Source organism: Corvus moneduloides, chromosome 8 (genome assembly GCF_009650955.1).
Source record: "Corvus moneduloides isolate bCorMon1 chromosome 8, bCorMon1.pri, whole genome shotgun sequence".
In the NCBI taxonomy this organism is placed as follows: domain Eukaryota; kingdom Metazoa; phylum Chordata; class Aves; order Passeriformes; family Corvidae; genus Corvus; species Corvus moneduloides.
In genome coordinates, this window is record NC_045483.1 from 31464132 (window position 1) to 32430923 (window position 966792).

At 40.7% G+C, this 966792-nt stretch overlaps 5 protein-coding genes, 2 long non-coding RNA genes and 1 other non-coding gene across 22 annotated transcripts; 4 read left to right on the plus strand and 4 right to left on the minus strand.

Moving 5' to 3' along the window:
* The first annotated feature begins 151014 nt into the window (after positions 1–151014).
* Positions 151015–464921, plus strand: LOC116447167. Of its 3 annotated transcripts, XR_004241505.1 has the most exons (9): positions 151015–151080; positions 308016–308153; positions 308577–308660; positions 344234–344323; positions 451224–451334; positions 460019–460163; positions 460259–460295; positions 462782–462872; positions 463776–464921. It is a non-coding gene; the product is annotated as an uncharacterized LOC116447167 (long non-coding RNA). The 3 variants fall into 3 exon arrangements; XR_004241503.1 differs by lacking the exon at positions 460259–460295; XR_004241504.1 differs by lacking the exons at positions 344234–344323; positions 460259–460295.
* CTNNA3 (catenin alpha 3) lies at positions 448893–887250 on the minus strand. Of its 5 annotated transcripts, none has more exons than XM_032115986.1 (18): positions 886970–887250; positions 876328–876434; positions 870893–871085; positions 863815–863981; positions 853868–853987; positions 797831–798094; positions 793608–793811; positions 641164–641244; positions 635965–636117; positions 609531–609623; positions 589265–589421; positions 560318–560518; positions 540601–540752; positions 517813–517905; positions 510217–510398; positions 472009–472114; positions 462777–462911; positions 448893–450970 (listed from the first exon to the last, which is right to left on the minus strand). In XM_032115986.1, exons 1-18 carry the CDS (start codon positions 886980–886982, stop codon positions 450683–450685), a joined length of 2709 nt encoding a protein of 902 aa, XP_031971877.1. In that variant the 5' UTR covers positions 886983–887250; the 3' UTR covers positions 448893–450682. The 5 variants fall into 5 exon arrangements, 4 of the variants coding, with proteins under 4 accessions (XP_031971877.1, XP_031971878.1, XP_031971876.1 ...); XM_032115987.1 differs by lacking the exon at positions 886970–887250 and adding an exon at positions 884807–884908; XM_032115985.1 differs by lacking the exon at positions 886970–887250 and adding an exon at positions 880153–880272.
* Positions 693394–773164, plus strand: LRRTM3 (leucine rich repeat transmembrane neuronal 3). 3 transcript variants are annotated; one of them, XM_032115991.1, is made up of 4 exons: positions 693394–693861; positions 694183–695714; positions 723237–723287; positions 769284–769364. In XM_032115991.1, exons 1-3 carry the CDS (start codon positions 693858–693860, stop codon positions 723240–723242), a joined length of 1542 nt encoding a protein of 513 aa, XP_031971882.1. In that variant the 5' UTR covers positions 693394–693857; the 3' UTR covers positions 723243–723287; positions 769284–769364. The 3 variants fall into 3 exon arrangements, with proteins under 3 accessions (XP_031971882.1, XP_031971881.1, XP_031971880.1); XM_032115990.1 differs by lacking the exon at positions 723237–723287 and having other exon boundaries at positions 769284–773164; XM_032115989.1 differs by lacking the exons at positions 693394–693861; positions 723237–723287 and having other exon boundaries at positions 693868–695714; positions 769284–773164.
* Positions 887251–893492: 6242 nt separating the features above from the next.
* TRNAS-UGA lies at positions 893493–893574 on the plus strand. The gene has a single exon. It is a non-coding gene; the product is annotated as a tRNA-Ser (tRNA).
* Positions 893575–897981: 4407 nt separating this feature from the next.
* On the minus strand, positions 897982–912653 carry DNAJC12 (DnaJ heat shock protein family (Hsp40) member C12). Of its 5 annotated transcripts, none has more exons than XM_032116481.1 (6): positions 912414–912653; positions 908219–908337; positions 905112–905190; positions 903291–903430; positions 901868–902069; positions 897982–900094 (listed from the first exon to the last, which is right to left on the minus strand). In XM_032116481.1, the coding sequence occupies exons 1-6, from the start codon at positions 912445–912447 to the stop codon at positions 900000–900002; spliced, it is 669 nt and encodes a 222-aa protein (XP_031972372.1). In that variant the 5' UTR covers positions 912448–912653; the 3' UTR covers positions 897982–899999. The 5 variants fall into 5 exon arrangements, with proteins under 5 accessions (XP_031972372.1, XP_031972370.1, XP_031972375.1 ...); XM_032116479.1 differs by having other exon boundaries at positions 912381–912653; XM_032116484.1 differs by lacking the exon at positions 912414–912653 and adding an exon at positions 912116–912358.
* Positions 912654–912785: 132 nt separating this feature from the next.
* Positions 912786–928807, plus strand: SIRT1 (sirtuin 1). Its single transcript, XM_032116478.1, has 9 exons — positions 912786–913253; positions 915670–915786; positions 916678–916919; positions 918188–918340; positions 919410–919557; positions 921931–922010; positions 924388–924574; positions 925308–925868; positions 926775–928807. The coding sequence occupies exons 1-9, from the start codon at positions 912818–912820 to the stop codon at positions 927092–927094; spliced, it is 2244 nt and encodes a 747-aa protein (XP_031972369.1). The 5' UTR covers positions 912786–912817; the 3' UTR covers positions 927095–928807.
* LOC116447355 lies at positions 918060–921936 on the minus strand. The gene is made up of 2 exons (XR_004241562.1): positions 919582–921936; positions 918060–918364 (listed from the first exon to the last, which is right to left on the minus strand). It is a non-coding gene; the product is annotated as an uncharacterized LOC116447355 (long non-coding RNA).
* Positions 928808–935313: 6506 nt separating the features above from the next.
* On the minus strand, positions 935314–964977 carry HERC4 (HECT and RLD domain containing E3 ubiquitin protein ligase 4). 3 transcript variants are annotated; one of them, XM_032116476.1, is made up of 26 exons: positions 964868–964977; positions 963975–964072; positions 962424–962712; positions 959498–959657; positions 958366–958442; positions 956075–956296; positions 954481–954572; positions 953129–953259; positions 952287–952447; positions 951869–951945; positions 949718–949842; positions 949130–949189; positions 948525–948636; positions 948004–948193; positions 946803–946975; positions 945721–945837; positions 944703–944726; positions 944078–944176; positions 942805–942972; positions 942556–942699; positions 941502–941668; positions 940666–940732; positions 940378–940460; positions 938191–938374; positions 937532–937634; positions 935314–936687 (listed from the first exon to the last, which is right to left on the minus strand). In XM_032116476.1, exons 3-26 carry the CDS (start codon positions 962647–962649, stop codon positions 936479–936481), a joined length of 3171 nt encoding a protein of 1056 aa, XP_031972367.1. In that variant the 5' UTR covers positions 962650–962712; positions 963975–964072; positions 964868–964977; the 3' UTR covers positions 935314–936478. The 3 variants fall into 3 exon arrangements, with proteins under 3 accessions (XP_031972367.1, XP_031972366.1, XP_031972368.1); XM_032116475.1 differs by having other exon boundaries at positions 963925–964072; positions 964868–964973; XM_032116477.1 differs by lacking the exon at positions 944703–944726 and having other exon boundaries at positions 963925–964072; positions 964868–964973.
* Between the last annotated feature and the right edge of the window lie 1815 nt (positions 964978–966792).

Here is a 966792-nt window from a genome sequence, read left to right on the forward strand (position 1 = left end):
TTGTTTAATAATTTTAGTTGCAAAACTGGAAGAGGAAACCAGGAGGGCTTTTACCTTCAGCTGGGTAATTTGCTGATAGGAAAAGTCCTATATGAAATGATCAGTCAGCTTATGTATGAGCCTGTTGCTTAGCAACTACACAAGTAAACTTTCCCTTCTCACTACATTTTCCAGATCTCATTAGATTCAACAAATAAAATTAACTTTATCTTCAAAATACAGAAGGAAACCTTGCAGTATAAAAAATCTAGTCTTCCTGTCATATTATATATTTCTACTTACATCTTGGGAGCAACAGGTGTAGCAGAAATGAATGTGTAATCTTCCTGCAAACTGCTAGGATAATGGCAGTTCACATCAGTAAATATTAGCTACCTGTGTTTTCTAAACTAACATCTTTAGGTGTAAAAACACTTACTCCTAGTCCTGGTTTCAGCCCAGCCAGCAGATCAGGGCCACACAGCTGCTCATTCATTCCCTCCCAGAGGGATGGGAACAGAATTGGAGGCATAACAGTGAGAAAACTCAGAGGTTGAGATAAAGACAGTTTAATAGGTGAAGCAACAGCTGCACATGCAAGGAAAGCAGAACGAGGACTTCATCCCCTACTTCCCATGGACAGGCAGGTGCTCCAATGTCCCCACTTCCTTCTCCTTCCCCCAGCTCTGTGTGCTGAGCATGGCCCCACATGGTCTGGGAGATCCCTTGGGTCACTTGGGGTCAGCTGTGTCCTCTCCCAACCCCTTGGAGAACACTTAATGACTAAGCTAGAGAGATTTCTCTAGGCAGTGATAAGAATATTCCTAAATAACATTTTTAAAACAGAGATTTATACAGTGAAGCTTGCACTGCAACCTTTTTTTTTTCCCCCTGAACTTACAGAACAAATCTTAGGATGGTCTGGAAATACCTATTTCACACAGAAACAGAATGCAATAAATGTTCAGAAAGTATCCAAAAGATATATAGAAATTGTTAGTGTTCTGCTCTGAAAGTGTTTGAAGCATTTTAACAAAATGCAGTGCACTCCTGTGTGAGGTTTATAAAACTGACACAGAAACAGTGATGCCTGACACACTGTAAGAGGTGATGTCCAAAACCAAACAGGTTTTGCAAGCCAGCATCATCAGATATGGTTAAGGTCAATTGTATGTTTCTGTGCAGACAGCTATTAAATTGGTCGAATGTCACTGGTTGAAATTATATCATGGACAGATACGGCCCGTGTTTGGAAAGTGTAGGTTGAACCAGATCTTCTCAAAGCAAAGATCCAGTAGTGCTTAACATCTGGTACAACTGGAGAAGCCTAAGGTAGGCTTTTGATCTGTAGCAGAGAGAGGCTGGTGACCTTGAGAGAGCCTCACTGGTGGCCTTGATGATTTCCTCCCCCTTAATAGGGCTATTCCTTTTCCCTTCTTTGGGAAGGTAGAGCCACTGTGGCTGTTGGTGCATCTCTTCCATGGGGAAGATGCTATGGAGCTACAGCACTTGAGCTAAATTTACCGTTCCTGCATTTTACACTTCAGTGGCTTTAATTTAATCTTAAAATTAAGCAACTCTTTAGAGAACAATTACATTTTCTGGAATAGTCATTTGCTAAAACATTTACCAACATTTGCACAGGGTACAGTTTACCAACACTTCCTTCAGGAAATGTTTTTAGGCTATTCTTCAAGTAATTTTCAGCTTGTGCACTTAAAGGGAATTATTTCCTTTATCACCTAATGATCCTGAGATGCTGAATGCAACATTACAAAGGGAAGTGGCTTGCATTGCTGAGACTTAGCAGCTCCTTAGTCTAGAGTCAGGCTGCAATAGCTTGATAGCTTTTCTACCTTTTCTTTCAGCTTTGTTGTTACGGTTATCCCAGATAGATGGAGTCCTGGTGTGACTGGGGGCAGCTGTGGAGTTTCTCTGTTGCATGGTGACTGGGCAATGTGCTGCATCTGCTGGGATGGTGGGAGTCCTGCATTTGCACATAAGGAACTTGGCTGAGCTGAGCCTGAGCCTGAGGATGTATTTGAAGCCATGCACAGAGAAATCTGTGCTCTCTGCTTGCCTCTCCTCTGGCGTCCAAGAGACCGAGCCATCAGGCATGGGCTTGATCAGCAGGGAAAATGGGTCATTTGGAGAGCTGCCACCCACTGCCAGCCAGTAGTGGCTTGATGGAGTGGTTCCACCTTGAGAGACCGGGCTTTGAGCCACTTTTAATGCCTTATCCCTGAGTGGACGTGCTTAGTGAGTCTTAAGTGAATCCAGCAGTGATGTGTGATGGAAAAGTTTTAATTCTTCCTTTGCTCAAACCTATCAGCGCACACAGCAGAGATTCCATTTTATTGCCATGGAAGGTTTTTGTAGCTGTTGCTGCATAGATATTTGCATCTTTTTTTACAACGATATAGGAAAATACAGTAGGTGCTTCTCAGTGAGGCAAACCTGGTGGGGTGTTAGTACTTCTAATGAGACTTGGGTCTCTGAGTGCAGAGCAGTGGGAAGACTCAAAGGAGACAAATCACCTCCTAATAACATCTATGATGCAGGAAGACAGAGTCCTGAAAACATCATCCAGGCTTTGCAGTTTGTGCATCTTCCTCTTGTCAGCAATCAAATTAAACTATCAGTATTTGGTGTGTTCATGTTTCTACAGATGATACATTTAACAGCTTTTATTTATGCAAGTCTTCAGGAAGAACTTCATTGTATTTGAGTTCTTTCTTTCTCCTGTTTGTCTGAGACCAATCAGGCAGACAGAACTGTGCTTTTGTCCATTCCCCTCCTAATTTATCTTCTCTGTTTTTCATCTTCACCAGTTTCAATTTATTTCTTTCTTGGCTAGAGAGGACTGTGATGAACTTGTAGTGAAAGATCTGAAACCAAAGACAGCATTTAATCAAAACATTTGTACATTGAACTTAATTTCCCTGATTTTATTTATTTCTTTAGATACCTGATAGAGGAGTTTAAGTGATGGAACTAGTTAATAGTGAAAGCAAATGATCACAGGGAGAGTTCTGCTGGTTCTTGTAGCTCTTGTCTTGGGTTGATAGTATTTCATTAATTTCATTTGAGATCCTATGTGACAGCATAATTATGATATAATAAGACTTACCTAGGTGGCATAAAATTATCTGCCAGTAAAGCCTCAAAGACAAGGTCACACAGAGTACAAGTTCAAAATTACGTTTCTAGAACTAAGTGTTCTAGCTACAGAAAGAAAGAAAACAAGTAACATTTTTGACACCACCTCTAGCAGCTGCAAAGCAGTTCACCAAAATGGTTTCTCTAAAGCACTTTAAAAAGCTATTAATGTTAATTTAGAGTTCATTTTTGTTTACATAGGACTATATTAAAAATCAGCTTTGTGGACATGAAGCTGGGAGTTAAGAAAGCAGTAAACACTTCATCAATCATCTACTATGTTTGGTAGGGCAGTTTTAAACCTGCTGTTCGTGAGAAACAAAACAATGCTCTGATCCTTTTTATGGGATCAACACATACAGCTACTTAGCACAGGTGCCTGTAGATAGTAATGGATCTATAATGTATACACATAATGTATTTATGTGGGCTTTGCTCTTTCCAGATTGTACCCCAAAATATTTTCTTTACTTTTTACGTTCTATATGTAATTAGGATAGTCCTAGTATCGCTTCTCTGTAGGGCCATCCCATCAATCCCTATATTAATAGAACTCCTGATATAAAGACCAGGTTTTTATTTATCCCCATTATACAAAAAGAAAAAAGTCCCCCATAGAACTTCATGACCATCAATGCATTTGGTAAAACAGCCAGTAAAACCATTAGAGTATCTGAGATGTAGTTAAGTTCTATTCCTAACAGCCTAGCAAGATGTGTCGTGTGGCTGAAGCAGCCCCTGGGGCCAGATCTGTGTACCCTTGAAGAGGTTACTCCAGCCCAGGCTGCCCTGGCTGCTCTGGGACAGCCCCGTGCACCTGGGCCCCGCAGAGGCGCCGAGCAGCCTCTGGCGGGCTGGGGGAGTCCCCGGGGGGATGACTTGGGAAGTCATTTAGGGGCTCACACAGAAAAGCTGCCCTGTGCCATCTTCTCTGTCCTTGCCCATTAAATGAGAGCCTGCTTTACTGCCTGTGGCGAGGGCTTGATCAACTGTGTCTTTTCATGAGGTGTCTGGAGATCCCTGGATGTTTTCTGCAGCATCGCAAAACATTTGCTGTTGATGCTTCTAGGAAATTAAATAAATTTTTAAAATAATTTAATTATAACAAGAGTTTCTGAAATTAGAAGAAGTATTTGTGCTTTTTTTTTGATACAGAGAAGTGTGTTGTTGCATCTCCTGCCTTCCTGCAGGAGATAATGTATCTTATTTTGATCAAGATTAATTTTGAGATCTTCCTAGATTACCTTGTATATATGATCTTTATATCTGTGTGTGTGTATGCATATGTGTTTATTTTGTGGTTTATAGCATCAACTGTACTAATTCTGGAAGGAGGTGATTTCGAAGGGGTTTTTTGTAACTAGGTTTTTTGTTACAGGTTTTAAAGCAATCCTAGTCACTGTTCTATAGCAGCAATGTAGTCTTCTTTCCTTTGCTTTATTTTTTTTGCCTTTTCTTTCAAAATCTACCTCACTTTAAATTCTTCCTTTGGGTGCAGTGTTTTCTTTAGTCTCTGCACTTCGACACTTCCCTTGCATGTGAACCTGCACTCACTGTTTCTGCTCCTGCCTTATTTGAAATGAAAGGTAAAGACATGTAGCAGAGGTAACTCCAAGTTCTATGCTGATGGGGAAAGACCAGCTTTGACAATTAAAAGCTTTAGATGACTCTTTATCACCAAGTCCTTCACCACAATCAAGAGTGATTATTCCTCTGGTGTGATGCTGCCATTGTGTGTTGCTGCCTGGGAGAAAGCCATCAGGGCACTAAGTGGAACATGATAGTTTGAAGGAAGTAATGGTTTCTCCCTTTGAGCTTTCTGATTTTTATTCTGTTCTAATTTTTTGGCCTTCAGCTTGACTCTGCACTTCACCGAGAAATTTAAATGTAATTATGTGTAATTCATGAATTAAATCATTGTGTAATGTTCCATTTTTTTAGTTAATAATGTCTTTGAAATAGAAAAAGCCTGTCTTGCTGTAAATAGCGAAGAATTCCAGGCAAGGAAGCAACCTCTTTTCTATTCTGCACCAGAGCAGTGAATAATACCTGTTTCCTGATCCTGAACTGGCAGAGATGGAAAAGGTTAGATAGTGGGGATCGTTCAGTGCAACCATGGTAATGTCTTCCTGAAAAAAGCAAAAACCTTCCAGAAAATGGGGCCTGGTTTAGCTGTGATTTAGTTCTACAAGTGGCTAGTCTGGCTTAAGGTTTGGGGCATAACCAGTCTTTTCAATATGAACTTTTACCTTCGAAATACGCTGATTGCCTAGAGTTGATGTAGAAAAGTAGAACAATTTGATCACAACCCCTACCCCTTCCATGCCCCCACAAACCCCCCAAAACAAACACACACCACCTTTTCCCAGCTCTCCAGGCAGTGTAAGACCTATCTATCGAAAGAGAGAAGGGGTCTTTTCTTATTAATGTCACAGGAGCAGGGAGCTGATTTCTTCTACTTTAAGTTTGTTTCTATGCTTTATGGCCAATTCTATGTTCAATTACTATTTGTTTTAATTTCTATTAATAAAGACTTCTAAATAACAAGAAAAGTCTAGTAATAAAGAGGAGTGGTTTACTTGTGCTTGTGATCTTTGTATTCTAATTGGAATTATGTTCTTAACTTTAATTGTGAATCCTAGTTTAAGGATATTATATCCCTTTTCCTTATTTGCATACAAATTGCATTCTAACAAATAGCAAGGTTTTCACACTCTACATTTTTAAAAGAGAGTTTATTTAAAAAATTTAATGCCAGTGTTCTTTTCCCCCTACAAGATTTGTACCCTACGCTAAGGATATGGGGTCTGCTCTCTGATGGACTCCAATACATTTTAACAGGTGCTCTTTCAACAGGAGGATGGCAGGAAATAAACTCAGAGCTTCATTTATGTGTAAATGTCAGGGCTGTGATACTTTTATGCCTTCTCAGTCTAAACTTAGCCCAGTGTGATTTAGGGCCTTTGTGATTTAGGGCTGATGCTGGTCCTGTGCTGACCAGGAGGGTTCAGCACAGCACTGAGAACCCAGCAATCAGTATCCCCCAAGGAAATTCTGGGGGCCTGGTGTGCTTTCTGGTTTGGACTTGTACATTGCCAGCTCAGTGCTTATAATGCTGGAAGAAAAGCTTGTCCTTAATGGGTCAAAACAAGATTGATTTTGCTCAGTGTCTCATTGGCAACAGTGTTTGTAAGTAGATATTCAAGGAAGAGTGAAAGCACAGCAAGCAAGTCCCTATTTCCCACCTTCAGCTACATTCATCTCTGTGCCTTTCCTGAGCTGGATGTGATTTTGACCTCTTTGCTAACTCATAACAGGAGTATTTTCTGTAAATGTGATCGCTGTAAGCTTTAGCATCTACCAACTATTTTCTCAGCATGCAATACATTTTGATTTGTGTTGTGCCCAGCCAAGGCCTCCTTGGTTCTAACCTGTATCACTACCTGTTTCTACTAATTTTTTTGGTAGATACTAGGATCATAATACCCTTGATTCTATCCCAACTCCTATTTTTATACACAATACAAACAACTCCCATCTTCTGGTACATACCAGAGTAATTACAACATGTGGCTACCTACACAGCAGATCAGATTTTTTACTCGATTATTCAGGTGAAGTGGGTTTAGTGCTAGTGGGTTTGTTGTTCATTTTGTCTAATTAATGTATATCTAATGCTGCAGTTGTTTGAATTCTAGATGTAGCTTTCCAATTTCTTCCACAGGGAACAATACTGAAAAGAAATGGGTCAGCTTCCCCGTGGCAGCCCTGTCCTTTGCGTGCTCTTTGTGCCCTGGATGTTGGGTGTCTAAAGAGCCTTGGTGCTTCCAATGAAGAAAGATTTCATTTTAGTTTTGGTTCCTTTTTGCTTGGTTGAGTTTTTGCCTGTCTTGGTGTAGTTTTGCATTTGATGTACCATTTAATGTTAACCTCATTTCAATGCAATTTCAGCTTTTTAAGCCGTCATCTTGCTTCTAATAACCCCACACTGTGCTGATCAGCTACTCTGGTTTCCTGCTTGTTCTCCAGCTCCTTGCCACGGGCAGCCTTCACTGGCCCAGCAACTCCAAGGTGCCCTTCAGCAGTCTTCACCACTGTCTCTCAGTATTCAAATCTTTAAAATGTCATTTTTAGCAAGTTTCTTAGTTTTTATCTAATCTGCCTTCCTGAAGTTGAGTGTCACCAAAGGATTGGTTTTTCTTTTAATTTTTTTTTCTTTTCTTGTTACTCCTGCAGGAGATGCCTCTAACTACTTGGTGGTCACTTCTGCAGTGATCATTTCTAGTTGTGTGATTCTGATTGACCTGTCCCTCCTTAGGACCAATTAGGGCCTTGCCTCCTGCTCGTGAGCTCCCAGAGAGCTGCTTCCCACCATTATTGGAGCACCTGTGCAAATGAACTTTGCCTAGTTTGTGAACAGTAACTGAAGCCTCCCTGGTGCCATATTACACTTTCTGATCTCTCCTGGCATCCTGTGGTTAGTGTAGCCGCCGTGTTCAGCTGAAGGATAATACAGACCCAATCCTTCATTGCTCTGTTCTAGGCAAGACACTGCAAGGCACACAGATTCTTGGTACTTGCTGAGATGGTTCCACCCTAACCTCTCCTTAGAGTACAATATTGCAGTACAGGTCACTCATGTTCCTGTCTTTTCTGCTTTTGGGTGTTTGGAAGGTTTTTTTCCCTTTTATAATTTATTTTTTATTACTGATCTAAAAGGCCGTGCTTCCTGTCTTCCTTCCCCCGAATTCCTCGTACGCTTTGTTTGTCAGTGCCTTCACTTAGCACTACACGTTGCAGTTCCTCAGGTGCATATTTAAGATAAGAAAAACTTTATTAAATTGGACATTTTGTTAAGCATCTCAAAGTAAGTTCATTTGTTATGAATTGCTTCCACTGTGCATTGAAAAAATTTGTGCTGCTTCTGCATAGACTCAGAAGTTGAGTCTGTGCCCTCTGTAACTCCAAAGCACTTCACAGTTTTTGCTCTTTTAATTTGACACTTGGGCCCCTTTTTTATCCCCTGACTTTGCACTCGGGCTTTCAAAAGTGTGCAAAGATTCTTTTTTTGGACTCCTCTAAATTTTCAGAATACCGTATTTGATTTTAATTGATCTATGGAAATTTAAAACCTTTGACCAGACCCAAGGCATTTCAAGTTTGGCTCTAAAATCCATAGACATATCAAAAATATTGGCAGTTTCCCATTAGTGACTAGCTCTCAGCAGCCAATGCTGTGCTTCTGGCAGGAAAGGTCACACAAATAGGGATACAGCTGCTCTCTCCAGAGTTTTTTCCCCTACTCTGCCCTCTTTCCCTCAAGAAATATGTTTATATCTAACATCCAAAGGTGAAGAAGAGGTAGATTAATGGTAGTGGTAATTTACCACACACTTTCATATATTTTATCTGCTCACTTTTAATTCTAGTAGAGGATATAATATATATGGAGAAACCCTCTTATGCTAATCTTGTTTCTTCAGTGCTCTATATCTTGGTACAAATCTATTTTAAAGTACAAAATGTAATGGTATTTGCCATTAGTAAAATTCCAAAGACCATGTACATAGGTGCCTGTTGAAAGGTTTGTCAAGTTGATTCCTTTCAACACCATCAGTGCTACTGTTTTAATGGGGTATCTTCCAAATATATTCCCATTTTAAAGCTTAACTGTTGCCTTTCAGTTCTTTATACCTGAATGGGAAGTCATTTTGTATCAGTGGATTTAGGTTATTGTCTGTAGTAATGGAACTGTCTTTTTTTCAATTTAGCAAAATACCATTAAGAATTAATTTATGACCTAGCTACGTTACTGAATCATAGAGGTATGGGGGAGTGTTACAGTCTGGGTATTCTTTCCAACAAAGTTCTAAAGATAATTTTTAATGCACAGACACTTTCCTCCTCCGTTGCACTGTAACTTGTATATAGAAATGTGATTTAGGGAATGTGCTTTTCCTGGAGGTGCTGAGGTAGCAAAATGTACAATTACTGATAACAATGTGACACTGTGTGTACTGGATGCAATTTTCCATTTCAGAAGCAGGAAACAGAAAAAAGGATGATTACTTTAAAGTAAAGTAAAATCCTACCATTTCTTAGTACAAATGTCAAATCCTGGGAGGTAATTCTGCTTGACTATAGATTAGAAATAGGTAAAAGAGACCAAAACAAATATATAAAAGGTCCATATGGTACAGTGATGGACTATGGTGGAAAGGTTTCATTTGTGAAGGACGAAGTGTTGGTTAGTGGTGATGTTACTTTTCTTTAAGTTCCTTATTTTATTTTTTACTTCATCAACATTTAAGTGGGAAATGAGAGCTCCTTCAGGAGTTCCAGCAGGTATCTTGGAGCTGAGGCAACAGCGAGGTACAGGCAACGCCTTCCTCTGCACTGCACTGTCAGGCTGCTTTTGGAGAAAGGAGAACTCTGAGCCCTTTTGTCTTCAAAAGCCTTTTTGTCTCTTCTGTCTGTTTTGTCTGTCTGTGAAATTACCCCACTCTTCTACAGAGAAGGAAATATTCCCCAGAGTGCTTTGTCCATACTAAAAGATAAATCCATACTTTGTAAATCTCTGTTCTCTTCTTTATCTGTCCTGAGACTTACAATGTCATGCATGCAAGGTGTATGTGAAGTGCTGCATAGTGGCAATAGTAGTGCTTTACCCAGATGTGTGAGCTCTGTGAGTGTCAGGCAATGTCTTACACTATATTTAACTCAAGAGTAATTTATAACGGCAAGATTTCTGGCTAGTACCTACTGGCTCCTGATGCCCAAGAAACTGGGCTGATTTATGTTCAGTACCTGGCCCCATGCTGCTGTTTCAAATCCTTTTTGCTGTGGATTGTGATCTGGATGTTAATTTATCAAAGCTGGGATTCACAGGTCGCAGTGTTACAGCCAAGCTAAGAGAGTCTCATAAAGAAGGGTCCATTCATCTTGTGACTGCATGTAAATATTCTGTGTTCCTATAGCTTTAGCTAGGTGACTGTATAATCTCATTAATCATTTTGCGAGGACTTCTGTGTTGTTGTTGTCTCTTCTCAAGGATAGACAGACATTTACCACTTCTGTGATCAATAAATGAGTTATTGGGAACTAGTGCCTATAAACTGAGGTAGCAGCATTGCTTTGCAGTCTGCTGCTTTTGTTGGCTGGCTTCTGCAAAATCTGCAGGTGGAAAGAAAAGACCAGGGTATAAGAGCTGGCTAAAATGCAACCTGCTGCATTTGAGAAATCTAATTTCAAAAATAAATTGAGTTTGGACTTAATGTCTTATTGGCTCTAAGCAGTGATTTTCCATCCTTTCTTTTAACCTCTCCAGGTATTGATTTTTTGCAGTAGTGTATTTAACATTTGCTGTGCAGGGGCACCCAGCCCTTCCAGCTGTGGATTCCTGCCCCAGCATTCCTGCCCTGTGAGGTGTGCAGGAGCAAGGCTGTGGGGTGGGAAGGGCCAGTGCCCCATGCAGCGCCTTTCCCCAGGGTCCTGCTGTGCTGCTCCTGCCTCCTCTTACACTGGGGGCTTGCTGAGAGCTGGGGGGGCACAGGCTGGGTGCTCCCACATTATCCATATGGAAAGGAGCTGAGCAAAATATTTCTCCACTGACCAGTGGCAAGTTTTACTGGAGCTGGTAACTTAGGGCACTTTTAAATCACAGGGTAGCTGCTCCTGCTTCCCTGCATGCAAAGAGTCTATCCATGCAGGTTTTTTTCCCTGTTAAGTAGTTTGTTTCCTATTCTTCATTTTATTTTTTCTTCCTAGAGGAAGCCCATTCAGCACCTTTACCTATGCTTCAAATTAACCAAGTGGAAGTTCCTATATGGCAATTTCATTTTCCTCGTGGGAGATCTTTTGCATACAGTGCTGTATAGTTGAGCTTAGCCAGATGGATAGGTGTCTTTCACATCTCTTGTCTCTCCTTGCAAATTTTAAATAAAAACACAAAATGTCAAAATAACCTTACAGGTCTCAGAAAATGCTGATGAAATTTTTCTCATAAAAACAACAGAGGAAATCATAGTTCCAAAATAAATGCCACCCAGAGTTCCTTAATATCTTCAAATATGAAAAGAACACTTATACTGACAAAGGAAATTTGTTACAATCAAGTTTGAGTAAACTGATACATAATGAATGCAGACAAAAACCTTGGAAAATGTCTGAGAAATAACTGACAACATGTAGTAGCTCTTGTTCTCTAAGGTAAGTTTCAAACATTTCTGACATAGATGGTTTTTTCTACTGAAAATTCAGTGTTCTGGGACAATGATTTTTGGTAATGGTAGTCGATGTTCAGAGTGGCCCTCCAAAATGAACAATATGTGCTTTATTTGTTGAGCTGAAGAGATAGGCTTTGTGCTGCTGCTTTACTTATTTATTTATTTTTAAGTATTAAGGAAAGCCTGTAGTATATGTTGAGTTTAACAGTGATAAAGTTTTCTAGTTGTCTACATTCTTTATGCTGAGGGATTTTGTTGGTTTGGGGGATTTCTTTTTGTGAGTTGATGGGGGTTTTGGTGAGGGTTGGTGTTTTTTTTCCCTTCTTCCTCTCATAGCAGTTTATATAAATCAGTTCAGAAGGGTAAGCTGCTGGAGAAGATGCCCCACTTGGCTATCCCAGCAGGAGGTTAATTGTGTCCACACAAAACTTGAAGAATAAATGCATTGTGTTTGTAGGGCACCCATTTATGGCCACTAAATTATTCCTACTTGGAAATCAGATCACTGGGCTATAGCCAAAGCTGAATGAAAAGGAAAGTATTTCTCTTTTCAGTCATTTCTGGCCACAGAGATGACTCCAGCTTGTACAGCTTGCTCAGGTCAAGTGGTGCCCTCCAGCTTTTCCCCTCAATGGCTGTGATGATCAACCCCGTGGTGATGGGACTCATTTTGATTTATCTTTCCTGGGTCCTTTTATCCTGAAAAGTGTTTCTGGGACATGGGTTCTTATAGCTCCATGCCTGCAGTTGAGGGGGAGGAGGGCAATTTGGTGAGTCAGCCACTTTCTGCCCAGTGTTTTTATGGGTAGGTTTCAGATTTATCAAATACCCTTTTTTTCCATGTACTTGTGATTTGACATTTAAAGGCCATATTGTCTGAATTAGGGAAATCGCTGGGTACTGGAATGAGAAATGAGCTGAAAGAAAAATTGATCAGTAATTAGGAAGGTTAATCCAATCATGGCAGAGTCTGAGATTTATCCTGATGTACTGCTATTCAGTTAGTATAGATATAAATAAAGCAAGTTGGGAAAAAATCTCAGAAGTATGTCCTAGCTACTATGACACAGGTTGGGATCATTGGGCTTCTCAACAGGAATAGATAGTTAGCAGAATACGAGTTCTATTCATTATATAAATTCTCTGATTTTATTTCATACTCATTTTTCAGCTACTGAGTATCTGCTGTCTGAGTTGTATCTGCATCTTCCTGACCATAACCCCATAAAAAAACATTTTAAAGAGCTAAAAATAGGAGGGAGAGAATATCAAAGACATCCACCTTCCCTTTGCCTTGTTGAGGAACTATTTCCATTGCACAGATTAGATTTCAAGCAGAAATGCAGGCATAACTTTTTTTTGATAATTATTTTCTACAGTTTGGCATGCTAAACATAAATGTGGAGATGCATTATGACAAGAATATTTCTCGTAAGTATGTCAGAAGTGTATGGTTCTGTATTTGAAATTAAAGTAGCCTTTGGCAAACTGTCTGCATGGCTGTGATAAGGAAACACATGGAAATCTCAGCCTGGTTTACAGACAGTATGGTCAGCTGTATAAGAAGTCTCTACCATCCACAGGCAGTGCCTTGCAGTATTTTCTCACTCTCTTCTTGTTCATCATTTGCTGTACAGTTAAAATCAAAATGAAACATTTAATTGGAACAATAAAATAGAAGAGGAAGCTGCCCCAAACAGCGGATTTTATCAGGCTCAGTGAGCATCCTTAGCAGGATACCTGTGGCACAAAAGCAGGCCAGGAGTGCGGCCTCTGCCAGTTCTTGGTCACCCCAACCCTGCTGTCCCCTTGGACTCGTGCCTGGCATTGGCTTGGGGACAGTGCTCGGGGGGCTGGGGGGCTGTGGGGCTGCTGCCAGAGGTGTCACTTGACACTCTAAAAATTAGGCTCAGACACCAATGGTTTTCCTCATTCTCTGCCAGCCTCTTTGTTTTCTGACCAGGGAATACGTTTCTTTAGGTCCTCTCTTTATTCTTAGTCCAGAAATAGATTTTATACTCCGGGACAGGAACTGTTAGGCGATTTCTGTCCCATCTTTTCCTTGCTTTGTGTCACATTTCATCTGCAGCTAAATTTGAGTAAACTTTAGGTTGCTGAGCAGTAAATGTAAGTTGGAAAATGCTGATAAACCTAGGTTAGAAAATGATTGTAAACTTCAATACTTATTTGAGCAGAATGATATCTTGGCATTGCCAAACCTTGTACATGGACAGAAGAAAGAAAGGGGATGAAGAGGAGAAGGCGTAACAAAAAACCAAAGGGTTTTGCACTTGAACAGAAATCTTGGCCTGAAAATTTTTAAGTGCAGAAGGGTTTCACTGCCTAGCACGTTTCATGAAGTAAGTATAATTTCTCTTTCCAGATTTTTAGAAGATATTTCTGTTTTTCCTTTCTGTTACATTGCTTTGGACAGCTAGATATTAGCCATGATGTGGTATATCTCATTTGGTAATAATGATCCTTTTACAACTCCTAAAGGATGTAATAGAATGAAGTATGCTAATTGGAAGCCAGAATAACACGTCCATAACAATTTCATTTTTCTTGTGTGTAAACAAGACTCTAATACAGAGTCAAAACTGGCATAACACGGAATTTTTGTAGTCTAGGTTCCATGGAAAAGTAGTGAAAAATGGGGCTGTGATCTAAGTGCTCATTCCCAGAGGTGCAGCCTTGGTGGAGGACAGCCCTGTGTCTGTCACAGGCACGGAAACATCAGTACCTTGACAGAGCTCTTTGGGGGTGAGACATTTGGCAGAGCCACCAGAAAAGGAAGGGGGGATGCCCAGGGTGGCTGCCTACTTACCACCCCTCATTGTGGATTTTATTTCTAGAGGGGTGGGTGACTGGGCACAGAAGTCTTTGATCCCAGAGAGCCTCAGGAGTGCTGAGTGGGGGATTGTTGTGGTTTAACCCCCAGCCAGCAGATCAGGGCCACACGGCTGCTTGCTCACTCCTCCCCTCTGGGATGAGGGAGAGAACTGGAAGAGTATCAGTGAGAAGATTCAGGGGTTGAGATAAAGACAGTTTAATAGGTGAAGCAACAGCTGCACATGCAAGGAAAGCAGAACGAGGACTTCATCCCCTACTTCCCATGGACAGGCAGGTGCTCCAGTGTCCCCACTTCCTTCTTCTTCCCCCAGCTCTGTGTGCTGAGCATGGCCCCACATGGTCAGGGACATCCCTTGGGTCACTTGGGGTCAGCTGTGTCCCCTCCCAACTTCTTGTGCCCCTCCAGCCCCTCGCTGGTGGGATGGGATGGGGTGAAGGGCAGAAAAGGCCTTGGCTCTGTGTAAGCTCTGCTCAGCAATAACCAAAACATCCCTGTGTTACCAACACTGTTTCCAGCATAAATCCAAAACACGGCCCAAGCTACCTACTGTGGAGAAAACTGACCTTACCCCAGCCCAAACCAGCACCAGTGTGTGTGTATATAATGCTTTTTCTGTGATGGTCTCAGCTGGGAAGAGATCTAAAAGGAGTATCAATAAAATCTGTATGGACACAGTGATCAGCAGGCTAGAAGGTGGGGAATAAAGGAGCTGGAAGATAATACCTGTACTTGGAAAGAAACCACTGAAGAAAAGGTAGATATTCTCAAGGCTGGCAGATCAGCACCTGCAGGGAATAGCATGTTTGCCAGCTGGTGTGGAGCGATAGAGGGCTCAGCAGGGACCAGCTTGATAAAAGCGGCAGCATAACCTGGCAGTCACATCTGTAACCAATGCCAGGGATGTGAGTAACTGGGATCCCGGTCCCTTTGAAGAGAACTCTAGTACAAAAGTCTCTCTAGCACAGGCTGGATTATCCCTCTCAGCCACTTCTCCATCCTCCTGAACTGGCTGAAGTCTCGAGTAGAATAAGTATGTGTAGAAGGATGCACAGATTTCACATGGAGACAAAGCAAAGGACAGACCTTCAGGTGAAGTGGACTGCATGGAAAACACATGGAGCATGGACAGGGAGGCTGCCACATCTCCACGGGCTTCAGGAGGCAGGAGGATGTGCTACAAAATGACACTGCTGGCAATACCATCGTGAGGAGCGTGCCAGCCCTCTGAGCAAGAAGAAAAACAAGAACACAATCCTCAGTGGGGTTAAGTTAGTGACTATATACACTTAAGGTGAGCCTGGAATGCCTTCTCTTATCTTTGTGAGAAGCCCATAAACTTTAATGGGATAGTATTGTTGCTCTCAATTGAATTTGTTATTTGTGTTCTGCATAATCTGCAATGATGTCACCTTGATGGAAAAAACAGACTAAAGCTGGTGTAAGGAGAGGCAAGACTGCAATTTTCTATCACTAGGAATCCTCAAAGGAGGTAGAAAGAAAGAAAGAAAACAGAAGTGAGAATTTTTCAGAGTTTACACCAAAATGAAGCAATTCAAATTAATGATTCCAATCATTTACCCCACAGATACCAAAAAAGACAGGAAGTATAAGAATAAGGAACTGTCCTAGCAGTGTAACTTGATCATTTGTGGAAACTTTAGGTCTTGGGGTGCTGGTGTCATCAGTTTCTCTTCAGAGATGTGAAACCTGAAGTAGAAGCCATGGAGGGAAGAATTCAAGCCTTGTTTTCCAGTGACTTTGCGTAGACTGATTTGACCCCTGAAAGCTAATATTTGCAGTAGGAAAAAGTGTAGTCATTTTGTCTGGTGGATGTGTGCTGGCAGCACTGACTGGTAGGAACTGAACCAGTTTAGCTATAGAATCAGAGTTTACAGGCCAGGCAGACACTAAGCTGCAGGGAGCAATCAAAGGGAAAAGGTTTCCAAGGTTAAAAATAAATAAATACATAAATCAGTCCTTGAGTGTAATTGCAAGCTAAATACCACTCAGTACTTACTTATAAAAGTCATGATCAGTGCTTCAAAATGCCACCTTAAGACTGAGTCAAGAGCAGGAAGATGAAGAAAGGTCTCAAAAATTCCCTCAATAACCAGTTCAAAAGACTTCTGTTTGCAGGGCATGTATTCATCCTGCACAGTAGATAAGCTGATTTGATTTGCATCAAAGTGTGGTGTTAATACAGCATAAGACAAATGTGAATTCTAAGTGAAGCAGAAAAAAGGGAGAGAAGCTCATGGCACTTAAAATGCTAGAGGGATCTTTCAGGTGACGTGTTCTTTTTAAAACTTCAGTAAAAGAAAAAACTTGGATTGGTCTTGACTCCTTCTTCACATCACCTTTACCCACTGCTGGTGTTTGTGGTGTAGGGACTGATTCAGCTCAGGTGGGCCCTGTGCAGGTGTGCAGGAACAGCAGTGCTTTGATTTCAGTCTCTGTCCATAACATAGGAGTGGCAGGGAATGCCTTCAGGTACACTGGCAGCATCTCCGAAACTCAGTGCTTAGGGCAGAGTGATGTGACGCCTAATTTCCTCTTACTAGGCAGTGAAAGCAGATAAAGGCAGAAGAAATTACTGCTTTTGAAGCAAACATCATACATAAACTAGTGAAACCTGGAGAATTTAGTTGGGATGAATATATAAATACATGTGCATAGAGCTGTGGTTCATTGCTTTGTATCTGGACCACTGCCAGAAAGTATCTTAACTCCTTTGGGGCAGGGGAAGTGAAAAGCATTTTAGAAATTACGAAACTCAGTGTTTCCAAGGGAAATACTTCCCCGGGACCTGCTTGGTGAAATGGATGCTGTGTTTTGGAACACAAGTTTGTGGAACTTAGTGGGTTTCAAAACAAATCCTTCAGCCTTAGGAAAAGCAGCATTTCAGACCCACCTGGCTTTGGGCATCTTGCTGCAAGTTCTCTGTGAGAGCAAGGGGTGCTGTGCTGCGTCCTCTGAGAAGTCTTCACCTCTCTGCTGAGACTTGCTTTCACTTGCCACCAACTGGCTTTCATCATGGAGAGGTAATTGCAGGTAATTTATAAGGAATTCTGTATAGATGAATGATAATGAACCTGGTTACTCTATCCAAATGACAATAATGGACATTTTTGTTGCAGCATATTGTAGAAAACAATGGACAAAGCTGGAACTGCAGTGAACTGTCACTGACAGAACTGGTTTATAATGGTAGCTGGGTATAACTGGAAGCTGGAACTTTCTTTAACTGCTCCCTTTCAAAGAACATTATATTTTTTCTTTATCAGAAGTGTGCTAGTGTGCCGTAAAGTTGAATGCAAGAATTACTGGAACAGTTATGGCAAATGTAGTTTACATGATAATAACCCTGATGGTTAAAAGACACAAAAGGCATCATTGGCTTAGAAAATTGGCATTATAAGATTATTAATCCTTCACTTGCAGACAGTGCAGTCCAACAGAAAACACACTTGAGAAACCTGGCCTTCTTTTCAGCCCTGCCCATTACCTGCTGGTTATCTGTCTCATTTCTGCTTCCTTATCTGAAATAAACCCCCAGGCTCAGCTTGCTGCAGAGTGGCAGGATGCTTATATTGCAGAGTATTTTGGGCACTATTAGCAACCAGATGGCCTCATCTTCATGGGATGGGAATTCGGTGACTCTGGGGAAGGAAAAGAAGCAGCCCCTGATGTGTTCCAGTTCGGCAGGGTAGTGGCATTGCCAGCTCGTGGTGCTGACACTGCCCTGAGCTGGCCAGCCAGCAATCTTCCTAGGAGCCATGTGTCTCCTCATCTCATCTCATCTCCATCTTCCAAAAGTGGCAGGCAAGGTAAGGAATGCACAAGCTGTGAGATATTTGGAGCCCAACTGCAGCAGTTACAGGACTGTTGATGAAGAAATTGGTAATCTCAGCTGTTTCAGCCAAATTTGAGGTGCTGCAGTTAAGGGTCAGATCAGATCAGATTTCAGAGGTTGTGTTAGTAGCTCATGCATGTCTGACTGAGCTAGAATCTCCTGCATCTTTTCTCATTTGACATTTCTTTCAATTTCTAATAAATTTACTCTTTCATTTCATCTCAGCTTGTGTGCAAGGCTGTCCTTGAAATAACTGTTATCCAATGATTGTGGCTTCTGCAGCATTTGCCTGCAGCACAGATTGCCTGATGGCTGTCACCCGTTGTTAGTAGCACACCATGAGCGAAGAGATGCATTTTGTAGGTCCGTTTTACAAAAGCTAGGGAAATGACAGGAACTCCCAAGAAAGCTAACTGAGAAAAGGAGAATGAAAATAAAAAGTAAAACTCCTAGTGCACCCTTTATCTATTAACTGTCTTGATAGGATTGTATCACAAATTACAGCAGTTCTGTTCTCTCCATTACATTTATGGCTGTGTCAGCATTTAGGCAGTAAACCCATATTTTCTGGGCTTCCTAGAAAAATTCACTCAGAGGTGGGATTTACTGCGTATGTTCTAAATTGTGGTGTACTAGAACTCCTATTAAAACTGAAAAAAAAAAGTTCTATTAATCTCTTCTAAAGTTATTAGAGAAGAATGAAGATTTTATGGGTTGTGTGTTGTCATGCTTGCTGTCAGCCAAAAGCAGCTGAGTTATCCGCTGCAGACTCACCTTTGCTCACTAGTTCAGCACCACTGCTTACCCACGTGCTTGTTGTGAGCGGTGCATCAGAGCATCTGTGTGCTAGCCTGCCTCACTGCAGTCTCCATGAAAGGAAATGATGAAAAGCACAGTGCATTTTTGGGGAGAAAATCTGATTGATATCACTCCCTTCTATAAGTGGAATGGGGTTTGTTTTTTCCTGTCTGTTTGCAAGAATGTCATTTATTACCTATGCTACGTGTAGGCAGGCAGTAAAAGCCTGATGCAGAGCTCCTGGGCGAGCTCAGCATCTGTGTTGGCTGTCATGACCTCGGTGCTGGGCCCAGGACTTGGCCACTTACTGGAGGTGAGGCATTTTAGGGAAGAGGGTTTAAGTGTGCAGGTATTTGTTGTCATCCTGGCCCCAGAATAAGCTGACAGAAAGTACAGGAAACTGAAGTTCTTAAGAATTTGTTAAACCAGCCTTCATGTCAATAGTTTGTACAAATTTGAGTCTCTTGTGCTCGAAGTGTTTGGAAAATGGAGGAAAAAAATTTTTTTTAACAATTCAGCATACATTTACAGATAAGTGCTTTGGCAGATTCTGGATTGCAACAAGTAAGAATAGCAAAATTAAAAGCAGCAGATTAATATGTTGGATCAAGTGTGTACTGATGGCTGTGGATGGAGGTGATAACCATGCTTTACTTCGTAATTCAGACAATTGGTAGCAAAAACCAGAGCTGTGCAACACCTGGCATTTCTATTTAGTAGAAAAATGAGATATATCAGCATTTTTCCTTCCTAAATCATATCAATTAGTTAAAATATTTAAAAAACCCAATTTGGGAGAAGTGAAAGTGTTGGCTTCTTTGTCTGTGCTTCTGGCTAAATTCGAGCTCCTTCAGCCAAGCTGCCGGCTGTGGTAGCAGCAGAGTGGGTGAACTCAGTCACTGCTTGTTGACTGATCCCATCTCCCATGACACAGAGTGATGGCTAGGAAAGGGAAGAAATACCGTGGGAAGTCTTTGGTGAACTCTAGGAGCTGATCCTGTGTGTGTGATAGGAGGATGTGGATGTTCCCATGTGCAGCTTGTAAGAAGCAGCAGTCCACAGTTGAATTCAAAGCAGAATTTCTTCCTGGCATCCCACTCAGCTGACACAATTTGATTTGATTCAAACTACTTGAAACAAGATAATTTTATCTTGGTTTCCCATAAAAATACATATTATTGACACCAATATTTTCCTAAAGCTATATTTTTCATGTAGAAGTGGATTTGGTAGTTGGAAAAACATGAAATAATAATGTCTTGGTAGAGGCTTGCTATTCTCCTGCCTTCTCCTCCTTTGTGTTAGTTCTCCAAATGTTTTATTTTTACCTCCAAATGTTTAAAGATAATTTAATTAGCAGCAAAGGCTTCTCCTATCTAGGAAAATCCCATGCAGTTTTATTAAGGGGGAAAATGGAAAAGGATAAAGATCAAGACTATAATTTTTAATTCAGTATCGCACTCTCCAGTGTCTCATTATCCTCCTTGTAAATGATTCATAGCCAATAATTGTCTGTGAAGAACAAATGACTCCCCTATTCCCAAATCTCCCACACTTACCCTTCAGATACCTTTGTTTTGGATTAAGACTTTCCCCTACTAAGTCTGCACCAATGTCTCTTTCCCCTTGGCTGTTACGAGGCAGAAGAGATGAAGCAGCTGAGAGTGTTATCTCTGCTCCTTTCCTCAGGCTGGGGGAAACCCTCAGGCAGGGTTTGCACTCAACAAAGTCCTCGAGAAGCCACCAAGATCAAGCCAGGAGCAGATGCCAAAGCACTGTGACCATCAGGGCTGGTCTTCTGTTTTAACACTTGTGAAAATCAAACTGCAAGGTGAGCTCTTAAATTCAGCCAGGAAGGAGAGGCTGTGCTTGGCACTTCTCTCCCCTGCAGGGACACTGAGGAAAACAGTCCACTGTGCACTTGACATCTTAAAAAAAGCTTTTTTTGGAGCATGAAGGATCTTTCTTCTGTTTTTTCTGGTCCTCTCCTGGCCCATGGATGGCTAAAATAAATCCCGCTCCTTAATCCTTCAGACATTGTGAGGTAAATTTGCTGTGTCCTGGCTCAGCAAGAGTTGATGAGGATTTGTAGTGCAAGAACAGATGGGAACCCTTCCCTAAATCCAGCTACAAGACTTCTAATGAAGAGCCTTGCAGTCTGTGCCAGGGCTGTTTGTGTCCTGCTTGTTACAAATCACTGTGGGCACGAGCTGCTGCTGCCTGTTGCTCACCTGACACAGCTTTTCTGGCAGGTGGATGCTTAAATGAGGGTGATGTGAGTATGTCTCCAGTTGCTTCAGCAAGACACTGTAGGGAATCTGGTGGCTTGAGGAGCTGTCTGCTCTTAAAATTCCTTTGGAAAGTGTCAGTGTGGGAGCAGAGAGCTGTAGCCACGCTGCAGTGCCACTACCTTAAGTATCAGAACTTTCTGGTCCTCTCACATGCTCCCACCTTCTGAGATGGGTTTGCTGTGTGATGAATTGCACATCATAAATACTTCTCCCAGTTTCCCATTTCACTGGAAACTTGATTTTGCGCTCTCTTTTCCACATGGATGCCAGTTCCTCCTCACCCTAATAGTCATTTCATCCAACTTTTAGTCTCTCCTCCTGAGAAATTGCTTCCTTGCTTGTTAAGGGATCCTGATTGTTACTCTACAGTTTTATCCTCTATATATATACCTACATACATATACACATTATGTATAATATTTTCTGTGTATTTCTTAGTATTATTTCTTCTCTGCATTGGGCTTGATGGTCTAACACAGTGACCAGGGGCACTGCTGAGCCCAGAGTGGTCTCATATGACCCTGGGAGAGAAAGAGGTGCTGCGTGAACTCCCACTCTTCTGCCTTTGGAGTGCTGTGGCTGTGGTGATGCTTTGGATGCCCTGCTCTTCCCACCTGTGAGTGCTGAAATGCACTGTTCAGGCTGGCCTTCGGAGCTCTTATTTACAGACTCCTTTGTTCTGTGCAAATTTGAGGTTGCAGCTGAAGAGCAGCATAGGAAAAGCTATAAATATATTTTCTAGGGTTGACAGGAACCAAGATGTCCATAAAAAGCTTTAAGAACTCCTGCAGGTCTCCTGGAGTAGGCAGGCAAATTACTGCCTCAGACAAATGTCTAGACTGCTCAATAACTCTTTGTTGAACAGGTAAGTCTGAATGGATGGTGCTATCTTAGATACAGAGCAGAGTCTTCCCTTCTTAACACATTGCTATTCTGTTAAACTGTTGGAGTCTCCTTCTTCCTGCTGCTCAAGACCATGTGTTGTTCTTTTCTTACTGGAAGTTGCAATGAACTTAGGTCAAGTATGTTTCCTGATAGGCAGGAAACATACTCAAGTTACCTTAAATCAGAATTTTTTTACTAGAGGGCAAAAAAGGGAGATGTATAAAGGCTCTGTGTGCAGAGGTAGACCGGGAATGGGTTTAACTTGATCTCTGTTGCAACTTGCAAATTAACACTCTGGCATGGGTACCAACCCTTTAGGATCATGTTCCTGCATATTGATTACAGAGATTCTCAGGAAAGGTGTGTGTGAATCAATAAAATTTCCACTGGAAGTTTTCATCTGCAAGTAGGAGTCGCATTTAAAATCAAATCTGAGTCTCCAAATGGACACATGGTTGCTTGGTGCATGAGCTGGATTCTGTTGTATGCACTATAACCCAGTCACCCATACAAGGTTAACTCCCTCTCTCAGGACAGTGAATGAAAAAATTTCAATTACAACTCCATTTCTTTCCAAAAGGAATCATAAATGTATTTTAAGTTGGCCTGTGATGTTCATGCTTAGCATACTGAATTGCTCCTCAGTGGATTAGTTTATTTTACTTGGAGATCCTCAAAGAATTGTATCAATGGCCATGGGGAAATACATTGCAGTGGAAGTTTCACTTGGAAGCTTTATGTGATAGAATAAGGTTGTAGAAGAGAAATTCGTGTACTTAGGTGCATCTCCCATAAATGAGTGTTATCCGTGAGTGCACACCTGACTCCATGGAACCAGGAAACCGCTGTGGTAACAAAGCTGCTTTGGTGTCTCAACAGGCTGTTGGACATCAGAACAAGTATCTTTGGGCTGATCCATGCATTGTCTTGGCTGTTTGTAATGCCCCAATTGTAGTGAGTCTGTGCCTGGATCCCCAGTTCCCCCAGACAGCGTTGCCTGGTGACTGATAGCTCGTCAGTACTGCTCATTTAGCTCTGTTAACATGCCAGTCAGAATGTGCAGTGAAGATGAGGTCCAGGGGCAGAATGACCTCAATTAGTGGATGAAAGGTGTATCAGTGCTAAGGCCTTCCTGGTTTTGCAACTGAAATGATCTTAAAAGCAAAAATTTGCATCCTGTAATTACTGACCAAACCCATAATTCTGTAATTAGTGATGCAGCTTGTTCTTCAAGATGATTTGTGCCAACTCCCTGTCTTTGAGCACTCATCCAGGTCACCTCCTGCCCTCCTGCACCAGCTTTGGTATTCCAGGAGCTCCTGGAGCATCTCCCTGCAGCTGCAGGACCCTCATTTCAAAAGAAGCTCAGGAAAAGTGGTGTGGCAGTAGCCTGGGGCTTTGCACTCACTGAATCACCTTTTGTTTCTGCCCAGTGCATGGTTTCTAATTTCAAATTTATTGGATGCATTGCAAAATTAATTCATTTTTAAACAGAAATGCTAACTTTACTAGACAACAATAAAAAGCTGGACTAATGGACTAATTAGAGATTATCAAGAATGTTGGATATCAGTTTTTCATGTCAATATTTCTGTTTTCATTGTAATAAGATTGTGATTATGGAGTTATCACATTTGTCAGATGTGACTTTTAATTGTGCCTCATAAAATAGTATTTGGGTTATTAAAAGAGATGGCCTGAAAATATGAGTTGTAATCTGTAGATGTTTAGAGCTAGATAATGTATTAAAGCAACATCCTAACAATGGATGCTTTAAATATGTAATTGTAAGTGGACCCATCAAAAAAACATGGGCATGAAAAGAATCACTTTTGATGATATGAAGTCAAGCACCTAAAAATCTGAAAAATGCTACAGCTAAACCATTTCTGTAAACTACATTTTCCCTTTTTTCAGGCAGATGGAAAGGAACAGGTAAATAGGAAGAAACTAGGACAGTGCTGAAGGCTGTAGTAGTTTTACAGCTGCCAAACAATGTGTTGTTTATTTGGGGTATAGAGCACTGACCTGTTAATGGAGGAAAGAAGAATGTTTATCAAATCATTTAATTTTGAAATAGGGTGTTTGCCTTGTGTCCACAACACCTTGTTTACTGCAAAATTTGAAAGGTGGGTGCTGAGTGAGAAGGTGCAGGACAAGGCAGACGTGCCCTCAGGCAGCTGGATTCTGCACAAGGAAATGGGCTCCTTGTGCCCTCTCCACTGAGCTCCTCAACAATGGTGAGTTCAGGGACTTAACCCAAAATTTCTCATAAGCTTTTTGCTAAACCACTTTTACTTTCTGGACACTCGTAGCCATGGCACAAACCAGGGCTATGTTTGCTTTAAAAATACTGAGTTTCTAATGCTAGATTCTCTAGGGAGAGATGGGGGAATGATTGTAGGGGCCTCAGATTATTTCTGTTCTTGAGACTGCTGTCTTGAAGGTACAGTAAATTTGGGGAGCAGTTGGAAAAGAAAGCTCGAGTGCCATTGGCGTGGAATATATTTGTCCAGTCTAGGAACAGCTGCAGTACTTCAGATAATGCTGCCTTTTCCCTCATTTTCTTATCAGCTTCTTATTTTCCATATGCTGAAAGGTGTGTTGTCTCATCCTTGCGGAATAGATCATGCAGTGGTCTTTTCTGCTTCATTGCAAAGTCAGCTAAGTCTAATTAAACAGCCTTTATGTTAAAGAGCCATAAATTAACTCAGGTGACTTTGTACTGAAGCTGGTGAAGAGCAGTTCCATTAAAGAGTGCTTTTTGCCGAAATTATTTTGGATGATTGTCTTCAATCCTACTGTGAAAAGCACACAGAAGAAACTAAGACTTGTAGAGCAGGATTTAAAATGTACTGAACTTGTAAGCAAAACAAACCAGGAAATTGACTCGGTGCTCATTAGTTGAACCCAGTTTAATCTCTGTAAAGGATGAAGTAGACTCCGATGAGAATCAGGATGGCCCAGTTGTGTCGATCAAGATCAAGACTGTACCGTAAATCACCTGTGTTAGGGGCTGAACTGGTGTTGTGTTTGTAATCCCGATCCTGGTCTTTTGTGAATGGTTTAGGTTGCACCTTTATGATATTTTAAAACAGCTGATAACCTGCATTACAAAGTTGCTGTTCTTTATGAAAGGGACATTAAAATTTCAGGCATTCAGTCTTCAAGAAGTGTCATCTGTCCCTTACCTCCTTGGCTAACACAGTTTGCAAATGCATCTGGTACCAAGAAGAGGTGTGATTCTAGGCTTGGGTGTATCCAAGGTTGGATAATTGTTAAAGCTCCGTTTCATGTGGGACTCTGAGGTGAAAGCCTCTTCTCTTCCAATGAGGCATTTGACAGGTGCATTTGGAAAATCTCTCTTGTTGCTTAAACTGGACAAACCAGTGGGGTTCACAAACATCCATAAAAGCAGTGAGGCAGCAGTCAACTCGCCTGTTAGCAAATTTGCCAGGAGGATCAAAGCTTAAACCAGTACAGGCATTCCCTGCTTCCACAGAGCACTGGTGTCTAGACTGGGTTTGAACTGTGTAGGAAGTTTGCAAAGCTGCTGGAAACCGTGTACATAACAGGAGACTTTAATTCTGGTATTCTCTGTTTCAAGCTGCTTTTTCTTACATTGCACCACAGGAAAGAGACCTCTATGCAAGAATATTTCAATTACACAGGGAAACAGATCAAACCATGTTCCTGTTGCAATGAAAAATCAACCCACACATTTCACATTTTTGTTGGACAGCACTGTTTGTGATGAGTACAATATTAGACACTTCTGTGTACAGTTCCTAAACAGGGGTTTGGCAGGGCACGTGTGGGTGTTTCAAGCTGATGCTTCAGTGGCAAGTTTCTCATCATGTTCTGCTGCACAAAGCTAATTTCTTTTCCTTGTCCTCCTCTTTTTTTTCAGTTCCTGCCTCTTGCCCCCACACCATCAATTTTTGTTTATTTTAAGATTTAAATCTGAGCTGCCCTGTGGGTGTTAATATTCTGCTCATGTGTTTACCAAGTACAGCCCTCCCAAACTCACCTAAATTTAGTCGAGGTTCAAGTACAAATAGATATAATGCACAGATTTAAATCATCTTGCAGTAAGTGCATAAAGGCATGGCACAATGCTGGTAATTTATGGGAAATGCTCAAGAGCTGTCTTGGAGCATGGCAGCCCTAACAGCTCTCCTTGGGGGCTGGTGGCTTGGTTCATTTTTACTTGCTGTCACACAGGGAATTAGGTATTCACTCAGAAAATGCTTTTATTCCCTTGTTAAACAGTAGTAATGTGCTCAAGTATGAAAATCACTTTTGAGCCTGAAACAAGAAAACACTTCTATCCTTTCAGATGCTTTTGCATTTGAAAAATAGTTATTCTGATACAGCGATAGAAAGCTGTGTTTTGGAGGGGTTTTTGTTGGCTTTTCAAATAGTATGAAATGAAAAAAAAATAGGATGTAGTGTTTCTTGTCTGTTGCAATTTTCAGTCATTTACCTCTTTCATTACCAGGATGTTGCATGTGAAGCATGTGGCCATTTTATATTTTGAATTTGGAAAGGTTTTATTGTAAAGATGAGTTTCCTGCTGTGGTCACTGCTATATGCGCAAAGACATGTGAATTTATAGTTAACTCCCATTCCTGTGGCTACAATAAATCGAAGTGGAAGGGAGAACTCTCACTGTGCCAGTCAAGCAATAGAAAGAAAGATGGGAAAATTAAGTTTAAGCAAGTTGGAGAGCCCAAGGCAAAAGATGTTCCCTCTGCTTTTGGAAGGGAGAAGGAGCTTTTGTTGGTCCTCTGGTTAACCACAATGATCTTGTGCAGTAGTGCTGTGCTAATCCTGATTAGATGGCCTTCACACATATCCCCTGTCACTGTGCATTTTTAAAGACTGTCTGATCAAAGCAACTCTTCTGAATGTTACATTTGTTAGAAATCTGTTTACATCCTCTTGGTTCAGGTAAGTTCAGTGTGCTGGAAAATCTAAAAACCTACTTTATATTTTTCAGACACTGGGCTTTTGAAATGTATTTTATTTCCACCTCAGCTGTGAATGGTGTTTAGTTTATCTTAAGGACTGTGTAACCTGACAGGGTTTGTGCTGAAGTAACCCCCCTAGAGTCAAAGCTCCCCATAGTTAGCTGGAGGTGGGTCCTGTATGGGCAGAGCTGTGGAGCCTGACTCTGTGGGTTGTGGATGTCCTGGTGTGTGTTTGACTGTGGCGTTGAAGTACAACAGCCCAGGAGCCTGTGCCCCATCCAAATGTAGCATCCCCCAGTAGAGATGCAATGCCTACTCACTCTCTCCCTTGAGATCTATTTCTTTAGTGGCACAACAGGTAAGCCAGCCAACATCAAAGCCTCGTTCCAGTTAAGCTCTGATGTATATTTCTCATTAACCACCTCTTAGGAATATTACACCTGCTACAAAGGCTCCTTTTATGTATGAAATAATTGGGTCAGGGTTTTTAATGGTTTTTTTTTCTGTTCAAGATAGATAAATGAAATGGAAGCTAGTTAATTGAACTCGAAGCTTTTCTTAGCTGTTCTGTTCAAAGAAATAACCCCAGCCAACATCAGCATAGCCCAGCAGCCAAGTGTACAGGGTGACCTGTGGGGAGGTGAGGTACCAGTGTGGGTAAAAATCCTGCTGTTCTTAGAGTGCAGACTTGACTCTGCTTTCCTCTGCTTCAAAAACAGACCCAGCCTTCAGGCTACCCTTCTCTTTGTCTGCAGAGGATATGTGTATAAACAAATATGTGGGTGTTTATACATAATGGAACAGTTCCAGTGGGAAAGGTGGATGAATCAGAACATCTGAATTTTACAAATAAATGTCCTGACAGATACTGGAGGCAGTTATCCTGCCTGTTAAAACTAGCCTCTGTGACACATACCTTCTCCTTTGAAGTTGGAAGATGGTGTGTTCTTCCCCTGGCCCCTCTGATTAGGACTCAGAAAGACCTGCCTTCCACACTTCATGGTTCCTGTATCCAGGAAAAGGGCAGTTTGCTCATTTGTAGCCAGAAGAGAATTTTTCCAAACTTTTCTTGTGATGCAAAATTTTCAATATATTAAAAAAAAAAAATCAAACCAAAAGACTGACTAGTTGTGTTGTGCTAAGTGTCATGGGGCAGTGCAGTATCCATGAAGGACCAGGCATAGCCCGTGTTCCTTAGGCTCTGATGTTCTGTGTGTGACATCAAATACTACTTTCCAGAAGAAGAGTAGTTTGGGGTGTATGTCCCACTCTAACTTCAGTTCATGCCTGGGTGGTACTAGGAAGGCTTCAGGGCAGTGTATTTAATGAGGATTGGTGAAATGTTCAGCACCACCTCAGCTCCTAAGCTGGGGTGATGGGGAGTGGTTTGTTTTTTCAATTGTTCACTTGTTTTCTACCTGACTGTGAAGTGACCAAGGCAGATGCTTGTGCTGACCTCAAAGACCAGTGTGGGAAGGGACAACATGACAGGCCTGGGTAAAGGACGGGGGTGCCGAGTGTTTTTTTGGTCAGAATTGTGACAACAGATCTCTAGAGAGACTGTGGAAAGCTTTGCTTCTGGCACCCAGCAGTGACCTACCTCAGCAGGCAGTGATTTCTGGGTTGAGGGGTTAATTCAGCCTGGGCTTAGCTCTGGAGCTGGCAGAGGATGGACTTCCAAAATTCATGTTTACCTCTCCTTTTCTCTTGGCTGGTTGCAAAGAAAAGCTCCTCAAGCTTGGGTTCTCCTCCTAAACCACTCCTAGGCAGCACCTTTATTAGCTACCTTTATTAGCCTCATTTAAATAACAAAAAGATTATTCCTGGCAGTGAACACAGCTTATAGTAAACAGCTTTTGCTTTAATGCTTTGTTGAACAAGAAACAACGTAATTATTTGCTTATAGAGAAACATGCATATGTGCTGTATTGAATCACTCCTTGTGCTGGTGATGGGTGCAGGTTCATGCCCTTAGTTCATTCTCTGAATACTGATAAAATAGGCAAGTATGCAACAGAAACAAAATTCCTATGTGGTTTTTGGAAATTTGTTGCATAAAGGGATAACTGAAAAAGAAAATTGGCAAAACACTTTTAAGAATTACTGCTTTATCCTTTTTATGAAAGGATGGATTAAAGCTTTCAAATTAAAAATCATTAAAGATTAATAAAGAAGAGAGGCAACAGGAATTATTTTTATTTCCTTCGTTACCATAGATAATAATAGCCTTAGGGCAGAATGAGAAAAACATAGAATATATGAATAGAAATGTATCCATTAGAACCATACTATTTTTGCTTCCCTTGACATGAATACATAGCCAACAAAAATACAGTTACAGTTCAACTGCTCACTCTGTAAATAATTCAACTATTAGCTGTCATAATGTGCAAACCATAAAATGGCTCTTGGAGGGGTTCTCCTTCCTCGACATCCAGAAGAGTTCTAGTTCTAGTCCTCGAGCATCATTTTCATTTGAGTCTTGAGCACCTACCCCAGACTCATCCCTGTAACAGCAGCAGGAATGGATTTGCCTCCCTGACCTGATGCCAGCATAGCCTGGCACTCTTGCATCTGCATAAACCCAGGGGAGGGTGAGTGGGGTGGTTCTGCAGCAGAGAAGCCCCTGTTCCAGGGCAGGGTCCGAGCACGCTTTGCGATGCTTTGCTATTGCTACATTTTACTGCACAGAGACAAGCACAGGTAAGACCTGTGGGTGGAAGGAGAGGCAGAGCCAAATGAGTGGTACCTTTGTCTTTAATGAAATACACTGTGCAAGGGAAAAGTGATGCATAGTTACAATGCTGCACCCTCTCTTCATTGACTGCTCTCTTTTGGTAGGCTAAAGCCCTTTATGTATATTCACAGTGAAAACTCATTTTTTTTCCTCGATGTAGGTCTTGCACTCTGTTTGCTCTGAAGGTGCTTACTTGCAGCCGGCTAATTGCATGATTCAGTCATTAGTGTTTGTGACACTGAGTAGCTGTAATGCTCTCAGGGCCCTGCTCATGACTGTTTGTACATGTATTTCCTAGCCTGTGTCATAATATATCTGGGTTTACGACTGCTAATGAACACAGAAGGCCAATTTGCAAAGCAGAGCAGATGGACACATAATCAGTGTCACAAATAATGTCACAAATGAAATGACCTTGCAGTTACCTGTTATTCATTTCTGCCAAGACTGTTTCTGAAACCTTAATACAGACTCTAAAGGCTGCTGCTTCCCTCCTTGCAGCAAATGCTGCAGCCCTACCACCCCAGTCACAGGGCTGCATGCTGGATCCCTACCTGTACCTCCTGCTGCATTATGCCACCCTACTGTTTTTTATTATCAGTATGCCATACTGATGATACAGGCGATCACGTTTTTCCTTGGAAATTTAAAACCTTTCCTGAACACCTTGCTATCATGTAGTCTCTTTGTGTGTGTCATGTGTTCCTGCATTTGCTTTTGAATTTAGCACCTATACTCCTCCTCAAACATCCTTATTCACAAAAATCATCTTTGCCTTTTCCCTTTCCCCTTTAGACCTGTGACTGAATCTTCATTGAGTCAGTAGGACTTGGAGACGTGCTTAATTTTTATGTTGTGCTGTATTAATTTGAAAAGGTAGGGGCTCAGAAACTACCATGACCTTGCTCATTCCTTCTGAGCTACCAATTTTTAATTTTTTTTTTCTCCCTCTAAGTATCTTATTATTAAAATACTTAATTTTGGATAGCTTTTCAAAAAAGCATACTCAGATGTGCCTATTGATGTGCAGGGAGAAGGCAGGTCTCAGTTCCTGTGGTGCTTTCCAATGGACTTGTGAGAATGCACTGAAGGGCCTCAGTCATTCTGGCCTGAGGAGAGTTTGTTGCTCTTTGTAAAAGAGAATAGGTTTTCAGCTGATAATCTCACACCTGTGGACTTCTACCATTTCTGTTACTGTCTCTGTCCGGCTCTGCGCTCGCACGCGTGTGCACACAAACGCACGGCTAGCTTCAGTATAAAGGCGGTGGCAAAAGAGGCAGGAAGGGTCTTTGCGTGGGTTCCAACAGGGGCATTTATTGCTTCCACACGGTCAAAAGTTCCAGAGGCAAAGACCAAAACAATGGCAAACTCAGGGTTTTTACCCGGGGGCGGGGAAAAGGCGGGACTAGGGAACAGGGACCAATGGGGAACTCCGGGGAGTGACGAGGGGTAGAGGCTGACAGCCAACCGGGGAATCCAAACTGGGATAGATTCACATAACAGAACAAGCATCCCGGGAGAAGCCTTTTGGTTGGTCACCCTAACATAAAGAGATTCTTGTGGTACTAGGCACTTGTCTTACTGAGAACTCTCTGGCCCTTGGAACGTAGGTTCACTGGCCACCACACACTTCTGTGTGGCAAATTTTTTCCTATTTTCCCTGTTGAAAAGAATCAATCATCAGAAGACCTAATTGCTCATTAGTGCAGAGGGGAGTGGGGTAATCATGTGGCATCAATTACTTAATGAGCTGCTGGTCTATTAATGTTGTCCTTAGAAGGTGCAAAGAAAAGGCATCAGGCACTTAAACGTCTTTCTAGTCTCTATTTTGTCTTTGCAGTTTTTCAGAAAGTTATAAATTAGGTTGTTAACTAACTGATTTATGGGATATGCTTATTATGCCAGTAATTTGCTGCATCAGTCGTAAATTACTTCTTTTATTTTGCCATCTGCATAATTATATTTTACCCTTTTGCCTGTGTGCATAATTTGTTACCCTGACAACCTTAATAATTTCAAAATTTTTGTGGCTTTGTCAATTTTTCTCATATGAATGGGATACTGAAAAAATAAATATATACCTCAGCGAAACAAAATTTCAAGTGACGGCACTGTCTAAGGCTAAAATTAATTTACATTCCTGATTGAAATAAATAGAAAAAATGCTTTGTAACTGCACAAAACTACATGTAAAGTAACCTTTTTATAAACTGGAGTTAATATGTAAAAATTGGCACTAGTTGATTATATAATTTTTAAAAATATATTTATCCAGTTGAATTAGTTTCAGTCATGGAAAAGTGGGCAGCTGTAGTCATTGCAGCAGTAGGTAGTTGAGTAATAATATTCCCATTGATCATCTCCTCTTAAAACAATGTCTTTATAAAAATATCCATAGGAATCTCTGGTACAGGGTGGCTTTTCAAAACAAATTTCAGGATATTAAGTCACATTTGCTGTAAGAAGCTATTTTCTGCACAGCTACTGTATAGTGGAGGTGGAAGGATAGAAATTTGTCTGTTTGGTATATCCACAGATACCCCTCACTCTCTCTTTACATACCTCTGTACATAGTGAGATGATAAAACGAAACAAAAGCAAAACCAAAAGTGTGTATGTATTCCAGAGCAGATGATAGAGCATTACTGGTATTAAGCTTAAATTACATGTAAGGGGCTTTATTTGTAATTCTGCCTTATGAATGGTGTTCCACATCAGGCATTGCCACATAGAACCTCCATTGATATGATGTAATGAAATAGGCAGTGATAATGTCCTAGGGCAAAAATGAGAAGATGCTATCTAAAACCTGATGTGTTACGTAGAATTATTTTTTTAGCATGAAGTTACACCACCAGAGAAAGAAGATAGCCTGTATAAGAGGACTCACCAATCTGTGATGAGAATGTGTAAAGCATATTTAACTCCAAGGTTGTGGTTTATTCATTGGGTAATAACTCATTTTCCAAATATCTGGATGTTTTCACAGTAAAGGTTAAATTTGTTGAATTTTTAAAATTGGGAAGTGTAACTAAACACTGCAATTTCGATATATTGATGCTTGTGCATTCAGAAGATTAGTGGTTTTGTTCTGTTAAGTGCTTTAATTGATTTTGAGGGCCAACTTTACAGTTAGACTTTTAGATTTCACTTAGATGTTGCTTTGGTTCAGCTTGTGAACAGCTCTCTTTTGTTAAGCAGTGGTTTATGGTTAAGACCTCACCTCTCTTTTGGTGCTTGTTTGGGTTTGGTTTTGTTGGTGTAATAACTGCAGTAACAGGTCACCTTACAGCAGCTTGTCTCTGTTAGCCACCAACATGGATCTCAAATAGAATCCCTGGATGGAAGCCAGCTGGTCTGTCCATGACCCTGGCCAGTTACCTGTAATTATCTTCCCAGCAAGTTTTCTTTTATTCCCCTAAACCTTCCTTGGCCTTAGACTATTTAACACATCAAAATACTAAAACTGTTGTTGTTTCACACTCTGTTTTCTCTGAATGTGACTGATTTGACGTCTTTAAATGTTGCAGAATTCCAACCTAACATAATTTCAGCAATCTCTAACAGTGTTTTTTGCAATCAATGCATTAGTGATTTGGAAGGTTGGCAAGAAGTCTTGTATTTGGAGATACACAGGTTGAGGGTGTTAATTTAGCTGGAAGGAAGGGCAGGATGAATTTTCCCAGTGTTCCATAAACTATATATATATATGTATATATATATATATATCAGATTTTTTTTTCTTTCAGAGCAGAACTCCATGAGCCTGGATTTTATAATCTGTTAATTGGATGTCAGAAAAAAAAAAATGAGCTCTTCATATTGATTTAATAATGAAATAGAAACCTATAATTTAAAGAGACTGTGTATAGTACTAGTTATTTAAGTCTTGCTCAGTAAAGCTTCCGAGGTGGGATAGGATATGAAGAAGTAAAGTTTATTAAAGAAAATAACTTTTGGCAGACAGAACCCTAGAAATCTTGTCTACTGGTGATTTTGGAAGGCAGTTGCATCAATATTGCCAGGGTGGGAGAATTCACTTGCTAGAGCTGAAGTTGAAACAATTGTGAAATATCAAGGAAAATACCAGCGAGCACAATTAACATGTAATGGCCTCATGCATTTCTGTGACTCGCTGAAAGGTTACTGTGAGCTGCCTTTTTTTCCATTTATCTGCTTGGGGTTTATAACAATAATTTCCCTGATCTGTGATCTGAGCGTTGGTCTGCAGTGTTTAAGTATAATCCTGATAATGTGTGACAAGATCCTTTGAAATACACAGTTTAACGTTTCCATTTAATGCCACAGATTGTAGATTTTACTATCAGCAAATTACTTTAAAAGAATACGTGTTGCTTTACACACGAGATAATAACTAATGATGATAGATAATAGATTAAAGAACCAGACCTTCATTAAAAAAGTACTTACACGGGGGTGTTTCAGAAGCTGGTAAAGTGCTGATGCCGATGGGCACCTCTAGGACAAACGCGCTTGTTTGCTTGTACATAACATGGAAAGGCCTCCTGGAGTCGGAAACTGATGCAGAAACAGAGACCACAATACTGGGGAAAAACCAGTAACTGCAAACAGCTTGGTGAATTTGAGGCTCTTGTGGCTTTCTGAAGAGTAGCTAGCTGTTCCCTATCAGCAACATGCAGTTAAAAGTTTATTTGTGGGGGAAAACAACAACAACAACAACAACTTTCAAGTCTTTAAACCCTGATGTAAAAGAATTTGAAAAAATCCTTAGATTAAAAAAAGAAAGCCCATGTATTATATAAAGTGGTTACAAGAGCTTGATGTAGCTATACAAATAAAAAAGACTTTTCTCATAAAACTGGGGTGATAGTGAAGAAACCTTTATATATAAAAATTTCTTGTTTCCTCAGAGGTTGAGGCAGATCGTGCTTTTTCACAAATTTCAGAGTTCTAAATACCAAATTTGAATAAAAATCCCCAGATTTAAGGTAACACTTGAACTGCAGTGAACTAGTAGTGAAGATGCTTAATTTTACTTTTTATATTTAGTCATTTTTTTGGATAAATAAGTAGAGTTGAGCCAAGTGATAATGCACTGTGTTTTCAGTGACTCTTCTGCCCCAGTGAAGGTGGAAGCAGCTCTGAGAACTTCTCAGATTTATGTGCGGTAGCAGAGTCAATGTCCAGGATGTCCAGGTGGAATATATAGTTTCTCCTGAGCATTTATTAAAATGTGTGAGTGTTTTCCTGCAGATAGTTGTCTTTTCCCTTCCATGTGGTGTCTCCTTCCATTTTTCCCTCTGCAGTTACACTGTGAAGTTTAATCAATAGCAGAAGCCAGAGAGGAATCTGACTGATTTGCAAACAGGAGTGCAGGCAATGTGTTCTTCAGATCTAAGTTATTTTTTATGTCCTTTCTCATATTTTTTTTCAATCTTAGCCGTAAAACAAGTACATCTCAAAAAAGATTAATCTTATCCATTACCTCGATGGTACAAGTTCTAATCTTGCATTCTGAGCATGAATAACAAAGGCTGTAGCACAGAGAAAATTAGAGGGGAACTAGTTTTTCTTTATTCTTGATTATAGAGTTCAGTGCTTGCATTGCTCCCTTTGCAGAAAGAGCCCTGTAATCACCCTCTGCACTTCCTTTTTATGCTCTCCCACTACTCAATTAAGAACTCATTAAACTGCACACCTGCAGTGCCTTTACCCTGAACTGTAGTTTTTAACCCCCTACTTCTACATAATTATAATGCAGCCTGTGGATTGCCTGACTTGAACTGAGTAAAAATGACAGTAAAACTTATTTGTGACAATAAAGCTTCTGTATTGTTTAAAGCCAGCCCATAAACAAGAACTGAAAGGATTTTTGTGGGTACTGAGGACTAGAAATGTTATATACCATGACTTTGTGAGTAGACAGGACAAAGCAGAGTGCTAACTGATGCATGGCTCTGGTACATAGTGAGTAACTGTAGTGGGGTGATGCTCCCCTGGACTGGGGATGATGGAGTGGAGGCTTGGGGATGGGATGGCATGTTTTTGTTGGATGTAACTTGTGAGATGACACTGTGTCCTGACGTTTTTTGTGTCCCTTCATGGCATATGAGCTTTGTTAAGTCTTGGAGGAAATGGTTTCATTCAGGTTCATTTTGGAGGATCTGTTGCAAGTAGCAGGAGTTCAAGGCTTTTCCATGGTGTTTGACAGAGGTTCCCTTAAGTAGCACTGCCTGTGTGCCATTAGTGCTCGGCCATGTTCAAGGAGTGGTGTAAATATATAGGATCCACTGGGAAAGCATCAGTACTTCATGTTCCCGTCGTTTTCCTCCAGCCATAAGATTCCATAATTTACTAATGATCACTGAGGATTTGCTAGTACGGCAGGAGAGGCAGCAAGAAAAGTGAACTTACAGATTTGAACAATGCAACCCTAAGTGCTGAGTGATGTTTGCATATGGGCTCTGGGTTCTGAGGTATTTTTTTCTAACATGCATTCTTACCTTTATTCCTTTCCAAGTCTAGCATTTAACACAAGCAAAGAAGGTTTTATAATGCTCCTTTTTTGAAACTCTTTATTTACTATCACCATAAGATCCTAATGGTAAAGGAGCTTCAAGAATATGTGCTTTGCTTGAATAATGGTTTAGCATCCTAGGAATGATTTTTACCATGTGCATCTCTACAGTGTATTTCATGTGCTTTTTCAGCCTATACTGGATAAACTCTGTGTGGCACTGCCAGAGTCCTTTGAGTGCTTCCTCTGTCAAAGTGTTAAATGAGAGTAAAATGAGGGATGGCAGGAGGGCAGAAAGAAAGAGGAGGTGATTGCAAGTTCTTATTATTTAGCAAGACACAGCAACGACAGCTGAGAAGCAGGGGACAGCCACAGGAGGAGTCCCAGGAGGGAAGATGCAGGTGCTTCAGAAACTCAGGGAAAGGGAAAGAGAAAGGAAGATGGTAGCAGCAGCACAGTCCTGGGCACTTGCCCATATTATTGCACACACTAGTAACTACCCACCCTTGAAGTAGATCTCTTGGTGACGTTCTTAAACAATCGTTTAACCTTAAACAAGACCTGAACCATATTCAGCAACATGCTGGTTCCCAGCTAAAGGACCAGGCTGGTTTCTAGGGTATACAAAGGATATTCAAAATGTTTAAAATAAGTGCTATTGTAATCAGCCTGGAGGAGAGTAAGGATTCTGGAAGGCAGACAGGCAGGCAGGATGGTGCAGGAAGATGTCTCCCCCATAGGTTGGCTCTCTGTGGAGAAAAGGCCCAAAGTGTAATTGTTGCAAGTTCCCAGTAGATGGCTTCCGAAATACAGAGGGGATGGCAGTGCTGAGGGCAGGCACCACGTTGATGTCATGAGCAGCGGCTCTATCAGATCAAAGATAATGCTGCAATGTACCTCAAAAAGAGAACCTTAGCCCAGGCCCCAAGGGTGATACACATCACCCCAGGGAACAGCGACTGCAAGCGAGGTGTGACAGAACACAACCCTGACAACGAGCACAGCAACACGGAGAGCAAATAAATCAGTGCTATCACCAGTGACTATTAAACCAATGCAGTGGATGCTTATACCAACTCGGGTTTAACATGCTCTGCTCACATGTGTCATTACACTGAACCTCCGAGCCCTACACCGGCTGCTGAAAAGGACCATTGTGATTTCACCTGGGCGGGCAGCTAAGTACCATGCAGCTACTCACTCACATCCCTGCTGCTGCAGGACTGGGAGGAGAGTCAGGGAAGGGGAAAAAACTTGTGGGTTGAGAAAAGAGCAGTTTAGTAATTGAAACAAAGTAAAATATAATACTAATGATAATTATAATAATAAGAACATATAATGCTGCTACTAATAGTAATAAAAATTAATAAAACTCAGGGGAAAAAACTGCCAAAACCAAAAAAGTGATGCACAATACAGTTGCTCACTGCTTGCTGACCATTGCCCAGCCCATCCCTGAACAGCAATCAGGCCCTTCCAGATAGGTCCCCCTCAGTTTATACACTGAGCATATGCTAAGGAAATTAATTCTATCCTAGCCAAAACCTGGACAATCTGTGAGCCCTGCGAAACATCCACCAAATGTCCAGTAACATCCAACTGTAACAATTCTTACACTAGTAAGGTCTCTGTTCAAAAAAGCACAGGCACATCTCTCCTGGTCGGTTCTGGCAGGGAGCTGTGCTGCATCTGACAGGACCAGCATGGGGCAGAAGCTGTGGGAAGTGTGCTGGAGCTGTGCCTTGCCCAGGGTTAGCAGCTGTCTCTGGGCAGGCTGCGTGGCCAGGCACCAGCAGCAGGCTGGTCAGGGCACATGTGCTGCCATCGCTGGGGCTGCTCATAGGTAAATAGTGCCAGCTGGTTAAGGGCACTGGTGCCTGGGTCTGTGCCTTAGGTGGTTCCCCTGCAGGGGATATCTGTGCTGCAGATACATGCAGTGTAGAATAATAATCACCTCTCCCACTACAAAACCCTATCTGGGCTTTGTAACCTTCACTAGGTGTAGCGGATAACAAGTAGATCCCCTCTGCCAACTGTTATTTTTACAAATCTATCAAACTTGCCAAGTGCTCTGAAACCTGATTATTGCATGAATTTTGTTGGGGAGGAAGGGAAAGACTTAATGTGTAACTTAAAATTATATGTAAGAAGGTGGCATGAAAAAACATCAGCCTAATGTTGTGGCTGAATGAGCTTTTATCAAGGACATGAGCAAACACGTAATTGTCAGTTTGATTGCAGTTCACAGCCAGGAAAAACTGTGTGCTTGCTGGGCTTCATCAAGAACACCTGTTAGCGGGAGGGATTCCTCTCCAAGGAAGCCAAGAACTCCTTCCCAAAAGGGAGATTTTTTTTTCAGATGCTGGTAAGTGTTTCTCAAGGCTGTTGCTGGAGCTTGCAAATCCAGAGCACCACAGGGATCCTAACAAGTGGGAGCAGAGATGCCAAGCGTAGCAGAACTGAGGCGCAGCACTGAGCAGCGAGGGAATGCAGGCACACAGCAGGAGGCCATCCAGCCCTACACACGGGGTGGGAGAAGGGAGACTGGGCTAAACCACAGCCGGAACACAGATCTGCTTCTCTGCATTGCATATCCCAGGTGTAGTGACTTGGGGCCTTGATCACAGAGTGTAAAAGTAGATGTAGCTGGTGTGTGTTCCCTAGAAATGATTGCACATATATTATTACACACATTGCAGAGTAGGCATTAAAGCATTATTAGTGGCTTAATAATAATAATAATTAGTAGTAGTAGTAGTAGTAATAGTAGTAGTGGAAGGGTCACAGGGCATGAGGCTGTAAAGGAATTATGCCGGTTCTATAAAGGAAGAGCTGTAAATCTTGTGGAATTTTCCAGCTATGTAAAATTTACTAACAATTGGTACAACTGCTTGAATATTACTTTTCTGTTGTTAACAATTTATGTGAAATGGTTTTCTCTTGTCCCTTTGGTGATTCATTCCACTGGCTCAGTCAAGTAGTTGTAGAAATAAAGGTCTCTTGGGGTGGCACAGTTGTTTGCAGCATGGAGCAGAATGTATGTGACTTACACAAATAACAAGAGTTCATGGCCTTTAAAAGACGAGTGACTTGCACAGAAATTTGAAAGAACTCAAGGAGTGGCCTGAAACAGTTTTCTCAGCCTCCTCAAAATTCCAAAGCTTTTAAGGTTGTTGTCCTTTGGGAATACACATTTAGCAATTCTTTGTGGAGAAGTTACTTGTGTGATGCCTTTTCCTGGTCTTAAAATCAAGAGGCGTACGCGGTTAGAAGGGGAAAAGGGATTTTACCTTGGTATTTATTTTTAAGGATCCTTAGGTGCACACGTCCAGGTCATGTGCATCGAGATGCACCCCACTGAGTCTTTCCCTGTGTCTCTGTGTCTCTCTTTTCCCCACCCCAACACTGGGTATAACATTATAGGTTTTACTTATTAGCATATCTATCAAAGATTCCCCAATGAGAGGTTCAAGTGAGCCCCCCCTCCCCAAGGAACCTTCCCCTGGATGGTTCTATCTTAGTTTACAGAATGTGTTCTGGAGAGGACCTTGGGATCTGGGGCACACTGATCTCTAGCTATAAAGCTTCTAAAATGTTTAGTCTCTTAGCTTGACAAACAAGTCCAAGAATGTAGGCAAAAAGCACTAAGAATACAGAAGTTGTAAAAGGTATAACAGGGGTATAAAAGAAAAGGCAAAAATCTTCATGGCATCAGTGTTAATTCAGTGTTGGAACCCAAAGTGCAGGGAGTGTTTCCCTGCCTGTTCTGAAGGATCCATCCCCCAACGAAAACACTGTTTTTAACCTTCCTCCATGGAGAAAGCTGCCAAGGCTTTGGGATGAATTAGAATCTACAAGGGTGTGAGTTAGGTGGTAGTATAATATATACTTTGTTACAGAGTGAAAAATTTAGAGTTTTTAGGTTTATTAGAATGGTAAGTAGATGAAGGCAAGATGGAGGTTCTCTGTGGTTTTTCAGGTCTCTTCCTTCTTCACCTAGTCCATTTCCTGCAGTGTTGGTAGTACAGCATGATTGGTTAGAAAATGCCACAGTACAGGCTACATGAATGGATAGTTCATTAGGCATTGGTAGAAAAGTAAAAGTAATATACGTACTTAGCAACTATTGGGTAATTTACCTTTAAAAGGCCTTGAGTTTTCCTGCATTTTGTCTTTTGGTATTTGCTCTGCTTCATGCTATGTTGCCAGCATGTGAATTCCTGATAAGATACAGCAAACAATCCAAAGACCGAGAAAATCCGAAAGTCTTGTTCGTCTCTTATTCCTGGCAAGGACTTTCTCCCCCATCTGGGGAGGACATGTGGGGGTCGAAAACCTGCACAGTTCGGACTCTGAGATGTAGAGTAAGAGGGGAGGAAAACGAAGAACTTAAGGTGGCATGACCAAACCATGTGATAACACAATAACTTACTAGAAAGAAGTTTATGGAGACTTACTCTTGTAGTGTTTTTTTTCTTTGCAAATCTGTCCCACTAAGAAATTATATAAATTTATAGAAGATCTTGTTGAGAATATGTTCTTACTTCTTTTTCTTTGACAATCAATAGTAAAGACACCATCCTCTCTGGGAAAGCTAATTATTGAGTAGACTTTTATAGCAATATTAAAGATGTTCTTATTTGTAAAAACAGTTGTGATACTATAAACCTGGGTTCACTCGGAACACCGAGTGGCATCAGAAACTCTAAGCCAGGTGAGTGAGGTTCTGGCATCAGACAGGAATTCTTATTGTGCAACAAAAGTACCATTTGAGATAGACATTCTTAATGGTGACGGAGTTATGGTTTAATCATATCTGTGTCTTTATGCCAGTACTTTGGTCAAATGGAGCAATATTTGCTCTGTGGTACAAAGGCTGTGTTCATTGGTTTGCCTTGCCTGGAAGCTTTGGCAAATGTGATTTTTCTTTGCTCAGCTTTCTTCCTAGTGGATGGTGCTATTTGTCCACATATTAAAATTCAAGTTAGCTTTGCATCGCTCAGTGTGACATTTTGATATTTTCTTCTGAGTTGACTAGCAATGAGATAATTCAGGAAAAGCAAAATCCAGGCTGTTGCTTGGTAAACAGGATGTACTTGGAAATGCAAAATGAGGAGTGCCCATGATTTCTTTATTGTGCCCCTCTGTTGGACAGTCCTGCACCTTGTTCTGCACAACTACTGCCCTGTTCACTGCTTGTACTGCAGCAGGTACAGCCTTTCCTCAGGATTTGTATTCACTTGGAAAGGAGCTCTTGCCCTATCCACATTACACCTGTGTTCAGAAATGAAACAGGTGTTGTCTTCCATAAATAATTGCCGACTTTCATTGGCTGTTTGTTTGATGACAGTGAAATTCAACAGTTGCAGATGTTTACACTGGTCTCAGCTGAACCTGTTCAGATTTGGTTCACAGCAAAAATCTATAATTATTGCAAAAAAAGGGAACTTCTGTGAAGACTGAATGCATATTGAATTTATGCAGAAATCCAATTATATAATTCCTACATTGTAAAAAAGAAATAACAATGTTACAGTTCTAAATTCCGTTTTGGAAGTACTTTGTCTTTGAAAAGCCTGCCAAGGGCTGCCTCCCACAGAGACTGAGTAATATCCAGCTTTAAAAAAGGATTAGCACATGTGGTGTTTCATGGAATGGGGCCTAATCCTGGCTATGACTTTTAGGTTCCACCAAAGTGCAAATGCTAAATAAGATGGGAAGTAAATTGGAAATCACCTGAGGTAGCATCAAAATTGTTGTAGTAAGAGGAATATTATGCAAAGATAAAGCTGGCAGATACTGAAATAAGCTTTTCATTGTAACTCAACATAACTTTTTTATTTGGCTCCTAAAAGGTGCAGCATAACAAGTGAGTTGTTGAGGTCCCAGAAGCAGCTCCTGTCTGTGAACAATGTGTGTTAGTTATGGTGGTGTTTTCAGGACTGGCTTGTGGCTTTTCCAACCCTCAGCAGTATAAAACCTCTTGAGAGTCTCTGCCGAGCTGTGTGCTCGGGTTCAGTTCCTGTACGCAGTGGCTCCGCGGGAGATGTGTTACCTTCAGAGAGACCCCAGAACTTGTGAGCTCCCCTCAGTCAGGATGAGCTGCAGATGAGCTCTGGCTGCAGGACAGGCGCCCCTGCCATGGGGACCCCTGAGCTCTGCGCACCGTCACCCATGCAGCTGTGTGCTCCTGCCCTGCCTGTGCTGCTGCCTTGTGCTGCCGTGGGAGGTAGTTGTTTGTGCTGACCAGGCTGGCTCTAAGGTCACTAAGCCCACGTGCTCACTGCTCAGCACCACACTGTGCTTTTTAGGTTTTCCAGTTTGGTGGGGCAAACACCCATCTTCTTCTATACTTCCTATTTTGGAAGGCAGGATTTATGGTTATAATTGTTTGTGCTGACACAGGATTTACAGGACCAGTGTGTACAGTCTTTGACCATCGAAGTCATTGATTTTGTTTCTCCCTTTTAACTGCACGTGTATTGAATGCAGAGTGCATCACACGCATTCCACCATTAGTTTTTGAATTTCAAAATCTCGCAGAAATACTACCTGAAAAATGAGATCAAAGCTAAAAATTAACTGATTTACATCTGTGTGGCCTTCAGTAAGGCTGCATGTGTATAGTCAAGGATTATAAGTCAGTTTTAGCCCCCCATAGCACTTTAGTCTTATATCTATATTAAAAACATATTTGTGGTAGTGTAAGAGATTTTTATTGCATTTCAACCCAAAAAATTATCATAACACTGCAAAACTGATGGACACTTTTCAGTTTAAGCCCTAGTTTATGAAAAGCTTTGGCATCTTATATAAGTGAAAGTTCAAATGCTACTTTGATTTGAATGTCTATTTTTGGATTTGTATAAACACAAGCTAACAGAGAACCTGTTTCCTTAAATCAAATTATGTTTTTTCTCTTTCCTATCAGAGAACATTCTTCTTTCAAGGAAGCCTTTAGGAAAATTGCATCCAGATTCTTGATTGCTGGTATTCCATTCTTTGAACAAGCTGGGGAGCAGCCCCTCTGAAGCTGGCAGTTGAGGTGGGAGTTGCAGAGCTGCTTGTGCATCAGTATGGCCAGGCTCAGGGTGTGAGTTTAGCACGCTGTGCTAACCACTGAGGAGGGTGCTGAGCAAATGTGAGGCAGATGGGCAGCACCACAGGAGCAGAAGGTGCTCTTCAGCTGCTCCAGTCCTTGCATGAGGAACAGTCCAGCGGTCATGGGATTGCTGGCCGTGGGTCCCAGCCTGGTTTGTCTCGTCAGCAGTTCTGGGCAGGCAGACAGGTGCCTCTGACATGCCTTGTGCATGCTTAGGGAAAATCAGTCTCTCTCCTGTGTCCAGGCTGCTGCAAGCTGGGAGCAGGACAGGAGGGCCACACCTCTCCATCCAGCAGGAAGGGAGCAGCTCCTTTGTATACGAGCGCAAATGCCCCGGCAGAGCTTGTGGGGCCAGGATGGCTGATTTTTTAAAAAAATGAGGTATACAGTGACACAGACAATAAAGTGCAACTACATCCCTCACTTCACACTGAAAATTAAGAGGGTAGCTAATAAACACATTGAAAGTTTTATTTGATTGCTATCACAGGTATGTCTTATGGTATATTTCCATATGTGTGTGCTACCTGACTATGACCTAAATTGACTCTTCCACCTTCTACATAATTAATGAAGTTGAAATGACTTAAGTACAAAGTCAAGTCATATTGCTGAAATGGAATGTGTTGTTATTAACATGTTATCTAATTTGCATAATGAAATCAGATGGCTTTAGAAGGTTTAAGCTTTTTTATTTTAGATCTAATTGTCATTGTGTCTTTCATTATTAACTAAAAAAAAGTTACAAGAATAATGTGTATGAACTTTTGGAATGATTGATTTAAAACTGAAAGCCAGAGCAAATTTAAGTGCCCTGTACTGATGTGATCTGGCACCAATGAAGGACAGTAATAGTTTTAAGACTAATTTATTTAACCTTAAGCTTATTTCTTCATCTGATGTTAAAGTAGGACTGAAAGCTTAAGCTAGAAAACAGACATGCCTTATGTAAGTCTCACAAAAGTTCCCTGCCTACAAACAACTGAGTCACCTTGTAAGCAATGTAGAAAGCAGATAAGTTTTACTTAATCTTGCCTTAACAGTGCAGCTGGGGGTAAGAATTGGACTTATTCTGAAAATTCGGATGTTCAAAAAGTGACTGTTTAAGTGGAAATCAATGAGTGCTGAGCTGTTTGTGTAAATGTGGTAATTGGAGAAGCAGGAGGTTGACAATGTGTAGCTATTTGTAGGTCAGTCTCCAGATGAGCTGCATGTGTATTTTTGCACATGTAGCTCCTGTATCCTGCTTTATAGTGTCACCTTCTGAGTTTAATGTCTTTCAGAAATGTCTTCTGGTCCTAAATGGGCTGCAGCAGATCTGTGCTTCTCCCTCAGTATTTGCTAACAGGTAACAGGTGAAATTCTCCTGTCTCTTTCTGGAGCATTTCCTAAGAGGCACTGAAAGAACACAGTTAAAAAACCTGCTGGCCCTAATGGAGGTGACAAAAAACCTTTTATTACTCAGCCTTCTGTAGGATCAGCTCCTCAGGCTGCACTGGCTTAAATGAACTAAGAAGTTTATGACCAAGCTTCATACAATACTGTGAAAACTGCTTTGAGTAAATCTATAAGACAGGGACTTCCCAGGAAGTAGTTTGGAGCAAATAGCATTGATTAGAGGGGAACAGAGCACCAAAACCTGGGCAGAAAAATTCCTTGAAGAAGTCCAGTGAATTGGCTGTAGTTGTAATTTTGCAATGTGTGCATCTTGGATTGCTGTGGGCCTGCCATAGCATGGTAACTAAATCCAGTCAAAGTGTAGAATAAAAGAGGATGTGCAAAGAGCTGAGGTGCAGACTGCCTGCAGACAGGACACGGCTTTGTGGGGCCGAAGTGGAGTGTCAGAGCCTCTCTACTCACTCACTAATCAAAAGGCTGAAGGGTGCTGTAAGTAGATAATGATTAGCACCTGAGTTCTGTTTTTCTCAGAATAAATTGACATCTTGTAAGGAAATTATTGTGTTAGTGTTTAGCCCCTGATTTGCTTTTAGCAGCCTACATGTCTACTGCCGTCTCACAACAAAGTTACACAATTAGTGCCAAAGTTTGCAAGTTACAGTTGAAGGAAATGGCTTACTTATCTCTAGTATAGTCCATGGGCTGAAGAAAGCAGCAATGCTATTCAATCAGGAGAATTCTTTAAAATTAGCTTATATGGAAAAGATGTTTCCGAGAAATTCAACCTAAAATGTTTAAATGTACCTTATTTTTGATGGACAAGTGTTAAATTTCATAAGAATTATTCAGAGCTCAGTTGAGGTATTGTAATTCAATTTTCAAGAGCAGATAAGGTTTGAAGTTAGAATGAAAGGTGTTTAAACAGGTATTACTATTATGAAGATAAAGAAAATATCTACAGTATCTGACAGGAGTAAGTTTTCTACTGTCCGTAATTTTTATATAGTTTTGAAAAGTTGCACAAGTATTTTGACTTGCTAATCAAAAATCCCAGCTCCACAAACTCTCCATGACTTTGAAGATCAGACAGTGATCCAAAATACCAATTGTAGCATTAAAGAGGAAAACTTAAGGTTGTGGGCAATTCCTGATCCCTAGAAGATACTAAATCTAGAGTGAAAGTTCCTTGGCAAAGTAGTTATCCCAGCAACTCTGCACTGGTTCTGTCCAGGTGCTCGGTAGCCAGGACTGTGTGACTGCTGGTGTGAAGCTGATTTGGCCCATGGCAGCACTTTGATCTGGGCTGTTCTGGCTCAGGGTGTCTCTGGTGGCTGTGTCAGCGCTTGTAGGGACAGGGTGTGACTTGGGGTGTCCTGCACAGGGCCGGGAGCTGGGCTCGAGGATCCTGGTGGGTCCCTCCCACCTCAGCAGGTCCTGTGATACCAGCCAGTGTGTGGGGTTTGCTGCCAGATTTCATTTCCCTTGCTTTGCAGGGTGGTTCTGCAGTACTCACGTGCTCCAGTGCTTAAAATTACATAGAACCATGTATTGCTCTTTTCCTTCAAGCAAACCTTGGGCTGCCCCTAGAGATGTTTTAGGATGCAGCCTGTGCAAGGGGAGGGAAGCTTTCTGTGTGCTTTGAGCAATAGGCAGACGAGGTTCAAGAAGGAAAGGCTTGTAGCAACCTTCTGAGAATTTGCAGCTCATGCAGAGAAGCTGAGAAGCTGCTCAGGTGAGCAGAGAGTGGACCCAGCCAAACCTCAGAGGTGCTGAAGAGAAAAAATTGCTAAGGGCCACAGGAGAAAAATGTGTGTTTTGCTGCAAGCCGGAACGCCAGAGCTGACTAAACCTCTGCCTGGAAGCATGAGCCTCCTGCAAACACTAAAACATCTGTTCCTGTCAGGTCCCCATCACAGCTGGCATGAGGTGTAGCTCTCGCTTCCCTGGTCTAGTTACAGCACGGAGAGTCAATGTGTGCTCTGAATGGGTGCACACAGATTTTTTATCTGGTTTGGACTGAAACCTCAATTTGGAGCTGAGAAATCTTTGTTAGTGAAAGTTTTTTTTTAATTAAAATCGGTAACTTTCCTGAAAGGTCAGGCCTCAGTAGGAAAGTGCTTAAATACATTGGTACATTTGCAAAGAAAAATCTTTGAAGAGATCTGCTCATTCAGTACAAAGAGCTGTACTTTCGTTTTCCACATAGTATAGGAATATGTTTTTTTTAAAACAGCTATTTGTATATTCCAAGCTGGTGAAATTAATAGTCCTTAAGGTTTGTTCTGGTTTTACAGGTAACTATTTTGAAAGCTTACAATCCACTGAATATGGAAGGAACAGCTGCTATAGCAAATCTACCCCTTGATGCAAGTGGCATAAAACATGAGGAGGTCTGGAAACTGAGAAATTACTTGATTTTGAGGTAGGAAAACCCCAAACAGGTCTCATTAACAACCTGTTCAGAAAAAAGCAGGCCATAAAGAGAATGCTTTTGAGAAGGCTCAGGCATGTGTTTTTCAATAAATTTGAAAGTGACGTTGAATGTAACATTTGCTTTAGGTGGAGAAGAGGAAGAAAAGCTATGATTGGCAAAATTCTGGGCTGGAATTGGAGCTTAATGCTCTCAGTTGTGCTTTCCTACTCAGCTGAGGTTTGGAAGCCACTTGTCACAGTGTGTGAAATGCACAGTGCCAGGGACAGTCCCTTTCTCCACTCCACATCTGTTACCAGAATTGAAGTCGATTGAGTGTAAACAATGTACGGAAACAGTTGGGATGCAAACTGCCTGTCTTTATTTTTTATTTATGTGAACCAGAACGTTAAATCTAATAGCACTTGCAATGAAGTCTACCTGAAGTTTTGTTTGTTATCTGTTGGCCTCAGAAAATGATGCACCTCTGAACTTCAACTGTGTTTTGCTTAGAGGAGAAACAACCCCTTGTCCATCTGGATTAATTTATAAGCTACAGCAGCTCCTAAACAGACTTTCTTTGACTTCAGTGGCAGTCTCAGGTGGGGGAAAGGTCTATTTTCATGTCTTCTGGAAACACCTGCACAGAACCTGACATGGTTTTCCCCTTGTTTTAAATGAGCTACTCCATTATTTTGATGCACTTCTGGCAGTGACAGCACAGACACATGTAAGCATAGATGCATCTATCAATAGAGTAATTTCTAGTGCATGAAATAAAATATACTGGGAGCAAGAACAAGGAAGGGGAAGAAATGGATGGCAATAATAGCGTAAAGGGACACAGCTCGTGGCTTTAGTCTCTGTTTTCCTTTGCAATAGTATCTTCTACAACCTGGATGAGGGTGAGCAGTCTTTACATGGATTACCATCAACATTTTCAACTATGATGGCTCAGTGTTTTCCCCCTAGGTGCAAACTGGGTTGCGGTAATGACTGGAAACTTGCTCTATTTAGTGTTTATTCAAAAATTTTTAATTAAATGGATGCTGTCCTTCAGTCCTGTTGACTGGTGTTCCCAAATGAAGTATTTAAAAAGAGTCCAGAGAAGATTCCTGCCCCACTTGGGACTGTAAAAAGCTTGTGATGGTTGTGGAACTAGTGAAATGACAGGCTGATGATACTACTGCTGATTTAAATGAAATTTTACTGAATCATCTAATTACTGCAAGAATGATGGAGGTGACCGTTGTAGTGGAATCCTTGTTTTGTTTTAAGACATAAATAAAAAATATCTCTGCATTTGTTAAAACATAAAGAACAAAATAAAACTCTAAAGTCATGGTTTCCTTATAGAATTAGAAGAAAACAGGGAAAAAAAACTTAATGAGAGTCGTGGAAAGGTTGCTGTGGAAACAAGGAAAGAAACAATGAAAAACATCTTTGAGGGGATAGGTCAGGAAGGTTAGGTTAAAAATCAGCCACATTTAGTTATAGCCAAAAAATTCTTAGGGCAGAATTTTAATTTTCTGTAGAAAAGTTCAAGAACAAAAAAAGTTTATTTGCTGTATTGAATGTCTTTAAAACTGTAGGTGAGTTAATACCAAGGAAGCAAAATTGATAAACAGAATAATTCTATAATTGAGAAAAAATAATGAAATGAATTTCAAGTTTCAGTGATGTGCTGGATAAGAAAATGCTCTGTTTTCTTACGGCTCACAGCGTGTGCTCTGTGAAGAGATATCGATTTGCATGGTCAAGTACAGCAGCGAATGTGTGAGGAGTACCCCATGACAAAATGCCTCCCGTGCCAGTAAATCTGCTCTCTGCAGTTCATTGCAGAAAACAGCACTGTGGCTTCCACAGATGAGATTCTGTGCAGCCAAGTTATGTGTTAGCAAAACCGAAATCCATAGCAGGATTTTCATCAGGATATATCATGTGCTCATTTTTTTTTATACCCTGGTTGATGTGCCATAACAGGAACACCAATAAGAATGGTAAGAGAAGAAAGCCAGGCTATTCATAATGCTGCTGCTCAGGCGGTGCCATCTGAGAGCTGCAAGCATGAGCGCTGCCGTGCCAGGATTGATGGCTCCTACGCACCCTGTTACTGTTTTGTGCCTTTTTTTGCAAAGCACAGTGACCATAAATTGGCTCAAAGCTTCCAAAGCTTATTGCTGCGTCTGCTGTCAAGTTTTAATTTTGGATCTTGGTCATGCTGTATTCTCCAGTGTTTTCAAAGACTTGTTGGAGGAGTTAGGGATGTAATAGAAATGTTCTGGGTGAAGAGGGGTCCCAGTAAAGGGCAGCATGGTGGCATAAAGGAAGGAGGTCACTTTTTTTTTTCTGAAACACTGAATATCCTGGCTTGGAAGGAACCCACAAGGGCACTTGGGTGTGAAGTAATTGGGCGTGACATTATTGAGTGCTCATGTGTGCTATAATTGCCCGTGTTAACTTCATAAAGTCAGTGATTGCCCAGCCCCCTGATTTGTCAAGGTCTCTCGGCAGGACCTCTCTGCCTTCGAGAGAGTCAGCGGCTCCTCCCAGTTTGGTGTTGTTGGTAAACTTACTCTGAAGATCTCCTAGTCCTACATTGTTGAGAAAGATGCCAAAGAGCACAGGGCCGAGGGTGGAGCCCTGCAGAACCCCACTAGTGACAGGTCACCAGCCTGGCGTGATGCTCTCACTGTAACCCTTGGGGCTTTGTTGCTCCCCCATCACATGACAGGTTGAAGTCTTGGTGGCACTTTCGCTCCTGCAGCCAGGGAGTTTAAACTCAATTGCTTTGTGGTCACTGTGGCCAAGACGGCCACTAATGGCCACGTCAGTCATGAGAGCCTCTCTGTTAACAAGGAACATGGAGGGCACCTTGCCTGGTCAGCTCCCTCTGTACCTGCACCTTGTCCTTCTCATCCAGGCGCTTGAGGGATCTTCTGGACCTGTTTGTACCAGCTGCGCAGTATTCCCAGTTAACACACCCAGTCAGGGAGCTTTCCTCAAATTCTGTGGGCTACGGACAAGCAAAACTGGGAAGACTTTCACTTTATTTCACAATATTTCACTTTCTGTTTTACAATTAGGAAGAATTATGTTTAGAAGGAAGTGTTAAATGGCATTCAGTGTTCTGAGGTGGACTTTTTCCAGGCAGTTGTTGAATGTCTGCAGATAAAATCCTCTCCCAGCCATTCTTTGCACAAGGCTCTGTTGCAGCACAGACGTTTTGGTAATGAGATGAGACTTATTATGAGACTGAAATTAATTTCTTTGTTAAATTTATCTGTATAGAGCAGTTATAAAATTGCTTACAGCAATCAAGATCCTGGTAGCTTGCCAGCTTTTTTTTAACAGATAAGCAGTTTGGAAATAATTATTTTCCAATAGTGTCACTGAAGTTGAGAACATTTTTGTTCCTCCTACTCTTTCAGCTTTCTTTTTAATTAAGGATGGGGGGGGGGGAACATTTCTAGAAATGTGTAATGAACAGGCTGTGAATACCAAGTGTGAATATTGTACTTCTTTCTCCTCTCAAGCATTCCCTTGAGATGTTACAACACTTAAGCAGAACAACTTCTGTACTGCTGTGTTCTATTTTTAGTGATATTTGAGGTATGTTAGAACCTGTATCTACAGTTCTATTAAGTAAATGTGCCCATGTGTTATATGCACCTTTTTATTTAGCTGGGAAAGAACATCCATGCTCTAAAACGATACAAAACCTGAAATTATGCAAAAATAGTTCACAGACATATTAAAATGCATTTCACACCTCTAATCAAGGTTGTACCTAAATGCAAATGAGAGCAGGGATTGTAAAGAGCACATTACCTCTTCATGGGGTTATCATGTGGTTTTGAAACCAACATCTTACCCCAGTTGCTGTGCAAGGCACACAGTCACTTTGAGAGGCTGAAGGGGCTGCTGGCCTGGCTCTGCTATGGGAAAAGAAAGAAAAGAAAAAAAAGAAGACTGAGTAGGATATTGAAATATGCAGGATATTATGTCTTGAGTTCAGTTACACACCTACTGGGGTTTTTTTCTATTTTTTCCCCCTCTGTGTTAACAAAAGAGAATTATTGGTAAGTTAAGAAATTACATGGGCAGCCAGTCAGTTTCTAAACTTAGTAACTTCTCAAAATATATTCCCAAAGTCATGAATAAAATGTTTTTATGAAAGCAACAGAGTTACAGGTAATATATAGTAATGATTGATGAAACTGGGTGAGAAACAAAGCAAACAAAATGACTTTACTGTCTTTGTTCTCATTTAGTTAAGAATGCATTGGGTTGTTTGCAATGCAGTAGCTTTCAGAAGCAGTGTCAAAGTGTGGCAGTTAACAAGATACTGATAGAAAGAAAAATAATTTAGAAGCATTATTGATGCAAATGTATGGAGGCACCTGTTCTTTGGATTTTGTATTTCATTGATAGAGACAGCAAGGACAGGCTTCTTTACCCAATAGCCCTAGGATTGTTTTGGGCTTGCTTCAAAAGAAATTTTCCAGAAGAAAGATTTGTGTGTGAATCTTTTGCCAATTGAAAATCAGCCTTACTTTTCAAATTACAGATCTGTGTAGACACAGGTGAGCCAAAAATGTGAAATGGACCAGAGAAGAAGTCAGAGCAGGCTCCAGCCAATATAAAGAGGTTTTTGACCACCTTGAATAGGTTGGTAAATTTCTTGTTATTTTCCTTTTAGGATTAAATCCTGGAGCACCCACGAGTCTCTAAGACACATGAACGAGCATCTTCTGTTCTCGGTGTTCCCTGAGCTAAGGAATCAGACCTACACAATGTCCTTCTAAAAGCATCCTTAATTCAAGTTAAAAACTCCAGAGCACTGGATTAGAAACTTCAAAGTGGTGCCTGTTTTTTTTCTGCATTGCAGTCTGCCTTTGGGATTTAACTGTCATTTCCCCTTTGCATATCTGCCATTCCAAAAGCAGCATGTAACCCTTCTTTCCAGAAGGATCAGCTGTGTGAAAGTGATCCTGCCAGCTCTGAACAGCTCTGGGGGCAGGGCGCACACACCTTTCCCACCGGCACACTTCAGTCCCTCTGGTGCATGTCCCAGCCTGTATTTATTCTAGTGGAACAGCTGTAAAGAATTAACTACACTGACTCTTAAAGCATTTCGTTTATAGAGATGCATTTTGTTTGCAGGACATAAAATTGTGGCCTCCTTGATATGGCAGGAGATAAGAGAGGAGGGAGGAGATATGGGAAGTGAACTGTTCAAAGAGCAGGCACTGCCTTTGCCTTCTGCTGTCTCAGTGACACCAAGAGTGCAGTGCTGGCACCTGGCAGGATGCCCTTCTCCTGGGAGGGAAATGGGAAAGGGAAGCATCACTGGGAAGGTGCAGAGCCTGAAGGGCAGGCAGAGGGTCAAAATGGAGCTGTGGGGGGAAGCAGGCAGATATTAGGGGCATTTGTGAGAGATGGGTGCTGGTGCAGAGGGTGCTGTGTGCTCAGGAGGCTTGGGGCTTCATGGAAAACATGGCATGGAAAAGGGCAGCGCAGGAAAACACATTGGACACAGGAAGACCTGAGCAGGGAGCTGCAGTGATGATCCTTGCCACAGTATGTGTGTAAGTTGGGCTGCAGAATTTGGCTCTGGAAAAGCAGATTTCCAGGCATGTGAGAGGGTTAGGGTAAAAAGCACAGCAAGAAAGGCTACAGCTGAGAACTCCTTTTGGCTCCAGTTTGTGAACAAGTGACATACAATGCTGTGAAGTCCAGGATGAGAGACACTGCACAGGGGTCACCCTGGTGGCTTGTAAATGCTTCTGGTCCCTGTGTGTTTTCCTGGCTGCCTTGGCTTGGGAAGTCAGCAGAAGTGCTAAGACTACAAGCTATCCTGTTTCCGGCAGGCTACATCTCCTTGCTGATGGCTTCCTTAGCCAGAGCAATAAACACAAGCAGGAATGCAGTTGTAGGCAGTCAGGCTTTGGCCTGACCATGACACTTTCTCAGCTGTAAGAATAATTTCAGAAGAGCAGACTAAAGGAAATATTTTTTGCTTAATAGGTTACAGCATCTCATCAGTCACATACCACACAACACACAATTTTATAAACTGTTGCACTTTGCCTGGATATAAATGGATTGTAACTGATAACCCATAAAAAATTAATAGTTAGTTGTAAGTTTTTTTAAGGGAGTAAAAAATACTGCAGTAATGAAAAAGCTGACATTTTAAGGACTGCTAAAGCAACAGATTCATCAGAAGAATGTGTTAGCAGAACAGCTGTGTATACTTTTGGCAATATATGACAAAAGAAGATGACAATGTTTACAGGATAAGGATAACCAAAAATTGGGGGTAACCGAAAGTCTGAGAAATTGAAACTGGGGCTGTGTGAGTTTGTAAGAGATTGAGATTGAAAAAAGGTGTTATCTAACAAAGTGCTTGAAAGCCAGTACTTTGGCAGAGTTGCATCCCTGGATGCTCTTGATCTGGTCATTAGCTGATGTGGTAAAGACTGTGCAAAATCATCTCACCTTCTTCTGGAAAGAAGGTTGCATGGTCATAGCAAAGATCTGGGCCTGTGCTGTTTTACTGTTTTGCTCTTTAAGTATTTCATTGGCCATTTTCCATTCAAGTTAGATGGGATTTTTATAAACCTCAAAGTCATTTCATTTTCATGAATCCCATTTCCCTCTGCCCTTCAGGAGGGGTGCAACTGTTTCCTCATGACAGAAGGAATCACAGGGGAAGTCAAACAATGCATGGCCTAATCAATATTGGTAAGTGAATGCCATTGAGTAATTGATCTGTATCTTCCAGGGAATTTTTCAGTGCAGCCTGTTGCCATAATGAGTGGTCTGCACAGCAGAAGCGCTCTAGACAGAAGATAAAGGGCTCTGTGAAAATGGGCCTTTTCCAGATGTAAATACACAAAATACTGGAATGAAGGACTAGTTGGCTTTTATTAGATGCAGCTTTCTTTGTAAATCAGCACCAATACTTCCTTACATTAAGAAATGCAGTAAACACTGGCATTATTATTGACATTGTTTAACTGTACAATGGGTAGTTATCTCTGTCCCCCTTTCTTACTTTTAAGGACCTGTTTGCTGAATTGGACAATAAAATTCCATTAATAATTAAACACTTAATTTTTTTTGGAGAGAAAAAGTAAGATAAACACTCTATTTTCTTAGGTAATTCATGGTTATGAATTGAATGACTTGCCTAAAATCAATGTTTATAAATAATGCACAGGATTCTTTTCCAGCCACCCCATAAATACTAAGCTGATTTAAAGAAACAAAGAACATAGTAATGGAGATATATCTTTAGGCAGTAGTAAGATTTTGTATGTATGTTCCAATTTATATGAAGTTGATTTCACACTTTCAATGGTGAATGAAGCCTTGAATCAATCAAGTGAACACACACATGGGCAGGTATTCACACAGCTTCTCTCTTGCCCAGGTGCTGCCCAAGGCACCGTTGTAAGGGACTGTGGGATGCTCCTGTGCTGTACAAACAATCCCACGTTTGTGCAGGATTGGGAGCCACACTGTGCAATTGTGAGTTCAGGCACTCCTCCTGCACTGTGTATATCCCAGCCAGCACCTGTGTAGTGCTGAACCTGCTCTGTGTGTGTGCCCTGCCTCAGGGTGGCACCTGGCCCGCTGCAGCACAGAAGGCACTGCCCTGGTACTGCGGGCAGGCAGTGGCTGTGTTGGAAGCAGCTTACGAAAGAAGGAGAAAGAATGAAACTATTTATGTCATAGAGGTAACAAATTTTGCCCTTTGGTGGCCCAAGTAACTTTTGTTTATTACATATGCATAAGAACTTGTGTGAATCTGGTCAGGAGGTTCTTTGGTCTTCTCTTTTCTGTGTCCTTGTTTCCACATCTTAAAAAGAAAAAAAAGGATTAGTATTATATAAGGAACAAACTGAATAGAAAATTGGATATGTAGGTTCTTTTCAGCCATATATGCATGAATCTTGCCAATGTGTCTGATTCTGTTACTTGAGTTAATGTAAAACTAAATGCAAGGAAAATGATTCCTGACTGGCACTGATGAGCAGTGTAATGTGTGGAACAGCCTGTGCTGTCAAAGAAGGGGAGAGTCCCATGTGGCAGCCTTCGAAGCCAAGTATAGTTCATCTTCTGGAACATGCAGAGCTTTCCTCAGAGCCAGCCAAACAAACTCTGTTTTCTGAGGTACTTTATCTTAACAGTTGAAGGATAATACTGCCAGGAAACCTGGGGAAATCTGGCCAGGGGCTGCTGCTCAGGGGCTGGTGGTGAGCGATTGCTTTTTCCCCAGTTCTCTCCCATCCTGTCGTGCTGGGGAGTGAGCAAGCAGCTGCATGATGTTGAGCTGCCTGCTGGGGTAAACCACTACAAAGGTGAAGGGCTTGTCTTCTTTTTCTTTGAAGATGGAATTAAAAGCTAGAGAGAAAGTGAATCTCTTGGGATGGGAACCGTGGTGCTCAGCACTGGGGGCCTGTTTCCAGCCATGGAAGTTGGCTAGGAGAGAGTGTCATCTCTGAAACAGTGAAGATGACCAAAGTGTGGGGCAGTGCATCACAGATGAAGAGGGAGTTTCTGTGTTTTGGCTGCAGTGACCCTGAAGCTCTGAGAAGGAGGCAAAGTGTTAAGAAGAGATCTGAAACCAGCAATAGTACCAAAAAGCTGCTAAACAATGCAGTATTCAAGGAAGGCAATAAATTGTATAAGGTAATGAACAGATTTACAGACTTGGAAAATGGTGAAGAAGAAAAATGCATTTAGGTTAAAAGCAAGCAATGAGTTTCTGGACAGGTATGAACATACATCCTGAATAAGGGAGAATGAGGTTGGGAACACTGCGTGAGTGCCTGCTGTAAAACTAATCTCTCTGACTTGGAAACCTTCTGGAAGTGACATTAGGCTTAATTACGTGAATGCTCTGGCTGTTTTATTAAAAAGTTTCAGCACAGTTTGTGAAACACTCACTCCAGAAATCACTTCAGACATGAAGTGTTCCAAACTCTCCTTGGTCTGTGAATTTTGAATGTGCCAGGCAGTGCCGAGCCTGTCCCTTGGCCAAGCACGTGGGCCTTGGCCTGCAGGGTGCATTAACTGAAGAGAGTACTAATAAAAAAATCAGTGGAGAAAATTCAGCAAAGCCCAGTGATCTCGATAGTGTTTTCACAATATGCTTGTAAAATGAAATAGGGTGGATTCACACCCCTAGCAGTGCTAATGATGGATTCCGTTCCTGCACTGCTGTGATTTTTGCCTTACAGTTTTATGTGAAAAGACATCTTGAGAGAGTGGCCATGTGAAGAGGGACAGCCTTGTGCCTTTATTAGTTGTTCATAAGATATTCAGTCTTCTAAGGAGCAGTAGCATATGGTATAAAACAATTAAAGAGGAGTTTCAGAAAGGCTTGGGAGTCACCACAGGTAAATAAAGTGGGCAGAGTGGAGACACAGAGAAGTTGCAGATAGGAGTCAGTGAGAAACTTTAAGAAATCAGTATAAGGACCAGAGGAGAGAGATGGAGATCTCTGTTGGAGACTGGGATTGGTGAGTATTCACTTTGGTGAGCCAGAGTTGTAGCAGTGCTTGCTAGCACAAGAGTCAAGTCAGTGAGTGACGCTGTTGGGTATGAGATCACCTGGACACAGTATCCTAGGAATGTGGTATGGCCTCTCTGGGTGTGGCAAAGAAGTTTTGTTAGAATTAACAGTTCATTATATTATGTTTCCAAATGCTATACAGATATTTTCTCCTTAGAAGTTTGTGTGTCAGTCAATACCTGCTTATTTATTTCTTGGCCTGGAGTATTCTTGAGTTGTGCTCTCTATCTTTTGCTCTTGTCTTTTCCAACACTGGAATTGCAGTTAGAACCTAGGACATGCCTGCCTTTCCATAGGTAAAAAGAGATCCCATTTCTGTTCCAAGGTATCATATTACTGATTTGGATCATTTTTGCTCTAATCTCTTTCTCGTCATTAACTGAAAGCTCTCAAGAACAAATGTTTTTCTTAAGTACTAATTATTGTATGATTCTTAATCACTGTTGCTAATTCCATGCTTTTCAAGCATGGAATTTCTTATCACCTCCTTGCAGAGGTCAGTAGGAGGGTTATAGCATGATTGCTTTCTAAAGTGCAGCATTTCTGTGGTTTCCATTCTCAAAGCATAAATTGAAGCTAAAACAGAAGTTATGTCTTTATTTTCTGTCATTGCACATCCTTTCACTTCAGTGTTCCCCTTTGCATGTGGAAGCCATGGACTGTTAGCACGTCTTGTGTTAGTGACGCAGCCTTTTTATTTTATTCATTTGCTTCTCTTATGTCATTTTAATAACTTATATTTCTTTCAAGGGATAAAATACCCAAACCCTACATTGTCACCAAACATAGCAGAGATGGAATATCACAAAGGAATACCAGGTGAAATTTTCAGAGAAGTGCAAGCATCCCCATCCTTTAGATCACAGAAAGATCAATTTTGTTACTTTATAAAGGCTAATATCGTCAGCTGCCAGATATTCCAGTGAGATGTCATGCTCTGAGCCAGCCACCTCCTCTGTAGAGGAGAAATAGGGAGGAAGATCATTTTCTCTTCATCTTTCCTATAGGTAAACCAGAAAAAGTCAGCTGTCATGAAATTTGTCTCATGTAGAAATAGGAGGTAGGATCTATATATACACACTACATCACGATGTGGCTTACTGCAGAACAGTATTTTTGTGTCCGGGGCAGTGCAATTCTGCAGGACTTGTTGAGTCTAATTAAATCACTGAGGGGATAAATCTCTCTCTCTGTTGAGGGTGCTAATGAAGAAAGCCATTTTTCTCCCATTTTTCCAGGGAAAATGAGGCTTAAGCCTTTTATCTCTTTGTGCTTTTCATAAACATGATTTTTGTTTCCCTCTGGCCTCAGACAAACAAGGTTTTATGTGCCCACATGGGGGAACCATCATGGTGGGAGATGAGACCCCCCAGTCTCTCCTTAAGCACACCCTACACTGTATTTTCCAAATGCTGCTCTGCAGTGGCTGGTGTCACCGCAGGGGGAAGGATGGGTACAGTTGTCACCTGGCAGCAGTCAAGGTACCTCAGACTTTGCTGTTGTGGATGGCACAAGAGGTTTTGTGGCCATTTCAACCCAGCAGCTGCTGGCTTTGTTCTGCCTGCAGTCAGCTCTGCAGCATCCACCCTTATGGGAGGGATTGCGGAACTGACTGAACAGCCATGATTTCCCCTCTCTCCTAAGGCAGACCATGACAGAGGTTTACTGAAACTGAAGAATTCCAGGCAGATTGCCTCCAATGCCTTCACTGCTCAATTGTTCAAAATTCAGCTTATTTCACTGGCAGTGCCAGAATCACTGTCCTCCCCCATGCCATCAGCAAAACCAGTCTGTCTAAATGTGAATGAATGAAGGTGGGTAAAAAGGAAAGGCTTTTAAATCTTTGTTTTACAGGAACATAGACACAAAAGCCCACAAGCATATTCTTCACCGTAACAAGTTACCTTTAAAATAAAATTATTTTATTTGTTAATTTTTTTCTTTTTTAATCTGGGAATCTGTTTTACAGTGTAAGGTTTTGTTTGGTTTTGAGTGGTGTGCAGTCCTGAGAAGGATTTGCAGTGCAGCGGCTGAAAACAACCAGTCTAAGGGTGTGTCACAGAACTTACTTAGATATTGAGACAGATGATATGGGCATTGTTAGAGGCAACTCAGAAAATTACAACCTGGTAAAGGTAAACCCCTCCTTAGCTGAGGATTAGTTACAGTTGGACGTTTCTCACAGCAAAGCTGGGGAGGGGAGAATGTTACATGTGCTGGTGTGTCTGGGATCGGTGTCCTGTTGAGAGCTTCCATGAGAGCATGGCTGAGGTTTAAGGAGACACCTTGCTGCACTCAGCTGAGGGGAGCACACTTGGGAGCCCCATCCCTCCGTGGAATAACACAGGAGCTGTGCCTCGTGGGGCCAGGGAGGTGCCTGAAGCTGATAGATCCAGCTAGCTGGAGATCACTACAGTCCTATTAATCTTACTAGCTAAGAATATTTCTTTATGTTGTTGACAAAGATCTGTCGATTTCTTTTTTTAAAAAAGTGACAAGATTTGAAAAAATGGTAATTTATACAGATACTTATGAAAAAGAAAATACTTTGTGATATCAAGTGCTTCATTATTTGCAGGATTCTCATTTGAAATTTCAGATTAAGCTCTTCATCTTTCTATTTTTATTTGTATATGATGCAAGTTGACATTTCAACTTAGGCTGAATTAAGTGACCCATCCTCCTCCCCTGCAGATGTACTATCCTTTCTGATGTGAAAGCTTGACAAATTGTAAAATACAGAATTTTCTGAAGCAAAGAAGAAACCAATTCAGACTGAATTTTGGTGGTGTTTCAGAGTAGGTCTTGCTTGTTTTCCTGTGTAGACATAAACTAGGAAATAACACAAAGGGATATAACAACCTGCCTGGGAATTACAGATAGTTTCAGTGGTTTCATATAGCTCAGAAGCTGGCAACTGCATCTTTGGGTGACTGTACTCTATTTCCTGTATGCTGATTCAAGTTTGGATCAGTAATTAAGAGGTGATACCACTCCTCCATGCAGAGCCAGAATGTCGCTGTTTAAACCAAGAGTGTGCTATCACAGAAAGTTTTAAAAACCCTGCAAAACTGAAGTCACTGACTTCAGTGCATCTCTGAGACCTTCCAAAGAGCAGGTGTTCAAAGCAGGCTGGCACTTGGTCTGTTCCTGTCAACTACTCCCACACCATTAGACAGGCTAATGCTACGTTGGTTGAAGGCAAGGGAAGGTAAAATTAGAAATAACTTGAAATGACCCTTCAGCTGACTCAGACAGTTTCCTCTGAGTGCTGAGCCTGCATTTTGCCATCCTGTTTTCCTTTATCTAGAGTGCACAGAGTTGAACATAGTGAACATAGTTGAAATGTCTTATATCATAACCAAACCTCACTTGTTTCATGGAATGGCCAAGCTTTTTGTGTGACCAAGAGAAATTAGGAAAAAATTTGGCAGAGAGGTGTGAAAAATATACCCTATTAAAGTCTTAGTTTCTTTGAGGCAAAACTGTTCAGTGTGAACTGTAGAGTCCGTACCTACATCTTCAAAGCCTGTAATAGGAAACAAAACTAAGTTCACATTTGATAGTGAAACCTTCTAAGAGGTGTTGTCTTCTGAAGTCTGATCCCAAGAACTAAATTAAGATCTCACTTGAAATAGCAGAACTGTGCAGCAGGAAGGAATGTTAATGCCAATTTGAAAATAATTAAAAAGAATCCTGGAAGGAATGGCAGATACACTTTTAGGGGGAAATCTATTAGCACACAGTGCTAGCTAACGTGTAAGATCTATGAGTAGCTTAATAAAACCACTGGCAGGGGAAAGGGAAGTGCTGGATGTCCATTTTTATGAAGTTCCTGTGTTGTGCCCACTTGAAAGTGATTGAGGGCAACAATGAAAATTGAGCAACAGTTCTGCCAGTTACAGTTTGAGACATGGCAGGAGCAATGCAGTGTTCAGTAACATTGCTGAAACCGTTCACTCTCTGCTACACTGTGGAATTTAAATCCTCTCATCCTCCTGTTCCTTTAGTACTGCCTGATTTCTCCTTGTTCATAATAAAATATGGATTCAAAAGGTTACAAACGCCAACTAGCTGGTTACCAGTGTGTTTTGTGATACTGATTTTACTGTAAAAAGCACTAAGACATTAGTGTGACCTGAGCAACATGGTCAACCCCGTATCTGACCCAAGGTGTGACCAGGGTCCTCCTGAGTTATCCTGAAATGCTGAGGATACTTGTCGTTAGGATACTTTCATGCTAGGCTATGACAGCTGTGTGGAAATACTCAGGAGATGCTGAGCAAGGAAAGCACACTGCTCACAGCCTCCTGGCCAGGCATGCTGTAGCACCATTTTCTTTTCTGGGTTTTATTTTTTGCCTATTGTTGTCAGACCTAACGAATGTACTCATTTGAAACAAAGGTAACATAACAGATAATGCATTAAGATACATTTCCTTTTATAGCATCTCCTATTACATGACATTAAAATCCCACAGGAAATAACCGTATCTGAAAATTTTAGTAAAACTTGTTCCTTAGTTTCAGTTAATATGGCACTGCTGTGTCATTCTTCTGAACTGGAAAAACAACACAGGTTATTGGTATTCAAGTGACTGCACCAAGTGTGCCATCCTTACTTTAAATTCATATCTGATAAATTCCTGAGAAGTGATTTTAGAATTGGACTTGCCTTGTGTATTAATTGGGATTTGCTCTCAACTGTTCTCATAACACTTGTGATGAAACAAATCGTTCCTCTGGGCCAGATGGTGCCTTTTGTCAGGTTAACTAAAATACCGTGCCTGCTCTATGGGAACAGTTATGCAAATAATTAATTTGTCACTTCTTTGACCAAGCTAAGAAAACCAACCAAAAAAAACCAACCTACAAAAGCTCTGCCCAAAACTTTGAAAATGGTTTGTGGAGCTGTTGGATTAGATTCAAATCCTTTTGCTCCTGTGGATTTGTACCTTACTGTCGAGAGTTCCCTGGCTCCAGTGGTGTCATCTGGGAAGCAGAATGACATTCCAAAGCTCAGGAAGAATGAGAGTAAAAATGTAATCACAGGTGAAACACTGGCATTGGCCAGCAGTGGCTTTAGTTTTGTTTGTTTGTTTGGAGAGCAATATAATATCAGGAATGTAATTCCTTTTTCCTTGCTAGTGGAGAGCTCAGCAGTTCACAGCTGAGAGCCTTCAACTGGAAATGTTTTTAAAAACAGACGCAAGGAGCTGAACTCATTCTCTGATAGTGACAAGCACCGTGCTGGCCCAGAGCAGCAGGGACTTCCACGTGGTGGGACTCTTACCAAAGTCAGCCTGATCCTGCAGATGCATCACTGTGTCTCTGGAAGATGATGCTTCAAATAGGCAAATGATGCATTACAATTTACTTTCCCTCTCATCCTTCTGGAACCATTAAGTACTGTAATTTATTATCTATCAGCATTGCAAGGGAGAAGCTGGAGGCTAATACAGAAAAGTATGATGGAGCTTTGAAATTCTCTTTTCTCATTAAAGATTAAAAAAAAACCCTAGCCCTTGTTCCACCAGAGCAATTACCTTGTGCCTCTTCAAGTTGTTGTTTTAACCTTTGAAATGTTGAGGAATGTTCTATGAATCAAATGTTTTTCAGGGCAACTGGATGTATCTTTTGTAGCTGATCAAGAAATAGGTTAATTTTTATAATCCTAGGTTTCTGTCATAAAAGTGGTGGCATTAAAGCATGGACCAGACTTGTCTGGAGATGACTGTTGTAGCACATTTGCCTCACAGCTGTGTTCACACCACCTCCTGCACTTTCTCTCAGTTGCTGTGTGAACACTGTATCATAGTGCTAAAGGTGACCAGAGGAAAGGTGTTTCATCTCACTGCTGCAATAGAAAACTTTTGAAGGAGTTTGAGGTGCATTGAACTTTCAAGGGACTCACTCTCTTCATTAAACTGCAGGTTGATTGTGTATCCCAGTGTTTTCTTAGAGGTATTTTCTGTTTCCTACACATTATTTCTAGTAATTCTTCTGAGAGAGCTACCTCCCCCCTAATTTCCACTCCTGAAGGTTAAGAATAAGATCTTAAATGCTGTGTGGACCCAGAGTACACAGGCCAAAAGCAGTGCTTTTGGCTAACACCTGCATAACAAAGTTGTGAGTTGTATTAACTCTCCCAATTTCCACGTAGCCCCAAGATTAAGAAGAAGGTAGCATAAACCAGTTAAGTGACGAATTTGAGGAAGGTTGAAATACTGCTTATGGAAACTAGGGCCCTCATTCAGAGTGTTGGTGTGCACTCAGGAATGACATTTGTTACTTGAAGGTCTGATATACAACCATCTGTTAGCAGAAAAACCTGCTCAGCTGCGAGTAGCTTGATAACTCCCTGCACCAGAGAATAGCACAAGGTGGTATTTCCTGAGCTCCACTCCCCTTCTTGCATCTAATGAATAATGTAGGCAGTGTTTTTCATTGCTACATACTGTCCAATGAATGGCAGAATGATGTGTGACCTGAATAAGTGTACTAGTGTCTGTGAGATTTTCTTTTTGCTATAGTGTGCATTTAAGAATACACTAGGCAATTCAGAAAGGTTAAAGCAGTGAACTGGGATTGTCCCAAGGCACAGGATGGAAAATATTTGTAGTTTATTCAGCCTCTTCTTTAATGTAAAAGCTAAACAGGTTTCTGATGAATAATGACATCTTCATGCATTTTAAATTGCAGCTGACTTTGGTAAGTGTCAGCGAGGCCCTATAAAACAATGGGAAAGCAGTAAAATAGCGTGGGCAGGTACGTGTGCTGAGCTGCACGCACAGGATTAAAGAAAGCTGCAGTGGGAATAGGTTTAACGTGGCATATCAGAACGTCTTTCAATTAATGCCAAGAGAAGGATGGAGAATGGGCACTTTTCAGAACAGGAAATGGGATAAAACTATCTCATCTAATTGTGGAGGTGCAGTAAGGACAGCTGTCTTACCTGTTGGAACACTTAACTAAGAATTTTGTTCAGGATGGGATATTTCTGACAGTGATTCACTCCCTGCTAAGCCTAAAGCTGCTTTTACTTTGGACTCTGTGAGCTTTGCTGTTGGTATTTCTTTGGCTTTGATGCTTTTGCCTCAAGAAATGTTTGCCTTTGTGGTTTATAGGTGGTGCAAGATGCTCCTGATAAACAGACCAAAGGTCTGTTGCTGTGGGTCCTTATCTGCTGGTGGTTGATGCATCATCTCCCACAGCCCTCTTTCCCCATGCTCATACTTTGTACAGGAAGGCAGAAAGTGAAAGATAACTATACTAAACATTTTCTATATATTGCTTTGCTTGATTGTTTTTTCCAGTGCATCATATTTAGTTTGTTAAAACCTATGATTTGCTCAATACTTCTCAAAATAGTAGATAGAACTTCTTTCCTCTAAAGGGATTTTTTGCCTCCTGCAATTCTTAGTGTTGTTTTTACTTGTCTTAATGCCCATTTTTGGATGGATTTTATGCATTTGAGATGCACAGTGAAAGCACAGCTGCTAATTCGTTCTGGCAAATTGACTGGAAATTGCCAGGTACTGAGCACTCCCAGATGTTTCAATGGAAAGTTTCGGCTGGACTGTCTCAGGGGTGTGCTTATTTTGTTTAAACTGGTTCAGTAATTTCTCATCATTTGAGAAGCTCTTGGCCTGTTTCCTTTTCAAATGTAGATTCAATCCCATGCCTGTCTCTTGTTAGTGTTTTTTATTAACAAATACGAAGTACATTCACCAATTCTAAGGTACAGTAAGATTATTTGCAATGGATGGTATTTTTAAGAAGCAGGAAAATAAAGATTTGCAGTGTTTTCTGTATTTTATTTCTCTTAAAAGCATATGTATGAAGATATGTATGCGAAGGTATTCAAATTTGGGTGCATTTTGGTATTTATGGAAGAAGGCATGCAACTTTTGAGTAGGATCTGGAACAGTGTGTATGAGTGCCGTAGACTGCATGGGGGAAATGATGCCTTAGGTTTTAACTTTTATCTGCCAAGGGGTTTCAGAACAGCAGCACTGAGAACAGAGTAATCTGGGGTTAAGTAATGGGCAGACTGGACAGTGTATTAGTCCAGTTCCACATCCATGGAAAGTGTCTTTCCATGGGAGATGTTCAATTCAGACCCTGTCTGGAAAGCAGATAAAGATGGACTTGAGCATGGCATAAGTGATCAGACAACAAGGGCATCTGTCTCGATGAGCAGAACTTGAAGAACAGCCCCCTGGCAGGGTATTACTGCCTTGAGTGGTTGGTGTGTCTGTAGAAGATGCTGCCCCACGGTTACAAACCTATGGTCCAAGTCAGCCAGGGTTTGAGTGAATTCTTGGTGCCATTGAAATCAACAGCAAAACTTGCGCTGACTTTCACTCGGAGCAAGATTTCTTCTCTCATTTTTCCTAAGTACAGAGAAACAGTAACTACAAAGGCCAAGGTTTTCAAAGTTACCAGAAGGATTTAAAGTGCCCTGAGAACATAAATTGTGGCTGTTTATTTCCCTTGGGCAGCTCTTGCAGTCTGAATTCTATGTTAATGTGAAACCGATGAAATATTAAGGACTCTCAGAGTGAGGACATGCCACAGTCGCTCTACATGGATTGCTGAACTGGCCATTGAGCAGGACCAGCCCTCATCTGTCAGTGCACAGAGGTACAAATCCAGGGCAAGAGATTTGTAGCTTGTCTGCAAGTAGTGTTTCCCTTGCAAAAAGAGTATTTGAGTTGAAGAATTAGCAGGCATACAAAACTTGTAAAGGACGAGTACACACAGGTACCCCTGGGGTTGCTGACATGGAGCTGCCAAAGAGCACAGCTGAGTGAGAGCACAAATAAACTGGGTATAATGATAAAGTTCTTTATTCAGACATGAAGGCTTTTTGAGCTTTCCAGCAGAAAACCAGGTAACATCCTCAGTTAATGAAGTGTCAGATTGGAACCATGGCACAACCTAATTAAGCACTGGTCACGTGGACATGCTGGTGATAACTGCTGAAAACAGCTTCCCTCCTCCTACCTTTGTTCTAATCCAAGTATTTGTTTATAAGGCAACGCTTGGTCTTTGAAACAACACAACTTTTGTTTAGGAATTTGGTGGGTACGTAGGATAGGACAGAGTTCACCTATGACCTCTAAGAAGTGTATCCATCTGCTTATCAAGTACCTAAATGCCACCTATGTTCTTTAGAGCAGGTCTTAATTTCACCAGTTCACAAAAAATGCTCATATCTTAACAGAAAGCAGCAAGGAACCCGAAGAGAGGAATGTGGCATCTGTGTTGGCTCCCTCATTCCAGGGTTCATAAAAATGTTCTTGTCTTACTACAAGAGAAAGAGAAAAGCCAACACTTGAAAGTTTTGTAAAGCATCTGAATCAGTCTTTGTTCTGTGCTACTCTCGGGGCCATAGACATTGTTGGTAAGTTTTTTTCACACAGAGACTTGTTTGTTGAGAGGAGTGGAAGATTCCCTAGAGTCCCTCCGCGAGTGAGCCAAACAAATGTTTGTGCTTGGCTGTTTGAAGCAGGTGCTATTCAAACTCTAAAATAGCTCCAACTTCTCTATTTTGAACAGGAGTAAACATCACAATCAATATGGTCACTATCACTCTTTGTCCTAGACTTGAGCAACACCTTCCAGGCTGAGTCTGACTGGGACGTTGTTCTCCCGTCGTGGCCCAGTTGCCTCATCTCTCAAGGGTATGGCATTCTGTTAGTAATTCATTCGCTGAATCACAGAGTGACTTGGTGTTTCTTCCTCTGCCCTCTCCAGTCCCAGTTTCAAACTCTGAACAAAGCTAATAGTTTCTGCTGCCAAACTTGCTAGAGAATAAAATGAAGAGAGTCCTGGAACTGGGAAAATGTATGAAAAAGCCATTTCCATTCTATTCTCTCACTTGTGCCAGAGGCTCTGTGTGGCCTTCGAGTGTCAGACCTAAGGTGTGCATTCAGAAAGACAGCCTGTAACAATATGCATTTGCATACTGTTCTGTACCACGGAACACTAATGGTAAATGGACAGTTTCACTTCCCTCAGCCTGTTCATGGAGACCATGAAGGTAAGCAATATGTGTGTGAAAATCCCATCCATGTCTTTGTAAAAGGGGAGATATTTGCTATTTTTTACTTTAGTTCATAGAGAAGAATTGAAAAATAATCCTATCTGAAGTACCTAAATGATAGAAAATTGGTTTTATTTTTTTTGTGCTTGAATTATATTTTTTATTTATTATATTATTTTTATATATTTATTGTTCTAACAATACAGCTTTCTTAATTAATATATATTATCAAGAAACTGGAACTGTCTTAGAGGTTACTAAGACAGGCTAATTGAAGTAAAAATTCCTGCAGACACTAAGCAACCCTAAATGAAAACATGTGTGTCGAAAGTCCCATTATATAGGTCAAGTGAAAGTAGGCATGAGTTAGGCATTCAAATATTGATGGTTCTGTATTTCCAAAATAAAAAATGTAACAGTCTGAACAAATAAATGTCCTAAAAGATTTTGATTGGAAACTGCACATGAATTAAATGGAACTAGTTAGAATTACAAAAAGTGATAAAACTTTGAAATGTTGCTGCTTCCAGGCCTTGTACTTGCTGACTTTAAATGTTGCCAGCCTGGAAGAGTGTGGTAGATGAGCTTTAATCTCTGGAATGGCCCACAGCTTGGATCCTTTCAATCTGTAATACAGAGAGAATAACTAATTTCTGTGTGTCTTGAAGTTAGGTTTTAAAAAATACAATTAACATGGATGCCAACTACTGAGCAAGGATGTTTTATCCCTCCAAAGAAGGGAGGATTAAGGGTAAGTACACAGAAGCATTGCCAATGCCTCCTTTCATTTTTTGGGCTTGTTATTGTTTTTCTCTTTGTTTTCAGATATGGGTAACCTAAGACCTGTAATTAAAAGAGCAAAGAGGAAGAGAGAATAAATTAACAAGAACAGAGGTTAAATTAACATAACCAGTGTCACTGAATGGAGCCACCTGAAAATTCCCAACTGCTAGAAAGCTTGCTGCTGCCAGAGGGAGATAGTAATTTTGACAGCCAGTTTCTGGCTGATGTTCTCAGTTGTGGGTATGTGCATATTTTATTGAGTTTATTGAGATAATATTTTATTGCGAGGTGGCATCACTTGACTCGGTGAAAGCTATGTGCTGTGTGCAGGTGGGAGAATTCAACAGAGAAATGCTTGTATTCAATTAGCAAAGGATCAAAGGTTTTAAATATCAGGGCCTGTCCCCACTTTGGCAATTCTTAACACTAGTGCTACTGATAATCAACTTCTTTTAGTAGCAAAATGATGATGTGATCAAGAGAAGGAGATTTCTTTTATGCAGACTGTCCTAATAGTGAGGAGGGCCAATGTCTAGAACTTTTACTGGAAGACTAACATCACATTTGAGGTGTGATACTGGGTTTGGACATTGTTAATATGTAATTTATATGTTTTTATGTTAACTTGCCAAATTAGAAAATCTGTCATGTGGAGAACTGTATAATGCAGAATAAGAGGGCACTTTCTCGGGAGAGGCACAGGAGCAACGATTTGGTTTGACAGTTTGATTTTTGTTTTCTAAAATACATCTAACATACTGGATGGCTTTTTATTTTTCTGCCAGATTAATTATGCAGCTTCTCATTTCACCCTGCCATCACTAGTGTTATTTTATCCAGGGATGAGCCTCCAGCTGGGCTGGCTGTGCCCAGATGAGCCGTGCCGGGGTGTCGGGCCGTGCCTGCGTGTTCTTCCTGCTCCACACCATGGTTCCAGCACTTCTGTTTCCTGGGGTGTGTGGCATGTCCATTCAACTTACATAGCAGACATAGAGGTGGTAGAGCAGCCTTCTGCTTGGGGAAGACTTGGGGAAAGACCATTTACTTTTACAACCCAGAGTGTCACCAGAGCCGCAGCTGTGCTTTGTCTGGTATCCAGCACGTGCTCTCAGGAAGTACCAAGGCAGCATCCCAAAGCTGAGGGAACAATGCTCCATGCCAATTCCTTGTGCCGTGTTGGAGGCTTTGTTCTTCTTTGATCTAGAAGCAGATTGTAGGTAAAATACTCTGCTCACAGTATCCCAGAATGGGACTGGGTTGGAAGGGACCCTAAAGCTTACCTCATTCCAACCCCCTGCCATAAGCAGAGACACCTTCCATGAGACCCAGTTGCTCAGAGCCCCATCCATTTCCGTCCTTTCATGGAGACCTACCTGTGATTCTCTGTGTGTGATGATAATCACAGCTGGTGTCATTTTTCTAATGTCCTTACACAGTTCTAGGGAATTTTATTATTATTTTGTTCTTGTGAGGGTTTTTTCCTGCATAACTTCCTATGCAATACTGTTTAACTTGTTGCTAGATTGTCAAAGAGACATTCTCAAGGGAAGATGGCACATTTTTTCTGAGCTATATCCTAGAAGAAAAAAAAAGTCTTTATTAATTTTTAAATTGATTTAGAGATCAATTGGGAAGAAATTTTTATCTAAATTTCTTTTGTAAGCATTACAAACTTCTACTGAGTGCATGTTCCCATGATTTTCTTCAACAGCATTTACTGTGGTACAAGAATTGAGAGAGATAATTTAGTTAGATCTTCGTGTAGCAAGGTTTTGTTGACAGTTAAATTGTCTCAGCAATACCTCTAACACATCAAAGCAGTCCAAGGTTCAGTCTCTTTCTGTCTGTTAGTTGGGTCTTGGTGATGTTTGTAATGGAGGTAAGTGTTCAAGAAAATAGCTCAGTGATGCTCCCAGGGAAACCCTTTTCCTGCATAGTGAATTACAATTATCTGGACTGAAATACTACTTTTATAGTTTATTGTGTTTTTTAAATTACAAGTGACTCTTTAAAATATTTTCAATGTTTAGAAGAAATCATGCTGTGAAAATTACTTATAACTTTGCAGAGCAGCTTCACTAGAAAACAGACAGGTTGTTTTGTTTGAGCACCCAGCAAGGCTTTGGGTGACTTAATTGTCATCAGATTTATTCAGCTGGGTTTTACCCAGAGGAGAAGCTGCTGCTGCCAGGGGTGTCAGGCACAGCACAGTGAAGAGTTCACTGCCCACACTGGAGCACTTGTAGCAAATGTTCCCTCCTGTTGCCAGGACTGCAGGTAGCAACAACACAGCAAATGATTCCCACCATCTTGCTGCGACATCATTTTTGGGAGGACTTCTTAAGTAATGAGTAATAGACTTCAAAATGTACTGACTGGGTGGGCATCCAGGCCGTGTCTTCTGCTCTGTGTTTGCCAGATATTCTTAGAAGATAAAATGTTCTCAAAACCTCTACTAGTAAGATCTTTCTAGCAAGGCTGAATTTTTGTATTAATTACAGTAGTAAGTGATGTCAAAAAATGCAAACTTAAATTATTTGTAAACTTGTAAAACAACTTTAGCATTGTTTTCAAAATAACATTTAAACTAATGCTGTTTCTAGACATTCACTTTGCATATCTATAAGAAATAATATTAAAAAGCAATATAGGGAGAATTTCTGTGTAAGAGAAACATGGTTTGCTTCTTGGATATAGAATTAATGGAGAACTAAATCAGGGATTCTTTTTACAAATATATCTGAGTTTTGGAGCAGGTTTCAGAAACACTGTGTTTCTTCATACACTGTTCACTTTATCAATGTCATAATGACACTATATTCACTGTTCTAGAGTATGCCAAGGTGTGCTAACAAGATTTATTAAATTTATTCATAAGTTTATTAAATTTATTCATCAGGATCAGAAAATAGTGCAAACCAGAATATTTTGCTGAGCTGGATCTTTTGGTGAGATTTCAGTATCTCTGATTTTTTAAATTTATTTTTAAGGGTTTTTTTGTTTGTTTGTTTGTTTGTTTTGAAAGCAGAAACAAGGAGTTCCTTAATATCCTGCCTAGTGAGTTTGGACAGCAGCTACAGGAACAGCAGGCATATGAGCAGGGCCAGTCCACCAGAGTCTATAGGCAGATACAGAGCAGAAAACATTATTTTCATCATTTCTGCTGTCTCTCTTCTCAGCTTTTTACTCCCTCTACTTAATGGGAGATAGATCTGAAACACACAAGGGAAATAAAAAGGACAGTGATAGAAATAACAGACAATTCTTGATAATAATTGGGCTCTGAAGGTACAGCTTGTGTTTGATTTATTGTGGTGTCTTGTAGTAAATATGGAAAGAAAATACTGCTCTTGAAGGTTTTTAAATCTTTCTTAATTTAAAATCTGAATGAAAGCTAATGAAAAACCAAAAATTCTGCTATCTGCAATGTTATCCCCATATTTTAACATCCTAGATGATGGAATCGGGAACCTCTTTACATCATTCTTTACTTGTGGTACCGCTTTGGCCTTTATAAATCTTTTCATATCTTTTAATTTCATTTTGTAAAGAAACTGTTACCTGTTTTTTTCTGTGGTAAGTGTTCCTCCTTATTTCTTTTTATCTTTCTTTCTTTTTTTATTTTTTTAAGACAGTAAAATGTTCCTACTTGTGCTATTAAATCTCTTAGTAACAACTAGGGTTTAGTACATGGGAGGACTTCAGGCAGAGCCCAACTGACACGCCCATGGCAGCTCCTGGGCGTGCTGGGAGCGACCACACCTCATCCACCTGCAAGTGGGAAGTGTTGGTGTCCACAGGATCCTGCCTATAGATATGGAGGCAGGAAAAGGGGAAAGAGGAAAGATGACCAATAGGTTAATAGTCAACAAGTAATTTACCGACTGGTTTTATTTGCCTGTTATCCACTTTTGCCACCTTTATTATTAAGTGTTGCCTTTTAACACAGTTTTTTTCCTACCTTCAGTTGAGCATCTTGTTAAGTTTGCCTTTATTTCTCATTATTGGCCAGTTAAGAAAACATCTGTCTTCTGGAGCATGAGGCAGTACACAATCAAAGCAACATTCAGTACATTTGAAGTTTTTTATCTTTTAAGATTTCCACTAGAAATTCATCCAGAAATGAAGTTCTGCTACCTCTAAACTCTTTTCATCTGTCCTTGCTTCTGAAATCAATGTTTACATGCATTGGCTCTCTACTGAACCACTCCACCAGTTTCCTTATTTGTTTTGGGATAGATTGTACTGCTTACTTCATTATTTGTTCACTTGTGACTCTTCTAAACTATATAAGGGATTAATTTTATAAGATGCTCCAAATGGTGCTATGGCACAATGATGCATGCCTGAATCAGTAATTTAACCTATACCTGTGGGGTTTTCTGGGCTTCTTTCCAAACTTGCATGTTCTTGTGGAGGTAACCTGACCAGAGCCACTCTGTGGATGCGTGTTTATGTGATATGGAATTGGTGTGCTTAGAATTTTGTGGTTAGACACAGCACAAGAGTGTTATCATTATTGAAAAACCAATGATCTTTGCAACCAGTATTTTCAGAGTTGATTACTATTATCTGTAACTATTCAGAGTAATTAAAAAATGTGAATGAGCATAGTTTGGGCACTCAGACTGCATTAACAATACCCTGCAGTGACTCCATGCACTGGCCATATGGCTCTAATTAAGGCAGCTAGTATTTGTGTTTGCACACTAGAGAAAAAGAAATAGATCTGTCTTGGATGATAATTTAATCCTCCTCTCCACTGTGCCACTTCATGCTGTAATTAAGGATATATACACATCCTAATTGTGCATTTCCACTTTTACTATCTATGGGTTTCTTTTCAGTCCAAGCTCAAATCCGGCATCTAACATTTGAGTTGGGTATAATTGTAAGGGTAGGTGAGGCACTTTATGGCACACTGGCAGCACAATTCCAAACCAGACCCCAGTTATCAGCCAGCTTCTGCCAGGAAACTCCCAGGATCTGGCTTTGTTAGTGTCAGATAAGAAATTTTAGTGAAAAGTAAACAAGGGTTGACACATAATATTATCAAATAATGGTTGGGTTTTTTCCTTCTGGCTTTTTTTGATAGGATTCATCAGTGTACTCTGACTGTATTCTGTATCAAAAGCAATTGTCTTTTTTCTGTCTTCTCATGTTTCCCTATTCTTTCATCCTCTGTGTTTGCCTCACACTAATACCACTGCATGTCTTCCCCACAGCTCATTCCTTTCATCCACAGCTCTGCCGTTTTCACTGCCAGCCTCATTTTCCCAGCCCTACTTTTTATTTCCCATCTGCTCTACTGAGATGTAAAGGAACAAGCAACTTCTGGAAAGAAATCCTTTGGACTAATGTATATGTTTTTTCCTTGTACTGTAAGATTGCAGTGCAGTCTGTGTGCAGGGGTCAGTAGAGATTGCTGCACACAACTCTGACATGAAGGTGCTTCTTTAGCAAATGTAGTAATTGTTAGTGCATACTTGAAAATAATATTTCAAGGAAACAGTATCCCCTGAAACTTTGGGGGGAACCTCCAAAAGAAAAAACAAGTAGTAATTTGCAGTAAATATTCAAAATGAATTTTTTCTAGGACTGAAATATGAAGCCATATGCTAAAACCATAGTAGACTCCTGTTTAAGTTAGTCACTAAACTGTATTTGCCACAACATGGACTTTTTCTCAAGTGCTTTTGGCTAGAGTAAGTTCTGAGTTTAGCTTTGTACAGAGAGGAAAGGTCAGGATCCAAGTCCCAGGACAGGGAAGTACCCCTGCATGCTCCCAGCCAGGTCACACCGTGGCTCAGGTACAGTTGGAGTATTGCTCCAGCTGCACATATAGAAATTAGGCAGAGCCAGTGAAATTTGCAGGGTGTTTTCAGTGTTCTTCTGCATTTTAACATGGGCTGAGTCCAGACTTGAACTCCAGCCCTGAGTCTGCCTCATGCTTGAGGCTGTGCTAGATCAAACCTTTTTTTTCATAAACCATCTCTTCTTGGCAATGGTTTTTGCAGAAGCAAGCTGTGTTGCACAGAAACCCACACCAGCTGTGTTCTCACTTGAGCCATAGCCTCATATTCAATTACAAGTTTGCCTTCCTTGTCACATCTTTCCTCACTCTTGTTCAAATTGTGGCTTTCTTTGTTCTGCACCTGGCAGAGGAACTTCTGAGTCAAAGTGCCAGTGTAATATTCTTAGAACTAAAGCTGTATTAGAGAAATTTAGTCTAATTAGTCTGATTTGTTTTCTCTTTAAGCAGATAAATGTATGACTGTTCTTCTGTCTTTTTTCATTGCAAAATGTCCCCAAATGTTGAAATACCATTATGAAAGCAGCTTTCAAAGCATTGCTACTGCTGCTACTGGTAGTGAATTCTTACCACTAAGAAAATCAATACTGGCATATGATTTTCTAGAATGCAGGTGTCTGGCTGATCCACTGCTTAAATAAAGACATAGGTCTAAACTAAAGTCCATAATGACAAGAAATGTCAGCTGATGTATTTCAGGACCACAAAAGAAAATTAGATTCCTTTGAAACATGGGGGCAACATGCCACTTATGTAACTACTTATGAGGATTAAGGGGTTTTCCTTCCTTTTCTCCTAATCCCCAAAATGTTTCTGTGAGTAAACAAATGCCTTTCTCATGTTTGAACATTATATAATGCTTTACCTCCTGTTGCACTCACAAAAAAACCCCCAAACCCTAACTGATTAGTGGGGATCTCTAAGTAAGGGAATCAGTAATGGAGGTGGAGGTGAAGGTCTTTGGTCTGGGGTCAAAATTCAGGTCCATGTGTTTATGTTACAAGGGACAACAGATATTTGGAGGAAGGACCCAGTGCTCATTGTTTCATCCTCCCTTGCTCTCCTGGTACCATCTCTGCAGAAGAAGGACTTGGCTCCTTCTCCTGGATCCCTGCCTCTCCTTTTAAAGGCTGAAATGGGTGAGCAAGCTGGGAGTTTGTCCAAAGCCCTTCAGTTGTAGTCCACTTCAGGACCTTATGTAAATGAGCCTCTGGAGCAGGAAAGGTGTCAGGGGACAGAGCTCCATCTGACTGTAAAATGGCTGGAGCTGGCAGGGGAGGCTGGAGAAGGAAGGGGACTGCAGGAAGAGGGAACAGTCTGGACTGAAATGGAACCTGCCCTCAAGCCTAGCATTGAGATGAGCAGCAGGGAGGCCACTACTGGCACCTTGTTAGGCAGGGACTGTTTCCAGGCTTCTGGGGTTGGGAATATTTTGTAGCAGTGGGACTCAGGTGAAGGCTCAGGCACCTTTTCTGTCTGCTCACTCTTTCTGATGCAAAAGTATTGCTATGGAGATAGGCAGGGGAGTACCACACAGCAGCAGGGGTAGGAACTCCTCTTTCTACAGCCCAAAAAGAATAAAAAGGGCTTTGTGAAGGGGAAAGAGTCTATTCAGTGTCTTCTTCTTCATGACAGGAGTAATCCACAATGAAAATGGAAATTATCAAAGGTTTTAAAGGTAGCTATGTATTGAGGGTGGTGATGCATCCTGCTCAAAACTGTAAATAATGCTGGTAACAGGGTTTTTGTTACAACATTTAGTAACGCTTTCCTCTTAACATGCTGGGTGAAAAGAGGAGAGCACTGCAATGCAGTCTTGAAACTGATTTTTTTTTCCCCTTCAGATTATTCCACATGAAAAGAATTCTTTTTTTTGTAAAATTATGATGATAAGAATATTAATTGGAGGTTGATTAAGCTATGGCACTTGATAGCTCCTAATTGCATATACTGCCTCAGTCAGAAACTGAAAACCTAAAAGAACTTTTACACAGCAAAAAATTATTATCATTCAACCAACTGTAACCAGCAAAACCTCACCAACAAAGGAAAATAGATTACTTCTCACTTTAAAGGATTCCAAATGTTTCAAGCAAGGTAGAAAAGATAAATACGCTATAGCAGAAATCCAGTTACTTCCTAAGGAAGCGGTGCAACTGGGCACTTTCTGCAAGTAAATGCTAATGGTGCTGGCTATATGTACCATTAAGTGGCCTGCAGACTATGAAAAATATTGAGTTCCTAATTCAAGTTATTATAATTTTGTTGACTGTGAGCTAAATTTGATCTCCATAAGGGTCCTGGTGATAGACCTCCTTGCTATCCAGTGTCTCTTGAACAGCTGTTAAGATACATATTTCAATATACTTGCAGAGTGCAGATACAAAGTTTGCAATCACGACTGTTTCACCTGGGGAATTGGAACAAGTTAGAAAAACAACCGCCAGAAACCGTCAGGAGAATAGTTCTGAATAACAAATTAATTTTTGAATATATTAAAAAATAGAACAGGATGTGGAATTTGTCATAGAAGATGAATTACCGCTGGCTACTCTAGCCTTTGGGAGTTGCCTTTGGCACTATCAACCATGGTATTCCAGTGCCACACTTCCAGCGGGAGGAACTGATGTTGGCTGGAAAGAAAACCCTGGAAGCTCCTGCTGGGCCCTGATTAAGGTTCATTCCCCCAAGCAGCAGCCCCATGGCCCGTACCTACCCCAGCCCCTGACTGAGGTTCATTGCCCCGAGCAGCAGCCCCATGGCCCGTACCTACCCCAGCCCCTGACTGAGGTTCATTGCCCCGAGCAGCAGCCCCATGGCCCGTACCTACCCCAGCCCCTGACTGAGGTTCATTGCCCCGAGCAGCAGCCTCATGGCCTGTACTTGCCCCAGCCCCTGACTGAGGTTCATTGCCCCGAGCAGCAGCCCCATGGCCCATACCTACCGCAGCCCCTGACTGAGGTTCATTGCCCCGAGCAGCAGCCCCATGGCCTGTACTTGCCCCAGCCCCTGACTGAGGTTCATTGCCCCGAGCAGCAGCCTCATGGCCCGTACCTACCGCAGCCCCTGACTGAGGTTCATTGCCCCGAGCAGCAGCCCCATGGCCCGTACCTACCGCAGCCCCTGACTGAGGTTCATTGCCCCGAGCAGCAGCCCCATGGCCCATACCTACCGCAGCCCCTGACTGAGGTTCATTGCCCCGAGCAGCAGCCCCATGGCCCGTACCTACCGCAGCCCCTGACTGAGGTTCATTGCCCCGAGCAGCAGCCCCATGGCCCATACCTACCGCAGCCCCTGACTGAGGTTCATTGCCCCGAGCAGCAGCCCCATGGCCTGTACTTGCCCCAGCCCCTGACTGAGGTTCATTGCCCCGAGCAGCAGCCCCATGGCCTGTACTTGCCCCAGCCCCTGACTGAGGTTCATTGCCCCGAGCAGCAGCCCCATGGCCCGTACCTACCGCAGCCCCTGACTGAGGTTCATTGCCCCGAGCAGCAGCCCCATGGCCTGTACTTGCCCCAGCCCCTGACTGAGGTTCATTGCCCCGAGCAGCAGCCCCTGGGCCCGCCTCGCCTGCCAGCTCAATTTCAGTGTCGGCAGTAACCTCTTACTTGCCCGCAGTGCGGCCCGGCCTGGCAGCCGGCTGAGCGCCGTGTGCTTCCCGGGATAGAAGGTAAGGGAAGGCTAACAAGGAGAGTTTGGGTTTTCATCAGGGAATAACTTAGGTCTGTTTAAGCGAGCTGTATAAATCCGGAGGTCGCTGGGCTTTGTGGGGGTCGCAGGGTTTATTTGCTCTGCTCCGTGGCCCAGCACAGCTCTGTAGGGCTCTTCTGGCGCTTTGCACCCACTGGGTGGGGTTGTTAGGGTTTTTTTCACTTTTCCTGGCCACATGCGCCATCCCTCTCATGCCTCAGTAGCCTTGTAGCTGTCTGCTGAGGTAAGTCGCAGCCCTTGGCAGGTGTGGGAGCCGAGCTCTGCTCGTGGCTGTGCGGCTCCGGCTGGTCCCTGCAGGGTCCCTGGCAGGGTGTGCTGGGGGAGGGAGGGCTTGGGGATGTCCTGTGAGACCCCACATCTGCGGCTTCCTTCAGTGCCACAGTCTCCTGACTCCAGTTGCTTCTCTGCAAAGCCTTTTTTGTGACTTTTGCCTGCTGCTTTGTCCATCGGCTTCCCGTCCCCCCACCTTGAGACTGGTTAAAGAATATTGAACTACTCTTTGTTGTGTGACTGAGATTTAGCTTGTGTTTGAGCTGGCTCTTTCTATGGCAACTTGTCAATGAAATTATGCCATGAGCATTCTTGGGTTTCTGAAACGCCTTTGTCCTAAAAAGTCCTTTATTTAAGATGCGAAATGTCAGCCTTGTTTATTTAAAAACTATTTTACTGTAAATAATAAGAAGTAAATTTGGTTGTTCTTATGCAGAGAATAAATATTAAAGGAATAGTAGCAGCAGGATGGGGAAGAGCCAAGGTCTGAATATAGAGATTACTTTAATTAAAATCAGTGAGAGCCTCTGATTCCTCTGACATTTAAAATTACATTGAGCAGCAATGTACTTTAATTTTCAAGGCACTTAAGTAGTCCGTTCTTGAGTATTGACTGATTATCTTTTGCCCCATATGCAGAATTGGAATAACTATTTACCTTATTGCTGGAAAAGTGAGTACTGCAGCACAGCTTCTGCTTTTTAAAAATGTTTTCAGTCAGTGATCAAGCCAACATCATTTACTGTAAATTAATGGAATAAAGCTCTAATGGCTGCAGTAGGTTAATAGAAATGCAGTTAAACCTTGCACCGAAATCAACTGTCTTGTGTGAACTCTTAAAGCGTCTCAGGAAGATGTTCAAGAGTCCCAATTTAACTCATAATTTTGCAATTTTATGTACACACATATCCATAAGGGAGCAAACCACCTCCGTACAAACACAAGAGTAGAGCAGGAGCTTTTGAGGAAATGCATGATTTCAGCATGGCTAATTTGTCATCTTTACAACTGAAATTTGGCACTCTGAAACACATATCTTTATGTAGAAAGTAATGGCAGTTCTTTCACTTCCAAGACATACCTGTCAGAATTAGTAATTGTCCTGGGAAGTTCTCTGTTTCTGGAGTAGAAAAAGGTTGTAAAAGCAAGCTTGTTTTCAGGCTGCTCCTCACAGGGATCAGGTGCTGAAGCATTACAACAGTTCTCATTATTTGTGGGTCAGCTGTGTGGCTTTTTGGTCTAAATTGGACTCACCTGTGGTTTCAAAGTTAATCACCATATCTTAAATAAAATTGGTTACAGCAGGTGATGTTGCTCAATAAATATAGTCAGCTTGTGTTTTTTCATGAAATAACCAGATGAATTCAATCTATGATCTAACCTCTCAAATATTTTAAATTATTATTGTGCTACATCATAGGAAATTTCCTGTTTATTTGAGCTAATTAGGTACTTGAATTTAATTGCAAGTGTGACTTTTGGCATGTTCAGAATATTTTTGTATAATCTAGAAATGAAAATGCCAGAAAAGCACTTAGTATTTTGAACATATTCATCTTAATGGCTGATTCCCAATCTATAAAAATGTAAAAGGAAATTGGTTTAAGCCTTGAAAAAGCCATGCAGTATCTAGCTGTGGAAATAATTTCAGAAGCTTTCAACATTGATCATTTTAGTATACACAACAGCTTGAGCTGATGCAAAGTATGTTTAGTGTCATGAGACTACTGTGCTTGCAAAATTGAGAAATTTTTCGTCCTTCTTGGAAGAAAAATAGATCCAATGCATAAATTTTCTCTGAAGCTGTGGGGTTTTTTACAAGATTCAATGGCAAAAAATATTCCTGAAGGTGCTCATAGAAGAATAGCTGAGATAATCTGCACTGTAGCAGTTCTGTGAGAACTGAAACACCTTAATTTTCATGTCATTTTCTTTTTGATGGAAACAGCGGCTGTATGTTGTGGTTTTGAAAGGACTATCTGTAGTGTTACTCCATCAGGCATCTCATGTATTCTGACCTTTGCTTTATGGGGTGAATGTTGGAGTGCAGTGCTCACAGGGAAAAACATCCTGGGAAGATCCTTTAAACTATTCCTAGCTTTCAGATTAATTCCTTCATTGAACTAGGGTAAAACCAAATGGCAGTGATTGCTTGGGGGTCGTGGTTCATGCAGCTGCACCTCTTGTTGCTCCAAAGCAGTCGGGCCGAGGGACTTTGGTGTAAAGGGGAGGGGCCCTGGGAATACCTGCTGCAGGTGAGCAGCTCCAGTGAGAGGAGATGGTCTTTTCCAGTAGCTGTAGTTGATGATGACTAGAGCCTGTATTCTAAAGCAGAGCTAATTACTGTGCTGTCATGCGAGTTAGGGGAAGATAAACGTGGTAGGAAAATGAATCCATGGGCACTCTAGTCTTGGAAGGAAGTTTGGAGGTTTTTGACATAGGTATGCACCAGGAGAGAGGAGGGATGAGTGAGAAGCCTCGTGCAAGGCAAAGGTGACAATCTGGGCAGTTGTTGCCACATGCCTGATGCGGGTCAGGAGTGCAGGTGACTTTGCAAGGTGCAGCAGGGCTGGGCCCTCTGTGCCCAGGAGGGATATGGATATGGGCAGGCTAGTGACCACTGTCAGTTGGGCATAGGAGCAGGCCTGTCACCACCTTTTGGGAGCCTTAGTTTGTAATTTGGTTTCCAGAACTGCAGTGGCTTGTGCCACACTTTGACACTTCTCACAAGTTTGGTTTCGAACGTGATAATGGTGCTTGTTCAGGTGATACCCTGCTGCACTGCTGTCAGTCACTGTCTTAGTACCTTGTAGTGATGATCTATCCATCCAGACTGTGTTGCCTCTGTGATTCCACTGTACTTTCTGTTTCTAGGATAAAATCTCCCTCTTGGAAGAAAGAACCAATAATTCCCCTGCCTTTGTGATCCTGCCATGGTTTCCCCTCAGCTGTCCCTTTGCAGCTCTTCGCTGCCAGCAGCAGAAACCGTAGGTGGTCAAGGCTATGTTGGTTGTTTCTCCTGCCCTTCCCTGCCCTGAAGTGCTGCCCATCTGCCCTTCCAAATGGTGGGTGAGAACATCCTTCATGCTCTTTCTGCTGGTGTTTTTGTTATTCTCAGTGTTCAGGGCATCTGGTTTCCTCTTGAACAGTCTCCCCCAACAGTGGTGTGTTACAGCTCTGTACTGATACTTCCAGGGGCAGCATCCTAGCACTGGCAGCTCTGCTGCTTCCCAAGCTTTTGAGCTGCCCAGACAGATTCTGTGTGGAGTCCTCTCAGGCTTTGCCCCTGGTGCTTGACCTTGTGACCTGCCTGCTCCTTTATTCTGAAGTTATTATTAAAATGTGGTGTGGTCACAATTTTCAACTTAAGTTTTCCAGGTAAATGGAGGTTTTTTATTACTTCTGTGCATTCAGAAATTGTGAGTCTCTTGTGCTTTCAGTTCTCTCGTTACATTTGTTGCTCTTGATAAGGTCATGCTTTTATCATGCCTTTTTTTTCCCCTCTCCTTTACTTTAACATAGAATTTATGATATTGTGTCTAAATAAAAAAAAGATTTAATCCAAATTGATTTGATTCCAAGTCAAGGGGTTTTATGTTTCAGAAAAGCTTGTCCATTTTTATTTTTTAAATCTCTATTTAAAGTTTTGCCTAAGGCAGAGAGAGGTATTGGGGCTGTTGGAAACCTTGAAAAGTTGAGATTTTTGTGTGGTTCCAGTTCTACCAGGTTAAAATTGTTTTTCATCAGCCTAATACTTTCTTGTTCAGAGGTGCTTTGATAAACACTAGGGCCTTTAAAAGGAGCCTTTAATCGGAGGAGCCGATTAACCTGCTTAAGGAGCCTTTAACCTTTTTTCTTTAGTTGTGCCTCTTCCGTAAGAACATATGCTTGTATTCTAGATGCTTTTAAATTCAGCAGTTTTCCTTTTATCTGAATGGCTTCAACTTTATTTGTGTATTTTCCTGTTTTCCTTTCATGAATCGCAGTATCCAATTTACTAAAGCATTATCTCGGTCTCTTATCTCTCTGTAAACTGCTAGGTGATACCTTGTATGCAGGACGTTTTATTAAATTGAATTTGTTTGCTTTGTGTTACACCACATATCCTTTGGTCTCTGTAAATCTAATCCTAGGCAGGCCTGTCCCTCCTTCCCATCCCCGGTCCCCTCTCTTTTAATCCAGATGTGTCTCTGCTGAGAGGGTTTGCTCTTGCCCAGCTCTTGTGAGTGATATCAGACATCCATGGCTTCGTGGTATTTCCCCAGTGAACACACTTGTGCTCTTTTGTAGCTTCCATCAGAGTGGAAAATTCTTGAGCTTAGGTTACAGATAGTGGTGGAGGCAGCAGCAGCTCAGAGCAACGTTGTATAGGTGAGAAGAAATGAGATCTTCCTGAGAAGAATGGAGGGGTCAGGAAAGATCAGCAATTGTAAGCCCATGGCAGGCAGAATCAGAAGGCAGGAGGTTTATTTACCAGTAAAGCATTTTCTTCAAAAAGTTAACGTTGCTTTTTTCCCTATTATTCTAGCAGAACAGAAGAAAATAGGCCAAATCTTCCTTCACTTTTCCATTTTTAAAGCCTTTTCATTCTCAGCAGCATTGGATTAAAATTTCTTGAGTATTTTTAGGAACTACTTGAGCTTGAAAAGAAAAGAAACCCAGTTTGATGCTTGTGCTTAGTTTGGGAACAGAGCAGTTGTGCTATGGAGTTTATGGAAGTGTAAATAGATTTATACAAGTAAAAACTGTTCAAAGGGAGACTGCCTTTCATAATGACAACGGCTTTTGAAGCCAACAAGTGTCTTCCTCTTAATTTCAGAGTAACAGTATTTCTTGGTCTCTTGGTCATTACAATATGTCCTGCTAAGCAGTTACAACATTTCTTATGATTTTTATTTCACAACTTACAATTTTTTCTTGTATTTTTAGAAAGAATACAGCTCTAGGTTATAAAATAAGTATCACACCTAGATAAAGTAGCAGAAAGTCAAACTCCACCGATCAGTATGTGCTCATATAGCAGAGTTGTTAAAATGTCCACCCTACTGTCCTCTTAAATCAGGTGGACAATAACACAATGAAAAACATTTTCATATGTGTAACACTTCTGCTGTATAAATATCAACTTCCTGACCAAACAGTTTGCATTCTTATCTTTCGTGTCCCTATTTGAAAACAGCATCTATATTTCACTTGTTAAATTTCAAAAACACTTTTGAAATGGAAATCAATTCCTAACTTAATTTAAATCTAAAATTGCTTGCATATCAGAACAGCCTGGTCCCCTTCAGGCATTTTATTGTGAAGTACCAATTAGGGGCATAATTTAACTTGTGAAATATACAAATCACGTGGAATTCACATGTGCTATATAAAGAAAAACATGTGCAAGTACCAGATTTATGCGTTTCAGAAGCTAAATTGCCTGACATGGTAGTCCGGGCCCCCCATGCACTTGCCTGATTTTCATTGGCTTGTCAAGAATATGGAAAGGAATTTATAAAGTAAACATCATTTGTATTAGAAAGGGCAAGTGAATCTTCTGTGCATTTGTTAGTCTTATGCTGCAAAGATGTTCACATAATTGTACTTAAATAAATAGGTGCAGATTTTGAAGTAAAACGTGGCCTATTGGGTTCCAGGTCAAACTTAAGCTGTTAAAACCTGATGTCCCAAACACAAGGCACAGGAAATTTTAGGTTGCAGTAATTTTATTGAGATTTCATTCTTCCTTCTCTGAACCCATCTTTTTTGTTTACTAAGCTTGTGTGTCACAGCAAAGTAAAAAGAGGCTAAAGGATTGTCTCTTGCCTTAGGCAGCACCTCGGCCATCATCTTGGGGATTTAGGCTGGGAGGTGAGTGCTCAAAACTTCAGTTTGGGTTGAAAGGCTGACATTTCCAATTGCATCTTTATTATAGACTTGTATTTCTGTAGAGGCTTTTGTAATATATTTAAACACCATGTAGTATTTCAATGGGTTCTAAAACCTGAATAGCAAAACTTTTTTGGGTAACAGCTAATCTGTCATGGTGTGCTGCTCAGACAAGTGAGTTATTATTCCATCTATATAATGCCATGCAAGCTGTTACGTATTACTTTGGCTCTACCCTCTAATTTATATTACCTTTAAAAACACAGATTTAATTATAACAATTTTACTCTCAAGAGCAAATATGTACTTGCCCAGAGAACAAGAGATAATAGAATAAGAATCAGCTAATCAAAACTTAAATTATATTCCAGTTATATTGAAACGATGCAGCTCAAATAATGATCACAAAGAGGGCTAGTCCTTTTCTTATTGGGATGGAGGAGAAAAAAATACAAGCAGTGACAGTGAAACAGCTTTTGTATGTATTGTAAGATTTTGGCTAGATTAACATTTTAAATATTCTCTGGAGAAGGAAACCTCTCAGAGTCACCTGCCTGAAGCAGCCCGAGCGTTATCGTGCAGAGCGGCAGACGGGGGTTCTGGCAGCTCCAGCCCCAGTGCAGGGAAGAGCTGCAGGTGGCTCTGCCAGGCCTGGCCTGGGAGTGACCAAGCATGGCAACATCACAGAGGTGACACTTGTGCACCAGCGAGGTCCTGAGGCCAAGCAGGAGGGAAGCAAGAGCACAGTGAAGGCTTTGCCTGAGGGGGAGAGGGGTGTTCACCACAGTTACGTGACAGGCATTGCATGACTGCTCAAAGGAAAAAGAAAAACCCAACTTGGTTAATCAAATCAATTAATATGTTAAATTAGAAGGGGAAGGTTCCTGCTCCCTTTCTTAAGTGAAGGTTATTAAGGATTAAGTTGAAAGTTGCTGCTTTTCTTCTAGTGAAATAGGATGTAACTTTGGTGCAGTCTTTTCCCAGGGGTGTAAAGGATGGATTTTCGGTGTCAAGATGCATTTTATTTAGCAGTGTCTGCAGCACTCAAATAGTGTTGTCCCCTGTGCAGGGTAGGAGTGCTCCTTGTCCTGCCTCTGTGCCGAGCCTGGCAGCTGGACTTTCTTGGCATCTCTTCTGTGGAATTGGCTGAGTCAGTTGAAGCTGCTTGTGGGGTGGCTGTGGTTTGCCTTGCTACCCCAGGGTGGTGTGGGGCAGCTGCCACTGAGCCATCCCACCTCGCTGTGACCTTTTCCTAGGGAAAGACATACCCAGATCCTCACACCTTGGGGTGTAACCCAAACTAAACTGCTCTGCTGCAAATGAAAAACATTTTTGTATGTCAAGGCTTTAAGGATAAGGGAGGTCTTGGTACTGCGGAAAGAAAAAAAAAAATCCTAATTTTTGCATGAAAAGGGAGCACCCTAACACAAAGAAGGAATCTGTCTTGTGTGTGGATTACAAGGCTTCTGGGCATCAGTGCAATTGCATCAGCACTCACTTCAGGTTTGATTACATTCTATTTTAAGGTATAGACTATTTTAACACCTGTCCCAAGATGTAAGAGTGGCTCTGTCTGGCAGTGGCTGGTAGCAGGTGCCTGAGGAAGCAGAGAAAATTAGTAGGAATGATGCTTCAGAAAACTCTCAGTCTCCTGAAATTGAGCAGAGGTACCTTCAGAGAGAGGTGATGACACCTTTGCACTTAGGGCCAAATGAATTTAAAAAAAATCTATTCATGCAACTGAATAGAATGCTTACTGACTCCATTTAAATGTTCTCATTGCAGCCATCAGGGCAACAAGTTCCCCAGTCCAGTCACTTCTGTGAAGTCTTTGATTTGACTCTGTATCAGATAACTTCATTTGATGTCCCCTGTTTCTTATAGCTAATGTGAGATGGTTAATGGTCATTCCTCATTTATCTTCCTGTCTCACTGCTGAGTTGGCAGAACCTGGTTACAGTGCTGCATAGTCCCGAGTTTTTCAAGGGAGAGCCTTAACCTGTGTAATTGTTGCTTCCACAGAAGGAGCTCTGTTCATCCACTCTACCTTTCTGCTTTCCTAAATCCACAGTATGCTTAATCTCAGAGGGGCTGGACCTGTACACATGACTCAGGAGTAGGCTGAGCTGAGTGCTGACATGCTCATTTTCTTGGTTTTCCCTTCAAACTCACAAGCTTTATTTGTTTTGTTCTTTTGACCAAAAGTGAGAGTTGAACTGATGTATGTAGCCTTTTGAGTATGCACAGTAGTGCTCATTGGATTATGTACCCAGCTAGGGTGACTTTTTTTGGCCTTAAATTGGAGTGTGACATGTGGGATAAGCTATTGCAGATGTGTGCTACTTCCATAACAGAAACAAGGCTAATGAAATTGTATTTGGTTTTGTGATAAACACAAAAATTGCTGAAGATCACCATAGCTCTTAAAAATCACAGGATGAGGGGTCACAGCTCGAACTCCTTTCCTTCAGGATAAGGACTCGGTGGTGATCTGGAAAGCTGGTACCTCCAAAAAGGGTTGAAAGAAGTCCTTCTGAAACTGTTCCAATTACTCTCCAGAGTGTGGCTGGGGTTGCACAGCTGTCAGTTGATTGCTGGGGCTGTGTGGGAGTGGGTGATTAGGGTAGATGTTGGTCTGTGCAGGAAAGCTAATGAGTTGCTTGGAAATAAACATGCTAAGGTGTGGAGAAGGATAAAGTTTTCCTGCAGACAAGGAAATTCCCTCCTTTTTATTGGAGGGAACCTTCCTTTTCAACTCGGATTTCAGCTGTCTGTCACATGGGTGACTGGAGACAACACAATGCAAAAAGCTCTCAGTGCCAAGGATGAGTCAGGAAGAGTTTTACCTAAAGTGGAAGCTGCTTTTTCTATTTAATTATCAGCTTATGAACCTGCTAAGCCAGTCTTCATACAGGTATTTCTCTTCAGGTTATTGCAAGGTGTGATACTCAAAATAGTCTAGTTCAAATCTGCCAGAAGTAGTCACTGAAACCAGGGAGCAATTATGTGACAAGATTGGGGTTTTTTTCCCTTTCTTTTCATTACCATTTTCATGTCATCATTATTCTTTGGATATAATTGATAGGTACAAACGCAGTTTGATTTGTATTGCTGCATTGTTCTAAAAAAAAAGATTTGTGTTTTATACCACCTAACCTGGAGTGCAATGAAACCTATTTCATTAACTGAAAACAAAAAACCCTAAAAAACTTTCTGCCTTCTAATAGTAATTTCCTGCTGTCAATTTTCCCACTTTGCCAAGATACCTGTGAGAATGATTCACGCAGTTAATTCAGTCCTGCCCATCTGCTGGCTTCTGTTTTGGCTAATGCATTAAAAATTTACTTTTGTATGATTCCTTCTAGGCTGCTATTTATTAATGGATTAGGAATGGTCTTTTGAAGTGAACAGCATGTATGCAGCAAACTATTTTGTTCAATTTAAATAAAAAAGAATGGAAGAAGTGCTCTTAGCCTTGCTCTTTGAAGATGTTTGGATTCAAACGTTTGGTTTGAGGTATTGCTGGATTTTTTTTTTTTTTTTTTTTTTTTTAAATAGCGTGCCCTGGAAGCAAAACAAATTTTGAAGGTTTTCTTTTACCTACTTATATGAAAGCTCTATTCTTCAAAGGGAAAACTAGCTGAGGGACCGGCAGTGCTTGTGCACAGCTCACAGTTGTGCTACATGAGCACAATCTCTGCAGCTGTGCTGTAGCAGCCACAGTGCCACGGAGCCCACTTGGCTCCTGTGCCCAGGGAGCGGGGGTGGCTGTGGCTCCATCCACACTGTGTCTGTGGGATGCACGTGTAGCTGCCTCTCTAGTCCATGCTGCAAAAGGGGCTGGGCCAGTTTTGAGAGGAGTGATCCTGGAAGCAAACGCGGTGGTTTTCTGGTGCTGGAAACCCTCTGAAGACACTTGCTCGTAGCGGAGATGCGTCCTAGGCTGTCTTCTGCCCCTGCGGTGGCAAGGGAAGGTGGTGCTAGAGCTTGCCTGGAAGTGTTGTTATGGGCCTCGGAGGTCTCTGTCCCTACAGCCTCTGAAAGGTGGCAGCATCTGTAGGTTTTGGGTAGGTGGATTTGTAGGTAATTGTTACCTTCACTATAGCATGGCTATTTTCACTGCTCATGGTAAGGGCACAAGTAATGTGTCAGGGCACAAGTAGTGTCCAGGCTTAGTAGCCTGGCGGATTTCTTGTTTAAATTGAGGAGACCCAAATAAATAGTTAAAGTGGAAGTAGACCAAGGATTGCCATCTGGCCTTCTGTGAGGATCACTATTCTCAAATGGCATTGAATATTCCTCTGAGTTCCTACTAGGTGATTGTGGTGACTGGAAACATGCCCAAAGAAACTGGAACAGAAGCAGCAACAGTGTGAGGAAAAGTTTAGCAGAGCTTGATTTATCCTCAAGTTTTCCATTAGCAAGCTGTATTGCATACTGGGCAGAGGCACTCACAATGCAAGGAAAAGCACCAAAAGGCCCACTCAGTAGAACAATAAAAATAAATTTCAGATGAGTGGAAGCTTCCTTTTAATAATGAAATACTACTTGTGGGATTTTTGTGCACTGGCTTGAAGAAAGCTATATAGAAAACCTATGGGAAGGACTGAGGGGAGGCTGTCCTTCCCCCTAGGTCTGTGTTTTCCTCAGTGCCTAGATCAGTCCTGTTGGGAAGAGTAGAAGAACACAGGTTCTGTAGAGTGGTTTACTTTCTGGCTGTATCTCCTGGCTACACAGCATAGTGATTGCTTGAAAGCAAAGCTCTTATTACAGCTATGCATTATTCACAAAGAGAAACAAGTGTTAATTATTTCTCATTCAGTGATAGCCTGCTGTTGTAATTTATTTTTTTCCCCACATGGATTTCTGGAAGTTTTTTATTTCTTTTTGTATTTCTGGTGATGAAGTTGCAGCTCCTCAGTGCATTGCTTTTTAAAAAAGGTGGGTCCAAATGCTATAGCTAATACAGTTTTTTGGCAAAGAGCTGTTAATTTTTTTTAGCTGTATAGCATTGGGTGAATACACTATGTTTAGCCTGCCATGTAAAGAAAGAATTGATTGATTAGATTTAATCACTAAAGAAAAAGTCGGTGCTGCAAGTGTAACCCTCCCTGCCCCAACCCTAAGTAGGGTCACTCAGAGTGAAAATACAGGACAATTTGATGGATACTCATTTCACTGCAGTACACCAATATAATTAAACCAAGAACGAAGATTTAAGATGGAAATTTTCATCACTCCTTAGAAATAAAAGGTGAAGGGGGTAGAGCCAGCACCTAACAGTTGTGCAGAGGAAAGAATAGAAATTAACTGATTCTGAATGGACAGGCTATTTAAGTTTTTATCTGGATTCCTATTTTGCCTCACTGTACCAGAAAATATTTTCATCTGTGTAGAAAGCTTCATTAAAAGTGTTTACTTTTTCTTTACCAGAACTGCTTTCTGTATCATCATCTCCCAAGTGGAAGATTGATTCCGTGTTCATCAAAAGATGGTTGTAGATGGAATGGCATTACTGAGCACAGTTGATTTTATGGGTGCAGTGTTGGTGACCGAATGAGGGATGAGCTGTGGGTTGCTGGAGTAGCTGTGGCTTGAGGACGCCCCCTGTGCTTGCATCTCCTTGCTTTCTGTGAGCAAGAGAACTCTGTGTCCATCTTTATGCAGATCTGTGGTCCTGGTTACAACTGCAGCTTTGAGCTCCAAGTAAAGCTACTGCAAATGTTTGCCATTAGCTGTCAGAACAGATAGAAGAGCGTTTACACCAGCACTTGAAAGCTGCAGTGAAAGAGCTCTGTTTCCAATTCAGACACAAAGCACATGGGCTTCTTATATTTGCTCAGTATTCCCAATTCACCATTAGGCTGTGGCTGTTCTGTGCAATCTGTTTAGATCTGCCCCCATCTGTTCTAATCTGATGTTTTTTACCTGAAAAATGAAGCTGGCAGAGTGTGATTGTTGCAAAGGCAATCCATTACTGCAGCTGTAAAAGTGTTCTGCCTGGCGGAGTCAGTGTGTGCTCTTACCAGGCTGCTGCACTTCCTCCACCCCTTCCCCCTGCACAGGTAAACTGCACTGCGGGCTGCTGGCACGGGCTGGAGCCAGCAGTGATGGAGGCAGCTCTGGCTGCTACAGGAAGACAAATGGGAGATTCCCTGCTGTAGTTAGGTTTTGTGAGGGGACTTTGTCAGTGAGAACAGCTACTGGTGGTGCGTGAGTGGCTGGAAACTGCATTTGGGGAATAGTTGTAAGTGGCCAGCTGTGAAAGAGGATGGGCGTTCCTCAGCAGGCTGGCCTGGACCTGGTGCCGCTCAGTATGGCTTTTACTTGTGGATGAATTGAAGGAAGGAATGCAGAGTATACTTAACAAATTGGCACAATACCAAACTTGGAAGGAATAGAATTCCAAATGAACATCCCCCGCCAAAGCATCCAATTGTACTGGTACAGCAGATTCAGCAGTTGGACAGGGACAAGTGTAGGAACAGCAACCACACAGACACAGGATACAGAATACCCCATCAGAAGGGAATGCTGGGAGCTGCTATGCTATGTTCACCTGAATCCCAATGCCAGCAAAGTCAAGCTTTTGTGAAAAATATTAACATTGCTAAGATGTATGAGAGAGATTTATATTTCTGTAGGAAAGGGGAAGTCATCTGCCCACTCTGCTTGTCATGCTGCCAGGTGCAGCCTGGAGCATTGCAGCTAATTCAGGCTCTGGTCTAACAGCAGTTTGTAAGCAGGCAAACGTAGCCTGGAGGAAAGAGAAAAGTGGTGAGAGGTACAGGAAATATGATCTTGGAAGAACTATGTATGCATAGGTTTGCAGATATAAGACTAAACAGGAAGGTTTGGAGCAGACATCAGCTCTCAGATGCAAGAGCGATCTGTGGAGCTCCGAGTAATGATCTGCTCCCCTCCTCATGTCTAGGGACAAGGAATAATGTGCTGGAGTTCCTGCATGAAGGACTTAGCCAGACAGCAGGGAAAGTGTGCTTGTGATAAGCTTTTTTTTAAAAATAACAGCTTTTGGCTCTTGGATTGTGCTGTGGACACTGGGCCAGAAGTCATAGAATCATCATACAAAGTTTGAAGGAACTTCAGAGTTTGAAGGAACGTCGGAGATCATCTGCCCCAACTTTTGTGGGAAAGGGAGCCTAGGTGAGATTATCTAGCCCTTTGTCCAGTCATGTCTTAAAAACTGCCAGTGATGGTGTCTCTGCCACCTCTTTGGGGAGGTTGTTCCAGTGAATGATTTTTCAGGCTGTGAAAAAACTTGTTTCTTATATTATCATGAAAATCATGAAGTAGGTCTGTAGTGTTACAGACCTATGACTTGTCTAACCCTCCCTCTGAAATAGCAAAAACCTGAACATCATGTATAAAAGATGGTGTTTTCTAGTTTCAGGGAAAAGAAAATCAGAATTTTATAAAATATATCTTGCGTAGTAAGGTCTTGGAATTATTTGCCTTTTGCTGCTGTCTTACAGAGCAAACTTACCTAGGAGCTGATATATAACAAAACCCTTACATGGCATTGGGAGGGAAAGTATCCACAGGTTACTGCTTTGGGCTTCAGATCTTACTTTGGTAGACCCAGAATGTTTCCGTTTGCTTGAGCAGTAGTTTAGATTTTCCCCAGGTATTTTTGAGAATATCAATACCTACTAACAGATGATATAAATAAATACTGCTTATTTCTACCTTTCAAGTCTGCATATTAATAAATACCACTTTGTAACTCTGGCATAGCAATTACAGTATGTATGATACATGTGAATCTCCATTTATCATTATCCAACTTCAGGCTTTTAAAAAGTTAATATTTTAAAAAAGCTGCTTACATAAACCACTCTTTTAATGAAGCTGGCCCAATGAGAAGTGAGTGGTGGAAAGCAATTAAATGATGCTGCTGGGCAGAGATGACAAAGATGGATCCAGCTGTTCTGATATGAATACAGATTTATTGTGTTACTTAGCTATAAACTTGTTGCAGTTTAGATATTGCTCTTGTAAACTTCATGGGGCAGGTGCCTTAACTTTCAAGGAATGATTAAGTGCTACATCATGCAAGCCGCTGTGTGAATCATCATCTTTGGATTAATGTGCACCTAAATTAGTAATTTACTAAGTTATGAACATGGGCAATGTCTTGCCATGATTATGAATAATTAATGCAAAGCCGTATTGGCAATGTCCACCCAATAATTCATCCTTACGGCTTTGTGACAGAATGTTTCAGGCTGTCTCTGGGAGCGAATCTGAAGAGTAGACTCAGGATGACAAAACCCACAGACGTGAGGAGGTCCTGTGGATTGATGGCCTTGCAAACGAACTGCTGGTTAATTGGGCAGGGGGTGCATCTCTGGAAGCTGCAGGCCTTTTGCTATAGCACGAGTTGTGTGTCCTGCTGGGGGCTTTGAAGCTGCAGCTTGTGCAGTTATCACTTCAAGGAACATGGAAAAGTGAATGTGTCTGTGCTTTGAATGTTAAGGTGCCTGGATTTTGATTAACCAGAGTCGAATATAATTGGCTGTGCATATGCCTGTTCTCAGTTTTGCCTTGCCTGCTAACATTATCCATGTCTAATATTCAGATTCACAGCTTCCATTACCCACTTGGAAAGAATTAGAGTGTATTGTTAGCTGAGCAAAACCCCAGGTACTTGCTGTACCCTTACAGCTCTTTTGGCAGGGTGAGCCACGGGAGGCCAGAGAGAGGAAGGGCATGTTGGAGATGGAAATGTGGGATCTGTGTAAGAGGGAATTGGGATATCTGTTTCCAAGCAGCATGTCCAGGCTGGGAGCAGGGTGAAAGCAGCCTGAAGTGCCCTGGTGTGTAGCTGTGCACAGGGACTGGTGAGCCCGTGTGTGCTGTGCCTGAAGGGAGAGTGGGGCTGTGCAGAGCCACTCCTGGGCGCATGATGCTCCCTGTGCACTGCTGTCACCGACAGTGTCACCGTGTGCCTCTGTTTTTTATTTCTGGGTTTTTGTTACACCCACATCCTACAAGCCAGGCCTGCACTTTAATAAGAAGTATTGAATGTCAGAGTGGAGCAAGGTGTCAGACCCTGATCAAGCAGAGGCCAGGACCTGCCGGCCTCCATGCGCTTCCCTTGCTTCCAGGCACTACACATCCCGCCTTGGCTGCACGCGCTCAGTGCTGTGGTGCTGCCTGTTTAACTCTTGTCTTTGCTCTTTCGTTTCTTTCCCACGTGTCATAAAGTGCTCCTTCTCCCTGAGCACAGGTAGGTCACAGGGGCTGTCTTGGCACGCTGGTGAAAGGGGCAGGGGAGGGAATTCAGCAGCGGGTTCTGCACCTCAAGCAGGGCTATGATTGCTCTTGCCACCAGTGGGTTTGAGAAGGCTCATCTGACCCCATCAAAGCACAGAAATGAAGTAGCTCCCACTTCAGGGATCCACTCAAAGAAGGGAGAGGAAATATTAATGACTGCTTTTATATTCCCTGACCTCAAGAATGGTATGGGTGGGATTATCCCAGAGGGTTCACAAACAACCCCAAATACAATGTCGAATCAGTTGAAAGACATATAAAACAATTTCAAAAGCAAGATGCTTATCTGGTTCTTAGGAAAAATTCTTAAATTGAGTAGTGTACCAGGAACTTATTTTGTTTACTGATAGTAATAACTGAAAGAAAATATAAACTTTTGAATTGTGATTGGTTTTCTTCTCATGTGTGAAGCTCATAAAAATAGTAGTTATTGCTTTGTTTGGGTGATTCCCAACCTTCTTGTGAGCGATGCTTGGAAAAATATTTTTAAAAGTTCATAACTCCTTATGTGTTTATGGATATGATTTGAATCATGGTCTTAGTTTTTTCTAAATCTTAGCCTTTTTTCTTTGACAAGACCTTGCCTGCTTATTTTATTTTCTTAATTCTTTTCCACCTCCAATACTTGTGTTTTGCTCCATCAAAATATTGGCCTCCTTTTGCAACAACTGCGCTGAAAGGGCTTTTTAAGCCTCCCTATCTGTTGTTCAGAACTGCTTCTCTTCCCTCTTTTATGGATTGAATTAGATAAAGGGTGAATTCCTTTTTGATTAGAAAGAAAGATTCAAGACTTGGAAGGTGCCAGATGGTGGCAGTGGTCTTTCACATCTGACAAGTCTGGATCATGCACTGAAGCGTAAGAAGTTTATGCAAGTTGTACTCCATGCCATCCTCATTTTTTTTCTCTTTCAAGCTGCATAGTTGGAATGAGGAAGGTGACATGTTTTTATGCTTATCTTGAGAGACTGCCTAAAGAAGGTGAGATGTGTATCCAAGAGAGTAGAAAGGATAAGCCTTGGCTATATCTGAGCGTTGCTAATGCTATTATTTTCTGCATTTGTATCGCGCCGCTGCATTTCACTGCATTTCCATTGAAATGTAGAGCAGTTTGGATGCCAGCTGAGCTGTGCCAGCTCATACAGCATGAGGCTGTTGTTCTGGTTCTTAAAATCAGACGTGTACATTATCAGTCTTTGCTGAATCTTCCTGCATGTGTAGTTTTTAATACCTAGTTTATTTCTGAATGCAGCAAGTACTAGCTCGATAGTGACGTTATAGCTATTTGCTCTATATTCCTGAAATCTTCACTTTGGTATATTCAGAGGAGCTTAACAGTATTCTGTTTCTCTGCTTTAAGGAGGAATGGCTGGAGAAATCTGTGTTTGAAGGAGACAATCAAGTGCTGAATTCCATATGAAATGTTTTGTTAGAGAAATATTAAAGATAGGAAAATACACTTATTGCCTCTGGAGCTGAATCCTTGCAGTCTGTGCTGTGATTCTTTCCTGTTTGGGCACCAACTGTGAGAGGGAAGAGAGAGCACCTTCCGATGTGGAAGTGATGGGTAAGGGTTGATTATGAACAACAGGTACAGAAATGGCAAAGCCCTTTAATAATGTTGCACTGTGTGAAAGTGAGTTGATCTGTGAATATCAGTGTTACAGTCCTGGGGCTCACACAGCACCTGTAATGAGAGCTGTAACCAGTGTTACACAGAAACAGGACAGCAGAAAATTGGCTGACCATCCATGCTCCCACGTAATCTGCAGAGCAAACCTTCCTGGCTGGGAAATATCCCAGCACTACCAAAGAGGCAAGACATGGGACCTGCAGCCATGGGCTTCATCCACAAAGGTGGGCTCTGATCCCCTGAGGTGTGTTTTTAATGATGCTGTCACCACAGCTGCTCTTCAGGTAGATAAAACCCTGGTGGCTCCAGCAAAAGCAAGGTGAGTGGGGCCATGTTTGAGTTCAGGAGGAGTTAACTGCCTTCCAAAGCCACCTGTGAGCATTACTTTGGGCTGTTGGGGGTTTTTGCTCATATTATGGCTTGAATACAGCAATTGTGAATGTTTGAGAGTGTCTACACTGGAATACATTCCTCAGTTACTGAAAGAAAAAGACAAGGCTGAAAAGCAGTTGACTTCACATAGCATGTGGTCTTTCTTCACACCTTTTTTGCAATTTAGGATTCCTACTCATGCAAGGTTTGGCCCACATCTTCTCTATCACAGTGCTGGTGGAAATATCCAGGATTTGTTACTGAGTTCCTGGGCTGAGATTTTTCCCTTTTTTATTTGTGTTAAGCTACTTTTTCTAGTCCGAAAAAGCAAGAAAAGCTCCCATTTGTCTCATTAAACACAGTTTTTACTTATATATTGGTAAGAGAAACCAGCACAAACTACATTGAGGAAATGACCATTGAGTTACATCATTTGTCTGTTGGAGAGTTTGCTGTTGAGTGGTTTTTTGGTTTGTTTTTTTTTTTAACTTAAATATGTTTCAAAGTTTCAGAATGAAGAAAGTATTAGACCATGGATCAAAGTAGAGCCTAAAAGTTACAATGTGAAATTGCAGGATGTCTGTGTAAACAGTGTGTACTTCTCAACTGACAGGATTTAATAGCACCTATTACACCTTTTCTGCTTTCTTAGCTGCACCTGGCATTCTGTAGAGTCAGGCCTTTATTGGATAGTAAAAAAATAGTTTTTCCACTTTTCCTGTATTCTCACAACTCGCCCTCCTTTTGTCCCTAATCATAACCTCAGCTGTGAGTAGTAAGGAGAAAGGATAGTCATTCTTGATGGTGTTTGCAAGCTGGGGTCCTGACACGTGATACTGGTTTGCAATATAAATAGGGTTAATGCTGAATTGAACTATTTGGCCTGAAGATTTAAGGGCTTATAGGTTTTTAGTTGTTTGTTTTCTTGCAGAAAATGCAGCCATCCTAAGCTGTTCCTGTGCTAGCAGCTGCCCTTCTGATTTCAGCTGAAGTACTTTTATAATAAGAAAGTTGTAAAGGTGTAAGATTTATGGTTCCTGGTTTCCATCTTAGTTGAGGTCATTAAACTCTTTTGTCAATACACAGGCATTACATCTTACTGCTCTTGGGTTGAGTATGATATGTAGGGATCAAGTACATTATATCAAATCTAACTATGAGTGTAAATGAAACCAAAGAACTTAAGAAATAATCTCGTCATCAGCAGTGATAAGACAAGGAAGTAGTAGCCCACACTGACACAATTTGTTCTTGGTAAACACACTTCATTTCTTTCTAAGGAGGAAAACAGGACTTTGTTACAGGAGAAACAGTGGCAGTAATTTCAGTAAAGCTTTTGATATCCCATAAAAGATTCCCCAGAAGCAGCAATGGAAATACTCATGAATTAACTACAACTAGATACAGTTTTACCTGAAGAGCAGTAAATGCCCCATCTGGCAAGTCAGTAGGGTGGTAGAACAGATGAGTTGTGAGTGTGGCTGAGAAACTGTCCAGAAATGAAGCCCGAAGGTGGTGGAGTGTTTGGATGGGGAGAGAATGCCCAAAATGGATTCTGAAAACGGAATGGTCTCATGTTCTCTGACTTACCTGTACTGGCTCGAACAAAAAGGTAAAAAGTGGTATTTTGGCAAGAAGGATGCAAGGTAGGGGTTGGGAACTTCCTGGCAGTAAGACAGCCCAAGGACAGGGTGCCTGGGAGGGTGTGGGCTCAAGGCTAGAAAAAAACCTGTCAGTAAGGACATCCCTTCTAACCGAATTTTGGTGGTAGGAATTAGGCTATATACTGCCTTCTAGGGAAATCATGAGTACAGCAGAAAGCAAAGGTTTAGGAGTCTTTCTTACTTGTTTATAGGCAAGTTCTGTAGTTATTGATACTATAAGGAGCAAGTTGACTATGAAAGGGGAATTGAAACAGCCCACAACTTAGTCTCTGTCTTGAAAAGAAACTGTTTATGAACCTGCTCAGCTTTAAACAAATCCCTGAAACAAATTAATGTTTTGAAATGGTCTCTGCTTAAAAACAGGAGATCACAAAATAATTATGTTGAAGTATTCTGTCATTGCTTGTGTGGGTTTTATCCCCTGTTTTACAAGAACAAAGCAATTAACAGATAAAAGGATTCCTCAAACTATTTTTCTACTTTTTATTCCTGCAAGAAGAATGTTAGTTATATACCTTGAATGGTCTTTGTTGCTCTCTTAGGCTTAATATTGCCAGTATGTTGTTCCGTATTCAAGATTTAGTCCAATGAAAGGTGTTGGGGCCCTCCCCGCTGCCGTGTAGCCCTGGGAGAGGGGCCCTGGGGGGAGGCACAGGGTTTCCATGCCCCTGGTCAGCCTCGTTCCCCATTGGTTGTTTTGTGTTCCCCTGCGCGGGCAAGGACCCTCGGGTCCCGGGATTGAGCAGTTCCTGGGCAGATCCCGGCCATGCAGCTGGAGAAATAAACATCTCTGAAACATCTACCAAGAATCTGTCCATAGATATTTGTTTTCCACGGGCCTCGTTGTCTGATACACGTGTTACAGTATCCCCACTGTAACAAATGGTGGATAATGCGGGCAGAACGATCCCCGATCCCTAAGGACAGTGACTGATTTGTGAGTAAACTCCAGATTTCTCTTCTTGTTTTTGTTTTGCTATTCCATCTCTAAACTATGGAGGAACCGTGGAAAGACTCTTGGCTCTCAGAGCTGCATATGGACATTTATCTTAAACTTGAAAAGGTTCTTGAACAACGATTTGTAAATTTTAGCTTAATTCAAGCTCAAAAGGAACTGAAACATTTCCTTTCATGGTTGTTTAAGAACTTTTTCTATGTTTCTTGGGATTTGATTCTTACCAAAGACTTTTGGAAGACCGTTTGGACACAGTTAATTTCTGAGTCAAAATATATGCCGATGGAAGACTATTTTCGTGAATATTATTTAATTACCCAGACTGTTGAGCAATGTCAGCTGTGTCCTGGTGAAGGGAAGCGTGCCTCAGGGACTGTGCCACCCAGACCACATGGATCGAGCGCTCTGTGAGCAGCAGCGAGGCAATTCCCGTGCACGGGCGGAGCGAGGCGAGCCGCGGTGTCGGCAGCGGAGCGAGGCGCGGTGGGAGCGGCGCAATCCGGCGGTGCCCACCTGGCCCCGCGCAGCGCGTGGTGGAGCGAGCCCTGTGAGAGGAGCGGCGCGCGGGCGGCGGCTGGCGGCGGAGCCACGCCCAGCTGAAACGCGCGCTGGAGCGGGGCGCGGGGGGGGCCACTGCTCGGAGGCCCGGCCGAGATATGGGTGGGCACCAGGCAGCGGCAGCGCAGCTGAGAGCAGAGGAGACGGCGCGCAGGGAGCTGAGCGGCCCAGCCCGGCCCGGCCCGTGCGGCCCCGAATGCGACCCCGGGAGGAGCGTGCAGGCACGAGCAGCCCCGACGGCCCCAGCAGCACGAGCAGCTCCAACGCGGGAGCGAGCGAAAGTGAAAGAGAAAGCAAAAACGCAGCGAGACAGAAAACAGCAGCCACTCAGGAAAAGGAAAAAATCACTGTAGCTAAGGTTTTAGGAATAGTAAAATGGTATAATGTTAAACAAAATTATGGTTTTATAACAAGATGTGACAACCAGCAAGACATATTCGTTCATAGAACTGCTATTAAAAAGGATAACCCTGAAAAATATATCCCAAGCTTAGGAAATGGAGAAGTAGTAGAGTTCAAAATTGTGCAAGGTAGAAAAGGGTTACAAGCAGCAGAGGTCACTGGGCCTGATGGTGTTTCTGTGAAAGGCAGTATATATGCTAAAAATGGTAGTCATGTTAGACAATATCCGCATTATAAACAGTCCCTACAGTCTCCCTTTCCTAATCCCACCTTTCCCTTTTATCCTATATCCTGTTACCCCCAGTGTATTCCCAATCCGTTTTACAACCCATGGTTTCCCTCACAAACCGTGCCTTTACCAATTGTTTCCCCAAAAATCCCTTTCCAATGCCGAGTGGGGGATGAAGAGGGGGAGGGAAGAAATTAACTATTGTTGTTTAGAGTTCCAACAGCTACAAATGGAAGAAACCCTCTCCTGCCTCAGTTTCCCTGCAAAACATGCCCAGAGAGTCCTGTGTCCCTTCTGTCAGCCTTAAGATGTTCCAGACAATCTGTTTGGACATTTAAAGACTCAGGAGGGTGGCTTGTTTTGTTTTGAAACTGTTCTTGTTATGTTTATCCACTTGTTTTCAGTGTTAAGTTTTAAATCTCTTTCTGTTAAAAATAAACGGGTGAAATGTTGGGGTCCCTTCCCCCTGCCGTGGGGTCCTGGGAGAGGGGCCCTGAGGGCACAGACACGGGGTTTCCCTGGCCCTGGTCAGCCTCGTTCCCCATTGGTTGTTTTGTGTTCCCTGCGCGGGCAAGGACCCTCGGGTCCCGGGATTGAGCAGTTCCTGGGCAGAGCCCGGCCATGCAGCTGGAGAAATAAACATCTCTGAAACATCTACCAAGAATCTGTCCATAGATACTTGTTTTCCACGGGCCTCGTTGTCTGATATGCGTGTTGCAGTTTCCGCACTGTAACAGAAAGGTACATAACATTTGAGTTTATCCCATATCCTAGTTTAGACATGCTTTTGTATATAGAGTGATGTATCTGAGTTTGATCAGTTTTGCATCAGGTTGTAAGTAAGTAGATAAGAAAGGCAACATTTTTTGCATAATTACTGGTTTTTGGCTGCCTGGTTTATGTAATGAGTTTCTTGACTGAGAGGGCAGTAGTAAAAGCAGCAGTTTTAGTGCCTCCCATCTGAACAACCTCAGCTCCTGCCCTCTCCCAGGTGAGTGCTTGTTTATCCCACACAGGTGTGTTTCTCTCCTGTAAGTATAGTTTAAGAATGGCAAGTCAGTGTATCGTTGTGACCCTGCCTGACAAGAGGGCTGGTGGCCTAAGGAGGGAGGTGAGAGTATTCCTACCTCTTCTAATGCTGACAAATATAATTTCCAATATTACCACTGTGGGCACTGTGATCTGAAACTTGTTGGGAGATGATGTTAGGGAAATGGGCTGTGCTTTGACCTCATCCAGAACTCTCTGGGCACAGTCAGTTGTAGTCTAAGCTCTTTAGCAGAGGCGCTGTGACATTTCTGTTTTCTCCAGTGCTTGTGTTTTAACTGCTTTTTTTCCACTCAAATGTTAAACTTTAGCTCAGCTATTTCATAATTTGCTTCCTAAAAGTGCTGCAGGTTGGGGCCCAGTTGGTCACTGTTGATAGCTGGAGATGATCAAGAATATATACGAAGGATGTCTGGACTTCAGGCAGCTCTCTTGAAAGCTGTTTATTGCATAGGCGAAGTTACAGCAGCTCAGGGAGTGGGTATCCAGAGCCAGCCCTACAGCTGCCAGCTCCAGCTGTAGGCATACCTGAAGCTGCCTACAGCTTCAAGTTACAAAGCATTATTTACTTTTCTTTGCAGAGTATCTTAACACATAACAACCAGTAAGCACCATACACAATACCTTTACATTTGCCTATAGCCTATCATAACTACTACCATCACCATATTATAGTCATTATTATCCAATCACAAGAGTAAGTAAGTTACAATTTAAGCTTACAGTGGAAAATTCTCAGACCTTTCTTTTACCTGCCACATCGACGTGTCTTGTTTGCCTGCGATATCTGTCTTTTTGGTAAAAGCATGTTTTCTATTTACTTATGCTCTTCTTGAGACTTATTTACTTGGTGAAAAACATGTCTTTGTTTGTAGTCACATACCTTTGTCCTAATCATAAAAATCTCCTTCCAACTCATCTCCAACCTTTGCCTTCTCAGTTACTCAGCGATCAGTGTTTCAGCAAAACATCTTTTACTCTATATCAAAACTTGCTTTCATTTCTATCTCATCCTCAGTTTCTACGTTCAGAGATCTTTCTGCCAAGCCTACATACCTGTGAAACTTTCTTACCAAACTTTCCTCCTCTCCAACAAAGAAGGTGAGGAGTTACCCCAGCAGCCTTGCAGGGCCCCACGGGCAGAGGCTCCAGTCTCTGGGGAGCATTTCTCCTGGATGTGTTCAGAGAGTTTCAGCCTCATAAGGGTTGCAAGAAGTGTCGGCTGGGGGTGATTCAATCAGCCTATGCTTATTTGGAGTATAAAGTTATTGCTCTGTCACGTACAAGATAAGTGGATACAGAATGATGATGTGTGTTGGTTTCCAGGTGGAAAACTTGAGTTTGTGTTAAGTAGAACCCATCTGTCTGGTTTATCTCCCCCATCTAAAACACTTGACAAATGGGTTGTGCCATCTGCCAGACATGACCACATTAAGTCTATTTGTTTTATGAACACTCAATGCAATTTTAAGATTCCAAGAAAATGTCTCCAAAAAATATCATATGAAAATCGATAGTTCTTTTCTGTGTCATCTTGTTTATGAGCTAGAAGCAGAAAGAGGGTTCACTGGAGCAGGGCTAAGATTAATAGCTCTGTGAATTTTAATTGGACCTTCTTTAACTATTGAGTTCTGTCTTCTTTTAACTCTGTAAGAGTAAAATAAAAGACCCTTCATCAACAGGTGCCTTTTACATCCTCCAGTCTCATTGGATCCACTTGTGGACTATCTTAAACAGAAGTGGAAAGAAGGGAATTGAAGAGTTACTTGATTCTTACTACTGTCATGTAACTTCACTTAAAATAAACTTCTGTCATTTTTGTTTCATATTTAAGCTTGGTTAGTATATTCCTCTTTCCACTGTTACTTTGTTTGTACATTGTCCTTGTTTTCAGTCTGAGATTTTCCTCAATTTTTTCCTCCTGCTTGACACATGCATACTTGGTGTCACCTTTCTCTACAATATAATTCTCATGTATGCAGTGAGTTAATAAGATCACCTTGTTTATGGACTCTCCATGGAATGTAGAAATAAGAAAAAAATATGTCCATATTTCCTCATAAAGAAACAGTTGGCTCTTTGCTAACTTGAATTTATCCGTTTCGTACTGTGATTGCAAATGACAATGGCCAAAATGAGTTTGTGTTTCATTTTTCAACCACCCGTATCAAAAAGCTCTTCTGAAATGCTGAGTGACATTCCTATGTCCTTTTGGTTCCATCATCTCTAAATGTGCAGAGCTGGATAAGTATCTTGTTCCTCCAGAAGCCTTACTGGGATCATTGCTACTGTGGCTTCTGCTTCACAATCTCTGTGTTTCAAGTCCAGTAGAATTGAATGTGTATATTGCCCTCCTTCTCCCAAAGCCTCTCAAGGAAGCAATTCTCCCTGCTCCCTCATGTGAGTGTGAATGGCAGGGATACCCTTCGCAGCACATAAAACCTCTCCAGGATCACTTTGATCAGCCAAAGGTCCCAACATCTGTGGTGATGTGCTTGGATTTTGATCAGCTATGAACTGGTGGTAAGAGGTGTGTTTATTCTTTCTGTTGCCTGCATACCTGGAACCACAGCTAATCTAAAGTCACCGTTCCCCAAAAGTTTACTCTGAGAGGAATAATGTAGAGTTATCTGCTCTGCCTGTATGCTGCAGATTTCCACTAAGGAGTCAGTTCTACCCACTGGCATCATTTTCATTAACACAGCCCATGCCAGGTTGCATTTTTACAGTGTCTGCTAAATAACAGGCACATCTCTGCTCCTTTAAGGACTGGCTCTGAAGTGGTGATGGGATTATAAGAGTGGTGGGGTTTTTTTGTGTGTGGTGTTGTTTTGTGAGTGGTTGTGAGGTGGAACTGTTCATGCTGTTTGAGGTGATTTTTCAGAAGAAATGCTGAGTACTGGTTTTCTTCTTTAGTTTTTAAAAATCCACAGAAGTGTTACTTTAGTGACTTGAGTGGTATTTTTCCCAATGCATGAGATACTCCTGTGAAAAGGAGAGATTCTGTTTCATATCTAATGAGGACAGATTGCAGCTATAGGCAGTGTTTTATGATTACATGAAATGTCTTTCTTATTTGCATTGAATACGCAACTGGTGACATTTTATGCTGTTATTGTAAAAGAGACAATGCAGAAATTACAGCCTGGGAAGGGGGGCCTGTCGTGGCTCCTGTTTTGTGTCCTGCTCCAGAAGATGCTGTAGAATTGATAGAGGCTTGATGGTAAAACAAATGGATTTGGGGACTTCAAAAATGTAGTGCAGCTCATTGTGGCAGCTTTGCAAGTCATGATCCAAAACATCTGTGGTGCCACTGCTGAGTCCTTTTACAGCTCAAGTAGCACTTTGATTCTACAGCCATGTCCTGAGCTGTGCCAGCCATCACAGGCCCCGTGCTTTGATGGAAACTGGGACAAATCAGTATCTTTACACTGGCTAAGCTGCTTTGCCAAATGAGCTGGAGCCTGGACACAGCTCTGGTTCAGGATGCTTGAATTCAGCTACTTGGGCCTGTTTACAGGAGTGTGCAGCCAAATTACAGATAGTCCAGTTCAGTGTTTCTGAATTTGTAATTAAACTGTATTGAACTGTATTGGCACAAACTGAGCTATCCTTAGACTGTGGCAACTGTGACTTATTTTTACTGTGTGTGGGTTGGGGTTTTTTTCCCTTTTTTTTTTTTCTTCTCCCCCCCCCCCCCCCCCCCTTTTTATTTTTTTTCCCCTTTTTTTTTTTTTTTGTTCTCTTTTTTTCCTTCTTTCTGAGGTACTCACTAGTGAAGTCCTGGCTCAGGTACGTTGCTCAGCTGATACGTCTACAGCACTCCTGGACCCGGAGCTGGCTTGGGCTAGTGCTGTGTACATGGCCAGAGGGGATCAGGTCTGCACCCACCTGGCCTGTGCCCAACTGTGTATGGCCAGGCCCTGAGTGGTGTCTGTAAGGTGCAGTTGTGGTTTCAGGGCTTATGTACAGAGTATTAATGGAAAAATGAGTATTATACAGACCCAGTGGTTTCCCTAAAATATTTGTGGGAAGCATAGTAGCATGCAATAGGAAAGCTGCCCTGGGGAAAGGACATACTTTGTACTTTGTTAGTTTGCTAGAACTTTTGATCAGCAGTTGCTGAGGTCTGGAATGTATGTTTGAATGCATGAAAAAGGCATACTTTTCATTCCTACTTATAATTTTACCAAGAAACTTAAAGTATATATTCTAAAAACTTTGTCCACTGGGAGTTCTTCAAAATAAGCATGAAGTGATTTATTTTTAGATCTTTGCAACTCATATCTAATCTTCCATCCACTATGAGTTCAACACTACTTTTGGTGTGACTGCTTTTCAATTCAGGGCATCTCATTGACTCTACAATTCAGATTATTTTTCACAGGGTGTATTTATCAAGTTTCAGGCCAGAGGCTTTCAGACTTACAAGCCTCTTAAAGGGGGGAAAGTGCTGACATAGCCTTAAACTGTGGTATGGCAAATGTTACACTATAATTACCTTTATCTATCACCAAACCCCCTTTCAGAGGCCTGGCTGTGTGCCGGGGGCCTCTTGATGGAATGCTCCATTACACTGAGATTTTTCATAGGGAAAAAACTAAAGCAAACCATGATAAAGTACTTTTATAAGAGTAGATGTAGGGGCAGTGACAGGGTGTTGAGGAGAAGAGAGATGGTGCTGAGTTGTGGGAGGAAATACTCTGCAGCATTAGTGGTAGATCTGTATTAGAAAGAGGACAAAATAATTTTTTTCCTCCCCCTGTGTGTCAGCCACATTACTACTTGTCTTCCAGATGCTTTGACAAACCAACATTTAGCATAAGCTGTGGAATTTAAGCAAATAGCATGTGTATTTTTACTGTGCACTGGAGTATTGGACAAAGACGTACAAGCTGGCAGACACCAGGCTGGCTGCAGAGTGGAGAGCAATATAACACTGTCACAGTGCCACTGCTCTTGGGCTACTGCACCTGGCAGGAGAGAGCTCGGGAGGTTTGGCACAAGGCTGTGATGGTTTCATGACTGATCTGGAGTTCGTGTCCCGTGTTGTGTCCTCGGATCTGTGCGCTTGATCACCCTGTCAGCTGGCCCATGCTCTCTGAATTGTGGGCTTGGTGTGTCAGCTTCATCTCTTTGAAACAAAGGTAGAGCAAAGGAAGCACTAAATTGAAAAAGGTTGGGAAAGGTAAAATTCAGACCAAGAACAAAGAGATAGATGCTTTTGTAATGCAGAACTTTCAGGTACACGAAGAGAGGCCCAGCACTACAGCAGGTTTGTATTGGATCACAGATGGAGTCATATCATGAGCTGGAATGTAACAACACCCCGGATGGGTGTCTGGGGTTTATATTAATTGTGAAAAACTACTAGTCATCTAAAGCACAAATAAAAGGAACACTTACAGACAGCACTAAAAACCTATTTAGGATCTGTGTATGTGTATTTTATAGATACGCAGACAGCCTTTTTGATTAAGTAAAATATTTGTACTTACTACTTGTCTGCACTGTGTTATGGTTGCTGTCTGCTGTTTAATTGGGAAGGCCATGGTGCATCCATTACTGGAATGTAACCATGATGAATGCTCTCTGAGGTGTATAGGAACATCTCCTGTGCAGGGCCTGTGTAAATAGGTGGAGAAGGGAAAGAAGAATTTGTGTATTATTACACAAATTCAGAATATTAACATTCTGGGTGCAGGTGACTACTGAGGTAAATTAAATTCCTATAGACAGCTAAAGGGAACTGGTTTTCTGCTCTTAAGTCACTAGAGTGAGTGTAGAATATCAGATTGATTAATTTCTTTTTGAGCATCTTTACATTTCTGTTCAGTATTTTGTTTTGCTGGCTAACAAAATTCAGTCTCTTTTAATACAGTTCTGTTTTCTGTAGAGTGTATCATAGCAGATAGGCTCTTAGAAAAGAGTGCACTAAGCATGTTAGAATTGCATTTCTTGCTCTGCATGCTCTCAGTCATTTATGTCACCACAGAGAATGTGAAATATTCCAGACATGATGTTTGATTTATTTTTCAGTAGCGACAGATGAAGACCAGTGCATCGAGAGTTGTGAAAATGGTTTTTAGTCCATTATGCCTTTACAAAGCAGTGAATGTACTAAATATTGTTAAAGATATACAAGATAAGCTTATTTTAGGCAGGAGTGGAACAAATTCAGTACTTTGTTGCAAACTAATGGGAGTCAGTTGAGGGGGAGTAGTTTGTGTACTGGAGTGGGGCCCTCTTTCAGTGCAGAGCAGCTCTATCCAAGAGGTGCTGTGCAGTCCCACGGCTTAGACAGTGAGCTGTGCCCAGCAGAGCATGGAGGGGCATCTGGGGGAAGGGAGGGGGGTGCTGGGCAGGGGACAGTTTGCACTTGAATTTTTTGGCAGAACGGAAAGGAATTGAAGGGACTTGAAACACGATATAAAGCACCCATTCTGGCTTAGGGTCCTCTTTGTGTGAGCTACAACAGGTCACCTTGAAGAGAGGTGGTGGGGAGTGTTGGGAATGGAGAAGGAAGTGGGTTTGCTCTGAGGTGCTCTCTGCTTTCTGCCCCCAGAGAAAATGGGCAGTTTGTCCACAGTAGGACTCTGTTAAAAAAAAAGAACAAACAAAAACCCACCACACCTTCAGTTTTAGCATACTGCGTGCTGGACCTGCTGCAGCTGGAATGTGGAATGGGGATGACATCATGAACTGCCCTCATCCATATTGAACATGGGCCCTCTGGCCTTTCTCCTGGAAGAAGGGGAAACCTAAGGGGTAGCAGCTTGTGATTTGTACATCCCATAGCATGGTTTGCTTGAAAGATAAGAGCCTTATCAAATTTCTGCAGCAATCTGTTAGTGGTTATGTGCTAAACCCCATAAAGTATAATTCTGCTGGTTTAACCTTCAAGCATCTGTAGTAATTCTGCAAGAACTTAACTATTGCACCTCAAACAAATTAGGTTCAGCATTCTGCAGACCAAGGCTTGAAGGCATGTTGTGATGAATTCCGGTTCTGTGAATATTAATAGACGAGAATGATGAATTTTCTATTTTAATTATGACCTTGTGTGTGGTGGGTATAACATTTATTTCTCAAAATGTTACTGATTGTTACCTTGAAGGAGACCAGATATTCTCAGGGAAGATAGGAATAAGAAAAGTCTTCAAAAAAACATTTGTGCTCTGGGAGGGGGAATCCCAGGCACTTACTTTAATTTTTTTTCTTTACTCCTGTTTTCTGTTTGGTTTTGGGTTCTTTGTATTTAATGTAAGGAGGCTGTGTCAGGAATGGAACTGACAAAGGACCATCTTATTCACCACTAAACATTTCTTTACTATTTTGGTTGTATCACAAACTGACTCCTACACAGAAACTGCAGTTCACAAGAAAGTTGTATAGTGTGGGGTCTTAAATTGATCTGTAGTCCAGCTTGGTTTGTGCATTAATGAAGTAACTAGAGCTCTTCCACAACAGAATCTAGGATTTTGCTCTTAAGGAGCTGGGAGCCACTATGTGAATGAGCATGAACTTATGAGTAGGGTGTCCAGCTGCTATCCCACAGGATGGGTTTTCTGGGAAAGGGTGCAGAAAGATGGCTTTTCCATGCTGGCAGTAATGGGTGAGTGCCTGGCCCTGTGCTGTGGAACACAGCCCTGGCTGCAGGCCACCCCTTCAGCCTGTGCCTGGCTCAGCAGGGCAGGGTTGCTCAGAGGATCACATCTACATGCTGGTTTAAAAATTGTTTTTAAATACAGCATCCCGTAAACATTGATTTGCCCATAGTTCTTGCCTTCTGCTCCTCAGGGTGAATTTGGAAAAGTATTTTCCTTGACATGAGAAAATAATGTCAATATGAGCACATTCAATATTTTATTATAGTTCTGTGGTCTTTGGAAGAAACAATATCCCAGCGGGGATGTGCCTTGGCTTGTTTGTATGAACCTAAAATGAGAGTTTCAGTAGACCATACTCTGCTGTTGGCTTTTCTTCTGCTAATAAAATGAGAAGTTGTCTTCTACTTTAGGAATATTAAATGAAAAATGTATCTAAGAAGCTGTATCTAAAAAGGCTGATTTCTTATCTGTAGATCCTGTTGAAGGTTTAAAAGATTTTCTTTCTTCTCAAAGCACTTGGCTCTGTTTTAGTATTGCTTTATTGTTTGTTTAAAATGCTGTGTATTACTAAATATGGGCAAACATACACATCATGTGCAAAGGTAAGAAACATTTGGTATGTTTAAAGTGCTGGAAATTTTTGACTGATATTTATTTAATGTGAAATAGCAAGGCAACTGAGATCTGTTGGGCACATCTGTCACTTTTAAAACCAGAAGTCCTAGGAGTTGTATCTGACACCTGGGTATGCTCTGGAAAATGTTGATGTGCTTGAACACATTGCCAATGTTTGTCTTAGAAAAGCAAGCTTGAGTGTAGGGAGATTGAGGTGTTCTTCTCCTGTGTCAGAAGTCTCTCTGTGCTGCAGGCTGTGGCTGAGAGTGACACAAGACCAAGAGCTGAACTTTAGTCCTGGCACTGAAGAATCAGCAGTGAAAAAAGCCAAGTAAGCTTCTCACACTTCTTACCTGATAAAATAATGCAACTGTTCAAATATGATTCCATCCACTCCTCCCAGGTTGCAGACTGGTATATTTTTATCTTCACTTTCTAAAAAGGGTGGGATAATATGGTGCAGTAGGTATCTCATTCTCCCTTTTTAGGTGGGGGAAAATGCAAGGAATAACTGACTGTGCACTGTTTGGCCTTACACAGTTTCTTCCGCAGAGCTCTGGCAGTTGGTGTGGAGATTAGGTCTTGCTAGGAATTAACCAAGTATCTATTTGTTGAGCGAATATAGTTTGTTTTCCTTTGCACTCAAACTCCAAATCCATTTATAATAAGAATGAGTATATATTTAATTCTGTTTACATGCATTAGCTGCTTTACTTTCAATAGGCATTAAAAAAAGATAACATCACAGTTGTTATTCTATAAAGACTTTAGTCTCTCAACAGGGAAAACATCAAACAAAAGGCATTTTAACGTGAGCTAAATTTTGGGAACCTTCTACAAACATTTATATTTAAAATATTTATTTGTGGCAAGATGGAGACTTCTGGAGTGACCGGAAATAATAGTTTTTACTTTGACCTCAAGTAAGTTATTGTGGTTCTATATTTCCATTGCCTGCCTTCATGTGAGGGTTTTTACTGGCTTATTTGTAACTGGCATCTTAGTTTTTGTTTTTGTTTGTGTGCTTTTTGGGGAGCAGGGGATGGTGGTTTTTTTGGTTTTTAAATTTAATACCAGTCCTGTGGCATATGCCAATTTATTCCTCATTCATGATGCCAATGAAAGGAGAATGGAGAAGGAGAGCATTTGTCAGCTGTGCTTTGAAAGGCCATAATATCCTGATAGCATCTCTGGGTAGCAGTGCAATTTCCACAGCTGGACTCACTGATGGGACAGCTGACGGAGGAGCGTTGCTGTGTTCATGGAACTGTGTGTGCAGGGAATGAAGCAGCCAGAAAGCAAATGGCCCAGCTCTAACAGCTTTATTGCCAGCAAATATGAACTACCTCTCGTGCATCCCGGCCAGAGCGTGGCACACACGGCAAAGCGCCTCTGTCACGTGTGGTGTAAACGCTCAGCAGTGGCTGCTCCTCGAGCCACAGCAGCGTCACCGACACAGGGTCTGTCCTCCGGGCAGCTGTGTGATGTGCTGGCACAGCAGGAGCCAAGGAAGCAGAGCTGCCAGGGAAAGGCCTTTGTGTTCTCTGTGGGGAGCTGCTGCCGACACTCTCGGTGCAGTTGGGCTGGCTGTGTTTTGCAGCAGCCCTATCCACAGCCAAAGGCTTCATTGCAGATGTATGCTCAGTTAATACTGCTCCACAGATAAGAATTCTTCAGTGCCCAACTTGGCTACTTCATATTGTTGAAATGACCAATGTGTTCAGTGATCAGGCTGACTGCTTTTTATACTAGGAATAATGCTGGCAGCTTGGCTTTAGAGGTTGTGGCTTATGCTGGGCGTGTGCAGTGTGGCAATCCAGACAATTTAATGCAGCAGCAGTTTGACCCATGCCCTTCTCTATCTTCCTATTGTCGTGCTTTATGCTGGTTATTGTTAGATAGGCTGTCAAAGCAGAATTTGTACTTAATTCTAATTACAAGTACTATTAACAAAGAAACCCCAAATCCATGGAGAGATTAAAGCAGGCTTTCACAAGTGCTGTTATTTCTGGATGTTGGTGTGTGTTGTGGTGGCTGACTTGGGCTGGTGTAGGTGACACAGCTGGCACCAGCTGAAGCAGTACCTACTCCATGTGTTTGAGAATTCAATGTGGGGTGATTGCAGTACTCTGCTGGCAGCAAGATCTCACACAGATCAATAGAGCTGCTTGACTTTTCCATCTCTATTTGTGATCAGTAGGATGTTACCTGTGCTGTTTTGACTTTGGCAAATGATCAGCCACTAATTCCACTATTTTCTAGCCTTGAAAACCATTTGTTGTGTTAATCAAACAGGACTGATTTGGAGCAGAATTATACTAATATGGGTTCCTTTCAGAAGCATGAGATGGCTTAAACTGAAATACTTCTATAGTTAATAAAACAAAAGCCTTTGTTTAATCCAAGTGTTGCACATCCCTGGTTTAGATAAGACAAAAGCAAAGCTGTTTCTGTGGAGGGTGGGATTTTTTGGTTGATTTGGGGGGGGGGTGTTTTAGTTTAAGATAGATGGTCAAAAAGGTAGTGGCTTCCTAGGAAAGAGAAATTGGCAATACAGCTAAAAGAACTGAATTGACAAGTGTTTTTTCAGTAAAGCTAGAGGGGGAAAAAAGGCAGGAGAACAGCATCTGTGAAATGCTCTGGTCACTGAGGGTTAAACAAGTAAACTCCAGCAGGCTGGGTTTTGAATGCCATGTCTGAAATTCAGCTGTTTGGGCTAGAAAGGGACCTGTGGGCTCACAGGCAGAGCTGGTGGGGAAGCTTGTGTGGGGTTGGCGGCCTCTGTTTCTGCAAGGGGAAGGGCAGGAGTTGAGTCCCTGCAGCTCTGGTACCCTCATTTTAATGGCAATTTCACCACCGGGGCTCGTGAAAGAGAGGGTTGCCTGCTCTGGTGGGGATGTTACTGTCTTGAGGCTTGGCATAAAATTGTGGGGGTTTATACTTTGAGGTTGTTTGGGGCTTTTTTATTACTCTGGTTTTCTATGTGGGTTGTTTTTTTGTTTGTTTTGTGTCTTCCCTGTTACTTTGGATTCTGCTGGCGAGTGCTTGCTCCAGAGCAAGGCCCATATCGCTGTTAAACTTAAAAAGGTCTCCTGCAATGGTTTTGCCTAAATAAGCTGAGAATGGAGTCGGGGTTTCTGCTCTCTGATCCAGCTGAGAGACCCTGTGGTGCAGCCAGGACTGGCAGGTGCTGGAGGCCCAGGAGGGGAGTGAGCAATAGCAAGGTCTGCCACTAACCTGGGGAAAATGGCAGCTGAGGGATCCTGGCATCTTTGGTAACACCTCCTGCTTCCTAGGGGTTATTTCTAAAGCTGCAGCAGTGAAATAAAAGGTAAAATATGCACTGAAACTTGCTCTGTCTGCAAATGAAACCTGAAATGGAGAAACTGCAGTTTGGAGGTCTACATAAACTAATGAGCAAGATTTTGAAAGGCTTTTGTGTTTAAGTAAGGTAGCTAATTGTGAGGTTTGGTTTGGTGATGGCTGTTAGGTTTGGTGGTTTGTTTGTTTGTCTTTGTTGTTGTTTTTCTAAGTGTCTATCTAAAGTTTGGTGTTTTGCACTAGAGCTACCAGGAAGGCCTAGGCATGAAACTCCACATTCTTCCCAGATTCTTGAAGCCCTTGGGCTGCCTGCAGCTCAGACCTTGTCTGTCAGGAGAGATGTACAGATTCAGCATCAATGGATGCTTCAGCCTGGATAAAAGAGTGAACTTGGAATGTATTGTTGAGTGCAGCAAGGTTATGAGAACATTTTAAATAATGGCTAAAAGTGCCCTTGCAAAATCAGTCGTAGATTTTAGAGTATTTGATCTCAATCATCTTAGCAGTGCAGCAAATGCTATAAGAGTTTTGTATTATAGGTGTAAGGAAAATGGAGACAATCAGTTGCCTGGAGTGGTACTTACATCCAGCAGGCAGTAAATATTTTGTAGAATTGGATTTAGACAAATGGAAGCATGGGCTGTGTCAGTATGTTAATGCTTTTTATAAATGTAAATTAAAAGTCGCTCTTCTGCTCAAAAAAAGGTAAAGGAGGATGGACACTATCTGTTCTGCTAAATGCTGTTCAAAGTGTTCATGTGTCTCTGTTGATGGAAGCCTTCATCTGATTTACTGCTTTAAGCAAAACACCTGTAGAATAATCCCTATATTTTTTTAAGCTTTGTTACCTATTTACCATACCTATAGTGATTTGTTATATTAATTTGTTGAACAGCATAAATAAAATGAGCAGGAAGAGGCTACCATCCAAAAAAACCTGTAAAAAGTGCCTGTCTGTAAAGCTCAAGCTAACTCTGGGCTGCATCAGCTGGGAGCTCTAGGAATGGCTGTTAGACAGTAACCTGCAGGAACAAACAAAGGCAAGGAGAGGGGAGTAGCAGAAAGGGATGGGAACAAACAGAGGAACAACTTAGCAAAACACTCCGTATCCTCCTGAGGATTGCCCTGGTGTGTTCCCCTAAGGCCAGGCTGATAGAATGGGCTCTGTCTCATAGCTGGTGTAGCAACTGTGTGGCTTTTCCTGCCCATCATTTGCACATGTATGTGTTACTAACATCCACGTACAATTCCACATTCTGGAATGGGCTTGAAATCCTGTCAGCAAACAAGTGAGCACAGAAGCAGTGAAATTCCATGCCTTAATGTAGTCTTTTATTTGGATAGCTCTGAGGGGAGATGAAGGAAAGCAGCAGAGAACAAGCAGATGGATTACCAGAATTCAGAAAGGCAGAAAGTAAAAGCAGGATCAGAGGTTTACAAGAAGGGAAAGACCTTCAAAGATCCCAACACAGAAATGTTAATGATGCTTTCTGGAAGGCCTGGGGGATGCAGCTGACAAATTCACACAGACTAGAATAGGGAAGAAGCATTGTGTTTAATAGGGCTGACTTTCCACACCATTTGGGAAGGAAGGACCTTCCTTTTTTAATCAGGTCTCAACCCTAAACAAAGGCATGGAGAATGATTTCTCTGAAGTTGCATGGTCTAAGCTGCTCTTCCTCTCCTGCAGTCCCCCAGAGTGAACAGCTGTCAAGTGCTTGGCCAGCTGCCTCTGTCACCGGGTGCTGCTATGGCACTGATGGGAGAGCTCATTGCTGCTCCTACTCAGTGAGTCTAGGGTTTGCTATCTCAAGGATATTTTTGGCATTCTTCTGTCTTCTAACTCCTTTAAAATACTTGGCTGGCTCTAGATCTAGTCTATGCTCTCAATATTGTCTGACATCACTTTTTTTCCCCTTGTGTATGTTAATGGAAACTTAACTTAATTGGGAGCCCAACAATTCCAAATATGTGTTGTACCCAGAGAATTCTTCCTGCAGAGTGTAGTTTTCCTACACCTTTTTTTTTTTTTTAGGTGCAACTGTTCGATTAAAGATTATGCAACCCATTAGAGTACCAAAGGCTGTATGCTTTGTGGTATATTTAGTAAAGTTATTCATTAAATTGTTGCAAATTGCGAAGTTTCCTGGGTTTTTCTGCTTTCATGTATGGATTGGTGTTTGGAGAAGTCTTCTAAAGCCTAGAGGGCAGTTAGGACCTAGTTAAAACCCCTGATTTTTCTTTTTAGTAGGCTGGACCAAGGGAAGTTTTCCTTGCTGTATTTAATTTTATTTTTTTAATAACTGCAGTGAAGTGATAAGTAAGTGTTGAAATTTGATCTATTTTGTATTTATCTATACCTAATGTTGTTCAAGGGATTTATTTAAAAGTAAGAATAAACATTCTACTGAACTGCAGAGAGACTTACAGAAGTAGTTTTGTTTATATACAATCTCCAGCTGGAACTGCAAACATAAGCAATAGTTTAATATCTTGCAGGCCATCTGGGAATGGGATTTGTTTAAGGGGAAAGCACAGCACCATAGATCACACATTATGTATTTCTCTACGTATTGAACATCTTTGCCAAATATTCTTCTTGTCTCTTCTCTGTGCCTCCTGCAGAGAGAAACAGCTGCAGTTCTAAAGTGACCATTTGCTCACCATTTTAGAGGCACATCTCTTATTTCTGTTTTTCTCTTATTTTCCTCCTGAGAAGCTGGAAGCCTAATGGAGGCTTTTAGAAAAGCTGACAGACAGCCTCTTGCAGTCCTTCCTGTTGGTGGTTTTGTCATATCTCCCTCCCACACCCTCAAAGCTGAGAAATACAACAGTTCAATTGTGAAGTATCAGCATTACTGGTATAGGCATTGCATTTATTTCTATATAGGCATAAGAATACACATTGCAATTCATTATTGTGTTCCCAATCACTGCTTCTCAAATGCTCAATATGGCTGCATTTTACTCAGTTGTCTTGATGTAGTGCATTACAGTGAGCTGACATTTGCAGAACTGATGTAAAATCCTTCTTCCTGGATGTTAAAGCAACTGATGAAATATACTGTGAACTGGCTTAACTGCTTTTTCACTATATATCTGCTGAGGGGGAAAAAGGTAATTTCTGTGATCTAGATCAATTTAGGAATGAAAAAGGAAATCTGAGCTTTTGACTTAAAATAGTAAAATGACTTGGATTGAAAAAAGAAGGGCACTTGATTGAAAAAAGGATAATACTGATGGACAACACATAATTGCTCCTCACTTTCCGGTGTAGTTCGTGCTTCCTGACAGATTGAAAAAGTGAAATTAAACCTACCTGTCTGCATTGTGTTGCTTGATTTTTTTAGCAGGTATTGGATGGGATCGTGCCCAGAAGGTGACTCTTAAGGGAAACTCCTTGGCAAATGTCCTTAAAGTGTCCTGCAGAGCAAAGCTGTCACAGGGTTTGTCAGTGCAGTAACTGAGTCACACAAAGCCAATGTCATGCTCCAATGCTCAGCAGGCTATGGCAGAGAGGGGGGTGTGTGTAACCTATTCTGAAATGGGGGTACAGAACCTGCACTTCTGTGTTCAGCTGGGACATGAGAAAAGCTGTGCATGCAAGAAAAGCCCATTTTGCTAAGAAACCTTCAGGGGCAGGGAGAGAGAGAGGGAGGTAAAATCTGAGTGCAACAGTAAATCTCGTAATGACACTAGAAATTCGTGTTCAAATCCATTCTACTTTCTCCAAATTAAATAAAATCATGCTAATGCCTCTCATATCCTGTTTTAAAATGCAACAGCTGGTTCATGTTGATCAGGTGCTGTATCGGTGAATTTCGGTTTTTTAGTGTTCATGGAGAAATGGTGCTTTGTATCTGAAGTACTTCACAGCACAGAGCATTGTGCAATATTTGTGAAATTCTGTCTTAAGTGAAATATATATTTTCTTAGCTTTTTATTCTACTTTTTGGAGGGAGGCCATTTGATTCTAATTAGCTTCCAGCTAATTAGACAGCTTTCAGCTAGGACTGCTCTAGTTTATTTAAATAAATTCTAAAATCACATTTTGGTGAACTTTTCCCCTCCACATACATATTTAGTAAATACTAATAGATGACAGGACTTGATATATATCTTCTAACCCATGATGCTGTTTTGATTCAGTTCAGATTTCTTAAGCTTTGTTTCTAGAAATAGGACTCCACCACTTAACTGAATCCACTTGTGATTTATAGCAATTCTTTGGTTTATGTTGCCACATACAAAAATGAAAAGGTAGGATTGCTTTATATCAGGGAGAGATTTTTTTTCTCCTAGTGGCCTATTTGTGTGATTTCTGACTAGAGGGAGGTAAGAGACAGGACAAGTGTTGTAACAAGGCAGGCGGGGATGTGCCCCCATGGAGGGTGTTGTGTAACAGTCCTGAGGAGCAAATTGCAACCGCCACCTTCCCTTGTATCAAGAGGAGACATGCTTTGAAATGATTCTACTGGTGTATTAATATGGAAAAAAGACAACTTTCTCCTTCTATATTTCTTTTATTTTTTTTTTGTGATAGAAGAGGTAAGGCAATACAGTGAATCTGAAAGGGAGACTACTTAATTCAACGGGAAACTTGTCTTCTCTTTATTACTAAGAATACACCTGTGGAACCAGCTATGGCATGAAAATGAACCCAGGGTCAGAGCTAGTTAAGGAGACATCACTGATACTGCTAACTGTATAGAAATATCAAGAGAATGTGACTGCATATGACAAACATCTGTATTTGTTTGTCACTACATTATTTACAAGGCAATTTTCCCCACAATGTGTTCCTGTAGAAGTGTATTATGTACCTCTGAAAGTGGGATGCACTGAGCCTGCTCTGAGGGAATTAATGGTTTTCCCGCCTCACTGAATTTTTTTTGTTGTTTGTGAAAATCTTTTTCATTAGTACAGATGATATACTCATAAGAGCAGATTCATAATCTCTGTATCTCTTCACAATACAGAAGATGAGTATATTTTGGGATTCTAGTTTGTTAAATAGTTAATATAGCCAGCTATGAAGAACAAGGAGCTATGTGCAAGCTGTTCTTTGCAGAGCAGGCTCAAAATCTGCTGTTCGATCTCAAAGATACACAAATTGGTAACTCCCAAAATATCCTTCACTAACAGGGTTTAGAAAGGGTTATAGCCAAAAGAAGAAGGGGAAAAGTAAAATAACAGGTAATTTTAGTGAAGTAAAAGTAGAATGTAGGACTGTTACGGCTTTACATAACAGTAGGATCCACTTCATTTTCCAAAAATAATATGGTCATTATAATTTTTGTTTGACATCATTTAAAATAATATCATTATGTATCACTGAGTAAAATTAATGCTTGATTAAAAAGCACTCCAAGCTGAAATCCTGAGCAGTTTGTTGTAACTGGAATGATCAAATCTCTGGATCACTACTGCCTTTTTTCATATTGTGTGGGGAGAATGCTTCTATTTTAAAATGATGGAACTGAGCAAAAGGAAATTTATGATCTGAACTTGCTGCAAATCATTTGTATTGATCTGTTTTGTTTCCATTCTGCTGAAGCTAATGGAAATCATTTGTCACCTGACTTGTCCCCGTAGATTTGGAAAACCACCATACCATTTATCAGGCCAGTTGAAGGTCTGAGCCAGTGTGCTTATGTCTGCAATCACAAAAATATATTTAACTTCCGGCAGGGGAAAAGCACCAGCTGAGAGTGTTGTTCTTACTCTAATACTGGCTGGAGTACCCTGTCTGTATATTCATGTGAGTAATTATGATCCTGACACAGGAATTGTGTTGGGGCCTGTCTCGTTTGTGGGTCAATAACAGGTCATTGGGTCCTGTAAATCAACAACTTGCTACTGCTTTAAACAAATTGGTAACCATTAAAAACATCTTGGTCCTAGTCTGTATTAAGAGCAGTGTGAGCTCCTCATCTTCTTTCTTCAGGAGAGGAAGGGGTAACAAGTCTCTTACCTGTGTCCCTGCACATCCATTTCCAGTGTGTGTCCTCTCCCCTCTGGCACAGTGTGAGTGTGGGAGAGCTGTGCACTCACCACAGTGTCTCATCTGCCCCAGTCTGTGCTTGAATTTGTTATTCACATGGATGTGATTGGGATGGGAGAAACAGGCCTTAACTCCACTGCAAAACTAAATTAAGTCTGCTCTTCGCATCTTGAGATTTTTCTTTTTCAGAATTTTCAGGTTGGTGATCTTTTAGCTGTAGCAACCCCTTGCAATTCCCCCAAACATTTAAAACTGACTCTGTGATTTTCATGTGAAGAAAATCTGGACTTGGATGACCAAAGGCTTATCCTGGTCAGTACAAATCCCTATACAACAGGACTGACTTGGAGTTGAACAACATCCCACATGCACATGTGACTTTATTTGGGTGGGTAAGATTGAGGGGCTAGGCCCTAAAAGCTGGTTTGTTTGGGGTTTTTGTATCTGTTAGTGCTTCATGGTCTGTGTGACTTGGAAACTGGAAATCAGGCTTTGCTATTCACCACCACAATGCTCTTGAATTCTCCTTCTGCTGTGTTCCCCATTGCAGAATCATGTGCAGGGATGTGGCAGCAAGAAGGAACATTGTCTGGCTTTCATGATGTTGATGAAAACAGTCTGAACATACTGTGATGAAAGAGTATTGAAACCTACAAAATAATTCACATTTTATAGTGAATTCACATTTCACAAGTTAAACCATAGTTCAGTTAATTTTAAAGCCAGGCCTAAACAATTTTGTTTTTAAATCCATCTTTTGCAATTCATTATAGGCAAAAGCCTTAGTTAGTTGTCTGGCTGTCTGATCTGTGAGGTCAGGAATTGACAGCTTTACACACTGTATGAAATACGACTATAATTTAAAGAGCATCTTAAAACTGTTCTGTAGGTGCCCAGTTGTTTGCCTTGGAAAATGAGAAAAAGGTTTCAAATGCCTGATGTTCAGTTTGAACCTCCCATACGTTTCACATATTTTAAAATGTCCTAAACTTCTGTTATTTTAAAATAATAAAACAGTTACAAGTATAATGTTGTTTACTAAAATCATATAAACTGAGTCATCGTCAGTTTAATGAAGGTTTGTAAAAGTGTTTTTTATAAACAACCTGAGTTTTAGGGTTCATTTGCTGTGCAAGCAGTCAGCATTGCTTAGGGTCAATGACAAAGGCAATGAATGGGAGTGAGAGCTTTAATTCAGGTCCAAGTACAGGACCTGGCTTAGCTCTCAGCTCTTCTTCGGGTTTTCATCTTGTATTGTGTTCATTTTTAAAACTTGTCACAAATCCAGCAGTTACAGCAGCAACACTGAATTAGCAAAAGGTATCCTGCCAAAAAAGAAGGATCTTACAAAACTCAGGAGAAAGTAGAAAATAACTTTAAAAGTAGGAGTTTGTTTTCTCAGGTTTTTTTTTTTTTTTCATTTATTATTTCTCATAAATAAATGTGCTTCAGCAATTGGGGGCTCCTTTTAGTATGTTCAATTTACAGTTTCATTGATTCAGAGAATTTCTTCTGCAATCTAATCCTTTCTGGCCCCTGTCCATGCATAGTTTCCACGATTTTCTTCAAATAGTTTAAGGTCCAATGTAAGCTTTCAGTATTATTTAATATGCAACTCACGGGTTGTGTGAATTGTTTCTAAGGTTTACTGAGAACCCACTTGGTTCTTCCTGACCAGCTCTGATCCTAAAGAGCAGCAAAACCAAGGCATTCTTTTACATGTGCAAGATGCTCTGTTCTATCTCTGAATGCTGATCACATCCAGCTACTTAAGACTTTTTTTTGTTCTACTGCTGTAGTTGTAGTCAGTCACTCTGCTGTGATTTATCAACCAGGCTGTCACAGACGGCTTTGCACTGCTTAATTAAGGATAACTTCTGTCTATGGGATTTGATGTGCCTTCTTACTAGTATTTCAAAACCAAACAGTGCAATCTTTTTATTCTCGTGTGGGAGAAGTTCTCCAAAATGCAGTGTTCTGCATTTCTTACCCCATCAGTCCCAAATCTTACATCCCTTTTAAAATAAGTGAGAATGTGTGACTCGAAGCACAGGTCTAATGTAGAGACATTTTAAAGTTAAACAAGCTCTGCTCCTGAATGATGTCATTTGTTTCAGTCTGAACCTGCACCCAGACCCTAATCTGCAATCGAGAAGCTTCCTCCAGAATCCCTTTCAGGAGAACAATTTTTCAAATCAGGTGACTAAATTTAGGCTTAGAAGTTTATACTTGGATATTTGAGAAGCTTGAAAATGACAGATTGCTCTGAAGTTGGTATTGAGCTACAGTTTATAGAAAACTTGAAATATTCTAGTGAGATGGAAAAGACAAGGTTTAATTAGCATTGTAATGCGTGTAATTTTCACAGCTCGCTTTGTCTCTCCACCCCCCTTTCTGAAGCCAAATCAGGCAGTCTAGCTCTAGCTATATTTGCTTCAGTCTTTTGCATTCTCTGCTTCACTGACTTCAAACAATGTCAGTTTGCAAGCAGTGAAGGGAAAACTCAGATATGGGAAGACTTACTATGGAATGCTGAAACACAGAGACTAACTCTTTGAGGGATTACGTGGAGCTCTGAGCAGGGGAATGAAGGCCCATAGATCTCTGAACTCTCTGTAACATCAGCAATGACTGTGCACAGTCATGAGAGCCAGAACCCAAGGAAGCGTCCCTGCATGTCACCGAGTACCTCAGGCAAACACAGGAAGCTTTTGTTTGGCTTTCTCGAAGGTGGAGGGTGGCGTGGCACAGCGTGAGCGTCTGCTGTCCCTCGGCAGCCCGTGTGTCCCATGGGACAGTGCCACTCGGCAGTAACAGGAGCCTTTGCTCTGCACCATTGGGCTGATGGACCTGCACAGGGGAGCCTGTGTTCACATGGACACATTTCCTTGGCTCCTTGTCATCTTCTTGTTCCGTGTGCTGGGTATGACAGCGGAAAACCCCTCCTTAGTTAAATTTCTATATCCCCTCTTTGCCTCAGCTTGTCAAGGGTAGGCATCATACATGACTGTGCTTTGAGATATGTAGTTTGTCCACAGAGTACACTGGCCTTTGCTTCTGGATTTTCTGAGGAGGGTGGAATGTTTGTCATTCCGATCCGCTCAGCCACGCTCTGCCTGCTCAGCTTGCATGGGCAGGTACCTGTGCAAGCAGGAACAGCTGTGCTTCAGACAAATGGAACTATGCAAATCCTCAACCTGATTAACACTGCCTAAAGATCTGCCCAGCAGGAAAGACAAAAACCAGTTGGAAATGCAAATACTTGCTTCCAAGAGGAAACTGCTGTCAAAAAACAAGGTGCACATGTACTTCAGTGGTGATAAGTTAAAACACGATTTCTTTTACAACCTCCCCAGCCCTCCTTTTCTTTTTTAATGGGAATTCATAGAATGAGTACTGGAACTTTGTGTGAGACAAAGACACAACTATCTCCTGTTTTTCATTTTAACAGTGGTTGTGTTGTGCTTTTCCCTGACCTGATGTAGTATGTAGTGCATGATCCCAGTGTGTGATTGGTTTGTCTATTGCCCTATAACACCAATTTTGAGAGGATCAGCCATGTTCCTTATATTTAAATAGACAACCTCTGTTTATGTGGTACTTGGTTCCTCATAGTCATGAAATACCTGGAATCTCTACAGCCATGGAATGTAACCCATGCTCTCATCATCTTGTTGGTGGATGTGTCATGAAGTAATGTTCCTGCTTGTCTTTAGGAAGGCCAGGCAATTAACGTATCTCTTCTGTATCAAGCTTTTTAACAAAGAATTTATCCAAAATTTCACTTGGTAGAAGAAGAAACTCTTTGCTTGTAAAAGAAAACAGTTTGATTGAAAGGAGGGATGAATTATTTGAAAACTTGTGGATCTTCCTGTATTCTACTGGGTATGTTTATCTGTGAGTAGCTTAAGGGTTTGAAAATATCAAGATGACTAAAGGGAAAACGAATGGCACATAGTTGAGGAAGGAAGAAATTCTTGCCTTGTGAATCAGGAAAGAGCTCCAGAGGGAGCAGAGGTATCCCATGGATACTGTAGCTGATAGACACGAGATGCTTTTACTTTTGTGTTTGTAAAAACTACTGTTTATAGACAAATGTTCAGCAATATTGTATGAAAAGTAAAGTTGAGCTCAGTGGGTATGGGAGTGCTTGCTACCTTCCCCTGCTACATTACATTTTCCCAGAACAATCTAGAAAACACTGATTAAAATACATTAATAGTTAATATTACAATGCTCACTCTCTGTCAAATTTATCTTTCTCTTAGATGTCTGAGCCAGCTTTGCGAAGAGTACAACTGGTTCCTGCCCTCCAGGTTACTGTTTGTAATTACCTTCCACTCTACTGGTATTTCATTAAACAGGAGACCTACAAGAATTGTGATAAAAGCCTTATGGCTATACTGTGCAGTTTTGAAATGCTTTCTTGCATTTGTATCTTGAAAATAGCAAGAGTTACTGGGGATGGGAGCAGAGTCTCTCTGCTTACTGATGCTTGCAAGGAGGGATATTTTTTTTTTTACTTAGTTAAAACAAAAAGAAACAAAAACCTCCAAACCAACAACACAAAGGTCCATGTATTATTCCCAGTTCTCAGTAACAATTTATATTGCATTAAAAACATTGCGATTCACCATTAACTCAAAATGATAAATATAGCAACATTTTAACTAATCAAACATACTTAAAGGTATACATACAGCAGATTTTCTTTCATTTCCTATCTTGATATCCAGTTACTTTACCATGAGGTAACATACTCTTTATCTAGTTCAGTAAATGTGACATTGTACATCTCTTTGCAGGAATATTTAACTCCAAGTACAGATTTATAACTATTTTTAATTGCAACCAGACCCAAATCAATATGCTTCTTTCACTACATTTTAATTAAATATAATAATCTGTAGTTTTAAGGAAATACAGGGTTTCAGTAAGACAGAAGTTATATTTCTATTTTTTTCAGTCATAAATAGGAGTACTGCAGTGCTGTGGGTTTTTCTTGCTGGTGTTTTAGCTGGTAGACTAAACATGCCTTGACAGAGTGACACTGCATGAATATCTCACGTTTATTACCAGTTTATGTGGTCTGTATATTTTTTTGTACAATGCAGTCTTTTGCTTCTTTGCTTGTGTTGTGTCCTGTAAAATAGGAATTAAGGGCACATCAGGATGTTTTCTGTACCTTGCTAGCTATGGGCTACAGTTGGTAGTATTTTATCTAAGGCACCATGGCTTTCCTTTTACTTCCTTGCTAGAGTGCCACTGTTGATCTTGTAATTCCTGTTGTCCTTCCTGCCACCTTCTCTAGGTTTCGGCTCTGTGTCTCTGAGGTATCTTTTAGGATGCTGGCAGGTGCATCTGCCTGATAAGAAGGAAAATAAAAATTAGTTTTGGGGTTGGCTTTCCTCCCACCACTCTTCTCACCTTCCCCCTAGAGCATTTCCTGGCCTCTTCTGTGGTGTGCTGGGGGTCCTCACACTGCCCAGTCTGGAGCCAGACTCTAGCAGAGTGCAGAACAACAAACTAGAAAAACATTGCAGGGTAGTCTTGAAGACTGCATATCATCTGGGAGAGCAAGGGGACTTAAAAAGGTGTGGAAACAAATCTGTCTCTTCCTGTTACATCTTTACAGGGTGGGTCCTTTCTATTTTAATCCCTGGTTGCTGTATCTCAGGAGGCAGTGGAAACACATGCAGCACCCAAGAAAAAAGCAGCCGTCTCCTCCTCTCTGTGTGCTCCTTGCCACAGGTCCCTGCTACTTCCCTTGTCTGAGTACTCATCTTAATGCAGTAAATCAATTTATTGAAAAATTAATCCTTTGAAGAAGAAAAGGAAAAAAACCCACCTTTGGTACACTTAGTTCCTGGATGATGTAGTCATGTGAAAGCAAAAAAAGTCTGTAGGTATGTTAAGAAATTTGAGTTTCATCATCTGATTCATGACTTCCCTAGAAATTCTGTGGGCAATGCAGGTACCTAAGAGAAGCTTCCTTTCTGCCCTTCCCAAACTTTGCCACCGCTATGTCAGTTATGTGATTCCTAACCAGCAGAAAGAAGGGGGATAATTTTGCTTGGGCAGACAATGAGTTGTTATTGTGGGTTTTTTGGGGTTTTTTTTTGGTTTGGTTTGGTTTTTTTCCCCCATGTATTGTTTTTTGAGTTTGTTTTTTTTTTCAACCCTGAATCACAAATCTTATCGTTACTCAGTAAATATTTGTATTCATAAGCGTGGTTGGGCTAAGTAAATATTCTTTAATGTAGAAGAGTTTGCTGTACATAATTTAGAGATCTGTCCAACTCTACAAGTAAAAATCTAATACTCCTAGATTTTAAGGTTACTAGGGGGCTAGAGAGTAGGATTGACACTTCTTACTGATGAGTGAAGTGTGTGGTGTCCACAGAAATCAGAGTGGCCAGGGAATATTTACAGTGATTGGGCAGTAATTGACCTGCAAGCCAGTGTTCCATTTTAGTGTTTTGTGTCCTTTCTATGGAGCAAATTGTCTTGCTAAGACTGAGTCTGAAAAGCAATGGCTGCTGCAGTCCAGGATGGGACCTGAAAGCAAGTGCAGATTATGATTCAAGACATGGGGCTATTCATTGTGCTTTCATATTTTGAACTCAATGGGGGGATGTCAAGCATATATGAATATAAACGTGGAAAAGTTCTGTAACATCTGCTACTAATTTCTGCCAGATGAAAGTGGTAATTATGATGAATTTTTTTGTTGATGATGCTGATACACTGGGCTAAATAAATTCACTTGCAGACTGTGAATATCTAATTGAAAATACATGATTGTATCACCAAATTGTTGACTTAGTTCTCATTTAAATTTTAAATTTGTTTTCATTTGCTGGAGAGTTTATGGCTTACTATTTTAGCAAAAAAATATTGCAATGAAACCAGGCGTTTTTAATGTATTAAATGAAGAGAATGGTTAGAGACTATGTATTTGTGCAGTCAGATTTTAGGATTGGGTTATATTGTTCAATTATTTTTAAGTGGTACAATAACCTTGTTAAAATAACCTTGTGTCTTCCAAACAAACCAGACTTCACTGAGGCTTTGACCATATCTGCTGTCACCAGTGCAAAGCCTTGCTATTATGGGTGGTGCTCCTCCATCTTGCTTTTTCCTGCACTGTTGTGGAGTGCCTATGACATCTAAGGAGAGTGACCAAGTGGCAGGAAGGCTGTTAAGTCATTGAATGCTCAGTGGTGTTTTCTGTCAGGTAGAGGACTTCTCTGGAGAGACCACAGCATGGACACAAAATATGGTTATTTTCTAGATTCTCGAGAGTGCAACACAATTCCTGTTTCATAAGGATGCCTGGGATAAGAGACTAAAACATTCAAAATATGTATGGCAAAAGTGCAGCTCATCTTTGGGGCACAAGACAGATGCTTGTTCTGTCCTTGTTTTCTTAGGTATGGGTGATTTTTCATAAAGTGCTTCTGAGTTCTCCTGTTGGTGCTCTTGTGGTCCCAGTGGGACTCGAGTTTTGGAAGTTGATAGTGAGATGGACAAGACTTAGCTGGACCTTGGTATGATGCCGTATTCATACAGGGTTTGTCTTGCTCCTTTTCTGCGTTCTCTGTATGTATAGGTGCGAACACTTGAACAGCACAAGGACTTTGAACTCGTGGGTACCTGAGACAAAGTGCAGAACTCTTAGCAGGAGGGAACAGACTCGGGTACAGTTTCACCCTGAATTCTGAGATGACTCTCGGAATTGGTCTCTGTTGCCATCTTGGTAAAACACAGGCTACAGACAGCTGCCTTTTCTGCGTTTTAGGCTAGTTCTGTTCCTGTCCAATATCCAGGTTATCTGATGGCTTCCAGCAGTAACTGTGGTTGTAATACAAAGGTACCCGAGTTGAACTGTTGGAAGTCTCTCTGTAGCAATACAAAGCACAGGGAAGCTGACTTGCTGACAGCATCATTGGCACTTCTGGCAGAACATAAGGAGGTGTCAGTGATGCTGGGAATGTGGACTCGGCTGCTTGGAAGAGCCCTCTTTGGGCTCCATGGGTATGGAGGAGGAGCTGGGGAAGTGAGCGAGATTTCCCTCTTATGCAGCAGGATAAAGGGACACTCCTGGTGTTTGGAGGAGCAAATGGCGGGGACTCGGTATTGTGACTTAGGGGAAACTAGGTAAGGTGAGGGATCAACTGTAACGTGTAGAGGCTGAGTCAGTCAGAAGCACCTGGAGTGAAGAGAGCTTGCTCTTGCTGGAGAGAGCATGCCATTACAAGGCTGGCTGTAAATATCATTGGCTAAAGGGATAGTGATATAAGGGTGTGCACTTGTTTTTAATTTTAGAAAAGGAACAAAACCAGTGAAAATCCAGTAATAGGGGACCAAAGGCAATTTAGGTGTCACAGGATGTTCACTTTTGTTTTAATAGCATATGAAAGAGGAAATTTAAGGAAATGTCTTGCAACAGACAGAGTAGTCTCATAGCCTTTGTGTGACTATTCATCAAGCCTGGAATATGATTCCAGAGCTGTAAATGTAAACTGGCTCCTGATTTGATACCATACATGGGGATCGTGCTATAGATTACCTGGGATATTATCTTGTGATATTTGTACTGCAGTAGTGTATCTGAACATGTGAATATTTTGTAGCAGATGTATGAATTTTCACAGGAACCGAGTAAGTCTTGAATATTTTATGTAACAGAATATATGAAATAACACAGCAATATTGCCTCTTTCTACAAGTAATTGTAATGTTAATAAGAGATACTTCCACATATTCCGTGTTAATAAAAATGTACATTTTCAGAAGAAAATAAGTTGTGCCAGAAGAACAATTGTGTGACATGAAGAAATAGAATTTTTATGAAGCAGGTTTGTGCACAGCAAAGCTGGTGGGGCAGTTTGTTTCACTTGGAGAATTATTATGTGCTGAGAGAAGGCAGACAGGCCAGGACCTTGGTATAGTATTTTGTGTAATGGCTCCCTCATTATATTTTCCAAATGGATGTTAAACTGGACTCAGCATAAAACCTCCCATATGGAGCCTTCTGTATGCAGAACTGACCTGGTATAAACCAAAGACTGGCCTTTTTTTTTTTTTTTTTCCCCCTCCCCTTTTAATTCCCAAAATAATCGGTAGTTTGAGAGGGGTTTTTTTTGAATTTATTTTGATAGAGCTTTGAATAAAATGTCAATGCATTTTCACTTGTTTGAAATGTCATGCATTTTACTTTCCAATTTTCCCCTGCTATCTAGGGGCAGTTCCTTGAATGATCTCATATCTTTATTAAAATGTATGAAATAGTTGTTTACACTGAGGACTAAAAGTGTTTCATATTTCATCTAGTCTAGTTTGCAAATGTAAACAGGAACATTGCATCTTGGTTTTTTTTTTGTTTGCTATTTCATTGTTGTTGTATCATCTCTTGAGATTCAAGTACAATATCTTTATGAAGATACCTGTGAGTTCCTAGCTAGTTATAACTACTTTCAAAAGCAGCTCAGCCAGGTTTGATTTGGATGGGAACAGCATAAAAGCAAAATGACTTAACAAAGATTCACTGAAGTGCTTAGTTCTAAGTGGCATCTAAACCTTTTGTTGTAGTCTTTTCACATATTTGTTAATGTAGCCAAGAGATTTCAAAGTAGGATTTCATTTAAAATTAACTGTTGCTGTTCAGATACCATAATTGCCCAGACTTTTTGAAAGTTAAATTCTTACTGCTTAGCAGCATTCTCAGCTACTCTGTACCTAGCATGGAGATCGTGCTTCCTTATATTCTAGTTCTTCAGGGAAAATATCTGAGGTTTCTTCTGATGAGATCCAAGCGGCACACAAACCTTGTAGCTTCCAGGAGTGGGAACTCTAGCTGGAAATCCGAAGTTTAAGAGTCAAAAGAACGCTAAACCACAGAAGATCACAATTCTGTGGTTCAGGTGTTTTGAAATGATTTATTGTATAATGAATTGCTGTGCCAAGGTGCCATGGAGTATGAGTGGTTCATAATGGTCAGGGTTGTAAGCAAAACCACTAGACAATACACAACCATGGAAGGAAGAAATAAGTTCATTACTGCAAGTCAGCAGAGCTGAGGTGACTTTGCTGGGGAAAGTTAGCTTAGTACACCATGTGAAGGATGTTTGGAATTTTTTAAAACCTCTTTCCTAAAAGCCAAATGCTATGTCAGTGCATTTGTAAAGTTGCTCTTCTGAACTATTCAGCTATTATAGGCTGGACTAGAATCTAAATGTAGCATTTCAAATGACCTTAGCTTTGCTCTGCTGGACTGCAGCAGCTTGCAACAGTCTGAGGCCTCCCTGGTATGGTGTTTTGGGGTGACTTTATGATGTTGTATCCCCTATCGCTGCTCTATGCCCAGAAATTAATTTTGTGCCTTTCTGTGCCTTTAAACTGAGCCTGAGAGGGGGGAGACAAAAAAACCTGAGAGAACTTTTCAAAGTAGTTGTTCAAGGACACAGATTCATGCTCGTCTGCTTCTGCAGCAGCAAGAGTAGAGGAAGCACCCTGCTTGCTTTCCAGCCAGCTTTCAGCTCCTTTTCTCCAGAGGGAGACCGAGAGTTGAACTTTGTTTTCCAGGGACTTTGGTTTTTCCCTTCTTCTCTTCTGGACTGTTTGAACATCAGAACACATCGGGAGAACTTTCCACCGAGGCCCTGAGGGTGGGCCCACACCAACCCAGCTCTGAGAAAGGAGGCGAGAGAGACCACACCTACAGAAGGACTCTGAAATCTTCCCAGGTTTCTCTCCACAGCGAGAGGTTTTATTATTTAGCATTATTATCCTTTTCCTGTGTGTTTGTTAAATAAATAGTTTTTTATCTCTTTCACTTTCCTCCGAGGAAAATTTCTTTTTTCCCGCACCTCGTGGGGGGAGGGGTGCTTGTATCCTGCCTTCTGTTAGAGGATATTTTCCTCCAAATTTCTTTAAACCTGCATATATGGAGAGGCTGATGTCGCCATAATAACTCAGTTCTTTGAATCTCATTACGTATCATTAGACATGTTTACCCCTCGGTCTTGTGTGAAGTCTTTTAGTCTTCCCCCCTTATGAGAACATGCCTTGCAGTGTCACCTAACTTGCTGTATGTGGGAGGTTCTGTGTGTAGTTCTTGGTGGGTGTGAAAGCCCAGCTCTTCCTGAGCTGTCCCTTGCCTTGCACAGAATTGGGTCTTGCTGCTGCTTGTGATACCCTGAGTGCACTGGACGTTGAGCCCCTGCATTAGGTATCACTTCAAAGCACTGTTGAGTTGTGGAGTTTGATACCGTGGCCCTTGTTTTGCACATGGCAGTCTGGGCATCATGGTACTAAGGGATAATCTTAGTATTAAAGTACACATCTCATCTCCAAGATGGCAACAGAAAAGGAGATTGTTTTACGGCTCTCTTCAGTTTGATCACAGCACTTAAATCCTTGGATTACAATATCCCTAAACAAATCTCTTGAACTTTTTACAGTTCTGTGTCTGGTATTTCTGACATGGTAGCCTTTATGGAGGTGAAAACTGAAAAATACCAGATGGAATTTAAGGTATCTGAAGATATTACTACACAACTTTCCTGTGGAAGTATGAGAAATTAAGGAGGCATTATCACCTAGCTATAACTCTAAGACAAAAGCACATAAACTTTCTGAAGCTCAGTGTGCATTCAAGTTTGCATTCTACACTCTGCTTTTATCAGCTTTATTTTGCACAGTGGGAAACTGCTGATGGTTTGTTTCTCACTCATATGATCTCTGCCAGCCCACAAAGCAGTGTCTGAGGTGTGACATGGAAACCAAAATGCTTTCAGCTGCTGTGGAGCCATCCCTGGTACTGTGCAAGGCCTCTGAAGGGTCCCTGTAAATCTGCTCCCTTCAGCCTTCCTCACGGAGATGTAGCGAGGGAATGGTATTGCTGGCACGCAGATGACAAATGGGTCTGGTCAGGCTGTGTCCTGCAAACAGCCCAGACAAGCCACTGCAATTTAGACTTCATTGCTCTTGCACCTCATATTTCTTAGAGAGTATTTTGGGTTATTTGATGCCTCTTCTAGCTCTCGCCTGCAGGCCCTTTGCTGTCACTAACCCTAAGTTTGTGAAAATAGCGTAGCGCTGAAAATAGTTAAAGCCTTATGAGAGAAAAAAGCTTCCATGTGCTTCAGTATGGAAACTTTCATAAAGGAAAGTCCTCTGTGTAATGTAAAGGATTTCAGAATTGGGTATAAACCAGAAGTTGTTTTACTAGGAGAAGCATTGAAGAAATCTGCAGGATGAGTTTCTGACAGGAGAACATGCAGGTTTTGTATTATTTTGACAGTGAGAACTGAAGCCTATGCAACAGGGAGCCATTTTTCATCAGTAAGAGTAAGCTTAATTTAAAATTGTATTAATAAATGTCAAAGTTTAAATCTTAAAGACTGCCTGTCAAAATGCATAGCGAAGTTAATTATAAGGAAATAACTGTACTACAAATTAAGAGTTTCTGTTATTAAATTCCTCAATCATTTTGGATTGCTTACACGTAAGTAAGAACCAACTAGTTTACTATAAAAATAGTTTACAAAGAAAAGTACGTCAAAGACTGACTTTGAGGACTTTTCAAGTGGATATAAGGTAAAATGCCATAGAAGAACACATAGTGACAGTGCATATATATCATGCTATAAGGTTATCATCAGTTTTGTCTAAAGTTCTTTCTTTCTCTCCCATTTTTCCTTCAATCATGTGCAAGAATGTTTTTTTTCATTGTCATGACAGTACAAGAGTGAGCCTCATTGCATTAATACCATCGTCCGAGCTATAAATACACAACAAATCATAGCAGGAGTCAGTGTAAAACTGAGCTTTAAGCAAGGTCTGTGGGTTTATTGGTAGTTTCTGGAGCAAATTTATTGATGTAGGTCTTCTGCAGTAAATGTTATAAAATATTGAGGGGGGAAGCATGTTGTCCTGATCACTGAGATAAACATCTGTCTTTGGTAAAACTCAGAGGATCTTTGGACCTTCAGTCACTGGTGTAGTATTAAATTGCTTCTGGTAGTAAAAGATAATGATCTCTCTCAGTGGGTTGACCAGAAGTTTTGAAAATTATAATCCAGGGTTTCCATCTGAAAACTGATAAGCAGTTTAGAGTTTGTGTGGTTGAAGACAACAGGGGCATGGATTTTAAATGATTGTTCCTTTTTTGAAACAGAAACCTTGACCCTGGAATTGCTATTTGTAATTTTTTTTCTTCTCTCAGCCTTAAAAGGCTTTTATTCTTATTTCAGAAAAATAATACTTTGTCTTTAATTGTAAAGTTCTTTGTAGGTTATGTTCTTTACTGAATTAGAAAATAACTTTACAACAATATTCTGAGGCAAACTAATAGCCTAGGTCTGCACATGTAGAATGGTGTATACTGCACCAATAAGACATTGCAGCCACATTTTTAGTCCTTGTGATACTGTTGTATTGATTATATACAACTACAAAGCAGTGAGAAAGGGATCAAGGTAGTGTGAAGTACTTTGTTTACAGGGCCTTCATGGAATGCTCCCATCACTCAGGAGCCCCTGCTCTCCCGTGCATGTGATTTCTATTGGGTTGTGTAAGCCAGCTTCATGCCATGCCAGCCTATTTAGGGAAACTCTATCAGTGCTGCTGTGCTGGAGGGGGAAGAAAAACAACCCTATGTGACAGTTGGTCTGTTCGTTCTTTTCTTTTTTGCTTGGAGTTGAGTGGTGTGTGACTAGACAAGGTGGCATAACTCAGGCCAGAGGTCCGGGCAGTTTGCTGTGTTCTGTGTGGGACTTGACCTACAAAGGGAAATCAGCAGTCATGAAATGGAGAACTGTGGAAAACCTTTGCAAAGGAGAGCTTTCATCCTGACTCCTATTGAGCTGATGCTGTCTTGCAACCTAGAATGTTAGAAATTCAAATCACCTACTGGGGGTAAAGATTCAAAGTTATCTCCTGTTGTAACTTGAGATGTTTCCCTCTTCCCTATGAAAGATCTGTTTTGTGGAACCTTACAGAAGCGTAATAGCTTGAGTAACCCAACTGAATTTTGGGATGGACATATGAGCACTTTGAGATGATGTGCTATTGTCTAAATTGAAAGGATAATAAAGGGAAGCAAGGATGGTAAAATCTCATATTTGTGATAGGAGTGATGTCTGATGTTTCCCAATTTGTCCTAGTGAACTCTAAAAGAAAAAGAATTTGTAGTAAAATATTTGAGATAAAAAATAGTAGTGTTAAACTCTGAGTTTGAGAAGGCACTTAAATTAAAATTATAGAGCATAAAAACTGTTCATTGACATCTGCCAATGAAGTAATTGTACTACTGAGTTCTCAGCCAGACATAGGATATGCAAAACTTTGGGAGACAACAGCCTGACGCGTTGGGCATGCACTGATTTCAGGAGCCTTTAGCATTCCAAAGAAATTGGCCTTGCCATTTCAGCTATTCCACAAAACCTTCATTTAATTGGCAGACTCTTGGAAGAGAACAGTGTTGCCAAGAAGAGGATGATGCTGTGCCCCAGAGTCATTGAGTAGAACTACCTGGTGGTTTCTGGAGGCACTACTGACACAATGCTTCAGTTTCCCTGCTGGCTCCTGGGCTTCAAACAGGACCTGATTAGTGCTGCCAAATCCCTTCTGCTGCTGCTCAGCAGATCTGTCAAAGGCAGCAGAAACATAAAGCCATTTTGTTAGTATATGCTGGATGCTTGCTTTCCCCAGAGATTCTGCACTGGGGTGAAGCTTTCACATGCTTCTAATTTTGGGGAAATTTTTTTAGAACTAAGAAGAACAGCATGAGCGTAGAAAACCTTTGGGATTTGTGCTGCAGAAGTTGGTGTATTACTCTTCCTCTCTCCTGGTGGTAAGCAGGGCAGTGGATTCCCTGTGGCCCCTGTTTGAAAACAAAGATTTACAGATAAGGAAAACAACTTCATTTAGTTAAATGTTTTCAGGTAACACAGGTGCATGCTATTTTTACAGTGTAATGGGATAATCGAGTCTCCTTAGTGCAACTGGAAAGATACTACTTGAATGTTAAGAGTATTGGAGTTTTGAATGAAGTAGTGCTGGATAGGAGGCATTCTTGAGCATGCAGTTGGGTAGCGGATATTACAGAAATTTATGAAGGACTAAACATTTGTTCCCAGAAAATGGGTCAGAGCAAAACTACAGCAGTGAATATACACAAGTGTTAATTCTCCCAGGAGGATTTTTGCCTCCTTCCTAATCTTCGGTTTGTAAAGAGGTCTTTGAAACTTTCTTTACACTAGTGAAAAATTGCCTTGACCCCAGAACAGTTACTCATTTGTGTAGATTTATTCAAGTGGTTGAGTCATTGCGGCCAGGGGATCTTAACTAGTTCTGGTTGCATTGAAATTTATAATGAACTTCAAAAGAATTATAGTGACTATTGATTTTTAGCCATTACATTTACAGAAAACGGTAACTGTGGGAATCACTATGCTTGCAAATTGGCAGGCAGAAATGTTTGCTCAAACAAATAAAAGGCAAATAAAAAGGATGGTGATGACCTGTAGTTTCCTAAGGTAAAACATAAAGGAGCCCCAGGAGATGTAATTACTAGGCAAGCTCTCGGTTTTGTCTTGTGATCTTCCTGATTTTCACTACTGTTTCATTAAATGTGATCAGTAGGGGAAGAGGTACAATAGGGCTCTCTGTTAATAGGGGAATTTAAGGCAGGACTTAGATCACATTAAAATCAGGTCCCCTTGTAATAGTAGTATAAATGTAAGAAGCCATGCCTTATATACTCAGATTGTTACACTCCTTCTTATAATGTTCAGCTTTCATGTGCTTCTAAAGATGGAAGATAACAAAGTGATATTTAACCGCAAGTCTCAGATACTATTTGCCAGATGGGAGTGAATTGCTGCTCTTTGGTTTACTCCCCTCCATTTTCATAGACCAAACAATTATTTTTGCTTGGCATCTGAAAAATCCTGTGTTTGATTCTGTATGGCAGCAACACTGGGAGAAGTTCTGTTCACGATGATATTTATAATTGCCAGTAATAGAGTACAGACATACTGCCAAATGTGTATTGATGTTGCTGGCATGGGATTTAACCATTTCGAATAATTAGGGCAAAGAAGTTCACTCAAAAACTTTCTTGTATATTTTAGGCTGTTATTACTGGTAATATATGCCTTAGAGGGAAGAATCTTAAGGGTGAGAAATCTGTTTTCAAAGATGCTGCAGTTTTGTGACATGATTAAAATTTCTAAAGAGATCGAGCACTTCATAAAAAACAAACAAACAAAACCCTCAAAAACAACTGACAGAAAAAAAACCCCTAACCCCACCTAAAGAGACAGAGATAATATACTCCTGGAATATATCAAATTTGTTACAACCAGCTTCTTCATGTTGATTAGAGCAAAGGTATCATGAACAGAGTAAAAAGCTGTATTTTGGCTTTGTCTAGTAGTTGCTACTCCAGTATAGGAAAGCTGACCAGGGAATTTAGACAAGTGTGAAGGCTTAGTCTTTTGAATGTTCTTGTGCCTTGGCCCTGCTGTGTGTAAGGGATGAGGTAAAAATCTCAAGTAGAATGCTTGATTCAGTTTAACTCTAGTGTTGACTGTCCAGATTGCATTGTTATGCCCGAAGTCTTGTTGAGAAAAAGGAAACACACCTTATATATAAAATAATTTATTGCTAGTGTAATAGAAACCTTTACAGTCTAATCGAAGAATCATTATTGGTCCACATCCATTTACTGCAGGAAAAACAGAGGAAATCAATGCTGCATACAGAACTATATCCCAGTAATAAATAACACAGGTAAAACTGTTACATACACACAGCACTAACTAGTTTCAATCCCTTTTCCTGGTCTTATGCTCACCATTCCTTGTTCCTCTGAATACTAAAATAGCGAGCTTCAGTCAGGTATTTGAGGGTAGGGATGATGTACCCCTTTGCCCTGGAGTATATTAGGTTGATGGTTTCTTTTTCTTCTTTCTCTTTTTGCTTTGTTGTCCCTGTTAATTTATGTGGCAGGAAAACTACATATGGGGTACAAAGTAAGAGTTTTTAAAGCAGATCTCTTCATCTCTCAACTTTTCTGCCTGCTGGATTTGTTATCTCTTGTTCAAACAAACATGCTGTATTTTCTCCCAGGGAAATCAGAGACTGTGTCATGTTGGGATCTTTTTCAATGACATTTTTGCTTGGAATAGATTCCCTTTCTGGGTTAGGGGCAAACTTCAGTGATAAGTAGATCAGAAGTCTCCAGCAGCAAAGAGATGTCTGCTGTAACTTTCCTTGATACCTATTAAAGAAAACTTAGGAAGAAAGCTTATGATGGGATTGTATTTTAATTTTTCTAGTGACAATTCCTTTTGTTGTGGAACATGTCCTTTTGTTTGAAAGAGTATCAGCAGAGTTGTGAGCTTTGGGTGCCACCTCTTTGTGGTGTCTGGAGTCTCTGTGGATCGTGAAGCACTGGCTGGGCTCAGGCGTCTGGCTGTCTGTTAGAATGGGAATTTCCTGCAATTCTAAGGGGAAAAATGTCTGTCAGGGAAGGCAAGAGAGGACATGTTTTAATTATTAAAATAGCATCAGCAGAGGAAAAACCTGACAAAGAGAATTGCTATGAAGCAGTTAACCCCTCCCTTTGGTGTATTGTACCATGTCTTGTTTAGGAGCTGTATTTCCTTAGGCATGCTGAGCTTTCAGGGCTGAAGCAAAATGGAGCTGCCCTTCCTGTGAAGAAAGGGGCTGTAAAGTCAGGGTTTTTCTGGCCTCCATGTGTGTATGTGGTGCTGAACCAAGGGCACTTTAAACTCGCGGCATACGCTTCCCGTGGCAGGGCATTCCTATGCCCTGAAGGCGGGAGCTCGAAGCTTCTGGAAGGTTCTGGGGGTGGCACCTGCCCGGCGTGAGGGGCTCCGTGGAGGGGCAGCTCAGGGTGGGCTGTTCGTCAGTAGGGAGGCGTGGGAGTGCTCGGGATACCCAGCTCTCTGTCCTCAGGGAGGGATACATTTCTGGTATTTGGTTGGTTGCGGACTTGGGGACTTTCAGCCATAATGTCGGTTTGCCTCAGGTGCTGAAGTGACCACTCCTGGAATGGGGGGCAGGCCGCCGTCCGGCCAGCTCTGTGAGAAGGCATCGCGGCATGGCCGGAACGGGGGTGAGAGGAAGGGCGGTGCTATCGTGTGCCGAGCCAGCGAGGAGAGCAGCGCTTTTGGCAGGACTGCCCAGCAGCAGGAAAGGTTGCGGTAGGGAAAAGGTGGGTCTGGGCCGTGAGGAGGAGGTGGGAGACGTGCTGCAAGGGTCGGTGTGGGGGAATGGGCATCTGAGGGGGAATCCCCTTCGTGAGCTCCCCGTGGGCTCAAACTGGACTCCCCTGTCAGCAAAAGTGGTTAAAATTTAAATTCTTCGTTTTCTTTGCCAAACGAGATGGATGCCCCATGGGAAACGTGGGATGGGGTGGTTTATGAGTGGCCACACATCATGCGACAGAAGGGATTTCTTAAGTTGAACACAGTTTAGCTGTTCTCAGCGTCCGTATAATAAGCAGTTTTTCCCTAAGAATGCACATTAACGTGGTGGAATCTGCCTCTGAATCCAGTAATGTAAAGCATCGATATGCATTACAGACTGTGCATAGAATTAACAAAAAAAAGGCAAAAAAAAGCAGATGAACTCAGATAAGCAAGAGCTAAAATCGCTTAGGACTCCATGGCTATATAGCACACTGCTGGAACGTTTTACCACCACTGCTGTAGCAGGATCACTGCTGGCTAATAATCCTGGCATAAGGTATTTTTTTTAGCTGCGTTTTTATTAACTTAAATTTAACTTGAAGTTAATCAGATTAATTTTTTTCTTTTAACTGCAAATTGTCTTCTTTCAGATTGAATATATTTTTTCATATCTAAAATATGTAATAGCATAATAAACCAGCCCTAATCTGTGTATAAATTAGTTGATGAAGAAAAACTGTATATAGAATATCTAATTAAGTATAACAGCATTCATATTTTTAACTCTATGCTTTAACTGCAGAAGTAGCTGCCAGCTCTTCCTTTATAAAATCAGATGATGTAGCAATATTGGGGGGGGGGGGAATTGCTGTACCAGAAATCATCAAGTCTTCTCTTTGCACTTAATTAAATTCCAGCAAATGTAAACCAACAACGATGACTGTAATACAGATAGGGAACTACATATGCTTTACTGCCTTTTAGTTATATAGCAATATCAATCACATTGGCAAAGGTCACCGAGTGTCTGTTCATTTGTAGTATACCAGGCTCATTCTAACAGGAATGGAACTTCCCACCAAATAAGGCCAAAATATAGCCCAGATTTTAGAGGGAATGCAGTTCCGAAGTCACTCATTCTTGAAATGACCTGATAATCTATAAAGTTAATTTGCTTTTATTTATCTCTTATGTGTTCTCTTGCCTTTACAGGTGCCCAGTGTTTTGAATGTACAGGTGCCCAGTGTTTTGAAAACTTCGTTTCTTAATATCAGAAGTGATGGCTGTGTGTCATAAACCATTGCCTCAGTTGGAACAGGTTGAAGTGGTTGCACCATTTATTAGAAGTGTACAAGAAATACAGCAGTGTGCCAGTGAGGTTTAGAGCTGTAGGAAGATTCTAAGAGATTGCAGATTTCTCTCAACTGACCAGGCTCAGGAGAGTGGGTTTATCACCAGAAAAACGGTGCCTTTGTTTAGAGTAATTGTATATGTATCTATTAAATAAATAGTTCCCTCAATACCATTAAATATAGTTTTGGTTTGGTGATCTTTATGATCTAGAAATCCTAGAACTGATAAATGGAGCAGGATTAACTCCAGCCGACAGATGCAGCGATTCACTTAGGCAGTGTCTGATTGTTAGGGCTGTAAATACCAGCAGCAAAAAGCATTTAACAGATTGAGGTGAACTAATTGTGTATTATGGTATTGAAGGGATTGTATGCCGTAAAGGTCAGATGGTGAAGAGTTGTTCCAATTTTTTGACAACTTCCACAGCTTCTGTGCATTTGACTTTCTGAAACGTAATTGAAAATGGGTGTGTGCACAGATCCAGGTGGTAGAGCTGCCGAGTGGACTGCAGTGCTGCTGGCCTCGTGTGCTCCCCTCACTGCTGGCTAGCAAAGAGCAGTTGTTCAAAGGTGGTCTCCTGCTAAGTAATTCTGACTCTTGTTCGTCTCTGCACTCTAACACATACAGCTTAATGTGGCTTTAGACCTGCTTCAGCAGTTAATTACTTAGTGCATGTGTATTTTGAATGTTTTTCTTCATGTAAGGTATCGGTGCATTGGAGCCATCCCTCAAAAATGTGTAACAGCTACTAGACTAACTTGAAGTTCAAAATTTGAAACTAGATAGGCAATTGTGGGTTATTAAAATAGATACGGAGACAGTGACTGAGTCTCAACAACGATGGTTTGAAACTTCAGCAATTAGAATCTAATACTGTCTCCTTGCATTGCTAAGGTTGTCTTTTGTCATGGAACTGACATGCTGGTAGCGTAAGTTTATAGCAGACAAGAAAGGCAGAAGTCTGCTCAATGGAGTGAAAGCAAAAACATCTTGTCAACTTACTTTAAAACAATTACTGGAGTTTTTCCTCTATTTTTCTCAAACTTTTTGATTCCAGTAAGTGAGGATTTTACACTGAACAGTTGTGTGCAATTACACCATGGCACTATCCAATTAACCACCCAAGGTAGCACAGCTCAAAGAGAGAGCTAAATGATGTGTCTCAGCAGTGGTCCATGTTTGTTAACCAGGGGGCTGGAGCAATATTCCTTTGGAGTGCTGAATCCATTTCATGGTGCCTGCATGCTGTTTTAAGAAGTACAAATTTCCTTGGTGTCCACGTGTTCATTCTAATGATGTCTATATTTGTGCCTAATTACTTCAGACTAGAAAGTTTTTCCATGGTGTCTTTGTTCCTTCTTTCTGCCTGGTATGTGTACATGGAAGATGTGGACAATGCGATTTCAGTGCCTTTCTCTTGCCCATCTGAAATGGAGAACTCTGCTTCTGAAGTTCTTTTCCAGCAGAACAGCAAATGTTTTGCCTACCTTGACCCTCCTCACTCCTTTCCCTACCTGCACAAAGTCAGGTTTTTGTTTTTTGCTCTTGCAAGATGAGTAAGCCAATGATAGATTATCATGTTGTATACAATCTCACCAGGCTCAAGTCTTCAGAATCTTCCGAGTGTTCTGCCGCCCTTACGGAGGAACTCCAAGCTCATTCTCTTACTTTCTTGCATCTGTAACATGAAGTAATAATAAGGCACCTTCCCTTACACTCCGTTGCCCCGATAAAAAACAACCAGCCAGCCAAATGAATGACCTCCCCACCCAAATAACTCAATAACCTAAACTTAATTCCAGTCAGAATTGAATATGATTCTGTATAATGTGAATACTCTGTCTTTATTGACATGAAGTTCAACTTAGGGTAGTAAATAAATAAATTTCCTTGTGCTATGTCACTGAGAATTGAGAGGTTCCATGGAAAAGAATCGTGTAAATTAAGGCAGAGGGCTTGGAGATCTTTTGTATGTGTGTCCTCCAGCTCCTGCTTTTGACCTGGGGGTGAAGTGGAATAGCCTGCCTCTTGCAGCATTTGTTGCCAAGATACTCTACTTCTGTACAGATGTAGATGATATTTTTTTCTGGAAGGAGCTTTTCCTTGTGCTCTTGGAGCTGTTTAGTTCATCTCATTTCTGTTGCCTTCTGCATCACTTGTTTTGGTTTTTCTTCTTTTTTTTTTTAACTGAGCTATCTATGCAGAACACAGATAATGTGATTAACTTGGATGAGAATGAAAGAAATCAGTAGAAAGCTTCCCGTTTACTTCAGTCAGCTTTAGGTTGTAACCACCAACATTTCTAGTATTAGTTTAGAAAAGCAGGCATTCCCTCTTGCCTAATTTTATTGGTCCCTTAGGAGGTTTGAGTGTTACAAGAGTTGTGTGAAAGTCAAATCTGGATGTTCTGTTCGCATAACTACACTTTAATGAGTTTCAGAAAGCAGTCGTTGATCTTACAGCTGGGTATGCAGTAGAAATATTTTTGTTATCAAATAAGGCATCTCATTATGACAAATACAGTAAGTAATTTTTTTGCTTTCTTTTGACCCATGACGGATGTAGTCTAAAACCCAATAATTGAGGTGATGCATATCACTGAAAGCACACAATAGGAAAACAAGGCACTGAATAAAATGACATAGTTAATTTATTAAAACTCAGATATCCACCAAGTGCATTTCTTGTGAGTGTCATAATTAGTTTGTCTCTAATTAGTTTGGAAAGACTGTAGGAGCTATAATGCCGAGTCAAGCAGTCAGACTTCACAGAAGTTATAACTGGTAAAATATTCTGGTTTTCTTAGGATGCTGATCATGTTTCCTTGCAGAAGCAAAATAAGCTAGATTTTAAGGTTACTTCACTGTGCAAGTAAAACACTTACTTACAGATATAGTTAAGTTTGAGATGACCAACTGTTGTAACTGCTTTTGAAAGTGGGTCAGTTTAATGTCAGCTTTACAAAATGATGGTTCTCTTAACAGTATTCTTGGATAGCTGGCCAGTCTCTTCTTAAAAGAAGGCAAAGCACGAATCAGTATGCTATTAATTCTTTTTAATGAGCTCGTTAACCAAGCACTTTGTGTAGCAAAATACCTCTTCCCAAACTCCATCTGTCCATACTGGCTGTGATCTTCTGTGTGTGCAAACAATATCATACTATTGTTCTTATTAACAGTGTAGACTAAAGTGCTGCCTTTCACTTCAAAAACTAAATCCTTGTCTAGGGAAAGGAAATACGTAAGGAGTTGTAGCCATGTGTTCAGGGTGATAAACCTCTTGCAAAACTGTTCCAGGGACTGAACAGCCCCTCTTTATTGCTAAGTCGTCTTGAAGTATGGTGTCTTGTGTTCAGTTACATACTGACCAGCACTAAATTCTGATTTTGCCCAGCAATTAAGCTTCGTGTTGCTATGAGTTTTTAACTCCAGTGTTGGTGTAATTTCTAAAACTGTTGCATTTTCCTTTTAGAACCACTTCCTGCTGTATTTAATTTTACCCTCTTCATCACATTCAGATCAGCAGCATCTACGTTAATAAAATGATTTCAAGAGGTGCTTCGTATTGGATCCTGTGGAAGGTCTTAACAATCAGTCTGCAGAGATGGGCCACAATTCAGCATCAGGGTGCAGTCAAGCAAATGCTGAATTTTGAAGTGTGCCATGTACTACAGTATATAAAAATAGATAATTTTTGGTTGTCAGTCAGATTAGACTAAGACTAGACGGCCCAATTTTCTTTTCCTATTGCTGAGTTTTCTTCCGGCGTGGCATTGTAAAATTGTTAGAGAAAAGAACAGGTTCATTTCAGCAGAACTGTAGCACCTTCTGGTTGTACCAGGAACATGGCACAGTCCATGGTGCTGAATGGACAAACTAGGAGATCTCTCCTTCCTCTAAGCATTCTTGAGGCACCTTATTTTATGTACTTCTTATCTCAGAATATATAGATGTTTTAGTTTCATGTAGCAATAGAAAGTCCCCTTTTGCTTGGAATGCTTTTACCGTTAGACATTTGCTTGAGTAGTTCTACTCGGGCTTCTGTTGCTCAGCTCATTGTTAACCAAAACACGCTCCTAACAATCTGAGTGGGCTGCCTTGGAGAGACCACTTAGAACAAAGAGAATTGATTTTTCACTTTTAACCAAAAAGGTTACTGTAACCTTTTTGAGGCAGTGGACTCAGTATGTCAACAGACTTCTCTTAGGCTTAGCTTTTTTTTTTTAATTTCCAAAACTGAAGAGCGTTTCTTACGCAGTAGTATGTAAGAAGCAGATGCTAGGATGGTGGAAATTACAAAAGTTACTAAGTAATCTTTCATTTTAGGATTTTTTGAAGCTCTTACCTCTTCTTTAATTGCTGGGAGATTTTTTAAAATTATATTACTAAGTATAAACTGTTTTTATAAGCAATATTTCTTATTTAATAGAATAGTTAAAGTGCTGCTCAATCTGAAAGTATTTTCTTAAGCTTTCAGATGAGATTTATGATGGATTTGTTGTATCTAAGCCAGGTGCCCATAGCTTCTGTTGACCTTGTGTCAATTCCAGACTTCTAATTGATTTAAAATTGTGTATTAGAACATACGTAGTCTTTGATAGCAGATTTAAAAAAAAAAGAACACTTTAAAATACACAGAAAGCATAACAACTTTAAATGGGTTCTACAGCCAGTGAAGACATCTTTGTAGGAACACATCAATATCTACTTATAGTATTCTGCTGAGATTTTTCATGTATTGAAATTATACTTTAAAATAATTAGATATTTAGCTGGAAAGCACTAGGGGCTGGGGAGAAGAACACTTCTATAAGCCTGAGGTTTTTATAGCATTTGCAGTCCATTAGTTAGAAGATGCATTACTCATTTTTTCTTCAGTAGTAGAAGATTTATATCAGCTAATTGCTCATGCTTATGATTTTAAAGCATATAGAGCATTCACCTGAGAGATTCCTTTAGATCTATATGAAAAATATACACTGTACAGCTATACAGAAACTCGTGTGTGCACTGTGAGGCACAACTACCATGCACATTGGTCAGTTGGAGTGGGGAGTTCAAAAGTCTCTTCATTGTGTAGTGCTGGACTATCAACCCCCCCGTCTATACAATTTGCATTTTGGAGAGTGAGCTGCAAGGTGAAAGGAGCTGAGTGGTGACTTGCTTTTATCTGCTGGAACAGTTACTGGGAGCTGCAAAGTGCAGATCCTGTGTCTGTGTCGTGGTTGTCAGCATCATAAATCTGGTAGTTAATAAGATAATAGGAGTTAAATATGGTCTTAAAACATGCAGGATTTATTTTCAAAATATAAAGGAAGAAAAATGGCAGCCTCCTGCAGTGACAGTAGTTACTAAATTGAAGAGAACAAAAGAAGGACTTTAACAAATGCAGATGATGTTTAGGGACAGATATAGTCACTCTTCCCTTTTAGTGTAAGGTAGCACAGCTATGTAATGCTTTTAAAGCTTTAAAATACATTATAATATGAAATCTGATTAAAAAGTATTCTGAGGAGCAATTAGAGCTGGAGTAATTCCTGTTTGTGCTTTTGGAAGTTCAAAGGCAAGCTATAAAAATTATGAAGAGTTGAAAGTAACTATGTCAAAATGTGAAGACATTTCCACTGGTTTGCTTTATTTTCTTTCTAGAGAGCTGTGACATTTGTGGTCCTTGTGAGTCTCCAGCAGCTGAGTGCTGCAGGTTTCAGGGGCCTGACCCACACGGCTCTGTCCCTGCCTCTCAAGCCTTTCATATAGGTTTGACATTTTAGATTTTCCAAGAAGGAAATCGCCAACACCAAATTATTGTATGGGAAAAAAGAATTTAAGGGTCTTGGTTTTTTTTTTTTATAAGCATAGACCATAATTTAGAAAGAGTTGAGTTACTACTGAGTGATCTGAGAGACACATTTGTCTGGGCAAAGGCAGTGCTGTGCAGTGGAAATACAGCCCTGCATGTTTGTGTAGTGACCCCTGCAGCTTCTCCATCCTGCACTGAGTGGAAGCTCCTTTGAATTTGGGGTAGTGCTCTGTATAGCTCATTGTGGGGCACCTTCCCACTTGGGCTTATGCAGAGTAGCTACACGTGCAAAGAAAAGTAGGAAAGCAAAGCCTGCTTGGAAATTCAGTCCTTCTGCAGGGTGGTGATAACTTTCCTCATGCCTTCACCTCTGAAATCGTCTTGAAAACATTATTTGGCCGGTGTGCCTTTGATAGAATTCATCACAACAAGTGTTCTTGTCTGTTGTGAACAAACCTAATAGTTTGTAAATTACAGTCTGGGAGAGAAGATTACTTTTGAAACATCTTTTCAAAGGAAAATTGTTCCATTAAAAGATCTTTTTCTTATAAAGTAAACCTGCCTGAAAAAAAAAAAAAAAATTATCCCCATATTTGAAATAAAGTCAAAATATTTCAAGATGGGAATCAGCTCAGTGCATGACTTCACTGAAAGTAGTTTTCATTTCCTCTTGTCCTTTTGCTGCAGGAGTGGGGGTTTCTTACTTGATACTGGTGATGTGCTAGAGAGGGTCTTCCATGTGTATTACTGTGGGGACTGCGGGAAACTCAGTAAAGCAGATCTTGCACAAAGACAAACCTATTGGCAGGGATGCAGGATGAGGTACCTTTTTGACAGCACTCTTTAGCAAAGTATTTTAGGTTCTTGAAATTTATTTATTTTTAAAATTTTTCTAATTTGAATTTTTTTTTCCTATATAATTTCCAGTCCAGTTGAAACCTAACATTTAAAATCCAGGTCTGATAACTTGCTGTTGCTTACCAGCACTTCAATGCTTTTAAACTTGTTTTGAAGTGTAGAAAGTTGCCTCAGAAATCTGCTGTTTCGTGAAATGTTTCCACAGTCATATTAATCAAGAAACCAGCATACAGAATCCTGGATAACAAAACACCCACCTGCTTTTAGTAAGTTCCTGAGGATTTCAAAGAGTGTAAAGCCTTGAGAGGGCCTTGAGGACTTTCTCTCCTGGAGCTGATTGTAGTTGTTTAAAGTGCATTGATGGTTTGTGATTATGAGCTTCCCAGAGAAACTCAGATTTCAGTTTTCAATATTTTTCCCATTTCTGTCTGGTACAAGGGCTGGGTAAGTTGTTTAAATGATTCCCTTCTTTCATATGTTACCTTTTAAATGCACAGGCCTGACTCTGCACTGTGTCAGGATACATCCCAATTTGCCTTTTCATTTTGCACTGCTGGGCTTCTAATACCTGTCTTGCATTGCTGGTGATCCAGGGGAGACTTTTCCACTTCAAATTAAATGGTTTCAAATGTCAGGAATAGAGCCACTACGTAGACTGGGCAGCACTAATATTTAGTGTCTTAAACCTCCGGGATTTTGTGACCTCTCTGAGGGGCTGCTGGTGACTTGTGTAGTACTGGTTTTCACTGGTAGCCCTACAATGACTCCCCAGTCCGACTGCCAGAGCACTTCAGGGCTGACCAAAAGCTAAAGCATGTTGTAAAGGGCACTGTCCACATGACTGTGACACTGCCAGGCTTGGTGTTCTAAAGGCTGGCCGGATGCTGCTTCTGGCAGATATCTGGGAGCTGCAGTTGGACATCTGCAGGCTTTATTGAAGTCTTAGGGTTGCCTTTGTATCCTGAGCTGCCCTGATGGGCACCTTCCCCTGTAGTGTCATTAGGCTGCTGATAATGATGGCAATCTTCTGGTGAACTTGACAGAACCTGTTTTAAGATGCCATGGGAAAGAACACAAAATCTGTGGAGATGACAAGGTCTGCAGTCATCACTGCAGTTTGCTGCATTGTTCTTTAGATATTTTAGAGGATTGCTTTATATGAAGCATGTATTCCAACACTAATTTTCTTATACATCTTTATGTTGTATATGGAATGGATTGATGGATGACTCAGTGACACATGGAGAGTTTGATGGGACTCTGGTCAAGAGCAGTTATTGCCAGCTGAGCCTGAATTTAGCAGAGGAATGAGGAATTGTACTTGACAGAGTGATTAATTACATGTGATAAGAATCAGTAATCCTTTGTCTGATTTCTCTATACATCCTCTTTGGAATGATGGATCTACAGTATCCACAGTATTTTTCAGCGGTCATTAGATTGTGTAGAAATGGAAAGGGGTACATGTATATGAATGTCCTGTGAAAAGCTTCCTGAAGCAATTGATTGTGTAATTAACAATTACTTAATCATTCTGGTGAATGTTAATTGCATCATTTGCCATAATATAAAGGACTGTGTTCCCAAAAGTCATTCTTTAAGCTCAGAATAACAAGAATATAACAGCACTAACCATCTATGTTCTTGCTTTTTTTTTGAAAGTAGCATGATTAATTAAAAATACAGTTGAATTTTTCACCTGACAGATAACTGATTAAAACAGAGGAAGGTATTGGTAATGATAACTTGTTTCAGATCTTGGCATCTATAATTGACAATTTCTGTTAACATCAAATGCACTTGTTTTGTTACTTAGGTGGGGTTCTGGGGGAGAAAAAATTCCAGTGATCATGGTAGAATTTAAGATGGATCTTTCAATATTTCAGGATTCTAGGAAAAAGAAGTAAATGAATAATTTTAAGTATTTTGCTTTGTGTTTAGAAAACCCACAAACCACAAAAGGACATTTGCACCATCAGGTCATGCCTTGCTGTGTGAGTGATGAATACTCTGAAAGAAATTTTCTCTGGGTATTTTTTAACTAGATCTTTAATTTTGGTCCTGCTGCTGTAACTTTGTTTGTGTGTCTTATTTTAGCCCTGTATTCCCTAAACTCCAAATGGAGCATTCTGGAGAGAGATGTAACGTCTCAGAAGTGGGATTCAAATTTATTTGTGCACTCATGGGCAGAGCACAATATGTCAGGGAGCATATAAAAAAGGAAGTTCTTTCGTTAAAAGTCTTCTTCCAAACTGGCAAAAAAATGCCTGATGGGTTTCTTTGGCTCTGCCTGAACTCTTCCACCTCTCTGCAGGGACCATCATCAGTTTGCTAGAGATAAGTTGTTCTGAAAAGAGAGAGTAGTCCTCTGAAGAGTGGAATTCCTGTAAAGAACTTTTAAGCATTGGTAGGCTGGCAGTATTGTCTTTCTCCTACACCGTTGTAACAAGAAAATATTCTTGGCTTTAAATAGAAAGTTGAATCAAGTCTCCAGTCACGCTTCCTTACGGTGGAAGATGGAGGAGATGGTCTAAATTGGTGGAACGGCTTGTGCCAAGTAAAAGATGCAGTCTCACTCCTTCCGCACTTCTGCCTGCGTGTGGCCCCGGTTGTGTTGCTCTGACCCCTCAGGGAACTGCGGCAGCTCTGTAAGCTGCTGGAAGTGACACAGGTGGAAAGTGTGAGCTGTTTGCTGCTGTGTCACTGGGTTGAAGCAGTTGGTAAGGCTGCTGCATGGGGGCATGGAAGAGACAGCACTGCAGAGCCAGGCACTGAGCAAGCTGGAGAGAGATGAGCAGTGCAGGCAGACACTCGGTGTGCAGTGATCTCTCACGATCAGCTCAGCTGTCCTCCGAAGTGTCTTTAAAGCCTGAGTACCAGGATTGCTGTCTCTGGTGTTAGAACTTGTTAGGAACAAAAGACAGCTTTTTGTTAAGAGAGAGGGCATTGCTAAGCAACTGGTAGCACAGTAGCAGTTTGAAATATTTATGTGACATAAGCTTTATTTTTTATGTGAGAGTTTTGTATTTTTTAGCCAGCCTCTCCTACCCCCAAATCCGTGTTGTTTGCTCTGAATTCTGTAGCTGAAGCTGCCTGGCAGGCAGGTCTGCTTGGAAGGTTTTCTGCAAAACCTTTCTGTGATGTAAGATACTTCCTGTTCTTTCTAAGTCCATAGGTCTAATATATATATATATATATATATATATATATATATATATGTGGGTCTCATAAGCAGATAAATGTTGTTTTGGGAGATGCAAATGTCCATACTAATAAAGCTGGTTTTAAGGTAGAGATTGTAACTCTTGCTTCGTAAGGGTCTTTCTGCTATTGTTTCTATAATTTTTGTGATCTAAATGAGTGGTACATGGGCTAAGTGAGACCTCTGATTCCCACCCGCTGACAGACCTCATCTGCTGATACAAACAATCACACAGCTGGCCATATGGTCTTAGAGTGTAATGTTCATAATTTGTGGTGCTCCTTAGAAGCATTTAGATGGGAACATAATGTGAAGGATGTTAGAGAGCGGCAGTATGGATTCTGAAATTTATCCTTTAAAATTCATGTACATCTTTACTGCTTAATGTTCTTTCTGCCTATCAGAGAGTGGATATGTGGCTACTGAATGAAGGGCCAGATTTGTTCTCAATTCCTTGACTTCAGTGAAGTTGCTCCTGATCTACACTGGTGTATCTTCAGTGCAAATCAGGTGGTTATTCTACTCCTGGAGTCAGATGTAGTCTACTTCTGACATGGCATTTAGATTCCTACGCAGGCAAGAATTCTTTCTAAATATAGAAAGAAGAGTTCATTTTAGAAGAGTTACTTGATATTTGTTTCTCAGTGTAGACAATGGTGATTCATATGTGTTACATAACTTTTTTTTTCTTTCCTTTTCATTTAGTAATGCAGTAATTTAAATGACAGCAATGCCAAAACACCTAAAATACTTACTATTTTTTACTTTTTTTGACGAAGACTTTTGTCTAGAGTTTTTCATGTTTTGTGTATTTTAGAGGTTTTTTTAGTATTATTTGTTCTTGGTATTAGCTTCCCTTTTTACTACCTAAAGGATATACTTTAACTCTCACACCGCAGAAATTCTACTTTCATGGACATCTGGTCCTTTATAGTACTATGTTTATGTAGGTCCCTAATTCCTAATCATGATGGCTTAATTCTAGAGGACAGAATAATATTAAACTTGATTTTTTTTTCCCCCTTAATGTTTTTAATCCTCTATGGTTTTTGAAGTGTGGACATCTCTGAGATACAGGAAAAAATGTGTAGGTAGATGGATGGTTTAATGACCTCACAGACTTGCAGAAGTCAGTATGCAAACTATATGAACTCTCTGGTGCTGGCAGGCTCCTGAGCCTCCATCAGCTGAACTTTAATTGCCACTCAAGAAAAACAAGGGAAAGATGGGTCTTATTTAGGGTTTGTATGAAGGTAGTAACCTTGAATAGAGGTATCAACAGTATTAGATTTTAGGGCTCTCATTTTCAAAAGGTTACTCACAGACTTCTCATGTTATTTCAGAGCAACAGCTTGTAAAAGGTAAGAATTCTGCAGCAAACCCATCTAAACAGGCATGCATTGAAGGGTCTACTAAAACAAGACAATACAAAACTGGTTTATTTGCGCTCCTTTGGTCTGTTCTTAACTCTCAGAGAGATTCAGCAAAATCTCCAGAAAGAAATGAATGAGAAAAATAATTGTGCAAAGAGGCAGAAGTTGAACACTCTGAAAAAAAATAGCAAGTGAATTAATTGGGCCATTACTTTATCAAAAAGAAAAATACCAGGCAAAGGGAAGCAGAAACTAATTTGGTTTTGGTGCAAGTGTAGCCAGTGTCCAAAGGAAAACTGCTGAGTAAGAAATAAGTTCTGTATGTGGAGAGAAATATGATGCAGTGGGGGTAAATGTAGCATGGCTGAATAAAGAAGCGAAGTTAAGGTGTTGAAACACCAAGGTGAAGTATGGAGAATGTAAGAATTCAGAGAATAGGTGGCAAAATACCATCTGACCTGAGTCTCATACAGCTGCTGAGCTGCAGAGTGACTGCAGGTGCTTTGTGGCTTCTGTGATGTCTTCAGCAGCACGGGAGGGCAACGTGTTAAACTGAACTGAAACTTTAATTATGTTGTAGGAATGGCAGTAGGTCAGTAACATTTGCAATATGAGCATTTGTGACAAATCAATTGTATAATGAAAGCAATTATAACATCATTAGAAGTCTGATAACCCAATAACTTTGTGATAATTACTTCTCAGTTGCAGGAAATAATTTACCACAGGAGATGCTGAAATACTAGATATGAGCACTAATAGCTGTAGTCACATCTGAGCCATATGTGCCATTTAATAGCAAGTTTGAATCCCATCATTCATTTGAACATCGTAGATTTTTGACAAGCAAGGCCTGGATTTGGAAAGGTAGTTTTATGTATGGGTCTTTGGGTCCCTAAATATCTTGATAAATATTAGTTTATTGTGTCCTTGAATAGCAAGATGATGGGGGGTGTTCTGATTTTTGAGTTTGCTTTTTTTGTCAGATCATCATCTGCGCTGGGGCAGGGGAGGGTTGTGAATGAGTGCTTGAGGGCAGAGGAGAGTCCACTTTTCTGAGAGCAATTAGCAAGGGCACCAGGTTATAGCCAACATGCAACTGTACTGCATTTCAGTTCTGAAAAGTGACTTACATCTGTAATTAACCTCTGAGATGTGCCCCTCACTTTCATTTATTTAACCTGTGTAATAAACTGATGGCTGAACCGAATAAACTGATTCCTGGAAACTGTGCTTGTGAAGTAAATACTGGGCTGTGCTCTAAAACTGATAGAATGATAGAGTGGTTCAGGTTGGAAGGGCCTTGTAAGATCATCCAGTTCCAAGCCCGTGCCATGGGCAGGGACACCTCCCACTATCCCAGCTTGCTCCAAGCCCTGTCCAACCTGCCCTTGGACGCTTCCAGGGATGGGGCAGCCACAGCTTCTCTGGGCAGCCTGTGGCAGTGAATATGATATGATTTATTATTTATGAAACTGTCCTGTTTGCATAAAGGACAATCATTACCTTTCAGAACAGTTTGTATTCCAAACTTTTGATCATCATAAGAAAAACTAATTTTTAGTTCTACAAATTTATTCCTTTATTTCCTAGCAAGAGTTTTCTGTTGTATCTATCATGGTGTGATGGGAATTTATGAGGACAGGGTGCTGGAAAAAAAAAAAGTGAAGGACAATTTGCCAGCATTATTTCTGAATCTGATGAGGGAAATCAGTGTGAGTGCAAATGGCTTCTTATTCACTGCAATTACTCTGCTGGCACTTGGTCTCAAGGTTGCTCATAGGTTGTGTTTTTGCTTGGTACTTAGTTAGTTTTGCAAATGGTTGTTTTGGAGATACTTAAAATGCTGACCATGACCCCCTTCAAACTAGAGATTTTAAATAAAAGTTTGATAGTGAGAGAGAAAGTAATACTGGAATTACAGTATCAGCTTGAGAATTAAATAACAGAATTTTGACTTATGGGAAGTTTTAGTTATCTTCAGCCGAGTTTTTGTAGTATCTTTTTGTAAATAAATTTCCCAGTCCTTGGGAGCATGTTGGAGAGAAAGAATTGCTGGTTGCCACTGATTCTGGCACATTGTTCGGAGTGTAATGACACAGGGATGTTTAATTTCATTCCTTGCCTTAGTGAGGAACTTGTATCCATCAAAAAAAGTATCATATCTCCAAGGCAACATGTTAATCCTTTTGTGTAAATAGCATGCTTCCCCCTTATTTGTTTACCCTAAGCAAGAGCATGCTGTTCTGTAGGTGTGCATGTGCATTTGGGTGAGTGCACACATGCACATCCAGAGTAGCCATTTCAAATTAAACGTGTTGAAGAGCTGAAGTTCCTCTGTAAGAAGAACAAGCAAGACCGAAACACTTCGGAGCTCCTGCTGGTATCCCGTGACACAGGAATTCAGAATGATTCCTTCTTCCAGCATTAAGTTTGCCAAAATGTTTGCTTGCATTAGAAGTGTTAAAATGCAAGCTGCTCTGGCTGGTATTTGTCCTTGTACATTCATGACACACCCTACTTGTTGCTAACTTTTTCCTCTGTCTCATCTCCAGATTTTACTGTTATTTTTTCCCATCAGGTAGCTAATTGTAAATTATTGAAATTTTTAAAAACTAAATTATTAAAATCCTGTAGAGCCTGCAGGAACCCATTAAAAGCCCTGGTCCCCTGATGAGGATTTTCTGCTTCAACTTTCAACTGAGATTTGTCACTTAATCAGGTTTTAATTTGATTAGCACGCAATATGTGTTGACTTTGTTTCATTTCAGGTTCTCACTCAACATTTCAGGAAGTACCAGGTCTTAATTTATCCACATAAAATTCTAACTACATCAAGCAATTTTCTTTTTAATATGAACTTCATCAAGTTAGTTGAGATGCTTTTCCTGTAAATACATCCTGGTTGGCATTAATTATATTACCATACTTTAATTCTTTGTTTATGAAGATTGTAGTTTATTCATGTAAACTATTTCATAGAGTGGAAAAATAATAAAGTTAAGATTTCTGGAAATCCATTTTCAGTCTGTTTTCAAATTGATTCAGATTTGTGGTATGGGTATTTTGTTCCTTTTTTTTTTTTTCCTGGCATCTTCTGTCACTGAATCAAATGTCCTACTTCTAAAGGTATTAGCACTGTCACACTTGGAATAGAGTACTTAGTATTATGTGGGATTGGGAGTGGCAAAGGGCATGAATGGGACTTTTTTTTGTGAATAGTAAAAAATTTTGTGGGTTTACAGGTGGTGGGAAATTCTTCACAGAAGTTCCAGGTCTCTCTTGGAGCTTCAGGCATTTATGAAGGAGGTAAGAAGTTTGTCTTGCCCTCTCTTTTGGTATTCTAGATGTGAAATGTTTGTGTAGACAAAAATGTATGTGTAGTTTCCTTATGGTAGTACCAAACTGAGAGATGTTTACTGTTTTTCTCATGTTCTGTGACAGCAGGTCACAGCAGATAGATAAACTACATTCCCTGATATTTATCCCCACCTGTAGCACTGAATAAATTAAACTAAAAATTTGCACATAGCTTCTGGTTATCCAAACTCTGTGTTGTCTGTCCCCATCTCCCTCTGAAGCCCCCTTCTCACCCCAGAAAATGCCTGTGTGTTTTTGCTTACTTACTCTAAAACTAGTAAGAAATGGTTTTATATATGGCTCTGATATGACGTAACTTTTTACAGTAATCACTGTTTTAAAACTATACTGATTTTTTAAGTGTAAAGCACTACTTGGATCAAAAATTAGATAGAGAACCATGCTTAAAAGTAGCCAACTGTGTAAAGCAGTAGCCGGATTTTGAAGGCACTTCAGCCAGTAGAAGTCTTGAATCTTCTTGGCTGGCATAAATGAAGTCAGTGAAAACAGAGCGTGGATGCTCCTTAAAATGCCTTCAAGAAAAACTGTGTTTTGGAGGCTTCTGGGTCAGCTTCACATTTGAACCATTTCACGTTTGTTTCCTCTTGACATTTTTAAGGAACGTAAAGGTACCACTGTGCTTCTGTGTCAGTTGAAAGGGAAGGTGAGTCCCATTTGTTTTAGATATGTGAATACCGCTTTGCCAGAAAGTGATGCGAACACAGAGCTTTCAGTAGCAAATTTAATGTCAGCTCATACTCATATAATCCTTCCTGTGTGTAATGGTTGTTTCTCTTCACTGCTGTGTGTTTCCAAGTAGTTAATTTCCCAGAAGTGTTAATTGTAACTTTGGCCACTCAGGCTGATGTCCAACACTGGAACGGAACATTGAGATCTCTCCTCCTTCCCCTCCAGCTGGAGGAGATCTACTTTGCTTAGGTTGCTTTTGTTAAACTGTACTTAAGGATCAGCTTGCAGTTAAGGGTTGCTGCACATCCTCCCGTGCATCCTGTGGTAGCACAGTGCTGGAAATGGTGAGGAACAAGTTGCAGTACACTGTGTACCACATGGTTTCTCCCTGTGAGAAGATTTTTGCACAACTTTTATCTTCCCAGAGGTTAAAAGTCACATTTGGCACCAATTCTTTATTATCTAATTTCTGATATATTTTGTGTTACAATGTTAACGTGCACTTGCGATTCTATAAGCTGAAGCTGGCATTAGCAGTGCAATTATGTATAGTATTAGCTCAAATACTTACTACAGTAATATGGTTCTATATTTTGATTTTATTGCTAGTCCATCTTTCAGCCTCTTTTGAATGACTACAGACTAATTTCCTATATGCTCGCACTGCTATTGGATTTCAAAAGACAACACAGCAGGGAAAACTACTGCAAAAATAAAGCATTTATGTTTTGAATTAAATGAAAATGGTGGAAAATGTGAGGCTTTTAGATTAAGGATACATAATTAAGACTGCATGGATTTTTTCTGTTCTTTTAAGTTCTACGTCCAGTATGTGTGAACAGTGACTAAGTTAACCACTTGGCCTCTCCCCTCGTAGGAGCATCCTCTCTTCAGTGCTTCCAATCCTGAGGTCTCAGGCATTTATTTGCTTGGAACTGAAACAGCCACTACCACTTCCTGAAATTCTTTTTGGAAAAAATGACAGGAGTTTTTTTAGAAATGGTTTTAAAACATCAATTGTATTCTGTTTCTACATCCTATCTGAAAATTGGCTTCATTTAAACATGAGTAAGAAGTGAGAGTTTTCTGCCTTCGAAACCCCTTTTCCATTCCTTTTCTGTTCAAGAGAAACAGTATGTGGACTTGAATTAAGGGCAGGACAAGCTTTGAAATGAGAGGCCAAACATGCAGCTTGCATAGAACCACAGAATGGTGTGGATTCTAAAGCATCTCCAGAAGTTTCTGTGTCTAATTCTGCACTCACATGCAAGCCAATTTACGATGCATCTCAGTGAAGTCACTGTTCAGCTTGAAGATTGATATTTCTCTGGGTTTGTGGGTTCGTTGTTTGTGTGTTTCTTTTCACTTTTTGGCATGGGATCTGTTGTAAATAAAATTGTTTGGGAACAAGAATTATGCTTTAGTCAGGGAAACCTGCCCATTTTTTGGAACCAAAGAATTTATCATCCAGCTTTTGTCACAATACTCAACCACAGCCTAAGAGAGCTGTGCCATCCCATCTGCCATCCTGACCAAGGGACAGCCAGCTCTTTGTTTGGAGTTTTGTCTCCTCTTTCATTACCCATAGAGTCCAAAGAGTACTGAGCAATCTTTAACTTGGTGCATTGCAATCAGACATCGGTGTCCAGATTTCTTACCAGGAGATCTCATGCATTTTTCTCACTCTCATTTAGTTCACATGGAGCAATTTCATCCAGTTACTATAGCAACCAACCTATGCTACATTGAATTTTTATTATATAAAGTATACTATTAAATACTTGGTATGGTGTATTTCAGGAGCTAAAGTTAGGTGATGTAATTTACATAAGTGGTAGAGAATAGGTTTAGATGATCTTTACTCACACTGTCCTCTGTTAGAAACAATACTTCATTACATTTAGGTAAAGGACTCCCTATGTCCTGCAGTTTTTACTGTAAGCTAATGGCTGGCTAAGAGGGGCCACTCTCCCCATAAATTTCAAGGTATACAAATCTGCTGTGGGAGATGTGCACCATCAGTTTGGACAATGGAAAGAAATCTACTGTTACTATTACTTATCCTCACTATCAGCTGTACCCTTCTAATTTCCCTGGTAATCACTACATGGTCTCCTTTTTCTTCTGGGTGATTTAGAATTATACAGTAGTTTGTTTTGTACCCCTCAAAGAAAATGTAACCAGGAAAGTACAGAATCTAGGTGTGGAGTTCAAGGAGAATGACAGATGATGATGTGACCAGCATTCTGTTCAAAGGCTTAAGGCATGTTGGTTGCTGTGCTGTAATTAATAGAAGGCAGACAAAGGACACTCTTTGCCACACTGCTTTAGGTAATTGAAAAATGGACAATCTCAGTTTTAAAAATGTCAGTTTATTACCACAGAGTCAATAGGAGCTGTATCTAGCACTTCCAGAAACAATGTCTGTCAACTCTATTCAATGCAGTAACTTACTCTGGCTAATGTCAAGACAACAATTTTGTTTATCTAGAACAAGTTACTAGTTAGAATTTCTTTCTGGCTTCAAGTCACTTGGATGGGTGATCTGGTCTTGTATGTAAAAGTGATGAATTTTTATTAGGAGCAGTATTCACAGTTTGCCTTTATGCTACTAAATTTTGTTGCCATATTTGCAGTAAACTCTACAAAATCAAAATACTTACAGGGCAGAGGAAATGCTACAGCTAATCTAAATGCAGAATTTCTTCATGTTTCAAGCTATGAATTGCAGAAATTAAGTCCTTGCCATGGGCAGACAGAGAGAGACAGAATTAATTACACCAGTATCAGTAAAGAAGAAACAATTCTAATTGTATGTGGCTGAAGAAACCAGCAGCAAAATTCTTGGCTGGAAAGTTTTGATCTTGCCATTCTTTTCAGTGTTCTTCATATGGCAGCGTAAGACTTCTTGCCTGGTTAACTTTATCATTTGTGAACAGAAATCTTGACCTAAGAGCTGGAGCATGAATTATTCATAACTGAAGAGCAAAGCAGCAAAAAAGAAAGTTCAGCCAAAGGGGAGTGAAAATGTGACCTATTAGGAAGGGAAGTCTAGATAGGGGTTGTGTTGGTGTCCTGCTCTGTGACCTTGGGTAAATTTATCTCCAGCTTCCTCCATTATTTCTCCTCCCATCTGCTAGTTAGTCTTGGCTATTTAACCCTTGATCTCTCTGAGGCAAAGATTTGAGTCTTGCCACAGGGGCCCTGATCTTAGTTGAGGCTTTGGCATATGGCTGCAATGCAGGGAAGAACTAGCACAGTTTGGAAGCTGAGAGAAATAAATTAGAATAGTTTCAGCAGTAGTTTACCTTCATCCTGTGGTTAGTACATATGCACACCTAACACTGACACGGGAAAATGAAGGCCAGTTGAACTTGGGACTTTAATGGACTTCCTAAAATTGCAATAATGTATTTCTTTTAAAGAGTCATTCTGGCAACCTGACAGAGCACCATTTAGCTCTAACCATCAGTCTGGTGTTTGTTCTGAGCAATAGACTTGTTGATTGCTTCAGAAGACTGAAGTTGCAGTTGGACTAGAATAAATTAAGGAATTGAAGTGCAGAGGGTGGAAGAACAGGGTGATGAGAGGTCGCTGTTTCCAAGCTTCTTGCAGTCTTTGGAGATGTGCACCCTTCTCTTTCTGCCATTTAGGGTTTTTTCATACCTTATTTTTGCATGTCATCTCTGTTGTCCTATTAAAACTTTGAGCTCCGTGTGCACCTTTCCTATTGAATCCTTTGCACAGCACAACTCTCCCATACTAACTTCTGTCAGTATTTTCCACATTCCAGTGTTTCAGAAGAATGCAGCTGTTGAACACATGTTAGGAATAAACAGTTTTGTATTTACAAATTTAGAGTTTCATTCAGAAAAACAACTAAAAATCTGCTGCATGTTACTTTGTTACAGAATAGGGATTGGTTCCATCAAGAGCCCTTCAGAAGCAATTAACTAAAGCTTATTAAAATCTGTGTCATATATGAAACCCTGACCACAAAACCCACCAAAACTTATCAGATACAACACCTCTGAATATCTGTCTCCTGTGTGGAAAGCTGCCTTTTAACTGATGCTTTAACTTTGGCTCTTTGTATATAAACTTTAAACAGGTTAGGGTGTAGATCTCTTCTCCCCTCCTTTTAGGAGGTTGACAAAGCACACCAACCAAGTTGTCCCCCAAACTCTTTTACTCCTACTGCGTTTCTGTTGTAGTGTTTGTTTGTGCAAATGTTTATACACAAGAACTCTTGAGAATTGCTTATCCTGAACTTCACTCAAGGGAAAAGACAGAATAATTAATCATCACTGTGGGGCAGAGAATGCTGTGCATGAAAACACACTTTTCCTAGTACTGGATTGGGTAGCAAAACCAGCAAACTGGAAATGTGGTTCACATGTTTTTCTGAGGAATCTCTGTAATTTTGTGAGAAAGCTAAAATCCTCATTTTTAGTCAAAGTAGTTAGCTTAGGTCTTAATGGAGTAGCTGTGGATGTTTCTGTGGAGTGGGAACACATTCGGGGAGAAGGCTTTATCTACAAATCTACAAATCTTCTATTTAAATACATAACATTTAAGTCAGATACAGGGATAAATATAAGTGTCTACAGTACACTAGTCCAATTCTTTCCATATTCCCCACAGAAACAAATTTCTTTTACAGCAGTTTCCTGCCCTTTCTATAGAAGTATTAGGCTGATGTTTCTCCTGAGTGAAGAAAATTTATTGGTGTAATTTTTTCATATACGCATAATACCAAAATACCAATTCCTATTGCAGAATGAAGTCTTTGTACATTCTTTTTGTGCATTGCTTCCTGCCAGCTGTTCCAGAAGATAAAGTTATCTTAACTGTCTGTCCATACAGTTAATGTTATTTTCAGTGTTTGGAAAATGCAGCCAGGGAAGTGAAACAGATAGAAAAAGGGCACTTTGTCATTATAATATGCAACTGACTTCAAATTTCATTTGTTTAAGGGTGTTTATTTGAATTAATCTTGGTACTTTAAAAAGATGGATATAGTGTGTGAGGAAAGAACTAGAACATGTTAAAAATCTAAAACATTGTCAAAACACTTATCTGAGCTTTAGTTATGGTCTTTTTGTCACGGAATGTAGGCTGAAAGTGCATTGAGATAGCTTGGGTCAGATCTTTTGGAATTTGTGGAACTCATGTTATACCAAGAACTTAGACTATAAGGATGTGACAGTATGTTTCTGCGTTCAGCCACCTGTTACTATTGAGTGCTGTTTCTGAACTGTTCTTCTCATCCCTCTCTGATAGTATTTGCAGATCTGTTGTTAAATCTTATTAGTGGAAAGGGAACTTGGTTGTTTTCCTTTCAAAACTGTTTTCTACTTTGGAGTGCAGCAAATGGGGCAGTTTGATTCCCTCGTGGATGTGGAAATCACTAGAATTGGTATTGTCTGCAAACAGTTGTTTAGGAGGGAGCTATGTTTTCATGTCATGTGGAAGGAGGGCAGAGTGGCATTACAGAAACTATTTAGAATGAAAAAACTGTGCATAGGACACAAGAATTCTGCAAGGTGTCATCGCTGTTCCTTCAGACTTGCCAACTTGCCCTGTAGTTGCTTGTTTTAATTTTGTGCCCTCTATCTCAGGATCTAAACTGAGCTAATGCTGAATAAAACCACAGAACTCCTCATGATGCTTACTCCATTTTGACTTGAGAAATTAAATTTTCAGTAGCAATAGTCTTAAATTATTTTTGGAAGCTTTTTTATACAATCCAGTTACACTTGCATCATTTAGGTTGTCATTTATTGTCACTGGTTGTTGCCCAGGAAGAAAGTTGTGGAAAACTGTCAAAAACTGAAAACTAGTTGTTTCCAGTTATTCTCACAAAATAATCTGTCTGTTGGGCTTGGCTGGAATGTGAAGATTAGGACTTTGCATCCAAGTGGAAGTAGGAATTTTAAACTGAATTGTCCACTTACGCATGAGGAGAATGTAGGCAGAGTGGAGATAGGGCTCTATTCTGCTTAGCGTGTGTTAATGTATTCTTCTCAGTGTAATCTTTTACCTTGCCTAAATAAACTTTTAAATGCATATTTCTCTCAAGGTGCTCGTAGAAGTTTATGTTAGTCTGCAGTGTGCAGCAATTCCCAGAAAAATAATACCAGGAGAAGTCACTGTGAATTGTGTTGTCATAAAAGCTAGAATCACTTATTTCCCTTTACAATTTAAAACATTGCACAAGACTCTCCAGGGTAGAAATAACATCTCCAGCTGGCCTGATTTGTGTTACTAAAAGTAACAGCACCAAAAAAAGTATTGCCTTTTATAATTTAAAATTGAATGTGTACCTTATTACCAGAGTAGGAGAAATGCATTTCACTGTAGTTCTCATGGCAATGTCCATCAGGAGGAAAAGGAAAAAAAAAGAAAACTCTCCCCAGTCATGGAATATCCTGGATCCATAAGCATTTGGTAATGAAAATTAGAATTCAGTGAAATTCACTTGAAATGGTTCAATTAAAAGCAGTCATTATGGAGGCTGAGTGTGTGATGCAGCTTTTCAAAATTAGTCTTTTAAAATTCTGCCTGTTTTGACATTCTCATCTGACTTGGTGACTTCTTTATCTCTGTGTCTCTTTCTAAAAGACATGAACATACAGATCAGCCAAAACTTACATAAATTAAAACAAGGTTCTGCTGCCCACGGTGTGTGGATGGGTGGGTTTGTGCTTGGGCAGAGGCAGCCATGCTTCACACTGGTGTGTGAAGGGTATCTGAAGCAGAGCAGGCAGGGCAGGGCTGGGGCCATTCTGTTGCACAGCTGTTCATAAACATGAAGTGCAGGGAGAAGCAAAGGCTGTAGGGGATACACCCTGCAGTGCTGCAGGTTCCAGGCAGTAGGGTAGCACCTCTAACCAGTTAGATAAAATCCCAAATGCTGTTACAGGTAAAAGGGTCCATCAGCATTTACAGTGTCAAAGTCTCCTTGATGTGAATGAGTTAGCTCAGCTGGGTAAAAGCTGATGTAAAGGGGTCAGAGAGGAGTGGATGGAGATAATGGGAGAGCAGGATCCACCTGCATTGCTTTGTGACCCTTCTGGAGTTGTCCACAGGTAGCCCTGATGGAACCAGTTGTTACGGCTTTAACTGCTATCTCAGATAACTACTGTGCTCTTGCATCCTTGTGCTCAGGGGTGCTGCTCCCCCTGCAGTGACTGGAGGTGGGAGTTGCATTCCAGCCTGAATTCCCTCAGGGTTCTGTGAACTCTCAGCCCTTTCAGCAGTAGCTCAGGCACACGCACATGTTTTCTTCAACCAGCACTGCTGTGGGGCTCCAGTTTGGGCAGAGAGGTGGAGCAGCAGCAGTTGAAATTTCCACAAAGGTTTAGTTGTGGTGGTGGTGGTGTGCAAGAGTGACAAACCTTCAATTAACTTACCTTCCTATTTGGTCTGAATTAATCCAGAGTGCAGCTCCATTAGCTTCAGTTGACCCTGTGACATCATTAAAATGATAGAAAGGTATTGATATTTCCCTCATGCAGCCAAGAGTTTGTAAAAGGGGTCCTACTAATTCTTACATAAAGAAGTTAAAAATCTACATATACCTTACTTTCTGTTTTGTAAATATCTTCTCTTAAATAAGACAGGGACTGTTTACCCTGCAGCACTGGGTTTCTGTTGGTATCAAACTCCCTCATTTGCAAAAAGATGTTAAATGCAGTTTATGTAGATAAGGAGAAAAGAAGAATTGGAGGGACAGCATAGGCTCTCAAACAGAGCTTAAAAGCCAGTAATGTTTTAATGGCAAACTAAAAATTGGGTGCATTGACCTGTTCGGAGTAGACAAAAATGTAAATGATGTTTTGCCTGAATTAGAATTAGTTTTCCATTTACCCATAGCTGCAAAGGTTGTACAAGAGTGAACTGTTTCTGTAGAATTCTGGAAGGGTTTTGGAACTACCGTTCCATCCAAAAGGAAAATCTGATGTGCTCCCTACTGAGAACACATTCACCTTTGTTTGTCCTGTGCTGAAAAGTGAGATAACCTGCTGTGTTCTTGAATCTGGACTTTCCTTATATTTGTCTGCATTATTTTTCTCTTCAAGAAATACTCCTGTAGCGTGGTTGTATTTAAGTTCTAAGTGGTCTTAAGTTGTATTTGTGGTAAGATTTTTTTGTTTGTTTGTTTTAAATTGCCCTTTCTGTAAAAAAAAAGGTTTACTCAATTGATAATTGAACTTTGATCAGTGCTGCTCTTCTCATGTACCTTGAAAGCTGCTCCTTCTTTTCTAGAAGTGCTGGTTGGGCTAGTGAAAGGTGCTGTTGCAGGCTAAGGCACTTTTTCTGTCTGTGTTTACTCTACTGTAGCTGTTGTAAAATATGCTGCAGCATTTTGGTGCTGTTGCTACTAGAATCAGTTTAGAAAACCATCCACATAATTTGCCATTGCTTTTTCAATGAATATCTTTTTCAAAAATGATCTGACATACAATAGAGCTAAACCCTATATCAAGATTCTAAGTGGTGAATCTCTATCAGTTTCACTGAGCTTACTGAAAAAATACTGAGCCACGTGAAAAGTATTTTGAGCCATGTTCATTGCACTGAACATCCTTTTGGTTTGGTGATTAGTTTCCTGACATCATCCTTCAGGTTTGTCTTTGTGAGTATCTGCCTGACACTATGACTGCTTACAGACCTGGAGCAGAGTAGACTCTTTCAAAGAGACGTAAGAAACAACTTTTGAAGTGGGTATTTCCAGAATAACAGCACAGTTGGGTATATTTTTTCTTGATCTTGCAGACCTTGGTGCTAGCTTAGCTGTGTAGGGTTGAATGCAGCAAAAGCAGGAGAAACAGTAAATGGGATTTTACCTGAGGTGAGCAGTCTTTTTCAGGAGGTTCTGAGGGCATGCTCAGTCACTTTAGGTGGTGATACTACTGAAACCAGAGGTTAGTGGGTCTCCACTAACTGCTATATAGAGGATGTTTCTTTTGACCTGTCACAGCCTCAGACAGTTCTTGTCCAGAATCTGTTAGTTAGCCATAAAACTCTGCTTGACTAACCCAGTTCTGAGATGGGTATGACTTTTTTCTATTTCCTCCCCATCCAGTGATCTGGATGAGTGGAATACCTCACCCTAATCACAGAATTGAAGCAGTATCAGGAACAAGGCAATGTTCCTATTCTGGGTTTAACTCTAGGCTAACCACCATAGGTGAATCCTGTATATCCCTCTGTGCCAAAAGCAAGTAGGCAAACCCCTGATTAGGACTTTGGATGTACCACCTGTGTTTGCTTGAAACACAGATTCTTTCTTGCCCCCTTCCATCTTGAGGCAGGGGAACCAGCTATCTTTGCAGTAGCAGAGGGATGCTTCTAAGGTAAGACTTCCTACTTACTCATTTTCTTCTTGGCATCTGAAAGAGGGTGTTACGTTGTTTACTGCTTGTCACAGCCCCATTCCTGGCTTTGCTGAAAATGTACTCAGGGTGCTTCTTCAGGGTGGCTTGTCCCGTAGTTTGAGATCTGTCCGTGTCCTTTCAGGGAATGTGGAGAGCCTTTTATTCTGAGTAAGCAATAGTTTCTTGCACAACATGCTCTAAAAATGGCAAGAGCAGCGTACCAGTCTGGAGAAAAGACTAGGGTATTGAGGGGGGAAAATAGAAGTCTGTTTGGAGCGTTGTCATTCATTAATTCCACTTGCAATTGAGAGAGAGGAAACATTGAGTAAAGACCTGTCTTCCTTTCTTCCCTCTCTTAACTGCTTCTGTCCAAATAATGAAAAAGCAACTATTCTCTTGCTCTCTTTTTCACTTTTACTGTTGTTTACAGAAAAAAAAAATTACTCCGTTCAGTATGAAGCCTTCACTATATTTCCATCAGATTTATCTGAGATTCTCCCTTCTCCTGCTTACCTGGCAACGTAGAAAATCCTTTGATGGAAAATCAAGACTGCTGCTCTTCCTGCCAGTCTGTAAATGCTGTGTGACAATTGGGCATAGATGTGTAGATTTTGAATATACTTCTCTGAATACATTGCTAGACCACACTCTGTTTCTTGGTTTCTTCCTGCTTATTGTAGGTGGCATATTTGTCCCCAGAAGCTATGTTCCAACCGTTCTGTGATTTGTTTTTCTGTGAATGTTTGTTTTATTTATGGCAACAGAATCAAAGTCTCAATGACTATTGCTGTATAAAATGTTTTGTTGTGCATGTAAAGAATGGAGAAGAAACTCCTCACAAAAAAAAAAAAAGGAAATTGTTTTGTTGCATCATAAGGTCATGGGATAACTCATTTTGGAAAGGATTTCCAGAGGGCTCTAGTCCAACCTCCTGCTGAAAGTGGGATGGAGACTGCAAAACCTCTCTGGGTAATTTGCTGCAGTACCTGGCTGTTCCAGGGGTGTGTGGGAAGTCTTAACCTCTCTTTTCTATCTCCAGTATACTGTGTGATAAAATAAATTACCTCTCTCTTAAACTTGTTACTTGTTTTTGAAAGTAATCCTGGGGATATGTCCTGGAAATATAATGCTGTGTTTGTTCTGACTTCGGGGGGCTGGCAATGCTGACAGTACAGGGTGGAGGTGCTTGGACTTTACAGTTGGTTCTCACTGCGACAAAGCAGGCGGCTGTTGAAACCCATCTGGTGTAGTGGTTAGGAGTTGTTGTCCTGCTTTGCTTCTGGAAAGTTCACATATATTTATGAGTGTGTCTGAGAAATGATATCAGTGAACTGTCCCAGTTTGGAGACAGGGAAGTATTTCACTATTGATCATTTTGTTCTGTAGCTAACAAGATGAGGATGCAGGGAAAAAGAGCTCTTCTAAATTGGTTTTTCTGTTGGTAAATGGTTGGAAGGAACTCTAATACAGACTGGAGATGTGTAAAGACTAAAGACAAAAACAACCTTTGAGAGGAGTGCAGTGTGCACGATGAAACTGGCAGAGTGCAGAGAATAGCTCAGACTGGCAGGCTGGCCAGGTTTGATTGATACGGGGTTTAGGCATAAATACATCCTTTGAAAGAGGAACTGACTCCAGTGGAGTTTTTGTGACCACTCTGAGCAGTTTATTTTCTGAGACTGTGGTAGAGACAATACTAACATAAAACCTAGTTTTGTTTGCAGATACTTAGCCTATTGCCATGGAACAAATTTAACTCACAGATGAACTTCCATTTATGGATTCTGATGAGTATGCTGGTAAGAAAGAAGAATGAGTAAGCTGGAGGTAGTTCTGTGAAGCTGAGTTAGTTATCTCTGTCTTGTCTGTCCTTCTCAGTATTTCTGTGAGACCCATCAAGGGTTGAATCAATGGGCTTGCATAAACGAGGCCTAAAGCATGAAAAATTCCAGACCAGGTTCCTTCTATTACCACTGAGCTGAATTCCTGTTGAAATTCCTGCCTTTCTGACTAGAAGTGAATCATTAGTGATAAAATTATCTGAGATACAACCTAATCAGTATGTAAAATGAGCAAGAGTATGCTTCTCTCTCTGCTAGGTAGATCTAAGATGACATGTTGATCCTAGAAATAATTTGCTTTGAAAGTGTGCACAAAGCAATGATTGTCGTGGTTGGATATGTAGCTTATTAAAAAGAATAGGGATTTCTTTCCCCAAAAATGAAAGACACCCTAAGAAACTGGCAAGGTTAGGACAGTGGAGGTGCTGAATGCAAACTCACAGTAGAGTGTGGATAGTGGGACTCTGAATTACTGGGAGTACTTAATCTGAGGAAGACAATTGTCTGGGTGTTGATTTAGTACTGGTATGTGGTGCTGTAGAGTCATTTGGGGGGGGTCTTTGTGCGTTTCTACGGTAGGATCTCTGTTCAGCTGAAAGGGGAGGTATGGAAGTAGTTTTACTGGAGTAGAATGACAAGTGTATAATCCTAGCATTGTTTTAGCTGAACACTATAGGATCATCTCCCTGTTGCTCTTTGTTTTTATTTTGTTTTTCCTCTGTAGGTGTCTGATACCCAAAGTGTCATAAAATGCTCCCATTTAGCTTGAGAGTCAAAATTCTCCTTAGTTATCAACAGCAGCTGTGCTGTTCTGTTGTTAATTTTGCGTGCAAGGGAACAGAGCACAGGAAGTGCTTTTCATTATAGTTCTTGAAGACGTTGCAGTCTTATCGAGACTTAAATTAGAATTATCTTCTCAAAAAGCCACTCTGGGTGGGAAATCAGTGCAGCATGTGAATTGCTCCATGACGAATTTATAACGACCATTTTTAGTTTATACCCATAACTGCATTAGATAGTGAGAACAATCTAGATGGGCATTTAGAAGCCTGTCATGTGTTACTGTTGCTTAATAACACAAATTTGAAAGACTAAATGTAATGGGCAAAAAGAAGAATCTGTTTCTAATGCCTCATGCTACCAAAATGTGTCAGTATTTTGTGCTTTAGCTGGCCATACCAGAACAAGGGACTTGCAAACATGATCATCAAATGTACTGTGAACCAAAATGTAATTTCTGTAGGGTTATGCTTCTGGTAATGTTCATATAATTACAAAAATGAGTCTGATGGCCTTGGGAGAGAGTTGAAGACAGAGGCTGCCGTGACACGAATGAAGGGACTGCCTGTGCATAGCATGATGGGGCACGTTGGACTCGAGCAGACACATTCACAGCTCAGTGTTGCAGTGAGGAAGACAGCACATTTCCCAGCTCCAAGCTGTGCTTCAGCTTCTCGTCCGCTGTGGGACCTGATGTGCAAGACTAACATCTGCACCCATATATTGTGTTAGGGAATTGGAGGAAAGCTGCCTTTGGGAACCTGTGTTAGTGCTGAGGCACAGTGGGAGATGTGGCCTAATGATCCTCATCCCCTGTGCCTCCCACTTTCAATGTGCATCTGATTTTGCCTGGTCACACCAGTGGCACTGGCACGATAGTTGGAAGCCTTTGTTTTACGAGTGAGATCCATCTTCCCCCATGCTTTAAAGCCATCAGCATTCTGAGCCCACTGTGGATCTAGAAGAGCTCTGGGACAGCCATCCCTGGGTGACACAAGCAGTATGGCTTCCCAGAGAAGTCTCTGGAGTTGGACATGAAGATGCAGCAAAGGAATAGTACTGCACAGAATTGAATGCAGATATGTGGATATTCTGAATATCATGTGACTCTGTCACACCACACTGTTAATCAGACCAAACTAAATTGGAATGTTCAAGTCTTTACAGAGCACTTTTGTGTTCTGAAGGAGCTATAGTCTCACTTTTGACTGCAGAGTAGTGTCAATTACACTTATCTGGAACATTATTTATTTGAATATTTACCAGGTCATAAGAGATTTGCAACAGGAAATTGTAATGCAGTAAAATTCAAGAGTTTCTTTTCCTTTTAGCTGGGAAGGCAACAGAGCGAAGTCTAAAATTCCATCTTCTTTAGCTGCCCTCTGTACCTTGTACCTGAAGTTAGTTTGATCTCCTCAGAATAGATCTTACAGGAAGTGTTAGAGAGGCATGTTGATAATGTAGTTTATGATTTCCTGGGGTTCAGGTTGCAGTGTCATAATGCTTTAATTGCTTGGTTCTCTCCTCAAGTGACTGTAACATGCAATACACGAGTCGGTTTGGTGTTGTGCATGTTGAGCTGTAACAATCATCCCGTTGCTAAATAGTGGAAATCAAGGCTCTCATCATTCACGGGTCATGGAAAGATGCAAGGGAACGAAACATGCTGGTTATGTATTTGTTAGACATGGGCCTTATCCTTTCCTGACACCATGACATTGTTGGATATCTGCTGTTATAAATTCTGATGTCAGCGGGGGTGAATCGAGCATAGCATATGTTCATGTATAATCATCTAAAGAGAACAAAAGTAATTATTTTCCTGCTAAATCCCTGGAATGCATTACATTAGTGTATTTTCTTTCTCATCAGGAGAGCCTGTAAATTGTGGCATGCATCATCAAAACATTCTTCTGTGATGATTCATAATGGCACATGGTGTATTAGAGGTAATACTTTTTAAAATGGCCATGAGCCGCCAGAAAAATCTATACTGCTTTTTTCTGTAGAAAGAAGAGCAAACCTGCATACGTTCTCTAGTATATGGAACTTACACTAAAGTTCACAATGATAATGTGTATTTTCATATTGCAAAACCTATTCATGTGTTAAGTACACATTGTACCAGAGGTGAGTAGTGTAAAGCTGCCTTTGCTGCAGAATTGTTAAAACCATTTCATCATATTCATTTAGGCAGATACTGCATGGAAACTAAACCAACCATTATAGCTAGGGTTATCCGCTTTCTACATGACAGAGAAGGAAATAAACATGCTTTGATTAACACCGTTACTAATTTGTGCAGTCTTGCCATCACAGAACACTTGAAAGAGGAACCAAATAGGTTTCCTTCTCACCTCTTTTATCCTGTGTTTCACTGTGGTGACATTGTTTGCTGAAAATCCCTGTCCTGTGACCAGTTCATTATCTTGCAAGGGGAAAGCTGGGTGAATTCTGCTGACTTGCAGAGAGATGTTTCAGTGTCTACCTGGGTAAGCAGGCTACTGAGGAAGCTTAGAGCAGAATTGCATCTTCTGCAGCAGCTTAAGTCATATTCTGGAAAAATAGTGTAAGAATGTGGATAGCTTTGTTCAAAACTGTGGGGCAAAGGTAGATCTTTCCCCAGAAACAAAACAAGTTCTTTTGCAGACACCAGATTTGTCAGTTACTGGGAAGCCTGTCTGAACATTAGGACTATGTAGATTTGAGGACTGAATCTTTGGGGATCATAAAGGAATGGCATGATTGAAAGAAGGTGAAGGAAGTTTACTCTGAAGGAATCTGAGCTTTTAGCAGAGAAAATCCACACAGCTACAACAATGGAATTGGAAAGATAAGAATTCTTTGTAGAATCACTTGTAAATTGCTAAGCTGCATAAGAAAAAAAAAAGGAAAGGAAACTGAAGATCCTTTTATTTATTTACAGTGGGTTTTTTATTTACAGCTGCTTCCAGATGAGAACTAGTTATTTAGTCATGTAAATGCTTCCTTCTGTTCTTCCTTCCAATTATGCCAATTTAATTTCTTGTAGCTTCTTTGAAATGGTATGTCAACTGTGAGTCATCTTTAACTAGATGGCTACTAGAGAATTCGCATAGATTGGTGCCGTGGGACTTCTTACACAATCCATGCTGACCCTTTTCCAATATATATCATGCCTATCTATGAGCCCAAAAATTACTTGTAGAATAGTTTCTGGCAGTTCTCCAGCTACAGTGTCAGATCTATTGGTGTGTACTTGCTTCTCTGTCCTGAAATTGTTTTTCAAAATGGGAACGTTACGTGTGACCCAGACTTCTTGTATTTGGGCAATTTCAAGCCAGAGGTTTCCCAGCACAGCTGACAGTGCAGTTCTTTCCCCTGCGGATTTGCCCAGAATGTCACAGGTGAGTACCACCTGTGCCAGTGGATTGTTACTGTTTAGAGTTCAGAGTAAAAGTTCTCATCTCTTACTCCAGTGTCTTCCAGCAGCCCTTTGATTAGAAGGTGGTGGAAAAATGCTATCATATGCTTTATACTGTAAAGGAATCCTGTAAGGAAATACCTCTAAGCTGTCTTACTGTAAAAATGAGTTCAAAATTAACCAAACCCTGTTTTCTTAATGCAATAACATTGTGTTCCCTGAGCACTACTTTTATACGTTGAACAGTAACTGCTTCTGCAGATTCCTAGACAGGTATTCTCTTCCTTTAGAAGAAGGATGTATCACTAGGTTTGATGAGTCTTATAAGCTGATCTTAAACCGCTTTCTGTGTTCTTTATCTTCGACCACATTCTGACATCTAGTCTGCCAGTATTTATGATCCTTTGTATTTCCTTTATACAAACCTTCCGTTTTCCTAGAGATGACTTCTCAGTATTTTAGCCACTATATAGCCATGTCTGGTTTTTGTGTGATGTTTATAATGCTGGTTTGGTTTCAAGGCAAGCACTTACCTTGAGCCTCCAAAGTAGTGCCTGTTGTTATTTATAAAATGGTTTGGATTGGAAGGAACTTTAAAGATCATCCAGTTCCACTCCTGCTGCTGTGGGGAGGGACACCTCCCACCAGACCAGATTGCTCCAAGAACTGTCCAGCCTGGCCATGGACGCTTCCAGGGGTGGGGCAGCCTCTCTGGGCAACTTGTGCCAGTGCCTCGCCACCCCCACAGGGAAGAATTTCTTCCTAATAGCTAATCTAGAACTTCCGTCCTTCAGTTCAATGCCATTCCTCCTTGTCCCATCACTACCAGCCCTTGTGAAATGTCTCTCTACAGCTCTCTTTCCGTGAAGAGTACTTCCTGGTTTTGTGTGCGTGTATGAGAATTTAATGAAAGTGTGTTAGAACAAAAACAAGAAGCTTTGATGTTGTGATAATAAGTGTCTAATGCAACATGATATTTAGAGTATACTAACGGAACAGAGAAGATAAGAGGATTAAATCCAGGCTGGTATTTACTTCAGTAAAGAACATCTACATCATTCAAGCCCCACACAATTAATTAATGTACCACTGCATTCCATGATAGTTAAAAGAAATGAAGAGTGAAACTTCTTGATCCACATCCATTCCTGATCTCCCTAGCAGGCCTGCTAAAGATTACAGGACTAATTCTCAACTAAGATAAAATTAATGTTGTGTGGAACTATTGGCCTTCTGCTGTAAATGCATTGACTGTAATAGGGCTAGGATACAGTGGCTGCTGTCATGGCAGGATAACTCCTTTTTTTAATGATTGGTTAGTCCTCTAATAAGTACTGAAAAAACCCAGAAATTATGTTTCTGGGATTTTAATGAAGGATGGCTGGGATAAAACCCAGACGTAGCCTCTCAGCAGATCAGCTTGCAGAAGAGTATTGTCGTATACAATAAGGAATTGAAGGATTAAAATGAAAAGTTACAGTATCTTTTGAGAGAACATGAAATTTTCTAATGACTTGGCAGGAGGGTCATCTACTACATGTGCTTTATTTGAATGTAATTTTGAAAAACGCTGGTATTTTTAAGTGAAAATGGGATTTTCCTCACAGTCTGAAATAGGATGAGTTAAAAGTCCAATGGCTGAAAATACATTCAGATGCTCTGTTCATGCAATTTGAATGAATACATTGCTGCATGTGAATTCAGTTCATTGTGAATTTCTCTAATGTTCAGGGCTTTGCCCTCCTCCCTCTGGTCGCTGCTTGGGTTTTTGATGTTGTAACACTCCATGACTGTTCAGAACTACATTTGCATCACTGAAAAATAATCCACATGTGAAATGGTCTATTTTGTCCACTGGTTGAACCCTCTAACCATTTCAGAAGACCGTTTATCAGTGACATTTAGTATGTGAATTACTTGATAAATAAATACGTGATAATAAAGAAGCAGTTTTTCCTTGGTTTCCCATGTTCATTAAACTTGCAATGAACTTTGAAGTTACGTCTTGCTGTGCTGTCTTTGATTCATTCAGGGTAATGTTTATGTGCCTGTCAGCTCTTAAATTCATAGTTCAGATTATGGAAAACAAATCCAGTCTTGTCCGTTGTGCACAGACCTCATTGCTCTGTAAGCACCAACCTCAGGAAGCTGTTTGCAAAAATGTATTGAGAGGAAAGCCCTCACTCCAGACTGCTTGAAGCTGATGGATGTCTGGAGACTTGTCCTAGAATAATGCATGTTCGTTCTGTTTCTTTTTCTGTACATTAGGATCCTGATCATTTTGCTTCTCCTGCATGGAAGTTCGGAAAAAGAACATTTAAGTGCACATGCAGTACAAAGCTGACTAAGAAAACTATAGAATAGTGTTTACTCTTTCACTGTAAATTATCTTTTTTATGAAATGTGGCTAATGACAGCACTGTTCTGCATCTTCTTAGAAGCTGTTCAGTATCATGATTCGCAAGTAATCTTACTTGTCATCTTTTATTTTTTACTGATAGAAATAGATCTAGTTTGGAACACGTCCTCAGGTTCCCTGGTGCTCTCAAGCAATGTGAAGTGAATGCAGTAGTTTGGGAATTTGCTTTTCAAGTACAAGTACTTCTCCCTCACCTGAATTAGATGTTCCTGCTATCATAAAAGATATTTTTGAACTAGCAATGCTGTTTACCAAATCTGTTATGTCAGTTGGCAGATGCATTTTAAATTTCTATTTAAGCTATTACTGAGTGTTACAGAGTAGTGTGGAAAATGAGTGTAAAACAAATTTGCAACATTATATTTTACATTTATTAGTTTTTATTTTTATGCTCCTTAGCATTAGGTGGCACTGTTTTCCAAGCTTACCTTTCACAAGCAAGTTTGAGAATTTGAAAGCTGAAATTGAAATGCCATCAAGTAGTGGAGGCTTTAGTGTTTTTACTGTAATATAATTTAACTAAGATGTAGCATTGTGGATTGGAAAGGTATTGACCACTATCAGTTGGAAACATATAGACTTTTTACAATAATGCTGTTACAGTTCTGGATTAATACAGCATCCCCCTGATACACTAGACTTTGTACCACTCTAATACAGCCCAGTAATGGGACTTTTGGATTTACCTTATTGTACTTATGGCAGGTGTGACTGACACTAAGCCAGTGAACAGTTCATCTGCATTTTTACCTGGCTCACATGGGCGTTTTTTTTGTTTGTTTGTGTGTGAGATGTTTTATTTCGTTTTTCTGGATTTTGGTGGGGTTTTATGGTTTGTTTTTGTTTTTTGGAGGGGTATTGATTTTTTTCCTCGCAGTCTGTAGGGTTCCTACAGCAGCTTTGCTTCTTTCAAGTGAAGCTCACCTGTGCTGTCTTTAAAATAATTTGCCTGTCAACCACTGCATGAGTTGAAGTGAAGTTAGATCAGCATTCATTTATTAGTCAGCACAGCAACAAGAGGAAGAAAAATGTCTTGTAGCCCTGTTGAGAGATACGTGTCCCTGCTTGCCCTTTGAGGGGGTCCTTGTTCCTTTGTCTCTCCTTTCCTGCCGAGGCAAAGCTGGGATGTTCACCTGAGAGCTGCAGCAGGTGTGTGCTACTGCTAGGCTGCAGTGGGGCTGTGGGAGGGGAATGGGAGAAGGGCTGTTAGGGTACATTCAGGCTGTGCCTGAAGCCTGCCTCATGCTTCAAGGAGTGGACCTGGCAAAAGATTTCTGAATTTCCCAACACTGGAACCTGCTTTGGAGGCTTTCTATATCCAAATTCCACGTGTTGTGTAGAAAGGCACAACCAAACCTAAGTGAGAACACGAGTGTGAGTTGGAGCAGTGCAGTGCTGTGTCCAGCAGATGGGAGCCACTGGCATCAGGAATCTGCATTCTGCTGCTCTGAATCAGGACTTGGGGCCTCCAGGGATCATCTTCGGGGGCTCACTGCTCTTTAGTAAGATTTGGATGCATCCTTATGTATGGACCATCCTATCAATATCTTAGCAAACAGAACTTTGTGGTGAATGTTTAACATTATAATGTCAGTGTGTGGCTTAAATATTTAATAAGAATAATTTGATGGCTAATGCAAATTCGAGCGTTTTAAGAACATTCAATACCATCCAAAAAAAAGTGATTTTTTTTCATTTTATTATCTGAAAGGTTAAAAAACAGAACAGGAAGAATCATTTTTTCAATCAAAATTCCAGCTTTACCATTTCGATTATTATTTTATATAAGTTTTCCTCCTCTTTTGAGATATCCTTTTACTTTCTGATTTAAGTAATGAGAAAGAGAATACTTAATTTCTATAGTGGCATATGTTGCAAACACCTAGAAATGATTGCAGAATTACTGTGTTGAGACCTGGGTGGTTCAAGAGAAGTGATGTTGCTGCAGGAAGTGACTTCTTTGCTTTTCAAATGTCACTATGTTTAAATTAATCAGTGGAACTCGACAGGAGTGTGACTGGTTTCTTTTACTGTGGAAGCATTGTGTGAGGGTGTCATGTTTAGGAGCTGGCTGGGGGGTCAGGGGATTTCCTCCTTCGAGGTAATAGCCTTTATCACTCTGCTTTCCCACTGTGACTGTCACCTTATGTGCCTTTATAGTCAAGTGACAGCTTTGGTACAGCTCTAGTAAGTATCTTAAGTTCTGGAACAATTTGGGGATAATGGCAGAGTTAATTAAGCACCCTTCCCAAGATGTGGTCTTTATTTACGGTAACCAGCAGTATGGAGCTGATGAGTGTTTAGTCAATAAGAGCTCCCACGTGCTGGCAGTTCCTCACTCCCTGCACAGCCCTGCCATGTGCACAGGTGTAGGTTGTGAACCACAGACAAACAAGAGCTCATTCTCCACCTGGTCCCAGTCGAAAAAGGATTGTGTCTGTAAGGGAACAAATACACTGGGTGCAGGGCTGGTAACAGACATGTCCATTCATCCTGGGGGAGACTCTCACCCTGCCCTGCTCACACATGGCTTTCTCCTTTCTTGGAGCATTGACAAGGTTTCATTGTAATGCTTACAAAGCACAAAACAAAGGTATCCCTGGATACACAAGTGTATCAGTTTGTCCCTTTTTTTTTGACTCAGTATGCATCTGCATCAGGGCTAGCCATTAATTCAGGTTGTCTTTTGTGTTTAATTGACTTTCTTTGGTTCAGGATGTCTGTCCCCTTGCAGGAGTAAGAACTCAACAGTATTGTCGCTTGCTTCTGTAATTTATATTAATTAGCTTCTCCTTTCCCCTCAGACTACAGTTTGCACAGAGAATTAACTTTGAGCACAAGTACAGATGATTGTAATCCTTGCTATGCTCAATATTAAAAAAATTGATCATTGTCTAGGGTATCAGATGCCTCTGAGTGTATTTTTCACGTGAATGCATTTAAGACGGATTGCTCTAAAACTATAGCTATCCAGATAATGCACCCTAATAATGCAGTGTTAAGCTTCTCTTTTTTATAACATGCATGTTCTTTCACTGGAGTGCATTTCAGGTGTATCATATAAACTGATATATATAAACTGATTTATATGTTTATACAATATGCTGTCCTTTTTGCAACCTCCTCTGTGTGTGCGCATATGTTCTTTACTCTCTGCCCTGCTGGGCAGAAAATCTCAAAATACACTGAAGTATTGGGAACTGTTCTATAATTGAAGAAAATTCTGTACTGCCCTAGTTTACTTCATGAGTTGGTGTTAATAGTTGGCAGTTAGGTACAAAGTAAGGTGGGAGGAAATAAGGTTCAGTGTAAGTTGCTGTCTAGTAAGTACTTGAGTATCTTTAATAGACAATGCCAGTACAAGAAAATTCCCAAAGATATACAGCAAACCTAAATGCTTTGGAGAGTTTCTCCTAATTGCAGTAGACTACAGGCATTTTTTGACATGCCTGTAATATCCTGAGGAAATGAAACAGCAGTCAATCCTTAACCTCAAAGAAAACAGTCTGTAGTTATGTGAGAAGGCTTTGCTTCAACTACAAAATTAAAGTTATGTTGGTTTTGGAAAGGTTTTTCCTGTTGCAGAGTGCACAGGGCTATGGGGAAATACTTAACTCAATCTGCTCAGTAAAACTCAATAGCTGGCCCTGAATTTTGGATAGTTGCATGGTTGTGCTAGCAGAGACAAGACCGGAGGCCTAAGGTAATTACTTCCTAGGCATCAGGAAGGAAGCAAACTGGGATTTATCTCTCCACCTGAACAGGTGATGCTTTCTCCCACCCATTTTAGCTGGTGGGTACAAGAACAGTTGCTGTAGAAGTTGTGCAGGAGGGTACTGGGAGGAGCTGTGCAAAACTTGCATGGTTGCTCCTCTTCAAACCTGTTTAAGATGAGGGATAACTGTAGTGTCTGTCTGTCTGTCTTTATATTTAAAGAAAGTCTGTGGAATTGACTTGAACTGTGGTAGCCGAATGTTGGTCGGTGAGGATGGCCATAGGAAGAAACAGACAGACACTATCCTAAATCAGGGGTTCACTGGTTATCTTGGTACACAGATTCTTCATTCATTTGGTTGTGATTAGCATGGAACCTTTAAAATGACATTCTCTTTGCTTTCCCATGCTGTTTTCTAAAATTGAACTGACTGCCAATTATCTTTTAACCTGTTACATGACATATGACTGCAAAAGTTCTGTAATTTGGGGCAACTGAATGAGGGTCAAAAAAGCATTTGATACACTCCTCCCCAGAGCCTTTGCATATCAAATTAAGTAGAGAATATCAGTTTACAGACAGCTTGGAATGCAGTTCATTGAGCAGCAGAAAAACCTGCTAATAAAGAGGAAAACCAAAAGCATGTTAAGGTGCTTCTATTTTTCTCTTACACAGCTGGGTAGCTTTTATTCATCATGTCAGCATAAGAGGACTAAAGGTGCTGGTCGAAGTTCTGAAACTATATCTTTGGAATAAATACAAATTTATATGAAATTTCTCTTAAGGCTAAATGACTAATCAGAACACTTGGATATCTGTCGCAATGACCGCCACTGACCACTGCCCAGGCTAGCTCCTGCGGTGTGCGACAGGAGTGGGGAGCAGCTGGAGGCTCTCGGCTTTAAAGCTGCTCCTCAGGAGTTCAGCTCTGCCCAGGGGAGCTGAAGCTCCAGGCACAGTGGCTGTCAGCAGTCCAGACGAGGGAGAGGATAAAAAGTAGCAAGGAGGCTTGCCACACGGGATAATCCAAATTTATAGGAGGCAACTCCCAGGAGACAAGCCTGGAGCAGCTCCAGGGAACCTCTTAATAAAGGGAGGTGTTACAGTAGGGATGGCTTAACTGGGGACCAATAGAAATCCTCAGGGGAGGGATAGGGACAAGGATAGACATTTCCTTGGGCCAATAGCCTCAAGGGGTGGAGGGAAAGGGATCACCTGCCCCAATGGGGCATCGAGGTTTAGGGATTTCCAAAGGGGGAGGTATCCAGAGGGGTAGGGTCTCGGGGGATTGACAGGGACCATATTAGGGTAAACTGAGAGGTTTCAGATGATGGACACTGGACCTTCGGGAACAACGGGAGGGGTTTGGGTGATTGATAGGGAAAGAGCTAGAACAAGGGGAGATCAACCATGTAGGGAGCACCGGGGGAGCGGCTTGGGTCTGGGGGAAACCAACTGGGAATAGGAGTGGGGAAGGTAGGGATGAACTATTGGGGTACAGAAAACTTATATAAAAATACAATAGAGGTATCGCATCAGCACAGATATAGATCTGTGCTTTCCTAAAATCTAGATGTATTTGATGTTTGGTGGGTTGATTCTGTCTCAGGATGTGGAGAGTCAGCTGTGGAGTTTTTGTTGAAACAGTGTTTTGTTCTCATTCATGTTGGGATTTGAGGAACAATGCTGTCATTAATTTTAGTAAGTGATGCAGCCAGAGCTTTATGCTGTTCGTAACACATTATTTGCATGATGTTAACTGTAAGATCACAACATCTCAGTGGAAAAAAACCACATTCTTAATGGTCTTAGGATTTGTCAGCAACATCCAGCTGTATCAAAATTTTCTTTTACATGAAACAACCCATTTCCCCCCTCACCCCTTGTTTGTATTTTTTCTCTCAGGGCTGTTGCTTGGTTTCTTACAAGTAAGAACTGTTGTTGGGATAGAGTAAAAATCTTTGTGTGGGCATAATTGGATATATTGGTGCATTCAGGAAACAGTTTTCATGTGTGCTGGTCATGATTTGATCTTCCCCTTTCTTATGCATTACCCTGAGAACCAGCTTTAAGGAACTGATGTGCTTTGAGTGACCAAAATCCAGCATTTGTATTAACAGCCAGTATGGTAATCAAAATGGGGTTACAAATTAACAAAAAATGAAATTAAATAAACCTGTGGGGCTAGAAACAAATTCAAGAGATTGCATTCTGTTTGACTGCTAGCAGTCAAAAAAATCTAAGCATTCTATGCAGCGAGTGACTCTTTGAAAGTATACGAATATCGTCTTAAAACAGACCTGTTATCTTGTTTTTGCCTGCTTCTCATCTGTGATGCTGTATTCTCAGACATGGAGTTGAAGGACAAATGAGAGTCTGGTGGTTTTGTGGGGCGTTTTTTGGGGGTTTTTTTGTGTGTGAAGATTACTGTTGCCTCAACATCAAAAAGTTCATCCCATTTCTTTTATTTTAAATTAGTTTTTTCCAAAGTCCAGCACAGAGAGCTCTTGGTAGAAAAGCAGACGAGTGCAGTAGTTCCAAAAAGAAACATTTGTAGCCTGGGTTGTGCTGCTACACCAATGTGTATTGTGAGGATGACTGCCAGAATATCTGCAAATGGTGTGAAATCTCTGGCCATATTAGCTATGAATCATCTTAGGGAAAATGTAGTAGCACTAGGCATCCTCAGATCTTGTCCTCTGGATTGTGCATGCCTATGGCAGTGCTGGCTGCATCATCTAATTGTTTCAAAAAAATGAACTGGAATTGCAGGAATCTGGTGTATTTTAATTGTCAAAATGCTTTAAAAATAGATGATTGAAATGCTAAATAGTATAGTTCAGGATAAATATTTATATTTATTATATAATTGATTATATTATAGTTTCGGTGCTGATCTACCTTAAGAGGAGCAAATTCAAAGCTTAACAGCTTGACTCATATTTGTTGTTCCCTGTTCCTCCTGTATGTGAGCTCAGTCTCTTGAATATCAAGTGGTTACATTCCCAACTGCTTTTCTGTGCAGAGCATTCCAGCACTGCATTGGTGTTTGTGTCCAGTAGCTTAACCTGCTTCTTCCACACACTCCAGACAGCCAGATGGCTCTATAATGTACGTCAATATTCAGGCATAAAACTCACTTCAGTGGCGCTCTGCAGCTCTGCACTGGAACCTCCCAGAGCCAGATTTTCACAACAGTCATTGCTACTTCAGAGCAAGACACTTTGATAGAACATGTTTCATGAAGGTTACAGCTTTCTTCATGGATATACATTAAATTGTAAGGCTGTTTTCCTCTTCTTTTTTTGTATGAGAAAACAGTTCAGTAGCCTTCTTAACAAAAATCCTGCTCCAAAAGTCCCCTGTTCCCTAGAAGTTTAGCTGTGATGGTTCTCATGGTCTGGTTTAACCACGTCTTGTCTTGGAGTGATAAACACAGACGTGTTTGGAGGGATGGGTGGTGTGAGCTCAGGGTAAAGGTACCAAGTAGATGGTCTTACTGCAGGAAAAAGGGTGCTCAGAATGACTGAGTCATTCAAGTCAGTGGCTGCTTGGAGGGTTACATGGTGAGTGTGTACAATGTTACTCATAATTTTTCCAGATTTTTCCAGGAGGTAGGATTTTTCCAGGTACTCGACTTCAGGGGCATAGTGGGAACATTGAGTCTTGAAATACTGTTTGTGAGGTACAGAATTAAGACTTTTCCTAATCAAAATATTCCTTCCCCTCTCCCTTCTCTTTAAAAAGTTGAAATTCCTGTGAATCCGCGTGCCTAAGAAAATGACAAGGTGCATCCAAAAAAGCGAGAAAGATGATTTAGCCAAATTATCCAGTGTATTTTTTATGAAGTCTGTGGAAAGGTGTTTTGCTATTGTGTAGTTCTTAACTGTAAAGCTTAACAAAAAACCATCTCTAACTTGGGCTGTGGCCTTGCTGATGTGGTACCAAAGGCAAACAAACAGATGAAAAGGGTGCAAGTACTGGGATTGCCCCTTGCCTGTGATATTACTCATATAATCATGTGCCTCCCCATCATCCTGCTTTCTCTCTCCCACCCCCAAGCATAAATGTGAAAATGTTTCCATGAATCAAAGTCATGCTTACGGAGTGAATGTCTGAGAAGCACCAGTGCTTCAGTGATACAGTGCTCCTGAGAGCTGGTGAATCAATAATCACAAAATATTTCTTTAAAGGATAATACAACGTTTTAGGGATCTTCAAATATACTGTGCCTTTTTTTATCAATAAGGACAGAATAATGGTTATAAATTACATAACAAAATACCTCATATTGTTAAAAACATCATCATAGATGTTTTGAATGTGATCTTACATTGTCTTTTTTTTTTTTTTTTTTTTTTTGGAACTTGGCATGGAAAAATATTTAGGGACCTTCTTGTGACCAAACTAATGACTTCTGATATGTTACCTGATGGAATAAAGAATCAAAATTCAAGGCATTGTAACTTGACCTTAGAAATTTAAGCTGTTTCCAGAGTTTGGATTCTAATCACAAATTGCATCGGTTTATACTAGTGCATTAGGATTTAGGAGGGAAGAAATTAAGTTTTACAGGGTGAACTTCTTAGAGTGGGGTTGGGGAAAATTAACCAAAGGAGGGAATAAAGAAAGTACTCAGAGAGTCTGTCCTGTGGTTATATTGTAAAACAACTAAGGTGGAAGTGAGAAAAGGCACAGAATTTGAAATGGACCTGAAAGATCCATCTCTAAGAACCTCATACCCCAGACAGGTATTTCGAGAAATAATGAGCACTTGGCTGTTGTCACTGGCAGTACCCCATGGCTCTCGTTCCAAGTTAGTAAATCAGGGAATGTTGTGCTCCAAGAGCTATCTTTGGATTTACCAGCCTAATTTTAGTTGTAAATTATTTTTTAACAGTCTATGTTAAACTAAGAGTTTTGCTGTCTGAATTTAGAATTTTGAGGACATCTATTGACTGTGTACAAGCTGCCAACTGCAAAATGAATAGGCAGTTAAAAGGTTTATTTTTGTTTCTAGTGTGGCCCATAACATAGAGCAATAGCAGTGCTGTGGAGGAAACAGAGCCATAGCATGAGATACTGACACATTCTTGTGAGCCTGTTGCTGCTGAGCTCTGTTCTCCCCTTAGCCTTGCTCTGCCTTTGCTGTCAATTCAAGGCTTTGGTGATTGCTTTCTTAGGTTGTCTCATATGAGGACTCTCAAAAATTGGTCTCTGTGGAATTCAGTTTATAATCTTTGACAGCTTCTCTCTCTTCTGAGTCTGAGATACAGACCGTATTCCCCCATCCAGTTTCCGTTTTGTCGGGCTTTTTAACTTAGTGTAAGGTAGTGTAGTGTTTTAACTTAGTTAAAAGGTGATTTCTCTGAAAAACAATGAATCCACTGACTGAATACATACCAGGTTTAACTCATACTTACAAAGTACCCGTTTTTCCTAATACTGTACAGTTAAAAGTCCATTCCCCATAAGAGAGAACGTGATTCTTTTTTCAGTTTGAGAAATAAGTAGTTAAATTATCCAGATAGTTTTTACATCAGTTGTCACATGCTTTAGCAGAACCATTCAGTTTTTCCTTTCTCTGCTCCTTCTTTTTTGTAATGGAAATATATTGTTTGCTGTATACAGATGATTTTTATGTGTTGTTTATTAAATGTGCAATAGAAATTCTGAGAGAAATATAGTGCTAGGGTACATTAAGTTGGAGTACTCTAAATTCTCTTAAAGTAGTTTTGGTGAAATAAAATGATGTTTTTATTAAAAGGATTGCTCTGTGGTGTTTAAATGATGGTTATATACTACTGAAGACTTATTCATGTTTATGTACCTGTGCACCTTTTGTGTTTGTCACAATTTTACTATACTGTGGAATAACTAAAAAGCATAGGACTTTCCAGTAGGTTATGCTGCACTGTAGTATATCTGAAATTGAGTACATGAGTAGGATAGATAATTTTGAAGTTTCTTAAGAAGTTACTTTATTCTTTTTTGGTGGGTTTTAAGAAAGGAATTATGATTCTGGGCATCTGATGTAAGCAAAGGGCTGTGATATGTGAAAAAGGACTGCCTCCCCTGGAAGGACCTCTGGATGTGCTCAGATTTCCTGAACTCCTTGGTTTAAAAGAATTTGTGATACTAATTTCCAATCTTAATCTTTCAAACTTTGCTTAATGAACTTTTCATAGGAGGGTGTTCTTACTGCTTACTTAATACTTACTGCTGTTAAATGAGTTCTGGAAATTTAAAATGGGCTGTTAGGCCTGAGAACTACCAGGAGCCATAGGCTGGAGTGCAGCAGATGGATGCAGGTATTGTCATCTTCTATTGCCAGAGCACTGCGCAGCAGAGTCATAAAAAAAAAATCCCTTTGCATGTGCCTCTGCAGGGTAATCACCCTGTCAGAGCTGTACTCTTCAAATGCAGGCTGAAGGCTGTGTCTGTTTTCATATCTATGCATTTGGGGGAATAGGCTGTAGAAGTAGTAGAGCAGAGTAAACATCATGAGTCCGTTCCGCTGCTCGGCTTTGCGTGCTAAGATAATAAGCAGTGGATTGGGAGGATCAGTTCTCATTCTGAAAGCAGGCAAGTGTGAAAATCAAGACTAAATCTCCAGTCTTTCCATTTACAGCATTGTTGCTACTGATACACAACTAGTTACCAGCACTTCGTTATTTAGCTTACTATTATTTTAGTAAGTATTAAATAAAGGCAACATTTGGTGCATTTAATGAAACTCAAGGGATTTCATTCCCCTTTCATAGGCCCTGCCTTGCAGGCAGTAAACCTGCTGCTGCCACACTTCAGGTGGCTGGGTGGGATGGGAAGCACATTCTTACTGCCTTGGATAATGGAAGTTTCTGGACACCTCTGATGATGACTTCTATCTTATCATGAGGCAATCAAAGAATGTAGCCGTTGGTAATACTTTTAATGGCTTATGAATATGGAAATCTGTATGAGTTTCTTGTTAGATAAATGAGGACAAAATTATTTATCACTTGTGTTCCTAAAACTACCCTTGAGATACCTTTTGTATCAGATGCAGATATACAATACTAGCAATATCAGTAATGAGGCATTTAGGAAAAAAGTAATTTCCCTGTTACTGTGCTACTGCATTATTTTTAATGCTGCACAGAAATTTTTGGAGATGACAGCCCAATACAATTTTAGGGATAAAGATGAATGACTTCCTTCAAGCAGGCCTGATTTTTCATTAAAGCTTAGGTAGGTATAGTGATGCTGGCTGAGTGGCAACATAGAATTTTGACAAAGCCGTTGCAAGAAGCCAAGAGAGAAGATTTTACAGTGCACAAAAAAATATAGTAAAAACCCCCACAATAACAAAATACAGTAAAAATAAAGTAACAAAAATATAAATGAAAGGTATTGCAACTAAGGCAAACAGATGTAGGTTTGAGGGAGAAGTTGTATTAAACTTTTTTCATTGTTCACGGAGACTGAGAAAAAAATTTGAAAATTGAAAGCCTCTGATAATTTTTTTAGGGGGTTTCCTCAATACTTGAAGGTAGGTAAGGCCTAAATTTGTGGGGAGGACATACTAATTTTGTATGTTGTTTTGGAATTAAAATTGGTTCTGCAGAGTGTAAGTTTGAGAAATGCCACAGTCTAAATATGGCATTGTCCAGGTCTTTCGGTATGCATGTGGAAGGATGTCAGGCTGTACTGCAGTGTATTTCCTGGCTTTCCTGTATCTGGTGGACCATTTAGGACATTTGATCCCCTGTGTGGCATGTAGGATTTGAGTAACAAATGGATTTAAAGGTGGTAATTTGGGGAAAGGCGCCTGCGTTGTGCCTGGTGTGGCAGCGTGTGGAGCAAGAATACAAACTGCCTCGGACTCCTGCCATGTCTCTGAGTGTTGCCATGATCTGTATAAATGTTACCTTTTCTGTACAGAGCTTTGACTTGTGGGCACAGAGCTTTGCCCTCCTCCCTCTGGTCGCTGCTTGGGTTTTTGATGTCGTAACATTCCATGACTGTTCAGAACTACATTTACATCACTGAAAAATAATCCACATGTGAAATGGTCTATTTTGTCCACTGACTGAACCCTCTAACCATTTCAGAAGACCGTTTATCAGTGACATTTAATAGACTGTCTGTGCTGGATAAAGCAGAGGTAAATGCTCAGTGTTAGACCCTCAGTGAAGCCTTATTTCATGGTCCTTTTAAGCTTTTCCTAAGCATGGAAATAAAATGTGATTGCTGTCTTTATTCTGGTACATCCCATTCATTCAAACAAAATATTGTAAAATAGTTCATAAGCTGCCTTTTGATATGTAACTTGTCATGTCCGTGAAGTGGCTAATTATTACCCCTAATGATACGATGGTTAAATGTTTCAGTATTAATATTCTGCCATAAAAAGATTCCTCGCCTCCACTCAGGGCTCTCAGATGACTTCTACAAACTAAAACAAAAAATCATTCACATGGGATATCAACAGAAGCAGCTGTCACTGACTTCTCATTTGCATCTTTTAATAGCTAAGCTGATTTCTTTATCAGACATCATCTTTCATGTGTATGAAATCCTAGTATCTTCAGTTCCTTAGTAGTTCTAGAGTCAAATTAACAAGATTCTTAGCAGCTATGAATTTGTGGAAGGCTGAGGCAGTTAATTAAGGTGTCTTGATTCCTGGTTGTCTGAGAACGTCGTCAGCAGCCCAGCTTGAGTTGGACAGTCTGGAGGAGCCAGTGTAGATTTATTTCCTAGCTTTGTAGCATACAGTGGATAAAAATCCACATAAGAGAAGCAATTTTCCCAGCTGTCATCAGTCAGCAGAAAAGCTAAAAGCTGAATGAAAATACAGACTAAGTTTTTCCTTTGGATCTTTGGATGAGGGTTTGTTGTTTTTTTATCACTGAGTCACACTGAAGAGACAAAGGACAAATAGCAAACATATTGTGGAGCTACTTGTTTATGAACCTTGCACCTCCCTAAGCACTCAGTAAACTGATTGTGTAATGAATAAATGTATGTTTCCAAAGAAATGAAATGAAACTACCTGGGTTAATGTGGGTTTTTTGTTTTTGTTTTTTTTTTCCTGGGAGTGTTTCTCCAAGAGAACCAGCAAGGAATATTTGACTGTAAAAGGATTCCTCAGAGCTACTAGGATATGTATATATGTATACATAATATACTTTTTTTTTATACACACAATTTCTTTCCCCTGTAGTTTCTCAAATTTGAACATAGAATTTTGTGAATGTGGCAGGAAGTTTATGGCAAATACTAAAAAAAACCAGTATATGAGAAATGATCCATCACTACAGAAATACTTAAAGCAACTTGTCTGGAGCTGGAGGTTTTTAACATGTTATTTTGAAATTTTGCATCCTTTGGCATAGAGTCAGTAAACAGGACTATTGTGGGAGTACAGCCTGAAAGGATATTTGAATAATCTCTTAACAACAAGACTGCGTGAGGATCCCAGTGTACTTAGTTATTCAGCTTGAATAGGTTGATTGGAAATCCATGTGTCAATCAGCTCTCAGACTAAAACCTATTTGTGTAAATCCTTATCAAGAAATAAGAAACTATGTTATTATGAAAGGCTGTTGAATTTTGGAGGATTTTAAGAGATTTAGTGCTCTTCCCGTAAGCTTCTCTTCTGTGAAGCCAAGCTACTAGTTCTGGAGTACAGCTGCAGATCTGATACTCTCTGCCAAGGTAGTTAGTGATGAGCCTTTTTAATATGAACAAAAATTTAAAAATGCTGATGAATTTTCTGTGAGCAGCATTTAGGTTTTGATCTGAGTGTATTTCACACGACGCAGCAGAGGACTAGTGGTAAGGATTTTTCTCTGGTAGTGTCGGCTGGTTTTTGCTCATTCAGAGGTGTTGTGGTTTCCCCTGCTCAGGCAGAACACAGCACTGTGAGGGGAACAGCCGTAGAGTCGCGTATGATGGTAGTGGCCAAAGGCAGCAATAAAAGTACTTGCGGTCTAATTTTGTTAAAAGTACACAGTAGTTGTGTGTATTTCCAGTGCTCAAACAACCCGGCTTGAAGCAAGAGGGTGAGAATAAAGTGTGCCCTAATCTTGTACTTCTTCTAGGCTACAGGCTGGTTTTGGGCAGAGGCTGACTGTATAAACTGGTCAGTATAAACCTGGAAAGCCAAACTTGTGTCTCTCTTGACATCGCTCCTCAAATCACCACGTGCTGCGTTTCTGCAGAATTTGTGAGACACTCAGTTCTGTGGTTATCAAGACTAGGGTAGGTGTGTCCTGTGGCCTATAAAGTCCCAAACCTGGCACTTGGAACTGCTTCACTTCCCCAGGTTGTGAGTGCTCCTTTGATACAAGCAGATCAGCTCAAGAACTATATAGGCAGCAGTTTGGTGTGTTTTTCTGGGTGTTGGTGCTGCTTTTCAGTTCTTGTAAGAAATACCAAATCTTAATAATACAGACCTGCACTCAAGTTCATAATTGTGAAAAATACATACTTTTTGGCATTCCCTGTTAGACTGTTAATTCCTAGACTCAGATTTTGTGGCATCTGACAACTGCTTGCTTGCGGTTATGGTAGGCCCTATGGTTGGTTGGAATTTAAAGTATGTTTATCTTTGACTTGATTCCGTAATTCGTTGATTACTGCAGTGAAATTTCCTCAGTACATTGCATTTGTTCTTCAGATCTCAGTGTTGATAGGCAGCCACCTACAGTCTCACACTGTTGGAAGTAAATTTCTGGTTCTTTGATCAGAGGGATTTGAAATTCATTGATAATAGTCTTTGAAGAATAGAGAACTAGCAGGAATTCTGAATTTTGAAGTCTGTCTTAATAGAGACTTTTGTGTAATCAGAGTGACATTAAGAGAGAAAAAAGTTCTGGGGGCTAGGAATAATGGCACATCCTTTATGAAGATTTAATGACTTCTAATAATCCCCAGGGAAAAGTATTTTCTTTTCTGCCATCTTTTACTTTTTAGTGGGGTCTTTATTCTCAGCACTTTATACTCCTCTTTTTTGTAGCAGTCTGTTGAGGCTGGAAGGTTTTGCTCTGCACAATTGTGGAATAAATGTTCCATCCATTCATCCATCTTCCTGTAAGATATGGAAATCTTCTGCAGCTTCATCCCTTCCAACACCTCCCATTCATAAAAGTTAAGGACAGGTGGATGCCTCACTGGATATTCTGGTTTCATACCCCAGATTAACCAGAGGAAGTTGGTACTGCCCATATTTCTCCTTGGAGACATGTGGAATTGTCTGCAGTGCTTACTGTGTTCAACTGCATTGATTTCCAGAATCCAGATTTCATGTCTAGAAAGACTGCATTTCTCTCCATGAGTCACATACAGATGGCATGGAACAACAGAACTGGTAAGGCAAAGCTTACAGGAATGCAGTGAGAGCTTTCAGTCAGGCTGCAGCAGCAGAAAGGAGGTTAAGAAGAAATTTTATGTTTTACAGTTTTTGTTGTTCTTGATGGATTTTGTCTCCAGAGCTGACATATCCAAAGTTACTGAGCCTTAGAGTGGAGCAGCAAACAGAAGAGCTGTTGGATTTCACACTGAAGTTGTTTCAAAAGGAAGTCACTTACTTTTAAGGCAGTTATTTGAAGGTTTCTTATGTGGCACAGTGGAAGAGACCTCTGTTGGTAGAAGACTGAAGGAATTTGTATTCAGGGGATCTGCCTGTGTGACTGTCCTGTGCTGAACTGCAGTGTGGGTGGGCAAAGAAAAGCGTGTAGCTAAATATGTAACCTTGTGGTTTGAATCCATGCCTTAGTGCCATCAGAGAGCTGCTGTAAACTGCTGCTGGGTTGGTTAAAAAATTAACTGGTTACTCTACAGTTTAAATAGCCAAGATAGAACAGTTCATTATTATTCAGCAGATGAAATAATCAGTCCCAATTTCCTCTCACACATGAATTCTGTGTCATTTTCAAATGCAAAGATGCTTTGTTGCTGTATGTGATTGATTATTCAGACTCTCGGGCAAAGAGATGTTTCAGTGTCTGTTGAGTTTGAAACACAGAGAGGTAGTATTTAATTAAAGAAGTGTTGAACTTGGTATCTTCTGGAGAATGTTTTCATGTGGAAACAAGTAGGGTTCCTGACCACAACCAAATCAGAAGATTTAAGGCAAAAGTTGTCAAACTGCTGAAGAGCACTGTGTATCAGGTTTTAGTTGGTAGTACTACAGCTGCTGGCTGTGAACAGACACTGGGAAAAGGTCACTTGCTTGGGCAGTCCACACTTACTTGTGTTGCTGGTACACATCAGTTTCGAATCCTTCAGGCTTTAAGTGACACATTTGGCCTGCTGGCTTTCCTTCCAGTCTAAGGCTCCAAAAATTAATGTTAGACATTTGCAGTGGAAACCACGTACAGTTTAATTAATGCAAATTTAAAAAATAATTCCTGTTTCAAAGTGATTTTTGTTTTACTTTGCTGAAGTTTCTGCTGCATCTTCATTTGTGTTTTTTTCAATTATTGAAATGAAATTTAATTTTCAGATAACAGTTTGTTGGAAACTTTAATGGTTGAGCAGGTATGTGAAAAGAACTCAGCCCAATAGAGAGGTTAGTGCTTTCTGTTTTCAGTTAGAAAACCCCACATGATTAACCCAGTGTTGTGGTTGGAAAGGTTCCTAACTGCTTACATTTCAACCTTCTATCTTGTCTAATGAGTTATTTCTCTGTTGCAGACAATTATTTCTTAGACCTCAAAGGTTCCAGGTAGTCTAGTTACGCTATTAAAAAACCCCCCAGGCAACTAACCCAAACTCCAGCAAAACTCCCCAAACTGATACATTGCTGATATTTAACAGAGCTGGTCCCCTGCTCAGTGTATTAGCTCAGCACGGTAACAATACTGTATTTTTACTGCACAATGCACAGGAAGGACATCGACCTGTTGGAGCGAGTCCAGGGAAGGCCACCAAGATGATGGGAGGGATGGAGCAAGTCTCCTGTGAGGAGAGGCTGAGAGAAATGGGTTTGTTCAGGCTGGAGAAAGGATGGCTTGGGGGTGACCTAACTGTGATCTTCCAGTACCTGAAGGAAGCCCATCAAAGAGATGGAGAGGGACTTTTTACAGGTACATGTGGTGACAGGACAAGGGGGAATGGATTCAGACTCTTAGGATAGTAGGTTTAGATTAGGAAAAAAATTTTTCCCTGTGAGGGTGGTAAGGCACTCTGGCACAGGTTGCCCAGAGAAGCTGTGGCTGCCCCATCCTTGGAAATGTTCAGGGCCAGGCTGGATCTCTAAGCAGCCTGTACTAGTGTAAGGTGTCCCTGCCCATGGCAGTGGGGTTGAAAATAGATGACCATCTTGAAGCCCCTTCCAAGGCCATTCTGTGAATGACTCTTAAGTGTTTGTGCAGTATAGTGAAATGTTAAAAATTAGTTCATGGACTGTTGCTTTTAGACAATTGAGGCTCTTCATGTGTCACACAGCCCCCAGATCCCTCATCCACTCCCTAATGTGCTTTACAGCAGTGCCTTAGGCTTCACCCTGCACTGGTTGCACACAGGTATCATTGATTGGCACCCATCTGATCAAACAAAGGCTGTGATTGGGCTGATGGAATTTGCAAAATCCAAATCTTAATGATTTGGTGCCATGCCTATTGCTATTGGAATCAGCAGTGGGAAATGCAGGAGTAAACTAATATTGATAGTTATCTCAAGATTAAGCCTGTTTAAAAGTTTTTACTCACAGCTGGCTCATGGCAGCCTAGTAGTATTTTTAGATGGCAACACCTATCTAAGAATGCCCCTTTAATAAAAATCTTTTAATAAGAGTTTTTTTAAAAGGTACTTGACAGATCTCTAAGCAGTATTTGTCTTCCATGCTGTAGTAATGTGGTTGACTTTCTGTGAAGTAGGAAGATTGATAAACCAAGTACTAAAGTAGAGGGAGATAGTTGAGAATGAGCGTTTCAGTTTAGTGAAGAGGAAGCTGGAAATGGTCTACTGCTTCTGTCCATCTTCCCCTTTTGGTAGGTCATTATCCTTTTTCAGCCTGTTGGAATTCAGTTAAAAATCCTCGGTGGGAAATTTATCCTACCTATCTATCATCAGACATTCAGAATATGGAAATGAGGAGGTGAGCTAATCATCTACTTCTGGGCAATAAATAGAAATAGGCGTTTCCTGAGGGCTGCGCAACTGACTAAAATGAGACGAATCACAGCCCTAAGAGACATTTTCCTCCTGACAAATTACTTTGAATAGCTAAGGAAGTTATTAGGGGTTGTCATCTTGCTTCTGAAATGCTTTAAGCGTGTCTCTGGAAGCCTTTTATCCTTTCAGTATATAGGGGACCTCTGCAGGTTTTTGCATCACGTTTAGCCTGACTTAGGGCTGTAGCAGAAATGCAGAGTCCTGACCTTGTGCTTGGTCTTCCCAGCAGTGTGTAGGGACTCAACAGTGTCAGAGTCAGATCATTTCAGTGGTCAAAAAGCCCAGAAGTTTCTGGCAGATCATCTGAGTAGTTCAGGTTGCCCTGCAGCCCCCTGAGGTTTGTATTGGATGGCAGCAGGGAGTAGGACAGCCCTAGCTACACGTGGTTTGGCTGTTTAGAATTGCGCTGTTCAGCAGACAGCTGCAGCTGGATGGAGCTGATCATGGTGTCCTTAGACTCTTGACTTCGGTCCTCAACATCTCACCCAAAGTATGTGTGCAACAGATGGTTCAGGCTCACTGAATTGAATATGTGAGAGCTGTATTTTGGATGCTGTAATTAAGAGATGGAATGGATAGGCCCCCAGAAGGGAAGGCTCCTTTTCAGCTTATCTTGACTCTTGTGTTCTGGGCTTTGAAGCATCTGTGTGTGTCTGGGCAGGGGCAATATTGAAAGGAAACTTGCAATTTAGCTGGCAGATGCCTGAAAAAAGCACAGGAGCCTGCATGCAATTAACTGGACCAAAATTTAAATCTTGGCATTTGGAAGGGGTCCTTTCTGGGAATTGAAATTGCTGTGACAGGAGGGTGCACCGGGAGAGAGGACAGTGGAGAGGTTTACCTCATCTCAGGCTCTGCAGGTTTACATTTTGAAAGAAAGATGGGAAGAGCCATTCTGGATTCAGACATTGCATTGAATGTGGTCTTGTGTTCAGCTCTGTCTGTCCTGTGAGCCTTGGGGCTTTGTTTACTAATGGGAGCTTTCAGAGGCTTTTGGAGTGCCTTTTTCCCACACAGGGCTACTTAAAAGTGAAGTTTGTGTTGGTTTGTGATCCTGTTCCTGGCTCTAGAAAAGGAGGCTTGGACTGTGTTAATTCTTGGCCCTTAGTGTCCAAAATAACCATGGGCTTTTATCTTTTTGAGAGCAGTAATTAGAGTAGATGTTTCCCCCATGCATTTTTAAAAGGTAGCTGTGTTTTTTCTTAAGTGCATGGAGAAAATGAGCTGAAATCTTACTGTTTGTGATGTACAATTCTCTGCTTTCCAGTACTGCAGAATTTACAACTCATTTTATGCTTTGTCCTTCTATAGGGCGTTGTTTAAGCTGAAAACGTGCAAAATGTGTCATCCATATTAGGTAACAAGCTTTGCAACGGCTTTGTAATGTTACATTTAAGGATCATTTCATTAAGCTGAGGTCAGTCTATTGCCATTTAAAACACCTGTCTTAAAGATGAACTTTCCCTGGCAAACTTGAGATGCACTGTTACAGGTTTTGAAGATACCAGCCCTCCTGCAAGCTCCGAACAGCTGGGAGTCTTGGCACTGAATTTGGGTTTCTATCTATCCATTTTTCCAGTTCTTTTGAGGACAAATGAATCCCTCATTACTGAAAAGAGCAGCTTGACACCTGGCTCCATTTATATTACAAATCTGGCTACCTGAGTCTTGTACATGTGATTTCTTGAGGGTGCTGAGCAGCAGCATCATTCAAAGTCACCCAGAGCTGATGTTTCGATTTGTCATATAATGGAACTGTCAGCTGGAAGCCTTGTAAGTTTGGGAAGAGGGTTAACTGGAATAGTTAAAACTAGATGTAGACAGCAATGAACACTTCCATCATCCTAGAAAGCCCAACAGGTTTTTGCTCTGAGCAGAAAATGAGTTAAGTATACATCTGCAAGTTTTCAGAATTGGTTAACAACAAAAGATTCCCATAAAAGCTTCCATTGACTTCTTAAAATTTTGTTATCAAGTATTTGTATTAAATACCAAGTTTTACACCATTTATTTCAGGTGCTTGTAAAGGTTGCTGTACTGACCCAAGTGAAAATCAAAGTCAGTTGCATATGTTGCCTCTTGACTATCACTTTACTTTCTTGGACTAATCTTGTTTTTGGTAATGAGAATAATTTGGTTTCTCCTTAGGAAGTTTGAAATCTGATCAGTAAAACAGTTTTATTAATAGTTGTTTGATGCACCTATCTGTTTGGAGAACTGTAGAAAAAAATCAGTGTTGGTATTTTTGACCTAAAGTAAAAGGATTTCTGTTGGAGTGAGTTTTTTATTTATCAGTGCTTAAAACCAGAATATATCTGAGCTTTTGAAACGAAAATGTGGACTAAGTGTTAGAAAGTATGGAGGAGAGTGTCTGGGGAATATGCTGTTCTGAAGCTTGTTTCTGTAGAATTTAAAAACAACGTAGTTTGAGAAGGACTTACGGATGGCATCTGATCTAGCTCACCACTCAGATTTTCTGCATTTATGAAATGTATACTATTGTACAGCTTATACAGACTTAGGAATTTCAAGAGTCAATTTATTGTTATTATATCCAAACCATCCTTCCTGTCCTTCATGCATGCAGCTCCTATCTCCTTTCTCAGTGACAGTGGTGACAGAACTGCCTTGGCTGCTATTCCGGCTCCCAGCACATCTCCTGGGTTTCGGACTTGCTCTCTACTGTTCTTTTTTTGGAAAACAAACTATGGGTTTGTTTTTTTGCTTTCTTAATTCATATTTATAGCCAGATGGGGAGGGGGTGTGAGTGCAATTTTAAAGTGATTTCAAGTATGAAATAGGAAATAATTGAGAAGTTGAAATATTTTTTCACTCTTTCTAGTGAAAAGATCCATTTCATTTGAAAGCTGATTTTAATTTTTCAAATTTTTAACAAAAATTATATTGACAGAAAATACACAGACTTGGAAGAAAAAAAGCCAGTACATTTTGTCAAAAATCTATTTGTTTCAACACAAATGAAACAGTAGTGTCCCATGTCCAGGACAAAAGTTTCTTTTCATGTTTTATGACCAAGCTGAACATAACTTATTATGTAATAATACAGCAAGAAATAGTTCAGTAAGTAAAAATATCTGTGATAGAGTGAAGCTTGCACTTGCTGGAGGGAAAGTGAAAGATTAAAACACTGGTAGAGGTGGATGAGTAAAGCAAATAAAATACTGGTCTGAACCAACATCATTACTCTTTTCTTTCCACAAGGGAAAAAATTGCGGGAAGCATCATAGACCCTTCTGGCCAAGGGCACAACATTAACAATTTAAATAAAGGTGAAAAAATAAAGACTCACACTAGTCTCCCTGGAACACTTGTAATTTATCACTTGAGGTTGTGTTTATTACTTAACCTAAAATAAACATAATAAGGTGCTCTTGAAGTAAATGAAATCAATTAGTTAAAGTGCATCTGCATTTAGATAGTGATTTATTAAATTCTGTCAATTTTCAGTATCTGCTGTACGAAATATGGTATATATTTTTGGACAGTAGTAAAATAGATCTGTTTGGACTCTGCAGGTTTTTAATAAAGATCTCAATTGAAACACGTGTAATTATCAGTGCAAAGTACTGTCTATGACTTTGGGTTTAGAGGCGCCGTAATATCCTGGCCTGTTGGGCTGACAGCATTGGTGTCAATAAACACTTAAGAGCTAATACAGGTCACATTTCTTCACTGCCCGTAAAGAAAAATCCTGGTGCTCTGTTTCAGTGTAAAATTAGGGAATGCCATAAATTAGGGAAATGCCGTAGACTATCTGCAGAGCTTATTGGAAACCTGCTTAGAGTTTACCCCTTGTTTGTGCTGACATGCAATTCAGCACTTTTTTTTAGGTGTGGGGACATCAGGTGGATTTGGACACAAAAAGGGAATTCTAATCTGTATACAGAGTGTGCGGGAGAGAACTGAGAAAATAGGAGAGGGGTCAGGTTAATGTTTTAATGCATTGTGCTTATCTCTTTGATACGATAACATGCAAATTGGATTCCATAGCTGTTTGCATTTCCTTCCAAAGAGCAGATGTGGATCTGACTCATGCCCTCACATTTTATCCTCATGTATGAGGGACAAGTCCAGGGAGACAGAGTGGCTAGCTCGGAATTATTTGCCAATTCTTGTACCATGCTATGTCAGAGTTACAAGTAGAATCTCTCTGCTAATTAAGTAGTTACTCCAGCCCTTGTTCTTTGTCTCTACCGTAGCTTTTGTAGGGATCAGAAGAGCCTTCTTTTCTTGCTGCTGTGAAAATTGCCTATTTTTATTGGTGGCATATGTGCCTCACAGTTGTGAAGGAAGTGTGCTGTGGCAGCCAGCAGCGAGTTTTGAAGAACTGCTCCTTGTCTTCTGGGGCTTCCCGCAGAGCCAGTCAGCCTTCACTGCCTCAGCGGCTGCACTGCAAAGCCTCAGCCCCTCTGTGCTCCAGCAGGTGGAAACTTCGGGGCCAGCTGGTGTTTAATAGCAGGGTCAGTCTTGGAACTACCTATTGACCTTCTTCCTAGGAAAGCCTGAGAAACACTGCCAGTGATTTTATAACAGTGCTTTTATAATGCAGGTTAGAGGTTAAATATAGGGAGAGATGTTGCTCATGAGAACAAAGGGACGATCTGATAAACAGGTCAGGAAGAAATAAGAGTTTTGGAGATTTATATTTTTGCTCAAAGAAGAAACTGGCTTCTATGTAAGCCTTTTAAAATAGAACAAGAAACCTCACTGGACATATAAATTCTATTTACTCGGATAATTGTTTGTTATAATTTTTCTTCTATAAACTTACAAATGCAAGTCATTAATTTTGAGATCTTAAGATAAAGAAAAAAATGTTTCTACATTTGATTACACAAATGCTGTCCCCCTTTCAGCCCACACAAACACTGTATGCAGTGTTGGATTTTATGAAAAAAGTCCACCCGAGCATATGGAGACCGTGTAACAACAGGCAAAATTTTGACCTCAAGAAGAATGCTAATTAATAATGTGCTAACTTCACAGATAAAACTAAAAATCATTCTTTGTGTTACACCTGCTGGTCTGAAGCGTTAAAAATTATTACTGGCTGGAAGCTTGAGGGTTTTCTTTTTTTAAACTCATATGTGTTCGTTTGCCATGTCTGCATAGGCAAATTAGAGTTCACTTCAGTTTTCCTTTCTAGCCTTTTGGAATGGAAATTTCCCTTCAGTGTCTGTGCTAATTCAGTATTGATCATAGGAATATGAGGATCAGAAATCTTATGAGAAAAATTTGAGGTGTGTACAATTGTTTAGTTACTGGTAATGCTGAAATAAGTGAAGGTAAAGAATTTAGAAGAAACTAGGAGAGAAAACCTTGTGTGTGTATGGTTCTTCAGAGAATATGTGCTATTTCTGTAGTTAAACGTTATGATATGAACAACTCTGTATTGTGGTAACTTGCAAACAAGGTATTGTTCTTCAAGCAATTAAATATTGGTATCTGAACTGTGATTTAGTGTTTTATTTTCTATGTATCATTGTGTTACAGTTACTAAAGGGTGTTAAACTTGGCAGAGTGAGAAAATACGCTTGTGAATATTCAGTGTAAATTAACTTTTTTTGCAGTGTTCCTCCAATGTACGAACGCTGCACAGAAAACACAAACGGAAGTTTCCAAGCACGGCCTTATTTTGGTTTGTCTAACCCTGGATGGGAACCATTACTGCGTGTGCTGAGACACCAGCAGTGGGACCCAGCCCATTATGATGGTGCTTTGTTATTTTAAGTGTGCTAAGAACCATGTTATTGTAAGTTCCTATTTATTCATGAGGTCAGTCTTTAAAGGATATGCTTGTGGAAATGATCTTATCTCTGTTGAAAGTTTTAGTATCTTCACAACATTTACACGCTCAAACAATTATCTTTGTTATTCCTTTAGATTTAGTGTGTTGTTGAATGCTGATTTGAGCAAACTTCTTCAAAACAAGCTATTTATGTGTCTTAATAACCACTTGCTGTTTCTTTCATATGTGGCAAGAATATTTTCAGTGTAGTATAATGACATTTCACAGTCTAAAAGAATTGCTTTGAAAGGCAGCTTTCCTAAGATTCTTAATCAAATGAAAAGATTGAGCACAAGCAAAGAAATCTATTAAGCTCCTTACTTTGATCCATCCTAAATCATTTAAATATATGTAGATTTGCATGTGAAAGCTGCTGTATTATCATTGCAGTAGAATGGTTGATATAAATAATGCCAGTCACTGTCTCACTTGTATTTTATTTTTAGCTGGAGAAACACCAATTCCTATTTAATTGCCTTAGAATTTTACAGATGGAGATGAACCCATTAATGAATCATGTGTTGCTGTGAAGTTATAGGATTGCTGAACTGCCATGTAGTCTAAATTTGCCATCTTAGGAAACAAAAAGTTTACTGTTTTCAGAATAGTGGCTGTGTCTGTAAAGAGTCTTCTTGTTTGTGCTGAAAACCTTTATCTGTTGGAGACTCTGATGCTGCTTCCCTACTCTTGTATTTCCATGTGGGGTTATGCACTGTAGCACAGGTTTTGCCCCTGTGATCATGGGAAGGCTGGTCCTGTTGTCAGATGTCTAAAGCAGGTGGTGGGACAGCCTTGCACAGAGAGGTAAGAGCTGAGGATTTGCCACACTGAGCGAAGGGGGTATCCAGTTGTTCTCAAGGAAATGTGGTGAAACCTCAGGTTGGACAGAAGGGTGGGAAGCTACCAGTGGATGGAGGTTCCTGAGTTCCTCCCAGAGGTGCTGCAGCTGAATAAGGCTTTAGAGATGGGTCTGAAGAGAGGAAGAAGGGAGGGACAAAGGGCTGCAGTGAGAAATGATTTTCAGAGAACAATTTAAAGGGGAAAATTGGGAAGCTTGAGAGTATTACAGTACCTTTTGCCAAATACAGGAAATTGCGAGAATCCCGTAAAACTTTCAGATCTTGCTTTAAATCGACATTTACAATGTGCAGACCAGAAAATTAAACTCTCCTGCTTAATAGTTGTGTAACTGCCCAGTCCGATATTCAGAAGTACTGTTACTTATTTTTGTTCTGTTAGAACTTGCCAAAAATCATTGATGAAGAACTGGTTTTAGTAGCTCATTGTATGTAATTCATTTCATTTTCTTGATTTGCCCATGTGAGCAAAGATCTATCTCACCAACCCATGGTTAGATGGAACTCTGGATTTAGTGGCTTTCCTGTTTTTTCAGGAAGATGTGAGGGAGAGGACAAGGATTTGCAGCTGATGGCACAATAGAGCTAGGCCTTTAGTCAGCATGCTTCCTTCAGACACTAATGCCTTGTGAGTACTCTATGCTGATGCCATTAAGGACCTCACAGAGGAGGAAATCAATCAGCCTCTGAGTCTGGAGGAGCTCTTAGATGGAAATCTTACCATTGATGACCAGGTTGCTCCTTCAAAAGCTGGCAGCTCCACAGGAGAGCAATCCATGAAAGGAAGGCCTAACAGTGAGGGGCAGCTGTACAAGTGCTCTACTGAGGACTCTACATCTGACCTAACTTGTTAAAGAGAGAATGTAAAGTCAAGAGGAGGAAGGGAACTCTTTAAAATCATTGTCCCAGAGCAGCTCTCCAGATAATCTTTCTCCACCTTCCTGGAAGATTTTTTTATGTCAGCTTTGTGCTGAACTAAATGAGGGGGTCCCTGGGTAAAGTTACTAATCTTTTCTTTTTTTTCTAATGTGTATGAAGAAGTCCTAGAATAGAGAATCAAAACTAGCTCTAAAAAGCTTCTGCACTCAAACTGAAACCTAGCATGTAGTAAGTGACAAAAAAAAGGGCATTAAATAAGATGTAAAATGGAAAGATTCCCCATTTTAATTATATTAAATGATTGTAGGGGAAACTGAGGATAAAAAGGATCATCTTTGGTCCAGGAAGTAGTTAGGGAGCATTTTAATGCCTCATTAGCCTGTGCTTTTGACTGCTGGCAGCTTGAATTGATGAACAACAGAGAAGTTTGGTTTGCTGACTTTTGCAGCTCACCAAAACTGAAACCATTATTTGATTATTCTGACATGTCCTGCTTATGGGCATTGCCAAGTTAAAGGTTCCCTGTCCCAGTCTGAGACCTCTTCAGGTTGTGTTCTAGCAGAGTCTGCAGTGCAAGGTGTGCCTTTGGAGAGAGCTCCAATTTGTTGAGGTTTGGCTGTGATGGATTTTTAATAATCCTGGACCCTGTGAACGTGGTAGTCAGTGGGGTGCCTACAAAGAGACCACCCAGCTCCACAGAGGCTTCTACCAAGGCTTTGTTGGCACTGCTGTCCGCTCCCCCCCAGGGAATAAAATAGCTTGGCAGCTCTGCAGCTGCTGGTCTGGGGTGCTAATATTTATACCTTATTGTCTTTATAAACATTTTTTTCATACTTGTTACAGTGTCTTGAAATTCGTCTACTTCACGTAAAATCCATAGTTTCAATGCTGGGGAAGTAATAAATAAAAAACTTGACCAAAAAACCCCCAAACAAAACCAGTCCTTAAACAACTGCAGATCAGTTGTTAAAACGGTTCCCTGTGGAACGTTATTGTGAATTCTGTTCTTCATTCTTTGTTTTAGGCTGTCTTGTATTCATCAAGAAAAAAGAAATTGAATTGATCACACCCAGGGTGTCTTTTATTTTTGTGGGCGTTTGTTTCTTTTTTAACCTTGGAAGTATTTTTTTCTTTGGCTGTGTGTGTCTTTCTGGATTGAATATTCTGATTCTGCAGATTGGATCTGCAGAGAGCCTCAGTAGTGTGCTTTCTGTCTGAATTTCCATCATAAAAATTCATTTTGGTTTCCAGTTGCTGGTACTTCCTACAGTAGGAATAAATACCAGTGCCCACTGCTAAATTGTGTGTATTGGATTTTCCTTTTTGATGGAGTTAGTGTTGCTTTTCTGAGAGCAGTCATTCTAGATGGAACTAAACAGCATGGAATTTGAAACATATCTTAATATTCGTTCTTTAATTAAGCATATAATTTTTACAAATTATATTTTGTATTTCCAACCTATGCATGTCCATCAGTCCTTTGGTGATGGTTGAATTATTTTAGTAATTACTTCCCTTTCTATTGAGTAGCTGAGCATTTAGTAGAATAATCATTCAAGTAATTACTTCTTTGTTGACTTAGAGCAGTCTTGATCGCCAAAATCATTATATGTTAGCAAATCAAAATGTGAGAGCTTTTCTGGTGCAGAACTAGTTCACCAGACTACATGCATTATATGATGAGATGGATTGAATCTGTCATCAACAGGTGGGTCATTTCTGTATCCTCAAATATATTTTGAAAATATATTTCAAATTGTATGTTGTGTTATTTATTTGTATTGAGTCTAGAGGTGAGAAATTAAGCATCTGTTTGTTCTTTTTGAAGTAGACACATCAGTGAGAACTGCATTGAACTGTTCTCCACATTTGGTAGCATCTCATCTTGCCTACATTTCTTGAAAAAGAAGCATTTGTGAAATTTAAAATGGATAAAAGCACGGCAATATTTTCGTATTTTATATAGATTTCTCTGTGTATATAATAGATACCTTGATACATGTATAGGAAGTGTTACATGCTAAAGAAGGCCTAGTTCGTGAGTGCAGCAGGCTGCAGGCCAATATTGAGGCAGTGCACATAGCGCCTGGAATTTGTAGAGCTGTACCAGTCCTACTTGTGCATTGTGCACCAAAAAGATGGACTCTGCCATCTGCTTTCCCTGGCCCCCTGTGACAGAAGCTGTGCCACTGCTTTTTTTGTGTCTCAGAATGTTTTTGACTCAGGTCAGTTATAAAGAGAAGGCAAACTCCTCGAGCTGGGCAGGCTCATCATTTTCCATAGTTAGAAACTCTTGTACCATGAGTATTGGGTTGTTCTATAGAGCAAGAGCACTCGAGTGCTGACAGTGCTGAGCCTGTGAGGCTCACGCAGTACCTCATGCAGACGTAGCCCAATGTGTGTCTGTGGGAGAATTGCTCAGAAATTGGTAGATGAGAATTCCTGGCACTCAGACCTGCACACCTGATTCAGTAGAGCTCTTCAGTACCAACTTAAGTGATTCAGAGCATGGGGACTTGAGCTTAGAAGGGCAGGGAGGCTTTCACAGCTGCACAGTGGTACCTTTCTTTCCATGGGCTTACACTGTGCTTAGAGGAAGATCCAAAGCATTATTTCTGGCTTTCAAGTATACTTAAAAAAAACCAGAAAAAAATAGCTACTGACATTTGTCAACCCTGTCCCCCACGTGCATGATGTGATTGAGGCTGTGGACCCCTTGTTGATACAACAGGCTTAGCTTTGCAAAGCCTTCACTGGCCATGTAGTTTATATGCTGTCTTCTGGTTTCCTCATAGCTTCTTTGGAGAAAACTTGCGTTTATTCTGTGATTTTAAGAATCATCCAATTTGCCTCCTTAGGCATTTTAGGCATCACGCATTTGAAAGCTTGTTCATGGGTGAGCTTTGAAAATGCTGTAGCTTATGTAACACAGGCATCGCTTTTATCACAAAGAATATCACAGGAGCATGGTTATGGTATAAGAATTTCACAGCATTTAATTCTTGGAAAAAGATTTTGTCTTGTGACTGTGCTTTTGTGACTTACTGTGACATTGTGACTTGACAGTCTTTACTTTGACTATCTGCCTTAGCATTTTATCAGCTATAATGTCTTCCCTGTTTACATTTTATCTTGAAACCTTTAAGGAATGTAAAATCCCAAATAGCATTCCATTAATGAGCAGAGGTACTCTGGGATTGTCACATGTATTCCAAGGGACTAAAATCTCTGCGATGCCAATTTACATGGCAAACTTAAGTGTATTACCTGAGTAACTGACAGCCTGCTGCAAGGGATGCAGAAATCCTCCCAGCTCATGGCTGCAGTTCTTTGCAGGTGTCAGGGATTTGTGTCAAGCATTTGCATTTACAGTAAGGCTGACTAATACGATACAGTATCTGAGTTATCTGTGTGTTGCTGATTAGTTTGGTCTTTCTATAAAGACATTTGAAAAAGATTTTAGTGCTACAGACAGCATCCAAAAAAACATATTTGGAAAAATTGGGTTGCTAAGTGTAGGCTTTTGACTGGTATAAACTGTACTTGGCTTTTTCAGTTCTTTCAGATTTCCTGAAACAACTCTTTGTGTCTGATTTCTTGCAGTATTTTCCCTGAGTACTGCACTACTTGTACTTCACTTTTACAGTTAATTGAGATGGCTGGAGGTCAGCCAGTCTGACCAGGCCCTTTTAGAATCCTGAGGTACTTAGCACTGGAGATTCTCTGCAGAGATTATAGCATTGAATTGGAATTGCCCTCCATATATCCAAAGTATATTAAACGTTTGTGCTTGAGCGACTGGTAGGTCAGGAAGTGTTTTATCTATGTTGAATTAAGATTGTTCTAATTGCCCCCATGGGTTACTGGGGAAAGGATCGTGAAGCCTGGGGGAATTGAGAGCCAAGCAAAGGAAGTAGAAATCCAGCAGGAGTGTTGCTTTCAAGAGTTCTGGCCCTGCAGCCAGCCTTGCCTTTGAACTAGGGAGGGGAATGTCTCACAGATTTGGGCTGCCGGAAGAAAAGAGTAACACAATATAAGAGCTGTAGTTGGCTGTATAATTTCACAGTACTGTGGAATATTTGAATAAAAGGATGACAATTACACCTTAGCATTCAATTCATAATTATCGCTGGTCCTTAACTTGTAGCCCTTCTAAAAGGTGAAGCTACTAAATACAGCTATTACTTTTGAATTGACTTCATTTTTGGAAAACACTAGAAAAAATATTAAAAGACTATAGAAAACCATCTAAAAGGAATCAAAGCATAAACCCCCCCATTTCTGGGTACAATGTGTTTTCAATTCTTCTGAGTTTCAAAATACTCGAGAATTCTGATTCATATTTGTTCTAGTAGATGTTTTCTCTAGCTTGTTTATACCAGTCTCTCAGCTTATTAATGAAACTTCCAGATCAGTGTTTAAAAATAGTAGCAACTCATAAATGGCTTTAAAGATAGGTGTCAGTACATCATCTAAATAGGGTTATTCATAGAAGTCTTTAATCAGAACACTTAATGATTTTCATAGATTTGTGAACGACAGTGATATACAACTGCAACAACATAGATTTTTAAAAATTATTAAATAGTTTTCTATATAAATTTAACTTTCCAAGGCCTGTATGTGTTACTATGATAAAAAGGCCTCACCTAAAATACCAATTTTCTGCATAAATAAGTACAATAGTTTTGTCTGAAACCTTGTGTTTTCCCGACAGAGAACTATGAAATGCCTAGTAATGTGAGCTGGGTCGCCTTCTCACCAGTGGCAATAAAAGGTATTCCAGAAAACCTAGTAGCTTTGATGATAATGGGAGCATAGACAATAAAAATCCCAGTAAAATTTTCTTTTGTTTAAATATGACTTTCAGGGGGCAGGGAAATTGGCTAGAAAAGGGGAGTTTATGAACATGCAGCAGTGTCTTTTCAAGAAACTGTTTTCATCTGGGGAAAGATGTCAGTGTTTTCTAGCCCATCAGGCTATTTTTGCTGGCTTTAAGGTGGTGCTTCTCATATGCTTCCAACTGGGCATTTTTGGAATAAAGCCAGTACCAGGCCTCTGGAAACCAAACAAAATAATGAAATGGGAATGCTTGGGACGGCTGCATTCTTAGGTCACTTCTTGGGCTCTCTGGGGTCTCAGGTCACTGCATCTGTTCATCACAGAGCTGATGCTTGGGGCCTGAACAACCCCTTTGCTCTGGGTAAAGCTGGTCCTTGGTCTGTTGGGGCAGACCATTCCCAGGTGTCTGAGCCCCTTTCTGTTCTCCCTATGCAGGTGGTAGGGTTGGCAGCTGTTTGTGATTACATCTCAGCTGTTTGAGGAGATCACCCACTTTCAAACCATTAACCCAGGAAAATAAGGATGAGTATGTGTTGGAATCTCCAAGTAATAAAAAGGTATGTTTTTAGAATATGATCAGTGCTTGTCATATCTATATTTCAAATCTGTATTTCCTGGCTCAAAGTTATTTAAATCTAAAATATTTGTTATCTTTTGGTTTACTTGCATAATATAAGGTCAGTATTCTATAAATTCCTTGTTGTTTAATAGACTCTGCCAAATCCATGAGACTCATGACTGCTAGGATGGCCCTGAGTGATGATAACTTTTTGGGTCTGTGTATGTTCAAGGTCAACATAATGTTTGAAGTCGTCCATTAAACTTGAGATTTTATTGTGTGGTGTGTTGAAGATGTGCAGACTTTAATTTATTCTTTTCATGGCCGTGTAGAAGCATGACAGTGAGCAGGAGTATTACCTGGATTGTATCTTCAGCAGCTCACAGAAGTTTCAGGATTGATAGCTTGTGGTTTTCAAGGCACCTGTCTTGGCTAGGGAATTTCTGAAGCTTCTCTATCCTTGTCACCTTTGTTAAAACGAGTCTTGTGTTGGTGTGTTCGAATTACGCAGATCTACATTTTTTCCCCTCTCCCCTTCATGTGTCAGGATTTGCTTTTGTAATTTCTAGTTGGAACCCAATAGATTTTTCTTGAATAGTACTAGGAAATTAACAGCATTCTTTAGCATTATTAATCTACTGGAAGGTTTTATAGTGATCTTTTTTACTAGAGATCATTCATGTGGGCAATTCAGTCTTCAAATTCAGTGAAGCATAAGGCAGCAGGCCTCCTAATGTAAATAATGAGCTTTACATTCCACTTTTGTCAAGGTATTTGAAAAAGGAGTCATTTATGCTTTGGTGGGTAGGCAGTGAAAGTCTTCTCTGCTGAAACATTTTTGTAGGTTAAACAACTGTCAAAATCGAGTTTTTCTTGGGGGTTTTATTTTGGTTTTTTGTACTTCTAATATTTATTACCTAATAAATTGCCTCTATAATATGTCGATTTACATTTTTTAGTGCCAGTCCTAAATACAGCCTTTTGTCAAAAGTACAGGGAGCTTTCCTGCCTAAAATCATAGTTAGCTGTGAAGGAAGACAACAGCCCTTAGAATAATAACACTGTGGGACATGCTGAAGCTCAGTCAGAGTGGGATGAATGGAACCAGTCCTGAGTGTAAAACACTCACCTGCCATGCTGGACATTGTCCGTGATGGTATGGTCACAGAGAACAGGGGAAAGGGGGTGGGCAGAGAAACAAACACAAAATCACAAAACAGAACAGGGTGTAAGTGTATGTATCATTTTATTTGCCAGTGAGCATTTCTGCAGCTTTAGCACAGTACTGCGTTGTGTGTGCAGAAGGCTTGTGACACCTTCACAGTGCTTAGGAGTGACAAGAAAGTTACCCTGTGAACAGAGCAGATCGTAGAGTTGTGAAATTGTTTAACTGTTTCCAGGCTGAACTGCAGAAAAGCAGGGAACTTCCCTGGTCAGGATTCAGCTGAGACAGCACCGAAGTCTCAGTGTGCTCTCTTTGGTGAGGTACTCTGCACTTCTGGGCAGTGCACTCAACATACAGTTCTCCACAAGCAGTTTGGACTGTGCAGATCCCCTGCTGCAGGTGAGGGATTCAGTGCTGCATTAGGTGGGGTGGGTCCCAGTGAGCAGCAGAGCAGCACTGACCATGCCCTCTGCTTGACTCACAGGGGAAAGCATTTAACTCACTTGTGCATGGATTGCAGCCTGCTCCAAGAAGTCTGACAGAATTAAACACACTTTCACCAGAGCTAGGCGGTGTCATTAGCATACTCCAGGAACTGGAAACATAAAGAACGGAACTATCTTAGTTTAACATATTTGCCATATTAGCTGTACACCAGATGAATTTGTTAGGTGTAGTTTGGCATTGGTTTCATGTCATAAAATGCATTTGTGCAGAGCTGTGCCTGCCCCAGGACTAGGTCACCACCTCCTCTGGGTTTTCAACGTGTTCTGTGGTGTAAGTGTGGGACGATATGCAGACTTTGATGAACTGCAACAACCCAAAATAGTACAGGGTTTCAAATATTTTAGCATGAGTCATGCAAGGGCTTAACTGCCCAGAGTGCCCAGCTCGGGCATGCAGGTGTACTGTGCTCTGCAAAATTCCCTGTCACTTTTGTAGCTTCTGGGTTGTGCTGTACCGGCTGTGCCTGTCCATAGCACCATAAGGGAGCCCTGACAGCACATGGGACTGGACAGCTGAGAGCAAGCAGTGCCTCTGCCCTCTGAAGAGTCAGGAGTGCTCAGGGCAGAAGGCAGCAAGTGAAACAGCACTTGAGCGTCCCCTCTGGAGCAGGCAGTGGTCTGAGGCCACGCTGTGTCTCACCCTGCAGCCTTTGGGTGTGCAGTGCTGCTCACCTTTGCCGGCCTCGGGGAACCTCTCTGGGACTGGGTGCTGGCTGTGTTGTCCCACCGTACTCAGCCATCACAGCTGGTTATCCTGCTGGCTGTCTCCAAGGACCTTGTGACATTTATCCCAAGGTATTGCCTGTTGTCATATGCATAGTCAATTGTGTCATTTGCTTTCACCTGTTGGAGTTAATCTCCATATGTAGATAGGTCTCCCCATTTTAGTGACATTCTAACGGTGTCAGGATTAAGTCAGAGTCAGCTGTAAATTTAAGTGACTCCTGTGATGACTTTTGAAAAGATGGCTGTTTCATTAAAGGCTGCCACTTCACCCAAACTTATTTTTGTGGGAAAGAAGTGGGATGTAAAAATTTGTCTGTTAGGAGTGTAAATCTCATTGAGGGATGGTCCCAAATGACATGCCAATTTAGAAAAATCTGTCAGAATAGTCATACAATGGCATGCCATATATGTATGAATTCTTCTGAAAAATAGTTGCTGTGTCATTCTAACCCTGTCACTTGTCACCAGGTAGGTTCACAGATCCTTGTTCTGGCTTGGAAAACTCGCAGTAATTGCAGCTGTCTACTGCTTCATACATTTTTTAGCAAAATGTGGAGATCTAAATCTGGAGATTTCATAATTTTGATATCACATGAAGAAATCGGCTACTACTTAAAAAGCAGTGAACAGCAACAAAAAAGCAACCAACAAACAACAGAATAAGTTGTTACCTTAATTGAAATAATAAGGAAAAAAAAAATCTTCAGATGTATTTCAACTGTTTCTTCAGTTTATTTGCTCCTTACATTGTTCTTTCCTGGCCTTCCTGGCAGGCTTCCAGCTGATCTGTAAGAGAGAAAAAATCCCAACTTCTTCAAATTCAGATTAAATGACAAAATATTTTTAACCTTTTGATTTTCTTTGCATAGTGGTGCAGAGTCATTTGAATATTTGATGTTATATCCTGTAATTAGGCTTTTGATTTTAGGCAGTTCTAATATTTGATAAGAAGCTTTAAAATCTTGGTATGAATTTTTCCCTGTCTGCAACCCATGTTCGAGGCTGCAGATTGTGCTTCTGGTAGAACTTCATGCGAGGGATCAATCTCCTGACCTTCAGCAGCACTGTGTGGAGGGGCAACTATGTTTATTATTATTTAATGTATTTTATTTATATATTGGATAAGTGTGTGCAAAGAATTAAGGAACAGTTGAGCAGTCAGTGCTGAACAGCACTAAAGTTTAAGTGTGGTATCAGACTTTGAATGCTGGTGAATTGACCATGAAGGCACACTGAAAATTTCATGCCAGACACTGTTTTTTTTATGATTTAGGATGCCCCTGAGAATAAGTAGTTAGAGACTTCTTGTTCATTTGGACATTTCACTGAAAGCTAATGGAGATGTTTGATAAAGATAAAATACTCTCTTAGCACCTCTTTGTACAACGACCTTCTATGTTTGGAAGGGAAGAACTTCAATTCACTGATGTATTTTCAGTTAGCTGGAAACTTCTCTGCTTTTGACAGAACAGCCAGCAGGAGAGGGAGGTTTGGCTGGTGCTTCTACTGTGAGGCTGCAGTGCAGCAGTGCCAGGCTTGATGTGTCAGCCAGAACAAATGTTATTTTGTAAATCACTTTCCTGTTGCTGTTTAGGTCTGTCTCCTTTACCAGCCGTTCTTTGAGTGGACAAAGCTGAATGTGCTGTCCATTGCCTTGTTTTTCACAGAGTCGTGGGGGCCAGAAGATGCCTCGGGAAATGTATGTCCCACCACCCTGCTCAACCAGGTCACGTAGGTTCTGATTATCCCTAAGGACAGGCCCCCACAACTGTCTCTGGGCAACCCGTTCTAGTTATCTTGTATGTTATAAATGGAAATTTCAATGGAAATTGCCTCTCATCCTAGTCCCTGAGAAGGATCTATGTCCATCTTCTTTCTCCCTCCTCAGGTGTTGGTAAGGTCCCTCTGAAGCTTTTTCTCCTCAGGACTGAACAATCCCAGCTCTCTTCGCCTCTTTTTTATGTGATCACTGTTCCAGATTCTTGATAATATATATAATAATATATATAAATAATAAACTTTGGTGGACTCTTTCTGCTCTGCCCATGTTTCTGCATTGCTGCTTTCCAGCCATTCAGACCCCCTTGGCCTGTGCTGGCTTGGGTTTATTCCTCCTCAGGTACAGGCAACTTGGTTGAACTTCACCGTGTTCCCGTGGGCCCATTTCTCCATCCCCTCAAGGTCCATCTGGCCCATGGGCCTTTCCCCCCTGTAGCGCCTCCAGGCTCATAGAAGTGCTTTCCTATCATCCACTGTACTGGTCCCAGTACTCTGGAGTACTCTGCTAGTGCTGCCAGTGTCCAGCTGGATTTTCTGCCAGTGGTCACAGTCCTCTGAGCCTGACACTTCAGCGAATCCAGGACATGCGCTTACCTCCTCTGAAGTTGGTGACTTTGTCTGTGAGGCTGTTCCGGGACACTGCTGAAAGGCTCGTCCATGTCTCACAATATCTGGTGGTTCCCCACTGTCCACCAGCCAGCCTTCTTGTCACAGAAGGTCATCACTCTGTTCGAATGTAATTTCCCCTCTGTAAGTCTGTGCTAACTACTGCAAACACCTTCTTGTCCTTTCTGTTTGGAAGTGGTTTTCAGGATTATTTGCTGCACTACCTTCCCTGTGAGTGAGGCGAGGCAGGTCAGCCTGTAGCTCCAGGCTCTTCCTTCTTACCCTGGAAGAAAGGAGTGACGTTTATCTTTCTTCCAATCCTCTCCCAGTGATCATCACTTTTCTCAAAGGTGATGCAGACTGGCCTTGCAATGATCTCAGCCAGTTCTCTCAGCATTATATAAGGAATAAGGAAAATGGAGGGAATAGTGGTAAATGAACTGGGTTTTCTGACATCAAGATAGCAAACGCATGTTCTATGATTGTAATTAGTTCTTTCAGCACAATAAATAGCATTTTATGCATTAAGGTGTTCATAGTGATACCGCATGTATGACTGTCCAGGTAAGAATTCTTCCTGTCTTCAAACTATGTAGGAGAAAGTTTATATTTCATTTCATTATACAAAGAGAAAGGCTGAATATATGCAAACTCACTGAGACAGATTATTCTCAGGGTTAATTGAGATATATCAGTTTGCACTTGCTTTCTCACAATTTTCTGATCAATCACCAGTAGTAAATGGTCAAATAACATGTACTTTTATTCAAGGCAGTTTCTCTGCGGTTAGTCATCCCAAGAAAGATGGATTTAAGGGGCTTGGCTCAAGGCTGGCATAATTAATAAAACTGTGGAACAGGTTATTTATAGGCTCACAGAAACCTAAATGGGAGGGACACTGACGATGGCTCTCCAGAGTCCTGGTGCCTCAGTTGGCCTTGGTATGTGAGCACTTTCTGGTGTGGCTTTCTCCGTCTGCACACACCCAGATTTTTGTTTGGAAGGGCTCTGGAATTTAGGGCAGGAAGGGTTAGTTTGCGATCTGAACTGTAGATTGCTTTTATCTGTGGCGTCATGGTTCAGCCGGCAGGAAAGAGCTTTCCCTGAGACTCATTCTTGAACTGCTCACTCTGCACGTGGGAGCTCCTTTTCGGTATTTACTTGGTGCTATTTGCAGGTTTTCTAATTTCAGGAATATGAGCTTGAACTTGATGAACCAAGCATTTTTCTCAGTAAAAGTGTGTATTTCTACTTGAAATCAATGAGCCTTTCATGGCCACAGCAGCTTCTAACTCAGCTGCTAATGCCCATTGTTGCATATTTGGATAGAAACACTGGAGATCGTTAGAGAACAGTAATTAAGCACCTTCTGAAAGAAGTGCACAAGAGAAGATATTTAAGAGTATTTAATCGAATGCAAACATGTACCAAAAAACAGTATTGTAGGATCTTTACATATTTCTCCGGCCCAAACTAGGCATTTTAGATGCGGAAATGTGTATGAATTATGGATTGTTGTTGTTCAACCAGTTCTACCAGTGAAGCAGAATGATGGAAAAACACATGGTAGCCTGGGCAGACTCTGCTAGCAAATGAATGCTGAATTGAGCAATTAGGCAGGAAATCAACATTGAGGATTCAGTGTAAGGCAACACACATGGCACATGATCCACAGCAGGTCTAGAAACAACTGGAGAAACTGGCAGAGCTTTTTCAGCACCTGGTAGTGTTGTCTACAGCCAGCATCCTGCACTGGGGACTTTAGAATGGCATGAATGAACATCTATCTTGTCTCTTTTGAAGCATTTTGAGAGCATCAGTTTGATCAGAAGTAATTTTTTAAAACAGAAAAATACATAAGGACTCAGCTGGCTCTGCTGGCTCTGTGGGCTGTAGCTCAGATAGTTCCTGGGCAGGGTGCAGGGCAGAGTCTGGTAAATGTATGTGGGGCCTTTTCTGTCTTAGTGTGAAGAACAGGGTCTTGGCCTCAAGTTGCAGTGCTCTTGGAGATTTCTAGTGCTATGTGTAGCCTGAGAGAGGTGATTGAAAGCTGGCAATTTAGTGAAAAAATGTGACTTCTTGCATAGTATCATCAGCACCACAGAAAAATAAAACTTTTGGAAATCATAGGACTTTTTTATAGCCTTTCGTATCTCTTTTTGTGTGCGTCTCCTTTCTGGCGCTTCATTGCTAAGAATAGTGCACCCCAATAGTTCAGCAGAACTCAGTCACAGGCTCCTTTAGCTGTGGTGAGATCAGGATGGGCTATGAGAGTCATGTGTTTTCACACTCCTGGTAGAGATACATGATAAAATGAAAATGAAGAACTGTTTTCATGAAAAATGAATGGCTAGGCTTTGCATAGTATCTCCTACCAGAATTTTTGAGTGTGGGATGCTAAATCATGGTGACCTGGCACAAATTCTCACTTAGTAATCGGTCACAGATGTGCTGTCTGGTGAACTGCCATATGCTAATAAAGGCTGTTCTTGCCCCGTTCTGCTGCAATAGAAAGTGATAACTAATGCACATGGCTGGAATGTGGGGAGGACCTGTGCCACAGTGAACCATTTTACATTTCAGGAGAAGGAGAGATTCTTTTCACCTACATGTTAACCAGAAAGTCCTAGAGAGGATTACAAGCCACTGAGAGTATGTAACAGGTAAGAAACCCAAGTGCAGTTCAGAACAGCATTCAGTGACTGCTGGCAGCTAATGCTGTCTCAGCCTCCCTATTGCTGAATGGAACCTTTTCATGGCATCGAAGTCAATAACTGTATGAAGGCAGGGGCTGCATCTCAACATGTGTTGAAAGCATGTGCTTTGATGATAGGGCACTTCAAGGGTAGGTTAACTGGCATTAACTCACTTTGCTCACATATGTTAGGCAACTTTTCATGAAAACAATGAAGTCCTAATTATTCAGATCAGCAAGAGTAATTAGGAAATATTACCTGCCTTAATAGAATGTGGGAAAGATCTTACCTACAGCAAGATTGATTCAGGTTGTCTAAATGGGAAGAGTTACCCATGAATTTTCAGATTGGCCAGCATCCCTAATTTTTAAGGGAACTGGTCTCAGCAACCCAAAATGTCACTAAATTTCTTAAAGAATACTCTACACTTCAACGTTCAGCAATGACTGCAGAAGGGACCAAACCCTTCACAATAATACTCTGATATGGTTCCATCATGCAACCCCTAAGAAAGGTTCCATGTTTTGGTGTTTCCTAAATGTGATGGAGAAGATATTTCTGTGGCCCTCCCATGTGCTTTTGGTAGTGCTTCCCCTTTAGGTTCTTTGCTCACCACCAGGCATGTGCTGCCTTGTGGAGTCTGTGCTGTGGCAAAGCAATAAAGCTTTTGCAGGTCTCTGCTCTGAGTCACTTCTGCACAGATGGCATAGCTCAGTGTAGTTTTGGAGATGCTTTGATATAGGATTGACTTTGAATTTAATTTTTTTCCCTTGATGACAAATTACATTTCCTCAGGATACAGTGTGTAAGACAATAGTAATGTCACTCTCCTGAATCAAGGCAGAGCAACCGAAAGCAGATGGAACTGCATTATTGATGGGAACTGAGGATATTCAGAATAAGGAAGTGGAGGCTGCATCTACCCGTTTATTGCTAAGTCAGGAGCTGCAGACACTTTCTTACAGGAAAAGATTTTTAGATAAAAATCTCTTTGATAGGTTTGGGCTCACTAGAAGGATCAAGACCCAAGCCAACAGTTTGTTTGCCCACAAGTGGTAGCTTCAAGCTGAAAGTTGAAAATCTTATATTTTGGTTCAATTATGTAATTTTTGACACCTTTGAGACTTACTTCCACAGGTAGTAGAGAAAAGTAGAGTGAAATTTTCTTAGCTTTTTTTTTTTTTCTGTCTGTGCCAGACTTTTTTATTCTATTCTAGGCCCAATTATTCTGCTAATATTAAAGAGTATTCACTGGACAACTCTTGACCTTCTCAGTGACATTGGCTTTGCTTTGCTCTTTAACCAAAGGAACGTGAAGAACATTCAGGGAAAAACGAACTTTAAATGTCTGCTCATCTCAGGTAAGGAATAATAAGGGTTCACCTGCTCCCAGCAGATGGTAGGCTTTTTTAGGTGTCAGTAGGAATTTATTTCAGTGAAAGAGGAGAAATGCCTACAAGGTATTTGTGCAGAATCCTGAAGTTGGTACCTAGATAAAAATTGACTTGAATGACATTTTTTTCACTGAGTAATGGTTACCTGCAATCACAGAAAAGAGTGGTTTCAAAGGTACAGCTGGCTAAGCCTTGTTTAGATTTTCCAGTAAAACTGTCCTATCCTTCAGCCTTGTCTTATTTTTGAACACAGAATGTATATATAGTTATGAAAAGCATGATTTAGACTGGAATGAAAAGGAAAACATTGCCCAGTTCATCTAAACACAATTGTTTCAAGTGCTGATGGAAGCCCATGAAGGTTAATAAGGGTCTTTCCTTTGAGATTAGTGGAATTAGGTCAGTTTTTTATTACAGTATATCTGGCCTGCAGGCAGCAGTACCAGCTGTAGACTCAAACAGTTTGTTTGCACACTCCTCATTTATAGTTAGAGGATGAAAATGTAATTGGAAATAGAATGGATCAAAAATCTTTATATATTCAGTAATTACAGTTGCTTCTATCCAGCCAACCTGGAAGTTGTACTTCCTGGGTAGCTTTGAGGTAGATAAAGAAATTAATTAAAAGTAAGCTAGAGATCAAAATCTTACAAACCACTCAATGTGCAAACACCGATAAGATGTATTTTGCTCCTGCTCTTCAAACAATAGGTGTAATTCTTTCAGGAATTTTGTATTTTCCACCCAGAACATGCAGTAAATTTTTTCTTCCCCGACAAAGCAGCTCAATGCCAAGAAAGCCAGTGCAGCTAATTCCTTCCCTTTGAGTGAATGGCCAAGCCAAAGGCAGTTCAGTGACATGTGGCTGAATGAGGGTGGCAGTAGTTTCAGAATTTTTTTGTATTGGTGGGTGTGCCCAAGGACAGCATGCCAAGGGAGTGCTGCTCCGTCGCGCTCCTGGCCCTGCTGCCTCAGCCCTGCTGAGTCTCAGTACCCAGTCCACCACAGACTACATAACATACTGCTCCTTCAGAAAACCCACACTAGCAGAAGTTTTAAAAGTGTTGCTCATGTTGAAGAAAATAACATAGGAGGGGAGTCAAGGTCAGTTTTATGTCCCAAGTTGCCTTGGCAGGTCACAGAAAATGAGTTTGTCTTTCTGCTTAAAACTGGTTCAAAGAATTATTTCACCTTTCTAGAGGAAACCAAGGAAAATGCAAGACTCCAACTCCAAATTACATCTTAGCTTCTAGCAACAGTGTGAGGCCATATGTAACTATTGAGACTGTTCCTGAACAGATGATAGTAAAGGACAATTCAGTCAGAGTGTGACCAAAGAGCTTTGCATACTTGGCAAAGAGCGGGGCATAGGAAGAAAGGTTGGCGCAGAAACTTAAGGTGTACTGAGAAAGAATTAGTGAAGTTAACTTTAAATGTCAGTGTTCATTTTGATTGGCTTGTAATTTGCCTAGGTATAAATCCCATACTGTTGTGAAGATCATAATCTTTCTCCTGCATTTGTGTAAGGGAAAATTTGAGGGCTCTTTGTAGCCTGTTTGAAATACTCATGTGTTAGCAACTGAGGTGGTACAGATGAATACAGAAGGTACTGTGGAGGGGGGGAACTAGAGGAAAATATACTGGGTGCCTCGAGGAAGGTCTTGTTTTGGATCCCCTGTGTGATTTTGACAGACAGTTTAGAGCAGTCAGACTGCCATGGATGACAGTAACCAATACACTTGTGACCTGTAAAACACAGGAAGAATCAAGAAACAGATGGTAGAAAGGTTAGTGGGAAAGACTTAAAAGTTCAGCTTTCCATAACTTGAATAATCTCCTGTATACCTGAAGCAAAAGAGCACAAGCAATGCTGCTTCTGTCTCAAAGTTCTGTTTTTTCTTTCCCCAGTCTCTTCAGTTTTGTGTTTGCATCTAAGGAGCTTTGCTATAGCTTCAGTTTGGATTGTTTTTGCCAGAACCTGAAGGGGCTATGCACAAAGATGGTGGTGTTTCTTGGAAGATGTACTTAAAACTTGGGAGAAAAGGAGTGACAACAGCTGAGTGATTAGTGCTGTTTCTGCAGAGGCAGCTGCAGCTTAAGATGGTAAAAGCCAGCAAAAGAGATGTACAGATCAGTGGTACTTCTGCCACTGTTTTCTCTTGTAGTAGTTTTCTGCAGTCTGCATCAATTCCCAGAACTGCTCCACGAGCACTGAGAGTCAGCCAAGGGCTTAGTCTCAGCAGTGAGCAACAAGAGGACACATTCATTTGATGTTGTAACTAGGGAACAGAAACACAAGATTTATCTGCAGCTCTGCGAGGGTGCGCTGGCTTCCTGTGCCTCCTGTTGAGCTCTGCTGCTCTTCCCAGGAAGGAAATGCTTGTCTGTTCTTGCTGGGTTTTGACAGTCTTATTTTGGAAATTAAGGATTCCAAGAAACAAAGAGGGCAGTGCATACAGCTTGTCACAGAAATGTGAGCAGCTGGTGCTGTTTCCTGGTAGCTCGTTGGGTCCGTATTAGCAGTGGGAACATAAACACCTCTGGTTGTCTCCTCTGCTGTGCAACAGAGGGAGCCCAGGGAAGAGGAGGAAGTGGGCTGTTGTTCCCTTCCATGCCAGTAGAAGCACCTGTGAAATAGCTGTTCTGATAAAGTTGCTGTTTCTCTTATTTTCCTTTTCCTTCAGATAATGAAGGTAACTAGAAACAGATCCAGGTGTGAAAATATGTAGTCAAATTCCTGATCTTCTAAAGAGCTTTACTCTTTGGCCTTTACTCTTCCAAGGGTGAGGAGTAACTGCGTAGAAACCTTCCTCTTCCAAGTACTGTCACATAGGCACAACTGGGATGCAGCAGTTTCCTTTCAGAGTGCCTCTCTGATAAAACCTTCATCATCTTAGTGCCTGGTTGCCTTCTCAAGATTTCAGATTTTTCTGAGGATATGGATTATAAAAATACTATCTTTAAACCAGAACATCCCCAGAATATCAACTGCTTATCAAAGCCATGGGATCCTTTGTCCAGGATATGCCTGCCATCAAACCTGTACAAGACCATTCTCTGTCTTCTCTGAAAGCAACGTTTTCTTAACTGACAGTACTTCTGAGCAGGTGCTGGCATGTAATCACCACTGAATTGCTTGAGCTAAGAATCAGAACAGAGCGTTTCTCAAAAAGCAAGACTGAAAGACCTCACTGAAGCTATTTTAGAATGTGTGGTTAAAGCAGTTCTTGCCAATTCCCGTTTAGCCAAAAGAACGGTGAAACAAAGCAACAGATTTTAGGGATGAATGAGCATTGGAAAAAAGGCTGTGCCTTGATATGATTCAATGTGGGATGAAAAGGACTGGATCAAACAACCCACAGGCTGTTTGCCTATCAGTAAAGACCAAGAGTTCTAGTGAATTGTTTTTCACTTAGCATTTTACTTTTTATTAAATACAGCATATTCACTGTGGTGGAGAAACAAGTAATTTGATTATAAGTTACTTTATATTTTAACAGCTCCTTTTCTTTCATTTTGCAGAAGCATTGTCATGTTAGGTAAAAGTATAGAGATGTGTATTTATGTAAGACCTTTGCTAAATTTCATTTGCTGTTGCAGGCTTATTTCTCATGAACTGCACTTCTAAGAAACTTGAAAGAGAATATGATTCATTTGTTCTGAGTGAGACGGGAAAATCGTTTTCTTGCCATAGTTTTGCAGGTGAAAGAGTTAAGACTTCGCCTGCAGTAGATTTATGAACGTTGCTGCAGGCAAAAATTAGCTTAGCAATTTTTGCTAACAACTCCATCCTTTTTCTTCTGAACTCCACTTTCATCTAACAGAACTGCAAATTGTGTCCCAGTAGATTAGGTGAACTGAAGGTTGTAGAGAAGTGTAATGTGCTGAGTCACATGGCTTCACTCTCATGAAGGTAGAAGAACAGATCATCAACAAGCTGAAAATTGTGGGGGTCAAAAAATCCTTCAGAAAAAGTAAATAACTTTTTCCCTGTACCATTTCTATAGTTGGGTATACGGTGGTGTTTCTTTCATTTTTCTTTCTCCTTTTTAAATTTTTTTGAAAATTAAGAAGCAAAAGTACCATACTTAGTCAGCCTTGTGCCTTGCTGCGTTCAAATAGCTGCTCATGAAAATTACAAGCACAGCCACCTAGCATCAGTTTTATCCATGGTACATAATACTTGTGGAAAACCCCTGTATCATTTCTTTGCCTCTGAAAGTGTTCTAAGGTCAGGTGCAAGAGCATTATAATTTCTGTTGTGATGCACAAAGCTCTTTGTTCTTTAACTCTGCATTGAGGCTTAATGGAAGAAAAAAATCAGCAAGGCTTGGAAATAGAACCATAAAATCATTTAGGTTGGAAAAGACCTTTAAGATTGAGTGCAACCATAAATCTAACACTGCCAGGTGCACCACTAACCCATGTCCCTAAGAGCCACATCTACACATCTTACAAAGACCTCCAGGGATGGTGGTGCAGCACTTCCCTGGGCAGCTCTTTCCACCTAGGACTTTCTTTTTCTAACATCAAAATAAACTTCCCTAGTGCAACTTGAGGCTGTTTCCTCTTGGCCTATTGCTTCTTACTAGGGAGAAGAAACCAACCTCCCACCTTACTGCAGCCTCCTTTTGGGAGGCATCCAGGAAACTGCACCATGACTGGCATTGTGTTTGTGCTTCTGCAGCCCACAGACTGCCTTGAGAAGATTGGGGACTGCAGCACAACCTGGCCCAGTGCTGGCAAGCAGGAAGTACCCATGTCTTAACTCCTTACAAGTAGGCTTACAGAATTTGAGTACTTCTGCTCGAGAGGCATAGTTTGCTTTTCGGTGCAGATGTGGGATGACTAAAGACTTCGGTGTCAGATTAATGTCTGCACCATTGCCATTTGCTCTGTCAGTGGCCAGGAACAGGACCATCAGTATTTCTCTGTTTGAAACAGACTGTCTCTAGTTTTGTATTCAGAGCAATTTTTAAAGTTTATTCTTTCTAAGTCTGCTCTTTCCCATATGACATTAAACAAAATGGATCTCTGCTTTCCTTTCTTGTTTCTAGGATTGACCTGTCATATCTTACCCAGTATAGATGTGATCCCTACTGCTTAACTGCTCATCGTGACATCTTCCATCATCCCACTTACTAGTGTTTTGAAATACCTTTGTATTTCTTCCAGTAAAGGTAATGCCAGTGTGACCAGGTGGAGTTCCAGAAAGCTTCTCTCTGTTGTTCTCCTTGTTGTTTGTGACAATGTTCCTCTCTCCCATAACACTGAGGCAAAGCTTGAGGGAAGTTACTTGCTGGTGTAATGAGTTCAATGGCTTCCACTGTGATCCATAATTTACTTCCTCATCTTTCTCTTTTCAGTAATAGGGCAAAGATGAGTACTTATATTTTCTACTTCTATAGCAGTCTCAGAGTCTAGGTCACCTCTTTGTGTGGATGCTGAATGCCTTGGACAGCTGGCAGCAGTGATAAACTTGTGAGGTTTTTTCAGGTGTTCTGTGCTTTTTCACTTTGACAACAAGAGACTCTTAATTTTGTCTCCAGTACAGACATTTGTGTGTTTCTGTTGTCAATGGCCCACTGCTGATGTGCTGGTTCTACTCTATTTTTACAGCAGGAACAACAGAGATACAGATCTAGGACTCTCAATATGCTGCAAAAAACCCCAAGCAAATAATAGCAGGAATAGCAGCTCTTAGTGCAACATCCTTGCTGATGGGGTAATGTCTCTCTGCAGGATAGGGCTGCTTGTTGTTCTGGGTGTGCAGAGCTCTGCCTCCTGCCAGACGTGGCAATGGGGCAGAGCCTGTGGCAGGGCACACTGGGCATCACCAGCTTGGATGCCACCAAGCCCAGTGGCACTGGGGCTGTGCAGGGTTTCTGGATGAGTCACAGGTTGGCACTGCTGTTTCATCACCCTGGGGTTAAAGGGACTGTATGATTTGAGGTAGGTTTGTATCCCAGGCTGGAGCACTATTGATCACAACCCCATCAATTTCACTCTGGGAGGAAAACCAAAAGCTAGGTTGATTTCCATTGGCCCTGAATGAAACCTTAACCTGAGCATGAAAAGTCTGGGTGGCTGATGGAATCCCTCTCTATGTTCCCTTACTGAAGGGAGGGAGTTTGTTTGAATGTGTGGAATGAGACTGCCAATATCAGCACTGGTTTTTGACCAGGTCCTTTATTTCAGTGCTTCAATGTGTTTGACTTAGTTGAAAATGGGGTTTTTAGTTATTATGTCTTTATCTCAGTTGTGCTGCTCTGTTACTTGCTGCTAATGCTGAGTGAAGTACCATGATTGCTGGCTGATTTGACCTCTTTTGTCAGGGGGAGTCTTTCAGTTGATATTAGTGGGTTTTGAAAAGGCCACATTATGCACAACTTAAATCCTGGTGCTGGCTGCCTGTGCAACAGCTGATTTATTTAGATATCTTTGTGTTTTAAGGGCCTTAATTCTGTTGTCTCTTTGTCACTTAAATCCAGTGTTTTCAACCTTGTTTGACTGTATCTCAATTTCAGTACCCGGTTCTGTCAAAAGCCTATCAAAACCAGAGAAGTTTTTCTCTCTGTTAAATGCTATTAAAATGCCTTCTACTTGCTCTCAATCTCTGTAAGTATTTTGAAAAGGCTACTTGCAATATATGATGTATATCAAGTTCATTCCTTTAAACTAGAGCAGTTTTATCATCTTCGTTGAAAACAAAACACTTCCCAGGTTTTGTGTCATTCTGTAATACCTGATAATATTGGTGGCAAAACTTGCTATTTCTTGCTCATAGTTTTCTCAACTTGGTTTATATTTTAAGTAAGACTGATGTTCTGTATTAATGTTTATTCCTCTTAAAATTTGTATTTATTAATGGAGTTCTTACTGAAATTAGAGAAAGTTCATTATTTTACATTTTCCTGCAGGTGTTTTATTTAGTCGCCTAAAACTGTAACAACAAAGCTCAGCCTCATGCATTCTGCAGGTTTCAACTAAGAAAATTTTTTCTTGTGCATTAAATTCAAGAAAAATTACTGTATGAGTCGTCAACCTAAAATAGAACAAAAGGTAAGGTGTTTAAATGTAAATTATTAATATTCACGGAAAAAAATTCTTACCCACTTCTGTATCAGTAATCCCTGAATACGTTCAAAGCAGGGTCATTAAATGTCCACTCACCCTCTTTCAAAACAATACATTGGAATCTCTCCTGGGCTTGCATTTTAGCAGAGAGGTATGTACACCAGTCACTCTCTCTGGGTGCTGCTTCTGCTGGAGATTTTTAGAGGAGCTTTAGAGATCACAGGGGACCTTTAGTTCCAGCTGCACATAATGATTCTCAATTAGGTCAGGTAATGGTGGGTATCAGCATTCTGCAGCAAATGGAGCTTGAAATGTTTTGGACATGGAAGGTGTGTTGAATTTCTCCGTGAGATGCTTTTGCTGAAGTTCAGGAAGGACTACAGAAACATTACTTTAGGCTTGGTTGTGTAATCGTCCCCAAACAGGATTTTTGGTGGGGGTGAGGAAGCAGGGGAATGCCCTTTGTTTTGCATTAGAGAAATCCAAAGAGGCCACACAACATGACCTCCTTTAATGCTTTGATTGATTTGTATTGAAGTTGTGTGTCATGTGCAGCTATGTTAATGTAATTTAAAGTATTAGACTGTGTATTTTACTAAGCATTTTACTGCCTTCTCATAATTTGTTGTTTTCCTAAGAGTTAATAATTTCTGTGCTATTTATGCCCAGTTTAAGGATTATCATAAATATTGCACAAGTAATTCTATTTTCTGTTCATACACCAAATGGATTAAGAAGCTTAGTTATGAAAAATAGCTGTTAGAGTCAAATTATCATTTGGCTGTTAATGTTTTCAAATAATAGGATGCTTTCATGGTAAAGGAAGATGCACTCCATCTGCAGGAGCTGCATCATTTGTCAGATTTCTTAAGTGGTGGCTTGCAAGTTTGCTGGTAGAAAAGATTAAATTCTCACAATAGATTGCATTGATGTAGTGCATTTCATCTGAAAGCCTCATTGCTTTGATAAACATAATTATTATTCTTTATCCATATTAAATAACATTGAGAATCCCCTGCCGAGATCCCTTTGGTGTTAAGTGCGGTCCAAAATACCAAGTGAAACAAATTCTCCCCAAATGTGCTCCTGTCTGGGAACACTTCCTGCATGTGTGCCCTGTGCCTGGGAATGACACTGAGCATGGAACTCCCCTCTCCCTGCTGATGGAACTTACTGGGCTGTAGAGTCCTGTCCCAGAGATGTTCCTCCAGGGAGCCACAACAGGAGAACGGGAATTCTCTCTTCTTGTTGCCGTAGGGTAATGTGCTTGGGAGATACATATGTAGAACCTTTTCCACGTAATTCTGAGTGAACGATTGCAGGAAGACTTACTAAAATAAATTATTCTCATATAAAATGAAATGGCTAGAAGGAACATTTAGGATGATTTTTTCCAAACAAACAGAAGTCTGTAATTGATAGTTCATGGTATCTCAGTGTTGCATATATACATACAATTTAGTAGGTTAAGTTCACTGAGGAAAGGGCAGGATCTGCTTTTTTCTGCTGGGAATAATCCTTAATTGTCTTTCAGTGTAACAAAGGGGTATATTAGTTGATAAGCAGGTAAGTGAATTCCCATGTGCTTTCCTGTTCTCTCCTTTGAAAGCCACAACAGCTTGTCATTGGGGTATGCTGCAAGCTCTCTGAGGTCATTAATCTCTAAGGGTGGAGATGAGAGTAACCCATTCTTCTCTTAAAATGACTTTTGTTTCTCCTTAACACTTGTTAGTATCTAGTTACTCTGCGTGCTGAACAGAGAATATAGCAGAGAACAGGACAACGTGTAACTGCAGCACCACAAACCGACTTCCAGCACTGCTCTCTCTCCTTGTGCAGCTCCTTTGGCTATTAGCAGAGATAAGTGAAAAGATACTGGTTTTCTACATTTTTCTGTCAGATGCTTAGGTACTATCTTACTTCATGGTAAAACTTAAAATCTCTTACAAGCCATTATGTCCTCATTTTCTTATTTAGCGTAGATGCCCATATGATGATTATGGCCAGTTAATCACAGGGCAGATCTTGAGAGAAGAGGTTTATAAAGAAAATGACTTCCATATTTCAGGGTCTTTTTCCTTGGGAACTTAATTTTTCTTCATTTTGGTACTTAGCAGTGTGAACACTGTTACACAGTCCCTGAGGTTTTCCAGGTATTGTATTCTCAGTTTCTTAAATTCCAGCCTATAAGAAAAAAAAGCTGGCTTGATTTTAGAGAGTTTTGCCTCTCCGTGTTGCTGAGGGCATATGTGTCTGAGAGAATTACAGAGGTGGTTAAAATAATGAATCTCAGTTGTGTTGATCAGAGTAGGAGCAGCTCATGTCTGTTAAAGAGTATCCACGACTGTAGCTCATTGTGGACAGATCTGAAGTTGAAAAGGTTGGTTTAAAATGATTGCCAGACTATGGGTTATAGATTGGAGTATTTTCTTGATTTTCTACTGAGACTCATAATCAAACAACAATTTTTGGTGGGGCTTTTTTCACTTACACTCTATTCACCAGTAAATGTGAACACGTGAGGGGAAGCAACGTTGGACACCATGAGAAGCAATCTGAAATAGGTACTTAGGGGAATAAAGGGCTCACATTTGAGGCCTTCACTTACCCAGGCTTTATGTGATAGCAGTGATTTGGAACTTGCATACCTGTACCCCTATCTAGAGAATGTCACAGCAGTGATTTCTCAAACAGCCAGTGTTGGGATATCATTAATGATATGTAGGTCTGAGATTGGCCCATGCAGTCTGGAGTAGACTACTGCCAAGAAATGTGGCTTAAGAGACGTTCTTGATCTTGCCACATCTTGTGGCTGCTCAGGCAGGTGGTTGAAGTTTGGTAAAGATGGCTCTGTGACTCAGTTTCCAGCATCCTAACTGGGCTGTGACCCCTCCTCCTGCCTGCTCTGTGTGTGCTTTAACCTGGCTCTCAGGGGCAGGGGGATCGTGCATCTTGTTCTGCACACACCAAGTAGAAAAACATTGTGAGCACTTTGGTTAGGTGGTTCATAGGGATGCTCCTGGAGCAATAATACTGTGATAAATAATAATAAAATCCTGTCTCATCTCCCGAATCCACTTCTCAGATGTGCTTCTAGAAAATGAAAACCTTAAAAATCATTCACCTTTGAGAACACAATGTTAATCACATCAAAACAATCTGAAATCCAGCATTGCTTTCATTATCCTAAAGTCAGCAATATGCTTTCCTCATTGTTCCGTTCTGTAGTGGAATTTATTGAGGCTATTCATCCTTCACACACACTGCAGAAGTGCACTTTGTAAAGCTGAGAAAGCTGTAGAGTTAATAGTGTAATAATTCAGCAAGAAAAACTGATTTGCAAGTGACCCATGGATCAGGCTGTCAATGGTGCTTAAAGCTAGTTCATAAATTCCTGCCAAAGAAAGATGTGGGCTTAGGGGACCACCCTTTTTTATAACTGAAATGGCCTTGTAAGAGTCGGTCGCAGGAGCTTAATGCAGACTGTTATTCGTGCACGTAATTTACATACCACCAGAGGAGAGGAGGCAAGGAAAACAACATTTTGTGATCAAGAGCTGACACAAGAACACTACATCTTGAAGGATCAAGCAGTTTTACTTGACCCTAGACTGTCAGAGGTGCTGCAGTATTCCTTCTACTCCCTACCAGTTCCTGGGGATCTTGAGCAATCAGTTTTTCAGGGTCATTGTTCTTTAGGTCATATTCAGGCATGTGATTGCCACCTGGGTGTAACATGAGGCCATAATTTTTCTGTTTGTGAGGACCTTATTAGGTCAGTAATGCTAAGAAAAAGCTGTCTTCTCTACCTGCTAATAATGCCACATTCAAATTAAAAATCATCTGGAAACTAGAATTTGCCAGAATGGAAGTTATCTATAAATGTCTGGGCTGCTGTGCGGGCTCTAGGCATTTAATGTAAAGCAGGTTATGCTCTGGGAAAGAAATATAGGAGGACTTTATTCTTACCAGCTAGCATTTGAATAGGGAAAGGGTTGTTTTGCTTTATTTTTTGCTTTTGGGAGGGGTCTGGCAGTTCTCAGGGTGGTCTGCAGTGCCCTGGCCAGTGACCGTGTCACGGTGTGCTGGTTGCAGGACACACAAAAATGGACCTTGCTAAAAACCTGGTTCCTCTGCAGGGATCAACAGCAGGGGGTTTCCCCCAGCTTTGTGTGAGCAACCAGGGGGGTCATTTTAGAAGCAGTCCCTACTGTTTCTGTACAAATTCAGGGTAGCGGTGGGTTTCCAGTATTTAAGGATTGTGTGACAAAAGTGTGTTTCCATGAGTTTATAGCCCTCCTATGTACAGAGTGGATCCAGCAGCTCGATAATTGCTGAAGTTATTGATTGCTGTACTAGCCCATTAGTCTCGAATGTCCCATCAAGTCAATCATTACCTCATGTGATTTCAGACAAATATGCTGCATGGTAGGTTAATACACATTTTAGCGGGCCTGGGATGAATAGATGGAAGCCTTTTTAGTGATTGAAAAGCTGATTTCTATATAATGAAAACATAAATCAGGGCTTTGCACTGAAGCAGTATATTCAGATTGCCCACCTTAATTTCTGCATGAGGCACTGGATGATTGCAAATACATTTCATAATGCTTCCTACTAGGCTTTTTTCTAGAAACAGGTGCTGATAATCAAGGTACTAAGGTATGAATTATACCTTGAAGGCATCTCCAGAAAAAATTTACTGAAGGGCCTAGTGGAAGAAATGATACCATGTGACAAACAGAAAGTCAAATCACATCAGGTGTCAGCAGCACCCGTACAGCAGTCCAAGAAATTGATTTTCTTTAAAAGGATTTTTATAATTGCCCTTTAGAAAATGAGTATAATGACAGTGTACATAAAATATCTCTATTTAAAACAAACAGGAGGCAATAGGAGAAGGGCTTTGTTTTCTAATTATTTTTATCATCTCCTTCTCTCCCACAGCACTGAGAAGTTAAGGTTAAAAAATGATTCCACGAGATGGTCTTTAATTGACGGTACAGCACCAACTACAAGAACCTCCTTATGAGTGCTTTCAAGGAAAACAATTAAATGGTCTGCTTTATTTAAAATTTGCCATTTAGGTGCTGGGACAAACAGCCACTGCACTCAGTAGCATAACTGGAAGTGGCTGGACATGACTGATGTGTTTGAGAAGAACCTGAAATTTTTATTAGCCCCACTAGAAATGCTAAAATTCTGTTTTACCTTTGTTCTTTGCTGACCATACTATTGTTCCTAGGAAGAAAAGCTTGTGTTTTCAATGTGGACTTCCCAGACTTACTGAAAGAATTGTTGTGGAGCCAGTGACTACTGAAGTTTATGGTATTAAAAGTCAGAATTGTAGATCTTAATGAAGCAAATCACTACAAAGCATGGAATTTCTTCTGCCTTCAGCAAAAGCTGAGTAAAAATGGAATATAGATCAGTGACAAGTTACAGAGCAAGGTAGTCATCAGTGGATTTACATTTGCACTCTGAGGTGAGCGTTACTCTTCAGCTGTGCTCGTTCCGTTCATACCTTCAGTAACTCTAGGAGCAGTTTCTTAAGAGAAAAATTTATTTAGTGGGGGAAAAACACCATTATCATTCTTGACATTTAGAGAAGTCAAATTGCAGCACTTCAAGTTGTTGCTCAGGAAAATGGGCCTGTAAGGGACAAAAAAATGTGGCTTCCTGCATTTTGTAAAGGGTATTTTCTGCAGGGTGAAGGGCCAGCACAGGGGTGGCCGTGGATTCCTCCTGTAGATACTCTCCCCTTTGTGGCAGAGCTGTTCTGCTGTCCACGTGAACACGAGCACAGCAAACAGCTCATAGTTCTTCCATTTCATATTCCATCTCTTCAGGTCCTTGCTCATTTGGTATTTCCTGGAGCAGCTGCATAATGCAGAGGGCAATCATTATCATGAGACCAGATTTAGTGATTTAGCTTCACATTTAGATCAGTGCTTTCCAAACTTTTTTTGATTGCACACCCCCTCAATACGTTTATGTATTTATTGATACTACTGTAGTCGTGATTATGTATAATATAAAGCATAAATATTGCCAAAAAAAAAAAAAAAGCATATTTGCAAAAATAGAAGTTGAAAAAGAATAAAATAACACTAAAATACGGATAATTTGAAATATTATATCCTATTTTATCTCCTCATTTTGGAAGACACTGGATCAGACCCTGTAGAAAAAAATCCTATTCCCAACTCCCACTGTGTTTTTTAAAGCCACCACTTCTTCCTCACTTCTGAATAAACCCTGCATCTTCCATGTTCATCTAATAAAAATTGTACGATATATACCAGAAGATGTTTGAGAATCTATTACTAGAGGTGCAGGGGATTTCTTAAAAATGTTTGATTATTAGACTAAATATATAATTGGGAACTTCAAAATATATTTTTACTGTTTGCTTTGTGGGAGAGTTTCTCAAATAAGTCTTTTCCAGTTTTAGAGTGTTAATTTTGAATATTATGAAAATCTATTCAAAACTGTTTAAAAGGCTTAGTGGTTTTTAAATAAGGTGAAACAACTTGTTTCAGGCCAAATTATCTATTTTAAATGGAATTCTCAATCCTTATGGTTTGTTGAGAAAATGACAAATATTTTTCCAGTGAAGATGAAGTACTATTTTGCTGGTGGAGCAGTGTGAGTTTGGAAAACTAGTCGTTAAGACAGCCCCACAAAGGCAGAATGCTTTGCACAGTGACCTTCAAGAAATCCTATCTTTTCCAGAGAGAAAAGCAGGGGAGTGAGGATTTCCTGCTGAAAGAGCCTGGGAGCTCTGGGCTCAGCCTGGCCCTGCCTCTGTGCCCGCTTCACACCAGGGGCACAGCTCCAGGAGCCAGGAGGCTGCCAGTACAGCACAGCTGTAGTTTTCCTGGCTTTTTGACGTGAGTGTCTAAGGTTCTAAGACTTATGCTCTTATAGGAAATATTTTTTCCATTTGCATTGATGTTTTCAGTGGGTTTTGGTGCTTGCCGTGAGACTAAAAAGAGCAAAATAAGTAAAAATCCCTAAGGCCTGTAGCTTTGATGGAACAGCTTCTATCATTCTGGCACAGGGCTCCCTCTCGTATTTATGGGTGGGAGAAGGTGCTTGTCCCTGCTTTTGAATGAGGGGAGTGTGTCTTTACCATAATCTTTTACAAGCACTTCAAAAAAAAAAAATTCAGTGTGTTTGTGTGTGCCTGTGTGCACATATGTTTATAGTTCATTTATAGCCTTGTTCAGCCTGGTGACCTCTCTGCAGTGTGGCCCTCACGCCGCAGTCAGTCTCTGTGTGGATGGCATGCCATCTCTTTATATCCTTGTCTGAGGGGATTGAGATTGCTCTCTTGGCTGTTTGGTGGTTTCTTGCCCATCTGAAGGGTCTGGCTTTTGGGGGAGGTTGGCACCTGTTTGTGGAAATCCCTGTGCAAAGGGAGTAGAGTCTGTGCTGTGGGGGGTGGCTGTCCCAGGACTCAGACTGGTCCTGCTGTGTGCTGGAGAGGGGCACAGCCAGGGACAGGCTTCTGTCTTCCCTGACATACTGAGCCAGTGCCAGATCTCAAGTTTAAGATTGGACTAATCAGACCTACTTTTTCATTTGATGTAAATTCTGTAATAATTTTGGTTTTATAAACTTGCTTTTAGTAAGTTAGCACTTCCAAAAGAAATGCTTGGGTTTTGAATAATCAAAATATGTTCGCTATTTCATATTTCTCTTCTCCTTTCTGGGGGGACTGAAATATCCACCTGAATCAGTGAACAATGTAGGATTTGAGGATTTTTTTTTGAAACTAATTTCATTCAGATCTGATCTTTGTGCCTACACCTGCCTCATTGTATTACTGAAGATGCTCGGAGCTCCCTGTGGAGGCTCAAAAAGGACTCCCTAACCTTCCTGAGGAGGTTGTTGAGTATGTTGGTACCATTTCACAGTCACATGGAAAGGCTTCCTTTATGGTATGAAGGAGAGCAGGAACAAAGGATATAACTAATACTGGGAAATGTTTGCATAAACTGGGTCACAGTAGTGAAATGAAAAGTTTTGTTTGCAGCCATTATTTAATCACCAGCTCAAACCATTTAAAGGTGAACATCATTGCTTGTATCAGGGGCAACTTTATTATTTTGTTGCCTCTAGAACTGCTAAGGATTTTTCCTTTGATTCCATTGGGAGCTGTTATAGAATGCCTGTAATGCTGAGTTTACATGAGAAGGAAGTGTACTGATTCTTCATAATGCTCTAATATACAGAGAGGTGTTTCACAAAGCCATTTAATAGAAGTTGTGAAACAAACATAGGATGGTATTCTTTCCTTTTTAAAAAAAAGCTTTCAGAAGGGGAGGGTTGAAATGATTTTAAGTCCTTGTTGCCACCAAAGCAATATCATGACACCGAGGATTTTATACTGCTCTTCATTAGGGGCATTGCCACAGCCCCCTCACAGGTATGATGCAAACTGACTTAAAAGGCTGCAGCTTCTCATAAAAACTAAACATCAATATCCTGATCTACTAGAAGTTTTTCTTGTCCTAGTTTCAAGGATTTATGTCTCTGTTTACTGGGGACACCATTGCTTGAAACACAGAAGAAATGCTAAGTCTACCAGAAAATACAGCCATCCTCCAAGAAAAGAGTTACTTTTTCAATAACAAATTGACTTTAGAATTGATTATAAATCCAAAAGCAATTACTTACTTACGAAATTAAGTTAAAGCAGATTGCAGGGTAGTTTCGATTTAAATAGGTGGCAATATGTATCCATTACTCTGTTCAATATGCTAATGGAAAACGAGGTCAGAATAATAAAGCATCCAATGAACAAAAAACCTTGAGAAACAGTATCTGATCTATGTTGAGCTTTCTTAATTACAGGATAGCAGTAGTGAAACGCAGCCTTTCGTGAGACAATATTTCATTTAGCAGAAAACTGAGTACTAGGACACCTACAGTGCCAGAAACCTAGCCAGGGTTCTTTAGAGGTAAAAAGGCTGTACGAAACAAAAAAACTGCGTAGGAGACTAGGTGGCAGGAATTGTCCACCCTTGTGGTAGTCTGCTGCTGAAAAACTTGGTATTTGGTCCCCTTTGATGGCCCTGCAGGCTTGCAAGGTTGACTTGCCAAATACACACAGTAATGAAGAATAAGGGTACTACCAAAAGGCAATATCCTGTCCACAAAGGAGAAATCAGAGCTTTCAGAGGCATGTGGTGTTCCACCGAAGAAGTCCCAGGAATGACTGCAGTGGGTTGAGACAGATGATGGCCTTTATGTGAGGCTGTCAGAGTCTGCTCCCACCACGGATGTCATGTCTTGTATGGCTCTAGTCGCTAGTCAGACCAAAGGTCTGTCACCAGTCAGAAAAACCCAGGAAAATCCAGGGAAAGTCAGCCTTCCCAAGTGACAGGGTAGGTGAGGATATTGGAAATTAACACCAATATTTGTTGTGGGGAAAAGAGACAGAAACCATAATAGGAAATAGAATGAATGGATGCAGAGATGAAAATATTTTGAGGAAAAGTCAGCGTAGTTAAGAAGACAAGTCAAGCCCCATAAATCCATGGCATTTCCCTGAAGGAGTAGCTAAGCAGGTAGATAAGATAAAGCCTGATGATATAAAATCAATTTAGATTTTAAAAAAGGCATTTGAGAAGGTCCCTGTCCAGTAGTTTTAAAGAAACTTAGCCACGCTGTATTTGTTGAAGGACTAAATAGTCAGTGAGGGATCCAGAGAAATGTTCACGAGATAAACCAGTGTGATGACTAAACTTGCATGTGAGATAAAGTTATTCAAGAAGACAATGAAGTGGATCTGAATGTGAATATGAGATGAAATCTCTTACGATACTGAGGGACTGGGTGATAAAATGTCAAATGAAACTGAGCGTAAACAAAATACAAAATATAATACACGTGAGAAAGAATAATTCCTTAGAAGTGCTTGGTTCTGATCTGAACCCAGGCATTTACAAGGAAGTTTATAATTGGCAGTTCAGAAAAATTCTGGAGTTTTGCTCTGTAAGAATCTCAATAAATAGAAGCATTAAAGATTATTATGATGGGAATAGAAAACAGAAAAAATGTCATTGTGTCCTTATATTTACTTAGGATACACATCCATTGCCTAGCATGCACAGTTCTGGTGAAACTTAGAAAGATGTAGTGAAATGTGGTGGTACAGTGGAGGTAGCAAGCATGAACAAAGATGGAGTATAATCATACAGAAAATTACTCTGTAATAAATAAATTGACTCCTCAGCCTGGAGAAGAGTTTTTATTTTGTAGCTGATGAGTGGTTTGAGATGTAGTAGGGAAAACCTGTCCCTCAGGTGATTCCTGAACTTGTTGAAGACGGTGTACCTACAAATCCGGACTGAGAGAGGGGGGATAGCACGAAACTTCCCCACCCTATTCTGTGTTACCTTTGAGTCAGAGCTTTGCGAAGTGCTGTTACAGGCTGAGGGGAGGTAGAGAAGTGTCAGTAGTGGAAAGAAGGGAGTAGTGGTCTAAGAGTGACTGAACAAGTGAAAAATGTCTCCAGACTTTCATGGCCAACTTCTTTAGTTGTTTGAAATTATCAGCAGGAGGATACATCTGTATACCTGGAGCACTTGCAAAATGCGCTCATTTTCAGAAATGAACGAAAGAGGAAATCAATCTGTTGTGGGTACTTGGGATTAGTCCTTCATCTTGTACTACCCCAGGCAAGTGCTGTGAGGTGTGAGGTGGCACTGTGGGCTTAAGGAAGTGGCAGCCTGGGGCAGCTGTGCCGGTTCTATTTAAAAGAAATGGAATTTTAGGAATTATTGGATGGCACTGAAGATTATATTAAATTTGATTTGTACAAGCAAAGCCTCATCTGCTCACCCAGGAGTACCCCTGTTACATGAAGGCTTGTTTAGAAATCCCCACAGTGGGGACAGAGGTGGGTTTCCCCTCAGAGCATGAGTATTGGTGTGTCTCTGATTTCTGCTGCTTTTCTGTGCAGAGGAAAGAAAGGTTCAATCCAGAAACATCAGAGCTGAATAAAATGGTTTTGTGCTCTACTTTCTTGTGCCCACTAAAGTTGAAAATGAAGTTTAGGGAAAAAAGTATGAATTTTCCTTTTTCAGCATGAAGTTTTTTCTTTTCATAACAGAGAAGCAAGCCTGACTTCCTTGTCCTTTAAAGCAAGCAATGACCTTTTGTGCTTTGGGGGGTGCACGAGTGCCTCTTGTTTGGTTTCTTCTTGAAGAGGCATGGTGAAGAACATGGCTGCGGCTGAGATACACTAAACTGGCAAGTTCACGTTGCCGCCATGGGAAGGAAACAAAGCTGTCACCTGCTTGTTGTTTTTTTTATGTCCTTGAACCAAAGCACAGTCCTGGCATGCAGAAATCCTGGCTGTGCAGTGCATGTAGACAGAGTGTTTTCACAGCTGAATTTCTGCTATTGTTAAGGAATGAATTTTTTAGACTTTCTCCCTAAGGTTTTAACAAATTTGGACATGTCTGTGTAGTGCCCATATAGGTTACTTGTGCTTAGCTCATTTTTTGTATCTCTGCATTGGTCAAACCACTTGTCTCAGTGGTTTTATTCTGTCAGGTTAAGTGACATGTTCTGCCTCTAAATGATACCATTCTCTCACGTGCAAAATGATGGTCCCTAAGTGGGATAAAACCTTTCACGCCAGGCCCCCACCTGTGTGATGTGTTTTGAAGTTGCACCTTTGTTCCTTCTGCCCTGCTACTCCTTGCTCTCAGGAGGAGCTGCTCTTCATGCTTTTCTACTTGATGAAAGTCATTAAAGCAACCTGACCATGCTGAGGCTGCTGAAGCTCTGGGGGTGTTGTTTCAGCACCGAGCATCAGTGTCACACTGCACTGCACCGTTGGTCTGTTCCTATCTGCTGCCTCACACCTCACATCATTCACAGAGCAAAGCCTGGCTATTAATGGGAGGTTTAGTCTTTGCGTAGCACCTGCTGGGCAGGGTGCTCATCCCAGTAAGGAACTTAAAGATTTGAGCAAAACCAACCTGCCAGCCAGCAAGTTTCTGGCAGTCTGACATTCACTGAGCACAGACATCTGACCTGTTGTGAACACAGACATGGAAATGAGTGAAAAACCTGTAATTGTAAATAGTGAAACCACATGCAACTGAAACATACTTGCACTAGGAGTTTTCTTTTAGGAACTGTTGTCTTCTGCCATGTACTACCTTTGTATGAAACAGGCAGCTGCCACTGGGCAAACTGTACTTGGGGTTTTTTTTGCTACTGAAAACATATGAAAATCTATGAATCCTGTCTGGGAAGCATGAAATTAGATGTCTTTGCCAAGTTATTATTAGAATAACTGTAGTAAAACAGTATCAGTATTGGGTTTTGCCTTTACCTACTATTTATGTTGAACTGGCCTTATTACCCCCATATATCTTGCTATACTTGGAGGAGTACAGAAAATGCCAGAAGGATTGGGCATAATCTGTGCTATTTACCAAGATGTTTATCTTTAAAATCTGGCACAACTTTCTGATCCAGGGTATATTCTGACAGACTCAAGCCCATGTCAGTCTGGTTATACAGTATTTGGAGAGGGGGCAGACAGTAGGAAGCAGAGCCAGTATAGATGTGATCCTCCTTGCTCTTCTGCTGCATCAGATGGATTCCCATGGCAGAAACATTTCCAGAGAAGCTGGAAGCTTTATTGCGCCACTGCTAGAGAATTCAGGGTTGTTTCAATGTGCCCAGTTGACAACTATCAGTTATCAGCAAAGGCTGATGATTATACTGGATCCCATGTATAAGCTACCAAACAGAACGTTGAATGGGATAAAATGATAAAATGAATTCTACCTGAATTGTACTAGTTTTGGAGTAGAGAAAGTGGAGTCTGCGTGTGTGTGTGAAGATTGTTAGTGCCAACCAGTACATGGCTGAGTCTCATTTGAGACACCAGGTGCTGTGTCACTGTGGGCTGTAACCCAGTGAAACAGTTCAGCCTGGGAAAAGGAGGATAGCCACATGTAAAGGGCAGTGCTTTTAGGTTTTAAAATCTGATTTGGATTTTTCCTGACCTCATATGGACTGACTTGCTTGCGAACTATATTTACTATTCCAAGAAGCTCATGACTTACCTAATAATGTAATCACTGAAAAAGAATAGAGCATTATTATGCTGTAACCCTTACGGATGTGCAATGAACATTGCGAACTGTATTGCTTGAGATGGACTTCTGAATTTTCTATTAGACAATTAAGATATGCTGAGTATTGAGACTAACTGTAGTTTCTATTGGTTTGCTATGACCAATGGTAAAGTAAAAATTTAAAGATGGTGCTTGAAAGTATGTGACGTTGACTCATAGGTGGAGTATTTCTGTAAGTAGAAATATGCAGCACATTCCAAGTATTCTGAAGTTTATAGGAAACATACAGGATAGTGTAGAATAAAGCAAGGCACAGAGTTGTTAGTAATTCTAATGTTCATCCATGAGTAGGAAGCATACGTCTAAGAGTTTCAAAGTGTCTTTCCCCTTTTCTGAGATGAACACAGATACTCAGAAGTATATGCTGATACACTCTAGCTTCATACTCCGTGCTCAGCAAGGCAGTTACCATCTCAGCTGATGCAAAGAGTAAGTGCAGTGTCAAGTACTCTGATGTTCGACCTCAGGCATCCTGCTGGATGCCAAAATCAGCTGGGTTGTCTGCAAAGCCAACCTGAGCCTGGAGTGGTGCAACATCAGAGCACCCCCAGCCACCTGGGGACATGGGGCTCTCAGAGAGGAGCACAGTCCTGCTAAATCTGGGCACTGGAGGAGCCCTGGTGTAACACTAGGCCCTGCAGATGCACCTGAGCGTTGCTGCCTTGGCAGTGGTGGGTGAGGGGCCTGGCGAGGGCCCGGCTGGGCCTGGCAAGGGCCTGGCTGTGTCTGGCGCAGGCAGCTCTAAGCCAGCGGTTCCTGCCTCACGAGGATTCCAGAGTTCAGTCCATGTCCTGGGTTTACGAGCAAACTTAACAATCTGTAACATGCTTTGCGTAGGTAGCTCTTACATTAATGAACATTATTATTATTATTATTATTGGGAATTGTCATCTCAGAGATATTAAGAATTGGTTGAATTTTCCAGTTTGTGTATTCCCAATGATTGAAAGCTTTTGGCACAGAAATCTGAATTGATGAGATGAGATCTTAATGTTCTCAGTATTCTAGCAAACCTGTAACTCGAAGATTTAATTGTGAATTATATTCTAAGTAAATAAGGTTTCTGTGTCGAATATTTCAACACTAAGTACTGGGCTTTTTTCCATTTCACTATGGAGGTATGAATAATACTGTTACAGCAGGTGATTAGGTGGAGTCTTTTCTTTCTTTTGGTGTTGTCACCTTGCTGTCAGGGAGATATATGTGTTACTTTAGCTTTTCTAAATTTTTAGAGTTGGAACTCTAGCCTGAAGATTCAACATAAAGATTTTTTTGTTGTTGTTGTCTAGAAAGGGTTTGGAATTACAGTGGTTCTCTCAGATGACTGAAATAACTCACTTGTAAGAAGTAAATAGTCGTGTCTGAATCAATGAGGTAAGACAAATGCGTTCATTAGCTACTAATATTTTGATGAATCCTGAAATCTAGAAGTACTGCTGAGCAAGTAGGGAATTTTATAGTCTTAAACAGTTCAATGGTTCCTTAGGCCCAGGCGTTCCTTTTGGTATGTTACTTTTGCAGTGAGCTACACCAAGGAGCTATTCCAGTCCCAGATGTAATCAGTGTCTTTACAGACCCTTTTATTGCACAATCCAGTCTTTGGCTGCTGGTGATGACTTCAGTAATTGCATGATTCAGTTGTCTCTGCCCATTTTCTGCCTGTCAGATCAGCTGCATTCAGCTTCAGAGAGGTTTCATTTTTCCTTGATATAATTCTTTATTGAAATTGGTTCAATAACATAAATGGGAGTTTTACATGGCAAAAAGGGAGAAGGATTAATTTCTTCTTTATAAAATAATCAGAGTTGTACAGGGCAAGAGGAATATAATTTTCTTGTTCTCCTTTTAAACAGTACATAGGCAGGTTTTTTTTGAAAGGAATAAAGATGATGCACAGAGCTGATAAAAAATCTGTCACTCAGGGTTCAAGAAAATTTACAGTGAATTGGAATTATAGTATTTAGAGCACATTCCATTTCAGAACATACATAAACTATGGACAAATGTTTGTAATATAATTAGAAACTTTTAAATACCTATTTCTAATTTTATTTATTCAAATATTTATGCATAAATAAAGGCTTAAAAGTGAGCTTTTTGTAGGAAAGCCATATTTCAGTATAAATCTTGCTGTCTTTCATGTATCCCTCTTGGAACTAAATTGTTCTAGTTCTTCCAATCTCTCTTCATTTGCCCTTTTCTAGACAGCCTATATCTCCCCACGGTCTTCAGTTTATTCACTTTCATGCAGTAATTCCAGTAAGGGAATTCCCAGTGAAAGAGAGCAAATACTTTGCCTGTATAATAGCATCGACTGCTCCTCTCTGTACTCCCCAGCTGAGTTTTCCTTATGAAAAAAGTACAGCCTTGCTTATTTACCACAGTCTTCCAAACCTGCTGAACACCTGCACAAACTGCACAAGCAGTTGATCAGTTGTTAATTGTCCTTTTGACTCATTTGCTGCTTGCTGTTTTTTAGAGGAAAATCAGAGGTGCTAATGCTGCAGGTTTCTAATACTAAGCTCAGTAGCTGGGGATGCTGCTGAAAGGTGTCAGTTAAAAACTGACATTAAACTTTTCAGGACAAACTTTCTGGTTTTCATTTAAACTTACTGCACTAGATTCAGTAGTAAATTAAATAGCCAGGGTTTTGAACTCAAACATGTTCTAAAGGGCTTTGCTGGTTTGTGCCCTATGAAGGAAATAGATCCCTGATGTTGTATTGCTGTGTTGTTAGTGTTAGTTCAAACAAATTTACAAATCAGTAAAAGTGTGCATTTCAGATAGGTGAATAGTACTTGAAGATTCTAATTACAAAATCCTTCCCATATTTTAAGGACTTGATGAAATACTGCTGAGGCATTGTTAAATGTGAGGCATAGAAAATTTCTGTCCTTCTATTCAGCCTCTGAGTAGGCAGGTGTGAGTGTAGTACACAAGGAACAAGTGACTGTAATCAGGAGTTGTTCACTGACTTTTACTAGGGCAGAAGAAAAATTCAAGTTGGGCCTGGACACTACTCACATACACACAAAGCTCTTGCTGTGAGAGACTCTGTTGCTGTCCTTGGTACTGAGAGCAAGAATCCCTCAAGCCATAGTCACCCTTCAGCAATAAACTGTATTCCTAACCCAACAGGGAGCTCTCCAGGTGGCAATAAAGTACAGTACAGTAGTGGACTCCAGTCATGGTCAAGTGTTTTAAAGGAGGTTGTAGTGAGGTGAGTGTCAGTCTCTTCTGCCCAGTAGCAAGTGACAGGATGATCCAAAACGGCCTCAAGCTGCACCAGGGGAGGTCTAGATTAGGTATCAGGAAAAAATTCTTCATGGAAAAGGTTGCCAAGCATTGGAACAGACTGTAGGGAAGCTGGACAGTCACCATCCCTGGAAGTACTAAAAAAATGTGCCTCTGTGGCACCTGAGGACATGGTTTAGTGGTGAATGTGGTGGTGGTGGTGATGAGTTGATGGTTGGACTTGATGATCTCAGAGGGCTCTTCCAACCTTGATGACTCTAAGATTTTAAATACTCAAGTAGCTTGGAACTAAACACACACAGTTCAGAGCACTGGCTTTGTTTCTTCTGAAAAAGGGGCAGAAGTTTGGAATTATTGGTTGTCTACAGCTTGCATAAAGTTTTAATGTTGTCCTTATTTCCTCCATTTTAAAATTGCCTAATTTTAATACTCTTTTCAAATGTAAAGGAGCATGATTTTAGACGGTTTAAAAGTTGTCTAATGACATGCAGATGGTTTCAGTTGTTTAATTAATTTGTGGGTATTTCTATCACAGCCCATACATTTGCAGTTGCTTTTCAGCATTTTTCTGATTTTATTCAAACTATTATTTAAATTCCGAAACAACCCAACAAAACCCCAAAATGAACATTGACTATTTTCCTTTGCTGGCCTGTTTTCAGTAAAAATACTTAGTTTCCCTTTTGTAAAATTTCCCCCTGGTCATAAATGCTAGGAGATAGATTTAATTACTATAAAAATTCTGCAAGTTTATATCACATTTTCATAATTTACCAGAAAATTATTGAACTACTTCAGTTATTTTAAGTTTATTGCCTTATGCCTAAATTTTCAGTGACACTTGTTAGATGTGGCTGTCAATTTACTGTCTCCTTTCCCACAAGGATATGTTATAAGCTCTTTTTACTTGTCAGATGAAAAGGAAAGAGTCTATTCTTCACAGCACCAGGAAAAAAAAATTCAAAAAGGGTTTTTTTTTACCCACCACATATAAGGTATTTGGTTTTTTCTTATCAGTCTTATGTAATTCTGATAAATCCAAGGAAACTTGGACCAAACTTTCAAATAACATTTTGCTACACAGGAAATATCAGTGTGAAGAGAGACAGATTCGGAGCATTAGTCATGTGAAGGCTGTGTGACATTAGGCTCTTGGCTCATCATACTGTTAAAAAGAATAGGAAAGAGACTTCAGCAGGAGTAAGTTTCTTATATGTACAACAGAAGGTTTGAGGAAGGGGAGTGAAATAGGAGATAGAGAGTGGTGAGAGAAGACTATTAGAGTAGAGGAAGATTAGGTAAAAGAGAATATTACCATGGAATAAGAGGAGAAAAAAGCATATGCTTTTTATATGCTGATTTATGCTGTGCAACTTACATCCCCTGTAAGGAGCCTATTAAATTTAAGTCACAAAGTGGTAACTGGCAGACAGAGGACATCTGTATGGGGGAGAAAAAGGTATTTAGCTTATCTGAGTTTGAAAAGATAACAGCTTCCAGTTTCATATAGCTCTCATTTAATTAGGGGTTTGTTCAGGCTTTCTTTCCCCCCCCACTAAAGCTCTGGTACAGTATGAAGAGAGTATTGGCCTGTGCACTCAAGTGCAGGGAAATCCAGGTTACTGCATCTAGAATTGTTGTCAGTATTGCTTGTTGATGGGACATGGTTTTGATTTGGGATTTTGTTGGGTTTTTTTCTAAAGCAGGACTTCAGAGACTCCAGAGAACAGTTTTCTGGGTGCAGCCAAATTTGTGGACATTGGCAAAAGAGAAGTGTCTGGTGCAGTTGACTACCAAAGCCAAACCATTTTTCAGGAGTACAGGAAGGTAGAAATGGCTCAGATACCTTTAATTTTGAGATGTAGAACCATTATCAGAAATTTAGCCAGGCCAACTCTGCTTGTTTAAAATCTTGCTTAAGGATTTCTCTCCAGTGTGTGAAAGCAGCTCCTGAAATACTCGCACCATTTCAGGTTGCAAGAGGTTTCAGGCAGGGATAGGATCCCAGCATGGTTCGGCTTGGAAGGGGCCTCAGGAGAGCTGAGTCCAACAGCCTGCTTTAGGCAGTTGGCTCTGGGGTCAGACCAGTCTGCTCGAGGCTTTATTCAGCCACAGCTTGGAAACTGCCAGGAGGGAGGCAGAACAACCTCTCTGGTGCACTGCTGGGCTTTCTCATAGAGGGAAAGGTCTTTTGTCCACCTCTTCCTCAAGCCTATATGGATTCTTCCTGATGGCAGCCCTGACCTCAAGTGTATTGACAGCTGCCCTCATTTTGGTGTTTGGTAGATTTGAAAAGCCTCTTCCATGGCATCAATAAAGATGCTAAGGAGGACAAATCTCAGGATTGATCTGTGCAGTGTTTCACTTGTCACAGGCATCGAGATAGAGTGCAGCCTCATTACCATCACCCTCTGATCCTGATCTTTTCAATCCATCTTTCCAGTCTGTAACGACCTAACAAGAATCGCGTGGGAGATGGTGTTGAAAGCCTTGTCAAAAGAAGTGATATTTGATGCTCTTTCCTCATCCACAGATGTGGTTGTTTTATCATAGAAGATCATCAGTTTCGTTAGGTTTGATTTATCCTCAGTAAATCTATGCTGACTGTTCCCAGTCACCTTATCCACTGTATGCCCAAGAATTTGTTCCAAGAGGGCTTATGCCATGATTTTCTGAAGGACTTGGGCTGTCTGGCCTGTAGTTCCCCACACAGGCCTTCTGGCATTTTTGAAGACACTTCCTCCAGTTGCTGTGTGTTTCTTCTGGTCTCCATGAATTTCTAACATTGACAGAGAATGGCCTTTAAGGGATACACCCAGTTTTCTCAACACACTCAAATGTGACTTGTCAGATTCCAGTGACTTGTCAGGATCAATCTCAAATAGTTTCCTGTATGTTACTGATAGTTCGGCTTCTCTGTGAACCTCTTGACACCAAGTACAGAAGCGTTTTTGGACAAGGCCGAGGCAAAAGTGGTGTTGAATAGCTGAGCTCCATTTGTCTGTCACCTGCCTCATTGACCAACAGGCCCAGATTTATCTCATGCAGCCTTTTGCTGCTAGTGGAGCAGCAGGACACGTGGCTCAGCCCAGCCTATCACATTCCAAGTTCTCTTCTACTGGTGCAGAGCCTCAAAGGCTGGGAGAGGCTGTTGCAGGTCTTTTGCAGAATAAGAGTCCTGGAATGGTTTGGGTTGGAAGGGATTTCAAAGATTTTCCATTTCCAGTCCCTTGTTTCATCAACAGGGACCCATTCCATTAGACCAGGTTGCTCAGAGCCCCATCCAGCCTTGCCTTGGACACTCCCAGGGATGAGGAGTCCATAACCTCTGTGGGCAAGGGATCTGATCTGCTGTGCCGAGGTTCTGCAGGTGTGGCCTCCTGCCAGTGCCCAGACATTTGGATGTGATTCTGGCTCTCACACAAAGAACTGGGAGTGCAGGAGCCCTGTCTGGGGTGAGAGCTGTAGGGTTGAGGGCTGGACATGGCAAACTTGGCACTTGTTTTCTCTCTGGTTAGGGAACCAGTAAGTAGCTGTGTGTGGAGTTAGAGTAAGTTTGGGTCTTTCGCCTTCCTCTCTAGCGGAGGAGGGTTCAGCATCTCCTGAGAAACTCCTGTATCACTTGGTTAGTGCCTCTGCTGTTGGGGTTGTGAATATGAACTGGGAGGAGCCCAGGCAGTGTGTGGGCTGCTTTCTGGCTGCTTCCCAAGGGCTGCCACTCACTTCTGTGTGAATAATGGGCTTACAGGGAATTCTGATGTCTTCAGTCTGTGTACTGAATGGAGGCAAGTCCTGATACCTTATTAGAAATGGACATCTGCAGAATTAACTCTTCCAGTTGGTTAAATTCAGATTTGTTAATCGTAGCAAGTCAACTTGAAACAGTTTCCTGACTTATGAAAAGAAGTTCTATTTTACTTTACATATATTAAAATTCTAGCTGTCAATATAAAGACCGAAATGTGAGGGCTTTACAAGTATGAAAAATAATGTGGCTGTAAGGGTATAATATTTGAAAATAATGGATTATAATTGTGTTAGTGAATTATGAACTGTAACAAGTTTGTTTCTCTGAGCTATGGGACAGTTTGTGCCTAATAAATCTGTTACTCAAGATGTTTTGTAAGGCTTAGAAAGAATCAAATAGTTTCCATTTTTCTCAGTAAAACAGATAACAAAAGCATTGAATTTATTTTTATTTTCTTTTTAGTTTCATAAAAAACCTAAACCATCTGTAATTTGCATGGATATGTGATTTTCAGAGTTAGTTTGATGTTTGGTTTTCAATTTCACTGTTTCCTGACACTGAATTATTTAGTTCAATAACGTCAATGTTTTTTTGGTGTAGTTTCAGAGATTTAATAGATTTATGCCAAGCACTGTGAAAGTGAAAGAATAATTACATTCTTTATGCTAGTTAAAATTTTAATAAGGTTACTTACATGTTCTAAAATTAATTCTATATGTAATGAAAATAGTGGTTCCAGTTTTTTCTCATCTTGTATTACTTTTTTATAATTCTGTGCAATTATTTCTTAACATGCTTTAGATAATTACAGGTATTACCTGTATGAAAAACTAGTATTGGCAGATGTACTTTCATGGCATTTAAAAAAAAAGGAAGGGAAAACAGAAGCACAGCCTTTTGTGTTTGAGGGGGATCTAAGGCTTGGCACAATAGCTGGGGAAAATTTCTTACCCTTCCATTTTAAAATGTCCACATAACATCTGTAGGAGAAGCAATGGCAGTGATACACATTCCCTGGATTTCCCTCAGTAAATGTGTCCCAAACTGATGTGGTTTATAAAGCACCCTGTTTCGGCATGCAAGGACGTTGGTTTTGAGCTGAGCAAGGGGCAAGAAGAAATTTTTATGCATAAAGTTTTGAATCGAATTATGAGCTGTGTAATTGCAAAAGTTAAGGCTTAAATTATTAAACAACTCTTCAAAGATAAGCCACTTCCACAGGCAGGCAGTTGCTTCCTGTATTTGTGAACCTGTGTAAAGTCAATCTCATGCATTATGAAGGTTTCTGAGGGAAGAATCCTACAGTGAAATGAGTATCTCCAGCTATCGGAATGTAGTAAGGGCACTGTGAAGCAGCATTGCTTTGTGTAAGGGGACATTTTGCTGTTCAGAATGAATTGTTCCCTATTTGTGGTTCTCATTTGAAATTGGCTTAAAAATGTGTCCTTACTGCTTTGGCTTTGGATAACTGGAATTTTAAGAGTGTGTGTAAGAAAGTCACACATACTGACTGAAAGTAACTTATCTTATGCAGTCATTGTTACAATATGCAATTTTTAATAAAGTGCAGTATTGAGTGCAGTTGAGGATAAGTTGAAATTACATTCTGCATGACATGAATTCAGGATAAGTGAATAAACAAGAAATGATACATGTCCTGCTAAATTCTAAGCATGCCAACAACATAAAATATAGATTCTGCTCTGCAGTGTCATTCCATTATAGCTTATTTTTTCAGCCTCTGGAAACATCAAACATAGAAATACCAATAATTACAGTGAGTTAGATTTTAGTGAGTCAGTCATGGATTATTGAAGTTGCCTTTGGAAGGGGAGAAATCCATGAGGAGACAATTATGAGAATTTCTTGTAGCTGAGATAGACACCGCCATATTGGTGAGAATCCTGACAAACTCGGGGCATCCTTTTCCTGAACCAAGACATGAGGCAGACAAACTCTGGTTATTCTCTTTTTTCATGATGATCAAATATCCTCTAATACAGCAGTTTCCACTTCGAAAGCATTTTATACAAATGCTCACGATCATTTTTGCCTCCTAGAATGACTTGAAGCATCCTGGTTATTTTTGTAAACTTTCTGTGGTGCAGGAGCCATTCTGTCAATATCTGAGATTCACAGAGCACATGAAAGTGCCAAAACAATATGATAAAATCAATGTCAGAGGCATTAGGTACCTCTCAGGGATTGTGATCAAATGCTTGGTTTTCCTCGGTTTTTTATTTAACTTTCCAGAATTGAATTTTTTTGGAAAGCAATGTCAGACGGAGTACAGGGGCAGTCTAATAGGGCTGCTGTTCCACTTCCATGCCAGGGTATCCCCTGGGTGTTGAGGAGGACTTTGATAACCCTGCATGTACAAATGGTAGCGTGGGAGAGTTCAGAAAGGGAGGGGAAAACAGCAATACAGCTTGGCAAAAAACCACTATTATTGTAAAAAACCTGAAGAAAGATCAAGTGGCATTCTCAGCCTATAAAAGCAGATCACTTTTATATTCAAGTTAGAACCACAAATTATAAAATTAAGAAATTGTACACCAAACTTCGAATGCTACATCTTTCCTCCACACTGAACAGATGATACATTCCTTTCTTTCCCTTTGAAATCAAATTGAGCCCCAGTTCCCAGTCAGTGAAGTATGTGGTTGTAAATGCATTTCTTAAGCATCTTTAGGTTAATGAAACCCACTTGGGCATGTTTAGAGCAGTGTATGTGCTTTCTTGCCTTTGAGACAGACCCAAGAATTTGAAAAATGGGTCATGCTATTACATTTGGGTTAAATATGCATGTTGATTTGAAAACCCTTTGGTTTTCCTAGATATCCTTGTGAATAAAATCCTTACAAAATACATAACATAAAAGTTAGTAAATACTCAACAAAGAGTAACCACTTCAGTTTGTGTTTGTTTGGTTTCAGTACTTTTAGATGGCATTTTAGTGGTACTTCTACAGCCTGATTTATTACTGTGGTAACAAATATCTGTGATAACTAGTGTCATTAATTAGCTTAATTGTTATCAATTTACTGGGCTAGACCTTTTCTAAGAGGAGGCCTTAGTGGTGTCATTGTCCATGTGTTTTCTTTAAATAGGCTATGGATATAGTGGCTTTTGCATGCATTTTCAGACATATTTTTTTGTGCTGAGTGAGAAAGGTACTAAACCCAGGGCCTTTCCCTGTACTTTCAGAAAAATGGAATTTCTCCATCATCTTCATGTGTAATTTTTCTTTTCCTTAAAAAATAGCTATGTCAGATTTCCTGCCCTCCTGCACATTTGTGTAAAGCATTTTTCCTGGTAATGTGCTTGATGTAATTGATAGAATATATAAAATTTATGGCATTGAATTCTGAAAAATACCTTCCAGAAGTAAAGGGAAGTTTCCAGAACATTTACCTGGTGACCTTCAGAGTGAGGGTTATGAAGAATAAATATGAACTTTCATCTTGGTAACACGCTTCCTTTCTTCGTAAACATGGAAGGTCCGTGAGGGGTTTTGGAGACCAGTCACTACAGGGTCAGAGTCACTTGGGGTGTCAAGCTGTTCCCTGCTGGCTTTCCTTTTTTCCTGTAAAGGGCCTTACATACAGGAAACGGCTCATGGGGACACCTGGCTGGGCCAGTCCTCATAACACTTCAGTTTGGTGAAAGATAGGCCCAAACCGCAGGAGCTCGTTAGCCTGCCCGAGCAGCACGGACCTGGAGGGCCCGAGCAGGGTGTTCTTGGGGGTTCATTTGCCCGTGTGCTCTATGGCTCTTCAGAGTCACCTGAGAGCACTGTCAAGGGTGACAACGGATGGGAACCAGCAAGGCAAAAAGAGTAAACCAAGGTCTGCTTAGCATGAAATTCGTCTTCAGTAACCTCCTCTGTTTTTCAGTGCACCTGGGAAAACTGGTGATTGTAGTCCTGCCTTTGCCTTCCAGTCTCTTTTCCCACCTGACTCCTCTGAGTCATATTTTGTTCCTTAACTAATACCTTTCTTCTTCCTGAAGTGTCACCACTTCAAACCACAACGTTTTCAAGAGTATTTATACCATTTTTATGAGTCACTTAGCCATTGAAACATTTGTTCAGTTTTCCCACTTCATAGTTCTGATAGATGAAAAATTATTAATATCAACAGGAGACTTAATATTTATAGTGTTTCTACAAGCCACCCTCTTTTGAATCTAGCTTCAAATATTTCAGATGCTTGTGCTGTCCTACAAGATGCTCTCTAGAAGGCTTGAGTGTATCTTGAGGTTTGAAACATCTCCGTTGTGTGGTTTGGGTTCCACATGCCAAATAGCTCAGCAAGTATGTTAATAAAACTGTCGTTCAGTTGAAATCAGTGGAATTGCATGTCTCATTAGTTGTACTTTTGGCCCAAAACACAGAGTAAATGCATGTTCCTGTGGTTCAAAAATACTAAAGCCATTACTGCAAAAGAACTCTAGGGATTTAATGGATTTTTATTTCCAAAATTGGATTTTTCTCCAGCAATAGGAAAGTTTTGGAGGCCTCATTTAATACTGTCAGTGTAAATACAAACATTTTTAATAATATTCTAAGTACTTACAGCAACTCTTATTCTTTTTGATATACACATATAGCTACAATCCTAGACTAAGGTGCTCTTTGCAAGGTATTTTGCAAGCCTATTGGAAAGACATGCTCAGCCCCATGGAGCTTCCAAAATGAGGGCTACCCTACAGCTCACTTGAAGGTAAATGTTATGTGTGGCATAGTTTTAATTGCAGATCTTACATGTTTTGAAGCATGGGAGTCCTGTTTGCCTTTCTGCTTTCCCCAAACATCTCTTGCCACTTGTTCCTCCAGGCTGTGTGTGAAAAGCTGGCATAGGCAGGGTTTTGTGATCCAGGACTGTGTTAGAGCCATAAACATCAGCTGCCCCTGAGCCAGGTCGCTTTCTCTGATCTCTTTGTTCACAGATTGTGCTGAGATGGAACATACTTGGCAAATTTGTCACTGGCACCTAACCTTCTGTCCTCTTTTGGAAATGGCAACTGTCTGTAATGCAGGGGTTTTTAATGGCTCTATTTTTTCATGCTCTAAACAAGTAAACAAGAGGGAAAGGAAGAAAGTAAACAGTAGCATTCGTGAAAAGCATGAGTGGTAACCTTGGAGACTGAGAACGAAGGGTGCAGAGCTGTTAATTTATTTTCAAGCTGAAGTGCTCTAACAGTCTATTCATATTTCCTGTATAATGCAGACATCCACATTTCAGGAACAATGCAAACAGTAAGTGTACATCTTACTCTTGCAGCTTGGAAGGTGCCTGTAGGAGAGGAGAGACATGGGAATGTGCAAAATCAGCCAGGTTTTTGTGCCCATTGCCCCCATCAAGCTGGGAGGGAGGCTCTTGGCTTTCCTTTCCCTTTATATGTGGATTTAACTTGCGGATGTAGAGTGGTGCTCCGTAGTTCAAGGCATGTTTTCAGTTTTGAATGTAAAAGAGGCTGTGTTGCTGTGGGGAAGAGAGGTATGTGTTATCCGGCTGCTTTCTAAACCCAAGCAACTACTGCCAATCATTTTTGCATGGCATAACAGATCTAGCTCTGTCTATTAGGATCAGGAGAAGAACAACTGTGCTGTTTTATGATTATTTCATAAGGAAATGCTAATGGCTTTTAATTGCTGCTTACAGTGCCTGGGATAAATTTCTGTTATTTCTATAATAAAAAAGGAGGTTTGGACTCTGTACTCCTCTGCTAACTATAGTGAGTTATTAACGGCAGGAGTGTCATAGCTTCTCTTTAATAAGAGGAGTTAAAAGTTCTTGAAATGAGCAACAGAACAAATACTGTGCAGCTCTACAGTGTCAATAAAATTACTTGTCACTGATTCTCCTCTCTTGGTTGTGATATGGAAGCATGTCCGTGGGGCTTAAGTCCCAGGTTTGTGTCTTGTACATTTATTTACATTTGCTCCCACACTTTCAGCCTTGGAACAGAGCTTGGTAAGAGCAGTGCATGGCCAGTGGCAAAGAGTGAGATTTGATAGCTAGATCGGCAGCTAGGAGACTGTGTCTTAGTGGTGCCTGCATTCCTCCTGTCAGGGCTGGTGAGGGTATGTGGAAGTGCAAAGAACTGTGCCCAAGCCCACAGTCATTTAGTCTCACCAGGGCTAAGCTATCACCGGAGCTAATGGGAATTTCACCCAGTTATGCAGCCTGAGATCCAGGTGGGACTGAAAATGTCCCTCAGATGTCTCATCCATCATATCTGAATGCCTGGAGCCTCATCTGCTGACACCCAGGAAACTCCATGTGTTACTGTGCTTTTATTTGACTCAAGAATCTGAGCCAGAGTTTCTATGAACCTTTCTGTTGAGAGCTGTACATATTTCACCATTTCCTAATGCTCTGTAAGGGTCACTGTTGTGTTAGAAATACATTGAGCACCAAGGCTGGACCTCAGGGTATTTCCTTGGAGCTGCTGTCTTGCCTGGTGGCAATCTGTACAGTGCTGCACCTCTGACTTGCTTTGAGCCTACAGAAAATGCAAGGTCTCACAGAAGAAAGAGGATCTTTCTTCACTTCTTTCTTGTTATGATTTTCTATTTAATCCTTCTTTTCAGGAAATCTAGCTTCCTGGCTCACTCGAATCAGATGTTCTCTTTGTTCTCTTACAGTGTTCAATATATTATTAACAAAAATTACATGTGAAAAAAAGATTTCTTCATCTCCCACTCAAAAATGAAAAGAACATGAAAAAACCCAACAAATCTACTGTTTTTCTAATTCTGTCTTTTTCTGTGATTGTTATGCAAAACTTTCCGGGTTTGACTTGTCCCTTCTCTATCCCACTTCACATTTCCTTTTAGCATTTTTCCTTCGTTGTTCAGCTTCATCTTTATATAAACTAAAAATTAGTGAGTTCTCTTTGATTCATTTAATTCTAGTGCCATCTACAATTGTATCAATTTTACTGTTTCTCCATCCTCGTAGACAGCAGCATGTATTGCTTTTCAGATTTTCAGGCTATGATCCGATTTGCAAACGCTTCAGCGATTTTCTCTTTATGTACATGTTTGAGAATTACAAGGAAGACTGGAGTTAGCTTTTGAAGGGGCTTTTTACCACAGAGAGAAATTCAGCCTGGCAGTGTAATTTTAATTGATGGTCAAATGGACTGGAAAGTAAACTACCCAAAAGCCTAATGGAGGCAATGCTTCCTTTTCTAAATGCTAACACAGCAATGAAGTTGGCTCATTGTAAAGAACTAGGCTACCTCAATAACAAATCCTTTTAAAATGCAGAGAGGTGTGCAGTTAAATAATACTATCACACAAAATTCTCAGATGTTTTAAGTTAATTCACATTGGGTTTGCACTGGTTGTTTTTGTTGGTTTTTCTTTTTTTTACTTCTGCCTGCTTTTTCTGCATCCTCGTTTCCACCACGATGTGTCAGGCATGTGGTAAAAATATTACAGGCACCGGGATAAATCTTGCTGCAGAAGGGATGGCCCTGATGCAGAGATCATAAGGTTATTTTGTGGCATTGATTCATAGAAACAGATGGTTTATCCCAGAAATTAACACTACATGGCAGTTCTTCCAGAAATTAAAGAGTAAATAATCATCTCAAAAGAGATGATGCAATGGGGAGGATAAATAATATCTCTGGGAACTTTGCACTGGTCTATAACCTTCAGGAAAAGACACAGGAAAACACCGTGGAAAGATTCAGACACAACTGAGAGCAGGATCTGAACACGATGGAATGTGAGATAGGGAAACAGAGAGAGGGAAAGAGGGTGAAATTCAGTTCAGCTGTGTTTAGTCATAAATATTCAAAGACTGATACGAAATGGCCATCGTGGCTTGTTGGCAAGACATGGACACTGCTGTGGTGGAGCCTTCCTGTTCCTCGTCACACAGAAAACCGGGCTCTGTCCTACTGTGCAACTTGGGTGTTCCACAGGCTGCTCTGCTGGAGATGCTCGTGAGACACACAAGTGAAAAACAGAAAAGGCAGTTTATATTTTACTGTATTTCCAGCATTCTCTTACATTTTCTCTGTGGTTATGAAAATTTGTTTTGAGGGACATGGGCAAAAATATCGCAGCCGAAGAGAAAGCCAATACCCATTTCCAGCTGTGATTGAGCTAACTTAACTAGCCAGTGTTTTCCAGTTTTTGTGCCTGAAAATGTTCACTCGGGTGGCAGCAAAAAGCTTTGAACTGTAAAGCTGTAAATGTGGTTGAAAATGGGAATTAAGGAGACTTCTGTACATGTTTTAAAAACACACAGACTAGAGACAGTAATTATAACCGTGGACATGGGGTATGATCAGCTTTTATACTGAAGGAAATATACTGTGGAGTGATACCTGTGCTGTAAGTGCTCAGGAGCGTGGATCTTTCTCCCTGGAGCTTCACATCTTCCTGACTGAAGTCAACAGCAATATCGTAGTTAATTACAGAAGTGCAATATCAAATTTATACTGTGTTTAACTGCATGTTTAAGTGTTATAAGACTTTTAAACTATAACATAAAGGGATAGTTAGAAATCATAAAATATAACCACTCATCACCATATGTACCTTCCAAGTAATGGCAAATAGAGAACGGTTGATAAATGTGTAGAATAAACTGAAATCTCTTGCCAGCATGACAAATGCAGAGTTTCAGTATCAGTACCACTGATTTTCTTCCCATTTGTGTTGTTGTGCTAGTGGGTTACTAAAAAACAAGAAGTTGAATGAAAGTTGCAGTAGGTATAAAGGTATGTGTTAGAAGAACCAGCTATTTCTGCCTGAGAAGGATGTATCTTATATGTAAATACTCACCACATAAAAACATAAAAATTCAGAGGTAGAACAAAATATAGTCTATATGATTTGTAAAATGCACAAGTTTTATCGTACTGTAAATTCTTTTCAGAGATAATGGAAATGTTTAAGACATACATATATAAGCACTAATCATCAAATAACTATTGATAGAAGTTTGGTCCTCAAACAAAGCTTCATGACATAAAAAGAGAGAATAAAATAACAGACACAGATCATAAAAGATATAAAACACTTGAACCAGTGATGAAACTGAAAAATGGTGTAATGTTTGAATTTGCAGCATTCTGGAGAGGTAGAGTGAAAAAGAAAAGAGAGGGAGCAGAATGTCTGAAGGGGTCCTCTAGAGAGTGTAGAGCTGACCAGGCATAAGTCATTATTACAAGCAGTTTAATGCTAAATCCTCGAAAAAAATAGCAAAGAATTAAACAAACAAAACAAAAAACAAAACAAAACAACTCAACCCCCTCAAAAAAAACCCCCAAATGAACAAAGCACCCAAAACAACAAATATACAAAAAACCCAACCCCAACCCCCCATATTTGAAGGAGGGATGTTTGGTCAGAGATAAGCTCAGAAAGAAAAACCCTGGAATTCTGAAAGAATGAATATGCTATTAAAGAGCATCTAAAACTTCAGGGTGGTAGTGCTTTTAAAGAGTCTCTATATATGCTGTAAGAACATGCTGTGAAATGTGTTCATAAGCTCAAGTAACATTTTCACAGACAAATGAAAAACCTGCAGCTCTGTCCAGCTTAACAAGTCATATTCAGACTCCTGTGAAGCCATGTTTTTTGAAGACTGCTTGGATAGTGGTTGGAGGGGATAAAAAGGAAATTATGAAAGCCCTTAGATTTCTATAGTAAAGAGGTATTCTAAATTTTTGGATAAAATATATCTGTCAATTATAAGGCTGTCAGATTGACCTGGGTATCTCTAGTATTCCAGATAAACTGCACAGAACTTGGAAATGAGCATGTGTTAGTTCTTGATAGACAGTTTAGAAGAGAGGTTTACTGAAATAACTCATCCAAATATATGTATTTCTGAATAGCAAAAATGATAGAAAAAGAAAGAACATCTTTCAAGTGACACTCTCCTTGCAGTTATTTGGCATTACAAACTGAAAAGCATCTGGTTTAGTTTAAAATGCTTTTTGACAGAAACTCCTTTAATCACCCACGTTTTTTTCAATTTTGAGTTGTGGATGTACCCTTCTATGTGGGTTTGCAAAGAGCTATCAATGTAACAATAATATCCCGAGCTCTTGTCGTGGCTGGCTTGAGAGTTGTTTTAGTGGGATGGAGATTCCGAACTGGTTGTGGCGATGCTCTGGGTCTTGGGCAGAATGAAACTGCTGCATGTGCGTGTCCGTGCTGAGATGCGAGCTGGGCCGTGGGGGCACTCGTTCTCCTGCCAGCAGGGAATGGCTCCTCTGGGTACAGACGGTTCCCTTCAGCACCACGGAGACTTTAATGGGGAGTTAAGAAACTGGTGTATAAACACTGTGTGGTCTGTTAATTTCACTTTGTCCTGAAGAGCAGGAATCCTGAGGTGCTCTCTGGAAAGTCCAGGAAAATGCTTCCCACTGAGCATTTTTTATGTAATTCTGTTGCTCACTGCTCACAATGAGGACAAGCAATGTTTACCTGGATTTCCAGCTCGATCCATGTGTAGAGTATGTTTTTCAAAGTGTGGGCAAGGGAAGTTTGAGGAATAAAAATTCAGGAAAATCAACGCAAACTCAAGTCTCTTTTTTGGTGGTGAGCATTAGAAAATCCTCATGTAATTAGGTCTGACCCTGCTTTTGGTTTTTGCAATGGCTTTTGTTTAAACAAAACTATGTGAAAAGAAATACTGTTACACTGCTCAAGACCTAGCTTCCTATTTGTGGTTGGTTGTTCCAGATAGGTAATGATAGAGCATCCAAAAAGCTTTCTATAATTTTAGGACAAACAAGTAATCAAGATACTTAAAATGTCAAGACCACTTATTCCCTCAGAAGAAATGTGAAGTAGTCCTTATTTCCCCAGATAAACTACAGTCGAAAAAGAAAAGCGACAGGAACCAAGGGAACGTCCTTGAAAGCTGTGTTAGGGAAGTTGAGGCTGGATGTCAGGAGAAGGTTCTTCTCCCAGAGGGTGGCTGGGCACTGAACAGGCTTCCCAGGGCAGTGCTCACGGCCCCAAGCCTGACAGAGCTCAAGGAGCATTTGGACAACACTCTCAGGCACAAGGTGGGATTCCTGGAGTGTCCTATGCAGGGCTGGGGGTTGGACTCAAGGATTTTGATGGGTCCCTTCCAATTGAGTGTATTCCATGATTCTATGGAATGTATACATATCTCCATCTTTAGTAAATTGCCTTGAAATATGCTTTACTAATTTAGCAGTACTGTGATTTTACCCCTTTTTCATTAACTGTTTTCCCCGTCAAATTCTTTTTATATGTTTGTTATGATACAGAGTATGTTACTGCCTCAGAAATCTCTTTGGGGGGGTTGTAGGAAGTTTAAACCCCTAAAGACTCTCTGATCACGTAAGGTCATAGCAGCAGTTACAGTGCTGATCAAATGCACTTTTTACATCCTCATCCACATCTCAAGTATGGTATCAGAAGCTGCTTCAAAAGAGCAGGAAGATGGAACTTCTTTTAGAAACTTTCACACTGCATATCTACCAGACAGAAAGAGTCTTTCTAAAGGAACATCAGAAATAAAAACTGCTAGTATTTGCTGTAACATTTTCATTATTGTCTCCAGTGAAAATTTTCAAGAGATGCTTTCACTGGCCTCCTTTAACATCTTATTTCTGCCTAAGAAGCTGATGCATAAGAAAGAAATTTAACTTTTGGATGACTGCAATTCTGAAGTCAGCACATTCTGTTCAGTTTCCCTGAGTGAGAAGGACCTTAAATAAGCTCTCACTCCTGTGCCCTTTTTGATCATGGTGTTAGGATGGGCCTGAAATCCAGCCAGCTTTCTTATCTTTTGAGCTACAAGTGAAAATTAAGACCCACTGTAGAAACTCACCTTGTAGACAATGCTCACATCTTTGCTCTCAGTAAATGGAGACTGATGCTATTTAGCAACTGTTCAGGCTGCTGTTGTAGATACCATTCAGGTTCAGAACAAAAATTAAGTTTCAACCCCATAGGCTGTAAAAGTTGTCTGCAAGTTACAGAACATACCTTGAAACAGAATGAAGTTCAGGATGTCCAGTGGACTAAGCAAATTCCAAGCCAAACTGCTGCCAGGTAATCCTTGCAGTTTATTGCAATATATTCTACAGACAGAGGCACTAACTGGCTGTGTGGAACAGGTACTGCACAGAGCATGATTTATTCTGGTCCCACCCTTGTTCTCCAGCAGTAGGACAAGAGTTACAAGAGGGTGGAAGACTCACAGAAAGCTGAAACTATTTTAGATCAACAAAGCAGCATTATTCTCCTTCTTCACAAGTGCCATGCTAGATGCATTACCTCTACTTTTATGTTCTGGCGTTGGATTTGTAACTTACAGGGATGCCAGTGGACCATCCCATATACTCTTGCTTACACTGAGGAATGGCAACGCTTCTGTAGGAGCCTTGAATCCAAAAATGTTTGACCATTGCCATTAGCATCCCAGGCCCTTTGCTTTTTCTAAGGGTAGGAAATGGTGCTACTTGCTCTCTTTAGCGGAGTCATAAAGAATAAAGGAATAGCATTTATGGGACTTCTTAAATTGCTGAACATATTGCCAGGGAGTAGCTTGTCTCTAAACCAGTGGGAAATACCCAGCACAAACAGATGGCCAATCTTCATTCAGCTCTATGCTGTATAGCACACCACAGTTGTCTCTCTTTTCTCTTTACAACATTCTCATTTCAGTCAGATTAGTGACGGGGCTGTGCACAGCAGCCTCTGAGTTGCCTGGGCCCTGCGTGGCCATCTTTGCAGAACTACCTGGCCTGTTGCTTTAGACGCAGAGAGTATTTCTTCCCCTCCTTTGCCAGACCACACAAGACAGATTTGTCTCCTGCCAATGTTGTTATGCTGGGATTCAGCTTGTGAGAACTCTCCTGAGGAATAAAGGAAGGAGAACAGACTATTAGCATAGAGCTATTTTCACTTCTATTCCTGAGGACAGACTCAGCCTTCCTGATTGCCTTGCCAGAGAATAGACATGTTTGATCAGGTACGTCACACTGATGTGCAGGGCTCAACCCCAGGTGTGTACTCAGGAGGAAGTGTTGGATGCAGCAGCTTGTCGTGAATGCAAACCTGTGTGTACTGCTGGGATTTGCACACACATGTGCACACACCCCCCCCCTTTGTCACGATCCGCTAATACAAGCGAGGGTCGTGAAGGTTCGTTTATAGACCTCAGAGTGCAAAAGGACACAAGGGATTTCAGTTTTAATCAGAACAGCGCACCTTTATTAAGTGCCCACAACACAGTAATGCGATAGAGGAGAGAGAGAGAGAGAGAGATAAAGGAAACAAAGTAAAAGGGTAGAGAGGAAGAAAGGGGGGGGAATAGCTATCAGTGGATGAGACGAAGTCCTCGTGGTCTCCTGCCAATAGATTTGTCTTCTTTCCATGGGGAGATCTCGTCTCAGTTATTCTAGAAAGTCCCTTTATAGTCCTTTTCAGAAGTGAGGGGCAACTGGCCAAGAGGTGGGGGAAATCTACAGCCGTTGTTATGAGGCCCGTTGCTTTGGGAAACAGGTACAAGACAGGTGTACAGGACAGGTCATTTCTTTCCGCTTCAGCGCAGTCCTTCCTGCCTGGGCAGCAAGAACGGCGCAGTCCATTGTGACCTGCACTAATTTCCCTCAGGAATGTGTACCAGTTCCCAGCGGGCACACCTGCAGCCAACACTTGGCAGACATCCCACCTCAGCCAGGCCGGGACTGCTGTGTTCAGTCTCTGTCCTTGGTGATGATCGTGAAGCAGATGAGGGATCTTCGGACCGTCTCTTACACCCTTTCACCAAAGAGTGCTGAAAACGTTTGATCTTTACTTCTTCCCCTTCTGGGACCAGCACAGTGGCATAATTAGATTCAGGTTTTAGAAGTTGTCTCAGCTGTACCATGCAGTATTGATGTGGTAGAGTGGACAAAGTCTGTGTGTGTGCAACTGAGAGCCCACAGCAGCTGGTTCACCTTATAGAGGCTACAGGATTCTCACTGGAAAAGGAGAGGCACAGTTGAGGTTCTGCCAGGCTGTTCTCTCAGATGTGGTCTCAGTGCCTCACCAGGACACCATACCAGCTGTTTCTACCAGGTATCTCTTTTTTTTCAAAACAGTTTGCAAATGTCTCCATTCCAAAAAAACCCCCAAACAAACCCAAAAACTCAAATCCCAACCTTCTTGAAAATGTTTGCCAAATTTACCAAAGAAGGAAGATGATTTCAGCCAGATGTTCCTTTATTTGTTGTAAAAAAATCAGATGTTGGCTACATGAACATCTTCTGTTGTTCAAAGCCTACACTGACAGTTAACCTCTTAAAAACTTTTAAGTAAAACTCGTCTGCAGAAATTTTCTTTTCACCAGGCTCTGAAAATGTCTAGGTTTTTTTGTTGGTGGGCTTTTTTTGCATAATGTATTCTATACCTCCCTGTGGTCTTCAAATTACTGAGTCATCAAGGAGGCGTTTACATACCTGTCAAAATAAGTGCATTCGGAGATGTCAACAGAAAAAGATGCATAAGGATATAGTTTTTGTATGCAGGTTGCAATCTAATAAAAACCCAGTCTCTTCATGTTCCAGGGTTTGAGAGTATTTATCATCATAAGCAAGTAGCAGAGAGAGGCTGGGCTGAGGAAATCATTGTCACCAATAGAAAACAAATATCCTATGAGAAAGCAGGTCTTTGTAAAATCCCAGGTAAAAACTGTTGACAGTTTCCTGTGTGTCTCTTAAGTGGTCCTGACTTAAACCAGCCCCATAAATTAGGGTGCTCAAGGACAGTATGTAACAGAACAGTCATTCTGCCAGCTCCTTGTGAGTGCCCAGTAAGGGTCCCCTCATTTGCTCTGAAAGCAGCTGGGTGAGCTAATTGTGAGGCTAAGGAAGCATTAGCAGGTTGCAGGAAATCATTAGTCACCTCTGCAATATACCTGCTAAATTATGAGTACATTTAAGCAAAGCTGTTGCTCTCAGTCCTGCGGTGCAGAATACAGGCAAGTTCAAGGCTCTCTATGTAATCAGCAGATGTGTGTCAGTAATTAAAAAGCAGCCACCTCTTTCAGTACCAAACCAACACAGAAGAGCAGCTGGAAGCAGGCTGTGCTTCCATGATTTACCTTGGCACACCAAGCTGATCTGACATGCAGCACAGGATCCAGTTCTTTGAAACCACCCATTATGTGCTAGAGCAAGTCTAAGGGGATTTAAGTTTTCACATCAAATGTAGAACAGCAGCTGATGCTGGATCAAGCATAGTGGCAAAGTTGGACAAGGCACTGAGAGAAACTATGGTACAAAGCTAACTGTTCAGGGAAAAGAAAAAAATAGATTATCACATTTGAATCACCTTGTGAGTTTATACTGAATCAGTATTTTGAATGTATGTATGTGCTTTCCATGTTTTTCACCTGATGTAGGAGCTCTAAAGCTGGTTCATTTATAGTTTTCAAGCATTGCTTGGGTAAAATAGTTTGAAAAAGTGCTGCTATGTCAAGTGGAAAGTCTTCTAAATTAGTCTTGACTATTGTGTGCTAGATAAACCTTTATCATTACTCTCTTCAGCTCCATAAACAATGGGAGGAGTCCCTACAGAGAGAGCAGTAACAGTTGGGTCATTTGTGGTCACACTGAGCAGTGCTTGACTCTGCGTGGATTTCCCTGGAAATCTGAATATACCCAAGAGGGTGAGGCAGTGATTTCTGCCAGACTGGATCCAGAGGGAAGAAAGCTGCTCATTAGTTTTGGCCAGGCAGTAAAGGAATATCTGCACTGTTCTGCTGTTGATGTTCAGGCTGTCTCTCCGTGTTGGGTTGGGCTGGTGTAGAGTTAGTTTTGTCACAGTAGTTTTTATGGGCTGTCTCTCGGATTTGTGCTGGAAGCAGTGTTGGTAGCACAGGGATGTTTTCATTACTGCTGAGCTGAGCTTACACAGGGCCAAGGCCTTTTCTGCCCTTTACCCCATCCCACCCCCTTGTGGGGGGCACAAGAGTCAGTAGGGGACACAGCCAGGACAGCTGACCCCAAGTGACCCAAGGGATCTCCCTGACCATGTGGGGCCATGCTCAGCACACAGAGCTGGGGGAAGAAGAAGGAAGTGGGGACATGGGAGCACCTGCCTGTCCATGGGAAGTAGGGGATGAAGTCCTTGTTCTGCTTTCCTTGCATGTGCAGCTGTTGCTTTATCTATTGAACTGTTTTTATCTCAGCCCTGGAGTTTTCTCACTGTTACTCTTCCAATTCTGTCCCCCATCCCACCGGGGCAGATGAGTTAGTGGCAGTGTGGGGCTGAGCTGCTGGCTGGGGTTAAACCATGACAGTCTCTGAAGGGTAGCCTCAGGATATCTCACCAGTGTGTTTCAGGCTGAAGAAAAGAATGGTTGTTTAGCATCTGCGGACAATACTTCTTTCTTTGGTGTGAGTTACCAAGACCTGCCTGAAGCACGACAAGTGCTGTAATTGCTTAGAGAAGAAAAAGGGGATATGAAATGTATAATGAGAAGGGATGAGTGTGGAGAATGTTAGTTCTGGTTTCCTCCTGATGCACATGGTGTGGTAGGAAAGAATTTGCCAAGATGACACACTGGGAGCAGCAGGGCTCACCAGCACTCCGAGAAAGCAGGTTGCTGTTTCAGATTCGTGCTCTCAGACACTTGTATAGCCAGTCATATGTTACTTTAGGTACATGTTTGTATAGTCAGACAAGCATCCATGATTAGCTGTACATTTTCAAAGCAAGTTTCAAGGCTTGATGCATCCTGTGGAATCTGTCTGGTCCATCAGTCACTGTGGACAAGGAAACAGCATTATGGAAAACAATCATATTGGTTCTTGTCTGCCTCAGTCCAGCTGGTGAAGCACCAACTGTGTAGGAACACTTGGTCCACATAGAGTGCGTTTGGGACAATGTGCTGCTGAAATCTAGAAAATCAGGGTACAAATGTGTGCTCTGGTCATTTGACTGACTGATGAAAACAGAATTTTGCCAGTGACTGGACTGTACACATGCCCTCTCTTATAAGAGTTCGTACTGTTTTCCATGCTGGAAGTCTTGAGTTGCAGTGTGCCTCTGCCAACCTCCCATGCCAGCCCCTGCTTGTCACAGCTCAGTCGTGGCTCTCAGGAACTCTAGCAGCTGGAAGTCCTCCCTAGAAATCTGATGGCATTTGTACTGCCTTACAGCGCTGCTGCCAAAGTCAGAAGGTACAGGCTGAAACCAGCCTTGAAACTGGTGGTGGAATTTTGGAATTGGAATTTTCAAAGCCAAAAGGTTCCCTCAGTACTGAGATGTGGTCTGCTTCTATTATAAAGTGCAAATACTGGAAATGTAGTATTCAAGTCATATAATTTTTTTTCAATGCTTTAATCAGAATGTTACCAACATTTCTAGTTTATTATATGTAACAGAACAGAAACACTGGCCTGTATCCTGCACTTACCTCTTAGAATGCAAGTATCATGAAAGAGGTTTTAAAGTATTACATGTTTTGGTAGCATTTGTGGAAATCAAACTTTATTCAATATAAAAATAATATTATTCCAATAAGTAAGTTTTATATAGTTGAATAGTATTGTTATTTAATTTCTACACTAATTATCCAGTATTTTCTCTGCACTCGCGCAGCTATGGTGTCACAGCCAATGAAATAAAGTGAATGTTTAAGTTTATATACACACGCACACTTCAGGTTAGCAAATGAAAAGTACGTGTTGGATATGATGCTGCAGAAAATACTGTTTAATTTTAGTCCTTTAATTGGTGTCTTCGGCTGAAACTTGCCTCCCATGTGTTTGTGTCAATGCTGAGGGGTCTCACTTTGCTGCTGCCTGTGCCTCTGACGGGTGCAGGGCCCAGGCTCTTGTAGGATGCCAGGTTTTGTCTCAGCTGTACCCTGGAGTTATATGGAGGTACTCAAGGTGTAGTTTGGCTGCCTGGGGATGGTGTCATGCTGTGGGGAATTGTTTTTGAGAGCAGTCAGCCACTGCAGAGCTCAGGGCTGAGCCCTGAGCCTGTAACCCAGGTCCTGTGTGTAATGGAACTTGCCTTTATTTTTACTTCATCAACCTTGCAGTACCAAAAGGGGCCTACAAGAGAGCTGGAGAGGGGTTTTTTGTAAGGACATGTAGTGATAGGACATGGAGTAATGACTTTAGGTGAAAGAGGGTAGGTTTAGTTTAGATAATAAAAAGAAATTCTTCCCTGTGAGGGTGGTGAGGCCCTGGCACAGGTTGCCCAGAGAAGCTGTGGCTGCCCCATCCCTGAAGTTTTCAGGGCCTGGTTGAATGGGGCTTGGAGCAACCTGGGAATAGTGTAAGGTGTCCCTGCCCATGGCTGGGGAATTGAAACTTAGTGAGCTTCAAGGTCCTTTCCAAGACAAACCGTTCTAGCATTTTGTGATTTTGGGGCCTTCAGTAGAAGTAGAAGCCCAGTCTTCCTGAAATACCCTGTCCTATGTGCCCAGCATGACCTGAAGCAGCATCTCGTTTCTTTTGCTGCCTGCAACATCCTGAGTACGACAGCAATTTGCAATTTACTCTCTTCTGCTTCTGCCACATCCTTCATTGCGAAGCCCAGGCCCTCACTGCAGTAGCATCTGTGTGAGTCTCCAGTACAGAAACAGAATTAAGGTTTTTTTTTTCCTTTGCAGAGCAAGGCAGTTCTTTACAGAAGGCTCAGCATGGTTAGCTCACTGGTTTACATGCACTTGTTTGCTTGTATGAAGGCTTTTTCTGTCAATGGGAGGAATGTTTAGCATCTGATTTTCTGAACTGAAAAGATTTCCCGTCTATATAATTAGCCTTATTTATACAATTAGAGTTAACCACTAATTGCTAGGGGTTTTTTTAGTTTGCTTCCTTCTATGCAGAATATTCATCAGACAGCTCATATTGGAAAGTCGGAGATTGAACAAGATTGTTGTTTTTCTGCTTTTCATGTTCCTACAAGGAATGTGTTTGTCACTGAAGCAATGAATTTTTGAATGTTACCTAAACACCACTTAATGTCACCATTTTTTCCGGAGTGACATGATGATGAATTCCAGAGAAAAAAAGTGTCTTAGTTAAATTTCATCATATAAATAATCCAGTTGTGCCAAGAAATTCCATAATGACCTCAAGACTTAGCTGCTGCCAAATACACTGCTTAGCATTAGCCACTCTTCTTGAGATACCAGAGTAATACACAATGAACACTGCCAAATCTGCTTTCTCTAACAATTAATGTATCTTTTTTAAACCTAATTCATTGTCTGCAAACAGCATTTGCTTTTATAATAGTAGCATGTGTTCATGCTCTCCATTGTCCTCCTCTGTCCCTCTAGCATGGTAGGGGCTGTTGTGCATCCTGTACTTAGAACTTAATCATTCAGTTATCCAGTACAAATAAAGTAGTCTGAACATGCCGGTGAGTGAGAGCAGTCACGCTCAGTTACAGAAAAAGACAGTCCAAACTTGAATGTCTTATAATAATAATAATAATAATAATAATAATAATAATAATAATAATAATAATAATAATTTACCAGGCTCAAGATAGAAAGCATTTAGTCATAAACTGGATCATCTTTATAGAAATTTGAAAGATATTAGAGACTGTGTAAGAATAACAGTGGAATTACTATTATAAGAAATAGCAGAGTTAGGGTAATTGCTTCTTTATCCCTAATTAATCCTGGCAAACAGAAACAAGGTGAGCACAGTGGAATCTATTTAGCTGGTGGTTGTTTGCTTTCTTCTCTCAGAGAAACCAGCTCTGCAAGGCTTCACTCTGCTGATCTTCATCCCTTGTGCTTTGTTACACACCCTACAAGGCCTGGAGGGGGCTGAACGGTTCTGGGAGAAGCAGGCAAACTGCAAAGGCTGTGGAAGGCAGAGTGCAGCGGTGTGGGGGCTGTGGCTCATTCTCTGCTGTGCTCTGGGCCTGTGCTCATTGGCCAGACATGACCTGTCAGGGCAGCAGAAGAGAATAATCAGCTACCCGCTCTGAGGGAATGGCACCTTCCCTTGAGTCTGCCTCAGCTGCCTCCTGACCCTTTGCTCAGGTGGGCAGTGTCTTAAAGGCTTTTAGGAGGCTGAATTCAGTGTAGCTGATTCCTGGCTCATTAAATAGGAATAAACAAAACTCCTCTGTTCCTCGTATCTGTAAAATGGAAATGACAGCGTTAAGAACTTCGGATGAAGAGGTTCTGCTGAGGGATGTTATTTGTGATGTTTTAACACAGCAGTGAAGGCAGAATTAATGGTCAGGCAATTTAAAGACTTGCAGAATTTCCTAACTGAGAGTGATAGGAGTAGTTTAGCTGCAGTAACTAAAAATCAGCCATTGGTACAGCTGTTATTACTGTTGCTACAGAATATATAAATCGTGCTGCTTCTGTGTTGTACTTTGGTTTGCATAGCTATACACCCGCTCCCAGATAAAAGCACACCTACTTGTGCATGTGCCCCTCTTCTTGTGTGAGAGCTGATCTGTTAATATCCTGACTTGTTTTCTACTTAGGTGGGTACTGTCAATACCATCCATTAGCAGTTTGTAAACACTTCTAGATTTGCGTTTTCCACTACTTTTTATGGCTGCATGAGGCAAAAAGTATTTCTTTATGTTCAGTGTTTTTATTTGGAAAAGCCCAGGTTGCAGTGCTATCCCAGTTGTCGTTATTTCTCGCTAATTCTGTAGAGAAATTCTTAAGCTTCAGTAAATTCATCCAGTAGGATATGGCTGGCAGCAGACAAAAATTCTGGTATTTCAGGTGATCTTGTAAAAACTGTCAGAACTGTCATTAACTCATAACTCCCTCTGGAGTGTCTCTATGTCTTTTCAGGGCTCTGAGATCAGCCTTCCTGTTTTGCCAGGCTGAAACTTCTCTTTCACAGCATACTTATGGCATATTTAGCTGTAGCTGTGTACTTCCCTTTGTTCATGTCAGAAGTGTTAACAGTATTGGACTGAATTAAGCTTTACTAAGACTGCAGCAGTTAGGATCTTCAAATGCTTTTCTTCAAAGCACTTCTTCCTCATAAGAGAATTGGGAAAAAACAAAAGAAGCCTAATGCTTAAGGATTCCTGTAAAGAACTTGATTGCTGTCACTGAGTGAACCAGCCACACATATCACACTGCTCTGCAAAGTTAAGAGCATCTTTTTTCCTCCAAACTCCTTGAAAGCATGCGTGCCTAGAATGGGTGCTTCAGGTTTGGACAAGCTTGAGACAGATTTAATGTCCTACATTCAGAGCTCAGATTCAAGTGACATTATGAATAGCCTAAATGAATTACCTGCTTCAGTCAGACTGGATTGTCATATAAAATGTTTTAAATCAAATGAAGCACAGTATTTCAGTGAGAGGTGGTGGTCCTTACCCCTCTGTCCCTCTTGGAAGGTGTAAGGAGTGCTGTGGGTAGTGTGTTGCAAGGCTTGTTTCCCCAGGATAAAGCAGCCTTGGAGGGGATTACAGCAGCCAGGCTCCTGAACAGCTGATAAGCAGCTAGTGATGTGTTATTTCAGGTACCTGCTACAGGAATATACTGGAGAAAATGCTTTGTGAGGTTGTGTAGTTTTGTGCTGCTGGAGGACTTACTATCAGTAAAAGCTTCATGTGAATGAAACCTCTGGCCAGCTGCAGTTTGTGCTGACTTCTTCCAGGCTGTAGAAATTCCACAGCAGGGACTCTCCACTCCAAACTCTGGCTTCCAAATGGGATGTCACAGAAATAAGGACTATTTGAAAACCAAAGCAGTTCTGAAATCTGGTGAGGAGCCCAAAAATTGCCAAGGTAAAGCTTTTAGAGAGTCTGCTGTGAGCCCAGTTCCTGTGTATGGCACACACCCAGTGGCCTCAGGGCTGGAACTGGGGCACCCTCTGTTTCAGGTGCCAGCTGCTGCACTCGAATGAAATCCTAGTAGGACCTTTGTTTCATCTCCTTTCCAGGGTGGTGTCTGCTTTCTTTACACTTGTTCATCATTTTTAGTCAAAACTGGAGAATTCTTTGTTTCTTCCTGGCAGTTGTACACTGCAGCACTTCTCCCCTCCCTGCCCCTGGATAATTCCCATGACTGTTACAGGTGCACTACTCAGGGTGCTAAAATAGCTCATTAAACACAGAAACTCTCTCTTCCCGTCACCACTGTGTTCAGGATGCCTTGAATCTGCTGGTTTGTGGCCAACAGGCTGCCAGCTTCCTGGTAGTGAGGACTATTGATTTCCATACCCAGTAAATATCTTGTAGGCAATTTTCCTTTTTAATCATTGTTCAGTGAGCACAGCCAGACACAAATAAATTGACATAATAGTTAAGGCCTCCTAACAGCTCCACTCCCATCTCCTGAGGCCTTTCTTAGCCTCTAGGATTTTATAAAGATTTATTTCCTCTAAAAATAATTGCATGATAATCTAATTACTTTGTTACAATTCTTCTCATAATTAACCTTGCTACGTTTCAAACATAAGAAAGAAGTGAGATGGAACATACCTATATTAATGCTAGAACGATAGAACACTATATTAATCTGAGGAGCTTATCTTTTATTTCTTAAAATTACTTCTGGTTTTCTAATTTTTTTGGTCTTGTTGATATGTTCACTAGCTATCCTCTCAGCCACTGCCAAATAAAAATAATATTTACCTGATTTTTACTGTACATCAGTAAAACATAAGTGGTATGAACAACAAGAAGGAGCAGACACATGGGTTTATGCTATTTTAAATGGGAATCTGCTAAGTCAAATCTGCTAGTGTGAAACAAATATTGATAGGCCTAAAGTGTGGAGTGGAAAAAAATTGCATGCTGCAAATTCACTGTCTTGTCTTAGTTTGTAGGCTGGCTACTTCCTTATCTATTTCCTTTACTAATACAGGAATTCTTGAATTCTGGTTTTCTTTTTGTTCAGTTCTGTTGTCATTTCATACAGACAGAGAACGGCATGAAAATCTCCTTGGAACAGATGTAATTTTATTCATTGTTCATCAGTATCTTCTGAGTAGTCTTGGTTCCTGAGCATTTCAGTTTCTTTCTGCAGCTTTGTGTTTGGCGAGTGGGTTGGACCCACCGATGGACTTGCATGAGCAGAGCTTCAGGCAAGCAGATTCCATAAGGTGTGTGAAATATTGACTGGGACACATTTGCTTTTAATTCTCAGAAAGCATGGTTTGTACAATGTAGTGACACTCTGAGGATCACGGAACACGATAAAAATAAATGATCTGAATACCTAGGATACTTCTACAAATAGCAGTAGAGATCCCACTTCGCTGGCTCTTAGAATGTAGGAAAATGTTTTTTATTTTGTTCTCACATAGAGTGTTTCAAGGAAAAGTCAGGGGAATATATCTCTTTTTTTATGCAGGATAAAAACTTTTTTTGAAAGAGAACTGAACTCTGTTAATTTTGCTATCCTATATTCAGTATTTAAAGTCTTTTAACATTTTTCATATAAACTAGATGTTTTGGGGGTTTTCACCTATTATTTTCATAATAGAAAATATGCTACCTTTTGTGAGGAACTCAGTCTATTGTTGTGGATAATTTTTTACAAAATTCCAGTGGAAGATAACAGAGCTCTGCCCCAGTTCTCCTGCTCTTCTCCAGTGTGGCTCCTGTGTGCAGTTGGAGCAGTTAAACCCTCCCATGAGCTGGGGCAGCACCGGCAGTTCCTGCTTTTCCAGCAGTGGCACTGGGAAGCACTGTTCTCCTTTCAGGGCCTACTATATTTGATGAAATTTCCATGAAGACTTTTCAGAATATGCAGCTTGAGGCTTTTCAGCTGAAGGAGTTAAAATGGATGTTTCCAGTCCGGGAGGGGAGGGGTATGGAAGCTCCTGTTCTCGGTGCTGTCAGCTGCAAAGCTGAGTTTTATAGCAGGGAAAGCACCGGGAAGGCAGCAGCCCTTCCTCTGCTGTGTGCTCCAGCCTGGTGGCAGCACAGGGGCAGCAGAGGCCGCTGAGAGCAGGCAGGGTCCCCGTCCTCTGCCCTCCCTGCAGCCGCTGCTCTGAGCACCGCCAGGCCACTGCACAAATGCAGCTCTGCTCCCGCAGCTCTGGGGCAGCTTACATCTGCACGTACACAAAGCACAGCTTGGCTAACGAAAGAAATGCTAACTGGGGTGCAGAAGGATGTGCAGAGTCAATGAGAGGAGTCAAAAAGGATGGTTTTCCCCACTTCTAACTTCTCTAAAAGCTACTGTGAAGATCAGCTGTGGAAGAACTGAAAGGTTGTTTAGGCCTAAATCTCGAGCGTCTCTTTGTGGATGGAGTGCCTCTCTGCTTGATTTTAGTGAAAGTGCGTAAGATAAAATTAAGATCACAGTTGAGGTAAAATACAAACCCACTCTTTCTTTAGTATTTCAGGTTCTTCATCCAAATCTTTTAAACAGGAAATACCTGAGAACACCTGAGAAGTCTTTATGGTGCAAAAATAAATTTCCAAAGGTTTTTTTGCCACTAATTACCAGGTATTTAAATCTTTGCCTTTGTCAGGAAAACTCCTTTGATAAATGCCGTTCTTCCATGTATGTAGATTCTGCCTTGGCAGATGAGAGGGAGTGTACCTGTTTCCTGCTGAGAGCGTGCCCTGTGTGCTGGGTACGGATGGGGGAGGGCAGAGGTCACTCACTCTGCCTGGGACCCTGAGGGTGCTGGAAGCAAACCACACCCCTCTTTTTTTCTCTGCTTGTATGTTTTACCTAATAAATCACATCAGTCACCTTCGTCACCTCCTTGTTCTTTAAAGATGTACTGCTCTTCACTGCTTTTAAACATGTCTTTATTCATTTGAATCCTTTCTTGCTCTGTATCAGCTGTTCTTTTAAGTTCCTTAAGGCTAAGGACTTGTTAGATGCCTTTGGGTATACAAATATAGCCTGGATTTTTGTTGTCAGTATACCTATTGATGCATCTAGAAAATATTTTGACAGATAATGAGGCAAAACTTCCTTCACAAAATCTGTTTCTGTCAATGCCAATAAATATATTTGTCTATAAAGGCACTCACTCTGTTCTTTAAAATAGTTTCCACCAATTTGCTTGGCTTTCTGGTCCATGTCTGCCAAGAACTCCTTTGGGATCAAAGCAAATTTAAGCCAGAATTTAAACAACACCATTGGTGGTTAAGTCTTGAGTTTCTTTCTGCTGTAGATAGTAATATGGTGCTGGTGGCTTGTTGCTGTTCATTTGCTCATCAGAGTATTGTCTTTGAATATCTTCTGTCATTAAGTTTGATTTGAAATAGACTTTCTTAAATACTGCTGTAGAGGGAGGAGATTCCAGACTAGGAGTCTTTCCAGTGTCCTCTATCAAAAATGCATGATTTTTTTGTTCCCCATCTATGGCTTTATTGTCACTTAGCACTTCCTCTGTATCTTCATTATTTTATGACCCTAAAGGTTCTCAGCAGATTTCTTCCATCTGTGTTTTTTATGCCTTTTAAAAGCTGTTCCCCAAATGTTTTGTATTTTTGTATGTCATTTATATTGTATCTGCTTGAACTTATGGTCCTTTCTGGTTTATTCATCTGGACATTGAACCTCTTACTTTGCTGTTCAGCAGCACTGGGTTCTTTAGGCTTCTCTTAGGTTTCTAGAAGGTGAGATTTATTTGCGAACAAAGTTGTCTCTAAACACCCTTCCTGCTGCCTTTAAGAATTTTACTTGTTGTTTAAAAAAAAAAGAAAAAGACAAACCTGGTCCAGGCACTGCTTCCAGCAAAGTGAAGAGTGGCATCGTCCTCCCTCTGGCTGTCCATGACCACTCTCCACTGGGCATAAGTGAAGTTCTGCCATCACTGTCTTGCTCCACAGTTGAAACATGACAGTAATAGTATTTTTCTTCTTGCCCAGAATATCAGTTTCATGGGATCACAGCTTATTAAACTGACTAGAAGGCTTGGCCAGTTTTTATTCTCTAACATGTGATTCTACTTACTGCTTGGTACAGCTTAGTCCACCTTTTGAGATGTTCTTTGATTTTCATGTTCTGGGGGCTCTGATTGCTTTCTTTCTACTAGGCATCCTGTATGTTTATTATGCCTCTATTTGATATAGTCAGTTCAAAGTGTGTAGGGCAGCAAGGCAGGCAGGCAGGTTCCCCATCGTACTGCTTAGATGGCTGCAGAAAAACATGTATAAGTTATTTTTCATCTCTGTAAAGCTGTTTCTTTTATGTAGAACTGTTGCTTTTCTTTGCTGCTTCCTATTTGATTATTTCTAGCTTCCACCCTATTTTTTATATAAATTCTTTTGACTTCCCCAGTGAGCTTTTCTGCACCCATCAGCATTCTTCCACTTCTCTCTTTCAGCAGCATTGCACAAAGCTGCCTGTGTTCCTGGTGAATTATCCGGCACTGTAGGCTGCAACTTGTAACTAAGGTTCCTGACCTGAGAGTGTAGTTACCTCTTAGGAGGATGATTTCTCATGAACACCATTTCCTGTAAGAGCTTGGGGTGGGTCGGACGGTCGGGACGGACGGAGACGAGAGACCTCTGAAGTCAGATCTTGGAACATGCGGTTTATTGCAAAGGGTGTGGGTATAGGGGCACTGCTTAGAGCTGCCAGACTCAGCTCGGAGCAGGCCCAGGAGAGCAAGAGAGTAAGCGGGTAAGTAAAGAGAGAGAGAGAGAGAGAGAGGAATGAGAGTGAAGAAGAAGTAGTAGTGATGAAGTCCTGGTTACAATACAAGAAATCATCTGTACTGAATATTCTAGTTGTCACTAACCAATCTAATACAAGATACAAATCCTATAGCATTTACATACAGCCTATAAGAGTTCTTCTATTACCATAGAGTGTTACATCTTAACTTCTAAAAACTACTCTTTGGACCCCTTCTGCTGAGCTAGTAGGGTCTGCTCTGACCCTTGGACCTGCCTGCAAGCAGAGGGTATTGTTCCATCAAGAGGGGATTACCTTCAGTCGGCCATACCATTGTTTTCCAGTTGTTCAGTAACTAAGACTTAGTATTTCAAAAGTGGCTTTCATTTCGATGTCGCTTATAGTTTTCATATTCCCAAAATCTTTTGTCAGGCAATGATATTTATAAGGCTTTCCTGTTTCATCTTCCCCAACAATTTCCAGCTCGGGTCAGGACCCTCCTTCTAGCCAACAGGGGCTGCTGGCCTGGAAGTGTTGGCTGCTGGGCTGGGTCTTCATTCTGCTCACAGTCTCAGCCCCTGGGGAGCTGCTGTTGCTGCATCTGTTGAGCAGTGCAGGATATTGTTCACACTTTGGAGTTTTTAGTTTCCCAGTCAGGTGGGCAGTGTGTCTCAATTCATCCCGTCAGTGCTGGCTAGTGGGCTGCTGCTTGTTTCCTTATTGGAGCTCAGACTGACCAAGACAGCAAACTTCTTCCCCCTCTTTCTGGCAGTTGCTTTGCAGGCTGAAAGCTTGTATCTGCTAGATTCACTTTCCACGGAGCACTGCTAATTGTTATGGCAGAATCGGGGCTGAAGAATCCCAGGCAGACCTCTTCACACACACTGACGTGTTTGATATGTTCTTGACATTCATAGCGTCTCTGGTAATTTGCCTTTTACACAGAAGGGCACCTCAGCAAGTGGCTCCCCTGTGTCTTCCCTTAAGTATGTTGTGGTGTTAAACAGCTCCTTTACGAAACCCGTCGGATTGCATCAGCCATGAGATTGTGGGTATAGCTACCCGATGTGACAGAACAGTGCTTGGGTGTGCTGAATAGTCCTTATTGCCTGCGTTTAGTGTATTTGTATTGAGGGTCTCTCTGCTGGACACAAACCATGGAAGAGGGATTAATTCCAGAGTCCCAAAGTCATTGTCCATAACAGGAGGTTTGTACTATCAGGCAGAAAGCACCAACTTTTTATTTTCAGAAGAAGGAATTTCGGTCTTGATGAGAAATAATAAACTCATGCAGAACACAGTTCATTAAAATACAAATCAGTCTGGGATCACTGGTGAGGTTTGCCACCTGTGTGCCCTCCTGCTTGCCTAAGTGGATCGTGGGTCGTACAAGTATGTCAGGAAACAGCTTACAGGGACACCTATTTTAATACCCAAGGTTGAACATCTGCCTCTCGTAATCAGTCACTGTCCCATTAAAAATCATTTCTGACAGTCAGTCAACCAAAAATATCCTGAGAACAGCCTGCTGGTTGGTTCAGTAGGAGTCTGTGAGTGGAAAGAAGCCAGTTAGTTTCACACAAAATACCGTTTGGTGGTAAAGCCTCACTTTTGTTGCTGGCTGGAACAAGTACAGACCTTCTCATGTTCCTCACTCTAATTTGGCATTAATGAGCTCTTACAGACATGGCCACTGTGTTTATACAGTTGTCTCTTGCTTGTTTCTACCAATCTGTCTTAGACCACACTGGAGTTTTGTGTTTGCTTTTTTTTTGTGAATCATGAAGCAGCTGGCCAGGGCATGTACAGTCACATACAGCTGTGTATGTGTTTCTAAATTAATATCTGCTTCATGAACGCCTGGAGGAAATCCCTCTGTTCCCTCAAGTGTTTCAAGTCTTACGGCTCAGTTGGATATACAAATCAGTCTGATTCCCTACTTCTGTTCTTTTGAATTTAAAATTGTTAGCTTTTCTTCAGGCATTTCAGAAAAATGTCAGCTCTCATGGACATTATAATTTGAAACTAAATTATGAATGTAAAATTGTTGAGAAATAATGAAAAGTATCTGCCGTTGTGTACCAAACTGGCTGCACCAAGACCCCATAACATGCCGTGAATATTTCTTGGATTTTAGCTTTGGTTTTGACTGCAGCAATTGCACATTTGGAAATGGCAATACTTGATCTGTTTGAAATGAGTGTTAAAAATAGTTGCAGTTTTCAGTATTGCAAAAATAGCTTTAAAATGCGAGTGGTTGGATTTTTCATTGTCTGATAGTCACAAATCTTCTAACCTTTTAGAGTCAGATTTCAGGTATTATTTTTGTAAGCTAATGCTGTTATGTATTGTAAATAAGCAGACTTGGAAGACAGTTACAAATAATGTTTAAAAAGTCACCAAAGAAAGCACTCAACAAACTAAAAATAGGTTTGTTTTCTCCCTATTTGTTTTTCTTCTGCTGTTGTTCACAACCTTACAGGCAACATTCCTCCCATCAGAGGTTGAGCACAATGCAAATCCCTTAAGAAAAAACCCAAATGCTCAGGTCCCAAGATTTGTCCAGTGCTGCTTAATTCCATGTATTATTTTGCTGTGGCTGGAGTAGCAAGGAGTTCCCCTGCAGTCAGCATCATCGTGGGGAAGTACTCCTGTGCTGGCACAGGAGGACAGATCTGCTCCCGCGCTGCAGGGCTGCGGCAGCATCTCTTCCCCGTGCTGGAGCGTGACAGAACAGCTCAAGGCACAGGGAGCCCTGCTGCCCAAACCCCCCAGGCACTGTGAGCAGCTCGACCTGTGGCAGTTAGCTGGGATTGCAGTTGGAAGGATGCTGCTGGTGAGCAGAGATAAATTCTGCCTAAAATGTATTAGAAGGCTTGAACCCAGCCTCGTCTCTTTCAGTGAAATGTTCGTAACCCACACATTTAATAATTCCCTCACACTAAAAGTCAAATCCAGCAGTACAAATAAATCCAGCAGACAGCTTAGAACAATGAAGTCCAACTAGATGAGGAGACAGGCAGGGTTTATGTTTTATTTACCTTAATAGATTTGTGAAGCCAAGTCCTGTGCAGCTGTTCTAAAATTTATGGAATTCATTTCTAAAGCAAACCACTTGGATGATAGACACGGCTGTGATTTCAGTTGTGTCAGTGCCAGGAAAGCCTTTGGTTTTGTACTGCGAACACTCTTTAATAACAGGTCTTGTATTTAGCCTTTTGGCTTCTGAAAGCAAATTGCTCCCTTCTTGATATGCAGCTGATGGTGATGCAGCCTCCTGGTTTAGCTTCAGTTCGTCATTGTCCCTGGCTGTCCATGTCTTTGCTGCTTGCGCAGCGAGGCCTGGCAGTGGCACAGCGCAGCTGAAGGAGATGCTCTGAGTGCAGCACAGTGTCACCAACTGCACCTCTGCTGCCGTGCCCAGCACAAGAACAGTGTCAGTGTGATTGCCTCTTGTACACAGATGGCCTTTTAAAATGTGCTTAAACTCCTGATAGATTTCCAGATATTTCCAATTGAAAGCCTCCTTACAAATACCCATTTCAGGGAATGGGAGCCAACATTTCCATAATCATGTTTGGTCGTTCACACAGCCATAATGATTGAATATAATGAGGAAAACTGGCTGTGCTAAGGCACAAGCATTAATTGGAAGCAAATGCCAAAAAGATGTTTTCGTAATGAATGCATCGGTATTTAAGTAGTTTCCCATCGCTTTAATATCAAAAATGTGCTGGGATCTGCCAACTCACTTGGTAGTCTTGGATAATACCAGGGAAGTTGCACACAATCAATGGCTGTAAGCAGCACTTTTACTCTGCACACTTCTCAGGATCTGGGCATTCTAGCAGCAATTGCTTGCTGCCTTTTACAACGTTGGCAGCAGGTGTCAAAGTGGCTGCAGTTTTTGTCCAGGGAAAGTGCTGTCCTGTAATTCCAAGGGACACTTGAGGACACCACTCAGGATAGCAGAATAGGGACCTACAACATTTTACTGGGCCCTGACTGTGTCTCCACGTAGAGCCCAGTTCAGTAAAATCTGCCTGCCTGTGGGGATTGCTGGGCAGAGTGGGATGTAGCAGTCACACGACTAAAGCTGAAGGTGCACGTTATTGCACGGGAATTGCACTGGTTTGTTTGCAGTGCCCTGGATACACATTGTGCCGTGGCACAGCAGTGTCTGAGGCACAAAGTAAAGCAAAGCAGGGCTGTGAGAGCCACTCCCATCTGCACACCACAGTTCTGAGTGGTTCAAAGTGAAACTCTGGCTAGCTACAAAGCAGAGCTACTGAGAAGCCGTTGAAGATCCTGTAAGTAATACCGTTCATATCTCATGGCAAGTCATGTGCAGTTCCACCCATCAGTTTCCTTTTCCATTATACTGTTGGCGTGACAAAGTAGGGAAGTGTTGTCAGAGTTAATACTCCAATTCTCTTATCTGTGTCTAGAAACTGGCTCACCCTGACCATGGGAATGTTTTGGATAGCATTTCCATCTTGTCTTACTGTCCATTCATGACTCTTTGGCAGACTGCCAGATCTTACATATTTTGCTCCTTCAGGTTTTTTGCTTTCTCTTGAGGCTGTGCCTGCTTTGTCCCCCTTGCTTTTTAAGTGGAAAATACTTAGTTTTTCCAGAGAGTTTGAGGATAATTCTCTCTCACATTTTTCTGTATTATTGTGTAATTTTCCTTTTTTTGTGAAAGAAGGTAGTGCTTCAAGAGTTCCCAGAAGCTATGGCTGCTATTTGATTTCTGTGTTCTCTCCTGTTGTTGGGGGGGGTTTTAAAGGGTATTTGTTGTAAGGCAGAGAAAAAAATGAAGGAAAACTGACTGTACTTGGGGGAGGGATTTGCTGTGAGCATTCAAGGAAGTAAATTATTTTCTGTTCTGGAATCCCACCATCCATTAAGACCCATCCCAGGTCTTAATTGACACTATAGCTAAATATGTCACACTAAGGAAGCCTAGTCATGTTCCTGTTTGAAAAGAAGTATGCACGCCGTGACATTATTAAGGTGCACTACAGATTATTTTTCAATAGAAAATAGCTGTATTTTCTCTAAGGTGACCAGTTAAGTAGCTTATTTCTTTTTCTGTCTACCTTGTGTAGATGTATCATATTACAGTGTTGTAAATGATGAAAATTAGGCTTAGTACTTCTTCCTTTCTTTAAAGTATGTTCACAGTCAGCGTTTTCAACCTGTAGCTTATACATAAGTCTAATGTGCAATTCTCTAAGAGAAAATGGGGTGCCTAAATGCACAAAATGTTGGAAAATGCCTTAAGGTATGGAACTGTGTTTGGATTGTCACAAAGTTTAAATGAGGTCTCTTGATGAGTGCTTTTACAAGAACAAAAAAGTCACAGGATACAAAGAAAACATGACTTGAAGTCTGATAAAAGATATAAAACAACAAAAAAGGAATAAATAGTTAATTTTCACTGGGGACGGAGATCACTCGCATGTCCCAGGGAGATCTCATCACCTACTCAGAAATAGTCTCAGGCAAGTGTATCAGGAGTGAGGAGGTATTTGCTTAATTTATGACATTATTTATGGTAATAAAAATTAAAGCGGCTGTGAAGAGGTATATTGGGATCTCGAAATAACAAGTGATTAAGGGGTGAAATGATAAATGAAGCTCAGTGTTGATAATGGCAATTACTGTTCGTTGAAGAAGCAAGCCAGTCTTGATCTGTACATGTAACACGAAGGGCACTGAAGTGGTGGTTATTCCAGGCAGTTTTGGATAACTGTGGGACTGTGTCACTCTGGTGCTCAGTGTCCACATCTCAGATACAGTTCTGCCACCTCTCCCCTCTCAGAAAGATAGATGAGGAGCCCAACAAGGCTTATGGCATTTTTGAAGCAGTTCCATACAAGGAATGACAAAGTATACAAGTCTTCATCTTGAAGGAGAGAAAACTGAAGTGGTATGAAATAGAGAACCTGTAAAATAATAAATAGAAAACGGACAGTGAGAAGGGAAGGATTAGTAAATGTTTTTTGTAGTGGGGATAATACTGGGAAGTGGATTTTAAAACAGAATAGTCCTTTTTCCCCAGACCCATTATTAAATTATGTGACTTGCTCAAAAAAGTTGTGGATACCAAAAATAAAGGTGGATTAAATACATACATAATATGTATTTAATAATTTTAGATGTGTATTTATATAATTATTAATATATATATATATAATATTAATATATATTAATTATATCTAATAATTTTATATTTATTTAATATTTTATATATATATATATATATATGAAGGCCGGTTCATGAAAGGAAATCCTGTAAGAGGCTGTAAAATATGAAGATACCACATCTGGCTCAGGTAGTTTAAAGAGTTTGCTAGAGGAAAGATGAACTAGGCTTGCATTGGTTTTATATTCTTCTCCTCAACCATCATTGTTAGAGATCTTGTGCTGAGCTGCAGGACCTTTGGGCTGACCAAGACAGCAGAGTTATGTTGTCAGTAAAACATTGATACATGACAGCAGTGGCTGAAAAAACCCCAACTCTCCTACTGTATACAGATTAAAATCAGAATTGTATTTGTGCTGTAGCCTTTTACATTACTGGAGTGTTTGGCTGACAAGAGCAGCAGTGCTGTTCTGAACTGCCTGACTCTTTGGGCCATATTTGTCTTTCTCATTTGGAGGTGTAAGATTATTGCGCTGCCGTTCTCTAAAACCCAGTGGCCTGTGAAGGTGGTTACAGTTCAGGTTCCCCTGGAGACCTGGGCTTGGAAGGCCCTCTGTGTAGAGCAGTGTACTCCCTTCTGTATTGAATCTGGTGAGCTGTGGAAAGCTGCATGACCTGCACTTGGCAGCCTGCACCATGTGGCTAAAAAGCTCCTGCTCTCACTTCGGCCCCTGTGCCTCTGTTAGGAGCTGTGCTGCTCTAGCAGACAGAGACCTTTCTGCCAGGAATGGAAATGAAAAGATTATCCTTCTCCATGGAGCACCTTTTAGTTCTGTGGCGATGCTGCAGTGAGCTTGCTGCCATTGGTTGTGCTCTTTGCTTTCCCAAGCACTCCAGCAGGTTGCAGTGCTCTGACTCTCAGGACAGAGCTGTTGATTTCCCTGGGAGCAGTGAGGTATGCAAAGGGATGTGTTTCCATGGCCGCTGCTAGTGAGCAGATGGGCTGCTGCTTCTCATACTAATTGGACTACTTCAGTCGACTGTGGCTTCATTCCCAAGTACTAATCTGACGAATTTGAGGCTGGAGCTCACAAAGAGACGGTTTACCATGACCAGGTGGTGTAGGCAAGTGCGGCTATTGAGGTGTTGAGTGGATTTTCTGTTTGTACAGATCTTCCTGTTTGGACATCCAATAGCCTCAAAGAGTCCAGCTGGAGTCCAGAACTCCAACTCACCCTAATAATCTTGCAGGTGTCCAACACAGATGGAGATGTCATGGAAGTGCTTTTGAAGTACCCCTCCCTGTATTAATACCAGCGTTTCTGTCTTTTCAACATTGTGCTACTGTAGCTGGGCTCCTGCCAGCACAGCCAGCCAGAGGAGTCTTGGAAAAGCCAGGAGAGAGCACACACTAATGAGGAGAGAACAAAGACCTAAGTTTTGAGCAAATGTTTCCTGTTTGTCTGGAAGTCTGCTATCTGCATCTCCCACCCAAAGGGGAAACAAATATTCCAATTTTGTAGCAGACCTTCTAAAGGACAAATGATTAATCTGTTGGCCACATATTGCTGCTTACCAGATCGGAACTATTAGACACTGAGCTATCTTGGAAGGACTGTGAAGAACTGTGTTACTCTGTGTACAAAAATACCTTCACTCAAATAAAATAAGAGCTTAGTTGATAGGCAAGAGGCCTAGTTTGGGAATTTTTCCAAATCTATTGTTAGCACAAAAAATACCATCCAACCTGTTGGAACTTTCTGTTTAGGGCCAAGTATTTCTTCTTCAAGAGTTTGCAGTAGACAAAGCCTCTGACATGGAATTAATGGGTAATACCAGAGTTGGACATGGGTGATCTTTCCCTGTGGTTCTTAAGGATAGAGGAGCTAGCTGACATGAGAGCATCCTCAAAAACAAGCAGAGGATTGAAATCTGTCATCTTAATTAGTCAGAAAGGTATCCTTATTCCTTGTCTCCCACATCCCAGCTGCCCTCCGTGCTGTGTATTTACTCTTTGCTGGTGTGGCTTTTACATAGACATGGAAATGTTCAGGGGAAAAGAAAATGGTGCAGTTGTGTGTTAATGGAGGCACGGGAGAGAGGGCAAGTTCCCTGTTCATGCAGAAGTGCTGACACGGTGTAGGGCTGCACTAACAAAAGGTGTCTGATACCTACTCTGGAATAAAATTTCACTAAGAGGGGATCACACAACAGCAGAATGGAGATATGGAGATGCTGGGTATTGAACTGCTGCCACCTTCACCCTGCTAACTGCTTGGCCCTCCACAGTTCAGAGGGTGCTGCATTTTTATGTACACCTTCATCTTCTTGACCTCTGGAGGGAGACTTTTTGGCAACCTGTTCACTCCTTACAGGACAGGAAAAAGGCTCTAGGAATTGTTCTGCTGTGCATGTTAAGATGCAGTTATACTGAATTCCAATAGAGAAATGTCATCATTGGCCTGTGTTTAAAATTCTGGTTCTACCTTGTATCCTTTCTTCCTGCTCTCACACACAGCAGGAGCTTTTCACAGTCCGTTTCACTACAGCATCCTGGAGAAAGCTGACCTCCTGACCTTGTTTCAACTGTGCTCTTCTCTAATACTCTACTCATTTTGCTGGTAGATGAAATGAGCAGCTAGTGACATACACAGCCCACATCCTTTAGGGAAGAATTGTGCCATATCTGTGCGCAGTCCTGGCAGCTTCAGCTGAGAACTGCACAATGACAGGACCATTTTAGCAAATTTTTTACAGTCCCCAAAGGTATTGCAGCCATAAGAATCTGCTGAGGAATACAAATAGGACAGCCCATGATGTGAAGGACTTGGGACAGCCTCCTGCCTGGTGTCAGGTGCAGAGGAAGCTGTGCAAACACAACACTACCAGCATTGCTGGCACAACTGCAATAGGTCACTTGACAAGAAATGCGTTTTTGTCACTTACCAGTCATTACATTCCTCTACTATAAATGTGAGCTCACTTCCAATTACAAATAGACGAATGAAATGTTTCAGGGAAGTGGGCTCTTGGACTTGCAGCTTGCAGGAATACAGTGACCTTGTCCTGAAACTTTCTTTTTTTGGGGTCTCAAGAAGAAAGGTGGATACTCGACGGAACAGTCGGATTTTGGTTCACACATACAGATAACAATGAACACAAGCATGGACGCTGCCTTATGGTTACAACAGGATCTGATTTTTCTGTGCTTGATGCTGTGAATGTGTTTAGAAAGCTTTTTATTTTTCCCCAATCTTGGGAAAAAGTAAATTAGTAAATTTTCTACCCCTCTTTGTTTTTTTTCCTTTTCCCCCTCATTTCTATTTTGTAATCTTCACTGCTGTATAATTTGGTTTCCTGCCCAGACAGAAAAATTAGCGTTTCTGTCTAGGCAGGAGATCTTTACTCTTTCACAAGACAGTTGTTTAAAGCAGGGCGTTAGAGCAACATTTATCAATGTTACCTGCAGTACACACCCAGTCTAGGTAGAATCAAAACTCTGTTGTTCCTTACCCGTCACTTTGGAGCAGAGTAAAATACAGTCCCTGCCTGCGAGTGCTCACAGTGTGATTTAAACGTTGTTCAGAGGAATGCTGTAAAATGCTGCTGCCACTGTGCATAGACTTGTCTGCAGAGGCTCCTGATTTCAATTCTCTCTGGTGTACATGAGCTGGGAACTACTGCCTGGATGCATGGGGAACCTCAGAGAGATCGGGAATGCCATTCTGACTGAGCACTCTCTCCTGGTTAACTCCCGCAGTACTTAAAGCACAGCCACTGCAAGGGTATATTTGGGTCTGGTTTATAGGAGAGGCCTGTCCTTTTGGAACAGCCGCTGTATATGGATTATTTGGTTCCGAGGAAGCCAGGTGAGATGGATGGATAGAGCCAGATGAGTCTCTGTGGAATTTTTAGTGTTGAGTTTTTTGTTTACTTGAAAACAAACAAACTGCTCTTAATTATTGTTTCTTTAATGAGCAAAGTGGCTTAGATGTACAGTGTATCAAAGCAGCTGTTGAGAAGGCTCTGATGTGTAATAGCACGAGAAGACAGGATGGCAAACAAAGCTGTTAGTTTTCAATAGCATGAAAATTATTGGAGAGATAAAGGGAAAGGAGTTGAGAAGGCTGCTGGGAAACAATGATTTGCAGTATCATTGTTACGAACAAAAGCTTTATTTTCAGAGGAAAAATGCTGAGGAGCTAGAGGAACTGAACATCTGAAGGCTTTTCTTCAAGAAAAGATAAATACTATCAGAAGGAGAGTTGCAGAGCTTAGTTAATGGGGAAAAGCCAGTTTCACTGGCATGTAATAAAAAACTTGATGGTGAGCTACACTGTGGGTTGATTTGCATCCCGTGCACCTTACTGGAGTCACTGGGATTTCAATGGATGTAAATTAGACCAAATCCTATGTCCTGATGTTACTGAGACAAGTTTGTTTTGTTTGAGATTTGAAGGTTCTTACTGTCCTTGATGAGAACAGCAATTGGAAAGGGGGCTTATAGCCTTGAGCAGGACTAGAGGTGACTTGAAGGTGCAGAAGGATGTTGAGTTAATAGGACACAAATAGTACAGTACTAAAGCTCGGTGTTGAGAACCTGTTGCTGTGGCGGGGTGAAAGTAAACGAGGCATTCCTCAAGTCAGGAGTTACTAGAGCCAGAAACATTAAGGATGCTTGCAGTTTGCTGATGGTCGTTTGGGGGGTTCAAGTATCTACTGATAAACTAGAGAAGAATTCAGCTTTTATCCTTTTTGTATAGGCATGTGCTGAAAGCAGGCACAAGGGTTAATGTGTTCATGCCAAATCATCACTTGCTGTAGATGTAACTGAGATCAGCAGAATGTCACTGCTTCCAAGGAAGTGGTGCAGATTTACACCAGGGCAGGTTTGGGACTCAGCCTTTTCTCTCTGTATTTTTGTCAGATAAATAGTATGTAATTAGACAACAGACTTGAAAGATAAGTCAGGAGAACACACCAGAATATTAATGCCCTTTTAAGAGGAATTTGTGTTTTGCCTCTGAGAGAGATTTGGGAGGAAAATGCAGCAAATGAAAAAAGTGAAGTTATTACTGTATTACTAAAAAACCAGCAAGCTCCACAAAACCTGGAGCTGGATTCCTACTAAAAATCAGAGATGTTCTGAAGCTCTGAAAACTTTTATGCAAACATAAGTGTAAATCTTAAGGCCAGTATTGGATGACAGTTTAGTCAATGACAGGTGAAAAATGAAAATGAAAGTGCTGTGAACATCTCGGTGAAGCACAATAATAATATACATTTATCTAGCACTTAACAGTTCCAGATTGTATGGCCATTAAATCATGCAGAAAGTTGCATTGATCTCAGATGCATGGGAAGAAAGGAAGGCTGTGCCATATTTCTAGAGCCTCTGTAGCTATGAACAAGTTGATGTTAGACTGGAGGGCTGTGACTAAGGAATTACAGGTAATTTCAGAAAAATTCAGAGGGAATGAATGTTTTCTATCTAGGTTTAATAAAAAATGACATGTACTTAGAAGTTAAATTGAACAGCCCTTGGAAAACAAAGAAATAGGTGTTTCAGACTGCAGTGGAGTTGACTGGAATGTTTTAAGAGAATTAACTGGCAAACAATAGATTGTCTTTCTGAAGAAAAATTAGCTGTGCTACTGAAAATTGTTTTAAAGACATTTAAGGAGCTCCACTGGTGAAGAGCATCTAACATCCCAAGATACCCAGTGTGTGTTTGCCTACCGGTCCCTTCCTGCCGGGGCCCCCCATGCCAGCCCAGGGACAGAGCAAAACTTGGCCCCCTCCTCAGCATTCCTGGAACAGCAGTGAAAGCTTCTCAGAAAGGCCACTGCATGCAGCCCCTGCTGTGCCTCATGAACTCAAATATGGACTTGTTTGGTGGTGGGAAGAAAAGAAAAATCTGAACAAAATGTTGATAATCTGTCCAAGTAATTAGAGATGTGGCTGATCTCCCTGGGGCTAATTCTGTGTATTAAGTTAAATATATGCCTAGAGGATTTCCTGAACGCAGTCAGAAAGTTCATTCACTCTCAAGCTGGAGAAGTAAATCAGGGTAAAATCATAGTAATTGATGGCTCTTGGGTCTGAGTGATTTTCTGATGTTGCTGGTTGACTTTACTATGGGAGCAGGGCCTAAGGCCTGCCCAAGTTCTCAGAAAAGGGACCATAGTCAGAGGGCTGGGCTTTGTGGGAATTCGTACATTTGCAGTCTCAGACAAATTCGTTTTTGTAGTTGCCATATGTGAGGGCTTTTCATAATTGCCATCTGTGGAATAAAAGGCAGTCCAGGCTAAAATGTGCACAGTTGCAAATATTAGAAAATATGGCTATTATAAAAAGTCATAAGAACTTTATGCAAATGTTCCATCTACAGTGGAAGGGCCAGATTCTAATATCACGCATGATGCACAGTAACAGATTTTTCCTAAGTATGCTGGGATGCCCACACTGCGCCTGACATTAGAATCTGTCCCAAAAAATGGATTATTGGGATATAAAAGAGCCAGTGATGAGGAAAATCAGATTTTACTCAGCTTTTTTTTTTTGTTCACCCTTACTATGCGAGAATTTGCTTTCAGCATAGTTCTTGGTCTTTGTAATTCATTAGGAAAATTGGCAATAAAATAATGATAAAATGTGAAAACTAATTTTCCTCCTTTAGAAATTCACATCATCAAATTAAGACAGAGAAGTGATCTCTTTACACCCAGTTGCTCAGAGCAACTGGCAAATTCTACCTACACGAAGCATTACCTGAAGCAAACAACAGTGACTGCATTCCCAGGGGATTCCCCTGAGGTGCTGTCAGCAGGTGCTGGTAGCAATATAGTTCTGGTGGTGTGCAGGTTAATTTACTCTGCAATTCCTATTATCAGCATATCTTCATTTATTTAAATCCCAAATTTGGTATCTTTTTATTTTCCCCCCATATCCAGATACTGTCTTTTGTTCTTGTCTCTTTGGGGAGGGGGTAGATGAGATTTGGATACAAGCCATAATTATTCTGGGGAAATCACCCTGTGGCATTGATTTATATGCAAAATCTTGCCCTGCAACAGCTTGACAGCTACACAAGGCTAGGAAGGCAAAGCCAGCCTTCCTCCAGGGTTTCTCTCCTTCTTAAGTGATATCTTGATGCTCTTTGTCTCATCTTCAATTCCCAGTGACCCAGGTTTAGGAAGAGAAGTTGGTATCGCTGTTCTGTTCTCATCTCCAGAGGAACCCAGCACTGGCCAGGTAAGAAAGCTCCCCTTAGACAGGGAATATTAGATTTTCTAGGATGAGTGGTGCAGTGAACCCAGCTCCCAGCCACAGCTGAAGCAGCCCTGGCAACACTGCACAGTTAGAAAGCCCCTTGTGACTTCAGACTTCTTCAGTATTGGGCAGCAGCTGCAGCAGGTTTCCATGGGTTTGGATTAAGGGAGCTTTCTTGGAATGCTGTTCAGAGTGCAGAGGGGTGTCTGATGTTTTGAAGTGCAGTGTTCCTGATGACTCCCATGGAAATCACAGTATCAGCTGGTTCTGAAAATTAGGTCACTGGCCTAAACAGCTGGGTGTGAAGGGGGGGACCAAACCCTCCGAGGTGTTTTGTGGGATCATTGTTACATAGCAGTTTTGCTGTATCCGAGCTGAACAATTTTTCCTTCAATACGCAGGATTCTTTATTGCAAAGCAAGGGCTGCCTGTGCAGACCAATTGTAATAGCAGATCCAGGGGTTTTAGCAAAGGCCAAAACCAAAACTGGTCGCCGCAAATGTTTTTCTAATCAAAAAAAAATCTAGCAGTGTCCCTGAGAGCAACACCAGTTGCGCTAGTGATGCTTCTCAGACCAGCTGAGATCGTTGGTCTGAGATCTCAGACTCAGACCAGTCTATAGAGCTTTATAACTTAAAAGTGAAGCTATCAAATCTCAACAGCAAAATGTTTCTGTGTTTGGGAAAATGTCATAAAAATGCCACTGTGAAGGGGCAGAGAACTTTTGCAAGAAATATTCATTGACTGACCATGAATATTCAGTATATACTTGAAAGCCCATGTAGTTATTATACTTTTAATAAATACTTGTTTTTCAAATGTTGTTTTAACTAGTCATCTATCTTCAGATATTCTCAAAACATCATTCATCATACATCTGTCTAAATGCTAGCCAGATGCTGTTGAATAAGCTGCTTTTTTAGGTATATGTATTGAAGTATTCCTTTTCACAGAAAGTTTTGAGTAGAAAAATTATATATCTGCTCATCTTTACATAACAGCATAAATTTCAAAATACCTTTTTATTTAAAACTGTATTGGTTTATATCAGAAATAATTCTGATGGAAGTTATCTGAATAAATACCTGCAGCTGTAAAATTTTAAGGTGCAGCATCAACAAACAATTTAAATTATACAGGGTACAGCATCAAATGAAACTTTAATACTCTGCATCACCAGAAGGTGTTTGACATCTCACCACTTCCTTTCCAGTTGTGTTCTAGTTCCGCACAGAGACACTAAGATTCGGAAGTCTTCACATGCAGATGTTTAATGTGCTGCCTTGTAACAAATATTGAGGACCCCAAGGGTCAGTCTGTACTGACATTGCTCATTCTTCACAGTTTCAAATCAGCTGAAAGGTTACTGCTGTCAGGTCTCTAGCTCAAAATCTCGCATGGTCTAAGGTTGAAAAATGGCATGATCTTGTTACTGATGCAGGATTGGAATGAGGGATGTTGTTTGTATGATATTCTGAACAATAAGTGGACTTTGGATATGAGGATCTTGGATACAATATTGCTGCTAGCAAGGATTTTCTTGCTTCTTTCTAAGCCCATGGGATACTTTTCTCTCTCACGAAGAGATTAGCAGAGTTCTATAAACTATGAACACCCGCAACCTTGTAGAAGTGTTTATGGTACAGTAGAAAAGTATTTTGACAGTGGATGTTTAGGATTTTAGCCAATCACCCCAAGGGGTGGCTGATCCTTTGTCCAATTAGACTATGAAGAAAAAAGTCTGTAAAAGAGTTTGTAAAATAAATAAATCAATCAATCTTGCTGCACAATTCCTGCCTGTTGATTCTTCTCTCCTCCCTACAGCTGCGGGATGCAGTAATAAGGATCCCCATATATTCTTAGCTTTTTTTCATTTCTTCTCTCATCCTTATGTTCTCTGGCATATCATAAAAGAAAATAAGAACAGGGGATTGGAAAATACTGTGTGGTTAATTACGATTCCCTGCTTCATCAGGTCAACATCATGCAGTTGCTTTTATGGAACTTACTCTACACAACTGTAAATGAAAGTAAATTTCACGTTCCATCATCTCTCTTGAAAACCTGCCCCAGGAATATAGTGTTGGAATAGCTAAAACATCTCTCCTGGTATGGCCCTAAAGTATGCATGATCAGTTCACACGCATTTGTCCTTGGAGCTGTTGTTCTCTGGTCCTGAGGCAGCAGTGCTTCTCCCTCCCTCATGCTCACCATAGTGTCTTTATGGGCAGAAATACTTTCCTCCCTCAAGTCTAAGTCTTGCAAAACTAGTGATAGACAGTAGCTAGACTGAGATGTGCTCAGTGGTTTAGAGCATGGTGCTAAAAATGCCACAGTTGCAGTTTCAATCCCTGTATGGGCCATTCACTTAAGAGTTGGACTTGATGATCATTGTGGGTCCTTTCCAGCTCAGAGTATTCCATGATTTCTGTGATAGAATGCCCTGCTGTCAGTGCCTTTCTCTTCCCCAGCTGTCTTCCCGTGCACATTAATGCTTAAATGTAGTTGCCTTAAATGTGAGGATCAAAGCTCTGTATATTCTTAATCATGGAATCATGGAATAGTTTGGGTTGAAAGGGACCTTAAAGACGTTGAGATCTGTGTCATGTCCACTGGTGACTGAATTTATTTCTGTGGGCAAGTCACGTAAATGTGTCTGGATCAAACTCTCCTTTGTTGTAAATCCATGAAGCTTCATGTGTTCATTATACGTGTGTCAGCTGAGGAATTTTTCCAGATTCTTCCTCTGGAATATGTTGAGCTGGTGAATGGATTCAGAATTACCTCTGTAATGTTACAGGTTCACAAGATATTTTGGACTTAAGAAATTAAAAGCAGGCTGATAAAAATGATTCTTTGACTCCTGTACTACTACTTTTAAGAATAATGACAATTTTATATTGAGTATGTATATCTTAATCTGACCCTAAAATGAAAAAAAAGTGTTTTTACGAGGAAGCACAAAGGTGTGTTCAACCAGTGTTTAACAGAAACACAAGATTGGCTACATTTATGACTTGTTCCCTTTCACAGCTCTGTCAGGGATATAATTTCAAAAGGTTTCCATATATGGATGTTTAGTTGTGGGGTTTTGTTCTCTTTCTCTAGGCATGCATGGATTTTAGCCTGCTTCCCTTAAAAGAAAAATTTATTCCAAATGAAATATTCCTTTAGATCCAGTCACATCTATTCTAGTAAAAAAATCTGTACTTAATAGCTCTTGTTATTACCAGTTTTTTCAGCACAATGAGAACCTTTTTTTTACTTTCTTCAGTACTTTTGTTCAGTGAGAATTATGTTATTCTAAACTATCGTTCTGTCAGCTGGGGGAAGGGTTGTCAGTAAAAGAGAGGTGTTATATTGGTGTTGGACGTTGCAAGGTCAGCTTTGCTGGGGCTCTGGGTGACACTGTACAACTCTGAGTGTTCGTGAACTGGTTCTGCAGTGGTTGGTAATAAGGGGTAGGTACAAGGCTCTTCTGGGGCAAGGGAAATTTATTTCATTGCTTTTCCGAAAGTTACTGCTTTTGGAAGTGGAGCTTGGGGTATGGTGGAGCCAGAAGCTTGCTTTATTCTTTGTTGATAGCATCAAGTTTTTTAAAAAGTCACATCCAAGCATGAAAAAATGCCCTGTGCTCAGTATATTGCTTCAGTTCTTGGACAGTGTAACTGGTAGTGGGAGCACACTGCTAGGACTCCTCTAAAACATCCCACTGTGACAGGAACATAAATCCCATGGCATGGGAAAGTGAAAAACTGGCGAAAGTGTCAGACTGCATTTATTTTAATTTTTTTTCTTCCATGCAGTTCATATGAGCTAGTGGAAGGAGTGAGTGCCCCAGCATCCCCTTCCAGCTGTGGATTTCTGACTCCCAAAGGCCTCCGTGGAACATGAAGGAGCAATGCAGCAGGAGTTGCTAAAAGTACTAGTTACAGCTGTAATTAATGGATAAGGATATGTGAGGAATCCTCTCATCATAGGGGATTCAGATACAGTATTTCAGTTAGAGTTCCTGTCAGTGTTAGGTTCTACATTACCCCCTTGGATATTGCCTAGAAGTAGAACTGTAGCATTTTTTAACAGTAAAAGCATTTTTTATGCAGCTGCATGGAACTGCGAGGGAATTGGCTGTTGGGCCTCACCTCTGTCTGCCGCAGCTGCTTCTGCTGATGAAGGAAAGGAGGGCTCAGGGATCACCTGGCTGAGGTGCGAGATGGAGACGGGCTTTTGAAAGCAGCCAGGTTTGCTTTTCAGGGAGAGTAAGATTTGTAACAGGAGCAGAGCCTGAGTGGAAGTTCAGGGATAGAAATTCTGGGTAGTTTGACATTATTTAGGGGAGGTAGCTGGCTTCTCAACAGCTCCCAGCCCCTTGAACAAAGTTTTAAGGGAAGGAAGGCACTTCAGGATCTGGTAGCAGGAGGGCTGCACACTTTGAGATGTGAGTAACACCTTGCAAGAGGTGGAACTCCTGGAAAAATGCAATACCTGGATTTGAGTATAATTCTTGGAGGAGGAAATGGAATTTTTAAATGGATAGTAGACAAATTCAGGTGGGAAAAAACAACAGTCTGCAGGAGTAAACAATAAATGAGAATGTATTCTGCTAAGCCTTGGCTAAAGGGAAGAGAACACTGGAGTGGTACTTAATGTTACTAAACTGTGTCATTAATACTTTCATGTCTTGTTTTCCTCTTCTCGACATGCCCATCATTTGCTCTGAACACACTTGTGGTGCTCAGAGCAAGACACGGCCCGAGAGGGTTGGAGGAGGGAGCTCCAGAGGGGAGGTGGCTGGGGAGAGGTTTCTGTGCGCTGCTGTGGCAGAGCTGCCCTTAAGTGTCCTGCTGGCCAGGCTGTGCCTTGGGGAGGCTGGGCAAGGGCTGGGCAGCTCCTGCACTTCGGGGGCAGCGCCCCAGGTGGGAGCCTGTAGCCAGCACAGGGAAGCCATCAGCTGAGATAAGTGATCTAACACTGGATGCCTCATTTAGGGAAGCCAGCTGCTCCTGATAATGTCTGTTACAGAAGTGCTGCCTTCCTGATTTATTTATTTCCTTATTTCAGCGGGGAGATAACGCTGGCTTTGTAATCGTTCCTAGCCGTGGTTCAGATATGCAGTAAATGCAGCAGTGAGTTGAGCCTCAGTTGTTCCACTTCAGAACTGCAGCCCTTCTAGATCAGGAGGGTAACTTGGTTCTTATTTTGAGGCCTCTGACAAGAACATTACAGCTCTCCTTCCTGCTCTCTAAAGGTTTGGATCAGTGCTTTGCTGGCTGTGTAACAGAATAATCTTTACTAGTTGGGGACGGGAGTTTTTGTTCTTACATAAGTGGGGTTTTGATAAAAAAGAAGTGTCTGTATGTTTTATGGAGACATGGTGCTCCTACTGAACATAGATAGCCTTGATGAACATTTAAAAATACCAGAGAACTGATAAGTTAAATATTGCAATGATAGGGGCTTCTCACTGTTAACAGTTTAAACTTGTAACTTCAGACCAAAGCTAGAAGTTCCGCAGCCTAATGCTGCTAAAATCGTTGTGCTTCACTCTGAATTGAAGCTGCTTCAGTAACTAAGCAGAGGTATTTCTTAGACTAAAAATACTGTGTTGAACATCAGGAAGTCAAGTTCTATCAGCTTAATATTAAATTAATGTTCGTTCATATATGTCATTATCTCATACCATAAGCTGTGCAGCTGTTCATGAAATCTGCCTCCAATCTATAGTTTGTGACATAACTTGACAGATACTTTACCAGAACCCCACCATGTCTAAGCTTGTAGTCATCAATTCAGCCTTTTTTACATTTGCTTGTTAATGTGTATCTTCCTCTATGTATGTGTTCCAGCAGTGTGCCTGGATGTTCTAACAGTTACCCACATTTAACAGTTACCCACATTTAATGCTCCTTCATGATCTTTGGGCATGTCTGGAGCAATGAAAATCCACTTGGCACTTGTACATGTCATGGTCAAGTTTAATCTTTTATGATGGAAAGAAGCTGAGCCTATAAAATAAAAATAGTGCAAAAACTGTTTCTTACTCTGGAAAACTGTCCAGATTCTATGGGCTGGAAATATCATTTACAGCTTTAGAGAGGATTGTCTTCAACCACATCACTGGGGGTATTGAGGTTCTTCGTGACAAGAAGGTGACCACAGTCCTAGAATTAACAGCAGTCCTCCTTGGCTTGCTGTATGCTTTAGATTTTTCCAACTCATATGTGCACTGTTTCTTTAAAATTAAAATGTTGTCCTTCTGGTAGATTATTGAATGCAGTTCCCCATTAATGGAATTACTCTTGGCTGAGAACTGGAGAGAAACTGACTGATGAAGATGTGCAAAATTTTCTGAAAAAGCCCTAGACATGACTTGAGTCTGCACAGTTGGTTCTGTACTGAAAATAGTATCTTGGATTGCTTAAATGAAGATTAGGTCTATTCAAGTATGCCATGTGAATATGAGATAACTGCTTTTTCTTAGGATGCCAAATCCAGTAGGTTTTGAAAATTATACTACTCTTTGGCTGGAGATTGATTACTCTAAAAGTTATACTTAGGGGTTATTTGGAATTCTTGCTCACTGACTGTGAATCATGGCATTTTCTACCTGCAGCCTCCTGTTTGCATTTCTCCAAGAGCCCTAGGGAAAAAGAAAAGCAACATTCATTTGGAGAAGTTGTTTCCCCCACATCGTGAATTAACTTCGGCAGTTAGAAATGAGTTCAGAGTTCATTAGTATCTGAAGCTCCTCACATTTCAAAAGCTTTGTTTATCTTTGCTTTTGGCTCCATATGGAGTAGGAGAAGAGTGGAATGGAAATGTCATTTTCACGGATCATGCTTCCTTGTTCTCCCTGATCTGTCTTAATTGTGTAGGAATTGAGACAGATTTTCTTCTTTCTGTTCTTGCTGCTGGGATCAGCAGCAATGTAACTGATAACAAAATGGCGTTGGCTCTGGCTCTGGAATTAGGACAATTCTTATGGGAAGAAATGGTCATTTATTCAGGGGATGAGCGAGTACCAACTGCAGTTATGTATTTTTCTACACAGATGAACTGTGAAGGTTTGTTAAGCAAAGAATATTGAGTGTGCAGAAAACTGTAAAAATTAACAAATCCAGTGTAGATGAGCAGGAACTGAGAGGGACTTGGAAAACTGATGTCATCATAGAACTGAGAGCTTTTCAGAAACAAATGTTTGTCATCGCTTTAAAATTATTTTTATTGCATTTCATAATCTCCACGTATTTTTTCATATCCTCTTACCTAGTGTGACGTTGGGGCAAGGTTGGCAGCTTTCAGGTGTAGCATCAGCCTGAGCCTGCCAGAGGGAGCTGGACACCTTTACGCTGTTGGGACTGGGGGCATTGTCCTGGGACCTGCCAGGGAGGGCAATAACTGCTGGGAATAACAGGGAATACGGATAGCCCGAAAAAAAGCCTCTTGTAGCCTTCAGGGGTGCGTATTGCCAGCATAAGCTATTGCTCTCAAGGCCTGTTTTGTATATTGATTACAAAGATTTGTTTTAAATCTCCTCTGATAGCCATTGTAAATCACTGCTTTAACTTTAATTATTATCTAGGCAGCTGGTTTTCTGAATTTTATTGAATGTCCTTAGTTTGTTCATTTAATTCTGAATTCCAAAAAAGTCATATTATATTTAAGGTGTCTCAGGTTCAGTTGCTCTGAGAAATAAAATACCTGAGAGGGTGTAAGAAAATATAGCTGCTGTTTTACTGGAAGGGTGTTAGAGAGACAGTAATGCAGTAATTCAAGTTATGTATGGACACACATTGTTAACCCTTTTTTTTACTCCTTTTCTCAAGGACGCAAAGAAAAGTAGGAACAGAGTAGTGCTCTTACTCTGTAATACTCATGAGCAATGAGGATCACTTTAGTTTTTTTTCTTTGTGGGTCCACAGGCTCACCTCGTGCACAGTTCTTCATACTCTTTGTTCACGTTGCTGTCTCTTAAGCCAGTTCCATGGTCACATCCTTCTGGGACAGTAATTAGCTATTAGTGATGATATCCCTGGGGCCTCTGGTATCATCCTCTGCCTTTATGTGAAGGCCTCTGCCATCATTTCACGACTATCAGTAATTTTGGGAGCAGTTCTGGGTATCTTATGAGTGACTTGGGGATACTTCATCAGAGCTTGATGTTAAAAGGTAGAGCATGACCATAGAGAGCATTTAGCACATAGTTCTTTCCTGCTCAGTTGGTACTAATCCTACCATCTAGAGGCTATTTTGTTTTTAACTCTGGCTTTTCTTTGCTGTAGTTAGGAATTCTCTTGCCTCCAAAGCCAGCCAAAACAATAAATCTGAAACTGATGGTATAATCCTTGAATCAAATAGTGCAGAACAGCTGCAGAACTCCCTTATAATTGGTCTTGGTGATTCTCTTTCCAGGAGATGACCTGCTCCATGTGCACAGCATGTGTGCATGGATCTCCGTTGCTGCCACAGGTTCTGGGCAGGTTTGGTCCTCCATATAGCGAATCAATGATCTGAGACTTCCTTTATAGCAGTTATTTCAGTCATTTCCTCTTACCTGTTACTTTTATTCCAAATAATTTATTAAATTGATCTTCACATTCGAAACTCCAGATGCAACAAAAGCAAAAAATGGAGTAACTCATGTAACTTGCAGCTGAATGCCATGTTTATGCAAAATAACAATTTTAGAGTAGTTGTCACTAACTAATTGTCTACAATGCATCAGATGGTGTCCTAATAAAGGGAATCTTTCCCTAATTCAGGATGGTAAATTAATCTTTAATGTTTGTTTCTTCTAGGCTAATAAGTTGGATTGCAGTGGACAATTTTTAACTGATATCTTTCTTATTCCATAGAGAAAAAGTTACAGAGAATACAGCAAATTTGAGAGGAACATTTATAAGCTACCCTATGTAAAAGGATCTGTCATATATAAAATGCCTCATGTTTTTATAAAATGAAATATCTACTTGAAAAAGTAGTAATTTAAAAAAAAAATGAATTATAAAACAACCTTCTTAACATTGGGGTTAGGTTTAGGAAGCACTGGTGTGTGTCACACAGCAGACACTGTTAAAGAGCTGTACTCAGGGTTCTCTGATCTGCTGAGAGAATTGTGCTCATTTTAAATCCAGCTTTAAAAAAGCCCACCTCAGTAAGACACCGAGCTGTCAGTAACTGAGGAGCCTTTAAACAAGATGTACTGGAAAGGTATTATGTGGTCTAAAATCAGATCTGTCCCTGTAATTTTTATTTCCTGTATCTGTGTGGAAGGGAATTGTTAGATCGGGGGATCCATTTTGCCTCTGCCTTGGATATGTAATTTTATTTTGAATGTGTTCCAGGCCTATTTCAGTAGCTGTAATCGAAGTCCCACAAGTTAAACCAAGCTTCTGAAATGGATGCCAGGGGAGCTTTGGCCTTTGCAGACAGTATATTCTAGTGATTATTGAACAGAAATTCATTTGAATAAGGTAATTAAAATCAACCTGATCGTGATAATGATACGATATATATTTTTCCAGATGAAACTGAAATTTGTAATTCTGCATGGCTCTAAAATGAATCATGTCGTCTTGCATAAAAATACACCTTATGAAAAGTAGTAAACAATTACAGTAATGGTTTTACTGGAAGATAGAAGAATATAACAGGTAGGTACAACAACATTTAGAAAATTGATGAGTTATGTATAAATAAAAATGATTATCCCTCCTCCCAGTAGTGCTTTCCCTTAAGTAACAAATCAGACACCAGAATTCCCCTTCCCAAGCCCCAGTTAACTTGATATTTCCTATTGTTGGATCTCCCTGACCATACAGTTCATACAGTGTCAGGAATGCCATTTAGAATGGCTGGTCCTTGTTGGTCACTTACCCTGTTCTTCCTTTTCCAGAGTGGGCCTTTTTCAATCCCTCCACGTTGTTGTTCCTCACATCTGTTTCTGGCCTGCTGAGTGGCAATCCCAGCTAATAGCTCCCTTCAGCAAGCTGTACCTCACTCTTTAGCTTTGCCTCTGGAACAAGGAGTTGATTTAAGTTTGTATAAAATATGAGGTTTGAATTGGAATCTACAGCACCTTCCTGGTGTGAAAGCTATGATTTTATAGCAGTCTTAATAAAGCACACCTCCATAACTCATAGCATGTTCTCATTTCTCTACATTCTGGGTATATGTATTCTATAAATCACTTTATCTTTTATAGTCTCTGTACATCCCAAAATAAATTGAAACCTAAAATGGAAGTGCAAAATTAATTTATTCTTGAAAAATGCAATTAGTATTTATAATGTCAGCCACTTGATGCTTCCCTTTTTTTACTAGCACTCACTGTTTACACTGCCATCCTCCTTGGTTTGTTCTTTCAGCTTAATAGTTCTGTGCTGTTATTAAAGAGAAGAGTCTGCTTTCAGATGTTTTCCATGGCAGCATCTACGCTCGGAATCCAGAGGAAAACACAAAGGAGTATTATAGGTAGCATAGCTACCTATAATACTAATACCTAACTGCTTACTTACAGTATTTTAAGTTCCACATTGTAAAAGGAATGTTTCATTTCCTTACGCAGTCAAGGTCACCACAGGTACTTTCTCGTACACATTTTGGTTGGAGAGTTTCAGCTGTGTGTTTTCATTATTTAGTATCAGATGGAAAGGTACCTAATTTTGGTCTTGCACTGCTTCCAGGCCAGATAAGGACATAGTCTCTAGTCCTGTTGGTTTTTCTTTTCAGGATTCGAGGGACGGGGGTGCACTGCAGCCGTAACCATGTGTGGTGCTGTCGGGGTCCCTTCCCCGCTGCCGTGGGGTCCTGGGAGAGGGGCCCTGGGGGGAGGCACGGGGTTTCCATGCCCCTGGTCAGCCTCGTTCCCCATTGGTTGTTTTGTGTTCCCCTGCGCGGGCAAGGACCCTCGGGTCCCGGGATTGAGCAGTTCCTGGGCAGATCCCGGCCATGCGGCTGGAGAAATAAACATCTCTGAAACATCTACCAAGAATCTGTCCATAGATATTTCTTTTCCATGAGCCTCGTCTGATACACGTGTTACAGTATCCCCACTGTAACAAATGGTGGATAATGCGGGCAGAACGATCCCCGATCCCTAAGGACAGTGACTGATTTGTGAGTAAACTCCAGATTTCTCTTCTTGTTTTTGTTTTGCTATTCCATCTCTAAACTATGGAGGAACCGTGGAAAGACTCTTGGCTCTCAGAGCCGCATATGGACATTTATCTTAAACTTGAAAAGGTTCTTGAACAACGATTTGTAAATTTTAGCTTAATTCAAGCTCAAAAGGAACTGAAACATTTCCTTTCATGGTTGTTTAAGAACTTTTTCTATGTTTCTTGGGATTTGATTCTTACCAAAGACTTTTGGAAGACCGTTTGGACACAGTTAATTTCTGAGTCAAAATATATGTCGATGGAAGACTATTTTCGTGAATATTATTTAATTACCGAGACTGTTGAGCAATGTCAGCTGTGTCCTGGTGAAGGGAAGCGTGCCTCAGGGACTGTGCCACCCAGACCACATGGATCGAGCGCTCTGCGAGCAGCAGCGAGGCAATTCCCGTGCACGGGCGGAGCGAGGCGAGCCGCGGTGTCGGCAGCGGAGCGAGGCGCGGTGGGAGCGGCGCAATCCGGCGGTGCCCACCTGGCCCCGCGCAGCGCGTGGTGGAGCGAGCCCTGTGAGAGGAGCGGCGCGCGGGCGGCGGCTGGCGGCGGAGCCACGCCCAGCTGAAACGCGCGCTGGAGCGGGGCGCGGGGGGGGCCACTGCTCGGAGGCCCGGCCGAGATATGGGTGGGCACCAGGCAGCGGCAGCGCAGCTGAGAGCAGAGGAGACGGCGCGCAGGGAGCTGAGCGGCCCAGCCCGGCCCGGCCCGTGCGGCCCCGAATGCGACCCCGGGAGGAGCGTGCAGGCACGAGCAGCCCCGACGGCCCCAGCAGCACGAGCAGCTCCAACGCGGGAGCGAGCGAAAGTGAAAGAGAAAGCAAAAACGCAGCGAGACAGAAAACAGCAGCCACTCAGGAAAAGGAAAAAATCACTGTAGCTAAGGTTTTAGGAATAGTAAAATGGTATAATGTTAAACAAAATTATGGTTTTATAACAAGATGTGACAACCAGGAAGACATATTCGTTCATAGAACTGCTATTAAAAAGCATAACCGTGAAAAATACAACCCAAGTTTAGGAAATGCAGAAGTAGTAGAGTTCAGAATTGTGCAAGGTAGAAAAGGGTTACAAGCAGCAGAGGTCACTGGGCCTGATGGTGTTTCTGTGAAAGGCAGTATATATGCTAAAAATGGTAGTCATGTTAGACAATATCCGCATTATAAACAGTCCCTACAGTCTCCCTTTCCTAATCCCACCTTTCCCTTTTACCCTATACCCAATATGAACCCTTTCCTAAGTTTACCCCATCCCCAATTTATCCCTAATCCGTTTTACAACCCATGGTTTCCCTCACAAACCGTGCCTTTACCAATTGTTTCCCCAAAAATCCCTTTCCAATGCCGAGTGGGGGATGAAGACAGGGAGGGAAGAAATCAACTATTGTTGTTTAGAGTTCCAACAGGTACAAATGGAAGAAACCCTCTCCTGCCTCAGTTTCCCCACAAAACATGCCCAGAGAGTCCTGTGTCCCTTCTGTCAGCCTTAAGATGTTCCACAGAATCTGTTTGGACATTTAAAGACTCAGGAGGGTGGCTTGTTTTGTTTTGAAACTGTTCTTGTTGTTTTCAATGTTAAGTTTCAAGTCTCCTTTTGTTAAAAATAAACGGGTGAAATGTTGGGGTCCCTTCCCCCTGCCGTGGGGTCCTGGGAGAGGGGCCCTGAGGGCACAGACACGGGGTTTCCCTGGCCCTGGTCAGCCTCGTTCCCCATTGGTTGTTTTGTGTTTCCCTGCACGGGCAAGGACCCTCGGGTCCCGGGATTGAGCAGTTCCTGGGCAGATCCCAGCCATGTAGCTGGAGAAATAAACATCTCTGAAATATCTATCAAGAATCTGTCCATAGATATTTCTTTTCCATGAGCCTCGTTGTCTGATATGCGTGTTGCAGTATCACCGCTGTAACATGGTGCTCTGCCTGAGTGGCGCTCTTTGGGGGGCAGCTGCCCCTTATGCTGTGCTCTGCCTCTGATAGACTTCCCCCTATCCAGAGGAGAGCAGCAGTGTTCTGCCAGTGGCTCGTAGGGATCTGACTGTCCGGATCAGCTGGCTCCTCTCCTGAGTCGCAGTGTCTTTTGCGTGGTTACATTTTGTCATCATCTCTCTCTGACCTGGTCATGCCAGTTTACCACGAGCACCTTGTTTCCAAGAGTAGCAGATTTTTGCCAAAGGCCTTTGGAGAATCAGGACTGATGTTACAATTATCATGATCAGAATGATGGGAAAACGGGCATCTTGAGAAGCCTGAGTGTTTTGTGTCCTGTAAGAGTTCATACCAGCTTCACATCCTTCCTAGTGGTTTGCATGCCAGCTGGATTGCTCATGGTCCTTGTGGGAGCAGTTTTCTGCCCACCAGGTGCAGGAGGTCCACGTGGCAGTGAATTTGTCCCCCCACAGCAGTGTGTTCTTACTGCAGGACTGCCGTGCCCTGGGACTTGATGCTCCACACTCAAGATTCATGGGGAGGGCATTGAGTGACGCTGGCTGTCCCTCACTGCTGATGAGTGCTGTTCTGCAGTACTCATTAGCTCACCGTTGACTGGGATTTCACCTCTTTGTAATTGCTTTTTGGCAGGATTAGTCGTGTGGAAAGCCCAGAGTGCATCCCAGCCTGATTGCTGAAATCAGGCCTGTCCTCAGCCACCGGGAGCAGAAGTCATCACAAAACCTTCTTGTCAGCCTTGGAGTTGTCTGTGGTTAGCCTGAGGCACAGCATTTGTTACAGCATCTCTCTCTCTCTCTCTTCAAAAAGCAGAATAGAAATGTTCTCTTTCTACATTCTGAATCTTCCCAAGAAAAACAAAATTTTGGCACAGGCAAGATATTTCTGAAATCCTTATAATATCTTTCGGGACACTATTACTAGAATCAACTTCCTTATTTACTGAGGATCTTTACAGATAATCACTGCCTTGACTATGCCTTTATTAACCTGTTCACTGTTGGCCGTATTGAACCCTGCTGATAGCACCATGAATTTCCATCCTTATTTTCTTCAATGTCTATTAAAGGCAGTCTGCCTTTTCCACTGAGACTTCACCATGGTTGATAACCTGTCCAAGCTAGGTTGTAGTTCTCTGGGCTTACATCATTTCTTTGGCTTTTGGTCCACTACCCACCTTTGCCCTATTTATTCACTATTTCACAAGATTCTCCCTCTTTTCTGCAAGTATAAAGATGTATTCTTTTACTAAAAAGCATCTGAGGCAGTCTTTCCCACTGCTCTCCCCTTGGAATCTGAGTGTGTTCCTCAGTTTGGAGACTCCCAGGAATTTGTTTTAGGAGCCTTCTGTCAGCTCCTTCATAGCTGCTGGTCCATCTGCATGTGACTGGCCGAAAATGTCCTTGGCTCTGACTTTCTGCTTTGCACTAATCAGCAGAGTCAGTCTTCTGCTACCTGTGCTTCTCAGCTGCCTCTCGCTCCCTGAGACCCAGGACAAATGAAACAACATTTTTAAAGCTCATGTAATCTGCGTTTCAGGAAATCGTACTTACCTTTCTCACCATGTTTGTTCTGCTTCAGGCTATTCCAGAACATGAGTTCTAGCTGCACTTCTCAGCTGCTCCAGTAGAGTTGCCCAGAGGAAGCCTGGCTATTGCAGGTGCCATGTTTGTGTAGGTTGAACTACGTGCTCTGTGGGGGCTCTGACACTGCAGTGCTGCAGTTCCAGAAAGTTTAGCTGGACATCTGTGGTGGTTTTGTGCATGTGATAGAGAATTTGAGAGTGTTTCCAGGTCTTATAATTGGGGCTGGAACTTTGTATGTGGAGCATATGGGATCCTGCAAATGGTACCATTCATGAGTCACTGGGATTTCCAGTGCTGTACTTGAATTTTGTCTAACTTTCAAGTCTTTGAGCAACCATTGCTCCTCTGAAAATTTTCCCAGCAGCTTAGCTCTAGCTGGAGATGAAGCACATCTTTTTTCAGTAATTTTCCCTTAGAGCCATGAAAGCTAGTCACTAATAAGTGAGGAGAACTGAAACAGATGCCAGAAAATTAAAATCAATTGATTTTATGCATAATGTTAACAAGGCATTTTATCTTGGTGACAAACAGTGCTATCTTAAGTAAGCATTCATTTGACCTGGTGGCTTTGATATCAGTTGCTATTAATATCCATGTAGCACCTATTAACAAGCGTGCAGCTTTCAAGGGTTTAATAGAATAGTAAAGAAAACTAGATATGAAAATAAACTGATTGGTAAGTGATACTTTGGTAGGGAAAAGGAAAAAAAGCGTATAGAGTGTGTGGGTGTAGGTACATATAAAATATATAGTATAGTGTAGTTCAACATAATACAGGACATAATAACTGTAGGCATTTAATGAATACCGTCTTATAAATAGAAAATGGATATTAATGATGATGAGTTTCCAAAATTCAAATTGGTCTCACATGAGATACTTAGCATAAGTTAGGGAAGTCATGTTGTGTGGCCACAGGAACAAATCAAACAATAAATGGCTGGCCAGTGTAAATGCATAATTAATGCTGTGTGCCAAAAGGAACTGTTACCAAAACAGCTTTCATGTTTCCATAAAATTGAAGGAAACTCTAAAAGAAACTTAGTTTGCAATACAGAGCTGATGCATTACAGTGCGGATACTGCAACACGTGTATCAGACAATGAGGCCCGTGGAAAGAAATATCTATGGACTGATTCTTGGTAGATGTTTCAGAGATGTTTATTTCTCCAGCCGCATGGCCAGGATCTGCCCAGGAACTGCTCAATCCCGGGACCCGAGGGTCCTTGCCCGCGCAGGGAAACACAAACCAACCCATGGGAACGAGGCTGACCAGGGCCAGGGAAACCCCGTGCCTCCCCTCAGGGCCCCTCTCCCAGGGCTCCACGGCAGGGGGAAGGGACCCCAACATTTCACCCGTTTATTTTTAACAAAAGGAGATTTGAAACTTAACATTGAAAACAACAAGAACAGTTTCAAAACAAAACAAGCCACCCTCCTGAGTCTTTAAATGTCCAAACAGATTGTCTGGAACATCTTAAGGCTGACAAAAGGGAGACGGGACTCTCTGGGCATGCTTTGTGGGGAAACTGAGGCAGGAGAGGGTTTAATTTCTTCCCTCCCTGTCTTCATCCCCCCCTCAGCATCGGAGAGGAGTTGTAGGGAAAGGGAATTGTATAGGGAAGCCATGGGGTGAAAAACGGATTAGGAATAAACTGGGGATGGGGTAAACCTAGGAAAGGGTTCATATTGGGTATAGGGTAAAAGGGGAAAGTAGGCTGTGGGTAGGGAAATTGCTGGGATGGATATTGTTTATAATTTTGTGCATAACGGCTGCCTTTGACTGGAATACCCCCAGGCCCAGTAACATTCGCTGCTTGTAAACCCTTCTTTCCTTGCACTATATCAAATTGTACAACTTCCCCATCTCCTACACTTTGCAGGTAATTTTTAGGGTTATTCCTTTTAATGGCAGTTCTATGGATGAATAAATCTTCCCCTGTATCATCTCATGTTATAAACCCATAGTTGTTTTTTACATTGTACCATTTCACAGTTCCTGTAACTTTCGTGGCTATAACTCCTCCTATCACGTGCTTGCGTGTTCGTCGTGGCTGCCGGTCCCGCGTGGCCACCGCCTCGCCGACTCTGACGTCTCGGCCAGGCCCCCACGTTGCAGCTGCTCCGCCCTCTCCGAGCGGTGCTGCTCCGGCGCGTGTCTGGGCTCTGCGCGGCCCCGCGTTGCCATCGCCGCCGGCCCTGTGCCCTGTGAGCGGTTCCGCTCTGCCAGCTCCACGCTGCTTTGAGAGCGGCCCTGTTTCAGCTCGGCGCTGTGTGGCTTCTTGTGTCGCTGTGGAAACCGCCACTTCTTGCTCTACAGGGCTCTCTGAGCCGTGTGCTCAGAGCGGGCTTCATGCCGAGCCCCGGTTCCTGGCTGCTCGTGGGGGCCACCTCTCTGCTGCACGTGGCCCACGGCACCCGCGGCACCTGCGGCATCGCTCCCTCACTCGCAGCTGAGTGGCAGGGGACCCTGAGACAGGGATGGGGTCCGCGATAAGGCGCGCCCTCCCGAGGGGGCCGGGCACATCCAGCACAGGCACCTCCGCCGGCACGGCTGCAGTCACGCGCTCCCGGGATGGCGGCCGCACGGTCTTGGCCACAGGATTACGGCCATCCTCTGCTCTAGGGGTAATGGGACCATACAAATGCTCCTCAAGAGCTTCACTGATTACAAGGGATGCACAGAGACGTTCTATCACCAGTGCATGTTTTGTTTGATCCCTTATCTCATCCCAGATCTTGTGCCAAAAATACCCGTGATTAATTCCAGTAATTCCAGGAGGATTAATATCAAAAAGTAAGTCTCGAGAAATATAAAAGAAATTTTTGAAAAGCCAGTTAAAAAAATGTTCTAGATCTCCCGGAACAAATACTTTCTTGTTTTGTTGTTCAAGGATTCCTTTAACTTCTAGATACATTCTTTCTGTGACTCAGAGACCCATATTTCCTATGAGTCTTCCATAGTTCAGAGAGAATATCCAAGCCAAGGCGACGAGAGAGATCTAGAGTGGTTTTTACTCATGAATTTTCTGTTCTTAGGGATCGTTGTCTTGCCAGCATTCCTCTACCATTTGTTACAGTGTGGATACTGTAACACGCGTATCAAACAAGGAGGCCCATGGAAAGAAATATCTATGGACAGATTCTTGGTAGATGTTTCAGAGATGTTTATTTCTCCAGCTACATGGCCGGGATCTGCCCAGGAACTGCTCAATCCCGGGACCCGAGGGTCCTTGCCCGTGCAGGGAACACAAAACAACCAATGGGGAACGAGGCTGACCAGGGCCAGGGAAACCCCGTGTCTGTGCCCTCAGGGCCCCTCTCCCAGGGCTACACGGCAGGGGGAAGGGACCCCAACACTGATGAAATAATGTTTCTACTGTCTTTGAAGGCAGAAAGGATACTTACCAATTTTCCTGGATTACAGAGTAGGAATTGAAACTATTTCAATGCCTTCCCTCATTTCACTAGCTGCATTCCTAACTTGACATAAGCCCCTAAGATATCTTTGTACTTCTTTCTCTAAAGGTATTGGAAAACACATTTGGCAGGTCTGTGTATCAGATTTACAGCTGTGTCAGAATTTATTTACACAAGAGGAAGTTCTTCTTCCAGTATCTTTAGTTTAGCTTAGAACTGCATTAAACTTCAATAACTGTATCAACACCAGTTTATGTCAGGTAAATATGCAGCTCACAAGCTTTCTTCCTTTTCATTCTGTAGCTTATTGTGATGGTATTAGTTGAGCAAGGAAAGTTTTAATTATTGATGCTGTGATCAAGTCTGATGGTGCCAGGAAAAGCTAGAGCTTTGTTCCTGTCCTTTGTGGCAATCCATAGGCAGGTAACTCAGCTATGAGAGGAGGAATCTGCCTTAGAGCTCATTGCAGGGAAACAGAATAATTGATTTCAGTTTCGGTTGGTTGACTGGTTGTTGGTTTGGTTTTTTGGGGTTTTTTTGAGGGAATAGCCTTAGGGTGGTTGAGATCTAACTATTGATTCACAGCCTAATCCTTTTTGCTGCATTAACAGCTAATCTATGGGGAATGTGAAATTAAACATAGCTGTTCAAACTTTTATTTAGCAATGCTGCACAAAGAGAAATGTGGTTGACCTGACACCTGTTAATGTTGACAGCGTGATCCCTTCAAAAGTAGGTGCCAGACTCCCTTTGGTCTTAACAGGGAAGGATTTTTCCATTTGAAAGAGAAAAAGATCCAGTGTTCTTACAACCAGATTTGATCCTGCTCCATCAAAAGTCAATGTTTTTCAAATTCTGTTTAATTCAGTTTGCATTCTGTAGCCAGTATTACACAAAATGGCCACTCCAGTGTTCCTTTAGAGCACAGCATGAGTGGTCATTGACATCAGTGGCCCAAGATTCCTCCTCTGAGGTTTCTCACCACATAGTAGCTCTCTGAAAATACTCTGTGTTATGATACGAAATATTAAACATCAGAGAGGCGGGATTGCTGACAGCACTGTGATATTGAAGACATCTGTCTGATTCATAAGTATCTTACATTTGGCTTCTCAAAAGCAATGGAATGTCAGTTCATACAAGAATCAATTTAGATTGGGGAAGTTCAGCTCAGGTTTAATTCCAGGGCATCATTATTTACATCACTCAGCAGCAAAAACATGTTCTCTTCTCACTTCTTTGCTTTGAAGAAGCTGCATACGTGTGTTGTTCTTTGCAGAGTAATCTCCAGAGACACACAAACTTAACCCTGAAGAATTTGCTCAAATGATTTGTTGTTCTTTATGTTCAGGATTGTAATAGAGCTCAGGATGTTTGTGGGATCTCTGCCTCGCAGGTCTCCAGGTGTCTGTACATTAGTTAGAGGGGAAGTTTGCCCATTTCAGACAGTTGAAAAATGTCTGTATCTCTTTTGATCCCTTAATCCGGCAGGTGTTCCTGCCTTGCTTCATTTGAAAGGAGTAGCACAAGCACAAGACAAATTAGTGTCTGTTTAACTCATTACTGAGCGTGCTGGGCTTCCTTGAAGAAACACCTGGGTAATAAATCCTTTCTAGACCTCATCCTTTGTAAGAGACGCTATTTTCTCCTTCAGTGACCGTCATCATCTCACTGTGTTGCATCTCATCATGCAACTGTCTCAAAGTAACAAATATTTCTGTAGTCCTGCTGACTGAGGGTAGTTTGAGCACTTGTGAAATATTTTATAGTAAGGCTGTGTACTTGGAAAGTGACTGATTCTGGACAAACTTAGGTATGTTTTCATTTTAAAGGACACAGTAAACAATTCTGGAGTTCAGAGAATAGATGACTAAAGATAGAGTGCAAACACTTCAAAAACAAAATAAAGGAAATGAAAATTTGCTGGGTACTTACAGGGCAGAATATTTCAGAAATAGACTTTTGGACAATATTGACATCTGAATTGGTCAGGTTTTATCCTCTTTTTCTGTAAACAGTGGGGGAAAGGAAGAAGGCAAAGAGGCAAGGAGAATTCCTATATTCTAGTGCAAAGACTTGGGCTCTTAGTGCTTTTATTCCAAGCTAACACTTCCACCATGAGGAAAAATACACAGAAACTACGTTTTAGAAGAGAAATGGAGGCCTCCTATCTGTGGTTTTGTTATCATTTCAGAGAAAGCATTTTAAAACCTCTCTCTAGTCAGGGTGGAAAAATTTTAAAATTACCATAAAGTGGATCTGTCATCCTTCAATCTGCTTTAGGAGTCACTCTGAGAAAGAGAAGTACTCTGGGAGATTTGTTACCTTAAATTTTGGCAGATAATCTGAGAAAATCCATCTAATCACTGGAGTTGGGAGAACGCTTGTACGGCTGATTTGTAGCCTGTTTGAATACCCCCAGGTTGAAACCATGCTCTGGTTTAAAAGGAAGGCTGGTTTTAGTAATCCTTCACTAGGTGTGTAGCCACATTTCTTGCAGTTGCTTACTTCCTGCAGCTGAAAGCATCTTATTTTCCCCAGCAGTTTGTTGTTTAATGAGATATAAATACCCCTCTGAAATGCTTTCCTTGTGATAAAATTCTTTTAAATTGAATGATTTTTCATGATGTTTTACATTCAGTTTGTGTGTCCTGTAGAGCACTGGAGATGAATCAATGCCATGTGATAAGAAAGATTGATGTTATCATTCCTCCTGCCTAGACTCCAGCTGAATCTGCATGGTGAGAGTTTCAGGAAGATAAAAAGCATAGTTTCATGGTTAAGGCAGTAGAAAGCTGCCCCAGAGAAATGGAGTCTGGCTATGTATCATATCAGCCTATGCCACAGCATTCCTGTAAAATTCAAGAAAGTAGTCTGAGCTGTAATTTTCTTGACTGCATGTTATTGACTTCTCAGGTGACCACATTTAGATTCAGGGGTACTTTTGGGAAGCACCACGCAGAGAATGGATCAGATGGACTGTACACCCCAGATTCTGGGGCCAACACTGTCAAGTGCTTTCATTAATGAGCTGGGCAATGACACAGAATGTCCCCAATGGCAAGGGGGCAGAAGGTGCAGGTCAGGGAGGTCTGGGAGGATCACACCCTGATGGAGAAGTGGCTCAGCAGAAACCTCATAAAGTTTCCCAAAAGGAAATATATTTACAAACAAATTGAAGACTGGTGAAGCTGAGGAAATACAGCAAAAAAGTATTGAATAACACTGTCAGCAGTGGGCAAGCTGCTACCATTTCTTTGAAAGAGAAATTCACTGCAACACTGGTGACTCCTTTAGACCTGTCTGAAAGTTGCACTGTGGTGTGCATCCTTGCTTTTGATTTCCCAGGTTTTAGATCACAGCTTAGCATCCAGTATCTGTGGGCTTTTTGTCCTGTCTTTTCAGCTAAAGGTGTGAATAATGGTGTTCATTTGATTTCTCTTTACGTTTTGTTAGTAATTGGGCTGGAAAGTTTCCCTTTTCAGATTTCCAATACCAATATCAATAATCAGACATGAAATACCTGAGAAGTGTGTTAGTGTATCTAGTGACAACAAGAGGCTGTTGTAGTTCCCATGTCTCAAAAGACTCTTGAAATCTATCATAGGGACGTCCAGAAGAGGCAGACTGCAGAGGGCTTGCAAGGACTTCTTTCACTCACTAGTTTCAAAGAAGTAATCAAAAAGAACTTCTTGGATATGAACTCTTTCTAGATTGTTGTCATCTAGAAATAAAATATTAGTGAGTCAGAAAAAAAATGTTCTACATAATCTGAAATCTTTACAATATTTTTCAAATCTGTTCCTGGGCAAATAGTCCCACTATACTAGAGGAAAACGATCAGAAAATGGCCTATTAGTGTCTTTATTTATAGCTCAAGACTCAACAACTCAGTGATTTATATTTTCAATTTAATCACACCAACTGATGTAAGAAATAACTGGAAATGCAGCTTTGACCTTGCTCAAGCAGGCTATGTAAAATTCAGTGTAGCAAAGCTTGCTTATTGAAAATTGTGCAGTAATAGAATGTTTTTTGCATTGTGCAGCTTGCCAACTATGTCAATACAAGATAATGGTTTGGGCAAATTACACGACTAAAGAATTAGAAATGTAACTGGAAGAAGGAAACATAATATTGGGTTTGTGGCAAGAATTCGTTTTATATGATAAAACTAATTTGTAGTTTGATCTTTAAAGCAGAACACAAAAAGTACTGAAGCACTTGAAATGCAAGGTCTATTATAGAATAAAGGAAGTGTGAAGACAAAGAAATAGTCTGATGGCAGCTTAGACAAGGGCAAAGGAACTCTTACTGGGCATAGCTAAGCATTTTATTCTTAGGAAAATAATTTGGTTATTAGAAATAAGCTGATAGGAATCACGAGAGGGAGAAAAGAAATAGTTTAAGAATACGAAGTTCAGGTTTAAGAACTTAATGTAATTTACTGTAATTTTTATCTTCACCTAAATCTTCCTTACTACATTCAGGCAAGAGAGGAAAGTCACTGAACTAGTGGAAGGGCAGAAAGTAGAGCTCCTTATGAAAGAGTTTTCCAGACTTCATGTGCCTATGCTGGAAAGACAAGCAGAAGAATGTGCATGACTTCCTGCAGTCACACAGGCCAGGAAGGTGGACCCAAAGAACACCCTCATGTGAAAAAATTCCTTGTCTCAGGTGGAACCTGTGCATGGCCTTGTGGAAAGAAGCAAGACTTTGTCGTGTCAGTGCAAACCAGCGCTGAGCCGGAAGAGATGCAGGTGCCTGCTTTTTAGGTACAGCGTGGTGAGGAGCAGGGGCAGAGCAGCCACCAGCCTGGGTAGGTGGTTCTGCTTGGAAAGCACTGCGTGGACATCCCCTGCTCTGCAGGGATCTTGGGTGTGCCATTGGCATTGCCTGCAGTTCTTTTTCCATCCATGTGTAGCCTGCAAAAATCTTCAGCGGAATAGCTCAGGGAGTGCTTAGCTCATCCTGGTGATTGTGAGGACTGATGAAGGAGGTGGGGAGCAGTTTTTGACACACTCTTCTACGGAATTATGCTCTCTGTCAGTTCAAGTGGAGCTGTTTTTCAGACCCAGCTTGTTGGTCCAGAATGTCTGTGTGAGGCTTTCGTTTCTCTGACTCTTGAGGAAAGGGCTTCTGGTGAGACATTAAGCATTTTCCATTAAGTAGGAGGGTAAAACCTGCTCATTCCCTGGAACTTAAGAGGTGTAGAGACATATCCAAACAACTAACTGGAAGGAAATCCTCTGAATAACTGAAATGTTTCCACTGATGTTGAGTACTCTATTAGAAAATGACCTTAGAGATCAAAGAGAAGTTGATTGCAACGGTTTGTGGTATTTCTTGCTAACACTTATTTTTTTGTCAGTCTCCTCATTTACACCTCTGTGTTGGAAGAAGGGGGTCTAAGCCCGTCAGTTCAAACATCTTTCATGCAAGGTAGACGTGTTTTTTCCAAAGGAAGATTTCTCTCCTGGTACAGCTTCTCATGAAATGATAAATTCATTAATTTGTTAAAATACCCTAATGGCCTGGCACAAGTGCAAGAGGGTGTGATTATTCCCGAGTTATTAAGGGAAGGATCATTTAGATGCAGAAGTTCACATTGCTTCACTGAAAGACTCTAAAAGAATGGTTGAAATAGGTTTTTAGTCTATTAGACTCCTCAGTAATCTTTTGGGGGAACTCATTAACATGCTTGAATGATAAAAGGCATAAGGATAGCTTTCATCAAGCGAGATTGTTAGTGTGTGTATCATGCTTGAGATGCATTATAAGCCATGTTCATGATGTGAGAAACCTTGTAATAGCATCTGATGGACTGCGTAAATAATTTCATCCTTGGGACATGGTAAATGCAGAGGAATTTAATTCTGGGACAGTTCTTAAAATAGATCACCAAATTCTATAAAAATTGCCCCTCATACTGTTGCCTAGCCTTTGGCTTACAAAGTGTGAATGGTGCAGTCCCTCTCCTTTTTCCATCCTGCAGTTTTAGGTACAGGGCATGAGGGAAGAGCATCAAGGCTGGAACGTTTTGGCCTATGTACTTTGAGTCAGGCAGAAATAGTTAATCACATGTCAGAAGCAAGCTTTAGGCTATGATTAATCCCACATGTTGAGAATTATCTTTCAAAAAATTGTTTGAGAGAGGGCATGAGCCTTTTTTGAAAGAAAATGAGACTGCTTGCCAGAGAAGAGTATTTTCAACCTCCTGTTTGTTTAGTAGATACCTGGTGAGAGAACTCAGCTGAATATGTTTGGAAGAATTATTATTCAGCAAATGAAACCATTTCAGAGGACTATTATCCCGGTTTGAAAGCTGATAATGTATTTTGGAAAGATGAAGAACACTTGGGAGGGTTGAAAGAGGCAGGGAATAAAGGACATTGCAGGTTTCTGTTCATCATGTTTTTCTATATTTGCTGTATTTCAGTTGTGCTTTTATAATGAGCTGACAATTTTATCAGCTTTCTGCTTGTCAGTATTTATTTGGAATTTAAATTACTCAGGAAAAGCCTGAGTTCTCAGTTTTTTTAATGCAAGAAAATACACACCTACAAACCCAGGGTGGGCTCTTACAGCCTTTATTTACAGTTCCTGTCAAGCTAACGAGGAGTCCACGTGCAGACTCAGCCGGGAAATGGCTGTAGAAGATGCACGGGAAGAGATCTACGCAAACTGCAGAAAAATATTTTAGTAGATTTAGTGAAATACATGAGTTTGATGAAGCAGTATAATGTGCCTGGGCAGAAGTACTGCAAGTGTTTATTCAGGGACTTGTAATTGCTTAAATCTCTTTCATCTCAAAGATAAAACTGTTAGTGTTTTGTTAGCAGCAACCCCGGCAATTGGATGTTCAACCCAGAATTCTCAGCTGATCTTCTGTATTCATTGATGCAGAGAGGTTGCGTTACATTGTGGGTTTACATTGCCAAGTTTTAGAAAGCAAGAGGCAACACAAATGGAAATGCTGCGCTGCTGAAATAAGTAGGAAAGGCAGACTTTCTATGTTAGAGTCTAAAGGGAATTTGGGAAAGACTTCCCTTATGTTGAGAAGTTCCTATTTGGTTTGGTTTTTTTTTTTTTTTTATACCAGGAATATATTTGGTGACTCGATAACACCGTAGTGAAGAATGATCAAAGGAAGGCAGGGAGTTATATTGGATTATCCGTTCGGAGCTGATCTTATAAACAGGCATGAAGGTTTTCTTCTCTGGTGGAAAGGCCACAGAGTGCAGAGGATAGTCCAGGCAGAAAGAAATGTCAGCAAAGTTTCCGATAGTTTCAGTAGTTCTGAACCTTCTTCTCATGGGCAAAGGTCATGGAGTAGTTTATTTGAAAATACTTGTTTCGCTTACAGATTGTACTACTCTGGTTTACACACTTTCGTCTCACTTCTTCCTCATAAATGTGATTTTATTCATTGTTCCATTCAGTGAAGGGTACAAGGTGTCTCTTAGCTGCTTGCAATGCAATTAACAGGCATCTTTTGTTTATGTCATGGGTAAAACTGAAGAAATGAAAGTCTGCTGTTTTCTCAGTGTGGCAATGGCTGTAATAGTTCTTAGCATGTTTTATAAATGGTGCTGGTTTGAGTTTTTAAAATACTTTGCAACAATTCTTCTTTTCTTTGTCCACTCTTTCTGGCCCACAGGAAAGTGGGCCCACCAGTGTGTTGAAAACCAATGGGTAAATTAGGTACTGTACTTACTAATAGAGCTTCTCAAGTTTTCAGTACTGATAGTATAAAGCTTGCACAGGGGAAACATGAAACAGATGTTGTCTTCCTTTTTAGCAATAGCAAGGTCAAAACTACAGTATAGCCTTTGAATTCTTGAAGTCCATCAAACTGTTCATGGTTTTACATCCCCAGAATAGAAAGTAGGCAAACAGCAGGGAAATGCAAAATGACCTGGCATCTTCAGTTCAGCACAAACGTAACTTAGGATCTCCTTCGACTCTTTCAAAAATAGCAAGCCTCATATTCAATTTTTGTCAAAACAAAGCTGAGGAATTGTGGTTTAGAGTTTCACTTTGTAGATGGAAGAAGACAGATAAGGAAATACTGTATCTGACAATATGAGACTCTGAAGAGTTTATGCACCTTGTTTTGAAAACTCTTACCACTTTTACCTTTCTTTAGTGCATGTCCACTATATCAATTCTTACCTTATTGTTGATTTTCCCCTTATTATGTTACTCTAGAAGCTCTCCAGGTTTATCTCTCAGTAGTTTGAAATAGAAGGAAACATGCTAAATTGAGGGACAATTACAGTTAATTCTGCAGTTCAGAAAGAGGAGAGTATTGTCCTAACTGCAAGTTCTTTGGTCCCTTTCATTGACATTAACTCTCAGAAACATTTTAATAGTCAAGGGGACCATGTCTGTTGATGACAAATTCATAAAGCTCCATTTATTCCAAGACTGGCAAATAGAACAAGGAAGGCTCTGAATGGTCATAGGAGTGTCACAAAAGGTGAAATGCAAGTTCCAATCCATACATAAAATAGAGCAAATTGATATGAACATTAAAAGAAATACAGCTATATTAAAACAAGAGCTGCACTATTAAAATTATTTGCAAAATTGTTAAGATTGGTCCCTGTTTCATATTGATCACTGGATGCATTTTATTACAGTGTACAAAACTAAGAAGATTTATATTCATCAGTGTAATAAGGTAAAGTCTTAACATCTGAGTGTAGTGAGTAAATGTTTTAATTAAAATGAATAAGAAGCAAGTCTTTCTTTGATACGTTGCATATTTTATCTTGCCAGAGTTTTAGATGTACTTAAGACACTCAGATATTTCTTCAAAGAATAACAGTCCATACCCAAAGAGCATATTTGATAGGCAAGGGAGAAAAATAATGCTTTTGTTGTGTAATGTCACTGGTGAGATGTATGTCCTAGTTCTGACAGAAGTGCTACATTTCAGAACCCAGTAGCACTAGATGAAGGCTTTTAATTTAAAATTTACTCTAGCAGCCAGAACAAAAAGATTTTGAAACGAAGAATCCAAATGCAAATCAAAGCCAAGTCTGTGTAATTGAAAATAAAGAAACTATCTTTTATTAGGGTTGAATTCAATTTAATTGATAAAGCTTTATATTATTTTGTGTGAGTGGAAGGTGTTACCTCAGAAGAGGCTGAGAGCCAGGAGCAAAGCAGGAGTGAGCAGTGGCGGGAAGCAATGGGCTGGGCACGGAGTGCTGGGCAGTGGGGGGGCTCTTACATGGCTGGCTTTTCTGAGGGCAAGATTTGTATTCTCAGCTGAAAAACAAACATTCAGAGGTAATTCTTGACAAGTCTGACTTAAAGAAGGCCACAAAAAAGAGAAAAAGAGAAAAGAAAATGTGTCGGCAGTTGCTGGCTATAGCTGAGGGGTTTCTGACACGAAGGCTGTAGCTGGGTGGCCTGAAGGCCGGCCTCACACGTGCAATCTTTTCCCGCCACTTCCAGCAGTGGCGGGAAAAGGTTACTATTTATGTGAGGTAATTTTTTTCTTTCTTTAATCCTTCTTCTGTCTGCTCTGTTGTATCATTGAGGGAATAAATGATCCTTTTCTGGTTTTGGGCCTCAGTGATCCAGCACTGTGACAGGATCCTGAGGAAAAGCTCTGGTAAAATTAGGTGCCTCAGTGTTAACCCTGATGATGTAGGAATGCAGAGTCCTTGTTGAAGAGCAGTGGCAGCGAATAGTTACAGGTAGAGAGAGGAGAGAGAAAAACCAAATCTGTTGACAAAAGGTTGTTTCCAGGAGAAAAAGATGTAAACAGCACTGGTAGTGGAGCATCAGAAAGCTCAGGTATAGATTTGATGGTCCATATCATAGCTGGTGCCAGCAGTGGCAGCATTGCCTGGCTGGGAGGGATAGCATCAAACCCAGGAAGTTTATAGGTTACTACAGGGTAGGAAAATGCAGAATAGTGCAGAATATATCATTTACTATAAATTATGAGAGACAGCTTAGGTTTTCTGTGGCATATATGATGATGAAATGTGGCATATGTGACTGTATTCCAGGAAGGGCCTCTCTCATTAGAGCTGTGAGGTACAGTAGCCATTTTGTTTTCTACTGCAGCCATTTTGTCTTCTGCGTTTCTGAGGTATTAACAAGACATAAAAATTTTGTGCTGTATCCCAGTGAGTTTGCCTTTATTCTGTTTCCTTTAAACTAAAAGAAATCACTGTAGACTGAAGATGGTTTCTCATTGAATATGACAGTCGCAACTTGAAAGGGAAACTTCTTAATACTCCTGTTAAAACTTCTTTTCACAGTCCTGAGCGGGAAAAAGAATATGTACAAAAAGAACCTCAACTATAACCTTTTTGAAATGAGGGTTTGGTGGGTTTTTTTGTTCAGGTTTTTTGGGGGGTGTTTTTGTTTGAAGATTTTGTTTGTTTGGCTTTTTGTTTTTATTTTATTTCTGAATGTTCAAGCCACTGTTTATTGGCTAAGACTTGTCTGGCAAGTGTGAGTGGAGTCATAGGAAACAATCTCTACCTGCCTGTCTGTGTCTTGGACTGGATATCAGGCATGAGTGTGGTTGGTGAGAGTAAGGTTCCTATATCCTGATGTTAGCGCCTCTTTACCTGTCAGATTAAGAAGATAAAGCCAGACACTTAACACTTGCATGTGTTTTAGCTGAGCTCTGAGAGGCCTTTAGAGAAATCCAGGTTTGATTTAAACAAGCAGCTTCCTCCAGCTTTTGTGTAGAGTTCCATCTGATGAGCAGTGGCACTATTCATTTCTTTATTTCAAAAATCCAATGGGAACACCATCATTTTGATTGTCTGTCTGTCTCAACATAAGTATCTCCCGGTTTTGCCAGGGGAGGTGTATTTATTTCGTGATTGATACCACAGTTTCCTCATGTGTTAGCTGCCTGAGGCTGACATGGTGTTACTCTTGGGCAGAGGCCTCCATGCTCAGGTTTGTAGGACGGTTCTCTGGAGTTTCGTGACCTCATGCCTCAAAATTGATTTATCCTGTGGCATTAGCTGCCTCTCACAAGCATGTCAGCTTTGTCTTGAAACCCAGGAAAGATCAGGCCCAGGAGCGATAGCCTTAGTAAAAGTGCTGTCTTGTTCTTTTTACCAAGGGGCAATAGGCAGAGGGTCCAGGCAGGGGCCTGGATACTTGCATACTCTAAGGTACTGTTGAAAGCAGCTAGTCATAAAACTCCTATTAACTTTGGAAATGGAACAAACTAGGCCCAGCCTCTAGTGATTGAATGTAGATCCCTCCTGAGGTCTGTGGGAGCTATTGAAGTCTTGTGAAATACCAAGTTTTTGCTGAAACAGCAAACTAAAATGCCTGTGAGGTTTGAGCAGTCACCCAGGAGTGGGACCCGTGCAGTTCAGGCTGGCTTTGTGTAAGGATTTGTTCATGTATTCACAGTGGGTAGAAGTCAGCCCTTCTCTGACAGCCTAGAGCTGGAAAATCCCTGGCCTATTGCAGCATTCATCTGTCTGAGACCTAACTCAGGATCCAGCTGGACAATTTTCCATATGCAGTCCTCACTATTTTACAAAGCTGGTCCTGCAGCCTAAGTAATTTCTTAACTTGTCTCTGAGCACAATGTTAACTGTCACCTTAATGTGTGTAGGGAAGCAGGTTTAATTTTTTATGTCTGTGCATTTTGGCTGTTCAAAGAAATACCAATTTAAACTGTTCCGTTTTAGTCATTCTGTAGTGATCGTCACTGCCCTTCCTCCTGAAAGAGCAGTAAGCTAAGCCTAAGTGCTTTGGGAGTGCTGTGTCTAAGAGCAGACACATGGCCAGCTGTTACAGCTCACTTCACACGGGGTAACTCTTTTTAGCAGCACAGCGTGCTAGCCATTTTTTAGAGTTTCCCCTACCAGTAGGATTGTTCTAGGTCTTACTGCTCACAGGTTAATGCACAGCTCAGAGAAAGAGGGAGAAATCCCCATTTGTGTTCATCAGCGGCTGACTGCTTCCTCAGACATGGGATCCCACACACTTTGTAAGTGTGAGCGCAGTCACTGAAATGTATCCATTTTCTAGTCTCTTACTCTTCTCCTCCAGTGAATTGTCCTGGTTAATTTAATGTTGTATTAAAACATCCAGTTAATCAGTTTGTAATGTATTTAAATGCAGCCTTGTGATTTCATTAACTGCCTCTCCTCTGTATTGTGAGAGAGCACTTGATTTACTCTGCCTACACACTCCACTGCTTTGGGTTCTTCTGGCATATCCCAAATTAATTAATCACTCAGGTGAACTGCGTCATTTAATATTTGTTCACATGGGACTCGCTGTTTCCCTAACAATGCTCATTGTATTCCTCTTAGACTCCTGCTGTTTCTGCTCTTACTGTGTTGGAAGAACACTCATGGGTTCATAGCATCATTATAATTATCTCTGTATCCTGTTGCAGCCGCTGGCATTTGTCTCTGCTCAGATGGCTTTGCACAGGCACCATTGTTTGGTACCGTTCTGTACATTAGTACAGCCTGGCAAGGCAACTCTTCTGCTGCAGTTTGGCCGTGCAGTGGGTGTGGATCAGAATGCTGTCACAACACCCGTGGCTGGCTTCTATGTTTAGTCACTTGTTTAGTCTCGAGTTTCCATAGTCACTTCACACATTATTTCATTCACTGGAATGGAAGCAGAACTGAGTCTTTTAATGGAATTATTAGTAAGGATAAATTAGTCCATACAAGCAGCCTTGTCCAATTCATATTGTCTTGTTTTATGATTAATAGTCTTGGTATAGGCAAAGTTCTGAAAATCAGTTCTCTACACTGAAAGAGACTTCTGAAAATAATGAATCAAGAAATGGTTTAAAAATACAGGGTTTTTTTTTTAAACTGTTGGGTAAATAATAATAATAATAGGATCAGTAGAAATTGCAGAAAAGTGCACTGTATTTTGTCTTTAGTCTTTTGCAGGCCAAAATATTATTATTTTTTAAAGATGGATTTTAAAAAACATCAACCAGATGACATTATATGTTAATGTTATTTATCTTATTTTAAAAATTTCTAAATTCTCAATATAGCCCAGTTGATGACAGTCCTACACCAGTATAGTAAAAGACATTAAACAAACATGGTGAACATTTATTTTAAAAGAGGTTAAGGTATGAATATTTCTCCCACTGTGTTGAGGAGAATTGAGGAAGGGAGTATTTTGTTACAATATGTAAATAAATGTGCAGTATGCAAAATTCCTACTTTTTCTTACTTATTTTTGTCTTTCCCTGATACATACATGCATTGTTTTTCAGACAACAATTTTTTTTTTCAGTTAATGGTGCTAACTCTTGTTTTTCTCTTACAGTTTTTTTGCACAGTGTTCTGTACCACTCCATCAGCTGAATCTCTTGAACAGAGAAAGAATATGTTCCTGTAAGCCCTCTAACGTGGCCCCAAGCAGCAGAAAGGTTCACACATCCCCTATGGAGCCGTGTGACTTCAGGTGAGAAAGAAGTCATTGAAACAGATGACTTTTAGAAACGAGCTGGTTTTATGCAAATATACTAGTGGAAGTTGGTGATTCAAATGTCTGGGGGCTAAATTACAGAAAAAGTGTTTCTTGGTTAAAAATTCATCATAAAAAACTTTAAAATACATTATGAAACAAGAACTGGTAAAATAAATCTCAAACTACTGTGCAGCAGTTTGAAACATAATTTTTTTCCTTTCTATTACTGTTTCTAATTTTAATTATTTATTGATTTACATTATTAGGGTTTTTATCTTCAGGTCAGTTGTCTTTTAGTATCTCCCTCTTTAGTTTTTGCACTAGTTTGCCTGAGGTGTTTGGGGTTTTTTTTTAAATACCCTAAAATGCATGGGGCACTGGCTTTTTAATGACAAGGAGTTTCTACTTTATTGGCAGTGGAGGCAGCGACTGACTGTGCTGGCAGAGGTTACTTTTCCAGTTCCCGCTCGTGGTCAGACAATTCAGAGTGGAAGTTACAAGGTAAGATCAATATACTGTTACAGCGATTTCTGTGGATTCACAATGGAATAAAGCCTTATTTGCACAGTGAATATAATAATCATGAAACATATTTATCTTTTTCCAAAAGAAAGAATTTGAAATTATTACATTACAGCCAATGTGCTTGTACACTCTTTTTAAAAATACTTGCCTCTCTAGGAAAGAATACTTATCTAATGAGTTGCAGTAATCATTCTTGACCTTGCTGGTTTGTTTTTGGGATCTTTTGTTTTGTTTTTGCTTTAATTTTTTTTTAGTCATAGAGCTTCATGTCCTAAATATTGAACTGGTGATTTCCACAGTGGTTTTGAAAATGCAATTACATTTTCAGCTAATTATATATCAAAGTTTATTTTTAGATTTGTTTTTTATCATTGCTGGGGAATTACACAAAAAAAAATTTAAACAAGTTGAAATCTTTCTTTTCTTTATATACTGTAACAGTCGGAAATAGTCTTGCACATAGGAAGGAATTAGAATAGTAACAAGAAAATACTGTAAAAAATTTCAACAGCTTTTATCTTAAGGTTTTGGTCAGTCAGCACGTAGTGTACAAATGATGTCATTTCCAAAGTAGTTCCTGTTCTGAGCATCCATAGTATCCTTCTCCAGAGGTCTCGTCATTGGTTTCTTAGGATGGGAAAGTCTATCTGCTCCAGTCTCTCTTGTGGTAGGTGTATGTCATAGGTTAGCAAGCATAGTCCCGGAAGGGACGTCCTTGCTAAGAGGTGCTTACAGTTTCCTCTGGGAACTGAAAGAACCTATCAGCTGGCCAGTTTGAATATGGACAATTCTCTAAGCCACTTAAAGTTGTGATCACCTCTGTGATCCACATTTAAGAATAGGCAAACTCCCCCTCCAAGCTCTCTCTCGTTTCCGGCACTGGCACAGGTGGCTGCGGGCCCCGTGTGGGGGCCAGCGGGCCCGGCCAGGCCCTGCTTGCGCCAGGCTGGGCCGGGCCACGGCCATCCTGAAGCCATGGACCTGTTCCAGCCGTGGAACCCCCCCCACTGCCTTGCCGTGGGCAGCCGGAGCGGCTCGGCTCTCCCCCCTCTCCACTGCGATAAGAAAAATTCAACATTCCAGCTGTAAAGCTGCAAGGCCGAGGTGAGAGTAACCCTTTTATTGCTGTGAAGAGCTGAAAACCTGAGGGAAGAGAGAGAGGAGATGCTTAAAGCTGAAAGTCTGTTGTGAAGCTATGATATATCCGAGTATCCTGTTGTAATTTCATGAAGATATGGGGGGGTGGAGTGTTCAACTCGTAAGCAGAAGCACCTGCGTTGAGATAGGCAGATGCTGACGCAGCTGTAATTTCATGAGACGTTTGGACAGGGAGAGATGAACCAGATGAGGACTTTTGCTCCAAACGGGAAAGGAGAAAATCTCAGTCCGTAGAGATGGACCAGATGAGGACTTTTGCTCCAAATGGGAAAGGAGAAAACCTCAGTTCCTAGAGATGCTCCCAGAGATAGTCCTAACGATGAAGATGATGAAGACCCTTTGCTCCCAGGGAAGGAGAAGGGCCTCTGTTTTTGTTTCTGAACGGCTCAACCTTAAAATTGTACCCCAAAAAACTTCAAGAGTGGACCCTCGAAAGCAGTTGCGGGAAAAGCTGCAAGTCGGGGGAAGGGACTCACACGCAGGCAGAGAGACTCCTCTTCCTAAATGGACTGAACAATATTTGGAAGCGGGCGGCTGTCTCGTTGTGATAATGTTTTCATAGCATGAGCAAGAAGAGACTTCTCTTTCTAAATGGACTGAACAAGGTTATTATGGAAGTGGTAAACAGACTGAACATCTTAAGGGTTGTCTTTTCACATTGTCAGTGGGAGAAGGGAGGAAGGTGGGGGGAGGAGGAGAGTTCTGAAGGTGGTATAATTTTTTTCTTCTTTTAGGTCTGTTAATAAACTTCTTTATATTCTTTCAAGTTTGGTGCCTGTTTTGCATTTCTCCTAATTCTTATCTCACAGCAGATAAACAGTAATGAGTATTTTGGACCAAACCACTACAGTGTATCTGTGTGTCAGTGTGGGTTCACCCACTTCATTTAAACCTGTATCATTTTATTCTCACTATCCTCAAATCTGCTTCACAGCTTTGCCCAAAGCCATGACTTCGTAGACTCACTGTAGACTTGTTTCCTGTACATGTGTCATTCAGAAGATTCCCCAGTACTGAAGAGCTCCCAGCTGTGGTTAGCAGATATTTTGCAAAATGTACTTACTATCTTCTACTGTTTTCTGTGAGCCTTTATGTGTGAGGACATCATGAAACCATATGAATTTTAGGGCAAAGACAGCACAAGGGAAATTCTTGACCAGCATTCATGTAGACACTGGAGTGCAGTTAAAGGGTAAGAGAGTGTAATTAAATCAAGAAGCATAACATGTACATATCATATGTATAGGTATCCCACAGTGGATTCGTTTTGCTCCATTCTGCGTTCTTATTTAGTTCAAATAGGACATGGAAGACATGTAGACTGGAACTAAGAAAGCTGGAAATGGCTAGAAATAAGAGTAAGGACTTGAAAGGATGATGCTAATAAATTTTTACTGTAAATACTCAGCTTTGAATACTCTTCTCAGTTACCAAGCAGAAAGTATTCAAACATACCAGGTTACTTTTTACTAAAAGTCCAAGTGGAATAATGAGTTAATTTGTTTAGTATCTAATGCTGACATTCTTTTCCAGTAAGTAATGCCCAAAGTATAACTTGCTGAAATCAATGAAAATAAGTTTATTAACTGTGACGTTACACATCAGTCTCTGGAGCAGTTTTAACATGATTTGTTACATATCAGTTACTCAAGACTTACAAGCCTTCTGCACAATTTTTTGCTTCTAGTGTTCTAGATTCATCCTCTCAGCACAGTAGTGGATGGTGACAACTGTCACAGTATTCCTAGGTCCTCTTTAGAAAATTATTAATGTAATTTCTTAAAGAAGATATTGTACTCCCTTAAGCAGCCACCAGTGTTTCAAAACTTACTGAAGCCTTTCCTGTACACATATGAAGAAAATACAAAACTTAGCAGTAAGTTTGTCACTTAAACGTAAGAAAGACTGATGTGGGCACAATCCCAATAGGTAAAGTGCAGTTTTGCATAGGCTTCAAAAGTCACTCTCCAGATCTGTTCTCATCAAAACAGCTCTTGCTGTTCTAAATCCCAAATCAGCCTGAGTGGGTGGTACCCAGTAAACTGAATGTAATGGCTTCAGTGGACTGGTGTACAATTGGGGTAGCAGGATGGTCACTGAGCTGCTGCCTGGGTCTAGTTCCCTGCTGACCACATCCTGCTGGTCACAGCCTCATTCTGTGCATTTCAGCTTGATTTAACCCTGTAGCCTGATGACAATTCATGATTTATTTGCTTTGATGCATCTCATCCTTAGAGCATGGATAACACAGTGAAGCCAGCCTCAGAAGGATGTTCTGTAGAGGAACTGGACATTCTAGAAAGCCACAATTCAGTTTCATGGCAGGTTAGGTTAAAAGCCTTGAAATGTTACAGTGAAAGAGAGTGAGGCTTCAGCACAGTCTTTGCCACAGCAAATGAAACTAAAGATAATGAAAAAGAGAATGAGAGTGCTCAGAACAAAATGCAGCAAGGGGTATTGTAGCTGGAAGATGCTTTTTTACAGAAAATGAGGTTGTTAACCCCATTAAGGTGTGGAGCCAGAATCATGAGGGACCTCTAAGAAGGGGCAGTCCTAGAGCTGATAACATATGTGCTCTTTCCAGGGGGTAGGCTGATAACTTATAAAATCTTCCCTAAAGGCAGAGGGCAGGGGGAAGGGGTGTGGGGGTGGCAGTTGGGGAACTGTTAGAAATCTCTAAAGGCCAAGAAAGTGATTTCTTTTTTTTGTTTTGAACATCAGCCACCAGGGCATGGGGAGAATCTTTAAAATTTTGTAAAGCAAAATATCTGAAAAGGCAGCAATTTATCAATTTTGACTTTGCTCTGAAAACAATTTTAAAAAATTTTATTTACTCCTTGCCTTTACACTCAGGACCCTTCCATACTTTCATTAAGCAGAATCTGTTTTCCCTGGAGAAATAAAGCCCACAGAGGGATACTCTGTTTTTTCTCCCATAGAAAATCTTAATCTATGATTAACATCTCACTTGCTATAAAAAATTATAAAGATGACCATTATCATTTAAAAAAAAAATTAACATCCTGAAAGACAAAATTCTTGTATGCTCTTTCATTGACGGCCAATGTGAAAACATAGTTAAATATTTTGAAATAGGTCTCAGTTACAAAATTCCAGAGAGAAGAGAAAAATACTGAAGCTGGAAATCAGCATACCAGATTTTGCAGCTCATTATCTATATTACAGTTCAACCTGCTGCAAAAACTCTTTGTAGTGATGTTGATATTATTGAAAGAGTGATAGCAGTCTAGGATAAAATTTGGATTAAATGTATCTCTGCTCCAGAGCTGACAGTGGCATTCCACCACAGTTTCTCCTGCTGGGGGATGCTGGTGCAGGCTGTGCCGGGACACTTGTGCATGGGAGAGGTGCTGGTCAAACACATGAGGAGTTAATTGATTCTGAGCAGCTGCACAGAACACATTGCACTTTCTGTAATCTTTCTGCATCCAAGTTAGTTGCTTTTTCTTCCCTCAAATATCTCTTGAGTTCCCTGCAATTCATCCTCATTGTTGCAATTTCAATAGTTTATCTTGCTGCTGTGTCTTCTTGAATGAGCATTCCTCCTTTGTCCCTGCCTTTCAGGGATACTAGGCCAAGCCTTGCTCTACACCATATGGGTGCATTAGACCTAGGCCAACCTCTCTATTTCCCGTCTTCTCTACATTTCACAGAACAATGAAAATGGATGAGTTTTTTACTCTTTAAATAAACATCCTGAGTTCTTGTTAAGCATCATGTGCCTCTTACTGAAGCTGCAGTGCTTGCAGATCCACATGGGATGTATGCACAGCTTTGGCGCAGGGATAACAACAGAGCTCTCTTTGGAGTCAGCAGTTATTATTCAGAAGGGGATGACCAGCAGTGCTCAAGGCTCTTGAAATGTGACAGAATATTCTGGTCACTGTTACACAATCTCTGCTCATGCTGTGGGAGTTTGTTTTGCAGGGTTTTGTTTACAGTCTATTTACAGACACAGATTTGGGTTTGGTTTTTATGCACATACTTAAGTTTTAACAAAACCACAGCTCTTCTGCTTATCCATCTGATTCCAGCATAAACTGGTGCAAGGGGAGGTCAAATCCTTCGGAGGTTTATTGGGGATGTTATGAACCTCAGAAATAAAAATAAGGAATTACACTCCTTAAATTGAGAACCTTTCTGAAAATACAAAAATTATGACTGTTGGGTTCTTTGTACATCTTTTTCTCTGGTTCTGTAACACAAGGTTGCAAATCCAATTTGTTAACAGGATCTGAGAAGTAGTTTTGGCAAGATGATCTGTGATGCAAAGTGTGCATAAAATCCAACCAGGCCAACCAGGTGACTACAAGAAGAGCAAGAAATGCTGAGATTTCCACATGAACGTTCACTAGATATATAAAATATGTAGGAGATTGAGATTTTGATGAAATGTAGTCTTGAGCCATTTCAGTAACTCCGCTTTTCAGTATGGTTTGGGTAGTGTTTTCCAAGCATCTTATTTCTTCCCTCTTTTTGTGTTCAGAGAAATTATGTTGTCACTCTCAGCAGATGAGTCTCCAATACCTGGAGGAAAGAAGCAGCACACATAACATGAACCTTGTAGTATTGAGCACTGAGATTTTAAAATTGTTGCCTTAAAACATGCATACAGCTAGGACCTTTTGAAATGTCAAGGCCAATAAGCATATTTACATACATGCAGATGCCAAAATTATACATAGATTAGAAAGAATATATGGGTAAGTTAATGGAAGAAAAATTCACCGAAAGCAGTTATAAAACATATATATTAGCTATCTCTGAAAGTCTCTACTGAAATCCACTGATTTTGGTTTTCACATTGAACTAGGGGTTTGCTTTGAGGATACTTGGAGGAGAGAATTCTTTAGTAGTAGTCACTAAAAATATGTCAGCTTCAAAAACATATTGTAATTGCTACCATGAAAATGTATACTGAATTGCTTGTAAATCAAAATTTCATGCAACACTATGATCAAGACCCCGTCAGTGGATATTAGAAATAAAATGTAATGCAAATGGTAAACAACTGTGTATCTAAAAATCAAAATAAAAATGCACAGTTAATGCAAATTGCCACGCATGGAGGAGAATGACTGAGGATGATTACAGAGCTCTGTTTCATATTTTGAAGTAATAACCTTTGGGTAATGCATTCCTGCTGTTCATAGAAAAAGGTACATCACAAATTGTTCACAACCCAGTACTCAGACAGAAATAAAAAACCCCATTCAAAACACATTTCAGAAATATCACAGTCTCTCTCTGGTCAGATTCCATCAGCAAAGCATGAATTTCTAGGCAGGTTGTGTTCATCATCATCCTGCATAAGCAGGATCCTCATAGCAATCTGAGTGTCCCTGGCTTCCCTTGCCTAGCGATGATGGATGCATTTTCTGGGTGTGGGACACAATTCCAGCAGGTGTCAGCACCCTTTCCGAGTTCCTGCATGTGTATTAATTTGTACACTTCGTATTTGCAGTGGTAAAAAAAGACAGGGTCTGCTTTCCATCCCAAAACAGTAAGTTTGAGGAGAGGGCAAAGGCAGCAGAATTGTAGGGATGTGTTTTAATGAATAAGATCTTGTTATAAATATAAATACAAATACCACAAACAGATATCTCATGGAAGAAAGAATGAATGAGAGGGGAAAAGGAAGGAACAGTAATCTGAAGTGGTCGGGAAAACTGCATATCCTCATCCCTTGAAATGGAAACAAAAGTAGAAAAGAACGCTATAAAGTCAGGGGTTTTAAATAGGGAGAACTGCATGCTTTAAAATCATAGTACCCATAATTTTAGTGATAACTCTTTTTGTAGTGAAACAGGCTGGTTTTGCTAATTTTCTGGCAAGGAATCTAGAACGAATGTTCTGTTAATACAGTGGAATACAAGAGGCATCAAAACAAAAGAAATGTTACAGTAATAATATATTTGAATAGACTGCATTGCTATATACCATATTATTAATGTAGCAATATATTGCTATGTGGTATATCAAAGGGGGACAACAAGGCTGATTGCTGAATGCAGTCCAGTATTTCATATGATGTTCAAGTCATCCAATATCTGCCACTAAATTACAAATACTGTTTTCACCATCCCCCAGTTTCTGGATGAAATCGGGGGCGTACTGTCAGAAATACTTCATTGATCAGCTTAGAGACAAGGATCTCTATCCTTGTTTATTTCACTTCTTCAAGGACAAAAGCAATGAACTGGGAAGCCTGAGCCTAAAAACTAAACAAAAAAAAGGAGTGACTGATGGGATAGGAGGAGAAAGCTAAGCTGTTGGTTTGATCCTTGTGAGGTAGCCAGGGCTGGGTAATACCCAGGATGGTTAAACTATACTCTAACATCTGAAGAAGGTAAGTGAGAAAAAACCTGTCTCGTGTTGTGCTTCACTTCTTTCCTCATCTACTTAAAGTACTTTGTGTATTGGCCATTAACAAACGTTCCATTAACAAAAGTTTCCTTTAGTAAATCTTAATGCAGTGTCTTGAAAAAAGCTCAAATCTGTGGAAGGTATCTTTTCAGCTTTATACCGGCTAGCGCTTGTATTTCAATGCCTTAGAAAGCCTCGAGCAGCCTTGAGAGGTAGCAAGGGCGATCTAGCACTTTAGTAGCTCTAAAATCGGTACCTGAATCAGCTGCAGAGCAAATACCATCAGCAGAAGCAAAGAGGGAGAAATATAGCTCCCTGCTCGCTCAATTCCCTGCAGTTAGAATCTTTCAAATGAGACAGACAACCGGAGACGTTCGCAGGAAAGTCGCTGAGCTGAGTGAGAGGGCGTAGCCTCCCCTCGACCATCTTTTATTAGGAGAAGGGGAAAGGGGAGGACTGGGGGCGGACCCGGGGCGAGCGGCCAATCAGACACTGCTGAAGAGTCTGAGTTACACTTGGCTTTGCCCGCGCTTGGAACAAAGGAGCTCGGAGCACATGGGCAGGAGCACGTGTCTTTGGGAGGGGGAGGGGAAGCTCAGAACAGGCAGCAACACAAATCCATTCACCTTTCCCCTGTAGTGCTGAGCTGGGAATGCAGCTGTTCTTCCTTGCCTTGTAAGCAGAGGTCTCCTGAAGTAGGCCAGAACTTTTGGATGTTGGATTACTCCCTTTTACAGCTGCACACTTGAGAGCCCAGCTCTCAGCCTGAATGTGTAGCCTGGATTAAAGTAGTTGCTGACAAAAGTAATCAGCTGAAAGACTCGTTTGGTCCAGATCTCTTTATGTTCAGGTTTCTTGCTATTAAGAAAAGGTAAATCCACAGGTGTGCTGAACTAAAAGGAGAGTCAGACAGCTTCCAGGGATCCTGAGTGGATGCACAGCGAAGCAAATATCAAGGGCTTAATCCAAGTCTGTGAAATTGCCAGCCCTGTACATTGCCAGCACTGAAACCAGAGTCCTTGAAGCTGACTAGTTGGTTATGTAAAATTCTGGCAGTGCTTCCCAGACGATCATCTGTAGATGTTTGCAGCTACAAAAGCCTCAGAAAAATTAAAGGTTTCTGTGTGGGCACTTTTGCATTTCTGTATGCCTATATCTATCCTGTATGTTTTATTCTGATAGCTCTCAAGTAAAAGAGCAAGTAAAATTTTAAGCAGCTGCCCTTTATTATAGCTGCTACCTTGGGGCTCATTCCAATGCTCATTGAAAGTCGATGACAAAGATCCCATTACCTCTAATCATGCAGGATCAGGGCCTTTTATGACATGGTCAATCCTGCTGAGCATGTTTTCAAAGAATATTCACTTGAATTAGAGCATGCACTAGGCTGCGCTAACTCATTTCTGCATTAGCTCTTCCTAAATATTCTGGTTCAGGCATGTTGGTAAGCAGGGATGTCTGTCCATGGAAACAGATGTAGTTGAGTAAGCATTGCAACAGGATCTTGGAAACAAGTTTTAAATTTATGACTGTTCATACAAAAAAATCTGTGGAAATTCTTCCTAGCAAATCATGCAATTCATGGATTCAGTGAAGTCGGAGGTTTAAACCCCAAATACTTACTGATAATGAACTGGTCACATGCAGGCCACAGACAGGGAATGATCCACCCATCCTGTGTGGAACAAAATTACTTGTCAGGCTATTCGCTTACTTGTACTGTCCCACCCTCAACAACAAAAAGCAAAATAATACCTAACCTTCTAAAAGATAACATATTTACTTCCTAACTGTGAACATGTATTTTTGGAGTATAGCCTTTGTCCATGGAGGTGGCAGCTTCTTGCTTCCTCTTAGTAGAATCTACTATTTTTTACTGATTTTGATACTACTCTTCTTAAAACTGCTGAGTTTATTCAGACCAAAATGCCTCTACAGGAATTCTACATATGTCACATACATTACGTTATTTCAGGAGGGAATGGAAAAGAAAAGAAAATCCTCAGCAGAATTGCTGCAGAAACCAATTTTTGTTCTTGGCTTTGTTGTTTTATATCCTCTGCTTCATTGTGGCAGGAGAACTGAATGCAAATGAGAAAAAACAGCCCAATCCCAGACACAAATTCTATGGGATTTAATTTAGGAATTGAAACCCCAGCTTGAATTTTTTCTAGGAAATTTGCAAGTCAGATTTTTTGAAAAATACAGACTAAATATTTTTTTTTCCTAGGCAGAGGGGTGTTTTGGCTTTATCTTATCTACAATTTTTTTTGCAGAGGCTGGTGATAAAAGGCCCCTTGCTTTGAGACTGTTTATGGGGATGTGACATTATCTCTCTGTGCTGCTCTCTCTCTAGGTTCTAGCAAAGTGCTTTAGAAGTCCAGGGCTGTCTCCTCTGCTCTTTTGAGAATGCAGTTTCCTCTTCTTTTCTGTCTCTTCTTTCTCCACCTTGGCAGAAGCTGCCATGCAAATAGTGCACAGATGAAGGGTGTCTTCTGAAATCTGTGCCAGTATATTGTATCTTTTGTAATTAACTTAAGACAATAGTGCTCTCTTCTAGGAAGGAATGTTTTTTTTCACCCTGCGTTTCTAATGTTTTACACTTCAATCAGAAGCAACAGAAGCTTTTGTGGGGAATTATTCTATAGTGTTACAAGTGTTAGATTGTTTCTTCAAGGTGATTCTTTATATGGGGATGCAGATGCAGCTGTTTCATTTGAAAGGCCTATTAAAATCTTTGCTCACTTTCTAGCTCTGGAACTGGATGAATTTCTATTCAGGTCTCCTGAGCTGGGAAAGATGGGACAAATGTGTTTGCATTTTAAGTAACTTCCACCAGTAAAGCTGATACACACTGAGCTCTGAAAGTCTGGAAAGGAGATGATACTAATTTTGTCTGGGTCATCTCCATCATGCAAGTTGATAGCCACTTTTCTTGGTAGCTGTTTCTGTGTACTAGACACCAGTTCCTGGGGTGTGAAAAGCCAGACTTTCTCATCTGCTGTTTGAGAGTAGGCCTCTTCCCAATTTCCATAGCCCTGCTCTAAATTCCTCATGCACTCATTTATTTCCCTGTTTTGACCATATCCTTTCCCTCCAGCAATAGTACGGGAACTTCTGCTTGATCCACAACCACTAGTTTTGTAATTTTGCTACAGTACCCCCCAGCCAGTAATTCATGCAAACATATAATGTGCAAATTGGATTGGTTTTCATGGAATAAATACCAGTTCTACTCTCCATTAAGTGTGAGATTAGGCTGTTCAGTAGGGATGAATAAGCACTGGAGTAATCTTCCGCGATTTTGCTGGGTCCTGTGGAAGCCTGGAAGAACAGGCGAGACAAGCCCTTTGGGAGCAGTTGTTCCTGCCTTTCTGCTCAGGGAGGGACTAAAGGACTCTGCAGGTCCCTGACAGCTCCAGGCTCTGTGAATTTGATGATGACTGTGTTTCATTAATTAACTTGAGGTTTTGTTTATAGATAAAAGCAGCACACACTGTGGTAAGACAAGCCTAGACTTCAGAGCTTCCCCTTTTGAACCAGAGCTAAGAGAGGGGATAAACTTCCTTCCCTTTTTACCCTCTCAGAATAATCTTTCTTTCCCCCTTCCACACCTCCTACCTGTACCAGCTGTGCTCAGGGCAGGACACCCTCTTTCCCTGCTTTTTCTGCATGTGATTCTTCATGGGCCAATTCATGTGTAAGCCTGTCCAGTTCTGCCCTAAGAGTTAAACAGTTTCCTGTTGCACCTGCCCTGCTCCTTTGCCCCCCTAGCTGCTGAGGGTTTTAATCTACCTCAGAAGAGGGAGGGATTTTTTCCTGGACTGGTGTTTCCTGTGGCTTGTGCCTTCCTCTTAGCTGGCTTGCATGTAATTCTCATCTGAAGGGTTACTTATTCTAGCCAGAGTGCCAAACAGTAAACAGTCATCTTAATACAGAGCTGTCACAAGTAGTTTGGCAAGTATCCTAAAAAAATACAGTGTTGTTAAAACATTGTCTGCCTTGCTCACTCACCAAATCTTTAAATGTATCTTGTGGGTTTTTTGTTCTTTCTGAACATTTTTATAGGGTTATGCTCTCTGTGATCATCTCTTAGACTTTGCACCTCTGAGACACTTAACTAATACAGTGTATTAATGTTGGAGTATTGCTACCGTAGCAGTGGTTCACACAAAGTCCAGAAAATCTCATCCCAGCTGCTTTAGTGATCCCTTTCTGAACAAAATACAACTTCAGTTTGGTTATTTAAATTACACTGCATGCTTACAATATAGACCTAATTGATAGGCATTGGCATTTATGAACAAGTCTTATGAAAATGGTTTGAAGAAAGGAAGCCTCCTAAACAGTAATCTCTTTTAGGTTCTTCATGAAGTGGTGCCCTCATGTTTCAAGGCAATTTAGTGCCAGTACTTTTAGTGTTTAAACTAATCCATTGAGGAAAGCCAGAGCCAAATTGTTAATATAATAAATACTGAAAGCAGATCATTTTACTCTTTGAATCTATTCCTACAGTGCTATACAAAGACTCTTCCATTGGTTATTAAGAATTTAGGGCATGGATGAATGTCAGTGGGAGTATGTGGAAATAATTTCTTTGACTTCAATTGGATTAGTATCAGTTTCTTATGAAATAATTGTAGGAGATCACTCTGTAGGAACTGTTGGGGAAATTCATAATTCATAGAAATATCAGACTAAAAGGAATAAATACCAAGACCACTTCCTTGTTGCTAGAGACAGACAAGTGAGATACCTTCCAGAAGCTAACTAAGAAATACATCTCTTTTAAAACATTCATAAAATGCTTCAGACATGCAACATTAATAAAATCAATGTTCATTTGGAGCTTAGCTTTACTGAATCAGGGCCTGGTCAATGTCTCTGGATTATGCAGATCTGCTGTCGCACAGAAACCCTGTCGGTTACTGCATTCAAGGTAATAATTTGCAGAAACTTCATACATTATGAGAAAAATAATTTAATGATAGGCTATCAGATTGTTTCCAGATGCATGAGCAACTGTACTTCGTTGAACCTCTGAGAAAATGGTCCCTCACATTAATAGCCCATAACTAAGCATCTGTCAAATTAGTTAATGTTTAGGTATTCTTTAAGATTTCTCTTCTTTTCAAAAAAATAGTGATTGATCTAGATTAAAGTAATACTTTTCCTGAAGGAAAAAAAGTTTTGTCAAGTGTTGGAGAGCTGGTGTAATTACCAAATTAAATCTGATTGCATTTTTTGCTTTGCCGAGTTCTCTATTTTTAGGAATTACATTTATCACTAAAGAATCAAAATACCAGTTATTGGTCTCAAGTGACACAAAAGCAGATGCTTCTGTCTTATAATTCAATAGATTGATTTCTTCTAATTTTTGATCTCTGATAGAAATATATACACTATTCAGCCACTAAGAGTGTTTTTGCGTCATCCTTTTTCCTTTCAACCCCCACTGAACTTTAAAATAGCCATGGGGCTGTCCTCAATTGAGGAAAAGATTGATTTTTCATAGCCAGAAAATACTTTTTATTTACAGCTGAAGAGTATAGAGATAACCATTTTTTAGGGACATTACTTAACATTTCCATGTAATTGAGTTTGAAGAATGTTTAAAATAGCTCTGTAATTTTGAAGCACTGTTGGGAGAATAGGAAAACTCATGTAGAGGTTTTTATAGAAGACGAAGACTCAGCTGTAGGTTTCTTTAGCAGTATATTAACTGTATAATTAGGTGAAAGCAGAGACTCATTTTCTTTTCTACTAGATTCTTGGCAGAAAGGAATATTCTGTATTGGTGGTAGCATTATGCAAAAGAATATATATCAGAATTCAAACAATTTTAGTTTAATCCATATTTTTTAAAATATTTGCGTTTTTAATATATTTTCAAAGATTCTCTGTGCACCTTCATTTCTATTTTGCAAGTCATAATGAAGGTGATAATCATTGCTCTTTCACGTGAATGGCAATGGACAGCTAACATTTTGGTATTTGTTTAGGCCAAGGCTGGCCACGTAGAAAAAAAAAAGTGTTTTCAGCCAACTCTCTCTTTTTCTCAATGTAAAATGGAGCTACTGTAGTGTCAGCATAATTCCAGACACCAAGGTGGTTGGAGAAGAGCAGGTCATCAAAATTCCTGGAGAACAAGTTATCACATTTTTCCTTCTGCCATTTAGTGGCCTTTGCCTCCCTCTGGACAGGTTCTTCCATCTCCAACCTGTTGGAGCAAGCTCTCCAAGAAGAGGCTTTCCCCCAGCTTCACAGAACCTGTCCCCTCATCCTACAGTGTCTTCCCTGGCTCAGAGCAAATTGTGCCTGCATGCTGAAGCAGCATTTCATTTAAAATCTTCCTGTCCTTCCAGTGTACTGAATCAATACAGACATTCTCAAGAGTTCCTTGCAAAGTTCCTGCTCGGAAATGCCCAGACCTTTCAGGAGGGTTTGTGTTCTTCAGTGTGTCCAGGCAGCCCTGTGTAACAGGGCTTGCTGAACTCTTGCGCTGGCCCCCAGAGCCAGGGTCTGACTGCACAGCCACTGATGAATGAGCACTGCACAGCCTTTCCCTCTCTGGGTTTTAAGCAGGACGTGTCAGGCACTAGTAGAACCCTGCATTAGTACAACTTGGGGACAAGGTAAGCAGCAAGGTGTGTCTGTGTTCTTTGTGTGTGCAGTTCAACACTGCTTTAAAACAATAAAAATGGAGAGTAAGGGGAGGGGTTTTTATTTGAGTATATGGCTAAACTTCACTAAGAGGTTGTGTTTCTTCAGGCCAAGTTCAATACTAGAAGCAAGATTTAATCAATAATACAGCTCTGCACAGGTCTGATTGATTGATTCAGCCTTTCATGTACTCATGAGATGGAGGAATGAAATACAAAATGTTCCCTGGAATAAGCAGTGGATGGTCCTTTTCAGGTAAATGGCTGTTCTCTCTCCTTGGGGCAAAGCCCCACAATGCTTATTCATATGATCTATTATTCTGTTGCGCATTACATTGTCTCATAAGACAGGCTCTCACTTCCCACATCATCCTGGTGATCATTCACTTCATCTGTTCCAGCCTCAGTTCCCCTCTACTGAACAGGAGAAATCTGAATGGCACCTTCTGTTTTTAAGTGAGTTTTCCTCTGGGTCATGGGCATGACCTGATCTTTACAAACAGAATTTCAGAAAAAAAACTTTGCAGAGTTTCTGCATAGCAAAACTCTGGAAACTCAGGCTGGTGAAGTATCAACCCAGCCCTGGGTACTGCTTTCTGTACCAGATAGAAGTCTTCTAAGATTAACTTCAATTTTTCCACATGAAACTGAATTTAACTGTGCTTATGCAACCAATTTATGCTGAAATATATATGTAAACACAGTACAAGGAAAAAGACACTTCTGAAGGGCTTCTGAGGATATGTATAAATTGGTAAGGGCACCCTGAAGATGATACACACATTATGTAAAGGCAAACTACTAGTCTCCATACCTTTGTATAAAGATATGTTATTAATGGTTATACAATAATTTATTTATAGTATATTATATAATGCTCTTTGAATTCTGGTGACAAAGACTTCTGTGAGTCCCATATAGGCACTAGGATGCACTTCAGTTTGGTTCATTTACTGTTTACTGGGATTTCAGTTCTGCTCTCCTCTGCCAATAGTTAATTAAAAACTTCCATATTACTTGGCTACTACTGAAAGAATGTAGCTGCGTGGATAAAAGTTCCATCTCTGCAAAAGTTGTGATATTTTTATTCACAATGTTCCCTTGCAGTTTTTCTCCTCTGTGTAATATTGGTGCTGATATTTTTATCTCTGTCAGCCTTAAACTCCAGAATTTTATTTGATAGTTTAAGAGCATTGCAAGATTCAAAAAAACCCAACTAACCAACCAAAACCAACCAAGGAGGGGTGGCTTGCATGCAGAACTTAAGATTGGCAAATACAGTTTTATTTTATTCTGGTTATTTTTGTTCTTATTACTTTCTCTTTCTTTTGGATATCTTCTTTTTTTAATGTCTTGTTATGTTAAGTATGTTCAGCAGTGTATACAGCATTTGAGAGGTTTTTTAAACACACTCTAAATTTTAATTGAATGGTTAGCTTTTCTGCCAGTGTCAGTATCTTTCTATGTGCTCTGAGCTAGGTAACCATCTCTGGTGGCTAATTCACTAGGAAGATTTTTGTTTAGCCTTTAAAATCCAGTTACTAGAAAATGGCTTTTGGAATAGAAATAGGTGTTGGTGAAGTTAAATTAATTTCACCTAGTCTGCATTAAAAATATCAACTACATGAATCAGTGTATCTGCTTGATTGGGTTTTATTTCAAATAAGAGAGTAATGGTTAAACAAAAAAAATCTTTCACCACTGCAGACCACTGGTGGAACACTAATCATGTTAATGAGAGAGTATTGTCAGAAATAGCCCAAATCAGAACTAGGTTAACCATGAAAATTGTGTAGCTGGGACTAATTTGCCTGCTGTTCTCCTGGGTTCCTCCCTTGGATGTATAGACTTCAGTGTCTTGGGAAGAGGAGGTACAGCTGTCTACATTTTGTTCATCTTATACAATGAGAAATACCTGATCTTTTTGGGTTTTTTTTTCCTAAAATGTCCTGATTGTGCCTGTGCTTGGCCTTATTTGCAAAGCAGATAAGTTTTCTGATTTGCCAGCCCTTCTCTGGCAACAGGGAAAACTCAGTGCAATTCCCAAGTACCACCAGGCAGTCATTTATTTGTTTATCTGCCTACACCAAAACAAATCCCAGCTGGTGGCAGCAGGTTGGCGTGGAGCCTTGGGCGGGCACATATTTCTCCTAGAAAGGTTATTAATATCCTTGAAGTAAAACATGTATTGAAATGTCTTAATGGGGGAGAAAAAATAAGTTTCTCTTGGAAAAGTAAGCTTCTGTTCTAAACATTTGCTGAGTTATCACTGCATAGCAAATCTGTCTTGCTAATTGGCCAAGCTGTATTTATATATGTGTCAGAAGTACCCTGCTACAGCAGAACCTTGAGCTGTGTTCATAATGTCCAAAGGTCTTGTTGGGGATGAAGGTCACTGAGCATCCCTGGGTTAAAACATGGACTTTGTTTCCTTAGTCCTCGTTATTCATAGAACATGCTGACATTTTTTTCACGTGCCAGAGTTATTCTTTAATAGATTTCTCCTGTGTGAAGCTTCTTTGCAATCTCAAATGTCAGCTACAGATCATCAGATTCATTTCTAAAATGAATTTTAATGTATCACAGTTCCTTCTCCTTCTATTTTTACTTCACTGTCTCGAGCACAGAGCCTCTAGATACAAGATACTATCCAAATCCTACCTTTAATCTGTTTGTGTTTATGTTCATAGTGTCAGTTAACATTAAGAAACTGTACATGGGCTTAAAAATATATTTTACATAATCACTAAATATCATTAAACCTTTTCTTTGTAGAAGCAAATACTGTATCCCCTCTCCCCCAAGAATATACAGAAGATTATTTTTTCAAGTAAAGATACAGACAAGCCAGTGGACATGCTATACATTTATATCTACTTTGAGCTGAGGATACAGGAGTGGCAGACAAGGAAGTGGAGTTTTTTGTGTGTGCGAGGAGCTTGGGGTGTGGTGAGCAAGGAGAAAGGACCAAACTGGGAGCCAGTGATATACAGTGGGAACGCACACCTTGAGCACGACAGTGAGAGGCAGCTTTCACTTGGTCAGTAATGTGTAAAGGCTAGAGAGGAAAGCAAACAGATTATTTCAGACAGGAGCCTGGGAGAAAGACACTGATAAGGAGTTGAAAAAAAAGTAACTGTGAGAAGGAGCCAGAGTAGAAGGCATGTGGTTTGCTTTTTACAGGAGTCAAGAAAGGAGAGTGGGGTCTGGCAGCCTTCCTCATCCTCCACCCTGAGCAGCCTCTGGAGCCCACCAGGATGGCAACTGCCTGGCAGCTCTTCTTTCCCTGGCAGAGCAGTCCATTGCCTTTAGCCACTCCTAATGCTGCTGAGTACTGTGGCTTTGAAGGTTACTTGGTTGGGTTTTTTCCTTTAAAATTTTAAAAATTTTTTTAACTCCAGCTTGGAGTGCTTGGGTTTGTTTTTAATATCGTATTGTGAAGAACAGTCAAAATCACTCTAAGAAAGAGATGAAGCTATTGAGTAAAAAACAATGGTAGATATTTAATGTAATGATTTGGATACATTTGGGTAGTAGCAAAAGATAGCCAGTCAGTGCATAATAATTATTTTCCTGTTTGTGTTAGCACAGCCTTGTACTGTCACACTTGTAATTAATGTTACCACTGAGGTGGAATTGTGAAAAGGCTGTGCCAGCCAATTAAAATGGTAATATGACTTCAGAATCTGTTTGTGATCATATCGATTCCTTTAATGGAAAGCTTCTCTGTGACCTTTTCCAAGCACATACTGTACTTCTCACACTTTTGTAGATTAATCTTGTAGAACAGTATTTTAAATTGTCACACAGTAGGCTTGTAGAATTTTATAAATTGCCTAAAAGATGATAAAAGATACTGTGATTTTGTGATAAAGAGCATTAGAGCACTGCCAGCAGATCATGAAAAGTGCTGCTGAAAGTCTACTGGGAATCCCCCATGGCAGAATGAAAATCACAGTAGAGCAATTAGGAAGAGGAAGATGTCTTTTATGACGACACAGGTATTTGTTGTGGTGGAAAACTTGTTTTAAAAATGTAATACAGTGTTGGCTATCAAAGAAAATTTAGAATAAGAACAATTTATAGTTCATAAAGTATAAAAATATGAGTAAAAAGACTACTTGAGATTTGGAGGAAAGCAGTCACTACAGCGAACTCTGTTAAATCATAGAACGTTGGGCATGAACTTCATTCCTCAGATACTCAAGTGTGAGAGATAGAGCCTAAAGCAAAATTCCACACTGAAGCCCAACACCTCTCAAGCTTTGCAAGTCTGAACCTTCAGATAGAAACCAGTGAGTTAGGTGTGATGGGATTTGACTTTTCTGGAGAGAGAAGAATACTTGGGGAAGGGATTGTGCAAATGGATTTTAATTGTGATGAAAAAATGCTTTTGAATCTCATAAGGGCAGGAAATTAATGTGCTGCCAACCTTTCTGAATTTAATGAGACTCCTTGGCTCACAGAAGAGAGGTAAACGTAGATGCAGTGCTTATTGACAACTTGCTTATTTGAGTCAGCTCTTCCTCTTTCAGGAAATAAGAGGAATGTACACTAATTCCTTAAGTGTTTCTTGATAGGTGACAGGCTTTGCCTTTCAAACTGGTCAGTAGGTCCCTTAGCCTTTAGACTGCTCACACTGCTGTGCATGCTCTTTACTGGGCGATTCTCACTCACCTCCTGCATACTCCTTGAGACCAAATTGAGGCTGAGTCTTCTCTTCAGAGCTCCCTTAAATCCTGGGGTTTTTCTAAGCAGTCTTTACTGGCAGCTAAACACTGTCACCTTCCCATCCCAGTATCATGATCAATCACCTCATCTGGCATGGCCTGTGGGTGAAGTAAACCCAAAGTGAAAGTATTCTGATTGAGGCCTGTGGGTTTATATGGGGTTTATATTCTTCATTCACTGGATATTTGATTTTAAATTCTGAGTTCTCTAAACCATCACAGTCCACTCAGTCTTTCCTTTCATTTTTTCTTTGTATTGCCTTGTCTCCTTGATTATCAAATAGCTGTAATCAAATTTCTGTAATCAGATTTCTTTCCGTGAAATACCTTGGTACTTATCAATAAGGGCTAGATCTTCCAACTCATCATCTTTGTGATTTTTCTTAGTTTTGAGTATTTCTCTGATGCTGGAAAGGCTGTGCTTGCATGAAGGGAAATAAAGGGCAGCTTACTGGGCAGTGTGTGTTGTGAGGTTTGTGCACCCGCTGCAGGTGTGTGCTGGGCAGGCAGTGGGTGGCCACATGAGCTGTGAGCTTGCTGGTTGGTATTTGAGATGGACTCCCTGCATTGCTGCTCCCACAGCGGGAGCGCCTGAGGGAGACTCACGGTAGCGGAGGTGGTTCTGCCTCTGCAGTGCAGTGTTCTACATTGCACAGATGTGCTTTCATACGCATTTCCTTTGCAGCAACGATGACCAAAGCCTGACCAGAAGGCTGGAATTTTGTCTTGTTTCCCATGGTGAGTGTTTTTTGGAGAGACCTCATCAGAGACAGCTGTTTCCTTCCTGTACATGCCTCTTCCCATCCTAGGCAGAGGCAGATGAAGAAGCTGTGGTGGATGCCAGACTGCTTTACTCACCTCTTCCCTAAAGGGTATTAAACCCATCTGGTGAGCAGGGCATTGTGGAAGCACATTTCTGTGTGCAGGGAGTCCCTGAAGGAACGCTCTTGGAGATTCATAAATCTCAACTGAAATAGTCAGGAAGCCTGTGGTGGCCCAGAGAGGCCACAATGCTGCTGGCCTTGCTCCAGACAGGTAGAGATGGAACTACACTGGTCTTGTCGGGCTTGCTGTGATATCTTGTGGGCATGCATTAGTGCCATGTGGAAGGTCAATTTACTTTGCTTTTTGATGTTCTTCCCCATTGTGTACGATAATGAGTACTCTGCTGTGCATCAGCAGAAGTGGTCTGATAACTTTATCAACATGTTTCACTTGCTGGTGCAGGAAGATGCGTGTGAACATAGAGGAATGTAGGAATTATTTGGATAGTGCTGGAGAGTTGTTCAGCATAGCAGGCACAGAGGCTTATCCTTATGACCCGTGCATAAACTAACAGCCCTGTGAGTTTTGTCACACAAGGGACTGCGGGGAGTGTGCATGATAAGACCAGAGGCTGGGAGCAAAGAGTAAGATTGAATTAAGTAATAGGGTAGGCACACCCAAGTTTTGAAAACATCATAAATATTGAATCAGCCGAATGTAAGTATATCCCTTTTATTTGAATATACTCCCAGGCTACATATCTTGCATTTTATTGAGCTTCAAGTCTGAATTTCTGCTAAGAAGATCAAGATTTCCTTGTTGGATCAATTTCCCATGACAAATTGTCTGGTTTATATAGCAGTGCTACAGCTCTGGGCTTTGCAACCTTTGTCTGTGTAACTCTTGGATCTGATGACTCTGCCCTATTAAAGGTAGTATTAGTGAGTCCTTTCAAAGATTCTCAGATCCACCCCTGAAGACTTTCTGCTTCTGGTGCTTTCCACGTACAGCTGAAGTCCAATTGAATGAACACATAGATGTCATGCAGTGGCAGCAGACAATGCTTCCACACCTTGGCTTTGCAGCCACATGGGAAGCCTTGGGAAAGCTCATGAGCTGCACCACCTTCTCGAGCAGCTCTCCACCTGTTCATATGCCCTCTTTAGAGTTCTTTCTACATCAGTGGGCGTTAATGATGGACAGTTTGCAGCGGGAATAAAGTCCCTCCTTGTATCCCGAGTGGCCAACGGGAGATGCGGTGTGAGGTCTTTGACTTGGTGACTCATTGTTTCCAGAGGCACCTGCTCACCAGGTCCATTTGAGGAAATCTGGAACAATCTCTCAGCCCACACAACTGTTCTCGTGGATATGCAACTCCTTGCTGAAATTTTAGGATAACTTGGTGTAATAACTGAAGCACAAGCTGGCCAGTCTCCAGTCTGGTGAGCCACTCTGTCAGTCAAGTAGAACTCCATTAAACTATCAGCTTCTGGTTTGAGTATTCCTATATGAAAACAGATTTTCTCTCCAATATTCACAGGTTTGACAGAGAGCAAAATATTTCCATTTCCCCCAGCAAACAGCTTGTCCTCATGTAATGACAGTTTTCCATCTGCAAGAACTGCCTTTTTGATACCACAAACCACCTGAGGTGAAAATGTAACTGACTTGCGTTGCTGTAAACCTGCCAAAAGTAAAATTATTTTTGCCTGTAGCGAGAACTGTTTTCGTGCCAGTGTATTTTCCAACTTTGCTGAAAGTTACATACTTCTGATTTTATCAGAACAGAAGAATAGCTGTAGTGTATCTCTTGGCAAATTAGCCTATTTTATTGTGAATCAGGGCAGCAGTTCCATTTGGGACTTCAGGCTTCATATTCACAGAAGAAATCTCTGGTGTGTCAAATTATGCCTTGTCAGTACCTGAAGCTGAGATTCTAAATCCCAGGTAAGACAGAAAAGCAGACCCATTTCTGGAAATAAAGGGAACTGCAAGTTTGCATTTTCAGTTCCTTTTGAAGTCAAGGCATTTTTGTTTTGATTTAGTAATACAGATTTAAGTATGTAATGCATTCATTTTGGAAATATTTGACCTGGAGAATCATATATTAGTTAAAAGTGCTCCAATTAGAGAGAGAGATTTCCACAGCACAGAAAAAGGACGTGGGAGAAAAAGAAAACAAAACTATTTATGTCTTTAGAGGTCTGCATTGTGGTGTTTTGGCCACCATCATGTTCTGACAGACTCTGGGGCTGATCTCAAATATAATTTTTTTATTTTAAAATAATACAGTTTCACGATGTACTTAGAATTGACTTTTAACAATGACTTATTTTTTCCATGCACTGTGATTGTCCTTATATTAGGAGATATTTAATAAAAAGGCATTACTTGCCCTGACCTTGCCAGCATTCCAAAGGATTTGACAAGTTGTATCTTTAATCCAGTGCAGCGTTCTAAATTCTGAAGAAGTTATTTCTTGTGTGCCTGTGCAAACTTTGGCCAGCAAGGGGACTCTCAGAACAGAGTGCACACCACAGAAACCTGCAGGCTTCTTCCTGCTCTCTGATCTAAACTAGTGGCGCTGCTACAGAGTTTTCCTTCTCAAAATCTTGCAATTTTAGGAATATGTTGGTGTTAGGTAAAGCTTCTTCCTTGCCGTGCTTCTTATTTATGCAAAAATCCATCTGCCATGGTTTCTTTATGCCAAGCAACCTTGCCTTTTCCTCCTGTTACCCATGACAGCATCTCACTTGCTCCTGCTTAGTTATGTTATTGCCCAGGAAGGCTATTCCCCCTCAGAAGGCAAAGAGCTGTGACTTTATCCTTGTGCTGCTGCACACTCTGTCCATGCCCTTCCTGTGCTCCCTGAATCCAGGTGTGCTCATGGTGGGGCTCACGGGTACATCCTGCGCTCCTGCTTTGTCAGGTTGCCCCCAACCTCTGCCGTGGTCACAGAGGCTCTGATAGGAGGAATGCACTTGAAGTATCTTTCCTAGTTTGTTACTGCTGCAAGGATGGAGAGTTATAAATGCGGTTTTATGCAGTGTGAAATACAAAGTGAGAAACATATGAATACAAGATATCCAAGTATTCATCACAGTTGCTTCCTAGAAGAAAAATATTGGTCCCAGTGAAATCAGCATCAGTATCAGTGTCTCTGTTGATTTTTGCAGAGTTGAGAAAAATTTCAGCATGGAATAATAAGCCTTGGCTGCCTCTTTTCCTGGTTCTATTTGCATTTCATCGAGTAATGGAGTATCAGCTACAGCACATTAGAAAAGCCAATCTATATTCTGACCCGCTATGGACTCGGTAATTTGACAGCATTTTAAGTCAACATTACTTTAAAGTATTTTTAATCACAATAACATGAAAAATAGCATGGATTATTATCCCACTAGGAAATGAATGTGAAACTGTGTAAAATGGCAAGACAGTTAAAAAACCCTAAACCCTCTGCTAGAAGAGACTCTCTTTAACAATATGCAATAAAGCTTAACTCTGTGACAGTCTAGAAATTGACAGTTGAATAATCTTAAAATAATACGGTGAGAGCTGTCCAAATCTAGTCCATCAACAACTGCTGGATACCAGGCGCCCTAGAAAAGGCGTTGCCATCACCCAAGTTGTAACAGGCATTCAGAGCTTCAAGATAAATCAGTGCAGTAGTGTTTGCATGATAAACATGCAGACCAGTGTTAAATCGTGTCTCGACTTCTATTGAACCAACTAAAATGTTCCCCAAATTAAAATATTTAGAACAGAATATTGTGTAACAGGAAATTAATTAAAAGAGACATTCCACATATTGATGTATATTATATACATAAATCATTTTGAAAGTATTTTGAGTGTCACACTGGATATAAGCAAAGAGACATTACATTTTCTGTGTGAAAGAATTATTAGGCTGCAGCACCAGATTGGGGCTGTGGTTGTTTTGATTTTGACAGTAAATCATTTCAATAGAGATGGAATGCAGAATGTTTCAAGCCAAACCTTTAGGGAAATATACAGGCGCTGTCAGCATATCCTTAAATATTCTAGAAAAGAAAAACAAAATTAAAAAATGAGAAGATTCATCATTAAGAGACGGACAGTCTCAGTCTAGAATTTCTGCTGAAAATAAAACTGCTGTGGTACTAGTACCAAATTATAAAGGTCACAAAGGTTTTTCCTTGGATCTGTAGGTCTAAATGATGGAACAGTAATGCCACACTTGCCTTGGAAACCAGCAGTTATACATAGGAGAAGTTAGATTAAATAACTTTAATATGAGGATCCTTAAATATCTGGTGGTTTTAATGGGGCTGAACTGATGCAGTTCTTACCTCAGTACACAGCATTTACATCACTTGGAGCAGTTGCTTCACTGTTCCTCAGTGTTGCCTTGCAAGGCTGTGCTTGTTCTGAATCAGGGTTCAGAGGAAGGTCTGTGGCTCTGTCACAGGCAGGGTGTTTGTGTATTTTCATAGTAGCCTGTGAAGACAACACAATAAACCTCTTCTCTTTAAAATAAAATTTTAGTTTGATGTCAAAGTGGTACCTATTTAGCAGCACAAAGTATTACGCTGCCAAGTTGTAATACATGATAAAAGCAGAGATTTAATGCACTTTTCACTGTTCTATTCCAGTCAATTCCTAACAAAAAATTTTTTTCACAAATCGTTATAACACAGTTCCAAATACATGTAGTTGATCTATTGAGTAGCTTTCCAGCAATACTCAGCTGGTTTTGGGTGCCTTGTAAACACACATTCTGACTTTTAAATCTAACTTATAAATCTGTCTTGTAAACTGCAGTTGTATAGTAGAAGTCCACTTGCTCAGTCTGTTTCCATTTTGGGCAAAATTTCCCTCCCTCTGGAAGCAGAAGAAATGTGGTTTAAGTGTTCATAAATACATGCCCTTGTGGAGGATAGTCCCCATATCCAGGGAGAGATCTGGATGAAGTTACTGTTGGAACCGTGGGCCATGTTCACAGACTCAGGCATCTTTTGAAAATCCCGTTGTTTTCTCCTTTACCGTTCTCTATCTCTATGTGCTATTCCAAATCCGTAATTCCTTCAGCCACAGATTATATCAGTACGGACTTTTTAACTCTGAGGTTTGCATGTATCATCTCAGGATTACATAGTATTTTTGCTTTCTTAAACCTGTGGATCAAGAATCACTGTTCTTTTGTGATTGAGAGCTTTTGTATTTCAATTCTGTTTTAACTATGAGTGGTAGATGAAAAATGATGAGAACTCTGTATTCCTACATGTAAAGCCAGCCTTTCCTGCAAGCAGTCTGTGCTCTGATCTGCGGGCTCTACAGGTGCCATGGCAGTTGTTGTTGTAGCGTGCCTAGCAAAAATCAGTGTGATCTTCATGATCTGTTGTTCAGCAGCAGTATCCTGTCAGTGTCAGTGACCTGAGAACTGAACTCTGTTTTTCTTATTTTCTTACAGGCATTTAAAATGAATCTTTCCATGTAATGTGTAGGGGATCTTTATTGTCTTACAGCCCACACCCCTGGTAACATCTTAAAAGCCTTTTTTTACTGTAGTAAATAAAAACCAAAGTGGAACTTGGGGCTTACTACAAACTGTTGCAAAAAAAACCCAGAAAATTGCTGTTAGAAATCTCTTCTTCATGTTTTGCAGATGTCATCCTGCATTACAGTTCTGCCAGTCACAGTTTGTATGTTTGTTTGCAGCTGATGGATTTCAGAATTTGCGTAGAGCCATCGCTGTCATAACCAACCATAGCACTAGATGGTTACAAATCCTTGAAAGTATCCTCTCACAGGTAACATGGTTTTGTGCTTCCTTTTCCCAATACCTGAAACCCAGGTTTCTTTGATTCAGGTCTTTATTTTCTCAGAACCTTTTATTCAAATACATTTCCAGTATATCCTTACATAGAAAAGTTTTTGGACTTGGTGTTTATAAAGCTATTCTGGATCTGTTCTCCTGGGAACAGATTATTTTTCCCCTTGTAAATAACTGTCACATTAATCTTTTGTTCTTTGGGGATCCATCTTTAATTTTCACTTTGAACAAAATCAGGAGAATCTGCCTTTCATCCAGAAGGAAAAGCTGTGATAGCTCATTCCTGCCATTAGTAGCATTTTGTGCTCATTTACCTTTCTTGTGGTAACTGCTGCATTGGACTGACAGGACCAATTGGACCATTGGACTTGACAGGACCTTGACCAGCAGGTCAAGGCAGGACCTGCTACCTGCCTGACCAGTGACAAGTTAGGGCTGCCTGTACTGCTCACCACTGCAGGAAATTGCTGCAATCACAGTAATAGTAGGTGAGAGTTAATGAGTGTGTCTGTCTGCTTGGAAGAGTCTTGGGCTTTGCTTGCTTATTTGTTTTCTGTGGTAGAATTAATGAGGACACATGTTCTTTTGGGCAATATCAATAGGTCACTATCATATAATCAGTCTAATAAATTGTGTTTTTAAAAGTTTAATCTTATATGGAAATAGATGATAATAAGCTACGTAGAGCTACAGTGATCACTGCTTAGTGGTAACTGATTGATGAGAAGTGGTGGGAGTCTACAGAAGCAGTTTCCAAGTGTTTAAGTGGTGTGTGAGAGTGTGAGAGCCTATCAGTGGCCTAGGAGGTGTATTAAAGGTTGACAGATGTCTTGTTCTATGTTCTATGTTGATTACAATGGGGGATTTTTGCAGCTACCAGAGAAATATTTCAGTTCTGCTGTTTTTCTTGTAATTAGCAGGTTGGTGTGGGAAGATATCAGTGGGACATAAGTGATGTTTCCTGATGTGCAGGAGGTAATGTTTCTGAGTGTAATCAGCAGCTTCTTAAAATGGATTTTGCAGCCATGATATGACAAGGTATCAAATTAAAGCACTTCAATAATTTAATGTAGTTTATTTCATGTAGCTTCCACATATTACAGATGTATTATTCATTCACTGCATAATCATTTCAAGGATTTAAGCCAAAACAAAGCTCTGTATGTATTCAACAAAGTATGTATTCCTTTTAGTTAGCACTGAAAAGTAGCTGAAGATTTTCCTACATGAGAGTCAGGTTAATAACCTAATAATTAAATAATTTTATCTTTGTGGGTACACACATAATAGTTTATAAACTGGATAAATTGCAAATACATAAGGCTGTTTTCTCAACTGGTAAAAAAAAAGTATGATTTGCAGTGGGTTCATGTCTGTGAATTAGTATGTGCCCATTGTCCCAGAAATCTTAGTATCCAGATAGAAATGCCATCATTTATATCAATTCATGTATATAACAGAAGATTGTCAAAGATGGAGTAATCATCTGCAAAAAGGCTGCCTAAATATTTCAGGGCCAGGTTGAAGAATAATAGTAGGGAATGTGAGTTCTCAGGGACTCTAAGTAGGAGGATCTATTTTCATCCTGATAAAACTGCCACTCCAGAAAGGGCAATTGGAGATACCTAGTTATTAATTTATGATCTAATAAGGAAGAGCCTTCAGAGATGGAAGACTACCAGCGATGAAGTGGGATGTCACAACTCTTAAGTCTTCAGCCATTCTGCAAAAAAAGACAAACTCTCTTATTGGTGAGGCCTCTTCATCTGTAGGCAGAGACTCAACCCTGGTGTGTCTCTCACTGTGACACGCACACATCCCCCAAGAAATTCCCATTGCATTCAAGGGTAAATGATCATATCCAATATTTGGTACCGAACTGGAAACATAGCACATACTGGAGCTAAAAAGAAAAAAAAAGATGGCAAAAAGGAGAAAGGGATGAGGGAAGGACATGCACAGTCTGGGATACCATCCTTCCAGAACTTGTCACCCCACACACTCAAACTGGAAGGTGTCTGGAGGATTCAGAAAACATCCAGTGAGCTGCTGAGAAGGACAGAGGAGATGCTTTATGACTCTGCTACTATGAGGAGCTGAGCAAGAGGTGAATGAATTTAAAGCCCCAAGATAGAAAACTGCCACTAACAAGAAGGCTGGAATAGCAGCTGTCTCAGGAAGGAGAAAAAATATGAGGTGGAAGGAGCAATGGAGATGGTGCAGAGAGCTGGAGGTGTTCTGATCCAGAAACTGATGAGAACCAGGAAGTGTGGGCCTGAAGTAAAGCCAAAGTGCTGTACCGAAGGAATTCAGTGGAAACAGAACAGAAGTAGCAGCTGTCATCAGGCAGCAAAGAGAGCTTGATTTGTGGCCTAATGAAATGTTCAGGGAACATGTTAATTGACTAAAAAACTTTAAAAATGCTGAATGAATCGGAACAGGCCCAGTAGTTCTGAAGGACATTAAGGGGGTATTATGGGGACAGGAGCCTTCAGTGTTGGGCAGAGACAGCTTGTGTGGAGTTTAACCTTAAACACCATGAATGATGTATCTGTGTAGGGCCAGTTCTGCATGTGCTGACTGATGGACTGAAGACAATGAGGCTGCCTGGGTGCTAGATAACCTCATCTAGGCTGCCCTTTGCCAGCTGATTTGTCAAGGTGCCTTCCAGCCTGGTCTATTCTGCGATTCTGAGCTGTGTAGCTGAGGTCCATGTAGGTGGGAAGAGGCAGAGGTGGGATATTCTCCCAGAACAGGCAGTGTGCTGCAGGAGGAGCTGCCTGCAAATGGGAGCACCTCCCAGAGGAGCCAAACCTAAGCATCCTTGCGGACTGTGGCAGCAGGAGGGGACGCAACTATGAAGGCTTGCCTTCACAGAGAAATGTGAGAGGCTTTAGGAGAGCTGCCAGACAAGAAGCAGCAGAAGATTACCTAAGGAACCACGGAGAGAGACCATAGGCATGACTAGAGACTTTCATTTCCTTATTGACCCTGAAGAAAGAGACTGGTTGGTGCTACCTTAAGAGGGGAGATGCCTCTAAAAAGCCATGTCCTGTGCTCTATTCAGTAACCAAAGCAGACAGCATCTAGAAGGCAGATGCCACCTCTTCCCATCTTATGACTACCTGTATTCATTTTCACAAGGTCCACAGGTGTTTTTCCTTCCATTTAACACCTCTATACCTTTAATAAATAGTAATACGTGAATGGACGGACCTGTGTTTTTAGGGTAGGTAACAGGCCACAACCCCATAAATTGAGTCATGCTTTTATCAGTTAAGAATTAGAAGAAATTAGGTTCTTTGTAAGTCTTACGTCCTACAGGGATTTCTCCTGAATTTTGACAGTTCAAAACAATCAGTATTTTACAGCATTTTAACATGCATCCAGGTATGTGCCCTGCAGAGGAATTGAGGCAGTGGAGAAAATCACTGTGCTGCAACTCACACAGGTTTTAAGTGTGCTTTCGCCCTTCTCTTACTGCAGGAATGAAAGGGACCACAGGAATATTCAGAGCATGATCCCCAGTGCTCTTCGTCGCTTTAACTGAAAATGTTCTTCTACAGTCGTAGGAGTGATATATTTATGATCATAATGGCTCACATTTCATGGTGAACATATTTGGGGTGATGGCAATTCTACTAAATACAGATTTCCTCTAAAAAGGTTTAATGTTGACTCTTAAAAGAGAGAAAGCATGTTATGGGAGCAGATGGTGTAGCTTCTTCTTGTTCTTGTTGCTCGAGTGGAAGGTTCAGGAACGATTTCTTTTTTGAGGACCTGTGCTTTCTGTGGGAGTGCTTGGTAAGCCTGTGCTCTGTGCTTGGGTTTTAATACATGACACGGGATTGAAAAAACTGGACCTTTTAGGTAGAATACCAAGTCCTTCAGAAATCTGTCTTTTTACTCTCTTTCTACAAAAAGAGTAAGAAACAACTGCTTATGGCTGTTTTGGTGAATATTTAGCTGTTTCTCTCAAATGTTCTCCCCAGGAGGTAATGTAGGAATGTCATCAGGTTTAGTGAGCCCCCGCTGGGCTGAGGGCATGCAGGGAGCACCAACAGGTACACTATGGAGTTAGCACAGCTCCAGGGATATTGGAATGCTGGCGCCGAGCTGCAGGGCTGACCTGGAGCTGTGCTCCTGGGTGATTTAACCTGCTTTCCCAGTAGACTCAGCGTACAGTTGGAATTGGAGTGTGCTCCAGGTTTTTTATGTATGTTTTAAACCAGCCCTTCTTCATGAGCTTTCAATCCCATTGATTTCAGTGAGAAAAAAGGGTGTGTTTCAGTATTCTTAAAGCATACAGTGTAATTACTGGAAATGGTTGTTAAAGGAGGTTGCATTCCATATGCTAGCATTATCTTGGGATAAAATATAATTATAGTCATAGAATTACTAGGAGAAGTTACTTCAGTACTACAAGTGAAAGACATAGTAATGAGGAGGTGTATTAGGTGAAATTACAGGAGAAAAATTGTAAGTGGAAACAGCAGACTATTTTCATTTTTAAATAGAATTACTTGTGTGTGTTTCTCTTGCACTTGTTAGCTACCTGCTTCTGGGTGGGAATATATCTTTAAATGGTTTTATAGATACAAGTAAAGCAGCTAATTTTTTCTTCCAAGAATTGCTAGAGAGTGTTTTAAGTAGGAAAACTCGATTTCTATCTCAGTTTTCAGATTCTTCTGTTGAAATGAAAATGTATCAGAATAAATTATTATTATAAGCTAAGAAGCAAAATTTGTTTATTGAAATTAGTATTAGTGACATATAAAACAATGAGAAAATAAACACAAAATGTGTAATTTACAAAACGCAGTATTCTCTAGTACTTTGGTTTTCTGAAAAAGCATTTGCATCTAAGAAGTGGGTTTCTATGGTAGGCAGGAGGAGTATTGTACTGTTTCCTATCACTAAGCAGCAAGGTGCATTTAAACACACAAAGAATGTTTTTATTTCTTTTGTCTAGATATTAAAACCAGTTGAAAATACATGTATTTAAAAAATGCTTGCACTGAAAAAGTTTTCTTCTGTATACATGCATCCAGTTTTAGGTTCCACTTCTTTATTGCTTTTAGTGAGTGCTATTCCATGAAAGACATTCCAGGCACATTATTATTGAGCTATACATTCTTATGGGATATTTCATTCTCAATTACACTGTTTCGACCCCTCTGTGTGAATGTCGTGTAAGAGATCCAGAATGATAGTGCTGCTTTATATTTTCCAATAGTTCCTAGCTTTATATGCTAACAGACTATGACATTGATGTCCCATAACTATACATACAAGAAGAGGGGAAACTCTTTGTCTTTTTAATGGCATTTCAGACAAGGAAAGAAAATAAACTGTAGAAGTGTTTTTCACAGCCCATCCCTCTTTTGTGCCCATCCTGGTATGAGTGAAAAGGGGCACAGACATTGGAGGAAAAAATCCCTTCTCACACTGCTTCCTGTGCAGGAGCCTTTCATGGCATGTAATCAACCAAAATTAGGGTGTCATGCAAATGTGTTCACATGCTTGATTTGGGTCCCTCTGTATTTACATGTCATGGTGAAGTTTCCTCCCATTTGCCCCAGTTAAAGCACAATTCTGAATCAAAGCTTTTCTGCTATAAAGAAAATAGACAAGTCCGCTACAGACTAAAAATTTCAAATTGGAAAACAATAATTAACATTTTGAGGACACTTGACCAGTTGTCTTGAAATTTTGCAGGACATTTGTCCTTACTCTTTAAAGCTGTGCAAGGGCTTTACAAATACAAAACCAATCTAAAGGTAATGAAGGGAGAAAATTTGGAAATTAAAATGTCAGATGCACTTAGCAGTATCTCTGTAAGAAGTCCATTCTCTGATAAAAGCCTGAGCAGTCAAAGCTTTGTGTATCCAACATGCTTTCAGGCCAGATTTATGACACTTTGAGAAGTGGACCTGCTTAAAAGCCAAACCTGAGATAGCTTTGTTAGCTGTATTTTAATTAGTATTTCTTTCTTGAAAGCCGTAAGAGAGTGCTAAGTGCTTAAATATTCTCAACCCACTCTGTATCTGTAGAACTGAGGCACTGAAGAGAAAAATGAGGAACCCTTTAGTGGTCTTTAAAACATTATCAAAATCCCCAAGCTCTTAACTGAGTGTAAAATGATTTAAGAGGCTTGAAGCCTGCTGCTATTTTATATAACAAAAGTGAGTGGCGGTGGGTGTTTCAAGAGAGCTCTAGAGCACTGAGCAATCTGCAGTCCCTTTGCTGCTGTTTGGGGCTGACTGACCTGCAGGCAAATGGGAAGTTCTCATTTTGCCCTCATTGCTCAGTATTTACAAGCTGGGTTTGGGTTTTCCTGGTGATCTTCAATGGCTGATCAAAGGACATGGGTGTGGATCAGGATGTAAAACTGGCTGCATCTGAATGAAGTCTTCTTTCATAAATGCCATGGAAATCTTGTTCTATGGTGGCTCCTCGTTGGAGTGAACAGTGGATACTGGGACAGCGGCAGTTCTTGAACATAACTGTCAGAACATCGTCAAAAAAACCGTAACAAGGTTTAAAGTTGAGGCAAATCAGTAAGAATTTATTTTCCATGTTTCATTTGTGAAAGATGAATAGATTACATTCCTTTTTTTAACATCCATATCATTGTACTGTGATTTCCTTTCGCTTAGTTTTTCTTGTTTATGCACTACAGATAAATTCTTACATTTCTAGCTGCAAGAAGAAAACACAAAACAGGCTTTCTAGTGGGTTTATTTCCCACCTGTTCTGGAAAAAAATTATTTTTGCATGTATACATCTTTGCTGTTTCCACTCTGCTGTACTTGTAAATAAGTTATGATCTCCAAAAGGGTATTTCCATTGCTAATAAGATTAGAAATACCTTTGCTGTGAGATATAAATAATTCATTGTTTTTCATGTTATCTGTTTGTAAGCAGAGAAACTTGTGTCTTTTTAATTCTTAAAATAGCTAACAAAACTCCCTATATGTGGAATCATTTCCTTTGGAATGTTTTCATCCTCTGTTTAATTTTTCACTTTTTAACTCCAGTTATTTTTGGGTTTGGGGTGGTGTTGAATTTATGGAGGGTTTTTTTGTGTTTTGTTGTGGAGTTTTTCTGTGGTTATTTTTTCTTTTAAACACTGAAACTCAATGAATGGTATTAATGTGTACTTTATAGCATCTGGTTTGATAGAATCTGTGTAGCAAAGACTAAATTTCCACTATATTTTTCTGCAGCCTGATGTAGCAAGGCCCAGAGACAGAGACATCCAGAGGTCACAGACATAGAGGCCATATGGTATAAAAATATTTTTAACTTAGGAAAATGATAGTGGAGCAAACATAAAATTGACATTAAATCACTTAGTCTTAAATAACAGTGCCTGTTACTCTAAAATACCACACAAAGCTTTCTTAAAGATCCATTTAATGCACTAATAAGAATATAAGAATAGAAAGCCATTAAGCACTGCAAAGCAGTGCTGTAGCTGCCAAAGACCAGTGGCGAAGGCTGGGTTGCAGCAGCCCCATAATGAAAGGACCCTGGTTCTGCGGGTGGGAGGCTGTGTGGAATCAGAGAGGGAGTGAAGCTTCTCATGGAGCACACAATTAAACAAGTCACAGACATCTGAAGGGGATCTATTGCACGTTTGCCACACTTCCTTCTCATACAGTGTTTTACTACTCTTCCCCATAAGATGCCTTTCCTTTTTTTCTCCTTTTCCACAGAGCTGATTTTCAGCATTTTCTTCATGCTTCAAGTTTTTAATTTTCTTAGGGCAACTTCTGCATACTTCAAAATTTTTCTCAGACTTGCAAGACTTGAGTTGTATTTAGTTCTGCTTTCTTTTCTTTGTGTTTCAAGTATGTCTGTATTCTTTAAAGGACCTGAGTATCAGTTTCTCAGTAGGCTCTGCTTTATGTTCATCAGAAAATTATGCCTGTTCTTTAAGCATAGATACCACCTACTCTCCAAATTAATAGCCGCCTATGTAGATGCAGCTGTTGGACAAGTATTTCTTGGAATGGTTTAGATTTAGGCTTTCATTTCTTCAAAAAATAAAAAACCAAACAACACCCTCCCCCCCTCCCCCCCCCCAAACAACCACTTATTGATTGCCCGCCAAAAAAGATCTCAGTTTTGAAAACCTACTGTGCTCTAAAGTCTGATTTTCAAAGCCTTTGTTTTTGGTGATGTTAAAACCAAAATGGAACAGGGGCTTACTGGCTGGATCCAAATCTCTTAAAATAGAGCATAAATACGTTGTATAGCATCCTCCTGTGAATCAGGTAGAACAAATCTTTTGTGGATTATAATCTTACTCCAAGATCTGTTTCCCATATCATGGCTAGTGGTCTGAATTATGTCTGCTTCCTTGTGTTGAAGCTTATGATTTATTTCCATTTCAACTTTGTGGGATAATAGAATTTCTCACTGGTGTTGCTTGTGTATAAATCTTTCGAACCCAGAAGTGGTAATGGATAGAGTTAGTGTTCACACTCATCTATACTAATTTTTGAAAACAGCAGGACGGTGTCAGACAGCATGTACTAACCTAGTACAGAGGAGGGGATTAAGGGATTTGGAAAATTGGTCATGTATGGTTTAAAGGATCACTAGTATTTAGAGCAATGTGTTTCAACTGCAGAATACTCTTCTTCCAAATCTTCCCACTGAGACTCCCATAAAATTCAAACATAGGAGCAATACAGTGAATTGCAGTAAAAAAACACTTCATCTTGTACAGTAGTGGACATGGATCACACTGAGTGGACAATTGACTGCAGTGGATAAAAGCTGACCTGTAAAGCCCAAGCAAATAATTCCAAACAGTTGCTCCTTCTGTCTAGTAGTTCCACACTTGTTTTCAGTCTTACCAGTGTATGCAGCTGCTAATTCATATTCTAAGAATTAAAAGAGAGAACCCTAGCATGAAGACACCACTGAGAATCCTTTAAATCAGTTTATTTGAATCTTCACAGAAGTGAATGTAAAACATGTTGGTGTGAAATATAGCTGAAGCAGTATCCTATTGAAGTAAACATTGGTCAAATCAATCCCCTGTGGCAGCTATTTGGTGACTGATACCAGAACTGACGGCCAAAGAAAAGATTCTTGGAACGCCTAGGGGTTTGCTGACTTGCAGATTTTTTTCTCTCTCTCCCAGGTACCTTTCCTATCTCTCCAAGTACTTGAAAGCTAGAAAGTTCCATAATTAGGATAATGATTTATGCCCTTCTCCATTTGCAGTCTGATCCTGCACTCAGCCCCGTCACGGCACATTATTTCTGCAGCGGGCAGGTGCCTCACTCGTTGCTCAGGAGATCAGTGCTGGTGGCTGTGTGTGACAGAAGCTGGGACAGAGATTGAGTGATATCCAACCCTCAATAACTGTGCAATCTCACACTGGATGGATGAGATGCAAAGTTTACAGGCAGCCTTAATCTTAACAGTTCCTACTGATTTAGTATTTAATATTGTAACTGTAATAACTTTTGTTAAAATATTTGTTGGATTTCTTATAACTTTTTCAATAAAAAACTGAAAAAATCACACCAGGGTTGAATTTTTCAGACCCCTGAGATCCCAGCAGTGCCCACGGGCCAAGCTTTGACTCTCCCTTACAGTCCCATGCTCTGTGCATCGCTGAGATGGTGGCCTTGGGGATTACTCTTTACCTGCAGCAGTTCCAGGACAACAGAGAACACTTTATGCTTGGGTTTCACAGATAATTGCTGGTGGAAGTTGGGTTAAATTACAAGCTGAGAAGAAAATTTGTACTGAATAAAAAATGCCTGTTATCTTTCAAGCTTTACATTTCTTCTGCATCGTGCCCTTCTCTCCTGCCTCACAGCCAATCCTTTTTGGCAGACTCCTCATAGTATTCCCTTCTTCCTCCCGAGGAGTGTGCAAGTTAGCCTCGCTGAGGATTTTTAATGACACTTCTACTCTTCCTGCCCTTTCAACTGTAGCCTACAGATGGTTTTCTGAAGTTTTTGTCCAGGCTGTATATTTGCTCTTGTTCTGTCCTAACAGAGATTTGTTGACACTGTCCTATTGAAGGAGATGGGAAAAAGATGCCTATGACAGAAAGAACAAGCTGCTTTTAGATCTGTGTTCAACAAGGTAAGAATAAGAAGGAATTTCATATGCAGTCAGCAACTCTTTTTATATTTGGGATGCGTGGGTGGAGGCAGCAATTACTTTCTCAGCTATCTTACAAGATGCTTGAGTAATATTGCCTGAGTTTTGAAAAGACAGTCTGGGACAGATTCATGATCTGGGCTTTATGCAGAATTCTTACATTTTTGAGAAATGTTGAATAGTTCTAAACAGATTCCAAATAATAAAAAAAATACTTTTTTTAGTGCTGAGAAGAACACTAGCGATACAACAGCTTCAGTGTAAGATGTGTTTCTGTGGTGTTGCAGAATGTGCTGAGATGTGCAGTTCTGTCAGCAGCATGCCCAGTGCTGCATTCCCTAAGGATGTGTTCATCCCCAGTGAGGGACACTCATGGGCTGTCCCGTGCTGGGAGGTGTCAGTGATGTGTAAGGCACACAATGGGGCAGAGCCCCCTGAACGATAGCATCCCATTTAAGCACAGTTATTTTGAAAGAATGCCTTACAAGCTTCTTCAGCCATGTTTCCAGCTCTTACATACAGACTTAAATTTCCTAATTACTTTCAGCTTTACTCTAATGCTCTTTAAAACATCTATCCTTACACAGAGCAAAAAAATTTTTTTTTGCCTTAGTGCTTAGCTAGAATTCTCAAATCTGAAGCTGTACATTGTCACATTAAAATCAGCAATGTAAAAAAATGTGTTCAGCATTGAAAATTACAGGGCAGAAAGTTATGACAAAGAGATATGCCACAGAAGGTCTGGGATAAATAACCTGTGGCATAATTTCATGTAATTTAGTCTGTTTTCTTTGTCTGTCATTAACGGGTAAGTACAAATAATCTTGAATTTCACTGAAAAAAAAAGTGATTTATTATTAACTATTTGTAGTACGAGTCATGAAAATAGGTTGCCTGGAAAAGCTGGACATTGTGTTGGAAATATTTAAGAACACATTAGACACAGATGTGTCAGAATGACTTAAATAGATTTAGACAGCTGGGAAGCAGATAGGCTATGTAACCCCTGGTTTTTGTTACTGAAAACTATGGAGGCACTGAAGAAGTAAAAGAAATAATATGTAGTATTTTTAGTCTCACGTACAGAAATACAGGCAAATATTAACACAACAGGTGATTGGACATTTCTGTGCAGTTCCAAGATTTTTACTGAGCTGATTCCATTCCTCAGTAATACTACAAGTTTACAGATTAATTTGGGGTGCTCAGTAATGAATAAGAGTAGAGATAAATGGAAAAAATGTTCATGAAATGTGGGCCTTTTCAATAACCAAAATCCACTTTTTACTCACTTAACTGCCCAACTACATTGAAAATCTCAGTTCCTGGCACTGTTCCATAACATTCTCGTACGGTTGGTGTAAGTTTAAATATTCCATAAGCAAGTTAAACTGTAATTTTCTTTGCTGTACAGGGTGACAGCACAGTTCAGATTCACAGCCTGCCCCTCAGTCAATCCTTCTCCTCACCACCTTCTCTCTGATACCTCATAATGCCTTAAAACCTAAAGATGCTTCTCAGCAGTTCTGAGAGACTTAGACTTATTAAAAGCACATGTTCATAACTCTGTAGGGGAACACAATTTCCCCTTGGGGGTATAAAGGAAAGGAAATAAATGTGAATGTGACTTACTAGCCTCATGATAGCAACCCATTTTCTTACCTTGCTGTTTCCCTAGCAACTGTTTGTGGTTGTCGCCAAAACGTGTGCTTTAAATAACTCTAAGAATGTTGTTTCAGTGTGAAAGACAAGTGCTGCTGGTGCCAACCTAAGAAAAGTAGATTATCTATTGCATATTATTTGAAACAGAAGTATTACCAGTTATTGATATGCATGCCTCAAACCAATTAATACATGGCTGCTGGTATGGGTTTCTTGACAGCAAGCTGCTACCAACTGGAAGTGATCTGGTGGTTAATTTTTCCCGTCTCAGAACTGGAACATTTTCCATACCAAATAAAGTGGTAAAGAAACTACTGTACAGACTAGATGGTGTTTGGAGACTGCTAATTACATTTCCACAGGCTGCAGCAACCTCAGGGGTTGCTGTTTTGATGTCCTGCTGAGATTATCATCAACGTTTCAGTTCTTTGAATGGAAATCCTTTGATGATAACAGTTTAAGTTTGGCAAAAGGCCTTTATGACATTAATGAAAGTGGTGTTTTCTCATGAAAATGCGTGTCAGGACCATTGTGCTTGTGAGAACTTGAGGGACCTTCGCTGCCTGGAAAGGAACTTTGCTTTCCTGCTCTGAAGCTCCCTTTTGCAGCATGTCCTTGAAGGACCTCCAGAGGCAATGTCACTTACTTCAGCATGTGGTTCTGGGGCAGTTTTGGCCTGTAAGTTCACATTAACTTTAGGACACCATTTGCTTTGTGCAAAGGCTGCAGGCCAAATGAGCCTGCAGTGGCTTTCATTACATGCTCATGGAGCTGGTGGTCACAAGAGAGGTGGAATATTTTAATGGAAAGAAATGTGATCTATTCAAAGAACTCTTTCCCCTGTGTCTGCCTTCCCCTCATATTTTCATTACAGATGAATGAAAGGCAGTTTCTACTTCAGTACAAATCAAATCAGTTATTGTCGTATTGATTTCAAGTGGGCTAGTAGCAAGAAGCAATTATAGTAAGTGGGAACTTAAAAGGTTTACTACTGGCCATTTTAATTCACAAGTGGCCTGCTTAAGAATGTCTGACATGGGAAAAGCTCCTGTTAGGCTTCAGAGGAAACTGTGCCTGAGCAGCAGCAGTTCAGCATGTAGGCAGAAGCAATGAAGCTTGGCAAACATACTCATATCAGTGTTTTGGAGGTCTGTTACATGGCACCCCTATGCAATGTCTACAGATATATTACAAACACCATCATTATACTGGTAGAAGAAATTACAGAAAGTGATCTGAGGAGGTATAAATAATAGTAATAGGAAGAAATTAATTAAAATATTGTAGACTCTTGAGAGTGGAGAGTAACTTGCAGCTAATTACTGAGCCTGGTGGTTAGTACACTTACTTCATGGCCATAGTGAACATTTACGTTTCTTTATGCAAAGTCCAGAACAGAAGAGGAAAGAACGTGGGCTAAAGGTTCCTGTTGAGTTAATGTCAGAACTTTTGTACATCCCATTTCAACCTGTATTCAGCTCACTCTTTCTTGGAGACCCGAATCTCACACCCTCTGCTGCCAGCTTGCCCAGTTATTCAACCCAGCTGCTCTTTCTGCTGCCAGAAGCCTGGATCAAACTGAAAGAGTTGGTTTCAAGGATACTGATGAGGGTCTGGTTTCTGGCTGCAAAGGAGAAGGTGTGAATTGCCAGTCTGGCCTCAAGGAAGGCACTGTGCATTTTCAAAACAGGGGAGGGTGAGAGGAGAGTTCTATAATAGCATCTCAGCAGATGTAAATACATAGGTAGTGTTGGCAAAGGTAAGAGATGTTAGTTTATTCCAGCTAAGGATGTGACCCTGCCTCTGGAGCTGTTTCCTGACATCAGTGGCTCTTTCATTTCAAGGGGTTCATTTCTGGTTTAGATGTCTAGGAGAGATTCAGAGCTATAAACCAATAGTAAAGGATGAGTAAGAAATGTCTAATAGTAATAATTCATAGGTATCAAGGGGCTTCTAAGTTGTGTTTGTACAAGTTATACTTGTGCAAGTGCTTCAGTATGTTGGAGGTTCTGTTTCTGCCTCCTCCCATTGTTAACCAGAGGAAGACCATATGAGCATGCCGTCAGAACTAGATAAAATTCCTGCCTTTCCCGTCCCTGGTCTCTGTGCTGTTCCTGGTTTTGGTACTGAATGGCAAGGAAGTTACTTGGCACAGCAGCAAAACAGACTCCGTGCATTTGAGGATTTTGCAGAACTGCTTTGTTTTAAAGGTTTTCTTTTCAGTGGGTTGAAAATTTAAATCACAAAAAGTCTGCGTAAGTTTTAAATTGTTATGCAGTCTGTTTAGATGTGTCTTGTGATTCATCTCATGTAATCAGAGGTGGTGATTCACTGAGCACATTTAAAATATTCATTCTCACATCCTTTAGGAAATAATCCCAGGAATTCACAAAGCTGTCACTGTTCAGTTCTACTTTACTGTTTTGCACACTGACAGTTTTTGGCACTTCAGCACATTATTAATGTGTGGCTTGGTTGTTTACTTAGTATTACAAAATCATTTTTCATTCTGTTGAGGATACCTGGAAATGATACCCTCTTCCGTCTCCCTGTAATCTGCACAAACACCTAAACTTTGTGAACAGCAGAGGTTGTTCTCTAATGAGAGAAAGAGAGCAATATTTGGCATGTGTTAAAGCATTACAAAGTGATAATCAGCAGTTGGCTATTTCATAATTTTTTAATAATATCTAGCAGTTTATTTGATACAAAATTTGAAGACAGATCTCAGTGACTCTGTAATTTAAATAACTAGAACGCAATTACAATTGAAATAAGATTTACTTGTGTTTTGCACACAATTTTTCTTACAGGTATAAAATTGTATTATTGTGTTTATGTGGTTGAATTTGTCCTAAAGAGCACTATAAATTTATGTTCAGAGTTGAACATACATAAGGTCATTTCATCTGTCTTCCAAAGTAACTTTTATTTGTGCTTGCTTTACCTTCTGTCCTTAAAGAATTCTTTTCATGTTTTTGTCCTCTGATTAGTATGGAAATCCCATGATGTGTGTGGGGTAGATAGCATTTTTTCATGAAATGATAAAGCCTCTGGTAAAGTCTGGAGTACTGGGGTGTCTACATTCAAGGTTCCTAGTCCTTGGAGTAAAAAGCCCAGGATCTGTAGTGCACATATTGATTCCCTGTGCACGTGTACAACCTCCGAGGACTCAGGAGCTGCACAAAAGCTGCACAGGGTGAGCAGGCTCAGTATGGAGCTGTTTGGGCATTGCAAAATGTCAGGAGCTGAGCTTTGGGGAGAGCCTGGGACTTGGGGATGGGTGTAACCCTCCTTGTGAAGTGCAGTAGTTCAGGCCATGAAGAGAAATGTGGCTGAGAATCTTCTAGCACAGAGATATGTAAACAAAATTCCCTTCCTCACACTTTTTAAAGAGCAGAACAATGCAAATGAGGTAGAATTAGTTAGCATGGAACTCCCTTTTCTATAGCTTTGTAAGTCATAAATCGGTTAGCAGGGCTGAAAACTGACATTTGCATCGCCTTTCTCTGTGGAATATTATGTCAAGGTACCTGCTAGGGGAAGCCTGAACCATTAAGTTGAAAACTGGTTTGGAATAAGAAAAAATCCCTGCATACTTTGTGGAAGCCAAAGAAAGCATTTGTTTATCTAAGTTGTGATTGGCTGGGGTAAAAGCCTGAGACAGTGCAGGATTCCTCTCAGCTTGTTAGAAAAGAAACAATGGGGTGGTCAGTGCCTTGCTGCAGGGTTTGCTAATGCATAAACCTTAAATCCTTTCTATATTCTTGTGGGGATCTGGCCCATTCTCCTTTAGTTTTATTATGTGCTTGATGGCCATGAAATATTGGAAGGAAATTGGATGTGATAATATCACAAAGAGTCCATATGTAGCATTACTGTCTTCATTATGACTCCAGTTGTGCTGTAATTACCTGTGCTCCATGTTGAGCATAGCAGGAGTGAGATGGATGAGCCGCTGGCAGAGGAGTTCAGGCACAGGGACGATGCAATCAGTGCCTATTGAGCTACCATGGAAAGTGAAGCAAGTGTATGGGGCATCCATACATCATCACCACAGATACTCAGAGGTGCCTTTCCTGAAGCCCCATCACGTAAACGTGCAGGAGTGGTACATTAGTATTCCTAGCTGCAGACAGGGTGAAAGTGCTGCCGGTACGTCACAGGAGAAACTGTCCTGTCTCAAGTCAGCAAATAGTTGGTCGTAAAGTTTCAGTGAGGCCAGAATCTCAACTCTTGGGATTTGTAGATCTAGGCTGGCAGGGTAGTTTAGGTCTTACATTCTTCGACTGTCCCATTCATTCAGGGACTTAGGGATTTTCTTTTTTTCCAGCTGAAATAATTAAATTTTAGTAATCTTTTTCAGTCTTTTCTTTTAGCTGTTCTACAGATATTTGTACTCAAAAATTTTCAGCAACTAAGAATTCCACATTCCTTTGTGATTATATTATCTATATTTGGTCAAACATTATCTTAGTTTACTATTTCAGTGTAATTAGATGCTCTACACACTAAGATAGGTGGTGGAATTTTTCTGCTTGGTTCTCCTAAGGTGCAGAAGGAGCCCTTGTTGTGAGCTCTGTAGCTCAACTGGTCATGTGTTCTGTACATGATCTGTAGCAACAGCTCTGGCAGGAGCCTGAGGGTGTGGCAAATACAGAAAGGGTGAGAGGCACCTAAAGAGATCCACAAGCTGTTTAAATCCTAAATCCTTTGGGACTTCTTTAGGTTAAAATTTCAAACGGGACAGGTTAGAATTTCAAATAGGAAAGGGTTATGTTAGAAAAAGTCTACAGCTACCACAGGTAATACCGGATTAGCTGGTGTTTGGTTTTTTACCTACACTTAAAGAACATAAATAGATACAGGTATACGTGAATTCTTTAAAATTATATTCTAGGTGCTGCTAGCTCTACATATTTTGAATCTGGAAGGTCAGTTAGTGTATTTAACCCATACAACGGTCTTAAAAGAATGGTATAACAGCACACTGATGTTAGAGTACCTCTTAGTTATGTTTTGGCACTCAGTGTGTAGGCAGGGCTCTGTTAGGTGCAATGAGAATCACAAGCCAGCAGCTGAAAGTTGTGTCATTCCCTTTGTGTATTAAAAAACCTGAACAGGGACTATGGTTTCTCTGCTGGCTTGTTGGCATCCAGGCTTTGCAGCTCCCAAGGAAATGGAAAACCTGGGTCCTCACAGTGTTCCACAGTGTTATGTGTGGCTGCCCCGTGACTGCCCCAATCCCGCAGGTACGCCCTCCATTGCATTATTTAAAATTGTTTGGACTCAGATTCTGCTGAATATATGTGTTGCTATCTGCAAAATGTTGGTCATGGTTAGATCAATTTTCTGAAAAAGAAGACGATCTAAGTAAATTCTGTAATGAATACAGGAGCATTATGTTTTCAGCTGAAAATTTTCATGTGTCAGAAGTCCATAGGTAGTGCCTCTTTTTGTTTTGTTTTGTTTTGAAGGCTGTTCACTGTAGGAGGACATTTCCTTTGTCTCAAAACAGAAATCTGTTGTTTACTGTACTTTCTTTCTTGCTTTTCAGAGGGTCAGTTTGTCAATGATATGCTGCAGTTTTGCAGCTCTATACAGGTTTAATACTCCTGCCATCTACTTCCATTTCCTACAAAACTGAGTGTGAATGCACATGTGGCTTTACAGGATCTGTGTACCTCCTGCTGGTCTTCACCTCAGGCAGGCTGCTTGTGAGTACTGTGCCCTCAGGACTGCTGTGACATGTGCCCTACAAGCCATGCAGCCGACAGAAGGAAGGCCCTCCTTTGGGCCTGCTGGGTAAATGAGAAACAGGAGGCAGATGTGACTCCAGATGGCTCGTACATCAGCTGTCTGCCCCAGGACAGTGACACTTGGATTAAAATGGGAGTGTTGGGTGGTACTCTGTAAGCTGGCCCACTTCACACCTTCTGTAGGGAGGCCTGAGCTGTTTGTTGCACAAGCAGTTCTGGTAGCACAGGGATGTTGTGCAAGTGCCAGGTCCTGTCAGCATTTCTACGTCTGCACTGCTGGAAATGACAAAGAAACCAATGACCTTGTGAATGTTAAATGCTCTTTCCAAAGGGCTCTTGAAATCATGAGTGTCTTAAAAATTCTTGAGATGTGAGTCCTTGATAGCCTTAGGAGTGCTGCTAACTCTTCCCCACTTGTTGAAAACATTAAAACTCCCAGCTGCCACAGGCCGTCTAGAAGAAGCTGTCAGAAACACATGCTGTCTGAGAGCTGGTGCGTAACCTGGATTAGTTGTTCAAATGTTCCTGTGAATACCAGTAACCTGTTCCTCAGCGATCGGTCCTGGCTGGGTGAGTACTACAGATTTCTGACACTTTCAGCTCTGTTAGGCACGGTCTTTACACTGTTAGAGGTTCCTCTTTCTTGGAAAACAAATCTGTTACTTTTTCAATACAAAATCTTGCTAATTTTCAAGGCTGCAGGTGCCTTATCCCTGTGAGCAAAACTGACAACAAACCTATGTAGACATCATAAAGTCATGACCCATGACACTTTTATTAAAGACCAAGGCAAAAAAAATAGCAGCTCCCTTCACTTTTTTGTTCCATACCTGGCGGTGGCTTGGAGTGCAGTTTGTACTGAGTATGCTTTCTGAAAGGGTAGATGTGCAGGATTCATCCTCCTCTTATAAAGAAGTAGCAGTTCTAGGACTTCAGTAGAGAACATGGGGGAGGTGGTATCTGACTCATGGAAAAGATGTGTAAGGAAACTACTATGCTGAAAGATCGGGTTTGTGTTTAGAGTCTGCTCAGCATTTTGTTGCTTGCTTTATGGCTGTATTGAGGGCTTATTAAGTGTCTTAGTTTGATGTCATACACCTCATCTTCATAATGTATGTTTGGATTGGTGTGTTATCTCTGTGGTAGACAATAAGTATGCATAATCACCTCATCATTTCTGTGTAAATGATAAATCACAAGATAAATGGCTTCAACAGTTTTAAGAAAAAGAAAAATACATAATTTATAAAGGAAGTTCTTCTACAGGAGATTATGGAGAGGCATAATACAAAATAAAAACTCTCCTCATTTTTGGATGTGATGTTTTTAAACAGCCCCTTCTATGATAACTAGATTTTCATATTGTTTCAGGGCCCTGGAGTGTGATGGTACCTCACATGCACTTGCTTTTATTTCCCCTTCATATCAGCAAGAGTGGGGGTAGGTGCTTTTGAGGAAAGTACTTGGGACAAAAAGGATCTTAAAGAGTTGACAGATGTTGCCTTTGCCACCATAGACATTTTCTTTAATGCCCAGAATTAGCTGAGTATGAGCTGGCTGTTCAGCCTCTGGAGAACCGCAGTGCCTCCAAGAGCAATCAGCTTGGGCACAGCAGTATGACCCTGTAGGGAATTTCTGAGCACAGCCATGGAAATATCACCAGCTTTATCCCTTTGCTTTGGTTCTAAGTGCACGATTGTGAGAATGAGAAAAGCCAGAGTAAATGAAAGCAAGATAAATAACCACACCGGCAAAATTTCCCTTTATTTAACACACTGTTGTTCCACTGTATTTATCAATTCTGTTTTACTCTTCACCTCTTACTAAACCTAAATTGAAAGATCAGAGATAAAAAAACACAAAGGGAGGGAAGGATCAAGTAAGTTTTATCTCACTGAAAGGAATAGCAGAGGTCCCGGTGACTTCAATGGCTGCATCTCCTTTTGTGCCTTCCTTTGATTCAGAAGTGTGCTTTTGAAGCAGATCATCAGCACTTACTGTGCTTTGGTTCACATCCTGAAGTGTTTGTAGAGACGAACTGAGTTCCTTTTGAGGCTGAGGATGAGGATGTACTCCAGAAGTACAGCTCATGCACTCAAAGGAGCAGTCAGACCATGGCAGGAAAGCTCATGCACTCAAAGGAACAGTCAGACCATGGCAGGAAAGAAGGGCTAATCTGAAGTAAAGGAGCTCTCAAATGGATGTAACGTGCTGCTCTGGGTGCTGCTGTTTCATTTTGTAAGTCTGATACTGCTAGGCCACAGGATTTGCAAATACAGCCATGAACGGTGAATCCAGGATTGCTGTGTGTGGTCTTTGTTTCAAAAGGCACTGTATTTCCTGGAGTGTTAGTAGCTTCCTTAAAATATGTTGACTTGATGTGATGGCTTACAGAAATGAGGAGTGTTTCAGTTGAGATCCAGTATGAAATTGAAATTATGAGAAGAAAAGAAATATCTGAAACTGTGATTTATCCCCGAGTTTAAAAGTGGGTTTTCTTTTATGGAATTGTTGTTACAAATACTGTCAATGCGCTTGACTGGTCTAAAGCATACATGTCTTGAAGAAGATGACATTTTTAGGATGCATGTCTGCAGAACCAACTTACCACCATGAATTAAATACTGTGTTTAGAGTGAAATACCTGGGCTGTATTTGCATTCTTTCTACTACCATGATAGGACCTTGTGAAGCTTCAATGTTTAGTCTTTGATGGGTTTTTTAAAGGAAAATTTGAAAGGAAAAAATGGAAAATTCTTTTATGGGAGGGAACAGGAACATATATCCGGTATGTGAGTTTGTGCATTATTTTAACTTTGTGTGGTAGTACAGCACATCTTTTTAATTGTGACGACTTTAAAATATATTATTAGTGATCTGAATTAATTAGAGCTAATGTAAAAATCAAGGGCATAAAAAGACATGTCACATAGCATGTGTTTGCTCATTAGATATGACAGTAACTCTGCAGGGGAAATTAATATTGATATGTATATTGAAAGAGAAATACACTGGAGAGGAAGAGAGGCTGAGCATTGTTCTTTGCCATCATTAATAGCGGCAAAATAATTAATATTGACCAAAACTTCTCATATGCTAAGCATTTTCTGTCAGTTCCTCCCAGTACCGTTTCATTTCCCTGAGATAAATGGTGATTCCAGTGACACTGCTGTGTTTCAGATAAGGACTACTCCATAACTGGGTCAATTTTCCTAGCTACCATTATACTAAAATATTTTTGTGAAAACTTGGAGACTGTGTTACAGCCTACACAGGTTTTGTGGTGTATGTGAAAGCAGAAGCAGTCAGTGTACACATTAAGCTTTGCATAAATTTCGCCATTTAATCATCTGGCTCTCTTTGTAGGGCAGTCAGATCTGTGGCACTGTTGTTACTGTGTTCTCTCTGGCAGCAAGCCAGCACCTCTTGTGTATTTGGGGTAGGGCAGTGGGCTTTTGGGCCTAGGATATACATATTTTTGTTGTTTAATTTTTAACTGTGGGATTTAGAGCTGTATCAAGGTGTATATGTAAGTTGTATTTCAGAATAATTTGCAAACGTCTTGGCTAGCAGAAGTTTGTCTTGCGTCACTGCAGTTGGATAAAGCTCTAGTGTATTTTATTTAATGGAAAAAATGTTCAGTAGTTAAATAGTTAAGAACATGAAGCACGTTGTAAATCAGTGATGTGCTGCTAATCTTGCCTGGTTGCTGCCTATAAGAAGTGCCTGTCTCTGTTGGGATTCTCCAGTAGGACAGTAAATGGGACACAGTGTGCTGACGCAGTGTCCTATCGTTCTCCTCAGTCTCTTTGCTTTGTTCCTACTTTGTCTTTCTGAAATATGCATCAGATATAAGGAACTCCCACTACAAAAGTTCCCGTAGTAACATCCCTGGAGAATTGAGAACACACTGTGTACCAGCAGCAGGCTCCTGGTTTAGATGCAGCTGTGATGATGAGTGCCTTTGGTGGCTCAGTCTCTGGCAGCTGGGGATTTCTGCCCCTCTGCCAGCTCTCCCAGAACAGCCCTTCCGTGTGTGGTATCTCCAGCAGCAGGGCCTGCTGCTTTAGCTACACTGCAGTCACTGCTAGGGATTAAAACTTGGGCACTGCATGAAGTCTGCAGGATTTGAAGCAAGAATGACTTTTTTTGTATGTGTGCGTGCATTTTTGTAACATCCCTGAGTACCACAGGAGACCTGGCTCCAGTGCTCTGCAAAAAAAGTACTATTTTAGGAGTGAGTTCTGACCTTTCTCCATTGTCAGATGATTGCCCGTGACACAGAAGGGCAGGGCAGGTAATCAGAGCCACTGCCATTGAAGCACCAGTCTCCTGGGTGTAAATAGAAATGGAATGAAATAGAAAACTAAATAGAAGTAGAAAATAGTAGAAATTAAATTAAATAGAATCGTGCACATATCTTTATGCTCTCAGTGTAGACCAAAATAATTGCTGCCTTTCAGGTTTGTTCCAAAGGGTTTTAGAGAAACTTAATACTTACTCTAATGTTCAGTCTTGCATTTCTCTTGCTGTTGGGGTTGGGTCACTGGTTTATTTTGGTTTTGTTTTTTTCTTTTTTAGAAGGAGAATCTTTATTCTTTTCCAGTTACTAGCAAGCAGAGAGCCTTATGTATGTTAAACACAGAAAAGGTTATTTGAATCTTGAAACCCTATGTTAATTTGCTGGTTGAGTCCTGTGGCCAGGATGTTTTTTCTGCTGTTGAAGACAAGAAAGTGGGAAATAAGTGGTGGGCTGAAAGTTGCTGTTGTGCATGTGAGTTAGTTTAACAGCATAAGCAGCTCCATTGCCTGTCTGCTCTTCCCAGCAGGTTTGGAGGGGTGTGCCGACTCTTAATAACAGAACCGTGTGTCGTGGCTCCAATTCAACAGGTGCCTTATTTGTCATAACTTATGCCAGGGAAATGATAATGGAGTATTTCCTTTGGGAACAAAGGGGTAGAGATTGTTGAGCTGGTTCAAAATCCATTTCACAGAAATAGCAGGTGTGCCAAAAAGGGAGCTCTAGTAGAGAAAAATGTGTGCCTATCAACTTGCAAGTATATGAACTTACAAGTGAATGTGCATAGTCTGGTTACCTTCAAAAATCTGCTACATGTGGAGTGTCTGAGCTTTGGGAGAGCTGCAAGGACTTTTGTTTCTCATTCTCTTGACTGCAGGTGTAAAGACCTATGTAGCACTGACAAAAGTTATTTCAAAGTGAGTAATGTTCACTCTGCTTGAGTACTAATGACCACTCTTTTGCTAGTGTTTAAACCTCTCCAGATAGGCCTGGAATTGACAGAATAGTAGAAAATAATTTTTTGAGACAACTTGAATTTGGAAGCAAGTACTGGTATGCAGGTACTGACCTGGATAATCAAGAGAAAGTGTTTCATTAGTGGTGAAAACATGATGCAATTGCCACCTTTGTTAATGAATGAATGGAATAAACCTTCCATGCAGAGAATGAGGTATAAATCATTTTGGATGATGCACCTCAAATGAACACAGGAGTCTGCAACATTTTATGGAGGTGGTAAAAATTAAGGAGGCATTGTATGTGATGCACGTCAATCCATCAGCATCTAGTTGTGATATAACTGTATGCATTTGACAACCGCCTTTCCGACTGGGTTGCGTGGATCAAGAAAAGACAGTGATTTGGAGCCCAGCACCAGAGTGTGTGTCTGTGCTCTATGAACATATTCCAGTTATCCAATTTATGCTGGAAATTCAGTTGTAAAAAGGTGGACTTTCAGAAAACAATGCATATGCAAATCTCTTCAACAAGAGAGAGAAATTTGGTTTGCTTGCTGTGATGAAATTTTCAGGTGTTAGAAGCTGGTAAATGCAAATTGAGCTTTCTTTTTCATTCCAATGCATGGTTATTAATTAATAGAATTCTCTTTATAGGCATGCTGTATATTTTATTACTGAGGTGTGGGAGCATATACTGCGTGTTGCAGTTTGAGTATCATAGACACTTGATTTTAGAATAAGCATGTAAATCCACATGTAGATATGGTTGTAGTGGGTTTGTTGCACAGCACCTTTCCATACCATGTTTTTCTTGAGCCTGAAAAACAGCTTATGATTTGATAAGTTGGCCTGTAGTAACCAGGGCTATTTATGTCAAAGGTAATGGAGAGGGAAACTTGCTCAGGTGCTGCAGAGCAGTCACATGGTGTGTTCATAGGGGTGTATACAAAGGCAGGCAAATCAAACTGTGACACAGCTAACGAACAGGAGGTGCACAATAGCCAGAGGATAACACTGAGCAAAAAAAGAATCAGCTATCCAGGTAAGCTGTGTGTCCTTCAGAACACCATAGCAGTGAGATAGCAGCCAGGGACAGGGGGACATCACAGCAATCATGGACAGAGTTGAGACTATTGTTAGGAACTGGAATAATGGGGTTTTGCAATCTCCTATTTCAGAGGAACTTTGTGTTCAATCCTGTGAACCTCATTGAGTCATTATGTGCAAAAAAGATCTCTTTTAGACAAGTATCAAAGTCTAGGTAAGTCTACTTTCACTTCTGCGAGTGGAGGCCCTTACACATAGACACTAGTCCTTTCCCCTTGCACCCTGGTGCTTTAGCTGTGCATCCTTTATCAACGTGGATTTCAAATGGACAAAAACATGGTTGGATCTGTCTGGCAGAGTTTGGGTTTTTTCCATAAATTTATTAATTTCAGTAAAATACAAAAGAGTGTATTATGCCAGAATAAATGTGTGAACAGAAAGACCAGCTATTTTGCTCTAATTTGAAAAATCCGTTTACAAAATGAAAGGTGAGTAGTGAACTGAGTATTTACAGGGTATATTCTTCCAGGAAGCAATACTGTCCCAGGTCCAAGACTGCTTGGCACAGGTAACCCTTTACCTGGGAATTATTTATGACATACATGAGTAGTCTTGACTGTGTGCAGACTGTGAATGCCTGCACAGTAGTGCTGTGCTGAAGGAAGGACTTCTTTGGCCGTGCTGTATTCTCCCCAAATTTTCTGCTTCCTGGTTACTGCCTGGAGCTCCTTGAATCAGAATATAGGTCAGAGCAGCTGAAGGTTATTTCAAGTTCCCACATGCCCCAAAGAGGCTTTCAGACTGCACTGTAATATATGGATCCGTGATTGCTTTCAGCTCTGTTTCAGTCAAGCACAGCTCTCCAAAAATAAAGCACCTACAACATAATAACTTGTAATGACATTCTGCCGGGGGATTTACCTCAGCTCAGTTACTCAGCTTGAGAAATGAGTACTGGCTGTCTATGTTTATATGACATGCTTTGTAAAAGAAAATCTTTGAAGAGGAATTATCAAAGTGTAAGTAGACTGCTACAGTGTTGAAAACAGTTTTCTGGATACTGCTCTTTACCAGCGGAGGGCCATCATGAAGTGTAAACTGGAGTGTTTTTTCTCTGAAGGTGCATGGCAAACAGAAGCTGTGCTTTGGAAAATGTGCAACAAGTACCGTGTAAAGCTGGGGTTTTAATAGTGCTGCTTGACCTCAGCTGGAGCCGATGCTCTTCAGCTACATGCTAATGCTCTTCAAGGTAATGGGAACAGGAGCAGCCCCACAGTGATCTCCTCTGAAGGGTTCTTTGCCTCCACATCTGTAGCTTCCAGTGTTGTGCTATGGGAGAGGCCTTCAGAGGAGTATCCCGTGAGTTCTGATACAGCACACTTCTCTCCAGGACTGTCATCATAGAAATCTGCAGTTCACACAGCTCTGTCAGACATGCTTCCTCCCTCTGCAGTGCTGCACAAAATCAGAGCTGCAGAAAGAGCTTAGATACTTAAGAGTTTCTTCTTTGTGCATTCATCTTTGGAGTAAGAATTGTTGCTTTTCTTTTCCCTTTGGCCCAGGTGCCATTTTAAAAATACTTCTAAAATTTCCCAGTGAATTTATGGAAATTCCTCCTGTAAGGGTTAGTTTCTCGTCTTTATCTGTCAGTTTAAATAGATTAGACTTTTAAATTTACAATATTGCCATTTATTTTTAATATGTAAGATACTGTGTGATGTGAAGGAGAAATCTGCAGCTTTTAGTTTACAGAATCCCAGAGTACGCTGAGTTGGAAGGGACCCACAAAGATCATCAAGTCTAGCTCCTGTTACTTAGTATCTATTTAATTTCCTGGTAATTATCACTACAGATAATTCTGATGGATCATAGCATATTTATTTTTTTACACTGTTTCCTATGTTTGAGTTAGAAATACATTATTTAACCTTTTGCACTGTTATTCTGGAGTTCTCAACTGGATTCTCTTGACTGGATTTTTGAATAGAGAGCATTGTCTCTTAATAAAAATAGACTTGAATTGTGTTCTGAAATGTTACCATCACTTCCTAGGAATTATTTAAAATAATGACATGAAATAAAGTTCTCTGGCAGTGCCTTATTGCAAAACTGTTACAAACGTGAACAAATGTGAAATGAGGACCTGCTGTGATCACAGGATGTGTGATCTCTGCAAAGGGCAGAGTCTGGGAGCTGGTTTAGAAATTTAAACACACTGTGAGTGACTCACAGAATGTGTTTTTAAAATAATTCAAGGAAAAGGCGTAAAACTCTAAAATAAAACCAACCCACCACCACAACAATAAACAAACAAACTCCCACAAAAACAGCAGCAAAAACAAGCAGCCAAACAAAACCCAGAAAGTCAGTGAGGATTTTTCATTATCCACTGTCAGATCTTTCTACAGGAAAGATTTGGAAACTTTCACATAGATTGTGTCATGATAATGTCATTAAAGGTACTCTGAACTGTGCTTTTCAAAGGGAGCCTCAGATTTGTGTCATTTTACCTGCTTATGGAGTGCCATGGTGTGCTTAGACATTGCGCTCTGGGGAAGCATCACTCAAATTATGAGTCAGTCCAGAAAACACCCTAAACATAGCCAGCAAGGCTTGCAGGTTCTGTTTCTGTAATAAATTCTGGAAGAATGCTGTATAATTTTACGTACTACTTGAGAAGTTAACATTCTTCTTGTGGAAAAAAAAATCAAAGAGGTTGCTTTGGTCCTAGAGGTAAAAGGTGTCTAAGGAAAAAGATATTTTAGAGAGCAAAGCAAAACAAGACTGTAGTTTTCAAATAATGTAATAGATTGGGAATGTTAATCTGACTTCAAGATTTTGTGAATTCTTTACAGGAAGAAGGGAGAATTGTCCTGAGGATAGGGTCTGCCAAGAAAGGTCTTGGGAAACCCACAGTCATGTAGAACATGAATCTTGGGATAAAACAAAAAAACATATAGATATATTTTGGGATAGATAATAATATATAGATTTTTTTTGATATATTGGGATTAAAAAAAAATCATAGACCATTAAAAAATTATTTATTTAGTAATGATGGTTTGGGAAAGTGAATTTTATGTGGGAGGTGGGAAAGACATTATTGTTCTTCTGTTTTATGTTATGAAATTATCCTGAAAATTTACAAGGCTTGTTTGGTATCACAGACCTCACTTTGGGGTTTGGGAAGACAAAATCCCAGTTTTGAGAAGTTTATGTGTAAATAGGGTTTTGAGATATTGCAGCACTGAGGAACAGAGGTGCCAAGGTCCCCTTTAACACTGTTAGGGAAGAAAGGTATGAAGAACACTTCAGAAGCCATTACAGGTGTATTAGGAGGAAATAGCTGTGACTGATTACTTGGGATTGGAAAGGAATTATGTTAATTTGAAAATACTGTTAATGATAATTAAATTACATTCAAGTTTCTGAAATTAAAGATAACTGAGTGTGAGAAATTTGAAGTGACTGTAGAAGGAACTTCAGAAGGGCTAAATAATTACAGCTTTCAAACGCATGAAAAAGGAAGGGGACAGCTTTTTTTTTTTTTTTTACTTGTTTGCAAAATGGTGCTTGCAAATTGAGACTGGAACAGGTACCTCCTTTGTTATTACCTACCCCTAATAATTCTTATTAGAATCAGGTTGGTTTTCAATGAGTGTAACACTCTCAGATCCTCACAGCTGCCTCTTTAAGTTTAGCTGAGAGGTAGGAATATAGCCCAGGATAACTGCAGTAGTATTTACTGATCATGTCTGTTCATCTAGCAAGAACAGTCTCCTTCAAATCTGTTTTGTACGCCCGGTGTTAACATTTCCTGATTTCTGACAGGGCACAGCATTTTCAGAAAGTTATTATTTCATTTCATGTTCTAATTTATAAAACTTAATCAAGTTACTTTTCTGAGAAGGAAGATGGTTGTGGTGCCAAAGATAAATGAAACAGCAGTTGTTGAAGTAACAAAGCTAGTTAGGGATTGGAGTTCTGAATGTTGTCCATTCCTGAGTCCTTCACCTGCAGCTGTGAAGGGATAATGCATATCAAGGGCCACTAAATATTTACGGTGTCAGAGGCAGTAGCTATCGCAGTTACCACTCGGATTTACAGCTTTAAGCTGCTGCAGACACTAAGGCTTATCTCAGAAGAACGTGGGATAATTGAACTGCTGATGTGGTTGTTTCAGTTTTAGATTATTACAGTGGTGGTTAAAATTATTTGTATTAAAAATGTGTATTGAAATAACTAGTAAATGCTATTATTTACAATAGTGATTGAAAACTACTTACATTGTACTCCATATGGATTCAATTTCAGTACATTGAGGTGTACTGGAAGAAAAAAGTGAAGTGCTTGGTTGAAGGTTTGTGTGCCAAGAAGAATGAAATCACTTGGTAGATCCAGTGCTTTGGACATGAGATCAGTGTTCCTTGAGCTAAAGCTGGTTTCAGCTTTGTTTTACCTCTCCTTGCTGGTGAGCTGCCAGGTGTCCCACACAGCTGCTGTGTCGCTTCCCCAGCTGTGGGCACTGAAAGTCCCTCCAGCTCTGCTTCACACTTCATGCTCACTGTGTGTCACACTTGGGGTGGAATCTGAGCTTGGTGTGAGCAACATGAAACCACATAAAAGGTTTGAGAAGAAGAAGCTTTAGCTATAGTATTATTTTTTCCTAAGTAGTTTGCATGGTGAGTTGATTATATTATTGATTATTTATAAGTTACCCCTTTAATCCCTTTTTCTTAAAGAGCTGTTTCTTTCATCTTGTTGGAGATGACTCTGAAGTTCATGTGCAAAAATACTGCTGTGTCTAATTCTCTGCTGATTTCTTGGAATTAATGTGATTCTTTTCTTGCATTTTTTGCAAAGAAATAGGCTTCAGGCAACCAACTGCATTGAGGGAATAAACAATTATGCCCCACTTAATGGACTCACAAGTTTCATGTCAGTTTCATGGCAGCTCATTTTCAAAATGCAGTTAGTTTCATGTTAATGTTAGAAGAAGGAGAAAGTGTGGAAGTGTGGTTTTTTCTTTTCTTCTCCTGATTTCCCAAAGTCCCTCATTTTTTTGTGATTTTAATGCCATTGTGATACTAGGTAGCTAATTACACTGACGCTTTATTTTCATATGAAACACCATATAAACAGCCAGGTTAAAGGGAATGTAGTGTAGAAATTGTGGACAAAGCATTTACAAGAAGTATCCATCAGAATGGATATGAAAATCTGGGAATGTCATAGAGGATTAAATTGCTTATCTTTATTTAGGAATTGCAGATTGCTAACTGAGCTTAAGAACGTGACTCTAAAGTGTGGGTGATAACTTTAAGAGCACTGAGTCTCCATGTTGTGAATAGCTCAGTCTCCCTGAGCTGCTCATGAGAAGAAACCTCCACATGTACTATTTTGAGTGACTGGATAAATAAAATATCTTTTCCTCTATGAATTAGCCTATTGTTTACTAGAATAAAAAATTTCCTATTGTGTAATTCCTCTGAAGTTTCAGTGTTTTTGCAGGTTTCTTGTGCAATGACAAAACCAGACCTACCTTCTTATGTGCCCTGTGCCTTGAGCACTGCTTGTGAAGAAAATTCTCAGTTCAGAATGTTTGTAGGTATTGCGTTTATTTGTGGTGTCAAATCCTGCAGTTTTCTGTCACAGTCAGAGGCATGCCATTTGTCCAGGAGCTTCAGTCATTAGATAAAAAATTTTAATAAAACTGTTTGTCATTTATATGGTGCATGTAAGCAAACAGGAATTAGGGATTGGACCAGTTACTGACACCAGCAGTTTTAAATCCACCCACAGTTCTTAGACAGCTACAGTAAAGTCTTCTCTTGTCCCTGTCCCACTTGGGGGTTTACCAGTGTTTGCTGTGCTGGCCAGTGTGCGTGGGCTGCATCAGGATCTGTGAAAATGGCCAGCTGGGCCAGTCCCACGTGTGGCAGCAGGGACAGGCTGAGTGCAGGAGGTGGGGGGTGGTGCCCCTCTCCTGTCAGCCAGTGCCGTGCACTTGATGTGTGTGTGCCCGGCACGTCCTCCCTGAGCACATCAAGGCTCCTGCATCCCTTGCACTTTCCATCCAGTCTGTCCAGGCACCTGGTACATTCGCTGCCCTGTTGTTCCTCCTGGGTTCTGACTGTTCCATCAAAAAGGAAATACTACAAAATGTGAAATCTGGATCCCAGCCAGATTTTGGATACCATGCTACGTATGGAGCCTTTTGTGTTTAGAGTCTTTCTTACCACAGATGTAGAGTTTACAGTTGTTTTTAACTTTGATTTGGTTTCTGAGCTCCTCCCAAGCCACAAGTCCATCATACACATCTCTGGTCTAAAATTTTTAAAAAACCTTTTCTCTAATTGTGATTTTACCTGAAGTGATCTTTGGTTTTGAGAGTGAGATAGTTACTGGGAAGGGTGAGGGGGGAGTAAATTGCTAGGTACTAGAAACATTCTTGTTCTGTGAAGATTATGACAGCATTGCTAATTAAACAAATAAAATCTTACAGATTTTTCCCCTCACTCTGTCCTTTTAGTCTGTGGCTGTTCTTCATAGTACTTACTCTGTCAATATCCAAAATGTTTATTGATCACCACTGGCAAACTATTCTAATTAATAGTGAAATTCATTAAATAAGTACATGGGAAACAATTCCATCTGTCTGTAGAAAACAAAACGAATGTTTGGTAGTTTGTGAGTTCATGATTGCAGTGTAAAATCCACATGAATAGAAAGTGGGCTTGGAAACCTTAGAAGCACCAAAAAGTAATGCTTTTACATATTAAAGTTATTAAAATTTATATTGAAAAAAGTGAATCTTAGAAGTACTTAGTTTGTAAGGTAGGTTAATTTAGAATTGCATTGTTCTATAATCAGCAAAGAACTAGTATACTAGGTAGTAGGTACAGGCCTAGAAAAGTGAAGGGACAGGAAGATGGATGAGGAATGGAAAACCTTAAAAATACTCTGATCCTTGAAGCATCACATAATGTACAGTGCAGAAATTATACACACAGCAAGGGGGAGGCTGATAAGCACAGAGAAGGGACAAATTCTAGGAAGAGGAATATTCAGGGAATGGATGTTGACAGGGACAAAAAATAGATCAGATACAATGTTAGAAAATAAAATTTTGCTTCACAGTCCTGAAAACCCTTGTTTTGAGCTCCTATTTTAGAAGGGGTTCTCTATTTTAAAGTCTAGACATAACCCAGAAATACAAACTTAAAGGCAATGGTGTATCAATACTTAGCAGAACCTGTGCTAGGTACACTAATAGGCACAAAAAAGATTTAGATCCAGTGTACTCAGTGAGCTTTTTTCTTGTGTAAGTTTGTGATACTTCTCCTTTTTCTCTAAGTTGAATTTGGTTAGAAAATGGTGTGCCACAATAAGGGAATAAAGCAGTCAGTGGTTAGTCACTTCAGAACTTCAGTTCTAACATACCTCATTCTTGCTACAGCATAATATAAACTTAGCAGTGTAATTTTTAGCAGAAGGGAGAGAATTCCTTTGATTTGATAAAATGTTCATTATCTGACAAGGCCTCTACACAAATGCAGCATGTTACAAAAATCCTACATAAAGAATGCTAACAAAAGATTAAACCAGACAATAGTGTGATGTTTATAAGAGAAAAAAGAACTTGCCAAAGAAATCTTTCTACAGTTCTCTAGTGTTTTTCTGTGCTGTAAGGGACTTCTGCTGTTACAAAGAGATTGGTAAGAAAATTTAGCTGAAATGGAAAATGCTTCTCCCTAAGAACAACAACTAAGAGGTAATTGTAGTTAAAGAGTTCTCGAGGAGTGAGACAGTGCTACATTACCTTGAGTATATCTGGTTTTGTTAGGGCAGATTTCGTATTTCAAAGCTGTGCTAACATTAGTCATTGAGTTAAAGATCTAAGTGTAGCATGGCTGAGTCTAATACAGTGCATTTGATTTTGCCCTTTGATTATTTCAGTATCCTGGAGGATATTCCTCATTCTGGAACAGTGTTTCCACAGACTCAGTGTTAATCATTGTTGGGACAGCTCTGTTAATTGACACCAGCACTACTTTCTTCTGTTCTTGAGGTGCTTACAAGTGTTTTCACATTGAGTATTTCTTTCTTCCTTAAGTTGTTAATTCCAATATTAGTCTTTTTTTCCCCAGTGTTGACTCACTCCTTTGTTTCAACTTACTGTGTTCTTCCCTTCTTTCTTCCCTGTGCTACTCATAATCATAACTCATTTTCTCCAAATCCATAAATGGCTCCAAGTGACAGGCATTTCTAATAGAGGATGTTTCAGAAGTTCAGTTTAATGATTCATGAATGTGCAGGTGAATGCCAAACTCCCAGGCTGCTGCCCCAGCATTTCACTGCTCTGGTGTAATACAGATCTCAGCGACATGGGCTCAATACTTCCAGCCAGATGACTTCATAAGGCCGTTCTATTACTTTTAGCCATTTCTGTTTCTGTAAAGTGGCAAAAGCAATATAAGCAATATTCTTTTTTTATATTTATTTCCTTTTTTTTTTTTAACCTTAGTATTACTACTTTATCATTATCTTCAAATTTAGATGTCACTGTTTTCAAGAGAGGTCTACTTGCACAGTATCACTAGTAAATGCCATAAAGCTGTAATGAAATGCAAATGCTGCTGGATACAAGGTGTTACTGGAAAAACCAGAACTCACAGATTTCAAACAAATATCTGCTGGCTGAGATTGAAAGCATGGGTGTGTACAGGGTTTGTGCAGCTTGTTCTCTGAGAAGCACTGGAGATGTGGTAACTGTCATAGCAGCTGTAGATAGTGAGAAAGAACTAAAGACAAAGGCCTGACTTTTGGTAACTCTGTGTTAGGGGTTCGTACTGAAGGTCACACTGAATGACGGTTCCCACTGTCTCTTCCATAGAATGGGACATCTTTCTTTACATTAGGAGAGAAAACAGAGAAACTAACAAAAACTATCAGGTGTGCTGTTACATAATGTGTGTGCTGAAGCAATATTCAGAAGTTTCTCTTCCATGATGCTCACTAGATAAAAAAGTACTACTTTAAAAATGACTATTTCCTTTTTTTGGTCTGCCTCTGTCAAAATACATCATGTCTGCCTTCAGACAACAAGAGGGCAGGTTCCCATCAGCAGAAACTGAGCTTGTGACAGGAATCCACCAAGGCACAAAACACCCTCCCTTATAGTAGCATATCACAGTTTTTAAGGGCAGTTACTCACCTAAAGTTGTAACCACGTGCATTAGAAATCCTAGTAAGGCACCTAGATATATATTTAGGCATCTGAATACCTTCAGGTGGTAGAACTAGGAGACACCTGTTCTTTGTGGAGCACCTGGAGACAAAGTGTGTGGTAAACAATGCACTATAACAATGCACTGATGAGACAGAGGCTGCTGGTGCTGGAGCATGGTTAAGAAGCCAGCACAGTCCTATAAACTCAACCAAGTAGTGAAGGATGTTGATGGAGTATCCTGTGTTCATGTTTTCAGTTTTTTGACTTGGCTTCCTCATGTGTAAAATTTGATTAAGGGATGTTCTTGCCGAGAATTCCATCTTGTAGATCTTCTGTTCTTCCACATTTGTTGTTGTGCCATGGTCAGTGTTCCAAGAGGCTAAAGATAAAGTCTCAGGTGTTAGATTTGAGTGATCTGGAGCTTGGATGTTTTGTCAAGTATGAGAAATTGTTGCTTTAAAAAGTGGGTGAACTGGTCTGTATACACATATCTCAAACAATCTCTTCCAACTGAAGTAAGAACCTCTCCTATAAAAATCTAATTTCCTTGTTTAAAATATCACTTTAAAGGAAAAAAAATGTTGTATGTTCCTGAAACAGCTTTTCATCTTTTGGAGGGTTCACAGTTGTCCTTGTCTGGAGGGTGATGCTTCATGTAATAATGAAATGTTTTGCTATGAAATATACTTTCAGTTTTTTTGTCATTGCCTTTTGTTCTTCTGTTCTGATGGTCTATGTATCCATGTAAAGTAAGAAGGGAAGAGAAGAGAGGACTGCACTGAGTTACACTTTGGTAAGCTGTTTCTGTAATGACTTGATTCAGGTTCTCACTGTGAAACAGCTCACTGTCATCAGTTTTAAAGTCATTTAATGGCTGTACTACATCTAAATAAAAGGTGATGGTCCTTGGTAGTGGTACAAGTGTACAAGTGGTACAAGTGTACAAGTGGTACAAGTCATGGGTCAGTGTTGGTTGTGGATGCGTGCACACATGCATCGTGGCTTGAACCCACCTAGAAATGGTGCACTGCTTTCACTTGTGGCAGGGGAACAGCAGCTTCATTTCCCTCTGCCTGCTAGAGGCCAGTGAGGTGTCAGCCTTTAACTGTTAGAGTCTTAATTTTGGAATTTTGTTTACAAAATTACAGCAAGAAGGGGCACTCAGTTTGCACAGGCTCACCACTCCTTCTACATAATAGACAACAAAAGTATTTTCAATTAGTTTTGTTGCCCTTATTTAATTTTTTCAGGGTTTGCTGATTATCAACCTTTTCCTTTACTACCCCCTTTCCACTCCCTCTTTCATAACCCTGCACCACTTTTTCTTATTTCATTATTTTTGCTGTCCTCACCTCCTTCCTTGAAGTGTAACTCCCTCAAGTTACTTTGGCAGCTACTCTAGCTGCTACCCTGCTCTTTATACTTTTTAAAATTTACTTCCACACTTTTCATATCCCTGTCTTCTCCTTTCAGAATCTTACCCCTTTTTCCCAAATTACTGACCATAGTCTGTCTTCACTGAGTAGTACAGGAACATACACAATACCGTACATTTTCACAGAGGTGCATGTTTAAACGCTTTACTGAATTCTTCTGCTGATTACACTTCCAGCAAAAGAGAGAAATTAAAGTGCAAGGATCGCTTTGAGCAAATCTCAAGGGAATGCTTTTCAGAAAGCTGCCTGAAGTTCTGACAAAACACAAAAAGCCTAACATTAGCTATCCTGTTCTTCCAAATATGAAATTTCTGAAAGAGCAAAGACAGTCCTCAAGTTAACCTGTTTGGAAAAAATTTGGCTGCTTGCTTGTTTTCATAAAATATCTTTATAGATAAGAGTTAGTAGATTTGTAGGTTGTGGTTATGTAAAGAGAAAACTTTAAAGGGCAGTTCTTGATAACATGGATGTACAGGATTATGTCAATGCTGCACAAATGGTTCGTTTTAAGTTTTTAGGTTGATTCCAGTGGAGTTTGTTAAGCACGTTTGCTTTCTTCTCTGGGAACTACAAAATCAGAAGCACAGATGTTATGTCACTGAGGAAGGGCACATGCACTTCGGAAGCATAGAAAAGGTGTTCAAACCAAGTTCTGATAGGCAGAGAGAACAAATTGTTACTTTCAAATACTATTCAGGAATAACTTTCAAGGGTAAAGTAGGAATTTGATTTTGCAAATATTCTGGAAACAAACAGTTCCTTGCAAACCATTTGCTGCACTGGTTTATCTTTTTATTTTGTTTGCAAACTGTTTTACAACAGACTTCGAATTTTACAGTTTTGTTCTCCTGAGTTATTTTGCAAATGCTTAATAAGGAAAATCTTCATCTTGTGGATTGTTTACTAATTGTGTTTTCCATATGTTTATATGTTTAGCATTTCTATTGAGGGATTTCATCACTTTCATCACATGCTTAAGGACTGTTTTTTCCAGAAATGATTATATGTAGCATAGTGCTGGAAAAAAATATGGAAGCACTAAAATTTTTACTTTCTCTCAGATGGCATCTTCGAGACCTTGCATGCTAAAGATTCTGCAGAACTTTGTTTCATACGTATTTTGAAGAATGTGTCTTCTTGCAGCTCATCACTGTAAAACCTACTGATACTAAACCCAGTGTTGTTAGCAGTTTTGTTCATCTGTATTGGGGTTTATTCTTTGTCAGATACAAACATTTTTTTTCAAGGAATAAAAGCCAACAACTGTGGCCACACACCAGGCACTGTGTTTGATGTTGTGGGTTTGGAGCAGACTTAGTCTTCATATTACGCATAGATAATCTCGGCCTTTTTACCCCTTGAGTTCAGTTCTCTTGCCTTTTTGCATACTCAGCCTTGTATTTCCACTTCCCTACTGATTTATGTTCCTGAGGCCCTTTCAGCTTTTTGCCACCCTTTCTTCCAGGATTCACAGAGCAAGCCTTGGCCTGCCAGGGTTTAAGTGTGGGGCTTTGCCAAGCTCTGACTCTGTTGTTTGTTAATATATCAAATCACCTCGCAAACTAGGAAATCTCATCTCCAGTCACATCCTGGCTCTTGGAAGAGTAATTGGAGAGGGGTAGACAGTTAGACTGATTCAGCATTTCAAGTAGGCAACATGTAGGTAAATAGGATTTTTGCTTCTGTTTTGGTTTTGAATATGCCTACAATATCTTGTAAAAGGCAGAGAAAAGATAGAATTATTCCTGTCATTGAAATTAAATGGGAGTTTGAGACTGCTAAGGTTTTTGGAAGTATTACAATTTCTGCACTGATGAAATTCACATTTTCTTTATGAAACCAGTCCTAGAGGATGTGCCTAAGCAGTGTGAAGCAGTTTAAAGTGTAATGCTTATTGATTTCAAAGCACAACATGACACACATCGTCCAACTCCCACTCTGTGTTTATTTCTTTGTAATTGGGGAAAAAGAGGAAGAGAAATAGCAGAACAGGACATGAGTCTACCAGTCTGTGAATAACATACGAACTGTTCTTGCCCAAATGAAGTCACTCACAAAGATCCATTCTCATCCATAGAAATAGAAATCAGCCTTTGTGGCAAAAGGTGTTATGGGGGGGCCTGTCTTAAAAGATCTCTTTAAAATTGTACACGTGCGTCCTTTAAGGCTGTAGTGTACTTCTGTATCATCATGGGCTGGTTCCCTCTGCCCAAAGTGCCGTCTCAGTGTCTGCCCAAGTTTGATCTGGGCAAACCAACAGAACTCAGCAGAGATTCTGTAAGACCCAGCTGAAGCCAGAGGCTGACTGTGTATCTTCTAGTGGGGGAAAGCTCTGACAGAAGTGTCAGCCCCCCATCTTACGTGGATGCAGAGACCTGTGGGGGAATGTAGTTTCCATGTCTATAGCTTGCCTTCACAGGTACAAAGGTTAGCTCCTATTTATCACTACTTCTTCATTTCCTTTACACATTTATTTATTTATTTATTTATTTAACAATTTCTACACTATGCTGCTGGCTTACAGGGACATTACTTTGGCACTAGAGTGCCAAAAGATACAGTCCTATTGTCATTTGGTCACTGGCCTCAGTACGGGAGTTTTTATGGGTTCAGCAAGAGAAGTTATCACATTTTCTGTAAATAGCCTCTAAGTTCAGTGAATTGCATTGTCCTTCAGGTCTCAAGCTGTGGGTCAAATCAATTTTGTTCAGCTTGTAAGTATTTTAGGGCAGCACGTACTCAGTGCCTGTGTTAGTGAGGAATTTAGCCATTGACTCTGGAAACACTGGATCTCTTGGCACTGAGGAAGTGGCACTCATCCTGCTCATTGCCTGTGGTATGTTTGCTGGGATTGATAAACCATTAAAAAACCCAGACAAACAGAACCAATAAGCACAGAATTGCTTCTTGAAAACAGACCTTGCATCAATACATTTCCTGTTCAAAACACTGGGGGTTTTTTGGATCTTGAAGGGACTAAGCCCAACAATACAAGCAGCCATTTTCCTAGTGAAACATTCATGCGAGTCATAAGATTAGCCTGTTAATCACAGTCATAACCCTTCTAAGATGAAAGGGCAAAGCCAATGGTATGCTCTCTATACAACTATACCAGACATTAATTTCCCACTCCCTTGCACTGTTGTGACAGCTGGTGATGTGCTGGTTATAAGCACTTTCAGTGAAGGTTATTTTTAGGGAAAGTATGGCAAGGTAGTAAAGCAACAGATTTACACCTGGTAAAAACTGAAAACAAGGGTTGTCTAGAATTTATTCATAGTTTTTCAGACAATAGATCAAGACCTACCAAACAGGAAAAAATAATGTGGAAAAAGGAGACATCAATACAATGAGCCTTAGAATTGCATCAAATAGAAGCAAAACAAGCAGGACATCTAAACCCGCGGAGGATCCACAAACGGCTACAGTAGAGCATCAGATGGTAAGAGAACCTAAATATACAAAGGTGAGCTTATACTGATAGCAACAGCAGTTTGCTCACTTTATGGGTCACACAATTATACTGCAGCCAAATGATACTAAAAGGGAAGGATAATAAACACAGGAAGGGAGGAAATGGACAGTGAGACCCGCTTCTCAGCATTTTCCCAAATACAGAACCTCAGAATTCTATTTCCATCACCACTGAGGGATGGCCATGCCAAAAAAGCCAATTTCTGTGGCTGCTGTTCAGATCAGCAAACAGAAAAGAAGCAAGGTCTTTGCAATACAACACAGACTAACAGATTTTATCTTCACTGGAAGCTTTATTGTGGCTCAGATGACACAGCTTGATTCTGCTAAGGAAAAATAGGCTGTGTCAAGGCATGTGCAGAGTAGCTTTTCACCTGACATCCTTTGACTTGGACAAGTGAGCAGAACATCTCAGTGAATTGTTTAGTACCTACACTTCACAATCCAATCTAACAATGTCAGAAGTGTGGAAGCAGAGGAACCAACAGCTCACAGGCTTCATTTAAGACTGAATGACAAAATGCCAATTATCAGACAAACGATAATAATGACACTTATCTTCAAAGACATTATGTAAGAATAAAAAAATATTTTCAGGAATGTTCTGCACAAAGAAATATCTGTTAGAATTTATATAAAATACATGGAGGAAAATAATAGGTGATAACCATGAGGGGAAAAAAGCCCAACACACACACACAAAACCCCAGATCAACAGATGTAGCAGACAGCTGTGTGAATATGGAATAAAGTCACTACAAGTGCCATTGTAAACCAGTTTTTGCACAAAAAAGGAATACCAGAAGATGCTTCCAGTATAATCACCCTGAGATAAAATATTTACCTTAGCATCTATGTTACTTGCACTGGTATTAATGTGTTTTTTGCCAGTCTGGTGTTAAGCCATAGGTCAGGATCAGATCTCAAAATCACATCAAGCAGAGGTTTCTGAAGGGCTTTTTTTCCTGAAAACTGAAGACTAAAACAAGGTATTTAATGAAAAACAATTGTGGCTATCACTTATCTTCCTCAAATGTATCAATTTTCCCTCATTTTTTCTGCACACAAACATCAAGGAGGAAAAAAGGTTGAGTTTCTAGGAGGAACAGTCCAAATACTCAGATTGTGTTCTCAAAAATAAGTAACGTGATCAGGGTTTGCTTAGAGCTCAGCTTTATTCTTAGTCCATATAGGATGGATAGTTTGATGAAACAAATGTGATCTTCAAATTCAGTATCTCATTTTTGCTTTGGCAGTGTCTTTTTTCTGAAAAATCTACGCCACTGGCAACTATGATCAGACACTGTTGTCTGTCATTTGACTGAGCTAGAAAGAGAATTCTGTCAGCCCATCCAGAAAGAAATGTTCAAATTTATAGAGGTTTTTGGATTAGTTCATTTTTACTGTCTTGGACAAACTGAAGAAAGTGATCTGAGCACTGAACTAGATGGAGAAGTTCAGAAGAAGAATTAGATGTGTTCATGGACACGTGGACTCATCTCAGGAGTTTTTATATCCAGCTTGCCAAGAAAGCCTTCTTCAGAGATGCAAGATCCAGGAACTCTCCCAGCAGTGTTTCGTAGACATTCTGAGACAGCTGTGATCACAGAGTCCCAGCTATTCTTCTGCATTCAGAAAATCTTTAATTACAAGGTAGGGCATATATTCAAATGATGTGTTCATTTCTAAAGGCTTTTTTGCCTTTGAAGAACCTGACCACAGCTGATAGACTTTATGAAACCCCACAATTCTGTTAAGATTAAATAACCAGAATTGCTCATAAAACTCTGGTAGATGTGGTAATTATTTTTTTCTATCAGAGAAAAGTGCCAGAGAGCACTTCAAAGAAACAAACAAAAGATAGAGGAGAGTCAAGACGAACAGAGGAAGGGAGTTGTGTGGGGAGCAGATGTGATATGGAAGCCTATCATAACTAATTGCAGACAGGGTTGTACAAGAGGCAGAATCTGTGTTCACTCTGGCTGCAGATCTGATGGCAGGGTTGCACAGAGGTGTCTCCAGTGTCTGTACCTGAGGCCAGACAGGTATTAAATGTCCAGCAATTACCAGTGTGTGCTCTGAGTGCCCTCGGTGGCAAACAGCAGTAAACCCCTGCACTGCTGCATTGTTCGTAGTGCTGCCATCACAAGATAGCTGTTGCCCAGCTCTGCTCCAGTACCCTTCCAGTGCTGGCACGTGGTCACCTCACAGGCTGCAGCACTGCAGTGTTTGTGTGCAGAACCACCAAGGGATGTGTAAAATGGTCCAGCTCTTCTCTCACTCAGAAAAGCCAGCCCAGCACAAGCATGTCCTTCCATGAACAGTGGTGATGGTGGCTCTGTGCTGGAGGTGACAAGGGAAAGACAGCTCCAGTGTTCCTTAGCAGTGTGTTGGATCTTAATAGTTCAGTAATATCAGAGGGTTCCTAGCCAGATGTCCTTGAAAGCAGAGACTGAATCACTGCTGTGAGGCTTTTTCAGCCTTCTGTTCTCTCCTGTAGAGGCTTTTATGGCTGTATTTTGGTTTCACTCTTCTTACTTTCCATATTTGGGCTTTAGGAAAGAGATTTAGCATTTGATCACAATTGCTTTTGCACCACGCAGGAATTGTTTTGTTCTGTGGCTACTTAGAGCATTTCCCAGTGTATTTAGTTAGCTCTAATTAACAGCTCTAAGCATACAGGGATGTTTATATTTCATAAATTTATATGTATTAATTACCAACAGTATATTACACATTAATAAGGTATTATTATAATATCATATAATTAGAGTGTTTAGATCTGATAAGCATCTCCAAACATCCAGAGAGATAATAACTAGAAGTTGGAATGTATGTGTTGGAAGGGAAAACAAAGTCCATTTGCATTGGCTCTAGCAACAGTGGTTTTCAATCTGTCTGTTCTCTAATTTCATATAGCAAGTTCTACTAAAAGTTACTTTATTTTTCAGCAGAGAACAGGTTTTAAGCCATTTCTAGCTTCCCCTGACCCAGTGATGGGTTCCCTGAGTTGTCTGTTACAGCAAGTTGATTCCTTTGCTCAATAATCTATGTATTTGCCTATTAAAAATAAGGTCTCCTACAGTTCCTCCTCAGAACGTCCTATTTTTATAATAATTTATTTAGTGGAAATTAATTAGCTTGTTAAAATAGAATTGTTTGAGATCTTGCTGAAATGTAGTTTGTAAACTTTAAATCAGTCATGTCTAGTTTCTGCCTCAGTCAGACTCTTGCAAATTGTATTAGGCATCACAAGAAAGGTTGTACTGGATATTTCAGGTCCCTAGAGAAATAAAGGTTGTGTGTCAGATCTGGTCGTGAATTCTGGTTTAACTGGCTTTATCAGGAATTCTGATTCATTAAACATTAGGCATTGTGTACAAATACAGCTGTGAGAGATGAAAGGTTTCTCAGCTGGTAAGGGTAGAGGTGGACTCAGAAGTTGTGGTTTTGGGGCTCCCCTGATGGCAAACCATTGTTCAAATTCTTCTCTAATTATTATTCAAATTACACAGTGGGACAGCTCCAGCAGGAAAAATTGGGATAAGCCTGTTTCAAACTAATTAATAGGCTGCTTATGTAGTGGCATTTATTAACATTGTGGGAGTTCCAAATTCAAATCCCCATTCTGCCAATAAATGATACGACTATGGAATTTTTATGTGTTATTTCTTAGCAGTTAGCATTTTTCCCCCTATTCTCAAGAGCTAAGTTTAAGGGATTACATTAAAATGTAGTACAGATTGTATGATGTAATTTGCACAGGCAGAAGAGAAAGAGCAACAGAAAAGCAGAAGTTGAAAAACCCAGGATGGCCTCTTCCTATCCTTTCTCATGTGCTGTCTCTATAACACTTCGCAGCTGCTTCAGGCCAGGTGTCCTGCCCGCTCTAGGAAATTCCTGCTCCATTTGCTGTCCGGTGTCATTCCTGATTGTCCTGAAAAAATTCTGTGAGACCCATACAGGTTACATGTCTCAGAGAAGTCAGAGAAATACTGTATTAGTCCTTGGTCAGTGCTTAGGAATTGGGAGGAATGAGCTTAAGGGTCTGAGAACACTTCATGCCAGCAGTGGATGGCCCTTGGTACACAGTACAACTGAGGCAAGCTTACAATGCAAGTAAATACTCATTTAGGCACTCCATGGCCTCACCAGATTTTGCTCTGCATGGTCAGGGACCAGTTTATCACTGCTGTCTTACTTACACAGTGCATTTTACATGTATATCTATATCTATCTATCTGTGTATCTATCTGTGTGTATCATAGCCACTAGGTCTCAGTCAGATGGCATCAATGTTCAAATGTTCCTCATCAGTGTTCAAAACTGAAAGAGCTATTTTAAGGAGCTGCAAACAATGGAATGCTGAGATAACTTTTGCATCTTTACTTTCTCGTGTAATGTAGCCATTACTTCATTCCACATTTGGAAAAACATAGCTGTGCTGTGCCTTTTTGTCATTGAATTACATGGGAACAGAGAGGGAAGGAAAAGGATATCGAGCAAAGGAGGGAATGATTCCTGGGTGAGGAGTATGGTTTCATAGCATTTTAGGGAAGGGAATGCATGGGATTAGGCATATCCAGCTTAATTCTGTGTAAGCTGAGGGTTTTGATTCAAATCTGTGCAGGGTGTTAGGATAATTCCAGTAAAGCAGGCTGTTGGCATAAGCTTTATTTCAGATTGCCTACTTGTTCTGCTTGTCTGTCACCTGCCATGTGTGAGCGCAGGTTCTTTGCTGCTGCTTCTCTGCTTTAAATGTACACACCTGTGCAGGATTGAAACCAGCCCTGGTGAGACCTGCTACAATTCCCACTGAAAGCTTGTGCCAGCGAGAAGTAATTGATGTTGCAGGCTTTCACTGATTTATAAAGGAAAAAATACCCTAAATATTGATTTCAGTCTTCATTAACTGTTGGAGTAAACATTTCTTTGTAGGGCAGTGGCACCTCAAGTTGTGTAACAGTTTGAGAAAATCCAAAGATGTGTTTCACTTGATACTATTCTATGGCTTTTGTGTAAAACTGTGTGAAATTCAATTTTATCAGTAAATGGATAAAAGCTATAGTCAAAGCAATATAAATCAGTCCTGTTTTTGTGTTAGAATATATCTCTGGGAAATCATGGTGCAAATTAAATAGAAGTTAAGTCAGAGAATCTGTAAAAGCCCTATACCTCTAGATACTGTCTTTAAATTCCATTGTGCTTTAAATACTTTTCAATTTGGTAATTGCCCTAGCCCAGTCATGAAAGTGTGTGCTTTCAAGGGTATGTTTCTAATATGCTTGTTAATAAGTAATCACATGATCTGCTTGATTCTAGTTATTTTTTTTCATCTTGCGTTCTTGTCTGAAAAGAAATGAAAAAAGGAAAATTATGAGAATTCAAATAACAGTAAGAGTGATTTTGACTGAGCCACTGCTTTCTGGTGTTCTTGTCTGTAGCAGGAGACTTTAGTAGCAAAACAGTCAAAAAGCAGTGCCTAGAACTGGAAGTGTGTTGTAACATTTATGTTGATGTTTGTAAACTACAAGAGGTTTAGATGTGACGATTCACAAGTGCCACTTCTCTTAACAGGAAGTTCAAGACCCTGTCAGCTGTAGCACGTTGCTGCTTTGTTGAGTTTCTGTTGTGCTGTTAAGAGGGAGTTGTATAAAGAATTTTATCTGTCATAATTCCTGGAAGAGAAGGGATGAACTGGCTGGGAACTCGCCTAGATCAATGTCCAGGCACAGGTGTAGGACTCCAGGAAAGCTGCTCAGTTTGCCTTTGCTCAGCTGCCTGAAGCCATTGGGCTGATGGGAGAGCCTGTACAAGTGAGCAGCCACTGCCTTGGCTGAAGGGGCTCCTCATTCTGTGTCCTGGCTCTGTGCCATCCATCCCAGCTCTGTCTCCTGCAGCCCTTGCTGGGCTCCATAGAGGCTCCTGAGTCTGTGGTGGCCCTGTTAGCACAGAATCCCAGGATGATTTGGGTTGGAAGGGACCTCAGAGATCATCTTGTCCCACCTCCTTGCCCTGAGCAGGGACACCTTCCACTGTCCCAGGTTGCTCTAAGCCCTGTCCAGCCTGGCCTTGGACACTTCCAGGGATGGGGCAGCCACAGCTTCTCTGGGCAGCCTGTGCCAGGGCCTCACCACCATCCTTTGGTTATGTAAGTGGAATTGAGAAGATTGCTTGTGGAAGTGAAGAGACAGTTTTCTTCTGATCTAGGTGGACTGATGCCAGAAGAACAGTTAGTATGACAGGATTATCAGTTCTTAAAATGCTAGAAATGCTGTAAAATCACCCAACATTGCATATAGTCTAATCTGAACAAAACAATTTCAGTATTTTTTTTCTATGAGCTCTGTTTTCTTGAGTTTTTCCCCAAACTCAACTTTCAGAATGTGTGGTAAACATGGTATTTTTGAGCCATATGTGAACATCAACATTTGGGCTCCACATTTCTAATGTTAAACCCCTTTGTTAGGGAATGTAAAGCTGTTTGATACTAAAGGCATTGAGATTTTTAAATTTTAAATTGTTTTTAAAATATAATTCAGTATCCTAGTCAGATTCATGTCTTTGGAAACTAACTGCTAGACAAATGAGAATCTGAGAAAAGCTTCTGGAAGTAGGAGATCTAAATTTGCACTTTTAAAGTTTTCCTGACATTTGAAAGAATTGCTTTGTGAAAAGAACACTAGGTATGATTCATTGTAAGGAAACAGTGCAAATTGTGTTAAATGTACACTTATCTAGGGAGTGTAAGTGAAGATAATGAATCTTCACATTCTAGCCCATATTTTTGGTGTGATTGGTTGGGGAGGCTGCTTAACATTGTTGAGTACCAGGAATGAATTCCCTTGGGCAGTTTGCAGTAGGAGGAAAGAATGGCCTCTGCACTTTGGATCCATATGTTTATTAATTTCCCAGACAGCAGGATATGGCTCAAAGAATATTGCTGTGCTGTGCTACTTACTGCAGTGGGTCGAGGTGTTTTCAGCCCAGTGCTTTCTATAGCCCAGGCTGCACTTCTGTGGACTCTGGTCCAGCCAGCTGTCACTGGGCACTTCCTGTGCTTCACTTAGGTAAAAGAGGAAAATACAACTCATTAGGGAGATGGAAGGTAATACAAATTTCTGAAGCTTAAATTCAGTCTTTAATAGCTTCCTTTTCCTAAACCTTTTGTTTCTCTTGTTCAAAGTAACATACCAAAGGGTGGTGTAGTAAAAGTAAAATGTTATTCTTTTTTTTCCTTTATTCTGATAATTCACTTTCCTTCATAAAGATGCAACTTTCCTCCAGAAGCCCACAGACTGGTGTGATGATCTTCATAGTACCTTTTGCTTTTTAATTATTTTTAATTGCCTGCATGAAGACCATGTTTGCAGGGAGTTTGAGAAAGAGACTTGTCTTAAGTACCTTTTCCAAAGCATTGGCTAAACCTCCAGGAGTGAGCCTGGCTAGTCAGTGACTTGCTTTAGGCAGGTATGACTTTGTTGCTTCACTGTCTTTAGTAGTTCTAATATTAAATTAATAAAGGCAGCGGTACCAGATAGCAAAACTCTCAAAGAACTAGCAAAAGGAATTCAGAATTGTTGGCAGTCAACTTCTGTGTTAAGAAAGAAGATCAGGAAGTATAGAAGAATGGAAGAGGGTACGTGCCCAACAGACAAGTTTGATGATCTGCAGTCACAACTGTGTACAGCTTGTAAAATAACCTCTCCATTTCTCAAGGTGGGGTAAAAAAGAGACCTCAAATTATTGACAAAGTGGATGTAAAAATACATTTCAAAACGTGCTGTGTAGCATTTACCTGTCTCAGTGTTGGGGTATACTCTGACTGAGATAGAGCTCACTTGATGAAATCTGCTTTTGTGCCCCCCTGCTTCTCTGAATGTTTTCACATAGCAAATTAGTGAAAACAGGAAATCTAATAGATAAAAATGCAGTGGTTTACATTACTTTCACAGGGTTTTGAAGCAATGTGTGCATTAGTTAAAAAACTCAGCAAGAAAATTGTCTGGAGAAAATAAAGCAAATGGAGGAAAGGATGAAGACCGCAGCAGTCATATTTGTTGACAAAAATGAATCTAGGAGGGCTTGCTAACATTTGTGAAGTTGGACATAAAAGGCTGTAGGAAGTACAGCAGTTAACAGAGAGGCAGATGTTAGCAGAGTAAAATGTAATCAAGATGAATACAAAGAGGTTCTCACTCTCTAAAAGCCAACAATGAAAAACATAAAACATGGGAATGCTGACTAAGAAACAGTATTAGAGAGGCAGGATCTTGGGAGTGCTAAATTGAACATAAGCATGCAGTATGGTGCTGCTACAAAAATACAAATATGGGGATATAACTGAAAGGGGACTTGTAATTTCTCTTTCTTTGGACTAAGAAGAATGAGTTTTCTTAAAGAACATTCTCTGGCTGTAGAGAGAAGCAGTATCACCAGGATTGTTATGGACAACGTTCTGCTGGGTCACTGTATCAAACTGACACTAACCTGTTCCATTAAATCTTTCTCTCTTCAGAACTGACTTTTCAAAAGGCTTTGTAGATAAAATTATGATCATTCCCTACTCATGGCATTAGAGAAATTGTCCCTTAACAGCTTTTGTTTCTGTCTTTGTTCTGCTTGCAGAGCACTACTCCTCTTCTGCAGAGAACAGTCAAAATTGCTGCTTTAGTCTATGTAATGTATTTATTGTTGTATCTCTCCATTGAGTTTTCAACCTCCACCTAAGGAGCATCCTAGAACAAGTACTCCTCCAGACAGTTGTTTTTCCAACAAGTTGTATTTCCCTGTGCTCTGCCATGTTCAGGTGACCTTTTGTGTGTAGTCTCTGCAGCTGAAAACTAATTATGCTACTGTGGTGGCCAGTGAGCCTGCAGAACAAGGGACAAAGAGAGTCCACTGGTAGGACAGTCCCTAGTACCAGAGATTCCTCCTCCCCAGGTTAGGGTGAACAGAAAAGGCTTCTCCCAGGATGCTCTGCCCTGCTATGTTAATGTAGCCCAGTTCCGCTTACCTGGTTGGCCCCGTTGGCCTCTCCGCCCTTGTTACCTTATATGTTCCTGCCCTAGAAGGTTCTCCACTCCAGATTCCCCCCATTGGCCCCTGCCCCGTTGCTACTCCCCCAGAGCTTCCATATTGGTTCCCATTCCTTAGTCCCACCTTTGTACTGCCCCATGCCCTCAGATCATTGGTCTCTGATGCTCGATCTCCTCCCGTACTTAAACCTGGACCATCCATTGTTCTTTGTCTTTGTCCCCGGAACCCTTCACGGTGTGGGTGCAATAAACCTCATCCATGGAACCCCATATGAACACCCTTCCTGCCTCTTTGCCGTTGACCCATTTACTGGAGCTGTCCGTGCGTGTGTGTGTGTGTGTGTACGCATGTGTGTGTGTGTAGTGGTCCTGCCGAGCGGCTTTGCTAAGGAGACACTTTTCGGAAGGTCGCGGCACGCCGCGCTATCTGGCACAGCAGAGCCGCGAGGTCCAACACATGCTACAAGGAATAGAGGAGAACTTTGTTTAACACAAAGGTTTTTGTGCTCTCCTTAGGTTAATCATCAGCTTTTCTGTTACCACTAAATTAAGATAAAGCCAGTTATGGAGAGTTGTATAAGTTGGAATTTGAGAGGAAGAAGCTGGATGGTTTTGCTTCTATTACAGTTATTTCTACTTCCAGCAACTTTCTTCTGACTTGTGCTTTGTAAATAGTCTCTTGCAGATACCTTTCAGAGGCTTCTTTGCTTAATTTCCTTTTTAGCATTCTGTTGATTTATTTCCTCTGTTGCCATCTGAATCTTACTTTATATGGCTTTTGACAGATGCTTCTGGATTTAACTTGCTGCGAGCTATGGCTGTTAGTTTCACATTGTACATTTGCTCTGCTATTGCATATTCTGGATTGCACTTTCATATTATTCCCTTTTGGTCTAATAATGCAAAGCCATATGCAATTTTAGCTTCAGCGTTATGAACTAGACACATAAAATTCTTCACCACATAAACAATTGCTCTCTTCAAAGCAGTGGCTGTTCTTCTGTGAAGTTGTCTGATCATAGCATGCCTTGTCCTGACTGAGTACCTCATGTTTCACTGAACACTCTTATTAGCAACTCCTAACACAGGCAGCATGGGAATTCTATGTCAGGCTGATGATGCTACTGTTCAAAAGAAACAAAGCTATTCATTCAATTATTTTTAAAATTATGTCTGTATGCAATACTATGTTCAATTTCACTTTAACATTGTCTAGGCTGTTGTAGGGCGAGATTAGTTTAGTTGCCTGGAAAAGAATTTGGAAGTTCGTAGTTCTTCTGATGTCATGAAAAATCGGTAGGGTTGTATTTTCTCTGCAAATCCCTCAGACACGTGTAAGCTTCTGGGGTAACAGCTGATGTTAGATAGAACTGCTGAGAAAAAAAGGACAGATAAATCAGAAGTAACAGCCCTTACTGATAACAGCTGTGGTCACAGAAATTAAGAAAGATTTTTCAAAATGTTGGATTCAGAGACAAGAGGATGAAGGAGTCTCTCAGAGGCAACAGATAGTTCTTGAACAGCTGACAAAGATGGCAGCACTTGTGCCAGAGCGTAGTCCAGACCAAATGTCTTCTCAGGAATTGTGCAAGTGTATTTCCTGCTGAGGGGCATCTAGTTCTTAACGTTTGAGCTGAGCAAAGGAAAATGGACAAGGGACATTAGTAAGTTTGCCAAAGTGGGGGGTCAAGGAACTCATGTAACAATTTGGTTTCTTTTATTCTATAACAAAGCTGTAAGGATCTTATTTTACTGTTCTTTGCAATTCAGTGTAGATGAGGTGTGAAACAAGAACAATTAATGTTATATACTGAGGTTTGCCCTCTGGAAATGTAGCTGTAAAGAGACTGCGATGGGCAAAGGGACTCCTTCCTCATGGCCCTGGCTGTATCATTTATGGATAGAGCTGCTTCTTCCATTAAACTGTAATTCACATAGTTTTAAATGAAATGACCAAGAAATAACAAGATCAGGAAATAAATTATTTGGAAGAAAAAAAAAATCACAATTACAGTAGATGGGTTTGCTTAGTTTATAACAACAGGGGTATTTTGATCTTTTCATTTAATGATTAAACAGGGAAAGGTCTGTAACCACAGAGTTCACACAAGACAGAATGCTGAAGACACTTAAGCATGAAGAACATTCTGTGAATTGGTGGACTTGCCAGTGCCTCCAGGGGAAGTCAAATCCACACTTCTCCAGTGAAATGCTGAATAGGAGTCACAGAAATGGGAACAAAATAACATAAAGGGCCTTGTTTATGCCTGGGTTTGGGAGCGATCTGGTATGTGACGCTGGAGAGTTTGCTTCATGTACTTTGCTTCGCGTGCGTTTCACACTTGGGCTGTGAAGTGCTTGGACAGGGCTGCCTCCTGCTCTGGGTGCCTACAGGGTCTTTAAAGTGGGGCTTTGGTCATCCTAAAGGCCACAAGGTACCAACTCAGACTCCGCAGAAAGCAGGGTATCACTGCCCTCCTGCAGCAAATCCCTGTTGCCTCTTGCTCTCTGCAGCTCAAGAAAAGCAGAGTACCACGCTTCCAAGGACATTGTACAGGAATTCCTGAATCACCTCGGTTTAATGATTGGCAGTTTTCCTTCTGTTGGGGTTTTAAGAGATCTAGTTTTTTTTCTGTTAAAGGAATTTTCCCCCATTCTGTTACTAAGATGATAAATCGCTGGGTGCTTAAGAGAAGACAAAAAGGGCCTGGCCACTCTTTTGTTTCACCTGGGTGTGGGTTCAGTTCGCTCTCAGCGTTCCGGAGAGAGAAGCTGGAGAGAAAGGAGCTGCTGGTTCCTTTCTTTCGGCCGTTTTTCTTCCTGCTGGAAACAACACCGGGATCCCAAAAGCCACTTTCCCTGCCCTGTTGGAGACCGGGCTGTGGCCGCCCTGCCCCGCTGCTGCTTCGAGCTTTCGCTGCGTTGTAGCCCTGCTCGCCCTGCCTGCCTGGGCCTCTGGGGGGTTCCCCTTTTGGATACATCTCGTCTGCCGCTCGGGATTTGTGTTTGTGCCTGCTGCTCTAGCCTGCTGCTCCAGCCTGCCGTTCCAGCCTGCTGTTCCCGAGAGCCCGGGATCAGCTGCCCAGGGGTTTGTGAAGCCTTTGTCCCATCCCTTCCCGGGATCCCGGGGCACCGGTGCCGCGTGCTCCCCGAGCTCGCTCCAGAGCGCCCCCTGCAGCCGCGGGGGAACCATCGCACCTGCCCTGCTCACCGGGAGCCGCCAGCGCCCCTGCCGGCTGCCAGCGGAACTGCACCCGAGGGGAAAGGGCCCTGGGTTTGTGATTGTTTGCTGTTACTGCCATGGTTATTGCTGTTTGTTTGACTGGTTACATATATATATATATATATATATATATATATATATAGTAAAGAACTGTTATTCCTATTTCCCACATCTTTGCCTAAAGGCCCTTGATTTCAAAATTATAATAACTCAGTGGGAAAGGGGTTATATCTGCCACTTCAAGGGAGGCTTCTGCCTTCCTTAGCAGACACCTGTCTTTCAAAACCGAGACACCTTCTCAGTTCATTATTGTCTAAATACAGGCTTCTATACTTGCACATCTTAGCAAAACACCAGTTTGTCTAGAAAAAGCAGTGTAAGAAGATCATGCTGGCAATTATAAGTTATTTCCAGCCTAAATTACACCTGTAATATGCTTCCACTGGATTGTACTTAAAAATCATTTACTCAATAATAATGCAAAAATATATGTATATCTTGTAGTCTGAAATCTGCAGTAGTTAGTTCATTGGGCTTTAATCCATTTTTGTGCAGAAGGCTGCAAAAGTCTTGAAGAGAAGAAAAATTTACACAATTCTTTTCTGTAATCTTATAAATTGCTATACCATGTTATTTTAAAAGAACATAATTATGTGGAAGTCTTCATTAAAACTGAATGCTGATGAAGAAGGCACTGGTGCTTATTTAAGCACTGCTGTAAGGGACTAATAACAGTAGTAATTGATGTAATGTGATTCTAATGAATACTTCATGATAATAAATAATCTCATAATAACTAATCACTAAAAAGTAAGAAAACCAAATTTGAAGAGGACTGGTATGGAGTACTACTGTATTTGAACATGGGCTAGTAGAAAGAATGTAAGATTTAGGCTACAAGTTAGAACTGTAAAAAAGTTACAGTTTCAACTATAATTTGGAAATAAAAACATGGCAAGAGGTAATGAGGCATTACATGTGGAACATGACTTTTCAAGTTACCATTGTTCCAGTTCTTAGCAACAAATAACACAGTTGTAGAAAGTGATCTCAGAAGTGGAATTTATCTGCTTGCCATTTGATTATTCTAGCTGAAAAAGCATTTTGTAGTGTGGATTTGCATTTTTTTGAAGTTCTAAATTTTCAAGTTATTCTTAAAATAACTGTGGAGAGAGTAAGTTGTATTAAACCAACAAATACGGCTGAGAAAAATGAGGCATTCAGGAACACGAGGGAAGAACCTCTGTGTTTATGTTTGAGACATTGCTAGCCCAGTTTCCATTTTGATGAGTACAATGAGATCTGAGTGCGGGACATCTCTTGCTTCTTAAAGAGAACAAGCACCTTAAAAGTCTTACCCCCAGAGCTCATGATTGTCTCACATTTTCTTAAGATTAAATTGCCACCATCTAGCAAGGTTGGCACTAGCAAGAGCTTTCCAGCTCTTTGCACTATCGTGCTGCATCCAGAAGAATTCCCTGTGCTTGTTTGAGCCCTCGTTTTGAGCTATTCCTTTTCACTTTCTGCCCGGTCTAACTGGTCTCCATTCGCTGACATTTGTGCTGTTCTGCTCTGCAATCTGCCTTAGAAGCTCTCTCTTCTGAAGCCCACCCTTTGATCCACAGAAAGTGTAAGATCTCACCAAATAGCTGCCTGATTCTGCTGTACTTCTTCTCTTCTAGATCTTTGTGTTTTCTCTCACTAAACCTCATTTTTTCCCTTTGATCTCATCTGGGTTTGTTTTTATTCTCGTTAGTCTAAACAAACTGTCCTAAAGGCAGGTTTTTCTTCTTGCTCTGCACAACACATTTCCTGACCTCGACACCCCCTTCTTTTTCGTTTATTTACAGGTATTGCACTGTTACCTTTCCTGCCAGTTAATTTTCTTCTATGCCACAGGTTTAATGTGCTTGAAATCAAATTGTGTGTTATGGTGTTCTTGAAAACAGCATGCTCCCAGCCCATCAGGAAAGCTGCTTTCTCAGCTGTCTCCCCTTGCTCCTTATGTGCCATGTTATTTCTCTGTTTCTAGGCCTAGTGCAGCTGGGGGGGGAACACAAAAAACACCCAAAGCCCTTTTTCTTTTATGGCCTCACTGTGGACTTACCCGTGACATGATAACGTGAATCCTGTGAAAGTTACACTGCAAGTTTCAGGTTCCTGGTTAGAATTCCCTTCCTGTTAGCAGGGGAAATAGGCATTTCTGTTGGATAATTCAGGACGTCTTCAAAAGCACACAGGAAGGGGTGAAGCAGGAGGCTTGAAGCTCTACCTGCAGGGGTCTGTGGCTGCTGACTGGAGAGGAGCCCCAGCATTCCGTGTCCACCTGCCATCAACCAGGCACCTCCATGAGTGGAAAGTGACCATAGTCCAGGTACGTGCATCACAGCTGCCAGCAGAAGCTGTGAGGAAGGGTGGAATTACAGGCAGCAGGATTTGGAGATGGGCACGTTTTCTTTCTTGTGTCCCTTACTGGTGGTCTCACGGATGAGTCTTAACTACGAACATGATTGTGATTTGTATTCTGAAATGGTAGACTAGTCTCACTTGCCCTACAAAAATCCCTCTGAAACTGGTTCCCTGCTTCTTCACTTGTTTTAAGTTTGAACAAAATATCTCAAAGGAGGCATAAGGCTTGCAAAATAAAGATCTCAGTTATCTCGGAGTCATGAACCAAACACCAGATTTAGGCAGGAATCAATCTTCATGTGAACAGCAGATGTTTCTTAATTTCATCTGTTCTTTTTTAAAAGAGGAAGAAAGCCGAACAGAGTTATAGGACATAATGCCAGTAAATGAAGGACACTTTTTACTGAAGAAGAGTATCTTTTTAAGACAAATGCACAGAAGTAGCCTTTTGGCTAGTTCTGTGCTTTAGATACCATGGGTGACTAGCAAAATACTGTAACGTCGTAAGGTAAACCCTCCTGTCATTACCAATACTGTGCTATTTGTATTTTTTTATAAAAGATATTACCATAAATCTAATGAACCATTTATTATTTCTTAGATTCAGAAAGAATTCTGCTTTTTCTTACCTTGAGCTTACAGAGACCGCATCAGGGAGGAGTCTTGTAAAATGCATAAGGGCAGTGGAAATTAAATGGATAGGTTTTTTTGTTGTTTAATTCATCCTGGTGTTTGCATTATATGCATTATATGCATTATATGCATTATATCTTCCTAGAAGGAGCTGCTTTCGCATAAAGTGCAAGGTGCTGCAGGAGTTGCCTGCACAGCTTGATGGGATAATGGAGATTGCCAGGGAGAAAGCAGCAATGTGACACACTCCTGTGGAATTGTCTTTTAAGCACTCCTTTTCTAGATCCAAGTACCTCATTGCAGGGGCCCAAATCTAGATGTGGGAAGGGTGTCAGCTATGTTTTATGGGAATATTGCATTTATTTCAGAACCTGCAAATGTGATGAAACAGAATTTTTGTTGGGAAATTACTGATTTTTAAGTTCTCCTTTCAGTCTCCAATTCATGATGCTCACCCGCAACAGGTTTTGTTTGTGTAGAGCTAAACTTGGTGGTGCTTGAGCTATGTGAGATTGACCATCAGTGAAGTGGCTGGGAGGAGGAGGAGGGGGGTTGAAGTGATACTTTCCTAGTGCACTGAGAGAGATTGTATTTTAGTTGATCAGGACTGGTGTATGTGATACAGCAATCCTCATTGCCAGGTGTTGATGTCCGTCTGCTCTCCATGCTGAATGCAGGTGTGTTTCACACACACAAAGTGATAGAAATTCCTTATCACAGCTCTGGGTCCTGCTGGGACTGTCTGGCCAGGGGTGCATCACTGAGCACTGGGGTTCACAGAGACACAAGCAGGTTCAAAGCAAGACAGGTCGGGTTGGAACACAGTGTGTGAACAGAAAACAATGGGACCATTGTAAGTGGGCCAGAAGCTCTGGCACCAGAGGTCAGGCTTTCTCTCCTCCAGCTGGCAAGGAGCAAACTAAAATTTAGCCAAAAAAAATTAAAGAAAATCTTCCAGATTTCCAGGAAAAACATCTTACCTAGATAGATTATTATTTTTTACTTCATTTTCCTGACATAACCAGGGCCTCAGGATGAGAGATGTGGAAAAGTTCATCCAGCATTGATCTGTTTTTAAAGTAAGGGTTGAATAGCATGAATAAATACTTCGACGTGTTCATGTGCATTATAAGGAGCAATAAGAATTAGACAAAATAATACCTGCTGGGTGCTTAATTGACCAGGTTTCACTCTGAGCTATAACTGAGGCTGGAGTTCTTTGGGAAAAAGAGTTGTGATTATGTAATGAAAGATGATTACAGCTCAAGCACAAGGGAATGGATTATGTTTGCAGAGATACCAAATGCCAGAACTAAGATTATTTTTGCACCTGTAGCATCTGGTCCTGTGAGAAAGTAAATCAGAATAAATAGCCCCCTGTTCATGTACAATGACTTTCTTACATTCTTATGAAATATTTTTAATCCACACTTGTGGAATTCTTACTCCCACATGAGAGATAATTTTTACATAGAGCATCTGCCAGTCATTTATGCATCCAGGCCCACAGAATGTGCATGAAAAGAATGTCACAGGGAATTTGACTTCTAGGATTGCAATGAGAGATCTTAGACACATCCTTCAAGACATCATCTTCTGGATGATCAGGGTCATCCAGTAATGGATCTCTTGCTCGAACAGCAACAAAAATCCCCTAAGTCTTCTACTGTCTAGGCAGAGTTAGATCAGACTCACAGTCACACCTCCTCTTGTGTGAGGGCCATGGGGATTTGCAGGTTGGCTCACGTTTGTCTGCAGTTGGACAGTGTGGCCCAGGGTGAGACAGTATTCTTCAAAGTTGATTCTCTTGCTCTCAGGCCAGTATTCTGTCGCAGTGAGACTTCTTTGGTGTCAGCAAGAACTCGGAGTACTCAGCCCCCTTTGTTCTTGAACTTACTTTCTCGTAGCAGGAGAATATGCAGACCCTTCTTATCCCAGCTCTGCAGGATGATTAGCTGCACTGTAAACAAAGGATTTGCAACCAGGCATTATTTTCTATTCCATTTTAATGTGACTGTGTCCTTACAGTACACAATTTAAGTTTTAATTGCTTATTAAGAGTAGCCATTGCAGTTAGATAATTCCATGAAGAAAAGGGAAAACAAATTACTTGTTCCATTTCAGCACCCAGAAAATGAAGAGTTGCCAGCAGAGTGGGAGGGAGGGGGAGGGTTAAACTGGTTAAACACGCCTCTTTTTTTTTCCCCAAACGTCAATAACAGCTTATTCAAATTTATTTTCTAGATTTCCAGGGCATTAGAAGTTTTTGCACCCACAGACAGTAGTGTGGTTGTTGGATGTGGAAAATTGTAATAGAAAGAGATGGAAGCTACAGTCTGCAATTATGTAGTAGAAAAACACTCAGTCCAGAAGCGTGTTGAAATCTCCTTTTCTCCTAGGAATAATATCATGGTGAAAGTTGTTTTGTAGCACTGATGTGACACTTCTGTCTTAGAAAACAGGTTTTAGTAGGTTTTATTTTTAGTATTTTCTTAGAGAAGCCAACTGTGTGGTTTTCCCTATAAGAAGTTAATGTTTTAAAAATTCCTTTCCATGAACAAGGTGTGAGAACTAACCTGAAGAAAACTGCTATTTTATGTACTAATGACTTTCAGTCAATACTTTCATAAGACTTTGTGATGGAAATTGTCTTTTCACAGGGCTTGCAAAGAAAGGCAGATACAAAAGGAACTGGACACCTTTAAGATTTCTAGAGGAAAAGACAAGGTCAAGGAACAAGTCCAAAAGGTGTCACTGATATGGTGCTGGGATCTGTTAGGAAATAGTCATTTGGGTTTTCTATTAAAAAATATTATGCTGACTTCAAGCCAGCCTACAAAAACAATTGCCTTTCTGAAACACTGCGTGCGTTCCTATGTAGCGTGAGGGTCCAGAGCCAAGGACAGAGGCAGTGGGGCCCTGCAAGTACTCAGAGCTTAAGGCAGGCTGCGAGTGAGATGTGCTGTTTAAAGCACGATGCAGAATCTGTTCTGGGAGTGGAATATTTTATTCACGCCATGATTCTCTGAGGTTTTGGTACCCAGGGTTTGACAGTACCTGGGGGTAAAGTGAGTTTTACAAGCCATGAGTAAGGTAAAGTACAAGAAAGGTGTTTCTGTTCGTTCTCAGTTTGTTGTGTGTGGTGTAGAACAGGACCTTGCCTCCAGTTACACACAGAAAACTATCCTTGAGCTCCAGTCAGCTGGCATCACTGCTGCCAGCTGAGAGTTTTATTAAGATACATATCTTTGATCATTGTGCTAACAGAATTTGATGCTGCTCAGCCTGAGGAGCTGCCTGCTGCATAACTCTGCTTTTACAGTGCCATGAGTCCATTGTCTTCAATGGAGCTACATGATTTAAAATGAATACTAATAGACATCTGAATTAACTCCTGGATTTTCCCCTTTGGAATGATACATGAGACGGGCTTTTTATTCACTTCATTTAGTCATGTATTAATATTTAAAATCCTTAGAATAAAAGACTTCCTGAAGAACTGGAATGATGATTTGTGTTTCTAGTCTGCCCTGTCAAACAACAGAAGTTAGAAAAAGTGAAGAAACTTGTAACGTCATGATTTCTTTCAGCGCAACTTGGTGGTGTACTTTGAAATTACTTCTTAAGTTTTAATGTCAGTAATATTTGAGTGGTTTAGGTTATTATTAATAATTGACCTTAAGTACTTCAATGAGCTGCTCAATTTCTAATCTGAATTTATGAAGGCCTTAATAATGCTGTGCTGGAAAGCAGTGATGAAAAGAAGAAAAAGCATATGCTTCTGATCTTCTAATAAACCTTTTTTTCTGCCCAGAAAAATGTGGCTTTTTTAAAGTAAGATTCAGGTCTTATTTAAATGATAAAATAAAGAAGAGGCATTTTATGGGCGTTGCATTTACATAGTTGTCTCACATTATTGTTTTTACTTAAATTAGCCTTCTGTCACCACCCACGTACCAGTTAGAGTGGTATTTTTGAAGGGACATGTTCTCCGCAGTTTCTTAATTAAAATCATGGAAAGAAGAATGTTCTTTTTTGGTTTATTGTTTTGGTTATTTTTTATATGTTTCAATAAAAGATCTAGCTGCACAAATAGGAACCATTGGACACAATATTGCACCAATATAGGTGCAGTTTAGACCATCTGAAAATGCAAATGATGAGTACATTTGTCCTGATCCTGTAGAGTTATTCGCTGGAATGTCTTTAATTATTAATTTCTAATGGCTTAGAGTGGTGTTAAAGCATTACCCCTGGACTGCACTGATGCTCCATGCCTCAGTTCTCCAGCATTAAAATAAGGATAATAACTCCTTCCTTTTGCCCTTTTGTTTTCTCTTTGGTATAAAGCTTACATTTGGGGGTCTGAGTCTCTCTCCCCTGTGTTTGCTTGTTAGCAGGGTGGAATCCTTGAGTGCTACTGCTACACTGCCCATATGAAGCAATATTATCTCCCACTTCTTCAGCTCTTGGGTTTGCTGTTCATTGTTAAGATGATTCTCTTCAATGTGTCTTTAATCAACCCCTTTAGACATTTTTTCATGACTCTTCTGCTCATTGTGAAGATCTCTTTCCCATACCTACTACATTGGGCTTTTATTTGAGTTCAAGCATATCTTAGCTGTCAAGACTTAGGAATTTTGTATGTGAATCGACCTGCTCAACTGAGTTTACTGTCTCCTGAATTATTCCACCTCTTTCCCCTTCCCCAGCATTTGTGCTCTGGGAAATGGATGGCACTTTCTCAGGGGAATATTTAATGGTATTAATTTTCGGAACCAGAGAAAGGAAAGATGCTTAGAGCTCCCACCATAAAAAGTACAAAAAGATGGATTTGTCCTTAGCATGCAGGCAGTCCTTAGACTGTCAGTTATGCAAGTTCATAGACAGTGATTGCTGACCTAACTTTGTACTCACTCCTGATTTCTAGCAGGCAGATCATCAGTGAAATATTTAAAGATACAGAAGGAGTACCTGCATAAAAAAATAAAATGAATGCTAGTAGCTTGAAATGAGAATGATTTGTTTATGCTCTTTCACAGTAAAATATGTTTTAATTTTTTCAGCTGCATTGCTGCAGTGATTTGAAAGCCAGATCAAGTTTACCAGGGGCATTATTATAAAACTGGAATTAAAGCTTAGCCTACTCAATTTATCTGTATCATAAAGCAGTCAAAAATGCTGATGGCAGTTGAACTATTGATAGTTTATCAAGTTTTATGGACTAATGGAATGTAGATCACCAGTACTTGTGTTAATAATGATTTTATGGCACTGTTTTTAAACAAAGGCAGTGATTAAAGAATGCTGGTTAAACAACATGCCTGATAGTTCTCTAGAAAATATTTCTTCTTTCTTTTTTTTTTTCTTTTTAATTGAATTTAGAAGCCCTAAGAGTTGCAGTTTACTTATTGAAGGAGAGCATGTCAATAACCATAAACTGGAGAATAGCTAATAAACATGCATGGATACTTTTAATTAATTCTTGATTGCAAAGTGTCAAGAGTAGCAGAGTGTGTGTGGTTGCTTGCTTTGCCTCTCTTTGCCCTCCTCCATGTGCCTGTACCTGCCCCCAGGTACAGACTGTATAGTACAGCAACCACACTGACCTGGTCTAAACTGGAAAGCTCATTGTTTTGCAATTAGATGTCACTGATTTGGCATTTTTAAGAATATGTAGAATGTATCTAAATGTGATACCCAGAAGGATTTATTTGACTGGCTTTTGTCAGTCATCCTAAAAGATGTCCCATTTTTCAGAAGTGCCTCGAGTGGGAGATATATCTGCATTATCAATGTATCCTGAACAGGAATGGCCATTTGGTGCTGAGAAGACAAAAGTTCTGCCATAGCTCTCCAGATAAGGCCTCTCATGCAAAAACAGTTGAACATGGACAGGTTCCCAGGCAGCCTGTGGAATCTCTTCCTAGGGACAAAGGTCCAGCATCAGGGACTGTGTGTAAGCTGGAGCCTGTTCTGCTCACCATATCACAGCAGTCACAGGACTGCCAAGGGTTTGGGTCCTGACAGAAGTAATCAGAAATACCACATCAGGCAGGTTGGGGTCTACCTGAAACCCACATTTTGTTACTAAAATCTAGAAACCACTGGAATTCTCAAAATCCATCAGAATAAGACAAAGCATGAGATTTGTCTTGGTTGCTGTCTGAAATGGGCACAGTAGGGCTGAATCCCTGAAACCCTTTCTTCTGGCTGTCACCTTATGTCTGACAGTGCTGAGTAGAGCATTGTTTCATTTCTTGTAAGTGTGAGCTTGCTAATAGTTTATAACAATCAGTTCTTGTCATTTTACTGGCATGAGGGAATTTGTTAGTACCTTCAGACCTCTCAGCTGTGGTTTCTATTATACCCTTTTTTTCTTGGCTAGGGAGGAAATGCACCTTGGCATTGAGAAAAATTCTTTTTATGCAGAAGTAGTTCTTTTAAAATTAATCTGAATTTAATATGAGGATAAGCATATAGTTCATCAAACAGCATATTTGTCAAGGGCAAAGCTGGATTGACTTAGGGGATTTTCTTTAATTTATTGGCAGCGAACACAAACTTAATTAGTGATCCATGTATTGAGAAAGAAAGCCAAGCAGTTCCTTCCCTGGAGAAATACTTTCCCTGCCCTCTCCCCAGACTCAGATTCAGCCCACCACATTGTCATCCCCCTTCCTACTGCTGTTCCTGCAGGTGTTTTCCCCCTTCTCTCCAAACTGGAGGGCTGCTGGTAGGTGTTGGGAGGCTGAAGTCACCTCTTCTCCCAGAGAACACACCCACACGGGACAAGTGCTCCAGCCCTGAGCATCTCGAGGGCTCTGCAGAACTTGCCTCTCTATCAGGTGCTGGCACTTGTGGGCTGTAGTGAATTAGAACACCAGAGCACACACCAGATCTGCTCAGCTCAACCTGGCTGCCTGTCTGAGAATATGAAATGGTTTTCTTTACCATGTTGGCAACTACCTCAGGTTTCTCATTAGTTCATACGATGGCATCTTCTCTGGGGTGCAACCTAGTATTTACTGCTTCTCATTGTTGCCTTTTGAGGCCAGCTAGAGCGTGTTGCCAGGGCAGAAGGAGCTTTTGCATTTCATTCACTGCTCTAATTCTTGGTGCTGCAAAGATAGGAATACAGTGGAAACAAAAAGGTGAGAAAGATGTTTTAAGTGAAATTAATGCTATTGTACTGAAATAGCCTGGTGTTACGAAACCACCCTGTCTCCTTTCCTCTGATAGTAGGTACATCTTTTCTCTGTAGCTTCAGAGACTGTAGAATAGCTTTCTTCCAATATTTTAAATCCGTGGAGATAAATAATGGAAGGGATCAACTTGTAGCTTTAAATTACTTAAATAACTGGCTGTTAATTTAGAGGTACATTAAATGGCAGCATCCAGCAAGGGAAGAGATGCCCTCTTCTCACAGCATATGCATTCTGGATGTTTACTTCATTCTCTGTTTGCTTTTAGGTTCCTATCCATCATCTCCTGTGTAAATCACAGGTCTGAGAACTGAACCTGTGAGGCAAGTTTAATGTTTTTCTTTTTTTCTGTGTTGTTTACAGTAGAGGAAGGAGATGAAAAATCAAGTAGAAAACTCAGGCAGCCACAAGTAAGCAAAATTCCTGATCCTTCAAAGACAGAGGGTTTTTCACTGACTTCAAAGCATACCATGTCAGACTGATGTCCAGCATGAGACACAAGTCTCACAGTTGATGATGATATTCCTTAAAGATTTCCTTGTGCAAATACCTGAAGATTAAGCCTGAGCTAACGTATGTGATATTTTGTCATTAGTTTAGCTTTAAATAAGTGAAGAGTCAGTCCTGTAAAAGTCATTAAGTACCTAAGCCCATCACTGAGACTTCCAAACATTCCACATCTTGGTGATGCCTAAGCTATGAAGTCTCTAACTTTTTACCAGGTCCCCGGATGGTTTGGTGGCTGCTTCCTGTCAGAAAGAGAGGTGCCTAAATAAATGTTTTCTGCTCAGTTGGTACCTGCTGGGATACTAAACCTTGACCTTCTTAGACCCAGCAATAACAATTGTCTGGCTGTGAGTCTAGAGAGAAGGCTGTAAGGGGGTTGCAGTCAAGTGTTCAGAAGGCATTTCACTTTTTTGTTTCTGTTTTTAATTGGTTTTATTAGGTTAAGAATATGTTCTAGGCCTGTCTGCGTATGAAACCTGAAATGATTATGTTTGATTTGTTATCTGTATAGTAAGAGTTGTAAGGACTGGTTGTGGAAAGAGCATTAGGAACCAGGGGATGGATGAATCTTCTCAGGCTGTCCTGGATATCTTTCTTTTGTTAAAGGAAGCTATCTATCTGTTTGAAATTCTCAGTGAAATTTTGCAAAAACAGAGTGATACATGGATTTCTGTCCTTCAAAGAAGTGTCTTCCAGACCTTCCTGGGTTCTTGCAGGCAGGGGGATGCTGCTGTTTGGATTCCAAGTTGCACAGCTCAAGCTGTTGGCCTGTAACAACTCAATCATATTCCCTCACCTTTCATTCCCACCTCAAGCCTTGTATGTTGGTTTATATTATACATTGAGTGACTACACAGGTTGGTTTATTAGGAGTTCAGGTTTTTCATGCTGTACTGCATTTTTATGCTTTTCTAAGTTTTTGGCCTTTAGTCTGATCCATGGACATGAATTGATGAAATGTAGATAACTCAAGATGACTTCTGAGTTATTCAGAAGGTGCTTGTGGTTTGTTGATGCCATTCATGTAAGGTACTGAAGGGCAGTTTCTTACAGATTTAGTTACATTGTCTAAGTATTTATCCAGGAGTTAATTCCAACGAGTTCCAGTCTTATCTTCACACCTGTTTAATGATAGGTACTTGCTAAAAAGACTTAGCAATAAACCTTTGCTAAGCAATAGAAGTGAGGATGTTAAAGGCAGCTTAAAAAATATGTGAACCAAGGAAAAAAGAACAAAAGATAAAAACGCCCCTAGAAGTGATGGAGGTGTATTTATTGGAATTAATGGCATGATATTTGTACATTGATTATGGTGTAACGTTGCACGGATCAGGCATATCTCAGAAGTCACGTGTGTCAGTACAAGGGATTTGAAGGTTCTTTTAAAAGTGCTAAGGAATGAGACTAGGAAACCTTCTAAGAACAATGAAAAAGTATCTGCCTACCTACTTACCTGAGCTGCAAAGTTAAAACACCCAGCTTAGAGCTGCTATTGGTGCAAAACTATTGGTTTTCCTAAGTATTACCTGTGCACACCTACTGTGAGACACCAGTGCCTCTTCCAGCATTTTGTTCTTGGTTGGGATTTAATTGTCAGTGATCAGACAAGAAGTGCTGACTTGTTACTGTTTCCTACATCCGAAATGCTGTGGATGAGAGAAAAGACATCTCCCATGGTGGGATTTTGATTAGTTTGGAGAAAGGCAGGTTGTACTCCTGGATAATTTAAGTGTTAAAAATAATGAATCAAGAATTTAAAAATATCCCAGAAAATGAGGTGTGAAGTTTGCAAGGCACAAGTGCTGTCTGAATGTCTTTGTGTTTATGAAGCTGCTTCTTAGGGGGAGGAAATGCCTCAAGAATGTTAATATCCTTAAGCTGTTATTAATGCAAATAGTCTCTTTCTCCTCTTTTTCTTTCTCAGTCCCTTTTTGTCTTGGGTGGTGAAGTTTTATTAAGCACTGAATTATATTTTCTAAAGATTTTGCTAGTGCCGTGGGTGCCAAGAGAGTTTGTACGTCATTGCCTCCAACAATTTGATCAATATAATAGTACTTTCCGGGGGCCTCCAAATGTGTAACTGAAGTGAATTTATTCCAAGTACATTTTGATTCATATCACTGATCCTTACCTGAGTGATTTGTTTCGAAAGTGAGGATGCAGGTAGAGAAAGGATAAATGAAATCATGGCATTATTTTTACTTACAGATTTGTAGAGAGTCTTCCTGGAATGGGAGGGGGTGTTGGGGGTGTCTTTGTGAAGGTAAGGAGAACAAGGTGCAAAGAGGTAACATGGCTTTGCTCCATGTCACAGAACAGGTCCCCCTCCGAGCCTGCAGTACTGTTGAGCTCAGCTGGTGAAGAAGTGTTGCTGTCAGTGCCACAGAATTGTACAGCTTGGACAGGGAATGCTCCATATTGGCACATCTTCCTTTGTCCCAAAAAAAGTATTTGTGCTTATAGAGCAGGGCTTAGCTCTGTCAAAACAACACATTCCAATTCCTCCATGACCTGCTAAACTGTGGAGGAGTCATTTGGTTGTTAGATTTGTGCTCACTCATTCTGTGTTGCAGAAAGGTGGGAAAACTAGGGAATAGTAAATGAATTACAGGGGCTGGTTCTGACCATAGTCTAATGAGAGGAAGCAGAAAGTCTGACTATTAATGCAAATTATTCAAATACCTGCTGAAGGCTTTAAAACATGTATGCCACTCTCAAGGTTTGTTATGACAGATAATATGCCAAATAATTTCTGTACTATGAACCCTTGGAAAACAAGTTCTGGCTCATAAAATCTCCTATGCAGGGCAAGCCAGTTTTGGTTGAGGAAGAGTAACTTACCTTACTGTGGCTGCAGTAGACCAAATATGCATGCTAAGAGCACATACATTCCAGCAGCCACACAGGATGGTGTTACTGATTAACTTGGCAGTGTCATCTGAGGAAACAGATGAAGCTGACTTGCTGGGAGCATCATTCTTTTGTATCTCCCCACACTTTGTGAAAGTAACTAAAGCTTGAATTGTAGAAATGCTTTGCTGGCTGTATAGTATATATGGCCTTTATATGATTGATGGACAGATGGATTCTGTACTATATGTTTCCATGGCTGTAATAATGTGAAATTCTCTATACTCAGCATTTATTCCATATGCATTCTTTTTTTTTTTTTTTTTTTTTTTTTTTTTAAATTTCACACAGTAATATTCCAGGAAGGAAACTGCTCTCCCACTTCTTATTAATCAAATATTCTTGCCTTTTAAGATTTCCAAATTCTAGTTATTATCAGGAATAACTATTTTTATTTTAGTTTTAAAATTCAAGCAGTTTGTATGCTGATGACATTCCACCTTTTCAGAACTTTGTGTTTGCTAAATGACTGTCAGCAGACATAAAATCAGCATCGACTTTGATAAAATAATGTCAGTAGAAACAATGCAGGATTAATTAGAAAGTTTGGCTTATAGAAAATCACTTTATATACTCTTTGACTGCCTGCATTATCATTCTTAATGAGAATTACATAGGGCTGCTAGCAAACACTTCCTATTTGGAGGTGACTTACACTGCCATACTCTTCTGTGTATATGAGGTATCATTTCTGCATATAAAATTAAATAAGTAATGTTCCCAAACTTGGGAAGTTTGAGCATGGGAGAAGACAGTTGCCAAACACAGTTATTGCCTGCTCTTGTGTCTCAGTGCCAAACATAGTTACACTGTTAGAACAAGCAGGAAAAGCCAGAAAATAGGCAAATCCTCCTCCAGCTGCAGAGTTGAGGTTGTACCTCTTTATCAGATCTGCTGTGGTTTATGTAGAAGGTTGCAGGTGTGATGTGGAAGTTGTTAATGCAAGGTGTGTGACCTGTGCTGAGTTTAAATAAAGCTGTTGCCAACAAGTTGTTAAAAAACCCCTGAGCTTCAGTCTGAATCTCTCTCTTTGAGGAGCACTGAAATTCATGATAATCCAATGAGGAGTGATAGTCTTTAGACTATCTAGGTGTGTGAGGGGAAGGGAAAGCAAAGGGACTTACTTTTTGTTTATTCTCCTCAAGATCAGAATCTATAATTTATTAGTCATTGTAAAATAAAGGTAGAAAAATTCCTTGGAGCTTTCTGACAAGACCTTTACCAATGAGACTCTCACAGCAGTAAAACATAGGAGAGTGAGAACTTTAAGGAAAAGAAAGGATTGTTCGTAAGCAAATCACTGACATGGGGGAGGAGTGTCAGTATAAATCAAACTGGGGAAATGGAGATGAGGATAGTAGGTGATGCCTGCTCCCACACGTCACAGTCCTTGAGAAACAGGCCTGGCTGTGCTATAGCAGACAGAATTTGTTCTTCTGGCTTCTGGCTCTGCACGTTCCTTTGGGGTAACATGAACAGGAGTGATTTTAATAGATTAAAAGGTGATGTTTTAGGAGGGTAATATAGATAGAGACCAGTGCTTATTTTATAGCAATTTCATTTTCCTGCAGGTTTGCAAAGTCAGAGCAGTACTTTACTGTGCTCCCTACGCAGCACTCATGTTTCAATCTGAACTGCTCCTGGGGGAATGGAGCTTATTGATGCCAGGCTTTCAGTGGTGTAAACACATCACACAGAAACATTTGTTACATGTCCAGGAAATATGGCACGTACTATTACAGCATAATTTAAAAGGAGATATTAATAACTAAAAACTGCCCATCATAATTTATTCCAGAGCTTAATGGAGGATAAATGTTTTGTGTCACAGAGATCTGGCTCCCATTTTGCAGTCCGTTTGTATATGCAGCAGTTCAACCTCAGATGAGAGTGAGTTTGTGGGGTGGAGAAGGGAACAGTAATTTGAGTTTTAAAAAATATTTTATGTAATTTAAGATCTCTTGTTAGAGCAAACTAAGATCAAATAGATTTACAATCTGAAAATAATCTCTCACAGTAGGAATCTAATTTCAGTAATATGTGTCCTGGGTTGCAGTATATTCTATTGCCATCCTCGTGAGCTGTTGAAATCAGGTGGGGCTGTGTTTCCTTGCCTCCTCCCCCCAGACTATCTTTCTGTTAATGGCCCATCACTGTCCTGCCACATGACTCCCAGATAACTCCCTCTGGAATACCTTCTGTTAGTGAGCCTAATCAACACTTGGCCTCATGACTCATTACCCCATTGTGAGATGCTCCACCCAGAGGGAGGAACCAAGCATTCCATCGTGGATATAATATGAGATTCTGAACACCAGAGACAACCCTTTCCACTGGATTTCCAGAGGACAGGAGCTATACAGCCACCACTAGACCTTCTGAGGAGGAACAGACCCTTTTTCTACAGGATCACCACTTCAGGAGGACTGCAGCCACCATTCTACCAGACTGCTACCACCACCCTGCCTAACAGGGTGTCTGGTTGTATCCTGACTCTGTCAGTTTAACCCAGTGTTTTCTGCCTTTATTTTTGTGGGGTTTTTTCCTTATTTTATTTCCCTATTAAATTGTTATTCTGACTTGGTGTCTGCCACTAGTTTGTTTTCAAGCTAGTACAATATGATAAAGAATTTTTACTGTACTCCTTGAGGCAAATTAAATGCATATTTGTGCTTAAATATATTTTTGAAGTTCATTGGACAGAGTCCTACCACCATTAGTGGTTCTACACAGAGTCTGCCAAGATGCATTACAATCTGATTCCTTATAAACACTTGGAGTAGCACCAGTGCAGGGTGCCACAGCCCAGTCCGGCTTCTATCCCCAGTGCCAGCTCTCCTTCCCAAAGGTGGCCCCTGGGCATGGCTTTCCAGGATTTCTGCAGGACAGTGCTGTGGATATTCCTTATCTCAGCAGCAAGGGAGACTTCACTCTGTTCTAGGGAGTCCTCCTGCCTCTGGCATTCCAGCCTGCAGCCGGCTCATCCCATCTGCAGCTGGGCCTTTTTGCCTTCCTTGCCACGTAATTTCTTTGGTCCCCTGTTAGCGCTGCTGAGCACTTACCATTTGAATTTCCCCTTCAGGTACTTCTGCAGTGACCTTAACCTGGGTATGTATAAAGTCTCCTGAAGTACCTGAAGTGAAAAAGAAGTAAAGCTAGTATGTTGAACCCAAAGATAACCATTTAGGTCAGGACTTGAGGCTTACGCCCTTTCTATGCTTTCTGTAATTGGTGATGTTGACACTTTTTGTCAATGCTTCATTTACTATAGTGAGGCTTAAGTTATATCTGCACACATGCATCCCTGGTGTCTTGGGGAAGGAGGAAATTTGTTCAGTTTTACTTCGGGTAAGCCTTTCATCAGGCTGCTTTTATTTGAATCTGCCTTTGCTCTGTATTTTATGCTTATAGCAAGATACTTAGATACTTGGGAATCTTCATAGAAGACCTAGTTTGCTTTGAAACTGTAAATCGTGACGTGTTGTATATCAAAATCTAAAGTCTATCTGCTGGAAGCCTGTTTGCACAAGTTAGGTGTTAGAGAAGTGTCACTCTGAGAAGCTATCAGTGATACATAGGGGATCTCCAACGTCATTGTGACATCACTGATTATTACTGAAAGCTAGGTCATTTTCATAGAAATTGGGACAGCAGGGACAGGGGTCAAGGAAAAGGAGGAGAGAGGGGGATTATTAGTTGCATGTGTGAAAAGTAAAATGTCTGTCTTCATTTTGAACTGTCTGCTCAGATCTTAGAAACTAGTTGGGTATTTTTTCCTGGTTTTTCTGCTCGTTTACATCATAATGTATTTCCTTGAAATCAGCCATATCATCTCTTTGTGATTAGCTGTGGTAGTTTCTGTCATGGCCTCTGGAGCGGCTTTCAAGTCAACACAGAGCTGACAGTAACATCTGGAATATGAGGGGAAAAAATGGCAGCACTAGCGAGACCTCTGCAGTACCAGCGCATGTACACTGTACGTGACATGAGGAGTGACAAGGACTGTGTTTCTGAGCTCCTGAGCCATTTGCAGCTTTTAAGATCTAAATACTTAAATACTGATAGCCACACAAGAATGCAGGTTTCCGTTCAGTCATGTAAGATGCACAAATGCGTTGTGGCCAAAATCCAGCATGAAGCTCCTTGGACAGGTTTACAGTGCCAAGATGGAAGCTTTCCAAGTGTTACAGGCAAAATCCAGTAGGCAGCTGAGCCCCACACAGCTGCTCGGTCACTTGCCCCCAGTGGGATGGGGGGTGGAATTGGAAGGGCAGAAGGGAGAAAACTTTTGGGATGATAAAGTCATTTTAACAGATAAAGCAAAAGTCAAGCACACAAGGAAAGCAGAACAAGGAATCATTCCCCACTTCCCATGGCTGGGCAGATGTTCATCCATCCCCAGGAGAGCAGGGCCCCTCACTTGTGACAGTGACATGGGAAGACAAACAGCATCTGTCTGAATGTCCCTTCTTTCTTCCCTGAGCTTTGTGTGCTGAGCATGGCCCCACATGCTCTGGGATATCCCTTGGCCCAACCCCTCGCTGGTGGGGTGAGGGCCAGAAGAGGCCTTGGCTCTGTGTAAGCTTTGCTCAGCAGTAACCAAAACATCCCTGGGTTACCAACACCGATTCCAGCGCAACTCCAAGATACAGCACTAGACAAGCTGCTCAGAAGAAAATCAGCTCTATTGCAGCTGAAAGCAGTGCACCAGGAAAGAAGGGCCAGGAGCTAGGCTGGGTAACTTCTTCAGGGGAAACATGCAGCAGGAAATTTTAGTCACCGAGTCCCTGGTGAGTCTCTTTGGATCTGCTTGTTGAAAATACCAGTGCAATACATTCTATAGGTGCAGGTTCCAAATCAGTGCAGAAGACAAATCTGTGTTTGCTGGTGATCTCAAGTCGTTCTCATCTTGCTTATCCTGTATTTTCTTTCTCCTTATAAATCCCCAACTGCTCTTTGTTAAAAGGACACTCCTTCAGACTGTATTTTTTAACACTGATAGCATGTGCTGTCTTGACTGCAGGAGGGTGTTGTCAGAACACTCTTCCTATATTTTTCAGAAAGACTAGCAACCTCAGAGGATGTCCTGAAAAATTTTCATTTTTAATGGCTATGTATTACCAGCCTGTGCCTGCTTGCATGTTCTGATTAAACATGGCATCTTGAGGCTCCCTCTGTTAAAGTTTTGATAGGAATTATTGCTTCTGAGGGTATATAGATTTTTACTTCAGCTATCCTAACATCTTTAGTAGTGACAGCTTTTGTTACAGAAGGAAACCAAGCAGCGTGAACAGCATGGACCTTCTATTCTCACCTGCTGGCTAAATTCTTTACTAGTTTCCTACTACTTCCCACTTCATCACTAATGTTCATGTTGGCCACCAATTTTTTTAACTACTAAAGACCCCTTCAAACCTAATCCCAGCAGGAGTAGGGAAGGTCTCCAGCATCAGACAACTTAACATACAGGTTCAGGGCTACTTTTCAAAGTGGGCACGGCTCTGAAATCACAGCAAGATCCACAGCTCCACGCTTCCAGAGTGTGCTTTTGCCTCCAAATTTCTGTCCCTGTTTCAGGTGAAGCAGTGCCCCCCTTGGGGCTAAACCCCCATTTTCTTCCCAAGTGCTTGAAGCAGTGCACTCTGCAGAGCATTCTCTACCTGTTTTGAGACCATTAGCAATATTCCAAGAGATTTCCAGGGCAGAAGCCTCCGTACAGTTTTGCTTTCTTGCAAACTCTTCTGTTTCTCTGCCCTAGCACCTCCTTTGCATATGCTCCAGAAAATCTTGCTGAGTAAATAATGGTCTGCTGTCATCAGTCCTCAGCATCAAATACCTCAGCAGTGAGACAGAGCCACCAGAGAGCTTAAAGCTGTTAAGCCTAGACGCAGATCCACCACCCGTAATTTCAGTCAAATGCCTTTTCAAGGATAGACTGACAGATTTAAATCCTAATGGCGCTCTATAAATTCTGCAAGACAGGCTTTTAATATCCTATTCTATGGCTATACTTTGTAATTCTTGAGAATATTCAATCTATTCCTCCTTCTTCATTCCCTTTCTAAGAAACCATCACAGAATCTTGAAATCCTATCATTATTTTATCCAGGTGCTATAAAATGGATTTCCTATACACTTTGATGCAATGAGTTTTTCAGAAACTTCTCCTCAGTTAAAAGAATGAAGGCTAGAAAATGTTTTGAATTTTTTGACCCAAAACTACTTATTTAGAATGGTGCCTCTCTGGGCAGTATTCTGTTGAAGAAGGTAGCAATTGTCACTTCTCAGGCTGTAGGATATAGACATCTCTATGTGCACCAGACCACTGCATCAGTTCTCAGCAAGTAAGAACCAGTCTCAGTCAGTTCCAAGCCTTGCTGTTCATATTTCTTGTAGCCCACCTTCAAAGATCATGCTGCCAGCCAAAAGACACCTTGGATATGGGGTGAAACAGGACCTTCTTTATCTGCACAATTGCTGAAGAACAGAGCATTGGTTCTGCCTTGGCAGTGAACTCAGGATGATGTAGGGAAAGGAAGATCATTGAACCTCTGCATAAAGACACTGAAATTATACTGTATTCTTCCCTTTGCATCTCTACCTTACATCAGTATTCACCTCCACCAGTGTCACTTCCAGGCCTCCCCAAGTTCTTCAGGTAATTTTGCCACCAAACACAAATGAAAACTCCCTCAAGATCACGTCTGCAGGACTGTGTAAGATGGAAGCATGGCATGACCTGCCAAGCTCCCCTCGGCCCGTGTGGAAAAGCACTGATCTTCTCCTGCCAGTACACAGAGATATTAGTTAGAGTTATCTGTGTGCAAAGTCTTAGGGAGCAAAGCATTGAGCAAATCATTCAGTTTATTTCTCTGAATATTCATTTGGATTTTTAAATTAATTAATGTGGAGTGCTTTGAAATAATTCTGTATTTACTGTTCACGTGTGTCTGGGGAATCAGTTTCTCTCCTGTGAATTCTCACAAGTAGCCTCAGCAGGATGTGACTGTGAACTACAAAATGTGTGTATCAAAATTCCCACTGCTCTTGTTATCTAAACTATTCAGTGAGGAGCAGAATACCATTTAATTTCACAAGTGATTGTAAAGGATCTGTTTGTGAAGATAATTTATGAATGTGTTACGCCAATTAATACTGATTAATAAATCTATTCAGTAGTTTTTCACTAGATGTGAATTTCATCACATTTATGAAATTAATCCTTTCAATTTCTACAATTCCAGTAAGAATTGTGAATATGTTAACAAAATTTGCTGCTAAGACCATAGACTAGAACCTAGACCTCAGTCTCTCCCCTGTGTAAAATTGACTTTATCGCTACAAGCTTTGTTATAGTCTTCACACCAGGGCCATTCTTTTACTCTGTTTTCATGAAGTGCATAACACAACACGTCTGTTTCCCATATAATTCTTGTTATCACTTGAGAAAAAAAGAACATTTGAAACAACAACATACTAAAATGTGAATAAACTATTTTCCCAGAATTAGTAAAAACAGTGTAGTTTATAGTAGATGCTTTCTAAACACATATTCATATTTAAGAATGTTGGATCCTACTAAAAAGTCAATGGGAATTTGGATTATGAAACCTCTCAAATAATTTTAATATCCTTTAATACATACCTAGAGTTGTATGGTTTTCAATAAAATAATAATATTATTAAGTACTTGAGTAGTGTTAAGCTGGACCACTTAGTTCATTAGGAAGGACTTTGCTTAGTAACTGTGTGATCTGTTCCACTGAAATATTCTTTGACTTCTATCCAAAAGAGAAAACTGTTCAGTACATTACATACGAAAGTTCAGTAAGAAATGAGAGTTTATGAAGATGTCATGAGAAATACATGGGTTTTTTATACCCATGTATTTTTATGCCCATGTGTTGCAAAATGATTAGAGGATCAGGGGCATGGGTCATTGATAGAATTATGGGATCAATAGAAGAGCTGTGCAGGCAAAAGCCTGCAAGCAAAGGCCTGTGTGAGAAGCCTGAGAACAAAAAGGGAGTTTTGAGGATGTGCAGCTGTGCAGATAAGATGTACTGACCAGGAGAAGGGAGGGTGAACTCTGAATTCTTCAATCATAACATAACTAGTAGAAGCTTGCCAATGTAGTCTAATGATGTAGAAGCAGAACTGCGCTTTGATAGGTTTAAGCCAATTAAGAGTTAACAAGCTGGTATACTATATAAGTGCCTCTGGATTGCTGATAAGGGGAGCTTGCTTTTATCAATCATATTGGTTGTTCTGCAATGTCTTCCCCCGTCGAAGTCGCCGGACTTTTTCAACACCCATGAAATAGGACTAATAATTTTAAGGAAATGACCTACAATTATGTAAAAATACAGAAAGCAGGCTCGAGGTGAATTGTTGAAGGAAACAGCCTCAAAAAAGTGATTTTTTTCTTTTATTCAGGAAGCTGCTACTTAAACACTTTGCTTCTAAAATTCAAAATTACATTAATGCTCCCTGCGTGTTCACTGTAGCAGTAAATTATAAAATTTATTATAATTTGAAGTTAAGAAAACTGTTTGCCTTTGAAGTGTGGTAGCAAAGAGGCAGTGATAAAGGAAATAATAAGTACATGCAACTATCTGTGCATAACATAGGGATAACATTTTAATGCGCGTCCGTCAGTACAGAGCAGACTTTCAGGTGACAAACACTAGAGTTTTGAGGCCAGATCTATAACTGTTATTTGTGGGACTCTCATAGTTTTACCCCTGCCAGCAGCTAAGCTGCTTCTAACTTGAAGCTAAGTTCTAATTTTTTTATGAACCTTTTACTCTTCTACTGTCTCATGGCACCATATCAGCTCTGCTTGTGCACAATTTGCTACAGTCACCTTACGGAGCAAAGTTTTGTGATGAAGAAAAATTTCCTGTAACTTCTTTGTGGCGTTTCACGCATATATGGAACTGTAGCTTGAGCTGTGCTGGAGGCAGGAGTGGGCTGCTGGAATCCTTGTGGAATTCAGCAGGAGCAAATGCAGAGACCTAATGCAAGTTCAGCAGTCCATCAGGACTGATCCAGTGCAGCAGCATGTCTATAAATTACTATCTCACAGCTGATACTGGTATAAAAGCACTGACATATTCTCATAGAACATTTAGCTGACAATTCTTTCCCTTTCTTCTTTCCCCTTCTAAATGTCTCTTACATTTTTTACACAAAGCTATGTATTCCATAGTTCCACTCTGTGGAGTTTAGTATCTCTTCTACTTTACATCAGCATCTAGAAATACATTTTTTATATGCAGAACCTTGGAGGTGTAAAAAAAGAACTGCAAAACCCAACTCTGCAAATGTATTCTATTCCTTTTCTGACTGGTTAAAAGCACAGCAGTAGGAGTTAGCCGGCTGATAAGAAGAGCAATCATTAAGGATTTATTTTTAAGGGTTTCATGAAGTTAAGGAGGTTTTTTGGATTAGTTTTCACTTAGAGAAGTCTGTAATCAAAATTCACAGGTATTACCGCAGGCCTAGGCCCTAGGGGTATATCACCGTGTCCCGCAGCCATAGGGAGGAGGAGGAGAGAAGATCCAGCAGGCAGGAATTGTGCAGCAAGATTGATTGATTTAATTATTTTTAAAACTCTTTTGTAGACTTTTTTCTTCATAGTCTAATTGGACAAGGATCAGCCAGCCCTTGGGGGTGATTGGCTAAAATCCTAAAACATCCATTGTCAAAATATTTTTCTACTATACCATAAACAAGACTTTTCAAGGCTGCAGGTGTTTGGTTGTTTACGTAACTCTGCTGCCTCTTCTGTGAGAGAGAAAAGTCTCTCATGGACTTAGAAAATAGCAAGAAAATCCTTGCTAGTAGCATTTTTGTATCTACACAAAGGGGAATAAATAAACAGTAAAAAATAGGCTCTTAAACACTATTTTTTTCCCTAATTCTATTTTTGCTGCAGGTGCCTCTATAAATGGATAAAAGTAGATTCCAAGGACTGATGTTTAAGTGTAAGGAGACTTAGGAGGCAGTGTGATAAGTAGGCTTGTCTGCGTGTCAGGCTGCCTTATGTTGTGTGCTGTACGAACTGCCTCATCCAAACTTACTCTTTTGTGCTAGGACAGCTGAGTTTTGTTTGTGCTGCTTTGTGCTCTTATTTATATAGGTGCCAGTACTTTCCTGTTTATCACAGACTTGCTATCTGGCTTCCAGTTTGGTAGTGGAATATTCAAACAGATGTTGGGGTTTGGGATTACAGATGCAGTGTTGTGCTAATGCTAAGTGTGCATTTTTGCTTGAATTCACTGCTTTTACAAAAAGTATTTACTTAATCAGCAAACTTGTAAATTTGAGAGTGTCTCAGCTACATCTCCTACTAAGAATTGTCACATATTTTACTGCTAGTTAACTTGTTTCCTGGTGATAATTACTGTTCTCATCCTTTAAATTGAGGCTGTCCTGGAAATTTTTGGTAGCCATATGTTGAACATGCTTTTCAAACCAAATATAGCAATTCCAGCCTGGTTCCACGCAGTTTCAGTTGTTTGTTTGTCCTGTGAGGAATCACTGTGTGTGGCATGTTGCACATACAGGCAGAAGCTCTTTGATGTCACTGTGGCTCCTGCATATGCCTTCTCCAGGCTGGGAAGAATACAGAATGACTGGAACAGATGGATAAAGGTATTCTATAATTCTCCAATTTTAAAGGGTTTGTGAGTTTTTTTAAGTCAGTTACTTTCCTTTTAGATTATTATTTTAATACACTATTTAATGGAGTTTTATGTGGGCGGGAAGAAAAAAACCAGCCTGAAAGGGCAGCGGGATATGCGTGTTTGTAGTGTCGCCCTTGGGAATGGTGGAGCTGCCACGCTGCCGGCGTGCACTGTGTGCACTCCCCTTCTGTAACACGGCCTGCGCCGCCCTGCACCGCAGCCGAGGCCAGCAGGAACATGGCTAAAGTTGTGTGCTTCCCCAGAGCACAAAGCTGGGAAGTCTTTCAGGGCTCCCCAAGGTGGCTACTGTCAGATCGCAACCTACGAGAGAGTTCGGCTAAAACTATCCAGAGCACATCAGTTATTCAAATACCTGAAACTGCCCTTTTTTTGTCAGACTGACACCAAAAAACACTGGGAGAAAACTATGACTGGAAAATGAGCAGATAAGACACTCGCAGAAATTGCGTTTGCCTCCAGTGTTAATTACCAATACAGAAGTACACTCTGATTAGGAAGATTTAGTAAATCACGGTCAAGGCTCCATATTGAAGGCTATATTGGTAATTAATTTGATTAGTAGGATGCATTTCTTGCTCCTTGTTTGCAATGTGTTATCAATAAGCTTAATTAGTCTTTGATTCTAAACCAACTGAAAGTGATTTTCTGGCCATATAAAACAGTAACTTCTTAATTTTTCTGATGTTAATCTCTCTTTATTGACTTCAATAATGAAGGATGTGTTTCATCATCTAGCTGATGGCGTTAAATAGATTTTCCCTTTTTTTCTTGAATCAGAATTAAAGGGAAGGATTACATAATAAGGTTTTGACTTCTGGCAAGCTTTCTGTATTATATGAACTTATTGCAGCAATACATTAACCTTTCCTTCATCCAGAATGCAGTAACTCAGTGTATCCAACTGTTGGGGGTTGACCCAGGCTGGACACCAGGTGCCCCCCAGAGCTCCTCTGTCCCTGCCCTCCTCAGCTGGACAGGAGAAGAAAATGCAGTCAAAGGCTCCTGAGATCACGCAGTAGCTACCATCATGTGCAAAACAGACTCGGCTTGGGGCAATTAGTTTTAATCAGAGTAGGAATGAGAAGTAAAGTGAATTCTTTAAACATATTTCCTTCACCCCACCCTTCTTCCCAGGCTCAGCTTCACTTCTGAATTCTCTACCTGCTTCCCCACAGTGGCACAGCGAGACAGGAATGGAGTCATGGTCAGTTCTTCCGATGTTTCTGCTGCTCCTTGCTCTTCAGGGGGAGGACTCCTCACACTCTTCTCTTGCTCCAGCGTGGGTCCCTCCCACAGGGTGCAGTCCTTCTGGAACAGCCTGCTCCAGCATGGGTCCCCCACAGGGTCACAACTGCTGCCAGCAGACCTGCTCCAGCATGGTTATAACCTGTTTGATGCCTTGTCACTGACCCAGCTCCACGAAATCCTGAATATGAGACAAGGTGATAGAGAAGAGAGCTGATTAAACATTCCTGTTCAGTCTAATATTGGTGGTGGTCTTGTATCAAGACATATCACAGAAGTATTTCACATCTAAAATGCTCTGTACAAGTGTGCAGGAGAACTACAGGAACTGGAACCAGAGAGATCATGAGCATCTATTATATTAGAAATTTGTCTAGATAATACTTAAAGTTGTTAATAGTGTAAAAGCCTGACCTATGTAATAAGAGTTTGGCAGAAGAGGTGCTGAGTGTAGCAGTTTGAGAGAAATGCCAGCAATACAAGCAGATGACATTTCAAAGGTTGGACATGCATGAGCAGGACAGGAATTAGTAAGAAGCTTTAGTTTCTGGTGATGAAGACAGCTTTCTCAAGCAGTCCTTTCAGCCCCCCCGAATTACTTTTACACCAAAGGATATCCAGGGGCATTTCAGTAGCCAAGGAGAGAATGATTACAAATTGTTGTGGAAGCCCTTGCGGTAAAGCGTGACTGGGGACTGAGAACTGTAGAGCTTGATCCCTACAATACAACTTCTTGTTCATAGTGCAGGGTTGTTACTGAGCTACTAGAAACAACAATGGAAAGCCAGGCTGTTTTACTCGACACCCATCATATAAATACCTGTGAAATTGAGATGGTTATTACTTATTTGCTGTAGTTGCATTAAACCACATTGTGGAGCTTTGTGGACTGCTAGACCCAGAATTCTGCAGTGCTCTCCTCAGTGAGGACTGTGCCATATGATAGTACAGCCTGTAAAAAAACCCAAGCAGCTCCTGGTGAGAGCACACGATGTAGAGTTCTTTAGATCCTGGCTGATGTATTTTTCTTTCTGTTTTTCTAGGAAAAACTGAAATTGGATTGAAATTTCTCAGTATTCCTTAACAATATGAGAGCTCATCTTATGTAAAAGCATGTCCCTCAAAGAGCTATCAATAAACAAACTCTGAACAGACAGTCAAAGGATTCTTTAGAGAATCAAGTGAGTCATATCCTCTACCTGTAAAAACAGGCTGGCTTTACTGAAGATGCTCTGGTTTACCTCGGAACCTGACTGTTCCTTGGCTCTCCCTGGCTGGAAGAGAAGGGAAAGTTGCCCTTCCCAGACCTGGTGCTTGCCCACCTACAGTAAACAGAAGTTCCTCCTACAAGAAGGAGGCACAAGTTTCATCTACGGACACAAGGAAGTGCTGCTCAGTTGTTTCATAATAAGTTTCTGAATGTTAGAAATGAATATTGAAACAAAACAAAGACAACCCAACATGATTATTTATTGCAGCACTGACTGCTTGAAGGCAAATAGCTGCACAGTGTTGTTTAAGGTATCAGATATTTGTCTGCATATTGCAAAACCTGCAGCTCCTGAGATCCCACTATGGGGAGCAACTAATGTGAAACACCTGAGGAAGGACAGGCAACTTCCCTCGCCCAGAGCCTGGTGTGGCCTCATCATCCCTTTTACCTGTGCCTGAGTAGCAAACAAGATCCACCTGTGGAACATGCACAGCCCACCCAGCCACAGGTGGGAGTGTTTCAGAGGAATTGAGCTGAGAGTGAAGGAGGAACAAAGCACAGGGGGCACAGAAAGTAGGAAGAGAACAAGGTAAAGCTTTGTTTTAGTTGCTGCCTTTGAAAGGCTGGTGTAGAGCAGGAGGAGAGCTGTGAGAACACTGCTTCAAAGTGCTCCTTGGGCTGCCTGTAGCAGTCAGTCACAGTAAGGAAGAGGAAAGAGCAATCCCTGTTGTAAATACAAGTATTCTGGACTGGGACCTGGAAGAGCAGCCGCAAGCCTCTGGAAAACAAGGTAAGATAACCAGCAATAAAATGATACAAACAGATAGGCACAGGGACATGAAGTAGCACAACACTTTTTTCAACTTTGGTGAACACTTTTTGGAAAGTTCCAGTGCTTTTTTACGGGTGTAGGATTATTCAGGATCAAAATGAAACCATAGTAGTTATAGTAGTAGAAACAGTTTTGTTACTGTAACTCCTTACAGTGAGGATTTTTGCTGGTACTGCTATGGCAGCTACATTCTGTGCCTCATTGCGCATCTGATCGGACTGGCACATGCTTCAGCTTTAGTAACTGTTGGTACCTGGCAGAGGGTGACAAAGAGCCATCTCCTGGGGTAAGCTTGTTGTGAGCCAGGATGTGGAAGTGCCTTATTTCTGCTGCACTGAGTACATACACCTTACAGCAGGGAGTTGGGGATGTGGTGTGTCTGCTCAGGACGCTGGGATTGTGAACAAAATGTGTATGGCCATGGTTATGTATGGGTGGTGGTGTTCTGTCCTCTCTAGCTGGGGGTATTCGTCCTATTTGCCTCTTGAAAGACTTTGCCCTGCAAGTGCTTCTAATGTTAGTGCAGCACCAGTCAGCTCTGTGCAGCTCTGTCTGCAGAAAATGTCCCCCCTTAAACTGCCTTGGGTTCACTCTGAAAGCCACGTTCTGTTGGGGAAAGGTGGAGACTGATTTGAAATTTGAATAGAGAGGAATGGGTAAAACTGTGAAAACATATTCCCGGATTTGTGATCAGACTTTGCAAAATGTGTGCATTGAAACAGTAAGTCAGAGTTGTATTGGAGTAACACAACAATCAGAAGCATGTCTTGACTTTGAAGTCGCTATTTCTGCTGTAAAAGCTGCTGCTTTGTGTATTTATGTACACCCACCCCCCATATATTTTTGAACTTTGAATTTTGAAGTACTTTCTTGGTCTTTTTGATGTTCTAAGTATAGATAGTTTCAAATTTTTATGTTTCTAAAACTGCTAATTAAGATAGAGCTCAAAGGCTAACAGGACCTATCTTAATTATGGGCACAGTACAGGTCAAAGTAATTTTCATATAGGTTACCTCAATAAAAAGTGCCTCTTGCACTTCAAAAAGAAATGTGTGTTCCACAATAACTCCATATTTCTGTCCGTATTGAGGTGTATCAGCCAGGCAGGGTAAAGCAAATGCTTTTGGAGACACAGATTCATCATAGATTACGTGGCCTTGCGGCATATGACAACTACGAAAATTTCAAGGCTCATAATTATTAATGCTGACACTGAGAAAGAGGGAAAGAAGTGAGCCAGAGAGATGGTATTTTCCTACACTGAAACCAAGTAAGATTGGTGAGGAGAGAGGCTACTTTAGGAAGAGTCATTAAAAAAACCTGCCAGCATGGAAATGCTTTCGTATTTTTCTCAGTAAAAATAAAACTTGAAGATGACAGCTGTGAATTGAAGGTATTAGAGTCAAGAGAATGTCTTAGCCCAGGAATAACTAGGATTGGGGGGGAAAAGGGGGAGGGGGGAATGTGTTTAAAAGTCTTAACAGCTTAGAATCAGTAGGTTAATGTTTTATACAAAGTTTTTTCATCACCTCAATTGCTATTATGGGATTAAATCAAGACTTCTTGCAAGAGATAAAGTGTTGTGTAATTTTATTTTGGAGAAACCCTCAGCCTCTTTCTCACCATCTGTAAGAGATATATTAAAGGATTTACTGGTTTGTGTAAATTTCAGAGACAACAGGACATCATCTCCTTATAACTTGTTAATAATGCATGTAGGTGTCTTTTAGTGTAGAATAAAAGATCACTGGTTTATGGGTTTTTTTTAAAAGAAACATTTGTTTCATTAGAAGTCTGCCTTCACAGACATTGTGTCTATCCAACTTTCTAGAGCAGTGTTGAGAAAGTTCTGTTTTGGACAAGAATTTCTAAAATACTGATCATTGCTAGAACATGGTAGATTTTCAGATATATTTTATTCTTCAGGGTAACATAATTTGCCTTCAGCTGCTTCAATTGTTAGGGTCAAACATATTATTAAATAGCAGCAGGATAGCAGTTGTCCCAGTGTTCCATTTCACAGCTTGCTCTTTTGTACTTGGCAGCGCTGCTGGAAAGTGTTTAGCCGGAGTGTTGACTCCCCTTTCCTGGCCAGTCTTTTGATGAAAGACAGTAAAAGAAGCTTTCTTCCTAACAGGCAAAAGTATTCAGCTGGTGGATAAGTACCACCTGTCATACGTGTAGCAAATTACTAATTAAATCCTCCTCCCTCCATAATTAATACAAAATTGCAGGCCAGAATCATAAGGATTCTATGAGTGCCTTCTAAATTACGTCTAACAGAGAAAACACCTGGTGTATTAAAACAGCCTTTACTGTACCTACCACTCTGTCATTTCAGTGTTACTCCCAGTCTTTCCTGTTCTTATCCATTTTCTTATGTATTCCTAAAATCTGGTGGTTTAAAGCTGAACTTTGAAAGCGTTCATGGTGTATTTGGTTTATTTCATAGCCTTAGCCACATGGCAGTTTTCATTTCTGCTCAACAGTACTGGAGACAAGCAAATTATCATTTGAGTGAGCAAATGTTTTCAGTGTTCTTTCAGTTATTGTTGGCCTGTAGGAATCTGGAACCTCCTCATGCATGGGTCCTGAAATCAAGGGAATTTTAGGTACTGGCCTGTCCCTATGGTTCCTGCCAAGAAGTCGTGAGAAAGTTGAGTTGTAGTAGCTGCAGTGATGAGCAGAGACAGTTCAGAAAAGCAATACTGGAGTGAATCGTTCCTGAAGTGTTCATTTTTAGTGACTAGTACTTCTCTCTTGATTATGGATAACAGTAGTTGTATCTGCTGTGGTCATGTTATCTCTTATGTTGGTATTTGATTGCTAAACAACAAACAAACCACTGGAATTACAAATGGAAGACAATGAATAGCCTCCTCTTGAAAAGTATAAGGCTGGTTGTTAATCGTGGTATGAACTTCAGGAAGAGACAGACACACTGCAGGGGGAGTTGGTTGTTTCTATGAATACACAGCCCCCTTTAAGATTTATTTTTCTTGCTCCCCATTAACACTAATTATTAAAATTACACTCTTGTATAATGAAATGTATTTGGCTTGCAAGTGCTGTGGGTAGGGGTTGTTTTTTCTGAGTAAGCAGTTAAATGATTTGTAACCATTTGAATGGCATATATGAGTAAGAGGAAATAGCTTATGTATGTGTTTTCAAGGCCACTAGTGGGCATGTAAAACTTATTTTTAGATCAGCTTGTTCTAAATTCATCAGTTATTTATTGGGGAATTATGTAAGAGACCATTTCAAGCAGAAATACAATGCCAGTCTTTATTGAAATTTTTTTAATCTCTCTTTTCAGTTATGAGATGTGTTACCCTGCAAAATTGGAGAATTTACTGTAATCAAACCAGATATTTGAAACTTGGCAAGGAACAGTATCATTGACTGATGTGTATTGGTAAAGAACCACTTAGTGCATAGGTATAACTCTGATATTAGGAGTTCCAGCCTAAAAAACAGTTTTCTAATCAGTACTTGAGGAACTGGCTAGTATGCTCTTGTCTCATTTGTGTTACAAAACTGCACCAAAAATTCAGTGCATTTTGGTTTTTTGCATGGAGAGGTTCAGAGTTTTCCTGGTAAATGATAAAACACGGAAGGACTTGCATTCTTTCTTGGGCTAAATGTCTCTTAAATCAAAGCTCCCAAATACACAAAGGAATGCAAACATGCAGCTTGATCAAATAAATGATTAACAACTGTCTTATAATTAGAAAAATGGTTGACTTCTGTGATAAACAGCTGAGGTTTGTTCATATTTCGTCTGTCACAAAGCAATCTGAAAACCAAAATCAACAGAGTAATGGGTCAAAAGTTAATTATAAATGTATCGAATAGTCAGGGCTTCTGATGAAGGAAGGACCACTCCCAAGGGCTGTGAAAGCAGTTACTTTGCTGGGGTTATAGCATGGCCAGTGGTGGCCAGCGGCTGATTTAAATCCCTGATGCAGTGGGGCCTCCTTTCCTTCAAGTCCTAGAGCTGAATTGCATATTCCTGTCCTTGGGTTCCTGAGTTATGTAGTCCTGGGCCATAAACTAGGAGAACTCAATGGGGGTTTGGTGCTGATGCATGAAACCAAGAGAAGGGAGGAAACTGGGATCAGGTGTTTGTACTCTTATCTCAGTAGGAGGAGGTGGATCCAGTGAAGGTAAGAGCCAGTTTCAGCACGAACTGGCCAGGGTCTTATATGCAGCCAGTCAGCAAGCTGTGGAACCCCCATCAAAGTTGTTGTGGATGCTACAGTTTGGATAAATTCAAGAAATGAGTTAATGGAAGAGATGGCTGTGAAGGGATGCTACATTTATAGAAATAACATCCAAGTCATGACGTCCCTAAACCAGAAATAGTTGACAGTTAGAACAGTTTTACCTTAGAAGTGCTTATTGCCGTTCCTGGAGGCAGGATATTGGCTCTCACGACCTTCATCTGATAGAGTACTTCTCTTCTGATGCTAAAGCTCTATCCTCATTTTGCACCTTGTACTGTCAGAGGAGTTTGAGTCACTTCTGTAGCCCAGCTTACATAAGATTTATTACAAAAGCAATTCACTTAGGGGCCCCAGGGCTTGAAATACCACTCCAAAAAGAGGGAGGGAACTCACTATGATGGTTTATTTTAAACAGACATGTTGTGATCGTGCTTGTTTTCTAACCGAGATTTGTTGGCATCCTGCATCCTTACCCACTCAACTGACCTGTTAAAATACATACTGAATTTCTGTTGAACTGTAGGAACTTGGAATATCTTGAGAGAGCTTAGAGTATTTTCACACAGTTAAGTGGAAATTAGAAATCGGTATAGTTTTCTACTGAAAAAATTGCCCTCAGTTGTAGGATTATATTAAGCCTTTTCTGCAAAGGCCAAGCTGCATCCACAACCTGAACATTCTTCACAAGAATACACTTCAGAATCTGTAGTTTTTCTTGGGCATTGCTTTCATTGCTTTTTTTCCATCCCCTCCCCGTTTTTCTTTTAAGAGAGTAAAATAATTAATTTATGAGACCAGCAAATCACTCATAGGTGCTCTGATAGCCACCAGATCTGAGTTTTTGGTTTGTGTCTCCGGAGCAATTTGCTTTAGAAGTTGGAAGGACTTGGTGGTCTGTGCATATTTGGTTTAGAGGGTGAGCATTCAGGTCAGGGCCTTTGTCTTTGGTGCCTAAACAGAGTATGTCCTGCTTTTACAGTGGGGTTGTTCAGGAACATCACTGGTTCTCTCTCTAGGGCATTGGAGTGCTTCCCTTAAAGGTTAATTAAATCCTTCTCCCAGCACAGCTGAGGTGTGACAGTAGCCCTGGCTGTGAGTTCTGAGCCAGAGGACGTGTAGGTTAAACAGGTCAGGTAGTCACACAGCAGTTCTGGGGCAGGTTTAGGAGATTTTGACTCCCAGGATAACTACAAAGTTTTTCATTCAGTGTTGAGCATCTTCTACATAAATGTTACAGAATGCAGGGTATGCTTACCTAAAACTGTTCTGATTAAATATAGTAGATTTCCCAGGTAAATGGTCCAAATAAGCCTATAGGGACAAGGTTTGTTAATATCCAGAACAACCGAAAATTTGTTGTGTGCCTGTTTCTGTTTTAAAGTTAATCCCATGAAGGAGAAAGCAGAGATGTTTTCCGTCCCCTCTACTTTACTCTTGCCAAACACTGTAGGTGGGGGATGCTGAAGGACATCTTAAAAAAGCATCATCTTCACCTGTTCTTTTCTGCTATCCTCAGATCATTTCTTGAACTCTCACTCAATGGAAGTAAAAAACCATCTTCAGTTCACTGTACCCCTAAACCTTGTGGCATGTGAGTTTCAAAAAGCCATAGAATCAGTGTGTTTGGTGGTGCTTTCCATTTCCATCTCTGTGGACAAAGCCATTTGGGAGAGGCTGAATCTCTTTGTTTCCAGGGCAGAAAGGCCACCCGGCTGGCCAGGCTCAGAGGCTGCTGTTCTGAATTGCAGGACTAGATTAAGCATTGCCTGCAAAATAATGTGTATAATTTCTGCATTCTCAGAAGTAGGGATGTTTCAGTAAGAGAGAGGAAGGCAAATTTATTTTAGAAGAATAGGTAAAAACACAAACAATTCATGCGGTGTGTTATTATCACACATTTATCCCCTCATTTGTTCTAAAAATGTAATTAAATCATCCTTCTCTCTTTATTCAGTTTTGTTGCTTTTTATTTATAAAAGTTATTTATTCTCTTAATGTTTGCTCTTTTGTCTCACACTTGCCTTGTCACATTTGCGCATTTTCATTTTAGGGGTTGAAGATGCTCTTTTTATTGTCTGCTTTCTTATCAGATCAGCTTCTCAGATTGTTGCTGCAGGATACTTAGGAAATGAGACTTCCATCTGCAATAGTTGGCAGATTGCATGAGTTCATGGTTGAGAAGAAAGGAAGTTAAGCATATTTATATTACGCATTTTTTTGTAGTGCGAAGATGTCTTTGCTGAGTACTTCCTGTCTTAGATATTTTGTGTTATGACTTTGATGCAGCTGTGCTTCCTAGAATGTAGTCGGGATCCACCAGAGCTTCACTCTGCACCCATGACTTGCTCACATTGCTGAATGTCTTGCACTCAGCACATAATAAAAGCGTTCTTCAAGTGTTGTAGTTTCATAACCTTCTCTCTGCTGCCTTCTTCACCTCTCTGCTTGTCCCTAGTTCCAAATCAAGAATAGGTATCAATGACCATAAGAGAGGAGGCCCACAGAATTTAATGAGCCTATTAAGCAACTTGGACCTAGGTAATTGCTTAAATATGTTTCTGAATGCAGACCTAACAAAATAAAAAACCGTATTAATAGATCATTAGGAAGCAATTAACTTACTGTTTTTTCTTCTCACCTTGAGCCCTGTGATTGTGACAGCATGTTATTAATTACTTTATAGCTTCACTTGGGACTCTTGCTGTATGTGATGTCGTCTTATGGCTCCATTGTTACACTGGCACATAAAACAGGGTGTTTAATTTGGCTTCATTGGAGCTATGCCAGATGCTGATGGAAATGAGGTTAGAACTTATTGGTCCAGTGTAAGTAAATGGAAAGCCATGCTAAGAATGGTTAAAACTCAGCCAAATGAGTACTCTAATAGAAGGTTGTCTATGAACATTAACAGGAATTCTGTTAGTAGTCCATAGTACTGCTGGGACTGTGCTTGTTCTAAATACCTCGTACAATTCTGATAGGGATGAACATAATGAATTAAAAACAACCTTGGAAGTGCCACTTGGAATGAAGGATATATGGATTGGTCTGGGCTATCCCGTGGGTCTCTTGGGGTCAGCTGTACCGCTGTGTCCCCTCCCAACTCCTTGTGCCCCTCCTGCCTCCTCAGAGCTCCTCTGGCAATCTGCACCATGCAGTGCAATGTTCCATGTTGTGTTCCGTGGATCCTCAGGCCAGCTGGGCATTGGTGTTGCAGTCTGGGTGTGTAAGGTCACAGGCCTCCTCTCAGATCTTCTGATGCTCTTGTCTGTGCTGCCTCCACCAGAATAGGGGGTAGCATGTACCATCTCCCCTTTTCCTGTCACCTTTCTTGTTGGAGAGCCACTCTTAGGTTATTCTCACTTCTGGCACAGCAACTTTGATTGTGTTAAGTTCTACACCTTAGCTTCTCGAAGAGTGATAGAAAACCCATTTCAAGCGTTGTCAGCCATAGCCAATCATGAGTCAAAGGGTTTAGTGGAGTCAACAAACGAGATGATTACTGAAATATTTGAACATGACTGTTCATGCTCTTGAGGTTTGTCCCTTGTGCCTTGTCCAAGTGTGTGTCATATCAATTCACATTGATATTCTGAGTTGTTTTTTTAATCTTTGAGTCCTTTTCAGAATAATGACCTTGCTTTCATGCAGTATCAATGAGATTGATTTGTAGTTGTATGTTTCTTTCAGTACTCTTTCTCAGGTCCCGGAATATGCATCGATCTTTTCCAGGAACCTGGCTGCTCTCCAGTTTCTCGCAGCTTCATGAGTACAGAAAGCAACTTTGCCACTGTTGCTGTTCAGGAAGCTGTATTGGTGCGTCATCCTGTCTTTGAACTTTCCCATTCTTCATTCTTGTAGCAGTTTGTGCTGCTTTGCAGTGTAACAGTGGTGGTTCTGTTACCTGCTCAGTGGATACCATTCATCTGTTTCTTGCCTTTCATAGGCTCTGCTAGTGTTCTTTCTGTCTGTTGTTGCTCGCTTCTCTTCTCCCCAGATTCTGTTGCCTTTCATTGGGCACTGGTGACAGGAGCTTTTCAGTAACACTGCAGTGACAGTGTTAAAAATACTTTGATACTGTGGTATCCTGCAGTGGTAGGGAGGAGAAGAGAGATCCAGCAGGCAGGAATTGTGCAGCAAGATTGATTTATTTAATTAGTTTACAAACTCTTTCATAGACTTTTTTCTTCATAGTTTAATTGGTCAAAGGATCAGCCACCCCTTGGGGTGAATGGCTAAAATCCTAAACATCCATTGTCAAAATATTTTTCTACTGTACCATAAACAAAGCTCTGCAAGGTCGCAGGTGTTCATAGTTTATAGAACTCTGCTAATATCTTCCGTGAGAGAGAAAAGCATCTCACGGGACTAGAGAGAAGCGGGAAAAATTTTTGCTAGCAGCATATTTATCCACACCTTGAGTCAAATGTTACATCCACTTCTGATTATTGGTATAATCAGAATTTTGATCTCCTTATTGCAGTTCTTTTCAAATTGTTGCTGAATTAGTATAAATTATTCTCTAATTGTATTTTTTTGGTATCCTAATTAATACTTAGTAGCTTATCTAGCAGGCAGCCCTGTTTCTTAATAATGTTCCAATGTCATGTTTTTCAAGAAAATTTAGTAATGTGTCTTACTAAAATTAATTCTGTTACTTTCTGTTTGGATCTTGCTTTCAGTTTTAACAGTGCTTGAAAACATCTGCAGTATGTGTTCTGTTACATACACGAAGTTGAAGCTCAGCGTATCAGGCACCTCTTTCCCTGCTGCCTTCTGAGTACAACTAATGAATCACAACCTGCACCATGCTTGGCAGTGTCAGGGTATACATGTTTTGTTTGGACAGACTTTCAGTACAGAGTTCCACCAATTAATAACCTTTCATTTTACTCTCCTTTTATTCTTGATTTTTTTCCTTCGTTTTTCCCAACTTTGGTATTCAAGGTAAAATACCTTGAATAGCCTACCCCTTTGAAAATGTAACTGTTCAACTCTCTCATTCACTCATTCATTATGTAGGAGTAGCTGTATAAGTTACGATTCCCTGCTGTGGTGTAAAAGACTACTGTGTTCTTTACTGATGTGCTTAAATTATTTTGATGTGACTCATGGCCAAAATTCCCAACATATCTGCTGGTTTTAACTGCAATTCTTTTACAGTCAATGCAGTTACTGCAGTGCAAGATGCTTAGACGTTCCACCCATTAATGTGTTTTTTAAAATTTGTTGGGTTTGATTTTTCCACTCAGTTACCACTATATCTGAATTTGGTCAAGTTGCTGCATCATAAAAATGCTTTCTCAAACTCTTACCCTTACCTTACATCATCACCCTTCTGATTTCCTACTTTAATGAGAGCAGGAGAGGATTGAGGGGAACCTCAGTGACTTCTGCTCTTATTTGAGTCTAACAGCTAAAGTAGTTCAGCCTGGCCTAACAGAAAATTAATTTCCTTCACATTGGAAAAGGTGAAGAACTTGCTTCTGTTTCTGCTGAGGAATCAGAACTTTTTTTTCCTATTCATAAGTCTGTTTGATTTACAGGATTTCTTCTTCATTAAGAGGATGTACCCAGCACTTTTATACTCTAGAACAGGGATGGGGGTTTGGGGTGTTTTTTCAGGTTTTAGAAGTAAGGTGTGTTGAAAATACTTGAAAGAATGTTGTTCTACCCATGTTGTTGTAAGTCAAGTGATTATGCTGATGGTCTCACCAAAACTTACTGCACATGTTCAACATTCACTTCTTTCATTATCTTCTGGCTCTTTTTCTCAGTCTAACCAGAACACTCTACATGGAGGTTAGACAAATTGAAGTTCTAAACAGTAGCTTTTCTAACAGCAGCAGTGGCAATAAAATGATGCCCTTAGTGTATGAAAATGGAAAATACCTTCTGAACATATTAGATGTCTTCAAACCAGCTGAATTAGATCTCAAGCATTCTGAGAAGAAATATTTTGGTTTGGGGCTATGTATATGAAAGATTGAATTTAAAAGGAATTATTTTGAGACCAACTTGATGCAGAAGAGATGATGGAAAATATTTTAAAGCCATATTGATAGCTTTGCTGGTTAGTATGTGTACACAAGTAGGTACATATACCTGTTGACTCACAATCTTTTCTAAACTTCATTCTGCAGCCTTACAGTCGTGGGTAGTCCTGTTTTCTCTAAAAGAAAAATGTCCTTTAATGAGTATAATTATTTTCTCCTGAAAAATACTTATTTCACATGTGAATGTGAGGGATGAAAGGTTTTAAGTACCGGAAACCTGGTCTTATTTCCCTGGGTTTTATATTTCTGAATTTCCACTCTTTTGCATTAGAATTTATCCAGCATTCTGAGCAGTAGACCAGTGTGTGGAGCAGAGAATCAGCGGAGGATTTGGCTTTCATCAGGCATAAGAACAGAAATGAGAACTGAAAGAGATGGAAGAGCAGAACATCCTTTCTCCCTGGTGCTGGCATCACGGATTGCAGCAGGTCAGAGGAGAAGGGAAATTGTGTGTCCTCAATGAGGAGCTGCCATCTGGCTGCCTTGGGATCCAGATGTCACATTCCTTAGTAGTAAGAGAATGCAACAACTGTTTCAAGGTTTACTGGGGGGGAAATTCAGCTTGCAGGGAGGAGGCAGATGTGCAATACACATAAAGATTTTGGAAAGTAATTAGAAAAGATTGGATATTCTGTTTTATACTCTTCAGAGATTTGTTCCACCTGGTTTACTGTTATTACAAATCTTGGGAATATCCTTGAAATGTCAAATAAGACAAAAATGTTTATGCCTTTTTACTATACGTGCAAAGTGTTTGGATAAAGGCTTTCAAATGCTTTTTTTTAACACAGCAGTCTTTCCACAGAACTGAAAACTCTGTTGTTACTAAATCACTACTTTAACAGTGTTCATTAATTTTAGACAGTATTTACAACAGACGTGTTCACTGAATTGTTGATGTCAGTATAATAATTAATGTAAACAGGATCCAAAGACCAAAATTGGTATTACTCTGCAAGAAATACTTGTTCTGGCTGAGGAGGAAACGGTGTGCATTATGCAGAATTCATTGTGCATCAGAATGTGCTCTGCCCACAACAGAAAATGAGTCCATATTCAGTTAGAAAGTTGAAAAAAAGGTGCTTAAATAATTATGTATCACTAACTGATGCTTTTTATCTACTCCATGGTTCTGTTCTATAACAGAGATCAAACTGGGACAGGATTCACACCAGCTTTTGAAGTCCAGATAAATTTAATTTCAGCAGTAGAGGGATCATGATGGCAGTTCTGAGGCAGCATTGCAGTCTGCAGGGAGAAGCATGTATTTGCCTTCAGTCAGCCTGGGGCTAAACCTGGAGGCATCCCACCATCTCTCTTGATTGTTCTCAGAAATTTCCTTTCAAGTTCTTGTTTGTATGTGCATCACACTTTGGGAACATCCACACCAAAACTGTTGATTCCATAATTTTTCACTTCACTTGGATGCACAGCACTGCTTTCTGAGCCTCCACCCATGTACAGCATTTGATCCTCAAAAGGGTAGAAAACACCCCACACCTCCATGTCAGCTGTTTGAGCTGCAAGTTGGTTTGTTTGGGCTTTTATTTCTCATTGCAGTGGAGTGTAATTGCTGAGGTTTGCGTTCAGGCTGGATTGATTGTAAGTTTCCTGGGGTTTATTCCTGTGTGAAGGCCAGGCCTGGTGTCCCAGGGCTGTTTGCTGTCAGTGTGGTGCTGATCCTGCCCAGGAGCTCAGCGAGCTGTGTCCCTGAAGGCACCCCCTGGCCTGCTGTGGTGCTCTGAGGGGTAACATTGCAGCTGGGACGTTTCTCTCTGCAGCCTTCAAACCCAGGGCACCCCAGCACTGGCACAACACCTCCAGGGAAACTGCGGAGTGGTTTACAAGCACATGCATTTTCACAAATGGGATGCAAAGTTTTTTAATCAGATTTGACAGCCTGCAGTTTAAAAAAATACTTTGGATTTTGCACACTTACCCCCTAACTCTGTAACCTTTTTATTATTAAAAATACACTGCTCCCGGCCCTTTTTTCTGTTGCCTCTGAGTCTTTCCCTGCTCCTGTTTAAGGGAATGCTTTTGTGAGTGTCTCCTATAGGAGGTTCAGCACTAAAACATTCAAGTCCTAAAACTCAAAAGGAACTTTTAGAGTTTTTCTGCATTCTAGCAAAAACAGAAAATGGGAAAACATTGGAGACATTTTTATGTGAAAAAACTGTTGTTTGGGGTAGCAGCTTTTGTCCAAAATCCATGTTTTCAAAAAGGAGATTGGTTTGTTTTCTCAGCCTGTAAGATGTTCACAACTGCATGGTTTTAATCTCTTTATATAAAAAAAAATGTTGCTAACTCAGGGTCCTGCCGTTTTTGTCAGCTCATTGCTTTAACAGGCTCCAGTTCTTACATGCATAAGATGACAGGGCTTGAAGAGTTTCCGTGATGTAGATAACCAGTTCTATAAAACAAGAATTCCTGTAATTCCAAACTCCTTATTCCCATGGTTGTTATACAGCCAGTCTTACTGGCTCATCCAGCTGATGATGTTGTTTAGAAAATAAGTGACATTACTGAGTTACAGCTGGTAACTGGTGTGCTCCCTTCTAAGGAGGGGAAAATCTCTTGTGAAATACAGATTTTTTGTTCAGTTTTGGATGCTAAGCCATATATGAAAAATCTGTTTGTGTTTGGTGATTCCTTCTTGGCTTGTGTTATTTTGCAGTTTTCAAAAAACTAATTGGTTTGGCCTATGACCTTTACTATCCCAGCAAGTCCTTTGCCTCTGGCTGCGCATGAATCTGAGAGTCCTGGGTTTATTATCCTATACTGACCAGTGTCAGTTTAAAACTGACTGCAAGATCATTATATGAAATCAGGCACTGCTTATTTATTTATAAAATAATATGTGAACGAGTCCTTGCAGTGGAGGGACACGTAATGAGAAATAGAAGCAATATACCAACTCTCCACTGGGCAACTTTGGATCTATGACAGGTGGTGTTAACACCAGTTGAATTTCTTGTTTACATTAATTTTGTGTGTGATGAAGAGACACAAGGAAAATTATTTGGAATACTTGACATGCAGAAGCCAGCAGATGTACAAACCCAGCTTGTTACCATATGGTTCCAGTGTCCTTTGGCATGATTCGTAGAAAGTTCAAATCCAGATCACATCGTCAGACATAAATTTCAGGTAAACGCTTTCCTACTTCTAAATGCATATCATTGCTTGCATAGAGCAGTCCATGAAATATCCAGGGTGCTAAAAGGGAGGTGACCTGTGTTTCTAATTATGTTATTTTTATGTCTTTATATTTTAAACTGACTTAAACCCTCCAGAATTCCAGCCTCCTAGATCTGCTTGACCAATGACTCCTACTTCACTCTTTCCTGTCCCATATCTATCATTTTTACTTACTCTTATCCCCTTCCCATGTGACTGTGTATTAGACTTTGGTTTTCAGTTCTGGTACTTAATGGTGTATTAAGGGCAGGAAATGCATCATCATGTTTTCACCTTTTTTCTGTAAATGTTTCTCACCTGTTTGTGTCCTTTGGAACTTGGCAGTCATTGATCTGTAGTGTGGTAGCGACAGTCACACATCTGTCTGCAGAACATGGAGCCGGGACAGGAAACCTCAGTGACTCAGCTTGAGAATCCAGCTCGGTCTTGTGAGCTTCCAAGTGCTCTCCTGAAAGCCACAAAAAATTAGTGAGTTAGAATGTTACACTTCGTGTACCCAATACAGTAAGAGATATCAGATGAAACAGAGCTTCCATGGCTTATATTTAATACAGGGTGTTAGTTCCAGTATTGCTTTTGCTTTTTCTTTTTCTCCATTCTCACTGATGGTGCATTTTTATAAAAACAGACAAAGCCCCAGGATTGTACTTCTGGCTTGGCTGAGCCTCAGTGATCAGTTTGCCTTTCTGTGAAGCTGTTGTTGCAGTTGTTAATGTTGAAGCTCCCCCTTTCTCTGGGTAGGCAGGAAGGGAGGTACTTATTCAAATATTAGTCGTTTGTTAGTGGTTTTGTTGATACAAAACCTACAAGACACACTGCAAACAGTATTTTAGTGTTACAGAAAGGAGCCCAGTTGTGGTTTTTTTCTATTCACACAGCTGCCAACTTCATATCACTAGTGGAAACTGCTTTACTTATTTGGTATTTTCTTCTTTATTTGATGTGACATAAAGCAAAATAGCTCCCATGATATAAATACATGGTTAGAGGATTTTTGAAAAGCTCATTTTGTACCATACATATTCAGACCTTTTGGGAAACTTGTTGAAATTGATAGTTTATGGGTTTGGATTTTGCTTTCAAATGGCAGTGACAGGAGTAATTTTTGTGGATGTCTCTACTAGTGGCTAGAGATTCTAAGGTGGAAGTTGCGCCTGAGTTTCCGTAATTTGACCCACTGGTTGTATTTTCCATGTTATTTTCATTTTGATGGGTTTTTCAACAAATAGTTGTACTATCAAATAGTGTGAGCTATCTACTTTCCTATGTGGAACTGCCAAAAATCAACTCTAAGGAAGAAAGATGCTGATGAATGTGCTTTGGAGACATCTGAGAAATACAGGACACCAGTTCAACTTTGTACCAAGCTCTGTGGTTCCAGAGTAGCATTTTAACAGATTTCCCTGAAGCCATTGGTATCATTGAGAGCAAGTTGACTTTGACAACAGAAAAATTCCCTTGTTGCCTTCTGTAGTAGTGAAAAATCTTAAGGGAATGTGGTAAACTTCATAATCTTGCAAAACACAGCTGCCTTAGGTGGAAGTAGTGGTGATGTTTAGAAATTTTCTTCCTGAGTATTTAGCCTGTGTCCCTCATGGGAAAAAGACTTCGAGCAGAAAGCTCTCTGCCAGGAGAATATGTTTTATAACCCTAGTTTGTGCTCTCAGGCAGGAAGCCTGTGAGAGGTCAGTGGTTCAGGAAGAGGTTTTGTGCTGTTTCTATTTCATAGTTATTTTATTTAACTTTAGAAATCTAAACAGTGAGAGCGAGTCCAGCTCTTTCTTGGTTACCAGCTTTATGGTAGGAATCCATAGTCGTGTGTGTGTTGAGCACTAGCACTTGAGTGTGGGGGACAGGCAAGAGTCACAAGAGTTTAAAGCTGGCTTCAGACTGATGAGGGAAAATAGGCAAAAGTGCCCATTGAGAATGTGTCATGAAAGTTCCCATTAAGGTATGTCCTGCCATTAGAAGTTGCAAAGGTTACAACAATTTCTCTTTTTAGAGATTACTTTTAAAACCTTTTGGCTTCTGCTGGGGGAGAAAGACTTTTCTCTCCAGCCCAAAATTCTAAGTTACATGAAGGAGCTGCTTTTGATATTGTGACTTAGACTTAGCCTTCAGTTTTAGGTTATTTAATAAGCCCCTAAACTGAGTTATGACGAAGACAAATTAAATTCTTTAGCTGAATATATAACTAGCCATTTGTTACCATTTGTATTTAAAAGCTTGATTAGTCATGGTATTAATCCTTGGATCTAAGTAATTTCATTTAATTTAAACACTGAAGCTAACTTATTGGTGTATTAATTTCACCATTATTTGATTTGGATACTGAGGTTTTTATTAAGATTTTAATAACATTCAGTATAAGTAGCATTTACTAACATTGCATCTAATTGCTTTTACATGCATTGCCTAAGAGTAGTGTAGGTGGTTTCCTACAGTAAATTCCTCCCTTTCTCCTCCTGTAGGAAAAAACAAAGCAAACCAAGCCAAGGGAGCCTGTGTAACTGCAAAGCAAAATGTCATTTCCTTGGCTGATTACTGGAGCACAGTGCCCCGGCTGCAGTTGCTGCCAGCTGGGCTCAACCCCACAGAACCCCTGGTCAGGTTAGGACAGGACAGCTGTGAGCAGGGCCTCAGGAGCATTCCCAGTTCTGCTGTGCAGAGGTTCAGCTTGAAGGAAACCCTTGGTGCCACTGAGGGGACACAGTACGAGCAGCTGTGGTCCTTTGAGGACACCAGACGTTATTCTTGGTGGTCAGAAGGTATTTGGGGATGCAATTCCCAGTGTTTTTGCCTTCTCCTAGCACAGCTTAGCCTGACTGTAGTTGCTGGACATTGCTGTTTAATCCTGAAAATTTCCACATTTAGCTCTGACTATGGAGAGGGGTATCTGACTCGCTGCTTGTGAAACTTGCAGCAGCAAATTCAGAGAGAATCTGTGTAGGAGCAGGGCACACATAACGTGATTCTTTGCTGGAAAGCGGGAAGATATCCCTGAAAGAAGTTACTTACGAGTGAGGGATTTGAGTCTGTTAATGTGAGACAATCCATTCTCCATTAGAATTTCTCCTTTTTAACACACATCTTTTATCTCAGGGGGTCTGATGCCGGTCAGCACCGGTGTGCTGCGACCTTCCTAGAGAGAGCGTGCTGCAAAGAACAACTCTTCCAGGAGCGGTGGCAGGCCTCCCTGGGCAGCAGGGGATTTCAGCAAGTGTAGCGATTTCTCAGCGACAAGTGATTCCAGCTCTTGTGATTCAGCTTTGTGAAATCACCTAAGGTGAACTCGGGGACAGAGAGACAGGAGCCTCGTTTGGCAGTTCCACAGAGGTAGCTTTTATTGTCCAGCAGCCCCTGTGAAGGGAAGGCCAGGGACAAAGGCTCCCTGGTCAGGGGCAGAAACAGGAGCTTTTTATGGGAAAGGCAGGGGTGGGGTAGAAACCAACTAGCCAACTGGGTACAGGTTATTACCATATAAAAACAAGGCATGCTGGGGGTGGTTCACTTTGTCACCATGACCCAGAGGAAGGTTGTTTACCTCTGGGGACAGTCTTTTTGCCCTCAGTCCTCTCTCCTCCAAGGGAGTGCAGAGGGCTCCTGTGCCAAGGGCTCACAGCCCTCCACAACTCCCCCTTCTTTTTTTACCAAGAACGCCTCTCCCCAACAGCCTTTTTAAAGCAGCGTAACAAACACAAAAACTAAGCAATACAATAAGAATTACAATGAAAATCCACAAAGTGCCCTTGACTAAAGAAAGTGCCCACCCTTGGAGTCCCTATTGACTGAGAAAGTTGTTGAGACCATCTGTGATTTTTTCTTCTGTCTTGATTTGGTGGACTTGATCTTTTAGCAGCTGGATGTTCTTTGAGATGGAGTCACTACATGATGTTAAATCAAAACAGCACATGCCTTCAGAATCTTGATAGCCATGTCCACGGGCTAGGAGCAGGAAGTCAATGGCTGCCTGGTTTTGCAGTGTCACGTGTCTGGTGGTCTCTTCATCTCGGAGGAGATCGCTAAGGGCGGCAGATGTTGCATTGGCCTGCTTGCTAAGCCAACACCCCAGGTGATTTAGCTCACCAAGGGCTTTAGCAGCGGCTACCCAAGGTAGAAGGAGGGAGACTGCTACCCTTTTCCTTTACTCCAGTTAACAACTTGAGAATCACAATTTCCATCTGTCCTGGGTTGCAGTATATTCTATTACCAGCCTCAGGAGCTGTTGAAATCAGGTGGGGCAGTGTTTCCTTGCCTCCTCCCCCCAGACTATCTTTCTGTTAATGGCTCATCATTGTCCTGCCACATGACTCAGAGATAACTCCCTCCGGACTATCTTCTGTTAATGAGCCTAATCAACACTTTGCCTCATGACTCATTACCCCATTGTGAGATGCTCCACCCAGAGGGAGGAACCAAGCATCTCATCATGGATATAATCTGAGACTGAACACCAGAGAAAACCCTTCCCACTGGATTTCCAGAGGACAGGAGCTACACAGCCACCACTGGACCTTCTGAGGAGGAACAGACCCTTTTTCTACAGGATTGCCACTTCAGGAGGACTGCAGCCACCATTCTACCAGACTGCTACCACCACCGTGACTAACAGGGTGCCAGGTTGTATCCTAACTCTGTCAGTTTAACCCAGTGTTATCTGCTTTTATTGTTTTTTCTTTTCCCCTCCTTTTATTTCCCTATTAAATTGTTATTCTGACTTGGTGTCTCCCACTAGTTTGTTTTCAAGCTAGTACACCATCATAGTCCATATAAGATCATTTTTGGTGTGCCAATTTGTGTGCTGAATTATTCTTTAAACCTTGGAGTATCGTAATGTTTGGGGTGAGGGTGGTAAGCTGGCCAAGGCTACAAGGACCCCCTTGAAGGTGTGCAGGGATCCTGGCCCATGCCCTGTTTCCACAAATAAGAAACACTCCCTGGGGCAACACTTTGGGATGGAGTGAGGATGAAGAAGGCATATGACTGGTGTAATTGGACCAATTTGGAGAATTATAAACTTTGTTAGTTGGTGATACATTTTTTTTATGGGTAGACCTAATAAGGTCAAGGTGGTTCAAATGTTGGCCAGATAGTTTATAATAAAATTGCACACAGTAGTGAGCTTTGGAGGACCCCAGTAAGTCCAATTCCTGGGGTTCCTCTGGTGCTTGCAGAAGGCTCTTGGTCCACTCGTCCCAAATGTCTACTGAATTGGGTTTCTTACCTGTATATGGGTATTCATGTGCTGCTAGAGGAATCCCTACCAGGCACGTCAACAGTGGGTTGTCTAGGCTGCCCATGGACAGGCACAAGTTGTCTTGTTTTAATGTCTTTGCTAGGGTCATGCGGATATTACGGTTGGGCTGTGGGACAACCCAGCTGAGGGCCTGTGGCGCTGTGTAGAGCGTCCAGGCAGCAGTGAGGGCAGCACCAAGGTAGATGGGTCTCATCTTTAGATAGGGATGGGGCTTCTGATAGGGAATATAAATGAAAATTCGTTAGCTTTGAGGTGAAAGGGAAGGGTTGTCTTCACTTTTCCTCCCTCCTCCCTTTCCATTTCCCCTTTCTTTCTTTGTTTTTTTTTTTTTTTTTAATGAATACTGTTGGCAGGGGTAGAGGGTTTGGGATATTCTGGTTGGAGGTAAGCGAGGGCTAGGGAGGGGAGGGAACAGGAAAGTAGGTATATAGGTAAGTGGGGTTTTAGGGATAACTGGGGAATAATTTGTTACTTATAACAGCGTTGGCCCAATGAATGTCTGGCCTGTAGTTTGCATTTTTTTAAGTAGAGTTCTTCTTGGAGCTGCATTTTGTCTGTGGCCTGGTGACGGGACGGTGGATTCTTTCTGACAGTCGACGCTTCCTCTGTCTCCAGGCTGAGCTTCTCTGGTTATCTGGACCTGATGTGTCAGACTCAGCTATTTCGGTTATTATTTGTGGAGGCAGTGTGTACAGGGCCTAAGTATGGTTTGATGTTTTTTCCTGGGAACCACTTTGGGCTGGATGGTAGTGAAACACAGGCATACCCCCTTCCCCCAGGTAATCAGCTGGAAAGGTCCAGAAATCTGATGTGTTTCTGGGTCTTTGATCAGCCCTTGTGGTTTTTCAGTGAGTTTAGCTCTGGTCAAATTCGACAAGGGCCGGAGTATTGGGGGGTCAGGCTCAGATGATGTACAGTTTAGGAAGTTAATAACGTAGAGAGCCTTACAGAGTCTCCTCCCAACAGGAGACATAATCTCTGTTTCTCTCCGCTGTTGATTGATGACTCTTTGATGGTCTGATAGGTCCATTCTACGATGGATTGTCCTGTGGGATTAGTGGGTATGCCCCTCATGTGTTTTACCCCCCCCCAACTGGTTGAAGAAATCTTTCAATTTGCGGGAGGCATAGGTGGGCCCATTATCTGTTTTTATTTGTTCAGGGACTCCCAGGGTGGCAAATGCAAGGAGAAAATGCTTGGTGGTGTGGGTGGCATTTTCTCCTGCGTGGGCTGATGCAAACACTGCCCCAGAAAATGTGTCAACTGACACGTGCACATACTTAGACATTCCGAAGGATGGGAAGTGGGTCACGTCAGACTGCCGTAATTGGCAGCTGTTCAGGCCCCAGGGGTTAACTCCGGTACCCATAGATGGTATCTGGTAATTTTGGCAGTTTGGGCACATTGCTACAATTGCTCTTGCTTGATCTTTCTAGAGCTTGAACATTCTGATGAGGGCAGGTACATTTTGATGATGAAATGCATGTGATAACTTCGCCTGAGTGAAGACGTCAGGGATGTTAGCAGTCTCTGCTGACATGGCTCTAGCGTGCCTGCTTTCTTGTTCCCCTCAGCAACGGCTCCTGGGAGGTCCTTGTGTGACCTTACATGCATAATATGATAAGGTTGCTTTCTGTGGGAGATTAAATTAATTAATGTAGAAATTAATTGGTGTAAATTTGAATTGGAGACCTCCTTGAGAAAGGTGTGTTCAGCCCTCATAGCTATGCCAGCAACGTAAGCTGAATCTGTGACCAGATTTGTCTTTGAATTTCTCAAAGGCTCTGACAACAGCGGCTAGCTCAGCAATCTGTGGTGATCCTTCCACTACTTGGACATCAGACTCCCACTTCTGAGTCTTGGGATCCCTCCAAGTCGTTACTGACTTCTGGGATGACCCTGAGCCATCAGTAAAAACGGTTAGAGCTTTGAGAGGTGTTCTACTTTGGATTAATTTTGGCATCAAATTAAAGGCTAAATCGCGATAAAAAAGTTTATGCTGGCACGTGAATGGGAATTTGGCCTGGGTAGCTATCCAGGGCGTACTGGAGGCTCTCATTGGTCTGGAGCAAATGCTCCAGATCCCCAGTGGTCAATGGCAAGTAAATGCATGTGAACTCACACCCTGCAAGAGAGCAGAGGCGAGTTCTGGCCTTTTTTATTAGATGTGCCATCCTTTCTTGAGGAGTGGTTTTTGTTTTTGTAGGCTGATTGCTTGTAAAGATCCATTCAAATATTAGTAAAGGGTCTCTGAGTTGAAGATCACACTGAAAGATTAACCTGTAGAAATGGGGGGCCTTACCCAAAATGGTAAACTGGAGGGGCAGGCTGGGCTCAATGCGATGGGCTTGGCGTGAAGACAGGGCCTCCTGGACTTCGGTGATGGAATCTTGGGCTTCTGGTATGAGGGCGCATGGAGAGTCCAGGTCTTTGCCGCTGCGGAGAAGACTGAAGGGGGGTGCAAGGTCCTCTGTCATAATCCCTAATAGGAGACATAGCCAATTGATGGACCCACACAACTTGTGTAAATCTCTTAGGGTCTTTGGGTCATCTTGGATGGTGAATTGCTGGGGTGCGATGGTCCTCTCACAGATCTGGAATCCACAGTAAGTCCGTGGGCTGGAGTGCTGCACTTTGTCTTTACGGATCTCAAACCCTGCTTCCTCTGTGGCTTCGATAGTCCTTTTAACAGTCATGTCCAAGTTAAGTTTTCTCTGATGCACAGATTAGGGTGTCATCTGTATAGTGGTGAATGATTGCGTCCGGGAACAGGCTCTGGATGGGGGACAGAACGTGGGCGACAGACAGCTGGCAGATGGTCGGGTTGTTCTTCATGCCTTGGGGAAGGACAAGCCAGTGGTACCTTTTGAGTGGGGCCTTTCTGTTGAGGGAGGGGATGGAGAAAGCAAACCAGGGGGCATCCTGAGGGTGGAGTGGGATGTTGAAGAAGCAGTCTTTTATATCTATGGTGGCAAGCATCCGCTCTCTGGGCAGCATTGATGGCGAGGGCAGGCCGGGCTGGAGGGGACCCGTGTCCTCAGTGACTTCATTGATCTTATGGAGGTCGTGGAGGAGCCTCCACCTGTCCTTGCCAGGCATTTTCAGCACAAAGACGGGAGTTCCAAGGGCTGATGGTCTCAATGATGTGACCTTTGGCAAGATGTTCTTCCACGAGGGCTTCTAGAGCACACAACTTTGCCTTGGAAAGGGGTCACTGCTCGATCCACACTGGGTCCTTTTGTTTCCAGGTGAGCCGAGGGATGGAAGGTGGTGTGCGCCTCTCAGTGGCCCCAGTTAGAAATCCTTACTGGGGATGTATAAGGAAGCCCCCCATTGGGTCAAGAGGTCCCTGCCCCATAAGGTGATGGGGGCCCTCACCACAAATGGCTGGATGGTCGCTAGCTTGCCTTCGGGGCCTTCGATGATGACATTCCGCTTGCTCTGCATAGATACTGTGGCTCCACAGATTCCAGAAATCACACCTGCCACTGGCTGCAGTTCCCCGTTCGCTGGCCACTCGGAGCGGGTGATGATGGTCACATCTGCGCCAGTGTCCAGCATCCCTGGTCGGTAGATCTGCTCCCCCTTACAGAGCAGGCCGCACTCAATGGTAGGCTTATTTGAGCCCACAACCTGTGCCCACATTATGGGTGGATTGAGTGGAGCCTGTTCTGGGCAGTCCTGTGGAAGCAAAAAGGCTTGTGCAAGCGGTGTTTCCCGTGAAAGGTAAAAGGGTGGGTCTGTGCAGCAAAGCTGGACAAAGATCTCTTGTCCAGGGTGTACTGTTTGTATTTCCAGTAATATGAAAATCTGTTCTGGACCATGAAAAGTGTCACCTAGGATGAGAATGTCCCATGGACCGTTTTGCAGTCTGTACTTCCCTGTGGGGATATGGTAAAAAGACTCATCTGCAAAGTCAGTGGACAGCGCGGTTACCAGCTGGCACTGGGTTCCCATCTGTATCGCTCTGTGTCATGGGTCCCTTTCATGCACGCTGGGATCTCCGGGGATGATGGTGCCTTCCGAGATCCACCTGCTTGCTCCTGACACTTGGCAGTGGATTTTGCATACTGGTCGAAGTGATATGGCTTTTGATTTGTTGTCAAAGTGTGGTGCCGTCCCACACTCTGCTGGAAGTTTCCCGGGCACTGTTGATACCACTGCTGTCTCTGGGGCCTTTGGTAGATAGTGCAACGGTCCTGGGTGGGTGACTTTTCTGGGCAGTCCTTTATAAAGTGTCCAAATTCTCTGCAGTTGAAACAGTGGATGTTATCTTTTGAAGCCACCGCTGCAAATGCACCAGATACCCTGTTGGGGTTTTAGTTTAGTCCTAGGTTTTTTTCTGTTAAAGGAATTTTCGCCCTATACATGTTGCTAGGGGAACAAATGGCCGAGTACTTAAGAAAAACAAAGGACCTGGCTGCTCTTTTTGTTTCACCTGGGTGTGTGGGCAGTCGGTCTGGGTGTTCAGAGAGAGAGAGAAGCTGCTTGTCCTTCGGCCATTTTTCTTTCTGCTGGAGCAACCCCGGGATCCCCAGCCCGCCTTCCCTGCCCTGCTGGGAGCCGGGCTGTGGCCACCCTGCCCCCGCTGCTGCTTCGAGCCTTCGCTACGCTGTAGCCGTGCTCGCCCTGCCTGCCCCAACCCCCGGGGGGGGGTTCTCTGTTTGGATACACCTCATCTGCCACCCGGGATTTGTGCTTGTCCCTGCCGTTCCAGCCTGCTTGTCCAGCCTGCTGTTCCTGAGGGTCCGGCCGGACACCGGGATCGGCTGCCCAGGGGTTTGTGAAGCCTTTGTTCCATCCCTCCCGGGATCCCAGGCCGCCGGTGCCGCGTGCTCCCCGAGCTCGCTCCGGAGCGCCCCCTGCAGCCGCGGGGGAACCATCGCACCTGCCCCGCTCACCGGGAGCCGCCAGCGCCCCTGCCGGCTGCGAGCGGAACTGCACCCGAGGGGAAAGGGCTGGACAGCCGAGAAGGCTGGGACTGGGTTTGTGATTGTTTGCTGTTGCTGCCATGGTTATTGTTGTTTGTTTGACTGGTTATATATATAATAGTAAAGAACTGTTATTTCTATTTCCCACATCTTTGCCTAAAAGCCCCCTTGATTTCAAAATTAGAATAACTCAGAGGGAAAGGGGTTGCATCTGCCATTCCAAGGGAGACTTCTGCCTTCCTTAGCAGACACCTGTCTTTCAAACCAAGACATACCCCTTCTGCAATGCCCTTTGCAAGTGCTTGGGCAACTGCGTTTTCGGTGGACGTATGGCTCGTGCAGCCTTCCACCATTTGCTCTATGGCGGCTTCCATGTCCAGGGGTAAAGCCCTTAGGATAGCCTTACATTGTTCATTAGCATTTGCCACAGCAAGTTTACTCAAAAGTTCCTTTCGTCCCTCTGGACTTCCTATTTGTTTTTCCAGGGTTACCTTTAACCTCTCCACGAATTTAATGAAACTCTTGTCCATTCTTTGATGTTAGAAAAATGTTGTGTGGGTATGGAGTCATCAGGGCAAGAAGCAGTGGTGTTTTTGCTGCAATGGATATATCCTGCAGTGCAGCTTCAGGTACAGCGTTTGTTTGGTCTGAGGGTTTTTGAAGTTCACCTTCTCCAGCTGATTGCTCAACAGTCAAATTTGGCCAACCCACATCTTTGGAATAGGAGTCAGATAGTGTTTTTAATTGTCTTTTCAAATGCCTCTCCCATAGTATATATTCAGCTGGCCTAAGAAAGCAGTTAACAGTGTTTTTAATGTCATGCAGAACGAGCGTGTAGGTGGAGAAGGTGGCTTCTAATAAGTTTCTAAAAAAATGGGATCCCCCCGTGTTCCTTAGCAACTTTGCAAAGCTCTTTGATTTCTCTGTAGGGAATTGGCTCCCATATTCTTATATTTGTGAGTCCTCCCAGCCTCCCTTTCATAAAAACGACTGGGAAGGCTGAATTCCCAATCTCCCTCCACAATCTTTTGTTAACACTGCAACATGAGGCAGTAAATTCCAACATTATATGCTGAAAAAAAACCCCTTCGCTTTGTTTATTTTGGACCTGTCATTTGGCAAGGTTACAGTAAAATATTTTTCTAAATATTGTATCATGCTATAATAAATGCAAGTAGAGCTTTTCAAATTGGGATATCCAAAGTTAGATATCTAATTTAATCTTGAAAACAAATTTCTTTCAGAAGTGCCTACATTTATGTTGAAAACTAGTGGGTCAAGTGTTCATTTCCCTTTCTAAAATTACATGTAACAAAATAAATGTAATTGAGTTTTATTCAGTGGAAAATTCATTTTCACTCTCTTCCTCACCAGCAAGAAGTATTATTTCTGACATTCATATGCCCATTCCCTATGCATTAATTTTGAGGGGAAAAATACAAATGAAGCATTTAATTTAAATGATGTTTCATCTTCTAATGGTATTTCTGCCAATTTTCAATAGTTAATGCCAGTGTTAATGAAACTTGATTTCTGAGCAATTTTGCAATGCATTTCATACTGGCAAACTGATTAATTAGGACCCTTTGTTGGGAAGCCAGAGTAACAGCTAACACAGTGTCTGCATGTGGGGGGGCGAGGGGGGGCTTAAAATTCAGATGAAATTCTGTAGCTTTATTAAATTTTCAGGCTGGACGCTAATGGCAAAACTGTAGCAGCATTTAAAGCAGAGGAGGCTGCAGGTGAGATCTTTATTGCCAGCTCAAAGATGAGCATGGTACAAAGAACATTTCTCCAAAATGACATCTGCCATTTACTGCTGGTGTTCTTTGGGATGCTGCTTTTCAGCTGAGCTCCCCTGCTCCACTGCATTGTTGCTGATCCAGTTCTGCGTCCTGAGACAGCCCAAAAGGACCAGCACCAGGAGCTGCAGGAAGAGAGGAGAGAGCTTCCAGCAGGGCGGTAAAGGCAGAAACAGGAGCCAAGGATGCCTGTCAGTGCTGGCTGTTTACTGATACTCTTGGATCCTGCAGTGACATGGGTTTAAACTGACACCAGAGTTCATTCCTTGGGGTTGGTGGGGGGAGAGAAGGAAGCAGTCCAATCCTGTAGAGAGATGCTGGTCCACTACAGGAGTATTTCTCATGTATACCAAGAGCCTACAAGCTGAAATTATAGATTGGTAATCTGCTCATGGTTAACACTTGAGTAATTGTTCCTTCTTGTCCCAGATAGTAGTGTTTTATTTTACCTTTTCAATTCCTTACACTCTTTTTTCAAAGCGCTACTTTCCCTAATGGAATGAGAAGAAATTGAATTCTCTTCCTGAATCATGTCACTGATGTTCATCCTCTGTTACTCATGTTCCTGTTCAGGTCTTTAATCAAGAAGTCAGTCTGTCTGTCTTCTTTCTAATGCCTGATCTTTTTTCCTGCAGTTTTCACTGTGCTCTCCCTGCAGCTTCATGGCTTAATGTGCGTGTGCCTGCCTTCCCTGGCAGCTGCACAGCTGAAGCCCTGCAGAGCTTCCCTCCATTATTGTGTGCCGGCCAGCTCTTGAGTTCCTTGTGGTTTAGTGGAGGGGACTGGCATGTGTTTATACTTTTTGTTTGTTTTCTTCCTAATGTTCCATTTTCTAACTCGTAAGTTTTGTGAGGACTCACAACTCACAGGCTGTTCTTGGGGGTTTGTGAGTCATGTTTTTCACCTCATGCAGTTGATTTCCATTTTTAGCTCCTGTATTTGAGGTGCACTGAATGTGCTGTGTTTACTGGGTGGTGCTTCCACAATCCATTGAACTTCTAAAATGTACATGTAATACAGACTTTGGTGCATTATTTCTGGCTTTCTGGAAATAAATTTCTGCTTTGCTCTGTGCTACCAATTACTTAATATACTATGAAATGTTGCAGGAAAACTGATGCAAGCGTTCTGTAACTTCATTGCTAATGTATTCATTCTGAGATACATGAATCTGTTCTACAAGCACTACAGGCCTTCCAAGGTAATTTGGCTTTTAGATTTCTTTAAGTTGAAACATTTAAAAAGGAAGTTTTCCCAATTGAGCTGATCTGAATATACTGTAAGAGGCTCTGTTTTCTGTGCTGCTTTACTCCCTTAGAAGAAATTTAAGCTACACTTACGGTCATGAAATTTCGTTCTTAACTACAGACTGCTGTAAAAATTCAGCAACATCTTGAATATCTGCTTTCATTTCTAAAGAGCACAGAAATCTTTCTCAGTTTGATGTCGTTCAGTAGCTGTCCATTCCAATTTGTAATTACATAAGGTCACGGTAGAACATCAGTAGTGCTGAAGTATTCCACTGTGAGTACTGGGGGAAAAAATGCTTCTGCTAAGACTTGCTTTATTAAGGAAATAAGTAGTGTATATGTGAGGAGCTGTAGTCATGGATGTATGTAACCAGAAGCAAATTAATTCCATTTCTATTCTTAAACAAGGTCTCAGTAAAAGAGGTGAGGTTGAAACTTGTTATTTGACCTGCTGAGTTTCTTTAAATTAAGTTTAAAGGGTAATTGATCAGGAACATATAAAAAAACCCTTGTTTGCTCTGAGTGTTTCTGAAGAGATGCTGATGAGTAAGGAGTCATCTCAACAAGATAGCTCAAACACTCATCCATGGGGAACATGCAGGGCTAGATTTGGGTTATGTTTTCACTGGGTGCCTGGACACTTGAGTGTTAGGTCTTTTCCTGTCTGAACTCACCTTCTGAAATCTGAAGTTCCCATCTTCTATTGATCACCTCTGATCTTGCCAAGCTCTGCTTGTGCTGCTATTTCTATATTCAGTCTTTATTCAATAAATAACATAAAAAATTTTTGGGGTAGGACATGGGTTTTGGTAGAGGGTAGTTACAGGCTGTGTGTAGTTAGGGTGGTTCTTGAATAGTACTGCCTTATTCTTATGAAAATCTCCTAAGTATAGTCCATTTATAAGCCATGCAAAAATCACTATTTTATAATCCATGCTACCTATGCTTTCACTGTCTGAGCCTTCCATCTAATATGCTTATCTGTGGAATCTGTTCCACTTTCCACAGTAAAATGTGTATGTTTACAGGCTCACAGAGGAAAAGAATTTAAAGAAGAGCACACTCCAGATATATAAAGATTAAAAGTCATGCCCCTGTCATGGTATTTAGTTTGTTTGTTTTATCCCACTGTGGGACAGCTTTGAGAAAACAGAGTAGTGTGCTTGTCAGTCCAAATCAAGCAGAGGAGAGCTGTGTCCTGTGTTCTGGAGCAGAGTCTTGAGGCTGTGAAGGCCCCTGGTATTACAGTGGTACGTACCCATGGGCAGTTGGCTGGAAGGAGGAAACCAGGTGAATTCTGGAGTAGATCAGCCTGGTGTGCTTCATAGCCATCTTTTCTTGTTCACACTGAGATAAAGAGAACAGATGTTTTTTTTTTTTTTTTTTTCCCTTCAGACTGGCATGAACAGAATTTGTAGTGTTGGTTCCTGTACGCGTTTAGATTATTGGTTTACATGAGGTTTCTCATTAAAATTCTATGCTGATAAAGACAGTTTGGAATTAATTGTCTTGCACTCTTCAGTGTGTGAAATAGTGCATGAAAAAATACCTTTTCTGTTTCATAATAATTCAAAACATTGCAATAGTCTGAGTTTTTTAAATCATAGCTTCAACATACAAATTGCCTTATTTAATGTTTCTTATAGTCAGTCTTAAACTTCTGAGGAAGGGTTCTCAGCTACAAGTACTGTATCAGTGCAGGACAGAATAAATACATAAATATTTCTGCAAAAAAAGTTAAAAGTCTTTCTGCAGAGTTATAAATCTGCTTCAGTACTTTCTCCACCTTCTCTCGTATGTACCACCCAAATTCAGCTTGTTAAGGACTGCTGGCATATGAGAGCTTTCCTTTACAAGATTCTGTTTCAGTGTTTTCCCTCCATAGAGAAGACTGGTATTAGATAGCTTTCTGAACCAGCAATTCTGTTTTCTGAAGCAGAGAATTAAGATTTCTCTTCTTTACTGTGGAGAAGCCAGTGTGTGTCTCGTATTCACGCTAGACTGTCCTGACATACCAGCAGCAGCAAATGTAAAAATAGTGTGTCCAGGCATCTAGGACAGCAGAACACGATTTTCTAGCAGAATCTATATCAGAAATGTCTCACAGGTTGTGATCCTTATGCATACCAAGATACCTTTCAATTGCTCCAGGAGTGCTGGGAGCTGTCCCGTGGTAGAAGGTCAAATTTACACTCTTCAGCAGAAGCACCCAGCCCCTTGCACTGGAATTCCCCCTCAGTGGAAGTGCTTCATCTTCAGAGCCCTGACAATGGGTTTTTCAGATTATGCTGCTCTGGATGATGCACTTAACGTTTTGTCTTAGTGCTATTGTTAGTGTTTCTCTAGGTCTTGAATCTCTGTGGGCAGATCAGGATCATGTATTAAAACAGGGTAAAATACTGGATCAGTGCACAGTGACATTTGGGTGGAGTAGTTTTTCCTGGGATACTTCCTATAGCTGTACTGTCAACCTGCCCAATAATGTAATTTATTTCTCTTGCTGAATGTTATTTAGCTTCTCCTGTAATTCAGGTTGGAGTAACATGTAGAGAGTACTGCCTTGGACCTGGAATATGGGCTGCCAGGGGTACATGAATGACACGGGTTACCCGTAAAATTTACTCCAGTGCATTGTGTCCCAGTTTGCTTTTCAGGAGGTGGCACAGGCCAGGCCTTTCTTGTGTCTTACTTGGCTAAAGGAAATAAAAGTAACTAACTAGAGTGTTGAACATAGGGAATCCTTTACAAATACGACATTTACTTGTTAAATACTGAAGAAATTCTAATCTCTTTCTAAACACTAAGTGCTTTGACTCCCTGCCGTCTCCCTCTACTCTCTCCCTCTTCCAAACAGGCCACAGTTTCATGTTTTTCTTGCAGTCTCTTCTCCTGTCTTGCTCAGAACTTGCTGTTCACTGTAAGAGCATTTCCCTTGTTCTCCAGCCATCAGTGAATCACCAGTGTGCAGCCCTGCCACATCACATTAAGCTTGTCGCTCATTCTTTGTGTCTTTGTGTCATTTACAAGGGATTTCACCTTAAGGTTTTGGTTTATATGTTGCTGTTCTTCAGCTGAAGTAAGTTCTCTGTGGCTTTCTTCTCTTCTGTTTTTTGTGTGCATGTGAAACAGGGTACTGAATAAACTCAATTACAGGAAGAGTTGGAAAAGTGAGCATGGTGATAATATAATTTCCTGGTGCTTAGTTGCAGCAGGAAACAGTTAAGGCATCCCAGCAGTGGTGGGGTGAATGCAGACTCCCAGGAGGAACTATGGAGAGCAAAACAGCTTTATATATAAAGGCAGAAAAAATGAAATTTGCCTTCTAAGGTGCTGACATATGCAGTAATAAAAAACTGGTTGCAGTGGCAAAATCAATTTTGCCTTAGCCTTTACCTTGATTCTTGAATGGCTTTACAGAAGTGAATTATACACATTTTTTAATTGCATCACTTGTGTTGCTTTATAGTAAGTCTCAGGACAAGTGACTTTCCCCAGATGATATATAAAAAAGCTGAGAGAAGGGTCCAGTCTCCCTCCTCCAACAGTATTAAACACAAGAGGGTGAATAAAAGTGGTAGTTTTGCTACTGTATTGCAATGTCAGTACAAAAATCAATTTCTTTTGTTTCGGAGATGCCTGGTGCCTTCTGAATATGGTATTTAGTGATCCTGCAAAGATAGTGAAAAAAGTGAAAGGGATGTCAAGAGAAAATCCATCTGTAGAGGAAAAAAATCAGTGGTTTTTAATTCATTTCAATTTCTCATTTTACAAACTTCATTACGTCCAATTCTATTATAATAATCCACTCTCTCAATATAAGAAATAATTGGAAGAAGGAGGTTCAACTGGATTAGATAATTAATTTATCTAAGTCTTGAAATGTTTCTGGGTTTTTTTCAGTCAGATATAACAAAATTACAGAAGCTCATGCACAAAAGATTTATCCAAATAAGTCATTCTGGTCTGTACTTGTTATAAATTCCTACTGAACGAATTCATCATCACCAAAACACAGCAATTTAAATGTTAGCAGGAGTTCACAGAGGTATAATACACTGCCAGTGCGGCTGTTCCTGATCAGTTCCGCTGTCAGAGTAACGCATGCTGCACCTCAGGCAGCAAGGCAGGGCCTGCTGCTTATGTGGCCCAGCAAAGCATGCAGTGAAATGATCCTAACTGTGACTTGAGTACCTAAACGCTGGCTTTGTTTTGTTGTCATGCGTTGAATAAAAGCCTCATTGTAAGAGAGTCTCTTATTGGACTCTCCTATAATGAAATGCCCACAGTTGCCCAATCCATATTCAGTTGTTCTGTTCTTGGGAGATGATACCAAGTTACCTGGGGGTGTGTGCTGCTCTGAAGGCTGGGAACAGAACCTCTGGAGTGCCTCCTGCTGCTGGGTCAGCGCTGAGGGGGTGGGAGGCTGCATGGGTGGAGCTCTGTCTGCATGACCAGCCTGGGCTCTCACAGTGGGTTCCTTGCACAGGGCATCTCGGGAGGATTGCCTGCATCCTGTTACCATTTTGATGGAGAGCAGTAGGCACTGCTTCTTGGAATTTCCCTACAGTCTTGCATACCTGTTATGTCCTTACCTACCTGGCTAAGAGAGAAATAAAATGGCTCCCTCAGAGATCCAGAATTAAAATAAAAGTACAAACCTGATGGTTGCTGTGCTTCTGGGGAGAGCTAAACTTCAGAGATCAGAGTATTGAAAGCAGTGTCTCCAAAACTCAGAGACAGCAGTACAGAAGTAGTAAGCAGTGCCAGAGAGGTGGCTGAGGTCTTCAAAATACTTCTTATTCTTCCCTTTGTTACTCTAGTTCTTGGGAGATAGCTGGTTACCTTGAGGCCCCTTTACCAAGAGATTGCAGTGCTGTGGCTTCCAGAGTCTGGTGAATGATTCCTGTTTTTAAAGGAGAAATCTTGTTTTCTAATCTCTGTCTTGTTTTCTTTCAGGACACATGGTTTGCCATCTGTTCTCAGAGCACAAAAGTTTAAGGATGGGAATTTAAAAAAAATAACCTTTTTCTAAACAAGGAAATACTATTGCTGTTGCCAAATTATAGATCAGAGGGAGAAGCCTTTGGCTACTGCATTTAAGTTTGTTGACTTTGTAGGTGGAGCCTGCTCTGTTTGCAGTCTAAGGTTTTGAGTGCTTTGTAAGCTCTTCTGTATGTGCTGCTTTAATTCTTGTAGTGTTTTGCTACTAATCCCTGTTTTATCCTCCCTTTAGGTATCAGAATCTTTAGGCATTACGGTGGGCAATTAACACAGCTTGCCAAAACAGCTTGGCACTTCAGTAAAAAAGATTGGAGTCTTACTGCCAGGGAGGCAGAGTGGGAACGATGACAATTAGGCTGAAGCTGGTCAGCGGATCTTTTATTCATTTATGGAGATCTAAATACAAGGGAAAATCTGTCTGCAAGGGGAAAAGAGATGTGTTGAAGAAATATGGGGAGTTTATCTCTCTGCTTCTCTCAGGTTAGACAAGCAGAAGGGCATGAGCAGGGTTGGGATTATATTGATTTTACAGAACAAAGAAAAACCTTTCACTCCAGAAGCAGGGATGGAATTCAGGTAAATGTTGGATGTGTATAAGTAATGCAGTATTAAAAGCATTGCAAAGTGATCCGAGTGCTGTCCCAGCTCATCTGCTTCCAGCAGGTTGGCCCATGAGGGTGTTTGTTATCCGGTGCTTGAGGATGTGTCAGTCCTAGCACTGCCTTTTTCTTCAGTGACAGGCAAAATGTCCCTTGAATCCCATCTTTAGAGATCAGTCCAGTGAAAATGACAAGTGAGCTTACTTAGGAAGGTGTTTGGTGGCTACTTTAAAAATCCTTACTGTGTGCTGATAATGAATTGGTAGCCTCCAAGTGCTGAGTACAAGGCGGGCACATGTAGGAGGAACTGCATACAAAGAACCTCCCCCAGAGGCATTTCTGGAGGAAAGCAGCACCTATTTCTGCCCCCTTGGGAAGTGCTGCCTTAACAATGGAATTACAAAACAGAAGTTTCCCATGTTCTGTAAATGTCACTTTTTCTCTTACCTCCCTTTTCCTCCTGAGCTCAGAAAGGGGTAACACGTTCTCTCATCAGAATTCATTCCCAGCAGCGGCGCAGAGGAGAACTGGGATGGCCACTGGCACTCACAGGTGGTGTTCTGCCAGCCCACAGGCTCCACACTCGGGGTGAAAGTGCCAAGGAGGGAGTGGGGACAGCGAGGAAAGCCCAAGGAGACAGTTGTGAGCAGGGCACTGGGAAGGTGGAGCTGTGCCCAGGTGGCACAGCAGCTGGTATTGTTAGAGGTACTGGAATGGGGGGAGGAGGAGACTGTCACCTTAAAGCTTTGCCTCTGTTACACACCCAGCTCCAGGGAATTATAACAGAGTTTGGCTTGTGACTGGGTTCCCAAAAAACCAAACTTCCGTTTTGATCACAGACTGAACCCATTTTATTGAGATCTATATCTGGGAATATCCAGTGTGGGCAGTGTCTTACATACAAGCTAAAAAAGCCAAATAGAATAGAGAAGGCCTGGGACAAGAGGAATGAACACTGAATGGTTTGGCAGATTTGAGTCTTGAATTTTATTCCAGTGACAGGGTTGTCTACACTCTGTTTATTTTTAGCCAAGACTATGGGTTTAATTCACAGTAACTGCTTCAGATGTAATCTCTGCGATGGATACAGTAACTGAAATGTTAATACATTTGTATGTGCTATATTCATTCCAGAGCCCTGAGAACAAGAGGTTCTTCCAGGGGAGAAAATAGGGAAGAGGTAGTTGAAGGATAGGATGCTGGGGGAAGTGAAGCATCTTAGTCACTCTTGTTAACATAACAACTACTTGTCTTGAAGTTATATTGGCTGGTGTAATGCTTGTAGCTAGACAAAAATTATTTCAGTGATAATAGAGCTCATCCTGAGCCAAAAAGTTGTCTCATTTCCGTTTCTTTGTATAGAAAGTATTAATATCCTATTCAAACTCTTGAAAGCTTTGCAGACATAATTATTCTGTGCTTTATTTTTAGTTGCTGGGGGCTCAAGTTCCAGTTTGATTTCTGACTGACTAGATGCAGTTGCTCTACTCTTGCTGTAAGATGCAGCCATTTTTTCCCTGTCAGATTAATTCAAAAGCAGAAAATTGAGGCTATGTGAAATGCTGCACCTTTGTAAGGTGACACATTCATGTACTTCTGTGTACTTGCTATGAATTCTAACAATTTACCAGTAACTAAATATTATGTAATTATATAAATACATTTAACTATATCTGTATATTTAATTGTATTAAAAATAGTTACATTAATTTATGTTACTCGTATTTTATGACTATGTTATAATAGTCATTAATAATGTGTGTTGTAATAGATATAAAATACATAATAAATTTTGTAATTATATAAATAGGTAAATAAGAGAGAGTTATTTTTCTATCAGCCAAGGGCAAAGATCAGCCAAGCACTAAGGGCAGATGGTTTGCAGTGTGTGTTTGTGGTCTGTCTCTCTGTGTTCACTATTTCTGTATGAAATCTGTGGCACCTGTATAATCCATATAGAATCATAGAATGTTGAGGGGTTGGAATGGACCTTGAAGACCATCTTGCCCAACAGTTGCCACTCTCCCAGAACATGAATATTTCCTATCCTGTAAAAAGCTCCTTAAACATAAACCTGTTAGATCTACCTCTTGCAGTGTAAGCTTTCATCTAAACTACTGCTTGTAGGCTGGAGCCAAAAATTAGTCTCTCAGCTTCTAGTTCCTTGGACCATAGCAGCACATTCCTCCTGTTGATGAGACACATCAGGGGCTTTGAAGTATTTTCATGGTTTGTTTGCCATTTCTGCATTGGATGTATTTTGTTTTTCTTTATGCTGAGAAAGTTTCCAGTGACTTGTGGTTTATTATTTGAAAGCTGGTGTTTTTCAGTGTAGCAACACCACTTCCAGTGCACTACGCAAAATCCATGGCTTTTTAATTAACACTGCTGGTCTATTTTCTCCCCTTTAAGAAGTAGTTTTGCAAAAACCAAGCCCATTGAGCTCCTTGGGGAGAGAGAGAGAGTGAAGCCAGTTCTGATGATTTCACAGGGAAGACAAAAGTGTATAACATCGTCTGCTTGATCTTTAATTATTATTTAATTACTCTGCTCATATGCTCTTAAATTGCTGCTGTCAAACAGTATCAGGTGAGTGCTTTTGTTCTGTTGGCTCTCTCTTCCCAGCACCCCCAGGGGCCTTAGGGGGTTTATTGCCAGTTGTGTGTAACCAAGCAGAGCTCCCTCAGTGTTCCAGGCGTGGCTCCGTGGGATGCAGAGGATTCTGTGGAGAAGGGAGGGAGGTGGGAGCCCAGCAGAGGGCTGCGGAAGGTCCCTGGGGCCTCGGGTGCCTGAGAGCTGTGGGGAGGGGGAGGTGAGTGATGCTCTTCCAGGCTGTTGGGAGGCAGGGCGGTGAGGCAGGAACGGGCACCATCCCTCGCTGCATCCCCAGCGCTGGGCTCAGGTACCACGGTGAGAGCCCAGTGCTGTTCGCTGAGCCCTTCTGGCTCTGGAGTTTCCACAGCTCCCATGTCCTCTGCCGAAAGTGCCACCCCTGTGAGCATCCTGTCCAGCACTCCCATACACACCCGTCCCTCTCTGCCTCTTCCAGCACAGGGTATTTGTTCTGTTTGGGTTTTAAATCCGACCTGAGGCAATAGGGGTTTATTTATCTCCTTGTTTTCTGGGCCAAATGTACAGGCAAGTCCCCAGAGTTCAACCAGGAGCAACACACAAGGGATAAGTAATATCTGGAAGCAAAAATAGGTTTTACATAGAATTTTATTATCTACTGCCGATAAAGACTTAAAAGTTATTATTTTTTGTCAAAAAGAAAACTTCTAAAAGCTCATGAAAGAACTTGCTGTATAAATACACTTTTCTCAAATGCTTCAGTTGTAGACTCATAGAAAATGAACACAAGCCTTTCAAAAAGAGCTGCAGGCCTCTTAAAACCCTTTAAAACACTATGCCAGGCCTGATGTTAGGCTGCTTAGTTGTGTTCTTCAGCAGAGAGGCAGCTATAGAGCTTCCCTAGTGGTACCAGCTTATGTTGGGAGAAAAAGTACATCAGCTGTTTATTAAAAAAAACAAAATCAGCAGCATTGGGATTCATGGAAATGATGCAGATCTGTCCTCTTACACTAATGTGCTTCAGCAATGGGAGTCTTATCTTTTAGTGCTCTAGTGAAATTTTTTAATACAAACTTGCCTTCAATCATCCATCACACTTCGCTCCATAGTGTGGTAATGGGGAGAGGCCAAGGCAGGCCACTGAAATAATGTGAGCTGCTGAGGTGAGAAAGCTGCAGCTCTGCCAGGATGAGAGCAGCTGAGGGCACAGTGTGAGGGGATGTGCTGGTGAGGGACAGACAGAAACTGGGGGAGAAGTTACTCGCTGAAAGCTGGGCTAGCAGGGAGTGAGGCGATTGCAGGATGAACTGAGGAGCTGCTTTGAAATAAAACTTACTGAGCAGTTCATCCTCCTTCAGAATTCTCAGCCATGGCAGGGAAGTGGTGCTTCCCAAACTGGCTGAGGGGTAACGAGATGGGCTTTTTGCAGCTCCAGGACTCCTTGCGCCTCTGCCTCCTTAGCCAGGAATAAACTTTTTCACTTGGGATTGAATTTGACCCAAGATAAATTTAGTCTAGATTTAATTATCATTCTTTTGGCTCTTCTCAACAACCAGCAGTGGGTTTTGACTTCCTTGTTCATTTAGAGGGTTGATTTTTGTGTAATAAATTCCCATACTGAGATCAAACTGGCTACTGAGCATGGCCAGGGTGAGAGCAGAGACTGGCTCTGCAGTCAGGAGCATTAAATGAAGCAGTAAACTGTGCTTTAGTGATCCTAATGCTGCCAAACCCCTCCCTTAGAGCAGCTAACGGAGCACATGCAGTGTGCTGGAAGGAAGGCTGGTGCTCCTTTGAGCACACCTGGCAGGCCTTGTGGACTTGAGACACACTGAAAAAATCCCACAACACTCAAGGCAGCTTCTCAGGGGTGTACACGCTTTTTTATTAATAATGTGATACCAAGGCATTAGTTACAGATGCTTGACGTCGAGGTGACCTGCATCCAAGGTGTAACCTGGAGACATGAGGGTTTCAGGACAACCATACCCCCCAGAGCAGGTCACAAGGCTATGTCAGCTCACCTGCTGCCTCTGGAGCCTTAGGAGCAGCAGCAAAGACCAGGAGACGTTACTAAGATCTTAAGGCAAACATGCTGGAGGGAACTGGAGTTGGAAAGACGTCATTTTTCTTCCAAACTTCTCCTTTTGTTCCATTTAACTGATTGCAAAGTTAGGGAAGGTGGAAGGAAGAGTGATCTGTAGAATTTTTAATTCATGAGCACTACAGTTTCATGGGGTTTCATAACCAACAGCATAGAAATTTTCCTGTCCCAGCATTTTGAGCTTCCAAACAGAGCAGCCCCAAGAGGAAAAGCACAGCTTACGGTTATTCTTGGTGCCCACACTGGGCCAGGTCAGGCACTGCTGTGCAAACATGGTAATAAATGACCCGCAGCAGCAGCCTGGGGTGTGGAGCCATCCCATAATGGCAGTCAGTGACACACAGGAAGTTCTGGCTTTTGAGGGGGCCCTTTCACCTTAGCAAATGTAGGTGGCCATACCAAAGGATCTACTGAATGGCCAAGCAAAGACGCCTTGAGTAACAAATGTAGTCTGGGAAAACTCACAACATGGTAAAAAGGCAAGTTAGATCCTTCTAAAGAAAATAGTCCAAGTGGATTTCAGATTCAAAAGGATTTAGGAAAAATTTGTTTTTCTTAAGTACATTGCAGAGGTCTGGACTAGCAGGATTTACCTTCATTACTCACTTCGAGTGCAGCCATTCAGCACTCACCAGCACAGTCCTGCACTGAGGACTTGGGTGTCAGAAATAACTTAATTCCCTACAGTTGCTTTGGAAAAGTCTCCCCATTCCTAAGATTCAAGATACGTGTATTTCACACACCGGTCTCAGAACAGTGATTTATTTCAACGTGGTTCTTTTGTGCAGCAATTAGAAAAGTTTTTTCTTGTTAATGTCTGACTTATCTGAACTGCCAAATGTAACAGTCAGCAGATTTACTGGGGCTCACAGGAGAGAGCAGGGAGCAGAACACAGATTGCTGTTCATGTTTCCAAAGACCTTTGAAAGAGTTGTCATCCCTGCTGGCTTGCAGTCAGGGCTTTTTTTACTACATTATTACATCCATGTTGTTCCACCACTTGGTGTGTTTCATCAAATGTTTTTAGACTTCTATTTCCAAGGCATGGCCTTGGCCAAGGACAGGTCTTTGGATGCTCCAGTGTGGGCTCAGGTTTAGGGCCCAGACTCTGGGCTCACCTGAGCAGCCCAGCCGTGACCTGGTCACGGGGTGACGATGCCCATCAGGGACCTGGCCCAGCAGCACGAGTTTGAAAATCTGTGTGTCACAAAACAGATCCAGTGCAGTGCGGGCCACTCTCATCCCTGCTGAGGGAGCTCCTAAAGCCTGGTGAATGCAGGATGGCTTTGGGCACTCAGCACATTGCTGCACCTTCCCAACTGCAGCACAGGCCCTGCTGTGCCAGAGACACCAGAGTTTGTCCCTGCAAGACAATCAGTATTGCTTCCAACTGTGTGCTTCTAATTAATCCAACAGCATTTTCAAATAATTTAAGCAAGTGCTATCTTACAGATTTAGAGACAAGCAAAACATTAACACATTAAATAAGTCGGGGAAAGGTGAAAAATCATCAGAAATTCAAGATAGGAAGACTTAGTGGCAAAATATTAGACTATTTCTCTGCCTCTGAATTCACTCATGACTTGCACAGGATGGATTCTCTTCTTTGCAGAACCTTTTCTGACAGCAGCATACATTTCTTCTGGCTTCTCTCTTTTAATCAGGGGCTTCTTCTCTGGAGCCTTCATTCTCCACATCACAACTGGATGTCGTGGGCCAGTAGGACTCTGAATCTTGATAATCTTTGTGGATGCAATGTAGGACATCTTCACTGTCTGCACCACAGAATTCATTAAATTTTTGGCGGCCTGAATTAGTGAAGTGACGCTGTCCAACTGTAAGAGGAAACAGAAACATCAGCTTAGAAGTCAGTGTGCTTTTAATCACAGCAGGCACAGGAATAAACAAGAGAGAAAAAGTAAGATTACCAGAGACTAAACCATAATTTCCTCATTTTCTCTTGATGTGTTTGATCACTGTACTCATGCTCTGCGGCTTAGACTTAAAGTGATGTACAGAAATTCAGCTGGAGGAATATATAAATGCTTTTGAAGATAATGCTGATTGTTTTGGTTTTTTCTTTAACAGGAATTCATGATGCTTGTCTGCAGGGTCCTATTGCAATTATTACTGACGGGTAATGAAACCAACTTGACGAAGAGCTGTGAAAATGTGACCCCTTGCTTCCTTTGTTTCTAGGTAAGGTCTCCAGCTGCCCCTGTCATATTCCAGGCTCCTATATGTGCTCCTGAGCAGTGCTGGGATAATCTGAAGTGTCTGGCTCTCGCAGAGCTGCTGAACCTGTTCTCAGCAGCCAAGATTTGTATGGGATATCAAAAGTAGGATAACCCACAGAAATCCCAGTGGCTGTGTGGCCTCTCCAGCTGCTTGGGGAGTGCCACCCAAGGGCAGAATGCAAAACAACAAAGCCCATCACCTATGGCCACTTTCCCCAGCATTCAACACAGCCATACCAGTGCCACAGCAGGGGCGCCTTCCACCGCTGCTCATGGACAGGAAACAGGAGTACTGAGGAAGCTCACTCAGGCTGGGATGTAGAAACAGTAGGATTGCTCTACAAAACTGGAGAGCCTTCACACTTTACCTTGTAAACATCCCCTTTGTTGAAACAGTTGTCTTGTGTAAAAGCACTGAGGCCAGTTCTCTGAAGGGCCATGGGTTTAGTGACAGAGTGATCCTGTGCTTTGCCATCCAGCCCAACCCCAGAGCCTTGGGCAAGGTACAGATTTACAAACTGGGTTATTAAGAAAGGTGCAAACACTCCTCCCTTTGCCAGGTCAAACGATCGGGGAGAGAGTGTGTTATTACTGTCTGTCTTCATTCTGATTGTGTAACACAAATGCAGGTAAGGCAGAAATAAAAAATACAGCCAAGAGGCTGGATTTAGTTGCAATTTGGAAATGCCTCTGAACTGGCAGAAAAATCTTCCAGTTAATAAAACACACACTGCTGCTCTCTGAAAATGCAAAAAAAAAAAAAAAAAAAAAAATAGAGGTCTGGTAGAATGCGTATGTGTGATGGCAAACTGAAATTATCTCAATTCCCCAAGAAAAGGTGTAAAATTTACCAGATGGCCTCTGAAGTTCATTCCCTGCTGCAGCATGTGAACTTTCTAGAAAGGGCTGCCAGTCTCTGGCAGCCACATGGTGCTTGCAGGGCACTGTTGCCATTAAGGGGGTAGGTGGATGTGTTTGGGGACTGTGATACAAACTGAATTAGGGAGTGGGGCTGCCCAGCCCCTCAGCAGTCCTAGCCCTGCAGCACAGCCTCTGTCACACGCTTTGATGTGAACATCAAAGCACGTACTGATCATCAAGCCTAATTTCAAACAATTCTTTAACCCGTCTAACACATTTTAAACCAGCCATTTCCCCAAGCTGTAGGCTGTGGGGAAGGTTTTGCTCAGAGCCCCTGTCCCACACTCCCGATCTGTGTGCAGCGCGCCCCTTTCCCCAGGGAGGCTGCCTGGCAGTGCAGCCTTAGCTCAGGGGCAGATGGAGGGGGGGGCCCTGGCCACACCTCACTGCTGGGTGCTGTCACACGGTGTTCACTGTGGCAGGAGGAGATACAGCTTCATAGAACTCCTGCCTTCATGCCGACCTGAGGCTGCTTATACACAGGCACACCTGTGCATGTACACACACACGAAATTTCAGTTACCTGTTGTTTCTAGAACAGCTGGCAACACCATAATCCTGACAGCTTCCTGAAAGCTTTGAATAACCTTTTCTTTTTTTCCTCACCATAATGGGTAATACACATGCAATCCCTTTTCCAACACTGGCATAGTAGTAACACCACTGTAAAGCTGCTGGGACGAAGGAAAAGATGGTTTTGGTTCTGTGGTAGCTGGTGAATGGGCTTCAGGGCCAGTTTTTTTCCCCTGAAGTTTCCCAGTGACTCTAGAGTGTGTAATTGTTCATCCTTTTTGAAGCTGCTGAGCAATAGAGGCACATGAGGAGGGATAGCAGGCTGGGCAGCAAAAAAATTTGTGTGGCAAGGAAAAGGCTTCTAGAAGAAACTGGTAGTATCCAGGCAGGATAAAGGCTGGCACAAAACTCTAGCTGTTTTTTTTATTGTGACTTCAGTGTGTACTGTGGAACATGGAGAACGCTGAGGTGAGCACTAGAACTTAGCTGGCCTTTCCTCTCCTGTGGAAACTGAACTGTTACCTCCTCCGTCTGCCCCCTGGGCCTCCTTCCACAAAACACCTGTGGAACAGTCCAGGGCTCCTTCACCCCACCACTGGGATCAAGAAAACAATGTTTTTATTCTTTTTCAAACTCTAATCATAGGTATCTGCTTTAAGCAGCAAAACCACTGCAGGGGTGCCTAGTTCTGATGAGGTTCTAACGGGAAAGCAGTATGCAGCCATGTCAGCCTCGTAGTCTGACACAGGCTCGGGGGCGGAGAACTGTCAACTGCAGCATTTTAAATGCTAAAGATCCAAAGCCTGACTTCAAACCCAACTGTAGAGCTGTTCAAAGTGGCAGAATTCCCCTGTCCCTTGCCCTGCCAGCGGAACTGAACGTCTGTTGTACCGTTAAAGCTCTACGAAAGATGCCCTGAGCCACCGTACAGGTACCGGGCCCCAAGCTGTAAGAAAACAGCTGTGTGTGTCCCCTGCTGAGAGGCAGAGCCTACCAGCGGTGTTTGACCTGGGGCTTTGCTGCATTACCTGGGGCTGGGCATCAGGGTGGGGCTGGGCTGAGTCAGGACAGGCACTGATCCCAGGAATTTTACTTGGCAGCTCTGCACAGGCAGTGAGGTACAGGCACACTCAGTTAATGCTGCCCTTCTGGCTTTCTGTCTACAGTACTGGCAGTGTCTTAGTGTGCATATGTCCCCTCAGCTTTCTGATGCATTTCTCACATTTGTCTTCTAAAGAAGGGGTGCTGGAGTGGGGGTATTAACTGTGTTCAGAATTTTGGAGAAGCTTTTAGATGTTCTTAGGTGTGTACTACAGATGGTAACAATCAGGCCATACATTCAATCTCTTTTTTTTGGCTTTAGAGAGCAGCTGTTTTTCTACCTCAGTGCCAGTAACACTGTAGAGTTTGGTGCAAATCTGTTGTTCTGTAAAACGGATGTACTCGAGAATTGTCTTCACTTGGATGCTTTTATCTCAGATATTCAGCAGGCTCTTCAAGGTCTCATATCCAGGAAAACTGAAGGAATGAAACTTGGCATAAATGAAAGACTGATACAATATTCATTGAGCGTTTAAGTTCATTTCACTTAGAGCGATGTAGCTGCAAACTCTCCAGTGCACAGCAAGCGGTACATAAAGATTCACTCGCAAAACAAACAAACCAACCAACTCCAAACTAAAAGCTGTTTTATTTTTGCCTAACTCCACTTTGGCTCTTTCAGCATTTTCTATGGAGACGCAAGGTTCCAGCCTCCAGATTTTACAGGTCTGTGTGAGTTAAGACAGTAATTCATTAAAGGCTTTAGGAAAAACATCCCTTGCCGTTTCTTTCCTCACCTGTCTTGTGAGCATTAAGTACTTGGTTTCCATTGCAAAGGGAATTCAGAATTATTCTGACCACTGTAATTTCACACTGGGGTGTGAAACACACAAGATACAGAGTAGATGCCAGTATTTTTTAAGAAAAAAACCCCACCCCAAATCAGGCTGGCAGCACTCATGCTGAAATCCACTCTCCAATCTCCAGCACTTTTATTCCTCCTCTGTGATGAGTCCTGAGAGCAAGAAAGCAAACCCTCCACTGAGTAACAAAGCTGAAAGGAGGTTAGACAAGAAATGAATTTTGAAACTTTTCAGTTTGTTTACATGCATTGTATTTTTCTCATTTTTGCGAAGTAATTTCATGTCTTGGCAGTAGTGGCGATCCATTGCTATGAACTGTTGAACAATATAATAACTGATATGGGCAGTTATTTTTAATATTCAGAATAACTAAGAGACTTATGACTTAGAATCTGAAGAAACCCTTCTGCTAAGCATTTTCTGTTCGGTGCACTAAGAAATGCTTGTGTTGTCACATGTCAGCAGGAGCTGTAACTCCTGTAGCAGTTAAGTACAAACTCTCCTTATTGCAGAGCACATAGAGAAGCCAGGCTCCCGCTCCTGTTGCTTGTGTGGACGTGCAGGTGCTGTCCCTTAGCCATAAGGAAGTGACAGACGTGCCTTCTGGAGTAAAGCTGTGAGGGCCTGCAGAACAACCCTCCCAAAGGGTTCTGTGTAACGTGGCAGTGCCTGGAGCCCTGCCTGGGACACCCAGACTGCTCTGCTGGGAGGATTCTTGGGGTTTTTACAGAGAACTGTAAGGTCTTTCTATCGGAGAACAGATGTAGCAGTTGGCTGTTTACAATCTCCCAAGTTGTATTTACAGTTCAGCCAGTTCTAGGTTTTTCATACAGGTGGAAGCTGAGAACTGAACATCAGAGTTTTTTATCAGTGTTTGAAGTCTGAACTTAAAATTCTTTTGGAAACAAGCTCAGTTATTAAAAATTTATTTTAATTGAAACGCATGGTGCATTAAATACATTCCTAGAAGCAGATTTCCTTTGCTACACTATACTGAGAGACCAAGACTGAATTTTTAATTCTTTGACAGCTACATCTGAAAGTAACACAAGTTCTACATTTTGTGGAGAGCACTGAGTGTCTGAGTAGTGCTGCATTTAAGATAAGGATTCCTCACTACATCGTGCTTTTGATTTTAGCCCTACTTTTTTACTAGGTTTAGCTATTTGCTGTTTTGAATTATTTTATGGTTCTTTCACTAAGGTTTCTATATGAAATAGTCATTGAATCCCTTAAGATTAAAAGTAGCAGAACAATTCGAACAGGTGAATTATTAAGAGTGAAACCTCGACTGTTGAAGACACTGGAGTTTTTGCTGGGCCTTGGCCAGGGTTTTAACACCACTTACTTGCCTTGTGTTCTGATCCACACTTTTTTCCCCACTCAGAGTGTAGTGTTAATTTCGTTTTAATGGAAACGGCGATCTTGGTCTAACAGTGACACCAGAAGATGGGTGTCCAAGAAAGCCCAGCAAAGTTAGAACTGGAAGCACTTGATTACCTGCTGTGTTTGCTCATGCAACTGCCAGGTGACACTCAGAACTTGCCACAGATTCAAGCCAGTACAGCTTAGATAGGAAATAAGCCAAAGGGAGGCCTGCCATGGTGATTCTTTTCTCTGGAACTGTTCCCTCAGTGTTCTGCTCACCTCTTCTTTGCCATGCTCTCCCTCTGGGATATTGGAGAGATTTCATCCCCATTCATGGAAGTGGCCTCAGGAAATCAGCTTCACTGCTTGGATTTCTTTTCAAGGAACTGAGTTTTCCTAAAAACGTGGCTGTTATCTATGTCTGCCTGTCCATCTAGTGATTGCATTGAACACCTCAGGCGTGTCTGCAGTTTGTTCTGGGTTTTTACCCATTTTTCAGGTGGGGAAATTGAATCTAATGGACTAAAAACTAACCATTACCAGAGTCTACTTCAGGCTAAGTAGGATTCAAAGAACTGAAACTGAGTTCTATGATTAGCTCAGGCCTGTGTCCAAGTTAAATGATAAACAACTTACATTAAGGGCTGTGAATTGTTCCTGTGCAACACCATAATGGAGCAGATGCTTAGCCAGGAGGATAGCTCAGCCCCTCCCCATTACTGCTGCTTTCACTTCCAGGGAGGATTTTAAAAAAAGGAATCTATTTTTTTAAAAACAGGCCCTTAAGAAAAAGGGAACAGTAGCTTAATATAAATCCTTTCCTTGCTGTTGAGGAAAAAATTGAGTGTTTGTTGCAATAGTCTTTTTACATGCACTGGGGCTAAGGCACATCCTGATTTTGCTAATTAGCAGATTAATCATTACTAGGAAAAGTTAACTGTCATGTAGTGTGCGTTACCAGAAACACTTCTTACTGCTTTAAATTAGTTTTTCTCAGTAGATGCAGTTTGGAAAGCAATAGTAACTGAGCTGTCTGTAAGTGACTGACAGGAAAATCCATCCCTTGCTGTGCTTCCAAAGGCCAGGATTTCTATATACACACACCTGCCAGTGTACACTAGGCAAAAGCAAAAATGGTATAGTGTTAGTAGATAACAGAGTGAAACATTTCTGTCAACTCCAGTAGAAGAAAACTTTATTGTATCAGCTCTTGGGGGTTAATGTCAGCTTTTAGAAATTGAGCGATTCAGTATTTTCAGAGTCAAGTACTGAAATACCTAATTTCATACATGGTGTGACGCCCTACATTAACCTCCCACATCCATTCAAACAGCCTGAAGTATGAATTCTCAAGGAGTGCCAAGGCAAATGCCAGCCAGGAGAAGCAAACTGGCTGGACATGGAGCAGGAGCTGTGCCCTGGTGCTCGGGGGCACATCTTTGTCAGAGCAGCCTGAAGCAAGGAAAAAGGGATGCTTTTCTACAAAGTCTGCGCAGCAGTGAGAGCATGGCAGCAGCACTGAAGGCAGAGGAATGAACTACTAGGGACCTGGAGTGACTCAAGTGGGCTGTTAGAGCAGCCCCTATCCCAGTGTGATTCCCAGCTTGCTGCTTTTAGCCCTTTGTTCCTTCCTTCCACTCCTGCTGGGGCTACAGTAAAGCTGTTCTGCCCATCTCAACTTCTCTTCCAGGGGGAAGCACACCCAGACCCTAACAGGAGCTGAAATGCACTGCTCCCATCTCCTGCCCTGCCAGAGGAGCAGCTGTTCAGGAGCTGAGCACAGTGCCAGCTCCTCTCTGGCAGCAGATGAACCCCTCCCAGCGCAGCGAAGGCCTGGGGCTGTTGGCCAGCTGCCACAGTGGTGCACATTGGCCAAGGCAGCCTTTACCTGGAGTATGGATAGCCAGGGACTGGGACTGTGTCAGCCAAAGGGCTGGTGGCAGAGACCCTCTCTTGTATTTTTCTACCTGCTGGCTTATAGCTTTGCCTCTGTGTTTTCACCTGTGGTTCAGCCTTCAAAGCTGCAACATGTTCATTTCAATGTCGTGCTGGAAACTTGTGATTTAACAGGCCTGGGAACTCAGGAAGGGAAACAGATACTTCAGTCCAGCCTTGGAGCATGAAGTTAAGACACATTAAAGCCACCTCCATTTGGCACAAAAGTGGCCTGATGTCGGTGTTTAAGTCCGGCTCTTGAGACAGCAGGAGGAAGAGCTGAAGATAAATGAGACATCTGCAGGAACAGCAGAGTGGAACAGCCCTCAGTGCACAGGTAAGGCTGGCCAACCTGAGAGGAGGTTTCTGTGCCAGTCAGCAAATTCTGGGGTACTGGAACTCTTGAGAGTTTGCTCTTCCAGACCATTCCTTTTTAAGGTCAAGAAGCTTTGTCTCTCTTGCCAAGTACAATAAAAAATGAAACAGAAGAAGATAACGACTATAAATAGTACAAAACAGAATTACTTCGCAAAGTCAGGGAGCACAACATTAATATGTAAGATATGCTCATTTTCTGCCCTGGGATACAATTCTCTTAAAGCCATTCTAGGAAAAATATCAAACTGGCAAGGTAAGGTGCAAGCCTATCACTGTGCAGTGTTTGTAAGTGAACTATCAGCTTATCTGCATAAATGAATGCATTTACTGTCAATCTGCATACTGCGACTGTTACCCCATTATATTGTGCCTGAAGAGACACCAGTTTATTCTAATTAATAGAGGGAAATGTCCGTTTCCTGTTTAATCACTCCTAATGAAGACTTAGTGAATCCTCACCATTTGGAGTTGAGCAGCTTAGACTGTGGCAATATAAGCAGCACTATTTACAAATGTAAGTTTTGTATGGGACTATGAAAGACTAAATAGTGAGCAAGGAATTTTTAATTAATGAAAACAACAAAACTGCAGTGAATGGAGAATGAGAAGCTGATGATCCACATCTCTTCCTCTCTTTTTCTGTACATCTTCTAACCTCCTTAACAGGGCCTGACTAGAAGGAAAGTACTGGAGCTTGGGGACAGACAGTGAGAAAGGCAGACTGCAAGAGTGTGTGGCCTCAAGTCCAAAAGCCACTAAATGAGGAGAGCTATCAGCTGGGAAGTCCCCTAAGCATCCCAGCTGCCCCAGAGAAAGTGGCTTATGGACCCACACTAATGGTACAGCCTGCTATGAACTGCAGGTAAGAAACCCTCCAGGGCAGGGGGGCCCAGCACTGCTGCAGGGCAGACAAGGGCACAGGGCATGCAGATCAAAAACAGCTGAAGAAGACGGAGCTGTGTTTATGAATTTCAGCATAGTTTTTCACATGCATAATGCTCTTTGTTGTCACAGAGCAAGTGCCACACTGAGCTATGGTGGCAGCCAGCAGCACCTCCTCCTCCAGTGCAGGTCATCATGTAGGTGAGAACACACTTGCTGCTGACAGAGACAGAGCTGCCCTTGTGCCATGGCACTGCTTCATGGTGCTATCCAGGGTTAACCTGTAACACCAGTTCAGGGCTCCTTTACTTGCTCCACCACAGCATCATCCTGAACTGGTAAAGCAGGGATTGTGACTTAGCTCTGTTTCAAGAAGATGGTTCTTTCTTTTGCAGAGCTGCAAAGATGTGATACTACATCCTCTGCTCTTCATCCCTCTCTTCCTTCCTCTGAATTGGTCTTTAGGCTTCAATAGAAGGGGGTTTAGGGTTCTTTTTAATGAACTGCTACTCTTGAGAGAAGGAATTTTGCTTGAGGGTGATTTAAATCCAAGATCCTTGTGCACACCTCTAATGGTTGGAGAAGGGAGGTGTGGGGTGAATGTATGACCCATCTCAGCACTGTGCTTTTTATGTGTGGATTCCACCAGCTTGTACTCATTCTCCATTTGTTTCTCGAAGTGGATTTGTCACTGTAGAAGTTGGTACTGACTCATCTGAATGTGGAAATGTGTTGTTTCTTACAGGAGAGGAGCTTCCCCCCTCAGCTTTTCTAACCCTAATCCTGTCCCAGCTCCTGAAGGAGGTGGAAGAGAAGGAGAGACTGTGAGGAGCCAAGGCCAGACAGAGGAGGGATGCCCAAGGACCAGGGTGGTCATTCCTGGCACACAGGTACATGGCTGCAGGAGGGAGCAAACAATGCAGTAACCTTGTAAGTAGGATTATTTCCTAATGTTGTTTCTGATAGGTTTTTTTTTTCCCTGTAGCAGGTCTTCACCAACCAGAGGATAGATTCAGTTTCAGGTATTTGGAGACTCGTGAGTTTTTTACTTAATGCACAGTAAAACCTTTACTATCTGCAAGCTCAGGGCCTCTTTTTTTTTTTTTCTTAATCATCTTGCTGTCTCCTTTTCTGATTCTCATTCAGAAAAGATGAGGACTGGAGAGAATAGAAAATCTAATCCACAAACAAAAAGGTAAAGAAAACAATGTGAGTATTCTACAGCAGAAGGCAGAAAGAGCAAGAACCAAACTTGGTTCCAACATGTGGCTTTGTTGTAACCCACACTGGTCACAGAACTGCTTGTGAAAAGAAATAAGTAAGGAAGAGAAAGCTTTGTTAATGTGCAGCCCTAGTGAAAACAAGTATTGGCCTCAGAAACTATAGAGTCAATTAAAATTACTTAACAGTAGGTTCCAGAGGTTCAGATGTGGTCTCTAAATAATCATTTGAATAGCCAAGCACAAGTATCCTATAGCAATGAGGGTTTCAAATCCCACCTCAGGAAAAAAGGCTTCATTTCTGATTAGTTTATAAACCACATAAAATGTAGTAATAGTTTTATTGAGAGATAAATAGGGATAGGTAGGCCTAGACAGAGGCAGAGATAGATATGTGCAGGTATCAATGGATAGAGAGGTGATATAGAGACAGGTACAGAGAGGTAGACACAGGTAGACACACAGCTCTAGAGAGGGGCAGAGATGAATAGAGACAGCTAAAAACAGCTATTGACAGGTGCAGAGAGGTAGAGCCAAACATGGACAAGGAGAGAGAGAGACTGACATATTGACAGATGGACAGAGGTGCTGACAAAATCTGACAGGTAGAGATAGATATTGACAGATAAAAGACATTTTTGACAGATAGAGGTATGGACAGATACACAGAGATAGTGACAGGTACAGATAGATTGTTAGATTCTGTCAGATGCTGTTAGATTTTGACAGATTCCAACAGATTCTGTTAGATTTTGTCAGATATTGACAGGTACGGAGAGGGAGATTGACAGGTGGAGTAAGTGGAGATGGATAGAGACGGAGACAAGTATAGAGATAGGTATAGATAGGTATAGACGTGTATAGATAAATAGTGATAAGTATAGATATATAGGTAGATGTGTCTATATTATAGAGGTGTAGATAGATATATATAGACAGAGATAGGTTTAGACACGTAGAGCTGAATAGTGACAGGTATAGACAGGTACAGATAGGTGTTCACAGGTATGGACCAGGTTTAGATGGATAGAGAAAAGATATAGACAGGTATAGGTAAGTATGGACAGATACAAGTATAGATAGGTATAAATAGGTATGGTTTGATAGAGACATAGGACATAAGCGTAGACAGGTATAGATAGGCAAAGATAGGATAAGACAAATACAGACAGCTGTAGATAGGTACAGATAGATACAGACCCATAGAGACAGACCAGGTATACAGACAGGAATAGATAGGGATGGACAGAGATGGGTAACGTGAGATAGGTGTAAATGGATAAAGATAGAGACAGAGCTAGGTAGACACATGTATAGATTAATATAGAGAGGCAGAGACAGATTAGGTAGATAGATGTAGAGATGGACAGGTACAGATATAGACAGGTATAGATACATATAGACAGACATAGATAGGTATATACAGAGATAGCTATAGATGAATACAGATAGCCAGTGATAGGTACAGACAGAGACAGAGGTAGAGCTGGGGGGAGAGAAAGCTACAGCTAGAGAGAGATACAGAGAGAATTCCAGACTATGTGAATGTGAAGTTCTCTTAAGTATAGTGCCAAGTACGTAAAGGGTAGCAATGTGCCTGGTGTCTTACCTGGTTTTGGTGCCATGTAGCAGATTTATACCTTGAAATCATAATCCCATGTGCTCCAGGGGTAGTAACACATCACAGAACATGGGAATGTGAAGGCATTTTATGGATGGCTGTGCTGATGCCAAGTGCATAAACATTCCACAAAATCATGAGCAATGTCTTTTCCACCACTAATGATACTTGGCTGTAATGGCACGAATAACTCTTAAATTAAAGCAAAATCAATAAATTCACTCAGGAATCAGGTCACCTTGCTCTTCATATTTTTTTCTGTAGACATGCAGAATGCCCTGCAGCATTTCTTTCTGACCTGGAACTCCACCCCTGGAGTATCTTTATTGTGTTCAGACACACACATGAGCATATTCCACATGTGTAAGTCAGTGCACCAGCATTTTCAAGTGGGTTATAGTTCTTAAAGCCAAACTCCTTCAGAGTAAGAGTGATAACACATAATGCGGTTGGAGGGTTTAACAAAAGAAAAAGGTGATTGCTCTTCCTTTAAAGCTGTAAGTCTTGCCTTCACTGTCGTAGGTTCTCGCTGTTAAGTGGGTGTTAGAAGAGAAAACAGGATTTGGCGTGACACTGGAACATGCTACAAGCACAGGAAAGCCCAACTCAAATGTAAAATGTAGTCTGACTAACAGAGTAATTGATGCCGTTTTTCTACTTACTGCAGACATGATGAGCTCTCCACCAAGATTCTGGATTTCCGCTTTAACCTGGCTGCAGATCTTGAGCTGATGGGAGTACAGCTTGATCTGTTCTAGGTAAGCCAGTAAATCCTGCTTACATGACTGGTCTGGGCACTGAAAAGAACAATAAATAAAGCATTTTAGTAACTGCTGGTTCAAAATGATGTCTCAGGAATCACATTAAAACTTCACTGAGGAGTATTCCAATTGCACGCTACTGGAGCCTCGCTTTTCACTGCAGCTGTATCAGGCTGCGAAGTTCATTCCTCTTGGGAAGCTTTTCAATGCAACAGTTGGAAGCTTAGATTAAGCCTCAAATTCCCCATGTGCACTCTTGTAGTTAACATTGCTGTGCTTGCCTTAGCAGTATTTCTAAATACACCCCCTTCAAGGTATGGAGTAACTACTTCAACTCCTAAGATAATCTCTATTTAAGAAAATACCTCCACTAACAGTGATGAGGGCAATATAAACACAGATTTTGTAGGCAGTGTAAACATACATGCAGAAACATGTTAACATTTCTGTATCATGCTTTATCTTGTTGTAATCTGATCTGTGGGGGTTTCTGTGTTCCATCCAGCATGTATTCAACTCCATCTGCAGATCTTCTCTAGCAGTGGGAACAGCAAAATAAGAATGTCTTATGGAAAACTCACCGATTGCAGTATTTTTAACAATGCATTTTAAAAATAAAAATAGGGTCTTTCTAACCTAATTTTTGTGAACTCCCAAAATATGTGGAGTACTTGGAGCGCAATGGTGCTCTGTGGTACCAGGCCAGATACCAAAGGCTGATTTTCATTGCTCTGGCAGAATAAAGGGATCATAAGGGGAATGGTGAGCCCCTGTTGTGCTCCCACAGCTGGACAGAGTAAGAGTGATAAATAAGCATGACATCCCTGCAAGTTTTCAGAGCCATGGCTTTGGCCTGTGTGGTACTTACATGATATAAATACAGCTCGTTCCTTTCAACAGGAAACTGCTCAGCTTCGCATATTGAAAAAGCAAAGATACATCCCCACCAACTGCACACTCTCAACAATCACCTGTGGTCTTACTGAAACTTCTGCTCATATGAATTGTGGTCAAGGGATTTAAATCCAAAACCTGCCAGGAGTCAGAAAAAGCACCAACTCTGCTCAATTCCAAAAATATTTCAGCCCCTGGCTTTGCTAAAGAAACAGGATGTGCTCAAAGGGCTGATGTGATGATTCTCCATGGCTGTGCAATGATGTTTGTTAAGCAAGTTCAGGCTTTAGACTTAGCAAAAGGTAACTGTAAATAAGTGTTGCGGTGAACCATGACCAACCCCAGGGCCAAAAAGCCTTAAGCTTGAGCAGCCAAGAGGTTGTGCTCCATGTCTTACCTGTAGCTGCAGCTCTCCCTTTCCCATATTTCTCATATTCGGTTGTATTTCCAAAGAGTTCTATGTTCTTCAGCAGCTAATTGGTCTGTGTTACTCCTCCCCTCCTACCACTTCCCCCATTGGCTGTAACCCCTTCTCCCTGCCCCAGTAAGACCCCCTGGCTGATGTATCATTGGTTACTGTGTATTTTCTGCGCCTGTTTGTCCGTGCGTGGCTGGTGTTTCCTCGTGGGTTTTTACCCTGCAATAAATGCTCCTCCCCCACGCGGAGTACCTCCGCTTTATCCTACCCCTGTGCGTGCCCAGCCATCGGGGAGCCAGGCGAACACGAGCAGGTGCTTCGCTGGCTTCCCCCGCGCCGCCATCGGACTCCAACTGTGCCGCTCGGGGCAGGCAGCAGTTTGCTCAGTACTGGGACAAAGTGCTCGCCCGGGGCGGTACCATAGCAAATAAGGAAGGTCAGCGTGTACAATTTTAAATTAATAATATGACTTAACATCAGTCCTTACCTCATGTTCTCTTACACCCATTATTGTTTCCTGTATTTGGGCACAGTTTACAACAAAACCAGAAGACAACCTTGACATGTTCTATGCATGGTGTTTTCAAAATACTAGCACATTATGGAAAACTGCCCTAAAATATCTTCGAGTATTCCAGCTTTCTAAACAGTCACTGAGATACGATTATATAAATACTGATTTGGGCAGTCCTTAAAGCAGCGCTTAGGAAGGAAGGAACACTGTTTCATATTATACTTCCAGTCAACTACAATGTAATCCCTTAAAGCATCAGAACTAATTATACCAAGATGGTGTGTATTCCTGGAATGAGATTCTTCCTCCTCCCTTGTTTTTCTTTCCTGAATTACACTTTGATTTTATCCTTCTGGCCAGAAAAACTCAAGAGAAAGGTGTATAGGGTGCCAGTAGAGTGCCTCACCCACTTCAAGCTGTGACAATACCAATTACCAAAGTTCAGCAACAAGAATGATCATTATATAGTACTCTTTTATATAAGAATAGTGTCAGGCTAGTCACAGGTGCTGTCTCCCTTACACAGCTTTACAGAATAAATGTCTACCATTTTTGGAATGCTACAGATGATACACATCAAAGGCCAGGAAATTGCACTCAAGAACAAGGCCTTGAAGTTCTCTGGAAAGAGTTTCAATGCCAGAAGCATTCAAAAAAGCACATGCAGGGCACTGAATAAGAATGTTCTCCTGAAATGTAATTATGCAACTGTACAAGTCTGCGGCATATCCACCACTTCACTATCCAAGGAGATACAGGGCATCTTTGCCCTGCACTGGCCATGCCAAGCCCAGACAGAAAAAGATTTAATGAATCCTGGTATTCTTTCCTCTGTTACAAACCCAAGGGGTCATTAAAAATTACTCCCAGGAGTGCAAAACAAAGGAAACGGTTTTTAACATGGGGTTGTAAAGTTGACAAAAATCTTTATTACAGAATGGTTATATTAAAAACTTACACAGGTTAAAGAAGTTACTGGACAAATGAATGGAAAAATATCAAGGATTATTTCACATGTCAAGTGTATCAAAAATACATTTGGTTAAGTACATTCTGGCTGCTGGAGGCTGAGAGCACCATGAAAGTCACACCATTATCTCTCCAGTTGTGTCAATGTTCACTATTAACCCCTGTCAGCAGACAGGAAACAGCCCAAACAAGCCTGAGGTCTGGCCACAACACTTCAGCAGAGGATCTGGCCCAGCCAGGGCCTTGCTCAGCACACACAGCCGTGTTTACTCACAGAGTACACAGCCTACACCTCTCTGAGCAGGAACAAGCCCTGCAAAAAATTAAACCTCATGCCTTGTAGCGTATCAGACCAACCATCAACAGATGTTGGGAACAAACGTACTGTAGGGAGGACACTGCAGAAGGAATCTTCTCCCTATTGCTCAGGAGCAGCTGGTACAAGCAGCACCTGCTCACCAGTGAAACCAAACACCAGGCTGCAACAGAAGGACAACTAATAAATGCTGAGTTTCATCATCCCACAGGCAAGTGATGGTTACCAGCCTAGTGCTGCACCCTCCTAACTGTAGAGCCCAGCAAGCTCTGAGAGGTTTTTCCCCACACATCCTGCAGGTAGGGGCTGTGGCTAACAAGGGCTTTCTGTCAGAGCAGCAGCAGAACAGACCTGCATCCCAAAGATGCAGTGGTCTTTTACCTAACAGAATATCCACCAGAACCTCCAAACAATTTGATAAATTAAAATGATGCAGTGATTGAAACCAGCATTCACCATACAAGTGAAAAAGCCATTGGCAGAGCAGTGGCACAAGGGGTGTGGATGCACAGGAGATCCTGACTGCAGACAGTTCTGGGTTTGGTTTGCTCTCAATTCACCCCTTTGCTAACAAAGTCAGTAGCATTTCTCTAGAATCCAAGTCTGGCTTCAAGGGGATCAATATTGGGGATAATCACCCACCACCTACTACAAATGTGTGCTGTGCACAGACAGAAGGCAGCTTCAGTGCTCCACCAGTGGGGTTCCCATCACCGAAAGGGATTATTTACACTGTGCTTCCCTTACCACCTTAATTAGCTCTGACAAACAGGGCCTGCCTGCCTGGGATCCTAATGGGTGCCAAACAACTGCAACTCTGAGAAGGCTCTTAATACAGACCTCAATCTTCAGCACATTTCATTAGACTGGGATGATGTACTCACTGCCTTCGTTATCTTAGGGCTTCCAGGTCACTAAATAGCAAAAGTCTTCTGACAAAAGGAAATGTCTCCTGATAATGACTTTACAATGCTCTTGTGATTCATGTGCATAGGTTGACGTTGATGCTGTAACTGTGGTTACTTTCACCATTGTTAACTCAGAGCCAATCTAAAAGTGCTGTGACTGTGGACTGAAATACAGCTGAGTTCTGCTAATTGTACCACACTGTATCCCTTGCCTTCAGACACAGGAACAGGGAGCTATAAAAATCTGAAATCAAAGAACAGTTGTATCAGAGAGGTTCTGTTGTGGCTGACAAGTTACACAAGACTGCAAATGCAGTTCTGGTGTGGTTTTCTTTTCTTTTTTCCTAACAAAAAGACACCATGAATGATGCAATTGCAAAGTACCCATTTTCGGTTCTCTGAAATTAGATGGAGTGTAAATCAGAATTGCTCATCTGAAAATGTTTTACAAACAGGAAGAGGTCAAAGAGCTACATCAGTGATTCTTCATTACACAGTGGTGTGTTCTGTAGGGTCCCTGCTCTGGTCTGAGCTACAGGGAAGAGGAAGGAGAGCAGTGCCTTGGCTTCTCTTCTTGAATGAATGCACTCACATTACCTTGTCCTGGTCACTGCACAAGCACAGGAACAGCTGAGTCCTGGGAACCTGTGCACTGACATGATGGGACCTGATTAAATGGCAGTGTCAGAAGTGGTGACAAATAGTGAAAGCACAGGCTAAGCTTGATAGCAAGGAGAGAAAAAGTGTCCAGGAAAGTATGTGCAGGAAGAATGGAAGGACTATCTTGGAAGATCAGTTACTTGAAAATTGAAGCAAATCATACAAATCCTTTTTTTACATAGTAGAAATTCTACATAATTTGGATGTTAGTAAAAGGCAACATGTGAAATATCCCACTATAAAGTCTGAATGCTGCTCAGGAAGGCACTACTGGCATTCATGGTTTAGTCTGGGCACCAAGTTCCTGAAGGGCTTATCCAGTTTGGCCCAAATTCAGAGAACAATTATTTGCTAGCTCAGAGGAATGTAAAGTTTATTTTATTTTAAGACCCCAGAAGTGCACGGCATAGGAACCCTAGCAAAACAACACCTAAGAAAATTAATTTGAAAATACCTTTGAGATTAAAAAAAACCACCACAATGGGAAAAGAGCTTTCTAAGTTAAAGGATACTTGGCACAGCCAAAAAAGGTTACAGAATTTAGAAGATCTCTAGCCACCCAAGGAATGAGAGCATCATACTAAGAATATCTGTAATAGGAGCAATAAAGCAAGATTGTCTTTTTTACTAAGTTTGACACCGATCTAGCACTAATTGCAGTTGTGTTCACCACAACTAAAAGGGCTGCTTTGGATCATCTTTTGATTTGATTTGTGTTTGGGTTTTTCAATTGCATCTGCTCATTTGGTTTTAGTGCATGTAATGTAAAATCGCATCTAAAATCCAAGCTACACCTGTAAGTAAGGACTGCCCTTCAGATGCACAGAACAAATCCCAGGGGTCAGGTGGCTCCCAGGTGTCAGTGGTGTGCAGCTCTGAGCCAGGGCAAGCGGAGGGGGTTGGAGTGAATTCAGAAAAAGGTTACAATAACCTGAATGATGTCACATTTCCCAGCAGCTCTGTGGGGACACACGAGTTAACCACCACCAGCGGTTCACACTTTGTCCTCATGCTGATTTGTTCATGTTTCTAGTCTGGAGTCACTGTAATAATACAGTTGAAATCTTTCTTTCCTAAAAGAAATGTTTCAGTTAGAGTAGATTCCCTGTCCTAAAACCAGCAGGAATTTATGACCCTTACTCATCTTTGGCTTTGCTATCACATAGTTTCCTGCAGTGTGTAAGTGACAGGGTTGAATTTTAATCTGTAACAGATAAAATCTTGAAAGGAGCTGTTGGTCCAGTGCTGGAAAAATACATGTCAAGATCAGGAATGGGGAGTCCAGACATTTTACGTATTTTTCCACAAATCTAATCACAACTGTATAGATGCAAAGTAGAAATTGTTTGTCTTGTTATCTGGAATTCAAGGAGACTAATGACAACCACTAACCGACTGGTGTTGCTTCCTAGACAATAGAAAAGCAAGCACTGAATATGAAAATAAAGAGTGAAGGGAAGAGAGAGAGCACATGAGGGTGTGGAAATTGTTGACTGCTGTGCTGCCCTGGACCTGAAAGGCAGCCACACAAGAAAGAAATGCTTCAGATGTGACACTTGCACACAGCCATTTCCTGCATTCCTCTATTGGTCTTGTAGGGCCCAAACCCAACCCAGCCAGCCTGCTGAGAAGGCTGCAGGTGTGCTCAGGTGCCACTGCAGCTCCCTTAGCCAGGCTGCTGAGTTACCTTGGTCCTGCTGGGCTGGTCTGGGGAGAGGTTGGGCCATCTGCTGATTTAAAAATCCAACAGAAATAAAGCACACCTTCCAGCTCTAACACTGCATTTCATGGTGATAAATAACTCTTACAAAGGCAAAACCAAAAATCACCTTGAAACTGCAGATTTGCAGAGGCCAAAACAGCTGGGGGGGGGCAGAGAAGGAAGGTACAGCAAAAGCATGGAATCAGTAACTCTGCAGAGGGTGGAAAACAAATCATTCTGCAGCCAGACAAGTCAGTGCTCTTCCTTAGCTGGTGCTGAGACCAAGCACCTGCTCAGAGCAGCAGAGCTTCTGTGCCCGTGCCATCATCTTGTGTTCCCACAGCTCACCTGGAACAGCTCTGGTTGCTGCCAGGTTATTTACCAAAGTCAGTCAGGAGAGGACGAGCCTGCACCTCTAAACTGCTGCCTCCACAGCTGGCCTGGCTTTGCCTGGCATGGAGTTCATGTTCCCCTCAGTGGCTGGCCCCGTGCGGTGCTGGATTAAGTATGGGAAGGAAGTTGGTAGCACAAGTGAAGGACCTTTTTCAGTGTCCCACGCTCTGCCAATGAGCAGTGCACAAAAAGCTAGGGGGGAGCATGGCCAGGACAGGTGACCCAAACTGGCTGAAAGCTATTCCATTCCAATTCCATGGAGTGTCAAGCCCAGTATGGACACTGAGGGCGACTTACCTGGAAGGGGCCAATCGCTGTTCAGGGACAGGCTGGGCATTGGTCAGCATGTGCTGGGGAATTGTGCTGGGCACCACTTCTTTCTCCCGGTTTCAGTCCTCTCTCTCCCTCTCTTTCAGCATCAATATTACTACTACTATTACTATTATATTTTGTTTAAATTATTAAGCATTTTATCTCAATCCGTGAGTTTCCTCCTTGTTCCAGGAGTAGGTGACCAAGCAGCTTGTCATGGGTTAGCAAAGCATAGTCCCGGAAGTGATGTTCTTGCAAAGGGGTTCTTACAGCTTCCCCCCATGACCTGACCGAACCTACCAGCGGCCAGTTTGAATATGGACAATTCTCTAAGCCACTTCAAGTTGTGACCGCCTCTGTGATCCACACTTAAGAATAGACAAACCCCCCCACAGCTCTCTCTCTCTCTCGTTTCCGGCGCTGGCACAGGTGGCTGCGGGCCCCGTGCGGGGGCCAGTGGGCCCAGCCCAGGCCCTGCTCGGGCCAGGCCGGGCCGGGCCACGGCCATCCTGGAGCCAATGGGCCTGTTCCATCCGTGGAACCCCCCCACAGTCCTGCTGTGGGCAGCCGGAGCGGCCCGGCCCCCCCTCTCCAGTGCAGCCAAGATTCAGCTGAAGCTGCCCTGCTGTCCAGCAAAGATCGTGTGACCAACAGCAGTAATCGACATTCCAGCTGCAAGGCCGAGGTGAGATTAACCCTTTTAGTGCTGTAAAGAGCTGGAAACCTGAGGGAGAAGAAAGAGGAGATGCTTAAAGCTGAAATTCTGTTGTGAAGCTATGATATATCAGAGTATCCCGTTGTAATTTCATGAAGGCATGGGGGGTGGAGCATTCAACTTGTGATCAAAAGCACCTGTGCTGAGATAGGCAGATGCTGAAGCAGCTGTAATTTGATGAGAAGTTTGAACAGGGAGAGATGGATCAGATGAGGACTTTGGCTCCAAATGGATAAGGAGAAAACCTCAGTTCCTAGAGGTCCTCCCAGAGATAGTCCTAGAGATGAAGATGAGGAGGACCCTTTGCTCCCAGGGAAGGAGAAGGGCCTCTGTTCTTAGAGATGAAATGCTCCCAGAGATGGGTGAAGAGAACTTTTGTTTCTGAATGGCTCAACCTTAAAATTTTACCCCAGTAATTCAAGAGTGGACTCTTGAAAGCAGTTGTGGGAAAAGCTGCAAGTTGGGGGAAGGGACTCACATGAGAGCTGTCTCGTTGTGATAATGTTTTCATAGCATGAGCAAGAAGAGACTTCTCTTCCTAAATGGACTGAACAAGGTTATTATGGCAGTGGTAAACAGACTGAACATCTCAAGGGTTGTCTTTTTACATTGTCAGTGGGAGAAGGGAGAAAGGTGGGGGGAGGAGAAGAGTTATGAAGGTGTGGTATGAATTTTTTTCTTCTTTTAGGTCTGTTAATAAACTTTTTTATATTCTTCCAAGTTTGGTGCCTGCTTTGCATTTCTCCTAATTCTTATCTCACAGAAGGTAAACAGTAATGAGTATTTTGGACCAAACCACGACACAGCTGCATCGTACTCAGTTGCCATCTGGGGTTAAACCAGGACAACAGCTTTTTATACAACTATTTATATACTAACATATACCTTTATATATATATATATATATATATATATGTATATATATATATATGTATATATAAAAGCAGCTACGAATATATGTATTTTAAATATGCATGCATATACTTGTTCATATATACTGTATGTCTAAAATGCTGCATTCACAGCTTAAGGGAGCTCACAAATATTCAGAGACATGTACAAATGCATGTGTAGATCAATGCATGTACCTAGACATGTGTGATATATGTACACATCCATTTCAGTGTGTACACAGACCACTGATACAAATGGAGAAGAGAATCCTCACAGAGACTCAGACAAGATCTGTATATGTGGTGCCTCAGAAGAGGGGAACAGGACGACAGGCAGCTCTAGAAGTGCCACAGGCACTCCTGTAAGTGACCTTGGGAGGTGTCAGGTGTGTGTGGCTGACAGGGACAGAGTTCCCACAGTGCTCCATCAGTAACTCGCCTGGTCAGCGATGAGCCGTGCCAGGACGTCCATGCGCGAGCCCGACTCCGAGATCATCTTGGCTGCGTTGATGACATCGGACGTGTGCTTCAGTGGGCCTCTCCCCCTGCAGAGGAAACACAAACTGAGAATGAATCACAGCCATGCAAACTAGGTGCCGAACAACTCAATTAAACAAATCCATACTCAGGTGACAGAAATTAAATCCACCCCCCCCCCAACCATTTTGCATGTCCCACAAATTTGTATTGTTTGGCATCAACGGGATGATGCAGAAGTACCAGAAAGATGTCCCACAGTTTCTCCATACTGAAAGCACAACCCATGCCAAATCCTGATTTTAAGAAGTTTCTCAAGCAGTTTGCTTTTCCCAGGGTTACATGAAGTTCCTTTCCCTTCCATGAATTTTCTAGTAATATGTTCAAAGGAAGTTCAGCTCAGTGTGGTGTCATTATGGATAGCTGCTCAGAAAAATAGTGGGGTTGGTTTGGTTGGGGTTTTTTAAAATTCAGTTGGTGTACCCAAGCACCAGTGATGTATGAACATCATTGTATGAGATGTATGAACAGGGCTGCAAATCAACTTGCACACGCCACTCAGAACACAGATATGCCATATCTGAAAAATACTTCCCAAACAATTTCAGAATTTCAATCTAGGAAAACAGTCAAGTTCCTGTGAACAGTCTGCCAAAAAGTCAGCCTCTTACTCTGTATGCTCCCCTCCCAAGCCCAAAAAGCTGCTGTAATTACAGGAGAACGTTTCTAGGAACTAAGAAGTAAAATGTGAATATTTAAGGCAGGAAATATGACAGCCATTTTTTTCACATTTGCTTGAGCCTCAGCCGCCTTAGTGCTGAAACACTTCAGCAAAACTAAAATTGACATTTAATTGTATTTCATGTATGTATAAAGTGAGCAATGCTCCTGAACTCAGCTTTGCCTTCCAACTTCTTTGACACGAATACTTTTAGTTTTATTATGCATTTAATTCCTGAAGGCCCCAAATCAATTTCCAAGTTCTGCACTAGACAAAGGAAGTAGACAACATGAAAAAAATTAATGTGACTCATTTTTCAAATGAGAAGACCCTTTTCCTCAAAGTCAGTATGGTTTCATGTATGAAGAACATTCCAGTAAAAAACTCATTTAGCCTAAAAATATTATAGTATGGACCTGTACAAACAGTGCAGTCAGGAAATTATAGTGATGACAACACAACATGGCAGATAATGTTTAATCTCTTCTTGATTAATCACACTGCTTAGCAAAGAACTCCTTGGGGGAAAGCATACTTTAATAATTACAGTTCCTAGTTCTCAAGTCTGGAAGCCCACATTTGGAACAACCTAGAATCAGATATTTTACACATGATTTTTCTACAGAAAGGCACCTTTTTGTTATGTCAAACCTCCTTGGCAGATTGATCAGTGTATAAAAGTAACAGTGTATGTGGGGAATGAACTTGCAAACGCAATCCCCTGTAGCTAGGAATCAGTACTCGAACCCTCACTCATACCCTTCATTTGCCTTTCCTGGTCTTTCCCCTTTGAATCCTTAGTTGTACAACCCAATTCTTACGAGTGCATACTGACTCTTCCCACCATTCCAGGCCACTGGTTCATTGCTATTTGCACTGCAGCAGCTCAAAGGCCAGAGGCTTGTCAGGCATCCACAGCACATCCTTTAGGGGCTCCACAAACTGCCAGCAGCCCAGCACCTTCCTGGGAAGGTCCAACCCAGGCACCAGCCAAGCAATACCAAAGGGGAACACAACCCAGCATTAAAATGGCCAGGAAAGGAGAGATGGCAGCAACAGTTCAAGCCATTTCTGCTAAGGTAACTCTTGTATCATCAGCAGCTTTGCTGACATTTGAAGCTAGCTTAGTATTTTGAGGGTAAGTTAGTTAATTAAACTAGCCATTTTCTTGTACCATCAGAGATCTAATGAGAATGAAGCAATTCCACCCCAAAAAAATTACTTCAGAAAGATGAAAATGAAGTATTACTTTTCACCACAAACACAGCCACCATGAGAACCGCTAGAGGGACACTCAGCAATGACTGTTCTGGAGACTTCTGCTCCGCTTGGCATCTACTGCACCAATGGTTCAAGTTCTCCACTACAGTCCCTAAGAAACATGGAGTGTGATGCTTCTGAGCAGCCAGCCACAGCTCAGTCTTGAAGTAAATGTTAAATAGTTAGGAATGCTGCGGCTTTGTATTAAAAAGTGCTGAAACCCCAGCACATCATGGTGTAGGTACAAACACAACCAAGAACTACCTGTGCTGCTTTTTTTACCTTCATGTAAAATCCAAAGCCTCTGACAAAGCACAGGCTTAGCTGCCTTGGGGTATGGCATCATGAGCCACTAGTCCCAGTTTATGATGTTGGGAAATTCTGAGTACTTTGGAAAGAATACTTGGGAAAGTACACCAGATATGCTGAATCACCAGCCAAAGGGAAGAAACAGAGAGAAAAACCAAAAAAACTGAAACAGGATGCTAGTTCAACTGCAAACAGTAAATTTGGATGTAAGTAATCTACTGCTTAGGAAGAGAGCGTCTCTATAGTATTTCTGTACAAAGCCAGTGGGTCAGTGTGAACAGGAGTCCCTGAGGCAGAGCTGCTGAGAAAACAGCAGATACCACACCGAGGTTCACACACAGGTAATATCCTAAACAAAGCTTTGCTGCCACTTTCCCTGTTTTGGTAAGACTGCAGTTGCAGGGTCTGTGGGGGTTTCCATGAAGAAAGCTTAGACACAACGGAAGGCTGTGCAAAAAGGATGATTACATGTCAAACATACGGAGAGACAGAAGGGTTTACTCGCACAACAGTCTGGAGGTTTGGAGTGGGACAAAGGAGGAATTGTGAGCAGGAGAGGCTGTGGGACACACGGAGATGATGTGGTTGCTGGGGAGGTGGTTCCAAGCCCGCCTTCTGGAAGAGCAGTCTCAGGGAGGTGCAGAGCAGCCATGTGGCTGTGCCACCACTGCCAGTGGACAAGACCAGACAGGCATCTGTTCTGAGGGTGGGATCATTTCCATCCTCTGCTGAGGGCTCTTCAGTCCAATGATTTTATTGTTGGAAATCTAACAATGAAGTTTCATGGGTTTTGGTGAATTACTACCAGTTTCAATGCACGTTGCCTTCTAATGCTAGCAGTGCAGCTGTGCACTTCGTGAATTCCCACTTTTCCTGATTTAGCACCAAATCAGCAGATTCAGAATGCCACTAACTCAGATTAACTCCCTGAATCCAGATGTTAGAGACACAAGAAGTCTATTAAATCATCTAGGTTGTTTTCCCCAGCCACTGTGCAGCTCCCTACCAGTTTTATATGCACTTGCATTTTTTTCTGGCAAGTTTCAAGTATGAGAAAACACTTTGCTTGAAGGCTGTTTCCCTGAGCTATCCATCTCACTCTCTGGAACGCTTTTCCAGATATTTCACTTTGTATCTCTCTTTGTATCTCTCTTTGTATCATTGTAATAGCATCCCTTTCTTCCTACAGACTGAGTCCCTGATCCTCCTCCACCACATGCTGAAGCATCCCAAATTATGGTGGATAGTGCAGACCTGCATGCAATAGCTCATGCACCTACAGCTGTTAAAGAAACAAATATAAAAAAACTTTTCTGCCAAGTACCATCTGCTGGTCAATAACATCACAAAATTTCTTCATTGTGGAGTTTTCCACCTTCTCCCCTAAAGAAATTCTAATTTCTCTGCTATGGAAACCATGGAATTTTTTAAAAACGTTTTTTTCAAGTCAGCTTTAATCTTACTATTTTTTCCCTGCTTCCAGTCTCTAACATTTAAGGCCAAACTTCAGCTCACACAGTCAGTTACTGAAGTTCTTCCCCAGTGACTTCACAGAGTTCATAACCTACAACAGTAGACTGTGGATTCATTCCATGGAAGATCTAATACATCTGTTTTCCTCATACCTCACTGTTTCCAAGCATAAAGCCTTACAGGCTGAGCAAGCTGAGAACACATTGAAGGCTATGAAAAACAAAGGAGAGACAAAGTACTGTATTTACAAGCAATTATATCTCCCAAAGGTAATGATGGATTGTTACTAGAGCTCAAATCACCTGCTCTATCCAACAACAAAACTGGAAATAGGCCATAAATAATATAGAGAGAGACATCCAGGTAAGTGTAACAAGGCAGAAAATGGATTATGTACAAAGAAAGCAGTTTGGAGTATCTCCACAAAGGTACAGGAGAAAAAAACCCAAAACTTCACCTCAATGTTTCTTGAAAGGTCAATCATAGGAGGAAAGAAGTTGGACTGTGTTAATTAGTACAACACCAAGGGTTCGGGGTAATTGTGAAAGAGAGCCCGAAGCCTCTCAAATCTAATCATTCTTGCTCCAAGCCAGGACAAACCGAGAGCAACTCCATCCCTGTCTGCCTAAACTTAACCACAGCAATTAGCAGACATGGCCATGGGGCATTACCTTCTGTTTCACACTGGAAGTTCACTCTGAAAAGCAATGATACTCATGATTCTTACAGTAATGGAAACTTCTACTTCAAGTCCAGAAAGTCTTTGCCATCACCTTTTCCAGGAAGAGAAAGTCTTCTGTCTGCAAGCAAAGCCGGTGGCTTCCCCCTACATGCTGTGCTCCCCTTAGCAGATGCTCTGTACCTGGTGTGCAGCAGAAACAGCCAGAGGGGCTGCAGAAACAGCCAGAGGGGCTGCAGAAACAGCCAGAGGGGCTGCACTGAGCAGTGGCTGCACAACTCCCACCTCACACTCCCAACACACAGCCACATTTCACAGTGCTCCACGGCAGGAGCTGAAAGCTTCACCAGCAGCTCCAACACACAACCCCAGTGGCCACAGCCACTCTCCAGTCCTGAGCTCCAGGCTCTGACCATTCTATGCCATTATGCCTAGTTTGTAGGTCCTGACAGCTCCCACTGTAACTGCAGGTTTTCCAGGGGCACTGCAGAGGAGGCACAACTCCAAACCCAGCAGTGCATCTCTCTGCTACTCCAACCTGAGCTCAGCAAAGGATCAGGTCTGGCAATCCCAGCCAAACCCAGGCCAGTGTCCACCTGAGCAGCCCCAGTCTGGAGCACTGTTAGGGCCGGAGGAGGCCAACTGCTGGCAAGGGAGGGCTCCGTGGTGGTAGGAGTGGACCAGGATGTTTCCTGAGGTGAAGACGGTCACAGCTCCCATCCAAGAGACAAAAGTGTTACTTCAAGGCACATGAAGTAACATGTCCTGAGGAAAGTGCATTACTTACAATGCTGTGCAGTTGTAGAAGGCACAGCCATTACCTTACTCACAGAAAGATACTCCTATAAATAATAATTACCTTTTATAGACACTGTTGTAGTTAGTTAATTCAGTTGTCACCACATTCTGAGGTACCATTTGTACCTCCTGCAGTTCTTCCCCAAACACACTGTGTGTTTCTCCTTTCTTCTGCCTCCCACTGCTGCCCTGCAAAACGCTTGAGTACTGGCATGGTAGGAAATCTGGATTCCAGTCACACATTCTGATCTCTATTCCACGAGCTGTTTCTGAAGTTTGCTTTTTCTTTTATTAACCCAGTGATTGTGTGCAGTCCTGGGAGCGGGGATAAGGAAGCAGGATTCACACCTCACTCATTACAAATGCTCTAAACTTAACTGAGTGAATCTTTTTCCTGCAGATCACTTTGCCTGCCCCTCCCAGCTGAATGTACATAGTTTTAGATTAAATCTGTGAAGGGCTTGGTGTTCAAGGATGAAAAATTACGCTTTTTAGAATCATGGCTATAAACAAAAATCCATTTTATTACACCAGGCTGCACATCCCTATCAGTTACACCTACACAAACAGGAGGCAGCAGAGCTTCTCAGGAAATCCATGTGGGGAAAAGGTAATTGGAGATTGTACAGGTGAATCCCAGAGCTGACCTCTGCCAGTTCGTTATAGCTGTACACACAAGAGCAAGGAGGATTTTAGTTTCACACATCTTCTGTCCCTGTCTGGGTTTACAGGTTTAGAAATCAGGAGAAGAGAACTCTTAATGGTGGCAAAACTGAAGGCCAAGCCCCCACGCAACATTTACAGGTGCAATGGCTGAAGCAGGTCTATTTCTTAACAAAATAAAGGTAATACAAATGAAAGTGTAGCCAGATGAGAAAAGGGCAGTCTGAAAAAAAACATTAAAAGGCATGACATAAAAAACCATAAACTTAATGTAATAAATAGCATTTTGTAGGTAGAAATACCTTTTGTAAGTAAAGGAATTTAAGACTCGGAAAAATATCTGGATTCTATGGACCCAGGAATGGGACAGTGAAGTTTCAGGCAGCGTGAACACAGCTTATATATGTATCTGTCTGTTCTGTATTTCTGGAAGTGAAAATGGGGTTAATACTGGAGTTTCTTTTCCTTTCTGCCCTCCGGCACTGTTAAGACATGAGGTCTGCATCTTCCTCCAAGAGGAATAAGGGAGAGGAGGTCCAAAAGCACAGGCTTTGTACTGCAAGAGTGGGGTGATACGCACAAACCCAACCTGAGTATTTTGTAAAGGAGTGTTGCACACGCTGTTCTGGGTAATACTGGTTTGAACTGGGTTGGTACCTTTCTGACTGTGCAGAAGCCAGCCCCTGACCCTGCCCTTCTGAACCTCTTGGCAGCAATGCCAGCAGAGCAGCTGCCCTGTTTGCTTGTCAGTTCCAAATGGTGTCTGCTGAGGGCAAATAAATCCTATCAATTTGCAATCAAACAGGGAGCATGCAGAATATAACAGAGATGAGTAACAGCCCACATGATTTTTCAAGCATAAATATTGTCAGACTAACAGAAAATAAGCTTTTATGGCTTCTGGAAAGATTAGAAGCTGTAAATACCATGTATCTTCAGGCAGGGTTCTGAAACCTTCTCCTGTTGCATTTTCATGAACTGCCTATACAATACATGGAAAATAGATTAAGTCATTGCTAAGGTGATGCCAAACTTGGAAGAGCACACTCCAAGATGGACTGGTTATCAAAGGGCCACTGTCACAGTGGAGAGCAAAAGAGAAGGAACCTGGTTTCTCTGGGACCTGCCTTGCTGTCCGAGCTGCTCAGTTCTTTATTCATGACTTGAATGAAGGGAATACAGAGAATGCCTAATAAACTTACATTTGATACTGATGTGGAAGAAGAAGGAAATAGGCTAGGAGGCCAGAGCTGGAATTAAGAATTACCTGAGAAAAACAGGAAGAAAAAGTAGATGCAATGAAAAAAAATACATGCGCCCTCATGTAGGAAAATCAAACCCAGAGATAAACATGGAGAGTCAGTCCCTACACAGCAGGACAGTGAGAGGCAGAGAGTTTTAGTGGATCACAAATTCATCAGGAATCAGCACTTGCTGCAGAAGAAAAGGTAATGGGAAAGTGGCGAATACAGAGAAGAAATAAACAATCTGCTCTTTTTTATAGTGTCATGGGTTAGCTAGCATAGTCCCAGAAGGGATGTTCTTGCAAAGGGGTTCTTACAGCTTCCCCCCATGACCTGATCAAACCTATCAGCGGCCAGTTTGAATACGGACAATTCTTTAAGCCACTTCAAGTTGTGACCGCCTCTGTGATCCACACTTAAGAACAGACAAACCCCCACAGCTCTCTCTCTCTCTCGTTTCCAGTGCTGGGACAGGTGGCTGCGGGCCCCGTGCGGGGGCCAGTGGGCCCGGGCCAGGCCACGGCCATCCTGGAGCCGATGGCCTCCCTGTTCCACCCGTGCCCCCCCCCCCACTGCCTTGCTGTGGGCAGCCAGAGCGGCTCGGCTCTTCCCCGTGTCCACTTCGATAAGCCACATTCCAGCTGCAAGGCCAAGGTGAGATTAACCCTTTTAGTGCTGTGAAGAGCTGAAAACGTGAGGGAAGAGAAAGAGGAGATGCTTAAAGCTGAAATTCTGTTGTGAAGCTAGGATATGTCAGAGTATCCCGCTGTAATTTCATGAAGATATGGGGGGGGTGGAGTGTTCAGCTCGTAAGTAAAAGCACCTGCGCTGAGATAGGCAGATGCTGACGCAGCTGTAATTTCATGAGACGTTTGGACAGGGAGAGATGGACCAGATGAGGACTTTGGCTCCAAATGGAAAAGGAGAAACCTCAGTTCCTAGAGATGCTCCCAGAGATAGTCCTAGAGATGAAGATGAGGAGGACCCTTTGCTGCCAGGGAAGGCAGAGGGCCTCTGTTCTTAGAGATGAAATGCTCCCAGAGATGGGTGAAGAGAACTTTTGTTTCTGAACGGCTCAACCTTAAAATTGTACACCAAAAAAACTTCAAGAGTGCACCCTCGAAAGCAGTTGTGGGAAAAGCTGCAAGTCGGGGGAAGGGACTCAGTGCGAGCAGAGAGACTCCTCTTCCTAAATGGACTGAACAATATTTGGAAGTGGGCGGCTGTCTCGTTGTGATAATGTTTTCATAGCACGAGCAAGAAGAGACTTCTCTTTCTAAATGGACTGAACAAGGTTATTATGGAAGTGGTAAACAGACTGAACATCTTAAGGGTTGTCTTTTTACATTGCCAGTGGGAGAAGGGAGGAAGGTGGGGGGAGGAGGAGAGTTCTAAAGGTGTGGTATAATTTTTTTCCCTTCTTTTAGGTCTGTTAATAAACTTCTTTATATTCTTTCAAGTTTGGTGCCTGCTTTGCGTTTCTCCTAATTCTTATCTCACAGACAATAAACAGTAATGAGTATTTTGGACCAAACCACTACATATAATAATGAGGTCTCTCTAGGAGAATTCATAGAAAGACGTAAGATTTCATTTAGGAAAGAGAAGACTGCCAACAGAACGGATTAGGTTTGGGTTTGCTTCTTAAGCTTCAGCTATTCCAGTGGAATAGGCACTATGGCTCCTCCTGTTCAGTGGCAGCCGCTGGTGCTGTGCACAGGGAACTTGTGGCACTCACACAGAACAAGGTGCAGCGCCAGTGACATCCCGTCCAGTGTCAGCTGTGGCACATCCTGTCCCACAGGCATCTGTCCTGTCATAGTGGCCACCCAGTTCCTGGGAGCTGTACTTCCATATGTTCCCCTTCTCCAAGACAGAATGATAATGCAACTCTGGCCAAAGAAACATTGAAAATGAAGGCCAGTGCAAAAATCCATGGGATTAGTTGAAGGCTTTACACCACTGTGGCAGTGAAATGGGAATTGAAAATTACTGTTATTTACAGCAATTTTTTTACATCAATACAACTTAGATACTCATTGTTGATCTTACATTGGTAGTTTTCTATCTGGGTCATCCTTCTCTCCCCAAGTCCCCCATGCTTTCACCATCTCTACAAAATGAGGCCAAGCTCTTACTTAGAAAGCTTTGCTTTATGAGGCATCCAGTCATTTGTTTTTGTTGCTCTTACTTGCTGTATTGTGCAACCCAAGACCAAACTACAGCAACCAAAAATTTTCTCAGCATTTCATACAATACAGAAGCAGATTTTTCAAAGACCTTCAGTGACTACCAATTTCAATTCTGAGAGCCACGTCCAAAATTCCCTGAATTTCACTAAAACCCCAATCACTTGTGGTTTCTGAGGAAAAACTGAGTGCTGTGGTAATTTCACAAAGCACCTGGAAGACCCTACAGTACCATTTGTAGCCCTGCCTCTCCACCCCAGCTGCTTCCAAGGACATGGTCCCTGGCTCTCCATCTGCTACAGCCCTCAGGTCCTCCCATGACAGTGTCTACTCCTGACCTCCCCATGCTTTTCCCAAAGCCGGCCATCTCTCACCTGTAACAGACAGCAGGACTGCACCATGACAGACACAATGTCCTTCATCTGTAGCAGTGCTTGGACAATGTATTTGAGGATACATAAACACAGAAGGGACCTTTTCCTAATGAAATCTGAGTTTTCTTCCTCTCTGCTTGGATAAATGAAATCTCAATACAGCTATTTAAACATGGCAAGGACAAAACAGGCATATTTCTAAGCTCCCATACTCTATTTTGTCAGCTGAATAAACTTTGTTAGAGAAATCCAGGCACTGAGCTGCAGGGTCAGAGGTGAGCACTGCAAAACAACTGTCACTAGAGGTACTTCTGGTCCCTAGTTTTAAAGAGCATAAAAACAGAAAGGAATTCCTGCTTCAGAATGTAGTCCCATACAGCAGAGGACTGCTCTACCATCCTGATCGTATCAGTTGTGGAACTGAGAAATCCTGATATAATTCAGAGGGAAAAATACTGATATTACTTGAGTAGTTGCTAATAATAATGTTACCTATTAAAGACTTCACAATTTGGAACTGCATCTTAAAATAATATGGGAGAGAACACAAAGCAGCAGTCAGGTGGGAACAGAGGAAGGTATGTCAGGAGAGGAGCTGTACCTGCAGCCTGGGAGGCAGAAAAGCAGCTGAAATTCTGACTAAAAGTTGTTAAATCACAATTCTGACAAAACTCATCACAGCAACAACAGAATGTGGGAAGCAAAGCATTAAAGGGGTATGTTTGTACAGGTCTGACTCTGATGCACTGAATATTTATGTGTGCAGCAACCAAACACAGCAGTGTCTGGATGTTTACATACGCTCTTTATAGAGATGAAAATCGAAGAATGGTGGGATCTTCCCACACTGACACTTGTGCACACACACAGCCACCCTTTCCCTTCACTTCTAAATCCCCAACTCCAAATCTTCTCTAAGATATCTGCAATTCTCTTGCAACCCTGATGAAATGTGTTAATGAAAATGTGCAGTTTCTATCCAATTGAGGCCAGCTGCAGGAGGTACATATATTAAATAAACAAATAAAACACCACATAATACTTTTACCTATATATTAAAAAAGCATGATTAAATTCTCATTGTGATCTAAAGATGAAAAACACTTCACAAAACTCATCGTTGCTGCTGAACTATTTTGTCAGCGGATTTTACACTGAACTAAAAAAAAAACCAAAAAAAAATGTTAAAAGCCTGTAGTGATAAAAACAGTGGAATGAGAGGAAGCTGCTCTCAGCTGGGTATAAACTGGACTTTGATGATGCATTTTATCAAAGATTGCAAGAGAATTCCAAACATCCAAGGGTGTCCATCTGTGTGCACAAGTCAAAGTATGGCATGTCTTAGATCTCCAGCTCTGTAAGTGCATATAAAAATAGAAATACTTCTGTGTTTGGTACTAGTTTGTTACAAAGGGATTAATTATAATAAAAGCAGTGGTTTGTACAAGATAGCACACCCGGGTAAATTTGATTATGCCTTTGGTAGGCAGATGGCATCCATGAAACTCAAGTTTAGTTCCAGAGGAAACTATTTACAGGTGTAGAAACTGTTTTCCCCAGTTTGCTACTCCCCAGACACTTTTTCCCGTGCCACCAGAAATATCTCCCCAGATTCCCTTGTGATCTGTTTCTCACAGCCATACACAAACACCATTAGTGCAAAGTGAGGGAACACCACAACATCTCAAGTGTTCTGCCATCTCAGCCAGGTATCAACTGTATGTCTCTCATCTCTTTTTACTCTCACCTTCACTCAGATGTTTCTCCATCTCTTTCTGCTTCCAAGTCCAGCTTTTCAAAGCACACTTTCATTTTCAGTCACTACAGTCAGCAGACTTTACCAGTCATGGGCTTTAATTTGCTGCCTGTCATTTTAATCACTATGTTACATACCCACAGTTGCTGTTTCAGTGATGGCAGGAAAATTCTCTGCTATTTGCCTCATCAATCCCCTTTCTCCCATTTTTTTGTCATGAACAGAAGTCATCTGGAGATTTTAACCTCCCTAATACAGGAAACCATCCAAGAGCCTCACAGACTGCGCTTCAGGAATTTCGGCACTCTGTCTGTGAGCAGAAGCGATTGGCTTCTGAACAAGGAACATTAAAATTGGAGGCATACATTAGGCTCTGAATGCATGGCTCCCCTGCACTCTGAGCTGGGCTGGGCAGGGAGGGGACAATGCAAAGGACATGTCAAGGCTCATCCTTGCCCAGCAGGCCAGGACTGCCCCTGGTATCCCTGGGCACTGCCAGCCTGGCTGCAGGGGCACTCCCGGCTGTCTCCTGGGAAAGCTGGCACAGCAGGCATGCACGGAGGTGTTTGGCTGTGTGCAGGATGTCTCAAATGTGCCCAACTGCAGCTGCACATCTGCACCCTCCCAAAGCACAGAGGTAAACTACAGCCCAGTCAGCTCTAAGGAATCCCTCTGCAGAGAGGCCCATATGTTTCCCACTCCTGTGGGCCATGTGCTGAATTTTCAACAGGAGTTATATAACATGCTCTAGAAAAAGCAAGTCTTAAGAGCCTGGAAGGAGAAAAACGTCATGGGAGGGGTAGTAATGAAACAAAATAGGAGTGTGAGCAGCACAGGGCAAAAATAGAGCAATGCCTCTTAAGCAAGTCAATATTGCCTTCTAAAATCCTCTTGCTATGATGTAACCTTTAAATAATGAAACATTTTCTTTGCTTTTCGAAGTTTATCTTTTCAGTTCTCCAATGAGAGAAAGCAAACAGATTGTTCTGAAAATCATTATTAAATGTCTTTTCTTTGAAAGAGTCCAGCCACATCTACACCCAGAGTACTTCCTTATCCTTTCACAGAGCATGCCTCACAGCAAGGCTTGTTCAGCAAGGCCTGTTGAGCAACTTAAACTAAGTGAATCCCAAAAGGTAGAGTTCATGGCTTTATGACCGCTGTACTATCATTTTTTTACGGTATTTATTCCTCATTTAATTGTGTCATTAAAAAAAGTTACATTAATGGCAGACCTTACCTTTTGAAATTTCTCATCAGAGTACAGACACTCATGAACTGAGCATTAAAACTGAGTTGCAGGAGCCTGGCCCAGGGCCATGCTCTTGGGGGAAATCACCTCTCTAAACCAGTCTCTGGGCTCTCCAGTGCCAGTGCCCTCCCAGCAGCATCCTCATGTGGACTGTGAGACCTCCCAGGACATTCCTGTGTCCCTCAGCTGGCCCGTGGTCCCAAACAGCCCCTGCAGCCTGTGCCTATCTCTGCACTGCTGCTCAGGAACCAAACTCGCAGATCCCCCCGGCTACAGAGAGGCAACGGCGCTGTCCTCGGCCGCCCCTGCACTTAAGGCCACTGTTCCAAGGCCATCCATTGGTTCATGGGTGCAAATGGCCACAAGGGACAAGACGTGCAATTAAAATGAGCAGAGCAGCACATTCTATGAGACATCAAACTGTCACTGTGAGAACAAAGCAGGGATGGAGCCCATGGTAGGATCTGACCTCACTTATTTAATGGCATATATGAATGAGCAGAAAGCACTTTCCCCCAGGCCTCGAGCAGGTATGAACATTTCTGGGTGTGGAAAATAAACTAATACAAAATAGATCCATGCACTTAAAACCACAAGCTACTTGAAGACCATTAGGTATTCTGGCAGATGCATAAATAAACATCGGAATTCTGAAAGTTCAACTTTGGTGCCAACTACCCTCTGGGCAAGGAGTTGTAAAGAATCTTAATTACATCATCACAAACCCAGATTAAAATACAATAGTGCACTTTACTTACCCATGGAAAAAAATGGATGGTAGCAAAAGAAAACATAGATACTGTGAAGAACTGACTTCTAATAGATTTTTAAATTTTTCAACAGCAAACAAAGCGGACAGTAAACTGATTATCGAAAAATAAACATTGAAAAACCCAAACTCTGAGTTCAGAGAGCTTTTTTTCATGAACTCCAGAGACAGAACGACTGCCATGAACAAGAGTCACAGCAGGAGACCTCTGGTTGAATAATGCAGGGTCACAGTGCCAGCTGTTGGATACACCCAAAGAGCTGTAACTGTGCATTTGTATGTGCTCTACGATCAAGCTGTCTATTCTGGAGCTTACACTTTTGATCTGGCTTTTCCCCTAACCCAAGTGACCACAATCCCACAGATCAGCTGACAGGAGAAACTGCAAAGGAAGGTAATTATTTTCAGTTTGCTCTCAGATGTCACAGTTTGTATCATTAACCACCACATCTGTTTTGTGGCAAGAGAGTAACACACCTTGTGGAGCAACTCGTGCCATGGAGACCACCTTGCAAGTAAAGATCCTGTATCTAGATTTCAGTACCAGCCAAGCAAACTGGAAACTCTGGGACACACGCACAGAGTGCCGGGTGTGTGAACACAGCTGCTGAGAGCTGTATCAACAACTCAGTTTTAATTCTGAACCCTTCTTAGCTCAAATTTTCTCATGTCCATTGACTATCTCTTCAACCACAGTAATTAAAAAAACCTCATCCAGATCTCAGAACCCCCAAAACGGTCCAAAAAGTTGTGCTGTTTGGATTACCTGGGGGGAAGGGGGTACTCTTAAGGCTCAAGGCTGCACACTGGTCATGTCTCCAAGGCATTTAATTGTGAAAGCCCAAACCATTTTACCTTTCAATCAAGGTTATTGAACTGCCATGCCTGCAGTCACTAGGGACACCTCTGCAAGAACTGACAACAGAAAGTATCTTCCCATGTGAAGCAGAGGTCTGATAGGTTCCTTTACCCACAGGTCTTCCGACACAGTCATTTTAGGGAAAAAGAAACTTGTATTCCTAGATACAGCAGAAAACTGGGAGGACTGACAAACCTGCTGAACAGCAGTAATATCAGGGTTAGGAGGGAGGCCATGCTATGGCCACATCTGTCCCAGGCACCTGAAGCTCTGTGCAGGGAGCCTCTGCAAACCCCTCTTTGCTTCCCTGAGACATCCCTTAGATTCTCTGAGCTGAGACTCAGCACAGTCTCTTCCCTCTTTCATGGCAGCCCTTCCCGTTTGCAATACTCAGGGCTGCAGGGTTTGTCACGGCTCTGGAACGCTGACTCTGCCAGGTGCCTCTTCCCCAAGCCTTTAACCCCTGTAACACCCTGTACTCAAGGCCAGCAGGGCCATCTCAGTGCCACTGCCAGCTCCTTCTGCTGTGAACATGGGCTATTAACCACCATATTTCCCAACACTTATGCTCACAAGCTATTCATTAACAGCTTCTAAACTCTACTTGAATGAGCAAGACCTCCCAGTGGTATAACTACAATTTTAACTACCCAGAATGTCACAACAAAGGAATCAGTATTCTAAAAAAAACCCCGGTGAAATACAAATTAATCCCAAAATTTAAAACCTCACCTGGGCTACCAGTAAACCGCTGACATTTTTGCTCAAAAAGATGTATTTGGCAAAAGTAATGTAATAACATTACTGCAAAACTGCCTTTCAGAGTGCCCACCTTGTGTTATGCAAGGAAAAAAAACCACAATTATAAAAGATTTTGCAACTGTGATAAATGCATTTTATATTGGATGACATTTAGGATGTATAACATGGGAATGAAATAATTTTTTGGGGTTATGGAATCAATTTTCTGGTAGTTAAACTACTATATCTTATACTACTACTCTATCTGCATTTATCAGGTTTTCAAGTTTAATCTTCAGAAAACAATGGCAATTTTAGCCAGATTGGGACACTTCCCAAGGGGAGCCACAAAGCTGAGCCCTCTGCATGCCATTCCTTATAAACTCAACAGCAACTGGAATTCAGGGGGCTACTGAACCTAGGGAGGAACCAAGCCAGGACCATCAGAACCAAAATCCTGCCCCAAACATGGAATGATAAGCTCGAAGCTGGTAATGGAAGACAATAAAGTTCACCTTTCAAATTCAGTTCATTCCACCAGCAGAGTTGTATTTCAGAACTTCTCAGAAAACTGTCCTCACACCATTTGGTTTTCTTTATAAAAAAAAAAAGATTTTCAGTGTTGCAAACTGAAACTAATGGCATGATCTATAATGTAATTAAAACATTTTGTAGTAAAAAAAGAACAAAGTACTCATAAAAAAAATGTACATTTTTTGTTATATATGCACCTAGCACATCTGCTATACCGCTGGGACAGATGTTTATTAATATGGATATCTGATCATATTGCTAGACTGCTAATGGCTCAGTAATCCATCTTCTAAATACCACACAAGTTTGTGATTGTATGCAGAACCAAATATCAAAATATTTCCAAAAACTCCTCCTTTACTGTTACGGCCTGTGAAAAGTATCATTAACTTGCAGTTTGGTTTCAACAACAGGGTACGATAGTTACAACATGTTGTGCTTCTATTAAGTATGTTGTATGAAAGATTTAAAGATACCCCCTCTAATATGGCAGCTAAAACAAAATTCTAACTCTCAGGATTAGAAAACCACCTCTCTTCTTGCCACAGTACTACAGATTGTGCCCTTAACCTGAACTACTGGCTTGTAGTGAGAGAGTTCAGTTAGACAATTAGACAATTCAGTTGATTATGGAAATATCTGGCTTCAGCTGAATATCAGTGTTTTAAGATTTCTCACACTGTGTAAATAATGAAGGATTAAATTAAAGATCATAATATCCTTTTGTAATATGCCAGCATTTAACTACAGATGCCCACTATGCATCTGTACTCTCCTTCACTGTGGATATACTCTCTCACCAACTCTTCTAGTAATTTCTAAGCCCTCATGAAGGTACAGAAAGTTTACTTCACTGCAAGTTCACTAAAGAGGAACAAGTACCTGGCTTTAAAATGCAAAGAGGAAACCACTTTCAGACTTTCAGAATAAAAATATCTACTTTGCATTATGACAAACAACAGTCTTAGATTGAAATGCATTTTCTTTGTACTACATTGTTGGAACCCTGGGTTCAGAGAATTTAGGATTCTGGAATATAGTAATATATATGTAACAAGATGGAGAGTTTTGGGTGTAGGTTAGTTCTTCTTCTTTCTTCTTCCTTCTTCACAAGCCTGGGTGATCTGGTTTTGGTTCAAAAAACCCGCAGTGCAGAACGTGAATGGTTATTGGATTATAAGTAAAAATACATCAGTTGGCATTCCATAATTGGATAATTTGGGCTTTAAAAGACTTTGGAAAGTAGAACTTGGGGGCCATTTCCACCTTGTTAACTTAGAGGCACATTCCGTGCAGCTGTACCATAGATGAGAAATAATAAACATCTGAGTCCAAAGAACAACTCTGCGTCTCCTGCGTTTTAATCCGAACTCTGAGTAAAAAAGCTCACGAAACAGAAACAAAGAAGAAAGGAACGAGCAAATTTAATAACTGGTGTCCTGTGTGAGAACTCAGAGTTTGTACCTCCCTGAAGAAACACAGAAAAAAGGAAAAGGAAAAAGAAAAAAAGGCAGCTCAGAGCTGGAAAAGGACTATTCCCCAGGGAAAAAGGAGCTCGGACATCCCTAGTGGCTGGTGAAAGGAACCAGAATCGAACTGCTGGACAGTTTGGAACAGAGGGTACTGAGGAGAACTTCTGACGCCAAAGTCAGGTATGAATTATATTCTTCAGGGTTAATCCTTGGTTCAGAATGGGACATGTTATGTCAAAATCGCAGAGAGACGCACTTAATAAGCTAGAATCTATGGTAAAAGAACACGCTATAGCTGTCCCAAAAGAACAATTCAAAGACCTTGTATTTTGGGTCAATGAGCAGTTTCCAAATGCTGACCCAAACTCTCTTTTTACACTGCATCTCCGGCACTCTATACATCTTAGACTATATAATGCAGCCACTCTTGGAAATGGTCCCGCTTCTAAGCTTCTTCCTATTTGCGGAGTTGTGTACGAAGTTATAGCAAGCAGAAATCAAATACAGCAGAAAACCGAGTTAATAGCAGCGTCTTAACAGCAACAAAAATCTTGCGCAGCCTATGCAAGCCAAACAGGAGGCGGAGGGGGCCCTGCCACCTTCTCAGATGGCGGGAGCTAAAGCTCAAACGGAACAGAAGGGATTTGTAATATATCGCAAACCAGCCGAAATACCAAACGCAGATGCCAGTGCAGCAGACACGGCAAAAGGGATAACCTCTCGGTTGCCTGCTTTTACGCAAAATCCTTTTATGCAGCAGCAAACCCCATGGCTCCCTGGTTACTGCAGTTACGAGACTGCGTGTGGGACTTGTACTTTTCACAAAATGGCGGCACGCACTTACCTCTGCCGTACAACAAAATGGTGGTGTGCAGCTGACCTCCGCCATACAACACGGCAGTGTGCACTTACCTCTGCCGTACAACAAAATGGCGGTGTGCAGCTTACCTCCGCCGTACAACATGGCGGTGTGCACTTACCTCTGCCGTACAACAAAATGGCGGTGTGCAGCTTACCTCCGCCGTACAACATGGCGGTGTGCACTTACCTCTGCCGTACAACAAAATGGCGGTGTGCAGCTTACCTCCGCCGTACAACATGGCGGTGTGCACTTACCTCTGCCGTACAACAAAATGGCGGTGTGCAGCTTACCTCCGCCGTACAACAAAATGGCGGTGTGCAGCTTACCTCCGCCGTACAACATGGCGGTGTGCACTTACCTCTGCCGTACAACAAAATGGCAGTGTGCAGCTTACCTCCGCCGTACAACATGGCGGTGTGCACTTACCTCTGCCGTACAACAAAATGGCGGTGTGCAGCTTACCTCCGCCGTACAACATGGCGGTGCCCTAGTCTCTTCCGTAACCAATGCCTATGTACTTCCGCCTGCGCCATCTTGTGACCAACGAGTTGCTCATCCTGCAGCTGCAATGCCGCCTGTGGCCACTTCTGTTACTGCGCCCTCAGATACATCTAATACACGGACACAAATTCAACTGCACTTCTGCACAAGGGAAAAAGGCATGAATGCAGCTTTGAAGCCAGAAGGAAAAGCATCTTTACAAGGCATAAATCTACAAAACACAAACAATCTACAGAATGCAAATAGAGAATTAGTTACATTTTCTTCTAATTTAGGAGTATTTTCAAACAATAATCCAAGTAATTCTTCAGAAGATACACCTAACTTTACCAACTGGGCAGAGATTAGAAGAAAGGCACTGAAGGAAGGAGATTTTGATATGGCAACAACAGAAATGATAGCGATGTCAATAAGATATGGTAAAAGAAGTGTAAATCCTAAATGGATACCACTGACACACAACATTGTCAAAGACTTGAGACAAGCAATTAAAGACAGCAGCTTAGGCTCTCCATATTTCAAACAGCTATTGAAAGGCATCTTCAATAACTATGATTTGATGCCTTATGATTGTAAATACATAGCATCCACGGTCCTGACAGACTCACAATACACGCTAATGGGAAGTCAAATGGAGAAGAACTCTCACCAAGCTGATAGAGACTTATGCTGGAGACATGAATGCAGCTCTTACATTAGCAGAAATAGCAGGTGATGCTCCCCATGATAAACCAGAAGTTCAAGAGGATTTGCCTCAAGAAGTGATTTCAGACATCAAAGAAGCAGCTCGGAAGGCTATTCTGCAAATTCAACCTACTGGGATCCCAGAGGGTGTTTACACAGAAGTAAAACAAGGAGTATCTGAATCATTCACTTCTTTCGTAGACTGCGTTACTCAAGCGGTAGAAAGACAATGCAGTGATGAAGTGGCACATCCCCATCTACTTCGAAGTCTTGCTTTTGCTAATGCCAGTGAAGAATGCAAGCACTTAATTAGTGCCTCACCAGATCCACAGCCAACCTTGCCTCAAATGATAGAGGCCTGCAGCAAGATAGGCACTCCTCAACATGTAGCAGTAATACAAGCGAATGCCTTAAGGAAACCATTTGGGAAAGTCCTCAAAGCAGCAGACCAAAGGCTCGCAAAAACCCTCGCTGCTCTCCATGTAACTCCTCACCAAGATGATTCTGCAGAACTAATGGCAGCAGAACTCACCAAGAGGCCATGTTTCAATGGGATACCTCAAAGAAAGATCCTTTACTGATATTCAAATGGATTTTCTTACTCTACAGATCTCCAAAAACAATTTTCACAACACTTGATAGCTCAGATCATAATCCAAGCCAGATCAAGGTTGCTGTCAATGGCAGGCAAAGATTTTGCAGTAATTTATCTGCCATTGAAGAAAGACTATTTTGATTCGGCATTGCAATCAGAACAGTTGCAAATTGCATTACTAGATTATTCAGGTGCCTGTTCAATTCACGTCCCAAAACATAAGCGGTTGCAGACAAATTAACAATGCCCATTACAAACACCTTGCCAAATATCTTTGAACAGGCAGAACTGAGTCACACATTTTTTCAACAAAATGCACAAGCACTCAGGTGAACATTTCAAATTAGCAAAGATCAGGCAAAAGCAATCATAAGTGCTTGTCCTGATTGTCAGCTCGTGCAACCTCCTGTATCCACAGGAGCAGTCAATCCAAGAGCATTGCAGAATCTGCAATTATGGCAAGCAGATATCACAAAATACCCATGTTTCGGGAAACTCAAAAATACCCATGTATCAGTAGACACCTTTTCAGGTACAGTTTTTGCCTCCTCATACACAGGAGAAACAGCGAAACATGCACGTCAGCATTTTCTGCAAGCATTGGCATCATCAGGTGTGCCTCAAGAAATAAAAACAGACAATGGTCCAGCTTACATAGCAAAAGAGCTACATAAATTCTTAATGAATTGGGGTGTGCGTCACTCCTTTGGTATTTCTCATTCTCCTACAGGGCAAGCAATCACCGAAAGAACACACCACACTTTAAAATCCCTTTTGGATAAACAAAAAAGGGGGGAGGCAGAGGCTACGCCTCAAATGCGCTTGAATAAAGCGCTGTACGTTTTAAATTTTTTAAACAGCTCTTTTGAAGAATCAAATTCGCCTATAATCAGACATTTTTCCAACATCACACAAGCAAAGTTAAAGGAAAACCCTTTGGTTTTGATCAGAAATCCAGAGACGGAAAATTGAAGGCCCATTCCCACTAATAACCTGGGGCAAAGAGTATGCTTGTCTCTACACAGGTGCTGGTCCAAAGTGGATTCCTTCAAAGAACGTGAAGCCCTACAAACCACAGGAATACCCAGACGCCCCCGGAAGCAGAGAAGCAAGCATGCAGACGTGAACTGCAAAAAGACCACAGCTGATGATAAACATCTTTCATCCCACATGCACAAGCTGTGAACTTTGGGTTTTGTGCCAGTATAACAGTGTGGGAATTGTTGGTATCATAAAGCCTTGTTGACAAGTGCATGGTGTGGATTCTGTTACAATTCAGAATTACATACAAAGTGTAAGGCCACTGAAATTTTAATTATATTAGATCACAAGGAAGGAAATAGTCTTCGTCTCCACAGTAATTGGAGAGAACTTTAGCGAGAATCCTAAGAGGTCCAAATTTGCGGAATTGAATGCAGAAGAAATAACTTTTGTGCCTTACGCTTGGCTTGTTATCATAGGTTAGCAAGCATAGTCCTGGAAGGGATATCCTTGCTAAGAGGTGCTTACAGCTTCCTCTGGGACTTGACAGAACCTATCAGCTGGCCAGTTTGAATATGGACAATTCTTTAAGCCACTTAAAGTTGTGACCGCCTCTGTGATCCACACTTAAGAATAGACAAACCCCCCCACAGCTCTCTCTCTCTCTCGTTTCCGGTGCTGGGACAGGCGGCTGCGGGCCCCGTGCGGGGGCCAGTGGGCCCAGCCCAGGCCCTGCTTGGGCCAGGCCAGGTCGGGCCACGGCCATCCTGGAGCCAATGGGCCTGTTCCAGCCATGGAACCCCCCCCACTGCCTTGCCATGGGCAGCCAGAGCGGCTCGGCTCTTCCCCCTCTCCACTTCGATAAGACACATTCCAGCTGCAAGGCTGAGGTGAGATTAACCCTTTTAGTGCTGTGAAGAGCTGAAAACCTGAGGGAAGAGAGAGAGAAGATGCTTAAAGCTGAAAGTCTGTTGTGAAGCTATGATATAGCAGAGTATCCAGCTGTAATTTCATGAAGATATGGGGGGTGGAGCGTTCAACTTGTGATCAAAAGCACCTGCGCTGAGATAGGCAGATGCTGACGCAGCTGTAATTTAATGAGAAGTTTGGACAGGGAGAGATGGACCAGATGAGGACTTTGGCTCCACACAGGAAAGGAGAAAACCTCAGTTCCTAGAGGTCCTACCAGAGATAGTCCTAAAGATGAAGATGAGGAAGACCCTTTGCTGCCAGGGAAGGCAGAGGGCCTCTGTTCTTAGAGATGAAATGCTCCCAGAGATGGGTGAAGAGAACTTTTGTTTCTGAACGGCTCAACCTTAAAATTGTACCCCAAAAAACTTCAAGAGTGGACCCTCGAAAGCAGTTGTGGGAAAAGCTGCAAGTCGGGGGAAGGGACTCACATGCGAGCAGAGAGACTCCTCTTCCTAAATGGACTGAACAATATTTGGAAGTGGGCGGCTGTCTCGTTGTGATAATGTTTTCATAGCACGAGCAAGAAGAGACTTCTCTTTCTAAATGGACTGAACAAGGTTATTATGGAAGTGGTAAACAGACTGAACATCTGAACGGTTGTCTTTTTACATTGTCAGTGGGAGAAGGGAGGAAGGTGGGGGGAGGAGGAGAGTTCTGAAGGTGGTATCATTTTTTTTTTTCCCTTCTTTTAGGTCTGTTAATAAACTTCTTTATATTCTTTCAAGTTTGGTGCCTGCTTTGTGTTTCTCCTAATTCTTATCTCACAGAAGATAACCAGTAGTGAGTATTTTGGGACAAACCACTACACTAAATTGGTGTTTCTGCCCAGTTAGAAACCAAACCCACGACACTTGTCCCAGAATGAGATTGAGAAAAGAAACCAAAGAGAAGCATGAAACTAAATCACATATCATACCTGTACCTTATTATTTCGTTGTTTGCCTTAAGTAACGCTATCCTGCCCATGCGTCAACCAAAAACCAATGTTTGGGTGACCTTAGCCAATGCCTCAGGCTTGGATACCATTTGTTTGACTTGACTAAGTCCAGAAAAGCCATTCTCAACCTGCTTGGTCGGTTTACCAGTAGACAGTTGGCCAGTACCAAAAAATGTCTCTTTATATCTTTCACGTTTCATCATGAATCCCACAGAGGAATGGGGTGTCTGGACTAAATTTCTCCCTGAGACACCCTATGAACCTCAAGAATTGGAAATCTTTGGCTCAGTAAAAATGGATCAAAGATCTCATTAAAATGGGACGTCTAATTATAATTGTTACCCTTCTCATTTTCCTCCTTGTGCCATGTTTGTTCTCCTTTCTGCAAAGGGCCCGGCAGAGGACCACAAATGCTGCATTTATGGTTGAAAAACAATCCTCAAAGTTGAAAGATGATCATGGTTGGATGATCTGTTGTTCAATTTGTTGAGCCTCGCTCCATTGTGGAGAGAGCTTCTGAAAGTGGGCGTGTATGTTTTGATTGTCATTATAGTCATCATGGTACTTGTACCTTGTCCACTTCAGTGTATCCAACAATGGTTTAACCAAGAAGTCAAAGCAGTGTTCATGGTTCAAACAGGAGGGGGAGATGTTGGAACCCTGGGTTCAGAGAATTTAGGATTCTGGAATATAGTAATATATATGTAACAAGATGGAGAGTTTTGGGTGTAGGTTAGTTCTTCTTTCTTCTTCCTTCTTCTTCACAAGCCTGGGTGATCTGGTTTTGGTTCAAAAAACCCGCAGTGCAGAACGTGAATGGTTATTGGATTATAAGTAAAAATACATCAGTTGGCATTCCATAATTGAGTAATTTGGGCTTTAAAAGACCTTGGAAGTCAGCACTCGGGGGCCATTTCCATCTTGTTAACTTAGAGGCACATTCCGTGCAGCTGTACCATAGATGAGAAATAATAAACATCTGAGTCCAAAGAACAACTCTGCGTCTCCTGCGTTTTAATCTGAACTCTGAGTAAAAGAGCTCACGAAACAGAAACAAAGAAGAAAGGAACAAGAAAATTTAATACTACATCAATCTGATACATGCCTTGCTCATACTTTGTGAAAAAAAGCAAATAAACAAATTCTCATTTATACGGTTGACTGAGAGTTATCAACATCCCTGCAGTACCAAAGGAAAAGGGTTATGATGTTCCCATCCCCCCAGATCTCCCCCATTTTTCATGGTGGGCTCTGCTTACATAAACATAGTGTAACGTAGAGCCTGTGTGAATGAAATTTGTATTGTCAGCCCCAAGCACTCAAACACCATGAGTCAGGCTCTAAAACAGCACAGAACTGGAACAAACACCATGAGAATTGAAATAATACATCTGCAGTTCTTTGTATTTACTTTCTCTTTTCTCAGCCTTCAGGGGTCTCATTTTCAGGATTTGCTCAGCAACCATGAAACTTAATTAAAAAATGCTGGAGGTAGGTGAGTTTCTCCTACAATAACATATCTCAAGTGCCAAGACATGAAATAGTACACGTACAAAGATTTTTAATAATGTTCTGAGTTATCAGCATTGACGTATTATATGAGCCTAAGAAAAGAGCAGTTAAAACATGGAAGGTTTTAATTTCTGTCTGCTCATCAAATGGCAGTGAGGAAGCTCTCTTGCAGCCACACAGTGGTGAGAGAGAAGTGGGAATATGAGAGGAGAATATTGGCACTGGCTAGAATCCACCACTGATGCCAAAAAAAACCCCTGAAACAGAAAAACCCAGAGCAAAGACATGAGAAAAATTATTAACAAGGGTGCTGTTTGCTAGAATAGCCTTTGGTAGACAATCCTGTCTCTTACAGTGCTGTTCAAAGCTTACCTCACTTTGCTTTCCTCTCCACCCTTTTAAGAATATGGAATTTGCTCCAGACTGGCAATTAGAGAGCATCCATCGTTCCTGCTGCAGAATGCTGCGGTGAGGAGGGGATTTCCTTCCCCACAGTGATGCAAGAACTCACCTGCTGAAAGGCCTGGCTGAGACACTGCAAACTGCAGCCAGAATTTGGGGCTTACAGAGATCATTCCTTACTGGTTTGGACCTCCTGGTGCAACCTCAGCAAGACAAGCCATTCCTGATTACATTAATGAGGTACTTCGAGGTTTTCTTAACAATGAAGAAGGCAGGAGACTTTTCTAAGGGACACACAATTTCTGCAGAAAATTTGTATGAACACAATTGACACAACTCAGCCAGGCAAGTTACTTGTCATCGGCATCAGGGTCACTGTCACTTTGCTGTGTGTCAAGACAAAAGCATTTGAAAATATGTTTGGCACAGGCTCTCCAGGGAATGAAACTTCTTTCTTGTGTCATGGTAGGTAAAATTCCCTAGCATGGAAATGGGGAAGGGAGTATTTAAGTTGAGTAAAACACGCCCAAAAAATAATGTGGTAGCCCTGAATAAAAACACCACCACTTCATCTAATTTTTCCATCAGTATTAAACCACAATTTTTTCTAAGGCCTAAAATTATAGCGGCAGCTTGTTTCCTCAAGCCTACAGGATTTAAAATTGAAGAGAACTTCTGGAATAAGTTACTGCCTTGGCAGGGAATGCAGTAAAGACAGCTGCTTGTTCACTGAAATCCTGACAAATCTTGAGAGTTTCTGCTGCTGAGACAGCAAAGATGGAAAGAATGCCCCTGAATAACTTAGCGAGGACTTCCTTCTACAACAGCCCCATCATCACTCTTCCTCCCACCCTCCTTCTAACTTGGTTTGCCTACTATCAGAAGCCAGGGGGAGACCTTATCTAAGTGGTTCTCCCTTGGGAACATGGGATGTGCATTCCCGAAGTCAACAAGGGGCTGTTGCTCAAACACCAGCCAGCCAGCACCTGAGAGCTTTGGCATCCTGGGGCCTCAGGGCCTGCCACACTGTGGACAGCAACTGCTCTTGTGGAGAATCTGATGGATTGGTCTGGAAAAGCCCTTTGAGGATAAAAAAATCAAAAAAAATCCCACAGCCAGTTTAAAAAAGGTATTGGAAATGAAAGATAAGTAACTCACTGACTCTTTTATTAATCCAGACTGAATGGCTGGTTCCAAAAGCAAAGTTATGGCTTGTGCAGAGGAAAGCTGCAAAAACCCCATGTGAAAAACAGAACATTCTTGAGATGGGTAAACTGCAATGATTCATCTGGATAGGACCTGCCCATTTATAGCCCTGAATACTTGGAAATGCAAACAACATGTTTCAGGCAAAAATGCAAAATGAAAGGCAGTACTGATTGGACACTTGCAATACCCCTTCCAGCAGCAGTAACTCCCTTGGCAGCAGCTCCTTCCTGCCATATCCTGTGTTTCCCACTCCACGCCAAACCCTTGGTGTAACACAGCACTAAGCTCTCACAGTTCCTCCTAGCAGATGTCCAGCATCTGGTGTCTGCAGCCCCTGCCTTCCTGTACAGGCACTGAGAACCCTTTAAGGAAATCACTTTCAGAATATTCATGTTATCCTCATCTGCTACCTCTGACTGGCCCACTTGAAAAGCAGTATTGACAGAGAGCAGGAAGCAGTAATGAAAACATTCCAGAGAGAGAAACAGAATTATGCATACTCCAGTAGAGAAACCTTGAAGCACTAAATTAACTGGGACCTATGATCTGTTTATAACTATTTAGCAAAAAAAAAAAAAAAAGCTATTTAAGAGCAGAGCATTACCATATGTCTAGCAATTACCACAGGCCCATACATCCCAAAGAGGCTTCTCAGCCATTACCCACTGAATATGCTGCTCTGCATAGATGATTCGGCCAACAGGAAAAAGATGTTTAAACCAATGAACAAAATTGAAAATAAACCACTGCTTAATGCTCAAAGTAAATCAAAGGTGTAAATGTAAAAGTGTAAGTGTAAATGGCCATCTTCTCTTAATTTTAATCCTAGCTTTCACATTTAACTTCAGCTCTCTACGGGGAGACAGACTCACCTCAGGACAGAACAGAACTAGTGATCAAGTCATCCAGGTGGAAGTGGGAAGCTGATCTGAATGGTGAAAAGCAGGAACTACACTCCTGTTTCCTCCTTCTCTGATGCTGCGCTGATCAGAAGCACACTATCTCCACCAGAGCACTCATTCCTGGGGTAGTGCTCACAACACCGCTCCCCTCCTCCTTTACCACTCTGGTTGTATTTTATTTATTTTGCTTCTTGGTATATTAAGGACCTGTGGCCTTTCCATCAACATAAGGAAGACCTCAATGACAATGTCAGCTACTTATTTTAGGGGAGTAATAGAGGTGCCTGTGTAGCAATGATCTCAATGGTCTGTGATAGAAATATGACTACAGCAGGGATCTTTAAACAATAGCTTTACAACAGGTTTGCCACGAAATGAAGTAATCCTACTGAACTCTGAAACTCCTTCCATTAGCTCTCACCCGCCCCAGATACACTGAACAGTGTCACTCCTTCCCTCTGCCTTCACAGAGCACCCACAAGCAGTGGGATTATTGATCCACTCCTTCCTAGCAATAAGACTAGCTCTCAGATGACCTTAACAGTGCAGAATTGAGACAGGTTTGAGAAAATACTGTGAAAGACCATTTTACACTTGCAACCTGCCATGCAGATCCCTCTGCATTTCTGCTTTTAGCCGTCTCCTTACCAGCTCAGGGGCTGGGCTAGAGGCTCGCTAAGGGCATGTTCTTTCTGCCCTCCAGTCCTGTGCCCCACCCTGGCAACAAGGCAGGAGGATAGAGAGGCAAAACTATTTGCTAACCTTTATGAACAGCAGTACTCCATCTAAGTCTGAGGTGTCCTGAGAGATGCTGAGTGCCACTGCCAGTGACATCATAAGGAGAAAGACAGTTTTGATCCCCAAAAGTACCAAAGCAGCAGCTGCCAAAACTACTGAATAGAAAAATGTGCCATACAGTGTTGGAAGAAAAAACCATTGGCAGGCTGTGCGAACCATGGAAGGTCCTGGTTTAATTAAAAAAGGTTGGAACAGACTCCAGTCATAATTTCAGCAGAAAACAGCAGTTCAGCACGGTTTCTGTTGTTCGCCGTGCTCCCAAGGTGAGCATTTGTGCGTAGTTTTTCTCAGAAGTGTGCATATTCCAGAAAGAAAACTAAACCAAAACATTACTAAATAAAATTAATTACATAGGAAATACAGTAAGATTGCTTGCAAACCTGCAGCTTCTGGGAACAGTTATATTTTACTAGATGGCAACTGCATCCTAGCCTGACTCGTGGCCATAAAGAAACCAAAGGTTCTTTCCTGTGGAAATTATTTCCTGTGGGTTGATCACTCAGAGAAAAATAAGTCAAACATTTGGTAGGGTGAAGAGAGGGATGAGAAATAATACAGGAGAAGTGATTCTGGAAAAGCAAAAGCTTCTGAAGTAACCATGGCTTCATCTGCACAGAAAAGGGTGGCTACAGCAACTGCTGCCATTCCCAGTCTAGGGAAGAGGGGAAAGCAAAAATAAAATAATCATTTAGGAACAACTGAAGTAATACACTTCAGTAAAGGAAATTCTAACCATACTTCCTTCTCCCCAGCCTAAAATGTACTTCTGGCATCCCAAACAACCAAAGCCAGACAAACTGGGGAGCCTGTAGCTGATTTGGATACAGCTGGGTACCACATCAACCTGCTTTTCAGGGTATGCTGTGCCTTCACCTCACCGACACAACAACATGAGACACATCCAGAACACAAAGACCCAAAACCTGATTTTTCTCCAATGCTTATGGACTTATTGTACACGTGAATGTAAAAGAAGATAGTTTGTATTATAAAATCTCTTCGCTTTGGAAAACAGGACTTCAGGCCTCAAATTTCTTCCTTGTTTTATATTCTGATAGAGAAACCTTGATATACAAAGTTGATAGCATTGCGAAGGGAAAAGAAGCAGGAGGAAGATCGCAAGGAAGTCCCTGTCCCTCATTCCCTTCTGCAGACTGCCCACTTGCCTCCCCACCGAGATCAGAGTGGCACTCGAGACAACACCACCCCTTTACTGCAGTCATCTCATCCTGGTAGCTACAAGCAACCCCCTGAGGAGTAGCAGCAAATTGCTGTCACCAGCTCTGCAGAGCCTATTCAGACTCAAAAGCAATTCCCACTGATCTGTCTCCTTTCTATTTCACTATCTGAAACTACTACTCATTTTTATGTACCCCAATTAGGTACTATCTGTATTACCAAGTTCACAAACTCTGCAGTGACAAGTCCAGACTTCTGTTTCACCAGCCAGGTCAACAGTGCAGTAACTGCCATACATCCATTCTTGAACAATAAATTGTCAAGAGACATGTGGGTGTGCATCATACTCTGAACATGACTGATCTCTTGTAGAAGGAAGCAAAGCTTTCATTTGAATCAGCATTAAATTCACAGGAAAAAAAAAAGTAACTAATATTTTATGTCAAATTTCTGGTTGTAATTAATTCACTGCTGTGCCTACCCTTCCAATGAAGAGGCTGATAACTGCAAAAGTTTCCAGTCTTATTTCTTGGAAGTCCTCCAAAGTTTTAAGCTTCTAACTTCTGCTAATTAATTCAGGAGGAACCTGAACATATGGTGTTATAGCCAAAAATATATAGCATATACAAAATATAGCAAATAAATCCCATAAAAATAGACTTATATTTTAAAGGGTAAAAAGCTAGAAGAGGTGCTTTGCCTTTTTAATGACTGCTTCTTTATCTTCCTAGGAGACATTGCTGGGTGCGCTCATCCAATAACAGCTTGAGCAAAATAAACATAAAAACAAGACTTGCGTCAAGACACTGAAGGCTCAAAAGGCAGGTTCTATGACGTGCCTTTGGAGAATGCTACAAAACTGTCACTTCCCTGAACACTGTCATGACAACACAATTCCAGTTCATCACTGATCACCACCTCATATCCAGTATCCCACGTGATCTTGGCTTCCCATTCTGGGTGGGCCTGAGCCACGGGAGCGGCCTCAGAACCTTCTCCCCTGTACCCCCCCATGCCACGGCCCCAGGGCACCGGTGGCCCTCAGTGGCCCTATCCAGGCTCACCTGGGCCCTTCCCACAGCCCACAAGCTCCGGTCAAGCTCTGCCCTGCAGCCAGCCCAGCCCTGGCTCACAGGTACAGCTGCCCCAGCCTTGCCCTCTGGCTGGGTGCTGGCCCTGCCTAGCTAGCAGCTTTTCTCCTGGACAGGCTCAGGGACATGCTGCAGCCTGGCTTTGTGCCCCTCGAGGGACTGGAGCTGCTCCTTGTTCCCCCTGGCTGGGACTGGCAGTGGTTATCAGCACCCTGTGCTGCTCCTACATCCGACGCTGCTGAACGGAGCAGCACTCAGTGCAAGCTGTGTCTGCACTGGGATCACTCTTGGACCCTGGCTTGCTTCCCTCAGGCAGCAGCTGGGCTATGCCCTCACAGTCTCGGGATGCTGCTCCTGCTGCCCCCAGAACAAGGAGGAAGATGCCCAGCGATGGCAATGGAGCAGCTGCAGTCAGAGCAGCAGCCCAGAGCTCAAAGGCTCCTGTTCCCCCTTGCCAAGGGGCTGACCCCACCTCTGCCCACCCTGTGAAATGATGAGAGCACACCCTGAACTGCTGCAAGGCACCCCCAGCTCCAGGCTGGGCACTGTGCTGCTCACACACGCACTGTTCTGACTTGCTGTGTGTGCCCAAAGGAGATGTCCCACCACAGCCCTCCCAGTTGCCTAGGAAATCTGGTCTGGAAGCTGTTAAATTACTGCCTGAACTCCTCTTTACACTCCTGATGCCTCTGCTGACAGAAGCTGATACTTCAGAGCTCTGAAATTCCTCTGTCCTGACTACAGCAGTCCCAAAAGATAAAAGGCAAAAGATGGCTCTTTCTGGCACAAGACATACAGTTTGTCACTAAAATAGGGTTGCATTTGCTGTAATGACACCGTGATTTTGCAGTTGATTTGCCTCTGGTCCTTGATGGATTTCTACCAGAGGCTACAAAGACCTGTTTGTCTGCTTTTGATTTTGTTATATTTATGTCTCCATTTTATTAATTTGTTTTTGACTACATATATGAGGCACAGACAATAGTTCCTCATTTGCCCAACCAACAAACATCTCTTAATCTCTTCACTTTTTTCCCCTCAGCTTTTATGCTAAGGATTGTAAATACTAGATACTCTGAAATAACTGTTACACTAATCGTAACATTTCTAAGAATGCAAGGAAGTCACTGAAATCTTACACAGGACTACAGGAAAAATACCGAAGAAGCAACAGCTGTTCTCTCTGGTTTTTTTGAGGATCCCCTGTCTTCAAGTGAATACCAGTCACACTTGGGCACTGAGACAAGGAGGTTGTGTCAGTACCACTTTGCCCTGTACTGACACGTGAGGTATAACTAACACATCAGCACAAACCAAGGATTTCTACAGAAACAGCACAACTAAGAGTCTTACTGTTCAAAATGGAACACATTTTCTTGCACTTCAATTTATAAAATTCTTTTAGGATGTGGAGCATGTAATTGCTCTAATCAGAGGAATTAATCTTCACAGCTTCCATGACTACGAGGCATCCTACAGCACACAACAAATTATTCAGAAGTGGCTTCACACAGTCCAGCAGTAAGTCAACTAAACACATCACACAAGCAGAAGTTTTAAGCACCAGAAGTTTTAAGCTGAAGGGTTTTACATAAGACTTTTAACCAGATGACTGGTAGAATTCTCATGTGAGATTGTGTCCAGGTTTCTACCTGTATACATGAAATTTAGGAGTAATTTTCCATTCTAGCTTCAAGTGACTATTTGAAATCAATTAAAACATTATTTTAAATTAACTTTCATGTCCACATGAAAAAGGCTCCGTTCATAAAAAAAGGTTCAATTTCTGAGCCCTGCTACTTGTATCAGTATCTATTTTTCTTGCAGGAAAAGAAGAATTTTTTCTTTTTAAATGGTTTGCAAGCATTGGCAATATAAAAAGTAGAAATTAGAAAGGTCAAATGTCAACGTAAATAATTTTTTGTCACCTTTCTATCAAAAGTCTGAGTGCAACTATTAAGCTCAATAGCTCAGTAATAGGACAGTATTATGTTCACTTTCATTTCTCTTCCAAGGAAACGGAAATTGCACAGATAAAGCACCTTTTTTAAAAAGTTTTTGAATGAAACTGTGAATGCCTCGCCCTTCCAAGGAAAAAGGCAATAGATAAACTGTGAAATAATTACACATGCTTATAGTACAGAAAGATATCCACGATGTAATTATGTCACTGAGAGAAAGAAGAAATAGTGACAGAACATCCTTCTGACCTTACATTTGCTAAAGAGCTTTTATTTGCCCAGAAATTCTGAGAACAGTTTAGACTTGGAAGTCTCTCCTGCCTGTATCAGAGCACTATGAATGTCATGTGCTGCCTGCAGTCAGCAGCAAGACTGAGAGATGAGAGAAAATGTGTGGTTTGGGTTTGACAGCAAAGGCAGAGAACAGAAGTGCCTAAAACGGTTGTGGTTAAGGAACAGCAGCTGACAGAAAAGACGACTGCAAAAACAAAGCTGATGCACCTAGGCCTGTGTTTGTACCTGTCTTCTTCCTACTGTGATGGTGGTATGCAGCTCCCGTTTATCCTTTCCCTTTAGTACTTCCACTCCAGTCATGCGTAATAGCAAAACCTGTTTCCTGACTGCAGCTGTGTGTGAGTCAGCTGTACTTTGCCACAAATGCTGCAGAGGAAAGGAAGAAACGTTGTGCTCATTATTTTGGCTATTAGCTGTTCGCTGTGTTAGTTTACAAGTATTTACCATGCTTTGTTAACCTGCAAAGCACCAACCATGTGAAGGGTGTGTGAGCGCCTCTGATCCCCCAACAGCCTCTGCAGCTGCACACTGCCACCACCAGAACCTGTGTCACTGAGGGAACTCTGACTGTTTAATCCCTAACAAAAGGATCTAAATCAGACTGTGCATTCATCATCTACGGTGTTTGTTTAATAATAATACTACTACTGATGGTAATTATGCCTACTACAGGAAAATAAATTCACTTAGCTTGCAGGCAAAGCGGATATATAAATACTTGGAGTAACGCTGTCATAGAGCCAAACTGTTAAATAATTTTTTTTTTTTCTTGGAATGTTTCTTTTTTGGGTCTAAGACTTCAATCCATCAGGTGATTTCCCCTTTGGAATACAGAGTTGTATAAAATAAGTAATATATTTGGATTTTATCATTTTTTTAAGAAATTTTATTATCAAAGGATGAATATTTAGCACTTAATTTTTAGAACTATATTGAGTAGCAACTGCCAAATCAGATTAAATACTTGCCGGTGTGTATATTTAAGAATCGGCTGAAATTATTTCTACTATTGAAGTGGCAGAAGCATCCACATAAGTATCACATGAAATACCATATTCTATGCAAGTATCATTAATAAAGACACAGTAGTAGTGTGAAAGAAATTCAGACTCAGTCACAAGCTTTTGAGATGGGCAGGACACGCATACTGGATTTCTGCCTTCAAAATTCTGACTTATTTGTGTAAGTATTAGAAGCTCTGTGACATTCAGGCAGAAGGAACAGTCTCAGCTGACTGTGTTACATGGTTTAACTTGGCACTCCTCAACAATCCATCAAAAATCTGAGAGCCCATGTTTATTTGAGAGCAACAATTGCCCGAGGCCACTGCGCGCAGTCCTGGCAGGCCAGTTGGGATCCTCGAGCACTGCAAGACCTTTAACAGCACTGGCACCACTGTAGCTAATGCAATTCTGCTGCTCTTTTTAACAGCCAAGCATATCTGCTTAACCTACCATGCTGGAACAAGGAAATCCTGCTGGCCCTGTTTGACAAGGCATGCATGATAAAACACATGCAAGTATGCACACACAACTGAACTGCTGTTGCTCCGGAAACAAATTTACCTTGAAGAACGTCTTTACATAATTAACACAAGTAGAAGTTGTCCTTAATGTAGAACCCTAAGGAGAGGTTCACCTTCTTTGCCCAAAGTCATTGTCTCCAAAATAACTCTCCTTTCTGATGACTCAGCTGGAAAACACCTCTGTTGACAAAACTTCTACAACCTCAAATCTTTAGGTGATTTTTGATGAAATAATTTTAAAGTGGAAGTTGTTTGTTCTCACATACAGCTTATGACACAAACACTGAGTAGCTACGGACTCCTGAGATGAGCAGGGAGGGGAGGGAAAGGGGAAGTTCATACACGTATCTCAAGCTGAACTATGACTGCAATGGCACTTAGTTTGGGAAGGTTAGCAACAAAGGTACCATTATCTTTTGTGGCACTGACAAACCGGGCTGGTGACGGGGACAAGACTGAGCAGGAGAGCGGGGACACGCGATTTCCACATGAGTGAGAGAAGCTGGATGGAGCTGAAACAAATCTGAGGGCTAGAAGGGCCAGAAAAAGGCAAGGAAGGCAGCAGATTTCAGGATGCAATGACAAAGCATCACAGAATTTCAAAATCATCTGGCTGCTGGATGGGAAATAGGAGGATCATGAGTAACTCTGAAGTGGGAAGGGGCACCAGGAAAAGTAAATCAAATAGTGAGTTATGGTGAGGAGTTTCACAGATGAACCTGAGTAGGAAAAGAATCCCTCTTCTGTCCTCTGTCTGTCCCATGATCTCTTCAAGTCCCAGTAACTACAGAACTTCCATCTAACTTCCCATCTTCATTTTAGATCCCTAGTTTCCTTTCCCAAGCAAAGATTAGAAGCCCAGATGAACAAAGGCTGAGGACTGTGGCTATTACCAGGTGAGGAGCCCTGCTTGATGGGGCAGCTGCGCTTGATGTTAACCAAGAGTACTACAGAGAGAAAAGTTTAGCCAAGCTGCAATCCTTGAAGCACTAGAAGTATAAGCAGAATTACATTTAGTCTTACTACAAGGATAAAGGGAGACAGCTTTTGGAGGATGGCTTTGGTAGATTTTTTTCAAGTCTTGTTCATTTGTTTTGCTATTTTCACAGTATTTCTCATATTAACTCTGATACTGATGCCATTTTAGAAACAAATGTCAAGTAGCAAGAACAAATATGAGACACTTTCTGAACAGTCTGCTGAGAGCTGCACTCTTTTGTTTAAACAAAGTGTTCATATGGCCTCATCTGGAATCTAACAATCTACAAAATGGTTAAGGGGTAAAACCCCAGCGATTCTCATTTACTGTTTACACCACAGAAAAGTAAGAGGGATTGTCCCAGAGGCTTCGACAGGCACTGTGAATCCTGAATCCATGGGCTGCACGCTGTTAGGACAGGCTATGGAACGGCCCAGCCAGGTCAATTACCAGTGCTGGTCTCTCTGTGGTGCATCTACAAAATCACCTCTGACACAGCAGCAAGCTCTGCCTGGTGTCTCAGTCTTACCTGAGCCCTGGTGATACCTTTCCTATCATCAAAGTGCTCTGAAAATCCTGCACAGAGACATCCTGCAGTTCTCTGCTTGAAGGAACTTTCCCTGGTGCACAGTGCTCAAAGAGCAAAACAGTAAAACTATTCTCAAAAAGTTCATAGCAGAGCTCCCTTTATGCTTAAACCATCGACCCTTCCTTGCTACTTTCTCAACAGGAATTACAAGTTCCAGTGTTGTGATCCAAAGCACTGCTTGAATAGATACACATTCCCTTAGATGAGCAAAAGGGACTTAGCTATGTTTACTGGCAAATATCTTTTTAATTGGTAAGTCTGCTTTGGCAATGGAAAACAAAACTCCTGCTCCATTTAAACATAAAGCTTAGGGAAAAACAAAACAAACCAAATGCAATCCTGGGATTTTTCTTGTACATTTTTAGCCAATCATCAGAGAAATTAGAGTATTTCCACTAAAATATTACTAAAACTGTTATAGCAGGTCAGGCCATTTCTTGCTATTTATTTCTACAGAAGACAGGGCAAAAAGACCAAAACTTTGAAAGCCACTCACTGGGATCCAATAACAATGAATGCAAGGTAATACCATTTGAAGAACAACAGCAATCAGCTTATGTAACGAGTGACGCAAACACAGAAATTCACTATTTTTCTGAGTATCTTCTGATGTAACAAATACAAAATGTCAGGATCTTCTATTTCTTTCATGTTCAAGAACTTGGGAGTTACAGACTGGAGAGCTCAGACCCTAAGATGAGCTGGTGTTTGCTGTGGCTTCTGCAATATTCATGCCCTGCATGTCCAGGAAAGGGCTAAGGAGCTGGGGAAGGATCTGGAGCAGCGGAGGGAGCTGGGGGAGCTCAGCCTGGAGCAAAGGAGGCTCAGGGATGACCTTCTCACTCTCTACAACTCCCTGACAGGACGGTGCAGCCAGGTGGGGTCAGGCTCTGCTCCCAGGGGACCAAGCAACATGATGAGAGGGGGTGGTCTCAGGCTGCACCAAGGGGAGGTTTTTATTAGCTATCACGGAAAATTTCTCCACTGAAAAGGTGGTTCAACATTGGAACAGGCTGCTGCCCAGAGAAGTGATGGAATCACCATCCCCAGAAGTGCTCAAAAACATGCAGATGTGGCACTTTGTGACATGGTTTTGAAACACAGATTTTGAAGGAAACATTAAGATTCTAAGATTTTAGTTAAAGATAAGTTTTGCTAGAATTAGAGGAAGTAGGTCCACCTGAGACTAAGAGTTAATAACAGTTAAGTTAGAAACAAGCTTTTAAATTGCAGATAATTAATTAACTGTCTTTCTATATTTGCTTAGCTGTGTTTATAATGAGAACCAGAAAACATTGATCGATAGATCTAAAGAAATCTAAAACAATTGCTAATTTTTCCCATCTGGATACTATTCTGAAGTCATACGGAAGAAACTGGATGTTTCCCATTTTTAATGTCAAAACCCAGAGAGGTAGAAAGTTCAAGTAAGGAAGAGTATTATTCTTCATCTTCAAGACCACTCCTCAATTGATAATAACTACCGACCCAATTTAGAAACTATACTACGCATGCTTAATGACATTAAAGCTAATTTCCATACAAAGCGGAGAATAGGAGGGGTCATTGTTATAAATATGTATTTGTATTTTGGATATTCATAACTTCTCTGGATAAATAGACTCTGTAACCATCTATACCTTGACACTGCATATTAGGAAGCTATTCCATGCAGCTGTCCGGCGCCAATAAAACCTACACTTTCTAACTCTAAACTGTTAGAGAGTTTTTGTCCGTCTCAGTTGGATATCAAGACTAGATCAACATTCATATTTTGGTAAATCGGTTTAGCGATGAACATGGTGGTGCTGGGTTAATGGATGGACTCTGTGATCTTAAGGGTCTTTTCCAACCCAAGCAATTCTATGATCTGTTCCCAGATTTCCACAGAGCGGGAAATGAAAAGCCAGCTTTGCTTCTCAGCACATATAACTGCCACCTTTGACAAGCAACAATAAGAGAAAGAGCCACGAGAGTTCATCTATTGCTCAGACAGATACAAATCTTCCTTTTACCAGACTTCATCTGGCATCACTAAAGAAGAAACCAAACTTCTTACTGAAGGAGATATTTAAAATCAGCTGTATAATGGATTGCAGAGCTCTCCATGCAAGTCTTTACACCTCTCTCACCTGCAGGTGGATTTGGAAAGTGCCAGTGTGATAAAATGCAACAGCTGCCTTCCCCAGAAGGAGCCTGCACCAGAGCCCACCTCTGTCACAGCTGCTTCAGCTTGATGCAACCCTGCTCTCTGACACCCACAAAGAGTTTGTCCAGAAGGCCGAGACTGTTCTTCGTATCTTGCATGAAAGGACTTATTTTATGAGGCAGTATGTGTCTTGCAAGAGTGGCTGTGTTTTAAGGCTTCACCTGTCAGCAACTATTTTACTGCAAACGTAGACCAGGAGGGGGAAAGGATGGACAGACACCACCACCAATATCTTCCTTTGTTATAATCAATTTGATGAGATTTACAGAACATTTAATTCAGAGCACGACAGAAAAAGCTCCTGCACCTAAACTTATTTCCTGTTATAAGAGCATCATCAAACACATAGTGGCAGCAGAAAGAAATACCAGCTTTGAGGCCTATCTGCTGTGGTACTCTTCATTCTTTAAAACTACATCTAGCAGCACAAGAGTTCTGATGAAAGCAACAGCAAGTAATGGGATATAAAATATGTATGAGTCTGAATGTGCACTGTCACATGTGGGCTCTGTACAGTGTGTTTTATGCTTGACAGCACAGTCTGATACAAGTAGAAAGAACAAGAAATGAGACATCTACATCTTAAAATGGAGATTATTTTGTTACTTTTTCCCTTTCACTGAGAGCAGAAATGGAGTGCTAAAACATTTGCAAAAACCCTACCAGCAAATTAATAAAAGAGGACAAAGGAAAAAAAAATTAGGGACAAGCATAGTTCAAAACGTTAAATCCCCCAACAGTTCATTGCTCCTACCTGACATGTTGCATTGGCTGATCCACTCAATTTTGTGGAGATGCTGTGAGCTGACATTAAAAACTCTGTTTGCTGGTGTAACAGTGTGACAATGGCCTCCAGCATTTATAAATATCGAAGAACCTTTCTTTACGTAATTACCTTGTGAAGTCAGTCATCTCCATCATAATCACACACATCTTCTTGGCCAGAACAATTATGTCATTGCTGGTATCATCCCATATTTCAATCTCCGCATCAAGCTTACTCTTGACTTTTTTGAAGTCAGCCACTTGCTCAGCTATCTTTTCCTTTTCAGCCTCTGGCAGTTGAGTCATCTTGGCCTAAAACAGAATGATTTGATTTGTAAAATATCTATGTCAGAGTACTTTTTTCTTTAAACAAAACCACTGTATATTAATAAATACATAGTTCAAACACACTATGGCCTGAGCCAACTGTTCAAGTTTGAGCACTTCTAAATTCTAGAATTTGTATGTTGTCACTAGGTTGGGCTAAATAAATAATCTCAGTGTAATGGGGACAGGGGTGTTCCTGAAACCACTAATATTAACACAGTGAGAAAAAGAAGATTAAATTCTTCCAAAGAGCCTTTATGACTGATACATTTTCCTATTTCTTATGGCTAAGGAGCCTAAATAGTTTTAAGTATGATACATGTAAAAGTTACAAAATGCAGTTTTGAGTGAGGTCCAAAATAAGCAATTAAAAGGGTTAATTGTCCGGAAACTCTCAGGTATATTTGTTCTCTCTTCTGAGAAGGTTCTATATTATCATTTGAAGAACTGAAAAAGATTTAATTGCTCAAATATGCATCTTCTGTCTTTGCAGAAGATGAATAGATGAACATGTCAGAAATCACCATATGAATAAGATTACCAAAAGCTCCTGAAAATGCAGCATGGTGAGAGAAATGTTTTTACTCAATGCTCTTCATGAGCAAGATGAGCAGCCTGCTGCAGACAAGGGTCAGGCATCCCTCCTGTGTCAGAACAGGGCAGGAAGCAGCCTGGGGTGAGGATATTACATTGGCCTGGCCCTTCATACCTCCTACCCCAGGAGAGAGGAGCCCCGCCCCATTGGGCCTGATGGCTCGGTTGCCATGGTGGTTCTTATCTCACAGCTTCCCTTCAGACCACCAGGAACTCACATCTACACACAGCAATTATTAACACAGTCAGTACTCTGCAATTTAACAATATATATTTTGTGACTCATTCTTGTTTAGAAAACATTAGCTACCACCAATAAAATGGAAAGGTAAGGCTGTGGCGGAATTGTTTATAATTAATAAAATGGGTGATCAGTTTTATACATAATGTGTATGTGTTTCAAGCTGTGCCTTTTCAGAGATTTTATTTACTCTAGAATTGCTGTCACAGGGTTAACGTTCTCACTTACACAAATTACTGAAAATTACAGGTTTCCCAACATGTACCTGTAAACGCAATCACGGAATCACACACAATCACAGAATGGTTAAGGGTGGAAGGAACCATCTTACTGTGGTCAGAATTACCCTACAGCCACAGAATTTTAGAAAGTGCAACTATTCTGAGGCTACTTCTCCCACGTTGTTAAAAAACCCTGAGCTGGGCTACACAGGGCAGAGAACTTTCATGATCTCATCCATGTTTGCTGATGGGTGGATGTCTGTGGTATTTTCTAGCCCCCAGCTTCAATACTGTTTTGAGTTCAAGATTACAGGCCTGGATATGGAAACCACAAGAAAGATGACATTTTAATGAGGGAACTGTGACATACAGCATCTTGCTATCTGCCAACAATAATGAGCTTCAGGTGGAATGAGACACATTATCCACTGGAACAAAGGGGCAGAGGAAACTGTAATTCTGACTTAGTCTTTTCTCTCCTTTCCCTCAAACTGCTATAAAACCATGTACAGCAACAAAATAAAGCAATTGTATACACAGCCTTTTAAGCATAGATTTAACTAGGTATTGAAATAGGCAACATAACAGTAACTGTGAAATAAAGATCTAAATTGAATGACGATTACTTGAGTGCAGGCTTATTTTGTCCACCAGGAGAAAATTATTTTTTCACTACTTCTAAGACAAAATGTTATTACTGCAGTAGCAGATAACAGTTAGGACTAGGTGAGAGGAGAAGTTATATTTCTGATATTTTCTTCCTTCTATTAAAAAAAAAAGTATAGATTTTTTTCTTAAATTTCCCTGAGTTAACTTTTCAGAAGGCTGTTGGTCCCTGGGAGCTGGAGTCTCCAACACTGGAGTTATGTTATTTGAACTGCCCCGTTTGCAACCTGACTTACCCTGTGAGACTGGTGTTTCTTTTCATTACCTTTTCACGTTTCAGTCAGTTCTCTGAAAAGAACTGAACTTTTAAGGCCATGTAAGGACAGATGGGGGATAACTAACTGGTGAAGATTTTGACTCCTTTCTCCCTGGTACACTGCTTGCCAATGACATCCCAACCCTAAGAACTAGCCTTTTGCCTACCTTTGTCTCTGGCTGCACTCCAGGGATTTGACTGTCATATAAACTTATGATTATGCTCTTTGAATCTCGGACTGACAGACATTTTTTCTTTCCTGACTCCTAAAACCAAACAACTGGGCCAGATCCATACCACCACCATTCTTACTACTTACAGGGACCAGGAAGGAAAGAAAGGCAACAGAAAGCAGCACAATACATTCAATCAAGATCAAAGAATCTCCCTTGAAAACTATTTAACACTTCCAACTTTGTAGGCTGCAACATGTCATGTAAGCACAGACAAGAAAAGAGGAAAACTCTGTTTTTCTGCAATTTCGTAGGTTACAAAGAAACAAACTCCAGTTTCCCAATCAAGCAGATGAAAAACTTCTCAGAGCTTTTACAAGCAAGAACACAAAATAACCTGCTCTTCACATACCATAGTTTTAAGGTAACAGCAGAGATCCCAAAAGAACCGATTTGTGTCCCTGCTTTGTCTTGAGAGCTGAGGTTTTCATTCCCCCCAGCCTCAGCAGCCACAAGAAGCCCTCTGGTCTGTTCCTGCTCTCCTGCTGCAGTCAGCTAAACATTTGGTGAAAATGAACAGGACCCTCGCAAATCACTCAAAGACAGTAATATATTTCAATCAAGCTGCTTCACAACAGTTCCAATTGTGACCTTTACCTGTTTATTTCTTGAAAAAACTTTGCAGACCACTGTCACAAAATACACATGTGATCTGAGCCCTGAGCAACCTGACCTGGTGAGGGGCATCCCTGCTGTGGAACTAGATGATCTTTAAGCTCCCTTCCAAGCCAAATCACCCAATGAGTCTGAGATTCTGTTTGATTGCCAATATGTTTTAAAGTGCATTCATGAAGACACCACTGAGCCGAAAGGGATCCTGTTAAAATGAGTAAGATGTGTTCACCACCTTTTACTACTATTTTCCCTACTGAGGGAATAACATTTTGAATTTGGATAAAGAGGTCACAGAGAGAATGTTGGATATTCGGCATTCCCTGCAAAGTGAATATACACCCCCAGAGATGAACTGTGTGGGTGTGAGATACTGACAGAGGGGAACAGCTGCATTTCTTTTGATATTTTATTACCTGCTGTCACCAGCTGCCTTCTCCCAGTTTCAAGAATTGCAGCAAGCCTGCTGAAGTGCAGCATTCCTTAAACAAGTCCAGAGAGTGCCTCATTTGTTCTGCCATGACAGTTCTGCTGTATTTTTAGATACAATATAATTGGATAAACCAGATAAAGAGGTAAAACTATTGGGAGATAGTAAACAAACTGTTTAATGCCATTTTTGCATGAGCCTTTACTAAAAAGGTTGGCTTAGATGATGCAACAGTGTCATATTAAATGTAATTTCTCTTTGTCCTGGGGCCATAGGCCTATAGCTGAAAAAGCAACAATGCCCTAAGTCTGGGCTTCACCAGAGCTTTGCCACTGGCTCTCATGTCATCCTTATAAGTAACCCGGAGAAATAAGGTCTAGATGTAATCTCCACTAGGTGGATGTGATATTGGTTAGAAAAGTGCTCACAGAGCACTTATCAAGAACACACGCCAAGCCAAGGGATCTATCAGGAAAAGTTGTGAATGTAGCTGCCCCTGACCCCAGAATTAGTATTTCCACATAACCAAGAGTAACACATCACACACTTGCAGTGAAAGAGGCCTGGTTTGCAACTCAAAGTGATCTTGAGAACTGATCTGAAAACATCAGAGGGTGTATTGCAGCTGAGACAAGTACAGGGTTTGCCCCTAAGAAAAAACACCAGCACACACACACAGAACTGAGACAGAACCAGTCATGGGCAGTTGTATGGGCGGGCATTTACAGGTGATAAAAGGTTGTGCTCTTGGCAGAAAGGCAAACCTCATACAAAACTCCTTCTGAACTACGCACACAGCAGGAAATGGTGCAAACCTCACACTTGTGCTGTTGAGATCACAGGTGGCTTCACACATTTTGCAATATAAATAATCTGGACACAAAAGTCAAGAACCCATTACCAACTGCAGAGCACTCAGAGGAGAGAAAGAGAGACTAAAAGGACATACCAAAAACACTACCTTGAAGAGTAAATTAAGGTTACTGGTGTTATTCAACCTGGAGCTTCCGAAAGAGAGAGGCCATAGAGAAAGGATGTACAAGTACATACAAAAAATTATACGTGCAGAAAGGAAGCTTCACATTCTCTGTGTTCATTGAAGATGAGTGCTAGCATGTTAATTGCAACATATGAGGTATAAAGACAAAAACTTTCCAATAAACCATCAATTCCAGTAATGAGCTAAGTAGAGAGAGCAGTTCATATATATGCATGTCAAGAAGAAGTACATTTATTCTCTCTGAGCCCAAATGGCTGGATTAGCTGAGTTCTTGGGGTTCTTTCCAGCTCTACTTTGTAGAAGTACATAATATACTGCTACAACCTTGAGTGTTTCTGTAACTTAATCTCTTCCCTTTATGGAAATTGGGTTAAAAATTGGCAAGAAAATTAAATGCTTTTGATATAGCATGACTCCTGACAGGGAACCTTTTGCTATGTATCAAGTGTCACAATTACTATTCATAGAACCTACTCAAAATTACAGTAACTATTTTCATTACTCTTAAATTCTTATCATCAGTATTCCATGCTTGTGTAGGGCTTTGATAAAAATTAAACTAACAAAATATCCTAAAATCGGGGTTTTTATTAGCAAAATAGCACTTGCGTCCTGATAATGTATGCCAGCATTTCATTTAATGTAGCAACTTAGATATTTAAGTATTTGTTACCTGGATAAGAATTTCTAATTAATTTGATGGCAAACCTAACTTCCCTTCTAACTACTTTTTATGCAAGTATCAACAGTTCTTCTTGGTCTTTGCTATTTTATCCAGTCTCTCTTCTTAGAATTTAGTAGATTTTTAGAGCAATATAATTGATCACTGTATTTAAAATGCAATACAAATAAAACAATGAAATAACTTAGACAGGATTTTCTAATTCACACAACACATTGAGTCAACTTTTTATCAGCCCTGAATTGTTGCACAAACACAGTGTGCAACAAAACTATAAAAAATCATCCTCATATCAGACATTTTTGTCAATGCATTCACAAAACTGTCTGCAGAACTCTGAGACAAAAAAATGTGGGTGTGTGGCTGCCTGAAAGAGTTCTGCTCTTACCACCCCTAAGTGGATTATGTTATGAGGTAAAACATTTTGCCTCTCCCCCAATATGATAACCTTAATCTGCAGCAGCAACTCTGAAATTAAATGAAGGTGTTCTCATCACTAATTTAGTAACTTCAAACACTTAAAATCATTTGTCCTGATCATTAACATGTACATTGTCTTCTAAGTTGAAAATGAACTGGGCAAAATCTTACTTGCCCTTCTCTTCAACACAGAACCCTAGGATAACAAGCCACTACCTCCCTCAGTGGAATTACACTGATCGTGATGGCATAAATTGGTGTGTAATAAGCCTGCAGAGGTGACTACACAAATTACACACAACCACCAGAGGAAGAGCTAACTTCCAGCTAGGAAAAACTGCATTAGTCCTTGGATCCACAAGCAGTACACCTGTTTTTATAGTTCCTTTTATCCTAAGGAAGGAACCTCTTCAAGGATACAAAATCACCCTACAAAATAATAATCAGTATTTTTATCCAGTTTCAATACCCAGAGATCTCACAGCACATTGCCCAAGCTGACCTGTATCCCCCAGCATGGGATGGTGCCACAGGCACTACCATATTCATCTCAGAAATATGAAATTATCTGAGGGAAAAGATCAACGAAGTAGCATTTTCAAGATGAGTCAGGAAGATAAATACAAGGTCAAATCTCAGTCCTACTATCTCACCACTAACCTCTCCTCTCTCTTTATGGAGATAGCTTCTGAAGGTGTGATTAATAATACATGACTTTTTCATACATAAGGGAAACAGGATTTGCTAGTTAAGATGTAGCCTTTGTAACAAGTGGCATACACATATCACATCTGGTTTTATATGTTGTGATAAAAACAGAAAGAAAAAAGGCACCAGTTCCCCGTTGGAGCAGTGAGAGATGAGACATCGAAGAAATTACAACACTCTTGACAAAGCAAGAGGAATCAAGAGTGCTGCTATGCAGAACAAATATGGAGCCAGATATGTATAAATAAAACTGAATTATTATAGCTGAAATGCCCAAGAGAAAGAACTCAAGGAGGAAAAAGTGTTGCTCTGCAATCCTGCCAAAGCACTTCTGGAACACAGGCATTCCTGGTGTCAACACTGCACACAACAGCCTCCCAACAGCACATAAAGCTGCTGCACCACACAAAACCACACACTCCCTAAACCCTAACATATATCTTCCCTGCTCAGATTCCTCATATTGCTTAACAGGTTCTGGGTATAAATCTTCAAATATCAATATCAAATAGCACTCCAAACAAAGAGGCCTTAAATCACTGTTCTTGTTTCCTGCTGCAGTAGCAAATAGATTTGTTAAGACATCTTTTAAAAAAAAAAAAGTACGTGCAGGTGTCTGTCAATATGTTGATTTAGGCTGAGTGCATACATATATAATTTAGTCACAGCTATAATTTTCTATTGCTTTTGGGGGTAATGTGCCATTTACGGCTCCTACAGAAGGACCTGAAATCTAGGAAAATTGTTTCTGAACTATAGAATCAGGCTTTAAGCCATGACCTCTATCAAGATCCCACAAAAAGGAATATTTACAGTACAGTAACTATTATTTTAGGGAGAAATGTAAAAAGAAAAAAAGAAATGTCTGTACTATAATGTTAAAGTCCTGTGGGTTTTTAGCTGTATTAACCACAGTCCATGTGTAACAGTCCCTTCCACCTCACAAGGAGAAGCACATCCCAGAGACATCTCCCCACAGCACCAACCCATGCCTCCGTTTGCTGACAGCCAGCTCCCTACCTACCGCTGTCTTCAGCCAGTACTTCTCACTCTGTGCCCTCTGAAGTATGTCTTATTTATGGTTTTCTTTTCAAAGAAAAGCATTCCCTTTAAAGTAGTACTCTGGTTTAGCTGAGAAGTACAAGACCATACATGAAAATGTGATCTTTGAAGGCTTTAGTGGATCTTTTATTACATTTTGATAGTAAATACCTACAAGCTACTACTTCTGTTTTGCCAGTAAGAGAACTTCAACTGTGAAGCGACTTCATAGGAACAGAACACAGCAGCATTCCCCCGATCACAGTGCTTTCCCCATGCCCGCAGTAACACATACCCGGTCCGTCTTCCCTTCGGTCTGAACACTGGTACGGCTGCGCGCATCATGCTCGTCCTCGAGGTCAGACACATCTTCCAGCTCCTCGGGCGTCTGTGGAAAAGGCAGGAGAGGGTTATTCTCTGTCAGAGGGGGTAACTTAGGAACTCATGTCAAACACATTGTACTTGGTCTAAGATAGGGTCTGACAAACATCACCCAGTCCCGTTTGAGCCGTTACTCAACTCTGTGTTTAAATTGGTGTTGCTGCTGCTAGCAAAGGCGTCTAACAAGAAACCTTTACATGACAAAAATGGATTTTGAATGTGTCGCTTACTAGTTCTATTAAGCAGCACAAGTTCCTGCACTACCAGAAAAAATAAGTGTCCCTAATTTGCTATTTTTATACATGGCATTATTTCATATGCCACTGTCTGTTCCTTCTAGTCACATCAACTGCCAGTTGATTCTGTGATTCTGTTTCATTTATGACAAGAGATTTTCTAAGCAATCCAGGTCTTCAGATTCATTTACTGCTTCCCTTTTATCAAAATATTATTAAAAGAAAAGGGGTTTCATGCAGAAGTTCTGAATTTTATCATAAATAACATAGTAAAAAAAGCACAATGACCATGACTTTATAAAAGACACTAAATAAAACATTAAAAGCAAGTTTATTCTATCAGCAAAACACTACACAATGAATGAAGCACACAAAATTTTTGGGATTATGAACCACTTAAAAAATATTGGTTCTACCAATGCAGTAGGGCACTCAGGAAATTCTCCTTTATCAAGTAAATTCACATTTTTAAGAACCAAAAATATATAGAACCAAGCTCTACAAAACTAGTGACAGATCTACCACCACCTTGACGTCTAGAGCTCCAATTAGAGGGAAATCCTGATGTTCTGAGTCCCCCAAAAGCCTGACATTCCAAGAAAAACATGACAACACCAGGACTATCAGAAAACCTCAGTGAAAGACAGGCAGAAAGAAACCCAGTCATTACTTTTACCCAAGTTTCAATCAAGTCAAATACAATGTTTTTAATCCAGAATTGCTGTGTTCTCACCTTCATGTTGTTACTGTCAAGGCATATACAAAGAAGACCTGTTGAGAGGGAAACTGCAGGGTTCTGTCGTTTTATTTCTGGGTCCATAGCATGGTAATGGCACTGCATTAACCTGAATAAATCCACCTGCGTGCATTCCTATCCTTTGGGAAAGAACCTCTGTGGTCAGAGGGTGGTATATAAACCACAGAGCTCAACATCAGCCTTGAAACAAGGTTCAAATAGCACTCCATTGCTTCAGCAGCACAAAGACAATTTCACTCACTGCAGAAAATCATCATTTCTATGAGAACACTGCAAGAAATAACTCAATGTTGGTGCACAAGTTGGCAGAAACAGCATGCTGGGGGTGATAAATACACCTAAACTTCCTCAAGAAAACAGGCAATCAATTTTTGGGACAAAGAGAAGCATAATGCTACACTGCCGAAGTGGGAAAAAGGAACAACCTATTTTCAGGCAAAGATAAACATTGTGATGAAGTCTCAGTTTTAAGTCTGAAATTAGACCCAGTAAGAATTCCACAGTAGCCAAAGGCTGTTACCATACAAAAGTTGTTGGGAAAAGCTGCAGTGTGAAAGAAAAATGAGAATTTGGTGGCAATGGGTATCCCGTCAATAAAAAAAACTATCACAAACTCACTTCAATTGAAACACTTAGGGATACTCTTATTAGAGGACCAATAACAGAAAGGATATTAAAACAGAGTAACTTCAGCTTCTCAGGATTACACTGACTCCCTCAGGTATGTAAGAGCCTCAATTAAGTTTTACAGAAAAAGAAATAATTTTTCTTTTAAACTATACTTGTGTTATTAATAAAATTTTAAAAACCACATTGCAATTCTTAGGTTTTTATAAAATTAGCTTGGAATTTTCTCCCCCAATGATCATAAAGCTGGATTCACGGCAGCAGAGCACCTTTTTTTCCAGGGTTAACAGATACTTGAGAATCCCACATTTCCAGTATAGGGTTTCTTTCTTCTATAAAGCATGGAATTCAAAATGTTGTGACAGCGCAGAATGGTTAATAACTTAAAGACAGTCACATTATACATAGGTGAATTTCAGGTAATGTGTTTAAGAGCTTTATACCATTATTACCCCACAACGAACTGTATGTATTTACAAAATGGTTATTTTAGGGCCACCAAGAGAATTTTGTAGAATTTCACTGACACTATTTTTCTGTGAAGTCAAGCTATGTAAATATTACCAGCTTCAGCATGGAAACCTTGGCAAGCAAAGAAGTCAGCAAACGGACAGCAGGATAAGACACCTCTCAATGGCAGTCTCAGGTAAGATTTCCGAAGACAAAGTCAGCCTTGTATTAATCTGATCTGGCACTTTACAAACTGCAAATCATAGAGCAGAGATCTCATTCCAGCTGCACTGGCATAGGGATTCCCTCTCCAGTTCTTTATCATACACAGAACATGGACTCAGGGTCCAAGTGCTGCTCACCCGAACGCCTCACAAGCTAAATGTTGTCAGAAATCTTTTTGGTTTTAAATTGCCTATGGCCTTTTCAGGTTAGTAAAATCTGTTTGTGGCTGGGGTGAGAAGTTTCCTGCAGAAAGCCCACTTTCCCAGCCAGAGGAGTGCACTCCCATTGAGCTCTTCCCAAGTCATTCTCTCCTATGCCCAGATTTGCCACATTTTGAATTGTTGGTACCACAGAACTCAGAAAAACAAACCAAACCTATCCAGTTACTAAAGACTAAGGACAACATTTCAAGCAGAGAGAAGTTGTTGATTTATCAAAGCTTAAATCACAAACCATAAACTATAGCCATTTTCAGACACAAAACCAAAAACTGTAAAAACTCCCTACCATAATAATGGGAACACCAGAAGTAGTTACTCAACTGTTTTCTCTCTTTGGAAGCTGTTTTATGTAATTCAACGCAAAATCTGATTTTTTCATGTTGCTGTCATAATCCACTATTTATTAAAAACCTGATACACACACATATCTGCTTATATGAATATTCCACAGGCCGACACATTCAAAAGGAATGTTTGATGACTGCAGGGTTAAACTGGTATGAACACGAGGGCTTGCAACACAAAATGGTGTCCTGTCATCAATAAACAGAAATTTTGCACAGGCAGAACAGCACAGCTGGAGGACTGGAGTGAGAAGCACTGAAGGAAGCTGAGAGTATTGTTTAAGACTTCTAACAGGAGTCTTATCAACAGCAAGTGACAGAAGAGGAAGAGATTCAAGTACTGTAGTCAGTGACAGGATGAATCCGAGACACAAATGGCAAATTCACTCTAAAACATATGAAGTATGGAATTTTGAGTAAATATAAGGAAGAATGCTGAGGGGTAAAATGAAGCACAAGACTCCGGTCAGCAGCAACCTACAGTCTCATGTGTAACATAGTGGTAAACAGAGGTTAGAAGCAAATTTGAACAGAAAAAAACTGGAAGGTTTCCAGGGGCCCCAGGAGCAGAACTCTTGGGTAGCCTCCCCTAGAAGTGCTGGAGGAGGGGAGAAATTCATTCCAAGATGAAGCCTGCACTACAAACAAGCTGATGGAGCAGCTGGCAGCAAGAGCGATGCACAAGGGGGCACAGGACAGCTGCCCCTGCCCCTGGCTCAGGGCTCCAAGAGATTCCAGTCCTTTGTGAAGAGCCTCTGTTGATCCTGACAAAAACGCATTCAAGTACATTCCCTACACATACATTCCAGGCTGTAATTCCATTACTGTGGCTGACAAGCTACACAAGTAGCATGTACTCCTTTTCACATTTCAATGATTGTAATAAATCTGCATTCTTAATGGGTTTGTTACTGAAGACTCAGGCTGAGGACTCAAAGTCGTATTTACAGCAAAGTCTAATACTGATGAATTTGACACCTTCCTGGTACTCAACTTCAAGCCACAACAGCAAGTCATTACTACTGCACCTGGGTGATTTCAGGATATGAATTACCTTTTCATCTCTGAAATGAAAACCACTCTCTGATGACAAACCTTTTAATTTGCTTTTCTACAAGGCTTTTAAAGAGAATAATTAATAAAACCAAGGTCTGGCCCTAGTCTTTAAATATCTGCCAGTTTTTCTAAACTGGTTGCAAATGGGCTTTTTGGTTTATCTGATTTGTACTCCAAGCTTTGTAGAACAATTTGCTTGACTAGGTTTCACAGCATCTTCTGCAACACAGTTTTTTATGCAAACCCTCCTCAAAGGTGATTATCCAAAGAACTTTTATCTGTATCATTTGCTTTTAAGGGTCACATCCAACCCATGGAACCATCAATCCTGCCAATAAAGGGTCTCAGCTGCTAGAACATAATGCAGAGCCAGATCTAAAATCTCAAGATATACAACGTAAATGGACAAAGAGGCATCATGGTGTGAAAGGAAGCCATCTCCTCTTATCTAACATTCAATTAAATGCTGACCTTTAGAGTGTCATTATATGCTCTTATGCTTTATCTTATCTTGGCTTCAACAGCCCCATCAGTCATTCTTTTTCACAGACCAATACTACAATGCAGAGCAGACTAACACCTTAACAGGAGCTAAGCTGATGAGTGATGTCTTTATTTTACTACTGCAAATGCAGTTATTTTTTGCTATGTAAATCCCACAGCAACAGCAGAAATGCTTGTGTGCACTCCAGGAGGATCAGAGTTTGTCTATTATGTCTTTCAGTGAGCACACAATGGGTTTACAGAGATTATCTATTCTACTGTGGACATTTGTTTAACGCCCAGACTCTGAACATTTCATCCTGTCAGGCCGCATGTCACTCAGTGTAACAAACCATGGTACACGTGTCACAAATGCAAAAATATCATGCTTTGCAAAAATTTAGCTACTGAGTGATATTTTTGTGTATTAGTCACAACACCACTTAATTCTGCCAGATGACACACTGCCAGAGCAAGACTTTTGATGCACTAGAAAGAGAACAAGAAATTGCAAGCACTTTTTATTTTTTCTGGCTAGTTTAGTAAGAGCCTCATGTAATTGTTGCTATCTAGTCACTTAAAATACTTTTCATGTTTTTGCTAAAAGCAACTGAGTGTTGAGAACAATAAACCCCACATTATAAAGGTCAAATTAAAGAACTATGTTCTTAATCTGTCAATATTGTGACATTTCAATGCTATGGTAAATACCATCCCCTCTGTTAAAAACAATCACATATCTATTCTTGAAATCTGTTCTTGGCAGTTCCCTTAGAAATGACATCTTTTGCATACCACATTATTTGGGATATTGTTAACAGAAAAACAACAAATGATTAATTGAGCCAGAGATCAGAATTCTGTCTTTGATAGCAGTGCTTGTCACCAAGCACTGGCAAGGAATTTGTCATCAAACAACAGTAAAATCATTATCCAGCCATAGCCCATACACATTTTCATTTTCAAGTGTAGGTAATAATATTTGTTGTCACTAACAGAAAATTTTGCAAAATACTTTTTATATATTAAAGTTGTAATTCCAGTTAAGATCAGTGAGAATATAAACTGTGGTAAAGAACAAAGTATTTAATTATGAGAATAAGTGATGACCTTTAACACTGAAAGATGAAACTATTTCCAATAATAAAAGATGTTATAGGGAACAGAGCAGAGGTTTTAAAACTAAGAAATGCTGTGAACTCACAGTACGGGGCAAAAGTTGCCTTGTTGTTACTGGATGCTTGGAGGTTTTGTTTGCTCAGTCAGCTTACACTGTTCTGCTCCAGGAGATTAAGACCAAAAAAGTTAAGGTTAATCACCATTAGAAACAGATCAATAGCCTGGCTCCATGTGACAATTCCTGTGCTTCCAGGTCTCACTGGGCATACATTAGGATACAATCTTCTCAATGACCAACCAGGAGATAGGGAAGATAGGAGCTGAGAAGCGTACTTGAAAAGTTTGAAGTGAAAATTCTGAGTCCTGCCCTCTGAAAATCCTTTTAAAGAAAAAATATGAAGTTGGCACAGCTAAGTAAATTGGCACAGAGAGTTTTAGCACCTGTTTTCTGTCCTAAGCTACATTTTTTGTGCTGCAAATGTGCATTTCAGCCCTGTTTTCATTGCTTCCTCTTTCCTTTCCCTGACAGTACTTTGTATGTATGTCACTCTCACGTAATGCTTACAGCAATTCAAACAGATTTACTCCTGGAAATACTGACCTAGTTATGCTGCACAAAAGCTCTGAACACATCTTTAAAAAGTTGGGGAAAACTTGAGAGCCACCTGAAAATCCCAACTAGTAATAGTATTGCAGCTATAAGAGTCCTAAGATATGAGCAGGGTAAGATTTATAAACAAGGTAACAGTTTTATAAAACCAACAGCATGACCAGAACAGCAGCTAAGATTTCAGGGGTACAAATCCTACATTCAGGGACCTGAGGACTCACTCGGGAACCTGGAAGATTCTTGACTTTTCTCCAGTTATTTTATTGCAAGGAGACACTTTTTTGGGTGCAGCTTTTAAAAAAGAATTTCAAATCCCTAAGAAAAAAAAAAAGATCAAACATAGGTATTACAATCACACACCTCTATTTAAACACAAGTCCCTTCTTTCATGAGAACATGACAACTGATATACAATTTCATGCAAAGCATAGTCTTTGCTGATGTTCATTAAGTAGGAAAAATCACCGTATGGCTTAGAAGCTTCCATTTTAAAGTCAGAAAACCAATAATTAACAAGAATAGAACAGTAGGTTTTAATACAAGTGATTTGTTCTTCAGCTATCTAAAATGTATTCTGTTTCTTCCGTTGGGTTGACATGCATTTGCTCCATCTAGTGGGAAACTAATTAAGACATCTCATTTATAATGGAAATACTTGTTGTTTAAAAATGGATAGTGAAAAACCAATTAAGCCACTGTTCTTTTGGTAGTAATCTTCATAAAGCAGATTATATATGGCCTTATATACAGGCAGTTTATAGCTGTGTTTGAAATAGAAGACTTCATTTCTAAACATCACCTCAACATTTGAAAATGAGAAGAGATTAGACTGTGTTTACTCTCTCTCATCTGTATGTATTAAAGGTAAACTACAACATCTTTACTGTTGGCCTCGCTAACTCCAAAGGCAACCAGAAAGGTGCTGTGCATGTTACCTCTGCAAAAATTCATAATGGTTCCCATTTTTAATAAAGGACAGAGGAACAAACTGGCCAAGTACAGGCTGCTCACCCTCCTATCAGTCCCTGGGAGTGTCATGGACTTAGGCTCTTCATGCCATCTCTCAAGTCCTGTAACTAAGCTGAGCCTTTAGCCTTTGGCTGTCAGGCTCAGAGGACAGTGCTTCCCAGGCTGTCCCCGACCTGGGAACAAGAGGAGCACCACAGGTGTCCATCTGAAGGCCAGTGCTGCCAGACACCCCTGCCAAGGGCCGTGGCAGCTGCTGGACTGCACACTCAGGGAGTTTTCACACCACACCAGGCAGGAGAACTGCCAGTGGGCTCAGGGATAGGGCCATCCAGAGGGACTCATGTACTCTGGAGGAATGGGCTGACAGGAATCTCCTAAAACTCTGCAAGGGAAAATGCAAACACCAGCACCTAGGAAGGCAGAGCTACAAACAAAACAAGCTGGTGCTGCCTGACTTCGGAGCAGGCCAGCTGAGAAGGACCTTGGGCTCTTGGCACACACAACACCAGGCAGGAGCCAACAATGCTCCTTGGCAGCAACACACACACAGCATCCTGAGTTGGAGTGAGGTGTGGCTAGATAAATCCACTTCTGAGAACCAGAGAGTTGAAGTTATACTTGAAAACCACCTAGTAGAGCCTGACTTCCTACAGAATCTCCCCTTCCTCTCTTAGAAGCCTGCATTTTTTGTGGAGGAGAGTATATCTCAAAGGCAAAACAAAACCATTGTTTCAAGGCAGATGAAATGCAGAAAAGAAACTGGTTTTGGAATACATCAATATATTAAAGGTAAAAAAGGTGCAGTAATTATCTCAGTTTGACTGTGTTAAAAACACGTCAGGGCTCAGAAAGGACAAGAAACAAGAGACAATTCAGAATTCCACAAGATATGTAGGTTTGTCAGATGAATAAGGTCTGAGCAATGGTAGCCCCCTCAGCAAAGATTTCTCTCTAACATGCCAAATCAATCTGTTTCTGTTACATGAATTATGCTAAATGATTACACTAAAAAAGTGCTCTTGGATGGATTAATATATCCCTTAGCAAAAGGTTGCCAGTGGTAAGTGCATTTCTCAAACTGGAGTAGATGAAATTACTAACTACAACCTCAACATCTGCTCAAGCCTCTTCAGTCTCAACCGACCCTCTGTACTATCTGAGCTGCAAGTAAAACAGATCATCTTTAAAAAAGATACAGAATAAGCCTGTCCATCACAAACTCATGCCTCACTGAAAAATGCACACTGTAATGCACAGCCTGCTTCTCAAAGTACAGGTACCACTGCTGTCATCCTTCCCACACGTTCCCACCCAGGACTTAACAATTGTTAAGTGCAAATCTCTGTTTTAGCAGCTATTCCTCCCAGACACTCAGCCAACGGAAATAAAACCACCCTAGCCATGACTCCTCTATCCATCACTTTTGCTCCTGCTTTTAATTATCAGGTTTCAGACGCCCCGAACATGCATCCACCCACCCTCAGTCATTCAGTAACCAATAATGTTCAAGTGAATGATCAGTGCCAGCTGACGTGGAACTAAGGAACCCATTAAGGCCCTCGCACTGTGCAAATCAGCCTTCCTGTCACAAATCACTAATTTCATTCTGCTTTGGGAGGCTAAGAGCCTTCATTACCAAGTAGGCTCTCCAAGCAAAGTGGAATTAAACATACACACACCCCTGCCCCTCGAAGAACACTAGTTCAGGTCTAGCTTCTGAACAAATTAAATGATTTTTATGCTAAAATTCTTGTATGTGGAATGCATTGTTCCATCGAGGAAGGTTTCACGACCAAGTTCTGTGAAAGGCAATATAAAATATTCCCCTCTAAGACATCAAATGAGGAAGTTATTCAGATCAGTACTTTCCCTTTACACATTTTTTCACAACATGCAGCTTTGACAGCCTCTGCTGCCCAGTGAAATGGGAGAGACTCAACTCTGTCATCTGCTAACAGACAGAGATAAAACTGGCACAAAGACAAACATGAGAGCCTTAACATCTATGAAAATGGAACAAAATCTTTGTATGAAACTTGGTTTTCTTCATGTCCTGACACTGAACCATGCCATAAATCAAATCCCTCCTGATGGGAGAGAATTTTCTAGAAGTCCTTGCAAGGAGTTTCAAAGATAAACCGAGACTTTTCCTGGAGTTTCAATGCTGCCGGATAGCTGTTTATTAAGTCTTATCAGAGGAACAGAGCCACCAGTGTGACCCAGGTACAGCATAGAACACAGAAAGCAGGAGAGACGTCTAATTATCAAGATTTACACGGCCTTTTAAAGATAATTTAACCAATAGTTACTAAAAACGTATATTATTTTCACTTTCCTACCAATTATTCAGTAACACGGGCAGGAACTGTGGAATTCTCTATCCAGTTATCCCAAACTACTTTTACTGCAGAACATGGAGTAGTAGAAGAAGGTTTAGAGAACAACAACAATCCTCCATTTTGATATTTTTTATTCTTATCTATTTACTACAAAGAGAAGCCCAAAACCTCTAAATTTTTCACCCCGTGACAATCTTACATAGTAGTCTATCACCTAATTCACACCACTCTATTTTCTAGTTCTTGTCTGATCGTTGGTAATTTTTTCCAAGGTTTGAAGCTAAAACAGTGTTGTCCAGGGGGGTAAAAACCCTTAAAAACAGGCAGAGAAATATTCTCGGCACTCTGGGTTCCTACAATGTCCAAATCGAATCTTCCCCTTGTAGCAGAGCTTATTCTCTTTGTATCCATTATGAATACATAACACAGATTTTCTCCAGTCTTGTGCAAAAACATTTTACATCAATGAAAACAGCTATGCCATCCTTCCTTTCTCTCCCCTCTGGTTTTCTGTTCCTTGGGCCAATTAGGACTAACACACTTGGTGTTTTTCTCATAGGTCACATTTTCTAATGCTTTGGTTATCGTAGCTGTAACATATCAGAGTGCACTTGCTTAAATGACCACGAAATTTTGGAGGTTCTCACTGCTCATTTTGGGACGTAAAATCCCACTTCTCTTATTTTTAACAAAGGTCCCTATGAAGCTGAGTAACTGCAACCAATTGTAACTCAGTAAAATCTTGCTTGGTTGCATGGGCTGAAATTGGTCTTTCAGACATCTCTGGTATTATCTGACTTGAACAGTAAGTGAACAGCAAGAACTAATGAATCTAAACACAAATTAACCATAAGCAGCCTAAGTTTAATCAGTAACTGGCACTGATAGAAATATTTTTATCCCATGTCAGTATATTTTAAAAAGTCTTTTTACTACAACAGAACGGAATACAGGGACTTTTTTTTTTTTATGAAAAACACACATGATAAATACTTGCTAGAAAAGCACTAAGAATTACAGGGGAGCACAGGCTAAAGAGGACACAGCAGCATCACATTCCTGAAAATAAAGGCAACCAGACTGTTTTAAGTATCAGTAGGCACAGACAGCAAGCCTTATGAAATAAGCCTTCCCTTCAACTGAGAGCTGAGCCTCCACTGCAAGTACTACATCGAGTGCTGGGCACTGCACTTCCCAAAGGAAGGGCACAGCTGGAGAGCAGGATCGCAACAAGCATCAGCATGACATGAAAAAGCAAAACAAACCCAAACTTTAAGTATACAGGAAACAAGGAGAAGATCATCCATCCTTGATGGACATGAAGTGCTTTAAGATGCCATAAGGAGATGTGTGGAGTGGATTTAAGGAAGAACTCTCTAAAAGGAATGACTGCTTGGAGGCACCCTCCAGTTGCCAGCTGTGGATGTCTCTAAGAACAGATCAGACAAATGAATGCTGGGAATTACTGAAGTTAATCCTGACTTGCACAGGAGACAGTTCGGTATCATTAGACTTCACATTTGATTGCTGTATTTATCTTAGGTCAGCTGAAAATCAGAATTTATGTATTAGTTACCCTTTTCCAAAGAGACTGACTCCCTGTGGGGATGCCAGTTTTCAGGCTTTACAAAAGACAGTCCTTACACTACCTTAGTATGAGGCACGAGAAGAAAATCTGCATATGAACAATGCAAGACTAACTGTAAGGTAAGAGAAAACAGAGAAGAAATTTAAAAAGAAGGGGAAGGAAAAGAAATGAAGAGGATACAAAGAAACACCACTGTGTGAGGCAGGACAATGCATAGCTATGCCTGTGATGCAGCACCACGAGTCCTCAAAGAATACTATGCTACATCTTTGTGGTGAGCTATTCGTGTGGGCTGCTGAATGGTCCCTGACAGGAATTTCAATTGTTCCTCTTCCCTCTTACCTTCTCTTTGTGGAGGATGGTATTTTTTGGCAATTAATACTGCTCAACCTTTTTTCTTCCCCAGGCAGTAGATAAATCTCAGAGCTCATCAACATACCCAAGAATAAACAAAAAGGAGTGGAGATGTATCACAGCCTACACCCGAACTCTGCCAGGCAGAAGCTGCCTGCCAAAGCCCCGAGCTATCTGGCAATCCCACAGGCTGATTAAGACTGAACCATTCCATCTCTAAAGAGCCAGGCTGCAGGTAATACTTGCTACTGAGCTTTCTGGAAGAGAAATATCAGGAAAAAAAGAAGCTTTTTACTGATGAACTAAACACAACCTAAAATTTCATCTCAGTTTTACTCTGCTAGGTGAGAAATGTGAGAATTTTACATGGAGAACACAGTCCTGCGAGTTATAAATTCAGTATGTTCTACAAACGGCATGAGGCAATTTAATATGCCATTTAATAACCCAAACATGGAAACAAAACCAACAATACAACAGCAACACTATCAGATAGGATGATCTTTTTATTCAGGAAAAAATAACTCCCTTTCTGCAGTTGAAAGACAACCAGGGTGAGTCACCTGCTTTCTGACTTGTGAGTTCCCTATAAACTGCACAAACAAATCAAGCACCCAGTCTGAGACTGAGGAAGCTGGAAGATACAAGCTTTAAGGCTGTATTAATGGAATGGAACCACCAAGCGGAAAGAAAAGTCTAAGTTAAGCAGACACAATTTTAGGCTTCATCTCTCTTGGGGACTGGATCCATTTCAGCAGTAAGTGATTAACTGCAAACCCCAGCATTGGTAAATTAATTCACAATTTCCACTGATGTTGCTGTGCTTAAAATCTGGGTAAGTTCTGCTTCTGGTTCCACACTTCCCAAGGTGACGATGCTTTATTTGTTGCCCACTTGAGCAGCCAGACTGAGCTCCACACTCCCACGGGTCCAGGGCACTGGTGTGACCTCGTATCACCTCAAGCTCATAACCAGGTGCGTTGCCTTTACCTTTGTTTGCTGTGCTTAGCACTCCCTCACTAAAACAGCAAATAATTATTCATGTCTGTTTTTTATTTGCTGAATGTTAATTAAGTCTCATGCTTGTTTCTTTATGCATTTGGAATCCAGCTTTCCCAAACCCACACGCATTCCAGAGTGTATTCAATAGAGCCTCCCTATGGGGCCAGCCAAGGCATGCCCTGCTCAGCAGGGATGCCAGACTGGTTTCCCACTAGGGCAGAAGGCTCCAATTCCCACTCTGAGAACACACCAGCAACAAACATACAGCTGACATCTGCCAATCCGATTTCCTCCATGCACAAACCACACACTGATCATAAAGAAGGCAAAAGGCAGGCAGAGGTGTGATTAATACAAAATACATAGGTGGTAGAACAATGGATGCCAGCCCCCCAGCTGGCTCTGACACCAGTTACTGTGGCCAAGCCCATGCCTGCACTGCAAGACTACACAGTCAGGCAGTGAGCTTCAGTGTCTGTGCACTAATGAGAATACCCCCCTCGTGTGCTGGCCATGACCCCAACAGAGGAACCCCAGAAGCCTGCAGTAAGGGATGAGATTGCTGGGATGGGGCCCTCAGCTGCTCTGGGTGCAGGGGCTGGCTGAGGCAGGCATCAAGTGACAAAGCTGTTCTCAGGGACACGCAGCTGTAGCATCCCCACGCTGCCACAGCCTCACTCCGGATACTTTCCAGCAGCTCTTTATCCCTCACGTGGATATGCTCTGCTGTATCCTAACATGGAAGTTACGACTCCTTCTGTGGCTGAATTTAACACTTTCACAGACTCCAGGAGATTTCAAAGGCTAATCACGCAAGCCCATATGATCATTTCTCATGTGCTATTTCATGCTCAACCATGTTCAGGAAAAAGTAAGGCTTCTACTTTCCTAAAGAATTCTGTCCAACTTGCTAAATAATTAGGTTTTCCTCTATTTTCTATAATTTTATGCAGACTACTTCATGAAGACCAGCATCACAAGGCACTTGGAGTAACAAACTAATTTTAAATTAATATTACTGCTCCAATTTTCTTATAACTGAAGTACCTGGAATAGCCATTACCTTGGAGACACTGTTGCTGTTTGCGCTACACTGGAGGAATGCAGCAAAACAGCAATTTCAACCCAATCCATGCGCTACAGGGTGCACAGCACTCCCCTGCACCACAGTTCTCTTCACTACTCATATACACTGATTTTGTTGATAATATAATGGACTTCTTTGTCTCTATTTTAAGAACAGGCTGTAAGACCCAGGCTTTCTCAGGAAATTAGGCAGCATCAGTTTTGTCAACCTCTACAGAATCTTTTCAGGTAAACAGGACTCACAAATACCATCTTCCACTTGTCAGGCTCAGTGGAGAATTTTTTTTTTTTTTTTTTAATTCTCCAAATAATTTTTTTCCAAGGTTTCTTTTTTTGTGAGTCAGTTCCCTGTTACCACTGTCTCCTTATGTCCACGTCCCTTCATCAACTGCATTCCAACCCTAAGCACACTTTCAAGGAAAGAACCTGGTGTGATTCAAGTTGGCAAGCAATGTTAATTAAAAAAAAACCCCAAACCAAAGGCAGGAAGCTGTCATTAAAAGCAGAACCCAAACTCAAATATACCCACGGAATACTAAGGAATTCTAAAAACAGAAACCAAAAGAACTCAGGGAAGCAATAAAGAAGCAATTAATCCCAAACCTTTTCCACTGTCACACTACTTTATCAGCAAGGACATGCATGACAAGAGGACCAGATCTGACACTGTTACACCAACGCCAAAGCACAGAATGACACACACACCAGCACTGCTACCCTACTCCTGTGCCAACAGAACTGAGATCACAATCTAACACATACAATTACTAAGTTTTTGAAGTCCAGTGACATTCTGAACGCATTTGTGATGTACCTTGTAGCTTTTCTGCACCATACTAAAAAAATCTATCCTACCAGATAAACGATTCCACAGTGACAATGGCAACTGGGAAATTTCAGCTAAGCCATGGACCTTACAGATGACTGTGATCAGTGGTAAAGGGAAATACGGCTGGATCTAGCCTGAGCAATGAAGATCTCTGAGGCAGAACTGCACCAGCACTAACAGGGAGACAGGGCTGATTGCAGCATCAGAACTACAGCCTGAGCTCTTAGCACTGCTGAGAGCCTGCAGTCTCCATTCCCAGGCTTGCCTTGTTCATACTCCACTGAGCCATGTGGCAGGATGCATATTTTAATGGAGTATCTATGATTTGTAACACTTTTACTGTGCTTCCCAGTTTTGGTTCCAGTAATTCAGTCCTTCCCTTTTAACAGTAATATTCACTCAATTTCTCTGGGAATATAATTTATATTAGACAGTAAGCACCAAATGGAAAGGAAGGAATACACATCACTTTTTCTTGCTCTAAGAAAAAAAAAAACCCTCAGCAAAGATTTTAGTGTTCCAGAAAAAATACTGTTATGTGCTTAAGTTTCCAATGAGCCACTAAACCACAGATATCAAATAATTCTGCGAAGTTCTGTCTTCCTGAAAGAGGGGGGTAATTTTGTGAACAATTAAAAGCATAATCATATGTGACACTTGCAAAGTAATTTAATCCCTACACTAGGAAGAACTGACATTTAAAGTAGTATCTAAGTCAAAATTGTTTATGTCATCCATTTCTGTCAAAGCATATTGACTCCTGCATGTGACCCAATAATCCCAGCACTAGGAGATTTCTATGGAAAGCCATGTAGCAATCTGCTGCTGAGGAGCTCTTAACTCACAGCCTTGCACGATGCCTAAGGCTGTGTACTTTGGGCAGAAGACAGCGCAGATTTTCCAGGATGGATAACTGCACATGGATCTTGCAATGGACACAGCATGCAGCTGACACCACCACTGCTGTCTCTCTATCGATATTTCTGAAATCGGTTATTACTTCTGTCTGCATGTACCCATAAAAGTTTTCCTTTTTTAAACAAAACACAACACAACATCCTTTCCATTAGCTGACACTTCATAAACTGGAAACCTAAGGCAGGCTAAAGAAAATTCCATTTTTAACTGGAAAAGATGGGTCATACATTCCTGTGCTGAACGTAAACAATGAGGCATAAACACAGCAGACAATAGTGCAAGTATTACAGACTAGTAGCTGTATGCAGTGTAGCAAGCAGCTTCCTTTTGTAAGTTTAGAACACACTATTGCTTTGTTTGACCTATCAATTCCCCATTCCTGTTTTAACCTTAATACATAAAATTAAGCAACAAACACTGACATCAGACATGTCTTGACAGGGCCCTGGGTAACACTCTTTCAACAGCAGGTTGGACCAGCTGATCTCCTGAGGTCCTTTCCTTCTGTGAGCCTCTGTGCACACTTCTCTCCTCCTTCCCCTCACTGACCAGAGTGTGAGACAAGTGACATATGTGATAGTGAAAAGATGGGGTTCAAGAGATATTGCAGTATTTCTGCCTTAAAAAGAAGTCTCCATTAACCATAGCATTTTGATAAAAATGAAAAACAACTGAATAGTATTAATAGAATTTAAACCAATGGGGGGTGGGGGGGGGAGGGAAATAATACATGTTAACATACAGAAAGTATAGGTTTGAACACCCAAGTGCTGAGTTCATGGTACTATTCTAAAGACCCATTTACTTGTCTGTAGAGTCACCAGGGTGGTGAACGTGAGCTGCAGCTTTGGAGAGGAAAAAATCTTCCCCACCAGACCTGTACACAAGACTGGCCTAACATAAAATGCTTTCTCACAAGCTTATTAGAGCTGCAATAAGAGAGAGCCTGCTCCTCCAGCAGATACGTAAACAACACAGGAGTTCTACACATTGTTCCTCAGAAGGGGGGGCAACTGCTTTTGACATTCCTCTACTACCAGATGATTTCTGTACAGAAATAATGGAGCACATGGACGTGAAAGGACCATTTTGGAATTGCACACAGGAGGATAAAGGGGGCACTTACTTTTCTAGTCACTGTTCATTTTGTATGTGAAAAAGAACACAGAATCAAAGTCACAAATCTACCTGTAAAGCCTGAGCAAATGCCTGGAGCATGGGAACAGGGGCAGCAGTCAGAAGGATGTACAAGGAACCAAGAAGTTAAAACCTGTTAATCTCAAAGTGCAGAAATGCAGAAGCATAAAAGCAGGTAATTTCTCTTGTCTTTTGTTAAAAAAAAAAAATCCACCATTTCCCAACTACCCTGTGGATGGACTCTAATCCAGTGTTTAAGCAAAGGGGATCTGAAGAAGGGGGCCACCTGTCCTTGAGTGAAATAATATTTTCTCTGTCCTCTGACTTCCACTCCTGTGTCTGAGATGGGAAGGGTAAGAACGTGCTTTTTCCCTCTTCTGTTGCCCTCTCCTCTACCTGAGATGTGAATACACCATCTGTTTTTAAAATCAATAAATTATCTGCATTTCTACTAACAATTTTTTTTTCCCCCCTTGTGGAAGCATCTCAGCTCTTAAAAACAGGTGCTTGTTATGGCAATTACGGCAACTCCAAACTCTGTTTCTTAGAGTAACATCCTGCCCATGTGTTAAGACAAAGGGATGCAACTCTCAAAGAAAACAAGAGGTGGGTTTTCTTTACAGATACGTTGCTGAATAGCTTTTTGCTCTGTAAAGCAATAAAGTCAGCAACACTACCACACAGAGAACCAAAACAGTCACCTGATTTGTTGAAGATATTAAAGGCACTAAACTAATGAAACTGAGACCTTTGAGAGTTCATTACATGGTACATAAACATGAAATAGAAGCAAACTGATATGTATAGCTGTTTGCCAGAAAAGAGGGATTGGATTTCTTTATTCAGGAAGACAAACTCCCCTGGTACTAAATGGAGATTAACATTTTTTAAAATGTCAGCATGTTAAATTGAAATGTATGTGGACTGTGTCCAAAAACCGTTCAGTACAGACCATTTTGATAAGATGTCTGCAAGGTAGAGTCATAATAATCATGACTGACTCCATGATGCTAATACTGATGTAAATTATAACAAGTATTTGTATATTATGACAAGGCTTCCCAGCTATACTGTAAAGTACATACACATATTTAGAAAATACGTATGTAGGTGAATTAAGATATGAAATGTAACCTATGTGGGATAGTGCTTTACGTTTTCCCATAATGGTACTTCAGGGTTGGTGATCCTGACTTAAGATGTTAAAAGCCAAGTAATATGGCAGGGACAAGCAGCTGTGAGAAGCTTTTACTTGCAGGTATGCACAGTTGATCGTGGCACTTAAACAGTTCTAACTCACCTCTTACTTGGGTTCTACAGCACAAACAAACTTTCCCCACTAACACCTTTATGTGACTCAGGATAAAAACCTGAAAAAGGAACAGGTGTCCCACTATCCTTAACAGACAACAGGTATTTCTTCTGCACTCCTTTTTAAAGGCATCAAATGAATACATTCTTTTGCAATCACACTGCATCCAGACGTATCAATCTCTGCATGACAGGATGGAAGCTGACAAGGAAAGGTCCTGACCTACTTAGGTCAGAAACAACCAGAAAGTGCTGAGAGGTGTAGGACCAAGTGGCTAACTACTGCTGCAAAGGTTCTGCCTCTTGTGTAGTTGGTGTAGGATAGAAAAAGATGAAGAAAAAGGTTTTTATCAGACTTCTCAATATGTATTTGCAATGGATTAGCATCACTCCTAAATTTCAGACCAACAACAATGAAGTTTAACAAGGCGGTATGAACTGTTCCTTGTCTGTCTGTTCCATGAGGTCTCAGGGCCCTCTTGGAGAAACAAGACTTTGAGTAAATGTCTGCCCCACATTCCCCTGCTTTGCTTTGTTTTCTCTAGCTTTTAAACAGAGGTTCAATTCATGCCTGTTATTGCCTGCATCTGCTACTAACTCACTTGGACTACAGAAGTAAAAACACATGTATCCTGAATGTGGAGAATAATTCTGTCATTAGTAAAAGCCAAGGTAGAATTTAAACTAGACACTCATTAACTGGCTGAAAGGTTTTCACCACTTGCTACCTTCCTGTCCTAGAGGTCCATGTTCTAAAAATTCCTGTAACTCTGCTGGGTGTAAGATAATGAATTCTGCTGCGATGTCTCTTACTGAGAGAAATCAAGTGTACTGAAGAACTCACAAGATCTGTTAAGGATGAATTCTTCACATTTCTTTAAAACAGAACAAAAAACCGTGCCAAATTTGCAACCAAGAAAAGAAGTGAAAAAGGGAACCCATCCCAAGGGTATTCTGAGAAAGCCAAAACATATGAAAAAGCATTTATGCTATAGACACCTAAACGTGTAGCTAAACTGAGTTTGACTTTCCAAAGGAAATTAAGACATGCAGTAAAAAACTAGTAACTAAAGAAACAGGAATATTAGGAATTGATTGGAGATGCAGTGAGGATCTAATTGAAATAAAGGTATCTAGGCAAGACAGAAAAAAACCCCAAATGCTTTACTTCAGTTTTTAGGGGTGTTGGGGGATGGATATCCTGTACATCATGGTGCAGGAAAATCAAGGAACAACATGCAAAACAAACTCAAAAAGCTTAACAGCATAAACTCTTGAGGGAACCTATGGTCTCCATGCCAGAATCCTGAAAGAAACAGCACACAGAATACACATTCAGTAGAAAGGATTCTTAAGAGATGTTTTAAAGTGTTAAGAACAGCAATTTCAATACACATTCTCCATTTCTCACAAAATTGAAAAAAAAAAAAAAAGTGAGTGGGTTCCTCACTCACTGCTTCCATGAATATAAGAATAGAAAAAACACTTTGCATCGAGTATCTGAACCTTTTGCCCTCTTCTTTGTCTCTGAAAAACCTGAACAGCTGCTCACTTTTTTACCCTCCAAAAAGAACAAAGAATTCTGTGAAACACTGACTTGGTGACTTTGTTTCCACTGCTCTTGCTATGACTGTTAGGATGACTATTAGTGCTTCAGCTACTGGTACTTATTATCATTTAAAGTTGTTCCTTTCCACTGTTTATACCCTAATGGGATATTGCTAGCTGTGACTTCAATCCAGCTGTCTCATATTCTTCAACTAAAAACACCTTCATTCAGGAGCTTTTATTAAAAAAAGCTCTACCATTAATCTTAACATTCTGCAGCATATAATACGTATTGTCTCAAAAACTGTCAACCTGTTTCCTTTGACTTTTCTACATATTTCTCATGGCAGAATTGTCTTTAATTGTATTACCGAATCTAATCTATTTCTGTAACATCAATATCCTAATTAAAATGTTATCCAAAGAATGTACAAATGTTCCTGTGCAAGATCAAGCTCATAAAATCTCTAAAATATTAAAAAATTAGATGCTTAGAGTAAAAAAATGACTGAGAAATGTGGATACGCCCTGGATCAACTACCTGGTTATTTCAAATTGACAGCTACCACTGGATTAAGCAGTCCTTGCAAGTGAACAATGAAAAGCATCTTAAGGTGAGGAGCATCTGATGCTCCAGAGGGATTTCTATTACAGCTCAGCAGTATAACACACCTGCCACTAAGTAGCTGCTCTCAAGTGTTACATTATACCTGCAGGACTGCAATGAATGGTTAATGTATCTTTGGTTAAGCCTGGACATTGAAAAGCATAGCTGATAATTTGCATTAACAATAGTATTGGGCAGCATTTTATAGTTAGGAACTCTATTTTTAAAACCATTCTCTCTGTGTAATTACATGTTTGAAATGCTTCCTGAGAAATTGATCTGGAGAATTTCTGCTTTTGTTGCCATGTTGAAAACTTGCTCCCTGTGAATGACTGGCCTTGTTCATTTACATTTCTCCATTATTTTTTGACCAACAATTCCTGATTCAGCCTTGCAATCAATCCCCTGTAATCAGTGAGGTGCTGCTCTCTGGCACTATCAGCACGTTGGCCACAGAACATTTCATTTCCTCACCTTGGCTGCTGTGCTAACAGTGTACATCTGAGTAACAATCAGATTTACTAAAGCTTCTTCCAGGAAACTGGCACTGTCTGGAATGTATTTAACTAGGATTGCAAATACATCCTGACTCAGAAAATGAATCTCTGTGCTGGCAGTCAGTATCTCTAAGGGTTGCTGGAGTAGCTAACTTTTCACCAAACCTCAAAAAAACCCTCCCATGGCTGTGGCTCAGTTATGGTATTCCTTAAGTAGAAAGCTCACATGTCCTTTCTAACAATTTTTTTGAAATCTCCTGAGCTTTCATCAGAACTTGCAAAGCAGCAGTGGAAGAAACCATTCTATTCCTACTGTCCACTTAGGTGTTGTGCAGTGATCCACGGTTTTATGGGTGCACAGTACATGTACTGCACACTGGCCACTTCCTGGGCCTTGGGCCTATCACAGTCTCTTCACATCTGAGGATTTTCCTGTCATGCTTCAGAAGGAAGTAGAGGGGATCATAACACCCTTCTCTGAGTGACTGTCCACATACATACACCCACCACAGACAACTCTAAGTAAATACAGCTTCCTGCAGAGCTGTGTCTGGCTCTTCATAGAAACTGACTGAAGCTTTGTTACACTCCTCAGTGCATTTCCCCATTTCCCAAAAATGAAGAACTCCAAAGAGAAATGCTCAGTCACAATCATGGAATTCAAGCCTATGAGGACTGGACATACAGAAGACTCAGATCTCACTGAGAAACAGAAGCAACTTTGTAATCTTAAAAAACCCAAGAGCCCCATAGTCACTAAGGGCAACAGAGGCACATTAAATGAAGCTTATCTAGAAAAAAAAGAGATGTCCTAATGAAAACTCCTAGCCTTCGTTCACTGATACAGGAACTGATCAGAAGACCTAACAGAGGATCACCCTCAATCTGGTTTGTTTGGTTTGGACCTACGTCCAAGCTCACAAACTCCTACTGCTATGGGCAACATGTTGGATGTTTCAGGGTCTCTCTTCAGTACACAAACAATTTCCTAATTGACAACTGCAATGAGGATGACACATTTAAATCATTTTCCACATTTTAATTCCTACTTTAACTTACATACTACAGTATGTTAGGACTAATATTTTTCACATTCGAATGGTTTTGGTTGGAAGGGACCTTTAAAGGCCACCTAGTCCAACCCCTCTGCAATGAGATCAGGTTGCTCAGAGCCCCCTGCAGCCTGGCCTTGAATGCTTCCAGGGATGGGGCCTCTACCACCTCTCTGGGCAACCTATGCCAGTCTTTCCCCACTCACCTTGTAATATATTTCTTCCTTTTATCTAGCTAAATCTCTCCTCTTTCAGTTTAAAACCATCACCCCTTGTCCTATCACAACAGGCCCTACTGAAAAGTCTGTTCTCATTTATAAGCCCCCTGTAAGTACCCAAGGGCTGCAGTAAGGCCCCCACAGAGACTTCTCCAGCCTGAACAGCCCCAGCTCTCTCAGCCTTTCCTCACGGGAGAGGTGCTCCACCCCCTCTGATCATTTCTGTGCCTCCTCTGGACCCACTCCAACAGCTCCCTGTCCTTCCTGTGCTAGGACCCTAGAGCTGGAGGCAGCTCTGCAGGTGGGGTCTCACCAAAGCAGAGTAAAGGGGCAGACCCACCTCCCATGACCTGTTGGTCAGGCTGGGCTGTAATGGGTTTGTATTTACAAGAGAAGGAATCTGTTTCTTACCATTCTCAGCTGGAAAGTCAATGCAGAAGACAAACGCCGTCTGAAAAATCTATATTGTTATCAATGTTTAATATCACTTTAAAACAAAACTGCTGAACATACAGATATTGAGCTCAGTTGTTTACCCCTTGAAGTGGGATTTATGAAGATATCTGGGGAAAAGTCTGCATCTGAAAATTCTGGTTTGAATTTCAAAAATAAGCTGTTTGATTCAGTTTCCTGAACTTCAAGAAAAACATGAGGGTAAGTGCAGTGATGGTAATTGTGTAAGACTAAATGAAATCAGGTTGCTAAGTATTCTATGTGTGAGGCTGAAAGAACTTAATATGGGATTATCAGAATCACCTGGAAATACTCTCAATTCCTATATTCCACAGGTTAAAGTTGAAGAACTACAAGAAGATTTGTGTTTGTAGCTGCAAGTTAATAATAATTAAAGTGAATTAACATCTTTACCAACCAAACATAACTACGTTAGAAGTAAAGACATTTTTACGCAATATTCTGATGTGGTACTCAGTGCAATGCTACACTTATGGAGTTACAATCACACATGTTTCACTGTAATCCAAATTTCCCAGGTTAGTTCAACCTGGATATGAGCTTAGGGACATTTATCACACACAGAGTTCTGAATGCTCCTGAAAATAGCCTGATGCCCTGACCCATCCCAGAAATGAGTATGAAAAGAACAAATTACAAACTTACTCGAATCATCATGACGGAGCACCTGATGTTGTGAATCGTATCGTACACCTTCTTGGAAATGTCCACAAACTGGTTGTCATCAAACAGATGCACTGTGTTCTTGCTTAAGCTCTCCAATGCAATATTTACTTGACTAATAAACTCTGGAATCACTATTTAAAAAAAAAAAAAAAAAAAAAAAAAACAAAATTCAGTGAGCATAAAAAGGATAGAACAGGTAGCATTTTTCCTTTTTGGCAAAACACCTCATATTGCTAAAAACTTTATTTTATAGAAAGCACTACAGTAATAGTGCAATTACTTTTAAGTGAGAATACATTTGTAATTTTTATCACAGTTATAAAAATTTCCATGGTGAGCACATAAGCTGTGGGAGTTATACAGTACTACAAAGAAGAAGGGAGTTTTAAAAGGGGAGCTGGGGAAGCAGTTGTCAAAATTTGTTGGCAATTTCAATAGCAATTTTATGCAAAGAATCAGGATGAATAACCTGGCCCAAAGTTGGAACTACTGCTGAACAGACTTCCACTATTTCAAAATCTGCTTTCAGTCTGAATGGAGACGTAACTACCAGAAGATCAATGCTTATTCTTCAACTGAAGAAGTCCCACAATTGTAACCTGAACTTACCAGGGCAGTTTACCTTGTTTGATTGAATCAAACTGTCCATTTTGAGTCAGTTTGATACTGACCTGTGCTTTACCCAGAATGGCCAGGGCATATTCTTCTGATGCTCCAGGGCCTTATTCTGCAGAGTGACCTGGTCACACTGCTCTCCCCTGACCCTTCACATCAATTTGAAGCAAAGGAAACCCAGCACAGAATATGGAGGGAATGCAGATGGAAAATCCACCACACACAGAAGGACCTCAAACAAGCCCAGACCAAACTCATTTGCAACAACTTACTTCCTGTCACGTGGAGTCTGAGCACACAGAAGAAACAGAAAAGCAAAAGGATAAAACTCAACTTGTGTAATATTCAATACGAATAACAAATCTTTGGTAATAAAGCTCTTTCTCAGGCAATGTGTTACACCCTTCATTCCAAATTCCACACTGTGCAATTCACAAATTCGTAACACATGAAAACAAGACTACTAATACCTTAAGTGTGCAGTATCTCAGGCAAATTTTGAAGTATCTAATAAATTTGTAGGCAAAGCTTCAGCTAAAGACAACTGGATTTCTGAATTAGAAAACCTGGTGACTTATACTTTAAGTAGTAGGAAAGGTGCCCCAATAATGGTTTATCCCCTAACTTTAATGAGGAAACACATAACCCTTGGAGACACTTAAAATTCATTCTCAAGTTACAGTAACTTCACTGTCTTTGAGCCAACAAGCCACTTAATTTGAAAAACAGGGTATTTAATATCAGTGCTTCCCTCTTCAGATTATCACTGGAATTGTCTCACCTTCTGAAAAGGTCAGTGGAAAGATTTCTCACACAGTACAGAAAAAAGACATGGTACATTTTTCATTTGCAACCAAATAAAATAATTAAGGAGAATAAGTGCCTATTTATTTAGTGCTTTTTGAAAAGAAAAAAATCAAATGACCACTGAGTGAGAACTTTTCACCATTTTAGGATACACCACTTCATAATTTTTTTCCTGTTAAAGATTTTGGCCCCTAGACTATCAAAATAATTCCAAGTGGAGCAACTTTGAATAGCCATTTCATATGTTTAAATAAAATTAAACACTCAAATCTTTGTATCCTCGTATCTTGTCGCAAAAATGCTGCAAAGGAGAACATAAAAAGTTTCCAGAGTTCAGGATTTCCAGTGGTATAGTCAAAACTGATGGGATGCTTCCCAAACCTCCCAGCCCCTCCTCCCTTCTCAGCACACGGGACACAGTCACCTGCAGTATTGGGAAGCACTCCCTGCTCAGCAGCAGCATCTTCCGTGGCTGCCACCGTCCTGCAGCCCCTGTTCCCCAGGCCAGGCCAGGCCATTTCCCACTGCCCTGCCCCCTGCACTCCAGCCACGTTCCATATGCTTATTAACGGTCTTTGCCCAGCTCCTCCTGAGGCCACGCTCCTGCCCACGGTGCGTTTGTGTGTCCGAATGAATCCGTCACTGCTGGGAAGAACTAACTCACTCGTGTGCCCTGCTGTAGTGGGACAAACCACAGCTGCACTGGGTACACAAACACCACCCCAGGGCCTTCCTCTGGCAGCATTTCAGATGGGGGCTCTGCAGCAACAGCACTTTTACACAGGCAATTAAAACACAAGACTAACTGTAATTCTAAAATATGTACACACCAATCTGCTAATGAAGCAAGAAATACACTTGGGCTATCAAACAGGTCTTATTTCCTGGTCATTTCCCCTTTAAATCATAGGATAACTCCCTCAAATCCAGGACTTCTGGGATTTATATTAGTTTTGAGCTCCCAACCAATGACTTAATAAAAGAGCATTTCGGTGCACATATGAGTTCCTTCCCATGGGTAACTGACATCCAAAATACTTCGTAGACCTCAAATAGTCAGGAAACCCTCTGAAATACTGCATTAATTTAGACTTGAATTACACCAATAACATGCATATTTCCTGTACTTGGCTTTATTTTTCTAAGCAGCCTAAATATAGCGGAGAAGCAGATGCAACTGAAAACAGAAGGAAATGATTCATTTTTTCAGTCTTTCAAAAGCAAAATTAAACAAGTAAAATTAAAAACATCAAGTGTTAGACAACTGAGAAGTACTAAATTTTTGTGGGGATTTCTTTGTGGGGATTTTTTTTGTTTGTTTTATTTGTACATTTTATTTTTGTACTGTTTTGTTTCTCCTGCAACAAATATTAAGAGCAAATTTCAATATGAGCACCTGTAATTCTGCTTTCCCTGATGGGGAAGGTGCAGAAAGGAGGACGTTTGGAAAATACCAATATATTCATAATCGTAATGTCCAAAGTCCCTAAAGGAATTAAAGATTTCACACTACCAAAAATACATTCTTGAAATTAACCTTATTTATTTCAAAATTCATCAAGTGTTCCCTAAATCCTCTGGTTTTTTAAATAACACTATTCATCTGTCCCTGTAGGTCATGTTTTCTTAGTCTTCTAATATTTTTGCTTGATTCTGTCATCTTCAGTCAAAACCAACTAATGAACCTGGTCTGGAGTTTAACAGCTGTCAGGGCCGAGCTCTTCATACAGAAAATTAAACCTCACTAACCCCTTTATTACAATTAGCAACTCTGTGCTTGTTATTTTTAAAAATAAAATGATCAGGAAAACAAATTCTCAGCTTTGCAGAAGGCCACTAACAACAGGTGAGAGCAGGAGTCACTGTGCTTGTACCTTTTAATTAAGTGGTGTTAAGTGATTAACACCCCGTCAGTAGCCATCAAAGCAGCTTGATAGTGAAAAAGCAACAGCCTCCAAAGCTAAACTGTCCACATGTCCAACACTCACCTAAAGAATGTCTTAACAAAACAAATACACCTGAACAGACATGACAAGTCATGACCTCTGAGAACTGACCAGAAAAAAAAGACTTTTTTTTTTTTTAAATTCAAAATGTTTATGGTTTTTCACTCACAGGAAAAAGGGAAGAAACTAGCAAACCCACAATTTCTCCAGAAAAAGAACTTGTGGTAAATAACCGAAGTTTCCCTTCAGTGTTTATCTGCAGATACAAACACTGTGAACAACTTACCCAATGGCGCCAGCAGACTGGGAAAAGGCTGGAGAGCTCCCACTAGAACAGACTGAAGAAGTACTCCTTCAAAGGCAGCTTTGAAATGGAAGTGAGAGCACAGCAAGTGACTGAAGCTCTCTGTGGCACAGCTTCAGAGCACAGCTACACACACTGCAACACTGCCACAGCTTTGGGTTAACTCAATTCCAGAGGCCTTTCAACACAGGAGAGGACTCTCTTGGGCATTCAGCCACCTGCAGACATCTTCTGTGCCCAAACAAAAGTCACTAAAAAAAAAATATCATTAAGAAAAAAAAATTTGGGCAAGTTGGAGTGAAAAAATGGTTTTCCTTCTGAAGACAATAAAATCAGCAAAAACTACTAGTCCCGAATTAGGACTCTAAGAGGAGGAAAGAGCCCCATGAGAACTTCTAAAAACCCACCTGAAGACAGAAGTATGGCCAAGTAAGGCCTAAAAAGCTACTGGATGAATTTCATATGAAACTAGCACGATAGCAGAGCACTGAAATAAAGCAGATGTGCAGGCAGGCAAGTTAAAAGAGGTGTGTGCAACCTAGACCTATGCCAAGGCACAGCTGGTGGCAGCACAAGAAGAGACTTGAGGCAGGAGGTGTATACCTCAAGTGTTTTATTATTCCTCCAATAACCTGACCACCTAGCATGAAAGTCAGTGTGATGGGTATATATAGGTTGCTTCCAGAGAATTTAAGCAGTTTTCCAGTTGCAAGAATTCAGTGGAAGTGAAGCATAAGCAAAGTACGATTGTAAAGATTAAAAACACAGCCACCTCTTAAATGCAAGGTAATACTAGAGAAAATAAGAAATCTAGTTAATAGCCACACGGCCTACATTCAGTACTTCTTTATGTAATCTCACTCTGAGATCAAATAATGGTTTGCACTTCTCGTGATTAAAAGCTAACCATTTGTAAATTTCTTCTAGAAAGGTATCTAAGAATTTCAGATCATTGTAAGAACATTGCCTATTCCAGTAAGCCAATTGCACTGCTAAGTATTATGTCTGTTCTTAATGCCACTTCAATCCAGAATGGTATATAAAGAATTAAAAAATAAATAAAACCCATCTAAGCTAAAGCAACTGTGCTGGTTAAAGCACACCATGTGAAATACAAGGGATCTGCTGGCAGCAGCCTGAGTCACAGCACCCAACACGCAGTTCAGAACGGAACAGACTGTTCCAGTGACTGATGGAGACAGCTTCATTACAGGTATTCCAAAACACATTGAATCCATAATGGAATTACTGCAAAGAAGAGTATTGTGCATTCACTGCAGAGGGTTGAGCTGAGTAACACAAACAGGTTTGGAAACTCCAATCCCTTGTGACTGTTACAAATCCACATAATGCAATCCTTCCTAATAGGAAGATCAAGCTGCTTCTGAAGCTGACTTCACAATGGTACAGACTTTTAATTCAAGCCTGTATTTCTGTGACACAATGTTAAATTGGTAGCTTTTTATTATAGCACTGTATCCAATGGCTTTCCAAGAGATATTTACATATATATATACATATACCTGTACATGAGTATGAGAGAAGTAGAAGAGCTCTGTGACTATATGCATTTGATATACCCCATATATCAGCATTCACATTCAGTCACCTTATTTGGCAACAAGTTTATAGGTTACATGCAGAAAAAGGGATTAACTATTTTTGGAACTTACAACACCAGAAACAGCTCATATTCCTCTGACAGTCTCAATCCTGGGCCATTATATATGAGAGGCACAGTCTCAGAATCCTCCATTGTGGCCACTCCCCTCCTTGACTATTTAGAGCATAAGGATCTATAAATTATCCTAATGGAATTTAGTATTTCAAGCTAAAGTTTCTGCATAATGACAGCATAATACAACATGAAGTAGTCCAGGCAGAGGTGTGTTGCATGTAAAAAGTTTCCTAATAAAAGCAAGCTGTAATCAGTATCTGCTTTGTTAACTCAGACCTATGCAAGCTGCAACTGTGCTGCGCAGAGGCGTTTTGCAGCTTGCAAGGCTGCCAGACTGCTGGCAGACCCACAAGCCCACAGCTGAGCATGTATACACATACATAGAAGTATTTACGGAATTACCTAGCTATATACAAATGGACATCATAAATCTTTTTTATATGCATATATTTACAGACAGATTTATACATAAACTATGCTGAACACGACAGCAGTTTTGAGGTACTAGATCTTCACAGCTAATAAGGGTAAGATTTTTAGGAGTTAACTGTCCTGAATATGAGAAAATATTGATAGCAAGTGAGACCTAATTATTGGCTGTGTGTGTTATTAATGAATGGCAATCCAGTAAATTGCTGCTTTTAATTTTGAAACAGCCCTAATTTATTCCTCCCCTAAACACACCCATGACAGTGATTCAGCTTCCTACCTGGAACACACAGCTATTCTGCTTTGCACCAGGACAGTTTAGATGTACACACCAAGTGACTGTTCTCTGTATGGGTACAGAGGATTGCTTGTGACTTTGGAATCCCTGGACTTTCCCCTACACAAGCACCCTCTCCACAGCCCCTGCACAGCCTAGCAAACGCATGGAACACTGCACTTGGGAATTAAAGCAGTGCCTTGCATCTGAACATCACAGTTCAAAGCTTCAGTGGGATCCCTCACAGGGATCTTCAAGGGAATGGTTTTGAGGGAGTAGATGAGTTTCCCTGTAGAAGGAACTTACTAGAGGCAGGTCACAGCACTAAAAAGAGCAAAAAGATCATTTAAATCATTTACATAATCCTCCTTTTTTTGAAGCCCTCTACCTAATATATTTTGCTGCCATGCTCAAGGACAGACTGACCATGAGATCCCAGATGAGAATGACACTTCCCCCTAGGACAGATGAGACAAATTTCAGAATTTATCTTTCATTCCTTAGCAGACAGAGTGGGCCATGTGGGCCTGTCTCTTCTCATCAGTCCCCTGCTACAGCAGGGCATTCATGAGCTGTGGAAACAACTGCTCTTCCTCAACTCAGATCACAGCCCAGAACACGCCCTTCCTTACCCTAACTGAAGTCCCTGGGTTTCATTTAGAGGCATCTGCACTACATAGAATGGCACATAGATACACAGAAGCTAAGACCAGTAAATACCCTAAGTCTGTACCCTAAAAAAACCCCAAAACACAGCCAGAGCTCAGTCAGCAAGAGCAAGGAGACAATTAACACACCAGGTAGTGTCTACAGGCAGTGACCTAATACTCCCAAATTGGGATTTCCCAAATGGACTGAGCAGAACACAGAAAATGCCATAAAAAGGAATATAAGAGGAAATTGAGGTCTTTGTGGGGGGGAGTGACTTCAGGTAGTCTCTTATGTATAATGAGCAGAGAGCAGCTTTTTAGTAATTTAAGCAGGGAAGAGAAGTCCTGAGAATTGAATAAAAAAATAAAATTACAACCTGCCCAAACACCTCTCTGTGAACCTTGTTTGGTTGTATTGTAGAAGCATTTTGCTATAAATCACCAAAGCTAGAGAATGGTGTTCATTCACAAAAACCTTACAGCCACCCTACAAGGGAGAAAGTGAGAAGAAACAACTGAGCACAGCAGTTACCAACATACAAACTTGTGTATCATCCCCAACAAGTGCTTCAGTGAGGTGGCACAGCAGAGAGTGCTGCTGAAGTTATGACCTGCTTGGTACAGGCTTCTTCCGATGTACTACAGTAACACTATTTCAGGAGACACCAGTGTAGTTTCAGAAGCTCAGAACACGTAACTAAGACGTATTTTCCCAAATATAACTATGCTGACAATGAGTTGGTCTTCAAAACATTAGCAGCAAACAACAATCTAAACATTGACTTTGAGATGCAGCCAGTTATTTTGGTAGATTACTAGAAATACTGTCTTTTTAGAAATCTGGTTCCTAGTGAGTGTAGCATCAACCTAGAAAACCTGAAAGTAATTAAATTAGCCATAAAGAATAGAACTGCACTAGATTCCAAGCTTCTTTTGGCCCAAAGACAAAAAAAAAAAAAATTTGCTTATCCCAATGGAAACATCAGAAAATTAACGCAGCTTTTTAGGCACAGTCAGATACCATGTTTTTGTCATATATTAGCAAACAACAAAAACATAGAAGCCAAAATGTCCTTGGGCAAAATGTATTTGGGAAAAGGGTCACTACATTTTAGTTCTGTGTCTACTACAATAGTAACTTGGAATAACTGAAATAATTTAATTAAGAAGAATTATTTTTCATGGAAGACTACTGACATTTAAAAAGCAAGCACAAGAAAAATACAGCTTGGTAGCCAAAATCCTCAAATACATAATTACAGTGAAATACCAATAAATGCTGTCAACTGCAGAAAATATATTTTTCTAAATGGTGCCAGAAGAATACTGTCTCTAAATTTAACATTCAGAGCTAGCCTCAGAATGATTCAGAAAGCAGTGATTTGTGACAGGCTAACATTGTGTGTGCTCCCTGCCTTTACTGCAGCCCTTCAGTGCAGTGGGACCCTGTTCAGTGGGATCACAAACACTGGGACCAGGCAGAAAGAACAGGGATCCAGGACCTGCACCACAACCAGAGAAGTCAGTAGCAATAGCTCCAGTGGATTTGCAAATAGGCTCTAATTGCTGAAGCCCCCCATGTAAGCTTTCATTATTAGAATACGGTATTACTGAAATGGATTAAAACGAAGAGCAATCCTGGTACATTTAATGAGAATGTTCAATTGTAGCATATCATCATTTGAGAGCAATAAACCTGCTAGCTGCAGAAGGTGAAATACCAATAAGGCAGCTTGTTTGTGACCAAGGTGACAAACTCAAGTGGTTCTCTCTCAGGGTTCAAAGCACAAACCTGAAGGGGCCGTTGGCACTCTATGCTGACCATAACTGCATCCTGCATTACATGTTCTGCCCTACAAAAGAAACCCTGTCTTACCCAGCTGCCTACCAAAAAGGCTACAAAGAACCTTCTTCAGCATCTACCTGAAATCTCTTCATCAACTAGTGGCTAAATAAATTAGCAACATTTACAGATAATTAGTGCAAATCCTACTTTTATCAGCAGGGAAAAGTTCTTCAGGTAAAGAAAGTTCTGTACAAGAACATAAAGAACAGTTGGAGTATCAGTTGTAACAGGTACTGACTGTTCTGCATGGACACTCAGGGAGAGAACTCCAAATGCAGTGGACTGCTGACAGACAAGAAAGGGACTGCCAATTACATTTCCTGCTACATCCGATTCCGTGGAGCGACTATGGAAAGGCTGAAAAGGTTCCACAAGATGTTTTTGTTCTTTGCTTGTGGTTTATAGTTTACAAAGACTGACTACAAGAAAGCTTTCTCCCAACCTGCAATGCAGAAATAATAATTTTCCTCCAAGATACAGAATAGCAGACTATTAAAGATTCAAGAAGTCAGTTATCAGCTCACAAACAGTGGTTAGAAACAGAATAAAAATACTCCGAATATAACTACCATTATTTGAAACTGAATAAAACTATACTGATAAAACTAACATTGCTTCTAACACTATTAAGATACAAACTCTAAAGGTGTTTGCAGATACAGGTTCTTACTTTCCTTACTTATCTCACAGAATAAAAGATAAGCAAGACAAGTAAGCAAATTAAGTAAACACAAGATGACTATGTTGTTATTTAAAAGAAATATGAAACACTGCTGAAAATTTTACTCTTAGCTCTCAGGATAAATAGAAATTACCACGGTTTGAAAAGATCACGCTGAAGAATAAACAAACACTTTGAAAAACAGAGCACCTATAGGTTTTAAATGCTTCTTTGCCTATTTGGAAACGTATCAGACTAAATCCCACAGATGGATTGCATCCATTGGCAATGTTTCTATGCTTGACCACCATTTAATACATGATACTTCATATAACAGGTCTGTGTTAGCATTCTAGAAAAATTTGCAGATTGGGAATGAAGTATATGCAAGCATTTTTACACTGAAAGTCCTTGTCAATACTAACAGTATGTATTTCTAATAACAAGCAAGTCACTAAGCACAGAAAGAACTCTTCTCTAAGAATCTGAGGTTACTACAGAGTATGAATGCCCATGTTAAAGCATTTAATTACCCAGAAAAGGTAACTCTTACATGAATGCAGCTGGGGAAAATATCCTACATACATTATTTGAAAAGGATTCTGCATGTCATCTCCTTAGACATAAGACCAACACAACATCAGGTCAGTCACAGCTTTGTCCAGCTAAGTCTCAAAAACCTTCAAAGACAAATGTCATTGCATCTCTGTTCTAGTGCTGCACTACAGTGAATAAATCCCCTGCTCTGCCCTCACTGTCCCTGAATTACTCTGCTGCAGCTTGTGGCCACTGCCCTTAGTTGTGCTACCTGTCTCTGCCAAGAGTGAGTGGCACCAGAGTCACTGCAACTCTCTCAGGAAGCTGCAGGTTTCTATCCATTGTCCCTTGGCTGCCACCTCCCCACATTAAACTCTCAGTCTCTCCTCTGCTTCTCACAAGTCACCTGCACTAAGGCCCAGCCCATCCTCAGCATTCTCTGTTCTCCAGAAATCTTTCCCCCAACATTTTGAGTTTGGCAAGGCCTACTTTGGAAAGCGTACAGTGAGTACCATCATCTTTCCAAGGGTCACATTCTTAGATCTTTCCCACTTCTTTCTGGCACTCTTATTATAATCAACGTATCAACTTTAATGTTCAGCATACTATCATTAAATATTATTTATTTTACCATTAATGCTTCCTCAGAGGTCTGCTTCACAGTATTTCCTGAACTCTAGCCTCCCCCTCCTAAAAACATAAGCATATCAAAAGCAACAGTATGCTGATATCATCTAGAATTGCTCACTAAACACTTCTGACTTCAGACCTAGGAATCAGTTTCAGGCAATTATCTTAAGCCTCCTTCAACACCAAAAATACGATTCCTGGGAAAGCACTAATATCCTGGTACAAGGAACGTTACTTGAAGCTTCAGTTCAGGGAAGAAATTATAAAATTAATCCATAAGGAAAAAAAACCCAAACCAAACAATCTGTGGAAACATCTATGGGTTTTCTCCAAACATTCCTGTTGATTAAGAGGGTCACCAATAGTTTACTGCCTAACCTAGCTGCCAAGGCCCAGTATTCCACAAGCAAAACATGGCTGCTACTTCAGAGCACTTGGGAAGGTGAGGAATTCTGCAACAACTTTTCTGCACAATACCCGAGATAGAGACCTTCTCATCTGCTGACTGAAGCTGTCTACCTTTGAATTTTTAATGCCTGACAACAATCAAAAAGGAGTGAGTGACAGACAGTTATACATTTCCACACGAAACTCCATGACAAATGCTTCAATTCAATGGATGCATTCCTTACACTTTGTCTGCTGTCTAATGAATTATTCCAAAACAACTGCGGCTGTTCAACAGCACTGGGTAAACTGAGGAGGTGGTCTGCTGTTCTCATCAGCTGTGACACAAAATAAAGCCTGCAGCAAACAAAACCAGCTTCAGAGATGTCCTTGCCCAGCAGTGGGATTCTGGTAGAAAACAGAATATGGTCCCCAGAAAGCAAGGAAAAACCCTGTTTACAGAAATTTATCTGGCATATAACGCATACAATGCCACTTCTCCAAACACTGCCATGAATGGTGGTGACAGACTTACTGAGACAAGGTGAACAAAACAAAGACAAGCTTATCATTTATGATTTCAACAAGAATCAATTTTACTATGTTAACAGATTTATAATCCAAACATACATACACAGGCATTTATAAATCCTACTGAATTATGCATATGCTCCCCCCATCAAGAGCCACTGCATCGTTTCCAGATCTAACAGTTCATGCTTTCTAAGGAACGAAGCACGAAGAGCTGAGGGCATGTTGCCAGAAAGGAATCACTAGAAAAATCTTAAGCAGAGTTGAGTTAGCTGTATGTAGCTGGAAATACTATTGAAGGGAGGCAGGGTGATCATATAATTTTATGATAGGTCATGTTACAAAAATTACGAACTTTACTACAAAACATAAAAATTTATTACATGCAAAAATGAAAACTGCGAAAGGTGCTTTTTGTAAATTCAGGTTAGGAAATTATCTCTCTGAAGAGCTTAGGAGTGAGCTAAGGCTGAAGAACAAAAAAGTACTGCCATTTTTCGGGACTAAGGAAATCCTTAGTGAGACTGGATTCATACTGAAGATTTAAACCAAAACAGTCTTCATAGGTACTATGAAATAGAGAATGAACTTTTAAGCACTGATGATTTCTGAAATGAAGTTACTCAGTCCACAATCCTGCTTAGGAAGCAGACCATGCTCTGACATGCAAATGGTCAGAAGAGTGGTAAATCCCAAAGTATTCAAAAGACTTCAGTATGTACTGGGAAAACCCAGCAGGTAGATCTGACCGGCTTAGCTCCAGGACACATCAGATGAAGCCAAAGCTGCTCATTAAGAACTAAAATGTTCCTATTGCAAAAACCTGTAAAACAGACAAAAACTTCACCTTCTGTAAGAAAGATGCCATCTCCAATGTGTTACAGTGTTCTAAAAGACAACAGAATGACAGGATTCTCTGAATGTGGAATGGCAAAGCAAGAGACACAGCAAACTAACCCTGGACAACTGCAACAGACACAGCATGCTTGTAACTCCCCCCAAAATGCAAAGAAACAATAGCATCAGGGTTTGTAGATACAAGACCACAAGAACAACATTATGACAACAGTAATGAGAGAAAACTGTGCCCCAGAGGCTCTGGAAAACACATTCCAAGTAACTGGAAAGGCTACAGAGCTGGAAGCGAAAGGCAAGTACAGACTTGGGAATGAAATATGCTTAACATTACAGAGGTCCAGGCACTTTGTGCAAGAAAGTCACAGGTGAAATGAAGGTAATGGCTTTGATATGGACATAGAGATAACCTTGCGCAAGCTTGAGAGTTTGCTTCAGTTAAAAATACATAGTAAAAGGAACAGCAGTAGTTCCCTGATCTCGTTATCAGCTTAAGGAAGGGCTGTCTTTAATGAAGGGACTCTACTAAACCAGACCAGTCCACTGGTCCTTAAGATCCAAGAGACAGAAATATATTAAAAGGGATATATGAAAGTTATACAGATATTGGAAAGTCACAAGTCATTTCTTAAAGTAGCTTCAAGTGAGGGAAGATTTATCACAAAATGTCACATACAGTGACTCAGAACAGCAATTCTACTTGAAAAAAAATCCAACAAACCAACCAACCTAAAAAAAACCTAGCCCACAAAACATTGGATAGAAGAAAAAAAAAAAAAGCCATTACTGCCCGTTAGTATACTTCCATCCTCAGTTCCCCTGTAGGGCCTGTGGAAATTGCAGAAACAAAGACAACAACTGGTGTTCAGTACTTTAAGGAAGGCTTAACCCAAGTGTCCTCTGCTCCAAAATCAGACTGCAGGCAAACCAGGCTTCACCAAGGAACATGGCAAATTCATTACCATGGGAGTAAGATTCAGAATTCACACAACATCCTCCCTTTTCCAGTTCTTCCACCAATGCCACTCAAACCAAGAGACCCTTCCCTCACCTCCCTCCCTCTCCCCATGTAATTTAGATGGGGCAAGACCACATGTGCCGAATCCATGGCAGGTCACAGAAAGGTATTTACGATCCTAATTCAGCAAAATGACCTAACAACCAAAAAAGTATCAAAACTCAACTGAACACGGCAAAAACAAATTTATTACCCTCAGAAACATGATTTTATTTTATAAAAATGCTGCATTTTAAATGCTGCTCTTATTAAGGCATCTTGGGGTGACCTTATGATGTGTATCCCATATCGCTGCCTATGCCCAGAAATTAATTCTTGTGCCTTTCTATGCCTCTAAACTAAGCCTGAGAGAGGGAAGGAAAAAACTGAGCAAAACTTTTTCAAAGCAGTTTGCAGCTTGTTCAAGGTCACACACAGATAGCAATGGGTTTTCCCCGCTGCAGCAGGGGAGGGAGGAAGCACCCGGCTGGCTGCTCCCAGGACAGTTTTTGGCCAGTGGTTCAGCTGCTTTTTTTTTTTCTCCGGAGAGAGACTGAGAGTTAAATTTTTCCTTCCCTGGAATTTCGGATTTTTCCCCTTTTCTACTGGACTGCGTGATTGCTTCAACATCAGAGCACATCGGGAGGACTTTCCACCGGGCACAGAGGGCCTGGCCCTGGGCCACGCCCCAGCTCTGAGGAGACCAAAGGGAGGACTCTAACACTTTCCCAGGTTTTTCTCCACAGCGAGAGATTTTATTATTTAGCATTATTTTCCTTTCCCGTGTGTTTGTTAAATAAATAGTTTTTATCTCTTTCACTTTCCTTTAAGGAAAATTTATTTTTTCCCGAACCTGGTGGGGGAAGGGTGGTTGTGCCTTCTCTCAGAGTATATTTCTAAATTTGGCCAAACCGGTACATAAGGTTTCTCTTGAGAAGGAGGAAAGTTCTTGGAGACTTTGAGGGTGTTCAAGAACTGCCCTGAACAGTGAGTCTGCATTGGGCACTCTGAAGCTGCTACTGAGCAAGGCCTGGGGGAGCAGTGCCCAGTAGTGCAGTTTCTTCTCAGTGCTTTAAATGACCACTAAGTGCAACAGCATTTTAAAGAAGCAAATGTGTAGTTAAAGGCACCTTAACGCCCTTAATGCTTATAATCAACGTGGACATTGCTGCTACTAACCGTGAAGCAAAGCTATTTTTGAGCTAGAGGAAAGGACGAAAAGATTGGCAAAAAGAAATGACAATGTTCAGGGTCATTTTTTGATTACCTGGAACACAAAAAATGTTGGCATTTCCCCCTATTTTTCAGAGCATTCTTCATATCAGAAGCAAAATCTGATTTTTAAAGCCAACATTCTTAACAGAATTTCACAGAAGGATCAGAACAGAGCCCTAAAAAAAAAAAGTCTCACTGCAGACTCCACCAAAGGGAAGTTATTGACTCTGTAATAGAGTAACAACCACAAGAATGAAGGTTTATTGCTTAAGTTATAGTCTTACAATCATCATGTAACATACACAAAGAATGTTTTAGCCTAAGTCATGAAAATACCCTCAGTGTTTTTCTTGGCCCATGTTTTTTTTCCTCTTACTCTTACAATAATTCTGCTGAATAGTTTCTCATAAGCTGTTCCTTGTCTGGGTTGTGTACCAATTTCACAAGTTCACCAATTCCATAAATTTGCATACTCAGGCCTCTCTCCTTCTTCAAATGTTTTGGGGATTTTCTTTTTTTTTTTTATTAATGTATTTTGAAGTGTCAAGAGTCAGTCTTCTTCAGCACTCTCTGGGCTTCATAAGAAAGGGTAAAAATCACTGAATACTAAACAGACTTGAACAGCAAGTATTCTCTTTAGTTCTCATTCTGAGAGTGATGAACAAGTGGTGAAAAATAATTTTTCATTAAAAACACTTGTGTTTCTAAATTAATAAAAACTTAGGATTTTTCATGTGCCCCACAGAATGAGTAAGATCCATTCACCTCATTTTAGCTATCCCCAAAGAAATAATTTAGAATAAAGTTGGTCATATTGGTATCTTTTGTTCTATGACAAGAGGTAAGGACCTTCAACAGGCCGTTCATCCCATTTAAGGATCCTATCTGAGTATACATCTTAGGAAAAGCCAGTGAAGTCTCTGGAGATGCTCCTTGCTCCCCATGCTGCCTCAGGTGGCTTTCCTAAAGATGACAAAATAAGTCATAAATGTCAGAGTGGGCACAACCCCCTCTTGCATTTCCTCTTTGGAGGGTGTCTTTTGGGTGAAAGAGTCACATTCCTGAAGAAGAGCAGGCAATCCCTACCGCAGAAGACTCGAGGCAGGGGACAAAGGAAACTGACAGTCATTTCACATAAGATGCTGCAACAAAACCTGTGAACTGGATTTGAAAAAGGCAAGTGAAGCAGCCAGGGAAATACAAGCCATTAGCTTGTGCACATAGGCTTGCAAGAAATGGAAAAGCTAAATAAAAAGCTTAAGTTGGAAGGAAGTTTGTATCATGAAAACCCACTGTCCTTTTATGACTGAGATAAATTACCTTTTCCCAGAGAAAAGCAATGCAGTAGATTTAATCCACCCTAGAGAATCAATTAATAAATTACTGTACAGGAAAGCTCTGTTTCAGGTGTAGTAGATAAGTACTAATATGGAGCTGTACAAGTGCACACACTGAAAGGGCTATGAAGGGAAAGGGTAGACTGGAAGGTGACCAAAATAGCAATCTTGGGACCAGAAAATAAATAAATAAATAAATTAGTGTAAATAAATAAATTCATTCATACTGGCACGTAATATGACATTAAAACATTCTGCCAAAAAAGTAACTGAGGCTTGTGAGGTCTTAAAGAAAATCACTGGACACAAATCCAAGCACTCCAAAAGAGGTCTGAAAACAATGTCTTTGGCCCACTGGGGACTTGAGACAGTTAAAATACTTCCAATCTTTGTCTCCACCCTTTTCCTTGTTTTTTTATAAGATCTGTAAACATCTAAATACCTAAAGGATTTATGTATGTATTTACACGTGTATGTGTATCATTATTCTTTAGCATTAAAGCAAAACTGCAGACCAAATTTACAATACAGACTTTATACTATACCAACAGATATATGCCACAATATAAATTGTTGACTTAAATTTAACTGTTGCAGATTCTGGCAGACAATAAAATAACATAGAAGACTGGTATTTAAAAGTAGAGCACAAGATCTCCCTTCCTGTTATGAAGTAGAAATACCTTAGGGTTTTATAAAAAGAGTTCCTAAATGTTTCATTTTACTTTGATACAACAGTACACAAACCCTACCAAAATGCAACAATCTGCCTATTTTGATCTATCCACCAGTGCCAGACATTAGGAACGAAAGAGGCATCAGCAGTGACGTTTTCACAGCCTTAACCATACCACAACACAGCCTCAAGCTCAACTACCTTACCCCTGCACAGTCCAACAGGCACTGTGGGGTTAAACCCGCTGCCTCCATAGAACGCACAGACCCCGCAGCTCAACACTTTTCTCCAGTGTCCCCATGGTTTTACGCAGACCCTGGGCCATGACGCTTCCAGGGCATGATGCTCAATACTGATTTACAACCATCTGCACCGGGGCCTTGGCTGGAATGCTCTGCTGCTCTTCGCCACCCACACACCTCCCCGCTCTTCCCACAGAAACCTGAGAGCAGGAGGGACAGAGAACGTTCCGGTGTCACTGTGGTGTAGAACTAGGGAGCAGCCAGCACAGCACTCCCTCACAGCAGGAGCTGGGGAGCATCCCTGCACCCCCCCCATTACTACAGCCTCAAGGACTGGGTATCAGCAGAAACTCTGCACAGGCCCTGGCACTGCAACTACAGAGTCACAGAACCATTTCAGTTCAGAAAGACCAAGATCATCAAGTCCATCTACAGCTATCTCCAATATGAGATCATGTATTCTCTCCCCACAGTCTTGTGCTTCATTACATTCTAAATTGAGCCTGTGGACTTCAGCCTTCTCTAATACATGACCCTGGCCTATGCCCATGCAGTGACCTCATAAAGCAGCTGTTAGTAACACAACTGTGTACGATCACATAACCACACTGTCCTAATGCATGTCATGCACACACAGAGTGCAAATCAAGGGATATCAAGGCTGCAAAGACAACTCCAGTTCTGGCAGTATTTAACTTCTAAAAGCTCAGCTCCACACTATAAATGGGGCTTTTGCAGAGCCTTGGTGTTAGTTTTCTTGGGGTTTTTCTTCTTGTTCAGCGAAAGGGAAGAGGTAAAACAGAGGAACAGCATAAATACACCTGAGAAAGCAGACACTCCATTGTACAGTGCTATAGAGATGCACTTGGTTGCCAACAGCTCGTATGTACACCAGACTACACAACCTGAGCTAAGAAATTAAGATCCAGTTTTTAATACTCATTCTTTGGCAGTATTAAGATATTACTGTTGAATATCTCACTTTATCTTAAATATGTCTGATGTCTTCCAGCTGAAGAGACAGATTCAGTGATCTTATGCTCTTTTCTTACATACTGCAATGCAGAGAATTAAACCTTTTTCTTATAAATTACCTCGACATGCATTCCACAACTTAGCCTTGATTTTTGTTTTAACAAACAGTAAATATATCTGCTCCTCTTTCTGCACATTTTCTCTCTCCTGCTACCTCCAGTTTGCATCCTTCCTATTTCTTCTCCCATTCACTCTTCCATTTTTGTTTTTACTTCTCTGCTATTTTCACGTATGCTGCTTGTCTGTAATTTTGTTTTCCCTAATTCTACACTACCTGCAATAATTTCTCATCAGTAACACTTCATCTCTTCATTAGGCATAAAGGATTCCCTTCACTGCCTGAGGTTATTTGTGGAAATTAACTGAGGAGGTTATGGCAGCATAAATACAGAGTTCTCTCCTGGTGAAGTGTCCCCTTGCAATCAGCTGGACCTGAAAGGCCCAGCTGGGATAGAATAGTTTAGGTTACACCTGAGGGCTGCAATCTACCTACATTTTACCTGTAAGCTGAAAAAGTTAAAAATAACAAAACCAGGAAGCAACCAAGCAGCTCTCACACAGCTCGATGTCTGTTCATTGCAGATCATATAAATATAGGCGGAAAAGAGAAGTACATGTGCCTTTTTTCCACTCCTATTGAACAACAAAGACAGTGAATTCTTTGAAGTACTGCGAAGTCATTTGAGATGTCACCATGCTTGATGTCCCTTGAAACGAGCAAACAACCACAACCAGTGTTGTGTCTCCCTGTCTTCTGCAGACAGACAGGTTTAGGTATATTATATATATTACTGTCAAAGCAAGGCAACAGAACAGAAATCACTGTCAACTCCTAATGTCTTTAAATGCTATCAGTTTCAAGAAAAACGGGCTCAGCTTTTAAATGAGAATCAAAACTTTGCTTTTCTATGCTGCTTCTCTTGATATCTGTCACAGTACTTCCAGAAATCATGAAGAAAGGAATGCAATGGCGACATTTTTTCAATTTTCTCATCACAATATAGTAAGATAAAAACAGGCAAGTCTATTTCAAACTCTTCCCACTATTCTGTCCCTTTTGCCACTTCACTACAATGTCAGTTTACTCTTGTTCACGTGAAGATGGTTCTGCCCTGGACATATTTGAACTTTAACTAAGAGCAAGCTCGAACAAAATTCCTGTCTTTTCTTGTGGTAAAATGAAGCAAATATCAGTCAAATGTAAGGTACTAGACATTTGTTTGGATTGATAGAGCTAGAATTTAGACTTCTGAGTTCAGGAAGCTAAATCCCATAGTCCAGGGATGTACAGACTTGGAGAAAATCTCTTAGGAGCAGTTTAACTGCCCAACTATTAGACTCGCAACCACTGAAAACATGGACGTACTGGGAACTCCACAGATAATTTCTTTTTTTTTTTTTTTAATTAAGTATACACGATGAAAACCAGAGAATCATTTACAGAAAACACAGGAACCATTTCTAAAATAGTGCAGTTACACCCCCTGTGGCCAGTACAGGCATTTGCAATACAGGTATTCAATATAGGATGCCCTCTTTTTTAATACTATGAAAATGTAAAGGAGACTACTAAACATTTTAGAAAGTTTCAAACTTGCTTTGCAAAAACTGAAGACTTTTTGGGACATCTGATCAACAGTCTTTAAAGTGGAAGTACACACAAATCATGCACCTCCTTCTCTGAGTTTGCCTTTCATCTGCTTAGAGCAGGTGTGGTAAGGCCAGTGCAACAACGTGGGAAGCTCCTGCCTCATTAGTTACAAGTCTTCAAACATTGTGACATGCATTAAGAACCCCAGTAACAGCCTTCCATAACTTAAGAAACCTTACAGAGATCATGTAACTCAAAATTTTAGAAGTGAGTTTTGCACTGCATGGTCTCATCCTAACTCGACAGCTTGCTGAAAGGAGAGCAGAGACCTCAGAGGGAACCATCAGTGCACCACCCGTGCGTTACATCAGAGACCCACAGGATTCACTTTAAATGTGGCGGATAAAGGCAAGGTTACACCACCATAAAAGCTCCAGAAACCAGACTCACCGGCCTTGGTGAGATGCTGCACGTGCATCATGACCCCCTCGGTGTAAGCTCCTGGCTCATAGTTGTCCATCTCCCCCGCCACGATGTGAGCGACCCTGGCGGCGCGGCCACGGATGGCGCCCGCGGCACGGTCCAGGCCCTCGGCATCCTGCTCCCTCAGCGCCACGATGCACCGGTTCACGTCCTCCAGGATGTGGCTCTCTGCAAGCACAATGGTACTGCTTTAACACACGCTTCTTATGCACTCAGACACCACTTACACACACAGCTGAGCTTGGCTGCAAAACTTACAGTGGGAAACCTACACTGAACTGCCTTGAAATTCTGCTAACAACTTCCCGATTCCTAGAATTCAAAGGCACTGTAATACCTTCCTATAAGCAAGAGCAACAATAAAATACTGAGTCAGAAAGTGTCATAAAAATAAGAAAACCATAAAGCTTTACACACAAGGTAAGTATTTGCAAAATGAACGAAAATTTGTTAAAGCTGCTACTTTATTGTTGAAACCTTCTTAAGCCACTGTGACATTTTCCCTAAAGAGTCTCCAATGACAAACAGTTGCTCAACAACTAAACCAACTTCTTTTATATCCATGCCATAGGATGCTCATGCTAAATCAAACTCTAAAGTAAATTATCACCCCCTTGTCTTTCTAAACATAAATTTTTAAACTGGCAATAGTAAAGTTATGTTTGTGCTTACCAAACCATTCTTTGATACTCAAATACGTAGAAATGAGGAAAAAAACATCAGCAGGAAGGACAAAGATGAAGGAGAAAATACTGGAACTAAAGACTGGTCCTAAACTAAAGGGTAACAAGCATAAGAAAGGATTCAAATCAAGCTAGAAAACAGTAATGTCAGGGGCTACAGAGAGAACAGTTATGTGGTATCTTAATATTTCCATCTATACAACCAATATTGAAAGACATAGTCCTTTTTTTTTCAGGCAGAGTAATGCAAATATAAAATCTAACTTATGGTACAAAGGTAGTATTTAAAATAAGTTTTTAAATGATAATATGTTTACTGCTTTAAAGCTTAAATACTTCTTAAAAGCTTCCCTATTAGTGCTGATATTTAATTTCCTTTCCTACACAGATCTACAATCTGCTTTGTCTCTCCAGAGAATGTACTACAAGAGCATTAGAAGTGCACTTTGTGAAGGCAATAGATTTGCTCCATCTTCAAAAGCACCAGTGAAACTTCCCTTGCACTAAGCAATGAATTAATTCAGAGCTTACAGGTTTCTTGTTAATTCACATGACTGCTATTCGGTACATGAGTATTAAATTATGTTTTATGTTATACAATAAATTGGACAATCACAGTAACTTGGACAGATAAAACACACCATTAGGTAATCCTAAATTACTAACTGGATCTGGCATGAGTATCTTGGGATTCTGCCTATGCAAAAACCTATGAATTCTGGTTCAGTTTATGAAATGGCTACATCACAGAATGCCTCTGGAAACATAAGTGTCCTTATCTTTTTCAGATCCATGTCACCACCTCCAAGGTCAGCATTAAAAAAGAAATTTAGCAATGCTGACTTTGTCAGCACTCCGTGTTCATTTGGTAGCTGCACCCATGGACTGACAGCTCCATGAAAAAAGGCACTCAGCACTGGCAGCTACTTCAGTTCCTCCCATGCCAAACACAACATATCCAGCTGGGAAAGAAGGCACCAAATGACCAGGTGCACAAAGAGGTTCCAGGCACTAACCTGTGTTGTACAGGTTAGAACTTACCTTTCCTTTTCCAGGCATCTCTTCCTGTGTGCTTCCACAACGGGAGGCTTCCAAACCAACCAGTTTGTCAATGTGCACAACGATGGAAAGAGAGGGCTGACATGCACAGAATGCAGAGAAACTACTAAAATACCCCACTTCTGCTGCCACAGTTATGTCTAAAATGAAGTAGTACGGGCCACTACTGTATTAGTTTTAATACTGTCCATGTGTTAGCAGAGACAATGACAGAAGTGGATAGTACAACCACCACTTTAAGGGTCTTGGTGTGAAGAATACACTGCTTTTTACTGTCCAGCAAAGACAGTGATTAAAGGGCTTAACCCTGTGTAAACAGAAAAGCAGGGCTCTTCTGGGATCTACCAAGCAAAATCTCCATAATGGAAAGACACAGTCACCTGGTTATTTCATATGACATGAATCTCATGGGCATTAAAAAAATAAAACTGCCTGTGGCCTAATGGACATACTGCATGAATGGAACACATGGTGGAAAGCTCCCAGGTTCCCAACCCTTCTAAGGGATGTCACTAACAACATGTTTACGGAACAGCAAACTTGAGACCAGATGCTCAAGAGAAACACAGTTAGACCTGTATGTTGTAAGCCTGAGATTCCCATCAGCAGCTTCCTTCCAAAATGGCAAGGCTCCTTTTAAGGCATTTTACAACTGGATGTAAATTAGACTGTGATGTATGCTTTCAGATACTGTGTTTCAAAGATGACAAAGAGGGACACAGATTTTATTTTGTACTGTCCGTCCACCTCCTACTAGAAAAGAAGTGCAACAGCTTTTCTTGCTCCATCCATCCATGGCCACATGTCAAGGATCACTGGGAACCTGCCCAATGCCATCTGTGTGTCAGACACTCCCAAGCCCTGGGCAGCATGACAACAGATACAATGGGCACACACAAAAATCACAAGTGAGCTTGTCCCCAGCACAGGCACTGCCCAGCAGCACCTGCTGAATACCCACAGCCAACAGGCAGCCTCTCACAATGTTCTGAAGCTCTTCCCAGATGAGCTACTTTACAATCAATAAAACTTCGCTTAACTTAATTTTCCCAAGGCACAAATAAGCTTATGCATTTGCCTTAGGAGATCTAACAGAAAAGAAAAGAAACAGCACTGATCACAGTCCAGCTGAGATTGTTTTAACCTCTATCTTTCTTACAGATACTTCCTCTTCCTATACAAAATGCATTAGGTCAACTTTTGATTTTCATCCAAGTATCTTACTTTCCAAAGCAGAAAAGGAAGATTAGGATGATGTACCATCTCTTTGTCATGAGTCAATGTCTAGCAGAAGAGTTAATTGTAACAGTGGATTGATAGATGCTTAAGGAAATTGTCAGATTGCCATGGTTGCCACAGCAATTATCACGAGCAGTGCACTGCACCTTCTGATTTCCCTCTGGGATTTTGGTGTTAGTCAAAAATGGCCAAAAATCATATCTCAGCTGAGCTAACCAATGGCTAATAAAGCTGTCTGTTAAAGCCATGACTCAGACTGTCTCTGGGACAAAATCAATAGCTCTTCCTTTGCATGTCATCTAAGAAAAAGACAGGTGATGCCCTTCCACTCACTTGGTACTAATTAAGGCCTCAGTTGAAGCACTTTAATAAAGTTTCTCTGTTTAGCTAAAAAAAAAAAAAAAATTGTGAACTAAATGGAAACATTATGAAAAAAAGAAAAAAAATTACTAGAAATTTTAAAAATGTAGTACATGAAGAAGCATTATAAAACTCAATTTGGTCTCCTGAAGACAAGACAAAAATTAAACATTCTTCTCTGCAAGCCTTAAATCATAAAATTAGGAATGTATGCGGTGATAGTCTAGCCAAAAAAAAAGATTTCTATCTTTTCCTATCTGTTGGCATGATAAAACGGGAAGCAAAGAAACTTTGTACAAAAAGTCAGCTTCCTTTCAGATAACTCCTATTCCCTGGCCATGGTACCTTACAGTGCTCATCAGAAAAGGATTCCAAGTTTTCCAATAATGGCACTACCTAGCATGGCAGAAGACATGCTCCCACAGACTCACAATGCTTTTATGAACTCCAAAAAGGTATCTGACAGCAAATAAACATTAAGACCATCCATACTTAGATTTAGCAAGTTTTAGTGCCAAAGTTAAGAGAACAAAGCAACTAAGCGGAAAGTGCAAGTCCCAGTATACAACTCACTGCTATCACTCCTCTTGTATTCAGATAGGAAAAAAAAAAAAAAAAAAACACAAAACCAAAAAAACCTCAAGTTAATCTAATTCCCACCTTTTTGCTACATACTGAAGTTCAGACAATACTCAAGGCTAAATCTCCATCAGCAATCTTATGAAACAGATTTTCTTGGCACTTGCAGCTCTTTTAATAAAATATCTATATTCTACAAGCAAGACAGTCTTAGTCACTACTCAGAAATAAAATCACTGGTAATCACCTAATGTCCAAAGTTCCTGGCAATTTCAAGAGAAGAATTTTTAAATTAATAGAAAAGTGCAGAAAAATAAATACTTAAAACAAGGAAAATACTTGTCCTTTCTTCTCTAATTGTATTAACTAAACATCCTTCATCTGCTAAATCTAAGGAACTAAATGGTAATTTCTAATATTGTTAGTTGCTAATCCATCTGACAACACTGTCATTCTGTCTCAGACCAAGGGTGGTACTGACAGGCAGGGTCCCCAGTTGTCTGGTATTTACCCAAATGCATTCACACTTCCAAAATGCTCCAGCTTTAAACACACAGAGCTATAACATAAAAAGTGTTAAAGTGTCTACTGTCCAGCTTAAAAGGCAAGGAGGATCCAGAAAGCTACAGGCTAAAGCTTCACCTCAGTTCCTGTAAAAATTATGAGGCAAGACCTCAAGGAAAACATTTCCAGGCACCAGAAGGACAAGAAGATTATTAGGAACAAACAGTACTGATTTACTACTACAGGCAAATCAAGCATGGACAAACTGATTGCTTTCAGTGACGAAGGACTGGCTCTATGGATGAGGGCAGTGCTCTGGTTATCCCTTACCTGAAAAACACTTGTGCCAGTGTCCCCAGCCTCCCTACAGGGAAACAAGGGTGGCAGTACCTGGGCAGGTGAACAGCCATGGGCAGGTGAACAGCCATGGGCAGGAGTCAGCCCTGCAGGCTCACCAAAGAGCAGGCAGTAGGACCAAGTTACACAGTGTGCTGGGACAGCTGCTCCTCAGGAAGGGGGGATGACGAGGCTGGGACCATTTAAGGCCAGACACAGCACACATCCTGAGCAGCTCTGGAGGTGACATCGACTGGGCAGATTGGCTGGCTCAAACTCCAGAGGACAGGGCTGCCACCCAGACCAACCCTGACAAGCTGAACAAATGCACCAACAGGCAATTGGTCAGCAGGAAAGCAAAGGAAACTTGGGACTTGATATAATGAAAAAAAAAATAGTTTCTCCACTATGAGCATGGGGAAACATTTGAACAAATTGCCTGTGAAGATCAGAAATTAATTGGTGTAGACAATTGGGTGCAAATGCTGTTGTTCTTAGGTGCTAGAGAAAATGAATTTATATTCCCTTTGCGGCAGACTTTTCCAGCACTGTTTAACTATAACCTCCCTTTGAAAGGGGAGTTGTGATGCCAAGAAAGATCAAGCATATACATGAGAAGCCTCCTGAGTTAACATGTATGCCTCATGTTAATGGATACTAGGCTGCAAGCAGAGATTTTCCTGAAAGAACAACATGTCCACAAAATTTGCCAGAGTGTTCCAGAAAACAGTAAGCTAACTTGGAAAACAGGTAAAATCTAAGACTATCCAGTATCACGGGACATAAGACAGAAATATGGTGTCTGTCTCAAACAGTAAGCTGGAGGCTGCAAGACAAAAGCTAGAAGACAACAGAAGAATAAAAATGGAAGATGACTGTGGGGAGAGAAAAGCAGGAATAGTATGAAAATAGCCCCCTAGGCAATGTTCTTCAGGATCTATCATTATCTGTGCAAGTCCCTATAGATTATTTTTCAGGGAAAAGAGACACAATACTTTATGTTTTTAGAAACTTAAACCTGTAGCCGGAAACATTGGTTTCAGTTCTGTTCCCAGAAAATACTAACTGAAGTGTGTATTTCTTCCAGGGTGATCAAAGCATTGACTGAGTTGGCAGCTTCTCCTTAAGGTTCATTTTCATTCACATATGCATGAATGAGTCTGAAACGCCAGTACCTAAACTCACGAAACCTAAAAAACTCACACAAAAAAACCCATCAACACAAACAGAAAAACACACAAAAAAAAAAAAAAAAAACAACAAAAACAACCCAATCCACATAGTAAAACCAAACCCACCCAAAATTCTCTGCCACATCACCACCAAAACAGAAAGAGACAATATGCCTTAAATAAGTATCTACTAATTACAGAGTTGGCAGCCCAAAATTATCAGTTTAACTGGCTGATAAAGGTTTCAGATTACAGAAAATTTCTCCCCCTGCATGAGTGAGAATCTTACAGCAATATTAATCCTTTCCAGAGTTTAATTCCTCTCCCTCATTCCTTTTAATGTGATTACAGTAAGACTTGGTTGGTTTGAGATGCTAACTGCTTGTGCTTCAATCCTTGCCCTCCACTTCTTGGGCACAAAATTCAGCCCTCAGACAGGTTTCTGGACTGTCAGCTTCCCCATTCAGCAACCAGGTGTATTCCAGGACCTTGGGGAAATGAAAGAAGCACCAGCTTTAACTCTCAGCATGTGTCAGTGTCTCTCCTCTCCTAAAGCTTCACACTAGCCAAGCTCAGAGAGCTCGGAAAACAGGGAAGTTCCCTGTAGAAGTACACAGGCCAACCTGGATCCAGGTAAGGATCTGGAGAGAGCACAGGCAGACAAGACGTAGACCAGAAGCACGAACACTGGGACAGGACCGAGATAAAGGGAAGCCAGAAAAAGCAAAAATGTCAACATATCCAGCTGGGCAGGGGTCACTTCTCCATTTCCAGACTTCAGCTGTTCCCTGGGCTGCAAGCCCAAGGAAACACTTCCCTTCAGAAACATGCAGGGGTGACACGCACTCACAGAACTTGGCCCCAGCCCCTTCACTTGGCCCAGTCCTCTTAAACACACCCTTCTTGTGTCAGGTGAAGAAGTTACTCATTTTAGGGACAATCCACCTCCATCCTTCACATACACATGTAAAGGTCTGCAAGGACTTGGGCCTCAGAGGTGCCCATTTCTCGTCTCTGGCTACAGTCACCTCAGAATGCTTAGCTCAGTTTTTATCCTAAACTTACGGGGGATGGTTCATACTTCTTCTCAACAATATACAGAAGCAACATAGAATTTTTTATGTATTAATACTCTGTAACATGCTGCTGACTCTGCAGGATCAGAAGGGAAAACCAAAGAATTGGAAATGGCAGCAGGACAGGAAAGAGGAGACAATGAGGAAGTAAAACAAAGCATTCTTGTTGAATCCTTAGAAATCACTGTAACCACAAATAGTGTTTGCAGTATGCCCTCCTGCCCCTTTTCAACTGCTACTAAATTCCAGAATGAACACAGCCAATTCTACTCAGACTAGCAATGTCTCAGCTATGACCTAGGTAATTATAATGTTGATAACCCAGGTAAATTATGGCAATAACAATTCTCTCACAGAAGAGCATTCTCTTCATCAAAGTAGTATAACCAAAAATAGTGAACTTTTTCCAAGAAGATAATTTACCTTACTAACAAATTCATCGACTTCAACTTCTTGAAGTACAATGCAATAAAGCTCTTCAACCTTAATTTGACCACATTAACCCCTGAAAACAATGACCAGAATGCCATTTGGCCAACATGAGGCAGCAAACCTTTTTCGAGGAAAACTAGACTAGGAAAACTTTTTCTGTGTCAACTACAGCAGAGAGACTGATACTTCAATGTGCAGTTATTTACATTAGAATTCTCATGGTACATGTGCAGCCTGGTCTAGCTGATGGTGTCCCTGCCCAAGGCAGGGGACTGGATGGGTTTCAAAGTCCCTTCCTGCCCAGACCACTCTATGATTCTATGATCTCCTAGATCTGCTCACAAACCGTCCCTATCTCCTCTTCCATAGCAAGTCCTGTTTCAACTAACCTGCTTTATACACCCTGCTTTGCTAAACTGCTCCAAAAAGTAGCTAGTAATGTATCAGGTGTAAATACCTCAAGAAACAGTGCTTCCAGACAAATCCAAGAAGCCATGAGTTATCAGCATACACCCTTCTCCTCCAACAATTCTTTTTAGGAATTTAAGTTTTAGTGAACACAGAATGCTAGAAAAACATTTCCACATGACCTTAATTCTGCATTAACAGGTTAATTGACTCTGGTTTTTCACTTCTGCAGTGTGAGGCTGGCAAATGAGCGGTAACAGTCAAAATGAAGCTGCTGAGGACTGGGGCAGGAGAGACAGGGAATCACTGCAAGGATAATGGGATTCACCAGAATAAAGAACCTCAGAGAGGTTGTTCTTGGTTTGAATACAATACGGACCCAGCTGTGAGCAGCAGGATGGACTAGACCTTCAAGTCCCTTCCAACCACAGTGGTTTTAGGATTCTGTGATAGAGAGGGAAGAACAGTAAGAACTGCCGGCCAAAACGAGCATGGCTAAGGAGGACATAGCAGGCTCCCCAAATGACTGGCACACACCTCTTCTGCATCAGCAAGGCCTTTTACAGACATTGTCATAAAATTGTTCACAACATTTGCCACCAACTGGCAGCCTTAGCTTAAACTTTTCTTTTGAGCTTGTTACCTTAGACATAGTCATTACTTTTCACTCTTTACCTACTGGGTAATGGAGAATTATTTGTCTTACAAAATCCTGTCACGTTTTCCCTTAGTATGTGGCAGTCAGCTCAAAAAATACACACGTTAACCATTTTCTTTATGTTCAGTCTGGGCCTGTTCCCTTCATTTCCACCGCAATGCACAACCAGAGCATTCATTATTCTCCACAGAACATTCCCTCTCAAAAAATACAGGAGACAGTTTCCCTTTCTGTCCTTTTATAAATTCTGGGAGGCTTCTTTTTCCAGGAGATGAACTACAGAAGGGGAGACACTTTTCTTGGCAATTTGCTCCTTTGTTTCTTCATTGCCATTAGCTTTGCAGCAGCCTGCTAGAACTGTCTGTGGAAGAATTCTTAACAACAGGAGAGCATTCTCCTTCAGCATATAAGCAGAGGACTGTGTCACATAAAAAATGCTCCACAAGCCTTTGCTTGGTCTTTTGTGCCTCACCTGCCTGGTTTCAATGCAGAGTTGCTTACACACCCAATTAATTAAAGCAGATAGAAGCTACAAAAAAAAAAAAAAAAAAAAAAAAAAAAAAAAAAAAAAAAAAAAAAAAGTTGCATTCTCAGGGCTATGAAAGTTGAGATTCAATTTTCCATATCATTTGCTCTGCCAAAAGAAAAGAACTGAAGTCTGAACTTTTATTGCCTTAGGTGAAATATGAACTGGCCCAAAACAGGGCATAAATAAATTTGTTTTCTGCCCTTCTATGGCTGGGAAATGGAAAATTTATTGTTGCTTTCTAAATTCTGCATTCAGAATCCACATCTAGCTAAAATATTGCCTTACTTCATGAAAATATCTCTTAGAAACTCAGAAAGGCCTTGATAAATCATAAATCTTTAAGTCTAAAATGGCAAAAGCAATGTTTTCTGAGTAAGGGATTATCTAAAGGAATTAGTTTACGCCAGGAATTACACCGAGACTTATCTCATTGGAAATGAAAGTCTTTAGAACAGGGAAATAACTAGCCAGATTATAGGGAAATAGTTCATAGCACCTGCCTTAAAAATCAATGCATAGCTGATAACCTAGTTCATAATTTCAGGGCAGATGCTATAGAATGAAGAGCTGGCATTCTTCCCAGTTTGGACCAAACAGCATAAAAAGAAATTTGCAATTACTAGGGAATATTCAATGTCTGTCTTTGCATCAGCTGGAAGGTTTGGACAATTTGTTACCTTCAAAAGATTTCATTTCCTTGGGTGGGGAGAGAGGAGAATTAACAAATGTGATATTATCTATTTCCTTTTGCTATATCAGTGGTGTAAAATTGGAGAGCTTTGTGTTACCTGTTTCACAGCGCATTCAACAAAGCAGACTATTATGTTAAATGGTGGCTATTTGACTGTCTATGAAATATTGTCAAAAGATAATAGCCATCTGCCACTCTTCAATAATTGCTTAGGTGAAGTTACTGACTTTATGATAATATTCTCTTGTTACAGCTTTGTATATCCTTTAGCGAGCATGTGATCAACACCTAATAATGCTGTTTGACACAACAACCAAGGCACAGACAGGGCAAGTGTTAAGAGAGAGAAAACGTTTCATTGACAAGAGACAATTGGGGTAGGAAACTCCCAAGTCTCCCTACAAAAACAGTAACTTTTAAACTGTGACAAACTTGTCAATTTTTCTGCTGTATCCTCCTCTGCAAATTGGATTGTTTGCTGGTGAAAAGTTACCTCTCACTTGCAGAGAAAAGCTGCCTCTTCATTAGATCAGTTTTCCCACTAAAATCTAAGCTGATACCTTTTTTGCTCTTGGTGGAGGACGGGTGCTGCTGGTTTGTTTTCAACTTGTTGGGGTTTCAGAGGACCTAAAGTTTGGGAGGTTGTTTGTTTGGTTTGAAGTTTTATTACACTACCATCCACCAAATTTCTGAGACCAAATCTGAGGTATCTGCTAAACTTACATGCACCAGAAGTTAAGGTGTAATTCAGACTTTGTGCACCCCACATACTCAATTAGCACTCTTTGACTTCACACTCGGTTTTTTCTCCCTGGTGTGCTAAGGGTTCCCACCTTTGTAGCAAATAGGCACGTCCTACCCAGCTGCTGGACATTCCAAAGGGTAGGCTGCCTTTGGACTACCAAGAAAACCTTGTTAGAGTCCTACTGCTTGATAACAAGTACACAAGAGGGAACCTTTAAGGGACACATCACATTCAACAATCAGCTTTTGCTCATCTTGTGCACATATGCAAGTCTGTTTTGTAAAGTTTCACTTCGAAAGAACAGACAGATTTGACATGCTGCTTCCAGTAATAAAAGCACAGTCCAGTTTCAGAACTACAACACAACTGGAACCTGCTCTCCCAGACAAAGATTTTGTATCTTATCCTTGAAACAGAGCCTGGCATTCTGCACCACCTTACACTCTTAATGCCATTGACCAAAATCTTCCCTTACCATTTGGTTGTGCTTATTTTCCTACCAGTTTTTGGGAACACTTGTGCATATTTCCAGTAGACCTCATTACAAAAAGCAAGCAAATAAATTTCTGCAAAGCTGCATAAAACCATTAAAAGCTACTGCCACAAATGCAGCTGGAAAGACATTAGCAAGCAGCCTGTTAGGAAATAAACACACAAAAAATTAATCCAAAACTGCATCAAACCCATGCATCTTAGACCATGCTCCAAAGGCTGCCAAATCTCAACTCGTCCAAATCCCATACAAAGTGAATTCCGAATGCATCAGCCTTCAAAACTCTTGAGGAAGATGCCAGTAGTTTGCAAAGCTTGTGATGAGAAACAAATCTCATAGTTAAAAAGATCTCAGCAACAACTTACTGAAATTCAGTAAGAACAGAGCAGGAATTCAATATGAAATTTCAGTTTCTGAACAGAAACCTCAAGTCATCGAAATGCCAAGTTCACTGCTGAAGTGCACTACCCAGCTCCTTAGTCCTGCCTGCTTGCTCAGTGACTTCACACATCCCATTTGCTCTTACCCTCTACAGCTCTCCAAAAGTTCACCACTAAAATATTCCCGTTACCTCAGTAACAAGAGCAGATGATCTTGATTTAGAAAATACTAATTTGGAATAGCAGGTTTTCATGGGACAACACTTGCCAGAATGGTTCCCAAAATCAGCCTGGTCAATCTGACACACGGTCAGATCCGGTGGCTAGGACATGGCATACCTAACCAAGCAGTCCCTAAGAACACATCCACTGCCTAACAAGTGTAACACATTATAATGTCTGTCCTTGAGTCTAAGCAGGAGTGTTGCAAGAGCAATTTGCATTTAAATCAGTGTATCAGGACTGTAAGCTACTTCTGAGGCAAGGATAGGGATTACCAAAGGGAGATAGCAGACAATGTTAGATTTTCAATGAAAACAAAATGCATACCATGACATCAACAAATTTCCAGGAAGAAGACATTCCTCTAAAGAAAACTGAAAATTGCTCATTGAACTATCAGTTGTGACACGAAGCATATCAAGTTCTATTTATCTTAATAACAGAGTAAGAAAAACGGATTACCATGGTGGTAACTTTTGGATTTCCGTGGTGGTTGGTAGGAATCAGAAACCCATATGTAGTATTTCTGCTGGCAAACTGGTATAACTTCTATGTAAAACAGAACAGAGAGAGGCTGGAACACAACATAATTAAGAAGAGTTCAGGTAGCTCTGCAGAGTACAAAGCTGCGATCACAAACCAGAGGCACCAGCAAAGAGTGAGAGAAGCACTTCAGCTGGTAACCGTACACTGGATTTCCAAAAGGCTTTCAGCTGCTGTTCCTGGACAGTTCTGAGATGGCACACGGTAAGTGTAGAGGAATTCCTTGTGAAATATAGGATACCCCAGGAGAGCTTGGGCATCCCAGGGCTGTTGCAGAAGTACCCCTGACGGGGCCTCAGGCTGAAAACAGGCTTGCAAGGCACCTGCTAGCTGGCAGCCTTGAACAGCCTTGGGAAAAGGTATACACTGGTCAGCTCCCACGCTGCTTAGAGGCTTTCTCATGGGAAAGGGGCGTGAACTTTGGAAGAAGTATAACTTGGTGTAACCGAATAATAAGACTGGAGCACGATGCTCAAATCATATCGGTGTTCGTATCGTGACTCTGGCTGGATTCCCCTGCTCCCGGGACGCCCCCTGCTATACGTGGCGCCCGAACAGGGACACGAGTGAGTTTTGCTTCAGGCAGGTTCGTTTCAATGCGGTAAGACTCCGAATTTCATCGTATCGATGCAGCGGAGCCAGGGGAACCAGAGTGGGTGGCCCCAAAGCCGAGTAAAGCCGGGGGCCCGGTCCCAAAGCAGAATAGAAGGCCGGAGGATAAGTCTCAAAGCCGAGTAAAGCCGGGGGCTAAACCTCACAGCTGAGTGGCCGGAGACCGTATTTTCGCGTGGCCGAGCGAATACCCGCAGCACAGAAGCTATGGACTACAGGGCAGGACCTCGACTCCTAGCTAATATTCTCTCTATGAGAGCCGAAATCGTAAAAGACCGAGATCTGAATGCCCTCGTTACGTGGGCCCGGGAACATGGATTATTGAGTTACACTTCGCTTTTGTTTTCAACCAAAGCATGGGGGGAAGTTGGATATAAATTGTGGCTGTCCACGACTGAGGGAGGAAAGGCAGCTGAAGAAGCTAAAGCCCTCGGCTTAACCTGGAGGGCAGTAACTGGCACTCTCGCAGAGATGAACACAGAGAGGACAGTGGCTGCGGCAGCCATAAAGGCTTTAGAGAGTAGCAGCTCTGGGAAAGGAACAGACGGAGGTCTTATGGACGGCCAGAGACCGGAGCCGAGTCCGGGGTAGCACGGTCCTTCGGGCTGGCCATGAGAAAACCGATTAAGAACACAGCAGCACCCATCCGCTCACTGCAGGAGCTGCTAAACTCAGCAGAGCCGGATGCTACGCCTCCGACGGCCGAGGGAAAAATGGCTGCAAACACGGAAGCAGAGCCTCCCAACCCAGGGGGCGGGGCGCAGGCAGGCCAAGGAGACACAGGCAGTCCTGGTGTCCTGCCGAAAGTGGCAGAGCAACGGAGAGGTCCTAAAGCCCGGCCAAAAGCGGCAGAGAGTAACCCCCCCCGCCCCCGCCGAACAGCGGGACGTCTGGCAGCAGCGCGGCTTCTGCGGTTTCATCTCCTGCAAAGCCAAAGCCAGCCGGGGTGGCCCGGAAGCAGCCCCAAAAGAAGGAGAAGTACCAACAAATAATGCAAAAAGTAATCAAAAAGCTTGCTGACTTATCTACACAAAGCATTTTGCAGTCTATCTTTACAGCAGATGTCCTGTGTTCAAATTACGACATCAGCATCGTACAGTTGTTGTTAACCCCTTCACAGTTCCTGCTCTGGGAACGAACGTGGACTGCAATGCTGCAGAATATCCTGCAACAACAGGGACAATTCATCGCCGCAGCACTGACCAGAGGGATGCCCAGCAAGTGGTGCCGTGCTACGCATACAAGACCCCGAAGCGAGAAGGCACAGTCAGCATCAGCTCCTGAGGAAAGTGATGCCACTACCATAACAGCTGGAATTCTGGGACCTCCGTCCCGAGAAGCCTTGGGAGAGGCTGCAGACGTGGCTGAGTGAAAGAGCTGAGGACTTGCCAGATCCACCACTCTCTGTAGCAGGAGAAATAGCGAGACCCTGGGGCAAATCTAACAGCTGCCCTAGGTGGTTGCTAGTGACTTGTGGTGGGTGTCAGGGAACCCTCTCCAAAGGCAAAACCAAGAAGGAGAGTTGCATAAATTTTTGGGTATAGCACCAGACACAGAGATAGAGTGAGAAATTGTTTTTTGACTGTCTTGAGACAGGAGCATTAGCGGACATTTTCAATCAGCTGTCCGCCCATTTAGATCAAGTGAAGGCAGTCAATTTGGCTAGCATCTATGTTGTTACCGGGTGTTTCGGCAGCCAGGGCTCATGCTATTTTGCATAAACTTGCTTGCTGGGAGAGGGATAAGTTAAACATAACTTCGCAGATGCTTGATGAGTTAAGCGTAGATATTACTAGTGTTAGACATACAATATTACAAAATCAAGCAGCCATTGATTTTCTACTACTAGCTCACAGCCACGGCTGCGAAGAGTTCCAGAGTATGTGCTATATGACTCTTTCTGACCACTCTGTCCCAATTCACAAGCACCTCTCTGACCTCCAGAGGGGCCTACACACCTTTCAGGAGACAGACGACCCTACTGGAGATTGGCTTAAGGGTCTGGGTATCACCAGATGGCTGTGTACCTTGGTAGTAGAAGGCTGCCAATGTTGGGGTCCCTCCCCTGCCATGTAGCCCTGGGAGAGGGGCCCTGAGGGCACAGACACGGCGTTTCCCTGCCCCTGCTCAGCCTCGTTCCCATTGGTTGGTTTGTGTTCCCTGCGCGGGCAGAAGGACCCTTGGTCCCGTGACTGTAGCAGTTCCTGGGCAGAGCTCCGGCCATGCGGAGAAATAAACATCTCTGAAACAGCTAGCAAGAATCTGTCTGTCCGTATATATTTCCTTTCCACGGGACTCCTGGTTTGATATATGCATGTTGCAGTATCCCCACTGCAACATAATGGTGGAGAATTGTGTGCAGAACGATCCCCGATCCCTAAGCGACTGATTTGTGTGAGTAAACCCTGGAAACTTTGGATTCGTCTTCTTGGTTTTGCTTTGCTATTCCATATCTAAACTATGGAGGAACCGTGGGAAGACTCTTGGCTCTCCGAGCCGCACATGGACATTTATCTTAAACTTAAAATGATTCTTGAACAACGCTTTGTAAATTTTAGCTTGATTCAAGCTCAGAAAGAACTAAAACACTTCCTGGCATGGTTGTTTAAGAACTTTTTCTATGTTTCTTGGGATTTAATTCTTACCAAGGGCTTTTGGAAAACCGTTTGGACACAGTTAATATTGGAGTCAAAATATATGCCGATGGAAGAATATTTTCGTGAATATTATTTAGTTACCGAGACTGTTGAGCAATGTCAGCTGTGTCCTGGCGAAGGGAAGCCTGGCGCAGGGACCGTGCGGCCCAGGCCACGTGCACCGAGCGCTCTGCGAGCAGCAGCGAGGCAGTTCCCGCGTGCGGGCGGAGCCACGCGAGCCGCAGTGTCGGTGGCGGAGCGAGGCGCGGCGGGAGCAGCGGGACCCGGCGGTGCCCACCTGGCCCAGCGCAGCGCGTGGTGGAGCGAGCCCCGGGAACGCCCGACTGAGAGGGGCGGAGCGCAGGCAGCGGCTGGCGGCGATGGCGGTGGAACGGAGCCGCGCCCAGCCGAGACGCGCGCTGGAGCAGGGCACGGGGGGGGTCGTCGCTCGGGGGCCCGGCTGAGACGTGGGTGCAGCGCCCGGCATCGGCAGCGAAGCTGCGACCAGAGGAGGCGACGCACGGAGAACTGAGCGGTGCGGCCCAGCCCGGCCCGCGCAGCCCCGAACGCGACCCCGGGAAGAGCGCGCAGGCACCAGCAGCCCCGACAATTCCAACACGGGAGCGACTGAAGGAGAGAGCAAAGACGCAGCGAGACAGAAAACAGCAGCCACTCGGAAAAAGGAAAAAATCCTAGTAGCTAAGATCTTAGGGATAGTAAAATGGTATAATGTTAAGCAAAATTATGGTTTTATAACAAGGTGTGACAACCAGCAAGACATATTCGTGCATAGAACTGCTATTAAAAAGAATAACCCTGAAAAATGCATCCCAAGCTTGGGAGATGGAGAGGTGGTGGAATTCAGAATTGTACTAGGGAGAAAAGGGTTACAAGCATCGCAGGTCACTGGGCCTGATGGTGCTCCTGTAAAAGGCAGTATATATGCTAAAAATCGTAGTCATGTTAGACAATATCTCCATTGTAAGCCCCCCCTACAGTCTCCCTTTCCTAATCCCACCTTTCCCTTTTACCCTATGTCCTATTACCCCCAGTGTATTCCCAATCCATTTTTTCATCCATGGTTTCCCTCACAAAACCATGCTTTTGCCAATTGTTTCCCCAAAAATCCCTTTCCAATGCCGAGTGGGGGATGAAAAGGAGGAGGGAAGAAATTAAACCCTCTCCTGCCTCAGTTTCCCCACAAAGCATGCTCAGTTCTGTCTCCCTTCTGTCAGCCCTAAGATGTTCCACAGAATCTGTTTGGACATTTAAAGACTCAGGAGGGTGGCTTTGTTTTGTTTTGAAACTGTTCTTGTTACGTTTATCCAGTTGTTTTCATTCTCCTTTTATTAAAATAAAACGGGTGAGGTGTTGGGGTCCCTCCCCCGCCGTGTAGCCCTGGGAGAGGGGCCCTGAGGGCACAGACACGGGGTTTCCCTGCCCCTGCTCAGCCTCGTTCCCACTGGTTGGTTTGTGTTCCCTGCGCGGGCAGAAGGACCCTTGGTCCCGTGACTGGAACAGTTCCTCGGCAGAGCCCCGGCCATGCGGCTGGAGAAATAAACATCTCTGAAACAGCTATCAAGAATCTGTCTGTCCGTATATATTTCCTTTCCACGGGACTCCTGGTTTGATATATGCGTGTTGCAGGATCCCCACTGCAACATGCCGATTGCTATTTGTAGTTATATTAGGTTTAGTAATACTTGGGTGTATTTTTTTTCACCTTAAAGCGGGGCTGCGAAAAATCATCGAACAGACCTGGGTTGCCCAAAAAGAAAACGGGGGATGTGTAGAGGGATTCCTTGTGGAATATAGGATACCCCAGGAGAGCTTGGGCATCCCAGGGCTGTTGCAGAAGTACCCCTGACGGGGCCTCAGGCTGAAAACAGGCTTGCAAGGCACCTGCTAGCTGGCAGCCTTGAACAGCCTTGGGAAAAGGTATACACTGGTCAGCTCCCACGCTGCTTAGAGGCTTTCTCATGGGAAAGGGGCGTGAACTTTGGGAAAAAGTATAACTTGGTGTAACCGAATAATAAGACTGGAGCACGATGCTCAAATCATATCGGTGTTCGTATCGTGACTCTGGCTGGATTCCCCTGCTCCCGGGACCCCCCCCCGCTACAGGTAAGATGACAGATTTACTGCTGTTACTTCTTACAAATGAGAAAACAAGGGGCAGAAACAAGCAGATAGTTTTCCCAACTCCCTAAGCCAGCATTCCACAGGGATTGGCTCTGGAAGAGTGTAATTCACTACTTTCAAAAATAATATAAAAGGAGACTATTGAAGTAGTAAGGAAGGGAATTCTTCTTGTCTTTTCTCATTCCAGGTAGTCAAAGCTCACAATAAAGAACTGAAGATGGTATCACAGTACCAAGTGATAAGTGAATTAAGCAAACCAGTTCAATGTCAATGAACTCATATAAATGTGTAGAGAAAAAAAACCCTAAACCTACGCAAAATACTGACCTATAAATTAGTCACTACTGTTAAGCATAGAAATTTCTGAAGTCAATTAGGAAAACAGTAAAAGCATACTAGCTCAACAATAATTAAAGGCAAATAATGCTGTGATTTCCCAGAGAATACCAGATAGTAAAGATATATCTTAAGACACTGCAAATAGTTCTTGTCTTACTTCCATCTAAAAATACCCATTTTAGTAAGCAGCAGGACTAAACCTCCTACTCCTCCCCAAGATACATCCCTACATTGCTTAAATGACAGCTATTATAATGTTATGGAAGAAAAAGTTTAAAAGAAAGAGGAGGGAAACGTAGGGGATATTCCCAGCGAGGGCAAAGTAGTATGATGATTTTGACAGAATTTCCAGGTGGGTCATTAACTGCTAAGAGCTGTACCAGCAAAAACAAACTTTGCATGCTCAGTGACACACAGATCCAGCTTTTAGCCTTGATAAAAAAGGGAAAAATTCAAGGCCATTTTCTTACAAGCCAGGTGAGAACAATGAAGAGGGAGTTTGACAAAACATTTTAAGTTTAGCAAATTTACAGTTATCCTGAAGCACATTACAGCTGGGCTGAAGAAACTTCATCTAAAAGTTATTGAAACCCACTATGTAAATTACCTTCCTGTTGGAACTGTAATTAAGTGCATACATCCCTACTTAGGTTATTATGTTTCTTCTCCTACAAAAAGCAAGGCATGGTATTTTGCTATTGCAGGTGCCAGAAGGCCAGCATGCAAACACCAAATTGAATCGTAAGTCTCTGAATAGCATCTTGTTGGTTTGGGTTTTTTCCCCATGATCTCCATAGCTATGCTAAGGGCAAATCTGTAATTGGCAATTTTTGTGAAGCAGTCATCTGTAAACATGCTACATGGACTGGAAAAGTGGTAATAAACTGAACCAGAACTTCAAAGCATTGACGGAAAACAAATTATATCAACAGAGATAAGCAATTCAGAAATCTGAATCATTCCTTTACTCTTTGCCCAAGTATTTACAGTATATTTTGCAGTTTGAGTGACTTCGACTGTCCAGACTGCCACCTTAATAACTACAACTGCCCAAAGTAATCTGAAACAGAGCCTGATCAAAATCTAAAACGTAATGTTATTAATACTTCCATGCTGAGACCCGGCCTTATGATACACAGAAGTACTACTTATCAAGTGCTGGTTTTTTAACATAATAAAAGATGTAGCGATGTTACAAAGTTAAAAGAAGGGTGATCTTGGCTCTGCAAACAAGCTCTACTAGGGAGCCCCTTAGATCTCTCACGGTCCAGACTAAGCATTTCAGTATCCACAAAGATGAAAATTACTACATTATTACATTATCTAATCTGATTAGCCCAGATTACACCCAACACTTCAGAACTGACTTGAGCACAACTGTGTATTTTGACAAAAAACAAGTGACCAGTTAAGCACAAAAAGTTCTGCCTGTAGAAGTGCAGAACTGCAATAACCTCCAACTACCACGTTCCTTAATGCAGGCTTAGTGTAGCTGTTCAGCAAGATGAACACTAACATGCATTCCTAAATCACTGAATGAAGTGCATCCAAATTAAAAAAAAAAAAAAAAAGCAGAGATGTCATACACTGTTTCTGTTTGCAAGCGGTTCCCTTAAATTAGCAGAAAAAGCATTAAAATTTTACAGCCTTATCCACACGTACTAGCATTGTGCAGAAGGCTTTTTTGTTTGGTTTTAATGAGAAAAGGCAGAAGGAAGGAGAGTAGAAGTTTTAGAATATAAACTTCAAAAGAAAGAAATTAAAAGATTCAGAAGATTTTGGGGTGGGAGAGGAAGGAAATGAAACTTTCAGTGGAAATGCACACTACTAGAGAACTGAGCAAATTTAGGAATAAAATGAGGAGAAATCACTTATAAAATGGTTTCTAAACTTCTAAATGCTACAACACTGGATACAATCTTTCAGAATACTTAACCTGAATTTCAGCAGTTGGCAGTAAATAAATTTCTAAGCATATCTAAAACTTCCAGTGGAATATGAGAAGCATTAGTAGGGATGGACAGGTTTTTTGCATGCAGCTCGCTGGTGTGTGACCATCAGTGGAAACCATCACAGATCCTAAAAGAAATACGACCACCAGTTAGCAGACACAATGAACAGAGGAGAATATGTTACCTACCTCTGCTGCTCTGCATCCTCCTCTCTCAAAATGTCATAAATTAAGTTAAATCCTAAGCTATTTATAGCTTGAAGTTTGCTGTTTCTGTTACAAACAAGAAAAACAGAGCTTTCTCCTCCCTTCAAATGCAACAAAAAGATGTTAACAACCCCTTTGTATCTTGGCCTGTTTCAATCCTGCCTCCTATGGCAGCTATAAATTATGCTTTCAAATTATCTGAGGTTCTGGGGGAAAAAAAATAAAGCAGCAGCACTGGGTAGACTATGACACAATCATAGTTAAATGAATATGAAGCGATTAACAGGACAGGCAGCATCAAGGAAGTTATTTCTTAAGAATAGCTTTATACAGAATGTGACACTGGATAATGAACAGTTCAACAGCAGAGTAACTACCACAGGGCAGAGATAAGGAAGGCTGTATGATATTCAGAGAATATTATAAAACACGGAAGTGTACTTGCATAAAATTGCATTTAGGGATGTGAAAAGGCAGAGGAACTAAAAGGACACGTAAGGTTTTTTTTTTTTTTAATGACTGATGCAAAGTAATTCTGAAAAAACAGAGGAAAGGTCTGCCTCTATTGTACAAAATTGGATAATGCTACAGATCTGCTACAGATTTGAAAAAACCTAGCTACAGGAAATATGTCAGACTGAAAGATCAAGGGCAGAATTAGTAACATTTTATATTAGTCTAATCTCAACAAGCATTTTCTGTATTTAGGAGGGAATAACTGCATCATCCAGAACAAGCAGTGCCACTCTCCCAAAATGAGCCTCTCTGTCCACTGAGTACCAAAGAAAAACAAGGCAGACTAAACTTAGGAAATTTATTCAGCTGTAGAATCTAGAAGAAGAAATGTTCATCAGACTTAGTAAAAAAACTAAAATAACCTATTCAGAACTACTTTTCTTTTAAAAGTTACGATTCATAACAAACATTGGCTTGATACTAATTCCGAGACAATTATATGAAAAGCCTGCAACTCTGTAACTTAAGGTCTCTTAAGGATCAAGTGTCAGAAGACTGACAACTGCTTAGTGCAATCAGTGGTACCTGAGTCCAGGGGAATACAAGCGAAGAACTGCACAAACTTCAATCAGCTATTTTATGCCATCAATCACAAACAGACATTAACATAAAGCCTACAAAGAATACCAATGATATACACAGGAATAGAGTTGAGACACAAAAGTCCATCTCATATAGCTCTTCCAGAGGATTCAACAAAACCCAAAAATAACCCTTAAAGCCTGCAACAGCTTGGAGAAGAACATTACCAAACACAAAGTGACTGCTGTGCAATCCAGCCAAAAGTAAGTATAACAAACCAAGAGGATCTCTTTTGAAAGTATTCAACAACTGGTTTAGTACTACACAGAAATAATAAAGCACAAGGTCCTCATTTCTCCACCCTCCAAAAAATATCTTATGGAAATACACTTACATGAATCTACTCCTCATTGCTGTGATTCAGATGCACTGCATTCTTCTCTCAGTGATGCAACCAAGTGAAAGGATTTGTCAAGTAGACATTTTTCACATTTTACTACAGTAGATTAAAACTAGTTAAGTGTTGCATTGCTTAAGCTTTGTTGTACAATAATAGCTAAGACCAAATTAAAACTAAGATCTGGACCACAAATAACTAAATAAGTTTCAAATGAAATTTCTGTAGGAAATTGAAAGTTTGTCCTGCTCTGCACAAGATGCTTTAGTAGAAAATCTCCAGAGTTCTCTCCTGTCAGAGACTGAAATATTATATTTTATGACTTAAACATTTTCTTAAAGGACTTTTAAAACTGTATTACAAAAGCTGAAGAAAAGACTCCCACACCCTGAATGGGGCCCTGAGGCCTGACACTGCTCGCTGATGAAGATAAGATAAAGTAACAACTCAGGGCTGGGGACATTCACTGAGCATAGGCTTAACACCTCCAAGATGAGGACCACAGCCCCAGGGCTATCAGAACAGACCCTTGCACCAAGGGGTGGAGGGAGGAGAGGCTCTGGGTATCTTGGAAAAGCCTCTGGTCAGAGGTGCAGTGACTGCCCATGCTCCAACTGTGCAAAGGAGCCCAGCTGAGGGGTGCTCACCGGGGGGGGGGGGGGCGAGCGAAGCTTATCCACAGCAGAAGGGGTGACATGGCCCATCACAGGGGCCCCCCAATGGGTCCCCAGACCCTGCACCAGAGATGATGCAACAGACCCTCAGTGTTGCAAGGGACAGTGTCAAGCTGGCCCCTGTAAGAAAGACACGTAGGCATTCTCACCTGGCCCAAAGTGTATATTAATCCACAGGATTCTGCACTCTTTGGCATGTGGTGGCGTCTGGTGTGGCAGCGTGGCGTGGCGTGTGGCAGCATGCAGCAGCGTGGCCACAGCGGCAATGGGGGACCCTCACCACCAGCAGACCAGATGGAGGGGAGCAACGAGACGTCGTTGGGACCCTTGGATGGGTGATGTGCTTCCATCTAACCCCTGTCACCTCTCCCCGTTCCCCCACCCCCCCACGCACACTTCTTTTTCTTTCTCTCTTTCTTTTCTCTTCCCTTCTCTTTGCCTCTTTTACTATTCAATAAAATACATCCATTTTTGGCAACAACATCTAACCTCGTTTGATTTTAATCTCATTCCTGGGAATATTTTGAACCTTCTAAATTCTTTCCAGTTTATGCTCAGAGACTTAGCTTGCTTTGCTTTCCTGGGTCTAAACCGGATTGTAACATCTCCTAATCCCTGTTAGTCTTTAATTCTGTTCTTCTAGTCTGCCATTCTGTACATGCTACCCCCCACGCTCATAAAGTCCACCTGACCCACTCCTTCCTAATCAACTACAGAAGATCTCTCCCAGCAAGTCGAAACTGCAGCACCAGCAGCAGCTGGAGCTCCAGATCTGGAGCTACAAATGTTGGGGAAAAACATGAATCTGGATACTTGCTCCCTCTGTGTGATCAGTAAATTACTTCTTTAGAAATAGGCCTGTGGACAAAATACACAATACATAGATTCTTTTTTCCTGATTACTTTTGCTGGTGTTTAACTGAGGAATCTTCACTGATATCAAACAAAAGCAGTCAAAAATAAGGTCTGAGCTCTTGTTCTTGTTGACGGCTGTAAGACTGTTTGCACCCACAAAAAGAATTTTCTCCAACAGCTTTACTGTAATACCTAATCTGCTGATGCTTTCCATGAATTAAAAGTAGTTTCTGATGGCACAGGTTTCCATTAAAAGGCAACTTCTGTTCTAACACTGTGACATCATACTGTTTCCCACCATGCTTGGAAAAACTTCATTTTTAGATTCTAAGGGAAGGATTATGAGACTGGAAACAAACTTCTAGGTTGCCTGATTTCAGACTTTTTGGGAATTCCTTGCACACTCCACATTTGGAGTGTAATCTTCTCTACTCCATTTGGTGGGAGAAATATGCAAGGTTTCTCTGGATCTGCTCGGAATTCTGCCCATCACCCTGGAACAAGAGTACTTTAGGAAGGTCAACTACAGCTTTTCTTGCTCTTGTCAGGAGTCACTGATTGGTCTCAATTCTTCAGTTAAAATATTATTCCCTGTTGCCTACTCAAGTTATCTTGCATGATCCTTAATCCCATCACAGAACTTCCTCAGCAGTCTCTGAAGTCTTCATGTATTTAAGACACCTCAGGCCAGTTTCTGGAAGGAGCTGAACTGCGCAGCACCTGTGTATACATTATAAAATACTTTTCTGTTCATAGTACTGAAAGCGGCAGATTCTCCAGATTCTACTGCAGATTGATTTGCCCGTGTCCACAATTCCCATTATCAATTTAGCAGTGGAAACTGCTTGAGGGAATTACACAAATCCTTACCCAAGGCAGACATGTAACACACTGCACTCACTATGACTTAGTTAGGTAAAGAGCAGCAAACAGAACTTCTGGTAGTGTGAGGAAACACAAAAGGTGGAAAAGATTTCAGATCTGAGAAATAAAAGCAGGTTTCAGAAAATAAGGCAAAAAAGAAGTCAGGATTTAGCTCTGGCTGTGAAAAGATAGAAGATACAGTTATACAGGAAGCAAGGACATTAAAAACAATGGTTAGAGTTTCTAGGTTTGGCCTAGATAGATTTTGAAGTTGCAAAAAAATATGTTAAGCAAGATAGAGAAGTATAAGCTTAATAATGGAATATTGTGCATTGTTATGTCAAGGCATAACAAGCAAGCACTGTGCATAGCAGAAGTAGGTACACTGCTTGGGGATTGCTTGAGACAGCTGTCTGTAACTTTTAGAAGCACACTAATTGGCTAAGAAGCTTTTAAAAATGCTCTGTAACCAAAAAGTCTTTGGATGCCCTTGATGGCATGAGCTCTGTACCAACTCTGTCTCAACTCTGGATATGAGACTGATAACAGAATAAAATAATAAAAGTCTCCTGGAGCACCTGACCAGGCTCCCTATCCCATTTGTCGCCGAAAACGCCGACATGGTAGGGAAACAACAAACTGGACACCGGCAAAACTCTCTCAGTGTCTAGTGACTTATTACCCATTATTTGAAATACATTTACCTTAAAATATTAATTCAATTAAAAGTGCTGATGCAATTACAAGGGATAAAATGCACTTTAGACAAATTGTATTTTAAGAAGGTATATAAAAGGGCAGAGAACACAGACTTCATTTCACACAACAGAAAATGCTCTGTGTCATTTGCAGACAGTACTTGAAGAAGAGAGAGATTTATTTATGCATGAGGAGGAATGAGAAAAGAGGTGAACAAGGAAATGTTTTTATGAAAATGAGGCACTTCCATTTTGGCCAAAGAGGAGCTACCATTATAGGGATTTAAGCATTATGATATAAATATGTCAGAGCAAAACTCAAGACAGCATAGGGGAGGCTGAAGGGAAGGCCCAACTGCTGAAATAATCATAGTTTGGGCAAGGACATTAAGAGAAGGACACAGAAGTAGCACAGGGGTCTGTCATGCAAGCTCTTCAAGAAGACAACAGAAAGGAAAAACAAGATCACAGGTTCTGAGAATTTCATATACATAAACACACTTCTGATGCTTTTCTTACCTATATGGTCCTTGAAAAAGTTGAGCTAACTCTGGGACTAAAAGATCCAAGTCTTTTCTTGCTGGTTTTCTAACAGATGATAAAATTAAAATACTTAATAATTACAACTAACATGTCATTGCAATTACACACCATCATCAGGAGCAGAAAATGTACATACAAAGGAAGGAAATACTGGCACTTCAGATTTTCCATCTATACCCACTAGGTTTACTAAGGCAATTTTGAATAAAAGAGTATTAAAATAACTCCGAAGAATCAACATTAGGAAACGAGCCTCAAACTCTTTTTTCAGGCTAATTGCATACGGGAGAAGACACTAAAGAGTCAGTTTACAAGAGCAGAGCTGAAGATAACACTTTGGATTTATCAACATGAATGCAATTACAAGCATAACAAAACCGGTTTCCCGGAAATTAATGCATCAAATGCAACAAGCACATTTTAATTTATGAATTGGTAGACTTCATATCATCATGATAAATGCATGACAGTAATTTTTAAACTTAATGTCACTGGGTTGTAAAGATTAATACCCATTCTTCCTTGCGTAAATTAACTATCCAAAACCGATAGGCTGAGACTGATTCTCTGTTCCTACAAGGTGTAACAAATCTATGAACAACAGTATCATCATTTATAATGTTTCATAATTACAATGACTTTTTTTTTTTTTTACACAAGTCATTAACTCTTACTTTCCTTTATAAGGAACAGACCTTTACTCCAACTATTTGCAATCAGACCTCTTTTTCACTTGTAGAGACCTGATTTTGTATCTTTTTTTTTGTTCTGTAGTGCTATTTTCCTTTGAAAAACAGTATAATATATAAATTGCAAGAATAAAACACAACTGAAACAAAAAAAATCCAATTTCAAGAAGATCCACGAATCTGAAAAGACCAATACACTTACAAAAACAATAGCATTTTATTATTAAATGTCACTTACAAGAATTTAAAAAAAACCCCACAAACAACAACAACAAAACCCAACCAAAAAAACCAACCCAAATAAAAAAAAAAAAAAAACAAAAAACAACAAACCCAAAAAAAACCAGCACAAAAACCAACCTTCCAAATGCTCACAACTCTCCTTCTCTGAGTGCCAGTGGGACAGGCAGGATTGTCAGAAATATCTGACTTATCAATCAGTCAGAGAAGAAATTTAAAATAAACTTTGAAGTAGGCCATTCTCTTGTACGATGCAGAGTTTTGAATCACCAGAACCACTAGGGAAGGTGTGCTTACTGTATTTCCTAAAAGTATCCTATAACTTTGAATGCAATCGTGACACTCCAGGACTAATCACTTCCCTCACCACCTGCAAACTCATCCAATCCAACTCACAAGTGAAGACTGATGCACCAACACAGCACAGAATCCATTTTGAAACAAATATGTTATTTAAAAAGGTATTTTTCACCCCCTATGCCCATGTTGCCATGCGATGTACAATACTATTTTCTGTAGAAAAAACTGAGCCATTAAATACCAGTTCTGGAATTCCTTTCCTCTCAAACACAATGCAAAACCCTCAATGCAAATTATCTTTCCCAATTACTGAGTAATTTCCAAAAAAGGGTAAATACCATCTTCTATTACACTTCTAACTCTTCTATTCAGACAGAGCAATATATGAATGTTTTAATCCCTCAGAACACAGTAACGGTGCTAATACTCTGTGGAGCAGACCAAGAGTGGCTTGCAGTGTTCCTTACAATTACTCCTAATAATTACTTCTTTGTACAAGAGCTAATAATAAAAAAAACTTCCCAAAGCAAAAAGGTGACACTGCCACAGAGAAATACCTTCTCAACAGATCACTTAAGAACAAGCATGACACTTTAAGTTTAAACAAATTAAATTAATATGTGCCAAAGGGTTCTACCAAAGCTTACATAAGATGTTCTACATACAGTTTAAAGCAAATACAAGGAATGTTTACCTTTTCTGGACCTCATGAGAGGCAGGCCTACACATCAGTGCTACCTGAACTAGTTTCTGCTTTTACTTACTGTGAAATTTTGTCGATCATTCAACTGTGTTCAACCAAGCAATGTAAAATAAACAAAAAAGCTAGGAGTCTTCTCTGAAATGAGCTGATGACAGATTTACACAATTATTATTGGAATGCTTAATTTTATTCTTCAAGTCCAAGAAATTTTGAAAAAAATAATCTGAAATGTGCCACTTCAATGAATCATAGCTGTATAGATAAAAAGAAACATTTAGCTCAATGAATTTGACTGAAGATTTTTAACCTACTATGAAATCTCCTGAGTTTTAAAAAGATTCATGTGTTTTATTCATTAGCAATTGACTTGTTCAATCTCTTTAGTAACAGCTTTAGCTATACTTGCATAAATTTCAGGAAATTTCAGAAACAGGAAAGATTTGCACTATAAGCAAGAGGCAGGTTCATAAAACACTTCCACTAAAGGCTGACTTACACAGGGAGAAAATAATTCTCAGGTTACGCTTCACTGTACTAAGATGCTGAGATACACCAGGAGAGTAACTCTGTGAATAACCGGGCACAATTTGCACTAAGTTCTTCTACACTCAGACCTAAGTCACTTGCCAGGAACACCAGCTGACCCTGTAAAGCAAGGAGACCTACAGACCCTGAGAAAAAGTCCATATCCCACATCAGCAGACCCACAAAGGGCCTGAGCAGCCATCTCTGCTCAAGCTTTTTGTGCTGTAATAGCCACATTCCAATCATAAGAAAAAAACACCACTCACTTACTGGGACTCCATTCCAGCAGTTTCCAGTCCCCACAGTGAAGATACACAAATATTTCTGAAGACAGCACATAAGCTTTAGAGCAATGAATACCCAAGCTCTGCTCCCTCTTAGGCAAAAGTCTACCCTCATGTTTAATGAGCAAAACGTAACTTGGGAATATGAACTTAGTTCTGACTTCACTTACAAGGGTTTCAAACTACTGACACGTGCAGAACCACTCATGTTTCTTACCGCTGCATACACCAAATAGTTCTAACAAGTAAGCCCAAAGGACATGCCCAGAGAGCAATGGGCAAGCACAGGGCCCACTGACCACACACAGGAATTAAACCGCATTTAACAAAGATGAGACAAATTTTTCCTTCTTTTCCATGTTATGCTACTTTAAGAGAAATCAAAAAAGTAGAATTATACAAATTTACATGTGCTTCACAATAAAAAGATTTCTAAACTATGCATATTGAAGGCATATGTTAGCAGCAACAACACAAAAAACACTGTGCAAAGGCACTGTGCAAGTGAAATGCTTTTGTTGAATACTTTTCATCAGTGAGGGCAGAACCTTACTTCAGAACTGGTATCTTTAAACTGCAAAAAGTGCAACAACTGTTTTCTGTCTTCTTTTTAAATGCTTAAGACACTCACTGCTTCAGTAAAAACAGCTTATTACCCAAGGCCTCTTCACCGAAGAAATCTGTAAGTCCATTTTTGTGACAAATATCTGTGACTGAAAATTCCAGAATTCTAATGTGCATTCCACAGCAACTGGAACACAGGGTATCACAAGAACCTCTTATTTAAGGTATATGCACAGGGATATGAAACTTCCTTTCCTTGGAGACTTCTCACAGCTGCAGAGAGAATTTGAAACTGCGGAGGTAAATGAGGCTGGGAGGACGGATAAATGTACCCCTGTCACAGCCACCTGGTCAGCCCCAGTGACTTCTGCCCAGCTCTACACCATGCACAGCAAGAATATCCACTGACTGGGGACATTTTAAATAGCAGCAATGGTTTCACAAATCCTTTTACAGCCCTACCTTTCACTGGTTTCCTATTGAAAAGTGATAACAAGTTTTCAAAGTATATAAAAGAACAATTGGATTTTGAAAACTATCATACCTGATACAGCAAGGAAATCATCAATACTTGTTATATCATCCACAGCTTCAGTAAGAACACGGATGTGATTCTCCCATGTACTCCTATACATCTCCATGTTGTTTTTCACAACTTGACTTTTGGGTCTGGCAGCAAGAGCTAAAGCAGCATTAATAACCTGTACCAAAAATAGACAAAACCAACGAAACAATTATTTCTTCAGAAATCAAATCTTATGTTTCACTTAACATAGCAAAGCAGCATTCCTGTTCTCCAAACAAAAGCTTTGCTCAGCTTTTGGTTGCCTTCTCAAGCAGAAATATCAGTCAGATGTTGCTTAGGCCAACTTCCATTTTTAGCTTCATAAATTAAGAAGCTGATGGAATAGGACAGCAAAATCCCAACATTTTATTTTTAGTTGGAGAGCTCATACTCTTCCAGTTTGCAAGATATCAAATACCAGGAGGTTTTTACTCACATACACTTCAGGCACACACTTACCAGAACAGCAAACATCAGTTCTGAGTACTAGCTCTTTAACATCAAGAGCTTATTATGGAGTATCTCCACTGAAAGAGAGAATATCAGCCTCTGCCATGTTAAAGTGGGAGGTGCTGCCAGGACAACAGGCATGTCTTTTAGGATTAGAGGCATGGGACATACATCTAGATAAAAGCAGCAGACTGATAGTGTTAGATCAGTTCAGACTAAAACCAGAAATTATACCCACATGAAGAGGGTAGATTTAATTTCTTTCAGAAAAGACTAACTGAAGATGCAAACACTAGATCCTGAAGTGATTCTTTCTATAGATACTTTTTCGGTCAATTAGCTAGAGAGTTTTTTTCCTAATATGGAAGTTTATTGATGTCATATACATAAATATTTTAATATTAAACTAACACATATACCAGGTAGAAGCTGAACACTATTTTCTCCCTTCTGAATACTGCTTGTTTATCAAAGGGAGAATGACTAAGACAACAAAACACCATGTAAAACAAAACAAAGAATAAAAACAACATATCCTTGTTGCTGAGCATGGGACAGAATTAAAAAGCACGGGAAAAACAGCAGGAAAATAAGAATCAAACCCACATCCCAAATAAAATATATTACAAGTTGTCTTTTGCTTTCTGAAAAAGGAAGAAGCAGTTCAAATTGCACATTGGTCCTGGAAAGAGCCATAAAAAGACTTTGCAAAATACTTCATTAGAACCAGATATGCTGGTACAGTAACAGCGAGAATTCTGCCTTCCCCATTTTGGTCAGCTGGGCTCCTGACTTGCTAACATTTGTTATAGTACAGGAAAAGAGCAGAAGCTCTAACACTACCAGGAGCAAAAAGCATCAAACAGGCACCCACCTACGTACTGGGGGACATTTTTAGAAAAGTGGGGATACAAACTGTAATTAATAATTTTTCCAATTCTAACTGTAAACATTTGAAAATGTTGGAAAACATGTTTCAAGCAATCAGCACATAATCTCTGTCCAAATCATATATTTTGTGAAGATGCATAGCACATCCAAAAAGTCAGTTCAGTGCCAATCCCTGTACAGTTGCACATACAGTATCACCTCCAGTTTCTCTATTTCAATAGCAATACCCAAGATACATTAACTTCCCAGATGCAGCACAATATATAAAAGCCCATTTCTGTTTGGCTCTACAACAGCTTCCCCAACACTTTTAAAAGTAAGACATTTGCAGGAGTTGAGGCTTTAACTGTTTTCATTCCTATCACGCTTAATCCAATTTCACAGGATGAATTTTCTAAGCCAGGGGCTCAAAATTTCATCTCAATAATTCTTAGGTCACATTGGCCCTGTTTTGATTCATCACACAAACTAGTTTAGGTTTTAAAATGTGTCCATCAAGACTGAAATACTAAACAGGTAATTTCTCACTTTTCTGTTTAAGCCTCTAACTGGATATTAACTGAAAGTCAAACTGTTTCTGGTTGAATACAATCATGTCTTTTTCTTACTGCATTTTCTTCTTTGTTTTGGCAGTTACCATGTTGGCTCTGCCAAAAGTAACAATGAGACTGTGCAAAAAACTGTTTCAGTATCAGGACCAGCATCTGTTATCTTGCCAAAGATAAAAAGAACCAACTTTTGTCTCACCAAATGCAATAAAGAGGTGAAGTGCTTGGGAAGATCACCAAAACTGCTACAGAATGTAGCCAACTTTATCAGATGGGTGCATTTAAAAATCCTGGTGACTCCAGATATTTCTGGAAATAAAGTCCCAAAGCCTGCAGTAACTACAGCCCAGGCAGGCAGGCAGGCACCCTTCTCTAACAGCACAGAGACTGCACTGGCACATCTGATGGGCTGAGGTTGTACAAGGGCTGCAAACCATCACCTCTAAGCACCCCAATAACACAAACCAGAGCATTTACCTTAGGCTTCCCTCAGGAAATTTACAGCTACAAGTAAAATCAGTTCCATCCCACACAAAGACAGCTAATCCTGAATTAATTATTAAAGGTGACACTGTTCCTAATGGTTCCCCTGGCAAATTGCTCTAATGCTTAATAGCCTACTAAGAAAAGACTTAATTCCACTTTGGATAAACATGGCTTCCCCAAGCGTGGAAACAACTCACAGAAAAACATACCACAGAACAATTCACATTGATAGTAAGGAAAACAAAATCCTGTCATACCTAAGTTGCAGAGCACACTATAGATCACGTCTTTGTCCTGCCAGGAAACCAAGTCAAAGTACGAGACTTATGAGCCAAGCAAAGCTGCTGAGGTTTGAGCACAGATCTACTGTGAGCTTTGCTCTATCTGAACTGCCCCAAAGCCACGATCCACAGAATGCACGGTTCAGATTGCGTACTCTCAATCTGGCCTAAGAAACTTGAAGACATACATTATCACATAAGTAAAATGGAGACTTAAAACCCTCTTCTTCTGTAAAAAGAAGGAAAAAAAAAAATCAAAAAAGGAAAAGAAAATTTCCTATCAGGACACACTCAGTCCCACCAACAAGCAACCAAGTTGAAACCACCACTTTCTTAGCCTTCATGAAGTTTATTAGCTTTTCTACCTCACTCTGTAATTCCACGGTGTAGATTTATCATCTGAATTGGCCTCAAGAAACAATGAGAGCAAAACTCATCAGAAGTCTCCGTTTCATCACTGCTTCCTCATCTAAAACAAGGTTAACATTTGTTACTGGCTAATTAAATATAGCCTTCTTCTACTTTATTACAGCATATTAGGCTGTTCAAATTCCAATATTACTTTTTCCCCATTTGTATTTCTGCATACAAATCTCACAGTTCAGGTTACCAGAAAGCTGCTACTACTCCTGCTCACTGCTGGGGCATTTCACTAGGAGCTAAATTGACAGTTTTCAAATAAATCCTTGGACTTGTGAGCAGAACTTAGACGAGGACAGCATCTGCTATTATTAACTGCGCAGCAGTAATATCCATATGTCTTCATTAAATACATCATACTCTATACATTCTATCAAATGAAAACCAGTCTTTAACAGAGCAGTGATTACACAAGTTGAGAGAAGCTTGAGGACAGAGCAAAATGATGACAATAAGATGATCCAACCTTCTGCCTAACTTCTGAACAGCTGGTTGTGACATAAAAATACAGGTAAGTGAAAATGAAATCTGAGGCATGCACAGGACATGCAGCTTTCAGGGACATATTCCTGTGCATAATGGGCTAAAACAGGGCGTGTGGGGGGCAGAAAAATGAAACACCAAGACCACAACAGGCCCACAAGCCCACACCTGGACACTGTTCATGCAGTTAGCTTAAGACTGTGGCACAGGTACTCCTTTATTGCAGAAGTAACAACTTGGAGACAACAGACATGCATCCTGTCATACGAGGCAGGGAAGCAGTGTTCAGTGAGACGGTCCCTTTAGAGGAGGATGAATCATCCAGCCCAAGGTCAGGAAAAGGAGACAACCCAAGAGTAAAAACTGCATATGCAGGGTTGGATTAACATTACAAGAGAATAATTTTACAGGCTTTCAATTAAAAAAACAAGGAAAGAAGCAATGGCAAAGGTCTGTTATGGCAGTGACTACAGCAGAAGAAAACTAGACATTTCTTAGAAATTAAATATAAGGATATTCTGAATACCAAAAACTGTTAGCCCCTCTAACCAAAACAAGAAATGTATCTTAATTAATAGCTTGAGTTCTGTTTGGTGATTATCTTTCTTTTCAGATGAACAGAAGCTGGCCAACCAGCATTATATTCATTTACACATCCAGCAGATTAATTTCCAACAAAATTAGGTGGGCAAATACACCAACTTGACACAGTAACAGCAGAGCCAAGTTCGGTCAAATATTTCTCAAATATGCTCGGGAAATTTACCTCCAGGAACAGAAGGGTCAGTTCTGCCCTAGCGTAAGCTACTACAGTAAAACTGAAAGAGCTCACCCCAGGACAACACCATTTAGAACTTGGCCAGAGTTTTGCTACAGGAAGGTAAAACTTTGTAGCTCCATATTTTATTGCTAAAAGAAGTAAAACGGAATGGTCACATTCAAGGTGAACAGTACATCAGTGTGTCATTTGAGTGTCATTTCTCAAGATCAGAATTCATGTCTTTGTTTAAAAATAACACTATCCCATGCATCTTACACTGATCCCAATTAAGTTATGTAACGTGACCAGTTTCTCAGCATACCTGAACAAAGTTATCGAGGTATGTACACGGATAACACAACAGAACACAGAAAACTGGTTTCTGAGCTTTTAGAAGGTGGATTTTTTCTGAGTTGCTAGTAAACCAAACACCTCATGCTACATCATAAAAGAAATTGCACTGCTTGGGACTGTAAGGAAGAAAACTCATGTCCAGCCGGTTTTGATCGAAGAGAAGCTGAGGTTTTTCTTCCTTCTTTCAAAAATGATCACCTGAACGTCTAAATACCAGTCTTGCAGCTGGGGTGGAGTAACTTACTCATCATGACACAGTCTGGAAAGTGGCTGGCTGGGGGGCAGCTCTGCTGGAAAAGGACCTGACACCCTGCCCTGTGTCAGCAGCATTCCCCAATGAAAGCTGACAGCACAGCAGGCTCAAAGGGCACGGCCATAGCTGAGCAGAATAAGAGGTGACACTTGCTGTATCACACCTAGAAAACTGTGTCCACATGTCCAGTTTTGGGCTCTCTGATACAACAGTAAGGCACTGTAGCTGATGTTGAGGTGGACATAAAAGCTACACTAGTCATAATCCATAGTCGAGAAAGGTAGAAAGATTGAGTCTGATTCTGGGAGACTGACAGTCCAGCTGTCAATCTCCTCAAGGCACGTTCAGCAGAAGGCCACCAAGACAGGTATGGCCTAGAGCTCTTACTCTGCAAGGAGGGAGAGAGCATTGAGCTTTTTCAGCCTGGGGAAAAGGTGGCTTCAGAGGGCCCTAAGATAGCCCTTCAACACACAGGAGATGACCAAAATGGCAGAGACAGGCTCTTCACAGCTATGCATGGTGGAAGGGTATTCTGACAGCAGTCGGACACTGAGGGAGGAGCTGATGAGACACAGCACAGATGCACACGAGCAATTTCACACCAATGCCAGTCAAGCTGTGGAACAAGCCATCCAGAGAGTTTGTGCAGGGTTTGCACCTTTAAGAACAAATTTTTTAAAATTAGGGTTTTCAACACTTGATTGGTCAAAGTTTAGAGAAAGGCCAGAGTTCAGTTTGAGCATTGAAACAAACAGCTGTGAGCAAAAGGCTGTAGACATTCTAAGGTCCCTTCCAACCTGAACTACTCTTGTTCTGAAATGCAGTTACAGAATCATTGTATGATAAATACTGACATCAATTCCATCTGGGGCAAGAGTGACTCACTTCCCCAGGGTAACCTAAGAAAGTTAATAGAAACATAAACAGAATGCAACAACATCATTACAGGATTTCCTAGGTCACTACTAGGACACAAGGGTCCTTCTAAAAAAACCACAGAAACATGCTGGCAGTCTGCTATTTGTGTTATTTTAACACAAAATTGTGAGGAACTTATTTCTGTCAAGCTGTGCCTTGTATTTCTCTTAACACAGTGGGAGAGCTTAAATATCCAGATATACCCAAGCTCTGCAAAAAAGTGTATCTATTTACTACTAACTCAAAAAACAAACTTGGAAGCAAAAAAACCCCACTATAATGGTAAAAAGGTGCAAGGATATGTGACACTGTTGCTTTGGCATCTGACCTATAAAGCAATTACAATAACACAGATATAAAGAACCCATAATAATTTAAAAGCTTTGAAAGCTGAGTATCTTGTATACAACATATTTAATCATAAAATGCATTTCAGTCAATATAAATAAATAAAAGTGAGGTCATGTTGATAACAGCTCTAGTCAATACAGACACATTCTACACAAGGGCTAAGTGCATTGCAAGAGTAAATAAATTCCTGGCTGAATTTGTTAATAAAACCAACTTTAATTGTTTTGTAAATTCAAAAGGTGAAATCTAGCCCCCACTGAAAACAGCTGAAAGTGGAAGCAGAGTAAAGGGAGATTGTTTAATCATTATATCAAAAGTGACATACCAAGACAAAGCAAGATTCCACCTCCACAAGAAACTTTCATCTATTTCTGATCATAGGAGAATTTCCATCCAAAGCCCACTCCTCTCCTCACAATATCCTGGAAAATGCTATCTCAGCAGCATTATCTAGTAGTGATATTTATGAGGAGGTAAGTGTACAGGTGGTACGTGACCATGAAGTTTCACATTATGTTCAAGATTAGCACATCTATTGCTTCAGACAGATTCAAAAATCCAACGAGAAACAATGATGCAATATAAGAACTCAGCAATCCCTAAAATACTAAATGCAGTGGTGAAAACAGTTAAGACAAATTATGGTACAAGACTGAAATTTCAAAGTCTTATTTGCAACTCCTATTTTGGCAGAGCTAGTACTTAAAGAACTTACTAAGATTCTGTTTCTTTCTCCTTTCCCACAATTTAAAGCAGGAAGGAGGGATCTCACTCAAGGCACTTCATTTAACAGTGAATGTAATTGACTACGTTTGGTAATAAGTTTGGTAAGTTATAGATGGGTTTACTTGTGCTGAGATTATGAGGCAACTCGAAACTCCAAAAAAACCTGTGAACGAAGAGTTATACTACCTCACCTTCAAATCTAGCAAAGGCCTTCTTGATACCAACAATTAAGGGAAGATTTAACTTCTACATGATTATCAGAAGCTACTGGCCAAGGAACTTGTGACTAAATTAAGAGCATACAGGTAAAGCAATCCCTCAAGAACAAACAGAACTGTGGGCAAGGGGGCAAGCCAGCAATTCTACAAACATTATTGATCTGATACACCAAGCAAGAAATTAAACAAAATTCTGCATGGCTTTATCTCCTGGTGCCAGGGCAGTGGCTGCCAGTGGTACACAGAAATGTTATTATTACACTGGATAAGTTTTTTGTATTTTATTAAAACAAATTGTGTCATTTCACTCAAAAGCATACCTTCCAACATAGCCCAGCCCTGCTGAGAGGCACAATGCACTTTTCAGGAACAAAACCAAACACACACACACACACAGTCCTCTAAAGCTCCTCCTACCCCTGTACACATCTCTGTTTTGGTTTTCTATAGGGACTACATGCACATTTCTGAATGCATTTGTAACCCTTCTGCAGAACATGCATTCCCATTATTTTAGTTTGAAATGTCACAAAAAGCACAAAAGAACTGAAAACACAGATAAATATTCAATATTTACATTTAGGTGGATAGTCTATTTATTATTTGGAGACAGACAACAGAATAGGCCAAACACTTAAAAAGACTGATTCTTAAATCCATCCAACAGCTCTTTCCTTCCCGAACTTACTCACCTGACCTGACAAGTGAAGCAGACAGCAGAACCCAAAATATATTGGGCTTTTTTTGCAGGTTGGATTGCAGGTGTTTGATGTGCATGGAATCATAATTTTTGTTACTCTCACTTTCTCTATTTTGCACTACTGAAACTCAAGTACAGAGAACAAATAAACACTTCTGTTTCTGCCTTGCTGGAAACAGTATCTGTAAGCGACCCACAAAAGGTTTTGGACAGGATATTCAAAAGTATGGGGGTGGATTGCACAAATCTCCTAGTTTATTTCAAGAACTGAAAGTGCATTTTTTTGACTCAACCAAAAAACCACTGTTCCTCAAACTGTATTTTTTGTATAGCTATACACCCATTATCCAGGATCTCACCTAGGACCCAGCAAATCATAGCACTGGGCAAATACATTAAATAATTTTAGCTGCAGTTTGAATGTTCTAACTTAACAATTGCTTCCTTTGTAGCCAGAGTTTGTTTATATGGGGGACAATTAGATTCTTCTCAGAAAACACAGAACACTTCACCCAAGTTTATCGAGCCTTGAGCAATGCATTCTCAAATAAAATTCTGATTTCAAGATAAGCATATTCTTAAAATGGAAGGCTAAAATAATCCTCAAGACTTACCAATACATGCAAGAAGAAATAAAAAAACCCCATTGAGTTCTGCTTACAATGGTTTTGAGTATGAAATAACAAAACAAAACACAGTGGAAGTCATATCTTCAACAGTGCTCCATCCAGAACTGGAGCTCAGCTACCTACAGTTAACTATAAACATATTTACCTTTGTGTTCCAAGCCTCTTCATGCAGCAAAGTTTTTTAGAGATGTAAACCTTTTCTTAGGCTGTGTAAATGCTCCATCACAGCACACCAATAGTACCAACTACATTGGGATAAAGCTTCTTCCCACTGGGGATAGCTGAGTTTGCTGATCAAACTGGGATAAGCCATGCAGCACACATCACACTCCCACAGCTACGGTACAGCTTCCCAGAGGATGCAGGCATAAAGAAAACTCTCCAGGGACTTACACAGTCTAAGGACTTGATCTCAAAAGGTGTTCAACATAGAAAGCCCCCGTGTCTAAATATAACACCCATAATTATCAATCAAATTAGTTGCATACTAAAATTACAACATAAAACTGAAGCTTATGTCATTAACCTTCTGCTTACTGGATTTCACATTCAAGTAAATCTTTAGTCCAATTTATAATGTAATGCATATAAAACAGAAAGGCCCTTATGGACTATTCATCCATTTACCAAACTTCAGAGCGATGAAATAAAACTGTACTGGAACTAGAACAATTGCAGTGTAACTACACCACAGCTACAGTCCTCGAGTATTTGGTAAGATGAACACACATATGGATTACATTTATAAACTGGGGGGGAAAGACATCAGTAAAGCCTCAACATGTATGACATAACTATTGTTTCATGTACATCTTAAAAGTATGTTATGCAAAATCCCAACCAAAACAGCAACAAGAAAATACAAACAACCTACTAAATCGTTATTAATTAGTTCCTCATTCCTTCTTGGGATTTCTAACAAAACCATCACCATTACAAACAAAACTCTTCTTTAGTTAATTATCTAAATGGCCCTAAATTTCCTGTAACATCTATGAGCTCCAGTATGGTCGGAGCGGAAGAAATGAAGAGCTGAAGCCAACAGCAAGCTTTCTACCTCACAAAAAAAACCCAAATTACTGAATAGACAGCAGAAAGCTTTAAGGAGAGTTACACAGAGACAGGGACATGGAGGTTGAAAATCCATAATGTGCCTGTGGAAAGAACAGGTAGAAATAATCTGGTGAAAAAGTGGGATTCACTGGCACCCTCAAGGATATTCCATGTCATTCACACAGTCAGACAAGCTCCAATTTTTCACCTGTTTCTGCCATAGTCAAAGATGTAAGCTGCAGCAAACATTATCATGCCCTTTCTGGTCCTGGAGGTCTCTCCTGTTCTCCCAAGGCCTCACTCCATTCTCCTGGCCCCTCACTGCAGGCTTCAAGGACCTTGGCTAAGGCTTTCTTTGCTGCACTCTACAAACACCCCAATCTTCCTGGGCTGCTCCTCTCTCCCAGTTCAACACAACACAACTGTAGACAGACAAATAAGCCAACAGCCCATGCAGACCAGATTCTTCCTCTAGCAGGATTAGTGCCAGAACACTTCAGGTGATGTGTTTGTCATCACTTACAGCATGACCAGCAAGGGAAAGAGCCTGCTTGGGTTAAGTAGGAACATTCAGTACCTGTGGTTTAACCCCAGCCAGCAATTGAGCACCACACTTGAAGCTATTCATGCAAGCAAAGGAGAACAAGGAATTCCTATCTTCAGGCACACATTCAGCCAACCCCAGGAAAACAGGGCTCCATCACTGGTTTTACACACAAAGTCATGTGGGCTTGTTCTGATGTTCTTATTATAGTCATGTGGTCAGAACACTTTCTACAGTACATCCTCTTACTGTCTGGTCAATTAGAGCAAATGCTCTTGTCCAGGACAAGAACTACCACCCTGTTAGCCAGGTCTCATTTCCATTCTTGGGTGTCAGAAGCTACACAGGATAACAGTTCAATATTCGAGGAAGTTACTGAAAGGGACAGTTAAAATTTGTGGTAGTCTGTTAACCCACTGCTTTTGTGATGCCATGTTCCCCCTCCTGCTCTCCCCTGCCCTTAGCCTTGGCCACTCTCTCAGGCTCTCTTTATTGGTTCCTGTACCCCAATGCCGCCCAGGGACTGCCCCTGAGCCCCTAACAAAACCCCCCTAACACCCAGACCACGAGGTCTCTCTGCCTCTAGGGATCAAGGGGACAAGATGTGATTAAAGTCCTCTCAAACCCCTATGAGAGACCCTTCTCACCTCCTCTGCCATCGCTGGTTGTAATGCTGATAGCAGGATGGAGCAAGATCACGGGATCGTCCGAAATGGACCGTGTGATGCGACCGAGTCACATTGCCCTAAGCAGCCCCGCTGAGCTCTCAGGAAGCTACAGCCTGCTAAGCAAAATCTAGCGATTACAACAAAAATTCAGAGTAAGGTTATGGCATCCTAGCCAAACATATTGTCCACATCTTTTTCTGCTAGGGTGCCAATACCAGTACATTTGGGAAACAAAACATGAAAACCTACACCACTGAGGTTTTCATGGAGCTCTTAACAAACCCCAAATGATCTACAAGTACACATCAAGTTGTCTGTGTAGCCTACAAAATCCTAAGAATAGTTTTGAAAGCACTACAATCCCATGACACAGATAATGGCATGACCTTATCTGAAAACCGAAATTTAATTCTCATCAATTCACCAGGTAAAGATATACTGGTGGGAAAATAAGCTTGGTAAAAGACACCTGGAATTAGTGTTTGCAATAGCAGCAACAGCTTTATGATGTAAAGGAAAGCTTTTCTAACTCAGAAGCGTAAATCAGACTCTGCCTCCATGTCAACAATAATGCACAGCCGTATAAGAGATACAGGAAGGAAACAAACTGCTGCTGTACTTGCTACTTTTACTATTATTTTTAAAGCTGCTATGACACATTTCCTAATTACTTTTAATTAGGAATTAAGTAAAGCAAGCAGTCAAACTGCCAGATATTTTTGCAATATAAATGCAAAACGTAACACAGAAAAACCCCCTGCAGATCATATCACCTCTTTGCCACATTTAATGACATTATAGCATTGTAGTTTGCACAAAGAAATCATGAAAACACATGAAGGGTAGTCATCCATTGCCTTGAATTTCATGCTAGTGCTATAAAATCATTTAAAAGCTCTTCTTAAAATCCTGGAAGCTCAGAGACCTGAATCAGCCAACATTGGTAACATTTGCCCTTTCACCCCTCTCCAGGTCAGATACTCCACAGATTGATGGAATGGCAGGGGCTGGAAGGGACTGCTGGAGGTCAATCTGGTCCTGCCCAAGCAGGGGCACCCAAAGCCAGCTGCTCAGGACCGTATCCAGATGATTCCTTTAATATCCTCCCTCAGAGCTGTGCCAGAATTTCCCCAAATCACTGAAGTCTGACCCTGCACAAAGGGAAAATGTAAGCATGCAGGGAATAAAAAGAAATTGTTGTGCCTTTGCTTTCCAAGCTCATGCAGAAGGTAGTACAAACCTCCAAAAAGCTTGTTCCTTAGCTGCAGCTCATGGGACACAGAGGCATACACAAGAATGTGGACCATACAGCCCATCCTGTCAACTGTGCAGCTACACCAAACTCATGTGTACCTCATCCACGTCCCTAAGTGCTTGCCAAACGAAGTGCTTCCATCTGTTCCTCACCTACATCCCCAGGTCGCAGCGGTGCAAGCAACTGCAGCCACCCTGACTCCTAAACACAACACCAGCAGTCTGTGACGCTCAGGCCCTGAGGTTCAGCCACCCACTGCAGTTAGGGTGAGAACCCACAATCTCTCTCTTCAGTTATTTGCATACTTTTATATGATTGGTTCATGCTTCCCTCCCTGTTTTAGGCATAAGTTTTTTAATATTCATTTCCCTTAGTTAAATGTAATAGTTCTAGAAGGTTCTGTCCTACTCAACATTCCATTGGTTTCTTCCCTAAGTCCCTCCTATGTACGGCTCCCATTGGTTCCCTTACCCTCAACCCCACCTCCTGTCAAATATCCCATTGGCTGTAATCCTTTTCCCTGCCTTCCCTATCCCCAATATAAAATCTCTGGACCCTGTCAAAAATTTGGCTCTTCGTCCCTGTCCCTTCACTTGGATAAATCTCAGCGTGCAATCCATACGGAGAGTCCCCTCTTTTTATACTTCTTCACCTCTGCCTGCGTGCGCTCACATTCAGTTCAAGGGGAAGCTCCCTCGGGTGAGGAGCACACCCGTGTGCCTGCTTCTTTGTGTGTGTGCCTGCCGTAGTGCAGTCGGTCTGTGGCTAGACGTCCGGGCTCTCTTTGGGCTAGCACGCAAACCCAACACCAGGTGAGTGCAGAGTGCTGAGCACCCACAAGGATCCCCATCACACTGCCAGTGTTCCAGCTGGAAAACATCTCCAGGTGAGGTGTAAAGCTGGTAACAGAGATGCACAATGCCACAGAAAAAAGCCATGCTAGATGGATCTGTGGATCAATGATTTTAGCTCCTTCCTTCAACAACAGCAATGAGTCCCTGTCAACCTGTGCTATTTACGCCTCTCTGTTACTGCAATGAGCCCCTGTCAACCGGTGCTATTTACACCTCTCTGTTACTGCATGCTACAGCTATTTACATTCTCAGCTCTTTACTGCTGTACACCCCTCTCTTCCAAAAACCATGTCAACCTCCATCTCTTAACGGTGGTATTATTTTGCTGTCTTGTACTACTCTAAGCTTTACTACCCTCCTCCCCAGACTCAGTAGGTTTTTTACCACAAGTCTCTAATAACGATACTTTATTGCCATTGTTCCCTTCCTGGCATATAGCTGTAGGACCGTCACTAAAAAAATGTAGCATCTCAAAATAACTTACAAATTCAGAAAAAAAGGATGAAGTTGAAGAGATAAAAAAGAAATACCTTTCCAGGAAAAATCCTTTCAAATTTTAAGGGCAAAGGGAAAAATAAATGGTTTATAAAACATTCATAGCATTTTGGTGCAATATGAATCTATCACAAATGCCCTCCAGCAACTTTAAAAACTCAATCAGTCTCATGTCTTATGTCCACTGACTGCAGGTGAGGCAAGAAGAGGATAAAACAGGACAGCTTCTGTATTGTTACAGAAGCTGAGGCTACTCAGGGTTTGCATTTTTGTTTAATATTACAAAGTGAGAATTTGTTGAGGATTCTATTCTAACACAACAGATACTGAAGGATGAAAGTTAAGACTGAAGACCTCAAGGCATTTTGTAGTTAATTGTTCTTTCTCCAAGTACTATCATAAAAGAGCCAAGCAGTCACAGTCAGCATGAGACTTTCAGGGGAACCTAAGAGTAACAGTGGGGGGGTTTTTTTCCCCCTTCAAACTGTTTGTTGGAGAAGTTCAAGCCAAAGCAATCTAAGTCTATTTGTACAGAAGCATAAAGTACTGTACCTTCCAATATGTTTTGGTGTTTCACAGCTTTATGATTCATAGAATCCCAATAAGCTTGCTGCAAGGTTTTTAAAATAACAAACCTCAATTTCCATAAATGGAGCAAGATAACATCCTACAAATACTAGTGTCAGTCCATTATACTAGAGGATACAAGAAAGATTTTTTCCTTGTACCATTTTCAGTCCTTGCCATATAGCCAGACAAGCTGGCTTTGTACATGCCCCTTTAGCACAGATTGCCCTTCACATGAACACTGCACTGCTCTGATGGTACAGAGCTGCATCCATCCAAACAGGGTCACACGTTGTTGTGACAGCTGAGGACTAGACTAACAACTTTTTCCATGCAGTGTCTCCTGGTAGCCAGTAACAACAGCTCTCTAATACTGGACATTGCCTTCTCTCACCAAAGCTGTGCCACTGCCAGGTCAAGCTGGCATCAGTTAATGAAGTCTGCAGTGCCCCCAAAAGCCGCAACTGCTCTTCCTCTAGACTGCCCTCACTCCTTCCCTTGAGCCAGGCAAGCCTGTTGAGGCATCCACACAGCAAACTACACTGGGCAGCTGACCTGAAGTAAAACTTAACCTTCCTGCTTCCCAGGTGGATTTACAGCAGTTTCCTGACCCAGACTGCTGAGCAGCTATGTGACTGCTACTGCTACTCATGAGAGAAGGGGCAGAAATGAGAGCTTGGGAGCAGGGAGGCAGGAAAGTCTCCAGCAGCACTAATGCTGTAAGCCAGACCAAACTGGTTGTGGAACCAGGATGTATGAGAAGGAACTAAACACAGGACTGCTCAAGAAGTCTAGCATAGATACCAAGGTTAATGACAAAATCTTCGTTATCTTCAGCAGCATTGTGTGTGAACTTTGCAACATGGTGAAAACCTACATGAACAACTTCACCAGAGTAACTTTCCTTTCGTTTTAGAAATAATATTACTAAGGCACAATACATACTCTTAACTAAACTCTCCACTGAAAGGCTAGAGATGATACCCAAGAAGTCTGATACTGTTGGATACTAACATCTGTTTTCTGTTTTTTAAAGCAGATGGTAGAGAACTCACTGATTTACCATGTTCTCCCCCATTACTTCTGCCCTGTATTTGAAGGAAATTATATTAATACAGATAAAAGGAGATGCCGTACAGATGGTTCAACCAAGAAGATGAAACTGTGGTTATTAAAGTGATATTGGTGAAGAGTTTTTATGAGGTTAATAAAAAAATCTTCTTCGGTGTCCCCCACTATTTAATGTGCCAAAGCAAATAACAAAATGGATGACTGATTTTCTCTCATGAAAGAGTAAATACATAGGAAATGTGAATTGCTAGCTTCAAAAATCCACACCATCATAAAATACATACTTAAGCTCTAATACCTGAAAAACGCAACACATGAAAAGATCCTGCCCACTGATTAGCTATCAAGTCTCATTTTTGTGAACAAGAATTTTCATGTTTGCTAGTACCTACTTTCTAAAAAATTACACGAAAGGAAATAATATCCATTTATCTGTATCAACAAAAAAGGGCTAGACAATTTAAGTGTAAATCAACACATAGCTCAAAGGAAGAGCTAAATTCCTCCATTCATTTTCATAACAGAAAAACACAAATACAGTACTTAATTTTGAGAAAAAAAATTATAGGGCATTCACATTAAAGCTTAAGCAAAACTTATGAAGCATAACAAAGTTATGATCATTTTCTAAGAAAGCAAGCAGAGAATACACAAGCCCTGCTTGGAGAGTAGAGCTTCTCAAGTTGGAATTTTGTGCGTGTGGGGCACGGTGCTGTCACTGTTGGGCTGCTGAAGGCTTCCATGACACTTTACACTGAACTGGTGGCAATCACTGTACTTTATGAGCAGAGAATGCAAGTGGCTACTGGACTGGAATGGAGATGCTTTGCCTGGATCCCTTCTGCAGGCACACACACACACTCTCCAAAAGACTCTTCAATCCTTCAACTCTTGGTTCTGTGGTATTTCTAAATTTGCTGATAAACACAGACCGTTTCACATCATCCTGAAAGACACATGACGGGCTTAATACTGTCTGCTAGCAAGATAGGAAAGGAAGCCTCACTACAACAGTACTGAAATTATTAAAATTGGAAGAAAGGAAGGCTGCAGGGGCTGGTTTCTTGCAAAGCTTGGTGGGTTTTGCCCTTCTCACCACCACAGGTACACAGCTGTCAATAGAGAAACAGCTCTACAATACCAAAATACAGCAGTCAGTTCCAGACTGTCATGTTGGCATTGAAGAAACAGATGAATTATGCTGGACAAGCCCAATACAAAATGTTCAAGACAGCTGTCAGATCAGTATTTCAACGGTCTGGAAACATGATGTGTATGAATATATTCCCACTGATCAGCTCAGCATCTTGGTTACCCCAATACCTCCCTCCACATTACCTGAACTACCACAGTGATCTATTTACAAAACTTCTGTAGCCAAAAAACCATGTTCTGTATTTAGTGGTTTACCATATACCAGCCAATATTAAAAACTACTAGTAGCATATTAAGTTCTAAGCAGCAAGAAAAGATGGCATTCAAAATTACAGCTGAATCCTTCACAAAGGTGCCACGTGTTACGCACTTTTCATTAGTTACATGTTACATAGAATTGCTTCTCACCTCAGTTTGTAACCAGATGGTTTCTATCTCTCAATACTTTAGAGAAAAACAGAGCTCACCAAAATATTAAGATCCAAGGTTCTCCTTATACCAGTGCTTACACTTCTTCTTTAAAATATCTGGTAAAATATTCCATGGGATTAAATGAGTTTCAAACATTTTTTTTATCACCATCTAAAGATTAAGCTAAACCATGAACATTCGTGTGTTTTTGCTGCATTTTCCTTCCTTTCATGATGTTCCAGTAATCACCCTATACCACTCCAGTAACTAGCAGCAAGATCCAGTGAGAGCTCCCTTTCAAAGAAAGTGAGCCTAAAATTCACTGTTTCAGATACAGTTATTCTAAAATATCCCAAACCCCCTGCTCCTTACAATTTTCAAGGGATCTTTATGCTAATGAAAAGGCTCTAGGCAGAGCCCTCTGACATGCTGAAGGTCCCCTTTGCTGTTGCCTTAAAACCACCCACCTCTGATCTCCACATTGACACAACTGTTCCAGCTTTAGGCTCAAGGTCATTCTTCTCAAAAGTGGCAGCTCAGGATTTGAAAGCTCATTAGACCATAAAAATGTAAAAACGTATGAAGAATTTAGATAGGGAAGCCAGATTCTCATCTGCTACCCTAAATGTGGGAATCCAGAGATTAATTTTCCATCTCTCTGTTGACAGGTTGTTCCAGTTTGGCCAAATTTAGAAATATATCCTCTGAGAGAAGGCACAACCACCCCTCCCCCACCAGGTTCGGGAAAAAATAAATTTTCCTCGAAGGAAAGTGAAGAAGATAAACTATTTATTTAACAAACACATGGGAAGGAAAATAATGTTAGATGGTAAAATCTTTCGCTGTACAGGAAAAATCCTGGGAAAGTGTTCGAGTCCTCCCTCTGGTCTCCTCGGAGCTGGGGCTTGGCCCAGGGCCAGGCCCTCTGTGCCCGGTGGAAAATCCTCCCGATGTGCTCTGATGTTACAGCAATCAAGCAGTCCAGTAGAAAAGGGAGAAAATCCGGAATTCCAGAGAAGGAAATGCCAAGTCCAACTCTCAGTCTCTCTCCGGAGAACAAGAAACTGAAAACAACTGGCCAAAAACTGACTGGAAAGCAGCAAGCCGGGTGCTTCCTCGCTCCCCTGCCCCAAATGGGGAAAAAAAAAACCTGCTATCTTTTTGTAACCTTGAACGAGCTGCAAACTGCTTTGAGAAAGTTTTGCTCCGTTTTTTTCCTTCCCCCCCTCAGGTTCAGTTTAGAGGCATAGAAAGGCACAAAAATTCATTTCTGGGCATAGGCAGCGATATGGGATACACATCATAAGGTCACCCCAAGACACAGGTTTACCATCTACCAGGTATTCCAGAGGACTATTAGAGCAACCACAGTCTTCTCCAAACACACCACTGAACTGAAGCACAAGGGTAACAAACCCAAAACGGGTATTAGCAAAACAGCTCTACAGATTTATAGCCTTGCTATTCAAAAACAAAACTTGTTTGCTTTTGTTGGTTATTTCCCTTCTCTTTCTTTCCCATGCATTCATTTGAAGTCAAGATTTTGTTGGCACCCCAGGACAGTAATATGGACTCCCACTACAAGTGACACTGGAGATTGTACTTACCTGACACCACCCAATTCTCCCAACCAAAAGTGAGTTATATGAACAGAAATTATTCTTCCTTCATCAAATCATATGCAACCAGCTCTTTATTTTTTTATTCTACTATTACTGATTTAACAGTAAATTAATTTCTCATGGAACATTCATGACATTCCAGGATCATTATGTGTTTTGCATTGGCTCTAATATAAATGCCCAGCTTATTTCATTTGTTTAACAGTCAAAATATTTGATAATAATTTCACATGAGAAAACAAACAAAAGAGTTCAGAATCAACCCTCTACATTTTACCTACAGTAGAGTATGATTAATGTAACAAAAGCCAAAAGGCTTTCCTCTAGCATTTGCCAATTCTGTAACTGCCAATTCTTTTCCCCTGTGCTCCACAGGAAGTTTTGCTGTCAAGACTCCAAGGTGTTTTCTGTAGGTGTTAGCAATTCTTTTCAGTTCGTACTTTTTGGGGCATTTGGGGTGGGGAGGCTCTATTGTATTTCTACTATCTCAGATTTCAATCCATAGCGCATTTCCCTTCAAGAAATATTTTGCAAAGCACATAAAATACCTTTCTTTTCACTCTGAAGATTTAAGAGCATTGGGGAATTTTCTCATTCTGAACTATAATTGATATGCCTCACAGGGAACTTAAGAGATGATTATTTTCCCTATGGAGGGTTTTTAAATGATACGGCATAATCTGATTTACTGAAAAAATGCAGGAGCCTTAATATGCTATTTCTTACTTCGGTAAAATGCGGATTGCTTTGATAGGGCATGGTCCTTATCTAAGAAAGCAGCAAATCCTGCACAATGAACACACCATTAGTAGTAATACAATCTTACCATGTGCATTCCACATTCCCTTTTTAGACAGATCTATGATCATCAACTAACTCACCATGGTTTACCTCAAAGTTAAACAAACCAACAAACAAAAAGAAACAAACTCAAGAAACTTTCATTTTACTATAGGAAATTAAAAGCCTAGAAACTTAAATGGCTGTGAAGAAAAAAATCAATATTTTAGTCAAAATTTGATTTTAGGAATTTCTGGTATCAGATATGTAGGTTTCAATTTCAATTAAAAAGCTGCATCTAGATGCCTAACAATCCATTATAAAAGTGCACTTGACCCCCAGAGAAACAAAGAAGCTGGAAGAAGCCACCTTCTTACAAATCCAGTAACACATTAAATCACATAAGAGTGTGATCTAAAATACAGAACTTTTCAAGTTTTTAAACCAGACATTGAAACAATTATTCAAGAGAAAACACTGATTTGTGACATTTTCAGAACAGTACATTTCCTTGACAGAAACCACTAAGACTTGCATTTATTCAACAGGCATAAAATGGACTTCTCAAACTTGCTATTGAACATATTAATATTTGCTCTTCATCTTTTATTTCAACTACATTTACCACAAAAGGGTAAGAACACTTCAAAGAACTAATGATCTTGAAATTATGCAGCCTCAAGGCTGCAACACAGATCAGATTCACAGAAATCAGTAAAATCTTTGCTCTAAAAGATTTAACTGCAGAGGTTTTTATATCTCTGTAACTCTGAACATGACAAAGTGAACACATTTTCGGTACTTAACATCTTAGAAAAACTGTATCTGTGCTTTTTTTCATTAATTTCCTTACAACAAGAGTTCAAGCTTTTAAACTGGTGATAATCACAAGAATTCACACTTTCCTGTTCACATTAGCAAAAACCAAATCAAGTGATGTCTTCCAAGTTAAAGGTCAAAATAGGTTTTGCTTTCCAAGAGTTAATTATTCCCTATTTTTCACATTACAATGTTCAATCAGGTTGATTTCAGAAACAGAGCAGCATATTTTTGCAATTACAGTTTTTACAGCTTTTCAGAACTCCCAATCAATACATACTATTAACCATTGCTATGTCAACTACAGAGAAAACAAACAGATTACCTAAGTATTTGCATTTATCATTTGGTCTCCATCTGCCACGCTGTGTAAATGGAATGTAAGCTTAGACAAAAGGAACATAACTAAACAGCTGTGTTATGTGACAGTAACATAGTGTATGGTGAGGGCACTGGAATGGGAATGAATTGAACAAGTCCTACCTGTGGGCACAAAGTCTCAATGTGATTAGCTGCCATTTGGACAATTTTCGTTCCATCTTCATTTGTTGACAACGAACAAGCAAGATTGGCAACCTTAAATAAAATAAACAAACAGCCTTGTAAGCAAGTATTCCTCCACAGACTTCAAACTTGCCAAAAAATATCTCTGCTAGAAAGCCTTCATGGGATGGGGGGGCGGGGAATATTTTGTCAGAGGATGTTTTTGAACAAGGAAACACTGCAGGAAGGAAAAAGAGCTGTGGAAAGAGGTGATAGTGACGAGAAATCTTATGACCTCACCCCAATTTAGGCTCAGCAGGTAACAGTTGCAGAGTGGTGTTTAGAAAACAGGAGGAAATTTCCAAGAAAGACCATAAGGTTTCAACAGATTGCTTGTGATCTTGCCCCTTAATTTTTCAGAGCCCTTCCAACCATGATCAGCATTTCCACTGTTTTTTTAATACTTACTTTTAAGACCTTAAAGCTCAAATAACATTTATCTTGACTTGTAATAAGACACAAAGTAATTTCTGCTGTGAGCTATTCACAGATCATTCTTTTAATCCGTGGTACGGTTTTCTACTGAAACAGTCATATATATACCATATACAGTGCAACTAACAGTGAAAACATATGGAAACTTTAAATCTGTGAAACAACAAATCTATCTTCTATTATACCATACACCATAGAGCTACAGCTTCCTTTTAAGCAAAAACCTCTTCCACAATGCTCCACAAGTTTAAATGGATTAAGGAAAAAGCATCTCACTGCAGCTGAACATCAACAGGCTGTAAGAGACAGGTTTGACAAAGGTACAATAGAGGCTGGGATACTGGGATCCAGTAGTTCTTTTTATCCTACTGTAGAAGTATCAAGTCCTTCCGTAAAACTACTCCACACTTGTTAATTATCACAGCCTTCCCTGAAGTAGCAGTACTGCCTCCACCCACTCTAATGTTAATGTAGACCAAAAACTGCCTGAGAACTAGACCTCTGCAGTGCTGCAAATATGAACACAGACAGGCATAGCTATTCTGGAGTAATCCAAAACTCATAAAACAACTTCTACAGTTCAGCTGCCATGAAATAAAAGCAAATCTTCCTTTATCAACATTTTATGGCACTACTACTAGTTCAATGATGATCTATTATCAAAGGCTTTTATTATTCTTACTTAATTGATATAAGTAATTACAAGGCATTAGTCAGCGCACAGACTAATTACTTTTCCTATTTAAACTTCAGAAAAGACTAAGACACTTTCTGAAGGGGATGAGATCTAGAATGCAGAGCCTTCCATGTACACCTGTGCCTACACAAAAATACTTCATAAAACTTTCCCTGGTTCCGTACCCATATGATGTATTATCTTGTCCACATAATAAACAACGGTTAAGACTGAAGAAATCCAGTTTTCATCAATGGATTGACACTGTACTCTTATTTGAAGTAATCTGCTATGGGTTGGCTTTTTAATGCAGTATCTGAAAAAACTGGGTTTGATTCTATGCTTTCCTTCCTGACTCTTCAGCTTAAATTGCTAACAGACAATTTTATATCATCACATTACAACCCTAGGAGATGCTATTCCCTCCCCTCAAAAAAAAAAAAAAAAAAAAAAAAAAAAAAAAAAAAAAAAAAAAAAAAAAAAAATCAAAATCTATTTTTTCTTCTTTGGATTGAAGGTCAAGAATTTTCACTACTGGTCCCAAGAACTAATTCATATTGACTTGAGTATTTTAATTATTCCTTTGCCCCAGTTGCTGAGCTGCTTCTGTGTTCTTTATTTAAATCTGTGTTCACTCATACTTTGTTACTACACCACCTATGCAAAATGAAACACTCTACAAGACTTGGTGCAAACATTATTGATTTAAAGAACTCCTCTATGCCTAAAGCAGTAATAATTCAAAGGTAAAATAAAAAGGCAATGCCAGCCATTCCACCAGGACAAAACCTCTCAGCAGCAGTTTCTTTTTTCCCCTCTTTACCATAAGGTTCCTTAGGCTTATAAAATTTATTCCGCAGTTTCCAGAAAAACTTTACTTTCTTTTCTTGGAATCCACTACAAACATGTGCAATACAGAGCCCCTGTTTATGAGTGAGATACTGCTGTGAGTAGTTTTGTTCTTGTCTTGATAAGCAAGGCAGATACAGAGACAGATTACAACAACTTTTTATCCTGTTTCCCAGTTACATCAGCTCCAGCATTCCAGTACAAACACAGAGCTTGATGTAAATTGTGCCACAGTCACAGAATAGTAAGTTAGAATGAAAGAGGTTTCCAGAGATCATGTAGTCCAACCCCCTGTTCAAAATATGAGAATGAACTTGAAACCAATGCGTGCCAAAGGCTTTATGTAACAGATCAGCATGTGGTGACAAATTCTCTGTGTGTTACCAGATCATGTGGGAAATCAGAAGGGTAGAAAGGTGTGGCTCTTCTCCAACAAAGCATGCTCAGGTTGGGAAGGATCTCTTAATCTGTAAGTACTCCCTTTTATTCGAAGTCAACAGCAATGCAAGTTCTTTTAATACAAAGAGGAAAAACTGTTTCTGATCTTACACTTCCCCTCCTGATTCTTCAGCTCTAAGCACTCCTTGGTGAGGCCCAATTCAGAACAGTATCCTCAAAGCACAAGCAGCAAACCAAGGATATAAACACCAGGAATTTATGTTAGGCCACTTCATAACAGCAAACAGAGTTTTGTATTATTTACATTAGATGTCTTAAAAAAAAAAAAATCTATTAAGGAAAGTAGTATTGGCTACTTTGGAATAAATACATGTTATATTTCAGATGGGTATTTGGAATTCATACTACAGTGCTATGCCAGCAGTGAATTTAGACCGTTGCCTTTCATTTTGACCAATGTTAGTAAGACTTCTGTTTCCATGAGAAAATGGGTAGAATTTTCTTCTCCTGGCACTGAAGCAGCACTTTTCCATATGTACCTTATGCGTAAGTAAAAGGCCTCTCAGTCAGTCTCAGCAGTAGGTGATGAGGCTCACAGCTATTCCACCCAAAGACAATCCAGATCCCTGTAAGCCATTAACATGGTCTCAACCATCAGTACACTCACTGTTGGCATCTCCCTCACCAGCTCCTGATAAGATCTCCTTAACACAAATACAAAACACAGTAATTCAAATAAATATAATGGAAAGAGTCAAGCACGTGTGTAATTTTTCCAAGCGCGAGGAAGTGGATCTGAGAACCTGAAGTCTTCTTTGAGGCTGTAACGTTGCTAACAAGGAGGACAAGCTGTCTCAGCAATAGTAAATGCCTACAGTTCATAAGGAAAAAATCAACACCTAGCACAGAGAAGACCTTACTGTCACAAGTATCAATACACATTTCAGAAGATTTTTACAATCTGGGAAATCTTCATTACACCAGTCTCTCCCCTAAGCAGAAAAAACTACACGAATACATTACATTTCTTTTGTATTCTCTGGGAGAAACTAGCTTCCCTTAGAGGGACTTCAAACTTAAGTACTCTGCAACTTCAAAAACAAATAAAATTGCAAAATGAAAAGCCAACATTCCTCTCAGAAAATAATTGTCCTTCTGAAGAGCAAAGTTTGTCGTAGCAAAGCAAAAGCTTTGTTGTAGGCTGGTCTGATTGAAATCAGAACCGAAAAAAAATCATTATCATTTTCTCCAAACATTTTTAAGATACTAAGAAAGCAGTTACGCAGCTTTTCCTTGAAAACATAAAGAACAGAGAACAAACCATCCTTGATGAGGTTTAGCAACATCAATTAGTACACTAATTAAGGTGCAGTGCAGAAAGGAAGACTTTGAACTGAGCATGTAAGTGCAGCACTGGCAGTAGATAAAATATTTCATTAGCCTCATGGAGTTTTAGATTGTGAAGGCACCAAAGAGTGTACTTTTTGATGCCCATTAGCTGCACACCGAAGATATGCCAATGCACATTTATTTTATTCCTGAAGTTATTAAACAAGCTTCTTACAGGCACTTTAACTGGTGTTTTTATTTTTACTATTGGGTGACAGCATACCTTTCTGTACTGGGGAGGGGGTTCATTCCTCTCTTTAGCATATGGTGGGCTGTTGGGGTGGCTCAGCCTGCTCCCGCAGCCTGCTCTCGGGCTGAAACCATCAAATGTCGGTCACCAGAAGAGATCACTGAGATTTAGGTTACCTCCCCCTGGGTGGCTCCCAATCCTAAATTACCTCCCCCTGTTCCAGAAAGTTCTGCCTTTTTTAGTTATTAATTGGTTCCCTGTTATGACTCCTGCCTCCCTGTTTTCCCCATTTGTTCTGAAAAATCGTACCCTCCCCTCTGCTTGTACCCCATTGGTTGTTTTCTCTCTCCCTGCCTTACTCCACCCCCCCATAAAGGGGGCTAGCCCGCGTCTTCTCAAGGGCCGCTCTGGTCCCTGGACCCTACCGCAAATAAACCTGTTGGAACCCATACCAGAAGCCCCTCCCGCCTTCTTTGCCTCCGGGCTAACGCGAGCCCAATCCACCGGCTGCCGGACGTGCTTCCTCTGAGGAGGAGCCAGCGCATGCACCCATCTCACGCTGATTGCACTGAGCCGTCCAGCGAGGACGCTGTGGAGGCCAACGCTGCGTCCCCTCTGCCCGAGGGCACGCCGGGGCTTGTGATTACAAGCCCCCGGTTGCGTTAGTGGGCCAACAACTTTTCAGGCTAGAAATTGCTGAAGAGTATCGGTGTCTTCATCAACAAACGGGACAGGGAGCCTGGTCAGGCGCTCCAGGAGCCTTTTATTATTTTATTCTATTACCAGTCTCACACACCGAGTTGAGACAGAGTTGGTACAAAGCTCACGCTGCCAAGGACATCCAACGACTTCCTGTTTGCAAAGCATTTTTAAAAGCTTCTTAGCCAATCAGCATACTTCTAAAAGTTACAGACAGCTGTCTTAACCAATTCATAATAGCACACGTACAACTGTTAAATACAATACTGGCTTGTTATGCCTTGACATAACAATACACAATATCCTATTATGAGGCTTAAACTTATCTATTTTGCTAAGCATATTTTTTTGCAACTCCAAAATCTATCTAGGCCTAACCTAGAAACCCTAACCATTGTTTTAATGTCCTTGGCGCTGCATAACTGTATCTTCTTCTAGCTTTTCACAGGCAAAGCTGAATCCTAAATCCTTTTGCTTTATTTTCTGAAGCCTGCTTTTATTTCGCACACCTAAAATCCTTTCCACCTTTTGTGTTTCCCCACAAAGAATAAGATTTGCATGTAGCAGTTATACTCTGTTAAAAAAATAATTCAACAAATTACATTCCCCTCCTTGATTGATACATTACATGGGACTCATGTATCTAGGAGAGAGCACAACTGGAAATGCGTGTCCAGACGTTTTCAGTTTCTATGCTTTATCAAACAACTGAAAAGCAAAGAAAGATGCACTTAGAGGCTGTGAGAGATACATTATACACAAACAAGTTTACCCTGTTGTCCAAACTTACTTGGGATGGAAGGCCTTTTCCCCCGCCTATGTTCACACAAGTACATTCACACTGTGGATCCTAATGTTCTCTCCCCAAGCAGAGGGTGAAGGCTTTAAAAAGTCTGCAAGCTTCTTTCAGCCTCAGATTTCCCAACGCTTTCCACTGGGGATTACAACACAAAACGCATATAGGCAAAGCACTCTGGAGAGCCACTAATTACTTCCAGTGGATCTCCAGAAAGGTGTGATAATTTTAAAGAGCCAATTCCCTGAAGCCATCTATTGCTGGATAACAAAGATAACCCAACATCCTTTCTGTAGACAAAAGGAACATGTTCCCAGTCCTTCAAGAGCCTTAGGACAAGTGGAAGTTCACATGCAAAGTGAGACTGCCTCTTCCTGTGAGAAGACCAAGGGGTCTTATCATGGCGATTCTGCTGCAAAGGAAGAGGAACCCCTGCGAGAGACATTCCAGCCATGGTTTAAGGATGCAATGCAGTGGTTCAGAAATTAATCCTGGTTCAGAGTTAACTCCAGAGTGAGAACAAAATGCAGAATCAAATGCAAAAGTGAGATTTTTAAATAGTAAAAGAGTAAATAATCACTGCACTGCCTCACCACCTGTTTCATTCGCAGCTGAGTACAGCTTTGCTGATCTATTGTCCACACTGCACAGCAAGAATTAAATGTACCCCCAAGGATTCTTTTCAGTCAAATTCACTCCATTAACTCCCAAAAATAAGTATTTGCTTGGGAACAGATTGTCTGCTAACTAGCTAAACTCTTCTTCTATAAATTGTACTAAATGATGCAGCACGTTCTCTAGATGTAATCCCTTTTGCAGCATGTTCTCTAGATTTGATCCCTTTCAACAGAAGCTCAGTTTCTTTTCATTATTGTACCCAAAGTCCCAACTCACTTATACTGTAAATCACTAAGGATAAGTAGATTGTTAATTCCATGAAAGCTTCTGTTTCCTCTTCTTGGCGAAGACATCCTGTTCTTCATATTAAATACCTACTGTCAAGAAACTGTTTCACTAAGGAAAGACCTTCCAAAGCTCTGCCTAACCTAAAGTTACCCAGGTCCTTCACCACACTACTCCAGGGTAAGCCCAAAGTCTGTTCTTTGGAGATTTTTTTAGCCTAGTGTGAAGAACCTTCTGGCAACGCAATCCCTCCCACTGATAACCCTAGCAAAATTCTTAGTACCATACTGGGCAAGTATTACTAAAATAAAAACTGACATGCTTCAAATTTCACAAGAAATGAACTTGTGTGTCACAAGATTTCAAATACAGTCTTTACTAGAAAGTTTAAAGTACTGATCCTGTCATTTTGCCTTTTTTTTTTTTTAACACCTGTAATATGGATCAGAACAAAACTTACTGGTTTTCCACAAAACCAAGCGAAAGTGTTTTTTATACACATGTCTAAGGAACACTAACCAGATATATTGTCACTTCTACATGTATATGAATTCTTCCTGGCAGGGTGTTAAAAAAGCCTAAGGAGGACAGTGCATAAATGGACACAAAAACAGCCCAGGAATCCACTGAGGTGGAGGTTAATCCTGAATAATCACAATTCGGAAGATATTTCATTTGAAGGAGAGCAACTGAATACTGAGTTGAGGAATAACATTAGAATTTCAGCATTACAGCAGTCAATATGGTTTTCAATATAAATTATATACTCCAGGTAAACTGATTATAACTGTTAGCCTGCTCTCTTCAAACCATAAATGAAAAAACGTACTCATGTATTTCCTGCTTCTAATTTTGTGGTATACGGAAATATCTTCAACAGGTTTTTTATGTGTTCTATTTCTACCAGTAGCTTTATTCATGAAACCTTAAGAAGTCTTTTGAGGAAAATGACTGTTCACACAAAAAAGAGCCATGAAAAAACTACAAAGGTCAACATTAAATAATAACTCTATACTTTCCAAGGAAAAAAAGCTACATTGATGTATGTATGTCTTCCAGTCATTGCTGCATTTTTATATGCATTTATGATTACTATGTGCATTTTTATGAGCTTAATAAAACTTACCTAGACTACAGTATTTGTTTATAGTGAAAAAACACATTCCTGTGGACTGAAAACTTACCTCCAATGGGCAATGAAGTAATATCACAATGTTGCTTGTTTTCCAATCCATTTTCTACCATAAAACTTAATTTCTTTCCAGATCAAGTCAAGTAGTTATACCTCATGTCAAAAGTCACACTCTTACCTTATTAGTTACTACTTTTGTGGAGAAAAAGTTACAAACTCTACTCAAACATACATTTAACATATATTATGCTGCTTTCCCTGCCTCTTTTCACCTTCCACTCTTCCAGAAAGACTCTTGAGGCTGCTAATTTAACTACAGTAGGGGACTACACACCTGCAAGCCTCTTCACTCACCTTTTGGTTTCTTTTGCACTCTCTTCATTTTGCCTGTCTCCATCTCCTTCCATTTTCTTCAGAGCTGAATTACCCAGTACTATATTACTGCCTAACCCACTGCTGATCTGACCAAATTAGCTCAACCTGCTACACCTGAGGCTTAGCACTGCCCCTCCAGGTGTTACCAACCACCTGGTTAAGATGGTTCAAACTCCTCAGAGTACTATGTAACTTCAACTGTTTCCTACCAAGCATGTCCAAGATTCTGCTCATATAATTAATAGAGCATAGATGAATACCCATGGACTGGATTGTTGAGTTTTAGTGTGGTTTGTTTTTTTGTTTTTTTTCCCTAACAACATAACTGCAACTGGTTTATTTCAAGTTCCATGTGCTCAAACAGGTCTTATCTCACACAAGTTCATCTAGGAGAAGACTGCCTTGATGAACTGGACCACAACCAAAATCAAAACAGAAAATAAACACACTTTGAGACAAACACAGCACATGTGTAAGGGAGAATTCTGGCCAGTAAAATTCCAGAAACCATTTCCTTTTCAATAAAGGTGTCAGGCTTGATGCAGAGCTCCATTAAGCTTTCTTTCACTGCTTTAGGTCACAGTTACATTTGAAGAATTCAGTTAAGGGTTTCCTCTCTAGACTCTGAGCTCTGGTTACAACCAAGAGCAGATATTGTATCTGTATTACATTCATGCTCTGGCAAGCTAGCTGAAGACTGCAGTAGAACAGAAATTGCCTATAGTTGTGACCTGTGGCTCGCTAATTGTCTCTCCAAAAAACGTCCCATGCACACCAGCACCAGACTTAATCCACTGCAGTAACTGTGAATTGGCCTCTGATACCTGAAGAAAACTCCTTCCACATGCCCAAACGTAACAGCAAGTGAAAGCTCTAAAGGTAAACTACTTAACAAAACCTCCCACTTAGCACAATTTGCTGGAGTGTTAGCAACAGGGGGCTTTCCAGCAGTATGCAGTATATTAAACCAGAAGAAAGCAAGGTTTTCAAAAGGAGAAAGTGGCTACCCCATTCTGTAATCATGTAACCTTCTCTTTTGCCTTATCTCAGCCTCACAACATGGCAAATAAGACAGCAGTTATACATGGAGCAAGAGGACATCAGTCATGCACAGAATTAGCCAGTTCCTTAAAACATCCAAGAGGAGTGATCACAACTCCCTGCCAGAATACACAGCTCTTGAAGGAACAAAGCACACACAAGTGCTGATAAACAGATTAACTAACTGCCCTTAACTGTATGGCAGTATCATGATTTGATAAACATCTATCACCAGTGAAACTTAGTAAGCATCAGGATGGATCAACCAGTTCTCAAAACTGCATGAAACCCTCCCTCTCCTGCACTTCAATAATAAAGAGAAAAATACAACACATACAATAAACTGTCAATAGCATACTCTTATATAAGTCAATAAAATTTCAGGCCCCTATCATCTATAAAGCAGAGGCAAGATTCGAATATATGCATTAGTACATCCTTATTTGTTTTCTTATTACTCATTATACAAATATTCCACACAAAAAAAATCCCCAACAAAAAGGATTAAAAAGGCTCATTCAACTTTCAATATTCTGCTAGTAGCAATATCTGAAACCCAGCACTAAAAGCCTTCCCAGAGCAAGTACAAGTCGATCTCCCAGTTTAAAAGATGAAATTTACTGAAGAAAGCAAGTCAGAGCCTAAGGCAGCATATGTAATGTACCACCACCAAGCCCTCCCACCTCACACAAGTAAATGTGTCACGTGTGTTTAAAGAATTCTTTCAAAGTAGTAGCTTTTCAGAAAGAAAACAAATCCCTCTTCCAAAGCTTATCAGGAGTTAATTCTCTCTTTCAGTATTCCTGGAATGTCTCTCCAACCCAAGTGTCTCCCTCCAACCTTTGGAAAAGGCCTTTAGTCTATTCTTATCCTGCTTCCACTCAACAGACTTTAAAAAGTGATAAGCAGAGGAGGATTACTGTAACAGTCCATCCCCAGACAGCTTTACACTCAAGGGCAACATCTTAAAACTAAGCCCAAGTAGTGACCCAAACACCACCCCACACCGGGCTGTTTGTCCCTCCCCCCCGCGGCCGCTCCCAGACCCTCACCACTGCTGAGCTGCACTCCTTCACCCCAATGGACGTCATTTTGTCTCCAAGAACTGAGACTGAAAATTTTGTAACCCAAGGAACCAAACGTATTGTTTTCTGTTGTTGCGTCACAGATTGCTATTTTAGAATTTATGCTACACACAACTGCGCTTTAAAGCAGCAAGGCCACCAAAGCTCTCTGCTCGCAAAAGAGAAAACACATCTCAAAATAGACAATAAAGCAGAAAACTCACGGCTACGGGTGGGTTTAGCCGCCCGCCCTGCCCGCGCCACCTCCCCTCAGCACCGGCGGCCGGGACAGCAGAACTCTAGCGGCCAAGAAGGTGGGATTCCGATGGACAAAACGGCGAAATTCCAGCCGCACACACCTTCCGCACTCGCCCTGAAAGCTCCGTGCGGAGACGTGCAGCCAAAGCCACCCGCACCGGCACTCGCCACCCGCTCCAAACTTTCCAGAAGCGGGCAGGGCAGGCACAACGCTGAGCGGGTGCAAATGAGGGCCTTATTGCGCACAGGTGTGTGTGTGAGGGGCCCATTGCTCCCAGTCTGTGTGTGTGTGTGTGAGGGGCCCACTGCTCACAGCTCTGTGTGTGTGTGTGTGTGTGTGTGTGAGGGGCCCATTGCTCACAGCTCTGTGTGTGTGTGTGTGTGAGGGGCCCATTGCTCACAGCTCTGTGTGTGTGTGTGTGTGTGTGAGGGGCCCATTGCTCACAGCTCTGTGTGTGTGTGTGTGTGTGTGTGTGTGTGTGAGGGGCCCACTGCTCACAGCTCTGTGTGTGTGTGTGTGAGAGGGGCCCATTGCTCACAGCTCTGTGTGTGTGTGTGTGTGTGTGTGTGTGTGTGTGTGAGGGGCCCACTGCTCACAGCTCTGTGTGTGTGTGTGTGTGTGTGTGTGAGGGGCCCACTGCTCACAGCTCTGTGTGTGTGTGTGTGTGTGTGTGAGTGAGAGGGGCCCATTGCTCACAGCTCTGTGTGTGTGTGTGTGTGTGAGGGGCCCATTGCTCACAGCTCTGTGTGTGTGTGTGTGAGAGGGGCCCATTGCTCACAGCTCTGTGTGTGTGTGTGTGTGTGAGGGGCCCATTGCTCACAGCTCTGTGTGTGTGTGTGTGTGTGAGGGGCCCATCGCTCCCAGTCTGTGTGTGTGTGTGTGTGTGAGGGGCCCACTGCTCATAGCTCTGTCTGTGTGTGAGAGGGGCCCATTGCTCACAGCTCTGTGTGTGTGTGTGTGTGTGTGTGTGTGAGGGGCCCACTGCTCACAGCTCTGTGTGTGTGTGTGTGTGTGTGTGAGAGGGGCCCATTGCTCACAGCTCTGTGTGTGTGTGTGTGTGTGTGTGTGAGGGGCCCATTGCTCACAGCTCTGTGTGTGTGTGTGTGTGTGTGTGAGAGGGGCCCATTGCTCACAGCTCTGTGTGTGTGTGTGTGTGTGTGTGTGAGGGGCCCATTGCTCACAGCTCTGTGTGTGTGTGTGTGTGTGTGTGTGAGGGGCCCACTGCTCACAGCTCTGTGTGTGTGTGTGTGTGTGTGTGTGTGTGTGTGTGAGGGGCCCATTGCTCACAGCTCTGTGTGTGTGTGTGTGTGTGAGAGGGGCCCACTGCTCACAGCTCTGTGTGTGTGTGTGTGTGAGGGGCCCACTGCTCACAGCTCTGTGTGTGTGTGTGTGTGTGTGTGTGAGGGGCCCATTGCTCACAGCTCTGTGTGTGTGTGTGTGTGTGTGTGTGTGAGGGGCCCACTGCTCACAGCTCTCTGTGTGTGTGTGTGTGTGTGTGTGTGTGTGAGGGGCCCATTGCTCACAGCTCTCTGTGTGTGTGTGTGTGTGTGTGTGTGAGGGGCCCATTGCTCACAGCTCTCTGTGTGTGTGTGTGTGTGTGTGTGAGGGGCCCATTGCTCACAGCTCTCTGTGTGTGTGTGTGTGTGTGTGTGTGAGGGGCCCACTGCTCACAGCTCTGTGTGTGTGTGTGTGTGTGTGTGTGTGAGGGGCCCACTGCTCACAGCTCTGTGTGTGTGTGTGTGTGTGTGTGTGTGTGAGGGGCCTATCGCTCACAGGTGTCCCCCCTGCAGCACAAGGAGCCACCACCCGGCCGGCCACAGGCACACAGAGTACATTCTTATGCAGTACATTACATCATTACTGCATTACAGTATGTTCTTATGCATTCACTATTCACTATAGCCTACATTTCAAATATCTTGTAAAAATATAATTAGCCCTCTCATTCATTTTCACCCTTCCTTTACCCCTTAAATGAATCAGTAATTTTCTCAGGTTTATTAGTTTTTATTCTCCTCTTTGTAAATGGTGCCATGAAAGCCGTGTATAGACAGCCAATTCCAATTGTCAGTGGAGCTGGAGGTAAGCTCACAGCTAATGTAGTTTATATGGAACAAACGTTATACTAATATAAAATGTTTCCGTGGCAGTAGAAGTCTCTGTTAATGTAGTTTAAAGTTTAAAGGTTCATAAAACATTTTATAAGAAAGCCTCGACTAATTCTTGCTGTGTAATCTCTGATGTAGGAAATGTGAAACTGATCACAAAGAAAACATTTAAAACTGTTCGTAAGCCTTGCAACCGAAACTCACATATAAAATTGTCCAGACTGCAAACCGCAGATCACAGTGTGGTCTGAAGCATCAGTGTGGGCTTACCCTTAAGCATGTGCATAGAATTCAAACTGCAGGGATGTCATTATACTAAGTTCAGTGAAAAACTTCTAGGAGATTCAATCTTGTTTACAGTACACTGGCCTTGAAAAGAGACAAATGAATTGACTGTTATTCACTGTAAAGCGATGCTCTGATGAGATATGATCCTCACACACAGCAGACACCTGTCCAACAGCAACAGAAAGACATGCAGGAGTCACATTTCAAAGGAAACAAATCTCTGTGCAAAGATGTCTAGATTTTAAATCTACAAATGACTCCTGGTTAATTAAGCTAAATCTCAGAATATGCTGATCTGAACTTCCCATCACAAAAGTTCCTGGGATATGGTTACTACTGTCCTCTGTTTCCTCACTGCACCAGCTGGGTAAACAACTGTGATAGTGTTGTGACTGAGGACAGCTCATTTAGAGAAAGCATGTCTGGACACTTTAGTTCTGTCCTGCTGAGCCTAGCAAGGAGATTCCTTACACCTAGCAAGACCAGCCTGTGTTTTCCAGAAGGTTTTAGAAATTTGTCATGAACTCAGTATTTTGAATGCTAGGCTAGCAGTTATTAAAAAGCAATTTAATACAATGATGTTGAAATGTGAGCCATGTGAAGTAGTTGGAAGTAACTACATTGATATTACTGCATATTGCTCAAGCTTGATATTCAGATTCTTTTAAAAAACTTCTGCAGAAGATGAATTAAACTAAAGGGAAATACCTAGCAGGATGCTCCTTTTTTCTCAGTCAAGCTGTCATAAACAAAAACATATCCAACTTCCCTGATAAACAACAATCACTTGCCTTCCTTATAATCAGATATTCTAGTCCATGGCTTCCCACAGTGTTTTCTGATAATTTTCTTACTTTTTTTTCCCCAGCCTCTCTTTTTTTTAAAATTTGATTTATGCTGTTAAGCCTGTATTATAAAAGAATATGCCCTACTTTTTGCTTTTTTGTCTCAAATACAAGATATGACATAGCTTCTCTAAGTATTGTGTACAAACTGCATTTCAGAACAAGAATGTTTATCAGTTATTTCAATGTATCCAGAAATTCATGTTATAAAGTACAGTCTTGTAAAAAGCATCACCCAGGCAGTGGCAGAAAAATACTGGTTCAAAAGCCATTTGCCAATGGTAAAATAACCACAAAGACTCCTAGAGAGTTGATTAAATTGAGCAAGCCAAATTGTTGCCCAATCATTAGGAAAATACTCTTAAAGTCATAGAATGCTTTGGGTTGAAAGGGATCATCCAGTCCCACTCCCCTCCCACAGGGAAGGACACCTCCCACCAGACCAGGTTGCTCCAGCCTGGCCTTGAACATTTCCAGGGACAGGCCAACTTCTCTGGGCAGTCTGTGCCATTACCTCACCACCCTCACAGGGAAGAATTTCTTCCTCCTACCTAATCTAAACCTACCCTCTTTCAATTTAATTTTACTCATGAAGAGTAAACCTCCTCCTTTAACAGTTATCACAGCATTCATATTCCAAGGGGGAAAAAAAAAACCAACAAGCCAGGAAACCCTAACAAACGAACACACAGTCTTGTTTGGTATTTAAGTACAAGCTTTACTAAAATGATGTTAATATTTTGATGATGAGTGCTTTTTTTAGCACCTCTGGAATTATTCTGTTACAGCTGACTGGCTCATTACAGATCAATGTATCAAAATTATGAGACTTCTGGGGATGTAATGGAATCACAATTATCACAATTTCTAATATTCTGAGGAACATCTAAATCTGGTTTCTGCAGTAATAAAAGGCAAGAAGTCAGTGCCAATGCACTTGTCAGCTCTCTGTACAGTATCACCACAAATGTTAACCAGTATATCCTGCTGGGCAGTCCATCTCCCTCTGGAGCTCCTATAACTCCCAGCGCACTGCACGAGGCGCCTGATGTTTCCAGCTGCTGAAATATGCCCCTCAGACACAGAAAGTCTGATAAATCTTTGGGTTGTTTATCTTTTGTACCCTTGCTTCACACTTATGCAATAAAGGCTCACTGTGATTAAGAGGATTAATGAAAATGCCACCATTTATCACCTGAAGTTCAATCAATAATAGGAAAATTGGACCTTATTTGATTAATTACATAGAGGTGCAAAAATCCTTGCATTATTAATTCAGGACTTGCTCCCAAATGCTAGAACTCTGTGAGCCCCCAAACAGCAAGGTTCAAAGTCTTAAAGCTTGCATACACTTAGAAGTACATGCGTGACTTTAACCAAATTTTATTGAATTAATTTTCTTAATTCACTGTCTTGACCACATTAGCTCTCCATTAAGCATCCATCTACCAGCTCCAAAACATCCAGAAACAAGTTACCTGTCTTTAAAAGCCTCCTTCCATCTGCCTGCCACCTCTTAATTACTATTGCCAGACTTCTTCTATTAGAATGTAATACTATTTTTTGCATTTAAAGCATTTGTGCATCATTCCTGTGCTGCCTTTAATTTTAGAAGTAATTCCACACAACCCTCCGCCCCCAACTGCCATTACCATCTTTAGGTAAACCACCTTTACCTGTTGCAGGCTCTCTGCAAACACCCACCCAACTCAAGCAACACCTGGCAGCAGAGGGTTTGTAGGCTGCCCCCAGGGCCATCAGACCCTCCTGCCAGGCAGGTCGGTTTGCTGAGAGACTGCAAACTCACTGAAATGGTAAAGTGGGTTTTACACCAACTCTTGGGCTTATCAGCACTGCATTTGTGTTTCAGACATCAAAAGTTTGATTTTTAAACAGCTGCAGAAAAAAAAGTATCTCTAAGTAAAATGAGGTACTGCTTTTTTTTTTTTTTTTTTTTTTTTGTAGTTAGATTAGTATTGCTAATCACAGACTAGCTAAAATTAGCAAAGTCAGCAGTCAGGTTACTCAGATGGGTCCACTGATGTCTTACATGAAATCCCTATTTGTGCTTGGTCTTTGCATATTACGTGCTTTAATTAATTAATTTTGAGTTAATTATTTTTAAATTGAATGTTACAATTAACCCATCAGCCCAGGTACAAAAAATCCAGTTCCATTATCAGTGTTTCCATTTGTTTAAAGTTTATTAATAGAGTTGCACCCTTCCCAGTTAAAATTTTCCCAGTTAAAAATCATAAACTTGCCCCTTTTCAAGCTTCAAACCACTGGTACACCATAAGAGTTACCTTTCCTGTGTTTACTGTATACTTTTACAAGTGTTTTGAGATGTGTTGGACTTGCATTCCAAGGCCAAAACCCCACCCAGTCTTAATAGCCAGCAGCTATTTTTAGCCATGGCCATTACTCTGCAAGCAAGTCCCATGGCAACCTGAATACCTGAGTTTTAATGAAAGTATTGTATTCCCTTATCTCTAATTGATACCACCCCCCCCCCCCGACAACGATGAGCCATTGGTGGACAGAGATGATCCATCAAAGGGAAAGCACCAATCGCTTTGGACTGAAGGGGCGGGCTGTGGGCGGGCTGTGGGCGGAGCAAAAACTATAAAAAGGACGAAGCCGAGAGGCAGGCTCTTTTCTCTTTTCCCCTCTTGCTCTCTCCAGACTAGCTGTCGGAGACATCGGTGCTGGGCATTAAAAGCCTTACCCCTTTTAAGGGGCTTTTAGTAATTTTTTTAAAAGTCAGCCCAGCACTGCAAGTTCTTTTTCTCTACCTGAGGTCTAGTGCTGTCTCAGCCAGAAGATCTCATATCCCTGCGCTCCTGGGGCATACCATCTACTGAGCCATGGGATCCCAAATTTTTATATTTTTCTGATTTCTGTAATTTTTCAATTTTTCTGTTTTCAGTAAATTAATCTTTTTAAGAGTTGTCTCATTTCTCACAACTGAGATCTTTGGATTTGACTGAACGATGAAGAAGCTGCACGAAAGGAACCCCTACTGCCCAGACGTCCCCAGTGTGCCATTAACTAAACCCGGCCTGAACAGGGAGGCAGCACATGGGTCTCTCCTGAAAGTCAGACAGCAACAGAGGAATCTGAATGGGAATTCTGAATCACACAAATTGAGGATTCATAGAAATTAGCAAACTAAAATTAGGTGGTTTTCCTCTCAAAAACAAAGCATTAGCTTACTAACTAAGAGTAAAAAAAATAAAGAATGTGTGATAAGAGAGGAGAGTTAATTTGTCAAGGACAGACTGACTATAGAAATTAGTATAGTAATGTAATGAAAATCCACTTCCCATTTATAAATATTATTCATGCTTAAAAGAGCTTATCTTACTTACAAAAATGACATCCTAATCTGCTGACAGATATATTTTATTCCCAAAATGCTGACCAATATTCTGCATCCCCATCTCCATATGCTAACTGCTCCGCAGTTAGATAGATGCTTTCTGGAGCAGAAAGCCACACTGGAGTTCTGTGCCTGCAGATCCCATCGTGCAAAGGGACCCTGTATTCTCAGGACAGCTGCTGTGCACACCTCTGTACATGACTAACAGACAAACTGCACCACAAAAATAGATATGGGGATATATTCTACAGCTTACAGTCTTCAACTGCTATTTTGACATATATGACCATACCATTGAAAGTATATTATGGGTTAAAGAAGAATAGTAAGAACAAAAGCACCAGCAAAAAAATGACAAGCCCTTGACTTGGATCTTACATCTGGGGATGAAAATCCTTAGCATTGAACAGCCTGAAACTAAAAACTTCCACTCAACAGGATTCATGCTTCTTGTCTTCTGATTATACTCCAAAGGAGAATGATAAAAGATTCTGCTCTCTTCTGATATTCTGAAAGTTAATAAAGATGTTCCAGTAATCTGTCAGTTTGACCTCTACGCACGCAGTCTTGAAGTTTTGCCATTGTCAGAAATAGTTTTGTTTTTCCAATAGCTCAGTAAAATCAATATTAAAAAAGAGGCAATGAAGGATTCAAATGTTATTTTTATTTTGTGTTTACCAGTCTGGGATTAAAACTGATAGAAACAGGAGCAGTGCTAAGAATACTCAATTCCCTATTGTCTTTGAAGGTGGTAGAAAGAAATCAGTGTCTTCCAGTTGACAGGACTTTGTACATGCAGTACTTTGATATATAAAGCAAAATTAAAGGATTGTTAAATCCTATTTTACCTAAGCTCCTATCTGACAGGAAGCTATGCAAATGTTATACTGGATATCAAATCAGGGGGGTTGTTGGTATTCAGAGTTCAAGTAGTTTTATTTCCATGGACCTTAGCTTCAAGTAAAAGATAAGTAAGGTTAAAGAATGTAGTCCTTAAGTACTGGATGTTCAGAGGTTAAAGTAACAGCTGTCACAGGCTGCTTGAAAGTTGGTTGTTGTGCACTCAGGAAAGTACAAGAGTGAGATGATTTTTTTAGAGTGTCTTTGATGCATCTTTCAGAGCTATGGGAAGTTGCTCTCAACCCAGTTTTCTGGGTCGCTATATTTAAAATTTGACATAGAAAGATATAGCAAATTACATACAAAATCAGACAAGGTGGTGAATAAGAGCTATCATCTTTTAGATGCATGCCAATACAACAGACTGAAGTGTTGAGAGTTTTCCCATTGTACTTAAAGAAATATTCACTGTTTGCATAGAAAATAATAAGCAACCTGTTACATTTTGCAGATTCCATGTTAAAACTGACTTTTGGCAGAGCTGTTTTCCACGAGAGGCAGATGCGGACAGCTTTAGTTCAAGAGCCAGTGGCTGTGTTTTGCTTGAGAGAAAGGAAGAGTGTTCTTTAGCATGCTTATTAATTTATTGTCAATAATACTTACTATTATTTCCACTGTCCTCAGTTTTGCAAACATTTTGCAAATGAAATGAAAACATTGAAAACATTTCATTTTTACCATATGTAAGTTCTTCCATACAGTTTGCCAAAATGTCATTGTAATTCCAATAGCGTTAAATGAAAAATCATTTTTAATCTATGTATATCTAAAACCTCCATTTCCTTATAGAAATAGAAACAATATGCATTCAAGCATTTTTCTCCTTTACAGCTTTTAACTTAATTTTTAAAAAATGCTCTCTTAAAGAGAATTCTCCTTCAATAGATGTGCATTTTCAGCACTGGAAATCTTTGTACTAACTTGAAAACTTGTATTTTGAGCAACACTCTGTGTCCTGCATGCCTTTGCTACTCTATATCAACACATCACAACACTGATGCACTCAAATATAGGTGCTGTTTGTTACTGTCCCTTGTTTGTAACAGATTCAACCTGAGAAGTCCCAGAAGCCAGCACTGTCATATTGTACTACAGGCAAAACTGAAAAACACACGGGCAAGAATTAGGCCACAGGCTAAAGTATCAAATTAATGTATCAGCAGATCTAAAGTCAGTGTTATTAGATCAAACAACAGAGAAAATGATGTATTCGTGTACTGAGAGAAGAGATGAAGAACACAAGTTCACTTCATCATCGCCTCCACTTCTCCTATTAAATCTCTCTGCCTCTGCTTGGTATGGCTGACCTTTAAACACTGTAGTGGGAGATTTGCATCTGTGCCAAAAGAAAAGATAATCAGAGGATTCTTCCCTGCTCCCATCAAATTCCTTTTTTAATCTCAAGTTCACCCAGCCTATCACTCCTCCTCTCAGAAAGCATTACATCTCTGTGATGGATCAGCTTAGGAGAACAGTCTGTCAGCTTCCCCAAACAAGAAATTGCCAGTTACACAGGGCCTTCTTTTCTCTTTGTGTAGATGTGACATTTCAGTCTTCTTGTTACCTATTTTTTGTTCACTTTTATATACTTGCTATCGCAACAGCAGAATTTGCTTTTGTCTTTGATAGAAGTGAACCAGAGGCCAGAACACTCCAGCCACTAAAAACAGGCGTGTCTTAGAGGGGACTAGAAAGTACACCTGGGTCTCTGAATGCTTTTCATTATTATTTTGCCTTAATTTTCATAATTTAAAAGTGTTTATATTCAGAGATAATTTTGAAATGTCCTAGAAGACAAGACTCTTTGAAAATGTTTCTATACAATGAAATACTTCAACTAGATTCACAATTCAATTGCAGCATTTTAAATGAAAAGGCATTTCAAAGCAAAACCTAAATGTGTCAAATCTGAAAGTACTTAATCTTCATATTTTGAAATATTTTTTCAAAATTGCGGCATTTTAAAATGGAATTACCGTCAATAACAAATATTTTCTAAAAAAACCAAATCTTTGAAGAATTTATTTTAGCCAAGGCTCACAAAGACTTAGACTACAGAGACAATCTTAACCCTAATCTTTTTTCATCTTGCAATATATTCTAGGTTTTTTTCAATATTACAAAATCAATACTCAAAAATATTTGATGCAGTGTATGAGGAATAAGGCACTGCAGCCTAAAATAACCTCCATCAGAAGAATATTTAACGTGGCCCTTGGTGCTCATCAAAATACTTCAGCAGCTGAGTGTTCATTTCATATGTGGGAAGTGTCCAATATCATAGCCAAAGTGGGCAGTTTAATGTGTTTTTTGGCGTTTTTTACTATGTAACTAGGACTATTCTGCTTCCTCCACATACCTGAATACACTATTCGTATTTAAAACTGAGAGACTCTGGTGTGTGCAATTATTGTGCAGCTATGGCAGTGCGAAGATGCTAACCGAGGTATCTCAAATCCTTTGCACTGTCTGAGCTTTTCCAATACTAGTGCTGGCCACAAAGCCCCAGCTGATGCTCCTGGGAAGCGTGACTGACACCCCAAGCCTGTGCACCTTTTATCAGGAGGCAGAACTTCCAGGGTAAGAGCACAGAGTAGTTAATAAACTCAGCAGAGAGAAACAAGAAAGAACACAAGAAAGAAGATATTACCTTTAGTTACTACTACCTCTGGAAATATTATTGCCCCATTCCTGGTATGGTGTTCAGTCTTTCCACCTCACTGATGTTTTGTACCTCACTGAATTTATATAACATACTTCTGAATTGTATTATTTTGTTATGTCTTAAATCAATTTTTGAAGGAAGGACTGTAACTTCCAAATGCTAATTCAGAAGCAAGATTTGCAAGAGATCTCACTGCTCAAGCCGATTTACAAAGGTCACTGGCCTGTGAGGATACTGTTTGTTTCTTAAATTACAGTGTGAGCAGTGAGTCAGTGTAGCAGCAATTTAGCTTAGCTCAATTAACATTTCCTATTCAAGGAGGGGAAAAAGTATCTTCTTTCTCAAGACCTGTTGTTTCTATTAGAGAATTCTTCATTTTCAGATTAAAATAGAAACCACAGAAAATCTCTCTTGATATTTTAAGCAGTACTTCTAATTTCCATACCAAATTCACTGTTGGATTAACCTTTGTGAGAAGATGAACTTTTGTTTTTATAAGATCCAATTCAGACTGTTGTGTTTATACACAAAACATTCCATAATCTACTCTTCAAACATTCTTGATCTTTCAAAAACAGATTCAAAAGCTGTCCTCAAATACAAGGTATGCCTAATTAAAACTGCTATACAAAGCATAGGAAAATGAAACATAATGCATGTCTCAAAACAGACCAACAGTCATGTCTCAAGGTACAAATCAACTCACCCCACATCTTTCATCTAAAAATTAGTCATCCACACTAAGCTAATCATTTAGGCAAAGAAGAAACAGGCACTTTATGTAATCAAGAGAAATCTTTGGAAAATCTTTATCTTGGGTTAAGAGTCAATGGGGTAAATAAGGTTTTAAACTGAAAAAAGACCAACACAGTCAAATCTCAGAGTACCTGCTTGAATTTGTTAACTTTGAAAGAATGCAAAACTAGCAAAACAACAAGAGGAGTGATACTGGTGGGTGGGGGGTACAGGCTAGTATTATTAGTACAGGTTTTAAACTGAGCACATAAGGAAACGCTTAACTGGAAATAACACAACTATCAATGGCTTGTTTTACTGAAAAATGGACTTATAGCCTAGTCCTGTAACATCAAAATCATTTTATTACCTATCACGACTGGACTTGCTGGATGCAATAATAAAATCCATTTTTATGTGACTGGAGATCTGGCTACACAAATACACAGGTCTTTGTGGTCCAGATTCAGAAACTTATTTCATAAATTTCTGCAATCAAGTGAAATATTGTGACAGGAAAATTAAACACTGATGGTTTTATCCATATGGCAACAACAGCATATTTATAACTGAGCCATAGAACAACATTAACAAAGGATATATGAGAGTAGGCAATACCACTATGCTGATTCAAATTCTTGCTCACTGATTATTTTGAGAATGCAGTATCATCTCTTTTGACATGTTGTTCTGCCTTCGCTTTCTAATTACTATTATCAATTCCAACTTTGCTGCAACACTGACATCATGGGCCCAGCTCAACAACTTTGCTCTGAAGCCTGACAAGTGTGTGGAACATGTTCAGCTGGAACAGTGTTTGACAGGATAGAGCTGAGACACTGCTTCACTCAAGATGAACTCGTGATTGGATTCAGGAAAGTCTATTTTTTTTTAGAAACACTTTGTCCTTAATTTGGAGAGAATTAAACTTCAGCAGTCATTAGATAGGTGATTTCACAGCATTTATCTTCAAGTGCAACAAGTTACCTTTATAAGATGAAAAGGAAATAGTCATACATCTTCCTTATGCCATAAATAACTTTTGGAAGAGCAATGTTAAAATAGCAAGAATGGACGCCCATGTTTTCATACGTGAAAGCAATGGAAGAATGAAAGAGCTGGACTAGTGTACTGTGTATGAGATCCAGGCATGTGAATGCCACGACTCCTCCAAGAATTAGGGTGGCTGAGTAACCAGTAAATTCCCAGGTAATTCAGACAGATTAGCACCACTTGTTTCAGCCTCAGGAACAAATCAGCAGGAAATTGGGAGAAAGCTGTGAGCCAAGAATTTCCTTGTGGTCGTGGTGTCTGCACTAACTTTTTATAAATTTTGTTTACACATATTTTAACAAGTTGTTTAGAGCAGTAAATAAAAGAACTAATGAAGATTTGCAAAAGGATGTCATGGTACTAGATGAATAAATTATAACATAGATGAAATTCAGTTGTTTTGTGAGGAAAAAACAACAGTTTCTGTGATTCTGTGAAATATCTTGACTGTATTGATTAGCATGCACAGTTCTGTCCTCCCACCTCATGGGCTGCAAGGTGCTGGAAAAGGTATAGGGAAGGGAACAAGCTGATCCTTTTGTGGCTTCCAAATAAGGAAAATTTTAAAAGATCAGAAATACTTTGAAAACAATAAAAAAAATTGAAAGAGTAAGTGGCATGGAGAAGGAAAATAGGGACTAGTGCTCATTTTCTCTTCTGATACCAGAATTCAGAGACAGCAAAAGAAAAGATCATGTGGGGGTTTCACAGACACTTCTCTATACAACACATAGGCTGTGAAATTCTTCACCACAGGATGCTAGAGATGTCAAAGGTTTAGTGGGATCAGACCCACACCTAGAGTGCTTTACAGTCAGAAACAAAGGACAGTGAGAATGCAAATGGCTTTTTTTTCTTAGCTTTTGTTCCCCTAAATAAAGCCTAGGGATTGTCAGCATCTGAGCTGGTTTTCACCTCTCAGTGCTTGCAAGCAGCTCCGCTATGTCCCATGCTCCAGAAAGGCTACTTGCAGCTGACAAAATAAAAAAACACCCTTTTTTAATCTGCTAAACAAGGTATTACGTATTTAACAATATGGGTACCTTTGCTTGCATCATTGGCCTTTGCTCTATCATCTGGTGCCCACAAGCCACCCAGCTCCCTCAATGCCACAACTATACCTAGATGGTAAAACTGCTTTCATAGTTGTATTTCAATGACCTGATGTCTCACCAGCCTTCTCTGGTACAGTTACTGTTCTGTGCCTTTTTCTGCAACATTTTTCTTAGTTGTTTAGCTTTTAAAATATTTCAATTACACCTATTGTCTCTTAGTATTCCAAAGCCAGGTACATGCCACCTATGATCTGGCACTTCAATACTTAAATTATTTTCAGTAGCAGAGATGAAGCCCATTTCTGCAACAGCACACATGACTGGCTTTCAGATTTGTATAACCTCAAAGCTGTAAGGTAATTTGTTTGTTGTCTCTTGTTTCAGTGCAGGAAATAAACAACAAAGGAAAGAATGTGAGGCCTCTCCTGCAAACATGCAAATCATACTTGTCATTTAAGAACCCTCTAATAAAATAGATTAATGCTTGGCAACTTTCTCATCAGTTACGGGAATTTTCTTCTGGATTAGATCTTGAATTAACCTGTCATCCAACTCCAAGTCTTACAGAGAGAGGCAACACCATGCTGTGGAACATCTCCCTGGCTAAAGGCTGGGCACCTGTCCCAAAGAGGACAAGTGATGTTTACACATTAAGAATTTTCACCAAGAAACATAAATTCTGTGATAAATAAAGGGATAACAGAAAGAGCAAGGATCCAAAGGCAACTCATCTCCTTTTGATTTGTCCTGCCCTTCTTGCAGAATCAGGCTCCCTGCTTAGGGAAGACCTGATTTCTATAGCACATGCATTATCCATGGCCCCGTGTTCAGCTGGAAACCAAGCTCCAAGCATATGTGCCACATCTCAGTTCTGAAGTATGTGTGTGTTTCGTAAGCACACAGGCTTCTGCAAACCACAGTTAGTCAGATCCAACTCTATCCATACTATTTTCCTTGAGAAGTTAAAGCAAAAGCACAGTGCTCCAGTACATCCATTTAAAAATATGTGTACTCTCAGCTTAACATGATTTAGGCCACTAAAACCCAAGATATGCTTCCAGAACTGCTCTAATAACTGCTCTAATGCATTTAAAAGCTATTCCATTTATATAAATTTAATTGGTATTAAACATTCCCCAAAACAGCTGCCATACTTCTTTCTCTTACATGATGCTGTTGGAAATGATTGAATTTTTCTTAAAAATGAGATAAATCTACAAAGGCCCTTTATGGCCACTTGCCTAGCTGTTAATGTTTTTTTCATTTCTGTTTTGTTTTACCTCGGATAGGATCACAGTTGATGGATGCAGTACAACTACAACCTAATTAATCTGCTGGAGAGTTTAGCAGTTGATAAATACAGTTTATCAAAAAGCCATCAATCAAGATCTTGCTTAGAGATACTGGTAAGAGCATTAAACCAATGTAAGTAAATTTTAAATACAATACTTAGTTCTAGTAGATATCCAGAAAATAACATAACGTAAAATTGAAGTTAATTTTCAATAGCAGCCCACGATATAATCCCCAGTAAAGTGACATTTGAACAACTAATTCAACAATAGGAGGTGGCACTGCATACAGGCTCTCTTTAAAAGTAAGTTTTCTTCACTGTAGGCAGCACATTGAGTCACAGCATAAATATAAATACATACACACACACACAGAGTGTATTCACACATACAGCAAGACTAGTCTGTGGATTTGCCAGGCAGTGAATCTGTGCAGCCATCAGTCCCTCTAATCACACACCCACACTCATGGCCAGCTATTCCTTGCATTTGGGACACAAATTCAAACCCATGAAAGGAAATGAATATTGGATTTTAGGCTTACGTCTTCTAAAATGAATAATGATTTGGGTATTTCAGCTGGACTCAGAAATTCAGTCAAGTTATTTGATCTTCAGTGATCACCTGTTCTTTCTAAAAATGAAGTCACTTCAGGATGGTTTAGCTTCAGTACTAAAAATCTGAAAAGCTTGCAACTTTGAGTTTGTGTTTCAGCTGTCATTTGATTTTGCAGCATGGTCAAAATCAGATACTCTTGTAAATCAAAGAATAACAACTGTTCTTATTCTGTAATCGTGTGACCATGAAGAGAAACGTAAATGCAATACCCTACTTTTACTTTAGCTCTTTACCTATTTTTCTTTCATTATCTCTAGATCACTCAAGATTTATTATTAATTCTGAGCCAAATAGTTTTTCTAAGTAAATTTTCATCCGCAGAGTGAATTCATTGATTTTTTTCTCATTTTTGCATTACTGCACACAAAAGCACCAAAAGCTAAAACACCCCACAAAAATTACTAATGTATTCCTTACAGGCACTCGAGATAATATTGCTGTAAATTTCTGACTTTAGTATTCCAGCAGTGTTCCAAGCTCCAGTTCAAATGAGTTTAGGTCAATGCATATTTAGTCATGTTTGCAGGACAGACTGTCCAACAAACAAAAATCTCCCCCCAGTTATATCAGCAAATCTCTAAGTTTTATAAATGAAGAAGTATCATTTATAAGCAATAAAGAAGTACATCCTTTAGAAATGAATCCTGAGTCTCCAATGTGTGCAGGGGAATTCATTTAGCATAGAGGCAGGAGCTGGGCTCGATGACTCTTGTGGGTCCCTTCCAACTGAGAATATTCAATGATTCTGCCAGCAGGCTCCTGGCTCTGAACTGTGTCAGAGCCCTGTTTCCCCTTCAGCAAATCACTGCAGAGATTACAGACTTTCCAAGGAAGAAAGCTGGCAAACAACTGACACTCACACGGTGTCTTCTGTAGTTTGGGCTGCAGGATCCTGAACACTGCGAGCTAATACTCCCAGAAACACACATTTAATCAAATTCCCACTGAATATCTTTGTGGAAAGGCTTATACTGATTTCTTAAATTACAATTCCACACCATCTAATTTCTATGCAATGAAATGCTATACAAGCACAAAGCCCTCTGTCTTACTACATACCATTATGGAAAAATGGAGTACATTTACTATTACATAAGGCCATTTATTTATTCTTTCGTGAAACGCCAGCTTTAAACATTTTTTGATATCTGCCAGCAAAGGGAGTGTTCAGTGGCAAGTCACTTACAACACATATTCCAAAAAAAGTGCAATTCCATCAAACATACCTCCACAAGCCTGCTGGTATGTTCTCGAAATATAGCAGCATATTCCTTTATTTCTTTCTCTCTCCCATTTTTAGCAGCTTCAATGAGAACTAGCAGTGGAACAGTGGTGTCTAAGAAGGAGTCTGAGATGTGATCTATAATGGCTTTCCGGAGCTGCAAAAGAAAGAAGTACATCAGTACCTGCTAATTGGACTATTCATTACAGTCTGCTGCAATTATTGTCCATTCCCATTTTGTAACACCAACAGGTACACACTGTATTCCTGCATTATTTGCACCATAGGTCTGAAACATATGGCAGCTACAATTTATGTATTAGACAGAAAACTGTATTTAATTTTAAGGACAACTTTAATATGCCACTAGGTAAATATGTCTGTTTGTAAGTGTGAGCACCAACACATAAAACACTTCCAACATGTACTGGTCCTCTTGAAATCAAGGGAGCCAAAAGAATGTTCCCCTTCCTTGATAAACAGGCTACTTAAGCAATTCCACACATGAAAAATCAATTAGCCCAGACCTCATATCTCCTGGGTATGCTTCCTTATAATCCAGATGCCAAGGGAAAAGGCTATTTAGTTTTACAAAGAAAATATTAATTTAATCATCTTGGTACTCACAAAATATATACATCCCTTGTTTTCATAATTCCAAAATTACTCAAGTATTTTCTTGCTGGGAAACCCACCAACACGGTCTGGTTTGCAGAATGGCAACCTTCATGGTAATTATGTCAATGAGATTACTGATTGTGCCACCTGATAATGTATTAATAGAGCAAGAAGATCTATAAATGAGGCTGAAGTTCAATTTTCTCTGTTTAAATTAATTGTTCTTGAACTTCTAACTTAAATTATTAAAGAAGTGTAACATTCTGCTATAAATTACCTGTCTTAAATTAGGCGTCACAGAAGCTTGTAACTGATCACTGGGACATTACTTCACTTATGAGGTTATTTTGCATGTTATCTACACATGACAACTGTTCATTTAGATCATGCAGCACTACAACACACATACCAACTGGAACAATACACAAAATGCAACTTAATTGTAGAGTTCATTGAATTTCCTACTCCAATATTTTTACAGTATATAGGAAAGATATTGATAGGAACAGAAAAGGACATAGAATGTTTTTAAGCTCTTACAGGCTGTTGCCAAAGTACCTGTTTTCACTTTGTGTTTTGCTCCAATGTATCTGTGTGAAAACTCAGTAAAGACTCCTACCACAAGAAAAATAGAAAAAACGACAGTCTTTTTGCTGCTGCTGTGTTTGCAGGTAGGACAGGGCCCATGCACAGCAGAAAGAATTGTGGAGAAATCTGTTGATTATCAGACAAGATCTGGATATGAATTCCACCATTAGCTTTTGGATGGCCTCACCACCTAAAGTCAGCTCTCATTGACCCACCAGATGGACAGACAAACCTCTCAAACAAACACAAGCAATTTATGTTTGGAATGGTTTCTTTGTCTCCTTACTGTAGCCTATCACTATCGGATATACTGTCTAGATAGTGTATGTTCTGAAAAGTAATTTGCAAAGACAAAGTGGGATTCCAATACAAAATTGGATTTCTTACATTCTCAGCTTTATTCAGGCTGGAATTAAAAAAAAAAAAAAGTTATTAGAAAGTTTCACTACCAGAAATAAAATACATCAAACCTCTGAGTCCTGCCAAGTTAAGACTTGTGTTGTAAAGGCTCAACTTAAGAAAACAGATATTCTTACCTGTTTAAAATTAGGTACATTAATGTGACCTTGAGGAGTCACAGTTTAAAAATTAAGATGTCAATTTACAAAAAAACAACAACAAAAAGTTGTGGAACCCATCATATCCATGCCCGATGACTCATTATCTCCAACAGAAATATTCTGGGGCTCTGTACAGCCCAGACTGCAGGACTTTCACACCCTTAGTGACTACAGTAACCTCAGTCACATTTGTGGTGAGCTTGAGACGTCCAATTTCAAACCCACAGCCTAATTTTATCTCTCCTTGCATAATTCTTTGCTATAGCTTTTCACTGGTTTTCTTGGCTCAATTAACCTTTCATGCAGAAATTATCATTATTATTTTGTTCTAAGAAATGCTCTATCCTGCAATTATGCAGCAAATCATATTTTCTTCAAAAAAACAAAGATAATGCTGTGTCTTTGCTGAATACAAACAAGTTTGAAATTATGTTCCTGTTCCAGCTTTGCAAAGGAATACATGAAGCTGAGAGTTTCAAAGAATGGCTTGTGTAGCATTAAAGAACAAAGAAATACAACATAGAAAAAGAAGGAAAAGACAAAAGAAAAAAGGAATATCTGAAGCAATATCTATTTCTTTTCATGCTAATCCTAACAAGCATTTTTTCCATGACTCAGTAAGTCTGTTTCTGACTCTGGCCACCTGTAGGGCAAAATGCTAAAAGCTAAGTAGCCAGAAAGGAAGGCATATGTACAAAGGACAGCACCATAGTGCCAGCAGGCAATGCTAGCAAAGTTATTGTGCTATAATTAAACTTCTTCTCATATTTTTAAGTGAAAGAGACACCATCAGAAGAGGGAAAGGAGGGGGAGGATGATGTCTGACAAATTGTTTTCTTCTTAAGATGCAAGGTCTTACATTTACCCTTTGAGCAGACTGTTGCAGAAGCAGAAGCATGGAGAATTTTTGATACTAAAATGTATTAAAAAGATAACATAGAAGCATATTGTTTATAAAACATGGGGCAGAAGGTTGTCAAAAACAGTGGAGGGTAGAGAAGAAAATGCCAGCAGCTGTTCGCAACACTACTCAACATCAGTACTGATGAGTACAGAAAAGTGTGTTTGCCTCTACTTGCCTCTTCCTTCACAAGACTACCCTGGCAAAAGGCCTGGACAAACCTTAGAGTAGTTGTTACTGAAGGATCTCCCTTTCCTGTTTCAAAGGGATGCCAGGAAGGCAATCTATGATGAAGAAGTAACATAGAAATATAAAAAAATCATCAGGAATAACATTTATTAAAACAACCAACCAGCCAGAACTGCAGAAAAACCATAGCAGAAACATCTGTGCAGTCCATTCATGTTACACTGGGAAAGAACGGGGAGGCCAGAATTGAGTGTGGTAATTTCACATAATTACAAATTGGAATGAATAGGCAATTCCTTCCTAAATATTTGTCCAGCTCTCCTCAGCAGGGAAGCAGTGATCCAGGTAAAACTGCACACACAGAAGTGACATGCACATCTCCAGCACAATACTAGTAAAAATGAAAATAAATCAGAATGGTTTAAAATCCCCAGAAGTAGTGGACAAGCTCCTGAAATGAATGCAAATAGCTTCTCTTGAAAAGCCTGAGAATTTTTACATCTCCCAGAATATGCTGTTCTGGGGACAGCTACTTTTGCCTTCAAGTCTTGCCAGACACAAGCCTTTTTTCACTCCCCTTGCTGTGGCGTGCAAAGGTGTTTCAAAGGGGCCCATGGCATAACCCCCAGCCAGACTGCTGACTGGGACAGCACCCCTCTGATGGTTTTGTTTATTGGGTACTACTGAAAAGATTTTAAAAATACAGCTTTATAAGGTTTCATCTTTAACCCCAATTTTGCAGAGGCAATCCTAGTCATGACTGCAAGCAGGTACAATGCACGCCACAGCCCTGAATCCACTGTGAGCGCCTGATGGAATAGCAGCAAAGGTACACAGTATCATTAAACAATAAAGTATTATAAAAGCTGTAAGCAAGAGTAGAGCAAACAACAATTGTCACGTTTCTTGTAAAATTGCTGGGAGACAGAATAAGGAATGTTCATAAGTAAAAGCAAATAAGACTGTACTGCAGTATCTGCAGGCACAAAAACTCACAATTTCTTGTCTCCCAGATCAGGAATTAGGCATGTACTAACCACTCTTCCTAAAACAATTCTTATGCAATTCATATGTATGAACATAGAATTGGAGGAAATAAATAAAATATATCTCATAAATGCTTTCCAGTGGAAAAAAATGTCAAGAAGCACAGAGCTGTTCTCCTAAGAGAAAATTACTGGTTCTAGATTGACTATAAATTGGGCATGATTACATTCAGCCTGAACATTTTCCAAAGGTGTACAGAAAGACACAAATTGAATTAGTTAACAGCTTCTAACCACTGTAACAGAGTCAGTAAAGTATTATAAGCTGGAGTTTAATTAACTCATGGAAGAGAATGAATGGGAGAGCTCCTAGACACACTGAGCTGGTGATGCAGGTCTCTGCACTGAACATATTTTTGACTGAATGTAAACAGAAATTGGATAGCTAGTTAGTTGTAAACACTATATTTATATTATATTCTTCTCATTTTTCAAGGTTTCCCCTGGCTGATAATGGGAGCAGGAAGGAATTTATTCCTCATCTTGAAGCACAGGCTGGCCTGCAAGACTAACACAAAGTTGGGAGGGATAGTCTTCCACCAGGGAGTTGATAAACGGCCTGAGAGAGACAGGATGAAAGAGTTGTTCTCATGTTCTGTGTAGCTGTAAATTTTCATACACTTGGTTGGGGCAGCCTGGCTGAAAGAACTACTGGCTTTCTAGGGGGTTTTTTTCTGAACTGGCACATTATACACTTTCAGCATAATTTGCAATTTTTCTCAAAGGTATTTCTTGCAGAGAAAGGATGTAAACACAGCTGATGTCTACTGCTAACCTTCTGCACTTCACTGAAATAGTGGATTTTGGTCCATAGCTCACATTAGTTTTAGGACACTGGCATGTAAAATGAGGGGGGGTGGACTGTGGATTAGGCATTCCAAGGGCCCTCCTGTGGGCTAGGAGTTCTGACAACTGTAAAGACCCACACGTAGTGACTCAGTAGTTCCTTCAAGGTGTCTGTTCCAACAACCAGTAATAATTCAAGCTTATTGAAAATTAAACAAGTCTTGATGGCCAGAGTACATTACTGATATATATCTACAGCAAATATATTTAGACATGCATACATGAAGCGTTTTGCTATGTACAAATATATATTCAGCCAGTATCATTTGGCAGGGTTTTCTCCCAGAATTTTGAAAACTGGTATGTAAATATTCTGTGGAATAGTGCAATTGTCATTAATACATTTTTAATATAAAAAAAATTTCTTATTCTCAAAATGCATAAACTGAAAACAGCAATTTTGAAAAGAATCCCTCAAGACCTTTTTCTCCCTTTTCATTTGCCCAGGTGCTCACCTGTCTGCGGAGGTCTCTGGTCTTCTTGCACATACTGTCTATGGCAACAGTCAAGGCATTGCTTCTCTCTGCCTTGTCAGTCTGCAATCAATGGGACAGAAAACACATCAGTGGTTATCTGGGATTCCTCAGCAAGCACATTCTTTGTGCCCCCAGTGCATCAGAGCATTTGGTAAATCATACATGCTGGAGGATTTTTCAAATTTTTCATACATTTCAAGAGCCAGTACCACAATATTCACAGAATGCCCATTTGTGATGTTAAACATAATTTGCTGAATCAAAACACATGCTTTAGAAGTAGTATGTAGGAACAAAATAAACACTTCTTAACTTCTGAATTGCTGTAATACTCCTAGTGTAATCAACAACAACATTAATAGAATTATGATGATAGTGATGATGGTGATGATGATTAATAATAGTAATAACAACAACAATCATATTTATGTCAATTCATTAATACCCTATTCATGTGAAAAATACTGTTCTCTTTCTACAACTAATGTACAAGTTCAGGTACCCACAATGCAATTTGGTTATGCTTTTGTCTGCAGCATTCATTATTTTCCTCCTGTAAATCAGAATAGGTGAGTTTTGGAATGTCCAAGATGTTGCAATGCCAACACTGTCCGTGAAATGGCAATCTCTTCATTCAACAGCACATTCATTCTCAGCATCTAGAAGACTGAGTTCTTGAGATATTTGAGAGGTCTGAAGAGAATTAGTTGTATACTTTCGAAACAATCTTATTTATTTTATTTCCACCTATAAGCAAAATGCTTCTGCCATTGTTACCTATTTGAAAAGTGTACTCTACACTTTACTGGACTGCTCAGCCTTTTTTCCCTACAATATTACCATAAAACTTCTGTGCCTACTAGCTGGTTTGATTTTTTTTTTTTCCCTGTTAGTACAGAAACTACATGAAAACCCAAAATGCTTGATGAATTTTATTTGCCCAAAGCAAGCAATCATTGCTCACCACCTTGGACTGCCCTGGTCTAAAGGAAAGAACCACAAACAGTGGTTCTTTACACAAAGTCAGCACACATGACATTTACAGCACAAAGAACCAGATTCTCATAAATGCTAAGAAATAGCTGTGTACACTGACCACAGTATTCGGACTTCATTTACAGACCACCAGGAAGTCTCCATTATGAACATGACTGTCTCATTTTGTAAATAACATTAAAATTAATATGAAAGTAGTAATATCTTGGTAGGCACCTAGGAGTACAACCTTGTTATCTATATATCATACTTCAACCAGAGTTATTTCCTTATTAAAGAAACTTATGAACAGGACAATATGCTTAATATTAAAATAAAACCTAGAGGTGACAAGAAAAGAACTCTTACGTTAAAACTGAATGTGCAATGTCAAAAATGTCTTGAAATTATTAGCACATTCTCTATCAACTGAAAGGAAAAACTAATTTTAAAATTGAGCTTGTATTTTCAGGGAGACTTAGAAAATCGCCTATGACCTTCTATTTCTGAAATTGCCTATAGTCTTTCAGGGAACAGATGATCAAAACCAGGTCTTGGAGAAAGGTCTGAACTTCACCTTAAAACCTGCAAGGAATCCCTGGAGGTGGATACTCACTTTCTGTTCCACAGCAATGCCATCATTTCTTGTACCAAGGCTTGCACAGGAACCAAAGTAAATAATGACTCTTCTATTATGCTTTGCAAGCTCTTGTCAACCTTGACAACAAAATGATCCCTTCTGAACTGCCAGGTAAACAGGGCCAGGAAAGACTGTGGATACAACTCACCTTATACCTATGCATTTCAGACTATGAGGATGCACTGGCAAATCCTTTGAAAGTTTTATATTTAGAGCCTATTTTCCTACAAAAAAAAAATCATTGCAAAATATTGGGATATTTTTCGAATTCTCTGGTAATCTGTAATTTCAGCAGTGGCCACTAATGATACAACTGGCTGTAAGCTAACCTAAATCTTTGGAGCAGCTAATATGAAATAACCTCAGGCAGGAAGTGGCATAAAATATTACAGTGAACAAGTTAAAAATACTTTATTTGCAAATTCTTACCATATAGTCAATGTTTAGAGAGCAAATATAACTGTAAATGAAGTTATTCTTCACCTCATGTTTTCCCTAAGAAATAAATACACTGCAAAGGCACTGTAAATGCAGCTTCAGGCTGTAGAATATGGACAAGTCCAGAGTGCAGGTAACCTCATGACTGCAGACTCTCATTCTCCCCTAAAGAAATTTGAACATGAAAAAACCCACACTACTGTTTGGATGAATTCTACTTATAAAGACTTACGAACTTCAAAATCGTACACAGTCTTTTCCAGTCAGGGGGACACCTGGCTACAAAGTCCCCTGTGGGAACACTCTCAAACATCACTGGCCTCATGTTGCCTTCTCCTGCGTCTGTAGGGTAACATCCATTGGTCCCAAGTACCTTGGGATCTGAAGTACTCCTGTGAGTTCACATTCCTCTGCAGACCTCCATCTTGGATCTGACAGTAACAGTCCAAGAGCTACATGAGATGACTCCACTCTTGAATAACCAAAAAAGAGCAGATGTAATGTTTTAAAAGTGTACATTGAAAGGCTGGCACAGTGAAACCGAAGGTGACTTGAGCACCTCCACACTCAGCAGAGTGCAGCTGTCTCACTCCCCAGCGACGGAACTCACACGTCTGGAGTTGCAATACTCTGCATCTGCTTGGCAACTAATGTCCTTGTGACTGCTGTACTTCAAAACAAACAAGCCTATCCTGAAATAGTTCCTTCTTGTACAGATTGACTGAATTAAGAAAAGGTCTACAAAAATTATGCACATTATTCTGGGTCTGGATTTTAAAAACTAGGCACTTGAGCCTTTCAGTTACCCTGCACTCACCTACTGTTTTTTCCTGTAAAATATATGTAGTAACAGCTATATTGCTCCCTCATGAAGATCCTAAAAGCAATATCCAGTTCCTATTTCAATGCATTTTTAACATTTGAAACATTTTACAAGCACGACGTCAAACTGTTATTAATATTCCACTGAAGGAAAGTAAGTATTTTTAATTAACACTGGATAGCCCAAAGGTAAATGCTGGGTACTGCAAATAATACAGGCCTATTTCACACACTGGCAAACCACATTAGTTAATGCCTCAAAAACCGCATGTGAAGAAAATCTTTCCTGCTGGATTTCCCTTTAAACCAGGACATATCTAAGGGCAGATTCTCAGCTGAAACACATGGCCATATCCCCACTGGTTTCGATGAAGCTCATTTATACCAGCAGGGGATTGTGACCTTCCCAGGCATTACAGGTCCTTCAGCACCCCAAGGAACACAGATGCAAACACAGATGCACAGCCTTGCAGGGCTCAGGAACAAGTCCCCAGCCAAGCCTTTGTGGGTACGTGCCAACAGTTACCAGCGGCAACAAAGACTGGAGGAATTGCATAAGCTTTAGACTTTGTCGAGTTGCAGAGAACTTAAACAAAGGACTATATAGATACTCTAAGGAGGGTTCTAATTTCACTTTGTTGATACTCCTGAAGGCCTACAAATGTTTACCTGATAGTTACACTGATCAGTAGATTACATGGAAGATACGGGCAGAACTACTTAAGTGTTCATCTAATCTCTTCTAGTACTTAGGCTAATACATCTCCATATTTAAAGGCTTACGGCCAGAAATTAAGCACGTTTTGTTTCATGGGATGTGTCTGTTCCCAAACACCCATTGCACAATCCTGGGAGGAATAAATAGAAAAAAAATCCAATCCACTAGCATAATTTTCTTGGTTTATCCCACAATGACAGAATGATTTGGGTTGGAAGGGACTTTAAAGCCCATCTCATTCCAACCCCTGCCATGGGCAGGAACACCTTCCACTATCCCAGGTTGCTGCAAGATCCATCCAGCCTGGCCTTGGACACTTCCAGGGATCCAGAGCTTCTCTGGGCCACCTGTTCCAGGGCCTCTCCACCCTCACAGGGAAGAATTTCTTCCCAATATCTGATCTAAACCTGCCCTCTGTCAATTGTCTCCAGCATCTGTACCATGACTCTGTGATAAACAACTTTTCATATAGTTCTATGTGTCCAAGAACAATTTTCTTTTTTGAAAGACTAGCACGTTTATCATAATCAGTTCTCTACGGAAATATTAAAAAAAAAGAAGCCAAGCTAAAAGGTAAACACCAATCAATACTACAATAGCTTAATAAATGTCAGAGCTCTAATTAAATGACTGACTGTTTCAGGCTATGTGTTGACTGAAAATAATCCTATGCTCAGCAATTAGAGGATCCTGTTCATTGTACCTTAATCAAAAAAACCCCAAAGAAACAAACTCTCACACAACTTAGGTAGGACATTAAAGCAAAGTCACAGACTCTATAGAGATACCAAGCATCCGATGTCTGTTGTTACAATTTCGCATGTAACATTTAATGACTTTTTTTGCATATGAATTTATAAATGGTTCTTCTTTTGAGTTATAAAGTCATTGTGAATTCTAAGCAAAACCATAAGATTTTTAAAAATAGTATAAAAAGCAGTTTTACAATTTATTTTGCACGGTGAAACAATTTTGTCATTACTTGGGAAATTTCCACATCTGAATTTTTTGTGCAAAGACAAAATTTTTTTTTTCATACACAGCTTATAGAAACCCTGATGTTTCAAATCCTGTTGTGGAATTCAACAAAGTAAAGATGCCTACAAGCATCTGTCTCAAAAAGCCCCAATGAAGCCCGTAAGCCTTTATAAGGGATGATTCAGTTCAATCCTGTTGCAGTCTTCATTTATCCCAATTGGTTCACTTCTGCCACAATTAGTTAACACGGTGCTTCAGCCATCAATAGTTAAATAAAACTAATACCACTTCCTGCATTCTTTGCTGGGAGGAGACAAAGGATTTGTCACCTTGAAGGTCACACAGTGAAAAAAATCCAAGATGACTGTTTGGCTATGAAACACCTGTGAGAAATGCCAAGTCTGAGACAGAACCTCCTTGTATTCCTTTGTACCACTAGGCCCTGGGATTTGTCCTTTAAATGCAGAATTAATTTAAATATTATTTTACCTTTCAATTTTTCAACTTGTTCCTCAAAGTGCAATGTCCAAGTAAAACCCAAGATTGCTTGTTGGAGGTGCCAGATCTGGTTAATACACCAGAACAAAACAATGACCTTCTCCAAACCTGCAGAACTCAGTGGACAAGTTTGTGTTGGGCTGGAACACAAAAATGAGCCAGTTGTTTACATTTCTTCTTTTTAAGTATGTCTCATGCTTGCAAACAAAATGTTTTAAAGACCTCTTGGTTCCCCATCCTGGAAGGGGATAGGAATAACTTTTTGAGCACAAGCAACCTATTGAAATGTGGAACTATTTAGATGCATGAACAATTATATGCACAGGATTCACTGCCGGAGAAATCTCTTAAATGAACATTTCAGAAGTTACTCAAGGAATCCTCTGACAAGGCAGTTACGGCAGAACCTGACATTTCTGACATTTTACAGGACAAAAATTCCTTTGAAAAGCCAAAAGCTCCCAGGCCTTTTCATACAGCATTTCAAAGTCTATTTTTACTGTACATCAAAAGCCTGGAGAGGGAAATTAATTTAGGAGTACATTTATTACCTTTCTTTTTTAATATGGGAAACATAAAGAATGAATAACCCACAAGTACTTTAAGTTGAAAATCACCTCCACTCAGTGACACAGATTCCCTACTCTAACACACCCACCCCTAGTGCAATTTTTTAAAGACACCTGGCTCAAGAAAACCTATTTCTGTGATAAACAGGTAAGCATATTTTTTAAAAAGGGGTATGGAAAATCATATGCAAGTGAGCAAATAAGGACTCTTTCATGTGGAACTGTTTCTCATTATAGATAGGGTTTTTTCCTCAACAGCTTCAATATGAGATTGTCATTTTTCTCCTCTTCAAGCCCTCATGGAATACTCCGTATGGATCTAACGCTGTGAGATGTGAAGTACCTCAGAAGAAATTAATTACCTCAGCCTCCACTGCTACAACTGGAATATCACGGGTTCTACCCCCTGTGTCAATTACCCTTTTCCAATCAATATGCAGGAACAGCCTTGAATTTAAAGCCTCTCAGTATAACCCTTTTCTGGCATTCAGTTACATATAGTTTGTAATACTGTGAAACAAATTTCATTCTAGATAAGCATGCATAAAACAGCCTAAAAAACCCAGAAACAAAAATTTAGAATGCATAACCCTTTAATTATCAGAAAAAACACTGAAATTTTCAGATCCTAATTAATCCTAAAATCTCAGAAAGAATTATGTTGCTGGAATATGCATAATATTGCACATTTTAATCCACTCTCCAAAACACTGGTGTCAATCAGCTGAAGGTGTGGAGGGTGGCCAGGCTGTCTCAAAGGACACAGTGGGGATTTTTATCCCTGGGATAACAAATTCTCTTGAAAAGTGACTGGGATCCAGTCATAGGAGAAGACGAGGAACCTACACTGTTCTAAATATTTATTGTTTCTTTCTGATACATAGATATCAGTTTTTCTCCTACTTTTTCACATTGGGAATATTAGAAAAGTTCAGCATGACTCCAAGATGATGCTGATAAAACATCATACTTTTCCAGTACTCACTTGGGGAGAAGTGTCCTGGGAAGTGCATGTGTCATAACTGGTGTGTTGCAGAGCAAATACAACCATCACTTACTACTTCTAATGCAAAAACCAAATGCCACAGCACTTCATATTTGAAATACGACAGTCTTAAAACTTGATAGAGAAACCTTAAAGGCCAGTAGTACTTTGGTTTGTATTTCAACTCTAGGCTTACTGGAGGAATTAGCAGGGAGCAAAAACGATGTTAAATTTCTTTTAATCAGATGTTACTGTCATTCACAGATGATGCAGGAAGGAAAGGCAAACCTAAGCAGAAATAGAGCAATACTGTTGAACTGACAGCAGGAAGTATACTTAAGGTTAATCTGCCTTTTACTAAGAAACAATTTTCTAAGTTTCTAGTACAGAAGTTTTTAATTGAATATCCATCTACCTTTCACCAAAGTGTTCTGGCAGTTGTACAGCAGGAAAATAGAAAATTAGTTGGAGAAAACCTAATTCTACAGCAGCAGCATAAGACTTTCCTATGATGAACTATCATATAAATTGCTTGGAGATAATATGCTGCTATGAAAAAGAGGAAGGGGATGGAAGGAGAAGAAAATTCAAAAGAAAATATAGTAGAGTTGCTGAGACAGTATTTCTCATCCAGATTGTTTAAAAGTCTTAGCTGTACTTTAAATCTGAAAGTTACAGTCTTTAACAGCAGCCATAAATAGGGGAAAATGTCCAGCACCAAGCCACTCACATTCTGCCATACCTAGGGACAGACTGAGTTAGTGCAGGTTCCAAAGCAGCACAGCAAAGGCACATCCTGCTTTTTTCAAGAAATCAAAAACAAGCTTACTGTGGCTTTTGAGGTGGTATTTTAATGCACAGTGTACTACACAAACAGATTCCTGTAGACTTAAGAGGAGTGTAATAGCACTCAAATCAAACAGCATTATAAATATACATGTAATATATATTTTAAAATATACAGGGTGACTAAAAAATTTCTAAAAATAAAATCTTCCAGGTCCTCACAGGCACTCCATGCCATCCAGTACCATCACCATCACACTTTCTCCTTGTATTTCCACTACATCAAAGAGTACCACAAAGCAATAAGGAGGGTAGAACAGTAAAAGAAGAAGTTTGCTGTGTTGTTGCACACTCATTACTCTGGAAAATCTCTATGATACTATTCATGATCACTCATAGAACAGACATGCTGTGATACATCTTTTAACAAAAAACGAAGCACACTTTTGTATCACACTGGATGGGCAATGAAGATTAATTTCCCTGATTTTCTCTCCCAAATAACTTTAACATTTCTGTGGAGTTTTCCACAAGAAAGCAGCTTGAGATAAATATGGATGGACCCATGACAGAACTTGGCCTACAGACAGAAACCTTAGAAAACAGCTACTTCTCAAATACTTCAGCTCTGAACCAGGCAGAGCTTGGTAATTTCATATAACACACATGCTGTGGATGTGACTCTGTTCAAAACTGTACTTCTAAATAAAAGTTAAATACTGAAACCCCAAACAGACAAAAAAATGTAATTCCATTTAATTATGTATTAATTGTATTAGTTAATCCCTTTCTAATCCACAGTAATTAATTTAACACCACACTGTGATGCAGTATGTGAATCTAGGAGGCCAGGAGGGACTTAAGCATGTGCAGTGAATTGAAGTCCAGCTTTTAGGGAGAGGACTAAGTTAAGTTCTCAAATTTACAAATAGTTCAGCTAAACACTCCCCAGGATCCTGTGTGTACAGTGAGTCCAGACTGTGTGAATTCCTTTATACTTGTCCAGTCTATACAGAGGACTATGATATAAGACGTAGGAAGTTTTGGGGGATCATCGCAGCAAATGGTAGTTGATGCCATCACCTCACTGGGTGAATTCAGTCACTCCTGAACAAAACATACCTCTATTTATAGCAACAGAATAAAATGACTCCAAGGTGGTATTCCTAGAAGCTCATAACTAAATGTTTCAAATACTCAACTGTTATTTAAAAATTCACTATTGTTAGCTAGAGAAGATCTACTCTAGGTCAGATAGTTTCTGTTGTTAGCACTTGTGGGGGAATGAACACAGAAGAGATTGGTAGAAGAGCACTTCAATGATGCTTTTTACACTGACAACTGCCAGAAAGGGGCCCTTGCATAGCCATTAATTCAACAGATGGATTTGGAGAGTGAGAAATCACTGTGTTACTTGGGCTGTTGGATTAGACTTGCAGCACAAGTTTGAAGATCCTGGGCTCCTGTGCTGCAAGAGAGAAAAATGCCCCAATTTGTTAAAAGTAGCAGCTACCAAATGGAACAAGGGAGGCTGTATGTGATGGCATGTAGGGAAGACAACTGAAAATTACAGTCTCCTACAGGGCAGGGATCTGCAGAATCCTACATGAGATCAGGAGAGTCTGCTATTCACGGCATATTCCTCTGCAGTTCTATGCAGAAATTCCCTGTGGCTTTTCCCCTATTTATTTTTACACAGAAAAAACCTAAATATACCTGTGGAAACATTCAAACCCAGCATGCAGTATTTCTGACATTCTAACATAGCAATCATACTTCATGTTGGAAGTTCGTTTTCTGCAGGACTTTTACCTTAAACATTGTAGAGAATTTTTGTCTCAATTAAAAATTCAAAGTTTCATGTTTAATTTTTTTAACTATTCACATCTCCAATTAGCCAAGGATTTCATTTATTAAAAATGAACCTAAATTTTCATATAATTGTGATCAGCTCCATGGAAGAATATAGCAAAAAAAAGAAAGGAGAAACATCTAACTAGAACAGAATCAATAGAAAAGTCATTAGGAATATGTTGGGTAAAGCAAAAATATTATAGATCTCAAAGACCTTTTTCCTTTAAGATTTATACTAATTCCTTCAACTTTCAATGAAATAAATTAAATGCTTGGCTGAAATCTAATGTTCTTGCTAGAAATGTGTGCTACTGAATTTCATGTGAAGTTTAAGAAATGTTAAAAATACACAAAGTCAGAAGATTAAAAGCAAAAGGTTAAGTACGATCTTCATAAATATGGTTCCCTAGTTGTAATGTACATGAAAATTCAAACATTTATAGTTTGCATTTCTATATAAATACATATAAGATCCATTTATATTAAAGAAATATTCAAGTTGTGTGGACCTGTAATCAAGGTCTTAAAAGATCTGCTGTTTGCATAACCTAAAAGTGGGCACATTCTATACCCCACTGTGTAAGATTTGAAATGTTTCCTTAGTAAAACCACTGAGTGTTTGCTCTGGGATTTCCCTCCCAGCTCCTCACTACGATGTCAGGTCAGAGCAGCTGCCACTACTGCAGTAACTCACCACCTGACAGGCGCTTCAACAGGAGTAACAAAGGGCAGCTGGGAGGCAAAGTCTACCCACACTGCCAACTTCAAGGAACAGTTTACTGCTAAGGAAGTCTTCTTTATTCTTTGCAAGTGCTTATGTTTGTTCTAGCAGGGGCAGCCAGTTACCACTTTCATTTATTAGCTGGCAGATAGTTTTGAAGTTTCTCATGTAATTACTGATGAAGTGCCACCCTGCCAAAAGCCACGTCACCTCCTGGTTCTTCCCAGAGGCCGTAGCGTTCAATGGCAGTGCCAGTGGAGCTGCAGGTGGCACCCAGCAGCCACGCAGAGCTGCAGTCACAGCCCAGCCACAGACGCCCAGGGGGACTCTGTAACAGGCTCAGGCTGGTGCAGGACAGCCCCTGCAGCTGCTCAGTAGACTCAGTTTGCCGTGCTTAGAATCCTCTCAGGAGCCATGGGACAGATTCCCAACAGTGAGCACACTGGGAAGCTCCGGATAGAACTGTTCATGGACACTGCAATAGCACTCCTGTGGAGAACACGCGCCATTCCAGCACGCATTTCAACGTTGTTCTGCTGGGGGGACACAACAGGTGTGAAGAACCATCCTAATTTCACCAAGTCCTGCTGCTTCAAGAGCTGTTGCTATTAGTTGTATCGGTATCTGTGCATTTTTTCACACACACAGATACATTCTTCAAACACACCGCAATCCTCACACATACATATACAAAAATAAATACCGATAAATATGTCAGACTGTATTTAGTTTACATTATAAACCCTCTTTGGACTGAAAGAGCTGCCAAAACTCCAGGCTGATCTGATGGGAGCCTCAAAACAGCAAGTGTACAAACCTCTCAATTTACCATATTTGAGAGCCATGTTTAAGCATTCCAAATCAAAAAAAAGCAAATTTTATATTAATTTGAAACATATATACTGTTAGTTAGTTCCATGGAAAAAGACTTTAGCATATAGTAAAACTGGGAGCACAATTCTGAGAATGAAGATAATGTGATACTTACTAGATGTATTTATCTTACCTTAGACTTCCATGAATAAAGTTCCATGAATAAAATACTTGCTATCATACTAGGAACAGCATGGCAGGATGTAAGCCCTCTTCTGTAACCCCTCCCCTCCACTCCTGTTCCACCAAAAGATATTCTGACCTCCCTATTCTAAAATCTCAAGGAGAATTGTATGTGTTTGTGGGGGAGAAAAATGTGAAATCACTTCAAATATCAATCGTTTACAGAAGTATAAAACACATTAAAAGGCCCAGTACTGAAAGTGTAACTTCAGTTTGGCATCATCTTTTGTATGTAAATAAATACACTTTCAAATGCACTTGTTGTATCAAATAGACTTCAGGGTGCCATGCTTCCAGACTGCCACAACAAGCACTAAAAACAAATGCTGGAAACCTCCTTTATTAACTTACTAAAATTTTCACACTGAAAGTATAAAATGTCTGTTTTTCAGGGATATTCAAGGGTGCCATATGTTCATTTCTAACTAGAGTATGTCTTCCAAAGTAGAAAAAATACCTCTTCAATCACATGACAATATTATGTATTAAAAACAAGTACAAATAATAATTGAACAAAATCACATTAAATGGGATCCAAGAAAACACAAGAGCAATTGTACATGAAAAGGCTTTATATCAGATTGTGCTTATAGTGTAAGATAAAATGGATGCTGTAGTAAACCATATTACTTAAAGCACAAAGCTGATGTGACAGTGTGTCTGCAAAGAATGTTAATAAGAGCAAAATCAAAATCATAAAAGAATGAGAATGGGAAAGCTAAGCAGAAAAGGCAAAGGAAATATTCCAGGCAAGGTTTCTTCTGTAATTACAAAAAAGAAATTAAATTATAAATTATGGAAGAGTTGTTTCCTACTCAGAAGGCATGAGTGAGAGTGATACTTGGAGCTGAAATGAGTTTGCGGAACCAGGGCTTAGTTTTGCTTGCTTAAGACTATCAAACTCCAACTCATTATTTTTTTAAGGTTACTGATATGCTTCTACACTCATCCATAACAACAGCAAATTAAATATAACACACATTTTTGCTACACTCAGGAAACCTCAGGTGGGCACTAACACGTAAGAGCCACTGCAGGCACACAGTGACATAACTTAAAGCCAAGGCACTGAGCTCAAGAAACCAAACCAAATGCTCGGGCCTGACAGTGACAAAGGGGAAGGCTGATCCATCTTGGTGCATCATTCAGCCATGCTGAGCATGGCAACTTGGCTGAGAAGAGCCTCAATGCTTCCAGATGGTCTTTCTGCTAATCCAGCCTCAGGAACACCTGACTCCTCACACACCATCCAATGAAACTCTGACAGTTAAACAAAGCCATAGAGAACCACACCACTGGAGTCAGAAGATGGCAATAACTGGATATGCCATGATCCCTGCCCAGTACTTCTCCTTGCCTAAAGACATTCAGCCTGTGTCAGCAGAGCAGGTGCCAACTAAAAGATTCTCTGGTTTTGCAGGAATCCCATCAAACCTTTCAGGACAACTACTTTTCCCCCAAGTGATCAGGAGAGGAGAACAGCAGACAGAGCTGCAGGGCACTGGAGGTATGTCTGATTTACACTACCCTGAGAAGCCATTTTGAGAAAAAGGAAAAAGGCACTTTGTGATGTAAATTATGCAGTCAAACAGGATCACTTCACGTACCCAATACTGGCCAAGTCCAAACCCAAAAGCTGGCAGATGTTCGACAGAATGAGTTTTCATTCAATCATCATGGTAATCTCATGGCACTTAAAAGCATGTAAAAAAAAAAACATTCTCTCTCTTAAATTACTGAAATTTTAAGCAATACTGGAAGATAGAGGCTATAGGGTCTGGGACAAACCAACTTTTGAAAAATGTCAGTTAAATCCACCATGAGCAGCACAACATCAGTACTCTGAGAAGCCCCTGACAATATATGGGCAATGTGTACTGGGAGCCTCTGGGTACTCTTATCCATGTTTCAAGAAATTTTGAGAGGTTGTAGTGCCTGCAAAAACATTAAGTGCAGGTTTTGTTTAGAATACATGAGTGCATACATACTCTGCAAAAGCTCTGATCACTTTGTGGCTGTTTTTGCAGCAAGAAGCCAACACTACCCAAGTGCCAGCAGAAATTATGTGCATGGGGGAGATCAAATAGGCTAAAGGAAATACACTATAACATCCACTTAGCCCTCATGCAATAAAAAGATAAAGATCCCATGTTATATAAAATGTCTTTAACTACTTATCACTATATATTAAGTATGGCATTTACTGAAAATGGTTTAATTTAGCATTCTGAACAGTTTTAAAAGTAGCTTGGTAGCAATCACAAGGTTGGGAAATGTGCAACATACAAGTAAGTGCTTTGCTTTTAACAAATTTCTTCCACTAAAAAATGGTCCAACCTAATGCCATCCAATATCATTTTGAAAGATAAATACACTCAAATTTTACGTGTAACCTGAGCATAAATAAAACCAAGACAACAAAACTGAAAGGTTCGATGCATTAGTTGAAAGAGCTGGTAAACCTCAACAGAGTGTACGCAACTTTGCTGATAAAGCTAAGAAAAAGAAAATAAGAACAAGCTTCTAAGCAGCACAAACAACACTCTGCTTTCATTTTCATATATAACTGAAATACCAGAGAAGCATACTCAGGGCCTCTAAATGATGTATGATGGAAATCAGTGATGAAACAAAAATCAAGTAACTCAGTTCCAGCATCAATGAACATTCAACATGGGGCAGAGAATGACAGGAATTGCCAGTTCTTGCTAACGTTAAATTTTGGAGGTTGTTTCATACAAAACTGCCGTCTCTGAACTTAAAAAGGACTAAGAATTTAAAACCACATCATCACAGAGAAACAAGTGCCTTGTCCATTTCAAGCCTACTATGAAGAAACATTGCTACAAAATGAAGGCACTGACCGGCTCTGAGGCCATGGCAGAAAATGAACAACTTCCCACCACGGGAATAAGTTTAGTTATGGAAAAGGAAGAGTTGAGCAGGAACAAGCCAGATGACAGAATGGCATGTCGGAAAAGAGCTCTGAAGACAATATCTGTAATTTTACTTGTTGACTTATTAGAGAGCAATGTGGATTTGCAAAGCAGGGCTTTATCAAGCAGTTTTTCTCCAAGCTTTTGGAAGAAAAACTGAAGTTCAAGAAACAAAGTCTTTGTTATAAATATGTTTCTGCTGTTACAGAAGCAATGAGCTTCCTCTATAGTCAGCAATAGTTAGTCCTCTCTCATTAGCAATTAGTGTCCTGTGACTCCCACCCACTACAACACAGCTTCCATACAGTATAGGTCATGCTCCTTGCTGCATAATGATATATATAAACTGTTGAAACAGGTAAAGTGTAAGAAAGACTGATCCAATTTTTAATCCATACTTAAATGAGACAGAATTCTCATTCAATGCACTGATCAATAAGCCAGAAAATACCCTAAATTATATGTGTGCACAACGTGCACGTATTTAGAGCACAAACAACATTCGTACCACTCCTGGAATTTGTATTTAAATTAATAGGAAATGTTGCTAAACTGAAAATTGCTTCTACATTAACTCCCTTCCTTAGCACCAAGTACTGCAAAATGACAGGAGCCAGCACAGAAGACTTGGACTGAAACTCTAAAAGCTGGTGGTTCCTACAAAGGATGCTAAGTACCATCTGTGACCTCATGAAGAATTCACCTCCATAAGTTTTGAGACTATTCACGTCATTTCTAACACACTCTAAAAAGCTCTTCAGCTTCTGGACACACGCCAGAACAAAATTCAAACCTTTCTTACTTTGTTTGGCTAACCAGAATCTCATTCACCTAAGGCTCAACAAAGAGAACTTGATTCAATTGAAAATCAAGATCCGTGAGTTTTGTAAAATACATTTCCTATCTGCAGACTACAAAACACTCCACTAAAGAATACCTAAGTCCCACTTTAGTTTAACAATACAAAATCTGTAAACATTTGCAGATTCTGCTCAAGACTATGTTTAGATTCCGTCCCTTTTATTCTTTATACTTTAAATAAATCCTGGGTAAGTCAAAAGCTTTTGAAAACTACACCTTATCATTAATTACTGAGTCTCTCATTAATATATATCTCACATGACATGGCCCTAGAAGTACAGCAATGCCTGTTATCTGTGTCATGCCAGCTAGTGATTCTTCGTCACATTCTCCCAGACATTAAGGTAACTCTCAGTAATGGAATGCCGAAGAACAGCTACCCCTAGTGATCAGAGAGGCGGGAGAGGAACTTCAAAGTCCTTCTTTGTTTACAGCCATTTTTCATTTTCCTCAACGAGCTTGTCGCCAGACACAGAACACACACTGAGCAAAGACAATACTCAGTATCTAAACACATATTTGCACTGCAAATAATTTTACCGGGAAGAGCTCTGTGAATAGGTTTGTGTCACACTGTTACACCCAGGTCAGAACTCCAGTTTCAAACACTAATGAACCATCAGCTAATGAGTTAAAGCCCAATTTAAATCTCTCTGCTCTGCCTCCTGCCACACAGAATAGCAAACAGATCCTTCTCAGGGTCTCTGTGCAATACCAGGAACCCCCAAGCCACACAGCGCAAGAGAGAGGACATCAATGTGCACAGACGGCAGCTGGCAGAGTCCCAAATCACATCAAGTAGATCTAAGGAGGCTGACACAGGAGAAATATGGAATCACTGAAATGTTTAGTTTGGAGAACACCTTTAAGGTCATCAAGTCCAAACATTCCATCAGCATTACCAGGCCCACCACTAAACCATGTCCCTAAGTGCCACGTATACATACATCTTTTAAACACCTTCAGGGACAGTGACAGCCCAGATGCCCTTGGCCTTCTTGCCCCCTGGGCACACCTGGGCTCATGTTCAGCCTCTGTCACCAGCACCCCCAGGGCCTTTCCTGCTGCCTTCCAGCCCCTCTGCCCAGCCTGGAGCTGCAGAGGGTTGATGTGACCCAAGGGCAGGACCTGGCATTTGGCCTGGTTGAACCTCACACCTTTGACCTTGGCCCGTGGATCCAGACTGTGCAGATCCCTCTGCAGAGCCTTCCTGACCTCCAGAAGATCAACACTCCCACCCAGCTTGGTGTCATCTGCCAACTGCGTGAGGGCGCCCTCAATGCCCTTGTCCAGATCATCAATGGAGACAATAAACACTGACCCCTGGGGAGCAGGGATGTGCAGCTGGATGTGGTTCCATCCTCCAGCACTCCCTGGGCCCGGCCATCAGCCAGGTCTCAGGCCAGCAACCAGTGCACCTGTCCAAGCCGTGAGCAGCCACTGCCACCACAAAAACGCTCTGGGAATCCTTGTCAAGGGCATTTTTAAACTCCAGGTAGACAACACCCACAGCCTTTTCCTCATGTACTAGTGTGGTCACCTGGGCATAGAAAGAGATCAGGTTGTTCAAGCAGGACCTGCCTTTCATAAACCCAGGCTGGCCCTGATCCTCTAGTTGTCCTCTTTTCATATAGAAGGAAAAGATTAACGCGAGTGTTCTGTAGTACAAGAATGTTCTTCATCAGAAAATCAGGAATGTCTACAGCAAGCAGCAATCTTCCTGATTTGTCTCCCCTGAGTGAACACACAGCATGCAGTCAATCCATTGTCCATGAGAAGGCACTCCTGATGGATAATTTGGTACCAGCAACACAGAATATTTGGAGATGTTTTTACCTGGAGCTTTCTGACCACTATATGGGGTCTTTACTTAAGTCCCATGGTTACTTTTAAATATGCATAATACACTCTTTATATACATCAAAAGATGGATACAGGACTAATAAAACAATTTTTACAAAGAAGCTAAGAAAAAAAATCAGCATAAAGAATATCCATGTGGCAGGAAATTTAAAGCACACAAGCTGCAACAGCAAAAAGAGATATGAGTGAGGAAGAAATCAAACATACTCTTGGTTTACCTGAAATAAAAGAGAAAGATGTAGAAAGTCTTCCACTGACCTTAGTGTCATAACACTGAAAATATTATGAAATGTCTGTCCCTTTTAGTATTTTTGCAAATTATCTTCTATTAGATTAAAGCACTATTTCTCTTTTGAAAGGGAAATTGGAAAAAGTGTGCTGGCCTGTTAGAAAACAGGGAAGCATATGAAGTTTATCACTCAAAAGAAAATAAGAAATAAATGTATAAGCGTGGTTCCCTGTGCATTGTTTACCAGGAAGTATTAACTGGGCATATCTTAACATGAAAAACACAATATATGGAGACAGACTCTTACAAATTCACCTTGGGTGGGAAACAGTTGTTATCAAGGAATATTACTTCTAGGGCCAGGGAAATGTGTCTGCCAGGAAATAAAAGCAAGATCATGCCACAGATACAATCACAAAAAAAATGTCATTCAGATATAAGACTGGAAGTAATTTGGAGCTGACCCAGGTAAACACAGAACAGACAAGTGCAATTACCAGCCTGCTTTGATGTGCAGGACCACAGTCCTTTCTGAAGCTTCTGTGTTGTTGTGGCAAGCAAATTTTGCTGCAGAGCATTATCAAGCCTCATGATAAAGAGGAGTCACAGCCGATCCAACAAAGAGCCAGCATTGTTTTGGTAAGACAGGGTCAGCTGTCACACTGATCATACCACGACACTGTGTGTCTAATGCTCACCTGGTTGCATTATAAACTCTGAAAACCTGTTTCATCTCCTTACACACAATGCACTAGGATGAGGTCTCTGTTGGAAACAAGTGCACTGAAGACAGTACTCATTATAGTAATGGAGGAGTGGTATCAACCTTATCAGCCTTTATCACAGTGGTTAATGCTTTGAGATTCTCACATGTTCATCTTTAGTCTATTGTAAAATAAGAATTATAATACTTACTTGGAAACAGTGAAGGCTGGACAAGAAAACAGTACATCTACAACTTGCAATATCTTCAAAAAGCAGTTCTTTACTGAAATACCAAATACGCTGTAATAACATGAGTAAGACTGTACCCTAAGTACTAGGCTTACTTTGAAATATTTACACTTCAACATCACAGTCAGGTTTTTATTCATAACCATACACTGAAATAGTTTCACAGGCTACACTGCAAGTGGCTTTATGTTAACTGGTAGAAAAGAACATTTATATAATCAAACTGTATTAAGCAAGCTCATTTACATCCTTGAAAACTTGACTGGATAATATAGGACTGAGCAGACAGGCTGCCGAAACTCAGTGGGCCAGATTATTGAACACAGGAACAAATGTGATAATCATAAAAACAGGAATAATAATAACAACAGCAGCAGCTTCCTATGACAGCAGATAAGGTTGTGATGCAATTGTAAATGCATTCATAGATTTGGTCTCAAAAATTTTGATAATAGAGGGGTCTCTGAGGGCAAAAGAGCAAACGGGATTTGAAACTGCATCACAAGAAAAAGTCCGGCTGTCTAATCATATAAAGCACTATGCAGTGGATTGAGCTTGCCTGTTTTGTGCCTTTCATCCTTGTTTACCAGTGAACAAGATTGTCACTGAAACTCTCCAGATAAACATCTCTACTGCCTCGATGCTGTTTATTGCCTGGCACTAGAAGTTTACATGACAGCTGTAGGAACGGACAGCAGCAGTGCTCTAGGACAGAGGCAGTTCAGCTGTAGTTGGGCAATCACCTTTAGTAGAAGGAAGATTACAGGGGTTTGAAGATTTATTGCTTTTCATTCTGACAGTTTTTCTGTGATTTCCTTGCCTGTGCTTCATGAGGATGACCTCTAATGTCCATTGTAAAAGTGGGAGCAAGAATCCTACCAGCTACTTTCCTAATGAACACAGATGAATTTGCACTCAGTGACCACTTTTGAAAATATTTCAGTCATTTCTGGCTCACCTCACATGCAATTCTTGCAAGCCCTTATGCATGTCTTAAAGTCACTGTGATTTAACTTTTTTATTTTGTATTGAAATTCACACTATTGTTCAGGGATTTAAGCTTTCTGAGGCTGTTTTCAAAGTCTTCTCTGACAGGTGCTATGAAGGTGCTCTGGGCCTCTAATACAGTTTATTCAAATCACCTCCACATCTTGAAGAGTTCACTTGTGACTGACTTTTTTTTAGTGTCTTTCTCTTGTTTATTTTAATTCCTCTGTTCCAAATAAAGCACAAGCACCACAGATGTTTTTACTTTTGCTGTTTCTGAAAAGCTGGTAAACCCACATGTTACATCTCTACCTGTCCACCTTGGCACTTCATTTTTGCAGTCATTGTGGAAAATGTGCATACTGTGCATGTTGAAGCTGAAATTGGCTGTTCTCTTCCATTTTCTTTTCCTTTTTTATTTTTTTCAAAATAAGTGTTCCCGGGACTCAGTCGTATTGTAGCACTTCTACATTAATGACCTGCCAAATGTTCATGGTCCATTAAAGAACTCTATGTTAAAGGAAGCCAATGAAAGTTTCTCATGAAAGAGTAATTCAGTTTCTGCTCATAGCCTTTTATCATGTGGCTTGTTTGTTGAAACTGTCAATCAGTGTTTGATTTAGAAGTTTTCTAACGTGTATTGTTGCTGATTTCTGATCATTAAACATTTGGCTAACAAAAAAATATACACACATAGAAAGGTGTTACAATTAGTAACTACTAATTCCATTTTAAAGATATCAATGGCTTTTTCAAGTATATTTCTATTCTAGACAATTTTGTAACATTCATTTAAAAGAAAAATATTTTAAAAGGCAAAAAGCAAAAATCCTGGGTACTTTGAGATTCAGAGACAATTCTATGAACTTCCTGATTTGGACTAGGCCATTCTTTACAAGGAAAAACCAAATTAAGGGTGTAATTGTATGTTATTACTCAAAGGCAAACCTCTGAGATGGATACAAATCCACACAACATACGTTTGTTCAGATATAAAAAATACAGGTACCACTTGCTACGTAACTGCCCAGCTGTAGCAACCATGCAAACTGAAATTTAAAGCAGCTTAGTTTAATGTAACAGCATACCACTGTAGCTATGAAGTCTATAATCAAAAGGGTAAGTTCAGATGTACAGCACACCACCTCAGAAATACAGCAGAGAGACACACATAACATTTTAATGTTGCTGTTAAAACCCACTCATTAAAACCTCTGTAAACACAGAAAATAATAAAATCTTATTATCTGCATTTCTCCTGCTTCTCCAAGGCAAATAATCAACTTGGGCATAATGACACTAAATAGGTGTTCAGTAGCATGAGATCCACAGTACCTTTTCTCCAACTGTGTCTTCTGATCCTTTAAGTACAGAAATGAGACAATTTTAAGCACTTGCCTTTTGACAGACCGAATGAGCAGTGCCCTGAACTTCTCAGTGAACCCAGCACAGAAAGCCCACAGCTCAGGCTTTACAAAATGCAGAGACACTCCTGAGAGACATGCGGAGCTCGGCCACCTGTCCACTACTTTGTTGTTTTATTTACTCTTCCTGCAGAAGAATCAGATCTACAGCCAAAAGTTATTCTGTGATTTGAGGGACACACACTGACCCATCAGTATCTGTACTCGGTTATTATGTCAATAGGATCAGTCTAATGTCATCTATCATCCATAGTGCAACGGGAATCACCGCAGAACTGTAAAATACAACCACAACAGCCAGCTTTTCCATGAAGCTTTTCTCAAAGTGTTGTTTCAGGAAAGCAAGTACTCCTCCCTGATTTCCCCATGAGAAAATTGAGGCACTGAATGGTGATGTTATGTGGCCATTGCCACCTTCAGGCCAAAACTAAAGCCAGAGATGCAAAATAAAACTAAAAAAAGCAATTAAACTCAAAGGGGTCACACCTGAAAATACAACTGAGAGGGTAAATAATAACTAACTAGTAAATGCAACTAACTAGAGAAAATAATCTGGATTTCCTGAGACAAGACTCCCAGTGCAGGTCAGGATTTCACATGACAAACTCAGTATTCACTGACACCAGTTGTCACTGTAACTTACTGCTATGATGAAATGCAATATCACATAAAAATCCGCCATTATCCAGCTAACAATCCTACACTGACAAGGCAGGCATGGGAAACTGGATAGACAGCCTCAATTTACCAACAGCTGAATCACTTCACCTTTCAATCTCCTTGCTTTTGTGTTTACAAAGTCATGTCTTCATCTTCTAACCATTTTTCCCCCCTTTAAACAACAGACAGGTCCAACTTCTACTTTTGCTTGTCTGACTTGCTGAGTAATGGAAAAGCCAGCCATCAGCCCAAGACAAGGTTAAGAGGAATGGGAATGCCAACTTCCTTGGGTTTTTCCAGGCAAAAATCCATCTAGGACAATAATCAGTACAAACCTATCATATTTCCTGGCAGCAATAAAAGTTTCAAAGAAATAAAATAACAGGCAATGGCAGGGTAACTGTGAAAAGAACAAACATGTTGTTGAAGAACAAAATCATCTGCAGAGCATGCAAACTAAAATAATTAGAATCCATTTATTTGCTTAACCTGGATCTTACTCTGTGCCACACTCACCCTAAGAAGGACACAGAAATTAGATGTATTTTCCTGAACGAATCCCTAAAAATTCCAGAAATGTATTCTGCAAATGCTACAGAGTCGGGGCTATAGAAAGAATCTGAGTTGGCCAGACTACTGATGCACATTACAAAGACACAAATCAAATATTATAGCAAAAGCTTAAATCAATCACTTTCAAAATGATGGAAATGGTTTCAGTGTACATCACATAACCTTACAGGCAATGTCATCCCTCTGTCTCGGTCATCATTAAACAAGCAGCAGTGAAAAGCACTTTCTTTTATTGTTTTGTTCCATGGATTTAGGGATGGATAAATCTTTTTTAAGTTCTCTAAAGTGACAGTAGAGAGTGTTTTGGATGAACAGTTCTTTGTTTAGCTACGAAACTACAGTCAAAAGGCAAGTCAGAGCACAGCAAGCTATCATTCACGATTTCTTCTTCTCTCACATTAGGAAATAACTCTCAGAATGAAATTAATTCATTTTACACGTCCACGCAGTCCTTACCTTTGGGGTTAAGATAATAAACAGAGATGCCAGTAAATAAAAGTAAGCACTGCCCTTCTGACTGCAGTTGATAGACCCTTTTTCAGTGGAACAAACACAACTGCACATTTTGAAGTTTAAGTTTGCCTCCTGTCTTCTAATGACATAGAACATAACCCCAGAAACCCTATTCCTTATCCCTCACATTCTCAGGCACTGTTGTTCTGGCTGTTCAGGGCACTGCTGAATCTCCATTGTTAAAATGCACGTGTATGCTGAGGTTTGTCTCTCCAAATGGACAAAGGATGCCCGTGCTTCCCAGAGCACAGCCAAGGACAAACTGTCCTTGCGAGCTCTCCCCACACGGTGGAGAGACATGGTGGTTTATCAGCCATGATGGGCAATTCCCCACAGGCCTGCCCCCAGAGGCTGCCCCAGCACCAGCCTCCATCCTGCGGGGGAATAGGCAGGACTGACACTCACAGCAGTCACAGATAACAAACGTGGCTGGAGGGGAGCGTGCAAAGGTCTCCCAATAGTCTGTTGGGGAAAAGAGAACAATGGAGCTTTAAAGCTCTCCAGCAATCAGAGGGTTTAGGAATCAACAGTACCCCTGAAATACACCATCAATACAACAGCTGTCTGAAAGGGAACAGTGAAGTACTTTGTACCTTAGAGTGACTGATGAGAAGTTAACGCAGGATGCATTAAGTGTAAAATTGTATCAAGTCAAAAGATGAAGGATGGAAGAGCCAGAAACATCCAACCCAGGCTGAGACAGCAGCTACTTGTGCATATCTTTTACCTATCACAACAGCCAATTTGAAACAATTATGAATCAATGTTTTATGAACTCCAAACTATGATCATTGCTGCACATGGACCAATGCTGAACCTTCACAGAGCAGGCATTTTTTGGTCACTAATAACTTGAGATTCAAGCTACATGTACAAGAAAGCGGTAAAAAATCCCCAATAACTGTACTGTCAATCCCTTCCCTAATTGAAAACATTTCATGAGGTGGGATATTCAGTACAATGACACCTCCTCTCCTGCTACAGATCACCTGGCAGAAAAGAAAGTGCTAATCCATTATGATGAGACCAAAACTGGGGTTTGCAACTTCAGCGTATTGTGGCTTATGGAATGCCTGCAGTCACAGGGGGCCATGGGGATCCAGACATGGAGCCAAAAGCCTGCCATGTGTTCATTTAACAGTGAAGAGGCTGAGTATGGAAGTTGTATAACCTGCTGTCACCTCAAGACTGCAGAAGAAATAGACAGAGCTGCTTTATAGGCCTGATAATAAGGACGGCATTCCTCCTTTATGGCTCTCTGGCTTCACTACTCCACAGAGTGGCTTTGCCACACAGGACTACAATCATAGACGTAATAAGCCAACTTTTACTGCATTTAGCCATGATAAATACTCTGGACTAAAAGGCTGTTAGTATTATCCAGTTTGCAAAGTGTACTTTGCAGTTATGAAATGTTTACGACCAGCCAAGCCTTTGTTAATAACTCAGCAGGATAAGCCTGTAATGTAGCATCTCATATAATGGGAAAGGCACAGTCTCAGTGCTATTCATATTTTGTTTCTGCATTCTTTACATGAGACATGCATATGAAATACTGTTTATCACCATTACAGGAGCACAGTTATTTGCTATGTAGAGAGAAATATCTCTGGACAAGATTTTGACTGGCTTCAGCACAGAAAAAAAAAAAGATTCTCAGCACCTAGAATCAATTACTTCAGAAGCAGTAGCTATGAAAACATAAAAATAAGTACTATCAAACTGTACAGATTGACAGGAAATACAGGACCAATTCAGTACTGATATAAGCTTAGTGGGAATTTACTGGTGTGCATGTCAAGTAGATTTGCTTAAAGTAAGTAATTATTAAGAATGAGAAATATTTGTACAGTTTACTTGCAATATCACATGAGATAGGGTTTTTTTTAAAATCCCTTTTAAGGTCTTTTTTATTGTTCCTACAAAATGGACTCAACATTCCAATTGCATTACACTTCACTATGATACAGTACCTTTATTATAGCCAAATTCCCTTTAATTCTCTCAGCCTTTAAGCCACCAATCTTATAGTGCTGCATGGTGGTTATTTATTCCTCTTTTTTGTTCTGCTTCTAACTTGGTATTCATTTTCCTCCACAGACTCATTTCCATTTGGATGAAGGGAAAAACCCCAAGCTTTCCCAATTCTGCACTTGACCACCACAAAACTTAAATTTCTTTCCTTTTACTTTAAAATGATTTGTGTAGTGTTTGGGATTTACACCCAAATGGGCCTAGCTGACTGATACAGTCATAGCTCTTGGAAATATCAATTCCCTTTGAATGGCTTAAAAGCTGCATTGAATGTAAAACAGAAGGGGAGTATATGTTGGCTGGACATCTAGCATCACATTTAGAACTGGAAATTCATCTTTCTGAAACAATCTAGATTGTCTAGGATAGTCTCAAATAACTCACACCGACTCCCCAGCTAGTTTAGGAGATCTCAGAATTTCCTTTTGCATTATGTTGACGAGACAGTATTTGGCAGCTGGAGGAGAGGGGGGAATACATAGGAATTTATGCTTCTGATCTTAGTTATCCTATGAATTCTGTTCCAGCCTCTTGTATTTTGGTGAAGTTCATTGATCTTTAACAGTACAAAACTAACAGATTGAAAGTACTGATCTATTTTCTAGTTATCATTAGTCAATATCTGAAAGGCCGTAGTGTATCAAATGTTTGCCACTTTCAATTTCAAGTCCCTGTTTTTAATATCTGGGTCCATTGATTTCTCAACGCTTGGCAACACAACAATGAGGAAAGTCACATATTGAACATAGCAAATCACCCTTCTCACTCAGTTCAAACCATCTGACTTTTGGTATCTGCACTATTGATACCTACACCTGAGTGAGCTGCTCTGAACTTTTTCTGTGCCAGTAGAGAGAGAATCAACTCTGACAATGGAGTCAGTTCCAACTCAGGATATTCTGTGATTCTAAACTCAGCCTAAACTCGGCCTTTGTAGTTGGTCAGACTGTGGACTGACTGCACTGACTCATCCCCCAGCGCTGGGATGTGAACCTCGTCAGCTGGGCTGGGTGGAGATCACTGCACTGTAGATACAGAAATTTAAGCAACACAAGTTCCACTCTCAGTGCCCAAAAAAATCACAGGCCCTTTTATTTTTATATGGGTTTGATAATGTCACTATGAAAGTTTTTTTCACGCATAAGTGTAAATTAAAGGCCTGTGTATTTTCTGTTTAGATGTTTGGGATTTCTTTTGCAAAAAAAACCCTTAAAAGGTGTGTCCCCTGGGTCAGGCAAAATTTTTACAGTTTCTCTAGCCACTAAATTAAAACACCTGAAACTGGCTATTGGGAGAGCTGGATGAAAACATACAGAACATACAAAAAATATTTCACAAATTTGATAGAAAACAGTAGAAGACAATGCTGCATCCACTGAAGGCAGCACGAACACTACCACCTGTCCAAATGGAAGCAGAACTGAAGATTTTTTTCACAAGAAAGCCTTGAACTATTTGGAAACTAAAACACCTGTTTTCAAAAAATACATATTTTGTGGAACTATACATTCAAATTAACTACATTTTGCTCCCTAACACTTTTTTCATTTCAAAAACTCCAAAGAATTTATAGAGCAAAAACAAAATTAAATCTTCCCTACATAAAAATCAAACCAACATACTCTTTTTCAGCGGTTCAAGCTACATAGGAAGATTTGATTGTACTACAATTCTATGGAGAGTTCTATTTGAAGTTAGCACACAAACAGCCCAACATTTCTTTTTCTTTCCAGTGCATTTAATAAGGAGAACTATAGCTCACAATGCCTCCCTCGCAAAAAGAGAACCTGTGCAGTGCTGAGGGCGAGCTGGTGATCCACAGCTCCTCCCTCTTACCACACCAACCCCCTCAGCCGAGCTCGCCATCAGCTCACTCACACGGACTGAAATGTGCTCTTTCCATTTCCAAAGGGACAGTCCTTCCATTTCAGCCAGAAATGCGACAACAAAAGGCCCATGTTTGCACTGCCTCAGTCACCACTGTCTTATGTGCAGCCCCTTTTCAGAGCAAGAATGATGACTACAGGTACAGTCTGTAACCTCAGCCAAAAAAGAACAGGGCAACAGAAAGCAAATATTAGCTCAGGGAAAACAGCAAATAACATTTACCTGATAAAAAGCCAAAGACGGGTAAACAGGACAGAGGCTGATGCTTCATATAATGCTTAAATTCTGCTCACAAAGCTAATTCTAATTTTATTTTCTATCATAAATGCATTAGCTTTAAATCTCCAATACTGTCTGTCATTAGTTTAGAGCACAAGCATCTGTTTAGACAAAGAAAAACCCATGTTATAGACTGGACCAAGTCTAAACTAGAAATTTTAGCAATGTACAGGTATCAATTACATGTGCGCATTTTAAGAACATTTTGCTGTTTTAGTGCAAAAAAAAACAGAGGAGGTTTGGGTTTCATTTCATTCAAAGACCTAATTTAATGTTCATTCTCTTTTTATTGTTACAGCTAAATTCTCTACAATATATCTTAATAGTGTTCTAAATAGACGTTACCCTGATTAGTGTAGCTTAACGTAGAGCAGCTGGCCTAGATGGTTAGAGCTGACTGATCCACTGAATGACAGAAACTGAGTCTCTGTGTCTGCAGATACAGTATTTTCATCTCCTGGTTTTCACTGCTCCTCATTTTTGTTCTGCCCCAGCAAAACATGCTAAAGAGCTTGGAGTTTCATCACAATTAAAAATATGGAATGAAAATATATGTTAATATTATGACAAATTATTTACCTTACTGCTCAGAATCAGCCTGGTTCTATATTCTGATTTTTAAAGATTAAACTCCTGGTCTAAAATTTCTTTTTGCCTGTCTTAGATTTGGCTCTTCAGTTTCAGACACGAGGTCTGAGAGACAGAAGAAGGGCTTGACTGCCCAAGTACCTCCTCACATTACAGAGGAAGCTCCACTTGCATTCCCAGCAATAGGTGTGACAATACAGGGGGGCAAAAAGCATTTCCTCAGAGCTGAATACAGACAGACAGACAGAGCTTAGTGCTCAGGGGGTGGCAGAAATGCACCAAGCAATCACCAGCACACGCACGGCTGTTCGTGGCCAACAAGATACAACAGGACATTTCCCTTAAGGCCTGAGCTGGTTCATTCTAGCCAGCATAAATAATTTGTTTTTCTACACAATTAAGTTAATTTTGCTTATTATTCAGAGCAAGAGCCTTGTGTATGCCACAAGTCACTCATGTACAGCCCCTCCACTGAACAATTTGAAGGAGGGTGTACGTCTTAATGCAGGGACTATAAAATGGGGGAACGTGTACCATGATAGCATGTGAAGCCTTTGTTTACAATACATTTTACATTGACGGATTTCAAATTAACTAGCTATCACTTCCCCACTCACTCCCAGGAATAAAAGAAAATGGCACATTCCAGAGAAATGCTATCTCCAAACAACAGCTGTATGGGTACTTTGGCAATGGATGGAACTGGCACAGAGCCGCAGCAGCGCTGCCGCTTCTGTCATTTCCCAAAGGGAATCAATGCCTGATTACATTTAACACGGCCTCTCTTTTGCTACCTTCATTACATCTGCTATGAAATCACAATTCTCTCTTTTCATTTCTTCCCTAAGCTTTCTTTGTCCATGAATTCCTCTGATTACTAATCCCCTGTTCACAGACTTTGTATCTTTTAAGAGCCAGAGCCCACACTGCAGGTCTTTCATGTAGAGTTTTCCCTCTCCAGATGTGAACTTGCATCCCTTCACCTCAGGAACTGCAAAAGATCTCAGAGCACATAGTTTGGAGCCATTCCACTGCCTTAAGATTGTCATATGTGAAAAAGGACAATAAAAGTTCACTGCCCTGCCTTGATCCTTTGTTCTGTGAGATCTGCAACCACGGTAGCCCCTGCACATCCTCTGTGAAGAAGCTGAATGAGCCCTACCAATTTGTGGATCTTGATGCTGTTGGTGACTTCAGGGAGAACACAGTAGTAGTTTCCTGTCACCCAAAATGCCTCTTCAGGGTGTGTGACAAATTCTGCTCATTCAGAGCCATTCCAGATGCATCACTGCCATTTTTGTGTACTGCAAAGGCTCTCAGATGGACCTCTACCACACTATTAAGGGTGAGAACTAAGTAGGATATCAGGTTTTACTAGTTCTGTATCCACAAAAGCCACCAAAATTAGGTAACACTACAAATAGCATCCTGAAAACACTCACCCTCCCTTGCCCGACTTCCCCTCCTTTTGAAGCAAAAAGCTGTAACCCTGCAGCGGAAGGAGCATGGCCAAGCCTCACAACAGTCCTGTCATGTTGCTGAGGTGAGGGCAGAGGGTGTCGGCTCCTTACTCACTCACTTGATTTAAGGTGATATGAAGAGATTCAGAGAATGTGAAAGGAGAGCAGCACACTCCTCCAGGTGCACAGTGCTCTCAAACCCATACCCTTACCTTTGGGATTATAACTCAGCTGACTGGTGTTCTAAGAACACTCTGACATTGCTGCAGTTAATGGACAAGGATCCCATGCTTACAGCAGACAAACCAATTCATCACCATAGCAGTGCTGAATACCTGAGAGAACACAGGTATTCTGTGAAGTTTCTGGAATGTCCTCAAGATTCATCTACTCATCCTTCATGAGCACCCACTAGTAGATTGAGAATTACAAGGATGTTCCTCACATTATTTTCAGAGGTTTTTTCCTTACTATAGCATTTTACAGCGTAAGATATGAATAAACCCCCAGGAGACAAAGTAACACAATTGGAAATTCAAAACCTACCGAGAGTAAAACCAACTCGTATTTAGTATACACGATCTTGACTCTTCTTAGAATGATGTGTAAGACTGTACAGGCCTCTGAGAACTGAGCAGAGCCTCCCCACAGTGGGACTTGCTAGGGATGTGTTTCAAGGGGGCCCACAGTCAGCAATGTAATCATTTAAGCCTCATTTTCCTAAGAAACCAAGCTAAATAGCATTTATTTTGTAAAAGCCTCAAGCCAGGAAAACACATCAAGTAAGTATCCAATTTTAAGTGTGAAGAAGTCCAATTAAATAAGCAGTAGCATAGCAGTGGGGGCTTGAGTGCAGTAAAACTTTGCACACCAACAAATAAGAGATTCCTCACACTGGCCTCACCTTTTCCCACCAGCAAGTGAAGCCAGCACTGGGAACCAGTGGGACAGACCTAATGAGCTCATGTCAGTTCCTGCTCTGATTTTGTACTTATCTCCTTCTCTTTAGAAGGTTTCCCTTGGTTTTATTTTTAAATACAGATTTTTTATAACCGAAACAATGTATACAGTGTTGTTGTAGCATTCATTCTAATCTATATCTGTATCATTTTCATCTGAAGCTCAAACAAAATTTCAAGATGGGAAAAAAACAGTTTTGAAAGAGCTTTTTTATTGATGATATAACCACTAAAATATAGCTTTACATTGCTCAATAATACTAGCTAGAGTTGTGTTAATGGTATTGCCTACAAGAGTACACTATAAAATGCAAATAGTAGCATATAAAAAATACCAATTACTTATAATACATATGAATAGATAAACAAATTCAATGTGCCATTAAAATTATGTTATATTTTTATTATATTTTACCCTCCTTTTCCTCACAGTATTAAACAACAATAAAAAATCTACTGTCATGCAGAGAAATTTACCATTTGTGTATAGGACTGCATTATACACATATATCCATACGTCCTGCATAAATAACGGGTTGCAGAAATAGACTAGTGTGAGGAAGCCCTGAACAAGAGGGAGGAATGTCTTCAATAATAAATATGAAAGGAAAGATTCAAATGAATAAATGTCAAATCTTTAGTATGTTGTTGTTCCTAAGTTTTTTTCTTCTATGCAGCTACTCCAAACTATACTGAAAATCACTAAAAAATACAAATTATTATTATTCCCTATTTCCCAAACTTCCAATTCACTGAATTTTCATATGACTTTCTCTCTGCTACCACACAGGTCCAAAAAGAACCATTAACTTAGTTTACAATGGTAAAGTGAGCAAAAAATAATCTTTGTCATAGTTCAGCAGAACAATCCACCTGATACAAAAGCAATCCATAAGATGACCCCATGTATAATGTTTGTGCTCATGTGCAATGCTTTTTCAGATCTCCAGAAGATTAGTCCCAGTTAATATAGTGTTATGTTACACCCAACCACATCCAGAAAAGATAAATACACAAGTGTTTGGGATTTCATATAAATAAAAGAACAAGTGTAAGAAATCAGGCCACAGGTCCCCACTGCTCAGGACCCTGCCTCTGACAGTAATCAGCGAGAAAGGTTAGGAAAAGTATTTGGGACAGAAAAAATACACACTGGTAATACCCAAATTATGTGCTCCCACCTACTGGCAATGTGCAGCACAACTTGCTGACCTTGGGCCTTGCTGAGCCAGGGGTGGCTTCCGCCTCTTAGTACAAATCCACAGCTGCAGTGAATAAAACTGTGTTTCACTGCTACCTCCATAATTCATTACTCTTCAGTCACTGAAGCTCATAGTAGAAACAATACTCCATGACCCAGGTGAGCAACTGCACGCTATGAACAATAAATTGCAAATAATTCAAGCAAACAGTTTATGCCCAAGGGCTAACACTTGTTCACAAACTATGTCAACGTTAATAATATATAAGCAAAGAGGAATGCTTGTTCATGAACAATTCACAAACAAATGCTGCTTTAGCCAGATAATTTGTTTGTAACTAAATGTTTAGCTAAATCCCATGCTCGGAGAACTGCTAATTTTTGGTGTTCTCCACTTCTCCTCACCCCTCCAGGTCTCATCAGGAATGAAGAGATGGGTACTACAAGGTTGCCTAAGCTCTGTCTCTTCTGACTCCTTTACTTCCCCCAGCATGAGGCAAACAGAAATCAGCCAGGACCATAGCTCCATTCTTTTTGGACTGTAACTATTTCAAAGATGCTTCTCTTTTCCTCTTTCCCTTCCCTCCAATTCAAGATGCTACCTAACACAAGAAGCAAAAACAAAAGACAATGACATGTGTGTCTCCTGGAATTCCTAATCACATCTCAATGCTACTATCTGAAAGAAAAGCAGACTACCAGAAACTGTCTGCTGAAAAGCACACTACCTATAGCTGACACTGATGTTCACTATGTACCAAATCGCGTGGAAGCCCCTTCTGAATTTTTGGCCCAAATTCCATGTACATCTCATTAATCCCCTTCAGTTTGCAGCATTTTCAAACTACATTTCAAAACAGCTAGAGGGTTTAAACTAAGAATTTGTACTGTGGAGGCACAATGGAATTAATCCTTAAATGCATTATCCTCTCCTGTACTGGAAATTTCAGACTGGATCCAGACACCCATGTGAATTTCTCCAACTAACTTCAATGCACAAAACTGGAGGCCATCTAGAGATAGCACTCTACATTCCCTCTATAATCAATCAATAGGGAGAAGACAGCCCATTCCCAGAGAGCAATTCAGAAAATGATACACAAAAAGAACAGCTACCAAGAGGTTGTTAGTAGAAAGTAACAGCACATCTAATTCCCTTCCTTACTCAGAGATCAGACACCTGTCTCAGGATATCACACCACTCAGCCTGACATGGTTTCAGCCTGTGCCTCTTGCTTCCAGGTCTCACTTCCAGACAGAATAGGTCAGGTGGGGCAGTGTTTCGTCCCTTTTGTTGGTTTTCTTTGTTGGAGGTGGCACATACATTGTCAGATTATTAAAATACAGGAGGAGGAGGGATTGATCCAATACTATTCCAGTTAACCAAATAAACTCTGTGATGATAACAAGCCTTAGCTACCAGATTTGTCATCACAGTCCATAAACTGGGTTTCTAAATCACTTGCACTGCTTTGAAAATTTCATCTTGAAACACTGAAGATTCCTACAAAAGTCTCCTCCTCTTTTAAACTAAAAAGAACATAGCACACTAACTAAAATATAAATTGAAATAAAATAATTAATAGTAAATGAAGCTGGAGAAACAGCATATTTCCAACAGCTATGCCAAGTACTAAAGAAATTATACTGATATTTTCATTCTTCCAGATCTTTTCCACCAAAGTAAACTTAGTAGGTTATCCTCTTCATTTCACAGTTCATAAAATGCACATGCCACTGTAGAAGTATTCACTGTACACACCACTACCATTTTCAATCTCTGCCACATGAATTGAGTGTCAGCAGAAAACAAGTGTCTAGATGCCACTAAAGTATGTCTTAGTTTGATAACAAATATACTCTCACACATCAGAATTCCTCACTGTTTTGAACAGCAATGAAGACAAAATGTACCAGTGCTAACGATTTTGCCATCAGACCAACCACATTATGCCAGGCACTCTGAAAAATACATTTTCCTTGGCCTTCCAAGTGCAACTACAAAATGTGTGTGAAACGAGCACCTCAAAAATAGTATTTTTTTCATTAATAACCCAAATACCTAACTGCGAATCTAAATGTTTCTGAAAACCCAAGCACAGGATGTGCACATGGCCAGATGCACATGCAGTTTGCTGTCCCTGCTTCATGCATTTCCTGACAAAGAGAAGTCCTCAATAGAGCTAATATTGGCCTTAACAGATATTGCACTATAATCAAATCGAGATGTGGGAATTGTGAGGGAGCAGAGAACAGCCCTGGGAGGGCCATGAGCAGCAAGGGAGGGCCATACCTAGCAGCCCTGTGCTGCAGAGGACAGAGGAAGGACACACCCCCAGCTGTCCTGTGGGTGCCGGGCACTCATCCTCCAGTGCCGGCCTTTCCAAGTGCCACAGAAATGTTCTCTCCAAGTAATACTTTTATTTCCCCACTGTCTCCCATTCTGCCTTACAGATCCACTTCTCAGTTCTCCTTCCTCAGAGCTTGGATCCCATATGCTTGTGCCTTCACCCCTCTGTGGCTCCCAGCTCACAAATCACAAGCCCAGGTACTGACCTTTCATTCCAAAACACTTCACTCAATTTTCAGGCAGTATCACATGTCCCCAAGGGCATCTCGAAATATCAGTACTTTTGCTTTTGTTTTTACCTCTCACAACAGGTATTCCAAGGATCTGACTTCACTCGAAAACATGCACATGTCTATAAAAGTAATTTCAGACATCCACACACATAATGTCTCAAACCTCTAACTGATTGGGAAAAAAAATCAAATAATTGCTAAATATAATTATTTTTGAAATGCAAAAATCTAAGCCTTCCTACAAAGAACATTTTATACTCTTACAGCCTATTTCTGAAGTTCAGCATCTTAGATCAAACTATTAGTAACATTCCTTAGACTTCAGGTTTTGCCTTTGGAATGGCAGTTTGGCAGACTTGCAATGTTTGTATTTCTTTTTGTCCATCAAAGTTAACGCTAAACACCAAAGCTAATATTTTCAAATATTTCAAATACTTTACAAAAAGCAATTACAAGCTTATTTCTATTAAATGATTGGAGGTTTTGCCTATCACTTAGCTTCCAGCCCTTATGGTAAGAATCACACATTCAAAAAAACTCTGGCTACTTTAGAACAAAGTTTCCAGACTACACAAGGATAGAGTTGGATACAGTTATAACATCTGTGGAAGTGACCAAGGAATGGAGACTTGAAATCTATCATCCTAAACCTCATTAAGCTCTTCTACACTGTACAGAACTGCAACTATTTCCACTAAAATCTGACTTTGGCCCAGAGTGGGGAATCTGCACTGGAGAGCTGGGTTGGCCAACCAAAGGATCACAGCCAACACCCTCTGGCCCCCCGAGGATTTAAGGAATGCAGCTCACTGAAGTGACACAGATTTCTCAGAGCATCTTAGCTTATATGGAAGATACAAAATACAAAGTTTCATTTCTCTGGCTATTAGTGGAATCATATGGGTTAATTATTTAATCAATGATAACTCGTCAAACCAGTAAACAAAACCACATTTCTATTACAGCAGAAAATACCATAAATTATTTAATTTCCTTTAGAGCCTACCTAAAGACAACAGCATATACCCTGTATTAGTTGAGCTGAGAAGTCTGTTCAAAGCTCTGAACTACACTGGTATTTACCAGTTGCAGGAGGAGCTGGGATTTTAGAACAGTGGAAGAAGCATGAAGCTCAGCTCACCTCCTTCCCCTAATTAGCTTTTTTAATACCCTGAAAATGCAGCGAACCTTCAGGGAAAGACAGTTTGTCCAGCACCCCAGGCACACTGAATTAAAAACTGTGCCTCAGCAGCAGCCACAAGTGTGCCAGGGGTGATTGCTACCAGTTACATTCAGGTCAACCAACCTGAAAAACTATGCTAGCACTGGTGGCATTTAAAGCTGTATTTTTTATCACCAGTAAGTTAATATGATTTATACTAATACCATCTTCCTTGAAAGAAAAATAAACCTCTCAGTACAGCACCTCTTCTAAAGCATCCTCCCTCACTTCAGCATCAAACCATTTGGCTGTTACTAACTCAGTCACACTAAGGCAGATGAGGGATTTACCAATAAATAACTATGAACACAGTTATCATGTTCCTCACCTCTGATTTCTGGAATCTAAACAAAACAATAAAATCACTGGTTTCTTTTATTGTTACCAGCATGTCATATTTTGCAATAATATGGAGCTGTTTGCAATCTCAGGGGATGTATGTATGTATTCAAACATTATACATTCTAAAATTCAATGTCATCTAAAAGTGCTAATGCAATGTGTGTAATCAATTAAGACTATTTTGTATATGCATCAGTTTTTATTAATTCTATGTTTATTAGGTGTTAGTTAAATCCAGTTTTCCAACTGATTTTAACGTAAATACCTTTCTGTAGTCCCAAGGAATGAATTGCCTTTTGCTGCAATAGCAAAACCCCGTGACTAAAATGTTTCCAACAGAACTTTTCTAATTATTTCAATTCAAATACCTTCCACTGTGGGAGGCAATTTGGCTGTGGTCTGAGAGTTCTATCACTGCAAGTGTCCAAAGATATTGCTTTAATACACACTCAGAAAGGAACAAATGCTGTTTATACAAGGTGTCATTCCCACAGAGACCAGACTGGCAGGCAAGTCTGTGTTCCTATAATTCCATTCTTCCTCAGGGAACAATTTTTGCCATAAAAGTTTTATTCCCATTGAACAATTTTAACTTTCCTTAAAGAGAAGAACCTTTTCTCGCTGGAGGATAAACAGAATTTTAAAGATTCAGGACTGAAGTTTAACTCATTCCATGCAGTGTCCAATATTACATTGCAGCCAGACATTTATCCTGCTGGAGCCTATTCACTGGTCACATCAGCCTATTCACCATGTCCTTCTGTCTCCCAAGTTGTCTATCTCCATAAGCCTGAGCAGGGAAGAAGAAAACCTCTGTGATGTACAGCAGGACCCTATGAGATGTGCACACCTAGAGAGGTGCATTCCATACCAACAGAATACAAGAAATAGGCTCACATCCTTATATATTACCATGAAGTAAAACAGCAAAGATGGACTGAGAAATGCTCGCTTCAATCCATAAATAGTTCTAGCTCTGAAAAGACACGCACTAATAAAACACTACTAAATATTTAGTGATTCCAAGGAAATCTCACAAAAATCTATCATCACAGAATGTGGGACAATAGTTTGAATCAAAGATGTAAACACAGCAAGAACTGAGATCCAAAGAACAGTTAGGTTTTCCTCTTCCTCTGTCTAAATGTCTGTCTGCTGTCAAATATTCTTCTCCTATCCATGCTAAGGCCACTCTTCAGATAAAGCTGGCAGGTTCCCCTGATTTATCAGTGTATACAATGCTGTGAAACTGAAGCATTACAATTCTAACAGCACTGAAGCTGCTGTATCTGCTTTTTGTCTGTTTTAATAGCTTCGAAGCACTAATTAAATAATGGCAGCAACTATTCTGAACTTCCCAATGAAATCAATATGGATCAATGACGTCAAACCATCAAGCTGTAGAGAACATTAGTCATGAGAAAGTTCTGAAAAGAACTACTGTATCTGTCACTCTTTTGATAACATCTGTCATGTCTTTTTTTCAGTGATACCATGAACTTTTAGGGCTGGGATTAACCTTTTTTGTAGACTGTCCACTGACTCTGCTCCAGCTAATAATTTATACACTAAAGACCTAAAGAGAACTTGTGTTATAATTTAAAGGTATGTTTGCAAGCATTGAAGATTGATAAAACCAGAACCATTTCATCCCTGAATACCCCCCACTGAGTGGTCCTAAATGCAGAGAGCCAGCTACTCTTGCCTTAAACAGCATTTCATTCTCTATTTCATGATCCTGATCCATGATGAGCAACCACGCCTAATACTTAATACCTACCTGAACAGAGTATTAAGCCAGAGACTCCAAGATCAAGCATTATACTTGACCTTTTAAATTTTGTTGCAATCAATACCTCAAAAATTGATTTTCTCTTATTCAGTATACCCAAATGGTTTCATTAAACTGAAAGATTGCATAACCTCCCAACAGGGAAAGGCCATCAGAACCTATTCTGTAGTCTGTGTTACATAAAAGCCCTAATCAACAACCAGGGAGTATCTGAGAATACCAAACACATCCACCTCAATTATTATACAACAATCATACCAGCTGTGGTGTGTTCAGGAGAAATTATGAATAGAATACTAAACTATCAAATTTTTAGACTTGGTTAAATGTCTGGCAACAGAACACAGCTGGATTTGGGCTGCATGGAAGTGCAACATTAGCCATTGCCAGCTCATTGCAGCAACCATGTGAGAACATTTCCTGAGTCAAATCCATCCAAGAACTCCCATACACCAACAGGCTTCCTGTACACCAAGGACTCCCTCCACCAACTCCCTGGGAAGTGACAACTTCTCCCAAGTGCACTTTTAACCTACAATAAATAAGGTAACCACATTACTGTGACTGTCTGTCCCCACCAGGACAAATGCTTTACTCCCAAGAGGTGGTGAGGTCCAAAGGATAAACCCCAGGTCCCTTCCCACCAGGCAGTTTTCCAGCCACTCTACCCCCAGTCTGTCATGGTGCATGGGGTCACTGAGTCCCAAGGACAGGAGCTGACACTGATACTTGTGTACTACCTGGATCCTGGCACTGGTCTAATAAATGGAGAGTCCTTCTATCAAAATATCAGAGATCCTGTAGACATATATAAAATGAAAGACAATTAGGAAGTGCCTTGAGCCTTTCCAAAGTGTGCAAACAGCCTTTTGTTTGTGTCTATCTGAAAACAGAGTCTCAGTTTAAGCTGACCAGACAGTATTTTCTGAGATCTGTGCCTTGTCACAAACCCATTTGTTTTGGAAAAACTCTTCCTTCCCTGTTCTAATATCCAAGAAGTCTCCAAGCCAATTCAATACCACAACCTTCTCCACAGCTCTCATCCCTTCCTGGAGGCGCCTATTTCAGAGTTATTACAATTTTAATCCTTGCAAGAATTTTCCCCTCATGCTGCAAACCCTGACAGAGTCCCCTCCTAACATTCTGCCCTAAACTGCCTCAGTTTCTCATTTACAACAACCAGGCTTTTTCATTAAAGCTGATTACAATTAAAGCAATCATGACTTCTTGGTGCTAAAGAAGTGGATTTCTGTTTTTACTATCAGAGGTCCTGCTTTTGCTTACTTCCAAAAACACCCTTCTAGATCCAGTAGTCTCCTTTCTCTTTCCTGTCTCCTATGCTTTTGCCTTCCTAGTATCTGGATTTACGTTCTTCTACCCTAATTCCACAATGCCTACAATCCAGAACGCCTTTATGCCAGCCACCCTCCTTTGATCCCTCTCAGTACAGCTGTTCTTTGCTTACTCTGTGCCATTCTTTACCCCAAGGAAGCTGATTAGGGCTCTTAAGGCGAGATGGTTTGGGTGCAGCCATGGAGAAGGAGCAGAATAGAAAAACAATTTAAAAAAAACTCTACCCAAGACAGAAACAAACAAACAAACAAACAAAAAAAAAAACCTGAGGAGAGGAGCATTTCATGGTAGATGTCCTGAATATTCATGCAAGCTCAATAGCAAATACATTCCTTTGCCTGTCATCTACCAAAAAAAAAAACCAACCTGAAAAACACAAAACAACATTTTTGAAACTTGCATTTCTTTCAATAAAATTAATTGTAGAAAATATTACTTAGGATTAGCCTAGTGAAAAAACAAGTCAACTTTTTCAAGCAGCCCTCAAAATACCAAGCATAGAAAAATAATAAACGGAAATTTTAAAAGTGCAGTTTAACACATGTTTGATCTCAATGAATCGTGAAGTCAAAGCAGGGAAAAAATCCAACAAAACAAATTTATTGCATGGCAACACTGAAGTGGTGGGAGTTTTATCTGGCAGAGAAGAAATAAGAGAAGGAAGGTTAACCATTCAGTGCCTTAAACTAAAGCTGTTATCTTTTTTCCCCCCTTAACTCATTCAAAACATGTTTGTCTAATTATAAAGCTCTGAAGATCCCAGATATGAAAGCAGGGGGGTGTTGTAATGCAAGCACTTGGTCTTGTTGAACCTCACACCTGCCAGGCCTGTAGTTCCTGTAGTTCCCTGGATGCTCCCAGCCCTTCTCATAGATGGGTGTCCCACTGGCCAAGCTCCAGTCACCTGTGACCTCCCCAGTTAGCCAGGACCGCTGGGAAATGATGGAAAGGGGCTTGGGGAGCACCTCTGCGGGCTCCCTCAGTACCCCTGGGTGGGTCCCATCTGTCCCTATGGACTTGCATCAGAAGCATCCATTATTGTTTCAGCTGTAACTAAATGGGAATGACAAGGACCTGGATAAAAGGATTATTTCATTTCCCTTGTAATCTTTTTGCAGTGCAATTACATTTTGCAACAATCGTCCACAAATCAAAACACATCCTGTGTCTGCTATAGTAAAACTCCTGTATTAAATATCATGTGGATATTTAATTACTTTGTGCCTTACGAAGTGATTCAACTTGGACTTATATACTGATTAGTGGACCGAATAGGGAGAAAGAAAACACCTCACATCACAGAACACCACTGTCATGAGGCTGCAATGAGCCTGAAGGCAGGTACCCGACAAACTGATACCGGTACACGGATACATACACACGAGAACTACTCACACACCGGTGCAATTTGGGTGAATATGCACAACTTAAACTGACCTTTAATTGTGGGACCAAGAACGGGCAGAGAAAGGTGAAACGTGACATCCTATATTCTCATCTACTCTGCAGAAATGAACCTTGCAAACAAGAGCTTCTACCGGTGCATGGGGGACTTTTCACAAGGTGGTGATGATCTGGCTATCTCGATCTATTTCCCCATGGAATAGTAATCCAGAATAATGGGACACAAAATCTCCCCTTTGGAACGTCACGTAAGTTATCTGCTTCAGTTCCAAGTTAATTAAGATGCAAATTGGAGACACAATGTTAAAGCCTGTCTCCCTAACCCTACATGAAGACATTCAACAGCATGAGGGGCAGTTACCTACAAGAGAAGAACATCTTTCATGCCAGTATGTTTAGACTAAACAAGATACACCCCTTGTGGTACCAGAGCCAAGAACATTTCAACTGTGTGGTGTTTTCATGGCTCCTGACTTCAGCAAGCAGACTGCATTTAACAGACAGTCGTACTGCTTTTTCATCACATGAAATAATTCCCTTTCATGAGGAAGTAAAGAGAATGAGAAGCCAATACAGCTGCTTGATGGATGTCAAAACCTATTCCATTAAACAAAGGTAATGGCAAAACTCAGGAGAGGCAGCAGCACTTTATAGTGAGTTCCCATTTATTCATTTTGTTTCAAAGCCAGCAACAACTCCTATAGTCTTAGACTCCAAGAAAACAGAGTATTTGCATTTCAGATTTTACCAATCTTCTAAAGACACTACCTACAGCAGACACAAGCATGTCTAATGCATACTCAAAGCTCTTAGGGAGTTATTATGCTCAAATTCAAAGTGCATGAATGGAATCAGTATAAAATGTGATAGATGAATAGCAGGAGTAAACCTACCCAAACAGTGACTACATGGAAGATTTACCTCTGACCTCTGTTCTAATAATGTAAAATACAAATTAGAGACAAGCAGAGACAGTAATTAATTCCATAAGGAACAAAAATCAGGAAAATGTACAGCCAGTAACTGTTATGTTAAACCATGAAACTTGATCAAAAAGTTCCTACTAATGACCACTGACACACATATCCATAGGTGCGGGAGGACACTGCTGCTCTGCCCTACACATCCCTATCCAACCCACTACTATTCCTGTTCATCAGCACTCCTGGAAAGTGTTGAAATAGTGCATCACTCCATATAACGATGTGTAAAGCTCTCCATAATTTTTAAATTCATCTGTGTTTGAGAACATGAGAAGCTCTAATGAATTCATAAATGCTTTCATATGTGGTTTCTGCCTTTCCTGAATGATAACAATGAAAAGAATGGGAACTGAAACGAAGCAGACTCCTTTGCTGCTGCTGGCAAAGGAGTCTTCAAATAAGGCAGCACGGACACACACAACACTTGGAGCCAGCCTCTGACAAGGCATCAGCATGCAGCGCCAAGCAAATTGTGCAGAATGCAAAAGACAAACAGCAGCAAAACGTGGCAGAGGCTGCAAACCCTTAAAGCACTAAAAGCATTTACTCTTTTTCAAATACATTGTAGGCACAGTGGGACATGAGGCATTTCATACATTTTTGCTGCAAGTGGCCTAAAGTAAAAAATAGCAGGTAAGTGACAACCTAAGCAAAGAATACAAATGTCCTAGAGAAGTACTTGAAAATAAAAAAATAAAATAGTCATAAAGCACTTCCAGTAGCTGAGAAAAAGAACAGCAACAGAAGAAAGGTCACTGGCACACCTATCAAATTAAATGCTGAACATTTAAGAGGCTAATTTTGACAGACTTGAAAAGATCAGCAACTCTCCAGTCCTTATCTTTGCATGCAACATATTGTATTAGTTCATTATATGATCTGAGATTTAAAATAATATTTAAAAAGAGAGAGAAATACACCAATGGTGAATCCTCTCCCATTGTGAAATTCTGCAACTGAACCACACTCTCATGATAATTAATACTGTCAGCAGTTAAGTCATTTGACTGAAAAAAACCCTACACTAAGAGTAGGAGTTCTCTCATTCTTGGCATCCCTGATGCAATTTACAGCAACTTTTTTCAGGCAGAAGATCCAAGTTTGAAGTTTTTCTGTACTATGGCAATTCCCACCACATCAGTAATGGGCAATGACAGAAGGAGGCTGCTACAGTTCTCACTAAAGGTACAGAAACCATCACAAGCAGATTTGGACTTTGCGAATAATAGTTATTACTTTTTCTTTTTGTAATAACAGTTATTACCTTTTCTAAAGCTGGATTTGGGTAAAACTTTGTTTTATGAAAATTAAGAAGTCTGCAGCTCAACTGTTACAGAGCCTAGCACTCACTCTTTCTCTCATGTTTCTGTGTTTATGAAAGGGTGAAATTTTAAATCCTGGTCTTTACATATGAATGTACTGACTTCTTTAAAATGTTAATCTTTTGATCAGCAAGTATCTGATCCAGAATTCCAAATACCATGGTATTTATGTAAGGAGCAAATGCATTCAAGGACATTTATAGTTTTCTTTTTGGAAATGCTCTGAGGCAGTGGTGTTCTGATACAACTCCAAGACTTATCCGTTTACAAATATCTCAATTCCAACAGCGTATCTCTACTTGAGTTCAAATCGCACCAAGAACATTGAAATTGCTAGGTCAGATAAGAGCACTGGATCTCTTCCACCTTTGTGTCTTGGAGTGGCAACTCCTGGGTATTTGAAAGGAAACTGCAAAGATCTTCATAAGAGACAGCTCTTATTCAGTAATGTGGCCATACGGTACCTTGGTTTTTTCTTTTCCTAACGCCAGTTAGTTACTGTCTGGCTTTTACATTGAAACATGAGATTTTCATGTCTTTTAGCTTTTACTAAATACCCTGTGTGAACTGTTTATGTACTTGAACAGAACCAGGGCACATCACCTTGGGAGTCCCTCAGGCATTGTATTGTGGGTTCAATTATCATAGTATGAACTAAACTATACAGCTGAAATGAGACATACTGGTGATGTAAAGAAAAAACCAAAGGTATATTTGGCTTTCCCTGAAAAGTTCTTCTTTTCTATCTTTCTTATGAATTTCAAACTAAATAACATTGTAGCACCACTCTCTTTACAGTTGTTCTGTATATTACATCTGCACATAGTTATCCTAAGATTTGGGTTCTTTTTAGTCCTACATTGATAGAATAAAGCACATCCCTTTCCTAGAAGTTTACAGAATTACAAAGGAATACAGGAAACTGCTCGACCCAGAGCACCAGAAATGGCCACAGGAAGTGTTTTTGTTGTGTTAATTATATTGGCACATGTCTATTCCTGCTCTGGATTTCAGTCCGATCAATCTGTCTAAATCCCAAATAAATGATGACACAAACATATGCTGGAAGACCAAAGCAAGCAGCCTCTCCATTCCCCTATGACACACACAGAAGATCTTCCTTGCATGTGTCTGTGACAAAAGAGGTTCCCTTTAAGACCACATGGATAGAGGTGCCCCTGCTTCCCGTCTGCCTGGAGGCAAAATGTTTGGTTTTAAAACTGAGTCCAAGTCTGTGAGTGTTTCTGTTTTCTGCCAGTTCCTGTTACCATTCAGGGACACAAAATGAAGCTGTAGACTCACTCAGGCTCAGCTGTCCTGTGTCTCCACTACATGGGCTGGCCACAGCCTCTACCTGGTTATCAACTGCAGCATTTCTTGCTTTCTAACCACTTCTGTATGCAACTAAGCTGCAAGAGGAAAAGGTGCTTTTAAGCCTCTTACCTACTTAGGAGATACAGAACGCTGGATAGAAGGATTTATAAAATCCAGAAATACAACATGCCTACCCTAATATTGTTGCAAGAAAGAGAAGAAAGAGTGAAAACTCCAATTCTTCTCTTCATGTCAGCTTCCTCTCCTCTACCCTTCAGCATTTTAGTCCATCAGCAATTACCAGTTTGCAGATATTTACTGTTTTACACACATACTGAGTCGCTTTGAGTTGGTTTGTCATTTGTTTGCTGTCATGTCCATTGGGTAAAAGACACTTAGTTTTAATAAACAGTAGAGTATTTTGTCACAGAATCCAAAATAAATATACAGGTACCTAGGTTTGGGGGTTTTTTTAATTGATTTTATGGGAGTCTGTTGCACTTTTTGAAATCATCCAAACATGCTGGGGTTTGGTTGTATAGTTATTTTTTTATTTAATCACATTTAATTTAAGACAATTATCCTGGGTAGACATGAGAAGACGAGCTAATAGGTCACTTAAATCACATTCTTCAGAGCTCTGCCTGCCAGATACCCCAATGGGAAAAGACAAAGAAGGAGAGCAAATACAGAATGGAACAGTCAAAACATACCCGCATGTATTTTATTTTCTTTTAAATCATAAAGTTCTAGTCCACCATTACTGGCCTGGGTGAGTGACCCCTGCCTAAGCAGCAGCTGATTACAGGCTGGTTAACTAAGACTGTCAGTATAATTAACATTTTGAGCCTTCTCAGGAACACCAGGCTACCAAAGCTGGAATATCTACAAGCTGCCACAGCTTGTTTAATCGAAAAAGACTTGACTGAATTATTAAAAGCTAAAAAATCTGAAACTTTCAATGAAAAAGAGAACAAACATTTTTTTGCAGGAAAATGGCAGAAAACAGCATTAGGCTGAAGCCAGGCAAGGAAGTGACTAAGCATGCAACTGCAGCCACTTGGAATAAATCATTTCTATGCTAGTCACGGTGGGAATGAGCACAATTATATGCTTCTTAACTTTGTTCATGTTTTTCTCTTTCAGTTGCAAATCTGCTCAACTGTCATGATTAGTTTTCTCTTCAAAATGTTACTAATGCTGTATAATAACACATCACTGTCTTTGGACTGGAAATCACAGCCTCAGAACACCACACTGAAGTCCAGGCAGGAGTCCTAACAGAGGATAGCTGGAATGCTTTTTTCTCTGTGGAGTTTTTCATGCACAAGCAACTGAAAGGAGAAACTGGAAATTATTTTAGAATATTTCAACAGGTCAAATGAAACCATGCTACTCTGCCCTCCTGCCCCCTGTATGCCTGCTTATGCTGAAGAGCAGTAGGACTAGGAAGTACACCAATAAATGTCTTCTGCTAGTTTAGGTCTGATGCTAAGAAATGCTACATTTCTTCTTTTGTTTCAAGAAGCTAAAAATATGTTAGTCACAATTTTTATACAGAAAATTAAAGGTAATATTCAGCAGCTATTGAAGTCATTTTCAAAATGGTATTCTTGTAACGTTAGAAAGGTTCTGTAAGTGAACAGACATTGGTAAATTTTTTAACCACAGATAAGAGATAATTTTAAAAAGAAGTCTGTATTTATATATTTGACAACTACATTGTCCTCACATGGAATTCTGCTATTTAGCCACTCTAGCTCAAAAAAAAAGGCATCAAAATAAATGATACCCATAACAAGCAATAAAAATTACAGGAGATACAGAATAATCTGTGTTGGAATTCCAAAAAGGAACAGACAGCTGAACTGATGGAAAGGATATATGTTTGAATATAACTAGTGTCAGACAAAAAGTCAAGCAAATCATCTATTATGCTGATAAGCTTATAGAATAATTAAACGTCATGATTCCTCTCTCATAAGTGAAGATATCGAGACCCAAGAAAAATTAGAAAAAAAGCTCAAGTTTGGAAAACACTTATAATGGTTTTTGATATGATGTGGATGTCATGGGTTTCCTATAATGAAAGTTCTTGCCAGCTGCATTCCTCCAACAGTAAAGGAGCCACTGCAGCCCACAGATATTCCAGGGCTGACCTGGAATAATAATTAATTCTACAACCTCAGCACACAGCGAGATATCAAGGCAGCTTCATCTGGAGCCCCACAGAGTTAAATGCATGGCAGGGAACAGGTCTGAAATTCCTAAGAAATGTGTGAACATGCACTATCTGTTTGTGCTCCGTGATGTGCAAATGACAAATACTAATCCCTCAGAGAGGCACGCAAAGGGTAGGAGTTAAAAAGGAGCAGCTACCGGCAAAGGCATGAGGGCAGAGGGAACAGCTGAGAATGGAAGGCCAGCCCTGAGGGTTTTAACTACACATACACACATGGAACACTGAAAAAGTCTAAGGCTTGGTGAAAAACAAAACTGTCCAAACGGCCACATGGCTGACGCTACCACCACCTCGTCTTTAGCCAAACGTTCCTGTTCCTGTTCTTACCAACATGACAGCACGTGCTCAGAGCTCACTCCTTTCCCTCTGGCCAGAACTGGACACTGTCAGGATTACTGCTTTTCCTCGGGGCCAGGCAGCAGCTCTGCTTGGATTCAGTTACGCAATGCCTCTACACTGATGTCCCAGCCCTTGTAGACTTCTCCATGAACAAAACTGTTCTATGAGATATCTACTTAAATCTGGCAGCCCGGGAAGTTCATCTGCCATCCCTCACAGTCCGCCCCCGACGCACACACAGAACTGTTCTAGCAAGGCCCAAGTCAGCTACCCCAGGAGACTGTTGTGGGCTTTGGGTTTTTCCCAGTGAATCCTTTCACTGATTTTTCAGTGAATCTTCTCCCATTTGTCACCTGAAAAAAAAGACGCCGTGAAGAGAGGAGGTTGACTCCCGGGAAACGAATAGTCAGCAATTCCGATACAAAAGATCTGGCCAATGGTTCTCGCATTCCACTGAAATCTTCCAGGAAGGGGAAAACGGGGGTTGGGCACTCGCTTAGCTGAGGGGGAACACGCTGGCTGTGCGGAGAGCGGGGCAGTTCGGGCGGTTTCTGGTGCTGGATTTGTCCTGCTGAGGGGCTCGGTGCTGCTCGGAGCTCTCCTTGCTGCCCGCAGGTGAGCCCGCTGCTTGCAGGAGGGATAGGGGGTCCCAGCTGCCGGTTGACAGGGACTTTTCAGCACCCACCAGCGCCGGAAGACCCTCACCATCTCCGCGAGTGTTTCAGGGGAAGCCGGGCCCCCACCTCCTCCGTGTCTCCGGAGAGAGGGTCCCTACTGCTGACTGGAACCTCGGCGGCTGCCATGGCCGGGATACTCACACCGTACACATGAGCGTCTGGGGAAAGCGAACCCCACACACCTCAGCTCTCTCTTCCCGGGGCCCCCATTACCCCGGAGGCCTCAGGGCTCGCACTGGCTGCCCCTGAAGCCATGAGGGAGTCACCGCGGCCCCTCTGCCTCACACGGAGCCAGCAGGGCCCCTGCCGGCTGTGGCCTCAACTACACCAGAGGGGAAAGCGCCTAACGCGTGGGGAAAGGCCATTACTGGGGGTTTTATTGTCCTTGTTGTTGTCGTTCTGTCTTGTTACATACATATATTCTAGTCAAGAACTGTTATTCCTTTTCCCATACTTTTGCTTGGAAGTCTCGTAATTTTCAAAGGGAAGAGTTATCTTTCCATTCCAGGAAGGTTTCCACCTTCCTTGGCAGACATTTGTCTTTTAAACCAAGACAGAGACAAATCATTCTTCCCAGACAAAGCACACTTCACGGTGATACCTAAGGCTCTCTCAATACTCAGGCCACACAAACCCTGGAAGTGCTGTCTGGACAATCAGACAGTAGGCATTCTTCCAGCAATGGCATCCTGGCCTATGGAAGAGTGGGAAGCCTGGGTTTATTCTAACCTAATCTCTCTGGCATCTTCACAGAGACTGCAGGCAGAATCACAAGCAGAGAACACCAACACGGCCTTGCATTTCACCCCTACACATCTCCAGGGCACTTATGGTGGGGATCGTTCATACTCTTCAGGTTGAAGCACTATGTGGAAGATATAACTAATTTCTACTTCTGTGATGATCATTCATCCTCCAGCACTTTCTGCTGCTTCTACTCAACTTTCCAGGAAGATGCTGCAGGATAAGCCTGAATAGATCAACACTAAATCCATTGAAACAGAAGTGGTCATATCAATTTCAGAGAGTAAGTAAAATGATAGCTTTGCATTTCATGTCGTGTGTCTGGAGGACAAGACTGAAGCACAGGCTGCTTGCCCTCAAACAGCTTCAAAACCATAGCACAAAAAGCCTGTTGAGGAACAATTGTGTGTCCAATGCCTATTACGGATAAAGGACTTACGATCAGATCCAGAAAAATGCAGGCAGTGGGTGCCATGAACAAAGGTTTGTGTGAAGCCTCACCTGCCCCGGGGCAGTGCAGAGGCCCCTGTCCACAATGCTAAGACTTAAACAGAAGTGCTCAGCTGGAAAAGCTTCCTTACCCAACAGTGTGTAACTGTGTGTGAGGAAAGCAATAGCCTGAGTGGCCCTGGCACAGGGCCCTGAGGAGACCCTGTGGGCACACACACTGACAGATGTGTCCCTGGTGTCCTCTGCAAGCTATCCCACATTATGGGAGGCACTGGCTCCTACACTCCTTCAGCTTATCAGTGTGAAACATTTGATCCTTTCATCCTCACAAAGGCTGGGAGACGCCTTGCAAAGCTAGTTGTTCCTAGCAGAAGAGCAAGGGAATATTTTCATTTAGCCATCTCCCCTACCTACCATTTACCACCATGGTCCTTTAGGGCAGTACAGATCAACTCCTGGGATAAGATCTTCTCTACTCTCAATCCTCTTTCCCTATTTTTTCTGAACATTCTCTGTTGCCTCGATTTCCCTTGCCTGCATGTTCCTTGAACCTGGCTTTCCCACACTTCCCTTTCCTTATGTCTGCCTTCAGCAAATGCTGCATCCTGAGTTTCCCTCTGCCGTCCCACGCTCTGATATTTACACTGGGAGTTGTACGCCCCCAGCTCTAATCTGATCCTCATGGAACAGCAGGTTCATTTAATCACCGGCTCAAAAATTGCAAACACATTTTATTAGACTTATCTCTCTTAACGATACAGTGATAGCACACTACAGTACCATTTAGAGCAAGCTACTACTGCTAACCCAGCTGACTCCTGGCTTCTTTATAGGGAAATAAAGTCAAGGGAATGACACACAGTGTCACTTCATAAACCCAAAAAGAACATAGTGTGGCACTTGCTAACTACAGCTCCCCAAAGGGATGTGTGATTCACACAACAAGGCACTCCCAGACCCAAGAGCTCTGTCTATGAGCAGAAAAATGCTGTATTCTGGTCTGGTCTGAATTCCAAAGTTTGCGCACTATGAACATCATGCACTGTGTCTAGAAAAGCTCAGACTGCATTCCTGAATGTACTTCTCATGGGAGTAACAGAAACCTTTAAAATTATTTCTCTTCTCTTCTCTGTAACATCATCGTTAAATGGATTTAAAGAGTAAGCATAGAATATCCTGAGGAAGGCTAAGGTGAACCATGTGACAGAACAGGAGAAGGCTTTTGAGTGAATGGCATGGAATCCCACTAGCACCTGGTTTCTTACACCCTGGGAAGTTTACATCCTTTCCCTGCCCCTCACCCCCATTCTACTGAAACCTGATAATTCTGTCACTCCCCTTTTCAAATGTACTTAGCAAACACATGTACCTGGCCATTACAGGTGCCTTCTCATAATCCTGAAAAATGCACAATTTGCTGTTTCCCCGTTTCTCTGTGAAATGTTTCAATTCCAAACCAGCTCTGTAGAGGAACAGGCTTTCACAGTGAATGGCACCTTTTGTTTCACCATTTACTATTTTGGCTGCAGTTCATACTAAGCTTTCCATAGGGAAGTTGCAGTTAGGCATAGAGAACTCAGCCAGAATGAATGGAAAAAGAAAACACACTGGAATTTAACTACATAAGCAAAACCAAAATCAAACATGAAATTGAATCAAGGCAAATTATTACACAATCAGATAGCAGTGAAATATAGAATAAATATCCAGATAGAAAACTTACTGGAAAATTTAGCACCAAGAGAAAAATCTGGACCATCGCTACTTTAGGACAGTGCATAATTTCCAAACAACTTTGAATTTCTCTGTCATGTAGATGAAGAAAACTATGTGTTCATCACAGGCTCTGCCCAACACATCTCTTTTCATCTGGATGAATGTTAAGGCATATGTAATAACGCATCTGCCAATGTATTTCCTGATCTATGCCATTTCCCCCTCAGAAAAAGCACAAGAAAAAACATTAGAGTGATCATGGTATAGTAAAACTTAAAACTTATGAGCATCTCAGGTTCTGTGGTATCTCAGTTTACGTTTAAGGATGAAATCCCAAAACACAGACTTGAACTTTGTGTTCAAGACTACACAAATAAATAAAATATTTTTCTTAAGAAGTTTTTCTTTGCAGAATTGGCTAAAACACTTTTCTCTCAGGCAGATGGATTAACATTGTTCCTGAGCACTAATGTTCCATCAGCATGAAGTCACTGAGACTTCAGTCGCTTTCTCCCTCCTGCTCCTGACTGGGAACTGCAGGGCTTAACAGAGAGGTGAGCTTACAATGCCCTGTGCCTACAGCAAGCATCCTGCAGAATGAATGCACAGGAACTCACACAGAGCACAAGTTAAATTCACACCAACGCGTCAGCAAACTCCTGGGTTTTGGGCACTCAGGAGTTATGGGATTAGTTCTAATGGAAACTATCTGTAGCTTCTCCATAGGAGAAGCTAACCACTTGGGCCTCAAGGTCTTGTTTCCTGTTCCATGAGTTGAATGGTTATGCAGTGGGGTTGCACTGACAGACAAGGTGTAGCTGATACAAGGCAAAGGTATCTTCTTATGTAAAATACAGCTTTAACTTAATTCTCTTTTTTTCATCCTTTATATGGCCAGACCAGTCTGAAATTTTGTAAGAAATGTTTCATACTGGGATTTGTTTCATACTAGGAGCTTTATTTCCACAATTGGAGAAGAACTTATTCTCCTGTATAAAGATACAGAAATGTAATTTTAAAAAACTGTTTATCAGACTCTGGCACTTTTCCTGCTTGTGTAATTCAAAAAGGATTTCAGTAAAGAAAATTCAATTTGGCAATCCATTAACATAGATTTGATGCTCTCTCTGTTCATCTCTTGATGTCTCACCCCTTTTAGAAAAATGAAAATAACTCTTGGTAACAGAGTGGCTGTTCCCTCTTATTAGTCCAGTATATTGGCAATTATTAAAACCCTAGGAAAGCTGCTGAAGCTCTGCTGACTCATGGTGGCCAAGAAGTTACTTGTTAAGTCCATAACCAAGGTGGAGGAGGGAGAGAAACAAAAAAAGGAAAAGCCAGAGAACAGACAAAGTTTGGGAAGAAGGCTGAGTGCCATCTGTACACTAAGTAGCACCAATTCTTCAGGAGAAAGGATCTGGATGTTCTTGGAAGTTTTACACACTGTGCTTGAACCAGGTGAAGATTCAGACCTAATTTCAGACCATTTAAGTTTAGGAACCTAAAAGATTCATTTCAATAAAGAGTTTACTTCTCACAGACATCTACTGTCAAGAGAGGAAGAGCAGCAGTTCCAAAAGACAAATTGACTTGCCAGAGGTCTGAACTGTCTTCTTCCTGCTCCATCAAGAACAGAGACACCCCAAGGCAGTGATGGAAAGCCTATACCAGGACACCAGACTGGCACGTGACACTGCTGTCAGCAGAACAGCCCAGTTCCCAGTGCACTCTGCAGTTTGTCGCTGGCTCCTCGACCCTACAGACCGGATTGCAGAGCCCCAAACAAGCTGTAGCAGACAAGGGGAGATGGTGATGCTGACAGAGATTAATGGATCAATTAACCCTTTCCCTCTCCACCAATCTGTCCCAAAGGGAAGAATTCTCACAGAATGTGCCATGACGCAGGAGTATGTTTCTGACATGAAGGATGTTCATAGCTGTTAGGCAGGAATGGCTGCGCTCCTCATTTGGGGACTCTGGTTTGGTGCGTTAATATTAGTGGGATTACTGTAAACTTGAAGTCATTCACAGCCTAAGCACTAACAAAGGTGGCATTTTAATGCCTGGAAAATTTTAAGTTTCACCTCATTTTAAGTTATTCTATTCTCACGGCAGTAAATAATAAGGGCAAAAACAGAGCACATTATTGCAAGGCTAAGGATTCTGCCCCAGAAAGGCAAAGCAGTTCTCAGCACTGTCTGGCTGCATCTGAGGACTGCACTCCGCACTTCTCTTCCAAGGAGCAGTACACTTCTCTTCAGCCTTCTGCCTATTCCTGCATGACAAAGAGCCAGGATTTTCCACTTCCCCACCATCATCTGTGATCACATATTTCTTGGTGAAGGAAGACTGCCAGCATGGTGTACTTGCTGTAACACCATCTTACCCTTGCTCTGCCCAGATGAGAGGATGTGTTGTTTCCCTACAGCATGCAGGGAAGAGGGAAAACTCAGGAAAGAAAAGGTGGCTCTCTTGGTGATATATGAGGACTGTTGAGCATCACACATATAAAAACCTCTACATTATTGTACCTTCACATAAACTCTTGTCCATGTTCTAAGTGACAGTAAAAACAATTCACCTCATTAAGGTACTACACCAAGCTGCTTAGTCGCTATGTTGTAAAGGTTCTAGAAGCCTGTGGTTGAAGTGTTAGTGTTGTGGAACAAAGTGACAGCAAGTTGGAAAATAAATGAGCACAGTACTCTCTTCTAACCTCCTGGCACTGTGCCTGTTAACAGAGAAGAAGAAAGCAAAAAGGCAAAATGTCAGCTCCAAAAACATTTTTCACGTTGTAAAATATAGTGTCTAAACTAAAGCACTTGATAAGATACACACTGAGGAGCCTGATATTTCACTGAAAAATAGTGATTGCTAAAAGGTTATATGAACACATGTCCAATGTAGTAAGAAAAAAAATCCTTCGGACCAAAAATTTGTATCTATGTCCTACAAACGTCACGTCAGTCCTTGAGACGAAAGTCTCAGCAGTTGCCGCTGAGCTGTTAAGCTCAGGGATACAGGGCAGCTCTCACAACCACACAGAGAGGGTCTGGGTAGTGCGGCACCCTCGGCAGCGCACACGGAGCTGCCCACTGCGCAGGGAGCAGCGGCGGCGAGCAGCGCCCGCTCTCCCCGGAGAGCTCGCTCATTTGCAAGGGAAGGCAGGCACTGCACATGCCCGCGGTGCTGCTGCCGCTGGGGGCAGCTTTACATAAGGCTGCGCCCGGCGCCAGCCCGCCACAGTCGGCCGGAGCTCTCGGCATGCGAGCGCGGCAGTGCCGGAGCCGCGTCCCGGGCCGGGCTCCCCGCACCTGCCGCGCCCGGCCGGCCGCGCCGCCAGCGAGCCGCTGGCCCATGGAGTACAGGGGTGGCAGCTCCCAGAGCTGAGCGCTGCGGGCAGCACCGACCAACATGCTCTCCTATAAAGCAACGTTTTAAAAGCCAGGTTCTTAACTAGAAAGATGCAAAACCGTAATATCCATGAAGATCCTATTACCTAGGAAGAATCTGACATTTTGCTGCGAATGCGGTGTTGGGATTGATTTATTCTTGGAGTGTTCTGCACGGCTGGCAAAGAATAATGTTCCAAAATCGGTCCATCTCCCAAGGGGTCCAATTTTTCTTCCTGGGTGTCAGCGAGCCCTGACTCACTACAGTGCAGCTGACAGGGGCTGCCATGCTTGTGGCACACTAAGCAAAAAACAAAAGACCTAAGGACGACCTTTGAACACCACAAAGGATGGGTATGTTTTTCATGTTTTCTTTTTAATTTATAGTTCATAGTTACTGCATAGCCTGTGCTTTAATTACTCCATAGACTTACCTTGATGTGTTATGTTATTAAATGACTTAGGGATTACACCTTTTACCCAACTGTTTTTCAGTACTTATATCAGGGTGTTCTTAAAAGAAAAAAAAAGCTGAGTAAAAAAAACCCAATGTGAAAAGTAGCCGAGTTGAGCTAGGGCTTTGTAAATGATTGTTGAAGTAAAAGATTTTAGCATGATTGAAAGAAATGACTGATGTGTGGGGGGATAACTTTTCTAAGTTGTTTTTATTTCCAGGTTTCAATGTAATTAGGCTACTGAGCGGATCAGCTGTAGCTCTGGTAATAGCCCCTACTGTATTACTGACAATGCTTTCTTCTGCTGAACGAGGATGCCCTAAGGGCTGTAGGTGTGAAGGCAAAATGGTATATTGTGAATCTCAGAAATTGCAGGAGATTCCCTCAAGTATATCTGCTGGTTGTTTAGGTTTGTCCCTTCGATATAACAGCCTCCAAAAACTAAAATACAATCAATTTAAAGGTCTTAATCAACTCACCTGGCTCTATTTAGACCATAACCACATCAGCAATATTGACGAAAATGCTTTCAGTGGAATACGCAGACTAAAAGAGTTGATCTTGAGTTCCAACAGAATCTCCTATTTTCTTAATAATACCTTCAGACCTGTGACAAATCTCCGGAATTTGGATCTGTCATACAATCAGCTGCAGTCTCTGGGATCTGAACAGTTCAGGGGCTTAAGGAAGCTGCTGAGTTTACATTTGCGGTCCAATTCCCTACGAACCATCCCTGTTCGAATATTTCAAGATTGTAGGAACCTTGAACTCTTGGACCTGGGTTATAATCGCATCCGAAGTTTAGCAAGGAATGTCTTTGCAGGTATGATCAGACTGAAAGAGCTTCATCTGGAGCACAATCAATTTTCTAAGCTCAACCTGGCACTTTTTCCAAGGCTAGTCAGCCTTCAAAACCTTTATTTACAGTGGAATAAAATCAGTGTGATAGGACAAACTATGTCCTGGACCTGGAGCTCATTACAAAGACTTGATTTATCTGGCAATGAAATAGAAGCTTTCAGTGGACCCAGTGTTTTTCAGTGTGTGCCCAATTTACAGCGCCTCAACCTGGATTCAAACAAGCTCACATTTATTGGTCAAGAAATTTTGGATTCTTGGATATCTCTCAATGACATCAGCCTTGCCGGGAATATATGGGAATGCAGTAGAAACATTTGCTCTCTGGTAAACTGGCTTAAAAGTTTTAAAGGGTTGAGGGAAAATACAATTATTTGTGCCAGCCCCAAAGAGCTGCAAGGGGTGAATGTTATTGATGCAGTGAAAAACTACAGCATCTGTGGCAAGAGTACCACGGAAAGGTTTGAACTAGCACGAGCTCTCCCAAAGCCAACGTTTAAACCAAAACTCACCAGGCCTAAACATGACAGCAAGCCCCCTCTGCCCCCAACTATTGGAGCCACCGAATCCAGCTCCGAGCCCGAGCACGACACAGAACACATCTCCTTCCATAAAATCATAGCAGGCAGCGTGGCTCTTTTCCTGTCTGTGCTGGTGATCCTGCTGGTGATCTATGTGTCATGGAAGCGTTACCCTGCCAGCATGAAGCAGCTGCAGCAGCGCTCTCTCATGAGAAGGCACAGGAAAAAGAAAAGACAGTCGCTGAAGCAAATGACTCCAAGCACACAGGAATTTTATGTAGATTACAAACCTACCAACACTGAAACCAGTGAGATGCTGCTGAATGGAACAGGACCCTGCACGTATAACAAATCAGGCTCCAGGGAATGCGAGGTATGAACCATTGTGATAAAAGAGCTTTTAAAAGCTGGGAAATAGTGGTGCTTTATTGAACTCTAGGGACTATAAAGGGAACGTTTTTCTCACTTTTCTGGCACAGCTCTTCCATGTCTCTTTTTTGTACATTCATAATACTGGTCATTTTACTCTCATACATAATCAACTCATTGAAATTTAAATACCGCAATCAATGTGAAGCCTGAGCTCTGGTTTAATACAATACCTATTGTACAAACCCTCTACTGATTTCATTAAAGTCTCTCTTGTTTTTAAATAGAAAACTTCTTTCATAAGTAATCCACTGCACCTGCACCAACTGTGCCTCTGTTTAGGGAGAAAAACGACAACAATGAAAAAAAATAATCAAACTCAGAGTGTCCCCCTCTGTCTCCCCAACCCCAGTCCTTGCTCTCAAACTCACTTTTTGAACCCAGAATGAAGTAAAGACCCAGGTACTGTAGCATCATATGAATTCTGAGTTGTCTGAGGAGAGAGATGGTGCAGGAACAGCTCTGAAAAAATGCCTGATTGCTGCCCAATGCAAGAGAGACTAAAAAGCACCCTCAGGATATGAGGTATCATACCAGACGCAAAGCAGAGGGAAACCTAGGCTTAATAAAAAATTAAAAATAAAAAGGTACAGTGGGATTTACTGTACTGCATTATAACACAGTGTTTCCAGGGCTGATAGCTAGCAATTGAAACCTGTTTATGTGACTTCATACAAAAGGTGCCAGTGTTTACCCCTACAGCCAGTTGCCTTTCAGAAAGTAGTCAAAAGGCATTCATTAGATGAGGAGCAGAAATTCCTTATTGATGCAATTAGAGGAACCCAAATGTGCAGCAGCAAAAGCAAGACCACTTCCTGCACACATTTGTTTCAGCTCTCATTAGGAATTCTCTTTTCAAGACTGTCAAAGGCATTAATGTAGCTGAGGAAACCATTAAAAGCTGTCATTTTCTTCCATTTCTGTTTGTTTGCTGGGCTAGGCTTGCTAAGGTTGTGTGTTATGTTTTGCACAGTGTCCCTCTAATAACTAAATAAAGCTTCGTTACTTAAAATGCCAAAGACTGTGCATTTTAGACATACCACAGCTGCAAAGAGCTTTCAGAGAAACCTGGTTACTCACTGATCTGAGAGGAGTGCACCCAAAAATCCTTTTATATAAATCCATGACAAATTATTTTTCTCTCTTACCAAAACCCTAATGACATTACAGAATTCACAGATACTCAGTTTTAATGTCCAGTCATCCACCAGTGGTTCTGGGCAAAATACAGATTAGTAACCCAGCTATTCTCTGCCTTCTTTCTCCCAAAATCACATATTTTGTTGGTTGCAGAAGAATATAATACCTCCCATATTTGCAAATAAATCATACCTCTTATTTTGATTATCAGGAAGGGAAGGTATGAAATAATACAGCAGCACCTTTATAGAAGCAAGTCAGTAATTTAATTATCTCTATTTTGCAACTTGATTTGGCTTAGTAAACTGCACATCTTCAATCACTTGGGAGGGAATGTTTCTACAAAGCAGTTTCACTGCAGCAGATTAGAAAAAGCAAAACCTTAGCAGAAGGCTTTCCTGAATTGTTACTGGAAAAAACCCAAACACAGACAATCACCTTGAAAAATGCTTGATACAATGAAAACAAAGCTAGAAACATCTCTTAGAAGAACTAATACACTTGAAGGGGTTGGTTTGAGGTTTTTTTCATATAATGAAACCATTCTCATTTTCAGGAACTGTAGTGAGGAAATAGCTGAGGGTGGGAGCTTGAGACTGTACTGAGCTCTGCAACAGAGACCCCATTTCCCTGAGCACAAGGACCCCACACCATTAACAGTGCAAGTGCTTGAGGCACTTCAGCAGCACAGCAGAGCTGCACCTGAGTTGTACCTTGGAAGCTGCTATTAAAAAGTCAATACACATTTAATTATCTTAGCTACTAGAGATAGCTTTCAGTTTTCTACCAGCAGGTCTTGGTTATTGTCTGTACTGAAGGATTAGAGTTTGCTATAAACTTTGTGTTAAGAACCATCCCTGTACTTCAGAGGCTTTCATCTCTGCAGTGGTGACTAACATCAGGCACAGCCAAAACACAAGAGATTTGGTCCAAAACATATGATGTTCATATATACATACATACACGTGTGTATGTGTGTACAAATATAAATACATATTAAAAAAAATTTATATTTTGATATTTAGTTTTAGGAGTGCTAACTGCAATCAGAAAATAATTTCATACTATTACTTTAGAATTTTTGTTATTCAAAAATATTCAATACATCTTCTAAAACTTCTTAATGGACTGTGATTGTGAGAGTTGTCTATAATTGAGATGGAGTTTATATGCTTTCTTTTGTGTTTCTTTAATGCCTTGTTCTAAACACAACTGGTCAAAAAGAACCAACCCACAACCTCCTTCAGAAAGTGATACCTGTAAAATCATCACTAGCTCCCTTTGAAAAATATTTAATTATAGGCATGAAAAAGAAAATAAGACCAGTCCATGCACAGACATGCTCAGATCAACTAATTCATTCCTTGCCTGAAAAACTCCAGCTGCAGGTATTCCCAAACACATACCACACACACAGGTCAATGTGTGTCATTGTCATTGGTAATGAAGCCACTGACCACACAAAAAACATGCCCAGTGTAACTCTGAACCTTCTCACAAGGCCTGTGAGCCAAGGTCCTAAATCCCACTCTAGTGCCTATGGTTTAGAAAACAAAACCAGCTCCTCAACACCTTAGAACACATTATGAACCCCCTGCTTTCATGTGGGCAAAACCCACATGAACTCAGCTAAACTGAGCCTCAGCACTGTCAAATAAAATACTCCAGAAGTGACTTGTTTTGGGTGGCAAGGCCACCAGAGTCACAAATTCTAATAATCTTGTGGGAATTACTTGGTGTTAGCTGAGCAGCTTTTAATCCCTGTGAAAGGATGCCCCTCTCCTGGATACAAATGAAGTGCTGAAGCCTCAAAGGTTCCAGCAAAGAAATGTCTCCTTTGCTTCTCTCCAGTATCTAAAATCCTGATCCCACTTTGTCTCAGGTTTTGGATGGTTTGGTGCTAGTCTCTCACAAAACTGTTAAAACCTTGCTGGGGTGATGCCAAGGAATCCTCAGAAGATGTCAAAGTAAGAGCCACAGCAGCTATGATGCCTCTCACAAACCTGTGAGCCTTCACACAAGCATTTTAGGCACTAAGTTGAGGAAGGAGATGTTACTGAATGCCTCCAATGACCCGGCTCTTCCTTAATGGAGCTGATATCACCTACATACTCCAATTTCAGGAGAGCAGCAATAGGTTTTGAAGGTGTTTGGAGCTTGTTTTGCTGTACGTTTTTGGGATTCTTAGTAATTTACTATTCCTTTTCCTGAGTCATGTATGGTGTTCTGGGGCTATCACTGAAGCCAAGGCTTTTCAGGATGCAGACAAAGTGCAGGGTTATTCCATGCCCATTGTCATTTCCATTGGTTTTGCAGTCTACATTTATTTTAAAGATGTTGAGACAAATATTAGGTGGAATCACCAGACTGCTTCATTTTATTGTAGCACCCCAAAATTTTAAAGGCAGTCAGGACTTCCTCTGTGAGACACTGTAGAAACACCTTTCAACAATCTCTTAATAGTCATTGTTTACAAGAGATGTTGCAAGATCATGCAAACAGACACGACTGATTTGAGGTAACTTGTTGGATCACACAGCAGCTGAGTACTGGGAGTGTAATCCAGTCCCCTCACACCAAGACATCCTCGCCAGTGGATTACTTGGCCTCTGAACGACTTAGCTCTTGGAATAGTCAAGTGCCATTTCAGAGTAATAAACCACACAGAATGCACATCTTCGGAAAAACAAAATAACTGATGTACTAAGCAAATTTGAGGAGACTGGTAATGTTCATTCACTGTGTTGAGATTACCTCCAGCAACTGCAGAGTTAGAGAATAATAATGAGAACAAGTGGCTTGAGTATAATGACTGCAAGCTTCTCTGCTGGCTGGTTTTCATGACTCGCTATCTGCACTTCCACAGTCATCACAGCTGAAGGTTTAGCAGTGCTCTCTTTTCTTATTACTATGAAATGGTGAACCTTGATATAAAATTCAATTGCAAAATGAACATAAATGTACAATATTCCTGCAAACACAATTAGAAATTTTCAGTTTGCTGCAAGCAAATGGTCTTTGCTGTCAGCCCTCAACGCTAGATAAATATTCCATGGATGAATTTCTGTGGAACAATAGTGACATCCAGTGGGTAGGGAGCTTAATCACGGCTATCTCCTGCATATATCAATTCACAGAGATGTGTTTGCCTTTTCCCTTTGCATCCTTCTGTATCACACAGCAGTAGCATCAAGCCCTCGCAAAATACCGAGTACTCAACTGGATCTGTGTACAGGAGCCATAACCTGAATGTAGTGAATACATGGAGAAAATAAAAGTAGATGAAAGCTGGCAGGAAATGGTCTATCCAGTGTGTGAGTCACTACTGCCAGCAAAAGGCAAGGAACATACAAGTAAGCAAGGGTAGGAGCTCTAACAAGTTTGTGGCCACTGATTTAGAACTAATTATTTATAAAACACCACTTTACTAGACTAGAAAATACACTCAGGCCACAAACAACTCATTCAACTTCCTAACAACAGAAGACTAAAAAAAAATTTTTTTTAGTTTATTTTTATAATAATGAGAAAGATATTATTAGACAGGTATTACTAGACATGAAAAGGAAGGGCAACTCACCACCTGGGAACAAGTCAAAGTAAGAGCTTCTTCTCAAAAACACAAAATGTACAAAGACACAAGAGGCAAATGATGAAAGATCAAATTCACAAACAATATTAAAGTCACACAACAGGAAACATGACATGAATATGCAGCATATTTGCTTGGGCAAAACCTCTGGCACGTTTTGCTGCAACTACATTAGGTCTCAGTAACTCTGTGCCAATGTTACTGGCACGATTTTAAACCACAGTGAAGGAGGTAAGACAATGAAGTCAGGATTACAGCTCTGCTGATAGGCTTCAGATTTCATTGCCCCTAAGAAGGTGCACAGAACCTCATTTCACTCCACACTGGAGGAAATACAGTTGTAATTCTAACTTTCGATGTTTTTAGGTGCATTGGGAAGTCATCTATCAGTCCATGCTCTGGTGCCTTGCTTTTCACTCCTAGCGAGGCTTTTGAGAGTGGGTGGCATCACAGTGGGACAGAATGTGGTTGTGATGTGATTGGCAGGGTTAAAGTCAAACTCTTCCCTGGCATCACCTCCAACAGAGCACAGCAGAGCACACAAGCAGTAAAAAGTGACTGAGCTCAACAGCTATGAACAGATCACCAAGGAGGTCATAACGTAATAAAAAGGATTTTATCCAAGACTCTCTGGGACAATTAGCTGTGAGATGATGGCCAACATTCTACCTACCAGAGAACCTGCAAATCTCATTTAGAATGAGCACAAACATCATAAAAGATTTGCAGGTAGGCAGTACCTTTTTATTCAGAATTTCTATTTCTCCAACACCGCATTGAGACCACATATGACTTCATAATTACACTTTAACCTTGCTAATTTCCAAGCGTTTTGTGACAGCCAGAGCCTACTAATACACTGTAAGGACATGTGAAAACCAAAATAACGTAATTACTCACCTACTTACCCACCAAACCAGGACAGAAATGCATTACAAGGTTTAGTGCTTCACTACACCACTGAGAGGAAATCATCGGCTCAGTTCTGTGTGCAAACCCTTTTCCTCCCCAGACGAACAAACCCACTAACTAGCCAGGTCAGTCTCTCAGGACCCTAATTCCTTAGTGCCAGAAGAAGGCAAACCTAACTGCAGTGATAGTGGCAGCAGCCTGCAGAAGCTGCCACCATGAACTCAGCCTTTTCAGTTACTGTCACCTGAAATCCAGCAGTAGCCCCTGTACTTGCCAAGGATTATCCTGGCGCTCTATCCCACAGTGTGGTGTATTAATCATAAGAAAACACTGCATTTTCATGGGCACTTCTGTTCATGTCCATAATTATACTGAGAGATGAAAAAAGAAAAAAACTCAGGGAAAGGACTGCAATGTGGCTTACAGTACTAGTAAAATGTCAGGAAGGGTCACTCAGCTTTTCCAGAACTCAAAAATCTGGATTTAAAAGATACAAAATGATAGATAGATAGATAGATAGACAAAAATGGAATGTCAAATAAACATTTCTGCATCTCTTAGAACATCTCTTTAAACATCTAGGGTTTTTTAAATTGCTACTGTCAGGTTCTGGGCATCTTTAGACATCAAATATAAACCTTCTCTTCTCTTTCACACCTTACTAAATGAAAGGAAGAAAATACCTTCCTATAACATAACACATACTTTCAAAAGCTGTGGGACTGAGCTGGTATTGGAAAAAATCTAAACATATTCCATTTTATTATTTTGTTCTTTCTTACATGATTATTTACCACACCTGTAGAAATGGTAAGATACTGCTAACAGGTAACAGGTACATTATTCTAGCTGAGCGCATCCTCCTGGCATTTATTTTGTGCTTCATGACAAATCCTAGCTTATGCTGTTGGCTCTTACATGTGCCCTTTATGGTCAGGAACAACTTACTGAATGTTTGAATGCCCGTCCTTTAACTAGTGTTAGAATAAATAGCACTGTAGAATTCATGGTTCTGGTTTTTTTGGGAACTTGTATTTTCCAGTTCCTTAAAGGCTGCAAAACTCACAGACAGACTCCAAACTAATGCAATGAGATTACCATCCGCTTCCTGGTTCAGCTGTAACTCAGGAGAAGAGGTGCACCAAACATTCAAAGATGCAAGCCAGGATCTCCAGTGAAAGCTGGGCATCCCAACTGCCTTGGTAGCTCTTCCCTTCACTGCCCTCAAGATTACAAACAACTGTAGATGAAGGAGCTGTGAAGACTGAACACATTTTTTGCTCCAGTGTTGATAATAAGCAATAGTAATACATTAGTCATACAAATCCACTGAAAATACAATCATCATAAATGGATTTTTCGTTCCAAAAATACAGACTCCATAATGTATATTCTAGCATACACATTGTCTCGTTTGCTTTTCTATGTTAAACACATTGTTTAACATTGCAGAAGCATCTATTTGGCCTGTGCGAAGTTGTGCAAAAGCTGCAGGTGATAAAAGCAGAGAAAGGGAACACAGTTTATAAAAAGCAGACTGGAGTCAAACAGAAAAACACTTCAGACTTCATCTTAATTAGTATGCTGTAACTCTTTTCTCAGTCTCCTATAGATTATGCTGTTTATTTTAAAACAGACTACAGCAAAGGTTTTCAAACCTGCAAATGGGAATTTAAACACCCAAATCTCACCCATTTGTTGCACCAGTAGAGCACTTAACCTTTGTGACAGAACATTATCTCCTCCAGATCTGTCCCCAGAACTGGAAATCTGAACAAGAATCAAGGGTCTACAAAGTGCTCTGGCCAGCTCCATGGAGCTTCTCTAAAAAATTACCTCCCCAGAGATTTTGGCAAGTTCTCTTGCAAGGAAAGGAAGCAGCTGTACCTCCGTGAGGTGCAGCTGGGGCAGACCTACCTCAGTAACACTGGGAAGGCTGCACATTGAAAAAGGGTGTTTCCTGGGGAGCTGCCTTCTGACCTGCTACACAAAGGACTGACACTAATTCCTGGCACGCAGTTACAGTGAACTTGTCTCAGAAAATAATTAACTATGGTTCACTTTAAAAAACAGCTACAGATTCTCAAGTCTGGGGTTTTTTTAGCTAGAAGAGTTTATTCCCCACGTTCCTCACTAATAACAATCATAGTAACCTTAAACAAAAATATTTAGCCAAAGTATGAGAAAAGGATCATCCCTTCCTCTTCAAAAAAGAGTAACATCAAATAACCATTCCAGCACATCAGAGTTCTGTTAGCAGTGCACTATTACTTGTAATCTGACACTTTCAGATGCCAGCATTAGCCTTGCAGCCATCTGCGATATGAGTCATATCCTCAGAGCAGTGCAGCTTCATTCCACCCTGCTCCAGAGCAGCCAGCTTCTCCTGAAACACCCTGAGCTACCCAGACACATCCACACTGCACATCACAGCCATCTCCAATTCAGAAATTCATTCCATGTGCTCTCACGGCTGTGGCTCACAGTGTAATACACTTACTATCCTCCTTCCAACACAGGATCCTTCCAGACGGGGATGGAAACCTGTCTGGGAACTGCTCCTTGCACATAGCATGAACAGGCTCTCCACTTTGGGAACTAAATGCTTAGTTGTCCCTACTTTAATTTATCTTTAACAACAGCTCCCGGTTACATTACTGATACAAAATGCGGGCCTGCAGCAAAACCCAGCAATATTATTACCTGAGTTCAGGAGCTCCAATTGCCAGGCAGAAACTTGTCCTTCATTAAAGAACAGATTTACTCCAAGCACACATGGTACTGGACAACACCTTCTACCCATCCCTGCTGATGCTCGCAGCACAAACAAGTGCTTCATTTTTTTAGTGAGCAAGTCATCACAGAAAATATGAGGGAGAGCATTCCAAATGAGAATCCTGAACACTGACCCAGGCTGAGCAGAAAGCAGTAACGTTGCAGGGAAAAGGGAGTGTGAGTGCAGTGCAGTTGCCCTCAGTTTACAGGTACTCAAGTCCAGCATGGAGGTCTGCTTTTATGAAAGCTTAGTAAAGCACAGGAAATTAAGCAGTTATGCACAGTTCCTTGTTATCCAAAGGATAGTTTGTCTGTAGCCATAGCACATAATGGTAAGTTCTGATGTGCAAGAACAGTATAAAATAATTTGAAATCATAACGTAATGGATTGTGCTGCCAAATCTGAAAGCATGTTGGATTTGGACTGTATCAGTATCATAAATTAAAAATATCTATCTATCAGTAATACTAATAAAATGTGTTTTAACAAAGCCACGGAACTACTCATATGTATGCTTTGGCTTTATGTATAAACTGACATGGCAAATTCTAAATTTAACCAAGCCAATTTCTTTTAAAGCCTCATCACACTAATTACATCCATCAAGTGTGTAAAATACATTTTGTCAGCTAAGAACAGAAGACTTAAATTAAATGTAAATCCTTACTCAGCACTTGAAGCTGTTAATGGCTCAAAGTCGTTAATGAGATGATGAAAAGAAAATGCTACTGCAGAGTCTGTAGTGAGAATTTATTACAAGTACTCATTGCTTCCATCCAGTTCATATTCTCAAAGTGTCCCACATTTATGTCAACACCCCAGTATCAACAGAGAAGGATATCAAAATAATCTTCTTTGCATGTAGATGTGCTCGTGTACACATCTGAGGCTTGAAAGGCATTTCCAAGAGAGATGGATGCCCTTCTTCCCTAACCCAGAGGCTCCCAGAAGAGCTGGTGAAAAGGCCTGAAGTAGGGGATACTGTCAGAATGGTATTTTAGCTTAACTTCCTGGCATTTTAATTCATCAAATAGTATGAACACTAATGCCTGACTGCACAGCTGGGCTTACGTATTTTTATAATGAATTTTGATAGATCCCCTATTAGAATTAGCTCAGAAGAGCACTGGGAAGAAATTTACAGAACTAAGGATGAACTACTGCAGGGTGGGGGAGGACATGAGAGTTAAAGGAATGTATTCCTGTTTTCCAAATCTTGCAGATTTAGTTCCAGTTTAGCAACATCAGGATTTATGAATTTTCATCCTTTTCACAGACTACAGAATTTTCTGTCTCTGCCTATAACCTTAAGGAGGGTTATTAAGGTAATTTCCCAGTTGCAGAAAACCCCTAGGTCAGGTTTAGTTCTCACTGAAAGGAAAAAGATCATTATTTTTATTTCTTTTTTAGATTTCTCTCTCCCAGTCCACTCCCTTTCTTTCCCTCAGTCTGAGCTCTTCTGCTCTCTTGATTAGCTATTTCACAGAAAGAAAAAGAAAATCCAAGAGCTACATTTAAGTGTACCAGATGCCCTTGAATTTCTACCTTGAATTTCGACCCTGCAAAGCCTTGCTTACAACCTCAGCTCCAGCAGCAAGTGAGCTTCCAGGAACAAAGAAATGTTAGAGACATTTTCACAATAGTTTTATATTGCTTCCCCCAGTAGAGAAGACTTATTGATCAGAGTAAATAAAATGAGGTACAGGGAAGTGATTCATGCTCAAACACTCTGAAAAAAAAATAAAATAAAGCAGTCTGGAATATTTGTCCCCTCTGCAGGAACCCTATCCCATCAACTTTTAGTGAAAATTAACATAATGTTCAAAAATTATTATGCGTGAGGAAACAAAAGGTATCTCAAATGATGGCCTTGCTGTAACAGGATGCTGATTAGCTACAGAGAATTGAATTTTTGGTATCAGTGCTTTATTGGGTCACTATATGGATGTGACAGACAAGACACTTCCCTACACTGCAACAAGGAGGCAGATTTGCCTAAGGTTAATTCCACACTAGCTTAATTATTAATTAATCTCTCCCAAATGGATTTTTTTAATGTACTTTAAAAGGCCTTTGCAAATAGAAGTGCTCTGTGTATCGATAGGACGGTTGTGCAGGCAGGCAGGGATGCTGCAGTGTATAGCCAGCATTCCTTGGGCTGATGGCTTCATTAAAATGCATGGTTGTAACAGGCTCTTAGAACTGCAGCTGAATAACCCATGATCCCTTTTCCTCAGTACCACAGAACACTTCGTGTCTATTTAATAGGGCTGTTTCAGGATTTAATCAAAGATTTACAATCTACACCTTGGAACAAGGAGTCTTCCCCTTTTTAAAAGGTTTCAAATAAAACACTCATTTTTTAGAGATTCTTTCTGAATATCTGTAGCCTGTGCCCCTTACCTGCACCTTCTTTCAATTTAATGCCTATTTTATACAATTCAACACTTCCACTTCTCTGCATCCCCAACACGAAGAAAACACAGAGACTGTCACATGTTCTTTCCAGCATAAATCTGTAAGTCCAATTTTGCTGAATGAATTAACAGCTTTGAAGGGGAAGAGTAACCAGTGGAGTACAGGAGCTGATGGAAAACCTGTGCCAGGCAGTAGCTGGAGCAGGACTGAAATTCTGTGGAAATGCACCTGCTATGTAGCATTTGCTAACACACTGCAGTGGTGCTGCATTCTAATGCCAGTAAGAGGGGGTTTGCAACTCTGTGAAGATGTACAGGCATTAAACTGTTTGGAAAACAGCCTGGAATAAAGGAATGCCTCGAAGTCAATCACTCAAAATTACTTGAAAACACATCCCCTCCCTATTTCTGTCATACATTATAAAAATCACTGTGATAATTACAAAGCTCATTTAGCCAATAATGGCAACACATGTGGACAGACACCTGAAACTTCATCACCTTCAGTTCAGTTTCAGCTCTGACTGTATCTGAGCCAGTTTCTTCCATTTTGGAGCAGCTCATCATTCCCTCAGATCATTTGTGACAGTATTCTAAAGTGATCCTCTATTTCTAGGCCAGGTTGGATAGGGCTGTGAGTAACCTGGTCCAGTGGAAGGTGTCCCTGCCCATGGCAGGGGAATGGAAAGAGATGGTCTTCAAGGTCCTTTCCAACCCAACCCATTCTATGATTCTCTGATTCAAACCCCTAACTCAAGACCTCTGGTCAAATACCTTCACTAGGTTGGCCTGTACTGGAAGTCTCCAGTAAGCTGATAACTCCTGCATCTTTCTGAAAAAGGTTACACATTAGGTCTCATCTGCTTTACATTTACCTGTCCAGCAAGCCTCCTCCCCAAATGCCTGAAAAGAAGCTGTTCTCTAAAGCCGTATTTTCCTTTCCAAGAGGCAAATTCATTAGAGCTCCTTTTGCAGCTTGCAAAAGCAGAATCCTGCAGATTCAGAAGGATTCAGTAGGATTCAGATTCAGTAGGATTCTGCCAGTATCCTGAAAGGGTGTTCAGGGCAGTCTGATAACCTCAGCAAACACCTTTACATTCTTTGTACACCTCTGAAGCAACACAGGTCAGTGAAGAATCACTGCACATCCCCCATCTGCTGCTTTTGTTCTGTTTTCGAGTTTGTGTAATGGACAAAACGGTGCCTGGCCCAGGGTCTCCAAGAGCAGCTTTCCCAGGTTACTGTCAGTGCAGGTGTGTTATTTTTTAGGAAGTGTTGTTTTGCTTGACAGTAGTGATGCTGACTGTAAGAATAACAATGTATAACTGCCTTATGCTTTCCTATTCTGTTAGTGTTCCACATATCAAAGATTGAAGAGCCTGTGGGAAAGAAGCCAGTGACCATTAACCTTCACTTAAGGGATTTAACAATTTTTTTCTCTAGTTGGAGTAAATGCACCAAAGATGCTTTCTGCTTTTGTAACAAAGAAATACCTCCTGGATTGATAGTGGTCAGTTCAGTAAGTTCTCAAGAAGTCACACTGAGTAGGCAACACCAGACTGTCTTTCAAACCCTGAATTTCTTGTCAGTGGACAAGATGAATCAAGGCTGGAGGGATGGCTAGGACAGCACATTCATCTCTTTGTTTCTACCACCCATATGAAACCAGCAAAAAACCCTATTGCTATTAAAAAGCAGGAAATCTGTCTTGTACCTTCCTGCTCTCCTTGTCTTCGACTCAGATTGGTCCACTCAAGACAAGGGTTGAGTTTTCCAAAGGGTAAGCGTCCCACAAAATCCCAAGACAAAGCTTAGTGAGAACACAATGGCCCAAAGACTTGGAGCTATGGTTACCATAAAGTCACGAGGGTGTTTCAGAAAGTTTACCCTTCATACATCATTCATACATCAGAGCATTCCCAAAGGTGAGCTGAATTCCACACAAGACTCCCATATGCTGCAGTTTGTAAATCACTGGCATGAAAGTAGGACAGTGGTGTCATGCTGACAAGAGGCCTTAGCATTTAACAATTTTCTCACTAAAGAAGCTTGACTTGTGATGACTGCAACAAATCCACTCTCCTCAGCATCAGCCTTCCCTGCCCAGCACAGAGCAGCTGAGTGTGCCCTTCCCACAGCACCCATCCCGCTCCCAATGGCACCAGGGCCTGGCTGTAGAAGCTGGGATGCAGTGCTGCTCCTGCTGAGGAGCAGGACCAGGAACACAAACTGCACTTCCCTTACACCCTCACAGATATGCATTATGGTAAGGAGGTGTGCAGCATTTTATTCCTGTTAAAATTGGGGTCCCCTTATCCAACTTACAGAATCATTTTGTTTAAAATTTATAAAATTTGAAGACTGTACAAGGTGCAAGGTAAGACAGCACTGCAGAAAAGGATGATTTCATCATAAACAGCCCTTTTTGCATTCTATTTTTCAAAGGCTTGACTGATTAAGTAATAGCCATTAGTTCCTATTACACGGAAAAACTGTAGGAGAGAGCCAGCAGGCCACTCTGTGCAGGGGAAAGGAAGGTGGCACCATTGATTCTTTATGTCTCCTACGAATCAGGGTCAGGGAGTTCAGACCATCTTGACCTGCAGGTGAAAAACAGATAATACACTTCATGTCTTGTCCCAAATTCTCCTCAGGGAAAAGAACCTTGAAAAGAACACTGTGTGGGAACACACAGTGTCAAAGGGGGTGGTTTTTTCTGAGTTTTGCAGGCTGATGGCTTTCAGTAATGAATTCTGAAAGCCTTGTATTACCCTATCATTCCCATGCTTCCTGTTCCAGGTGGGAAGGCCTGGCAAAGGCTGCAGGCAGTGTTCCCACATGCTGCAGTGAGCTGCTGCTGAGGCAGGGCACTGCCCACCAGCTCACATTCCTCCCAAACCAAAGGAGGCCAAAAGCCACCAAATTATTTTCACTTTTCCTAGTCAAGTCAGTCCCCCAGTGAGCCAAGTATCTGTTGTGAACTTTGCTAACCTTCATATATGTTTATGTTCTTGGAAGTTAGTAGATAGGGACATAAAGATTTCTTCTAAATTATATCTTCTATAGGAATTCTACATCTCTTTCACTGCTTTGCTTGGTTTATGCAGAAATCAAAGCCATCAATCTGGAAAATATTCTCCTTACTTGGAGTTTTAGTATCAAATATGGAAAAAAAAATTAATTGGAGTTTTAGTATCAAATATGGGAAAAAAATTAATTTTCCAGTAATTCCAAACTGGAAATAAACAGCTCATCAAGTAAGTTATCTATCAATTAATAAATTAAAGATTATAACATTCCTCCTCAACTACTTCAACAATAGAATTAATTAGTTCTAATGAGAAATATATGTCATTCCTAAAGTATCTTAACATCAAAAATGTTGAAGCACCTTTCATTAGAGAGTCTCGAAACACTTCGCAAGGCATTTTTAATGCCATTTCTACAGAGAAAACACCTCACGTGGGGTCCTTTCAGGCTGTGGCAGCACTGGGAGCAGATGCTCAGCCTCCCACAGCCATTATTTTACTGATTGTTTTCTTACTCACAAAGAAAGTGGAAGTTGGGTGGGGGTGATGAGTCAGATGAAGTGAGAGCACATCATTACGCAGCAGCAAGGGAGCAACCCCAGACACCCCCACCCAAATTTAGAAAGGTACAGAATCTCCTAAATTAAAACATATCCTTAATCCCATAACAGCACTTTCACAAATGTTGCTTGAAACCTATAGCCTGTCAAGCCATAAAATACAATTACTCAGTGTTGTAATCACCACGTAGCCTGTTGTGGTTTGGCAGGCTCTCCTCCAACATTGTCAAATACAAAACAGATGATGGTGGCCTACAGAACTTTAGGGAAACATAATGTTTGACAGCAGAGCAACACTGCATGGAAAAGTATTGTATCACCTCCAACAAAATAAACAAACCAGAACTCTCACAAGATTCATACCAGCAATTATCACCACCATAATAAATAGAGGGTTTCATTTTGCTAGGTTTAAAAGACTTACTCCATTTGGTGAATTATGGCTGTTTTTTCTAAAGTGGCTCCTAATCTGATTGCTCAGAGATTTATGTACAGTCACAAGATTGGAAAATTATTATTGGGAATGTCTGTTCAGATGAGACCTTTCTGAAAATTGAGATAAGGACTAAAATCAGATTTTATATTTCTCATTTAACAGTCTATTATTAATAAGCTTTTTAATTGATGTCAGTGGAAATAATAACTTCATAGTGCCAGACAAAATTCAGTTTCATTGCTAACCATATTTGTCCTTCCCAGCGTGACTTAGCAAAAGCATACTGACGCTGTGGTAATCATTCAAAAAAACCCCAGCCTTAAAACACAAGCCACTTTTATTGCAGTGTTTGTATCAGCACCAGCAGGCAGCACTGACCACACCTGTCTACGATAAACTGGTGAAATCCAGCTGAAATGAAGACAAGCAGGGACCCACCTGGTAATGACCACATCACCACTACCATCCACCACCAATAACACATATAGAAATGAAAGATGTGTCCAAAACTGGACTACACCAAGGAATGCGCCACCCCACCCTGTATCCCACATCCTCCACCACAGCAGCAGCTCAGGAGAGTTCTCCTACATTCGCAGATAGGGTCAAACTGCCAAAGGCTGCTTTTCCCCATGACAGCATGTGAGGAGGGGATATAAACTGTGTTTTACAGGTGAGAATTCTGATCCAACTTCTGGTGACCCATTAGCATCACCCAGGAGTTGGAATACTAATGAGAGATGGCCCTGGAGAAACTCAGAATCAAACCGAAACAGATGCCAACAGGAAAATTGTTTTCATTCCGTTGTGCCTCTGTTTAAAGGCTCAGATCGTGATGATACATGATACAATAACCTACCCTGACTGCAAGGATGCATTTGCATAAGCACAGACAACTGCTACACCTCATAAAGGAAGGAATCCATACACGGGGCATTGAACTGTTTGTGCTTTCTCCTGAACCAAGGACATCACAATCACAGTAGGAAATGTCATAATAGACATGCCTAGCAGGCTTTCTAACTGGGAGTAACCTGTGTATAACAAGTAGAAACAAATACTTAAAAACAGAAAGAAAAAAGCATACAGTAGTTAGAAAAGGATGTTTTAGCCCTTAACATATCCCTGCAGGAATGTGGATCGCATATTATACTTTAAATAACATACTTGTAAGTGTTCTCATTATACACTTAGAAATGAAATCTTTTTATACAGAATTTCTACTAAAACCTGAACATCATTGAGGTCTGGCAGCAAGTTCCACAGATGAATTATAGACTGTGAATAGAAAGATTTTAATAAGCCATTTTAAAATCAATTCCTTGTCCCTTGAATCAAATGCTCCTAAACATTTTTCTCAGCAAACTCCAAACCATTTCTGTTTCAACTAATCTTCCTTGATAACACATAATTAGAATTGACCATAGACTCAAGAATAAAAGGCAAAATATTTACCCAGAGGCATTATTAATGTACTCCTAACAAGACTTTTGAACTGTGTCCAGAAGGACACAACATTCTCTTTTTTCATTCCTAACACTTTGCTTAAATACTAACAGCAGATGTCTGTAGTTAAAATCATTCCTACCATTGCCAACAGGCAATACTTCACATTTGTGAATTGATTTTGCTTGATATGCTCTTGCTCGTTCACGTAGCTTTGCCGAGTTCTGAAAGGCCCTGCTTGCATTCCTAGATTTGACCGACCCAGACAATTTATATTATCTGCACATTTTGCCATTTCCCCTTTCACAGAGACTTCAACTTGCAGCACATGAATCTAATCCAATACCTGAGGGCTCCCTGCTGTTAACCTTTTGCCATGTGGAAAATTGACACCTCATTCCTTCTCTGTTTCCTGTCTCCAGACAGTTCCTACCACAGAAGAGAAGTTCCCCTTTCACTTCAACAATGTTTAGCTTCCTAAATAGCCTCTTATGATGAATGCTAGCAGAGGCTGTCTGAGTCCAATAAATTCTGTCAATGTGCTCTTCTTTACCCTGGCAGACAGTACTGATTAGCTGTTGTGGTAGAGCTGCTCTAGAAAGAAAATGTTTTCTGGGCTGGTGCTACTTGAAAGCACCTGAGACAGCAGGAGTTACCACCCCCCATTTACCACAGCTCCTTGACATGACATTTAGGAGACTGCTAAACAGCAGCTTTGTGCAGTAGTTCAAGTATCTCCTGTACCATCTCCCAGGCAACATTTCTGGACTTCCCAGAAATTCAGCAGTGGTTCTGAATTTCTCTCTATGGCGAGTTCAGGTAGCTCCCATAATGTTATCCTTAATTTAGTTGTTTTCTGATTTAATTATGCTTAGTGCTAGTTTACAACAGGATATGCTTCTATTGGGCTAGACATACTACAAAGCACTAAGGCTTTGCAGGGTGTAAGGATCCAGCTGTTCTCTTCGGCCATGCGCACTGGATTAAATCTCGTAGGGTTTATCACAAAACTATCATTCTGCAGGCAGAATGCAGTCAGCAGTTCTTTCACTTCTCCTTCAGAAAGCAGTGAGATGAATATCAAAATCAAGATTTATTATGCTAAAAGCCACCATTCAGTAATGGGTGTAGAATGAAATGTGATTAGGGTCTTATTGACGTACAATGCAAGTGTGTAAATTGCAGAAATTAAAATCTATTTGTTTGCGGTTGGCAAATAGAAGTGCCTGTAATATTAGACACAAACAGCATGCAAGTTTACAAGCATAGCAAATGTTCAGATAAAGGCAGAGTTACTTCAAGTAATTTCTGTTATTCTAACAATCCTTGCATGAATGCATCCCTCGTATACTAAAAAGAGAAGAAAAATAACATTATGTAAAGTGTTTGCTTATAAAACACATATGAAATAAGTCACATTTCTTTATCCTATTAGAACACCATCTTACAAAAACTAATACTGTCTCATCTGAGCTATTTTCCCCCAAAAAGACAACTGGCTTCTTTATCCCACAAATAAATACACTACAGACTAACACACGATAAGTAAACATATTCTGATACACCCTACATATATAAACCCAGGAGCCACTGCTTATTGACCACAATAATTAACTACAATTAAATGGTATCCCCAGGTATTTTCCTGGCACTATAATCCAAACAGAACTTCTTTGGAATGCTGCTCCACATAAAAAGACACAGGCCTGTGTGCTCACAGCTGAGCTACCAAATCCTGTCCTGAGCACCTTCACTGCTGTTCCGGAGGCGTGTACTGCCATGAGGGGTGAGAGACAGAAAGGGCTGGCAGCTACACTCAACTTCATGGGAACAAACTCTTCCCTAAATTATGAAGGGCCTATTGTCATCCACTAATACAAATCCACAAATGAGACACAGTATCATCTTAGTGGCATGAATAGTCCTGCTTCATTCCATCAAACAGAATGAGGGGATGGATGTTCTTGAATTAAAATTTAGATGACTACCTCATTAGAGTTTTTTTTTTAAGGTTCAGGTTTCCATTGGCAATTTCCCTTTAGGTGGCTAGAAAAGGGGTTTAGAAGTTTAGCTTTGGTTTGAACATTGTTCATATACCTTTTCCCTTCACAGTTCCATACAGTGTTCATTCCTAATGTACTTCATTATCTGTAGATATATATTTAGAAAAGGCATACCCTCCCAGCATACAAAGCCATTTTAACATACCTGTTGGGAGAAGCTTCAGAAAATTGTGTGATGGGTAAAAGCAGAAATACAGCAAGTTTCACAGTAATAAAATGCTGGCCTTTATTTACAAAGAAATAGAGAAATATCTATCTTGCAGGTGCTACCAGAGCAGGGGTTATTTCTACTTTCTGTAATAAACTTAAGCAAACAAAATTTAAATGAAAAACCATTTGCAACTAGGTTACAGAAATTTTAATGTAATATGAAAGATTGTGAGTTCATTGCCTGCTATTATCAGATCAGGATTAGGTGTATTTGTGCTAAGGCTGTCCTTACAGCCCTGTGGAAGGTTTAATATTCTTTCATTTCTGTAATAAATCAGCTGTTCTCTGCTTGCACGTAAAATGTTACATACTTGTAAAACAGCATCCAATGGTGAGAGAAAGGAGGGGATGTGATTGACATAGGAGTCCAAAATCTGCTGTTGCTCAAAATCCCATTTTATTATACAGCTTTAGGCCTCTCGCTGCAAAAGTAAGATTTGCTTGCATTATTCTCTCCATGATACATTATTGACAATAACAGTTACCATTATTTTGGGAAGTGATTTGGACAAGCTTCCAGAGCAAAGTGGCATGGAAAAACATTTTATCCTAATTGCTTGGGGCTTATCCTTCACTAGCCAGTGCAGCATTCTCTTTCCTCACTAAAAATACTGCAGTTCCCACTTGTCCTTGTAACGCTTACCTTGTATTTCTAAAGTGAAACTGGAATAGTACCGAAAAATTTATCAAATGCTGTCAACAAACAGCATTCCTCACAAGGGCCATGGCCTTTTACAGGTTTCAGGGTAAGTCTTCAGCCTCAGCATCTGCAGCTAAGCTCAAAATCCATCACAAAAAAATATTAACTAATACTGACTCTAGAACAGATTTAAGCTGCCAAGTGAAACTCATTAATTTGAGTCACCCACTCCCATAACATGAATCCATAATAAAGCACAGACACCCATCAGTCTGCCTGCAAAATTCATCTGAGTACTGACATTTGTAAAACAAGCAGAGAACCCCCAGAGGAAGATACACAAGTGGTGAGACTTTATGTCTCCTTTTCCTCATCTGTCCACAGGCCCAAGGATAGAAAATGCATTGGCCAAAGTCAAAGGTGAAGCTGTGTTTTCCAAAAGAGGCAGAAGACATAAAAACACTAGCCAAATATATACATGTTTCTATATAAATGCTGAGAAGGTTAAAAAAGGGATGGGTAGACTTGAACACCTACTTGTAAGTATGTGTTGAAGAGTATCAAACACTTGGAGGAAAGAGATAATTATTGGTACTTCAGTATCTGGATAAAGGATAAAAAAAAGATGCAATATCTCATGTCAGTACAGGAATCATGTTAAGAAATTGTATCACAAATATCTTAGAATCAAATCAGAGCTTGGTTAAATGTACCAACGAATAAAACAGAATCTCTGCAAAACTCTAAGTCCAAATCCAAATACAGGAAAAATATATTATTAAGGATTAATCTAATCTTTTTTATTTGGGAAAAGCAACCCTGTTGTGACCAGAGAAACTGGAATGATTGCTAGGACAGGAAAACAGCAGTAATGGTAGGGTTTAGTTATTTCAGACATGCTGTGTGACAAATCTGATCTGTAGATTGTACTTCAGGGAGTGACTAGGAGGGGACCCACTAAAAAAGCCACCTTGTGACACAGTCACAGCAGTGTCAAGGCCCTCATCAAGAATATTACTATAAAGAAGGCAGTCTGCAAGAGAAACCCTGATAGAGTAAAATTCAATATCTCTAAAGAAGACAGAAGTTTAAAAAAATTTCCACTTGATTTTAAAAAGGTGATGTAACAAAGTCAAAGCTTGTTAAAATAAACAAAATTTCAAACATTAAGTAGTGGCAAGTATGTGAAGGTTATATGAGCACAGCACACAAGAAGGTGAGCATATACCACTCACCTCAAAGAATCTTGCTGAAAGGCTAACAGCAAAAAAAGCCACTGTGTTGAAATGGCACGTTAAGAGAGGGTATTAGCAACAACAGCATCAAAAAAGATCATGGCATATGCATGTAACAGAAAAGAATATAAACCATGGCAAGTTAGTTGTAAAAAACACAGTATGACAGGCCACAAAAGACTTTAAGGACAAAGTTGCAGCATTACAATAATCCTTAACACACCTTCATCATTACATCAGGAGCAGGATGGCTGCCAAAGTCTGTGGGATCAAGCTGGACTAGCCACAAAAAGCACAGTGACTGTACAAAAACCAGATGAATCTTTTTGCACATTTAGTACAAAAAATCGCTGGGAGGTTTCCATAGATGAAAGGGTGATGCAGCTGAAAATGTGACCAAAAATGAACTGATATTTTTATTGCAGAATAAATTGAAATAGTAAACTGCAAGAACTCACTAGGACCAGCCTTAATTTACCCACCAATTCGAAAGAAATTCATGGCCAAAATAATAACCTAATCACTATAATATACATGCTAGTACTTCGAAACCTCACCAGCATCAAAAGAACAAAAGACAGTACAAATGACGCAGCTTCTTACTAAGAAGCCTTGACCACAAGGACCAGTACAGATAACATCCATCTAATGTGGACTGGTAGGTAGGAGCAATAATAAAGGACCAAACTAATAGGCAAATGGACAAGTACTGTATCAATTATCCTGGACAAAGGGTTAGGGAGAGTTTTTAAAAGAAAATTCATACCTCACAAAGCTATTGAAACTTTATGTAGGCCTCAAATAACAGCTGGGAGAGCTTTACAACTAGCTCTTAATTAAAAGATCTAGAAACCTATTAAAATTATATCCATGGAGAGATTGACTTGTAAAATGTAAAATCAAAATTGGCACACACAGAGAATAAAATCCAGCTTTCTGGACTCTCAATCCCACCTCTCTCACCTGGGATTTTCAAAGGTTAACAGAACTGGGCACCAATGGGTAATTCTTTAAATACTGGAATTGAGCATTTTCTGTTGTGGTTCTGTGACAAAGTTAGCTCCAGCCATGCCACTACCAACTTCCTTCAAGTCATTTTGCTATTTCAAGGCAAAATTGATTCCTGGAGTGGTGTTACTTTTCTGCTTGAACACTATAATTATACAAATCCAAGCTGCTATTGGAGTATAAAATAGACACATTGTCTTTCTTTTGCCAAGGCTGTTCCCCTACCTTCAAACCCACTCCAGCTCTGATTCATCCCCTTCCAACAGGTATTTGACAGCTGACACCATGACACAAACTTCACACAAAGATACTTTTAAAGTCCACAACATGAAAGAAAGTCTCCAGGCAGGGAAAGTCTATGACCTCCCCCTTTTCCCAAGCAAAGGGAAGACTGTACGTGAGTGGGTGCCCCCAAGGAAGGCTGAAGCAGGAGCTCACCAAAGGAGGAAGGAGATGGGTGGGCAGACACCGTGTTTAGAAGCCTCCTTGGAAGCTCTGTTTCTATTTCTCACTACCCCTCTCCCTCCACAGCCAAGCTGCCTGTGCCCCACTCAGGAGGCAGCTCTTTTCCTTTTCCCTTTAAAGCTTCCCCATCAACCCACACAAGGTCCAGAACCTCAAAGCTAGCTTCTGGGTTTGTACAGCATGGCCCTAGGAGCTTTGAAAGAAGTGAAGGAAAGAATAAAGCTAGGAGTGTGGGGAGAGAGCAGTGAGTAAGTGGAGAAGTAGGATAATGAAGAGGGGAACCCAAGCACTTCTAGAGAGCCAAAGGAATTAAAAGAACGACATGACTGCAGCTGTGCAGTTGAACACAGCAGTGTGAAATACTGCACTGAAACACAGGCATGGCAGCTCTTTTCTGCTTCTGCCTTGTAGCAGTTTCTCCTTCGGAAGGGCACCGCGTTCATCAGGATCAGGCACAAAAGCCTTAGAGACTCACTAAAGCACCAGTTTTATAAATCTAAACAAAAGCGCATGGTGTGTCCTGCATACACTTCAAAGGAGAAAGAAATTACAAATGGATCTTTAAATCTGTTCTAAAAACCAAGAGTGTAGAAAACAAGTCATACATTCACTCTTTCCAAAACCAACCCTTCACAGCCACCATCTCCACTTCAATCACTATTTCCTTAAACAGACCCTTAGGGGAAATGAAACAAACAGATTTAATCTAGTTTTAAAGCTACACCCTAAATACCTAAAAGTTATACTGTGTGCCCAGCCTTGGAGAAGTGCCTCATGTCGTGGGTACCACTGAGCTCTGTGTGAGCACATGCCCTGTCTGCACCAGTCTGCACTGCTTTCCATGGCCAGCTGTGCTGCCCCCTGCCTCAGCACGCAGGAGATGGAGACCTCAACACTCCTATTCATGCCTGCCCACTCTTCAGCCTTAAACACAGTCCTGGGACAAGAAATCCTCCCACTGTTGTGAGGCCGTTGGGGACATTGAAGGCACGGCGGGCAGTGCATCCATTTCCTGCCCAGGCATGTTGGGCAGCTTGCAATTAAACCTTCTGCTGCAAAGCTTTTGAATATTTTTCTATCAATTTCTACAAGCTAGTTTTTGAGCAGCTCTACTTACAGACTACCACTGTGACTTCCAGAAGAAATGTTAATTTAATATGCTATGCTAGTACATCTCTTACAACAGTAAGAGCAAAGAAAAAGCTTTATAATGCAGAAGAGATCTGGATTTAGCAATTAAACCTTCATTTGTATTTCATTTAACAATATGAGAATTCTGCCAACGTCTTCAGAAGGCTTTTAATATATCTGCATTAATGCACAGCCCATAAGCCACCAGTGCTTTCATTCACTAAGCACTCCAGTGCAGCTACAGTTGCTGCATTAGCTGGCACATGGGGAACACGTTCCCTTGGTGTGACTAGATTCTCCTGTCACCTTCAAGGAAATAAAACAGAAGCAGCTCCAAATTTCAACTTCAGAAGAGCTGGAATACATTACACTTGTTGCTAATCAGAAGCAGATAATCTTTCAAACATACATTCAGTGACCCAACATTACTGTTCAGAGAAGCAAGAGTAGAACATGAAGGAATTTCTATGTGAAAAAAAGAACCTTTCAAAATACAGGGATGACTGTAACCCATTTATTTTTTTATGCTTTAAAAATTACTTGGAATGTAAAACAGAATGATGCAGCGTTCCCTTTAAAGCAGAAAGGAATAATGACAGTTCTATCAGTCAGCTACATGTCCAGAGTCTCTGAGCAAGCCAAACCATTAAGTCAAAAAAAAAATCTGAGGGAGAGCTTTGCTCAGAAAAACGCTTATGAGGTTTATATTGCCTCATTATACAAACATAAAATCAAGGATGCATAATATGAAGATTAGCTCAAAGTATGTGTTCCCTGTCAACAGTGCAATAGAACTTCATCCTGCTTGCAGAGATGCAGGAACAAACCTGCTGTACAGCAGCTCTGCACGCAGACACAATCTGCATTTTGTTGTCACAGCTAGGATTGCCCAAATCGTGCAGATTTTCCAGAACAGTCTCTTAAAATTGATTCCTTATTACCAACCCCTCTTCTGTCAGCTTCCCATACATTTATGAGTGATAATGATTTCCTGGCCTGAGTCACAAACTTATTCTTTTAAAACATTTTACATCGGTATGCAAGCCAAACTGACTACCTTCTTGAGCAGTCAGGAAACTTGAGTCCTCCCACATGACTCACCCAGATAACACTAATAAAATAACAGCCCTTTTTTTATGTCTGGAATTAAACAGCAAGACAGAGCAATTACTTTACTGATCAACAATACTGAAAACAATAATACAAATGAAAATTTTATTTATTTGGCATTAGAATCCGCCCTCCCAACATTGCAAGATCAGCAACTAAAGTACAGAGCAAATTATTTGTTTTGAAGAATTTTCCCACATCTAGAATTAGTCAAGGCTCATGTCTCCTTCAAATGAGTTTTAAGTTGTCATAAAGAAGAAGAAGCTTCAGGGCCAGACTGTGATCCCTCACTTATATTGGCTAATGATAACCAGAGGTGTTTCCTTAAACTCCTATGAGCGCTGGTCTCCACAGGAGCTAAGGACACCGTTGTCTGAGTTGAAAAACACAGAAGACTGGGAATATAATAGAAAAAAATAACCTTTTAGCACCAACCGAGCTCTTGCACATTGAAGTCTTTCCAACTGCCTGGAGAACACAGTCTAAGGAAGAGCGTTTCATGGAGGGGAACCAGTGTGTGTCAGCCAGCAGCACCTGTGCTGGGACAGCAGAGACCCCCAGGAGATGTACAAAGACTTGGCACTTGAAAAGGGTTCTCTTAGGTAACACTCTGAGGTCTGTCATGTACCTGTGAGCACTGCTAATGATTCCCTTCTCCAGAGGGAATCTGTACTTAGTCTGACAAAGCACCAGTGAGGCTTTGATACCCTTTTTGTTCTAGGAAAAGATGAAGACAGATCATTTAGCTATTCTCCCTGTGCCTGGGACACTGTTCTAAAAACATTTTCTAGAAAATCAGCTCTTAAGCCCTGGGCTGTGCCTGAGATAGGTAACCGGAGAGAGACAGTCTGTTGGGCGGCTTTGGCACAGTGTTTTTTATTAAATCCGTTATTTTCCAAGCAGGCAGAGCTATGAATTAAAGTTTATCACCACTGTTCCAACTCAGTGTCTCAACTATCCAGTTACTCACTCTCTTTTTCAAACAACATGGTTTGTTTCATCCAGCTGATGAAATGTTTCATTTTCAGCATAACAAAAAGTAACCACATTTCTCAGTGCTTTTGGTTTGCAAGTTTGTTCTTAACTACATCAGCTTTCAAAAGCAACTGTGGAGCAAAGCTACTCTCTAAAGTTTCCTGGTGACAGCAACGCTTCTGGCTGCAAACTACAGCAGCAGTGAGACACAGGCATAAATCCTGAGGAGCAACAGGGGAGCTGCCAGGGGTCATGATGAGGAGAAAGGTGGGAATGAGCAGTGCCAGGAGGCTTAGAGCATCGGGGCAAGTTCCAGGGAAAGAGGACTGAGCCTTCAGCCAGACCCTGCTGCTGACACAAGGCAATCCGAAGTTTATGTAGTGTCTGCAAGGCCTTCAGGAAAATTAGCAGGGTAGATAATGAGAGAGAAACTCTTATCAAGGAGGAGAATTTACTGTTCTTTTCCACTCCAGCTTCACAGTTACTTTAAACTGACCTAATTACAGACTGTTGAAAAAGATGGTCTGGATTTTCTCTCCTTCCCTTACTAGACCTGGTACTGAGCACACTGAGCAGGATTTGGGGTTTCACACAGGGTTGTGATCCAATCGAAAAGTAATTTTTCTGCTTTTTTAAATTCTTAACAAGTTACTGCTAGGCTGGATCAGTTCCTTCCTTTGGCTCAGCCCAAGCACCTCAAGGGAACATTAGATTAAATGAGGTATGAAACCCCATCTGAAGAAGAACTCGGCTCCACTAGAGAGACAGAAATACCCTTGGTCCTGGGCAGGCCTCCACCTTTACAGCAGCTCCCTGTGGTTCTGAACAAGTCCCACCCACTGCTGCTTTCCAAGCACTTCCATCCTGCTCAGGTTTTTCCCACAGCAGGAGGCTCCAAGACAGAAAGGCCCTGTGTGCCCACCAGACTGCAAATAAGCAGTTCCAACGTATGCAATGTGTAGTGATGACAGATCTCAGGCTTCCAGTAACATGACACAGCTTAGCAAGATGTCAGGAAAGAACATTTGGCTATCAGTATTCCATAACTAGCCAATCTGGAAAAAGCTGTTCGAGTTCTAGAAATCTGTCACTTTTCTATTTTCAGTTCTTTATCTCATTATTTTATATAAATGTTCAGAACAGACTTCATACTTCTAAGATCTAAAATGGTTGTCTTTGTGGTTTCGGACTAGCAGACCACAAACTTCACAGATACAAATGGTCAGAAATTAATCTGTGTGATAAATGAAAAGAGGGATCAAACGGCAGCAGCTCCAGTTCTGCAAGTCAATTAGTAGTCATTCGAAAAATTAAGTAAGAATATCTTTATAAGCAGAATTGCCATTCACATTTGTCTGCAAATAAGCAATTTATTTATTATCAGCTCCTGCTCAGACAAGCCACCTTTGAAGCTCCTCTTTGATGTTTCTCAATGACACTCAGTAGTTCCAAGAACTGCCTCTTGGCAGTTCTCTAGGCCCTTGTCCTTACTTAGCTGCTCAAAAGCCACTCCTTCTTTAGGAAGAAATCCTTCCTTGTGAGGGTGGGGAGGCCCTGGCCCAGCTGTGGCTGCCCTGGATCCCTGGAATTGTCCCAGTCCAGGCTGGATGGCACTTGGAGCAGCCTGGGGTAGTGGAAGGTGCCCCTGTGGATGTGCCACTGAATACTGAAAGCTCATCCTTGCAGACAAAGGTTTAGGAACTTAAGGCCAATTTTGCAGAGTTTATCTAGTCATTTCCTAAGCCACAATTCTGACAGCTTATTACCTTCCTTGTATTTGCCAAGAACACTGAAATAACTGAAAATATTTCAGCATTTTCTTGGATCATTGTTGCCATGAATATACCACACTATTCAGGTGCACTCAAACCTAGCTTGGGCTCCTCAGTACTCTCACCATTTATTAGAAGAGAAAGTATTTTATCCTGTAGGTATAGAACACTTACAAAGCTTGCATGAAAGATAATTCTTCACTTTGTGAATTCCAGCACAATTTACTGTCGGATGATGAATAATAGAAATAATTATAGCACATTAGTTAATCTCATCTAAACCAGCTTCTTGGGCTTCACAGAGAACAAACGAAAAAGTTCTAGATGATTATTTAACAAAATGGTTTTTGAGATTGACAACATACAGTCCCTAACATAGCTGCTTTACTGAAAAGTGGAATCAGGTTACTCTTAAGAGAAGAAAAAGTAGTATTTTCCCATATTTCTAAACTACCAGGAATTATTCTTCCCCTTTTCATTACCTATTAAAATAAAGGTGAAGTTAGTGACTCAAAGAAAACTAATGCTGTAAATTATTGACCTCCATAGGTCTGAAATGATGGCTGGTACCACTGAATCCTTGAAACATGGTTGGAAGAAGTAAGTGGAAAAGTTTTCTACACTACTGTAGAATTTTCTAGTGGTGTGTGCACCTCGTGAAGTCTTAAATATCCGCCCGACAGTATAGACAGAAGTGATTTACAGCAAACAAGTTCTGTTCAAAAGTAGCTTGCACTGAGCTGACTGATCTTCATTTAGCGTGATTACTTAGCCATGAATTAAAATAAGAACTCTCTGCCTTTTCAATGTGAAACTCAATTTATCCCAGAGTGTCTTTTACACTTGATGAAAAAGGAAAAGATCATTTCTTTCTGGTTTTTTATGTAATGTAACCACCGTTAACACGTATTTGCTGCAACATTTCATTACCAAGGTTAACATGCAGAATGGAATATCCTAGCAGTATGTTTATTGAAAACAGAACTTTTTAAATGTCACTGAGTTGAAAGAGATAATTGGAATGAGTGAAAAATTCATTTGTTCCTTCTCCCTGAGGACAAAGCCATTGTTTTCTTCAGTGGGAAATGAAGAGGAAAGTAGGGAAACAGGTTTGCACACAAGGATGTATAGAGGCCTAATTTAAAAAAATAAAGCAGAACAGTTAATTCCATTAACCTCTGCCAAAAAGCAGCTTAGGTAGGATTCTTACAAATCTTCAGCTTCACAGAAACCCAGAGCTTCTGAGAAGGCTGGATGAGAAACCTTGGACTGCTTGTAAACAGTGTATTCCCCAGCGGAGCTCTCAGCAGTCTAAATGCACCCCTGGGGAGCCTGTAATTGACTGTGCTGCTGCCAGGGGCTGAATAACCAAACAAAGGAGCAGACGTGGGCATAGTTACATTTATCACGCTCCAAAATTCTGTGCTGTCATATTTGCCCAATTAGTAAGTAAATGAGCACACAGTGTAATCTCCCCATGCAGAGATGAAAGCAGAGCAGCAGTACCTATTGGTAAGGAAGGCAGGCACACGCTCACACTGCTGCCCAAAGGTCACACAATTCTTACACCAACCACCACAAGGGAAAGGCAAACAAAACGAACCTCATAAACATGTTTGAAAAGTGCTTTGGATTTATCATGCAAGCAAGCCTTTTGTTCATACAAAAAGGAGTGAGACTTCTTAATTCTAAAATGTTACTAAGTTTAAGCAGTACAAGCCAGCATAGCGTTAAGAGGTTTTTATTGATAACATGCTGATTAACCATCAACCAGAAAACATGGCCAACCAGAAAAAAACCCCGAGCTTGTAACATACCACAATAAATGCAATTGACTTCAGTGGGAATCCTGGATAAAATCTAATACAGTAGACAGTTCAAGCTGTAAGCCTAAAGAAATAGTCTTCCTGCTATTTAATTGAGAAAACTGGTCTCACTCTGAAATAACTTCCATGAAAGTTAATAAAAGACTTGCCAGTGTTTTGCCAAGGGAATTGAGCTTTGTTTCACTGTCAGAAGCCATTAGTCCTCTCTCTCTGTGTTTTCTAATGCACCAGGGAAGGGGGGTGGGCAAAGAAGAGAGAGTAATTCTGATTAACCAAAGGAAATAACTGTCCGAGAAGCTGATTCCCATAACAAGTATCCCTGAAATTCTCTGATCCTCACTAATAATTCACCCTGAAGAATTTTAAAATATCTGAGAACAGGTCAGAACAAAGGGTTAGTGATACCAAAACTACCTAATCCATGGTGCATGACTATTATGGATATGGATCATTAAAATGCTTATGCATGAGACATTGTAATCTTTGTTACTTAATTACATTTCAGTAGAACTGTGGATGAATGGGAGCATCTTCTTTAAAATTCTGCCCCTTCGTTCAAATTAGCCTGGCACACTTCCATTTAGGAGAAAAAAACTTCAAGAAAACCTGAAAATAATGCTGATGGGAATGATTATATAAAAAATGGAATTGGGGGAGGAAAGAACAGAGACCAGGGTTACCTTCAAATTGGATAAGCAATTAATATTGCCTCCAGGATATTTTATATAAAGCACAAGAGGTCTAGCAGAATTATTTCACTCAACTGTTGTGAGCTGATACTCCATACTCAGTTGAAGATATTGCATTTTACACAAAAGAAAGAAAAAGATAAAATAATGTAGAGAAAAGAAAATTAGAAGAAATATTGTTAAAAAATTACCTATGATGTGTTGAATTAGTTGAATTTGGAAAAGATTGACAGAAAGCACACAACAATCTCCCACTTGACAAAAATCTGTGGTAAAAGGAGTAATAATCAACATTATTAATAACAAATGGGGAGGGAGGGGTGGAACCAAGGGAAAAAAATCTGATAATTTGCAACCAAGATTAGGCCGGGTAACAAAAAGTTGTTCTTCAAACTCCATCTGCAGTTTTCTCTTCAGCCTTCTCCCACAGAATAGCCTTTAGTGCCTCCCCTCCCCCGGGAAGAAAGGCTGCTCTGTAGGAAGACTCCTGTGTACAAGGACACTGCTGGGCACTGGAGCAAACATGATCTGCAGCTCAGAGCAGCCTTCATTTGGTTCCACCCAAGCTTCTGAGTTGCCAGATGTTGGCAAAGAATACATAAGCTTCTTACTAGCCACAAATAAACCCCACAATTTATCCGAGGTTCTGCACAACTTTAATACTTCCTATATTAGGCTATCAAAAATATGAAGTGTTCTTAGGCTAAATCAATGCAATGGATTACAAATTTGTCAGTGTAAGTAGGAAACCAGGCTTAAAAACAAACTACACACAGATTTGCACATGATACAAACAGTGTGTTCTATAAATGATACATACAGAGGAAGGTGGGGGATTGCCAAAAGATTAGCAGATGAGGTGCACAGTGAGGTTCCAGGACCAAGGAATGACAACATGTCCTAGAAGTTTCTCTGCCCTGGATCAAACAGTGAAATCAACATGTATTCCAGTAAAGAGAGATTCTAAACCACTAAATATAGAAACTACAAATCACAGATTCAGCACAATGAGTAATAAAGATGTCTCAGAAATATAGGAAAAACAGAAGTAGCCAGATATGATGTCATGAAGCTCATTTAAAATCTACCTAAAGCTAATTACAACAGGCCAGGTTCAAGCACCTTTCAGGATAAATCAAGTCTATGTGCTCATTGAAGGGGAAAGAAACATAGTGAAGGGATAACACGGGTTCCCAGTTCCTTACATCTCCCAGAAACTGGGAATCAATTCAGCTTTTCGAGGCACATCCTTCTCTATAGAAATGGCAGTGGTGTATTTCAAGGCAGCTCAGTTAGGAGGCTCTGGTATGGCACGGAATTGGGCAGCAGTGAGTGAACACAGTACCCAGTGTTTTAGGCATGCAGAATCGTTCAGAGTTGACTGTGACCTTTTATTGTGTGTAAATACATGTGGCTGGAAGGTATTTAGCTTCTGGAAGCTACAAAAAGATAACATTTAGGACAAGTATAGCACGTAGTTGTGGAGTCCAGTTTGATAGCTCACATGTTAAAGAGAAAGGAAAAAAACAAACCAAAACAAAAGAATTGGTTAACTCATCAGGGAGTTCTGAGGTATAAAACATTTTCATGAAGCAACTAAAACTTACAATAACCTTGCCTTTTTTCCATGTCAGCCCCTCAAATCCCAAAAGCAGATGGAATTGGACTTGCCTCTCACATCCCCAATGTACAGCACAGGCTCCAGACATAATGGGCAGATTTAAAACCTGATCCTTACAATGGAAATGGAGCTAAGGATTGCCATTTAACAAAACCTTTCTGATGTTCTCACCTTCCTTCCACCTGCTGCCAGTCAGCAAATTAATTCAGCAAGCAGATTGTGTAAAGGCAACAGATTACATGAGTTTAGTTTTCCTCCCTTGTGCCATATACTCTTTCTGCTGCCAGCTGGTTGGAAATGCCACCTAGGCAGTCCTGGTGAAATCATGGAACTTGACAGCACTTTGGATTGCAAAAGTTGCAGAACATGAATATAATATATGATTAGAAATATCGAAACTGTGAAAGAAAATACAGATGGATTTTCAGAACCAGAGATTTATACAAGTCTATCTGATTAAAGGAAATGTGAATATACAGTGTTTGTCTGAATGAACCACGGCTCTGCAGCACATGGACAGGACAGCCCATCATCTCATCCATGGGACCTTGACAGTTCTTAAGGCATTCCAGCAGCATTCCATATCACTCTTGCACAGCCCAAAGGTGTAAGAAATGCTCTGAGAAGAACCGTATTTGTTGTAGTGCATGTATGTAAATCATACAATGCTTAATAGCTGTTCTTCGCCTGGACAATTAGGCAGATAGGGCAAGTCATTTGGGGGTTCTCCTGTATCAAGATAAAACTCCAGTTCTCCACTTGCCCATACCATGAGGCAGTGCAGCTAAAACTGCTATAAATGTCTTACTTATGACTGAATTGTTCCACTTCTTGGTCTTTGCCTAAATTTTCACTTTGCAAGCCAACAGCCACAGGTCTTGCTACAACCAAACTCTGTTTCATGTAATAGAGAAACTGCAGTAGAGAACTGATCTCTATCAGTCCTGCAGGTCTCTCTCCTGTACCTAAACGAGAAGAAAAGGGTAGGCCTGGCTAATCCCAGTTCAGCTGCTGCTGAGACTCTGCCAAATCTCCAGAAGAAGCGGCCACTGGAAAGCTCACATCCCACAGAAGGGTATTGTGTCTGTGCAGGGTTCCTACCCAGAGCACAAGTTGATAGGGCAGCCAGGCTATGCCTGAATAAAACACTGCAGGTTAAAGCAGCAGCAAACCTAAATGCTCCAAGCTTCGTGGTCTCCCTCTGCTTAGAAGCCTGCTAGGATGCAAGCTGGGGAAAAGGGGTGCATCCCCATGGGGAGGTGGAGCCACCCCCATCATGAGGGACTTTGTTAGTGCAAGTAGATGAAATAGCTGTGTGCCAGCGTACCAAAGGGGACTAGCAAAGGAGGTGCTTACAGAGCAGGGCAGCTACAAAGGTTTACTCAAGAGACAAAGTATCTGCAGCTCTTCTCTTCACATTTGTTTCCAAAAATGTGTTCTTGGGGTCTTCTCCCAACAGGTGAGAGAGACAGATACGATCAGTATGATAATGTGTCTTGCAGCACTGAGACCATATTAGCCAATCTGTGAGCAGATCTGAACTAAAGAATAATGGCACAGATTTTACAAGCCAGAAAACAAAGCACTGTCAGTCAGGTGTGTTCCATGTGCATGGAAGGTATGCAGAAAGAGGCCAGAGAATGTCAGAAGATGCCATCTCCTGAGAACCCTTCCCCTATGTTTGACATACCCTTGTACCTTCAAACACTGAAAGCCCCCAACAAAGCTTCTCTACAGCCTCCAAAGGTGTTCTCTTCTTCCCTCATGTGATTTAAAAGCATACTGAAACTACCTCATTCTCGTGACAGGCGTACTTATCCTGAGCCTCAATGTGCTGCACTCAGACAAAGGACACCAGTGCTCACACACAGTGCTCACACAGTGCTCACACACAGTGCTCACACACCTTCCCAAGAGCTGTGCCCCTCTCAGCAACAGATTCCGGCCAAACTGCCTTCCCAGAGGCAATCCCACAGCAGACGGGATCGGCACCAACAGCTGCCACCTTTGTGCAAACATCCCTTGGCACAGAGCACATGCCCAGTCACTAACTTTGCAGACAGGTTTGCTTTCCTTTACTAACTGTACCACAGGAATCCCAGTTCAGGAAAGGTACAACATTTCCCAGTATATTATAGGGAACCATTGTCCCCTTCTATTTTGCATACAATTCATTGCTTTGGACTTGAAAAATAAACACATGCATTAAGATTGATTTTTCTTGTAATTACACAGTATGCCTCTTTCTAACTTTATCAGACATTTATCACATTTTTAGCTGCAGGTTACTTAGGAAAGGTCTTACTCTGCTGCCATTATTATTGTCAAGCAGTTCAATCAAATTTAATGGCATGATTTGTCTAATAGGATACTACCCAACATGAGAAAGAATGGATAAATCCAGCTCCCAGTCAGGTTTCTGTCTTGTTCCAGCTGGAATTTTGCTTCTGCTAACCACACACACATTGCATGGTAATTTTCTCCCCTCCTTCCCCTGTGCTAGCTTTTCAAGTGGTTCTTAATTAGCTCTGGTTTATTTATGAAAGCATATTTTGCTAGACTTTCCCCAAGAGCTTTCATAAACTGCTATATTAAGCTTGTATTTACTTATCATGTTTCCTGTAATGCTTCCAAAAAGGAGGAGGAGAGGGGAGATCATTTAGAGGGGCAGAGCTGTGTTTGGGCTCTGAAGGCTACTGCTACTTACAGTCCATCTCTTAAGCCTAATTTCCTTTGGAAATTGTGGGGTTTTTTCAAGTGTCTGTTTGTGCAAATGCCCATTTGTCTCCTTTCTCATTAGTTTTTAGGCAACTAGCCTATTTTGGCCTAATTTAGTAGAAGGCAAAGCTCTTAAAAATATGAAATTCTTATGAATTCTGTGACCAGAACATGAGAGAGAGCTTGTATGAAACACTCCCATGAACACCAAACATCTGGCAATGCTTTTTGCACACACACTTCAGTAGTGGTCCTTCTGTGCCCATCTGTCTCCTTTCCTGTCACTTTTAACCAGCTGACCTGTTCTAGCCCAGTTTGACCTCTATCTTTTCAAGACACAGCTGAATTTTATCTTGGAAAGATAGAAGGTGGCAGAACAATTTGTGTCACTAAAACTGTAAGTTCTACAGGACAGGCAAATGAACATGAAGCTTAAAAACTTTGAATTTTCACATTGCTTGCCATTAAAGCACTTAGAAATTAAATGAAACTAAATTGACTAAAAAATTGAGCTGTGAAAATAATTTCTCTCTTTTTTAGATCCTGGAAAATTTTAGAAGCTGACTAGGAATAGGCTAAAAGTGGGAAAAAAATAAAAGACGATTCAATATTTCTCAATTTTAAAAACATTCCTTTTTTTTTTTTTCATTGAACAAAGATGTTAATGCAAAAAAATTTTTAAAGGAAATATGCTTACTAAAATACAGCTTTTAAATTGACACAATTAAAAAGGGTCGTGTAATTAGATGGCACTTCTATTCCACAGTGCCAATGTTCTGTTTAACTGAATGGAGTAAATAAGCTTTCCCCTATTTTTCTGACCTTTTATCCGTTGTCTGCCATGAATAAAACATATTTCTGATAGACACCAGGGTTTTCTAAACAAATATCAATGTTTTCCACTTCTGTCTTCCGGGCAGACTACCCACTGCTTCAAAAGAAACCTCCTGCATCTGTAGCCTTCAGCTGTAGTTTTGTTTCAGGATATATTAAAGTTAGAAGCTATGGCAGACACAGATAGAAATAGAATAAACATGTATTTAAAAAAAAAAATCCACAAGTGCTGCCTCAAAGATTTTCATTTAAGTTCACTGAAGTTAAAAAAAAACAACAGCATTGAACCAAGTAGGATTCCACCCAAGTGGTCACATTACTGGATTCTGGTGGCTGAAGGCTTATTTGAAGACTTTGTGTCTCTCAGTGAGTGAACCACTTGACATCTCTGAGAACCACTTCATAGGAAACAGTGGCATAAACACAGAAGCTTGGAGGGAAAGAATGGATACATAATCTAGGCACAGGCTTGAAATGTACTCCCATGACTCTTTCCAAAGTCCTGAGAAAGTTATCTGACTTCTTTCCTTCAACTTCCCCCTCTATAAAAAGGGAATATTAATATTTAACGACTTTGAAGGATATGATGAACATTAAGGCTCACTTGTAAACTGCTTGAAGGCTAAAAACACTATCTAAAGGCTAAGTATCATCCCCATCATCAGAAATTCATGGTGTATCCTTTCCTCCTCCGTATATATGAAGGCAGGAAATTATCTTACCAAGGAGATTGATGGCACCTGGAAATTGTAGGCAGCCACCCTCTAAATTACTGTGCATGAGTCACTTTAAAGTATTACAGTTCTTTCCTCAGTGAGGCTGTATTGGCTCAAGCATATATTGTCAGAAACTGATTCTGGAGATGTGTGTGAGAGAGAAGTTGTTCCTGAAGATGACCTGTAGCTGGTACAAAAAGCACCTGGGGCGAACTTCCCAGTGATGGAAGAGCTGCTGGCTGTATTTCAGGATCCCCATCCCAAAACATGTAGTTCAGATCACATCAGAGAGAAGCTGTGCTGATGTATTACACCACCTGCAGCACCAACAAAGCTGGATCCTGACCTAAATTCAGCCCTGATACACTGTGCTGCTGCATCTCTCCATTCCTTTTTTTCCCCCATAGGGAAAAAACCCCACAAAAAACAGTCAAGAAATACAACTTATGTTCAAGGTACCCTAATACATCAGATAAGGAACTGCCCAGAAAAAAAGATATTTTAATCAAAAGCAACTTTAGAATAAGAACTGTTTCTGGCTCTTTCCAACAATTCACAGCAAGTTTAAATATTCCCAGCAAGTTTGAATTAAGATTGTTTCCTTGATGCTCGGGGAGCTCTGCTGCTAAACAGGGGATGAAGATCAGTGATTTAAACTCTAAGAAATAAATAAAGCAACACCTGAGATATCCGAAGATGAACCTCCACTGAAATTTCTTTCATAGCCGTATCTTTTTTTTATGGTCTGTATCTGTTAGTCTCTGCAGGAAGTAACTTCCCTCTGTTAATTCTGTCCCAGGCACAGTATGAGCCCTTTGGGTTTGATCTCATGGAAGTGAAATAATACTGAGTGACATTCTATGGAGCAGTGACAGCAGGTTCATTGACGTTTAGAAAACTACACCAGCATACCTGAGCTATCTTGACACCCACCCTGTGTGCCCAAACTCTCATTCATTACTCTGGAATCCACCATAAGACAATTAAGGGTTTGCCCAAAGGCCAAGGATCTTTAGTTAAAAATACTTGTCATTCACAACCTCAAAATGTGGTCAAATGCATCTCAAGAGCAAAATACTAAAACTGAAACATCCAAATCTGAATTTTTTTTCTTACTTCACCTCATAAGGCTGCAAAGTGTCTCAGATCTTCATTTTAGACTTTAAGTCTGGCACTTTGACTTCAAGGATTAAATTTAAACTGCTAGGATACATCATCTTCTGAAGGCACTCAGCAAGCTCAACAGTATTTCGTGGACTGAAAAACTTTTCTTCAATTTTCATGTTCTTGTTTCTAGACTTAGGGAGTCCAACTCTTTCAATCCTTCCTCACAGGTATTATTGTCTAGGCCTCTTACTTCTCCAGTGTGTTTACATCCTAACAGTGCTGCCCAAACCCAATACAGTATTTCCTTCTCATAACTAAGGAGTGCCCAAACTGCCCTTGTGCTAAGCAGGAGTATTATAAATTTTTCAGCAATATCTGTTACCTTTGTAAAAACAGAGACGAATCTCCCATCTCCTGAGATTTTGTTGTGTGCGTATTTTCCCAGCATACAATGGTGATAAAAGTGAATTATACGTTACTAAATAAAAAATAATCCAAATCTTGCTCTCTTGGCTGTGAGGAAAAGACTGAAAATCTGAAATGAGCGGACAGTAAAGACTCCAAAATTGAGGTTAAAAATAAAAGTAACTTTTAAAAAGATTTAATTACTTCTAAATTCCTCATCTCCATTTTCCATGCCTTCTACTGTGATTTTGGACAGTCCTGTTCATGACTTCTGACCAATTCTGAAAAATTGCCAGAGCTTCATATAAGAATCAAAGCAAAAGGCAGGCCTGAAAATTCATTTCTCTGCTGCATTACGATAACAAGATGTCTACTGAGCTGGTGTTCTGCTGCATTTACGATAACAAGATGTCTACTGAGCTGGTGTTCTCCCAGCACGGGAGTAATGGAAATCATAAGTAACTCAATCCCTACTATGAATTTTATAATTTGATTCTTAACATCACTTTGCATTTCCCGTTTCCAAAGAAAAACAAATACTGTCACACACAGCTTGTTAAGAAGTGTGCTAGGCTGGTATTTTCAGCTTTACACATCATGATTGATGTTGGGAAGAATACTCTGGAAAAACTGAAGCTGAAAATCTCATTTGGATTAAGTTCTTTCCCATGATCTCTAAAAATGAAAAATGGTTTAAGGCCAGAGAAAGCAATTTCCATGAGTATTTTTACTGGGCACAAAAGACATGTGAAGTTCTGTCTTCAGGAGATGCAATTCTTCAATTTAACATTGATTTTGACTTGATAATTTCAGGGGTGACATGAGAAAAGTAATGTAAGAAAATAGAGACATATGGAATCATGCCAGTAGAGGTTAAAGGCTCAAAACACTTCTCAAGAGCACAAGGTTAAGAAAACCTTTCTATTCATCTTATTTAACACTGCATAGAAAGAGGTGCCAACTTATTCCTAGCAAGCTTTTTTCTTCAGTTGTGCTTGTTTCCACAGGCGAGAAAAACCAAACATATTTTAAACCAACAGACAACTCAGTATAAAAAGACTGCAAAAAAAGTGAGGAACCGCTTAATTCTCAACCTGTCACAGACAAGCATAAGTTTTATTTCTGTCAGGAAAAAAGAAAGCAAAATGTTGCTGAAGGAATGGTAAAGCACCCTTTCACCTTTTATGTTCCCAAGTGTATCCAGTGCAAGGCCTCCAAACCCTTTACAGGGAGTCTTAAGTCAGGCACTCCTTCCCAGGCAGCTTGTTTTGCCAGAAGAGACACTTTTGTGTTTGTCATATGAGACTCGTGACAAACTCGTGCTGGAGCTCTGAATAACCTGCCAGGGTGTTCTCCGTGGTGCAAAACAAACAGCAGAACTCAAACACCCAAGGCATTAACCTTGGCCACTGAGAGCCCGGTTCCAAGCATCACTCTCCTACATCACATCTTAGATACACCTGCACTTGCAGTATTTTTTCCAGTTGTTCTCATTCCAGCTAGCTCTTTATTTTATTTTATTTTATTGGAGCATGACACCACCTCAGCACATCCTGCACTTCCGCAGTGCTGCTTTCACAGGAATGTTCATGTTCTGTTCCAGGCCATTCCCCTTGTGCTGTACACATTAGCTTTGGGGTCTCAGTGCACGAGAACACATCAGCCCAAAATCCTCACTAAGCTCCAGAGCAGTTTTATAAAGATGTGAATAATTAATGACTGATAACAACCCCCAGTTCATCAGGAAATCAAACAGCACTGTCCAAAGGTCAGTGTTAACATCTGTAATTGAGAGATGAGTGACCTGAGTTCTAGAAAGGGAAGTCCCAGAGATGCCCAAGCCATTGGCAGAGGCAGGTGACAGCAGTCAGGTTTCCTGCATCTCATACCCTCGGCACTGGACAAAACTCAGAAATCCCCAGGTTTCCTGACCCTTTGTACACCCAGGCAATGATGTAAAAAAGGAAATGTGTCAATTCAAGCAAACTGTTTACTGTTAAGAATAATCGACTAAAAGTAGTAATCTGAACTGCTGCTTTCTTTGGTTAGTTGAGATTTTATAGCTAAGGTTTCAGGATTATGTAGGTATAGGTAGCTTGTCATATCAATCATTAAACACAAAACCAGCTTATTGGCAATAATAGCACCTTTGAAGTGAGAGTTTGAAAGACTCCATACTGGAAGCCTATCTCTAGTAGAAGCACAGCTTTGGTGCAGAGCAAATGTGGATATAAACCATGTTCTTTATGAAACTGAAGCACTGATACTAATGAACAAAGCCAGGCAGGCCTCCTTCACACATCCCCATAAAGCTCTGGGAATGCTCAGGCGTCCCAACCCCTGACGTTGTGGCATGTGCTTTCCCAGAGTGCTTCTCTAGTGGATCTTAAATGTTTCACCATTCCTGAATAAATTCTTACTGTTTAAGATGTTTCTTAAGACTGCTGCCGATCTAGGAAAGTAAAAATGGAAGAAAACTACAGGAAACTATTTCAACCTCAGTAATGCTGCCAGACTTCCACTAGCACCTTTCTTAGGCACTGAATAGTAGGGCCAACAGGAGGCTGTGCAAGTCAGGAGCATTAACTCTGGTTAAACCTCTGTGTCCATTTAGTCTAGGTAGTACCACCTAGCAACAGGGCTTTTTCTCCCTCCCAAAGAGCACCTGAAATTGAGCATGTTTCAACAGCTGAAGCAACCTTTACACTAGGAGACTCACTAAAGGGAAGAATCCACTGGTCTTAGCCCAGTCTGCCTGCAGTTAAAGCAATCAGTGCCTTGCTGAGATCACAGGTTTTAAAGGTGTTAGATTTATGAATACAGCAAGAGACAGATACAAACATGCTGCTGGCTATCTTTACCAGATAATTCCATAACCCAGCTCTCCAGTAAATAATCTATGACTAGAGCCAAGCAAGTCCTTGCAGCAAACTCTAAAATTAAGTGATGATAAAATAAAATACAGCTTCTGTAATAGCTTTTTTTTTTCCTTCCAAAAACAGTTACTTGCATTTAGAATTATTCTTTTCTTGACCACTGCAAAACAAGTGCAGTGTAACCCCACTGAATGCAAAAAATGAGAGGCAGAAATGCTGGAAGCTCAAATGGCAGAAAGTCTTTGCTGCCTAAAGAAAATACCAGGTAAAAGACTTTACTTCCTACACTGTAAGCAGAATTAGCAGCATTTTCGAAGTCATCGATTTTATCCAGCGTTCCACAATTTTTAGCACTACTATTTCAGGCGTTTAGGAAGCTCTCTGGATTAGGGCAGGGGTCCATTAGGACTTTACATTGCCACTGGTCTGTCTTCTTTATGTCCTGAGAACACCAAAAGACTCTGAAAGCCTTGGTGAATACCTCTTACTTCCGATTCCTGACTGGATTTTACCAGTGACTCCTCTGTCTTCTCACCCAGTGCTTCTCTCATAGTAGCAATTACTAGTTTTCAGGGATTTTAAAACAATTCTGAGATTGAATAGGTATCTAACAGCATTTTCTTATAATAAAATACTGTAATTGGGTGTCTTAGTCTCCCGAGTAAACTATAGTGCCAATACAAGGAACTAATCATAATGAACTCACTAATAATGGGCCAAATCTTCAGATGCTCTAAGTGTCATCAGTGGAATTCTTACACTGGCAGAAAATTTGGCCCTACAGATTTAATAATGCATCAGCAGACACTTTTCAGCATTTTTTGGAGGCACAAATTGGAACTCATCAGGTTTCTGCCTAATGGAAGCAGCTGACAGCCAAGAAACTCACCAGAAGTACTTGAAAATTAACTTTACTCATCCCCTCTGTGCATTCTTAGCGTACTGCCTTGTCCTCCAGCTGATGGAAGCCACGCTTTTTGTGGGGGACACAGAAACCAGGGGAACAAGGGAATGGCTAAGCCAGCCAGGATTCATTTAGGACATGACAATGTGTTAAAAGCTCAGCCTTATGATACGTTTCTCACTAATGTTTCAATGGTTATACAGGAAGGATAGGTTTGATACGTCAAAATGTTATACAGCTTGTCTGTGTTCCCACTGAAGTTCATTTAAAGTGAACTTCTAAAAGGATAATTTACAGTACCTGTAATTTTCTTTCACATTCTTACTGTCCTATTCGTATCTAAACTACACTGACTCTATTTAATAAATGTAATCAGATTTACAGCTTCTTCCACTCATTTTTGTAACAAATGCTATGGAATAAGCTCAGACTTCCAATATGGAAGTTTCTCACCACCTATGTAAGAAATAGGAGGAGCAGAAGACAAAATAAGCAGGTACAACTCATGGCCCATTGGTGTGATCTGACTGAGGACTACATGAGCTCCCAGACTGAGGCCGCTTCAGGCATAAAAAGATGCATCACTTCTTGATGCTATGTTAATAGTTATAATCCAACTACTTCTCATTACTTAAATAGAGTCTAAAAGAGTCATCATTTTCACACTGAATAAGTTATAGCACTTCGACCTGGTTTAATGATACAGCATCAAAGACAAGAGAGCAGTGTGAGTCAGTCAGCAGCAACAAATTTGTTGCATTTTTCAAGAAAAGCAGCAGTTCTGATTCCTGAATTCTGTCACTCCAGGGCAAATAATTTATTTTCAGTCTGATTTCCTAGAGGAAGTATCAGGTAGGGGTGAAGGATTTAGCAAAGTACAATTTACTAAAGCAGTATTCATAACTAAACTTCATCAGCCAGTCTAAAGATGCAATGCTGGCTCCTGAATCAAAGAAAATGTAGATCAGTTTTGTATGAAAAGTGCATTCCCTGTGTGTCAGCTGGTTCCCTTTCCAAGGGGCTCTATTACTGCCCTTGCCTCAAACTCGTAACACATGCATCGATAATTTCTTCTAAAATGTTATCTGAGTCTATCAAACTGACCCTGTTATCAGCTCGCTCTGACAACACTGGTGCCTTGTTGTGTTCCACAATTAACGTCCTATTTTCTAACCCTCACTTCTGTGAAGGACTTCTACTTATCAATTCTACATTCCAGCTCTGAAACTTCTTCCCTCAAAGATACACCACTTTGATGAAACAACAACCAAAAATAACCTCCTAGTTTTGATGAAGAAATGGCAATTAGCAATGAGAAGTCTACGGTGGATAAAGACCTAGTTTAAAAAGAAGCAAAAATTCAGTGTTTGAAAAGAAAGTAAAGGCCTGGTGAGAGATTATAAAATCGTAAATGAGAGAAGTAATTGCACAAAAAAAAAGTAAATTTATACTAATGAAATTTGATGATACACAAAGTTAGGCAGTATCATCAACAGAGGGGCACAAACAGAGGGGAACTATTATACTGAAAGAGGGAGATGTCACAAAAGGCTGCAGTAGAAAGGAAAATATTTAAATTGATGGGAAATGAAACAGTCATGCATTTAGAGACAATCTTTTATTTCCATAACCAACAGGGTTATTCACTGGAGATAACAGCAAGGGAAAAAAAAAATAATGTATTCATCAATTCCAACCTTAATATGAAGGAGTAATGCAATATGGCTTGGAAAAAGCTAAATTCTAAACACATCAGTTAAGTCATTTTCAGTACAGAAAGAGAGGTATTATAAGAGGTACAAGTAATTTCTCCTGGATAATACATCAGGCTGTTCAGCTGTATTTGAGAAAGGGATTCAAAATGAATCTCTGATGGAGAGAACAACCTTTATGACAATCACTAGGATGGATGAAAGGAAATTAACAGCTTGGATTTTTATTATACAAAAATTAAGGACAAAGGAGAAAATTAGGTATATCTCAGTAAATAAACCCCGGAGAAAAGGCAGGTTAGTTACCTTTCAGTTAACTAAAAGGCAGCAAAATGTCTTTATATTGACCCTATTACAATGTAATCAGAAACTGAAGAATTTCTAAAGCAGGAAGATGAGGTCCTACAACAAAATTAGTAAAAGAACAGGGAAGGGAAGAAACGCAAGTTTCAAGAATGAGCTAAAGCAGCAAAAAAGTGGAACCTCCAGATTTATGTTCTGTTTATCCCAAACCCCCGCGTTGTGTGGAACCCTTCCTGAGAGCTGCCTGGTGTGGCTCTGCATCCACACAGCCTTGATGGGATTGCACAGAGGCCCAGGGGGTTATGGCAGGAATAGAGACTGCTCTGTTAGCAACTGCAGCACGTTCAGGTGTGCAGGGAATAAAGGGGAGTCCGGCAGTGGATGAGGAGGACATCTCAGGAATACCAACTCATTCCAACACACTGCTGTGCTGAAGGGACCCCTAGAAATTATCAGTGTAGGTTCCTGAGTTGGTAGGAAGTAGTTCCAGAGCCCTTTGTATGGGAATCAAAAGCTGGATTTGGCAAAGTGACATTCCACAAGTCTTTGTCCTCAGATAAAGCATTTTTTTCCCCAGGTTATGCCTGACAGTATCTTGCACTTGGATTAACCACACAGGATTTTAGGCTAACCTACTTCCCTAGGTTTGCCTAACTTCATATTCAGCCCAAACAGCATCTCTGGTTACATGCTCTGCATTGTGGGAAAGCTCAGAGCCCTGACAGACGCTGTGCCAAACTGAGCTTCAACACATACAAGAAATGCTGACTGAGCTATTTTTAAGGCATCTCTCCTAAGATTTCAGAAGCAGAGTTCTTTGGCCACCACAAGATTTAATCAAATCTTAGGTAGATACACAGACCTTTCTCTAGTCCCTAAGAGGTCCCCTTTGAACATAAATGAGGATTACTACCAAAAGGAGCAGAGCTAACTACAGAGCCTAGAAAACTTGTTACAGCCCTCCGGTGAGGCAGGACCTTTTGACATGTGTTATACATTTCCTTTTGCACACAGAATGCTTAAGGTCACCATTATGGTTTCTGCAGTGAATCCTCAATGATGAGAAGAGTCAGAATAGGATTTTATGGCACTACTTCTTTCATTTACCAAACTCCTTAAAGGTGAAATGTGCCCCAGGTGCCTTCTTGACTGTGTTGTTCCAGAAGTTATGCTAGTATAAGATTTGGTTTTATTCTCAGGGATTTGAGATGATGAATGACAAGCTTTAGCCCTTAAATATTCCTGAGGCAATGTGGATGCCAAATATCCCACTCTGTAATGCTTTAATACTTCTCCAGAGAACTTCAAGATTATAATAGAAGCCTGAAAGCACGGGAACTGATGACTTTCCTGAATTCACTGAGTTTTAAACTCTCTTGTTTACAGAAGGTGTTGTAGCTTTCAGACAGATCGTAGGAAATGCTCAAGGCACTTAAAGTACTCCCTTTTGAAAAAAAACAATGGCAATCAAGGAGCCACAGGAATCGTGGAGTTTATTCATTACCAGCAGCATAGTCCCTATCACCTCTCGTCTGTGCTGACCCTACACCTACTGATAGGTATTGTTCATTAACTGTGGCTGTGGACTACTGGACTGGTTGAGGAAAAATAATTTTAGTACATTTGACAAAACCCACAGTTTAAATGGTTGGGAATTTCCACCTTACCCATCTGAACATACATGTCCCAGCGCACTCAGCCAGGCCCTTCAGGAGCTTATCACGTTTGGGCTGGCTGTGTGTAGGGGTCTCAAAGCAAACCACATTCCTTCTGCAGCCAGTTGAATCAGAGGATGCACTCTGATTCAATTGTTTCAACTGCTTGGGAGTGCTCCCTCCACAAGATTAGACAAGGTCTGCCACAAAAGACAGGCAGTGCAGACTCCTGGTGCTCCTCAGCAGCTGCTTCCCCCCATGCAGTGGCTGCACTGGCTAATCCAGGTGTGCCCAGTGGTGCCTCCGAAGCTCCTCTAACAAAAGCAATACTGGCCTGAAACTTTGCCTATCAGCTCAGGCAGATCAGGGAACAGTGGAAGCTGAGGGAAGTCAGTAATTAGCCATATCTCCTTCTGCCTAATGAAAGGTAAAAGTAATAGTAATTTAATCTGGTACCACATCACAAGCTCCTGTAAAGTAGGGGAGACCCTAAAATAAGACTAAAGAGTAGAAAGAAAGAGGTTATTTTCTCTCAGAGGCACCATCCTGAAAGTCAGAGCCCCTGTCCCCACATAACAGCTCTAAACTTTCCAACTGCTCTCTGCACAATAGCCCATTTTATATAAGAAACTTTCCTATTTTCAATTCTTTAACCTGTTCCACAACAGCTGTGATGACTACAAAGTATGAGAGGCTACAAAATCAGGCCACATTAATCTTCCAGTAAAATTTGACATTTGAATCAACCACATTAAATGATTTGAGTCATAACATCAACGAAGGTGCATAAATAACAGCTAATTACAATTTCCAAAATTTTCATTTGACAGAGGAAGGAAAGCTTTGTCCTTCATGTCACATCGATTACAGACTTTTTTTATAACAAAAATTAAATATACCTCAATATGCAGATGAACAGACTATCTACCACTATTGCAGAAATTTCAGAAAAGAATTCTTTTACTGGTCATTTTCTTTGTAAAACATTGCCTCTGCAGTAAAAGAAAAGTTTTCATATGTTCTTGAGAAAAAAATCCCTCTGTGATATTTCTTGTCAAAACAGTTTCAGGCTGGTGTCAGTGGAAGCCATTGGTGGTACTGTTGCAGAAGGCAATGAAAATCCAGAGGGAGTGCTGTCCTCTGGCCAAATGATGTCACTGCCAGCCTGAGGAGATGACTTCAGAGCAGTCACTGCCATCAGAGTCTTTGGGGATGGCACCGTGACGACAGCACCACACTGCAGTCATAGTGAAGTCATAACACTCAGAAAATTTAATTGGATTGCTTGGCATCTCAGTAAATTACTCACAGAGGCCCAGCTGGAAACTAATCAAGCATTGACTCAGCAGCACTTACTCACCAGTGCCATAAAATGATAAATAGCGACTTTCAAAGAAGATGAGGTGTGAGAAGAAGGGAAAGGTAATGAGCAAATTACTTTGTACACAACTGCTGGGAGAGACCTCCCTAACGAACAGATTCTGCATTCATCACAATTACAAACAGGCACAACCCAAAAATATGTTTATTTTGGTGGCATTTGAATTCTGAGCTCATATGCAGATCCCAAGCACTACAATACAAATAATGTCTCCCAGAACTCTGAGAAATAAGACATAAACATCTGGATGCAAATTTTCCAAATCAAGTCTATTTCTACTAATATTAAATAAATCTTTGAATTTCCTGAAACCACAATATCCAGGTACATGTCTAATGGGGGGCAGGGGAAGAAAGAATGAAAAAAAAGAGGAGATAATCAGGTAGCCATGTTTACCTTCTAAACTACTATTAACTAACACAGAGCCCTTCAAGTCGGGATTTACCTTGTTCTTACTTACACAATGCACAGATCTTGTTTTCCATCCCTTCTGGTGATAGCAATATGAAGTACAATTTTATGTATTGTGAAATTAAGAAAAACACTACACCACCAAGATGTTCTGAAAGTGCCAAACAGGATTTCATAAACAGAGACAGTGGGCAGAGGAGAAATTTCCTCTGGATCTCTGTCTGAGGCTATTACAGAAGATCCGAGAGCAGGTACGGACAACCCTTCTGGTTTGCCATTTCACCTTTTTCAGTATGCTGCATGTCCTTGTTTGAGATTAACTGCCAACAGCAACAGCCTAGGTAAACAGGATTTTGGTGTGATGTATTACCCAGAGATGTGTGATAACGCATCTTGCTGGAGCCTTTCAAACTCACTTTCTCCCCAAAAGGCATATTCTGTTTCACTCCTAAAAGCTCATTTGGTAGTTATTTGAAGATGTTTTTTCTAGATTTTGTTATTGCTTTATTTTTGTGTTAGACTTCACAGGCTTGGTTCTCGCCTCCTTTAAAACACAGAAATGCAAAATACTTAACACTCTGTGCTTATATGTGCACATACTCAGAACATAAATTCACAGCCATGAGTTTGCAGCTCTAGTTTTATAAAAAAGGTATGACATGAATGATGGCTTTATTAAAGGAGAGGAAAACCAAACAATTTTAGGCACAAAAAGGATGCTCCTGGAATCATAAGGACTATTCTTACAGCGGCAGGGCAGCTATGCTGTGTAAATCCACGTGCTGTCCTGGCAGCTGAGTTTGTCTCTAACTTCTCCCCTTCCAGTTGCTTCTGCCTCCTGTGCCTCTGTGAGCAAGTCCAGATGAGGCCAGGCTGCAGAGCCCATAATGCTGCCAGGGCTGCAGTGGGTCAGGACAGGTTCCTGGGGGGTAAGATAATTTACAGCAGAGCAGAAGGAGGGGCACAGCCTTCCCTGAGCAACCAGCTCCCCAAAAACACAAGCAAGGCAAGGCCAAGCTCCCTCCCACAGCCACACAGCACAAACTCTGCCGAGAGCAGCAGCCATGGCCACACACACCCTGCACAACCAAAGCCTCTCAAAAAACAGAACTATTTCCAAACTATGGGGCTCAAATAAACTCTCTCAATTTTGCTGCAATAAAAATTGCAGTAAAATTAAGATTTGCTGGGCCTGTCACTCTTGTATTCAGATGGTCCCCATCTCACATGGGTTCTTTTACATGGATTGATCAGATTTTACCTCAAAATTTATTGAACAGTTGCTGTGTTAGATAGGACATACAATAAAAAAGTAATGCTAAATACAAAACTTTATAATAAAAGCAAGTATTTTCTATGGTGTGTCTAAGCTAGTGACTTGGAAAAGCCCCATTCCCCCCCTCACGTAAACCTTCGTTTTAACACTGAAACAAGGATATAAAATTTTAAAAATGCCATAGAGGTAAACTTATGGAAGTCCATATGACTTTCAAATTAAATTTTTGACTATAGTTTTGACTGTCTCTTCCCCTTTTTTCCCCTTTTCTACTGTCATTTCAATCCTACCTCACCATCTGAAAAAAGTGATTTTTCAAATACCTACTGCACATTCTCCAAGTAATACACATTAAACAACTGGAAAAAATGTGGCACAATTTATAAAAGCACAAACCTTTCTGTTATGCCTAAATTATACATATTTCAGAATATGGAAAATATTAAAAAAAGACAATGACAAATCCCTTAACTCAAGGCTACTCTTATTAGGTTAGCTTTTCTCTGAATAAATGGAGTCTTAATGAAAACTGTCACTAGAAAATGGAATGCAATCATTAGATAAACTATTCAATTACAAATTCCACCCACATGTGAATGGGTACATAAAGTTTCACAATATTATAAGAGTATATTTCTGCACCAGGATTACTAAGGAGCAGAGCTAAATTATTTTTCCTTCCAAACAGTTTATTCACCACCAAAAGTAACAAAAATTTCCTAAAATTATTTGACAAATAACATTTAAATCTACCTTTTTTTTTTGGCCAAAACACTAAAAAAGGGGGGGGGTGGGAGGGGTTATCAACAATACTAACATAACTCAAACCTTTTTTTTCTTTATTTAGGTTTTTCAGCTCTTCCCATAGTTAGCTAGAATTGCTGAGAAAAGGTTAAGAGATTTCAGTAAACACAGTAAAAAAATGTACTGACAGGCAGCAATTCAATACATTTACAATTTATTCATACATCAGGTGTTCTAATTAACACCACTGAAAAACTGCACTCCTACAAGTGGCAAAAAGTGTCAAGACCCATACTGAATAAGTAGCAGCAGCCTTGATGTTGATTATGTCATCACCTCAGCTTATTTCTTTGCAAAATTCCATTGCAAATTCTAATTCATGTAGTTTTACTCTGTGACATAATGACCAGCCTTCTGTGGGCCTCAGACTGAAGAAGAGAACTAATGTTAACTATTCAAAACTGCAAATTTATCTCTTTTTTGTAAATGCATGAGACTTCAATCTTCTTGTCCTGAATGACTTTAGGTTTATCTTATTCCTACTTTAGCTCAAATACAAAACATCTGCTTATGAAGATATTGGTGTGACTTCTATTCACATTTTATTTACTGTATCGCTGTGACTCTATCGTAAACACAGCCATGCATGAGATTAAATGCAGTTTATGAAATAAGAACGTCACTTGTTTAATTTGTTTCAAGTAATTCAGCCCTAGTGCATTTAACAACATAATTAAGTTAACACTAGTGCTGTTCTCGACTGCACTGTGTCAAGAAGTGCTGCACTTAAACCTGCATCAAGGTCACCTTCCCCCATAACTCTCATAATCCCAAATCACCACACAATAAAAAAACCTGCTGCCAGTGACTGAACAGATTGGTATTATTTTTAACAGCCTAATAGAATTAAAGAGTTGTGCCACCTCGAAGAGAGGCCAGATTTTAAGGTACTAGGCACGTAGGAGTATTAGATGCGCACTTAAAATGAGTTACGACACTTCCCACATTCCATAAAAGTCAGCTTCCTCCGAGGCTCTTACAGGCCTTTGGAACTGCACAAAACCTTGTTGGGAAAGGAGGAGAAATTGCTCATTATACTAAAACTACCTCACCTAAATATATTTCCTTATATTTATTTTAACTACTGTCAAAGGTTATTTCCGAGGCACTGCAATGCTCTGACTACCAGCACGGTTGAAAGGCAAGCTCGACATGTATGAAATAGGGCAGGTTCTAACACTGCAATTAGCTTCCCACTGCTACATTAGCAGGCCTGCAGAGACCTCTCCCAGGCAAGTTAAGCTCCAAAATGACTCTGTGTCTAGCAGATCAAAATTCATTAAATAGGACATTTTATAATTTCCTTGTTTGCATTTTCAGTATATATGGCATAAATGGAAATACATCCATGGAAAAGCATTTGTATTTATTTCCTCTAAATTGGCTTCTATTAGATTTTAAAAGACTGTGAAATTATCAGAATCACAGAGCAGGATTTGCTACGTTAAAGGTCCAAAGATTTTGTCCATCCTCATCAATCTTCATCCAACCCTGCCCCACTTTGGGGCCTAAACTATTCTTTCAAGCCTTGATTCCTTGAATTCCAGAAACGACATATGCTAAGAACGGTACCAGGGCATTTCACTCCACCCAGATTGTTCAGACTAGCTAATTAAAAAGCATCTATTCCTGCCAGCTGCAATGTGTACCTCCCCAAGAACTCACAGTCTCTGCACTCTTGTGTACTCAGATCTCAGCCCAAAAGCACTGTGTTGCTCCTGAGCTCTTCCCTGCTGCAGAGCCCCGCTGGCAGGATCATCCAGAGGTTCCACGAGTAACAGCCCTCCATTTCACAGAAATAAAATAATAAATCATCATATGAAATAGGTAGACTTTCACAGATCACACTACATTTCACTATTTCATTCTCCAAGTTGGTCACAAAGGTAAATGCAAGCCATTAAGTAATATTTTTACTGACTTAGCATTTCTGTAGCTTACTCTGCAGGACAGCAGCCTCCATGAACTGCTAACTTGAATAGATATAAAGAGCATAATCTTTTTGCTGTACAAGTTCATTTTTTTCACTGTACGATTACTATAGAAAGGCTGGAAGAGAAATCCTTTGATCCAGGAGGATAATACTTTAGAGAAGACCAAATGATATTTTTCTAAATTTCATCACTGGGCAAGAAAGATTGACTTAATCAATCTGGATTTCTGGAACTACTCCATTTCTCCTTTTCTTTTGATCAAGCTACATGTGTAAAGATGCAGTAACTCCAGGCAGGCCAAATTTATGCACCAGCTTCTTTGAACTTCAAACGAGCTCGCTGGACCCTTTAAATTCAATTTTATCTGCAACTCAATTACGGAGAAGTTGTTCTCTCTCCTCTGCCTAAGAAAGTATATTTCCATTTGCAGCATCTCATAATTTCATATAACCTCCTGCGGAATCCTATTTCCCTTGTCAAGTATGATCAGCTTCCCTAGGAAAGTTATAGACTGGAGTTAGCAAAGAATTTATTCACAAAGCTTTTGGTAGTCTTTGCCCCAGTAAAGATGATTTCAACATTTAAAATAATTCCATTCTTGTCACATATAAAAAACTAGAAACGTATCTCCCAAGTTTTGTACAACAATCAGTTTAGTTCTCCCTGAGATCTTGTAGGAAAATCACCTGCTTCAGAAATAAAATGCCCTGTTATCACTGCTTACATGCCAGAGATATGTGGGCAGCCAATTGTGGGAGGAAACTCCTTGAGACAAAACCAGAGTCCATCATTTCACTCTGTCTGAGGGCAGGTGCAGAACCCGTCCTGAATCCCTAAGTGGGCACAGCCAGCCCCAGCAGAGCCGACTCCAGACCCATGGATAGGGTCTGGCTGAGCACAGTGGGGAACTGCTGCTGCAAAGTGATACAGTGGCACGAAAAATACCTACAGGGCTGTCTTTTGACACAACTGTAATCCTACTACAGACCCCAGTTTGTTTCTGTTGTAGGCCAAGATGGTTAAAACCCCCTCCTTTTACTGCAGCACACAACCCTGTTGTCAAGTCACCGGGTGCACCCTCAGCCTCAGGACACAGCTCACTGTTCCTAATCCCTCTGGCATATCTAGAAGGGGCTCCCTTGACAGAAAATCCTCACCAGCCCTACACAAACTGCTCCAACCTTTTGCTACTCTGAGTATTAAACCAAATGAAGCTGCTGCTTCTTGCCCTATCAATCTAAGCCCATGAAAGCAAGCCCCTTCCCCCAAAGCAGCTTTTAAGCCCCCAGTGTGGTATTCCCCAGGACTGCTATCAGACTACTATAGTTTCAGTTAAGTGTTGCTGATAAGAGAAATCGAGATGGACACTTCCTACATCTTGTGCTTGGAGAGGCAACTCAAGTAACTGTGCTGCACACAGGCTGTACCTCCACACTGATTCTCCTGCACACCATACTCTGCCATTTAGCCACAATGATGAGGCCAAAACCGCGAATCTGCTTTATTTCATTAGCTGGATTACAAAATACCAATAAATCTTTTCCAATAAAACTTCACTGTCTTTGCCAATAACTTGGGCTCTCTAAAAGCCTGGACAAAACTGTTACAGAGAGATGAAGATAAATCTTGAGGCCAATTAACAGCTCCTGAATTTCAAGCTGAATTTTCCCAATTGTACAGACCTGAGCTCTCAGGAGAAAGTACATAGAATAGACAGCAATTACAGACACTCCCCACTGCTTTATATGCAATTACAGATACCCCCCTAGCAACTGAATAATTTTCTTTACAAATAAATCTGACAGTGAGAACTTTTTAATCCTTTCTGAATTTGTCCTTAAGCAAGTAGCCTGTGCCAGCTCTATGCTGCTTCCACACTCATTCTGCCCCAGTACTGCAGCACATTGAGTCCATTGCCATGTGTGGATGAAAACAGGGCCTGGCTGAGAACATGGTGCAGGAACTGAGGTTTCTGAAAAATGCACCAGCCAGGAGATGCCCAGCTTCCAAGGAACAACTCAGTGCCCTAGATGATATACATTTAATTTTGCAAATTACCTAAAAGTTATTTTGAAAATTATGGTGAATTTCTTAAACCCCAATGAAATACATCAACAGATTAACCCCCGATTTCCTTTCACATCTGCTCTGCTTTGGCATAAACCCAGTTAGATCAGTTCTGATTTATGATACTGAAAGCAGGAGAATAATTAAATCCATTAACCCACTCTCCCAGAAATAAACCATGATATATAGCATTCTAAGTGGCTAGATGAGGAGGAAAATATTCCATCTAGCCCAAATCTTTCGTAATTCAAACATGAAAGCCTCTGTGCTGTCCATCCTACGTGACTGTCTCCCCCAATTACTGCTACCACCTTCACCTTCCTTCTTCAGGATAGGGGAAGAGCGAAACTCTATTAAAACTTCTACAAAGAGCACACAGAAGTGGCAGACATCCATTCGGAGTAAAATATTACCTCATCCATTTTATCAAGATAAAAGAGAAATAACCTCTTCTGCTAGGAGTGCCTCTCTCAAGAGGCAATATCCTCCCATTGGCCCAGTGAGCCACCAACAACCAACAAACAGAAATATTCCTCAGGGCCACGCACAAGGGTGCTGGGGTCAGGTGCAAATGCAGAATTTCCAGTGTTACAAGCTTGCTCTGGGTGCCACCTTTCAGTCACTCAGCCTCTGAAGACATTTCCAGGCTCCCCAGGGTTTCCTTCTGGCAGAGCTGTGCCACACACCGTAAGCTATGTGCTGGCAACAGAGGATTCAGTCCTCAGTTTTCAGGCTCGTCTTTTCCCAGAAGTTCTATTGAGGCGGAACTCTAATTTTTCACAGTTTAATTCAAGGAGGAACATCACAGATGTGATTAAAACACACACCAACAGACACACTTTGCCAAGAGTCCTGAATACACAGTTTCACAGTCAGTTGCAAAAACCTTGGGGAGTGGGGTTGTTATCTCTGTCCAGAACAGTGTAATCGTTCCTTTACTTGCTCCCCATTTGCTGAGGACAGTTTCTTAGGCCTTCCTGAATTGGATTATTCCAGGTGATTTTACCACCAGTGAAACCTCTCCGTTTCTGAAAGTGAAAACTCAGTTGCTCTTTGTGATCCCTACATTTGGAGAGACAACCAGCACGACTTTAGCACTTCAGTCAGACAGTTATGTCTCCATTTGGAGTGCAAGCACAACAGAGAGGTGAGAAGAAAACAGAGCTGAAGAAAAACTGAACAGATGGGACTTTGGCAAGAATGTCTCTGATCCCACACAAAACACAGCTATCTCCAAATTTTCTTTTAACCTACTTGTTGCTCTATTTCTCTAACAAGAACTATCCTCACTCAAAAGCGTATTTCTTTGATCTACACCTTCTACTTCTGGGAATAATCAACATCTTTTACTTAGCTAGGAACTTTTCAAGACTAAAAAGTGATTTCTTCTTTCTGGGGAGGGCAGGGGGATGGACAGCACGGAATGCCAATGCTAAATTCCAACAACAAAAAGCCTTCTATCTAAAAGCTTACTGAGAAAATGTTTACTCCAAACCAGACTTGAGAAACACATAAGGGAAGTAGTTTGGTTCCAATTCAAAGCGTCTTAGAAAATTAGTATTTTAGAGTGGGGCTGAGAGGAGCTGGGGAGATCACCTTTTCCATCTCTTGTCCCAACAGCAATGGCCACAATACATTCTTGACAGAAGTCTGGCTAATCTATTTCTGGCTTGCTTCCTCTGAAGTACACTTCTCTATTTCCTCTGGCAGCTATTACAGTACTTAATTATCCCTAACAGGAGAAGTTTAATCCAATTTAATCCTATTTAAAACCTGCTTCTTGTTTTACCCACCACTATGATGGAGAACAGACCTTCCCTTCTTTGCAGCAGAACTGTATACATCTGAAGGGGTTAATCACGTTACTTCATCTTTTCTTGACTGAAGACTCCAAATCATTCTCCTAAGTCATCATTTCTAGATTCTGAGCTCTCCCAACGCTGTCCTTCAGGAAATCTCTGATTATTTTGTAGCTTTAATGACACAGCTCAATAGTGGACATTATTCCTCTCCAGCCAAGGCCTTATCAGTGCTGGCCAGAGTAAAACAATTCCAAGACACGCCCCAGCACTGAAGCACCTACCTCATGTGCCATGTCTTTCTTGTATCAGCATGCTGACGGTGGCCCACACAGACTTTGGGCTGAATTGCCCCTCATCCAGTTGTTTCTCCTGCCATGGGGGCACAGCTGACCAGTCTCATGTGAGGGCAGAACCAGGCACTCCATCTTTGCAAACCACCTCTCCCATTTGCCAGCCTAAAGTCTAGTTCTGTCCTACAACATGCCCACAGTCTCCTCCCGCAATTTTAATCCTCAGCTCCACTAAGGTGCTGCTTTATGACCAACACATCTAGGAGAGGCTTCTGCAGGCCTTCATTTGCTGTTCTCCCAGCCCAAGAGTGAAACCACACACCTCAGTTGTTACAAAGCTTCCCCCATGCCCTCACCCACATTTCAGCACATAATAAGTCCACAATCCAGTTCACATTCCCTACCACGCTCTCTTTCACTGCCCGGTTATCCTGTAGCACCAATAGTCAAACTAGCACACATGTACAGGTCTATGTACAGTACCCATTTTATCACTGTTTTTTCAGTTTAGGTCTGCACAGTGTATAAGTAACTAGAAAGACAGCCAATGCCACGAACACATCAAACCCCTGCTTTCTAAACACAGTGTAAAATACACAAAACAGACATTCAGATTTCTTCCATAGTGTTTGTAGCTTCTGGGGCTCCCAGACAGAAAACTATGATCCCGAACCTGTGTCCCACAAGTGCCACAAGCAGCCTGAAACACCAGGATATTCTGGTGCTATGGTACATGCTCTGGGCAGAGTTCCCACGTCAGGTGTGTCCCACACCTCTGCTCAGTACCTCACGGGCCTGCAGAGCAGGGCCCCTGCACACCCTCTCCTCTGCTGTTCATGTGTGCAGCTCAGGAGCACAGAGGCACCTCGCAGGAAATGTTCATGCAGGCACCTTTCAAATCATCTCTCTCCCATTTTAATATACTTAAGTTTCAGAATTCACACAAGAACATGTAGAAATCAAATAGAAAAGAAAAGCCACTGTGATTATAATAAAAGCTAATTTACTTACCATGCATTTGTCTACAGCTGGTGTGGAAATTGCTTTAACCAGTCATAGCTGTGGGCTGAGAATGAAATACACTCCTTTGAATGCTTATCAGAAGAAATAGGCATTAACGAAACACTTTGATTTTAAAAGTAAATAAGAAAATTGGAAATTAAAGTTCCCAAAGCAACCAGAAGTCTGTCATATTGTATGTGTGTACTGAAATGAAAAATTACAATACACATATGCACAATGGAGAGACTTAAAGAACTGCCATGAAAGAGTGTAACAGCACAATACTTCTTCAAGGGCAGGATTAAAGAGATTTCTGTTTTGCTCCCCACCTGGAAACACCACACACCCCAAGAGAATTGAGACAGTTCCAGAAACTGAAAGGATTTCCTTGAAAATCAGAAAAAGCATAAGGGCCTTTCACCTGGACAGGTTTGAAATCTCCATTGGTACCGCCATCCTGGCCAAATAGACTTTTCCAGAGGAAAAGTTCTTCACAACTGGACCAATTCCTGTATCAGCTAACGTTTGATTCAGCTTAAAGTGCTGATCTTGATGAAAAGTGGCATCAATTATGACAGGAGCAGATATTTTTGTAACGCTTCTAGAGAACAAGCAGATGTTACCACCACCAGTAACAATGACTTCACAGGCAGACTATTACACGCACCAAACTACAGTGTTGCTCCTTTCGAAGAGGTGTAACTTGCAACTAAGAGTCAAGTGTATCTGTGCAGGGGGGCACATGGGATGTCAGACGTGACAGCCAGTGTACAACCTGACTAGAGCTTTTAAAAATTCCCTGACAATAACCAGATGCCCAGTGCCATGTATCAAACTGAGATTTTGTACTTTATACCCCACAATCACGTATTACGCCCCGATGTCACAATTAACTGGGAGATCTCTGAAAGGACACCAAATTACATACTTTTCTACTACTTTCTAATACTCTGAAATCTTGATTTAGTAAATCCTTTCACTCCAATTTATAATAAGTGAGTGATGATCCAAAGCCTGGATTTGTGGGATTATCCAAGGACTAACAGTATCTTCATCAACGAGAGTGAATATATCTGTCAGTCTCTCACACTGTTAATTCAGGAGTCAGTTGAAAATATTATTTGATCAATGTATCCATAATGCTTTAAAGGCCAATAACAGATCAGATATGATACTGAGATGAGACATCAACCTTCGATTTTTACCACGTATTTGAACAGAGATATACTAATGGATCACATTTAAGTAAGTGCCACAAAAAATGGGAAATATCTATTAAACTGGTAAGATACTAGCAATTAAAGTAAAGGAATATTTTACAGTGACTAGTTTAAAGATCCCCATCCTATACTTTCAGCAAGATAATTTCGCAATAGGCAGGCAGTAAAATTAGGAATAAATATGTATATAGTTCTCTAGTCTAAACAGCCTTTTTGATCCAAAGTCTACTTGTGTATACTACAGACAACACAAGAAACTGTTTAAGCTTCAGCCAAAAAACCAAAAAAAAAGTGTAGCAGGAAAACTCTTGTGCTAAAATCTTTCTGCAAAAAGATTTTCACTAAAAAAAAAAAAAAAAAAAGAATAGAATCTAAATCAAATGGAGTTTCTGTTATTCAGTCCAGATTTATCTGTCGACAAGCGGCTGGTTCCTTAGTTGCCACTATAAAGGCTGAACTCTACTGGAGGACCCAATTCCGCCTTTGGTGGCAATCAAGATTAGATTTGCTGTGAACAAAGCACTTTGGGATCCCTTTTCAGACATCTTGGTAAAAAACCCTATTAACTGGTACATGCGAAAAGTACTTTGCCCAGAAAAACAGAGATGGTATTTTATAATATAAATGTATCAGACATCTTTTACATTTGTCCTATCTACATAAATAGTATGGTAATAGTAGTACAGCATTTTTTGTAAGTGGGTCACCATAAATACTTGGAATTATATTACATTTCTCAAACCTGAAAACTAGGATTGCAGCTGGCAGCCACCTCACCCTGCCAGTTGTGCCTCTTGGCACAACTATCTACCTTAGACTCGTAGCAACTACTTCTGCAAATATGAAAGAGCCAAAACCAGAGATTTCAACACAACCTACAGACCAACTGGTTTCCAGAGCCTCTAATGCCCTGTAGTTATGATATCTTCATGATTAACAGGGCTATCACATGGGCTCTGGAGCACTGTCTGCTTAGGTGATGGAGGAGTCCACTTGTTCGACTGGAAACTAATAATGACTCTATCACCCAGGAACTTAATAACGGCTTTGAGGTTAAAAACCTCCTAAAAATCAGCCACTGAGTTGGCTGGTTTGACAAGTACTTGCCAAGAGGAAGTATCCTAGAAGTTGTGAATACATCCTAAATTACTGGGGGAAAAAATGGGCTTTATGCGCACACTGGACCTCTTGCCCCTGCAGATGACCGTTTCCCTTCCCTGCCAGCCACGGCCAGTCTTTGAGGAGTGAGGACATGAGGTGAGGGGGAGAGCATGAAGAGCCTCTCTCTTTGTGCCCCAGTGTCAGTGCCTCGTCACTCGCTGTTTCAGTAACATGCAAGCCAAGCAATCCTTCATGCCCTGGCTTTGAAGTCCCTGAGTGACAGTATTTTGCAATAGAAAGGTGGAACCACACGCTTGAGTTGGTGTTTTTCCCCCTGAAACAAGAGATTTCTATCAACAAAAGAAATGTAGGAAAAAAATAAATACCTTTTCCTGAAACAGGAAAAGCAGCTCCCATCCAAACTTACGGCACCTTAATATCACAATACATAAAAGAAAGGTTTGGGTGATTTGGATGAAACAGGGTTAACATTGGAGACGTGCTTTATTTTACTGTTGCACATTGTGTCCAAAGCAGTGCTGCAATGCTGAGCAAGGGAAAAGATGGCTGGCAGGAGCACTATGAGTCGTTTAATTAAAAGAAGCTATGTCCTGGCCAGGGCTTTATGTTAAACAATTTGCTGTTTAAGCAACCACCTGTTCCATCAAGTTAGAGTTGGCTCTGATTGAGGAAAAACATTTAGAGATGAAGCTTAAAATTATTCATAATCCTCCAACACTGAAAAAATATAAAAAATTTAAAAGGACATACAGTTTTATCCATCACAGCAGAAGATTCCACAAAATCAGTCCAAAACACATTTGTTGAATGTATTTTAAATGCTAGAAAATCCACTGAGCAGGCATATTCCTGATTACAGAATAAAATGACTGCCAATCCATGTTATCATGTCCATATAATGGAGCTCTCAGGAGTAAGTGCAGAGCTGAGCCACACACGGACAGAGGGATGCCCAGCCAGCCACCAACAAGCACAGCTATGTCAGCAGCAGGGCTAAAGGAGACAAGGAAATGAAAAAGCAGCTGTCTGAGCAGCTCCCCTGATGCTGCACAGAATTCAGTGGGTTATAATCACAGCACAACAGGGAGATTTAAAAGGACCCCTGGCCCAGGGAAACCAAACTGGAGAGATACATCAATAAATTATACTATGGCAAAGATTCCCACAACTCTGACACCAAGCACTGAGGCTTCCAAAGACTCCTGCTCTCGCTGCACTGTTTTTTTCCAGTTGGACACCTAGCTAAGTTTAGCTTTTTAAAACCTTCTTACAACACGTGCACTTGTGTTGCTTTTCAGTGGAGGTCCTGTCCCAGCAATATCATCATGCTTCTCATCTTTTGGCTGAGCTGCAATTCCCTTATCTTCCTTAATTTATCCAAACGAGCTGCAGGAGCTAAAGATTGCCTTACCCTCGCCCTGATCTCTCTTTACAGGCTTTATTCCTGGGCTGTGGGCATCAGTAGCATCCCTCAAAGCTGGGGGCAGCACGGCAGCGTCACTGCAGGAGGCACAGCAAACACAGCACGAATAACAAGCTGGCTGCTGAGGTGCAGTAAAAATCCGACAGTCCAGGGTCTCTGACTGCTGCAGGGAAGCCAAGAGTTGATACAAAATAGCAGCACATGTTGCTCAAACATCTCCAGGAGTGGAAAGCAACAGAAAGGTCAGGTGGATTAAAGATTAAGCCCAGAATGCTTTCAGGACTTTTTTGTCAGTCCTCATTTTCTTTTAGTTAAACAACATACATGAAAACACCACATACTAATTGAATAAAAAACAGAAAATAAAGAATCTCAGAAACTGAAAATCCTTTAGGCTGTTTGTATTGTTCTTAAAGAATAAAAGATAATTTGTTAATGAAGAAGAAATGAACCTATCAACAATTCAATGCAAATCATCAGCCCAAGCAATTGCATTAACTTCTCTGAACGGCAAACAACTTTTACTCTCCTCATTTTTGCTCCTTAAAGCTTTTCTTTTTAAACAAAAAAATGACAAAGCGTGTTATTTATTCAAAGCACATAACTACTTTTCAGAAAATTAATTTATTAGAGTGTCTTGAAAGCTCTTCTGCAATTTTTACATTTACTCCAGAAAGTGAATGATGGCATGTACTGAAAAAGCTGGCTATCTAGGATGCTGAATGGTTTATCTTACAGATACAGTCCACGCTTAAAAGCAATTATTCCTGCCTTCCTTGCTGCACTAAGTTACCACCTTATCACTGGAGTAGTTCATAAGATAATTCTTTCCATCCCTTTTCTCAGTAACATCAAGACAAGATGTTACTGAATACAGTGTTCTTCATAATTTTACTTTCTTTCAAACCAGCAGTTATTATTTCTATATAAGTCAACTTTAAACTATCCCTGGTAGGAGATTTGAAAGACAATGCACATAAATCTGCACTGTAGAAACAGAGAAAGTAAATCCAGCTCTGCCTGAGCAAAGGCAATGGGTTGGCAGTGCCAGCCTGGCACGCAGACCTTGTGTGACCACTGGGATCTGGGGCAGCAGCTCCATACCCCGGGGTGCAGTACAGGAACTCCCTCAGAGCACTTCCATTGCTCTGCAGGCCAAGACAGTGACTTCCTTGCACAGAGTACCTTTGCACAGCGTTCTCAGATACCCAGGTCCAACCCGTGCCTTTCACTGTACTGCCAGGAACACCATCTGCAGATACGACCTGTCTTTGACACCTTAGGGAATGGTAAAAACACTGACAGAGAAAATGCAAGGCACTAGCTTAACTGGCAGGAAAACTACAAAGGACTACTTTGTGCTGACAGTGAAGCAAGAGCATTTTCTGGGGCAATCACTGCAGCATTAATCAGTCTACACATCAATTTGTTTTAAAGTAACTTCCTTCTCAAGCCAGCCTTCGCTTACTACAGAAATTCACAGAAGTGAAATAAGTGCTTCAACAATCAGTAATTTGGCTGTATCTTTCCTAAATCATGATACTCAAATAATTATCACCTTTCTCTTCCAACACAGTGCCAAATTCCACATTTCCACCAAGTCCTCAAATAATCCTAGGAAAAAGCAATCTTTTCTGGGCAGCACTTTGCCTTCCCCAGACCCATTTCATACCAGTGCCAGATGCAGAGTGCAGATACAGTCAAAAACTTTGTAGAATGCAAATTCCAAGTGAGGCCAAGCCTGTGTGGCTGTGACACAGAACCCCTGTGGAGGCACAGCCTTCTAATAAATTCCTGGGTGACCAAAGGCAGCTGTCTGACTCAGGAGCAGTGCCACAGAATCAGTGCATAATGGGGAGAACTGAACAGCACTGAAATCTTCATAAACTTCCCTTTTATAAACCCTTGTGCTTGTAAAATCAAATAGGAGGTACAAAATGTGCTGCTAATGTTCATGAGGTTAGAGAATTTTTTTCTGTACAACTGTAAAATCCATTGCTAGAAAACAAACGTGACCCACTCCAGTTAACTTCACCAGCTTTGGGGTAAAAAGTCTTTCATAGGGAATTTTCCAATATGGATTTGAGACTGGCAGATTTCTGTACCAGCCACCTGCATCTTTGGGTAGCTCAGCTGAATAGTTCTCTGTTCATCTATTTTTAATGTGCAAAGCACATTACCAAAAGGAACAAAATGATAAAGAGCAAACTATTCTTTAAAAAGGCAGAAAACATCTCTGTCACATAAAATTATATCAAATACTTCTCTCATTCTAAAATCACCATAAAGAACTTCTGCCCAAATATTTAAAAATTAGGTTGTAAATTAGATGTGACCTCTGTGTGACATCTGATTGTGAAGTTTGGTCAGATTTTCAGCCCACCTGGTGTGCATATTAAACCATGCAAAACTAGATTTTGAAAAAGCAGTACTAGAAATTAATTATGCTTTAGTTATTCTCATGCAAATTCTTGTAATCAAAGTTTTACACAAAGCTTTTCAAAGAAAATGGTTTTAGAGAGGGGTTTGTAAGAGGTAAAGCTAGCTAAGACAATTCTGTGTGGAATCACACAATGGTCTCTCTGAAGACCTTGGCTCGTCCAGCAGCTGTGCTGGCCCTTCCACACGTCTGTTCAGCGCACAGACCCAGTGCCATAGGGAAATCCCTGCCTGCCATTCCTGCATGCTTCCAATGTGTAAACAGCACCTGGAACATGCAGGAGTTTCCCAGGGAACAGCCCACATGCATGCCAGCATGCCCTGATTGGAAAGCAGGTTTTCAGAAGGGATCTCGTACCGCTCAGGACTGTAGGACCACAAGAGCACTCCACGGTGATGCACCAAATGGAGGCATCCAGCTCTTCCCTCACCAACAAAAGCCCACCGGAGCTGTGACTCCAAGTCCAGCAATACCTGAGTAAGCTGTCACTGTTCCTTTGCCAGCAATCCTGTGCAGAGAGCAGCACTCCACACCAGTGACATGTTCTGACCTTTTGGTGCTTTATGGCTACCAGACATTAAAACAGGAATTTGTGACAGCATAGTCACACTACTCAGAACAGCTTTTGCCTTGAAACTCCTACCACTGTACAGGTGCCATCAGAACCCTACATATGGGACAAGTCAAAGTCTGCAACTGTTTTTTTATTGCTATATTCTGAGAGAATGCAGAAATGCCTAAGGAAATTGAAAGGAAACAAAAGGCATCCACGCCACATGCTGATGCATGACACACACCAGACACTGATGTTCCCAAGCAGCCAGATGATAAGAACAACTGACACAGTGATTATCTGTCCTGACAACTTAATTAAGTCATTTAATTAGTAACAGCCACTAAGTATTGCACTGGCACTGTTAGTTGCTAGATTGCCTTTTTTGTCTGTTTTTGATGTCAGAGACGAGATGTGATGGTACTTTGTGAGCAGCATCCTGCTATGGCATGGTCTGGCCTAGCAAAGGAACCAATCCTTGAAATTATTCTCAAGGTGTTCAAAATTGGTCAAAAACACATGGGTGGATTTTTTCCAACAGAAAATTGCAATTAATGAAATTCATTTAAAAAAGAAAAAGAAAAATACATACACAGTATTGCACTAAAAACTCTGGAACATTTGGATTAGACTACAGTGTTCTCATTATGATTTTAATACACTATTGCCATTTTACAGCTTTAATCAACATTTCAAAAATCAATTTTGATAATCCGTGTTGTTGAAGGTTTAATTACTAAGACAGCATGCAACAAAAAACAGTTGGAACCAAATATTCTAATTCAAAATGAAAATACTCCAGTGCTGTCAAAAATGTCCAAAGTCCTTAATTGTTTTTTTCATTCTAATTCAAGCCAGCATCTCTCAGATTCTTGAATTTCCATCTAAGTGGAAGTTCATGTTCCATCATCAGGATCTACTCAGAGCTAGTGAAGGTGGAGCATGAGGCCTCAGAGTGTAAAATTCTCCTTGTTTTGCAAACACCACTATTATCTTTAACATGCACAGATTCATTAAGATGGGTGGCTCACACAATCTTATCTTTCTCAGAGAGGGAAATTCTTTATTACCAGCAAAGTTTTCCCCATCTTGCACCTGCAGGCAGGAAATACCAACTGAGGCCAAGCACACCGAAGAACATCCAGTGCACCTGCATTTCCCTTTTCCTTGCACAGGCCAGCTGGGCCTGGCTCTTGAGCCCTCCAAGTTTGTCCTGCTTTCCACAGCATTCCCTCACTTGTTCAAAGAGAAAATAAGCCCCCTGAACAGAAACACATCCTCTCTTATAAATTCTGTGGACGTTTCCCTATAGCATTACATAAACCAAATGTATTTATTACATTTTCTGTACTATTGTCATTTGTTTCAGAGGTATTCAGACTGTATTGTTTTCCTCCAGACCAGACCTGCTAGAAGCACTGGCTGTGCTGTTTCACACCCATTTCGTGTGTTCCCTGAAGTCCTGTGGGCTCTTGCTAGACATGGGGGGTTTAACACTGTTTAACATCTCAGGCTGCATGAAGAAAACCCTTCCCTGCCTACTCACAGTAGCAAAAATACTACAGGCAGCTTCTTTTATCCCACTGCAACATGACCCCATTTGGACCTGGAGGGAACATGCTGACCCAAAATAGCCATGCAGCAAGGGCTATCGATTGCTCTCTCCACAGTTAAAGCAAGAAAATAAATGTATTTGCACGACTGGGTACTAGCAAAGATCAAAGTGACTGGGTGTAACTGGCTGGCTCCAAAGAAATGTCCCAACCAGTTTGCATTTCCCTCACTGCTTGAGGATTTCTTTATTGGGGAAATGCACGTTACCTGCACAAATCTGAAAGGAATACCACTGGCACCAAGTGGTGAGGAGGATGGGGCTTTAAGATCCCCTTGCCAAAAAGGCCACAAGGAGTTAGGACAGCCCAGAGAGACAGAGAGGCTCCTCTTCCGCTAGTGCTGTCCCAGCCCTGGTGCCACGAGGGCCATGCAGGAGGGAGCTGTGCACAGGGCCCGCAGCCTCGCACCACACCGGCCTGAGCACGGACACCTGAACCTCTGAAATCCAGTCCCAGAGCAAGAAACCATCAAACAAGAAATTCAGGTCATCTTTAACGAACCAAAAAGGTTTACAACAACCATTCCAGGATTTTTTTTCAAACTGCTCTGCTCAGCTTTGGTCCCTTGCCTGCACACCTCCAACTCTGACACAGTGTATTGCCTATGCCCCCTTGTTTACTGTAATTTTCCTGAAACTCTGCCAAAGTAACTAATTAGTGTAGCATTTAAGAGTGAAAAGGATAGCCCGGCTATCAACAACCTGTCACTTCATATTTGGAATGTTTGGCCTGGATTTTCAAGGAGTTAATACTAACTCGGCCAAGTAATGCTTTCCTGCCCTGAAAAATTTGTAGTCCTAAATTCAAGAATTGTTTCGTTTTGGAAAGTTCAATACACAAACATCCAGCCTGAGTGCCACACAGATGTCATAGCAGCAGTGCAACTGATATGCATGACAGAAGTATTTTAACAAGTGCAAATATTAATACATCTTAGAAATAAAAATAATCTAGCCTACACCTGTATACTGCTTGGGAATGTAACAGCTTTTTCCGCTAGAATTACACAGTGATAAAATACCATATGATGGACACTCAAAGAGGGAAATAAGTTAATAAAGAAATTTTTTTTCATTAGCATAAATATCAAACAATATATGTACAGGATGTGATGGTTAAAGAAAAGAAGCAATCTATTATTACTTCTGTCACATCAGAAAATAACAATTTTTTATCAGCCAGGTACACACAGGTATTCATTTCTCAATAAAGGTTATTAAGAAGTGAATGATCAATATATCCCATGCTCCCCATCCATGAAATTTATAAATTATATTAAGCTCTGCTCTTGCTTTTCAAGCTGCATCTGGTATTAGTCTTCTGTTGTAATATCATTCAATTTTTAACAAACATCTTTCTTTAATTTACTTAAATAATTAGACAGAGCCTATTCAGTAATGTAATCGGAAATGCTTCACTCAGAAGAGTTTTATGAAATTACACCATTCTGCAGAAATAAACAAAACAAACACACATGAAATGATTTCATGGTAAAGTCCAAGAAACGAGTCTGATAAAGCAGTATTTGAGTTAAACATTAAATGTAAATTTCACTTTTCTTTTAGATATATTCTTCTCAATTAATTGTTTTAATTTTCAGTTAGAAATTTTTGGTTTAAATTCTTCTTTGTTTTGAGTTGTTTCTCCCAATATTCATTAGGAAGTCTCTCCTCTCTGGGTGAACATGTCAGTTTTCCTATCCCTAACAAAGAATGAGGACTTGATTCCAGAAGAGCCTCTGCCAAAACTGCAGTAGCATTCTGGCATCATTCAAAGGGTTTTTTAAGATGTATAAAAATGCTCTTGTTCCAACAATTTGAAAATATCAATATGCTAAGTTATTCAACTAAAGTGCAATGGTAGCTATATGGAGAATTGGTCTTTTGCCTATTTTAATTATTCTTTGAATTATTATCATCCACTCCTCCTTGAGCAATACAAACCCACCTCACAGAACAAAGGAAGGAAAGATGGGAGAAGAAAACCTGGAATTCTGTGCAGCATGTATTGCATTTTCAATGCGAACAACAGCATTATACAGTGCAAAATACACTTCAAATACAAAACACCTCCTGCAAAAAACAAACCATTTTAGTTTTAGCAAATTATTAAATCCCAAGGGAGTCTGTCTGTGTCCTTCAAATAATTTAAAGATTTACATGCAAAACCCAGCATGTGGGGCACATCTGGATTTGAGTCAGGTACTTCAAGGGACTTCGAGACCATAAAAATCAGCAAGTGGATTAAGGCAGTCTCAGTATAAGCTTTCCATCTCTGACGGGTATGTCTGGATTAGTCTCTGGAATAATATTACTCATATTTTAAGCTGATGCAGGCTGTGAATGTTAGATTTTTAAATAATTTGTTTGAGAACACTGTGCACAAAACGACACCACTCCGTGGAAACAAATTGTTTGAAATGTAAGAGGAATTTCTATTGCAACACACATGGGATTGAAATCAAAATCCCATGATTAACATCCTCATTCTTCATGAGTTGTTTCCTATGCCCAAAGAGGCACTTTGATGCTATGCTTTCAAATGATCTGCACACACCAGACACCTCGAGGTATGCTTTGGCTCAGCACAGCACCACAAAATACAGCAGTACACAGAGGCACCAGAGAAGGGGAAGTGAGGTATGGGGGGCCATTGTTTGTGCTTTTAAACCCTTCTTACACACTTCCTGAGGCTCTGGGACTTGAGATTACATGGGAATATCCCTGAGACTGTATCACTGACCACTGAGTGCCTCAAATTCCCTGGCAGTCAGCTGGGAGTGCTGTAATAGCAGCAGAACAATGTGCCTGCAGGCCCCCTGCAGCAGCTGAAGAACATCCTGCCTGACACACACCAAGCTAATAAAATTAAGCATGGCCGCATCTGCAGGAAGGGCTTTGCCAGCACACCTCTGCTGAGAGAGTGTCATGGTTTGTTACCAGGGCACTATGGACAGGATTCTGTCAGCTACAGACATGACAAGAAAATTTGTCCTCCAGAAATATCAGAAGAAAAACATTGAAAACATCAGCTTTTGGTTGGTTTTTGTGGGTTTTTTAATTGGTACCCCATTTTAATCTCAAGCTATTTGTAACAAAGAATTCAAATGAAATACATAGTTTGTATTCAACTCAGTTTCTACGCACTAAATTTTGGGAAAAATCAAGCTAGCAGTGTAAATAAGGCCTCCTCCTTGCTCTCACACATAGTACAAGTCCCCTTCCCTTCAGAGCTATAAATCTTGTGGCCCTGGCTTATGATATCTCAGGGAAATCTACTTTATCCAACCTCTACATGCACCTGTCATCAGCTCATTCCCTTAGGCAAGCCACAGCTGCGCGCAGCACTCGGCTGATCAGCCTTTGGACATCGTGGAACCACAGTCACAGTCCATGCAGCAGCAGAACTGCTTAAATATCAAGGGCTGACAACTAATACTCAAAACTTAGAACCACAGAGTGTGGTTTCACTGTTTGTGTCAGTGCCACCAGACTATCCTGTATCTTCTCCTGGAGTCAAAAAAGCCTATTTTGGGCTATAGCACTTAAGGGAAGAGAGCATTAGGGCGTCTCAGTGAAAAGAAGCCAAAGAGAGAGCATAGAATGCAAGGAAAAGTAAAGGTGAATGAGATAATAGACTAATGGCAGCCAACAACAATATAACTGGAAGATGGAGAGGTTACACAAATTATTAATATGGTTAATAATAAGGATGCTTCCTCTTAAAGACAGAGGGAAAACTATAAAACAAAGCAAGTAAGAAAGGTTAAGATTTGGAAGACAAGAGAGAGAAAGGGCAAAGCATAAAAAGGAAAATGTCAATATCATCTGATTATCAAGTTCCCTGGTATTTTCTAAACCCCCTCTTAATGGAGTTTTAATAACTTCAGCTTCCACTAAGTTTAGAACTTAGCCTTCATAGTTAGATACACAAACTATATAAAATTGCCCAACTGCTCACACACTGAAAAGTAAAGAACCAGCTAAAGATTGTATCCATAAAAATACCTTCCTTTTCTTAAGGCAAACTCATGATCTGTGGAGTTTGGGTTGCGGTTCTGAATACTCAGAATAGGTAATACTTCAACTTCTGGTTCATTCAGTGTTGTTTATTCTGCTGCTGTTTTATTTCTCTGTAAACAAGCCTGATGAAAAGTAATGAGATTGCCTGTTACAGTACTTAGGGGATATGAAAATTGCCTGTTACATTAAAATAATTAGAGAAGAAAATAAGATCATATTAATCGCACTCTACAGAAGCCTACCCAAGGTATGAGAATCCATCCCCTGAGGAATACAAAAAATTCTATTTAGAGCCTACTGACAGTCCAAAAAGGTCAACTATCAACCAAAACAGGAACAATTAATTAAAATCAGTAAAGATAACTGCAGTTGGTCTCACAACTGATTAGATATTGCACCTGGCCAGTGTTCAGTGGGTTTTGCTCATTATGAGGAATACCCCTGGATTACCATGCACAGACCTTGCTCTCCACAGAGCTCTCCAAAACACGAAGTCTGCCCTTGGGTTTGTGGAAGACTTGCTGCACAACCAGCCCCAGGCTCTTTAACTGAACAAGGCACCCTGACGTTCAACTAAGCCTGGCCTGGATAAGTTTAGAAGAACTTTAATTCATTGTTTCTTCTACTTCATGATACAAGAGGTTTCGATTTAAGGGAAACAGACCTCCCCTAAAAGTGAAACAAATCTATACTGCAAATCCAATTAATTTCATTGGTTTTCTTCTTAGCATTCTAGAACTTTCAGAGGAGAAGGGAAGGGGGTGCAGTGACCTCTTCCAGGGCTTGTCCACATGACTTACCAAGTGCACATGTACAGTATACACACATTACCTACATATGTGTGGCTTACAAACACATTCTCTGAGACATCTCTACAAACACATTATTTGCTTTTCAAAGGTGTCTTTTTTAATTCTTTTATTCATGCACTTCCCTCATATTTTAAGATGATTTATTGATTGCTAAATAGAGAATTTTAATTAAGGTACAGGATGAAGGTCAGGTTCTCCAAGCTGCAACAAACCTTACTAAGACAAGAGATAGCTCCCTGTTTCTATATGCAACGAACTCTAGCTAGGCAATACTTTGATTTGACTCCATAATTTTCCAGCATCTAAAGTAAAGCTTTATCTGTGTTGATTTGCTTTTAGTCCTACAAAGTTCAGCACTGCTGTTTTTAAATGATACCTCAGTAATTACGCCTTCAGAACCTATCTAATAAACATCAAGTTTTGCATACAAATTAAAAACAAATGAGAAGCCTAAAAAGGTTAGTGCTCAGTTAGATACAGATCTAATCGTAATAACATTTTAGAGCTGCTTTAGGATAATGTACACATCTCTATTAAATATTACGAAGCATATTTCAAATAACTGAATGGATTAATTTTTATTTAGTCACACACTCTCATACCTACTACTTTAATTCACTTTACTACAGTAGAACTTGAAGGACTACTATTAACAAGAAACAAAAATCCAAAACTGCAGGTTAAGCTAAACACAAAACAAAACCAAACCAACCAACAAATAAAAATCCACACAACCAAAGGAATCCACACAGACAATTATAAAAAAAAAAAAAGGCAAGCAGAGGAGATATTTACTTTGTCAGGCAGAAGAGTATTTATAACTTGTTCATTTTTCTAACATTATTAGCAAGCATAAGTGTCTAACTGAAAAAATGTAATACATACTCCTTTCAGAGTCAAGCAAGCAATTAGAGCTAATCAAGACACAAGTTGTTCTCATCTTACAAATGTCACATTCTTTGCAGGAAGGAAAGATCTTAAGTAAATATCACCCTGTTCAAATTTTAGGAAAATTAACAACATGCAAGACAAAATGTCCAGCAACTAGGAAACCACAGCTCATTATGTCTTAGCCTGAACCCAAGTGAACTGAATCAGTGAAATACAAAACCTTTTCTTTCTGCTTTCTCCTCTTACCATCATCTTAAAATTAACAAGAAAGGGCTTAGCAGCTGTTAGCAGCTGTTCCCTCTGGCATTTCAAAAACCTGGTAAAGGTGACTATCAAAATTAGTATATGCAAATTGCTGAAAAAATTTTGTCAATTCCTTCTACTTTAACATATCAAATCTACACTGACATAATTAAAAAAAAAAAAAGCCTGGTTTTCCCTTGGAACCCATCAGTGGTTGAATGCTCTCTGTACTCTTTTCCAACCCTCAGAAAACAACAGTTTACTGTTCAGCTGTCCAACATTCAAAGCAAAGCTTCAGAATTTCTGGCCTTTTCAAGAAGTTCGATCACCTTTTCAAGGTGATTTTTATTTTTTAACACCACCCTCCTTTCCTAGGGAATGTGCTGCATCATAAATTACTAAAAATTCATGCTGAACACTGAACAGATAAGATTACTCTTACAGTTGGACCATGATTCTAATCACGCACTTAGTAAAGATTTTCCTGTTTTAGTGTCAATATAAGCCTAGGGCATTCAGCCACTGAAACAACTGAAGTCTAGGAACAGCAGCTACTTCAATAAGGGGTTATTTTGTTTAAAGTGCCGTGGACACAGTGGGTCCTCCCATTGAGAGTGACTCAAGAAATGGTTTAAAAAGACTTAAATGGACTTCAGGTTTCTCACCTGCCCTTTGCTTCCTCACCCTGGTCTTTCTCTGACAGGAATGTGCATTTTAGTCTGACACAGCAGTGACAGTTAGGCACAGAACTTCTGTTTGGATGTGTTATTTCTCACGATGTGGGATCCCAAGTTAACCAGAGATGAACATGTTAGAATATAAAAATTGCCAAAGCCAAGCAGGGAACATGAAACATTCCACAACTGTGTAGCAGAATAAAAGCAAGAGTTCCTGAGTATTGAAATTTCACAAATCTGGGCAGGTATGCCCTTTGAATAGAAAACACAATTCTCCCTCACCAAGAGGACATTAACATTTGTGTGAAGAACAATTTTGCTGTTCAGTGAAAGCTATTCTTGCTGCTTACACTTTTGGTAGGTTTTTTATTACAGCCTGAATTAGTAGAAAATGAGTTTGAGAGAAGCAGGAAAAAGACTGAAAACATCTTTCCCTTTGCATTCAACTCCTCCGTGCCACTGTCAAGGAAAACTGGCTGAGTTGATACCTGTCCTTGTGACATTTCATGCCGAAGTTCTCAGCAGCTGATCCAACAACCCATTGCCCTTTACCAGGCCTTCAGAATTTGGACTTGGAAAGGTTGAAATATGTAAACATGAAAGAACAACCACCTAAGAACTGAGAAGTTTAAAGGAAAACTGAGGTCTTTAAAAGTGACTAGAGGTTTCTGCAGCTATCTTTTTCAGCACTTTCAAGGGACAATAATTCAATCCAAGGCACTCGCTGCCTTACAGTGTGGCCTCCTCACTGTGTATGCAAGTTACAACAAAAAGTAACTTCTGGTGACTTTACCCCCATAGCTGAATTACTTCTTGGTAGGGGAGCCAGAAGGATCTGAACTCTAAATCCATAACCATCACAAATTGGCTGTCACAGATTTACCTATTCCTTTAACAGAAGTTTGAGTTTAAATATCTCCCTTGTTTCACAGCACACCAGTTTTAAGTAAATAAGTGCTTAAAGAAGCAGACAATGAAGGAAAAGGGACAAGATAATAATCAGATAGGTATTTTCTTTTCATAACTGCCTATTACACAGTTTCCCTCACAATTTCCCTCTAGGGCATTCTAGAGGGGAATTAAGGGAGTTGTTACATGCAAGACCTGCCTAACTCATAGAGAGAACTTAAATGCAGGGGTACAGAGGCAGATGTAGATGGAAGTACAAAACAGCCCTGTCCTAAGACTCCATAAGAAAAAAAAAGTCACAGAGAAAAACTGATGGATTGTAAAGTATCAGGTTTGTTTTGAGGTTCATTTGAAATACCAGGAATCTTCCCATGATCACAAATAAAGCATTGATTCACATCCATAAAAGCTGTATAGTTCCCTGGTATGTACTGCAAGGGCTTGCTCCTTTTGTTAATTGAAGACAACAGCAAGACTTGTATATGAAACAGATAAAATTCTCACGTGTTGACCATGTGCTGATCTATCACATTCCCATGCCTATGCCGTATGTGACATTGTCATGACGCTGCAAATCTGTACGTTTTCAGAATGACACATCATAGCTCCATCACTTCCATCCTTCAGCTCATTTGTTTCAGCGTGGTTTACTTATTTTCATCCCTCCTTTTCATGATCATCTGTTTTTCAGCTCTAGTTCTGTCATTTTCATGGATAATATTCCATTGCCCTATCGTAATTTCCCATCATAACATTCTCAAGCCACTCCAAATCTGTGGCTGTTCTCTTATGCCTTTATTTTCCAAGTTTTCATTCTCAGGATTCTGTGGCTGACTCTTGAAATCCCCCCAAGAGGTTCCAACACTCCATGTCCACAAAATTTAACAAAATACCAAAATCCTTAGGCTGAAAACATTGCCTCTGATTCTAAATACAATGCATTCAGAAAAAAATGCACTTCTGTGTTTTATGAAAGCACAGCCAAGGTCAAGCAATCAGATAAGAACACAGGCACACCACCAGAGCTTAATAAATGCTCTAAGGCCTTTGCAAGACCCTTTCCCATCTTTGCTGACTGCTGAGATACTCATCTGGAGCTACAAGTGTTCCACTCCCCAGCCAGTTCACATCTGTTTAGAAGTAAATACACTTCTGCAGGCTGGAGAAAATAACCCATTTCCTGCAGATCCCTGTAATTGCAACAGAGAAACCAGAACCAAATTTTATCTGCCTCTTTTTTTTCAAAGCGGGGGGGAGGGGAGCTTTCTTTTTAATCTGTGGTAACTTTTCAGCTGCCACTGATGATCAAAAGAGAAGTACAAAAAAATTCAACATACCAAACACTGGACTACATTCTTTTCAGGACTGAACAGAATTACGTTTTAAAAAATTCTGGTTTTCCATACAGTTTTGTAAATACGAACTTTTAGCTACACTTTCTACGTCAAGTAAGTCTAGGGTTTTAAACTTTCTGAGAAGACAGAGGGTTGCTGGAACTTCCCCCTCACTGCACAGAAATTTAATACTAAGCAATGAAATTCAGCCTGCAGAACAGATGCTTCCTTGAATAGAAACTGCAATTTTAAGGCTTCTGAACTGTAAATCTAAGATAAGCTGGGGCTTTCTGATGCTCATCTGAACCTGAACTCCAAACAATATGAAGCTCACATATCACTAGGAATTAAACAGTGCAGTGGGTTTTACTCCAGAAGTGCTGTCAGAGATGAGAACTAACCATTACAATTGCTGGGATATTATTTGATTTTTTTAATTTCAAAGAACAGGAGGTTCTTCATAACCAGAAATTTATTGAGACACATCCCACTAGGAATGAAAACAGGAAGGAAAGCTGCAAAGGAGGAGAAAAATAGGGATGCTCCCTGTTTAGTTACAATGGCAGGAGGGTTGAGGTCTCCTTCCCCAAACACTCCAGTAGTAGTGAGAAGCACCCTCTCACTTCTATTTCCAAGCAGACCAAAGGCATCACACTCACTGACACATTCAAGACACTTGAACTTGAAAAAGCATTTACATTTCTTTTGAAATATTTCCTGACAGAGTGATTACAGCCAAGGCTAATTACATTCTAAAGATAACTTCAAGCATGTCTTAATCTTCACAAACACACTGAAGCATGTACATAGCCCTGGGTCTCAAGTCAAAGGTGGCAGAGGTCAGGTTTAAAACATCCTGGTGAGGACCAGGGTTTGTGTGGAGAGGAGTGGGTAGAGAGATAGAGAGAGCAGACAGTCTGGTCTTTCAACATCCAATTCAGGCAAGTACCATTTGGTTGTGTCTTTTGGTAACTGGCTGCTTTTGGCCTCTGTTTTTGCCCCAGATCCCATTGTCCATGAACGTGTCGACATTTCTGGCCTACGACCAGCCCACGCTGAGCTACTGTGGAGTGCACCACGAGCTGCTGGCTCACAAACCCTACGACTCCAGCGCCCAGGAGGAGGCAGTGGACACACACCTGGAGCCCGAGCTGGACCTGAGCACAATCACAACAGCGGCACGGATCAAGGAGCACAGCCAGCAGCTGGCTTAGGGGGGTGCTGGCGGGGGTTTCCTGTAGCAGAGGCTGCAACCAAATTCTATGTAACACTATGGACACAAGTGAGAAGACAATTCTATGGATTCTAGGATCCCTGTTCAAATTAAAAGCAAATCACAAAGATTCATTGTTTCGAGTCTACAATTTGTAATTAGTTCAGTTGTGCAGTATTTTTTTGACTTCAGAGTATGACCCTTGAAGTGAATCTTTTTCAAAACTCATCCTACCTACCTGTATAAACTGTACAGATGTAATGTATTTTTCATATTGTAAAGTTTCAATTACCAAGAACAACTGGTATGTACAGTACCATAATTTAATTACATCTTACTTTACAAGCTTCAGTTTCTAAAGCTTCAAATTAACAAAAGTTATTTCTTGTGTTATTAAGTTACTCTGTTTTGTAGGGATCATTTTGTTACTGCTTTTGTGCCCAAACAACTTTAATCTAAAATTCTGTCCTTTGCAGAATATGCACCATTTTTACTGTGTTTAATGTGTAGAATTTTATCTACTGGTTCCAGAGGGAGGGTTTAACTATTCAATCTTCTAAGAAATTCTTGAAATATATAGCCAAGTTTTCCTAGAAATTAAAATTTAAAAAAAAAATAAATTTGAATTCTCCTCAAACTTACCTGTTGCCTTGAAATACAGCCTGATTTTTAACAAAGCAGTTTGTTTATGCAACTGTTAGTCAAGGCTGATTATATTTTATTAAGTCTCACTGCTCTGCAAGACAATACAGACAGGAGACTTCAACAGGCAGCTACAAAATCTGCTGTGAGCATCTGCCAAATCAGGCATTTGTATTTCTGCTAAAAGACAAAGGGGTCCAAAACCTACTTCTGGCACAGGAAGCTGCTGACAGAAGCGGCAACAGAAACAAGCCCTTACAATACTCCTACAACATAAAATATTACTCAAAAGAAACATCTATTTGCAGAAAAATGTAGTAATATGGAAAAAATGGTAAAAGTTTATAGTCCTTTAACATTATGAAAAAGCAAACAAAGAAAAAAAACCAAAACCTTTAAATAAAAAAAATATTAATGTAGTATTAAGTCTTTAACAATTACTACATTGCTTATTTGTCTATCATTTAATATCTGGATTGAAGCATTCTTATATCCCATTCTTTGGTTTTAAATCTTCAAGACTTCTCAATACTGTATGAGAGTGACTTTTTATACCACTACCCTCATGTTGTAATCATAAAAGATTACAGAAATTAGAAAGACATTATATCACGCTGACTCGGTGAAAAAGAAAATGGGAACATGAGCCTTCCAAAATATAGGAGAAAAAAAAGTTTCATATGGCGAAGCAACTTTTTTATAATAAAGAGAAATTATATAACCACAAATCTATTTTTCTGGATCTTTATCCCACCATATTTTCATGTAGCTTCAAAGCAGAAGACTGAAATTTAAAATTACAGGGCAACTGTTTGTACAAAAGGAAGTGAATAGAATGAAAAATAGCTTCAATCTTAGTAACAAATTAATCTGCATTCCGTACCTGTTAAGTGGAAACAAAGTGTCAAAACAGAATACATTGTATTGCTTATTTATTTAACACTTAGATTTTGTAACATATTTTGCATAAATTATTTCCTCTTCAAAACATTGTCTTTTTAAGATGCCTCTTAAACCTGCAGGCTTCAGTTCTGGATTTCTTCACTACATGGGTTCTTGAATTTGTGGTCACCTTCCACAGTGCTGGAATTTTCCTACAGATGGTTTGGAAATACATTTTGCTAATTACCCACTGCAAGCAAACATGCAGGAGTCACTCTGGAGCCCAGTGACTTTTGGGCTGCTGGAAGAAGTTACCTGAATCACTCCACAGCTGTTTTTGAGGTTTGATGTTTTGGCATTCTGGCTATTGGAGCAAGCCTGAGCTGGAAGGAGCAAATACCACCCTCCCAAAAAGTCATTTCAATTGTTCTTGCTCTTTCCTTCCTATTCTGTACTGCAACCCACTGCCCTCAAATATTTATGGTGTGTAAACAAGGTCCTGGCACTAGTGGAGCTACTCAAAATGCCCAGATGTTCAAAGGTTCCATTTATTTCCTATTTATGGAGAACTATGCCATGAGCATTCCCAGTGTTGGACACTAATGAGTTTAGACTAGGGAACATGAGAAAAAAAATTTTTATGCTAAGAGACACAACATGTTTTTGATATATCTGCTTAAAGAGGCACAGATGGGTAAATATTCACATACACCCCATTTCCCCTTTTCTTCAATCATGAATCAAAGACTCCCACATTCCAGACCCACATACCACAGGACAAACAGTAGAAGCAGAGTCACAGAATTAGCACCTCACAGATTCCTCATGCTCTCACAGTCACCTCTCAGGCATCTGAAAGGCCAGGCTCTCTGTAACCCCAGCAGGCCACTCCAGTGCTCTGCAAGACGGATCCAACATCCCAGGGCCCAGAGCAGCAGGGGGTGCATGCTCACCCCCATCCCGGACTGTTAAGATAAGACTTTCTGTAAATATTAAGTGGATACCATTTTTTTCAATGGACTACAATCAGCCCAAAATTTGCTATTCTCAATAAGATGGATGTCTTCAAGAAAGCTAGATGGCAGGCAGTTACCTTCCCTAAAAAATCCGCATCATGAAAAAAACCTAGGTTAGGCTAACCCAAAAAAACACTCACTCCTAATTATGTTAGCCTGTGTACGCCTGCTTTCCAACAGCTTGCTGCCAGCTGTGTTCTGATTCTGGCTGCACAGCCACAGTAAATGCTTTCATTCCATGGATAAAACAAAACAGTATTCCTAATAAAGCCCCAGCCTTGTAGCTAAGTTAGCAAGAAGAAAGGAGTCTATGGGTTCAAATATTTATTAAGAGGGGGTCACTTCCATGTATCGTTTCCCTTTCCAATAGATCCCTACAGCACAAGTGGAAGTAGCCATCTCTGTCACACAGTTAAGTGACATCACCATACCCTGGCAGATCTTTTTACCAAGAAAAAGCTGGGGGAAGTCATTACTCTTGAAAAATACAAACTGAGAGAGAATATAACCTCCAGCAACAAAAAACCCCAGACAATTTTAAAAACGAATCTAGCTCCAAGCAACAATTCCCACCATCCACCAGTGGATCACGCTTGTACAGTAATGCACAGGGTTGAAACAGCTGCCAGCAAAGCAAGCCCGAGTATCTGACTGGAAGTCCTGTCTAGAGAAGGTGGTGTATAGAAAGATTAATGACTAATTTAACAAATTCCTGCTTATATCTCAAGACAGTAAATAAAAAAATAACAAACACCTTCTATACAAGAAAGCAAATGACTGCTTCAATTAAAAAGTTATGAAAATTTGCAGTACAAACTATTCTCAAAGGATCTGAGAGCTACCACTAACATAAAAACCCCTAAAATATACACAGTGTTCAGACATGCATTGCAAATATCAGATTTCTTCTCGCAACACACAACAAACAGAAAATACAAGCCTCAGAAGCTGTGTACTAGGCTTGCTCTACTCAGAGTCCCTCAATTTCTCTCCTTCTCTCTCAAGGCATGCTTTATCTCTTGTTTCCAATCCTCAGACTGGACATGAGAACAGATATTGTGCAAAAACCATTACATGAAGGGTAAAAAACCAAAATAAAAGTGCAAGGGCATCACCATGACCTGAGAAATAAGCCATGATTCCATTGTCAGTGGAACTGTAATAAATTCTGGATATTGCTTCACTGGCAATGAAGATCCTCAAAGATGGTGAATGTAATTAATTACATGATCGTGTACAGTGTCACCTACAAGCAGCTGTATTCAGTTCCCAGCGGGGCTAGCAAAAATGGTCTGTTGAACAGGTGAAAAAGTACAGCTTAACTCACGTCCTGTAGCCTGATCCTCCTCTCTTGAGGGAGAGGTTTTTCTGCTCCGGAGTTTTGCACAGGTCTCAGGGCCTGGGCTTCCTAAAGGCAAATCTTAGTAGTAAAGGCTGAATACAATAATGGTTTTACTTGGTCACATCAAAGGTACACCCAGCCTTGATAATCTGTCCTGCACAGCAGCTGAGACATGAAACCCAAGGAAGAACTCGACTGGGGCAAGCACACAGCCTATTTCCCTGGAAAGCCTCCACAGATCCCAACTCTTTGTAGGTCAGGGATTTCCTGAGCCAAACATGGCCTCTTATTGGTCCCCTTCTGAACGTGCACACAGCTTCTCTGAAGCCACAGCAATTGGTAACATTCACAAGTGCTGCAGCAAGGACATCTACTTTGACAGGAAAAGCTGCCTCTTCTCTTTGTTCTGGTAGCAGTGAATGGTTTCTATTCTCAACACAGAACTACAACTATCACGTAATTAATAATGACACACTGCCAGCTTCCAGGGAGCATGAATAACATCCACTCAGTCACTCACCTGGAGTGCAGACTTCATCTGAAACCCTGAGATTTCTCTTGGGGGGAGGGGGGGGGGCGGGGGGGGGGGGGGGTCTGTATCTTATAATCAAGATTCAACTAACCAGAAAGGAGAAACGCTTTTTCCCAGGTTTCTCAAGCCCACCACAACAGTAAACGAACAATAAACCTGCTTGTCAGAAGTACTACAAAAAAACCTCAAGCATTTTTCAACACAGAAAGATACATTTGAAGCTCTAATAGGTACAAGTTTGACCATATGATCTGTACTTAAAAGCAGTTTTTCCTTAAATTCCTCAAAAAAATTGTAACATTTGAATGAATTAATAGCTCTATTATAAAATAACAAGGCAAAATTCCATTTTATTGTTCTACCTAATTATAGAATCTGATTAATTTCTAAATTTATGAAGTTTCAGAATAAATTAAGGTGAACATAATCAGAGTTCATGATTAATGTTATTTTAATGAGCCCCCAAGAAATTACCATTTTGCCACTAGAACTTTTCCAATAATTTTTATGTAAGCTAAAGTGCAGCGTGTACAAGTGTGAAAATCCCACATGGCATGGAGTTTCTATTCTACTTGATCACCATCAATTTGGTATGTACATAACTCCCTCTGAGAGCTGCCTCTTTAGATGGGGAACCACAAAGGAACGCCCGCTGTGGAACAGCAAATGAGCCAGAGGCACACAGCTCATCAGCCCCAGCCCTCGGACATTAAAGCTCCCATACTTTCCTCACAGGGGACACTTCAAAGCCAACCAGAACAGATGTGCCACATGTAACAGTAATAATATACAAATGAGCACTAATCAGTGCTGCATTAGTACAGAATTTCTTTGGATTAACAGCGACGTGTGATGATTGCCTTATTAATTGCCTTAGGTCAACTGACATGAACAGGATGGATGGTCTCCTAATAAACACCAGAAGAATTCGAAGTGTGCACTTACACAAGAGTATGTTTTTTCCAGCTTTCATTGAGAGTACTTCCCACTCTGTATTCCCCAAGAAACAGACTTTTAAGGTGGATGCATGTCAGCAATAGTTCTATCTGCAATCTAATCATAAAGTGAGTGCTTCAGTGAAACATATTTCAAAGCCCAATAATTTAAACATTATTATTATACACTAATTCTGTGTTTCTTAGAGAACAAAACCTCATCAACTAGTGCTGAGAATACTCATTAAAAGAAAATGATGTGTCCCTGCAGCACTGTGCACCTCAATAATTTCAGTAGTTTTACACAAGAGCATGTCATAAATGAGGCATGGAAAGCCATTAACTGAACGATTCATATTGAATAGTTTGTTGTAATTTATGCTTTCAAAAGAAAAAATGAAAGTGATTTATTTTTCTAGTACTAATGACACACCTCCCCTTTATGTCTTGCTGTTAGCAACTTTATTTTTAAAGAACCTGTAAACTTGCACAATTAACCCAGCCATAACTGCCCAAAAGCCTTATTCTCATTGCCAGGAAAGGAAAAAATACAGCTATCAGTGGTGTATCTGAATATGCAAACAGGATTCACAAACAAGATTTATTTTTTTCTTCTGCTTCAGCATTACTAGACAGTTCATAGCTCTCTTTGCCTTCTGCAAGTCAGCTCTTTCTCCAAAATCTAGCTGTTACAATTGAGACTGCCAGTAGTGAGACAGAGCTATTCAGACTGAGATCCTGGAGGCAAATGCCTCTCAGGTATCCACCTCCAGAGCTGAGCAGCTTTGCTGCCTACCAAGCACATGCTGAAGCTTGTCTGACTCCTTTTCTTCACTAGCTCTTGCAAATACAGATTCATAAATATAATAATGCTAGAATATGCTAATAAAAATCAACCTTTTTTTTTTATTCCACCACTACATAAGGTGATGTTAAGTTTTGGGGTTTTTATAATCTCTTTGCACCTTAAAGCCTTGAAGATATAGGGTTAACAGATGACAGTATGAACTGCCCTAATTCCACTTTCATCAAGTGATTATAATAGAAACTTTAGAAGTTTCTGGAAGGGATGAACATGATGCCCTCACCATCTCAAAGCAAAAACAACAGTATAGGTGCTTCCGTAACTTCTTAAAAAACTCTCCAGTCACTGGGGAACACAGTATCTACATCAATGGAATGGAATTAGTGAACCTGAGTGGGAATAAACATTATTGATAAAATTTGCTTGGTAATCCTGTCTGGCTTAATCAGTCACTTCAATGCTACCTTCTTCCTGAAGCTGTCTTCCATTTCTTTATTTCTCTGAATAACTCCTTGAATCTACGAACAATCTCACTGAAGATACCTGATCCCAAACAGGCAGAAAGATCTGCCTGTGTTCTGCATTGCAGAATCAATCTCATGGTTCAAATGTGAAGTGCTGCCAGCCTCCTCTCCCACATTCACAAGCCTTGGCACTCGTTCACTCCTTTCTTCCCTACCTGCATTTTGCCTCAGGAATTTTGAGACTCTACCTTTACTTTAGCAAAGAAATTAAAATACCCACCAAAATAAAGAATCGATTTCAGATAATTTATATTGCTAATTTGCATTCTAAGATTCCTCCCTATAATATCCAAGTATAAACCAAACATATGCCTACTAAAAACCAAAATTACTCTTCGAAAAAAGAAGAATCATTTTTGCTTCCCAGAAATAAGCACTAATGGCCTGTTTTAAGAGTTTGTGTGTAAGGTTTTCTTTTACAAAATAAGGAGGGAGGAGGGGAATTTATGCAGGGGCATTGTTAATGCCACAGAAATACTATAGTTACCCAAAAAAGCACTCCCATTGCTAGCTAAAACGTGAAGATTTAAATGCAGAAATAAGTCAGCATTACTCCTGAGAGAGGATGTAAAGGAAGGGGCTATAAATATCATAGATGCACCTAAGTTATGCTGCAGGACCAAAAAAAATATATATATTTTCAAAATTTATATGGATCTCAAAGAGAAGATATTTAAGGCTAGTTTTTAAAAGGAGGTACAGGCTAACAAGGCACAACACAAAACAGAAGATGAGAAGGATTAAATTTAAGTCTGGACTGGATATACACAGGCAAACCCCTTGAGAATGGGATCTGCCTTTCCCAAATTGAAAACCATTTCCATTTTCTTTAGTACCAAATATCTCCTGTACATGTCAGTAATCAGTAGGATAGTATCTGAATGTAAATCAGTAACAGGGATAAAAAAGCTGGCCTTACACACATGAACTAAAAGAAGTAACTGACCACAAAAAAAAAAAAAAAGACAGACACAGATCTGCAAAACTGCTCAGGGAGGCAAATAAATATAATGAATAAATATATATTAGACCCTCAATTAAGTGCTTTTATATTAAAAATAACATTGCTAATGGCCTGTTTCACCTAAGAAGACTTCAGAGAAACCAAGGGAAGTGGAAAAGTAAATCAAAGGCAGAATTATTAATAAATAAACAATAATATATGCAAAGACACCAAAGTATTGCTCATATTAATATTAATTCAATTGGATGGGGCAATAAAGACATACAATGCTGCCCATCAAGAGCAGAGCTCTGCTCTGCTTTAGTGGTGTATTTTTCCATTAACATCACAGTTTTCAAGACTATCAGTTAATAAAGGTAACATTGGGAAATAATTTAAAAAATAAGGAAGCATTATAAATATAAAATCTTTTTCACAGATATTGCAGCATCAAGGGTTAACTAAGCTGAAATAGCAGGAGCTGCTTTGTAGGAAATGGGGGAACGCCCCACAACAACCCTTGGGAACCTTACAGTTATTTCTCACCCAAAGCCACTATCTCCATTAAAGCTGTCCAAAAATAAAACAGCATTTCACTGAAAAACATCTTTAGGAAAAACACCCAACAAGGAAAGTAAATTCATTCTATCTAAACAGGAGAAGGGATAGATGTGTAAAATGGAGAAAGAAAGGAGGGGAAACCATAGAGAAGCCTACGGAAAAGGAAGATCCCAATGATTCAGTGATTAAAGACTTGACGAAGCTGTAACTGCTCATCATGGTAATGGATCAAGAAAAGGAAGGAAACAGGAAGGAATGAAAACGGGAGGGCACAAATCCAGCTGCTCCTTCCTTGTGACTGGTCTGAAAACAAATGGAATCCCCCTGGGGCAGGGGAGTGAACAAACAACATCTCCATTCAAGGAGCTGCCCACCTCACCTGCCATGGCTGTAAAATAAGGTGTTTGTTACATTAGAGGGACAGGACAGTGACAACAGAGACACACAGCACCAGCTGAATTGATGTTATCACTTCAGCTTGAATACTTCCTTCTCTTCGGACATCTCAAGATAGAGCCATTATCCTCCTTCTGTCTAAAAGGGCTTTTACTTTGCAGCAATAACTTGCAAAAAATTAGGTTTAAAAAATGCATTTTTTGCCTTCAGTAAAAGCACATCAAACCCCATAAAATATTCTGCTCCCGAAATTTTTATAAAAGTAAGAGCTTTGCAATCAGATATATTTGATTTAGGGATAATGAAGCAGTTTTTATGGGCCGCAGAATATTATAAATCTTTTCTGATATCTTTTGGGGTAGAGGGAAAAGGGGAATTGTTGAAGGAAAAGATGATAGATTACACCTGCCTGTGGGGAGTAAGTCTTCCTACAAGGAGAAATGGCATACTCTGAATAATTACATGCAGTCTGAGGCAAAAGAGACAGAGTCTAGTCCTGGTCAGAAATTTCAGCTGCCACAAAATACTTGTAAAAAATGCATGAGGAAAATGGGATGATTTCTCACTGGTTACCAACAGTTTTTCTTTTGCTAATTTGCTCGGCTTCAACACTAGGTCAAACCATAATTTCGTCTTTCTTCTTTGCAGAAGTTCTTCCATTTTGCATCATGTATGTCAGCAGAAACATCAAAACCACAGCACCATTCAAAAAAAGAAAAAATGGGGAGATATAACCAGGACTGTATTTTAACAAAAATATTGAGCATATATTTCAAATAAAGTTTGTAAGACACTAAAATAAATCAGAGTGCCAGGCAACATAGGCAAAACCAAGGAAGAACAGCATAAAATATTCAATACAGACCACACTCTTTAAAAAAGTAGTAAGACCCCCAGAGCTGAGCTTAACTCCTTGAAATACAATGATGTTCTGGCTCCATTAAAGCCAGCTGCAGTTCCACCATTGGCTTTAGAGAATTTGATATTTTCATAGTGGGATTTTTGCACTCATACAGAAGATAATTAGGAGTCAGCACTGGAGATAAGAACGAGAGCTTTATGTAGCACAGCTGGACACAGGCAATAGCCACAACACACTGGCTGATCTCACAACTAAACGCTCACCTGCAGCTTTTCAAGGTATTTCCTATACTCCAAGAGTATTCAGTTAGAGGGTTACTCCTCCCTTCTCACACTGAAGAAAGCAACTCATCCATATAGTGATTTAGGAATTTAAACTTTATGTCACTGACAGGTGGCTATTGGGAGCCTCCCAGGGACTGCCCCCCTCTTGACCACAGCCTTCTCCACCCTCTCCTTGAGAGAATCAAAAAGCCACTGAATTACAGCTATGTTTTACTGCCACACAGTTCTGAGAGAGTGACACAGCTGCCCTGATGGACAAAAGAAACTGAAAATCAAAGTGTTGGTCCGCCAACCCCTCTCTTGCTCATCATGGACCCTTCCCTTCCTACAAACCTGTTCTCAGGCTAAGAATTCTCAGCAGGGCTTTTGAGATGCTGTAACTTTATGAAACTCCCTCAGGAGCCACAGATATAGTCTCCTCTTTCTTCACAGTCATCATCTTCGGAAGCTCCAGAAGTTTCTCTCAGATGAGCATGTTCAGCTGTTCCCAATGAAAATGCCTTCTCCCTTTCTCCCCAAAAAGCTCCACTCGAGCAAGGGCTACAGTGGCCAACAAGGAAATTAAGTGACCTTTCTCTCTGCCTCTGAGCCAAAATATAATACACTGTAACATTCAGTAAAGAGTAAACAATTTAATAACAAAAATTATGCTATCAATCACACCATCCCAGAACATCAAAAGTCACATTTTATATCACAGTTCATAGATCAAAAGCACCAAAATAACTTATATTTTTCTTCCTTATAGTTTCAGGAACTTCGGGCTATTTTCTAGGTTGCCGTATGCATGACTTCAGCACAAGCTAACGAGATATTGAGTGAGAAATCATTAGCAGTTGGTCAAGTAAAACCACTCCATCAATCATCTTCATTTCCTTAATGTCAACAATTCTAATTTCAACTCTGGAAAAAAATTGTATTTTAAACTGTGAAATACATCATATAAAAGAGTGACATTTGATAGTATGCTTTTAGATGAGATCTCAAGTTTATTGTGAAAAAGTCAGTTCAACACATAATGAAGTCATTCTTCCTTTATAACCACCAAAGCTGGTCGTAGGGGGGGTGGAAAAAAAGCTTCATCTAGATCAGGCAAACAAACTACCATCTATTGCAGAATAAATCCATCATTTTGTACCTAAAGCACCAGTAAAAATTCTGGAAGAACTGCAAAGCTGTCTTGTGCCTTCTATTTACAAAGACGTATTCTAGGTTGTTCTTGTATTCCAGTCAGTGAAACATCCACCCATGACTACCAAAGGACCTCTCAGGAGGCACAGCTTCAACACCGTGCCCTGCTCAGTTTTCCTGGTGCTGTTTTTTTGCAGACACACTTTTGTGAACAGCTCTCCTACAAGAGCTCTTCCTGCTGTTTGGCAGAAGTTCCTGAGGAGCAGAGCACTGCCATCACACAAAATCCCATCCCTGCCAACACACATTTCTGTGCTTGGGAAGAGGCACAGCGTGACATCATCCTGGGGTGGCACAGGACCAGCTTTTCCTTTCAGTTGTCTGGAGCAGAGGCATCCTCCATCTCTGAAGTTGGGTTTACTGGAGCTTTCTGATTATTAGAACAGGGAGATTATGGAATATGGAAACCCTCTGAGAAAAAAAGCTAACATGGCCAAGTAACTCCAGTGACTGTCCCCCCCCCAGTCTCTATCCTGACATGAGTAGGTTACTCTTTCCTTGCTTCCTCATCCAGCACCTTGCAGCAGCATCCAGGTTTGCATGAGTCCTGGAGAGCCTCCTCTAGAACCCTGGGAAAATTTCCTCCCTTCAAGTTCCCGGCGAGGCCTACTCGCTATGGACACAGCAGCCTCCTGCCTCCCAGGCATCCCCTGGCCACAACACACTCCAGGCAGCTTTCACCTGATTTTATGTTAACACTAGGAAATTACTGGGGATTTCCACCATACGACCAAATTACAGAGAGATTGGTTGGTTGGCTGGGTTGCTTTTACAATCCATATCCATTCTCTTCAGAAAAAAATGTTAGTATGCGGAAACAGCTCACATATTATCTTACACAAATGCAATTTGGTTGCTAAAGTTTTAATCTTGTACAGAAAAATTCCTATTTTCTATTTCTTGTACTTAAGTTCCAGTTTATGAACAGATTATAGGATGCAAAATTGTTAGGTAGACTCTAAAATATTAAATTTAGATAAATCTTTCTAATGGAGTTATAAATTTGTCAGGATACAAAAATTCCTGCTGGTATGATAAGCTGAATCACTGTTAAATGTACTACTTTCATGCAAATAGCTCATGAAGAAATAAACTCCTAGTATGCCTATAACTATTAATAGTTTCTTTTATTAACCAGCCTTCCCCAGATGCTTGAACACAAAATTGTAGAAGGGACAGATTATTATCTGTAGATGGCCTGGAAGTCTAAAAGCCCCAACAAATTTCAGTCTAGTTTTGATCACTGCATACAAAAAGCATTCACTGTTACAAACCTACACTAATCCATGGAAAAAAGCAATTTGTAGTAGGAAAATGAAGTATGAAGACCGGGAATATTACTTCAATAAAACTGTAAACCAATAATCAGTGTGGCTAGGAGGGAGCTCATGGTCACTTTGTGCACCCTGAGCACTCTGAAACAGCCCACATGTTCCTAGAGCTCCCAGGCAGACACTGGGCAGCCGACCAGTCTCAAATGTGTGCATGACCAACTCTCTATGGCCTCCCAAGGGAACAGCTCCAGTGCTTACATCTACACAGTTGGGTTTTTTTACCCAACACTGCACAGATTTTGCATTTTGCCCATTACATTTGTCTTTCTCTGAGCAGATATGGAGAATAACTTAACAGCATAAACCTTATAAAAACCTCTTCCATATCTGAAAATATCAGCATGTTCCTCTTCTCCACCTCTTCCTAAGTTACAGAGACTCAGCTAAGTCAGCTGCTTCCTACTTTTCATAAGTTATAAAATCCCTGCTTCATTTTGTTCCTCTTATCAACCCTTGTTATTCTTAAGCTGTGATGCCCAAAATTTCCTACTGAGCTAAGGCTTACTGACAGTTCATTTCATCCCTAATTTTCGTATGGCATTGGGAGCTGTACAGCAGTACCACTGCTAAGCCACAAATCCTCCATTTTTATGTATACAGTAAACTTCTTCCCAAGGGTAATTGCACTTATTATTTAGGTCTGCAGATTTCAGATCATTTCTCCAAACTAAAAAAAAAAAAAAAACAAAAATAAAGGGGCAGGGGGAGGTAATGTTTTTATCGACCTATAAAATCTTTTGAAGTTGCACGAGGGTAGCATCATTCAAGCTCTCAATTATTTCCACTCTTCATTCCCTAAGCCATTTATTTACTTTTATTTCATTTATTACTAATGAAAATGCACCATACATGTGGGTCCCAGGCCAGCCCTTGCAGAATCACACTTCATTAAGCTATCCCAAACCGACCTGCAATAGATTAAATACCAATTCAGTTTTTCAGTGACCTGCATTTCCCCTCATCATACAATTACTGTGCTTCTCTAGTTTGCTTATGAAAACAACCTCTCAGTGTGCAATGCTGTGTACAACATTACATCAGTTTACAACTTCCCTTTTAATCCCTAGCCAGCTATTCTCTCAAAGAACCACATGTATTTGACAGAATCTATTTTGAAAATACATGCTTGAGGCTCAGCACCACCTTCTTATCCTGAGCAGTTTTAGGAAATGAATGTATAAGGATTTCCTGCAGCTTTTTCACAGTTATCCAAGTTAGAGGGACTGACCTATAAATTCCCTAGATAAAGGAATTTATCTGTTAAGATAAATGTAGCTTTTCTGTTACCTGGAAACACTCATTCCTCACAGATTTTTACAATCAAGGCCAATGGTTCACAAACTCCTTTCTTAAATAATCCTGAACTCTTTCTGGCATATATTCACTTTGCCTTATTGACTGCATTAATTTTTCCCACGTATTTACATGATGCCTGAAGCAGGTAGGTAAGTATTTTTGAGTTCCTGTCCCCCACTTAAAAAAGTCTTTACTTTCCCTCCTATTATTCCCTTCTAAATTACTTCCCATGCTCAGATTTCCACCCTTTTCTCCACTATTAAATTTGCAGGTTACTTCTTTCTTCTAACTGAGTAAAGAAGCCTTTGGTGTTGATCAGACTGTGTCTTGCTGCATAGTTATTGCCACAGAACGTCTGTTATTTGGGCAAAGAAGCAAAGAAACATTCTGGCCTAGAAACCATCTAAAAAAATCTGTGTCTCTGCAGCAGCCAGGCCCCACAGGCCTGATGGGAAGGCACGGCGTTCCCAGCGAGACAGCAGTGGTTCCCCAGGACTCCCACAGCAGCACCATGTTACAGAGCAATCCCAGGACCCTGCTCATTTACTCCACCTCATTTACTTCCTCAGCCACAGGGAGTATGAGGACAGCGTCCTATTCCAGCTGTTTGCTAGCAACGGATGATTCCAGATTTACAGGCTGGCCTATAGATCTGTATCACAGATATACACAGACTCTTCTCTACAAGAATAAGCTAGAGGACAAAAAAATTAACACTTTCATCCTTAATTAGCAGTCAAAACAAAAATCTAAACCCACTCCTCCTGGTCATTTTTTCAGCCTCCCTATTTTACTTAAGTTGTAATAGCTATTTAGGTCTGTAATAGTACTTTAATAGATCTGCATCTAGGTAAGTGCCAAGCAAGTAATTTTAATATCTGACCTTTGCCAAACATCACATTTCGCCCAGACACGGAATGAGAAAAAGAGGGCTCACATTGTGCTTATAATTCCATGAGACATTTAAAATGGTGTTGACAATGCTACAGACTAACTGGAAAACAGAGCAAGAATTGAAGCACAACATCAGAAATCAGGAATACAGCTGGAGATTCTCCAGAGGAATCTTTCTTCTATTAAATTTTGCCAGTTTATCAAAAGCAGAATCTTCCATGGAAACAGAGAAAGCACAACACATCTTCTGACAAAACAGGCATATGCCCTGCCAGCTCTGTAAAACGGCCTTGGGACCAGACCCTGAAAATTTCAGACCTGCTGTTCCTGGTCCTTCTGGGAAGAACTTGGAGGTACCAGTCCCTGAACAGTCTTGCTCTACAAAATTCCATTCTTACAGCTGAGAGAGGCAGGTGTTCTGGGAACCACAATAAACAAGGAGCCAAACAGCCTCAGGACCCGTCAGCCTTACCTGGGGTTTATTCAGATTTTGCATGCTCAGTCATATGCAACAGCACCCTTGTTTCCCACTGGGATCCAGGATAATACTTCATCTCAACAACCTGGTCAGTTGTTCCCCAGCTGTTCAGGAGAGCACAGGTAAGAAACTGCTAACAGCCCTGGCAGTATCTGTCAGCATCACCTGCGACATCCCCGTGCATTTCATTTCAACATCCTGCTTTAATGTACAGCTGCACAGTTGAATACGGGAAGTGGCAGACGGAATCCAAAAGATTATCAGGCCTCTTGTTTTTCAAATTAGAAACAAGTTTTTCTGATTACTTGAAAGCTAAGCAATGAAACCTCCGTTTCCTTGCCATCACAAATGCCATTAAGACCTTACCTCCCTAGCACACAGCCACAAGCTGTCACACAGCAGCTCATGTTTCCTTTATCTATTCATTGTTTGGACTCCTTTAGTTCACACTTGCTACAGGAACTTTGCAAAGTCTTCACCAATTTTACCTCCTTATTACTGCAAACAGTAAACTGGAAATATCATTATAAAACCAAAATGGCTCTGGTTTATGTGCATCTGCTCTCTCATGTGTACACTGTCCATGTGTGCACAGTAAAGGCACGTTAATAATACAGTGCTCTTCTACCATATTAAGCAGAAAAGAATCACTAATCAAGTTCCCAGAGGAGAGATTTACCTTGGGCTCCACTTTTGTTTTCCATTAACTGCTTCCAGGGTATATGTAATTATTATATTTCTTATTTTCTCTTATTTACATGGAATAAAAATTGATTATTATTCTTCATTTCTCCTGCAGAGAGCCAAATATATTCAAGAAAATGAAGGGAGAGATTCCTTTACCACTTATCTTCTTTTACAGACTGATAATTCCTTCTGTACAATATCAGGGTTTAGAAAAAATTAGAAACATCGCTACTTGATAGAAAAGATAATCTTAGATTATTCCTGAGTACAGCCCCTAGTCAAGTAGCTGACATATCATTTCTTTCCATCTTTGTATAAATGTCCTTTATTTTTTGCTACTGATAATGAAACAATGGTTAAAGACAATTAGAATAACCTAAGATAGCAAGGATTTTCCAGTAAATATGGCAATTAGAATAACTTATTTAATGCATTCTACTAAGCACTGCAGCTGTCTGATTTAAGACCTTTATTTTCTTTGCATACTCAGAGAAAGAAAATGTGTCAACTGGCAACACAGGCTTAGAAAACAACCACGAGAAGCAGTTCTTGAGAAAAGCTGATCTTGAAAGGACTAAAGCACATCTTTTTTATTAATTTGAGGGGGAGGGGGAAGGGGGGAATTGTTTACTTTGCCAGCCTTCTGATCATACAGATTGGTCACAAATGCAATTATACAAAATCATATTCTTCCTTTTTATTTTACTTAATTAAGGAAAGAAGAGTAGCACATCAGACAGGAACACCAAACAGGAACTGGAAACAAATCCACTGAAACAAAAGTTAAAAGGGAAGTGCCAATAAATGCTGCTTATAATCAAAGACAAAGATATGGTTTTGTTTTTTAAGCCTTGTTTTGGTTTTCTTTTCAGAAAGAATATGGAAATGCGGAATTGGGATTTAGATCTTTAAGTTCCCGATCTCCTTTAAGTCACTCTTATAAGATCTGGCTGAACAATTAAGACCAAGAATTACAATTTTTCTGCAATATGATACAGTACTGATTTCATCAAAAATGACCATAAAGCTATTTCACATAAAACTCCATTGTTCATTCTTTAAAAAAAAAAAAAGATCAAGAGAAGTTACGCAAGAAATTAAGTCCAAAAGTCAGCTGACAACTATGCAGATATCTCCATTTCTATCAGAGAAGTCACTTCTGGTTCTATAAATTAAGAACTGCTGCATCTCATAGGTCAGTGGCATACAAGTATCCTAAATCCAAGTAACTATAGGAAAAAGCCTTTGTTTTTAACCATGCAGCAGACCTCAACAGCCAGGTCATGAAATTCTTAGGAAGAGCTTTTAATCAACCACTTCCCAAATGACTTCTACAAGGTATTTTTTTATAGAGAGGATTCATTACCACAGAATTTAACACAGTACCTACTCTTCTTTCACCACCTGAAGATTACCAGAGATTATTCAAATGAAAGAAACTTTCCTTTTGCCATTTTATGTCATTTCTTGTCCTGGCATCATTACCTGAATGTCTTTTAATCTTCCATTAGTAAATAATGGTATTTACTGTACATTGAAAGGAGCTGGCAGGGTCATCTGGGACATTGCCCAAACATTGGAATTTATTCAAATGTTTAGCATCAGACTCCACATACTTAATACAGTAGCAGTGTTGGACATCATCCAGTCCAACCCACTGCTCAAAGCATAGTCAACTCCAGCCAGGTTGGTTTGGGTTTTGGATGGGCCTACAACACCAAGAGTCTATGAAGAGTTCCCTGAATTATCAATTATGATTGATCTTTTGAATTAGAACTGTTACATAAACAAAAATAAGTAACTTTTAACCTGAAACAGAATACAATTTAGAAATTTATTTCAACAACAAAAATCAGCTGCATTATACCAGAGGATAAAAACAAAGATAAATGCATCTGAAACAGCAGAATTCAGTAACATTCCCAGAAATTGCATCCTGACATTTCAAAAAATGACCAGTCTAACATCCTCCAGAAAATAGGAAACTGGTTGAGAAAAACATTACGTAACAACAATAATTTTTCAATAAACTCTAAAAATAGGAAAGTTCTTGTAAACTAAACAGCTAGGTAGATGTTGAGTTAACAAATACTTCATTATTTATTTTTAATGATTGTTTGTTAGCATAACCAAGGATTATTTCATCTTGGGGAGAGCAAATGCTGCCTTATTGAAGGTTTCTTGAAAAAAAAAAAAAATTAGTCTTCAGCAACCCAATAAATTTCCAGTGCTGTCAGGTATGCTAAATACAAATTACTGACTCTTGTAGTGAATCACCCTCCACAGAGCCATGAGTCGCTCCTCACGCTACATTACTCCCGTGCAAGCCTCAGGTTCAGATCTGATTAATCCTGAAATAGCTCGGCTCAGAACCATTCAATGAAAAGCAGGGCTTAAGGAGAGAATTTCATTATCCTTCTCCAGCTCACGTGCAGAGATCCCAGATTACTGCAAAGTCTGTAAGAGCATCTATAATCAGGTACATTTAACTGCAGCTTATTTTTCAGCTGTAAATCTATTTGGGGAATTCACTAGACTACTTCTGTCTTTTAAGTACACTTAAGATCCTCCTCCTTAACAATTCGTATCTAATTTCCCCATAAAACAAAATGTTCGCTGAAAGTTAACATTCAGAAAAATAATTTTCAATTACACATACTGCATACAAAATGGAAGAAAATCCTCTGTAGGAGTGTTCAAAGTCAACTCAATCAACTACTCAGGCAATGTGAACAACAGAATCATGAAAACTACATATTTTCTTGCATAAATGCCAGCATAATATGCCATATGGGCATACCAATCTTACTGGAATACATCCTTTTTTGAAAAACATAATACTCAATAAAGCCATGAAAAATAAAAAAAACCCCCATGAATAAGAAAAGAACTGAGTGACATTTCCCACCCACACATCAAAACTCTTCTAGCTTACATTTTGACATACTTCAATTTCAAATTTCTCTGGAAGTTTTCTTAAGATGTTTGAATATGAAGAGGACAGTAAGTAAGAGCATTCAAATCCACTCTTTTTACAAAAAAAGGCACAAATACAAGTGTTTTCTATTTGTTCAGAAATAAAAAAGGATTTAAAAACAAGGATTTCAGGAAGTCAGTTATTTCAACCCCTTCCATGAATAACCAACAGTCATTCTGTTCCTGAAGATCTTAACAAGGAATTTCCTCAAACTCCCTGGTTAGTCAAGTCCACCAAGTTTGGGCTCAGTTCTTCAGAAAGCTACTACGCAGAACTTTGCAAGTTACATATTTATGAAAGAAAGTGGAAATAACCACAAAGGACAAGTCAAACAGTCCCCTATTTTTACCTCCTCAGGTGTCACTGGCAATCCAGGAAAGTGTTAAAAGTCTTCATCAGGAAATCATGAAGTACAAGAAACGTCAAGTTGAGATATCAGTATGCTTGAGGAATCTGTATGTCCCTCCACTCTCCAAGAGTAAGAATGGCAATAAAACCACAGAAAACATTATCAATCACAGTCTCCACATGCAGACAGTGGGTCAGACCTTTAAGCTGTTGCTGAAGAGTACTCAATACAGAGGTAGAGCGAGGCATTAGCACTCCACAGCAATCAAATTTAAGACCTGAGACAAAGAGCAAGGCCCAGAACCATACCATCAGTAAATAAAGATTCTTGGTTTTCCACCCATTTTCTGGTTTTGAATTTCCAATGCTCACGTTCCAGTAAGTGAACAATCAGAGTTTGAAATCTAGAGACACAACGCGCAAGTCCCAGCTCTCCACTGTGCCCCCTTTCCCGCAGCTGGACCTCCCTCACGGCTACAGAAGGCTCTGCACTGCACACCTTTCCTTAAGGACACAGTCCAGCTCACTCCTTGTCCCTGTCCCAGTTATCCCTCTGCTTTCAGGGATCCTAGCTCCTAGTCTCATCCTCACAGCACTTCAGCCGATGTACTCAGATCCAAACGTGGCACATACCCAGAAATTGTGGACACTAGCCTGTGGTGAAGCACCAGGCTTCAGGGAGCCTTGAGGGAGGCCAGTTTCATAAAGCTCCAGGAGCTGCATTCCCAGCAAGGTTCAAGTGTGCCCTACACACAGTACAGGTGCTTCACTGCCTGCCACCAGCTACTTCGTGTCCCCTGCAGCATCACTCCTGAGCAGTTCCGGGTCCCAGAGCACATGACATTCCTGCTCAGCTGGCCTGCCCTTAGGCTACATGGATGGCAAGGGCTTGATTAGCAGTAATATAAATACATACAAGGTGGTCAACATCCGTTCACTTCCTGATCTGCCTCAAGGTAAAATGTATCATCATTCTTCTCACACTTTTTAAATGGAAGCACTGCTGGTGTGAGAAGGGCTGGTTTGGCTCTGCTCCCTGCCACACACACGGCACAGCTGTGGGACAGCAGGACACAGCAGCTGCCACCACCTGTGGCACAAGAGCCACAGGCACGTCCAGACTAAATTACCCATGTCTGACCCAAACATTTAGGGAATCATAACATAAAAACCCAGTTAAGAAACAGAAATTTTTGGAATACACAAGAAGAAAGCAAAATCAGAAGTGATGAGAAAAATACACTGACCCACATACACACACACACACGTGTATCGCCAATCAACAGCCATAATAAGCTGAGAAACTAATGAACTGAAACTAATGAAGCTTAAATATCATGAAACAACATTCCAAAAGTAAGGAGTGTTCAATTTCAAGAAAGCTGCTCTCATATTATCAGTGTATCTGACCTTTCTTTACCAGCCTTAACAATCTAGGAGTGATCGCTATTGAAAGCCAGAGGAGGATGAGAATAATTGTTCAGGCACACCACCCTATTTAATGAAGGCAGAGACAGCAGTACCTGCAACCACTTAGTGCTGCTCACAACAGCCACTTCCACTCATGCTCAATCACAGCTCCATCATCCCTTCTGACCCCCCAGGAAAGGGAACGTCCTTATTGTGACTCAGTAAAAGCTCAGAAAAAACTCAACAGGGAGCTTGTATTGCTGCACTCCAATGTGTTCAATAACTTTTCATTGTGAAGGATGAAAAGACAAGAGCCTGTCATTAGGAAAAAGCAAGTGCTTATTACTAGAACAAAATGATTACTCCCATGGATACATTATTACATTATTATCCACACTACATTATGATTCTGCCATTGATAAGATATCCAAACCCATAATAGTAATTCCTGTTACTGGATATCCTAAAATGCAAATATATCCCCTAACAATTCATGTCTATGAATAAAATTCAGAAAGGATAACAACAGTACAGAAATAATTTCAAAGAATTTTTGAAACAATTCAGAAAACACCTGCTGCCTTTCAGGAGAATTATAAATGTATTTGCAATTTACTATGTGTCTGAGTTACTCTCAACAGAAGAACTTACAGGCTCTTGTAGAAAGCATTTTGCTTCACTTTCCATTGTACCATTCACTGTGATAAAGCTTCTGTGAAAAACACACTCACATAAAAGCAAGTATCTTCTGAAAAGATGTTTCTCCCAGCTTGCATCGAAAACTCTTTAAAAAAAGATTTTTGAAAATTTATTACTGACACCAACAAGCTCCTAATTTCATTTGATGTCCTCAAGGCTTATTAGACACTGTAAATAATTGAGGAAGAATTAAAACATAAATTTAGGAACCACAAAAGCTATACTCCTTATACTATTTCAAATATTAGGGCTAAATCCTAAGTTCCTGTAGAGTTCAAGCACTGAGACCTAGTTTCAAAAGAACAGACAACGCAGAGTCTACACAGAATTTAGGCACCCAAGTCCTTGGCAACACCCCAAGTGTTGAAACTCAACACTTAGCAGGCAGGGCACATCCACCATCAGCACCAGAGCAACCCTGGATGTCACCAGTGCAGCTCCCAGAGCTTCCTGGCAAACCAGCTGCCAGAGGAGGATCTGTGGAGGTGGCACTTACTGGGTGAGGTGTCTCTAAAGCACAGCAACTCCCACTGGCAACACTCAAACAGGAAGAAGCCTTAAGGCAAGCGATCAAGCCAATGTGCCAGCAAGAAATAGGAGACCCATCTCCAAAAAAGCAAACCTTTCCAAGCAGTTGACTAGCACAGCTCATGAGCAGGAGTGCGGAGGGCTGAAATGACAGCAGGGACGCTGGGCTTGGGAGCCACACACCAGGAGCACAAAGCCAGGAGCAAAGCGTGAGCGGGGTAGACTGTGGGCAAGGAAAAGTTTCCACTCTCATGTACAAGCTGCGGCACAGAGGCTCTGGGCCTTACTCAGAGCACAGGGCACAGGCCAGGAGGGTGCACACACAAATTCCCATGAAGTATTCCACAGACAGAGCACTTGCCTGTGGAGTACAACAGTGTTCCCAAGGAGAGGAAGGGAATCACAACCCTAGATTGTGCTATGGTAACAAATGGCTGTCATCATCTTTATAGCTCATTCAATTCCCAGGCCTGGCTCATTGAAACTATTAATAGAAGAGCCAAAAAGACACTGATGAATCAGCACTGTTTCCTGGATCTATCATCTCTTCTTCAGTGGGTAAGAGCTGTGAAATAAAGGAACTGACATCTGATAATCTTCCCACTGAAAAACATATTTAACACAGTCTCAGTAATAGCCATAACCTATTCTCAGTGAGAGTTTTTCCATTCAGTAATAACTGTCTAAGCAGGTCAAGAGCTCTAAAAGAAACTAAAAACTTTTCATTCCCTCCTGTTATGTAACCTCATACCTTTAAATCTTTTGTATTTTTTCCTTTCTTCTTCCTTGTCTTTGCCACCTTGTGCAGTAACTGTGTTCTGCAGCAAATTATATGGCACTTTCCCTTACTATCATATTTCAATAGTTGCTTTCTGACTTTCTCAAGTCAGTGGGGTGGATTATGTATTATTCTTTTCCACCTACTGTACATTATGTACCCCTAAACCCATGACTATTTCTGAAATAGAAAAGATCATCACAATTTTGTTTCAAGAGTCTAAGAATTTAAGATCATTTGGACTTAAAATCTTGTAGTTTCATGCCAGAGATACATAGGAAAGCGTTCTTGGCACAAACCCAGAGCAGCCTTTTGGACTGATATGGGATGCTGTTCACCACATCTGCACCCTGCCACATGCTCTGGCTACGACAGGATAGAATCATAGGATCATTTAGGTTGGAAAAGACCTTCAAGGTCATTGAGTCCAACCATTAAAGGTGAATGCCTTCCCTTATAAAACTTTCAGCCACTTAATAGCAAACCCTGACCCACCCTAGAACACATATTGCAAGAGAAATCTGCTACAACAGCGTACCAAAGACTTACACCCCAAGATAACCAGAGCTGAAGAAATCTCACTATCTAACCCAAGCACTTCCAGAGAGGTTCGAGAATTAATGCTGCATTCAACAGCATTCTGAGTAAAAATATTATAGCACCTTTCTCTGGAATAGGGAGTGAAAGCACAACTTGAATAAAGCATCTGTAAATTCCACCTGCCCCTCAATAAATAAAGAGAAATATCAAAATGTATAGTATCTGTGAGATGAAAAAAGATCTGATATGCATAGATTATTTTAGTCCCTATACCACATTATCCTAACGACAATAGAGTAAGACAAAGCAAACAGTCTCATTAGAACAGCTTTAGACTGTGTTAACTGCTATGACTTACAGAACAGAAAGGAATTTCAGCTTCCCAAAAAGGGAACAAATATCTGTATCACACAATTGCTCTCTCAATGTGCTTGATGAATCATCCTGAGGTATGTTTAGAAAAGAGCATTACACCTACAGAAAGTGTTTACAGACGAAAAGCATGAGATGAACATTGTGTACCTATATTAACAGTATTGAGTCTCCACTGTTTCAACATTTACCTGCCAGATGTAACAAGTGTCAAATCCTTTTTTCAAACATAGAAGAACAATCACTTTTAAAATGCCAACTATGTTCCTTTTCAAAAAACTCACAGCTGAATTAGCCTGCAAGCATGTCAGACAACCAGATTTCTGGATTTACCCAACACTCCTGTCTTCCCAATATAGCAATTTAGTCATTCTTACACTTGCAAATTGGTGCTCTTCTCTTCTGGTGTGAACACCCTACTTGAAAACAACACTAACAGATTACTTACCTTTTAAGAAATTATTATTTAAATGGTTGCATTCTACAGGAACAGAGATTACATTTTCAAACTCTGATCTAGGAAGCGGCATTACAAAGAAACACTTGTTTCTGGGATATGAAGGATTATGTCTGTTCTGAACCAGTGACAGTTCACAACAAGCATAAAATAACCTGAACATGTACATTTTGTCTGCGGTATGGCATTTTCCACAGACTTCATATACATGATATAATACAATTCATACTCATTTGGGGGATTTGTATTTAGTTTTGGCTTAGATTTCCATAGAAAAACGTCCTTTTGAACCTTTTAAAGAGCACGTTGAGAAACACAGGTTAAACTGCACGCTAATTCTCGGGGAAATCCTACCCTCCCCTAGGCCGAGGCTGTGAGGCAGCCCCCGAGCGCGGCACTCACGTTGCGGAGGTACTCGGCCAGCAGCTCCTGCAGGGCCTGGCGGATGGCGTTGCACTCGGCGATGATGCGCTCGCGGTGCGAGTCCCGCGTGCACGAGGAGTCGGCCAGCAGCGCCGCGCCGCTGATTATCGCCTCCAGCCGCTGCTCCAGGGAGGGCCTCACTTTCTCTTCCTTCACTACAAGAGGATCCAGGACAATCAAATTCTGGAAAAAATGAGGAGTACAGGTAAGAAAAGCAAGTCCAGTGAAGCTGGTGCTTTATTCTTTACTTGCAGGAACTACAGTCACGTTATGCTTCCCAGATGTGCTTCTAGCCCTTCCCACTGGAAGCACCCAAAATACTTTCGACCATGGCAGATTCCATTCTCCCTAGTGGGGCTACACATAGAGGTCATCTGCAGCCAAACCCAAGTTCTCTCTGCCATTCAGACCCTCAGAGCAGAGTCGAAGCTTTGTTTGAAAGAGGGGTTCAATGCCTCCAAACTTCAGCTTTTTAGAGATCAGGAGAACCTCTGGGTTTAACTCAGAGTCAACAGTGCTAGCTCACAGCTGAGAAAGTTAAATCAGATTACATGAGCCGTCTGATTCTGCTGTTTTTTAGTCCAATACAATCCACAATGGCACAAAGTCACTCCAGCCACTTTCAACAGGCGGAATATGGGCAAAGATAAAAACTGCAGCTTTTGTTTAACAACTATTTTTTCAAAGGACCTAGATGTAAGTGTCCTTTTGCTTTTCAGTAAGTAGGGTAAACAAAAGCAGACAACTCTTTTGGCTTGATAGAATTATTACATTTGTGTGGCAAGCAAATATTCTAAAGAAAAATAAAAGGAGAATATGGTATTTTCATGAAATGTGAAAGTAAGAGTATTTGAGCTTCAGCATTTAAAGAAATTCAAACCAGTAACTGTTAATGTAACTGAACATCTGAAACAGTGTCAATATGGTCCTGATCTCCAAACCTACACTCCACATACACCCCTTCATCTCTTACATCACATCCATAGGTGGTGTGAAGCTTTCAGAAGAAATATTAAACAAGAAAACTATGCCAGATACCCTGAAGTGGAATTTAGGCAAAGCAGAACTTATCTGTGGTTATCCAGTATGTGCCAGACTAATTCTAAGCTGGAGAATTTTAATTATATTTTCAATTTAGATTTAATAGGACAATTTCAGGGACTGTCTAGCTTAAGCTAGAAATGGAAGTGTTATATCAGAACACCACAAGATAAAAGCTTAAACAGCTAGGCAAAGGGACTTGAGACAAAGTTTGTGCTTGAGATTCGAAACTCAGCCTTCCTACTCACAGCCCTTAACACCAAGGTGTTCTGGGGTACCTCACATCTGTTCAACTTGTGCCACATGGTCACTATTCACTGCTGTAGCAACTTCTCTTCAAGCTCCTATATCTCAAGTAACCCCCTCAACGCTAAGCTATCCATACGGTGTCCATCGGAATGCAAAACACACCTAGCAGGTAGAATACTGAAGTGTTGCTACAGAAAAAACAGCTTCACTGACTGTGGAAGATTAAGACACCTGGAGGACACAGCCTATTAGCCACTTAGCTGGAAAAATGACTGCCTTCAAATCTCAGCTGAACCAAAGCAGAAGTGTCTTCCTTTGGGAGACAGTTTGGAGAAAGTTCACACCAAAATGGACAAATAGCACTGGCCTGGTTCATCTCCAAATAAAAAAACCTAGGCAATAACAAGGAAAATATGAGTTAAGACTCTGCCCTACAGATAAAATTCTTCAAATAATTTCATTAGTTATTCATAGTCAGTACATCTATGCAGGAAAGGCTCTATGAAAAGACACCAGACACACAACAAGTAGTCTCTGGTGGGTTTAACAGGCTAAACAGCAGTCAGCTACTCTTAAGTAGCTTAAAGACTCAAGCATAAGGGAGCATTTAAGAGGACTGTTTTCTCCCTCACAGGTCTTCTGATCCAGGAAAAAGAGAGGGCCCACAAGTATCCAGAAACTTGGTTGTATTTCCTGAAGTTCTGGACTGACTTACAGCCTTTTGACATCTCGGATGTAGTTGCTCAGCTGGATGGCCACAGTCACTCAAGGACCACAGAGCAGCTGAACACGCGGACAGACACTCAGGCATGCAAGACCTGCATCATTTTGTGAGAAATCTCTTTGCATTCAGAAGATGGAAGACCAGTGAAAGCACTAGATAAGCTGCACCCACATGCTCTTTTCACAGATCTTAATATGCAATTAAATTTTAAAGTTGCAGTTTTGTGTTTATTTACAAATGACATGGTAGTTACTGGGAGCCTTTAAGAGGAATTGTTGAGAATCTACTGATTTAAGAGTTAGCTGCTCTAATTTTACTGGTGGTTTCCTCACCTATAAATCTTTAATAACTTTCACAGTGCCAGCACTGGTGAAGGAAGAATGATATTGCAAAACATCTAGATACTAGATTGTTGGGTAAGCTCCGAGATACATTTCCACACTATAAACATTTAATGAGATTTGTTCCCACCAGACTATTTACTACATCAATCTATTTCATGGCACTGCATTTGCAATAAGAAGATAGAGCAAAGGTTATTTCGGGTCCTTAGCCAATAGAACTTTCTGTAAAGCGAGAAAAGTGCAACCATCTAATTCATAAAATCATTTTAGAAGTTAAATGCTCTATAAATTGTGCTTTATCTAACTCACACAGCTTCAACTCCCATTTGTGCTACCTAGGTAAAAATATATTTACAACTAGATAAACAAATGGCTTTTTACAACAGTCAGACTTCTATGTCCTTACATTTCCAAGTAAAAACAAATTCAATTCAAAATACAATTTTTTTCCATTTTGTGATTATCACAAATCTCAAATTTTAGAAGAATAATAAATGTTAATACATTTTTACAATCATTTAAATGGTACTGCTTACATACAGGCAAGATGAATTCATCTGCAGTAAAAAAAGTGCAACCCTTTCAACAATTTTTTTTTTTTTTTTTTTTACATTTTTAAGTAATCCAGGTAAATAGTGAGTCTCATATAAGGGATATCATTTGTCATTCACAGTTACATTGTAACAAATCATGTGTTACTCTTACATGTTTCTTTTTCCTTCCATTTATTAGGAAAATAGATTAGAAATTGTGATTTTAAAACCTGCTGTGAGAAGCAAGGACGGACGGCATGTAACATGCAATTATAGCCCATTCCTTTGGGGGGGTAAAAACCTGCCTAATTTGACTTTGAGCATGACTGAGAAGTCTGTTTTGATCAATAAGCTGCCACTACGAAACTTGTGTAATATTTCAATGAATTGCTTTAATCTTCACTTGCAAATTTTAGACAAAAATCTACTACCATCAGTCCTAACAGCAGTTTTCCTGAAAATGCATCATAATTTTGGCACTGGGATGCTGAGATCTGCTAAGTCCCAGAATTTACAATCAAAACCACTCATATTTGCAAATGTGTTTAGAAACATTCATTCCTTTCGTTGATCTGGGCCTACATCAGCTACACCACGTGAGGATCATGGGCTGTAGTCTCACCTAAAGGAGATCTTTTACCATTTGTGGCAGGACAACGGAAAATGACACTGGTAAGAGCCAGAGCAGCCATGAGAAAAAAGAAAAACTCCATAGAAAAGCCTAGGATGAAGTCAGGAATAGATAAAGTGCTGCCTTCCTCCAAGTGTTTGCTTCAATAACAGAAGCAGAAATGCAGAGGTGGTGAAAGCACATTGGCTACATCACTATTTAATGATAAGCAGCAAACATAATGAGGTTTCTGAATTGCTCGATTAAATAAATTACAGAATGATCCCAATGGCACATTCTGCAGAAAAGGACTTCAGCTTGCACAGTAGCAGCTCAAATGCAGCCAAGGCAGCAGTGGGCACTGTCAGCTGAGAACCACTTATTAGCAAACTGAACTCACGGTTTCTGCCCACTTACTGCAGGACGTGTCTGCCTCCAGCAGTAGGGACACAACTGGAACTAACTCTGCCCTGCTGTTTGAAGGGAGCCAAATATTGAACATACATGTAGCCTTCATTCCAAACTCCTCTGAAGAAAGTCATCCCTCTCAATGAAATAATTTCCAGTGATACTATTTAGACTAGGACTAAGCATAGCAACAATCTCTAATGCCTTTAAGCTCATCATTTATGATACCAATAGTTATTCAAAAATTAACCTTTCTTTTTCCAAAAACATTGTAGTCTCACATGTCTACATACCTCAAGCTCATCAAGTGCACTTCCAAGAGTAGCTGTGTGAGATGAAGTTTTTTCCATTTTATTTCCAACTCCTTGGGAAGCATTAGAAATTACATTGAGAGCATTCTGTATTTCACTGCAAATTGAATCCTTGCTGGCTGTAAGGGATGCAACATCTGAATGTTCCAAACAAGCTGAACATATTGAATGTAGGAAAGCAGAATTTTCCTTCAGGGATGCACGTGCTGCAGCAATTTCATCTCGCTGATTGCTAGATTTCAAATCCTGTCAGCAAAAGAACATGCTGTTTATTTCCAAAAGCACTCCAAAACTGACAAGTAATGTATAAACATTTATTCATTTCTATCTCTACTCTGCTTAAGGAAACTTCAAGTTAAATTCATCAAGGTTTGTGAAAATGGACTGTAACGATACTTAAAACTGAATCATCATTATCTCATGACAAATGAACAAAGTATGTGTAAAACAATCACAATTTTTAGTGTTTCTCACAACCATGAACCGTCTTGGTTTTGTTTGTTTTTAAGCAGCTTTCCTCTGAGAAAACTGCCCTGGAAATTAAGCTGCCTTACCTCCTAGCCATGTCTTTCTTCATAAGAAATAGAAAAGGACAGAGGTGCATACAGAGCTAAACAAGGCATTCTGTAATTGCTGCATCTGAACAAATCTCCTGTGTCTGCTTCCCTGCCCCACTAGCCTCTGTCTCAAGCACGCTGCAGAAAGGAACAGCCCGTCAGGGATAAGAATCCCGTGCTCCTGGGAAAGGGGAAGCATGGAAGGTGTGGAAATAAAAAACATGCTTGAGAGAAGCCACCTTGGGGTGCCACTGCCCGCTTCCCCTCTGTCCCTGCTGTGTGCACACTTAAAGCATTTAGGGATCTTACCACACCCATCTTGTTCCTCCCTTCTCCACCCAGATCTCCTTGAAACCCTACAGCCTCCTATCAACAGAAACAAGGGACATCCTGCTTGCCAGAACTCCCAAGTCCAATATAACTTGTTCCAGGAATCAGTCGTGGGCACTGTTATTTGGGCAGCGGAAAGTTACGGACTTTGGAACAACTACGCAGTCAACGTCAGGCTGTATGGAGCCTCCTGCCTCGTCCTATTTTATTACAGACATTTTCCCATGCTGCTTCTGCATCTTGTCCCTTTGAAAAGAAAACTAATAGCTATTTGTGAAATGGCTTGGGTGAAGGAGACAGTTAAATTCAGGGGAAAAATAAAAAAGGAAGGGAAAATAGCAAATCTGAGCCTGTGGCACCAGATTCAAATGATGAGAAGAGGCACAATGAAGAATGAACAAGTATATGCATACAAAACTTCTCACAGCCTGCCCATAGGCTATCTAAAGTCTAATTATTTTCCTCTGCATTGCATCAGGCTCTATATGCATTATTTACAAAAGCATCACAGTACCCACTTCTCACTGAATAAAGTTTTTAAGTTTATGGCTGAAGAAAAGAGCATTTGATATTAAATGAACCAGTCCTGTATTTTTAAAATCTCATTTACTCCAAGATATGCATTGGACATAGGATTGCATTTTACTTCCTCGGGCTAACTTGGAAATCTCAGAGATACAATAATAAAAAAAACCAAAAGCAAACAAAATGAAAGAGATGTAGTCTTAAGAAGGAGTAGACAGTAGTTTAACCAACTGATCATCTGAATCAGAAGACTGTGTTTTCTTGAGTGCATTAACACATAATATATTTTTAAATTTTTAATAAACCAATATATAAATGAATAATCACTGTGCAAGAATGATTTCATTGCCCAGTGTGTTCAAATCCAAATACTACCGCATTTCCAACTGCAGTAAAGCATCTGCAATTTGCCCTGCACACTGGACTGTTCAGAAGTGTTATTTAAACTCTGGTTCTAATTAGTTAACCTACAATTTTTACAAGACAGCAGACTGCCCCTCTTTTCTCCTGTGCTACCTAGAGATACAATGGAAAGTCAGTGCAACACTTCAGCCTAACTGGCTTCTATTATTAACCATTTCTTCCTTAGCCGCATCATATGCAAACAATCGAACCCAAAAGCCTTTAAAAATTACTTTTCCCCTCTAAACCAGTACTGTCTAACCAGAATTGAGGGGTTCATAACAAAGCCAAAACTGGTAAGCCAGTAACAGCAGTCAGTAACATGACATCTAGAAAGGTTTGGTAAATTAATGTTTTTGTTTCACACGATACTGTAGAGAGATTCAGAGTCATGGCATTGACAAATTGCCCTACAAAGAGCCCCAGTTTTGTTCAGTAACATGCTAAAATGAAAAAAAAAAAAAAAATGCTTAGCCCCCTGAAATTCATCGCTACTTTGTTGTTTAGCTGTGAGCTTGGAGAGTCCCAAAAGAAACCATAGAACATTGTTCCCTTCCATCTTGAGGAAGATCTTATTCCTTGAGATTTTTCATGTGAAAAAGAAGAAACAGCAGATAATCTTACTCTGATCTTCTGCATAAATGGACCCAAAAAAAAAAAAACCTAAAATGGAGTGAATTCACTATCAAAGTTGGATTATCAGAATAACGAACTAGTTCTTTAAAGGAGGAAATTAGTCTCTACAAATATCTGCAGTTCACCCAGCTACTTTACTGCGCTTAGGGTTATTTTATTTTTTCTTCACGGTTTTGCACTTTTTTCTTATTCCAACCTCTCTTTAGACTAGAGGACATAGTCCACTAGTCTAGCATGTGTTTTTCCATACTAAATCAGTTATGTCATATGACAGCAAGTGAGATTAAAGATAATCCCCATCTTCAACCACTGCCAGTCCAAGAGGCCCGCTACAGCAACATTTCCCCAGGCTGCTGTCCCAGCCCTACCAGGACATACTTCTGTGTCTTCCTTATACCTGGTTGTCCATGATAAGAACAGAAAATGAATGAATAACCAGAGAGTCCCAGCTGTGGCTTGTTCCAGCTAAACACAGTGAATGGACAAGAAGACTTTTAAGAACCTGAAAACTACCTTCATCATTAAGCTTTGATTGCACTACATCAGTAAGGAGAAAAAGAAAAAAGTCTGTTCTTTATCCCACATAATATATCTTAAGGTTTGACAGCTCAATACACCAGGAAGCCAGCTCCTGTTCACTGAGCATTCCCATCAACACAGCTCACGGGGGCTGGGATCACCGTGGGTACAAATCATGCTGCTGTATTTTGCAGCAGCTGTAGCTTCAAAGTGCACTGCAGTACCCAGCCTGCTCTCTGCAGAGACAGATGTTATTGAGCCGAGTTCTGTATCCAGGAAAAACACAGGCATACAAACCCCCACAATTTCATACTACTACAGAAATAGGGGACAAAAGCATTAGTTTTTATCACAGTTTAAACCTGGGTTTTAGCATTCAGCTTTCAGTCAGAAGTGACTGCCAAATCGTGCGTAGCTGGTGATTCAAAGACCGTAATAAAGCTCAAACTCTTCCAAGTGCATTCATGCACTTTTCACCTGGGCAAGGCTCCAGATAACATATTTCATAAGTATTGTGTCATCCTTTTCAGTGGAAGAAAGCATCTCAGACAAAAGCAAGTGAAAAAGATCCGCGGGTGATACTGACAGCGAGATGTCCTCAGCTGTGTCAGCTCTGCCCAGAGAACGCTGTTTACACAGGTGTTAGAGCTTACACCCCTCAGGGCTCTGCCCAGCCTCGGCGGGGAGCTGCACCCACGCTCACCCCAGGCCCTGCAGCCCCAGTTCCACATGCCCTGGGACCTCCAATCCCTCTCCAAGCCATGCCATGCCGCAATAAGGGTGCCAGGCTCCAGCTCAGCCACAGCTGCCCCAGCCAGTCTGACCTCCTGAGCTCCATTTGGCCCAGTCACCACAGCACTTCTGAGCCACCACGGGGCTGTCTCTTACCCGGTCACCCTCACCTGATCCACAGACTGACCTCACAGCTTGTTCTCTGAGCTACCTCATCACCACAAACCTTCCTGAGGCTCTGGACTGCTGGCTGAGCCTGGCTACCACAGCTGGCATGCCCAGCTCCTGCTGATGTCCAGCTGGTGACGCCCTGCCTCAGGGAGCAGCTGGCCCTCACTGCACCCCACAGGACCTTTTTCAGATAAGCATTTACCATCAGGAGGGATCACCTGGTATCACCGTAAACCTGAGCCTACCTGCTCTACAAAATACTACATTTGCCAAGTTGCAAACAGCATGACCTGGTAGCTCCTTTCCTCCACATAAGGCTTTTAACTACATGTGAATTGATGATGTACACAAGTGACTGTACCCATACAAAAAACAGACACAGATAAACATTGGGAAAAACACCTGGCAGGATAAAGGCTTTGTTAGCACAAATGAAACACCGCTAGATGATAGGGTTGTGCTGCACTGACCACCAAAGGCTCCCTTACAAGCATTCACAGCAAGTTCAACACCACTCAGCCTATCCTTACCAACCATGATCATAATACGTGCTTGACTGTGAGGAATTCCAAGCTAACTTTCTAATCAAAAAGTCTTATCTGGCCTCTAGACTAATTTTTTCTGACTTCAGAAACCATCAGCAGTTCTTAGTGTCTCATGGTATCACTATACTACAGCATGTGTAGACTACAGAAACACCACATACTCAAAACAGACTCTGTATGGCCAAAACCGTAGGCAGATTTTGTTTGCATCATATGCGTGAATACACAAAATATCAAGTGTTACAGTACAAATCCATATCAATGCTATCATAAGCCTAAGCCTCAAGTAATACCCTCCAAGATGACTCAGCATGCTTTATAAAACTGTATCTTTCAGTCCACTGACAGCAACCAGTGAATGGATTTACTGGACTCAGGTTCCTAGTAGAACTTTCTCTCTGTATCTATACCTATTTACTATTCATCATACAGGTGTGACATGTAATATCACAGAACAGCAAAGTTATCTTATACAAAGCAATGACTGGTTAATACCCCTGCTCTTGCAATTTACTAATGTTTTCCAGGAATGTTGTTAAGGCAGGGAAAGATGCAGTTTCTCTTGATTATTTGATTGCACCAGACTGCAACTACTGCACAATAATCTGTCTCCCCCATGCTTTGGCAAGTTCTAGCCAAACTTCTAGCCATCTTCTACTGATGATGCAGCAATCCTTGCTGTCACTTCTCTATCTGCTATTTCAGGATCTGGTCCCTGCACTCCAATACCCTGCTGTTAACTTGCTGTCTCCCAGATGAAATAGCTGATTTGGAAAGGTAGCAAAGCAATCTTTTCCCTATAAGAATTAATACATTAGCTCACAAAGGTTTTCACCTACTACAGCTACAGTCACATTTGTCACCAATGAGCTTGCCTAGAACTAGAGCAGGAACCATTCACCAAGGAGAGGGCTCAGAAGTTAGGAACCTCCAGAAGGTCTTATCACATCTAGAAGCTTTAACTAAGCTGTTAAAGCTTTCAGGAAATGTTTTGGCCTGGACTTTTTTTCAGTGGAAGATAACTCACTGAAAAATGCAGCAGAATGGCATTCATCCACAACTATTTTTTTCCACAGTTTTATTAAACTCTCATACCATATGTGATTATTTTACTTGTTTCTTTCTTGAGGTTGTAAAATTAGAAGGGATTTGGGAATGTTTACTGGATTGAAAACTTGTTTCATTCTCCGTCGTGGCGGTATTAGGCTACATACAAACAACCTAGTAAATTATTAGTGCTGGCAAGATCACTTCATAAAGGGTCCACAAGCACTTTCACTGATACAGTTTAACAGACAACAAATAAATATTTCACATTTAGCCGGTTCTAGTCGTCTTTTTATACAAGTAATCATGCCAGAACACATTACATCTGCCACAAGAGTTCAGGATCTCTTCTCCAACAAATCAGATCAGGTTCCCCCAGGTGCAAGTTTCTCCTCATTTTGAGCAGAACTTAGTTCAACTTTCCTAGATTTATTATCTTAGTATGAAAGATGGGAAATCATCAACAATAAACAGGTATAGGACTCATATCAGGCAGTTTGTTTCACCTGCTATTTCCTCACAGCCTGTATATTCAAAAAATCTTCATGGCCTTTGCCCTTATTCTTCTGTCAAACTCCAGGTATAGCTCCTTTTAACATTCATTATAAATACTTCTCAACTATTTAAAATAATGTACTTCCCTTTCTTCTAATTAAAAAAGCCCCACAACTAAAACAAGCAGAATCAAGTAAATCAATGACAGCCTCCTACAGCCTAAGATGCACCCAAACCAGACTGCAGGGAATATTAAGTTTCTCTAACTTGAAGACGCGTCCAATTGACATGTGTAAAGAGTGTCACTCAGGCAAACAGGGCTGAAGTGCTAATCCATCAAAACAAGCTTATTAACATTACCAATTTCAGCAACGTTAACAGCAGGGTTTGTTTTCATTGCTCAGCTGGAACTGCAAAATGAGCTGCTTTCAAGTATTTATCATGGACAATCCTCTTTTTTTTTCTTGTATATCAATTTAAGTTTTTGACTTTTGTTTTCTGCATACCTTGCAAACACTTCCAGGACAGAAACTCAGAGTGAGAAAGAAGCAGCCATAAGCCCTTGAGCTCTGAACTGAATGTTAATGCATATATGTGATAGATTTAATACAGGACTGAGAATAAATGACTTCCAGCAGCTGCACTCTAGACCTATAAATTGCTGTGAGTACTACAAAATCCATACAGAGGAAGAACAATTGTATCATTTACAGCATCAGTATCTGTCAAGAAATGCTGCAAATACAGGACTTGATTTCTTCCTTTTAACATTCCTATTAAAATTAGAAATTACCCTTACCTCGATTCTATTTAGATTAGGAATTTTATTCATCTTCCCTGGTGGCACATCAATGCAGAACACCATTTAATTCTTACTACTGTTAAACTGAATTCAAAAAGCATAAACACTAAGAGTTTTATAAAATAAACATGCAACAAGCTAAGGATTAGCTAGTATTTTACATAGCAAATGCTTTGAGAAGATGAAAAAAGGGCAGTACTCTGATGAGATTATTTATACTACACAGCAGGCACGTGCTACACAAATCCACAGCAAGCAAATCTTAGGGGCAAAGGTTTACACAGCTGGATTTTTCTCAAGCTGCATCTCTACCAACAATACTGACAGCCACCACGTCCCACACTCCTATTCCTCTTGATGCTTCAGAGGATTCTGAATCACCTTCACAGCACAGTGTGAGCAGCCCATGAGTTTGACCCAATATACTATAAATATGTAACACAGTAGCTATAAAAATGGGATAAACTGTAACCAATATTTAAAAACTGCACAATATTATTCATTTCATGGAAACATTTCAAGGTTTTGGGTCCCAAATTCATGTGTTCACTCAAGAGCTATAAATGGTCGCTAATTAGTGGATACCAAACAAGGGATTGTTAAGGGATGAACCAGACCTGAATTTTTCACTAACGAAGAAGTACCTTCCATCAGCTTGCGGATGCAAATCAGCAAAGGGGAAAAACAACTGACTTTTTCCAGACAACAGACACTGTAACAGTTGTTTTTATTAAAACAAACAAACACACACCACAATTTCTATTGTCCTTATTAACACAAGTAATTTCAAAATCCATGGAGCCACGAGGATTTTGTTTTGCTGAAGGCATTACAAAAAGCTCCATGACTGAGATCAGTATGGGACTGCATTGCCTAGCACATTTATTACCTTAAGAGACTATTGCCTGTTAACAGTGGTTTAAACCTCCAATTTAACTTATATGTCAGCTTCAAACTTTTATAGTTGAAATGACTCAACTTCTACAGTTTAATTGACTCAATGATTTTTCCTCATGTCCCCACAGTGCATTTTTTATATAGCAGTAAAGCTGGTAAATGCTGTTTTCTTGATCTCTAAATAAGTAAGAAATAAGGTGTTCAAATCCCATGAAAAAATCCAGCTGATATAAACTGGTCTGATATAAGACATTTCATCACAATTTTTGTTGCAGAAAATCAAAAATGTTTCAACACATAGTTTCCATTTTCCTAAACTGAATGCCCTATCAGAGGCTCAGTCACATGAAAGCCCTTCAAACTGGTCAAAACTCAGCCTTACCCCTGTATGAGACACACAACACTAAAAACAAACCAGGAAGCCCATTTGTAGGCATTATTTCACATGGCATTCTTTTAATAGATCCCTCCTCCACCCTCTCTCCACACAGAACTTCGAATTCCAGTTAAGTTTGGAGAAACTTAATAAAGAAAAAATTGCAGGTGAGAAAGTAAGTCTGAAATGGCTTACTTTGCACAGGCTTGTGTAACAATTTCCATTCCATCCCTGCTTCAGCTGTTCCTAATTTTGACAAATTAACAGGTTGGAATATGATCTATGAAGAGAACTGTTGATTTTTCCTTATTTGAAGGGGTTTTTTGTTTAGAGAAAATATGGGTTCAGGCACTTCCAGGTCAAAGGCTAAGAAAAGCATACTCCTCACATTAATAAAGCCTGAGCAGCATTTTCTGGAGAAAATACACTATCTGCAGAGCTTTTGGAAGAACTGACTTCAGATTTGCTTCCTTCAATATCATGTAAAGTTGAAACAGCAACAATAAATATCAAGCACAAAACACTACTGAGTAATGGTCAGAGAGAAGAACACTCAGGATCCACGTCCCGGGGGACTGCTCTGAGAGGGTGCACAAGCTGAAGGAGCAGAAACAGTATCCCCAGCTCTTCCCTATTTGTTTTGTTCCACTGAGAATAGTTTTTAACTTTGTGTCACAAACAATTGAAAAAGCAATTTTCTCTAAATTGGTTTTAAAAACTCTTTTTTAAGAAAGCAAGTTATTCCTCCCTACTAATTATAAGACATCGTATTGAAGCAATCACATACTATTCTTCCAATTAGTCACTCGGTGCAAAGCTTGGCTATTTCACACAAAATTAAAGCAAAATTGTACAGAATTAAAGCAATTCTCTGTAATTGCCACGCTAGTCTTTGGAGGCCTGATGGTTTGCTGTCTGTAGGCTCTTTTATTTTTTCTGTCTGCATCCCACAAAAGCCTATTCACCATCAGAAGGCACATCTCTTACCTCTCAACTGATGCTTGCACAGTCTTCTGGCAGAACGTTGGCCAGTGCTCTGGTGTGCTCCATCAGCTGCCTGCAAACAGCCCCTGTGCCGCTCGCTCCTGCAGCCCCGGGCAGCACTCGTGCACAGCACCCTCCCTGCTGAGCCTGGCTGAGAAAAGGCTCCACGCTGATGTGGGCACAGCACACAGCACGAGCTTCTTCACTCTCACCAGACACTACATAAATAAGGGATTTCCTCCAGCCCTCACAGATTCTCCGCATGCTCTTGAGAGTAACAGACTGACTGTCAGACCCTGTACCCCAATTACATCAGAGGAGGCAAAAAATGAGGGGAAAGACACATGTAGAGAAGTGAATAAGGAGGAAGAAAATATGGATGAAAAGTAAGTTGCAGAGCAGGAATGCTAAACAAAGTAGAGAGGTAGGGGATTCCTTAAAGGCACCAAGCAGAAGGAACAGCAGGTATGGCAGACCAGTACACATGGCCATCAGGCCTTGGATTTGCATATCTTGGGAGGCCTGAGATCTTCTCAAGGCACGTGATTTGACAGGCAAGCACTGCAGCCCCTCCTGACTGGTGGGGAAGGGATTCCAACATCCCAAGTGTCGCAGAACACAGAAACCTCAGTTTCTCTGTCCCACCTCCCTCTGCACCAGACTCTTTTTATATGTCCAGCTGTGTGTCAAAGAAGAAAATAACATTCAGTAGATGGGAACAGAGGTCAGCACCCAGCACTGAAACTACTCCCAGAGAATGACCTTGGTTTTTTGATTTTATCTGGTAAGGCCTCACTAGCAAAACTAGGCTAAGAAAATCAGTCTGCACAGCACGGAATTTCCCAAGACCAAGTAATTTCTCACATGCAGGATTTAAATACTTATTCTTTCACATTTCATACAGAAACTTAGATTCACATGCCCGGCAAGGGCTGGATGCTCAAGCATCCAGCTTTGTGCCACTGTGAGCTTCTCATGAGCAGTGGCTCCTCTGAGATGAACCTCATGTTACCAATAATCTCACAGTTTTCCAGTGTCACTTATGATTTGACTACACACAGATTAGATCAAAAATCTCCTCAAGCCAAGTGAGAAGTGCTACATAAGCCTTTGCAAAAAATGTGAATAAATGACCACAACATAAACATCAACAGAGTCTTCTTTTATATTTCTGGATCTGCTCTTGTAAGAGTTGACTTAGACATTTCTTTCACTAACTAGCTAAGCATTGCCCAATTAATTTAAATGTAATTACTTCCCTCTCATTACAGTATCAAGTCATTTGTTTGCAGCACACTCACAAATTCCAAGACTTACAAGAATCTACAGAGCTTTTCACTTACAATTCTGGATGAGTGTCGTAATTTCCTGGGTTGCTGAGACATATCATCTTATAGTTTCAAGACTGTGAATTCCATTATATAAAAACTGCAGTAGAGTTCTTTTGTCTTGGAAAGTTTATTTAACATAAAAATAACCTTTCTGAAATGTTTCCTTTCTTCTAGATCATTCTTGTGATACATTAATGCAGCATTAAAATTTTTTTCATAAGACAATACCTCACTGTTAAAATGATAAATCACACTCAGTGACTATCTAATCAATTTACTTTTTAGATTATTATTAGAACATCATTTCTGAAAAGCGAACAGAATTTTTAAGAAGTGTAATCCTTCAGAGACCTGATCTTCAAAACTAAGAAGCATAACTGCCACCTGAAAGGGAACAAATCTTTTGTATTTCATTATAATAGTCAATTTTTGCACAATATTGAAGACATTATTCTTGCTCAGGGAAAAAGTTCCAACATTCCTAATACAAATTTCTTTCGGCAGGAATGTGAGATGAGCTGTGTATCTGTATATTTCAAAAGTGAGTTTCCTGGATGTCCTCCCACACAGCATTTGAAGATTGTGGCCTGCTCAGAGCTAATGTTGCAGAATCAGAGTAAGAGCAGAGGCAAAGGATGAGCCCTCTCCAGCCAAAGGATGGCTGTGAGATGGAGAGCAGCAGCCGGGAGCAGAGCCTCAGCACACGGGCACTGTGAACCCAGCAGGAGGGACACAGGCTATCAGCAACAGCTCATGTCATTCACAGGTAAGGGAAACCACACGGGAAGGAGCCAATAAACATGGGAGCAGAGGGAGACATCATTCCAGCCACATTCTGCTTTTTGCTCTCACCATCAGGCCAGGGGGAGAAAGGCATGGAATAGGAGGAAACAGAAAGTGTTTGGGACTGCAGCAATCTTTGGAAGGCTTGCTAAACACACATGACACTCTCAGGATGCCAGCAATGGTAACAGTAAAAAGGAAAAGAAAGATCACTCCTTTTAACAATTACAGAAATGAGAACAGCACCTGGCACAAGATCACCTAATGGAGAAGGAAAGAACAGCGTCCCAAAGAGAACAACAGCCACCTGGCCTCCTGCAAGCCCCCAGCCTGTCCAGGCTCCAAACAGGCCAGCCACACTGAGAGCTCACCCCACAGCTTGGGAATGGAGTGGAGAAGGTTCTGCACACGGACACGCACAGCACCTCGGCAACCAGCTCCTGCCAAGCTAAGTAATCCTTCCCTCCAAGCATTTTTCACACTAAGACAACATCAGTAAAAACTATTCCTATCTCTAAGCCATATGCATTGCCTGGGTTTGGGGGCTCTTTCTGCATTGTTTTCTTTTTAGGGAGTTTTTTGTTCTACTTGAGGCTTTTCTGCCATTTTGGGTTGGGTTTCTTGGTTTTTTTAGGAACCATTCTCTGAAACCAAAGAAATCTATTTCAAAATTGCCGAAGTCTTCAACATAATTTTAATGTTCTTCATCACACGTTCTCTTTACAGAATTATGACCAAACTGGAAATTTTATTGGGAAAGTGTAGCATGGAAAACATTCTCCTGTTAAACTGGTTGTCATATACTAACAGCAACAACAAGAAAAAAAGCCACCCAAAAAAGCTATTTAACAAGTGCATACACCTGCATTCTGTATACTTACTCATCTTACAACACCCACACAGCAGCTGTGGCATGTCTGTTATTAACTATTTTTCCTGCTTTTTAGACACTCTTCTTCCATCTTAGACAAAAATAATTTGTCCTTGTTAAGCAGTCACAAAATGACAACTTCTAGATTTAAAATTAGTCTCATCAATCACTTCAGCACAGAAAAATGTCCCAAATTCAAAACATTTGAAATTCTTTTGAGCAGTGTATTAAAGAGCTAGCCCTGAAAACTCAGGTTTGGGAAAGTCACTGAAGTGTGTTCCCATCTGCTGCTGATTCAGCCTGTTAATACCACAGTAATAGAAAACTGCCAAAAAGCCAACCACATAATAACAGTTACCCTGGAAAACAATTTTGATAATTACAGTCTTCTCAGATAATCAAGTAAAAAGCAATTTACAATCTCTATAAGATGTTTTTTTCCTAACATTACAAAATTATTTCCATATAACATTTGGATGTTGCATTCAGTGGGTGCTACATTGCAAGGAAACTTCCTGATTGTTCATGACCGTTTACAGTAATTACACAATATGTAGCAAAACAAAAATACACATTTTATCTGACCTGGCTAAACTCACAGTTCCTGTAAGTTACAAAAATAGCGGTATAAGTGGATCTACATGCCAGAGAAAAGGCAATCAGCACGAGAAAACTACATAGCAAACTAGCAACGTATTATATGATAAGGGGAACAAAGTTCATTATCTGTCCAATTAAAGTGTCTAGGCACTTTTCCCTCCCTGGTTGCTGCATGGACAGCACTGCTGCAGGAGGGTGGTGCTCTGCAGAGTGCCTGGCTGAAAAGACCCCCAAGAGAAACTTCTGGGTCATGATGGTTGTGCAAGAGATTTTAGTCTTGCTGTCAGCTTGGAAGAACTGCAACACTCCCTACTGCCCTCTGGAAATAACGGGACAATTATCATTACTTCCAAATACGGCTGCTTAACTTCCCCAATGCAGATTGCAGGTTTCCTCCTCCCTCCCCTGACAGCTTGTACCTGTGAGCACCACAGTGTGCAAAACCCTGCTAATAACATTGCTACTCAGCACTTCAGTGAAACCTACAGGGACTAACGAGAAGCTTTTGGAAAGCTATTTGCAGAGGTGCAGCTCCAAACAGCCTTGTATTCTGTTTAAAACAGGCCTGCTGTTCCTGCCACACCCCGATGAAAAATCATCTAGAATGAAAGCTCCCTAAGCCCCAGCTTGCTCCAAGTGGGACATGGATGAGGTTAATGCTGGAGAACCAGTAAGAGCTCTGACTTCCAACACCTGAAGACATTTCTCTTCTGATAAGAAGAGGGCCTAGAGTGAAGGAACCACCCAGAACCCCACTGTGAACTGGAAACCCAGACAGCAACAATGCCTGCCTAGCTCCATGTTTCCCTAAGCTTTCACTTCTCAATGTTCCTCACTGTTATAAAACAGGAAAAAAATGAGAACATCAGAGGATAAATCAGTAACGTAAGTTTTAGCTACTTCTGATGTGGAAAAAAAATTGCTTCAAAAATGCAGTAATTCACTTCTCGAAGAGAACAAACCCAAAAGATAAATGTGACTACTTTCTTGCTCTTTGTAAGAGCTCCTTATCAATACACAGACCAATGTACTGGCCTGTTGGTCTCTGTCAAGCTCAGACTCAGTTCCTACTCACAGGGCACCAATCCAGGAGAAATTGAAGAGGATGACTAAGCTTTTAATCATTGAGCTGGAAACAATACCAGCCACAGCATGACCTTCAAATGAGGATTAATTTATCTTCAAAGAACTGACCCAAACTTTACCATTAGGTTAAGTAATAATTTATTCAGCAGTTCCTCTCCAGGGAAAGGTACAGAATTTTCCCACAGAATATCTATCTATCTATCCATTAAAACTGGGAAAAACTCTTCCCAAGCCATTAACTCTCATTCTTTTTTTCTGCAAGGAGCATTTTTTTTAGAAATAACTTCTTTAAGATAACAAAGGGACCTGATTCATGAGGTACTTTGCTCCTACTCGCTACTGGGATCATTCTCTTACTCAGGCTCTGATTCAGCAAAGGACCACAGAAATCCCTCTGAAAACATGAGTGACACCACCAGCCTCTGTGGGACTAGAAACATTCCTGCTGTTTAATTTACGATAATTATGATGTGGGCATTGGTAGACTAATAAATGGACAGAGTGTCAGTAGGACAGAGAACAGCTGTTATGTGTCATCTCTAATCATCAGAAAAAAAGTAAGATTTGAACCTCTGGACTTCAAATAAAGGCCCCATACGCTGGTATCAAATCCTTGGACTATACAGTTCATCAAATACCATATGTCAAAAATCAAATACTCTAATTAAAGTCTTCCTAGTCAGTAATGCATCCTAAAAGAACTCATTCTATCACTTAGGATGGATTTCTCAGAACTTGCCAGAGTTTTCTATTTTAGAAAAGGCTAAAGACTTAATTTTTTTAAAGGAATACAAGGATTCAAACTGATAGTTTGTACAAACCACAAAGCAAACAGCCCATTAGAAATACCACAGGTAACAAGTTCATCATCTTTCTGTTGTCCAGTCAATAAAGTAAAGCAGACATTTCATTGAAATGAATAGAAGGCATTCAGCTTTTCACGAGTAGAAAATTCACGATATCAGTTATGAAAAAGCCAAGAACAAAATGATCACAATATGGTGTACTTAACACAGCCAGTAGATCAAAGCAGCCTGTCTTGTAGATTTAAAAAAAAAAAAAAAAAAATCGAGAAATAGTCAAAATTAAACTCCCTTACTTTCCACATGAGTGCTCTGGATCTCCAGTTCTTACAGCCAGAGATACCTCTTTTGTCAGGATTATAGTTGTATATGCTAGCACAAATAGATTAACTTCTGTAGGACTCAATACTCCACTCAAACTCTGTAAACCTTTTTGAAACCTCTTTGCTTGCAGTTCCTTGGTGAAACATCCAGTTAAAGGAAGATAAGTGTTAGAATAATAGCTGTACAGAACTACTTCTCTATTTATGTCATCTGCAATTCTCTAAATCACATGGATGTGCTTTGAAGAATATTATACTTTTGCATTGGCAGTTTACTATCACACTAAAGGTCAAATGGAGAAGCTACAGTGACTAAATTACATTATGTTATTGCTTCATTAAGAAGCTTTATGCACAGTCACGTTGCAAGGAATTACTCAATATTTAAATCACTAAAGCAAAAAAAAAAAAAAAAAAACCAGCCTTACCATACTCAGAAATAAGTAATGAGAAATAAGCTGAGAAAAACAGATCCAGTAACTCATTTTGTCTTCATTTTAAATCAGAGAATTTCTGAACAGTTCCATTTTGTCAGTTTCATTATCAAAAATATTTGCTAAGGACAGTCAGCAAAAATATTTAATTTGTTGCAGCAGCTTCAGTGCCAAGCAAAAACAGACATGAATGAATAAACAAGTAAGTCCACAGAGGAAGAGTGCCATTATTTAGGCTAAGTGCAAATAATGAAGCTACTACATCCAGGAGACATCAACACTTGGTTATACAAAGATACACCACTCTGCCATACTGTTGCTGCTGTACAATGATTAGGGTTGCATGGAAAAACAGAAGTTTGGTGAGCAGAAGCACCAGAACACGCCCCAGACCTGCACTACTCACCACCCAACAAGCTCCTCATTAGCAATAAGGAGCTGCAGCTCCATGAAATAATTCTCAGGCGGATGCACATCACCTGTTACCAACCAGACCAAGAGCTGGGTGTGTTGCACCATGGAGCTATTTAGTCTGCACTAACCAATCCCACCAGAAGTGCTTCCAGGCCACCTCACTTCAGCACAAATTGGATTACAGGTTGGATATCTGCTGTTTTTCACTTCCAAACAAACCACAGCACAGTTCTCAGCCTGTTTCTGCACTGCTCATCTTTCTTGGGCAGATCAGGCAAGTCACAGGTCTGTCTCGGCACTCCCAAAATGACAAGCTTTGCCTCTCCTACCAGGGACTGCTAGTCCTCTGCACTCCCCACACGACAAGCTTTGCTTCTCCTACCAGGGACTGCTGGTCCTCCTGCAGCCCCATTCTACTCTAGCAGCTGCCCCCTTGGAGCAAAAAAAGCCTGTAGGTTACAGCTGCTGTTGCTTTCTGCATCCAGGGTACACCACCCCATGCACACAGAGTACCTTTTGACTCATACATTTTACTCTGCCATGATACAGTTTTGGTTACTTTTTTCCTTCAGCAAAATAAAAAGGGTGGACTTGAAGAAAGATAACTTGGGCAAACACAGAGTGACCTATGACAAACAGTCACACCATGGGAAATTCAGAGAAAAATGGATTAATCATCAAAAATTCTTTCCCTTCTCAGGAGGATGAAGGCAGTCTATTCAAAACAAACTCTGTCAGATACTAGAATCAAATATAAAATAAGTCAAACACATAAAGGACAAAAATCAACACTAGCAAAACATAAAAAAAATTTGAATTAGCCAGGGATACCAAACACTGCAAGAAAAGTTCTGGAAACATTGATAGAGTAAGAGGAAGTTGAAGTAAATGCTAGAGCACTAAAGGGAAATCTCTAGAGTCTTACCTTTCTACTATGAAAGATAAGAAGTTCACTGAATTTTTTTTCGACATTACTTGAAAGATCAGATGCAATAATAACTTAAAATCAAAAAAGAATACAAGATTTCAGATTAATACTGGAAAAGAACACACTGAAGAATACTTAAGACAATCCAGCATCTTTCAAATTGCCAAACCTGTTTAGTTTCATCCCATCTCACCCTCATCAAGCCTGAAAGTCAGAAGTGATTCACCTGAGACCTCACTGGAGTATTGATGAGGTAATTAGAGAACTAGGGAAAAACAATACATCCCTAAAGTGAGGATTCCACAAAAAGAGGAAAACAAGGAAGAGTAATGGCACAGAAATCTAACTATAACTCTTAAAAAAAAAAAATCCACTGCAAGCACAGAAAAAGAAAACTGAAAGTAAGTTACACTAATTTGGGCTGGCTCAAACAATCTCCTCTCTTTCTCTAACAGCACCAGGGGGGTGTGACTAAAAGCAGATGACAATAATATATGTCATTTCTCCAGCATGGCTTTTAACTCCATGACAAATGAGGTTCAGAAAACACGTTCAAAAAGCACGCTCTAAATGAAACTAGTGTAAGGACTGTATAAAAACATCACCAGGGCAAACATCCTGGAACAGACAATAAAGGACCACTATCAAATGGAAATAGGTATTAAATTAAGGCTCATCAGAATTTTTTTTCTGCAACTGGAAAAAACACTAAATATTCTCAACTGAAGTGATGAAAAAGAGAGAAAGCTGAAAGAGAATAGAAAGACTACAAAGGGCAAGATGAAAACTGAAATAGTCTCAATAACTAGCAGAAGCAGACCTACACCTAAAAGCAATTTAAAAACACACATTTCAACATGCACAAATGTCTACACTCAAATTGGAAAAAATAAACTGCTGGTTGTATTACAGCCCTATAAAAAGAGAATCACAAAGGGAATTCACATTTTAATGCAATGGAAACATGCTGCTCTGTTGTAAATCCATCTCCAATTCTGCCCGAAATACAATATTGAAGAGAAGTGAATTAATAGATTTTAGCCTGTAGAAACATCCGGATACCTTTCATCATCTTTAACAAGGACAAATCCAGAGCTGAAGTGATGTGGAATAGTTGTGGACATTAAAAACTCTGCTCTCTCTGCCCCACTCAAAACCTCTTTCTAAAACAAGACTGGAGAAGAGGACTGGACATGCACAAGGGTCCTCAAAAAAGAGCACTTGAATTTAGAGAAATGAGAAAACTGAGGCTGCAAAGAGAAAAGTTACAGAAATTGTGGGTCATTTTCAAATATATAAAAAGGAATTGAATCATCTGTTTTCTGCGGAGAGGAGAAAATAAAAAACACAAATATTTAAACGGAAGGAAGAAAAACAAATAAAAGGGGAAATATTTTACCAAGAAGGATAGTGAAATACCAGTAGAGATTGTAGTGAGAGGTTGCAGCACACATAGGGACAGACATTCTAAAGAAAAGAAATCAAGTGTTGGAATTGCCATCTTATAATAAACGGTTCTGGTTTGGGATGCATGGATTCTGGAAGACTTCCTGCACTCCTTTCACACCACTCTTCTGATTCTACGAACACACATTTTGAAACACGTAACAAATACAACAACTATCAACCAGGCTAAGCAAAGAGAGATTTCACAACCAGTACAGAAGGAAGTGTGTCTGACTAACAGAAGAGAGTTGCAAAGGCATAAAGTGTTTTTCATTATGGGTAAGCTGGATCTCAGTTATTTTAGTCATGACCAAAGTAACTGCCTTGTACAGACTGATGTGAAAATATCAGGCATGTCAGAACAAGCCAGAAGCACACACGGTCTGTGCTTTGTGCTTCTGCTCTACTGGGCAGACAGACAGTTTAGTGGCTAAACAGACCCGAGCATGCGAGTTTTGCTCAATGCAGCAACTTACACAGCTCTAAATTAAATGCTACAAAACACAGCAATTACAAATCTAATGAGTAAGCTGCAGGTGAAGTACAATAATCTAAAAAGAAGACATTAAAAACAACCACTTACTAAACATACATGTTCTTTTCGTTCACTGTGCCTGAGCAAGCTCCTAATCTGCAGGACAAACTAACATGGATTGTAGTGCCTGTGTTTTGGTTCCAGGCTTGATGTATCCTCATTTCAGCACTGTTCACATCTCGAATCTCTTTACCAAGTACATTTGAAATTATTCCAGAGAGCACCCTGAAATGATTCCGACTGCACCTGGCAAGTGTTACATAAAAGCCTGAACACTCATCCTGTACAGTGAAACACGGAGCAGAGATGCCTGCACTAGCACTAACCCAGAGAAATACCACTCCACAGCACAGACACAGGCAGAGGGAGAACGCTCTCACTGCAGAGCAAACTTCAGTAGCACACCTAGTACAGTGCTGTGCCATGCCAATGCCTGGCCCAGAATAACCCCTGCAGATACAGAGGATTAATATTTTGGGCTGTTTTGCCAAGATCGGTATGGCAGTGACAGGAAATCCAATTTTATTAGCCTTGTGCTGATGCAGCTGGACAACTTTGGGATTCTTGACCATCTCTGTACAACTGTACACACACAACAATTTGAATCATCACTCTCTAGAGGGGTGTGCCATTCACATTCCTTTGCTTAGTTGTAGCTAAATCTCTGATTTCCTCCCTACACGTGAAAACCATTCCATACACTTTGTGTCCCTGAAATATGAATTCCAGGATTTTTACCAAACCTATATACAGCTATGTTTGCTGAGAGGTATACTTTATTTATTTTTTTCACAGAACCTGTGACAAATATTAATGATTCATAGTAATATCCATTTTATTATTAATAGTAATAATTTAGTGATGCATCTTCCAACCTTTCACGTAATCTGTTCAAAAGCTCTTACTCAAATTCTGGAATCTGTAATATTACAACCATTCTCAAGCTTAGCTCCAAACACTCTATCAGGCCTAAGGGCTTCTCAAACATTTCTGAACACATCTCAAAACTTTTAACTGAAAATCTCTTGGAAAACAGTGCTTCCGACAATTCCATTAATCAGGTGCACATCTTGGCACAGCTTTGCACACCACTAATCCACAGCATCTTTATACGGCACAAGAGTGCTGTAATTAGTGCTATACAAACTGAAAAGCAGCACAGAGACCTGGTTAAACATCAGCAGGGAAATTATTTTGCTAAATGTTAAAGGTTGCATAGAATTCAACAGGCATCTATCCCCATCAAGTGGTGCCTTTTCTCCTTCACTGATTAAAATTATGTGTCTCTGATGAGCCTCTGCCATCATCCCTCCTCTCCAATTTCCTCATCTAAGAGCCCTTTCTTTGTTTACTTTATTGCTTGTGAGTGAGCAGGCAAATTACAGACATCGCATGAATCTGTTCTAAAGGCAACACAGGTTTCACAGCCTTGTTACTCTCTCCCTGCAAGCTTCTAACACACAGTGTTTACAATCATCTGTTATTACTGGTTTAGACCACCTTGGGTCTTTTTTAACTACACCAAACCAGTAATCACCCTGAAATATCTCCTCTCACAGCATGTTTAGGTCATACCCAGGGCAGTTCTGCATTTAGTGATTGTGAGACCTCTTACAACTACTCTCTTGCAAACAGTGTCATTCAACATGGGTTTAGGCTCAGGAACTGCTTTACTGACACTGATGAGCCTCCAAAACTCAGCTTGTTGGTACCCAGCAGCAGAGATGGCAGGGCCTGCCTTGGAAAAGCAAGTGATCTCAGGAGCTCTGTGCTTCCAGGGCAGCCAGAGGCATGGACGGGACACCCCAAACAAGTGCAGCACTAAGTGCTCATGGCTGAGGAAGGAAAGAGCATCCCTCCCACAAAAGCAACGCCCTGCATCAACTCCTTCCACTCACACTCCAGCACACAAGGGAACTAGAGAATCATGCTTTGTTTTACAAAACAACTCAACTTAGTCTACGCCACTTCTACTTTAAAAGAAGTTTTTGCATATCCCTAGTCATAATTCATGACACTTTCTAATACTCAAACACAACATTTTTCAAGAATCTTCCAGCTCCCCAATTTCACACCCATCCATAAAGCCATATCAACCCATATGTCTCACATTTTCCATCACCATAACAGTTTGAAAGAAGACAAAGGGGAGGACAGTTAAATCACTTAACATGCATTTCTCCACTATATGTCTGAATAAATCAGCATGAGAATATAAAAATGACTGCTTTTTCAAATGTACATGTGGAAGGACAGAGGGCTAAGACTCAGCTTTTAATATATTTTGTTTTCAATTTCATGTTTACAGTGAATGAGTCACCTTTCATTTCCATTTCTCGGAAACTCTGGGTAGATCACTAAATTAACAAAAATACTGATATACTTTTTGCACTAAGATCTGAACAGTTGTTATACTCTTTTTCTCCTTTTTGGCTGTATAGCGATTGATTTTGTAAATCCAATGCTAAATGTGAAAACCTGTCCTCTTAATTTGACCATCTCAGATTCCTGAACTGAACTGATTTTCACATAGCTTTTCCCAGTTTGGGAGTCAGCCCCCCAAGCTCAGATTTCCACAGCATAGCCTCTTCCCTATCCATTTGAATTCTGTCTTCTCAGTTTCCCCTCTCCAGTGCAGCACAGCAGATGACTACTGAGCTCACATGAAACGGGCTCAGTGGCTGACCATGGGGAGACAATGTTTCACTGCAGGTGTTCAAGTTTATTTGATTCACTGCCTCACTTACACAATATGGTGAGGCAGTCTGGGTAGACAAAAACATCAAATCCAGCCTTGAAGAACACCCAACTCTTCAATACACCAGCCCTGCCTTTCACACAGAAATCAGAGTTCATATAAACCCCCTGAAGTTATCCTTACTTTGGCACACACCCCACAGCCTACAAAAAGCATGAAAGAACTTTTCAGAAAAGGCAGAGAGTGGCTGCAAGATCAAAAACATTTTCACCTATATTTGGTCTTTGTATTCCCTATCCATAGTGTCCTCAAGACTGAGAGCTGAATATCCTAAAATGAAAGCTTTAGTGAAGTTACTGTTGTAATTGTGGAAATTCTGATACAACTTTCAAGCTTGGAAAGAACAAGCTGCCTTCACACATCTCTATACATCTCAAACAACAGTCACTTCTCAGCAGTCTGTCACTTGCAGTCTTATTCCTTTTTTTTTTAATTAATAAAAATATTATTTCCTTGATTTCTGTAACACCTCCATACAGAGATAAGCAACAGCTTTAAAGGAACACATTTAAAATACTTGTGCTGGCATCCTGGCCCCATCAGAGTTTCAGCACTGACTTAAATTAAAAATGCACTTCAAATGTCATTTATAACAGAAAATACTTGTTGGTTATAAGAACATTTTGCAGAAGAAAAGAAGAAGGCCAATATTATTTTCTTCTACCTGACCATAAGAAAGAAATTCTAGCATTTGTGAAGCCTGCCCAGTTAAACAAAAAGCAGAAATACCTGCAGCACTACAGACAGCATTTCAATTAAAAAAATTACTCCTACAAACATTATAAAATCGAAAGAATCTCTAGAAAATAATGATTCCAGTTAACCCACACACAGCTTCAGTCCAACCCCTACAATTATGACACAACACAATTTCAAATCCCTCAGAAGTCCTTACTTTGATAATGCAGCTCAAGCTGAAATTGGTATGTTACAGCAGCAGAATAAACGCCACATTCCATCATGAGCGCTAAAAAATATGAAGAATTAGGAAAAGAAATAGAAATTTTTGGACATTGTTTTGGAAATCTTTCAGTAAGTAATGGAAAATATACCTACTAATTAGTTTACTGAATGTTAGATTCCTTGGAAACTTGGTGAATATGATAAAAATTTATGTTCAGTAGGGTAACCAGAAAGGCCTATTTAATCAGTGCACGTTCTTTGATAAGCTGCAGAGCTAAGCAATTTTTGAACATTATAAAACTATTAAGGTAAAATATTTCTTATTGACTATCCAGACAAGCAAGTAGTTACGAAATCCAGTAAGTGACAGATAATAACCAATGCACAAGGGATTCTTCCTGAAGTGCTATGTCAGAAACACACCCTTGCAGCATATAATATGTCTATTCTTTAGGAAGTAGTTGGAAGGTTTAAGGAGGAGTGCAGACTCAGGCTCTGGAATTTACAAACACCTTACACATCAGACATGCCAGAATTCTCCAGGAGATCCATGCTCCCACAGACCTGAACGCCATTCCTACACATCAAGCAGTTTCTCCACGGTGCAGTGTAACTAAGAGCAATCATCATCTGGAGCCCTGTTTTCTCCTCCTCTACCTCAATGGACCATTCAGCAAGTCTGAGGGAGGAAAAAAGGCAAGTAGCTGTCTTTTTTTGTATTAGACGGGGAGATTCTCTTGCGGGGCCAAAGAACAATACCAGCAGTCCCAGTGGTGACAGCTGGGAAACTATCAGGAGTTCCTTAGCAACCACACATGAATGATAACTGAGCTTCAGTTCTCCACAGTTGCCAAGGCTATCGTACACTATCTCCCAGCTACTGCACCAAGGATTAAAAAATGGATGGGGGCTGCAGGGCACACAAACCATCTCTCATTTCTAGTCACGTTTCGAGCTGCACAGGAAGAAGAGAAGGTTTGCACATCTCCTGTGTCCAGCTCCCCAGCCTGCATCCTGCAGCCAACACGAAGGGAGGCAGCGGGGTCAGCACACCCTGCCCACCAGCACTCCCCAAAGAACAAAGCACCCAGAGAGGATGCCTGTATAAACACCCAGTGCTCCTGTCTGAGTGGAAGGAATAATTAGGTATTTAAGATTTAAATAATTATGTATTTACATAAATACATTCCAAATTTATTTATGTAAAAGAAACTCTGGGAAAGGCACAATTGCACCACTTTTTCTGAATAAATTATTCATACAAAAAGGACATAAAAAGATTTCATCAGTGTGCATTATCTTTTCTGGTCATACAAATTTTAAAAAGAAACTGGAAATGTATGTAACAATACATTAAAAAGAGCTTGTGTTATTTCACAAAGCCAAGGAAAAACCTGAGAGGCTATTCACCAGAATTTAAATCCATATTTCCACTTGATTCATAAAATCATCTGTGATATTGAAAAAGTGCTTCTGAAACTGCAAAAATATGTGACCTCAAAAGAGATCTATAAATAAACCTAAACACTACAAACACTAAGTTGCATAATAAAGTTGGAACAAAAATTTTAATACGCTCTATTCTTCCAGTGTTTAGACTTTACCTGAATCTGCAGGTCAAAGATGTCAACACTCAGAACATCACTGCTCATCATCCTTTTTATTTTCAGTTTGTCATTGAAAACAACCTGCTATAATGTTGTCTCACTAGCTTTTTGTTCCCAGATCCTATAACCTTACCTCCCTAATGGCTGCTGTGATCAACCATGTGAAAATTATTGCAGCAAATGTTGAAATTGGAAAAAAAATAAGATTAATTGTGGTTGTACCAGAAGGGAGCACATCGCACTGCTCGGTTTTAAATAGGTCATGAGCTAGAAGGGAAACGAACACCTCTCATGCACCAGGGAGCCGGGTAATGTTAAAAATCTTACATTTTCTCTGACATCCTAGAATGAACAGAAATCTACTGAATTCTGTATTACTGCAACAATACTGAAGCAGTTTTGTTTTAATAAAATTTATTCATTTAAAAATTAAGCACTGAGAAAGCAAAAATAATTTCTCCTTAACAAAATGGAAGACGGCCACATCCCATGGTACCCAGGAACAGTCAGACTTCTATTCACATAGAACTAGATACTGTGTAGCTCAACTCTCAGATTTTTTCACCCTGGATTTCATCTGAAGCCCTGAAAGATTTATACCCACTGCACATCATGTATTGACTGAATGGCTCTCATTTACTTTTTGAGAATGCTTTGGAAAGAACGGGTTATGTTCCAACTCTTCTTTTCACAAGCTTCTGAAATGCTGTCCGTGAGGATTTAGGCAAACAGGAATGCTGGCAACTTCCTGTTAAACCCAGTTTGATCCAAACCCCAACAGACAGAGCCTTCTCTAAGAGCACCAGATTCTGCATTAGTCCCACAGTTATATAGCTGCCTCAATTTTCGCGTTTTTCAAGCACATAATTTAACATGACATCCTTTAACAGTAAATGGGTTTTTCAGAGAAGGTCAAAGGTCCTAATGTTTATAAATCTCAAAAATCTTTTCTCTTTGTAGAAGACTATCACGTAACTATATCATTTGGCATCATACTGAGCTCTCCCTTCAGTGATTACTGAATTCTTGCCAGGATATGCCATTCCCTTCATTTTTCATTATCACATGACCACCAAAAGCATTAGAATCAGTTCTTTTTTCATCACAGATGCCTGCCCTCTTCCACACTTCTTCTACACTCTGCTATTCCAAACAGGTTTAGCTTTATTCATGGGTTCTAGGCACTACTGCCATTCCTGAGTGAACTCCCATGAAGCTCTGAAATATTTTCAAAACCAAGAACAGTTCCAATTTCTTTTTCAAAATTGTTGTCACAAGCCAGCACATCTTTCAAACAATTAAAACCATTAGTGCTAGCACTGAACAGAATCTGTGTTCCTAGATTTAGGATCTTACTTCCATCTGATCCCAGCTGTCACGTCTGTTTTAAATGCAAAAGGTCCCTTCCAACTCAAACCATTCTGTGACTCAAAGATTCTATGAGCTGAGGACCTACCCCTGGAGAAATGCTGCAAAAAAAAAATAGAAGAGAATTTATGCAGATTTAGAAATATACTTACATCAAATGTCACTGAAAGATAATGTCGCTCCAATTCTCCATCGAAACTACTTTCCTAAATAAAACACTGTGAGTACAAAAGTAAAGTGGAAGCATCATTATCTAAACTCCTCTATCTATTTTATCTAGAGAAAACTAAGCTTTCTGCCCTCACGTCTTCGATGGATATCACCAACAAAAGAAGAGAATTAAGGCTTCAATGGGAGGCACATTCACCCTACAGAGAACACAGCGGAGCTGGAGCAAAACCCTGTCCAATTCTTGCAACAGTGAGAGATCAGACAAACACCTCGTGTAAGGTACTGGGATGGCTGAAATATCTCTGCCTGAAGTAGAGACCCAGAAAGCTTCAATTGCTGCAGGGAAGCACAAGATCTGGATGTCTCAAGGTCACACAGAAGCTCTAAAATTTGTTCCAGTAGTACTGATTTATCAAGGTCCTGGAGAACTACTAAACAAAATCACAGCAACTTTCACATATATTCTCTTCTGGTTACTGTTTCAGGAAACAAAAAATCCAGGAGAACGAGAACAGCTTAATGTGTGTGCTAAGAGACAATGACCATTTAGACTAGGAATCATAAATTACTGTAATTAGAGAAGTTACCAAACACATTAAATAAGAGAAACCTTTATTCATATGTTTCAAACATACCTGCAGATAAAATCTCTGGATTACTTCTTATGTTTCATGTGCTGTTCCAAAAACTCTGGGTTATAACACCTGAAGGAATCTTCCTGTCTGATTCTGTTAATGCAAAAGGCAGGTACTGGCAGAACAGAGCTGCACTATTTTCGCCTGATTGTTTATTCTTTAACTGGGAGTAATGAAGTAGAATCTGCAACAGTTTGTCTGCTGTTAGCTATTTTCAGACATGAAGTGGCTCTAGATAGGCACCACAAAATCTTTTGCAGGAAGATTATTTATTAATTCTCTTTCATTTGTACATGAGCACTCATTTTGTCTCCACACCACTCCCAGGAGAAAAGCACAGTGCCTGAAAGGTCTGTGGCAACATAAGCCAGAAGCAACAATGACAAGAAAAAGTCCACATTTGATCCTTCTCTTCAGATTTAGAATTGGCTGCATTAAAATGCTGGCAGACGGACAATGTCACAACTACTCAGTGATGTCTTATTCTCCCTGATCATAGTGAAAAGTGATTTTGGTGTGAGAAGCATTAACGGGTATCTGAGTAGATCAGGATTGGGCAGCAATCATGAGTATAGTGTGTGATGGAGTATTAAAGAGAACTGCTACAATATCTGCAGTCTTGGATGGCGGGAAATACTCAAGGAACTGAAGAAGTAGGATGTAAGGAAAAAAATTTCTGTCTCAACTTATTGCTTCCCCACACTGCTAGTCCCAAGCTGGCACAGCTACATGGCAATGGACTTGTAGAAGAGTATCTTTTCAGTGCCACACGGTGCTAAAGCCAAAACTTCAATGGTGTTCTTTTACCTAAACCAGAAACAGTTGGTCAATGCATTGATTTTATTCTACAGAAGGAAACAACTCCTTATATCCAAAATATAAATTCAGTTCACAAGTCTCACCGTCAGTCAAAACTCACTGCATTTTGCTGCAACTTTAACATTGCTAATAAAATTTCTGCTGATTTCACTAACAAGCCAGAAACTAAAGAACCATGTAAAATCAAAGCTTTTGATTTTACAGCCTGCAGGCTGTTTTAAATTTGCATCTATTTGAAACATCCAGATTCCTCACCATAATTTTCCAGTAATTGCAAGTAGGCCAGCACATCAAAAGTAGGCGGACCAGCTACACCACGTGTGCATGTCAGCATCCAGCACTGCTGCTCAGCACAAGAAAGGGCTGCACAACAGGTCCCCAAGGATGAAAAATCATCTTATTGCGAACTTGTGCAGCAAAGCATTACAATTAGCATCACAGATAACACCTTATAACACAGTTATCTCCATGCAGATGTCACTCAGCACTGCTTTTTAAAAGCCACTTTAAAAAAATCCCACCTTCTCCTTAGCCACCTTCCTGTAACACAGCTGTAAGTTCTGTAAGTATGTTTTTACCAAATGTTCTTCTTTTACCACTGATTTTTTGTTAATTACTTCACCACCATTTCCCACCCTTTCAGTTCTGTGGAAAGGGAGGGGGGAAAAAAATTGTTGTTCCTTCTGCACCTCCTGCCTTCTGCTCTTTAGCCTTGCACAGACACAGTCTACAGCAGCAAACCTATGAAGGACATAATTTAGGAATCAGCTGGAATACCTGTGTGTGGTTAAAAAGGTACCCAGATGATTGACTCATTCAGGATCCCAGTAGTTTCAAAAAACAAACAAATGTTAACCAGTCTCCACATTTCTGGACTGTAAAGATAAATAATGAGCCTTTTTTTTAGCTTTGGGGAAATTTATTGAAAAGGGAAACTCTATCTGTCTGTCTGCAGAAGCTGCTGTGATAAAGACACCAGTACTACATGACTCAGTCGAGAGGGAATACTGAAGCAGGCAATTCTTTAAAAAAGTTACCTTAAAATTATGCCCGAATGTGGATGTTATGGTTCCTTAAGAACTCAGGGATTGGTTAAAATCATATCAGAAAGAGTAATACAGAATTGCAAGGTATGTATTGTCTACCATTTTAAAAGGAAAATTTAATCCTAAAAGCACCAAAGCAGATATCATGACTCTATAATGAGTGTAGGACATCCTCAAAGCTAACTTTTAACAATCTCACAGAGCAGATTAAATTTTGGCCTTCCCCGTAACTTTATGAATAAAGGGGCTAGACAGTGTTTTTTTCCTGAATTCAAAAATAAGTTCACCTTTTAGAACAGGTCATCCGTGAAAAATTCCAGCCTTAAGGATGAATATTTTGAAAGCTCTGAGCATATAAAATAGAATGCCAAAAGAAAAATAGTACTGCAACTCAAACCACGGACTGGCATTTTGAACCAGCAAACTTTGAAGGAGAAATATATTCTACTGCTACTGCAATTTTTTCTTTCCTTGCCAAAAGTAGTGACTGAAAAGAAATTATTTCCCTTGAAAAGGGAAAAAAATTATTTTGGAAAATAAAATATTCTTGTTTAAATAATTGTATCAAGGACATATTAATTCCCCTCTTCTAAATAAACTGCATGCAATAAGGAAAAAATATGTACAGTTATTACAGAATTTATTTATAGAACTAATATTAATAGCCTGTAGGTAACTTTCTTCTCCCCATAGAGAATTATAATGAGTTACATCCTTGTCTGTTTTGCACTTTCTTTTAACAACCCCCAGCAAAGACCACGAAATCTCTCTCATACTTTCTGTTCTAAAGATTATAGCCTGAAAGTTCACTCTGTATGAGGAAATAAACTGAAAAACCTAGAGTATAATTTTATTTATTTATCTATTTAGTTAAAACCTTCTCATACTGGTTCAGGATTACTATGTCCCATTCCAATGCTGCAATTAAATTGAACCAAAATCTTCCAACCAAGACTAATTAAAGCTGTAGTTTCTCAAGTACAAAGTCAGTGTACACATTTACCTACGTACATTTCCCTCATATACGTTTTCAATTTCACTGCTGATGGTAAATACAACACAAGTACAATATATACATCAAAAACAAAAACATGGTGAAAACTCTTTCTGCTCAGGCTCTTTCAGGAATGATCTGCAGGAAGAGAAGATCAAAAAAAAAGGTGAAATATTTTTCATTTCAATGTGCGTTTTAAAGAAACCATTTGCTCCATTGTTTGCACTGACAAGTGCTAAGCCACTTGGTTCTTACAAAAATTTATACATAATTAAATGCATGGATGGAGTTTACCAAATACAGGTTTTTACTGTAATTGTATCTTCAAAAATAGTTTCAGACACAAGCCAGACTTCAGCGCTGAGCACAATCTCTGCTGCAGCCGCCATGCCCTGGCTGGAGGGAACACCCCTATTTCTAAAAAACACCTTTCCCTGACAACTCTTGCAAGAAGAGTCCTGTCAGAGAGTGTCTTCGATCTCAGAGCTGGACTCATTGCCAATCACCAGAATTACGCCTTCTGGAACTCCTCTGAACCCAATGAATGGCTGTCCCCAAAGGCTTTTCAGAGCCCTCTGCAGCAGAGGGGGAAGGAAAAGAGAAAGAACCAACACCTCTGTGCAAGTTGTTCTCCTCAGCATATTTAACGGTATAGTTACAGGTACCAAAACAAAACCAATCTGATTCTTGAGATACAAGTTCATAGGGTTTTGGTTCTTTTACTTACTGATCCATTATTCATTGGCTTTATAATCATATGTAACTCTTACAGATTAAAACCAATCTGTTGCACTGCAGTGCACTTTTATTACTGTGTGAACATCTAAAGCACCAAGTTCCAACCAAATGCCAGTTTTAAGACTAGAGATTATTTTGGTGAATTTTCTACTTCCGCAGTAAGAATACTCAACGCAGAAGTCAGAGATAAAGGTACACCTGTACTGTTCTGTACCTGTTACTGTTATTAAATCACTTCTCAGAGAACCACACTGTATGATTTAGCTCCTTTCCAGAGTACCTTGACAGCTCAAAGTGGCATCCTGTGATAAAACCCCACAAAAGTGCTAAAGAACAACATCAGGTTTTGTCACAGTTTATGAACTTTAAAAAAATAAAAAAATCAGAAAAAAACCCAAAAACATGCACAAAACCTGCAAGCACTACACACTATGAACTATTGCTACAATAATTTGCTTTGATTTTAACAATAAAAAATGCTAACAATATCACTGCATTTCTATCACAATCTTACACCCTTTCATTTGTCAGAAGCAAGTCTAGCAAATCTAACAGCTGTTGTAACCTCTATTTACTCCATCTAACCAACTGTCAACCCAGGGTTTTGTTTGTCTGACTAAATACAGAAGTGCACAGTATTTCCCTGTTCCCTGTAATGGAAGATTATAATAGTTAAAAAGAATTTTCTCAAAGTTGTCACTCTGTGCACGCCTGTGCACTGACAGTAGTAATTTCCTACTAAACTTACTAATCTTACAGAAGTTCTTTAGGACTATATAATTGAGATACTCCGATGGGTCTTTTGAGGCAGGGTCACCAGAAGGACGTTACAGCAGGGTTCAACTGTCAAATGACAGGTACGTGGGGATAAGAGGCAGACTATTTTGTTTATTTGCCACTTGCTGGACATTAATAGAGGAGGAAAATGCTTTTAGCACAGCATACACAAGGCAGGAGATGCAAGAATATTGTCTGTGTCACTATTACTTGTTGCCAGAAGTTATCATGGAAGAAGAAATATAATTTTGCAATGCATTTCAAAAAACTTTCTTGCCCCATCCCCTAGAAATAATTCTGAATTTTTTCTGTTTTCTTCTATTGTTAATCTCTACATAAAGAATTAGGATGCTTTAAACAAAAACACTCTGTTGAAAATGATGGTCCAAAATGCTTTGATACAGACTTGTGTTCTAACAAAACAGGTCTAGAATCTGAAGCTGTGTTGTGAACCTCACTTCCACAAAACATTGCTACCATTGGATGGATTAGCTAGACTTGTTTTCATCTTACAGACTAATTATCGATCAGTCAGCATGGCTGTTCGCATTTACCTTTTATTACTGTAGTTTTATTATTTATCATGTATTTAAGTACTGCAGCCTCCATTCTTTCTGTTCCCCTTTGTTTCAAAGCAGAGGTATCAAGACACATCAATTAAGTGACCCAAAGAATCCCTAAGTCCACAGAAGGTCATATCTGCTTCCAGTGCATGAAATAAAAAATACCTAGAGGACTGAAGATCACAGCACCCCTGTGAATGTCAGGAAGGACTTAGTAAGGAATCTTGTTTTCAACAGCTGACTCTGGTCTTGTTCAGAAAGTGACTGAGCTGTGCTGCACAGAACTTTAAAACTTGCTGCAGCTGATTAACATTTCCTTGACAACAAGCATCAAAATGCAGCAATTCTACCTGGTCAAAACTCTTCCCTTCTCCTCCCCTGCCTTTTTTTTCCTCCCCCTTTTCTAAAATGTTTCTCAGAGACAAACTGTTAACAAAATTTAAATAATGTTGTGCAAGCTAGTTTCAATGGAAACACAATTTTAAAAACAAAATTATCTTCCAGGTTTTTTCAAGGTAAAAATAAGTCATGAACTTTTAGCGAGCTCCTGCTTATGCACCACTCCACACATGTGAATCTCCTTACACATTTAAACAGCTTTATTGGATTATGGCCATGAAGATTGATGCTTTAAGTCTCTGCACACAGAAGTCTCATTTGACTCAACAGGATATTTATCCACTAAAAAACGGCAGAACCAAAGCCATATGGCCTTTTGGCTTGGATTACAGAATCATAAGAATATTGTCTTTTTACTCTCCCAAGGGTGAATTAACATAGTCATGGAATACAAGTACCCTAAGGAAATATTTGTGCCCAAAAAGCAGGAGCTGACTCTTTAAAAGCACAAAGCCCATTCTTTCACAAGTGTTTCTGAAGTAAAGCACTGGACTTCAGTCCAACAGTAAAAACTGTTAAGAATAGTTAAATAATTTACAATATCAATATATAATGTGCTTACATGGGTTTGGTTTGTGTTCTTTTTCACAGAATCACAGAATATCCCAAGTTGGAAGGGACCCACAAGGACCATCAAATTCTAACTCAACACCAACAAATTTAGACAGGGACGTGAAAAGAACCAGTTTGGAGGTCAGCTGTTCCACAGTGCTGAGGTGGCTTAACACAGGACCCCAATAAGACTGCTTGTGTGAGTAATGCTTTAATTAGCAAACCATTAACAGCCCAGAGGCTTCACAGACAGAGAAGAACGGACGTAACAGATCATATTTCTAAACTGGTGATCTTAGTTCTGGCATAAATAAGTCTGAATCATTTATATCCCCACTAATATTCAACCTTATGAAAGCCCCACACTTCACTTCTACAGCAGCCTTCCCCAGTGCACTGTCACTCAGTGGTAATACGACTGCCCTGTTATAACAGTGTAGTTCTTCCAGTTTTCATTGCTGAATTTCTCAGAATGAAGACGAATGTTGATTTGTGTAAACCTCCTGCTGCTCTGTACACCTGCAGACTGCCTTATGCAGCCCTCCTACTGCCCAGAGCATCTGCTCATATTTTACCTTCAAAATGTACTGCTTCTTCATATTTTGATTTCTCCTACAACTCCTTAATAAAATCTTTGTAGAGTCAAATGATGAAAAACTGTAAGCCCAGCAAACTACCTTTTTTTCAATGGCAGATTTTATAGTACCTAAAAAACTGCTCCACTTCATCCCCTTGAAACACTGGGGTTTTGTTTATTAATACCACTTAATGCAATTAGGGGCCACTGAAACAACTTATTTCCCAGATGGAAGAACATAATCTGAAAATACAAAACACTTACCATCTAAGATTTATTCTGCCACTATCTTCTAATTCCTTTCTGAATTTCTTACAACAGCACCACCCATATAATTAAATTCCCAAGAATATATAAACCATTAAAATACGATTACAGGAATTTGTAACATGCTAAATAGTCACAGTAAATTCTGTTGAGTTTTACCAGCATTGCAAAAAAAAAAAAAAAAAAAAAAAAATACAAGTCATAAAAAGGTCACTTGAACAAAGTTTATCCTAGTCAAATTATTCCAGATGAAAAATTAGTTTTCTCCAGATAGAAATGTATCTGTTACTACATTGTATCTTCAATCACAGGATAAAGCTGACATCCGGCTTAGGGGTTTGGTATGAAAATAAAGTATTTTCCAGCCACTCACAGTGAAGAAAGACCCTAATCTTAAGGAAAAAGCCCTACAGCCGAACAGTTAAAATATTGTGAGCTTAAAGGAATAGGGTATGCTTAACATTTATGCAACATCTTTAAATCTAATCATAACAATGCCCAGTATTTGACAAGTTAACATAATACAATCCTTTTGTAGGGTTGGGGAGGAGATGTGCGTGCTGGTTTTCAACAGTGACACCCAATATATCCAACAAGCTTTCAAAGACCAGGCTCTGCAGGAAATTTAACCAGGTTTACTGTTCCTTGTTGTACTTCCACCCCTTACACTCCAGCAACATTACCCACAGCAAACTGAGGCTGCTAAAATGAAACAGCAAGGAAAGTTTGCTAAATCATATGGTGGCAGAAGGGGAGTGCCCCAGCTTGGTCTGCAGCCTCCTCAGGCACTCTGGAAACAACTGGTGTTTACACACACAGTACCAGCAGAGCAGACCCTACAGACTCACTCCCACACACAGCCCCACCTCAGCATTAACAGTATTCAGATCACTAGAATCAGACATGAGAAGAAACACAAGAGTGACAGCTTCACCGTAAGAAGGACTGACAAAGATAGGTGATTGCTTCCTTAAGTTCACTGATTCACAGTATGGGCATTCTGCTCATAGAAGCAAACCAGTGCTAGACTGGAATTCTTAAATCAGAAGGCTTAACATGGTCCAGTTAAGTAGTTACATATCCTTCTTTTAACATTCTGCATTTGAAGAGACCTTTCTGTGGGATCAGAAGTATTCAATACCACAAAAATGAATCTAATAAATAATTGTACATGACAGGCAGTGTAAGACAAAACAGAAAAGGTACACATTTCTCTGTCTTCAAATTTAGAATTAACAGCATGTGTGTATCACAGAGCATCTGTCTGTCTCTCACAAAAGTAAGTAATTGTAAAAATGTACTCAACAATGTCATTTCACTAAGCCACTACTCATTCTATGGAGTACAAAACTTATGGAAAACAGGTGTGATGACTACTAGAACTGTCCCAAAATCCTGTTCATAAACCACACCTAAAATTTCTGATTTCTTCTTTAGAAACTGTACTGAAAAGAACAGTGAATGATTCTCTGTAGCAGGGAGATTATTGCCATTCATTCTTCGGTTACAATGCAGCAGCCCCATTTGTCTCTTCCTGTCATGACAGCATTGCTCTGAATGGACATGATATGAAAATACAATTTTGAATTTTCTATTACAAAAATAACTTTTCCACTGTGCCACATAAAAATTTCCATCAATGTCTAAATGAATTACAACGTAAAGGTAAAACTTGTCAATTAAAAAACTTCTCCAAGTCTCTACCCACCATCTACAGAAGGATTTCATACTGAAGGTGGCAGAAATTTTGTCTTATGACAACTCCATTACTTTCACAAGGTATTCATTAGTGCAGGGTGAATAGATCTACAACTACATAGCTGTAAGTTCTACAGTTCTTTCAAACTATACTAATCTACTCTATATTCAAAAAACCTATGGGTTAGACATACTGGAAAATAATTCATCTTCTAAGACAATTACAAAACAATTGTTAAATAAGATTAAAGCCTTTTCCACTCAAAACAACCATATGCTGGACTGACAACTGATTCTACCAAACTACTGAATTTTAAGTCATTTGGTCTGCCACTGCTGCAAGTTACAAAAAGAAAGCAGTGTACAGGGTTGTAAAAAAAGTTTCTTCATGTGTAAAGAAATACAAAAAACAGCTTTATGATACTGCCTTTAACAAGCCCTGAACCATAAACACATACACCATTCTATTTAGAGAACAGAATTTATAAAGTCTATGTACTGCACTTTATTTAAATGTATCTTGCACAGGAGAGATGTGCAATAAGACAGAGTCAAAGTCTGCACAGCACTGCATGGTAGCAGAACGAGACACAACAGGCATAAATCAAAAAAGAAAGGTACAGGTTAGATAAAAGCAAAACCTTTTTCCCTGGAAGGACACCCCAGCAGTGGAGCAGGTTGCCCAGAGAGACTGCAGTCTCATCCTCAGAAAATTTCAAGACATGCCTGGATAAAGCCCTGAGTAACCTCATCTGACCCCCGAGCTGATCCAAGCTGAGCAGGAGGTTGTACCAGGACCCTCATCAGGTCTCTTCAAAATGAAATTATTCCATAATTCTGTAATTACAAAGAGAAAGCAGAGGAACTGACAGTCATAAATAAATCTTTGTGACATTTTTGTGACATATAAAATAATATTCCAGCAAAATTATTATGCAAGGGTATAAAGTCTTTATATGAAGGTCCATAAACCATTCTTATAGTATGCATAAACACAGTAAAATTTGTATGCATGGTAAAAAGTCTAATTTAAAACTTTTGTAAGATTTAACTAGTTACATATTATTAGCACTACTTCTTTCGAAAAAAAGAGGATTAAGTATTACAATTACGTACATCTTGCTAAAAGGCAACTATGCATTTTATTATTTAAGTAATGGACATGCTTCAGCTTTTAACTTTGATTTTCTACCTAAATAAATTTTGTAGGTGCCAGAAAATTTTACAGAACAATTCCCACCAGTGCTAGCACTGCCTCTAGTGAACTCACATTAACAATCTCAAAGAAAGCTGTAATTCAAACTAGATTCTTTGACTAGGAGCACTTTTCATTTTGCTCCCTATGTCCATCATTCTAGTTTAACTACCAGAACAGTAAACATGCTGCAATAACCTGAAACCCTGTTTAAATTAAGGCTAACCTCAATTCACCTAGACGCACCAGAAGAGGGGTATTTTGTTGCGTGATTTTTGTGTTTTGGATTTTTTGTTTTGATTTTGGTTTTGTTTTAAGTGGTGCGAGATGTGCCTTAGTGTTTTTATATCTGACTACACAAAACACAGGGCAGTTCCATCCCCGAGGCAGCTTTTTGAGAGCACACAGTCGTGTTCACACATACATATTTCCTACATCTGTCAAACTCTGTATCCGAAAAGACTGGAAACAACAACATCTTGGCAGAGCACTTCACCTTCACAGGATACATGCACGATGCAATATCCATAAAGGAAAAAAAAAAAAAAGAAAACAGCCTATATGGATCAGACAATGTATATTTAGTAAAGCATCCTTGAAGGATGGAACACCTCTTAAAGGCCCAACAAGAAAGACACAAACATTTTAGCAGGGCCTGTTGCAGTAAGACAACAGGTAATGGCTTTAAACTAAAAGAGGGTAGATGGGTAGATTTAAGAGTAGATAGAAGGACGAAATTTTGTACAAAAAGTGAAACACCCAGCACAGGTTGCCCAGAGAGGCAGCAGATAGCAATCCCTAGAAACATTCATGGTAAGGTTGGCTGGGGCTCTGAGCAACCTGATGTAGCTGAAGATGTCCCTGCTCACTGCAGGGGAGTTGGACTAGATGTCCTTTAAAGGTCCCTTTCAACCGAAAGCCTTCTGTGATTCCATGATCATACCTCTCACATGTGAACAGGAGCACGTCAGTCACAGCTGCCTCCAAGAGCATTGATGAATGCACCAGGGTCAGGGTTTTCTGCTTGGGGTTTTAGAGTATTTGCTACTGTAGAACTGGGGGAATCAGTGATCCAGGCTGGAGGAACAGGTGTGCGAGCAGCAGCCTGGCAGGTCACTCTACAATGGCACCTATGGCACACTTGCTCACCAGGAGCCACACACATTGCACAGCTTTGTGGGTGATCGGTATCCTCAGCTCTGCTTCCTCTGGGGATCCTGCTTCCCACAGGGAGGGGTACCAGCACTCCATGGAAAGGTGACAGCTCCCTGCAGGACTGCTTGAAAGTGCCATCTCTAACATAATTTTTTAGAATCTCATTCCGAGTAACACCCCTTCCAAGACTCCTGTAAGATAGGTTAAGGTTTATCTCTACTTACAAGGACAAGGACTTTAAGAGCTGTTTTACTGACACTACTACAAAGCAGTGAAGAAATGAGCTACTAAAGGCAGTGAATGAAGGATACAGAGAGAATTTATTGAAGTTATTTTGAATTATCTTAAAATGCTTCTCTTCTGCATCTTCTTTGGAGGACTCCAATATTGTTCACATCTTTTTTTACATTATTACTGTCTATATTTTCAGAATTGTTTTCTTTTCTCCCTCCCTTGATAACTGCTTTAATTTTGTAACTATGTCAGAAGCATCTGTCATTTCTCCCCTAAACTATGAAAGACACTTAGAAAGGGAGCACATTGCCCTTCTGGACTATCCTTACTACTGACAATAAGTGGTGGAAAAAGATTAGGCAAGATTCATGCAGTACGCAGGCACAGGTACACACACTTCTTTCAATTCATCTTCATTTGTTCTAACCTTTTCAAGATTCTTAACAGCTTCTCAGCTAGCTCTTCGCAATTCTAATGAATCATTTTCCAAAGCAAATAAAAACCTTCCCATTTCATTTTCAGTAAGTCAAGAAAGTGGCCAAAGCCAGGATCAAGAGTTCTTTAGTTCAATTTGTGTTCTCACTAACTCCCTTCCCTGACCACTCAGGTTCAACTCTCTTCACACCACAGCAGGGAATAAACCCACCCTTCTATGATGAAATGCAGTTCACTTTTCCCACAGGCACTCCCACTGAGTTCACAGGGGAAACGCTCAAGTGTAGCGGGACACTTGGCTGTCATTTTCCTTGTGTTTAAAAAATATAACCTACCTGTAAATTTGGGGGGGGCAGGAAATAGAGAAGTAACATTACTCCTTATATTGTCTCTGTACCTAGCCTCTCTGATCCTCTCTATCTATTAATTCAGCAATAAAATATCATCAGCATCTCCAAGGTTTTGGTCTGCAGTCAAATTTTAGTTCCAGGGAATTCAGCTCTCCATTTAGGTTCAGATCCTTGACATACAAAGTACCACTCTAAAAATGTTGGCTTTTAGTGAAAATGCCACTTTTGCCAGGAATTCTACCCAGAGACCTGGCACATCTGTTATTTGTCTACAAACTAATAATCAGTAAGTAACTTTATTGTAAGGCTTTATTTCAGATCCCGAAATAATTTATAGACCTCTACTAACCTAGCAGAAGAGGAGAAATGCTGCAGTATTTTCTTAAGATGCTCAAGCAAAGACTAACTTAACATTAACTGACTCATCTGAACAAATGAATAAAGTTATAGTACTTCTCTCTAGAGCCTATATAATACCTGTATCAGTGAGTAAAGAAATTCAATCTATCACTCAAAATGTAAACCAACTTTATTGACATGATCATGCCCCAGAAGTCGTGCCTCATACTTTCCCTCTGTCACTTCCTGCAATGGTTTGTGAGTACATGAACAGCTCAGGGAAAGCAACCAGTGTTGCTAAGCACAGCAAGGCACTGGGCTGAGAACAGCCAGGCTCCTGCACACAAGACATTCAGCAGCAGGTTTGCTTACTTCCAGAAGAGACTGGAGAATACCAGTCACCACCACCAGCAAACATGGCTACGGCACTCATTTATAACTCTACCATTGTGAAAGTTCATTCAAGCCTGTAAGATCACTAAAGCTCGTGTGCAGAGAATGCACTGTGGATGCAGCTGAACAGTGAAATGGCTGTTGGTAAACAGGACTGCTTTCTCTTTCTCACTCTATGTTCAGGATTAGCATTTCCTCAATACAGCAGCACACAGAAAGATCTGGAAGACAGGAAAAAGGTTCTGCCTCCTCTCAGCTTTTTACAAGGTTTTTCAGTTCTTGATCAGAAGTCATATACTAAAACTGAATCCTGAATATGCCTCAAACCCCTGATTTCTCCAAGATTTTAGCTCCTATTCAATCAGCACTTGCAACAGCCACTTTATTCTAAAATTTTTCCAGAACTGACTGTGCCTGAACTTGCTGTTCTAAGCTAGATTTAGTAGTGATTGCACTCTAGTACAATCTGAAGTACTTTCCCAATAATAGTAACTTTTCATATATTCAGTCTGTACTCACAGCACGTTTCTAGACTATGTCAGGCTCATGTAAGGCCAACCCGCGCTCTGCTAACCAGACCCCCTGAATCCTTACCAGCAATTCTTCCAGGCCTCATTCCCCATTTCTGGGCCATGTTCCCCATGCAAATTAAATGTATCTTTTTACTACAATAACTTTGCACTTCAGACACATCTTCTGCAGAAACTGCTCAGACACATCCTTCCCAGACCCAAAAGAGGGGGTCATCACTGGGAGATCGTAGCCTCCAGCTCTCTTTATATGATATATGATATCATATAAAAAAATATATGACTGTACTCTGTGACCATGAGGTCTCTTAACCTTCTCCACCTTAGTGAATCCAGTGCCGAATTTCATAACTGCAGATAACATAAGGTGATAAATGCTTTTTTTTTTTTTTTGCAACCATTTGTGATCTAGCTAAAATAAACTACTTGTCCCGTAGTACAGTTTGTACTTCGCTCTCCCACAAACCAAAGAGGATCATCTTTCCTCCAGTGTTAACCAACCAAGTTACAGCTAAAATGAATTTAACTGTTGTTTCATATGTAAATCTTGACTGAAGTAAGATTTTATTACATACTATCTCTTGTTCTTACAAAGTCAGATCCATGGTTAAATTAATGCAGAAAAAACCCAAACATTCTTACTCAAGGAAATAAACCTAAATTTAAATCGGACATAGGAAAGCTTTCACTGTCCCACCGCCAGCAGAATTTATTGTTATTAGCTATAAAAGCACTGATACAAGTCTCAAAATCTTACCTACAAAGAAAGTTTTGTTCCATAATGACCATCTAAGAGGCACAATTTCACTAAATCACATGAAGGCAAACTTCAAGATAGATCAGCTGAGTAATAGCCACTGATAGCTGAAAAGTAACTAGCTATAGCACTCTCAAATCCTGAAGAACTTACAATACAGACTCATTCTAAAAAAAGCTAGATAGCAAATAAAGGAAAATATTAGAGCCTGGTAACCCCCATCAAGCAAGGCCAAGGTCTAACTGTGCTCTCTCAAGAGCCAATGATGACAGGCCTATATATCACAGACAATCAGATGTATTTTGGCTGGGCTGTGACAACAACCTGGAATTCTAGGGGGATGGAAAGGAGAAAGTCAAAGTTGAGAAGGCCAAAATTAGGTTGGGGCAATGCCTTCTGTCATGACCCATCCCCTGCCCTCCTTCCTGCATGCACAATGTCCCTGTGACCTGTCTGTCCACACACGCACATGCTCCAACTCTTCCTGGTGATCCTTCAGACCCCACATAAAAACCTCCCTGACAGCACAGTGTTTGTGTGTGGACAGAGAGGAAAACAGGAGACAGCATCTGTGGGGATGGGATTTTTACATTTGCTTGAAACTAATGTGGTAAGGATCTTTCTGTGAGCAAAATGAATGAGTCAATACCTTTAGAATGCACCAATAGAAGTGAGGTGTGGATGACAGATGACAAAGGCTTGGAGGAAGGAGACAAAGTAAGCAAAAATTGATGCAGAGTGACTGGATAAGAAATTTAAGTGCTAAATGACTGGAGTGAGCTTTAGAGGGAAACTGCACATGGGATTATACAAATGCAAAATACAGAAAGTGACTTGATGCAGAACGTACTCGGGCAGGGGTAGGGATGTGTGCAGGAAAGACAACACAAAAAGATGGACTAAGTGCCCAACTTGACAAGGTCACTGAGACTACAAAGTAGAAATATTATTTTGGCTTCCAGACAACACTAACACAATTTGTCAGGGTATACAACAGTGATTTCTCTCCTTAGGTTTTTGTTTCAGCCCTGTGTAGCATTGTTTCAGCTTAGCCAAAACAGCTGGAATCCAAAGGCTGAATGATTATCAGGGGTCAGAACCCTCATAAACAGAGCGAACAAGTTCTTCCCTCAAAACAAGGTTGTGAGCCAGGAAAGAGCTGAGAAGCTCCCCTGGTACATAATCCTAACTGGTTACAGAACTTGAGTTTCACAGGAGACACAGAGATCCCCACCTCTACCTCCTAACCTGCTACCACTTGAGGAAAAAAAAAAAAAAAACAACTACATCCTGCATTAACTTAAGGAGTGCAAGAAATTCAAGTTTTCCATTTCATAATATCAGTGTTCTATTTAGTAAAGCACTGAAGTAGGGCCAAGTACTTAGGGACACAGTAACTACACCACAAGATCAGCCTTCAGAAAAAGACAGCAAGACACAACTGCTCCTGGCAGAGTCTGCTTTGGCTGTTGCCTGCTAAGAGCTACTGGAACAGCATTCCTGCAGGATTTGTTCATCATTCCCATGCATTATGTTCTCAAACCATTTTCCCTTCACAGCTCAGTCATTTTGCAAGGCTTTGCATTTCATCTAATCTGATTTTTATGAAGCGCCAAAGCAGAGAAACATTTTATATGAGAATTTATTTTTCTGTGAGAAGCTGGTGTATGTCTGTCAGGCTGGGATCAATACAATATAACATACTCCTCAGATAACTCTTTCACAAACTACTATTACTGTCATTTTCACCAGGACATAACATCATTCATTAGCCACCCTTTAGTAATCAGAGCTCTGCATTCCAAACTGTTATTGCACTTCTAACCTGCAATATTTCAGCATCTAAATAGCAGTTTTTTCTCATACTAAGAAAAAAAAAAAGCACAGAAAATAACCCAAACCCCCAAACAAAAAAAAAACCTCTGACCACAAACAAAAACAGTAGCTCAGACTATAAGCTATATACTGTCTCTGAGCCTGTAAAAATATGTCAGTTGTCCTCAGACTGAACTTTTTACCTAGTCTGACATAAATCTGTCATAGCCTGACAAAAGGAACTTCAAATATCCACAGAACCTTACCGGCAAGTGCTTATACACCTATAAATCTTTAACTTTTGGATGGAGGCATTTAGTGATGTCTTCCGGTAGATCTGGTACTAAGAGTACTTGCTCAAGGTCACACAAGAAAGCTATGAGAAAGCCAATTTGAAAATGTTTACAAGACATTTATATACATATCTCCCTCTTCTCTTTGTTTTCCTTTATGACTCAGTAAAGAAATTTTTTATAGTCACCACTCCCTCCTGCTCCAAGCCATTTAACTTTAAAAAAAGAAAGAACAGAATGTCAAATCAAAATAGCACACACATCATTTTTATAGTGTTCAACAGAGGAAGCATCCTCCCTAAATCTAGCTTTTTCTGTAGAATATGCAGATATGTTACTTCCCAGAAAATTAGGAAATGTATTTTCTACTTCAATTATGGCTAGGAATCATATATCAATTTACTCGGTGATGATTTCAACCAATAAAAACATACAAAGTTGTAGATCTAAAAGATGGACAAAGAACTTGGCAGAGTCTTTGAAAATAATGTTCCTTAATTATTTCCAGAGATATAAAGTCAGCACTTACACCTCATCCAAACATAAATATTGCTTTTTGTGCACAACTATGAAAGTGTTATGTTTTATAACATTTATAAGATTTGATTTTAACAAAGGAGGAGGAACTATGTGAAGTTCTGAAAGCCACTGAAGTTTAATGATGGCAGAGGAGAGGCATGACAAAAACCTGCCCAGTAAACAGGATTGTGTTTCATATGGCAGTGGGTTGAATGAACTCATCCTGTGATGACAGAGCACTCAGGGATTGACGACAAAGCTACTGAACACTCCTTGCTCCCAATGATCCAATGTTCGAGAATGGAGATCTGCATGACAATGGGAGACTGAAAGGAAGCAAACTCGACTAGTCCTTTCTCAAAGACAGAAACCAAGCAATTAGTTTAGTCAGCTACACTTAGATTCCTGAGGAAAAACAATTACAGCAAATAATGAAGGACACTGTTTTATTCATCTAGAAATAAATCCAGGAATGAGTAATAGCCACCATGGATTTGTCCAGATCAAGGCTTGCCAAATCAGTCTGGGTTTAGAGTCATAGGATTATTAGCAAATACCTCATAATATGACTAGATTATGACAGTCTCATGGGACTTCAACATAAATAAATGGGGGGGAAAAAAAGATAAAATTTCTCTGGAATCAATGGAAATTTCTTCAGAACAGTTACCAATGATTCTCTGCAACTACAGAAATGCATTGAATCATTTTCTGCAGGGGTCTGTTTCGGTTGTCTCACTATGGACCATAACTTTGATAAGAAAAGAGAAAGGGATTTCCTGAGGGGGAGGGAGGACAAGGAACCATTAATTCACTGTAGGGCAGGATTTGAACTCAAAGTAATGTTCATAAAGAGGTGTGCTGCTCTCAGATAGGATACAGTAAGGATGAGCACAAGTCATCACACGTAGGCAGGAACAGTCAGCTGCACAATGCATGACTCGAAACAGGCAGCACTTCACAGGAAAGTGAAAAGGCTCACCTCACTCCTGCTGTATAAAACTGCAGTTTTGTTTTTTTCCTTGAGACACGGCTGCCTAACAGAATACTGCAATTGTCATGTTATCAGTTATCACTGCTTCATTAAGAACCATTCTCCTTAGACTCTGACCCCATTTTCAATCCCCAAATTCTGGCTTTTTCCCACATTCCAATAAACATATCATCTGAAGTATCATTCTACTTCATTAAGAGGAAAAAATAAATTGGTTTCTAGTCTACCAAAAGAATAGAGTTCTAATCTCAGGCACTACTTCCCACTGAAATAAACCACCCAACACATCAAATTTCATAGAGGAGGCATACATGGTACCATAGCAAATTTTCATGTACAAAATCAGTGATGTTTCCAAGTCTCCCATGGAATGCACTCAAAATTCTCTACAGCTTTTAAAGTCATGACTTTTTAACATTACTTACTTCATTGTCTCTGTAATTTAATTCCTAGCTGAAGATCTCATTTCCTTCCCACTGTTACACTCAATTTTGTATTGTTTGTTTTTTGTTAAGTTACCTGGGGACTTCTTGGTTGAACTTAAAGCATCATCCATCCTTGGCTCAAAAGACATTTCAGCTACATTTATCAGAGACAAGACTAGAAATCTTTTATCCAAACTGAAGACATTTTGGGCACAGCCAAACCAATTCAGTTTCATAGAAACAGCAACAGTTGGAACTTTGGAAAGATGAGGGGAGGCATGACTTTTTTCCTCAGAGATTTAGCATCCATGCACAGACAGAACAATTGCACACATGGAGATACAAATTAAAATCATTCAAGCCTGGCACTGACAGACACACAAATCCAGCTGAACAACCAAGCTGTTAAAATGTTGATGGGGGATTTGAAAGTCTTCCCCCTACCACTCTGAAGACACAAAAAAAATTACAAGCACGGGGAATACAAGCACTTTCAGATGCGCAGGTGTTGGGGTTTTAGTTTAGTCTGTTTTTTTCTCTGTTAAAGGAATTTTCTCCCATATGCATGTTGCTAGGGGACAAATAGCTGTACTTAAGAAAGACAAAAGGGGAGTGGGGCGGACCTGGCTACTCCTTTGTCTACACCTGGGTGTGGGGTCAGTTCGCTCTGAGCGTCCGGAGAGAGAAGCTGCAGAGAAAGGAGCTGCTGCTTCTTTCTTTTTGGCCGTTCTTTCTTCCTGCTGGAAACAACGCCGGGACCCCAAAAGCCGCTTTCCCTGCCCTGCTGGAGACCGAGCTGTGGCTGCCCTGCTCCGCTGCTGCTTCGAGCTTTCGCTACGCTGTAGCCCTGCTCGCCCTGCCTGCCTGGGCCTCCGTGGGTTTTTCCCATCTGGATACATCTCGTCTGCCACCCGGGATTTGCGTTCGTCCCTGCCGTTCCAGCCTGCTGTTCCTGAGAGCCCGGGATCAACTGCCCAGCGGTTTGTGAAGCCTTTGTTCCATCCTTCCCGGGATCCCGGGGCACCGGTGCCGCGTGTGTCCCGAGCTCGCTCCGGAGCGCCCCCTGCAGCCGCGGGGGAACCATCGCACCTGCCCTGCTCACCGGGAGCCGCCAGCGCCCCTGCCGGCTGCGAGCGGAACTGCACCCGAGGGGAAATAGCCTGACAGCCGAGAAGGCTGGGACTGGGTTTGTGATTGCTGTTACTGCCATAGTTGTTGTTGTTTTGTTTGACTGGTTATATACATATATATATATATAGTAAAGAACTGTTATTCCTATTTCCCACATCTTCGCCTAAAGGCTCTTGATTTCAAAATATAATAACTTGGAGGGAAAAGGGGTTATATCTGCCACTTCAAGGGGGGCCTCTGCCTTCCTTAGCAGACACCTGTCTTTCAAAACCGAGACAGATCTTGGCGCCCAACGTGGGGCCTAAGGGCATTAAGAGATAGAGGTGAAAAAGGAATAACAGTTCCTGGATAACTTTATTTTGTGTGCTGGATATTGGAACCTTGTTAGGCAGCACTATGTGGTCTAGTTTACCCTGGTTCGGGTGGCATGTAGCCGTGGCTATATTCTTCCCCTTTGCAGCTCCTTACTTGAATATGGGTCCTCTGACTAAGGCTACCATTGCTGTTATCCAGCTTGCGTTATGGGTCGAGAAGGTGAGGAATTCATGGGTTTTTAACTTCCTCCGGAATGTGGGCACATGGATAAACAGCTATCACACACTGAGCACATGTTTTTGGGGTTATGTTAACAATGGTACCTTCTGTGAGGAAATGACACCAGGGGAAGTTTTCTCCCAACCCCTCAACCAGTTCTTTGGGCCCACCCCATCAATTTTCGAAGGGTTTAAATTCCCTCTGAATACTAACCATCTGCTGCTGATAGGCCTACTCTATTTAGCATTCAAGGATAAGTTGAGATTGGCTTGGATATCTACCCGGACACCAGCCCCAGAGACTAGAGATCCTACCCCAGAGCCTGATCCTGCCCCAGAACCTGACATGGCCCCAGAGAGTAGAGTTCCTACCCCAGAGCCTGATCCTGCCCCAGAACCTGACACGGCCCCAGACACTAGAGATCCTACCCCAGAGCCAGAGCCTGCCACAGCCCCAGACACTAGAGATCCCGCCCCACAGACTGATACTGCCCAACAGTCCACCTCAGAAATGGACTACCCAAACTGGGTGGGGGTACTGGCAAAAGGGATGCAGGAGATGTGCCAGGAGATGGGCCAGGTGCGCAAGGAGATGTGCCAGGAGATGGGCCAGGTGCGCCAGGAGATATGCCAATTGCTAAGGGAATACACCTCCTCAGCTAGTGAAAAACCCTCTCCCTGCCCCAAAGAGGGTGAGTCCGATGGTGCAGCAGTGGAACCCACGGATGTTACAACCATCCAGGCTTCAGCTGAACCACAAGGACAACCACAGCCAGCAGCAGTCGCCCCTGTGCAAAGGAGGAAGTATAAGACCAAATCAGTACGACCAGTTAATGATGATGGGCAACCAGGGCCCTCACAACCAGCAGGAGAGCCAGAGCCAGAAGTCATCACTGAGTCCCTGTCGCACGACAGTCTCCGTGCTATGCGAAACGACATTGTGCGAAGGGGGCGTGAGCCTTATACCACCTGGCTGCTTCGGGTTTGGGACCTTATGGGCACAAGTGTGCAACTGGATAGTGGTGAGGCAAGGTATCTGGGATCGTTGACCCAGGACCCAGGTGTGGACCAGATATTTGTGAGGGAGCCAGGGCCTCTCTCTCTTTGGGAGCGGCTCTTAATGAGTGTGAGAGAAAGGTTCATTCACAAAGAAAGAATGCAGGAGTATCATCATAGAATGCAGTGGAAGACACTCGAGCAAGGGATCCAACAGCTAAGAGAGGTGGCAATATTAGAGGTACTCTTTGGGAAGGATGGACAGCATGATAATGACCCCGATAAGGTCAGGTGCACAGGACAGATGATGTGGAACCTGGCAAGGCTAGGGCCATCGCAATACACCACCTTCATTGCAACGATTGATGCTGACAATACCCGAGAAACAGTGGGCTCTGTTGCCAACAGGCTCAGGCATTATGACAGCATGATCAATGGCCCGCTAAAAGCTCATGTCTCTGCTGTGGTCCAGGACCTCAAAGAGGAGATGAAGGAGATGAGGGAGGAGATGAGGGAGGAGATGAGGGAGGAGATGAGGAGGGTCAGCGTGGCACCAGTGCGAGTCACAGGCCCCCAAGTCAGAGCCCGTCGTCCCCCTGCGAGAGAGAGAGGGTACACCCCACGAGCTGAGCTGTGGTTTTTCCTGTGTGAGCATGGGGAAGACATGAGAAGGTGGGATGGGAAACCCACCTCTGCCCTGGCAGCGCGGGTGCGTGAACTCAAGGAGGGAGGCACTAACCGAGGGGGTTCCGCTAAGGTGAAGGTAGCCTCAGCCTCCCGTGACCGAGCTGCCAGGCACTACAGAAGGGAGGATGATATGTCGGATCCCCTTGAAGGTACCTCGAGCATGTACGCCCAGGGAAAGAATGATAACCAGGGCTAGAGGGGCCCTGCCTCTAGCCAGGAAGAGGCACGGGAGAACCGAGTTTTCTGGACGGTGTGGATCCGATGGCCTGGCACATCAGAGCCACAAAAATATGATGCATTGGTTGATACTGGAGCACAGTGTACTTTAATGCCATCGGGACATGTGGGGGCAGAACCTGTATCCATCGCTGGGGTGACCGGCGGATCACAGCAGTTGACCCTTTTGGAAGCTGAGGTGAGCCTGACTGGGAAGGAGTGGCAAAAGCATCCGATTGTGACCGGCCCAGAGGCCCCGTGTATTCTGGGCATAGACTTCCTCCGGAATGGCTACTACAAAGACCCAAAAGGACTCAGGTGGGCATTTGGGATTGCTGCTGTGGAGGCAGAGGGCATTAGGCAATTGAACACCCTGCCTGGACTATCTGAGAATCCTTCTGCAGTTGGGCTCCTGAAAGTGGAAGAGCAACGAGTGCCAATTGCCACCTCGACAGTGCACCGCCGGCAGTATCGGACAAATCGAGATGCTGTGATCCCCATCCACAAGATGATCCGCGAGCTGGAGAGTCAAGGGGTGGTCAGCAAGACCCACTCACCCTTCAACAGCCCCATCTGGCCTGTGTGCAAGTCTGACGGGGAATGGAGATTGACTGTGGACTATCGTGCCCTGAATGAAGTGACTCCACCGTTGAGCGCTGCCGTGCCAGACATGTTGGAGCTCCAGTACGAGCTGGAGTCCAAAGCAGCAAAGTGGTACGCCACTATTGACATTGCCAATGCATTTTTCTCCATTCCTCTGGCAGCAGAGTGCAGGCCTCAGTTTGCCTTCACCTGGAGGGGCGTGCAGTACACCTGGAATCGACTGCCCCAGGGGTGGAAGCACAGTCCCACCATCTGTCATGGACTGATCCAGACTGCACTAGAAAAGGGTGAGGCTCCAGAACATCTGCAGTACATTGATGACATCATTGTGTGGGGGAACACCGCAACCGAAGTGTTTGAGAAAGGAGAGAGAATAATTCAAATTCTCCTGCAAGCTGGTTTTGCCATCAAGAAGAGCAAGGTCAAGGGACCTGCCCGAGAGATCCAGTTCCTGGGAGTAAAGTGGCAAGATGGACGACGTCAGATTCCCATTGAGGTCATCAATAAGATCACAGCAATGTCTCCGCCGACCAACAAGAAGGAAACACAAGCTTTCCTAGGTGCTATAGGTTTCTGGAGGATGCACATTCCCGAGTACAGCCAGATTGTGAGTCCTCTCTACCTGGTTACCCGCAAGAAGAATGATTTCCACTGGGGCCCTGAACAGCAGCAGGCCTTCGCCCAGATCAAACAGGAAATTGCTCACGCCGTAGCCCTTGGCCCAGTCAGGACAGGACCAGAGGTGAAGAACGTGCTCTACTCTGCAGCCGGGAACAAGGGTCTGTCCTGGAGCCTCTGGCAGAAGGTGCCTGGTGAGACTCGGGGCCGACCACTGGGATTCTGGAGCCGAAGCTACAGAGGATCTGAAGCCAACTACACTCCCACAGAGAAGGAAATCCTGGCAGCTTATGAAGGAGTCCAGGCTGCCTCAGAAGTAATCGGCACAGAGGCACAACTCCTCCTGGCACCCCGACTACCGGTGCTGGGGTGGATGTTCAAAGGAAAGATTCCCTCCACGCATCACGCCACCGACGCTACTTGGAGCAAATGGATTGCCCTCATCACGCAGCGCGCCCGAATTGGAAACCCAAGTCGCCCTGGGATCTTGGAAATAATTACGAACTGGCCGGAAGGTGAGACTTTTGGGTTATCTTCTGAAGAAGAAGAGGAGCAGGTGACACGTGCCGAAGAAGCCCCACCATATAACGAGCTACCAGAGAGTGAAAGACAATACGCCCTCTTCACTGATGGTTCCTGCCAAATTGTAGGCGCTAGCCGGAAATGGAAAGCCGCTGTATGGAGCCCCACACGACCAGTTGCACAGGCTACTGAAGGAGAAGGTGGATCGAGCCAATTTGCTGAGCTCAAAGCTGTCCAATTAGCTCTGGACATAGCTGAAAGAGAGAAGTGGCCAAAGCTCTACCTCTACACTGATTCATGGATGGTAGCCAATGCTCTGTGGGGTTGGCTGGAAAGGTGGAATAAGGCAAACTGGCAGCGCAGAGGAAAACCAATCTGGGCTGCTGAAGAGTGGAAAGACATTGCCACTCGGGTAGAGAAGCTATCCGTGAAGGTCCGTCATGTAGATGCTCACATCCCCAAGAGCCGGGCTAATGAAGAACATCGTAACAACAAACAGGTAGATCAGGCTGCGAAAATAGAGGTGTCCCAGATAGACTTGGATTGGCAACATAAAGGAGAACTGTTCCTAGCTCGATGGGCCCATGATGCCTCAGGTCATCAGGGCAGAGATGCCACCTATAAGTGGGCACGAGACCGAGGGGTGGATCTAACCATGGACAGTATCTCCCAGGTTATCCATGATTGTGAGACATGCGCTGCGATCAAGCAGGCCAAGCGGGTGAAGCCTCTGTGGTACGGCGGGCGATGGTCCAAATACAAGTATGGGGAGGCCTGGCAGATTGATTACATCACACTGCCTCAAACCCGCCAAGGCAAGCGCTATGTGCTCACAATGGTAGAAGCCACCACTGGGTGGCTGGAGACCTACCCTGTGCCTCACGCTACTGCCCGGAACACCATCCTGGGCCTGGAAAAGCAAGTCCTTTGGAGGCATGGCACCCCTGAGAGAATCGAGTCTGACAATGGGACTCATTTCAAGAACAGCCTTATAAACACCTGGGCTAGAGAACATGGCATAGAGTGGGTGTACCACATCCCTTACCATGCACCAGCAGCTGGGAAGGTTGAGCGGTGTAATGGACTGCTTAAAACCACCTTGAAGGCACTGGGTGGGGGGACTTTCAAAAACTGGGAGATGCATTTAGCAAGAGCCACCTGGTTAGTTAACACTCGAGGTTCCACCAGCCGAGCAGGCCCTGCCCAATCTGAACCCCTACAAACAACAGACGGGGATAAGGTTCCAGTGGTGCACATGAGAGGTATGCTTGGAAAAACTGTTTGGGTAAAGTCTGCCTTGAGCAAAGACAAACCCATCCGTGGGGTTGTTTTTGCTCAGGGACCAGGTTGCACCTGGTGGGTGATGCAAAAGGATGGAGAGACCCGATGCTTACCTCAAGGGGACCTTGTTTTAGGGTGAACTACCCATGGCTCTGTACTTGTATCAGTATCAGCATGTATATTTGTATATAATTTGGGTAATGCATAGATTTATATGGTTAAAAAAGTTAAGTTTCATGTAACATGTTAGTATGGGAAAAAATTCGGGGTGGATAATGTTGGGGTTTTAGTTTAGTCTGTTTTTTTCTCTGTTAAAGGAATTTTCTCCCATATGCATGTTGCTAGGGGACAAATAGCTGTACTTAAGAAAGACAAAAGGGGAGTGGGGCGGACCTGGCTACTCCTTTGTCTACACCTGGGTGTGGGGTCAGTTCGCTCTGAGCGTCCGGAGAGAGAAGCTGCAGAGAAAGGAGCTGCTGCTTCTTTCTTTTTGGCCGTTCTTTCTTCCTGCTGGAAACAACGCCGGGACCCCAAAAGCCGCTTTCCCTGCCCTGCTGGAGACCGAGCTGTGGCTGCCCTGCCCCGCTGCTGCTTCGAGCTTTCGCTACGCTGTAGCCCTGCTCGCCCTGCCTGCCTGGGCCTCCGTGGGTTTTTCCCATCTGGATACATCTCGTCTGCCACCCGGGATTTGCGTCCGTCCCTGCCGTTCCAGCCTGCTGTTCCTGAGAGCCCGGGATCAACTGCCCAGCGGTTTGTGAAGCCTTTGTTCCATCCTTCCCGGGATCCCGGGGCACCGGTGCCACGTGTGTCCCGAGCTCGCTCCGGAGCGCCCCCTGCAGCCGCGGGGGAACCATCGCACCTGCCCTGCTCACCGGGAGCCGCCAGCGCCCCTGCCGGCTGCGAGCGGAACTGCACCCGAGGGGAAATAGCCTGACAGCCGAGAAGGCTGGCACTGGGTTTGTGATTGCTGTTACTGCCATAGTTGTTGTTGTTTTGTTTGACTGGTTATATACATATATATATATATAGTAAAGAACTGTTATTCCTATTTCCCACATCTTCGCCTAAAGGCTCTTGATTTCAAAATATAATAACTTGGAGGGAAAAGGGGTTATATCTGCCACTTCAAGGGGGGCCTCTGCCTTCCTTAGCAGACACCTGTCTTTCAAAACCGAGACAGCAGGAAAAAGGAAAACCTCTCCACCCATTAAGCAAGCCATAGAGATACACAGGACAGACAGAAGCAATGACTGGATGACAGAGCTATAATCATGGAATAACTAAAGCAACTCAGGTGGCTCAGAACAGAATTCTCATAATTTTTCACTCTCTTAGCTACCGAGACTAATTTGTTGTTGGCTTTTTAAAAAAATGAATGCATAAATCAACTATTTTAATTACACAACAACATGATAGATGTTGTTCCTACGTCAAGGGGAGATAAGCAGCTAGAATACTGGAAATATAACGTGTAGTCTCATTTTATAATTAATACTGTGTGACTACATATTAAAGGAGAAAACAAAAGAAGGCATTTTCAGAAAACTAACAGGAATCAAATGCCTATATGTTCTTAAAATGACTTTGGAGTAAAGTACTAGGCTTCTTCGAAAATTCCTAAACAAGATCTCAACACATTCAACCTGAGAATCTGAAAGATTAGACAGTGGTAGAGTGGTAAATACAAAAGTGAACAAATTCACCCATTTATTAATCCAGGATGGCAATTCAAAGGAAGTAATTCTGCCTTTACCCCCAAACACAGCCAAATGTACGGTCATTTTTAAGTCTGGAGGGAAAAAAGTGAAATCTCATTCAAATTCATTCAATAGTACAAGCCATAAAAATATCCATAATTCCCGCCCTTTGATTTGCATTTCAGTTCTCTCCCCTTTTTTCAAAAGGCATGGATAATGGACAGAAAGACTACAAGCAGTGATGAATGTATTGCACCTCTTAACTAAGCCATCTCAGTATTTAATTGTCAAAAACATTCATTTTCTGGTTTGAACTCGTCTGACTCCCATCCATTGGATACTGTCATATTTCTGTGTACTAGAATAGAGATTTAGTTAAGTACCTCTGTTTCTGACATTTCTAAGCCATAACCTTTTCCAGATAACTTAAGGAGCTCAGTCATGTAGCTTTCCTATCATCATGCTTGTTTTCTTGACAATAAATAATTCACCCTGAACTCCCTCCAATTTTCTGCACACTTTTAAAGGGTTTGCCACAAAATAAACCTGCCAGTAGATAAGTGATAATGTCTTTTGAAAACTTGACTCCAGTTGCTGGAGTGGAGCACTTTGGTGAACAAATCTCATACTGTGCTGGCTTTGGCTGGGGTACAGTTAATTTTCTACACACCAGTATGGGCTGTGCTTTGGAGTTGCGCTGGAATCGGTGTTGGTAATCCAGGGATGTTTTGGTTACTGCTGAGCAAAGCTTACACAGAGCCGAGGCCTCTTCTGGCCCTCACCCCACCAGCGAGGGGTTGGGCCAAGGGATATCCCAGAGCATGTGGGGCCATGCTCAGCACACAAAGCTCAGGGAAGAAAGAAGGGACATTCAGACAGATGCTGTTTGTCTTCCCATGTCACTGTCACAAGTGAGGGGCCCTGCTCTCCTGGGGATGGATGAACATCTGCCCAGCCATGGGAAGTGGGGAATGATTCCTTGTTCTGCTTTCCTTGTGTGCTTGGCTTTTGCTTTATCTGTTAAAATAACTTCATAATCCCATAAGTTTTCTCACTTTCACTCTTCTGATTCTCTCCTCCCAACGTGAACAATCAAAGGCAAAGAAAAAAGTGCATTTAATCCATTTTAACAAAAAGAAATACCATTTGACTGAAGAAGCAAGTCATCACTCAAAATTAAAACTTTCAAAATGCAAATTTGGCCTGTATGAACATGAAGCCATCTGCAGCACTGATAACAGGGGACTGCACAAAACAACAGGGAATGGCTCTGCTCCATCTACTGGAAGCACTATCTCCCATGAGCTAAATAAATTACTGTGTGCCCCATAAATATCTTTGATACAGTCCTTAACTCCTTTACTTCCCAACACAACTTTTTACAACATTTCTAAATACCACAATCATCAGAAAGAAATCCTAAGAAAATTTTTTTTAATGAAATAACCAAAATGATTTCCCATAGATTCAGTCCTTTAACACACAATTTCCTTAAGGGCATACGATCAACATCAAACAAGCAAACCTGAAATTAGAATACTTTACAACGGGATACTGCTTTTGTGTGTGTGCACATACTAACGTGCTGGTGTCAACTGTAAGATGACCACATTCATGGAGGCTTCTAGTCAAAAACTGAATGTTTTAGGATTACAGTCAGCACTGCTGCAGGCATCCTAAAGGCACTGTTAGCACTAAGAACAGCGGCAACACTGGCAATTTTTCAGTTTGACAGGTGCTAAATACCACTGAACTTCATTATAAGTCCATTTTTATTGTAGCTATTGCCCAACACTCCTTAAATGACCTTACTGTAAGATAATTACAATAAATGGCCTTAAACCAGTGCCATTCCAGCTGAACAATATACGGACAACTTCCCTTCAATATGGACAAAGACACACGTAAAAGAAAAGGAAGCATGCACCTACTACAGTATCCCAACAGCAGAGCTGGGATCTATCACTGAGGCCCATCTTATCCCCAAGTCCTTTAACATTTTTTCCTCTCATTTCCCCTGAAAATATTCATATTGAAAAGGTGTTAATACTTAGGTTGATACAAACCAATGTAATGTTTATTTAGCTTTTAATGGAAACATTGCATGAAGTCACAGAGCAAGAGAACAAGTTTTAGTACTCATTGTGGTATGTAGCTATTCTTTTTAGTCAAATTTCAGAGATGAGACAGTATCAAGGAAATTAAAAGCTTGTTTTAAATCAAAGGAATTGCCAGACTATCTCCTGGACAAGAAAGAAAATCTACATTTCTCAGACACAGGTAGCTCCTGGCAGGCTTCAAAATGGCAGCCTGGCTATAAACTGATATTCTCAACCCAAAGGAATTTCTCTAATGGATGCAGCCCAACCATCACCCCAAACAAATCTGCCACTTGTATACTCCTACCACTCACTGAAGTTTGGTCTATATTTATTAATCAATCGTGGGACATTTTGAACATCCTTTAAAAAGCACAGTTTTGATTTCCCATCTGTCCTGTAAACTTTACCACCGAAGAAGTACATTGCTGTATTGCACTTCATGGCTCATGTCTGAAGAAAAAGGACAGAAGCAAATAAATGCCTTTCTTTCAAAAGCAACATGCCTTGCTTTCAGCACATAAACCACCTATTTTAGCATGAATGCATTCACATTCATATTATACACAAACGTTTGTCTCCAAACAGATGCAGTCACTCAGCATTTTGCCAGTGGGACTATGAATACACCCTTAACCTAAGACAAGTAAGTGTCGATTTTTATCAGTTAAATGTGCACACTCCACAAACATGTCACAAACTCACAACAGCTTCAGTCCCAAACCAGGTCCGTGATTTTTGCGTAATTTTGGTAATTAAACCAATTCTCAATCTTTTCACAGAAAGATCACTTTCTTTTTAAAGCAGGGCAAAATTCAAAGCATCTTCTACACTGCATACATATATGCATGCACTTTTCAAATCCCTCACTGCAGATTCTCCAGCAAGTTCTATTGAAATGAAAATCTTGGTATCAACAAGCAGGTGAAATACTCCTCACCATAACCACATAACTACTGCTCAGGTAAGCAATGCAAATTACCTAAAAACACAAGTAATCTAATCAATTAACTGATATAAACAGCTGCAAGTGATCTGCCCCAAGCACATGAATTGTTTGACAACACTGACACCAAGTGACAGAATTCAGGAAAACACAAATCACAAGGACCCCCACATCAAAATGTTACAGCATTTTACTTACCCTCATGCTCTGGAAGAAGCAAAGTCTCATTTTATCAAGAGAAAAAAAAATCAGTGAATACCCATAATGAGAGATGACATTTTCACATAAGTTATGTATAAGTGACAGAATATCCAACATTAAACACATGTTAACAATTCAATTTAACCTTGATCTTGCAAACACAAGTCAAAGACTATGTACACTTCAAAGTTTTATGCAAACTAACCTCATAAATTCATTTCTAAAGAAGAAAAAGTTAGTGGTTTTCATGCACATAAGTATTGGATTCCATTAACTTATGGGAATTTGGTTCATTTTTCAAGTAAAGGAATGCAGATAGTACTTCTATACACTTCCATTTAGAAAATTATGTGTTAATGCAACGTTTAATAGTTTGGTACGTCTCTCTCACTTGTTTTGCCTGTGCTCCTCTCTGCTGAGAAATCAAAACCCAGGCAGTCCAGCATCATATGCATTAAATAGACTTGGCCCCTCTCCTGCTGCCTTACCTGACACTGTACAGAGCAGAAAACCCAACTAACAGAACAATAACTCCATCAAACACAGCAGTTTTACCACCCACCATGTCTATGCCCAGCACGCTGTCTTCTCACAAGCTTCCATGGTCTTACCTGCTGACGTTTGTACGCCAAATAATCAAGATTTTCCAGATCTTTTCGAAACTTTTGGTAGGTTTTCTGTAGATCAGATTTACTGGATACATTTCTTAAAGATTCAAATGTTCTTTGAAACTGTGAGTCAAAAAAACAAAACCAACAGAAAATTATCATTCATACAGTTGCTGTGTTTCAATCTGTATTACTATTCTTTTCTACTAAATGCTAAGGCTATTGAGCTGTGTCACTCTAACCTTCCACATATTCCTACAGCTTTGTTTTGAAACCAATCACGGAATTCAAAGCATTGTACATATGCCTTCCTCAATTAAATGAAGTCCTCTAACTTCATAGGTCAGACAAAACACAAGCAATCAATCTCTAAAGCTGAGTTCTTTTTCTATGCCAAGTTCCAGGAAGTAATATATACACATAGATTTAAATACTCTCTTTTCAACTAAGAAAAGTGTATGCAACTTTATACAGGCCATGAACTCATTCTTTCAAATGTAACAGCAGAACTTGGAAATCACAGGGTGCATCTTATCAAGTTAATTGACTTAAGAGTAATTTAAGACTGGATAATCACCTTAGGCAATGTGCTCACATTCTGTACGAAAACTGTGACAACTCCAATTATACCTCACTATAGACCTTACTTTTAAATTTAAAACTTCTTTCATGCATACACTATTATTAAAAGTAGGACTGGTATTTCTCAGAGATGCACAATGCCAGCCCAGCTGTAGGAACTGTAACAGAAAGGTTAAGAGGAGTGAAAGAGGAGTAAGAAAAGTGTGAGAGGAGAATGGGAGGTCCAGCTTCCTTGCAACTTTCAGGAGATCACAAGCTTTCTCCTCTGACTTCCTCTGTTTTCCCAGCTGTAAATATTCTTCTTCATCTCCTGAGCACGTGACAGCTGCAAAGCTGTAGGTAGAGTTCAGTAATACTTTATCACTGTGATTACCATCAGAAGCAAGTCTATAAACATGTATTTACACTGATACAATCAGGAAGAACCACATGCTTGTAAATCCTTCTGAAATATTGACTTAGCCTACTACAGTTACAGGCCCTGTAGATGAAGTACCTACTTTAAGCTCACATATGGTACCTATGTCCAGGGAATGAGGCAAAGGACTGCTTTCCAGTCAGTTCTGGAAAACCAAGCACTTCAGTAGTAACTATAGCATACATTTCTCTATACCTCTGCTTAAACTACAACCACTGAATTGGAAAAATGAACCACAAGAGTAGAAGGAAAAAAAAAAAAACCCAAAGCCAAACCTCCACTCCTCTTCTGTCTCTCTTCAAGAAGCTGACAACATAACTGACAGCCAATGCTGACCATGGATGTGGAGTGCTCCAGAGCCCCTCACTCCTGAGCATTTGACTGAGCTCAAGCCCAAGCTGTACCTGATACTGAACAGCCCCCAGGTATTTCTTGTTGGGGATAATAAGCAGCTGCAGTGGATTTCCACTGACAATTTACAACAACCTGCCTAGAACCTTCAGGCAAGTTAGTATTTCTTGTTTGCCACTCTGCAGCCTTTATTTCAGTCTCACTGCTCTCATAACCAAAAGGCAAGTTAAGGCAGTGTTTATATCTATCTGTAATTTATCTTCCTCTACCTCATTCAGCACCACTAGAGGTTAACTGGAGACTTTCTAGTTGCATTTGAAACATTTGCTGCCAAAAAATAAAATAAAACTTTCTCACCCAAAGTATACGTTCCTGAATTCTGTACCAACACAGCTGACAGGACACATATGCTAAGACAGAACAGCAATACTCTGTATTCTTTTCTGTTTGACTTCATAATCTTCCATTTTTTGTATGATTTGGTGTTTTCAGATTTTATCTCTGCTCCAGAGTTGATCTCAAAGCCTTGCATTTGCAATGTTTGCTTTCATCAATTCCTACTCCTAGCTAACCCCTTAGCTGGAAGCAACTTGAGTACAACATTGGCAAACGAGACCTGAGTTCAGTTTAAGATGACCAAAAGCATGCCATAGTGCTTGCTTTTTTTCAAGAGTGTAAGAAACTACTCATAATGTCTCTGTCAAGTTCATCATACACCTTCTGCTTCAAACCATGACATATTTCTCCAGAACTTAGCCCAAAACTGTTGCACCCTGTTGTGGGATTGAATAATACAGGGATAAGGCCTCTAATGATTCCCAAACTCACTAAATGAACATAAGGTACAGTCTTTTCTTGAGGTGTCTTCTATTTTTTTTAGATAATCACCAACACGTTAGACTACAATACAGTTGTAGAATCATCATCATCCTTTTAAGGATGTACTTAATCCCACAGCTTTAATTCTTCATTGGCAGGAGCTCTGCTAGCAAGATCACTCACTTCCTTATGTCCTGAAGCAACCTAAACATCAATAATGCATTTGTCTCTCTGGAAAGAGATATAAGAAGCAGCATGAGAGCATGAGCAAATAGAAACCAAATGTGTAACTGTAAGGGCAACATGCTTCAATAAAATAGATGGGTAATTGCCAGAACATCCACATCTGTCTTTAGATGCAAGGGAGAAACCCTTTTTAAAAATCTAACTCAAAAGTAAATAAAAAACCAACCAAGCAATTTTAAGGAAACATAGATACACTCTTTCCACTGCCATCAACAGGAAATGGGAAAAATGTGCCTTGGACACACAAAGGTTATCAACACGTGTTAAACTTAAAACTACATCTGGATCTTTCTGCAACATACTTCTATCAGTGTGAACCAGCATTTTGGGGTGAGTAGTAAAAAACCCTCTGTCTTATGTCCTTGTCTAGAGGTGAAAAGAAGTATTAGAATTCCTAACCTTCTTTTTCCTCTCACCAATAACCAAATATAAATAATCATACGAGATTCACAAAAGCTCTTTTCTGCCTGTTCATGTTTTCGAAGTGCTCTGAACAGTTTCTGGAAGCTGAGAAGTAGCATTCCTTTACTACTTTTGCTCTCTGTGGCACTATGAGGTAGCTACCTGGTCTGATTTTCCCTCTGTGATAAAATCGTATCTCTATGATTTTATCTGAGCTGCTTGTGTTTGTCAAGTTCCCATAGATAACTTCCTAGCACAGATATCGCGTAGACAGCTTTGTAACTTAAACAGAAGAACATGACTTTATATTCATTAATATCACAGCATTCCTTTCACCAAAAAAACCCACCAGAGAGCCCAGCACCCTGTCCCTAAAACACAGGGTGGGTAACACAGCAGCCCCAATGCCCTGAGCATGCACCATCAAGATGTGAGTGAATGAAGACTCCGTGCTCATCCAACTGGAAACCAACACACACTGCATGTTTCAACTAAGTGAAGCAACTCTCACAGTCCCACTTTAGGTATCACTAAGCAACAAACACCATCAAAACTCGGAAAGTGATGAAGGTCATAAATGTGGACAGGCCAGAAGAGTGTTATTAACACAGCCTCTTTGGAAGTATGATGCTCCTGACTGGGAAGGTAAAGTCCTCCTCTCAGATAATGACCATGGTTTATCGAATTAGTAAGTATGACTGTAAGCATCAGGACTGAATTTCCTATGGTCTCACATCTTATACATTGCAACGTCAAAGATGAGAGGTGAGCTCTGACTGAAGTTTCTCCTGTAGTAAAGCAGATTAACAGCTGACAAGCCTCTGCTGTCTTTATGAGCTCCTAATGTAGCATTTTTGAGCTTTTTCTCCATTATCCTACTTACTTTCAGGAGCCTTGGAACTTTGCTCTGCTGTCATATGTAATGAAAATGAGGCAATGAGATCAAAGAAAACAGGCTGAGACAGAGTAGCTGAATATATCAAAAGGAAATAATATTAAACTCACTAATGGTACTAAAATTTTGATACTACTTAAGCTAAAATTTACCGTGTTTCATCTTCAACATGAGCCATGAAAATTAATGGCTTACCAGCTAAACAGGAGGCCAGGACACAAAATTATGAGATTATAAACATGCAGTGCAAAGTGCTTTATTGCTTACAATTCAGAAATGTGGGAAGGGACATCATTAAATACAGAGTACAAAGTCATATTCCTGGTAACCACCTTACAATCTCCATACAAACAGGAAGAGGGATGGGGGGCAGCAGATCCTGCTTCTCCAGTTTGTGCATGATGCTACTGGACAAACCCCACATCTTTAATGTCACTTGCCTGGGAGTCTAGCTAAGTTGTAAGGATGATGTAATCAACGGGCCTGCTGCACTTCCTTTACTTTGTTTCCTTCTACACAGTTGGTTCAGATTTAGGGCCAGTGCTGCAAAAAGCCACTTTGCTATTCAGGGATTAGGAGAAATGGCTCTTTTTTATTTGTCTAGAGCTCCATGCGTTAAAGGGTATTTGCATTTCAGAGTATCAATAGAATCATCTTCCACTGCACAGGGCAGCACAGTAGCAATGAACTATTTTTTTCCATTGGTAAAATATTTCTCTGTTGAATTAAAGACAAGAAGCAAATTTTACTTCCATTCTGACATAAGGAAGCTGTCCATTGAAAAACACCTTCCTGTTTTAATAAGGTACTGGTTCTTTAAAGACTAAGTTATACTAAATGTACTGCTTTAAATTACTCAGAGATATGGTTGGGAAAAAACCATTCACGATCTCTCTTAAATTCCAATTACTGAACACACATACTTATGAGAAAAAAGCTGCTCGTCTTATATTTTGCTGTAATGGAATGGGCAATGTGCCTCTTTTGGAGAGGTTTATGGAGAGCAGCTCACAGCTTTTTCCATTCAGAAAATATCAGATGCTTTTACTGTCATTTTAAGAAGGTCTGAAGACATACACTGATGATAAAGCAGAAACTGTTTGTTTTGCATGCATTTCCTCCTTTCTGACTCTCAAAGCACAAATGAGTTATAAAATAAATTTTTCTAGATCAGAATGATCTCTGCAGGCTTGAGTTGTTGATCAGACAAGCCATTCTACATTACACCAACTTTGTTACTATACTACCAATAAATTATGTGCCAGGAGATGATTTCCTGTTACAGCGGTGATACTGCAACACGCATATCAGACAACGAGGCCCGTGGAAAAAAAATATCTATGGACAGATTCTTGGTAGATGTTTCAGAGATGTTTATTTCTCCAGCTACACGGCCGGGATCTGCCCAGGAACTGCTCAATCCCGGGACCCGAGGGTCCTTGCCCGCGCAGGGAACACAAAACAACCAATGGGGAACGAGGCTGACCAGGGGCTGGGAAACCCCGTGCCTCCCCCCAGGGCCCCTCTCCCAGGGCTACATGGTGGGGGGGGACCCCAACAATTTCCCAAGATTATTTTCCCAACCTAGAATTTGCCTTCCCATATTAGCACTCTAGAGAAGGAAATTTCAGAACATCACTTCCATATTATTCTCTTATAAGCACTGCACTTCGGTGGTAAGGGCATGCTGCTGTAGAAGCCAAAGACAGTAACGAACACTCTGAAAGCAAGCCTTTAGCAAGGTTCTTTCCCTGATAGGTTCAAAGAGAGTTGACTGCAATGGAGCCCTGGTCACTGACTGGAGCATGCAGGCATCTGCACAGTCCAAATAATTATTTCACATACGCCTCTGCTTTTCTAATATCTCACCTTCCAACTTTCCCAAAATAATTTTCCAACTTCATCACCAGACACAATATGGATTTCCCACACTCAGTTGTACTTCTGATGACTTCAAGCATTCTGTATTAACCTCTGCTACAAGCCACCTTTACGTTACTGATCTCCCCATACTTTATGTTTAGAACTTAACTCAGTCCACTTGGAATTTATCATCCCACAGATTGACAATTATTTCTTTTTACAAGTAACAAAGGAGCAGTCAAGAGGTCCCTATACCAAGCACAGAAGCAGATCCAGATTTTATAATCTCATAATTTTGTTGCACTCAAAAGGATGCTCACTTTGAAAAAGCCAACTCCTAAAGGCAATTCTTTGGAAGCTGCTTTTCCTCTGTTATTTAATGCACATCACAGAGTGCCATGGAATTTGCAGAGTGGGATGTTAAACACTGTAGCCCTGATTCCAAACAACTGCATCCCACATACCACAGACCAACCTCTGAGTGGTAGCAAGAATCTCTGTTTGATTGATGAGAAAATAAATAGGAGTATGAACCAAATGAGAAGCCGAATGTTCTCTCAAAGACTCCTGCAATCTCCTTAATACTCCTTATGCTCCAGGAGTTCCCTTGCCAGGGGAGTGACCCGTGCCCAACAAAGGGAAGGTTGTAAGAAGTTAGAATTTAATCTGGCTGCTGCTGTAGAAGACAAGATTTCTACAAGCACCTTGGGAGCAAATGGAGGGCTAAGGACAATCTCCATCCTTTACTGGATGCAGGGGGAAACACAGTGACAAAGAATGAGGAAAAGTCTGAGGTACTTAACACCTTCTGTGTCTCAGCCTTTAGAAGCAGGACCAGTTGTTTTCCAGGTACCCAACTCCCTGAAGCGGAGCACAGGGATGGGGAGCAGAAGGAATCCCCCCCAATCCAAAGGGAAATGTTTAGTGACCTGCTACACCATCTAAGACTCACCCAAGTCCACATGCCCAAGTGATCTGCTGGAGGGTAGGATCTGTAGGGACCTGGATCACTTAAGCACAGTTCTGGGAGTTGAACCAAGTCCCTAAACGTGAAGCACAGGGCATCCTGAGATGACTTTCCTCTTTCAGTCCATGTAACCATACCACATCCCTGCTCAAAACATTTTTAATGCTGATGAATACTCCGCAGGAAAGGAAGAGAGAGCACTACACTCACAGGGCCCAAGTTCACCAGTTGCTTCTTATCTCTAGCCATTCTCTTTTTTTTCCCTGGCAAGAGTTTTAAATAACTCTAAGTGAGCATTCTATAAAGATCATGCTGTCTGAGGCATTCATGAAAAATATGAAGACTTACACACTTCATCTACAAGCATGACAAGAAGGGGGAAAAGGCAGATAAAACATGTTGGCTCAGCATGATCTGAAACCGATTAGAGAAAGACAAACTGCCAATGCTCTTTGAATGAAACTCTCCAAACTTGTTACTTTCCTGCTCTTCTCTTCTGATCAATAAATTCAAGCAATTCCATTAGTCTGTTAATTCACTTAATTAAATAATATCGAGCATTACTAACCATAATGGATGAGCTGCTAACACAGCTCTGAATCAGAGTGCAAAACACAAGACAGCCCTTTGTCTGACTACATTTTTCACAACTCAGTTGTTTTTTCAGAGATTTCAAACAATTGAAGCATGGAAATTCAGACAGAGATAGCTATTTATTTAAACTCTTCTCCAAAAAAAAAAAAAAAAGAGTTGCTTGAAGAAGGAAAGCTTTTTTTTGGTGTGATGTACTTTATTTTTCTCAGTGAACTCTAAAAGGATCTTCCTGTTTGCACTGCACTCTCACATTCATAGAACTGTGAATCCCACAAGTGGCCAGAAGTATTCTGTGCCAGAATGTGATCAGTCACTGACAGTTTGTACTGGCATCTAGTATGCATTATTTACACAGACATTTATTCACACTTTGCTTCGTGAAGATCCAATAGAATTCATTACACAACCAAAATTCTCTCCGCTTTATTAGCAAAACTTCTAAAAAGCTAATTTCCTGTTCAAAAAAGTTGGGTTTTGAACATTTGGTTTGAAATTCCTGCCAGGATTATCAAATCCTTTCAAACTCACTAACATGTTATTTCTTAAAAAAGTCACATTTCAGTATTTTTGTGACAAAAATATTCAGTATTTTCAGCATCACACACTGTTTAATATGAAGACTTTTTTACACAGAATTCAAAAACAGTCCTACGTCTAAGCAAAATGTTCAGAAAACAATATTCTTACAGACTACATAAACTGGAAGAAGGTAGCTGAGGTTCATCCTCTCTTCCTAGATATATTTCAACAGGCAGATGTGACAGTAACAGTAGATGAGGCTTTCTATGACAGCCAGTCCCATTGTCTTCGTTTTCTTTCTGTTTTTATTCCCAGGTTACTGAGGAAATTAAAATTTAATGATCCAGAGTGTATTCTGTCAGTAGAAAAAGATACAGTTTTAAATGTCAGTGCTGGATCACTGATTTTAGTGAGTGACCAAGACTAAAAACTTTCAGCAGTCTTTGATAAATAGGTTTGAAAATTATTAGATACTTAAACAGGTAACTCCCTATTAAATATTTCCATATTGAGCACGATCTCAGTAATACTGTACAGAGATCTTTGATGATGCTGAACCAACTTCTTTCATTTTATACATGCAAATAAAGAAAAGGTCCTTGATTAGAATTTTTATGTCTTTTATTCTACCATTAATTTTTTTTTTTAATTTTTCAAATTAATTTTGGCTTAGTCCTTTCTAATGTCTTCATTCTACCCTATGAAAGATAGACCTGAGAGACATAGAAATAAAGAGCAATGAAATTTCTCATCTCTTAAATGATAACAGCTGTTAACATCCATGTGTGAGGAAGAGGACAACGCGGTAGAATTATTAAGGTTTTAGAACAAGTGCAAAGAAAAATACCTAATGACTTTTAAAGAGCTGATTTTCAAGGCATATGAACATGCAAAACTCAAGAATATTAGAGCTGATACAGCAAAGACAAGGTCTGCTTTGACACTGTGTGAATACAATGGCTTTTTGTGGGAGCAAGTCCATGTTGAAGGAAAATTGAATTCCTCAGGGAGTTTTAAAGTGTAATGGTTTAAGACTTAGAGCCAAGTTGAAATTCATCAAAATATTTAATTGCATTTAAATCTGGCTCAGTTAGCTGTGACCAAAAGTTGTTAGAAACCAAGGGATGTTCAATAGCGTATGCTGAAATTACACTAAGTCGATTTCCTAATTAGATGTCAACATAAAAAGACACTATTACAGCTAATACCACTGTTGGCAAGTTCAACAGCCAGGGCAGAGACTAAACAAATATGCAACACTCTCCTCTAAGAGCTAGGGTGAGCCTTTTTGCACAGGCATTACAGAGAGTGTTATACCACACTAATTTATTCTAAGGTTTCATTTACAAATTCAGTTCTCACTCCTATTAAGAGGAAGTATGGAAGAAGATGACAACGTAATGGCACTCTTTGCAGTGCTAGAATTTTTCCTGTATGATACTTTGCATTCTTTCACCATTTTCTGTTACTGTTTGTTTTAATTTTCAGATGGAAAACATGAAGTGAATTAGACAGCTGTTCAGAAATACTGAAACTCAAGCAAGGAAAATCACCTAATTTTAGTTCTCTCATGTAAAACATACTCAATACATCTCAGAAAAGAGCATCTAGGAATATGAAACTAAGTATTAAAAATGTAATAGACTACCATAAAAAAAATCATCATTTAAGAAAATTTTCCACAAACAGTACAAGACATAGGCCACCCCTCCTACAGCTGATAAATTTAAACATATAGTACAACACTGAAGCTTCTGCAAGTCAGTGTTCAGTTAGCCTGTGGTGCATCTCTAACAGTTGTCAGTGGTGGATCTTTCAAACCAATATTGAAACCCACACATCGTTTTATTATAAAATAATTTTCCTACTCTTATTTGGAGCCAAATTTTCATTCTCTCATCCTTACCAAATTGAACTTGCTTCAACACAGTCCTCTAAGTCACTGTGCTCTCTTGGGGGATGAGGCATTATTAGAGGTAGCACTGATTATTACCTCTGCCCTGAAATATTAGGAAGTCAACAGAAATTTTGTGGGTTTATCAGTCTCTTGTCAATTACTGAAAGTATTATGGGAAAAAAAGGAACCAAAAATAGATCCCGTATGCTGAGCTGCAAGTAGATGAGCTTTTTTGGTCCATTCTATAAATCTCATCTACACTTACCCCAGTTGCCCAGGTGTTATGTGCGTGAGACCTGCAAGGCTCAAGCACAGAAGGAGTTTCCCATGCTGAAAGAGCCCTGAGCAGTCACACCTGTGGCTAACAGGAGCCTGAGGTGAGGGGAGCGTTACTCACCGCAGTCAGGTGCTGCAGCAGATAGGCCACATCCACCATGTCGGCCAGAATGAGGAGCCTGGTGACAGCTGCCAGCAGGGAGCGAGCTGCTGGGACAACAGCCTGCCTCCTGGGCAGGGAGCAGGGATCACTGGTGAACGCCTCTGCTGACACCCGCAAAGCCTGACCTGCAAAAGGAAGACAAATTCCCTTAGGCTGCATCACAACACCCAGGGGAAAAGACCCCATCAGTTATTTGGCAAGTCACAAGTATTGCTGATAAATTTGGCATCTCTTTGTTGCCCTAATGCCTTGAAATGAAGGTCAATTACTACAGATCATGCAGGTTAATGTTCCACATTTTCCGTGATGTTCCCTTTCTGCTCTACTCCATCATTTAATTCTGAAATAATTCCCTTCATCGCACTATTACTCTTAACTGTACACAACAAAGCCAGGGGCTCTGTCAAACTTTTCTAGTCACTACTTGTTATATTACTATGTACTTTGGTGTCCTTGCTATTAAATAATTCCTGGTCACAGAATGGAATCAAATATTGCTCTTCTCATTACAAATAGAAGTTAATGGAATGAAAACCTCATACGCTCAAACATCTCACTGACATAAAGTGAAGTCTGTGCCATGGAGCTAGTGACTGCCAGTAGACAACAATATACTGCTCTCCAGTGTGAAGTTTAGTAAATGAAATTTAAAAATACAGACAACAGTGACAAACACCATAAATACCTGAAGGGAGGCAAAAAGGAATGGAGCCAGACTGTTCTCAGTGGTGCCCAGCAACAGGGGCAGAAGCAATGGGCACAAACCAACACATGGGAAATTCCACGTAAGCACCAGAAAATGTTTTTTCACTGCGAGAGTGACTCAGCGGTGGCACAGGCTGACCAGGAAGGCTGTGGAGTCTCCATCCTGGGAGGTATTAAAAACCCGACTGGACATGGTCCTGGGCAGACTGCTGGCCCTGCCTGAGCTGGGGCATTAGACTAGATCACCTCCAGAGGTCCCCTCCACCCTCCAACATCCTCTGATTCTGTGAGCAAACACACCTCAGAAAAGTCTGACTATGACTGAGCCCTTAGAAATGAGTGTGACATAAGCTGGGGTGGCCAGATGAACACGGATAAAATCATAACCCTAAAACAGAGCCATGAGATGCAGGCTAGACAGATAGGAGCTACAAGTACAAACAGCAGAAAATGACAGCTCCAACAACAACATGATGTTAAAACTTTCTTAAACTGCAGTAGACAGCATGATAGTCTGATGCAATTTCATCTGGTTTTATTGTAATTCCCGTCAAGTGGCTTATTCTTCCATAATTACATTTGTCACAAACAATGAAACACAAAAAATGCCCTTTTAGTGGCACAAATAGGGATTCAGACAGACAGCAGTATTCATAGTATTTCAATTATTTTAGACAATCAAACAAAAAGCAATTCCAAAAACCAAAGCCAGGATATATCATAACTACACAATTACTGTCAGGCAGATATTTCCAAGACTCTGTTCAACACACCCAGATAGATGACTCCCACATAAATGGTATTCTACCATCAGCTGATCAGCCACTGACAGCTACTGCTGTGTCAAATGACTGTTACATGCACCTACAAAAATCTCTGCTCATGCACAGAAAGACATAAAAACACTCTTCAGCCACAGGTAATTTTTTTAAAAGTTAGAGGATTCATGCACTTTATCCAGCACCAAAAATATTCAAAAACTTAGATGAAAATTCCCTTAAAAACAAGTCAACTGTGAGCCTGTTGGCGATTAGCTGACAGCTTGTGCCAGGCTGTGTCTGTACAGACTGCAACAATGCCACCAACTGCAGGCAGTGAGCGCCCCTCAGAGACAGTGCTCAGCATCACACTAACAACAGCCAAATGCTCTTCACTGGTTTGGGAAAGATCAACAAAATTATGCTTTCTTCTTTTATTTCTTTGAATAGATTTTCTCTCTCCTTTCTAAACCCCATCCAAGCATCACATATTTCTCTCTTCTATTTGTATTTACAACTGGCTTTCTCCTCTCATTTTTTTATTTTTAACTGCAGCAGTGTGAAATGCACATGGAATGCAGTGAATTTTATGCCATTCTTGTGTCCTCCCACAAGGAGGTATTGTTGCCAAGAAAGTCCTGTCACCCACTCCTGAACTACACTATTAGAGGCTGATGGATTTAGAGTTCCAGAGAAACACAGTTGTCAATAGGAGCTCATTTACTAAGGGGGGTACAGGCATACCAAAATAAGTAAAAAGAGAGCATTTCAAACATTTCAGTCTCAAACTTGAGAGAACAGAAATAAAAACAAAGAAAAAACCCACAGTGGTTTATAATACAGAATCCTAGAATCATTTGGGTTGGAAGGGACCTTAAAGATCATCTAGTTCCAATCCCCCTGCCATGTGCAGGGACACTTACCACCATCCCAGGTTGCTCCAAGCCTCATCCAGCCTGGCCTTGGACACTTCCAGGGATGGGGCGGCCACAGCTCCTCTGGGCAACCTGTGCCAGTGCCTCAGCACCCTCACAGGGAAGAATTTCTTCCTAATATCTAATCTACATCACCCTCTGTTTGTTTAAAGCTTTTCCCACTTGTAGAAAGACCCTCTCCAGATCTCTTGTAGGTCCCCCTTGGGTTCTGAAAGGCCCCAGTAATGTCTCCCCAGAGCCTTCTCTTCAGGCTGAACAAGCCCAGCTCTCTCAATGTGTCTTAACAGGAGAGGTGTTCATGTCTGTGGCCTTCTCTGGACTGGCTCCAACAGGTCCATGTCCTTCTTATGTTGAGGGCCTCAGAGCTGAATACAGTATTCTACATGGAGTATCACCAATAATAGAATACTTATTAACTCTTACTTACACTAGTACGCGCAGCATCATATTCTGCAGGCATGAACTAACACATTACGCCGAGTAAGTACCAGAGAAAGCTGGGAGTCAAGGTCACATCACAGCACAAAACAACCTACCCTTTCTAAAAACACAAGATTAAACAATACTAGTCAGGAGTACAATGACCGGTTCTGTTCCTACAAATACCATCTCCATCTGCTACAGCAAATAATAGGATTCTGCTCCAGCCAGCCAGCTGAAGTGACAATATCAATGTCAGGGCACAGCAGATCGATACCTCCTGTATGTTCCTAATATTCAACACCCTGATAAGTCAGATTCTCACAATAGCTTTCTGAAGCTGTTACAGGACATTTCTCTCCTGCCACACAGTCTCTTACCCCACTCAGATACCACTGTATTCTGTTGCATTGCAACTATTTCACAGCTGCATACCAGGAAGTTCCACTTCCACATCTCATCCAGTTCTTCCTAACGTGTAACCAGAGCCACCACATATCCCCATCATGCCTTACGCCCACCTCTTCATTCCCCCTTTCCCACTCAGGGATACTGATCCAGTGATGCTGATGTCAATAGTTGTTCTGCAGGGGATCTGTTCTTGGTTTGATGAAAGGAGTGTACAGCACAGACTATTTTAAGCCATTCAAGTTCTGCCTCCCAGAATGGAAGTCCCTTAGAAGCAGAACACACACATGTACCTCTTAATGCAGGATAAGAAAGTGAAGTTTACTTTTAAGATGAGGGAAAGGACAAGTAAGAACACAGTACAATACAAAAGATCCCTGTACCCTTCCTTTAGTACATGCCCTTTTAAGTAAGCCCTCCATTTCCTACCAATAGTGTTTGCCATGCCATCAAACTCTTGCCTCCTCTGTTTAATCTCAAAAGACATTAAATATGGCCATTCAAAACATCAAAGTATTTGTTAGAATTTCCTTTTAAAGAGTAACTTAAGACTCAAAATATAACTCAAGCGAGCAACTTGCTTTCAATTCACTGCTCTATGTGACGACAGGCTTATCTGCGAACACACTTGAACATGATAACAGCTAAACACAAGAAACACTGACATTGCAATAGATAGAAACAAGGCAGACAACAACTGTTGTGTTTCTGACTATATATAGTCAGTCAGCAATGGCAGTAAATACCAAACATTTCAGCTATGCCCATGCAACTGTTTGAGAACTGTAAGCCATCACACCTTGAGTTAAATGCAAAAACTCATTATCCTAAGGAAAACGTGAGACTTCAGATTTCTACAGCAACATTTCGCCACATAAACAACATCATTGTTTGGTCTTAAAATTGATTAAATCTCAGAATCAGGACATGAATTAGAGGCTGATGTTTAGTGTCAGAATCATTCAGGGTTGAACAATGCTTCTTACACCCTTTGCATAGGGGTCAGTTATTGCACAGTACATTCAATCAGAAGGCAATCTTTTGATATGCTGTATACATACGAAATCTCAAGTGAGAGTTTTTCAGTACACTTACTTTGGGGTTTATTATACTATTTTAGAATAAAATTCTGGACATGAGTATCCTTTAACAAAGCTTTACCAAATCAGATCAACAGGAAATCATGGCAGTTCTTCAGCTACTAGGCCAGTGGATTTCTGCATGATACATGAACTCCACCATCCACACACCTTCCTGCTGACCCATTTAGCAGAGTTCCAGAAGAAGATGTATCAAGATGTGGATAGGCCTTGAAAAGTACTTTCTTGAGAGGAAATGAAGAAAAACACGGAGAACCTCTGTATTAAAATGACTGGCTCCAAAACGATAAATCTTTGGTCAAAGTTCGTGGATGTCAAAGGAAGCAGACACTGTATTTATCCAAGTAACATTTCTGTCATCCATTAAGCAACACCTTCTTTCAGAGGTCACCAACAGAATTCAACTGAATATGAGACTCCAAAATCTCATTTAGTGACAGTGTCAAGAGCAAGCTGTAGTCAGGGAAGCCATACCCATGTCATGATTTCTGAACACCGTGAAGCACACATCAGATGAATGAAATACAAAATATTATCATCGCTGTTCATTTTTATCCCGTTCATTTGCTCCTATATTCTCCAAAACATTATTATGAATAGAATTATCAGAAGCAGATTGATAAAAGTCTATCACTCCTTCAAAAGGAGCTCGGTATTAATGAGCTCCAAAAGTAATGAAACAGCATTTTCACACTGGCAACTGACATTCGAAAGGAATAAGTGTTTAATCCTCATGTTGCATCTCCAACTGAACAAGCTCAGCAAGTGACACAAGGCAAAATGCAAGAGGAGGTGAGACAGTATTTATTCTTTCTAGATCTCAGCATGCAAACCTGAGTTTGGTTGATGTGAGTGAAATTATCTAAAGCATTCCTTCTAAATTCCATTATCCAGTAAATACAAGCAGTAGCCATGTGCAAAACCTTCTTATTAATCTAAGACTGTATTAATAAAAGTACCTGCCAGTCACCACAGGAAATTATGCCCACAGGAAATTAAATACTATATGCTATGACATGCAGGGCAGGTGACTGCATGCAACCATGGCTGATGACCATATCCTTTCAAAGAGCTTGAAGTAAATAACTTGAGACATTTAACAGCAGCAGAATGTGGCCTGAATAATAGGCAATAAAGTTACATGTGATGTGGCACACCACAAATCAAAAATGCACACAGCTTCAAAGGTTAAAAGTATCTGCAAAATTAAGAAACTGCTATCTCTTTTACAATTGTTTCAACAATTTCTTAAAACTAACCTGTGCAGTTTGGCAAATCCTTGAAGGGAGATGGGCTGCAACCACTCACTTCATCATTGCATAATGATAGGTGATAACATGGACTTAACTTTCTTTTAAAATGTATGGGGTATATATAATCTACTTTATGTATTATTTATTTTTGTAGTTATCTCTGGTCTGGGCCAAGAATCAATAAGTAATACAAAAATATTTCACATTTTCAATTTCTCTATGTATAAAAATCAATATAAAACTAAATATTTTATTCTTACCTTGTGTTATCAGCCTGTAATGGATGGGCTAACATTTTAAGAGTACTCCAAAATGAATGATTTTGCAACAGCCTCAGCTGCTCAGTGTGACAGATAACAGTGATAGTTGCTGGTCATAACACTTTAATCACAAAGGACCTTAAGCTATCTCAGACACCACATGCATAGATCAAACTCTAAACCACAGCCATCTCTGGATTCAGAGGAAGCCAAGAGTAAGTAATCACTGCCGTGAACAACAGCAGAGACTCAGAAACCACCCCAGCTGCATGTGCAAGAAGACCAAATAAAATAAAATAAATTTAAAGAAAAACCTGAATCATTTCCATCTTTAGTAAGGGTAGTGTGATATAATTAAAACATACATGAACTTTAACCTGTGATTTCTCTAAGGGTAGGGTGATATAATTAAAACATACATGAACTTTAACTTGTGATTTCTGTAAGTCGGTCATCCAACTTACTACTATTTCAGCCTGGCCTTCATGTTCACCCAAATATTCCCAGTTTTCATGGGGAAAGTAAAACTCAAGAAAACAACAAAGAGCCAGCAAGAAAATGGCTATACAACATCCTCTGCAGATCACAAAAACTAGCCAAGTTTTGGGAATCAGGTTCAAAATGGAGAGGAGTCAGGAGGAAACAGAGTATGACACAATTCACCAGAGAGGAGCTGCTCTATCAGGAGGGGATGAATCTTACGGTAGGTTAAAGGATCCATCTTCCTCCTACTCTCAAAACATACCTCCACACTGGACTATTATACCTTCCCAAATGAAATCCTTACTACTGTACAAAAGAGGGAAGATTGCAGGTTTTAAATTTTTAACTCAAAGGTCTTAGTCTGGGATTCAGGTAAATAGTTCTTTTCAAGAAGAAAATTAAAATACACATTAACTTTTAGTCATGCTTAACAGCCACTAAAATGATTGAGAGGCATCCTGTCCTCATTGAAAGAAAAAGCAACACATTCCAAACAACAAAACTTCCACTGACATATGTATTTTTTCCTATGGGGCCCAGCTTGCACACTTTACCTCCTTATAGGTGGTAACCCAGAATATACAATTAGACAGCTCCAAGTTCAGACATTTGCACATCAGAACACATTTCCCACATATATTCCAGCTTCACTTTGACACCAGGCATGGTTAAAACAATGCCTTGTGGTGCCTGAATTGTTTGCCATGTACTTACTCTCTTTCCGGACATCAGCAAGAGCTGCATGGAGTTCCTCTTTAAACACAACTGCTTCCTTGGCAATTTTTTCTCCCTTGTCCAATAGATTCCAAGTGGCTTCTTCCACAGAAGCAAGCAAGACACGAGCTCTTTTGGAACGGCCTTTTTTCTTACTAGAAGGATTCTGTGGACAGTTCACTAATGTTGTAACCTACATTTAAAACAAACAAAAGAGACAATAATGGTTTAAGTTCTACAGGTGAATTTATATTGTTCTCAAAATAAAAAAATACAATTAAGAATAAGCAAAGAGATTTCCTCTGCTTTAGAGAAAGACAGGCAAGCTCAGCATAAATACCAAGAACGGGCAAAACTATTGAATTCAATATGACAATTTTACTCAATATGTGTCATCTTCGTGTTCTTCCTTCTGTAGGATCAAAGCAAAGCCAACAGAAATGTCACTGTTCCATTAACCCTGATGCCAACTCCTGCCACAGTTTATTTTAAAGTCTGCTCTTAATAAAATTAAAAAAAATACCAGAGCTCTCTGAGGAGGTTTCAGCAAGGCAGGAATCATGGAACGATTAAGGTAGGAAAAGACCTCCAAAATCAAGTCCAGCTGTCAAGCTAACATTACCAAGTGCACTACTAAATCATGTTCCTAAAAACACCACATCCACTTGTTTTTTGAATCCTTCAGGGAGGGTGACTCCAGCATGTCCCTTGGCAGCCTGTTCCAATGCTTAACACTCCTTTCAGGGAAAGAATTTTTCTTAATATCCAATCTAAACTTTCCTCGGTGCAACTTGCCTAGCACTTGTTACTTGGGAGAAGAGGCCGACCCCCACCTAGCCACAACCTCCTTTCAGGGAGCTGGAGCAAGCAAGAAGGTGCCCCTGAGCCTCCTCTTCTGCAGGCTGAGAGGAGAAAATCATCCAGCTCCCTCCGCTGTTCCTCATAAGACTTGTGCTCAGCCCTTTCCCCAGCTCCTCTGCCCTTCTCTGGACACATTCCAACACCTCCATGTCCCTCTTGTCATGAGGGGCCCAAAACCGAACACAGGACTCAATGTGTGGCCTCACCATTGCACAATCACCGCCCTGGTCCTGCTGGCCACACCATTTCTGATACAAGCCAGCATTTCACCAGCCTTCTTGGCCACCTGGGCACATGCTGGCTCGTGTTCAGCTGCTGCCAACCAACACCCCGCCTCCCAGGTTCCTTCTCTCCCCAAGTGCTGAATCTTCCTATACTTCCTGCTTAAGTCTTCCAAGGTATCCCAGAACAAATACCCAAAATGACTACAAACACCTTTCAAAATGCCTTCTCTTCTTACAAGGGAGTATATTTGGCCACTTCTTACCGTGGCCAGAGCATGGCCAAATTCTTCAGGGTGCTCTCAACATTAAAACTGTACATCAATTTGCCCAGAATTTAGATTTACTGCAGCTTTGTCCAAATCGTATGTTTAACAATCCACTTCAGCACCATAAAGAACTTATTTTTATAAACCATCCCACTCCACATTCCTCGTGATCTGAGTACAGCCTCCACACTCCAACAGAATGTTTCTGAAAGACTATTCTCTAAGGCATTGCTTAAGCTGTTGCACTGAGGAAAGACTCCTGAAACATTTTTGTTAATTGTTATACAGCTATTTCAAAGCACACTCTATTTTCATTGAGTTCACTAATGAACTTTTTAATCCTCCTATCCTGTTCTCTCTGCCAGAGCATGGGCAGTACAGTGCTACATGGACCTCAGCTCACCTTCAGATCTTGTCCATGAATTCATGCACTTGAGTGCTTTTCATGAACCATTACTTCTAAACATAACTGACAAATATCCTCTGGGTAACATTTCTATAAACACATCTGTGAAACATAAAAGCCCTGACCCCTATACCATTCCTGTGAAATCTGGGGGGGAAAAAGGACCATCCACTTGACATCAACTGCTTTGGCATCTCACTAGGGAGATGGCAACATAAATAACTCTAGCTAAGGTTGTTAAAGAAGGCTTGGGTATTTTTCTGACTACTGCTCAAAGGAAGAAAATGGAATTATTTATAGCACATAAATCATCCAGCTGGTAGAGAATGCATTGGGAATAAAAATCTTTATATTTTATTTTTACACTCTCTAATGTCAGTTTTAGAACATTTAAGGCCGTTTCAATGATCATATCTTTAAGAATGAGTTTGAGATTACAGGCTGATACTTCCAATAAGAAAGGCATAAAACACCATCAAAAATTAGAAGCAGCCTAAAAAATTTTCAAATAAAAGGTATTTTTTAAGTCTTAAGTATTTACTCACTATTTCACTAGAAAATAATATATTCTACTTCTCATATTTTTACTGTAGAGTTTTTTTTTTTAAATATCATTCTATGTACTGTTCATTCATATGTTGAGGAGGAAAGGAAATAAAATAAATGAAAAAGCATTAAAAAATAATCATTCCTGCAGTTGAACTCTCCTGACTCTAAGACCCTGCATCTTTAGCATCACTATCAGGAAATATTGGAGGCAGCAGCTGATCTCAAATACAATTCAAAATTTGTTAGATAGCTCTTTGCCATGGAGACTGTGGAAAACAGAAAAACTACTCTGAATTCTCTAACACAGATGTAAAAACTTTATCCAATCCTACACAGAAAGAATTGAACCACAGAGGAACTAATACAGTGTGCCATTGCCAATAGAGCTTGTACTGTAGTGGCAGAATAGACAGTCAAAGTGATACCATTATAAGGAAAAAGAAAAACATATCCCCATTAATCCTGCTGCATTGCCTGGTTATGAACACCCTGTTGCCACGCACAGCAGGTCCCCCAGCCTATCTCTGGTAGGAGCAACACAGTTGTGCTAAAGGCACAAGGGGTTTCTAAGCCATTTTCTAGGCCACATGCCCCCATATATACATACATATGTGTATATATACATACACATGCATATATATACACATATACATGTATATATATATATATACACACATATACATACATATATACAAAGCTGAGTCACCCTGCTGTTGCCTGTTATTGCCATTACTTATAAGGCTGAAGGAGTGGGGTTTCTTACGAGGTCATGGTTATCCCAAATACTAAGTTTCCAGGAAACTGTGAAGCAGTTCTTCCAAGGCTATATTCAGTTAAAGGCAGCACTTAGAGGCAATCTTCTAATAGTGCAGTAGTTCAGGAAGCAATGTCTTCATACCTTGAGCATCAAAATATTTAGTTCACCTTTATCTTAATAGACAAATCTTAATATCTTAACATAAAATATATTTTTAAGCATCAATCATAAACCATTCTTTTTTGTTTAAAATGTAGTTCAGTGTAATTAGATGTCAATGCCTAGACATTTAAGAAAAACAAGACGTGAATTCAGTGACGTAATGACAACAGCAGAACCCCTGCCCACTGTTTCAAATCCAAAGTACTGCCCACACAAATAAATACCAACTAGTCCCACTCAGTGTGCAGAAGGTAAACTCACCATAGGTAGAACTAAAACCAACAGCATGTGTTTCCCTGTGAGCAAATGTCTGTGGTGTGGATGACAGGTAGGGACACAAGCCTTTCATCATAACTGTTTTTCATCAGTGATCCAAGGGACTCCAAAATGCAGGGATGTTTCTAACATTTTGTCAGCTGAACCATGCTAACTCACAACTACCTTTCTTAATATGCCAGATGCATTGATTCAGAACCAGACCGAGAAGCTTTCCTTTCAAAACTAACATCCTCAAAGTACCTGGAATAAAATAAAGGCCACAGACAGAGGGAAACCCCCAGGGTAATTCAGGGGCATTGTTTTTTTCCAAGGATAGAGAAGTTGCCAATTCACAGAGGGTTTTACACAAAACAGTTGCCATACTGTTTCCAGAGTTTCATAGTAATCACCACTGTCAACTGCACATTGCAGGGAAAACAGTCAATCCAGCAAGTAATCTGCAGCTATTTCCACAACTACTTCCTAGTTACTTCCTAGGCTGGTTTTGCCTTGATTTTTTTCCAATATTGATGCTGTGAACCTAACACTCAGCATAACTGGCTAGGACAGACTTCAGAGAACCTCAAACACTTCCATTGTTTCTTTCCTGCTACAGCATTACAAGACCATTAAATAAATAAACTACAACAGAAATCTCAAAATAAAGTTAAACTCTGTTCCAAGCATCAGTTGCTAAAATTAACCTGGCAAGAACAACATTTTTATCTGTGACTGGTCTGATTCTCTTTCTAATCACAGATTTGTTTTCATTTATTACCTTTCCAGCCTCTCAATCACCCTTCATTGAGTATTAGCTTTAATCCCTGTTTTTACATTTTCAACATTTTCTGTCGAAGAATCCACTCAAAACATAAGTTTTCCTTCCACAGGTCTGAAACAAGCAAAGCATTAAGCTTAAGAGAGGGAAAAGGCAGTCAAAATTATATTTGCTTAAAACCAAAGCATTTCCAATTTAACAGCCTCAAGCTTTTCAATGGTTTAGAAGAGCTGAGAGGAAACAAAAAAAAAAGACTTAGATGGTTTCTTTGCTTTATTCTGGAACTGCACTTTTCTTTGTTTTGTCAGGTTTCTTTGATCCTGCAAAACTCAAGCCAAAATTTACTTTTCTTTACCTCCTCTAAAAACACCCCCAGTGTTGCAGCTGCCTGAGCAGTCTGACCTAGTGGTCTACAAGAGGTTTTTTAATGCAGTCTATCAAGACATCTATTCTTACTGCTTTGAAACTAGCTTTGAAACTAATTTTATAACTGATCCACATATTATGCTCCAGCTTGACAACTTCCACAAACCACTGACCTGTTAATCCAGGGGTTTTACACCATCAATCATCCAGGCAAAAAACAAATAAACAAAGGCAGACAAAATGAGAGAGAGGCAACTCAGTTAATAGTAGCTGGAAATGAAATAATGATAAAAAAGAAAAGGTTTCTGAAGAAAATAACCTTCCAGAAAGGAAAAATGAGTAAGGGAGGAAAAGAACAGCAACAACAACAAAAAAAAAAAACCACACAAAAAATTTCAAATATGATAATGAACAATTAATAAAAGAAAATAAATTAGGTGAGTTAGGGAGAGGCAAAGCTTCAAATGGGGAAAATACAACTTTTCAAGAATTACTTATTTCATGCATTGGAAAACCATTTGCAGTGTATTCTACATTTAAGCATCTCCTAGATAACACTGTGGAAGAGACTAGCTAGAACATGCAACATTTATTATGACAGACTGGGTGGCAAAGTTGGAAGTGACCAAGTGAATGACAAAATCTGGAAGAAGGCAGATGCCTCTGGAGAGCTCCTGAGCCAGAGTAAAGTACAAATGCAGAAGAGCTGTGGGTGTGACTTTCAGAACAGAGTTCTTAGTTGAAGTTCTTCAGAGTTATTCCCTTCCGTCTATGGTTATCCAGTTTACTTTCTGCAACTCTAAAATACCTGAATTATCAGTGGTTCCAGTAATTTCTCCACTGTAAATGTCTGGATCTGTAGATTCCGAGGATCAATTTTCAGTTTAATGTTTGGCGCTTTTGTTGACATTTCACCTGGGTACAAAACAAGAAAAGTGCAATAAGCCAATATTAACCATGACTACAAGTCTCACTTGTTCTGTCAGAGCCCAGAGACTGTCTATGTGAGTACAGACTTGTTGCATAACAGGCTTACGATTTCAAGAAATTAATTTTTCCAATTCCCTATTTCTAAATTGTGAAAAAAAATTCTGATACTTACATAAACTGTAAAACCATAGACTTAAAGTACATATAACTCCTTATCTTCACTCACAGATTTCTACACTGACCACATGTTTAAACTACAAGAATAATTGCATTAGAATACCACTGAATATAAGTTCTCTAGTAGTCTAAAAAGGAGCTTTAAAGCAAAAATATTAAATTCCATTACTGAATTTATCACAAAACAAAAACATTAATGCTATGTGCACAATATCTGCATCTTACTCCATGTACCAAATTACAGGGGTTATAATAAACACCTTAAGCACAAAAAACATACAGCAGCCCTTAAAATTTCTGGAAATTAATAGCAGGGAAAAGTGAAGCATTTTGTTATTTTATACCCTGCAATAACAAATATTTTCTAAGTGTCGAGACAGAGTAAGTTGAGAAAGCCTATTACTGAATTCAATAAGATGGAAGTAAAGCTAAGCAAGGTCTTTAAAGTGAATATATCATTCATTAGGAACTTGATGAAAAATCTACTGATGTGAATTAATAGTTTTCACTGAGTTCACTGGGCCATGGCTCAGGCCATTAGCCTGAAATGTGTGTGTGTCAACAAAGAATTATAACTGCTTTAGTTGGAATGCAACCGATTACTGTCCCAAAATAAAAGACATTTTAAATTTTGCAGTAACTTAACATCCCATAAAACACAGCTTGGCAAAACCTTTTTAGCCAATAAAGACTTCAAATACACAAATAATGGATATCTGTCCTTTTTAAGCAAGACTTACTACAACCATTGCTGCTGCATAATAAAGTAATAAGGTACTGCAATTGTGCAGGCTGAAGAGATATACTGTCACCTTCCAGTGAACCTAGCATTGATTTAATACAACACAGGAGGTCTAGGGTTTCTATAGCAAGTTGTGTAGAAATGGATCTGGAGAGTTATCCACATTTCACTTACAAGCCAAGATAATATGAGCAATAACTAAAGAATTATGGTATAAAGTAATTTAGGGTTTTGCTATTCTTATTAAATGTTACACAAGCACCAAGTTTTTCTTTTATTACAAACTATACTAGTGGCAGACCTAAGTTCCCACAAATTCAGCTGCATCCAGCCAGGTGATAGCAAATGTAAAGAACTGATTTTTTACTTTTAATTCCAAGCCAAAAGATAAAGAAAAGAGAAACTTGACATCAGACTGACCAGAATAAAACCTTTCCTTCCACAGAAATTAATAATGGAAAGAGAACTCCAGAAACGTCAAAGCAAATTATCTGCCCATGTTTTACACATTTAACATTTAGATGCTTTTAACAAGCACCAAGGAAATAAAATTTGAGACTCCCAAAATTGGAAGCGTCAGTGGTTCTTTCTGCCCAATACTAATAATTTGCTCTCAAAGCCACTAAGGTCTGTCATTCTCACACCTGCTGCCCTCAGTGAGCTTCAGTCCCAAAGCACATTGCCATTTACCTGCTCCCAACACCACAGCGCCTGCACCTCTGGCTGCCCTGCAGTGCTGCAAACACTGGCTCCTGGCTGTGCCTGTTGGTGCAGTCTGTGAACACACAGCAGAGAAGCTCCTGCAATGCTTTTGCTGTGTCTACCCCTGATTCAAAAAGCCTTTTAATTCCACAAGATATTGGCCTCCAGCTTCACTGGGATTGCATCAAAGCACATCATTTCGCACTCTGGAAAAGACAGACCCTTTTTTACTATCTGCACTTCACTGGTTTTCTAAATCTTTGGCCAGTATTTCAATGAATCTGCTTTTTATTCACTTTAGAAAAAATAAATCTTTATGATGTTGCTGGTTACCAACCCTTATCTTTGACGTTTTCACAAGTCTCCCAAAATACGGGCACTTGTTGAAATCCATCACAACAGTTGCAAACAGATGGTATCAATTGTGCTGTGAATTTTTTTCCAGTCAAACATACATCAGTTGCAAGGGGACAGGTAAACCAGATGGAGACAGCCCTTTGTGCTTCTACTAAGATCTAAAGAAATTGCTAGATGACTCAGGTTATTCTTTTGCAGATACCCTCATGCTTTAACCTTGCAGTGGCTTCCTCTCAATTCCTAGATAGGAGGGTGTCAGCAACTGCTTTACTCAAAATGGAGAAATAAAACCTTCGCTGCTTGCTCTCCATTCTCACAGCACAATTTTGTATGCTGCACGTTATCTGCAGTAATCAGGCCTTTTCCAAATTTTGGCAGATAAACATGCAGCTTTAATTAAAGTCAATTCCTGTTTCTAGAGGATCACTGTGACCAGAATCCCACCACAGAGCACTCTCAAATTGTTACAAGTTGTTACAAATCCAACGCCATTTGTGAATCCATGTGTCATGACTTTCTCTTTCTGGGTTGTTCTGTGTTTTTGCTTGTTTGTTTCTTACCCTTAGCATATTGTCTAACATCAGCGTTTTTATTCTTTGTTCGAGCCCTGAGTTCAAAAGCCAGTCAAGCCAATAATAGCTTTTAGCCTTGAGTCAGGCCCATAACGAAACATCAACTGAAAGTCAATTGCAAAAAATACTGTCTCAGAAAATTTCAATTATATTCTAAGGTATAAATAACTCACTTAAAGGCTCACTTGCTGATTCCAGCAATATTTTTTAAGTAAAATTCTAATGCTTCCCAAAACTTCCTTAAAGCAGGCAAAAGATGAAAACAGTTTTGCAAGCCAATGCAGTGAAAACGACAAGATCTTAAATTAGTTTGATACTCTGACTACATATTTGTAGCTTACCAGGTTCTCCTTACTGCTAGATACCATACTGGTTAATCAAAACTTAAATTGGATTCTTTAATTTTTTTTTTTTAATTAAGGCAAGGATAAGAGGTGATAGAAAGAAAAATACACACATAGTAAAAATCATCCTGGGATTTTCTCTGGCATTTCCACTTAGTTAGTAAGCGAACCTCTGTCCTTCCAGATAATATTCATTAAGATGACAAAATCTGATGTTTGCCTCAGGAAGAAAATTAAAATCAACAGTCCACCTTCATTTTCTTTTTTATTTTTTTATGCATTTGTCTACTTCAATATAACATCCCCCTAATTACAGCAGGGGCTTTGACTGCAAGACATTTTGGTAAAAGGCTGTATAACCTCACACTCAGTTAGATTAACCTTTACAGGAGGCATTCTCAGCACTGTACACCAGCAGCTCTTACAACACTTAGGATGTTAAGCATGTGTTACCAGATACAGTTGTGTCCCAGAACAGCCAGAAAAGCAACCACCTGCACATTCCTACCAAGTGTTGCCAACCTCAAGATAATGAAAATTTTGTCTTTTCGTCAGATGTCCGAACTACTGAGTCTTTTGGTGTAAGAAGAAAAAGATACTGGAAAAACAGCTGAGGTCTATATCCGTCTGCAATGCAATGTGAACACAGTACCTGCAGCTTCTAAACTATCTATAAGTACACTGTATACAGACATAAACTAATAAGTGTCAGAAAGCAGAGCCAAAGACATTCTGCATAAATTAGAAAACCTTTACTTTAGAATCCATTTCCTGCTAGATTGTTAGAAAGCCAACAGTGTATCACTCACCTATCCTAGAAAATATATGGTCCATATTCAGCACTAAAGCAATTGTCTATGTAATTTTCTTGTGTTAGGAACTTCAGTGCAACTGCTTTGGCTCACTGTTGGGCTTCTGAGGCATCTGCAAGGGACTGCCTGACAAGCTCTCCAGTGTATTTCAGGATGACTGACAGGACACAGTGGCTGCTGGAGGGGCGGCAGGGGGATGGGCATCCTTAAAGCTATATAGTAGAGCATAAGCATGTCCAAAAAATTTAGAGTTTAAAATGTTTTGAACAATTAGATGACATGAAGCATGAAATTACTTATACTTCTAGTGATTATTCTTGGAATTTTCAGCTCAGCAACTGTTTTGCCATGCATTCTGATTGTATGCCAGCTTCAGTCTGGAGGCAATGACTCACACTCAGACTCCTGAACTGGACAGCAAAGGGATTCATAAGGCTCTCATCCAGGAACTTGGCACCAAATTTGTTTTCTCTGTTGTTTTTTTCTATTGTATGGTACTCTACAATGACATAAAATATACTACCCTAGCAATTTCAGAAAATGCAAAGGCCTATTGCCTTCTAAAAAATGATGTTAAAAAAAGTAGTCAGGATTTGTATTTTTTACCACGATACACATGGACAGGGCACCTGAGGATTTCCAAGATATGAACCATTGCTGAGAACATGTAATAGAGTTTTTTTATTATTTGTTCTTAATTTCAGTATTTCCTATACAGCTTCACTAATTGGTACCAACATCACTCTGGCAATAAAATTTGTTAGCCTTTTTGCTACAGAGCCAATACAGCGAGTGCAAATCAGACTTCATAGAAACCACAAAAACAACTACTGCATTTTTCTTTAATCCTCTAGCTGACACATGAAATAAGATATTCAGGATGCTAAAATGTTCTAGCTTAGGCAAAGTCCATGCTGTTGTACTGCAAACAGAGGATCTCCTGTACTTTGTAGGCCAGAGCATGCTCTGGAATGGAGCAACATCTCCGACATCTGGGAAGGATCTGGCCCATTTAACACCAGGGAAAACCTATAACACACCTGCTAAATTATTTACATTTCCAGACAAAGTCAGGCTACTCTCTAACCATCTCAGATTTCATCACTTCTTACCACTAGCAACAAGAAACATGTCCATTAATGCACAGACTTCACAAAGGACAGCTGGAGAAGGTGGCAAGATTCAGACCCATTAATTTAATAACATTTATTTACTGAAAGCTGCTTTATTTAAACAGGCTTTGCATTTAGGTGTAGGCTTGCAATGAAGTAACTGGAAGATTTTTTTAATCTCAGCTCTAAAAATTAAAACCAAAAAACCACAGCAATTCTTTTTACATTTCCTTTCAGTTCTGTCTGTGTTTACTTCCTCCCTAGAGCACTTTTTCAATCCACATCTGAAGAGCAGTTAAAATTCTCAAGAACTGAAGATTTCCACTAAGTTCTTCAACATAGTTCTCAGCTTAAACAATGTCACACATCATACCATACAATCAATCTACCAAGGAAAAGAAAACAGCCTAAGCCTAGTTCTTTATGGATATTGGAGAACCCCCATGGCAAGCAATGGTTCATGACTGACCTAGTGGCATGAAAAGGTTTAACTAAGGTTTATGAAAAAAACCTTTTGAGGTGGGGTAAAGCATTACACCTCAACGAACTTGTCTCATGAAAACTTTCTTATATCTAGTGAGATAAAAAACTGAGATTTTTCCTAGGTTTGTAACATTCAGAACAAGCTCTCTTCTCCTTGTTTAGTAATCATGTTTACTTTTCCTACCATGTTTTCTATCAAAGCACTGTTTCAAGCAGAGGTTGTATTCTGGTATCACATAAGGAAACAGAATCACAGAGGAAAAATGATTTACTCAAGATCACAGAGAATGCCAGTGGCAGAGTACTGGAATAAAACTGTAATAGACACTGAAGCACCTTACTCACACTTTCTTTAACTGAGGCCAAAAAGCAGGCTGAGGAGAGTAAAACATTTTCAGAAACTATTTACACTATATATCTCCAGAACACAATCTTTTCTTCCATACTCCTATGTCAAGGGTTCGCTGATACTAGTATTGCTTATTCCTAGGAAGGTCAGAAATCTCCCTTAAACATCCTATCAGAATCCTTCCTTTGGTGAATGCACACAATTCCAGCCAGCTGCGACACCAACAAATTCCAGGAGATGTTCCAGCAGAAGTGTGAATCCTACAGGCTGAGCAGCTCCACAGCTTTTGGCTTTGTACTGGCATGCTGGACTGTTTCTCAACCAACAGCTATCCAAAAAATGTATGACTGTCCTGAGCCTACAGCCACTGCAAGAAAAAACTTCCACAGTGAAGTAGAACATGGAAACTTGTGACCCTGACAGTATTTCACTACATTACCAGTAAACTAAATAATTTCACTCATCAGTGGAGTTCTATTAGATATATACCATTATGGGTGACAGCAGCATTAAAATAATACTGCTTAGGCTAGAAATACTTTAAGAATGTTATGTTTGTAACATTTCTTCCATGTACATTTTTGCAGGTACTGGAGTTTCTGGTCTCAATACTAGAGTTCTAATATTTAAGGAAATTTAAAGGCATTTACTTTAAAAAAAACAAACAAAAAAAAAAACCCACACAAAAGAAAGTGGAGTGACATTAGATGGCAGCATTTCACTAAAAAAAAAAAATCTATTAATACTTTTTGGACCGATTTTAAATTTTTGAAAAAGAAACCAAAATCCTTTCACATGAGTCTCAGTGCTATTTTCACTGCATGCAGTTTGAGCCCAGAACAACAACTCCTGTCTATTTAAGTGGCACACAGTTCTTACATGGATGGCTATCTGAGCTCCTAACGATAGGTTAAGAAGGTCTGGCTCCAAGCCTTCCCTTTTGTTATCACATTTAAAGTGTTCCTATCTCTGTTCAGAACCAGAGACTCTGTTCAAACAAAGTTTGAGTTGACCTTCCACTAAAAATAGGGTATTGTTCAACTCATTAAAATAACAGACAACAAAAATTCCACTATGTGCTACTGAAAGGGCTTAAATTTTACTTACGTTAAATGCAATTCTCCATTTCCCCTTTTTGTTCCTTGCTGACAGTTATCTATTACAACATTACACTCTGGTTTTTGCTTAAAAAATGTCTGTCTCAGCTGCAGTGAGGTAAAAAACGGGGTTCTTTCTTCTCTTTGCAGAGCTGCTACTGATTTTGCCAACAGATTTGGTTGTTTCATACCCATGCACTACCCCTGGATGCTTCACCATCATGTACCATTTTATGTAACTGTTTTCAAATTGATATAAAGGTTTGCATTATTTGTTTTGTCCAGTGATCTGAATAGTGTTTTAGGATTCTGGAATAGTATTCTTCTTCCCCACTGCTTACAGACATGCCCAAAACAACCCCAAAATTAAGGGTAGCAAATGTGACTGATACTTTTATATATAGATATAAATAAAATGTGTTGACTCTGAGATATGCATGAAAATAAAAGTGATTCTTAGAAACTGCCTCACTTTGGATGCTAGCAAGCAGCTTCCTAGCACATACAAAAGCACAATCTAATGAAAAGGGACAGAAAACAGTATTTAAGCAAAGCCACAATCCCACCATGCCATGCCTGCAAACATAGAGAGACCTCAACATGGAGATTAATTCCTCCAGTGGGCTTCCCAGTGCTGCACAGCACCCTATTTATTAACTCATGCAACCAGTTTCAAATCACACCATGGCTCAGCAAAAAAACCCCTAGACAGCTGATAGAGCACTTCTGGTCAAAGAGCTTCAGAAATAAAGCCTAAGGACATTCCAGCCCGTTCTAACCTCCGCTTACATTCCAACTCAAAGCAATCTGGCTGAAGAGCAACCATAAGGAAAAAAACCAAAACCAACCAAACTTTGTTCCAAGGTGAATTAATTTCCCAACATTAATCAATGGATTTGAACTAGGCAAAAAGAGTAAGAATTCATTATCGTTTTTTCCTGCATGCCTGTCACGAGGCCTAATTCTTTGCTGTTGGGTACCTTTGGGGCTTCACTAGGTCTGAACATGGCTCCTGCCTTTGATTTTACTTAATAGAAAAGTGTGCCACAAGGGTTTTGAAATATGCAGAATGCTACACTGAATATAACAGCCCTCCTTTAGCCCTCTATTATAATAAATCTTTTATCTTTAGAAAATTTTTCAAATGGTGTAATATTGTGCAGTAAGTCATTATTTTCACACCGAGGTGTGATAAACATACATTTACACAAAACTTCCTTCAGTTAGGTGCAACATCCAGCAAAGTACTAGGAGGTAAACTAAACTTTCTAAAATAATAGCATCCATGCAACATTTTACTCTTCCTCTTCCAATATTCCAAAATGGCTTCTCATATTTGGAAAATATGCAAACACACTGCACAACTTCGGCTACAGGCTTAAAGTGATAAGACCATGATGATTTAAAATATTCAGAATTTTTTTTTTAATATTCAGATATTTTAAATCATGTTTAAAAGTTCATTTTTCAGAAAGCTGGCTAAGAAACCCAGCCTTTTAACTTTTCTTAAACTTTTGAAGTGATTATTTTTTTAAGCAGCTATAGTTCCATTTATAGCTTCATGTACTTCCACTAAGAGGAAAATTGCCTAGATTCTTCTTCAATCTTACCTTTTGAATCACGACTCTAACTAAACGAGCTCCTAGAAACAGCTCTGTGAAGAACTCCTCTTGATGCAGCTGGACTCCACGGGCACCAACAGCAAGGCTGCAAACGGCTGCCTGTCAGTCCCAGTTTGTAAGAAACAAAATGGGAGGGCAGCACTCAACTGGAACTCCTCCCAAAGTGGCAATGCCTGACTTCACTGACAACTTGCTACTGAAAACACCACTTGAGAGACACCCAAGCCCATTCCCAGCCTTGCAAACTAGGTTTGACACAGGGCTTTTAGAACCTAGATCAGGCACCAGGGAAGCCAGTGGCAAAGTCTCCTTAAAAATCAGTGAGGTTTAGGCTGAACATCAGAAGGGAAAGGGGAAGAAGGAAAGCAAAGGCCATTACTGTAAATCCCCACTCAAATATAAATGCAGTGTACATCTCCTCCATTTGCCTTCACAAAACACTCAAAACACACTTCCGGACTGATAATCCCACATTTGTAAGATTTTCCACCAACGCAGCCATTTAAAAAATGGATATGAGTGAAGTTTGGCTAATCTGCTAACATAGAAACTAGAGTATCCTGAAGTGCAGTTTACAATACACGTAGAACAAGAAAACCGTCCTAAAACTCCCAAAAGGCAGAGGCTGCTCAATATTTGCATCTATTCTGCTAAAGACTGAAGGTCTTAAATCATTCAGTCTGAAAATTTGAACGAGGTCCACGTGTCAGGCTGAATTTTCATTTTGGAAAATTTCAACCAAAGCAGTTCGGCTATTTTTAGTTGATTTACAGGGTTAAAAGGGCACAGACAGCCTAAAGGTTGAGGTAACCTAACACCACCTAACAGCACTGTGGAGACTCAACAAGGAATAAGGGAAAAACCCCCAAACCTAAGGAAGGAGCACATACTGTGACTACACAGAAGAGAGAAGAAAAATGTCTTGGACATACATAACAGACAGTACTGAAACAGTTGCAAGGAACGGGGAAGAAAAAAAAAAATCAATCACATTTAAGCCCTGTCATGCAATGGCCAACTGATTTCAATAGTGTCTTCTGCACTTAAAGATGTATAGAAGGAATGCAGCAAAAAGGATTATGGATGCAAAAGCATCAAATATTATTCATATAAACTAAGCAGACTTTCCTAGGTTATACAGTGATTTATTATGGGGAAATGTACTTGGTATTGCCATATTAAGCTTACAATTTTATTCATAATTCATTCCTCTCAGGTTTATATTTGAAACTTTAACCCTGAAAAAAAGTCCTTTTCTCACCTGCCACTCATTAATTTAGAAGACATTAACAACAACAGATAAGAAAGCTGCTGGAGTAAAATTAAATTTTCTGAGTACTATATTAAAAACTATATCACACAATGCAAGTATGAATCTCACCATCTGCAGTTAGTACTTCTCAGCATTTCTTAGCTCTCTCATTTACTTCATGAATGTTATTTGAAAAAAACCAAAATGCAATTCACTTCACTGCAAAGTTCAATATAGACAAGTGGAGTTATGTAAATGATCCCTATTACACTTTTTAAATAATTAGATCTCTGTAACTGCATCAGTGTTTTACCTATTAAGCAAATTACTCCTCTTTTTGTCCCATCATTTTATCAAATGAAGATTCAGCTGCTTAAGGTAAGCACCTAGTACCATTTTACATACTGTAGAATCCACCATAAAAGCCTCTTGGACATCCCAGGTCTCCCACAGCCTTCAACCACATATGCAAGGGCTGGACGTGAGGATGCTTTAAAAGGCCAAAAGGGCCTAAAATGGTGCCAGACACCTATGTTCAGGCACCTCTCACAACTGGAGAGACAACTCTTTCCAATTCCTGGTGCTTATTAAGAGGAATTACTTCAAAAGCTGGGTTACCTTCAGGGCAGCAGTCAAAATTGGCAGGGTTTGAACAAGGCTCTTGCCATCCCAGACCAGTAAAAATAAGCACCTTCTTACAAAAGACCTTGAAAGCATTTTCAAGTGTTGCTGAGGCAGCTACTAGCAAGGCTGAGAGGAGAGTTCGTACTAACATGCCAGAAATGGGGCAGCAGGAGCAACTACATTCATTTCCCTGGCAAGATGAAAGAAAGCAGAAGGCACTACACTAGAAGAGACCTCCCAAAACCCCTGTACAAAATTTGGTTTTGCCTACTTACATGCTCGTACCATTCATGCCACAGAAGTCAGTTTGAAATGCTGAAAGCTCTGAGCAAAAGACAGCCAGGTCCAGGATACACCAGAGTATCCAGAAACGCCTCTCTGAGCCGCATTCTCTCCTCAGCGATGGGGGGACACTGATACGCCTTTTTGCCCCGAGATCCTCCTCAGTTTCTACACTAAAGGGGCCGCCTGCCTCATCAACCTGCTGAAGACACATGCACTTGCTTTCCAACACGCCCTGTTCCCACTTCCCTTCGCTCCTTCTCCTCCCCACAGGACACAGGTGCTTTTCCCTCATTCCTTGGGGCGGGCTCGGCAGCACACCCAGACCACGGCCTGACCTGAGGGGGAAAGCGCGCGACCCTGAGAGGCGGGCTTGACCTGAGCGGAGGCGTCTGACCTGTGGGGACCCGGGCGTAACCCTGACTTTAGGGGAGGGGTCCTGACCTGAGGGGACGCGAAGGGAGGGGTCTGACCTTAGGAGAGGGGCCGGACGGGTCCGACCTGTGGGGACCCGAGGAGGACCGGACACGACGGGAGGGGTCGCATGTGAGGAGGGGCCAGCCCCTGCCCCGCGCTGAGGGGACCGGCCCGCTGCTCTCCCTTCGCCCCGTGACAGGTAGTTCAGGGAGGGAACCTGAGCACTAAGCCTATTTGTTGGGGTTGATTTAAAATCATTTTATGTCAGTGTTCACGTATCCTCCCTTCTGACACACCCTATTTTTTGGTTAGTAGGTTGTTCCAGTCCTCCATTATTCCCTCTCCAGTTGGTTCACCAGACAAGGTTCTGCTTTCTTATGTTCTGCTGTAAGACTGGGTAGGATTTTGCAGCTGTAAATGGGAGCTAGACCCATTCAGACACTGCATTTCTGGCAACCACGTTGAAAACTGAAACAGATAAGGTACCCATAAAAACAAAGCAAATTTTAAATCAAACAAAGTATCCGTATCTGCATGGGATGAAGATAATCCCAGTCTTGGCCAGTGATCATCCAGGTAAGGAACCTGGCTGGTTCACATTTCTGCGTCTCATGTACCTTGGGATTTCATTCCCACAGGAGGCAAATCAAAAATTCATAACTAGTGAGTGGCTAAATCTAGCTCCAGAATGGCATCAGGGCACGGACAGACTGTCTGAGACCAGTCATGGGACCTTACACTCAGCCCTGTGCCCACCAGTATAGATGTCATCGTATTTTCTTAAATTAATTAGATTAAAATAAGCCAAAGAAAATTTTATCATCAGATTCTTTAACAAAATTTCACTCTCCTGCAATAACTTTTGATATTAGCTGTCACTTGAAACAGTTCAGAAATAAATCTATTTTTTTTACAGAGAGCACATTCCAGTATTTTGACTCTCCATTTGCCTTCAGCTATTATCTGTAAGTAAATCCAGTAATTAGTAATTTCTTTCTATTTTCAGTTGTTTACAAATTTATTTATTTCTAATGGAAACATTAAGTTAATATATTTCACATTTGTACCTTATTATTTAATCAAGCTTGTCAAAACTATATTGAATCCATAAGACATGGTTTTATACAAACAATAAATAATGTTATTTAAAGGTATGACTCTTGAAAAACAGCCTGCTTACCAGGCACTAATAACCCACTCCTACTGAGAAACCATGCAGTATGAAATTAGCCATTTGGGAGCTTAAATTGCAAAATGTTATATCACTGAAAGTGTCAGAAATGAAACAGCAGTGCCTGAAGTTCATAAACTTGTGCTTAGCTCTTCTTGGGATTTACACAAATCTCAAGACCTCCACTGCTCCATTCCAAAACTATCTTCTGGAATTTTCACCAGGAATATTTTTCTTGAGTAGGAAGTATAGGCTGTTAAGGTGAGAATAATCAAAGACTAAAAAGGATTATTTATGAAGATCCCAAGGTTCTCAGACAATTCAACAAAAGCACACTATCACTGTTTCTCCATGTGCAGCCCATCAGTGACAGAAATCAGCGCCAACATACACCTATAAAAAAATCAAACTTTCAACCATGAGTCCTAATACTGTACACCACAGATTTCTGCACAAATACAATGCTAACAGAAGGTGTGTAATTAGTACATCTTTAATATTGTAAAATAACATATCTGTAGTAGCTCGATTCAAAAAAAGGGGACATTGAACTGAGAGACCCATGGTAAATTGCCTCTGAAGGATAATTAAAGTTGGTTTTATTCTATTTGTTACCGAGTTTTAGCTTTCCTTCATTCAAGGTCTTGCAATTCAAAATGTACAAAGTATTTAATTTTCAAGAATTGGGAAGGTTTATTGCTGTGATCTATCTCTGAGGCATAATAGCAACTAAAGTGGTCATTTACCCAGGATAGTTGCAACCAGCCAATACTACAAACAGATTTAAAGTTTACACACAGATGTGACTAAGCCAACCACTAACCAACAGAGATTTTCTGATGAAGGGTATTTTTCATAATTGACCACTATCTGATTTAGTTTCTAAAGCTTCTGCTAGTTGCAGGTACTAACACAAGGCGCACCTGCTGACTCTGCCTAATATCATAATTCCTCTCTGTAGTGACAGTGTGAAAATATAACCTGTAAAACTCAGCAAAATCACAGTTTTTAATCACAACTATTTAAAACAGACTGCATATATTATTTTTATGGGGGGGAAAAAACCCAACAAAGTGGAAAATATGATTAAATGAAAAATAAATTAAACAAAAAATCATGTATTTTAAGATTTGAAGCATACAAAAGGTGAGTAAATCAGGGTCTCCATATCCACGCAGATCTCTGTGCTCAGAACAGGGACAAAAGTCAAGCAATACAGAATGGGAGTCAGAAGCACATTTTACTTTCACACAGGTGCTAAGAATGTTACTCTTTATGATGTTGCTGATGCATTATGAAAGCCAAGTCTCATTAATAAACCTATCATGAGGGTATTTTTGGCCCAGAGGAGCATTTTCGTAAGATATTCAGCATCACTGGATTTTGAAAGCATATTTTAACTTCTGTTTTCATAAAAATGTAGGAAATGTGTGGGTAAACCAGTTGCAAATAGGAACATGCTTTTTGTTTAAAGCCCAGTAAATTTGGTAAAAATGTATTAAGGAAAAAGGTTCCAATCCAGTAGCACACGTGTGCCTAAATTTGCTAAGATTATTTATTAAAAATAAGAATGCAACAAAACATTTGGCTGCACTGACACCTACAACATTCAGTGATATAATTTGATAATCTTGTAGCACTGAGCCTGTAATTTCATTAAAATTTAAGTAGAACTAATAGCATTTTTCCAAAAACGATCTATTACTGAACATATGAGAGGATTAGAGGCAAAAGCAGATTCTACAGTATGTTCACTTTAAGAGCCACGTTTTCAATAGTAAAATGAAAGCTTCAGGATAAAATTGTATGCCTCTTTTTGCATATGCATAGCTGTTTAGACACCTTAATTAATATTTAGCTGCATAAGCAGGATTAGCAAACAGGCCATGTTTATTCACACACTTGTGTTGACAGATGTCATGCTGCTTTCATTTAAAATGTTGCTTTAAATAAGTTGATTAAGCATCTGCAAGCAGAGCCAGACAGATGCACAGGAAGCTGCAGCTGTTTGCCTTCAATGAACACATCAGTACAAAACATCAGCACTTTCCCAACATTACCTTGCCAGCAGCTTCAAATCCTTGAGCAGAAAGGACCAGCAGTAGAACAACACTTTGGTTTACCTAACTAGCAGAAAATTTTATTGTTCTTCTAGATAATGTTCATAAAAAATACCATGGGACACCAATTAATTTCATGGAAGGTGCCCAGTAGCTATTATATCACAACAAATGTTGTCATCATCGACAAGCAAACAAGGGAAAGTTTGACATGTCCTAACTAAATGAATGAAGCCACTTTTGATTCTCTACCTGAAACTTGTTCCCAAATCCATTCTTAGGTATTCACGGAATGGGAAATTCTAGCCATACAGAATTTTCTATAGTAAATTCTTGTTTTCATTGTCTGTATGCTTTCAGCTTTATTAAATGATCTACCAAGCTAATAGAGAAAGAGGAGGAATACAGAAGAAATGTACTTCAGTATGCAGTATTAGTTTTCCTACTGTTAATTATTAGTTTTTTCAGGGAGAAAATATGAAATTCTGTAGTTTTAGTGGTGCAAGCATTATCTGTTGTAATACACAGTTTATGTTGGAGCCATTATTTCATTCACATTCTTCAAGGGAGATGTAAAATTTGCTCTTGAATATTCTAAGTTATGCATAGGCACAAAGTTGCTGTTCTACCAACATGGCTGTAAATATTTGTTAGCTTAGGCAGGATCAAATCTATTTTTTCTGTTGCAGGCATCATAGATTGCTAACAGGAATAAACGCTGAAACTATTGAATTTGTAAAAGTGATAGAGATGGATTAAATAAAAGGCCACAGAGCAAATGGTGGAGAAGGGATGGAACAAGCATTACAAAATTGACACTGCACTTAAGGTCAACAAAGACAAGAAACCTGAAGGACTGAAGTGCTTGGGGCTCAGTCCTGTATTTCTAAAGATTTCCTTGTGCATTTTTGCTAGTGGTCAGTTAATCTGTCCATGTGCTATTGAAGATTCTTCAGTATCTGTCCTCTTTACCTGAAGAAATTAAAAACATGTAAAAATGTAGACAATTCTATCCTAGCACCTTTAACAGTCCTAGACCAGACTGACCTCTGTTACCTATTCCAGTGTCAAGATCTTGCTAGTTTTAAGTGATTAAGAAATAAAACTTTTAAGATTCCTTTGGGAGATAAATTTACTTTCAAAATACACTTTTTCCAGTAGCACTCTGCATTCTGTCCCTAATCTCTTTTGTCACTGCTCCTCTGCGAGGATTGATACATCAAAGAGCTGCTCTTTCTGCACCTGGTCCCCGCACACTCATTCTGCTCTGCACTTGCAGCTTGCGCTGAGAACACTGGAGGTCACTCCAGCATTGCTCAATCAACGACTTCCTCCAAAGAGACAGACACCGAGTTTCTCTCTCAGTGTTCAATTGAATGGAGTTGGTTAAATATAACACTGTGTGCCTGTCAAACAACTCTCGGCCACCTCGGGATTTATGTTTTACTGAAATTGCACATTTTATCTCGAGTCCTACATGAACACAAAGCAATTATTGTTTAAAGAAAAAAAAAGTTTTTCCTTAGTTCTGCTAGGAAATAGGAAACTATTTCAGAGCTGTAAGGCTCTGAAATTCAGAACATCGAAGTTAGACATTGCAAACTGTGAGACAAAAGGAGCACAGTCTATTTCAAGGCTTCAGTGGTTCAGGATGTTGCATGTGTGGTTTGACTGTTCACTGCAACCTGGCAGAAGCCCATGGGCCTGGAATGGTTGGGCTCTAGGCTTTCACCTTCCAACAAGATCTGGTGGAGAAAATGGAACTGGAGTGCTCCCTCAAGCTCCAGATCCCAACCCTCAGCGGTTTCACAGGTGGATTGGTTATTCCTGTGTAGGCATCAGCCATTCAGAGGTTTCCAGGTGGATAATACACAAATGACCCCTCCGTCTGTGTCACGACACAAAACTCTGTGTAAGTATCCGGTGCTCCAAAGGACACGGCACCAGAACCCAGAGAAGCCAGGCCAGACCCGTGTCTCTTCACCAACAAACACGATCTGACAGTCTTCCTTTCTTTAAGAATTTCCCATCAGCCATAACGTGGTGCACTGAAAGCACTCTGAAAAGTATAGCAACACCTGGTGCTTTCCAATGTCCGTCTGTCCTCTACATTCCCCGGGTCAGGTTCCAGAGGAAAGTCCTAACAGACGACTTTCATAAGCCTATTTTAAGACCATTACTAATCCAGCAATATTTTTGGTGCTGAGGCAAGTTAAACAATTATTAAGAATGCTTCTTGATCATACCCAAAAAAAAAAAAAAAAAATGGAGGGAGGGAAGCAGAGTCATCAATATCACTCCAGCTACTTAAAACAAAAAAATAAAACAAAAGCTCTGACTATAGGAATGAAAAATCAGGTTAAATTATTATTTTTACCCATTGCAGCACAGGTAGAAAGTCAGGTGAAATTTAATTTCCACTGTACTACTGCTGGCACAATTAACTGCTGCTAAGGTTAAAAAAAAATTATCTACAGCGAATTTAAATACATATAAAAGTCATATGATAGAGACATTTTGTAATAACTGAAAGAAAGAGTAAAACCAGGAAAAATACTAACGCACTGGAGAAGCTAATGCAACACCTAATGGTTACTGTCTCCTGTAGTAGCTCCTGGCTGCCTCCTCCCTGTCAGACTCAGCTGTACAGGTTTAATTCGCAGGAGCAGACACGGCCTCTGTGCTTCAGGCCGAAAATCGCTCAAGCGTGCATTGTCCTTTACTCCTCCTGCACCAGCGCCGCCGGGGCGCGGCCGCCATTGCTGCGGGGGGCAGGGGCGGCGCCCATTGGCTACGCGGGGCCGGGGCGGGGCTTGCGGCAGCCGGAACGCGCTATAAGGCTGTAGCCCGGGGTGGGGACATGTGTCAGCAGCGATGGCCGAGTGGTTAAGGCGTTGGACTTGAAATCCAATGGGGTCTCCCCGCGCAGGTTCGAACCCTGCTCGCTGCGGCCCGGAGGGCTTACACTTTTCTCTTTTCTTGGCCCTATCGTATTCCTTGTCGTGTGTAAGTTTTACTACTCGCGTCTCCTCTTTTGGCTACAGCCCTCCGCAGCAACAAGAGCGATTATGTGGGATGGCACCAAATGGGGCAGGTTGGAAAGGATACAGTGGATCACCTGCTTGTGCAGGGTGACCCCAGAGCCCATGGCACAGGATCACATCCAGATGGCTCTGGAATATCCCCCGTGAGGGAGACTCTACAGCCTCTCGGGGGGGGGCTGTTCCAGTGCTCGGTGACTGCACAGGAAAGAAGCTCTTCCTCACGTTCAGGTGGAAATTTCTGTGCATCAGTTTCTGGCCATTGCCTCTTCTCCCATTGCTGTGCACCAGGGAGCAGAGTCTGGCTCCACCCTCTTGACACCCTCCCTTAGATATTTATACACATTAAAGAGGTCCCCTCTCAGCCATCTCTTCTTGACACTGAACAGGCCCAGCTCCCTCAGCCTTTTCTCATGAGAGATGCTCCAGTCCCTTCATCATCCTTGTTGCCCTATGCTATTTATCCTATTGCAACTCATCAGGCCATGCCTACCTGCCCCTCCCCCTACCCTGGCCAGAAAGAACAGTAGTATCAAAGCAGCAAAAGGTCCCAGAGCAAGTTTCTGGCATTGCACCTACAGCCAGTGATAAGAGCCCTCGATGGAGGTGAGAGAAGAGCACCAGGGATTCCGTGTTCTTTCAACAGCTCACCTTCCAGGCCTGTAGATGGGACAGGCAGTATCCAACTGCAAAGCTCAGGATTCATCCAATGGCTTACACACAGTGTCCTGCTTTGCCTAAAGGACTATTGTTCTGCCTCATCCTACAGCTGATACAAAATAAACTAAACGCTGTCAGCAGCAGGCTTCTTCATAAGGAATGGACTTGCTCCATCAAACCTTCTCTTTCCCGAAGGAAGCTGCTCTGATTTCTCCTGGACCTCAGTGAGGGGGGCTCTTGATCATCTTTTCCTGCCTTTTATGATCTTCTTTTCACATGCATGATGCACACACTCACAATATGGTGATGAGGGAGGAAAAAACCCACCAAAGTTATTATCCCACTACTAACAAGGAAAAACAAAATAAGGCAGCATTCCCTCCCAGTCATCTGTGATTAGCTTAAACTGAGCTCTCAGCACTCAGATGTGTCAAACTCCTCCTATGTGTGGCCCCAGCATTAGCAAAGGGCTGACAAATTTGCAAAGTCAAGAAAGAAAAAGCTGTAACTATGAAAAAAGCTTTACCTTCCACAGAGGGTCAGATAGGCCAGAGCAGAAACAACCACCTTTCACTCCTCTCTCTTAAAGAGAAAAACTCAACACAAACACACATGCAAACCCATTTCTTCTAGCATATTTTGCTAGTGCAACTTAATTTAATCAAGAAACAGATGCAAGGAAAGAAGAGGAAACACTGAATTATCTCTGCTGAGAACAAAATTTAAAAAAAGGGAACAAACAAATAATTGTTTAAGCTGGCAGCAAAATGAACATTTCAAAGTACTTCCTAGCAAGGCTTCCAGGGATTCCAGGTTTGGGTGTTTGTTTCTGTTAGGGCACATGCAAGAGCTTTGGCAGTGGCAAGCCAAGGGTGGACATGGAAATCCTGGGGAAGGCTCAGATCCCTTGAAAGCAAGGACCTTGAGCAGCAGAAGGCACCCAAGGCAACCAGACCCAACCAGCTGCAACAGTCTCTTAGTTCTCTAGCCATTCCTGCTCATTCTCCTGCCCACCCCCACCAATGGATATCAGTCACACAAACTCTGTGAGGAAGAAGAGGAGCTCACAGTCCTCTAGCCAGCAAAAATCTGAGGCCTGAGGAAATTCTCAGCTAGTGAATGAGCAGCTCTGACAATCTTAACAAAGTAAATGTAGTTTGTGCAAGGACTGATGCCCAGAAGTCAAACTGCATCTCCCTAAAAAAGCTGTCTGTCCTTGGTGCCAAGAGAAGCACTTTCGACAAAGCAGCAAGCAAATCATTTTGTTGAAAATGTTGAGAACCACAACACATGTCAAGACTGGAAATTTTTTGAACTCTGGCAGCAAACTTCACTTTCTAGAAGTAACCCCTCTCCCTTACTGCTCCACCAGAAGGACAGAGAAAGAGCAAACGACTGTGAAGATGGAATGGAGGAAAGAAAATTCATTTTCTCCAGCATCCATCAGGTGTGACAGGTTAGGATATCCATCAGAGACCTAAAGTGTGTAAGAGTTCCCAGTTTATACTGTGCACCACTGTAATGACTCAGACACAAGCCCTTCAAAGCTGGGACAAACAGAGCACATGCAGAGTCTAATCTTCGTTAACAAGGGAGGGAGATGAGATTAAGACAGCAAAGGTGAAAGCACAAACACACCCAGTGCCTGCCATCACCGGTGGGGCTTGGCAACTCTCCCAAAGCCGGGTGAGGGTGTGCACTGGGTTGCAATAAAAATATCCAGCATAAACTAACTGATAAGCATCTGCCCATCTGACAGCGACAGAGCCCAACAACCTACTGAGTTCCTTTATCTTTTGCTGTGTAATTTCATCAGCTTTACAACAGCCTCACTGCTTACACTTTCATATCCTGAAATGAGAGATGAGCCTGCTGGGAAGGTAAGATAGCAATGTTCATGCTCAGGAAATTAAAGATATTGTGTATCTCTTTTAATAATCAGGATATTTGCTTCTATTATAGAACATATAAAATGCCTTTTTAAAAAATCTCATTCAAAGAGGAAAACAAACAATCAAGAAATGACCTTACCTATCATTTAACATTACTCAGCCTGACATTTTAAGTCATACACTGTCTGTATTCATCATCCAAACTTTAACTCTTACACTGTCACTTGGCAAATGTTGGCAAAGCAACATGGCAAAGACCGGCAAAACAAGAAGGTTGAGAATGTTCTAGTTCTTGACAATCTTATATATTCTGCACTTGCACAAGTGTAACAGCAGTAAATAAATATAATACTATAGATATAATATATAAAATATATCTAAATATATATTTTTAATATATAAAAAAATATATAAAACTATATAATAGTTTTGTATAATTCAAGAATCTCACCAAGCTGTTCAGTTTCACTGTAAATAACTGGCTAAATAGTTGCTTAAATTTTGTTTGAAATAGTTCCAAAGCCCTAGAAACACAGCATTAAACAATATGCCCTATACTCTGTATTTTATCATCATTATCACCATACACCTGTACCCCATCCACTATCTCATACTTTCCAGAGGAAAACTCTTCAGCCCTGACGAGTCCAGTAATGGCCAGGTTTTATCAACACTTTTAACTGGAATCCAGAGGATCTGAGCTCACCTCACAACTCCATTTATTTTCATACCAAATCATCCAACGCTATAACAAAGCACGTAAATCAGAGCCCTCAGGTACCCAAAACATTCAGGACCCTTTACTGACCACCTAAGCAACTCACAAGGGGAAGCTAAAGAAAATGGGAGCTTACCACGTCTTGTAGAGAACTGCCCTCCTTAAACCTGAGACTTGCAGGCCCTAATCTAATAAATAGTGTCTGGGTTTTTTGCTGTTGTTCCCCACCCCCACAGACAACCCTTTGCAGCTGTTTTCACTTTGCAAAGAGAGTTAAAAATCTCTGTGGGCCGCTGAAAACCACATACACCATACCCTATTGCCTTAATCACACCTTCACAGAGCCTGAGAGCCACCTCACAACCCCTGCCCCAGTTCAAATTCCAGCATGTGAAGTACGTTATGTGCTCACCAGTGCAGGGCCCAAAGCACTACATTATTGCTGATGAAATATCAGGTGGGACATTTACTGGATCTTTTCATGCTACTAGCAAAAAACTTCTAAAAATACTATATATTTAAAGAAACAGATAAGCAGTTTATGCTTGGGGTGTGGACCCTGAATGATCTAACACTGACTAACTTGTCAGGTGCTTGTTCCTTTACTTTCTAACATGAGGGAGAACTGGGCTTATTCCAGCTAGTTGTCATTACTGGCCAACAAGTCAGGTCCCACCTGATTTTGGGGAATAAAAAGCAAAACAGGCTACACAGGCTCCTCTTGTTTTCCAATACATCTGGGTTTGCTCTGCTAGGAATAGGTTAATTCAACTCAAGAAATACAGAAAACCAGACCATTTCAAGTTTAACATATACAGAAGTACAAAAAAGTCTGTATTGGTGGTATTGGTGTACTGGAGCACCAGTTACAACCTGCCTTCCTCAGGAGGGCAAATACAAATTCCAGGACTGATCTCGAGCAGCTTGTTGCAAAACACAAGTTTTGCCATGAGCTTTCACTGGGCTAAGAGCCTTCCAAATATCTGCAATTATTTATCCAGAACAAACAACCAAAGGTTCTTTGCCAAAACCAACCACGCAATAACTGGCTAATAATGACATCAGATTTAATGACACAAACTATTAGTTTGCTGTTCAAAGGTCTATTGTATGTTCACTTCTCAAGGCAAACCAGCTCCTTAGGTGCTAAATCATCCATCCAACTACTCCCTTTTACCTTTACCCGCAAGTGAAATGGGGAGACAACAATCTGGGCTGCCATCTGATTCAAAGTGCTCCAGCTGGCTGCATTCCCATCTTCTTGTTGGAGGGAAAATTGTTCCCTATTACTTAGTAACCTTCACATAAGGTAAGAGCTTCTTCTGTTACTACTGTTTGACATTGTTTACAGTCCCTCTTTAAAAAATGGATGAAAAGTCTTTCTTGAGCAAATGCTTTGTATGAAATAAAGTATCAAATGCACTAGAAGAAAAACAAACCAGTAGTTACATTTTAAAAATGTCACAGAAAATTATTAATCTCATCTCTATGTTTTCAGCTGCAAAATATGCAAGGGAAAAGTATGTAAAATTAAAGATGATGTGCTATAAATCTGGCTATTGGTACCAATGCCATCCACTCTAGGGTCAGCATAGCTGTATCAGCGCACCAGCAGCACTCTGAGCTGTAACAAACTGGGACGAGCACAAGCAGCATTAACACTGGCAGCAGCCCCTGTGGGGCAGGCTGGCTCCAGGATACAGACGCCCCTGAGGTCACTAAGATAGAGGTGTTACCAGGTTCCATTTGCAGCACCTGGGTCACAGTCTGTGGCAAACAGGCCCCAAAAAAAAAGCAGAACAGTAAGTAACTCAGGCAGCACAGCATGGCCAAGCCACACACATCACTCCAGGGAGAGAGACATCAGATTGTTTCCATGTGGGGACAACACTGGACTTTCCAGGTTACACTTTCCATTGCACTGCCCAGGATTCATAACTGGATTCCTCAAACTTTTACCCCCTGAGGTGACAAATAACAAGAAATTCCAAAGGAATCGCTGTGGTGGGTGGAGGATTTAATTAAAAGATGAAAGCAACCCCTTTTCTGTATGCATGCAGTTTTATTTGCTGCTGATGGAATTATCTGCCTGCACAAAACCACACTGTCAATACCTGACATATTAGCCATGTTTGCAAAGAAGAAAACAAACACAAATAAACAACAATGTGGAATTTGAAAAGTTGCCCAAGGCATCAAAAACTTTTCATATGAGATTTTGTACACATTAGTGCTGACTAGTCTCATTTTTCATTCCTCCCTGTACAAAACCCTGATAAAACCATGTCTAGCACACCTGAGCAAGGAGGGAAATTACTATGAAGCCACAGGAAAATGCTGGCACACATACACAGGGGATCAGTTTTCCACCAATACATCTTAAAACAAAAATTGCTATCTGGAGAAGTAAAGTTCTGGAACTGCCTTACAAAATAAATAGCTGGTGCAAAAAGTGTTCTTGTTAAGGTAGTAAACAAGTGATTTTAAGGAGTGCTTGATCTGTCACAGATCCTTCTTCACAAATAACCTTCTTATTTCATCTATAGCATAAGATCACAATTCTCCTACAAGTTAAGTTTGTAATGAGTACATTATAAATCACTGCAGTGAGTACAATGCAATGGAGAAGTGAAGCAGAACACAGTGTTGAGAGATAAGCACAGTTCTGTTTACAGTTCATTGTCATACAGCTTTTGAAAGATCCTTGCTGAATAGGATACCCTGGAGTCCAGGGTTCTACTGAGAGTATATTTTTTATAACATCACACTATTGAGAGAAATATTAATCACTACAAAATATTTGAGAATACAGGAAACAATATATAAGATGTTAAATAATTTCACAAAATCACTTTATGTTAATACTGAAAAGGGCTTTGCTTATTAAACAGAAAAACTTCCATCTGTAATGCTCACAGCATGTGTGATAAATCAGTATTTAGACATTGACTGGAACAACATGCTACAATCAAAAAATACAAAATACAAATAACTTATAACTGCTAGCAAAAAAAAATACTGAACTGTTGAACAGATGATCTCATGCTCTTGTGTGTTTCTCGTTTTAGATCTCATAGTTTCTGAATTTCCTCAGGAGGTCCGATGGAGCATCACCCGACCAGCGGAAACGCAAGTGCCAGTAATTCCCCTCTGAAAACCCTGAGGGGAAAAAAAAAAAAAAAAGAGAAAGACAACTAAATTATTATAAACATGCATAAAATTAAATTTTCTGAAATAATCCTTGATAGTCTTCCCAAAAAAAGTAAGCAAAAAAGTGGTCACTTCCAGTGCCCTTGACTAAGCACTGACAAATAGGAGCACCCTGAATTCTTGGCATGTTGGAACAAGAACTCAAACACCAACCTTCAGGATAGAGATCGGCTGGGAAGGGTCCAAAGGAGAACAGCAAGAACCATGGCAGTCCCTAAAGAGGACTCACAAAGGAAAACTGAACAAATTACATTGGCTTAATCTAAGGAAGAAGAGATAGATGGTGATATGATAAATCTGCAAGTACGTGACCTGGGGCCTTTTAATACTAAAATGTCACCTTCCTTTTACAGGAAACTGAATCCTATGAGCAGAATTAGTGTTCAAATCTCTTATTTGGGCTGAAATAGCCATGTAGGGTGGTAGTCCAGAATTAATCCAGGCCAGCAGACAGGAACAGACAATGCCACAGTTTCAAAGTGGAACCCAATTTAATAATTTTTGCTGGACAAAAAAAAGAAGCATTATCAACATCTTAACATCAAGTATAAAGACTGAAGTGCATACAGACCCTGTCAAATATATCACAATATTAACATTTATTAATGTAAATACATGCCACTGGATAAATGAAGTAGGCACTTGATAAGTTTGTTTTTCCCATTCAAACACCTGAAAATTAAATTAAAACTTAAAAAAAAAAAATTGAGAAAGATGTCTGCAAAGAAAATTCACCATTATAAGGAACAAATGATGTTTCCTTTACTTCAAAATTTTACTGTTCTACAGAGGATGCAGTGATGATTTAACAACCAAAAAAAAAAGAGCAAAGAGTATGAAGTTATAGATCATAATTTTTCTAAATCAAATTTTCAGTTATGCCTGGCATACACTTCTTTGTAGAATGTTCTTATCTATTTTCTGCATTCCACAAATGTTTGGGATTACATTAGGTTTTGCTACCCTCACAGTTCACCCTAATTTCCTGTTGAATCAAACGGGGGAGAAATGACAGGACTTTGTTTAACAATAGTTCTCTGCTAACATAGGCCTAAGATTATGAAACTCCTGAAGGATCAGGCAGAACAGAGGATGGCCATGGTATTAAGGAAGCTTTGATCAGGCACAATGACCTAAACCAGAGCCAAGAAGTGCTGACTGGTCGGTGGCACTTCTGAAATACACATTTATTCTGGTGCATACACTATTTAAAAAAAACAAAACTGTTTGAATACAAAAGAAACCTTCAAGTCTCAAATTTTAGACCTCGTTAACTCATCAGATGCAAACTGTGCAAAAGTACTGAATAATGGATAAAAAACCTCAAACCTAAATATTTTTCTTAACATTTTTAAGCTTTATTTTTAAAAAAGTCATTGAAAATAGCTCCCTTCTCTTCTTACTTTGTATTTTTATATATCAGGAAAACTAATATTTCCATTTTGGTTGAAGCATTTTTTTTCTTCTTCTTCTCCAGTTTCTGGTTTTACTAGCAAACAAACAAGGCAACTTGGTATAGGGAGAAAGAAGCATCTGGAAACTTCAAAATTAAATAAATAACCAAAAGCATAAAACCCAAACCAAAATCCCAACCTAAAACCACATTAAAAAAGCTCCAAGTTGAACACACTGTTCCAGAGAAGAATTTCTCATGACTGAAAGTCCCCATTTCAGGCCAATCCTTGCATACCGCAATTTTCTGTAACTGCTGTTTTTACTTACTTGGGGACTCTGGATTCTTTGAAGACTGTGGTTTCACATCAGGAATTGCAACATCTTCTTGCTCCCTGCTCCCTTCCAACAATCCATCTCCATTGTTTTCAGTCTGTTGGGTCCACATCTCATTAGTTATGTTGTTGGTATTACCAAAGTCAGGAGCTTCCAGCATTTGGTCCTTCTTACCTTGGACAGCCCAGTGCATTGACTGAAGGAACGAAAAAGTAACAAAGAACTAAGCCCTATGCTTTAAAGGGTTTTTAAATTACTTTTTCTTTCTTATATTGCTGTAATAAATGGTTAAACAAAGCACAGTGAGAAGCCTGCAGGTCAATAGGATAGGGGAAAGCATTGTTACATGTCACAAACAGCATTGGAAAGGACACTTTATGTCAGGTGGGGCTGAAGAACAAAATGTACAAGTCATCAGAATTCTAAGGGCCTTTTGTCCAGTTTCTTCTGTCATGAAGAAGGCTTTTCAAGAGGGCTTGAATGACTTCAGAAATGTTCATTTTCAAATCTGTCTTTAACTTCAAAGTACCCTTTGAAAGCAAGGCAATTAAAAAAGATTTAATATTAAAGTCTGTCAAATAACATCTGTTTGGAACTGAACTAAGCTTAATTGGATATTTCCAGTAAACATTTAAGCTCAGGCATAATGCTGTAGTTGAAGAGTCTCTGACTTCTCTCCTAAGCAGAACTGAGACAGGCAGAATTGACATTGAAAACTTTTATTCACCTGCCTTAAAATATGACCATGTAGCCTTGTAACTATCATTCACTCTAATAAGGCAGGAAAAAAATAATTCTATATATGGAATTGAGATCTACTAGGGACATGCTACCAAATCTCAATAGCAAAATCAGGAGGGAAAACACCCTAAGAACCCCTGCCTCTGTCACGGGTCACCCCCCTAGCCTAGCAGGGCCCCTCCAAAGCTCTGTGGCAAGCCCAGGGTTCCAAGGAACTATCTTCTGGAGTTTTTCAATGAGATCTTTATTTAATCAGATAGTGTGAAAACCTATCTGATAAGCAATATACCAAAAGGAGAATATATTATAAAAAGGCCCCAGCTTTAACTTAACTTTGAAAAGAAATAAAAGTTTCCTACGAAAGCAAAGTGTGCTGGAGCATTTGGTAACAGCCCTAAAGTTACTTAAGCTTTCTATAGCACATATAAAAGCAGCAACTTGATAAATTCACTCTAAAACTACTGGCCTAACACCCTTCTGTGAATAGGCTTCTGAAGCCCTCCAATTTTTCCTGAATTTCCTTAACATCCATAGTGCAAGAATTGCTCTCCACTCTTCCCAAATCCTGGCACTGCAGCAGAAGTGCTGTAACTCACCCCCTCACTCTCTGCAATTTTTTGTCTGGGCCAGCCCTACCTCCCCTCCTCCTGAGGGCCCAAACTCAGCCACCACCAACCGTTTTCACAGAGCTGCTCAGGGCCTCCCACTGCTGGAAGGGGATGGTGACTTTGCTTCGGCGCCAGTAATCATAGCGTGCCCGGCTTTCTTCATTAGTGAGAGTCTCCTTGGCTTGCTGCAGCTTCTGGAAATTCTCCACTAGGACACAAACCAAAAGGATACTAGAGACAACACTTGTTCAGCAAAGAAATGAATTCAGATGCAAAAAAGGACCTGCCAGCAACAGCTCAGAGCAAACTAAGTAGAGGAGAAGGCAGAAGGAGAAGCAAGCAACCAAGGGATGTGGTTCTGCTTCCAGCTTGCACAGTTCTGGCTGGCCTTAGGATCACAGCACCACTGGTGGACTGACACCCTTGCAAATCAGGACTAAAATGTTCCTTTGTCTACCAGCTTCAAAAGCTCCTAAATTTGAGAGAAACTTACAGAGTACACAGGTGAAAGGCACAAGTCAGCCCCTGCAGACCCCTTAAAAAGGGAAATTAGAGCAACAGTGCTTCGAAGGAACACACTGAGATCTACAGCAGCACAGGAGTCAGAGCAGAGCACAGCAACAAGAACCTTGAGCAGGGAGAAAAAAAGATGAGCAGGAACTGACAAACAAGAAGAATAATCTAAATATAGTTCAGATTAATTAACTTGTGCATTTTATTAGGTGTGTCTCCTACATATGCAAAAATGTTACCCAGACTGCATGAATGAGAGCTCTCATTTTTCCCTACAGGGTAATTTTTCATGGAATGGTTACTAAGGATGCAGCTGCATGTTACTATTTGTGGAAGGGTTATAAAGATTTACACTTCATCTATGACTCACCTATGTTACAGTGATCTATTATTATTACTATTAGTCATTTATTACAATTTACAAATTAGAGAGATTTCTTCTGAAATACACTACACTGAAACACTAATCAAAATTGATAACTATAAATCAAACAAGAGACAACAGGCTGAGAGAACAATTGTACTAGGTTTCCTTATTCTAGAGTTACTAGTTTTCAACAAATAAAAGGTCTGCTTTATTTACTCTTTATTAAGCTTTAAGCTGATGAAATAAAAAACATACAGTAAACTCTCACTAGTACTGTAAAAAGGTATTTAAAGTAAATAAGACATGTTCAGGTAAAGAGAGCATAAAACATCTCTTCGTGACAAACAAAGCCACTCTGATATTTGGCACTTGGCTCCTGTTTTTTGTTACTCAGCTGTGGTGAGCTCTGCCCAGGGCTATCTATGGTGATGAATGGGTAAGGTTGGCTCCAAATAACTCAGGTGCTGCTCAGCCCTCCCATCTCGGAGGAGCTGCACCCTTTCATCAGCACAAACGTCAGCTGCTGTTCTGCAAACAGAGGCTCCTCGTGGGGCTGGCTTCTCTTCATTTCCAGTCATTAAATTACATTAAAAGAAACTAAAGCACATTTCATGGTTCCTCATGGGCTTGTTCCTGGAAGTAAATTAACTCATTGATGCAAGTGTGGCACTTGAATGCCACTGAGCATGGACGTGCACAAACTGCATAGGTCTAGGAAGGGACACACTCCAGAAATAAATTCTGTATTAAAAGATGTCCTATTGAAGAAAGGAAAAAAATTCAAGGTCCTAGAAAACAAAAAAAATCCAACAAGTGTCTTCCTGCTCTATCACAGACAAGCGTGCAAGTCTTAGAAAGAATATTACAAGCTTGCTATTTAAATAGAATGTGCTAATGCACATGATGATTAAAATATATTGAGGGGAAATAAAGTTTTAAGGCTGAATTTAGTATCTTGGCCATGCTGATAGAAGAAAAAAATCGTTTCTAAATAGGAAAGAATACATACCTGCTTTGGGGTTTCCAGGATGCTTGTCAGGATGACATTCAAGGGCTTTAATCTTATATTCTGCAAGAATTTGTTCAACCTAAACAAAATATTGAGACAAAGTGAGTAAACACAGAAAATATTTGCAAATTTTCTTTTTGAAAGAGGATGGGAAGAACAACAAAGAACACTGAAAGATTTTGTCCAATCCAATTTTACAAGCATTAGTACAAGCAAAGTAGGTAACAACAACCATCTGCCATTGACACTGCTTATTTAATTTCATTTCCACGCATTCATCCTTAGTCTTGTTTTTGTGAGACTCAGTCATCCCATATGGCTCTAGAAAAATGTGCAAAGACATTTGACCACAGAGGGAAAATGCATCACTTCAGTTGCTCTTTACTTTGCTTCATCAACTCTAACTTTCAACGGAGTCTCACAGCAGAAAGCAAAGGCCCTCTGTATTGCTGAAGATCAATTTCTGGGATTAGGTGGCTTCCTCCATATCCTCTTCATAGGAAATTCAGCCAGCACCACATGAGTTTTCCATCTTGGATACCCCAAGATAACTCGCTACATAACCAGCAGTTCACATTCGTTCTGTCAAATTAATTTTCTGTGCAAAAAGGTTGGCTTGCAGTAGAATAGATTTATAATCAATATTAGAATATTGGCATGTATTAGTTTATCAGTTAATTACAAATTCCCACACAGATTGTAAAACCATAAAGTGTTATAACCACTGGAAAAACTAAGACATAGTAACAGTTAAAATACAGGAGGCTACTGGACTGGGCATCAGCTTAGATTTTCAAATATTTAGTGCTTTTCCAAGTATCTTGCTGGTTATCATAGTTCAGAAGCCAAAACTTCTTTATGTCATTCCAGTTCAGCTTAACCTTTCACAATTTGCCCTAAGGTATCAAATAATTACTATTCTTTCCCATAATACAAAGGCTGTTTATACAAATTCCTCATTGTCAAACCATGAGAGCCACATACAATTTAAATTATTTCTTTCGAAGTTAAGTCTTGTAACATTTTTTCTTTAGAATAAAATTACACTCAACTAGCTGACCAAATTTTGTTGGCATGTTCTGGGAAAAAATGTGGTCTACGGTGGTATCTCAAGAATTCTACACTTTTCACTCTACTCAGTAGCTTCTTCCAGAGAAGATGTAACATGGTGTATTTACAGTCAGTAAGACACTTAAAAACACATGGAGTGTACAGAGAACTTAGTGAGACTGGTTACTGTATAGCCAGCTACCATCTTCAAAATATAGTTACTTAAAGGGGAACTTTAAAGTTAAAATATGTAAATTATAAAATGGGGTAAAATGTAGCAGAGGGGTAGCATGGAAGTCTTCAGCTTAAAAGAAAAACCAGTAGAAAGAAAAGTTTATAGGAAGTTTATACAACACACATGAAATTTATATAAAATATATAGTGAGGTGTTTTACCAAGAAGGGTATTCAATACCCACTGTATACGAATAGCATTGCTCTTAAAGAAGGATGTAGATTAAATCTCCCCTCTTCCTGCCACATCTGAAGATGAAGTAGGTGTCTGTGAGCTCAATTCTACCAGAAACCAACAATGAACCTGGTTTGTGTTTTTGAGTACAGCAAAGAATCTGTAGAAATGGAGAGTATTTCTGCTTAAATTTAACCAGGTCCAACCAAGACCAGGATATTCAGCAGCTTAGATAAAGTGGTGCAGCAGGGAGTGTGCTGTGTATGCCTAAAGCAGCCTGTGCCAAGTACTTGACTCCTGTACAAAGTAGTGAGATTGCAAAATCCCTGTAATGCTCCAAATTTCTGTGAGACCCCAGAAGAGCTGTGCAGGGTCCTGAGGGGAGGTGATCCTGGGGCTCAGTCAGCCTGGGATCTCGGAGTTCTTTCTCTCAAGTCAAAAAACAGTGCAGCAACATCTGCTGCTTCTCCCAACAAATAATACCTGACAGCTTGTTTTTCAGGACCCATTAGGATTTATTCCAGCTTTTTAATTTCATTTTTAAGCAATTTGAAAAATCATTATCAGATGTACCTGAACTGTTCATTAATTGCTAAGCCCTTAAGGAATTAGTGTGAGGTAGAAAACAAGAAATAGCATCTGCGAAACAAGGCTGCGTGGAGACTTGAGCACTGCCCTCTGCTGGGATCATTTCTGAGTTTCTTCAGGAAAAGCTTTACATTTCCTTCTGTGACACACCGAAAATGTTACACCTGATCTTTGTACTTGACCACTAGGACAAGTGAGAGTGTCTGACTAAATTTACTGAGCAAAAGACAGCTTTTATCTCCACTGAATACATCCCTCATTACAGCAGAGTAATCAAAACTCCTCTTCCAAATCAGAAACACAATTCCAGTCAATAGAACAGCTAAGTTTAAAAAAAAAAAAAATTAGCATACCAGACTAGCAAAGAAAAAAAAGTTATATGGACACTTCTAACATGATGCACACTTGTTTTGACTGCAAATCACTCAAAAATTGCTTAGCTAAATCTCATTATAAAGCATGGATCTGCTACCAAAACAAATTAGTAAAATTAGTATTTGAATGTCATTAAAACAGCCTTTAAAAGACATTAATATGGTAAATGATAGAGATATTGTTTTTGTATTCATCTGAACCAGTGAATACATTTTAAAAAATATTGTAATATGTATAAAGCTCAAGAAACTCAGCAGCATTATCAGTGCCCTAAAGCTATGAACTTTCATTGTATTACTTATACATAAATAGCTCCTATTCAATTTTCCAAACCAATAATACATATTCCAAACTATTATTTGGATGCTGTCAAACACATGCAGTTGGCTCCCGACTCATAACAATCTCACATGTTGATCTACACTGATAAATAACCCGTTACTTCAGCTCTCTCCACAATCCAGTTCTACATGGCACTTAAAATCTAAGCCTTACTCCAGGCTCTTAATGTCGGTACACAAAGGAGAAAATTGCGCTTCGCAAGGGAGAGCCTACAAGTGGCAATAAAGAACATTCCCAAGCCATTTCAAATATTCGTGCCCGCAGAGAAATAACTGCAAATTCCCTGCAGACACACGAGCATGTTCAAACTGTGAATAAGCTGGCGGGGAGGGAGAGGCTCTTACCGTCGCTAGCTCATCGCATCCCAGCAAGTTGTAGTAATCCTCCAGGTCCTCCGGGTTGCAGTTCAGGATCGCATCCATCGGCACCGGTCCAGCGGCCTTTTTCCAGCCGGCAACGGAGGCTGCGGAATACAGCGTCAAGTCAGAGCTCACGCAGGAGTTTGAAGCAGCCCAGGGCAACAGGCAGTTCCCAGTCCGGTGCACAGCTCCGTGCGGCGCTTTTGAACGCTGGCAGCTGGCACGCACGGATCTGGGGAGTTCCCCGCTGCCATTGGCACGATGCCAACCCGCCCGCACAGACCGGCTCTCGGCAATGCTGCCTGGGATTTGTAGTTACCAGAGTCACCTCAGCGTTAAACTCCCGTGTGGCTCCCGGCCAGATCACAGAGTTCTGGACACTGAAATGTGGCAGAGACTTCGCTCACGCCATTACCTATGCAGCCCCTGCAAACCAGGCACACACCGAGAGACTTCCCTGCACCTGAGCCATTTTTTGCTCAATTCTTATTTGCAACTTTTGCCACCATCTTTGACCAGATGATTAAATGGGTAATTAGAGAAAAGAGTAAGGATTACTTCCAAAATAACTATTACAGGGTGCAAAGTTTGGAGAACAAAGTACCAACTTGCCAAGGTCTGTCAGAGTTCTACCAGTCAGCTCAACGAAAAGGGGGTAACCTTCACTCTCTGAAGGCTTCCTTGGGCACATACACACTACTCCTCAAAACAAAAACAGCATCTGTACATCATTAGCATGTCTGACAAAATAAAACTACCCATAGACACGAAATACTCACTGTCTACTACCAAATTAAAAACTCCTCCTCAAGCTAAAGTACTTTCAGACTGCATATTGAAGGTCTGTACTGTGTGCAAAACATGTTCCTCATTTTACATTGAGGTGAAATACCTTTAAGGTACCACGGCCGCTGCCCAGCAGAGACTCTGGACATGTTTGGTGTCACCCATGACCTGTTTGATTTCAAAAGATTATTTCCTAAGTGTAATATAACCATGTGCTGAAGTCTTTCCCCTGGAGCCTTAGGAGTTCTGATTTTACTTTTCCCACCCCTGCAAGATCTCTGTAACCCAAGACATTTCATGTCATTAAATCCTGATGATTCTTTAACAATTACAAATAGATGCTGTGAGTAATTATACATTTCTAGATGCAGTGATCTTGTAGGAGAACAGATTCCCAGGATGCGACCAAGGCTGGAACACGCCATGTGTCAATCAAGGAAGGACCCAGTGGTCTCAGAGCTATTTATGAATAACAAATAAAGAATTTTTGCATCCACAAGTGCTTTATTATCTGCATTATTGATGTTCTGCAATGACATTTAATATTAATCTTCCACCACTTTCTCTTCAAGGCCACATTGTCTGAAATTTTCTACTTTTACTGCATGTTCAGATAGCCTACTAAGATTATAAAATACATAAAGTAGATAAAAGAAGGAATAATATTACAAGAAAAAGCACAAGCCTTGGTGAAACCATTTAAATCTGATAGAAAACTCTACCACCATATTTTTCTGAGTAAATAAAACAATAGAAATTCTTTTTAAACATCACTACAAGTGGAAGAATTAGCAATTACAAATCTATCTCCATCATTCATAACTTTATAACCAGAGAAGTATTGGAAAGAAAAAAAAGTCTTTTAACAAGAGAACATGTAAATATTTAAATAGGTTGTACTCTGGGGGAGGACAAAAAACAAACAGCTGTCCCTCCTCCCAACAGCATTCCTGATATCCCTTCCTTTTCCCTTGTATGCCTTTCGTATTTGCATAAGGTGAAAGGGAAGCTCTTTAACCCTTTTCCCCTCCAGCCTTCAGTGGCTATTTCTGTGCTGCCAGGCAGCTGCACATCCAAGGGCTGCACTCCAGTGACAAACATGAGACCTTCCTGTACTCATCTGGTCGGGCCACACAAACCAGGGCTCTGATCCAAAGTGCAGCAGTGCCCCTGCCCCTCGAGATCCCGGTGCTTGGGGCACAAAGGCTCCCACAGCACCGGCTGCAGGTTTGTGTCTGGAGGACACAAAATACACTGAATAATAATTCAGGCTTTTAGTGCTCCTACTGACTTCAGAGGGGCAACTCCCAAAGCATCATCAAAAAGGAGAGCAAGAGCACCCATATGAAAGATATGGAAAAAATACAAATATTAGCCCCAGGACATAAAGTTCATTTAAAAGGGAATTGCAGCACAGGAGATGCCACAGATTATTGCCTACACATGCTGTGGCTAGTGTTGCTCAGGATGTACAAACTGTTCTGGAAGTGAGGAAGTCTCATATTTGTTCTCTGTACCCAGTCACCAACAAAAGGTGTCTCTCAGCCCTAACACATATTGACAATTCTGTTTGTTTAGAGCCAAGAGCAAAATGAAATTCTGCTCCAGTGTAACAGGACATTTACTAACAACTTGTAAAAGTCATAAATGGCCCTTTAAATGAAACAGTAAGATCTGGAAATCTCTATTTGAATTTATTCCTGTAAAATACATCAAATCTTCCGGGACCAGTTCTTCTCAACTGACTTGAGGGGTTTTGCTTCCTGAGGGGAGAGAACACATTTACAAGAAGTCCAAGATACAATATACCTCATTCAAGTTTTGCATGTTTTGCCCCATCCTTGTCCTCACATAAGCTCAGAGCTGCAGAAACAGAAGAGGGCCCAAGCACTGCCAAACTGACTGCCCAAAATAAGGGTAACTCCTGCAACACCATCGTTGCAGTGGAGAAACTGCAACATGGAGAAACTTCTGCAGTATCAGAGGTGGCTTTAGGATCCCTGAGTCACTCCCTCATCGATATCTTCACGGAAAGCCTCACATCCTACATCTACATCACTTGGATAATTTCGTCCTTAGGACACAGTCTTCACACAACCACCAAAACAAAAAGCCCCACCTCCCCTTTATATGCTGACAAAAGCATCTTGCAAGTGCTTTTTAAGAATTATAAATCTTGCCTTAGCTTCCAGAAGGAAAAACAATGCTTGTATACAAAGTTGCATAGAATAATAAAAACTTTCTGATTCACATCTGGTTACTCTGCAGCTTGTTTCAAGAAGCAGGTAGTGTGAAAAAACAGTATGTACTTATTTTTCAGGGTTGTTAATACCTGAAAGAACCAGAAAAAAACCCCACCTCCTTCCCCCTACAAAGACTACCTATAAAGTTAATTATCCATAAAGTAATCCCTTTTGAACCCATACGTATCAAAACTTTTAACTCCAAGGGTTTTTTTTAAAGCTGTTGGTTATCAAGGCCTGCAAGGGGGACATTCTACCCGTCTAACTTGGGTCTTATGACTAAATTTAGGAATTCCATTGTATTAAACCCACTAAAACTATTCTGCAAATAGCTTGTGATGTTGAACAGTAACAAAAAAACAATATTTAAATTTATATCCACGAAGTTTAGACCAAAATTCTCTGTTGGTGGCAGTCCCGGGTGAAAGGCCAAGTTCTACCCAGTCCAAACTCCCAGGTGGAAAGAAACTACGCCATGGAAAATCCACGCGTGGCACCTCCTGTTCGCTGTGCAGTGATGGTCCCGCTCCAGCGCCCAGGTGGGGCACTAAGGACTGCTCCTACACTCCACATAACAAAAGAGATCACTGGGAAGCCAGGCAGACCAGCCGCGCACACCCCTGCAGGGCACGGGAAACACAATGAAGTTGGGGCCGTTCCTCGAGCAAATCCCAACTCTCGCCGCTTACCGGCAGGTCTCTCCTACACCACGCAGGCTCCATTCCTACAGCAGCAGTGGTTTAGACAGGTGCTGGCCCCCCCAAAAAAGCTCCTGCATCCCAGGAGCTCAAGTACCGCGATGTAGAATCCCAGGTGGGGCCAATGTGTTATCCCGGAGAATAAGGGGCAATACCTTAGAGCATCCCTGCCAAGAGCCCGCGGTGCCGCTGAGCTCCCTTAGCAGACAGGCAGCGGCCGTGCCCTGTGAACACCCTCACCCTCAGCTCAGGGTGCTCAGAGAAGCCGCTCCGAGTCCCCCGGCCTCGCTCTGCGGCTGGGAACGGGCTCAGGGGGCCGCCCTACCGGGCAGCTTCCCCCGGCCAAGGTGCCGCACAGCCTAGCAAAGGGCTCTGCAGCGGGGAGCTCGCTCCCGGGAAGGGGCACTGTCTATCCGATACCCTGACGGAGAGCGAGCCCTGAGGGCTTCTCACGCGGCTGGCGAGGCGCGAACACCGGAGCCGCCATTTGCCGGGAGCCGCCGGCCGGGGAGCGCAGAGGAGCCGCGCGCCGTCAGCGCTCCGCAGCGGGCGGGCTGTGAGCGGCACGCGGCAGGTACGGGAAGGGAGGGCACGGGGGCAACTCCGGGCGGCCGGGCGGGGCCGGGCCGGTCGCGCCTCTCAGCGTTTCCCCAGGGTCTTCACGCCGCCATTGCGAAGCCAGCCAAGGGAGGCGGGCGTGAGGCGGCACGAGCGCCACGTGACACCGGCAGCGCCCCCGGTCACGTGCCCTGGTTTGTTGTTGCCCGGTCACGTGCCGTGGTCACGTGCGGCGGCGCTGCCCGGGGTGGGGGGGGGGGGCCGGGCGCGAGGGGGGCGGCGGCTGCGGCGGCGCCAAGATGGCGGACGGGGACGCTGCGCCGCTCCGCCCGCGCGGCCCCGCCGGCCCCGGCAGCGACAGCGCCGAGCCCGCGGCCAAGCGGCACCGCCGCGGATCGGGGAGCGCTCCGCCCGCACCGCGCCCCGACCGCGCCGCGGAGCCACCGCCCGCGCCCGCCGCCGCTGTGCCTGCGGAGCCGCCGGGGGAGGCGGCGGCCGCGGCGACCGATGGCGGCCGGGCGGAGCGGGAGGACGGCGGCGAGGCGGCGGCGGCGCGGAGCGGCGCGGACAGCGGGGCCAGGCTGCGGGGCCTGCCCCGGACGGAGCCGCCTCCGCGGCGGGACCAGGGGGAGGGCGCGGAGGCGGCGCCCGGCGAAGACGCGGCGGAGGCGGCCCCGGGCTGCGGGAGGGCGCAGTGTTCGAACGGGGCGGCCGCGGCGCCGGCCCCGCATCCCGGTGAGGACCGACCCCTCCCTTCTCCCCTCCCTCCCCTCCTCCGCGGGTCCCTCCTCCCCGCACAGCGCCAGTCCCGGGTGTCGCACGGGGCGCGATGTCACCGGCCCGGGCCGCGGTGAGCGCGGGCCCTGCGCCCCGACTGCCCCAGCCCCGCGCAGGGTGCGAATGCCAGCGAGCGCTGCCCCGCGGCTCCCCGATCCAAGGCAGCTCCGAGCCGTCCCTGTCAAGGCATCTTGTGCCGGGCGGCGCACAGGGACTGTGGCTCGGCTCTCAGCTCTGAAAGCATTTATTCTGCTATGTTGCTGGCAACAAGTTATTAAAAATGAAAAATCATAAGCCCGGTTTCCTTTTCATAATCTCTACCGTGTTAATTTTTTCTGATCCTTAGAAACTTGCACATAAAGCTCAGGAGCAGCAGTCTTGACCAGTTCTTTAAATTACTTCAAGTGACAGTCTTGGTTAAGATTTCAGCAACTGCAGCACAAAACTAAACTAATCTTTCTAAAAAGTTTCTTTCAGATCATATTTGAAGTGTACTGGTGGCCAGCATCACTGAAAGTACCTCACAGTACAAACAGATCACGTTTGAGTTGTTTCTTGCTGGAGTTGTTAATTTTGGCCTTTTTTTTAAGCAGTGGAAAGACTTATTAAAATGTATCAGACATTGCATTCTGCCAGTACAGCCTTTACATTTTATCCCAGAATGCAGTTAAAGATACTTTAACTCCATAGTAAAAGTCTACAGAAAATTTCTGCCTGTGCAAAAGCAATCCAAAAGGAACAGAGGTATAGGATAAACCTGGATCAGCCTCAGTACTTAAAAACTCCATTGGAACAGCTCAGAGCAAAGCTAATGATCTCTTACCAGTGCCTTACATGAAGCCTTTTGCTCAAGTCCCTCAGATCCCCAGGTGTGTTTTGCTGTGGCTGGCTTAGTTCTGGCAAGCATTACTCCCTGTGGTCCTTTGCGGAATACACAGGGAGTGTTACAATTTAAACTGTTACTTTATCCTGCTTGTATCTGTCACTGTTTCTTAAATCCCAGGCACCCTGACCTGTGTGTGAGCAGTCTTTCACAATGTAAGCTTTGGTTCTTGATACTGAAGCCATATAGGTCGTTTCAGTTAAACTTGCACCTCACAGTTACTGATGTGTACTAATACACTTTTTCCTTCTCCAAAATTCTGAATATGTTCACTTCATGCGTAACGAGATGGAACTGAAATGCTGTAAATACATAGATTAATAGGAAGTAGTAATGTCCATGAGCACCTGTGGCCTCAGAAGAACAAGACAGGAAGAACCAACAGCAATTTTCTGTCATTGACCTCTTTCTGTTCTAATCAAAAATAAAGTATTTATGCCAAGAAGGGAAAGAACAACACAACTTCTAAATAAAAAAAAATGATGGTGTTTTGTGGTGTTCTTTGTTTGAGAATCAAGTGGAGTAACAGCTAAAACAATGTAGGGGATTCCTCAGTTCTTCAGATAGAGACTGAGAACTATTATAGTGATTCTTTGCTTTAGAGAGCACAACTAAATTTGTTCTTTGTTCCTATCTTAGATTTTCAACAAATGAAGCTACAGGTGCTGAGGCTATTTCTAATAAAGCCAATAGAAAAGGTTTAGTAATCTAAGATCTAATAAGCTGCTCAGGTTGGAATTTAGATTTCCCCTTCAGTGTGAGCTCACAAGTGTCTTGTTCTCCCTCTGGACTCGTTCATCAAGGTCTGAGATGAAGTCAGATTGAGTTACTCTGGCTTAAGGCCACAGGCTGAGCCAAGGTGACGCTGGCACTCTGAGCCAAACCCAGCTGCAGGGGCAAATGGACAGAGAAACTTAGTGAAGGTGGTTCAAGGAAGCGTGTTTTGTGTCACAGCTGAAATATCATAAAGTGTGTATGTGGTCACCAGTACAGCTCAGCTGCTCACAACAGCATCTTCACAAAATTCGTTGTAGCAAATGTGCATTTGTGGGTTTCTTTGAAAATGCTATTAAAATGCTCTTAAAACCTAGTCAAAAATCTGTCTGCTATGGTGATGTTTTCATTTTACCCAGTTTTTTAATGAGCTGAATGCAGTGAGAATTGTAAGGGAAAGACATTTTTAATTATACTTTAAAAATATTTGGATTTTTTCTATAGTGCAATATCTATAATGCCCAACACTTTGAAGAATGACCTTTCATCAAGGTCAGCATCCAGCCCCCCGAAGCTCAGCATTAAGGTAGCAAGCCCTGCAGTAAATCTACCGACAGCTTGAAAGTGTTTCTATAAGTGTGAAGAAAAATAGACATTTTCTATGCCTAAGTGACAAAACTGCCTATTGAGCATGTGATTTTAGTTTTTGTGATATATTTGAAGATATACCTGTGCCCTTGGGCTGGAGTGTAACCCCCTGGTTGTGCTGTCTTGCAGAAAACTTCCTCTTCAGCGATGAAATCATAGCCAATGGTTTTCACTCCTGTGACAGTGATGAAGAAGACAGAGCCTCACATGCAAGTTCCAGTGACTGGACCCCAAGGCCACGTATAGGTAGAAGCCTGGAGCATGTTCTTGGATGCTCTTTGCCTTCAAACAGTCACTTAATTTTCCCCAGTCTTCAAATGATTTTTCCTATTGCAAAAATATTGGCAATTAGTTCTTCTGAACAGCTCAGAGGTGTTGGCTGTATTCTGTATGTTATTTAAGGGTTTAAAAATGAAGCCTTTCAAACTTGCTGTATTTTGATTAAAATTGCCAATGTCTTTTCTTTCCTTGTGTAGAAATCCTGCCACAATCCCTATTAAAAGCATACATACAGACTCACTAAATTGAACTGATTTATGGCATATTTCTACTTAATATTAATTCTTTAAGGAACAAGAAGATGATCCCTGTATGATTTTAGGACAGTGAGCCCTAATCTCAAGTGTTTCTGGAAAGGTTGATTTGATGGCTTTAGAAGGTTATGTCTGAAATAATTCGTGTTAGATGACCAAAAGAACAACAAAAATCCATGGATTACTGGGCTCTTTGCGTCTATTTAGAGTGATGGTTTATAATACCACTAGAAAGTATATGTATATTTGTTGTCTCTTCAGCTCATTCCTGTAGATACCAAGTGCTGGGAAAATACAGGTGGAGACATATTGTGAAGATCCTGTTGCACCTCTAAAAGCCATTAAGTTTGGTGTGAACTGGGATTTCAACCTTGATTGACTTTCTATGAAATCCTTCATGGGTTAACATAAAATCATGATAAATAAATAAAATTCCCAGCTGTCACTTCAGAGTTTAGACCAAAATACAGGGGGTTTGATGGATGGAGCATTAAATCGGATTCATGAAACTGTAGTAGCAATCATTAATAAATGGAACAATGACCATGACCATCTGCAGTACTTGACTCTATTTTAAATATCTGTATTTTTTAAATTTTCTTAGGTCCCTACACTTTTGTTCAGCAGCATCTCATGTTAGGCACAGACCCACGGACGATTCTGAAGGACCTGCTGCCAGAAACGATCCCCCCACCTGAACTGGATGACATGACTCTGTGGCAAATTGTGATAAACATCCTTTCAGAGCCACCAAAAAGGAAGAAGAGGAAAGATATTAACACCATTGATGATGCTGTGAAACTTTTGCAGGAATGCAAGAAGATCATGGTCTTGACTGGAGCTGGGGTAGGTATTGCTGCAACAAGTGTGAAAATACGGAGACAGGTTGGTTCAATACTTCAGTAGAGCATGCAGGGGATGGGACCAAATCACTGTGCTGGGGAGGAAGAGTCCAGTCCCCTGCAAGGACTGGAGGGGAGACACCATCTCTCTTCTCATACCAAAATATTCTTAGACATAGAAACTCGTAGACAGCTGCTTCCATGCAAAATAGTTATGGAATAACAACACATTACCTGTCCAGAACATTTTCTATCCTAGTCTTCAGACAAAGGTGATGACTTTTTAAAACAAAATCTCACTGGATCTCTTAAAATACCAGATGGAGCTTGAGGGACTAGAAGAATAGGATTTGAAAAGGAAAAGAGTTGGGGGACAGAGGAGGAGAATGATCATACGGACAGTCTGATCGGATTTCAGCAGACTGGATGTTACTTTCGGCACGTGCTGCTCTGTGATGGTGATAAGGCTACTCACTGTTTGACTAAAGAACATCTCTGAACTGCTGCACATTTTCAACTCTGTACCTGTGCACCAGATCAATTCTTGCTTCTGTTCACACACAGATGGTGTGACACGATTCAGAGCAGATGAGTAATTCAAATCAGCTTTTAGAAGAGCACTGCTACTCCCAGTTTTGCTCTTTCCATACTTTCATACACCTGTTTCTCCTCCTCTTCCCATCCTATTTTGGGATAATCTGAGACAATAATTTTAGCCCTTATTGGCTACTACAATGCTGTGATAAGCAATGTATATCAATAAACAACTTTATCAAAAGGGGTTTATTCTTCAAAAGTAAGAATATATTTTTCAGAAGTAAGACTATTCTGTTACTGTGTTAGTGTGTAAAAAAAAATAAACATATCAACCACCATATCTAAGCCTGAGTTTGCAGATCAGTAAACACTTATTAATTAAATTTAATGCAGTAATAATCTACATTTTTGTTCATATCTTACAAAACTTCCAGTGGTAAAAGCAAGTTCTGGTATCCTGTTATTGTACTAAAGGGTTTTTTATCCACTTGTCAGATTTTGTTTCTGTGCTGTTTCTTCTGCTTGTGATTTGAGAATTGTTACATTGGATCAAAAAAAACGGGGGAAAAAAGTAAAGGAAAGAAAAATAAATACAGAGAACCCAGACTGATTTTGTTCTTAATGTTTCTGAGCACTGCGCATACAAAAAGTGGTTTCCCAGAGTTTTTATCATAGCAACTCTTTATAGTCCAGTATGTCGTTTCACTTATTTCAGATTGCAAATATGTATTTCAGGTGTCTGTGTCTTGTGGAATACCTGACTTTAGATCCAGGGATGGCATCTATGCACGCCTTGCTGTAGACTTCCCAGACCTTCCAGATCCTCAAGCAATGTTTGATATAGAATACTTCAGAAAGGATCCCAGGCCGTTTTTTAAGTTCGCAAAGGTATGGTTTTCCAACAGTTCTTGTCTTGGTCAGTTCAGAGAGATAACAATATTAAAATGTTTAACTCAGATAAAAACTAGAAATGTTAAGCAACATTCTCTCTCTCTCTCTTTTTTTTAAGCTTATTTTACTGTTCCTGTTGTAAGTTCAGGATACACAAAACCATTTCAGATGGTTGAAAATATCTCAGTGATATTAACAGTTTCAAAAGCAGCAATTACATCTCTTAGACAAAAAGGAATTGTAGAAGCTGTAGACATATGGAGAAACAAAAAAAAACCCAATTGCATTTAGTCTTCAATTTTCTTAGAACAAAAAAAATCAAACCCAAGATATAAGAACTTCTACAGGACCAGGAAGGACTTGTGAAAATCAGTCACTACTGGTTGTGCTCACTCTTTCTTCCCTTTGCTCACAATTTATACTACTGCTCTGTCATGTTACAAAGATTGGAAAAGAAAACTCAATCCATTCTTTGTCTGCTTGGCTTTCTCTGACAGCTTCCTATCCAGATATTAACAAATTTTGATGGTTACTAGTATACCCAGTTCCTTTGGGTTTTAATATTAAAAAAAACTACCTTACTCCCAAAAAACACACCCCAAACCAAAAAACACCACAGCAAGTAAAAACAACTTACTTGAAGCCTGTCTATACACAGGTTTTACCAGAAAAATCCAAATCAAATTTAGCTGATACTTTTTATTCTTTTTCACTTCTCCTTTTCCCTTTCTGTCCATCAGAATATATGTTTCTAGTAACAAATATTGAGGTCACGTGACACTTACAAAGGATAAAAAGCTTTCCTATTTCATAATTCTCAAAACCAGAAAAAGATCTAAACATTGCTTTTATGCTGTGAAAAGAACAAAATCCCAGCTTGCACAGAGCAGTTCATCCTGCCACGATGAGAAGCTGAGCTGTGGGAAGAGGAGTTGGATGCCAGAGCAGTGGCAAAGGGCACAGGGAGGGACCACGGTAACAGCTGCTGTGATTGCTGGGGACAGGGTTCAGCTCAGTTAAAGACTGTAGCCACTTCCACTGTCTAACGTGCTTCTGAATTCCCTAGGAAATCTACCCGGGACAATTCCAGCCATCTCTGTGCCACAAGTTCATCGCTTTGATGGATAAAGAAGGAAAACTACTTCGCAACTATACTCAGAACATAGACACACTGGAACAGGTTGCAGGAATCCAAAGGATAATACAATGTCATGGTTAGTGGGTTTAGTTTCACTTACTTTCCTTGTGGGAATTCTTACTGGTGCATGTGACAAGGTAATTGCTATTGGAACTAAACCTTCTTTCCTTGAATTCCTGTCTCTTGCCACCAAATATTCTGCTTTTTAAATGTTGAAATTTTGTTGTAGACAGCTTACATATTTAAATCAGAGGTGTTTCAAGTGGAAATAACTCCTTTCAGAAATTGAGCTTGATGAAGTCTCCATGTATCAGTGAAGATCCACACCCTGTTGGCACAAGCTTAGACTGTAACCTCCAAAATGCATTTGGTGCTTCTTGATCTGTGTGAGAACATAACATGGAAACCAATCTTGCCATAGGTCCCAATCACTGCCCAACAATGGAATGGGAGTCTAAGTGTTATCTGACTATTTAGGTTATATTCTGCTGAAATCTTACAACATTCTGATACTTCAGTGACTCCACCTTATGTACAAAACACTGAGGATTGATCACCAGTTCAGTTGAGCTGAAGATCATCTTGTTACACCTTCAGTGTCATACACATTTTATAATTATGATGCCTAATTAAGTGGAATTGCTTTAATTGCTTGATATGTTTTCCATTTCCAAGGACTTGCACATGTCAAGCTGAAAGTCCAAGGATTAATTTTCAAGAAAAGTATGCAGAAAATTAGTTCTTAAATGCATGTTTGGATCATTTAGTAAACTTCAAATAAATTGTCTAAAAGCAGTGTGGCATGTTTGTAAGGCCCATCCATCTAATTGCACCTTTGCCAGGGGCCAAACTCATATGGTTTCCATACCTACAAAGCTTAGCTCAGTGCCAGATCCATAGGTTTTCATTCTCCAGACAGAGCAAGCACAGTGCTCTGAATGGGGCCCAGGCAGCACACAGCAGCATCTGCCTGTCAGCTACCCAACCCCAGTGCTGGTTTCCATCTGTGCTTAGTGTGTTACACGTTTTCTTTCGGTTGGTATTCCATCTGAGGCATTTATCACAAACCTCTTACATGGATGGGTTTTTGCACATAACTGCTCTGCTCAAGCTCCCCATTTTTCCAGTTGCACGCTCCAGGGATGGGATCACAGACGATCTTCAGTGTACGTCCTGTGTAAGGTGATTCTAAATGAAACATTCTTTAGTAACATGCTGTGCACTTGGAGATTTTGAGGCCTTTGGAAATTAGCAAAGGTTGTTTTGAGCACATCAACCTTCATCTGACCTACAGCTGCTGTTCTTTACCAAATGGTTGTTGCCTAATGGTGGTGGCTAAAGAGAAACCATAACTCTTCTGGGGGGGGGGTTCACAGTGCTGTATTTATTCTACTTTTTCCTCTGGCTGGGGCAATGGCAAGTTGATCATGGGCAGTTAACAAAGAACCGTGCAGTGATTTGGGGAGTTCATATGTGAACCTTCAGACCCATTTGTCACTGCAGACCTACAGTACAGTTCCTGCTATGAAAACTATGGTGTCTGAGATGCATTCTGCTGTATTTAAAATGCTCTTGCATTCAACCAATGCGTCTGGAATTAGATTGTATTCCTTGCTGTTGCTGGAGCTGAGTGAACAGAGGCCGTGGCCTGCTGGCTGGGAATGGCTCATACATGGGCACCAAACTTCTGATGGTGAAAAATAATTCACATAATAGAGTTGCAGGGAGGTAGCAGCAGATGCCTCAGAGTTGGGTTTGCGAGCCTGACGGACATGTCCCTAACGTGCTGTATGAAGCTCTGAATTATTACTACCAGCTAATCAGAACGAGCAAATAACTGTCTTATCTCCCATAGTCCTTGGAATCCCTCATGCTGGGGGAGCTGCAATGCTGAGCAAGGTTTCAGAAGCTGTGCAGTTTGCAGGCCAGCAGTCATCAGCAGACCTGAGCTGCCAGTTGCTCATAACTGATTTGCTCCAGGTTTTTCTGTGCTTTCACTCTCTTTGTCTTACCCAGATACAGCACCCTGAAAGCATATTGTCTTTACTAATGCATTTTCTTAGTTATTCTGTGCTACCGTTTGTTGAGTTGCTGTGGGTTCCTGTGCTGCTGATGCTGTTCGCAGCACCACTGTTGTGTAGGTGCAGTCCCTGTTCTCTGCTCCTTGTCTGTGCTTGTACAGGTCAGGGGAATGAGAGGACACAGAATCATTTGTGTTGACATGCACGTGGTATATTGCTACTCCTAAAACAAGATTTCTGCTGACTAACACCTAGAAGAACAACTTATAGTATTACAACTATCTCCTCTTAATTTTACATTACCTTTTTAAATGCCTGATTTCTGTAGCACTGCAACATAACAGCCTTTTTGTCAAAACAGCTTGGGCATAAGACCAAATCTGAATGACTGAAAATCCTGATGCTACCATACGGCTTTTTCCCCTCAGGTTCCTTTGCAACAGCTTCCTGCCTGATCTGTAAATACAAAGTTGATTGTGAAGTTGTTCGAGGAGATATTTTCAATCAGGTAAAAAATCTACTTTAACTCACTGCAGCTTTCTAATAAGTAATTCTCTCAGAAAACCAAACCCTGAAACACCACACTGGGATTGCTTACAAGATCTGCTTTTAAAAGCCTCCATATCTCTGCATGTATTTCATAAAAGTGCCTCTCTGTATTATAGCATTTCCCCTGGTATTTAAAAGTACACTCAAATACTGTACTGCAAAAATTTGGTAATGGCAAAAATCAGAACAAAACCTTAAGAGTCCATTTTTAGTGGCTCCTCTGAGAAAAAGTAGAGGTTAAATGGTAAGTGGAAAGTTGGATTTGTACCTGGTTTGTGTTTATCTGAATTTAGAGTCATACTGAGAAAGTGTTCTTAGTCTTCTATAATGTTGGCTGCTCTTTGAGCATTTACCTGTATTAAAAATGTGTTTCAAACAGCAGCTGATATATGGAGAAATTGCTAACCACAGAGCAGGCTCTGATTAAGGATCAAATGGAATGTGCGTGTTGCTTTCTAGGACTCCTGAACTATTCCATCGTCCAAACTCCCCATGTCTGGGTGTCAAGTGACCTGGGACCAAGGCAGGAGTTGGTTCTGCTCTGTCAGAGCAGATGAACCTTTAACTTGGAGAGACCCTCTCTGCCTTTGCCTTTCTTCCCCTTCTTTTGAAGGAACAGAGGTGATGATTCTGTGATCAAAAAGATCTTCTTTATGCAAATGAAAGGGGACTCTTTCTGCAGGCTCATTGGTTTTTTTGATAAATGCCTCAGAGTCCATAGTTGCAACTTCAGACAAGAAACATGGAAGGAATGTAAATCCTTCAGGCATTACATCTGAAATAGAAATCAATGAAAGCCTTTCAAGAAGAGATGTTTTAGTTAAAGCTTTAAGAAATGGGAATTTCGTAAGCCTGAAGCCTTGTAACACTGAAATACTGAATGTGAAATCTGGTTTACTTTGCTATTAAGAATATTATTTTTGAGAACATCCTACAGATATTTTTTGCTCCTTTACCTCCAGAGCCAGCTGGCTGGAGTTAGAATTTCTCTCTCTGGTATATAAAGATCTGAGGAAAAAGTTCAAGACTCATTCTAGTCATCTGCTCATTTTTGGGGAATTCTTTAGTTGGTTTCCCTTGACTGTGGGATTATTGGGTGCTCTCTTGCTCGGGTGCAGGGTTTCTGCCACACCAGTTCCTAGATCTTGTACCAAATAGCTTCTTAGGCATCCTTCCCACAAGGTTTTTCTTTGTTCAAAGACTTTAAATTTTTGGGAAAGATCCTTTGACACTAGAGGAAGGCCTTCTACTTTTGATGTTTTCTAATTTGGAGAGTATTGTCTTCTGTCCCACTGCAGGCATCCATAAAACTAATTCTTTGACTTAAACTTTCTACATTCTATATTATTTTTTTCTGCAGCTATTCTCTGTATAGGATGGACTTGTTATGCATTTAAAAGACAGTTTTCAGATGTTTTTCTATTGCAATAGGTAATATACGTATCTTTACACCTTTATAGCTCTATTTTGTAGCTTGTGATGGTTTCTATATGATTGCAGCTACTTGGATTTATTGTGAAGCATTATATTTTAACACTACAACTGAGAAGACTTGAACTATTAGAAGGAAAATTGCTCAGTATTGTCTGTAGATCTATCACTCACCTTCTTGCTTTTCTTCTCTCTTAAAAAGTCCTAAGATAGGAAAGAGTTGAAAGAGGTCCCAAAGATCAGAAACTCTCTGGTTTCAGGAGAAAAGGGAATCTAATTCTCCACAAACTCGTGTCCACTTTTGTTAGTGAAACAGGATTCTGCTCTGCTTCTGGAGGAATTAGAAAAGTTCAGAATGGACACCAAGCAGAAGTTTTGGTCTCTGTTCTTGCTGTATATGCTCTTAGCCAGCTGCCTGCCGAAGTGCTCTGTAAAGTGCTCTGTAGCTTTGTGTGTGTAACACACGTAGTCCTTTGGAGGAGAGAAGCTCCAGGTAAAGCTCTGCAAAAGACCCTTGGATTAGGAAAGGGCTTGTATCAGATGCTCGACTGGAACCTGACAGTGACATCTAAGTTTTTGCTCTGATTAAACTAAGAAAAATACTTTCCTGTCAAATGGGAGGTGTGCTCAGTTGGTGCTGAGCATGACTGCTAGGCTTTGCCTTAGTGGTGTAGACCTGCCTGGTTTCTCCCTCTTTATTCCTGCTGTAGCTTTATTTCCCTGTGCAGTCGCTGCAGGCAGGAGTAAAAACTGTAGTTGTCTGTACATCCACAGAACAATGACATGAGGAAATATCTCACTGAAACTTCCCTGTCTCTGCCAAAATAAGTGCCTGTGAAATATCAAAGTGTGAGTTTTTCAGAGGCCCAGCCCTGCACTGCAGTAACAGGAGGTGTTGTGTGCAGGTGGTGCCCCGGTGTCCCCGCTGCCCCCCCGAGGAGCCGCTGGCTATCATGAAGCCGGACATTGTGTTCTTTGGGGAGAACCTGCCTGAGCAGTTCCACCGTGCCATGAAGTATGACAAAAATGAAGTGGATCTCCTTATTGTCATTGGGTCTTCACTCAAAGTAAGACCAGTAGCATTGATCCCAAGTAAGTGACTGTCTCTGGTAATACTTTCTTTAAAAAATTTGGATCAAAAGTGGAATTCTCAGTTTAGAAACTCCAAGCTCTAAGAAACACCCTTGGCTCAATTCAGTGAGCACCACATTTTCTAATATGAAAGCTGCTTGCCTATGTAAAGCTGAAATGCAAAATTGAGAAAGCAACAAATTCTAAGTGCTTTTTCTACACTCCAGGAAGATCTCAAGGTAATTCAATTATGATCTCAAAACTACTCTTAAACCGGAATGACTGTTCTAAGAGTCATTTCTCTCCCTGCTTCTGATATGCTTTCAAAGTTACCTGAAGGCATTAGAACAGAAGCATCTCAAAAGCAGTATATTCCTCATGTGCATTTAAGTACATAAAGCAAGTGCACTAAATCAACATAACTGAAAGAGATTATAGTACTAATTTTAATATTTTTAACATTTGACCAAACATTAATGTAGCCAATATTTCTGTGCATGTTTCTCAGTGATTGAGGAATGTTTTTTACTGTAAAAAAATGGGGGGAAAAAACCATTTAACCCGGCTACAGTAGGCACAGCACCTCAAACTGCTGTTGTTAAATTTGGGACTGGCTTGGTTTCTTCCTGATCTGGCTTGTTTTTGTCTTGTTGCGAGTGAAGGCATGAAGAGAAGCCTGAGCTTTCTCAGTAGATCTCTGATGAAAGTAAAACCCAAGTGACAACTACCTTTGAATTCTCTTTTCCATATATAGGTTCCATCCCCCATGAAGTGCCTCAGATCTTAATTAATAGGGAACCTTTGCCTCATCTACACTTTGACGTGGAGCTTCTCGGAGACTGTGATGTTATTATTAATGAATTATGTCAGAGGTTAGGTAGCGAATACACAAAACTTTGCTACAACTCAGTAAAACTTTCAGAAATCACAGAAAAGCCTCCACGGCCGCACAAGGAGCTCGAAGTGCTCTCAGCTGAGCTCCCACCAACCCCTCTGAACATTTCAGAAGGCTCCAGTTCACCAGAAAGAATGACCCCACCTGATACTGCAGTGGTGTCTTCAGAACACCCACCTGAATGTAAGGTAGAAAACTGTGAGCCTGCCTCAGAGACTAAAGGGACCTGCTCAGAGGAGACGCTTCAGGACACAGAGCTGGCATCAGAAAACCCTGAAAATCCTGCTAGTGAGCTAATGAACTCTGAAACAATGAAGGAAAATGGATCTAATGATGGAGAAAATAAAGAAAAGAGTGAAATACTGAAGAAGTGCTGGGTAAACAGATCTGCGAAAGAACAGATTAGCAAAAGGCTGGATGGTAAGTGTTAATGCTTTTCAGTATTTTGCTTCCTTTTGGCTGATACGTTTATGCTAGACTTGACTTTAAAGTGATAAATAAGTTACTCTTGAGGCAGTCAGTGAGTTTCAGAGGCTATTTTTGTTCAGACAATTGTCTACATAACTCTCATTGAACCATTTCTTTCTTTTGGAGAAGTCAGCAGGAAATATTTTTTGTATTTCATAGTAGGTTTTAAAATCAGTGATCACATCCTCACCTAAAAGATCAAAGTTTAGGAGGCTGAAGGTAGGTATCAAAAAATAAATCCCTTTGTAACATTTTCAAATGCATTTTCAGAAAAATTAATTTGATCCTGAGGTGTGTGGAAGCTGGTCATAGTAGAGCCTGATTTGGTATGGCAGTAGAGCTGGAAGACAAAGTCATGACAGGACTTAAAAATCTCACAGCTGGAGTGAGGCATGTTATGAAGGAAACTTTAGACTTTCCAAGGAAGCCCTCCAAGTGTGCAGTCTTGTAGCTGATGTAAGGAGTCAGGAATTAAATTGCCATTTTCCATCGGAAAGACTGGGTTTAGACTTTGTCTGATACTCCATGCAGGGGGCTCCCATTCTGTCACAGGTGGAGGAAGTCTAGCTGTGAGTATGTGTTCCCATGAAAAAAGCTGCTGAACAATCAGCATCAATTCTCTTTGGTGTCAAAGGGAGGGGGGGGAGGAACACTGAGCTTTCCAGTGAAGCATTTCTTTTGTCCTTCATAATAAATATGCATACACGAACATAAATGCATTTTCATGTCATCTGATTTGTCAGTTAAGAGTCACTGTTGAAAACAGATACATGCAGGTATCTTCTAACCACCAGTCTGCCAGACCTTGCATGAATCATTTACTTCAGCCTGTCACTGACTGTTGAAATTCTGTTCTAGGTACTCAGTATCTGTTTTTGCCACCCAATCGCTATATCTTCCATGGTGCTGAGGTTTACTCGGATTCTGAAGACGATATCATATCTTCCAGCTCTTGTGGCAGCAGTAGTGAGAGCGGCTCGTGCCGCAGTCAGAGCTTAGATGTAGAGGACGAGAGTGAGATGGAGGAGTTTTACAATGGCATAGATGAGGATGCTCCCGAGCAGGAAGAGGAGCCTGGATTCGGAGAGGATGGAGCCGAACGGGAGGAATGGGCAGCTGAGGAATCAGCTGATACAAATGAAGCTGCAGGGACTGAACATCCGAGCAATGCGCTGTAAAGTGATCGCTGACTGGTTACAGGAACTTCCCACCAGCATTAGGAGCTTTGGCATGTCAGAATGAATGTTTACGTCTGAATTTAGAGCAACAAAACCATAAGGACGTAGTGTTTATAAATAACTAAAACAGATTTTCATGCTTAGTTTTTTACCTTTTTCAATAAAAATCTATTACTGCGCACTCAACACTAACTCATCTTTTTTTTAAGGTACCAGGATTATCTAAACAATTGTCACAATGTTCACTTTTAAGTTCATCTGTCTGATCAGGCATCCATGTATATAATACATATTTTTGCTTAATAAATTTCAGTTTATATTATTTTTAAACAGATTTGAAAAAGCCATTGGAATGTTAAACTAATATAAAGGGAACAGCTAATTTAGACCAAAGAATGGTATTTTCACACCTCTTGCTTTGTAACACTTTGGTTTATTTAAAACCTTCTGCTTCTGCTAAACCTTTCATTCACACCTAGTCTGTCATTAAACACTGGCATTTTCTAAGACCTACTGTGGCAGCTAATTTTTTTTGCTTTAACAGTTACTTTGTATGTTTGAGACATACTTAATTGCGAGCAGACAGTAAAATGGAAACAAGACAGCAGCACTTGAGGAACCCTATGGTTATTATTAGACTGATCAAGAAGTGCTGTGAAAATGCTTAGGTTGCTGAGTGTATTACTTCCTGTGGACATGAAGCGATGTTGACATTGGCTCCTCTGGCATTTTAAACAGAAAGGATCCCCCCCGGTAGGAGTCTGTCACGCTGTATCCAGAGGTCACATCTAGAGCAGCTTGCTTTATAAATAGCATTTGAGGAATTGCCAAGGCTCCAGTGTGGAAGCAGAGTTCAGAAGAGTGTTCCTCCCGGCGTGTAAGAAGGCGCAGAAATGAAGCTCTTCCTTTGTACTTATTGATGCACCAACCCCAGGAGAGACTCCAATGGTGGGAGCTTCCGTTTACGCTGCCGAGCGGCTCCACACGGATTAACAACCTGCTGGGCTGAGGTCCCATTTCAGCTGGGAAACCTTCTCCCACTGCCAGCTCCACCTTGGATACAAAAAGCAAAGCAGCTTCTCCCACTCTGCCGTCTCAAGTGCTAGGCTGCCTTAAAACTGGATGTTGCAGATGCTCAAGTGCAGATTGTTTCCAAGCCTTTAGAACTATTTTGTACAATTGCACAGTGCAGTAGTAAGTGAAACAGCATTTTTCTATAAACCACTTTTTCAACATTGGCCCAAATGAACTCTACGATGTAGATTATTCATATACTTTGCTTTAATATTTATTACATTTTGGAAGATGTATAGTAGCTGTTCTTTGAACATAATACAACAGTTAATAAATATTTAAGAACAGCCTCCTGTATTCATCGGGAAATGTTGGCATGTCGTCCAAATTTAATACAGCTCTTATTTGGCTACACTAAAGAATGCAATATGTTTAGTTTTCACTTGCATGTCACAATGTATTAGTTTGTGCTATAGGAGATATTTTAAATTGAAATACTTTGTTTTAAATTATTTTTACAGTGAGGATTGTTTTCTGCTCTTTTATATTGTATATAGTGTCTTTTATGTAATCTACTGGCATATGTTTTGTAGAAGACTGTTTAAAATGACTGGCTATCTTCCTGCAACTTTTGAAATACAAAACCAGTGTTTTATACTCGTACACTCTGTTCTAAAGTCTATTAAAATTGTCATTTGATTTCTGGTTTCTGTTAATTTCTAGCTATACCATAGAAACTTACCTAAGATGCCCTATAAAGTCAAGGTATACCCTGGCTAATGGAAGGCATTACATAGGAAATGGCTTTTTTACCACCTGCCCCTGGGAAAAAAGCAAAGCCTGAATGAAGCTGCCCTGCATTGTTCTGGGTTTATCCCATGGCTCCCTGGGCACTGCAGCTGTGCTGAGCCCTTCCTTTGGCCCTCAAGGGCCAGGGCCCAGTTTAATTAGTTTCCCACTATGTAATACCTTACTGTGTGAATGATGCCACTGTACTTCTGAACCACCATCTCTCTAATAGAAATTAATTTGTATTAGGAAAAAAAAAAGAGAAGATAAAACTCACACACTTGAGACACAAAATATTAAAAACAGTTAGACTCTAACACACCCAGATGCTTCCCTATCAATTAGTTATTACTCTGAAAGACTTGAAAACATTTTTCCTCTTGAACAGAACGGCTGCACCTAGATGAACAAGTTCTGCATTTTGTTCTTTCTCGTGTCTTTGATAATATTATTTGAACAGAAGATGAACCCCAAACCATGATATGTTCTCTTACTCCTCCATTTTGCACACTGCCCTTTACCCATAGTGAGGATGTCTTTCAAGAGTATTTAAAACAATGATGAGGCAAATGGTGGGCATGAGGAAACATTTGCTATCACAGCCTTTTGTTATTCCTAAATACTCAGCAACTTGCATGAAATTTGTCTGGAAGCAGGGCAGAGCATGTCCAGGTCCAGCTGTAATTTGTACAATCTCAAAAAACGAGATCATTTAGTGTTCTCATAATTTGGATAACTACCCTATGAAAGCATCTTAGCCCTTAGTATTTATATTAAATAGCTGCGCTGAAAAAAAAACAAAGTAAAACCATTTGTCTGCCATTCCCTAGCTACCTTCTGGCCTATTTTGCTACATTAGACACAATAATGACCTTGCAAAAGTATTTGAAGTGATGGAAAAGAAGCACATGTTTAAACATCTTGTCATAATTTCTTCTAAATGGCCATGTATTTTCTACAGATCTGGCTTGATCCAGTACATTTTTAATTAGTGATTTGATTATGGAAAATCTATTTTAAATGCATGACAACAAAGGGACAGACAACATCCCATTAGGAGGGGCTGTAAGAGCACAAAATTCTAATGAAACCAGCGTTCAGAAGCAAACTGAAAAAAGTGAGAAAAGGAAGACCCAGTGAGTACCTCACGCTCAGTAAGATATGCTTAAATACTGAACCAGAACAGTCAAACTGAAAAGCAGATGCATTTATTTGCATGATACACTTACCTACAAAGTGACTGGAGAATAAAACCCAGTGCAAAATGCTGGATTTCAGGCTAAACAACTGGTCATGTCTAGGTAACAGTGGGTTCTAAGCTAACTGTAAATCCTCAAGAAGTCATGGAGTTGTACCATGAGTTACTCTTGGCTAGGCAGTTTCAAGAAGATGCTCAGACTGTTAGGACTTGGTAGGAAAACAGTAGTAATAATAATCCTAATAGCAGAGCACCAAGGGAAAAGAGTTGCTAGTTACTCCTCCAGCATGAGGCCCAAGGCTCAGAAAAGCAGAGGCACTGAAATAAAGCACCACCCACCAACAGTGCAGATCCCTGCTGGGGGACCTTGGAAAGGAGTTGGGCAAATTCATGTGGAACAGGACTCCCAGAGCTCCTGGAGGCCTACTTCCCTCTCCTTATACCCTCCTGGAAGCACCTGGGCTAGCTACAGGTGGAGAGGGTTGGTTGGTGCCTCAGATGAACCCAGCACAGCAGTTCTCAGGCTCAGCACAGTCAGAGCAGTTCCAAGAGCTGAGCTGTAACTGTTCCTAGCAACCCTGGAAACAACAGCCCAAGCAAACCCCAGCAAGGCACACCCAAAGCCTCCATCTGTCCTGCCTTGGGGATGGTGGAAGCAGGTACACGACCACAGGTCTTTAAAGGACTAAATTTCTTAAGGGACACAATCCCAGTGCTGTCTGACCACTGGACTGTTACTTTTACTCTCACAGAGCAAGAGAAACTGTTTCCCTGCAAACCCCACGCCCATGTGCCCTGGAGTGACAGCCCAGGCTCCCTCTGAGCAGCTCCGGCACCAGTATCACCTGTGACACAGCCCCCGACAAAGCAAACACTTGCAAACTACCAATTAAATTAATTTGAAAGCCACAAAGAAACGCAATTCGAGAGTCCTTAGAAACAAAACACAAACACATTTCAGTGGGATTTAGCTGTTTGGCTATGGGGTTTTTAACTCTGTACAATTATTACTCACTATCCCTTTCAATGGCAGAGCCCTGTTCAGAAGAAGAACCCTCAGCTGAGGGGGACCCTGCTTCCCACTGCAGGTGGGTACCTTACAGGGAGCCCTGGATCCTACAGAAGCTCCCCACACTGGGCTCCACAGAGGCCACCCCAGTAACGCTGAATGCTATGGAGAATTGGCCTTAGACCCCATGGAGCGTCACTACCCTCCTGCTCCAGACTTTAAAACTCTGAGCATTCCCTACTGGGCACTGACAGAAATCCCCAATTCCCTGCAGGGCCTGAACAGGGCAATAACACATCAGCCCATGAGCCAGAGAACTCCACCCTGCTGTTGTAGGGCCACTCCCTCATCTAAAGATACCGCAGATCTTCCTTATCTCAATTACCCTCCCCCTTTGCTTATTCCTAATGTAATCTTTGCATCTCATTGGGATACCTTGCCAGGGGACAGCCTCAGACTGCTTGAGATGCTGCACCCCAGAGTACTCAAGCACTGCTGCTGCAAGGTGCACCCACAGAACCTCTGTGCAGGATTAGGTCACAAATAATTGAACTGGTTTTACCTTTGAAAATTTTCAAAGACGGCAGATACAATTTTCAGTGGAAGCTGGTTTTTAGCTACAGTCTGCCAGCTCTGTTCTTTATCCCAGACAAGCTGCTCTATTTGCTTGAAAAAGGGAAGGAAACTTGACTTTTGCCCTCTACTCAAACTTAAGTCTTTGTGTGACATTAATCTTTTGTTTCCTCACGTAATCAGGCACATGGAGGAAAGCAGTGAACACCTACAGACATTCACTGCACAGTGTAGGATTCATGACCTGCTGGGAAGACCAGCCTGGAGCATTGGCGAGATAGAGATCCCTACCAGCACTGTACACACCAACTACACTGAAATTACTAACTTGGTAGTTCCTATGTGGAACAAGATTCCCAAACCTCATTTTCCTGATCTGAAACTGATGTGCCTTTGGTTGGAGAAAAATAATAATGCTGAGTACTGTCCTAGCTAATGTAAGGGGGCTCTGAGGATACTCACGGCACCTGCAACACCTTATTTTGTTGTTTTGTAAAGTCAGTAGTTGTGTTCAAACCCAGGGAATATGCAGGAACTCAGACTGTTTAGTCCAGCAGGGCTGCTGATATGGTACCTTAGCACAGTTCTAGTGCACCCATGTTATTGTCAGTTTGGTTTAGGTGCTTTCCCCACCCCCAGCTGTCTTGTGGTTAGAAGATAACACATCTTTCTCCTTCACCGACAGAAATGGGCAGGCAAAGGTAGGATGTTACAAAGTTTTAGCATACTCACAGAAAGCAAGTCAGTGTAAGAGGTAGTAGCACAGAGAAAAATTATGTGTATAGGCAGGAACAGGCTCCTTTCCCCAAGAAAATAAAAACACTCAGTCACATGGTCAGGGAACTCAAGTGTACAGAAATGATAGCTGTTGGAGTTACTTTGTTGATTAATTCTGCACACAGAGCAGGTAAACAGTCAAGGGGATTTCCTGGAGCTGTATTAATCTGGTGATGGCAGGTGACAGAAGATGCTCTACACCTTTCAAGGTCTAGGTAAGGTTTTTGAAGTCATTGTTCCAGACTTGACCAACACAAAAACGAACAGCAGATTGAAGGACCAAAACAGTAAGTTAATGATTAGTGCACCCAAACCCCACTCTGACCTGGCAATTTAGAAATACCCACTTGGTAAGCAACAGGACCTTGTTACTTGTCAGGAGAAACAAACATTTTGTTTTTCCTATTCTTTTTTCTCCTCTTCGAAAACTGAGTAAGGCCACTTCCCACAGTATATACAAGTACATAGTTCTGGTTGCACACAGAAGGTCAACACAGCCAGTCTTAAGGTGCTCAACTCCATACCTGTGCTGAAAACTTTATTATTAAATGAAAGCTTCTATCTGCATTTATCTTAACTGCAGAACCTCATGTGCCTTTAAGGAGCTCTCTTTGATAGTGATTTACATTTGATTACATTAAGCTTCATTTATTACTGATAAATCAAGTTTATTGCAGCAGAGAGCAGGGCAATGAATTAAAACCCTCTTCAGAGTAGTTTATAAACATTCTTAAAGGGAATACCATGGCTTGGAGCTCTAAGTATGATTAGTAACAACCTCAATAATAGTAACTCCCATAAAGTGCCAAAGGAGACAAATCTATGCTTAAGCAGGGCTCACTGCTTTACCAGTTCTACACTGTGCTCTTACTTTTGCTGTGGAAAACAAGGGACAAACATCTGCTGTACCTGTAGTTCAAGTAGCCTGGGTAGTTCTGCCATGCAAATTCAATCTTCATCCCCGTACTAAAGTGGCAGGTGCAATAAATCCATGACTGCACTGCTCTGACAATAGCAAGTCTCCTTCAGTAGTCTTGATGGAGATGGATACAAGTCTGACATGCAACTGGTCTCCTCCGGTGATAATTTTGAATCTTTATCAAATGCTAATCTAATTATCAAATAAAAATACTGTAAAAAAAATTAATTATTGTAAAATGCTCCCACTGAAGCCCAAACTACTGTCATTTCCCAGTTGTTTGCATTACCCTTTTAAACACTGGTACCCAAGTTTTCCTGAATAACTGAAGGTTTGAGGAAAAGGAAGGCTCTAGGCTTTCTTCATTAACATCATGGCTATTTCAGCTACACACAAAATGGTTTTTCCCCCCGCTTTCTTACATGCTGCACAGTAGCAAATATTGTATGCAAAATTATACTTGATCCAAGCAAGAGAAAGCAGTTCCTGCTGCCCACCTTTTTCCAGGCTGAGGCAACTTAAGGGCACAACTTCAGTAGAGCTGTTTCCCATAGCTGTTGTGACTGTCAAAGGAATTAAGGGCAACACAAGCATTGCAGAAAGCACTGAACTGCTTGCCACAAGTAATGCCATGACTATTAATTGTTCTAATACTACATAAAAGTCCTTTACCTTGTTATGCACACAATCGTTACGACTGGGCACTGCCTCCCCGCACAGAATGAACTGACATCGGTAAGATAATCAGGAGCACTTAGTACTGTAGGACCCAACTCCATTTCTTGCAGAAGCGTGTAAAACCGAGCCCAGAACTGCAGAGAGAATTCTCAGGTGAACACTGTCCAGAGGAAAGTGACTTTAGCCCTGCTCTGCCAGTGGGCTCTTAAGGGGATGTTAAACCAACCATTCCAGACTCCCCACCCTCTTCCCAACACTTACTCATGTCCACTCGTGTTTCAAGAGAGTAAGAAATGTGTCTGGCTCATGCTGGAGAAACTTTGCAGCAACACGAAGCACTTGCCACAGCAGTTTAGTCAGCAAGAACTGCACTTCAAAAATGAAGGACATCTATGATGTCTAGTGCATCCTAAATTGGACACCAAAAACAGGCAAGTGAATTACAGCTTGGATTCTGCCTCTGAGCCCTCACCTACAGAATAAGGCTCTTCAGGTTAATACTGACATTGACTAAACATCCGAGACACCAAAACCCAGAGAATGTCTCACAGGGAAATGAAGTACATACATGTACCACTAGATTTGGATGATATGCACTAAATTAAATTGGACCTGCATAACTGCAGATAAACCTCCTCTTATTCAGTGAACACCAACTGTGTGCATCAAAAGAAACAAGACTCCCATAAGAAAAAGCCCAGCACTTGGACATGCAATAATACACAAGGGAGAAAGAGTTTTACATTAGCCACTTCCTAATTTTTTAATATCTATCTTTGCAATCTTGGTGTTTCACAATTAAAAATGGTGTTTTACTATCACCTGGTAAAATGACTGCATAATACCTTTTTTTCCCTTCTTTTTTTTCTCCTTTTCCTTCTTCCATGTATAATAAAATTAAGCTGCTTTAGTATTTGTTGGTTTCTTGTTTTTCACAAGAGGGAGAATTTCCCAGCCAAGTAACAAATGTTGGAAAAGATGGAATATGGGCTGCATACAAAGAAATTACTAAGAGGTTACACTGCGTCAGAAAGGTGTAAAAACAGTGTTAAGGGAAAAGACTAATTTTAACTGTACTGACCTTTTTTTGTATTTTAACAATATGTACTGCCAGCACAGAAATTGGATGTTATATAATTTATTACAATGACTGCATTTCCCTGCTTTTTCTAGCTGTACTCTCCAATTGAATGCACTGGAAGTTGCTCTCCATTTGAAGAACTCTGCATGCTGCAAGCATCCGTACACATCAACCAACAAAGGTTTTCATTCAAGTCTTTTATTATAGCTTGAATTTTTTCACTGCATTTAAAAATCTAAAAAAAATAAATATTTGTTTCACAGCTGCAAGTCACATATGCATTAACACCACAAAATCTGGAATTTAACCAGAGAAGGAAAAGTCAAATCCAAAAGTGTCCAGCTAAGCACAATCGTCTCAGGGCAATTATACTAAAAATAAAATCTTAAGAAAAGGGGAGAGGGGTGTTAAAGGTTATTTCAAATGCATTTATCTGGAAAAAAGTGAAAATTCTATTAGAAACCATAAACTACGCTTTCAGCATTTAAAAATAAACGTTTAACCTCTTGACAGCAACAATTGGCTGGTGCATCTTTTTCTTTTAAGCTGTATTCTTGACACATGACTGCAGAGGTTTCAAATGAGAAGTTAACCTCTTTTATAATTGTGTCCACTTACTTACAGAATCGGTTCTTAAAAATAAAACAGTGTCTAAAGTCAGCTTGTCCATCCACATATTAAAAATGCCATTGGACGCGGTTTTGTACCGGCACTAAGTGACTGCTTCATGGATTGTACATTGTGAAGATGAATGTCTCTTAAACAATCACCTTCATTATTAAGGTTCTTAAAACAAACCAGAAAAATAGATATCTTCAGAAATCAGAGTAGTCACTTTTTTTGTTAAAAGCCATAAAATAAGCTCATATTCAATTACAAGCAATAGAAACCATACTGCTATTGGAACAGAATTATTTTATCACAAAAAATCTATTATTTACAAAATGAAAAGTTACCAAGTGAATTTATCAGGGAAAAAGTTAAATGTTCTTACTAAGTGATTTGAAAAACTGAAGCAAGTCTCTCATGCACTCACACGCCAAATTGTTTGCATAAGGTGAAATGTTAATTCTTGTTAGTGAAACTTGACTCCCATTCACAATACTCTCATTTTTATTGTAAGATGGCAAAATCCACATGGCTCTGTACAAGAAGGTACTTATTAAGACAGTTCCTCAGTTTTGGAAATGTTTTTTTGGCTCCCAAGAATATCCAGACTACTGAACATTTTTTGCAAATAATCAGTTATATTATCAACTGCATCACTTAATCCACTGAAGTTACCACCACAAAAAAGACACAAAAACTTAATGATCCCACGTTACACAGAATTTTCATTTCTCAAGTTATACTAAACTGAAACCTTCATAGTGGTCTATAGCCTGGATCAACTTAGATTTTAGGGTTTCTTTATCTGTGTATTTTGGAAGATCAAGAAGATTAAAGCAAGTGTGAGCTACCGGCAGATAATCTTCTCCTCCTCCTGTTGGCTGGATGACCAGTTTGAGACACTTCATTCCAAGAATTGGAATCCGATCACTGCCTGTCAGAAACACTGTCGAGAAAAAACCAAAAGCTTGTAACTAGTTGAAGACTAACACTGTCTATGTCACATATGCAGTTCTGATCACTGCTGGCATTTTTTAATCATTCCAGCAATGGTCAGCTTTTCACACTGAAGCTCTCTGGAGTTTGGAAAACAGGAAATAATGACTTATTATAAGTGATACGTAAAGTATTCCATTTTTGCATATGAAACCAAACTGTCCTTAAAAATACTATAAAGCTTTTCATGCAACAGAACTTCTAATTTAAAATCCATTGGCAGTATCTTTATGGAGCATTTCCAAGTATCTTGTAAACAAAGAATTGGTTTCTTCAAAAACTAATTTATCTGAATTGGAAACTAATCTGTGATCTGTTCTAAGCAAAACCTCACTCACAGCCAGCTTTGATCACTTTGTTATCTGTACATTTCCACTTATCAGTACCTTGACATATTTACAATCAGTTACAACTCCGAATTTCCATCTCTGTGCAGTGAAAAAACCTGTAAGATGTGAATTCTATGTCAAAGCACAGGAAAAAATATCCTAGTTACCAGATAAATGACACCAGCAGTTTAGGTTGTTGGTGTTTTGGGGGTTTGGGTTTTCTTTTTTTTTAATGCTGCTCTGAGCTACAGTGATCTGTAACTAGCCATCACCCACAATGACTCAAAACAACCCCCAAAAAAATCAGAGACAAGTTCATAATCAATTTCTTCTACTATGATTTTTTTTCCAAGTAGTTAATCATATCATTACAAACACTTACATCTGCCCTCTTATACCAAGAGCCTGGAATCCCAGTGATCCTGTTCAGTTAGTAACTTCTGTGAAATAATTTCAAATACTTACACAAAAACTGTTTTTTCTTCTCCAAAGACAACTCATGAAAAACCTCCCAGAATATTTTAATTGTAGGATGGTCTGCCCAGTATTCTCCTTTGTATTCTGTATTCTAAAATGAGCAGGAAATGAGGTTATTGCTCGCTCACAGAACAGTAGGATAAGCTGACACTGAGGCAGAATGAATGCAGTCTGTGTAAAGAGACACAGCAAGTGACATACTACTACTACTACTTTCCTCACTCTCTTTTCTTCAGCTGTTCAGTCTGAATTCAATACAGGGACAGATGCCTGTACTGCAAAGCATTTTCAATCCCAACACAGGCCAAGACTCACTGAGCTCTGGCAATCAAGAATATTTACTTTTAATAACTGTGTGCAATGACTTCACTTTCCCATGTCTAGTATGAGAGATTGTATACAGCTGCCTCTGGGTTCTGTGAATTTTTCTGCTTCTCTCTTCTAAGTCTGATTTCCTTCAGAAATAGATGGAAAAAGTTAAAGCAGGAAGGTAAATAATATTTTAGGATCTTCGTTCACTGATGTTTTAAGACATCAATAAATAACAGGAATCATGTTAAATAAAACAGAACTCAAGAGGACACCTAGCTGCTTTGGCACCCTGAAATGAAAACTATATGAAAGCAATAGCTAACTATGTTTCTTACCTTCTCCAGCTCTTTCCAGTCATAATTTGTGTTCCCAATCACCATTGCCTGCAACTCACTGGGCTGGAAGAGCTGAAGAACTTTACCTCCACACACTTTGTGGAAGCCTTCATGGAATGCACTGTATAAGGAAGCCACAGATCTATTGAAGATATAATCCACATATGCATCTACAAAATCTTGCCTGTACAAAGAGAAAGAAACAATCATGTTGAGGAAATAAAGAGGAAACAGCACATGTCATCCTTCTACCAATAAACCAGTGGCCATTTCTGTATAGAACAGCATAGAAAATGAAGCAAAGAGGAGGCCAATATATTGTATTCTCTGCTTTATGTTACAACCACAGTGAAGATAAAATGGCACATGAATCTATTTCCCCACCACACTCCTGAAGGCAAAGTCTCCAGTGTGCAACAGAAAAGCAGGATCATTTAATCTCATTTATTTCAGGCACTACAAACATCTCCCTTATTTGTGTGCATTGCAGTGGACTGGACTGCAGTGGACTGGCAACAAGCTGAAAGGCCTGGATTCCAAGGAGTGTCCTGAAAACCACTAATCAAACTCACTGTTCTATTTTTTTAAATTAAAAAGATTACCATATTTGCACTAAAAATGCAAATCAACTTCAAATGGACATCTGAGTCTTACACAGTAAAAAGACCAGTGCCAAGGAGCTGGGATTCACAGAAACAGATGGCCTGCTATCTGTGTGCTTTGGTACAAGGAGTTCTTGGATCTTGCTGGAAACATCTTTGGCAGCATTTAGGGGAGATCTAAAACTTCTTGATGTGATACAACATTTATGGTAATTTTTTTGAAATCCATCCCAGTGAAAACTGTTTAGTTTCTGCACTGGCAGTGACTTCAGTTCCACATTACAGCTATCCTACCAACACACATTCTCTGTGGAAAGAGAGAATGCATTTCAACACCGCCCCCAGTCTTTGAGTAACATCACCAGTAATTTAAAGAATCATATAAACACATTTGGATGATACGTTTATTAAAGCTGTTGCATTGAAAATGCTGGAGATGACCAAAGTGGTGAACCACACTCCTCCCCTTCAGCACTCAATGAGATCTCCATCTTATCCATGCTGTGTAATTATAGAGGGGAAAGTAACACTAACAGTGCAAGGCTGCTCCAGAGAGAAGTCATAGCTGTAACTAAGTTATATTACACTCTATGTTAATAATTATTAAAATTAATTGAAGCATCATGGCATATTTAGATCTTGAGAAAGAGGAATTCTTCATTGCTGCAAGACAATTGTGGTAACAATGCAGCAGGCACTCCACAGGCACCTTGAAACTTTTCCCATAATTCAACTCCAATTTTACAGTCACTTAGTGACAGAACATCAAACCTATACCAGAAAACTGCAAAGCTATGGTGTTTTACATGTGCATTCAGCTCTCTTTCCATTCAATTCTCCCTTTACCCTGGGAGAAGTAGAAGCACAGAGAATTCATAAAGATTAAAGAATAGACTAGAAAATGGTAGTACTCTGCAAAAAGGGGACAAAAGCACCACCAGGTATATTCTGCCTATCCTCCAGGAGCAGAAAGGGAACAAAGGGTGGGAAAAGCTGCTTTTATAAGTGCAAGTTACAGAATCCTTGACCAAGGAAAAAACCCCACCCATCACCCACTCTTCTGACAATAACACTGGATTAACCCATCTAACATTATCTGCCCTACAAAGGGAAGACTTCACTGAAATAATATTCATGTATGAATGAATAGTTGTAATAACGGCGCTTAGGTCATCAAAGTTCTCAACATTACTCACTGAATTTCAATGGTATGTAGCTTCCTGCAGAGCCACCAATCATTTTTAATCTTATAAAATGCTCTCGATTGGGGTTGGAGGGGACCTCTGAAGATCTAGTCCAACTGCCCTGCCATGGGCAGAGACATCTTCAACCAGACCAGGTTGCCCCAAGCCCTGTCCAACCTGGCCTTGAGCACTCCCAGGGATGGGGCAGCCACAGCTTGTCTGTGTCAACACAAGACAACAGCTATTTTAACAATACACATGAGAAGAGCTTGGGAAAAGAGCCCAAGTAGTTTTGCCTCCAACAGCAGTGTCAGAACTTGGCAAAGGGTATTTCCAACAGCCCAGTAACACTCCCAAGGCAGACAGCAACGCTGAACTACCCTGTAATCCACAGAACTCACCTATTCTGTTTGACTACAGGAATGTCAGCACCTTTAGGAACAAGCTCCTTAATTTCTGTTGTACCAAAATTTTCCACAGTGATCTATTTGAAACAAACAAAAATAGTACAAATCTTATTTACTGCATAAAGTACTTCTTCCCACTTAGTTAACAGCACCATGAAAGGCAGACACAGGAGCTAAAACTCATGGGAATCAGCTGCTGATGCTTTCGTTCAAACACTCCATCAGACAAAATAGATGGCGTGAGCTTGGCAAGACATACTTCAAACACTATATACAACTTACAGTAAAATTAAGACAAAATGCTTCTTCTATGTCATCCTCTGGATAGTCCAGTAGCTGTTGCATTCCCCTGCAAAATAAGTTACAAAATACTTGCACCAGGGGAAAGAAAGATGAATTTATTTTCCTGAAGTGTTCTTTAGGCTTTGATAATTCAAGTTTTAGAAGCATCTTTCTACTGTTATTTCATTTATTATCTTATCCGACTTGCACCTTGTGTAGTGCTGGGAAACCCCAAGCAATCACTTAATTTGATTACCCCATGTGGTGAAGAGAGAACATTCCTATCTTAAGACTTCAGGTAAGGGATTCCCAAAGCAGAGGCAGTTAGTACTTAAAAACCATTGACTGGCTCTTCCATTAACATCTTTGATTTCTCCTTAAATCTATGAGAACTTTGGCATCTACATCATTGAGGCAGTCAAGCATCCTTTTCTGCTCATTTGAACCTCCTACCTGTTAGTCCTATTCAAATCCCTAGTCAAAAGTAAATACTTAGCATGTATTTGTTCCTGAAATAAGCAAAAATATTTTCTTGATGGACTTAAATAACTCAGAACTGAAACTATGCTTGTACTTAGGCTTATAAAATTAATGGCGAAAACTCAAGGGGTTTGAATTCCAAATACTTTTTCCCCCTAAAATGCTTGTAGGATCATAAAACATTAACACCAAGCAGTGAGAAGCAGGTATTTAACAACAATGTCAAATGTGTCAGATGACATAATGACTGCAATTTACTTATCCAGTTAGTGTGGAAAAGAAACGTTATGTTCTTAGAGGAAAATGCTGACCTCAAAATTAATTTCTAACAACACACATTTTTCCTTCTTGCTTACCTGCCAACATCTGGCATCAATTCTTTTAAGTCATCCAGGGATGGTTTCTTATTCAATAGCTTTTTGTACAAAGCCAGAGGAAAATGAAGGTCTACAATAGTAAAATTATATATTGCTAGCCCACAGACAACACCAATCAAATGAAACAAGTCACTGTCTTCAAAGGTCTAAGAACAGAAAACAGACAAGATGGTTTAAAATAAAGAAGTTATTTTAATCTTGCAGAGTCCAGGAAGAAGTGTACAGTGCAGTATAATCTGAGTGGATTTAATTTACATTTTCTTTAAATATGTATGTATCTGTAAGTACCAAGAAAAACAGGATAAAGTCTAACCAGCTGAGACTGAAATCCAAGAGAATAGAATCCTTTCCACTTAAAAAGGCTGAGCTGCAACGTACTCTGTTACAGGGGACACATACTGCATTAAGATTCTGGTTTTGTCAGTGATTTCCTATTGCACTATTCAGTGATTAAATATGTCAATTTTTTAAAAAATTACTTCGGGGAGAAGAGGGAAGAGCTCACTATTGACCCCCTCAGAATTAATTACCAAGGCTTAAAATACACCTGTGGAAATGTATATATTCAGGTGTTTGGAATCCAGCCTCCCCAGTCAGTGTTCTCTGAAGGAGGACTGAAAGATCAGGGATCAAACCTTCCAAGAAAGTACAACTCCATGACCACCCATCACCCACAAATGCAATTGAACACAGGAGGACCTGCCTAACAGGCCAGTCAAGAATTTGCCTCTGGCACCTTGATTTACTGATTCTACCCTTGGAATCAGTTTGTTCTGGCTAGTACTTGTTCTTAAAAAACCTGGCTGGGCTGGGGACAACCAGTAAGGAGTAAACAAGGAATGGGGAAAGCAAAAGGAAACAGCAAGGAATGAGGAAAGTTTTGCTCTAATAATGACAAAAATAAACTTTTTTGAGAATACTTGCTTCAGCTTCTACTCTTGAAATAAAACGACCACAAACTACTATGTTCATATATTATTAATACAAATACTGTAAGTTAAAATGAAATGACTGAATATAGATCACACCCTACCTTATCAGAGAACCAGATCAGCCTGGACTCCTCATAATACCTGAACATTCCATATTTGGGATCTAGCAACTCCCTCATGATGAGCAAAAAAAATTCTTTGCGAACACCTCCAGCATCAACAGCTTCCTCCCCTACAAATATAACCTGAAACACACAACTCAGTGAGCACTGAACTGCAAACAGGTTGTAAAGCAAGGTTTGTCCAGAAACATTCTCAATTACTGTGGCACTTGTAGGCACTTGTAATACCTTGAGTGGCTTCTTGTAGTCTACATTCTTTGTTTTCCTTAGGACCTCCACAGCGTCCCCTACAATGTTGTCTCTCCGGACCATTAGTATCAGGCATGGATTGACAGATTCAAATACTGGCAGGAAAAGAGAAGACAAGTTCTGCCTGTGGGCCTGATCGACAGCCATCTGGAGAAAAACAAAGTGAGAGTGTCAGTAGGTAGGAAAAATTCCTGTCAATATTAATTGTCCATCAGTCTTGTCTGCAAAAGTGCAGATGGGAATAGCTACTACAAGAACTACTGAATTTGCCCAAGTTTCCTTTGTATTCCTTTTATCTAAGGAATTATTTGATTTCAGAAATATTTTTCCTTTACCCATTGCTCTCACCAATGCTAATGTTTGGAAAGAATTAGAACCCAGGTTTTGATATTCCAGTCAAAATACCTTGGATAACAAAAGGAAGCAAAAAAATCCTGCACTTCATCTAATGAAGAGTAGGGTGTTTAATATAAATCTGGCATGAAAACAAACATACATTAAAAACTAATTCACAGCGGGTAAAGCAATTTATTTAACTTGTATGATAATTTCTGTATTAAAATTGTTTGTAAAACAAAATGCTTTTGCAAATGTTCTGAGTATGGCAGAGAACTCTTGAGAGTTTGTGTGTTTTAGTACTATTTAATATTGTTAATAGAAACATTTAATGTGAACATTTCTCTGAATCCATCAAATGTTGGTATTGACTGTACATATACATGTTTAAAGGCATATGAAACTACATTTATTATTAATTAGAAGAGCAAGGTTGTATTTTCCTACAGAAGCCCATTACTTGAGTATGACTTACATCATCTGTTTCTTTTCAGACTCAGATCAATGAGCCAGGTAATATTCTAAGTCTGCTCATATGGGAGGTGGGGTTGTGTTTTTTGGGTTTTTTGTCTGTTTGTTTGTTGGGGTTTGGGGTTTTTCTACCAGTACTACGGGCTGTGAACACATAAAAAAGCCATCTCACTACTGAAATGAAAAGAAGTTCATTGGAAATGTATGCAACTACAAAACAGTCGAATTTCAATGTGGTCCCAAACCCACTACCCTCTATCATGTACATACCCCGAGATTAAAACTAGAGCCTCCATTTTTATGGGGGAGAGATTAAACAGAATTTGAAGAAAAAGAAAAAGCAAAATAACCAACCAGCCAAACCAAAAAACCAACAGGAACTCCCAAGATCCCCAGATCAGGGAAAAACCAATAAATTCCTAACATTAAAAACTGAGACTCCTACCTGCATCTGTATGATTGCATCTGTTTGCAAGAGAGTTGTCTTTGCCTGGGCATCAAATACAAATGGGTATGTGCAAATTATAACAGGAATATCTGTTAACTGGAATGAAAAGAACCATGTCACAGCTCAGCTTATTCAAAAGTCACAATTATGGTTAAAAGAACCTTTGCAATAGCACTCATTTAATACATCTATTTTAATGGAAAGAGACTTCAATCTTGACTTATTATCAATGCAGAACCCAAAGCATCTTAGGAACATTAAGTAGATTTTTAATTGTTTAGTACTTCAGCCAAAAACAAACAAAAAAAATCTAACAGAACTCAATCAAGCCAAACCAAACCAAGCCAAGCCAGACACAAACGACACTCTCACTTAACACATTTTAATTTCTGAACTGTTATTGCAGCTAATGGGTATAAAAGTAGCCCTTTTTTTCCAACTGCTGCTCCAAATTTGCAATATAGACAATTACATATTTTTGCATCACAAAGATTTTTTTCAGATTACAGCCATGGCTAATTTAAAGCTTTACACCCAATAGAACACAGCAAACAGTCCTTGACATTCACATTTCTGATTTCCTTACATTCTTCAAAAGAAATCAGACTGCAACCAATCTTACCTCAGTTAATCCATGGTTGACATCCTATGACAGCATTTGCACAAAGGTAGCAACAATTAAGATGAAAAAGCAGCATTAGTGTCTGCATTAATTACTCATCTCTGATGAAGAATTTAAAAAATATTTATTTACTGCTTCCCCCCAGAGAAGGTTTACTGAGAAATAACCATAAACATTCTAATTCATCTCTTAACTACAAGCTTGCCTTTCAACACCCTGTTTATCAGTCTTTAAAAACAGGGCTGTTAAAGTATCATGTTTGCTTGGATGCAAAAAAACTACACACTTTAAATGTTTACTTCCACAAATTCATTAATGACATCTGCTGGTACTGTTGCAAAAAAAAAAAAAAAGAAAAAAAAAAAAGGGTGGCTAGAGAGCTAGAGAAAACTTACTAACTTGCTCAATATTCTTTCAAAGCTGAAGTCAAGGAACTGTGGCAAAAACCTATCCAACTCACTAATTCTCTGCACAGTCATTAATTTACTCCCACTTATCACTCTTCTGTTTACAGACCAGGAATTAATTACCTCAGCTGTGGTTGCTAAACTCAAAGTAGAAAATTCCATCAGTTATCTGCCCCTGTAACTCCCTACTACGCTTCCTGACTCATTAGTCAAGACAGCTGCAGCTTTTGCATTGCCTGGACCAGTCTTATACAGCAATTCAGATTACTCTGGATGTTTTCCTTTTGTGGATTATTACATTCCTAACTTTTTTGACATGGCAAGTCTCCAGTGACAGCATTCTAAACCACTTTTCAACTGACAGGTTCAAATATTGAGCAACGTCAGTCCTAAGAAAGACACCCTAGAAGAAACACACCTTCTTAACAATTCTTCCTTAGCCACAGTACCTGACATGAGTCTGTTCAGCATTGGTCATCTGTGAAAGGTATTTTTATGAAAAAAAGTGCCCATATTTAGAGAATCTATGGATTTCTTCAAAGGGCTAAAACAAACACAAAACATGGGAGGAAAACACCCACAAAAACCCAAATAAAATCAACACAACTTACCATTCCCAGTACCTGCTGCTGGAACCAGTTGGCATAGTCATTTCTGATATCTATCAAATCTTGTATCTCATGAATGTAAAATCTGTCATACTGTATAACTTGTCCTCTTTCATTTACCTAAGGAAATGCAATTTATTTTTTATTAGCTTTCAAGGGGATATTTTCCATGTTTTTCAAGCATTTGATACATCAGCCACAGATACCCGCTACTAAAAAAATTCTAGAAAAACAACAGTGCCTACGAGAAAGCAAAAAACAATGTTAAAGACATGGATACATGGATTATTCAAAATCCCAAAGATTCAAGGAAAATACAATTAACTGCACACATAGTATCACATAACAGGGCTGCCACTTTGGAACAGCATATGATCTCACAGGAACAGTGATGATACACATGTTCATGTATACAATGGAATAAATACTTGTTCCTGTATTTGCACAGGTTTAAGAGCTATGATTCAATAACTCTAGTCTTAACTATAGTATGAAAACTATTACACATGTGAGCAGAGGAACAGTTTCCATTTAAAAACACTAAGCTTAAAAAAAGAGAGACATGGAAAAATAACTTTATACACAGGCTTGTCTCTACAGTATCACTTTAATCCAGAAGCATCCACATTTTCCTAATACACACTTCTTTTCCCAAGGGCTGCTAAGCACTGCTGACTGTCAAAGCAGCAAGATAGTTACAGAGATCCTGCCTTTATAACCTTTATAATCCAAGCCTACTTTTCACAAATATCTCTCACATCCCCCTCCAAACCACCAGATATTCAATCTCCAAAATATCCCAGATCTGTCACTCTGCTTTTCCCTGTCACCTTAATCCATACCCTCACAGATGCAAATGACAGGTCACTCTGTGTTCCCAAAAAATAGTTAATTCCATCACCATGTCAGATTGGAATCCAGAATCCCGATGATTCATAGGTCCAGATGGAACAACTACAAATATTTCTGTAGATGCAATTCTGATCTTTAAAACCCATCAGTAACTTAGCTTCTACCAAGTACCCAGCACAGAGATGCTGACAAAGCCAAGCAGCCAAGGAACTTTAGAAAAGACACAAACGTACTCTGTGCAGTATTTCCAGAACTCTGAAGGCTGTGTGTAGGAAATTGGTAAGTATTCTTCTGTCAGCAGGTGGAAGGCCCATCTTGCACAACTTCAAAAGGTGCACTACGACATCCTTGTAGAGTTCCACTATCTTGAGGAACAAGGGAGGTTCAAGTAGAGACCACCAATTTTCTGTCAACACATGGTGAACACAAATTTAGTACTTGCCACTGCAGCACTACGTTATGTTATCCTCTTAACTAAGAAACATGTTTGGCTAGAAAGCACAATCACCAGTTACTAAAGACTCTGAAAAAAAAGTTGTAACACAACAAATGCTCTATTGTTACACATCAAATCTTTAAGTCTCTTGAAGTCTGTTCATCCAGACTAAATGACAGTACCACAAAATAACATTTGACAAAAATACATGTCTCAAAACCTGAAATCTTAAGCAAACAGTCGTGAGAGCAATAGAAAACAATGGAAAAAGATCTGGAGTTCAAAAAACTATCAGTGTGCTTTTCTTTATAGCAGACAAGCTCTTTACTCTCACCAAAACTACTGAAAAAACACAAGAGACAGGTTACAAGGCAAAACATAACTCAGGAAGATGCAAGTACCTTCTCAAAAAGAATCCAATTAAAGGTGAAATATTCTGAAAACAATTCTTTAAGCGGAATTTCAGGTGACAGGAATCACAATAAGAAGATGTAAGGAAGTAGAGTTAAAAAACCAGAGCTATTCTCAGCCACATTTTTGAAGACCACATCTTGGCACCAGTGAGAAAAGATCAACTGCCTCAGAAGCTCAGAACAGGTGCTGTAGTCACAACCAAGACAATTTAACATCTGCTTTGCAACACTTCTGTAAATTGCTTAGAGCTTGTTAGCTGTCTGACCACATAATTTTCACTTTAAAGCGCAAAGACACATATCAATTACACTGAACTACACAGTTTAATTCCTCCCAAATGGAATCAGTCCAAAAACTACAATACCAGATGAATTCACAGGGATGGCCTGTTAACTCACCCTGAAGCAACACAGTAAGTGTTTTCTTACACCAAGCAATGTTAAGCCTTAACTTTCTCACTGGGGAATTGTACAAAACTGTAAACACACAGCAGGTGCTGCCAAGACCAAGTCTTCACTGATGGAATTTCTCTACGTTTTCATCTGGAGATCCTTAGTTTTAACAGTAAATATTCAGTTTCTTACCAAGAACTTTCAGAGGAGCTTTTTCTAGGTTCAGAATAGCTGCTCCAAAAGGAATAGCTAACGTTGTGAAATTGTTTTCATCACTCATCAGTGGGCACTCTGGTAGAGTGAGATACAGCCTCAAAGCTTCGACATCTGGTAAGGAGCTGGTCAACTTGGGAATAAGGTTCTTTTCCAAACTAGCTGCCACCTACAGCACATCAGAAAATTCTGTTTATTTTAATGCAATTGAGATTTTAAATAAATGCCTACGTACATGAAAACTAATCTAGAAAACAATAATTAAGAGCTTCAGTGAAGACTACTATACATTTAAAAAATTACAGTAAATATTAAAATAGAATATACTGATGTGTTACCTAATTGTCACAACAAAATACAGTTTCACACATTTGCAGTCCATATATTACTGAGTAAAGAAATCTATTTATAGGGTTGGACCAAGCATAACAGTAGTAGTATTTCTGCAGAGCTGTAACACAAAGATAATCCCAAACTTAAGGAAAATACGCAGCACAAACCTGTTGTGATATGTGAGTATGCTCAGGCTGTATGAGTTTGTGAAAGAGTAGTCTAGCAGCATTCATATCAACCCCTGAGAATCTAGTGCTGGTTTTGTAATGATCATCATTGCTGCAGGAAAAAAAAAAAAAAACAGAAAGACTGAATCCTGTATTCTCAGCAACTCAAGATTTCCCCTCGCCCCGTGAATTTTAGACCTACTGACCAAGGACTTAAAATACATCAGACTTCTGTGTTTTATATGGCCTTAGAAACAACTGGAAAAAATCTTCTCTAACTGCAAGAAAATAATGCAAAAAGACTAGGATGTAAAACAGCCCATGCAATGAATTCCCCTTGAATTATAAACAACCTATGGCTGACAAATGTAATGAGCTTTGCTGGCTGACGTGGCAGCAGCAAAGACAGGCAGGAGCCATTCTGCACTGGGGCAGCTGACAAAACACAGGGCAGGAAAGGAGCAGGAGTTTAAACTGTGGGCAGTAGAGCACCAGTGAGACAAGAAAACCCTGGGAATGTGTCCCAGCTGACACAAGGGACACCAGGAAGGCGGCTACCATTAATGCTGTCCACAGGAACACTTGTTAAAAACCTGCCCACTTACCTCAATGCCAAAAAGCTCCCATTCAGGCACCCAGCTGAGGAGAACGTTCCATCAATTTCACTGAAATTGTTCACATTAAATGTTATATTTGGTTTTCCTTTTACAAATTAGCATTTGCGATAAAAAAGCCTGTATTTAATCCGTAACAAATTACATTGTACAAAGGAAGGGACTCTGACTCAAATGTGACTAAACAATACTAGATAAAACCTTCATTCAAAACTCAATGCTGAAGACAGCTCGAATCACAGCCAGTCTTGCAACTTAATTGCTTTGCATCCTCTTTTATTAAAATAGAAGCAATAATCTTTGAGTTGTTCTCATATTCCTTCACATGTATTGCTAATTTTCAATGTGCAATTAGATACTTAATTTAATCTTGTATAGTCATCTCAACTGAAGCAGAGATGACACAGTCTCAAGGATCTAAACTACTCAACAAGGGCAACAATGAAAGCACAGCAAGAGCTCTGCACGTCACAAAATCAGTAATTAAAAATAGCTCTGCTACGTATGCCCAAAGCCCCATTAACACTCAATTCAGAAGCAGAATTACCAGAGACAACTTCTTTCCCTTACATCACTTACTTAGCTATCTCTACAGGAAGTCTTCCAGATGGGAAACTCAGCAATCTTTGAATAAACATTTCATTCACAGTCCAGATCTGCTTCAAAAGGTCAGGATACCTAAAATCATCTGGTGGCACCATGTTCTAAAAAATTTTAAAGAAAGCGTAAAGAATCAGGCACACAAAATTGATTTCCAGAACAATCAGCCCTCTAGTTGAGCTGTCTTAGCTGACAATTTGCCTACCCCGACTACTGCTGTGAAATACTCTGTGTTCTAACAGTTCTGCATTCACCATGAAAGCAGAGCATACACTAAAACCATCTCCATTAAGTGTTAATTCACACACCTCGCCTATGGCCAACACCTTAAACATTACTTGTCTCTATGATGAACACTAACCAAGCTTTAGATGTGAGCAGCAAGCACCTCCTCTCCAGCCACTAGGAGCCACTTAGCTCACTGCCAAGCTCTGAGCACACAGAAAAGGAGCCATTCAATTTTTTAGACAGATGTTCTTCCACCCCACTTCCATCAAGCTCCTCTGAGAATGAATTATGCTTCTGTGAACATGCCCTGCATCATCAGAGGAGCTGCATTTGGAAGTGCTGCTCATATAAAATGAATTCCACTAAAAGCTGTAATAGTAAAGAAGAGGAGAACCAAGATCATTGTTTTGAGTAGGAGCATTGGTTCAAAAAGAGATGGCAAATAGCACCAAAAATAAGATTAAATCGGTGAAAGAAAACATTCCTCCTGAGGGTGCCATCTGACAACACTGAGCTGACTCAGTATGACAGTGACTGTCTGCTGCCAAAAATCAGCACTTCTGATCCTATCCTACAGCATCAGGACGAGGAACACTTTTGCCATTTCCCTTGTGTCCAGCCAAAGAAAACAACTCAGGGAACTGAGCTGCCCAAAAACTGATTTGAGAAAACAGATTTTGGCCGGGCCCCCTTAACTGGCAGGGACACACAACCCCCAGGGGTACAGTACACACAGAACTTTGGAATAATTCAATACAAATTACCAAACTAAAGAGTACTAAAAGGGATATTTTTGCAGCATCAATGTTCATCTATTGCTAGTACTTTTTGTACAGAACAAGCCACAATAACTGCATTCAGTCTCCAGTTCACCTCAATTAGTAAGTCAGAAACTACTCCAGTAATTAGGAAAATTGCACATAAGAAAGTTCTTAAGGATGTTTTAATAGACAAGTTTTGAGCCTATATTATAAGCAATTTTCCAGTTTACACCTGCTAAGCAAGTTTCTCTCAAATACAGCAATGGTTTTTAAAACTCTGTCAGAATTTAGAAAAAAGAACCCAACAAAACAACCCTAGAAAAACTGCTGAGTCTGTACCACCAGAACAGGCTCTGAGCACAGAGCACTGCTGGAAGTGTGACCTGTACTCTTTTTTCCTAACAAACGTGTCCCCACTAAAATCCATTTTCCCTTGTCTCCAAATTAGTTTTCACCCTATACACTCAACTCTTGATGCTTCATTAATCCCCATGGTTTAATATCTGCTGAGCTGTACTGGAAACAGTCCCATGAATCTTCATCTTGTTTTTATCTCCCAACTCACCCTTCAATAGCATTTTCTTTCCATCACACTTCCACACTGCCATTTTTACTGTAAAGTCCTTCTAGACTTCTTTACGTAGCATTTAAACAGATGAATTCTTGTTATTCTAACACTTAAGCTTTAAGACTAGTATAAAACTGTGAAGTAACAAACTACGTAATTTTTAGCAAAAAGCTCCATTTGTTTCCTTACCACTGTGGCATGTTAAAATGACTACAGAGCAGAAGACATCAAGGCTGCTGCTGTCATGAGCTATGAGGAGGACTGGGCAAGGAGTGAAGTTCTCAAATATTCAATCAATTCTTCCCTTATGACATGAAAAGAAGTGCATTCATCCATCAAGAAAAAAGCTGATGCCAAAAAGTCTCAAGAGCTTCCTGACAGCTAACACTCACCAACTGGATCCAAGTCCTCCAACTGCTACCATGACTTAGTGCCTTTTGCTTCCACACTGCTCCAACAAACTTTACAATACAGTCACATGCACCTTCAACATCAAAATCCTTTAAAATGCATCAAAACCCCTAAAATCTAACTTTGGCAAGCTTTGGAACCAAATTATACTTAATTTGTTACCTGTGGATAAAAGTAGTGTGCAAAACTTTGGTCCCCACCAGAGAAAATTCTCTTTACACAGTAGCACTCCTCATTGTCTGCAACAGGAATAAAAAACAGGCCACCATGAAAATGTGAAATTGAAAAATTATTAAGATGCTGCGATCAACACTCAGTTACAAAAAGGTTCCCTTGTTGCAGAATCTCGATACAATAGTTAAGACCATCTTTCCCTGAGGTAAGTTCTAGGTCTAGTGCTACCAGAGGCCCTAACCCAGCAGCACAGGCATGTAACTCCTACACCACGAAAACAGAGTACAGTGGAATTAAAGTGTTTGGAAAAAGTGATTTTGGCCCATATTTAGTTTAAATCTCAAGAATTCTAAGCTACTATAAAGGAACAGGTAACCACAAAGTAAATACACCAGATGCTGCTTACCTGTGCTCATTGGGCATTGAGTACTATAGGGAATCCAGTTTCCTTTCACTGTGAAGGGACTTTTCCTGTTACTGGTGGTCCCAGTACCTAATTGCCCATTACCTCCGAGTCCAAAAGAATAAATTCTTCCAGAAGAAGGGACGAATGCAGTGGTGTGCTGCCTAGGGCAAACAGAATTCAGTAACGCAAACCTAATCACTGGAACATGCTTTGTGCAGGCCTGTCCAGGAATTGTGCCAAACAATGCATTAAAGGTCCTGTCGGACCCAACGCTCCACTGCTCTACTGGCAATGCACTGCCACTGGCAATATTCCACTTATACTCCAGTAGGCAATCCTCCATTTTTATGGAAAAATTCCCAGAATGGAGCTGCCAGTGCTTAGCCCCTGTCTGACCTTCAGAGCGTATCAGAAACAAATGTCTAGAGACTGCCTGCATCTCCTTTCCCTTATCCCACTCAACTCTGGATGTCCCCTCTCCTTTCGCAGGCCTGTGAAGAACCAGTTAGGAATTTGTGTAAACTATTTTGTACTTTCCCAAACACACTTGTTCTTCAATATGAAATGAAATGACAGCAACAAACACTTTCACACTTCATACTATTGCTCACACTGCCAGTTTAGAAAATCAGAACCTCTCAAATATATAACTTCCTTTGGTTCTTCTATGAATGCTTTTGAAATCCCAAAAATATCTCTAGCTATCTTTTGTTAGGGGTCATCTTGTCTTCCCTGACCACAAAGGGTAAGAAACCCCCTGCTTCATACTGCAATAGATATGAAGTTTTATACAAAACAAATTATCTGTAAGATTCACAGTGTTAGCACAGAATAGACCTTACCTGCCACAGGTGATTTGCGTGACAACACTTCCCATAAGCTCAAAAACTTTCCTTGGATTTATCTCATGGCTGGTAGAGTTATGACCCAACTGACCATAGCCTCCAGCTCCAAATGTAAAAACCCCACCTTCCTAAACAAATAAATTTTTTAAATTAAGATGACTGTATACCTCAGAACAAGAAACTTCACAGAAATAAGGTTTTAATAAATCTTTTTCTGATGATCTTGGCATTGCAGGGAAAGGACAGAAAATATACACGGCACAACAGGGTCCTGAGACACAGAAGAGTGACAAGTTAATTGGAGTTATGAAAATGTGGCACAGCTATGAAGTATTACCTTACCTGTGTTAAATCACACTCATCTAATTTCCTTATTATCATTCAACAGGCCTGCCATTAACTTGTGTCATTTATAGATACTAATCCTCACTTTTCCTCTTTTCCAGTTTTCTTGATGAACTTCACCAGTATACATACTCACACTACTAAAAAGTATACTTTGGCTTTGAAACTCTGAATACAAATTATAAAGTGATTAGCAAACAAGAAGCTGCCCTGCTCAGCAGATGATACACAGTATGACTGAAACAGCCTTTGAAAGCATAAGAAACCAGAAAATTTCAACGTTGTTGTAAGGCAAGTAATTTTTTCAAGTGTTCTTGATTAATCAAGAAATTAACCAAAACCTTCAATGTTTTAATCAGAAACATTTGCAGAAGTTATACACCTTACCTTACAACAACTCCGAAACTTGCCATTTTCAGATGCTTTGAAAATGTCAATCTGTTTCTTTCAACTCTGCTCTGCATCAGCTTGGTCCTCAGCTGGAAATTCATCACTAAAATTGCAGCATCCGCTGAGAAAATCCAACAGCCTCAGTCACTGAGTCAGGATAGCAAACAGTGCCAGGTTTTCCTGAACTTCAGAAGGACTTGGGGAATGCTCACACATAAACACAGTACTGCCTACAAAAGGTGTACCAGCCCCTGGCTCTGCAAGGGACAATGCAGCCATACATATGGGTGACAATCTGTACAAACACTCACAGTACATTCAGCATCTCAACCGAGCCCATCAGCTTTAAAGCAAGTTTGAAGTTAACTTCTATGCATGAAAAAGGAAAATAAGCATTTAGAATGCAAGATTTCTTGAATTTGGTAATTTTTTTCAAATATTTAACCACTCTTCCAATCTTTCCTCAACTTAATCCCATAAATTTAGAAGAAATTTTATTTAGAATTCAGTTTATTATTTTCTGTTCAGGTAGCATCATCTCCTGAAAACTTAAAAAAAATTGGAGCATAAACATATGCATATCTAAACATAAACATATCTTTTAAGTCCTGTACCTTCGTAAGGGCAGCAGTATGATCTTCTCCACAACATATATGAACAACCTTCTGACTTCTCAGGGACTTCAGCAGCGTAGGAACATACCTGTCTGAAAGGTTTAATAAAGAATAAAAAAAGGTCACTTATTTTGACAATAAAAATCAAAACCCAAATAGTTTTGCTCATTTATTCTAATTTGGTTCTAATCAAGCAAGCACTTTAAATTTCTTACCATAACGCAATCCCTTTGACTGAGTTTATGGATCTTGGAGATGGAAGTGTTACTACAGGAAAAACAGCGACTACTACCCTGAAAAAACTTTGTAGCCCATGGTCTCACTTTCACTAGCACAGGATCATATGTCAATACAGAGATCACTAAATACGAACAGTACATTAGACCTGGCACTGGCCATGAGAAAAGAAAAAAAAAAAACAAACAAAACAAAACATTGTTTTTGTTTATGTGCTTCAGGTTTTTGCGTCAGTTGGTCTTCTTTGGAAAGTCTATTGATGCACAGAGTAATTTATATATTACTAACTGCATAACAGAATGGAGCACTGAACAAACAGGAAGCAAAACTAACTTCCCTCCATCACTACAACGCGTCAACTTTGAACAAAGGCAATTTTTTTAAATGTTAGTGCTAATGTCTTAAAACCCGTCAGGCATGCTAACATGTCTGCAAGAAACCCTGTGAAGACATTAAAAAGGGATTTTACTGAGAAGTGATGCTACATAAAAGCCTGGGGTTACACACATTCCAAAGAATATGCAGAAGCAACTGAAGTCTCCCGTGATTTCTGAAAAATACTTGCAATTTTCTTATTACATGAATGCGACAATTTTTAAGGCATTCGGATGTGCATTTTATTTACAACACATTTTTCCTATTTTAAATAGTTGACAACAATGAACCAGTAAGAAAATCTGAACTCATGAAACCATCTACAAATTATCCATTACTAAACTGTGTATTACAGGAGCCTGACAGCAAAAACTGCCATCTTGGAGCCCTGTGAGCAGATACTATGCATGTAACACAATACAAACAACAAAGAAACAACTTTCTGTCTAACCTAACCACGTGCTAAAAATCATTGAGGGCCATCTCCCTAGCAGAGGAAGTTTCGGAAATGTTAGCCAAAAATTTTGAATGATTATCAAAAGTGGCCTGAGAAAGAAATGTAAAAGTAATTGGCAATAAAAAATGAAGATGGCTTAAATGTGACTACTACGGACAACCAATTAGTTTTGATAAATTACTGCTTTTGCCAAGCAATTTCATCCACACAAAATTCAGTTCAATCCGTAACTACTGCACAGTATTTTAATTCAATCCCATTAAGTCACAGGAAGATGTAGAACAGGGAAAGAAAACAAGTCAAGCAGACAAGGATCTCAACATAACACTGTCAGAATTCTCACTACAAAACAGCTGAGGAAAACACCTCTGTGTCTTCTTCATGCAATCTCACGTGGCACTGGCACACTCCAACAGTACCAAACAAGGTTTGTTCTGTCTGCTCCTTTCCTAGGAATACTGCTCTCTTTGGATTCACAACCCAATGCCTTCAGCATGAAACTGTCCTGAAGCAATGCTTACTTACCATTATCATCATTAAGACCCAGCTGCCCAAATTTGTTGCGTCCCCATCCAAAGATGGCTCCAGAAAGAGTTAGTACAAAACTATGAGCTCCTCCTGCAGCAATCTGTGCAAAAGGGATTCCCAGCAGAGATTTAATCATTTGTGGTGAGGTTTGTTTCTTATACTCATAACCTAAGCCCAGCTGGCCATATTTGTTTTGTCCCCAGGAAAACACTTCACTTCCTGTTTGAAGGAAAAAATACACAACCAAGAAATAAAATTAATATAGTTTAATAAAACAATGTTTATCCACTGTAAGAAAAACTTAAGGTTAGACCACTACTCTTCATATATTTTTGAGTTTGAAAATGCATACAAATTGCTGACTTCTCAAGCTAAGCATTCTTGTGTAATTTGCAGGCATTCAACTCAAACATTTAATCAGACTGGAAGTATTTAAATTGCATTCACCATCCCCCCCCCCACCCTCCCAAAACTGCTCTTAACATTCCTGTCAACTGCGTTTGCTTATTACAAAACAAGACACTGCTCCATGGGAAGTTCCACTACTGCACAGATGTTTATGCAGGGATCTGCCAAAGTTGCACCCTGAACATGCAAAATTTTCCAATTACCAATCAAAAGCCTCATCTAAGATTTTCTAAGGTAAGATACTTAATTTTTACACACAGTTTAAGAGACATATTTTAAAATACTGTCTTCATTATACGATAATGAAGCACAAGGTTTATAATGTCTTTCAACGCCTTATAAAGAAAAAAACAAAAAAAGAATGACAATCAAAGACCTATTTATGTTAAGACTGCTTCCAAAATAAAATACTCTCTTGAACAACCAGTGTTTTGCCAAGGTATTTACCATCCTAAAGATTAACACCCAAACACAAAATAATTTACTTTTGCTGACATGGTATGTTTTCAAGAGCTATGTTACCTTCAAAATGCTTCCTATGTCTCTCCCATCTCCACCTTACCAATGACAGTTTTATCAAGATGGGAAAACAATGAAACCCATCCTCTGGAGTACTGGTATCTCAGATTTTATTTATTTATATGAACAACTAAACCCAGAAAACCCGACAGTGCATGTCAAGAACAGAAACTGAGCTGCAAATCCATGAACTGGCAAGAAAATAGTGATGCTGTACTTGAAGCCTGTAACTATTTAAAACACTGAGTGAATTTTAAATCACAAATTCCTATGACATTCTTGCACCTTTGACCAACAGAACACTTAACAACACAACTCTGCTACTCCCCACATTCTACTGCTGATTTTAACTCAGGCAAAGGGTTACTTGTGAAGCTCTGGCTGCCTGCCCTGAAAACAAAGGCATTTCTTTGGGTTATAATGGTAATTACACCTGGGCATGGCAATTACATAATGGCATGGAAAACACCCAATATGAGGCCATGAAGAGTCACATACACAATCCACGCACACATAATCAGTATAAACTACTGTATTTAAAGAAAAAAAAATATCAATCTGCATACAATGAACACCTACCTCCCCACAGTTACTTGCTTCATATTTTAATCATACATTATTAAGAAACACTGACAAACTACAATCTTTCTGGAATTTTTGTTTAGAGTAAGTTTCCATTAACCCTTTTCAGCAGCCACTTTGTCCAAGTGGAAGTTTTGGCCACAACTCTCCTATATCATGATAAGACAAGCAAACAGCAAATTTAAACTCACGTTCATTTCCGGAGAGCTGCACTAACCAGACATGCAGCACAAGTGAGGCCAACAAAGTGTGGGGTCACAGCCCCAGCAGAAATTTGAAGAGATATTTAAACTTCCAAAAGGTGGCTAATATGTGACACGGCATTTTAACTATGGAAGCACCAAAGAACAGAGGCTTTGCCATAGTAAAGCAGACAAGGAAGTCATTCCTGCAAGCCTCAGTAACTTGAGGTCACAGGTTAAAACAGACAAGGGACAGAGCAGCGTGCCAGCAGGATGAGAAAGATACAGGACCAAGAAAAAGAAACAAAATAAAAAGGAAGTTACATGAAAGCCAGATGATAGAATTTGAAAAAAACCCCACACATCCCTCCTCAAAGAAATAAAAGCACAACTCAACATCCATTTGTACGTTTGTTTTTCAAACTCAAGCTTCCATCATTAAGTTACAGTGCTCCTACCAACCTGAAATCCCACCTGTGTTAAGTGGCAGCATGTTTTATAAACACATTGCTTTTTAAAAAAAGATAAAATAAATGTTGAAAACTTTTTAATTCCCTGGTAAGAAATTACACAAAACTTAAGAAGAATTTGGCTTACCTTTTGATAGTGCTAGCGAGTGATAATAACCACAAGCAACTTGAACAATTTGGATCTCTGATAAGCTTTTAATATTTCTATTGGGGTAAGAAAACAGAGAAAGAATTAAGCTATCAGATCATGGTATGAAATAAAGGGTAATATACAAAATGTGAATCCTTTTCATTGAAGTATATTAAACATCCTAACTTTAATTAGCCACTATTTAATAAAACCTGAAGTCAAAACTGCTTCTTTTCTATAACTTTTAAGGTCAGGTTCTGCCTTATTTTCAAATAGATAAAGTCTGTAAAAGACCATAATGAAGAATTAGGGAGGTTCATGTGCTGGGAAGGCGATCTCACACAGCTGAATGGAGGAACGAACACAGAATGCAAGAATAAACTGATTCTTTCTAGTTTCCAAAATTTCAGTTTACAGAGCTAATACACAGTGCACAATACTATAAAGAAGTTGCAAATACACCCACATGTACATTAAAACTAATAACGCTTTAAACTTTGGATGAGGAAAAAAGTTTCTAAAGGACCTGTGGGCTTTTAGATTTGATGCAGAAATAACATCTTGAATATTGTAGCCATGAATTACTAAGGTTCCAAAGAATTGTTACGTTTGTGTGTGGACTTCAGGTAGCTGGAATGCTTAAGGCATTCTGAAAACAAGCACGTGACCCTGCCCAACATTAATTTTTTTAACTAGAAGGTGTATTATTTGATGACAGTTGAAAAGCTTTAGGGTAAAAACTGAAGTACAAAGATCAGACAGCAAATGTACCTTCTTCAAATTGAAAGTTTAACACTACTTCTCCTTAACTTCTCTTAAATGGCATTCATACTCTTAAAATACCGATCCTACTTTTCCAAAGTAAGTCTCATTCTTAGTGGAAGACTATTAAAAAAAAACCAAACAAAAACACCCCAAAAAGCAACAAATCAAACCAAACACACCTGTAACACATTTCTCACATAAGATGACTTTTTGAGAAACTGTCTACACACAGCATTCAAGTGTCATAGCTAATATACATTTTCTATATTTATATGGTTTTACCTGTAACAGTAGAATAGCTTAACCAATGTGATTTAAGCACATTATTAAACAAAAAGGCAACTTATTATGTACTATTTTTAACCTGGGCACTCTGATGCATTCCTCTGTTCCAGGCAAGCCAAGCTGTCCATCAGTAGCCAGACCCCAAGCATATACCTGACCTTTGTCATTTAATGCAAGAGTGTGGGCTTCTCCACATGATACAGCTACAATATTTTGGGCATCCAGTGCACCAACGTGCTCTAAAAAAATAAATAAAATAAGTTGTTAAAAAAAAAAAAAAGCTACTAATAAGCTAGGGTTGTTCCAAACAGTTTTACACAGTACTAAGACATCAACTGAAGTGATGTTCAACTGAGCCCATTAAGTTCTGCTGAAACACATTTTATTTAAAATTATGAACATTCAATTTTAGGAGAAATATGTTAAATTTGACACCCCAAAGTAACCAAATAATGACTGTGTCTGGAGCAATATACAGAAGTGCACAAAACCTGCAGCTTGATCATAATGGATCCTTCTAATCTTGCTATCTGAAAACGTGCAGGAACTCTATTAACAGTAAGGTCAAATAGATTACTGTCAAATGACTACACGTGTAGACATTATGTAAGAGGAAAACATTCCACCACAGCAAATTAAATTCACCTATTCATTATTAAGAAAAAGCCTGCAAAACAAGGCAGGGCAAATTACAGACTGAAACTACTGATTTTGTAATCAGCTACACAACATCTTCTTTTTAATGTAAAATACTGTAGAAACAGATCCTAAAGAGTAACTTTTCTAGACATACAGTGCATGCCTCTGAAAAGCACACACTAACATATCTGTGATTTTTTTTTTTTCCAGTAGCCTGCACCAATACCTTTGGAAACACTCAAACTCTGGTTCTGGGCTTATGATTTGTGATCAGAAGTGTAACGTTTCCATTTCAGCAATAAGTAAAGCTGAGAAATACCATCAGCACCTGTCATAAAGGTTGGAATTTTTAGTAGTTCCCTTAAATAAGGGACTGCTTGAACATTTTACTCCCAGTTTTTAAACACAAATTCTATTCCAGCCTAAGAATGGCACAGTACTGAAAAAGCCTGTGTATCATCAATGTTACGGGCTCTCTAAACACAGCCTAGCACAGCCCAAGTCAACTTCAAAACAGTAGCTAACATTATCTGCAGCATGACAGGCACTCAGCTTCCAAAATAAACCAACACAGGCAGCAGATATAAGTTCTTTTTATTACATACAGCTGGTCTGACTAAAGAGGTTACCACCCCAATTCACTCATCAGAGCCTCCCACAGCTCTGCCAGTAGGAGAGGTCATGGAAGCACTCTCCAGTTGGGGCACCAGCACACAGATTAGCTCAGGCAATCTTCCCCAGCTGCTGAACCAGCCAGTCTGACTCTGCCTAATATGGATTAAGGAACATTCATGTAGTCCCTATGGCAAGCAGAGCTCTAGGAGGCAGAAAGAGGAAAGGCAGTGGGGACACAGAGGTAGAAAAGACACACAGTCAGCAACAAAATTATCTTCAGTAAACAGAAATACATTCAAAAGAGAGCATCCACCCATCTGTAAAGATACCAAGCCTCTTTAGACTGTGCAAGTGAGTTATCCCAATGCTCTGACTTCATATGACAACACTCAGCAGTATTATCAGTAACCTCTAGGTGAAATGGAAATTACAGAGGAAATTACAATGCTCATGTGTCTGAGCATGTTAAAGAAAAAATTATAGCAGGTCGACTATATATGAAAGGTCATACAAATTAAAAGTCAGATATTTTCATTGTAACCTTTAGATTTAAAAGACAATTCAGCATAATTTTCAAAGTCAGCAACAAGTAGTCAGAGTAAGTTTAACATGCCGAATTTCTCTTCACATTCAGGAAGCAGATGTTTGCACAGGATTAAAGTTTCAGTTTATCAGTTTAATATCCACATACTGATTTCCAATAGAAGTCTAAATTAGTTTTAAAAAGCTACATCTCAAAAAAAAAAAAAAAAAAAAAAAAAAAAATCCTTAACTGGCACCAAAACCAAAACTGAGTAAAGGAGAACTACTAAAATACCAAATGACACCTCATTTCCATTTGAAAAATTTGTGGCAAATATTGAGCCAAGCAAGTTGTAAAACTGCTCTAGGAGTGATTAGAATGAAGTCTTAGTAAGCCTTTCCAGTTTGTTACATTCTGCTGTAAGCAGTGTGAGCAGCACTCTTCCCTGGCTCTCAGCAGCACCAGCTATGACTCACATGCAAGCTCTGAAGGGAGCCCATGTGCACACTCCTCTGCAGTCCCTGCAAGACGTTTACCCACTTCTGCTCCAGAACCGCACTAGGAAGGAGCAGAAACACACACAGAACATAGGTGGGAAGAAGAAAAAGCCCAGAGAAGCGTTACACAGCGTCCTTTAGGCTTCTCCAAATCCTCTCCCCGTAGCACTGCATATGCTCATAAGTTTTTTATCAAAAGTTTTATTTTTAGCTCTTACAAAAAGAGAACATTGCTTTAATCAGACCTGCTGTACATCACATATTAGACAACTAAAAACACACTGCATGTTTCTCAACTGTGATATGCCAAATACTCATTTCCACCATTTTCCAACAGCCAAACCCATACATAAAAGGACAGTGCTAATCCATGCATTGCAGCAGGTCAACTCCCCTTGAGATTAAAAGCAGACACCGAGTCTCCCACGGCCTTAGGCAAAGTGATTCCATGCTTGAAATAAAAAATAGTGGCACTGTCCAGCTGCGCAGCAGGCAAAAATATGGAGGGACTGCCATGTTTCACAGCTGGTTGTTTCCAACTGTCACAAGAACCCATCCAAGCAAAGCAATGCTTTTCCAGTCAAAAATATGTCCATTCTTGGAAGAGCTACTGTGCATGAATTTGGCACATGCACGGACACTGGCAATCTTGACTTTGATGAAGCACAATAAAACGAAAGCCACACACACCACCGCACAGAATCTCCACAATTCACCACTTCTAAACTTACCAGGTCTTTTCCTGGCTTTTTCGTGTCCTAGTTGTCCTAGATCGTTGCATCCACACGTATAAACAGTCCCATCATCCAGGACAAAAACAGTATGTCTCAGTCCACATCCTACATCTCTGACCCTTTTATTTAGGAAAAAGTCACTTTTTCTGGGTTCTAAAACAATCTCTTCATCAATTCCACCCAATCCAAGCTGTCCAAAAGATGCATTGCCCCAGCACAACATGTTTACACTTCTTTTTATCAGAGATCTTCCAACTTCACTTTCTAGAATATTCCTTCTGCGTAGCTGTTAAGAAAAAAGGAAAATGCACATCTTTAGTATTGTCCTCAACATTTACATTCTTTTCTATACAGCATGTAATCCATGAGCTCACTTTCTCTATACCAATGTATTAAAACCCTGAACAATTTTTTAAGAGCATGATTTGCTTTCTTGGACACGATTTGCGCTAACTCTGCAGGAAAATGCGTTCTTTCCCATTTCATATACAACTTTTAAGATGTGCAGCTCCCTGGTTTGATAAAACTTTGTTTCAAAAACTTAAAATATCATTCTTTGTACAACTTCTTTAATCGCTAATCCAAATTTATACAAACTTGCAGTTGCAACCAATTCCAGCCAGTGGAAATGACCTCAACTATCTTCCAAGGAAATAGCACAGGCTACTTTCTTTATTTGAGGAGCTGCATGACTCCAGCAAGCACTGTGTAGTGCCTCAAGATCATCAAGAAAAACACTTGACTCATAGCTTGGAAAAAATTGGTCAGCTCTGATCAATCCAGTTATGCAATAGCAAGTACAATATGCTGTGTCAGTCCTTACATTTAGACAACTATGAGTCAACTGAACTTACAATTTAAAAGAAAATAAATAGCTGAAACTCAAGTCCACAATCTTGCACTGCATTCAACACCAGCTACAGCTTCAGTTACTCTGCAGTAACAGGAGGCCACACACACCAACCCCCCCAGCAAGCCCACACCCCTAATCCCTAAATTACAATTACCGGTATATGTGCTGACAGACTCTGTACCTTTTTGGAAAGGATTCAAAGCTAAAGCTACCATTCTCTTTCATTTGCAGCAGTGCATACAACTAAGAATTCTCGACAATGTTTTCACTACTACTTATACTACATTTCCATGATAGTAAGTTTCCCTGTATTTTCACAGCAGTTTAAAAGTCAGTGTAAACCAAAGTGAAATTACTATAAATTTTCATCTGTGACCATTATTTAGAAGACATTCTGCAGGGTCATAACATGTATAAACTACCTAAATCCCAAACTGCTCAAAGAAGCAAGCCAACACTTAACATCTGAGTGTTACATACATCAAAGGGCAGAATTCTTGCCAGCACAACGGGATAAGCTACTTTCTCTGCATAAGTCAAAACGCAGTAAACAAGACACTTATTTTTGTGACTGCATAAAAAACCCCAAACGCAACACCAAACCAAAACAGCCAAAAAACTTAAAATACATTGCATTCTGTTTACCTATCTCAGGAGGTGAGGCATGATCAAATATTTCCCTAGCTATATCCTACCACATTCAGAAGGGGACATCAAAACAAAGACGTCTTCAGTTAAGACATAGCTATGCAACAGCACATGTCACACATCTGTAGCAGTGACTTGCTTCAACCTGCAACACAAGAAGTTAGAAAAGATGTATGATTATAGTTCTTTGCGATTTCTGTAGTCAAGATTTATCTCCATCTCCAGCAGGAAAAAAAAAAAAGAAAAGTTCTCCTTTCTATTGAACTGTATAAGTGTTTCCACGGAAGGCGGGGTTGTTTTGTTCTGTATCATTTAAGAGTCAGTAGCCAAAGTGCTGAACTTTGATCTCAAATCACGGCACTCTTTCACCCCTGTGTGTGGGTGGTCATGAGAGCCAACTCGCGCCGTCAGCGGCTGGATACTCCCGCGCGTGACGTCGGGAGCGGCCCGGTGCCGACAGCCACCACGGACGGGGGGAAAGCACCGCACTCGCCCTGTGCCGCCGGGGAGCGCGGGGCGGCGGTAGGGAAGCGCCTGGACACTTCGCGCAGGCTGTGGCCGCCGTCTGAGCGCTGACGCGCGCTCAGGCCGTGCCCCGTGAAGGGACTCCGCCCGCCCCAGCGCTCGCCGCGGCTCGGCTCCCCGGGCCCGCCGCGCTGAGATGCGGAGGGAGCGGCGGGCGCGGCCCGGCGGCGGAGACGGGCGGCGGCCGGACCCCTCCGTGCTCCGCAGCTGCTCAGCGGCGCCGCCCAGCCCAGTCCCAACTGCCCCGGCCCGCCCGCACCTGCCCCACGGCACCGCCGCCCGGCCCGCCCCGCTCCTCCGGCCGAGTCCTGCCGCGGGGCGCCACAGCCCGAGTGCGGCCCCGGCCGCTTTTTCGTCCGCCCGGCGGGGCCCGAGGGCGGCACCGTCCGGCTCCGCTAAGGCCCGCGGGACTCACCGGTGGTAGCGAAGCGCTCCGCTCCGCTCCCCTCCGCAGCCTGCCCACCGCAGGCGCTCGCCGGCCACCGCCGGGGCGTGAGCAGCGTGACCAGCCCCGGGCGCGGTGACAGGGCCCGGCCGCCGCTGCCGCGCAGGCGCCGGCTCGGCGGGCGGGACCGCAGCGCCCGCTCCACCGCCCGCCTCCCGCCGGCCCGGTCTCGTGGTCAGGGGCGGGGATGCGGTGCGGTGCCGTCACCCGGGCTCGGCGGAGCTCCGAAAGGGACGTTGGTATGGGAGTCACCGCGTGGTTCGGTTCCCGCCGTTGGGAGGAGCGAGGAGTTGATAGCAAAAATGAGTCGTAGGAGAGGCCCAAGAAGTGAGGAGCGCCGGAGTGATGTTTTCGTACTCGTGGTGTGCTCGGGGAAGCGCAGGGTTGGGCACGGAGCTCGGGTGTTCCCTCCGGTGGTGACTGCAGCTGTACGCGTTCTTGGCATGGGAACACATGTGAGCGCAAAATACAGAGCCGTCGTTGTGTTACATCACGGTTTTTAAACTGAGAATAAAAAAACGTGTGTCCTGGGGCAAATAGGTCCCTGAGAAGAGGTCTTATGGCGTGTTTCGCCTGCCTTGCAGAGTTCTTCAGACACTTGGGCGCGTGTTGCTGTTCCTCACCCAGATCTACGGAGATCTGCAGAAGCCACTGCTTGATCTCTGAGGGCACGAAAAGAATGAGATCAGTGAGTGGGAAGGAACTGGATCCGCCAGGGAGAAGCAGGAACAAACTGTTCTTCATACTCCAATTACGCGTCATTAACTTGTGAGAGCACGGAGTCGTTCCCCGCGGGTGATCGCTGGTGCTGCTGCAGCGGGAGGCAGCGGTGTGAACTCCAGCCCTCCATGGCCTTCCTGCTCCAGGGAACGGCGTGGCTCTGGGGCTTTGCTCTGTCCCTCCCGCACAAAGGAATGCAGTTTTCTGAATCCTCTGGTCTGGCTACAAGCTTTTCTCCGTGTCAGAGCATACCCAAGGTGGGCATGGCAAAACGCTTTTTTTTCACTGAACACGTGTCTCTAGTGGAACCACTAAAAGAAAAGTTTACATGCCAGACGCATTTTTTAACTTTTTTTTTTTCCCCTGGTATTTCGCTTGGTACTGGGAGGAAAATCCACTGGAATTTATGTAATTGGACCCGGTTGGGAATCCAAATGAGATTTCCTTATTTAGCAGCCTCTTTATAGTAGGATCCACCTTTATGTAGGTCAGGAAGTGAAAAAAGGCCAGGACCAGGCATACTTCACAGCAAGTGATTTTGCAAACTGTGGGTAAGGAAAGTTCTGTGTTTGGTGTCCTTTTGCCCTTTGTTAAATGGAAATCATTTAACAACATCCCAACAGATGGGATGTCTTGGTCCAGCCATTAAACACTCCTTTGTATATGTAAATAGGTACAATCCTACAGGGCTTCTCAGGATTTGTGGTTGTAGATTTATCAGTAAAGATTCAAACCAGAAATACTAAATTCATACCTAGAGAAAATGAGATTGCTGCGTAGCTGACACAAGCTAAATGATGCAGCACTTTTCAGGGTAGCAAATACCCAGTTTTGCTATTTAAAGGAGAAATGTGAGTGATTTGCCTTTTGCCATTCTGCATCTAAGACTGGAAGGTTAGCAGGAGCTGTGGCACAGAGCAAATGGAGGAAAACATTTCAGTTATCTTCTTAACTTTCTTTTCCTTTTATTTGTGAGCTCAAAGGAGTAGTAACTAAATAACTATACTGTGAAGTGGATTTTAAATATTGGCATTCATTGTGCAATGTGTCCTCTGACCAGCATGTGGGGATATGCCCATGTACTTGAAGAGAATATTATATGCCCACTGCAATTTTAGACAAGGAAAAGTCACTTGGTATAACTGCCTTAACACATGAAATAAAAAATATATAAA

Bases quoted from the DNA above. Each gene is read 5' to 3' on its own strand.
- LRRTM3 (XM_032115989.1), top strand. From the start codon at position 694,134: ATGACTGATGTGTGGGGGGATAACTTTTCTAAGTTGTTTTTATTTCCA. The intron at 695,715-769,283 runs GTATGAACCATT...TTTTTGCCCCAG, and splicing joins CAGGCTCCAGGGAATGCGAG to ATCCCATTGTCCATGAACGT.
- SIRT1 (XM_032116478.1), top strand. From the start codon at position 912,818: ATGGCGGACGGGGACGCTGCGCCGCTCCGCCCGCGCGGCCCCGCCGGC. The intron at 916,920-918,187 runs GTAGGTATTGCT...TATGTATTTCAG, and splicing joins TGGTCTTGACTGGAGCTGGG to GTGTCTGTGTCTTGTGGAAT. The intron at 925,869-926,774 runs GTAAGTGTTAAT...ATTCTGTTCTAG, and splicing joins GATTAGCAAAAGGCTGGATG to GTACTCAGTATCTGTTTTTG.
- HERC4 (XM_032116476.1), bottom strand. From the start codon at position 962,649: ATGTTGTGCTGGGGCAATGCATCTTTTGGACAGCTTGGATTGGGTGGA. The intron at 958,443-959,497 runs GTTAAAAATAGT...TTACCCCAATAG, and splicing joins GAATGCATCAGAGTGCCCAG to AAATATTAAAAGCTTATCAG. The intron at 949,843-951,868 runs GTAACAAATTAA...AAAATTTTTTAG, and splicing joins CACACTACTTTTATCCACAG to AACATGGTGCCACCAGATGA.
- CTNNA3 (XM_032115985.1), bottom strand. From the start codon at position 880,177: ATGGACCATATATTTTCTAGGATAG. The intron at 641,245-793,607 runs GTGAGTGCCGCG...CATTGATTGCAG, and splicing joins TGGCCGAGTACCTCCGCAAC to ACTGACAAGGCAGAGAGAAG. The intron at 560,519-589,264 runs GTATGATAGTTT...TTGTGCTTGCAG, and splicing joins TGATTTCCTTGCTGTATCAG to AGAGCCACATCCTGGAGGAC.
- DNAJC12 (XM_032116479.1), bottom strand. From the start codon at position 912,447: ATGGCGGCTCCGGTGTTCGCGCCTCGCCAGCCGCGTGAGAAGCCCTCA. The intron at 908,338-912,380 runs GTATCGGATAGA...TGTATTCCGCAG, and splicing joins AGGGCTCGCTCTCCGTCAGG to CCTCCGTTGCCGGCTGGAAA. The intron at 900,095-901,867 runs GTAAGTAAAAAC...TTTTCCCCTCAG, and splicing joins AAAGAATCCAGAGTCCCCAA to GGTTTTCAGAGGGGAATTAC.